At 39.5% G+C, this 1,112,641-nt stretch overlaps 4 protein-coding genes across 15 annotated transcripts; 2 read left to right on the forward strand and 2 right to left on the reverse strand.

The window, feature by feature from the left end:
• Positions 1-78,223: 78,223 nt before the first annotated feature.
• Positions 78,224-870,722, reverse strand: ERC2 (ELKS/RAB6-interacting/CAST family member 2). Its single transcript, XM_042929693.1, has 18 exons — positions 870,066-870,722; positions 735,669-736,085; positions 615,307-615,381; positions 592,414-592,569; positions 577,536-577,703; positions 521,426-521,593; positions 471,779-471,916; positions 463,156-463,296; positions 459,895-460,035; positions 445,556-445,749; positions 439,701-439,712; positions 405,262-405,397; positions 344,034-344,194; positions 196,693-196,840; positions 162,737-162,871; positions 147,580-147,645; positions 113,056-113,137; positions 78,224-78,591 (listed from the first exon to the last, which is right to left on the reverse strand). Exons 1-16 carry the CDS (start codon positions 870,720-870,722, stop codon positions 147,619-147,621), a joined length of 2,874 nt encoding a protein of 957 aa, XP_042785627.1. The 3' UTR covers positions 78,224-78,591; positions 113,056-113,137; positions 147,580-147,618.
• Positions 695,671-695,971, forward strand: LOC122214471 (small ubiquitin-related modifier 1-like). Its single transcript, XM_042929692.1, has one exon. The coding sequence runs from the start codon at positions 695,690-695,692 to the stop codon at positions 695,969-695,971; it is 282 nt and encodes a 93-aa protein (XP_042785626.1). The 5' UTR covers positions 695,671-695,689.
• A 116,659-nt stretch (positions 870,723-987,381) lies between the features above and the next one.
• Positions 987,382-1,036,715, forward strand: CCDC66 (coiled-coil domain containing 66). Of its 5 annotated transcripts, XM_042929702.1 has the most exons (19): positions 987,382-987,467; positions 989,104-989,168; positions 989,815-989,840; positions 999,034-999,478; positions 1,001,070-1,001,235; positions 1,001,415-1,001,518; positions 1,003,272-1,003,393; positions 1,004,036-1,004,137; positions 1,015,364-1,015,495; positions 1,016,109-1,016,359; positions 1,016,578-1,016,662; positions 1,017,735-1,017,896; positions 1,020,787-1,020,931; positions 1,021,696-1,021,782; positions 1,032,411-1,032,898; positions 1,033,466-1,033,506; positions 1,034,274-1,034,515; positions 1,034,705-1,034,829; positions 1,036,433-1,036,715. In XM_042929702.1, the coding sequence occupies exons 1-19, from the start codon at positions 987,457-987,459 to the stop codon at positions 1,036,517-1,036,519; spliced, it is 2,886 nt and encodes a 961-aa protein (XP_042785636.1). In that variant the 5' UTR covers positions 987,382-987,456; the 3' UTR covers positions 1,036,520-1,036,715. The 5 variants fall into 5 exon arrangements, with proteins under 5 accessions (XP_042785636.1, XP_042785639.1, XP_042785637.1 ...); XM_042929703.1 differs by lacking the exons at positions 987,382-987,467; positions 989,815-989,840; XM_042929704.1 differs by lacking the exons at positions 987,382-987,467; positions 989,104-989,168; positions 989,815-989,840 and having other exon boundaries at positions 999,090-999,178; positions 999,259-999,478.
• A 1,206-nt stretch (positions 1,036,716-1,037,921) lies between these two features.
• On the reverse strand, positions 1,037,922-1,087,456 carry TASOR (transcription activation suppressor). Of its 8 annotated transcripts, none has more exons than XM_042929696.1 (24): positions 1,086,883-1,087,456; positions 1,078,787-1,078,932; positions 1,077,524-1,077,616; positions 1,076,783-1,076,855; positions 1,076,235-1,076,326; positions 1,075,431-1,075,565; positions 1,072,855-1,072,979; positions 1,070,691-1,070,722; positions 1,069,850-1,069,955; positions 1,068,978-1,069,081; positions 1,068,795-1,068,898; positions 1,058,424-1,058,496; positions 1,058,248-1,058,319; positions 1,056,143-1,056,844; positions 1,052,457-1,052,863; positions 1,050,963-1,051,104; positions 1,049,636-1,049,695; positions 1,045,382-1,046,193; positions 1,043,157-1,043,279; positions 1,042,214-1,042,373; positions 1,041,324-1,041,432; positions 1,039,666-1,039,844; positions 1,039,335-1,039,499; positions 1,037,922-1,038,455 (listed from the first exon to the last, which is right to left on the reverse strand). In XM_042929696.1, the coding sequence occupies exons 1-24, from the start codon at positions 1,087,208-1,087,210 to the stop codon at positions 1,037,923-1,037,925; spliced, it is 4,875 nt and encodes a 1,624-aa protein (XP_042785630.1). In that variant the 5' UTR covers positions 1,087,211-1,087,456; the 3' UTR covers position 1,037,922. The 8 variants fall into 8 exon arrangements, with proteins under 8 accessions (XP_042785630.1, XP_042785635.1, XP_042785628.1 ...); XM_042929701.1 differs by lacking the exon at positions 1,045,382-1,046,193 and adding an exon at positions 1,046,249-1,046,316; XM_042929694.1 differs by having other exon boundaries at positions 1,045,382-1,046,316.
• Positions 1,087,457-1,112,641: the final 25,185 nt, after the last annotated feature.

The raw sequence follows: 1,112,641 nt of genomic DNA on the forward strand, positions 1-1,112,641 counted from the left end.
TGGGACTGTGGGCCTGGCTGGCAGGAGGACACATGTCCCCACACCTCCTGCAGGAAGAGGAGGGGCCTTACTTCCCTGGTTCTCCCTGGGTAGGGTTGGGGGCTGGGAAGCAGCCACACAGCCACTCAGTGCCTAGTACTGTGCCTGGCACTAGGAGGTTCTTAAATGGATCTGGTAATGGATGAAGAGCATAGGTTTTTTGATCCAACAGAATCTGAGTTCAATCCTGGCCTGGCCCAGGGTCAGCTGTGCAACCGTGAGCAAAGAATTATATTCTGGGCCTCAACGGCCTCATCTGTGAGATGGGGACACTAAAAATACAGAGGTGTGGAGAGGATTAAACGAGATCATGCATTTGAGTGCTCAGTAGAGAGCCTGACAGTAATGAGGGCTCATAAATATTAGCTATCATACTATTTTTCTTCATGGCGTCACAGGCCAATGTAACACGAGTGTTGATACTTGCCAGTTTAAGACTTCAGGGAAAAGGTGGGGGGAGAGAAAAGAGGGTAGAAAAGTCTTCATGAGAATTCCCTTTGCAAATTCCTTCTAGTGCTTTGATCACTATTGGCTGTCATGACAGCTCTGTGACATAGGTCAAGAGTTGTCATCTCCACTTCTGATAAAAGAATCTGAAGTTCATGGCAGTTAAGTAACTCAGGCAAAGGCCTTCCAGTGATAAGTGACAGAGCAAGACCTGAATCCACAAGTTTTCCCACCACATCCTGACAGGTCACAGAGGCACTCTCTCACCCCTGCCTGAATGAATGAATGAATGAATGAATGAGAGATCCAACTGTAAAATGATCCAAAGGACCTGTGGGGAAATAAGGGCAGAAATGACTAAGATGGAAGCATCAGGAGACCTTTCTGGGCACCACTTCCTGTGTGGATTTGGGCAGTTACCTCTCCTCCTCTGACCTCTGTCCCTAAATCCCTGCCAATTCTCAAACGCTAGGAGGGGTCAGAAGGAGGGATCAGAAGCTACTGACTAGCAGTCATTTAATTTCCCGAGCCTCAGTTTCCCCATATCTCCAATGGAGATGATAGCACCCCCACAGTCTTGTTCTGAGGCTCAGGTGATACACACATGAAAGGGCTCCATAAGCAGCACTGATACTTGAAAGGATGAAGCAAACTACGATGGCAGATTGGAAAAGAGAACCGGAAGGAAATGGCCCAACATAAAAATGCATTAATATTAACCAACAGGTTCCTTCAGAACAACAAGGCAATAAAACAATAATTTTAGAGAAACAAAACCCAGCCGAGGAAAAGTCTGCCAGAGGGAGCGGAAATGAAGGCACAACCAAGTGGCCCTTGGCTTACCTATCTGGAAAACACAAGATGAAAAAGATTCTTTGTAAACCAATATTTGTAAAAGCCCCACTGGGCTTTCTGCCTGCACAGACTGCCTATTATCTTGGCAAGGGATGAAAACAAGTGAATTCTTATTTAAAATGAGCATGAATCAAATTCAGGTTCACGTTATCAGTCTCACGGTGAGCGATCATTTACTGAATACCTACTATGCGCTGGGCACTATGCCAGGAACTGTGTCTAGGGACTATCTTCAGTAAACAAATGTGTAGCACTCTTACAAAGCAGGCATAATATTCAATCATTCATATATTCACATATCTGCACAAGTTTATTGGTTGAATAGATATTTCTGAAGTGTCCATTATGTGCCAGATACAATACTGTCTGCTTTAAATACAAAGATAAACAGGGTCTAGTACCCTCCTGTAAGTTAAGGTTCCTCAACGCCATCACTTTTGACTTTTTGGGCCAATATTTCTTTGATAATTCTTTGCTGCACGGGCTGTCCTGTGAATTGTAGGGTGTTTAGCAGCATCCCTGGCCTCTACCCACATAGACACCGGTTTAACAGAAACACGTCCAAAACTTGCCAAATTTCCCTTAGTAGGTGGGGAGTAGGATTGTTCCCAGGTTTGAACCATTGCCTTAAAAAAATGATGGAGTGAATCCAGTGATGCTAAGTCCAAGATTGCACTTCTGGTAAGAGAGTTGTATTAAGCAGAAGTCAGAGCTGATCTTTGATGACATGACTTTGTTTCTGTATGTTGAGATCCTGGAGGTGGGGGTTCCTAGGCCAGAGCTGCTGTGATCTTGTCTTGTTTACTATCATTGCATATCTACTCTACCTGTGGATTATTTGGCTTTTCTCTCCCCATTTGCCAAATCACATCAGTCACAGACTTTTAATTCTTGAACATTGGAGGAGACTCTAGCTGATCCACATTCTGAACCGAACACATCCCTGAGCATTGCTACAAATGAAGTCAGTTCTCCAATGAGCCCCTGGATGGCCCTTTGGAGCAAAGTTCACGTTTCGGCTCCTTAAATGGTAACTCAGTGGGGTGTATGGAAAATCTTAGAAGAAAGAGAATTGGGATTATTATATTCCCAAAATATCTTGAGATTTTTAAACTTCAAAGTTGTATTTTAGTTTCAAGAGTAGCCTAACCTTTGCAAAGGTTACTCTGCAAATATATGCAAGATAAAGAATTCCCTGGGAGAATGTCTGCCAGGTCCTAAGCCTACATTCATATCTAATTTATAATCACACTGAAAAAAAAAAACGGGTTCCTTTTTCAAGGAGCTCACATTACCTCTTGTTTGGCATGGTGCAGAGGAGTGACAGGTGCAATTTATGTGAATAATCACTGCAATCAGCCACATTTAAGAAGGAACCAGGGACGTACTGTGCAGAGAGAGAAACTGCTGAGTCACATAGTCCACCATTGCTCCCCCAAATGGTGTCAGAACCATTGGTTACAACTGACCAAATTCAAAGGTCATGGCAGAAGTAATAGTCCTCTATTGTGATCCAAGTTCCCTGGCCTGGGCAACTGCAGCTCTAGTTCCAACTCTGCCAGTAACTCATCATTTCACATGGAACACTGAGCCTCAGTTGCCTCATCTGTAAAATTACGCCATTGGACTGCATGAGAACAAAGGATTCCTCTTGCTTTATCAGTCAATAATTTTCTTTTCCACAGTAGTTGTAGCCTGTATGCAGCCTGGGAGTTCCTCTGGGGAGGTGCCAAGAGATGACGCCTTTGATAATAATAGCTCCCAGCAAGTATCCCTTGAATGAATGACTCAGTGAATGAGTGTGGGTGTGGTTTTCCTGCAACTGAAGCCTTGAGCTGTCTCCACTATCACATGTGATCTCAAACCAAGGATAACTTACTCTGGGACATAAGCGATTTACAGGTTTATGAAAGCCATGGTGTAGACCAGGGGTTGGCGAGACAGTAAAGGGATAGAGTCCATACTTTAGGTCTTGTGGATCTTATGGTCTCTGTCACAACTACTCAATTCCGCAAGCGTGGCATGAGAGCGGCCATAGACAATCAGTAAATGAATGGGTGTGGCTGTGATCCAATAAAACAAATATAGGTGGCGGGCTGGATTTGGCCGTGGGCTGTAGTTGGCCCCTGATGTGGCCAACCATCTCACATATGTCCACTCCATCTTGATCAGCCTCTGGTACTCTGGGCCTGGAGAGCAGCACAGCCACTTCCTGAAATATCTGCAAGAATAACAGCCCATCTCTCCCTCGGCTCATCTGCCTGTAGTCAGAGCCTACAAAAATGTCCTTGCAAGAGCCAAGTTTTCAGCTGAGGAGCAAAGATCTCCCAGATTATTGGCATCAAAGCCACACTGTCTCCCCGCATTAGGCTGGGGCCTCAAGAGCAGGGAAATCAGACGGAAGGGATGGTTGGAAATGGAGCACCCATGCATGGGAACTTGGCTGGTCTTCCCTGGAAAATCAAATCCGAGTGTTAAAAGAGTTACGATGCCCAATTATTGCAGGCAGCAGTTCGAGGAGGAGTGGGCTTTGCTCCCACCAGAACACCTTTCCGGCTCACACATGAGCACAATTTGGATTCTAACAGGACTATGGAGGAATAGTTTGATCGTGAGGTCATCACATGGGGCTCCAGAGCCCAAGTGACCTTTTGAAGTCTGCTCAGGGAACCTCATTATGTTGCATTTTTGAGTGATCCCTTCTCTGATTTTTCCAAGTCCCTTTGCCCCTGCATTCCTTTGATTAGATTTTTGCCTCGATACAGAGGCACAGGATGAGGGGAGGGAGAGCCATGGAGGGAACCAGGAGGAAAGACCTGATTATTAAGTGAATAATCTACCCTGGGGGCCTTGGCCGGCTACTCTTTGGGCTGGGCTTGCTGGCGAGGATATCTTTAAGGAGCAGTAATTCTCCAGAAGGCAAGACTCCCATCGCTTACCAACACAATTTGGAATGAATTGATGCAACCCTCGAGTGGCAAGCTGGAACTCTTGCCAAAGCAAGCACAAAGTTTCCCGACTTGTAAAGCAGTCATTGGGAGTAGCTTCCAGAGAAAGGAAGCCGATCGCTCCACAGGACAAGCCACCCCTCCTTTGCCCCTTGAACATTAATGTGTTTGCTCAGCCCACTGTCTGCCCCTGATGTGCATTTGTGTCCTTGCTGCCATTTTTCATAGTAATGACTCTCGACTTCCTGCTAGCAGAATGTCAGAGCACAGAGAGGTCCCCAAAGACTCTCAGTTCCCTTTAAAAAGATGATAAAGGGTGGCTTGGTGTATAACCACATGCACAAATCACTGATACTCATGATCTAGTCAGGAAAGGAGGTAATTCTCCCCCTGATTTCAACCTGCTGATGGGAACTCTCAGCCAGGCCCAGGCTCCCAACTCAGTGATGGAAACTGCTTCCCAGGCCCGGCTGCCTTTCTTAGAAAGCTGGGCTTTCCCGGGACAACCACTGGCAATGAGAGGACACGCTCCCCCTCTTCTCCCTCTCTCTCCAGCTTCAGCATATTTGAAGAATTTTAAGCCACAGAGCAAACCTGGGGAGCTTCTCTCACTTGTTTGAATGAGAGGCCTGGAAATTTCACAGTCATTAATCACGGTTGTAAAAAGGTCAGCAAATACAGCCCAGGGAACTCCCCTCCAGGCTTCAGCCTTTCTGTGTGGACACTCCATATCCACTGCTGCTTCATTACAAGACTCCAGGGCCATTCAAGATCTTTGCTTGAGCCACATCATCCCCTCCTTGGGAGTCCAGAGAGTTTTCGTGGTTTAAAGGTAGTGAGGGCCATTTCAAAGTAACTGTGACTTGAAAAAGCCCCACGTGAATGGAAGGACCACAGGGCTAACTTGTGGTCCTGCCTGAACCTGTGTCCTCGTCCCAGTTTCAACACTAGCACATAGGGTGACCTGGATTAAGTGGCTCAACTTTTCAATGCTTTGGTCAGAGCCCCTGCAGCTGCAGAGGTCTCTTCCTCTGACCTAAGGACCAATATGGGATGATTACTTTCCCTTTATCAACACAAACATCACCAGCAATAGGGGCTCCTGTCTTGTGCTTGGCATGGGGAGTACTGGGGCACAAAGCTCAGTCACAATCATCCCTGCCCTCAAACAGTCAAGCAAACAAACCTCTCTGTCTAATATGTCAAGTGTATAATCGTGAGGACGATACTTACTGAACATGAGCCAGGTGTCAAGGGTAGTTTCTAAGGCTCATTGTATATATTAACCCAGCAATTCTCCCCAAGTGCCTTTTAAGTACATACTCTTTTCATCCTAGTTTGAGAGATGATAACACCAAGGACCTAACAGGTCAAGACAACTGGTCAGGGTCACACAGGTACTAAGTGAAAGGGACAGGACAAACCCAGCCTGACAGAAGGGCCCTCTCAAGCTACATGCCCACTGCAAGGACATGGCAGTGGTGTGGGGTTCCTTCCTCAGTTCCTCACTGCGCTCCCAGTTAATCAATTCACCTTTTCATTTATTCCAAAAACATTTTATTTTTCAAGTCTAGTTATTTATTTTGAGACAGAGAGAGAGCAAGTGGGGCAGAGGCAGAAAGAGAGGAGAGGGAGAGAGAGAATCTCAAGCAGGCTCTGCACTGTCAGCACAGAGCCTGATGCAGGGCTCAATCTCACCAACTGTGGGATCATGACCTGAGCCAAAATCAAGAGCTGGACACTTAACCGACTGAGCCACCCAGGTGTCCCTATTCCAAAATATTTTAATGAGCCTCTTGGAGGAGCCTGACCCAATGCCAGGTGGGGGGATTGTGGCAGCAGCTGAGAAAGACAGGGTCCCTGCTCTCATGGGCTCACAGGGAAGCAGGAGAGACCTCCCCCAACCACCTAAAATCTTTCCTTACTGGTGAGGACCCTTAGTCCCTAGAACCCTGGGCCACAAGTCACAAAATGCCTTCCCAGCTGACAGAACTCTATAAACTGCAAAGACAGAGTTACTGCTGGGAGCAGTTCAAGGGAAGACCCCCTTTTCTCAAAGTACATTTGTCACCTAAAAGGGCATTTTCTCAGTCAGCAAAAGATGTATCAAGGGACAGAGTGAGGCCCGGCAGGGGCGTCGCAGACAGGAGCAGCCCAGGTGACACAGAAGCTTCCTGGGCACGGAGGCTGAGCACATGGCGGGTTCTCTGTACTTCAGAGATTCTGGAGGCAGAAGCGTGAGGGGTGGGGCAGAGGCAGGAGCACGAGACTGGAGATTATCACCAGGGCTCATAACTCCTCCAAGGTCCCCTCATCTCCATCTCCCTTCTGTGTCCTTAATGATAATGGCGATGTCCATATTCGTCCTATTAGGAACCACTATTTGGTGAGTGCCCTGTGCCGGACATGGGGCTGAGTGCATGATTTGTACTTAGGCATTCTGTCCGCACTGCCCCCCTGTACAGTGGGTGACAATATCCCATCCCACAGTGGGTGACAATACACCTGTCCCAATGCCTCACTTCCTCCTGTACAGTGGGTGACAATATCCTGTCCCAATGCCGCACTGCCCCCTGTACAGTGGGTGACAATATCCCGTCCCAATGCCGCACTGCCCCCTGTACAGTGGGTGACAATATCCCGTCCCAATGCCGGTCCTACTCACTGTGTGGCCATTATCTCAGACAAGAGGAGGCCGAGGCGCCAAAGAGTCCAAGATGGCAAAGAAAGGAAGAGAAACGAGGGGAGGTAAGACAGGGGGGAGTGAGGGGAGAAGACGGAGGCCCAGAGGGAGTTTCTACTCTTTGAGCTGATGTGCAGAGGTCAGGATTACAGCTAACAGAGCATGTGAGCCCCTCCTGGGCCTCTCTCTGCTTCCCCCTGACCCTCACATACCCACACTTCATCACCACAGCCCTGCATTTTCTCTCTTCTGTATTATGAGGCTCCTTACATGATTTCCTAAAGGTTCCCTATCATTCTGACGATGTGGAGAAGATGAAGCCTAGAGAGGTCCCCCCGCAGGTGAGTGATGGCACAATAAGCTGGTTAGGAACACAGCCTCTACAGTGGGAGCTGTGGGGTTTGAAACCCAGCTCTGCCACTTACTGGCGTGGTGGCCTGGGCAAGATTTATCACCTTCCAAGGCCCAGTTCCCTCCCGTGTTAAAGGAAAAGAAGAAGTCCTCACTGGCTGCATGGAAGGATTTGCTGAGAACATGTATTAAAGAACCTGTCATTGGGGCACCTGGGTGGCTCAGTTAGTTAAGCATCTGACTTTGGCTCAGGTTATGATCTCACAGTTCATGGGTTCAAGCCTGGCATCAGGCTCTGTGCTGACAACTCAGAGCCTGGAGCCTGCTTCAGATTCTGTGTCTTCCTCTCTCTTTGCTCCTCTCCCACTTGCTCTCTCTCTCTGTCTCTCAAAAACAAATAAACATTAAAAAAATCTTAAAAAAAACCAACAAATCTGTCACTGAGCCTGACACAAAGTAGTAGCTGAATAAACAGTAGCAAGTTTTATTTTTAGTTTCCTTCAAATTCTGACTCTTATTCTTGGACTCAGGCAAGTTAGCACCAAATAATGACGTGAGGTTTCCCCAGTCACTTTAGAACCAGGACGCAGACAGAACGGTGTGGTCCCCGTGGCTTTGGAGAGAAAACAGGTAAGTAACACAGTCAGTGGAAGACAAGGGTGGATAGGTGCGGTGCCCCCAAGGATCCAGTGATTGGAGTCTAGCATCTGAAACAGCCTGGGGGCATTCGTGGCTGTACTCACCCCAGGTGCATCCAGACCACAGTATTTCATCGCATGTGACGTCAGCGTGTTATTTCAGTGACTCAGAGCTTCATTTCCTAACCGAGTTTCTGAGTGGGGCTGACACACTTTCCCTCTCATCTTGCCTGACTTGGTATTTCACTAGACCCCTCGTCTAAATGACATAGGAAATATCTCCTGGAATATCCGAAAGCAGGAAACTATTTTACAAAAATAAATGGGTACCTTACACCAGCCTGTGGGATTCTACTACACGACAGCCTTCCAGATTCAAGATGGACAACAGTGTGTGTGTGCTCCTGCAGGCCAGGGAATGCTCTGTTTAGGAAGAAAGTCTGGGAGCAGGGGAAGGATAAAGTGGAAGTCTAACTTAAGCCACAATGGAGCTAAAGACTTACACCGAGGATGGGAAACTGAGGACCTGGTGACTGATGTGAGCCAGATGACAGTAGGAAGGGAGGGATTAAAATAGATGCAAGACTCACACACACAAATGGGGCTATTTATACCCACTCTCTGCCTCAGGAGCTGGGAAAGGGGGTGGGATCATCTCCCCCATCCAACATGGACCCTCTTCCATCCCTAGTTACTAAAACAAAACAGTGAACCACTAAGACATAAAAGTGACTAAGGCTCTCCCTTGTGCAAGAGCCTCAGGAACTCCCCCTTTGCTTTCAGGAGAAAGGTACGTGACCATTCACCCTCTCCTGGCTTCCTTCTTTGTCCCAGATGCTGCCACCCTCCAATGTAGCTCCCTGCCTTCCTGTTACCTCACAAACTCAAACTCACCCTTCAGGTCTCAGGCTAGACAGCAGCTCCTCCTCCAGGAAGCCTTCTCTGAAGCCCTGCTCTGAGTCAGAGGACCCTTGCCCTTGCTCCCAAGGCCTCCATCCCGGCAGGCTCCTTCCTTCCTGGCACTTCCCCCACATATCTGCCTGGTCTTTCCAGCTACACCGCGAGCTGCGTGGGGATGGGGACCCTGTGCCCGAGCGCTGTGCCCAACACACAGTATGTGCCCAGTCAATTTTTGTTGATCCACTGGGCCGATCTGATGTTGGGCTTGGAGGAGGGTCTTACCAAATCCAAATTTATCAGTCTCTTGAGTTGAAGTCATAAACTGACATATTGTGAAATGTAAAAATTAAAACTCCAACAGTTTGGCAGTAATGAATCTTAACTTCCTGCCTCCCACGGAGGGGCCACCCTAAACACAGGGGTGTGGACAATGGCTGCACAGGGGGAGGCCCCTACCATCCTATTCAGTCAAGACCTCCGGCTAGAAGTGGGGGCAGGCCTAGGGTGCTGTCACTGACATGCTGAAGGCCCCCCAGCCCTGCTCCCAATGCCCCAGCTTTGCCCTTCAGGGAGGGACTGTGAAGCCTCAAGCTTTTGTCTTGAAATTAGAGGCATCTAAACCTGTAGCTGAAGAACTGTTGCCACATGTAATTATTGACCTGAGACATCAGTCACCTTCAAAAACTCTGCGTTGACAGAGGGCAAAAGAAAAGCGTCTAGAATATCAAAAGGTAAAGGGTCCAGATTAAAAAGGGAGATGCAAGGAGGGCTTTTCCCAAGTTGTAGCCTTTAATTGACTCCAGTCTCTGCCAAGCACCCTGGCCTCCTTTGTCAGCATGCTGAGAGGTGGGGTGGGTTCCCCTGACACCGGGAATGTGCTGCCCCAGTACGGCCAGCAGTCATATTTCCCAGAGGAATCTCCCCTGTGGCTACCAGACTGGGTGCCACAAGCAATCAATGTCTGAAAGGGACAAGTCTGCTGAAAGAACAGTCTCAGAAGCCAGGCTTGGTGCGCAGAGGTGGAGGACGCTTCTGTTCCCCCCACCTCCCTTCAAAGGGATGGACTCCAGAAAACCTCTAGAATATCAAAGGGTGAGATGCCAGGCCTGAGACTTGACAAAGTCTGGCCAAAGGCAGGCTGGCTGGCTGGCGTTTTTAATTCAAAGGTCAGCAGAGCAAAGTTCATAGTCAGCTCATTCCTTTGGGTCCTAGCTTACCAATCTGTGAAGTGGTTCTAGAAAACTTCCTGTGCCTCTGCCCCCAACTCCCACCTGAGAGCAGAGGTACGTTTTTTAATAAAACAAGGCTCCCCTCTTGTCACAAAGGATGCATGTGTCAGCTCTAGCTGAGTATGAATGCAGCCGTGCACCGTTTCCGATAAAAAGAAATCACAGGCTGCCTTGGAAAGAAGCTAAAAGACAAACCAGAGTAATTCACACAGAAACCTTGAGAAACCAAAGTCCTGCTTATTCTGCATGGAGAACACAGGGAATGGGGACACATATTTCAACAGCTTTTTTTTTTTTTCATGTTTCATTAGCATTTTACTTTTCTGCAAAGAAGTCCAGAAATGAACCAAAGGGCTTTTGCACCACCAAGGAAAGCTGTGCCTACTAGCCGATCAGAACACTGCACACCCCCACCCCCACCAAACCGCGGACAAACCCCACCACCTTCGATCTGTTTCTCTGGTAGGCATGTGGGAGGCAGGAAGGAGGAGATGCTCCGTATGACTGGCCTGTCAAATCCTTTGAGTTCATTTAGGATAAAAACTGGTATCAAAAGGAATGTCAAGCAGACAAATCTAAATATTTAAAATCTGTTTAGTGGCTATAGACAGACCATCATCTCTTTCTCTTTGGGTTTCTGTCCTTAGCTTTTTCTTTATCTCTAAATTCCCCACCAACCCGTGGGACTTTGCTGGGTAAAACCCAGCTCTCCTCTGGTTGCCGGGCTGTGCTTTATTAAATGTGGATGAATGTCAATGTCACCCAGCTCATTAATAATTGATTTCCAGCCCTGTCTCTATTTGCAGAGCAGAAGCCACTTACAGAGTCTATTATTCCAACTCTGTGTGTGGGTCACAGGGCCAAAGAGGTTCCAGCAGGGCTAACCTTTGTTGACAGCAATCACCATGGCAACTCCACACATCTCCAGCCTCAACTCAGATGCCCAGGAAGGTGCGGAGTCCTGCCCTGCACTGGGGACCCGGCTGGAGTTTGCTGAGCTCAATGGCTATATGAGAAACTCTGCTGGCAAAATGGGATTTTTCTGTTTTAATTTTTGGTCTTTGTCAGGCAGCATGGAGTTCTTTAACCACCCCTTTTGGAATCCGGCACGGAAAAGGGCATTTTCAAAATTTAAAAAACAAAACCCTGTTTTTCTTTCTGTCTCCTCAGGCAAAAAATAAAGACCAAGTAAATCTCCTCTGGCTGCTTTCAGGTCATTTTAAGTCAATGAAACCTATATAATCCCAGAATAACTGATTGTTTCTTTTGCACCCAACCAAAGACTGCAAGCTTAGACCAGAAGAATTACTGTTTTGCTTTTAACCACCTATTAATATTTTGTCCTACCAGCCACGCTTCCTCTATCCCTCTCCCCCTTCTTTGAAGATTTCCCCCCACTAAATTAATGTTTAACAATTAAATGAAGCCAACGGAAAGTTTTGAAAGATCCACACAATTACGGATTGGGTGGGCATGCAGAGTCTTTAATTTAAGTGGGAAATGTTTCCCAAATTATGGCCTGAGACCTCACAGCTAATTACATAATTTTCTGCATCTGAAAAAACATAAGCTGAGAAAATGCAAACAGAATCGCACTGATAATGAGAGAGAAAAACCTGGAAGTGGGTCCATCTATTATTTTAGAAAACAGAGCTACTAGGTGTATCAAGGAAGAGTATGTAAAAGAAGCACAAAGTTAGAACTGCACGTGGTTTGGGAGGTCATCTGTCCTGCGTTTGTCAAGTGGAGGCAGGGTGCTTGATTCAACAAGACTGCTGTGGCCAAATGGGTTTGAGAAATAGTGTATATTTCATCTGTGCTTGGGGATTTTCTAAGGCACGTTTTCATACCGAAGGCTCTGCTGAGTCCTGAAGTGAAACTACATACTTAATTTTGTTTTGTCCAGAATTGGCCAAATTCATGTGATTTTCTAAAAGAATCCTTACTTAAGTAACGCTTATTGAAGTAAATGAAAGATATTTTAAAAGCCATTTTAAATAAATAATACTGATTTACTACATCCTTTGGGGAATCTTTTTTTTTTTTTTAATAAATGTTTTATGGTCCCATGACCCTGCGTTCTCAGAACATAGTTTGGGAAATGCTAATCGAATTCCATACCTCATAAACAAAGATACTGAGTCCCAGGAAGAGGAAAGGATTTGCTCAAAATCCCAAAGGCATCTTAGGGGGTTCTCGGAAGAATAGGACAGTGAGTTACTGCATTCACAGGCTAATGCCCTGTGGATTAAACCTCATGTGTGCCCTACCTGAGAGGGAAGAATATGGCATTGAGACACAGACTGGATGGCCTTCGAGTTCATGATCAGGGTAAGCCCATGCACCTCTCTGTGACATCTTCAAAGAATCATGCTTTTAGGTGAGGACACGGAACGCACTTGGGGAACCACAGTAAAGTGCCTTGGGAAGACCGGGGTACTTCTTCATCAGACGAGGTGTCCAATGAGCATTCATGTGAATCACTTCACACTTTGCTCTACCGCTCTGGCTGATGATAGCTTGGTACAGTAGGAATGTTCCAGACCGTGACCTAGGAGACTAGGCTGGTCCTATTTCAGGCTGATCCTTACTACAAAATATGGACACTGAGGTGACTGGGGGGTAGAGGTAAGAGGTAGCCTATCCTCACTTGGGAGAAGAAAATCGAAGATTTCACAAAAGCTTGGTCACTGACTTCATGTTTGAGCTCAGGACATGCCTTCTTATCTGAGGTCTTAGAATCCCCTTCTGTAAAAAAAGGGAGGTGAACCCCAGTAGTATCCTGAAGGCCCCTCCCAGTTTTTACATTCTTTATCCTACTCTCCCGGGAGGGAGTGACACTCAAAGCCACATTCACACAATGACTCTATCATGAATAGCCGCTTTTAAAGTCAAAATCCTCTTCTCTGGGAAAGAATCTTCTTTGTTCTTTCAAAGAGCAAGGTCAGTTCAGACCAGCACCCCACAGAACAAATGCTTATGCAAAGCTTGTGCCATTTCTGGGAGGCACCTGGGGTAGGTCCTGTAAGGGCTGACCATTCTCACTCCCCAGGGACTGCAAGATTCTCAGATAACAGTTTCTCTTGTCTGGCTCCCACTCCCTAAGAAGAAAGCAGGAAGTACAAATGTGCAGAAGCCAACAAATATATATATATATATATATATATATATATATATATATATATATATATATAGAGAGAGAGAGAGAGAGAGAGAGAGAGAGAGAGTTTCCTTTGGAAGGGAATTTCAGAAACTCAGAAAGTTAGGTCCTGAGTTTGGGTTCAGCTCAGGTCTTCCTCCTGATCAAAAGTCTCCATTCCTGAAATGCTATCTGAGAGAAAACAACTTCATTCAGGACATCAAGCCGTGAAGTCATCAAGTTTTGAAAAAGATCAACCTCCCAGACCACCATCTGTTAGGCAAGCTATATGCAATGCACAAAGTTGCTAATTTTTTTGGCCAGAACTTCAAATTCCATGCTCTTAAAAATTGAGATGACAAACAACTTACTTTTACAAAGACCTTGAGCCAGCCAAAAACAGTCCGGCTCCCCCCTCAGGTCCCAGAAAAACACAGCTTTGACAAGTGGTCTCAGGTTGCCAAGTCATGCCAACAGGGTTTGCTGGGGTTTGGACCCTGTATCGTAGCTGACAAGAGCCCTGGTGATAGGGTCCTAGAAGAAAAGTCATTGACTTTCCACTGTAAATAAAAGCTAGGAATGGTCATTCCCATTCTTGACTCTTATCTGGCTTGTGCATCTGATTATCTCTTGTAAGGAAAGTTCACAGGACAGTTTAATGATTTATTGAGAGCAGCTTTCACAATCTTTATGTTGCCTTCTCCAACATAAAAATTGGCCATTTCTCAGCACATAACATCCACAGAATCCAAAAATTATGCAGCGAAGTGTCTACACAAAATGGGTTATCTAGAAAGGCAGATGAAGACTGCCATTACATTCTAGATAATAGTCCAAACAGGAATGTTTTTGTGCTGGTTAGGTTCAGAGATGTGGAAAATAGTCAAGTCAATGTGCTAGTGTGCTAAGTCAACGTTGTTTGCATCAATTCAGCCCCAAACAAATGAAGTTGGGTGAACAGATTTCACTCAGAATTCAGGATTTCCTCAGTTTTCAAGCGACCCTTTATTTATTGAGCATTTATTATTTTCCAAGCACTGTGAAAAGCAATGGCACATAATAATACCATCTTCAATCCTCAAAGTAATCCTGCATGATTAATAGTATGAAACCCATTTGTAGATGGGGAAAATTGAGGCAGAAAACCTAACAATTTATCAAGATCATAGAGTTTGTATATGATGAAGACAGAGTTTGAATCGAAGTTTGCAAAGCTAGGTTTTTTCCCACATATCCTGCAGAAGATGTCAATTCCGGTTCTTCTCAGTACAGCTACAGGGGTGATCACCTTTCCCTTTGCCATCCTAATTCAAAGACAATGTGAGACTGTACCAAAAAGAGAACATTGCCCAAGATGGCAAATAGGTTTCACCTAGAGGGTGAATTGAGATGGGGGGCCCTGGCTGCCTGGAAAGCGGCATTTACTAAGGACCCGTGCAAAGAAAGCTGGGAAGTACCACTGATTCCAGCCATGGGAGAGGAGAGGTATGGAATTTGTATTATATATTTTCTGACTCTGAACAGTGAGATACTATCTATCATGGCCAAAATTCACCTCTGTCTCTGTCTCTGTATTTCTTTTTCTGCCCCCACCCCTTGCTTTCTTTCTCTCGTGCTTTGAAAAAGCAACACCCAGTGACTCCATGCCACATGCCACCAAATTTCAGTTCCCAAGGGGCTTAGTTTAGCAGTGAAATATCCAAGAACAAAAAAACGAAGATGGCGTACACCTCCTTTCATGGAAAAATGAAGGGTCCTGAGTGTCCCCCAAATCATTTCCCCTTTTGCCCCTTCTCATTAACAGAACTCTGGGCACCTTCTTCATCCAAATTTTTGTCTGCTTCAAGGTGACCCACGGTGAGCCTAATAGCAGACCAGATAGTACTTGCCTGACATCAAAAGGAATGCTCAAAGACTTCTCCAATCTTCTAATAGATTGTACTGTGGCTAGTATTTATATTCCTTTGGCCTCTTATTTCCACTCAGAAAAGCATCTGGTCTTCCTACAAAATCATGTATTGTTACTCTCAGTTTCCACCCCTTAGGGGAGGAAAACCTCTGTAGAGATGACTCCTGGGCTTTGGTTGCTGGGGTGGTGTCCTAGGTCCCATATCTGCTCAAAGCTTCCACAGCCCCAGTCTTCCTCTGCAAGCTCCAGATCATCCCTTCTCCTGGCCTGCCTTCCTGCGCCTGCTGTGTTTAATCTGTCCTTCCATCCATTCCTGAACTCCACTGGACCTCTTCTCTGGGAGGAATGGAGGAGCAAGGCTGAAAAAACAACAGGGGCTGTTGAGGAGTTGTCTGGGAGGGGAGCGGCAGCGATGGGCTGTCCACGCGTAAGCAGTCAAATATCTGAACTTGGAGGGAGAGCTTTGGGGAGACAGGGCTTCTATCAGCCAGTAATATCAAGGGCCAGAGCTTAGACTAATAGGAAGAAATAAAAAATGGGAATGTTTCGGCTGGACATCAAGAAAAACATCCTGATGAAAAGGGAAGGCTCCCACGTGGGGGATGTTCTCATAAAGATGAGTGAGCGGCCAGGTCACTGCTGTGCTCTTCCAACTCGGCTCCAGCATGGTTATAAACAAGGCCTTGCTGCCTCCGGTGGGCTGGAGCCTGGCCTCCTTCCAGGTTCCCTTCCCTTGGAGAAGACCACGGAGGTGGGGCATGTAGATGATGCAGCATTCGGTCAACCTCAGTTGTAAGAATCAAGGAGGCACTGAAGTTACATCATCAGAATGGGAGTTTGGGGAAGTAGTTAGCTGGCCCAGAGGACCTGGAAAAGTGTCAGGAAATGGGACAGCTTGAAACTCCTCTCTCCTGCTTGTGTTGTCTCTGTGTGCCATTCCATCCTCCCTGCTGACCCTCTTCCTCTGGTTCCTCACCATTTCTCTGTCCTTGTCACCTCAGTTTGCATGTCCTGGCTGGCCTGGCCTCTCTCACCTTGCCAGCCTTGCAGCCTTACCACTCTCAGCTAACCAATACTCCCTCTCCATGTTCCTCAATTCAGATTCCCAAGGACAAGAACCAGTGACTGGCCCATCTCATCAGTTCCTGAAAGGCCAGGTCACAGGTCACCATCTGGGTGACAAGGGTGGCTGTCACTGGTTCAGATGCCCAGTCTTCATCTGGTCAGTGGCGGCTGGGGCAGGGCTGAGTGGGCAGTGGGGGCCTTCACGTGGCCATCTCTGCAGCAGGACCCAAGGGCTGGGGGAGGTTTCTTTAGAAGTGAGGTGAGTCCTAGACCTGTCGGGGACTTTCCCTCTCCCTTCTGTCAAGCACATAACTCAGTCTTGCAAGCTCCATGTTTCTGCCTCCCCTTTAGAGCTTGACCCCCTCCTGAGCCCCGAGTGTCTCCTGCTTGGGCTGGCAGAATGCTCAGCAGATGGAAAAAAGACCACCTTCCCATTCACACATATGGCCCAGTGACTGGCTACGAGGTTTATTGGGCCTCAACAAGAGTCTTTTATCAGTGACTGATGTGCCATTTGTTCCCCCCCCCCCGCCCCATCTACCACATCCACCCCCTCTGCTTCTCGCTGTGAAGAGGCCAATCTCTCCCCACCTACGATATCCCCCACTTCCCCTTCCCCCATATCAACAGAGTAGGGGGAGAGAGGGGCATCCTTCTAGGAATTGTCCCCTAGGAGGGTACTTGTTTTCCTCTCACTTATCAGCTTCATTCAGGAGAAATCTGAATTCCTAAATGTTTGCCAAATGCTGGCTCCTTGCTTGCTACTCCTTGGACTTGTTAAAGAATTCAGTCTGATATGGGGCAGCTTCAAGTCAAGGAGCCACTTCTGAGACCCTTGCCAGGCCTGGGGCGGAGTGGGCTGGAGACGACAATCCAAGAATCACCGCTATTCAACACAAAAATCTATAAACCTCATAGTGTGGTAGATACTGTGCTAACGCTGTCACCGCACCGGCTCCCCACAGCCCCGTGAGATAGGACTCATTACTATCTCCATTCAACAGATGAAGAAACACGGTTAACCACTGTGCCCCAGGCCTTGTGACCAGTGCCAGACGTGAGACGACTGGACATCCACTGACCGAGAGACTAGTTTACTAAAGGGATAGCCTTTTGTGGTTGTCATGGTAACGTTACTGCCACTTAGTGGAGAAGAGCTCTTGCTTTTCTCATCTGCTGCGGTTCACCCTCGTCACCCTCAACGGTATTGTTGGTTACCATTTGTACTGCTGTGAGTGCTTCCTCCAAAGGACTTCTCCTTTCCCACTTAGGCACCGAGCCCTGCTGCTTTTATCCTTAGGATGTCGCTGGGAGATGGCGCCTGTTTCCCGTCCTCACTGCCGCTGCAGCCACATCTCTCTCCCAGATGCCTGCTCCTGCCAGGGGCTCCCTGCCTTCAGTCCCGGCACCTCCCGCCCACACCCCAAACTCCAAATGGCAGCCAAAGGGCTCCTTTTAAGAGGCCACTGGGGAGGGACTCGAAGGGTAAGGGGCAACAAGCAGGGTGCCCTGAGGACACTGGTGTCCCACTGAATTTCTGCAGAGCTGTGGAAGGCTCTGGGCCAACGTGTGTGGGATCAGGTGGATGGGTCACAGACTGCATGAGGCCTGAGCATCCGAGGAGCAGTTCACCTTCTCAGGGGGACTCCTGGGGACAACCTGCTTCAGTGGCAACTTTCTTCCCCGAGGAACACTCAGTAGCAGCAAATCTCTGCCCTCCAAGAAAGAGTTTCCATATGTGTCACGTGCAGCAGAAGCAGTGCAGAGCGAGATGAAGAGAGGGAGTCAGAAGAAGAAGCAACAGGATGGGAGGCAAGCCGGGCCCACACCTGCTGTTCAGAGGCTGGGCCCCTGGGCTGGGGCCCCCCTGCAGGGGCCCGGGGGGCGGGGCGGAGACCAGAGTTCTGGGGTGTGGTTCAGAGCGTGGCTGGACAGCCGGGGGGCCCCCACTGTTCCTGGAGGAATTCGAGGGGCAGGGGAGTTAGAGAACCCCATTTAGGGGACCCTGAGTCCCACCATCCTGCCTTCAGTGCCATCTTCAGAGTCTCTGAGCATTCACTGGCTCCTGGCCCACGCACACAGTGCTCAGTAATTATTTCAGAAGTGAGTAGACAGAAGGAGGGTAGAGCAGGAAGTGAGGACCCAGTGGCCAGGTCCCAGGCAGTGTCACCACCTAAGCAGGAAAGGGGTAGGTTAAGAAAAGCTTCAGATAGGTGTGGGGGGTCCAGACCCCCGCCTCCATTGCTAATTAATAGAATGAAAACAAGGATCACCTGGGAGCCAGGTGCTGTGCAAGGCACTTTACAGTTGTCTCCATTCCAGACACCCTGACCTCACTGCTGTTGCTTCAGACCAGGCTTATCCCACCTCAGGGCTTTGTGCTCCTGTGTCCTCCACCAGGAGCACTCTTCCCTCATCCCTGTCAAGTTGTTGCTCTAAGTCCATTCCAGTGAGACCTTCCTTGGTCACCCTATTAACCCGGTTCTTCACCCCACTCTCTACCCTTCTGGGCTGCATTTTCTCCAAGCTATTTATATCATCTTTTTAAAAAAGTTTTTTTTTTTTTTAATTTGAGAGAGGGAGAGAGTGTGTGTGCATGCACGCTCAGCATGGAGCCTGATGTGAGGCTCGATCTCATAACCTGGGGATCATCACTTAATCCAAAACCAAGAGTTGGATGCTCAACTAACTGAGCCACCAGGTTCCTCGATTTACGTCATCTTCTGACACATGGCCTCATTTCCTTATTTATTATATTTATTGTCTGTCTCTTCCACTGGAATCCAGGCCCCCATAGGGCAGGGATTTTAGTCTATTTTGTTCACTGTTGTGTCTCTAAGGCCAAGCATGGTGCCTGGCACATGGAAGGTGCTCAGTAAAACATTTGCCGAATGACTCTTAACCAACACAATGCTGCTAATCAAAACCAGGTGTCACCACTCTCCGGTTTCATAGATGAACAAACTGAGGCTTAGTGAATGTGGGGAACTAAGTGCAAGCAGACAGTAATGGGTGAGGGAGGAAGAGGTGTGTGTGCCTGGGTCTCTCTGATATTGAGAGCGGTTTCCTTCCCACCCGACCACTATCACTTCCAACACAGATGCAAAATGAGGAGTCTTTGCTTGATGATTTCTGAAAGGCTCTCTCTCCTGAGGTCTGAAAGTCAGTTTGAGTCCATAACCATCATCTCACAGGAGGTGGAGCCTCAGGGGCTTGGAGCAGTCTCTTTGGAATAAGACTCTGAGTACAGTTTTCCCCCACTCAGCCCTGGGACCTTGGGACACTTCTCAGCATCTCTGAGCCTCTGCTTTCTCAGCTGCAAAATGGGAGCAATGACAGTGCAGATCTGAGGGGAGTCAGCGAGATGGCTGATGTGTTTAAAGGTCTCCCTCGTGCCTGGCACAGCGTGAATGCTAGCTGTTCTCATTGTAGCCATTCCACCGATGCCCAGGACCCTTTCCCCGTTCACCCCAGCCCTCTTCTGTCCAGGTCCCCCACCAGTGAATCTCCTGGCTGGGGAAGCACTGCTGACCGGTGTTATCTTCTAGATCAGCCAGGACCGATGGTTCCGCCTCTGAGAGGCGGGGTAGGGCCCAGCGGGCCATGTTTGCAGCCCAGCAAATGTTCCCGGAGCCTTGTTTTTTGTTCTGTTGCTGGGCCATTTGTTTTTATAGCTTATCGTTTCTGCAGGGGGGCTTTGAAAGGCTGCCATTGCTCCAATGGATGTTTCCGGTTCGCCTCCATCAAGCCACATTTAATGAAAACCAGTTTAAGGTCTTCTTTCTCATAAAATGTCTCATTGTTGCTCCGGCAGCTCCTCTTTGGAAATAATGAAGATGAACGCTCCCTCCGTGGGGTAGCACACAAAACCCTCGGCCGCAGGAGAGCTCTGCTCAGTCCCCAGGAAGTTTCAGAGACTGGAAGAGAAAAACAAGCCAGTGCAGCCTCTGCTAGGGAGGAGGAGAAGCTGAGGCCTGGGAATCCTGAATGCTGCAGATGCAGGAAAAGGAACTTGGGTTCCTCGGTCCCCTCTAAAGAGGTTGTCAACCAAAGAAGTTTTGCTGCAGAAGGAGGTGTTCTAGAAGTCCCTCAACAAAAGCCTGCAGCCCAGAGAAGAGAAAGACTTTTCTGCCAGGGGACCTCCTCCTTCAGGCTGGCCAGGCGTAGGCCAGGGTCACGGGTGCTTGATGAAGATCTGATGGGTCTGCAATAGGGGCCGGGGGAGTAGCTCGTGGCCAGTGTCACAGACAACAGGAGGCCTCCTCTGAATACAAAACACACAAATTTTAGATGCTTGTGCTTGACCGCCCAGGCCCTCGGTGGTCACCGGCAGACATCAATGCCCCTGGTCCTCTCCAAATGTGCCACACGGGACAGTCCCTACACAGCAAAGCAATGCTCTCCTCCGAAAATACAGCTGTTTTTCTCCTTTCAGGTTACCTTTGTGGTAATCAATCATTTTGGAACTATTCTACCAATTGGTTATTTTGCCGAATGTTGCAGGAGAGAAAAGGGTTAAATACAGCCAACTGATTTGGGTTCTTTGCACAAGCAACAGGGACTTTTCTCCCCTAAATGTGTCTACATGCTTACTCTTCATTGACGCGTCACTCCATCTGCCACATGTGCTCTCATCGAAGCCCTTTTCCTCCAGGCAGGGCAGGAAGAACAAAGCAGAAATGGCCATGTGGGAGTCTTTCTTGTGGATCTGGCTGACCTGACTCAGCAAGGAGGTGGGGTGGGACCAGGAGTGAGAAGGGCAGCCAATCCTCTCTCGCTGCCAATGCTCGTCCCCAAAAGCTGTGTGTCCTTTGATAGGGTCATCCAGCGTCTCTGGAACTCAGTTCTCCCACTTGTAAATGAGGAGGCTGGCTTTGATTAGGGGTCACAACCTGAGGTGTTTCCTTGGGCACCGGGTGGGCGGCAAGCCCCACAGGAGGAGCGGAGGGCAGGGCAGCAAACTGGGGGAGTCCCTGCACCAACTCTGCACTCCAGCCGGTGTTGTCTTCCAGAAATGGACATCCTTAGCAGCCGGATTCCCCATTCCTCAAGAGAAACTAAAACCCTAGATTTTTATGTGAACCACCAAATTCTTAAACCTTGGCAACAAAATCAGATGCTTAAGGCAGTGTGCATGCAAGTAAAAAAAAAAAAAAATCTATTTGTTGATCCTTAAAGTAACCCCTGGTTTAAAACTCTATGATCCATACTTATTTATGACAGAAAAGTGGAGTGTGTGTAAAACACAGAACTGACTGCCTGCCCAAGACAGGAGCTGAGGTCCCGGATGCAGGGCTTACTCAGGGCACCAAGCACCTCCTGCGATCCCTCCCTTTATCTACGACTGGGGAGGCAGTACCAGTGCAGTGTGAGGAATTCAGTGGGGTCTCTTTTGCAAAGGGGTAGACTGAGGGAGGGTAGAGTGCCATGCCCTGGTTATTCTCATCATGTAAAAATTCTTCTCACCACTGGGGACCCTGAGGCCTAAACCTGGAGCTAAGCTGTCTCGCGTCTCGAAGCTGCTCTCCCGAAGCAAATGCCTGAGACGATATGGAAACCAGATGCGGAGCAAACACTGCCTTACCTTTTTTTTTCCCCCCTCAGTGCTTTTGTAACTTTTCAAAGTCATTCCATGTTCATGAGCTCTGATATCACTAAACTGACAGCTGCCAGGCAAGGCTGTTAAATCAGGTATTCTTATGTTCCAGATGGGGAAACCGAGGCTCATAGAGAAGAATGATGGGACCAAGGTCCCAGAGAATGTAAGTGGCATGAGACGGAGGCCCTGTGGGCTGCTGCCTGCTGGCAATCCTTTCTGGGTGGCCAGCTGCTAGCAAAACACATACCTTTCTAAATACAAGCTTAATGCATAGGGCCCTGCCCTCAGCCAGCGTTAAGACAGCTGAAGCATCTTGGGAAATATCATTCTCGGTGGCAGTACTAACAAGGGAAGTAGCACTTCAAGTACTAATGAATAGAAGCAGCCGTTTCCAGCCTCTATCACTCCTACCCAGAGAATGGCTGCAGCTGCCCACCGGGCCCCGTCTGCAGCTTCCCCCCGACCCCCCACTAAACCTTAGAGTCCATGGTCATCTTTTTTGAAGGCAAAGTAGGCTGACCCTCTGAAACACACACACACACACACACACACACACACACACACACACACACTATATTAACAGAAACCTTCCCATGGCTTTTTACTGCCCATTATGGTCTGGACCATATGTGATCCCCATGCACCCGGGCCTCTGCAACCTTCCCTGGCCTCATGGTGCTTCCTCTAAGCAGGCCTTCTTGCAGTAACATTGCCTCTTCCCTCTCTCTTCAAGGCCAGTGCACTACCTGTTGTCCCTCCTCAGCACAAGCATCACTGCCTCCAGGGTGCTTTCCCTGAAGCTCCCTTTCCAGCTCACATTCCTTTGCTCTCAGGGAATCATGGTTCATTACTTCAAAGTCTTGATCCCTGTTTGCGATTACACATTCAGGAGTGTGATGATCTCATTTAGTTCCATCTCCTCCGATGAAATCTGCTCCAGGGCAGAGACTCAGCTCTTTGCATTTAACATCCTAACTCCAACACCAGAGGTGGTAAACTCTAAGTATTTGTTCAGTCAGTGCCCACACAGATATGTGAATTAGGTTCTACCCACTATTTCATGTAATTCTCTCTAAACTCCACCAAGTAAATGTTATGAGTATAACAACTCCCTTGTTGTACGTGTGGAGACTGAGAATCTGACACTGTCGGCAACTCAGCCAAGGTCACACAGACAGTAAAAGATGGAGGTGGGATTCAGCCACAGGTCTGCCTCATTTCCAAACATACACTAAGAAAATAATATAGTGACCCTCCCTATTAGTAAAGGTTCTCCAGAGAAACAGAACCAACAGGTGTGTGTGTGTGTGTGTGTGTGTGTGTGTGTGTGTGTGTATGGAATGAGAAAGAGAGGGGGAGAGGGAGAGTGGTTGATTTTAAGGAATTGGCTCACTCAATTCTGGAAGTTTGGTAATTTTAAAATCTGATGGGAGAGGCCAGGAGGCTGGAGACTCAGGAAGGAGTTGCAGTTCAAGTCCAAAGGCACACAGTGTGCTGGCAGAATTCCTTCTTGTTCAGTGGAGGTCAGTCTTGGTTCCATTAAGGCCTTCAACCGCTTAGATGAGGCCCACCCACATTATGGAGGGCAAGTTCCTTTACTTGAATTCTCCAGATTTAACTGTTAATCTCATTCAAAAAATACCCTCACAGAAACATCCATTAATAATGTTTGAAAATACCTGGGCACTATGGCCCATCCAAGTTGACACATAAAATTAAGTGTCACCACCTCCATATGCCCATCACTCAGGTTCAACAATGATCAACAAGTTGCTACATTTGCTTTAGCTAACCTTCTTTCTTCTTTTTCTTTCTGTTGGTGAAGTGCTTTTATATTTTTATATGCCAACATACTTTTGAACTCAAGCCTACCCAACCACAATACATGCCCTTAGTTTCCCGTACTTCTAAAAGCACTCCTATCCCCAACTTGGAGGAACATGGTCTCTGGAAATGCAGACAGGAGGCTTCTAGTGCTCAGGGGGACTCTGACTCTGCTGCCTGGAAGGGGAAGTGTGATTTGTGGGACAACTTTCACGGTCTCAGTGAGACATTTCCTCTGTGCTCCAGCAAGTCAGCACATAAGGTGACCTTGGCCGGGGGTGGGGGTGGGGGTGGGGGTGGGGCAGGTGGCAAGGCTTGCACCTTCTACTCCAGAAAATCACTCTCCATTTTCCACAGCCATACATTTGTTTTCATTTTCATGTTGTGCCTGCCTGCTCCCCGTCTGTTTATTGCTTTCTCCTCCCTCTTCCTCCTCAGCCTCCTCCCCTTCATTCTCCTCCTCTGCCTTTGAGGGGTCTGGACTTTTGCATACTAGAGAAAGGGACCCATTTAATCTACCATATTTACAAGCTTCGTAAACTAGGTACAGTGAGTGAATCATGGAAAAAATGCATTTTATGTGAAAAAGTTCATTATATGACTTTGTTCTATTAAAATTGCCTCACCGCACCCTGTGCATTTGTGGAGAGAGAGAGAGAGAGAGAGAGAGAGAAATGGAAGGGCCTCTGAAAATGCCCCCTGTTGGCATATATGTCCCATAATTTCATATCAACATTCATATCATTTCTGCTGTTTAAAAACACTTGGGGGGCGCCTGGGTGGCGCAGTCGGTTAAGCGTCCGACTTCAGCCAGGTCACGATCTCGCGGTCCGTGAGTTCGAGCCCCGCGTCAGGCTCTGGGCTGATGGCTCGGAGCCTGGAGCCTGTTTCCGATTCTGTGTCTCCCTCTCTCTCTGCCCCTCCCCCGTTCATGCTCTGTCTCTCTCTGTCCCAAAAATAAATAAAAAACGTTGAAAAAAAAATTAAAAAAAAAATAAATAAAAACACGTGGGAGTTTTCCTGTAGGCAGAAGATACAGGGACTCATTTTATGTGGGGTTCTAATAATTTTTCCTTAAAAAATTATTTTTTTAATTGTCCAAATGGATTTAGGAACTAGGATTTAAAAACTGACCGAGTGAATTCTTTTCTTGAGTGGTTCAATAATTTGTAATCATTCTTCTACTTTAGCGTCATTTTGTTTGGCTTTTGTAACTTAATAATTTTGTGTTGTTATGATTGTGGGGCTTCCAGGTTTTTCTATTTTTCTTAGGATGATAACAACAGCAAGTTATTAAAATGCACCAAGCACTCTGCTGAACGCCCTAGATTAATAATTTCATTGGATTCTCACAAGAGCCCCATGAGGACACGGACGCTTCACAGCATTAAGTGACTGGTCCCAGGTTACTGCAAGGAAATGACTCAAACCTCACAGCCAAACCTCAGCAACACTTAAAGTCTAATTTTCTAAGTTAAAAAAAAAGAGGCCAGGAGACCAAGACATGCTAATAGCAATATAATTGTCTTTGACAGGTAGGGCTGTCAGTGACTTTTAATTTCTTCTTTAAACTTTATTAAAATTTTCAGATTTTCTCTAACGAATCATGGAATAGTGCTTATTTAACTGTTCTGTGGGGGAAGTAATGTAATCCTGCCTAGGCTTATCTAAGGAAGATTGAGTGTCTTTTATAAAGTGTTTAAAATACATCTGAGAGTGTCTGCATACAAAATTTGCCTGATTCTTTGTATATTGAGATAGAATGCAGTATCCCAGGGTTTAGAAGACCTGGGCTGTGCCGGCTGTCCAACTCATCTGCAGTTATGTGGGTAAGCTCCTTCCTTTCCCCGGCCTTATATGTCTCATTTGTAAAATGGGACTAGGAGATTGAAATGCTGAAAACTCCTATGACCCCTTTAATGGCTTAGAAGATAATCTAGATGGCCTCTTCGTCACCAAATATTCAAAGAGACTGCTTTATAGGAGCTCATGATATCCTTCAAAGGACTCTTGGGGACAGGGGGCATATTCTGTCCCTTTATCATGGCTTTCAAGATGCAGGTGAGAGAAGGTCCGAAGGGATTAGTAGCCAGACTACAGCCAGCCTCTTAGGGACTATGACAGGAGACACAGGCTTGTTTTCAGAACATACCAAATGGATGACACCCTCTCCTAGGATATGAAGTGTCTCAGGCTGTTATGACCGGCCTTTCCTTTTTCCGCTCTTGAAGGCAGAGCCTTGGAATCAGTATCAATGACAAAACAAAGCCACCTGCAAATTGCATGGTTGTGATTTTTCTCTGCGTTTTCCCAGGGGCTGGGTTTCCACGCATGTGCCCCATGCTACAGGCTACCCTAGTCTTAAACCAAGAGTTAGGGCTGAGACCTGGGGCCTGGCCAGCCTCATCTCTGAGCACCTGGGTTCTCAAGGCAGGCAAACTTCTCTCCGCCCAGGCCTCTAGAGAGGCCACAGCTGCTTTGTCTGTTTTAAGCCTTCAGCTCACACCCGCCCCTAGAAAGGAAGGAAGGAAGCCTTGGGCTACATGGAGGTAAAGCCTAAAGCCAGCCCAGAGCCTTGGGTCCCAGACAGAAACTTCACCAGTGATTCTGAGGATTCCATTCCCCACAACCACATCTAGCCACTGTAGGGAAGTCAGCACCGGGCACTGTGGAAAAAAAAAAAATCAAAATGCAGGCACAAATAATAGGAATAATCCTAATAATCTGAGACCTGCCGCCCTTGCTAACAGGATCATAAAGGGCATTTGTTTCTAATTAAACACCAAAACCCTAAACCTTTCAACTCTGCATCCACAACTACTGTAAATGTTTATGAAAAACGGGAAATTCTCGTTTAATTCAAACCATGCCAGAAATGCGTTTTCGTTGTCTCAACTGGTGAAGAAATCCTATCGGCCCCAGCTTGAGCACATCTGAGCTTTAAATTAAGAAAGGCAACAGTCCTAGGAGCACAGCTAAATCCTGGGGAGGACTTGTGTGAAGCAGCAGCATCTCTTCATCACAGCCAGATTTCAGTGAGCAAAAGCCAAAGTGTCTTCCAGAAAGAGAAACGGGTACCAGAGGTGCTAACATTTTGCAGGGGAGGGTCATAGATACAGATTAGGCAGCCCAGAAAAAAGTGGTTAGAAGCAGAAGTTCTAAAACCAGACAACCTAAGTCAACTTCTTACCACCTGGGTGCCCCTGGGCAAAGCTCTTCACAGATCACTGTGATAATTAAATGAGATGAAGCCCTAGGCAGGGCAGCTAGCAAATCTGGCATGGTCCCTGCCCTCGGGAGTCTGATGGACCAGGCAGAGAAGAGGCATGAATCAGGAACTCATGCCCAGCTCTGGGGTATCTCCGGGCAGTGCTCTGTACCCTTGTCAGTAAATACCTTTAGAGTTGCTGAAATCATACCCCTTACTGAGGAAGTGTGTCAGAGAGGAAAGGTTTTAGCAAGAGAGAGCAGCCCTTGCAACAATCCCAACGTGACTGTGCCCCAGGACCCGTGGAGCCTCTCAAATGCCTCTCCCCCAGATCCCATTGCTGGAGATCACGGCACCCACACGGATAACCCTGAGGGGCTGAAGAAATTCTCAGAACAGGAGGAATCTCTGCCTTCTTAATCAGAGGATGAACGTCCTCCCTTGGAGACAAACATTTCATTTTGGCTGAGAGCAGGAAAGAAGCCTCAGGGACCCGCTTAACTGCATTTCCTAACGCTTCATCCAGCCTTAAAAATTGGGGGATTTCCTTTGCAGGTCTTTGGGGAGAAGGGTTAGGACCTAAAATCTGGGGCTGAATCATCCTTTCTCTCACTGTGGATATTCTCACTCTGACAATGTCAGCAGTGGCCTTTCAAAAGCAGGGAGGTCCACCCCCACCCCACATTACTGCCCTTTAGGCAGAATACAGGGGGCATGGGGTGTTGCTCCATAGCATCTGGCTACCCTACCTCCAGGAAGGTGGCCCAAATTCCCACCTCCTCCACTACTGTCCACAGGGTCCACCCAAGGCTCCACCATAGACCATGTGACTCAACTTGGACAGTCACACCATCATTCCCTGGCCCACATGGTATCAGTCAGATCCAGTGAGTTTTGCTGAATTGTTGGAAGAAAGGCACCTTCTCTTTGCCAATGGACCAGAACCTGGAAGAATGACAGATGGCAGCCCTCATGTTATCAAGTGGAGCCTGAGGCAGTAACCAATCCCCAGAAAAGTACAGGGACTGGGTAGAGAGAAATCAGGTCTTGACCATATGTACCATTTGTTGAGCTCCTGGGTCCCACCATGCTTGAAGGTGGCATCTCAACCTTCCAATTCCACAAGCCAATACATTCTCTCATTTGCTTTTGGAGCTGGTTTGTCTTTCACTCACAACAGAGAGCTGGAAACAAGAAGAGCTGAATATTTGACAGAGAGGATGGCAAAGCCTCTCAGCAGCATCCAGCAAGGACTTCCTGACAGCCCACAGTGTGCCCAGCTCTGTGCTGGGGACGCGACAGGATACAAGAACCACAACATGCACAGAGGTCTGGGACGGACAGTCTTTTTGGAGAGATGACACACGCACTTGAGAGATGGTAATAGTAAAAAGAAAAAAAAGTGACAAATGCTGCAAAAGGGGGACACAAAATTCTGCTGACACATGAGGAGAGACAGCCTTCTTCAGGCCAAGGGCCAGGGGAAGGTCTGTGGAGGTAGCATTTTAGCACCATTCTGAAGAGAGTTGTGCTGACAAGCAGAGTTTGGGGAGGAATGTGGCAGATGGTGCCCCTGGTAGAGGGGACAGTATGGGCCAAGTTGTGGGACACATATTTTAGAATGAAGGACAGGGACCAGGGAAAACACTAGGCAGATGGCAGGAAATTTTGTGGGGGTGCGGCCAGGACCTCCCCTCTTCTCAGTGCCCCGCTGGTGTCTTTGCACCACTCTGCATGAAGCTCTGTCATCTCAGGCTGCTGGCAGCCAATCTGTGTACCAGGTCTCAGCCTGCAAGGAACCTAGCTTTGGCTTATTTGGGCCACCTCTGGAGGGAACCCTTTATGTATTGAGTAGTTGCCATGTGAGCTCTGCAATCTCTGAGAGCTAGCCAGTTCACTGTGCACTCCCCACAGGCTGCTTCCAGCATCAAGCCATGCAACGTGGGCACGAAACCCACTTGGAAGGAGCCTGGGAGTTACACCCTGGTCAATGCCTTGCCTGGTCTGGCTGTTGCCAACCTCTTCTCACGCCACCATGCCTTTTGCTTTCTGCATTCCCCAGGGCCTCAGCCACAGAGCCTTTGCATGTGCTATGCCCTCTGCCTGGAACACCATCCCTCTACCTAATCAACTCCATTATCCTTTAGATCATGACACAATGGCCACTTCATCATAAAAACACTCCTGGATGTCCAGGGCTCTACTCCTCCTCGTGTAGTAATGGATTAGGGGCAGCATTCCTGAGTCAAAATGTATGGGTTTGAATTTGGCTTCAGTGCTTCCTAAGTGTGTGACATTTTCATGTGTCTGTTTTCTCATCTGTAATATTGACATAAGAGAGGGGCTCAATAATGGCAATAATGTTAGCCATAAAAACACCAAGCACACATAAGCCATTGTCCTATGACTTAAGAGTATCACATCCTTCTGCTTCTCTGCCTTTTCTCAGATGTAATTTAATATATTCATGTGATCCTTTGATTGGCATCTGTGTTTGCCAATTGACTGAAAACCCCATGAAGCATGGGTGATGTCTAGTTTTTCCCATTGTTATATCTCTAGCACTTAGCACATTGCCTGGCACATAGTAAGTACTTCATAAATATTTTGGGAATGCGGGTGTGAATAAAAGAAGATAGGCAGGAAAAAGTTAGATCCAAATATTCTCATCATTTGCAGACTCTGATCTCAAGATGTCCGTCCAAGTAACTCAGGAGCAAGATCTTGAAGTTGCAAACATCTGTGGTTTCAAAGATGAAGAAAACAGATTCCAGAAGATGCTCCAGCCACTGAATTCCCGTTAGCAATTCATTTCCTCCTTAAAGAAGGATACAAAGCTCAGAGTAAACGTGGCCAGCCAACCAGATGCAACATTCTGTAGTCAGCAAAAGTCTGTCTGATGTGCATCAAATGACTATAATTCCTCTTCTAGCATCCCTAACAGTTCCAGGGAAGTTTCCGCATTTGTGACCTTTGGCCCGGATTTTAAATAATATTATGCTTTGCTCTGAAATGCTATTGTCTGAGAGTTTACATATTTGGGGTATGTTTTTAATATGTGTCTCATACCATATAATGGGCCAAATTCTCCTCTGAGATCCATGCTATATCTCCAAAGTATGGAATACGTTATAGATTGAGGGGTAAACAGCAGTTTCCATGCCAAACTTTTGATCCCTCATTTTCCTGTGGTCCTCCAGAAAGGACGGCGTGGATGCGAATGACCGAAAGAAAGTGGGCTTGGGGTTTGCAGTGGGGACATTAGCAGTTCCCGCTGCAAAATTCCTCCAATTAGTCCTACAGAAAGGTTGAGAGAGGCAGATGTGAGGGCTGAGCACGGATGGGGAATGGAGGGAGGACTGCCAGCCACCAGAGCCGCACCTCTGGATTGAGCAAGGCCTGCAGCTCTATCTGGGCGTGGGTCTCCCTCCTGATGTCCCCCTCCCCTCATCCCACTCGCCTGAGCCAGCCTGGCGGCATTCACGTGACATGTTTCCCAATTGGTCTGAACCACAGAGATGTTTTCCTTCCTGGATTGTTCAGCCTTCTGAAAGTTTTTCTGCATTCCCCTTCTCCAACTCGGAGGTTCTGATTCCATGAAGCATCTTATGGAGTGTCGTTCTGAGCCACAACCCTCCCCTCAAAATGGCTTCTTACAAAGAAGAAAGTGCCAGAGGAATAAGAGATGCACACATAACGCCCAAAACCCACACCCCTCACTTATACTGGGACTGAAGCCACACCAATAAAATCTGCCCCCCTGCCCCTACCATATCCTAGAAATCTGAACTCCCACCCTTCTGGGGTCTAACCTCATTATCTCATTTTAGGTCTCAATATCTACCTGTTTAGCAACTAAGTTGCTGGAAATCAATGCTAGAAATCAAACTCACCTCCTCTGATAACACCTGTGTCCTTGAGAGACCCAGCCTGTGAAATGAGGCTCAGTAGAACCTTCTGATGGATGGGGCCTGGGCACTGCGGTGGGCTAGGTTTTCAGGGTACAACCTAGATCCCCGTGAAACTTCACCCAAAGGGGCCTCAGAGGACAACACCCTCAGTCTATCCATCAATGTCCTCCTTGCCCTTGGCCTGTCTCCATTGGAGATGGTGAACAAAGAGAGAACAAGAGAGATTAATTTCTTTTTAATCCTTCCCTTTGAGCAGGGGCCTGACCCCGGGCTTTGGCCTGTTTCAGCTCCATCCCAGGCAAGGCCATATTTCACACCAAATCATTAGTTTCTAGCGGAACAAGGCACCACCCATGGGGTATGGATGGCTTCCTATCTTGCAGGAGCCCACAGAGGCTGCTCAGACATGATCTCATCCATCCCCACCCTCCGGAGCAAGGTGGGGGCAAGGAGCATTATCTTGGCTGTGCCTCTGAAGGAACTTCAGCCCAGAGTTGAGGCGCCTCTCTCCAGTCGTTCAGTCCCAGGGATGCCAAACCAGCCCTCCTTAGCTCCAGCCAAACCCTCAGCAGCCCAGCTCTTCCTGGGCAGCCTGAGGACAGCACGGTGGTGAGAGACTCTGTACCACAGAACAAGTATAGGTAACTGAATGGGTCTGACTGTGTTCCAATAAAATTTGATTTCCCGAAGCAAGCAGTGTTTGGTCTACAGGGCACAGTTTGCCAACCTCTGTCTTAGTATAAGGCCAGACAAAATTTCCTGCTCAACACATGATCTTAGAATGTCAGATTGGAGCAGGGTTCGTCAACCTCAGAACTACTGACTCTTTGGGCCTCATAAATATTCTGGGGGGTGCTGTCCTGTGCACTGTGCAGCAGCATCCCTGGCCTCCAGCCATTAGATGCGAGTTGCACATCCCCCGAAGTCATGACCATCAAAACTGTCTCAGGGCATTGCCAAATATCCTCTGAGGAGGAAAGTACTGGGTTGGAGACACCTTAAAGAGACCGTGACATTTGTCTCCCATGGACTGTTGTCCTTGCCCAGGGGTACCAGCCTCAGTTTGCATGCCTGCAGGCAGAGGGATACCTGACGTTCTCACTTGGAACAACCCCTCTACCAGATTCAGATCACGGGAAGGGGCACCACGGCTCCTGCTTACTGAGCACCTCCTAAGAGCCGCACTCTCGGCTGTGGGCTTTGCATGCATCACTGCAGCAACACTGTGAAGTGGGTACTGCTTTGCCCCCACATTAGAGCAAAGCTAGGTGGGCCCTAGATCACACAGCCAACAAGTTCAGAGGCCAGGACTCAAATCTACAGCCCATCTGCCCTTGCCCTTACCCCCTGAATCACTCCGATGCTGACGTCAGCTCTGACTTTCGGACACTGGTTGGAGGAGGGCCCGTCCTTTGCACCTCAAGTCTGGCCTGTCTGCCCACAATGGAGACTTGCCTCCTCTGTGTCTGTGCAGGGCAGTGTACAGACAAGACCTAGGCTCCTCCAGGTCCACACTTAGCTGGCTGACTCAGACCCAGTGCCCCACCTTCCTGCAGCCTCATGTTCCTCGTCAGTGAAGTGGGGACGACAATAGTACTGCCATCGAAAGGCCCCTGAAAGGCGGGAAAGATAACACAGAGTAAAGGCTCCACAAACCGTGAAGTTCTAAAGAAATGCCGGTGTCGTTACCGTGACTGGGGCCAATGGTTCCTTTCCATAGGGTGGCCACTACTTCTGGACTGTCTCTCTCTCACTTCCTTCTAAGTCTGCAGGTTTCATTTTGGGCTCTGGGCCACAAGCCCTTCTCTGAGGTTCTCTCAGTACCCTTCAGAGCGTAGCAATTAGCCAGATCCCAGATCCCCTTGCCCCACTCTCTTCACCCAGAGCACCTCTGCTTTTATCTTTTGTAAATACTGAACCTCACCTTGAGATTCCTTTTGTAAAATGGGCTCAGCTGCTAAACAGAGCTAACCCCCATCACTTGAGGGCTGTGTTCTCTAAGTGTGGTCCTGGAACCAGCACATCAGCAGCAAGCTTCACCTGGTAGATCACCAGATATGCAGATTGTCAGGTTTTATCCCAGACCTACTGTCTCAGAATCGGCATTTTCACCAGGCCCCCCAGAGGAACATATGCCAGGTAAGTCTGAGCAGCTCTGCTTTATGTTCACATTATTGTACCTCCTTGGGAGCCCTTGCACTGGAAAAGGGGCACAGCCTTTACCAAGTCTATCCAAAGCTGCAGTTGGGAAGTCCTTTGGGAATGCAGAGATGTCTGTAAACTGCAACAGGGGGTTGAGTCGACAGTGTATTACTATATGGAGTGAAGATGGCCTTCAGAAGTGAGTCCAGTTTTCCACCCCTTGCATCTGCTCTGACCAGTGGGGGGCATGGTGGAAGTGGTGGTATGGCCCAGCCTCTGCAAAGACTAGCAGCTTCTGACTTGGTCTCCTGGAGCCCTAAACCACTATGTAAGGAACCAGTCTACCCAGAGGGGGACCACACAGAAAAGGCTCTGAGAGTATGTGCAGAAGAGAGGCCCAGCCAAGCCCAACCTACAGCCCCATCCACCAAAGCATGTGACTGAGGCCTTCTTGGACTTCTCAGGCCAGCCTGGCCCCACCCAGCCCAGCCACCAGCTGAGTATTACCAGGTCATAGGGACCAAACTGCTTAGCTTATTTCTGATAGAATTCCTGACCCACAGAATTGTGAGATATAAGAAAATGATGGTCTAGCCACTAGGTTTCGGTGTAGCCTGCCATACAACAAGCAACAACTGGAGTAACTGCACAGGAAAATGAGGAAAATCTATCATTTTGGTCAAAAGTCTTACCAACACAGGTTAGAAATATGATCAAATGGGAGTCAAATGATCAGAAACCCACTGTTGTGGCAGAGTATTTAGGTCACTGTCTTGGCAGACTGTCAGCCCATTAGCCCCTCACCTCCCTCTTCTAAGTGCACTGAATCTTATCTCCCAGCAAGGCTCATGTGCCAAGGGAGGGAGGGTGATCCATGCAAACCTGACAGATTGGCTCATCCACATATCAGTGGCTACAGGCAAATGTGGTTTCATCAGAAGGTTTAGATGATGTCAGCACGCTCCCAGTAGAAAGTTCTCCAAGCTATTGCTTCTTCACTTAAAAAAAAAATGAGAGATGGGACGCCTGGATGGCTCAGTCAGTTAAGCGTCCGACTTGATTTTGGCTCAGGTCATGAACTCAGGGTTCATGAGATTGAGCCCCGCATTGGGGCTCCACACTGACAGCATGGAGCCTGCTTGAGATTCTCTCCTCCCCCCTCTCTGAAAAATAAATAAATACACTTAAAAATAAATTAAAAAATTAGAGAAGAACACCTTTGGGCTAGAAATTAGACACCCTGGGATTTGGAACCATCTCTGTTACGTTGAACCATCTCTGATAGGTGGTGATAAGCTTTGCAGCCTTGGGTAAAATCCTCTGCATTCCTAGTTTTTAATTTTTCCATATGCCCATTAGGGTTCTGTACAAAGTTTTCACATATAGTTTCTTAGAAGTTCATGGAAGATCCTCAGTGACTCAGTGTATCTATGAGGTTAGAAGGTAAGAGGGAGAACTCAGCAACCTGAGCTCTGGGTCCTCCAGCTGAACTTCAACCAAAGGAATTTACTGACATTTAGCAGAATTCTTAATTTCAAAATGAAAGCTAAAAACACTCCTGAATGCCACTAGGTGTTTGTAAGAGACCTTCTAGAATGCATATTTCTGAATTCTCTTCCTCTAATCTTGAGGGTGAGTGGGTATGGCAGTCTGTGCATCCATTTCCCTCACTGCTATTTCAGAAAGATAGGCATGGTGGGTCACTCTTATTTTTTCCTGCAGGGTATCACCCCCTTTTTTAATAATAGCACCTCAAATTTCCTTTGGGAAATTACCCCTCCTCCATTCTCGGTCTATGCCCCATGAAAGTGGGAGCACATGACCAGACATGCTCAGTTAACATGCAGGGTCCTCTTGGCCATGAAATATCAGTAATGTGATGGGCACAGGTCCCAAACCAGCCCAATGAGAGCCCATTGTGGACTTCCACTGAAACTGTCAGAAAAGGGGCCATCTCTTCATGGAGTTGTAGAATGACAAGTGGGAGTTGACAGCAGCTATCTTGCCACCTTACTGTGAAAGCCAACCTAAGAATGAATCTAAGCCAGAGGAGAGCAGAGCCAAGAGAAGGAGAGAGACAATACCTTGATGCTATCATATGAGCTTCTGGATCCAGCTGTACCTGAAGTCAATAGGCCCTTGGACCTTCTAGTTATTTAAGCTCCTTCCCCCCTTCGTTTTTAATTAAGCCAATTTGAGTTGGATATTTGTCTCTGAAACACAGAGTTTCAGCTGACAGAACAAGTGTAAATATAGCTTAATTGAATCTGGAGATGTAACATGAGAAAAATCTAAGTGTTTTGCATAACCAGACTGCAGAGGAAATAACCTCCCAGTTTACTGGCCTGAGAGCTTGGTGAACACCAAAGAACACCAAGCTTGCCCAGCGCAGTCACCCTCCCCTCCCTTTTTGTATTTCTTTCCAGCTGTACCTTCTTTTACGGAGCTTATCTTTCTCCAGCCAAGACATCCAAAATGACATGCTATTGGAAGACATTCCTGTCTATGCTAATACCTGTGTTTAAATTTTTTTGTTGTGGTTTAAAAAAAAAATGATCATGATGTGATAGCAAATGAATGTTGGCAAATTACCAACTGACAGGCGTAAAATTTTATGAACATGCACATTCCAAAGGAATGTGGAAATAAGCCATCCACTGTAGTCCAGTTTGGCAGAAATATTACAAAAATAGAAGTTTGGCATATATTGTAATTCATTTAAAGATGCTTAAAAACCCATCCATCAACCTTGCACGGAAGGTCAAAGCAACACATGAATCCCAAATAAACAATAACTGATGTACAAGGAAAAGACCTGAATATCTGCCCCAAATACCAGAGAGAATACACACATGTGGAAAAGATGGTGGTGAGGTTTGAAAGACTGATCTTCTAAAACCTTCATCAATGTTTAAAAAAATAATAATCGCTTCTTGCAATAAGTAAGGTGTGCTGTTTCCCATGAATGGCTGTCTCAATTTTGCTCCTCAAAGGAGATTTTGCTAATGGACTGATGGCTATGCATCCTTAAAACCTTTCTATTTTTTTACTTCAAGGACCACGTCTAAAAGGAGAAAAAAGTGCACAATAGATCGCTCGTGCATATCTGGCATCCAGACCCTCTCTACATCATCAGGAACCTGGAGGGGCTGACCTGCTCCTTCCCAATTCTCAGATGGGCTCCTGACTTGGACCTGAGCAAGCAGATTATCCATGGTCACAGTGATTGGTTCAAGGGTGGCAAGTTCCCCATCTGAGTCTCCTATGAGAGAGAGAGAGAGAGAGAGAGAGAGAGAGAGAGAGAGAGAGACCATTTTCCTCCAGGATCCTGAGGAGAAAGGACTAGGAGATGTAAAGAAATTGCTACTTTTCCCCCAGTCTTTTGTAGGAGAAGGGAATGAGGCTAACAGGCAGAAAGAAGCAGAAAAGAGAGATAGATGCAACAGGGGTGGGAGAGATAGACACATAGATAGGTAGATATGGATGGATAGGTAGGTAGTAGGTAGACAGATAGATATGGATGGATAGATAGACAGGAAGACAGAGGCAGAGAGATCTGAGATCCAGCTGTGCTTGCAAACTGAACCACCACCCCTGCCTGGGCTTCTCAGCAATCTCGACCAATAAAACTTCTTTTCTGCTTCAGCCAGTTTGACCTGGGCTCTGCCACTTGGAACTGAACTAATTTTGGCTGATTCAGTTACCCACAATATTTGCAGCACGATCAAGACTGTAAGAGAAGTTGGATAAGGGAGAAGGATGACATGATTATTACTTCAAAGAAACTCACAGTTTAATTGTGTTCAGTTTGGTAAAGGTTTGCTAAAAATCTATTCTGTTCTAAAGCCTATATGAGGGGCTGAGTGACCTAAGATGATGACTGTGAAACAGGCCTCATCCTAAAGGATCTCCCTGCTAAGTCAAGCAGTGGCTTTCTTCTTGGTATTTTGGAGATGGGGGATGTGTGGCTATTTGGAACCAGGAAGGCATCATTCTGGACTTGATGAAGGTGGGCAAAATCTAGAGGAAGAAGGAAAGCTTGTAGGATATGGACTTGGAGGTCCTTTTGTAGTGTTTTGGTACAGTGGAGAATTAGGAAAGGAAGATGCTTCCCTGATGTCCTCTAAGCCCCCTATTCTAAGGGGCCTATTTTTTTTTTTCATATTTTAACTACTTGTGAAACTGGGGTGTGGCTTATAAACTGCTTAAGAGCTTGAGATTCAGCTTTCCCAATTATCATGTGGTAGTAATATCTAAGTTGAAGATTCCTGTAACAGAAATATTGCTAGTTGTCTATCATACTTTTTGTTTGCCATTCTTCTTAGTCATAGGATCTCTGACTTTAGTTTTTTTTAATACTTATTTTTAAGAGAGAGAGAGAGACAGAGAGAGAGACAGAGCATGAGTGGGGGAGGGGCAGAGAGAGAGGGAGACACAGAATCTGAAGCAGGCTCCAGGCTCTGAGCTGTCAGCACAGAGTCTGACGTGGGGCTCGAACTCACGAACTGTGAAATCATGACCTAAGCCAAAGTCAGATGCTTAAACGACTCAGCCACCCAGGTGCCACGATCTCTTTTAAATAAATGCATGGCTACTGGAATGACTATATTTCTAAGCCTCTCTTGCAGTTGTGTGTGACCATTTGCCTAAGTTCTGACCAATGAAATATAAGCAGAAGGGTTACATGCAATTTCTAGGATATGTCCATGGAGGGAAAAGGGCCCTTCTTGGATCCTTTTTCATTCTTGCTGCCTAGAATTTAGCCACGAAGGCTGGAGCGTCAGCAGCCATTTTGAACTAGAAGGCAGAAACCATGTCCTAGGACAGGGATCAGCAAATGTTTTCCTTTCAGGGTCAGATAGTATTTTTGGCTTTGCAGCCTGTATGTTCTCTGTGGCAGCCACTCAACTCTGGTGGTGCAAAAGCAGGCACAGACAACATGTAAATGAATGAGTGTGGCTGTGTTCCAATAGCACTTTATTTGCAAAACCAGGCGGTGGGCTGTGGGCCACAGTTTGCTAGGACAGAAGAGCAGCAAATTAAGAAAAAACAGGGTTTCTGATGACATCACGGCACCCCTTCCCTGAACATGGACTGCCTCTTCCCAGACATATTTTATATGAGAAAAAAATACATTTCACGGTTTTTTAAAGAATTTCTGTCATTCTAGGCCAAACTTAATTCCAACTACGATTGTTGTTTAAGGAATGAATAAAGGGTGCATATGAACTATCCAAAATACATATTAAAGACAAGTGGATACAGAATAGAATGGGTATTTTATAATAATAATCAGATAGCTGTACTTAAGAAAGCGTTAGCTACCTCCAGGTTGAGGAGCTGGTGGCCAACACATTTGAAGTCGGCAGGGGAGAGAGGGAAGGAGCCTGCTCCACAGGGAGAGTGTACAGTTTAACCCTTTCTGCCCTCCGCCACGCACCTCTGCTCTGCATGGGGTCAGGGGTTCCACTCGCCACCTCTGACTGGCCCTGTCTTCTACTGTGCTGGTATTCCTTCCCACCCCTGAGATGCTCCCATCAGGACAACAATAAAACACTCAGAAAAGAAAACGTGCTAACCTTTACTGAATATAATAAAAAAGATGTGACGGCCTAGGCCCACGTAAGCCCACTTGGGTTAGAGCGCCCAGGCTTGGCCATAAGTCACCCTCTGGCAACCGAAACCACATGAAGCACAGTGTTGAAAACTTGCTAAATCATTTGTCACTCAAAGGCTTTTAAAATAAAATACTTTCAGAAATAATCATTTGATTTCAGCCTTCAAACTGTGGGCAGCACTGAGCTGGATGTAAATACTTTCTCTTCACAGGCATATTCAATAGCAACTGAAATCAAGGCCAGTCAAAAGTCTTTGCTGTCAAGTTTCAAATCCAAACTTCTCTCAAATTCCGAATTTCTTCTTCCTTATGCCTCAAATGAAATTATTACATACAGTGGGGAGGCAAAGGTCTCTCACCCTGGGGAAAAAAACATCCTGGCTACTGAGTTTTCTAGCTCTGGATTTAAGTAGATTTGACTTTCATGCTATGATATCCATTCATTGAACATCCTACTGTGTGTCAAGGGCATCTGCTCTATCTGATTGTGTGGGTTCAAATCCTAGCTTCACCACTTATCGACTGTAAGACTTTGGGCAAATGTAGAATCTCTCATCTGCAAATTCATTCATTTGTTATGAAAAAAAGTTTTGAGTACCTACTATGTGCCAGAGACTGTTAGATGTGCAGGAAACAAAGTAGACAAATGCCATGCATGCTTTATGCCTGCTGCAAAGTAATTATTCAATTAATGCTCACTGTTATTATGTTGATCATCATTCATTCATTCATTCATTCATATAAAAAATATGTATGTATGGATATTAGACCACATTCCAGGTGCTGGAAATCCAGAAGGAAATGAGAGTCCATCTTCTCTTAGCACTTGTATATATTTGTGGAGAAGGCAGGCAATATGTAAATACACAAAGAAGATTTTTTTCCTATAGTTATAACTGCCATGAAAACAACCAGCTGGGGTTATACGATGGGGAGTAATCAATGATGATGTGGACAGGGGAGGTCAGGGGAAGATTGCCTGAACCACCATATGCATATCTGGGAAAAAGCTTTACAGGCAGGAAGGTGGGCCTGCGCAAAGGCCCTGAGGCCAAAAGGGCTTGATATGAGTGAGAAATAGATAGAAGACCAATTAAGCAAGGGAAAAGTGGTTTATACCACTCTGTACTTTATAGTACAGTTGGAGAGGTGGGCAAGTCCCTCATTATTTGGGACTTGGAACTCCTGATAAGTTTTTTGGATTTTATCCAAATGAAACAAAATCCTACTGGAGGGTTTTAAGGGAGAGCTTAATCTAATTTTCATTTTAAAACCTGATACTTATGAATGTATAGAGACCAGGGTGGAAGTAGGATGACCGGCTAGGAGGCTGCTGTGGTCCAGCCAGGATGATGGGCTGGGTAGTAACTGGTCATGGTAAGAAATGGACATGGCAGGGCCACCATGCTGGGTGCAGGAGGTGAGAGAAAAGGAAGAGGTGACAATGATTCCCAGGTTTTTAAGAAGGAGGACTAGAACTGGAAGGAGGGTGGAAAGACACTGAAAAGATTTCCCACTGGGGATAGAGAGAGCAGTCTGGGGGCCTGCTTTGGGCCTAGACTCATCACCCATGGATGGAAGATGAAGCCAGAGGGATGGATGAGGTCACCCCAGTGATTAGTGGAGCAACAGAGAGCAGCCTGGAAAATTTCCTTCCGGCCTTTTCCCTCACAACTGTTTTATTGCTATCTGGTGAGTTTCACTCCTGGTGATGGCTTCCCTCTTTGGGCCCTTCTAATCTGTTTCCTTTTAGAAGGTGGCTGTGTTCAGTGGTTTTTCATTTCTTTCTCTGGGCTAATTTTATTGCTCATAGCCTTCTCTTCAGCTGCTTTGGCAGGGAGATGCTGTATATTAAAATAGTTATTATTTTATTTTATAGCTTGGTTGAATCTATATTCAGCTCATTATAAGTGTATGGGTCCCACTAGCCAAATACATTTCATAATGGTAAGCTCTTATTGAGAGAGAAATCTTACGTTCTCCTGGTATCTCCCAGAAGGCTGCCTCCTAAATTGTGATGAATCATAAGTGGGTCCAAGAAGCCCACAGTTTCAGTCAGTGCTAGTTAAACCATTGTCCTGGTTCAATTTGGCAATGTTTATAAAGCTGGGACCCATGTGATTTAAGCAGAGTGGCAAGGAGGCAGGAGAAGAATTATCTGACATCTCAAAATTAACACTTTCCAAACCTACCTCCTGATCATTATCAATTCATCCCCTTCTGTAATCTTCCCTATTCCGGATGGTGGCACTCCTCTCTTCCAGCTTCTCGGGCTTAAATGTTGGCTATCTTTGACTTGTGTCTTTCACACTCCGCATCCAACCTTTCAGCAAATACTGTCATTCTTCCTTCAAACCCTATCAAAAATCCAACCACTCCCTTTCACCTACACCTAACCACCTTGGTCCAAATCCTCAACATCTCTTTTCTGGATATTTTTTTACCAGCCTTCAGTGCCCTTGCCCCATCCTGTCTATTCTCAATGGGACAGAGAATTCTCATCAAAATAAAGTCAGATCATGATAAACTAATTTATCCAAAACCTTCCAATGACTTCCCTTCTCACTCACAGCAGAGCTAAGTCTTTACTGGCCTGGGAGACCTTACATGGTTTCTCTGACTCATCCCCTGCTGCCTTCCCAGTGCTCACCATACTCATGTCAAGTGTCATGAACACATGTCATACACATTCCACCTCAATGCCTTTGCATGTACTGTTCCAACAAGCAGGAATGCCTTTCCCCCAGAGATAAGCAAAGCTCACTACCTTACCTCCTTTAGAACTTCAGTCAAGTATGACATCTTCACTGAGGCCTCCCCAAGCATCCTTATCTAAAATTTCAACCGTCCCAAAACTTCCATACATAGCCTCTTCTCGCTCCATTCATCTTAACAATATGAATCAGAGGTACTTCTCATCAACAGTTTATGTATTTGCTTTTTTCAAATAATCTCTCTCCCTGAACTAGAATATAAACTTGCTGAGGGCAGGGATTTTTGTTTTGTTCATTGCTATATCTCCAGTATTTCATCTAGTGCCTGGCATACATTATAGATGCTCAATAAACATTTATTGAATTAATTAATTAATTAGAAGACTCTATTTAAAAATTTAAGTTTTTTATTGGATTGTCTTTACCACTACAAAGAGCATTGATCACATATCAGCCAGGGTGTACCAAGTTGTACAGCAGGAACAAGAAAACTGAAATCTCGTGGCTTTACACAGCAAAAAGTTTATTCTTTTCTCATACCAAGTGTCTGCTGTGGGTCAGCAAGGGGTCCTGCTTGCTGTGGTTACTTGGGCTTCATCTCAGCACATGCTCCCACAGTCAGAAAGGCAGGAAGAGAGAACAAGGTGAGGGACACATGGCTCTAGAAGCTTCTGCCCAGAAGTAACACACATTACCTCTGTTCATATTCCATTATCCAGAGCAAGACACGAGGTCGAGTCTGACTTCAGGAGGAGAGGAGGTAAAATCCTACCTTATATCCAGAGTGAGATTGGTGAAGGGCCCAAATGGCTACCCCAGTCCAGAAGAACACAGTAAACCCCTCTTCATGTGTACATACTTCTCTCCTTCCCTGCAGCCTTCCGAGTTCTTCCTATCCCATCATTTCCTAAAGCCCCTTCAACACAATTCTCCTTTCTTCAAGGAATGCCCCTCTCCAGCCCTACCTCTTCCCTCAACACACATACTTATCATTCGCTGGATTTTGCATCATGGAAGCCAAGGGCCCGGTTCTGCAAAGCTGGCCTCCACGGAGGGTTGGTGGGGGTAACTAGGCTGGCACAGAGAGAACCTTGTCAGCAGGCTGACTGAAGGGCCAGGCTAGAAAAGCTTATAAGTTATGAAGCTTTGTCCAGTAGCACAGGCACATGGCATCCTGCCCACCAGATAGAGCACAGTGCTGGCTGATTTCCACATGGCTGAAACCAAGATTTTAGTGATCAGAGGAAGATCCAGCCCTTTGGCATTCTGTTTCTTAAAAAAAAAAAGGGGGGGGGGGGTTAGATTTAGACTGTTTTTCAAAATGTATGGAATCTGTAATAGCTAACAAGACTATTTGGCTAGCAGTCCCTGACTACTCCTTTTACTAGAGATTTATTATGTCCATAATTTTGTGAATACTTACATCTTCATTCACCATACTAGTAAATTTTTACTGAGTATCTACTATATGTCAGGTACATAGCAAACAAGACAAAGATCCTTGCCCTCGAGGAGGTTAAATTCTATGAGGGGCAACGGTGAGTGAGATAAATGAGTAGATGCCATGGTGTTGGAAGGTGCAAGTGACACAGGACAAGCGGAGGCAGAGCAGGGGGAAGGGGGCCCTGGAACGTGGCTGTAGGCTGATCTGTTGTTCCCGGACTTGGCAAACAAAGTCACTGTGCAGGAAGGTGATGTGAGAGTCTGGTAAGCTGTCGGGTCACCTGTAGCCCCGGCAAGCAGAACGGAGAGCTAGTGTCGCAGGGACGCTGTGGGTGGCTCTCATCACCCCCTGGCCTGGGGACCACTGCTTCTTTTTATCCTCTTCTTTTTAGAGTGATGAAAATAGAATGGGTTCTCCATTTTCCTCACCTTTCACTCATCTCTCACTGGGACCATTCCAGGAACTTCTGGGTAATGTGAGGGAGAGGAGCTAAAAGTTGCCTCTGGACCCACTTCAAGGAAATGTCACTGAAACCCCAGAATTCATCCCACTTCAGTGAGCAGGTACCCCTGTCTCCAAGGAGCTGAGCAGGCAGCAACTTTCCAACCTATCTGATTAAACAAATACAAGAGAAGACCACATTTGGCAGCAACAAAGGATTAAAAATCCCTCCATGATTATCTTGGGCCAAATCTAAAGAAGGAATCTGCATTCATCCTGATAACACGTTAAAGTTCAGTGGCTGAAAAATCTGCAGAACAAGTTGGGTCTCGGTGTGGAAGGGGCAGGGAAGGAGCATGCATTCGCTCTGCCAACGAGGAGGAAAAAAATTTTAACGAGGGCAAGATAAGAGCCAGACGTGTGGAAATATTTCTCTTTGAGGATATTCTTTGTACCAATTACTCTTCAAAGATATCACGTTAGCATTTTTGGCACAACTTGACAATTAAATTAGACGAATGGTTTTCAGTGTTTTTGCATTTGATGTGCCTGAAACTCTTCTTAATGCTAACATTTTCAGCCCGTCACACACATTCTTAAACCTCTGGCAAGTTGCATAAACACTGATTTCAATTAAGTCGAGGATTTAAAACATTTCACTATTCATCTCTTTTTTTAAAATGGCATGACAAATAACTAATTGGGCTTGAGCATCACTTTGTGGTGCCCAAAGTTTGGGGATAGAAAGAAACAAGAGCTAATAAATTTCTACTTTTAGACGATGACTTCCAAGATGGCTTCACGACTTCTATTCAGTGACTCTCCTTTCCTCCCACGTATCGATGGTGCCTTGAATGACCCCTTCCGCCTTTCAATTTCATGCTCCCAAATGGTCCTTGTCCTGGTCTGTTGTCACTGTTGGTTGCCCAGGAGAGGAGGAGAATGCTGTGCCGGACATTGGAAAGGAGCAGTAATAACAGTGTGGTCAGAATGTGAACCTCAGCCAGGGGAGAAGCAAATTCCAGTTCTAATATCTAGGGTTATAGTTTCCCACTTGCTGATGTGACAATGTAACTTGACGAGATAATGACTTCCAGGTTGGTTCCAAATGGTCTGGGATTGGAAGGTGAATGTAGATGGAGGGCCAGGTGGAGTTGCAGCAGCCAGATGACGCATACATTGGAAGAGGTGGCTGTTCTGCAGGACAGCTCTCCCAGGAGTTCAAAGAGTACTGACGATATTCTCTAGCTCACCACTGACATCCCAGGAGAAGAACAGATGGTCGATGGTCAGACAGGCCCTTAAGACTGGCATGTGATAAGGAAGTTCAAGGAAAACTCTGAAACCTTGGAGCTTCCTGTTTCTTCTCTGCCCTTCCCTTACTTCCGGTCTTTCCCCTCGCACGGGTCATTTTCTTTTCACTTTTGACATGTTCCAATTTTTAACCGGTTTAGAAGATTTTGATCAACATCAGTAATGAGAAGTGATGTTCACTCTCCATACCCATTCTCTGTGTGGAGGGCTCTTTCAGGCCATCAGCACTACTTACTTATGAAATTTCCCACAGAAACCTGCTCTTTCGTTTTTTAATCTCTCAACTCATTTGATACCAATCAGTAATCTGATGTCCTCTTCCTTGCTGGATTGAAAATTCTATGAGAACAGGGATCAGGTCAGTTTTGTGCACTATGTACCCCCAAACCCTAGCTGTATCCAACATGTCTTTTTATTCTGATGTTTTACATCAGGGTCCTTACTGACCTTAGGGAGACTGATCACCTGAGGGTCAGCTAGTTCTCAGAGATAATACATGACTTGGTGGCTTTCATATACAAACCAACTACCCTAACTACCCATGTCCTCTAACTACTTCCTTTATGGGGCACTCACAAGACTCTCAACACTCTAGGCTACTATTCTCTGCCCTAATCTCCCCAGGGCCAGGTACCTCTACTTCCCAGCGACTGCCAAAGTTACTCAAACTAGCCAATCCTAAGCCTGTTTACCCTGCCTTCTCTTTCTTTTCCAATGGAAACCACAATAAAGGCTCTTGCCCACCTTCCCCTAATCCCCTCTGCCTCCTGACTGACCCTGGTGCATCCCAGTGTGGCCCTGTGTGGCATGGCCTGCCTCCTCTCCCTTGGAACTGTGAGTAGCAAACTATCTTTCCAATGAAAGTTGTCTCCTGATCTCTTGGCCTCACCATACCTGAAAAATAATAAAACCTGTATTTTAAAACCCTAGCATATTACCCAGCAGACAGTGGGTGCTCGACTACTATCTGCAGGAGACGGGCTGACTGAATAAGTAGAGGGGTCTTCCAGCCCTGCCTCGAAACTTAAAAGTCCCCCCAGATTCCCTGTCCATTGTTTCCTTGGGCTTCTTCCTTCTTCATACCAGGCCACCACCTTGGCCAAAATTCAGGTGGTCCCTCCCAAACCCAGGGGGTGCTGTTCTTCCTGCCACCTGCAGGGTTTGTGTGGCCCAGGAAGGCGAGCCTGGTGGCGTTGCTGAAGGGAGAGGGTGTTGGGACATGGAAGGGCTTTTCTTGGCTGCCTGTCATCATGAGACATTCCAGCCAGCAAGGAGAACAAAGACAACAGCCAGGGAGCTCGCCTTTTATGGTTCCGTCCTGGCAGCACTTCAGGAACAGCCAGAAAGTAGACTGGGGGCCAGGCAGGCCTTGTCGCCTCACTTATGTGCATCCTGGCTGCGGGTCCTCCAGCTAGAGGAACACCGCTGCAAGGGGCACAATGGTCTGAAAGTGAGAGTGTGGCTATTGAAGGGACACCATTCCTGGCATTAGCTTTCCTCATGCCCATCTCTGGCATCTCCCATAAACATCTGGGCAGGCATCAGAAAGAAATAAAGCACTTCCAGGCTGAAATGACAGCAATGACCACTTTTTTTTTTTTTTTTTTTTTTTTTTTTGTCCCCTGGGGATATTTGGAATCTTCTACAAAATAATACATCATATTTATTGAGCAGTTACTACGTGCCAGGCACCATTCTGGGCACTTTGTGTGTGTGAGGTCACAATAACACTACAGTGGGGTATCACTATCCCCATTTTCATGGGGTTTGACTGGGGTAAAGGGACTTGCCCAAGTTCACACGGTGAGGATAGGGCCAGGTTTAAACTTGAGATACCTAGCTTTAAAATCTTTCCACCACACCACATGGCCTCCCTCTAACACCGAAATTCTGTTAAGCATTCAAAAACCTCAGCTGGGTGGCCTTGTAGGGCCTCAGTTTCCCTCTCTCTACTGTAAACAGGTTGCCCCAGATAATCTCACTAAAAGTCTTTTTATGTTTTATTATTTTGACTCAATAAGTGACACTTCTTTTTTTTAATTTTTTAAATGTTTATTTATTTTTTAGAGAGAGACAGAGTGTGAGTGGGGTAGGAGCAGAAAAAGAGGGAGACACAGAATCCGAAGCAGGCTCCAGGCTCTGAGCCATCAGCACAGAGCCCAATGCGGGGCTTGAACCCACAGACCGTGAGATCATGACCTGAGCCGAAGTCAGACGCTTACCAACTGAGCGACCCAGGTGCCCCAATAAGTGACACTTCTAAGCACTGCAGATTTCCTCTGGGAGCTAAAGAAGCTGCAGGGCATTTGAAGCCACTATCATCAGCTTTGTGACTTTGAGCAAGTGGCTCAACTTCTCTGAGACATAGAGAAGGGAACAAAGTAGTCTTGAATCAGGTTTGACTCCAAAACCCCAAGCTCTTTTTTGAAGAATTCTCTACCTGTACCACTTCCTTCCTCACCAGTATTCCTGTCTCAAAGTAAATATTTCTGGAATGTGATAGAATTACAGGACCCAACACATAAAAGTGTGGGTAAGGAATGGGCTTTGATGTTAGATAGCCTGAATTTTACCTCCACCACTTACCAGGAAGTATTTAGCTTTCTCTGTGACTCAATTCTCTTATCTGCAAAATGGTCACTGACAATAGTCATTGTTCCATAGATTTCCCTGAGAATCACCCGAGATGATGTATTTCACATGGAGCTGGGCGGCAGGAGCACTTAGTAAATGTTAGTCATTAATATGATTGTTGAACTTTATGATTTACTCTCTTCTTTGCATGCCTCCCACATCTGGAATGATGATGTGAAGAGAGCAACAGATGGGAGGGCAATCAGGGCAGCCGGGTCCACAGCAGCCATCTGGTAGCGAGCTGGAAGACGGCACCAAGAGGCAATGTCACGGCTAGTTGGAGGCAGGCTGTAAAAGGGAAGACTGGGGTAGCTAGAATGACCCATTGGGCTACCCCTTGTGTGATCCCTCACAATTATTACTTCCTCCATTTGCACAGCTAATGTCTGTCAGTCCCTTGGTCCTCTGCTTGCCTGAGTCAGCTGCCTGCACCTTCTTGAGCCCCTGGGTCCCTGCCCCATCTTCACTCTGCGTGCATGCAGTTCAAGTATCTAGGAAGCCTGCCACAGGCCATCAGCCTCGGTAACAGTTGGTTCTGTCCACAAACTATGAATTTCCACAGTCTTAACATGCATAATTTTCCTACCTTTAAGGTTTTCTAAAAGGAGAATACAGTTTACATTTGCATTTACTACTTTTTAGCCCTATGGATAGAGCTCTGGAGAGTAGGTTCTGTTATTCCCATCTGACCAATGAGGAAACGGGTCCATACAGGTGAAATGACTTACCCAAGGCTTCAATGCCAAAGGGCCTTAATTGAAACCCACGCCCAAAGGACTTCCAAACTCTTCCTGTTTTATGTACAACATTTGGTAGTGTTCCTCTCTCAAATCCCCTATGAAATCTTTGATAGGACCTTCTTTGCCAAAGTTGCTTGAGGAAATAGTGCAATAAAACAACATTTTCTCTCCCAAGTCATCTGGCCAATGCATGAACCTAAGTAAAAGGATGCAGAGAATAGGCCATCCCATGGGTGACGAGCTTTCTGCTACTAGGTATGTCCAAGAGGAGAATGATGCCCACGACGGGGGTATCAAGGAAAATTCCTGCGGCTTTGGGTCTGTCACCCACCAGCACATGACCTGGGGTGAATCACTGTGCCTCTCTGAACCTCCACTGGCTTCATATTCTGTATTATATGAAATGAGGGTAAGAGGCTTATAGAGTTGAGGATTCAAGATGTCTGCTGGGTGACACTCACAAGAGAGCTCAAATGAAGGTGGCCTTGTTACCATGACTGTGATCATCGTGTCTGCTCCCTCAAGCCCCAAAGTCCCATAACTTCTCTTGAGAGAGTCAGAGACAGATGAACTATCACCAGTCCCCATCAGACACAGGTCAGAATGGGCCCTGTGTTTCCATAGACCAGTTCAAAGGCCCTAGCTAGTTCCCTGTGCCACACAAACACCCCCTTGTCCATGATAGAAAAACCACACACCAAAGGAGTGGTAACTTTTGGTTCCCTCTTCTGAGCTATTGGCTCATAAACAGTTGTTAATAAAGGAAAGGGCATTTCGGCATTGCAAAAGTACCCTGATTTATTCCTCAAAAATGTGTACACTTAAAATTCTTCAAGGGAGATAGATCTACATCGATATTTAGATATCTAATTTTACAGATGAGGAAACCGAGGCCCAGAGAGGTGAAGGGATATGCCCAAGGGCGATGATGCAGCAGGACCTGAATCTAGGTCTGCTGGGCTCCAAGTACTTGCCCCTTGGCATTCTGTATGTCACCAACCTGAGGCTTCTTCCTAGCTCTAGAGCAGAAGCAGGAGATGGGCTTTCTCTTTTTAACTCTCAGCCAAGACGACAGGTAGTTAACCAGCTCTGAAGCAGGCCCATCTTGTGGGCCTTCCCACTGGCTGACATCCCTTTCAGTCACCTTATAGCTTCCGCGGACGATCTCTTCCTGGTTTCCTGTCCTACCGAACCATGCTGTAAAAGTACAGCTCCCAAGTGGTGACAAGCACAGTGACACAGCATCATGAGATGCTTGAGGGAGAATCTTCTAGGGGGTGATATCACACCCTCAGGGCCCCCTGGCCTTTTCTGAGCCCTATTTAGAGTCCCTAGACCATGGCTCTGCTCTCTCTGTCCAGAGGAGGGACTTGTCACACTTGGTCCTAGACAGCTCAGGTGATAAAAGATCAAAAGGCAAGCTGAAGCCTGTGGCTTGCCAACAGGCTATTGTCTGCCCTGTCTCCAGAGCCGCCTTCCTTCCAGCCTTGGAGGCCAGCAAGCAGCCCCTCTTGCTTGAGGGTCACCTTCTCTTTCACAACTGATTTAAAAAAAATCCCCTCTTGCTCTTAATTGCACGCTGTGTGTTCAGATTTCCTGAAGTTCATGAACTGCTGTGAAATTTAAGACAAGTCTGCATTCCCACTGCATTGCTACTTTTTAATTCTAAATTCCACCCACCTCCCTAGGAAAAAAAGAAAAAAAAAAAAAGCCAAGCTGAGTCAAAGAAAATTTATGCCAGTTGAAAGGAGAAGGCCAGCCCCAAATAATTCTACTAATAAAAGGGCAGTGAGAAACAGGGTAAAAATAATAAGGTTATATCCTCATAAAGTTCCTTTATTTGTGATTCCCAAGGTACTTGGGGAACACTAGCTCATCAGGGCAGGGTCCCAAATGTAGCATCTGCTCCCAGTGGTTGCCTCCATCGCTCCGGGGGTTCTATAAACACAGGATTGTAGCACTTGAGAGCCTTCGAGGTGGGTTGGTGGGAAGTGCAGACCAGAGGATTTTATAGCAGGAGAAAGAGGTGCCAAAAACCCTAAAGACTTCCCCATGGTCACCTGATGAGTCAGGCTGAAGCCCAAACAGAGCCCAGTCACGAACTGCACTCTAGGCCTTGGAGAAGAACCCACTTTGCGGTGGCCACAGGCCATTAAGAGATGCTTTGTAATAAAAAGACCATGTCCTGGAGCACTTCATGGGGCCTCCACAGTCCTATGAAAGAGGCAGAGCACCCCTCCCAAGCCACGGGGTTAAAGGAAACGGAGGAGATTGGACAGAACATCAAGCATGAGTTAGGATGAAAACTTCAGAGCAGAGCTTTCCTAGGGCAAGCACTTGCTCAGGCCCCTGTTTGTCTGAGGCACTGGAGACGAAGGGGAACAAAGGAGACAGGGCCCACCTCAGGGAGCTTATCATCATCCAGGGGGAGCTTGTGGGTGAACAGCAGGCTCGAAACAAGTAAGACTGTGGTGAGTGCTGCAGTGGGCAGGAAGGAGGTCTGCCCACATAGGGCCAGCTCCTCTGAGCTGCGTCTCCCCCACCTGACCTCTGCGGTAGCGGTGGACCAGCTGATTTCCTGCAGTTCCTCTCGCACCACACGACCGCCAGAGGGTGAGAACAATGCAGTCACTCCCCTGTATGAAAGCCCTCTGCTGGGGCACCTGCATGGCTCAGTCATTAAGGCTCTGACTCTTGATTTTGGTTCAGGTCGTGATCTCGCGATTCATGAGTTCGAGCCCCACATCAGGCTCTGTGCTTACAGCTCGGTAGAGCCTGCTTGAGATTCTCTCTTTCCTCTCTCTCTGCCCCTCCCCCGCTCTCTCTCTCTCTCTCTCATTCTCTGTCTCTCAAAAATAAATAAATAAACATTAAAAAAAAGAAAAGAAAAGCCCTCTGTGGTTGCTCCCATCATGTGTACCAACATCCAAACTCCAGAGTCTGGCCCCTGCCTCTCTCCCAGACCTCTTCTCCTGCCATTTCCTTCCTACTTCATTATTCCACCAACCCTGACCTGTGGCCTTCATACATGCTTCTCTCTGTACCAGGAAAGTTCTTGCCTCAGCTCTTTCCACAGTGCATCCTCTCCATCATTCAGGGGTCTGCTCACCTGTCTCCTCAGAAAGGCCTTCATCCAGGGGCACCTGGGTGGCTCAGTCGGTTGAGCGTCCGACTTCAGCTCAGGTCACGATCTCACGGTTCGTGAGTTCGAGCCCCGCATCAGGCTCTGGGCTGACGGCTCAGAGCCTGGAGCCTGCTTCCGATTCTGTGTCTCCCTCTCTCTCTGCCCCTCCCCCATTCATGCTCTGTCTCTCTCTGTCTCAAAAATAAATAAACATTAAAAAAATAAATAAATAAAAATAAATAAATAAAAGAAAGGCCTTCATCCAGCTTCTTCTACAAAGTAGCCCGTGCAAGTCCCTCCCTATCATGTGACCCTGTTTTCTTTCCTTCAAGGCAGTTGTCCCTTTCTGAAATACCCTCCTGTATTTGTTCACTTACACGTCACCAATCTCCCTGTATTAGTTAGCTATTTAACAAACTGCCCCAAAACTCAGTGGCTTAAAATAGCAACCATTTATTATTGCTCATGCATCTACAGGTTAACTGGATAATTCATTCGGTCCTGGCTGGGCTCATCCGTGTGTCTACAGGGGTTTATTAGATAGCTCTGCTGATCTTAGCTGGGCTGTTTCACATGTTTGGGGGTTGACTGACTGTGACCTAGTATAGGGTGGTCTTGACTGGGACAACTCTGCTCTCCTCTAAATGGCCCCTGATCTACCACCAGGCTAGCATGGGCTTGTTTTCATGTGGCTAGGCAGAGTTGAGAGAGAGAGAGAGAGAGAGAGAGAGAGAGAGAGAGAGAGAGAAACCACTCACAAGGCCTCTGAAGGCTTAGGCTCAGAACTGGCATATCATCATTTCTACCACACTTTGATGGCTAAAGAAAGTCTCAAGATGAGTCCAGATTCAAGAGGAGGTGCAACAGAATTCCACCTGTGTTTGGGAGGGGCTGCAAAACCACATTGCAGAGGGTACAGATATGTGGGTCCTGAAGAATGGGGACATTCTGGCAGTCGACCTACCATATTCTCCTTCTACAGTGTAAGTTCCATGAGACAAAGGGCCTCAGTGAGCACCTACCATGCACTATGCACAGATTTAACCATCCTCTTACAGCGTATACATAGTTCACAAACTGGGTTTGGTGGGTTCATCGATTTTTTAAAAAAGTGGCACATACCCCCTTATGACACTGGATTCTGGGACAAGGTTGTGTTCTGGGCTAGACAAGTTACAACAGGCGTCTGCTGTATGGAGCTGTTCTACACTGGGAGACATATCTGCCCCATGGGATACCAAAATCCACGTAATAACAGGTCATGTTATAATGAGGTTTCACTGCACATGCTTGCTCTCCATTTAAAAGACAGCAGGCCCTGCCAGCTCTTCCTCCAGCTGCTGGCTTCAGACCTCTCTTTCCAGAAGGATAAGAACTACCTGTCAAAACGCAAAGCTCTAACAATGAAATATACAGCGCATGCTGTGGGAAAGCCCTCGCTTTACTTCCACAGGCCGCAGCTGGTGTGCACGGCTGAAATGATTCATTCCTCCATCCAGCAAAACAAGTCCGTTTACAGGGTCTCCTAAACAGAACACATCCTCAACCTTTCACATGCTCTGCATTCGGCTCATGATTTAACCTCCTTGTCGTTGAAGAGCGGCAGACTCAGCGCTGGAACAGGAGACTTCTTCCTGCATTGCTCTCTGCTCCAAGGCAATATACTGTTACATTTCTAGGAAATGGGAATGTCTCTTAACCCCTGCTTCAAGTACCTACACATTCCACGCTGCGGTGCTTCATGGAATACCTCCACAGCAGTGGTCAGGGTTTCAAACAATACAGCCCACAGCCGCAGGGACACCGGAAGAAAAGTCAAAAGGTGATACAGTTTGGAGATGATTGTGCGTTTGAGAGGAGGCAAAAAGACCAAAGCAAGAAAGGTTTTTGCCACAAGTGCCAAGAGTGAATGTAAATGCCACTTGATAGCAAACCTAAGGGCACCTTTCTCTGGGGCAGCTTGAATCCTAGAGGGTTCCGTTTGGGGAAGGGGCAGTGCTGCTAGAGGCAAATAAGAAGGCTATCACTGGGCTGAGAACCCAAAGGCAAGAGACCTATTTCAGTCACAAAAAGAGCAACAGCTTTTCAGTGTCAGGGAAATCTGGAAGAAAAGACGGAGGATGGAGACCAAAAGAGGCTGAATTAATTTCCTTTGGAAATCACTGCTTGGTTCAGGGGTCCTCAGACTGTTACCTATTCCCATGAGAGCCTTGAAATCATTTCTCCAAATCACAGGTGTTAATTGCTTTCATAAGGGCGCTGGCTGGAGCAGAATCCAAGAGCTTGGGGAGTGTGATTTCCTCATTTCTCTGGGCCTGAGCAATGCTTCAGTTCCCGAAGGTAAGCATCTTGACTGACTCTATATAGTTTTGATCCCTGAGATGCTTGTCTGCCTCAAACCTGCCCAGGGCATTACTGGTCCGTTGGTTCATTACATACAGATTGAATACCCCTAATATATGCCATGTACTGTTCTAGGCAGAATGAACAAAACAACCCATATGCTTGCCTGCCTGGGGCTTATAAACAAAAACTAGTGAAATACAACAGTATGTCTGATGATGATGAGTACCAGATAAAACAGGGAAGGGGGTGGAGTTTATTTTTAAATTGAGTGGTCAGATGAGGCCTCATTAAGTAGGTGACATCTGAATAAGGACTGGAATGAGGTGGTTGAGTGAGCCATGTGGTCATCTGGGGGAAGAGAATTACAGGCAGAGAGAATAAGCAGTGCAAAGGCCCTGGGGCAGTAGATGCCTGGCTTGTTTGAGAAGTCTCTCTGAGGTCAATGGTGAAAGGGAGGATGGGGATGGGAAAGAGGACACATTGTAGAGAGACCTTGTGAGACACCAATTTAAGGATGTGCTCCTCTAACGAGGAGGCAGGGCTGAGTGATTCCTATCAACCCTCAAAGAAGTCAACTTCAGGATGAACAGTATACAGGGGAAACAAAGGTACTATCAATCTTTCTCTTTTCAAATACTTGAGCCATCATTTTCCCACTGCCCCTTCCTTTAAAAAGAAAGGTAAGTGTGTGAGAGAAAACAGAGTCTATAAAAATAGACATGCAATAATATCATTTAGTCCTGCCATGGGGCAAAAAGGTGAGATGTTTAGGGGTCATTCATCAGGGTGAGTTTATAGACTGTGTAACTTTGGTAAGACAGTAATTACACTGAAGGGTTGTTAACCCAGGGAAGTCACCCAGAGGTGGGGCTTTTAGACGTGTAAGCATAAGTCCTGCATGGCAGGAAAGGTGGCAAGGCGTGAACAGAAGGCATTCAATGCTTGTGTCCAGCACTGTTTCCAAGTGAAAGTCAAGGTGACAGCAGACACAGCAGGGTTCCTGGCCAGTGCTCCCTGCATCCTCACTCCACGGGCTGCAGATAGTGCCTGTGGCCCTTCTGAGATGGTATACAACATTTCTTATGTGCTGCATGCTTTTCCCTTGGAAAAGGGTCCAGAGCTTACCAGAAAATTTCATGACCTCCTCCAAAATGAAGAACCACTGACTTTGCATACAGCAATCTCTATTCTTACTTCTAGGTCAGCAGATGACTCCCTGTGATCAGGGAGAGCATAGCCAACATCTTCATATTACAGGGGTCTTTATTCAGGGTCATGAGATGCACCATTTTAGCCCAATACCCAAGAACTTGGATTGTCACATGCATGCTGTCCCCTCCTTTCTCCCAAATCCAACTGGCCCCAAGCATTGTCCAGTTATCCAGCTGAACACAAACTCTTATTCACCTCCTGGCTGCACAATGCTGTTCCTGTTGCTTGGAACACTCTTCCATGCTTTTCATATAGCTGTCACACTTCACTCAAGTCTTAGCTAAAACAACATCTCCTGTAGGAGGCAATTAGACTAGGTTATGAACCCTGATAGCATCCTACATGTCCTTTGTCATATCCCATCAGAGTTTATCCTGAGCTCTGATTTCACAGAACCCTTCCCTGCTAGAATGTAAGCTCTGTGAGGGCAGGAAGTTGGACTCTCTCCCTCGGTACAGAACCTTGGATCTAGTAGGCACCCAATAGGTATTTCTAGATGAATGGATGGATAGGTATGCTGATCAATTACTCTTCTCAGAGAGGCCAGTTCTTCTGGACACCAACCTGCTCCCCTCCCCAACCAGTGGCCAGGCTCCACAGAATGGTCTACTACAATCTTCAAAAGGTTGTTCTTACAGACCTGGGTAGTTACACCCAGAAGATGGCTATCAATCTTTTGTGGTAGAATATTGTTTTTAATTTTTTTAGTGTTTTTTTTTTATTTTTGAAGAGATAGAATGTGAGCAGGGGAGGTGCAGAGAGAGAGGGAGACATGGAAACCGAAGCAGGCTCCAGGCTCTGAGTTGTCAGCACAGAGCCTGACATGGGGCTCGAACTCACAGACTGCGAGATCATGACCTGAGCCAAAGTCGGACGCTTAACTGACTGAGCTACCCAGGTGCCCCGGTAGAATCTTTTTTAAAAAAATTATTGATCTACCTCAAAAACTGAATTTTGCACAGTTGATTGATTCCCATTTCAGGTGAGTTTTTAAGCAAGCCCAAACTACGGGCTGCCTTTGGACCGTATCAGTCTTCACAACTCTATACGGCGGTCCTTCTGTAGGACTGCTAGCCCAGCCTTCCCATGCTGGAAGGAATAAATGCCGAGCATAATCTTGAGAGCATTTGTTAAAACAGACAGGATGACACAGGTGGCCTGAGTCCAAATGTAGACTCTATTACAAACCAGCTAAGGGCCTTGGAAGAACATCTAGCATCTCTGAGCCTGTTTCCCTGGACTTAATTGACTCAATGTACCTCATGGTGGATAAGATTAGGGGCCTTCAGAAGCAAAGTCCTGAGTTTGAATTCTAACTCAACACCTGCCAGCTGACTGGTCTTTCACAGGTTATGTGATCTTGTGAGCTTCAGTTTTATCATCTGGCAAGGTGGGACTAATAAAGGTTTATTGCAAAAATATCAACTGAGACTGAATAGAGTAAGTACTAACTAGTTATTGTACCAGCATCATTATTGGGGTATCCTCAGAGTTGTTGTTATGCTATGTAGACCAGTACATAATGGTACAGCTATTCTGCAAGCTAAGCCAGAGAGAGAGAACTTGAGTCCTTTCCTTTAGGTTACCCAGTCTTTAGAGTCAAAGCAAAATAACATTCTTACCCACCAAAAACCGTCCTTTAGTCTCTTTGCATTAGTGAGTATGAATCTAGAGAAATCACATGGGAAGCGTTAACTCCTGGCTAGTTTCCAATGTGGAAGCACTCATTCATTCATTCATTCACTCACTCAGGGAAGAAGATGAGAAGGCACTGGGCGATACCAGCTTCCCTAATAGTTTACCGAGTGCAATTCTAAGTCAGCTACTATCAGACACATGGGCTGGTGGAAACTGGGGGCCATGAGAAATCTGGGCTCTTCTGAGTATCCAAGGGCTCACTGAGCTGCTTCTCCCACTGTGGTCCTCAAATGGCAGCAGAGGGCCACGCAGGAGTCCTAGCCAGCAAGTCTGACCATACTCCAGTCTCTACCCCACTTCCCCAACACGGGCACAGGGCTCAGGAGTCCAACTTCCCAAGACTTCCTGGGATAGAATTTCAACTCCTCCACATATTAGTTATGCAACTCTAAGTAAGTCACCCAACTTCCCCAAGCCTTAGTTTTCTTATGTGGAAACGTGTAATAAATGCTGCATCATCCTCAGAGTGACTGCAAGGATTCCAGGAGAGAATGTAGAGAAAGCATCTCTTTAACTGTGCCTCGCACAGGGAAAGCACTTAGTAGACAGCCATTATTGGTAGCAGTAATGGGAGCTTCAGAGGCCCCACCATGTAGCCTACTGATAAGAGCTCAAGCTCTGGAACCAGGTGACCTGGGTTTTAAGTTTAGGCCTGCTACCTTGTTGTGTGCCTAGTTGTGGGTCACCTGGGGCAAGGTACACTTAACCTCCCACAGACTCAGCTTCCACATCTGCAAAATGGAACCAATGACAGCACCCACCCCCTGGAGTTCTGATAAGGACTCAGTGAGTTAATAGTCAGGAAGCCCTCAGAGCCAAGCCTGCTTTATATCGATACTCTCTAAAGACAGGATTACTACTAGCCATTCATGCCAGGTGTGGCCTTGGTTCTTGGCTCTACCCCTGCCTCACTGAGACTCAGAGGAAAGGCAATTCCCCTCAATTAGATGAGGGCTTTGAAACCACACATTTCTTTCCTTCCCACTCACTCCACTTAATATGGAGACTCGGAGGCACTGGACGGACTTTGCATAGGCCAAAGACTCCCCTCTCGCTTCCACATGTCATTTAAATGGGCTATTTATGACCTTGCTCTTTACAGCTGTGCATCCCGCTCTGGTGAGGAGAAGCAGCCATGGCCTACATCCCTCTGCTAAGGCTGCCTTTTTCAGGAGACCCCCAAAGCAGAGTGTGGAGAGAAGGATGTACGCGGGAAAGATAACATAAAACAGAGAGGGGCAGTTCCTTACTGAACTAGGAAGATTGGCAGGGGATCTCCACCTGCAAACTGGAATCACCCAGGTAACATTCAGGCATCCCCACCCAGAGAGGTTGGTGTCCAAATGAATGGCTTGTCTCAAACTGAGCAGAGGCCCTGGTTTTATTGCCAAGTCAGTGGACAACGAGAACCAGACTTGCCTGCAAAATGCCCGGGGTGTTACAAATCCAAATACGGTCTTGTCTTTGCTGTTTAGGGAGCCTGATGTATGTCAGTCCACTTGGCGGGGAGGAGCTCGGGCAGAAACTGGGGCCTTCCGTGCTGACTCCTACTCCTGCTGGGGTGCCTGAGATTTGGTTATTTGAGTTCCCCCGTTTATTGTGAAATTTAAGTGCCGCTGTCTATTCAGCTCAGGTTCTCTGGTTTGTTCTGAAATAAACAGCCACCACTATGGTCTATTTGTGCTGTCAACCAGGCAGCACTTGGCAAGATGAGGTAACAGTTTTAGGACTACATTTCTAAAAGGGGCCTTCATGGGGTCTCCTGTTTCTCCTGTGTTAAGGCTCAGGGTTTTTGCAAAAGAAAACTGTCCTTGGGTATCAAGTGACCCCTTAAATGGCTAGGCTTTACTGCCGCTGACCTGGGGCTTCATTCAGTCAAATGCTCTTCCAGCAAAGCAGCTCGACAGTTGTAACCTCAGGGAGGTGATAGGCCCATAATCATCCAACCAAAGGTCCTAAATTTTGAAGACAATTCCCAGTATACCCCCCTTACTCCTATAACCGCTAGAACTCATTTAAAAAATGAGATCTTTGTCATAGGGTATTGCTTAAGATAATAAGTAAGATTTCCACTTGAATTCTCTTGTTAGAGCTCATTGGGGACTTCACCCTGGAAGATAACAAAACACCAAACCATATCAGTATGTTTAATTGTTATTCCCAGTCATCCGGGCCAAGGGTAGGGCTACTGAGGGGTCTCTGTGGGTTTGCGGTTTTTCTGACCCCAGTCTTTCCTTTGTGGCCATGTGAACCACCTTCTTGATTATTAAGAACACAGAATGACCTAGAAAAATCCGCAGGTTTCATGGAAATGAAAGATCCACAAACAAACACAGCTGGTTTCAGCTTTGATGCTGATAAACAAAGCAAGGCAGAGCAGAACCGCAGAACGAAAATCAAAAAACCAGACTGAAAACAAGAAAAGAAAATCCTTCTTCTCAGCCTGTAGACGTGGGAGGGAGGCTCAAGGAAGCTTTGGAAAGGGCAGTGTTTGAGAGCAGGGCTTCCCGAAGGGGAGTCTGGGAGCCCCCAGGCTGTGCCCTGGTTCACACAGAGGAGCTGGCAGCAGGCCTGACATCCAGGGCACTGGTGCACCCAAGACGACCCTGGGCCAGAGAAAGAACAGTGATTATGGGGGTGGGGGGAGGAGTAGGTAGGGCAAGAACCAAGACAAAACCAAGTGGCGAAGGGGGCTGACACTTCCCAAAAGAGAGCAGATTCGGTGGATGGGACCCTATTCTAAAACAGGAGAATAACATATTTATAAGAGGAGAAAAGCAGACACCCACAAACTTTCCTCAGATGCAGGAGGATGATGTTGGCATTTAAATGCCCCAAAGAAGCTCTGGAAAGCCAGGGAAAGCAATATGTGGAGTGGCTTTTGGACTGGGGGTCTTCCCCTGCATTTTCAACGTTAATTCCAAACCATCGTAGACCAGCATGAAGGTGAATTCCAGCCATGATGCCTGGAGAAACACTATTCATAGGTCCCATGGTACTCTGGGAAAAGATTTATAACTAAAGTGTAAGCTTATGTTACTGCATTTGACCATCACAGCCAAAAAATGCAACTATTATGAAAAGCATCTTACCTGGTGGACATTTCCTCACTCTGCGTTCACAAACAAACTGAGTTGGTGACTGAGTCGGTGACCTCTTTAGCCATTATTAATTTTTTAAAAAGTGCATTTAAAACTAATATTAGTTCTAACTGTTCTCAAAAAAAGATTGTATATTTTTAATCAAAATTGAAAATTATATTTAAAACATTTATATGCCCACCATCTAGTAGAATAAATAAATCTTAACATTTTGCCATATTCCATTCAAATCATTTCCTTTAATTTAAGCCCCCATCCTTGATTTCCTAGTGTGACTGAAGTAAACACTGAACTGAAGTTGGAGAGTGTTATTTTGGTGCGTGTTTGTTAAATGTTTAATACTGTTGTGCTCTACATATTCATTCAAGAATAAATGTAGAATAAATCTCAAGTCTAAAAATTTTAAATGTTATCATACCACATTTATCACTATTAAACATGCTTCTTTCAGTCAACATTATGTTTTTGCAATTTATCCATGTCAATGTAATTGGTTCAAGTGCATTGTAATGCTATGATGTATGCTATTGCATAATATACCAGAACTCCTATTGATGAATATTTGGATTGTATCCAGCTTTTTGCCATTACAAAGCTTCAAGGATGCTAACTGCACATGTCCTCTCATACACAGATTCAAGCAGTTCCCTGGGGTGTATACCTAGAGGTCGAATTGCTATGTCATGGTGAATATCTAACTTAAACTTGACTAGATATTGCCGAGTTGCACTCCAAAGTGGTTGTAAAATCCACACCAGCAGTCAGGGCAACGCACTTTCCCTGTGGTGTAGAGTGTTACTTATCTTGTCTGCTGAGCTGCTGATAATACTGTTCAGTGGTTTCTATTGCCAGGCGTTGGGCTAAGCTATTCACAGATACTATTCCATTAATTGTCCCATGTAATACTAGCACTGACCTTATAAAACAGGTTTTATCAATCCCATTTCACAGACAGGAATCCGGGCCTGGAGAGGGAAACCACTGAGGGTCAACCTGACAGCAAGTGATAGGTTGGTAATAGCAACCAGCTGTGCCTGGCTCCAGAGTTCTTAAAAAGTCAATACCATTGCCTTCAAAACTACAAAAACATCTTTTTTCACTGACCAGACACATGATTTGAAGTCACAGAGAAGGTACCCAAGTGACTAAAAAACTGGTACACATCCCTAGGCTGAACCCAGAGCTCCTGACTCCTTACTCACAACCTGAGGCTGGTGCAAATGTCAAGGCTGTTTCCTTGGCCATTTTCCCCAAGGAATCAGCAGAAGGTTCCAAGCTGGGTGGCGTGAAGGGCAGACATCCTTGCTTCCCGGCCCAGCTGTAATGGTATTCACAGACCCTAGCCCCTTCTTCCAGGAACAGTCCTCCAGCCAGGGCCTCCTCCCCATCAATCAGGGTGCTATGGAGTGCATCAGTCATGCAAGCCATTTGGAGCATTTTTCCAAGAGAGGGAACAACCTCATAAAGTCTCAGCAATTGAATCAGAACAAATGGATCCTAAAGATGGCTTTCGACTCAGGCCCCAGTAAGCCGACGGAATGTTAAAAAGACACATGAACCTCAGAAGTGAAAGCAGAGAGCACGAGCGAAATCCCCTTGGCCTGATGAATCAATTCCAGAAAAACCCTTTCACCTGGTCCCCATCCATCAGCACCAGACTCAGAAGATGGGAAATGGTGGCTCTCACTCTTAGCACCTCTGTGTTACAGTTACCCATACTGTACTTTGAGTGTGGTCAAAGAAAACCGACCCTGGGACAGAGACCAGGGAACCCTGACTTGGGAAAAGCGTACAGCAAAAAAGTGGGATTCTCCCTTCCCACATGAGATCCGGGGATGCTGACTTTCTGATCAGATTCCTATGGAGCAGGAGCTGTTCTCTGATGCTTTGGTTTTAGTTCACAGAAAGACACTACTGGATAATGAGGGTCCCTTGGGTAGTTTCAAGTTCCTCCTGGATGCAGGAGTACTGCCTACTGGCCACACAGCCCTCCCAGAATGTTTTAGGAAGACCATGGTGGACAGGCTAACTGAACCCAGAGGTTGTACCATAACCTGGGGTACTGTGGAGGACCCTTTGGGGGTAACTGGATCCCAACACAGAGGAAGAGCAGTGCAAAAGTTAAGCGCGGGCTTTGGGGTCAGCTGGACCTGAGTTTGAATTCACGTACTAGCTATGTGACTTGAGCAAGCAACTTAACCTCTCTGAGACTCAGTTTCCACAGCTTTAAAGGTGGGGGACAGTATCACCAATCTCATCAGGCTATTGGAATGATTAAAAAAAATAATGTGAGGTGACCGGGTGGTTCAGTGGGTTAAGCGTCTGACTTCAGCTCAGGTCATAATCTCATGGTTCGTGAGTTCGAGCCCCATGTCAGGCTCTGTGCTGACAGCTCAGAGCCTGGAGCCTACTTTGGATTCTCTGTCTCCCTCTCTCTCTGCCCCTCCTCAGCTCTCTCTCTCTCTCTCTCTCTCTCTCTCTCAAAAATTAATAATAAAACATTAAAGAAAAATAATGAGTGCAGAGCACATAGCACAATGCCTGGCACATGGTTAAGCCTCTGCTTGCAATTATGGTGATTCTATTTTATACCTAAGATTCTATTTTACAAATTACTTAAAAAAGCACCCTTCTTCACGATACTTGACTTCCTTCTGATAAAAATACTTCTGCAAATCTACAATGACTATGCAATGAATGGTGCCCCCAGAGTTGTGTAATGGGCAACTTGCACAACACCATAAGCATTGGCATTGCAAATGATAACTCCTCAATAAACAGTAACTAATACTTTATCAGTAAGAATAAAAATACCATTACCAAAGAACTCCATGAGGAATCTTTCAGATAGCACTGCAGCAGGTTATACATGAGTTCCCAGGCCCCCAGGAAGTGTGCAGAGCTCATGGGTGGAGGATTTGGGAGGGGTAGTGTGTGGAGGGCATTGGAAGGTTGTCAGGCAACAGTCTCAGCAGGAGACAGGCAAGCAGAATTCTCAGGTCAAGCCCAAGAGGCAAGCCTCATCAGTCAGGGGCAAGTTGAAGGTCTGACAGCCAGAAGGTCATCCAGAGCACAGACTACCTCCCGGAACTGCACTGGGAGCATATGGGGGCAATAATACATGTGAGAGAAAATGCCCGTGAACTGCACAGAACACCGAAGGATTTTTACTAGCTGCCACTCACCCATCTCCTCTCCTCTCTGGGAGAACGAAGCCCTTGTTCTCCCAACAGCCTTGGGAAGTCTTACATTTTCAGAGGACCTTATAAAAAATCACTTTATTGGCTTGTTCGATTGTTTACTAATTACAATTTTAAGACAATATTTTTTAAAGATGACAATTTCACTCAAAAAACGGGCCAAGGATACAAATGGGCAATTCTCAAGACAAAAATGACCAATGAACAAATGGAAATAAACTAAATCTAAGAGAAAAAATTTAAAACTGAGACAATTTCCCACTCATCAGACTGGGGAAAAGAGGCTGATAATATCCAAAGCTGGTAAGATTATGAGGAAATGGATGCTTTCCTCATGGGTTTATAGGGTCCTGTCAAACATTGTGGAAGCCAATCTGGAAGCCTTTATTAAAATTTAAAGAGGGTATACCCTCTGACTCAGAAGTCACACTTCGAGAAGTTGATTCTGCAGAAATAAAAGCACAGGAACAGAGAGCAGTTTATGCAGTATGTTTGCTGCAGTCTTCTTGGTAGTACCAACCCACCCCCCACTCAAAACAAAACATAACTAGAAACAACCTATTGCCCATCAGAATACAGTTTTTCTTTTTCCTTTCTTGTTTTTAAAGTTTATTTATTTTGAGAGAGAAAGCAGAAGGGGCAGAGAGAGAGAGAGAGAGAGAGAGAGAATCCCAGGTAGGCTCCGCACTGTTAGCGCAGTGCCCAACACAACCCAGAAACCATGAGATCATGACCCGAGCCAAAACTGAGAGTCAGATGCTTAACTGTCCGAGCCACTCAGGTGCCCCTAACTTTGGCTTTTCTATGTTGTGAACAATAGAACAATGTAGTGAACAATGCAAATGGTGCATTAAACACAGAAGATAGATTTATTTATACTGACCTGCGAGGATGCGCTTGATATAGTATCAAACAAACTGCAATGACCCCAAAATGCAAATTGCAGGCCACAATTCTACAAAATTTACATACATATGCATGTATCCATGTAAATAGGAATATGTGTTATAAGCTCAGGGGAAAAAATAGGAAGGACATACACCAAACTGTCAACATCTGGGGGGTGTGATGAAACTGCCAAAAGTAAGTGGATGCAGAACACTGACTTCCTACTTTGCGTCGTTAAGCGGTAGCGTTGTGGTTGATTTTCACGTGCACATAATTAATTCTAGAGTAGTTGGGAAACATGAACAAGAATGTTTTTTTCATTATCTCACGTATGACCTCACAGTTCTATCTTTGTGGGACCCAGCACTGTGAGTGGGAGGGGGAGTCTCTGGTACAGAAAGCTTAGTAGAGAGTTCACAGACACCAAGGCTGGAATGGCACCCCAAAGCTGGTTCAAATTAATCAGAATCGAGTTTGCACCCTTTGTTTTCCAGGTGCGGACATGAAGACCCAGAGCGCAAGCAGGGCCTGGAAGATGTTGTTACTCACACAGGCCAGGAGCTATTTACAAAGAGAATGAGCACTCAAAACATAAGCATGTGTGTGGTTCTGTTTGAAAAAGCAACCGACCAAGGCCCAAACCAAACATCCACGACAGGAAATAAGCACAAGTCTTGGGGCCTAGGGGTCTCTCCAGCCAAGTTCACTGCCCACCACTGACTTCTTTCTCTTTCCCAGACCCTCTTATCAAGCATCTTATCTCCATTACCTTCATCCTTACCACACCCTGTGAGGCAAGTCTGATTTATCCCACTTTACTAACCAGGAAACTGAGGCTCAGAAAACTCAGTTGCATGAGGTCACACAATGTGCAAGTGGCTGAGGCAGATTTTAAACCCAATCATGTCTGTCTAATGCTCTGACACATAGCTCTTAAAGAAAAACAACTTCCCTGTCTCAAAAGGCTTTTTGTAAGAAACATTTGTGGAAAAGAGCAGTGCCCCCAAAGATGCCAGCCAAAAGTGGGATTTGTGATGGACATCTTTTCAATCATGCCAGGCTGTATGCCAAAGGATAGCTGGTGAGAGTTTCCTGGGCTGTTCCAATGTGTGGGCAGGGCAGGAAGTTGGGATTCTATGTGACCTAGAGAAATGGGAAGGGCTACCAGACCAGATGCAGCCTTCCTGGAGCAAAGGAACAAAAGCCACTCTTGCTGACTCAGTAGCTCAGGCCACTGCGGGCATGTCCCCAAGCCCAGGCACAAGCTTTGCTCATTCCATTTTTCTCATCTGTTGAAAAGTACATGATCAGTAAGCTTTTGTTTTGAAAATAAACACCCTCTTGGATTCCACACTCTTTACGCCAATCCCTTCAGCCTTTATTGATGATTCCATCTCCTCCATCTGCCCTCTCCTTCTGAAGAGATATTTTTCTTTTATTCTTTTGGGATTTGGCTGACAATTGATTTCTTCATGGTGGTGGAGTCCTGGGGAAAGGTAGAGAAAGATCTTATTTGTGTGTGTGTGGTGGGGGGAGGGTAGAAAGAGTGGGTTGAGAAGGAGGCTCTGCTTCTTTATTTAGAACCATTTTCACCTCTCTTTGCCTTTGTGGAACCTTAGCTTCTTTTCTGTAATGACAAAGTGTGTGTGTGTGTGTGTGTGTGTGTGTATACATATATATATGTGTATATATATATGTATGTGTGTATATATATGTATACACACACACACACACATATATATATATATATATATATATATATATATATATATATATACACATACATATATATATATATATTTAACAGCAAGAATGAAAAATGACCTTGGACCAGATTACTGAAGAGATAAGAGCTAATTTTCTATAAGCCAAACCAATAGATATCAACATGAAAGTAGTTAAATCTGAGCAATTCTCGAAAGCCTCCACCCAGCTCTGCTGAAAGTATTTTGTTTCACCTGCCTACCAGTAGTAGCTGACATTCTATTATTAGAGAGTCATTCTTGCGGCATTTTGCTTGTTAAAATGCACATCAAAATAATAGCCCCTCATATTTGAACAGGGTGATGGGATGTTTGAAGATCTTTCATATCTTCATCCATTAACCTAGTCAAATAAATTCTACAAGCCCCTACTGTAGGCCAGGTGCTAGATAACATGCTGCTGTTGCAATGGCAGGCAAGAATGACATGACATCCTGTGCTATAGAAGGGCATAATAGCAGGTAAATCAACTAGACCTGGAACGACATGCCATGCCTTTGACTCCTGATTCTGCATTCCTTCCATTTGACTACCTGTCACACTAATTCCTGGGTGGAATGAGGCATTACACCTTTGCAATCTTCCTTACCTTGGTGCAAATCAGTCCCTTGGTTCATTTCTATGTGATAATCATCTGGGGGCAGGGCTGGGCATGGGAAGAGGCAAAGGGAGGACCCCACTGTGAGGAGTGGGAGCATCAAGGGCCACCCTTGGGATTCCAGGATGCTTACAGTCCACAGAAGATCCCAGGGACAGAAACCAGGGTGAGAACAGGATGGTAAGATCCAGAATCACACAACTCCTCCCCTCCATGGGGCTCCTTGGCAAGTTTTTAATTACCACCGGTTGACTTCTTGTTCTACTTCAGACAGTGTTACTTTTTAAACTCTCTCCCCAGAAATTCATGCCTGTAAACATCTCTCACTCTCTTCGAGACCTTACCTTCTTTAAGAGAAAGTCAAGGTCATTCAACAGATATGTCACAGGTTATACTTTTTCTCACCTAGTGATATCCCCTGTCTGCTCATGGAGGATGTGGCAGATGGTTTTATGGACCAGTGAACTCCTGCTCCTACCTCTCCCATTTCCTGCAGGACAAAATACCTGAATCCTCCTGCTTTTACGTCTTCATGCTCAGCTTCCCCTGGCTCCCTCCTCTTGGGTCTACAAATAGGCCTGATTCTCTCCTACCTAAAAAAAAAGTCTTTCCACTGTGCAACCTCCTCTGTGTTTCTTCCATTTCTATGGTCTCCACCTCCTTATCTCTAAGATATTCCTTTACTTTTCTTCTTTCACCATCCCAGTAATTTTGTGTCCAATGCCAACTTCCAGTGTCAAAAGAAATGGTTTTGCCCAGCCTTCCTCATCCTCACCATTTCTCTGATATTAAAACATATGTTCCTTTTCCCTCAACCTGGAACTGTCCCTACTCTCTGCTCCTGTGACACTACACTCATATTCTGTCCCAATCTCACTATAGGCCCTTCATACTCCTGCGCCACCTTCTCTGAGTTCCACACTCATGTATCCAAATGACCACAGAAGGAGAAGTTGGCAAAGAGATGACAGAGAAATGTTCAAGGAGACTGAAAAAGAACTCCAAAATATCCAATGTCACAGAAGCCAAGGAACGAGCTTAGGAAGGAGATGGATACCAACAGGATCAAATCACTCAGAGTAACATTTCTTGTTTTTTTCTAAGACAAATCCAGGTCTGAAAACAGAACTGCATGAACGAACTAGGCTTTTGTGGTTTGCTGTCTATAATAGAATTTTATTAAGAAAGGACCTCCTGGTGACAGAAAGTTCCCATGTAGAAGCTGGGGGAATAAGGGTCAAGTAGTAATAGATAATTCTGCCTTTTCACAGATTCTTTCATTATGTGATATCTTCTTTCAGCCTTTCTCAGGGGACTCAGAACATCCAGTTATCACCACCACCACCACCATCATCATCATCATTATCACCACCATCGTTAACGTCCTTACCACTACCACCATCGTTATTACTATTCTCCCCACCACAATTAGTATCATCATTATCAAATGTCACTTAATGGTCCCTTACTATATACACCAAGTTCTGCGCTGAGGACTTCACATATATTCTCTTATTTAAGGATCATATGAATTGTGAAAAGTCAGTTATTGATATTTCAGTTTTACAGATGAGAAATCCAAAGCTCAGAAAGGTTCAGTAATTCATCCATGATTACACAGTTAGCATGTCCTAGGAGGAGAATTTAAATGTTAATCTGCCTGACTCATGCCAGGCTCCCTCTCTTGAAATGTGAGAGAAGATAAACCTGCCAATGTCACATTCAACAAGCTAATGCAGAAGAGGGAGTTCTTTTAAAAAATAAGCAAGAAACTTTGCCATAAGTCGCAAACATGTTGATTCCAGGAAAGTTAACATTCTCAAGCCCTGGTCATATTAAGACAAGACTGTCTTTCAGCACGCACATTTTCCAGCTTGTTAAATGGAGATGACTCTACATTTGTTCCTAGAGTTTGGCATCTTCTGCAAAAAAAAAATGTTGAAAATCTAATGCAATGATCAGAAGATAAAACCTCTCTCCTTTCTTATTTGCTTAGAAGGACCCGGCAGTTTAAAATGTTTTCTCTACTAATATACACAAGAGAGTTTATTAATCTAAAATCAAGATATCTGTTTAAATGTAGAGCAAAGGATTGAGGTCAAAAAGACATAGATATAATTTGCTTATCTTTAACAGGATACATTGAAACTAAATAGTGGTTTAATAGCATCTTTCCAACATTGTGTCTCCTAATGGACTTTGCAGGATTATTTTACATTGAAATTTTTCCTGTCCAATCCCAAAGTTCTTCAAAGACTCTATTCCCATCCCTTACCCTTTTCTGAAATGGCAGGAGAAGGAGAGGGGGAGGTGAAAAAGCCCTCTTGCAAATCCTTTTCCAAAAATCTTTGGCTGAACAAAGACTTTCCCATTTAAGAGCAGGTGACAGTAAGATCTCTCCCATAGGCAGCACATTAAGACTCTCTGCAGAAGTAAACAAATCTGTTATGATGAAAGCCGGACATTCCTCAGGACTGGGATCTAATGAAAATGTCAGTGTTTTATGCAGTTTAAAAACTGACAATTCAACAGTTTTACAGGAGCTATTTAACGTTTATCATCACTTACAAGAGCTCAAATGCAGACAAGGAGAAGGGCAACAGAAGAAACCAAGTGACTCCTTGCTTAGAAGCTGCTATGTTACCCATAACCCATGAGGGTTTTACAGTTTGTCAAGTACCAGAACCCTCAGGCAATACAGCACGGGTCTCGGCAAAGGCAAGCTGGAAATCCACACTCGAAGATATAATCATCACAGTGACCATTCTCTGCACTTTCATTTACACCCTTCCCCATTAAAGACCTGGCCACTGGGGAGTCAGGATACCAGAGAAAGCTGTTAAACCAATACAATGTAATGCATTAAGAATCTCTGAATGTTTGCCAAATTCTTCTTTAGATACTATCCAAACCACTAAGAGAAGAGAAATAGAATATGTAACTTCAAAACCAGTAGAGGATAAAGTAAAAAGAAATAAAGAAAGCACAGTCAATTCAAATTGGGCAGTAAAGGAGAAAAAAAGGAAGCAAAGAGGAAAAAACCCCCACCTATGATAACAGAACAAGAAACAAAATAAGAAGACAAATCTTTAGTCGCAATAAATATAAATAGCTTAAATTCACCCATTGAAAGACAGAGATGCTAGATTTAAAAATAAAAACCAGCTTTATGTTGCTTATAAAATGGACCAGTGACACACAAAAGCTGAAAATAAAAGGATAGGAAAGGCATACACTCACACAAATTAACCAAAATAATGCTGCTATAGCAATATTATCAGACAAAATAAAATTTAAAGATAAAAGCATTAATAGTGATAAATGGAGATACTAATGGTAACAAGAACAACCCATCAGGAAGCTATAATATTAGATAAAGAAATTGAATACAGTTAAGAGCATAGCCTAGAAATAGAGAAAACAAAAACTGACAGAATTACTAACAGAAATGACCAAATCCATAATCATCGTATTTGAATGCTTCTCTCCCAGAAACTGAACAGTTAAACAGCTAAAACATTAATAGGAATATACAAGATTTCAGTTTCATAATTTATAAACTTCATCTAAAAAACATACAAAGAATATGTACTCAAAGAGAGAATATACATTCTCTGCAAGTACACATGGAATGTTTACACAAAACTGAGTATGTGCTTGCCATTGAAAAGTCTCCAAAAATCTTAAGAAGTGATATCACATGCTTGACATCTGAACTTCTCCATTGAAACAATATTGACATCTTAGAACATTACACATCAAGGCTATTTCACCCAATTCTTTGCCTAGAAAAATTTTCTCATTTTCCAAGGCTTTTCTTGCTGTCACCTCCTCAGAGAAGCCCTCTCTGATTACCTTAGGTGGAGTAGCACCTTCCACCCCCTGTCACTCTATTATATCGCTCTGTTGTATTTTCTTTGTGTGATTAACTGGTGTTGGAGATCACTCTGTTGTTTGTTTACTGGTTTACTATCTCTTCTCACCCCACCCTAGCCCCCAACTAAAATGGAATACATTTGCAATCTCTTGCTTCTGGAATGGAGCCTGATACATAGTAGGCACTCAGTAAACACAGACTGCCCTGGTGGCCTGCAACACTCACAGCCTCTCCTAGAGTACAGATCTCTCCTCTAGAACAGATCACATTACATTAGGATTATTTGTATGTTTGTCTCAGTAAGAGACAGCGAGCTTGTCATCATATCTGTGTACATAATAGGCGCCAAATAAATGGTCGCTGAATAACCTATCACCTCCCTTGTGTGCCAGAAGAAGTCTGAACCCTTGAGAAGCCAAGTGACCTGCTTAGAGCCACATGTTGTTAATGGAAGTGCCTGATTCTTGACTGTGAGCATCACTCTGATCCCCTTCAAGTCACTTCTGTATCACACCCTATCGTGTGTGGAGGCTGCAAATGAGGACAGAGGAGATAACCTGGAAATACCTTTTTCAACAAACTTGGTGTTTCTGTTATTATTATACAGATACTATCCTTTGCCAATTCTATTAAAATGGACTCAAATCACTTCTTATAATAACTGCATGTCTCTACAAGGACTGAATTTTCCAGTTTAACAAGGGATAGCTTATTGACTCAAAATCAGCAGTGTGGCTGTATTATTAGCCCAACAGTTTGTGTGACCTTGGACAAGTCACTTAGTGGGCCTAAGCCTCAGTTTCCATATCTATGAAATGGTCATAATATCAGTACTTAAAATCAGAGGTTATTATGAAGACTAATTAAATTACTCCAACAGAGCACTGAATATATAGTATGTGTCCCAGCATACTTAATAAATGTTGCTAAGCTTTCAGACCCTTGCATAGTCAACTTGATTACTTTGCATTAATTGTTCAAGAGTTTTGCTCAAGAAACTGGCTTTTGATCATCTGCCTTCAGGAGCTCTTTCAGAAATGCGACATTGTTACAGAATGAGTCTTAAGGTTCCTTTGAATCTGACTAAATTCATTCCTTGTTGTGGTTGCTAGTTGTTAGAGCAGAGCTAGAAAACTCCTGGCTGATGCCACATGTATTGGTTGAACGGCCTTTTGACTGAAGATTTCAGGAAGATGAGGCTGCTAGAGGGGTAGCCAAGGTGACAGCATTGATTAACAAAGGGGCATATTGTCTGGCACATTCTTCTCTGACCTAACGCTCCTCCTGGCTCAGAAGGAACTATTCTAGAATGGAAAATTTCCACCATAAACATCTGTTTGCCAGATCTGCTCCAACATTGTAGCCACTGGGAAAAGCCATCAGACATTAAGGATTTTCCTTCAGATTGGGAGCTACTCGACAAAGGGTACAACCGAACTTCAAATTTATCATGGAAGACAGGGGCTGCATAATTTAGATGAGCACTCCTTTTAAAGATAAAAAATGTTGCACAGCCTTCCTCTTCAGTGATTTTATTTCTCTTATTTTTTGATTCAGAAAAACACCTGGCAACAAAAAGCTACTAGGAATTCAGTAAATTTGTAAGTGAATTATTATTTTAGAAGTCACAATAGTATCTATATATGTCAGAAACTGTCACATATATATTTATGAGGCATTCTATTCTGGTCCAGGGTTGACTCGTGTGTGTGTGTGTGTGTGTGTGTGTGTGTGTGTGTGTGTATGGTTGAGGACTCCCAAGGGGCTTTAGTCCATAGGTACACTGTATTTCACTGATACAAAATGTAGACTTTGTTCCCTTTAAACCAGGGTTTTTAAACATTAGCACTATTGATATTTTGGGCAGGACAAGTCTTTGTTGTCGAGGCTATTCGGTGCATAGTGGGCCTCTACCCATTAGATGCCAAAAGCACTCTCCTCACATACAACCTGAGTTTGTGATCACTAAAAATGTCTCTGGACATTGCCAAATGTCCGCTGGGGGTTGGGATGGGAGCAAAAGTGCTACCGACTGAAAACCACTGGTTTCAACTTTCCCCACGTTCTAGCTTTCTCTACTGAAATTTGCTCATTGAGGCAAGCTATTCTGTAGAGGAAGAGAACTGAATATGGGGTAGGTAATTTTTGTGGGAATACTCACACTTAATAGTTATGACATTTGGTTAGGTTGATTACCTACCTAATTATTTATTTTGCACCTCCAAGTCAATCTTGCAAGTGGAATGTTGGAGACAAAAAGGACACTGAGCTGGTAGGAAACATGAGTTCGACTCTCACCTCCACCAGGAAACGGCCATATAACCTTTGGTAAATACATCCTTCTCTGGGCCTCAGTTTCCCTATGAGTCGAAAAGCTCATATGGGGCACTGAGGCAGAGGGCCATAGCTAAGATGGAAAATGGAAAGAGAATTCTACCACCTATCACCCCATAAAAATGCAGTAAGGGACTCACAGCTGACATTAGAAGCAACTCAGACATGAATCACCATTGCAGAAAATACCGTCAGTGAAACAAAGCCTCAACTTGCAAGGTTACCCCAGAATGGGGAGATGCAACAAGATGAGGGACATGGGCATTAGATGGTGAAGAACCTGAGGCTAACAGATGCTCCAGAAGAGAAGGCTAAAACTAAGAAAAGAAGCAATACATTTTTGCAGATGGAAAAGGTACACAGCAAGATAAAAGAGCTTAGTAAACACCAGGAATATAAAGAAAGCAAATACCAGATATAGGTTAGCAAAATTATTGGCTTGTCTACATAAGGAAAAAAACAATCCACAAGCATCTAGTAAGAAAATAGCAGGCTGCCTTTAAGAAGCACACATCGGGCCTGCCTCAGGAACCACCAGACATAGAGAGACCTCCCACAGTTATGCACAAGACAAGGCAGGCATCTGTGTCTACCATCTTCCCCACCCAAGTCCCAGCTTTGGTTGATATACCTGGGATTTCAAACTAAAACATTTCTGTTTTTGGCGTTATAGCCCTTTTGAGAGCCACTTTGGACATGTGTGCTCTGGCTTTGAATCCATGTTTATGACAGTGGTTTGTGATCCTTAAGTTTTTATTTATTTATTTATTTTTGAGAAAGAGAGAGAGAGAGAATGAGGGAGCGTGTGCACAAGTGGGGGAAGGGCAGAGAGAGGGGGAGACAGAGGATCTCAAGCAGGCTCTGTGCACACAGCACAGAGCCTGAGGTGGGGCTCAAACTTACGAACCGTGAGTTTCGTAATCATGACCTTAGCCAAAGGCAGATGCTTAACCGACTGAGCCACCCAGGTGTCCCTGTAATGCTCCAAATTAATTCAGGAAGGGGACAGGGGCTTATAAAGGTGCTGATGAGAGTAAGCACCTGCCGAGAGAGCAGGTGGTCTGTGCACGGGTCATGAGCAGGCCTTCCAAAGCTGCCTGGGTAGACCTGATCCCAGAGCCCCACTTAGCCTGGAGCAAATGAGTCAGAATCCATGAGGTGGGGCCTGGGTGAGTGCCCACTGTGTTCTTATGAGAAGCTCAGCTTGGGTGGTGATCCACTGACATTGACCTGACAAGGTGGTGCCATGTGGCCTCTGGACAGCTTACTGGAGGGGCAGATCTGGGTGTCATCCATGCTGCTGCTCACAACTATGAGCCCACCACAAGGCCCTCCACTGCATGTCCTCATCGGGGCTGCACACTGTGCTGACAGGGACCAGGAAGGTAATGTGAATGATGGATATGAGCCCACTGGAAGCAAGACATCAGTGACCAGTAAACTTGAAAGGGGGCTGGGATGAGAGGGGACCGCTGTAGCAATCTGTGGGAATATGGCCCTGTGTCGCTGGATCATCTGATTCCCCCCCAGATCCAGAAATCTGGATTATATGTGGTATTTGCAGGTTTGGATGGGGCGGGGGGGGGGGACCCTGTGTGGGTCATCCCAACAGCCACCTGAGCAGAATTGGCTTATAGGCTCTGTTTGGGACCCTGGCCCCTAATTTTTCAGGTCTGCAGAAATGGTCCCTTTGTTTCAATCAAAGGAAACCTCTGTCTCCTCAGAAAACAGGCGAGGCTTTTTTCAGCAAGCAGAAACTCAGATGCTCCAAAGAGCTGTCTTTATTAATTTGTTAATTTTTTTAAAAGCCACTCAGACCACCCTGAAGTTTAACTGCCCTCTGTCATTTTGTGCTCCCAGGCTTTGTGCAGACAGTCAGTGAGCTGTGCTTAGGCACTCTACAAGTCAGAGCTCATGCCACGAATTCCCTCCTATGGGAGAGTTCTGCCTCTCTGAAGAGGAGCAGACGTGCTCAGAGCCTGGTAGTCTGCACTGTCACTCCTAAATGACAGGCGAGGGATGAACAGCTACAGAACTCAGTGGGACCAGAACACAAAGAGGTTCAGGAGGCAGAGTTAGTTTTGTCTTTCCTCTGTAATCATCAGTATGGACTGTGGACTGACTGACCATGTGTTGGGCATTGTGTTTCGGCTGCACAGTGAAACAGTAAGACCTCAGTAACTGCTTTTGGGTGGATGAATGAATAAATGAATGAAATAGATATCACTTTGATTTCACACTCCTCAAATCGAGCTTCAGTATTGCAAGGACATTTCGATTTACAGAACATCTTCTCTCATTTGTCTGCTATTTCTGAGTGCCAGATCTGGGCAAAGTCAGCATGTTAGGCACACACACATACACACACACATCCCCAAAGAAAACAAAGAACCTGCCCTCAACCTTTGTCCCTGCTTGGACAAATGAGATACGTGTAGTGATGACTCCAGGTCAAGAAGGCAGCGGGTGAAGACAGCTCCTCATTCCTCAGAGCTGCTGGCCACACCTAAGAAGGTTCTCTGAACATGACTGAAATGTCTCCCTAAAAGTCACACAAGAATCTTCCAGGTTATGATGAATGTTCCCTACAGGCAGCTTTGCTCTCAAGGGGGAGACCAACAAAGGCTGCCCCGTAAAGAAGGGATCTCAGAGAAACACTGGAAGCACTGGAGGCCAGGTACTGGTGTCACACTTAGGCACAGGGGTGGGAGCCCTGTCAGTGCACACTTGGAAATCTGTCTCTGTGGGGGAAGAGCTCCTCGCCCGGGGCTCACTCTGCACCACGCTTTGGGTGTTTTTGCCCATGTGCTTGCTCAGAGATTCTCTGCTGTGGTGGCCTCTGGGGCAGAATCCCAGCTAGTATGGGAGGTGGTATGGTTCCAGCTCCCCAGGGACGCTCGCTCTTAACCCCCCACCATGCCACCAAGCTAGACACCTGCATGAATACCCACCTGGTTATCCTTTGGCTCTCAGCTTCAAGCTCACGTCCAAAGAGCAGGCCTCCCCAGCTAACCCAAGAGGAAATCGTCTGCTTTGTTCTCTGCTCTCCTGGCTCTCTTAGCCTTCAGAGCACCTTTCGCAGTATGAAAATGCACTTTTATTTGACTAGTTATTCGCTAGTATCTCCTGGCCCCCAGGCTGTGGACTCCCAGAGGGCAGGGATAGGCTGTGTCTGTCTTGTTCACAGGTGCATTCTCAGTCACCCCTGGTAGCCTAGTTTTGTCTTCCAGTAGGATGGGCTTCCTGGTGAGTTGGGGCACTTACGTGGTAGGGAGACTTTCCTCCACTCCCCAGGGAGAACTCCACAAGGCCAGGGAAGGCTGTCAGGCTGCCAGGAGCACTTCCCACCTCCCACTCTTCTTGATGGCTCCTTCAAACCTACCTTTCCCTTCTCTACTGAAGAGCTCAAACGAGAGACCTCATAAAAAGCAACTAATTCTCCAAACCAGAGATGCTATGCCTATAATATAGTCTGTTACTGCAAAAGAGCTGTGGGTAGTCAAGACAAAAAAACAACACCCAAAAACCATCGGTTCCTCACTCTAGGAGTCCCAAATCTTTAACAACTCCTTTGCCTCGAAATCAAGTAAGTTTTTTTAAACAAGTCATATTTAAAATATGTGTTTCCTCTTCTCATTATAAAGAGAATCCTAAGAGACCACTTTTTTTTTTTTACATTCAATAAAAATCCAAACAGCTGCTTTGTTCCCAAATCACATGGTACATTTAATACAACACCCCGAAGACCACAATTGGCATTCACAGATAACTTTTTACAAAGACGAAACCTAATGAACATGGTCACCATCCTTCCTAAAACTAAAGTGAAGCCAGCAAGAACTATGCATGGGCTCCAGTCATGTTCTGGTGCCATACAGATAATTTCACACTCGTACCCCCAGCACCTCGTACCCCCAGCCACATTTTTTCAGTTCTCAGTAGCTGACGGAGCACTGTGCCTATGGGACCACGTCTTAGAGACAGACATCAATACAAATAGATGACCTTAAGACTAAACGGTATTTAATGTTTCCTTAACAATTCAACTCCTTTCAGACTTTGCTATGCTACAAGATAAGGCTGCTACTTTAGGTTATCACATGAACATATTGTCACATAGATACATATAAATATCAATATATGAATATATTAGCCAACAGGGACACTGGTTTATAAATATTGAATTGTATATAAAAATACTTCAGTGACCAAGCCTATTACTTAACCTTTGCAATTTTCTCTCTTCCTTCCCCTTCCTCTATTGCTGCAGACATCACTCAGCAGGTGTGTTTCAGGATCAGAAAGAAGGCCAGTGTGCTGTGGCAGAACCCCAGGGACGCGAGGGAATGGCACCCAGATGAGGCTGGGTAGGTAGGCAGGGGATGTGCATGCCAGGCCTTGTAGGCCCTAGCCAAGCATTTATATTTATTCCAAGCACAAAGGGAACTGCGTGGGGGCATTTAGGAAGTGAGTGTATGATGTAATTTACATTTATTATAAAGATCATTCTGCCAAGCTGTCTAATGAATTTATGCCTTGTGCCCCAAATTGATTACAAGTTCCTGGCTGACAGGGCTATAGGTATTCTCCTATAAATGCCCTCACCTCACATACTCACAGAAGTTTTAAACCAATACTTCTCAAACTTCTGTGTGCAGCAGAATCACCAGGAAGCCCATTCAAACCCAGCTTGCTGGACCCCACCTGCAGAGTTTCTGATTCAGCAGTTCTGGGCGGGGCCTGAGAATCTGCATTTCTAACAAGTTCCCAGGTGATAGATGCCAGAAAGCAGGTTGCTGGTCCAGGCAGGGTGCTTAGACAGACGGTGCTTAAACCTATTTGTTGAATAAATCAGTCGATGAACGGCCATGAAAACATTTTTCAAACAAAACAACAGAAATAATCAGTGGTTTGAGTCTGACCTCAAATGGCAACCATTTATTCTAATTTGTCTTTTTCTGTTCTTAAGTTATTCCCTGCACCATGTTATGCAATGATAACCAGAGAACTAAGCCCTGTGTGCAGAAGTATTTTGAAAGGACATAAATCATTGTGATTAGACAAGATGAGACACTTCAGAGACCACGTCACCAAGCTTAATTGCAAATCAAATGTCATTCCAAAAAAAATTTTTTTTTTTTTACAAAAGTATGTGATTTATTTGTGTAGGCAGTAATTATCTGCCTCAATCCAGAAAAGGATGTGAGGTAGTGAGGCATCTGAGGCAAAACTGAAAATGAAGCTGAACTCTTCCTTGGAATTCAGGCATAAAGCTCACCATGGCCCATCCCCATCTAATTCAAAGAACACAACATTGCTGAACACACCTACTATAAGAAGAGGTTCTTCCTACTCTCTCTCTTTTTTTTTAATTTTTATACGTTTATTTATTTTTTGATAGAGAGAGACAGAGCACAAGTGGGGGAGGGGCAGAGAGACAGAGACACAGAATCCAAAGCAGATTCCAGGCTCTGAGCTGTCAGCACAGAGCCCGATGCGGGGCTCAACCTCACAAACCATGAGATCATGACCTGAGCCGAAGTCGGATGCTTAACTGACTAAGCTGCCCACGTGCCCCTTCCCACTCTCTTTCTTGAAGGAACCCCCAAAGATTCCAATTGAGGTGCTTATTATGATAAAGCAGAAATGCAACTGAAGAACAAAAACGAGATAGAGACTCAGAACCAAAGGATAGAGAGTATGCTTTAGATCGAGGGAAGTTGGCACAGACCACTGTGCAAGAAGCACCCCTGCGGCTCTGAGGGTTTACTCTTTCCTGCCACATGTGAGCCATGGTTTTCCACATGCAAATGTACATCCACCCAGAAATTGTTATCATGGCCCAACCCACAACAGGCAGTCCAACCTTGGGGGCTTAGGGGTTTAGTAGGAAGCCTTTTTGCCCGAGGCCTATAAAGTCAGAGGTTCACGTTCTGCTTAGGGAAAAAGCTGGTTAGACACACCCCCGGGGCTGTGTAAGGCCATACTTAAACACTGGGGGTGGTCTCAAGGCCAGCTCATTTCTTTGGTAGTTATTCAGGATCTCATGGTCTAAGGTGGAGTTGGGGGAGGATTCAAAACATCAAAAGCCAGAGCATCAAAACAAGAAAGGCTGTTGAAAATCACAGGCCTTGAAAAGCAACTGATAAATATAATAGTCATGAAAATAAGGAACCAATGAATGAACCGTACTCTCTGTCCACATAGCAAGACACAAACAACATGAGACCGATAACAAGAATTTACATCATGTGGATGATGAACCTTGATCTTTGTTCTATGCTGGGGTAATCATGGAATGGTCTGGCTGTGAATTAAATACAAAATCAGCAACCTCTACACTCTAGCAAAAAATAAAGTATGCGTGAGCCCCCAATTCCAAGGTCACTGCACAGGTTTCTCTTTGAAACCCAGCTTCCCATGGTATTTGCAGTTACCCACCTCCAAAAGGGTAAAAGTAAACATTGGACCTGCTCTGGTGTTATACTGCCACCGGATCCTCCCCGCTGTCTCCCTCCTCCTCTTCTTCTTTACAGACAGGTAAAGTTGGATCTCTTGAAGGAACTGGGGGCTCCCACTCTAGGCAAAGGTTGGACAGGTGATCAATGTACAGCATGAGATTTGACTGTGCCTCCGTGCCTCCGACAGAGCTGGATCATCTGGGGCAATGAAAATTATAAGCAACAAGAAAGCGGTATTAACAGCAAGGGTAGGGAAGCCCAGGCAGCACATACCACAATTCCCTAGGACACTCAGCAACCATTCCTTTCTCATTCGGTCATTCTGAACACACTCGTGGAGCATTGTGCCAGGCTCTGGGGATGTAGCAGTGACAAATATAAACAAGCCCTGCCCTCATGGAGCTTTTGGGTTGTCAGGACAATGAGACAAGCAATTAAAGGACAGTGGATAAAGGAACCTAGAGGGTGTCATGGAGCATAAAGCAAAGGCAGCCAACCCAGACTTGGGGTGAGTGGTCATGGAAGGCTTCCTCGAAGACGTGACATTTAACACTGAGCCTAGAGGAGGCATGGAGTTAGCCAGATAAGACTAGGGGTGGCAGCATGTGCAAGATTCTGCGATGAGAGAGCATGGCTGATCTGAGGGGCTGCTCTCATCACAAGGTGCTCCCCCAAACCCCACAATCCAGTCATGCTTTGGCCTCTTCTGGTGGGATCTCAGGAAAGAACTTAGAAAATAGTTTGTTCTATAAGAAGATAGAAAAAACAAACCAATAATACAGAGTTGAACTGCTCTAGAATAGACCCAGTTGCAGCAATCTGTTTTCTGCACACCAGCATCACAGGTAAGTGAGATACTTACTCAGGATTGTCAAAACTCAACACTGGGCAGAAATCTGGCATCATCAAAGTGAGAGCCCCAAGGCTTCTTCCCTCAGGCTCTCTCACTTTGCCCTTTCCTTTCCTCCAAGTTCCTGGGAAATCACAAAGGGAACATTTTGCTCCTCTTACCCTTGATGTTTTGATGTCAAAAAGGCTGCCATAGAAATGATACCTCCTACTTGCCTAATGCAACTAAGGAAAACCAGATAGCTCCTGAAGTCAATCTTGCCACCAGGCTCCATGCAGGAAAACAAAACAAAACAAACAAACAAACAAACAAAAACCCTGTGAAAATCCTAGTAGCTTGAGTGTTGCCCAGGGTTCTAGCCACATTTGCATTATGAAAGAGACCATTGTAGGGGATGGTTTAAGAAATGGCAATAAGCACATGGCCATTTTACCAAAACGTACCAAGCCCAGTCCAAAGTAGCTTTCCTTTACATTTTCATATTAGCATACAATTCAAGTCCTGCAAACAACATCCCTGACTGAACACGAAAAGAACAAAACCCTCACTTCTAAAAAGGAGAGCAAGCAGCTATTTTAGAGACAAAGAAAGGATGTCTTTTTAATCTATGACAACACAAATTTGTTTAGATTTTCCCTCCACTAAGTAAGTAAGCAATTAGGTTTTTTCCAATAAAAATATCCCTGTGCATGTGCAAACACCAGAGGCAATCATATAATTACCCTGCCCAATCACATTCAATTGCTGACAGTTGAGTTCCCACTGCTCATTAACTTCAGATCGCAATGAGGTCTTTACGGAAGCCCTTTTCCCGTCTCTTTACAAAGGTTCCTATGATGCCGTGAGCAGCCCTAGCACTACCTCATGCGGGATAATCATCCCAAAATGGCCAGGGCCAAGGCCAGCCTACTCTGACTTCCCTCTGAAAAAATAAAAAGAGAAATTTGAAGAAACACTAGCTTGAACACCCTTGCTTCATTTGGGGATCTCACTTCTAAATATAATAGTAACCTTTCACCCCCACACTTTAAGTGCCATAATTATATAATTAAAACCAATTATGTCATTTAACAGAGAGACTTTTTCAAGATCCACAGCAAGCCAATTACCTCAATCATTGACCTCAGAAGATTTCCCACACTGACCTGCAACAATGAGGATTGGGATAAATTTAGACACTGGCTTCCGAAGGCTGGCATGGACTTGCTGGGTGGGTTGTAGCTGGTCTTCTTCTAGACTCTAGAAGGTGAACTGAATCCATTTGACTCTAACACCACCACCACTACTTGTTTGCACAACCTTTCCAATATTACAAGGTTGATTTTTCACCACCACCCTGATATTAGTATTATTTCCATGTTGTGGATGAGATAAAGGAAGCAAGGAGAGTTATGGAATTATCTCAAGTGATGCAGCTAGTTAATGGCAAAGACAGGTCATTAAAGGCAAGGACCTGAGGCTTCCACCTCTGAATCCAAAGCCTCTTCATAGCAAATAGTGTGTGTGTGTGTGTGTGTGTGTGTGTGTGTGTGTGTGTGTGTTTATTCTCCTGGACATCCATTCCTCCTATTTTGATTATCTTACCCAATTTCCCTTTGACACAACACATCTACCCACATCTGGCTCACATGCATCACACTAGACTCACCCCCAGCTCAGGAGTGTGCTATGACCTTGGCCTCAGACAACTGGCTCCTAGAATTTCCCTAGCCACTTCATTGCTCACGGATGAGCATGTGACCCAATAAAAGCCAATGAGACATACTGAGGCTTTGCTGAGGATCTTGGGAAAGAGATTCTTCCTATCTGGGCTTGCATATGGGAGGAGGAAGCATCCGGCAGTTGAGCAGCCATCTAGCTACTACCGAAGGAGTGAGGAAGAATGGAGCTAAGAGATGTAGAGAGAGAAACTGGGTCCAAGGAAATATCTCTGGAATCCCTTCAGGTTGAGAATAGTGGCATGTAGAACATGGGGTCGTTCAATGGCATATTAGAGAAAATATGGAGAGCGCCACCACCTACAGCTTGGGTAGGCTTGATTACAAGGATGGAATTAATTGACCGTGGCCCTGAGCAGCAGTTCTGCCTCCTGCTCACAACACAGTTAAATGCCTCCTAGTTTTGAGTTATTTAAAGAACATACCATTTTATGGGCAGGAGGAAGCACTTTAATCTGCAAAATGATTTTTATCACAATCTAAACATCCTTGTAACTTTTTGGTCCTCTGCTTTGGTCTGAGTTGTCTCTCCTTGGAGCTGAGACAGCTGTTGGAGCCGAGAAGACCTGCCTTGACCTTGCACTTTGCCCTGCTCAGTGGTACCCTTGTACTTTCCAATTTCTGGATCTGTGTGGGATGTAAGAACTTAGGACACTTGCACTCATGATAATGGAGAATTTTCTTTCTTTCTTTTTTTTCCTTCTCTTTTCCCAGGCCTTGAGGAAAAAGAAAAAAAGAGTGAGAATTCCTTTAATGCAGGATTTTCTACTTTGGCACTGTTGAAATTTGGGGGCAGATAACTCTTTGTTGTTAGGACTGCATTATATGTTATAGGATGTGAAGAATTGTCCTCTGGCCTCTACCCACTAGATGCCAGTAGCACCTCCCTCCCCAAGTTGGGACAACCAGAAATGTCTCTTGACATTGTCAGACATCTAAGGGTATGGGCCAAGATTACCTTCAGCTGAGAACCACTGCTTTAATATATCATTTGAGGTATTTATTGGATTTTCCTCACAGCCTCTTTGAAAACATAATTCCTTGTAGCATTATGATGTCTTCTACTTAAAGTGTGAGGACGCTTTAGAGTCCTAGAACACTCCTAGAACTTTCCAAGAGCCATGTAAACAATCTGCTAGGCAGCACTGACTAAATAAAAAGACCAAAGACAGCAATACCCACTGCTATCAGGGCCATGAAGCCACAGGAGACTCACTGACCCATTAAGGACCAGGGTGGGGAAAACTGTATCAGATAGAAATTATTTTACCTGAAGACAACAAAGAGGAAAAAAACATGGAGGAGAAAATTAGAAATGAAGAACAAGCATCTATACAATGAGTTCCAACATGAGAATTTGGCTTCTCATTTCCACAGGAAGGAAAATGAAATCTTAAGATTGTTACTGGGTTTCCTGGATTCAGGTTCAACCAAAAAGGTTGAGGAGGCTGGGCTGAAACAGAAATTATCCCTCCAACAAAGACCTAACACTCACTCTTCAGAGAAAAAGCCCAAGATGGTGAAGTCTTACTTATTTGGACAAATGTGGTCAAAGCCATTTAAAATAAGAAAAATTGATGGATTCATAGAATTATTTATTTATTTGCTTGTTTATGTATCTATATTTATAATTATTAATTTTTAAGTTTACTTATTTATTTTGAGAGAGAGAGAGAGAGCACAATCAGGGGAGGGTCAGAGAGGGGGACAGAGAGAATCCCAAGCAGGCTCTGCAAACTGTGAGATCATGACCTGAGCCAAAACCAAGAGTCAGGCACTCAACCAACCGAGCCATCCAGGCCTCCCCATAGAATATTTTTTAAAGGAAATGCACTTATTTATGTTCCTTGAAATGCCAGCAGTAACTAAGAATAGACTGGCAGAGGTCCTTCCTTCAGGATTAATTTGAATGAGAAGATAGAACTCATTTAATTAGCATATCAATTGTTAAGCCTCAAAGAAGGGCTTTGAATTGGTTTGTGAGCTAAAGGGTTGTGTCTTCACACAGGCAGCTCTAGCTGAGGCCAGCCCAGGATTCCACCATAATGGGGTTCCAATGAGGTTTTGCTTCAAGGCATAGACTTATGTGTACCTTAAAGTACTGACTTCTGTCAGAACCAGGTTGGTTTATGTGTGATGGCTGGCCTTTGTTGGGGCTTTGTTGGGTGAAAATGTTTGTATTCTAGCAATTTCTCCCACTGGAAGTTTTAATGTCTTGGGAGATACAGAAGTGTATCAAGGGAGTTCAAGTTTATTAGAGCTGCGACACCCCTGCTTCCTCAGTTCCCAGGCAACCTCCCCATCCAGCAATCACCATGTTCCAGCTGCCCCATTCTTCTGGCCCCCCTCATTCTCCAACTGCCCTCACTTCTTTCCTGTACTCAGTGAAATCTGATGGCAAAGGTATGACCACTTCTCAAATGGAGAAAGAGCAAGAATAAAGGAGTCTCCAGGAGCCTTGGCCCTCTTCTCATTGTGCTTTTAGGCTTATTGTTTTTTTGCTTTGATAAAAGAAGTAGAATAAACAATAATAGAAAAATACAAGTATTTGTCTGGAGGTTCTAGCAGAGGTGCACAGAGACTCTTACAAGCTGTATAAAAAACTGTCCTGGGGTGCCTAGGTGTTTTAGTCGGTTAAATGTCCAACTCTTGATTTTGGCTCAGGTCATGATCTCACAGTTTGTGAGTTCAAGCCCTGCAGTTGGTTCCACACTGCTGACAGTGTGGAGCCTGCTTGGGATTCTCTCTCTGCCCCTTCCCCACTTGCTGTCTCTAAATACATAAACAAACAAACAAACAAACAAACTGAAAGAAAGAAAGAAAGAAAGAAAGAAAGAAAAAGAAAGAAAAAGAGAAAGAAAGAAAGAAAGAAAGAAAGAAAGAAAGAACTGTCCTTTATAAAATTTAATCATTAAATCTGCAGGAACTAGTCCTCAACTCTTGATATATAAAGAATGAATTTCTCAGGGCATACTCTTCCTGTGTATAAGTATACCCAAGTATACTCAAGTATACCCAACACTCTACATATAACCTAAGACAAGTTCTGCCCTCTCCATGTCCTTCTCAGCATGAAGTATGAAGGAGACAGTCTCACTGGGGTGGCAGGTGTCACCCTCAGAGCCAATGACTGAGCAAGACTTCCAAGAGCAGCAAATCCTTGCTTTAGCCAGGGCTGAAACTTACTCCAAAGGTCAAGAAAAGGATCTTAACATTGTTCAGAAAACAGGTTAAGGTAGGAATTGACCCTCAGTAGATCTAGACATTTTATGCAAAATTTGGTTTGGGCACTTCCATACTTTATTGAGAGGAGTAGATTTATGGTTTTTATCACATTCTTAAATTAGTCTGAAACTCAGAATGAAAAATTAAACAACGTTGTTATAAAGCCATCCCTTATTTGTTTAAAAAGTTATCTATGGTATAATTTACATAGCATCCAAGTTCATCCATTTTCAGTGTCAAGTTCAATGATTTTGAGTAAATGTATAGAGTTGGGCAACCATCACCACAAACCAGTTTTAGAACATTTCCATCACCTCAGACAGATCCTATGCTTGTTTATGGTGAATTTCCCTTAACGTCTATAACAAAAGTTCTGGAGTTGAAAGAAGGCTCTTCGCTTATCTGCAGAGCTAATCCATTTCTCCCACCTCAGGAGCTCTTCTAAAGAGCTAACTAGTGTAACTAGGTAGGCTGTATTTTTAAGTGTGAATTCTGACAACTCTAATCCAGGACCCAAGCGGAATTAAGCAAGTGAATCAATGTTCATATCTGGAAATAAATGTACTTTTCTGGCACACTATAAATAAACATGCACTATTTTATCAACTTGGAACCATCTTGGTTCAAAGATGGCTAAAACCTAGTCCCAGTTAGAATCCAGGCTGAAAATTAAGGCTACAGAAATACCCTAAAGAATTCAGGACCCAAATATACACAGTCACAACATTTTACATTTGGAGGAGTGGGCAGATTCTGTGATGATGCTCATGGACGTTTCAAAAGTCCATGAATGCCAGAAGAGCATGGGCACGGCACGTTAAAGCCATCCTAAAGTGTTAGTTGTGCTTTGATTTTCTTTTCCTCCCACTTGTGCGAGAAGGGGGAAAGTGGGGTGATAACAAATGATCTGGTTAGGGCAACAAGACATGGCTAGGCTGCTCTCAGACAACAGTGGTGAGAATTGTATCAACTCTCTGAACTCCATCAACTCAAGGTTCATTGTCAGTAAGATGGACAGATTGGCCTGACAGTTTTCACGTTATGTTCCACAGATCTGACAGGTATCTGAGAAGGCGCTCTTAGATCCTGGAGTACTGTATAAGATCTCGTTATCTTAAGACATATTTTAAAACCACTGGGCTAGGGGCGTCTGGGTGGCTCAGTCAGTTAAACGTCCGACTTCGATGCAGGTCATGATCTTGAGGTTTGTGAGTTAGAGCCACGCATTGGGCTCTGTGCTGACAGCTCAGAGCCTGGAGCCTGCTTCAGATTCTGTGTCTCCCTCTCTCTCTCTGTCCCTCCCCTGCTCTCTCTCTCTCAAAAATATATAAACATTAAAAAAAACAAAAACAAACAAAAAAACACTGGGCTGCGTGGTCACCAAAGTGACCAAGGTTCTAAGTCATCTGATTATCTGATTCTAGAATCTATAGAGTAGAGGTCAGGAGACAGTTAAGGAAGATCTGGGAATTGTTTCTCTTTGAGTCCCAGGGGAAAAGGCAGTTGGCAGGTTTAAGAGAGAAAGCCATCCTGGCCCTACCACTCCTCAGTTCTGCAACCTGTTTCTCCTCCTTTGTGCTTCTCTCCCTTCCTTCACATGGAAAATTCAGAAACTGCCCAGTTCTCCTTTGGTAAAATAAAAAAAAAACAACTTTTTTTTCTCAATTACATGAACTTAATTTAATCCATTTTCCTTTGGGTAACGGAGATACCCAACAATCTACTGTATCATTTATAAGGCCACTAACTATAATGGTAGCTCAAATGGAAAAAGGACATGTGTGCCTAGTTCTATGATTTAGAGATAGTATCTTTTCTTGTGCCTTAGAGTACCTACAAAATATTATCACCCCCATTTTTCAGAAGAGAAGACGGAGGGAAAAAAGTTAATTGTGACTTACACAATTCACCAAGCTAGCCAACAATAAAAAAGGATTTCAAGTTCCAACGCCTACACTCGTGGCCACTTTACTATGTTAAAGAAAATTAGATAACCTATGACTTAAAAAAAAAATACAGACTTTACTCATTTATTTTCTCTCAAAAGCACTCTGCCACTTTAAGGAAGCTTACTATTACGCCCAATGATATGAAGCATAAAACTGTTTTGAATGTTTATTTCATCTCTACTGACATCTACCAAGCAGATCTACCATGTGCATATTTATCATCTCAAAGGGGAATACATTATTTGGTTTTGGGGTTTTATCTTCTCCATCCTCTGTCCCTGAAACAGCACAAGAAATGTGTACACTCTGTTCTTATTTGTTGTCATAAGATACTAGCAGCATGCTGGGAAATAATGTTCCACACTTTGTGTTAAGACTTTTCTTTTTTAAACAGAGCTTGTGTAAATCACAGACAAAGTTGACAAATTTCACGGCTTAGTCATGGCTAGCATATCAGATTTCATGCTTTGACAGAGATTAACAAGAAAATCATATTAGAGTTACAACTATTAGTAGATTCTTAGATATTTGGTAAAGACACTCCAAGCTCTCCAAACTGCATTGCCCCCTGCCCGCCACTGCCATTGCCGTCCTGGGGACCCCGGGACGCAGAGCACCCACGACTCCGGGGATCCTTGAGCACTCCGCAGAGTCACCTCCTGGCTACAGCAGGGGTGAGCTGGTGCCTCATGGGCTCCAGGGAAAGGTCTAGCATCATATAATAAAGCAAGGTTTAGCAGTTATGACCCAATAGGGAGAAAAAAACACATGCACTCTACCCTAACATCGCACGCGCTAAGGAGAGGATTCAATGATCATAGTTGTTGAAACTAAGATATTTTAGGTAAAAAATTCAGTTTTCACATCTTTATGAGGAGGCAATTCAGCAGAGGCCTTGTTAAAAGTGGTGGCCTGCAAGCAGAGACTTCAAAAAGCCTGCTGCCTGCAGAGCCATTTGGCCCGAGGGCTCTGCATATCCTCTTTCGGGTAAGAGCTTACTAGCTTGTCAACTCTGCATAAAAGACAGCCAATTTGTCAGCCATTTGCTTTAATTCTCTTTCCTAGTCTTCCTAACGATAAACTCCATACACCTTCTGGTCTTCAATATCATGTATCCGACTGGAGGATGGAAATTCACTGGAGCCTCAGTCCGGTTTCCTTCCCAGGCGATCCTCCTGGGTCTTATAGGATGTCCTTAATCAGAACCACATCACTCAGCTAGAGGAAGTCCTTGCACAGACGCTGGCAAGACACTAGGGCAAATTAGTTTCAGAACACGGAAGGTCAGATTGGGAATAAAAGCTGCAGTCATCTATTGTGTTTTCTTTAGTTGAGAAAATTAAGGCAGGGTGCCTGACTCTTAAGAAACAAAGATCTGGATAAGCAGTAGCCACTTAGGAAAGGAGTTCCTTTGACTGCTGACAACAATAGTCAGCTGTGGGAATGGAAAGTCCTCAAATATTCCAGGTATTCTGAACATGAGCAAGAATTTTCTCACTTTCTCCACATAAGTTTTTATATGTCAACAGCACCCTAGACTGGTAAAATAACAATAGCTAAGTAAGGTATTACAAGTTTGGCCAAAAAATAATTGCCAACTAGGGGTGTGTATGTGTTTGTGTGTGTACACATCTGTACATCTATTACACATATTCTGTGCGTGTTAGAGAAATAAAGCTTACTTTAATAATAATGACAATAATAATAGCCACCATTTATTGTGCTCTTACGTGACAAGCATATGGTAATAGGCACTTTTCATGAATTATTTCATTTACTCTCTCAACAAATTAGCATGGTAGAGATTATCTTTGTCCCTAATTTACAGATTAAGAAAAACAAAAATAGAAACAAAACACTGAGATCAGAAGGGATTCCTGCCACAAGTTTAGTCATAGAGCCCTAAGTTGATCCCATGGGTGCTTGACTCCTGTGTTTTTAACCACCAAGGTGTGCTCAGCCCTGCAAATTCCCCTCACTTCCATGGAGATGAGTGCCCAAGCTGACTCTGAAAACAAAGTACAAATTTCCTGGGAAGCAGGGATGGGGGCAGTATTACTTCACCAGCACACAAGTGTGAGAGTTCTTCCAGAAAGGCTGGGCAGATGGAGGGAGGGGTGCGAGAAGAGGGAGAAGCTGTTGCAGAAATCTAAGACCTACTTCTCCACAATCTTGCCCAGGACCAGCCTGCCTGGGGAGGGGAGGCCCAGAGAACCAGAAGGACCAGGAGGCTTAATGGAAATCTGTCCCTCATCCAATTTCAAACTGGTAGCCTTCCCTCATCATGAATGGGTTTGCCCTGGAGATTTGGGGCAAGAAGCATTTCCAGTGTGCTTCTACCTTAACTAACACCACAGGGGCAGCTAACAATTACAAAAGGAATGAATTTTTTCATCAAACGTCCTTCCATAAAACCATTTCCCAGGAAATGTAACACAGCATGGAGCTAGCCGACTGCAATTTTCCACCAACAATGAGCATCGTGGGGCACAGGTACTATATTTAAACGATTTTCCTCCAGCTTTTTGGCAAGGCTCTCTCTCAAGGAGACTTAGTTGGGCCGAGGTCTCATTCCCCTCCGGCCAGCAGGATTGGAATGTTTAATACGACCCTGTCTCTTCAACACCCATGTGTAAAATGCCAATAAACAAGCCGGCAAAGACCTGCAGGTCTAATTGCCTTTTAACTCCGCCAAGATGATAAACTCCCAGAGCAAGGAAGGAAAGACTCCCAGGGATTTAACAAGTTTATCTGCCTGCCACTTGAACATTTTCTGTCTGCCTACACTTCAGTGAATTCACCAATAAAAGGATAAAAGGCCCCGAACCTCAGACTCCTCAATGGCCAAGAAGCTCCAGATTCAAAACGTATGCCCAGCAAAAATCAGCCAGTTAACTGAATTTTGTTTTATGTGTTTGTAAGATCTGGAGTAAGGAAAGTGGGACCTCTCGCCCATTTCTAGCACTGGTCATTTCCCTAATTTTATTGATCAAGGCCTCCAAATCTTCACCTGCAGCAAAGAAAACTGTCCTCACAGGGAAACTGGGAAAGAGGACTCTTTCAGAAACTTTGTACATTCAAGTTAAGGGACTGTACCCGCAGGGTAAAAGCCAGATGAGCATCATCGTGTCACTTCTACAAGCATGCTTTTCTTCTCTCCCTCCGTGCCCTGACTTTCAAGTTTAGCATTTTAGCTGTTTTTCTTGGTTTGCGCCCTACCACCCAGAGGAAAAGTTCTGAGAACTCTGTACCAATTAGAGTTAAATTGGAAAAGCAAAGTAAAACAAAACCAAAAGACTTGGGTGGGGGGTTGTACAGCAAGGTGGTCCCATTCAAGACATAAAAGTAGGGTGAGGGGCACCTCAGTCAGTGGAGCATGTGACTTGATCTTGGGGTTGTGAGTTTGAGCCCCATGTTGGGTGTAGAGATTACTTAAAAAAAATCTTAAAAAATTAAAAGTAGGGTGAATGGACATTGCCTAAGAGGTTACTTCACAATATGTATCCATGCAGATGTGGACCTTCCCTTTTAGGAATTTATTAAAAAAAATTATTGGACACATGCATAAAGGTAAAACCCAAAGTGCTACATCATTCTAATAGGAAACATTTAAAAAGCGCTAAGTGTTCATCGTTAAGGACTAGGTAAATAACACAAAATTCTATCATTAAAATGATGCTGTAGGTATATATCCATTAATGTGGAAACGTGTTCGACACACAATGTTAAGTTCAAAAAGCAAGTTATAAAAAAAAGTTTACAATATGATTTCTTTCTTCTTTTTTTAAGAGGCTAGATACAGAAAAAAAGACTGGGAAGACACATTATGTCACCAAAATGTTAGTATTTCTGGACGATGGAATTCTTTTGCAAAGACTTCTGAATTATTTGAAATCTTTAATAATAAAAAGGCATTGCCTTTAAAATCAGTTTTAAAGCACTGAAGCCAAACAATAAAACATCCCACTACCAGCACCACTGGATCAATAGGAAGACAATCACATCTGAAATAACTTACGGGAAGATCCAGCTTTCCCTCCTCAAGGAGATATGAGTAAAGAACATTAAAGGATTTGGTCTTGATTTATCGGCACATATAATTGTTGTTCAAGTGTATTCTCCAACGAGATGCAAATGAATGGCAAACCACAAGTGGGCTCCAACCCCCAGAGGGCCTATTTCCCAGGGGGCCCACGCTTGTCTCGTCAGCGTACAAACACTGAGAGCGCCTCTATTATGCTGACCCGTTCCACTCAATAAAACAAGAGGAGCTCTAGTGTAGGTGCTTGCCAAATGAAAAATCTGAAGCACTATTTTTCTATTAAAATCTCATCCATGTTTTTCCTATTGGAACCTGGAAACTGGACAAATTCTGAAGGAATCCAAAGGAATTTCTTTAGAAAAGAATTCTGTTAACACCAAAAGCTCCCCAAGCACTACACCAAGCAAATGCTAGGTTGCATTATGCTGAAACGTAAAAGCAGGGGTTCAAACCCAAAATGATGTGTCCTTCGCACCAGGCTTTGTGTATATCAGAGCTTATGCGTTTGTACACTTATCCTCGTACGTTTCTGCACCTCCCTCCTTCATAATTTCATAATCAGTTCCAGATTTCCTATTTCTTCCACATTGTAAAGCATGGAATTTTGGATCTGGAAGATGCAAGGTTTAAAGGTATAGAAGTACAGTGGAAAGTATGATAAAAATAAAACTAAAATTGAAGTTTTGTTTCATACCCACTGAGAAGTAAGGAATTGAGTGTATGTCTCAGGGTCCATTTGACCCCTCAGAAACAGAACATGCACATGTGCAAGAATTTCACGTGCAAAATGGACCCTTTGGTTGGGACCCTTTGGATGGAGGAAGCTCTGGGAAGCAAAAAGGGTTTGTCCATGCTATAATACATCAGTGACAGGTAAGACTGCCAAAGCACTGTAATGCCACTCTCGAAATTCAGAACTCTGTCCCTGGCAGCCAAAAGACCAGGTTAATCTAGGATAAACTTCATCTCTGGAGTTCAAAGACAACTGGCCTCTCTATGGGTTTCAATTGGAGGCTTCTTGAAGGATCGTTCTCAAATTCATTAAAGAATTTTCACTGACTTCACAGACTTTGGCATTAAATAGATAACTTGAGCTCTTCATTGCCCAGCAAAATGACTGTTCACCTTTGAAGCTCTGCAAATTGGGATTAAGTTGGCTGTTTACCTTTTACCTCAAAGATGACTCCTCCACTCCATTGATCACTGAGTCCAGGGCAATCACCTGGTTGATCAATGATATCAAATTTATCTCTATAATGTGTCTTTTTAAAAACACACATCCTCTCATGGGATGGTTTTGTTATGATTTTTGCTTCACATGTAATAGGACTGCTTGATATCAATGCTTTCTCTTCATAGAAAACTTCAGGAAATACATTATGTTTTAAAACGCAAGTTTAATTTTCAACTAACTTGAACGATCCGTGGAATTTTTAGATGCATGCATTCATTTTAGAATTCTGCCTTGAATTTCACCTACTCAAATGCCGTAGAGGCCGAGGCATCTCATCAGATCCTGGTGTGCTCTTTGGTGCGGCATTTACTTGCTTTTCACAATGACTCTGCACATTCCAAAGAGGGCTCAGCATAAACACATACACCAACCAGCCTTCAGCTTACACCCTCTAACTCCACCGTCTGCTTCCTGCACACCCCATAATCTAAAACATCTCTTCTTCGCAGGTATATGGTCTTGGATTTGTCACGGTGAACGCGAGACTTTACAAGGCCAATAAAATGACAGCTGCACAGAGGGGACGGGGTGGCTTTTTACCGACTCTGAAACACCACTGCCTTTAACTCCCAGGGATCAGGAACTTGAAAGCAGTCTGATTCACTTAGCTCTGTGTTTGTCATAAAGTTAAGGCTAATCAGATTTCCCCCAACTTGCAGCCCTATCTTAAATCCCCAAGCTTCTCCTATGCAAACTTAACTGATGGAAGATGTGATTATGCCTTCTCAGGTCATAAATTCTAGATATTTATAACATAACTGTTGTCATTTAGGTCAATTAAGATGCTTTTACTGGCTCAGAGCAACTACCTATGGGGCTTGTCCAATACCCTGACAGTGGTTTATGACCCTTAGGGTGATTTTATCTCATAGGGATATGAAAGATGGCTGCATGTGAAAATGGTCAGGAGGCTCTTGAAGAATTTTCCCCATACTGTGATCATGCCGATTTCCACCCTGTTCCTGGAAGCTCAGACCCCTTCCTTATCCATAAAGACCACTCTCTGACTCTAAAACTTCCCCTACAGTTGGCTTCTTTGATCACCTTTTCTCTCCCAAAGACCAGAGAGGGAGATAACACCTCCTGAGACACTCTATGATAAAACTCCCAAGTGGTGGGCTGGCCAAACACCCCTCTGGGAAATGCCAGACTTCCACATACATAAAATGTCCCTGAAGACTAGTGTGTTTGACTTTTCACATGGGGCCAACTGCTCCTTCATGAAAGGCAGGATAGAGTGGCAACAAAGAAAGAATGGAATATATTTGGGGATTTCATGTAGATAGGTTTCAGCTTCTCCCTCTCCACACTGAAATATCACTCATCTTCCCTTGGGGCTTCTATTTTCAACAAGGCCTCTGGGTACCCACTATATTTCAGGCACTGTGCTAGGTGATGCGGAGATCAAGAAACTCTGAGGCTGGAGACACCAGTACATTAATAATTATAATACAAAGTGTTAACAGGTCATGCACAGCAAATTCTAGGAAGCAGTGAGAAGTGGCATTTCCACTTTTGTAGGGGAGGGAGATGGTCAGGGAAGGTTCCTTGGGGAAAAGAATTCCTTGTCTGAAGCTTAGAAATGTAGGGAGACAGCTAGACCAAATGGGGGAGAAGGAAGAGCCTTACCAGCAAGGAGAGCAGCAGCCAAGACATGGATTTGAGGAGGGCAGAGGATGTGCGAGAACGCCAAGTGGGTCAGCGTTCCAGAGCATCACGTGCCCAATGGGCAGTAGTGAGAGCCGAGACTAGGAGGCATAACCAGGACAAGACACTGTGGGGTTTGTACTAGCATCACATAGGATCACCGTTCTTGTTCAAAGGAGACCTGATAAAATGGCTCCCTTTTCCCAAAACCAGCTAGAAGTAGTTGAGTGAGAATGATTTCTTTTTCTTACCCAAATCTATGTTCTCCTTCAGCATCAACAGCTGCCATTGTAAAATCCCCCAATCTAACTTGACAAAGTTAACTCTTTGAAACTCTAGTCACACCGCTCTTGGTGGAAACCACTTTGCTTTTGATTACCATTCCAACTTCTGTTTGTAGAATCCAGGGAAAACATCCAACATTCTACCTTGTAAACATATACTAAGTGCTGATTCCATTCAAGGCACTGTCTTGGGGATGAGTCAGAGATGTAGTGGGGGAGGTGTTACCCAGTATACAGTATGATTTTGAGGTACACAGTGACACGCCCTGAATCTTAGAATTTAAAGGTCTTTTATTAACGTGATTTTTTCTTGCATTTCTGATGATGATAATTTGGTTGGATTTAGAAAAAAAAAAAAAAAATCCCCGAAAGCACAACACTTACTAGGCAAAAGGAGAGCACTAAAGTGGAAAACATGTTAGAGCAACAACATTTGCAAGTTTGCTGTATGGGAAAATGCAAGCTACCAGCAATTTCCCAAAATTAGCTACTTAAACGTACTACAGAGATCCAGGGTCAGAAATGACAGTGTCACAAATTTCTCACAACAAAACTGTACTTCATTTTCAAGAGTTTTATGGAAGTTTTTGTTGCTGTTAAAAAGTTAAAATACTCAACTTTGTTTGTTTGTTTACATTCTACCTTGTTCCCAAAAGGATTAAAGCATTTAATGCCAAATAGAAAAGGCTCTTATTACTGGAGAAGGGGAGTGAGGGCTTGAGTTACACCCACCATGCAAAGGTCAGGTTGGCTCCAAGTGGGATTGGAGAGTGCTGATAAAACTCAGAAAACTCTTCTAAAACCTAGCACACAATCTCCAGCTGGTGAGTGACAGGGGAGGGGAGAGGCTGAGAACCCAGTTCTAGAAGGAGTCTGAGAACCATGAGCTGCATAAAATCCCAAACAAAAAGTTCACACTCTGTCATTTGTTCTCTAGGTCTGGAAGTGTATTGACATGTATTTGGCCCATCAGACAGTGTAAGGGGCACAGTGCAGCATGGAGGCCCTGGATTCACTGCCTAGCTTGCATAATGGTTTTAACACCTGAGCGAGTCGCCTAATATCTCAGTCCCTCGGTTTCTTCACCTGAAAATGATGCTACCAGCAGTCTTTACCTCAGAGGACTGTTGTGAAGATTACAAGAATTAATACATGTAAACAGTGCCTGGTGCATATTAAGTGGTCAAAACTGTTAGCTACAATTACTATTGTGTAGTCCTCTGTTAAGCACAGCGAGAACAACAGAAATAAAGACCATTGCTTTGCCATAAGGAACTTCTAGTCTAGCTGGAGACAAGAAGGCCGTAGGGGAAATTACAGTGATAAAAAAAAGGGAATCCTGGGGAAAACTGAGTTAGGACATTCTAAGAGCCTCAGGAGGTCAGGAAAAAGAGAGATAATGACATTTTCAAAAATTTTCAGGAGGCTTAAAGGATTATATCTAGGCTGAATCCAATAGGTAGGATTCAGACAGAAAATAGGGCATTTCAGACAATGGCAAACAATACTCAAGAAGACATGGAAAGAAAAATGAACACTATATATTTTTAGAAGAGGAAAAAATATCTCATTATCTGGGAGTGGTGGAAAATTCATAAAAACTTCCCCAGGGGACCCATTTGGGAGGAATATGAGGACTGAGTAGAGGTAGTTGAACCTAATGTGGTTGGAAACAAGAGGAACTGGCAATCTTTCATCATGGGAGGGGCACAGAGAAAGTGTTTCAGGAAGGTGAACCTGGCTGAGGCACTCAGGTTGGACGGGCTAGGAAAGTTCTGAGTCAGGGAGGCCACCAAGAGGCCACGGGAAGGGTGAGGTCCTGTGGCAGAGGACAGATAAGAAGTGGAGCATGATAGAGGCACTCTGGTCAGTGACTAGGCATCTGGACATGAGGTCTAAATGCCCTGGATACAGAGTCCCATAGGATGGGTTTGAGGCCCAGCTCTGCCACTCAGCAGCCCTGAGCCCAGGGGACAGACTCTTTGTTAAGTTCAGCTTCCTCCCTTGCAAAATAGAAGTACAAATGCTTACTTCCTAAGGATGAAATGTACTTAGCATGACACCTTGCTTATCCTAAAGTGGTTAAAAAAAAAGTAACCATTTATTTGGTGTTGGTATGATAAAGAAGGAATTAAAAACAAGAGGCAAGAAAACAGAGGTTCTACACCCAGTCCCTAAGCCACTGAAGGAGACACAGCCTTGGTTACTTTCTGGCTTGTTCTTCAGGAGACCTCATTAACATTTAACATTTAATGCCTCATAGACAAAGAGAAGTGTCAGTATGAATGGAGAGTCATGTACTCTTTAATAATAAAGATACTACTAAAGTATCCCCTTTATTACATACCTAACTCATTTCCATTTCACCATGGAAACCAAGTCTTCCCAAAAACATGAGGCCAAAGGCAAATGGTGATAACTTTATTTCATTTAAAAGAAATGGTTTAAGATGAAAAAAAAAAGGGGTAAGTACCTTGCACTTTATTTCATAAGAAAAGGGAGGAAAAAAGATGACACATTGTACCAGTGATTACCTGCCCATTTTAAGCCCTGTCAGCAGCACAAAGACTTAAAGCAAAGCTAAATCCAGGCACATTATTCCTTTAAGCCCTTGTGATAACTCAAGGGGACTGAAAGGCAGGTCTGTGTTTCTACAGGAGGCTTGTGGTGGGTTCAGAAACTTTTAAAGAAGTGCCCTATTATCTCAGGTAGGTGTGTTCTGAAGAATTTAAACTGAATGTACTTTTGTTTTAGTTCCCAAGAAATGTTCCTCATCCACCTAACTTTCCCAAAGTCCATCTTGCACAATGCAAATTGCAGAGGTAAGCTGTGCTTGACTTAGTAAGTCTGGAATGAATAGCTAAGGAAGTGGATAACACAAGGAAATTCTTCATCAGCATGCCTTTTTGACCCTTGCAGAACTGTCCTTGATGGCTCCGAGCATGCAAGCATTTACTTCCATATTGGGCTGTGCGATATTTGTAGACAAAGTTTTGAGAAAAGCCACAAAAATCAAAGGACATCAGGCAAAATGACTTGCTGCTGATCACTGCTGATGGTCAGCTCTGGTGGTCACCAGTGTAAGGACTTTAGACCCTTCAAGAAATCAGCAGGAGGCAGATGATGGAGTAATTTCCCCAAGTCTTCTAAAGATATTCACTGAGGAATGGCCCCTCCAATCCATACACCCTCCTAGAGTATAAAATGCCTGAGCAATTATCCTTTCTTCCATCTTTTACACATGTAACTGACTAATATTATGACACAAATGCACTTTTACTACTCAGCTGGCTTTCTTACTGAATACAGCCAAAGCCAGTGATGACTTTGATTACAGAAGAAAATAAATGGCTTCTCACGGTCCTTTGGATAAAGTGGCATTGGAAAAGTAACTTCTACCAGATGCATGGTACAGAAGAATTGCTCCTGCTGACCAAAGACATAAAACCAAAAGAAAAATACTTTTAGCTAGCACAGACGGTCCACAAGCACGCGTAACTTATCTGTGCATAAGAGCACAGTTTATACAGTCTCTTGGACCTGGAGTTCTGTTCAACACATGAGAACCATGTGACCTCTGGGCAAGTAACAACATCTCTGAGTTGCAGTTCCTAGCCTTTAAAAGGAAGTCAATATTGGGGTGTCTGGGTGGCTCAGTCAGTTAAGTGTCCAACTCTTGGTTGGGTCATGATCTCGCAGTTCGTGGGTTTGAGCCCCACTGCTGTGCTGACAGTATAGAGATTGCTTGGGATTTTCTCGCTCTCCCTCTCTCTCTGGCCCTCCCCTGCTCACTCACACATACACACACACACACACACACACACACACACACACACACTCTCTCTCTCTCTCTCTCTCTCTCTCTCTATCAAAACTAAATAAAATAAACATTAAAACAGGAAGTCCATATCTACCTACCTCATAGGACATTATGCATGTCAAATAGACTAATGCATATAAAGCAGTTAGATTATGCCTGACATGTGAGAATTATTCTATAAATATCAGTTATTGTTACTAATATAAAATCAAGAAAAGCACAACCTCTACCCCCACTGGACAGTGTTATTATTCAGGGCTACGAGTAGATTCTTTTCAGTGGAGAAACTGTCCCTAAATGAGATAGGAACAAATCATAATTTGGCTTCCTCTCCATAATACTGTTGAGTCAACTGCTTCTCCAGCAATTTCCCTTTTCTCTGGGTCTATTTAACAACCATCATTAGTAGAGCAAATCAGACTGGTCATATAAGTGATTTGATATTGTCACTTTATTTATTTATTTATTTATTTATTTATTTATTTATTTAAAATTCTTAAATGTTTATTTATTGTTGAGAGAGAGAGAGAGAGAGAGAGAGAGAGAATGAGTGGGAGAGGGGCAGAGGGAGAGGGAGAGGGGCAGAGGGAGAGGGAGAGGGAGACACAGAACCTGAAGCAGGGTCCAGCCTCCGAGCTGTCGGCACAGAGCGCAATGCAGGACTCAAACTCATGATCTGTGAGATCATGACCTGAGCTGAAGTCGGAGGCTTCACGGACTGAGCCACCCAGGAGCCCTGATATTATCACTTTAATACTTGGAAGCTATAAATGTGCAGACAAGATTAGCGGGAGGATGGGTGATTTAGAGTCTGGAGTAATGGGACCATGGAACTGCTTAGACCCTTAGAAACCTTTTAGTTTAACTGTTTCAGGGTATAGATAGCAAGAAAGTGTCTTGCCTTGAGCCATAGGACATGGAAGGGACAGAGGAAGGACTAACATTCTCATCCAGGACTTTCTGGCCATTTCCACTTTTAATTCAAGACATTAGCTGTTCCGTGGAGTTTTAGTAGAACATGACTATAAAATTATCTTGACTTGATTTGGTGAGGAGGAAGGAGGTAGGGTCATAGTTTAGCTATGGATTCAGTCCCTTCAATGGTTACTAATATATCCAGGCTTGCTTCTATTTTATTTTGAATCAGTTTGGAAATGTTTATTTTCTTCCAGGAAATTTCTTATTGTACCTGGCTTTTCAAATACATCAGCACTAAATTACTCATAATACCTTTTATGATAATAAAAAAAGTCCCTACTCTGTAGTCATGTCCCTATTTTTCTTCCTAATGGAGCATTTTGTATCTTCTTTTCTTTCTCTCTCTTATTTACCCTGGATTAAGGTTAGACTATAGAAGAGATGTTCAACGCAATTTTCTGCCACAATGGAAATCTTCCATTATGTGCTTTGTACAATATGGAAAGATCTGCACTACCCAATACTGTGGCACTAGCCACTAGCTCAGTGTGGTTATTGAGCCCTTGAAACATGACTAGTGTGACTGAGGAAATGATGTAAAACTTTATTTAATTTTAATTAATTTAAATTTAAATAGTCACATGTGGCTAGTGATTACCATATTAGACTCTCTCTTTCTCTCTGTCTCTCTCTCTGTCTCTCTCTCTTTCTCTCTCTATATATGTATAATCTTTTCAAAGATTTAGCTTTTATTTTTGTGGATCATTTCTTCTTCTTATTGTTGTTGATATTTTCTATTTTATTTACGTATGCCTTTGACTTTTTAAAAAATTTCCTTCCTTTTTACTTATGTTTACTCTGACTTTTTTTTTTTTTTAGTCTGACTGTCATCAGCCAAGAAACAGACCTATGCAGGGTTCTACTGAGGCCTGAATTCCTTCTTCTTTGGATTCAAGTCCCAGAGGCTTAGTAGGAAAGGTCTGCACAAAGGTGACTGAAGAGAGAAGATGAAAAGCTGAAGGCCTCCCAGATGAAAGCCAAGCCAGAAACCTGGCTGTTAAGAATATTTTCTCTCCTCCAAAAAATGAATTAGTTGAATCCAATGTGACACTCAAAGGAAAATCAAAATGCTTGAAGAGCAGGTTGTGGACTTGAACTCCCATGTAACTGGATTCCTCCTTGGGACTTATGGCTCTGACACATGATACTCTATAGAGAGGGTCCTGTTAGCCTTACTGAAATCTGGACACCATGGGCCTTTTTTATATGGGGAATTTTAAGATAAACGGAGTTGAGAACTAGGAGCTTAGTTATCCAGGGATTTCTGCCATTTGGGACTATGAACTAGGGGCTGAAGCAGCAGGGGAAAAAAAAAAAGCACATGAACTACTGTGAAGGGACAAAAGGGACTCTCTCCTTTTACCTGGAGGGAGTCAGTCTCCAAGCTTGAAGATGAGAACCATCCTCCAAAAACCAAGAAATAATTACACTTCTAGTACCCCAGGCCTTGCTGCCAAAATGCAATATATATCGTGAAGCTTGATGCCAGAAGGGATGCCAGGGCCATGAGGTGATGGGGAGGCCGAGTCTTCCAGAGATGGTCAGAAGCCACTGAGTGATGAACTCTGGAAAGCTAGGCTGCTTTTGCTTTGATGCCTGGGGATAGTAGGAAGGGGAGAAGCTTACCCCAAAGGGGCCATAAAATGCCAGAAATAGAGGGAATGAACCTGAAATGCTGAAACTTATGGTGAACTGGAGAGTACTTCGGGTAAAGTTAGCCCATGATTTTGAGTTTTCCTGTTGATTTTACTAGAGTTATTCAAGGTTTCTTATAATATTCATTGCTTCTTGCAACTTTGGGATTGTATTCTAAATTTCGAAAGAATCCCAAATGCTTACATTATGTAATTATATGTAGAGAGCTACAGATTAAGGTATTAGCTGTTCCCTGATAATTTATCTATTAAACAATAGTGCCAGGAACTATGCCAGGGGCTGGGCTCACAAATGGTCAACCATACAGATAAAGGTACTTCTCATGGATGAATGGATATTCTACTGAAGACAGGCAGACACTGTCACAAATAATATAATTCACATAGTGGCAGGTGCTCTTGAGAGCACAAAACAGGGGGATGTGACAAGGAGGGCCTGGAGGGGAAAAATACTTTTCCCTGGAGGGAAGAGACTTCCAATGATGTGGCCAGGGAGGGCCTCTTCTGGCTGTAACAGTTAAGTGGAGACCTGCATGATAAAGAGCTAGTCTTACAAAGATGGAGGGGAATGGGTTCCAGACACAGAAGACAACAGGTTCAGAGGTCCTGATGTGGAACTAATCTTGGCGTGTTGGGGAGCAGAAGGAAAATCAGAGTTCCAGGACTGTTGTAAACCAGGGCATGTTGATAAGAAAGGGAGTGAAAGAGGCATACAGGGGCCAGACCAGAGGGGCTCTTGAGAGTCAGAGTAAGGGCTCTGGACTAATTAAGTGTTCATGAAATATGTGAAGGCACTCTCCTAAAGTATATTGTCAGCTAGGGCAGTTTCTATACTTCCATATTGACCCTCAAAGCACAGTAGACCCTAACCTGGGTGATTTTTCCCCAAAGAAAGGGCAGATTAGATGGGTGCTTTTTGCTCAATGAGTTGGGCAAGAAACCAAGGTCTTCCAAGAGCTCTCCATGTGTCTCTGACCATTAAAGACACTACTGTAGGGGCTTCACAGAGTTCGGGGGCCTCCTGGTGGGCACACAATCAGCTTGGGTAGGCCCAAACCTGTTGGCAATCATTCCTGCTTCTGTCTCTGAGTTTTACACAAAGATTTTTTTCCCCTTCTGCCACTGGGAAAAGTACATAAAAATAGGTGTGCCACTTGAAAATTAAACAGAGGGTAAATACGCAGAGCAGCTGGGCTGTGATCTAGATAACACCGGAGAATCTAAGAGTGGGAAGTCACGTAACATAAGAATAAGAAAGAAAGAAAGAATCATGGCAGTAATGATCGGTTTGGAAAAAAAAAAATAGATGGAAAGAATTTGGAAGGTAACAACTTCCAGATGGTCCTGGTGGTGAAGATAGCTATATATAGAGAAAGAGGGGCTAATTAGTTCCTGGGCCGAGGCCCCAGTTTCTGTTAAGTGAGTGATTGTTTCGTGGTGGTTTAGCTCAATGCTAGGGGACACACACCACATTGCGAGTAAATTAAGTATTTGGGTTTTTTTCCAAGCAGTGGGAATTGCCTAACCTTAATACAATTAATTAAGACTCAATGAATGTTTAATTTAGTTCTGGTGCTTGTACCAGGGACACAATGGGCTCTTTGTTTTGGCCAAGACTCCTAAATATTGGAAAAAGGGAGGCAGGCTGAAAGAGAGCAAGGGTTAGTCAATAGCTTTTCCCCAAATGCTCAGATGCACAAGTTGGTTTCCAAATGTAACAGCCAATTCAACGAAACCCAAGAGATTGCCTTAGAAGGAGGCTGTGGACCTTCCAGGAGAAAAGAAAAAATATTGCCTCACGCCTCTGGGTTGGCATCAAAAGTTACAAGTTAGTCTTTCAAACACCCTCTCTAAAACTCTCACTCTGCCAACTAAATGGACCATCTTTATAGTGCATGCTCAACTAAATTCTCACTTGGTTTCTTCCTACTTTCAAGTCAGGAACCCTTGCGGTGAAAAGAAGGCTTGAGAAAATTTAGGAGTTAGGAAGAATAGTTGGAATGCTGAATACTTCCAGAAGACTGTAACCAAATGGACCACTTTTGGCTGGCTACCAACCATCACCTGACAGGCGGCTAGACAAACATGTGGGGATTTTTATCACTATCAAATCCACACTATTGGCTCCTAAGAGAATTCCACAAAGAACAACAATAATAAAGAGTGCTTCTGTTTACTGTGTATCTACTGTGCATCAGCCCCATGTGTGGTGTTCCATGTAGATTATCTCATTAAACTTTCACAATAACAAGTGGTCAGCATTCTTATCATCCCCTGTGGAACATGTGTAGGAGCTGAAGCTTTGAGATATTAAGTCCTTTGCTCAGGGTCTCATAGCTAGCAAACGAAGGAACTGGGATTGCAACCAAGGATGCTTGACCTTCAAGCCTGTACTAACTCTTGCTCACGCCTGATACTGTGCTGAGTTACTCTCTAGGTGAACCCCCATTGGGTGGATGAGCTAGAGGGATTGCCAAACAGCTGGCTCTCTCTATACACACCAGCAAAGGAAGCCTCAACATTTTAGCCAGAGAGCAAATGCCTGCTGTGTGCCCATTTACACACCAACTTGCAAAGTTGGCAAGTGGTGGGAACTACTGGTAGAACAATGACTTCACATCCCAATCAAATTGGATAGGAGAACTAACTGGTTAGAGAATATAAGAAAGGAGGCCCATGGCATGGATCCCTGTGAGGCTCCAGTCATTTTTTTTCTTGAATCTGGTCCTGTTCATTCTTAATCCATTGCTGGAAGGCTGTCAGTCTCTGGGAGACAGGGTGAGATGGAGGTAAGGAGGCAAAGATTATCTTCCCAAATTCCCATCTCTCCATTCTCTTAAGTTTGGTTTCAGTGGAAGCCCAAGGGGTGGCCCAAAGACACCTAGTTTGGCCAAGGATCAATTATCCCTCACCTTCACCTTATCCTATGGGACCTTTAGCAGCCTGAGATGATTACAGTCCTAACCTAGAACTTTAAGACTACTCAGAAAATGTAACTCATCTAAACTATCATTAAATTATAAAATTTAAAGTAGAACATTAAAGATAATTTAGATCAATATCATCTCACTCCCAATTATCATTGACCTACAACCACGATCCTTAATACAATTCTGTGGAAGAAAGGGAGAGAAGAAAAGAAGTTGATTAGCTAGCTAAGTTTCTAAGAGGTTAAATGACTTATGAAGGGTTACCAGGTAAGTGGCAAAGCCAGGACAAGAACACAAGTATGCAAATAGTATGTGGCCTTCCCATTATATCATCCTGCTACTATTTTTCTTTCCTGAGTATCCATAAGTTGTCCATTTGTGCATCCATCCAGTTAAGAGAATCCTTATTACTTACTATCTGCTAGGTCTTGGTAAGTGCAAACATGAGTAACTCCCCTCTTTTTCGGTCTTTTGTGAGCTCTAAGACAGATAACTGATGTTTAGAACTGTGCCTGGCCTACCAGATTCAAATATTTGCTAAAGAGATGCATGAAAGCACCCAGATTCACACAATTCAGGGCAGACTGTAAGGAGTCACAAATACCCCAACAGTGGGAAGAGTACCTGAGGCAGAAAAGGCATTCCATAATATTTATTGAATGAACAAATGAGTGAATAAGTAAATGAACCAAAATGAGTCCAGCATAATCGGCACTGCTAGGCTTTCAGAACACTAGGTAGTAGTGTCTGTGGAGAGAAATTACTCCCTCACATGACCTTTTCTAAGGGGTCTTGTGTCAGTTCAGGAGCTAAGGTCTCTGGAATCTTACAAGACTCTGAAAGGCTTACATTAGAACCCAGCTCTGCCACCTGATCTCCACATGTCCTTGGACAAGTGTTAGCACTTTATCCTCTCTGATTCTTGCTCTACAGGAGGGCAAAGTAGTAGAACCTGCCTTGTCAGGCTACTGGGAAAATTAGAAGGTAGTAAAGTAAAATTCTTAAGAAATACAAGTGATTCCTACCAGGAATTCTTGTCCATTTTCACTAAAAGCTTTTCTACTTTATCCACCCATCCATTTATCTATCTGCATTTCCTATTTACTAGGCATTATCTTAGCACTGGTAAATAGTTAATAGAAACATTAACACACTCAATTCTCCTAATAACCCTACGAGTCAGGCACTATTATCTCTCATTTTACATACAAGGAAAACAAGGAGCCAAGAGGTTACATGACTTGCTAGAGTCACACAGTGAGAAAGTGGCTGAGCTGAGATTCTCATGGAGGCAGCCTGGCCCCAGAGTCTGTGCACTTGGCCACCATGCTATGTTGCTTGCCAACAATGGAAAGAGGCTCACCTGCTGTCTCCTGAAAACAGGATGGTCTTTTCACCACGATCCCTGCATGGTTCAAAACTCAGGGACAGTCACTTCCAGGAGACTAGCACCTCACACTTAAAAAAAAAAAGTGATCATGAAATGGGTGTATCAGCTTGGCAAGGCATAGCTCTGAACTCAACTTGGCAGAGGAGTGGTGTAGCTCACTGAACAGCACCAAGACACCAGTCACTGGTACTCACCACCTGGATCTCCTGCGATGCCACCAGGTTTGACAATATGGTTTCCCCTACACAACACAACTGGGTTGGTGCCGAAAGCACCAGATGTCCAGACAACTCTGGTGGCATTTCGCACTTTGAAAGATTCAGTCACTGCCTCCTGCATTATCTTCCTCCTGCGTTATCTTGTTCTATACACTCGAGGTCTTCATCTTCCTAATTGTATTTATAGCAATAATAATAGTCTTTATTCTGTAGCAGTACAAGCCAGAATTTTCACATTATCTCATTTAACCTTGTAACAACCCCACTATTACGTGTTGCTGTCCACATCTTAAAAATGCTTTTCAGAGTTTCCTTTATTTGCCCATCTGTCCATCTGCCTAGCCCTGTTACATGCCAGGCCTGTGCCAGGCATGGGGGCTATGAAGACCAGCAAAACCAACCTGCTCCTGCTTTCATGGAGGTTATCAGCTAAATCCCACAAATAGCAGTAACATGACAAATAATATGAGGAGTAAGAAAAGGATGCCATGGGGGAGGGGGACACCTCGTGGCTCAGCTGGTTAAGCGTCTGACTCTTGGTTTCAGCTCGGGTCTTGATCTCATGATTTTGTGAGTTTGAGCCCTGCATCGGGCTCTGTGCTGACAGTGTGGAGCCTGTTTGGGATTCTCTGTCTCTCTCTCTCTGCCTCTCCCCTTCTCGCTTGCTCTAAATGAATAAATAAATAAACTTAAAAAAAAAAAAAGAAAAGAAAAGGATGCCATGGGCTACGAGACCCTAGAGTGAAGGACCTGCCCAGGCTGGGTCCAGGGAAAATTTTCCTGGGGAAGCAGGAGAAGGGCCAGAGTTAGAATTAATAGGGCCAAGGGGGTGGGAGTAGGGGTGGTATGGCATGGGATGATCCAGGCAATGGGAAGAGCATGTGCACAGGCTTGGAAATAAAAAGAAGCATGAGACCTTCAGGGGCTGGGTCCTTCCCTGCCTTGGCCATGGCTAACCAGCTGGTCTTCCTGGGAGTACGGTCAGTCTTTCCACAATGCCATTTTGCCTGCCCTTTGCATTGGACACAGCTCCATGACCCTCTCTCGTGACAATAATTTTACCATTTATGGGTAAGAAATCACATGATGACAAAAAAGGATCAGGAATCCATTAACCCTTTTAAATTATTTTATATTTTATCGACCACACCAAATCTACATATATTTGAAAAAATAGTCAACTATACTATATTATTTACTTATCAGCCCGGTGGACAGCCTGGCACATTTGGAGGTTTTATAAAATAACTCCATGTTACTTGCCTATAGGTTCTGAAAATGTGGAAACTATTGGCTGGCATATGTGTCTTCCTTTACTTGTCTGTGAGCTCTTTACTTCAATGCCTTGCATATAATAGGTGTTTAACTTAACATGTGTTGATGGAGCACATACGTGCATGAATACTCAGTGGTCTCTCATTCATTAATAAATATGTATTGAGTGCCTATTATGGGCCAGGCACAGGTCTCAAACCTGGGGCTCTAGCAGTGAAAAAACTGGGGGAAGTGTCTGCCCTTATGGAGCTTACATTCTACTGAGTCCAGGAAGAATGAACACATTTCTCCTTTGATGTTCCTGCAAAGGCAAAACTAAACCTTAAAGGATTTTGTCCTTGATTCTTTTTGAGCAATACAAAGATGATTCAGATGTATATCTCTTCAATCCCCTTTCCTGTCTGGCTACAGGCCTCATTACAAACCATGCCATGCCTGGGAGTCAAGGGTCAGAGATGGGAAAGGCCATGTGTTCTGCTCACCTCCCATGTAGCCTGATAGAGGCTCTATTTGTGCTCCAGGAGCCAGGGACCTGCCACTCCAAAGACGCCCCTTCAGATGTGGTGAGTTTGTCAGCACTTACCCAATGCAGCTGAGATCTCTGCATTACACCAGCTTGGCACAAAAGGTTTTCGTTCCCTTCTCTTCCCAAGTATGTGGTTTTTATAGGGGATCTGAAGGGGTGGTTAGAAATTCCAGTCATGGGATGCCCCGGACATGAAGACGGTTTATAAGAATCTGCTCGCTGTAAGGTAACTGTCAAAAGCTGAAGAAATTGATTTTTTTGGAATATTACATTTTACGTATCCATGCATTCTCTCAAGATGTCCAATCCACAAACTGCCTGCAAGCTACTTGGGATGTATGTACACCATACACCATGCTCCGACTATTTATTGGGACCAGCTTGCTCCATTTCTATGATCCTGCCTGTATTCTACCTATTAAATATTGTCAGTCCCGGCTGTAATATAATCCTGGCTGAGATTCACATGCAAGATGTAATCTTGACAAGCCATTTGGAATCTCTTCTAAAAAAAAACGTAAAAGCCAGCATTCTTCCAGAGGAATGAATCAGTCTGATAAAAGTGTCTACAGGGGAAGCCTAATCAGTTCATATGAGAACTTGTCAGTAGACCCTCTACTTGGACTGTGAGATTAAACCGTCTTCATAAATTGTCATTAGAAGGAAGCAGGGTCCCTTCAGCTAAGATGCTCTTCTCTTATTTCCACCTTGAAACTCTGGTTTGCATTTCTGCAGGGGAGAGACACCAGCAAAAGCCACATCTGGAATGAAAACCAAAAAGATAACAAAAATCCCCCTTTTGCTCATGAATATGGTTGCTTTCTAACCTTCTAATGCAGGATGCCAGCTCTCTGCTCTCCCACAGCCGTATGGAGTTCTGAGAGGAAAAACCTGCCTCACTTTATTATTTTTTTATTTCTAAACATCCTTATTTTTGACCTCTTATCCAGTTAATCACCCGCTGATTATTTTAAAGGTATGCTAATATTTAGACAAATCCTCCAAGATGTCTCGGGTTGGAACAGGAAATGCTTTATGTCATTGTAATGTTTATTAACATTAGTGGTGAAATCATATCATTACAAGGGAAAACATTTTCGGATGATTTTTTGATATCATCTAAAGTGATCAGTGTGTGAGATCAGAACAAGGCACAATGAAGAGCCATCTCAAGAGAGGCTCTGCCAAGGAAGTAGCAACTTCATTCACCTATCTCATTAATTTGCAAGAGTTTCTGTCAGAGATTGTTTTTTAAATAAATTATTCTCAGTGTTTATATCTTTCTTTGCTTCTCACAGTAATCCATACTAACATGGGAGAACAAGGACAAATGTGATTCCAGTCCTGGTTCTGCCCCTTGCTGGCTAAATGACCTTGGAAAAGTCAGCCAGCTTTCCCCAGACTCCATTTCACCATTTGCAAAATGGGATAGTAACATCGCCGACTCACAACAGCTGTTACAAGTATTGAGCACATTCTCTGGAACATTGTGAACCCAGAACAATGTTTAGAGCACTTTATGGTGGATAATTATTTGTTTGATGAATGAATGAATGGATCAGCCAATGAATCTATTCCTACCTAAACTGTAATATTCTAAGTCAGGGGTTGGCAGATTTTTTCCTGCAAAGGGCCAGAGAAGAAATATTTTAGGTTTTGGAGGCCCTGTAGTCTCTGTCATGACTACCCAGCTCTGTGTTGTGCAGAAACCAGTTATACACAGTAAAGAAATGAGTATGGCTGTTTGCCCATGAAACTTTATTTGCAAAGACAGGCAGGGGACTGGATTGGGCCCACAAGCCATAGATTACATTCTAAAAGCCTAGCCCGCTAATGACAAACCAGACTGAGTCTCAAAATAAGTGTTCAGTCATGACTTATAAGCTTAGTGTTAGATCAAATCCTTCAAAGGAAAACTAAGAGGCAGTAAGACAGTCCCTCTCAGCTTCACTGCAACCATTTCCTGCACCCTGTCACACTCTCCCTACCACTGTCAGGACTCATCGTGGTCTCACAGGTATGTTGGGGCCCTTCCACCCATCTGGGGACTCATTCATCTTGTAAACCAGCCTTGTTGCACCCAACTCCCCCTTGGAACCAGGCCTCTGGAGACACCTTGGTAAGCCAAAGGTCCTCCTGGAACCCACTTTTGTGGGTCAGACATGGAGGAGGAACCTCCTCATCCGTGTCCAAGAAAAGAAATGGAAGTGCTATTCCTTCTATTAGCGCTACTCCTTCTTCCTATTAATCTCAGGAGTATAGAATCATGTTGCAGAAGATGGAAAACCATGGGCTTGAGCTGCTAAAAGGCTAGCACTTCTCTCCTGAGTGCCTACTGTGTTCGAGGCACCACCTAGAATGTTCTCCCACCCCCAGGGTACAGAAGGAGAAGCGGAGCTCACAAAGCACAGAGACACGGCCTGGAGCAGAAACTGGCACCTAAGTTGCTCTGACCCAGGTCTGACTGACTCAAAAGACCAAGTTATGAAAAACTACTGTCTGCTCCTGGGCACAAATGGCAGCTGAGTACTCATGGGAGCCAGGCTTTCAAAGTTAGCACAGTTTGCAAGCATTTTACTTAACTGATGTGCTCACTTATTTTATTTTTCTTTTCCATCTCCCCCACTAGACTATAAAATCAAAAGAAACTGATCTGTATATACAGCACAGTCCCTGGCACAACGTAGGTGCTAATTACATATTTGTAGAATTAATTTAAAAAGAAGAATAATGAAGATACTAGATAGTAGTAGTTGTCTGTGGGCTGGGCGTCAGGCTAAGAATTTGACATACATTATCTCAAAGGCTCCTCCAATCCCACACGTTAGTGACTATTATTTTCCCCATTTTATTGATTATAAAACTAAGGTTCTGAAAGGTTAACCCTTCTAGGCTAAGGTCAGGAAGCTAACAAATGGCAGAAGCAATAATTGAACCCAATTCTGTTAGGCTTTTAACCCAGATTCTTCTTACTCCATTCAGTTCCTCCCACACAATGATCGCCCTTGTCCCAACCCAGACAGTGAGTCCGTTGGCTGAGGGCCCTGTTCCTTCCACAACAAAAGTCATCTTTTCTCTTTCTCCCTAACCATGTTTGTTCCTAGTGTCTGGAAATTGCTCTCACCTATAAAATCAGGATAATTTTCCATTGTCAACACACATCCCCACCTCCTCCATGGGGTTTTTGTGAGAAATAACTCCATTTGCAACCATTAATTAAGTTGTTAAAAGTACAAGTGGTTTTTTCTCCGTTTTTACATGGCTTCTCAAATGGTTAATGCTGATTTCTTTCTCGGTGCAAACACAAGGAGCTCATAACTTTTCAATGGATTATGAAAGTTATTCCCCCAGGGGCTCGGCAAGGCAGTCATCACTGGGCATAGCTTTGACATGACGTCAGTGAATTCAGTCCTTCCCGTGCTAATGGTGGTTCTTAATAATATTATTGGAATTATTATTACCTTCAATTAAAAGGTTGGCCATGAATGACTTACTACTTCAGAGAGATTCCCCAAAGAATCACATTAGAGTTCGCCGTCTTTTTGCCAAAGGGCACCATAAGAACAGGAACTGTAGTCCTTGCCCATCCCCCAAGTAAATACATTAATTAATAAATACGCAGCATTCAAATATTTTATGTTTTTGGCTGGTTACCAGGTTTTAAATTGACTTCCTTAAAGGTGGATAGGGCTGGCTAATCACTACCACTTTGTTTTAGAAACTAAAACAAAAAAAAAATCAAGAAAACTTGACATTTTTCCCTTCATTTTTACTCACCAAATTACATTAGAACAGTACAGCTACAACCTTCACAAAATGGCCCATCTCTTATCTTGCTGGAGACTGGGCAGCACAGGGGTTTCAAATACAATCTAAGGAATGGTCTCTAGTAAAAAGCACTTCTATTACATGTCCCTTGACAATACCTGTGGCTTGAGAACACCCTGGAGAAAGGCCTTCAAAGCCAGGCGAACTGCTCATTGGATTCAGGGTCAGTGAGCTGCCTGACTTGGCAAATAAGCTTAAAGCTGGAGGTAGTTCTCAAGGAAAAAGCTGGAACATGTAAGTTCACTCAAAAGGGGGCTTTGACTATGCCCAGAATCTGATGCTCAGACACCATGGAAATAGGTTAGCCACCTTTGGGGAGACTAGGTCCAGGTGCTAGGACAGAAACCCTACCTTCCTCCTCAGAAGTGGTGTGAGCATGTACCCAGACCAATTGGACAGAGATGAGATCTCAAGGGTATGAGGACAATTCTGGGTGGGTCCTAGGTGCAGAATTACATGGAGGGATCCTTGAAATCAGGAAATACAGTGAATTCATACCTAGGAGAAGAGGGAAGCTTAGGTGCCCACAGAAGGGAAAGGAAGCATAAACTGGGGCCAGAAAGGAAGAAGATGCTGGGACACAATGTCTGGTCCACAATGGACACACACATATATGCTAAATGAATGAACAAATGAATGAGTGATAGGGAGAGGCCTAACATTCTGCTTGGCCTAAAAGCTCTGTCAACTTAAACCCATGTCAGCGGAGAAAGAATATCCGTGTGTAGCACCTAGGTTAATTTCAATACTTATATTCAAGAATATGCTCCCTTGCTTTTAACCCAACCAAACCAAAGCCAACCAACTTGTGTGAATTTATGGTACTTTTGTTCCTGTGGGTGTATGTGTGTGTGTGTTTAATCTTTGTTTCTAATAAAATTACTTACTTAACCCCCTGGGATGCTTACGAGTTTATCAAGGGCAGGAAGCAGATGTTTTCACACTTGGACCCAGGGTGAGAGAGAAGAGGCAGTATATCATTCAGATGAGGAGGCAGACCACAGAGGGCTGGAGCCTTGAGGACAGTCACGTCAAACTGAGAGGAAGCAACTTTAGGAGGGCTGCCTGGGAAGTCCTACACTGCCTGATATTAAAAGATGCTACAATTCACAGGTCCTGTGTCTGCATTTTACCTCCCTTGGAGAAGAAATCCATGGCTGTGTTGGAGCAGCTAAGACTTGGCTTTGATTCTTTGTCTGCCTCCTTGGTGACAAACTTGGCCTCCCTGCTTCCTGGAGAGCCTGTTCCTTGTCCATCTGTCTTTGTCAATGAATGAGATTCCAGGTTTTTCAACAATGCTCCCATTCCAGGAATGGCTTTGCAGCCTGATTCTGCCCAAGTTTCTGACTGTTCTTGACACATGTTATTACTTTCTCTGCCATATCTTTCTAGAGATCCTACTTTATCCATACTCCTGGAAGGAGAAACCCCACAGACAGCTTGATCGGCCCTAACTTGCCAGAGTTGACTATACCAAGTGAGGACTCTTGCTTTAGGCAAATATATCTATAAGGATAGCCAGTCACCTGGAGCTTGCAGCCTAGTTCTGAGATTGACTAATGAGCTGCTTCCCCTAGGGATTGAGAAAGAGGGATTCCAAGGGACTGAGTAATTCCATGAAAAGGCTGTGGGGACACGTAGGCTATGGCAAGAGTATAATGAAGGTAGAGGGGACAGAACAGATGAGAAAATAGACAGGTATCCTGATTTTCCATTCTCCAGATCCAGTCTTGTGCTGCTCGGCTATACTTCCTGCCCTTCAACTCTGTGAGAGTCTCCTGCAGGTTTTCAACATGTCCCCTGCAGCAGATGCTCTCTTTACCTGCTCATCATTCAGGACAGATTCTTTCTGTAGCAGTATCTTGGTTTTTTTCTTTTTTCCTTCAAGGAATCACACCTCACCCATTGTAAGACCTTGGGCATGGAACATAACATAGGCCTAACTAAGCCAAAATATCCTATTTCTTACCCACACAGTGATATGTTCATGGATGGGAACGGGGCAAAAATTGGTGGGATGAGTTTCATCTGGGGACTTTTGCTGGAACTATTAAGGCAGTGAGGCTTCCATAGATACTTCTGGGATATCTATATTATTATATAAATATCTAAGGCTGTTAGCAGATGTTTTTTATCTTATGGTGAATATGTTAGTGGAAGTCTGCTAAAGAATGAAATATCTCTAGAGGAAAGCAAAACCAAGAGATGGTGACAGACAGAGTCCTAATGATTTTTTTTTAATCCCCTGAATCCAGCCATACCTGAAAACATTATATCTTGACTTTTCAGATACAAGGGTCAATATATTCCTATTCTCCTCTTTTAAAAAGTAGTTTGAATGGATACAAGATTACTGACTACTACATATTCCTTTTAGATTCACATAGCCTGGATAGGTCACTATTCTTTGCAGCACAGGAACCTTCCTTCTTAATCCTGTCCCCTTTTTTCTCCTACTACTTACCTTGTCAAGAAAAGCTGTTAAAAATGTATTTTTTCCCAAAGTAACTTTACTTTAAAAGATTTTATCCTTGTGAAGTTAAAATTTTAATTTCTCCTTAAATTTTTGTTAGGTCAACACAGAATTCAAAATTATATGTATATTTATACAATATTTTTCAATACGATCAAGGTGTTTTGATTAAAGGAGTGTTATTGGAGAGACATCAGAGAGAGTATTACCAAAGTAAAACTTGAGATTAGCAATTATCATAGACCTAGAATACAACTTTTCTTTTTATAAATAGAAAGCCAACCTAATATTACCTCAAATACTTCCTTGATATTGCTATTTCCTTCAGGACTGAGATTTTTCAAAATTGTATTCTGCCTCGAGGTAATCATTATGAGCATCAATTATCATCATGTGAATACAGAAGTCTGGTAAATACAATATTAGTGTTACAGTCTTGGGCAAGTGACTCAAACTCTCTGTGCTTCAGGTTTTTTTTTTTTTTACCTGTAAAATGAGGATAACAATAATTCCTACCTCACAGGGTTGTTGCAAAGATTAAACAAGTTGATACACATAAAACACTCAATAGGGTATCTGGCACAGGGTCAACTTTATTGCTATGATTATTTTCTCATTACCTTTCAACGTATTACTGGATGAATGTATCTTTGTAGAAATTGGTGGCTCCCATTTGTAGTAAAATTAGACTTTAGTCAGCATCTAATGTTGAAGAGAAAATATTTAGAGAAAAGTAAGTATTGAATTTTAAATAAAATTGAGACTCCCATCCAAGTCTGGGTGGCTCAGGTCACGATCTGATGGTTTGAAAGTTCGAGCCCTGCATCAGGCTCTGTGCTGACTATGTGGAGCCTGCTTGGGATTCTCTCTCTTTCTCTCTCCCTCTCTCTCTTCCCCTCCCCCACTCATACTTTCTCTCTCTCAAAATAAATAAACTTTAAATAAAATTGAGACTCTGAATTATAAATGCAAACCAGTTTTCACTATAAACATTAGGTCTCTGGGTTTCATGATACACAGAGAAAATAATGAGAGGTGAACTCACAAATGTCCTCTAGACTTTTGGATGCTGGAGTGGGCTAATAAGTGACCACAGAGATATAATGATAAGGAGCCTTTGGGGCCAGGATGAAGGGGGGTCAAAGAGATGCCCAAAGTAGGTCAGAGGGAGAGAGAGCAGCAGGAGCCCATATGCAGGCTCAGGTCTGGGCCAGGCAATTTCAGTTGCAGCATCAGTGAGCTGCCAATAGGCTGGTTGATCTTGGCAGGCCACTGAAGTCCCAAGTACCTCTATTTTACCATCTGTAAAAATGAGAGGAATAATAACACCTCCTGTTTCTTCAATTTAAAATGAACATAAAGAGAATGAGTAGCACTTCTAAAGTTAGGAGTTAGAACATTTAACTGTTCTACAACAAACATGCATTTCTTGTGTGGTAAAGAAAAACAGCTTTGTAAAAGTTACTTATTAAGGAAATAATTAGTGTAGTATGTGAACACACAGGGCTGACCTAATATTATAGGAAATGTGAGGGCTTGGACCTTAGAAAACGCTGATGTTTGAAATGCAAGATTAGTCACTTACTATGACCTGGAGCAAGTTACTGAACTTTTCTCAAGGCTCAGTTTGTGTGTGTGTTAAAGTTAGGACAATATTGTACTCAATGGGAGGACTGTCAGCAACAAAAAAAGATAAAATATATAAAGTGTTCTGGCACTTAGTAGGGGTGTGTGTGTGTGTGTGTGTGTGTGTGTGTGTGAGAGAGAGAGAGAGAGAGAGAGAGAGAGAGAGAGAGAGAGAGAGAGAAATAATACATGACCGGGACATGGGGTGTAGACCAAGGCTATTAAATCTATGACCTAGTATCTATGATCCATGGTAGGCATCAAGAAGGTCGGTGAACCCCTTGAAATTTATTTTGTGCCTGTGGATTTTCTAGAAAGACAATCCTCAGTTATTATGTTTTCCATCCAAGGGTTCCATGAACTTGTAAAGGTTAAGCATGCCTACATAGATAAAGAGATAGACCGATGTATACTTTGCTCCCATGTTGCCCACTGCCCCTAATCTAATTCTGAGTGCATAAACAGTGGTTATCTAGAGCGAATCTCCCCCATGCAAATATACCAGGTTCTCCTTTATGGAGGAAAACTGGAACCTGGAAGAAACTATCCCTTTGACAGAGACCAAAATTTCATAGTAAATAGTAATAGTGGGGAAGAGATTTGGTACTTTATCTTTTTTTTTTTTTTTTTGAGAGAGAGAGAGAGAGAGAGAGAGAGAGAGAGAGAGAATGAGAATGAATCTCAGACAGGCTCCATGTTCAGTGCAGAGCCTGATGTGGGGCTCGGTCTCAGGATCTTGGGATCACGATCTTGGGATCACGATCTGAGCCAAAGCCAAGAGTTGGACACTCAACTGACTGAGCCACCCAGGTGCCCTGGCATTTTATCTTTAAAATTGAGGCTAAAATTTTTAGAAATTACTACATATATCTTATTTTTTATAAAATTTAGCTTACAATGCCAACAACTCACTAGTTTGCATAAAGAACAAAAAGTAAAATATGTGGATTTTTATTTGGCCTATTTCTTTTCCTAACCAGGTTGTACGAGTACATGATGTGACATCCTTTATACTTCCATGAGCACAGTTATAAAGAGGGTGGCATTCACAAACATATTCCAGACTTTTACCATTTTCCCAAGGATCTATTATAAGCCTCTAACATCCAGTCACTCACTGGGAAGCCCCTGGGCTGTGATCATGCTTACTGACTTTTCCTTTTTTAAACTGATAAGAAATTATCTTCATTTGTTAATAAATTTGCTTGTGACACAAACTTGGTTTCCAACATCACTTTCATCAACGTGATAAAATCTTGTGTCTTTTGAGAAATTTGCTTTTCATTTTTCATATGATATATAATCTATTTTCACTGTACTCTTGGATACTGGATAATCCAGAAAAGACAGATGTACAAAGAGCTGACTCTCAACACAGTGGGAGGCCCAGCATTAAATGGGGGAAGATGTCTAAATGAGCCTAATTTGATAAGTGGTCAATTATTTCATGAATGTTTTAATGTGATAGCAACTTTGGCTTTCCTATAATCTTTGAACCACCAGCTTCAGAGAGTAAATTTTTAGATAAAGGGAATTTAAGGAAAACCCCTGGATAGTTAGTAGAAACTGGTACCAAGTTGGTGAAGGGACAAAAAGGCCCTTTCAATGCTTCCTCCCATAAAAGCCATGTTGTGCATAGTGACTGATGAGGGAGAAAGAATACATTTCAGGCAAGTGTATGTTATATAAACCCCTTTAGGATCGGTCCATGAACTCCTGTCTAGTGGAAAATGAGGCCCACATTCCAAACCAATTTCACAAACCCCCCGCCTCCCCGACTTTGTTAATAACAACTCATTTTTACATAGGGGGTTGCCTATTCTGCAATTGTGTTATAGTGAATTTTTGCTTATTGTGTTTCTGGATAATAAGGTGTGCCTGTGTTCTCTTCTCACATATCAGTTTGCAGAAAGTAATTGCCCTGCAATTCTTAACCCAACCCCTTCATGCATTCCTTTCTGCATTGTTCTAGTTCGTTGTGTCTGTGTTGTCACCTGAGAGCTGATCTTCCTTGACTGAAGTCCATTCGAGGAGCACCTTTATCCTTCAAGATGTCTGGTGCAAAGATGGGCTGTTTTGACTGAACTAACAAAACATGTAGAGAACATCTTTTCCCAAAGTACTCTTGTGTTGCTTCCCCAAGAAAAGTCAGTATGTAAAATAAAACTGGTGGTATTCAGACTCATGACTTGGGTTTTTTTTTTTTTTTTTTTTTTGGTGGAGGGGGTAGGAGTGTTACTTTATAAATATAACCCAAAGAATAATGATATTAATATTTGCTCATTTTTTAACCAACATCTTATGATGTGCGAGACACTGTTAGGCATTTTATAATACATATTCTATTTTAATCCTTATAATAACCCTCCCTGTATGGGTTTTATTTTTCTTCTGTAGAATGAAAGTTCCATATAGGCAAGTATTTTTCTCTTTTTGTTTATTGTTGCATCCCTGATGCCTAGAACAGTGCCTGGAATACAGCAGGCACCCAATCAATATTTGTTGAATAATGAATGAATCCCCGTTTTCAGATAAAGAAACTGAGCCACAAGGAGGCCAATTATAAGCAATTTGCTGAAGGGCATGGAGGTGATAAGGGATAAATGATATTTCAAACAAAATCTAATACCAAAACCCAGGGTCTTAAAAGATATGCTCTCTCCTCCATTCAATACATACACATCCACTCCCACAGTGACACCCACAAACACACACTGATACCCACCCGCACTTAGACACACACATGCAGAGGCTGCCCCAGCTTGTCCACTCCCTCAGCAAATCACTGGCCAATTGCTGAAGGGACAAAAACCCAACCTCCCTCATCCCAAGTCTGTCCTCCTCCAACAAAAGTCCTCCGTGGGCTCTTCTGTCCACAGTTCTCACTAGTTTGTGGTGACCTCCTTGCCCAGTTCTCATTCCCTGTGTCACCACCCCCGCCCCCTGAAGACTTTTAATTATAACCACCACACAGTCTATACTGTCAGGGAGAGAGCCTGTTTGGCAACAGCTGCGAAAGCTGAACTAAGTTATTTAGGGATTAATCCACTGCTGAATGTAGTCTTACAAGTATGGCTTTGGGGGAAAAAAGATAAAAGGAGCTAATGCCGTTCGTATAAATGTGAACTTATATACAACACAGACGCAGGCACACCCACAAGTACGTGGACTAAAAGTTAAAATATGATTATCAAAGGATAAGAAGGACTTACAACTGTAATGTAAAACATTAAGAAATATGTCCCAGCTTTCTGTGTTCTGGAGGGATACAAGTGTGCTCTCAGCCAAGGAGAGGAGGGAAAAAAGAGAGATAGCAAATTGAAATATCTTTAGGCAGACTTAAACATAGCTTCAGAGATTATAATTCAGATCAAGGCTAGAGCTCCATTTCAACATTCCTTGACTGCTAGTAATATAACAAAGGCCTGCAAATTGGGAGGTACGTCCGCTTGGGTAGGGATGCTTATCTGATCTCAGCCCATCTTTCTTCATGTTTCAATCCCAGAACAGCTGCCCTCCTCTTGGTGAGAAATTCAGCAATGGCAGCCGAAAACCCAGCAGGCCAAAAAAAGCACAGCTGACTGAGACCCAGTTGAGGCAGCTCCCCCACCCCGGATGTGTGTGCCCTCTGCTGGGTGGAGTAGATGTGGGCTGCTGCTGGGACATCTCAGGAGACTGCTGGCAGGAAGCTGCCACGCCCCACAGTAAGGTAGTGCTCACTGGTCCCCCGGTGGGAGGGGGTGGCAGGACAGTGACAGACAACGTGACCTTAAGAAGATGGTGGCTCAAAAGGGGCTTGGCTGCTTTGCCACATGTCCAGGCAGATTTCCTGAAGCTGGGGGGGTGAGATGGGGGGGGGTATCTTTTCCTAACGTGCTCATTCATTTACTTACTCGTTTGTTTGCTCATTCACGTTCCATTCATTCAAATGTTAACAAAGCAATGCAGTGCATCAGTCATATGCACAGACTTGGAGGACAGATTTGGGTGGGACTTCCAGCCCTCACATGTACTGGCTGTGAGACTTTGGGGGGGAGTTACCTGACCAAACTTCAGTATCCTCACCTGTACAGTAGAAATGATAACAGTGCCCACACCTCATAGGGCTGCTGCTAGGAGACTATGAGTTAGTTCCAGATAAAGATCTTTACATACTTCCTGGAGCATAGTAAGTGCTCAACAAATAGCAAACATTAGGATGAGGACGGCAGTCATGTCAGAGTCATCAAAGATCTCTTACACAGGCTGTTGCCTCCTACGGCACCTTGCATGGTGCTGACAAGCAGAAAAAGCTTACATAGTAGTAACAAGATAAAATGTAAAAAGTAAGTAAGTCCTTAGGGAAAGTTCCAGAGAGAGCCCCAGAGAGAAAGAGAGACCACTGGACCTAGAGTTTCTCTACCAAAGAAGGATATCACTATCCCACTGTCTAGGTGTAGAGACGTGGCTGCTGCAGTCTGGGCACCTTCTAAGGGGCTGGAGCATACAAAGGGCTCCCAGTAGGTCAAAAGGAGAGAAGCTGTTTCTGCTGTCATGCTCCTTCAAAAGATAGCCTTTGTGGGTCACTGGAGGGAGGCAGAAGAGAGGGGGTGAAAGTGGGGTGGGGAGGGGGACACATACTACCAAGACACTGAACAACTTGTTGCTCTGTGTTGTTGAACAAGGCTGAGCAAGGCCATGAATGGAGGCTCCCTTTCATCTCTAATATCTCAGAACTTCAGGCTCATCTGAAAGGCCAGCTCCCTGAGAATGTCCTGAGGAACACAAGTTCTACAAGGTGTCCTCCTCAAAAGCATTCCAGGGCCACATACATAAGTACATTTGTGACACGCATCAGACTATACCTCCCTCTTAGAGTCTGAGTGCTCATTAGCATAGTAAAGGCTCTGAGAAGTCCTACAACAATCTGCTTAGCTTAGTTTAGTTCAAAATTATTCAAAATAGTTATTTAATAATACCTATGTCCCAATCCTCTCATTTCATATATAAAGGAGGAGTGTAGGTCTACAATGAAGAAGAGGCTTTCTCAACATCAAACCACACAGTCAGAGAAGAGCTAAATCTGATTTCTAGTTCTGGTGAAGAAGTCTTTGCCTTCCTCCTCCTTTCTCCATGGAGCCAGGACACCCCTGGTATGTGCCACTGCTCCTCGAAGTAGGTGGTGACGATGCTGACATTGCTGTCAAGCAGAAGTCATTCAAAGTGACTGCCTTATAACACAGTGCTAACAACAAATCTTAAAAGCCCACTCTGAAATGTCCAGCAGGGAACAGATTGTAAATCCCAGTTTTTGGAAGACATGCAAGTGGGTAAGGAAGCAGGGGAAAAGCACAGGATTCAGTATCCCAGGATGTCCACTGCCAGAGCTGGCCACATGCACTGAGTCACAGAGCCTCAGTTTCCTCATTGAGAAACAAAAGGATTATCTTTGAGTTCTATTTGTGATTCCAGAGAAGAAATTCTTGGTAGAATACAGGTTGACTACATGGTGTTCTGGGGAGCCCCAAATCTACCATTGCAACTCTTACCCCCCTCCCCACCCTTGGTGATTGTTATGCTTCTCTGCCTCCTCACATAGCACAGCATCCCCTGCTCAAAATCCTCCCAAGACTCTCTAGTTGTCCAGGAAGAACACTCAGCCTACTTTCGCTGGTCTGCATACCTACGTACTTACCTGTGTACTTAGCTGCTGCCTGCCTCTCCAGTATCATCTCTTACCACCTTCCCTTTCCCACCTGATCACTTCTACCCTGGCTTCCTGCTGCTGGCTCCCTCAGCTCTGGTGTCACATTCCTCCATCAGCCTTTTGGACAATTTTATCTGAGGCAGCATCCTCACCCTTATGCTTTTAAATTACCTGCTTAATTTCTGACTCCTCCCAAGAGAATGTAAAACCCTGGAGGGCAGAGTATTGTTTGTTTACTGCTCTATACTACTGCTTGTTTAGGCACAAAGACTGGCAAAAAGAAGGTGGCTGGTAAATTTCAGTGAAGTGAAGTGAAGTGAAGTGGAGTGAAGCGAATGAATGGATGGATTCTTTGCCAAGAAAAAGATGGCTCACCCTTTTAAGATGCAGGTGAAATAAAACTGTCTGAATTCTCAGGCAGAACTGAAAAGCTACCTGCTTTGTTTTCCCAAAGCCCTTTTTGCTTGCCTCTCAGAGGACAATGAATGCAACTCTGTCCTCTCTGCTTTCAGGGCACACATCTGCTTTGAGGGCAGGGACCAGTGTGTTGTCCTGTAAGTCCTAGGCCTCCTGCAGGTCCTCCACAGTGCTTAGAGAATTAATGAATTGCTCTTCTAGAACCCAAACATCTCTGTATTCACACAATCAAGGGTTTGCTTCCTCTCCAGGAAAGATAAGCCAGAGGAGTTTTAAAGCCTACGTTTAAACTGTTTACAACTCCGTGTCCGTGTGTGTGTCCCCCAAGAGAAAGATCATCTGGAAGCCACGTGGTCTAGTGGAAGGAGCATTTAGTGGGAGCCTTGCATCTTGGGTTCTACTCTCAGGCCTTGCTTGAGCTGGCCCATTCACCTCCCTGAAGCTTTGCTATCTTGTTATTAGAGGGGAAGGGGTTGAAAAGCCTGAAATCTGAACACCCTCCTAGTCCTTACTTGCTTTGCCTTTGTGGCTCAGTCCTCCATATTCTCCCTCTAAACAGCCCATACATGTGATGTGATAATGGCCATGTCTGATAAGGGTAGCCAAACAAGCATTTTGCTAAGAAAAATGTTATGTTAAAAAAAAAAAACACCCCAAGTCATCCATTCTGCTCTAATTGGTGTTTTAATTCAGACTGCATCTGCCATGCACAAGCTTGTCCCAAATGAGGGGACTTACAAATTTGCTAAGGGTTCAGGACTTCCCACAGATTGCAAAAAAGTCAGAATCACAGCAGCTCCAAAGCTCCAAACCCTATTGCATTTCATTCTACCCAGCCCTGCAGATGAGCTTCAAAGCCTGCTTGGTCAGCAAACATTTCTGCTGGCCTGGAAAAGCTCTGCAGTTCTTCCCAGCCATTCCCTACTAGGACTGGGACACCAAAGCAATGAAGAGTGGGGATAAGCCATTTTCCATTCCTGTGAACATTTCAGGGCCTGGAGCCTGCCTTCTTTCAGATTCCATGGACCTTTGCTAATTTGTATGACAGCTTCAATGTAAATAGGACACATCTGCATGGGTTAAAAAAATAGCCACTCATTGTAAAGGGCAGTGCACTGTGTTTATTTATTATCTACAACTGGAAATCAGGTTCTGTTTCTGGTCTAGGACAGCTGATGGTTTGCGACAACCTCCAAGGCATTTTGGAATAGTTTTAGTTGACTATTGACTTTAAAAAGCATTTTATGCTCATTTTATTTTCCATGATTCTTTCTCAACTACCCAGCTGGGAGAAGAAAATGAGCATCTATAAAGGCGGATATTTACAGTATGCATATCTCATGTACCTCATGAGGCATACACACCTGACAGATGTCAGCTGTCTGGTGATGACCACACTCCTCTTCATAGTATTAATAACGCCTATTTGCTGGGCAGGTACTTAGTGCCAAGTAAGGGCTTCATGGACCTTCTCTCCTTTCGTCCTCTCAATCACCTTAGGAAGCACATGTCAGCATTTTGCTCAGAAATGAGGAAAGTGAGGCACAGAGAGAATTAAGCACACTAAGACTATAATACTGGAAAGCACTGGGATTGGATTTGAGTCCACAGCCTATGTTCTTAAGCATCTTAGCATCCTGTAGTAGCCTCACACTTAGCTACCAAGCTGGGCTACCAGTCAAGGAATACAAAGGAGTCTAAAGTTAAATCTGGGTGGGTGGGTAAAGGAAATTTATTTTATTTTATTTTATTTTATTTTAATATTTATTTACTTTTGAGACAGAGAGAGACAGAGCATGAAGCGGGGAGGGTCAGACAGAGAGGAAGACACAGAATCTGAGACAGGCTCCAGGTTCCGAGCTGTCAGCACAGAGCCTGACGCGGGGCTCGAACTCATGGACTGCGAGATCATGACCTGAGTCGAAGTCGGATGCTCAACCGACTGAGCCACCCAGGCGCCCCAAGGAAATTTATTTTAAAAAGAGGTATAAACTCAGGTTTGAAAAACACTTCTTTAGTTTCAGTTCAGAAGGATGTTTTTAGTTTTACTCAATTATCTCTCCTGAAATTGATAAACTTTATACACACACGTCCCATGTATATGTATACATCCAAAATCACTATTTCTATAGTTATTTTTTTATGAATTCCTCTATCATTCACCTAAATTCTATTGAATTCAACAGGTAAGATAATAAAAGATTATGCCTACCAGTAATAATGATGACAGACCAGCAAGTAACATTTTTGGTTATTTATCACAGCCTGAAAATGTAGGAAGAAATATGAGAAGTCATCTTGAAAATTGTAACAAGTTATTGTAATCTGTCAAAAGAGCACCATAAAACAATGACAAAGATAATACTGATGTGGAAAGATGTCCAAACTACATGAAGTGCAAATCAGGGAGTTATACAATAATTTACATAATACAAACTCATTTCTTATGAAAATGTGTGTGTGTGTGCATGTGTGTGTGTGTGTGTGTGTGTGTGTGTGTGCATGCATATGTCTATAAGAATCTCTGGAAGGGCACAGAGTCAGTGGATTTAGGGATGTTGATGAGGGAACTTCCACTTTTCACTTCAAGCATTTCTGGTATGTCTAACTTTTTATGAGCATGTATTTTTAATTTAAATAGCAATAAAGATGACATTTAAAAGCACTCCCAGCCAGCTGACACAGGCAGCCCAGGTCACCACTGGTGTGCTCTCCATGGTGGTTCCTGCCATCGAGGCCACATCTGCTCTCCCAGGTCATCTACCTGCTAGCCCCTCTCTGTCTTGGAAAGCCCACACCATCTCAGAATACCAGGGATGGCGAAATCAGCTAAAATGCCCCGAGCATCTTTCTGTGTGATTCTTCAGCTACTCAGGTCTCCCTCCTTTTCATCCTCTTCCTGGCTACATGTCCTCATGGCCTTACCCTCTGCATGCAGCAAGGGCAAAGTTGCCAGGAACTGCTAGCACCCCAGACAAGGGTGCTGAACTAGTCATCTTGATGAGGAAGGCTTACTCCAAGCCAGCTGGTCAAGAGGACATTAAAGGAATGCACAGATCTCAGCTCCTCCAGTCAAGCAACCCTCTAGGCTCGAGTACCCCCTTTGCTCTTGGCCTGTCCAACTGGCCCACTTATGCTAAGCTCTGGTGTGAAAAGCTCGCATGCTTGGTTTTTCAGAAGGTGCGCTGCCCAGCCGATCTGCAGGACACACATCAGGTGCCGGGTGGCAGCAGCTGCCAATCAGACGGCTTTTCTGCGTGAGCCTACTTCCCCCGAGCTTTGAGAACGCGGTTTCCAATCTGACTTTCATGTTTCAGGGCTGAAGTTTCAAGGACGCATCTGGACAAAATATGCTTTCCATGTAGGCCAATTTATTTATTTATTGCTTATGACATTGTACTTGGCAGCTAAGGAGATATAAAACAATTTGAACCACTCTGCAGAAAACGGTTGCAGAGTTGCCACTGGAGACCCCAGTGGAAGATAATGGAGGAGAATGGAATCTCGCAGATCTTTCTGTAATTGACAGGCAGAGCCTCAGAGGCAAGCGCGGCCAGCGGGCATTCCTGTTAGGAGCTCACTTACATCTCTTTCCAGCCTCAACTCCTGCTTTGGCACAAGCAGGAGACCAGAGGCATGTGTTGGAAGCCTCATCTGACAGGACAAATGAAGCCAGTCTGAGGGCTTTTGCCATTCACCCCTCATCACTGGGGCAGATGGAATGTTTTAAAGGGTCTCTTGAACACTTGCTAATGCAGTGGCTAATGCTGACTGCTTCCTTCGGCCCTTCTCCTGCTGACACTGTCTGTGTCCAACTGCTGATGCTAGTCTGCCTTTGCCTGAGGACATCTACAGCTCCCCAAGGCCCACCCTACACAGGCTTGTGGCAGGTGAGGAGTGTGAAGATATTGATGCCCTGGGGGAGCAGCCCTCAGCCAGTGACTGATGGGAGAGAGTATATACATACCCCAGCTCTCTCACCTTCCTTCTCTAGGTAGGTCTCTGAGTTCTGTGTCCTACACTGGCTCCCAGAGGTTCCCTGCAGGATTAAGCTCCTAAGAGTCACCAGTTCCTCATAGTGGTGATTCCCTTTATTGGCTGCCTTCCCATCCCTGTCCCACTCCCCCACTGCCCTATTAATGTTTCCAGGGATCTGTCACTTCCTCTCTCTCTCCACCACTCACTCTGCTTTCTGGGTACCCCAAACATCAACATACCAGCTTGGCACTTCTTTTTTCAGTACTGAGACTCATTGGTCTGCTTGGGTCACGTGCCCATCCCTGAACCAATCACTATGGCCCAAGGGATGGCTCCCTTGGGGAGTGATGGGAGTCTGGGGGCAGAGGATTCTGATTGGCTGACTTGAGTCATGTGCCCATACCCAACACAGTGTGGGCTGCTGGTATCAGAAGAGGGGGATGTGGGGGAGACAGATTATGGGCAAACCAAAGCAGTGCTTAGTAGCCATACACTGCAGGCAGTAGCAGGCACTGAATGAATTTCACACAGTTGCTCATGCAAAATCTCTCTCCCCTGTTGCAGTTACAGTGAAAAGAAGAGGATGGAAAGACCATCACCATGTAAGTGGATCTGAGTAACCTGACTTATCAGCCTGAGACAAGGCTTAGCCATGGGGCGGGGTGGGGGGGGGGGGGGGAAGGGGCAGAGTCGGTCATAGTAGCCACACAGGTGTTTAACCAAGCAAGTGCTGCTAAGTCCCAAACCCACAGGCTTTTCTCAGGGTCCAGTCCCAGCTGACTGGCAGCCCTGACATGACACGTCAAAGCCAAGTGTCAGGATACCTGTCAAGACATCACAGCACCTCAGGGCATATGGGGTGGGAAGTTTATAGCTGCACTGACCCTTCTCCAAACACACAGAGCAACCTGCACCTTCCACCTTCAACAGAAAAGCCACTCTTCCCTGCAGAAAACAAGGGCACAGGGAAAAAAGTGAACATTTCAAACTGTGTATCATTTCCTGTTTAGTAAGGGATTGGGACAAAAGCAAACTTTTGTTCTTTGGTCAGCATACTCAAAACAGCCAACAGGAGTCACCTGTTCTGAAAGCCCCAAGTTGCCCATCCATAGGGGTGCTCTTGGCTGCCTCAACACAGCAGAAAGATGTGCTTCCAGGCTGATCCCCTACTCCCCAGGCCTTCCACAAATTACAAATTATAACCCCATCTCACCTCCACAGACACTCTGGCGTGTCAGCCCAGAACGATACTTGGATGACGATTTAGCCAAGTCAGGCCTGGCTGTCATCCTAGACTCCCTCCCGTCCACAACCAAATACTGTTGGCTCTCCCTCCCAGATATCTCTGGAATCCAGCTGCCTCTCTCCATCTCTAATCCTACCCTTCCTTTATACATACCACACTTCTCTAGCTGCCGAACAGTATCCCTGTATCCACTCGCTCTCCTCCATCCATTCTTGACCATTCCATCAGAGGGATCCTTCTAAAGCATCCACATCTGAATATGTCTCTGCTCAGCTTTTTCTTTCAATGGTTTCCCTTATAATAAAGTTCACACTTGTTAAACAGTAGAAAGTCTTTCTGACTTCAGTCCTTGCTGATATCTTCAGCCTCATCATCCTTTGCCATTCTGACTCTTTGCTGTCTATACTCCAGATATATTTATGAATATATGTGTATGTTTCTAGACCAGATCTATATTATGATATTCCTTTTATTTGGAACATTCCCCTCTACCCCATATTTTCCTGGCTGCCTTCTACCTTTCCTTTAGGCTCCAATTTAGAGGCCACTCTTTCTGGTTTCTAAATCTGGATTTGGCACCTCTTCCATATATTCTCATGGCATCCGGTACCTCCTCTATCTCAGCATCTTTTGTACCAGCCTGCAATTACTTGCTTATCCATTCTTTCTCTAGCCTGGAAGATTCATGAATATGGAGGTTGCCTTATTCATCACTGTACCCTCAGCTTCCAGTGCAAACTGGCACATGAGAGAAGCTCAGTTCATATGTGTTAAGTGTTTAAATATGTGATGGAACGAACGCGAGGGGTCTTGCATGCTCAGACTTTCCATTAGCTGAATTTGAGGTCACACTTTCTGCACAGACAACTGAGATCAAATCAGCGTACTGCCCCCCCACCCTGAGATAAAATGTCAGTTATGCCCCATATTTGTTTCACTTGATACTCCTTTTGGCTCCTGATGTTTATGTTCAAGGTATAAAAATGTCTCCATCACAACTTTCACCTCTAGAATTGAGTGCCTGGTGCAGGGAAGAGAGCACAATCTTTAACACAATCTAGAGCAAGTGGACCTCCAAGGATTTGAAGAGAAATATAAGAGTGTGCACTGTGCTTTGGCTTCAAGAGTCTGGGTGTGGGGGATGGGCAGGAGTTTGTTTCCTTGACCATCCAACTTTGATTTTTTTTTCCTCCTTGCTCAGCATATGATGGTGTAGTATTCCAAGGGCATTAAAACAAAGTCAAGAGGTTTTATGTGACAAAAGGAATTCTTGGATGTGAATGTTTAGCAAGAGTTTAAATATTAGTGATTTTGCCTATGGAAGCATATTAATTGCAGGGGTGGTGGTGGTATACACCACTGTGAAATACAGTGTTCCTGTGTGTACATTTGGGTGTGATGTTCCATAGATAAGGGGTTGAGTCCAGCCCTGTCATTTAGAAGCCGTGTGATTCCTTCCCAGGTACATAACCTCTCTGAGGCCCAGTTATCTCATCTATAAAACTGTATAATAATAAACGCACCAACTCTTGCAGGGCCATTTGTAAAGAACAAGGTAGGGAATGCACCAGAACACCTCACACCTATCACATGTAAGCATTTAGAAAATGCGAGCTAATCTTCATATTATAACACTGGACCCTGCCCTGCTTCAGATGTTAGGAAATAAGAAACACCAGCCTGCCCTATGGGTCTATTTCTGCTATGCCCAACACATAGACATTGGTTCAATCCCTGTATTCATTTTTTATTGTTGTCATGACACATTACTGTATATTTAGCAGATTAAAAAATCCACTTATTACCTGTCTGTTCTGGGTCTCCCAAGACCAAAATCAAGATGTTGGTAAAGCTGCTGTCTTCTCTAGAGGTCTGGCATTAATCTACTTCCAAGCTCATTCAAATCCTTGGCAGTATTCAGTTCCATGTAGTTGCAGGACTTTCCTTGGTGGCTGTCTGCTAGGACTCATACTTAGCTTCTAGAGGCCTCCTGTATTCTATGGCTCGTGGCCCATTCCCTCCATCTTCAAAATCTCTCATACCTCTGACCTCTCCTTCCGCCTCACCTCTCCTTTCTCTTTCCTCTTCCACTATATTTCTCTGATTCTTCTGCTTTTCTCTTCTACTTACTTTAAGGTCCTGTGTCATTGCATTGGGTCCACCTGGATGACCTAGGATACATCCCTTATTCAAGATCAGCTGACTAGTTACCTTAGTTCCATCTGCAAAGTGCCTTCACCCAGTGTCTGCATTAGTGTTTGACTGAATACCCAAGAGTGGGAGTCTTGGGGAGATGTCTATGGATTTTGCTTACCATACCCTGTTAGTTTTACTTTAAAAATCTGCTTCAAAATCCATGTCAACACAGCACACACACTAGGTGTTTAGTTCTGGCTGTTTTGTGAAGTTGGCTCAACTAGGAAGAAAAACATGAGGAAGTTCTTTTCAAAAAGAATAGCCGACCTCCTTGCCCAAGAGACTAACTATTCTGTTCAGTATGGAGTTTTAAATCCATTTATCAGGGAAACTCCCTTTATTCTTCTCTTTTCCACTTTCTGCCCAATAAAATACATACTATTTTAAGGTATTTAAATATTGTAGCTCTAAGGTTTTTAATCTACGATGCTCAACTCCAGCTTTCAAATGTCAGCCAGCAGTGTCCAAACATAGGAGACTCTTGGGCAATCCGGAATTAATTCAAACAAGACAGCGTGGGCTGAGAAACTTGAGATTCAGGTTGGAATGTATTTGCCAATTGGCAACTGATCCCATTCTCATCAGCTTACTAAACCCATTTGATGTAGAAAATTAAAATTCTGGGTCTCTATTCTACAGAAATACTTGTAACTATGCAAAGACATATACACAAAATTGTTTACCACGGTCTTGTTTGTCATAACAAAAATGGCAAACAATCTAAATACCCACCAAATGTGACTAGTTAAATAAACTTTGGCAGGAGAATTCCATGGAATATTGCTATAGCTATTCGAAAAGAATGAGGTAAATTCATATGTACCTAAATGGAAAGCTTAGCAAGGCATACTTATGTGAAAAATGCAAATCACAGAAGAATCTGTATAATATGATCTAGTTTGTATTAGAAATGAACTTTGTAAATGTACATATATTTTGCAAATGCATACAAAGGGCACATCTGCCAATGGATTAGTGTATGCTGCTTCTGGGGATAAGTGCGGAGTTGGGGGGTAGAGGGAAAGGGGCATTCAGGTTTTAAGCTGCTTACTTCAGTATAGCTTAAATCTTTTACAATGAGAAATGAATCATGAATTAACTGTAGACTAGAAAAATTGGGTGAAATATACCAGGTTAGACTTACCACTGAGAAGTAGGGGCATGTAGGACTTCTACAAATGGGACCTGAGAAATGGTCTTATTTGAAAGTGTTTCAGAAATCAAAGCCTGCCAAAGTGCTAAAACAAATAGTCTCTGAGCATTTCAGCTGGAAATTCCATGCTTATTTTTTGTGTTTTTGTTTGAAAATTTTTTAATGTTTATTCATTTATTTTGAGAGAGAGAGAGTGTATGAGCAGGGCAAGGACAGAGAGAGAGACACAGAATCCGAAACAGGCTCCAGGCTCCGAGTTGTCAGCACAGAGCCCAATGTGGGACTTGAACCCATGAACTGTGAGATCATGAGATCATGACCTGAGCCAAAGTCAGACTCTTGACCCACTGAGCCACCCAGGTGCTCCTGGAAATCCCATGCTTATTAATTGCTACAGTAGAGTAAAGCATAAAACAGGCTGGACAAGAGAAGATAGTTTCTAGATAACGTGGCCTTCCACAGACCTGGCACATAGTAGGAGCTCAATAAATACTTGAAGAATACAACACATGGCACTATTCAATTTGGGGAAGTATGTTACCTGCCTTTGATTAAGTCAATCTTACTAAAACTGTAGTGGACATATATATCAGATTTAACCTAATCTCAAGAATGGATGGACAGAAGGGAAATGATTCTATTATAGAATATAGGCAAGGAAGATCTGGACTACAGGCAATCCTGATGTACTTTAAAATAAAACAAACCAAAGAACCCCTTGCAAAACCAGATTCTCACTCTATGCAGCCCCCAAGGATAAAGCTCTTACAACATGCATGCCAGAGTAGTCCGAGAAGAAAGGGCTCAGAAGAGGAGGAAGTTCGCCATAATTCCTATCCCTCCATCTGTGGAGTTCAGGGGCTGGAATAAATGATTATTAAACTCCCTCCCAGTACCCACCTTCCTGAAACCTGTAAGTGGCTGCTCTGGTGGCCAAGTAGCTTCAAAGGAGCTGGAATCTGTTCCCTTAGCTTCAAAGGAAGAGAGCCTTGGAGTTGCATGTCAAACATCAGAGTAAACCTAAGCCTAGCCCTCACTTTCTCTGCAGATCACCAGTCAGGAGCTGAGCTGCAGGAGTCAATGTGGCCCCTTCGTTCTGAAGGGCCAGTTGGGAAGGGAGGCAGAATGTGGTGAAATGTCATGCATGCCAAGGTCTCAAGCACAAAACTCTGCATTATTTGTAGCTCTTAAAAAGTCTTTTTTTTTTTTTACTTTTACTCTTTTATTCTGTTATAGCCATAACTTCACTTGGACTTTATCAATATTTAAGAAGTGACTAAGTAAATAAATACATAAAGTGAACATGAGAAACACACTGGCCCCTGGACTCCAAGCCGGGGAATTCAGGGAACCCCATTTCTGGAGATGTAAGCATACTTTTTGCTGCTCTTGGCTTGTTTCTGCCAACAACTGAACAACATTTTGTAGTGTGACTATCCTGCGAGCCATCAACTTGTTTCTAAATTGTACCAGATGCTCATGCTCTAACTCAACTTCATGTTTCCATCAAATTTTTATGTTTTGATGATGTACACCCTTGCCATTCAAAGTGTGGTCCGCACACCAGCAGCATTTACATTGCCTGGGAGTAGAGTTGCCAGATAAAATATAGGAAATTCAAATTTAACTGGGCATCCATCTTTTTTTCCCTCTCTAAATCTGGCAACCCTACCTGAAAGTCTGTTAGAAATGCAGAATCTCAGGCTCCACCCAGAACTGAGGAATCAGAATCTGCCTTTAATAAGATTCTGGGTGGTTGTAAAATCCAAGAGGAGCTAGTCTACTTGGCTCCTGCAATTTTAACCTTTTACTTTTAGGTCCTGCTGCAAGTTCTGATCTCACATCTGCATCAAATGCAGATGAAAAGAGTAATCCTTCAACAAGGTTGGTTTGTGTGTCTCCCTCATTGGACAGTTTTAGAATGTATTCTATTTGCAAATATATGCATTTTTCAACCTGGGCACACAGGGCACCCCACTTTCAACCACTGATCAGCCAGAGCTGGTCCTTCGGGCTGAATCCCATCACTCCAGAGGAGACGCCAGGCTGTGTTAATTGCTTGCTGGGTGGTGGGGAGGAGGGGCGGGGTTACCATCTCTCCTTTGATCAGGAGGGAGAAGTAATGGTTTTACTTACATCCTGCTTTGTCTCTGCACAGGCTGAAAGCCTGAGGATCCATTTCAGGCTCTCTCTTTCTTCCTAGTATTCTGTTACTGCCTACATACCGCGGCCCAGGGCTTCAGGGGGGAAAACCAAACGCTCTTTGTGGTACACCCACATGACAGGCTTCAAAATGGAAACAATATTTAAGTTAAACCTGGAAGATCAAGTTTGCTCAAATCTTGCAACACAGGGAGCTTTTGAAAACTTCAGCAGCAGGTCTGTGTTTGATGGGGAGAGGCGAGCAGGGATGGAGAAGTAAGGCCCTGTTAACAGACGATGAATACACACAGAAATCAACAATTCCCTTTCTTCCTGATAAATAGTGAGGATGATAACAATGCACCTAGACAGAACCCCTAGAATTTCAAGGTGTCTTGACAGCTACTCTCTTCTTCAGTCTGTGGAATAAATTTTTTAGGGAAGGGGTGAAGGTAGTCATCATTAGCCCCACAGGACAGAGAAGATGCAACCAAGTAAACAAGTTTTAAAAGTAAAACAAAACAAAACAAAACAGACATTTTCTGACTCCTAAAATAGTTCTTTATCCTGTTCTTAGAGGTTCATTTTTGGTCTCCCCAAACTACTCAGACTTCAATAATCCCTCCTGGGAGTTCAGAGCTACAAGAAACCTTAAAAAGATTCACAGAATCCTTGTATGGGTTGAATCACATGCCTTCAAAATTTGTATGTTTAAGCCTTCCCCTCCCCCCGTAACTCAGAATGTGACTGTATTGGAAAATAGGGTCATTACAGATAGAAGTGGTTAAGATGAGGACTTATTGGAACCCAAATCCAACATGGTTGGCATCCTTATAAAAAGGAGAATATTGGACACAGACATGCCCACTCAGGGAGACAGCTCTGTAAAGATCAAGGTGGAGGCCAGGTGATGCATCTCTAAGCCAAGGAATGCTACAGATTTCCAGCAAACCAACATAAGCTGAGGGAGAGTCATGGAAGAGATTCTGTGTCATAGCCCTCAGAAGGGACCAACCCTGCTGACCCCTTGACTCCTAGCTTCCAGAACTGTGGAACAATCAATTTCTGTTGTTTAAGCCACCCAGCTTGGGGTACTTTTTTACAGTAGCCCTGACAAACTAATATAAATCCTAAGTTGGAAAGTGCCATCTTGGCACTCATGCTGATGCCATGCACTGGGCAGAGGCTTCACGTGGATCATCTCAAAGCCTCCTCACATCAAATCTGGGAGGTAGGGACAAGCACTGAGGAAGCTGAGTCTCACAGAGGCTGAGCTCCTCAATCGAGATGACACAGCTAGCACATGGCCATGTTGGATCAACACTTGGGCAGTCTGAGTCCAGATCCTTAACCACTAAACATCACAACCTCAAGTGCAGTGGCCAGGAAAACTGATTCGCATCTAATCAGCCCTTTCAGTATGCATGACAGGCACTTTTAGGAACTCCTAACACACCATGAGGTAGAAATGAACATTGCCTATGTTTTGTAGAAGAAGAAGTGGAAACCAGGAAGTTAAATGACTGGCCCAAGGTCACATAGCTCATCGGTGGTGGAGCTGAGGTTTGAACCACGTCTCTGAACTTATTAGCAAGAGCCAAAAGAGCTCAGATTTGTGTGTTCCTTTCGACACCAACATCTTCGCCCTCTCATGTCACCACGCAGATGCCATCATCCTGTCTTTCCATGCACCACGCACACCCTGTCATGCCCTTTTTCTATATCTTAATACACGCACACATGGGCATTTTCAGAGAGTTAATTTCCCTTCCCTCCCTCCACATAAGCTCTGCTTCCTCCAAGTAGTGCAGAAGGTGGCTTCATGGCTGTCAAGTCTATGAAATTGCTTTAGCCTATGTTTAAACTCTGATAATGTTCTAAGTCAATTCCAAGAATTCTCCTGGGTCACCCATTTAGAGTGCATCTGGATGTAGAGCAGTGGTTCTCAGCCAAGGGCAATTTTGCCCCCACTGTGGCAAAAAGGACACTCTGGAGTCCTTTTTGGTTGTCACAGCAGGAGCACAGGGATGCTACTGGTACCTGGCAAGTAGAGACCAGGGATTCTGCTAAACATCCTACCTTGCACAGTTACACAACAAAGCAGTATCCAGCACCAAATGTTAATACTGCTGAGGGTGAGAATTCCTGCATAGAGTGTGTCCTCCAGAGACAAACTGCCCATGTACAAATTCCAGCTCCACTGCTTATTCGTTCTGCAACCTGGGGAAATTTTCTTAACTTTCTAGGGTCTGGTGTTCTTATCTTCAAAATGAGACTAATAATAATAATAATAATACCCACATTCTGGGTTTGTTTGGGGAGAGGTAGGGTGCAATGAGTTAGTACATGACAATGTGTTAAGTCAAGTACCTGGCACGCTGTAAGTACTCTGGATAGTCACCCTTATTATTTCCAAAGCTGGAATTTGGGTGTCTGACCACGGGGCTTCAGTAGCTGCTGCTCAAATGTACTATTCTATAATTTTAGCTGAGGTAGGCAGTGCTGGATTTATGAATGTGTGACTCGGGCACTTACCATATGCACAAATGAAATGGCAAGCTGCGGTATAGAAGGAAGTTCCCTTGTTGCAAAAGTAAAATCAGGCAGAATAAATTATTTAGGGCATCCTCTCTGAAACCTTCAAAAGTATTCAGAAATTCCCTTTGGAATCTTCTCAAAGGTCTCCATTTATCTATGCAACTAGCATTTACATTACTTTGACAAGACGCCAGACACTACATGGTTTAATGGATTTAATCCTCAAAACAACTTCATGAGATGGGCACTGCCTTCTCTTGTTCTTTTTAAACAAAACCACCTCTAAAGTATCAGAACCCAAGATCAATCACTGCCTCATTAAGTTTTCATTCAATATTATTGCTTTTCCTCTTACATTACGGCTATCATCTCCTGGTTGTCTCCCAACCTTCTCTGTAAGGATAGGAATTTTAGCAACATGACATAGGCTTTTGTGAGTTAGTTTGGGCACCTACCACCCTGTTTAACATACACAGTAAAGGTTCACCCTATGTGAAAGTTTCCTACGAAACCTTTTCTAAACCAAAATGGTGTAAGGCAAAGAAGCAATTAACATTAATTTATACAGCAACTATTTTAGCCTTCCCAGACCCCCAAAATAACCTCTCTTAAGTTTTTCTGATACCTTAGGACACATGTTGCTAACAGATGCACAAAATAAATCAAGACAAAGCACAGGTGCTCACAGATCCAAGTCAAAGTGATGGCAGCCTGATGCTGGGGAGCTGAGTGTGGTTCCCAGAGAAGGGGCTGGGTGGGCAGCTCTCACTGCAAGGGATGTGTGCTGCCTCTATACAGGCTTGCTGCAAAACAAATGCTGAATGCTATTTTTGCTTTTCCTGCAAAAGCGAAAATACTTTTTACATTTCTTTTGCTTAGTGAAAACAGGTGGCAATGTAGGTCTTTTGCAAAAGCAAAGAGGTGAAATGCAAACTTTTGAAAAGTGGGGGATATTTGTATATATTATATATATAATTATTTGATTTCCCAACCATGAGTCAGATGTCCTGCAAACTTTTGGAACTTAACTCACCTGGGAAGAGACTTCAGTATGTGGTTTAAAGAGCTGGGTCTGAAGAGCCCCTTGCTATACAGTGGCTGGTGTGGTGGTGAATGACAGGGTAATGGGGTTCCAGCCTGGGCTCTCTACCTTCTAGCTGTGTGACCTCAGGGGTTTTTGTAAAGTGGGGCAACCTAAGATCTACATGTTGGGGTGGAAGCCTAAGTAGAGTTGCATGTGGACAAAAGAGACATTCAATAATGGCTGCTCTCCACCTCTGACCAAATTCTGCCATCATCATGACTTGGATTCCATGGCTTATTTACCCCTTGCTCTACAGGATCAGTTAAACGACTATGACCCCACATTTCAATGTTATTGTATCACTGTCCTATTTCCTTTAATTCCTTTATGTGTTACCCCTTTCCGCCTCCAGCCCTGGTGTTCAGGCCATATCACACAGCCTTCTATGTCCAGCAACTGAATTGTATACGGCTATCTATTTCTACATGGAATTGGTGGCAATAGAGACCATGCAATGGGGAGCTGCCCGGTGCTAAACTGCAGAGTCCTTGAATTCTTCTCATAAGCTACCACTGACAGATAATTGAGAACATAGCTTACTTGGGTAAAATCAGGAAGAGCAGGAACCTCATTTGTGTAGTTTCTGTTATATGACACACAATAGGTACTTGATAAATATTTGTTGAACTCATTGCTGAACAGGTGAGCATTAGTTAAGTGCTACATAATGTGGTGTGTGGCGTTTTTCCTCCCAGTATCTTCTCTCATTTCTTTTCAAATAATCTGAATAATTTGTAGGCAGGAGCATGAGAGCTTAGTTGTTAATCTCATCAACAAAGAACCTTCCAAAGAGGAGACATTCCTCTGGCCTGGGTTGTTGGCATTTCAGATGTAATTACATTTTTCACCCTAAAATTTCCCAACAAGATTAAGAGTCACACACAAAGTCTCCTTAACCCTCTGCTCAGAAGTGTGCACAAGGAGCTCTGCCCACTTTTCACGGGATTTCTGAAAGATGCCAGCTGCTGGCAACCATGAAACACGAAACACAAAGGACTCCTAATCTTCTGGAACATACCCTACTTGCACAATTCTTGCAAGCCTCTCTAAGAACACTCCAAAGTCTGCAAGTATGTACTTGCTTTTCTGCAGGCAAAGAAGATGCAACATTGCCTTTCTCAACAAGCTGTTTCCAGTATTTCCTTTATCTATTCTGGATCAGCCAAGATAAGACAGTGCAAATATCTAGGGAAAAAGGCAATTTTAGCATTTTCTTTTTAATTTCCCTTGCTTTATGGCCTCTTTTGGAAAGTCTCCTGACTTCCCATCGTGGTGATATTTCTTGCAAAGGCTGAAAAGTTTTAATGTATCCTCTTCATGTATCTAATTCCAATTGGCTGTTCATTCTGCTAGTTTACTGGGACTGTGTATCGAAGGCTTTTGAATTTGCGGGTGCATATTTTTGTTGTTGCTGCTGAGACCATTTGCTTGACCCTAGGAAAGTTATGTCCAACCGTTCCAGCAAAGAACTTTTGGTCTGAAGCATGAAGATCCCCAGAGACACTGGTTCTGTTTGCTCCTCCGGTATTGCGTACAGATGCACAGCAGTCAGACTGGTGCCCAGCACCCAATGTGATTCAGGATACAACCAATGAGTAAACATTTAAATCTTTATAACACAGCACATACTTGATAAATAATTACAGAAATACTGACGCTGCAACACTGTAAGGGGTGATCAGTGAAGAAGATATCAGAGGAGGTGGCAGTGGGGAAACATTACGGTTCTGGAAGAGGGGCTGGTATTTACTGAATGCTTATTATGTACCAGCACTGGGCTAGCGTTTTACATCATTGTCTCATTTGATCTTCATGAGAACTGCACAAGGGAGGAAAGTAAAACTGTAATTTCACCATTTTCCAGATGAGGACTCTGAGGCTCAGAGAGATTAAATAATGCGCCCCAGGCCACACAGCTGTTTAGGGGTAGAGCTCTGCCCCTGTTCCATGAACTGCTGTATGTGCTGGATGAACCCGGAACTCACGAAAAGGGGAAGAAAAAGAGGAGAAAGATGAGGTGAAAGAAGGTGAGACCAGAAGAAAGGGAAGAAGTGGTCAGTGAAGAAAAATCCTGAGGTGGAGAGGGGGAAAATGATGGAGCCCTTGCTGGCTGTATCACGATTCTCAGAAAAGCAGGCCCACTTTCCCTTTCTCATGAGAGGGGCTGGGTGGGAGCTTGAGGACTGGAGCGGAGATTTGAAAGGGTCTGGGAAGGCCTGAAATGAAGAAACCTATTTAATTCTCTTTACTCCACAGTTTTGCTCACACTTATTTGAACATAAAGTGTTATTATTATAATTTTTAAAAATAGTGTCTGTTAACATCCACTACCATCAATGCTCTAAGGAAATCCTTATGGAATTACTACTACCAGGGAAGGAGCAGGTGACCAGGAGTCAACTTTCTTCCTTTGTAAAAGGGGCATAGTGCTACCTACCTGCCACCCTCATAGAGCTGATGGGGAATCTGATGAAAATCAGGACAGATGTTGGGGATTTCCTCTAAACTAGTAAGGGAGCTGTGTGAGTGAGAGGTGGGAAAAGAACTTGGAAGATGTTTCCAAGGATGGGCAGACCAGGCACAAAGCTGCCCGGCTACAGGTCTCTCCTTAGCCACTCTTGCCCTCGGTGTTTACTGGGAAAGTGACTGACCCTGGGGGGGGAGATGGAGAGAGCCCATTTTTCCCTGGCCCTGGCCCACAGGGAGAGCCTCCTGGTTACACAAAGCTCCTGGAAAGCCTCTGTGGGTGGGAGTCCTGAGCCTCAGACCAGGTGTTCACACTCTTCCAGGAAGCATGGAAATGACTTAACAGTCTGGCCTCTGCAAAATGTTAATGAATTCATAATTTTTAAGAAGAATAACATGGAGAAAATTCATCAGGCGCTTCTCAGCCCTGCACCCTCACACACTGTCAACCTCCTTATCTGACATACTGGATTTCACTGAGTCCTGAGCCTGTTGTATAAGAACGGACAAAGATTGCTCTTTGGCTCTAGAACACTTGCTCATTCTCCCTCTCTCCTTTCCACATTCCATGAGTGGGAAGGACAACTCTTTTCTGTCGCCAATCATAGTGAAGGACGTGTGAGGCTGAATTCAGATCAGCTGGTGGAGATGCAGTTACTAAAGCAAGCTGTAACCTCTCAGACCAAAACAGGCACGCTCCATTTCCTAGTGTGTCTTTATCTTTGGACAAAGGAGAGCAAAGGATTTCCTCTAACGTGACTTCATTGTGCTCCCAAGCTATTGCCCAGGCACCAGCAGATACAAGTCCAGAAAGTTAATTAAAGCATAAAGTAACCCACAACAGCAGCAAAAAGACGAACATGCAGAGCCTGGGCACAACCCAGTACCATGAGGCAGTGGGGAGACTCTCTTTTTCATCAGGGAGGGGTTTTGATTTTCTTTGTTGTTGAGGGATTTGTATAGAAACTACTCTCAAATAATGCAGTTACATCAGAGATCAAGGTGTGCTGAAAGAAGAATGGATGCTGGAGGATCAGCAAGGCCACATGCTGACTCAGGGTGGCCACAGGCATCCGGGTTCCTGGGCTGACACCTTAGTGCTGAACAATGAAGCCTCACACACTGCCAAGAACAAATGCACCGGACAGCATTCATTACTCTCACACCCTCCCCAGAGCTGCTGTGTGCCTTCCCCTCCCCGCAGGGGCTGTCCCAACTGCCTGGTGCAGAGAAGAAATCAAACTTGTAGACAGATGTCAATTTGTCACTATGGAAAGATGGTCATGTGACACTGAGTAAATAACAACAGTAGTCTTAGCTACCTTTAAAGGCCCAAGGCAGGGGCGCTTGGGTGGCTCAGTCGGTTGAGCGGCCGACTTCGGCTCAGGTCATGATCTCACGGTCCGTGAGTTCGAGCCCCGCGTCAGGCTCTGTGCTGACAGAGCCTGGAGCCTGTTTCAGAATCTGTGTCTCCCTCTCTCTGACCCTCCCCCATTCATGCTCTATCTCTCTGTCTCAAAAATAAATAAACGTTAAGAAAATTTAAAAAATAAATAAATAAAGGCCCAAGGCAGCACCTAAAAGTGGTCTATGTGACTCTAAAACCAAGGTACTTACCAACCACTTAGGACCAAAGGCTATGCAAAATTGGGAGTTATCCCCATCAAGTATAGGCTTACATGATCATATCTGTAAAGGAAAAGGTACCTACAAATGGTACTTTCTCTGAATGAGGACTTTTAAGAACTTCTTTTTTCCTGATTCTTCATTAAACTTTCTAAGTTTTCTATTATAAACATAAAAACTAAAAATGAGGAAAATGGCTTTAAGAAGCTCAGGTTTTCTGGTAAAAGTGATCTTTGTGATTTTTTATTTCAGAGCCTCATTCTATGTTTCCCTCTGAAGGATGAAAGTACAATGTATTTAGCCATTTGGGCATTTGCCTTTTTATTCTGGGTCTAGCAGGTTTCTCTGAGAAATGATCTTCTTTCAAACTGATTATAACAACCTCTCTTGTACATCTTTCTGAGAGCTCTGTTTGCCCCATTCTGCATATACAGTGACTAAGGAACTAAGGAAATGCTTGGAGACAGGCAGAATCCTGACTACCAATTCAGACATGACCGGAGGGACCTGACTTGTTTGGGCACACAGTGGCCAGGCTGACCCCCAGGCTGTGGAAAGCTCATGAAGGCTGAAAGAAATGGCAGAGCTCCTCCTTCTGCAGATTCAGCATCTCAGTGATTTTTGTCACCATGGGAACAGCCCTGTGAGCTAGCTGGCAAGTGTGGCCTGGTGTTTGAGAGTATTGGATCTGTATGGGACAGATAGGGGCAGCTTAAATCAGGGCCGGGCAAGATGGAAGTTCTCAGTTGTTGTATGCTGTGATTCTGAGCATTTACATTACATTTGCTAGAAAATAAGGCTAGAGGGAATGGACATTACCATCACAAAGTGTCTGATGGACACATTCATGGGGAAGGTGCCTTTTGGCCACCCAGGTAAAATGGGTTTCATGAGATCATCTGGTAAGCAAGTGGGTCAACATTTCTCCTGCAGGCAGCATGCTACTCTGGGGAAGGTATATAGGGAAAAGGTCTGAGGACAGAGTTAAGTCCCACCTGGCTGTGGCCAACAGCCTCCAGCCAATGGATGGCACAATGGCCAGCTGGAAGGAATATAGACACTCTGGTTCATATATCTAATGGTGGTCATAAATATGCACCCTTGGTTTGGGTGTTATCATCTCAGTTTTCCATTTTGTTGGGGCTATGGATATGGTTGAAAAGGGATGGGGCTTGGGTCCCTCACCCTGAACTACCAAGAAAATTCTGGTTCAGCTTGTTAACATTGCCTACCAACTGGATGGCTCCCCAAAGTAGGCCTCTGAGAAGTGTCTACTCTGGGTCCCCAAGTCTAGGAATGAGATGTATCAGTCTTCTCAAGTCCACATTTAATATTCCAAGAGAAATCCCTTATGCTTTGTCTGAAAATGCCATTCTGGCCATGTGTTTGAATGCTGACTCTTACTGGGAATTCTGGATCTACATCCAACATTAAATGGGGCCTTGACCTCATTTAGTTATTGTATTCTTGAAAAACTTCTTCCATATTCTTGGTAACATAGATGCTTCTCTGGAAAAGAGTGTATACAACATTATGATGTCTCAAGTGTAAGACACAACTTATGGGCAGGGTTGTCACAAACAGTGATGTATGTTTCTCTGGCACCTGCTGATTTCTGGACAGTGCTAACTGCCATTGGCACTTCTCTCCCTGCTCTCACCCATGGCTAGATTTCCTAATGTCCACTCAGTTTATTATTTTTCTTTTATCCTTCAGTTTTCCATAGTCCTCCCACCCATCGATATCTGTGTTTCAGATTAATTTTCACCAGATGTGAGCGTCTGGACTCTCCAAGATTTGTTACTTTCCCTCCATGTTCCTAACCTTCTTTGGGCCATTTGTGTGATTTCTCTGACCTCGCTAGTGTTTCCAACACCTCCCAAATTAGTGTCATCTGCAACTTTCCCTCACATGCTCTTCTCTCCCTTTTACAGATCATTAATAAAGAGGTTAAACAAGAGCAGACCAGCACTGTACTCTAGAGCAAATGACAAAGGGGTGGGAGAGGCTGGAGCACTCCCTGTGCGCCAGCCCTGGCACAGGAAGGATGTAGTGTAATGCAACAACACTGCACCAGACACCTCTTGCTTCTGGCCCACAGTCATTTATCACCACTGTTTGTTTATGATTTCTCAGCCAGATTTCAGGTCCTGAGAGTGTGGTCATATCCAAGCCAACATGCATTGCTTTGCCAGGTAACCTCACAAGTTCCAGAAAAACCCACAAGAACTTATTTACTGCTCTCGATTCTACTTAAAAGCTTCTACCCCAGCCCCCAAGTCCATCATGCTTGAGAGCAGAAAGAGGTGGACTGAGACATAATTACCCTCTTTTTTCTCTTCCAAGTCATCAGCTCATAGTCGTTTGTCAAATATTTGTTGACTTTTCATGTTATACACTCGACTTTTCTTTGAGCTGAGGAAGAAACCTTCCTCTAGAAATATGAACTAATCTAGAGTCTCCAGCAATCAAAACTTCCTTTGCTTATACCTGGGTGTCATTAAAATCAAAGGTAATGTAAGAGTATTTTTTAGGGTAAACATGCTTTAAGACCTGCTAGAAAATGTGCAGCTGGCTTGTATAGCTATGATCACAGGAATAGATTTCCCCTTTTGGTTTTCCTTTATTCTGTGTTTTCTCTTATCCCCCAAATCCACCCATCCCACAGTACCAACTACTTTCTTCAGTCAGCTTACAGAGTCTGCTCTTCCAAGCCTATTAGTAATAATAATAGTGATATTCTGATGAGGATTGTGCTCTCATCGTGCACCAGACATGGTCAGGTGTCTTACTTGCCTCATGTCAGGTAATACTAACCACAGCCTATGAGGTGTGCACAAACTTCCCCAAATGAGGAAATGGAGGGACAGAGAGAGAAGGACACTTATCCAAGACCACTCAGCCAAAGAGTGCTGGAAGAAGGACCCAAACCCAGTACCATCTAAATTCAGAGACCCCATTATGAGCCACCCCAACACATTGTGACCCAATCTCTCATAGATGAGTGGTTCTCCTTTCCTGGGTTACTGACCCCATGAGTATCTGTGGAGGATCACAGATGCTCTCCTTGGAAGATGTGCACATACCCAAAACCAAGTCTGTTAGCCATGTCAAGGGACTTGCAGATCCTTGGGGATTCATAAATATCAGCTTAAGAATCTGTATACTGATCTAAATTCCTCCAGGGTAGGCACTGTATTTTGTTCACTGCCTCAACACCAGTACTGAGATGAAGAAGTATTTTTTTTATTGAATTATTGATTGCAAGAACTTTGGGCAAAACGTAGAAGCTGTAGCTCTGAACAGCAGCTTTACTAGATATCTTCCAGACTAGCAGAGGAGGAGGGGGAGGATGAAGAGGAGGAAGATGAGGAGAAGGGGAGGAGAGGGAGAAGGAGAAGGAGAAGCAGAAAAAGAAAGTGGGGGAAGAGATAAGGCAAAAACATCACACTTTGCCCAGGAATGAATTCTGCACTGAAAGTAAGCAGAGACTTTATCATGGTCGTTCTGAAACATCTCAAAACTACTTCTGGTTACATCTTATCTGAACTCCTGAAAACAAGTTATAGAAAGTTTCTTCTACTAGAAATAATACACTCAGAATGTTAAGATGGGAAACCTGTCCTCACGAGCAGGCAAAATCTCACAAATGTGCCTCAGCTAACAGAATTCTTGATGCCTGAGGATCTCAGGGGGGACTACAATCACCAGTGGCATTTCCTCCTATCTGTAGGTTCTTTTCATCCTTCTGCAACTTCAGGAACTTGATTTAATGTAGACCACTATGCCTCAAATGTCTCCCTATTATATGACTGCTGAGTTTTCTTTGCAATCTTTGATATTCAAGTTCTTCCTTTTCTTGGAGAGTCAGAGGAACTACAAACTCTTGAGGGTGGACTTCAGCTATTCTTTAAACTTGACAGTCTGCGTGTCACTGCAATGGGAGGCCAAAGATCCCCATGCTGATATGTAGGCAAATAGAAAAGAGGGAGGTCAAAAGTCTGCTTTTCCTCTGGCCTGACTGGATGCCTAGGGAAAACAGAACAGAACAGGACTCCTACTCAGTCCCCCAACCTTCAACAATGGCCTGCCCCAGCTTTGACGCCCAAGGTAGAAATTTGGAGGTGTTCTCAATTTAGTTTTTTGTCTTATCTGTCCATCAAAGTCCTGCTGGCTTCCCTTCCTAGTCTCATCTCCAATTTATCCACTTGTCCCTGCTGGGTATCATCTCTTCCACTGCTCCCCTGGGTCAGAACCATCAAGTTCTCTCACAAATGATGGAAGAACCCCTACTTCTGCTCTTCCTGCCATGATAGTTCATCCTCTACACCACAGTCAGGCTTGTTCTACAGCATAAATTGAATCATGCCATGTTCCTGCTTAAGATCCTCTAATTTTCTTCTCATGTTTTCATTTTTCTTAGGCTAAAACCCAAACTCTCTACACTGGCCTAAAAAGGGTTTACCTTATCTGGCCCCTTCCCACTTCTTCATATTCATCTCATTGTCTTAATTTTCTATCCTGGGTTACGGTCTTCAAGCTCCTTCAGCCCATAAAACCCTTTCTCACCCTCTGCCATTTGCATGCCTGCCTAGGACCACCTCCCAAACACACATCTTGGCACGGATGCCGCTGACTCTCCTCCTTTCAAGGCTTTGCATAAAACTCACTTCCTTGGAGAGATGCTTGCTGAAATCCTTTCTGAAGTAGATTAACCAAGTAGCTTCCTCTTGTTAATTTCAATATCTTCCTGGTTTCCATCAAAGCAACAATCAAATGTATAAAGTTTCCAGTCACATGTAATTCTTTGTGGTCTGTTTCCCTCAACTATATTGAAAGATCCACAGGGTAGCAGACATATTTACCTTACTTATCATTGTTTTCTTAGCATATAACTAAGAATTTAACCATTTGATGAAAGAATGGATGACTATATGAAAATGACTGAATGGATAAATAAATGAAATAAAATGGCACAAGGAGGAGATGCATCTGATATCCAGCTGTAGGAGACAGAGGTTGGTATCCGTGTACAAGAGGTATAAGGAAACCTCTACTTTGCAGAGAAAATGGAACATCAGTTATGAAAACTGAAAACCCAAGGCTCTTTCCACGACTTCTTTTCCAGCTACTGGATTTCTCTTGCCCCAGTACAAGCACAAACCTAGTGTTTAGACCTTTTGTACCAAGAGAAAACAAGAAGGATATAAACTTTCCAGCCATAATAAAATATCTCCTTCCTCATTCTTCCTGATAGGAGCCATGACAGGGAGTTCCACTGGCCTCTGAGCACTGTTTCTATGTGTAAAAAAACCCCGTCCTTGTGTCTAAGTGCTCTATGATTCACACTTTCACTCTGTATTCATACTCGCACCGTAACAGTGTCCATCTGCTGGTGGCACAGAACTACACTTCTTCATTTTGAACAGGATGCACCTACCAGCATCATGGCCCTTTGCCAAAACTTGTTAATGCCCACATCTGTATTTTTATGAATCAGGTCCTAAAAATTTACATATGTTTCCAATCTAAAAAGACTTCTTCCTTTCTCAGTGGTCTAAGAAATAAATGTGATCTTGTGTTCTATGTCTGCTCAATTATGAGAGTTCATAGTAAAAGCTCAAACATTCAAATGTCAAGGCAGGTGTGGCACTAGATCTCATAAGGTGCCTAGATTTGGTCCCTTGTTGCCCCACCTCATTGAATGTTCATGAAACAAAGGGCCTCTTGGAGGTCCAAGGAAAGTACTTCCATTCAGTAGAAATGAAGGGTTATTTGCTGACATAAATGATTGCCACATCAAGTGGATTTTCCTGAAGGAAAGTAATGAAGAATTAAGCAACTGCTTTTTAGACAGAAAATGCAGTAAGGGCTCCAGGAGCACATTTTCACAATCAAAAGTACGGGGCGAGAGGACAATGATTGAACACACATTACAGGGATGCCCATGAGGGCAACAACTTGCTGGAAATGTGACCTGTGGAGTCTCTGCAAGAAAACCACAAAATAAGGCAAGCCAAAGGTAAATTTTAGGCATAAGAAAAGTAGGAGTGGGGAGGAGCCAGCAGGGAGGGTAGAGAGAAGTTGGAGGCAGAATATAGGAATATATTTTGGATCCAAGCTGCACCAATTACATAATTTGTACAACCCAGTGCAAAATAAAAAATGATTAAGAACGACAGTGACAGCAGAGCGTTAAAGCAAGAGTGGAGTCCTAAGGTTGGGGTTCTGTGGACTATATAGGTCACATGCTGATAAGGCTGGGCTGGAGGATGAGGTTTATAGAGGGAAAGCCTGACTCTAGGGGCTGTCGAAACCCTTTAGAAAAGAAACTTTCTCCAGTTCACTTTGCTCTCAGAAAACACCACCCTTGAATGATCACAGTGAGACAAATAAATCATGCCTGGGCTAGTGTCTGGAAGTGGCAAAAAAAGGAGGAGCTGTCAGGGCTGTTATGTTAATTCCAATTTGTTGTAATATTTGGAGCGACTTTTCCCAAATTATGATTCATTTCAGCACCAAACACCAGATTCAAGTCAGAGACTTCTGATGCTATTCTGAGCATATTACTGATGGCTAGTAAAATAACTTCTTGTAATATTTCTTTTATAAGGGCCATAAATCAAAATATTCAAAACAGTTAATTTTTAATGTGCCACTATTATCCATCTTTAGTTATAAATTTAATGTCTCCTTAGGCCCCACAGATTGTAATATGACTCAAAACATGCAACGGCTGTTCGAAAATGGAAGGCTCCCCCAGTATCTCATTATTTAAATCCTTAAGATATGGTTTTAAAAGCCTGAGGATATCTGAGCAAACTTGTTTAAAGGAGTCATAAAGAAAGATAAGTAGTTTTCCTCAGAAGTCTATAAAATTTATTATAACATATTAAAGCAGGATTATATATTGACTAATTTTCAGAAGACATTTGTTTTCTGGGGTACATGGTGCTTGGGAAATTCATGAAAGAATAAAGGGGGTAGGGGCTTAACACTGTTGTCTCCATTTGCCTTGAGCAAAGCAAGGTTTTCTATGAGCCTTGGCCCCAGTTCCACCCTGAGGATGACAACTTGGGTCCTATCTTAGGGGATGGCAGGGTGGATGTCATGAATCTTGTGAAAGAGCAATAAAATCTTTACTATTCAGGAGGAGACATAAATAGAGCCCAGCACCCCAGCACTTATGATGGTAGAAGAAAGAGCTTCATGGAAGAGCCCCAAGTAGGACTTACTCTTTCTTCTCAAGGCCACCCCAAACTCATAGAACCTTCCTTTGCCTACCTGTTCCATGCACGCTGTGGGCAGGTTTCACACGTTTGCTTTTTAACCTTGTAAAACCTTTATTCCTTATTTAATGTTATTGTAGGTCAGTTGACACATGCATTAACTTTTCTGCACAAGTAAATGTGATGTTTCCCTTAAAGTTTTTCCTACATAGGGAGAGAGTCTTTCAGATAGGACCTTAGGAATTTTTCTGGTTTCCCCACCTCTTCACACTGACAAGCTTCCCTCTGGAAACACTCTGTATCTGGAAGAGTTAATTCCAGTGCTGTTTTCCCCTTTACCCAGGAAAGCAGGAAGAGGAGAGATAGATAGTCTGATGTGACCAAGAAACAGATTCTACTGGCAGCAAATGGATCCAGGAGGTGTTACATCTTTACTACGCAGAAGGATGTTGTATTTGAAAATCTGCCACCGTGTATTCCCACACAGCACCAGAGAAAGCCATATGAACCACCGGTGGGACCTGCAACAGGTTTAACTAAGCAGTGAAACACACCAACAAAACTGTCACTTATGGGCAAAACATACCAGTTATTGTTTTAAAATTCGCCCGAAGCACCACTACCATGTAATATGAAGGCAAGACTTGGGAAAGGGCATATCTGCTAAGTTATCCCCCAGAATTGCCTCTCTAATCACAGACATTTGTGACATTTCACATTTGTCCCAGAAAAAGAACCACGTATTGAGTTCTTTTTGACCATACAAAATCACCATGGCACACAATTGACCACATTCCTTGTTCTGAACAAAATGTCATATACAGTATCATCAGTTCAACAGCATATTCTATGGAACCATAGGTATTCAACTCTGGGGAGTTAATGACTTGTTAAACAACCTGCAGTATCCTGCAGAGGTGTGATTCATGGCAGCAAGGCTCTAGGATTCAATGTTCCATTTATAACCATGTGGCAATTACATGTGCCACTGTTCAATTATAATGCAGATAATACAGAAATAAAAGGTAGGTTGTTAATGGCTAAAAATCATCCTTTAAAAGAGCAGACCCTCTAAAAAAATGCAATGTGCAAAATTTATAATTTACAAGTTCCATAGAAGCACAATTGTAAAAAAAAAAAAAAAAAAAAAAGCAACAGGTATAAGGCCACTAACCTGCCAATACTGAGATTTCTATTCTAATTCATTTAAAGAGATACAGTTACCCATTCACCATCACTATGCCTTGATCCTTGTGTTTTCTTCAAAACTGCCATAGAAGAGATAGTACAATCCATCAAATGGGCTTCTTAGAGATGACAGTTTCAGCTCCATGAAGGTATACAGTTTTATTTTCCTTGCCAAACATGTGACAGAACCAGGACATGAGAGTCACAACACCACACTGGTATATCTGGTAAAAGCAAGCAGTTGGCTGAAAACCGCTACTGGAGAATAGTGACAATTTCTGAGTCCACAATCATGCCTTGAAAAGTGTGTATAAATCCTAGCAAGGGCATAGTTTATGTCTTAAATAACACAGAAACATTTGAATCGTGCTCAACCCGGCCCCAACACGGCAGAGCAATAATGTGGTTGTGGGGAGGGGTAGTAGGAAGGAGGGGTCTCTTGGGGGTGGTCACAGAACACAGAAGCAGGGCACAGTCACAAACATCAGCGAACACAATTGAACACACATACAATACAACACCAGAATGCAATTTTTAAAAGAAAAATGATATAAAAGATGGTTTCTCACCCCTCAAAACAAAACTGGAACTTTGGTTTACAGGCCCGGCTATGCCCATATGCCCTCCTCGTCATCCTGTGGCCGGCCCGGGTAGGGAGGTGCACGGAGAGGAGGGGAGCACCGGAATGAAAGAAGAGAAGGTTAGTTACACCGTGATGCACTGGAAAGGCACACTGATCTTCACTTTGTTTTTTAATATTAAAGAGTGAGGAAAAAAAAAATCTATAGTAACTTAAGTTCCACATCACTGACTTGTCAAATACATAACTCAGTTTTGTATCTATGGCAACCCCCACACAAAACATTCCACCCACCCAGCTCTGACTCTGTGTCAAGATTGGATTAGAAGATTAAAATTAGTCTACATTAGCAGATGATTATATTTTTGGAAAGCATGCAATCTGAATTGCATATGCCTAAGGAGTAGATTAAACCTTTTAAGTAAGCAGAGAAGTAATTATAGTAATCAAATACCCTTAATTTCTCTTAAGCTTAGAGTATCAATAAAGGCTGAAGAAGAATTAAAAAAAAAAAAAACAAAAAAACTCCATCTCCTTGGGTGGAACAAACTTTTGTAGCATGCAATAATTCACGTTGGTTATTTCACAAAGGCTCAAACATGCTGTGATCTTCTTGATTTGTCAGGTTCTGTTTGCTCTCAGCATAAAAGAGGATGTACACGCCATGGAATGATTATACATTTGCATGGAATGATTATACATTTGCAATCAAATAAGTTTCAAAGAGAAGAGAGTAAACTTTCAATTCAGTAGAATGCTTGTAGAAAGAGAGTTTTGTTTAACTTAAGAATTGTGCTCAACTATGGATAAACTGAAACTTATTTGGTCTGAATTCTTGTTGTTGAAAATGTTTCCAGAATGGCTCTGGCCACTTTCCTCACTTAGTGAAGTGGCCAATAGGCAGAAAAATTGAATCTTTGGAGACAGAAGTAAATCTACCATTCCAAGGTCATGTTTTGAACAAGAATTCTCACTTTTTACTGCAGGACTGAAACAAAGTGTGGAAGACTGAGTGGTTCATATCTTGGTCTCACACATAATTTGGGAGCTGTGTCCCTTAATAAATCCCCAATGAAATCAGGTTTTGCCATGATTTGCTTCTTTGTTTTGAAAACTAGGAACAGGAAAAAAAATAACTTGGATCATTTTCTCACCATTTGGACTCTTATTGCATAAGTTGTTGTAATATTTGTTTGAATCATATAAAAATGCCAATATTTCACCAATTTTGACCTAGAAAAACAGCAATATAGTTCAGTCTAATCTTGCCAACAGGCTAAGGTGATTTTCATCAACTCAAACATTCAGATCTGTGGCCTTTGAAGTGAGTTTTCATATAATTTGTTTTCTTTGTATTTCCATGTATTTTATTTTATGCATTTAAAAATATTCTGAGAAGAGGACCAGGGTTTACCAGATTCCCAAGGGGATCTATGTCCCATAAAGGGTTAACAATCCCTGACTGATTTGAGTCTATCAAGTGATTTGCACAGAGTCTGAATTGGACAACTCAGTGTGAACTTGCACTGACAGTTTAGATAGGGATATTCTGGCAAAAAAAATAAGGTACAACTGATCATTTTAGCTGGGTCTTCTCTTGTAAAATTTATCTGTGCTTATTAATCATTACACAATCTAGCAATTGCTCCTGGCAATAAACTTCTCTTTTCCCTACATAACTTGAGAAATACTATTTTTATATTCATTAAACTTCCTCCCGGGTTCCTGTAGAAAAGCAAAGTTGATGTCCCTTTTTATGCTAATGAAGAAGGAAAGTCAAGTCAAGGGACCCCCAGGCATCCACAAATGGGTTTCAAGGGGTCTAGCCACTCTTTGAAATTCAAAGAAGAATGTTGTGGGTATGTGTGTAAGTATATTTCTCTGGATGGAAGCCCTAGCATTCATTATAACATTTTTGAGCCTCAAAGTCACTGCCATAGGGAAACTCTAGGCACAGAGCGATGCTATGATTTGTCAGTCACAAAACAAAATAGGAGGTTTCCCTAAAATGCAGCCCACAGCCCCTGTTGACCGCTTAGTCTAAATGACTGTAAAATCACTTTCCTTGCAGGGAAGTTTATTTCATTTTGCATTTAAAACCCCAAACATGTATACATTTAGTTTGTTTCAAATCCATTCATGGAGGGTTTTACATTTTAAAGAAGAAAGAAAAAAGGAAAGCCACTGCCACCAAAATCTACCACTATTTTCTTAACAGTGAAATGTGGTCTAATGCAAATCACTTTTAGCAAATTAAATATATTAAAAAGTGGTAATTAATTATGATTGAAACAGACAGGAGTTGTAGGTTGAAAATATACACTGCCAATATCACTACTGTGCCTCGTCCACCATAGGAATAAAAAGGAGCTCCCAGATGTCCATGGTTATTAAAAACCAGATGTTGAGATCGACGTCTTGTATGCTGGTGAATAAAGTAAAGAAATATGACAGTCCAATATAAACTTTGCTAACATTTAACATGGCAGAAATGTGGATAAATTCCTTTAGTGAACTCAGAATATTATGCATTTTTTTCAGGTTTTTTTGTTTTTAAAGTTGAAAGTTTTTAACTGAAAATAGAAGGGGAGGTGGTGGCCATTTCTGGTCTCTCTAATCTTCAAAGCTTAAACATGAATTGACCCTAATCACCAAGTGATCTGGGTCAGAGTGAGTGTCCGCTTGGGGAATAAAAAACAAAAATGCAGGAGCTAATCAGAGGGGGAGCTCCAAGTACTTCCAAACGTTCACAGCTGTCTGACTCCTGCACTGCCTACATCTTTGTATGCAAATATTAATTTGTTCAGCAACCTTACTGCACAGAAATGTAAATTTGGGAGCCAAAAAATAAGAAACAGATAAATGTCACTTGAACCCTAACTTCATGCCAAGTTATTTAGAAATTCTTGGGACTTTCAAAATGCATCTATCAGGTCTGGGAGAGTCTGTTTCCTTGTTTCTCTGTTTCCAAATCTACTTTGCATTGGCTTTTCTGGATGTCGCCTGGTGTTTGCTCCCTCGCGTGTCCTTCTTGAGTGATTGCTATGCCAGGAGCTGCCAAAATATCTGGATGGGAAGAAAGCCTCTATTCCATCAGTCCTCTGTGTACTTTTTTCCACAGCATCTGGGGATGGGAATATCCAAGGTGGGCTACAGACCAGAGCACAGTGACCATAAAACACAGCAAATTTGGAAGAGCTGGGAGGCTTAGCTATCAAATAACCTCAGGATGAATCTATAGCTCCAGAGATTATATGGGGTCTCGATGGAAATCCTGCAGTACCAGATGCTGGGCCCTAATGGGATTCTCTAAATACTAAGATAAAACAAAATTCCTCACTGGATGGGCCGCTCACAGGGCTATGTTGATGACAAGATCTAAGGACAAAGGAACGAGCCATCATTGACAAGACAGGTGACTTCCTTTTGCTGGGGGGGAGGCATTTGTTAGCCCCAGCAAAGAAGCTCTGGGAAGGAACTCTATAATATGACATGATAAATGGCCCAGTGTAAACTTTTAGTTGGTCTCTATTTTCAAGTATTGGCTACAACCAGCAAGCAAGCCCTAGCTTATCACTGAATAGTTTTTCAAAAACACCTGCAATTAGAATTAACAGTTAGCTTTTTTTCTTGAAATTGGAGGACTAGGTCCCTAAAGGGGACCTTACTGTCACACCTATCCTAACTGAAAATGAGAGCAAAATTATGGAAGCATCACTTTCAAATCAGCCCACTGCCTCTGTGAGAATTCAGCTAGCTGTCTCTGCCAGAAAGTTCACCTTGGCTCTCTTGAGGGAAGGGATGCAAAGAGATTGTCCTGATTCTAACAGGGTCTGGTGTATACAGTCACCAGACCTATCCCTACCCTACTTCAGTACATGCCTTCTCTGAACTTTCTGGAAACATCAAGCCCAAAGATTCTGCAAACTTTGGCTGCACAAGTCCTGGAAGCAGGACTAGAGTATGGGATTTATGATGTGCCCTGTGTCTGGGTTCAACCAAAGCAACTCTTCTTGGCATTTCCAACTACGGGCTTGGCCAGAGCCAGGGAAGACAAACACATGTGTAAAGGAAACCTATGGGTATGAATCTGGAAAACAGGGACACCTAGCCTTGTCAGAGCACTAGTAAGTTTATTCTCAGGGTCAAGTCCATATCTTCTCTCTGGAGACCTTCCATCCATGCCTCTCACCTTCCCTGCCTATGGATGGATGTCTCTATTCAGGTGATGGGGTCAGGAATGCCTGTAAACTCTTACATGATCTGTATTTGTTATAGCCTGTATCTGTTACATTTGCAGACCCCAAAGAAGAAGAGAGTCCTATCTAGGTTCAGATACCTTCTTTGTGCCCTGTTACAATATAAATGTTAGCTTATTTCCGACCTGGACTAGAAATGAGCCCGCAGGTATTAGCACCTGTTCAAGGTTTGAGCAAGGCCGCTTTCTGTGTTTCTTCACTGAGTCTCCCCACAGCCCCATGACACAGGCTTGGGGAGGCTTCGTGCAGATATGGAAAGGAAGTCTCAGGAAAAAAGATCAGGTAGCTCACCACAGGACACCTGGCTAGGAGCTGTGGAGCCAGGGTCAAATTCCAGTCTGCCTGACCACAAAGGTATACCCTTCTGACATGTGAACTCTGAAGCCACAGAAAGAAGAGCTCATGTTGACCCCAAAGCCATTTGTTGGTTCTGCTTTTCTCAGCTCTGAAGTACTTTGGACTTTGTACTGCCCTCTTTGCGAGCTATTGAAGGCCCTGGTTGGAGTGGGATGGCACAACTTAGATATGGTCTCTCTGGTTCTTCAAAGAAAGAGAACCTCACATGCACACAGTACCTGTCCCTTAAATGGGCTTATATCAGCAGCACCCCAACAAATTTCAAGGTCCCTAAGGGGAAAAGGAGAGCCTTCACTCACTTCATATGGCCTCACAATGTCTCAAATGTGGGAATTTGACAAATTATTTCCAAATGAGTAAGTATATAGGATCAGTTTCTTTCTTTTCTGAATGACTCAACTCCTCTGAGACAGAAGGCTGCCTAGATTCCAGAGTTTCTTAGAGTTGCCAAGATTGTGTTTACTTGTTTCTCCCAAGAATGGCTCTTTCCTCCTTTGCACTACACCAGCCACTTTCCTGGTTTATTCTTCCAAACCTAGTTGGTGAAAGCTGACTGTCACTGGCTGAGCGGGAACTTGAAAGGAGAGGTTAGTACTTTAAAAGACACACCAGGGTATTCCTCAAGGGAGAGGCAGAGACTAGAAGCCTGTGCTGTCTGGGGTGGTTCTTCTCAGCAACTTCAACTCACAGGGATACCCTGAGGAGGGCAACTATCTGAGTCCTTTGCTAAACCATCAAAAAACATTACAGAATTTGGCGAGGGGCAGTGGTTGGCTTTCTCCTTCACTTCTAATGAAGTATCTTCAGGCATTTTCTTGATTTGGCGGGGGGGGGGGGGGGGGGGAGGCTTCATCGTGGGGCAACCTGAAGAAACTAGTTTTCTATTTCCTTCAAGCAAAAGTAATTCTGACAAACCAGTCTTTTGTACATGGCACCAGATCTCTCAGCTGAAAGATGCAAGATACCCAGCTGTAGATGGAAATACTGGAAGGCTCTACGTTGGCCAACAATATTGTTTCAGAGCCCAAAGTCAACATCTGTTAAAAACTGAGCCACTGCCAGATAGTCATAAAAAAGGGGTGAGGGTGGAGACAGGCTTTATATTTGCTCCCTCATCCATCAGTCATTAACACTTGGCTTTGTTAAATACAGTGAAAACTGTGTTTTTAACACGATTCTGGTTCTGCTATTTTCTGGCTAGTGGGCAACCAAATCCCCTAGTTTCTTGACTCGTCATTTCTTCAGCTGCCTCAAAAAGAAAATGGGATCATATCCTGACCCTGACACTTCACAGGGTGCCGACTGAATTAAATTGGAGAATGTAAATTAAACCACTTTGTAGATGTTACAAATATATACGAGTATAACTAGGCACACCATCCCTGTTGTTAGCATCTGATAAGTTTACTGCTGTTGCAACAAATTATTTGACATTGCACTAAGGCCAGAGGCCAAAGGGTAGGTGTCAAAAGGACCTGATAGTGTATAAAACCATCCGCACATTTTAGCATCTCAGGGGGTGTTCACAGCTGGAGGCTAATCAGATCATTCATTCATATAGGGATGCTGAAACAATTTTTAAAGTGCTATTGTTGTATAAGTAAGGTAGTTTTCAGAATGTGTGCGTGTGCCCTATAAGTTTAAAAGATGTTTCCAATTCTCCTTCCTCTGCTGTTCCCTTATCTTCAGGGTGCTGCAAGTGCCTGGTGTGTGTAAGTCAAACGTGATCCTTATGACATCAGTTCAAGAAAAAAAGAGAAGCAATGGTGTTTAGCAACAGAAAATGGATTTCCCGGCTTCCAGACATTTCAAGGTTGGCCACCTCCTTTCAATGGGGGAGCCTAAGGGCTGCCTCTTAGACAAATGTGACTGGATTAAAGCAGCAAGTTGAAAAGGAATCAACCCTCCAATGTTGCCAAGATGAGTTACATCTACAAGCTGGGGAGTGCAGGCTGTGTCTGAAAACCCCTGTTGACTCAAAGGATACTGCAACAAATCTTTTAATGAAACCCTAATACTGCAAACAAGATTTAAAACTAAGAGGAATCAGTAAAAGGGGGGATGAAAACTTTACCCCAAATAGAGTAAGACTGAAATCTTCCACAGGCTCAAATCTTCTGTAAGGAAAAATCCTTTTCTAACAGGAGGATCCTGCCGCATTAAGCAGCTCTGCCTTTTTCCCAGGCGTGAAGACACTGCCTGGCAAGGTTTACCAAATCGTGCCCTCATGTGCTTACATGTCAGGAATTAACATCACACCCAGATTAAAGAGCATTGGTGACAACCTGCCCATCTGCAAAGCTAGCTTCCCAGGGGCTGTCACCCTGCCTCCCTTGCTCTCCTGTGGCTTGTGATGGTTGGGTGAGCTCACAACTGCTGGAGGAGGAAGGAGCCGTTAAATGCTCTCCCAGCAATGGTGCAGAGGTTTGTCCTCATGTCCCTTTTTACCTGTGGCCTCACAGAGACCCTGGCAGGGTCATTCTAGAGCTTCTGCTCTTAAAAACAAGCAAACACATAAGCCGCCACATTTATGTCCCAATGGTGAGAAACCACACATTCCTCCTGACTTGTGTTTCAGTAGCTTTGGGGATTTTTCATCGTCTTTGAGGGATAAAGAAAAAAGTGACATCGGAGCCATCTTTCTATTTCGTCTACTTGAAAAAACCTGCTGGGTTTTAAACAGCATCTTCCAATCCACTGGTGATAAAAGGAGTACCAGCAAAGAGGCAAATAATCACAAGAAAAAAAAAAGAATTTGTGAAAAAAAATATGTGTGGTGGTGGATGTTGACTAAACTTACTGTGCTAATCACTTCACAATACATACCTATACCAAATTATTATGTTATACGCCCCAAACAAATATAATGTTAAATGTGTTATACCTCAGTTTTTAATTTCTAAAAAGAAAAGAGACAAGTGGCTCACAAAATTTATTTCAAAATGCATCTTTGGCTCTGTGACGGGACCAGCCCAAGAGTGGGAATGGTCGAAATCTCTGAACCCTTCTCCCAACCAATAAACATCAGCCCAACAAGAGTCTTCTTCATGGGGTTTTGAATTTGAAGGTTTCATCCCTAGATGAAACCAAAACCCAACGCTTTGTCCAAGAAGTGGGCCATGAAATTAGGTCTGCAAAGTAAAAAACCTGATTGTTTCTTATTCAGACTGGCTTCAGGTATACTAACTTGAATGGGAAACCAATAATAAAAACCTAACATATGTAACTTTTCTTATTAGGTTACTGTCACGAGGAACTCAAAATTTCTACTTTTCTCCATTGTTCTGTAACTATACTTTAGTAAGCTCTGATACATGGTAGTTAATTTTTCTTCTATGTAGGAAACATGAAAACCTATTTACACACACGTATATATGTATATATAATGTAGATTCAAACATGTACTCAGGGGAAGTTAGGGAGAGAAATTTCTAGTTAAACATGATCTTGAGAAATTCTTCCATATGTGGAAAAGTCCTCAGTTCGTCTGACATATAGCGATACATACATATATACACACAGGACACTATGTATACATTTATCCCACATTCATTTAACCTCAAAACATAAAATAAATTCTTTTTTTCCTCCCTAAGCAAAAGCTAGGAATAACAACTCTATATACAGAATCCATCTTCAGAGGGCAACAGAGTAAGTTAAACCCCTTGTCTGTTTGTTAGAATTCAAAGGGCTGCACTTTGGCTAATCTGTTGGTGAAAGTACAAGGCAAAAGCAGGGGCATCAATCACAAACCCCATCCACCATTTCCCAGAGAGGGGCTGTGGGCAAGGGGGGGAATCCAAGGGCCTTGCGTTGGCTTTCTGAGAAGTAATAGGGCCTGGGGAGGGGCTGCCGTGACAGCTTCATTCTCCTGGTGGACAATGAGATTCCACCAACTCCTTATTGACCAAACATGAAATGCAGGCCTCTGGGACGAGGAGGCACTGGAGGAGGGGGAGAGCAGAGGGCTTTTACCACACATGTCTGGGGCTAAGAAATACCTGGGATTTAGAAATGTTGTCACTGGCCTCTGGCCACTACCCTCAATGAGGACCTAATTGTAGGGATGGTTAGCAATTCCTACATGAAGGCTCTGCAGGACACTGACTAATTCTATCTGAGAGCGGGTACCCAAGGCTCAGGTGTGTGCAGCATGGACAGAGGTGGGAGGACAGGAGGGCAAGAATGCTGTTTTTATTTTGAGCTAACTCTACCTTATGGCTTTTTTGTCTGTAAGAAGAGGGAAGAGGGGAGATGTTTGGAGACAAGAAATCTCAAAACCAAGGTAGCAAGGGTTATAGCCTCTGTGAAGCAGAGTACAGGTACAGTCAACATGGGTGGGACCACTAAGATCATTTCATTACATCCTAAAATATAATCTGTATATCTGTCCCATATATACAGCTTGAAAAGAAGGCCACATCTAGTTCTGGGTTCTTTAGTGACCAAGTTATTTGATAGCTTATGAGAAAATGACAAGTGTCTAAAGTAAAATTCTATGAGAATTTTCAGCAGAAAATTGAAGTGGACATTCAGTGTTCTCAATTGTGTTCAGTCGTACGAACTCAAGTCTTGGCTGAGAGCTAACATGTACCAGGACCACACAGTATCCAGGGGCAACAGAGAAAGAACCACAGTTCACTATTTACATTTGCAGATAAATTTTGGAAATTGCTAAGTGGAGTGAGCAATATTTAGGACTAAGGCAACCAATTTTCAGGGAACAGATTAACAGAGTGGACACCCTAAAGTTAAGGATGCAAAATGGAAAAACCAGCTTCTGCCACAGTAAGATCACTATCTTAAAATGTGCCCAGAGTCCTGGCAGATCTGGTAGCAGCCCCTGGCCCACTGAAGCATCCTATGCTTTGCTCTGGAAACCAGAGCCTTTCCCCTGCCTTGCCCCAGGTCCTTGCATGTGCAGAGATCCATAAGTGAGTAAGCAAGGGAATGTGGGTCCTGGCAGTGCCCTGCTAAGGGCCCTCTTTAACCCAGAACAATTCCCCTCCCTCTCTGTACCATGCTCTCCACTGCTTGAGGGTCTCACTGTGGTAATTCCATGGCAGCGGGAGAGTTGTAGAAAGCTAGGGTAATTCCCTGGCACGGGGACAGCAAGAATAAAGAGTAAACGGGAACAGGTGAAAGGGGAGGAAATGAAAAGATAAAGGCACATAACAGAAGAATGGAAATAAAGACAATGGGGGCTGGGGGGAATGGAAACAGAGCTGATGAAATGACATTTTATTTCAAGTTTGGAAATTAAATTTAAAAAGGATAAAATTTACCGTAATTCAGTGGGAAAAAGGAACAAGAGCACATTTGTACTCTAGAAAAAGCTGATGTTATAGGCATGCAACCGTATTTAATATACGTGGTTGCATAAATACATCCATACTGACAGCCAAAGAGGTTTGCCACCAATGTACAGCAGTCAGAGACTCAGGACCTCATTGTAGGCCTGCTGATTGTCAGGTGTGTGACTCTAAATAATTAACAACATCCCTGAGCTCCAGCTTCTTTACATGTACAATGGGGATACTTTCATCTGCACTTCCCATTTTCCAAAGATACCAAGGGAATAATTCCTTCAACAGACATTTATTGAGTGCCTACTATGGGTCAGGCAGGTGTGAATATGCTTTGCAATACATAACAAAGAGTATGAATGGAACGTGCAATTCAACCACATTTTTCCATAATAATTTAAGAAGTATTATGTTTCCATGCTCTTGAACTCTGTAGCTTTCCTTTTAGAAGTAGGATTTCCATAAGTAAAATGTGAAATTTAAATTTTAAATTGGTCTTCAAAGTAGTCAAAAGTCCTTGAGCTTCCCAACTCCTGTGTGTGAGGGAGAGAGAAGAAAGGCAAGTTCTGGGCTTGGAAAGTGGCCATATATTCTGAGGTTTCCAGACCAGAAATGTTTAAGATTTTACTATTTAGGCTCCTACAAATGAGAATCAGAGTGAGACTCTTTAACAAATGGAAGCATATTTTGCACACACAAAAAAATAGTGTGATCTAGGTCCTTAAAGATACAATGCCCAACCTAAGAGCCAGGCACAGGAATGTGAGTTCTGGATGCCAAAGGGCAGCCTGAACAAGGCCTGGCATTTTGAGGTGGCTGGAGTGTGGAGTTCACTCTGATGATTTTCTGCATACCTGGAAGCCACTAGAAGGAGATTAATAAAATACGATTTTTTTGTAGGACAATAAAAATCATACGGTGTTTAGAAAAGTAGTAAAAAGACTTGACATAATTGACATGGCAAAGAAAGACAGTACTTATAGAAAATAACAGATACTGATGACAGGTACATAGGGCATTTAGGAGAAGTTGAGCTTCCACTTAGCTTTTCTAAAATCAGTCTTGGTAACCCCACTAAAAATAAAATCACAAATGTGGTTCCAGTCTGTCCCATTTATTCTTCGGTCCTTGTTGTTTCTCAAAGCTTATCAGTAGCTTATTGTACCCCCTTGTGCCCACTTCTTGGTTTGAAAACTTCCTAAGGCATTATTACTGAAAAGTGTCTGAATGATCTACTTGGACATTTTCAGTGGCTATGGCCATAATGGGGACAGGCCACCAGTTACCACCTACTCCTTTCTTGGGTAGGGGTCTAGGCTATTTATTGCACTGGTACACCCTACTGACTTATGTGATCTCTAAATTGTCCCTTCCCCTCATAACACTCATTTTCAATTCCTGAAGGGCTGTGTATTTATGATTATCCTTGTTTTCCTGGATCCTCACCCTTATAATGATTCCTTTAGTTCAGATCTACTGGGTTATTGGTGGGATAACTCATTCTCAGACATTATAGTCTTTATAAAGGTATCCCAAGAAATGAATGAAAGAGGCACTCTCATTTTCTGGTATGCAGAGCACAGCAGAAATTGCCTCAAAACTCCACCTTCTGATGAAAAACCCTGCTGGAAACTGGATCACTTATGTTTTAAACCGGGTAGTCTGTTTCTTCACCTGATACTCTGAGAACAGTATTTTTCAGAGCACAGATGTTACTAGAAAAGAAAAGAAAAAAAATTCTATGATCAAATAAGTCTGGGAAATGCTGGATTAAATAAAATTGGAGAGCTTTCTTTCTTATATGACTTTGTAGATCCTTTGATCTGCTAATTGCACCAAGACTCTCTAAAATTGAGTTATAATATGCAGCATTTTCCCAAAATTCTCTGCTCACTGAATCTTTGTTTCAAGACTTTCCTCCTGGGACTAATGTTCCAAAGGTTACTTTGGGAAATGTTCGTCTAGACTTAAAACCCTTGGATTCAGTTTCTCCTGAGGAGAAAGCAAAATCATTGTGAAGGAGAAAGGAATGGGGAAGAAATGGAAAAAGAATCTAATTCTGCAAGTACCGAGCAATACTTAAATTGAATTTCCTAAGGAAAAATGAATTTCTCTGGAAAAGTAGCAAAGTGACTGGTTTTCTTATATTTCTCTATTTTCATGTGTTTTGATCTTTTTATAAAGCTCAAGAGACAATGGCAACATTTTGTAGCCTCTCTTACAGAAGACACTGTTGGTCAATTCTCAGGCCACAGGAAACTCATGGCTGGAATATTCTCAGGAACAGAATCAGGAATTGCTTGGAAGAGACCTCTCCCCTTTAAGTCGCTTCAGTTAACATGGGTACATCATGGACATTTAGTTTAAATTTTATCTAAATCAATCATTGTTCAGACTCTTACACTGCCACTTTCTCCCGAGATATACCTCCACTCCACACATATTAGTATATATGTTTGCACAATTTTGAATAGAGTTTGTAATCATCTAGGAAAGACTTCCAAGCCTTCAGATGACTGTTACATTGTGGAACTTAGTTTACAACAACCCATATTTTGGTATATAAGCTGTTGGTGATTATAGCTGAGAGCATGGTTGTCCTAGACCTGGGACTCCTAGTCAAAAAGATCACCAGCCCAGAGAATGTTGCCATCTCCATCATTGGAGTCAACCTACTCATGCCAGGTCTTCTTAGTCAACTCTCTTTTCTAATTGAAAGAGTATATCAAGGAAGCCTTATATTTTTGCTGACTCCAATTTAAAACCACAAAGTTATCCTTCTGGTCAAGGGTATCACTTTCAAGGTGAACTTCACTGAAGAGTTAATTCCTAAGTCATGGGCCCTTCGTTAAATCATAACTACCTTTTAAATGGTAGGTTCTGATTGATATGATCCAGAAAAAAACCGAAAGAGACATCTGATAACCTAGATTTTTGTCTTCAGACTAGACAGCAAACTCCCTGAAGGCAGGGGTTCTGTCTTGTCCCTCATGTTCTTTCCCAAGGCCAGTGTAGAGGCTGGCATGGAATATGTGTTCCAAGTATTAGCTGAGCAAGCAAATAATCAGAAGCAGGGCCCAACCTAGTCAGTCCACTACCTCCACCCCCCAGTGAGGGCTTGGGTTTCTCATTTGTAGAAGAGGTTATCTGCCTCTATGTCCATGGGTCACTTAGAGTGGTCACTGAGATGAAGGATGTGAGAGTGGAAGACCATCACCATCTTCCTAACAGTAGCGATGACAAAGCTCCTGATGACACATCTTAGCCAGACACACCTTGAGGGATGCTAACTCTTCTGGAAAGGGCATTGCCCCAGAGCAATGACTTCTGCCCTATGACAACCTCTACTGTTTGTTGGTGGACAAACATAACAGGGTCAACCAAGCTGGCGAGACCTCTATTTTGTGATTAAAGATCTCTGGAAAAACAGCAGGAGACTGGCTTTTGTGAGAAATATCGTTCACAAAGGAGATAAATTTGATCTGGTATCCGGTTTCTAGCAGGACATATTAGCATATGTGTCTCTGTGATGAAACAAGCCTGTTTGTTACCTCAGCAGGTCTTTGTGTGACTCACTCCCCTAATTTGGCTCCAAATCCTTCTTTCTGCCTTATGGTGCTCTCTTTTCCTCTCTCTGGGGGAAAGCCCAGGGTGGCCTTCTAGCACCAATGAAACCTCACACTTACCCCTTCTGGGAGCAGGTCAAGGAGCAAAGGGCAGTATGGAAAAAGGCAGGGACCAAGAATAAGAATGAAGATGTTTAATTAGTAGGATGTCAGGTATACTAGGTTGGGTGACTGGTGGTAGGGATGGCAAGGGATGAGAGTTGAAAAAATAAAGCTAAATCAAAGCAAAACCACAGGCATACAAGATAATGACATGAAATTTATCTCTCTCTGTATACTTTGCTGATTGCCCAATTAAGAACCATTTTTGAGAGCTAATAACATGAACTGGTGCCTTTCTGCACTTGGCTTCAGAAATCTAGATGTCCTATAAGAACATCTGCAGTGTTGAGGACTCTGAGGGCAAATGCTTCCGGGTAAAAGGGTAGGGCCAAGCTGGGGTGGGGGCAGAGGGCCTCCTGGTTGGAGCTACTTCACTGCATAGCTCCAGGGAGCTCTTCTTATGTAGCATGCCATATAAATGGCTCCCCCGGAGTTGTACTCCTGGTAAAACATCTTGGAGACTTAGCAATCTTAACTTCTCCTTTGGGATGTTAGTGACATGAGATGAAAAGGAAACAGAGCCGTCCGGAAAAAAAAAAAAAAAAAGTTGTAGAGGCATAATAAGCACCTCCTCCTCCAACAAACAGTTAAACCCCTCTTCACACAGGTAATTCCAATAAGCCCTCCCCCTTCACATATCCAGAAACATATAACAAAGGCATTCATACTTATCCAGATGATTCTATTCCATTACCTATGGCCCCATCGCTCTTGAAATTTATTGTGTAAGTTACACTAGGATTACACACACAAGAAGCTCAGAATACCATAAAGGAGAAAATACTATTAATATTTTTTTATTAATATATAACCTGCTAGTTTGCATTTAATTTCATAATGTCCATGAAATTCACCTTCAGGAGTTTTAATCCTAAACACTGTAAATAGTTTTTATATTTGCTGGATGAATGCAAATATCATGGAAGACCACAGGAGATTTTTGTTTTTGTCAATCCTTCTTTTAACTTGCTTTGCTTAGTCAAGGGAGAAGATAGGGTCCAAATCAAATAAACCAGACCCTTTGACTTCACCAGCTAAAATGCAAGCAAAACTGATTTCTCTTCATGTTGTTTTACCCCACAGTTAATTTGTATCACTAAGGAATTTTCTAGGAAAGTACTCAGCAAACTCAAGGCTTCTCTGGTTGCCAAGCTCATGGAAACGAAGTGCTTTCTCTTAAAACTCTGAAAGAGACATTCCAAAGTAACCCACCATTAGATACTGAGCCAGCAATAGACTTCATATCTATGAAAATAGAAAGGAGGGGAGGAAAGAAAATGCATAACATAAACAAGAACAGACAAAACCTTAAAGAGGAAGGAGAAAGGAAAACATTTAGACTCCTTGAGTGATGGAAATAAATACCAAAGCTATTAGTTTCAGTTCAAAGGACATATCACTTTATGCTGTTTATTATTTCTTGAGGATTATTTATTTTATCTTAAAATATCCAAAGGGTAAAAGGGGTCCTGGAGGTAAGCGGCAGTGAAACTGACCTGGTCGGGAGAGGGCCTGTGATTGGAATGTTGTGGCCTCCCAGGAGATCGGTGGTGGTGGTGGTGGTGATGGTGGTGGTAATGGTGGTGGTCCTCATCATAGTTGTCTGCCATCAGCTTCATTCTGTTCTGGGTCTGCACAGAACAAAAACCAGAGAAGATTCCATCAGGAGCTGGAAGACCAGCCAAAAAGACACAGGGCAAAATTACAGCACCTATAGGGCTCCTTTTGTTCCTGATCTAGAAGTTTTCATTTTTAGTCAAATTGAAACTTAATAAAGAATGCACCATGCCATTTGGTAAAAGAGCTTGGACCTACATTAGATGTAAGTGCACTTCCCCCTATGTGATTTAAAAGGGGGAAAAAAGCGGATATATACCTGAAGGTGCTTTGTTTTACATTATCAAGCGATCAGACAGGTCCAGAGTAAGCTTACAATCACAAACTGCCAACAATCACATCCTACATCCTAGAGCAAGCGAGAGAAGGAAGCCCTGGATGAAAAGATGGGAAAGGGCTGGGCACAGACACAGAACTACAGACATGTGATGGTCTTACAAGACAAGCCAGAGGAATCCACTCAAAAGCTGCCAAATGCAAAAATAGTGATGGAGATGCTATGATGGCTTCTAGGGAAAGCTCTCTATGGACAATTTAATTGATAGTGCTTTTTGGGGAAATTGAGCAAAAGGAGCAAAGTTGATGTAGAAGAGCTGACCACTGCAATTTATGCCCCACTATGTTTGTCACACGAGGCACCTAGGTGTCATGGTTTCAATTCCCAGGACATACAATTGTACCATTTTATTATGTAGGGCAAGAAACAGACCAGCAATGAATTGACCTAACAGGGTCATAGAACCTAGAAAAATGCCTAAAGACCATGGAAAAAGGCAGATAAAAATATCCAGCCCAGAAAGCCAGGAAATGTAGAGACTACATGTGTGTATTTGGAGATAAGACTGTCTGTATTCAAGCCCCACTCTATGTCTTTGCTGGTTATGTGGTCTTTTGAGAGTTAACCATTTGTAAGCTTCAATTTCCTCAACTATAAATTGGAGTAATGGTGTCTCCCTCCATGAGGTCACTGTGAGGAGCAAGGGATACAATGGGCTTCAAGTGTCAGTTATGTGATCCATAATAGGCTTACAGTAAAAAATCAAATGCCATTATTACTAATATTTTTGCCATTGTTGACAGTAAGAAACCTCTCCTTCTTATACATGGTATGTCCTCAGCCTGTGGTACCTCCCCCAGCCACCTTCCCTCACCTCTTCCTTCTGTGTCTGGCTAATTCACAATTTTTTCTCTAGGAGCCTTTTCCTGACCCCATCCCTGATGCCAGGACATGTGCGTCTCCTGCTTATCATCACTCTGTAACCTCAGATCTACCTGTCCAGCTGTCGGTAGACTTGAGGCTGTTTCTTTCCCTTGTCTCTCCCCAGAATCTAGCACCGGGCCTAGTAGATGTAAATACACTGTGCATGTTGCTGCAACGAGGGACTGAAAGAAAGAAGAGCCAGGATTTTGAGGGATGCTGCCATCCTAGAGGTGACTGCACACTTGTTTTTAGCCAGGGAAGGTCACTGAGAGTTGAGGACATCTCAGGAGTTGTCATAACAATCCCACTGGTGGCTTGAGATGATAGCGAACCATCAGCACTTCAGGAGAGCTAGAAATCAAAGGCAGAGCCTCCAACTGGCTGGAATTTTATTAGGTAATATAAATAATACTTTGATAACAATTCTGGACCTAATATAGTGTATTCTTGTAGCATGTTTCATGTACAATCTAACTGATCCTCAAAACTTTCCTGGGAGGAATTATTACTATCCTCACTTGCAGCTAGAAAATCAAGACAGAGATTTCAGCCCCCAGAGTGTCATTTTTACATAGAACATAGAGATTTCCTGGGTCTTCCAATTCTCAATATCTAGCCTTTGCTCTTTGCCATGCTACTAGCAGAAAAGACAAATAGCTAATCAAGCAGAAACAGCTTTCCCATAGATGCTTTGGTTCTGTTAAGTTTTGGAAACACTTCATATCCCAGTTCTATCTGCCAGTGGATATCTCATGATTTACTCACCCCATTTTGAAAAATGTGTATGATATCTGAAAGTCCTCACAGTGGGTGTAACAAAATGCATGTGTATGGTTAAAAACAATAAAAATAGAGGGAAAAGTCCACCTAACAATTAAATAAAAAATCCCAGGCAATCTTTGGCAGCTGATAGCAATTTCACCCTTCTCCTGTCCACTTAAAGTGTCAGAAGACCCAATGGGCAAGTTACAGCTTGTGAGAAAGAGCAGGTCAGTGGAGCTGTTGCTGACCAAGTACTGAGAGTCCCCTCATTCGGCCTGCCCTCCTACAAGTGATTCTCAAATACAGTGTTCACGCCTGAAATTCACTCCAGTATTGTTAGGAACCTGTACTTTTGAACTCATGAACTAATAAATCTGAAATTGTTTCTTCTAACAGAATTCTGAGAGCCTGAAGGGAGCTGTAAGACCTGCCACGGTCAAGAAGGAAGGGGCTCACCCAAGAATGAGCGATGAAGCCTAAATGAACAAATAATAACTCTGCTATTGTAAACATCATAATGTCCTTATCCTTTGGGGAAGCTCCTGTGATTTTATGAGATTATTTTCTTACTAGCAACAAGCCTAAAGTTTCCTACCTTTGAACTGTATCCCATAAAAGAATGTACAAGCTAAACAAGATGCTATATGCAGTCCTAAATGTGTCTGCTGAAATGAGGTGTTGGAGAATAGGCATGTCATGGGATAAAGACTGTAAATGAATGATGTCATCTTTCCAATTTGGTGCTGAAATATAAATAAACCATGTTGTTCATGTGAATACCAGATCTGGGGGAAATGTACACAGAGCAATTGTGAGCGGAAGAGGCTTCTTTTGATTAGTCTGGAATGGAAGAGAAGAGTGTGAACCAGAGATGAATAATGAGAATTTGGCTTGATACCCTAGACCATTTTTATTTATCTTGCTTGTAACATATCCCCTAAACTGTGACCGATTTCTTACAGGCTGGATGCTAGTTTTCCCGTCTATAAAAAAAGTTTGACCAATTCTACTCACTTAATTGTCAAACTGAAAATGGATCTCTTTTATTATTTTTTTATGTTCATTTATTTATTTTTGAGAGAGACAGAGACAGTGTGAGTGGGGGAGGGGCAGAGAGAGAGGGAGAGAGAGAATCCCAAGTAGGCTCCATGCTGCCAGCACAGAGCCCAATGTGGGGCTCAAACTCATGAAACTGTGAGATTGTGACCTGAGCCCAAACCAAGAGTCGGATGCTTAACTCTCTGAGCCACCCAGGCGCCCCTCTTTTGATTTTTTAAAAAAATCTATATTACCTATCCTCATCTCCGCCCAATTATATTGGCTTCCTAACATACCAAGAATGGTCTAGAAGGGTGAAAAGACATGAATAAATCTCCCTTGAAGATCGATGGAAGAAAAACTATAGAAAATTGTAACAAAGATAGCATGTGTTCAAAGAACTCTAGACACGCTTACCAGGTGACTCCATGTGCAATGGTTCATATCCCTGCAGTCGACAGATACACAAGGTGCCCACCACAAAGCCTTAAATAGCAGTTCTTCTGGGCAGTCATAACTGGAATCTCAGGAAAATCAATACAGAGTTAGAGAGAGGGAGAGCTTTCCACAGCACTGCACTTGGGAACTCGTGGACTCATTTAGCAATGCACCGAGGCCCATTTTTATTTCCTTTTCAGTGTCTACCAAACTGCTGACCTGACACGTTTGCCTTTGGCTAACTGTGTTATATTCATTTTACTATATTATGTCATGACTGCTGAGACAGATCTAATCAGATTTTATTTTCCACTTCCTCTTTCTTCCAGGCGCCACCTTATTTCTCTAGGGCGAAAGACTCCTCTAACAGCTCTCCCGCTGCACTCTTGCCTCCCACTGAACACAATCCATAGCTGGAGTGACATCAGATCCCTGTTAGTCCCTGGATTCAAGCTCCTCAGAGACTCCCCACTGCCCTCAGGAAAAGAGCCCCAGCTCCTCCACAGCTTACAAAGCTCTTGGGCGGTAACTGCTTGCTGTTCATTTCCAACCTCACCTCTTGGGCTCCGTATCCCCAGCCCTGGGATGTGCCATTCACAGTTCCAGTCATGCTCTTCATTCTCCCTCCCTTCACCTGAGTTATACCCGTTAATTCTTCTGGCCTTAGCTTTAACACCATCACCTCCAGGAACGCCTCCCCCGAGCCTGCCACAGAAGGGATTCGGTTCTCTTCCACTGCCTTCCCCGGGATCATGTAGCCACCTCCAAGCTCCTTTCCATTATAGCACTTATCCCAATGAATGGTAAATAATTATGTGCCATCTTGGCTTTCTCCATCACTAGGTTAAAATTCTCTTGAGGAAAGCACTACATCTGAATCCTTGTACTTACCACCTGGCACAGAGTTTGGTGCATATGTAGTAAATAAATGTGTGTCAGATAAATGTATGGATGTATGAAGGAATGAATAAAATGGGTGTAGACGATTCTGGAACAGATGAAAGGGAAAAGTGTACACTTAGCTTCTACGATGAGCCAGCTGAGTATATAAATCTTCATGTGATAGTTTAATTCTTCCTATTGTGTATTTGTTTTTGATTGCTGTTCTTGGGAATGGGAGCACAAGTTAGTATAGTTTTGGAGATGTTGGAAAAGCTGAATTGGTTTTCTTCAAGATATATTCCATTCTTTAGTAAAATGGACCCAGTGAAATACTCCGTGTCCCTGGTTAACTTACCTCATTAAGAATAAAAGGATTGGGGGTGTTATGGGATTCATTTCCTTACTATCCCCTAGCCTTTAGAAGAGCAGGAGTCTTTAGAATACTTTTGTTAGTACCAAAAGTCAACCATGGAAAACTGAAACTTTATCCATTAACTAAAATCCCTGATGAACACCATCTGTGAAAAGGTGCCATATACTCCATCTCTTTGACATTTCTGAAGAGTTTATCCAAGGAGCTCTTGAAACAAAATGAAAATCCTTGATTGACTAGTAATAGACTCAATAGCTTAATGGCAATATGTAGCTATAAAAGTGTAATATTAAAACTGCCTTTAAAAATATTTTAGCAAGGTGGCAATAATGAACTATGCTTTGATCAGTCATCTGGATCAAGTTAACAATAAAACCTTCATGAATATGGTTTAAATAAGAAAAAAATATAATAAGATTTGTTGCTATGGGATATGGAGATAATACCATACAATAGCAATTACACTTTCTTCTATCAGGTTTTGTTTTCTCCCTTTTTCCTGCCAGGGAAATGTGAAATAGTCCAGAACTCTTCTACTGGTCTTGTTTCTGCCAAATCAGAGCAAGGTCAACAGTTCTTGTCTCAGAGCAAAAGATGGAGAAACCAGACAACAACTGGACAGTGAGGAGGCAAGGGATTTCCTGTACATCCACCAGGCCCACATGGCAATGAATCATAATTGAGTGGCGTCTGGGTTCCAATGGTTGGGTCACTCTTGGAGGACAAAATGAAGCAGCAGGATGAAGAAGCTATTAGGGGAGTGTGCCGCATCAGGGAACTTTATGGGATTAAGTAAGAATCAATGATGGAAAGGCTTCCACTGTGGACACTGCACAGAAATTCATTCAACACTTACCAAACTTCTGTAACCATAAAGAACAATGATGTGCCAGGCTAAGTGTTTGGTTAGTATACTTGCATTGACTCCTTGCTTTTGAGATAGCTATTCTTATGAGACTTCTTTTACAGTTGAGAAACCCAAACCCATCATTGCTCAGCTCCACTCACTGGAGGAACAGGACTGAAACCCAGGTTTCTGACTCCCGAGTCCTATTGTAGTGAGGTGAAGGGTAACGTCCCAGGCCAGAGACTGGGGACAGACAAAGCAAAGATAAATAAGACATGAGGAATTAGAGGACTATGTCACAATATGGGAAGGAAAAAAAGAGGGAAGGGATTGGTTTACACAAATGCCCAAAGACTGGAAAAATCCCCTCCAGCTGAGGGCAGGGGCATCAAATAAGGCCCCATGGGTCAGATGCCCTTGAACTAAGACTTGAAAGTTGGCAGGGGCATGAGTATAAAGAAGAGCAGGCTGGGGAGATTCCATGGTAAACTCACCTTGAGAGGAAAAACAGATCAATAGGGGGACTGGGATCCAATATATGAGGGGTGTGTGTGTGTGTGTGTGTGTGTGTGTGTGTGTGTTGCTTTCTTCATTCCCATATTGGATGTGGGGAGAGTAGGCAACATTTGAGATGATAATTAACTATCTTATTTCTCAAAAGACCTTATGAACGTGGGGCATTTGGGAAGGTATTTAAGACAGAGCAATAGTCATATGCTCACACATGTCAAGCCATGGCATCTCTGAGAAAATGAGCCAGGCTCTGGACATCTATGTATTTACAACTGTCTATACAATCTACTGCTACAACATCAGTCCTGCCTTGAAAACTGGTCTCATATCCTCCAATTCATTCAGCTGATCAGTCCTTTCTGACTTCCCACTGTGTTAGAAGCCCTCCCTCAGTCTTTATTTATAAATGGAAAATTAGTAGGTCACCATGGAGAGTTTAGAAGCTATTTTTGCTACCTATTCATTAAATGCCGTTATTTTATTTTATTTTTAATTATTATAGAGAATGTCATATCCTCTTGTCTACCCTGGAAGTCACTTGCAGCTTGAATGGACAGTCCTGGATGTGCTGCTATCTTCCCATCTGAAATCCATGTACCTCTCTGCCTGAAGTCTTCCTCTAGCCACAGGTGCAGGTTTGGCCAGGGAACAGGGCAGGCCAAAGTGTGGGGAGTTCACGTCCTTAGAACAATGCTCGATCTATGAGGGAGGGAGGGAGGGAGGTGATGGATAAATAACCAATGTCCCAGTCCTTTTGTGGGACCATCCTATGGTGTGTTTCAGAATCTCTCAAAAGATCCTAGCAGACTGTAGCCCTGGCTGATTTTAGCAGGTAAGCACACATTAATTCACCTTTATTGGCATTTTCACATTCTGTTTCACTTCTCAATTTTCTCATCATGCTTCTTGGGATCACCTCCCAAATAAACTACCTGCACCAAATCTTTGTCTCTGGGTATGTTTTTGTGAGAACCCCAGCAAATGATTAACAAGCCTATGTCTAACTTTTGCACAGGACTAACATTCTTGTGACTATCAGGCTTTTCCATGGACAGCTCTTGAGATTTCTCATCACCTGGGAACATAGATCTCTCATCTTTTCTAGGGGAGTAACATAGGCCTGGCACTAGTTCTGTTTCTGCCAAATATTTAATATGAGACTTAGGCTGAATTACTTTTCTATGAGCCTCAGTTCCTGTATCTATAAAATGGGCAAGAGAAGAAAGAATGTCTCTAGCATGAACCAAACTCCACATAGATAAGATGCTGGTCTATTGCTCTTATTCCTTGTTGTACATTTTGCACGGTTTTTCCTTCTTTTTTCCTTCTAAAATCAAGGGAGAGAAATTATTCTGGTAGACTACTTCCTGCTGCCACCTTAGGAACCTGAAGAGTTCCCAGAAAGGTTGTAGACAACGACTGAAGGGAAAGCATGCTTGCCTCTGTTCTACTACCAGCCAGTGCATCCCATGGTGGGGGGGGGGGGGCGGAGAATTATCTACAGAGAAAGAGTTCTATGTGCTCTGCCAGTAATGGGGAGGTTAGGATTCTTCACAGTGGCAGAAAAAAGGCCAGCATTATGAGATGGAGTCACCTATAAATATCAGTGATGACAACCAATGCTTCCCCAGGCCTGCTGTGTGCCAAGCACAGCAACTTTGCTGTTGTCATCTAATTTAGTCCATTACACCAACAGCGATGTAGGTTGAAGGTGAGGGGCATATTGAAGATCTTTTTTTGAGAGAGAGAGAGAGAGAGAGCGAGCATGAGCAGGGAAGAGGGGCAGAGGGAGAATCAAGCAGGCTCCACACGGGGCATGGAGCCCAATGCCAGGCTTGATCCCATGACCATGAGATCGTGACCAGAGTCAAAGTCAAGAGTCAGACACTTAACGGAATGTGAGCCACTCAGGCACCCCTCAAAAACTTTAATAGCTGCTATAACAGGGGCAGAAACCAAAAGAACCAAGAGTGACTCAAATGCAAATGACCTTGTTGTCAGTCCTGGTAGAGGCTGTTAGTATCCCCACTTTACAGATGAAGAAACTGAGGTTTAGGAAGACTAGGAAGTTTACCCAAGATCACACAACTGGTAGATTTGGAACTCTAATTCCAGAGCCTTCTATGTAACTACTGTACCCTACTGCTCAGATCCATAAGGACTGACACCTGCATTAAAAAAAAAAAAAAAGATTGATCTGGGAATGGGCTCCAACTCTCTGCACAATGACTCTAGAGCTGAGAAGAGAAGCAGTTCACTTTATTGATTTTAATGTTCTCTGAAAACAATGAGACTCAGACATACTCTAAAATCTTGATTGAGTCTCAAAGGAGTCCATGTTGCTGACCGACCATAATATAAATTCAAAAGTCATTACCCACAATCCACACTAACTTTTAATGCTTCAACCAAGATGGTTTTGCAGCTAGGCTAGGATATTAGCAACTGCAGACAACCAAGGAATTTCTAACATCCTGAGCACTGTTGGAGGGGGTGGGGTCCGAGGGGTGGGCGGGAGGGAAAAACTCTGGAAGTTTCTACCACAAAGTTACTTAGTTAAGCACAGGTCTGTTTAATTAAGTAGTGGGCAGCACATGCTATACTTAGCTTTTAAACACTTGTAAAGTCCTCTTCATTCATTTATCTTACTTGTCACTGACAAGCTCTTCAAGGACTGTAACAGTATGCAGAGCATGAAGAGCCTGGGTAAACAACACATATTTTATGTGGAGTCTAAACTATTTCAACTCAGAGAGTCAATAGAGGGTCTCTGGAAAAAAAAAACAAAAAAAAAACAAACAAAAAAAAACAAAACAAAAAATAGGCTGTCCTTCTAACTAAGGATGCATTCTCTGCATGGTCTATTATGAGTTTCTTCAGAAAGTGAGTTTCAAAAATCAAATCCCAATTTTTTAGTTAAAAAGAAAAAAGGGGGGTGGAAAGAAAGGAAGGAAGGGAGGAAGGAAGGATGAAGGAAAAGAAAGAGAAGACAGATGAAAAAGGAAAAGAAAAAAGGAAGAAAGAAACAGAGGAGGCTATTTGCAGGCACTGGGATTCAGACTCTGTAATTGTGTTGACAGGGAGGTTAAGGTCTTCATTCAATTCACACAGTCAACAAATATTTATTATCACTGGCCTAGGCAGAACTGGCATTACCACATCATCTCATCAACTAATGAATTAAAAACACACACACAAAAAACCACCCCAGTGTCTAGCCTAACATAATTAGCCAATAAATTGTAAAATGCCAGTGAGTGACAATTCCAAGGAGAACTTGAAGGACTTGAGTAGCCCAGCACACCTCAGGAAGGGACAGAGAGTCTTACAAGACGAGGGCTAAGAAGACCAGTGTCCACATACCTGGAGATATACAAGAATATTCACAGGGAGTAAATGGACTTTGTAATAGTTATGGATTTACTTAAAAATGCATTTGAATGCAACAAGCACATCAAACACAGAATTCATACAGATTATATCAGAAGACATGGAAAACGTAGTGAAGGTGGTTCTCAAAATGACTGAAGCTTGAGACACCCTCATCAAGAGGAAAGAGCAGAGCAGCTGGGAATGGATTCCGTTGCGGACAGCAGAGTCTGGAATCTGGAGTAGCCTGGGGAGAACGAATGCATCCCCAGGAACTGTGAGAGGACAGAAGGACATTCTCCAGGGGCTTTTGACCTCAACACAGAACTGGGAGCAAATGAAATCTGGGCCTGCTCCCAGTTCTGAAGCTGAGTGGAAGGGCATCAACCCAAGACCTCCTCTGCACCTCAGTCCCTTCAAAACAAGACATATGACAACAAAAGGGGGAAAGAGGGAGGGTGTGAGCAACGCAAAACATGTGGTGGGGCTGTTGGCCATTCTGCACACAGAGAGAAGCCCAGGGAGGGGTGGGGAGGCAAGAGCAGAGGTTTGGCAGGGTGCAGGGGCCTGGCAGTGGAGAGAAGGAGGAAGACAGTGAAAGACAGCTTAGGCCCTGGACAGAGAACAAAACCCCTCTCCCCAGCTGCTCTCACACTTGGGTAAAACAATTGGAGAAAATGTAAACACACTCATTAGTAGTTTTCCAATCAGTTGGAAAACAAATGAGAAGAAAGAAATGGCAGCGGAGTGTCCCAAATACCAAAATTATGAAACATTCCCTCTGGCGTTTATCTCCTCATTGGGCTGTTCGCTGTTTGGATTTCAGTGCCCTTACTAGCTTTATATGGGATACTCCTAACTTAGGCTAGCTAGCACCAATTTACTTCCACACAGTAAAAAGAGTGTGAGTCACATGTTCCACTCTGGGTAGGTCTCAGTGGACAACTACCCCCCCAGGGATGCACAGACACGACAGGCACATCATTCGTCGGTGCACTCACGTGCTTCTTGAGCTGATATTCCCCCAGCACACAAAAATGAAAACTCATCCATAACCACCACCTCTTCTCCTGTGAAAATTTAACGCCAAAGAACAGACAAAGTGGAACTCCTGGGTTTCTGAGTCTGACAGAAATACAGTTTCCAGAAAGGATGAAATGACATCCTGATTTCATCTGGAGATGCCCAGAGTGTTGAATCATGTTCCCCACTCCCCCCGTCACCACCCCCACTGCCCCCAACATTATATTAAATTCATCAAATGGATGTATTTTGAAAACATTTTTTTTCTTAGTCACTTGTTTAGGGTAGAATCCAAAATGCTGATTTTTCTATCAGCCTGAAGTGTTAATAGTGTAAGTAGCAAATAACCAGATGTACTTAAACTTGAATCTAAACAGAAGCAGGCATTAAAGTACAGAATGAACATTTCTTCACAGCACTAGGAAAAGGTGGGTAACTGGACAGTTGAGGTAATCTATCTCTTTTTTTAAATGTTTATTTCTTTATTTTGATAGTGAGAGAGATAGAGATTGAGTAGGGGAGAGGCAGAGAGAGAGGGAGATAGAGAATCCCAAGCAGGTTCCACGCTGTCAGCACAGAGCCCAACACTGGGCTTGAACTCATGAACCCCGAGATCATGACCTGAGCTGAAATCAAGAGTCAGTCACTTAACTGACTGAACCACCCAGGCACTCTGAGGTGATCTCTTCTAAGACTCTTGAGAATTTCAGGAACCATCTCAAAATCTCTCTTCTACGAATGAGGGCTTACCAGAATAATCCAGATTCACAGCAATGTTAGTGCTTGGCCACACCTTAAATCAATGAATCCAAGTTTACTATTTTACTGAAAGAGAGACTAAGTCTCCAAAAGGTTGAAGTTAATCACAAACCCAGGAGAAAGCCCTAGAATACTTGACTGTTGGCCCCAGGCCCTTCCTATGCCCCTGGCTGCTTTCCCATTTGATTTGCATGTGTAGACAAGTCCACCATGCCCATGACCAGTAACACCACAGACCACCTTATGTCTTTGTTTTGCATTCCAAAGTACTATGGTATTAATTTCCATTCTTGCAGTCTGAACAGCATCAAACACCTAATCATTTTGGTCTCAATGCCTACAGATAGGTTAAGGAATTTTCCATTTTCTTTGAGATATGAGTCTTAGTTCTCTAGCAGAACTACTGATTTAGCTTTATAATTTCTTCTTTTTTATAGCATCTATTAGTTTTTTATTACATAAAACATACATGCTAGCTGTGAAAAATTAAATAATACAAAAGACTTTATGAAAAGAAAAGTAATATTCCCTCTCTGACTACCCGAATATCTATTCCCACTGTTAAGGTTTTTTTGTGTTTTACCAGACAATTTTTATGCATAATGCAAACACAGACACTTGTACATACTCCTCTAGAAATAAAATGCCCAATATGTCTTGACCAGCCTTACATATCAAGATCATATAGAGTGACATCATTTCTAATGGTTACACATTATTCCATTCTGTGCATGTACTTTTATTTACCAATCTTCTGTTGATGTACTAAAATAGTGGGCAGAACTCTTAATTTTGTTCAAAGCTCTATCCCAAGCACCTAAAACATTACCTGGCACACAGTGAATGTTTGTTGAATGAATAAATGAATGAATGAGTGAATGAATGAGGGACATTTGGGTCATTTCCAGTTTTTCATTATTCCAAAAATATTTAAAGAATACTTTTCCACAGGGATAGTTTTATCTGTCCTCATGTACTTGTTCTCATCAAGGATGGGTGCTGAAACAGCTTATAAAAGCTGTTTCTATAATGTGCTAGGAAAAGAGATTTAGGAGAGATCCCTAGAATAGAGTATACACATTTTAAACCTTGAAAGATATCACTAAATTTCCCTTTAGAAATGTTGGCCAGGGGCGCCTGGGTGGCTCAGTCGGTTGAGCGGCCGACTTCGGCTCAGGTCATGATCTCGCGGTCCGTGAGTTCGAGCCCCGCGTCGGGCTCTGTGCTGACAGCTCAGAGCCTGGACCCTGTTTCAGATTCTGTGTCTCCCTCTCTCTGACCCTCCCCCGTTCATGCTCTGTCTCTCTCTGTCTCAAAAATAAATAAATGTTAAAAAAAATTAAAAAAAAAAAAGAAATGTTGGCCAACTTCCAGTCTGTGCCCCTTTCCCCAGACTGTGCCAACACAGAGTCTCTTCAAATTCTAATCTTCAAAAATCCAATACGTGAAAAACTGTATCACATTCATATTTCCTTCAATATAATTTGAGGCTGAGCATCTTTTCATACATTTATTGGCTGTTTCTATTTCACTATCTGTGAGCCTCCTTTTGCCCACTTTGGGGGAGGGATTGGGGGACTTTTCTCTTACTGGTTGTAACAATAATTGCATATTTTAAAAAAATTAGCAAGAGCTCCTTTCAGAAAGACAAGAACCTAAGTAAAAGTGGGAAGAAAGCAAGTATGAGCAGACTATGTGTGGAAAGGGAAATGTCCACAGACAGGCTGGATTTGAGGATGCTGGGGAATCTGTGATTATTGGAGCACATCAGCATCTGGAATGTTCACTTGAGCAGGAGAGAAAGGGGGAAGTATTAGCCAGTGGTGTGCTGGGATGCAAACAGAGCTGGCCCCTTTCCCTCTATGCCACAGCCCAGCAAGGAGGCGGCGGTTATAGGTGGAACATTAGCAGGAGACTAGTGTGAGCAGTTCATATGGTGCTTCACTTCTCTGCAAAAGGCTTGTGGGTTTCTTCAAAATCTGGGCCATCCATCCATGGGAGAGTACTAGGCATGTAAATGCCACTCATCATGCATGCATGTGTTAGTGGGAAGAATCTAATGCAACTTTCTTCCCCAAACAGGAATTCCCTGTATAGCAGTCCTGGTGGATACATTACCTAGCGATGGGAAACTTGATACCTTATGAGACAATATATTAAATGGCTTAAAGTGTCTTCCCTCCCCCATTCCTGAAATATTTTGAGCTTTTTGGCTGGAGTTTCAGTCCACTTGTCCTAATTCTGGTTTTTGGGAGGGGGCCCAGGTTTTTAGACATTGCTATGCAGTTATGCCCGCTATCTCTAGCTTACCTAGCCTAACCATTCTTTGTATTCTCTACTGATCATTTTCTCCTTGTCTCCTCTATGTATCCCATCACACATGGGGTCATTGCAGTGTGTCAGGGCTCCTCTAAGAGAATAATTCCCTGAACAGAGTCTGAATAATCCAAGTCTTCACATGTGTCCTTAACCTGCATTAAATACTATTTAAAAATAATTAATACACTCCTATGTTGCCTTGATCTCTTAACATCTGCTGTGCAATGATGACTCATATTAAAATTTGCAATTGATTAAACTCATATCCTTGATGGCCAGTTTCCCCTCCATTTATATACTCACACATACGGCTGCGCGCGTGTGCGCACACACACACACACACGAGACACGCAGCATGTGCATGCCAGAATTTTAATTCTAAGCATAAACTTCATTATTTTCCTTACTGAATATTTGCTTTGACTTATCCTAACTAAATTTGGGTCTGTCATTCCATCCTGCTGAGATATTTCTCAATTCTAATTATGTCTTCCATTGTTTTAGGTAACCTTCCCAGCTTTGAGCCATCACATTTTCGAAAGTGTGTTTTCAAAGATCATATAATTGGGTCCATGTACATGCTGGAAGGACAGAGTCCAGCACTTCTGGCAATCTCTCTGTAGAGGTGACAGGATCCCCTAACCAACCTGTCTAGGGTGGAGTTGTTCAAACAGTTAAGTTCATCCAAATGGACCACTATTTAGTCCTTATTTCTGTATCTGGTCAAAAAAAAAAAAAAAAAAAAAAAGGAGAGAAAGGAAAAAGGAAAAAAAGAATACAAACTAATACAAATGCCTAACTGAAATCCTGGTACCTTGTGTCTATGGCATTCCCTCAACCTATCTTTATATTGATCTTATCAAAAAACAAAGTGAGCTTAGCATTTCTTAATCTTAGCAAACAAATAAAGAATCTTAGCAATTGCTGATTTTATTCCAGGTTTAACAAACCATAGATTGAATACTTGTTCTGGAATCTGGGTGTGGATCAATTTCAAACTTACAGTACTTCATAAACACATATGCCTCTTAGGCATTTAGAAGTTAAATTCTGGAGGTGGGTAAAATTTAGAAAATCCTAAGAAAAAGGGAAGTTAGTTTCCCTGTTCTTTAGGTGCTTTTATCCACTGCTGGAAGGATTGTAAACTAGAAAAAACTTTCTCAAGGGCTATTTGATACTATGTATTAAAATTCAAAATATGCATGCCCTGGGGTAAAAGAGTCTCCTCTTGAAAAGAAAGTTAGACAGGTACACAGGGATGAAAAGGATAAAAGGATATTCACTGGGATGTTGATCACAGTAGCAATTAATGAGAAGTAAATAAAATGTTCATCTATCAGGATTTTGCTTAACAGATTGTTGAATAACCATTGTCACATAATGGAATCCTCAGAAACCATTCAAGAGTAATAGATATATTCATCAGAAGGAAAAATATCACAACATATAGTTGAATGGAAGGAGAAGCAGATGGTAGAACAACATGTTCATATAAAATAAAATATAAATATCTATATTTAAACACTTTTGCAGGTTTATATATGTATTTGTGTATATGGATACATACATACATACATACATACATACATACATACATATGTGAAAAAGGCCCAGAAAGATGAACACTAAATATTAATGGTTATTGCCAAGTGCTTGGATTTCAGGGAGTTTACTTACTCCTTTATTCCTTTCTAAATTATTTGAATATTCAATAAATTATAGGAAATAAGAAATGAAACAATAAAAATGATTTCTCTCCTCCATATATAAAAATGCTGAGATATAAATTGTTTCTTCAATTAGAAGGAAATAGGGTCAAAATCATTTTAGCTCAGGGGAATGGACTCCTGAGACTGAGGCTGTCTCAGTCCCTTGCAGTCTTCTGTTTCTGTGCACTTCGATAGTCCAGGGTTGAATGGAGCCCTGCCTTCTTGGCCACAGATCTCTTCCTTTCAGCCTGATCCTTTCAGATTCTAGCAAACTAACACGGCAACTTGCTTCACAAGAGGCATTTAACAAACCTGTCCCCTTTTAAATACTGACGAATGCATGTACTTCACAACTGCATTGAGAGGCATGGCTGGGACTGTGTAGCACAGCTGGTTAGAAGAGGAAAATCTCCCAAGTCCCTGTCAGGCTCTGAACCAGTGCACCACTGCCAAACTCAAGTCCTCCCCCAAGAGCCCCGGAGCCCTCAGCTGGATCAAGTCACTGTCCATTTGAGTTCTGCCTCATGGGCCAAAGATTGGGTGTATCTCTTTGCTGGGTCTTTTCAAACTGGGAGAGTTAATAGTATAGCTCCAAGTTCAGGAAATTTCTTGTAATAATATGGCATTGCAGTAATGTATAGGCTAAAGTCATGCAAAAAATATTTGTCTCATTCCCACACTCTAAAACTTGGTAATTATATAGAAGCTTGGACATTAAGGACCCAGACATAAAGGAGTGGGTTAAAAAGCATAATTATGGCTCAGAAACAGCATGAGCCTGGGGACATTTCAGGCCAGGTCCTACTCAACAAAACAAAACAAAAAACCCAGCACCCAAAATCAAATGGTGGGCCCTCTCTCTCTTTCCCATTTTGGGAAATAACCCATTAACAAAATAATGTACCATAATGATTATTTAGAAACAGACATGAGATGGAAACTGGCAGCAAAATGAAGTCTTTAGTTCTGGGATTTGAAGGTTAATGGCCCAAGGATCTCTCAGGTCCTGAAGCTTTATAGGACATTATTTGAAATTTGTGCTACAGAGGGAAAGACTTCAAGTTTCCATGTCTCATAGGCTGTATAATTGAAAGAAGCTGTTATTTTATACTTGGTATGGTATTGGGGGGGACATTAATAAAAGACCCAAGTCATTACTGGCAAACTATTCTTAAGTATGCAGAAAACAAGAATATGCCCTGGGAGGTACCCAAGCTTCATCAAACCCAAGGTTAGCACTCATAGGCAGAAATGACCCAGCAACCTAATCTCAGAAGCCATTCTATCATTAATCAAAATGCTGGTTCCAAACTTGTTTCGTGTCGACAGTTTTCATATCATAATCTCCCTTAAGAATACACAATAGCTCCCTATTGTCTTATGTATCACATAGAAACAGTTCAGTCGCTGGACAAGGCCAACCATTCCCTTTATTCCTCAACAATCCACCTCTTCCCTGCTGTGTCCACAGAAACTCTCCCCAAAGATGGTCTCCAAAACCATGTACACACAGATTCATCTCTATCCTGGCCACTACTCTGAGATTAGGTTGCTGGGTCATTTCTGCCTGTGAGTGCTTACCTTGGGCCAGGAATGACCTCTTCTTACAAAGCCAGGTCCTACAGCCTCCATCATAGCTAGACCTCAAATGTAACCCATTAAAACAATTTCCATAACTGGAAGTGTCCTGGAGAGTAAAGAAAACTAGAAGTGAGGTCAGAAGGCATTGTCAAGAGGTCAAAGTTAAGTCACTTAAGAGCTGTTTAACTATCAGAAAATTATTCAACCTCTCTGATTTTGTGCAAAAGGCATCAGGAGGCTACTGGATACCAAAGGAGATTCTCTGAGCTCAGCCTGTGGCTTCTGATTCCTTTTTATAGCCCAGGAATATCTGAAACAAGGATCAGATCTTCTATGGGCTCAATAAACTCTGTTGAGCAACTATCTCTCTTACCCATTATCATTGTGTGCCTGTGCTGACCAGCTTATCTCCACTCCCACACTCATTCCTGCTACATGGTCCCATTCCAGCCCCCAGGTACACCTCTTCTGGTGACAACTACAGCCAAAAACCATCCCGAATCTTGCCATTTATTTTATGTTTACAGTGCTTGAATCTGCAAGGCTGTCTATATAGAGACAGTAAGCATTTGGATACCAAAAGATTCCCTCCTTGGGGGGTTGCTGACCTCCTTCATTAGATCAAATGTTGATCTGTCAATCACATCCATAAGCTTTTAGCGGTCTTTCCCTGAGTTTCTAAGGTGGTGTAGTTTGTAAGGCTGGTGGTAGAGTTGGTATTTGGTGAAGGTGGGCAAGAAGCTCACCACATACAAACAGTTTAGGATCTGCTGCTACAGTTAATATAACTATCTGAAACATTAAGACACACATAAATTGTTTTTGAGCATTTTGCCATGAGATAGCCAAAAACATTACAGAGAAGCAGAAGTTAAAATAATAATCTGTATTTTCTTTATAATTTTTTCATTTTCTTTCCCCTTCTAATTTGTGATCTTCCTTCTTTATCTCTGAGTCTATGAGGCACAGCATTAAGCATTTTGGGAGTTCCAAGCTGGGAATCACTGCATACTTGGAAAGTCCAATATTTACTATTTCTTCTCAATATGCCACTGCTGAAGAATAATCAGGAAAGGATTCTTTCTCCCTCCTTTTTAAATTTTCTTGCTTCCTACGAGATGCCTCCCCGAAGTTCTGGGAAGGCTACATTCCCATAAAGATCTTGGTATCAGTGAGTATGAAAACCAGCATACACATATATCAACTCTGTCCCTGAATAAGTGTGTGGTTTTTATTTGGTTTGTTCCAGAAGCTCTTTCTTTGATTTGCATTTCAGCAGTGTGCAAGATCTGAGAAACATGCTAACCTCCTGGCAAACTATCAGGAGAAAATTGCTTTAACTGGAGAATGAGGCCTCTTCTTTCCCAGAACTTTCTTTGCATTCTCTGAGTTTGAGAACAAAACGTAATACTTAAAAAACAAACAAATAAAGGAATCAACAAACAAACAACAGAGGTTAGACCCAAGACTTTATCCCAGATGGTTGAAAGTAAGGAGAATAATTGCCTACAAATCAATCAACAGATTGAGCAGAGGGGGGAAAAGATGCTGTGCTGTTTCCTTGATCCCTATCTGGATTCCCAGAGTTCCACGGAACATTCCAAAAGTAATTTGGCTTTTGTGCACAGTACACAGGGAGTAATGTTTTTCAACAGAATTTCATAAGGAGATGGGGGGATAATTTTGGGTCTTGCTCTCAGCAGAAGCTGAAAACTGGGTGTGGCTAAAGGACAACATCAGGCTTCTTTATGTGACCCCTCTTTTGAAAAACCACCCCAGAGATGAAAAATCACCTGCCCTCACCCCACTGAGAATTCACGTGGATTTGCCCAAGAGAATTCCTGCTCATAAAAATCTGCAAAACAGATCTGTTAAAACAAACCTGTAATTATGAACAGAACAAGAATTTCACTTAAATAATTTTGCAGCTTTAATACCAACTGATTCAATAACCCCCAAACCTGATCGGACTAGTCAAACTCAACAAGATTCAAGTCTCCTAAAGGTGGTTACTGAGCATGCATGACTGACCACCAAACTATGTGAGATACTGAAAAAAAAGAATAAAGAACAAGACAATGACTTCCAACCCAAGCAATGTAAAATACTCAACAATGGTTTTCCACATAAAACTGTTTGGCAGCAAACAGGGAGAGTCTATTGGCAAGTCTGTTTTTTGGACCAGATTCCAGAAATGGAAATTAAGTGACAGGATGTGCCCAAGGTCATGCATACGTGGGTGACCTGATAAAGGAATGTGGAATGCCTGAACTCCAGCCAATGTTAGCCCCTTCCACTTTGGAGGAAGAAGGACCAACAGTGAGAGGATGGTCTGTAAATTCTGTGGCTGTACCTGCATCCTCACAGACTCTTTCCATGCTCAGCGGAGTTATCATTAAACTAAAGCATCACACATCACTCTAAAATTTTCCTCAGAGAGAAATTATAGCTTTCTACTTCCTCAATTCTCTTGGTCTTGGTCAGAACATTAATATTTGTTGGACAGCATGTTTTTAAGTGGGAAGATATTTTAAAAATCAAATATTCTGGTTTGTTTCAAAGAATATGTTCTCAGCTAAAGTCTGATGCTTTCTTCCTGTGGGGGTGAGCCACAGTTGGCCACGATTCACCGAAGTTTCCACCAGCTAACAATAAAAAATTATGTCCCATTCTAAAGAAACAAAAGAAAAATTATAGTAAAGTTGTGCATTTCCTCTCCAGTCCCCGAAGACAATCTGAAGAACTGGCTCAACATGCCAAATTAAGCCATGAGAATTTATCCATATCTAATAAGGATTAGCAAATGCTACAACACTGAACATGGCCTTGACATAATTTATATTCCAACTTCTACGGCACTGGGTTCAGCGTGCTCTCATTCCAGCCCTGACATAGGAGGATATGTTGAGCAGTCCTGTGATGTCCTCTGAGAATCCCGATCATGTGCACGACAAGCAGGAGGGCTCTTCACGTGACAAAAGAAAGTTTCTTTATACAGAAACAGTACCCTCAGAACCAGCACATGGTAACTAAGCTTAAATAACTAACTACCTAGGAGAGATGCAGGCATTTCTCCCCTTGAATCCAAGATAATCATTCTGGAAGCAGAAAACCTGGTGATGGACCCCGTTTTGCCTCTTTCCAATGCTGGGTGTCCACCTGCAACTTGGAAAATTTTGGAAACAGTTCTAAGTTACATATTTGGAGTGTGGAAGATTAAGACTCCTGAACTTTGAGCTAGCCAGCTCCGATTGGGTCTGCTCCATTCCATTTCTCATCCATACTTGCCAAAAGCACAAAGAGGCAACTGGGACATTTGCTCATAGTATCTGCTATTAAGATAAATCAGCAACACTTAAGTGTCTTTTGTTCATAAAAAATAATCCCCTGGAGATCGTTCTTCCCATTCCAAAATATCAGCTTTTTGTTTCTCTGCCTCACCAAGGATTGCATCACTAGAAAGCTCAAGGACACAGAGGCTCTCCTTGAAGCCCAGTCTCATGTCAAGAAGCCTCAGAAGGCCTTGGACAAGCAAGTCTGGGGCTGAGAGGTCTGGGCACTCCCTTCCTTGGAAGGAACATGTCTGAACCCATACCAAACTGGGTTCTTTCAAGGCAATGTTTGCACCTTCTGCATTACTTAGTTTTCTTCAAGGGTGAATCAGGGTCTGCCTCCTAAAAATGCAGAAGGCAGGGACTATTTACAAACATTGTTACTCAAGTTCTTTTATCTTTGGTCAGGGGAACAAGTCATATGGGGTGTGGTTTGTGTCAATGGATTGTCACCAGAGACAATGCGGGACCATCATTCCTCAGCATTACCCTGTGGAGAAGAATAAGATAGCCCTGTCTTTGCTTCTCAGAATTGAGATCAACATTCTTCACATTTGTGCAGCCCCTCAGGGATTTTTAAGACCTTTCCCCAAAGAAGATCTTCATGGTAATGCTTCTTTGTGAGTTAGGTAGGAAATAAAATACCCATTTCTACAGGAAAATAAGTTGATCTGCTCACCATCATACAAGTAATAAATAGAGATGAGTCAGGATTACACAAGCCAAATGAGCAAACTGCAGAGCCTTCCTTCTTCCTTGTCTTTGAAATCTAGAATCCTCATATGCCCTGGTGGGAAAGATGGCAACAAAGATGGAAAACAAAGGGGCTGAGAGTGCTACCCCTACCGACAGATTCACTGAGGACATTCTTGACTTGAGCACCCACCAGCCCTGTGGTGACTTGGCTTCTCCATATGCAAAATAGGGATAATGATGTTTTTGTGAGGGCTGTAATAAAACAAAAAGTGCAACACTGTGCCTAGAATATCATTTGTTCAAGAGATGATAGCTGTGTTCACATACTACTGAACAATGCATCTCTCCTACTCAACTGTAGGCTCCGAGAAAGCAAATAATTGCCATTGTCATTTGCCTCAAAGTCCTTGGTGTAGATCAAGTACTCAATATACTGTATGTGAGAATGTACTGAAATTGTCTCTGACTACCAAAAATGCAAGGAATGTAGAGTTCTGTTAGTTTATTCCCTTCATCTTGCAGATGGAGAAACTATGCCTGTAAGAGAGAAGCTAAATAAGTTGCCCCAAGTTTGTGAGTGTGTTAGGGTCAGAGCTAGGTGAGAACTCTGATACCCACATCCATTCTCAGATCTTGCACCTTCTATTACCTGCTGAGGTGTCTTTTGTGTCTTGTGTTTAAATACTTTCTAGATGGCTGCTTGTTGTCAGATATCTCAGAGAGCACTGGCGCCCCAAATCCAAGAAAACTGATAACAGAAACTTCCTGGCCTTGTGACCTACACACCTGCTTCCTACCTGAGCATCCAAAGAGGCATTGGCACATCCAAGGGAGCCCATAGTAGGAAGGTTTCTGGTTGGCTTCTGAGCTGTGTTCGTAATTCTAGGTGTGCTGGGCCATAAGAGAGAGGAAATAAACCAGCCTCAAGATGACCAGTTAATCAGAGGTTTCTGGGGCATAAGAACTACCCTGGATTACAACCTTCTGAGCTGTCATTCTTGTTCAGCTGATTTTCATTGTTCCCTAAAATGACAGCCTTTCGGTCCAATCTGAATTTATTAACCTCTTTGCACAATTCCATTTCCAGACTGTATCAAAGATCACCTGAACACAGATTTGCTGGCTATGTCTAACAGGCATTTCCCGATGACCATATCAGGGCAAAGATAAGAGAGTGGGGTTTTGGTTGTTGTGTATGTATTTTTAAAAAATAATCTCATCTAAACATTGGTGTTGTGGGGTTCTGGCTCCCCCACCTTGTCAACTCAGCAACTGCACTTCAGGCTCCAACCTGAGAAGAATAGATTCCAACTCTCCTGGCTGTAGTCTGTCCCCTCTGGGGACTCCCTCCCTCCACGTGACTCCACATGACTCACCCCCACGCCCCACCTCCTTGCACATACTTGTTCAACAGGACCCTTTCACATGTCCTGAGAACACCCTATTCAAAGTCACCCTCCACACACCTCAGAGAACACCATCTTTATTTTCCCCCCACACCATTGATTGTTATTTAACATGGCATATATGTGATGTCTTTATTTTGTTTCTTGTTTGTGTCCTCTGCTAGAATACAAGCTCTCTAGGGGCAGGGAGCTTTGTGCTTTGCTCATTATGGTGTCCCCAGTGTCCAGAACAGTGTCTGGCACATAGTATGTGCTCAATAAGATTTGCTGAATGAATTGCCTACTTCTTCCCATACCTACTCCCCTAAGAAGTTTTAAAAATCTCCCTCTGCCTCTCCCTCTCTGTATACTGGCCACTTGCACTACTCAGAGTAATATTCTGCTCCGAATCTATGATTGGCATGTCATCAGAGTGTGGATTTGACAAACTTAACACAAATAACTGACAGTTTTGTAAAAACTTAGAAATGTTTGGACTTTGTAGGAGACAGCTATTTCTTAATTCTTTAAAATCCTTAAAACAACTATAACTCTACTATTTCAACTTTTGGGCACTAATCTTAAGACAAATAACAGAAGAAAAAGATTTATATACTGAGATGTTCATCAAGTATGATTATAAAAGTGAAAAACTAGAAACAAATTGAAAACCCAATAAGAGAATAATAAAATTAAGTATGGCAATGATGGAAATCATACAACCAAGATATATGTTTTTGAAGGCTTTTAAGGACATGGGAAAATGTACAACATTAAATGTTTATAAGGCTAAAAAAACTTTATTATGTAGTATGTCATGTCTTCGTTCAAATATGTATGTAGACAATGGAATGTAGGAAACTATAAATCTTAATGACAGTTATTTCTGAATGGCTGGATTATGGGTGATTTTAGATTCTTATTTACATTTTTCTAAGTTTCTATAAAGAGCATATATTATTTTTATGATAGAACATTTATTTATATGCTTCCAACTATGGAAAAGTATCATTTAGATAATAAGGATGGTTACAAAATTAAATCCTTATTACTTTTTAATACTGTGCATTATTATGGGTTAAGATTTTTAAAAATAGTACACATGAGAAATCCTGGAAGTTTTAACTCTGTCTTTAGTAGCATGTTGCAGAGAATGAAAAAAAAAAGTGGCATCTTCCCAAAAAGAATATGCAGTTAAGTAAGAGAAAAGATAAACTACTGGAAATGTTAAATGTTGCGTTTGATAATGGTCTTTCTGCAATCATGAGAGTGGAGGGTGAAAATTCCCTTTCCTGTTAAAGTGTTATTTGAAAAAGCCTAAAAGAGGAAATTCTGAAGCCAGAAAAGGGCAAACACAGTATGCACACCAATACTGTTTATGACAAAACCAGTGTGATTTAAACATAGTTATGTAAGGGGCAATGTGAACAAAAAGGGAGCAGGAAAAAGGACTTTTCTTTCATTTTGAAATTCAGCATCAGGAAGACACAAGGGCAGGAAGTCAGATCTTTTTTCAATTCATGTGAAATGATAAGGTGAAGACAGCCTGGAAGGACTTTTAATTATACGATGAGAGGAAGGAAAGGAGGGAGAGAAAAGAGACCAGGAGAAACCTGTTTTATACGTGAAATGATGAAGAAGAAAATGGAAAACAGAAGGGAAAAAGGCTTCCAAGCAGATATCTTGAGAATGAAACACAAAGGCTGCAAGAAGCAAGTGCCAACATCTCACATAGGAAAGCAGAAAATGTGGCACACCTGATCAAGGCTGTAGCAACCCCTCCCCCTGGCAGTGGGTGAAGGGGGCCGCCTGGTGATGCAGGAAGAGATAAGTCACCCTCCCCAGCCTGCACATGTGACCTCAGGTCAGCACAGGAGCCGGCTGGGACCAGAGGGAGGAGCTAGGAGTGCTCAGGGTCACAGGATAAAGCCTTCTTTTTATGCAACTTGTTAGCCCCTTCGCTGGGGGGTGGGGGGGGGGGGCTATGGCCTAATGAGTTATGGCAGCAACTTGGGGACATGTGCTGAGAAGAGAATGGAAGAGCTGTGGAATGAGGCTCCTTCCTCAGTTGTGGCATCTTCGCCCAGTTGCTGGACCTTGATTTCCTTATCTCTAAAATGGGATTACTAACACCCAGTTTTCAGAGTTGTGAAGACTAATGGAGATAATATATTTAAAATTCCCAGCCCAGTGCCAGGTATGTAGCAAGAGTTCAAAAACCGTTAGTTTCTCCCACTCTAAAAGGTGAATAGAAAAACTGTTATGAAGAGCAAGAATGATGCACACATTATAGCCACACTTAAAGTTCTCTTGAAGCAATGCCAGTCTAAGATCCTCCCCAACAATCTACCCAGTGCAACAGCTGGATCCAGGCTTTCCCAAAATACAATGGTTTCCTGGTGGCCGACATCTTGGGAACTTCCCCTATATATACTCTGTGCTTTGGTGGTGGATCTGAAATGTTCTTGGAGGCAGTAATGAACAGGTTAAAATTGAGGGGATTTCAAACATGTCTAATCCAATAAGAGGCTTGGTAAAACATGCGTTATCACTTAAAGAATAAATGTTTAAAAATAGAGCACAGATGTGAAATTTGAATAAAAAAAAGGAGACAGCGCGTGAGAGATCTTCTTGGCATTTGTACGCTATTCTCTGTTTCGGTCACCTTCAGCTAAGCCTGTTATTCTAATATGCTCTGCCAACTGCTAGATACTACAGGGGGTGCTTGAAATTACTGAAGCAAAGTTGGAAAATCACTCAGAAACTTAAAAGTCAGACCCATCCCTCCCTTTATGTATTTCTAAAAGCAGGGAACACACTGATGAAGTTGGTCTTTTCAAGTTTTTCTACCTAAAAAGGTAGGTTAAAAAAGTAAAGATCAAGCTTTTCTAACACTAGAAATTTTTACACTAAAATCCTTAAATACTTCAGAGAAAGTATCATGGATAGGTATCAGTCACAAAAAAAGAGAGGCTATGGACTGCCAATCATAAAATAGGAATTTCTACTTCTGTAGGAAGCATTCCCTACCTCTCCAGCAAGCAGATTTTTGAATGTCTGTAACACATCTGCACCAAAAAATAGGAATTTTCCCTGTTATCTGTTTCCTGAGCTAACATCTGCCTAGTGGTAGAGAAGATAAAAAAACCAAGGCTCAAGGGCAAACAGAGTCTCTCCTGTAGGGGAACTAAAGTGGTTTTTATACTATGGCTTTATTCAAACGAAAGACTCAGAAAGTAGACCATCAGAGTCCACTTGAAGCTCTGGTAAAAAGCCCTCCTAAAGGAGATTTGAGAAACTCGTGGAATCGCTGAGAAAATCTTCTCTTCCACAATCTGAGTGGTAGTGTGTGTTGCAAGTGGCCAACTGAATGGATTCCCTGAGGACTGGAGTTGAAGCATCAGCTATTTAGATTAGGGAATGTCCAGGCTAAGAGAGCAGACTAGTGTCCTGACCAACTACTTGGTACTAAGAGGAAGCTTTTCAGTAACACTGAAAGGTTTTACCTCCTTGAGAATGCCCTGTCCTTAGCCTATCAAAGAGGGATCTGGGTATTTCTTTTTTAAAAGGGGTTCTCTAGAACATACTGTAAAGATACTTTGCATTGAAATCAATTATAAATAGAGATGTGCCTAGACTCTACCAGTGGGACATGAACAGCTTAACCCAAAGTGAGTCTGCAGTGAAAACCAATGCATTTGCATTTCAGCAATTTGATCTGGGGCAAGTCTGTCATGCATTACAATGCTGGGATCAAATCAAGCTTTTCTGGAGCTCATCCAACCAAAACACAGGGCTATGGGAACCCTACTGCATACAGTTCCTCCACTGCTGTTTAATTGTGCTCACCTTCTGAACCATAAAGTATAATTAAAAGTCATCTACATACAATGCAATGGAAGTGTAAATATGAAGTACAACCGTGTATGGCCTCAAGCAGAGAAGGAAAGAAATGCCTGACCAACCATCCCATCAGGTGCTTCCCACTTTTCCTGACAGGATGGTTCTGTCTCTGCCAACATCCAATTTTGACTAGGATTCCATCCTTACAACCAGCTTTCCTGAACACTTTCCAGGGCAACCTCCGCCTTCTCCCATTCTTGGCCACACCTATTTGGGTAATTCTTAGAGATGAGTCTTACCAACTTTTGAACAACACACAGGAGGGGGAAAAACTGCCTAAACAGATACACTGTGCAGACTTAGCACTGCCTTCAGAATGTTGACCTGGACTAGTCTCTCCTGGTCCTAAAGTCTCCCTGCTCCCAAATGCCCAGTATGTTTTGGTAGCCAAAAGCAGTGTCCAGAACTGGTAGGAAAGCGAACCGAAAACAAAGCACAATTTATCTCTGATCACAGAAGTATTCTAACCAGTTCTGAGAAATAAGCTGGTTCTAATTTTAGCTAAACAATAGTGTCTGGCCCTCATTTTAAGAAGGCATTTTCATCAAGGATGTGCATATCACTACTTCAGCACACAGGGGAGCATTTGGGAATAAGGCTTAGGGGGTAAGATTTAGTTTTAAGCTTTCTTCAAAAACCCCTTAGCAGCAAAAAAAAAATCCAATGATTTCAGAATTAATTATTTTGATGTCAGTCCTTTTTTCAAGGGTGGAGAAAAAGAATTAGGGAGAGAATTGATCCAAAACACAAAAGAAAGAAAAATGATTATTTTTAATAATATTTTTAGAACTAGTCTCCCCACGGAAAGAACAAAAAGACCAAAACCAAAAAAACCAAAAAACTTAACTCATTCCCAATCAAGACTTTCTCCCAAAACTGCAAAAATCTGGAAGCCAGATTTTTAAAAAAAGAGGTATAGTAAAAGCGTCAGAGGTGTGTGCTTATGAAGAAATGCAATTGGGAAGAATACAAAAGTTAGATAGACCTATATCTACTACCAAGCTATGATTAATCCTTTATCTTTTTTAATGCCAACAGAAAGTTAATTTGTACTGCTCTCTTAGCTTTATACCTTACTCAGCCTAGAACCAACCCAAATGTCAACACCTGAAGAGCGTCATAAAGATTCTTTTGTTGTTAAGCATAGGTGGAATTTCTGGACTCATTTCATATCACCTTTTCTGGCTCTCTTGACAGATGTTTAACAGGAGTTTAGATATTTCTAGGCAAACTGATTTATGACACTCAGAAATTCTCGGGGATGAAGTAGAGGGGCTCCCTTCATAACAACAAGTCACCTTTACCACATTTGGAAGCTCAGTGACAAGAAGAACCCCCAAATTTAGAAGAGATTTGAACTAAAATACAGTGAAAAGGAAGATTCAGAGGAAAGGTTCAAAATGGCCACCATTGCAAATAATTCAAGTATGGGAAAAGGCATCTCTACAAAGCACACTGCAACATGGCAGGAAAAAAAAACATGACACCATTCTGTGGTCATCATGGCAAACAAGTCTCATCTCTTCTTTTTTTTTTTTTTTAACGTTTATTTATTTTTGAGACAGAGAGAGACAGAGCATGAACGGGGGAGGGTCAGAGACAGAGGGAGACATAGAATCTGAAACAGGTTCCAGGCTCTGAGCTGTCAGCACAGAGCCCGACGCGGGGCTCGAACTCACGGACTGGGAGATCATGACCTGAGCTGAAGTCGGACGCTTAACCGACTGAGCCACCCAGGCGCCCCAAGTCTCATCTCCTCTACCAGCTCCTATACGTAGTGGCAGCCTGGAATACTGGGGTGAGAAGAATCATAGGCTAAGTTTTGTCTAAAGTCATGATTGACCAATAATGTCTCTTTTTTTAAATAAGCTGCCCTGGCAATTCACTCACTCATTTACTTATACCTTCAACAAATATTTGCTGAATGCCCACTATGTCCTAGCAATTGGGCTAGGCCTGGAGATAAATGGTCAGCAAAAAAGGTCACAGAATCACATTCTCAGTGCTCATAACTAGCAGGGTAGATAGTTACTATTCAAATAATCACAAAAACACAAATTCATAAACTAGCAGGATAGATAGTTACTATTCAAATAATCACAAAAATAAATACAAAGTTGCATCTGCTACAGTGCAATTAAGTGATGTCTACATTCTACAGGATTGTCAAACTGGAGATTTGATACAATTGAGAAAATCCCAGAAGGTTTCCCTGATCTTGGATTGAGAGTGAATGGGTGAATGTGCATTAACTAGGTGAGGAAAAGACGGAAATGTATTCCAGGCAGAGGGGATTGCATTGCACGTACAAGGCCCATTGGTTTGAATTTGTCTTTATACCACCAGTAAAGGAAGCCAGGGAAGACGTTTCAGCAGTAAGGGCTGGAGAGTGATGAGTGTATCATGAGATTTATCTTTAGAAAAGATCATATTTTTGCCCACTGAGGTTTGAGAATCTCTGCCCTGGCCTGGAGGCTGGCTGCACTTTTCCTAGGCACAGCCATCTAAGCCATTACTGAACACCTGCCTGCCTCCTTACAGAAAAGAGAGTGTGAGATTTGGACTCCAGCGGTATTATCGTGGAGACTGCCCGAAAGTCAGGGAGAGTATTTTGTCAAAGGGTCCTGTTCCTACTCAAAAATCTCACCAGCCATGACAAACAAATTCTGGCATTAGTTCTTCACGGCTTTAATGGAAGTGGCAATGATTTTTTAAAATGCAGGCTAAGCCCTGGGACTCCTTAGAAGCTGAAGGCAGAGACCTGGAGAGTGGGCTCAGTAGGGCAGATTGAGACAGGTCATGCTGAGTGGTCTAAGAGCCCTCCCTGCTCTGGAGTTGCATGACTAATGTATTTTGTTTGGTAACTGCAGAGAACTTCTGCTTCAGAATGTACCACTCTTAGCAGATCCTGCAGAGTTCTACACATCCTATCCTCACTCAGTCACTGTGCTGACAGCTCACCTCTTCATCTCCTTGTCTGCTCCACTCCAGCCACACTGGCTTCCCTGTTCTTTCCCAAACACACCAGCATGTTCCTGTCTTAGCGCTGTGTGCAGGCTGTTCCCTCCACCAAAACACTCTTCCCCTAGATATGTAAAAGTGCACTCTCTCACCTCCTTCAAGTCTTTGCTCAAATGTCTTCTTCTCATTGAGGCCCATCTGTCTACCCTATTTTACATTGTCACCTTGTCCTCAATCCTTCCCTGACACTCCTGTTCTCCCTTATACTGGTCTACATTTTTCTTTTTTTACCATATGATTTACTTATTTATTACATTCATAGTTTATTGCTTTTCTCCCACCTGCTCCCCACTCCAACATTAAAACATATGCCCCACGAGGAAGGGGTCTTTATTTTGGTCACTGACATATTCCAAAAGTGCCTAGCATTCTAACACAGGGAAGGCACTCAATGAATACTGTTGAGTTGAATTCCAACATAGCATGTGGCCTCTCCATAAGCTGAGGCATTGGAACTCGATTCCTCGGACAGTGTCTGTGAGGTGTGGGAGCTAATTCATGGCTTTAGAGATGCAGTATTGAGCCTAGCTAAGAGCAAAGTGTCAGCACTGCTATGTCTTAGGAGCCCAACCCTCACTACCAGGTATGTGTGATATGCATAGGTATGGTAGTTGAGTCATGTGGTCTCTCGGAGCCTTGATTTGATCAACTAAAAAATAAGAATGATGCTCTTCTCACTGGGGCAGATAAATTTCTGTTGTGGATGAATACCCAGCACCCATCTGAGAGCCTGGCACATAGCAGATATGCAATATGTTGGTTGGTGGATTATGAGGAAAAAGTGAGATAATGTTTGTAAACTTATATTTACATAAAGCACTTGACATAGAGCCTGGCATGTGTCATCCATTCATTCACAAAACAAATATTTATTGAGTGGGTACTATGTGCTTGGCAAAGTGCAATAACTGTGGGGATTGTTAAATGAACTACTGATGTTCAGTCACTGGGAATGTCATGGGCAGTAGAGAAACCTTCTGCATGAGATGAGCTGAGCAGAAGGCAGCCTGAAGGGGTGGCATCTCTCATGAGCCAGTCTGCCTCAGTATCCTCACAGAACATCAGGCAGATGAACCAAAGGCCTTCCCCACCCGTTGGCCCAGGCATCTGAAAGAGCTCTGCCCTCCCAAGTCACTCATGCAGGTGATGACAGCTGAGGTCTGAGACTCGCTCTCCCAGGGGTACCCTGTCTGATTGACTCTATGTGGACTGCATACACAAACCAAGCAAATTTAATAAGCAGTATGAGCCTCTTTGGTGCACACTGGGAGTTGAGGTCTACTGTTCCTGACATGTCTCCCCGCTGCTCCCAAGTGCTTGGGCTTCGAGGGAGGGAGACCAAGAAGGCCTAAGTGCTAATGTCTGCAGCTCTTTCTCCCACAGTTCAAGAGTGTCTCAACCAGTTATGACTCCCAGGCTTGTGAAAATATCAACAATGAAATCAAAATCAAGCTACCTTTGAGGATGGTAGTGATAAAATCAATTAATAGTAGCAGTAGTAATAGAAGCTCACACGTATACAGTACCTATTATGTGCCAAGCATATGCAGAGCTCTTTGTATACCTTATACTCACAGTACTTTGAATTAGGTTATTAGCCCAGTTTACAGACAAGGAAACTGAGGCTCATGAAGGTTTAGTATTTTTCCCATGATCACACAGCCAACAAGTGCTCAGACAAGAGTCATCCCAAGCAGTCCAACTCTAGATGGTACTAACAATTCAGTTACTGGTTGTATGGTAAAGGGTCTTTTCAAGCATCATGGAATGTACAGCTGTAAAGCCTGGGCAAGGCACCAAACCTCTCTGGACTTTTGGTTCCTTCTCCTATAAGAGTATCAGTGCTTCAGTTTCATTGGGAGTTGATGAGTCAGTGTATGCAAAGCCTTTACAGCCATGCCTGGCATGTGGGGAGAACTCAGAAGTATTAGGAAGTATTGATATGATCAAATAGCCTAAGCCTAAGAGCTCTAGGCAGAACCCACTCCTTATGAATAGCCAGAGAACATTCTTAAATGGATAGTTTGGCATCTACTTCAAGCTTACAAAGATAAGGGGACCTCACAGGTTCTAGAATACCCTCCCGCTTGTCACTCTGAATTCCTTCCTGAGCCTCAATCTGGTGGGGCATGTGTAGACTCAGGTGGACTATCTCAGATCCAAGCCCTATTGCTTACAAGCTTTGTGCTTTAGGCTGGTTATTCCACACTCAGTCTCAGCTACACTCCCTGGAAAAGGGAGGCAATCCTGCCACCCACACCACAGGGCTGCTGTGAGGACAGTGGGACAAAGCCCCTGAGGGACACTGGATACACACCCTGGCACAGAGCAAACACTCAATACAAAGGGGGTGCTTTTCCAAGCCAATGAATCATTATCCTTAGAATCATATCATTTACAACAAGGGTACATCAATTCACATGCTTTTTTTTCTCTGTTGTCTATAGGGTGTGGGGAAGGATTTCAAATCTAAATCATCAAGGATCCCATCCTTCTCCTTCTGCCTCTTTTTCCACAATAGCCCTTCAGACCCTGCCTTAGTTCAGGCGGGAGCCTAACTCTGCATGGCTGGGGTTTCCCAAATGTGCCCCATGATACCCAAAACCAAGCCCGTCGTGAATAATGAAGGCTTTGTGCAGTTTCCCAGGAGCAAATTGAAGGGCTACACTCAATCCTTCCTGGAATCCAGGAGTGCATTTTCATGATGCTGAGAAAAAAATAGCCTTAAAAAAATTCCTTACTGGAAAAATAGAGGGGGGTTTGAGGAGCAAGGTATCTAGGAGACAGAAAGGAAAATATAATCCACTGTGCCTGACAGCGAGGCCTCTGGCTGGCTCCACTGGGTAGCCAGAAGAGCTGGCCCCATCGGGTAGCCACCAAATCTGGAACCTTTGACAAATACATAATAAATGAAATCACTTTACAAATCAAGATATAATGCTATCATCTATGGTCTCAGACTTTTTGGCCACCAAGTACTAGCAATCATAAAAAGAGATAAAGGGCAAGGTAGGATGTAGCTGTTATGTACCCCCACCCCCCACCCATGGTGGGGTCGAGTGTCTCCTTAGCTGCTGACTGACCTGAGACCTTTGGATCATGTATGCATCGTAGCTGGACCCGTGGTACTTGGCCGTAATATCTGGGCTGTAGCCAGCATCACAAGTGCATGGTATATTCGAGCTCAGGGGCTGTTTCCTAGGTCTATATACCTGTGGGAGAAAGCTACAATGGTTAGGTGCAGGAGGGGAGGGAGCAGGGCTCACAGGGAAGGAGTTAGGAGAAAGCAAAGAAGGGGGCTTGTCTTGACTTTCTGTGGCCAGGTGGGTGGAAAACCCAGTGTAGAAGATGCACAGCTCCAAACAAAGAGGTCAGATGTAAGCGGTTCCCGACCCCCGGGGCCAGCACTAGCAAGGCATGCTGCTCTATGGAATGACCCCAATGTCTGGCAGTGACTGGGACCCTCCCTCTGCAGGAGAGGGCACCCAGGCATGGCGGTGGTCTCTCTCCCTCAGCAAGGCAGCCCTATGAGAAATGGACTCTGTTTCACGGCCAAAGGATGCCTTTTCCTTCCAAGAGTTGGCCCCGTTGCGAGAAGAAGGGTCTTATTTCTTTGGGCTTCCCTTCCAGTCACCTTGCACACTGGCCCAGATCACCCTAGCAGGCAGAGAGCCAGCCCTCGGGGCTGAAATTGATGTGGACACACTCCATGTGGTACCATGTGGCATTTACAGAGCTTCAGAGCCACATGTGGCCCAAGCTAAGATGTGACAGCCACCTTGTGAGACCACAGACCATTGAGCCATAATATCTGCTGAATTGGTTTTATAATGAAGTTAGAGTCCAAGAGAATATCTCTAACCACTGCTTCCAAAAGTTCCTAAATTATATATGGAGAAGAACTAATGTCTGAAGATTTCAGGAATTATTTCGCAATACACTTCAAGTGCAATTAAGTCTATTTAAGCCACTCACAGAAAACCCTCCAAAAAGAAAAGAACTTTGTGCACAAGACTTTGCCCCTCCTTCCTTTTTCCCTCCTTGCTTTTCCCTCAGAAGAAATACAGTGGCCTAGAGAGGAGGAATAAATGGATAATTGAGTAAATAGGTAATAAAAAAGGATGTTAACTAAATAATGGCTGAGGAGGTCTCCAAGCATAGTCTGGCAGTGCTAGGGGCTGGGGAATATTCCTTAGCTAAAAGGTCCTGAAAGAACTAGCTGAAGAACCAAAGTTGGAAGTATGGAGAGAAAGAAATCTAAAGAACTGGATGAGGAGAGTTATTGATGGGGCCCAGAAAGTAAGCAAGACAGAAGGCAACATTTCCAATGGGAAAGAAGGTGCCCAGAATTTAATTAGTAGTTTCTACGATTTAGTGAGAAGTCATACAAAGTCCACTGGAAGGAAGAGACCTGAGAGTTATATCTGGGAAGATGATGCTAATACAAAAGAAAGGAAAACAGCACTGGCTGCAAACCACACAAGCCCAGGCACATGCACATAAACACAGAAAAGCAGTAAAATGATGTTCTAGCAACAACTCGGGCCAATTCATTCCTACCTGGTTTTAGCTGCTTGAGCCCGCAGGATGGATGGACATGGGAGAATGAAGAGTAGCTAAACCCAGAGAAAGCACGCAAGGCCCCAAACCCAGCAAGACACACCTTTTGTGCAGGAGGCCCCACCTGCTGCTTTAACTGATGCACGAGTCGATCTTTTTCCCGCTTGAGAGCCATGACTTCTTCCTGTGTCTTTTTCTTTTTGGAAGCAGACAATTCCAGCAAGGCAATATTTGCATCTTTTTCACTGATTGCTGCAAGCAGTGCTTCTTGTCTGGTAAAATAAAGATTATTGTGATCATTTTTATGAAATGTAAAAAAAAAAACAACTTGTCATTTATAGTTGAAATGAACCATAGAGCACTGTCTTAATAGGAAGGAATTAAAGACAAAGTAACTCTTTGATTCTTAGAATGGACAAAGTAATTTGGGTCAGAATCCCTGAGACCCATGCACTGCTTCCTCTGCAGGAGCCATCTTTCACTGGCTTCATAGACAAAGCTGCAAATTAGAAATGGAGGGAATCAATCTGAACACCCACTTCTAGGGTACTTTAATGGATGCAGCCATTCATCCATCCACCCACCCATCCATCCATCTACCCATCTGCCAAGTAAAGTTCTAGGTACTCCAAGACAATCCAACAAAACTGGGCAGCAATTTAAATATCAATATATTTTTTTTCATGCAAGATTTTCTTTTGAAGGCAGGCAGACATATTTAGTAGGGTATCCTTTCCATTTTCAATGTAATTAATGATGCTTTCATGCCATTCCACCAAAAACCATTCCCTCCTCAGTCTTCCTTACCTAGTAATTATACCACCATCTACTGAGTAACCCAAGCTCCAAACCTAGAAGTCATCCTTGATTTCTTCCCTCTCTTCTCCACTCAGAGATGATCCATCAACAACTTCAGTAGGTTTTACTCCACGAGACATTCCTTATCTAAACTGATCTACTGCTACCAAACCACTCCCAACCACCAGCATCTACTCCTGCAGCCCACTAGTCTCCGAGGAACAAAGACCACTGGTCTATGTGGAACAAAGATGGGTCATCTTTAAAAACATTATAAATAAGGATTCCACCATTATGTTGCTTGCAAAATCCATTGCATCACTCATTAGACTTGAAATCAGACCCTTTACCGATGCCTGTGACTCATTACACCAACTGGCCCTAACCACCTCTCTGAGGTCATCTTGTGCCCCTTCTCCTTCTGCATTCATTAGGCTCCAGCTCATTTTGTGCCTGAACTCTTTCTCGTCCTTGAAAATGTTATACTTGTCCTCACCTCATAAGCTTTGCCTTTGCCATACCCTCTGACTGGAATACCCTCACCTCACACAGGTCCTTACCCTTCAGGTCTCAAATGAAATGTATTTTCCTCAGAAAAGCTCTCGCCAGCCACTTTCCCTAACAATGTCTCCCTACCTTTCACTTTGTGCCCAAGCCACTGGACTGTCACATTACACTTTTTCTTCCTATAACTCTCTGTTATTTAAAAGGATCTTAGAGGGATGCCTGGGTGGCTCAGTCAGTTAAGTGTCTGACTCTTGATTTCAGCTCAGGTCATGATCTCAGGGTTGAGGGACTGTGCCATCTTAGGCTCCATGCAATATCCATGATGGGATTCTCTCTCTCCCTCTCTCTCTGCCCCTCCCCATTCCCCTCTTAAATAAATAGACAGACAGACAGATAGATAGATAGATAGATAGGTCTTAGATATCTATTATTTGTTATCCAGACTTGACACTCCATGATATTGGAACCTCATCTATCTTGTGCACTCTGGCTTCTAGAAGAGTACTGAGTACATAGTAAGTGCCTAAAATATTTGTTCAAGAAATAAGTAATTTTACTTTGTACTTTAAAAAAATGTTTGAAGATACCATTGTACAAATCATCCTTTCATTTTTTAAAAAAATTATAATGCTTTGACTCCTTAATCTTTGATCATTGTTTACTCAGAGGAGTATTACAGTTGCCTCCTTCCATCTTACAGTTCAATTTTCTGGCAACATCTGTCACAAATTTCAACATGGAGTTTTGGGGGACTATTTCTGACTAGAAAATGGCTCTTCTGGTGTCTTTCATTTAGTCATTCTTTCCACTGAGGAAGTCTTGTCCCAATCTCCATCACTCCTGCCATATTCTAGATACCCTATAAGACCCCACAGCCCTGGGAAAGCCTCTGTATTGGGTATTTTCTTTGTACACAAGTCCCAGGACTAAAACCTGGTCATGATCCTATTTTGTCTTTTTTTAATTCCCGTCACCAGACCAGGCCCCCTCCAGATGTTTGAATAAGATGGTCATTATTTGGATCTCAGAGTTTCCTCCTTTTCACTGCAGGGATTTGTATGGACTTTTCTGGGCCCCACTAATGGCAGGGAGTAGGAGCTTCTGTTGGAGGCTCAGTCAGACATATGAGCAGCAGAAATGTCAGGGAATATGTCCACTTTCCAGAAGAAAGCCAGGGCAGCCTGGACTATCAACAGCAGCATTCAAATCCAGCTTCACACAGCCTGTCTCCTTCTGGATAACATCTTGAGACAGTAGACATGCTTGCCGTTCACAGCTAGTGCATATTTGTACATAAAGTCAAGCCAAAGAGGCTGCACAGCCTTCAAATCAGGGAAAGCCCATTTGCTACCAACTCCAACTTAACTACCACACACCCAAGGTAACTGCAATATTTTACCCCACTCTGCCCCAAATTGAAATGTCCATGTGAGGCTTTTTTAATCTAAACAACCTAAGAAATCATTAGTAAGAAAATTGAAGATTGATAGTAAATTATGCTGCATCTCTACATTTTTTATAGCTATATGCTGCATTTAAAATGCTGATTTAAAAAAATGTGAAAATGTCTGTTTGGAGGCAATTCTCCATGTGTCTCATAGTTCTGCACATTTTACAAGCAAAGACACTACCTTTTCTCACAATTTTTCCAGAATGTTTGTATAGTGAATACCCTCAGAAGACAGAGGTAGTTTCTCCCTTAGGATCAAAGGGAAGACATGCTTACTGCCCTTGTCTAACAGTGTGTCCTTCCAGAGCAAAGGGCAGGCATGTTAACTGCCATTATAAAAGATTCAGATTCCATAAGCACAGGGTTGTTGTCTTGTAATGCAACCCACTGCATGTACAGCTTTTCATCTGGCCCATCTGCCTTGCCTCCCTGGGACTTGAGGATAGGAGAATTGACATAAATACCCTGATACTGCTCTCTGCACCTTGAGCAATGAAATCTTTCGTTTCTGACCTCAAAGTCTCTGGTCATCTACCACAATCCATGAAACTGAGAGCCAGGCTAACATGCCAGTAGGGAAAACTCTCAAAATCCCTACAGTTCTTGATGCTCATATGTATATGCAAGAAGATCCCCCAAACATAAAAATAGGAAGGACAGACACCAAAATGCTAATAGTCATTATCTCTCATGGTTGTGAAATGGATAAGCTGGTTTTTGCTTTTTTTTCTGCTTAAATCTTCCTGCATTCTGTCTCTCTCACAAAATATCATAAGAGTAAACATTAAGAAATTGCAAATAAAACTTTTCAGTCACTAACTAAACTGCAGGTACATGCTTCAAATACTTGGCATATGTGAAATTTGTTCATTCTCCCATCAAGGTATTTATGTTCCCTCTGTCCCTCTTACTCTTCATGCCTAGGTAAGTGCACATACACATACTTTAACGTACACACGTCTGGTACAGTCTACATCATCTCCCACTTGGACAGTTGTAATCATTGTCAAAGTAGGCTCCCTGTGTTCACTTTTATGCTCCTCTGTCCTATAGTCCCTTTTAATCCATTTTCCTCTTTCAGGTCAATATTCAGAATTACACAGCTTTAAAAACTGTTAAAAAGTCATCATCAATCTAAAGAATGACCCTCCTAAACTCCTTTTGCCCCATAATTCTATAATTTAGGCTTTTCCAAACCTAACACTTATTTCTTTGCTTGTAATATCATTGAAAGTCCCAATGAATTATTTTCTAATTATCTGTCAATTTGAAAACCGTCGATCACAAAACATGTATCAATTCCTAATTCTCTACAGATGATACTACTAAATATAGCCCCAAATCCTATTATTATTATTATACTCAAAATACATTTAAAATCATCTTTATAAAAGTACATTTAAAACCACTACTCATCAGCATAATTAATATTCATAGAAAATAACCCATTTTCTTCTTTGTAACATTTTCCTTAATTTTTTTATTTTGTTTTGTTTGCTTTTGGCTAACAAATCTGTTTTATGAATACTGGTATTATACAATCATAGAACTCTGTAATTAGTGTAACAAGGACACACACACTCATTTATTTTGTTTTTAAAGTTTATTTATTTATTTTGAGAGAGAGGGGGTGTGTGTGTATGTGTGTGTGTGTGCATGTGCATGTGTGTGAGTGGAGGACGGGCAGAGGGAGAATCCCAAGCAGGCTCTGCACTGCTCTGGGCTCAAACTCAGGAGCCGTGAGATCATGAACTGAGTTGAAATCAAGTCAGATGCTTAACCAACTGAGGCACCCTGGCACCCAGGCACCCTTAGAAACACTCATTTAGGGGCGCCTGGGTGGCTCAGTCGGTTAAGCGGCCGACTTCAGCTCAGGTCACGATCTCGCGGTCCGTGAGTTCGAGCCCCGCGTCGGGCTCTGGGCTGATGGCTCAGAGCCTGGAGCCTGCTTCCGATTCTATGTCTCCCTCTCTCTCTGCCCCTCCCCCGTTCATGCTCTGTCTCTCTCTGTCTCAAAAATAAATAAAACGTTAAAAAAAATTTTTTTTTTAAAATAAAAAAAAAGAAACACTCATTTAAATATTATCCATAACTATGATAATTTCTCTTAAAATAACCTGATTGAAACCTACATTAAATAATTCCAGTCTATTTAAACCAAATAGTAATTGGTAGAAAAGAAAAGTATATAAAGCTATAAAAATATGAATACTTCACACTTCAGGATATTTGGAGAGATGTTCTAACTCTGTTAAGGTTGTATCTGGCCATTACCTATTTGTACAGGGATGCCAGGCAAACCAAAGTCTTGTAGGCTGACACAACCATTCCATTTGTGTGTGTGTATTTTTTTTAATTTTTTTAATGTTTATTTATTATTGAGAGAAAGAGCACGAGCAGGGAAGGGGCAGAGAGAGGGGGAGACACAGAATCTGAAGCAGGTTCCAGGCTCTGAGCTGTCAGCATAGAGCCTGATGTGGGGCTCGAACTCACAGACCGTGAGATCATGACCTGAACCGAAGTTGGACACTCAACCGACTGAGCCACCCAGGCGCCCCCATTTGTATTTTTTTTAAGCAATAAGATTTATAAAATGAGTTTTAAATAATTCTTTATAAAGCTGATACATTTCAACTAATAATTTAAATTGCTGTTAGCTAATTCTGCACAGTTATGGATCTTTATTATTCCTGCATTAGAAGTCAGGGGCTTTTTGAGGGTAAGGGATACTGAACATACACCTTTTTAAAGATGAAGTTCATTTGCCAGCCCTGTATCAGAGTCTACATTTTTTGCAATTCCCATAAGGAAATTTGCTAATACATCTACTTAAAGCACCTTATGACAAATACTTTACTGAAAATAATGGCAAACATTGTAATAAGTCAGGAAGCTTAAATGTTGCCCCCCCTTTTTTTCCAATAGGGAATTTTGATTCAGCCTTTCAAAGTCTGGGAAAACTGAAATATTTGCAGTTTTAATGCCTCTTTTACATCTACATCTTTTAAAAAGTGTTTAAGCATAAAGGGTATATCCATGACAAGACATTTGGATATAAACTGGAAACACAAAGAAAACTTATTGTTTCCTCCATCAAGTGAATCACATTCTAGATTCAAGGCCAGATTTACATTGCTTCAGAAATTGTTACAGTCCCATCAACCTGAGGAAAGTTTCTGTAAGTCTAAAATCACCTTCAGCACTTAAACTGTCCTTTCTGTTCACAGAAACATGAAAAGAACATATTTCCTCATCTTTAGATAGTTAGTGGGGTTAAGTATATGCCAAAGGCTTGCAATGTTATCTTTAGAACACTGAAATGCTTCAGTATACAATTACTAAGGTGATCTGTCTATGCCCTAAGATGTAGCTTAAAATATGAAAAGGAAGCCCAAATAAGCTAGAAAGGAAGATAAGATAATGCAAAGAGAAATAAATCTATAAGAGTCTGCTGAATGCCAAACTAAGAAAGGGGACTATAGACAGCATTTTATCAAAGTGCAGCCTAAACAAACGTCAAAGGGAATAATTTCTTTAACAAATATGGGCAACAATGAAGTAAAAAAGGGGGGGGGGAATTCTGTGCCCTCACACACATTTAGTCAGGGTTAACAATGGATAAAAATATGTGCAAGAACACATTTAATAACCCTATGCTGTCATTCAGTTTGTAGGAGGTAGTCAAGATACAGCTAATAAAACACCAAAAAAAATGGTTTTAGCCACCCTGAAAAAAAAGAAAAAAACCTCAATGGAATAAAACAAAAGAGGACCGAAGGGTGTCTCCCACCAAGATAAATGCCTTCTTTTGAGTGTTGCCTGTGGCTAACCTTCTCAAAGAGAGCTGCAGAATCCTCTGATGGTAATACATCACTACATCACTTATCACAGTCAATTTAAAAGGGAGCTTTATAAACATTTCTATTTCACTCCCTGTTGCTGTCGCTCTATTAATGATGACTTGAGCTCTGAGAGAGGGTCCAGAATTAATTTTAGGAATTGTAAATGAGGCAGTCCAATTAGGAACTGTTATAAATTGGATGGGGGAAAAGCATTAACACATTTTTTTTCTTGGGGGCTCTTGTTTTAGTTAGCCAGCCCATCTTTAGGAACACATTCAATTACAAAAGCAGATGCTTAAAAAACGCATTCCATTAAGAAATGTTTGGATAATGACATGTAGGGGAGAACCTACATTATGTATGGTGCTCAGCCCGCAGTCATGTTCTAATCATACTGTGGGAAAAAAAATTCCGCTCAATCAACTTTTCCCAGTTAATTACTGTTTTCTTTCCCTCATGACCCTGAATCTTCAACCTTAAGTTCAGTAGGAGGTGACTTAAGACAGACGGTGACGAAAGATCCTGTTCAAAACAGCCTCTCTCTAACCCCTAGGGTGAGGATGGGTGGAGGTTTGCTGTGATCAACCCTGGGGATAGATGCTCCTTTGCCTAAATTTTAAAAGCAGGATTTTTAAAAAAGCATCTTGAGAAAGAAAAGTCTTGTGATATCAATTAATATCAACACTACCCACCAGCAGAATGATGGATTGTGTACACAGAAGGGCCCACGCAGAAAGCAAAGCTGCTCACACAAGGTGGGGCCCACAGGGTGAGATATATTTGAACAACCACAAGTTCCGGCAAGGACAAAGAACAGACCAGATTTGTAAAGGCCAGGCTTTGGCAGCCCAGACTTCTTAATGCGGTTTACTTTCTGTTGCCCACCTAAAACTGACCTCAAGAAATAGTTTACTCCAATTATGGAGAATTTTGTCTTTGAAACCTAATAGCACATGACTGGAATTTCCTAACACAGGGGCCATGAAGTCTTATGGAAGCTCTTTGCTCCATGCAGCAGCTTCTATCCCCCTACTCACTCAGGACGTGACCTAGGTAGGGACCTGGCCCATCCTTGGATTCCTCCAAGATCAGCTAGGCCAGGAAGCTCTGAAGTGGCAACACAGAGTGCTTCAGGACACTAAGATGGCAAATGCTGGTACCACTTGGCATCCTGCTACAAATAGGTATCTGGGAGTCTGAGGCCAACTTTTCTGATATAGACAAGGTCCAAGGCCAGAGTAGGATCAGTGCCAGGAAGAGCTACTACCCTCATCTTAAACTGCTCTCTCCATTCCCATCCCTTGAGAGAAGTGATAAAAAGGCAATGAGGGATGGGAGAAGCCCCTCTTGGAGTCCTGGTAGAAGACATGTGTGTGATATATTACGGAGTACTGTGTCACACACACACACACACACCCACACACACACCAGAGATATGAAAATACTTATTTTGATTACTGTAGCCTATTATGATTTCTTGGAACCTATCTACACAAATAAAATATCACTCACATCATTAAGATTTGATTATGGTACTTGATTAAGGTACTTGATTTAGTACCTGAGCTTTGGAATCAAATATATCTGGGTTTGAATCTCAGCAATATCTGTTGTTTCTGCAACCCTGGGAAAGTCACTTAATGACTCTGAAAGTTAGATGTCTTCACAATTGAACTAAGAAGGATGATAGTAACTCTCTCTTCAATCTTTGTGAGAGTTAAATGTGATAATGAATGTAAAGATTCTGTTCAGTGCTTGACGTGACCATACAAATGTTAGCCAATTATTTATTATTACACAACATAGATCCCACCAAATGTAAAGATTCAAGTTTTGCATTATTTTCTATCAGGCTCCCCTTTATACTAAACATTCTACACATGCCAGTGGGTTTCTAATTTTCAAGACTGACTCTCTGAAATTGGTTTCTGTTAGGTTGCACATTTGACTTTTATGAAATGGGGTATGTTTTGCAAACAAATTAGTGATTTATTGATTGATTTAAATTTTGGTTATTTAACATACAGTGCAACATTCGTTTCAGGAGAATTCAATGATTCATCACTTACATTCAACACCCAGTGCTCATCACTCATCTAGAGTCCATCTCCCACCCACCTCCCTCCATCAACCCTCAGTTTGTTCTCTATCATTGAGTCTCTTGTGGTTTGTTTCCCTCTCTCCTCTTCCCTCTGCTTCCCATATGTTCCTTTGTTTCATTTCTTAAATTCCACATATGAGTGAAATCATATGGTATTTGTCTTTCTCTGATTGACTGATTTCACCTAATAGCCTAATACTTTCTAGCTCCATCCATACCATTTCAAATGGCAAGACTTCATTCTTTTTGATGGTTGAGTAATATTCTATATATATATATAAAACGTGTGTACACATGCACACCAAACACATCTTTATCCATTCATCAGTCAATGGACATTTGGTTCCCTCTATAGTTTGGCTATTGTTGGTAATGCTGCTATAAACAGTGGGGTTCATGTACCCCTTTGAATCTATATTTTTGTGTCCTTTGGGCAAATACCCAATAGTGTAATTGCTTGATCGTATGGTAGTTCTATTTTTACATTCTTGAGGAATATCCAGAATGTTCTCCAGAATGGCTGCACCAGTTTGCATTCCCACCAACAGTGCAAGAGGATTCCCTTCTCTCTGCATCCTTGCCAACACCTGTTGTTTCTTATGTTGTTGATTTCAACCATTCTGAGAGGTGTGAGGTGGTATCTCATTGTGGTTTTGATTTGTATTTCCCTGATGATGAGTGATGTGGAGCATCTTTTCATGTGTCTGTTAGCCATCTAGATATCTTCTTTGGAAAAGTGTCTATTCATGTCTTCTGTTCATTTCTTAACTGGGTTGTTTGTTTTTTGTGCGTTGAGTTTGGCAAGTTCCTTATAGATTTTAGATACTAACCCTTTATCTGATATATCATTTGCAAATATCTTCTCCCATTCCATAGACTGTCTTTTAGTTTCAATGATTGTTTCCTTTACCATGCAGAAGCTTTTTATCTTGATGAAGTCCCAATAGTTCATGTTTGCTTTTGTTTTCCTTGCCTTTGGTGATGTGTCTAATAAGAAGTTCACAAATAAATTTAAAGGAGAAAATAAAGCTTGAGTATTAACACAGTTCGTTCATCATAGAAGAGTTGCATCCTAGGCCAGCCAGGTCTGACTTGCAATAACTGTTCAATATCATTCCATCCAAACTGATAGGAAAGGCTGCACAAAAGTGGGCAAGATGTGATTTCATGCTGCATGAGAAATGGAAATGTGTTTTGAAAGGTGACCTTTTAAAAGTCAAGGTCAAGTGCAAAATCTAACCAAAGTCAAACAACTTCAAACAAAAATTCTTCCATTAAAAAAAAAAAAACTTAAAGAAATGGTAAATTTTGAAGGCAGAGAGTGCAAGTGAAATGAAGAGCCTCTGACCCTTCAGCAGGCACACCAGGCACACACACTAGCACACCCGGCGTTAATGTATAGTTCTCATTCATTCTCATTATTCTCATTCAGTGATGAGAAGGCTTCTCTCTTGACCACTTAACTCTGCCAACGTAGCTTTCAATGTGAAATACACCCAATCAGACTCCCTGGAGGTATTATTGATGACTGATAATAAGAAAACTAAATACATCTAGACTTCACTGTGGGCCAGAGCTTTGCCCAGCACCCACCTAAACTAAACCTATTGTCCATGGATGATTAGTTACTGTCAAGACACTTGCCTTATCACGTTAACTTTTTGGTTGGAAATGAATAATTTCCAGAAAATAAGTCACTGATCTTATATCTATATATCTATATAGATATATATAGATAATAGATATCTATATATCTATATATAGATCTATATATCTATATATAGATATATAGATCTATATATATATAGATCTATATATCTATAGATAATATATATAATATATAGATAATATATAATATACATATAACATATATAATATAGAATATATATAACATATATATAATATACATTATATATACCCCCAAAGATAATATATTTTAATTTTCCCTCTACTGTATATTTAAGGCTGCTAAGGTTTGTTAGTAAGTCTTTGCACAGAGCAGCAAATTGCCCTCCTACATCTTGAACTAAATATTTCCCTTCTTAATTTGAAATTTTTGTGTTAAATCAAACCTCCCTTTATTTATGCTTACATGGAATAGAATATTCCCATAGGCTAAATTATAATGAAAAACAAAACAGATCGTCATGTCATTGCTGTAAGAGGAATACGAACAGAAGGGGGCACATTCCAGAATTTTGTTAATGCAACATTTGAAGAAAATTGAATTAGGTTCTATAAAGCAGAACTTTGTAGAAAGAAATAAAAAAAAATTAAGTTGGGTGGAAGCAGCTCCATTGTGAAAGTTACTATTCACAGGAAGGAAAAAAGCAGTCCTGCTTCTATACTGGGGGAAGGGAACAGAGTGGTGTGTCTGTATGTGCCGTGGGTAACTGTAGCGGCCAGCAAAAAGCAGGTTTCCAGAAGGGGCAGGAAGCCATGATATCTGATATGGAGGAGAAGCAAACAGATTCCCATCAACTTGAGCTGTTCTCCCTTGCTGTGCCTGCCACAGAAACTGCACAGCAATTTGGGACAACCGATAGGAGTCCTCCTTTGGTAAGCTGATGGCTTTTAAAGAGATTTCAAAGATGTAATTCCTCAAGTAAATCTCTTTGAGAAGTCTGGATTTTAGGTCTGCCATCTCGTGGCCACTGCAATAAATACTGCCTTTTTCCATTTTTTCCCAAAGTAATTACATCTCTACCATCTACATTCTAAAAGGGCACCACAGAGGGTGGTTATTAACAAAATAAACATTAGCCACAGAAGCACTCCATGATGCATAAGGAGCCACAGGGCATTTCACATTCTGATCCTCCTTCTGCACACATTTTTCTTGAGGGAAGCCTAGACTGAAATTATCATTTATCAAATTATCAAATAAACATTCAGTATAGGATTGGCCCTGCTGAGAACTTTGTTAATAGGTGACAGGCATATTTTATGTGCTTTTTTCTTTTAAGAGAAAATTTCAGGGCACCTGGGTGGCTCAGTCATTTAAGCAACCAACTCTTGATTTCAGCTTGGGTTATGATCTCACAGTTCGCCCACATTGGGCTCTGTGCTAACACTGCAGAGCCTGCTGGGGGTTCTCACTCTCTCCTCTCTCTCTGCCTGTCCCCTGCTCATGCTCTTTCTCTGTCTCAAAATAAATAAATAAAATTTAAAAAAGAGAGAGAAAACTTCATGGACACATAGTTGCTTTCAAATGAATGAAAGTCTCAGCATTTCTGTACCTGCCATACACGAATTTGCTTTGAGAAGATACAGAATAAAATAGATTGTAAATCTAAAGGGGATTCATACCTGAAACCTAGGATGATATGTTTTTTCTGGAAAAAACTTAAAGTCTAAATGACAGAGATTAGAAATACACACTTCAACACTGTGAAGAAGAAAAGTGAGACCAGATTTATAGCAGTTATATGTTGGTAAGAAATTGCTAAAATGCTGCCATGAAAACACTGAGTCTGTCTAAGGCACACTCACTAACCACTTGTTGCAGGTGTCAATGGGAGACAGAGCAAACAATGTGGCTACTCTCCGCAAGGTTTCACTGATGAATGATAAGCTCTAAACTAAAAAGAGATGCAAAAGCATATTCCACAGCCACAAATTAATTTCAGAGCCCAAACTACAGGAGTATAAAACTATGCATACACATACATACACCTAAAGTATTGCATTGCTAAGCAACTAATTTAAAAGACATACACAATGAGGTGCTACAAAGATCAGCCAGCGAACCCAGAAATAATGAGAAGTTACATCTGTTAGTTGCCCGAAATTTCTGAATTCATGAATATAATATATGAGACACTACCAGCATGCTGCTTCTCAAAGGTGGAGGGAACGTGAAACCAGACAGCGGATGCAGAATGAAAGAGTCTGGTAAACTACCTGAAAGCACTCCACATCTGGAAAGAATCGTGGGGGAACCAGCCCAAGACACAATGGTATAGAAAGCAGTCTCAGATTTACAGTATGGGTGGCCTTGTGGCTCATGGAAGTGAAATTTCCAGTTCGGGAGGAGCGATCGCTTAGAAGCAGGAGTATTTCTGATGTGAAATTAGGATGTCCACTCCCAAGAAACTTGAGTGGACATGTTCCTCTGGGCTAGCTGTTTACTGACCACACAAGTAAGAATAAACCAACCAGATGATCAGAGTCCAGTTCTTCAATTCCTTGAACACGTATCAACTGAGTGCCCACTGCCTACCAGGTATCAGGGAGGAAAGGACAAAGAAGACAGCCACAACTCTCGCTTCTATGGAATTAACCATACGGTAGACCCCAGAGACTCTCCATCTACATAGTCATGATGGGCTGACCCTGAATGGTGCCACAAACCACAGACAAATACTGTTCTATTTCTGTCAGTAACAAATACCAGATCATCAACAAATACCAGGCAAAGAAGAGATCCATGAATCCTGCTTACCAACTCAAAGTCTGGGCATAAGAATTCACATGGCAAGGGGTGCGTGGGTGGCTCAGTCGGTTAAGCGTCTGACTTTAGCTGAGGTCATGATCTCTCTCGTTCCTAAGTTCAAGCCCTCTGTTGGGCTCTGTGCTGACAGCTCAGGGCCTGGGGCCTGTTTCATTTGTGTCTCCCTCTCTCTCTGCCCCTCCCCCACTCACGCTCATTTTTCTTTCTCTCAAAAATAAATAAAAACATTAAAAAAAGAGAATTCACATGGCATGCTCACCCACATGCATCAAATACTGGGATAATTGACTTAGAAGCTCTCTCCCATCCTGTTCTCTTCCTTCTGAATGTCCAGTGTGATGCAGCTGCAATCCAGAAGCTCAAAATAAACAAATAAACAGAAACCCGACACCTCATATTCACAGCCATCAGGCTGAATGATATGAAGTGAATTTTTTTTGTGAGTCAGAAACAGTCAAATATCAATGATGCTGTGTAGTTCAACCTAACAATCTTCTTCTATAATAAGCAGCTTTATTGGTTCTTCATCTGCTTGTTTATAATACACCCCCATAGATAATTTTAATTCTTTATCACTTTCTAACTTCAAAGACTTAAAAGATTGAGGCTATTTCCTCTCCACAATATCAAACTATTAATCTTACATGCACCCAAAACTAACTACCAGAAACAACCCAGCCCAAAGGAGAGAGCCTTCTACACAAATCAGAGCAAGAGGAGGGGAACTAGAAGCCAAGAAAGGTGACAAATCCCAGTCCCTTACTGGGTGCCCCCAGACCTGGGAAACCACTTAGTGAGAATCTTCCCGTGACCAGATCCCAACCTGACACTGATTACCATTCACTGAGATACTGGCCTGGTGACTGATTGCTTTGAGATCAGATCATCTATCTCCCAGGACAGCCTTGAGGCTGCCCTGTGCCACTGAGCCGCAGTGGAATACCTTCCTTTAGATTTGAACTTCAAGTCATAGGACATAAGGCAGGAGTCAAAGAAGAATGTGGCTCAGAACGCTAAATTCCCATTAATAAGAGGACCAATAAAGGAGCATCCTTGAGGATGGTGACACAGTCATGTGTGGTGGCATGAAAGGACTGTCTAATGTCAATCCGATGTCAATCCATGTCTTAATCTTTACACATATGTGAAGAGAACTTACTGTGGACAAGTATTGTGCTAGACGCTATGCAGAAGCAATAAGGGGTATGGCTTGCAAACTGTTCTGGTAAGGAAAACAAATGTATATGAAAAATTAAATCACAAAAGACAAATAATAGTCAATTAATGCCTCCATTGTTAAGACGGAGGATTAACAATTATTAACAGTTATTACTTTGTTTGCTATGTGCATATGTGAGGTGTGAGTAAAGCATGTAGTTTCATTTAGTCCTCTCCAATTATCCTCTGAAAAGAAAGTTATTATTATTCTTATTATTAAGTTGAATAAACTGAGTCTGAAATTTAAGCACATTGCCCAAAGTCACATAGCTTTTAAATGGGGAAACTAGAATTTGAATCCAAGTCTGCGTGATGTGGTCATTTCATTAAAATGCTTGATTGTGGGATGGAACGAACATCCCTTTGGTCTGGGATGATAGTGGTAGGTTTCACAGAATGCAGAGGTGGTTGTGTGGTGTGAAGGAAGGCTGTATTGGAGGGCTATGGAAGGAAAAAAGAGGCTTTCAGATGGGAATAAGCATCTGAGGAAAAACTAAGAGGATTCTTTTAAAATTATATCTATCTTGTGTATTTAGGAGTACCTATTTCCAACTGTATAACTTCCAGGGATGTTAGAGTACCACCAAGGAAAAAAACATAACCCGATTAAGTGATTCCTAAGTAACAAACCAAAGCCTGGCACTTGTTTGTGCTGAAGTTCTCATACATTCACACACACACTCATTTGCACATGCATGTATAAGCGCATATACGCTCACTCATGCACCCATGCACATAGGTGAGGACATGGGCAAATATTGTGGGGATAAGATTACCAACACCAATGCCAGGCAATGGCAGCCTTTTATTCTGAAATTAGGTAATGTCCTTCCTCATTTGTGGTGTTAAAATGCCCTTTTATCAAATGATGATGATAGAGTTAATATTTAAATAGCCTTATTTAATTTAATAGCTTAAATAGGTAATCAAGCTTTATGTTGTTTTCAAAAATATTTTTTCACATTATTGGTCCATGACACTCAAAATCTAGAAAGCATTCATTTGATTGCTGAATATTATTATAATTAGGGTATGTTTGAGGAACATCTGGCCATTCCCTTTTACCCTGCATAGATGAGGGCTTGTCATTCCTTTTGAAAAGTACTTGAGGGGCGCCTGGGTGGCGCAGTCGGTTAAGCGTCCAACTTCAGCCAGGTCACGATCTCGCGGTCTGTGAGTTTGAGCCCCGCGTCAGGCTCTGGGCTGATGGCTCGGAGCCTGGAGCCTGTTTCCGATTCTGTGTCTCCCTCTCTCTGCCCCTCCCCCGTTCATGCTCTGTCTCTCTCTGTCCCAAAAATAAATAAAAAACGTTGAAAAAAAAAAAATAAAAAAAAAAATAAAAAAAAGAAAAGTACTTGACCTTTCACTAAATATTACTGAGGTTTCCAAGCAGGGTGCCTTAGAAAGTCATGTTGAACCCCAATTGTTCTTACTAAGTGACGCTTCTTTGATATCTGTTACAGACATTGTATCCTTAGGATATACATAGAGAGTAATCTTTTATTTCACAAGTAGACCCTGCCATGCATGAGGTCCAGGTCCTTCTCAGGCCCTCAGTTAGCAGAAGAGGAAAGAAAAGCTAGGTTGATCAACATCAACCCTTAGGAATCTAAAGGGGGCCAGAGGGACTAGTATGACATATGAGATACCCCCTCTCCTTTCATTAGATTTTTAATGCAATATATGCATATGTATGGAGCCTGGGAAGGTTTAGGAACATGGTAGTTATTCCTCCAACTACTGGCTAAAGTGAATACAGATGAGGCTTGCTCCCCAGGGACCCAAAGATTTGAATTAGGACCTAAGGATGGAAGTCACAGGTAGGTAAAGCTGATGTCAATTCAATGACAGAAAGACCTCTGGCTAAGTCACAGCTATCAAACAATAGCACAAGATGCCTCATTCCCATCTGCGAAAGTATCTGTGCAGACAACAGAGGACCATGTCAAGCAATTCCCAGAGAAAGAATTCTAACAAAAGATGAGTGGTATGACTAAATGTGTGTTTTGGTTAGGTTTCTTTGGATTCCAAGCTACAGAAACTGATTCCAGCTAACTTAGCAAAGAGAGGGAGTATTTAGAAGGACACTTGGATAGGTCAAGGAAAAAAAAAGAGCTAACAAGTGAGTCTTAGGAAGGTCAATGAGAAAGAGCTGCAGTATCCTCATAGCAGGAAATTCCAAATCCATCTTAGAAGACATACCATTTATAGAATAACTCTGCTACAACCTCAGACTTCATGGAAAAAGAATATTTGACCTTCCTAGAAAGAAAATAGATTAGCCCAATGCAGTCAATCAGCTACAGCTGGGGCGGGGTGGGGGGGGGGGTCCCTATCACTGGGAACCAACCCTAAACAAACGTATTCACATCAGAAGAAAAGGGGATAGCTAGGGTTTGAGGGCCATTCTCATTGGCAATTACTTCAATAATCTTACAGCCTGAAGGGTCTATTTCAGTGGTGTGTTGGAACTGGCTGCCACTGGCTAGTGAGAGTCAGTTATGTGCATCTCTGTCCAATTCTATGGTCAGTCAGTACCCTGGCCATGGCAGGAGCATTTACATTATGGAAATTGGCAAATACTAGCAATCAGGGCTCTTCCCCCTCCCCTACTGACCTGGTTTACCAGCACACCATTGGCCTATTTCAAGATTATTGAACAGTCTTGCCAAGACTGGTATCCACCCTAGAGAACATGCTACAGATCCCACAATAGAGAATATCTAGCTAACACTGCCCAGCATTTTTTCTGCGCCAAACACTAGACTACAGCATTACTAGCTAGTATAATGCTATAATTCTACAGCACTATAACACCATACTATACGCTATACTATTCTAACTCCTCTCTATATATTAAGTCATTCAATCTGCACAGCCATCTAATGAAGCAGGTGCTATTATGTCCCCATTTACAGATAAGGAAATAGAGACAGAGGAGTGAAATCACTTGCTGGAGTTCACATGGCTAATTAATGGCAAAGTGGAGTTCTGAACCCAGTAAGGCTATAATTTAATAAGTCTCAAAATAAAAACAGACAACGTGGTCGAACTGTTGTTCTAAGTAATGATACCACTGACACAGAAAAAAACAGACAACCCAATCACTTTGAACCCAGTGAGAGCTTGGTTGAATTCCAATAAAAGGATCTCACTTTAGTCACAAAGCTGCTGTCAGTGAGAGCAACCCAGGACAGCTCACAACTAGTGCTTGGATGTTCATCCCTTTCAATTGTTGGAATGCCTGTGGACTAAAGCCAAATCTAGGGCTGCTACAAGTCGAGAGATCCAGAGTGTATAGTGCCAGAATTCCCCAAGTGAGTGGCGGCAGCGTTTCAGGACTCAGTGGTCAGTGAACCACCATGATGCTGCAAGCACCATGAGAAAGGGGAGATAGGTCTGAAACTTCAACCCACCTCCCCCGCTGGTACTATTGGGTAAATAGAAAGGAGGGGACTCATAGAAAGACAGTCACCTGATTTTAGATGTGTGCCTTGGACAAGTCACTTGACATTATACATCTTAGCTGTGGGGCCTGTAAAATGAAAATAATGTTACCTACTTCCACAGTCACTGAGCGCTTCAAATGAGATGACCCACAGGAAAGCACTTCATAAACTGCAAAATCTCATGAAAATAGTGAGCATTACTATGGGCAGTATCCCTACTCACACAGCTGTGGTCCCTGAAGCCCAAACAGCGATGGGTACAGCTTGATTCATCCCAAACAATATCTGTGATGGACTCATTCTGAACTGGCACTGCTTCTATCAGTTGAACCAAACTTCTTTAGCTAGCATAACATCCTCAGTTCAAATGGCTGGTGGGAGTTTCACCTGGGACAAATAATGTAAGTCCAAGAAGGGAAAGTTACTATCTGGAGGAAATACAGTTTTTCTTTCCCAATGATTCCTTGAGAGAAGTGACCATAATCCATTGGCAGGAAAGACAAGGACTCTTTCTAAACAGAATTGAAAAATTATCACTTTTTTAAATCCACTGAAGATTCGATGAATATTTGTTGAATGGATGAATGGGATTCCAAGGATCTGGATTCAAATCCTAGTTCTACACCACTAGCACCTGTGTGATTTGGGGGACATTACCTCTGTAAATTTCGGTTTCTTTATTCGTAAGATGAGGATAATAATACTTTCGTGGGGTACTATAGGAGATAAAACATGTAAACCATCGAGCACATTAAATAAGAATAAGCAGCTATTACTATTATAAATGCAAACTGTAGTTATTATTGCCATTTTTATTCATTTAATTAATTTACTATTATTATTTAGCTACAAGATAAACATGTTCAAATCTCCAATTATCAAGGGAGGAATATGAGTATTCCCAGCTGCTAGGGACCAGAAAAGAAAACTGTATTTTTTTAAAAAGGAATGTTGAGTAACAATATTCTGTTTTCTGTGTTTGTATCCAGAGATTTAGTACATTCCTAGTGTTTACCATGGTATCATAATTCCACTTGCACACATGTAAGCAAATGTAAACTGGAGAGTAGAAATGAATTTTTCTAGTAAGTGCAAAAAGAAAAACTGAATTAATAAAATTGACAGTGTATCCAAGACAACATTTCCACTCTGGATTCTGGCTTCCTTTTTTAAATCAGTTAGCAGAACTCTTTTGAATATCCAAACCCAGTATTTCAATGGATCTTCAGAGCCAAAAAGCTTTCTACAAAGGATTAAAGAAGTAGCAAAGTGTCATTAAGAATATAAATTTAATTCACTTGGAGGAAAAAAAAAAACACAACAACAGGGTGCCTGTGACAGTTGCTCGTTCTTACACAGAGAATTGTAAAACTCCACAAAATTATAAGGGGAAAAATATCAGTGAACTGCTATAATCAAATAAATGAAAGACTCATCAATTTATTTGTAGTTTCTCTTTGAACTGCAAATAGACACAGGTGCCAAATGTCTTTCTTTGTTCTGTTAAATGAGTCTGAAATTCTGAGGCTTTTCTACCCTGAACAACTCAACATGAGCCATGACAATTCTTTGCTCAAATTGAATTTAGTTTCTAGCTTAAAAAATATATAAGGTATCTTATACAAGTTGCATAATATAGCAAATTAACTGTATTGTATTCCTAACTGATACCTGTTCTTTAAGTCATGCCTTAGTTTAAAAAGGGGAGAGTAGGGGAGACACAGCAATTGTCCTGTTTGGAAGACAAAAAAAAAATCTATCTCCATTTTAAGACTTTTAAAAATTAATTACAAATAAAACGCTTGCAGTTCTAATGACTGGCTATTAATCTTTATTTTTTTTTCTTCAACTTAACCGTTTCCTCAAAGATCCATCTGCACTTCATTTATTTATTTCCACATAAAGACAGCTTATAATTCGCTTATACCAAATTTGAAATACTGGTTTGTCTGTAAATATGGAAGCCTAGAAGCCCCGGTAATTGGTGCTTTTAGCTGCCCACTTAATCTTGCTTAAATTACCAGCATTCACAATGAGGAATGACCAAGAGGCACAGGTTGAATAACCCATCAGGATGGCAAATGCAGGGTATGAGGTTAATAAAGATTATTGTCAGGAATCTGAACATTATTCCAAATCACAGTAACCAATGACTCACAAATTAAGAGCACTTGCTAACTAGAAGCAAGGTGACGGCCAAGTGGGGTAGTTAAGGCATTATTGCTTCTGTAAACGCTAAACTCAAGTATAAAGCAGACATGTAATCTTCAACTCCCCGAACACCCCAATTTGGCCACTAAAGATGCTGTTTTACATTTCCAAACATTTTCCCCTGTCACTACTTTTTATACTTCAGTTCTCAGGTTGTAAGTATTTGTTACTTGCAAAGCAGCCCCCTTTGAACACTGAATCATGGGAGGCATTTGTAACTAACTGCCAATGCTGCCTGCCAAACAAAAACTCCCTGCTGGTGACATGACCACCTAGTGACCTCTAAAAATGTTGTAACAATGTGAAAAATAGCTCCCTCTTGTAGGAAACAGCAATTTTTTAAATTAAACGTACATTGAACGTTCGCTTATATACAGATAAATGGTGTTCAGAGTCACCTTCTCTGTTTCCAATTTCAATCTTTTGAAACCTAGCCCAAACCTAAATAAATAAACGTTGATACTAAGAAGAAACTAAGAGCTCAAGAGCCTTGTGATTTTGCAAACAGCTTTTTTCCATTTTCGAAAATCTAAACTCTGGGCCAGACACAGAACAGGTAATGAAAAGGAACAGGCTTGGCAGTCCCTCTGTGGTTCTAAGCTGAAAAATACGTCAGGCAGAAATAAGTGGCTATAATTTGGCAGGCTTAATGTCTTTAAAAGTTTGCAGCTTGCTAGAGAAAAAAATTTTTTTTAAAACAGTTATAACATTTACAAATTGAAACACAATCACTACGCTAAAAAGCCACCTTGACATAATTTCATTATCCCTAGACTTTTAAGCGTACTTTTATCATCTTCAAGTACTTTTGCACCTACATAATAGGAGGTGCATACATAATAGTAGCTGTACATAATAGTAGGCTACATCATCGTAGGCACTGATAACTATTAAAACTGGGGGTACCAGGAGGCTTTTTGATGCTAACATGATCTTAGATGACTAATATTAGTGAACTTGGTTTATGCTGCTTGACATCTAAATATTCAAGGCTAGTCTCACTTTAAAAGGTGCAATGAAGCTTCCCCTACATGCCCAATGGGACACAAGAAATGGGAAATTGGACTTGACAGTAAGTATTTTTGATGCTGTGGATCACTGTTTTTCCGGTTAGATTATCTTCCTAAAATTTCAAAATTAAAAGTCTCAAAGCACCAGAGGTATGACATGTCAAAGGCTGTTTCACTTTCACGTGTCTGTTGTTCATCCTGACATCTCCTTCTGATGAATTATTTCCAAACACTGGCCCAAGCCATGAAAAATCAAATCACTTGAAAACAGAGTGGCAATAGCAACTGTTTGTTTTCAACCCATTAAAATGCCTAGAAGATCACTCCTTTTAGAAAGGGTAGTCAGTCCTTGCCTCTTTGAATCTCTCACCTACCACAGCACTTCCCCCACCAAGGCAAAGAAAAGCACTTCAGTTTTCCTCCCACAAAGAGGGAGGAAAGCAAAAGTAGCTACTTTTAACTCTGATTTAAAAAATAATAAGATACAAAGAAGAAAGAAAAAAATGCATGCACAAATCAATGTTAAAATATGCATCCACCTTTTCAACCTTTTTAAAATAAAACCCACTTTCTTAATACACAAACACACCAAATTCAGTATGCTTTTGGTAAAAGTGCTCCACGTTGAACTAAAAACTATGCTGCTTGAAATTAAAGAGAATCCTGGCTATCAGAAAGGAACATCAAACGGTACCAGTGGATAGCCTGGTGAATTACTGCCATTTCCAGCTGAGCAGAGCTTCCCCTTACTCTGGGACACCTTTCCCAGCTTTAATGAGCAATCCTGTAACAGGTAAGTTCTGGAAGACTGACCTTCTACAAAAGAACACTATGATGTAACTGAGCATAAAACAAATTTGGATTTTTAAAGAAATTCAAGGGGTATCAGAGGCCCTGCCTTCTAGACTGACCTCTATCTCATGCTTTGTGGTGAGGAAGTTCATAGTGGCACCATAATTTGACCAGTGTTATATACAAATTCATGCGATAATTATAACTATGTATATAAAATCATTATAATAAAGTTATATTTGGTAGATCTACATGAAATTTCTAGTGTGTAGGTAGGTTCAATCCACAAAAATGACAATATAAGATTCAATCTAATAATACAGTGCCTTACTTTCTGCATATATGAAATGAGTCTAATAATAATATTCTCACAGGATTGATGTGAGAAATCAGGAAATGCCATCTACAAAGGGCTTAAGAGAATGCCTGACACATGGTAAGCATTCAATAAATGCGTGTAGTAGGAGGAAGAGGAATTACAAACCTGTAAATATTGTTCATTTTGAATACTCCAATAGTTTAGGCAATTGACACTTACATAAACATTGGCTATTTATCAAATAACTTACAATTTAAGAAATGTAATCACAATTTTTAGTTAATATTAACTAAGTGTTCTCAGTCTCATATTTTTAAAAAGTCAGTTTTATTTTAGGCTTAGTTAATATACCTCTTGTAAAAGGCCATTCTATCAAATCAAGATAAATGTTATATCAACATACACACATTTATGTCTTTGAGTTCTTATATTTTGTATTCAAATAACAACAGGGACATTCTTATCACCTGGAGAGAATTACATTTGATCACTAGTAGTAGAGTGGCTAAAATATTAACTCTTTTCCAATCCTGTGGCGATCCAATATTTCCTAGCAATTCCCTGAGCTGTGCCAGGTGACTCTAGTAGTTCACTGTTCTCCCCCCACCACCCCAAAAAAACACGGGTTGTTCTAAGTTCATGAAGAAGTGATAGCCCCATGTATATTAAGTTTTATCTAAAAATCCTCCATTTGAAAAAGCCATATCATACTCAAGTATCCACTTCTGAAAGATTAAGGAACTTTTCCCAATCTATGGCCAAGGTAGTCTAGGATTTCTAAAATGTGTTAAACCAAATCAAGTGAAATGGGTTCCGCAATTCCAGATTACCCACACCACAGCCACACTGCTCACCCCCAAGAAGGTCACAGAAACCTCTGCCTGCTCCCTTTGTGTGCTTTCCCAAAACTCCATCACCCTTGGACCCACTTCTTTGACTTTGGTATTGTGAATGGTGAGGGGTGGACTAATGAGGGGTGGACTCCTGCCATCCTTCAAAGCCTCCTCACCCCACACCAGTGGCCCTAGATTCCCTTTAGGAATGTTTGGATTTTTAAGATCTCTATCCCTATTTTACAACTTTCTGAGGTAGGTTTCCTTGTCTGTTAGGACACTGCTAGCCTGCACACTGAGACCTGGCATTCAGACAAGGTGGGTCATGTCTGTAGCCAAAAGAAATCCAGCCATTTAATCTAAGAAATTGTGGATGTTGGATCTTTCCACTTGTCTTATTATACATTCAAAGCCAAACCAACTCAAACTATATAACATTTTCCAAGAACGTTCAGTGGGTTTATGTCAATGAAGGTGAATGGATCAAATATATTCTTCAGTGAGGTTCCTACCAACAAATAAGGCTTAAGCATATTAAAAGTGTCCATTTTGGAAATTCAAAGCACTTGGATTGCCAAGGTGAGGGCTAACCACCAAATCCCACCAGATAAGGTGGTGTTTCCTTTTTCTTTTTAGATTACAGACTCTAATTCTGAATATTTTTAGTTCTTTGCAGTAAAATTTCAATTTGGGATAAAATTTTACTCCCTAACAATTAAGGCAAACCTCAAAAGCAACTTCTCTTTTACAATGTTTCAGGCTCCCCCAGTTTACCTATCTATGGAATTCCCCCTTTTTTGCCAATCCAAAAGAGCATAAATTAAAACAAATTAGGAGCAGAATTCTAAAGGAAACAGTCCCCGAATTGGTGCATTGTTGTGCCATTTCTTCTTGAAATTTTGAAAATTACAATCATATTACAATTTTTAGAAACAGCTCCCTAAATTTTTCATGAATAAAGACAATGACTACTTCACAGTTCACTTAAATCACTCAGGTCTTACTCTATCTTCTCAACATTTGCACAGGAAGAAGCGTTCTCTATTGTCTCCTCCCCCTCACTGGGAGACAGACCAGCTGGGACATTTTAAGTCTCTTTCATTAAAAAAAGAAGGTTAAGGTCAAAATAAGTATGATAAACATGGTAGTTTCTATTCTCAATACTCAAGGACGGAAGACTAAACAACAAAAAAATGTAACATTAAAATTCACTACATGTATGATGAAGATGGTTTTTTCTTTCCTTGCAACATAATCATGGAGGAGAAAAAAGGGTTTTGGAAAACAGCAGATTTTACCTTTAGTAAATCTAGTCTTTTAAGACTCTACTAGTTAATTTTACAGCTGCACATTCCTTTAATTTATATGTTTCCAATTATCTGCATGACTGACACTTTCAAGTTTTACAGTTGATTTTGAAGAGCAGTGCACTTAAACTTACATGAATAATATTTTTACACAAAAGAAAAAGAGTAACAAAATTATGCTTTACTTTAATGGCTTCATCTTTCTGCATTAGAAGTTTGAGCACTTTGGTTAAAAAAGAAGTTAATTCCGGCACTGTGACTTTTCATAATACATACCTTGTTATTGGGTTTAACCTTTTTACCTACTGAGCGTCAGGCCCCCTCCCTGACATGAGCCCCCTACCAAACAGTAGTCCAGTGTCAAGGTTATCACATGAAAACAGACTGTAGGTTCCAGTCTCATTCTTCTCTAATGGCTGAAAAAAGCAAATTCACAGCCCCAATGGAATAGCATGTTGACATCTGAGAGCCTGCAGTATCATAGGTAAATTATGTGCCTCCCACTGTCCAAAGTCAAGGAGCAGATTGGATTCTTCAGAAACACATTCTGAAGCTGTTTTATCTTCCAATCACCTTCTTCCTTAAAGGTAATAGTCTACTGTCTGTAATGTAAGCAACTATCTCAATGTGGTTGTAAAAAATTGATTGGGGGCACTTTGAAGACCCCAACCTAGTGTTTTTAATAATAGTTACATGGATCAGCTCTTTGATATTTGCTGCACATAAGGACTGAAATATTCTTTTACTATGGCTCAGAAACACTTGAAATAGACTGAGTAGCAAAACTTAGTTATTAAATCTAGTTGCTGCTCAATACATTATTAAAGTATTTTCATATATGCAGTGGGGAGAAAAATAAATGAACTAGGATATACAATTAAGACATCCTTATTAAATACTCATTCATATAGAACCTGGCTTCCCACAGGGTGTCTCTACTGGTCTGCCCAGAGGTGGTTCAGTGCATGAGAATGTGCCATGTAAAAACAACTCTTAGATAAAATAGTCCAGAAATAACACTACAATTATTTGACACATACAGTAAGCATATGGAGTCATTTAACTGAGGAATGAAATACAGCAAACAGTAGTGGTTCAGGGGTGTCTTGACTTATTTCTGGAATAGGAAAGCCTGAAAGGTGTGATATAAACCTAGGAAATAAATAATGATGAGCCACAAACCTCCCTCAAAAAAGAGTAGATAGGCCCAGGGTAGATCAGGACATGCCAAAGAGGGACATGCCATGTGCTCATTGTATGATCCAGAACCTCTGCCCATGTTCATGTAGACGCTTTTAAGAATTAGATGAGATAATGCACCAAAATTGATAATGTAAATCAAAGAGGCTGTTGCCACATTTATTACTGTTGTTATTCTTATTCCAGATATTCCTATCATCATTATTATTACAACAGCTCAGATGTCAGCAAACTTTTTCTGTAAGGTGCCAGATAGTAAAGATTTTAGGCTTTATAGGCAGGCTTGCCTGATTTAGCAAATAAAAACACAAGAGTTCAGTTAAATTTGAATTTGAGATAAACAGTGGATACTTGTATTTTTTTAGTATAAGTATATCACAAGAGATATTTGGGACATGCATCTCAGGGAAGGGGGTCAGTGTAAGAATTAACTATCTCCCAGGGATGCTGATGAGATTTTAAAAAGTTTACATTAGTAGTAGGTGTCCATTTTACCTAGGTGGAGTATGGCTCAACTTAAGGAAGAGGCATCTAGCATTTATGGAATGCTGCCCATCTATCAAATTCTCCAACAGGGGGGAGAATGGCCATTTTGACAGAGACTGTGAAGAGAATTCCTGCTCTGGATAGGAGTTTGTACTCATGATGAAGATATGTGGGGTGTATCTGGCATTAAACACACCCAGATTCAGAGACAGAGTCTGCCTCCCATTAATTGGGTGACCCTGGGTTCCAGATCTGCCCTCTTTAAAGGAGGATGGCTTAGGGTAACCTGGGTGGTTCAGTCATTTAAGTGTCCAACTTTGGCTCAGGTCATGATTTCATGGTTCATGGGTTTGAGCCCTGCATCAGGCTCTGTGCTGACAGCTTTGGATTTTACTGCTTTGGATTCTGTCTCCCTCTCTCTCTGCCCCTCAGGCACATTCATTCTCTCTCTCTCTCTCTCTCTCTCTCTCTCTCTCTCAAAAATAAATAAATAAACATTAAAAAAATATTTTTTAAATAAAGGAGGATGGTTTTACTGCCCTTGCATGGTTGTTGTGAAATTTAGAGAGGACAAATATCTAGTAGCAAGCATAACTGTCCTGGACATAGAAGATATTCAGCAAATACTATAAATAAAGATCTTCTGACTATAAATGTATTTATGAGAGAAAGAGAGAGAGAGCATGAATGGGGGAGAGGCAGAGAGAGAGAGAGAGAGAGAGCGAGTGAGTGAGCAGATCTTGGGATTCTCTATCAGTGCAGAGCCCCAGCATGGGGCTTAAACTCACACAACATGAGATCATGATCTGAGCGGAAATCAAGAGTCAGACACTTAACTGACTGAACCACCCAGGTGCCCCAGAGTTGGCTGAATATTTACATAAGTGAATGAGATACCTTAGGGCTCTGGTCATGCTGTTATTTTGCTCATCAAACTTTGCTTTCCTAGACAATCACTGAATGAATCCCCACTTTTACTACCCACATATCTCCCTAGGATTCATCTATAGAATAACACCCAATAAAATCTAGAAACCTAAGAATAGAGGCATAGGGCCTCCCTTTCCCTGTCTCTTAAATGAGAGGAGTACTTCTCTGTTTGTAGCTGTATATGACTATGAACAACAGAATACACGCCAGCCAGGCCCATTTTTGGTGGGGCTTTTCTTCTTTTTGGCAACACATTGGGTTAGAATTGGCTGCCAAATTCTAGAGCCCTTCAACTCTGTGCCAAACTGTCAATTTCAAGAATTACCCATTAGAACAATTTCGAGGAGATGGGTTTTAATCCAACTCAAGATAGCTTCTTAGAAGTTGTCAGCATACTACTGGTTCTTCCAATGGTCATAAAAGTAAGTCATAATCAAGTCTCACATGATCTATTTCTTTTTCTCCTTTTTTTTTTTTTTTTTTTTTGACTGAATTAAGCTGAAATTCCTAAGATAGGGAATTCAGACCAGGGCACATATGTGACTATAGTATTCTCATAAATCAAATTATGCAAAAAACATGCAATTACTCACATTACCTGTTTAAAAAAAAAAGACTTTTTTTTTCTCTCTCAAGACACAAGAACAATGTAAAATCTAGTTTTCTTGGCAGATTAAGTTGCCCATCCATCTCCAGCCATTGGTACTTGTTCAAACTAGTGTAATGGTTCTGCAAAGTCTGATCCTAAAGGTCCCCAAATTCATATTTAATCTAGAGATAAATGCAGCAATCAATCTTTCCCAGGGTCTAAGAGAGCTATTGTATTCTACTCGATGACGTAGCATGTGCAACTATTGTTATGGCTTTCTGCCCTAATGACTCAAAATGAACATTTTTAGACAATCTAAACTGGCAGAGGCATCCTCAACAGAGGGAACGTGCATTAGAGAGTGGGTTGTTACTTAAGGTTTCTTCCCAGAGGTTTAGGGAGTAGCTGTCACTGGAGCTATTACCTCATGCAGATAGTGTATTAATACAAAACAGCGCAAAGACAGCTTTAAAGAGGAGGCAGCAGACTTGAGGAAAAGCCTGAGGAAATCTTGTCCATGTCTGCAGAGCGGCTATTCTTCACCTGTTCAGGTGAGTTTGGTTTTAGTGTATTTTGCTTAATAAAATGATTAAATGACCCCACCATCTCTTAGTTTTCATTAATCTCAGAAAAAAACATTTTTTTGTGACAGAATGAGTTTGAAGGTGGTATAGTGTGGTCCTTGGATGAGCTGGCTCCAGGCTGGACTCCAGACCTGGGGAGGAATCTGCTAAGGGGCTCAGACCTGCCCCCTTGGAGGTGCCCAGGCTCTGTCTGCATCCCAGAGCAGAGGGAACTGAAGGAATCTACTTCTACTGCCCAGGTAGAAGAAAGTCCAGTCTACCCACAGCCATGCTAAATCCCAACAATTCACCAAGATCATTGCTGTCACCAGGGAATGGCAACAGGAAATCTGGGGATGAGGAGCATTATCCATGGGCATCTCCTCCATTTAAGATTAGAACATGGGCACCTGGGTGGCTCAGTTGGTTAAGCGGCCGACTTCGGCTCAGGTCACGATCTCGCGGTATGTGAGTTCGAGTCCCGCGTCGGGCTCTGTGCTGACTGCTCGGAGCCTGGAGCCTGTTTCCGATTCTGTGTCTCCCTCTCTCTCTGACCCTCCCCTGTTCATGCTCTGTCTCTCTCTGTCTCAAAAATAAATAAATGTTAAAAAAAAAAAATTAAAAAAAAAAGATTAGAACATGCCTCCTGGTTCTCTCCACAGGGAAGGAGAACAAAGACCAAACAGAATAAAAGAGGAATGGACTTGTGAGTGTTTAGGTGGATGATTTTAACTGAATCAAACAACAGTATGAGAGCTCTCCCTGTCTAGCCTTGGAAATGACCCAAGGAGGTCAGGCAAGGTTGGTATTTCAAGTGGATGTGGAGAAAACCAGACTACAGCTTGTCCCAGGAACAATAAGGGGGATAGGAGATGAGTGAAGCCTGGGAGAGAGGCTGAGATTCCACAAAAGAAGGTACTTAGAAGGCAGTGTTCACCATCCAGCCCCACCCCTTATGTCTGGCACAGCTCGGGAGGAGTTGATGACCCTCTTGGAGATCCCAGGCATGCTAGGATTTGGTTATGTAAAGAACTCTAGGACTATAACCCAGAACTCACCTTCTCTGAAAGTCCAACATCTAGGGAGAGGAAGGGCTGTCCAAAAGCACTCTACATTTCTCCTTTGCCATCACACCTCCACTTCCTGGAACAGACCTGAGGGTGGGTCACCTGCCTAATCCTCCACATCATAGCCCAGGTCACTTCCCCCTCTTATCATGTTTGTCCTGTCACCTATCTTTCCCAGGACATTCAGGCAGCAAATATTTATTTGTTGTGTGCCAGGCCCTGGACTGGGCATCAAGGATAAAATGGTGAGCAAAACTAGGCAAGAGTCCTGCTGTATTCATGGAGTTATGACTTAATGCGTGGAGGGGGTCAATAATAAGTGGGGAAGTACTAATTAAACAGTCATACAGATAAAATGTAAACTTTGGAGCTCTACTGGCATAATCAATTAGCATGCAGTACTATAAAATGTAAATTGTTCAAGGGCTTCAGATTTTTTGCCAGGGGTGCCAACTTCCAAGTCACTAGCACCTTCTTCTATTGCTAACATATCTGCCAACTCCAAAGTGGCTGGTTCCAGGGGTTGTCAAAGACTCCAGAGACTTTAGTCAGGCAGCCTATTCAATTTTCACTGGCTGTCCTGACTGTGGGCTCTTTGCCTTCAGACACATGTGTGAGGGAAGTAAAACAGAAAACTCCCTGTGTGACAGATGCCCAGCACTACTCAAAGTCACTTCTTGCCTCTCAGGCCCAGATTCACTCATGATGCTTTAAATTGCAAGAGACAAGGTGGTCCTTCATGTGTTAGACCTCTAAGGGGACTGCCTAATCAGGTATGCCCAGATACATGAAGACTCAGCTTAAACCAGGAATGGCAAATAGGAATGGTAAATAGACCTGCTCTGATCTATGGGTGATTCCCCCCAGGAACACTAAATTGAAGAGGGTTTTGAGGCTGAGCAAGAAATGATTGTCTTGAGTGATTACTGATGTCTGTGACAGACATAAAAATGAAATGTCCTCCCTATGACAACCAGGCTATGAACACCTCTAATATTCATTTGACAAATATTTGAATGCCTGCTAAATACCCACTGTAGAACGATGGGAAGAAGGCTAATTCACAAATCAGAACACCAATTCTGGAACAAAGCATCATCTAGTACCCCTAAGACAGACTGTTGATGCTATTCATATATTCATTCATTCATTCATTCATTCATTCATTTATTCATTCAACAATTCATTAATAATCACCAACTCTGTAATAGGACACAAGGGTGAACTTGAAGGACTAGGTTCTGCTGTCCTGAAATTCAAAGTCTACAGTAGAGAAGAACAATAAATAAGTAAACACATAAATATAATTTCAGATAAAGACAACCTAAAAAAGTAAAGTGATAGTTACAGGGAAGGGGGTGGTCTTTAGTCAGGCTCTCCTTTGTGAAGAAGACATGTGTATTGAAAAATTGAGGAAGTGAAGAATGAGGAGATGGGATCACCCATGGGCAGATTGGAGGAAAGAGCTTATGCAGCAGAGGGTAGGTACAATAAGTGTAAAAGCTACAAGGCAGGAATGAGCTTAGAAAAATCAAATCAGTGAGGCTGGAACTTAGAAGTGAGAGGGAGATGGATACCAGATGGATTTGGGGAAGTAGGCAGTGGGCAGAGACAGGCTGCACATTCTAGTGAGGGGTTTGGACTTCATTTTTTTTTAACATTTATTTATGTTTGAGAGAGAGAGAAAGCACAAGTAGGGGAGGGGCAGAGACGGGAGGGTGGGTGGGGAGTGGTGGCAGTCAGAGGATCTGAAGCAGGCTCCAGAGCAGACAACAGAGAGTCATATTTGGGCCTAAATTCGAGAACCCTGACATAATGACCTGAGCCAAAGCTGGGTTCTCAACTGACTGAGCCACTCAGGTGGCCCAACTTACTGTATTTTTATGTGTTAACACTAATTACGTAAATGCAGTGATATGCATATGAAGATGCAGTGCAGGAAACAGACATGACCTAACTTGTGCCCTAAGACCACCCTTGTGGCTGCTGTGTAGATGGATTGTAGGGTTGGAGTCAAAGCTGGACCATGGTTTCCTCATCTTTAAAATGGAGGTGTGGGATGTCATGGTGTCCAAGGTCCCTTTGGCTGTGAAACACTAACATCTGTGATGCACTGGGCTGAGCTCCAGGGCCACAGTGAGCCTGTCTGCCTTGTTCACTGTTATCCTCCTTGGAACTCTGACCAGGGCCACACACACACACACACACACACACACACACACACACACGAGATCAGTAAATATATCCTGAATGAATATCTGCTTTTCACACACATAAAACCTGTCCTTTTGCCATTTAAGACCTTGGAGGTCATCATCATTACTGACAAGATCAAGTCATTCAGCATTTATTCAGGGATACGTTGGGGGCTGAGTCAGCCCAGCCTGGGTAGGAGCTCTGGGACACATGAGGCTATTCTCTAGTAGTTTACAGGCAGGGCCCCTTTTCCTTCTCTGCTGATCCTATTCCCAAGCACATCTTAGGGGCAAAACCACAGAGTCTCTGGGGTGGGCAGAGGGTAGAGTACACACAAGGAGCAAAAGGAACAAAGGTCCACAGGTGGAATTACAGGGTATTGTTAGACAATGTTGTATAGTCCAGCTTTCAACTCTCAGAGGATAAAAAATTACAAATATATTTGGTTGGATAATATAAAATTATCACTTTTCATATTGAAAAACAGTTGAATATCAGCAATTTAATTCAGTTCAACCTAATATATAGAAGCCAAATTATGGAAGGCTTGAGTGCCATGTGTAGGGATTGGGTATTCATCCCACAAGCCACAAGGAGTTATATTTGTTTCTAAGGAAATATATATACATTTGCATCTGGATTTTAGAAGGTAACTGGCAACAGTTGAACAAAGCCCTGGAAAGGCAAGTGAATGGAAGGACGAGGATCAGGCAGAAGGTTCTTGTGGTAGATTATTTTGCCATTCCCCATTCTTTGCTCCCTACTTCCCTGTAAGAGTAGCCAACATCCCTTCCCACTGCCTGGTGATCTACAGGGTCTTCCTGTAGAAAGAATGTACTCTCTTCCTCACCATTGTCAGGGGTCCATTTGGCCAAAAGATGCAAAAGGAAGTGAGACATGCCAGTTCTAAGCAAAAACACCAAGACCATTGTGTACTTCCCCTTTGCCATGAGAATGTTATGTCCTGAAAAGCGGCTGCTACTTTATCCTGGATCTTCAAGTGACAATGACATGAAGAGATCAGCCCCCACTGGCTCACGACTAGTTTATAACCACTGAGCTGTGGGGCTCATTTGTTATATAGCAAAACTGATATAGTTTGCAACTGATATACAGCTCAGAAACTGGCACCCTTCAAGCCACTTTTTTAAACGTTTATTTATTTATTTTTGAGAGAGACAGAGAGAGAGAGAGAGAGAGAGAGAGAGAGCGCACACATGCAAAGTGGGGGAGGGGCAGAGAGAGAGAGGGAGACACAGAATGTGAAGCAGGCTCCAGGCTCTGAACTGTCAGCACAGAACCTGATGAGGGACTTAAATCCAAGAGCCAGGAGATCATGGCCTGAGCCAAAGTCGGGAGCTTAACTGACTGAGCCAACCATGCACCCTAAGCCACTTCTGACCCACAAAAACATTTTGTTTGACTTTCATGGAATTAAAAAAAAAAAGTTTTTTTATATTAGTTGCCTTTATATAAATATCCCAAAGTGGGGCCTTCTTTAAGAACAGGTGGAATTAGTAATCCTGAGATTGTATTCCTACATGACAGAAATCATGTGGAAATGAGCAGGAACTGCCCCTTCCAAGGGGCAGGTGCTCTCTAGTCCTATTTCCTAGTGTCTCTCTGGTTCTGAATCTCCTAGTTCATTGCCAGTTATCACAACTGATAAACTGTTGTTTTTCTTATAACCAGCCCAATATGGATTACTAAGATTACAAACTGTCTTGATTACTTGCCTTAAAGATAAAATGAAGAATGACATCTGCAACACTCAACCTGCTACGTACCTTCCATGCATTATCCTCATCAAGTTTTTGTGTCAACCCTACTATGACTGCACAGATGAGGAAACTGAGGTTTGGAAGGCTAACAGCTGCTCAGAGCTAGACAACTAGTAAAAAGTGAGGCTACGACTCAAACTCAGGTTTATCTGAAGAAGAAAAAAATTAGAAAACACACACACACACACACACACACACACACACACACACACACCAAAACAGAATATTACATGGTTCTTTCTAGAGTCTGGTATTTTTCTCCTCTTACCAACCTTTCTTACAATTTATATATGGCTTTGTGTCCTCAATAATTTCACTTGCCGTGATACCATTATCTTGAGTTTTCCCATTGCATGGAGTGGCTGAATAAATGGCTTCCCTCTGGGGTGGTTAGGAGCAAATTCTAAGCAATAGATTAACTGAGATGATTTACTTATCAGCTCCTGCCACAGAGTCACATTTTAGACGCCAGTCTGCTAGTGTTGCTGAACACCAGACCTTTCTCTCCAGGCCTCTGTCCTCACCCCCATCTGGATGTTGAGGCACAGACCCTCCTAGGTTAGCTGTTTATATAGGTGCAGAGAATATGCCACCTAATTAAATTCGGCTTCCAGTTAAACACTGTTCTCTCCCAGGACCTTATAGAGGCAGCGATGCCTCTCATTCCCATTGAGCTGAGCTGAGATTGTTAACCTGCACATGTGATGAGACTGTGCCCTCTGCAATTCCCGCTCTGTCCCACCACATGCCTTCAGAGGCAGGTTCTCCACTTGCTCTTGGAATCCCCCTTTGAGCAGACCACCCCATATATCAGTAGTTACTGGTTTTATCAGAAGTCCTAACCAAGCCTAGTCTTTTGCTCTTACCTACTGGTGAGCCTCACAAATAACCACTCCCTTTGCAGGAGGTGAAATCCATCAGCAACCCAAGAACAACTCAGAAAGGCTCTGGGCTCCAAGGCCTCACATCTGTGGGCTTCTCCACCTGTCACAGAGGTCGTTGTGTGAAGTAGATGGGAAAACGCATGCTCAAAGATTAGAATGGTGCTCACAGTAAGTGCTCAATACCTATTCTTACAATTATCATTTATTTTTATTACTGAAAAGGCTATTTAAAGCTATTTTCTTCCCTCTTCCTCCCCTACACATTTTCACTTATCAGAACTGAGCCCATCATACTGGAATTGTAAAACCTGCTGAGATGGAGAAAGTCCCTCGAGTTTTAATACAGCCATCCTCATTTCAGTTCAGCAACTCCATTCTTCCCACTGCTCAGACCCAAAACCTCAGTGTCAACTTTAACACCCCCGCACTCTCATGCCTTACATCTGATCCTTCAGCATTTCTGCTTGGCTCTCCCTTCAAAACAGATACAGAAGTGGACCACCACACTACCACCTACTGCCACCACCTGATCTGGCTCTCCATCATCTCTTGCCTGGATCACTGTGGTGGCCTCCTAGTTGGTCCTTCTGTTTTTGCTCTTGCCCCTGCAGTCTGCTCAACAGAGAATCCTGTTGAAGTGTCACATTGGAGCAAGTCATTCCTCAGCTCAAAAAACTTCCCAAAAGGCTCCCCATTTTACTGAGTCAAGCCAAAGGCATCCTAATGGCACCAGCCCTACATGACCTGGTTCCTAATTACTTTTTTAACAACATTTCTACTCATCCTTCCCCCACATACTTGATTCCTACCACACAGGCCTTTGAACTTGTATTCCTTCTGCCCAGAATGTTATCCCCAGATATGCATTTGGCTGGCTCCCTTACTCCCTTCAACTTTTGTTCAAATCTCACCTTCTCTGTGAGGGATTTCCTTAATGAAAAATCCCTAACCTCAACATTTCCTATTCCCTTTCTTACTTTAATTGTTTTCTCCTTGGCACTCATCACCATCAAAATACTGTATGCTAAACTGAACCTTATGGAATTGCCAATTTTTAAACTTTTGACCTAAAAAATGGCAATGTCATGTGGACCAATCTAATATTTATCATACTTATCATGTTGATTGTTTTTGTCCTTCTCTAGAACACCAGCTCCACAAGAACAGAGATGTTGGTTTTATTTACTGCATTCCTAGCATCTAGAACAGTGTTTGGCACAAAACAGTGTTAGGTCCCCAGTCAACAGTCATTCATTGAATAATGAATGTGGCTCAGTGCTTCAGTTTCAGTTAAAAGTGAAAAACAAACAAACAACAAACAAACCCAAAAACCAACCAACCAACCAAACAAACAAACAAAAAACAACTGCTGACAGGTGTTCCTGGGAAAGGCAATTTTGGTTAAAGTATTCTGGGCTTTTTGAAAATGCAGTGGGAAAGCTTTAAGTGTATTTTCCGGTTCACTAAACACCCGGGATATATTGAAAGGAACAGAGATTACAGAGGGAAAAGAGGCTGCCTCTGTATATATATTTATCCAATTTGAGATTCTTGTCATTTTATTCTCCTATCCCCAAAATTTGGGCTGCTACCCCTGCCTGATGCCCAAAGGATTCTAACCAGAAGCCCCATAATCATAATCTTTTTAAAAAAACATCCTTCTGGTTGCCCTGCTTAAGTTCAAAGCAGTAATTAACCCCACAGCCTTTTGAGACATGGGACATCCTCATGTAACACACTTTTAATATGATACATTTAATCTCGAACCAGGCTGGATGAAAGATGTCCTTACTTTAGGGAAAGAGGAGACAATGGGGCATAACCGCAACCCCAGTGTTCCAGTAGTCCAAGAACCACCTAAGCAGGGTTGGGAAGAAAGCCCATGGGATCTCATGCAGGGAGGCATTATGTCAACATTGGTTCTTCCAGCAAGTTAAGATGAATTCCACAGCCCAAGCTCAGGGCTGAATATGCATTTAGACACCGGGTAAGTGAATTCCCTGAGCTGCGGCCTGGAGCAGGATGACAAGACACTCAGGGACTCCCTGACTCCGTGGTCTGTTGCTAATTTTATGTGGCTGCGGTATCCCCTTTCCTGGGCTCTCCTGTTCCCAGGTTTTGTTCTCCATGTCTCACTCCCTAGATCCTCTGATGGTTTCCTCCAGATGGGCTTCAAAGGTGGTGACGTAGCTCCTCATTCTGCAGGTCTGGCTTTCCAAGACCAGGCCTTTGGAGGTGGACATCTCCCCCAGACCCTCTGCCTTGAGCCTAGGTGGCTGTCACCAGGTAGACAGCATAGTCTGACCCAGCCAGGGGGAACATAATACATTTTTCCAGTCAATTTGCTTTATTTTCCATTTAAGAAGAAAGACCTTCATCAAAATAGCCATTAATATTAACTAATTACTAATATTTGTTTTAACATGGTTAAGAGAATGGCATGTTTTACAAGTTTTAGAGACATAAAACCCAAGCCCAATTTGGTTCTTGCGTCATTAAATTTTAAATTGTCATAGGTCATTGCTTCCACCAACACTAATTCTAATTCCCTGGTCTAACTAGAGAACAAATTTGAATTCAGTGGACATTTTAGGAGAGTCAGCACCCTGTGGGGGTCTTTACAAAGTTGAGGCAGAAGCCTTACATGCCTTGAAAATCCCCAGATAGTTCCTCCTGGCTTGAGCCTCATTATTCAGCTTTCAATCTACAAAACTGCAAGGGAAAGACCTTTTCTGTCCTTAGTTTACTATTTTTTCCTTCCTCCCTCCTTCCCCTCCTCCCTCCTTTCCTTTCAATGATGATAAGATGGTAAGAGAGAATGAGAGAGAAGATAATATAAATAAGTGGGAAAGCATGAGACAGATAGAGAGAAGATGAGAATGCCCTCCCCAAGCTCGACCAGAAAAATCTGATCAGAAAAATACTTTCCCCTCCTGACCTTCCAATATTCAGAGTAGCACACAATTAGTTATGAGCCCAAACCAACTTTTCTCTGCCAATCTCTGCTAGTTTCCAGATAATTTGCTTTGTTCTGTGTAAGGTAGGAGCAACCCCAGTTGGATCCTAATTTGCATAAATCCACCTGCCTTTCAATTTTAAAAGAAAGAAAGACACTAGAAAGGAAACAAGGATTAGGATGGCAGGCTGGTCCCCAGAGTGGCCTTGCTGAGGTAGGACCAAGTCTTGTTCTACCCTGAGACTGTGCAAGAGGGTTCCCTGGCCTAGGCCCCTGCTCCGAGGGCCTGTATATCAAAACACCCATATATAATTTTTTTTTCTTTCCTGGCTCTTAAGAAAGTTGTTGCTGATAGTTTACTAACTGACCAAGTGAAGTGGAATTACCAAAAAAGGACACACAAGCCAAGCTGGGTTGCCATTTGTCCTCTTGTCCTAGGCCCTGGAAATGTCAGAAGCAGGCCTGTTTCACTCCATGGAGAGAGGATAAGAGTGGAAATTGAGGAGAGGTTATCATCCAGAAGGCTAAGGTATAATCCTTCAGGCACAAAATGTGACTGAAGGTGGAGACAGAAGGCAGATGGCTCCTCAGGGATGGAGCAAGGAATGGGCCGAGTGGATCTGCTAGGACTAAAGAGGCAATCTGATGGAACAAGGCTTCACTAGGAACATCAACTGAGGATTCTTGAAACCAGAGGCACCTAAGAGCAGAGGGAGAAGTCCTACACAAAGATATGGCATGAGTCTCTGATGTGCATTCTTGACGGACAAAAGGAGCCAGTTGCTGTGGGCCAGCTAGACATGGGTTTGAGTACTGGCTCCAGAGCATTCTAGAGATTATAACCTGGAGCTGGTGACCTCAGACATTTGACCCTGACCTCTCTACGCCTTGAGTTCCTGGTTGTAAACCTATCCCACAGAGTTGGTGGGAGAAGAAAATGAGAACGCACATGCAGGGAAATAGCACGGCACTTGACATGTAGCAAATATACACAAATATTAGGCTTAGCACTACGGTTAGAATTAGCATTAGTACTAGGTTTAGTATTGGTATTGATAGTAGTTTTTCTGTTTAATGGGATTCCATTTGGCTAGTGGGTCCTAAAGAAACACTGTGGACATCTCTAACTCCTCAGTCCCATCTTTTCCAGAACTCTCTTGCAAAGACTTACTTCTTGCTTAAAGGATCCAGTGTCTCCCTCCTCTTTTACCCAAGGATGTTTAGAAACACATTAAAAATTAATTTTAATTTTCAAATTAATTAATTTGCCTGGCCCTTCCAGGCAGAAGCACTTGGCACCTTATGGTTCACACTCGGTAACATGTTCCAGTGCCAGGGACATGGGGCTTCAGTGTGGCATCTGAAGGCCCATACATCACTAGGTTCTGGGGCAAGGCCCTGTTGGCAAGCAAAACTGGACCCACCTACAGCAGGAAATAGCTGCAGCTGTGGTACAGTGAAAATAACATTTCCCATGGTGTTCTACAGACATGGCTGAAGATGGGTGTCCTTAACCCACACCCAAGGACACACTCTCCAGGCTATCTCTGGATGCAAGTCCAGCAACAAAAGCAAGCATACTGACACCCCCCAGAATGGCAGAAGGGGAAGTGAGGCTTGGTGTCTAATTTGAACTTATTTATGGTAGACCTCCAGCTCCACTGGAAATGTTGCTTATTACCCAGAAAGCCATATTTGTGCAAGTTAATTTACAACTTGAAGACATAATGTTATGGAGTAATCTAGACTTTGATTTATGGTAAATTTCCTACTGGCATGAATTTTTATACACCGGGCTTTAGCTGATCCCCCTAACCGACAAATAATGCTCAGCAATTATACACTATCAGGCAAACATGTTGTAACATACACTTTTACCCTTAATCCTGTATATAAATTTTACTTTTTACACTTGTGTGGTTCTCTTCCACATGTGAATTTCAGAATACTGTGCCTATTTAGTGTACTGTTTATCATGGTGAAATTTGACATAATTGACTATTTCCTATATGAGGCAATTTTTAAAAAATCAGCTTTGTGAGGTTTCTTTATTTATGTTTTTTTTAAAGAAACAAAAACTTTCAGTGCATAGGAAATTTCCTTGATGATGTTTCACATCTGATTAGGTAAGATTATTAATGTTTACTGATGGTCAATATGATCACTTTTCAATGTAATAAATCCAAATACCCATGGGAAAAAATACATATTTAAAACTTTTCAAGGAGGGATTTTGTTACACTAGAATGAATCTATGTGTGTATATGCATATGCTTATGCATAATGAAATAAATATGTGTGAACATGTATGTATGTACATATATGTAAGATTAGGCAAGTGCAGGTGTTCCTTAAATCCCAAGAGGGCTACTGATGGTAATAACTGTGAAGAAAATCAAGTCCTTGGGAAACAGTGTTTGGGTAAGTCCTTAGACTCCACTTGGGCATGTTTACTCCCCATTCAGAGTAGTGTAGTGAGGAAAAGGAAAAAAAGAGGATGAAGAGAAGGTTGAGGGGGGAATATTTGTGGAGTGCCTACTGTGTTTCATGTACCTTGTTGAGTATTATGCCCACTTATTTTCTCAACTTTATTTTCAAAATATTGGCATTCAAAACCCTTTTCAAATGATATGAAATCTGGACACTATAAAGTAAAAGACTGAGATTCATATAATTATAAAAGTTTTGTGTAGCAGAAAACAGACAACTGTAACAACCCAAAACAAACAACAGCAAAAGATGTCACATTAGCAAAGGTGTATGATAAGTGACAATTATATATGTACATTTCAGATAAAGAATATGCAACCACAATATGACACATTAATTTTAAAAAGGTCCAATAGCCCAGGAGAAATATGGACAAAGGCTATGAATAGGCATATCACTGAAGAGGGACATGCAAATTACTAATTGATCAAAGGGTGTTCACATACACCAAACTTAGGAAAATAAAAATTAAGAAAACAGAAGACCTCCTTCTTAGAAAGTGTAGTCAAGGAAAAAACGCAGAGAAAGAATTCAAGCAACTAATTACAAAATGAATAAAGGCAAGAGAATATAACAGATACAGAAGAGATTGGAATAAGAACAATGGATATATAGGTGAATGAAGTGGATAATACTCTAGAACAATAAAAATAGTAAAATTCACTGGGAAAAGGGAAGATAATCTAAATGAACTAATGCCTCCCAAGTCATGAAATAAATGGAAAATATTGCCAAATAAGTATCTCCAAATATGGCACTAGGTTTGGGTCACTTAATACTATTATCATACTTTCAAGAATAGACCAGTATTTTATTTTTTTGGCTGCTTAAATAGTTCTGGAAGTACAGACTGCCTCACAATTTAATTTTCGAAGCTGCTATAGTTTGGATACATTAAAAAAAAAACAAAGTACAGGCCACTTCCACTTATGACTTTGACATAAAAACTGTACATTGTAATACTGACAAAGAAAACCCAGAGGCACATTAAAAGAATAATATAAACATGACCAACTAGTGTTTATTCAAGAAAAGTAGAGATGGTTTAATATTAGGAGTTTTAAAATATAGTTCATAACATTAGTTAAGTCAAGAGAGATATGTAATCATCCAAATTAATGCTTCTTAATCAGTGGTATAAGTCAGAATCATTGGTCTGATTTCTATCATGGCAAATGATCCTGCAATATATCTGGAACAAGTCCTGTTTTTTTTTTTTTTTAAGTGTTCTTTGGGAATTCTTATATATCCTTTGAGAACCACTGATTTAGAAAAATATGTAAGAGGCATTTGATAACAATTGAACAATTTTTGATATAAAATCATAGGAAATTAAAATAAGTCCCTTTAATAAGGATGATCTCATCTGAATAGTAAACATAATAATGGTAAACTACTAGCCGCATTCCCGTAAAAATCAGGTATAAGACAAGGATATTTACCAAGGTCACTAGTATTTAATATTGCTCCAGATATTCTAAATAAGCAATAAGACAAGAAAAATATATTAAAACATAGCTATTGTAAAAAAGAAGCCCAATTGTGATTATTTACAGATTATGCAGTTATCTATTCAGAAAGTACAAGAGTCAACCAAAACCTACCTGAACTAATAAAATAAATCAGAAAAGTGGCAAGCTAAAAAAAATTCATGAAGCTCTCCTATAACTTGCACGGCCAGTTCAAAAAGACAACGGGAAAATGTTCCACTCATAATAGCCAATATGTATATCCAACACCAATAAATAAAAAAATCAATTATGAGTTCCAGTATGAAAAATATCAAAATAGAGAAAACTTACAGCTTAGCATTAAATTTACACAATAAGTGAACAGGAAAAACATAACAAAATATAAAAGAATATCTCAAACATAATAACTACTATATACTGAATGTATAAAATGGGCCAGTTACTGCATGGAGATAAGTGTTTTACATGCATTATTTCATTTCCTACTATAACAATTGGGAAGTGCCTAGTTGGGATATGCCTATTATTGTACCCAGTTTGTTCAAGGGTGCAAATCTAGTAGATGTCAAATCCTGGACTCAAATCCAGCTAAATCTGCCTTGCTCCTGACCACAAGTCTATGAGAATGTCTCCCCGCCCACCCCCTCCCCCTAGAATGGGAGCATCTTGTTCTACAGTCCTGTGTTGTGTGTCAGTAAATGATATGCCAAAAAGAGCTCATGAGAGTCAAAATGTTTCCATGTCACTATTTACTAAGACTTCCTAAGTGGAGAAAAGCAACAAGAGGTTTTGAAAGAAACCACTGGTAAAGTCCAGGGCCTCAGCTTGTGGTACGTCACCCAAATACATTTGGACACTCTGTCGTGGCTGTTGTTTTGGGCTCTCACCCAAGACTTTGTGTGAGACCTTGGACAAGCAAGTTTGCCTTTGCTGAGCTGAGTATTCTGTCAATATTCAAAACAATGCTGAGGCAGCCACAGTACAGGCCAGGAAGGGATGTCCAGGGCCATGACATTTTGCAGAGGACATCCCATATTCATCACTGTGTTTCAAGTCCAGACCTGCCCTTGAAACCTCTTCCAGAGTCTCCAATTTGAGACTGAAAGCAACACTTGAACAGTTGGCAGGAGGAGCACCAGGAAGGGAATGAGACCCCACATTCCTAAAACCACAGGCCTTCCCTGCCAGCCCTGCTCTCCAGGGTAGATACTTAGAAAACATTCCCAGACTTCTCTATATGATCCTAATGAAGGCCTGGAGGAGGAACTATTTGTTGTCTGTAAATTTTTAAGTTTAAATAATGCATTCATTTAATTTTTAAATTTAATTAATTTTTTAAAAACTTTTTTGTCATGCCTTAGTTCCTTGCTCCTTTCTTTCTCTCAGAATGTCTGAGGAATGAAATGGCATAAAAGAGGTATACGAAGGATTAATGACCATATTGGAAAAGCAGCCTGTAGGTACCATTTTAAAATTCCCTGTAAAATGGGAATAGTGGAGTGTAAGGAGAAGGTACCTGAGAGGACATCTCCCTCTCCTCTTCCCTCAGGTCCCATGCCAATGTCTCTGGACTATCAGAGAAAGCATCCCATATTAGTTCCCACTGTGTACTCTGAGACACCCTTTAGTAATTTTAAGCCTATCTCACATCTCAACTGGAATTTTCTTCCTTCTCACCTCTTCCGGAGAAACAGCCCACTGAGGAAGGTCTGCATGTGTCAAGCAGACATTCTTGCGGATATCAGAGATCAACAGGGGTCTTACTGAAGAGGTAATGACAGCATTTTCCTGGGTTCCTTGGGTTGTTTGGTCCCACTGGTTTTTCCACCTATCCTCATCTCCCCACACCCTTACCTCTCTCTCCTGTGTCCGTTTGTATTTCAGCAACAGACACCATCATTGGCCATGTAATCATAACAGATATTCTTGACTTCTTTTTTTTTTAATTTTATTTTTTATTTTTTAAAATTTACATCTGTTTCTTTCTTACCCAGTAGGTTCACTCCATTTACTCATCTTGCATCAGTACTCTTCTCTCCATTTCCATAGGAAGACTACTACCATGTCACATGTCACAACCCCAACAAACTCCTTACTTACTGTCCCATTTTTATGCATTTACTCAAAAAATATTAAGTTCCTACTATTCTAGGTGCTGGAACACAGTGGTAAAAAACAAACAAACAAACAAAAACAAGCAAATAAAAAAACATGTGGGAAAACGGGATGAGAAGCAAAGAGTACTGCATTCTTGTCACAAGTATCAAGAAGCCTCCTGATTAAATGGCAAAAAGGCTCTTCTGCTCCCACCCCCTCCAAGCACCTCCCGCACTCCATAGGGCAGCCAGACCATCTTTTCAAGATGCAAATCAGATCAAATTACCGTTCTACTCAGAAACATCTATTGACACTCTAAATAACTTTCATCACCCTCCATCGTTTTTTTGTCACTGTAATCAACAGGCATCAAAAGAGTATTTGACAGATAAACAGTTTTACCATCGCAGTGAATACTCTATGCTCATTGCATGCTTCATACTTCATCTGGTATTAGGATTGGAAATACTGAAGTAAGCTACAAGGCACACTTTTTAACTCCAGGACTTATGATCCAACCATTGAAGCAACTATTTATTAAGCACCTACTATTTAGCAGGAGTTCAATGGCAAAATACAAGTGAGGCTCCATTTCACTGTTAAATTTTGTCCTCCCAGCTAGTCCAAAAACTCCCTTATAGGCTTGTAATCTTTGCACAGTTATTCTTATACTGTCTTGTACACAGTGGGTACTCAGTAAATGTAATGAATAGACTAATGTTGTGTATGTTGATTTGACAGGATATTTGCTGCTAAGACAGGCAAAAATGTCACATATTTATATCATTATGACAACAATATCAACCACAATAAGCACTACCATTTACTGAGCACTAGAATAACCGCTTTCTTCATTTAATGAAGCACTACACCCTACGAGGTGGAGGCTGCTATAATACCCATTTTATAAAGCAGTAAAGAGAGGTTCAGCAGATAGTAAATGGTAGAGTCAGAATTCATACCAAGACTTCAAAGCCAGAAACAGCTGGTGTGGCCAGCCACAGCAGAGGCTGCAAAATGGAGTACTTTCCTCTAGTTGTACCCCGACATGTCCCACACAGGGAAGGCCACACTCTTCACCTACATCATCAAATAATTCTTTCCCAATAGTACCTGGAGGGATGCAGTGACTATTCCCAAAGCACAAAATGAAGGAATTCTGTTTTACAAATACTTGCACTTAATACGGAGGAAATATATATATACATAGCCAGGAGTACAGGTTCTTCAGGATGACTGCACGAGCTGAGATGCCAGCTTGGCCACTGCCTGGCCATGTTATCAGTCTGAGCCTCAGTTTCCCCATTCACCAAAGGAGCAAATATTTTATAGTACTAATAAGTGCTTTAGCATGGCGCTGGGTTACTTGTTATTTTTAAAGCTATTTTGTAAACCAATTTCATTTTTCTTAATCCCACAGCCCACCTATAACTGTTAGATTTTCTGGTGCTGAAACTGATTTGATCTCAAGTAATGAGAAATGTGGAATTTACCTTTTGAAATATTTTGCTCTTGGCCCCAGAATGACTGCCCTACAGAAAAGCTTTTCTGCTGATGCCATTTAAAAATATCATTATTACCTGCAAGCTAAATTAGGAGGTAGATTGATGGTGTGCCCTTGATGCACATATCCCTTAGCATTACCAGGTTTAGAGATTGCCTGTCCTTGAGAATATGGGAAAAACAGCCATCCATCTTGGCTGACAAAGCATTATATCTTACCTTTATAGATGATAACATGTATATCACCAAACACACATTCCCAAGGCAGGGTCCCAACACTGAAAGCCACAGGTAGCCATTAAAAAGATAGGACAGTAACTAAGAAACCAGGGTTGGCTGTCAAAGATCCAAAATGACATGGACTTTCATGACATGTCTCTATCTTTTACCATCAACCACTATAAGTTACCACATTTCATGTTCTTAAATAAAAAGATTTTTAAAAATTAATTTCATGTGGTTAAGATATTATCTTAAACTGGGATGATTTCACTCTAGAGGACAAAAGTACTTGTTATAGTAGACACAGTTCATTTTGAACAGGCAAATATAGACTAGGGCTTTTTAGGAGTTCTCATAGGTTATGTAAAAGATGGAAAATCCCATGTCCTCTGAGATCATGTGGCTTTTCTGGTTTAGAGAAGTCTGGTTTGTCTTCCCTGTCTTTGTAATTTTCTCTCTATCTCCACAGAGGAATGGAATGAAAGTTGAGAGGGAACTGTGACTCATTTTACAGAAGATTTAAAATTTACAGATAGGCCATAGACATTCATCGTTTTCCATCTATTCTGAAAAAACAGTTTGGAAGAAAGTTTTTATAGGGCTTGTCAAGTTTCTTCATATTGGTTACCAATTTATGGAACTGTGTAAAAAAGGCTTCCTGGTAAGGTCCTAAGGCCCAAACCGGTCATATCAACAACAGGATTCTGTGAGACTTTGAAATACTTCATAGGAACTTATAAAATAAATTATGCCTGTAGGTGAAAAAGCCTCCCATGGTCTGTTCATTGTTTCAAGTCCCTCTCCTAACAAAGATGACTTGGAGGGCTTTCTTCACCCTTTTCATGTTTTAACATCTACAGTTCCTTTTTCCTCCCACGTTTTTCTAGGTTCTGTGGATTCAATTCAAATAATGTAGGTCTATACAAATCACAGTAACATAGGTGAACTCTTCCTTGACTTTCAAATTGTGCTTCAATCACCAACCACAGGAAGCCAACTGCGAAATATCCTGTTGTCTCTTGGTATTTGTAAGGAGTTAGTCCTTTACATGTGGCTGAAAATTTCTGCCAAAACTAGAGTTTGCACAAGTACCAACAAAAGAAAGTGTTGTTCATTTAGGCCTTCATTAAATATTACCTGCACTTTATATATGTGGATAATTCTGGATAAGAAGGATATTTAAAGGAATAACCAAAGATTCTATGAAAGAAAGCATCACAAGAGAGACAACCATAGTACAGAGCTGTCGAGGGGTTGAGAAAGAGTAAAGGTTACTCCCAGCTTCAGGAAAGACTTCTTGGAAAGGGTGTCATTTGAGCTACGCCCTGAAGGAATGGTAGGGTTGTTATACAGGGAATGAAAAAAGAGCATTTGACCCAAACAGAATGATTAAAACTACCTGGAGGTGAGATCACTTAGGGTACACATGGAGAACCGGAAATAAGTCTTGATCAAAAGACTTTCTTAACATTCCTGCTTAGCCTTTCAGTGTTTAGATGACAGAAAGGGGCTTCACAAATTAACCAGCACCATCCCCTGCCTTCTCACCAAAGCTCACTTCAAATTACTCTAAAAAAAAGAGACGCTATTAAACTTACGAAGTTTCAAGGTTTCTGCCACAACTTTTTCAGTTTCTTCTTTTAGCTAGCCTCTGTCCCACTGCTGTAATTTTGAGCCTGTTTCTTCTTCCTGTCTCCCTGGGCTATAGCTGCTTCCTGTGGTCTTCACATCAACTGTCTTCTCTTCCCAACCCCTAATGCCCTGCATTCCTCAACCTCAACTCTTCCCTTCCCTGTGGATCTCACGTGGCATTGAAGTGTGCTCTGCCTTGTGACAATGAACAAGAGTGAGAAATGCCTCCCGAGCCCTGTGGAGTCCAAATCTTCTCCTTAATGCTGCCTAGAAGTGCCCCTGACTTTTAGCCATGCCTCCACTTGGGGTTGGTTCTCTTCACTGGGGATACACAAAGCCAGCTCTGCACCACCTTCTGCTCACAGACTGTTTTTCTCCGCCTCACTGACTTCAGTCTGATTGTTTCTGATCGCTTCTTTAACATATCAAGGACACAAGGAATTCTAATCCTTTCCTCCAAGGTGCCAGCTACTTCTGAGTGGGTTGCTTTCCAACTCAGTGGTTACAGGGACTTTGAAATCAGCCATGTGTTTATTGCACAAAGACTTAGATCTTGAAATGTGCATTTATCCTTTCACTTAGTTTCTTAATTCATGAACTGACTACCACTTATGGATCCTGCCTATACATCTGTTTTAGATATGGGAATTTTTTAAAATTCCTTCATCACTGAGTTAACTCTCCATCGTAGTATGTCACACTTAGCCTGCAATATGCCAACATTCAGTGGAACAATTATCTTTTCTTTTGCAAATCTGATCGAAAATGAGCCAAGTCCTGCCCTTCTGTGCAATGAGTGAATGGTGGTAAGGTGGAGGGTAGGGAGTTCTTTTGAGAAAGCTAAAGCCTGGTTTAACCATATTTTTTTGAGGAGATTACAGCCCTCTACACATTGAATCTAATCCCCTGAAAATTATTCAAATGCTTTCTTGGTGCCAAGGTCCATGCCCATTAGTTCATTCTAGAAGGATAAGAGTCTGATCTCTGACTCTCCGTGCTAGAGTCATGCCTCACAATTAATTCCACGTGTGTGACTGTGACTGTGGATGTATGCATGAGACTTTCTTGTTGCCACTGCTGATTATATATAATCATCTATAACTGTGTGACATTTACTATGAGCCAGGCACTGTGCCAACTATTTTACATGTCTCATTAGCCTTCCCAATAAGCCTGTTATATGGTAAGTACTATTATTATCCCCATTTTATGAATGAACAAACTGAGTTTTGGAAAGGTTTCATAAGTCGCATGAACCAAAATGTGTCTACTCCAAAGTTTGGTTTCTTGATCAAAACCTGCATTGCTGTTCCGGAGTCCTAGGGAATGTTGGCTTCAGGTTTTGGCTATGGCTGGAACAGAGGGTGAGTTGAATAAGTCCTACCAAGGACAATGGTAGCTTTTCCCTCAAGACGGTAAATAATGAAAAATGCCCTTGGGCTGTATCCAAAAGGAAAGACCTATTCAGTTAATGCTCCAGTCCTTGGAAAGATCACTCCCAGGAGAGAATATGATGCTTTGAGTCCCTGTCCTAGAATACATATATATGCAACATAAACTGTAGTATGGGACAGAACCTGGTTTTAACACTAGTTCCCCTAATTACTATCACATCTTGAGCAAGACACTTAGTGTCCTTGAGCATCAGTTTTCTCACCTGTAAAATGGGGATAAGAATATTATATGTCTATTGATACCTAGTTGGGTTGCCATGAGAAATACGTTAGATAATTTAGCCCACTGCCTGATTGCTAAAAAAATGACTTCTATTTTTATTGTTGTTAGGCATGCTCAGTCATCTCCATTCAGATATAGGGCTTGACTTGGCATCTTGATTAATTTTATATGGCAGTGTATTTCACTATTTTTATGTATTATACCTTATATAGATCTTTTAGTTACTAATATTTCATTTTATGTTAAGTGAGAAATAGGAACAAGGAAGGTAAGCAACATTTATTTCTCCAGCAAATCTACCAAGACCTAAAACAGACAGATCTCCATTAATCAATCATAAGAGCTCACTATAGAAAATTTACCATACCACATCTGACAATACTACCCCTACAGGCTCAAAAAAGTATTGAGCTCAAATATTCAAGAAGTAACCACAGCTCAAGCCCAAAGAAGTCTCCTGAAACACAGAGGCTTTCTAATTCTTAGGACCTTTTAGTATCTAAAAGCAGAAAGCCGTGCTTAGGAGACATGAGAGATTTTTCATGTAGACCCAGCCCCTAGTCACCAGTATTATTAACTAAGAAGCCAAGAATACATCTATTCTTTCAATCATTTAATTACAAAATACATTACAAAATTTCAATTGTTTCATTACAAAATCATTACAAAATAATGCAGTGCTTCCAGAAACTTATATATTAGACTTACCAGAAAAAAGGAGAGGAGAGGGCTCTTAACTAATCCCTCATACACTGAATTAAACCCATTCACCTCAAATATTGTTTAGGCCATGTCTTCCTATCTCTCTTTTCTCATCTGAAAGCCAAGAAGAATGTGGTGGGGGTTGGGCCAGTTTCACTTGGGGTGAAGGGCTATGGGTCTGCCTGTTAAGAGATGGTCTAGAATCTACCCTGACAATCTCTGAGTTCCTTAAACACTGGGCAGCAGGAGCCACTCTCAAAGAGTATCTTAAGTCCTGGCTATGTGCTTGGAAAGAGTCCATGAAATCTCCTTTGTTTCTGCCAAGCATGATCATAGCTACAAAGGAAGGAAAAAGGAGGAAATGTAAAACACACAAACAAAAGTGACACAAAAAGTATCTTGATCCTTTAATCCTGTGGATTCTAGTATCAGAGGTTACTTTCCTTAATAACCTAATCAATTTTCAATTCCTTCCTTATGAATTCTCATCTGGATAGACTGAGTCCATCATGTAATTAGGATGATATAGAGACAGGAGCAATGGCCTAGGAGAAGGGTCCGTCTGGGCCTTCTGCAGCTGGGTAGTTGGTCAGAGGCCTTGAACATATTCTACCTCTTCCTAGATGTAAAGACATATAGGCTGGAGCATATGGCCATTAGGATTAGTTTTGTTCAGTTCTGAGGCTTAAAGTTTCCATTTTCATTTTTGTTTCATTTTTAAATCAGTGTATTTATTGGAGAATTACACGCATACAGCAAATTTCTCATACATTGCAAGTATATCGCTCCATGCATTTCACAAAGTTATCATAGACTAGGCAACCAGCAGCCATCTCCAGAAATAGAACATAACCAGCCTTGTGTACTCTTTCAGTCACCTCTCCCCACCAAGAGTCGTAATTGTAAGTTCTAACACCATAAATGAGTTTTAGTCATTTGGACTTTATGGGATCATACATTCTTTTCTCCTTTGTGCCTGGGTTCTTTCACTCAACATATTGGTGAGATTCATTTTTGGTGTGAAGGTTACAATAGCTCATTGTTACTGCTCTAGAGTATTCCACTGCACTAATATACTATTAATCTAAGGTTTAATATTTGTGGTTACTACTAGATGTCCCAAATTTTGACCTATAGGTCCTGACCCACTGTGATTGCCCTGCAAAAGAAGCAAAAAAGTGGAAGAACATGCCTGAACTGTCTGAGACAGTCTTGGTTGACTACATCTTGGGGCCATGGATGCCGTGTTCTTTCTAAGTCCTCAGAGGCCTTATGCCCAGAGAAGTTGAAAGCAAAGTGCTAACAGTATCAAACTTCTTTAAGCAACACCTTTTTGTTCTTGTTACTGTTCTATGAGATTGATATAGATAAGACCGGAGACTCCTTAGGAGTTTCCAGGCAAAAAAGACAACATTGATACATTGAGAGAATACACACACAGACAGGAAACCAAATACACAACCTAATTTAAAGAAAACACATTCAGCATAAATGAAAGAAAATAATTCAAGTTCATGAAGAAGGATAAAGGCATTTTGTGGGGTTATGCCAGGTAAGATTGCTATTGTTTGTCTAAACAATTAGTCTGGGAAAAGCTCACAAGGAATACTCAAAGAGAAAGGCACAGGGTTGCTGTAATCTGGGGCTAATAAACTGAATAGAGTTTAAAAACAATTTAGCCATGTTTCTGTAAAATGAAATAAAAACCTTCCTACTGCAGCAAATGATCGAACACAGAGGTAATGAGCCTACTGGTGCTGCAGAAAGGCAAGAGAAGTTCCAGAGCCATCATCTACATTGCTTGACAAGGCCAGGAGACCTTTTGACATCAACATGATTTGATTTGGCAGCTAACGTTGACACTCTTGGGACATGTCAGTCTGAAGACTGGCTGTTCTGTTGGCCAGATTTAAGGTAGTGACTTAGCCTCACAAACCTGGATTACTGCAACACACTCTTAATTGGGCTTCTAGTCTCCAGCTGTGACTTCTTCCCCACATTTTCTGAACTGAAGCCTGCAGGATCTTACCCAAATGCAAACCTGATCATGATAGGCCTCCATTTTAGATCATTCCATGATTCCCTATTGCCCACAGGATAAAGTCCAAATTCTCCATTGTGGTCTTCAGTGCTCTTGGAGTGGACCTCTGCTTTACCTTGCTTGCTCTCTGTCATTATACTCCAGCCATATGAAATGTCTCGTTGTTCCCTCGGCCTAGAAGGCTTCCCCCTAGCCTTCACCCGGCTAATCCTGCCTGTCTCATAGGGCTCAGGGAACTGCTTGTTTCTCTGCAAAGGCTTCTTGGTGGCCTCTTAATGGCCCTGTAGCATCTCACAACACCCTGATTACACACTGCTGCCCTGTTCCCTGTTACTGCAGTAGCCCTGGCCAGTTCCTCACCCTCATCCCTTTGGCACTCATGAGTACAGAATTTGCCGGCAGATTCCTACTGTGTACACCCCTAACTCCACCTGAGGGCTTCTTGGTTTGCAACGCACATACAGGCCAGGAGCACTGGCAGTTACTGCTCTAGGGAGCATCCCGCAACTTAGGGTGGAATGAAGATGGAGACTGAAGAGTCCAGCTTTCTTCCCCTTCAAATAAGCTACTTGCATTCAAATCCTTGTCTGTAGGTCTGCTTCTGGGGAAACTCAGAGACACTAGCCCATCTCCCAGTCAGACTGTGAGCTCAGGGAAGCTAGCAACTGAGGTCTCTCATTCATCAGCGGGCATCATCAGTGCCTACCACATGCCTGGCACAGAGTAGATATTTACTGAATAAAGGGGGTGTGACATGCAGTGAACACTTATTTCATTGTTGATTTTCTATTTAAAGCAATATGGAGCCTAGCAAAAGCAAAGGCTCTCGAGTCAAAAGTCCTGGGTTCATTAAAAAAAAAAAAACAGAATCCTCCACTTCTGACTGGTGTAAACTTGGGCAGGTTGGGAGCTGGGGATAAGACTCCTGAGCCTCAGTATCCCAGTCTGCCCAGTAGGGGTCTTTATGAGTCTTAAGGAGGAGAGCTGTTTAAAACCGGGGAGTTACACAAATGTAAATTGTCCTCATTTTAAGTGATCATGTAATTCTCTGTGCCTAAATAGAGGGAAGGAGATTTCATCCCAGATACCACAAGCACTTGTGGCAGGAAGAGGAAGTTGATGAAAACAGGGGCTGGGTAAACAGTTAAATCCATTTTGAGAGTCTTGAGATTGAGAGGCTGACATCTCTGTTCTGATGGAAATAAGGGAGTAAAATAGGCTTTTAAAAGTCTAGAAATAATTGCTGAAGGTAAGTAGACATAAAAGATATGTCTGCATCTATGTTTCTGCTATATATATATATATATATATATATATATATATATATATATGATATATATACGTATATGTATATGTACATATACATGTATATATGATACATATATATATATATATGACAGTAGACTCCTAGTAAACCATATTAAATATGAAAAATCTCAGTATGTTTTTTACTTTGTTTTTCTCCTTTAACAGCTTCAAAACTCCCAAATACACACACAAACATGCTGAGAAATATATTTTTTCAGATCAAGCTAAAATCAAATTTAATCTCAGGGCGCCTGGGTGGCTCAGTGGGTTAAGTGTCTAAATCTTGGTTTCAGCTCAGGTCATGATCTCACAGTTTATGGGACTGAGCCCCAGCATGGAGCCTGCTTGGGAGTCTCTCTCCCTCTCTCTTTGCCCCTCCCCTGCTCGTTCTCTCTCTCTCTCTCTCTCTCAAAATAAATAAATAAACTTTAAAATAAAATAAAACCAAGTTCCATCCTACTATCTTTATAACACTGCTTTTATTTTTTGAGACATGGCAAATCCTGTATTAAACCACCAGACCACAATTTTGAATATAAAACTTAATAAAAGAATAAGAATGAAAAAATTAGAATATGGTCTAAAACAGTGAAATTTTTAGTTGTAGTTAATACTGAACATCAATATGGAACTAACTGAACATCTCTTTTGACATCTTTTTCAATTTAAGGACCAGCTTTAAAAAGAGCCACAATTGATAAATAAGAGAAACCTAAATTCATTTTCTTTCCACCATTTAACTTTTTTGTGTTCTAAGCAGATGGAAAAACTCTGATCCATTGTCATATTGATTAGCACTATATAAAAGTGAAAAGCAGTCACAAATTTTTACCCCAGAGTTCTCAAGGTTTGTGCTTCCAGAGCTGGGCTTTCTCTCCAGACCCTCACCCACGACTGTGTATCTTATGTATCCGTGCACATGGAGGACATAAAATACATGTCAAACAAAATAAAGCAAGTTATTAAGTACAACAAAACCCTAAATCTTGGTGGAAGTCAACAGATAAACAGACTATAACAGTAGAATAGTCTAAATACACAATGTATAATTCATGGCTAACCCAAGACTGCACTTGTGCAATATTTCACCGGGCTCCTCTTGCAGCCTTTGAGGTTAAGACTGGGTAAATTGTACTGCCTTTGCTAACTCAGCAAAACTCAGGACAATCAAAAAGGAAAACCCCATCTTTTCCAATAAGGGGAGCAGGCAAGAAGGCTGAGAATAAAGAGAGTATTGCATAGCTCTTAAAGGCAGACATTAAAAAGTCACTGCGTACTAAGTTACCCACTATCTTGCTAATAGATAATTTTGTTGTTGACAAATGTTTGTGTCTTTTTTAGACCAACATGATGCTAAAACGAAGACAGTTGACCAACCTCCTTTCCCGCACTCCATCACCCACCCTTGTGCTCAATTCACAGTAGGCAGCTGATAAACATTTGTTAAAGGAACTGCTTTTTGATTTCCATTTATTGTCCAATGGTGAAGCAATGAAATGCACACATGAATATAAAATACCCAGTAACAGCGGTAATAGAAACCTGAATACAATTAAACATCTTTATGCAAATTGGAATCCTAGACAATTTCTCACATTTATCTTTTACAAAAATATAGGATGGGCTAACAAATGAGGCTCTGTGCTGCTAAGGACCACCACATCTTCCAGAGACTAGAAAGCTGAATGGGTTGTGGGATACATCATAGAGTGAAGTGCCATTTTTGGCAATTAAGAAGTGAGATAAGACAAATGTCATGTTATCACCAGTACAAGTTCATGTGCTTACTAATACATGGGAGGACCATGCCTAGTGGTGCTAAAAGTCTGAGCTTTGGGCAGTAAATGAATCTGTCCATATAATAATAGAATTTGAAAGAATGTCATGAAAACAGAAAGGTGAGAACTACTGGTTTAGCCTTTCTAAGCTAATGAATTCAACTAATCAGTTACATCTTCTTTTGAGTGTGTTATAGTTGATTGTTTGCCAATCAAAAACCCAGGTGAACTTTTCAATGACAGAATGTCTGTGACTTATGATGTTTACATGACATTTTTGTCTATAAGTTAGCAGAGAAGATACTGGGTTTATTAATTTTTTACCTAGTCCCATGGAGAAGGTTTTTTCTACAGTTTTAAATGTTTAAAGGAGTGGTAGGAGACCCAAAAAATGTGTTTTTTGCTTGTTTTTTTCTTTTAAAAATGTATTTATTTTTCGGAGAGCTCAAGCGAGGGAATGACTGAGAGAGGGGGACAGAGGATACAAAGCAGGCTCTGTGCTAACAGGCTGACAGCAGTGAGCCTGATGTGGGGCTTGAATTCACAAACTGAGAGATCATGACCTGAGCTGAAGTCTGACACTCAACCAACTGAGCCAGCCAGGTGCCGCCCCCCCCAAAATGTGTTTTGATTATCACACAAGCCATGTTAGTGTGACATACTGAGTGTATAAATATAATAATAAAATAATATATATTTTTAAGTTTATTTATTTTGAGAGAGAGAATGCACGCACATGAGCGGGGGAGGGGTAGAGAGAGAAAGGGAGAGGGAGAGTCCCAAGCAGGCTCCACACTGTCAGCGAGGAATCTGACATGGGGTTGAACTTATGAACCGTGAGATCATGACCAGAGCCAAAATCTAGAGTCAGACACTTAACCGACTAAGCCACCCAGATGCCCCCAAAATAATATTGTTAATAAAAAAATAAAATTAAAAACAAATATAAAAGCCTTGATGAAGCAGAAATAATTTACACTGAATATGCTAAAAGGGCTATCACTATCTTTCCTATGAATTACTATAGAATTTAGGGCCTCTGTCTACACTTGACCAAATTATTGAAAATCTTATTACATCATTAATGAATAAAGAGAGAGGTAGACCAACAGAAAAACTTGGGTGCTGACTTGGAACTTTCAATATATTTGGAGGATGGTGGTAAATGGAAATTTTTTTAATGTGTGATATACCCAAGTAAAAATACCCAGGCACATGCTTAGATATAGAAATGGGGCCAGATATCTGCAACAGAGGCAAACAAATTAGAATTTCTTTCTGGACCTTTAAAATATGCATTGAAAGCAAAATCATGCACCTTTCAAAATATGGAAATAAAAACCAGTACTGTCACAAAATGGGCCTTCTCTAAGCTGCACTTAATGTTATGGCACCACCTTTTTTTTTTTTTTTTTTTAATTGGGGGTCGTTGCAGGAGACAGCTCTATGAAAACCACATCTGCATTTATTTGCTGGAAAGGGCTGTTGAGGACATTATCCATTATGTGGTTCAATATTCCTATAGAAAATCACACACAAGAAACTCTTTTTAATATCTGGTGCCAGGAAAATCTCTATCTCCAGGAACTCGTCTGTTTCCTCCTTTCTAATAACAAAAATGGTACAATTTATCCTGTTTCCCTTTTTGCCCTGGCTGCCAGGGAGTTCAGGGCCAAACTTGATGATCAATCATAGTAATTATAATGGACTTTGTGGTTAGCAGAGTTACTTCCTCCAGGTTTTCAAGGCTTTTATTTTCATTTTTTATTTTTATTAATCGTGTGTGTGTGTGTGTGTGTGTGTGTGTGTATGCACATGTTCATGCACACACACTTGCGACCTGGACTTTATTATAACTTCAATTCTTTTTTGGAAAATGATGGATTATGTTTATTGCATAAAAGCAAGATCCAGAAAGATGTCAAAATATGCTTTTTTTCTAGGTACAAATACTTTTCATACACATGTGTGTGAGCATAAATATCTTGTCTTTCTCTTTGGGAACAACTACTTCTATACAAGTTAAGTGCTTGTCAGTATTATACCCAGACAAGTTTTACTCTGTTTATGGATTATTTCTTTGACAAAATAATATATCTTTATTTATAGTTGATGCCTTTCAGAAAAATTAACACCATAATTCTACAAAACTTTGTTAAGCTCACAGTTATCATGAAGTCCTTAAAGTTGGCTCTGATGGCTTGGCTGAACTCACACAATCACTGCAGAGAATTCATTTACATTACATTTACCAAATGTTTGAAATGGACCATCATGTCATTTTCACTTCTCTTCAATGTTTTCTTTTTTCTTAAGTAATACATATGAAATTAATGGTTGATTTGTTTCAAATGGTCTATTTTCCTGCCCTGAGCCTAGTCTATTAGCTAGCTTACATTTAAACATATTTTAGTGTTACGGATTTTCCACTGACTAATAAGCAAAACACAGCTTTTCAAAATCCTAAGAGAAGTACATTAACTTTCTTTAAAATTGTTGTTTAAAAACAATGTCCCGCATTGAATTCTCAAGCTTGGGACAAACCGGAAAGATCCCATGAGTTTTTAAACCATATTCATTTCCCTGAGCATGGGGGCTCTGCCTCCTGGATGGTACAATGCATTCAGTCCTCCTGTCAGTTAGAATTTAGGAAGTCATTTCTCTTTAATAGTTGCCAGACCTCCTGGATAAGCTGGGGCACTTCGCTTTGCCCTGAATCTCCATTGAGACTGGAACCTTCCTACTTACTTTCTCCTTTACCACCATAAGAACACTGGGATCCCGCTGGCATAAAACTGTTTTGACCCCTGAATCATAAAGCTATACCTTAACAGTGGGATTGTTTGCAATTAAGTAACTGATCCTTTTCCTATTTAACTTGAAAACGTTCATTTGATACTAACACCATGCTTCTGTAACCCCACTTCTCCACCCCTACCTCTCAATCCCTTGACAGGTCTCCAAGAATAGCTGGGTGGCTTTGTTCTTTAACTCTGCACATAACCAAAAAACCAAGAGGCCACAGAGAGACTGGATATCAGCACAGGGCCTGGAATCAGACAGACCGACCTCATATTAAATCTGGGGTCTGCCACTTACTAGTTACATGACTTTAAGTTATTTAATTCTGTGGGACCTAAGCCCCTTCATCTGTAAAAGGTGACTACTAATAACAGTACCACACTTATAAAGCTACTTCATTCATTCAGGAAATCATTACCTAGAGTACCTACTGTTTGCCAGGAACTGTGCCAACCACTAGGTACACAGAATACACATGGATCCTACCTTCAGGGAAATTTCTTTCAATCTACTTGGGCAGTTAGATACTAAACCAACAAATGAAAATACAGTATATAGTTATAAATTTTGATAAATGCTCTAAAGGAAACGACAGAACTCTTTGGAGAGTACCAATGAGAAGTGGGGGAAAATGTCTTTGTACGGGGAAATCTTAAGCAGGAAGCATTTAGGTTATGATCTGAAGGCTACAGTGAAGGAAGCAGAAAGGGCCTTCCAGGAAGAGGAACAGCATATGCAAAACTTGGCTTTTTTGAGAAAGAAAGTGGACCACTGTGTCTTCAGGAGACTGTGTGAGGAGGGAAAACCCACACAACAAGATTGGTGCATATCAATGGAGATTTAATATGCAAAAATAAGAAACAAAAACGTAATCCAGAGTTTAGAACAGATCAGATATCAGCAAACTACAGCTCATTGGCCTACTGCCTGTTTCTGTAATAAAAGTTTTATTGGCACATGGCCACATTCATTTGTTTATGTATTGTCTATGGCTGCTTTCACACTACAACAACAGAGCTAAGTGGCTGCAACAGACCTGAAAGTCTAAAATATTTACTATCTGGCCCTTTAAGAAAACGGGTGCCAATTCTGAAATAGAGTAACTTCCAATAAATGTTTAAGTAAACAACAACAAAGTAAGCCAATACTGTATGATTCCAACTATGACATTCTGGAAAAGGCAGACTATGGAGAGAGTTAAAATATCAGTGGTTGCCTGGGGTTGTGGAGAGGTAGGAATAAATAGGCAAAGCACAGAGAATATTCAGGGCAGTGTAACTACTCTCTGGAATACTACAATGATGGATACATGTCATTATAAATTCGTCCAAACCCAAACTGTGTACAACACCAAGAATGAATCCTAATGTAAAATATGGACTCTGGGTGACAATGATGTGTTAATGCAAGTTTATCAATTGTAACAAATGTACCACTCTGGTGGGGGATGTTGATAGGAGGGGAGGCTATGCATGTGTGAGGGCAGGGGATATATGGAAATTCTCTGTACTGTTCACTCAATTTTGTTGTGAAGCTAGGACTGCTTTAAAAAAATAAAGTCTTTTTTTTAAAGTAATATGATCTTTAGCAGCAGATCATATTTCAGGCCCCAAATCTGTTTTTTCTTGGATTCCACATAAAATATAGCAACTTAAACTGGAGTTTTCCTTGAATTTCAAGATTTCTGTGCTCTTAAGATGTGAATAAATGTAATTTTTTAACTTAAAACAACATTAAACCATCTTTCATATGCATGGGAATCAGGAAGTAATGGGATTTAACTTGAAAAATCTTTGAGAGATAGGTTAAATTAGAAATTCTGGGAAATTTAGAATGTAGAATATTATAAGATGGAAAAACAAAATATTTAAAGATTATTTCTATTAATAGTGTGTGCACATTGAGCATATTAAATAAGAAACTTCTGCTTCCAGCATCATGGCTGACTAGATGCTATGAAGCCCTCTTTCAAAACATAATTTTTATTGGATTGTTGGTCTCATGGGAACTAAGGAAAACCTCTAAAGGACTAAAATAAACAAACAAAACTCCAGAACTGAGCTGAAACCAGAATACTGTGCTGAAAGCTCACATAAATAGCAGGGGTTGCTCTGAGAGCAAATACCAAGGTCATTTACAGAACTGAGAGACTAAGAAGTCAGTGGCAAGTTAGAAGAGCTTAACCTGGAAGCTCTGACTAAACCAGGATTTTTGAAAGAACTAAGTGGTCGTAGATCGGCAGCAGCCCTTCTTGCTCCAGAAGAAACAAAAATAAATCCCTTCTGGTGAAAAGAATCCCTCTTTTATTTTATTTTTTTTTAATGTTTGTTTATTTGTTTATTTGAAGAGACAGAGAGTGTGAACAGGGGAGGAGCAGAGACAGAGGGAGAGAGAGAAACCCAAGCAGGGCCCGTGCTGTTGGTGCAGAACTGGGATGCAGGGTTCAAACTCACAAACAGTGAGATCATGATCTGAGTTAAATCAAGAGTCAGAAGCTTAACCGACAGCCACCCAGGTGCCCTAAGAATCCCTATTTTAGTCACTCAGGGCTCCCACTAAGATTTGCCAAATATAAATCCTCAAAGATTATCAACCACATAAGGAAACCAATTACCAATGAGAGAAAGACACTATACTAAACAAGAATATGTATACATTAGTGTGTGTGTGTGTGTGTGCGTGTGTATATATATATATATATATACATATATATATATATACACACACACATATATATGTGTATGTATATGTACACATATATATATATATATATATATATATATATACCCAATGGCTTCAGATATTTGAAATATTAACTATAGAATGTAAAATAGCTAGTTATGATATCTTAAAGAAATAAGTAAGAGAATTAAATAAAATAAACATCCAACAAGAAACTATCAAAAGTAACTAGAAAGATCTAAAAAAATCCAAATTAAATTTGGGAGAACAATATATATATATATATATATATATATATATATATATATGTATATAAATATATAAATATATATATACATACATATGTGTGTATATATATATATATATAATGGTTAATCTAAAACACTCAATGAATGTGTTAGGCACAGGTTAGAGACAGTTGAGGAGAGAGCATGTGAATTGGAAGATATCAATAGAGAGGTTACCCAGTATGCAGCTGAGAGATTAGGAGAAGGAAAATGAGAATGGGATGTTAAATGATATGGAGGACAAAAAGGGGATATCTAACACACATGAACTGGAGTCCCATGAAGAGAAACTAGAGATGCGGAGGGAAGGAGATATTTAAAGAAATAATGGCTGAGAATTACAGAGTTGGTGAAAGATAGGAATTTACATATATAGGAAGCAGAATACATAAAATAAAATTCATAGCTATACGTCATAACAAGACTAATAACAATCAGAGGAAAGCTAGTCACTTACAATTAGCTGGGAAAGCAGACTTTTCCACAGTAATAATGGAAGCCTTTAGTTACAATAACAGGTTGCTAAGAGAAAACAACTATCAATTAAAATTGGTTAATTCAGTGATGAGGGTGAAATAAAGATATTTTCAGAGAAACAAAAATTGAAAAGAGCTTATCACCAATAGATCTATACTAAAAGAACTTGTAAAAGCATAAAAGATTATAAGCTGAGATGGAAAGTTTATAATGTAAAAAGAAATGGTGAACCAAGAATACTATTTTTTAAAAATAATTTTACATACAGATTTGTTTAGATTTGCTAATATGTTTATTTTTTAAACAGAATCTAATTCATTGATCCCAAAAAAAGGCATAATTAAAGTACTGGACAAAAACATGTAAATAACAGGGGGATGAACAGAGCACATTTTATTATCTTTATATTGTCTGGGAGAGGGAAGTCATTGGCCAGGCTGGCAGAAATACGGGCCATGCACAGGTTAGTCGCATAGTCTTCTTCTCATTAAGAGAAGATCTAAGTAACTACCTGATCTAATTACCACCACAACTAAGTACAAAATCTGCCCACAGCAAAGGCCAATACTGAGCCCTGGGTGAACTAACTGGCTACCTACAGACAGAATGATGACATTAGACTTCTCTGACTCTGAAGAAGTCACTGCCTTGACTTCAAAAGGATAGGAACTTTCTGCTTATGGATTTCCCTTCTTTTCAGCACTTTTGTCAGGACCGTAATTTTTAGACACACAAAGTGCCTTATCCATCTCATGATAGGCTGTGCAACATCACCCCCAACCATGGGACACATTTTATAGCAAAGGAAGTACATTGGTGGGCCCATCACCTAAAAATGCTGGTTTAGCATCCAAAGAGAGACAATACCCAAAGAGGTTGGGATATTGTCCTTTGGGAATGCAGTATATGTCTTAAATCATAGGCCAATATATGATATCATCGCCCACATAGTAAGAATATGTGGATCAGAAAACAGAGGAGGTGGCGGACTGGCCCTTCCCATTAAAACACCTAATACCTTACTGAGAGAACATTTGTTTTCACCAAAAAACATTATTATGGTGCGATGAATTAGAAACTGAGATTGTTTCCTGGGGTGTCTGGGTGGTTCAGCTGGTTAAATGTCCGACTTCAGCTCAGGTCATGATTTCACAGTTTTTGAGTTTGAGCCCTACATCAGGCTCTGCGCTGGAGGCACAGAGCCTGCCTGGGATTCATTCATTCATTCATTCATTCATTCATTCTCTCTCTGTCTCTCTCTCTCTCTGCCACTCCCCCACTCGTGTACTCTCTCTCTCCCTCTCAAAATAAATAAATAAACAAACAAACAAACAAACAAACTTAAAAAATAATTATGAAGTTCCATCCTATGTTGAAATATCTAGTCTATAAACACACAAACAAAACCTTCAGAAATTTTCAAATGTACCACTTGGAATAATCAAGGTAGTAGTTGAGAAAATCAGTGAGTGTAGGGTGAGTTTTTTTTTTTTGAAGGACCACAAAAAGAAACTATGAAGAAGATTAAACTACCCCATTGTCACTTTCAAAGTCTCACAAAGCCACTGCCAATTTATTTTCACAAATGTTCTCTGCATCACAGCCTACAAGAGTCTATACCAGCTTCAGTGTTCTGGTTTCTACTCCTGGTTATACAATGTGGCTGGCTGTTGACTAATCATCATGATAATTTCAAAGGATGAAAAGTTTGTTCATATGGAATGTAGGTATTCTTGACCTCTGAACTCCATTGTTCTGACGCCAGGAAAAAATATGAGAGCTCCGGCAGTATTAAACAAATCTGATAAGGTCATGTCTGCCTTCAAAGAAAGATCAGCAGCCAACTGCACAATTGTCTACAATTTCCAGAATATTCTTCCCTCTAGGCCTCAACTGTTGATAATTAACTGCCTATATTCTAGGCTAAATTTATTGCATTTTCTACTGTAATTTTAGTAAAATTAAATGATTGTAATTGTAAAATTTTTAAATGACATTGAGAAAATAAAATTATTTTTCCCCTTAAAGCCTTTCTATTCTACCACTAAAACATAAATAAGATGAAAATGTATGTACCACATTACAAGAGCTTATGGGAAGAATGTTAATGAAGGATGCTAAGAAAACCTTATGCCAGACTTCTAAAACATAATAATAAATATGGGAAACTCAAGTTTCCAATGCAAATGTTCAAATCAAAAGTATTTTCAACAGATGAATGTTCAGTATGAGATTCTGACAATGTTTTCTGTAAGATCCTCATTTCTATTTCAAGTAGAGATAAAAGAGTATTTTGTACCTGGTCTACTGTTAACTTACGTTAATTTAACCGCCAATATTTTAAAATTCACAATGAAATTGCATAAGAATCAATTTATAAATATTTATCTATAAAGTTAACAACTGTGAACTGCAGCGCTGTGTCAAAGTGTAAACATAGTCTTGGAACACTGGTTCATTCTGAGAACAGATGCTGGGCCATCTCTATAATGGGGTTGATTACAGATGGTACAGTAATAATTTAGTTTCTTTCTTTCTAGTGACTTTTTAAACACACAGGTAAACCCAAGGAAAGCAAAACATGCACCTGAGCCCCTACTTTTTATTTCTGCCACAGTGGCAGACATTATTAAATGATCCTGGAACTTCTTCAGCATTCAGATCAGCATTGGTATACTTCTCATCACAGCACTCTGGTAGTCACTGTTAAGTGACTGGAACTAGTACAAGATCAAACTATTTTTTCTGTGTTTAACTCTTATGTGCTGCAGTGGTTCTAAACACTTTATGTAGCATATTTTCAAATATTAGAAAGTCTGGTAGCACTCTCAAGGATTAAGAGATTGAAAATAATTATAAATAAGTTTCAACAACAATAATACTCTAGTCTGTCACTGCCTCACGGTGTCTAGTAAAGTAGCCCCAATTATCAGTTATTCATTTTATATCCAGGTGACCCTTTGAGGGTAACCATTTACAGTTGTGGTTCTACTCCTATAGTAAAGCTCTCTTATGTCCATTCGACATGCCATGTTCCTTTAGGCCCTCCTGGTACTCTGCTTAAGGGAACAGATTCTGCTATCAAGACAATGGGGTGTGACACTGTTGGTTTGCCTTTATTTATTTATTTTTTAATGTTTATTTATTTTTGAGACAGAGAGACACAGAGCATGAACAGGGGAGGGGCAGAGAGAGAGGGAGACACAGAATCTGAAACGGGCTCCAGGCTCTGAGCTGTCAGCACAGAGCCCGACGCGGGGCTTGAACTCGCGGACCGTGAGATCATGACCTGAGCTGAAGTCGGACGCTTAACCAACTGAGCCACCCAGGCGCCCCTGGTTTGCCTTTAGAAAGAACACTTTGGCCAATGAGTCCTTGCTCACCCAATCCCAGAGATAGAGATAACAGTTAAGAATCTACTGGATTTGCTAGGTGAAGACAATTAGGTCTACCTATTTTATTTGCCTTATCTCCTTCAATTCTCTCAGCATCCTGTGAGAGATAGGAGGCTCGGAGATGTTAGCTCCTTACCCCATGACCTGTTGTGAAGAAGTAACAGAGACACAACTCCAGGGAGGAGATATGGCTGACTTCAAAGCCACTGCTCTTAGCCTCTCTGCCAGTCTGCCCTGTGGTGACTAACCAAATCCAGTCACCTTCAGCAGCAGGATTGGATCTAAAAAATCAACAGCAACAACCAGCAAAATGAAATAGCCACCATCGTTCTTTCTACTGCTTTAGTCAGAGTCTATTTTAATGAGGACAGGCAATCTACTTCCTGTTTGGACCAGAGGTCTAAAAGCACCAGTTCCTTCTGCTTCCTTCAGGAGGTCTTTCCATTTGAAATGTGATCATTTCTTAGACATAAAGTGGATGATAGAGCTTTACAAATGTCAAAAGCCATAGACAACACAATGTGAATTAGTATCAGGAATGAGTACATTTTAGCCCCCCACTTTCACATAGAAACAATATTTTCACTGTCACTTTACAGGTGAAACAATTAAGGAAAGAAGAGAGGGACATTACTAACGTTAATTTAGCACCTAGATATCAATGCTCATGTGACATACATGAGCTCTTTAATCTTCACAATAGGCACCAAGCATATATTGTTAGTTCCCTCTGGTTAATTTTTATTACCATGTCACCTACTATATGTTTTATGTATTTAATTTATTTTCTGTGTCCTGCCTACCCCATTAGACCCTCCATTCCAAAAGGGATTCACATCTTGGTCTGTTTCATTTATTGCCATATCCCTACTAGTGCATGGCACATGGTAGATGTGCAATAACCATTGACTGAATAACGGAATAGAGGCTCAACAAGGTTCAAAAACTTGCCTGAGGCATGCATTTTGGAACTAAGCCTTCTATCATCTGTACCCAATTGCTACTTAATACCCCAACTCTGGGCCCAGGGTTACTTGAATAATTGAAGACTCCTACCAGGTGGGGCAACACCTTAAGGGTATCACTTGGCAGTGCTTTGTGAGTAATGGCACCCTTTGACCAGGAGTGTCTTGCTATTATTGCTTCTTCACAATTAACAAAAAAATGAAAGAAGTTGAGTCCTGAAACAATAGCCATATCCCCAGATTTAGGAAACAAACACTAAAACAAATGGTGTTGATGGAATTATACCAGCAATAGAAGTTGCCCACAATTCCTCTGTGGTACTTCACCTCCTAGTCTTCAGCTCCTGTCTGGTTCAGATGGCTGCAATTCAACTCAATGAACACTGACTGAGGGCTACCCAGTGTCATCTGCAGTTGGTAACTGGGGAAGATGACTCCCTGTCTTTAAGTAACTCACAGTCTACTATGAGGAGAAAGACAGTGAAACACCTAGGTTTTATATGAAGCATCATGATGTGATAAAAATAGCATACAGTAGGAGTGCAGAGAAAGGAAAGGCTGGTTATCTGAAGGCTGCATCAAGGAAGACTTAAAGGAGGATGAGGCATGTGACCTGGGCTAAAATGAGGGTCACTACTCAAGGAAGGAAGAATCCCAAAGTCACTACCAAGCTGAAGCAGGGGAATTACAGATTCCTGGAGTTCTGGGTGGAGGGGGGGTGTTAATGACATCTAGTGGGTAGAGACCAGGAATGTTACTAAGCATCCTACAATGCCCTCCATGTCCCAAAGGGATTATCCACTCCAAAATGCCAATAGTGGTAAGTTTGAGAAAGCCTGACTTAGAGTATGAGCTTTGAAGGCAAACAAACCTGCATTGGTGTCCCACCTCTAACCCTAAGTAGCCAAGTGACAAATGACAGACGGTTACTTAGTAGTCAAGAGGCAAATAACATATCCCCACTGTGCTTAACTGTATTCATCTGTTAAATGGAAAATGCTGGCAGCACCTACCTCACAATGGTCACTCCTTCACTCAGCAGATATGTCTAAAGGGTCTCCTATGTGCCAGGCACTATGCTAGGTCCCAGGATACTGCAGTGGGTAAAATGAATGTAATCTCCATCTTCATGGAGTTAATCATGGGAATCAGGCATATAAGGGAGCAATAATAATAAAGATGTAGGGATGCTACTGCAGTGATGTGTTAGAGGGTAAAGAAGCTCCAACAAGGAAGATCTACCCTAGAAAAGAGGGAACAAAGAAGCCTTCTGGGAAGAAATAGCATGGATGCTTAACTGACTGAGCCACCCCAGTGCCCCAGCCTAAATTTTTAAATCAATTTTTATGACCAAATCACACACTCTTACAAAACTTGAAGTTAATAAAACTGCCAAATTTTTACTGATTTCTTAACTTCACTCAGTTTTCTAGAGAAAAATGGTATGAATAAAGAAGATATTTACATGTATTCCTGTCAAATAATGACAGCTATGTCCCTCAATGCAGCTTTTTTTTTTCTATTGAATTCTGTGGCTTTTGGAAATAAGATGAGGGAAGAGGGGGGCTTCTAGTTGTCTGAATTAAGATTCTAAAGGGTCATCATGAGCAAAATTCAGTTTTCTGTTCTCAATTTCCCTATATCTTTACATAGATGCTCCTCTGTTTTCCAAAGTATCTTAATAGCACATGCTAAATGTACAGAAAGATAAACATTCCAACACAGCTCTACATGGCAGGGCCCCCCACCCAGGCTGCTATTCATCATGGAGTTGTAAGTCTTGGGAGCACTTATTCTCGTCTTCCTCAGAGTGGCACAGATACTCAAGAAGTCAGGGAGACACTGGCCCCCAAATTCAATAAACCATCACTTCTTTGACAAGTTAGGACATGAAAATGTTTAGAACATGGCTGCTGGGCTGCTGACTTTCACTTAAGCCATGTATTTTACAGTACCTAGTGCAAATATGTATAAAAATTAAATTCACCACCCTGGTATTCAAAAGGATATCGTTGGCTATGAAGTTCTAGGATCACAATCCAGTATTAGGAGCTCATACCAGGACCATTTGCCTATCCACACAACCAAAGTATAAAGTCCCCAGTGAGCTCTCTTACAAGTCAGTTGGCATCCATGCTTCAAATCACAGAGGTTTTGTGGTAAGGAATTAGCTGGAACCACTGCTGGCCCCATTTTTGATCCCTCAAACTGCAGGGGAAATGCATGTACAAACCTTTTCAACACATTTTCAGATACACCAAATATGTTACAATCAAGGTTATCTCAGGTAGAAGAAAACAGTTCTGCTAATTCTTAAGCCTAGTGTCAAAGGGACTGGGAAGGTTTCCACAGAAAGAGCAAAGATTTCACACTGAATAATCCATGATGACAAGATTTTAAGGAGATAAATCCTTCTACTCACAAAGTATATGTAACTCACTTGCATGTCTGCAAATCATCAGGCAACTACTGTACATTTTTAAAATCTGTCTTGATAGTCTTCTGTTCACGCATGCATTTTCATATTCTGACATGTGCAAACATTTTCACTCCTTTTTTTTTTTTTTTTTTGGCTATACACACAACTCATACCCTACAGAAAAACTGAGAAGATATAGGTAAGAAAAATAAAAGTAGAAAATTGATCTCATCAATTAAAAATAATTAACTTTTAGACACTGGTAAATATTCCTCCAAATATCTATTTTTCTCTTACGCACTCATTTTTCCCTCCCCTCTCCTCTATACCACAACACACAGACATAAACATCTTAAAATCATGCACACTATACATATTAACCTGACTTTTTTCAGTTAGTGATATATGTAGAATCTTTTAATGAAAGTAAATGCATATCTGTATTATCCCTATTAACAGCTATTATTGATTTCCACTATGAGTAAGTGTAAACATACGTTTGTGTGCAAATACACCATTGTAGGCATACCTTAGAGATACTGTGGGTTCAGTTCCAGACCACCTCCATAAAGCAAATATCACAATAAAGCGAGTCAAATGTGCATATAAAATTTATGTTTACATTATAAATAGTTTATTAAGTGTGTGCAATAGTAGCATGTCTAAAAAATGTACGTACCTTAATTTAAAAATATTTTATTGCTAAAAAATGCTAACCATCATCTGAGCTTTCAGCAAGTTGTTCACTGATCAGGCCTGTGGCTGCTGAAGGCTAAGGGAGGCTGTGACAATTTCTTTAAATAGTGAAGACAACAGTGAAGTTTGCTGCATTGAGTGACTCTTGCTTTCATAAACGATTTCTCTGTAGCATGTGATGCTGTTTGATAGTATTTTACCCACAGTAGAACTTCTTTCAAAATTGGAGTCAATCTTTTAAAATCCTGCTGCTGCTTTATCAACTAAGTTTATGTAATATTACAAATCCATTGTTGTTATTTCAACAATCATCACAGCATCTTCACCTGGAATAGATTCCAGCTCAAGAAATCACTTTCTTCGTTTATCCCTAAGTAGCAACTCCTCATCCATTCAAGTTTTATAAGACTGCAGCAATTCAGTCCTATCTTCAGCCTCCACTTCTGATTCTAGTTTTCTTGTTGTTGCTACCACATCTGCAGTGACTCCTCCACTGAAGTTGAACCCCTTAAAGTCCTCCATGAGAGTTGGAATCAACTCCTTCCAAAGTTCTCATGATATTTTGACCTTTCCCCATGAATCATGAATGCTCTTAATGGCCTCTATAATGGTGAATCCTTTCCAGAGGTTTTCAACTTACTTTATCTGAATCCATCAGAAGAATCACTGTCTATGGCAGCTCTAACCTTATAAAATGTATTTCTTAAATAATCAGACTTGAAAGCCAAATTTTCTCCCTGATTCATGGGTTGAAGAATGGATTTTGTGTTAGCCAGTATGAAAGAAACATTAGTCTCATTGTACATCTCCATCAGAGCTCTTGGATGCCCAGGTGCATTGTCAGTAAACAGTTATATTTTGAAAGGAACATTTTTTTCTAAACAGTATGTCTCAATAGTAGGCTTAAACTACTCAATAAACCATGCTGAAATAGCTTTGCTGTCATCCAGGCTTTGTCGTTCCATTTATACAGCATTGGCAGAGTACATTTATTGTAATTCTTAAGGTAAATGAGCACTGGCTTCATCTTAAAATCATCAGCTGCACTAGCCTCTTAACAAGTGAGTCAACCTCTTTGATGCTTTGAAGCTAGGTATTGACTTCTCTCTAGCTATGAAAGTTCTAGATGGCGTCTTCTTCCCATATAAGGCTATTTTGTCTACATTGAAGATCTATTGTTTAGTGTAGGCACCTTCATGAATTATCTTAGCTAGGCCTTCTGGAGAACTTGCTGTAGCTTCTACATCAGCAGTTGCTGCTTCACCTTGCACTTATGTTATATATATGGCTCCTTTCCTTAAATTTCACGAACCAACCTCTGCTAGCTTTAAACTTCCGCAGCTTCCCTGCCTCTCACAGGCTTTATAGAACTGAAAAGAGTTACAGCCTTCCTCTGGGTTAGGCTTTGGCTAGAGGGGATGTTGTGGCTGATTTGATCTTCTACCCAGACCACTCAAACTTTCTCCCTATCAGCAACAGAGCTATTCCACTCTCTTATCATTAGTGTGTTCACTAGAGTAGCACTTTTAATTTCCTTTAAGAACTTTTCCTCTGCATCCACGGCATGGCTAACTGGCCCAAAAGGCCTAGCATTTGGCCTATCTCAGTTTTTAACATGCCCTTCTTGCTAAGCCTACTCATTTCTAGCTTTTTATTTAAAGTGAGCAGCGTGCAAGTCTTCCTTTCATTTAAACACTTAGAGGCTGTTGTAGGCTTATTAACTGGCCTAACTTCAATATTGTTGTGTCTCAGGGAATAGGGAAGTCCCAGGAAAGGGATACAGGGGAATGAATGGCCAGTCAGTAGAGCTGTCAGAACACACAATATTATCAATTAAGTTCACCATCTTATATGGGTGTGCTTCCTGGCACCCCAAAACAATTCCAATAGTAATATCTGATTACAGATCACCATAACAAGTACAATGATGATAACAAGTTTGGGGCGCCTGGGTGGCTCAGTCGGTTGAGCGTCTGACTTCGGCTCAGGTCATGATCTCATGGTCCATGAGTTCGAGCCCCGCGTCGGGCTCTGTGCTGACAGCTCGGAGCCTGGAGCCTGCTTCCGATTCTGTGTCTCCCTCTCTCTCTGACCCTCCCCCGTTCATGCTCTGTCTCTCTCTGTCTCAAAAAATAAATAAACATTAAAAAAAAATAATGATAACAAGTTTGAAATATTGCAAGAATGACCATGAAAACGTGACACAGAGACATAAATGAGCAAATGCTGTTGGAAAAATGGCAGCATAGACTTGCTGGACACGGGGCTGCCACAAACCTTCAATGTGTAAAAACTGCAGTATCTGTGAAGTGCAATACAATAAAATGCAATAAAACAAAATGTGCCTGTATTGAATGTGCCCCACTGTTGGACAAATCGGATGACTCTCCTCCTTTTCTCACTTTCATAAACAATTCTTTAATAAATATGGGCATCCATGTACCTAGATCTCGACATATTGTTTCCACAGGCTAAATTCCATAGGCTGAATTCCTAAAAGAATGGTCACAGTTGTTTCCATAGGCTAAATTCCTAAAAGAATAGTCACACCAAAGAAAAGAAATATTTTAAGGCTTAAGAAGCTTATAATTCCTGCACTAGGATGAGTATTGTTGAGATTTAACAGAACTCTGTGACCTGGAAATGTCCCACAGCAGTACTATCTGCACTGTAGCCACTAACCACTTGCAGGATGTTAAGTAGCATTTCTCTGCCCACTACATATAAGTGGCATCACTCCATCCCTCTCATGTAACAATCTAAAATGTCTCCAGACATTGCTAAAGGGCCCTTGTTGGGCAAAATCATTCCCAGTTAAGAACCGCTCATATAGGTACAAAGTCATTTGACTCAACGTTGTCATAGATTGTTCTCCAAAAGGGCTACACCCATTAAAACTCACACCAGCAGCACAAGAGATGTCATACTAGAGATGTATATATCTTCATACGCCAACTCTCACCTTTCCAATTTTGACCAGTCTAATGAATATAAAGTAATATCTCACTGTTGTTTTAGTTTGTTTTTCCCTAAATAGTTGCAAGTTTGAGCATCTCTAACTAGACCTGATCACTTGTATTTCTTCTTCTGAGAAGTGCCTATTCACAACTTTTATTTTTTTCTATTGAGTTATCTGTCTATTGTTTGGTGACCTACTAATATTCTCTATACATTCTAGATATTAATTCCTAATCAGTTTTTGACATTATAAATATCTTCTTTCAACCCATCATCTAGTTTTAAACTGTGTTTATCATATACTTCCTGGGATAAAAATCCTAGATTGTGATGGAATAAAGTGATTTTATTTTTTCACGCCATGTTTTGTGCTTTTGGGATTTTTATTAAGAAGACTTTCCTTAGGGGTGCCTGGGTGGCTCAGTTGAGCATCTGAATCTTGATTTGGGCTCAGGTCATGATCTCATAGTTCGTGAGATTGAGCTCCACATCGAACTCTGTGCTGACAGTGCAGAGCCTGCTTGGAATTCTCTCTCTCTCTCTCTCTCTCTCTCTCTCTCTCTCTCTCTCGTCTTTGCCTCCACATGGGCTTTTTCAAAATAATAAATAAACATTAAAAAAAAAGAAGACTCTCCTTATTCTTAGGTCTCAAAAAGATTGTTACAAATTATCGTCTGTTAAGCTTTAATGTTTTGCCTTTCTCGTTTGGCATTTTAATCCAGGTGATACACTTTTGCATGCGGGGCCAAGTAAGGACCCAGTTTTGCTTTTTCCATATAGTGATCCTATTTAGTTTACAACTATTACAAAGTGGCTGACTCTCCTCTCTTCACCACTTTGGGTATCACCTTCATTATATATCAAGTTCCCAAATATCCACAAATTCCTTTACCTTTCTGAACTGTTTTCTTTATCCATAAAATGGGAATGAAATTCATCCCTCCTGGAATTGTTGTATTAAAAGGGATGCAAAAAATGTAAAACATGGGGTCCAGAGCACAGCACAAAGGATGCACTCTAGACAAGGCAGTGCTTGTGATCATTTCTGGTTGGAACCCTTGCCTTAGGAGCTCACCATTTATTTTACCTCATGAAATCAACATAAGAAACAAAGACAAGGGTGGGATGGTGTTCTGTGCCCTCTATGTGCAGAGAGACTCCAGGAGAGACTCATGAGGCTGGAGTGATCAGAGGGGGCAACTGTGGGCCACTGGATAAGACCGAGAGACGGCTCACTTATTGTCATGACATCTGGCTAAACAGAGGAAGAGATGTTCAACCTCAAAACAGGAAAATGGAATTCGAGACCCCAAGAAGATACCATTTCACATTATTGCACCTGAAAAATTAAGAAGTTGTACATATCAAACGTTGGCAACTATTTGGATCTCCATGGGATCTCTAACATGCCTGGGGGGAGTATAAACTGGTGTAGTGACTTCTGAAAGCACCTGAGAATTTGTCACATACCCTATGATCCAGTGATCACATTCCTAAGCATATAACCAAGAGAAATTATTGTATGTGAGTAGGTTTACTTAAGCCCTGCTTGTAGGGAGAAGAAAAACTGGAAGTAGTACTAAGTGCCATTGACAGGAAAATGGAAAAATAAATTGTAGACTGCTCACACAGTGGAATATAACGCAGCAGCAAAATTAATAACTATGGATACTATGGATATACAATACTATGGATAGTTTTGAGTAATATCGTATTGGCTGGGAAAAATCAAGTCCCAGAAGATCACACACAGTATGCTATCTTTTTTATAATGTTAAGAAAATAAAACCAAATTACAGTTTAAATATTCATACATATGTGATTGACTAAAGTATGGTGATAGTGAACACAAAATCTAGGGTTATGGGCATATATTAGAGAAAGGCTATGGGCTAGGAATGGGGAAACCCATACAGACATACAGTTATAATTCATGATCTGATGATTCCTGGTGTAAGTATTAAGTCCATATACGTATACATGTGTGTGCATGTATGTGTATGCATATGTCTTGCATGTTGCATGTACCAATGATGGTAGTATGTCATGAATCAAGAATCCTGGTTAAACCAATTTTATAATCTGAAATCCATTAAAATACATATGAATGAATGTCAGGCACTATATTAAACACCTTACACTTTCTCATTTAAATTCTCACAACAGTCAAACAAGGTAAGTACATTTGTATCCCCATTTTACAGATTAGGCAATTGAGGCTCAGACAAAACATGTACCTTGCCAACATTCTATGGGAAGTGAGTGTCAGGATTTACACCAAGGCAATTGGACTCCAGAGCCATGATTTTCTAAACTGCTATGCCACAGCCTTCTCAGACTCTTTATTGGTTGCCTGCACTATCCAATATTGTTCTTACTAGCCACATATGGCTATCTGAATTGAAATTAAAGGAAATTTTCAATTCCATTTCATGTTGCACTTGTCATATTTCAAGTGCTCAACAGCCACATAGAGCTAGTGGCCAGCCTCCTGGAGAGTGAGATGGGGAACCCATCATCACAGAAAGTTCCATTGGACAGCCCTGGCTTAGATGGTTGCAGACCCAGGAACATAGCTCAAGTTGACTTATCTCTGGTTCAGTCCTTTTCCCACTACTCCACACTTCTTCCCAAACGCAGCTTTCTGATGTTGACACCCCTTACAGAATCTCAACAGCTCAGGAAGGTTCTTAGATATCCACCCTGCGCTGAGCTAAAAGGGCACCAGGGAATCTGGGGCTGCCTGATGAGGTGGCCAGCTTTTAAAACTAGCCTTGTGCTCTACACTGACAATTTTTCTTAAAAAATGAGAAACTAAAACTTATGAAACACAGAAATGTTCAGCATGTGTAAATAGTTACATAAGAGAAAATAAAAACTTGCTACAACACCTTCAAAGAGCTGGCCTTATTATAAACACCAAATTTTTATCATTCCTTCAAAATTATTTCTCCTATTAAATGCAAGTTCTTCCATCAAAGCCACATTTGCTCGTTTAGTCAACCGCTCTCCTAGCCCTGGGCAACATACGCTTTTCCATTTCTTCTCATGTAACCCTCTTGGCTACTGTGAATGCTACAAAACCCACTTCAAAGCATGAGAGGCGGGAACAGGATCTACAAGGCCAAGAAGAAAAGCTTCCAGGGATGGGATAAGATATGAATTTTGTAGAGCTAGATGAAAGCATTTATGAATATCTTTGCAAATGCATCAGTACAGGCAAACTGCAGAAGAAACAGAATGAAAAACAAAAATAAAAGTATATCTTTGGCATTCCAAATGCCCTTCCCAGATACCTGATTATTTGAGTGCCTTAAAATTCATGAAGATACAAGTTACAAAAATGCCCTTTGGTTATCAGACATGAATCATCAAATCTTCAAGATCACTTCTCCTTCTGATTCTCCTGACAATCCAGCAAGGTGCACAAGGTTGCATGTTCATCTCGCAGGTAAGAAAAACACAATTAGGTTTGCAAATTGGCAGAGATATAGGATCAAACAAAGATTTCTTGCTGCCAATTCTGATGAGTTTTTGCTGTACTCAAGCTGCATTTTACTTTATTTATTTTTATTTTTTATTTTTATTTTTTCTTTTTGCATTTTGAAATGTCAATCAGATTCTCTTCTCTTTCAGTTTAAGCCCACCGTGGCCAGGCTTAAGTAAACAAAGCCTTTGAAATCCATAGCTAGGGCATGAAATAACTACAAAAATATAAGAACTGGCTGATGTGGTCAACCTTTCTATGAAAGGAGTTACATAGCAGATGACAAATTGTAAGATATATGTGGGCTGGTACATGTGGGCTACTTATTTATAGGCTTACATCAAAGTTGGGTGGATATATGGCCCTACTCCCCTTTCCCTGTGTCCCACGTGAGAACATTTTTCCTGGCCCTCTCCTCTCTATCAAACACACAAGCATTGATGTTAACGTTGATGTCTTGATGCTAAGACTGTATGGGATCAGTGGACCCCATGCAATGACAGCAAGTCATCTAACACAGGCGTGGTGTCTGTCAAGAGGTCTGCTCTGCCCTGTGCACCTCTATCTGCTTCAATCCTTCTAATCCTCGAGGTCTACGTTCTGCAGGTGTCACTTTATCCAGAAGCCTCCCTTAGCTCCTCAGCACTACTGACCCTTTCCATAGCAGCTGCCCACTCTCACGGGGAAGGTTCATTCTGTTCTAAACCCCTGTTTAGTCTGTCCACTAAGACTATGAGCTCCCGGTTGGCAGGTTCTTCAAGTGCTGGATCTGGGTTTAACACAGAGTAGCCACCAGTAATGTTTGCTGAACAACTACTCACTGAAGTAATGTTTGTTTGTCCGTGTCATGGATACACGAACAAATGATCTAACAAGTAGTTCCAGCTTTAATCAGGGTTCCAATATGGCAGGGATGTCCTCGTAGGTATTTGCTTAAGACACTTGCTCTCTTAGTGGGTGTGACAGGCAGAATTTTGGTTCCCTGGTATCAGATCATGAATATGTTCATGATCCGGCATAAAAACTTTACAGGTGTAATTAAGTTAACTTGACTCTAAAAGAGGCAGATTATCCTGGATTATCACAATGGGCCCAATGTAGTAATTTGAGCCCTTAAAAGCAGAAAAAGAATTCAGAAGAGGAAATCAGAAAGATTCAAAACATAAGAGTTTGACCTGCCATTGTTGGCTTGAAGATGGGGGGAGCTATATGAAAAGCATGAGAAGGAAGTTAATTCTGCCAAAACCCCAGGAGCTTGGCAGAGGAGTCTGAACCCCAGATAAGAACTGCAGCCGCAACTGATATCTTTTTTTTTTAATGTTTATTTTTGAAAGAGATAGAGAGAGAGGGACAGAGTGTGAGCAGGGCAGGAGCAAAGAGAGAGGGAGACACAGAATCAGAAGCAGGCTCCAGGCTCCGAACTCTCAGCACAGACCCCAATGTGGGGCTCGAAGTCACAAACTGCAAGATAATGACCTGAGCCAAAGGTGGATGCTTAATTTACTAAGCCACCCAGGCACCCCAACAGATATTCTGATGTTAGCCTGGTGAGACCCTGGGCAGAGAATCCTACTGTGCTGTGCCAGAATTCTAACATGTAAAAACTGTGAGATAATAAAGGTATGATGTTTTAAGCTGCTACATTTGTGGTCATTTGTTATGGCAACAATAGAAAACTAATACAGGGGCTTTCTCTAGAAGCAGAAGACCCTCAGACAGAATTTGACTTCAAGGTTGTTTTTTTTTTTTTTCTTTTTAAGTTTCCTTATTTTGCAAGAGAGAGCATGAGAAGGGGAAGGGCAGAGAGAGAGGTAGAGAGAGTGAGAATCCCATGCAGGCTCTGCACCATCAGCACAGAGCCCCAGATAGGGCTCAAACTCATGAACTGTGAGATCATGACCTGAGCCAAAACTAACATTCAGACACTCAACCAACTGAGCCACCCAGGTGCCCCTGACTCCAAGTTTTTAGCTAGGGAGATAATCACTAAAGAGTGGTGTATTGGAAAGCCAATACAATCCAGTTACCACTGGGGGAACAGGGGCTCAGTCCTTCTGGGGACCTCTAGGAAACCTACAGAATCAGCTTTAGTTATCCTCTCTGAGGGTAGGTAACCAGAGCCCTGATCCACCTGCTGTCACCTGCCATTGGTGAGACCTGTTCCCAGGGGCATTAATTCTCTAGCACCTCTGGACTTTCTATAGTTCCTTCTGCCTTGCAGTCTCTACTCTAAAAGAGGAAAGCGGGGCACCTGGGTGGCTCAGTCAGTTGGGCATCTGACTTCGGCTCAAGTCATGATCTCGCAGTCCGTGAGTTTGAGCCCGTTTCAGGCTCTGTGCTGACAGCTCAGAGCCTGGAGCCTGCTTTGGATTCTGTGTCTCCCTCTCTCTCTGCCCCTCCCCTGGTCATGCTCTGTCTCTCTCTGCCTCAAAAATAAATAAGAACATTAAAAAAATTAATTTTAAAGGAGGAAAGCAATTCTGATAAATGAACTTCTCGAAAAGCAGTACAAGCTGGGGTTGCTATGCACTTAAAGGAGGACTTACAGAAAATGGGAGATATTTAACCTTCTCAACAGTAAATCTCAAAAGAAGAAATTTTAGTATTATACCTATAGGAGAGGCTTTCTCAGCCTCCTTACTACAACTCCCTACTATGTCCACTGGCAAGGCTTATCTGTCCTGAATCCTTCTGCCAAGTGAGCATTTACCAATGACACAGCTTTATGAACACAGATGTGAGCCCTATCAGTACTGTGCTCTGTGTGGCCTCTCTCCATACCATTGTGCACATCTTTAACCACTTTGGACTTCCCAAATGAAAGCCACATTATAAATACAGGCATTGTTCTCATTCCCTAGTAATAATGGTAAGAAGTCCAAAAACAAAGACTGAAATCTAGTGCTTGGGGACAGTCTGAGGACGCAAGAGACCCAGGGAGGAACAGGTTTTTCAGCAGAGGCATAATTACCTCTCTGTCAGATACAATCTCACTCCCCACATGATTTCCATTATTTCAAGACAATTTAGATCCCACCTTTCCTCAGACAAAAGGCTGGGATTGCAAAACAAGGAGCTTCTTACAGCAAGAATGAGTGGTATTGTTCTACAGAACACATTGTATCAGAAAATAGTACCTTAAGCAAGCAGAGCTGGCCAGGTGGGAATTCCTTATACAAACTGTGAAAGGGACTTGAAAACATTTGCTGGTGTGCAGTGTATGTGGTACGGCGGAGACACTTGCTTCTTGCATGTGGCAGGACTCTGGAATATCACGGTGGAGCTAAAGTTCAGGCATCACTTAACACTGGATGCTTCAAGTCCCACTTCTCAAAGACAAGGTTTGTATGACACGAGGGGTCCAGTACACTGGTGCCCAGTACACTGCTACTGTTTTTGTTTTCTAGGCCCTGAGCTAGTCATCATTTATGTAATATTCACAACCATATTCTGCTATTATTACTACCCCCATTTTATAGATGAGGAAAGTGAGGCTCTGAAAGGTTAGCTCATTTACCTGAACAGGTCTGACCTGCTACTTTGGTCCCTGCTTCAAACATCTCCCAACTTTCTGTGTTTCACACAGTGCCAGGCACCAAATGTCTGAGTGTTTCAGCAGCCTCCTGGATAAGCTGCCTCCTGCCAACCCTGGCTGGTGCCACAGCATCCACAACTGTACCCTTTTGGAAGCTCACCCAATGAATGGGCAGCCTGCAGCTTATCAAATTCAGTCTCACTTCTTTTACTCAAGAAAGCACTTCAGTTTGCAAATAAGTAACATTTATGTTGTTATGAGAATAACTTTGAATCCATTCTCATATATTAAGAAAAAGTCAACTACTCCCAAACCTTGGTTGAGGCAATGTTGTGTAGTGGTTAAGTCCTTGGGCACTGAAGCTGAGAGAACTTTGAGTTCACCTACTTGATTCCACCAATTACAGCTAAGCGATATGTGGAGCAAAGCAATTAAGTTCTCTGAATCTCAGTTTTCCCATCTGTCTAGTAGGCTATTGTATACTATCTGCTCATGGGAATACTGTGAGGATCAAATAAAATCCTACACATAAAGAGCTTTGCATTATGCCTGGGACATAACAAGCTGTCAATAAATGTTCATCTCACCGTCATTGTTATCACACTATTTTCCAGTTCTTTGTTATTACTGGCAAACCTCTTATTTGGACACAGCAACTCCAGCTAAGTCACAAGAACTGCCTTCCAGTTCTCTCACTGGATAAAGGCCCAGACTTGGCCTCTCCTTGTTGACCTTATTGATCTTTAAGTCGGCCATCTGACTGCTTGTCACTGCCTCTTTCACAGGGCACCACACTTCTGGGGGATCATAAGTAGGATTGAAGGTCTGCATGATGGACTGTCAAGTGGAATTCCTCTTCTCTGTTGGCAAACCTGCCAAGGCCCTTCCCGAGGTGCCTGGGAAGAGACCGTACCCCGAATGTTCCAATTCATTACAGTGACATTCATGAAACATATTCTGTACCCCGAGTTCCACACTCAGAGTTCGAACCTCACAGTCCAATCAACTTGGTCCCTGCCCTAGAGGAAAGCATGGTGACATGCCTTTCATTTTGGCAGCGTAGAGCAGGGCCCTTAAAGAGCAAACAGACTCTAAAAAATCATATTTAAAAAGCAGAACTATCAACTGTTATGCCTAGATGAATGCTTTCAACATAAGTTTGTTCCTGGATCAAATAGTGACAATCATCCAATGTCATTACACTGGTGAGATTTCTATGAAACACACAGTACAACAGCACAATAATCTTTCTTCTTCCAAAGAAAAAGAGGAGCACAGAAGCTGATCTTTGGCTCCGATGGACCCAGGCTTAAACTCTGGCTGGCTTATTGCTAGCCAGGCCACTCAGCAGGTGAGCTAACCACATAGGCCACATTCTCATCATCTGTAAGATAAGATGATGATAATCAAGACTACCAAACTCAGAGGGTTGCTGTGTGTATAAAGCGCAACAAGGCCGCTAAAGCACTTAGCAATGCACCTGGTGTTCAAAAAGTATTAGAAATGTTTCTTCTTATTAAAGTTCTTCAAAACTCACCGTGTAGATTCACTGGCAAAAAGTCAGCAAAGAAATTACCAATGGCTTTAGAAAAGGAACAATAGACTTATACTTCCTAATGAAAAGAATTTCACAGTAAATGCACATATGCAAGTCCCTAAGTGTCCCTGTGTCCACTTGGGCTCATGGGAAGAGATGGGTTTTTGCAGAGACCAGGGTATATACTTCAAGGTCTGTGCTGGTGCCAGCCCATGTGGGTCACCCCATGGAAATTCAGTTTTCTGCATTAGCCTTTAATGGTCCTCCTCTGCTGGGCATTTTGGGCTATGGTTTGAAGTAAATGCACTCAAATAAACATCTTTTGGTGCCAGAACTGCCATGGGCACATACCTTTCTTTCGATGGTCCTGGGAAGTGGTTTGTTAAACTATTGTTCTCGATTAAAAACTCATGTGTTTGTTCAGTCCAATATGGGTCGCCGCTTTGAGTGAAAGATCCCCTTGACATGGCAAAACCTCTACTTGTGACAAGCTGGTGCCAAGTATGTCTTAACCAGACGCAGGCCCGGGTTTGATTAGCAGCCACCGAATTCCATGTAAAATCAGATAATGATGGTTTTTCCCCTCTCTGCTGAGCAAATATCCTCAGCTTTTAATCAAGTCTATATATGAAAAACCTCTATATTAATAGCTCCATGAAGTACAATGGTTTTAAACCTATGGTTCATCTCAACTTTCCTGACCTCTGACTGTTTAATCTGAAAAGGACCTGAGCAATACAACTAAAAATAAAGGGACTACAATATTTATTTTGGCAGATACCATAGAGATACAAAGGAAGGACATGTGGTGAGTGGAAATTCTCTACCACACACGGCGGGAAGAGAAAGAAAAGGCTCTGGAGCCTATTTTGTTTTCCCACTTGTGGGATAGCATCTATTGGATAATGATGATATTAAGACTGCAAAGACACGTGCCGCTTTGGAACGCTGCACCAGACTCCATGGCTGTGCATGGAAACCTCCTTCTCTGCCCCTTTGGATGTTCAAAGGGTCCAACTGCAAACCTGGGAAACATGAGCCTTTTCAGAGAGACTGGAGTCTCAGCTTGGGCTTCTTTTCCCTTCTTATGGGCACAATTTGGGTGTCTGCAGTTAATTATTTGCAGGTGCATTTCTGCTGCATGCAATGGAGTCCCCAGTTAGGCTCTTGCAGGTGTAATTAGCAATTTCCACCTCACTTTGAGGGGGCAAGTGGATAATTGTGCCCACGAGGTGGTCACAGTTCCTGTCCAGGTTGAGTAGAATGCTCCACTGCAGACCACTGTCTGGGTATCCAGCTCTATGAGACACAATGCTGGGCATTTAGGAATAAGTGTCAGGTGTGCATCTGGAGTTTAGAAGTGAGGCCCCACATAGAGAGTTGGCTTCGGGGTTCTCTGAGACAAAAAGGATAAAAGCTCCAGGCTGAGGACATTGAGCAATTCTATAAAATTCCACAGAAGTGGACCAGAGTTACAGAATTAACCTTTCGTAGATCAAGAAGATCAACTCCGTGAGAAAAACAAGTCTCTATTAACTTTGCAACAAGCTTTATACTTAAAGAATTTTCATATAAATCATCTTGTGTGAGCTCACCTACTTAAAACTTAGTTATAATATTCAAAATTTTAATAATAATAGTACTTACTGAGTGCTTACTGGGCCAGCTGTTATCCTAAGTGTGTGTGTGTGTGTGTGTGTGTGTGTGTGTGTGTGTGTGTGTGAATGTTTGTATATGTGTTCAATCAATGCTCTTGAAACACCACTTTAAAGAATTATTATATCCATTTTAAAGAACATAAACTGAGGCACAGGGAGATAAAGTAACATGCCCAGGGTGACAAGAGTAGTAAGGAGTGGAACCAGATCTCAAAGCCAGGCAGGCTGGTTACAGGGCACTACCTAGCTTGCTACTCAAGATGAGAACACTTTCAAATGAGAAGATGGAAACAGGTAGTTAAGAATTTGCTCTGCAAGACACTACTAGATCATTCATTTGTGCATCCATTTATTCATCCATTTAACAATTCAAGGAATATTCATTGAGTGCTGTGGTCCAGCACAAATGTCAGGTAACTGTTTTATAACCTACAATTTTCCCTGGCTGCTTGATTAATGTGGGGGAAATTAAAAGAGAGAATGAACAAGAGAGAAGGAAGGAAAGAGAGAGTGAGCAAAGGAGAGAGGTAGGGAGTGAGACATGGAAGGAGAGCAAGAGTTAGTATGAAGAAAAAGGAGAAAGACAAGCCTTGAAAATTAGTTTGCCTTCTGAAAACAAATCCCTTTATGAGAAATGGGGAGAAGCCATATCAACCAACCACTGGGATTATACTAAAGAATGTTGTGTCCCCATTTGTGTATTTCTTACTTTAACAATAAGAGTAGGCATTCTATGGGACTGTCAAAAACTAGTCCCCACGTTGAAATCTGAAAACCAAACAGACCCTGGCTCCCTGACCTCTGTGGCCTATGAAAGGGGTAATTCTGAGTGGTTGCATTCTGGGAAACTCATCCAATACATGTCAAGGAGCTTGAAGAATCTCTGGATTCAGTGATGAAGCCAAGACTGCTGAGCCACATTCCACTGACCCATTCTGTATTGTTGGGTCTGACCCAACTGTATTCTGACCAACTGTAGTCTGTCATCTTATTGAAGCACATTAAAAAAATTTTTTTAATGTTTATTTATTTTTGAGAGAGAAAGAGAGAGACAGAGACAGAGCATGAGCAGGGGAGGGGCAGAGACAGACAGAGACACAGAATCCAAAGCAGGCTCCAGGCTCCGAGCAGTCAGCACAAAGCCTGACACAGGGCTCGAACTTAAGAGCCATGAGATCATAACCTGAGCCGAAGTCAGATGCTTAACTGGCTGAGCCACCCAGGCACCCCTTGAAGCACATTTTAATAATTACATATTACATGCATATTACATGCATATTACATATTACATATTACATACATATTACATGCATAATTACATATTAACCTATTGTTGGGATGAGTGTCTCAGACTGAAACAGAAGATTAGCAGTAATGTTTCCAAAAGGATGAACAAAACTTGGGAGAGCACCAGAACTAAAAGAAACCAAACCATTGTTTCTTGATGAGGCTCATGGTCATTATAGTAAGAGGTGACTCAGTGTGCATGCTAACTTTTTCTCAGGGACCATCATTCAATCCTCATGACAAGCCCATGAATTGCTATAAATTTATGAACATAGTAATAAGCTAATACATATTGAGAGCTTCCATGTGTCCCACACCATGCAAAGTTCCATTAAGAGATTATCTGATGATGGAGAATATCTCACAATAATTCTTTGAAGTAAATTCCACAGGCTGAGGCTTAGGAAAGTCCAGCACTTGCCCAAGACCACACAGCTAGCAAATGGCAGAACAGAGGGAATATGTACACTTGGATGCTTTCACACTCTGCTGCCAGCATGCACATGGAGGTGGTTTGAAATGGATCTTTCCTTTGATGTTTCTTAGGACTTCACTTAAAACTTCAAATATATTTTCTTTTCTGAGACAGTGTTAAGGACACTTCCACTATAGAAAAGTCTTCCTTGCTTTACTGATTTCATTAAATAGCTGGACATTTATTCTATTGGCTTAATGTAAAGCCATGCAAGAATACGTGTTGGCTGTCCTTTCTAAAATGCCCTGAGATTTGAACTTGGCATAGGGCAGTCACTCAGGAAAATTTGAATATGGTATGATGATAGTCATCCAAAATAATGTCTTTTTAAGGTCCTTATTTATTCCACAAATAATTTAAAATAAAGTAACATGTGGGCCCCATTCCTGAAATTCAGACTGTTACAAGATAATCTCCAAGTCACTCCATTAGAGTTAAAACTTGTTACATCTCTTTAGTTAAATTGCTCTGCTTTACCATGGATTGCATGGCAATGAAAGTAAGATCTGAGTGCCCCTATCTGTGAGTTTAATTGTTTTCTCATCCTCATCACTGGCTCTTACCACCAGTCAGACAGTTCTTGACTCGCAGGAATTATTAACAGCCATTACAGTACCCCAGATTTTCCATGGCAAGCCCCTTCCTCCCTCCCGTCTTGCACCAATCAAATATGGCTTTGCCAGTATCATCTTTACTAAACTGATGAGGTCAAGCACTGTGCACTTCCTCTCATTTCCATTTTAAAAGATGTAAAGAAGTCACTTGGCCTCTTTGTGCTGAGTTAGTAGACCAAAACTGGGTCCATTTTAATGAGACATCTCATTATAATTGAGATGGCCTTCATGAGAAAGCTGGCCATCAGCAGTCACCCATCTGAGTGATTTGAAGTGAGAGAGTTCGCAAACTGCTCCAGGACCTTAAATTTCCATCATTAAAGCTGGACTACATGTGATACTTTTTGGAAATGCCAATATCCTCACAGAGGAAGCACTGGCTGACTTTGTAATGGACAGCTCTTGTCTTTGCTGGCCCAGTACCCTTCACACTGGCAAATGGCCTTATCATGCCCTGTTGTCTTCATAACATCTCAAACATGGATCCTACTTCTCCCTGCCTCATGCTGGGCATTTTACCCAGCCTGTGTCATTCATAGTGAATGCCCCACCCCCTCACTGGCACAACAAATGGTTGGTTCAGAGGTATGTCTAAAACCCAAGAAGTGCTCAGTAAGAGGTAATGCAAATTTGGGACTACTGCTACCCACTGCATGGAGAAAACCCATCCCTAACAGGAGACAAGAAAGCTACTACACAGGGGGAAGATAGCTAACAGACTATAGGACGAAAAGGGCCTTGATGACTGTGCTGGAGTACTGTGTCTCTCCAGCTTCTCTCAGGTATGAGGACCAATTAATTCCCTTTCTGACTTAAACCACTTTGCATTGAGCTTCTGTCAGCTGTACTAACTAGTAGAATGTTTCATAAGTAATTTGGAACTGATTTTATTTAAAGTTAAAAAGGACCTAAGAGAATGAGAATAACAGGCAAACATTGATAGAGAAGGCACATGGTCTAAATGATGCCTTCTACAGGAAGTTGGATAGACTCAGGTCTTAGGGATCAGCAACAGGTTCATAGGCATGCAGCAGGAAGAATTTTTGGAGAGTAGTACAGAAAAGAAGAGCAGTATATGGAACAAAAGTAAAATATTTTGGTACAATCACTTTGGAAAATTGTTTTGCACTATGTACTAAAGCTGTAAGTATATATATCTATGACTTTTACTTCCAAGAGAAATATACATATATACTCACAAAGGAAACATACTACAAATACCAGCATTGTTTGTAATAGTCTCAAATTGGAAACTGTCTAAATGCCTATCAAGAATAGAATGGACACATGAAATATGATCTAGTCATGCAATGAAATACTACACAACAAGAATGCATTAATTAATAGACTGGATACGCACAAATGGATGAATCCCATAACATAATGTTGAGTTAAAGAGATGGACACAAAGAAGTACATATTGTATGATCTCATTTATATAAAGTTTAGCAGGCAAAACTAATCTATGAGGCTCAAAGTCTGGATAGAACTTGGAGTGTAATGATTGGAAAGGTATAAGAGGCTGCTGCTGATGCAGTGCTGGTCTTGTATTTCATTATCTGGTTGCTGGTTTCACAGGTAAGTTGAGTTTGCTTAAAATTCCTCAAGCTATACCCCTAGAATTCATGTTCTTTTTCTTAAATTAAAAATTGGAAAAACTCTCCTCACTTAATAATGTTGAAGCTAACAGACTTGCTATTGAAACAAACAATCCTTCCATTTTGGGCTCTGGACCATGTAAATGGTTGCTACTCTTAGTGTTCCTGGTTCCGTCTGTCTTGCTTTCTTCTTTCCAGTCTTTCCTCCTTCCAACAATCATGTATGGTAGGTTCAGGCCCATGAGACAGAAGCTGTCCCTGATTCTGCAGATATTTCCTACCTTTGCCTTTGCTGGTACCCATCTACTCACCTCCCACCAAAGGAAGAGCTTTGATAGGGTTGGACAAGGATGCTGATGATTTGGTCTAGCAGAATTGAGAAGCTTTCTCTAGATTCATAGATGAGTGGTCCAAATGCAAAAGAAGAGGCAAAATGTGTCACAGACAGTACTTACTAAACTCACTTGATCCTTCCTGGCATGTAGCTGGGTTGTATTCTCCAGACTCCACTGCACTTAGGGAGCCATATGACTGACTTCTAGTTAATGAAATGTGAGTGAAAATAATGTCATGCCAACCTTTAAACTCCTACTTGTATTAGTTTGCTAGGTCTGCCATAACAAAATGCCACAGACTGGGTGGCTTAAACAACAGAAATTTATTTTCTCAGTTAAGGAAACTGTAAATCTAAGATCAAGATGTTGGCAGCTTTGGTTTCTCCTAAGGCCTCTCTTCTTGGCACATTCTTGCTGTGCCTTCACATGGTCTTTTCTCTTTGCACACACATCCTTAATTTCTTTCTGTATATCCAAATTTTCTCTTTTTATAAAGGCACCAGTCATATTGGGTTATGGCCAACCCAAGGTCCTTGTTTAACTTAATAACCTTTTTAAAGGTTCTATTTCCAAATATGGCCATATCCTGAGGTCCTGGGGGTTAGAACTTCAACAGATGAATTGGGAGCAGGGAACCCAATTCAGCCCATAACACTTGTCATGATTCTCCAGGCTCCCTCCCCTTCCACCATTTGGCTTAGCATCCAAGTGATGTTAGAAGTCATAAGTTGAAGATGGCCAACCTCCATCATCCTGGGGCCCAGAATGATTATATGGGAGCAGAGACCCTTGTTAACTTGGACACTCCTTGGGCTGTTTACAGGAGCAAAAATAAAATTCTGTATGAGCAAGAAACAAACTCCTATATGTTTGAGCATTTATCTATTTTGGGATCTATATGTTATTAAAGCATTAGCTGGCTCCAAACAACATAAAGGGCAATGCATTTTTTGACATTTTGCCAAAAATCAGTTTGGGTGGAATGATTATTTATGTTGAGGATTCTGAGAGCTCCCACAATACTTTTATCATTTCTATTATTATTACATGGTTTGCATCAGTGCTTCCTAAAGTGTTGTAAAGGTATGGAATCCTGAGCCACAACCCACACCTGCTAATCAAAATTTCAGTGCATTTGGGAGACTCACATTTTTTAATAAGCCTATATGTCACTCAAATGCATGCTAAAATGTAAGAAGTATTGGTTTACCTGGTGGGCCCCTTTCTAATTTTAAATGAACATTGAATGGGTATACCAAAACTGTTCTTGACTAAATGTGGTTAGCTATTGAGGTAAGTTTTGAGATTTTTCTCCAAGGAATTATCAAACATGCTAATTCAATTTTATTTTCTGTTTTAGGTAAAACAAATAATTCTCTCTTTCCTTTAATCATCACTATTTTATGGTGATTTATCACTGGCTTGAGGTCTCTGCCAAAACCACCATTTGTTTATTATTATGACTTATCTTAGTAACTTTCAATTGAAATTACATTTATAGTTGACAACTTCACCCAGAGAGTTCTTCCTTGTGTCCTCATTTCAAGCTGTGAGGAGGGCTGCTTAGCTCTTAATGTCACAAATTCAAGTCCATGCCAAGTCATAGGAATAATCCTGAAAACTACTCCTACTTATCTATGTGGGTCTTGGGTTGGCATTTCTTAAAGTCTGACAATGATTCCTCACAGAATTTTAATAGTTATTAACAAATAAAATGGTTCCAAGGTCAAAATTATTGGGAAATACAATGTAAAATTTGTCACATTTCTTTATGTAATGATTATATTCTGAAAGTCTAAACCTCCAAGAGTAGGATATAATCTACAAATTTTCCCATACTTAATTTGCCACAAAGTGTTTATGTATATGTGTGTATGTATTTGTATAACAACTTAAAAATATCATTATTCTTCAGAAAACAACATTTAACTAAAAAATACTTAATAATTATTATTTGAGATCATATAATACTGGGGTTTTTCTGACTAACATAGTTACTTCTGAATTTTTTTTTTATATTAGGACTGGTATATATGTATAATGTTTCTGTTAGTCCTGTGGTAATTTAGTCCTGTGATAACTTATCAAAAGATATTTTAAAGAGAAGAGCTCTTCTCTGGAAAACTAGTATTTTATCTATGGTGATATTACAAAGTCCCAAAGTTAATTTAAAATTACAGAAACTGAAAAACTGCCATATTTGTTGGTATCATTAACTATTTGGTTCAGTGTTTTTGTTGGAAGGGCCCTCAGTAACTACCTGGTGTGGATGGCAAACACTGGGCATATGTGTCTTCCTTTTGCCCTCCTGTGCCATGGCAGACATCAATAATCCATCAGGGACTATTCTAGTGTACTTAGCTAGTATGGACCTCAAAATGACAGTAAACACAGTGCTCCATGAAGCCACCACAAAATAATCAGAATTAGGGCTCCAGCTGACCTCCACATGAGTAGTTACAGTTGTCAAGAGTCTATCAGAGTCTAGGCAGAATAATTTGAAGCCAAACTATCTGACTTTGGCAAATCAGATAACTTCTCTAAGCCTCAATTCCCTCACCTGAAGAAAGGGAATATTAACAGTATGTATATTATAGTTATTATAAGGTTAAATAAGAGAATCCATATAATGCATATAGCACAAAGCGTGACACTGATCATTGTTCAATAATCATTTTCAATTCGTTATTTGCTCTATTAGATATACCCTTCCTCCCTATTATACAAAGGGCTGAAACTGAGGCCCAGAAAGTTTCATAAACTATGTTGCATTAACAAGTCCATGATTCCTGATTTATGTTTCAGTTTTCTCTGTCTTTGTTCATTCTGTAGAAAGTCTTTATTAAACTTATATATCTATAAACAATGTATGTATTTTCTTACTTTATCACTGACCACTTGGATAGTTCCAAAAAGATTTAAAATAGCTTTCAAATAGAAGGGCTGGTAAGGCATATTCTGGACTGGGAAGGGTTCCAACTCTTCTGCCCGATTTTCCTTGGCGCCAATGGCTATCATGGAAGAGCTGGTTGTAGTGAGAGGTCACAGAGCAAAGCACAGCCTGTTTCATTTTAACAACAGCCTCACTTTACTTGTTACTGACAATGCCCTCCTTTACATTAGCTATGACCCCAGATGACTACCTTAACAAAAAGAAGTAACACGGTCTAATTGTTCTGGACTCCTCTGCAACAATTCCCTCTTGAGTAAGGAGCATTCCTGGCCCTATTCCAGTATTTTATTCATTCCCTCCATGTGGAAAAAAAAAAAAGATAAATAGTCACATGGTCATAATTAACCCCCACCTTGCTTCTTGAAATGCTATATTTAATTATTCATAAATGCCATTGCAAATGTGGGTAAAGATAGTGACTGAATAATCACTATACAAATTTAATCAGTCAATCTGTCATGGAAAAATCTTGGGGATAATGTAAATCAAGTTGTTGTTTTAATATAGCCATTCCCATACAATGAGAAGAGATCTCTGAAGTAAAATACTACCTCTCCCATGGTACATGGGTCCCTATGAATTGTACATCTTTTCCATCCCTCACACCGACAAAGCTTGGGCTTAAGCTTGTGAGAAATGCTAGGAATCAATGGGAGCTGTATGGCTCATGGATCAAGAATAAGAACTTGTGCCAGTAGAAAGTTCGAGAATTCATGATAAATGCAGAGCTCCTCATGAGAGACTGTCATTCGTGATGTTTACAAACCTGTTCCACTCAGAAGCAATGGTGGAAGCCATACGACATTGCCTGTGTTCAGTACATCCATTGCTGTGGCCAAACCGATTAAAACCAGCTGGAAAGTTGTCAGCCATTTTAAACATTCAGCTTAGATCACAGTTGTGCTACCAACTGTGACTGTTTAGAAAAATCACTTAAGCAATAAGAGGCAGGAAAGAATAAATTCTCAACTTAACTTTTAAAGAGCAAGGGGAAAACTTCATAATGGTGGGCAACACTTAACCCATTAAATAATTCCCAGCGACTTCATTGCTGGCCAAGATGAAATAGCCCACTACAGCCTATCTCTCTCACTAATTACAACTGAACACTCTAACAAAATATAAAAGCAACTACCTGAGGACCCTGAAAGTGATATGTCAGTAGCAACCCATACTACTAGAACTCTGAAAGAAATCTTGTCTTTCTGGCCATAGAAATGGGGAAAGAGGACTCTAAGATCCAAGGAGTATAGGGAAATCTCCATTTACCTTCCCTTCTTTCTCTTCCAGTTTTGTCTCAAGGTGGATCATATTGCAGAGATGCGCTGTAACAGCTGGAGCAGTGGGTGTCCAAAGAGAAATCCCATCTTTCTAATCTCCTAATCAGAAGAATGAGAAGAAGGGCCCTGCAAGCTGGAGGGAAAATGTGGAGGGAAACTTGGAGAGGAAAAAGTTGGAAGAAGAAAATTCCATAATTCTGTGTATTTACCTGTAAAACGACCAGGCTTATCCTTAAGCTGTGCACATGAAGGACAGACCTAAAGGCTTTGAAAACTGAACTGACATTGGAAGCATCACTCACAGAAGGTGAAACAGAACTTGCAGTGTGAACCTAACTAGAATGACTGCCTGCTAAGCAAAAAACAAGACAAACAAACAAAAAAACCAAAAACCAAAAAACATCAAAAAACCCCAAAAAAACAACCAACCAACCAAGCAAATAAAACCCCCCAATATTCTCCAGAGGATTTTAGCAGGACCCAGAGTCTAAACTTCATAATATTCAAAATGTTCAGGATACTTGACACACAGAAAACAGGAAAATGTGACCAATTTGCAAAGAAAAAGCTAACCAATAGATGTCAACTTCAATATGACCCAGATTATCAAGACAAAAACCTTAAAGCAACTATTACAACTATGCTCCATAAAATAAATGTTAATACACTTATAATAGGTGGAAAAATAAAAATTATCAGCAGAGATAGAAATATAAAAATAAGATATCTGAAATTAAAAATCATGGATGTTTCAATGGCATAATGGAAATAACCAAGGAAAGAGTCAGGAAACTTAAAGATAAATCAATAGACATCATCTAATCCAAAGAAAAGGAAAGAAAAAGTTTAACAAAATATAAACAAAGCCTCATGGACCTGTGGAACAATACAGAAATGTTTAATATTTGTGCCACTGGAGTCCCCAAAAAAGAAAAAGAGTTTAATGGTGAAAAAAAGATTTGCTCCCCCCCAAAATTGCTGAAACTTCTTAAACATTGTAAAATATACAAATTTACAATTTATCAACACGATAAACTTCAGGAAAACCAATGGCAGCTACATCAAAATCAAACTGCTAAAAACCAAAGACTGAAAAAAAGAAAAACAGTCTCAAAAAGCACTAGAGAAAGCTGGCATGTTACTTAGAGGTGAACAATTAATGGAATGATTGTGCATGTCTCCTCAGGAATCAGGGAGACCAGAAGAGAGTCAAACATGTCCTTTAAAGTCCTGACAGGAAAAACTTGTCAGTCTAGAATACTACAGCTATATCTATAGCTATAGAATATATTCTATACATTCTATATATTCTTCAGGAATGAAGAGGAAGGCATTTTATGATAAAGACAAATGCAGAGAATTAACATCAGACCTTCTCTAAAATATTCATTAAATAATAATAAAAAAAATAGGTGCTCAGGAAGAGGTTTAATAAAACCAGAAAGAAACCCAGAAATGCAGACTAAAAGGAAGTTCAACAGCAATGAGAAGTAACTGAAAAATACAATAAACGTTTTCTCTTCTTTGGGCCTTTAAAATATGTATCACCGTCAAATGCAAAAATAATGCTGTCTGGAGTTTTCAATGTATGTATGTAACACATCTCACAAATATAACCTGTAAATGGAAAGTTGTAAAAGGAAATAGTTGTAAGGTTTCTCCACTATACTTGATATGGTAAAATAATAACTCAAAGTAGATTGTGAAAGGTTAGGTATATATATTGTACTCTCTAGAGCAATAATTCAAAAATTAAAGAGATATAGTAAAAAAGCCAATAGGTAAATTAAACTTAAATATTAAAATATATTAGGGGTGCCTGGGTGGCTCAGTTGGTCAAGTATCCAACTTCAGCTCAGGTCATGATCTCACACTCTGTGAGTTCAAGCCCTGCATCGGGCTCTGTGCTGACAGCTCAGAGCCTGGAGCCCGCTTCAGATTCTGTGTCTCCCCCTCTCTCTGCCCCTCCCCCACTCATGCTCTGTCTCTCTCTGTCTCAAAAATAAATAAAAACATTTAAGAATATCAAATAATCTAAAAGAAGGCCTAATGGAGAAGCAGAAAAACAAAAATAAGGCAAATAGGAAATACATAATGGTAAACTTAAATCAAATCGCATCAATAATTATAATTAAGTAAATAATTCAAACATTAATTAAAATACAGAAACTTTTATTATGGGTTAAAAAGCAAGATCCTACTATATACTATCTATAAGAAACTCACCTTAAATACATAGATATACATATATTAAAAGTAATAAGAATGAGAAAGACATATCATGCAACAACTGAAACAAACTGCAATGGCTGCATTAATATCAAATAAATTCAATTTCTAGACAAAGAATATTACCAAGAATAACAAAAATTCCTGGCAATAAAAGGTCATTATATAATAATAAGAGGTTAAAACAAAATTAAACATTTGAGTACTTAATAACAGAACTTCAAGATATATCAAGCAAAAACTGACGGAGCTGAAGGTGAACGAATTATTCTACCTGGACGTCAACATTCTTCCCAGAGTAATCAATGGAATAGACAGAAAATCAATAATGGTATATGAGATCTGTATAATATTATTAACCAAAAAAATTTGGCTTATGTGACATTTAAAGAACACCTCACTCAATAACAGTAGACTACACATTCTTATCAAGTCCAAATCAAACATTCACCCAAATAGATCATATTCTATAGTACAATAAATCTTAAGAAATTTAAAAGAATAAAGATAATGAAAAGCACTTTTTAAAGCATAATAGAGTGACACTGGATATCTATAACAGAAAGCTATCTGGGAAAGTCACCAATATTTGAAAATTAAATAACATACTTCTATATAACCTATGGGTTAAAGAGAGAGTCACAAAGGATATTAGAAAATATTTTGAATTGAAAGAAAATGAAAATAAAACAAAAATATATAGAATGCAGATGATGCAATGATTAGAGAGAACTTTATGATAATATATGCTTTATTAGACAAAAAGGTGAAAAAATTTCAAACCAATGAAATTAAAGCCAGAAAAAATGCAAAAAGAAATCAATGAAACAAAAAAATTATTCTTTAAAAGATCACTAAAGTAGATAAGCCTCCAGGCATACTGACTAAGAAAAAAAAAAAAGAAACTAGACAGAAGTTACCTATATCAGGGAAAAAAACAGACCATCACTATGAATCCTAAAACATTAATAGGGAGTATTAAACTGCCACTGCACTGGCAGCAGAGAGCCTGATAGGGGCTGAAATTCACAAACCACAAGTTCGTGACCTGAGCCAAAGTTGGACGCTTAAATGACTGAGCCACCCAGGTGTCCTGTATTGTGTTTATTGCAAAAATAGAAATAAAATGTATATAGCAAAAGCACAAAAACTAGGAGGAAAAAATGGAAATATAATATTTTAATGCTGTAAAATTCTTATACTGTACATGAAATGGTATAATATCATTTGAAGGTAGATTGTGATAAGTTAAAGATATGTATTATAAATTCTAAAAGACCACCACCAAAAATAACAAAATAAAGAGTTATAGTGAATAAGCTAACAAAGAAGATAAAAGTGAATCAATTAAAAATCCTAAATCCAAAAGAAGGCAGAAAAGAGGGATTAAAGAAATGATGGGGCAAACAGAAAACAAATAGCAAGATACATTTAAACTAAACATAACAAATAATCACATTAAATGTATTTGGTCTAAATACCACCAACTAAAAGGCAGTGATTTTCATATTGGATGAAAATCCTAGTCCCAAATATATGTTGCCTACAAGTAACCCACTGTAAGTATAAAGACACAAATAGAAAGGAAGTAAAAAGTTGGAAAAACATATATGGTGTTAATACTAATCAAAAGAAAATCAGAGTGGTTATGTTAATTCCAAAGTTGATTCCAGAACAAAAAATATTAGCAGGAATGGTGAGAGTCATTCCATAATAATAAAGTGGTCATTTAACAAAGAGGATATAAAAATCCTAAATGCTTATGCTCCTATTAGCAGAATTTAAAAGTAAATGAAGGAAAAAATGAACAGATCTGCAAGAAGAAACTGGCAAATTCACAATTAGAATTGGGGATTTCAATACCTTTCTCAATAATTGATAGAACCAAGTAGACAGAAAATCTCTAAGGACACAGAGACTTGAACAACACTAACCACCAACTTAACCTAAATGACATTTTTAGAGTACTCCCACCAATAATAACAGAAAATATGCTCTTTTCAAAAGCATGTGAAACATTTACTAAGATAGCACATAATCTGGGACATAAAATAAGTCTTGACAAATCTAAAGGATTGAATTACTATAAATTATGTTCTCTGATTATAACTGGAAATCAATAGAAATCAATAACACAAAGATATCTTTAAAAATCCCCAAGTGTATGGAAACTAAATAAGGCACTTAAATAATCCAGGGGTGAAAGATGAAATTAAAAGGAAAATTAGAAAGCATTTGAATGAAAACTAAAATACAACAAATCAAATTCAGATTCAGCTAAAGTTGTAGTTAGAGGGAAATTTATATAAATTCTACACCTAAAACTAATATTACACTGTATGTTAACTAACTGAAATTTAAGTAAAAACTTGGAATGAAAAAAAGACAGTTTATAGCACTAAATGCCTACATTAAAAATTAAAAAGGTCTCAAACGAATGATTTAAGTTTGTACCTTACAAAACTACAAAAAGAAAAAATTAAACCCAAAGTAATTTAAGAAAGGGAAATAACAAATATCAGAGTGAGTATCAATGGAATACTAAACACAAACACACTACAGAAAAATTAATTCTTTAAGAGGGTCTATAAAATTGATAAATCTCTCACCAGATTAATTAGAAAAAATATATAGAGAGAAAAACAAATTATCATCTATCATTATCATGGTAGAAATGATATCACTATACGTTGCACTGATGTCAAAGGGAAGGAAAATATTATAAACAACATAATGACAAAAATTTTGACAACACAGATGAAAATGAACAAATTCACTTATTCATGAAGCAACAGACAACCCTATGCAACCTATAAGAACTGAATATGTAGTTAAACATCTTCCTACAATAAATGCTCTAGGCCCAAATGATTTCACTGGAGAATTCTACCAAATACCTAAGAAAAAATATGACCACTGCACACAAACTCTTCAAGAAAATTGAATTTAAGTCACTAACTCCCAACTCATTCAATGAGGTTAGAAATATTCTACAATCAAAACCAAACAAAACAATTCCAAAAAAATCTATAGACCAATATCCTTCAAGGACATAAATACAAAAGTTATTTTAAAAATTTCAGAAATTAAATTCAACAATACATAAAAAGGTAAATACATCATAGTCAAGTGAGGTTTATCCAAGGAATAAAGAGGTTTTATTTTCTTAGAATTTTAAATTAACCCAAACAGAATTTTATCAATATTTTTAACCATATTAACAGACTTAAAAAAGAAAAATGATATGATCAGTGTCCAGGATCAAAAAGAAGACAAAAATGTCTGTTTTTACTTTAGGCTTTAGTTAGTGCAATAAGGGAAGAAAAAGAAAATTTAAAACATCTAGATTTAAGGAAAGAAATAGAATTACCTTTTTTCATAGATGACATGATCATTTCCATAGAAAATCCTAGAGAATGTTAAAAGAAAAAAACAACTAGGGGCACGTGGGTGACTCAGTTAGTTAAGTGGCTGACTTCAGTTCAGGTCATGATCTCATGGTTTGTGAGTTTGAGCCCCACATCACGCTCTGTGATGACAGCTCAAAGCCTGGAGCCTGTTTCTGATTCTGTGTCTCCCTCTCTCTCTGTCCCTTCCTGCTTGCACTTTGTCTCTCTCTCTCTCAAAAATAAACATTAAAAAATTTAAAAAAACCTAATATAACTAATAGTAATAGTGAGTTTAGCAAGTTTACAGACAAGAACAATGTATAAAATATATAATAAATTATATTTCTATACCCTAGCAATGTACAATCATAAATTAAAATTAAACTTTTACAACAAAATAACAAATTTGAAATACTTAGGAATAATTCTAACAAAGAAATGTGCAAGATTTTCCACTGAAAACTACAAAATATTGCTAAGAAACACTGAAAACCTTAATAGATGGAGAGATATACTCTGTTTATGGATCAGAAGGCTCCATATTGTGACGATGTCAATTTTCCCCATATTAATCTAGAGATTCAGCCCAATCTCAACCAAATTCAAGCAGATACATTTGTAAAAAATGACAAGTTGGTTCTTTTTAAATTTTAAAAAAAATGTTTATTTATTTATTTTGAAAGAGAGAGAAAGAGAGAGAGCAAGCAGTAGAGGGGAAGAGAGAAAGGGAGAGACAGAATCCCAAGCAGGTTCCACACTCAGCATGGAACCCAACAGGATGCTTGATCTTGCAACCATGAGATCATGACCCAAGCTGATACCAAGAGTCGGAAGCTTAACTGACTGAGCCACCAAGACACCCGAAAATTGACAAGTTGGTTCTAAACTTCACATGGACCTAGAATAGCCAAACAATTTTGAAAAAGAAAAACAAAGATGGAAGACTTACCCTATTGGATTTCAATACTTTATTATAAAGTTATAGTAAGTGAGACAGTGTAATACTGGCATTGACATAGATAAATAGATCAATAGGACAGAATAGAGTATAGAATCCAAAAACAGGTCTACACATTTATAGTTAGTTGATATTGAACAAGTGAAAAGACAACTCAGTGGAAAAAGATAGTACTTTCAACAAATGATTCTGGAACAATTTGGTATACCTATACAAAAAGCATAAACAAAACCAAAAACAAAACCCAACTTTGATTCAAACCTCACACCATATTCAAAATTAATTCCAAATGGCTAATAGACCTAAATGTGAAACCTTAAACTATAAAATGTCTAGGAGAAAAATATGTGTGCCCTTAAGTTAGGTTAAGATTTCTTAGCCATACCACAATTAATAAAAGAAAAAACATTTGCTATATTAGATTTCTTAAAAAGTAAGAACATGTGCTCTTCAAAAGATATTAAGAGAATAAGAAGACAATCGTCACACTGGAAGAAAATATTTACAAATCACATATATAATAAACCATCCAAATGTAGAATATATAAAGAACTCTCAAAACTCAAAAATAAGAAAACAAACAACCCAGGGGTGCCTGGGTGGTTCAGTCAGTTAAGCGTCCAACTTTGGCTCAGGTCATGATCTCGTGGTTCATGAGTTTGAGCCCTGCATGGGGCTCTGTGCTGACAGCTCAGAACCTGGAGCCTGCTTCAGATTCTGTGTCTCCCTCTCTCTCTGCCCCTCCCCTGCCCATGCTCTGTCTCTCTCTGTCTCAAAAAACAAAACAAAACAAAACAACATTAAAAGAAAAGAAAAGAAAAGAAAAGAAAACAACCCAACACAAGATGGAAAAAAAAAATCTAAACAAAGACTTTACCAAAGAATCTACACAGGTGGCAAATACGCACATGGAAAAATGCTCAACTTCACTAGTCATTAAGTAAAGGCAAATTAAAGTCATAATGAGATACCACTACATGCTAATTAGAATGGCTAAATTAAAAAGACTGACCATATCAAGTGTTGGTGAAGATTTGAAGGAACTGAAATTCTCATATGCTGATGGTGGGAAAGCAAAATGGTACAAACACTTTGGAAAACAGCTGGCAATTTCTCAAAACATCAGATATACACTGCCGTATGTATGACCTAGCCATTTATCTTACGTATTAACACAAGAGAAAAAGAAATATTTCTGAATGCAAAGACTTAAACAGGAATGAACACTGTCTCTTTATAATAGCCCCAAACTGGAAACAACCCAAATATCCAACAATAGGTGAATGGATAAATAATATACCAAGACAACTGGCATACTAGTCAGCAGTAACAAGCAATGACCTATTGTTTCATATAACATGGATGAGTGAGAAGAAGCAAGTCAAGAAAGATTCCATTCATATGAAATTCTAGAAATTGCAGACAAATCTATAGCAAGACAAAGTAGATCAGTGCTTGACTAGAGTGTGGGGTAGAGGGATTATAGAGAAAGGAGGAATGGATTACAAAGAGGCATAAAGAAATTTGGGGAAGTAATGGATATGCATAATACCTTGACTTAGTGGAATATGCATCCATATTCCAAAAGTTATCAAGTTTTACACATTAAGTGCAGCTTATTGTATGTCAGTCATACCTAAATAAAGCTGTTTAAACTTTAATAAATTCCTAAATTAAAAAAAATTTGTGGGGCACTTGGGTGGCTCAGTCAGTTGAGTGTCTGACTCTTTATCTCAGCTCAGGTCATGATCATACAGTTTGTGGGATTGAGCCCTGCATTTGGCTCTGCACTGACAGCATGGAGCCTGCTTGGGATTTTGTCTCTCTCTCTTTCTTCCCCTCCTCCACTTCTGCACATGCGCTCTCTCTCAAAATAAATAAACTTAAAAAAAAATCTGGCAATGACCAAAACAACATAGCAGCTACCTCTTACTAATCATTTACTATGTTCCAAGTGCCACATTAAAATGCTTTTCATGTATTATATTACTTCTTTTGAAAACTCTAAGGCAGTTACTATTTCTTTAATTTAAATTCAAATGAGTTAGCATATAGTGTAGTATTAGTTTCAGGAATAGAATTTGTGATTCATCACTTACATCTAACATCCAGTGCTCATCCCAACAAGTACTCCAAGGCTGGTACTATTAAAGGGAGTCTGAGACACAGAGAGGTTACATCATTTTCCTAAAGTCACAAAATTAGAAAGAGGTAGAGCTGGGATTTGTTCTACAGTCAATGATCTTAGTGACAGTACCATCAGGAAACAGACTCAGAGAAGGTCACATAGACCTGGACTCCATTCTAGATCTGTTTGCCTTCAGAGCTTGAGCTCTTCACAGCTTCATCATAGTGCATCCCTTGTTGGAAATATCCTGCCAGAGACATAATAATCACTCTAGACTGACCAAACCTATGCTAGCTAAATGTGTACTTTCTGGCCTCCCTAGTCAGCACAGATGGAATCTGTGTTCAACCTCCCTCTGTTCACATAACGAAAAACTGTTGCATAAATTAATGAAGTGAGTTAACTCAAGACTACTAGCAAAATTTCCTCATGTTAAAAAATGGAGGCAATAGAAGCTCAGAAGGAGATGAATAAATTTGCATAAAGCCACCCAACAGATGAGTAGTGGTGAAATTGGAAGTCAAACTCAGGTTAGCTAACTCTAGAGCTGGAAGACTTCTGACTCTCCGAATGAGATGCTCAAAATCTGTCTGCCAGAAAATTACACCCTCTAAGGTGACCACAAGTGGCTCAGAGGCGTTGAAGGGCTGCAGATGAGCTGAGACAAGCTTACAAAAGAATGTGGGTGTCCTGTTCCAGGGATACAAAATAAATGCTCAGCAATCCTGATCTCTGAAGACAATGCATTCCAAGCTGCCAGCCCTCTTGAAGAGTGGAGGGGCTCTGCTATTCAGCTGTCCAGCACCCCTGCTATCTCAAGGTTAACTAATTATTTTTCCTTTATAATTCAGTGGAGACTGATAACTATTATTTCCTTGTCTAACACATACTTACATGTGTTCTGGTTATATATAGGTTGCTAGGAATTGGGATGGGCTTTTTTTTTTTTAAGCTCAACTTTACCAGGGTATTTACATTCAGGATTCTAGAACCATCCCAATTGCTTCAGAAAAATTAACATGTATAGTGGGTAAAACAAAACAGCAACAACAAAAAAGTCTGTTTTCCCAAATTAAGATTTGAGAAATAACATGTAGGATCACAGGTTTTCTGACCTTATTAATAAGGAACTACCATGGGTCAAAAGTGAGTTGAAAAGATTTAAGAGATGAGTTCTATGCAAGAAGGAAAACAAGCAAGAAAGACAAGAGGTAAGAGAGATGAAGAAGTCAGAGTCCATGAATAAAAATATCTGATATACTTATAAAATCTCCAAACCCACAAAGGGCTGCAGTTGTTCTTCAATATCTATTCTCCCCTCCTATAGTTATGGAATTTTAGCTGGCCTGTAGCCTTCAGCTCAGAGAGTACATTTTCCAGCCTCCCTACAAACTGGATGCGGCCACATGACTAAGTTTTGGCCAAGGAGATGAGTGCCATACTGATAAATGCAGCATCCACACTGTACCCTTAAAGGAAAGGGATATGTTCTTCCCCTGTCTCCTGTACCCTCTTCTGGTGGGTAGGGCACACACTGGATAGAGGGAGCTGGAGCAGCCAGCCATGTGAACCACAAAATGAAAAGTGTTATGTGCTGAGGATGGCAGTAAGATAAAAGCAATAAGAGCGAAGAAGCCTGGCTCTCTTTCACTGTCAAACCACCAAGGCAGTCCTAGGTGACCTACACAGACTTTGATTCAAGGAAGAAGTAAACTTCTATCTTATTTGAGCCACTGGATTTTAGGATCTCTTTGTTATAGCAGCCTAATCTGAAACCTAACTAACACATTAGGTCATACAAGGTTGACAATTAGGACAAAGATATCAGATTATATTGATGGAAAGGAGGATTTTATTTCATTGCAATGAACTTTTCTAGAAACACCTCCTCCAACTGCCACATGGTATAAATTCATGAAGAGATCAAAAGTGTAATTTATTGCCACAGACTTGAAATCTAGAAAATGTAGTCAAGTTTGGCTGGCTCAAATATGGCTTGCCACTTCTTTCTGATGCCTTAGAATATTATGCTTTAAATGTGGAATGTTTGGGAGAAGGACTTCTAATTTTGAAAAGCACAAATTTCTTTATTCCCTTAATCCCACTTCTAAATATGCGGACCCAATACTTCACGTCAGACCTGTAGGTTCCTTCCTTAGCTAAGGACTCTAGTTGTTACCTTAAAATCACACTGGATCATATTAGTTCTTTACTCCCAATTTCCTTTTCTTAAAGCTTGAAGCCTCATCATATCACAATGAAGTATTGTAAAAATATAGGATAACAAATGTTTTCCCCTGGGCTTGGTAAATTGGAATGGGGCAAGGACTGTACATTTACACTCAATTTACTTCAGACCATATTACCTATAGAATAACTTGTGACTTCTCAGATAAAAGCTAATAAAGGAAACCATGCCAAAGTAAATGAACATTTTTCAATTTCTTTCATAAACCAAATACTGATATATTCCCCCAGAAATATAAAAATGCACAGCATCATAGTCCACCTTCATGCAAAACATGGTACATACTCTCTTCCATCACTTTGGAATATACCTCCTACCAGAATTTCTACTCCTGGGAATATAAGCAAAAGAAATGTGTGTAGACGTTCACCAAAACACAAGTCACACTGTTCCCAATAGTCCCCAAGTGGAAACAGCATAGGACATTTGGGACATTTCCATTTGGGGACTATTGTGAAAAGTGTGAATGAAAAGCAGAATGGATAAAAACATTTTATACTCAAGCAAGGGAATATTCAAAGGGAATGAGAATTGGTCACAAGTATACAAAACTATATGGGTGAATCTCATAAATAAAATGTTGCACACAAAAAAGGAAAAGAATGCATACTTCATGACTTCATTAACATATAGTTCAAAACCAGGCAAAATTAATCTAGTGTTAGAAATCAGAATAGTCACCTTTGAGAGAAATAATGACTGGGAGGGAATGGAAGATTTCTGGAGTACCCAAGATATTCTAGTTTTTTATCTGGGTGCTAATTACATGGGTGTGTTTACTTTGTGAAAACTTACCAAGCAGAAATCATACGATTTGTGCACTTTCAGGCATGTATATTATATATCAATTTTAGGAAGATTTAAAAAAAAAATACATGAATCCAAAATATCAGTTATAACACCAAAAGCAAAGTGAAAAGATTATTGCAACCTTCCATCTAAAACATTTTTGAGGCTGGGGCACCTGGGTGGCTCAGTTGGTTAAACATCTGACTTTGGCTCAGGTCATGATCTTGCGGTTCATGAATTCAAGTTCCACATCAGGCTCTGTGCTGACGCTCAGAGCCTGGGGCCTGCTTCAGATTCTGTCTCTACGCTCCTTCCCCCACTCTCTACGCTCCTTCCCCCACTCACACTCTGTCTCTCTAAAAAATAAATAAACATTAAAAGAAACTTTTTAAAAACAGTTTTAAGACTAAAGAATACAATGGAGATATATATATAGAGAGAGAGACAATTCACATCAGAGGACAGTGAGAAACATTACAGAGAATAGGCAAAAATGGAAAAGTAGGAAGGATGGCCTTTTAGCAAAATCTGATAACAACATTTGGGTCTAATGTTGACAATATAAAACTTAATACCAATTGTTTTACCTACAAGCAACAATTTTCACTCTTATACCATTTGAATTATTTAAATTCCATTTTTTTGCAATGGATATTAAAAGAAGGTGATATCATTATGTTTTTATTCCGATTATCCATGGATATCCAAAGTCTATTGAGCCTATCAATGCCCAGCACACTCGATTCAAGAGGTTCCTTGTGTGTCAAGGGATGAAGGTAACTCAGTTCACAGGAGCCCATTTAATTTCTCAATACAGTAGCCACCTGTACTAAAGGTTGTGCAAATAGAGCAAGCAGCTGGTGAAGTTCAGGCTGCCTCTTTGGTGTTAAATAGAAATGAGCCTGGCATAGAAATGACCCATCTTTTCTGTGTGTCTCTCCCCTCCCCTCTTCTTCGCCTCGTCGAGGCCCCATCTCCATCACGAGACTCTCACCTGGATCATCCCTCCAGCCTCCTAACTTGCACCTGTGTTTCTGTAACCGTGACTCTGATTCATCTTTATACCACAGAGGCACCCTCCTATTGTGCTGTTAAAAGTATCCCACATTTCCCTCTGGCCCCAAATTTGCACTTCCAGCCTCACTTCTCCTATGCTCAACCCTTTTCATCCTGAGCCTTCAATAATTCTCTACACTCACCACCATTCTCTACACTCACCACCTAGGTTTATATTTCTATGACATGGGTCATACTGTCCACTAAGAAGCAAATGCTCCTACCCTTTCTCTGATTATGGAAATTCTATTTCAAAATTCAGATCAAATTCAATCTCCTTTATGATACTCTTGCTCATCCCCCAGTTTGGGAAGCCAAACCAACCAAAAGAGATTGCCTTTTTTCATTAATATTCACTCTTCTAAGTGTGCCCAGGTCTTTTTTACTACAATGTGGAGCTTTTGTGAGTGGATTCATTTTTTTTTTTTTTTTTGCTTATCTTTTTATTCCCTGAAGCACCTAGCACAGAGTTTTCCACATCTTAGGCACTTAGAAAAGAAGTTAAAAAAAAAAAAGCTATGAGCACCTGCTGTGTGCCAGGATCATTGCTGGGTGAGTATGAGTGGTAGGAGCAATCACCCCCATTTTCTGTGTGGCCAAAACTGAGGCCAAGAGGTTAAGTAACTTTCCAGAGACCATGCAGTAATGACAGATCTGAGGTGGGAGCTCTGGACTGCCATCTGACTCAAGGTTCAGTTCCTATATAAATGTATATGGACCTGGACCAGTCTGAACATGCAGGAAGCACTGGCTCCTAAAATCCAGTTTTCCAAATAAGAATGTAGTCAATGTATTCTCAGGTTATAAAACTTTCAATTTGCTTTAGGCTAGCTTAAGCATCCACCCCATGGGTCTGTGGTCTCTCAGTTGCTGTCCCCCTGGGAATACATCGTCTTTACACATTTTTTATTTTTGTCCCAGAGCTCACTTTGCCTAGATTCAACTTCCTGCCTTCTCTCAAATTCCGATGAAATAAGAGTTGGTATATATACCAGAAAGGTGCTTTGTCCTTTCTACTGTCAATCATTCTATTTCTATCTCAGTGATGATCTGGATCTCTCCTCTTTATGTTGTGCATTCTGATTATTTCAAATTTAAGCATTCTGAGAGCCAATAGCTGAGAAAGAAAAGGAGCCCAGTGACCAGTCACTCACCACCATCAGAGATAATAGTGCCTCTCGGCAGCCTGAGATTCTGGCTGCCTTTATCGAAGTGTCAACGAACACCAGGACTGTCCAGATAACCAACGACTTACTCTTCATCTTGAAGACAATGGCAGTAATAATACCAACAACCAACTGTATTTGTTTCCTAGGGCTGCCATAACAAATTACTTTTGTGATGGCTTACAACAATAGAAATTTATTTCTAGAACTCCCAGTTCAGGAGGCCAGAAGTCTGAAATCAAGACATCAGCAGGATGGGTTCTTGTGGAGACCCTGAGAGAGAATCCATTTCGTTCCTTATCTCCCATTTTTTGGTGATGGCTAGAAGTCTTTTGACATTTCTTGTAGATGCATCACTCCAATTTCTGCCTCCATCTTCACATGATCTTCTACCCAGTGCCTCTTCTCCTTTTCTAAGAGCACCAGTCATTGGATTAAGGGTCCACCCTGACTCAGAATGGTCTCATCTTAGGATATTTACCTTAACTACACCTGCAAAAACTCTTATCCCAAATAAAGTCATATTCTGAGGTTTCAAGGAGATATACCATTCAGGGCCCACTATTCAACCCATATGCCAACACTGGTTGAAAGTTTACTGCCTGCCAGGCACTGTTGTTCTAAATAATGTGTATTAAGTCATTTTGTCTTCACAATAACTAGAGGAGGTAACCACTCCCCTATTTTATACATGAGAAAGGTAAAGACATAGAGAAGTCTAGTAATTGTCCCAAGATCCCACAGGTGGTAAAAGGTAGAATTAGTATTTCAATTCAGGCAATTTGGCTCAGAAATTCATTCTTCACACCAGAGTCAACTGCCTCAGATGCATTTACCACATTCAAAGTGCCCTAATAAACAGATGGGACCACTTCTAGAGTTGCATTGTTAATTTAAGCGCTCCACACATAACAGTGTTGGGAAATTCATAATGTATATGCTATTGCAGCTTACTTCCAACCATGACATCACTAAGTGATCACAGAATACTTTCCTATGGAGCCTGAAGATAGTCTCAAGTGTTCCAAACATTTCTTGGCAGTCAGTTTAAGGGGGCATACAAGATGAAACCTCTTTGTCATCCTGGTTCCAGGATCTTTCATTTTACAAAGAAAAAAAAAATGGAGAGCACAGAATGATGAGGGATTTGGTCTCCTCTGTCTCTTCCTGGAAGGCAAGCCCCTATCCTGTCTTCTAACCTGCCTTCCCTTAGGAATTGTATCTGCCTTCCAACACTGACAGTGCAAAACTGGATCAGATCAAACAGCATAGAGAGCCAGACGGAAGCCCAGGCTCAAAATCCAGATCCCACCAGACTTTGTTTGAAATTCAAAGACTGCAGGGGCTGCCAGCACATTCTTGGAAAAGCTCTGGCCTTAGGAAGAAACCTTGCTTCAACCTCTAAGAAAAAATACTAGATAATGATTTTTTTAAGCCAACAATGAGGGCTGGGGTGGGGATGAAAATGTATGTGGTAACAGGACAGCAGGTGTACTATACTGGAAAAGCCTCCATACGGCTTCCCCAGAGCCCAGCCTTCATCCTCAGAATTCTCAGTCTTTACATGAACTTTGCTACAGATAATGGCATTTGCTACAACTCTTCACAATCAATTCCCTTTCGGTTGTCTTTATTTAAACACACACACACACACACACACACACACACACACACACACACACACCAGAGGAAGTGCACTGGGAAAAGACACATGTTCCAAGGAAATAAAATTTTCCTAAATTGTGTGCACAACTTACAAACTTGAGGATCACCAGGGTTCTATAGTTTGCTTCACACCATCATTATGCATGGCATACTAATAATTGGACTCCAGAGCTTTGATTTTAGATACTTATTCCCCACCTCTCTTGTCTAGAAATTTATAAATAGCTTGATTATATTATCTTTTTGCTTTTACTGCCCACCTAATATTAAAATTTTCTAGATAAATCATCTGCTCTCATTGAAGTGGACCACAATAAAACTTCATTAAAAATTAATCCATTGGATTACACAGGTATCATACTGATATTGGTGGTAAGAATATGACCTTATAATAAGAGGACATGATGGCAGAAAAAGGCTATGGCCTCAGACTCTTTGCAGAGAATGTAGTACCTCCATTGGCAGTTAGCTTCAGGCTCAACCTACTCATGTATTACTCATTTATTAAAAACTACTACTTTATTAAGCAATGTTTAGTCTTCCCTTAAATATAGCTGTGTAGCAAAATGTGCTTTGTAAGTACGAATTATAATGTACTTTATCAGTAATTTACAAATAAAGAAAAGTCACTTGCTAAAAATTATCCATTTTACTCATGTCAAAGATATGAGTGTTTCATTATAATACCATGGTGTCATTTTACAGGTAAGAAAAATAAGGCACAAACTGATCATCAGAACTGTTAAATGTCACATAGCCATTTAGTAACAGAACAGGGACAAGAATAGGTCTCCTAGCTCCAGTTCTGTGCCTTACTACCTCTGTATAGCCATCCAACCTCACTGTAAGATAATCTGCACAGAAATGCAAAAGTTCCTAAAAGAACTCATAGTGGCATTAATGAAGTTACAAGTATATAGAAGCTTTTGGATTCTCTTTTTATGACTGAAATCTTTCATGAAGTCAGAAATTCAGTCTGCATTTGTTTATATTGAACCCTCAATATTTAATGTTTTACTGAATTAGTAAGAGATGACAGCATAGATATTAATTTCAAAACTACCCAATAAAAATCTGTCCTGCATTTTCCTCCAGGTTTTTCTTTCCTGTAAGTTACTGACAAATTTATGAACCCCTGACAGGATCTCTTAACCTGGGCACTGTTGATATTTGGGCCTCATAATTCTTTGTTGTGGGAGCTGTCTTGGCCATTCCAGGATGTTTATTAGCACCCTGGCCTCTTCCCTGTAGATGCCAGTACCATGCCCCTTGTCCCCAAAGTTGTGACGACCAAAAATAGTATCTCTAGTTACTGTCAAATGTTCCTGGAGGGCCCAATAGTCCCTGGATGAGAACAACTGATCTTTGGTGACAGCATACTCCCATGTCATTCATGAAACACAAAGTGTAATGAATCAACTGAAGGTATATTAAAAGATACACATTGAAAGTACTCAGAAAATATAAACTGATTTGATATCATGTAATCTGCTTATATCAAACATTATCACCATCAAATATATTATACTAAGTGAAATAAGCCCATTACAAAAGGACAAAATATTGCCTGATTCTACTCATAGGAGGAATCTAGAGTAGTCACATTCATAGAGACAGAAAATAGAATGGTGGTTTCCAGGGGCTGGGGTGGAGCAAAGGAAATTGGAGTTATTATTTAATGGTTACAGAGATTCAGCTTGGAAAGACAAAGGGCTTCTGAAAGTGGATGGTGGAGATGGCTGTACAACAATGTAACTTTACTTAATGCCATAGAACTGTACACTTAAAAATGGTTAAAATGGCAAATTTTATGTTATGTATATCCTACTGCAATATTTTAAAAAATGGTTAAAATTCTTTTTAAAAAGTCATCACAAGGCCTAAATTCCACAAAACAAAAGCAGCTAGATATGCTTTGAAATCCCATATAAAAAAACCTGTTTTTTGTTATTGTTGTTTTGTTTCTTCTTATTCTGGGGGTGGGAGGGACAGGTGGAGGGTTGTTTGTTTGGGAAACAAACTCCACACCTAAGGACTCTGAAGACTAAGAAGATCTCCCTTTTAATTCCTGGCCAGAAGCAACAGCAGCAAGCAGGGCTTCAGTGCCTGCTGCAGAGCAGTGCACATGCATGCACCAGGGCACAGGCCCTCGGGGAGGCCCCCTGATTTAAGAGCCTCCTCTGTGTGAAACACAGCAAGTCCAGATCCCCTAAGGACTCACCCTGTGGGCCACGTCAGCCCAGAGCCCTTCCAATTGCCAGGATGCTCTTGACAAAAGACGGTCTGGTACCGAGCGGCAAGGCCATTATTTTCATTTAAACCATACATGTCATGTCCTGTTTGTGAGAAACACGTTAAACAACTCAGAAACACATTCACAATAGGCTCTGAAGTAGGATTCACATTCCTATGGGCTGGCGTACTGTAAACTGCAGGGGGAAGCTAGTGGGGTGGTGGGATGGTTCATCCACCCTTGTTTTAACAGAGGGCCCCTCCCCAAAGCTCAGCTGACAGTGGGGACCTTCTCTTGTTTGATGTGGGTCTCACAGTTTTCTTCAAGTGCCCAAAGTATAAACAGCCAGGTTATCCATGGGAGTCCAGAACCTTGAATTCCTTTAAGAGTCTCTCTTGCCAATTTTTATTTTCTTAAAAAAAAAAAAAAAAAAAAAAAAAGAATAAGAACTCAGTCTAAAAAATGTTCCAGAGGAAGATGATTGCCCTATTTCCACCTAGATTGTGACAGCAGATGATCCATATATCATGACTGAAGACATTTTGGAGATGTGAACCATCCCCAATAAACTCAAAATCTGTTCTCCTGACCTACTCCATCACAAGAGCATCTCGGACAGAAAAATGCTCACCTGTAACACATAAGATGAGAAATTCCTCATTCACTGATGAAAGAAAGAACTAATAAACATGGAGAAAATAATCCAGTCAAGCGCAATCTCAGCTTATCTTGTTATTCACCCAGTCGCCAAACATACAATCTTCATATGCAAACCTCCAAGAAAAGTACATTCTAATATATTAAAATTAGAACCCAAATCTAGGCCTTTAGCCAAGTCAAATAATAAACAGTGTGATAACTATGTCTGCTTTCATGTCATGACATTTCTTTAGGGGGAAAGATTTATCATTTAAAATACACATCCCATCCTGTGGAAGTTTTTTAAAAATTGAACTATTTCCTCTAAATGCTTAAAGGTAGATGAACTATAAAGAAAAACTGAATCAGACAGAATCAAAGTCCTATAGAATCCATGAAGAATATTTTAAAAGGAATCATATAGTTAATTAGAACAAAGGTACAGCTAGCAGAACTCCTAAAAGCCAAAATAATAACTTCCAAGATTCATCAGAGATGTGAAGGCAAATGCTAGAATGCCTTATTTCCCTTGTCCAGGACTGACAGTTTTCTTGTTAAAGTATACAAAAGTTTTGCAGCAATTTCAATTTTACTTTGGTTTTGTGTAAAAAGATGTCCCTGGCCTCTTAAATGCAACTAGTAAATAATAATGGACTTGGCCATCACCCACCCCCCACTCCCCCACCACCACAAGGGCTGCAACATCCTGTTCTTTCCTCTTTGGCATGTCTGTCAAAAGAGAGATGGACATCACGCCTCTGAGAAAGATGAAGATCATGCTCTTCTTGGCACTACTAAAAAAGAACTTTATCTTTGCCTTTATTACAAATGCAAAAGGATGTCTCTCATAGGCAGAACTGATTCTTCTGATATTAGCAATCAGCATCAAAACAGAACTTGGGTTTGTGGTTGGTTAAGACATCCCAGGATCGTGTGTGTGTGTGTGTCTTTGGATGTCAGCCTGGAAGAAGGCTTGGTTGAGTCTACCAACACAGCCGTGGTATTCAGTAACAGCTCCTTTGTTTGAGTGGTCCTCTCGGCCATATCCCACCCAAAGAATGGCTTGAAAGAGAGAAAGACCAAAGAACTAACTCTGTGGCTCAGGAAGAATTTTGTGGCTCATCTAACACAGAACGCCATTCATTCTTTATCAGCTAATTCATTTAATTGGCACTATGCTATGTACTGAAAATACAGCAAAGAATAAGTAAGATAAAGTCCAGGTTCTCCCAGAGCTTACATTCTAAAGTAGGGACATTCCAAAGTGGACAATGAATAAATAAACAAAATACATGTAGACAGACATATATATGTATATTTATACATTATACACCCCTACCACTATACACATGTGTATGTGGGTGGGTGTGTATAGAAGTGGTGAGTGTTACAAAGAAAAATATCTATACCTTAGAGAAATGGAAACATATATCCACATAAAAACTGTACACAAATATTCATAGCAGCATTATTCACAACAGCCAGGAGTGGAAATAACCCAAATGTCCATCAACTGATGAATGGATAAACAAAATGTGGTGCATTATGCAACAGAATATTATTTGGCAATAAAAAGAAATGAAGTACTGATATATGTTACAATATAGATGAACCTTGAAAACACCACGCTACATGAAAGAAGTCAAACACAAAAGGCCACAGAGTGTATGATTTCATTTATATGGCATACCAAGAATAGGCAAATCTATACAGACAGAAAGTAGATTAGTGGTTGCCAGAGGCTGGGGAAAAAAGGTAATAGAGAGTGACTGTTTAATGGGCATGGGGTTTTGGGGGTGGTAAAAATGTTCTGGAATTAGATAGTGGTGATATTTAAACAACATTGTGAATATACTGAAAATCACTGCATTGGATGCTTTACTTGGTTAAAATGTTAAATTTTGTGTTATGTGAATTTTATTTAAAGTTTTAAAATATTATTAAAAAGTAGGAATAATAGAGCAAGCTAAGAGTACAGAGAGTGACAGAAAGGTGCTATTTGTGCTATCAGAAAAGTCTTCTCAGTTAACACTGAAGCAGAACTTTAAACGTAATGAGGTTACGTGCCAAAAAGATATCCAGGGCTTTGTTCTCTGCTATTCCTCTTTCTCTCTCTCCCTTCTTTTACAACAAAATTTTTCATTTTAACCACTTTTCATTATAATATTGTGTAACCGTCACCACCATCTATTTCTAAAACTTTTTCATTATCTCAAGCTATTCTTCTTTTAAGGCTACAGTTAGGTCATTAATACAGAAAAACAAAACAAAACAAAACAAAACAAAACAAAACAAAACAAGAAAAACTGCTTTACAAGGGAAAAGGTAAGCCAGGAGTATACTTACATCACTGTTTTGTTTCTCTCCTGTTCAATAAAGGATTAATGATGACAACAGCAATAATTGTGTTGAGAGAAAATGATGGGGAGGTCAGGGAAAAAGGGATGTCTGGCGAGATCAGCCTTTTGGTGGGAAAGTCCTTCCCTCATCATGAAACATTTGATTTTCAAATATTTGTTGACTCATGCAGAGAGCGTGGACTCTCATGTCTGAAATAAACAGACACCGCCCCATATCCATGTGCTTTACAGAATGAATGGCCATCCAACAAAATCCAGGTCTAAGAAATCCCAACTTCTCTCTGAAGAGTATGTAACTTCAAAAAATATAACAGAACTATTTTTCCATATCTTGGCATCAAAATGTAGTAACTCACAGAAAGAGCAGTGCTTTTTTCACTCAAGCTAATTTGTAATATATGTATGTACACACACATGCATGCACACACACATAACAACTAAACCTCTACTTCAAAAAGGAAATATGTCACTTTAAAAGACAAAGAAATGTAAAGATGGCTAAAATTTTATTAGTTGAACTAATAAGAGTTGGTTCCTATTAAACACAGCATTCTCAGCTTTATTTTCTCATAATGTCATTCTTATTCTGGTCTATAATCCAGTTTATATATTATGTGTCTTTGGTACATGTAAGAAGGAATTTAAATTTACAATGCTGGCAAGAGAAATGGATTTATACACTCTAAAATATAAGCTCTTATTCAACATACTTAAACATACTTACAACACTACTGGTAGTAAGCTGCCACGAGGCAAATGTGTGACCTGAACAACTCTCTGAGAAAAAATATTGAAAGGAGGCTCCAGTGCTTATCATAAAAGCACACTGATGCTCACAATGAACCTGAAGGTCAGCATCTCAGCCCTGCTGAAAAGCACCCCAGCTCCAGTAAGTAGGTGTGTCCTATTTGAAAGTACTCAGATTCACAAAGTGAGAAGGAACTTTTTCATTCAAAACACAAATCTCCGCATTGTGCAACAAGACAAAAGTAGTCTGCAATACAGCCAGGTAGAAAATGCCAAAAATATACTTCCTGGGTGTTCTCCTTTAAACCAGTAACATCATAGAGCTGCCAGGACAGGCAGAGTTTAGGCCAGCCTCTCTACCACTCTGTGCTTCAGAGCTTAGGGGCTGGATCCTGATTTCCTGGCATGGTCCTATCGTAGCAATCCATCCACTCGCTGAGGTCCCAAACCATCAGCTTTCCCACTGCCCTTCTATTCCCTCTGCCCAGCCCCAGCTCCCCTCTTGGCTTCAGCACCGCATTTCTGGCTTTGCAAAGAACTAGCCTGCCCTTCTTGCAGTGCCAAGGCCCCCTCAATGCCTTACCATGTCGCACCAGCAGCAACTCTATTAGTTTGACATGGCCACGCACTTCTTCCAGCAAGCCCTTAAACACTGACCACTCTCCAACAGCCTTGGGCTCCTCACACACCCTCTCTTCCCACTGTCCCTATTTCAGATGGAGAGGGGTACACTTCCTGGGCTGCTGGAGGGAGGCTGCAGGACTTCTCAGCTGTGGGCTCACTGTGCTTAGCTCCATGGAGTCACTTTACCCATGAAATAATTTTTTCTTTTTTCCCTCTTCTTCTTCCCTTCCACCCTCACCCCCCCTCCCACCCTTGGAGTAACTCGAAACTGTTTTAGAACACCTTCATTCCTGCAGAGCTTCAAACAGCAGTGCGGCAAGGTCTAGAAGTGTAGGGGCTGCTAAAGCCGTCTTCACTGTTGTCCGTGCCACTGGGGCAAGGGTGTAGAATGACCTTAAGTCTCAGGCTCCCTACCACGCCAGGCTGCTCCTAATGAATAACAAATGGGCCTTCCCCAATGCGTTTGCCCAGGACAAGCTGCCATTACAAGCCCTTTTGTTTTTTTAGTGTTGTGGTAATGTATCATCTTGCGTGGCTGGATGTCATCTTTGAGAAGGTCGCTGCAGGTATGTGCGCCCTTCCCCTGGACTCCCCTCCCACCCACTCGCACCCCCATCACCACCCCTGCTATAAAGGAAAGTCTGACAAAAGTGGACAAAGCACTCAACACCTTTGTTTGGACCTGGGGAACCAGAAAATCCAGGACTCCGCTCACGGTCGGGCTTATCAGCTATAAACGCTCCCCATTTTGTAAGAGAAGGTCTGTAAAAGAGGGTAGACCTTCAGCACAGTTAGAAGACAAGTCACAGGGACTATGGGGGTAGCACTGTGCTTTGGAAATTGACTTGGAGACAGAGGAGGGGGGATGCCCTTTACCCTGAAACTGAAAAATCAGATCTCGATCCACAGAGCAGGAAAGGTTCTTTTCCAAGCCTCCTACTATTCATCTTCATTTCACAGATATTTAGAGCATGTATTATGTTGCTATGGACAATTAGCCTTTTATCCAATTTTACTTGAGAGTTTAACTCTCCCACCCGAAGGTTTTAATTATACCCTCAGCCCCATACTTAGGCCTCGGTTCCTGCAGCTGGAAATCTGCCCCAGTGATGTTATAACCTTGTTAATGTAACAAAAGAGGAGTTTACTTAAAACTGGACTGACTATGGACTTAAGCCAAATTTACTTGAAAGAGGAAAGAGTCTGTCAAAAATCCTATAGTAAACACGGCAAAGCAGCTCTTTCATAGCCTTCCCTTAATTCATAGCGACAAGCAATTTACATGTAAGTGGATTCATATGCTCTACCAAGAGGCCTCCTCTCCAAGCAGGGGTGGTGTGCGCTCTCCCCCCCCCCCACCTCCCCTTTTTCTTTTCTTTCCTCCCTTTTAGTTTTTTTTTTTTCTTTCTTTCTTGGTATGTGGAGTAGGCCGTTCTCCTTAGTGGAACAGCATAAATCCACAATGTTTTAATCGCCCCAAAGCACAATTAGAGCCCTCTAAACATTTACCAGACCAGTCGCTCTGAATAAAGGCAGTCGAAATTTCCAAAAGCCACTCTTAGACCTGACTGTTGTCCTGTCAAATACACACTTTATATTCTGTTGAAGCCTGCTTATAAAGAACGAAAAACTCTCTTGCTAACGAGGTAAGAGTTGTAAGCTTTAAAGTGAGAGTTGTTGGTCACATACCAGAGCCCACGTTTTTCTCTTGTTGCCAAAATCCTTCAGGGCTTCTTACCTTCTACTGTTAATTAGATTACCTTTTTTAGTCCACACACTAACAGAAAACATACATTAGACTAAACAAGATATGACAACAAGGAAGGGCTGAAGGGAGAGCCCTCTGAGAAAACATTAAAGAAAAACATCACTCTTAATATCACTGTATAAAGAAAAAAAGAGACTGCAGGTAATTTCAGCCTGCAAGGGGTGGGGGAGGGATCCTTAACATTTTAGAAGCAAAGACCAAAAAATTAATTCCCCCCAAGTAGAACCCCAGGAAGGGGTTTACTTCAGTTACATTATTTTCAACTATGCTCTTTGACAAAATCCATCCATGGCAAACAACTGGCTAGCACTCAAGTTTCTTTCATGCACATTGAAAGTTTAATTAGTTCTAACTAGATCAAAAGTTGTTTTTCCCCCTTTGGCATGTATCTGTATCATTTCTGTGCTATTTGGAAGCTGCTAGACATCAAAGGCAGATCCATCATTCTTGGGGAACCTCCATCCCTTGGAGGTGATTCTGATGCACCCCTCCTTCCATGCTACCGGATCTCATGGCAGCCAGGGACCATGCTCTGGCAGGGGCTGGTTGCACCCCAAGACATGCACACAGCTCCTTCTCACTCCTCCTGAACAGCACCCAGCACCAAATGGTCTAACTGTTCCTAAGAATGCCTCTAGACAACCCCAAACAAACCATTACTATGTGGAATCACAGCAAATCCCCCCAAAGAGAGAACTCATGAAAAATTCTATGATTTAGAGTCCAGAACTTAGCATCACTTAGGCTATTAACAGCCCATGTTATAGGGACCTATTTCAAGTACTCCAAAGTTATCCTAATTTTTTTTTTCCTTTCTTTTATTTTTGCTATTCATTCTAAGGTCTTTAAACTGGGTTAGCAAATTAACAGGCAAACCAATTACCCACTGAGAGCTTTCTACAAGAGCTTAGAGGTTATAAAGACATAGAAAGAAGCAAGGGTTAGCATCCCAGCCCTCCTCCACATTAGCTTCATACTTTAGGCAAGTTTCCTTATCCTCTTTGAGCCTCCTTGGTTTCCTTCTCTGTAACCTGGGAAGAATATCTTCTTTCTCAGGTTGTTACAAGGAACAAGTAAGATATAAAGCCCTGAGCCCTGAACCTGTGGTCTATAAGCTTAAAGGTCTATGCTTAAAGGACACGCTTGGTAAGTGTTAGACACTGCTTTCATCAAAGTAATCATTATTTGTCAAAGATACAGTTGTAGTGTTGCTTGGTACGGTCTTTTAACTACAAAGGTGAGGTTATCTCAAGATCTATTTTTTTGAATGTTTACTTATTTATTTTGAGAGAGAGAGAGAGAGCGAGAGCATAAGCAGGGAAAGGGTGGAGAGAGGAAGAGAGAGAAAATCCCAAGCAGGCTTTGCTCTGTCAGCGCAGAGCCTGACTAGGGGCTCCATCTTACAAACCATGAGATCATGACCTGAGCCGAAACCGAGAGTCAGATGCTTAACTGACTGAGCCACCCAGATGCCCCAAGATCCATTTTTTAAATTTATACTATGTGCCAAGACCTGCACTAGGAGCTATTTACACAGACTATATATCTTCTTTTGTCAGAATGGCAAGGTCTATGGGTTCCATAGACCCCATAGACTCTTGCCTACTCAGAGACCCTGGCATATGGGAGAAACCATGTGGCTACTTCAAGCCAATGACACAGGCAAAGCTCCTTGGAAAGTGATGTCCCTTCTTACAGGTGAAGTTGTTTAGCATGTACCCTTCCTTCTGATTGAATACAGATATGATGGCTGGAGCTGCAGCAGCAGTTTTGTAACATGAAGGCAAAAGCTGGCCATGCCAGAGGATAAGATAGGATGGCAATAGTAAAATACCCTATACTTTCTGGGCTACATACCTCCACACTTACCTTATGTGAAAAAACAAATTAGTCAATTTGGGTGTTTTCTGTTGGGGAAGGCAAGTACATCCCTAGCTGATATCTACCCTGATTTCTCTATGGCTTAGATGATGCAGCTACAGAGAAAAGAGGATTTCTGGACACCAACACATTTGCCTGGGCCTAGTTAAGGAAGAATTAGATGGGAACCTGAGATGCAGAATGTCTGCTGCCCAAACTTGTCACACTTCCCTCTCTAGCAGCCCCACCACATGCTGTAAGATCACACAGCACAATTACTAAATCATAGTTTTATCACTGTCTGTGATATTTTGGCTTCCCTTGGGTTCCAAAATATTATGTTTAAAAATCTCCATACTTGCCCTTGGTTGTGTTCCAAAAAGAAAAGACATTACTGGCGAGCATGTGCCTTCCTAAGAAGCACTGACGAGAGTACATCTTGAAGTGAGCACATTAATGGGTGTCCTTTAAACCCTCCACTTCCCATTTTCCCATTAGAGCCTCCTTAATTTAGCACCCCAGGATTCTACTTAAATTACCTTCTTAGTCAGGATTAGGGGAGCAAAAGGAGACCACAGGGCCCTGACCCTGACAGTTCAAATTGTCAGCGCCAGGAGACTGACACACTTTTCTCCCCACTAATCCCACACTGCATGGCATGGTCTCAATTTTGGAGAAATCTGAATGCTTATACACTTAGCCAATCCCCAAGTGATTCAGATAAACTTAGTACCAAATAAGTGAGGCATTTATGTATCTCGAATATCTCTACTTGCTCAATGCCAGGGCCTCAATATTTTGATAAAGTGATGACAGGAAGAACACAGAGAACAAAAAGTGAAAGAAAAGAAAATACTCTAAGTACATGGAAAAACGATGAGCCTCTAGAATTTATTCTGTATATTTGAGAGGAAATGTATGTCCATAAGGCAATTTTCAAAATGTAGATTTTAGAGGCCAGATTGGTTTTCCTTTCTTTTTTTGAGGAAACTGAAGCAGATTTGGGTTCAGAATATTCAAGGGCAATTTCTAAAAGCCACTTGGAATTACCTTCCTCATGAATCTGCCAAAAAAAAGTGCACTGACAAGAACTTTCTGTCTGTAGCACCACTGTCAAACAGAAATATAATACAAGCCAAATTTTCTAATAGCCACATTACAAATGTAAGAAAAAATTAGTGAAATTGATATTAATATTTTTATTTAACCCAATATATCCAAAATATTATTACTGGAACATATAATCAATATAAAATTCATTACTGAGATAATTTATATTCTTTTTTTCATACTAAGTTTTTGAAATCAGGCATGTATTTTATACTCGTAGCACACTTCAATTTGGACCAGCCACATTTCAAATGCTCAATAGTCACGTAAGGTTCATGGCTCATGTACTGGACAACCCTGATCTATAGTACCTATCATGTACACACACACACACACACACACGCACACACGCACACACACACACACTATAAATGGCACAAAGGCTTTCATAAGAGCAGAATAACATGTATATTTTTTACCCCTTATGCCCATCTCATATATTAAGTGAAGGAAGGGAGGGGATATAAATCAGCATAGGTATAGTATAGCTTAATCCAGATGAAATTTATTATTTTATACATATAATATTATGTTAACATAATATTATAACATAATAATATAATAATATATAATAATATAAGCACCATACAGCACCCTGTGCTTATCCCAACAGGTGCCCTCCTCAATGCCCATCACCCACTTTCCCCTCTCCCTCACCCCCCATCAACCCTCAGTTTGTTCTCAGTAGTTAAGAGTCTCTTATGGTTTGCCTCCTTCCCTATCTGTAACTTTTTCCCCCTCCCCACTCCCTGGTCTTCTGTTAAGTTTCTCAGGATCTACATATGAGTGAAAACATACGGTATCTGTCTTTCTCTGCCTGACTTATTTCACTTAGCATAACACTCTCCAGTTCCATCCACATTGCTGCAAATGGCCAGATTTCATTCTTTCTCATTGCCAAGTAGTATTCCATTGTATACATAAACCACATCTTCTTTATCCATTCGTCAGTTGATGGACATTTAGGCTCTTTCCATAATTTGGCTATTGTTGAAAGTGCTGCTATAAACATTGGGGTACAAGTACCCCTATGCATCAGCACTCCTGTATCCCTTGGGTAAATTCCTAGCAGTGCTATTGCTGGGTCATAGGGTAGATCTATTTTTAATTTTTTGAGGAACCTCCACACTGTTTTCCAGAGCGGCTGCACCAGTTTGCATTCCCACCAACAGTGCAAGAGGGTTCCCGTTTCTCCACATCCTCTCCAGTATCTATAGTCTCCTGATTTGTTCATTTTAGCCACTCTGACAGGCATGAGGTGTTATCTGAGTGTGGTTTTGATTTGTATTTCCCTGATGAGGAGTGACGTTAAGCAAAGGAAACAATCAACAAAACTAAAAGGCAACTGACGGAATGGGAAAAGATATTTGCAAATGACATATCGGACAAAGGGCTAGTATCCAAAATCTATAAAGAAGTCACCAAATTCCACACCCAAAAAACAAATAATCCAGTGAAGAAATGGGCAGAAGACATGAATAGACACTTTTCTAAAGAGGATATCCAGATGGCCAACAGGCATATGAAAAGATGCTCAACGTCAATCCAGATGAAATTTCTGATATTTTTGAACTACAAAAATGGTAATTTCATATGGTTCAGCTTAATATTTTAACCCAAAGTTCTCATGAGATGGTTTATGGTGAGATTCGAAACTTAGGCTGACAGTAGGCCTCCAATAAAATCACTGTCTTAAGTGGTTGCTGACTGCGAAAGTATGGACCAATTATATTTCAGGTCCAAGTGCAGCAATTCATTAATGCTAAAGTGTTTGCTTCCTCTTTTCTAAGCCATAACACAGTTTCTACAAACCTGACTGAAAGATAATACTTGATCAAAAAGTCAGGCACTGGATGTTCCTGGTCACCATGTGCAGCTCAAGGCATATGACTGCAGACTCCTGGAAGCACATCACTTAGATGCCTCAAAGCTCCTCACATTCAATCTTTGCAAAACCATAACCTCTGAAACTTCCATCACCACCAACATCAACATCATTATTACCATGATCATCACCATCATTGTCTTTACCATGCTGTCTCCACCACCATGACCATCAGCATCATTGTTGTCATCAACACCACTGTCATCATCACCCATCATCATTACCAACAGCATTATGACCCTCATCACATAACTTCTGTATAGTAAGTCCTTCCTTAGTTCCTTTACCCATTTCCCTAAGACATTTTCACTTCTTCATCCATTGAACTCCTATTGAATCTTTAAGACCTAGTTTAAAATCATCCCTCAAAGTTCTCCCCACCTCACAGGCCAAATGAATTGCTCTCTCACCTCAGCAAAACCACTGAAAACGTCCTTTGTACATGTCTAGGTTATAACATAATGACCCAATTATGCAATCTTCCCTCCCTACTTTTAGCTCCTAGCACTGGGTCAGGTACCAATTCTAGGATTCAGAATAACTATAAATTGGTTGAATGCAAATGAATAGATTTCAAGTGTGTACACTGGGTAGTACATTTAAAAAATGATTTTGAGGCTGTGATCTAATATTTCCAATCATTTTATATATATTTTGCCTTCAAACAGATTGTAAATAAATATGGACGTGGGCCATAACTTGTGTATCTTTGTTTCACAGCACTATGTAGAGTACCCCCCCACTTTTAATAGCTTTACTGAAATATAATTCACATATACAATTCACCCATTTAAAGTATAAAATTACATGGGTTTCTGTATATTCATCTGTGAAACTATCATCCACATAAAATTTTAGAAAATTTTCATTACCTCCAACAGAACCCTATACCATTACTAGTCACCCTTCATCCCCTCCCCTGAACCCTGGGCAACCATAAATCTAATTTCTGCCTCTGTATATTCACCTATTTGTACATACACTGTATCTTACAATATGTGGTCTTTTGTGATTGGCTTCTTTTACTAGCATGATGTTTCCAAGGTTCTTCCATGTTATAGCATCTATCAGTAGTTTATTTTCTGTTTATTGTCAAATATCATCCCATGTATGGATATACCTCATTTTGTGTATCCATTAATCATCAATTCACCCATTTGTTTCCACTTTTTGGATATTATTCATTAAGGCAGCTGTGTATATTCATATATAATTTTTTGCATAAGAGGTATGTTTTTATTTCTTTTGGGTATGTACCTAGGAGTGGAATTGCTATGTCATTTGGAAACTGTGTGTTTTAACATTTTGAGGAATTACCAAATTGTTTTCCAAAGTGGCTACACCACTTTACAATGCCACTGGCAATGTGTGAGGGTTCCAGTTTCTCCACATCAATACTTGTTATTGTCTTTTTCATTATAGCTATCCTAGTGAGTGTGAAGGGAAACCTCATTGTGGTTCTGATTTACATTTCCCTAGGATTACTGATGTTGAGTATCTTTTCATGTACTTACTGGCCACTTGTATATCTTCTTTGGAGATATATCTATTCAAATTCCTTGCCCTTTTTTAAGCTGGTTATTTGAATTTTAATTAAGTTGTAAGAGTTCTTTACGTATTCTGGATACAAGTCCCTAATCAGATATGACAGAAAATATTTTCTCCCTTTTTATGGATTGTATTTTCTTGATGATGTCCTTTGAAGCACAGAAGTTTTTCATGTTGATGAAGTCCAATTTATTCTTGTTTTAGTTGCTTGTGCTTTTGATATCATATCTAAAAAGGCTTTGTCTAACACAAGGTCACAAAGATTTATACCTATGTTTTATGATAGGTGTGTTACCATTTTAACTCTTACATTTGGATCTGTAATCCATTTTGAGTTAATTTTTGTATATGGTATGAAAGAGCCTTTGATATAGCTTATAAGTTTTGGAAATAAATTGTCCACACATTCTTTATGGACCTCATACACATATTACTGATAGCTCCTCTTCAGTGGCAATGATACTCAAGTATTTTTCCTCATAAGCATTTTACAGAGACCTGGCATTCAAGATGTCCTGTGAATTTTATACAGGGAGAATCTAAGAAAGCTAAAAATATTGTTCATCATTGACACAATAATGATGTTGGTAAAATTCCTCAAATTTTGATTTGCTATTGTCCTGTGATATTTTCCTTTCATGATCTTGAATAATTTCCATATTCTGAATACTGAATATTCAATGGAGGTCTATTGTTTCTTGGTTTTTAGTGTTGTTTCTTCTCCTTCCTTATCTCCTCCCTCAAACCCTCAGTTCCTCCCTTCTTCCCCTCTTTCTTTTCTCCTTCCTCCTTTCCTTTCTTTTCTCCTTCCCTTCCCTTCCCTTTCCTTCCTCCCTTCTTCTCTCCCCCTTCTTCCTTTTCTTCTTTCCTCCCTGCCCCCTATTCAAGTTTCTTCCTCCTTTCTTTCCTAAGTTCCTTCCTTCCTAACTACCTTCTCCCTTATTACCTCTTAATTTCCTCTCTTAATTCTCCTCCTAACTGAAGTGTAAGCTCACTGAAAACATCCTTTGTAGGTCTTGGTTGTCTAAACAACCCTTTAGCAGTCACACTGCCCCCCACCAACCTCAGAACAGGGACTGGCAATAAGTGTTTTAGGGCTTAATTTGAATAGTCAAATCCTATCCATGAGTTCCAAACCAAACTATAAGGATTCCCTTCTTTACAGTGTACAAGCACCATTCCATCCATATTCAATTTTGAAAAAAAAAAAAAAAAAGCAACCACATTTATTTTATCATAACTGAACGAAAAGCATTACTCCATGTAAATGAAAAAAACATCAAGAGAAAAAATAATAACTGTGTAATCAAGACTATGTAAAATGCATGCATGGGAAAACAGACTAGGAAAAAAAAGAATTCAAAATGACAAGTCCTTTTCTTGGGTAAATGCTTTCTTCTTTCTGCTAGTCAGCATTTGCTATAATATACACATTTAATTTCCACTTTTTTTAAAAAGAGGTAAGTCTCTTTTGAAATAAATATTTATTCTTGATTTTTCAGACACGAAGGGGATGTAACATAACTGCTATGAGTCATTTGAAAATGTTATACAAGAGAAAGCATTTTTATAATTACAAAGTCCTATACAAATATGACTTACTACTCTTTTTTATGAATCTACTTTATTGTCAAATTGGCTACTATTATGTTGAATAATAACAATTAATCAACACCATCCAACTCATTAAACTATTAAAATATCTAGCACTCATAGAATTTCTGATCATTTAGCACAGATACTTTTCTATATTCATTTGGCCCTGCCTCCTTCCTGCCTTACTGATCATGTGTGCAATTCCACATATCAAAGATTAATTTAATGGCTCCTTAACCTTTAAGTAAAGTAACCTTTACACCTGTAGGACTTATCAAGGAGCGTGTGAGTTGTGTGTGGGGGCTATGCACACATACATGTGCACTGTCAAGCCCTGCATCTCCAACTGGAAGGCTTTGCTCCTGCAGGTGGGGCAAGTTGGCTATAATATAACCTGTGCCTAAGATGCAGGAACATCTGCTGGCTTCCTGTAATCAGTTTGTTGGCTGGATTTAAGAACCCTGGAGCCTGTAGTTGATCTGTTCTGCCCTGGGTGCCACCGAGGCCCAAGGGAATGATGCTAAGAGAGTTTCAGGAGACAAGGGCATAATTCAGTCAGCTTACAAAAAAAAAAGAAAAAAAACAGTCCTTGGCAACAGAAGCCTTCCCTCCTTCCCTCCCAGATGATTTTCGAAAGCCCTTGTTCTGTGTACTTTGACGTCAGAGGCCGAGGCTTTCCTGGTCTTCCACTGGCTTCTGCTCAATAAAAACACCATCCCATTCCATCATTTTGATCATCATTATTTCCTCAGTTAATAAAACTTAAAGAAAGCATGTTTTCAGAGATAGCTGCTAAGGGGTAGAGGCCCATTTTGGCTGAGGTCAGCCTTGGCAGAAGTCAACTCTTTTTTTTCCCTAAGATTTTATGTTCTCTTGGTAAAATCATATTGTTTGAAAAATTAAAATAATAAAATATTAGCTGTGCAATGGAAAGTGGTTCAAATTTGCTGCCACAGATTTTTACGTATACACTTTTAGTTGCATTAAAAGCTAAACTCCAAGCTGGAGTTTTAAATTTGTCCAAGCTCACTATCTCCTTGAAAAATTCCAGACCAGTTCTGGGAGCTTCTTTCACTGTGTATCTTATTTTTAAAAATCCTTTCTTATTTTAAATATGTAAGTTGCTGCTAATACCATCATGAAGGAAAGGTAATGCTGAAGATTTCATATCTAGTCACAGCTGACCCATGTGAATGTAAACCACATAACAACACATTGTGGACACAGCATCTCTAATGGTAGCTTGGAAAAAATGACTTGGGTTAGTAACCAACGTGTAATAGCCACATGTCAAGAAGAAGGAGAAAATGGAGGGAAAGGGGCACTATAGACCTGCATGGAAGGAAACTGCTTGTTTTGAGGCAAGGATAAGGTTAGGAGTCCAAGGATGTTGTGGTAGAAGATCAGCTATTATCGCATCCCTGTGGGGGTGGTATTTTTGAACCCCTTCCCCCATAAACATGCGCACTTTCAGCAGAATCTCCCAGAGATGTTTTGGGCTTTTAGCAGGACCCAATCTGTTCAACTATTGTTATTTTTATTGGCCGTTTGAATATGGTATTTGATTTTGAGTCCCATATGAGACACTCTTCCTCTCCCCCTTATGTATCTCTTAGGTCTCACTTGAACTGTTCCTCCCTCCTAGAAGCCAAATTCCCATGCTTCCTTCCAATCTGGATTAGATGTCCCAATATCCCAGGGCCTTCCTTATCAGAGCACTTACTCCTTCTTTTCATCTTCCTCATTAGTATATGAGCTCTCCTAGACAGGGACCTTGTCACCAGGGCTAGACTCAGTGCTCAACCCATAGATAATGTCCAGTGACTAACTGTGGAGGGCACAGGTAAGGAACACACAGAATATCCAAAGGAGATGGGTTAGAATAGCGAGGGTCCTCTAAACCTGTCACAAAAAGTAGAAAAGAAAGAACTGGGTACTCTCAGATGGAGATGAAAAGATTCTGCAGGGTGAAGGGGACTAGAGAGAAGACAGGGCAGTAGAATAGCTTTAAATACTCAAAGATTATACAGATGGATTAAATGCCTACATGGCCTCAAAAAGCAAAATGTAAAAGAACCAAAGAGCAAGAGGATAAAATGATACAGAAAGTTATTATAGTAGAACAAAAGGCAAACATTTTACTACAGAGTTCTCTGAAAAGAGAATGAGTTTCCCAGAACACTCATGTAGATTAAGACTTACTAAGTAGTATAACTGTTTTATACGTATTAACTCATTTAATCATCAGAGAAACATCACAAGGAAGGCAATGTCAACTATACATTTGGTCAAGGTCATAGTGCAAGCAGTGTACATATAGGGCCAAGATTCAAACCCAGTCATCTGACCCTTCAAAGTCCAGATGCTCAGCCCTTGTGCTAATGCATTCATCATCACCATTGATCCCAGGAAGAGCCTAAAGGACCCCTTCCCAGAGAGGCTACAGAGGAGTTAGGGAGCACCACCATATGAGATAACGGGCTAGATGATATGAAACAGTTTGTTTCCATAACAACACTTAATTGTCACCACTTGGTCTTGCTTGGCTCCAAGCCAACCAAAATGTAATGGCCATAAAGTCTTCTCCTGTGGGACCCTAGCTTTCACATTTCCCCACCCTTTTGGGACACCTTTTCTCCCTACCTTCTACTGTGGCCAGTACTAGAATGCTGCCAAGACCTTGGCCCAGATGTTATGACTTCTTGAGTCATTCCCCTCTGGACCCACCAGATTTGAATGCCAAGCCCAAGACAAAACTCTGGCTCAACCCAGTGTCGTCACATGGTTACCTAGTTGAGGGAGAGAAGGACACAGAGGACACTTGGATATGGAAGCCATCCCACTGCTCCCTCAAATCACCAATATTGGATATGTAATAGATATTCAAGTAATCAAAACATCAAGACTAAGCTGGGGGGACTAGGTCTGAGTCATGACTAGATGAGCGTCTAGCACAGTGGGAAGTCCCTAGTTATTGGTCAAGAAATGATGGTTGTATAATCTCTGGTGCTTGAACAACACAGAGGCTAAGGCACTAACTACCTGCACAGTTGAAAATCCATGTATAACTTCTGACTCCCCAAAAAGTTAGCTACTATTAGCCCACTGTTGACTGGAAGCCTTTCTGACAACATAAACAGTCAATTAACACATATTTCCTGTTTTATGTATTATATGCTATATTCTCACAATAAAATAAGCTAGAGAAAAGGTTATTTAAAAATCATGAGAAAATACATTTATAGTGCTTTACTGTATTTATATAAAAAAAAAAAAGGTGCATGCAATTCAAACCCACATTATTCAAGGGTCAACTATAATTAACAAACAAATACTCTAGAATGACCCTGCAGAGATTAAATTTTTGTCCCAATGATATAGGGGTTTCTGGGAGCAAGCAGATATGATCATTAGCAAAAACAGTGCAAGAAGCTGAGTGGTTATCTTCAGGTCTTGCCAGAGATTCAGGAGTTTAATCTCATTACAAAGAAAATTTTAATTTTCTTAATTTTAATTTTATTCTCTGTAGAAGCTTAATTTTAATTTTATTCTCTGTAGAAAAGCTGCTATTAATCAAGACCCAAGAACCCTTAGGTGTAATAGATGTGACTAATCACCAGTTCATGTTCACACTTTAAAATTTATTGTTTATTTCTTCAAAATCCTGGAGAGTTACCTTTCAGTAAAGAAGCTGAAAAGAGACACAACCAAGAAAAGGCTTTCCCTTCCAGTTATGGTAGAAATGTCAATATGTGCTAAGAGATAACAAATACTCTATCCACTATGTCATTATGTCAGTCCTGGGAACACTAAGACTTAAGCAAAAGTCAGGGAGAACAGAGCTGAAAATCGATTAAGGAATGTGTCAAGTGACGTAAATCCTTCTATTTCCCTGTATAATACCACTAAGTGGTCCATTTTGCTGTTTTATAGCAACATTAAAACAAATTAAAATCTAAGCTTCTCACATTTGGATCCAGGGAGTTTCAACTTTATGGGGAAAGGCCTCCATTAGAATTCTCCTCCACCTTAAAGTGTTTGTAATTTGGTGTCAAAATGTTTATCTGAAAAAAAAAAAGAATGTTTCTACTGAAATATTTATATCATATAAATGATATAATGTCTGGGATTTGCTTCAAAATAACCCATGGATAGGTGTGTGGAACTGCTAGATAGAAAGGAAAAAGGACTGTCAACGAGGTGAATAATTGCTGAAGTTGGGTAAAGGGTATATGGGGGTTCATTTTACTTTTGTATATAATTGATCTTAAAAAAATTTTAATAGTATTTTATCCAAGTGAATTGGGCCACCAATTTGGAAAAAGATGATTCTCATAGGAGTATTCCTCTCTGTTCCATGGAGGTGACACCTGCTTTTGAAAGAAGGGAGACTATCACTCATCATACCAAACTTACAGTCATATCTCATTTGAGTCCTTGTTCAAATATCTGCATGGATCCCACATTAAAGGCAGGGTTCTCAAGATAACTTATCTAAAAAATATGACTTAGTCGGGTATTTTCAACTGATCAAAATTGTTTTTAAAACTTTTTTAAGGTTATTTATTTATTTTTGAGAGAGAGAGAGAGAGAGAGAGAGAGAGAGAGAGTGAGCGAGCACAAGTGGGAGAGGGGCAGAGAGAGAGAGGGAGACACAGAATCCAAAGTAGGCTCCAGGCTCTGTGCTGACACCAGAGAGCCAGATGCGGGGCTTGAACTCACAAACTGTGAGATCATGACCTGAGCCAAAGTTGAACACTTAAACGACTGAGCCACCCAGGTGCCCCTGACCAAAATTCTTTAAAATTCTCTTCTCTAAATATAGGCACTTGATAAATTCACCTTTCCAAATGAGAAGCTTATCTGACTTCACTATATTCTTCCCTGAAAGACTTTTAAGTAAATGAAAGTCTGCATAGGAAATCTTTGGAGGAGGTTAGAAAGTAGTTGCTCTAGAACATAAGATGCAGGCAATAATACCCACACATGAGAGGAGATTATAGAGAGATCATGTTAAAATCAGTTCCACAGAACTTAAGAGCCTATGTCCCTGAAGAAAAGAAAATGGCTCTGAATGGTGACCCAAGTTTCTAGTCTACCCACTAAAGACTGTTAGATGAATAACATTATTGAATGTGGAAAGGACTCCTTTCTAAGCTTTCTGCATCTACCTGGTCTGTGGCCACCTGCTTCCAGGTGAGAGAAGGCCTACATGCTGGACATGGACCAGTGTTACAATGCTACTGGTGCTACTACCACATTAGCTCAAGGTCCGTGGTATTCCAGGAAGGAGCAGAGCTCCTGGTCCAAGGTGAGAAATTATCAATGTAATGCAGGCTAAGTCTAGACCAGCTCTTCTCAATCAGGGCTGGTTTTACCTCCTAAGGAACTTTTGGCAATATCTGGAGACATTTTTAATTGACAACTGGAGGGGGGGATTGCTCCCGGCATCTAGTAGTTAAAGGCCAGGGATTTTACTAAACAGAACAGTCCCCACAAGAAAGAATCATCCATTCCAATGTCAGTTGAGGACCCTCGGGCTAAAGCAGTAGTTACTACGATAACCCCCTCACAGGCCCCGTGCATGGAGGGATGAAAGTGCCAGGGGAGCAGAACACAGAGCTGGCAGGAAGAAGGGAAAGGCAGGGGCACCCATCTCCGCTACTCCCAGAGCCAATCTAACCCTAAATATGTAAATTCAGCATTCTGTGGGTCTGTTGAAATCTTTTACTTCTCTTCTGTGGCTCCACTGCCAAAATCCTAAGACAAGCTCTCTTCCCCTGAAAGACTGCACCAGCTTCCTAACTAGTATGCCCACACCCAAATCTATCTGTGCAAAAGCCAGAGGCAGTAGGGTGGAACACAGAGACCAGTATGGTGTGGTGGTCAAGCATGTGGCCAGACTACCTGATAATCCCGAGAGGTTCAAATCTCACCTTTGTTATGTGACCTTGGTCTAGTTACTTAACCCCTCCCTACCTCTGTTTCTTCATATGTAAAATGGGGAAGATAAATGTAAAATCTTAGAGGGTCATTGTGAAGATGAAATAAGTTGACGTTTACAAAGCTTTTTTTAAAGTTTCTGGCACATGGTAAGTACACCGTAATTGCTTTTTCATTATTTTCAAATCCTAATCCCATCATGCTGCTCCCCTTCAATGGATTCCTGTTCTTCCACAGGATAAATATTGACAATCAGACCAAGGCCCTCAAGGTCCTGGGTGGTCTGGCCTCTGACACCCTTCCAGCCTTAACCAATCCTGCTACCCCACTTTGTCTCTGTGTTCCAGCTACACAGGCCTCCTATGAGCTAATGGAAGGCATGTTGTCCCTTCTGTCACAGGGCCTTTGCAGGGGCAGTCCCTTCCTCTTGGAATGTGTTCCCTCACCTGACCCTCCTTAGCAGCCCCACCTCTTCACCTAATGAACTCCCACTCACCCAGCACATCATGGCTCACAAACACATCATCAGGGGACTCTTCTACTTTTAGGATACTCTCATTACTCCACAAACCTTTCCTTTGGTGCACATTTATCCTGGCAATCATTCTGCACTCGGATTTCGAATCCTGGGATTGGATATCAAATTATTCATTCATTCTCTCAATAAATAACTCTGACTTCCCTGAATGATCTGTTTTACAAATGAGTGAATAAGTCAATGACTGAACAAATTCCAGAGTCAATAAGGAGTGTTTAGCTTATACTTGAGGCTAGAGTGTTACCTGTGCAGCAGTTGCTGCTCAAAGCTGGATGCCTTTAGCTTTATGGAAACCCCAAAGGCTATGAGCTTGGTAGGCTGAAAGGTGGCTACCTGTGGCCTGGAGTACAGACTTGTACTCTGGCCAGGAAGCCCTAGAATGCTCTCTTTCCTCCTATCTCCAGAAGCTCTTTTTCCTCAGTCAAGCCAACATCCCCAAGCCTGAAGAACAGGAGAAGAATTGTTTTCCCTTGTGTGTGACAGGAGCAGGAGACTGTTTTCACTACTCCTAAGGCTGAGGCTGACTCTGGGAACATCAGCCCCACATCTTTCTGGGGTCAGGGCAGCAGCAGTCATTCATGTTGAAGGGTCATTTGGAAGCCAAGTGTTTTTAGAAAAACCACAGAATGGCAGTTTTGTTTCAGTGTTTTGACTTAAGCATCAGGCAATCTGCTTCTTTTTCCAAAATTACTTAATATGGGAAATGTAAACATTTTCTAACAGCGCTTTCTCAAATCATCCTAACAAACCTTGCACATGTGAACATGGCACCGTGGGCTTCCCTACTGTACCAGTCTGGGTCTGGCTGGAGATAGAATTCACCACAGATGGGTCCAATGAGAAGACTTCAATGAAAGGATGACAGAGGAGACGTGGACAGGGTGAATAAAACAAACGAGATATGGAGAGGCACCCAGAAAAGCAATAGTGAGCAGCCATTTCAGTACCTTGGGCTGAGGAGCAAAAGGAAACAAGAGTTAATCCCAGTGCCAGTAGGAGGTATGGATAGGGCACTGCTGAGAGGGAGCCGTAGTCATGGAGAGAAGTTGCTACCTCCAGAGGCATGGCTACAAAGCAGCATGGGAACAGGAGGCAACTCTCTAGCTTTTTTCTCCTCCCACCCTTCCATTTCCTACAGTGCTTCCTGTTGGCCTTGAACCCAACCAGGAGTCAGCCAGCAAAGGAGCCCTAGATATACACCCCACAGAGGGCAGCTTCCCAGGGCACAGCCTCCCCTCCCAAAGAATGGCACTGGTGAGGGCAGGGGAAGGGAGACGGCAGCACCGGGGTGGCTCAGTCAGTTAAGCACCTGACTTCGGCTCAGGTCATGATCTCACAGTTTGTGGGTTCGAGTCGCACATGGGGCTCTGTGTGCTGACAGCTCAGAACCTGGAGCCTGCTTTGGATTCTGTCTCCTTCTCTTTCTGCCTCTCCCCCACTTTGCACTCTCTCTCTCTGTGTCTCAAGAAGAAATAAATGTTTAAAAAAAAACTTAAAAAAGAAAAACAAAGAATGGCAGGGGGTAGGAAAGAGCAGAGAGTAACCACTGGGCCTACCCAATCCCATGTTGCCTTAGAATAAAGCCTTAGCTGGTGAAGTCTTAGAAATGTATCGAAAGGAAAGTTTTCCAAGAAAACTTCCAGAGAAAGAGCCAGGAGGAGAAAGAAGCTCCAAGCTCAGGACTGATGAAGTGAACACACAAACACCAATTTCAAAACAGAACAGAAAGACAGCAATTTAACTTTTATCATAACTGCATGCTGGCACTAGCTGCATGCACTCTGCAAATCTCTTCAAGTAAGCAAAGTGTAGGGTATGAGTAATAACAGATTCTCAAACTTGGCCACAGACTCCTGCAGGTTCGAATTAAGATCCCAGGGATATTGGCTTAACCCAAAGATCAAGTCAAACACTGCATTTCAATTTTCACAATCCGTTGGTTCCCAAATTCCGTGACTGGAAAACAAAAGACCTTGGCCATACTTGATTGGCGGCTTGGCTTCAGGCTATAGTTCTCAATTGTTTTGCTGCTGGTGAACTGAGTGGTCTCCTCTCAACATCTCATTATCCAGGCAAGATTGCCAGAGCCAGGCCCTTCTCTCCCTCAAACATGTGTACATGCATGTATACACACACACACACACACACACACACACACACACACACACACTCCTTCCCAGGTGCTTGGTCTGCCTCCTGCCCAACAGTCAAAATTAGAGTCTAGCAAGACAAACATTATGCTGAGAAAGTCCAGAAAATATTTTGAACCCCAGTTTTTTGTAGGGCACCAGAACAGGGGTAGGAAAGAGAGGGGAAAGGAAGAAGAGAGAGGATGGTGGTAAGAAGTAAAGGAAAAAAGGAAGAGAGAAAGGAAAAGAAAGAGGAGGCTGAGTGGAAGAAAAGGCAGGAGTAGCCAAGGAAAAGGGAAAGGAGGAAGAGGCAGTGAGCAGGAGGCAAAGTATAACTTTCATCAGCATGCATTAATTCCTTCAACAAACTTTTATTAAATGTTTTCCAGGGCTCTAGAACATTCAAAACCTTGCCCTATAGCCCTATACATATTCACTGAGAATATGCCTTGCCCTATAGCCCTATACATATTCACTGAGTTGGAGCCTCTGTGATATCCTCTTCCAGTGAGGATAAGTATCTTGATATTTACCTGTTCACCCTCTATATCTTCAGGGTTGAGGCTTCTCCCGATCATATCTGGAGTATATTTTACCTATGCAAAGAAGATAGTCCAGGAAGGCAGAAAACCTTCTAAGTTGGGATTTGTCCCAAGTCCTGCCCTTTGAAATTCTGGCAGGAGGCTGGCATCTGGGCAACAGTCTGTTTTCCATTGATGCCTCCAGCCTCTGCTCTGGTATATGTTCTTATACCTTAGCAGTGTCCTCATTTTTCTTCTATCCTTTTTGCTTTAAACAAACATTGAAAGAAGTGGTTCCTAGGAAAGACCTAGGTACCCAGAGGGATGTAGTGAAGGAAGGAAAAAATGGAAGGGAGAAACAAAGGTGGAGAGAGAGAGGCATCAATTTATAGAGCTGGCTAGAGGACTATTCCATTGAGAACTATCCAAATTCATACCCTTAATTTATTTTTTATTTTTTTATTATTAATATTTTAATAAATTGGGCTGTATCAAAATTAAAATTTGAATGTATCAAAATCTTTTTTTAATATGAAATGTATTGTCAAATTGGTTTCCATACACAATGGAATACTACATGGCAATGAGAAAGAATGAAATATGGCCCTTTGTAGCAACGTGGATGGAACTGGAGGGTCTTATGCTAAGTGAAATAAGTCATACCCTTAATTACAGTTGGGCAAACTGAGGACCAGAAAGACCCACAGATTAAAGGATGATGAAATAACAGAGCTAGAGAGGATCACATGGTCTGTTGACCAGTAGACATGGACGGATCAGGTCTTTTGTATCTTAGTGAGGATTTATATTTATTTTTTTAAATTTTTTTTATTTTTTATTTATTTATTTTTAATATATGAAATTTATTGTCAAATTGGTTTCCATACAACACCCAGTCCTCATCCCAAAAGGTGCCCTCCTCAATACCCATCACCCACCCTCCCCTCCCTCCCACCCCCCATCAACCCTCAGTTTGTTCTCAGTTTTTAACAGTGTCTTATGCTTTGGCTCTCTCCCACTCTAACCTCTTTTTTTTTTTTTTTTCTTCCCCTCCCCAATGGGTTTCTGTTAAGTTTCTCAGGATCCACGTAAGAGTGAAACCATATGGTATCTGTCTTTCTCTGTATGGCTTATTTCACTTAGCATCACACTCTCCAGTTCCATCCACGTTGCTACAAAAGGCCATATTTCATTCTTTCTCATTGCCACGTAGTATTCCATTGTGTATATAAACCACAATTTCTTTATCCATTCATCAGTTGATGGACATTTAGGCTCTTTCCATAATTTGGCTATTGTTGAGAGTGCTGCTATAAACATTGGGGTACAAGTGCCCCTATGCATCAGTACTCCTGTATCCCTTGGATAAATTCCTAGCAGTGCTATTGCTGGGTCATAGGGTAGGTCTATTTTTAATTTTCTGAGGAAACTCCACACTGCTTTCCAGAGCGGCTGCACCAATTTGCATTCCCACCAACAGTGCAAGAGGGTTCCCGTTTCTCCACATCCTCTCCAGCATCTATAGTCTCCTGATTTCTTCATTTTGGCCACTCTGACTGGCGTGAGGTGATATCTGAGTGTGGTTTTGATTTGTATTTCCCTGATGAGGAGCGATGTTCAGCATCTTTTCATGTGCCTGTTGGCCATCTGGATGTCTTCTTTAGAGAAGTGTCTATTCATGTTTTCTGCCCATTTCTTCACTGGGTTATTTGTTTTTCGGGTGTGGAGTTTGGTGATCTCTTTATAGATTTTGGATACTAGCCCTTTGTCCGATATGTCATTTGCAAATATCTTTTCCCATTCCGTTGGTTGCCTTTTAGTTTTGTTGGTTGTTTCCTTTGCTGTGCAGAAGCTTTTTATCTTCATAAGGCCCCAGTAATTCACTTTTGCTTTTAATTCCCTTGCCTTTGGGGATGTGTCGAGTAAGAGATTGCTACGGCTGAGGTCAGAGAGGTCTTTTCCTGCTTTCTCCTTTAGGGTTTTGATGGTTTCCTGTCTCACATTCAGGTCCTTTATCCATTTTGAGTTTATTTTTGTGAATGGTGTGAGAAAGTGGTCTAGTTTCAACCTTCTGCATGTTGCTGTCCAGTTCTCCCAGCACCATTTGTTAAAGAGACTGTCTTTTTTCCATTGGATGTTCTTTCCTGCTTTGTCAAAGATGAGTTGGCCATACGTTTGTGGGTCTAGTTCTGGGGTTTCTATTCTATTCCATTGGTCTATGTGTCTGTTTTTGTGCCAATACCATGCTGTCTTGATGATGACAGCTTTGTAGTAGAGGCTAAAGTCTGGGATTGTGATGCCTCCTGCTTTGGTCTTCTTCTTCAAAATTACTTTGGCTATTCAGGGCCTTTTGTGGTTCCATATGAATTTTAGGATTGCTTGTTCTAGTTTCGAGAAGAATGCTGGTGCAATTTTCATTGGGATTGCATTGAATGTGTAGATAGCTTTGGGTAGTATTGACATTTTGACAATATTTATTCTTCCAATCCATGAGCAGGGAATGTCTTTCCATTTCTTTATATCTTCTTCAATTTCCTTCATAAGCTTTCTGTAGTTTTCAGCATACAGATCTTTTACATCTTTGGTTAGATTTATTCCTAGGTATTTTATGCTTTTTGGTGCAATTGTGAATGGGATCAGTTTCTTTATTTGTCTTTCTGTTGCTTCATTGTTAGTGTATAAGAATGCAACTGATTTCTGTACATTGATTTTGTATCCTGCAACTTTGCTGAATTCATGTATCAGTTCTAGCAGACTTTTGGTGGAGTCTATCGGATTTTCCATGTATAATATCATGTCATCTGCAAAAAGCGAAAGCTTGACTTCATCTTTGCCAATTTTGATGCCTTTGATTTCCTTTTGTTGTCTGATTGCTGATGCTAGAACTTCCAGCACTATGTTAAACAACAGCGGTGAGAGTGGACATCCCTGTCGTGTTCCTGATCTCAGGGAAAAGGCTCTCAGTTTTTCCCCATTGAGGATGATGTTAGCTGTGAGCTTTTCATAAATGGCTTTTATGATCTTTAAGTATGTTCCTTCTATCCCGACTTTCTCAAGGGTTTTTATTAAGAAAGGGTGCTGGATTTTGTCAAAGGTCTTTTCTGCATCGATTGACAGGATCATATGGTTCTTCTCTTTTTTTTTATTAATGTGATGTATCACGTTGATTGATTTGCGAATGTTGAACCAGCCCTGCATCCCAGGAATGAATCCCACTTGATCATGGTGAATAATTCTTTTTATATGCCATTGAATTCGATTTGCTAGTATCTTATTGAGAATTTTTGCATCCATATTCATCAGGGATATTGGCCTGTAGTTCTCTTTTTTTACTGGGTCTCTGTCTGGTTTAGGAATCAAAGTAATACTGGCTTCATAGAATGAGTCTGGAAGTTTTCCTTCCCTTTCTATTTCTTGGAATAGCTTGAGAAGGATAGGTATTATCTCTGCTTTAAACGTCTGGTAGAACTCCCCTGGGAAGCCATCTGGTCCTGGACTCTTATTTGTTGGGAGATTTTTGATAACCGATTCAATTTCTTCGCTGGTTATGGGTCTGTTCAAGCTTTCTATTTCCTCCTGATTGAGTTTTGGAAGAGTGTGGGTGTTTAGGAATTTGTCCAGTTCTTCCAGGTTGTCCAATTTGTTGGCATATAATTTTCATAGTATTCCCTGATAATTGTTTGTATCTCTGAGGGATTGGTTGTAATCATTCCATTTTCATTCATGATCTTATCTATTTGGGTCATCTCCCTTTTCTTTTTGAGAAGCCTGGCTAGAAGTTTGTCAATTTTGTTTATTTTTTCAAAAAACCAACTCTTGGTTTCGTTGATCTGCTCTACAGTTTTTTTAGATTCTATATTGTTTATTTCTGCTCTGATCTTTATTATTTCTCTTCTTCTGCTGGGTTTAGGCTGCCTTTGCTGTTCTGCTTCTATTTCCTTTAGGTGTGCTGTTAGATTTTGTATTTGGGATTTTTCTTGTTTCTTGAGATAGGCCTGGATTGCAATGTATTTTCCTCTCAGGACTGCCTTCGCTGCATCCCAAAGCGTTTGGATTGTTGTATTTTCATTTTCGTTTGTTTCCATATATGTTTTAATTTCTTCTCTAATTGCCTGGTTGACCCACTCATTCGTTAGTAGGGTGTTCTTTAACCTCCATGGTTTTGGAGGTTTTCCAGACTTTTTCCTGTGGTTGATTTCAAGCTTCATAGCATTGTGGTCTGAAAGTATGCATGGTATAATTTCAATTCTTGTAAACTTATGAAGGGCTGTTTTGTGACCCAGTATATGATCTATCTTGGAGAATGTTCCATGTGCACTCGAGAAGAAAGTATATTCTGTTGCTTTGGGATGCAGAGTTCTAAATATATCTGTCAAGTCCATCTGATCCAATGTATCATTCAGGGCCCTTGTTTCTTTATTGACCGTGTGTCTAAATGATCTATCCATTTCTGTAAGTGGGGTGTTAAAGTCCCCTGCAATTACCACATTCTTATCAATAAGTTGCTTATGTTTGTGAGTAATTGTTTTATATATTTGGGGGCTCCGGTATTCGGCGCATAGACATTTATAATTGTTAGCTCTTCCTGATGGAGAGACCCTGTGATTATTATATAATGCCCTTCTTCATCTCTTGTTACAGCCTTTAATTTAAAGTCTAGTTTGTCTGATATAAGTATGGCTACTCCAGCTTTCTTTTGGCTTCCAGTAGCATGATAAATAGTTCTCCATCCCCTCACTCTCAATCTAAAGGTGTCCTCAGATCTAAAATGAGTCTCTTGTAGACAGCAAATAGATGGGTCTTGTTTTTTTATCCATTCTGATACCCTATGTCTTTTGGTTGGCGCATTTAATCCATTTACATTCAGTGTTATTACAGAAAGATACGGGTTTAGAGTCATTGTGATGTCTGTATGTTTTATGCTTGTAGTGATGTCTCTGGTACTTTGTCTCACAGGATCCCCCTTAGGATCTCTTGTAGGGCTGGTTTCGTGGTGACAAATTCCTTCAGTTTTTGTTTGTTTGGGAAGACCTTTATCTCTCCTTCTATTCTAAATGACAGACTTGCTGGATAAAGGATTCTCGGCTGCATATTTTTTCTGTTTAGCACACTGAAGATATCGTGCCAATCCTTTCTGGCCTGCCAAGTTTCAAAAGAGATCAGTCACGAGTCTTATAGGTCTCCCTTTATATGTGAGGGCACGTTTATCCCTTGCTGCTTTCAGAATTTTCTCTTCATCCTTGTATTTTGCCAGTTTCACTATGATATGTTGTGCAGAAGATCGATTCAAGTTACGTCTGAAGGGAGTTCTCTGTGCCTCTTGGATTTCAATGCCTTTTTCCTTCCCCAGTTCAGGGAAGTTCTCAGCTATAATTTCTTCAAGTACCCCTTCAGCACCTTTCCCTCTCTCTTCCTCCTCTGGGATACCAATTATGCGTATATTATTTCTTTTTAGTGTATCACTTAGTTCTCTAATTTTCCCCTCATACTCCTGGATTTTTTTATCTCTCTTTCTTTCAGCTTCCTCTTTTTCCATAACTTTATCTTCTAGTTCAGCTATTCTCTCCTCTGCCTCTTCAATCCGAGCTGTCGTCGTTTCCATTTTGTTTTGCATTTCGTTTAAAGCGCTTTTCAGCTCCTCGTGACTGTTCCTTAGTCCCTTGATCTCTGTGGCAAGAGATTCTCTGCTGTCCTCTATACTGTTTTCAAGCCCAGCGATTAATTTTATGACTATTATTCTAAATTCACTTTCTGTTATATTATTTAAATCCTTTCTGATCAGTTCATTAGCTGTTGTTATTTCCTGGAGATTCTTCTGAGGGGAATTCTTCCGTTTGGTCATTTTGGATAGTCCCTGGAGTGGTGAGGACCTGCAGGGCACTTCCCCTGTGCTGTGTTGTATAACTGGAGTTGGTGGGCAGGGCCGCAGTCCGACCTGATGTCTGCCCCCAGCCCACCGCTGGGGCCACAGTCAGACTGGTGTGTGCCTTCTCTTCCCTTCTCCTAGGGGCGGGATTCACTGTGGGGTGGCGTGGCCCGTCTGGGCTACTTGCACACTGCCAGGCTTGTGGTGCTGGGGATCTGGCGTATTAGCTGGGGTGGGTAGGCAAGGTGCACGGGGGCAGGAGGGGCAGGCTTAGCTTGCTTCTCCTTAGGTGATCCACTTCAGGAGGGGCCCTGTGGCAGCAGGAGGGAGTCAGATCTGCTGCCGGAGGTTTGGCTCCGCAGAAGCACAGAGTTGGGTGTTTGCGCGGAGCGAGCAAGTTCCCTGGCAGGAACTGGTTTCCTTTGGGATTTTGGCTGGGGGATGGCGGGGGAGATGGAGCTGGTGAGCGCCTTTGTTCCCCGCCAAGCTGAGCTCTGTCGTCCGGGGGCTCAGCAGCTCTCCCTCCCTTTGTCCTCCAGCCTTCCCGCTTTCTGAGCAGAGCTGTTAACTTATGACCTCCCAGACGCTAAGTCGCGCTTGCTGTTGGAACACAGTCCGTCAGGCCCCTCCGCTTTTGCCAGCCAGACTCAGGGGCTCTGCTTTGCCGGTGAGCTGCCCCTCCGCCCCAGCTCCCTCCCGCCAGTCCGTGGAGCACGCACTGCCTCGCCGCCCTTCCTACCCTCTTCCGTGGGCCTCTCGTCTGCGCTTGGCTCCGGAGACTCCGTTCTGCTAGTCTTCTGGCGGTTTTCTGGGTTATTTAGGCAGGTGTAGGTGGAATCTAAGTGATCAGCAGGACGCGGTGAGCCCAGCGTCCTCCTACGCCACCATCTTCCCTCTTCTCCGAGGATTTATATTTTATAGAGACCACAGTCTCCTGGGAATTCAGATCTGAGACCTAGGCCAATTCCACTCCATTCCTCCATGGTGAGCTTGTCTCTAGTCCCAAGAAAGCAAGTCAAAATCATTTACACAAAATGGGAAATCCCCAGTCCACCAAACCTTTTGGGCCAAGATCAAGATCCTGAATGGGGAAAACATATCCTACATGAGTCCCCTTTGAAAATAAGTCAAATTAAATCAGAGAGAGACCCTACAAAGCTTTTCTCTCTTCCCAAACTTAAACACCAGTTTTTAAAGAGGGAGGCTAGTTATGGGTTTCTTAATGTCCACTACTGGAGTTTGGAGTTGGATCATTCTTTAACGTTGGAGAGGCTGTCCTGTGCACTCTAGGATGTTTAGAGCATCCCTGGTCTCTACTCACTAGATGCCAGGAACAACTCCCTCTAGTTGTGACAACCAAAAATGTCTCCAGACTTTGCCAAACAAAGAGAGCAACATCAATCCCATAGTGAAACCCACTGTTTAAAGAATCACAAACTATTAATGTGTTCATCTGAGTCCAAAACCCTGTTCACAGTTGGAGAGATTGGGTCAGGCTGCCTCAGCTCACTCAGCTGTAAGTGGCAGATTCAGGCTGTGAACTCAAGTCCCAAGAGCCCTGCTCACTGGACCAGAGAATTCTTGTTTCAGGACTTGAGTATGACCTTGGGTGTACTGTCTGGCCCCTGGTTTCTCTTTGTGTGATGCAGCTGCCCCACCCACTGCCTCCTGAGGCTAACCTTGGCAGCATCCCCCATCCCCCCAACTGACAGCATTAGATGAAGCATTAGATCACTTAAAAAAATTCCTCCAACAGGATGTTGCTCTTGGATTGGGAGAAGGACCACAACTGTCCCCTTTGACTTGCTGTGCTTTATGAGGTTGGAAGGCCTGTACATTTCTCTTTCCCCATCTTAATGGTTGACCTTCCCAAGCCCCCATGGAGCTCCTGTGAGGTTGGAGACAACATGAAGTATAGTGGCTGGAATTATTTAAGCTCCACAATTCACAAGCATTTAGATTATTTAACTGCTCATTATGATTATTTAAGCTGAAAGATTATACTGCTTTAGCTCAGAAAATGTTTGTATTTCCATTAAAAACCACCAGGCCAAGGGCCCTTTTGACTGACATTTTGCACTATTAAAACTATACGTACAGTGTATATTTTTGGAGAGAAGACAGTATGTCCCTTATTTTGTGTTAAGATAAGGAAGCTGACTTCAAAGTCTTCTTCTAAGTAGCTCTCTCCTTGCCCCTCCCTCCCAGCATCACCCTAACCTGCTGTCCTACTCCCTAGAGAGGCAAGTTGGAAGAAGCACCTATCTGCCCATTGCCTTCTACTATTTAATCAAAACTAGTCCTGCCATTCCCACACTTAAAATTCTCACAATGACATCTGAGTTCTTCATTCAGAGACAGTGTGCTCAATGGTTACGATCACGGACTATACTATTAAACAGACTTACCTTTGAGTTGCAGGCATCTGGGCCTCAGTTTCTGCATCTACATACAGATAATAATGCTCCCCAGCTCACAGGAGGTCGCAGAAATGTGGCCCTGCCTGACATGTAATAAACACTTAAGAAAAGTTCACTGGTAATACTAATTTCATCACCCAAAGTCTTGACTGCACTGAATAATATATATGCCTGGGACAGTTTAATTCTCTGAAGGCATGTGAATCAGAGATAGTACATTCCTCAAGGCAGGGAGAGTGAAGGGCTCTTGATTCTACCTGACATGCAATGTAACCAGGGATTCTTTCCCTATAATGCTTTGTGAAACATGCTTCTGTGTGGCTAGTACATTTTACATCTAAAGAGTATTATGAAAGGGACACCTGGGTGGCTCAGTCGGTTGAGCACCCAACTTCGGCTCAGGTCATGATCTCACAGCTCATGAGTTCTAGCCCCGCGTTGGGCTCTGTGCTGACAGCTCAGAGCCTGGAGCCTGCTTCAGATTCTGTGTCTTCCTCTCTCTCTGCCTCTCCCCTGCTCACACTCTATCTCTCTCTCTCTCAAAACAAATAAACATTAAATAAAAAATTATTAAAGCGTATTACAAAAAATAACACAGTATACAAAAATCTAGAAAAATTCTATTGTGGCCCTATTAGAGAAGGCTGTGTCCTAAACCAAGCAGTCATTTTTTGGCTTTTGGCAAGTTTCTACATTTAAACAAAGCTCCTCAAGGGAAGAACAAAGAAGATTTTGGCATCTCCTAAATATTACCCATGTTTCAGGTCATTTATTTAATGAAGTTATGGATAGAATTCCCATTGGAAGGGCTGTGATCACCCTGCTTCCCCCTCCCTGGAGATGGAAATTCCTTTCATAACACCCAGAACAGGTATTTTTTGCTCCCACAGGAATTTCAGACATACCTTGGGAGCTACCTCAAAAGGCTGCAGAGTTCCTACCACTGCAAAGTTCTACAAAGCACTGAAGGAAGAGGCTTCCGCCTCTTAAATTCTACACCCAGCTCCAGCACAATCTTCTGAGGCAACATAAATCAAGCCTACTTCTTTTATTATATGTCACCTCTTTAATAGCTGAAGGAAGCATCTGCTTCTTGGCCTTCTCTAGACCTAACACCCTTCACTCATCAACTGTCCCAGCTATGACAAGATTTGTCAGGTATTCCTGAACTGGTTAACTCATATGTCTCCCCCATAGTTTACCACCATTGGTACCCAGAAATAAACTCATATAATACTAGACATGCATCCATATGACTAAATGTCTGCTAGACAATTTCTTTTAATGTTTTTTGGGGTTGTTTTTGTTTTTTTATTTTTAAGACAGAGAGAGACAGAGCATGAGCAGGGGAGGGGGCAGAGAGAGAGGGAGACACAGAATCTGAAGCAGGCTCCAGGCTCCAAGCTGTCAGCACAGACCCGATGCAGGGCTCGAAACCACAGACTGTGAGATCATGACCTGAGCCGAAGTCAGACACTTGACCGACTGAGCCACCCAGGCACCCCTCTGCTAGACAATTTCTAAAGGTGTAATTGCAACACTGTTTGTATATGCTTAGTGAGATAACATACAAATTGACATATTTTTTTCATACTTTATTTTGGCAAAGACTGCTAATTGCTGCCAATTTATTTCCTTCCTCCATTGGTACTAGCTTCCCTGAATGTTAACTGGACATAGAACCACCCAGCTGAAGGCTTCATTTTCTGGCTTGCCTTGTAGCTAAGTGTGACCATGTGATTTCAGTGCTGGCCACCTGACTGCTGCCTCTGCACTAGTTCTTGCACCTACTTAGAATGTACACAATGGAGGGATTTGTGTCCTCTGTTCACTTAGAACAGTGCTTAGATCGCTGCCTAAGGCACAGGAGAGTCCTTGTACATAGTGGATGCTTACCGAATAAACTGGTAATGACTGAGGTGTCAATGGATAGTATGTGCGCCTTAAAGGGTAGGAGGGTTCATTTCTCCTTTCTGCTAACTAGAATGTGGATGGGGTGGTTGGAGCTGTGTGCTCCAATGCAAGATAAAAATCTTGCATCCGGGGTGGAAGCCATACGCTGAGAATGGCAAAGCATCAAGATGGAAGGAGTGGAGGTCCCCAGAGACTACACAGCTACTTGTATGAGCTTCTGGAATGTGAGATTTTCTGTTCCTTGCATTTAAAGTTAATTAGACCATTCTACTATTCTAAACTTATTGTCTTTGTAGTTAAGTTTTACTACCCTCTATAAGCTTTGTGTACAGCAGGTCTTTTCTCTTCCACTAAAGACTCTAAGCCACCAACTTCAGGGTTACAAGAGAAACAGAAATCATGAGTGATAAGCCATTATGCATTTATGTGACTGCCTGCAGCTCAAACCACAATCAATGTTGGATGACATTTCCATGGATGACAATCATGACATTTATTTCCCCTCTGTCTACCACCTGTCCTCAATCATTGCAGGTAACCTAGAAAGCTATGACAAGCTTCATTGGTGTTCTGCCTGGCTCAATTTACTTTTCAAACTGAGCAGGTGGTAAATACAAACAACCAGACAAACTGGGACATTCTACAACATGTTACCATAGTATTTAATATTTTTTAAAGGGGACATGTCAAAGTTTTTCTAAACAAACTACTGGATAGAGAAAAGATGGCATTGTAGCCAAAACAAAAAAAAAACATTGTTGACAGCATAAGGCTAACTGGAATCTGAAGATAGGATCAATGTATGCAAACTATGTGTTTACCTAACATATTAATATGCAACAAAACATTATACACACACATACATATATACATACACACATACACATATGACCTTTACTGCTTAAAAATCACTTTCTCATAAATGTATAATTTCATTCAATCCCCCTAACATCTCCGTAAGATATTGTAACTGAGTTTATCAATTTTAAGTAACGGATGCCTTCAAAACTCCTCTCCCAGGCTTCATTTATCCTGTCCAAATTGCCAGGCACTTAGGATTCCTCCCTAAAGAAATGTGATTTGTCTTTTCTCATGCTGACATGAAGTAAAGAATAAATTGATTTTTATCATTTTCTGCACCCTGCCTCTCCTTTGAAGGGTACTTACCTAATGAGTGGCTCTCTCAAAAGGGATCCCAGATCAAAGAGGCCAACAGGATAATGCCTTGGAATAAGCTGCTGCCTTACCTCACAGTAAATTTCCTAAAATGGCTCAATGTATACAAAGGCTTTCGGGGCTATCTAGAGAAGATATCTAAAATGCAACAATACCCAGTAAATTAAGATGGATCTTACAATATCATCAGATGAGTTTAAAATGTAGAAGTTTCCCTAAAATCTTTTCATGACATAAGCACCAGAAATCACCACAGGAAGTCTAAAATACACACTTCAAATCATGCAACTATTAACCAGCTCTCAAAACCCTTATTCATTCAGTATTTAACACTAAATGCAACATATCAGTCAGCCTGCCTGTCTACCTATTAAATTACAATGCTAGTTGGAACAGTCTGAGCAAGCACACACAGATTTTATGTACGTATCTCATGGCCTTCAATTCCTTTTAGCTACAGATATCAAATTCACCTGTCACAAATTAAATAATTGAGCTTTGGTTACTGAAATGTAAGCTTATTAACCAGCATTAATAAAACCAAACATATAGAATGATGTTCTTAATATTATTTTAATAAAATTCCTTTTAAATAGGAGTAAATTGAACAAAGATGAAACATTAGGAAATGTTTTAGCAAGAGGTTTTAGATATTTTTTAAGTAAAAGAATAATCTTACACACAAGGGAAAGGGAATATTGTGTTCTTCTATTAAGATACAGTGTTGGGGACTGTTAGTTCCTTCCAGTACGGGAATAATGACTGGCAGTTAGAATAGTAACCAATAAAAAGCAAACTAAATGGGGAAGTGTTGGAGGTGGGGGGAAAGAATCGTACATGAAATACAGTCAAAGGCTCTCCTCTGACCTTGGTTCCTAAAAGGGTTCTCAGGCTACAGGAAGGTACACTGCATTTTCTATGTCCATCTTTACCCCAAAGAGCTATGAGGGTCCTTACCTTTGGAAATAGCTTTCTAAGGATATCCCAAATTTCTTACAGAAGAAACTACTTTATTCATTTATTTGCTTATTTATGAGTTTGTTCATCTCCTTCATTCATTTCACTAAAATGTAAGCTTCATCAGGTAAAACATTTTCTGTCCTTACGTTTGGAAATAGCTTTCTAAGGATATCCCAAATTTCTTACAGAAGAAACTACTTCATTCATTTATTTGCTTATTTATGAGTTTGTTCATCTCCTTCATTCATTTCACTAAAATGTAAGCTTCATCAGGTAAAACATTTTTCTGTTTGTTCACCTAGAATAGTACCTGCCACATAGTAGGTGCTCAATGAATATTTATGAATTTTTGAGCTAATTCATCCTTTCATCCTCAAAAGTTGATGAAATGCCTACCACATGACAGGTTCTAGATATCCAATATGAAAAAGAAATTCCACTATAAATAAAATAAAACCAACTGATGAGAATCTTCAAATTAGAGGAATCAAGCAATGTTTTCTCATTCTAAATTTTGGTCTGAATTTAAACTAGGAAGATAATCCCCTGCCCTGCCCAAGAAGAATGGGAGGGAAAAAATGTAGACCAGTATGGCACATGTCCCAAAATGATATAACACAAAACAAAACCCTGTTTAAAAATGAAACAGCTGGGTGTAGCTATCAAAAGGTAGGGATCTTTGCAATGATAGAGCAGTTCTATATCTTGACTGTGACAGTGACTACACAAATTTATATCCATGTTGAAATTGCATATAACTAGATACACACACACACGAGTGCATGTAAAACCAGAGAAATCTTAATAAAGTTGGTAAATTGTACCAATATCAATTTCCTGGTGTGATATTGTGCTATAATTATGCAAGATGTTACCACTGAGGAAAATGATTTCTTATAACAGCATACTAATCTACAATTACTTAAAAATAGGTTAACAAAACAAAAGAGCAGAATACTTATCAAAACATTCTTTATGGGGTTCCTGGGTGGCTCAGTTGGTTGAGCGTCAGACTTTGGTTCAGGTCATGATCTCGCAGCTCATGAGTTCAAGCCCCACATCGGGCTCTGTGCTGACAGCTCAGAGCCTGGAGCCTGCTTTGGACTCTGTGTCCCCCTGTCTTTCTGACCCTCCCCCACTTGCACTCGGTCTCTCAAAAATGAATAAACATTAAAAAAATTAAAACAAAACAAAACAAAACGTTCTTTATATTGACAAAACATTGGAACCAAGGTAAATGTCCAATAAAGAAGTGAACCTATGTGACAATATATTAAGTAATTAAAAACAATACAATTCTATGTGACACAGAGGCTGTTCACCACTCAGTAAGCAAAAGAAGAAGGATTTACAAAATATGAAATTATAATTGAATTCTGTTAAAAAGTAAAGATACACCAAATGCCACAGCATCTGTCTCCACATGGTAGGATCATGGGTGATTTTGTTTTTTATTTTGTCTTCATATTTCTTTATTTTTCTTTTCTAAAATGAATCCTACTACCAGAAGAAATATCTAAAATGCTGTCTGTGCTATGTATGGGGCTTAGGTGAATTCTGTGTAGCTCTGAACAAAAACCAAACCAAGTGGGAAGATTCCATGGAAAGCCATTTCAATTCCATATAAGAACCAGTGAGGTACCTACATGTGCTCATGGCTTCCAATGAAAATGGTGTTCACCAGGGGCTGGTGAATGCCCTATTAGTGATTATGTGGACAGGAGTCTGGTTTATGCACACTGGGAGGTTGGACCCAGCTGCTTTCCAATTTTAAAACTCTGTGCCATTTGATTTTACAACGAATTTAACAGACACCACCTTTCATTTCAAAAGCCCCTTTTATGTTTCAAAGCACTTTCACATATGCTGGTTTATATTCCTTTCAGTACTTTTTTTAAAAAAATCCTGTCTGCACAACAATTCTATAGAGTAGGCAAAGCAGTTATTATCACCTCTATGTTACTGAAGACAAAACTGAGGTAACCAGAGAGTGATCTCGCAATGTTATGGATGAGCTAATAGAGCTCATCTCCTTTCTCTTGACTCACAGCCCTACCTCTCTGTCCTCTAACACCACATAGCCTCTCTCTTCCCAACCAGGGTTTGGAAATGGTTATACTTCACCTAAAGTTGTTTACATGATGCCTGCCAGTTGAAAGAAAACCAACAATGCTTGACACAGAGTGACAGTAAGTACTGATAGGGATATACCCAACTTTTTGTTTCCACTAACTTACATTGACTCAGTTAATGTCAAGTAACCAACATGTCACCTCAGCTTAAAAAGTCAAGATTGGTCAAACCAGTTGGTTGCCTTGAATAGCCCAGGAGGCTCATGAATCTAGTTGGGGTTGTTGGTCAATATAACTACCCTGTACCTGTGTCCCCACAGTCCCGGGACAGAGCCCATAAGTGGGGCTTCTGGGCCAGTTAAATAGTGAATAGGGTCCACATTGGACTTAATGAAGCAGGGCTTTGTTACTTTTACCAAAGGAATTAACAGAGGAATTCTGTATTTATTTTGCAGTGGCAGAAGATTAAGCACTTGAGCAATAATGTGGCAATTCACCAAAAGAGGTCTTAGTTAGGTGCTATCTGAAATCATGAAATTAAGTGGGAAAACATACACATGGAAAAGGTTTATATGTTTAAGAAAAATAAATCCAAATTTTAGATAAATGATACTCTTCACAAAGTATACTAAACAAATGACATATTTTCATTGGCTGATAGCGTCATTTATACACATATATCATTTTCCATGTGCCAAGCCCTCCTGAGTGCCTCTCCTCTCAACCACTCCATGAAAGTCATTATGGGAGGAAACAGAAGGGTCAGCAATGTTAAGGTCATTTCCCCTAAACCATACAGCCGCCAAGTGGAAGCTACAGGATTCCAACCTAGGTCTGATGACTGCCAAACCAAGATGCTTCACCATTATTTGTTCTCTGGAAATGTTGAAAGTATAAGTCCTTTTTATAAACAGGAAGTAATGGAAGTCTCCTTCAAAAGGCATAATAAATCACTCCAGGAGATACAGAGTTAATCTGAGAATAGCTGGAGAACAATGAGAGAATCTAGGCTGAACTTTATACATCACAACATACAAGGAGGCAGAAAGTGGGACTGGTGAATGGAAAAGAATAAAGGCTGATGGTATCAATGTACTGTTATTGTTAATAAATTATTGATCAAGCCAGTAATGTCACAGATGTTTAAAATACTTTTCTTCTTAGCTATGTAAAATCCACTTTTCACCTTCAATCTATTCACTCATTCAATAAACAATTACTGAGCATTTACCATATGCTAAGAACTGTTCTAGGCAGTATGATAACCATAGTGACTCAAACTGATGAAAGTTCCAGGCTTGGTGGAATTCACATAAGCTCCATGAGAAAATAAGATAGTAGAAAGGGAACCTGAGGTAGAAGATTTTGGTTTTAATCCTGGCCAGATGGCCTTAAGCAAATTACTTGAAATCTCTCTAAACATCAGTTCCCTTACTTCTAAACTGAGGATAATAACATCTATTTTTATTACATATTACTTTATTAGGAAAAAGGCGAGTTTATACAGGAAAAAAACTACTCTTTGGTCTTGGAGAAACTGAGGTAGTTGACAAGGAATAAAAGTTTTGTCCTCATTATTAAATCCTTCAAAATATTTCATTCCATATTTTCCATGATCTAAGCTTTCTGTGTTTAATGTTAACCATGTGTAAGACTTGTGGGGTCAGGATAAGGTCATGCTTCTATACCTAGCCACCAATTTCAAAGTCTATGTTACAGGCTTAAGATGCCATAATTATGTATGTTTCCCTTACTGTGGAAGGAAGTTAAATTTAAATTATATCTTAGTGATCATTTCATCTTAACCTATAGAGAGATCCTGCTTCTTGCCTACTTCTTTAGGAACAGATCCAGAGCAAGTCATTATTTCTAAAACCTTTGAGTAATTTTCTTTCCTCTGTTCTTCCATGGTGATATTATTTCATTGTAAGAATGAAATAAGAGCTAGGTAGAGATGGGTGTGTCATAGGCCCACAGGAAGGATCACTGCCCAGCAGGAGGCCACACTTTATTGATTAAATCAAAGAAAGATTGGTTCCAGTCTCCCCCTACCCCTTACCTACCCTACCCTCGGGTGAGGAGGAGGAAGTAGCAGGGGGATTTCCAAGTGTGTTTTTATCAGCCCAGCAAATCAGAGTCCTTGCTTTCTAAACAAAGAGGTGCCAACCTTGAGACTCTGAAAGCCAACACAAGCTATGCATTGTACACATGTGAAAAGAATATAATTAGCAAAGTTATAGTCACAATTAGGAAATACCTCCTCAGAAAGGTTTCCAATTAACTTTGAGCAGCACTCAAATTACTATTGTGCTTAACGAGGCCTCTGTCTCTTAGCCAGCTCAAACCTTTGAGACAAATCTAAGAATAACAGCGCAGTCCACAAAACACAGACACACAAAATTTAATGCTGGACTTTTTTTGAATAACAAATATGAAGAATGTGCAAATTGGGACATGGAAGCTATATTGAAAGAATAAGAAGCATGGTTACAGAAATGAATAGTCAAGTGTTGGCTAAATTATTCTTTCTTCAAGCTCTGTCTTCGTCTTCTCTAGCCTTCCCTTCCCCATCCCGAAAGAAAAGTTAGGAAAGAGAATGTAGGAAAACAAAAATGAATACTCACTTCATCTCCAGGATCTCCTCCAGTTGTTTTCTCCTTTCTATTCGGAGGTTAGCCAAATGGGCTTCTTTTTCAGCCAGGGACTGCTGTGTGGAGGCCAGGCGTGCCTTGGTGGCATCTAGTTCCTGTCTGGTCTTCTCCAATGCATTCATCAGTTCCTCTATCTGAAAGGTACAGGGAACATGGCGCATTATTTCTCCTTCATTCAAGCACAAGGCCTTCTTTGCAAGTCTGTATTCTGACAACAGACACAAAGGAATCATAGCCATTCTTGAACAGGTACTGTATCTTAGAGCCCATTCTTTCTTTGTCACTGGTTGAAAATAAATGTTTCAAACACAAGAAATATGCAAATTTCTCCAAGGTCCTCTTTCAATTGGATTGTCCAATAACCTTTATAGAAACTAATATATTTATTAGAAGTAGAAGGTAACTGGCTTGACCCATTTTCAACCTGTGTTTGGCAAAAGTCTCAGATACTGTCTCACAGTTGGCGGAAGGCAACACTCAAAATGCATTTGCCCAGCACAATATACTTTTGTGTGTAGGCCCCAGAGTATTCTGACAGGAAGTTAATCTACGTGTTTCAGATTCATTCATGTTTTAACCTATCAAAACCTTGTTTGGCAAAAGCGATTTGATGTCCAAGGGGCCTCAGGAGCCCCCTCTCACCTCACATCCCTGCCTCACTTTCAGGAAGCAAGGTTTGGCCAAAGGTAAACAGAATTCCAGCCACAAAAGGTTCAAGTTTGATTTGCCCCTGAAGTTTGAGAGGGTTCTAAACTTGAAATAAATGACATGTAACTTTTATAGGGTGCTAATACACCATAGAAATAAGCCAGACTATCAAATATCCAGGATTTTTAGCCAGGTCCCAAAAAATTGGACCAGGGAGCCCCAAGGCAAGGCTTTATCCTCCCCAAACCATTGGGGGCTTTTAAAAGCCAACACACAACAAAAAGGGCTGGTGTTTATGGTTCTGCACCAGAGACTTCCGTGGAGCAAGCCAGTGAAATGCCATCCCTTGCACAGATGCATGCCGCATCCACCCTGCTGATTTAAAACCATGGTTCCAGGAAGTTTCTAGATTCCAAAGTTGATGTTTGGGTTTCTAAGCCACCCTCCTTCCAGCTGAACTTGGCAGAATGGGATCATCCATCACTAAAGTCAACAGAAAGCCCTTCAAAATGTGTCAATGACATGTTAAGTTCCAATTCATAAAGACTTTCTACACAATTTCTTCAGTTTTACATGGAATTTACTCAGAATAAGCATTATAGTTCACATCCAAGGTAAATCACATGCTTTTAAGATTCAGAAAACCCTCCATTTTCCCTGATAAAAAGAGGAATTTGATAACCATAGAATGTAAATCAAAGCCAAAACCAAAAAGAGTTTAAAAAGCAAGGAATATGAGGATTAACCATGAAAGTCCCAGAACTACACCTGCTTAATTGTAGAATAAATAGTATTATTATTTAACTTTAGAAACATACAAAATTTAAAAAGCAATCATAATTTGTTTCTCATATAAATTTATAGAATATTATAAATATGACTAGCAGCCCTTCTATCAAGAAGTGCTTGGTGAGACTGAAGAAGGTTTTTTCCTCCTTTCCCTCTGCCCCCATTTTTGATAGCAGTGTAAAAAAATATCAGAATTATGGTCATTCCAAGTACCAACAAAGATTCAGTCTGTCTAACCCTCTATGGGATGGCCTGTGTCTTCATGTCCCTGTTTCCTTTCATAAATCGCTCTCTATTCAAATGCACTATTGATCCCAGAGAACAGGGAGAGTATCCAGGATTCTCACTTGCTAAATCTCTCTCTCATGAAGTTGAAGCTGACCTGTCTGCAATCCATAGACACAGAGCTACTCAACTGGGTTTCCCAGTTCTTAGTTCACCTGCCACCGTACTATTTGGGGCCAGCCCCAGCTAGTTTTATATTAACCCAATTGTAACAATTACACCTTAAAGTAATGACTTGCAGACTTCCCTGGCCATTTCAGCAATAACCACATAGAGAAACATGGGCACCTAAGAGATGCAGTCCAGCGTTTTTACTGATGGAGATGCCATTGGCTTCCAGCATCAATAACTCCTAGTGTGAGGTGAGACTCCTATTCTCAACAGCTTGCACCAGAGTCTCCAACAGTTTGCCAGGCCGAGGTTTCCCACTCCTCCAAATTCACATACCCCAGGCCAGTGAGCATGGCACACTGAGGACCATTGGGGCTACTGGCGTCAGGTACATAGTTCTAGTCGTCACACAGACACTGTTTCTCCTTGTGATTCTGTACAAATGACCACTTGATTCTTTGAGCTGCAGCTTCCTAGGTGATGCCCATGATACCTCCTCTGCTAAGTGCTTGGAGTTCCACAAACTATTTCCCTTGCTACCACAGCGGGAGCTTTAAAAAGAAAGAAATATTTTCCCTGTTGTGGCTCACATATTCCAGTTCTCCTTCTTTGGGGCACATGGTAGGGCCACACTCCCCTCTCCCTTTTTTTTAATTTAATTTCATTTAATTTATTTTTTTTTAATATATGAAATTTATTGTCAAATTGGTTTCCATACAACACCCAGTGCTCATCCCAAAAGATGCCCTCCTCAATACCCATCACCTACCCTCCCCTCCCTCCCACCCCCCATCAACTCTCAGTTTGTTCTCAGTTTTTTAAGAGTCTCTTATGCTTTGGCTCTCTCCCACTCTAACCTTTTTTTTTTTCCTTCTCCTCCCCCATGGGTTTCTGTTAAGTTTCTCAGGATCCACATAAGAGTGAAAACATATGGTATCTGTCTTTCTCTGTATGGCTTATTTCACTTAGCATCACACTCTCCAGTTCCATCCACGTTGCTACAAAGGGCCATATTTCATTCTTTCTCATTGCCATGTAGTACTCCATTGTGTATATAAACCACAATTTTTTTATCCATTCATCAGTTGATGGACATTTAGGCTTTTTCCACAATTTGGCTATTGTTGAAAGCACTGCTATAAACATTGGGGTACAAGTGCCCCTATGCATCAGCACTCCTGTATCCCTTGGGTAAATTCCTAGCAGTGCTACTGCTGGGTCATAGGGTAGGTCTATTTTTAATTTTTTGAGGAACCTCCACACTGTTTTCCAGAGTGGCTGCACCAGTTTGCGTTCCCACCAACAGTGCAAGAGGGTTCCCGTTTCTCCACATCCTCTCCAGCATCTATAATCTCCTGATTTGTTCATTTTGGCCACTCTGACTGGCGTGAGGTGATATCTGAGTGTGGTTTTGATTTGTATTTCCCTGATGAGGAGCGATGTTCAGCATCTTTTCATGTGCCTGTTGGCCATCCGGATGTCTTCTTCAGAGAAGTGTCTACTCATGTTTTCTGCCCATTTCTTCACTGGATTATTTGTTTTTCGGGTGTGGAGTTTGGTGAGCTCTTTATAGATTTTGGATACTAGCCCTTTGCCTGACATGTCATTTGCAAATATCTTTTCCCATTCCGTTGGTTGCCTTTTAGTTTTGTTGATTGTTTCCTTTGCTGTGCAGAAGCTTTTTATCTTCATGAGGTCCCAACAGTTCATTTTTGCTTTTAATTCCCTTGCCTTTGGGGATGTTCCCCTCTCCCTTTTAACTGGGGTGGGTCTTTGGCCAATAAAATAATGTCATTTCCAGGTGGAAAAATTTAAGTGCTAGTACTCAACCCCAACTTTCCCTTTTCTCTGTGACTAAAGAAGCATGTTTCAGATGATGCCTCCTTCAGCCTGAGTCCCTGAGTAACCACAATGAAGCCCAAAGCCAACCCACATCATACAAGCAAGATAGAAACTTTTGGTGCTATTTCGGAGGTACACATGCACCCCGATGTTTATAGCAGCACTATCAACAATAGCCAAAGTATGGAAAGAGCCCAAACATCCATCGATGGATAAATGGATAAAGAAAATGTGGTATATACATATATACAATGGAGTATTACTCAGCAATCAAAAAAGAATGAAATCTTGCCATTTGCAACTATGTGGATGGAACTGGAGGGTATTGTGCTAAGTGAAATTAATCAGTCAGAGAAAGACAAAAATCATATTACCTCACCTATATGAGGACTTTAAGAGACAAAACAGATGAACATAAGGGAAGGGTAACAAAAATAACATAAAAACAGGGAGGGGAACAAAACAGAAGAGACTCATAAATATGGAGAACAAACTGAGGGTTACTGGAGGGGTTGTGGGAGGGGGGATGGGCTAAATGGGTAAGGGGCACTAAGGAATCTACTCCTGAAATCATTGTTTCACTATATGCTAACTAATTTGGATATAAATTTTAAAAAAATAAAAAATAAAATTAAAAAAAAAATTTAAAATAGTCTCTTGTAAACACAGGGGTCATATCCACCCTCATTTTCTTAAAACCAACTCTTCCCTTGGGTTCTCTGAAGCTCTCTTTTAGATTGGGAACCTACTTCCCATGTTTCTTTTGTAAATTCTTCATCTTCCTGTAGTCTATAATTGGATCCTTCCTCTTATTATTCATTAGTAGAGACATTTTCTTCATCCATGTGGATTCTTAGGAGGAGAATTGAGGTCTGTCTCCACGGCTCTCACCTATATGCAAATACCTTCCCAAACTTTATCTTTTACTCATTTGACCTCTTTTACATATACCTAACCACCTGTTGATCACTTTGATTTGAATGTCCTAACATCACTTTAGATTCATTATGATCAAAAGCCAACTCATGACCCATGCACACCTGCCTCAACCAAATCCTTATTACCCACTCCTGCCCTCCCAACCTGCCACTCCCTAACACACCCACAGGTCCAACACCCTAACCTTTTCTCAGTCTCTCATGTTTAAGACCTCAGAACTACATTTGTTTCTTTCTTCTCTTTCTTCATTTATTTTCCATTTATTATCAAGCCTTAATAGCTCTATTTTGGAAACACTTCTGGGATCTATCATTTCCTTTTATCATTACTTTTGATGCCACAAGCTCAGGCCTCTTCCCCTCCCACATTTCTGGAGGGGTTGAAAATAATTGCGTGTGTGTGTGTGTGTGTGTGTGTGCGCGCGCATGTGTGTCTGTTCCTAGCCTTTGTCTCTACCCCTATCCTAAATAAAGACATGGCTTTGCTTGATCAGCTTCTCCCCCATCATAGTATATCTCTCAGTGAGGTCCATTGCTGGATTTTAGGATGTGGAATTAGCTAAGGGGTAGCAAAGTAAACTTGAGAAACTGAGCACAAAGGTACAGGACTTTGAAGCACAAGCTACGGTGCTCTATGTAATAAAAAGTGGGAGAAAGAAGTCAGAGGGGAAAGAAGAAGAATGATCCTTGAGACTTGGGACAGAGAGAAGTTTATTTTAAGGGCAAAATAAGGAAATTGCAAAGAAGAGAAAAAGGGAAGGAGGAAAAAGTCACTATGGGTTATTCCTGGGGCCCCTTCAATGTTTTCCAAAGACACACATTGAAGAATTAGACTACCCTTTTGATTTTTTTCAGCTGTTTTGACTGTGTGTGTTTGAATGTGTCTTTGAACTGGATCCCTTAGGTCTGGGATTCAAAGATGTCCCACAGGACTCACTGTCACAACTTATGCCTACTGCCAAAACAATATGCCTAAACCACCAATATTTTGTCAAAAATATCACTGATCTGGCTCCAACAACTCAAGGAGCTCCCAATTACCCACAGTAGTGGCCTTCAAATTGTGTTCCCTAGAGCCCCAGGGTTTCCCAAGGGCACCTGTGGCCTGATAACAGATCAATGGCATGGGAAGAGGAGTGTGAATTAGCAGGGATCTTTGTCCACCATCCCACATTCACAGGGAGTCGTTCTACTTGTATTTGTTTTATATATAGAATCCCACTCAGGATTTAATTTCAAATTTTTTTAAAAAGTTTAACATATTTTAAAATACTGAGAATGATTAAAAGCATGATTATGAAGCCAGACTGTACTAAATATAATGTTTTACCATATATGAGTCATAAAACTTTGGGAAAGGGTCTGAGTTTTCTCATCTGTAACAAAATTATTTCTCATAAGAGTTACCACAAGTATTAAGTGAAGCAATGAATGTAAAGTTCTTAGTGCAGACACTGGCAATGGCAAATATGAAACCAGTACATTCTTAAAAGAAGAGGTAGTAATGTTAATGAAACAGAATTCAGGAAATAGCTTACCACTCACTATCTGTGTCACTCTGAATTATAAAAGTTCAGTGGGCCTCAGGCCCCTCAATTGTGATATAAGGGTAATAACAGACCTTAGCTCACAGGACTTTTATAAAGATTCAATGGGTTAACATCTGTGATACCCTAAGAACAATGCTTAGTACTTGATGTCATAGAAATGTCAGCTCTTACTAATACAGTGCCTAGTAAGGATTCAACCCATTTTATGTTTAATTATTACTGAGTTCAAATTTTTTGCTTCCTGTCACCTACCCTCAACCGCGTACACACACACACACACACACACACACATGCACACGCACACACGCACACCCCTGGACTGCCCTATGTTGACCCGCTCCAGTTACTGAAATCTTCCATCTTTTAAGTTCTGTCATTTCACAGGATACAGCAATTAAAAACTGGAGCTCTGAAAAGCACATACCTGGTTAAAGCTTTGGTTTCACAATAGGATCTCTACAACCTGAGGCCAATCTTAACTCAGTGCTTCCTAAACTTTGTTGCACATTAGAATCCTTTGGAAAGATGTGAAAAATCCTGATGTCATGGTTGCATCTCCACCAATTAAATCCCAGTGTTTGAGGATGGGAGTCAGGCTTTATATTTTATTAAAGTTGCAGATGATTTCAAAGTAATTCCAAAGTGCAGCCTAGTCTAGATACCCTGGATATTACTGACGTCTCTCTAAATCTGCAGGTCCTCCCCTATAAAATGGGAAGGAGATGGAAACTACTGCACGGGATTGGCAAGAGCATAAAGCATCCAGCCCTCTGTGTTGGACACCCTGGAAAAGTCCAGTACATGACAGTTACCATTGTCTCTAGTCCAACCCGAGTACCAAATACCAGTTCTTACTGTCGACACTTGACTTTAAGCCACCTAATCAAATACCACTTCACATTTCTGCACAACTTTTCATGTGTATGCTTAATTGCTACCACTGGATCATAATCCCCTGGAGGGCAAAGACCACATCTCTGTCTTCTTTGGAAGTGCCTTCAGCCCCTGACACAACACTAGCATCCATACTCAATAAATACCTACAGAATGGAAGGAAGGGGAATGCAAAGGCATGATTCTGAAATGCCCTCCTTTGACTCACTTAGTGCAATGATGGATGAAGTGTAAGTCCGAACCTGATACTTTCCTACCCCATAAATCAGTGGTCCCCTTGCCATCATCCTCACCAAACACCCTTCAAGGTCTTGCTCTCTGCTGCCTCAAGCACCTTCTCTTTGCTATGGAGATGAGAGGGCTCAGTTACCCAGATCTTGAATGCAAGGGAGTCCCACATTCACTGTAACCCTGGCAGCCACTAAGAGCACCAAGAAACCTGAGTTTCAGGATGGCACAATAAAAGTGTCCCAAGCTTTGACCTAGGGTACAAGCAAGCCAGGGTTTTGTCCTGCTCTGTAGTCCACATGCTCTGCCCTGGGACCTGGAAGATGTATACTCCCTCCTTCCTTCCACCACCTCACTGGATGTCTCCTATGTGCCAGGCACTCTGCTGGACACTTGTGACAGGCTCCCCCTCAGAAGCAGTCTGGTTTGGCAGGCAGGCTTAAATGAAAAAACTATTTAATCACAATTGTGATTTAAAAAAAAAAAGCTATTAAAGAAAAGTACTGAGTGATAAGCAAGAGTAAAACAAGAGCCAATCCTGCCCTAGGCCTCATGGTCTGCCTCCCTAAATCAGTCGAGTGGGAGTGGCTTGTTGAAGAGGAAGGAAAAAATGAATGCTGGTTGCCCAGGCTGTGGGGCCTTGTGGTCCTCTTCATTAGGGAATTACTACTTGGAGAATTACAGTGATTATGAATCAATAACCGCTTTTGAGAAGTCCAGCAGGAAAACAACACATTTGTCTCGACTTAACACAGCGTTTGCTTCTTTTAGAAGTACATTTATTGGTAATTCACCAGACCATAATATTTGCTGGGGGAAACATTTTTTTTAGAAAGCTGTTTAATTCCTAAAATGCCACCTCCGATGAAAACAGAATTCACAGCAACCTCAGAAGTCTTTTGCAAGTCTCAAGATGTTCCAATTTAAAACAATTTCCTAAAAAGTCCCAAAATACGTCAAGACCAAAATTCTGATCCTATACCTAGAAAGCTAGGATTACATTTTAAAATATATCAGCTTGGTGTTACAAATCTAGAAAATAATAATTAAAGGTTTCTTCAAGCTAGATGTCTACTAGGCCACAGGGGCACACCAATTTAAAAAAACTTATATAGTTGTGTGTCATTTCTGATTTTATTAGTCATTCCATGTGGCAGATTATAAAATTGTTGAATTACCAGGACTATTCAATTGTATTCAAATAATTCATAACTCTGTACACTTTAAGAATAATGAAGCCATGGGGCACCTGGCTGGCTCAGTCGGTTAAGCGTCCAACTTCAGCTCAAGTCATGATTTCATGGTTCACAAGTTCGAGCTCCGCGTCAGACTCTGTGCTGACAGCTTGGAGCCTGGAACCCTCATTGGATTCTGTGTCTCCCTCTCTCTCTGCTCCTCCTCTGCTTGCACCCTATCTCTCTCTCCCTCTCTCTTTCTCTTTCTCTCTCTTTCTCAAAAATAAATAAACAGTTTAAAAAAATAATGAAGCCGTTAAATGAATTTCTAGAGTCCAGTGCTTACACCCAGCTCTGGAGAAACTGTCGGAACTTTTAAAGTGAACAGTGGAGTCTTAAAACAATAAAATAAAAAACCTGTTTAAGACCTTAAATCATTAACATGTGTCGACTTAGACTTACACATACATTTGTGTTGTTTAACTAAATATTTGAAAACCAGCTTTTCTCTCAGTTATCTGCCAAGAGCCCCACTCTGGGTTCTGTGTGTCTCTTTCTGACACGTGGCAACATCTCGTGCTTTTCATGAGGCCTGCTTGGCAAGAACTGATCTTTAAATATTTTGATAAAACAATTTTTTTTCTTAAATCGTAAGTCAGTATTGAGTTAGTGTCTATTTTGTGTTAATGATTTGTAATTTTTAAGTTTTTTAAACCATGTTTTAAAAATACACAGGCTCTTTGGCCTTAGACTTCACCATCCATCCTGGCTTTCTGTCTTCACTCATCCTGAGTGCAAGAAGATCATAGTTCTCAGTTTGCACCAGAACACAGAGCCAATGAAATCCCCATATCCCAGGTTATAGCCAAATTGGAATGTGAATTGGTCCTGTGGGAACAGCCAGGACCTAGCCCAGCTCTCCTCTGGGCACAGAGGTCACCCTGATAAACCTGAAACCTCTCTCCTCAACAGCAAGAACATCTCAGACAGTGATGTTGTGAGCAAAGGAGCTGTTAAAACGAGGCTCCTAATCTTATTTTTCCAATTACTCTTATCTGACATTTCTATCTCCACCTCCTTCCCACCTCCCCACTGCTGCCTTAGAGTGACACCTTTTGGAAATGGTTGAAACTGAAAATGCTCAGACTGCTGTCTGCCTGGACCTGGCCACCCTCAAGATTGTGTTTGGGATTGGTTTCCTCCTTGCTGAAGTTAAAGCATCTAGGAGCTTTGCTTAAATGTGTCACCTCTGATCCTTCAGCAGCAAACAAACACCCACATCAAATGAGTGTGTTTGGGTTCAAGCTCTTTGGTTTTGACTGCATTTTAAATTCTCCCTTTTCCCTTTTCTCTTCCCGGGCTTATTAACAAAACTTCACACCATAACAAGAAGATGGATAGAGAAGAAATGTGTACAATGCATACATCTGACTTAGATTCTGTTAAATCAAACAGTGTTAGAATACAAATGAAGAAAATTTCTCTACAATGTCCTGAGATTTCTTCATTCCAGATCGGACTAGGCTCATTGGAACCTCCTTGATAAAAAGACTGTGTAGATGAGTTTCTGTTTATTTTTTGGTGTAGTACTTCTTGACCAATTGGAAAGCATTCTTTACTTTACGTGTGCACAGTTCTGCAGCATGGCAAAGAGCTGGTCTTTTCCTTAACAGTCCCAGACATTCTTGGAAGCAGTATAGCTAGTGGTTAAGACTATGAACCCTGAAGCAAGAAGGCTTAGGTCCCAATCAGGATCCAGCCATGTGCTAGCTGTATGACTTTGTAAGAGATACTTGACCTCTGTTTACATCAGTTTTCTTCTCTGTAAAATGTGGATAATAATTGTACCTCCTGGGCTCCTTGCGAAGAATACCTGAGTTGTAATAGTTACATAGTGGGCACATAGCAAGCATGCAGTAACCTGTAATCAGTATCAATAGTGATGTTAGTTTATTCAGCCTAGTAGAGGAGAAGTAAGCAAGGAAAAAAGTGAATTTCCATCTTCTTACATTTTCAGAAAGACACAGTATTTTTCATCTTCAATGGAATGGTGAAAATTTTTACTACAAAATCTATAACAAACAAATTAATCACCCTCAAAATATGTGTTGTTCATATTTTAGTCTAACTTAGCTGAATTCCAAACACAACCATGAAGGAACTCATGAAGATATTAGAGAAGTGTTATCCAACTGAACTTCCTATAATGATGGTGAGGTTCTAATCTGCACTGTCCAATACACATGTCACTACATGTGGCAATAGAGCACGGGAAATATTACTGGTGCAACTTAAGAAATGAATTTTTAATGCAGTTTAATCTTAATTAAAATTTAATGGCCAATTCTAATGGCTACTGTAATGAAAAGAGCCAGTATTTAGAAATTATTTCAATCTTTGTGGAAAGTTTACCTTTTTTAAATATCTGATAAAAACTTTTAAATTCCTTTAAATTCACTATAATTCATGAATTACCATTTGATCCAGTGTTTCCACCTTAGGAATTTATTCTAAGGATATCCTAAGGGATGTTCCCAGAGGAAATCATTGTGAGGATACAATAAACATGTTCATCATAGTGTTGTTTATAAAAATCAGAAAAATTGTGTATGTATATGTATAGACACATATATAAATACAAATGCATACATATAAATATACCTTGCAAATAAATGAGTTAAATAAATTCGAGTGTGTGTGTGTGTGTGTGTGTGTGTGTGTGTGTGTGTTACAAAGAAACTGGAGAGTAAATTAGAGGCATCCAATTGTTGAGATGTTGGACAGATATTAAACACCGTAAATGTAAAGGAAAGAGGTTCACGAATTCCTAAGTGAGAAAAGCAAGTTAGTAAATAGAAAATACAATACAATCCAAACCATATGTGGGGTTTTAAATGCATATTCACAGAAAACAAAAAGACTAGAAGGGAGCACATCAAAATATTAATGATGGGTTTGTTTCTAGGCACAGACATTTCAGGTAATCTGTTATATTCTTCTTTGTATTTTTGTTGCAAATATGAATTATTAATGTAAAAAGAATACTGTTTTGAAAACTGCAACCAAGGAAGTTCTGCAGAAAGTACTACTGTTCCCACTGAACAATTGGTTGCTGGTAAACCAGTCTCCAAAGGAGATTTATAAAGCAGAAGTCTAGAGCAGGGCGGGGCCCTCTGGTGGCAGTTACAGTGGCAGCTACCTCAGCCAAAATACTCTTAACTCAGGCCACACTTCTGGGCATGGCTGCTTTGCCCCTTGACAGTCACTTAGATTTATGCTGATTATAATCCCGGTTCACCAGGGAGTGTTTGAGTGTTGGTGACTCCAGAGCTGTCAACAGTCATTCCCGCCACCTCACCCTACCCCACAATGTGCTTGAATGTTGTTCATTTCATTACTGGTCCTTAAGAAAGTTCCTATGGGTTTTGGAAGTCCAGTATGGTTGTTTTTTCATTTGTTTTGTTTTGTGTTGTGTTTGTGCAGCATTTTCTAATTCTGTTATTATTATTTTGTTTCTGCATCACTCAAAATTAGTTGTCAGGCCCTAAAAAGCCAGAACCATTTGTTCATGCCACTAAGCCACCTCTATTAGCAAGGTCTATTCATTGCTATTCAACAAATCAGGGCAATGTTCTCAAACAGACCTACTTTCTTGTGATGCAAGGAACAATTCTGAGGCATTTCCAAGGAGGAAGAATGAAAGAAGGGGGCCTCTTTCACTCTGAATTCTCCTACTGGCTTGGCTTTGCAGGAGATCCTTGTCGATGATGACATATTTCAATCACCCAAATCAAGCCTGACTCCAAGCCCTTTCCTGGTACCCACAGGCCCCTTGCATCACAGTTCCATCAACCTTGAGCAATAGGTAGTGGCCTCTCTGTATGTCACCTTGGTCCTCGATCATATGGAGTCCAATGCATCCTTGATCCTCCCACTGGACCCAGCATCTGCTCAAACACACAGTATAGGGTCAATAAATAATTGTGGGAGGAATGCCAAGAGAGAGAAAAGAAGAGAAGAAACTATACCGTGGAAAAGTAATCATTACGTCTGATTTAAATAATATGGTTTCCTAAAACCCATTTGATCTTGACATACTTCCAAAGGAGCAGATCATTCAACTGATGAGTAACTCAAGTTCAGAAAAGATACGGGATTTACCTAAGAATTGTAGATGTCTTACTCCTTCCCAGAATGTGAGTCTGACTGTTGAGTACAAATATAATAAGACAATTGTTAGATGGGGCTATATTGAGATGATGTGGGCCATGAGACCCTCAACAGTTAAACACAAACAAACAAACAAACAAATAAATAAACAAAGACCTTGGCTCATTCTCCTCTGTGTCCTCAGGCCTGAACACAGCATCTAGCATACAACCAGAAGCCAAAGATATATGGATGAACATAATTTAGTGAATAGACCTGGGTCTCATTTGAGTCACTGGAGTAGAATATTCACTATACTGCTTTGATTCCAGTGCTGTTCCAAAATATCTTACTTGACTTTTGTTATTAATTTTCCATTACTATGTAACAAATTGCCACCAACTTGACAGCTGACAGTTCCATAGGTCAGAAGTCCAGACAGGAAGCATGGTGTGGCTGGTTTCTCCACTCAGGGCCTCACAAGGTTGAAATTGAGATACAGCAGGCTACCTTCTCATCCAGAGCTCAGGGGGACCCTCTTCCAAGTTTATGCAGTTGAAGCAGAATTCAGTTTCCTGCAGTTGTAGGTGTGAAGTTCCCTTCTCCTTAGCACTCCTAGCTCCTAGAGACCATTTTCATTCCTTATCACATAGCCCACTCAAATTTTTAAATCCAGCAATAGAAAAATCACGCTTGCATCAAATTTTTCTCATGCCTTGACTCTTTTTCTTCAGAAATTGCCCACTCCCTTTTAAGGGCTCACTAATTAGATCAGGCCCACCAAAAATAATCTCCCTTTCTTAAAGGCAACTATGTCATATAACATACCTAATCACTGTAAAAATATAAAATTGCATTTCAAAATATATGTGCCAAATACAGGGGAACTTCTTTAACATGATAAAGAACATTTACCAAAAATAATCTACAGCTACCATCATACTTAATGGTAAAAGACTGAATGCTTTCCTCTAAGATCAAAAGCAAGGAAAGGATATCTGCTCTTACCCTTCTTTTTTTTTTTCATTTCTTTAATGCTTATTTTATTTTTGAGAGAGAGAGAGAGAGACAGAGCATGAGCAGGGAAGGGGTAGAGGGAGAGGGAGACACAGAATCTGAAGCAAGCTCCAGGCTCTGAGCTGTCAGCACAGAGCCCAACGTGGGGCTCAAACTCATGAACCACGAGATCATGACCTGAGCCAAAGTCTGACGCTGAACTGACTAAGCTACACAGGTGGCCCTGCTCTTACCTATCTTATTCAACAGAATACCTGGAGCTCTAGCCACTGCACTAAAGCAAGAAAAATAAATGAAAAGCATAATAATTAGAAAGAAAATAACAAAACTATCACTACTTGCTAATGAAATGTCTATGCAGAAAATCCTGAGAAAATTCCTAGAACTAACAAATGTGTTCAGCAAGGTTGCAGAATACAAGATCAACACACAAATATCATTATATATATATATATATATGTATATATATATGTATGCGTATATATATGTATATGTGTGTATATATATATATATATATATATATAGTAAATATGTGGAAACCAAAATTAAAAAGCAAATACCATTTATAATCATTTCAAAAAATGAAATATTTAAGTATTAACTTAAAACATGTATAGGATGTATATGCTGGAAATTACAAAATTCTGATTAAAGAAATCAAAGAGAATTTAAATAAAGAGAGCAATATGGAGCGTTCACAGATTAGAAGACTAAACATAGTAAGTATGTCAACCTTTCCAAGATTGATGTGCATGTTTAACGTAGTTCCTATCAAAATCTCAGCAAGTTTAGGGGTGCCAGGTTGGCCCAGTTGGCTAGGCATCTGACTTCAGCTCAGGTCATGATCTCATGGTTCGTGAGTTCAAGCCCCGCATCAGGCTCTCTTCTGTCAGCACAGAGTCTGCTTCAGATAATCTGTCTCCCTCTCTCCCTGCCCCTCCCCCCCTCAAAAATAAATAAACATTAAAAACATTTGTTTTTTAATATCAGCAAGTTTTTTTTTTTTTTTTAGACATAGATAAGCTTACTCTAAAATTGATATGGAAAGGCACAGGATCCAGAAAGCTAAAACAATACTGGCAAAGAAGAATAAAGTGGAAAAAATCACTCTACCTGATATTAAGGCTACTGTACAGTTACAGTTACCGAGACCAGTAATATTGGCAGAAGGACAGACACATAGGTCAGTATACGGAATAGAACACAGAAACAGACATACATGAAAATGTTCCAGTGATGTTTGACAGAGGAGCAAAAGCAATTCAGTGGAGTAAAAGATAGATAGCCTTTTCAATAAGTCGTGCTAGAATATTTGGACATCCACAAATGAACAACAAAAAGATATTGCACTAAACTATAGTCAAGAAGTCTCAAAACTTAACAGTAAAATCTCTAATACAATTCCAAAATAGACAAAGACACGAACAGACTATGTTGCTAAAAAGAACATGCAGATGGCAAGTAGGCACACACGAAACGTTCTATATCACTAGCCATTCGAGAATTGTAAATTAAGACCACAATGAAATATTGCCACACACCTATCTGAATGGCTAAAATTAAAAGTAGTGACGATATCAAATGCTGGTGAGGATACCGAGAAACTGGATCCCTCATACAATGCTGGCAGGAATGTAAAGTGGCGCAACGACTTTGGAAAACAATTTGGCAGTTTCTTATAAAATTTAGCATGCAACTACCATATGGTCCAGCAATGGTAATCTAATTATTTACATCAGAGAAATAAAAACTTGCGCTCACACAAAAACCTGTGTTGAACGTTGATAGGAGCTGTATTACTGATAGCCAAAAACTGAAAACAAACAGCGTTTCCTTTAACTGGTGAATAGTAAAACAGATTGTGGCATATCTATACTGTGGAATACTACTCAGTAATGGCAAGAAGCAAAGTATTGATACAACCAACAATTTGGAGGATTCACCAGTAAATTATGAAGTTGAAAAAAAACAATCCCTGAAGGCCACATCCTATGTAATTCCACTTACACGATGTTCTTTAAATGACAAAACTATACAAATGGAGAACAGATTAATGCTTGCCAGGGATAAGGGCTGAGAAAGGAGAAGAAGTTGAATGCAGTTATAAAAAGGCAGTGTGAGGGATCCTTATGGCAGTGGAAGTGTTCTGTAATCGGACTGCATCAGTGCCAATACCCTGGTTGTGATACTGTACTGTAGTTGTACAACATGTTACCACTGGGGGAAACTGGGTAAAGGTTACACAGGATTCCTCTCTACTATTTCTGAAAACTGTATATGAATCTACCATTATGTAAAAATTAAAGGTTAAAACAATTTTAAGTGTATGTCATATATATTAGGCGCCCACTTCAGCTGGGAAAAGGACAGTGAGAGCAAATACTGGGGGAGACGGGAAAGGCTCACATAAGGTGAGGCCATTCCCATTATCCTGAGGAAGAATCCTCTCCAAAATGTCATGACTATGAGGATGTCAGCAGAGAATGCTCATGTTGTAAATGCTTTCCAGTCCCAATGTCAACCACATACGCAGGCAAAACCATCAGCGTTCAAATCAATGGGTTGATACCTACTGAATTAGGATGTGAAAGTGATTTCCTTAAGAGTCAAGTGATTACAATATCATAATTGTGGTCCCCTTTTTATAAAACAAACCAACACACACACACACACACAATTTTAAAATGCTATGTTCAATAATAGCTATCAGTGCATCATAGGCTAACCCATAAAGGCCACTGGAAGGTATGGTTTCCTTATAATTATAATCCAGGTAAGTAAAAAAAAATCACAGTAAAGCTTCATTATCCTCAAACTAAATACATCCTCCAGACTTCTGGCTTGGTTAGCTCCTCAGTGGGAGGAAAGCAAAAACCAGACATAAAGTGCCAGAATGAAATCTTCCGCTTCAATTTCTTCTTTATTTAAAACATTTTATAGCGCTTTATGTTGACCCTGTGGCTTCAGGAGAAGGAAATCCTCCGAAATGTGTCCCTGGGGCACAGCATCCCCCACAGCGACTTGGCTCCCTCCTTTCAGAGCGATTACTGCTGCATGGAAAAAAACAATTCTTAATTGGTTAACTTTGGGAAAACCGCTTCATAAAGAGAAGACTTGGAACAAAGACGCCCACCCAAACAGTCAGCTCTCTCCACATACAGAGTGACTGGGGATGAGTTTGAGAGATGCCACATAAGTGAGGCTGACAGACAGAACAGAACTGCACTTTCAAGCTTGATGGAGGGTTTATCCGCTTTCCTTCCATCTCTAAGTGGAATTAGGTATCCACGGGATCACAACAGCAGATCCGCTAAACTCTGCCTCTCTTCCAATCCCAGCAGTCATCAGTGTGCTGCTCAACATCCTCCCTGCTCTCCAGGGACTGAGACTTTCCTTTCTGGCCGTCCATCTGAACTAATGAGAGTGGGGTTATGACACTGGGCTCCCAGGACCAGTTACTCTGCTTCTCACCTGGCTCTGCACCGGAGATTGTCCCCCAGTCCCTGTTAGGGGCTGTGTATTGGTCCCAAGGGAGCCCAGTGGACAGTGGGTGGATGGCAAGGGTCAAATCCAGCCTATTCCTATAAAAACAACTGAAGTACACATCCTGCCGAGCATAATTTTCATGCTTAAAAGCAGCAACTTTTGTTTTTCTCAATTACCCTAACACACTGGGAGCATTCACTGTTAATCCAAGCAGAGAGAAAAACTACTCACATCTTAACGTGTGACACTTTGTTCTTCAAAACTTCACAGTTGTGATGGAAAGTGCTCTGTTGACAGGACAATTTATACTCACATATTAAATCCCAGGCTTTACCAAGTACTTGTAGATATCTATGTTTTCCCCACAAAATGTTTTCTACAATTTATGCCTTGGAACTCTAGTTTCAAAATAAGTGATCCTTTCTCCAAGTAGCTCTTTTCAGATAAAAAAAAAAAATCACGATTTTCATTACTAATATGAGATCACAGTCTAGTCCCATATAAAGTGATTAAACATAACCCTGGTATTAAATAGTCTCAAGAAAATGTAAGTGAAAACATTGGATTCCTTGCTTGACCACCAAATGTTCACTCAAGGGTCTGAATGCTTCTGCTGGGATGTTTTCTTTCTTTTATGATTTCTCAAATATGTAAATTACCTTGTTTAAAAATAATTCTCCTCTCCTTTCTTTAAGAATTAATACTGTTATAACTATCTATAAGGAGATCATGACATCTGGACTTCAGGAGAGAAACATTCTTGGTATTTAAAATATCTAACAACTATACATATATGGAAATGAATACCCCATTTTGATGGGTCACACTCAGTAACCTTAGAGGCGCCTCTATCTGGGCAATAGTTCCTTTTGGACGAAACACAATTAGGCTGTGTAATGTGCTGAATCCCTTCAGATAAACCGTGTGCACACAGCCGAGCCACTCTCATGCTGGCTTTAAGGCTGGGGCTGTCAGGCCCACTTCTCTGGTTAATGTCAGTAGCACTATGTATAAAAGGTGACTCCAGTGTGTACAAATGTTGATCTTTAGAGAAGTCATGCCTAGACTCACACACACATCCACTCTTTCGTCCACTAGGTCAACGGCAGGAACAGAGGGCGACCCCAAAAGGAGCTTGCCAAGAGCAGAGTCTTACTTGTCAGGTTACATTGCCCCCAGGGACTTCCCTGCCTGAGATTAATCCATAATCCTGTTTCGTGTTTAAAAAAATTTCAGGTTCTAAAAGCCTTGCCTATGAGACAGTTTCAGAGGCGACAGGGAAATGTTCTAATACACAGTAACAAATTAAGTGCCAATGCAAGTAAGCACAGAAAAGAAAGGGACTGTGTGGAGTAGGTGCCGCAAAATGTTTGCCCTTGTCCAAAATCATTTCTTTACAGTTCCAGAATAGACACTAAAAACATATTTGAATGGCTGGAGTACCTGTAGGTCTAAAGAAAAAAAAAAAGACAAAAAGCTAAAACCATCTATGGTTTTTCAGCTTGCTGCACAAGTTAAGTGAAATAAAGATGCCCCCTGATGGAAAACACAGCCGAGGTTCTGAAGAAACATAATATTCGCTGATGTGACTTCCAAACTAAATTTCATCTGAATACCAAACAGTAAGAAAGCTCTCATCTCAGCTCTGAACAATCCTATTTTTATTACATCAAAACTGTTTCTTCCCTTGCCAACCTCATTCTACCCCTTTTTGCTACAAAGTTAATGTCCAGAAAGCGTCCTTTTACAACTCTAGCAGACCTGACCAAAAAAAGCAGGAATTCCCAATGCTGTAGAAACCATCATGAACATGTTCTCATCTGGATGATTCAAAAAAGTGTAACTCACTCCACTCTATGGCAAAGAAAGAGAACATCTTGGAGAAAACAGTTCTGAACGAGATGGCCATGGGAACTCCTTGACACTCGGGAGCACTGAGGTATGGACAGAGACAGCTGGCCTGGTGGCATCTTCTGCTTTGATTCAGAGACAAGGAAAAGCAGGACAGCTAATAATACAAGTTCCCATTCTGATTCGTGGCTCAGTCTTTGCTTATAGCCATTCCTGCTAAGATATAACTTACAACGTTTGGCAACCAGGCTGACCTCTTCAAAGGCAAAGGTGAGCATGGAAAGAGCATTTTCCACGCAGATGCATCCTCTCTAGTGTAAGAAAAGCAGCTCCAGTTTCCAAAGGTGAGAACAAAGGACACAAATCACCAACCATGTTGCTCATGGTTTGGAGCTGCATGTGTTGTAAGGTGTGCATGTGCATGTGTGTGTGCACATGTGCACAGAGAGCATCCCTCCTGTTCCCTCCCATCAATGCTCCCAATGCATATTCCCACCCTCAGTGATAGCTGAGGATGAATTACCATTTCTATTTTTTGTACTACAGGTGGAGAGAGCCCAAACCCTACAATTGAGCAGACTAAGGAATTTTTACACCTACAAGCACTGACTTCCAAAATCAAAATATAGTTTTCAAAGAGGCAATATGGTTTCTATTACCTTGCAGATAAAACCCCCAACTCCTTCTCCTGACTGACAAGGGTCCTGTTTTATCCAGCCATTCCCTGAACCCTCAACAATATCCCGTGCCACTGTGACCTTCCCTGGCCCTTGTAGAATCTGGTCTTTCTCCTCTACCATGCCTTGTTTCTCTCCTACCCTTTCCAAACCCTTCAAACAACAAGCATCTTCTCACCTATCAGGTCTCAACATAAATGTCACCACCTCCAAAAGGCCCCTCTGAATCCCCTTAAAGTAGCTGTCTGCCTCCCACCTGTCCCTGGTATTCCTCTCGGCTCCAAGTTTGTTTCCTTCATAGCATGTATTACAATAAATTACTCCACTTAACAATTCCTTTGCATGTGGAATTTCCCTCACTAGGCTCTTTGCTTCACGTCTCACTTAGCCAATTATCTGTAATTCCCAACTGGGGTTTGGCATGTGGCTGGCACTTAATAAATACTTAACTCATAACCAGAATTAGTAAAAACAGTAACACCTGATATTCACACCAGTGGTTCTCAAGGGGGTCCCCTAACCAGCAGCAGCAGCTTCGTCTGGGAATTTGTGAGAATGCACATTCACAGCATCCTTTCCCGTGCCCCTGTCTCCACCTATTGAATCAGAAATTCTAACGGTATGGCCCAGCAATCTGTGTACTCTTCAGACAGATTCTGAGACATGTTCAAGTTTAAGAACTACTGGTTCTTAAACAATATTGCCCACTTTCCAAAGAGTCTTTAAGCATAGCTGTCATTGATCTGCCTCTATTTGAGAAAAGAAAGAATTAGCACATTGTCACAGGGGATATATCTTTGTAAGCACACAATGACTGTGATCATTCAGCTCAGAAAAGACCCTAAATTGATAAATGTTTGGGGGAAAGTCAGTGAAAGAAAACCAATGCACATGCAGGATATCCTCACTCATTTCTGTTCATGCAGGCAGAGTGATCAGGCTTTCTGTCAAGATGCTGCAGGCAAACTACTGGTTGGCATTCCTGCCTTATCCATGGGGATGGTCCAGAAAGGAGCCCAGATGGCTTGCCTACCCAACCCCACTTTGATGGTAAGGTTCTTAACACAGACCTTGGTTTGTCAGTCATCTTTGCACCCAGGCCTTGACCTAATACTTAACACAGAGTAATCACTCAGAAAGAGTCTACAGAAGAATCAGTGGCTGAAATAGGTGCCATGGCATCTGTACAGCTGGAGAGAAGCAAACAAGGGGGCTTTGCTTATGGAATTTATTAATGGGCTAATTGCCTTTATAGGAAACAAGTGATTCAAAAACATGAGAGAGCTTGTAATAGGTGAAGAAAAAGTACAGAACTGAGAGTCAACAAGGATCCATGTTCAAATCCTGTCCACTTGAGGCTATATGTCTTTGGTCAAGACACCTGACCTCACTGAGCCTCCCATTCCTCAAGTGGACATGGGGATCATACATCCTGCCATACAGGGCAGTTGTGGGGATTAAATGAGGTTGCAGGGTAAATGTCCAGCACAGCATCAGGCATATAGTGAGTACTCAAAACACTGTCATGATCTGTAATATCATTATCACATACTTGTTTAACTGGGGAAAATGAATCAGAGTTAGTCCCCCTGATATAGTATGCAGTCTGAAAGCCTTTAATGTAGGGTGGTTAGGGAATTATATTCCTGTCTATCCCATAGCTTTCAGCGTGTTGAGAGAGATCCATCAGTATAAAATAGGAGGAAACACAGGCACTGAGGTTGGGTAGTTGATGGCTTTAATCCTTTCTCTGCCACTTACCAGCTGTGTGACCTTGCGTAAGCCACTTACACTCTCTGGGCTTCTGCCTTTGTAGATTGGAGATAATAATACACTTCACACAGGTCGTACTGAGGCCTGGAGATTAAAATGTCCATGAAACACTCAGCCCTGTGCCCTGCCCCTTAGTAAGCACTTGATAGATGATAAGTATTATTCACTAAAACTAACAATAAGCAGGACAGAATTCCATCTATGCTATAGAAGAGGCATGAGCAGAGTGTTAGAGGCATAAACAAGGAGAAGATACATTTGGAAAAGTGAGACAAGGGCAGGGGAAGCTTCTCGGAAGCGATAGTATTTAAACAATGTCTTAAAACAGGAGTCACAAACCCAAACACTGGCAGGGCAAAGCACTTATTAACAAGAAGTGATGCTGGCCAGGCAGGGAAAATGCTCCTTAACTGCCACTAATTTCCACAGGCAAAAACACAGGTTCTCTCACTGAAAGAGAAAAAAGTATCTGAGCTTTTCTTGGGAAATCTGATATTTTTAAAGTACTATCTCAATTAAAAAGAAAAAAAACCCCACAAACTTACCTAAATTCACAAAACACATCTACTGGTGACATCTGGCCACTGGCTACCAGTTTTGACCTTCTATTTTAAAGGATGGGTAGAGTTTTGTCAAGCAGGGATAGTGGTGAGATCATCCTAGCAAGAAAACAGTCTGGGATGAAGCAGGGGAAAGGTAGAGGTGGAAAGGCCAGGAAGCTTTCAGAAATCATAATACTGCACCAGGAGACTGAAAGGGAGAGGATGGGGAACAGAAATGCCAGGAAGCAAGAAGCATGTGGAGAAGGCTTTCAGGGAGAGGTATGGGCTGGATTGACAGGGTAGGTCTGAGAATATGGACGTGGAAAAGGAAGGACTTTGAAATGAAGAACAGCAACTCTACCAGGCCACTCTCTTCCCTTCTTTGGGCCTTAGTTTTCCCTTTTGTAAGGTGAGCTCCTGAATTAGAGGAGTTCTAAGTAGCCTTCCAGCCCTTTCTGCACCACTCAGGTGCTACTGCAAATTCCCCACCTGGGGAACACTATATGCAGCTTCTGTGATGTAGGTTATGGGGGATGTGACTCTAGCTCCCCATTAGGAGAAAAAGGATTAAAGGTCTGCCCAAGCACCACCTTTAATAGCCATAGAAGACAAGCTGTCCTGAGCAATGCAAGGGAACCAAAGTCCTTAAGAATAGACACAATCTCTGCATAAAGCAGTAGCTCAAATAATGAGACAGGCACCTTCACTGAATGCCTGCTTTGGGCCAGATGCCAGTCTATTTACTGAACAAAATTATCTCATTGAATGAGACAGGTCCACTACTATTCCCATGGTATAGGCCTAGAATTGTTAAATAGGCCTAAGGTCACATAGCTGGAAATCACAGGACCAGCAGTCAGGCCAGGGAGTCAGTCTGATCCAGTACCTTAATCCCAGCCCCTCAGTCAAACTGCCTCCCTTTTAGCATCTTTAAAATTTTCACTTTGTTCCTGTGTTCCTTCACAGTGGTGCCAAAATTATGTGGCAGGATAACCCAAACGGGAATGTTCCTTAGCTATGGGTACATCGAGAAAGGCTTAGGACTAGGATTCCCTCTCCTGCTTCAGGGAGGGTGGTCCAGGGTTGGAGTCCTGGCCAGTTCTATACTCCTGGGTAGAGTATAGGAGTATACTCTATATACTCCTATACTACATACTTCTATACTCTGTGAGGTGTATGTAATCACACAGAGGTGATTTAAGAGGCTGTTTCCAAAAAAGTGGATTTTTGGTCTGAGGAGTCAAATTGTCAGAATGAGTTTGAATGCATGGGTACTTAAGAGATGCGGATTCTTCCTTGGGTGACCACAGAGGTGCTGGATTTCACAGATGGCAAGGGCCTGCATCACACCCCAAGCAGCTCCCCAGAGTGGGGGGACAAGAAGCACAGGACCAAATGCTAAGGGCAAGGGTTCAGGCGGCCATGGGAAGGAGTGTATTAGTGACTACATTTGGCATGGACCCCGACCATCCCAGAGGTAGCCACCTGAACTAAAGACCAGAGCCTTGCCTCAAGCACTCTGGGTGAATAAGCTTCAGGGCTATTGTTAGAATCCTGAGGAAGAGAGAGAGTCCCCTATAATGGCTGAGATTTTGTTTTCTGCTAAGCATGGGTAATGGGAAGAGGGCTGTGATCTAACAATTAATTTGAGTTAGAAAAATAAAATATTACGTTTTGCACCCAAAGATTGTAAGGTTAATTTGGCCAATTATAATTATTTACAGGGAAAAATATTTACATTGAGAAGTCTTCATGTTTGATGATTTTGCCCATCTGATTATGGAAAGCCTTTTCTCTCTCTTATGTACATATACACTACGTATTTTTATAGTTTTCTCTTCAAATACTCTATTTTTAGGTTGACTCAACAGCTACTCCAAAAGATAAATATAAAACTCTATTTCAAAAAAAATTAATGTATGTGTCTATGTGTAGACACATAAATTATTTGTGTCTATCTCCACTTAAAATGAGAGATAAACCAAATATTCTAAGATTTTTCCTAAGCTCTAATATCAATACTCAATAACAAATTAACTAAAAAGTATTAATACCAATCAATAATTACATGACATTTACCCTGTGTCATGCATTGATCTAAGGTGTATGTGAATAGCTGTTTACAATCCCATTTATTTCTCATGACATTATTTTGAGCTATCATTCCCATTTTACAGATGGAGAAACTGAGGCACAAAGGGGTTAAGTAATTTTCCTTCAGTCACACAGCTAGCAAGTGGCAGGGCTGAGATTTGAACTCAGGCTGTCAGGCTCCAGAGTCTATGATGACCATTACAGCACTTTGCTTCCTAGTATCTGTTATAAGAATTGAAGGCAGAACATTTAGCATGTTTCAAGCTCTCTATAAATCCATTCATTAATTCAACAAAATGTATTATGGTACTATGCCAGGTATGAGGGATTCAGTCCCTGCACTCATGGTATTCACGGTCTAGCAAGGAACTTGCTCTTAATTTTCTCCTTCCCTCCATCTCGCCCTCCCTCCTTCTCTCAATTCCCAAGGAAATTACCCACATCAACAGACTTCATTTCACAACTTCATCCAAAAACTCATATGCACATACCCCAGTGATGTAGCTGAGTCTAACACACAACTTAAGGGGTCTAAAAGAAAGCTAAATTTGTAAAATTTACAAAGCAAATCACAAATAATGATCTCATAACCCAAAGATAGCAGGACATGGTCCAATTAGAAATAAACCCAAATTGCTGAGACATGGAAGCATGGAAATATAGAAGGCTTGAAAGATAACATTTGCTACTATTAAGAGATTTCTTTTGCATTCATAGTTCCTGAGCTGAGTTTGGTTTACAAACATCCTGGGGTTGGAGGCCTGTCTAAATGTAATATTCTCATAAGAGCATTGACTTCATCACAAGGCAGGCCCTGCTGATGGCAGCCTAAGACTGGAATGTGCAGATAATTATCTTTAAGGCTACTCAACGGCTGTATGTCTCCTATAATATCACCTTTAAGATCAAGCCAAGACATTCCAGTCTGAATCAAGGTTTATTTATAAAAGGATTTAACACTTTTAGATCCCATATTGCTTGGAGGACCACCAATTTCCATCCCCAAATATCCAATTTCTTTAATTTCACAGAGCATGAATGAGATTTCAGGTTACCATATGTGGAGGGAAAAATTTAAGACACTAAAATTCCTTTGCTTCAATGAGGTGAGTTTCTTTGCTAACACCTCCACAAAATAAAATCACCACTAGGGACTGAAAGTAGAAAATACCATAAGTCATAATGCCACATTCATGTAGATACAACCAAATTTTCAGGTAATTCTAGCTGAATGGTCTCCCTTGTTCCCCTCAAACTTGAAAGGTCAAAGGAGCAATGTGAATGTGGGTACTCTATATCAGCCACAGAGGAGAGAAAAAATGGTCCTTCTACCAACAAGTACACAAGATTTAAAGAGATGGAAAGATACCTAAAGAAAGCAAATGGACCCCCATAAGTTGGAGGGATCTGCTGGAGGGAACCAGTTAATCTAGAAGATTGTATAACGTCCTTTATTGGTGGTGTTAGGGACTGACCAGGTATCCTTTTTGGAGAACTAGCATAAACTGGCTTAAACTGGACCAGGGTTGGCATAGTGTGTGGTGTATAGTCAAAAGTGATAGACACTTTTGTGGGGACAAGAGAGACAGGCAACCTCAGAGGAGGTTATATGCCAGAGCCCAATATTTCAGCCCTGAAAAGTTATTTGATAATTGCATATGCTACAAAGAAAGACGATGACCATGAAGGCTACCAACACACATAAAAATCAATGTATTTTTTATAGGAAACATAGTATTAGTCATTTGTTGATATTAAATAATTTTAGTCATTTCATGACAAAAAATAACTCAGGGATTAAGCAAGAAAGAAGTGAAAACCACTTAAGTTCAAGAACGATCAAATATCTTACCTTTATTATCACTTATAGGTATTAATAATTCTCTATTAATTAATAATATTAAAATCACCTGTTAATAAATACCTACTAATGGGTATTAATATGTATGCATGTGTGAGTATACATTTATTTTCATATGAGAATGGAACCCTCCTGATGGTCATATCTATCTTTCTCAATTAATTAAAGAGACATTCTGGTTTTCTAAAACAAAATTATATACACATGTATACATATTCATACACACAATAAGAGAAGACCATTTAGAAAAATACATTAGGGAATTAAAAGTAGTTTCCCTTGGTTATGAATCATGGCATTTTTTTTCTATTTATTATCCAAACCCAAAATAGCTTTATCAATACTTTGATCTCAATTATCAAATAATACATGATTATTATGTATTTTTAATTATGAAATATGGGAAAGTATGAGAGAGAAAGAAAAGCAAAATACACACACACACACACACACACACACACACACACACACACAACTCTAGGACCCAGAGAACCACTGACCATTTTTATGGCCTTCTAAACTTCTTTCCATCTATGCCCATGGCTTTCACTAAAATCAATCATACTACACATACTGTTTTGTGGCCTTCCTTTTAAGTTAACAAAATACCATTGACGTTTTCCTACCAGTAAATATTGATCTAGTTCATTCTCTAGTGGCCACAGTGTAATCTGTCATAATCCCCTCCCAATGGGCCTTGAGGTTGTTTCCAAGTTTTCAAATTATATAAATAACTGTACAGAAATGATCTCTGAACATTTTCTCTGCTCATGATCCAACTATTACTTAAGATAAGTTCCTGGAAGGCCACTTGCTAGGTCAAAGAGCTTGCATATCTTTAAGGTTTAGAATACACACCAACAAATTGGCCTCCTGAAAGACTATACAAATCAGCATGAGGATCATATTTTATTTTCCTTTTTGTTTCTCTGTATTTTCTGCTGATATTTTCTGTAACTTATACTTTGCTTTAAAATAGTTACAAACAGAGAGGGAAGGAGGCAAGCCATAAGAGGATCTTAAACAGAACAAACTGAGGGTTTATGGGGTGGGGGAAGAGGGGAAAATGGGTGATGGGCATTGAGGAGGGCACCTGGGTGTTGTATGTAAGCGATGAATCATGGGAACCTACCTCCAAAACCATGAGCACACTGTATACACTGTATGTTAGTCAACTTGACAATAAATTATATTTAAAAAATAAAGTTAAGTATCAAAAAAGAAAAAAAATGCTTGTACAAAAGGAAAATAAGTAATTTATAAAAAATAAATAAAAGGAAAAGAAAGGGATCAACTGGAAGATGACTTTTTCCGATACAGAACTCTGATCCATGGGATAGGTGTTGCCTAGAAAGAAGGTGGGGGCACAGGACTCTAACTTGATGCTACTGTCCACTAAACTCACCCAACTCACTCCCCTTGCTCACGTCCATAATGCTATCTTCCCACACAATTTCCCCCACAACACATCTATTGGGGCGGGGGAGGGGGGAAGGAAGTGATAATCAAGCCCAAGTATCCAGTCCTTTTAAATGGTCCTAGTCATCACTTCACGAATAAAAGGTCATCCTAAGTTTTCAAAACCAAGACAAAGATTCAAAAGAATCCTCCTTAGGTGAGTCAAGACTTTCCAATTCCTTTCCTTCATCCTGAGACCAATAAAACACTCTTGCCTTTTCCTGTTACCACAATTGTTTGTTTGTTTGTTTTTAAGAAGACACAGGCCATTGAACCTGGTGGCTGAGGAGCAAGGAAACTGGACACTCATCCTAGCAAAGTCTCCAAAAGTCATACATTTAAAAAACACATTCTGTTAATATTTTGTCATGAAGTTTGTTAACTGTATGCTAGGGAGAAGATGCAGCATGAGAAAAAATCTTGAGATACCTGCAGAAATTAGTCCACAACTGAGAGTCCCTTTTATGGACTAGCTTCTTACTAACCAGAGCCTTGGGCTTCCAAACTCTCTCTGTTCCAAGTCTCATCTAGGGAGAAAGGGAGGCAGAGATTGGATATCTTCTCTTTGAATACTAAATTATTCTTAACACTCTTTATTGGCTAAGAATAGAATGGAAGATCAGAGAACTCAGAGGCCAGGAATATCTGTTTGCTTCAGAGGTCATCTTTAACACCTGAGACCACCACCAGCTTTTCTCTTTAGAGTAGAAACTACTTTTACCAATACCTTTTTTCTAATGGTACATGCACCAATCTCTTGCCACTTCTAGAAAGCCATCATCCTATAGCTCTTCCCCTCAAACACAATGTCTGAGAAGATCATTAATTCCCCTCATGCAAGTGAGTTGTTGACTAAGCTTTACCTCAGGCCAGAGGAAATTATTTGTTCATTGATTGAAGCATTTGCCAACCAGGAGATGTACAAACATGCCAATGTAGACTCACAAAAGAAGCAGCTACAAGCTAAGTTGGTTTTGAGGACTCTATTTAAGTTTATCTCACAAAACTAGATATCCACCATGGGAACGAGAAAGGAAAGGAACCAGATTCCATGCTTCCTTCCTGGATGTGCTTCTTTCTAAGTCCTAGTGGAACCTGCAGTCTTCTATTTGGGTACATGATTCATTTTTAGAAATACAGGTAAGATAGAACCAAAGACTGAAAATAGCTAATGACACCTTGTTTTTCAGATCGAGTCTTTTATGAAGCATACACAGTTATGCCATATTTCACACATGCTTTCACCTTCAGAGTGTCCCTGATTAAGTCTCAGGATGGGCATTTTTAAGATATTAGTAATTTCCATATTTGTCTTAACTATATTAAGTATATAAACCCCACGTTCTTTACCATTTTTAGTATTTAGTACTTTTAGTACTACTTGTATAAATTTATAACATCTTGGTTTTATGAAATAAATTGCTAAATTCAAACATTTTATGCCTTTTATTAAATTATGCCACTTGACATCTGTAATTTTGATTGCAAGTTGAATTAGTTTGGGATTAATGAGAGACACACAATATTTGAGCTAAGAGGAATGTGAATAAGATTCCACTTATTCTTACTTATGTCAATATACCTAGTTACAGATAATGTCTTACCTATTTTCTAACTGGTTAAGGGGGTAGAAACAAGATAACCACCCTCATTAGAAATATGTGTATGCAGAAAGACAATAGGCTCTAATGAAGTTATTGGGAAAACTGATTTTTAATTTGTTGGGCCTGTCCAGAGGTTGGTGTTTGCTTCCTTATTCATTGCTGCATTGGAGAAAGTTAAGAATGCTAGATAAATAAGTTCCTAAAAAATTAGGAGTTACAGATTATTTCAAAAGTTATCTATTTAAAAAACTCATGACATTTTTAGATTATAAGACAAAAACAAAATATCACTAAAATTCTTCATGTCTTCTAAATAGGACACACATATCCATAGTATTTGCATAAGAATATCCCAACCCACTCACAGCCACTGACCCAGAGCATGAATTCCACCTTAAGGTCAAGCCAGGCAATTCTGAAAGAAGTGCTAAATCCTCTAACCACTGCAAACCCACTCAACTCGCTGTGGCAACAGCGCGGTGAGTATTTCGGTCCCAGTGGCCTAGAAGAATGAGTGTACTTCATAAGGCACCCAATTTATTCCCATAAAATGCTTGGCATGCCAGTTGACTTTGGGCTCATTTTACACAAAAATCTAGGTTTTTGGAAAGATTTACTCTAGGGTTTCCAAATGTTTATTGCCTCGCTGACAGATTTTTAGACTGGTACTTGTAACAGGTGATTTTTCACACCACTAGGAATCCAGAATGTGATTCCAGAACACTGGGCAAAAACCATCTCTAAGATGCTAGTTGATATCAAATCACATGAATTCTAGAATATATGAAAGCAGAAAAATACTTATTAAGTTAATAATCATGTGAGATAGCACGGCATCATCAAAAGTTACACCCTTTATAAAGTCCATGCCTCTAGTATTTTCTCTGTTCCTCAGATATATACCAATCATGTTCCCACCTCGATGACCTTGCACTTGCTGCTCCTGATGCCTGGAATCAACTCATTCCAGTGCTTTACAAGATTTCCTTCTGCTCATACTTCAGCTTCAGAAGTAGCCCTCTCCCTCTCCACACCACACTGTATATAATATTGCCTGGTAATTTCCTTCATAGCAAATATTATAATCTCCAATTGTCTTGTTCATTTTTTTAATGTATTTCTGATTAGTGAGGGCAGGACCTTTTCTTCCTTATTCACAGTCACTTCCCTAGTACCTGGAACAATATCTAGGACAGTAGGGACTCAATAAATGTATGCTAAATAAATAAGTAAAAAGTTTAACACAAAGTACTAAGATTTTTCACTGAACTATAGTGCAAAGCCATAGGTTTGACTTGTATTACATTCTAAGTTCTCCATCATTGTAAAAACAAGATATAGTCCAGAGGAGAGGTATCTTAATCAGGTTCATGGTCTGCAGAATGGAGGTAATCATATTAATTTACTTATTCCCCAAGTTCTATCATGAAGATAGATTTCAATGCTTTAAAAATAGTTTACTTTCCGAATACATTTTCTTCTATTATTAAATTGGTAGTACGCCCTTATGCACACTCTGTGAAGATTTTTGAAAGGTAAAAAATGACGTGTGGAAAAAAGCGTGCAATGAATGTTCACAGCAACATTACTCATAACAGCCAAAACATTACTAAAAATGTGAAAACAACCCAACTGTCATCAACTAATGAATGTCATCAACTAATGAATAATTAAAAGATGGTATATCCAAATATCCATACAATGAAATATTATTCATTTATTTTTATGAAGGTACATACTGACATATGCTATAACATGGATGAACCTTGAAAACACTGTCCTAAGTAGAAGAGGCCAGACACAAAAGGCCACATAGTATATAAATCCATTTATATCAAATGTCCAAAATAGGCAAACCCATTGATACAGAAAGCAGATTAGTGGCTACCAAAGATTGGGGATTGAGGGGTAAAATGTGGAGTAACTATTTAAAGGGTCCAGGATTTCCTTCTGGGGTGATAAAAATGTTCAAAATTGATTGCAATAATGGTTGCACAACTCTGGGAAATACTAAAAATCACTGAATGGTACACTTTGAATGGGTGAGTTGGACAGAATGTGAATCATATCTCAATAAAGCTGTCATTCATATTCATATCAATATCCATATCCGTATCCATGCCCATATCCATAGATCTGGCATGTAGATACCAATCATATCTTTGGAGATGAAGCTGGATGATTAATTCTCATCTAGACCTAAAGTCTACAAATAAAGATACTACCTGCTTATCTTGGGATGTACTGTTTAAGGAAATGTCAACTTCTCTAACAGATAAACTCTTATATCTCGATGGCTTATTATAAGTGTATTTTTAGCTCAAATAGATTCCAGTGAACAGTGGGAAGGGCAGGGGATAAAGTTTACTGTATAATAACTTCACCATCCTTTAGTCTGGGCCTCACAGTTCCAGTGGATCTTCTGTATCTAGCCAGTAGACAGGGACAAGAAGGTAAATTACACTTTGGTAAAGTAACGTATATGCCAAGTCTGAAAATAAAAACAATCACTTCCATTGCCCCAAACTCAGCAATATGGCCATCCCTGACTACAGCGGAATGTGGGAAATGGAACTTATCTTGGTGTCCAGGAGGAAAAGGATTCAGGTTTTCTTGAAAATTACATAGCAGGATTTACTACTTAAAGAGAGGACAGAATTAGGAAAAGCCTATGAGCATCTATTTTGTTGCACACACTATTTCTCTAAAGATATTCCCTCTTAACAAGTAGTTAGTACCAATTAGAGAATAAATTGGTAAAACTACTTTAGAAAGAGACCTGGCAATATATAGTAAAGCCAAAGATGTGTGGAACCTATAATCCAATGTTGTAGATTAGAGAGACCTGGCTACAATATTTTGCAACTTCTCTTATCCTGTGAATCTGGGATGGCTTTGCGACTTGCTTTGACCAACAGAATAAGGTGGAAATGATACTGAGTGCATTCAAAAGCCTATGACTTAAAAAGCCTTGCAGCTCCTGCTTGGAATGATGTTTCAAGAATGCCATGCTGTGAGGAAGCTCACCTACTCTACTGGATGATAAGAAGCCAAATGAAGGAGATCTGAGGTACCCTAGCCCATAGACAGTCCCAATGGCCAGACATATAAGTGAGGCCATGCTGGACTATTCAGCCATTTCAGCCATCATCTGATTGCAATGAGTTAAGGAAAACTAACAGAACCACCATGTCTACCCTTAGAATTGTGTAAATCATTATTTTAAGCCAGTAAATTTGGGTGTTTTGTGATACAATATATAACTGATACAGCCAGGAATTTCACTGCTGAATATATACCATAGATAAACTCTCAGACTTCTACCCAAAGAGAAATGCTGAAAAATGTCCACATGGCACTGTTTTTAAAAGGAAAAAATATGGGAAAAAATAATATGTCAACCATAAAAAATATGGGTATTTAATATATGATTTAGATAGCCAATGGAATGCTATACAGCAGTGAAAATAAAATAGAGCTACCACTATTAACTTGAAATAAACTTCAAAAACATACTATTAAGAAAAGAAAGTAAATTACCCAATGATACACATTTATTCAAACATCCAATGTTTATAGAACACTATGTAGGCTACTAGGATAAAGCAGTTATGAAAACAGACCAAAAAAAGAGAACAACAAAAGGAAACAAATGAATAAAAGTCCCTGTCGTCAGTGAACCTGCATTCCACTGGAGGGATACAGACAATAAAAAAGAAAATAAGTCAAATGTTTAGTAACCTAGATGGCAAAAAGTACTAAAGAGAATAATGAAGAAGGGAAAAGAGATGAAAGATTGAGGGAGCATGCAGTTTTAGATGGGGTGGCCCACGAAGACAATAAGGCAGTCTTTTAAATAAAAACGTAAGGGAAATAGGAAACTAGCCATGTGTGGATGTTAGGGGAAGGGCAATCTAGGCAAAAGGGAACTGCAAGTGCAAAGGCTGTGACATGGAAGTACAACTGGTGTGTGCAAGGAATAGGGAGGCCAATGCATAATCGGCTTAATAGTAAAGAGGAAAGTATGAAGCCATTTATGTTGCATTTTAAGAATGCACAAAATTATAGTACTTATTATTCATGAATTTATAAATATCTAGTAAAATTATAAAAAAAAACAGTCTATTTTGGTTATGAATACATACATATGTCAAATAAGTATAAAAATAAGCCTGGACGGATACACATTGATTTCAGGATAGAATTCCCGTTGAGGAAAATGAGGTAAGTGTGATCAAGATGGGGTATAATATTTTATCTCTTTAAAAACTGTCCAGCAGAGGTGCCTGGGTGGCTCAGTAGGTTAATGATCCAACTCTTGATTTTGGCTCAGGTCATAGTCTCATGGTTCACGAGTTTGAGCCCCTCACTGGGGTCTACGCTAACAGTGTAGAGCCTGCTTGGAAATCTCTCTCTGCTTATCCCCTGCTCTCTCCCTCTAACTAACTAACTAACTAACTAAACAAACAAACAAACCTAAAAAAATGTCAAGCAAATACGGCAAATTTTATTTATTAAGTAAAATTTATTTAGTGTGAGTGTTGGGTAAATGGGTTTTAATTACAATACTCTTTGAATTTTCTAGTATGTTTTAAATATTTCATAACTTGTTTTAAAAAGGAAATAAATAAGCATTTAATCAATAATTAGCAATTGCTTAAAGGGGAAACATAGTTGGATACACGCACACGCGCGCGCGCGCACACACACACACACACACACGTGAGAAGTATATTTGCAAATAGTCCAAAACGTCAACAGGCATCTGGGTATGGGCTGCACTAAAAAGGACACCATCTCTACCTGGAGGTAATAGCCACAACATTTCTCACATTATATTATGTAGGATTTAATCCATACATAGTGATTGTGGTTCTATTTTCATAATGGCAAATACCAACATGGGTTCTGCTTTAATCCTTTAGTACCTCTCTCTCTCTGTTTCTAATATAATTTCAAAGAGCAGGTGCTTGTAGAAAACTGGACAGGAAGGTGAGGGTTAATAATGATGATGATAATGACAATAATAGCATTGACATTTATTGAGTGCTCAGTACCTGCCAGTCCCTCTCACAGTCCCATCCTGTGTATCAGGATATGTAATCTTCCTAACAGTTATCTGAGGTAGGCATTGTTAGTACTTTCATTTGGCCACTGAACAACAGTGGTGCAGAGAGGTGACTGACTTGCCCAAGGTCACAGAGCTGGGAAGTGATGAAGCCAGTCTTCAAACATTGCAGTCTGTCTGATGGCAGAGGCTGAACTTTAACCACGAAGTTCTGCTGGTAATGCAGAAACCTCTGAGCACACCCTAAAACTGCTCCCACAATTAGCCACTTGTATACTACAGTTAAAACCAACTGTGAATAGGTTTGTGTGCCATGGGTAATAAATTATTAACTGTATGGTTCATATTTGCTTCCATTGATGGGATTATAGGCTTCAGTTGAATCAATGTGAACCTTGATTACCCAACAACATGAATTTGAAATCTTGCTGACTCTTGTAAATAAAATTGAATCCAAAGTAGTTGTGACCCTTTAAACTCTTATAAACACTGTCATCCTTAAGATGGTGTTTAGAGAAGTTGGAGGCAGAGTCCAACTCAGCTCTGATAAATGCCACCTGATTTTCACTGAAAACCATACTCATTTCCCTAGAGGCTATGTTAATACATGTATCAGTCCTATCAAGTCATATAAGCAAAGTTTAGAGATTGCCTCTCAACTGGCAATTCTCAACATGGCAGGCCAAAATTCTCTTATTGCAAACTGAATGATCAAAAAACACTATTCACTGGGGTACCTGGCTGGCTCAGTCAGGTAAGTGTCCCACTCTTGATTTTGGCTCAGGTGAGATCAAGCCCCACATCAGGCTCTGCACTAGGCATGGAAACTGCTTAAGAGTCTCTCTCTACCTCTCCCTCTCTTTAAAATAAATAAATAAATAAATAAATAAATAAATAAATAAATAAATAAATAAATAAATAAGAAAGAAAGAGAGGGAGACATGCTAAGTCCAAATGAATATAATACAAAGGCATCTAAGATCACAAAAATCAAGACTGAAAAATGTAAATAATTACATTTTACCTTGAGTCACAAAAATGGAAAAGAATTAGCATACCACTTTTCTAGTGGCTTTGTTTAATAATAGGGGATTAAGTATTTATGCAGCTCATATATTGAGGAGACTATTCCCGATAAATGGAAACAACTGGAAAATCATGTGTACTAGGAATTATGTGTCATAGGGAATATCAATAGTATTTGGTGGGACATCAAAGACAAAAATTCACTGTTGGCTAATCACTTTTTCAGAAAATCTTTATTATTAAAATACTATTTTTCCTCATTTAAGCAGAGCTTTGTTAAATAAAATCAGAAACACATCTCTCTTCACCTCCTTGCTAAATTCTAGTAATTGTATAGTACCAATCCAAAGGCATTGTCTCATCCTATACATTAGCTCACATAAGCCTTTCCAAACATACCTCCTGAAGTAATGTAGTTTTCAAATTAAATAAATGGGCTAAGATTTTCTGTGCACTGTCCCAGAATGTTTCTGATCCATATAGTTCCAATCAGTAACTTCAAGTACATTAAAGCTTTATTTAAATCATTTCTATTACTGGAGGCAAAGTATATTCAATGCTCCCAGAGTGATGTTTCTAACAAAACCAACTCAAACTCTGCTTCCCTAAAATATAGTCAACAGGGAGAAAAACACCATAAACATAGTAATTATGGTAAGATAAATGAAAGGCTCCACACTGAAAAAAAATTGTCCTAAAAATGTCACTTGTGGGTTTTGAGGCTTTGGAGCCTTGAAAGAGACTTATTTTAAATAGAAGTTGAGAGGAAGCAACACACTTTGGATCTCTCTCTGTCCCCTCTCCCCTTTCTCTCACTCTTAGCAAGGAGAGAAGATACAAGATTAAAAAAAAAAAATCAACCAGCTCTTCTCCACCACTACCACCCACACTGCCCCATTCTTTCTCTGTTTTCTTTTCTACAGTGGCATCAAAGCATCACCATTTTACTTAGAGTTTCTTTCCCCTCAGGTTTCCCTGGCTTGTAATTACAATCACAGGGAGCTCCTCCAGGGCTGTCTTTGAGACCTGTCAGTCCTCATACAGGGAATTCCTGGATGAAATTGACTCTGTCCCCTGCTTTTTAAAGAAACCAGCAGTGTGAACTAAGTAAAAAGATTCAATTTGAATAAACATTTCTCCAAATAAGATATGCAATAGAAACATGAAAAGATGATCAACATCACTAGCCTTAGGGAAATGCAAATCAATACCACAGTGTGATGGCACTGCCCACAGACTGAAACTGTTCATGAAAATGTGGGGAAACCAGAGCCCTTGTGCATTATTGGTGGCAATGTCCAGTGGTATGGCCACTGTGGAAAAGCGTGCCAGTTCCTTAAAAAATGGATTCTTGAATTAGCATACAACCCAGAAATTCCACTTCTCGGTATATGCCCAAAAGAATCAAAAGCGGAGACTTAAAGTGTTCATGACAGCATTATTCACAACCAAAAAGGTAGAAACAAACCTATGTCCATCAACCACCAGATATACAAAATGTGCTTAGATATGCAATGGAATATTATTAATCCTTAAAAAGGAAGGAAATTCTGACACATAATACAACATGGATGAACCCCAAAGACATTATGCTAAATGAAATAAGCCAGACACAAAAAAGACAAATATTTTATGATTCTGCTCATATACATTCTGCTACATACTTAAAGTAGTCAAAAGCATAGAGTGAGACAGTAGAATGGTGGTTGCCAGTGGCTGGGGGAAGAGGAAAATGAGGAGTTACTGTTTAATGGGTGCAGAATTTCAGTTCAGGAGATAAAAAAGTTCTGGAGCTGGATGGTTGCACATCAAAGTGAATGTACTTAAAGTCATAAAACTGTACATTTAAAAATGGTTAAAATGGGAAATTTTATGTCATATTTTACCACAATAAAAGAAAGTTGACTCAGAGGATATAATTATAAACACAGAATGGTTTTCAGTCAACTATTACTTTTACAAATCAACGAGAGCTGCCATTTTTACAATTCCATACTAGGCTATAAATTTGAAGGTTCTGGATTACAGAGGCTCTCCTTTTAGTGCCCATCAGATCAGAGGCTATGCTGTGGTGTATTAAACCACAGTCAGTCATGCCTTCACATTCTCTACTGCTTTAGGAAGAAAGTACTAGCTTAAGACAAATGAATCACCTTCTCCCTATGCATACATCCTGACAGACATCACTAAGCAATCACAGCACTGCTTTGTGCTAAGGACCCTGAAATTTCACAACCCTTACTAACAAAGGGTTTGGACAGCTACCAATTAATCAGAACTGCCTGTCAAAATGAAATCTAATTGCCATAGTGGTCTACGTGGCGATTCAGTTATTTTTACCCAAACTAAAATTCAACACATTCAAAACCAGTTACTACTATTAAGCTAAGGACATCGAATAACAATGTAGGAGGACAGGTTTGCCCCAGTCTCTGTCCATGTCTTTTCACTGTCCTGGATTCTGAAACCTATAGGGCTAGGGTATAAGAAAAGCAACCCAATACAAGCAAACTTCTTTTATAAAGGGACAGATAGCAAATAGTTCAGAGTTTGTTGGCCATGCAGTCTCTATTGGAACTACTCAACTCTGCCCTATAAAAGCAATTATGGGCAGTACATAAGTAAATGGGCATGACTGTGTTCCGATAAAACTATTTACAAAAACAGGTAGCAGGTGGGATTCTGTCTGTGGGCCATAGTTTGCCAACCAGTGTTCTAGATATTTCATCTTCGGCCCAGATCTCATTAAGGGCCTCTTTCCCTTTCCTTTTATCTACCTTCAGGAATACCATTTCTATCCAGATTTGAGCACTCCCTACAAATAGCTGAATGGACAACTGGCACAGAAAGTACAGCAGGAAGTAGAAAGGGGCAGAGAGAGAATACAAGAGGGGTGCTCTTGGGTGGGTAGGTGGGGTGTATGTAGAATTGAGAACTAAAAGTCAAGAACTAAGGCTCTTCTCCCAGAGGGAGGCTGAGGGGTAGATCAGTAGAAGACAGAAGCCATTCCCCAATTTCCACCCATTTACAAAAGCTGGGTGTATTGGAATATGGAATTCAAGCCCATTCAAAGTGAACCCTGTCTGGATGTGCTCTTGGATTCCGTGTGTGAGCTTGACATGATTAGGGCCCAGTATGGTTATGGGCTCTACTATCTTGCTAAGGGTCATACAAAAAGTGATATCCTTAGATTGCTCTGGAAACTGGTGCAAAGCAGGCTCAAAGCTCCCACAAGGTTATTTCATCCATTGCCACTTCCAACAAAATCTGCTCAAAAATAATCATATACAGCAGGATGAGTATGGACCAGGTTAGAGCCAGGGTAGCTCAGTCCTGGGCCAGTCACTGTAGTTCACTGATCTTGGACAAGTCAGTGCCCAAGTCAGTGATCTTGGGCAAGGTCTGTTTCCTATATTTAGAGCTGGAATCTAAATTCTGGTTTCATATATGGATAAGCAAAGATATACATTCTAGATGATCTGCTTTCAGATTAAAAGATAACATCTAATAAAGGGAAGAAAATCCTTATCCCAGCAAGTATTTGATGGTCTGTCTTTAATACAAGGTGGGACTGAAAGAGATAAAGATACTTGGTGGGGACACACAGGAATGAAGAGGAAGAGACAGACAGAGAGAAAAATTGTGACTTGAGAATGGAATTATGGAAGCACAAAGATCAAACACCTGAGCCAGTCTGCAGGAACAACATGTGGCTTCTTGGAGATGTGAGAATAAGCAGGAGGTAGTTGTGGAAGATAAGTGGGAGTAGGGGCATTCTAAACATGATGAGCCACAGGGATCAAGGGGAAGAGAAAAAGCAGATTAAGTGTGTATGGGGAGCGGATCTCTTCATTGCTACCAGACTCTAAAACTCTATTCAGGTTCTGATGCAAAATGAGGCTGAGAGTTAGGCTGGGGCAAGACAAAGGATGTCCCAACAAAAATCATAGAGGGTATCCTGCAATATGACAAAGATGCTGAAGGTATTAGGTAGGGCAGTGATGAGGAAAAGTAGAAAATTAATCAGAACAGAGTAAGGCTGGAGGCAAAGGGGCCAGTCAAGAAGCCATTGCATAAGCCTCGCAGATCAGAACAAAGGTGGGGAATAGGAGGGATGGAGGGGAGAGTAGATTCAAGAAATATTTACAGGATAACACAACAGGACCTGGTGAGCAATTAGATGTAAGGGTAGGGGGACACAAGGAACAGGGAAGAAACCTGAGAGACAGGATGACTCTCAGATTTCTGGCCAGGACAGTTAGGCAGATGGCCACAATGTAACCCATGAGGACAGACCACACCACACCCCTATATGATCTTTCCAACTACAGACAGATTTACTCTCCCAGAAAACAGTCTGTAAAAAGTTCCCAGGGGGGGAAAAAAAAGATGTAAGGATAAAACCAAGTTTGAAATATCCTGGTAACAAGTACTGGAAATTATAATTATACATGTATAAATAAAAGGCCACTAGAGGTGAAGGGCTAAAAGATGCTACCATTAAATCAGGTTTCACTGTACACAGTAGTATTTCTACAATGTTTCTTCAATGTTATGCCTGAAAAATACACAAAGCTATAAAATGTATATCACATGTGTGTGTTTTACAGTCATACCATGCCTCAGATGAACACTTTCTGTCCTGCAGTATTTCATTACACAGAGTATGTGTAAACAGTGGAGAAAACTTTAGTAAGTATATATTTCAAATTACTCATCCAGAAAAAAAGATTTGAGTAGGTGGGGAATCCATTTACTATTTAGGTTTATAAATTATTATTATTCTTGTGACTTTAAAAATATTTTCAAGTTATCTTAAATAGTGTACACATCATTAAACAGGTGTCCAATTATTACAGAAAAATGACATGGAATTGCTGGACACTTAAGGCACCACAAGTCTCAGGTAACTAAATCCAAAAAGGCATGTAGCGTGAGAAAAAAACAAAAATGAGCAGTGAAAGGTCCAGAGGCTTAGCAAAATCTGCTCCCTGAGGGTATTTCAAGAACTACAAGCTGTATCTAAATTCAAACAGAGAACCAGGATTCTGGCTTCTACACTCCCACTGTTCCCCTAATGAAACATTAAAAAAAAAATTTTTTTTAATGTTTATTTATTTTTTGAGAGACAGAGTGATAGCGGGGGAGGGGCAGAGAGAGAGGGAGACACAGAATCTCAAGCAGGCTCCAGGCTCTGAGCTGTCAGCAAAGAGCCTGACGTGGGGCTCAAACTCATGAACCACAAGACTGTACTGAGCTGAAGGAGGTCACTTAACTGGGATTGAGCCACCCTGGTGCCCTGGAACATTTTATAAAAAATGAGAACAAAGGTCCTGCAAACTGGAGGACACACAAGGAGTTTACATCATTTATCAGGGACTGAGATAAATTACTCTCACCACAGACTTCTGATCTTCCAGTTCCATACTGTGGACACAAGCAAGAATAGGGTTTGAATTCTGACTCTATCACCAGCTAACCACACTGCCTTGAATAAGAGATCCCCCTTTACTCGCTTACCTTCCATCTCTATATGTGAAACATGAAGAGGGTAGACAAGATCACCACGGACTTTTCTAGCCAAATCCTCCAGCTGGGCAGCCCATGGTAAGTCCTCCCTCATGCCTCTCCTCCACAGCACTCAACAAGTTTATCATTAATTTCCTGTTCAGTGTCAGTCTTCATGCCTAGAAGACAACTCTATGAGGATGGGAGTCTTATAATCTTGCAGATTCCAATGTTCAATGCAGTGGCTGGGACTCAGGAGAAGCTCAATAAATAGTTTCAAGTAACTGACTCCAGGGAGCTCCTCCACCCTCTTTTTAAAAAAATGTGTATGTAGTTAGTCAACAGAAATGGCAGAGTTAAAATCGAGATCCTACAACACACCCCCAGGGAATGGAGGGCAACTCAGTTCCCAGTTGGATCCCTGTCCATCCTCTCTTTGCTGTGAGATGATCTGGGGACTTGCCTTATCATAAGCTTTCCCAGCTGGTTCCTCTCTCACCAGGCCCTCAAGGGCCATGCGCTTAAACTATTCCCCAGATCTTCCTGGTTCTTCTAAAAGGAAACAAAAACCCCATTTATGTTTGGGGTCTCAGAGTCTACATTAATAACTATAAAGAGGTTGAGCATGACTTTTAAAAATGGCATATAATAGTGAAGTTAGAAAGGTAAGTACTCACTGGAAGTAACTTCTCAGAACTAGGCCTTGTCTCCCCCAACTCCTCTCCCTTCTTAAAGATCCTTAGGTAACGACTGAACTCAGGGAGTTCTGCCATCCCTTTGTTCCTGTAGTAGAGAGTCAACCTCTGATTCTCTTTCCATCTCCTTGTCCAGGGTCACTCTTCCTTGGCCAGCAGAGGGAGGCTCCCACTCTCATCTTCCTTTCATTATTCCTATCCACTGATTGTTGATCTCCCTCCGGTGAGCCTCAGGCTCTGGGCAAATGACTGTGGTTCTTTCAAAGGAGGAACTCCAGACTAGTATAAACAAACAACTCATCCTAAAACTCCCAGCTCAGAGCTACCATTCTGCTGTGCACAATCTCCAAGGCAAGACCTCTTCACCTGACAGAAGGCTTTCTTCTGGGAAGGGGCTCTTCCACTCTCTCGCATGCACCTCCACTCTCTCCCCAATTTCTCCTAGAATTTTCCTCTGTCACCAACCCTGGTTGAGTTCCAAGTTATGCCTACTATATTTTGTTGACTTTGGGTCTTCCTAACATGGCCACTTTTATTTCATTCCAGTTCCTCCAAAGCGGAACTTTCAAATCTTGTTTTCAAACAGACAAAACAGTGGAAAAATCTAATATACAGTATGTAGGCATATACAACTGGGTAAGAAAAAAATATAAAGGAAAGTAAGACAAAGATTACCACAGAAATCAAGACAGTGGTTATTTTGGGGGAAAGAAATGAGTTCATTTGAGCAGTATCACTTGGAGGGCTTCTGGGATAACTAGAAAGTTCTAGGTCCTTTCATGAGTGGTAGATTCAAAGGTGTTATAAATTCATTAGCTGTACATACAGGTGTTTTTAGCTGTATTCTGTATTTGTATTACACTTAATGAAAATTTTTCTTTCTTTTTTAAGTTCTCATCCTCTCTGACCCTACAAACTAAGAATCAATTGGATTTCTATAAATAGAGAAACATGTAAGTCTCTTCCCATGTTTCTGCAAGTTCTCATCACTGCAATAAATGTTTCCAGTCCAACTTCCATTTGCTTGTCTCCATTCACTAATCAAAGCATATCTGTTTGAAGACAGAGAGTACGTCTAAAGAAAGCTAGGGCCTGAGAAAACCTTGAATGATGAACAACCTGGGGGATAAGAGGCCTGAGTAGTTCCTAGAAATATAATGCTCCTTTCCTTTTATGTCTGTTAAAGTATTTTTAAGAGTTACTATGTGCAGAGAAGAGCTTTAAAGCAGATGGAGGCAATAATGATGTTGTTATTGTGACATCTATTGTTACTAGATTGTTGCTATTGTGCCTAGCATTAAGTATTTAATGAACTTCATCAGATTTAATCTTTACAACAACCCTAGGAGATATATACTTTTTTTTTTTTTTTTTTGATAATTCTAAATGTTGTGTCATGCTTTTCCTCTGAAGAGGTAACCCATGCTCACCTTTGGACCTGTACACATGTTATTCCACATATTATTTCCTCTACCTACAATGTTCTTTCCCTCAACATTTTGCCTGACTGGCTACTATTCCTGCTTCAGGTCTTAGCTTAAATGCCATACACTCCTCATTCCACAATTAGCTTTCTTTCACTTTCTGGTACCTCTTAAAATATATTCCCAACACATTGAGCACTCAGAAAAGCAACTGTCCAGTTTCTGCTCATAACTGTGGCAAAATCTTCCAAAAGTGATAGATCACCCTGATGACTGAGCCGTCCTGGAATTATTTTCAATAAATACCCAGCTGGAATAAAGCAATCTATCTTGAGATGCACATACATTTTGACAAGGAACCATGAAAAAGCAAGTAATTAATACATGGGCTTGGCCAGGAAAAAATGCTCTTATTAATTACTAGGACGAATAAAGAAATAACGATGCCAAATCACAAGTGCCAACCTTCAGGCCAGGAAGGGAAACAACTTGCCCTCTATGCAAAGACAAAGCCAAAGAAAAGAATCTTAATTTCTAAGCAAAACAGCTATACATGGATATTGGTCAGGTCGGGTTTTAATTGGAAACTTTAAGCAACAATAAAGATGGCAAACGAAATGCTTAGGTATGAGAAGAAAGAGTAATAATAGCTACATGCACTTAGTCTGGTGAGGAAGCATATAGAACATTTCTAAAATTTATTTCATAGTTAAAATTTATGTTTAGCTTGGTTTTGTGGCTGCCTCTGAAGCCTGTATGTGCAAGGCATTATAAATACTATTCAGGGGTCCTGCCTCCCTCCCACACCCCATAACATCAATCAAATTAACCAAGTAGCCATCAAAGTACTTTTGGAGTATGCTCTGTGGTCCAAACCAACTGCAGGTAAACCACTTGGCCACAGGAGCCATGCCATTTCCTCCTTAGTCTCCTCGCTCCCATGGCCTCCAGTCTGGAGACAGCGTCCAGCCTCTCGATTTACGGGAACCCCTTGTCCACCGCATGGGTATGCAAGGCCATATTTAGCTCAACCTACCCATAGTTCACTTCACCCAACCAGGTGAAGCCAGACACCAAGTGAGCACAAAGAAGAAAAGGCTTTCTGTCTCAAGTATCTGTCTGTGTGAAGTTAGTGGCTTTTTAAAGGCTACCACTTTGGTGCCTGCGTGTCAGATTCTTTGGGTGTTTAATTTAGAGGTGGAAAATATAGTCATCTAACTCCAGCAAGCAGAATTAAGGAGGCTATGATATTTCAAGTAAAAAATAAAACAATTTGGGAATGGATATACATACGTGTGTATATACATCTATAGACATGCATATATACCACATGTGCATGTGTGCTCAAACAATGAGGATATGACTTACTGCCAAACATTAAGAAAAGTTTTAAAAATTTACAATGCTTGGAAAAAGTATATTAAGACATAAATCTTAGATTTTTCTCCCAATCAGTGCCAAACTACCAGAACAGGCATGCAAATCTTTAATACAGTATAACCCAAGGAATTGAGAGTTTAACAGAAAACCTAAAATTAACAACGGCCTCAACAATCGTATCAGAAAATGACTTTGTCAATGCTAACCACAGTATTGGTGATGATGGCAAATGTAATTGTGTCTGTCATTTGCTGAGCACATGCCATGCACAAAGAACTGTGGTAATGACCTTACATTGAGATGTCACTGGTTCATGCAAATATGTGAGATAGTCAGTCTTCTTATCCCCTTTTTAAGAGAAGAAAACTGAGGCACAGCAAGATTAAGAAATCCCAATACCACACAGCCACAAAGTGGAAGGAGGGGCAATAGATTACAGACCTGTGTAACTATAGATAAAAGAATGAAAAGTGATGGCCATTGATATGTAGCCTCCACTGTGAAAGGGGAAGTGGGAAAGGAACAAAAACCAAATCTAGAATAAGAAAGAAAATCAGGAAGAAAGAACTCAGGGAATTTTCTAGATAATTTAGGCCTCCAAGGAATCAGTGGCATCCACAATGTCAACATAATGATGGCAACATAAATTTTTTGTGTAGTGGTAAATGATTTGAATCTTTCATTGAATAGAAGCAGAATTGTATAGAAGCAGCCATATGAAAAGTTGGAAACTCACTCAGTATATTATTCATATGATGCCTAGAAAGTAGATTGCTTCATTTCAAAACTTAAATATGGGGTGTGAGGAAAAAAAGGTAAGTTGACAAAATATGCTATCTCCATGTACATCATCCTTATTCTAAGGAGTCACCTTGGAGGTTATTATTTATTCCAAAGAGCCAGGCTTTTCTCCAAGACAATTTGGGAAACTAGCCTTTGGAACCATTTCCAAAGTCTGGCACATTTTTCGTGACAAAGTATCTTGCCAGCAGCATAACTTAATAGTCACATGTCTTTGAGAACCAAGTGTGGGGAATAAGGCTGCTGATCACAATAGGAAACTCTGGTTTTAGGAAAGAAACTTGTGTTGTGATTACAAAAGAGTAAGGTCTCTTGTGCAGCTTGTAAAATGGCCAGGAGTGTTGCAGAACGCTTTTGAGTAACAGCCGTTGGGCAGGGAAGCGTATGCGAGCTCCACTGGGTGGTGGCTGAGAAGGGAAACATGCATTTGGAAATGACAGTGTCAAAACGAGACTACTGAAGATGGCGGCAATGATGTAGCCATCACACTCACAGGACTCAGTGCCCCCTACATGGTGCCTGGCACACTGCAGGTACCCACGGCACAGTTATAAATGACTCTAGGACTCCACCCATATGCCAGTTAAACAATAAACAAACTCATTCTTAATGAAAAATTCTCCACTCTTACAACAGTTAATCAGATCAAAGACCTGAACATTCATAACAGAATGGCTTTGCTGCAGAACTAAGATAGGAGGAAAAACCTGCTCAAAGGGGCCTGTTGCTTATTTTGCCACCTTTCTCCAGATGTTTGCAGTCTGCAGACTGTGTTTCCTAAACGTGTGCATAGAGAGTGCCTGCCACACAAGGCCGTTGCTCAGAGGCCAGGGTGGAATGAGGTTCCCTCACTATGCTGCTGGCCCTGCTCTCAAGGAAGGTCACTCCAAGCAGCTTCCAATGGGGACGGTGCCCCCTGTAGCTGAAGTGAGGAAGGAAAAATAACCAGGGCAGCTCTCTAAAGATGCACATCTTTAAGTGTGAACGAGAATGCCTCTTAAAGGAAAACCCTGTTCAAACAAACCTCATGACAAGGTCTAGCGGGTACATCTTCTATTGTCTGATTATTCAGCGATTTACTTATCCCACAGTTATCAATAATAAGTTATCATTATCTTATTACTTACTAGCAATGAAACAGCAGCAGTAAGACATAAGTCCTCACTTCCAAGGAGGCCTCCATAGAATCTCAGTTGAAACACACTTCCCCTGTTCTCTCCAAGCTCCCCACCATGCACTGCTGGCCAGGGGGAGGCAATCCTCTTTCCTCCAGGACAGAGCTCCCCGGTCCTTCTCTCTCTGTGAAGTCAGCAGCTCCCAATCCACAGAAATGCTATGGGAGCTCATTTTCCTTTCTGCTCACTTATCATAATTCACTCATTCAGTTAGTCAGAAATATTTATTAGATGCCTACCAAGGGCCAATCCTGTTCTAGATACATTAGAGAATCTGACATTCTGGGAAGGGAGATGGACAAAGTCCCATGTGCTCATGGAAAGACAGCTAGGAGACAAGTACACAAATAACTATATTATATTTAGGCTAAGCTATGCATGAAGAAGAAAGATAAAGTCAGGTTGGGACATAAAGAATTACAAGAACAATTAATTAGAAAGAACATTCAGAGAAGGCTCTCTGAGGAGATTACATGCGAGCAGAGACCTGAATGAAGTAAAGGAATAAGTTACACATGCATCTGAAGAAAGAGCATTCTAGTCAAGGGCAAAGCAAGTTCCAAGATCCAAGGGCAGGCAGGCTTGGAGACTGGTGTGCTGGTGCACTCAGTGAAGGGGACAATGGGAGGAAAGGAGTCTCAAAGAAAACCTGGGCCAATTGCACAGGGTGCTGCAGGCTATGGTGAGGTCTCTGGGGCTCTCTAACAAGTGTAAACATGGAACAACAACATGACATCAACAGCCTCATCAGCATCCTCGTGGCACTGGCCAACGTGTAGTCTTTGCTGAGTGCTGTTTCCTAAGTGACCACAGCACTAGGAGGTGGGTACTACCATCACCTAAGATCCAGAAACTTTTCTCACATCACACAGGTAGCAAGTGGCAACATCAGGAATCAACCAATCAACCCAGGAATCCATTCTCTCAACCAGTGTGGTAAAAGCACACAATAGAAAAAGCAATTATAGCTCTACATGATAAAGAGAAAAAAATATTTACATGTATCCAAAAATTATCAAACAAACCCTGCTAATGTTATATGAATGGGTGTCTGTGGCTTTCTGTAAGACTCCACTGAGTTGTTCATATATGTGTTTCCAAAGTACTAGGGTCAAAGTGCTCAGAGGCGAAGGCAACTAGACTGGGAAGTCTGCACCAGGTGATGGAAAAGCCCCTCCAGAGGGTCACTGGCTCTCGGGTAAAGAATGTTTGTGGATAGTTCGGGTGAGATTCTGCCATTAAATGTAACAGTGACAAAAAGTAATCAGTGATTTAAGACGTAACCAAATAAACAAAATAAGCATCATAAGTAGACATCTTGACTATTTTATCTATACCCCCTATAAATTTATATAGTCAAACGTGAACATTTTTTATGAAATTTAGAAATAGTAGATGGCTATATAATCAGGGTGGCTTATATTTGGGTGTATACAATGATATTTCCTGACTCATAAATAACAGAAGGTAGTGCTCATCAGAACCAGGGAAAGGGTCCGTTCCTCAGCCTGAAAACATTTGCAGGGAAGCCCAACAAAGCTACAGGAGGTGGCTTGGGTGCAAAAACTCAGGTTGCTTTTGCATACAGTGTTCATCTTCTGAACTTGTACTGCTATCTACTCCAACCTATTTTTAAAAATCTCTTTGGGCTATTATTTCCCCATCTCGTGGTATGTCTTATGTTATGTTTATGTCTTTATGGTTTTGTCTGTCCATTAGATAGAATGAGAGAGAAGAACCTGGTCTCAGAAACCAAGGAGGTTAGTACAGAGCCTGACACAAGTGATTGTGGAATGAAAGAATATATAAATGCAACTTCGATTTCATAAACTTTAAAATATAGAGATATGTATGACCTTATTTTTATGTGGGGAAAAAACAAGTCTGAAGAATTTAAAATGTTACAAAACCTATTACAGCTGAAAAGAGGGTCCTCCTTTGGCTGTAATGTACCTCCCAGACTACCTAGTCCCCAAAGATGCACTGCTAACTACCACCCTGTCTCAAACATTGGACTCCAGTGCACACGTGGCAATTCCTGTGAAGTGAAACTTTATCCAGTTGACCAAGACATAGTCTAGGATGGCCTTAAACCCCCATTTAGAGTAAAGGACAAAGTAACCTGAAAGATGACTAAAAGGGTAAGGCCTTTATTAAGCCAGGTTAAGAGAGGTGTAGTTCATTCAGAAATTATAAGCTCATTTATGATCAGACTCAGGCATCCAGGAGACATACATACATTCAAGGTTATATTGTTTAACTGTTAACGTGTTCAAATTTGCAGTTTTCTAGTTTCTCATAAAGTTCCTTTCACAGCCAAATAAGTACAACCAAAATAAAAACAAGCCTGCTAGTAACAACACAGGGACGTTCTGTGCTTCATTTTCAACCCATACAATTGATTTTGGCAGCATAGCAGGAACCTAAAGCACTACAGTCCACATACCAAAGAACGGCTTTAGTGGGAAGAGGGCAAAACTACGTCCAAAGGAGAATTGACAACAAATACCTAAAATAATTCAATTGTATATTTTAAGGTTGGAATAATTTCCACTTATTCCTCCAAAACATTCTTCATCTAATTTGGATTTGGGGCATAGCATTATGTGAGTTTATGATCAGAAGTCAGTGGAGATCCCAAAGTCAAGAAATGATAGGGAATATCACTGTGCTTGTCGTAAACATCAGCTTTTTAAATGAGGTGCAATTTTTAAAAAGTATATCAGAGGTAGAATTCTCTTGGCCAATCATTCTAACAAAACTGCTTTTTAATCAAGTGGCAGGCACAAAGACACTGCAAGATGCCCAGGTGAATTCTTACTCATCAAAGATAATTTTATGCTTAATACAGTGTCACTGCAGAGTTTTTTCAATCTCAAACTATAATCAAAGAGCTAATTGTATATCTCAGTTATCAGCACTGTGAATTGTCTAGAACAGCATTTACCCAAGTTCCATAAAATACTAACTCTTTGCAATGTAAACAGATGTTCCAGGAAAAGAAAAATTCTTTTCATTAAATGATTTGGAGAAATTTTGGATTAAAGAACATTAAACAGGTCTCTTGATTACAGAACATCCAGAGTCTTGACTATGCTAATATGCATAGTGGTTCTCCAAGCACAGGATAGAGTATGTATTGTTTTCCAAAAACATTTGACAAATGGAATCCTTTCTTCTAATGATATCTCATAGAATTTCACTTTGATAAACATGCTTTGGGAAATGTGAACCTAGATCAGATCAACCCGGTTTTTGTCAAATTAGTCTCTTTCCATTTTCCCACAGTTCATTATGACCCACATACTTGAGGGAGAAAATAGCCGCTATGACATAGTGGCTTATTAAAATAATAGTCTACTTCACCAACAATTACATTTAAAAGCCACATAGATCCTGCTCTTGAGAAAGAAGTCTGAAACCCAGGTGGCTCAATTCTGAGGAGTTCCTGCATTGTGTATCTTGTGTCCAGACTGTCACAGTTCTAATCTTTATCTTATACTAAAAAAGTAGCAATCGGTGGATGTGTTATTGTAACCAACTACTCTGAAGAAAGAAAACATTATGTTTTAGTGCACACAACAAAGTTTTCTCAAAATGGCAGATGTGGCACTTCAGATAAAGAAGAGAAAGAGTTTAGAATAAATGATATTTAAAGCCAAATAATATATTTGCACCACAGCTGGTACTGAAGGAGACCAATGGATTCCCAACTGGAAGACATCCTTGCTACTGACATGGATGCTCTACGTGGGCAGCAGCATCCCCAGTTGTCCATGAGCTGCCCTCTTGGATGGCACCTTTAATTATCACATGAATGCACCCTTAAGTTAGTCTCAGGATGCCAGGATTTCGGAGTTGAAAGGGGACTTACCCCGATACAAGCCTCTCATTTTGTAGATGAGAAAACAGGCTCAGAGAGGAAAAAAAAATCACTTGCCCAAGATTACATGGTTAATTAGTGACTGAGCCTAGACTAGAACCCACATCCCCAACTGCCTTGGTACTCTCTTTCCTTACCCACTCAACTCCTTGCAGCCCAGAGCAGACCTGTGGTTCAGATAGCCTTCTAGAAGCTTCTGTTCTGACTTGTCCAGCTGCAGACATACCCTCATGGCTACCTCCTTCCAACAGTTTTTCATTCCAGAGCAAGAAGCAGCCAAGGAACACATGATCTGGTTCACTTACAGAAGCTGCTGCAAATCAGATGCCCAGGGAAGGACATCTTTAGTCAGGAAAAAGATCTTGAGATATTCAAAGGTAAAGAATCTTGTCTTACCAACTATTAAACTGCAACAAGTAGCACAGTACCTGGCACACAAAAGTCCTCAAAAAGCATCAGTGGGGCTGCTTGCAGAACTCAGGGCAGAGTGTTGCATGCCCTGAAGAAGCATCCCAGTCTCTCTCATTATTTAAAATAAAGAAAAGAAAAGAAAAAACTTATCCACTATTCCACAAAATTCACATGATGCCTCCTTACCCAAGTTTATGCTCTCTAATTCTTCCATTTTTGGAGTAGCTTGACCATCATCTTCACTGGTGCCACAGTTACTGGGACCAGTAAGCATATAAAGAAACAGTCTGCACAGGAGAGAGGGGTGCACCCACTCATGACTGAGACCTGGGAAAGAATGCCAGTTCCTTCTCTTTTTAACGTCACCAAGTCCCAATCTTCTCAACTGTACAATGGTTCCAAAGATGGTAGCTACCTGGGAAGCTTCTTGAGAAGGTCAAACAAGTCAACAGGTATACAGAGCAACTTGGCCAACTAGGATTAGTTTTTAACTAGGTTTGGTCTTTTGTATTGAAAAGAAGGGTGAAGCTGGGTAGGCAAGAGTCCTGAGACCAACTGTGTGTGTCTTCCATGGGCGTCAAAGAGGAGAATACCACATACACATCACATACTCACTGTCGATGAAGTGGTGTCCTGCCCGGATTCCTCTTCAGGACTAAGGCATTCCTTCCTTAGTTGCGAGGGATGTGCCTTCCAAGGTTATGCTCTTCCCAGAGGTTGCTGGGACCCACTTACTTATTGATGAGGGGTAACAAAGGCCCAGCCCTCTCATCTGAATTGGGGTCAACTCCCTCAAAATGGCCACCCCACCTCCATGGGGTGCTGATGGGAAATACTGAGCATCCCTTGCAACTACATTCCAGTTCAACTTCTCCAGTGCCCAGTCCTGCTTCTCTCTCTTCCTGAGATCCCCCTGTCCCAATAAACCTCCTGAATGTTAATCTCACTCTCAGTTTTGCAGGGAACTAAACCAAAGACATTATCATTAGGATAATTCATTGCTCAATAAAAAGTAGTGGCTAATATTCTTATTGTTGAAATGTTTAAGCAATCCACGCTTCTTTTCTATGACAAGAGACTTCCTGAGTCCCTTTACAGGTGACATCCCTTTATGGTTGAGGAAAGTGGCAAAGGTATAAATAACTTAAACAGATCTTTATTTACCATCTAAAAAGTCCTAAGTTATATAGTCTGTTCTCACAATTTTCTTCACCAAGGACTTGGCACTTCTTTAGGTATTCCAATTTTAAAGACATAAAAAAGAGTCACAGAAGATGATAGAATACTCTGTTTATAAACTTTGCATAAAGCAGGGGTGCCTGGGTGGCTTAGTCGGTTAAGCATCTGACTTCAGCTCAGGTCATGATCTCATGGTTCGTGGGTTTGAGCCTCATGTTGGGCTCTGTATGCTGATAGCTCAGAGCCTGGAGCCTGCTTCAGATTCTGTGTCTCCCTCTCTCTCTTCCCCTCCCTCAGTCACACTCTGTCTGTCCCTCTCTCTCTAAAAAATTAACAAACATTAAAAAAAACAAACTTTGCACAAAGCTTAGTGTACTGTGAGGAATCATTTTATGTCATCTTAAATGGCCAATCTAATATCCAGTGCTGAGAGAGCACAAGCCCAAGTTTGGGGCTTACAGTAATGATTCAAATCCTACTGAAGGCAGACATATAGCTTCAGTGGGCTACACAAATGCCACCAGACATGGATGCACAAGACCTGAGATTTGGTCTCCCCTCTGCCAATAACTCCTTCTGGAATCTTGGGCAGGTCATGTGCCTTTGCTGGGCCTGACATGCCTCAGCAGCAAAGCAAGGGGCTTGTATTAAATAAAGTGTAAGGTCCTTGCTAGTAAGAAAAACTTATAATTTCTAAACATTGCAGGGGCTTTCCAGGCAACATAAATAAGTAAGATGTAGAGGGAAAGTGTAATACCAGAGAATAAATTAAAAGTGTCATAAATTCAAATTACCAACTTCCCAAATGTGTATTACAGGAGAGACTATTAAGTGACTAGGAACAGATTTTATAGTTGTATTTTCCTTTTGCAAGATTTCCATCTAAATCATTGCCCATGTCATTGATTATCATTTCCTTAATCTGGAGTGTTGGAATATACAGTTTAGCAATGTTCTGGACAAAGCCATAAGTCAAAGTTAACATTTTAAAAAATTAACCATGCCCAGGTCTCTGCCTTGCATAGCAACATGCTGAAATACCAGCATCTATTAAAAAGAGGTTATTGATGTTGGGGTGACATGCACTGTGATTTGCAGGTGCTCCCCTGACTAACCTCTGGTAGTCATATCTCAGGGTAAAGCTGCCATAATTACCCTGACCAGGAAGAGTTGGTTTAATTGTACTGGTTTTTTTTTTTTTTTTTTTTTTTTTTTTGATGCATGTTGAACATGACTGTCCTTTAGGGATTTCTGGGTCCCTAGTGTGTGTGAGTTATCATGTGAATTCTACCTCTGAGAAAATAAGGTGTGCTGTCAGCATTATTTTCTTCTTTCAATCCCCTTGCCTTCAAAGTGTGGGTTCTTCAGTAATTCCTTCATTTTCTCTACTTTGAAAATTATACTGCACCTGCTACAGATGCTCCCAAGTACACACCCTAAAGGTTTCTTTTCTCAGTGACTTTTAATGCACTTTTGGTTCAGAAACTTTTGCCTGGGGAATCAATTTCTTCAGTTTCCAAGAGCTGAGGTTTAGTCTGACCTTCACAGGAAAAACTTTTTTTTAAATTTTGTTCATGTTTATTTTTGAGAGAGAGAGAGCATGAGCAGGGGAGGGGCTGAGAGAGAGGGAGACACAGAATCTGAAGCAGGCTCCAGGCTCTGAGCTGTTTGCACAGAGCCCAATGTGGGGGCTCAAACTCACAAACCGTGAGATCATGACCTGAACCAAAGTCAGACACTCAACCAACTGAGCCATTCAGGCGCCCCTCACAGGAAAAAGTCTTAAGCATCAGTATTTCCTCAAAGCTTTGACTTTAAGGATACCTACAATTGCAGATGAGTCAGTGAACAACTGCCTGAGGCTCAGTTTCCCCATCTATAAAACGAAAACATACAAACTTGCCCCCAGCCAATCCCAAGGTCAATGGGAAGATCCAGCATGAAGATTACCCCCATAGAAGCACTTTGAGAAGCACCCAGAGCTCTGGCTGGGATTTGTTGTTATTGCTGTTGACTAAACTGATTATCTGCAGTGATTTTAATAAACATATAAAAATGGTGTCTCCAGTTTATGGTCCAAGCCTCACCTCAAAGTAAGCCCAGAGGTCAGAGTTAAAGGTAAATAGAAGAAAGGCAGATTCTACAAAGCAAGCCCCCCTCTCTCCTTAGACCTGAAGTACATCTATGAAAGCTTCTAATTCTCACTGGGGAGCACAGGGGAGGATGCATGCTGCCTTTCCCTTAACAATTTATATTTCAGGGACCAAAAAGAGAAAATGGAATAATATCTAAAAAATAGCCTGATCCTTCTTAGGAGCCTCCTTCAAAATGAGTAAGAGATTACTATATTATTCCATTAAGTTTCCTTTCTCCATCTCCCATTTCCTCAAGCTTTGTCATCCCAGGGCATTCAGGACTCTATTTCCATAATAATAATGATTTAATTTGACAAATATGTTGCATTTCATTCTGTAGGATCTTCAGCCTTTGACAAACATTCACTTTGCTGAAGACTGTCTAAGAGCCACTAATGGAGTGAAACCTGAAAACCCTTCAGAAAAGAATAATGAACTCCACTCTGTCTCCAGGGGGTAACTCAGTAGGTAGATTAGGCTACCTCTAGGTTGATTAAGGGTACACCTCTCTTTTCCATCGAAATATATTGTGTTTGTACAGAGGGGCTGTATGAAGTGGAAGATTAGGTCACAAATCCTCAGGAAAAAGCAAAATATGTTTCTCAGAAGAAACATGCAAGTTACTGCACATTTGGAAAAACAAACAATACTTTATTGGGAGGAAAGAAGAAAAACTCCATATACAAGTTTTATTTACATGATTTCACCGGGCTTCTTGGAACATTTCTAACAAATGGTTAGTTCTCAAATACATTGCACAGGATGCCTCATCACCTCTGACAGTCTATGAGTTACTACAAAGAGTAACGACTCAACTCAAGGCTACCAGAAACTAATTTTCAAATAAGATTTTCTGAGACTGCCTATAGGGATCTGTTGTAACAAACGTCATTTTTAGCTCATGGGGGATTATAGTGTGAAAGAAAAACAAATGTCAAAATAAATCCCCAAGGAAAGAAAGCACTTCTGTAATAAACCTCAGTCCTACCCTCCAACATTCTGTGCCCTCCGCAGACTCAAAAATATACTTGAGTATTTCTTGTTGTCTGAAACCATGAAGAGTCTGGAAATGTTGGACGTGGCTTGGTCCACATTTCAACAATGTGATGGAATTTATTCACAACTTAATGGAACATCCCAATCTCTACACATCAAGATTGAAAATCCCAAGGCAAACAAAACACCTTGCATTGAGTGTTAAAATAAATCATATTAAATTCTAATGCAATTTTGAACAAATGTGGATTTTTCTTTTAAACCTGTGTTTGGAGAACTTTTCGCATCTTTCCATATGTTGAACAAGATGGCTGAAATGGAGCCTCCCTAAATCACTCTACACTGTGCCTACTGAACAGCCATGAAAAACCAGGAACTGAATAAACGTGTTTTGACAATGATGGATCTCTTAACTCCACTGGTCAGGTTTCTTCTAATGGTAGTACTTAGAAGTGTACCATAACACAGGAACATAGATCGCAGTTAGAGTAACAATTTCAAGCTTAGGGAATTGAAAGAGAAATGAACTTAACTCAGTGACTTGGAGAGATGAACATACAGATATGAGGCTTAAAAAATTGCTGCTTAAAACATATGTGTCCCTCTGCAAAGAAACAACTTACTAATGCTTGGGAACTTCATAATGAACTATATGTTTTGCTGAAAGCTATGCATTTTTTGAGGTTTATGTTGTTTGTTACACTTCCTCTGTTAGCTGTTACACTTCCTCTAACTCTAATTGGAGAAGCAAAGTAAAGGAAGTCCCCTTGGAAAAAAGACATGGATGTAGAGGCTCACACAAATTGAAAAATAAAATTGTCTTTCTAGCTTTTTTTTATTTCTTAGAACTCTACTAAAAGGACAAGAATAAATGGGAACATTCATTTGCTTTTTAAACTCATCACACTTGGGTTTAACCACTGGCAGAGAAGAAACTTTACAGTTCCCTGGGAACCTATAATTTGGAAACGGAAGCACACAAGAACAGACTTTAGTTTTCAGGCAATAAATTGAAGAGAATTCTGCAGACATACAACAGAAAAAGAACATAAAATATTGGCTTGTGCATTTCTTAGAATGTTAGTTCATTAACTCGATAACTGCACAGGGAAAATTGCAGCCAAAATCTACAAAGATGTCCAATGGGATTTCAAATTGGCATATTTACTCAGCAAGAAATAGCTAGAGGCTGGGGGTATGGGGTGGGAATGCATCCCATTCTGGTAATGACGATTTAGTGTGAATCTCCGGAAAGACACCTTGTTGAAAAATCTCCATGCAATCTCTAAGGGGACACACAGAAGCCCAAAGCCCCAAGGCCAGACATAAATATCATCCTCTACAATCTGTGTCTTGGAGAACAGTTCTACAGAATTGTACAAAAAAATCATGATCTTATATTCACCTTTAACATACAATTCAACATAAACTTGAAAAATGTTTTAATTTTCCTCCTTATTGCCCAATATGTTGTTTAATGTTTTATTGGAAACTCGTTTATTGTTGTATGCTCTATATCTGTATTACTCATCAGTATAAAATAGTTGCAAAGGATCTGTTGGACGATACTCCCAATGGTCACTGATTTCTATGGTTAAAAGCTCATTATCAGTCTCTCTGGGAGAACTGAACCCTACATAGATCAGGTACTGTGCAAGGCCCTTTCATACAGTGTATCTTATTTAACCCACCCAGGGAGGTAGAGACTGTAATTCCCACTTATGGATGAAAAAATGTGAGAGTCAGAGAGGTTCCCAGCCTTACTCCTAAGCTAATAGTAATAAGGGTCGGTATTTGAAAACTGGACAGTTCAGCTTCATGGCTCTTTATCTCTCCCTTCCTGCTCTCCTTGCCAAATTCTCCAAAACATGATTTAAGAAGTTAAATCAAGAACACTCTCTATTCCTATAGATTGTGGGTATTTTCTCCAAGGGGCAATAATTCAAGGTATTCAAGGTATTTTCAGACAAAAAAGGAAAAGGACTCAGGACAAATGCACTAAACTGTCTTCTGTCCTTAATGGATCAAGCTGGGCTAGCTAGGGTGCTGGTCTCTTCACTTGTATCATGAGAAGCCAGTGGGATCAGAATGCAGGGCTGTGCAACAGAGACAACCAGTGGTCAATTCCATTGCACATGTGCTTCAGAGAACCCACAGTGCTTTTTATAAGTGAACTAAACCCATAGATTCCACATAAAAATTTCTATTTTATGGCAATCATAGGGTCTCTCAACCCTAGACCTACCTTTGTGGCAGCATTCAGCCAAAGTTTGGTGGTCTCAATTCCTTTTGATGAGCCATGGGCTCTTGAGTTCTTCACAGTCCCTACCACTCTCTATCACATCCATATACTAGGATGTAATTTTCATTATGTCTACGTCATTGTTTTCTCTTATGTAGGGAAATATTTCTACAAATCCTATCTCTTTTGACAGATTGAACAATTGGCCTCAAGCCCTTACCCTTCCTTGTATCTGCCCCTGTAAAATGTTCTCTTCATGGGGAGAGTACTTCCCCAATCCTTGCTTATTTGCTCAGCCATGTGCCTTGTTTTGGCCAGTGGGGTGGGGTGAAAAAATGTCAGTTTAAGTCTAGGCTTTATGAAACCTTGTATGTTTTTGCTTACTCTCTGTGCCTCTGCTACTATCATCAGAAGAGTTTCTCCTAAGTCACTGACACCCCTTCAGCCTGAGTCTCAGAATAAAAACATGTGGAATGGAACTGCTCCAGCCACCCACAGACCTGCAGTGAGAAAAAGGCGTGCCCACCCAAGTCTACTCTGGAGAAGCTGAGCCACTTAGCCTGAAAAATCTGTGAGAATAACTATTGATGCTTTAAAGTCATGGAGTTTTGGGATGATTTGCTACACAGCATTATTATGGCAGTTGCTAACTGATACATCTCCACCAAAAAGGAAAATTAAAAGGCTGAAAGAATGAGACATAATAATTTTTTCTTACATGTGAACCTGTTTCTTATTTATGCTAATAACCTAGACCCTAAAGGCATCTGAGTTTGCAACTCCTGCCATAAAACTATAAACCTAAGAACTAAAGAAGGTTGGGTTTGTGAAATGTTTCTTAGCATGACTGCATATCTAGATTGGACTAAAACGGCCCAGTTTTTGCCTGTTGCTATTATGTCCTAGTTTGAATATATTCAACTTTGTCTCCAATTTTAATAACAGGCTGAATCTCTTCAATCTCTCCTTTGGAATCTGATCCAACAGCTATTATTGTTGCAGAAAACACTCTACCTGATATTTCTCTGGATATGATACCTATTTGGTTGGCTGATTCAAGAAGTCAGCATGTCCAACCATTACAAAAAAACTAGTGTAGAAAAAATCAAATTTAGTAGGTGTCAATCCCATAACTACCAACCAATCCACCACCCATGTAACCAACCAAACAAGATCCTAGTTGACAGACACTTATTAAAAGGATTAAGAAGCTAACTCATAAACAGGAAATACTTAAAACAACAGTAACATTAAAAAATCAAATGTCCCAAGAAAGGAAAGTTCTGTCCTCAAAAGGCAGTAATTATTGCATCTGAGTATATCTGCTTAACAATCCAAGAAAGTGGGAGTTTCACTCTCTATTAACCTTAACCAGAGACATTTTCATCAAAATTAATTGTGATTACTTTTTATTGCATTTCAAATGCTATCCTTTATTTGGGGTGGTCAGGAATGCAACTAAGTAATTCCAGACCATGCTATCTTTTATGAATAGGTCTATGAGGTAGTCATCAAGGCCCCTTATAAAAATATTGCTATGCAAAAGTTCATGAGTCAAAACAAGACATTAATTTCCATAACTAGATGTGTCCTTAGAAAAGAAATGACTATAAATAGAAATGACAGCAACTTTGATGCTCAACACGTAACAGAGTAGAACTGTATAAATACCCACATACATCATAGACAATTTCACAAAATGTTCCTTTTACCTTTTCTTCGTTCTCATAATAACAGTTAATCATTAACACTTACTATGAGCATAGATTGTGCCAAGTACAATTCTAAATTCTCTATATGCATTGACTCTAATCTTCAGAGCAACTCTGGAGTAGATGTAATTGTGATTAGTCCCAATTTACAGATGAGGAGACTGAAGCCAAGGGAGAGTAAGTCATCTGCCCAAGCACATTCAGCTAGTAAATTCTGAAGCTTGGAATAAATCCTGGGTATTCAAGCTCCAAAATCAGTTAAAGAAAGATAGTAATATTTACATCACTGAAAATGACACTGAATTTGTCTGCTATGTTCTGTGCCCTGACTGTACCTTGCTCTACTCAGACTCTATACCTTTGTTGATGGTTCTCTTGCCTGGAGTGCTGTCCCTACTGCTGCATCCCTCCCATGTCAGACTCATCCAGCTCTAATCCCAACCGCTCCATGAAGACTCTCCACCACTCAACAGTTTTCTTGTTGTCCTCTTACAACTCTTCTCCAGAACTCTCACCATCTAAAGATGGTCAGATTAAGTTTGAGTCCTGGTTCTGCCACTTACTAGCCGAGTAATCTTGGGCAAGTTACGTAACCTCTCAGCATCCTTCTTCTCAAACATCAAATGGGATAACAGTTAAACCACCATGTAGATGGTTGTAGTGCACTCTATAGTTTTACTGTCCAGCATAACTTCTACCAACACACTCCTTTCTTTTTTGTGGGAAGTCACCTATTCCCACTCTCAGCCCATATGACTTGGGTGTGGCTAACCCCTATCCTCTAAGCTCCAGGTGGTCACATCCTGGCCTTGTCAATATATGCATTCTTTCATTCTTTGAACTTTTGCTAGAACCACTAAGAAATAACTTTTCTCCTCCCCCAAGGTGACTGCGCTCACAATGGAGGCTGGCTGCTGATGGCCATGGTTGGCATCACTGTGGACAGCTTTCCTAAGAATCAAAGCAACAAAGAGCAACTATGAGTAGGGTAGAGATGGATTCCTAATGCCACTGTTGGAATATCTGAATGAAGTCAGGCCTGAAGTCTACCCTTCAGTTAACTGTCCTATTCAGTTAACTGATGCCCTTTTTTGCTTAGTTAAGACTGAGTTGTGTTCCTGTCACTTGCAACTAAGAATCCCAACTAACCCAGCTCATATAAGAATTAAATAGGTGCTATAAAGTACACAGCACAGTACCTAGTATACTGAAAAATTCTATAAATGATAGCTACTACTGTTATGGTTCCTCTACATTAGTTTCTTGAAAGCAGGGAGACCCGGAGTCAGGTATACCTCCACTCTTTTACTAGCATGTCGCTTGATAACTTTTCTGAGATTCCAATTTTACCATATGTAAAATCATTAACACTGTGGTGAAGAAAAACTGAGACTGTATGCCTGGCAATAAAATGTTCTACAAATTTTAGTTCTCATTATCTCAGTCTATAGGCTCCAATTTAATATCTCATATGACTGGGGGGGAAACCAAGGTCCAAAATCCTGGGACAAGAACATGGAGGAAGTTGTGGATTCAAATAAGCTAATGGTCTATGTGAAGGTGGTCCCACGCCTGAACAAAGGACCTGATGTTACTACTGTGCAAACCAAATCAGGTATCCAAACAAAGGGGCTTGACTGAAACCATAAAGGCAGCTCTAGGATACAGAGGAAAAAGAAACTAATATTGACTAAGTAATCTCCACGTGCCATGCTCTGTGCAAGACATTTCCTTGTATTTCCTACCCTAGAATAATTACTTATTTCTCTTTTGGTCAATTAAAAAGATGAACTGTGAGTACATATTGAAACTATCTAACTTCTTCTATCTCCAAGGAGGAAACCTGATATATAACTACAGAAAGACACTAATTAATAAGCAAAATGTAACATGAACTCTGGCCAAGTTGAACTTAAACTACTCTGTTTAAAGCACATTGGAATAAATAAAGGAACTTCAAAGCAAATGCCCTGTTTTAGCCTGAATGTTTTATTGAGCACATGGGGAGAGCTCCTTTGCCAAAAATAGGGATGGTTAATGAGGAAAAATTGGTGTTTTCAGTCAGCCAGTTGGTTTCTCAGATAGGGCTGTCCGTTCAGAGATAACTATATTCCACAGAGAAGACAGAATAATGATCTGCCTCAGAGCCTCAGAGTTTTGAACAAAACAAAACCAGTTTTGTAAACTATCTGAAAGCATCCTTTTTCAAATACCTTCTGTGATAACACGCATACATTACCCTTCTACAAACGCCAAAGCCACTTAAATATAATTCTAAAAGGAGGACGCTTCTATGTTTTAAGCTTAAAAATATAAATGCGGCCCTTACTTTTTAAGGTGAGGTATAGGAACCAAGAGACTCTGTGCAGTATTAGATTTTATAGCATAATCAGCTCTTCTTGGGCACCATTCTGAAAATGATACTCCATAATTGTAAAGACATATTGGGTTCTCTGGGAGTACACGGTTAGTGCTGGACTCAGAGCTAAGGCAAGGCCCCCATTTCTGTGCATATTTTTCCACAGCAAAGGATGCATGTCAGAGGAAGTCAATCTCCAATTATTTAGGTATAAAGAGGAGGAGCCTGAGCTCACCTGCAAGTGCTGTGAGTTATCAGCCATGCTATCTTCTCGCCTGCGGACTTCTTCCAGTAACTGGGCATTCTTCTTCTTTTCCAACTGTTGGTTGTGCTTGAGGTTGGCCACCTTTTTATTCTGATCCTTCATGTGCCTGAGAAAAGTCAGCAGAGTGTGGTTAAATTCAACCACTGGAAGATCATATGTTATCACAACATGAGTACTAAGGATAGAATAGAATATATTGACATGGATTCGGGAAAAGGTGGAACTTCAGATTATTCCGAAATTCATTTAACCACAAGTACTTATTGATCACCCACTTAATGCCAAGTGCCAGGATGGCACTGGGGCTGCTGTAGTGAATGAGGTATGTATAGTCTTCACCCAACTCATGGAGCTTTAAGTCTAGTGGGAGAGGCAGACCAGTACCAAGGAGACACAACTTAGGTTTCCTAAGCAGGGGGTGGAGAGGGGTGATAAATCACATGCTGTGACAGATGATGACGTGCATTGCATGTGTGGACAGGCATTGAGTGGGGGGATGACTTTAGGTACTGTGGCCAGGAAACCTCCCTAAGGTGGTAAAATATTGGGTAAGACTCCAAGGAGCCAGCCAAGAAGTCACCAGTAGAGATGCTCCCCAAATGCAGGGAACAGCAAGTGCAATTCCCAAGGCAAGAAAGGACCAACTACTTCTAAGGACTGGAAGGCTGCAGTGAGGCTAGCCCAGGGCAAGGGTCTGGAAGAGGGGTAGAACCTAGGACTGCAGAGGTAGGCAGGACTCAGGGAATAAAGGGCCCCTGGTCTATGACGGAGAATTTATTTTCTTGTAAGTGGTTGCTCTTCTAATTATTATTATTCTTCTGGATCATGTTCCTATTCTGAGATCATAATCCATTACTTTGATTTTAAAATAACAATTACAAGGTTCCAATCAAATACATTGTCATCACTTAGCTCAAACAGAATAACAATTTGGGTAATCATCATGTTAAGTAAAGTCCTGGTGTTCGGATTAAGAGTTCTTAATGAATCTACAGGATGTCAAAGTGCAAAACCATAAAGTAAGCAAGTGAGTAAAAGACTACAGACAAAGGATGGGTTAAAAAAAAGTGGGGGGAGGAGTTATAGGCTTAATGTGGACTATTTCACCAGCAGCGTTTAGCAAAACATTCCACAGATTTAGGCAACCATGTCCATGGCAGCTGGTATAAATCTAATCTCACACGTGAGGAGGCAGGAGGGCAGTACAGAGGGCTCAGGAGCACTGATTCCAAAAGAGGAGGGTTGCAGAGCAGAATCTTTTGGGATCCTTCCTGACCCCAATTTCTCCTCCCCAGTATTGCTAAGTCAGCTGCTGTCAATGAGCCTGGTTCCCAGAGCAAGCAAGAGAGAATCACTGCTCTGATGGAAATGTGCACAAGATGAGAATAGATGATACACAGCAAACATGTCAAATTGAAACAATTACTAATCAAATGGAAGACACTCTCAATAAGAAACTTTTATTTCTAGTCCTCATAAAATTATATACTCGGCTACTCCCTTCCACTCCAAGAAAATGAAATTCAAGAGAAGTGTTTATTAAGCTGAATGATCTTCTATCAGGAATTCCTACTAATGAAAATATTCTGAACACTGGTCTTTAAGAATATTTACAGTACCAGCTGAAGCAGTGATTTTAGTATTCCTAGTGACACTTATTAAAAGGATTATGGTGAGAGAGAACAGCCATCTACTTGGTCAACATTGGGATTAGATAATTTTTCTCTGATATTTCCTTATTTGTATCCTATACAAATAGGTAAGGTAAACTTCTAAACTACCAACTCAAGTCTATATGCTAATCTTCTTTTAGGAAATTATCTTTTGGTTACTATAAAGATGTTGAGAACAACCTCTTGCTTCCTAATTGAACAAGGATATAGTATTTCAAAACTCATCCCAATCTGGGGCAAGCACACTTTCCAGTTCAGGAAATAAGGTCAGTGCCCAGTAATAGGATGTGATAGGTCAGTGTTATTAGAGAGATTGTTTAAGTAGAGGACATTTTTATAAAGAAATACTTTTTATATCTTTAAAGCACACATTTAACTAGAACCAACTGCTAAATGTTTTTTACCCCAAGTACCACTGATAAAGAAAATAGACTATTATCATGAACATCATTTGCATAATGAACTCCCACAAAGTTCTCAGGGCAGTGTGAACATATACAGACCTTACTTTCAGGAATATTTCAGTTTTTTTTTCAATCCAAAAATAAAAAACAAACAAACCCCCAAATCCATGCATCCCTTAAAGCTTTCCTTTTTTTTTCTAAATTTTTAAGTTTTTATTTATTTTTGAGAGAGAGACAGAGCAGGAGTAAGGGAGGGCAGAGAGAAAGAGACACACAGAATTCAAAGTAGGCTTCAGGCTCTGAGCTATCCGCATAGACCCTGATGTGGGGTTTGAACTCATGAACCATGAGATCATGACCTGAGTCAAAGTTGGACACCTAACCAACTGAGCCACTCAGGCACCCCTAAAGCTTTCCTGAAATACAAATAAGTGGCTAAGAAAAATGGAAGACTGAAGTCTGGAAATTCAAATGCTGTCTGACTTGGGACATGAATGACTGGAAAAGAAAAACTTGGTTGTGAATGGCACTACTCTGAATTTGGCTATTTGGATGCATGCACAGCAAGGTGATGAAAATTATCATCTTATCTTCGTAGACATGAGCATCAATAGATATGTATAAAGTACACACACTCCCTTGAAGAAGTGCTATGGTTTTCAAATATATTTCTAGCAGCAGAACTCTTTCTTCTAATAAAAGCTTACTTAAAAGCCAAAAAGGAAAAGAAGGATTGCTCTGGTCGAGGTGGGAAAGAGATTAAGAGTGAGCAGAACCTCACCTACTAGACAGTCACTCTCTCAAGTATCCCTCAGAGAAGCCAAGGTTACCTGAAAGAACAGGTTGAAACAGCAATTTATGGGGTAGGAGGAGAGGGAGAGAATTCATGAAATTTAAATATATGAGATCCCCCAATAAAGACAAAATACCCCACAGAAGCTCACTAGACACTTGCTGAAGGAACAACCAGTGTGATTTTTGCTAGTAATAACTTCAGCATCTCCAAGAATAAAATCTGTACGTGACTTATCAGTCCTGCATCTCCTACCATCTGCAGAAGTAAACCCACATGCATAGATAAACAGGGCTAACCTCCATACAGCTCTCAATTGTACTAAACTAAGGAAGTTAGAACTCCTGGGGTGCAGAATGCAAAGTCCTCTAGCAATACTGTCTGAGAAGAAAGTGCCATTGATACCCACTTCCCAAATTCTCACCCACGAGGCAAATCAGATTCTAAGCCTCTGCCAGAGACTGACCTGCTCCATGTTCGGAAATAAAGTTTCCTAGGGATAAGCTTTTTTTCTTCAGGGAAACACCATTAAAAATATATCCAAGATGCAAATTTTTAAAAAAGCAGTTATGGGGGCACCTGGGTGGCTCAGTCAGTTAAGCGTCCAACTTCAGGTCAGGTCGTGATCTCACGGTTTGTGGGTTTGAGCTCCACGTCGGGCTCTGTGCTGACAGATTTTGTGCCTGCTTCGGATTCGGTGTCTCCTTCTCTCTCTGCCCCTCCCCTGCTCATGGTGTGTCTGTCTCTCTCTCTCAAAAAAAATAATAAACATTAAATAAAAATTTTTTAAAGCAGTTATGGGGGAGGGGTTAGGTTGGTTGGAGAGTACAGTGGTAGGGTCCGTTTAAATTGACTAGTGTCATTAAGCAAGTCATGTCACATCATTAAGGAATTTGGATTAAATAAAAAAAATTCCAATAGGTATCAAGATCAACAATGGCTACTATATTAAGAATGAATATCATAGAGGACAGAATCCTGCTATTTTTCACTAGAACAGTGGATCAAATTAAAATTAAAATTAAAATTAGAAAGTATTCCCTAACTTATTGGTGAGAAAGTGTCAGGCTTTATGGCCTCTAGAATCACATAGCTGGGAGGCAGTGTGGAGCAAGAGGTGCATATGCTACTCTAAGTTCATATGTATATTGTGTATAAAGGAGAAAAATCAAAACTTCTTTTTTTTTAATCTCAGCAGAAACAAGATGCTGGTTTTTTTGTTGTTGTTTTGTTTTCACCTACCTTCTCTCAAACATCTTAAAAGATTGATAATATCCATTGTTGGAGAGGATACCAGAATCTAGCTCTCTCATATGATGTCAGGAGGAGTGTAACTTACAAAAATTGGTTATAAAATTATAAACTAATTTGGCAGTATCCACCAAAGTGTCCATACCTTTTTCCCAAGAAAACCCAATTTAGGAAAGTAGCCTACAAAAATGTCTGCACATACGCATGAATATTTATGCACAAAATTTTCATTACAAAATTTGACATTACACTGTCAAAGTAAAAATTTGAAAACTGCCAAATCATCCATCAGAAGGAAATTGGCTGAAGAAATCAAGCACATTCATATTCTGGAACTCCAAGCTAGCTAAGAAGATTAAGGCAAAACTGAAGTATGGACACAGAAAAACCTTTAAGACATATTGTTAATCAAAAAAGAAAGCAGGCAGCAGAATAATACATATAGTCTGATCTTATTTATGTTAAAATATAAAAGCCTATTTTAATGTTTATTTACACATATCCATGGAAATGGAAACTGCTGCAAACCCCACACCAGTCTGTAAACATTGTAACACTGAGGAACAGAATGGATCAGGGAAGAAGGGGGAGTTCCCATGTGTTACTGTATGCGTGTGTGTGTGTGTGTGTGTGTAAGTGAGGTATAAATACATATAAGAAAATGCACAGATATTAAGTATAAAAATCGATGATTTTTGACCAATCAAAATATAGAGCATTGCCATCACCCAGCCTCATGTCCCTGACCCCTGAGAGGAAGTAGTCACTATCCCAGATTTCATCTGCATGGATTTGTTTTGTGTGTTCTTGAACTCATATACATGGAATCATACAGTACATGCCCTTTTGTGTCTGACTTCTCTGACTCAGCATAAGGTTTTTGAGGCTTATTCATATTGTGCCTAAGTTCCATCTTATAGCTGAAATCAAGTGGTATTCCATTATATGAACATACTACAGTTTGATTAGCTATTCCCTTGTTAAATGGATATTTGGGCTATTTCCAAATTTTTGCTGTTGAGAATAAGGTTGCAATGAACATTCTTGTACCAATTTTTTGTGGACATATGGTTTCATTTCTCTTGGTTAAATAATAACTAGATGTAGGTATAACTGGGAGTGTAAAATGGTGTAACCTCTATGGAAGACAATTCTGGGATATAAGAATTTTCCAGGAGCCACTGAAGGGCAGGAGCTAGTAGCATAAACTCTGGAGCTAGGTTGCCTGGGTTCTCATCAGAAGTCCACCACTCTCTAGCTGTGTGACTATGAATAAGTTTCTTAACCTCTCTGTACTTCAGCTTCTTCATATATAAAATGGAAATAATTGTAGCTAACTCATAGGGTTACTGTGAAGAGCTAATAGGTTAGTACAGGTAAAATGCTTACAACAGATTCCAGCATGTTTCCTCTGCTTCATTCTTAGCTCATAATATAAATGTGATCATGTCTTGTGTAATGTCATGAATACATATCTAGTGTCTTACTTCCCACATTGGAATAGCAGCTATTTGAAATGCCTCAAACAATGGACTTTGGAATGCATTATCAAACCCTCTGTGTCATTCATTTAGCTTTCAGTGTGCTTTACTTAATAATAAGATGAGATGCATTCCTGTAAGGCTAACCTAATGGAAGCATTGCAGGAAGGTCACGACAAACATGGGTAAGTGAGCTGGGATCCTGAAGTGACTGCACAAGTAGATGGCCACACACACAATGGAAGCTAACAATGAGTATTGCATGCAGAATTTCTGATAATAACGGCTTTTACTGTAACCACTGAGATGATACCACTTTTTTAAAGCTTGCAAATACCATTCAGTATTTCGGCATAGCTATACATTTTAGAAAGCTACATAACTATTCCAAAGATATTTTTATAGCACATACAAATGTGCTAAGTGTCATGAGCATGATAGTCCTTCCTGAAAGACAAAGTATCTGGCCAGCTGTGGCTACTTGAATCCAGCTCTCCTCCCAGCAAAGAGCAGCAAGTAGGGCCAAGGTCTTAGGACTTAGCTCCAATATGACTTAACTCCCCCTCTTCTAGAGCCCATATGCACTCTCCCCTCCCTCCACTGTTGACTTCCCCACCCACACTGGGAAAACCTACAAAGCAGGTCACACAGCAGGAGCTGGTCACCATCAGCAAGAGAAGGATTTGTTTTTCTTGTAGATATTTCACTCTGGAGAAGTTCCGAAGGGCTGACTTCCTTCAACTGTTCTCCCTTATTCTGGCCCCGAAGAACCTCCTCCCTTCAGATATCAGTAGAGCACCACCCTAAGAATGGATGCACCTCAATGGCTGAGTACCTACACTAAAGAGAGCAGATAGTAGGGGACTCCTATGGAAGACCCCAAGGAGAAAGCCAGGTGCTCTCTGATACCCCTTGTCCTCCTCCAGATGCATTTGGTAGGACTGGCATGTACCCACAGGACACTCAAAGGGAAAAGGCTGGCCTGTTTTTCATACTACTCAGGACTCAATGTTTAATCCTGGGGCATCTAAGAACAAGACACTGTTGCTGGTGAGCAAATCATACACAGTTACAAGGGTCACATGACCAAAAAGCCTGGCTCCCATTTACTATTCATCAAACAAATGTCTTGCTGCTTAGCTTCCCATGTAGGTGTCATGACCCAGAGAGCACAGACTGGTCATGTAGGTCTGAGAATGGTAGCCCTGGAGTGATTGTTTTTCTCACTGTCAAGTGATAAATGTGTTGTGATGTTCTACATTACTCTCACTGGAGACTGGACTATATGCTCAGGCTTCTCAGCCCATATGGTCCAAATTGGCATCACCAGGAGAACCCAAAGCAAGGTTGACAGACCCACAAGCATCCCCTACTGCAGGACACCATGGCTCCACCTATCCCATGGTGCTTTGGTGCCCTGCAGGAATGCAGACAGGGAAACCCAGAGTATGCAGACCCTTTGCCTCCATCACTCCTGTTACCACAACACCTCAAGTCACCATTATTTCCTGCCTAGACCATGATGCTCTTCTCTCCTCACTGGTCTCCCTGTTTCTGCTCTTGCGCCCCCTTTAAGTCATTCTCCAGCCAGCAGCGAGAGGGAGTGTTTCAGAACAAGTCAGATGATGTCCTTGCTGATGTACAATCCTCCAACAGTTTCCCATTTCCCAGAGAATAGAAACACACATCTGTGGAACCGACCAGCCTCATCCCACATGATTTTCACCTTTACCCACGGAATCCAAAAGCCAGTCTTCTTTCAGTCCCTCTCACCACGGAGCACAGACATGTGCTGATCTCTCTGTCTGGGGCTCCCCCACCTTTTCCTCTTATAGCCATCACTCCTCCTCTGTGGCTGACTTTGATCCTTCAGATCTCAACTTCAATGTCTTCAGAGTCTTCACAGGGGCCTTTTCTGGGCATCAAATCCAACAATATCCCCTCCCTTCACCAAAACTGCTACAGTCACACTCCATGCCCTTCCTCTAGTGCACCCCCCACAACTTGTAATGATACGTTTATTTGCATTTTTCACTGATTACTGACTGTTGCACCACCAGGCAGGCATTACTGTCAGAACAGGGCCAAATCCTGGGGTATTCACAACACTGAAGGAATAACTTCTAACCTCATCCTCCCTGGCCCAGGCTACCCTCACCTCCAAGTTGGGCAATGATGCCAGCTCCAATTGGTCCATCTAATTCATTCTCTATAGGAGAGGGGAAAGAGTATCTGATACACAAACAGAATCACATTTCTCTGCTGCTTAAAACTTCTCATTGGATTTCCACTACCTGTGGAAAAGGTCATGCTTCTTCTCATGACTCCTACTACGTCTATCTTCTGCCTCTCCAAGTATTATCTCAACCTACTTCCTCTACTCAGCCACACTGGCCTTACATTTGCACCCTCAATACACAGAGTTGTAAGATCCTCAGGACCCCTGCACAGCACTTTCCTCTTCTAGAAAGTTCTTCACCTCATTCCCATCTCAGCCCTTATATCACAGGTAATTCATATGTATCCCTATTAGGAGGTCTTCTGGGAAGACTTGGTCAGTCTAGAAAGTTGGATCCTCATATTACAAATTCCCAAAATATGCTGTGCTTGCCTTGCTAAGAACTCAACACATTTCTGATCCTTTAATGTCTTCCCTGTTCTGCTATAAGCACCCTCTTTACAGTGATCACAACCATCTTATTCTCTTCTTAAAGAATCCAGCACAATGCCCACTCTGCTGTCACTAACAGAGTTATTCTGGATTGAATTTAATTCTAAAACCTGCTCCTGTTCATTCAAAGGATGAAACAGGTCCTTTGTGTTGGCTAGGTGTTTTATGTGAACCCATAAAATTATTTAGGAATGTGTATCTAGGGATTTATATGAATTAAGGTTGCCCTCATATTTGTTTCCAGAAAGGCATTTTCTATAAAGAAGAATTCAATTTCATGTAATGAATATCAGCTTATTGTCAATGAGATGGTATCTAGTCAAAGTGAAAAGAAATCAGACTGGACAGCTGATGAATACAACTGGGCATTACTACCTGCCACCAGCACAACAACAACACAGGTTCTCATTCCTATAAATGTATTTTTTTGAAATTAAATCCAAGATCTAAAAATACGTGCCCAAAAGAAATGACCCAGTACAGTATCTCTTTCCTAATTTAATTCATAAGCAACAGATGGCTTTTAAAAGTCTACATGGTTCACAGCAATCTGATGGCCTTTTTTTCATTTATGCTGCTGAGAAAAGCTTTCTGAAGTCTAAAAATAGGGATTAGCAAACTTTTTTCTATCAAGGGCTAGGCTAGTAAATATCTTAGGCTTGGGGAACCATACAGCATCTGTAGAAAGTAACCAACTTTGCTTCAACTTTGTCCTTGTACTATGAAAGCAGCCACAGATAACATACACAAAAATGGGCATGGCTGTGTTCCAATAAAACTTTATTTACATGAACAGGTGGCAGGGCTAGACTTGGCCCATGGGCTACAGTTTGCTGAACCCTGGTCTAGACATGTTCTAATACTCCTATGTAGTAATGATAAGCACAGGCAGCACATGCGCACATCATTGGAGGTGCTCTAAGCACCTTACACTTATTAGCTCACTTAATACTCACAACAACCCTATTAGGCAGGTCCTTTGATTATTTCTACTACTGATGAGGAAACTCCCCAAAGTTGTAGTGCGAATGAGTGCAGAGGCAGGATTCTCGGTCAGTCTAGCTCCAGAGGCCACCTCCATCCCCTCAATCTCTGTACTATGCCACACAACTGTGGAGAATGTTGCCGAGTTCCTTCATACCACTCTCACTTTCTCTTCTCCCAGGCCGCCCCCAAAAGGTCTAAAGAGTAACAACGGAAATTCTCAGAATACAATCTCTGCTCTGTAGTCCAGCCACTTTAAGGCACACCACTCCCAACTTTATAGGATGCCCTGAGCTGCAACTCGGTTGGCTATTAGAGAACTAGATACACATGAGGTAATTACCCAAGAATATTGGCTCTCTACCAGGGGAGCCTTGGAATGGAAGGTGGGAGCTTAACAGCTTCAAACTTCATGGTGGCAGCAACAGTTACTGAAATGAAGACCCAGCTCCGAAGCAGAGCACAAAACCAACAAGGACGCCATGCAATTTCCCTATTAATTTCCGTTCTCTGAACCTGTTAACCTCAATGACCACTTTTTGAACAAATTATTTGGTTTTATGGATGAATCTACAGTAAGAAATGTTTAGTGTATTTCATATCCTGGTACTTCACTGCATCATAATGAGTTTGGCTCTTCCTGTACAGACAGATTTAATCAGAGACAAAGAGTTTAGAGATGATAAAATAAGTGAAGATAAAAGTAGATGCTCAACAAAAAGGGGAACTAAGAAGAAACCAAAAGGGCAAGAACAATAACAGATAACAGGTAACAGATCTTAGGACAGAACTTCTGGAAACATGGGGGCAAACTCAAGTTAGGGCTAAGACATAAGGTTAAAACTCCTCTCCAGTTCCCAACTCATATCTTCTTGCACATCATTTACTTCTCAAATAAAAAAAAATCTAAACACTTTAAAAATAAAACATTCCTATAATTGCCACAATTCCAGGGAGTATTGTATTCTTCTAAAAGCCTACAACTCCACTGTTAGACACAGGCACATTAGGGCCAATTTGGTAGGGTGTCAGTTGTATTTACAGTTTGGGGTAATATAAAAACATATGGAAACTGTGAAAATTGACCCCCGGGGGGCTAATGTTGGAGGAAACCAACATTCCACAGTCTGGCCAGAGGTTGGGGGCGATTTGCCCAGACAATATACAGCCAAAGCAACCTATGAGCACAGGGGCACTTCATGTATGCAAGACCTATTTTTATTGCATCCAATCTGGAATTGGTCTGCAGCAGCCCAGACATAAAACAAAGCAGAGGTATAAGAAGATAAAAATCTTATATGCTGATTTTCCAAATTAAAGTACAGAAATAACGTGTCAGAGTTTATATTATTTCCTACCAGAAATCAATGTTAAAATATTGCCATATAATAAAAACACCCTCTGTTTTTGGATGTCATATTAAGTGCTTAAGAACTATAAAAATATAACCTCAGTTAAACAAAACAACATCCTTACATGGAGAGTATTTTTATCCCCATTTCACAGATGAAGAACCTGAGGTTTAGGCTAACATCATATATCATACAGTTAATAAGTAGAAACCCAGAATTGGAAGGATCATTTCTATGATGCCAAAGCTCATGGTCTTATCTATTATGCTACATGAGAATAATAAAATATTATTGTACATTATTATGAGATCTTTGCCACTAAAGTAAATGGAGCATTCTAGCCAGACCCAGACATTCCTTTTTGAGAGTTACAATCTTTTTTTCTCTAAGAGGGAGGCAAAGCACTAATCTCAATAAGTAAGTTATACTCTCTTTAGGATCTGGTCCAAGGTATGGCTTATCAGACCATCCCAAAGATAATCCAGACTAACACTAAGTCAGTTTTCCATTGCTGTGCAGCAACTTAACACAAACTTAGCAGCCTAAAACAACACTTATTTATTATCTCACAGCTTCAGTGAGTCAGAAGTCCAGGCACAGCTTGGTTGCTCCCTCTGATTCCAGCCTTACCAGGCTGAAATCAAGATGTTAGCCAGACTGCATTTCTTATCTGTTGGCTTAACTGGAGAAAAATGTGCTTCTAGGCTCATTTGGGTTGTTGGAAGAATCCCTTTTTCTTGCAGCTGAATGAATGAAGTTCCTAGTTATTACTGGCTGTTGGCTGGAATTGGAGACAGCCCTCAGGTTCTAGAAGCTGCTCGTAGTTCCTTGACATGTGGCCCTCTCCATGGGCAGTTCACAGTATGGCTGTTTGATTCTTCAAGGCCAGCAGACAAATCTCTCTCCAGTCTCCTAAGATGGAGTCCTATACAAGGTGAAGTAATCACGGGAGTGCCATCCACCACCTTTGCCTTATAACATACCTTGTCCAAGGGACTGGCACTCACCACCTTTGCCACATTCTATTGGTTAGATTCAAGTAACAAGTCCTGCCCATGAGGGGGATTATACAAGTGGGTGAAAACCACGGAACAGAATAAAAACAAACAACTTTAATTACTTAAAACTTTCTAAACCTTTATTTTATTTTGTTTGTGCTAATCTTTCAAAGTACTTCACAATCTTTTTATTGTCCATTTCAAACTATTTAGCTCAGTATCTATCTAACAGACTTCATTTTTCCATTTCTCAAACTTCTTCCAAACCATATTCACCAGTGCAACCTAAGGCATTTGGAAGGCATAACTTATGGCCAATGAGGGGTTATGGAAATTTATGCATCCTTTTACTTTCCCAAGTATTTATCCCCATGACAACACACTGCAAAAATAAATGCCTGTTCTTTCCACTCTTTTTCTCATAACTCAAATCTCTTCTAACTTAGTCTAATGACAATGAGTAAAACAGAATCACTGGTGGGTGGCGGATGAAATGAAAATCAGTGAAGGATAACGAAGTGGCAGAATTATCGGCAAAGGGGGCATAAGCCACTTCCCCCCAATTACATGAGAAGGCAGAACAAACCACTTCCCCACACAATTGCCTCAGCACAATTAACCACTTCCAAAATCCATCACTATGATGCCACCTGTTTCAATTCCACTCAATGATGTTGTTCTAACTCAGTGGTTTACAACAGTGTTCTGGCAGCACTAGCTCTGGGGGATGTCACTAATTTTTAGAAAAACAAAAACAAACAAACAAAAAAGGGTTAGGACCAAACAAGTCTTGAGGACTTAAATGTAAAAAAAAAATGTGAACAGGTTTCTTATATCGCAGAACTTTCCAGAGCCTTTACTATTGTGAAGTGCACTGTGAATCTCTAAAAAGGAACATGGCAGGATATGTTTATTAATTTGACCCAAACCCTTTTCCTGTCCAAGGATCATCCCACTGAATTACTGCTCTGATGTATAAAGTCCAAGGAATAATAGTGTTAATGAGAGTTTCTCAAGTTTTAGTTATTAGTGTATTATCTCAGTGATTTTTGCTGTAACATGCACTACTTGTGCTACTTAATATTTTTCTTTAAATATTTTTACTTTACATACCTTTTAGCCTTAGATTCTTTCTAAGCAAGAATTAATGAAGTCATACGTTTATATTTGATCTGCAAGTTATGGATGTTCTATACAAAGAGGCATAATTAATAACATACGTAAGTGCTCATCTGTACCACATAAAAGCATCCTAATTTTTAAACACATAACTGACAATAACAAAGATTCTCAGGTACCACCAAAGTCATGACTAGAAATGATAGAGACAGCATTTAAGAATGAGGAGGAACAAGAGCTAAATCCCCCTCTTCCTTGTATGGCCGATGAGATTACTGCTCAGAGCAGTTCAGTGACTTACGTGTGCACACGCGCACACGAGCGCGCGTGCACACACACACACACACACACACACACTCAGGTAGTATGTCTAAAGCCCTCAGCATACTGAGGGAAGTGAGAGGTGAGTCAGTCCCCAAGTTTCATCATTAGAGCTTCCATTAAGATGTCTCCTTTTGTGCAGTACTAGTGAAAGTCACCCTTTCTGCTGCGGTTCAGCAATTTCATTATTCCTAGGGAGGTACAGAGCACTGATCTTCAGTCTCTCCTTAAGAAATTTCAGCCCTGACAGAACTGATGATTTTTCTTGGAAGCAGAATAGTGCCCTTCCTTTGCTTTTCACCAGTGGGTCATCCAAGCTGAATCAGGATGGCCTGGATCAGTCCTTGATTTCAAGCTAGAAACAGGTCTAGAGTAACAGTGGGACAAAGTGAGCTTAAGAGCCATGACTTGAAGCCTGATTGCATGAGTTTAAATCTCTGATCAACCATTTCTTCACTGAAGGACCTAGGATGGGTGAATTAATTTTTTATATCAGTTTCCTTATCTGTAAAACAGGATATGAACAATAAAATAATACTTACTCAAAGGAGAAATATATGAGATAATATGAGTACCAGTATATACTAGGGGATCTATAAATGCCACCATAGAGCAGTTTTAATGATAAGGACAAGAGTAATGATACTAGTGGCTTCTGTTCTCCATGCTTCCAGGCTGGCTCACCTTTACTCAGTGACACCTGGAAAAAGCTGTTGGAAAGAAGGTTACCAATGCCCTCAACCCCAGGACCCAAGACTCACAAAGTGCCATAAAGGTGGCACCTATCTGAGGTGCTGGGTTATCTCAGTTCCACAATTAAAAGCTCAAACTTTAGGAGGCAGCATGACAGGCAGATTGAAGGGTTCTGGAGGTCATATGTGGGTCACGTGTCTGCCTCTGTCTCTACTGGTTGTGTGGCCTCCAATCTGGGTTCTGATCTAAGTGGCGCTGAAAACAATAAAGACATAAAGATGTAGCATCCCTTGTCTCCCTGGGTTTGTAGAGCAGGACTTAGCTCTGCTATGTAAGTTATGACAACTCCCAGCCACCTCTCAATCATAAAATATATTTGGGCAGCTCTTACTCCACCTATCCTTCTTGTGAATCAGTGCATTCCTGTTCTCTCAATTGCCTATGGAAAGGTCTTCTACTTGATGACATTTACTCAAACCAAAACAGTCAGAGAGTACCAAGAGCCAGCCTAGACCTCTGCGCATTTCAGGAAGATTCTGAAAAATACAGTGACGCTCTCAGGCTTCCTCCAGAGACTATCTGTAGACGCCTGAACCCTCTCATGCTTTCCTCTTCCTGACACAGCCTACTTCCTCAAAGGACCCAGTCTTCCACACTGGACTCATGGTAGGATCTTTACCTGGAGGGATGCAGGAAAACCCTAAGCATCCACAGGAGTTTTCTCATGCCCTTTCTACTTTCCACCTGGATGGCAAGACTTCTGGAATTCCCAAGGGCAGGGTGCCCCAACTTTGAGGAATTGTGGTCACATCTAAAATCCACACAGCAGCCACCAGGACTCAGGTTCATCAGCATGCATGCTAAAGAAAGGTAGCATTTTATCGGCATTTCTCTGGACAGGACAATGTATATGTTTATTACTCAGGACCACTCTATGATGTAGGTATTACCATCCCCATTATAAACTAGAAACATGAGGATGAGCAAGCAAGCAACTTGCTTGGAGGGCTCCTGCAATTAGAAGGAGGCAGAGCTGGGTTCCATCCCAACCTGTTAGACTCTACAACTCAGGTCAGTTTCCTAACCTGTCATTGTTCTTGGATTTAACTCACTTGCTAACACTTGCTAACCAGGATAATCCTCCCACGAAGATAAGAACAAAAACAAAAACAAAAAACTGCACCATTATCTGGCTATAAGATTTTTTTTTCCCAAAGCTATGCTACCACCATTCTTCATCAGCAGTTCCAAGCATCTTTTCTTCTTCTTACCACAGAAAACTCAGCAAAAGCTCTGTTTCTTACACCAGGAGATACACACACACAAACATACACACATATACACATACATACACACACACACATATTTAGTTCACACACACATACTACTTAAACTTACTACACATAAAAACTTACATATACCTATGTATACTTATATTTCTTTCACACACCACACCTAAGTGATGACTGTGAGGGCATCTCTCCTTTAGGCAAAGGCTCTATCCATTGTATAAAATAAGACACCACAGGAGACTAAAAACCATCTGAGACTCTGTGAAGACAGACAGACAGACAGACAGAAGGAAGCCTGCTCTCACACTCCTCATGCAGCATTCAAGGAAATCATTTACCCAGTGAATAGCTGAGGCTTGGGGAATTATTGAAGTTGTATAAAATTCCTACAGGATAATGACGAATGACTGTATTAAATGTAGCTGTCATGTAATTTAGAAATAAGAAATAATATAAACTCACATTGTATAGACTAATTTTCCTACACCACTAAGTGATAACTCATATTAAAATTTTTCGTTTCTATGAGAAAAACATCATCAATATTAATTATATAAATAAGAAAAATATTTAAAATTTAAGATGAAGCAGAAGAAAAGGAATTCATTTAAAACTGTAAGTGTTCTGTTCTATTAATGTCTCAACCTCATATTTTCACTTTATGCAATGTTTCCTATTACTAGTGAGTTCATTTGCTAGTTTAAATACTAAATTATTTCTGGTTTTATTTTATAAAATGAGAATTATTTTTCAATCAAAGAAGAAATTGGAAACAAGAGAGATTTTCCCCTTTCCCAACTGAAGTAACTGAAAACCCCTATAAATTTAACATATCCAAGTTCAGCCCATGAGGAAAGCAACATTCTATTAGAAAATAACGTGTCAAATTCTTACTGCATGTTTGTACCACTTAACTCAAGTCCTATGTTGCTTGTATTTTTAATTAATTGATTTTCTTTCCATTTGTTCTTTCTTTTCTCTTTTTAAAAATACCACATTTTAATTTGGATCTTCTAAAAAACCAGGCTATCCATTTATGTCTTGGAATATAGAAGGGAAATAAAGAACTCTAGCTTTTCTAGATGTTGGGATTTAATTTTTACATTGTTGTTTTGTGGAAATCGATTAAAGGCAAAGTCCTGGCAACACGTGAACACATGATGGTTAAAAAAAAAAATCACAAGTTTCTCACTGACTGAACTGTTGGGAATGGAATATTTTATGATACAGATTTACAAATCTCTATGAACTGGAAGCATTTCCTGGGCAATTAATCAAGGGGAACTTTTATGTAAAAACACATCTCGATTGAGTTATTCACAAACGATCCCACAAGCTGCAATGACTAATTGTAAGTCTCAGACCTGGGCAGTTTGCTGAAATGCTTTTCTTCAGGCCATTAAAAATACCATGACAACATACAAATTCGACAAGAAGAATAAACTAACTATGGAAAGTTACAATTACAGAAAGGAATTATTCAAAGTATGTGACCCCATGCACAAAAATGATGCACGTTTATTTGATACTGCAGACTCTACTCTATTTTTTCCCTTTGATAGGTCTGTTGTAATTCTCCCTAACATTAATGAGAGATATGTGCTAAAAATGAATAGCTGCTAACTCTAGCCATCTGTGCATTCCTGGTACAAATAAAATTGAATGTCATCACTACCCTATTGGATTTCTCGGTAATGCTCTTTGCTGATAAGAACTTTGAAAAAATACCAATGGCTTTTTTTTTCTTTTTCTTACTCATACAAAGCATGCCCATTCCCCTTGCTACATAAAGGAGTCTATTCTACTCTGAATCCAGGCAGCCACTAAGAGGTGGGGTGAGATAAATCCCTGCTTATCAAGATAACTGTTTCCCCACTCGGTATAAATGGAGACAAAGTATAGCCAGACTCGAATGATTAAAATGGCCAAATTCTTAGCAGGTTAACTCATTACTTTTCATCCTTCTCTTGCCAGCCCTGAAAGCTAAGTAGCTGTCTTAACAGCCTGCAGCAATCACTTCCAAACAACTCTCTTGCCCTACAGCTACGCTAAAACGGAGTTAATTCATTTTCCCTTTATGAATTACTGGCTGTCAAGAATTTGAGAAAGGTCCCAGGCTTTAATGGAGACCTCTGAAAAGACAGACCATGTGCTAGAGAACCCAAGAAGGTATGCTGGGGAGCCAGAAAAGCTGGAATATTGGAAAGGCACTGGTTAGGAATTGGGATACATATATATGCATGTATATATAATACACACACACACACACACACACACACACACACACACACACACACACACAATTTATCAGAAGAGAGGTTCATGGGACTATCTCCAAACATAGCCAAGCATCTCTTCACTGAGAACTGGGAAAATACAGCAAGTATCACAGGCCAAGTAGTTACAGCTTCACTTCCCTGAGCAGCCAGCCAGTCAATCCTCAGCAAGCCAAACTTTGTTAAGGGCCCCTTCATCCACCCTTCTGAGAGGTGTGTGTTAAGTCCTGCTTCAGAAAACCCAAGGGTCTAATGATCAGGTGGATCACTTCTTCCTCTCAAGCTTCACAGAAGGCCTTGGTGATTGGGATCCTCTCATAGATTTGATCATTAGATCTAGTTTTATATGACATATGATGACAGAACTGCTAAGAATATTTATTAGCTTGGCTAACAACTAAAGAAAAAAACGGTAATCACAGCTCTCTGGAGAGGCTTTTTAAATTTCATTTTATGGCACTATAAAATGAGGCCATACCCTGAACATTTAAAGGGGCAAATTATTTGGTTGGAAGTGGCTCAAATTTTGAAGTTCAGTCGTATCGATAGACAAAAGCTAAGAGAATATTCAAGGTAAAGTCCATTTCTAAGGTAGCTAAGATATCACGAAAAGAGGGTAAGTATCCATTTGATACAAGTGACCACCTGTGTGTTTACAGTGTGTATGTTTGGCATCAAGATTATACTTTGAAAAAGTTCTTCTTCATATTTAGCAAACTGTTCCTAATTCTAAAAACAAGCTATGCCAATGTAAAATTGTTAACCAGTAATTTATTCCTTAACAACATATTATAATAGTACAAATTCATGTGCTTTTCCTGAAAGCATAATTTTGTTAAATCTAACATCCTTCCAAGTTACTAAAAAATGTTGACTATTATGTACTGGCAGAATTTTTTGAATAGAACATAGAAAATGCAAGTGTAAGATTACTAGTATGTAAGAGAATATAAGAAATCATGTATCTAATAAGGTCTAGCATCCAAAAAATATAAATAACTCTTACAACTCAACAATAAAAGGACTAATAACATAATTAAAATGGGCAAAGACTCTGAAAAGACCTTTCTCCATGAAAGATACACAAATGGCCAATAAGCACATGAAAATATGTTCACATCACTAGTCATTAGGTTAATGCAAAGCAAAACCACAGTGAGATACCACTTCATACTTCTAGGATGACTATGATCCAAAGATAGGCAGTAACACATGTTGGTGAGAATGTGGAGAAACTGGGACTATCACACGGTACTGATGGAAATGTAAAATAGCACAGCCACTGTGAAAAACAATTGGGCAGTTCCTCAAGAACTTGAACAGAATCATCATATGACACAGAAATTCCACTCCAAGGTACATACCCAAGAGAATGAAGACAGATTTTTAAACAACAACTTGCTAATGAATGTTCATATCAGCATTGTTCAAACTAGCTAAAAAGTACAAATAACCCAAAAGTTAATCAACGAATAAATATATAAACAAAATGTTATATTCATATAACGGAATATTATTAAGCAATAAAAAGGAAGGAAATACCCATGCTACAACATGAATGAATCCAAACATATTAAGCTAAGTGAAAGAATACAATCACAAAAGACCACATATTACATGATCTCATTTATATGAAATGTCCCAAATATACAAATCCATAGAGACAGAGAGTAGACTAGGGGCTGGAGAGCGGGGATGATTGGAGAAATGAGTGTGACTGCTAATGGTTTCTCTTTGGTGATTAAAATTTAATTCTGGAATTAGTGGTGATGATTGCACAACCTTGTGAATACACCAACAACCATTAAATTATACGCTATAAAAAGGAATTTTACTATATATGAATTATACCTTAATTAAAAAATTATACATGCTAGTGATTAAAAAAAATAGTACAAGAGTTTATAAAAAGAAAGCCTATATTCCCCCCCTACCTCTGCAATAACCACTCCCACTGTTAAGCATATTTTGTCAATCTTTCCGTAGATTTTTTTTGGCAGATTGGACAAATAGATACACATACCCCTTTAAAAATAAAATAGATAATGCTTTACATTTTACAGTATTTCTTGGACATCTTCCTGTATGAGGAACATATAGACTGGTGTGTGGGTAAAGGAGATGGAGAGAGCTGGCACAGCTGAAAGAAGGGATTTCAGGCAGTAGCTTGAAATCCCACCCTCTGGAGGAGCAATGACCTTTTTCTTAAATTTTCAAATGTTTACTGAACAACTCTTTCTGGATATCCTACATATATCTCAATATGCTCAAAACTAAGACTCTTTTTCATGTTTATTTACTCATTTTGAGAGAGAGAGAAAGAGGGTGGGGAAGGGCAGAGAGAGAGAATCCCAAGCAGGCTCCTCATTGTCAGCGCAGAGCCCCACGTGGGTCTCAGACTCAACAACCGCAAGATCAACCTGAGCGTCTGACTTTGGCTCAGGTCACGATCTCATGGTTCCTGGTTTCAAGCCCTGCGTCAAGCTCTGTGCTGACAATGCAGAGCCTGGAGCCTGCTTTGGATTCTGTCTCCCTCTCTCTCTGCCCCTCCCCCACTCACTCTCTGTCTCTCCCTCTCTGTGTCAAAAATAAACATAAAAAAAATAAACAGCAAAACAAAACTAATACTCTTAACTATGGAGAACTGATGATTACCAGAGTGGGGGTGGATGGGAGAATGGGTTACATAGGTGATGGGGATTAAGAAGTGTACTTGTGAGGAGCACTACATGATGCATGGAATCACTATATTGCACACTTGAAACTAATATAAAACTGTATGTTAACTAACCAGAATTAAAATAAAAGCTTTAAAAAACCTAATTATCCCCTGTCCCTCTCCAAAGTGAAAAATCACCCTACTTCTTTTGCAGTTTCTTCTCCATCAAGGTCATCCAAGATAGGGAGTCAAGAAGGAGTAAATGCTCCTTCCTCACACAATCTGCCGTTTTAATTTAATTTAAAATGTCTACCATAATAGTTACCTTCTCACTATTACTGCTGCCATCTTACCTCATGCCTTGTTGTCTTTGTCCAGATACTGAAATAGTTCCTATCTGGCTTCTCTGCTGCCAAATTATCTATCTGTCCTTTCATCCATCTTTCCATCCATTCATCCATCTAATCATCCAACAAATATTTATGGAGCAATAACCATGTGTTAGCAACTGAAGACACAAAGATGAAGAGGAAATTGTCTCCACCATTAGTTCAAAGTTTAGTGGAAGGGAGAAACATGCGGTTAGAAAATAACATGCTTTTTACAACATGAAGTACTGTCAGACAGAAGATGGAACTACTGACTTTGAGAGGATCAGAGGAAGACATGTGAATTGAGACTTCAAGGACAAGTAAGAGTTTTGTGGGAAAAGAGGAGGAAAGGCATGTTTAAGCAATGGGAAGAGCATGCTAGAATGTAGAGACATAGGATAGGAAAGACCTAGCAAGTGTAGGATATGAGAAAAAATTCAGTGACACAAAGAGTAGAAAATAAGGAGGTGGAGGCGCTTTTTATTTATTTAGGGCTTTGAGATAAGACTTGAAGGCAACCTGGGGTCCAGAGTGTGAAGGATTCCATAAGCCAGGCACAGAGTTTCCTATGCTGCCCAGTGTGTGAGGAGGAGGCAACAAGGGCTTCTGGGCACAGGCACTGCCTCACCTGCCTCACGTCCAGATTTCATCTGGAGTAGACGATGGTGGCAGGCTAGGACTCTCTGGAGGCTACTGCAATAGACCAAATGACGAATGGGGATAACAGCCATTAGAATGGGAAAAGGCACTGAGAGAGATGAAATTTGGGGGGATTAGACCCAGTGAGGGATGAACCAAGGTTTCTATCTTAGAAACACAGGTGGATGTTGTACCAGTTCCAAGACTCAATGCCAAGTATATGAAGTAGTGGGAACATGAGTGAAGGAAAGGGTGAAGACTCCAATTTTGGTTGTACTGGAATATGAGACAGAAACCCTTCTAAAACACCATTTCGTTCCTCACTGCCTTCAGGACAAAAACAAATTTTTTAAATTGTTTTTATTATAGCATGCAAGAGCACCCAGGTGCGTTTGTATCCACGTCTCTTGCTTTTGAGAAAACCTGGGTTCAGATACATAGTGATGTTGAGAAGGGTACCAATAACCTCACTAAGCTTCAGTTTACTCATCTGCCCATTGCAAATTAATACTCCCCGTATTACAGGGTTGTTGGGGACTAGAAAGAATATTTCACACTAGTGTCTTCTTCACAGAGCCTGGCCCATGGGAAGTGCTTAATGAACATCAGCAAAGTTTTCTAAGGAAGGCATTTAGAATTATCTTTCCTCCAAATTATGTTAAAAATGTAGGGTCTTTTGGAGTGCCTGGGTGGCTCAATCAGTTAAGCATCTGGCTTCAGCTCAGGTCATGATCTCGCAGTTCATGGCTTCGAACCCTGCGTCAGGCTCCATGCTGACAGCTCAGAGCCTGGAGCTTGCTTCAGATTCTGTGTCTCCCTCTCTCTCTGTCCCTCCCCCACTCACACTCTGTCTCTCTCTCAAAAATAAACACACACACACACACACACACACACACACACACACACACATATATATATAGAGAGAGAGAGTCTTCAGAAAGGTCTTGTGTGCTTTTAAACTTTACAAAATTGCTTATTGATAAAAACAATTTACAAATAACACTTAAAATGTTGAGCAGTTGAGGAGAGTTATGTTAGTCATTCTACCCAAAGCATCTTCATTTTAAAGGACTGAACAAAAGTAAAGTGTCTATGAGAGGTGAGAAGGTAAACTCAACAAAGTGACAAACAATGAACAGAAAAGAAATCCCACTCTCCCCAACAGCTATGAGAACTGAGAAGCTAACACAGATCCTCTCTATCAGGCACACAGATGAAGTTATTAAAGCTTAAAAGTTTAAAAATAAAACAAAAAACCCACCCATATCTGCAGGAGGAAAACACTACATTTTGGTGGCCTGATACCTACCTCTGGACCTAACCATAACGATTAGGGAGAAATGGTTCCAGTATGATGACTGCCTGGACAAGGGCACGAGTGCACAGGTCTGAACTCTCAGCCTTTTTTTATGTGCTGCCAACCCTCCTCCATGCCTCAGATAAGATCAAGGCAGATACAGACATTGTGCTACAGAAAAGACCATCTCTCTATCAGGGAGTTGTATTGTTTGTGCTGTTTTTTTTTTTTTTTTCTTTTTTTCCAAAAGTAAAGTCATCATTTATCATAAAAAAAAAAAAAAGGCTTTCATTTCTTTTCAGCTTTTATGCTGCTGGGATTCTTTGACCACACTGTGTGGGGCCATGAAGAACTGTCCCAAGAATGATTCCTGGAAGAAGCAGAAAACCCCTCCTGGAAATACATCTTTTCTCTTGGCCGCCTCCCCAGTATTCCCGTACCGGGAACTGTCTTAAGCAGGCAGGAGGATGGATGGCCTGAGGTCTTCCCCCAGCTCTGCTGTCCATGTTTCTTGAAGCCCATTTGAAGCTGATGACTGTCTCTAGCCTACAAAGGGGCTGGGGCCTCCACAGAGGCCCGCTCACCAAGCCTACTCAAACTCACTTCAGAAAGAGAACTTCACATCCCTGTTCAAGAGAGGGTGAAGACGCAGACCAGCAGCTCAAAAAAAGGCTACTACACCTGCCAACACAAACAGCTTCTCAACTTCCATTACAAGAGGTTTTCATCAATGGTTGGAATCCTTTATGTTATAGAAATAGTTTTCCGCCCCAAAAGAAGCACATTAAAGAGTAGTCCCTACAGTATCGGGAGTTCTTGAGCCAAACCAATTTATCCTAGCTCAAAACTTCTCACTGTGGAATAGAATGCAGTGGTTGATTCTGGATTCTGTAGTCAGAACAGCTGAGTTTGAATCCTGACTCCACTAATTAATAGCTGTGTGACAATGGGCAAGTTACTTAACTTCTCTGAGCCTGGCTGTCCTCATCTCAAATGGGACCAATAATAGTACTGTCTTGGAGTTACTATAAAGAAAATGTGTGATCAACTCTAAAGAATATAACATCATGCACAGGACCAAGTAAGTACTCAACTGAGTCTTTTGTTTTCTCTGCTACAATAACAACTACAGACTGCTTGAGCAAAGTATTTGCCACCACACCTTTATGTTCTTCCTGCTATTAGAGTATGTAGGTTTTATTTGTTTTCTTGTCTTGTTGGCTCTTGTTAATTTGTTAGTTTCTTCTAAAAACTAAAGGATCGATATACAGGCTGCTAATTTTTGTGTTTTGTCTGTTTGCTTATTTTATTAATTATCCTTGCATCTCTTAAGCCTGTTCCTCCCTTTTCACCTCTAGGGCTACCACCTTATTTCAGTACCTCTGTTCCTTCTAGCTTGGGCTACCGCCTAGCCCTCCAGCACTAAGATTCTATATTCCTTCTGGAGGATACTCCTGCCTGCTATTCCCAGACTCAAAAAGTTCAAAATCTTGAGCTAAGCACTCAATGCTTTCCCTGTCCTGGCAAATCTTTACTGCTTACTCTTCCCCCCATTCCAGAGCTTAAGCTACAGAGTCCCCTGCCCTCTCTCCTGAACATTGTACTGTCTCAGCCCTGTTGCCTTTACTCATGCTCCTCACCTAATTCTACATCTGATAAAATTCTTTCCATTTTTCTGGTCGAGTGCAAATACCATCACATTCATAGAAGCTTCCCTGACCCCTCTATCCTCTGAATGCCCATGACATTCTTGTTGAATTTGGCATACTCTGCCACGGGGAATGCCTCTTTGTCCAATTCTAGATTTTCATTCCTATCTGCCTACTAGACAGAGCTGCCTAGCTATCCAAAAGTATCTAAAACACAGGCTGGACAAAACCTCTCTGTTCTTAGCTCCTGCCATATTTCCACACCTGTTCCTACATCCTGCAACGTTAGGCAGGAATCTCAATCATGTAGGCAGGTCTCACTAAACCCAGGGAAAGCTGAGAAATTAGGCTTCCCAAGAAGAAAAAAAGATTCCTGCTGGGTCTTACAGAGAAGGGTATGGGAAAGCCATCTTGGGTCTAAGGAGACTCTAAACACAGGGCTGTTTTATTGCCCCAAATAGCGATAGCTATCTAATCTTCCACCACCCCATTGCCTTGGTTCCCCTCTATGTAAGCTTCAAAGGCTCACATTCCACCTGTATGTCTTTCTGTAGCATCTAATTATGCATAATTTCTATCCCCTCATAACTTCAGCTCTTTATAATTCACACTATTAATTCATTATACAAATATTTATTAAGTGTCTATTTTACAGGCACTGGGGTGGATAAGACAGGTTCTTTCCAGATGAAAGTTCCACTCTGGACTAGAGGATAGACGTTGAACAAGAATTAAGTCTGTGCTTCATGTTCTAGTGGGAAGTTACATGAATTTATAAGAGACCTGGGCTTGGCTAGCTCCAGTGAAAGGCAAACAGAGGAAGTGACATTTAAACTTCACCTGACCTAAAAAAAGTAGTTATATCCATACTTCATACCTTACAGTAAGATGAATTCCAGATGGTTCAAAGACTAAATGCAGAAAATCAAACCATAAAAATAACCCCCCTAAAAAACAGGACAATTGTTCTTATGACACAAAATTCAGAAGATATAACAGAAAACACTGAATATTTGACTACATAAAAATAATTTGTAATAATTTCTGTGTAACAGAAACCACCATTAACACAAAAGAAAAAGCAAACTGGCAAGAGGAGCATTTTAAAGTCAAATCAGGGGCGCCTGGGTAGCTCAGTCGGTTGAGTGTCCCACCTTGGCTCAGGTCATGATCTTGCAGTTTGTGAGTTCGAGCCCCGTGTCAGGCTCTGTCCTGACAGCTCAGAGCCTGGAGCCTGCTTCAGGTTCTGAGGCTCCCTCTCTCTGCCCCTTCCCCGCTCATGCTCTGTCTCTCTCTGTCTCTCAAAAATGAATAAACGTTAAACAAAAATTTGAAGTCAAATCAGACAAATGGGTAATTTTTCTAATATATAAAGAGCTTCTAAAAATAGATTTAAAAAAGAATATGACAAATTATAAACCTATTTAAAGATACCCCATCTTCACATGTAATAAGATAAAAGCAAATGAAAACTACATTTAAATGCCATTGTTCTCCTTCCATAGTGACAAAAATAAAAAGCATGAAAACCACATTGCATTGACAGAGTTAATGAGAAATAGGCTCTCTTTTATATTGCTGATTGGACTATAAATGGTTTAGTCTCTATAGAAGGCAACTAGAAAAATTAGAAATATATTTTCCTAGCAATTCCAAACCTAGGAATTTATCCTACAGACATATTCATATACATATGAAATTAAGCCTATTCAAAGTTATTAATTATAGGAGTCTATATGAGGGGAGGGGGAAATTGAAACAATCTAAAAATCCTTAGGAGGAGATTGGTACAAAAAAACAGTACGCAAAGGTTAAAAGGAATGGAAGCTTTCATGTATGGATATGGAAGAATCTCAGACATTTCATTTTTAAAAAAAGAAAGTCAAGGAACAAAACAGTCTGTATTCCATTATACCACTCGCGTAAGTATCATTCTATAACTCCTATCAATTTGCTTCCATCTTTCTAGATGCTGCTTCTAGGAATAGTTCAAGTTACACCAAAGTGCCTGGTACAAAGCATACTTACAATTACTATTTGATGAAAGTAAGTCAATGAATATAGGAAACTAATGGATGAAGGAACATGCTTGGATACTTGGCCTCTAAATTCAATGTTAGGTCCTTTTATGCACAGATACAGAAAACCAATGGCTGAATCTTAGCTATTTTGTTCCAGAAAAGTCTAAAATACATCCTTATGTAAGACAAAGATTACTTTTAAATGGACATAAGATGAATTTTCTAGGTTTACTTACTCACATCCCTCAGGAAAAAAAAAAAAAAAAAAACATTCAGTAGGGCAAGGTTGTTTTCCACCTTAAGCCTTTTATTCTAGCAACTGAATTTTCTATAACTAGGAAAGCCAAGGAGGCTGCCTGGTCAGATTGCCTCCCACCTCTCTCTTGCATGAACTCCCTCCTCCCACCCGCTATTCTTGTCATGAAAATCTTCATCACAACCATCACCACTTAATGAACATCTGCTGTGTGCCAGGCTGTGCTCCATGCCCAGCGTGCATTCTGACCACAAGCTCCTGAGGGATACGTGTAATACACTGTCTCCATTTTACACACACAAGGATAGGCTTAAAGACCTGTGGATGTGTGTCCGACATGCCACAGCAATGAGGATGCTATTTCTTAAGATGGAGTTTGATTTTTTACATGTAACATTCTGACAATAGGTAGCAGTTTGAATAACCTGGATTACAAGTGAAATACTAATATAAAGTAGTAGGTCTGGGATAGATGATACACATGAAATCCAAGATCAGTGCTTCTTTATCTGTTCAGGAATCCCTAAAAAGCCCTTGCTTTGCATGTTTAGGTGGCAGAGAGCACCCACACTCACCAGAGTGATAGGACACCTATGTGCCAATTGCCCAGTGAGTGTTTCTCACCAAGGCCCACTCATCACAGGTTATCAGAAGATTCTCCAGCTATTCATTATTATAACCAACTCATTTTCTCCACGGTAATTATCTGTGAGCAACATATCATGCTGTCCTTGGAACCATCAAACTGACATATGATTAAATAGCAGAGGGCTCTGAAGTTAAATTTAAAACCACTCTCTTACACTTCAACTCACACATCACATCGAGGTCTGTCCAGCCATGGGAATATTCCAGTTGACCAACACCAAAGGCCATCAAGAGACTATTCCATTACTTCACGTTCCCATCCAGGAAAGGTAATGGTTATGTTCTCAAAACCTTCTAGAGAGATTTTCCAAGACCTGAAGTAAAATTTTGCAAAGCAATTCTCTGTTTGAAGCTCTGCTCCTGCCACACATTAAAATGTCTCAAGAGTTGCTTATGTTCACACCACGTGTCTTTACAATTACATGTGGGGTCTCACAAGAAATAGTATAATTTGTCCACACACGGTGAGGATCACATACTTTTCAACTTTCACTGAAAAAATTATTGCAAAGCATAAATCATTGTACACTCAGTTCTGTTTATACCAATAAGAATAATGCTTATATTAACAATGTTACCAACTAGAAAAAAAAACTGGAAGAGAAGGTCACTGGGCAAGCTAAGAGTTAAAACATAAGTCTCACTGCTCTTGGACTGAAAAAAAAGCAACAGGAGAGTCTTCAAGAGGAAATTTCTTTCCATTCCCTGACTCTCTCTGTAATTTCTAGAATTAAAGTTTTTCTATAAAAATAATTCTACACAGTTCACTTTATTTTTGCAGGAGCTGTGAATTAGAAAAAAACAACAACTTTTTCCCATCCTCAATAAAATAGTTGCACCCAAAGCAAAATCAGCCAATTTCTGTCTTCCTATTCTGTTTTTCATATTTATTTACCTTGATATTATAATTAATCTTCAACTGTATAGTATTCATTAAATTTAGGGTAAAATTAAAAAGAGCAGCAAATATTAAAATTATAAGAATTCCTTACAAAGAAACTTCCAAAACCCTTGTTAGGTATATTAACAACAAGGTATTTTGTTCAGAGAAACATACACAGTACCCACTCATTTTTAAATAGGTTCCTCCAAAACATAGGCTTCACAAAAATGTGAAATTATGCAGTGTGAAAATTCCAAGTACCTTTACCCAATACAGAAGAGAGTCCCAGTCACTAGTTGGATAGGTTTCCCTACAACGTGAGCTGGTATTGTGGGTAATGAAGTGATAGAATTCACATTTCATAAGAAAAGCCATATAAAGGAAATAGATATTATTTTTCTAGAAAGTGATTTATATTAATACTGAGAAACTATTTTTTTAAAAAATTCCTTCCCCTTCTCAACATTTACAGAAAAGGCTAACATATCTTGAGAGATTTACTATTTGCTGATATTCATCCATATGGTAGTACCAACCAAAAGCCAGGAGTATGGACAGAATGGGTGGGGAAGGGGGGGAAGATTTTGAAAAACCACAAAGGAATGGTTAACCCGACCAACTTAGCATCTCTTCTCCTGGGGCCAAGATGTACCAGGCCTACCCAGGACTATCCCTTGATTTTGCTGTTGTTGTCATTGTTTTAACAGATCTGCAAGTGCAAAATGGTTTTACTCATCTCCAAGGAACCTCAGAAACACACCGTACCACAAAGCATTTCAACTACAATGCAAATTGTGTTCCTTCAATCTTCTTCACATTCTAGAGAATACAGATAGAGAGCCAGAGCAGCCACTCAAGCAAAAGTTGAAAAGTAAAAATAATATAGAGCATAAAAGCCCTAGCTCTACAAATTGGAGCTGGCTCAGCAAAACATTAGCCATGGCAAGTCCTATCAAGGCCAGGTTGGAAAGGTGCAAGAACCAACCCCTGGCTACACCTCAAAAGTTCAAAAACATTTCCAAATATAGAACCCACTTTATGTTTGCAGGAGCTGTAAATCAGGGAAAACAACTTTTTCCATCCCCAATAAAATATTTGCACCCAAAGCAAAATCAACTGATTTCTGGCTTTCTACCAGTTCTGCTTGGGCATAAAATTTTCTGACACTTCACCAGAAATGTCAGCATTAGTATAAGGCAGCTAAAAGAGGGAAATAATTTTCTGACCTGTGGATAACCCCTTCAACCCCAACAGGAAAAGCAATTTTAAAAAAAACACCTGAAACCCAGTTTTTCCAGTTATTAGTATAAATGGGACAAACTATTTTTCTTAGTAGCCAAATCCTTCCTTATAGGAAGTGCTGGTCTTTGAATTCAGTGAGGGAAGGGGTCATGTCTGTTTTACTGCTATATTCCCATACCTCACTGACTCAATGCAGAAGGATTTCAATGAACAGTCAAGAAAAGAGGGGAAGGAGAGGGAGGGAAAGAGAAAGAAGAGGAAAGGAAAAGAAAGGAAGACAGAAGGAGGGAACAAAAGACAGAAAGAAAGGGGTAAGAAGGGGAGCAGGGAGACAAGAAAGGAAGAAGGGAGAGATGAAGGAGTAGAGGAGGGAAAGAGAGAGGGAGAGAGGGAGGGAGAAAAAGATAAATTTAGAAGGAGATGTTTCCTCTTCTTTTATTTGTGTCTTTACTTTTCTTGAACTTTCAAGCAACCAGCTTGATAGAAAACTAATCATATCTTTTCTGAGGGCTTCCTGTCTGAAGCAGTCAACACAGTCGACTCCACCTCCAGGAAGAGCCCACCAGCAACTCTCCATAGGGACCCAGTAGAGGGCATGAGGGGTGAGAGGGAGCGAAGGAAGTTACTGTCTTCAAAAGTCATTTATTCAACACACAGGAGTGTGATTGCCACTTTCAGTGTGTGCTACAACACCACGTGGAGCTGGAGATCCAGCCAGTGCTCAAGGAGGCTGCCATCTACTAGGAGACACAGTGCCTAATCCAAGGTAGGATATAACACAGGCCAGGAGAAAGGGTCAGATAAAGCTCAGGAGGTCAAGGCAGGGAGAAACTGCTTCTGCTTCAGGGGCTCAGGGAAGGTTGGACAGGTGATACCTGATAGGGCCATGAAGAGGCAGGATTTTTACAGAAGAAACCAGCCCAAGGAGGGGGAAGAGGTGGAGGGGGAAGAGGTGGAGGGGGAGGGAGGCAAGAATCACAGAGTGAAGAGAGAGGCTGTCTGCACAGCCAACAGGATAGTATTTCCCCAAGGTGTTTCATGTGGTCTATTCTATGAACCCCATATTTGGGAAACTGTGGATCCTACACAATTGCACGGGAGTCCCTACTGCAGGCCTTCTCAATGATTTTAATGCAATTGAAGAAGTGGCAAAAGATTCCATTTGTAAATCAGAAAGGACCGGCTTTTGGGTGAAAAACCCCAATTTCTTCACTTACTAGCTTGTATTAACTTGAGCAAAATATTTAACTTTTATGAACTCCAGTTTCCTCTTCTCTAACATGAAAGAACAGACAGTCCCAACCTCATACAGTTGCTATAAGTAAATACTACATAAAAAGTTATTAATTCAGTGCTGGCACTTAATGTCCAATATTGTTACTGCTGCTGTTACTTCTACTTCTGTTATTTCTATTATTATTAATATCAATGTGCATCACGAATATAAAAATGAATGTAATATACATCATCATTTCTAACTTTTTTTTTTAATGTTTATAGAGACACAGAGCATGAGAGGTGGAGGGGCAGAGAGACAAGGAGTCACAGAATCCGCAGCAGGCTCCAGGCTCTGAGCTGTCAGCACAGAGCCCGACGTGGGGCTTGAACTCACGGACTGTGAGATCATGACCTGGTCTGAAGTCGGATGCTTAACTGACTGAGCCCCCCAGGCGCCCCAACACATCATCATTTCTTAAGCGATTTGGTCAGTTTTTCATCAGCTCTCTTTTTTTACATTTATTTTGAAAGAGAGAGAGAGAAAGAGAGAGCATGAGCAGGGGAGGGGCAGAAAGGGAGAGAGACAATCCCAAGCAGGCTCCACATCCAGCATGGAGCCTGACGCAGGGCCCAATTTCATGACCACAAGATGATGACCCGAGCCCACATCAAGAGTCAGACATTCAGCCACTCGAGTTACCCAGGCGTCCCTTCATCAGCTGCTTTTTAGAAATGCCAGGCCAGCATATAGTGCCAGGCCTAGCACACAGTAGGTGCTCACTAGGTATCTGTGGAGAGAATGAGGTAAGAACTAGTGAAGAACAAACTGCAGGACAGCAGGGGATGCTCTAGGCAAGTTGTTTTTCATTATTTCTTTGGGCAACAGACCTCTGAGGTCCGGGAGCAATGACTTCATCCTTTGCTAGAAGAATGAGAGATTGAGAGTGCAGTACTGAGCTCTGGGGAAACATCACAAAGAGTTTATTTTGGTAGAAGTGTTTGAAGTGACTCTGTAACAATGAGCTCACGCCTGCTGCCAGGCGCCAGCCATCAGCTGGAGCCTGCTTGCCAGGGAGATGCACACAGTCTGTCACCAACAGTACCCCCACAGGATATGTGCAGGGAGGATCCCAGGAGACCCACTCAAAACACAGCTCCTTCCTCTCCAAGAAGGGATACTGAGGCACAAGCAAGGAAGCAGCTGACCCAAGATTCAAAGCAAACTGGAGGCTGGGAGAGCCCAGGAAAGCTCTGAGTCTTCTGGTTTTACTTGGTTGACTCTCTGGCAGGATTTAGAAGTGAATCCCAAAGGATATTGTTTCTTTTTTTTTTGGTCAGTTGATGCATACATTTATCTAGATAATGTCATCTGTCATAAGTCACACACTAATCTCACAAATAGTTCCTAGAAATGAGCAAACTTCAACATAAACTCTCCCCCAGAGTGCAATGCAGAGATCCTGTTAAATCTCTCCAGCTTCCCACTGGTTTGTGTGTAAAGAGATTCTTGACAGAAGTGGGAGTTTTCTGGAGTGAGAATCTGACCAGTTTGGAATATGACATTTGCATTTTACCAAACCAGATACTTATTATCTGTCCACCTGAATTCAAGCAGGACAGTCTGTATAGAGTTTGAAAAGGAAGTGAGGCCATTTTAAATAGTAGTTGGAAGGGAAGATTTCCCATGGTGTCCAGAGCACAGAAAAAGAGACTCAACAGTGAGTCAAGTTTTCAAACTTCAGATTGGGAGGTAGGGAGGTGCAGGGCAGACTACAAACTTCTATGGTAAGAAAGACCACACATTAAAAAAAATGTGATATGTATATACACACATATGTGTATGCATACATACACAAATATATGTATCTCAATTATAAGTCATATAAAGAAAGTACGCTAGCCAGAGGTCCTGTATTCAATTCAATTGTTACATTTCATTTCAATTGTTACATTTCCCTTAACTATTTTTTTCCTTTTTCAAGCTTTTATTAAATTCCACTTAGTTAAAATAGTGTAATATTAGTTTCAGGTGTAAAATTTAGTGATTCACACTTATATACACTACCCAGTGCTCATTACAGCAAGTGCCTTCCTTAATACCCATCACCCATTTAACCCATCCCTCACCCATTTCCCCTCCAGAATTGTTACATTTCATTTTATTTTAACTGGTAAACTTGGAGTGGTTGGGGAAGGGGGGAGCACAGTTAACTCTGGAAACTTGTCAAAGCTCAAGAAAGCTTCCAAGACCTATAGACATTTTTGTTTCCAGGAAAGCAGGGCTGCCCAATTTCTCTTACACTAAAAATATAACAAGAGACTGTTTACAATGATTGCACATTTTCTCCATTGTGTGCTTATGGGGCAAGAGGTTAAATGATATTGAAATGATCTGAATCTTGATTTGCCCATATAGTTCACACAACGGACCTGGCCTGAACATTTTACCAAAACCAATCAACACACCGAGCCCCCTGTAGATAGACCCCTTGTCACCCACAACCTCTCCCAGTCCTAATCCTGCATCTTGTCTTCTGAGAGTCAGAGTTCATGTTCATTCACCATGAATGAGGAAAAACCTAAGTACTACACCATACATTTCCCGATATATAAGACATAGTAGAATGCCTGTGGACAACATCTGAAGACCCTGGCAGGGAACATGAGGTGTGAGAGAAAAAGGGGTTCCTGGTCTCAAGGGCTTCAACATCAACAGGTGCAGATTAGGAGCAGCAGAGCGAAGGCAAAAGGAAAAAGAAAACAAAAAACATACACAAGGACAAAGGCTAAAAGCTTCATTAAAAGAGCGGATCCAAAACTTGGAGGAAAGGTTTGGATGCCATGTAGCCAAGCTCCTCCTCTCTTTCATTATTAGGTCTCTCTCTGCATATAGGGGCACCAGAAAGTTAATGAACTGTCATTAGCTTTCGGATGAGAGCAGTTCTGTAGGACCATGCTTTTAACCTCTGTTTAGATCTCTCGTGAACTCTTGAGAATGGGCTTTGTTCAGTGTCTTGAAGTTCAAGGCAGTTCCTGTGGGACACCCAGTGTGGTATGTGGGAATAGCAGAGATGTGGTTTCATTTTCAAGGTCTATGAGCCACATTGGATTGGGAGCAGACAGTGGGACAAAACTGGTGTGTAGGCCTCATTTTGAAATCACTTGCTGTTAGCATAAATGTATTGGTCTGGTGGCTTAGGTGATAAGCAGTGGACAGAATAAATAGGTGCAGGCACTAAATAAAGAGAAGAAAATAGTATCGCTTGCCTCTCAAAAGAACAACCACATTGGCTATCAATTTGAGTCTTTTTCTTCCAAGTTTTGGTAGTTCAAAACATACAGCAAGTACCTTTTGGTAAATTCATTGACTGAAGAAATCAATAGATATTACTGCATATTATTGTAAAGAGAAGCCTTGCTTGACTTAAAGGAGAACAAATTACTGACTTGGACCCTTATCTTAGAGGAATCAAATCTGGGATGTGTTTCTAAAGCAAAACGTTCATTTTGCTTCTTAATATTGGGGTGTACATAGTCAACATGGAATTGAGTTTTATATTTGGTTCCATATGCTATGCCCTAGGTAATTAAAGTATGTCTTATGGCTAATAAAAATGAAGTAAAAAAGTCAAAAACCAAAACAATGACAGGAAATAACATGTGTGTACAATATGTTACCAACACACTGATAATTTTCAAAAGTGACTTTTAAAAAAGTATCATAAATCTTTCAAAACATAGTGATTTATTAAGCAAAAAGTCTGAGTGGTTTGCACTATTAAATTCAGCTTTTGAGTTGCTGTGTCACAGGCAAATCTTTTGTTCTCCTAGGTTAAATTTAGCATCCTGCATTTTGTTTTTTCCACTGCAACATGTTTTATCATCATGCAATCAATTTTCTGAGCTGCTCAGGAGAAACGCACTAGGGAGTTTTCACTCTGATTTCTCTTACTGATTGTATAATCCAGAAATCAAATGTATCAAATAATCCTACAGTGATTTATTTCCATCTTCTTCTTTGCCCTTTCCCACCTATACAGCTTTCTCATAAAAATAAACCATCCCTAGGCATGGGATGAAATGGGGGAAAAAAATGTGGTGGCCAGAGGAAAACCATTTCAGAAATGTGTTTGTTAAACAAGTGCAAGCAATAAATTGAGCTCGGGGGGGGGGGGGGGGGGGGGGAAGGCAGTTAGAAGAAAAACTCAAAGTACTGACCTGAGAGTCAAGCTGATTGGAGCAAGGGTGAAAGCAGCAATTTGGAGGATTAGCAGAAAGGAAAAGGGATAGCAAAAGAGAATAAAAGGAAGGAAATGCATTAGTTTTAAACATACAGCCAACAGATGTTATATTAGCAGGTTTTATAACCAAATGAAGGACAGTAAAGCAACTTTTATCTGATATTACCTCAAAAAGCCCTGGGCACACACTGTAAGCTGTTCTATTAAATATTATACCTAAGAAACCAGTACCTGCTCTCATATGCATAATCACTGTAAGCACTGGTGTGAACCAGAGGTGTACTCCAGCAACCCAAGAGCTGGAATTTGCCCTTTTCTGGTGGTTTATTCATTGGGAAAGTTCCTATCTATGTGCATATAAAATTTTATTATTTTATAAACTTAAATGGAGGTTACTAAGGCATTAGAGCTGGTGGTAAGGACTGATGTCAGAAAAGATTTTATTTGAACCAGTAACCATCTTATAAGATATTCTTCCTTCCTCCTTGAAAGACAAAAGGGGCTGGGCAATTTGGCTTTCTGTTCAAAGATTTCCATTTTCGATGCTCACAAAGCACGGCACCTAGCAATGATCAAAGACACTGTGAGAAGGGCTTCAGGTGAGGTGTTGCCTCCTATCAGCCTCCCAAAAAAGGACAGAGCAACTTCCAAAGCTGAGAGTAATTTTTTTCAGTTGTGAAAATGACGATCATACTTCATCACTGAAAATATCCAGATGCGTGATAACTTATTTGTACAAAAATATTTAACATGCCCTTCTAATAAGTCAAAACAATAAAGTCCCAGATCAAGCAAAAATTAAAAGAAAAAAAAAGTCATGATCTTCTTCAGGCTACTACAGGAGCATATAGTGGACATTCATTTTGTTAACCTATATAATGCTCTTTGTAAAAAACAAAGTGGATATACAAACAGGTTACCAGCTATCTATCAACGGGACTCCCACCATTCCATACTATTAAGAAGTAATTTTAAGCATTTCACAGAGAAAGGAAAAATAAATCATCCGGAGAAAGCTTAAATAAGAACATTTCAAATGAAAACAATGTTGACCATGATGATAAAACTCAAAAAGAAAATTCAAGATTCAACACATGGTGAAAGCATTGATTCAATAATCCCTCATATTTGAAATCCCTTTGCAGAGTGTTTCATGATCATGAACACACAACTGATCAAAAATAAGTTAGATCAGGCCATGATCAGAGTGGGGACACTGGCCCCAGCTGTTCCTTCAAATCCTTCTTGATCAGAGAGGTATATCAAACTATGATCCATGGCCAAGCTTTAGAGAATCCTAAATTGAAACAGTAAGCAAACATTTAAGATTAGTTGCCTTTTCCAAGGGTTCCTAGTTTTCATCAAATTCCCAAAGGCATCCATAATATCCATTACCTTTCCCCAAGGGTTGCTAGGGATGGTGCAAAACCATCAGCCACTTGTTTCATTGAAAGGTCTTTAAACACTTTAACAAACATAAATAGAAATCTCTCAGAAAGAAGAGTTTATATCAAAACAAACAGAACTAGTATCAGGTTTCTCTGACATATCATGAGACTTCTAGAACACAGTATCATCATTTTTTTTTAAGTAAAGCTTCAGTCTACATTTTGTAAAACCTGTTAGGAAAGGCATCAGAGAAATTATGTCAACACATTATTGAACAAATTCAGAAGGAAAAATCATAGTCCGTTTCTCAACCTTAGATAAGGTGCTTTTAGGCATTTGAAATGATTTCTCAAATGTCTGAATGTCTGATGACATTATGTCTTGATCCAGTTAATTAAGTGCTACCTGTTTTCTATTCCAATGTTATTATGTCTTAGGAGTAGAACACTGAAGGACCCACTCTCCTCTCCACAGTGGGGAGGGATGCGATTGAGGGCTTGATTTGGGAATTCCCTGTCTTCTAGACATATACCAACAACCCTCCTTAACATATTTAAGATAATTACATGAAAGGTTACCTGACCAATTCCTTCCCATGGGTGAGATGTCAGAAATCCAGTAGCAGCTGGACTTGTTTGACAAGAGCTCTATTAACCTCTCTCTTTTCCCTAAGGCAGAATTAATTCTGAAACTCTAAATTAAACTCAGAGCCCTTGATGGGCACTGACACAGAAAGACCACATATTTCACTCCCTCTAATGTTTAATTGCCTATCTGATTATATAGCATACATGGTATCTAGCACTGGTGATCAGATAAAGACTTCGACCTGATTTGGACCAACCCTCAGAGATATGCTCAAAGTCCTTCACCCACGGGTGTCAAACTTCCCCAGAGTCCCCTGCTGTCCAAGGCAGAAGCTCCCTGCTGAGCCATCAGCATCAAGTGCAAGACTTTATAAGAAAGACTGCACATGGGGATCACACTGTACAATATGCATTTTGAAAAGCAAAATTTTCAATGGCTGATGAAAACCATCATTCATGTGGAATTTAAGAGGTAAATGCATCCATGTAAGGGCCAGGCAGATGCTATTTTGAATATATACATTGTGGAGAAAATAAAAAATGGGAAGATTATCAGAGTAGAAAACAAACAAGAATTGCCCTCTAAGAGAGAAGTAGGCCAGTGTCCGTGTCATTTGAGTTATATTATTACTAACCCTGAACCTTTTGTTGCACATGACTGAAGTTCTGGAATATTTTAACACTTGCTGCCTTTAAAAAGAAGTCTTTTCACTCTGGTAGGTCACATTACAGACCAGAGACCACAAATTTATTTCAAGTTCAATTTTTTGGTTTTCAAAATCACAAACTTAATTGCAAACACTCCTCCATGACTCCAAAATGGAGATATATGTCACATTGCTAAGAAATCTTTAGTTCCCAACATTATGAGGTAGGAATTTTGTAGTTTAAGCCAGAAAATGGAGACACTGCCCAATTTCAAAAGGGCTGCCTGACAAACGAGGAAGATGTTTTGGTCAGAATACACATGTAGCTCAGCAGATAACACTTCAGAAAGGCAGGCCAAGGCTGAGCTCTCCTTTTCCCAAGAAACTTTCCCTCTTGCTCTCTACCCCCACCTCCTTTGGGGCCTGGGTTGGGGCTGGAGCTCAGACATTTCCCAGACTATGTTCTGCTGCTGGACCCAAGATACAGGCAGGCAGAGAACTGGGACAGACTCAAGTCCCACCACACGTTTAATGAATTACAGTGCTTGGGAGGCATCAGCTTTAAGGAAAGGCAAAGACAGAGATCAAGAAAATGTGCAGAAAGTACATAAAGATAAATGCCTATAAAATCACTGTTGTTTTAATGCATTCCATATTGAGGATATTAAAATGTGAATATTTTTGATGATTTAATGGCACTAGTGTCCAGCTAAGACCTGTTTGTCCAACTAAGACTATGCTATTTTTATGCAAATATTTATAGTAGCTGATCCTGATTTTTCAGTTCCAGTTCTAGGGACCTGGGTTAGTACAGAAAAATGCCTTCAAAATGTGGAGCCCATCACTTGCTTCCATGAAAGCTAATAAAGATGAGACAGATCTCCTGTGGCCCAGCAGCGATGCCTCTCTGCCAGTTATGTGACTATTTAGTGCTACTGGACTAACTTCTTCCTTCTAGCTCCCTGGTAGATTGGATTGTTCTCAGTCACTCACCTGTCAGACCTGGGTTCAAATTTCAACTTTCATTCTTATAAACTCTGAAATTTTAGAAAGTTACTTAATCTGTATAAGTCATAGTTTTCTCATCTATAAAATGAAGATAATGATACTTTCTGTGTTGTAAGATTAAATGGTATAAAGTATTGCAGGTCAAGTGCCTAGGAATGTGCCTGATATACATTGTGAGCATAAAATATACATATTATTATTATTATTATCATTATTATTATTATTACCTAGGGGATAGATAATATTATTAATATTATCTAGGGAATAGATAATATTACACCTTTCAAAGACTCACAGATTCTCAGAATAATAAGACTAGGAGTCAGGAAACATACATTACAGTTTTGCCTTTTTCTGACCACAGGACTAATCTCCAGAAGGTAATTCAACCTTACAGGGTCTCAGTTTCCTCACCAATAAAAGAGATGTGATCATAACTTCCCTGTGACTTTACATTAGCTTTTTAAGGAAAGTTTTGGTCCTAATGTACAATTCCAAGGTAGCCATGTAGATACATCTAAAATTAACAGTGATGGGGTGCCTGGGTGGCTCAGTCAGTTAAGCATCTGACTTTGGCTCAGGCCATGATCTTGCAGCTCATGAGTTCAACCCACATAGGGCTCTGTGCTGACAGCTCAGAGCCTGGAACCTGCTTTGGATTCTGTGTCTCCCTCTCTCTCTGCCCCTCCCCTGCTTGCTCACTCTCTCTCTCTCTCTGTCAAAAATAAATAAACATTAAAAAAAATTAATAAATAACAAATTAAATTAAATTAAATTAAATTAAATTAAATTAAAAAGTGTTTTTAGGAACCAATAGACTGAGAGAACATTCCCATATCTTAAAATTAAAATTAAGCCCTTAAGGATTTTAATTTGTATGCTTACGTCAGGAAAAGAAATTCTTGATTTAATCGCTAAATTGGTCACACTATATAAAATTCTGATTATCATCAAACTAATACTAAGATTTTAAGTGAAATACTAATTGACTTGGAATCTGAATACATTAATTTCTATGTTTGAAAATGTTGAAAATTTGAGAATTAACCTATCCATTTAATACATGGCCACTTAACCTTGAGTATTTACTTGTTTTAGCATTCAACTATTCTAATAATAGAACTGTTGCACCAGGACTTGGCACCTGAAAAGTATGATATATTTTAAGAGATTGTTAGACATTCATTTCTAACAAGATTTAAGGTGCACAGCTGGCACGAAGCAGAGGCAAAATTTGAACCCAGGTCTTTTTGTCAGTACAGCCCGTGAGCTTTCCACAAGGCCATAGGGAGCCATTCTGCACATGTCTTGACGTCCTTTCAGGCCTCACAAGTGTCTTGATCAGAGCTGGCAAACATTCACTGATTTATTTAAAATTTGTTGATCTCTTCCATATGGACTGAATCTAGGAAAGACAAATTCTGCCTTATTGCTGAACCAGTAAGAAATCCTCAGAGGTAATGGAGTTACGTAAGATTATTCAGAAATTCTTTCCTTATATAAAATATAGGAAAAAGCATTGATAGAAAGCTTATTTTTAGAGTCTATCCTATACCTAAATACAATATGGATATGATTTATCTGAAAATCTAAATGTTCTGGAATCCTGATACAACCGTCTTTGTTTTTAGACAGAATCTGCTGTCAGGTAGACCTGCCTTAGATCCTATTCAAACATATTTATTTAACAAATGCTATAAGGTCTTCTTACAAGATACATCCCAAGATGAATGTGTTGTGGTGTGCCAAAAGACATCCAAAGGATGCAAGCTCCTTTCCCTTTCTCCTATCTTGAATGAATTTCCAAATATATTCTTCCATATTCTTTGCCTGAAACAAACCTAAACCACAAATGCTTGTCTTTTATGGGAAAACAGCAACAACAACCACTACTAAGGTTTCAAGTAGTCATAGCCTCAATTTTTCACACACTTTGCTGTCCCAAATGTGAAATCAGGGACATCACTCAAGAAACTTGGCCATTTCTTTCTTAAACACTTAAGAAGTACATAAGCGCTCAAAAGATAAGCCAGTTGGTTTCTTGAATGTCCTAGAGAAACACATCATCCCTAATAGGCCCCATTGTTCGTTTCCAACTTGAAATAGGAATGCGCATTCCAAATCTCCCACCACCTGCGATGGGCGACTTAAGCCCATGTTCACTCATTGCTGACAATTCATAACATGACTGCAGAACTTACCTCTCAAGTTCTGCAATCTTCTTGTCCTTGTCATTCTTTTCATTCTCCACCTCCTTGAGGATCTCCAGCAACCGGTCGACTTCCGCTTGGGCCTTGCCACACTCATCACGGTAGTAAGATGCCTCTTTATCAAGTTGTTTTATCCGGTCTGCAAACTCAGGGTTCATCCTGGAGTCATCTTCAATATTATGAGCCTTCAACATTATATTTTTAAAGAATGTAGTTAAGACAACAATTTAGAACAATAGGTAGTGCAGTCACCAATGGCCCAGAAATTATCTTTGGAGAAAAAATAATAACCATCAAGAATTATGGGTATACTGTCAGTTAAAAGGCAAAATGGAAAATCCTACATTTCAGCTCCCTTGGAACAATGCTGATTTTAAATTATATTACAGTTTCACAGGGAAGTTTCTTTTATTGTTAATATTTTGTTGCATTAAATGTTACTACTTTTGGGGTATTTTTCCCCCACCAAAAAATGGGGGATGGTTGGGAGTAGAGACTGTGACATCTTTATTCCTGATGCTTTGGCAAGCAGAATGAAGACAATTTGACTCCTCACAGTTAAGGAGGTGATTCATACCAACAGCTTCCTTTTCCAGTAGAGAAACTGAGATAAAACAATATTAAATTATTTTTTCCAAGAACCAGCAAGGGTATATGTAAAGCCCGGTAACATATAAGAGACTGGTTGACTGTTCATTGAACACTTCATCCCACTGAGAGATTTCAGCAGAAGATGTAGGTTGAAAGACAGACTTGCAAGTGAAGAAGGGCTTTCCAGCTAACAGTCATACCCATAAATTCTTGTTCTCTTGATGAAATATAACCTTAACCAGGAGGAGGATGAGCTAATTCATGAACAAGCACACAGACAAGAATCTGCAAACACATGCATGGGTGGGTAGCAGCTTCACACACAAGAACATACACAGGCAACAACACAGCAACAACACTGCAGAATAATTTGCAGCCAAAGTATTTGTGGTTTTGTGTGTCTGAAAGTGTGTTATGGCTTTTTTTTTCCCAAAATAAACTTTTGGCTGAAATATTCTCAGACAGATGGAAAGAACACTGCACTGCAATGTTTTGCCTACCCCTTGTTTCCCATTATTCCTAATTGACTTCTTCAAAGAGTAGGCAGGGAAAAAACAAGTAGTTTAACAACAGTGCACATTCAACAGAGAAAGTTCTGAGAAGTCATATATGTATGTATCTCCAAAATCCATGTGTGAAATAATACAATGTTAACAATTTATTAGGACTTAAGTTGTTCTGCTGTCTTGCTATGTAGAACAGATGTTCATAGTGTTTTTATAACTTTTTTTTTTAATTTCAGGGAAAAAACAAGGCAAGCAAGCTATAGCTACTGTGGGGTTAAATGAATCATGCATGGTTAGAAAAATTAACACTAATACTGCTATTACAAGGCTGACAGTTTTTTGCAATGATTTAGTTGAAATAAATTAAAAAAATTAGTATAAAAAGAAATTTCTTATTTATGACAAAATCATTTTTAGAATAATATTCTTGCATGTAACATATTATTTAAGCATGAGGATAGGAAAAAATAATTTGCTTTCATGTTCTTTAATCTAAGATTTCCTTACTCAACACATAAACTCAACTATGCAAAAGAACTTGGAAAAATTTATCAGTTCAACATACTACGATCAGGTACTGGTTTATTCCCTTTTACCAACACTTCTCAGAAAACATTTATTTTTGTTTACTTAGTATATGCATTAGGTTTTATTCTAATAGATTACTGAGCTTTTTCAGTATAATTTAAATAATCTGAAAGAGAATCCTGAGCTAATATGCCTTTAGAAGTTTATTCACCTAACAATTTTATTTTAAATTGAAGTAATGAATATTTAAATTTGTTAATCTCCACTTTTAAAATACAGAGTAGACACTCTATTTTAAAAGAAAATAACTATTCCATATACCTACTTCTATTTGTGATAACAATCAACTCATTTCTCTTGTATCAGAAAAGCACTTGAAATATAAAATTTTAAAAACTGCTAAGAAAAAGAAAACAAAATATTCATGTTAATTCTCTTCCACTTTTATGCTATGTTACCATTATTTTATGGCAGCTAGAAAGCTTCTCATGACATTTTTCTCAAACTACCCAACCAATAATATTAAGATCTTTAAAAAAAGGACTCATGAACTGAGTAATAAGAAGCTAGAACATAAGAAATTTAAATAGGTTTTGATTGTGTGTTTCTGATTTAAGATTCCCTCTTGACTCTAATTTAAAGATTCGCAAAGAGCTAGCAGTTCAGTTAGCCACTGTGCTTTATTTTGGTTGTTTTTATTCTTATGATTATTATTATCATTACTTTTAATAAATGGGTACAGGATTACTAGTTGCAAGACCTAGATTCTAAATTTAGCCCTGTGTCTTATGACTACTATGGACAAAGGGGTTAGCCTCTCCAAGGACAGCAAAAACTACCAAATAACAAACATAGGGAAGGTATTATTCATTTGTATTCTTATTATGAGTATTACTTTATGATATGCATCCCATTGGTATGGCTTGTTATACAGCTAAGTTCATGGGTTTATTTAGTTTTTCTTCCAGATACTACATACACCTTAGAGAAGCCTCCTGCTAGGCTTACAGAAAAAGCAGTCTGCTGGTGGATGGGTATCTGAACACATTCCTTCTTTTAGCTCTGTGAAGAGAAGATAATCTAAGGCCAGCTTTCGACACCAGGTGAAATTAGGTGAGTTGGTATTCTTTTCAACCCAACAAATGAATACTGTTAAAGGATTCATGGGACGTTTCAAAGTACAGAAAGCATAGCAAAAGACATACCTCGATCTAGGCCACTGTTGGCCTCAAGTGATACTAAAATTAGATCATGTTATTAAAAGAGATCATAGTCAAGTTTACAGTTAGCCTGGTATCTGTTAGATAATACTTGTGGGTGCCAGTAACTCTTCTTTTTAAAAGGAATGGGCAACTGCAAGAATACCTTTGAGTTAAATACATCTCCGTATCAATGATACGTGCCAGGATTTTTGGAAGGGTAATTAAATAAAGGTGTGAATAGATACCCTATAAAAAATTTTTGTAAGTCAATAGAAAGCATTAAGAAAGAGTTGTATAGAGATGGGCAAGTAACAATTGCTTCTGGGTCATCATTAGTGTCCATGAAAAGATTCAAGGGATGAGTTTCACATGACTGACAGCTGGTAAGCCCCCTATCCAACCTGAGTAGTGGAGGCAAAAGTCTCCACAGAATTCATAAAAGATATTGTAGGTAGCCACCTCCATTCGGCTTGAATCATAACTTTTCAGAGGATGGGCTAAAATTGTTAACCTGAAATTGTTACATGAGTGTGTTATATTGTGATCTATGGACTTGAGGGTTATACTACATATACTAAAGAAATACAGGAGGAGATTGAGCTTATAAAGCTATGCTTCCATCCAAGTTATAAGGCCAGAGCCTCCTCTAAAAATGAAGTGAAGGAAGCACTTTATTTGCATTTAGCAATACTCTTGCCTTTTCAAATTATAACATGGGTTCTTTAACCTAGAATGGCTGATTACTTCAGACACTGAAGACAAAAATAATAAATTTATTTGAGTAATGATTGTCTGAACAAATTCCTAGCATGGTATTCTGGCCCATTCAAGGTTTAAAGTAAAAATACACAGTAATTCTTTCTCCTTATGGATGCGTTGATTTCAAATTAGCCCCCCCTAAAGGTCAAGAAGTGATTGCCCATTGCATTCTACTAAGGCACATCAACTTTGTCCCCTATCTGTATTAGTGGGGAATCTAGCTCTTGAAAATACAGATTGGTGGGGATTTAATGGTTTTAGAAGTTACTTATTATCATAGATATAGGGAAGAACATCATCACTTTCAAAGATATTCACCAGTCATTAAAACCAAAAAAATATCAATAAGCATTCTTTTTTTAATGTAGAGATTTAATTTTGCTGATTAAAACCAGTTGGTTTAAAGGCAAATCTAGATATCTGGTTCTGCCTCAAAATATTTCTGGTAACTTTGACAGCAACTCTCAAGCATCTCAGAAACACAGAAATTGGGGAAAGAATATTTCAGAAATGTCTGTATTACATATTAGATCAGTAAGTTTTGAGGATCCCCCAATTATGTTTCCTATATTTCCACATGTAAGGAAATTTCCCCACAAGTGGGAAAAATCAAAACAAACTTGGGAGCTTCAATGATGTGGGCAAGCCTTGGAATTTTGATGTAAACTGACTTTGAAAGCCTGATTCAAGCACAAAAGAGAAATCTGGTCATGACTTAGGACAAGTAGTACATAACAATACCTAGTGGCTATTTTAATTATAGAATTTAGAACTATTTTAGGAAATAAGGCAAAGTTTCAAGTTAATGTTATATTTAAATTAAAGAGCAAAAAGTGGCTTAAGGCAAACTGGAGAGTGATATCATCAATATGAAAAATCGCAAGTTTATTACTACTTCTCTTATAAAGGTTAGACATTGATTATATTCAGTAAAACTCCAGTTCATCATTCTAAGTGCTTAAAAGGAAAACATTAACTTTGGCCCAGAAACCTGCTGTCAAAATTGGGCAGGGAATATTCAATTATAATATTATATAGCATTCTGTCTTTGAAATAGGGCCTAACAATTTTAAAAAAATTATTTCTTTCAAAATAAACAAATGATTAGTCGTGATCATAAAGTATAAGCAGAACACTAACTAATGAGTCTGATAGTTTTTCTTCCCTGATGCTTATGAGTTTTAGCAATAATTTGCTAAATTTATGCACAGTGAAAATATGATTCCTGATTGCAGCACTTTGGGGGTTTGGTGTCTGTTAACAGCACTTTAAAATTCCTTTCCTATCTGAACAGCAGAACAGTGTATATAAACTACTTTAAACATTACATTTGATTTCAATATTCTAAAAAAAGTTCCATTCTTCACATCTTTATGAACAAAATATTACATTTTTAAAAACAATTTTTTAAGTTTATTTTTGAAAGAGAGAGACAGAGTGTAAGGGGGAGAGGGGCAGAGAAGAAGGGAGACAGAATCTGAAGCAGGCTCTAGACTCTGAGCTGTCAGTGCAGAGCCCGACATGGAGCTTGAACTCACGGACCCTGAGATCATGACCTAAGCCGAAGTTGGTCGCTTAACCAACTGAGCCTCCCAGATGCCCATTTTTTAAAAATATCACTTTTTAAAATAAAGTTTGTATCATTAAAGAACTAGAACATATTATAAAATTTACATTTTATTTAAATCCAATTAATACAAAATATAAAAGCTGAGCCTCAATACTTTATTAAAAATCTAACAATGATATGTCTTTGAATCTTATACTACTTATTTCTAAAGGAAATTCTTCTTTTATAATTCTAGCTAAATACATCTGAAATACTCACAATTTTCATTTTATAACAACCATTCTAAAATCTAACATTTTTCACAGACGGAACACATAGGCTATTTATAAATAAATAAATAAATGTTCAAAATAATTTTTCTTATGTCACACATATACAAATAAAAAGAATCGTCTGTATGCTTAACACTTTTTAAGACCATTCAAACAAAAATACAATTATAATGTAATCCCTTCTAACTATGAAATGTCCTAAAATTAGCAAAATAGAGAACTGAAGTTCTCTGGATGTTCTTAAATAAAACATGTGACCTCAAATCTTCAGTGTTATTGCACATATTACTTGAGTTCTTTAGACACTGAAAGCCTAGAGCAAGTATGAGGTGTGTGCGTTTGTGTGGGTGCATGTGTTAGTACATGCTGTGTGCATGCCATGAATTGTCTCTTAAATAGGTGTAGTTTTCCATTGTGTTGGGGGACTAGTCTATGAGTGAATCAAATAATTTTCATACATAGGCAAAAAAATTGCAAAAATAAACCACTGTACCTAAAAATGACTGTGAAAGCATTTATAATTCAGTCCACCATGTTCTTGGGATTGCACAGTCCTATAAATCAAGAAGACCTAACTGAACATTAACAAGATTTTTTTCTCTCTCTAGACTGGAAAAATGCTTGGTCTTTTTCTTGTAAACCAGTGCATAAAATGTGAGCCCTGCAAAAGATGCGTTTGCAGAAGAGATAGGATTTCAGTGGATAGTGACCAGGCAAGGGGAAAAATTCACAGGTGTGGAGGTACATCAGAGGGGTCTCAAGTGGGCCCTGGCCAGTCACAAAGTTGCCCCCAGGGCCTCCAAATCAGTCATTTGCCTTGCAGCAACAAGGATATTATACAATGCACTAAGTTGAGGACCCAGAAGCTCTAAAGTTTTATTAAAAATTTATGAGACCTCTGGATACCATCTCTGGGCATAATAACTACTAGAGTTACAGCAAAGAAGGTATTTGAGACTGATGAAAAAAAAAAACATATTATTTGCTGGAGTTAAGAACTAAGGGAAGAAAAAGAATTCAACTGAAGATAGCCTGCACAGTGTTTATAATGACAAGACAAAACTCCTCCGGGAGTAAAGACTGATAGTTAAGTTGCAGAAAGGTTATTATTATAATAATAAGGATACAAAGATAAAATTTTAGATTCCTACGAAATGGCATTACAGCATCACTTAGTATTACATGGGTGACTAAAGTAAAAGTTAAAAAGAGTTTCAAAAGTAGGTTTACTTCTACTCTAGGAGAAAATGTTCCCAGGAAGACTTTAAAGCTAAATCTTTATTTATTCTGATTTAGTTTAGATTAATGGGCATAGAACTGACTATAAGATGATCTTATTTAACAAAAATAATTAAGTTATAATTCACCAAAATGTATAGGGAGGCCTGATTCAAAATAAACATACAATAATAAAAGAAATTTCCTAGGTATCAATAACTGGTTAGAAAATAAAAGGAATAATACAGCATTCTCCCAAAATTCACCTAACATAAATTTTTAGTAACTTAACAATTATATATATAGTACTGCTTAGGATCTTTAAAAGGAACTATCACAAGCCTATAATAGAAAAATGTCAAACCTTTACTGTAAAAGATCTCTGAAATAAACAAAAGTTGTATCAACCTCATGAACTGGAAGAAATAATATTGGAAAGATATCATTCTAAAATTATTTTATAGGTTGAGTATAATTCAAATTAAAATTAACAAATTAGTTGACAAGGGTAATCCTGAAATTTACTTGGAATAATAGAAAATTAAAGGTTAATAATACTAAAACAAACCAAAATGAAAAGTAGAAACAAACTAGGGTGGAATTTATTTCACTAGATACTTTGAAAATATTATAAAGCAACAATAATTAAAATTCTGACTCAACAAGCAACAGACATTGATAAAACCAAATGGAAGCTCAGAAACTAAGACATTCATCCAAATGAGACATACAATGAACAGTATCAAGATCAGTGGATAGAGAATTATTTGATAAATGGTACTGGGATAATTAGATAATCATTCAAATCATTTAAAAAATATATACATGAAAACTTCACCTTTCAAAATGAATCAAAATAAACTAAAGGGGTTAAATTGATGTGAAAGGTAACATTAAAAAAATTTTAAATGTAGGTGTCTATTCTTGAAATCCAATAATGACTTCTAAGCATAAAGGAAATGAGAAAATCATACAGGGAAACACAAGCCAAGAAACCTAAAAATAGTTTTACTTATTTAAAAAATACTTCAATGAAATTTTATCACAAATCTGGCAAAGATTCTATATAAAGCAAAGAATGACTCATACAAACCAATGAATGAAATGATAAGCTCAAAAACAAGTGCTTATGTGACTTAAACAATTAAGAGAAGAAAAATACCAACAGCTAATAAAGTTATTAAAAACCTCAACCACTCTAGTAATAAAAGAAAATAAAGTTAAAATAAGAAAAAAATTCCATCTACACATTTGTCCAAGTTATGTAAAATAGCAGTTTTCCATGTTGGTTGGGTGTGGCAGAAAGGCTGCCTTCATTGTGTTGGAAGTGTCAATGCTAGAATTTCTCTAAAATGCATCCTAGCAAGAACTATCGGGACCTTTCAAAAGTCATTTACCAGGAACTTATTCCACGAAAAACAGAAATGTCTGGAAATTAATATGGAAAGATGTTTTTCAGAGCATTATATAATGGCAAAAAAAAAAAAAAGGAGGAAAGGGATGAGCAACATTTGGGGAATGAGTAAATACAGTGAAATATCACATAATCCCTAAGACAGTGTTTTGGAATAACAGTTACTAGAGAAAATGCTGATGAAATGTTATAAAAACAGGATCTACAACTCAATAAACACTGACACAATTTGGTGAAAAGAAATAAGAGTATTAAATAAGAATAAAAGAGAAGAAAGGAGACAGAGGAAAGTAAAAAAGGAAGTAGGGGGAAGAAGGGAGAAAGGAAAGAAAGAAGAAAAGACAAAGGGAGAAAGGAAAGGACAAGAATAACAAAAAGATGTCTGGGTAGGGAACCACACAGATGTTCCTAGTGATTATCTTTGTGTTGTAAGACATCCTGTTATTTTTATTTTCTCCAATAATTCTATACTTTTGTAAATTCTCCACTGTGACCATATGTTATTTTTATAACCAGGAAAACATGATTATTTTTTAAAAGACTCTTAAGGATAGAAAATCTATCATGCTGTATCCCTATCGGTTCCAAAAAGAACTGGACCCTGAGAATATCTGCAGACAGGGAGAGTTAAAATAATGAGAGGTTGGCTATACGTCCAGGATGCCAAACCAATGGGTTAGCTTCATTAATTTGAGGAGTAAAGTTTGTTTTTGCTTCCTGGAGACCCACCACTGTGGTTGAAATGAAGGCAAAGTCCAATAAATGCCATATTGTCAAAATTTCTGGAAATGATCTAAAGGTTAACAGAGGTATTTCTTTGGTCCTACCTATCCTGACAGGGATGCTGAAATCCTATTGTGGTCCTGATAAATCTTTGCTGCTACAGGAAAAAATGTCCTGCACACGCCCAAAATGTGACATACTTTGGTTTTCTTCCTGTCTTTAGTAAATGTGAAACAATTTCAGTGGGATTACTTTACATCTTTTAAAAATGATCTAATGAAAATACTTATTTTTCCCAGGGTCAATTTTCAAGCTTAAAGATATTCCAAACTTTGTCCTTCTTCACCTACCCATTGTTTTGAGTCTGCTTACTAACATTCCCATTCAAATGTTAAGGGAAAGGAAATCTGGAGTATTTTTCCTGGTCTACTAAAAATCGTATTTGGGGAAAGAGGTTAATAAAGATACACCAACTGAAATTGAGAAATTGTTTGCGAAAACAAAATTTGTTTTAAAGTTTGGAGAGTGGAGGTTGAATCTAATTAAATACACCCAAGCATCTTGTATATCATGCTGGATGTAACCTGGAATAGCAGCTTAACAAAAAGTTGTTGGCTGAATTGTTTCTTTTATCTATGCTATTCTTCCCATGATGTGAATTCATAAATAGGAGGTAATTAGAATGCATTATAGCACAGATCACATCTACCAACTGACAAATTCTGGTCACCTTTAGGTAATATTTCACCCAGTAAGCCAGTTGGGTTGACAAAACAAAAAGGTCTTTCTTCTTTAATAAGTTAAAGAAAACAAATAAACTGCTTCATATAAATGCACACCTGTCATTAGGATAAAAAAAATCAGTGGTGGCATCTGGGCTAGCCATTTTGCATATATTTTTACTAGTTACCTGTTTTGTGTACCATTAAGCTATAATCAGAATTGTTACTATCTGTTATTAGGAGGCTATATTTTAGTTTGTCCTTGGCCAAATGACATGTTTTTAACTGTTACAAAACCCACAATAATGTTCAGCATTTACCAATTTCAAAGAGCATAGCCCTATTTTTAAATCTAAACCTATTTTAACTTCTATCATTTGAATATAATTTACATCGAGCTGCTTGCTACTTTATGAAATGCTATCCCATTTCACATAGGTAACTCTGAGTTAGAAGAATCTAAGAAAGAATTCCCTGAGCCCAGATCTGCAGCTGACCTCAGCTTTTCTATAAAGTTTAGAAGGATGTGATAGCAGAGCTGGCAATATTTTCTTGAGTTCTTAATTTTTAAATTTCACATTCAAAAGAAATGGCAGTGGCCTTTGCACAGATCATTTCTTTTGACAAAACGGAAATGGGAAGAGACTCATAACTATTTTTAAAACCTCCCCAGTATGGTACACCGTGACATGTGATCAATGGATCCTCATGCTTTGATATGTTACAGCGGGAACTTTCAGAAATGACTTACTGGGTTGTACATCTGATTGAACAACTGCTCAGCTTGCTACATTGCAAAGTTGGGGAGGCATTGAAGCACAGACAGGGAAAGAAGGAAAGATCCAGAAAAACAGCATTAGCTCAACAAATCCAGTGCATTTGCACAGACAAACTGGTCGTTAAAAAAGAAGAAATTTCAGTTTCTAAACATTCCACGGTGAAAGTGAGAGGCTCTAGGGAAATAAAAATGTTGACTTTGGCTCCTAAAAAAGAATAGCTGGAATAAGAAATTTAAGGTTTGTGTTACTTTCCCTTTCTCAAGTTAAATAACCCATGAAATAAAGAAAGCTGTCCACTTTTGATGATACATGAAGTGCTGGCCTCTAGCAATGAATCAGAAGAAGTACTTTTGGCCAAGCCTGCAATTTATTACCTGAACTTCAAAGATGGTAATAATAAAAGATTAATTAAATCTTATCATTGAATTTATAGCTCTTTTTTTTTATATTAACACAAGCCTGAAGTTTCTATTCAGTCTAACTTTAGGAAAATATAGATCAGCAAACAGCAGGTTAGCAATAGCAAATATCAGTAAGCAAGACATTACAGGATTAACAGTAAATGGGAGAAGAAAAAATTAAGTCATCAGGAAGAATAAAGGGAACCAAAATACAGTATTATCCATTTCCCATTACCAACTTGTACTGTTAGTTCATAATTAACAAAAAATATAATTTTTAGTGACTATCCTATTATGTTCCAAGTGCTTCAGAATTTGTAATGCTCTCCAGTCTTTTTTGTGTAGAAGATTTAAATTTTGGTGGATTTAAATGTACTGAATATTATTTTAAATATCACTCCCTGGTTCTATTTCTTAAATACCTGCATCATTAACCTGGGGCTCAATGTCAAGGTGTAGAAGATGAAATATTGTAAGAAATTTCACTTTGCTTTACGCTGAGACATGTATGTACCTTTAAAGAGCCTGAATTTTTTATTTGTTCAACTTTGATGAAGCAAATGATAATCTTGCCCTGGTTAAAAAAACACCCACTCTCCTCAAAGATGATATTAATTGGAAAATTACCAAATACCACAAATTATAATGTTTTGAATCATTCTTAATTGATTTCTAGACATACAAGGTGAACTTACTTCTACATATTGAACACCATATATTCTTGAAAGACAAAACTACCCACTTGTCACTAATCAGGTTCTTCTCAACCCCTGGGTGTCTATTTAAGATTAATGAACACACTAATTTGTAAAGCATGCTCATAACTAGTTTGTATGTTATGTGGTTAATACCATCTTATCAGCCTCACAAATATCAGTAAAACTTTCCTCACACATGAATATCTGATGTGTGAATATCTGTTTTTAAGAGGTGAGATGCAATGTGTAAGGACTAATTTCTTTTCTGCCTATAACCATTTTTCATCATGAAGGATTTGGAGACTTAAATTAACAGTACAGTAAAGGATTAAAAGTAACTATGCATGTGAATGTTCTCCATAAACTTTTATGTAAAAACTCACCTTACCAATGTCAAGAATTGTTCATAAGACCAAAATAAATTTAAATCACAATTTGGATGCCACTGTAATTGGCAGACAAGGTTTCTGTTCAGCTAAACACATCTACAACGTTGTGTACATTTTATGGCAAAAATACCTGGACGCTCACAAATCTTGAGCAAAATTCCATTGGGAATTCATGGTTTATTTATGACATAATAAAACTATTATGTTTTCAGCTTTCATTTAGTAACCCTTTATATTTTATTCACAAGTCACATACCCTTTTATTTAAAAGGAGGCCCAGACACTCCTTAAGCTTTTATAGCTGCTTATTTTTCCATGAGTAAATGATGTGTTTATATGTATATTCACATACTGTTGGCTTATATTTTCAAATATTTCATGTAGATCTCAATTCTTTTTAAGGTGATGGGCACTTGAGGTTTTTATGGAACTATTTATTAGCAGAAATTAAAGACTACTAGGAAAAGTATTTTAAACTTTTGAATTTAGTTAATGCTAGAGAGCCAAGAATAACAAAATAGCATCTGCAGGTTAGGTATGAAAATATTTAAATTATAATTACTTTATTTAATCTCACTGTACTATGCATTTAGGAGATAGTATAAGCAAACATTATTTATACCCTTAGAAATAAGTTATCTTTTCATAAATTAAATAGGTCCTTTACAGCAAGACAACCATATTTGTTACTTTAATCCTGGTGATGTGACAGAAGGTTAAAATATTGTCAGGAATAATGCTAAAATGTTTATAGGATTTGCTATATGAACTTCAGCACACCATGTCTACCTGAGAGTTTAAGAAAACCACATGCTGTGAGTGATACTTTGGGCAAATCAGAGCTACCCTGAAGGAAACTAAATTGAAATGCTTAAATAGATGTTCTCTTATTAAACTAGTCAAGTCACATACAAGGAAACTGTATCATTATGTGAACCTCTTCCTTCTTAATTACTAGAGGGTTTTAAATTCCACAGGTGATTTACACTAAAAGGGAGCATGTCGAGTATGTATCTGCAGAATTAATATGTGCAGTGGCCTCATCTCCATAAAGGCTACAAAGAGTTCATGAGGTGTCTTTCATGGCCAGGTCTAATTGAGGTCCTCCTTCTTCAAGACTCAGCACAATGCAACTGAGGTAAGCTAATGCAAAGCAACTTAATGAAGTTCTCTCTCAGTATCTTAAAGCCTGCCTTGTGATCACAAAACTGTTCATTAAATTAAAAGTACCTTTCATGGGCTCATTTCTTGATACGTACATGCATGTATAACATATTACAGCACACATTCATTATATGTGTCAAGAATGTATTATCATACACCCAATGCATAAATAGACAACTCAATTGCTACTTAAGCACCCTCAAATGGGCAAATTAAATTCTTATATTTATTGTTCAAGATGGCTGCTTAACTAGATACTACTTGAAAAAAAGTGAGATGCTGAGTGGATTGGAAAGCAGATTATGCAATACAGAGATTTTCTTGCTGTTTTGCTATAGAGGGATTTGATCTCCATATTTATCTTTAGAAAGGAGACTTTACTAGTGTGAAATTTCTCAGGACAATTTCCTAAAATTCCATGGTACACTGAACATTTCAGTTATGTATTGTAGCGCACAAAATAGTATATTAAATTTTTATATATTCAGAATAATTTCTCCACAGATATATGATGCTTTAGCATCCTTATCATCCACATCATATATTTTCATAACTTTATCAAATGAATCCCCATTCCAGTGTGCTATACATTATATATAATCAAACGTTATTATATGCTTTGATTATTTAGATTCTTATCACCTCTTCTGAATAAGTGTATAAGCTGTCAAAGGGAAACAAAATGCTTAAACTCATAAAGTTATGAGTTTTATGTGGACAATGAGTGCAGACGTACCAAACAACACAGGGAAAAAGTCAAAGGAACAATGCATGACTGGAAATGTACTCCACAAAAATGTCCAGTTCAGAGAAAACATGTTAATGCTGCAATGTAAAGATGCTGTTTTCTTTTCCAAAGTCTTCTACATTCAACAAGCTTTCTAAGACATTAAGGTCATTTTTGGTTAAGTATAAAGAGTCATCCCACAGACAGTCTAGAGATTTTGACTATTTGGGCAGACTTTTAGAAATTTATATTGTCAGGTAAACTTTTACAAAGTTCTAATACAATAATTGGCCTACTTCTGAAAGTAGTAAAAGTTTATCAATATAAATGGAGCCCCTGGATTCTTTGATTTGTTACAAACATTTCCATTTATCTTTTTTAAAGTTGAGATTTCCCCAGTGAGTAACAGCTTGTTTTTATAATATTTTTTTACTTCCATTACTATTTTCATCTATTTTTCAAGTTTTTTTCAGACAGGAAACCTAAGATATTTTTTTTTTAGGTTCACTAACCAATTTGATGCAGACTTCTTAAGCTAAGAGTGCCTAATTCTCTTATCAGCAGACAGCAAAAGATAAGGGGTTTGTTTCTTTGCAAAATATCTCTTCCTTTTCCATTTTATATATTCATTGTAAAATGAGCATTTATTTTCTTGGACTTCACTTACCTTTTTTAACTGTGCTTCCAATTTGCTACATTCTTCTTTCTTTTGTTCAATGGCTATTTCCAGAGATTTTAATTTGGAGTCTCTTTTCAGTCCTGCTGAGGCTAATGAAGATGCATGTTCCTTGAGGTCAATTAAACTAGACTGAAAGGAAAGAACACTAGTGAGTAAAACACTACAATTTCTACTAGTCTTCAATTTGAATACATTGATTCTATGCATAGCAATAAAGTGTGCATTAGACAGAAAGGGTAAATATAGTCTTACTAAGGTAACAATAGCTGGCTCTGGCCAGGAAATTAAAATTGGCCAGCTTACAGAACTGAGCAGGATCTAACTGCAATAGAATCAAATGTGACCAAATGGTGTGGTCAGTAAATGCATGTTTCACATCTCAAAGTCATGCTAATGATGTAAGTCCCAAGGTGGTCTTTACATGTCATGGCAAAACAGACACCCTGAACCTTCCATTTACATTTATTGCTGTCAAATCGTGCAGACGCTAAGACAAATATGAACGAAAATACTGATTTTAATGCCTTTCCCTCCCAAAGGACAAATCAAATATAAAAGAAGCATCCTGTTTTTATCAAATTCCATTTCTTTAACAGAAAAATAACCAATGGTTTTTAAAATATCTTCTGTAGAATCACAGATAGAATTATTTTAAAATTTAGAGCAGACTTTATGTCCCAAGCCTTTAAAAATCCAAATTCAACAGATATAATGAAACCCCAACTCAGACATGGCTTTACCTAAGTTGTTCCACTCATCAGTCATGCCCAAAAACCAAGAGCTCTCCTAGACAGTCTGAATTCTAAAAAGTAAGGAAGTAAATACTTGCATATATCATGGAACATAATTCTGCTGAGCTACAAAGGCATATCTATCACCAAACATGAAACACAGTTAGCAAAATCTAACTATGTGACTAAAATATTTAGGTTTTACCCAAAATCAGGCCTTGTGTGTTTCCATTTTGGCCATTTGCAGCACCTAGAAAGACACTAAGCACACAGGGGCCATTTAGTAAATGATGTTACCTAAAATTTGTGTCAGAGCTGCTTCCAGGACCTTGGAATAACCTTGTTAATAAAGACACCACCTCCATCACTCAGCAAACAACCTAACTCCTAACAACCCTCTGAAGGACAGGTTAGTCACTCTCATTTTTCAGTCAAGAAACTCAGGCTCACATGAACTGAGCACCTTCTCTGAGGTTTGTGCTCTATTACAGGAAGATACGGGTCCCAAACCCAGAATTCTGACTCCAATTTCAATGCTCTTTATCATACCACTCCCACAGAAATAATAAAGGACTTTGCAAGCCAGGCATTTTGCCATGGTGAAGGTGATTATCACCTTAACTAAATTATAAGCTGACAACAATTATATGTTGTTTTTCTTTATACACTTTAAATTTCCAGGTCTGATACCTTTATGTATCAACTTGGCTAGGCTATAGTCCCCAGTTATTCAATCAAACACTAATCTAGGTGTTGCTATGGAGGTACTTTATAGATGGGAGTACCACCTACCATCAGTTGACTTTAAGTAAAGGATATTATTTTCCAAATCTGGGTGAGCCTGATCCTACCAGTTGAAAGGCCTTAAGAGCAGGACTGAGATTTCCCTGAGAAGGAAGAAATCCACCTGTGGACTGTTGTACCAATTCCTGTCTGGAGTGTTTCCAGCCTGCCCTTTCTGATGGCCTGCCCTATGAATTTCAGACTTGCCCCCGTAACTATATAAGCCAATTTCTTGCAATAAATTTCTTAATGTGGTTAAATTTCTTAATGCAGTTCTGTTTTTCTGGTGGAACCTTGACTGACACACCCATCCCAGTGGCAGGCACATTACTATACAGGAACAATAAATGTTTGCTGAAATGCCTGTCTGAAATCATATAATGTAGGCATTGTTTACAAAATTATTTTCATTTAAAGCTATGCTCCACCATGTCATCAAGAGCTCTTTATACAAACACACACACACACACACACACACACACACACACACACTGACTTCAAGGTGCAAACCCATTAATAACACTTATAATCAGTTATTCAAATTGCAAATGAGGTCAAAGCTTCTGTGCCTTCTGACACATACCAACTACATTCATTACAGATCCCCCAAGTTAGATTTAGCACTGAAATAGTAGGAATAGTAGGATTTATACTCTTTATTTTTGTATCAAAGAAATAATCTCCTCTGTAAAATAAAACAAAAACAAAACAACCTAGTGTGCTTATTTTAGGGAAAATGAATTTTGTTTCTATTACTTATCAATTCTTCCCCTCTTGGATTACTCATTGAGACAGTACTTTAATTTGTATAGAATTATCAAAACCCAAGGGATGAGGTAACAATGTGGGGCTGAAAAATGGACAAGTAGGCAGTGATACAGTACAATAAGGTGAAAGGATCTGTAACAGCCAAAAGGAGATGGACATTTCCTGTGGACAAAAATAAGTATGGAGGGGTCAATTGTGGACCATGGCACATATCTCAGAGTTTTGGAGATTGGACAAAATACCATGCATTACTGCTCCTCAAACTTTTCCATCAAAGTATTCCTAAGTAAACTAAAGGAGTTACAAGTATCCCTCCAAGCGTGGGGAAGATAGCCCAAAGCATCCTCTCCATAACCCCCAAGCAAGAAATTTCTTTAAAGTATATTGTTTTACTTTAAAAATGTGGCTACAATTTTTATTCTGTATCCATGTTTCCTCTAGCATGAAAATATTGTTTTAAGTCATTTACCATAATGTAAAATTGATATTCCAGAAGAGTAGCCACATTTAACCTACACTTTGTGTCCAGCATGGTACCGTATCTCCCAACCTGGACGTATTGAGTGATCCTTTTGGGAAGCACAGATGAATGTAGAGTACCCAACACAAAGATTAGTATATAACAGGCCCTCAATAAAGTGGATATGTTGTTATTATTATTGATATTGTTGTTACCCCAAGCAAAAGATCCTGGGACATTGAAAAAATATAGAATAAGCCACACAAATGTGGTTAAGACAACAAGAAAACTTTCAAGGAGCTACATTGTACACAGAGCAGAGAAGAGAAGCATAGGGCATCCTGCTGAAGGGAGTTACAGTAAATATTTTCCTTTGAATTCAGGCAGTTTTGCAAAGGAAACTATGTCCCCAAAGTCTTCACACAGCCCCTCAAATGAACTCTTTAGTCTCTTAAGGCTACCATGAATAGGACTATCAGCATAGTTCATTTGTTTTTCCAGACTCACCTCTTTTTCAGTCAGTTCAGCTTGTAAAGCATTGACCTTCTCTTTCAGGTCTTTGTTCTCTTTTCGGAAAGATTCTATTTCTTCCAATCTTTCTCGATCATCTCTCTCCCGCTGTTCTTTCAAACGCTCAATTATTCTCTCCTTTGAGACAAGTGTTAAAAAAGAGGAAGTGAGAAACCATCAGTGTGTGTGTGCTAAGGCATGCTACAAAAGGAAATGGGAGGCAATAAATGTAAGAAATGCTCTATATGAATCAACACATGCAAGATAATCTAAATTGGGTTTGTTATGCACACATAACAGCATTTGGGAAAGACAATCAATATGGCTTTTGGCTTACTAATAAAATTTAGCATCACAGAGTTGCAAGGGACTTTAATGTTCAAGCTCTGAGGCTGTTTTGGTTCATGGCAGTACTTGGAAAATTCTGAAAGCAGTTCCAGAAGATGGAGGTTTAGGCACCATGACTCTAGACTTACTAAAGCCTTCAATGGACAAGTGGAAGAAGCAAAACTAACTTCTTGGTTCAACCCTCTTTGCTTGGCTTTTCCATTTGATATCAAAAAAACTTCCTTGGTTTCTGAAGACTCTTCTCTGGCTAGAAAGGGGATCCGAGTGGAGCAAGATCTAGGCCCTCTAGGGGTCTGAACTCATGCTGAGAACCAGAGACAAAATAAAGAATGAGCTCACTATTGTATAAGTGATTTTATAATGTGCCTGGAAATGTTCATTTTCCTCCACATTTTTTCAATGTCTTCTTGGCAATCAGTAGAGACTCCCAAAATATTGCTTGAATTTGACAAAGTTCAAACAGCAGCTTTCCCTTACTGAAAGCTTACTACATGCTAGGCACTGTGAAGTGCCCTTCTCCATCTAGGCATCAACACAACTGTGGGGTCTGAACCCCCCGTGCTACTAGTAACAGTGTAGTAGTGAGAAACCCAGACCAAGGACCAGCTAATTCATCTAAGGTGACCCAGCACATAAACAGAAGGCACACCCTGGCATTCAGGGCTCTCTGAGTCTTAGCCATGTCCATAAGACCACAATGCCACAAACATATGCATAGTGCCATTTAAGAAGATCTGAGCACCTTGCTGCTCTTGACTTATATACTGAAAACACTACTCTGGTAGACATGGTTTCCAAAAATTTGGAAACTTACCAATATCAGAACAAGAACCTTATTCTTTTTAAGTAAAATTCCATTTGGGCAAGAATGAGTTAGATTTCTGAAATTTGTTTCAAATTATCTAACACATATCTGAACTCTCTTTTGGATGGCAATTCTTTTTTTTTTTTTTTAATTTAAATTCAAGTTAGATAATATACAGTATGGTCTTGGCTTCAGGGGTAGAACCCAGTGATTCATCTCTTAATAGGACACCCAATGTTCATCCCTAAAAGTGCCCTCCTTAATGCCTCCATCACCCATTTAACCCATCCCCCACCCCCCCCACCCCCAGCAACCCTCAGTTTGTTCTCTGTATTTAGGAGTCTCTTATGGTTTGCCTCCCTCTCTGTTTTTATCTTATTTTTCCTTCCCTTCCCTATGTTCATCTGTTGAGTTTCTCAAATTCCACATACAAGTGAAATCATATGATATCTGTCGTTCTCTGACTGACTTATTTCTCTTAGCATGATACACTCTAGTTCCAACCACGTTGTTGCAAATGACAAAACTGCATTCTTTTCATTGCCAAGTAGTATTCCATTGTGTGTGTGTGTGTGCACACCACACACACACACACACATACACACACCACAACTTCTTTATCCATTTATCAGTCAATGGACATTAGAGGTCTTTCCACACTTTGGCTATTGTTGATAGAGCTGTTATCATTGGGGTGCATGTGCCCCTTCGAATCAGCATTTTTGTATCGTTTAGATAAACTCTTAATAGTGCAATTGCTGGGTCATAGGGTAGTTCTATTTTTTTATTTTTTGAGGAACCTCCATACTGTTTTCCAGAGTGGTTGCACCAGTTTGCATTCCCGCCAACAGTGCAAAAGTGTTCCCCTATTTCCACATCCTTGCCAACATCTGTTGTTTCTTCAGTTGTTGATTTTAGCCATTTTGACAGGTGTAAGGTGGTATCTCATTGTGGTTTTGATTTCTATTTCCCATTTGAAAATGAATGAATGGTGTTGAGCATCTTTTCATGTGTCTGTCAGCCATCTGCATGTCTTCTTTGGAAAAGCACCTATTGATGTCTTCTGCCCACTTATTCACTGGATTATTTGTTTTTGGGGTGTTGAGTTGGTAATTATTTATAGATTTTTGGATACTAACCCTTTATCTGATATGTCATTTGCAAATATGTTCTCCCATTCCATCGGGTGCCTTTTAGTTTTGTTGATTGTTTCCGTTGCTGTGCAGAAGCTTTTTTTCTTGAGGAGGTCCCAATAGTTCATTTTTGCTTTTATTTACCTTGCTTCCAGAGACATGTTAAGTAAGAAGTTGCTACGGCCAAGGTCAAAGAGGTTACTGCCTATTTTCTCCTGCAGGATTTTGATGACTTCCTGTCTCACATTTAGGTATTTCATCCATTTTGAGTTTATTGTTGTGTATGGAATAAGAAAATGTCTAGGCTCATTCCTCTGCATGTCGCTGTCCAGTTTTCCCAGTGCCATTTGCTTAAGAGACTATCTTGTTTCCATTGGATACCCTTTCCTGCCTTGTCAAAGATTAGTTGGCCATATGTTTGTGGGTCCATTTCTGGGTTCTCTATTCTATTCCATTGATCTGTGTGTCTGCTTTTGTGCCGGCACCATACCATCTTGATAATTACAGTTTTGTAATACAGCTTAAAGTCTGGAATTGTGATGCCTTCAGCTGTGGTTTTCTTTTTCAACATTACTTTGGCTATTTAGGGTCTTTTGAGGTTCAATACAAATTTTAGGCTTGTTTGTTCTAGCTATGTGAAGAATGCTGGTGTTACTTTGATAGAGATTGCATTGAATGTATAGATTGCTTTGGGTAGTATGGACATTTTAACATTATTTGTTCTTTCAATACATGAGCATGGAATGCTTTTCCATTTGTTTGTATCTTCTTCAATTTCTTTCATAAGCTTTCTATAGTTTTCAGTATACAGATCATTTACCTCTTTGGTTAGGTTTATTCCTAGGTATTTTATGGTTTTTGGTGCAATTTTAAATGGAATCAATTCCTTGGTATCACTTTCTGCTGATTCATTATTGTGTATAGAAATGCAACGGATTTCTGTACATTGACTTTATTTCCTGCGACTTTGCTGAATTCATGGATCAACTCTAGCAGTTTTTTGGTGAAGTCTTTCGGGTTTTCCATGTAGAGTATCATGTCATCTGTGAAGAGTTAAAGTTTGACTTCTTTCTTGCCAATTTGAATGCCTTTTATTTCATTTTGTTGTCTGACTGCTAAGGCTAGGACGTCCAGTACTATGTTGAACAATGGTAGTGAGACTGGACATTCCTGTCATGTTCCTGATCTTAGGGAGAAAGCTCTAAATTTTTCCCCATCAAGGATGTTATTAGCTGTGGGCCTTTCGTATATGGCCTTTATGAAGTTGAGGAATATTTCTTCTATGCCTACTTTCTTGAAGATTTTTATCAAGAAAGGAAATTGAATCAGTTATCAAAAATCTCCCAACAAATAAGAGTCCTGGGCCAGATGGCTTCCCAGGGGAATTCTACCAGCCATTTAAAGCAGAGTTAATATCTATTCTTCTCAAACTGTTCCAAAAAAATAGAAATGGAACAGAAACTTCCAAACTCATTCCATGAAGCCAGCATTACCTTGATTCGAAAAACAGACAAAGACCCCACTAAAAAGGAAAATTACGGGCCATTATCCCCAATGAACCTGGATGCAAAAATTCTCAACAAGATACTACTAAATCGAATTCAACAGTACATTAGAAGAATTATTCACCATGATCACCAGGACTCATTCCTGGGCAGCAGGGCTGGTTCAATATTCACAAATCAATCAATGTGATATGCCACATTAATAAAAGAAAGAATAAGAACCATATGATCCTTTCAATAGATGTAGAAAAAGCATTTGACAAAATACAGCATCCTTTCTGGATAGTGATCCTTAAAAAATACTGGTGCAACAGCTACTTTTAAGGATCCTGATATTATCTTTTATATGCTTATAAGTACATAGTACAAGACAAGGCCTGATACATAAGACAATGTAAAACAGTATGTGGTGCAGAGGGAAGTTAGTTTGAACACTTAGCCTGTGATTTAAGGTCCCCCAGGGAAGTAACTGTTCTACCCCAATGACAATAATTTATGTACTTAATGCTTTCAAGGAAAAAAAGAAGTATCATTATTGTTTTGCAATTAGTTAAAAACACTTTAAAATGAAGTATATTATTACAACAGTGGGGGTGGAAACAGAACAAATCAGTCTACTAATTGCCTACATTTGTTTCTTCTTGATTCCAGTTATAGTCCTATTTCACTCTGTCTGTGACACTGGTGAGTGGATAATTATGGGATCTACAAAAGAAGACAATGGCCTCAGTGCACAGGAAGTCTCTTAAGAGCTTTTAAAAATTTCGGCAACTGAGCCCTTACTGCCTTATGCCTACACTTACTGCAAAAGCATCACAAATGGTCACCCAGCTACCAGGCCCTCTCCATCCCATCATTTCCACCATATGGGATGTTGGAGTGACATTTTTTTAAAGTCCCAAACTGACTATGTCACTTCACTATTTGGAAGCCTTCCCAGGAATCACTCCTGCCGGATCATATGGCGTTTATTCCCACTCGGCACCCTTCATGTGGTTTTACTGCATGTCCATTCCTCCCAGCCCAGCTTTCCAAAGAAGGCACTCAACTCCTGTGAGTCTTTTAACCCATGGCTGGGCAAACTGTCTGGCATGCTGGAGGCACGAATAAGAAGTCAAATTAGGGATTATCTTAGCTTCAAAGGAAGGGAAATAAAATTAAGTATACGTGTTAACATCCAGAAGGTGTCAGAGTCATTTGGTAAGTAGGTTGATTCACTCTAACCACTTTTACTATTGACTGGGCATTGATGACAAAAAAAATCAGCAAGCACTATAATGTTTTTAAGTGTTATTGATGATTCAATACTACGAAATATTTCTCCGTCAATCACAAAACTAATTTAACTGTCAGCCACGCAGGGCCAGATGTCAAAAACATGTGTTAAAAGGCCCTAATACGCCATGATCTACTTGATTAACAACTAACTTGCAGAAATTCCAACAATGTGTTCTTGTTTTAGTCTTATTTGCATTGGCAAGTGTTCCTTGTGCACTCATCTGGCTCTGCACGAATCTAATCTATTTGTGCTTTATCACTGAGCGGGAACTGAATTGCAGTGGCCTCTGGCTCTGTTATCTGCCTTTCTCAACTGCTTATCTGCTATATGGCTACAGCAAACTTGGCGAGACCAGCTTTATAAATACTGTGGGTTCCGTCTCTTGAGCTTCTGTGTGTCAATCCTAGAACTATGTCATACTCAATCTTAACTTGCTAAATGGCATTATTTTTTTGCACTGTGAATATGTATATAAGTTCCTGGAAACTAAAAGGAATAACATACTTCCCAGAATGTCACAACCCAAGTGGAATGGTGAATAGTGCCTAATAGGTTCTATTTATCAGCCAAATGACAGCAAATAATTAGATGCTCTATGAATCCAAAAGTTTTAATTAATCATTTTATTTTTTGTACCATCTTGTTCCAGGGGGTCTGTTCAATTAAATGCGGATAAAACTGAATGAACCTTGTGAGGGAAGGGCCAATAAAGGTGATTGTGATGTTGTCAAAAGCACAATTATCAGGTTTGAATTTCAGTCCCATTCCATCACCCATGAGCTGAGTGGCCCTGGGATAGTCCAGGGGAGACAACAAAGTCCCAACCAAGGGCCAACTTAGATTAGAAGTGGTTTCCTGGAGTATTGGGTTCAGAAGTTAGCATAGGCCATGCCACGGTCTGTCCATGACATAGCCCCAGGACCCAGAAATGGGGAATGGTGCTGTACCTGTCCAAAATTTTCATCTCTGGGCAAGTCATTTCATCTCATTGAGCCAATTTCCCATCTTTAAAATGGAAGAGGATGGGTTTGGTATTTCTTAAGGTGTGGTCACCTGACCACTTTCATCAGAATCACTGGGCATGCTTGTAAAAATCATAGGTTCCTTGGCCCCAGAGCAAAGCAACTGAATCAGAATCACTAGGAAATGGGACCCAGGAAACTGTTATTTGAAGAAGCTCCCAATTGGATGTCATAGGTAAGTGATGAATCACTGGGTTCTACTCCTGAAGCCAAGACTGCATGGTATGTTAACTAACTTGAGAATTAAAAAAGAAGAAGAAGAAGAAGAAGAAGAAGAAGAAGAAGAAGAAGAAGAACCCTAGATGATAAGAATATTTGGATACAAAACAAAAGTTTGATACCCACTGGGATAAATACTTAAAAGGAATCTACTATTCTTCGACCCATGATAGAGAACCTTGACAGTTCCTATCCAATGTTTTTATCTGTGCTTATCAAATACACTAATATCCTGATTTTAACAACTTTTAAAAATTCCCTCCATATAAATTGATCTGTGTTTGCTTGTATTCTTCAATACTGTGAAAATCTACAAGTCAGATGCAAATAAGGTTTGAAAACTAAGAGCTCACAGGCCAAAGCTGGCCCACATCATATTTGACTTGAGCATCATAATACTTTAATGTATTATGTGAACTTGAATGATCTGAGGCAGGTCAAAGACTCCGCAGCTTGCCACAGTTGCCAGCAATTCTTACTGTCTCACACCAAACCCTCTTCCCTCATTTTTGTTCCCTATCTCGCCCTTCAAGGTATCTAACTACTCAACTCCTCATGTATTGCCCAAATCAGATTTCATGTACTTGAGATTCTGGATCAGCAGGCTGATTAATTATTATCAAGGTAGTTCCACAGACAATGGAACTTAGAGGTCAGCAAATTTTGAAAATAAGGCACTAAGAGAAGAGGCTTGCCCCATGGGAGGCAATAACTCTCAAGTGGTGGCATGAGTTTGAGGGGGGTCAGACTCCCACAGACCTCAGCCTTCCTTGCAGTCATCCCCTTCTTCTCAAAGGAGGTGCTTAGATAAAAAGAGTAGTTTCAGATTTGGAAATTGTTTGGGGATTTAAACTAGAATAAATCTAATCTTAATAGGGCCGGTGGAAAAAATGATAAAATCCTGCCAAGAATCCACGATATAAAAAAATTATATAGTATATGTTTATGTAAAGTTACAGAAAGAAATTGAGAGGTAGTAATGGACTGACATCATATTACTCAAAACTGCAAACAGAATACATAATCATTAATAGTTTTTACCAATTCACTCATTCAAATGTTTTACAAACAAAATTACTACAGAGTTTCGGTAATAAATTCTTGAAAATATTAAAAAGAATATTTTCCCTGAAAAATCATCTTATTTATTCTTATAAGTTTTCAAATTAAATCTTTATAATTTAATATTATAAATGTGACAATGTTATAATTTCTTTCTAGCCATAAAAAGAATTAGATCATCTTTTTAGCTTCTCTATTTTTTTATATACTACAGAGGCTCTCAGACTAGAGTGTACATCACAATGATTCAAGGAACTTCCTAAAACACAGAATCCCAAGCCCTTTCAAGGTTCTGATTTAGTAGGTATAGATGGAACCTAATAATTTAGATTTTCAACAGGCAACTCCTGGTGATTCTGAAGCAGAAGTCAAAGAAGGTTTCTTTAAAATACATGGCTTAAAAAACCTGTGGCCATTTAAACTAATGCCTTCCATTACACAAATTTGAGGTACTGAGAAAGGCAGTTACCTGCCAAGGTCAACCAGTAAGTTAGTGGCAGGGCTGAGACTGGCTCGTAGGTCTCCTTCCACTTGACCTTATTATATCAGTTTATAGACTATGAAAATGCGGAAAATAGAAGACAGGCAGTCTAGCTCTCAAAGTCCATATCCCTGACTACTGTGCAATACAGCTTCTCAGGAAGCTGAACTCCCATAAGGAGATGAATTAAAATCTCCAGGAAGTAAAGAACATTCTAGGCTAGGTAATTGGGTATGAAAAGGGTCTGAGGCAGGAGGGAACATAGTGGACTTGAACATTTAGAAGGCCAGCATAGCTAGAATACAAAGAATGAGGAAAGACAGATGGGGATGAGGCTGGAAAAGAAGGAAGGAAAGAAGGGAAGAAGGAAGGGAGGGAGGATACAAGGGAGAAAAGGAAAGAGGAAAGAAGGATGGGAAGGAGAGAAGAGTAAGGCAGGCAGAGAGGTAGATGACCAGGTATGAGCCAGATCAGATGAAGGGATGGACTATATAGGCCAGGTTAAGGATTTCAGTTTTTACCATCCTAAGAAAAGTAACAAGCTAGTGAAGGTTTTCAAGCAGGGCCAAATGTGATGTAATCAGGTTTGCATTTCAAGGATCTCCTGGCTTATTTAATGTGCCAAGTCTACTGAGGAGGGCTAACACGGCAGTGGGAGGTCCAGCTGGGACTGGGGGTAGTGAGAGCACATAGAGAAAGGCAGGCACATTTAAGTACATTTAGATCACTTCCTCCCAACCACCCCCATTATTCAGCCCAAGCTCACCTTTTCTGACAAAGCCTCTTCTAGTGTTGCTAGCGCAGTATCCGTGTTACTAGAATCTGTCTGCAAGGACTTTACTCTGTCTTTCAGATTGGTTAGTTGCTTGTCTTTATCCCTAAGCTGTTCTTGCAAGTTTTCAATCTGAAAATAAAAATTAACCATATTTAATGCACATTTTATTACATATCCAAGGACAACATTCCTGAAGTGGACCTGTTTTAAAAAATAGACCAAGGTTATGGACACTGTCATCATTACAAGGTTATACTGACTTAGAATCAAGGCCATCTTGATGAGTCCTTCATCCTTCCATAATTCAACTTTGTATTCAAATGGCAATACAGATAAGCAGACTACCTCTTTGTATACAGATGCAAGCCCTTCAGATATGTAAGCACTATTATTCCTATCCCTCCCACCAGACCTTTAAGTCTGAAGTCCATAACCTAATCTTCGTACAGTGTATCAGGGAATACATGTGCAGGATTTTTTCATTCAATGAAAAGACTAGTATTGGGTGTCCATTCTGCATTAAGCACCAGAATAATATAAGGCAGGACCTATGTTGTCGTCATTCACTCACTCCTGTATTCAGTATTAAACTTTGTGATATGCTAAATGTTGTCAAGTGGCTGTTTCAAAGTAACCACATGAAAAGCCAACTAGGTTATCATCAGTAGACCGTTAATGGGAAGAACTTATGATATAAATCAAATGTAACAAGTACTACACACTCTATTTGGCAACTAAATCATGTGCTGGCAACCAACCAGCCACTTTTATCCACTATCTGCAGCCTGAAATAAACACGCTAAATGGCTGATTATAACGCCTGCCCATGAGCAGCAGCAAGGACCTTTCCTGGGCATTGCGTACATTATCATTCATGTTTTTATTCTCTGCTTTCAAACCATGTATTTCTTATCTAAGGATTAAAAAAAACACTGTACAAACAATTTATTCATATTAAGGGTTTTAAAGTGACAAGTAAAAAAAGCATACAACTCTAAGATAAGTCCATTCAAAATATTTGTACTCTGCACCCAGGCTTTCGCACGAAATCATTCCAAATGCATGTTTAACAGTGTGTGACTTAAACAAATTTTTGGATTATTTGATTCATTCAGCATAAATCTGGAATAAGATACAAATAATGACAGAAGTTGCAGCAACGAGGAGGAGGAGAAGAGGGTGACAGTGGGAGTGGCCGTGGCAGCAGCATCAAAATCTCTCTGAATGCAAAAACATTGACCTTGCTGACGCTCAACTGGCAGGACACAGGACTTGGCTAATTTTTCCAATGGCTACAATCTATTTGAATGAACAGAAATGGACTTTTACCCCTCCCTCCCTCTCTCCCTTCCTTCCTTCCTTCATCTTCCCTCTCTCCCTACTTCTTTCCTTTTTTTTCCCCACCAATATATCTTTTCAATAAGACATGTTTTCTGCCTTGAGACAGACATCCTGGAAACTCAAGTTATAGGTCAAATAATTAGTCTCTCTTTCATCAAAATGCAATGTATTCCTGCCCACAGTGAGAATTCACTGTCCTTCCATGGAAAACACAGGAACTCAAAGGCATAATCATCTGCAGTCAAAACAAAGGTTTCCTCCATTCCAGACAAGTGTTCATGTGGTTACACAATTCCATAAATAAATATATGGGTGAACAAGAATATGGATAGTTACATGTCAGGATGATACTCGTTATGTAAAAGAAGCTAACAGCTGAGAAGACTGGCTCTATGAGGAGACCGTGTCTTATTATTTTGAGTATGCCCATACCCACAGATACATCTGTGTACATGAAAATGTGTAAATCCATGGTGGTCCCAAACAAACTAATTAGGCACCCCCTGTCACTCTGGGAGACAGTGCCCTGGACAGGACAGAGGACACCTTTCCTCAGGGCATCAGCCCTGGGGCAGTGGTAGGCACTGATTTCAAGGGACTTTGGGCACTGGAAATTGAGGCTGTAAGCCTGTGAGAGACTCCCTGGGGTCTCCCCAAATCACTGAGAGGACTGAAGAGGATTAGGGCTGGGGTCCTACCAGTATGCAGGTAATATAATAGCACTTGGTATTTTATGGTTTTTTGATAATAGCCATCCTAATGGGTAAAAGATGGTGTCTCGTTGTAGTTTTGATTTTCATTTCCCTAATGACTAATAATGTTGAGTGATCTTTCCATGTGCTTACTGGTCATCTGTATATCTTCTTGGGAGAAATGCCTATTCAAACGCTTTTGTCCATTTTTGAATCACGTTTGATTTTTGTTGTCGAGTTTTAGGTATTCTCTGTATATTGTGCATATAAATCCCTTAACACATATAATTTATAAATGTTCTCTCCAATTCTGTGGGTTGCCTTTTCACTCTGGTGATAATTCTTTTGATGCATAAATCTCCCCCTTAGTACTGCTTTCTCTACATTCCATATGTTTTGGTACACTGCACTTTTGATTTCATTCGTCTTTAAGAATTTTTTCACTTCTTTTTGATTTGTTTTGATTCATTCATTGTTTTTTTTTAATATGAAATTTATTGTCAAATTGGTTTCCATACAACACCCAGTGCTCATCCCAACAGGTGCCCTCCTCAATGCCCATCACCCACCCCCTCTCCCTCCCACCCCCCATCAACCCTCAGTTTATTCTCAGTTTTTAAGAGTCTCTTATGGTTTGGCTGTCTCCCTCTCTAACTTTTTTTTTCCCCTTCAATTCATTCATTGTTAACGAGTGTATTGTTTGGGGCACCTGGGTGGCTTAGTTGGTTGAGCATCCAACTCTTGATTTTGGCTCAAGTCATGATCCCAGGGTTGTGGAATCAAGCCCTGTGTTGGCCTCCACACTGAGCGTGAAGGCTGCTTAAGCTTTTCTCTCTCTCTCTCTCCCCCTCTGCCCCTCTCCCTTGCTCACATTGTCTAAATAAATAAATAAATAAATAAATAAATAAATAAATAAATGTTGTTTAATTTCTGTAACTTTGCAAATTTTCCAGTTTTTCTGTTACTGATTTCTAACTTCATCCTCTTGTGGTTGGAGAAAATAGTCTGTATGACATGTATCTTTTGAAAATATATTGAGACTTAATCTGGGGATGAATATGGGGAATGCCCCAAGTGCACTTGAGAAAATTACACATGCTGTCATTGTTGGGTAGAGTATTCTGAATATGTCTGTTAGACCTTGTTGATTTATTGTGTTAAGTCCTCTATTTCCCTACGTATCTTCTCTCTGGTTGTTTTATTATTAAGAGTGGGGTAATGGTGTCCCCAACGATTATTGCAAAACTGTCTTTTTCCTCCTTCAGGTCTGTCACTTTTTGCTTCACATATTTTGATGGCCTGTCATTAGGTTCATACATGCCTATATATGTCATATCTTCTGATAGTATTGAAACTTTAATTAATTTATAATGCCTTTGTCTCTTGTAAACTTTTCTCTTTCCATTACTACTTGCAAAGGACATATTTCTCCTTGCTTTCACTTTCAATCTATTTGTGTCTTTGGATCTAAAGTGAGTCTTTCATAGATAGCATATAGTTGTATCATGTTGAGGGTGGGCTGTTTTTATGATTGATCTTAATCCATTCTGCCAATCTCTGTCTCTCAATTAGAGACTTTAATCCATTTAAAGTAATTATTGAAAAGGAGGAATTTATATCTGTCATTTTGTTATTTGTTTCTTGCATACCTGATAATGTTTTTTGTTCATTTCCTGCATTGCTGTCTTCTTTTGTACTTAGTTGATTTTTTTGTACTGAAATTATTGAATTGTATTATCGTTTTGTGTGTGTGCGTGTGTGTGTGTGTGTGTTCTACACCTATTTTCTTTGTGACTACCATGGGTATTACATGTAACATCCAAAATTTATAACACTTAACACTTTGAATTTATACTAGTTTAGTTTCAATAACATACAAAAACTCGACTTTTTTACAGCTCCATCTCCACCCCTTTTGGTTGCTGATGTCACAAAATTATATCTTTATACATGGTGTACTCACAAATATAAACTAATGATTCTTTTTAATGCATTAGTCTCTTACATTACATAGAAAATTAAACATAAAGTTACAAACCAAAGTTACAATGATACTAGCTTTTAGACTAATAGTTTCTTAAAATATATTAGTCTCAAGGGCGCCTGGGTGGCTCAGTAGGTTGAGCATCGGACTTTGGCTCAGGTCATGATCTCACAGTTCATGAGTGCAAGCCCCACATCAGGCTCGCAGCTATCAGCCCAGAGTTGGCTTCAGATCCTCGGTCCTCCTCTCTCTGCCCCTCCCCTATTTGCCCTCTCTCAGAAACAAAAAAAACATTTAAAATAATAATAATAAAATAAATCATTCTCTTAGATCATGTAGAAAACAGAAAGTGGAGTTACAAACCGTTGTTACAATAATAGTAGCTTTTATATTTGCCCATGTATTTGCCTTTATTGAAATATTTATTTCTTACATGGCTTTGAGTTACCATCTAGCGTCCTTTCATTTCACCCTGCATGACTCCCTTGAGCACTTCTTGTAAGTCAGTTCCAGTGGTAACAAACTTCTAAGCTTTTGTTTATTTGGGAGTATCTTAATTTTTCCCTCACTCTTGAAAAACAGTTTTGCTGAATATATGATTCTTGGTTAACAGTTTTTTTTTTCTTTTATCATTTAATTATATCAACCCACTGTCTTCTGGCCTCCAAAGTTTCTGATCAGAAAACTGCTTATAAACTTATTTAGGATCCCTTGCAAGTGACAAGTCACTTCTCTCTTGATGCTTTCAAGAAAGTATATCTTTGTCTCGGGATTTCAAAAGTTTGGTTATAATGTATCCTGGTGTGGGTCCCTTTGCATTCATTTTTCTGAGAGTTTATTGAGCTTCCTGGATGTTCATATTCATGTCTTAAATCAAATTTGCAAAGTATCAGCCATTATTTCTTCAAAAATTTCCTTTGCCCCTTTATCTCTCTCCTTTCTGGGACTCCCCTAATGTGTGTGTTGGTCCACTTGATGATGTCTCAGAGGCCCCTCAGATTCTGCTTAATTTTCTTCAATATTTTTTTTTGTTTCAAGTTCATTGGTTCTTCTGCCTACTCAAAGCTGCCTTTGAATCCTTCTAGTGAATTTTTCATTTCAGTTATTATACTTTTTCATCTCCAGAATTTCCTTTTGGTTTCCTCTGAGGTTTTCTATCTTTTCATCGATATTTCCATTTTGTTCATACATTGTTTTCTCTATTTCCCCCACATCTCCCATTAGTTCTTTTAGAGTGTTGTTTTAAAATCTTTGTCTAGAGGTGCCTGGGTGGCTCAGTTGGTTAAGTGTCCGACTTTGGCTCAGGTCATGATCTCACGGCTTGTGAGTTCAAGCCCCATGTCGGGCTCTGTGCTGATAGCTCAGAGCCTGGAGCCTGCTTCATGTTCTGTGTCTCCCTCTCTCTCTCTGCCCCTCCCCTGCTCATGCTGTCTCTCTCTGTCTCTCAAAAATAAATAAACATTAAAAAAATTTTTTTAATCTTTGTCTAGTAGATCTGCCATCAAGTCTTCTCAGGATCAGTTTCTGTTCATTTTTTCCCCTTTGAATAGATCATACTTTCCTGCTTTCTGCATGCCTTGTGATTTTTGCTGTTGTTGAAAACTAGATGTTTGAAACTCACAGTGTGGTACTCTGGAAATCAGCTTCTCTCCATATCCCAGGGTTTGCTGTTTTTGTTATTGTTGTCGTTTACTGTTTCTTATTTTGTGTTTGTTGCTGTCATCGTTGCTGTTGTTGTTGGCTATTTCTGTGCCAAAGATCAGTCTGAGGTATAAATATAAGGTCTTCTTAGGTCTTTTCTGAGCCTGTGTCTTTTCCTGGGTATGTGTCCTCACTTTCTAATTTTCCTTATATATGAACTTGTTCATGAATGTCCTAGTCCTCAATGTATGGCTCTCAAAAGAGAAAATGGGGAGGGAAAAAGACTGCCAGCCTTTTAAGTCTCCTGAAAGTCACTTCAGCAGAAGGGGAGGGGCTTGCACCAATGTGGGGAGGTGTAACAACAATGGCTGCTGACTCTGACTGCACCTCTGATCAGAAGCAACAATCAATGATCAGAACACAGTTCCTTGATATTTGGAAGGCAGGTTTCTTTTTATTCACCGTGGCTCCTGCAAGCTGTGTGCAGGTTGCTCCAGGCACACATGTTTAGCTGCCTGCCACTTGGCTGAAGGGTGGGAAATGGTTAGCTTCTACTGTGTTAAGAGCTAACATTGACCCAAATTAACTGCATTTTACCATCTAAGCCTTCCCTGGAAGTTGTAAGCCTTTAATGGACTACAGACTTCCAAAATAGTTACATTAGACAGGTTCTGCCGGTTCAATTGTTGTCTAGATGGAGAGACAAATTCCTGGTGCCTTCTACTCCTCCATCTTCCCAAAATCCTTCTCCAGAAATACCCTTTACATAACACCAAAGAAAAGGCAACACTGGTTGCTAAAACAGGATCCACTACACAATGGATTTAAATACAAAGATTTAAATCAACCCACTGTATGGGTTTCCATTGCTACATAAAATATTACCACAAACTTTGCAGGTTAAAACAATATGAATGTATTGTCCCACAATCTATACACCAGAAGTCCAAATGTGGTGTAATTGGTTTCTCTGCCTAAGGTCTCAGAAAGTAGATATCAAAAGGTCAATCAGCATGAGTTCTCATCTGGAACTTGGGGTCCTCTTTCAAGATCATTCAGATTGTTGGCATTATTCACTTCACTGCTAGGTATTAGTTAGAAGTTGTTCTTAGCAACGAGAACCTGCCTCAGGTCTTCGCTATATGCCCCTCTCCATCTTCAAAACTAGCAACAGAGCACTTTTGCACGTCAAATCCCCTCCTCCATGCTTTGAATTTTTCTGACTTTTCTGTCTCTGACCTCTAGACTCAAATTTATAATGCTCAAGTGATTAGTTCAAGCCCACCCAGATAATCTCCCTTTTGGTTAACTCAAGGTCAATTGAATAGCAATCTTAATTACATCTGCAAATTCCCTTTTGCATAAAATGTAATCTAAACATTGACATAACACCTGGGGAGCCCATGTCATGAGGGCCATCCTAGAATTCTGCCTACTATCCCTATATATTTCATTTGGAATAAAAACAGAGAAGCGTTTTAAAAGATTCCTTAAACAAAGAATTCTAAAAGAGAAATTTATCCAAATCTGAAGAATTAATTATAATGGGATGTGTGACATTTTAACATGGCATTTCTGATGCAGTCATTTTTATATGGCCTAAAATTAAATAAAAATAAACTTTCAGCTTATAAAAAGGTTAGGTAGTGTATGCCCCAGACCTCTTCACTACAAACCAGGAACTGTCCTAAATACTTGCTTTTATTTTTTTTAACATTTTATAATGAGATAATTGAGATTTCCATGCAGTTGTAAGAAATTATATTAAGAGATACCTTTTACACTTTTTACCCAGTTTCCTCTAATAGTAAAATCTAGCATAACTATAGTACAATATCACAAGCTGGAAATTGATGTTCATACAATCCACTGATCTTATTCAGGTATCACCATTTTTACATGCACTCATTGGTGTGTATGTGTGTCTGTATTTAGTCCTATGCAACTGTATCACATACGTAGATTCATGTGACCACCTCTAAGGTCAGGATACAGAACAATTCTATCCCCCAAAAGATCCCTTGTATTGTCCTTTTATAATTGCTCCCACTCCTCTTCTGTCTCTGCCCCCCATCTCTAACCCCTGGCAACCATGAATTTGTCCTCCATTTCTATAACTTTGTCATTTCACAAATGTTACACAAACACAGGAATACAGTACATAACCTTTGGCAGTGTTTTTTTTTTTTTTTTTTCATTCAGTATGATTCTCTGGAAAGTCATCCACGTTGTTATGTCTATCAATAATTTGTTCTCTTTTATTATTAAGTAGTAGCCCATGGTATGGATATACCAGCCTGTTTAACCATTTACCTGTTAAAGGACACTTGGCTTGTTTCTGGTTTGGGGCTATTATAAATAGGAGACTATGAATATTCACATATAAGTTTTTTCTATGAACATAAGTTTTCATTTCTCTGATATAAATGCCACCAGAGTGAAATTTCTGGGTCATGGGACTTGTGATTTTAACTGTATAAGAAACCGCGAAACTGTTTTCCAAAGTGGCTGTACCATTTTACATTCCCACCAGCAATGTAGGAAACATCTAATTTTTCTACATTCCCACCAACACTTTTGCTGTTGTCATGACTTATTATTTTAGTAATTCCAACAGATGTATAGTGACATCTCATTGTAGTTTTTTTTAACATTTATTTATTTTTGAGACAGAGAGAAACAGATCATGAACAAGGGAGGGTCAGAGAGAGAGGGAGACACAGAATCTGAAACAGGTTCCAGGCTCTGAGCTGTCAGCACAGAGACCGAGGCGGGGCTCAAACTCATGGACCGCGAGATCATGACCTGAGCCGAAGTCGGACGCCTAACAGACTGAGCCACCCAGGTGCCTCTCTCATTGTAGTTTTATTTTGCAGTTCCCCTTGTGGTTAATGACATTGAACACCTTTTCATGTGCATATTTGCCATCTGTACATCCTCTTCAGTAAATATCTGGTCATGTCTTTTGGCTGTTTTCTAATTGGCTTGATTTTGGTTTTGATTTACTGGTGACTTTTCAAAGTTCTGTGGAGAGTATTCCAGATACCAATCCCTTGTAAGATATATGGCTTACAATTATTTTCTCCCAGTCTGTCGCTTACCTTTTCATCCTCTTAACAGGTGTTTCACAGAGCAGAAGGTCCAATTTATAGATCATACTTTTAATGTCAATTCTATGAACTCATTACTTAGCCCTACATTCTGATGATTTTATCCTATAGTTTTTCTAACAAATTTATAGTTTCATGTTTTACATTTTATTTTGAGTTAATTTTTGTATAAGGTGTGAGTTTTAAGTCAATGTTCATTTTTGTTGCCTACAGATGTCCAGTTAATCCAACACCATTTGTTCAAAAGCTATTTTTCCTCCATTGAAATGTCTTTGCACCATTGTAAAATATTAATTAGGCATATTTGTGTGGATATATAGCTGGATGCTCTATTCTGTTCCATTGATCTGTCACTCCAATAATAGGAAATTGTCTTGATTACAGTAGCTGTAGAGGGTTAATATCACCTTTTTTAAAAGAATGTTTTAGCTAATCTAGGGCTTGTGCCTTTCCATAAAAAAAAATTATAATAAGCCTGTATATGTCAATAAAAACCCTTAGGATTTTGAAAGGAATTTCATTAAACCTATAGCTCAATTTGGGGAAAATTGACATTTTTAATATGCTGAGTTTTTCAAACTATGAATATAATACATATCTCAATTTGCTTAGGTCCTCTTTGATTTTTTCATCAACATTTTGTATATTTCAGTATACAGATCCTGTACATGTTTTGGTAAATTTATTTATAAGTATTTCATTTTCTTTGGAGTTATTACAACTTAAATTCTATTTTTAATTTTACTTTCCACATATTCATTTTAGTATATAGAAATGTAATTAATTTTTGTCTGTTGATCTTGTATCCTGAGATTTTACTGAACTCACTTATTAGTTCTAGGAGCTTTTTTTTTTTTTCTTTTTAAAGATACTTTGGGATTTTCTATGTAGACAATCATGTCATTTGGAAAAAAGGGATGGTTTTATTTTTTAATTTTTTCTCTTATCACAGTGGTGAGCACTTCAGAGTACTGTGTTATATAGCAGTAGTAAGAGTAAACATCCTTGCTTTTTACCTGAATTTAGGGGAAATATATTTAATCTTAGTAGTGAAAGATAGATGTTAGCTGTAGGTTTTTTTGTATATGTTCTTTACCTAGCTGAAATGGTTGCCCTCTATTCCTAACTTGCTTAAGAGTTTTTAATCATAAATGAGTGCTGTATTTTAAAAAATGCTTTTTCTATGTTAAATAATATGATCACTTTTTTTTTTTCTTCTTTACTCTGTTCATATGGTAGGTAACAATGATTGATTTTTTTTCAATGATTGATTTTTAAATGTTGAACCAGCCTTGCATACCTGAAATAAATCTCACTTAGTCATGATACATTATTCTTTTTATACATTTTTGCATTTGATTTTCTAATATTTTGTTGAGGGTCTTTTATTTAAGTTCATGAGAGACAGTAGTCTGTGACTTTGGTTTAGGGAGTTGGGTTTTTTTTTTTTTTTTTTTAATTGTATTTTTCTGTTTTGGGTACCAAGATAAGATTAGTCTCATAAAATTTGTTGAAAACTATTCTCTCTTCCCTTTTCAGAAATAAATTGAGTATAATTGGTGTTAATTCTTTATTTGGTAAAAATCTCCAAGTGAAGCTCTCTGGGCCTGGAAATTTCTCTTATAGGAACTTTTAAATTAAAAATTCAATTTATCTCATGGTTATAAGATTATTCAGGTTATGTATCTCATTTTTTTTTTAAGTTTTGATAGTTTGTGGTTTTTGAGGAATGGGACCTTTTCCACTAAGATGTCAAATTTAGGAGTAGAAAGTTGTCTATAATATTCCTCTATCCACTTTTTAATGGCGACAGAATCTGTAATGATATCTCTTGCTTCATTTCTGATATTGGTAATTTTCATCTTCTTTTATCTTTGTCAGTGTTGCTGGAGGTTTACCAATTTTACTGATTTTTTTTCAAATAAGCAGCTTTTATTGATTTTCTCTGTTATTTCCAGGTTTTACATTTTATTGATTTTTGCTCTACTATTATTCCTTCCTTATACTTGGCTTTGGTTTATTTTGTTCTTATTTTTCTGGTTTGTTGAGGTAGAAATTTTGATTATTCACTTGTAACATTTCCTCTTTTCTAATGTAACCATTTAATACTATAAATTTCCCTTTTAGCACTGCGTTAGCTACATCCCGCAAATTTTGGTACGTTGTATTTTCATTTTCATTCAGCTATATGTATATTTGTACCTTATGACTTCATCTTTGAGGCGTGAATTATTATTTACTTAGCATCTTTGTTTTTTTAAGATTTTTATTTTTTTAAGTAATCTCTAAACCCAATGTAGGGCTCGAACTCACAACCCTTAGATCAGGAGTCTCCTGCTCTATGGGCTGAGTAAGCCAGGCACCCCTACTTAGCATCTTTGAACCACCGATTACTTGTAGATTCTCATATCCCTCTATTATTGATTTCTAGTTTGACTCTATTATGGTCATACAACACACTATATGAATCCAATTCTTTTAAATATGTTCAGGTTTGTTTTACAATTCTGAATATGATCTATCTTAATGAATGCTACATGCACACTTGAAAAGAATGTATAGTTTGCAGTTGTTGGGTAGAGTGTTTTATAAATGTCATCTAGCTCTTGTTAGTTGATAGAGCTATTCAGTTCATTTAATTTGCTAATTTTCTGTACTTAATTCTATCTACTGCTGATAGTGAAGTGTGGGAGTCCCCAACTATAAGTGTGAATTTGTCTATTTCCCTTTTTAGTTCTATCAGTTTTTATTTCATATATTTGTTTGGTGCATACACATTGAGGATCACTATGTCTTCTTGGTGGGTTACTTCTTTTATTATATAATGTCTCCCATTGTTCCCAGTAATTTTCTTTGCTCTTACATCTACTTAATCTGATATTAACATAGTCATTTCTCTTTTTTAAAAATTAATGTTAATATGATATACCTTTATCTCTTCTTTTCAACCTACAAACAATGTCATTGTGTTTGAAGTGAATTTCTTATAGACAGCATATAATTGTGTCATGGGGTTTTTTTTAGTTTGTTTGGAGGGGTGTTTTTTTGTTTGTTTGTTTGTTTGTTTTTGGCTCTACTTGGATAATCTCTTTTAACTGGTATATTCTGACCATTGACATAAAGTAACTATTGCTATGTTAGGGCTTAAGTCTGCTATTTTATTATTTGTTTTCTGTTCATTTCCCCCATTTTCATTCCTCCATTTCTTTCTTGCCTTCCTGAGGGTTACTGGAAATATTTTTAGGATTCCATCTTCACTTATTTATACTATTTTTGAGTATACAGTTTTATATATTTTCTTAACAACTGTTGTATGTGGTACAATTTACATATGAAACATGTCATAACCTACTGATATAAATGTTTTGTCACTTCAAGTGAAGTACTAAAATTGCACTTATTTAAGGTTCTTTTATTTTCCTCACTTTTTAAATATAATTGTCTCATTATATCCTCTACATACAATGAGCACAAGATATCGCTATAATTTTTGCTTCAACTGTCAAATTTTTTTAAATTATAAGGATGAAGATAGTTTACTATGTTTATCCACATTTTTTCCATTTCACTCTTCTTTCTTCTTTTCTGAAGTTCAAATCCTGCTGTTATCATTTCCTTTCTGTTTAGAGAGAGCTTCTTTTAGCTACTGTTCAAGGGTAGATAAGCTAGGGACAAATACTCTTGGTTTTCCTTTTTTCAAAATGCCTTTATTTCCCTCTTTATTCCTGAAGGATAGTTTCACCAGTTAGAGAATTTATGGCTGGCAGGGTTATTTTTGTTTTGTTTTGTTTTGTTTTTTCTGTATTTGAAAAACATGCTGATTTTGTCTGGACTCCATGGTTTCAGATAAGAAATCCACTATTATTCGAGTTGGTATCCATCCCTCTATAAATGCTGAGTACTTTCTCTCTGGGTGCTCTAAGATCTTTTTTCCTTTTCTTACTTTTTAGAGGCTTAATTGTGACGTGTCAGCATGGATTTCTTTGGGCTTATCCCATTTGGGATTCACTCATCTTTTTAAATATGTAGATTTATATCTTTTGCCAAATTTGGGAAGTTTACAGCTATTACTTCTTCAAATATTTATTCAGTCCCATATTCCTTCTCATCTCTTTCTGGGTCTCTGATGAAATCTTAGATCTTTTGTTATTAAATCACAGGTCTCTAGGGTCTGTTCATTTATTTTCCAGTCTAGTTTTCCTCTGTTGTTCAGATTAAGTTGTACTGATCTGTCCTCAAGTTCACAGACTCTATCTTTGGTCATTTCCACTCTACTAAGGAATCCTTCCAGTAAGGCTTTCTATTTTTGTAATTGCTTGTTCAATCTATTTTATAATTGCTTTATATTTTTTGTCATAAAATTCTAATACTTGATTCACCTTAGTGTTGTTATTAGTTGTCTTCTCTCATTCAAATTGTGACTTTTTTGGTTCTTGGTATGAGATGAGTAATAATCTATTTTATCCTGAACATTTGGATATGTGTTAGAAGATTTGTTTTGTTTTGTTTTGCTTTCCTATTTATATTATATCTTAGCAAGCAGTCACCTTGTTTCAGTCTTCATCCTTCCTTATTTTAATCTACTTTCTGTTGGCAGTTCAGGGTTGCAGGGCTCTCCACATCCCAGGCAAGGAGATATGAAGAGCAAGAAGAAACCCCAGGAAACTCATCCTGGTGTTCTTCCATTCGTGAGGCCCTGGCCAGTCCTTCTTCTTTCCTACATTTCAGAGTCCTTTCATGATTGTCTGTTGCATTATTTCCAGACAATATAAATAAGATGTATTTAGAGAGAAGGAGAAGGGAAATGTGAGTTTATATTATCTTGTCCCAGAGCTGGAAGCCACCAAACACTGTTTAGAAATGGATTGCTGAATTTGCTCTTCAAAACCCCATCATGGATCAAAAATGAAAAAAAGCAAATAAACTTGTTAAGGTGACCCAGACAACTAATGATGAAGGGGCAGTTAACACTCAAACTGTCCAACTCAGGCCCCAGCTCTGTGTCAGCCTCCCCATGGCTACCCCAGGAGTCTTTAGATTAGTAACTCTCAGCCCCCTTCCTGCACTAGGACCCCTTGGGATCTATTCCCACCACAGGATGGAGGGAAGGGAGCCAGAATCTAGCTGGGCAGTTGAGTAGTTTCCAAACCTGACTCCTCTATTTGAGATTCACTCCCAAGTGGCCTGAAACTACATAGCAAGTAAATTTAAAAAAACTCGAGCCAAAATGCCAAACACAAAGTGAAGAAAGGGATTTGCATGATACCACTAACAGCTACATTTCTTATCATGGAGCTCACACACAGTAGGCCCTCAGTAAATAATTCCGAACTATAACCAAAATGTACCAATCCTTGAAATACTGGATGAAGCTTGGCTCAAATTACCTCCCACTGGAGTGTTCCTGAGAACAACCATATCATGACACCCTGTGGAATATTTGAGATACTGCACTCTGCAAGTTCTACCAAAGTCCAAATTCAAAGGGACAGAGGGAAAGCAGGAAAGAAAACAGCTCCCCAAAGTGCATAATCAATATTTAAAGGTCTAGAATGCTTTTTTTTTTTTTTTTTTTTTTTTTTTAACCATCATCAGTCTGACCCCAAAGGATAAGCACTCTAAAAGACAAGTGCCTGCTTCCCATGCTTGGTGCTTATCTGAATTCCAGAGCATTTATATGATTTCCTTTCCTTTAAAACTAATTTTAAAATGTGATCCAAACCCTAACCAAGACAGCATGTTCCCAAATAGTATGGAATTTTGTGTAATTTTTCCTTTAGACATAAAATGAATAGGCAGCAAATTTAAAACATCCCAAATTGTTCTAAAATGGAACATCCTGAAAATGTCCAAAGATAAAATGAAAGGCAAGATCCAAGGATTGTCTAGAAATTCTCATGATGTAAAAATATTAATAAGTGATTATTACAGACAAGATCTTCATGGTTTGCTAATCATGGCTAAATCTATTGAGAGGATGGCAGGGTGGCTAAGAGGTCTAGAGCCACCTAAACAGAAAAAACTCCTAATACTCTGCAAATTCACTTCTGCTGAATGTCATAATAGAAAGAAGATTTTACTTTTGTTTAAAAAAAAAACCTGAAAACCTGTCAAATTTAGAATGCAAAACATTCCAATTTTTAAAATTGTGTACTCCCCAAAATAAAATAAAAAGCAAACTATAAACAATGGAATCATTATATGCAGAAATACATTTGCACACACATTGAACAGGAAATAATTAAGACCTTTTTTTATGATACTAATTTATCTGAAAGTCATAGTCATATATATTTTTTTTGATTCAAGTTCAAACTATGTGTATAATTTTCATATTCATGGACTTTTTAATTTCTTCAAATAGTAACTGACATCAGAAAAATTGGTCCGCCCCTTGGAATACACAAAACACTCATAGAAACTGGAATTAAAAATGAAATAATGGGACAGAGAGAAAAAAACATTTTATAAAATCTTTAAAGTCTCATGAAAACCATACATAGGTGATTCTGATTTTGAGAACGATATAACAAATCTTCTGTAGATTTTCATTTATGAATTTTCTTTTAATACTTACAGATTCATTTTCCACTCTCTGTTCTGAAACTAAATTTTAGTTAGCAAGATACTACCTGCCTTTCATGCTTGTGTTGTTGCTACTTAATTCCTAGGCTGCTATTCAACTGCAACTGACTTTATATTTTAAGTGTATCATCTAATCTTTGGCTATTTAAATAATGAATATTTTAGTAATTAAAAATTGTCATTAAGATCACTAAAAAAAAAAAAAATAATTAAACTCTTTGGGATGAAAGTCTTTTCCTGTCCACACACTGTCAATAAACAAAGTACTAATCTTGTCACTTTTTTGGCCACTGTCTCAGGAATGCTTCTTAAGTACTCAAAGGATTAAATTAAATCTCACCTGCAGACAGGCTTTTGAAATCAGCGGAAAACCTAGTTCTCAAAGGAAAATTACTTTCATCATCTTGAGTTAAAACTAATGATTGTGTCCTTTGGAATTTGCAAGAAAATATCAGCATCAAAGAAAACAATTTACTTCATGAGAGTTTGTTCTTCAAGACTCTGTCTAAAATAATTATTGAAGAGAGAATTCATTTTAGGAAATATTTTTTCAAGGTCATTCTAAGAGAGTCATAAAATTGTGTCACTTAAATTATCTCAAGTTGATGTCTTTTCACAATTATGACTGTCTTGCTGGGGTTTTAGGAAGTTTTTTTTTTTTTTTTAAGAATTATTTTATTGATAGTCCTTGTTTTGAGTTCCAAATTTGGCTTATGGTCTTTTGTTTTTTTAAGGGATTATATAATTTTTGAGCTAAGTATTTGAAACCTGCATGCAGGGAATAAAAAGAAAAGATTTATTTAAGTTTAAAAATTAAATAATAGAAGAAACTGAATCTGAGATTAAAAATATGCATGCACTTGGGAAAAAATGACAGCACTCTACCTAGTAACTTGAGAAACTATTTTCCAACTTAAAGTATTCTAAGCTCTTTCATTTAATTTAAGAAATACTTAATAGGATAAAATACTCACATTGCAGAGAATTTCTTCCTAAGAAGAGGTAGCGTTTCAAAATGTTCCCCACCATGTTGTTATAAGAGTCACTGGGGGGGGGGGGGGGGCAGGATTAGGACACAGTTCATTTTTGGACTGTTGCATCTACTTCCTAAATAAACAAATGCTGGCTCTTTCTCTCCAAATCAAATGCAAACCCAGAGGAAGGACAAGGAGATGAACCACTAGACTGAAAAATAGAAACATTATGTCAAAGCACCCTCCATCATTATTTGCAGACAATTTATTTTGTTATTGGTTAGTATCCTTCATGCTAAATGTTCTGTCCCCTATAGCAAATGTTCCATTTCAAAAACATAGTAACATGTGCTGGAAAGAGAAACCACCAAAGCAATAGTTCTGGTGGCTAGAGAATATATTTATGGTAGATTAGAAAAATGAACATTAATCTGAAGCTCAGTATGTATGAATCATACTATCGATATAATTTGTAAAATACCCTAACAGTATATCACAATTATTTTTTAGTTGGAATAAAAGCTTTGTGAAACAGAGATTAAAGTGCTGTCTCTAAAATGGGTCTATGTTACATACAAGCACTAAAGGCAAGATTTGTAAATTCGCTTTTTATTCTCTTCTTAGAAACAGCACGAAGTATAAACAAATAACATTTCTTCAATTAGGTACATGAGCATGACCTGTTGGACGATCATTCTGTAACTGAGTGTTTTTTCCTTTGATTTTTACAATTGATTCTTTAAAAAATGTCCTTTATCTGTACATGGCAAGAGCTGCCCCACCCTAAACCTTCCAGAGATCAGTCTTAAATGGCCCCAGCAGAACCTCTGAGATAGGTCTTGCCTTCCCCCCTCCTATCCCCTCCACTTCAGGTGTATCTCTTTAGGGACATAATCTCACATGTCATTCTAACTATAGTCACAGTATCCTGTCTGAGCTTCACAAACATTATACAGTAATTCTGAGCATCTTTAACATTTATCTCAAATATGTGGGGAGCTAATCCTGAAAGGATCTCTGGAAATGAAGAGTTTTCATGAAGTTAAGACAAAATCCCTTCTCAAGAATTTTTTTGTGACATAATGGGTTATGTTCTTCCCTGGACCAAAGGGATGGGTGGACAAAAAGCCCACCAGAATGTAATTCAGCAACCTGTGAGAGATACCAGCATCCTAATGATTTACACAATAAATACAGTCAAGGGTCCAAAAGGGATCAACCATTCCTATCACTCATTATGTTGTAATGAATCTTTCTCATATCTGCAAAAATGCACTCAATTGTTAAAATATAAAAATTATCCAAAATAGTGTGGCTTCCGACTTGGCCACATAAAAGAATCAGCTGAGTAGCTGAGAATGCAGATTCCTGGGCTCCAGGACCAGAGGTGCTGACTCATTAGGTGCAGAGGGAGGTTGGGTCCACATATTTAACAAGGACTGCAGGTCACTTTGATCAAATAGTCCATGGACCAGAGTTTTTTTTTTTGTTTTGTTTTGTTTTTTTAATTTTTTTTTCAACGTTTTTTATTTATTTCTGGGACAGAGAGAGACAGAGCATGAACGGGGGAGGGGCAGAGAGAGAGGGAGACACAGAATCGGAAACAGGCTCCAGGCTCCGAGCCATCAGCCCAGAGCCTGACGCGGGGCTCGAACTCACGGACCGCGAGATCGTGACCTGGCCGAAGTCGGACGCCTAACCGACTGCGCCACCCAGGCGCCCCAGAGTTTTAAGAAATACTGGCAATGAAACATTTTTACATCAAGCTGAGTAGAGAAATTAATTTCTCCCTCAATCATCATCTTCTTCGTCATCAAAAAAAATCTGGAAATATTTTCCCTTAGTTTCTCATAACTGAAGTTATTTTTCGTAAGTCTGAGAATTTAAAAAGCACCCCCAGAACATGGATCAAGGTAGAGGCTGGGACGGGAGGGAGGGACCACTTTCCTTGTACCTTCCTTCTCACAAATAGCTTATATATATGTCAGTGGTGTTTGCATTTGGCAGCATCATCTTCTATGAGAAAGCAAGGGCCTAGAAAGATCCAATCTCCCTATAAGTCTCTCTAAATGGGAAGCCACCAGTTACTTATGACAAAACTTATCCATTGCCTATCTTCACTTGGAACACGTTAGAAGTTGAAGATAAGACAAAGAGGCTGAAGATATAAGAAGCACCCATAAAAATAACAGGACGTGGTAAATGCTAATGGACGGAGTACAGCATAAAAGAAACAGATTCTGTATATTCTCTTCCTCTCAAGTTGCTGGTAAAATAACTTCATAAGATCTTAAATGTGTCAGGAGAAAAGAAGCACAAAAAGATTATGCCTGTCATTTAAACCCTGGGGCTGGAGAGATGAGCTGAAATGGTTAAGCAAGGCTTTCATTTTTTTCTTTTCTGAGTTTAACTTTGTTCATTCCTTCCAGCAGTAACCATCTGCATTTGAGAGGTCTGATTCCAGCACATGGAGAATTTACAAAATAAAATAATGACGCAGGCCCCAGATTCACTCAGCTAATGGAAAGAAGTCCATCTTCTGCAAAGTGTCAAAAATTCAATGTCATCTGCTAGCCTGACACTAAAGAAAATGCAAACCCACTTCTTTTCCCAATTAGATTCAGGGTTCCTTAAACCTTCCTGGGAGGCTAGTCTTGTTCTGAAATCATATATTTTGAAGAAGCAGTCTGTTTTTGTTTATGCACTTTTGTTTCCTATTAAGATCTAGAATGTGTTTTGTGCTTTTATTGTCCAAGGCAGCTTCCCCTTGTGTAATTTCTGAATCTCACAGATCGATATTTCAAGATGGCCATCGACAACTTCTATCCTTTGTTAATGAACTCTTCTGGTCCCTTAATACCATTGGAAGCTTTCCTTAATCATAGAACACGTCTGGGGTAAGTGATTCACATTCAGATGTATCCAAAGGTACCACACAGCAGATCACTGCAAAATCCCCAGGAAAAGTATATTAAGATGCAAGGAGCTGCTGCAAGGAAGCAAGGGATCTTTCCAGAGGAAAATGGATCAGAGTTCACGAGTCAGATACTTTACCAGTAATTAGTTAATGTGTAGCATGAACCAACTGTGAAACCAAATGCAGCACGTAAAACACATAGCATCTTTAAATAAGCCCTTAGAATAAAATCAAGAGGAAAACTGGGAAATATTTGAAGTGTTACACCCCGGGAAAGGTACATGGAATTGCTGGTAGGTCCATTCCAAGGTGGCTTACATACTTACAAGTGCTTTTTTAAGAAGAAGATAGCTGTAACTTCTAAAAACTAAAAGCAATTTGCCCTCATGCTTAAATTTCCACAGGCTCTCCCCTAAGGCTTACTCTTTTCCATGATTCAGTAATTGCTGGCAAGAGGGGCCACTTGCACCTCAAAATAAGGGGCAAGTGGCTAATTATTTCTGTACAGGCCCATCTGCAGACTCAATCAGTTGCAGATGTAGAATTGTACCCAAAAAAAGCAGCAGCTTCTATACCATAGGGCCCTAGATGGAGCAGAACTCCGAGACAGGCAACACAGTAACCCAGTGATTCATAGGGTGCTTCTCTACTTAGTCCCCCAAATGGGCTGCCTTGGTGATCTTCTTTAGGACAAATGAACAAGAACATTCAAAACAATAGGATTAAGTATATGTCGGTGACATTCTGATGAGCAAGTCAAATCAACTCTGGATACTTATCTTGATGTAAGTATGAAGGCTTAGATTGCTTCAGTGTTTTGCTAGCTCTGCCTCAGTCTTCTTTTCACTCCAGAAGGAAAGAACAAGGAGGAAACACTATCCAGAGGGAGGCCTCCCATGCCAGGTGCTGTGTTTGTTGATTGAACCTTCATGATGACCCTATGATTTGGTAACAATGATCCCTATTTCACAGACAAGAAAAACTATCACATTTCTACTAGATGGAAAAGTAGGACTTGAACCTAGATGTGTCAGATTCTAAACACTGCCCTTTTTTTTTTTAACCATAGTCATATAGCCACTACTTTAATATTTATTGTTTTAATATTTAATGTAGATTGGACACAGCAGCTCAAGAATAGCTCTTCTGTAATCATTTATTCCTGACTGGTCTGACTACATACTATTAACACTTCCCTTTGCCCACCTCCCACAGGTACAGTCCCAGGAAAGATCTAACAGTTACAAGACAATGCACAGTAAATTGTTCACTAATAAGAAGATCAAGGCATCTTTTTTCCTGATATGTCTATGTATATACATATATATACATACACACATATATCATATACATATATATACTTTTTAAATTTATATTTTTATATGTTTTAGCTTATTCAGTATTAAGCTAATATTTGTATGCCAGATACCCTTGCAGACCTGGCAAAGAAGCCAAACAAGCTCCTAGCCCCCACAAGGGTTTATGTACATAAAGGGAGGAAGTCAATACACCAGTCAACAAATGCTCATAAAACACAGTAACTTCAGACAGAAGTACAAAGTATATGAAAAAACTAAATCAGATCAGGAAACAGAAAATGGTGGAAGTTAGAACAGCATTATGTCAGATGCGGTGCTTAAGAAGACTTCTTGGAGGCAGTGACATCTGAGCAGAGACATGAATGCTATGAAGAACCAAATGGGGAGAACTACGGTACAAAGGCCCTGAGGTCAGAAAAAGACAGGGGAGTTCAGGAACAGCAAGAAGGCTTCACAAATCAACAGACAGCATCATACTGCCTGGTAATAAAGCTTTTTACCTCCAAAGAGATTGAAATATGATTAAAATCTCTATAAAAGCTGAGGCAGTCACCCATTCTTTTGTTATTTACTTATTCACCCACTGATTTGACAGAGAATTAACAGAGAATTATTGGGTGTCTACTACAGGAGGGATGCCTAGTTAGATGGTTTACAGAGGTATGTTCCCTAGCATGAGACTCCCAACCTAGGGGTCAATTCACCAATAGCACATCAGAACAGACTCCACAGAGAGAGAAGAGAAGAAAAACCTCATGCCTGAAGACCCAAACAGAACCTTCCCCCAAATTCAGAGAGTACCAAGGTGAACTCAGTATCAGATTGGGCAATCCTCCAGGGTCAAGCTGATTAAGTGATATTCAGTCTTATATACTCTGGTTGGGATACAGGAACATACCCTTGAACCTCCGAGAAGCTGGGGTTCTATTTCTAGGGGCACTACAAGGTTTCTACCAATGTTGAATGAGTGGAGGGAGTATATGCAGTCATAAGACCTTGTGTAATACAGAAAACTGGAGAGTTTCCCTATACTCTGGAATCATAGCACATATGGCAGGATAGAAAGGCCCAGAGAAGCTGGAATTCCCCCAGTTAGCTGAGCATTCCAAGCCTCAGTGTTCTACTTTCTATAGCTAGAATGATAATCATGTTTCCCCAAACATCTTCATTTACTCAACAGATACTAGCTGAGTGCTAGGTACCCACTAGATATTGGGACAAAGCAATGAACAACACAGCTCCTGTCTTCAAGGATCTTATAAGGGAGAAGACCCAGAAATAAACAGGGAATTACAAAGCAGTGTGATGTTATGAGTAAGTACAGAGCCAGCATGGCACTTAGGAAGAGTCCCGCTCATTCTATGGGTCAAGGAAAATGTCCCATAGAAAGTGATTACTAAGCTGAAACCCAAGGGACAAATAAGAGTTAAGAGTTAACAAGGTGAGAAGTTAGGTAGAAAGAGAGGAGAATATTCCAGTCTGAGGAGGAGAAAGTGTGCAGAAAGAGGCAAGAGAGAGCAACGTTTTGTTCTAGGATCTGGAAGTAGCTCCAAATGGCTACAGGAGAGAGTAAAGGGGGCAAAAGTGGGACAGAGGAGGCCCAAATTACAAGGGATTGTGAGAATACTAAGGACCATTATCCTGAGGGTAACGGGAGCCTTTAAAGTTTGGAGCATGGGAACAGCATGACCCGACTTCTGTTTGATGAAGATGATGCTGGCTGCTATGGGTGAATGTAGAGGAGAGCAGGGTGAAAGTAGCAAGGGCAGGCAGCTCCCACAGCCATGCAAGCAAGATGACTGTGATGGGGCACCCATATGACAGCAACTGGACAACTTCAACAGGTGAATGACAGACAACTGCAGTTCATCCACACAATGGAATACTACTTGGCTATAAAAAGTGATGAACTACTGGCGCCCACAACTGCACAAATGAACCTCAAACGTCAAGTGAAAGAAGCCATGCCCAAAGGATAGAGAAGTATAATTCTACTTACATGAGACTGTGAAAAACGCAAAATTACAAGGACAAAACAACAGATCAATGGGTTGCAGGGGCTAAGGCTCACTTGCAAACGGGCACCAGGGACTTTCACAGGATGATGAAACTGTTGTGTATCTTAATTACAGTGGTGGTCACATGACTATATGCATTTTTTAAAATTATTTTTAAGACTTTATTTTTTTAAGAGTAGATTTAGGTTCAGAGAAAAATTGAAGGGAAGGTACAGAGATTTCCCATATATACCCTGCACTCAAGCATGCACAGCTTCCCCATCATCAATATCACTCACCATACATGTGTTACAACTGATGAATCTGCACTAACACATCATTATCACCCAAAAATCCATAGTCAACTCTTAGTGCTGTACATTCTATGGGTTTGGACAAATATATAATGATGTATATCTACCAGTATAGTATCACAGTGTATTTTCACTGCCCTAAAAATCCTCTGTGTTCTGCCTATTCATCCCTCTCTCCACCCCAACCCTGGCAACCACTGGTCCTTTTTCTGTCTCCATATTTTTGCTCTAGGCATTTTTTAAAAGCATGGTTGTACACCACCTATGTACGCCCAAGAGGGCAATTTTACCATATATAAATCACATAATATATTTTTAAGTGACTGGACTGGTAAAAAGTGATTACATATCTAAAGGTTTGAACCACTAAAACTCAAATAAGAGGCAGAGCCCATGGCCTCCATGAGATGTTTCTGCATAACGCCCTCAGTCTGAAACACTCTCCAGTTGGGTTTAGGATCTCCAGGGGATGAGGATAGAAGAAGCCTGCTGGTTGATTGTTGAGGCTCCTTTGTCGCAGATTCACATGCAAAAAGAGGTGGAAAAGTGTTAGGGTCAAGTGTGAAAACATGTATGCCTATAAGACCCTACCATGACTACCACCAACTGGCCCTGCCTAACTCCCCAGCCTCCTTTCAACCCTGCCTCCACTGAAGCTCTTGAACTGATAATCTCCCTCACCTCCACACTCTCTATCTTGGCAAACAGTTTGTCTTTTTTCCCATTCCCCTGAAATGGCACAGGTTTCCCTGAGACCTTCCCATCCCTGCAAGGGAGTGAGCCCCTTCCCCCACCCAGCTTCTACTCTTCTGCTCTCTGCACCTGTACTTTTTCATGACACTCCCTGCAACTACAGTCAGGTCATTAAGTCCCTAATTACAGCCTGACTCTTATTTACTGTCATTTTCCACCGAGGATCCCTGGGGTCAGGCACCCCATCTTTCTCATCTCCTCCTATGTCCCTAGTCTCTAGTACAGAATAGACCTCAATACATGTGTTAAATAAGTTTCAATAAATTGCTCATTAAAAATATAAGATATTTTGGAACATCTTCTTGATTCTTCTAAATGAGAAGTTAATAGGGAAAGCAGGTGAGAAACTTATATAAGGCCTCTTTCCCCTCATTTCCCCTCATTTACAGAGAGAAGAAAGCCTCTTTCCTCTCATTTCCCCAATGCATGCAGCTGAAGTACTCAAGATAAGATACATGCAGGCAGGACCTATTTACTGTTCAGAATGAGGCACTTCCCTAGGCTGTAGGCTTCATGGGAACTTTGCTCTGCTTGCTCTGAAATGAATGCAATTCATGATTCGTAGATTCAATAAGAGGCCCAGGAATAATTTTCCAAAGCCCTGTTGGAACTCAGATAAGTGCTAGAATGAAAACATTTACCAGCAGATTAAGATGGTTTCAACAATTCCATTATAAACCCCTATTTTCAGGGACTTGCATGATAAGCCAGAAACTTAATTCTAAGCTGAAACTTACCATATAATGATGGACTGTCTTCATAGATATTTTTTTAAATAAACAGAGAAAGAGAGAGAGTCCAACCTTTAGCCACTTGTAAGTTACTGGATTGCCATAAAAGAAAAACTGAAAAGCAGTTTCCGTATTTCTTTAAAACATTCTTACGGAGAGGAAAAGTCTTTGTTTTCAACATTAATCTTGAGGACCAGTCATCAGAGATGAGACCACTGCACAAACATGGGAAATGTTTTTTATGGGAAAGTTGACTCAGGCAAAAAAGGGTGTCGACTTCCATCACTACAGTGCACTGGGCAGCCATTTGAAAAAAAACAGGACAAATTTAACCTGGTCACATTTATTTGTCAGACTTAGTGTCCCAAGATGTAGGAAATAGCAACTACTGCTGTTCTCTAGACACAATAAATTGAGCATAAACTATGCTCTCTAAGGTCTCTAAAGGCCCCAGAGAGAAAATCAGACTTTGAGAAATGTGGGCAGTACATGCACTGTCCATTTTGCTTAAAAGAAAGTATAAATAACAGCCACACAATTCTAGCAATGTACCCTTAGCCCAGACTGTAAAATCCCAGCATGTCTCCAATGAAGTTCAGAGGCACCATTATTATGGGTGCCCTATGGATAGTTTAACAATCACTACAAACTTGTTCACTCTGTACAAAGCTACAGATTGCTTTCAGCCAGAAAAAGAAAAGGAGCTTGAAACGATGTGGCCATGTGGATTCTGTTCTCAATCCACTACAGACATTAAATTAGAGACATTAAATAAAGAGCCAGTATTATGGAAAAAGGCAGTACAGTAAAGTGCAGGGTCAGCAAACTCTGGCCCGCAGGCCAGTTTCCAGCCCACCACCTGTTTTTGTAAACAAAATTTACTGAAACCCAGCCATGTCCATTTGTGTACATAATGTCTATACCTGCTTTACTGCTTTGTTACAAATAGCAGAATTGAGGAGTTGCAATAGAGACCATCTGGCCCTTTAAAAATACTTGATGACTCCTGATGAAGTGGATAAGAGATTAGAACTCTGCATGACCTTAGGCAGTTAACTAATCTCTTTGAGCCTTGGGTTCATCAACTCTACAATGGGATAAAAATTATAATACCTATCCCATAGGGTAATTATGGTAGCTACAGAAGTTAATGCATTTATAGAAAGCTAGGAGGGAAATGGGATTTTAAGAGCTGGCACCTGAATTTCACTTGGGGATAAAACTGACCTTGCTTAGGGAATTAGGAAATATTACACAGTCCTTTTCATACAGGAAAGACAAGGGGTTGGAGGTGTGGTCTGTAGGGAGGCAGAGGAGCACACAATGACCTGAACTCAGCTATACTCAAGTGAGTTGGGGTGAAAGTGTAAAGGAAGATAATAAGGTGGCCCAGGGAGAGAAATAGGCAGGAGACAGGGGAAGCTGCTGAAATAAGGAGACAAAGGTAACCAGTCAAAAACTCCACAGGATGAGGCAACACAAACTTCGAATCAGGAAGCCTGGTGCTCCATTTTCTCAAGTATGGCCTATTGTGACCTGCTCTCCCACCTTAAAGTTTCAGGAAGGGCTGCTCACCCACCACACACCTTGTGTGAGTGGTAAAAGTAGAAATTAAGCCAGGGGCAGAGTGTGGAATGGAAGAGGTGCTGTGTTCAATGACGGGGTACACAGAACAACAAGACCTACTAGCGGAAGGAGGTATAGGCCAGTTCAGCAGTGTAACAAGGGTGGAAACTCACAACTGAAGGGTATCCTGAGAACAGGAGGCTGTGAGGGACAGTGAGGGACAGCCCCCTTTAGGGGGATGGGCTTCTTACTGGATGTGGAATTGGACAAGTAAGCTATATTTACTCATCTCAAAGGACAGGGTGACCTTGGACGGTTCCTGAGTTACACACATTAGGAACTTAGCACGGAAGCTGCCACATAAAACACTTCCTGATCTTTCATATGTCCTTGCCAATATGATTACTGCTGTTGGTACTATTTACTGGGAGTCAGAAAACGTGATTCCCATTGCTTTTCTATCTCACGATCTCAAACTATTTAACTACTTCTAGGCCTCAGCTTCCTTGTCTAGAAAATTAGGCATAATAGCCACCCTGATGACCCCACAGGGTTACTGAAGAGCTCAAATGGCACATGTGCCCCATGAACACTATAAAGCCCCATCCCAGTGTAATGTGGCATCATTAAGAAATAGTCGACTTTTTGGCAAAACATTAACCAATATAACCCCTTAAAACCAAAACTTCAAAGATCTTGAAGCAGTTTACATTTTCTCCCCTCTTAATTCTAGGCAATAAAACTGGTGACTACCTCAGAGCTGCATTAGGAGATAGGAAGAGGTAGACAGGCCAACTGCAGCTCATGGTCCTTCTTTTCCAATAGGCTGAGACCATTTATTTGAAAGTGTGCCTTTAAGCCATCTTGAACTTTCTTTCAGGTTCCTACTTGAACTTGTATCAATTGTATGGCAATCATTATATCCACTTGGTTTTTAGCATTAAGGTCACACTCCTTTGGGGAAACAGATGAGAATAAGATAAAGTCATCTTTACATAAAGATGTGTACAATATCTGCATCCTGACCCAGGGCTATAGGGCTATTTCTTTAGGGAATGTCAAGTAGTGCTTCAAGAAAAATAGCAGGACTATGCCCACACATGGCCCAAAGTGATGACCCTGCTTTGAATTGAAATACATTGCTGAACAGGGGAAAGTGACTTCAAGGGTTTCAAAAGAAAAATTCAAGAAAAACGCATTTCAAACCACTGCAGCCAACTCTATTTTGAGATAACAAATGAGTGAAGCCCTGACATGGATCACAGTGGGTGAACAATAATATTGAATAAATGACTGAATAAATGCCATTCATATATCCATTATCTCATTTCACACTCATCACAATCCAATGGGGGAAGAAAGTGTTTTATCAAGGACAAAACTGAGGCTTAAAGCAGTAAAATAACTGGACCAAGTCCACACAGCTAGTAAGTAGGTCACTGGTTCAAGATACCACTTATCGATAAAAACACAGCCCAGTTGGGGCGCCTGGGTGGCTCAGTTGGTTAAGCGGCCAACTTTAGCTCAGGTCATAATCTTGCAGTTCACGAGTTCAAACCCTGCATCAGGCTCTGTGCTGAGAGTCCAGAGTCTGGAGCCTGCTTGAGATTCTGTGTCTCCCTCTCTCTCTGCCCCTCCCCTGTTCTCTCTAGCTCTCTCAAAAATAAACATTAAAACATTAAAACAAACAAAACACAGTCTGGCTCCTTTGGAACAATGGTTAAAATCAAGTGATTCTGCCAATACAATACCCAGCAAGCAAGCAGGAAAACATGGGTGCAATAACATAATAAAAGGCCTGTTTTCAAGATGCTCCCATTTTTATTAAGTCATTCAAAATTGCCCTCATGCTTAGCATATATACTTCTACAGTGAAAAGCAATTAAGATCTGACGTGAGCCAAATGCTGGTCTTCAGAGGTTCACAGCCCTCATGGCAGTGTGATGCAATCCGATACTCCAACGCAGTGGCTCCGAAAGACAATGCTAGTGTTGAGTTACAAAATTCGTTACCTCGAGCGGTGAGACACAAGCCCTCTGTGTATAAGCTATCAAAGCCCCACTGAACAAACTGAAATGCCGAACACAGCAACCTGGGCCCCTTGAACTCAACATCTGCTCAACAGTTTGCCTCTCTACCAGCCAGCAAAGGTAATGTGATATGGCCTGCCTGCTATAAAGCCTGGGTAGGCTGACAGAACAACCTGAGCTGGTGCACTGTAGATGGGATGGCAGTGTTCTTTGATGGGAAGGGCAGACATGGGGAGAAAAGACAGGCATGGGTTGCCTTCAAGTTTCAGAGATTTTTCTCTCCCAGCAGAATAGCATATGAAGCCAGTCATTGCCCTTCCTTCCAAGGAGCGATATCACTTTTTTTCAGACAATAAAATTCATGGAAAGTGAAATGGTTTGATTATCTTTAGCACCAGTAAATTTTACCATAATCCATGGCCAAATATATTTATGTCTGGCTCTGATATACAACCTTAGCTTCTATTGTTCACAGGAAATTTGACTTAAAAGACATTAGTCATCAAGTCTGCCCAAAAGAGCTCAAGCAGTACTCTTCCTACTAGAATGTCCTGCACAAGAAGCAAGATGGACAGACTGCAGAGGTAATGGAGGCTGACTTCCAAATCTCCCACTCTCCAGGGCCCATCAGCCCCATCATTAGAACATGACTCAGCTGTAGAGTCTTCTTACTTTTACAGTGAATTCATTCCATCTCCACCTCCTGGCCCAACCTGCTCTGAGTCTCTTCTCTCTACTTGCACTTATCTCTGTGTTGAGAGTTGCCATGTTGTGGTTGGTACTATCTGTCCATATTTCGACAACAATGACAACAGGGATGGATCCAGATTTTGTGGGGGCTGAATTGACTGGGAGTAGGGGAGGCTCTTTTTAAAAACATACAGAAATATCTTAATTTTCTAAAATCAACAAAACATATAAAAATGAGAACATACTTCCAGGGCTTTGGAAGAGACTTGCAGAAGGAAGAGGGCATGAACTTGAATCATTAGTAATAATGCATGCCTACTGAGCAATGTCCAGAAAACCCTCAGATCATCCTGCCTTGTCAGGCCAAGACAATGTCATGTCTGTGACAATCTATTTGTCATGTGACAATCTTTCCTTCACCTGGAGTCAAACTCTTTTGAAAAACCTGTCTGTAAAGGACACAAGGTTTGGTCTGATCCATTCCTAAGAGATAATTTATATCTGTTCCCATAAGGCGAGGAAAGGATGACATGAAACACCATTAGGTCTCTACAGCTTTCTCAGTGTCATAAAGGAATGCTTGCTATGACTTTGTGATGTTTCTCTTGGGAAATAGGAGAAACCTACTTCTCCATGCCTCAAACAAGAAAAGAAGAATTACAACTCAGTGGCCCCAGTGTCAACTATCTCAGATAGAAGAGAAAGATGCAAATCAACAGCACTGACCAGGTCATGTCCTTGAAGCTGACCTGGAATAAATCTGTGCACTTGGGCTACATCAGCACATAAAACATAAAACATAAAAATCCCTGCCACTGTGGAGCTTAGATTCCAGCGAAGGGATAAAGGACAATAAACACAATAATAATTAAATGATAAGAGTATATCGATAGGTAAATTATTATGGGTAAAAAAGAATAAGTGGAACAAAGTAAGAGGGATAAAGACTTCTGGGATAGGGGCAAGCTGGCTGCACTGCTGTATTAGGGAGTTGGGCAGCCTCATCAAGAAGGTGACAATACAGGAAACACTTGGAGCTGGTGAGGAAGCCTCCCTTCTAATCCATAAAGTACCTAACACTCAGTAAAGGAGCTGCTTAATAAGTATTAGCTGCTATTATAAAATAATATTTACAAGATGATAACAATGACAAAACCTTCTTGGTCTTACTCCCAGGGGGTCTGATAAAGCCACAGAAGTAAACAAAATTAAAAATTTATTGCTTTTCTTTGCATTACGCTCACACTAAACTCCTCTCTAAATAATTGATTTCTAGTTATCAGATATCCTCAAAGTGAGGATAAAATCAACATCATTTTCAGAGAAATTCTTATAAAACAGATCATCAATTCAGGTTACAATTTCTGTATTAAGATACCCTGGACTTGATAATTAGCTGTCCTTCAGTTATAATTCCCAATACCAAGACATACTCTATAAAGTGGTGACTATCCGGAGACCCATCCTGAACCCACACCTCTCCTTCATACCCTAGGAGACACATACCCTTGAAAGGCAGATGTACAGACATATGACAGGTGTCCATAATTATTGTTACCTATGGACTTTCAAGGACTGGCTCTCGGGAAAGTTGTGAAGTTGGAAAAACTTTACCTCCTGATTCACAACGTTGCTATTGCTCACCATACCACCCCCCAGGTATCTGGTATCCAGCATGTCCCTAACAACTCTGCCAACCCAATCACCTCTCTGTAGAAGCAAAGCCACTCAGTCCTCTGACTTAATGTGATGGTCAACTTTATATGTCAATTTGGCAAGGTCACAATGTCCAGATATTGGGTCAAACAGTATTCTAGATGTTTCTGTGAGAGTGTTTTGGATGAAATTTATATGTCAGTCTGGTCTTTGGCAAAAGCAGATTGCTCTCATAATGTGAGTGTACCTCACCCAATCAGCTGAAGGAAGGCCTGAATTGAACAAAATGCTAATCTCCCCCAAGCAAGAGAAGATTCTCCAGCGGACTGCTTTCAGATTTTATCTGCGACATCAGCTCTTCCTGGTTCAACAGCAGATTGCCCCGCACTCAAACTGAAATTCCTCCCTGAGGTTCTAGACTGCCACCTCTTCCATGAGATTTTGGACTTGCCAAGCCTCCAGTCACATGAAGTGATTCCTTAAAATCTGTCTCTCTCTCTTTCTCTCTGTCTCTGTCTCTCTCGTGTGTGTGTGTGTGTGTGTGTGTGTGTGTGTGTGTGTGCGCATGTGTGTGTATAAACACACACATCCTATTGGTTCTGTTTCTCTGAAGAATCCCAACTAATATTCTTGGTCTTTCCTTCCCCACACAGACATTTGGGTCCGGGGCTTTCCTACCCTGATCTGGAGAAAATAGTTTCCTAAATACTAGAAAACTATTGTTTAGATCATACCCTTTAACATTATCTGATACTAGTCTTTCACTGTCTTTGAGCGATTTTGCAACATGGTAAATTATAGATAACTCACAGCAATAAAAATAATTCTTGTTTATCATCATACAATTCTGACCTGAGCAGTTGAAGTTTTTTGACTCACCTCCATATTTGGGGAAAACCAGTTTTATCACCATTTGCAAATCCATTTCAGTATTTCTGATCTACAAATATTTCTGCTATCCAGGTTCTCTCTCCAGTTCTAATATCTGACTGGTTCCTTCATCAATTAATGAGTTAAATAAAATCTTTAACACATGTTCATGTTATACCTGTATTAGAGTCATAATATTACCATTTTTTTAAATTACCTTTAAATAGGTTTTGTCTCTTCTGCTACACCAGGAATGCCTTAATTACATTTAGAATGTTTGCTGAATGAATAAACAACTGGATAAATGAACTAATAATTGAACATATGTTTTCTCCATGAGCACATAGTGATACTATATACATACATAGTAATTAAGAGAAAATCAGATGACCTCGGTTCATAACCTATTGCTGCCACTTACTAGCTGCATCACCCATTGTAATTCTCTATACCTTACTTTTCCCATTTACATAATGGAGACAAAAAAAATGATTTCAATAGGATTAAAATAAATAATCCATAAACAAGGCTTAGCACTATGCATGGCAGCTCTATAAGTATTCAATAAATTGTACCTATTATCAACATTTTTAAACAGGTTGACCATTTGGACAATTATACACAGTCTGTCTTTCTCCTAGCACTCCCCAGAGTGCCCAGATCCAACAGGTGCTTCATAAAGGCTAATGACATTGGTGGTGACCACAACAGCACCAAAGCCTTCTGGCCTGCCAACCTTAATAAAGTGTGTTATCCATTCTTCCAGACCACTGCTGGAGATGTTACAGCCTGACCTTCTATTGATCCCAACATCGTCCCAATGGACCTTGTTCCATTGTAATTTATTACAACAGCCAAATTGAATCCACATGACAGTACTCAGAGCCAATTCTCATTGAGGTTCTCCCCATCCCCTGCCCCCACCCCCACAGCCCCCAAAGATTTGTGGAGACACTGAATTAGATGATTTACTCAATTCCAGATATTATAGCTATTGAATTCCTTTCTTTAATCTTGCACGTCCACCTAGAAAACGATAAAGATGGCCTGGCATGATTTTTTCCATACTCTCGTAAATTTATTATTAATGTGGAGTCAGTAACCTTTACTTGCCTGCTCAATTCTTCCCAGCCATGGTCTTTATCTTGAGGAATTCAAGTTGCTTGTTGCTACTGACATCTCCTATATTCCTCAAGCCTTTAGTCTCAGTTAGAAAGAGGCAAGTCCAGGAAGATAGCTCTCTGGCTGCAGGTACTACTATACATAAATAACAACAGGACTAAGGAGATTCTACATGCAAGTTTGCCAAAAGATGTCTGAGCAAATTAGCACCTCCCATGCACTGTAAGGCAATTTTAATGCCTAAAATTGGTGTTCTTGATTTTTCCTTCAATGCAACAGAGGGATGGTGTCTAAGGCCCTTTCCCTGTCACAGCTCTTCACTTTCGTAAGCATTTTGGACATTATTTTCTACCTTCTTCTTCTCTCCCTGAGTTAGACTAATCCATTTTGACACTCCAATTGGGAGACTTATCTAACCAAAATAGTTTGTCAACTACCATAACACTTAGCACATTCTCTGCTTAGTTTCCATTTCCTCAAATGTAGACACTCTATAGGAGGGAAGGTACTTTAAAAGATGAATTATTCAAAGAGAAAAAAACATTCAGCTTGATGTTCTAAGAGAAGGTCTGGTAGTACCGATATGAAAACATAACTAAACCACACAGAAATGCACAACAAATGTTTGGACTATAAACGGAAATGAAATATCAAACCAAAGGAACCAATTATAGTTCCTCAAGAGTTTAGAGTATAAAATGGCAAATAACATATATTTCGTTATGACAATTGCCATGTTTACCATAGATTTAAGTTAAAGTTATTGTAAATGGAGCAAATATATACATTATTTCGGATGCTTAACTACGTTCTGTTCTGTCAACTGTTATGAAAACTTTTTTAAAGAAAGGTTTAAAATAATACAAAGGAAAATGTGCTGATATGTACATGGGTATAAACATGCAATACTGTGACCAAGTTAAATTAGTGAATAAATGTTTCATGTTATTTATAGAAGGTTTTTCTTTCATATTATAAACCATAAATCTAAATTTTCCTTATGGTTAAATATTTATTTTTTTCATTGCATTATGTAATAAAAATGGATAAATATTCTATTATAGACTTAAGAGATTCCATTTTTTTCATTTTTTTAAGTTTTTTACTTAAATTCCTGTTAGTTACTGTACAGTGTCATATTAGCTTCAGGTGTACAATATAGTGATTCAACCCTTCCATACATAACCTGGTGCTCATTACAAGTGCCCTCCTTAATCCCTATCACCTATTTAAAAGAGATTCCATTTTTAAAAATCTAATTGCACTTTTTTAAGAAATAAAAAGCTATTTTGCTATTTCTATTTGTTTATTTATTTATCTTACTTGAGAGAGAGAGCATGAACTGGTGAGAGGAGCAGAAAGAGAGGGGAGAGGGAGATAGGGGGAGAGAGGAAGAGGCAGGGGGAGAGAGGGAGAGAGAGGGAGAGAGAATATGAATGAATCCCAAGCAGGCTCCACGCTCAGCATGGAGCCTGATGTGGGGCTGGATTCCATGACCCAGGGATCATGCATGACCTGAGCTGAAATTAAGAGTCAAACACTCAACTTACTGAGCCACCCAGGCGCCCCTATTTCATTATTTCTTTTAAAGAAAGATATATAGGGGCGCCTGGGTGGCGCAGTAGGTTAAGCGTCTGACTTCAGCCGGGTCACGATCTCGCGGTCCGTGAGTTCAAGCCCCGCGTCAGGCTCTGGGCTGATGGCTCGGAGCCTGGAGCCTGTTTCTGATTCTGTGTCTCCCTCTCTCTCTGCCCCTCCCCCGTTCATGCTCTGTCTCTCTCTGTCCCAAAAAATAAATAAAAAACGTTGAAAAAAAAAATTTTTTTAAAAAATAAAAAAAAATAAAGAAAGATTTATAATATGGTACTTACATGTAAACTATTTAAAATAAAGTAGTACTGTGCTTTTATTTTTTTTTAATGTTTATTTTTGGGAGAGAGAGAGAGCACGTGTAAGCGAGCAGGGGAGGGGCAGAGAGGGAGAATTCAAAGCAGGCTCTAGGCTCTGAGCTGTCAGCACAGAGCCTGACATGGGGCTTGAACCCATGAACCATGAGATCATGACCGGAGCTGAAGTCAGACGCTTAACCGACTGAGCCACCCAGGTGCCCCAGTACTGTGCCTTTATACATAAAAGATAAACAGGATAAATAACAAACGATAAATGCATTATTTTAATGTTTTTTTTAATTGAGAAAGAGAGCTTGAGTGGGGGGAGGAGGAGAGGGAGAGGGAGAGCGAGAACCCCAAGCAGGCTCTGTGCTGACAGCACAGAGCCTGGTGCAGGACTCAATCTCACATACTGTGAGATCATGACCTCACCGAAATCGAGAGTCGAACACTCAACGAACTGAGTCACCCAGGCGCCCCAAAAAGCACTCTTTCTAACTCAGGCTTGAGAGCAAACCATACACCTCTGCACATTTCAGAACCTAGTGTGAGCTTTCTGTGGGGATCTGGTGCTCACTAACCTCATAAGGAATTGGCCAATTACCATGTTATCTGCTCCGGGGATGAAAGTGACATCTATGACACCTGCTGGCCACTCTCTAAACCAGTGCTTATGATAAATGCTAGAAAATGGTGGTAGATTTACACAAACTCACCCCTATTACAAAATAAAAATAATGATAGAAGATCCTTTCTTCTAATTCTAAACACAAAACAGTATTGGTTTTCCTTCTAAAAATAATTTAATGTCATCCTTTCAACACAACATATCACACCACACAAACATGCACACACAAACTCCACACACCTCTCCCTGCCCTGCAGGGGCTTTTCCTCAAGTCCTTCACCAGAAGATTTACCCTATCTGATTTCCAATATAACTTTGCTAGTTTAACATCAAGGCTCTGGGTTCTGCGCTTAACTCTGACTTAAGCTCACCTGGGATAATGCATGTGATTTCTGGCTCTCAGAACCCTCACCTTCTCAACTAAAGCCAAGTTGGACTAGGCTGTCTCTCAAGTCTTCCTTGGCACTAACATCTTGCACTGTTGCAACTCTGGCTTCAGGACAACCTCAGGGATAAGTGACCCAGGTGGCTATAATACAGAATGTTTCATAAATAATAGGAGTTATCTTTAAAAGTATTATCTTTAGAATGAACAATTGATAAAAGCTGTAACATGGATGAATTTCAAATGCATTATGCTAAGTGAAAGAAGCCAGATGTGACATACTATATACGTATATAATTATATACTGTATAATTCCATTTCTATGACATTCTGGAAAAGGTCAAAACTATGGGAAGAAGGGTTGACTGCAGAGGGGGCAGCACAACGGAGGTCTCTGAGATGAATGACCTGTCCTTTATCATGATTGTGAAGGTAGTTATACAACTCTGCACTTTTGTCAAAACCCATAGAAATGTACAACACAAAGAATGAGTTTTACTGCATGCAAATTTAAAAATCAATTTTAAATGATCTTTATGAAGTAATTCCACTTTCTTTCCAAGTTCTTTGAAAGAGTTGATGGATCTAGCATTTACATTCAAATTTTTAGATGAAATAATTTTGTTGTGCACCAACAGTGTTGGGCACTTTGTTCACTGAACAAAGACCACTCAAACACCTAGTATGTTGAAAAGAATTGAGACAGAAAGTGAGATGTGAGCTTATCCTCATTCTAAAGATAGGGAAAATGAGGCAGAGAAAATGTAAGTAACTTTGCTTAAGTTTAAAAAGCCCATAAGCTAAGATTCAAAGCCAGGCCGTCACAGTCCATGTTCTTAACAAATTAATTCTATTGATGCATGCATGTATATGTACATGTATATGTGTATGTATAAACTTTTAAAAATGAAAATAGAGTCATACTGTGGTGGCAAGGGTATGAGAAAACAGGCATCTTCTGATCATTTTCTGTATATACATATCAGAAGCTGTTTATCTCAATCAACAAAATAATTTGAATATCTTTCTATTATCATTGAATATTCTTCTATAAAAATTTTCTATTGGCAAAATTTCCACATAGAAATATATCATCATTTATTTAGCCACTCCTCTACTTTATAATATTTTCACTGATCAGAAAAAAAAACAAAACAAAACTAAAGAACCATGTGATGAATGAGGCTGTGGTTACATCTATGCCTACATCCTTAATTTTTCCTTAGGATGAATTCCCAGGTGAAGAATCAGTAAATGGCAGCTTTGGTCAACTGCCCCACATTTGTCTGTCCCCAGCTACCTCACATTTTATACCTGCTTGTATCTCTTTCAAAGAATATTCCACTGTAAGCTCCAATTAAAAGTTGGTAACATGGAATGGCAAAGGATCCTTGCCTCTATTTTCGCCTTTCCACCTGGCCACCCTTGTCTATGCCTCCAGCTATTCACAAATTCACAAACATTCATAATGTGGAGAAAGCCTTGGTTTATATGTATGCTACCCTTCATATATTTTTGTAAGTCAGAGCATCATATGGAACCTAAAAAAATGTAACTTCATATTTTAATACTACAGAAAGAAATATCTCCACCCCAAGTCAATAAGTACTATTCATTTGAGTATAGCCTGTTTGCTTAACTTTGCCCCATTCAAACTTTACTCACAAGAACGGTTAGCAGAATGCAGTAGAACTTGGGAAGACCTCACCCTTGGGAACAAATGACTTACTTCCCATTGCACCAAGAGGAATGTCTGAGGCAAATAAATAAAGCCCTGAAAAGAAGTATACCTTGTTCAACCTTATCAAATAATTTGGAATATATTTTTTTAAAAATTTCAGTTGCCATGAAGGTTGTTGTATGATAGAATTGCTTCCAAGCTATATTCATTTGTGATCTACACCTGAGCTCATCAAACTATATAGCTCATGGGACAAATCTGGTGTACAGCCTGTTTTTGTAAATAAAGTTTTATTGGAACACAACCTTCCTATTTGTTTATTTGCTCTGAATCTCACCAGAACTTTGGACAGATTTGTTATTTAATCTATTTTCAATTTTATTCTACATTTCAATTTTCCAGCTAACCCTTATTAATAAGCACCTACCACAGGCCAAGCACTGTGCTTGCTACTAGGACTAAAAACATAAGTAATACCCAGTTACTTCCTTTGCTGAACCCAGGGTTTAATAAGGAAAAAGACACAAACATATTAATTATACAATCTGAAATAGTATAATATGAAAACTAATAATGGCTCACTCATATATTTTGAAATAATGCAAATCCCATTACAATTATAACATTTCATCAAAACTCCCATAGTTTCTAAGCTAAGTAGCCAAAGTCATTGGAAACTGCTTTTATTACAGTTACCACCATACCACTTTAGTGGGCCAATACTCCTTGTCAGTATCCTGTGAACTCTACTACTATTTACTTACTTCTGGATTTCTGTAGCAGGTTTGTTACTACTGACAGTTATTTTAATATGTACTTGTATTGGGTTTTCTCTTGCTGTGTAACAAAAGACTGCCAATTTAGTGGCTTGAAACAACTTCCACTTATCAGCTCACAGTTCTATGGGCCAAAAGTCCAGAAGTCCAGCACTGTCTGGCTGGGGTTTCTGTTCAGGAAATCACAAGAAAGAAATCAGGGTATAAGCCAGAATGAGTATTTCCCCGGAGGCTCTACAGAAATATCCACTTCCAAGCTTACTCTTGTTATTGGCAAAATTTAGCTCTTGTGGTCTCAGGATTGAGGTCCTTGCTTCCTTGGTGGATGTTAGCAGGAACCACTCACAGCCCAGGGGCTGCCCCAATTCCTGGCCACATAGCCCCCTCCATCTTCAAGTCAACAGTACAGAACTACTCACATAGTAAGTCCTCCTCATATTTTGAATCTCAGACATTCCTGTTTCTGACTTTAGGACTCAGATTTTATTTATTTTTATTTTTATTTTATTTTATTTTATTTTTTATGATCATGGAGTACTTTATTGTTTTCCATAGTATAAGGCACTTGTTTTGTAATGTGTTTTTTTCTTTTAAAGAAAAAGCAACCATAAGTGAATGCATTGGTAATTATCTATTATCAGAGTGAGACACACTCATCTACAAAATTATTTTCTAACTTCTTCTGAACAAACCGCCATTTTAAAGGGCTCATGTGACTAGGTCAAACCCACTCAAAAATCTTTCTTAAAGTCAACTATGCCATATGACATCATATAATAATGGGTTAAATCTATCATATTCACAGTTCTCGGCATTATTCAGAAAATGGACACTAGGGAGGTAGGAAATCTTGGGGGCCATCTTAGAATTCTACCTACCATAACACTTTTGTTAGAATTGTAAATTACTTTTATAAACTATAATTACATCATCCAAGAGCTGATTACGTGTTGGTGTTATTGCTAGTCTCAAAATCAGCAATCTAAAAAGGAGGTATGACACTTTCTTACACCATACACAAAAATAAACTCAAAATGGATGAAAGACCTCAATGTAAGACAGGAAGCCATCAAAATCCTTGAGGAGAAAGCAGGCAAAAACCTCTTTGATCTTGCCCACAGCAACTTCTTACTCAACATGTCTCCAGAGGCAAGGGAAACAAAAGCAAAAATGAACTACTGGGACCTCATCAAAATAAAAAACTTCTGCACAGCGAAGGAAACAATCAGCAAAACTTAAAAGGCAACCAACAAAATGGGAGAAGATATTTGCAAATGACATATCAGATAAAGGGTTAGTATCCAAAATCTACAAAGAACTTATCAAACTCAACACCCAAATAACAAATAATCCAGTGAAGAAACGGGCAAAAGACATGAATAGACACGTCTCCAAAGAAGACATCCAGATAGCCAACCGACACATGAAAAAATGCTCAACGTCACTCATCATCAGGGAAATACAAATCAAAACCACAATGAGATACCACCTTACACCTGTCAGAATTGCTAACATTAACAACTCAGGCAACAACAGATGTTGGCGAGGATGCGGAGAAAGAGGATCTCTTTTGCATTGTTGGTGGGAATGCAAGCTGGTACAGCCACTCTGGAAAACAGTAATGAGGTTCCTCAAAAAACTAAAAATAGAACTACCCTATAACCCAGCAATTGCACTACTAGGCATTTATCCAAGGGATATAGGTGTGCTGTTTTGAAGGGACACATGCACCCCCATGTTTATAGCAGCACTATCAACAATAGCCAAAGTATGGAAAGAGCCCAAATGTCCATCGATGGATGAATGGATAAAGAAGGTGTGGTATATATATATACAATGGAGTATTACTCGGCAACCAAAAAGAATGAAATCTTGCCATTTGCAACTACGTGGATGGAACTGGAGGGTATTATGCTAAGTGAAACTAGTCAGTCAGAGAAAGGCAAAAATCATATGACTTCACTCATATGAGTACTTTAAGAGACAAAACAGATGAACATAAGGGAAGGGAAACAAAAATAATATAAAAACAGGGAAGGGGACAAAACAGAAGAGACTCCTAAATATGGAGAACAAACTGAGGATTGCTGGAGGGGTTGTGGGAGGGGGGATATGCTAAATGGGTAAGGGGCATTAAGGAATCTACTCCTGAAATCATTGCTTCACTATATGCTAACTAATTTGGATGTAAATTTTAAAAAATAAAAAATAAAGTTACCAAAAAAAAGAAAAAAAAAAAAAGGAGGTATGACAAAAGGACAAAATGTTCTGATGAAGGCCCCAAAGTGCTATACACTATGCCAATAATTTAGAATTCAGCTCTTCTTCTGTGAAAATAGTCTTTTTAAAGCAGTTACTTCTTTTAGTTTGCAAAAGGTGTAGTATAACCAGGTAAGGATAAAGGAACAACATGGCAATGAGACTATAGTATCAGAAAAGTATTAAGGTGCCCATTACCCGCAATGACTGTGGCATTATATGCCCCAAGAACACATCATCCCTAATTTGCAGTTATTCTTACGGGAAACTTAGATACATACTACAAAAGTTGTGAATTATGAACTTCTCTGCACAATACACCACGATAAATGCTAATACAGATATGTGCAAACTCTTCATAACAAAGCAGAATTCATTGCCAAACACAGGATAAGTAAAAAAGACAGACAGAAGACTTTCCTTCCCACATAAATAAGGTTGATTTAAATCAAATGGCCTGGGGAGTATGTGGGAAGAAGGACGGAATCATCTCCAGACTGAAATATGTAAAAGCTCAACCACCTCTAATCCCATATCACAAAACAACAACAGCTGGCAGGTGAGATTGACAGATGTGTCAAGATGCCTGTATCCATTAGGGTAGCAGCCACTGTCAGGATACTCTAAGCATTTTTATCTTAAATCTTCAAGGGATTTTACAGGTAATTATAAACAAACCTTTAAAAATCCATCATGCTGAAATTGAGTACAGAAAATAAGATCTTAACCCAGAAGCAAATATTTATTTAAAAGAGAATTTGCCTCCTCTGGCTCAGGCTCAGCTTTCTTGTTGAATAAGAATCAGTTCTCAGCATGATCTGGCCCTGAACTGCATTTTGAAATAACACAGATAATCACTCCTGCCACTTGCAAGTCACAAGGGATTGGAAGAGAACATTTATAATATAGAAGTCAAAATGACTCTCAAACCTTAATTATAAAATATATTTAATTGCTAGAAGACACACAGAATAGAAAAACTTCTAACTGTGAAATCTGTTTCCTAATGGGGCAGGGGAGTGTGGTCCATCTATATTAAATTACTTTTACTTCTTATTCCACCAAATGCACTGTGCTGCCTCTTCCAGCCAAATCTTTGCAAATGGTATTCTCACTGCTTTGACTGGACAACACCTCCTAATCCCTCAGCTCTTGATTTAGTCATCAACTTTTCCAGTGGCCATCTCTACTCTCAATAGGTGAGGAGCCCCTTCTCTGTGCACCATGCACCTGGCTGGCATTGCACACAGCACTTACTGCCCTGTAATTGAATCTTTAGTGTTGTTTTGTTTTTTCTATGAGTGTGAGCTCATAGAAGGCAGAAATTTTCTTCAATAGCCTATGTATCCCCCAGTGCCTGCAGAGCATCCAGATCATTACAATGCTGAACATGTTTTGTTGGATGACTGGATGGTACAACGAAAAGGAAGGCAAACTGGGCAGAATAGAGTGATGGCGCCCAAGGCCTCAGATGTCACAGAGGAATGGAAAGAAGAAAAAGGAAAAGTGTCACCAGAGCGCAGGCCCTGTCACTAATTAGCTCTGTGACTCTAAACAAGTCACTTTTTTTCTCAGGACTTCTCAGTCCTGAGTGGAAAGAATGAAAAGACCCGACCAGAAGGGCCCATCAAGTATCTTCCAGGTTTTCTGTTCTCTCATATCTGTCTTTAGGATTGTCCACACTTCATCAGCATACCTACTTTTACATATCTTTTAAAGTCCTATCACATAGGGTTGTGTCCAATAGAGCCAGGGAATAGAAAGATGCAGCTAAGACAGTAACTATAGCTCCTGAATGAATGCATGAATGAATGAGCAGGCTTCTTGAAATCTCTTTAGAAGGTGAACTTTTTAGTTCTTTTGACAACAAAATATCATTTTATGAATATCATCTCTAAGAGAATGGCAACTTCAAATTTCTTAGTAATACACATGAAAATGGAGGCTGGTGAATTTACTGCTTCATAAAGAAGCTTAGGTTTACCAAAGAAGCCACATCTCTACTCAAGGGATGCAAAGTGACCTTCAAAATATCACTTCATTCTTGCAATGGGATCAATTGATTAAAATCACCAAGATGATTTTTGCCTAGGTCATCACTAACATTGGGCAAATAATTCCAGCCAAGAATAGGAGCTACACATGCTTGGTGATTATTTGTCCTGTATGATTTCATTAGTACCAGAAACTTTGGCATCAATTTCAAGCCACAATAAAGATACAAAATATTAACTGATGCCAGAACAAAGATGTTCTGCTTAGGCCGAACAACGTGCAAACACCAATAACCATACAAACAGAATACACAGAGAGAATTTGCTATATGATGTAGTGGGTTGGGATTTTCTTATATTTTTTAGACTGAAGAAGGCACTCTTTGAAAAAAACCTGGCAAGTCACAAACACTACTCTAGACAATACATTTTAGTTACAAATATTTAAGCAACATATTATTTAAAACTATATTCAGTCCACAATCAATATTTTCACGTCCCAAATAACTAGATAAAATATATGAAAAATATATTAAATGTGAATACAGAAATTAGATTTTCAGCCCCAAAGGGTACTAAAATCAAGTACATTTTTTTTTCAGAAAAAAAAAAAAAAGCCTTAAAGGTCACTTTTCTAAATGACTAGAATGCTGGCATTTAGCCAAAGAAATTTAAACTGGGTGATACCTGCTGGAATATCCATCCCTGTTGGTGTGAATGGTGGATTTGGATGATCCATCCATCAGTCTAACTAAGATGCTTTATTTCTATTATATATTCCCTATATTACAGCTAACTAGCGCCTCCCTCTAAATTAGTTGATATGATCAATGTAGTCAAAAGTTTCAATAATTCTAAATAATTTTAATATTTCAAGAGTGATACACACACACACACACACACACACACACACATATATATATATACTCTTTAAAAAAAGTTTTTTAACGTTTACTTATTATTGAGGGACAGAGAGACACAGAGCATGAGCAGGGGAGGGGTAGAGAGAGGGGGAGACACAGAATCCGAAGCAGGCTCCAGGCTCTGAGCTGTCAGCACAGAGAGCGACACGGGGCTTGAACTCACGAACTGCAAGATCATGACCTGAGCTGAAGTGGGTGGCCCAACCAACTGAGCCACCCAGGCGCCCCAAGAGTGATGTATACACACACACACACACACACACACACACACACACACACACACACACTCTTTATAAAGTATGGATTCTTACACATCAAAAATATAAAAGAGAAAATAATAGTAATAGTTCAAATATCATATGCACATACACAAGATGTTCATCTCTGTAAACTTCTTATAATGATGCTAGAGAAAAAGTGTAGCTAAAAATGTTAATCACATCAGCTGAGACAATATTCAGAGATAATGGAGAGAACAACGTTATACAAAGTAAAAATCATTTTAAGGAATACTATCTCAAGAGAAAGCCAAGACAAGTCGGATAGGCCATGCATGGGAAGAAGAGGAATCCTATAGACCAGGGCTTGGTCTGGATCATCATTTGCTTTGGAGGGTGGGAAGCATCTCCTGTGCATTGCAGGATGTTTAGCAGCACCCCTGGACACTACCCACCAGATGCTTGTAGCAATCCCCCTGCTGTGACAACCAAAACTATCCCCAGACATTGCCAAATGTTCCTGGGGTGGGAGGGTTGTAAAGTGTCTCCTGGTCGAGAACCCTGCCTCAGATTCACAGCCACCCCGGTTGCCGCTCCAACCCTTGGACGCCAGCCCAGTTCCTGGCTTCAGATGCAGAGTGAGCCTGCCTACACCGAGGTCAGACCTTAAAGTGAGCATCTCACAGCAAAGTGGAGCAGCTTCCCAGACCATGTCCTCTCGGACCAGGTGAGAAGTCTCCCAAATCACAAATACATTGGAACTCATCCAGGCAAGTTGCTTAGATGCCTCAGGTCTTATTTTGAGATCTTGGTTCTGTAAGCCAACTACCAAAACAAAGTGAAATTACTATGATAGCAAGCGTGGTGCAATCCTTTGAAAATGAAGCAGCAAAACAATCCAGTGGCTTAGAATGGTACATGAAGAATCTCATGGGGGAAAAGTAAAACAAAAGTAAACTGAAGATTATCACAATCTTTTTTCTAAATATAGCTTAACATACATATTAACATACATTTTTAACCAGAACTGATGTTGTATTTTATTAACTTAATTGGTTTCCTATTTTTTATCACATTAGTTACCTCATCTCTGTTGGTTGATAATGTATAAATACAGGCATCCTTTTGTGTCAACCTCAGGTAATTTGCTCATAGTAGAGTTTAGCTCTTAAAGTTAATGATCCCACTTGCCCCATGAGTGAGGCAGGATCACAAAACAGAAAAATATAAGAATAGTGGGGTGTTTAAGAATAGCTCCATCAGTTTCCTACTGGGTAGAGTCTGGACAAGTTACTCAAGTCACACAAGTTTAAACCAGTCTCCTCTTTTAAAAATAGGGATTGTGGTAGCACATATCTGCCATTAGGTTTGTCATAAGGACCCATAACCTAAGGATGCAAAGCCCTTAGCACAGTGTCTGGTGTATAGTAAGGGCTCAATGAATAGTAAATAATCCTTTTGTTATAAAAAATTATCATTTGCATGGTCATAATTAAAAATAACCATGAATGATCAATAATTCCATCTTATCACTCTATAGAATACCATGCCTCTAACAATCCAGTAAGTTAGAAGTGAGAACTAGAGGAGGAAGCATTAGTCTCTTTGCAGAGCAAGACAGTATACTTGATAAATGTCACATATTCTTTTTATTAAAAAGGAAAATGAAGCAAGAGTAGTTAAGTGCCCTTACTCAAGCCTTAATCCATTTTTACCTTGTCAGGGTAATGGAACCAAGGCTTGAGGTGTTAGATGTGGGTAGAGCAGAAGTAATTTCCTCATCCGTTTTATTATCCATGGGGTGGTTCCATCTTGCAGCCTACAGAGAACATTCTGTCCTGGGAACAATAAGTGAGTCTAACATTTCACTGGGGCAAAAGACTCCTAATAGCTAACAATATTCTTGGGCCAGGAGTGGATCTCAAAATGATTTCTCTTCTCCCAAGTTCTCATTCATTCAGAATTTGCTGATATAATTTATTCACCCAATGCATATTGATTGAGGACCATCACCTGCCAAGAATTCTGCAAAAAGCTGGAAGTATCTTGATGATCACGGTTGGGGCACTCAAGGAGATTAGCCATGGGAGGGAAGCCAACACTCACTAAAGGGATGCAGAATTTCAAACTGAGCCAAGAAATGGTTCTTTAAAAGTATAAAACCTCTCCCAGCCTGCAATGTCAGCAAAGACTTCCCAGTGTAAGTGACACAAGAACTGAGTGGAAATCTCAGGTGTAAAGCTTGGAACCACATTTCCCAGATTCCTTTTAGGGCAGGTTTGGTTAGATCCTACCAATGAGAGGCACCTGTATGAAATTTGGAGCTCTGCCCCAGGACTTTAAATCTCAACCAACAGTGTGATGTAAGGGAAGAGGGAGGAAGGTGAGAGGGCAGGCATCAACAGAGAAGACACCTGAACAGACACTCCTGGTTATGAGATCGTGGCACTCGCTCTTTTCTCTTAGTCTTCTACAGCTGTCCTGACTCTTGATCATTTCTAATCTTGTTCTACCAGCCAGACATTGGGGCTCTGGATATCCTTGCCATAAACTAACTCCTTTTTGCTCAAGGTAGCAGAATTAGCTTCTGCTGTTTGCATTCATCAAGCAGTTTGTTTCTGGTAATATGCCATGTTGCTCTCCACTGTACTTACATTTAGGATTATGCATGTCTATCTCCCCAACCAGACTATCAGCTTCCTGAGGACTAGAGACTATGTTATATCCCTTTGAGCCTCCAGGACCTAGAGTAGTGACTTACTGACGCATAGGAAACACTCAGTAAATGCAAAAATAATATGATTTTGCACGTGTTCAAAAAACAGGAGGCTTGCCAATAATAATATAAAAGTGCAACTGGATGTTTAAACACCAGGAAAAAGATCAATTGAGTCAAAAAGTGCTCCCTACTTTACACCAACATGGAAATCTCCATGTTCTATAATCATCTTCTCAGGTAATTGTTTTTTATTTTTTATTTTTAATAAACTTCATGAAGAAACCCAGTATGCTAATAACCATAGTCCTGTAGGGTCTTTACCTCTGAACTTATCATCATTCATAATTTTCACCACCACACTTCCAAATTGGTAGAATAAAGCTGAAGTGGGCAGGTCCATAGATGCCACCCCTAGAAGCCAATTCCACTCACACCTCCCTGCCCTTTCCAACCCACAGGGCAATCCATGAAGCCCAGTAGGTAGCTACTGAACTTGGCTTCCAGAGAAATCACCATCTGTTTTTCTACCCCTAATAAATAAAGTACGTCTGCTCTATAAAGTGGGACTGAGCCCTAGAATTAAAATGGAGATAGAACTTTTGTCCAATTTAATGACTTTTTAAAAATTTCTTGGGTAGTAGGTTTATGTTGCATGAGCTACATAACAGTCTGAATTTGATCTGGGTCAAATAATGCTACCATGTCCTAAAATCCTGGACATTATACACTTTCCAAATGTACAATGTCATCAAGGTTTTATGACATTTCCTACAAAAACTCAATAGTCAGGTAGCACTTCATCAGTTGAAGTCTGAATTCAGGTATGAGAACAGAATGTTAAGTCTGCAGCTTGAAAACTATACTGCTCCTCTGACTTCAGCATCACAGCCATAAGGGGATGCTCCACTGAACAATTTTCATACATGCACATTTTTCCCCCTACTAAAAGAACTCTGTATCTGGGAATTATGGAGTGGAGGCAAATTGCAGTAGAACCAAAATCTATACTTGATGACTGCTGTGTTCCTACAAAAGCTTGCTCAGAGATATTCTGTCACCTGGGGTTCTCTGTTTCATCAACTTCACTTCCTTCCTCAAGTAAAAAAATGATTAGGGCATCGTGTCCATGCCTGCTGTCCAGACATGTGACCTGTTCACATGGCTTATGGAGGACACGAGATTTCTGAGACTCAGAGCTCTGAAGGCAAGGCTGACAGATACGAGGTGCAAGCCTAGCTTCGCCAGGTTAAACATGGCTATGAAAGGAGCATACCCATTTCTATTGGCATCAAAACACAGTGCTGGTTGCCAAAGAGTCTATAAGAAAGAAATATTAAGTAATACTATGTGTCTGACATTGACATAAGTTTATTATTTCTTCCATGCCAACACACCCTAATCCAAAGCTTACACTGTTCCAATCCAGACCTGCCCTAAAACAGCCAATTAGGCTGAATGTGGTCAAAACTCTGAGTCTTCAGTCCCAAAGACAATGTTTCATTGGCCCATTAGCTTCTGTATTATTTCCACATTTTGACTAGATTTCTGAATTGTGTGTATTACTTCTTTGGGGATTATCTGTCCTTTACATTGCAGGTATATAGAATTCCTGCCCCTTCACTATGTTGCCAGTGGTGTTATTTCCTCCCCAAATGTGTTGGTAAACACTCAGTGAAAAAAAATGTAAAACTGAAGAACCTCTCCCAATACACATGAAATACTTCCTAATCCATTATCTACATGGTTTAAATAAGTGGGATTATGATCACGTTGCCCAAAGAAGTCATAATATACAACTGGCTTTGCTCAAGAACTTCCAAACCAGTTCCAAACCTTTGAGTCTGGCTTATGGAGCAAAGTATAAAATTTCGCAAACTGCCCATCAGCACATGTCTTTTGTCACTTATGCATTGAAAGTACCTTCCAAAAATCTTCATTCATAACATTAATGCCATTTATTCCTCAAGAATAAGAGTACTTAGTCTCAACTCCTGGTAAAACAAGGAACTGTGATGCTCTTCCTTGATTGACAGCTGGTATCATCATCATAAAACTTGAGGTCCATACACTTACTCTTTTAATTTGCACTAACCATTGTATTCTACTTTTCCAAAGACAAAAAAACAAAAAACAAAACACACAAACAAACAAAAACAACCTTGCACCTATCTGGGTTGCCTACCTACCATAAGCTTCAGTGTCCTTCAGTTTCCTGGGTTAATAACTAACTATACCTGCCTCAAAGGATTATGATTAAGAGTAAGTAAAGAGTGCACATAACGAGCATAGCAAAATATCCAGCATACAGTGTTCAACATAAGTTCTATAAATGTTAGCTTTCATCATCATTCACTCCTGGGAATTTTAAGTGAAAAGTTTTCTTTTGAATCCTTAGTACCTACTCTAAGAACTGCCACTCTGTCTCTCTGTTAGTCCCATCTGCCCTCAACGGCCCCATTGATTCAAGGGTCCTTGGTCATGTCTTCCAAGATCTCTTCTAAACATCTGTGTCAATTAGTTGGCACTGCAAAGAGGAGATCAAAACACCTGGGCCTTGTCTGTAAAGATTCTGACAGAAATAATTAATAATATAATCCATCAGATCACCAATACCTTGAGAGTGAGGATGGAAGCCACAGGGGATAGGGGTGGCTTCATGGGCATGTGACTTGTGTAACTGCACAGGTCCCCACACTCTGAAGGGCCCCAGACTTGGTTTTATGCTCATTCAGAAATTCTCTTTGAACAATTTTCATTCTGCACAAATTATGTAGGTGGCTGCAACTGGAGATTTTTTATCAGAATGGTATAAATTGTTTTATGTTTTAAAAGAACTACTCCAGCTTTTGTGTTAAGAAGAGCCTATAGGAAAGGTAAGGGTGAAAGCAGGAAAAACAGCTAGGATGCTGTTGATATAAACAAGGTGAGAGATGATAGTGGCAAATGACACCAGGAGGAGGGGCCAGTTAGAGTCCATTTGTCTGCAGCTGCAGCTGCAGTAGGGGTGTCCAGCAATATGCCTGTCTGCAGCAGTGTCCCGGCCAGCTGGCTTGTGCTGCCCACTGTCAGTTCCTGCCCAGTTTCCACGCTGGCTGCCTATTAATCTGACAGCCCTATGCCTTTCCAATATATCTTATTTTCTTAAAAGATCAGGTAGTCGTTTTCTCTTCTTGCCTGTTCTTTTCCGGGGGACAGTAGGGGACCCTATGTTCCCCAAACTGTACATAGTAGCAAATGGGAATTTTTTAAAAAAAATCAGGGTACATTCCCCAAATCTGGATCCCTACATGGAGAAAATGAGCTGCTGATGGTAAAACAGGAAAGAAGGGCCCTAGCTAGATCAAGCATCTTCTGTGTTAGCCCACTGTAGTCAGAACTTATTATATGTTCTCTGACAGACTGCAATTAAGTAATAGGTGTAAACATTACTCCCCCCAACAAATCCGTATGGGTTCAGTACGGTAAGAGCTACTAAAATTTACATAAATAAAAAATGCATCTAAAATACCTTCAAGACCCACAGAATACATTGTTCAACTCTTGGTAAGGAAAAAGAAAAAATTAACTTTTCAGACATTTTATTATTTTAGACATATATCTAAATTTGTACAATTATCCATATTTAAGCTGGAAACTATAAAAAGAATCATCTCTATTTATTTTTCAGACAAACAGAAAATTCATCAGTCCATGCTAAGAATGGCATGACACAACCACCAGTAAGTTAAGTGCCAGCATGTTAAGTTTATACTTCCTAACCTAAAACTCTAAAAAAAATAATTTCTTCTTTTCCATGTACTCAAAAATTTCTCTGAAATGACAAAACATGGATGATACCAATTCCCAGCCTGAATGGCTTATGTCAGCTCCTTACCTTCTTCTGAAGAACATTGATTTTTCTTTCCTTCACTTCTAACATATCTTTCATGTCTCGAATCTCTCCAGCCAGTGTCCCTTTCTCTTCTGTGAGGTCCTGCAGCTGTTTTGTTTTTTTATTGAGAAAAGACTCTTTCTCTTCCAGGCGTAATCTCAGTGCATCTACCTGAAGTCAGGAAAAAGAAAGAAGATTGTGGTTTTACACAGTGGTCATCAGTAACCAGGAGGCCTGGGGAGGGAACAGGGCAGCAGTGCATCTTCTCAGCACAGCATGGTCAAACCATTGCTCATGGGCACCTCAATGCCATGCATTTTAACAGCCTGTATCCACCTCAAAGTCCTGTCGTATGTGTATCTGAACTGTGACACTTTTTTTAATATAAGGTGTATATAAAATAAGGCATTATGAAATAGTAGTATGTCTCCCTGCTGTGAAACCATTAGCTAGAAAACAAAGCACATCACTATTCCATTGCACAGGGAAGGCACAACACTGCTTGTGCTCTGCAACATCCTCCAGGAATACGGAGAACATGATGAGCCATGCCACAGATGTCTGGAAGAAGACAAACATGTAGAGAAACACTCCTGAAGGAGAAAAATACAAGCTGCCAAGAGGAAGGAAATGCTACTGGAGGAAGGAAATGCTGTGGAGATGACCACTCTCCAGTGTTATGAAAGACTGCTTTCCAAACATGTAAGAAAAAAAAAAGGCATACAAAAAATACCTATTTCTACCTTAGCTCAAAAATTAGATTATTACAATTCCTGCTTTTCAAATGTCAGTAATAGACATAAGGAAACATAAACATTATTTTTAAACTTAACATTCCAATGACCATATGCAAAAAAGGTTCACATGGATAATGTGAGGTTTTGGGGTGATAGAAAAATTTAATCCTCACCCTCCATACCAGGCATTTGATAGACAGTAGTTACATCAAAAATCAAGTAGTGATGGAAGCATGTTATTTAGAGATATCAAAATAACCAGGCAAAAGGAGTTGAAAACAGGTTGTCTTGGGGAAGGAAAAATGGGGTAGGGGTCTGCTGTATCTGTTCACAAATCTTGTTGAGTAGTTTTTTATACTATACTACCAGCAAGTAAAATTTGGATGAAAAAAAAACACAAAAATTAAGGGAAAATGAGGTGAGAATACCATAATAAGCCAAAATAAATAGTTTTGTAAATACTGTCAAGACAGAGAATCAAAAGGCAACTTGGAACACTGGAAAGAGGACACTTTGGTTTTAGGTTGGATTCTGCTTCTATCCAGCTATGAGAATCAGGACAAATAACTCTCACTCCCCCCTCCCCACCCAGCCCTCCAGCTTCAGTTTCCCCATCCATAAAACAAAGAGGTTGGAACCCCCTAAGTATCTGACGTTTTATGATTTTAAAGGCAAGATCAGTCTTAGGTAGATCAGGGAAGAAATGATGATATTAGAGATTTTAAAAAGTTATCAGAGTAGAATCTCCTTTTCTTACCCCCTTCCAAAAAAAGAAGCACCAAAGCTGTGTTTCTAAAGGTCAAAGGTGATGAGAGGTTGGTGAGTAGAGAGTTTCTCCAGTTTCTATCCCAGGGAGGTGGATGAAGCAGGGAGGTCTCCACAAGGGAAGGGGTGAAACAGTGCTTATAAAGCCCTGTTGGCAGAATGACCCTGACCACATTATGAGACAGGATGGACATTCTGTGACTGCACAGGGCAAAAACAGCAGATTCCTTAAATATCTGATAGTTGTGCTTCTTCTTACCTAGGGGCCATGGAAATCTAGCAGCTGGGATGTGAGAGGGATACTCATGTCCTAGGGATCTTCCCTTGACTAAAAGAAAATTCATGCCAGTTGCACTAAAGCTTCAGCATCCCAGATTCTCAAGATTGTTTAAACATCCCAGATTGTTTAAAGTCATCTCTTAATTCCCTTGCCTTTGGAGATGTGTCAAGTAAGAAATTGCTGAGGCTGAGGTCAGAGAGGTTTTTTCCTGCTTTCTCCTCTAGGGTTTTGATGGTTTCCTGTTTCACATTCAGGTCCTTTATCCATTTTGAGTTTATTTTTGTGTATGGTGTAAGAAAGGGGAGGGTTGGTGATGGGTACTTAGGAGGGCACCTGTTGGGATGAGCACTGGGTGTTGTATGGAAACCAATTTGACAATACATTTCAAATTAAGACAATAAAATATAAAGTCATCTCCATCTACCAACCCAAAATAACATCAATAGTTTTCTTTGGGTTTTCACCCTATCTGGAAAAAAATGTGATTTTTAGTTTATACATAAAGGATGGCATTTGGTAGGTTCTTTGGAAATTGGCAGGACATGTTGAGCACTCCAGATTATAGTAGTAGCTATAAGGGGTCACATTCCATTGAAAAGATTTCCCACAGGCTGACTAGGATTCAGTGTGAATTTGAGAAGAAACTGTGGTCCTATGAGCCCTACATTCTAGCTATCAAACATGGATGGTCTGTATCTGGGCTAGAGGAAATGTCTAACATTCAAAACTTTGACGTAAATAAATTACAATTTGGGAGATAGTAACGGATGCTGGAAAGAGTTTAGAAAAAGAGACTCTGCACTGATGAATAATATGCTTAAAATTTACTGTGCCTTCTCACATGTGTGATCTATCAGTGCCCTGCCTCATCTTCCTGAACCTAGAAGAGACAAAACTCTGGCTGTAAGAATATCTCTCCTCCAAGAATAAAATAGAGACCAAGGATGGCCATGGTCAGCACACTGCTCGCAAACATCCAAATTCTACATGGCAGGAGGGAGCCTGTGCCAGCTAAGGTCTTCTGTTGGGAAGTTTATTTTCCATACACCCAAATGCATTTATTTAGCTTCAAAGGAATTTGAATCACGACCTTCAATCACTCCAGTCTATCCTCATAGCTTTGCAGTCTCCTGGAATCAAGAAACAAGGTTAAAGAGTCTTTTTTTAAAACAAAACTTTGACCTGAACTGTATCCAATTCTCAACCAACATTAGACCAGTTTGCAGTAAGCAAGTATGACATCATTTCTAAAATCAAATTTTAACTTCCAGATGGTACAAAACCACAAGCAGGCACAAAGGCCTCCTGATGCACAGAAGTTTAAATACAGGGACGATCGGGCAAGAAAGAATACAGTCTATCAAAAATTAGAATATGTACTTCCAAACTGGGTCCCCTTCACAAATATTCTGATTTCACTCAACAGTGTACATCATTTATAAAGGAATCAGAAAAGCCTTGAAGGTTAGATTATATTCCAACATCAGGTAGAGACATAAAAGTTAAAATGTTTGGGAATATGAAATACCTTTCTCTGCCTCTTCACTCAACACCAAATAATTTTAAGGGCCTTAACTCTCTCTCTTAAACTTTGGCAGTTGACTCAATAATAAAACTTGGCAAAGCAAAGAGCACCATCATTTCCCAGAAAAACAAAAGAAAATTAGAACTGTATGATATAGTCAATGCACAAAGACCCATAGGTTGAATTTCCAATTTTTACATATGACTTAACCGCATGGGAACTAGTCACCTAATGTTAAAACTAGGACAATCTTTTCATTTTAGGAGAATTACTCATTTCCTTCTGATCCAGTTGTATGAATTATTTGTGTGTGTGTGTGTGTGTGTGTGTGTGTGTGTGTGTGTGTTAAGAGCATGTAACATATGAAAATTTAACCTTTTATCTGGCAATATAAAGCATGAAACATTTGTTATCACTTCAGTTCCAGTTAATAACTTGAAAGAAAAGGACCATGGCAATAAAATTGGCAAAAATTGCCAAAATCGGAGTTAAATATTATTAATCTTGATGTCAGCACCCAGGAATTATAACCAGTTCCAATGGTGAGGTATGTTTCTATACATAAGCCTCCCGACCTTTATGCTGTATTTTACATAGGTTTCAGAAACAGTTTCAATGTTGTGACAAAACACTAAGTGCTACTCGATGTGCCATAAATAATTTTTTAAAATCAAACGGTTCATTTCAATCTTAAAATGACTACAGCAACACTTGAGAAAATAAAAAAAAAAAAAGAAAGAAAACCCTTGAGAGAGAAAAAGGGTCCACTTGAAAATTTTCACAGATTAAATACTACTTACTTGACAACACTTCAGGAATTGAATAAACATGCTATCACAAAGAAAAACTTTAAAAGAAAATGAAACTGGAACACTCACAAAACTCCCAATACGGTTTTATTTCACATTCAAAACTTCGTTTGTTTGTTTTTCCTGATAGTAGACTTGGATGAAGGGTATATTTGAATTTGATTCAACTTGCAATCATTCAAATAGGGGACAGTTTCAAAGTTGAAAGTATGCATAATGTATACAGCCTCCGAAGACACAAACACTAAAAATAACCTAAAGCTTGCTGTGGTAGTAAGTACTAGTTCTCACTCACAATCCAATTCTCCTGTCCTTCCTGAATACAGGGAAGGTCTCCCTTCCCAGCCCCTTGCAGGAATATGGGTCTGTGTGTTTTATTCATGAAATGTAAACAGGAGTGACATATGTCAGTTCTCATCCATGCCAGCCCCACACTCTTTCCCTTCCTCAGAGATCTTGAAGGCTACATTTTCCAGATAGTGGAGTTACAAGATGGCAACCCCCCCATAAATCAGTATTCTCAGTGGACCACGAGAAGCAGGGTCACTCCCCATGTTCTGCTGCTCCAATTCTCAACCCTCAACATGGGTTGGACTTACAATATGATGTGTTGAACCACTCTGAAACGATTATAACTTCAACTGGTTTTGCTAGGGAATGGGCACCTTAAAACTAGAAAGGTTTGCTGGTCTTAGAGATTGCTATAAACCTAAAAGAAAAAGGACCAATATTCCTCCCTCTACTCCTTCTATGTGTCGGACCTCAAAATCTACTTTCCCCTATTCTTTCACCCCAAATCCAGAGAAGGGGAAAAAATGATGGAGAGCCAAGGACAGAGCTAAATGGAGCAAGTAGCAGAACCCTGGGGAGTGGACACTGAGGTCAAAGTTCAAGATCTTGGGAGCAGAAAGAAAGATTGAAGAGGAAGAGCCCCCTTAAGCCCAGTGGCTTGAACTTCCATCTGTACAGACAAGTGGCCCAAGTGGACAACTGTTTTGCAAAAGTCTCTGCACTGCAAATATATATGTTCAAGTAACTTACGGTAATGGCCATGGACTTACCCACAGGCCTTCCAAACGTCAGGAATACAACAAAGGTGTTAGAAGCAAAATGAGGATAATAACAATACCTCCTTCATCAAGTTATTTGAGGATTAAATTAAATAACATGTAATGCACTTAGCACAATGCCTGGCACCTAGAAACACTCAATAAATCTTTGCTATTGTTATTATATTTTACTATTCTGCTTTCTACAATTTCTAACCCAGTGATTTATATACTGTAGGAATGCAATAAAGGTTGCTAATCAGCAGCCCTAGGAAAAGTAGAGACTCAGCAAATAAGATTCTGTGCTCCAGCATGTACCAGGGTGTTACACTGTCTGTCATTTACTTTAAAATATTCCAGCATACACTGTACGATATGTGTATGTGTGGAGGGGTCTATGGCTGGGTGGCTGGAGGGGTGTATTTCCCAAATGGGAATGAATTCTCCAGGGATAGTTAATTAGCCTATGACAAACTTTAATTAAAAGCTGACATGCCAGAGTCAGCTACCAAAAGTGCCAAGATATTCTTTATATTTGATGAACACCTGAAATTTGGTCAATTAACATAATTGATGTGAGGAGTGATTTTCCCTTGGAGATGTGAGTAGTGTTTGAGATGTGTGGATTGGTTAGAAATGCTGCCCAAGTACTCCTACTCTTCCAGGAACAAAATTTAAGATGGTGTGTCCAATGGAGAAATGATGTAAGTCACATCTGTAACTTTAAACTTTCTAGTAGCCATGTAAAAACAAGGAAAAATAAACAGATAAAATTACTTTTAATAATTGTTTAATTTGACCCACTATATCCAAAACATTATTTAAACTGTAATCAATACGAAAGATATTAATGAGGTATTATTATACATTCTTTTTTTTTTTCTTTAAAATCCAACATCTATTTTACCCTTTCAGCAAATCTCAATTAGGACTAGCCACATTTCAGGTGCTCAATAGCCACATACAGTTCATAGCCACCATATTGGACAGTGCAGGACTATGAATCTAGTAAGCCCAAAAGTTTCAACCCTTAGATTTCAATCTCTGTTGCATATAAATGCTTCAGGGAGGATTCTGGCCCAACAGCAAGCAAGGCTGGCTGAGCTCTGCCCAGAAAATATCATCACATTGACCTAGCTAGTATAAACCCCTTTTGGCCTCAAAAGGACACAGAGCTAGAACTTGAAGGAGCACTCTGAGAAGCTGTGATGTACTACCAGAAGGCAAAGTCATGGGGTAGGAATCCTATAGCCTTCCTTTCTCTCACCATCAGAGGTTATTGATCTTTACCAAAGAGAACCACATAATGGTCAATGACCTAACTGGCTTGGTGATTCTATTGACATAGTTTTTCTGCAGTTTTGTTAAAAAGAATTCAGAATAATCATTTCTTTTAAAAAATCTTTCACACTAATCCCTAATTATAGCAAAAGCCGCCTTTAAGAAAAAAAAAAAATGTCCTTCAGCAGCCACACTATCAAACACCAGCAATATAGATGAGGGTGTGTCCATCTCTTCTCCTATGCTTGGTCAGGTTATGCCCTTCTACTCTTGGATTTCCACAGCTATTTTTATTTCAGATTTCTTCTTTCTATAGGAGCTTTTAAAAAATCTACACTAACTATAATTACTTATTCATTCATTTAACAAATATAGAGAAGTGATTTTGTGTCAGGCACTGTTCTATGTTAGAGATACAACCTTTTAACAAGACCATCAGGTCTATGTCTTATTGAACCACATATTTGTGAAGTTGGGGGTAAGGTAGAGCAAACAAGTTATTACATCAATATAATTAGTAAACACAATTTTTAGGGTAAGTGGAAAGTAGTACAAATATAAAATCTAAAAGCTTATGTAAAATCTTTATAAAAAACTGGACTAACAAAAGGCTATTTTGTGGGTATTTGTGTTTATTGGTGAAAATGTATATGTGTGTATTTGTATGTATACAAAATAATAAAATTAATGATTTAATAAATATAAGCTATTGTAAATCAAACCTGGGCAGGCAGTTTGGTATTCAGTAAAATGGTTTATTTAACCAATAGCTACGCTTTACTGTGCAATCTTGGAACACCAAATGCTCTTCACTGATCTTTAAATAAGTTGTGCTTTATACCTGTTCCACTACTTTCAAGATAATTTTGGATTTTAATAAATCTGGGTCTTTAAAAAAAGCCTTGTGATACTAATAAGTTATGAACAGATGAGGTATTTTCTCTTTTAAAAACTTATTTTCCAGCTTTGTCCATTAAAAAGGCTTAGAAAAAGTGACTGCCTCCATAGCAATAAGCACTCACCCAAAATGCCTAGACTGTGGTCTCTAAAAACCATACCTCACTAAAAGAAATCAGTTTCATTGTAGAAATGATTAATTTTATATCTGTGGCAAGGAACATACAAAGTGAATATAGAATAGTTTGTTGAATCAGAAAGCAAGGAAATTACTACAGATTAAATAGTCTTTTTATTGGCCAAGGATGGGACAATTGGATGATTGGTCGTATAAACAAACATCAGGGGGCAGGAGCAGAGTCTGGGGCTAGGTAGGGAGCTACACTAGTCAACCAATCAACCAGAGAGATAATAGCTGCCACAACAAGGATGGAGATGTGATGGAGAGGAAGACTGTGGCTGTGCTTGAGACATATTTTGAGATACAATCAAGAGGCAGCTGGCAGAACTGAGGGTTTGCATGTAGAGGGATGAAAGGAAGGGAAGAATCCAAAATAACTCCTGGGCTACTGGCTGGAGCAACTCTTTAAATAATGCAATTACTGCATCTGCAGGGAAAGACTGGGAAGTCTCAGATTTGGGGGGCAGGAAATCAAGAGGCTGGGATTAGGTTCTACATAGTTTGAGATGCAAGGAAACATCTAAAGGTAAATGACTATATAACTTGGAAGACCCTAAGACAATAGAACATGACTTGTAGTCTAACATACATGTAGATGAGCAGTCCTGTACTTATGTCAACATTCCTCCAGAAAACATGTACTGTACATTTACAGATTAACTCCTACTTAGATGCAGCTGAGACCAAGTTAATAAACACTTATAAAGAGATGACATCTATATAGTTGAAAACCAAGAGAAAACCCTTTCCTAAAAAGATCTCTGGGTGGCTTTTTTTTCTGAGTTTTATTTATAAGGTCTCTCTTCTCCACACAGTCATGAGTAACAAGAGACTTGATCATTTCTGTTATGCCCTTAAGTTCTTCAAGGCGACTAGCTAATGTCAATGATGTATTATTCTCCTATTGGTCACTGCAGTCAGTAGGTTAATACTCCCTGGGAGGAAAAAATGGGGTGGGGGGACGCCTATATGATCCACTTCTGTGGGCTGGCTTTCCTTTAGCAACCAAAAGCTTATACATTTGACCAAGGAAAAAACCTAGATTGTATTTTAAGATATTTAGATAGCACAAAATGAAACAATAATGGTTGTATTATAAAGTGCTTCATATTTTAAACTATACCTTTCTCTTAAATTATAAGTATGTTCCCTTATACAATTTCAACTCAAAAAATAAAATTCAGGGATATTTAGTATTGCATAACCACATGCTGTGCTTATAAAAGTTAAGTTACAATCACCAGCTTGTTAATAACACAGTTGAGATTTTCAGGTTGTAAAGATGCATTTTGTCTTACCTACCTGTCACAAAATTATACCCAAGACCTACATACCACCTACTTGAAGAAAACAATGCTCAGTTAAGAGTGCTTCATATCACCTACATGGAAGAATTCATATCATATGCGGGTTAATAATCCAGCCAACTTTATAAAGCCTGTTTTCATACTTAAGTTTTTGGCTACTTCTTACACTAAAATTAGGTGGTTTTAAGTGACTAGTCCAAAGTTCAAAATTTAATGTTCAGTTCAGTTCCAGCAAATTTCTGAAAACACATGGGAATTGTAACTCATGTGTTAATACTTAAAGTTTTTGTTAATAAAACTTCCAACACTAACCTTACCTCACTGAACTTACCTCACTGGTTTTTATGCTCACTATAAAACTATAGCTGTCATAATATTTTTGAATTACTACAAAAGGAAGTAAGCCATTCCAAAGTCAATGTTATTTTGCAACATGATGATAGTTATAAATTCAAAATACTTAAAACCAATTTGCAAACCTATCAATCTTAGTAACTCCTAACATTTAAAAACCCCATCTTCAAAACATTTATTATTATCAAAAAAACAAGTTTAAGAAAATACCATGTATCATTCATATTGCATTTTCCCTTCAAGTGAGCACATTATATTTAAACATGAAGATACATTTTAACATAAAATTTTAAAATATTGGTTCTATTTAGATATGCCATGAACTTTCTAAATTATCACTGAAGCCCAAAGAACTTAAATCACTAATAATTTAGTACCAAGATTTAAGCAATAATTTTGTGATCTCAATTCAGTGCTTTTCAGTAAATCCAACTAAGTAATTTCCATCTGGATATGCTTAACATGTTTGTCAATAATTGACAAATTAAGAACTGTAGTCATTTTATTTAAAAGAGAATTAAATCCACATTTCAAAGTTTAAAGACTCAGACTCCAGGAGGATGGGCACTTGTGTTCAAGGATCCATGAATTTGCTACAAGAATTGTTTTATGTTGTCTTTTCTTTTCAATGATTATCTCAAAAGCTAAAATGAACTTATTCTGAATCATGTAAATAACTCCTTATACCCAAGAATTGTTAAGAGATTTCACTATCTGCCTTTGTGTTTACATTTAAGATTCCTCTGGGGTGAAGTGGAGAAAGCACAGAAGGGCTTCTTACTGCTCTTATATATTCCCTTCAAATCTTCACCATCAGACATCAAAGTGACCATGCAAACAAGAAGTTCATCAGAATTACAGAAACAACAATTGGCGAGGAAAGCAGGATATCACACAGTACACCACTATGCAGACCTCCTGAACTAGCATCTGAGTTATAGCAGTTGGCACCATATTTATATCAAGTATCAATTAATGTCCAGCAAACAATCCTTCTCTAGATAAAGTTAATAAATATCATTAGTTTAAATTTTATAGGCTTTGGCATCATATTTCCATTTAGTGTATAATTTTGATTTGGCATCATAGTTCTGTAAGAGTTATAAGCATGCCTAGTCTTACCTTTGTGCCTAATTAAGTAGCATAAGTAACAATTATTACATTAAGAAATACTCAAAGTCTACAACATTCTTTTCATTTTTTCCTTTTAAAAGGAATTTCTTCCCAAATGTGAGACACACTGCTCTAAGTAAACAGTACTTGTTCTTTGAGATCCTCCTGGGTGTTGTGAAAATATTAAATGGAGGGAGTAGTGGAAGTGTGTTCCAAGATCAAGCCAAATGGGGAAATGTAGCTAGTTCTCCTGATTTTAGGCAGACATTAGCATACTAAAGTTCTGACATCCCATAACAAAGATCTTATACCTAACTCACCTTTTCCTACATCAATTTAGCCACAGAACCCATGTTTTTCTAAAACACATAATAATATCCTTCAGAAATGTTTTGGAAAAGGCACCTGGATGACTCAGTTGGTTGATTGTCTGACTTCAGCTCAGGTCATGATCTCATGGTTTGTGGGTTTGAGCCCCACATCCAGCTCTGTGCTGACAGCTTGGAGCCTGGAGCCTGCTTTGAATTCTGTGTCTCCCTCTCTCTCTCTCTCTGCCCTGCCCCCCTCACACACACACACACACTCTCTCTCTCTCTCTCTCTCTCTCTCAAAAATAATAAACAAGCATTAAAAAAAAAAAACAAATGTTTGTTCTTGAGTATGTTTCAGGCATCAAATTTTAAGGCATGGCATGGATATGAGGTGAAATGCAGACACACTCCGGATTAGATTCAGAAGGCACTGGTTCAGGGTCAACTAAATATTTTCAAGATGTGCTCTGTGACTCATACTGTTAGGTGATGCACCATAGTGTCTTATGCACTCCTCAGGGCTACCTGTGAGAGAGGTATTGTTTATAAGTAAAAACACTGAAGCTTTGAGGGCTTATAAGACTAACTCAGTAGACTGCATTAAAGTCCCATCTTCTGGTTCAAGATCCACTCCACTAGTCTGCCTCCAGGTTCATTTGTGGCTCTGCGGGCACCTGGAGATGGGGCCTTTGGGGAGGTCACTTGCTTCTCAGGGACTCAGCTACCTCCTCTAGCACAATTTTGCTCAATGGCCTCTAACGTCATCACCTACCTCAACTTTCATGATGTCTGAAAGCGAATGATCCAGATATTAAAACATATTTATTAAAAATTTTTTTAATGTTTATTTATATTTTTTTTAACGTTTTTATTTATTTTTGAGACAGAGAGAGACAGAGCATGAACAGGGGAGGGGCAGAGAGAGAGGGAGACACAGAATCGGAAGCAGGCTCCAGGCTCTGAGCCATCAGCAAAGAGCCCGACACGGGGCTCGAACTCACGGACTGCGAGATCGTGACCTAAGTCGAAGTCAGACGCTTAACCGACTGAGCCACCCAGGCGCCCCTAATGTTTATTTATTTTTGATAGAAGGAGAGCACAAGTGGGGGAGGGAAGACAGAGAGGGAGACATAGAATCCAACGTAGGCTCCAGGCTCTGAGCTGTCTGCACAGAGCCCAATGCAGGGCTTGAACTCATAAACCATGAGGATCATGACCTAAGCTGAAGTCAGATGCTTAACCAACTGAGCCACCCAGGCGCCCCTAAAACATATTTTAAAACTTTGGTAACTAAAAGAGTTTGGTATTGATGCAGAAAGAAAAGGAGGAAGTCACGTACTTAAGGACTTACAAAATAGAGTCACATACTTATGGAAATTTAGTATATGATAAATGCAAGATTTAGATTCAATAGAGAAAATATGGATTATTTAATTAATGACTGAAAACTATCCATTTACAAAAATAATAAAGGTAAAGCCTTACCTATCTCCTTATGACAAAAATAAACTCCTAATAAAGAATTAGATGTAAAAAAAATTAAACTATGAAAATTCTACCAAAAAATATGGGGCTCTTCTTATTTCTGAAATACAGTAGTCCCCTCTGGTCTGCAGGGATATGTTCCAAGAAACCCAATGGATGCCTGAAACCATGGATAGTACCAAATTTTATATATACTGTTTTTTCCCATCTCTCTCTCTCTCTCTCTCTCTCTCTCTCTCTCTCTCTATATATATATATATATATATGGGAAAAAACATAGTATATACAAATATATATATATGGGAAAAGCATAGTATATATAAATATATGGGTATATATATATACATACATCATACCTACATGCACATACATACCTATGATAAAGTTTAATTTATAAATTAGGCACAGTAAGAGATCAACAACAACTAATATTAAAATATAACAATTATAATATATAATAACACTTATGTCAGTGTGGTCTTTCTCCTCTCTCAAAATATCTTTTTCTATTATAATCACCCCCTCAGCTTATGATTACATGAGTTGATAAAATGCCTACATGGTAAGATGAAGTGAGGTGAATGATGCAGGCATTGTGACACAGCACTAAGCTACTATTCACTTTCTGATGTTATGTCAGAGGAGGATCATCTGCTTCCAAACAGCGGTTGACCCTAAGTAACTGAAACCACGAAAGCAAAACTGCAAATAAGCAGAGGGGTGGAGATGAGTATCTATAGAAGTACTTTCTAAGCAAGAGAAAAAGTTTGAATACCATAAAAGATACACAAATAAGATTAAATACAAATTAAAATGTCTTCATGAAAAAAGGCAAAAGGCAAACTGTAGAAGATATCTGCAAAAGCCAAATGTAAAATGCAACATGGGTTCCAGTAGGTATAATACGTTTCCTTGGGAATAACAGAAGCAATATGTGCTTGTGTGTGCACAGAATATTTTTGGAAGAACACATGAGCAAATAACTAAGAGTTTATTAAATGCCTACTACATGCTAAGTTATAGAAGTGATAAAAACAAGGATTAAATTAAGATTAGTCAATTCTACTTGTAAGCCAACTATAGTATCCCACTGACTGCTATGGGGACCTCAGAATAAGGTAAATCCAATCAGGTCCAGAGCTCCCAAAAAATCAACTGATCATTTGCCTTTCAAACTGACCTCTTATCATGGCAGAAATGCTGCAGTTAGAGGAACAGGCAAGGACAGTCTTTCCTGGAAGAATTATATATGGTGGTACATATTATAATTGCTATGACTATCTGTGTGTGTGTGTATACATATACATATACATATACATATACATATACATATATATATGTATATGTATACATACATATATGTATATATATACACACATATGTGTATACATATGTATACATATGTGTGTATACATATACATACATATATGTATGTATGTATACATATACATATGTATATATGTGTGTGTATATATATATACACACACACACACACATATATACATATACACACACATATATATATACACATTGTTGGAAGGCAAGTTAAATAGTTACACACCGAGGCTCTTAAACTAGACTCCTCAAATTCAAATCTTAACCTTCCACTTATTCACCATAACTTAGAGAAAGACACAATCCCCCAAAACTTAAGTTTCCCAGTCCATAAAGTGAGGATAATAATTGTACTATTCTTTTTAAATTTTTTCTTAATGTTGATTTATTTTTGAGAGAGAGAGTGCAAGGGGAGAAGGGCAGAGAGAGAGGAGACACAGAATCTGAAGCAGGATCCAGGCTCCGAGCTGTTGGCACAAGCCTGATGCGGGGCTCAAACCCATCAGCTATGAGATCATGACCTGAGCCAATGTCACATGCTTAACTGACTGAGCCCCCCAGATGCCTGGATAATAGTGCTGTTCTATAAGGTTTCACTGAATCATGACCTACAGGGTCATGCACTAAGAAATAAATAGAAACAATCAATGAAGAGTAGCCGCTGTTTAACAGTGAATGGTAATAATTTTAATTATTTAAATAATTATTTATTTTAATTAATAATAATTATTTAATTATTAATAATGTTTAACAGTGAATGGGTGATTACTAATCACCCATATATGATTAATAAATTTAGTCACTGGAGTGCTGTATGCTAATATTCTAGCAGCTATCATTAAAAGTTAATCATACTGACAAGAATTATGGGAACGTTAGTTAACACCCTTATGTAGTTTCATGTGACCATCTAGCACTTTGGGACAGGTAGAGATGCTACCCTCCATTTTATAAGGCTTAAAGCCACACAGCTTGCAATGGCAAACCTGAGACTTGAGCCCACCCATGTCTATCAGACTCCAAATGGCCTGCTCTGAAACTCATGCTCAGAAGGAGGAAAGCTGTAAATATGTGAACAGTATGAATGACAACCACAGGAATGAAGAGGAATATAGCATGAAGCCAAAAAAAAAAAACAAAAGAAAAAAAGGTCATTGGTAAAATTATAGTATGTATTTTATCCTTTCTGATATATTGGTATTGGTAGGTATTGTTTATAGGTGAAAACACTGAGGCCTGAGGGGTCTCCAGGCTAACATGGTAGAACTACAATTTATAGATATATTTATTATATACTTATACTTTATATAATATATGCTTATATAAATTATGTTTATGTATCATATATTATATTATATATAGTATACAATTATACATTAATTATATATAATATACCTTTACATGTAAATAATGATATAATATAAAATTAAAAGATATTATTTTGGGTGCCTGGGTGGCTTCAACAGCGAAGCAACTGACTCTTGATTTTGGCTCAGGTCATGATCTCACAGTTGGTGGGATCAAGCCCCACATTGGGCTCTGCGCCACTGATAGCATGGAGCCTGCTTCGTATTCTCTCTTTCCTCTCTCTCTGCACCTCTCCCCATGTACTTGGCTCTCTCTGTGTCAAAAATTAGTAAATAATTATTTAAAATAAAATAAAATAAATAACAAAATAAAATAACATAAAATAAAATAAAATAAAATAAAATAAAATAAAATAAAATAAAATATAATATATTATTTGCTGCCATATATTATATGCCATATAAGATATAATATATGGCAGCAAATAATAGTTCTATTCTCCATCCAGGTCTAAAATGCCCTGAACATTGCAGCATGTCCCAGAGAGATGGCATTCACTGACAGACAACTGTGGTAACAAAGGAACTGGCTGATGACATTTCCCCCCTACACCCCTCAGCATAAGCACAGGTCCATCTGCAGAAACCAGTGTAGTATAGATGCACATCACCTAATTTGCTTACACTAAGCCCCACATCCCATGCTCCAGTGGAACTGCACCTCCTAGTCATGCTTGCCTCAGTCCCAACACAGCAGGTTCCCTCCCCTAGAAGACCAGCCCAAATGCCTGCTCACACAGCATCTCCTTATAGGGAAGTTTTGTGGAGCCTCAGTTCTGGTGTCAACAGGTCTCAATTCACAAGAAGACCAGAGTACACCTACTTAAAACATGCCATATCCAGGCCAGGGACCTAACTAACACTGCTCACAAAAAGCAAAGACAGACTCTGCAGATGACTGACCTGAAGGATAAAGCGGCCAGGGCAAAACAGCAGAGCACATGCAGCACACACTGGAGACACTTCCAGAAGTGCCAGACCCTGGAGAACCACACAACAGGGCACTACAGGACCTCTTCATGAGGCCATTACCCTCAGGAACAGGAGATGTAGCTGACTTTCCTAACACATAGAAATAGACATAAAGACTTAAAGTGAGAAGACAGAGGAATTTATCCTGAATGAAAGAACAGGACAAGACCATGCCCAGAGATCTAAGCAAAACATATATAAATAACCTGATGATAGAAAATTTAAAGTAATGATCATAAGGATACTCACTGGACTTGAGAAAAGAGTATTAGATATGAGAGACCCTTAACAACGAGATAATGAATAACATAGCAGAGATAATGGGCTAAATAAAAGAAATGAGAAACATACCTAAAGGAATGAATAGCAAGACAGAAGAAGCAGAGGAACGAATTAGTGACCTAGAATACAGAGTAATGTGAAGTACTCAAGCTGAACAAAAGAGAAAAATATAATGGTGCAAAATGTGAATAGACGTAGGGAACTCAGTGATTCCATGAAAGATAATATATTCATATTATAGGAGTCCCAGAAGAAGAAAAGAGAGAGAAGGGAACACAAAATTTATTTGAAGAAATAACAGCTGAAAATTCCCCCAATCCGGGGAAGGAAACAGATATCCAGATCCAAGAGACACAGAGAACTCCCATCAAAATTAACAAAAGCAGACCCACACCAAGACATATTGTAATTAAATTGGCAAAATATAGTGATAAAGAAAAACTTTTAAAGCAGCAAGACAAAAGAAGACAGTAACTTACTAAGGAAAACCCAAAAAGCTAGAGGATTTTCAGCAGAAACTTTCTAAGCCAGAAAGGAGTAGCATGATACATCCAAAGTGCTGAATGGGAAAAATCTACTTCTTGAAGTAGGTCTGTATTGCCAAGAATACTCTATCCAGCAAGGCTACCATTCAAAGCAGAAGGAGAGATAAAGGTTTCTCTGACAAAGAAAAACTAAAGGAGTTCATGACCACTAAACCAGCCCTGCAAGAAATATTAAAGGGGACTTTTTGAGTGGAAAGAAGAGACCAAAAGTAACAGTATAAAGGTAGGAAACACAAAAGCAGTAAAAATGAATATTTGTTTAAAAAATAAGTCAAGGAACCCATAAAATGAAAGGATGTAAAATATAAAAACATTTCCCTAAAACATGGGAAGAAGAGGAGCAAACAATGGATTCAAACCTAAACAACATCAACTAAATGTAGACTATTATATGCAGAAGAGGTTATATACAAACCTAATTGTAACCATATATCAAAACCCACTAAGAAATATGCAAAAAATAAAGAGAAAGAAATTCAAATACATCACTAAAGAAAATCAGCAAACCATGAAAGAGAGAGATGAGAGAAAGAATCAGAGAAAATCTCCAGAAACAGCCACAAAACAAGTAACAAAATGGCAATAAATACATATCCATCAATAATTACTTTGAAAGTAAATAGACTAAATGCTCCAGTCAAAAGACATAAGGTGAAAGAATGGATACAAAACAAGACCCATCTATATGCTGCCTAAAAGAGATTCATATTAGACCTAAATATGCCTTAGATTGAAAGTAAGGGATGCAGGAACATCTACCATGCAAATGAATGTCAAAAGAAAGCTGGAGTAGCAACACTTCTATCAGACAAAATAAACTTTAAAACAAAGACTGTAACAAAAGAAAAAGAAAGCTACATATAATAAAAAAGGGAACAATCTAACAAGAAGGTATAACAATTGTAAATATTTATACACCTAATAAATAAGCACCCAGATACATAAGCAGATAATAACAAATACAAAGTAACAAATAGATAATAATACACTAATAGTAGGGGGTTTTAATACCCCATTTACATCAATGGACAGATCATCTAACTAAAAAATATTAACAAGGAAACAATGGCTTTGAATGATACATTGGAACAGATGGATTTACCATATATATTCAGAATATTCCATCCTAAAACAGCAGAATACACATTCTTTTCAAGTGCACATAGAACATTCTCCAAAACAGATCACATATTAGCCCACAAAACAAGCCTCAACAAATTACAGAAGATCAAAGTCATACCATGTAGGTTTTCAGACCACAGTGCTATCAAACTAGAAGTCAAACACAAGAAAAAACCTGGAAAGACCACAAATACATGGAGGTTAAAAACATGCTAATAAACAATGAATGGGCCAACCGGGAATTCAAAGAAGAAATTAAAAAGTGTATGAAAACAAATGAAAATGAAAACACAATGGTCCAAAACCTTTGGGATAGAGCAAAAGTGGTTCTAAGAGGGAAGTTTATAGCAATACAGACCTACTTCAAGAAGCATGAAAATTTTCAAAAACAAAAACAAAAACTTAACCTCACATCTAAAGGAGTTAGAAAAAGAACAACAGACAAACCTAAAACCAGAGAAGGAAGGAAATAATAAATACTATAACAGAAACAAAAGATATAGAAACTAAAAAAGCAATAGAGCTGGTTGTTTGAAAAAAAAATCAATAAAACTGATAAACCTCTATCCAGACTTATCAAGAAAAAAAAATAGAAAGGACTCAAATAAATAAAGTCACAAATGAAAGAGGAGAAATAATAAATAAAATAAAATAATAATAAATATTATAAATAAATAAAATAAAATCACAAATGAAAGAGGAGAAATAATAACCAACAGCACAGAAATATAATTATAAGAGAATATTATGAAAAACTATATGGTAACAAATTGGACAACCTAGAAGACATGAATAAATTCCTAGAAACATACAAACTACCAAAACTGAGACAGGATGATATAGAAAATTTGAAACAAAACAAAACGAAACGAAACAAAACAAAACTGATAACCAGCAAAGAAATTTAATCAGTAATCAAATAATTCCCAAAAAACAGAAGTCCAGGATCAGATGGCTTCACTGGCAAATTCTAATAAACATTTCAAGAAGAGTTAATACCGACGTTTCTCAAATTATTCCTATATATATATAGAAGGATATTATTCCTTTATAATACTAATAATAGTATATAATATATAGTATATAATTATAGTATATATTATATACTATATATTATATATATTATATTATATAATATATATAATAATTATAATATAATATAATTCCTCTATAATACTGTCCTGTACTACAGGACAGTATCTCTGATGAACATAGATTAAAAAAATCCTCAACATATACTTGCAAACAGAATTCAATAATATATTTAAGAAATAATTCACAATCAAGTGGAATTTAATCGTGGGTTGCAAGGGTGGTTCAAACATGATACATCACATCAATAAAAGAAAGAATAAGAACCACATAATCATTTCAATAGCCACAGAACGAGCATTTGACAAAATACAATATTCACTCATGATAAAAACCCTCATCAAAGTAGGTTTAGAGGGAACAGACCTCAATAATAAAGGCCATACATGAAAAACCCACAGCTAACATTATTCTTTTTTTTTAATGATTATTTATTTTGAGAGAGAGAGACAGAGAGAGAGAAGGAGTGGGGAGAGGGGCAGAGAGAGATGGAGAGAGAGAGAATCCCAAGCAGGCTCCATGCTGTCAGCACAGAGCCCAATGAGGGGCTTTATCTCACAACTGTGAGATCATGACCCGAGCTGAAGTCAAGAGTTGGACGCTTAACCAACTGAGCTACCCATAGCATCATCCTTAATGGAGAAAAACTGAGAGCTTTTTCCCTTAAGATGAGTAATAAAATAAGGATGTCTACTCATACCACTTTTATTCAACATAGTACTAGAAGTCCTAGCCACAGCAGTTAGACAACAAAAAGAAACAAAAAGAATCCACATCAGTAAGGAAGAAGTAAAACTTATCACTATTTGCAGGTAACATTACTATGTATAGACAACCTGGAAGATTCCACCAAAAAACTGCTAGAGCTGATAAACGAATTCAGTACAATCGCAGGAAACAATATCAATGTATACAAATATGTTGCATTTCTATACACCACTAATGAAGCAGCAGAAAGAGAAATTAAGAAAACAATCCCATTTACAATTACACCAAAAATAATAAGATACCTAGGAATAAACCTAACCAAAGAGGTGAAGGACCTGGACTCTGAACACTATAAAACACCGATGGAAGAAATTGAAGATGAGACAAAAAAAATGGAAAGACATTCCACTCTCATGGATCAGAAGAACAACTATTGTTAAACTGTCAATACTATCCAAAGCAGTCTATACATTTAATGCAAACCCTATACCAACAGCATGTTTCACAGAATTAGAATAAATAATCCTAAAATTTGTATGAAACCACAAAAGATCCTGAATAGCCAAAGCAATCTTGAAAAAGAAAAGCAAAGCTGGAGGATTCATAATTCTCAACTTCAAGTTATGTTACAAAGCTGTAGCAATCAAAATTGTAGTACTGGCACAAAAATAGACACATAGATCAATAGAAGAGAATGGAAAATCCAGAAATAAACCCACAACTATATGGTCAATTAATCTTCAACAAAGCAGGAATGACTATTCAATGGGAAAAGAAAAGTCTCTTCAACAAATGGTACTGGAAAACTGGACAGCAATATGCAAAGAACCTGGACCACTTCATACACCATACACAAAAATAAATTCAAGCTAAAGACCTAAATGTGAGAATTGAAACCATAAAAATCCTAAAGACAGCACAGGCAGTAACCTCTTTGACACTGGCCATAGCAAACTTCTTTCTAGATATGTCTCCTGAGGCAGGGGAAACAAAAGCAGAACTAAACTATTGGGACTATATATCAAAATAAAAAGTTTCTGCATAGCAAAGGAAACAATCAACAAAACTAAAGAAGTCTACAGAATGGGAGAAGATATTTGCAAATGACATATCCAATATGGTGTTAGCATCCAAAATACATGAAAAACTTACACCACTCAATACCAAAAAAACAAACAATCCAATTAAAAATGGGCAGAAGGCATGAACAGACATTTCTCCAAAGACATCCAGATGGCCAACAGATGCATAAAAAGATGCTCAACACTGCTCATCATCAGGGAAATGCAAACCAAAACTACAATGAGATATCACCTCTCACCTGTCAGAATGCCTAACCAACAAGAAATTAATCAAGAAGAAAAGAACAGGGGCACCTGGGTGGCTCAGTCGGTTAAGCAACTGACTTCGGCTCAGGTCATGATCTCACGGTTCATGGTTTCGAGCCCCATGTCAGGCTCTGTGCTGACAGCTCTGAGCCTGGAGCCTGTCTCGGATTCTGTGTGTGTGTCTCTCTTTCTGTTCCTCCCCTGCTTGCTCTCTGTCTCTCTGTCTCTCAAAAATAAATAAACGTTTAAAAAAATTTTTGAAAGAAGAAGAAGCAGAAGCAGAAGAAGAAGAAGAAGAAGAAGAAAGAACAGATGCTTACAAAGATGTGGAGAAAAAAGAACACTTGTGCACTGTTGGTGGGAATGCGAACTGGTGCAGCCACTGTGGAAAACTGTATGGAGGTTCCTCAAAAAGTTAAAAATAGATCTACCATATGATCTAGAAATTGTACTACTGGGTATTTACCCAAAGGACACAAAACCACAGAGCTGAAGAAGTACATGCACCCCAATTTTTATAGCAGCATTATCAACAATAGCCAACTATGGAGAGAGTTCAAATGCCCATCGACTGATAAATGGATAAAGATGTGGTGTGTGTGTGTGTGTGTATATATATATCTATACACAGTGGAATATTATTCAGCCATAAAAAGAATGAAATCTTGCCATTTGCAATGACATGGATGGAGCTAGAGAGTATTATGCTAAGTGAAATACATCAGTCAGAGAAAGACAAATACCACATGATTTCACTCATGTGGATTTTAAGGGAAAAAAAGAACAAATGGAAAAAGAGAGAGAGAGAGAGACAAATTAAGAAACATACTCTTAATTATAGAGAACAAACTGATGGTTAGCAGAGAGGAAGCAGGTGGGGGAATGAGTTAAATAGGTGATGGGGATTAAGGTGATAAGCACCGGGTGATGTATGATATTGTTGAATCACTATATTGTACACCTGAAACTAATATAACACTGTATTACTATTAATTAACCGGAATTAAAAATAAATATAAAATAAAATAAAAAATAAATAAATAAAATAAAATGCCCTGAACAAAATGTCATCAATAAGAAAATCCTGCAAAATGCCTACAGATATACACTATTTATATAGTCTCATGTTGTACTGTTTCAACTTCAGCCAAATATTTACTCCTGATATAGTTTTCACAGGTTTGCTTTTCAAAATAATGAAAACAGTTCTATACTAAGATATTTAGAAACATCTTTACACAAATAACTGAAGGAAAGGAAGATTCATTACTATAGTTCCATTGTAACACACCCCACTAAGGTGTGTACTGAATTTAGGAACACATTTACACTTTTAAGCCAAGTTGAAGCCTCACATCATTGACTTTCAAAAAGAGCATAAATGATTCTGAAATGGGTGGTAACACCAAATCCTGTGCAAATTTACTTTGGCCAGAGCAAGCAATTGTTTCTCTGTTGGGACTTGTTATAGACTCTTCCAATTTGTAAGCATTTTGTTACTAAGGAACATGGAGTTGGAAATAAACACAGCTCCAGGAGTAAAGAAGATAATCCATCATTATATAAACCATTTAAGCCAGAAACAAGGAAATACCATGACGTTTAAAATAGTCAAGTCATGCTAAATATGTTCTTTGCTCATTTTTTTCCTTAAAGACAAAGAACCATCTCTTCTGGGTCCACCACCATTGCTCCTAAAAATATTTACCATGATCACAGCATTACTATGGCGGGGAACAAATTTTGGTGTGGAAAATCCGTTGCATCCTACAAATTTTCTGTGTGTGAGTGTGCATGCACACGTGAGTATGTGTTGTACGCATGTAAATCAATTTACCATGTGAGTCCAAAATATTCTAGTGTACTATTGTTGCAGCAGTGGTTTCTTTGCTTAGAGTCCTACAGTTTTAACACACAATCACAAATGACCTGCTCAAAGAGTAAAAATTGGTGATTGGAAGTTCCCACCATTTTCATATCTGTAAAATAAGGAGGCCGAACTCACTGATCCAGTTCTAACAATGACATTCTGTAATTTTATGATTCTATTTTGTTAGTTCATATTCTACAATACCGGAATTCCTTAAACCACCCACAAACTAAGAGACTGTTGTTTCTGAGCAGACTGATATCCTACAAGCAAACAGGGTCACTAGGCATTTACCTATTCAAACAGTAAGCATTTTAAGTGCAGCCTAAGGGGGGAATACAGACAGCACTTTGCATCACATTTAATCTTGCAAACAAAGTGCCTTGGATAGAAAATAGCTAAAAATCATAGCCCTACCTTTCACAATTACCAATTTTACAGCGAGGGGGGGAAATATGCTGACAGCATCCTATCTAGCTGAAACATAAGTAATTCCCAGAAATGAGAACAGTAATCTAAAAGGAAGTACTGTCTGAGCCAGAGGGGAAAAAATATGTCTAGAAACTACAACCTTCTGATGATGAAGAAACCAAATGCACCAAGCAAGCTTGCCATTCTACTGCATCTCAAACACAAGCAAGTTCACACAAAAGACAAGATAAGTAAGGATGTTGCCCAGACAAATAAATATATTGCCAGACTCCTTTACATCCATATCCAGGAAGAATTTGAGTCTTTTAGAAGCTGTCATCATTAACCAGAGCGGTCCCAATTTCTTCTGTAGATTAGGAAGTAGAATACAGAGGAGGGCACTTCTTCCCTCTAAGTTTCTTGACACCAGGCATTTTGGATCCTGTGGGGATCCTGAGGGGAAGCACCAGAAGCGTGCACAAATACCCCCACCCTATCCCTGAAGCATTCCCTAGAAGAAATAACATGTTTCATTGGATAAAATAATATGCTTGTATCCTATTTCCATTAAGCTTGAACTCCTTGGTCTCTTATGGAACTCTTTCAACAAGACAGTCCGTGGCTCCTAGAAAGTCTGCTGTGTTCGGGGTGCCCGGATGGCTCAGTTGGTTAAGCATCCAACTCTTGATTTTGGCTTAGGTCATGATCTCACAATTCATGAGATTGAGCCCCATGTCAGGCTCCATGCTGTCAGTTTGGGATTCTCTCTCTCCCTCTCTTTATGCCCTGACCCCCACTCTCCCGCACAAACATGCTCTCTCTTTCTCTTACTCTTTCAAAATAAATAAACATTTTAAAAAAAGAAAGTCTGTTCTGTTCATCATCTCAGGGTTCTGTTTGTTTGCCTCATGTGCCCATTCCAGTAGACTGGAAGTAGCTTTATAGAGGCTGGTTTTAAGGAGGATCCTAAGGCCACACCCAGACTTGGTAAGAAGATTGCCAGAATGAAGACGTGAAGTGTTGTTAAGCACACAAGTTTGGGGAACAATGGTATGCCTATATGAGCTCTTTGAATCCAGAACACTCAACCCTGATAATCTTCACCCTTATATGCATGGCTGGTCCCCTGTTCTTGGAGTAGGCTTTTCTCACACAACCTCTGATCTTGAAAAATCTACTTCATATTTGTAGTGAGTTGAATGGTGGCCCCCCTCAAAATATGTTCATGTTACAGAAATTGTAAATGTGACTTTATCTGGATCAAAGAAAAGTCTTTCTAGATGTAATTAAAGATCTAGAGATGAGATCATCCTGGATTATCTGGATGGTCCTTAAGTCCAATGATAAAGATCCTTATAAGAGACACATGGAGCAGAGACATAGACAGAAGACACGAAGGCCACACAAAGATGGAGGCAGGGGTTGCAGTTAGGCAGCCCAAGTCAAGGAACGCCTGGAGCCACCAGAAGCTAGAATAGACAAAGGAAGATTTTCCCCTAGAGCCTCTGGAGTGACTGCACCCTTGCCAACCCCTTGATTTTGGATAACTGGTTTCTAGACCTGTCAGACAATTTTGTTGTTGTTTTAAGCCACCAAGGTTGTGGTAATTTATTATGGCATCCCCAGAAAACTAATACAGCATCCTCTTTCATTCACCCACTCACTACCAACAATCAATGTTCATTATTTGTTATGGGAATCCAAAGATAAATAGCACCCTTGCTCTCCAGAGCCCTATGTTCTAGAGGGAGTGGCATGTAAACCAACCACTATGAGAGACAAGTACAGAACTCTCCCAAACAAGTACCAAACATGTTCTCAGAGGATGTAACATCTGAGCTGAGCCTGGGAGAATAAGTTCACAGGGAGAAGGGGGTGCACAGGATGTCCATGGGGTGGGCCAGCAGGACACAGAGGAAGCCACCAGAGCCATGAAGTGAGATGCCAGATCCTAAAGTTGTGTACACCATGTTAACGAGCTTGACATTGTTTTCCTGTAGGAAAGACAGGAAATCTATAGAAAATGCCTTTCCTGATCATGTAAAAGATATATGAAGGCTTCTCTTCCTACCTTGGTCATACTCAAGAATGAAAAGTTCACACTCATTCCCAATACAAACATAGCCTTTGTGTCCCTGATCCTGGAGTGCCATTCCACCTTTCTAGTGATGTTTGCAGGAAGTCTTCTTCCCCTCAAAACTCTTTGCTCTGTGTAATCTTACCATTCCCAAAAGAATTTCCAGAGCAAACCAATTCTACACGTACTCTTGTTGGAGAAAAAAGGACTGGCAGGCGGGTAGGAGAGAATGTTCCACCATAAAATAAATTTGGGAAATGCTTTTCCAAGAATTTACAAAATACTCCAAGAAGTCTACTTAAACTTTGACTAATCAGCATCATCCAAGCTTATTTAACTCTAACACTCTCTTTCTTATTACATTCTGTTAATATCCAAGGGAACATACTATGGAAAAAGCTGCACTAGAATAATGTTATTTTTCAAATAGAAGTTTAATATTACATTCTATATTCAGCAGGTTCTCAGTATACAGTGTTAGTTCAGTTGATAGTCTAAATGTTTTCCCCTTTCCTACCCAGAACTCAACACCTTTATCAGAAAACATGGGCCTGAACATAATGCCCTCTGGGCCACTCAGCAAGCATGCACTAAGCACCCACATCCAGAACATAGTGGTCAGCCCTGGAAACATAGCATGGAGAAGATGGTGTCTGTGCCCTCAGAAGTTTTACATGGCCACACATCATGCAATATGATTTAATTCTACACCTGACAAAATGATCACACAATAAAAGTGGGTTAGAAGTAACCCCATTGGAAAGAGATTTTTCATCCTGATTGCTAATAATTCTAAGTATTGTTTGCACAAAGGGGGAAAATAGCCTATAAAATTTATCATTTTCGAATGTCGAATCTTGTCATACTCCTAAGAATCCCCACAAGCTTGGGGAAAAAGAGGGCATTTTCTGAAATATCTCCTTTCAGAAGACCAGGGCTGGGGTTTACTTCTATGCCATTTCTCTATAACCCCTGTCATCATTGGTTACTTTCATTAACGTTATTAAGTTGCAATACATTTATGCTTGCACCATGGTACAACAAAAGCTGTTAAAATAATCTCTTGGTTATTTCATGACTACACGTGCCATAAAAATTATAAGGAAGATGGAATTACAAGGAAAGGAGCCTAAAAACTCATTCTCTTACCTCTGACAATAGTCTTCAACACAGAAATTTTGGAGTACATCAAATTAAAGGGGAAAAAAAATTCTTCTGTTTTTCTCTTCTCGGTACAGTTCTGAACGCAAAGTTATTTTCCAGACAAAGATGAATGGAATTCTGCTCTTTCTAATCTCTATAAAAGTTGTGAAAATAAACATCTATTTCATTGGATAGGATGATGCCTGCTCTGAAAAGTAGCCATTTTCTGACACGTTCAGAGATGAATAGGCAGGCCCTGCACTCTTCAAGCTGTGGGCATTTGGGCCGCATGCCCTCACCTCCATAATCCTTTTCACACCTTGCACACCTTAAACAGATCCTGCAAGAGTACTTTCTGTCACCAATGAAGATAAGAGCTGTTACAAGTTGGACAATAACAACAATATTACAAACAGAAAAAGAGAGAAACTGTTATCCTTCAAAGAAATCATGTTACTCATATACACACCTTCACTATTCCTATAAGTTTCTGAGGGGCTACATTCTAATCCCTTTTTTAAAAAACAACGTTGTGATAATAACAAAACCTACTAATATTTATTCAATGCCTTAAGTACAACATGCCAGCCTAAAGGTGTGATGATGAGGTAGAGTATCATTCTTCCTGTTTTCAAAGAAAGGAAGTGAGCTTCAGTAAAGGGAAGGACTCGGCCCATGACCCCACATCCACTCAAAGTCAGAACTGAGGCTCATCTGTCCCTCAGAATAGCCTTAAACACTAGGAGACCTGGAGTACATAATGACAAACAAACAGGCTCCAAGAACTCAGCTTTTCTGCCTCCCAAATCAGGGCCCGGAGAAGTCATTATAGTTTTAGTGTCCCAGTAATGTAGGACAGGAAGTCATTCATTAGAGAAGAAAATACACTAGGTTGGAAATACTCTACCCAGCAGGAGGAAATTGGGTTGCTCTAAGCCACAGAGGAGAGAAGCAAGATGTTTGTGTTCAGACCTGCTGAGCTAAGGGAAGTAGGCTGTACATGCCTCAGCCAAATAGCATCACATCTTCCCCTCATCCTCTGCAAACTGTATTGGTATTGGAAGCATAAAAATGGTTTTTGATTGGGCTTCTTTTCAGAGTCAAGTTTAAATCTAGTAAAATAAGGCACGTTCAATAACAACTGTTAACCAGATCCTTGTCACCTGGATGTTCTTACACTCATATTTTATTCAAACGTTCACTGGCTAACCTTTCCCTCCCTTAACTTCACTTATACAGCACACTAAACACTGGAACTGCAAATTAAATGCCAAAGGGGACAGGCCAGTGACACTCAAGATTAACTGGTTGGGTGGGGACTGGGGAGCACAGTCACTGCTGTGGGGCAGCCAGCCACTGCCAGCCCCCAAGGTTGTCAAGAGGACATGATGGCACTGCTGAGAGTTTCACCCTACTCAAGAGAAACTAGAAATCTACATTATTATGTGACATGTTATGATTTTTTCATTTCTAGCCACTTTTTTTTAATTTCCCAAAGGAAAAACAAAACAAAAAAAAGACACTGGGTGAGCCCAGTAAACTAAATCTGGGTTGGATTCACCTTGCGGGTTTCCAGCTTGTAAAACTTCTGCTAAACACAACAGTTAAAGAATAAGGAGTAAGTTAAGATCATTTCATTAAAAAGAACAGAAGAGACAGCTTAACAGAGTTATATTTTCCAAAGAAAAGGTTTACTTTGAATTTACAATAAGACAAAGAAGAAATATATAATTTTAAATTCTTTATATTGATATTTTAATATTCCAAATTTCTAAAAGTTTCAGGGAAGGAGTTGTTGAATTTCTTCCAATGAATCTGTTGATACTGTTAAGTAGTTGGGTTTGTTTTGTTGTTTTTCTTATTGTCACTTTTACTTTAACTGAACGCTTGTCAAAAAAATCTATGCATTATTCACCAAATTAGTACACTAACATTATTTTCAAACATTAATTTTACAACTTTTTTTGTCAATATTGACCAGGTCCATGCTTTATGTTGAGCTTTAAAGAAACAAACAATGGTGAATGAGATACTCCTACCTTTTTCACTGGGCTGATAACCTAGCAAGAAATACAATTAAATAGCAATCCAAATAGTTTGGCCACCTCCTATGATAAGGAGAACTAGACAGTACTATGGGACCACCTAAGTTACTCTAGGATGAATTAGGGAGAGCTGCATGGAGGAGGATATTAAAGCTCAGAGTGAAGGCACAAAGGTCAGTGAAAGGAAGGGAATCACCTGAGATGGAAAAGACTTCAAATCTAAAGGCAGGAAACAGTGTTACTGGTTGGGAAACCCCCAAAAGAGCTGATGTGCCTGCAGAGTTAAAATAACAGGGATGAGTGGAGAGCAGTAGAGAGAGGAGAAAGGTGAACTGAGCCATGCTGTGGATTTGGGGTCTTACCTTGATGGCAATGAAAACTGGCATAAGGAGATAATGCCCTTGAGAAGGAGCACTCAGCAAAGATATAGTGGTGCCAAAGTATCAACATGTGCACAGATGCACCCTTCCTTCTTCTAAGTGGATGACTTTTCACTTGCTGGGTCAGTTCTCAGGCTCCCTCTTATACAAAATTCAAACAATGGACTAAGCTAATGGCTCTCAACCAGGACAATTTTGCCTCCCAGGGAACATTTGATAATGTCTGGAGACATTTTGGGGTGCAAGGGCATGTGACTGATATCCAGTAGGTGGAATTGTCCAGCCCCAAATGTCAATAGTCCAAGGCTGAGAAACTCTGAAATCAGCTACAAAAAAATTTTTAAGTCAATCCATATATTTTTTAAAAGGGGCACAAGGGGACAGGATGAGAGAGTCCAAAAAGCTGCAGGACTCTGATATCAAAAGAAGTGTGCAGGGATTTGAGAAGCTACAGAATAGGTGAGTGTGAAATAAGGAACCTGAGATAAATAAAGAATGGCTGATAGGAAACTCTGCTGCACTACTAGCCTGATGTTGACTCACTGTAGGAAACCAGTAAGTATTTTTCAGATGTATGAATTAATGACTGAACACTAGATGAATGAATGAACTGGATATCTGAAAGAGTCACAAGAATAGAGGATTGAGACCATATTTGTAACTATGACTCCGATATGACAGTAGAACCCATGTCAACATCTTAGTTGTTTGTTCCAGGAAATCTCTGCCCTGAAAGGCTATTCACCAATAAATAAATTGACTATTAGCTTCAGGAAATTCCCACTGGTCAATTTATTGGGACAATAATCTATTCATCTGGTCAAACCATTTACTTATCAACCACAGTTATTTATCATGATTCTCTTCAAGACACATTGCTGCATTGACTAACCCTAAATTATTATATGACTCTTCTGAGAAATAAACAAACAAAAATAGTTCTAAAATAAACTGGGGGAGAAAATCAGGTAATCATATCAAGTATCATTCTGAAAAAGCCTGGATTAAGGAGAACAGTCTCCCTTCCTAGAACACAAAAATAGTGTAGCCTGAGGCAAGATATAGCAGTAATCATCAGGCTAACAGGAGAGAGAGCTTCAGAACAGAGCCAATTATATATAGGAAATGTGGTGAGACTGAATCAAAAACAATGAAGAAAGACCATTAAGTAAATTGCATTAGGATAAATTAGTCAAATAAAAATATTTAATTTAGACTTATACTTTGCAAGATATGCTAAAATAGACTCTAGATAGATTCTACCAAGCAAGTTTCTTCAACTAAAGGCAAACTGGCTAAATAATTACTCTCTATGCACCTAATGGAGTACAATGCAGTAGTGAAAAGCATGAGGTCAACTATCTCTTTGGGGTAGAATGAGTCCTTGGGCATACTGCTCACTGAAGTTCCTGTAGGTATACAACTACTGACATAGGACACTTCAAACTTTGATGTTTTCAAAAAAAATTTTTTAATGTTTACTTATTTTTGAAAGAGAGAAGGGGGGGAGGGGCAGAGAGAGAGTGCGACACAGCATCTGAAGCAGACTCCAAGCTCTGAGCTATCAGCACAGAGCCTGATGCAGGACTGGAACCCACGAACCGTGAGATCATGACCTGAGCCGAAGTCAGACACTTAACCGACTGAGCCACCCAGGCACCCCTAAACTTCAATGTTTAAATTATTTTGACCTTATACATGTATCCTGCTTTCAATCAATTTAGACGTGCACATAAAATGCCATAAAAGTGGTTACATTCTTTGATCCAGCGATCCAAATATTCAAAGACATTCACACTGAAATATTGTCTTTATCAGTGAAAATTTTTAACAACAACAGCAATGACTAAAAGTGGGAGTATGGCTGGGGATATCACAGCAATGTGATTAAGAATAAAAACCAGAAGACATCATCACACAGACACACTTTTAATGACATTATATTAAAAAAAAACAAAGGCCTAAATTTTAGGTATATTATAAAAGCAGCTACGTCAAATATAATGTGAACACTGCATAACAAAGATGAGAAGGGAATATGGGAACAATTTTTAAAATTCTGTCATAATATTAAAACTGTGATTGATTTAAACATTAATAATAGCATTACAGCATATTAATAAGACATTAAAAGTGGGAGGAAGAAGGATTTCTGGAAAGTAGCCTGTAGGCAGTATTGAAACACATAAGTATTTTTCAAACGTTTACCCAGAATGATGTGACACATCAAATACAGGCTTATTTGATTCTACAAAGCTAAATGAATAATCAGAGATTTATCCAGAATGAAAAGCAGTGGGAAAAGCCTTTGAACTCACATCTGCCAAAGTTACCTGTGGAGTCCAGGCCATACACCTGCTCTTGTTAGGATCCCCACCTGTTCCTATGGAATAGCCCTGTCTCTTTGGATTGTTGAAGGGATCACTACCCACCCGATGCTTTCACAGTGGGGTTGGCAGGGGTGGGAAGCCCACAGCCTGACAATCACTCAAGGACTCCAGTGCTCTCTCCAATTGAAGGCCCGTGGTCTCTACATCCCTATTACAGACCCAGGAGCATAACACATCACATCCTCAAATTACAAGAAAAATCAGCCAAGTAAAAGTAGGCATGTGACATTCTCCCCCACAGAACTTATAAAATGTCCAACAAAGAAATGTAGGTGCTGCATTTGAAAAATATTTTTACAATAAAATTTGTTTCTCCATCATGGAGTACAACCCAGAGCCCACCCTAAAGGAAGATGCCCCTGAGAGTCCTCTCTCTGACCAGTCACCTTTGAACATGTCCTTGAGGCTCTGCCCTCAAGAACTGGAGTCCTGTGTTTCAGTCCTAGTGTCTGAAGGAGATTCTCTATCAACCAAGACCAGTTTTGACAAAAGTGAGAAAACAAGCAACCAGCCCATTCTCTCCCTCCTCTCTCTCTCTCTCTCTCTTTCTCTCTCTCTCTCTCTCTCTCTCTCTCTCTCTCTCTTTCTCTCTCAATAACTGCAAGAGTGTACTTTCTTCTGGTTTTGGTATTGATAATGTCCAAAAGCACCAAAGGGGAAAATCTGCCAAATAAGGGGGAATCAGAAAAACAGCAGCGGGTCAGGAAGAGAACCAGAGCGTCTCTCAGAGCAGACCCCTCCCAGCAGCACCCACACAAGAAGACTTAGTAAGTCAGCCATACCCATCATTAAGCCATCTAAGCCAAGAAGAAAACAAAGATGATGGTCTAAAATCCATTCATAGGATTTCAAGACAAAGATGGTTTTACCTAACTTTACAACAGCCAGTTTCCACTGAACCATATCACAGCTCCACAAGAAAGGCCAAATGGCTCATTACAAGAAAAGTTCCAACGACTGTTACTTAATGTTTAGCAGCGGTTGCTTGGCTTGGCCACTGCAACAAATATTGCTGAACTGTTTAACTTACGAGAGACATTTAAAAGCTAAAAAGCCCAAATTCTAAATATGTAATTCATAAAACAGCATATTTTCTTTAATTCATTTTCTCAAAGTTTACAATATCTGTACTAATTCTCTGTAACTAGATACGTTCTGGATACATTCTCAGAGAATCTGTGCAGAATAAAAATTTGAAACATCTTAAAACTAACTAAAAACATCTTTCCAGTATGCTGCAAGGCAAATGCTTTTTAGATGTTTTGCATTTTTATGCTAAACAGTGCAGCTGCAATTGATAAAAAGCAATCAAGCTAATTTAAGTCAATCAACTCCAGGAGGTTCTCATCACTTGGATAAAAATGCTCTCTCACTCCTTAGAAAATAAATAAAGATTTAACAGAATGAATGCATTTTCTCGACCCTGTTTTCTTGCCATTCCAAACGCAGCATATAACCAAGAAATCATGTTAAGCAATATCTGTCACTAGTTTAAAGCATAATGCAAACTTTAAAGTCATGTTTAATTAAGCAATCCTAAGCAATAGCATATTAGCAGAGAGTAACAAGCCTTGAGGGATAGAATCTCTCTCTCTCTCTCTCTCTCTCTCTCTCTCTCTCTCTCTCTCTCTCACACACACACACACACACACACACACACACACACACTCACACACACACACACTGAAAGGCACAAAATTGCTGTTAGAGAAGCTATCAATTCCTCTGTAGTCTCTAAGGAGAATATCACATTAAACCATTTAGTTCTGGCTGCTTGTCATTATTAAAAGATGATCCTGGAGTTTTAAAATCACAATTTAAAATACGTAAGTTCAGGGATAAACTGGAAAGCAGAGTTCATGCATTTAACTAACTTCATATATTATGAGAAAACCAGTAGGGGTGGTTGCAAAGTATTTTACCATGATAAAGATAATACATGTTTAGGATTCAGGATGCGAAGGGGAGGAGAGAGTCTAAATTTCTCATTTCCACTAGCGGTTCAACACCACACTCCTCTGACTACAAAATTCTAAGATGCATGCAAGCATGGCCCAACACATAAACCCTATAAAGACCTATCATCAGAGATATTAGCTACCTGGGCAGGAAAAATAGACCAATGCCATATAATCTTTCAGGCAAGTGGTACCCAAAAGACAACATGAAAAATCTGGATAAGCTTCTCTGCCTCTCATGGTATGAAACCCTGGAAAGTTACTGAGCAACTCCAAATATGTGTTTCTCCATCTTACAGATGGGGGTGTTAATATCTGTTTTGAGAATTAAATGGCTTGACAGGGCCCAACATACAAGCTCTAGTTCACAAGACAGACATCAGCTGCTGTACCAAAGCCTCATGTGAACACGAGTTTTCTTTCTTAGTTTTTTGAATATAAGAATAGAGATGCATTAAGGAAAAGACAATGATAAAGAACTGAAATTGAAAACATTATTCTGAAAAGCTTCTATGAAATTAATCATGTAAGTAATACTGAAAAGATGAATCAGGTGATTTTTATGGTGCTTTAGAGCGTATCTTCTGACCATGAACATGCCTGTGCCTGGTGTTGAGGACAGAAGATGCTTTCCTGGAGCAGCTCTCTGCAATGGAATGCCCACATCCTGAAACCACACACTTTTTAGTGGTGTGTGTGTGTGTGTGTGTGTGTGTGTGTGTGTGTGCGCCCTCTGTAGGAATATCAGAATTTCTTTAAACTCCTGAAGGACACAATTTTCTTGCATTGTCAAGGACATAAGTATATTAATTATACCTTTTCACTTTCTGTATTCTGATGTTTTGACACTTGTGGCCTTGCTGACCCCAAAACTGCCTCTCCCAGGGCCAGCCAATTCCTAAAGATAGTAAAACACTCAAACTTTCATGTGCCTTTCATGTGCAAACTAACGAATCCATAGCCCACACCCCCACCCACCTCCTCCATCAGGCTTTTACACTCTGTGCCACTGTTCCCCAGCTCCAATCACCCCAAGCAAGATACCCCTAGGCCCCAGACACCTCTGAAATTATTCAAACTAGCAATCCTAAATGAGCTTACTCTACCACATTCATTCTCTCCATGAAAACCACAATTAAGCCTCTTTCTCATGTTTTCCCCTCATTCCTTCTATCTCCTGACAGACTCTGGTGCTTCCCTGTGAGGCACCCATGGCCTGGCATGGCCCCTTCTCTTTCTTAGGAACTGTAACAAACTATCCAGTTGCAATTGTCTCCTGATTTGTTGGCCTCACCAAACCTAAATAAAAATTAAATCTACATTGTGAAACAATAAAAAAGCCATGCTTCACTCTTTAACCCTCACCTAAGCATGTATGGCTCAGAAGCCTGGCTTCAGGAACATTTATGGTTGCAGTGGGTGGGGTGCGGGGGAGTGATACTGTTTTCTGCCATGGAAATGCAAGTAGTAAGGGCAATTGTATCTCTGGTATTGAATTTGGAAAAGGCAAATTTATCCTGCTGCATATGATGTCAAGGCATTAATGTCTTGAGAGCAGAATAGCAAACTTTTGTATCTTCTTTCAGGAAAAAGGAGATCACTTTGCAGTCTCTAGGAATGGCAGGCATCCACAGAACGAACAGTTGCATATTCATTGGGACGACACCACATACTCGGAGTCATCTGTTCCAGAAATATTTCATTTAATATTCATAAAGTCAGACTCTCCACATCTTTCCATTTGCCCTCCCCTTTCCAGCCCACAACACCATGAAGATTTCCCTGAACACACCTTTTTTCTTGTCCCTTTATCTTTGCTCACGCTGTTCCCTTGGCCTGGAATGCCGTTCCCTCTCCTAGCCATTTTTGCCCACCAGGATTCTTTTATCCTTCAAGTTTTAGTTTGCCTCCATGATGGAGACTTCCCAAATGCCCCTTAGTCTGGAGGAATTGATTCTTCCCCTCCTCTCTGACTTCTCTTTCCTGTTGCCTTCACACCCACTTCAGCCCTCCCTAGAGAGTGACCTTGGGCCAGTCTCAGTTTCTGCATCCGTAAATCAGGATAAGAAGAGAACCCCTTTGCAGAGGGGTATAAGGGTATGAAAATGGCATGAAGCCTGACACAATATAAAAGTGCTAGTAAGCTGTTCAAAAAGAAGGAAGATGAAGAGAAATGATAGCTGCAGTTCACTAAGTACATGGGAAAAACCACACTAAATGAGTGCTTGCTCTGTGCAAGGGGTTCATCCAAGTGTATGCTGCATTATCATTTCAACGTCCAGTGAGCAATCCAAATGCTCAGTACAGGCTGGAGGAAGGAGAGGTCACCATGGCAATGAGAACAAGCTTCTTGGACACAAGGGCTTCGAGGTGAGCAGATTTCAGACAGTAGGAAGCAAAAAGCAAGACTACCTTGAGCAGAGGAAATACAACAACAAAAAAAGCTGTCCCAGGGACAGGGAATGGGTCAGCCCACAGGAGTGACTGAAGCAGTCCTTTTACCCACTCTATTTTGAGTACTCATGGGATGACAGGTGACACAGTGATGGAGAGTATGTTCAAGGCCTTTGGTGTTACATGGCTGGAATTAGAATCCCAGTTCTGCCACTTCAGAATGTGGGGCCCAGAGTAAGTAACTCACCTTTCTAGAGCTCAGCTTCCTGTTCTGTAAAACGTGATGGTTTTGTAGGGCGACTTATGTGAGCACCATGTTTGAGCATGGAGTAAATGCTCAGTCAACTGTAGTGTTTGTTACTAATATAAGCAGGGTTTATACAATTAGGATACTTCTATTTAAGAGAACTATTGTAAGGGTTAAAGGAGATGATAAACAAAGCTCCCAGACAGTGCCTAAAACATCATAGGTAAGCAATAAATGCAAAGTATTATTGTCAGTGGTGTCAGTAATAATACTGATATAACATGCACCAGGCTCAGCATTAACAGCAGGGGTTTCTGAGAACAAAAAGAAAGAAGACAGTATTAAGAACAACAATAAATAGCAGCATATTACATGCCAGGCACCAGGCTAGGTCTTTTCCATGCACTAATTTGTTCCTTTACACAGCCGCATGTATAGGTAGTATAATTTCCAGTTTTCCATTGAGGAAGCTCCTACCAATACTCTTAAGCAGGATTTGGCAAATTCTTGGGTAAACGGCCAGGTAGTAAATATTTTTGGCTTTGGAGGCTATGTAGTCTCTTTTCCAGCTAATCAATTCTACCACTGTAATGTAAAAGCAGCCCAAGACAATATATGAATGAGCCAGTATGGGTGTGTTCCAATAAAAATTTATTTACAAAATCTGAAACTAATGTAACATATGTGTGTGTGTAACTGTACTTCAGTAAAAATTAGGAAAAAAACAACAACGCTGGCAGTAGTAAGATCTGGCCAGTGGGTTATGGTCTGTTGACCTCTGCTTTAAGCCATTGAGATTTTTGAGGTTGTTATGACAGCATAACCTAGACCATACTATCTGATAAAACCACTACTACACTTGACAAAGGGAATCCTGCTGGAAAGTGGTAAAGAAGTAATGGCACTTCTGTGTTCCTCTAAAAGAACATTTGTTAAAACAGAAACATGTAAAACTGACTGTTCAGATTGTTATTTAATCTGGTTGAATCATATCAGTGTGATTTCAGTGCCTTATAGAGAGGGCACATTCCGGACCTTTGGCCAGAAATGCTATTCCATCCCCTTCCCACCTGATTTATTCCAACTCATCTTTCAGATCTAAGATCAAGCCTCTCTTTCTCCAGGAAGGCCAAACTAGAACCAGATTAGATTTTGGCAGAGCACTTAAGTTCTTTTTCTCATTACAAGCATATTACTGAAATTATTTGATTAATACCTTTCTCTTCTACCGGATAGTGAGCTACAGGAAGGCCAGAGCTATATCTGGTTTTGTCCACTGTGGCATCCCTAACCCAGTGTCTGGGATGTAGTTGATACTCAATAAATATTTGTTTGTCATAAAGCAATTAAGACAGATCATTAGTAGACACTTTTTACTGGTGACTCACAGAGCTGCAATGACCAATCCAAGGTAACAAAATTATTATGTGATTGAGCTATAATTCAACCCAGATTCAGCTGATACTCAAGCCTTGATCTTAAGCAGAACACCCTACTGCCTCCCAGGAATCTTGAGATAACATATATGGGAAATAAAAGTACCAAAGAAAAGATCACCTTGGCCAAAAGGTAGGAAAGTATGGGGAGTTCAGTGACTACTTCCAAAATAAGAAAGTTCAAAATGTTTCTTTGTTTTACTAAGAGATTCCAAGTGATAGCTAACAGATGTCTTATGTTTGCCCACACACTAATGCAAAATAATTTTTTAATTAGTTGCCAGCATTAAAAAAGGAGAGATTACACCCAAAAGTATGGATTTCCTGCGTCTCTTAAAGTCAGAGATCTGGCATCTCTGGACCCCTAATTCCTGAGGCCAAGAATCAACTTTAGACTGAGCCTCTGCTCTCCAGTTATAGCAGGCTCCACTCAGATGGCTTCTCCAAAATACAAAACCTACCTGGGCCCTGCTACATTGATATGGGAACACCTGGGTTATATGGAGACTTGGTAGTGAGGATTTAGAGGAGGAGGGCTACAAGCTGAGTAGAAAGATAGGAGAAAGTGATTATTTAGTTTCCTTTGGAAAGGATATCAAAAGGCAAGAAGGAAGGAATGGAGAGAAGGAGAGGGGCAAGCAGAAAGGGAAAGAGATATTGTAGTGGTGAAATTAGAAGCCAAAATAGAAATACTAAGGAGATGGGACGTTTTCACCTTAGTGATAGTATTATAAATGTCTAAACACAGGACAGGGGCAGGAAGAGAAATCAGCTCCTGGAGCATACGGCAGTGAAGGAGGGTGCATCCACAGTGCTTCCGATTAGAATGATCAGATTTAGTACCATATGATACAAGGGGTTCTGAATACCTAAGAGAGTTATCCAGATACAAAATACTAGAAACTATCTCACTCAAACCTTCCACATCTTGGAGCTATGTTTAAGAGCAGTGGTCAATAAACTGCTCTATAAGGAGATGTGCACCATTTTGCTTACCAGTCCCTGTGACAACCTTGGGAGTTAACTTAAGACTTCAGGACATGAAGGTCTATTTCACAGCCAAGGTTGGCCAGTGAATTTAACAATCATGATACTTTATGTACCATAAGGAAGGAGAATTGTTTCAGTTCTGGATAGTAAAACGGCTGATAAATCCAAAAAAGGGAAAAAAAATATGACCCTAGAATCACAGTTTGAAAGAGCAGTGAAAACCGGTCAGCAGTGAAAACAGCAGGTCAGCCCTAGGTTAAAATCCTACACTACCACTTTATAGTGGTATGTCTTTGGGATATTTACTTTATTTCTCTCAGACTCAGTATTCTCATCTGTAAAATGGGGACAGCACCATCTGTTGTGTAAAACTGCTATAACAATATACTAACACTAGGTTTATAAAGTCTGTAGCACATACAGGTTGCTCCTTCCCAGCCCTCCCAACTCCCAGAAACAGGCATAGTAAGGTCAACCATTTGCATTGTCTTACTGTCTTTACTTTTGAGAGTACTAGCAAAATATATAAGAACAACTAGACCACTACTGTCTTTCAGCAAGTACAATGTCTTTCTCTAAAATAAAAGTGTATTACTTCAAAGAAATCATGGCTTCCGTGAACCTATCTACAGAAAGCATACAAATTATGACTACCCTAAAGACTTAAGTTGCTTTATGTTTTTAGATTAATTTTCAAAAACATGAATGCTCCAGCTTTTAAAGATCAAACATCCAGGCAGGCAGTGTAGTTAAATATTTTTCCTTCTTAAGAAATAGTTATTACTTCTTAAGGCTGAACTTTGAAGATCCTGTTTATCCTTTGCATGTTTAATTAAAGCTCTTAAATTTAATTCAGGTATTCTCATTAAACCTGTTTCTTTAGAAGATTATTTTAGCAAAGTTAATATTTTCTTTTACTAGGTGTTAATATAAACAGGGTAGTTTACTTCAAGTTTTCCTGGAGGAGACTGCAACATTCAAGGCTCACCCTGCCACCACCTGCCCCACCCCCCGTTCTAATTCCTCCCTGCAGCAACAGAAAACGAGGAAAATTGCTGCCACATGTGCCTGACTTGCAATCCACACAAGCCCCACGGACTCTGCCTGCAAATGAGCCTAACCCCAGGGCTGAGATGCATTGCACAGCTACTAAATGGCAAAGGACTTCACTGAGATTACTTTGGTTTTGCCCAAATGTGAAAGGTCACATAGTATCACAGCCCAGCTCTCAAAAATAAGTCTGTAATAGCAGAAACGTTGGAAACAATTTTACTGATCATTTACAAAAGAATGATTGACTAAAACATGGTAAATGGAATACTGGGCAGCCGTGGACAGTGAGACAGGTCTGTGCACTGATATAGAAGAAACTTAAGAAACAGTAAGTAAAAAAAGACAGTGATTGCTTTTCATGTCTAATATGATCTCATTTATGTTTGGAAAATCCCCACAATTATATATATATGGTAACTATGTATTTGGAAGTATACACACTTAAAATGATAAGGGTGGTTACTCTTGGGGAGGGGACACCTTTCGAGTGTTCAGAAAGATAGAAGAGGAATTTATTTTATGTTTTTATTGTTTATTTTACATTTTTAATTGACAATAAAAATTTATTTTTGTATTACTTTAAAACTTAGAAATAAATGAAAATCCACTTGTAATAGAAAAATGTGTCCTCCCACGTAAAGAGGTCTAAGTTGTCCTGTTTTGACTCATGAGGTTGGATGAGTAGACAACTCAGTTTTTCCAGATAGAAAGGGCTCATGGGTGGCAAAAGGAGGGCCAGAAAACTTTGGGCAACAGTACCGCTAGCTCTTGGGGGGAAGTGAAATTCCTTTCCTGATATCCAAGGAGATGGGGTGGCTCAGGTGCCATGCCAAAACACCCACTGCTCTTGTAATTCAATCTCTTTGCCACTGCTTCTTCTACTGTTACCAACACCCTCCTTTTCTCTCCACCTGATGTCTTCTGTTTGCTGCCTCATAGCTTCTGCTAAGTACTTTCTCTTTAGCCCTCTCTCAATTTTTCTAACACTGTACATAGGGGTTTGTGTCTTTATACCTTGAGTTCAAACACCCCAAGATAGCACAAAGCATATTTAATGAACTCATCTATCATTCCATATACCTCTCCAATCCCATTTAATCTTTGGAACAGATCTCTGGAATTCAAGGAGACAAGTGACTTACCCATCTAGTTAGTCCAATCTAAAATCTTAGAATCTGTCCTTAATTCCTCTCTTGCTTTACTTCTGCCTCTATATCCAATTCCTCCACATCCTGACAACTATCTTTCCAAAATGATCAGCAAAATCATCCTCTTTTCTCCACCTCCACACCATCACTGGATCCAGGCCACCATCATTCCTTACCAGGATGCCTGCCTGTGGCCTCTTAGGCCATTCTCACACAGCAGCCAGAATGGTCTTTTATGAATGAAAATCAGACCACCTACCACCTTGCTTAAATCCTGCCAGTGGCTTCCCATTGCACTGTGAACCCAATCTTATTTCCTTGCTGTGGCCAACAAGACTCTCCTTGGCCTGGCCTCTGCCATCTCTCCAAGTTTACTTTCTCCTACTCTACCCTCAAGCACCCTACTTGGGCCTCACTGGTTTCTCTTTGTTCTGTGTACACAAAGCTCATTCCTTCCTGAGGGCCTGGGCACTTGTGCCTCCCTCTACCTGGGGCCACTTTCTCATCTAGCATACTTACTGTTAAATGGTCCTTTTCATATATGTTTCTTTTCTCCGCCACCATCCCCCAAATTTACACTTGACTATAAGCTCCATGCAAGCAGGGATTTTTGCCTGTTAGGCTCACTGCTCTATCCCTAGTACTTAGGGTAATGTCAACTTTATAGAAGACATCAACGAATACGTGTTGAATGAATAAAGGAATGAATAATTGAGCAAATTGTCAGGTGGTACAGAGCTAGGAAGACACAGACATAGGACCCTAAAGCAGTCTTCTTTCTGACCCCAGAACTGATTAAATCAACCCTTATGCTATACCTATAGCTCATTTACCCATCCCATCCCTATTTTTCACCTCTACACACACACACACACACACACACACACACACACACACACACGGGAAGCAGGGCACACCAGGCACAAAGAATTACTCACTGTTCCTTGTATAGGCCACACTTTTACCCTCTATACTATTTCTTCTGCTTCAAATAGCACCCCTCCCCCCTTTCCATCACAGTTAACACTGTTCCTCCATCAGGGTCCACCTGAAAGTCCACTCCCAACCTGTCTTAACTCCCTCCCCCCACAGGCACGTTAATCCCTGGTGTTTCATAGTTCTCTGTTTCTGCCTTTATTATTGAACATATTCTCATAATGTTATCTTTGGTTCTGAGTCTCCAAATAGGGAGACAGTAAGGACAAGGGAATGTCATCTAACCTACCCTGAGGTTTCTCAGTCAATATGTATTACAGATAATTCTTAAAATCCATTCTAAGTATGACCACTTTGTATACATAAAAGTTTTATAAAATAAAAAAGGCTATCAAAAGTACCAGGTAGTAACAACCTCATAAGACTGATATGAGGATGATCTGACATCACAAATGGGCTTGCCACCTGGTAAATGTTTAATAAATATGATATACTTCTAGTGTTTCAGTTAGTAATATATAAGACTTCTTGTTAGCAAAATGTGTCAAATTGCATTAATGCCATTAGTAACCTCATTCTACTGATTTTTTCCATTGCAAGCACCTAAGGGAAAAGCACTTTAATTATGTTTATCATCAGTATAAAGCATTAGGTGGCCAATAAAAATAAGAACTATATGCTTTAGAAATGTTGCTAACTCGAATTAAAATTTTCAGCTTATAGATAATGCAATGCCCAGCATAAGACTTTGTGTAAAAATTTCTAAAAGACTGGCATTATAACCAAGTACTACAAAAATGAAAATACATGCAAAGCTACATTCACCTTCCCACAAGAGTCACTCAATACAATATCTTCCTGTGCTCAGAAACACTCCCAAACCTTGCCAAGATTCTTTGATAAAACCCATACTGCCAGTAGCTAAGAGAGGGAATTGAACAAAACTGGATTTTGCAGAAGCAGGAAAAAATATGTCAGGATGACTCCATCCTCAAGAAACTCACTGTCAAGTGAGAGAGCAATTCTGGAGACTCAATGGCAAGCACTGTGCTGAGAGGGAGCAGAGAAAACAATCAAGGAAACGTCATCTGGGGATTACGAGCATAAATAGATATCTGCCAGGACCTAAAGATATGTGGAGAAATGAAGATGTGAAATTTGTCCAAATACAAAGAAAAAAAAAAAAAAAAGGAAATGAGCCTGCCAGAACTTAATCTATACAAGTTCTATAACTGAACAAAAGAAATACTTTCAAAGTGCCTATGTCTTAATTCTCTCTCAAATATTACATAAATTAATGAGCATTCTTTTCCTTTTTATGTTCTCAAATCTACTCTACAATATATTAAGATATCTTGATAACGATCTTAGCTCTATTGTATTGCACCCAACATATGGTATCACTTTGAAACTCACTTTCTAGAGAAAGACTAGAGAAAGCTGGTTTAGTTCTTCTAGAGTGGGATTTAGATAAAGTCAATTTACAAAACACACACCCCTGCCCTCTAACAATTCACTCCATAGTAAATGTGCTTCTCCTTTTGTAGTACTTGAAGCTTCAAAATTGGCACAAAGACAGGATACAATTAATAAGGTTTTACGACCTGTATTTCATTTTTTATATACTTTCCTTCTCTAAAATATATAAGATAAATATTGAGAATTCCTTGAGCTAGACTTATGTTTTACTAATAAGAAAACACCCAGATTATCAAATGAATAGAAGAATCCAAGCAGGCAAAATAAAGTCTTCTAAACTTCTAGGCTGAGTGTGAAATAGAAATTAGATCCTCTGATCACTGATAGCCACCAATGTGGGTGAAAGAAATGATGTCAAGCAAAAACCATGTGGCCCTGGACTGTGCCTGGCAAGCCAAACCATTTCTAGGGAAGTTCTCGAGGATAGACCCCGCCTAAATGGAGTGAGTCATTAGCAGGTCCCTGACATCAGCCAGCTGCAAAGTCTTAAGGCAACTGGCTAGATTGAAAAAAGATTTCCAAAGCTTCAACATAAAAAGCTCAACTGATTCAGTTTCCCTATCAGATTTCCCAATGCTTTCTTCTAGGTCTCTCTCTTACATCTAAATTTCCTCCTCATAAAAACAAAGACTTAGAAAAGGTAGAAAAAGTTAAAATAAGACTTTTTCCTTCTAAAAAGTGAACTTTAGTTGATTCAGTAAAAGGTCTGAAATCATCTTCAGGGTCACCATCAAGTTTAGAATACTTGTAGCAGAAAAAGGATCTGTATAAATAAGGACATAATTTCCCAGGATAAGTAGGTGGGAGACATCTTGTGGCATATCCATGTCACTGAGAATGAAATTCAAAGAGCCTACGCAGGTCACTGCTCATTTATTTTTACTTTGTTTTCAATGTTTTCTTACATAAATTTCAAACATATACAAAAATACAGAAAACAACACAATGAACCTCAATGTACCCAATCCTCACTTTAACAAGTACCCACTCATGGCTACTCCTGTTTCTCCTATGAACCCAAATACAGCCCCTTCTCATCCCCTAATTATTTAAAATTGAATTCCAGATATTATATCATTTCATCTGTAAATGTTTTAGTATGGATTTTTTTTAAAGACAAGAACCCTATATTAAATTTTAATAATTCCATCATCACACCTTAGAAGAATTTACCAGTGATTCTTTACTATCATCAGTTCAAACTTCAAATTTCCCCAGTGGCTCACAGTTTTACCATTTTGCTTATTTGAATCAAGATTCGAACAAGGTTCATACATTATGACTGGCTGATATGTCTCTTAAGTTTTTTTGATCTACAGTTTCCCTCTCTACCTCTTTCTCTTTTTCGTTGAAAACTTTTGTTGTTGTTTTAAAATAAGAACAAAAACAGAGTCATCTATCCTACAAGGGTTTTGCATGATGGGGAACTTGCTCCTGCATCCCTTGGAGCTGTTTGCCAAGTTTCTTTCTGTCCTATTGCCAGTAAAATTCAGGCTTGATTTTTCTGACAAGACCGCTAATTGCAGTAGAGTGTACTTGGATCAGGAGGCATGTACTATTTGATGTGACATGCATTAAAACTCAATCCTCAGATCCATTAATTAAATCATCAGAGGTTGCAAAATAAATATATATTTGCATCCCCTTAATCTCTTAGGTCAACAATAACATACCTTATACACTTTTGTACCACCTTCTTTTTTTCCATTTAACAATATATTCTAGAGGTCACTCGATTATCAGTATATAGGGATATTCCTCATCATTTACACAGCTACAAGTAATCCATTTTGTGGATCACAATGATTTATTCAATCAATCCCTTCCTGGTAGAGATCTTGGTGGCTTCCAGACTTTTGTTATTACAGATAGTGTTGCAATGAACAGTTTCTGATATTTTATATTTCTGCTAGTGTATTTTTGGGATCTAGGGATTGTAGGAAGAATTGGGATTGCAGTCAAAGGTAAGCATGTGTAATTTGTTAGATGTTGCCAAATTCCCCTCTGAAAGGGGATATGCCATTTTGCATTCCATCAGCAATGTTACTAGAGAGCTAGTTACTCCCACAGCCTTACCAACAAATAGAGTACATTTCAAGTCTTTGGAATTTTTGCCAATTATTTTTCAATGTAGAGTTAATATGCATCTCTCTTATCCTGTGTCAGGTTGAGGGTCATACATTAGGCACTTTACATTCATTTTCCCATGTACTATGTATATATCAGGCCCATTATTCTCTAGGGTTGTTGGTTTTTCAGTTCTCTGTTTTTAAAAACCTTATTTTATTAGGGATCTGAACCCTTTATTTGTATAGCTTGCAAGTATGTGGCCCAAGTTGTTATCTGTCTTTTACCCTGCCTGGGATACTTTTTGCCATGCAAAAATTCTTTCCTTCATGTCATCAAATGTATCAATCTTATACATTATGGTTACCAGATCTTGATTCATAGTTAGGAAGGTTTTACCCATACCTAAGTTATAGAGAGCAATCAATCTGTATTTTCTCCTACTACTAATATCAAAGCATTGCCTGTGACTGGATACTTTCATCGCTACCATGATGCTACATCTCATCTAATTCTCTCACTACAACTCCAGTGATACAGGAGAATAACAATAGATCCAAAAAACACTTTTGGAGTAAGGCACTGCTCTCAGAGCTCATACACCCCAGTGGGGAAAAAAAAAGCAAAAGGTCCTTTCCTTCAAGAAGTTTATACTGCGATGAACTTGTCCTTCTATATAAATATTAGGTTAATAAAGGGATAAATACTTAAGTGCAGCACAGTAATGAAAACCCCAGCTAAGCCACAATGTTCCTGAGGAATAACTTTTGTGTCCTACACAACCCATATGAAGAGATTTTATCTGAGAATATGACCCTTGAAAACTTAAGGATTTGTAAATGAAAATGAAAAAAGCTCTAAGCATTAAAACAATTTCTCCTTTTGGTTAGGTACTTTCATAGACTTACTCAGAGGCCCTGTTGTATGCCCAAGGTTTTTACGGGATTGCTCTGTCAAGCAACCAACAATTCTCTAGATTGAATTTTTCATGAACCAACCCTAGTGAATGCTCAAAGACAAAAAGAACTACAAATAATCTTAATTTGTTTTCAATAATCATATTATAGGTAATAATGTTGGCAACACTATTTACTTCTGTATTCCTGGCACATCGCATCATGCCTAACACACAAGAGTAACTTTATAAATAACCTACTAAAGATCCAACAAAGAAGGTTACCAAAATGATGCTGTACACCTAATTCTCATATCTTAGTGCTCTGTCCCTTTCTCTTTCACACACACACACACACACACACACACACACACACAAAACACATGCATTCATAGCAAGGTGCAAATGATTACATTTCCCCAAATTAACTCTTTAAAATTCATGTATATTTTTCCACAAACGTACACTTTGATTTTGGATGGAAGGGAGGTTGAAGAGTTGACAAACCCTAAGCTCTAGATTTCTGGCAGTTCCAAGCAGTTTTCCAAGCCATGCCTTTCCCTTCTCCCTGTACTGCCCTCAGAAGAGCTGTCAAAGATGGTCATCACTAGGGAGAGAGCTGACACCCAGCTTTACTGGCACTAGGCAAAGGAGTCACATTCAGTAAATGAGGAGTTACATCTTCTCTTTTCCTTCATCTTTGGCTAGATCTTAATGGCAGAACTTATGATCCGTCCAGTTTCAAATTAACAATTGCCAAGTAGTATTTTAGATACCAAACATCATTCTGTTATAATCATAAGGATTTAAGAAATCACTACTACATTTGAAAATAAAATAAAAAATAATTGCAAGAAAATAAATTTCATACATTTAAGGACAGAAATGCTTGCAATAAAAACAAACTTCTAGGGCTAAAGTGATTCTCATCTATACAACTTTTTACCACATGTATTTTCTCCCTCTCTCCTTTTTAATAAAACAGAAGGGGGAAAGTATATGTCTGTGTGGAATAAATATCTGTATTTAATTTTAAAAAGGAATAAAGTTCATATGAAAATGAGTAAAATATTCTTGCAGAAGCCCTGCAATTTAACTTCACTCTTTACATTTTGGTTTGATATGTAAATATACACATAAAGAAACCCAACCACCACAAATGTTAGCCTTTTTCCAGAGGAATGGATAAGTGCTACAAACGCGGGTCCGGTGTCAGGAGAACATAATCATAATGTAAACTGGTTATTTCTAAATGGTGCCCCCAAAAGGAAAAAAATGAATGGAAGTACTTAATAAATTCTGTTTTCCATAAAATTCATACCAAAAAAGAGTGAGAGAGAGAGAGACAGAGAGGGAGAGAAAGAATGTGAGCTTGGAGGTCAGTGAGAGTTTTGTTGAATTTCCCTCCTCCTAAATTCTGTCATCTCCTTTTTAAAGCAGCAAGTCAGCTTCCCACAGACATGACAGAAATACATTCTTTTTTGCTGCAAAACCATTTACCATTAAGTAACACTTACCAGAGGACATGTATTTTCCCACAGAAGATTGGTTAATTGGATATTGTCACTTCCAGTTGCAGCTTAATATAGTATAGACAATGACTTTTCAAACAAAAGTGTAACCAAACAAAAGTATTAACAATCTATTTCTTTTGTTTCAAAGAATATAAAGGGCTCTGACTCCATCTCTCAACATTCTGAAACAACGGACACAGATTAGGAAGGAATCTAATGTAGAAATTAAAATGATTCTGTTATCTTAATTACATGTTTAGCCACACAGAAATAACATCCCGATGAACTCAAAAACAAGAGCCAAATTCTTTTGTTTCACCAGAAAAATAAGTTGCTCACAATAAGTTGACAAAGTAAGGAATGGAAAGTTTTTGATTAAAAAGGAATTTTTGTTGGAACACTTATAATGAGATTTGAGCTGCAGTAACAATATAAAATTGAAAGCAGAATTACACACAAAATGAGTACTGTAAAATATCATTATTTTAGTACAATGGAAAATAAGGTGTTTGTGGTTTTACTCTATAAATTCTGTGTTGTCTGCTCATATGTATTCCTTCTTGGCCGTCCTCTGAACAGCCATTCTGATTTCAGAGCCTCCTGCACCGACATTCATTTGTGGTAGGGGGAACCCACACAATCAACATCTTCTAGGCTCTACATTTTCCCTCCATTTTATTGGCTTTTCAGGACTGATTCAAGCCCACGCATCTCATTGGTGTTCAGTTACAGGGCAGACAGTGAATTTTCCTAATCCATTTAGTGTGCTGACAGAGCCATGTTCACAATTTATAGAATTTCCTTTTAGACATCTACCTATTTCACAGTTCATTAAGACTCAAACCGAACACCTGTATTTATGAAGTCAAAAGCAATTTTATACTAACAAGGTGTTAAATAAGGCATTCTCTGAAAGCCTGAACAACAGTAACAACAACAGAAGCAATAGACTCTTGACCTATGGAATGAAATCATGTCTATAGCTACCTGCATCATCCTTTAATAGGGCAGAAATTGGCGTGGAACTGCAGCCAACAATCTTAACATATTTTAATTCCTCCACCACAAGTCTCTCATGTCTCACCCTAAGAAAGCAAGAGTATGGGACTACCTTGCACATTTCACCTGGATATCTAAAATCTGCCAAATAGCAAAAAATCTTAGGAAGCACAATGTGGCCCCATTAAACAATGTCTTCACTAGATACAGGGACATTTTCAGCATTCTGGGGCCCACAAAGACTGACCCTGGCTCATTTTTATATAACCCCAAAGTTTTCACATCATTAATAAAGAGAGAATCAAAACAAAGCCTACAGACATTAGGGGAGAAAGTGTGTAGTTTGGCACTACCATCATAAATACCCTCAAAACGAAAAGGAAGAAAATAAAATGCACGTAGCAGAGGTGGTGACCCCTATAATGACTGTGGTTCCCAACAGCTTTTTTTCTACCGGTAATAAACCATTTTGCAGACCTCCCAATTGTGGCCACCATGATAGTTACCGCTTTGCAAGTTTATGTCTTTTTCTTGCAGTTAGGAGTGTTATCAATAAAAATTTCAAATGATGCCTTTCCCAGTCAAATTAAAACATTTTAAAATGTGGAGCCAACAACAGGATTAGAATGGAAAAATACAAGTGATACCAGGATTTTATTTTGTATATTTTTTTCACCAAATCCCTTAATTTATTAATTTTAAAGACATTCCTTGCAAGTCTTGAAAGTGAGACAATGCACCCTCACACAGCACTGGGGTAATTTGACTGTCTTAAAAGTTGGTTTTGTCATATGCTACTAACTTCTTAAAAAAACACTTCACTTTTAAATGCCATGACGATGATGTTCATTAAACAAAAGTCTACCTCAAAAAAAGTCATTTCAAATATCCTTTGAAGCTTGGACTGAAGTGACTGAAAAGGACTTCACTGCTTGCCAGTCAACCATGGCAGGAGGGCAGAAGGAAAGTTGAAATTACTGGTTAAAAGTAAAGGAGCACTGCTTATAAATTCCACCTTATATATTGTGGCAAATATTATTTCCACCCACTTAAAAAAAACTCTTTTGCTTAAAATGTGTGAATTCAGAAGGATCAGTTCCTCAAGTAACTGGAATCATTTGCAAAGCCCTGTTTGAATGCATTTATCTCACAGTCCCTGGAGACCACAAAGCATTCCCAACTCCTAATCACAGTTAACCTGTATACACAAGAGTCTGAGACTCATCATGAAGTGGGGCAGAGGGCCCACCTCAATGCAGAAAACCAAGAAACAAGGAGTCATGCTTGTTATGTTCTTTTCTCCATGTATGAGCAACATATTCATTGTTAAAAGCTTGATTTTTATGATCCACCTTGAAAACTGACAGCCCAAGTCTGCTTTCTGGCTGTGTTATCAAACTGAAACATCTTTGGCTGAAAAAATGCCACCACAGGTTCAGAAAACACTTCCTGCTCCGCCAGTAGCACCTTGCTGAGGAAATGATCTCCCTGAAGAAATGATCAGCTCCACTTCTGTTAAAATGCATTTAATTTTTTACCTTGCAAATGTACAACATGTGTATCATAGACAATTTAAAGCTCACCTGAGTCTCCAACACAAGGAGAAAACACAGGAAGATACACCATTGTCCATTCTTTTATTTTTTTTAACAAAGTATGCATGCATAAGTATATGTATATACACATAATCATAAACATCTTTAAAGATATAAAACGTAAATACTATACAATAAATTCTTAGTATACTAGGATTCCAGACTTCATGAAAATGGTCCCCTCTCCACATACTGGGAAATATCCTTCATTATTATGGCCATAATGTAACTGTTATTATAGCCATAGTGATACTATGAGGATTTAAGTCACAGAGTTATTCATTCTTAACGCTTCATAGCCAATACAGGGTTCTACCTAGTAAGCACTGAACAGGAGTGAACTCACCTGTTAAGACATGATTCAAAAACTTACATGAACTTTGCCATGAAGATTAAATGAGACACTGTAGGTCAGCTCTTTGACATAAAAAAAAGCACTCAATCCACAGGGGCCCTTCTAGAAAGCACTAAATTTCTGTATAAGAGCTCAGGGTTTGCAGTCCAAGACCCTGTCTCTCACTATTGTGTGACGTTAAGCAAGTTACACATCCTCTCTGAAGCTCTATTTCCTCATCTTAAAAATGAGGTCAATAATACCAACCTCACAAGTTGTAAGTCAAGTTTAAAATAAGTACCACATGGGAGGAACATCTGGGTGGCTCAGTTGGTTGAGCATCTGACTCTTAATTTCAGCTCGGGTCATGATCTAGGGATTCTTAAATTCAAGCCCTGCATCGGGCTCCACACTGACTGTGCTGAGCCTACTTAGGATTCTTTTTCCCTCTCTCTGCCCCTTTCCCATGTTCCCTCTCTCTCTCTCCCTCTCTCAAAGTAAATAAACAAACTTTAAAAAAATAAAAATAAATAAAGTATCACATGGGGAACATTTAGCTATAGTTCCTAAAACTCAATCTAGTAGCCACAAGACACTCAACAGCCATTTGGGCAATGAAATTAAAGAAGTCCAACACCAAAGGTCATGAGATTATGGGTCCCACTTTGTCCAACACCTTGCACATGATGGATGCTCTATAAAATATTATCAAATGATGCTTCACTTAGTCAAGTCGAGGGAAGCATCTGTCTGAAGTACAGCAGACTGAAGCACTTCTAAGTAGATGCAGTAACTCATGAAATAATCAACCCAGCAGTGTTTGTAACCCCATAAATACCATTCCCTTTCTCAAGGAAAGTCAATTTGCTTGAGTGTGGACTCATAGAGGACCAGCTTTAATCAAAGCATAAAACCTTAACATTGTCCAATAATCACCTTAGCAACATTAGCCTTCAATTATATGAGATATAAATGGACCTTTCATACAGCTTACATACTTTAATCTTCAAAGATACTGAACATTTATTTGTTTGTCTTCTTTCCTTCCTTTATTTATCTGCTTTTAAACAGTAGAAGGAAGATGAAGTCCAATTAAGATTTTGTGTGGAATTATCATCAACCAGTGACAATGAAATCACTGAGTGTTTATGGTAGTATAAATCAGTTCTCTATCATATATCCATATACCAAACAAAGTGTTGGCTGGATAAAAGCAAGAACCATATCCAGTCATTAAAAACTTATGTGTTGAATGAAAAAATGCACAGAATCTATAGGACAGGGAGAGATCTTTAATGTGAAATTCTTGGAAATGCTTCAGGGCATCTGTAAACTGCCTAAAATTATATACATGATTGCATGTGAATATAAACGTATATGTGCCAAGGTAAATTTTTCTGATGAGAGAGCCTATAGATTGCATGAAGTTCTCTTCTATACTGATTACATTTAAAAAAACAAACACAAAAATGTTATGGACTCTTCTATGGAGCTGCCACTAACCTAATCTGGATATATTGCCCCTTCCCTTGCCTTTGTGAACACAAAATCCCTACATACCTGTTAATAGGTTCTGAAGTGTCTACTTTTAAACAAGTAGAACTCTTCCCTGACCTATTTGGAACAGAAATGAGTACAAAAGCAAGCATTATATGCCACTGTCATATAACACATCTTCCAGAAAACATGCAAAAGAGTTGCCAGGCCTGGCAGTTTGGAAATCATGCCGGGCTGGGGAAAAGTGTTACCTGCCGGAAAACAGAAGGAAGTCTCTTAATTTGGGGATAGAACAAAATAGATGGCACTTTCATAGTACCTTCATTTCTCTGTATCACTCTAAGACATAAAAAAGTGACCCAATTAAAATATAAAAGTTGTGGCTTGGTAAATGCAACCACAAATTCAAAAGAGACCCACTGAGGCAGAACACAGAGAACGCATGATTAACGAAGTGAGATGGGAGGCACCTGGGTGGCTCAGTTGGTTAAGCGTCCAACTTCAGTTCAGGTCATGATCTCCTGGTTCATGGGTTCGAGCCCCGCGTTGGGCTCTGTGCTGATGGCTCAGAGCCTAGAGCCTGCTTCAGATTCTGTGTCCCCTTCTCTCTAGGCCCCTTCCCCACTCATACTCTGTCTCTGTCCTTCTCTCAAAAATAAATAAACATTAAAAAAAAAAAAAAAGAAGTGAGGTAGGGTATTCCCCAAACATCCCTGACTTACAATAGTAATAATAATAACAGCAATGATGGTAATCAACACAATTTATAGCTAGAACCCTTTACTAGAGTCAAAGCACTTTTCACATAAATGCATCATGCTGGCACAGTGACTGCCATTTCATAAATCAAGGCATAGAGGCTCAGACAAGTTATTAAATGGGGGGGGCGGGGTGCGAAGGCATGTCCACACATCTCCTGCTTCTAAATGCTCTGTTCTTCACACACTTTACTTCAGATCATAGAATAATAGCTAGGACTTTCTTCTCCTTAACTTATGAATATGTTGGTAAGTATCATTGAAATACAGAAAAATAAGGTGTTAAAAAAGCCAATTCACTATTATCTCTACTGCCATGGAATTAATATGTTGGCAGATGGAGGTAAGTTGGTACATAGAAAACATCAAGGGAAGTAGCAAAACAAGAAACTTGGCTTTGGGGTCCTTTGAAGCTGGTTTAAAAAGGTAAAATGTTATATTACAAGCTATGTGGTATATATCTGTGTGCGTGTAATTATTATTCCATTGATTTATTGCACACATGTCAAAGAGTGTCTGGGCATTTATACAAGTTAAAACAAACCATCCCAGGAGCCAAGCCACATAGCCACAAACCCAGACAACTTGCCTCCCACCCTTCATTCTACTACCTCCTAAACGCAAATCCCCTGGTAGCAAAAGCCCCTCCTTGCAGAGATGAACCTTTAAGCCAGTGGCATCTGTCCTTTATATCATATTCTAAGAGTAGCCAACTGGCTAGTTGATGGCACAGATTTTCCAGATAAACCAGCAAGGCTCTTCCCATTCTAGAGACAGCCCTCTTCTGTTTTGGCAAGAGCTTTTAGGAATGACCCAGGAATCTAATTGGAAGGAACAATCACATATAACCTCCTCCAAGAATAAGCACCATATCTTTCATATGAGTATAAACTCAGGTCTTTCATTGTAGGGTGTAATGAAACAGAACATATTTCATTCACTGAGTACTTGCCCACTAACTCACCACCAGTTAGGTAGGGAGACTTATTTCTGTCTGTTTCTCCAAGAAGCAGGAAAATCACTTTAATGTACTTTACCCTGTTGGCAAAAATCCTTTGCTTACGATCCAACAATTAGAGGTAATTTCAACCTAAATTGCTTCCCCTTAGAGATGGACATCATTAGGTAACTTTCTCCATTTCCATTTACAAAGATTTTAAAGGAAGAAAAAAGGCAAAAGAAATTTCCTTGGATGTTTCAGCTGATAAAATAATTAATCTCACACACCCAACTTCAAAGCAGGAAACCAGAAAATCTTCTTTGCACATTGAGAATAATTTTTTCTACTTCAAAGCACCATCTCTTTATTGGGTCATTTTAATTATTGAGCATGGGACAGAAGCTATCCTAATGTCACCACTGTCTTTTTCATGAAAAATGTATAGGTCTAATTTGGACTACATTAATTTGAGAGCAGTAAAATACTGAGGAGAGTATAAGAAAAGGGAAAGAGGCCAGAGGATATGGCACTCATCTGTGCAAGGTAGTGAGAGGGAGGTAGTGAGCCTTTCTGAGCTGACTTTTCTTTCTTTCCTGCTGAAAAGGAACCATCAAGAAGCCTGACTCCCTGTTTGAGTAATACCACAGCAGACTGCCTTGCTTCTCAAATTTCCTTCTACCTAATACACAGCAACAGAATTTTACACTAACTTTATTAGTAATGCTGGTATTTCCCCAACCCAACACAACTGTGTGTTGTGAATAACCACTGTGAAAACAAAACTGGACCCCCGTTCTACAACAGGGGTCAGCAAACAATCTGGCCCTGTTCAGAGTACAACTGCTAGAGAGAGGACCAGCCAGGCATTCCAACTCCCACTCAACCCTCTTCCTACAAAATCACAATGCCAGGGCTTGAGAAACTTCTCCTGTACAGGGCCAGAGAGTAAATATTTTCAGTTTTAAGGGCCAGATGGTCTCTGTCGCTATTAAATCATTCTGTTAATGCACAAAAGCAGCTAAAGACAACACGTAGATGACAGGGTGCAGCTATGTTCTAATAAAACTTTATTTACAAAGACAGGTATAAGGCAAGATTTGTCGCACAAGCCATAGTTTTTAACCCCTATTTAGACAAGTGCTAGATAGCAGAAATGTTCTATAGCTGTGCTTTCTCATTCACTAGTCAGTAGTCACATGTGACTATTAAATACTTGAAGTATGGCTAGTGTGCTATGGCTAGCTAATGTGCTAAGAAACTACATTTTAAATCTTACTGAATCTCAAATTTGAATGGCCACATGTGACTAGTGGCTACAGTATTAGCACAGTTCTAGATACTATTCACTGCAGCCTCCTCAAACGAGATACAAGCTGTCTTCCAATTTATGGCATAGTTCAAATGTTTGCCTTGCAAAATTAAGTATCCGTGCTTTCAAATTCACAATAAAACTATATAAAACTGAAAATGATTTTCTTAAATGTGAGATATCTACATCACTGAGGCCAAAATGATCATTTTGGTTTGCAGCAATCAAATAACTGCCTATTAGCCAATGTCAAGGGCATAGGGGCTGAGTCAGGTCCATGCCAAGGCCTATCCAATCTGGAAGTTGTTTCCTTTCACCTCTGGACATTCTGCTGCACCCTGACTGAGGGCACAGGCCTACTCCATGGCCATATTATTTCTAAGGAAAATCTAAACCTCCCCACAGACCCAAAAGCATATACGTACAAAAACACAGCTTAAAGAGTTCAAGAGAGAACATGTAACTCAATTAGATTGCCTTCTCCTACAGTAATCCACTTACCATACTGCCTCAACAGAAAACATCAGGGAGATTCATCGCATTCTTTGCTATTGCCCACATGCAATAATTTATTTTCTGGCAACTGTTTTATTTACATAGTAACTAGCTTGTGTTTTGCCTATCTTAGCAGGCCCAAAGATATAATCCAATGAGGAGAAGCAAGGAAATAGGACAGTAACTTATATTAGGCTTTCTTCTAAGTTTGAATAAGAAATAACAAACCAGCACTTCTTTCCAATTAGCAATAAGTGCACCTCGGAAAAACCTCATTGGCTTAGATACTGCCACTGCACAAAGCTTAAACCAACATTTCTTTCAAGAAACTCATACAAAAATCGACTTTCTTCAATGAGTAAAAGAATCTTGAAAAGTAAAGATACCCTTTAGGAAGTAAGAAACCCCTGGAATCATGGGTGCCAGGACGGGGAACCTATACAGACACACAGTAAGTAAGGCAGATGACATTCTGACTTTTTTATGATTTTCGATAAAACCATTCTAGATCCAATGATTTATTTGTGGTTCCCAAATCCAAAAAACTCTGAAAAAAATGAAAAAAAAAAAATTCCAGAGTGAAGCAAACTCTTTTGGTGGCACAATCAGACATGAACTGATAGTATGCTACTTACACAGTCTTAATTTACCTTACTTTAGTATGCGGAATTTTTTCTCTGCAGATATAGTCATGTGTTTGTTTACAAGGTGTTACTATATCCCCACTGGGAGTTTTATGCAATCTAGGATACATGCAATGGGTCTTACCTTTCTAAAATCCCCGGAATATCTGACATCCAAAACAAATCTGGCCTCAAAGGTTTGGATCTTCTAAAGAAAGCTGTCCAGGTAGGACGTTTTCTATCAACTCAACGTCTGGTGCCTGGCATCGTGAAACAGTGCCTTACCTCAGTCTGAAGGATGGCAGCCCTCTGTTCTTTGGCAGTAAGCGACTCTTTAAGCACTTCAATGTGTTGCTTGCAATCTGAATTTTGATTGCTAAGAGTTTCAAGCTTTGTTTGTAAGGCAAGAAGTTCTGACTCCTTCTTTGAAAGCTCCTGCTTCAGCTGATCAATCTGTGAAACAGCAACAAAATTGCAAGAAATTAGAAGCCACAGTTCCTATTCTTTACATTTGAGAACTACCGATGTCTCTTAATTTTCAATAGTCAGCGATCATTACTCCAACAAGGCAAGCCATGAGTTTGCTTAAAAATGGCCTTGGGGGGCATCTTGGTGGTTCAGTCGGTTTAGCATCCACCTTTAGCTCAGGTCATGATCTCACGGTTCATGAGTTTGAGCCCCACATCAGGCTCACTGCTGTCAGAGCAGAGCCCACTTGGGATCCTCTGTCCCCTTCTGTCTGCCCCTCCCCGGCATGAGCTTTCTCAAAAATAAATAAACATTAAAAAAAAAACCAAAAAGATGGCTTTGGAAGTTCTTACAAGTCTGGAGAGGCTCTGTAAAGATGGCGGAGAGTACAGAAAATAGAAAGGTAAGGTCAGCAGACTGTCTTCTACCATCAACCCCACTCAGAACAAAGCTTCACAGTGGAATGGCGGCTTCCTGAACAGACTTACCCATGAAATCACATATACTATTCACCATTATCCTCAGAAGGGTCAACAGATTGCTAATGAAGGTAATTAACCCAAGACATACCCTGGTCCTTCTCTGCCATTCCACAGTGGAAATGATCATTCAAGGGCATCATTTGACAAAAAAGAATTCTTACCCCCCTCCAAAAAAGTAAGCATTAAAGATTTTTTTGTTTATATTAAATACTGACAAGATACAAAATAACACAAAATGATGTAAAGTATAAGGAAAAATAATACAAGAAACATCCATCATTCAATTCAGCAAAAAGATCATTAGAATTACCTGTGTCCCAACCCATTTCTATCTCCTTCAGAAATAATTATCACCCTCAATTTTGTGTTTGTCATTTTCTTGCTTATCTTTTTACCATATATTTTTTTGCATTTCAACTTTATTTGTTCTGTGTATTTCTTTTTAGTACTTTGCTTTTTTCTACTCAATCTTACGTCCTGAAGATTAAATCATGTTATTGTACATGAAATTTGTTCATTTTCACTGAATTCCACTGTAAGACTTCACCACAATTCATTTGCCCATTCTGCTATTAATAGACATTTTGGTTTGTTTCCAGGTTTTTTTGTTAAAACAAAAAGTGCTATTCTGAACATTCTTATATATATTACCTGGTATATGTAGCAAAAATAATCTAGGAGTTAAATTGCTGGACTACATAGTGTGCACATCCTTAACTTCACTGGGGAACACCAAAATGTTTACCAAAGCTGTTATATTCACTTTCAGGGTCCCAAGCAGTGTGTAAGTGTGCCAGTCATGCCACATCTTCGCCGATGTCTTATGTCACCAGACATTTACATTTGTGCCAGCCTGACAGAGTTGTGGTAAATGATCTCCAAAGATGACTTGTCACTTGTCCACACACGCTGCTCCTCACAACTAGAGGTAGAGTCTGTTTACCCTACTCTTGAACCTGGGCTAAACTGTGGCTTACTTCAACAGCTAGATGCAGCCAAAGTGTCAGCATGCCTGTTCTGGCCCTTGTCTATAGGAGGACGGGCAGCTGGAAGCTGGCCACCATGTTAGAAGTCTAACTGCCCCCTGACCACCAAGCTGTGAAGAAGCCCATACCAGACACATGGACAGGCCAGGCAGAAAGACAGAGAGGCCTGGTAGAAATTGTGGCTCCTTCATCTTGTTCTTGGTCTTAAAGGGAAGAATTTCAATGTTTCATCATTAAGTTTGATGTTTGTTTTAGCTTTTTATAGGCGCTCTTAAGTTTCAGAAAGTTCCCTTTTATTACAACTTTGCCAAGAGTTGTTTTTTTTTAATCATTAAGGAATGTTTAATATTAATAAACATTTTATTCTGTATCTCATGATTTATCACACTTTTCACCTTTAATACGTTATTGTAATGAATTACACTAATGGATTTTTAAAATACTCAGCTCTCTTTGCACAACTATGAATAACTCCACTTAGTCATAATGTACTGTATTTTTTATATGTTACTGGATTCAGCTTGCTATTTTGTCAGGATCTTTCATCTATGTTTATGGATAAGACTGGTTTGTAATTTTCCCATTTTGTGCTGTCCTTGTCAGGTTTTAGTACCAATTTAGAGTGCTCCTTTTTTTAATGTGTTCTGAAATGGTTTGTGTAAAATTAAAATCTTCCCATTACTGTTATTAGAAATCAACAGTAAAATCAGCTAAAGCTGGCATTTTCTTTCTCCAAAGACCATTACTTACTTCATCCATCATTAGTGGTTAAAGGAATATTCATGTTTCTAATTATTTGAATCAATTCTGATAACTTTTTTCTCCTAAGAATTTTTCATTTTATCTAAATACTCACCTTTACCTAGCAGGAAATTTTCATAAAATATCTTTTGATATCATAAGATATCTTTTGATATCTATGGCATCTATGACTGTCTTCGTCATCCTAATACTCTTTAGTTTTACTCTCTTTTTCTTGATGAGTCTCAGCAGAGGCATGTCATGTTAAATAATCTCTTCAAAGAGTCAATTTTGGCTGTGTTGGTCGTCTAACATTCTTATTTTCTTTTTTATAAATTTTTTTTAACATTTTATTTTATTTTTGAGACAGAGAGAGACAGAGCATGAACAGCGGAGGGTGAGGGAGGGAGACACAGAATCTGAAACAGGCTCCAGGCTCTGAGCTGTCAGCACAGAGTCCAATGCGGGGCGTGAACTCACGGACTGCAAGATCATGACCTGAGCCGAAGTCGGACGCTTAACCGACTGAGCCACCCAGGCGCCCCTAACATTCTTATTTTCTATTTCATTAATTTCTTCTTTTATTTTTTAATTATTTCTTTCCTACTACTTTTTTGGATTTATTCTATTTTCTTTTCATAATTTTCTAAGTTAGATACTTATCTAACTTTCACCTTTTTTTCTTTCCAAATACGTCTTAAGACTATAAATTTCCCTGTCAGTATCATTTTAGCTTGATCCCACTAGTTTGATACATAATATTTTTTAAATTTTTTTTTAATGTTTATTTATTTTTGAGACAGAGAGAGACAGAGCATGAATGGGGGAGGGTCAGAGAGAGAGGGAGACACAGAATCTGAAACAGGCCCCGGGCTCTGAGCTGTCAGCACAGAGCCCGATGCAGGGCTCGAACTCACAGACTGTGAGATCATGACCCAAGCCGAAGTCGGACGCTCAACCGACTGAGCCACTCAGGCACCCCAAGTTTGATACATAATATTGATATTGTTGCTCAGTCCTAAATATTTTCTGATCTCCATATATATTATTCTTCAACTCACAAATAATTATGCTTCTTACTCAACAAATACATGGATGTTTCCTAGTTATCTTTGTGTTTTTTCTTGCTTGCTTTGCTTTGTGAATAGAGAACAAGGTCTCTAATACACTAATCATTTGAAATTAGTGTATCTTGCTTTATGACAGAGTATGCGGTCATTTATCATAAATGTATTTTGTGCACTGTGTGCTAGAAAACAATATGTATCCAAAAATTGTTGAGTGCAAGTCTATAATCATTGGCTCAAAAATAGTTTCTTTGCCTTAAAGTCTGTAACACCTTTGTCACAGTTAATATTTGGCTAATGTGTCTTTTTTCATTTTCAATGTATCATTAACTTTATGTTGTAGATGTCTCTTGCAAATAGCATATATCCATATTCTTTTATCCTCTCTGATAAAATTAAATGGAGCATTTATTACCATTACAGACACATGTGATTTATTTCAACCATCTACCTTGTGCTTTCTAAACATATTGTCATTTCTATTTCTCTTCTTTTCGTTCTTGCCTTTTGAAAGATTTTTTTATCCTATTTTTTTTTTGCCTCTACTCATTTAAGACTTATACCTTTATTTATATTTATTTTATTTCATTTATTTCTAACCTTTAGGTTATTACCCTAGAAATTATAGCTTGCTTACATTTTTAACTTACCTAAGTCTAAAGTCAATCTATGCTTACTTTCTTTCAGAAAAATATAAGGATCTTGAGACACTTTCAGTTCAGCCACCATCCCCTTGACATACACGTTATTGCTGTCATGTATTTTAGTTCTTTCCTGTTTTGTTTTTAACTCATCATTACTTTTTTTAAAAAAATTTTTTATGTTTATTTATTTTTGAGAGAGAGAAGCAGCATGCAAGCAGGGGAGGGGCAGAGAGAGAGGGAGACACCGAATCTAAAGCAGGCTTCAGGCTCTGAGCTATCAGCACAGAGCCTGACACGGGCTAGAGCCCACAAACCACAAGATCATGACCTGAGCCAAAGTCGGATGCATAACCGACTGAGCCACCCAGACGCCCGTCATCATTACTTTCTTTATAGTCCATGTTTATTTAGATTTACCACATTTGTCACTATGTTTGTTCAATATTATTCCTTCATATCAGATGTTCTGTTAGAAATCTCCTTATACCTGAAACAAATCATTTAAATTTATTTTAGTGGGATTTTTTTGGTGGCAAACTCCATTTTTTTGTCTAAAAATACCACATCATTCTTTTTTTAATATTGTTGCTGAGCATTAAAAGTAATTTTCTAGGTTAAGTGATATTTTTTTCTCTCAGCCATCTTCTGGCTAACAGAAGCTTTTAAGAAGTCAAGCTATCACTCCAAATTCAATCCTTTACAGGTAATGGGACTTTTCTCCATTAGCTGCTTTTTAAAATAGCTTTATTGAAATATAATTTATATGCCATACAATTCAACCACTTAAGTCACAGAGTTGATGGTATTTAGTATATTCACAGAATTGTGCAATCATCATCATAATCAAACTTTAGTGCATTTTCTTCATTCCAAAAAAGAAACCTCGTAACAATTAGAAGTCACTCTCCATATTCCCCACTCTCTACCCCCAGCCCTAAGCAACTAGTAATATACTTTCTGTTTCTATGAATTAGCCTATCCTGGGAATTTTACATAAATGGAATCTTGTAATATATGTACTTTGTGACTGTCTTCTCTCACATAGCATGACATTTCAAGGTTCATTCATATTGTAGTATGTACCTGTACTTCATTCTTTTTTATTGTTGAATAATACTACACTGAATGAATATGCCACATTTTGTCTATCCATTCACCAGTTGAGGGACACTCACATTGTTTCCATGTTCTGGCTACTATGGATAATGCTTCTAAGAACATTCATATGCAAGTCTGTGTGGACATATGTTTTTATTTCCCTTGTGTACATATATATAGGTGTGGAACTGCTAGGCCATATGATAACTGTATGTTTAGCATTCTGAGGAACTTCTAAACTGTTTTCCAAAATGACTGCACCATTTCACATCCCCACTACCAATATATGAAGGTTCTAATTTCTTCATACTCTCACCAAAACTTGTTAGTCTATCTTTTTACTTATAGCCATTCCAGTGGGTATGAAGTAATATGTCATCGTGGTTTTGATTTCTCTAATGACTAATGATATTAAGCATCTTTTCATATACTTATTAGCCATTCATATATCTACTTTGGACAAATGTTCTAACTGCTTTTTAATTTTTTTAATGTTTATTTAATTTTGAGAGAGAGAGACAGACAATGTGAGTGGGGAAGGGGAGAGAGAGAAACAAGGAGACACAGAATCCAAAGCAGGCTCCAGGCTCCAAGCTGTCAGCACAGAGCTCAACGTGGGGCTCAAGCTCATGAACTGCAAGATTATGACCTGAGCTGATGTCGGACGCTCAACCGACTGAGCCACCCAGGCATCCCTCTAACGGCTTTTTAAAACATTTTCTTTGCCTCTGAGATTTTATGTAAATGGGCAGATTTCTTTTCCTCTTTGGGGTACTCAAAGAGTCCTGAATTTATGGACTTGTATCTATCATTAGTTTTGGAAAATTCTCAGCTTTCCACTCTTCAAATATGGCTTCTGTGTAGTGATTTTGTCCCTACTCCATCTCTCTTTTCCTCTAGAACTCTGATTAGACAGATGCCAAACCTGTTTATTCTGTCTTCTATGTATCTTAATTTATCTTTAATGTATTTCATCTTTTTATCTTTTATTTACTTTATACTACTCTGTTTTCTAGCTCATTAAATGTCTTTTCTGCTATGATCATTCCACAGTTGAACCTATTTATTAAACTTTCAAATTTCCATTTTTATATTTTCCTATTTCTAGACATTCTTTGGTTCTCTTTATTTTTTTATTTTTTTTAAATTTACATCCAAGTTAATTAGCATACAGTGCAACAATGATTTCAGTAGATTCCAGTGATTCATCCCCTATGTATAACACCCAACGTTCCTCCCAGCAAGTGTCTTCCTTAATGCCCCTTACCCATTTAGCCCACCCCCCCACCCACAACCCCTCCAACAATCCTCAGTTTGTTCTCCGTATTTAAGAGTCTCTTAGGTTTTGTCCCCCTCCTTGTTTTTGTATTATTTTTACTTCCCTTCCCTTATGTTCATCTTTTTGTATCTTCAAGTCCTCATATGAGTGAAGTCATATGGTATTTGTCTTTCTCCAATTTCACTTAGCATAATACCCTCTAGTTCCACCTACGTAGTTGCAAATGGCAAGATTTAACTGTTTCTGATTGCCGAGTAATACTCCATTGTGTGTGTACACACACACACACACACACACACCATATCTCCTTTATCCACTCATCTGTCGATGGACATTTGGGCTCTTTCCACAGTTTGGCTATTGTCAATAGTGCTCCTATAAACACTGGGGTGCATGTGCCCCTTCAAAAGAGCACACCTGTATCCCTTGTATAAATACCTAGTAGTGCAATTGCTGGGTCATAGGGTAGTTCTATTTTTAATTTTTTGAGGAACCTCCATACTGTTTTCCAGAGTGGCTGCACCAGTTTGCATTCCCACCAGCAGTGCAAAAGAGACCTCCTTTCTTCACATCCTTGCCAACATCTGTTGTTGCCTGAGTTGTTAATTTTAGCCATTCTGACTGGAGTGAGGTGGTATCTCATTGTGGTTTTAATTTGTATTTCCCTGATGATGACTGATGTTGAGCATTTTTTCATGTGTCTGTTAGCCATCTGGATGTCTTCTTTGGAAAAGTGTCTAGTCATGTCTTTTGCCCATTTCTTCACTGAATTATTTGTTTTTGGGGGTGTTGAGTTTGTTAAGTCCTTTATAAATTTGTGCTTGATATCTTTATAGTTTCTTTCCCCTTATTCATATTTTTAATCACCTCTGTTATTTGTTTAAACATATTAAACATGCTTATTTCATAGTGTTTGTCTTAAAACTCCCACTTCTGAAGTCCTTGCCTTCTGATTCTACTGTTTGTTCTTTCTACCAGCTATCAATTATGGTAGCTTTTTTTGTTTGTTTTCAAACTTGGTGATTTTTAAAAGATTTTTACTGTGTGCTCGTTTCTTGGACTCTTATCTGGAGAAAAACTTTGAGGTCTAAGTTGAACATGTGGGCCTTCAGAGCATTTGTCTCTGCCGATACCTGGGGCACTATCAACCAAGGACCCCTTTAAACTCTGTTCTCTACTTGAAGTTTTTGGATCACCTCACATTGTACGTTGGTGCAAGGGCTATCTGTGGTTATGGATTCTTAAAACTAGTTTTTTTTTACCTTTCACTTTGCTCAAAGTTTTAAAATAGATTATTTTCCCTGGATTCTCCTAGTCTAGGTGGAAGAAACATACGGTGGGGAGGTTTTTAGTTTACCCTTGTACTAAGAGTGTGGCTGTCTGGGATCCCAGTTTAATGTGGTAGCGGAATTCCTACCGCTCTTCCTCTTGAACAGACCCAGGCTTCTGTCTTTTTACTTCAGTGCCCCATGACTGTGGAAATTAATGCTCAAGTTCACATATCTAGCAAATGCCAACAAGAAGATAGAACCAGTGCTCTATTATCACTCCAGCCCTCTGCTCTGGCTTAGTTTTGACCCTTGAGATTCTTCCTAACTTCACAGTTCATAAGTACATTTTTAAATTTATCTTTTGAAAATATATTTCATCCAGCACTTTTTTTTCTTTTCAGCAATTAAAACTTGCATAAACAAGAACCAAGCTACTGACAATAACTGTTAAGAATGAATGGAGTGGGGTATACAAAGAAATAAGACCCCTTACCTTTGTAATTGTTCAGGCTGTGCAATTCACTAGAAAGGTTGAGATGGAGTTTCATTTGCAGGATGAAATCAGACTAGATTAGCAGACAAATAGGTTTCATCTTGCTTGCAAAATTTAAAGATTTAGTAGTGACTGGCAGTCATGAGAAGGATTCTGACCATGCTTAAAGATTCACTGAGAGGGACTTGTGATTATCAATTTGCTCTGAGTATGTGTGAACAGATGGTGGCACTGACCAGATATATACATTACATGAAACACAGTTTTTTCTTTATAATTTAATGAATCCTGAGTCTGTTATCATTTTTACCTGCAATAAAAGTAAGTTCCATTTCTCTCTCATGCGCTGTCTCCCATATAATAAGAGCTGAGTATAAATAAAAAGAGGGAAAATCTAAACTAGGATTAACTAAAATTACAAAAGAAATTAAATATGTTGTGATCAGCAAGATCAGCATTCTTTTCTCTTTTTTTAATGTTTATTTATTTATTTTTAAGAGAAAGCACAAGCAGGGGAGGGGGAAGGGGGGAGAGAGAGAGACAGAATTTGAAGTAGGCTCCAGGCTCTGAGCTGTCAGCAGACAGCCTGACACAGGGCTTGAACCCACAAACTGTGAGATCATGACCCGAGCCAAAATTGGACGCTTAACTGACTGGGCCACCCAGGTGCCCCCATATCAGCATACTTCCCATGAGGTATGTTCTAAATCACAGGCAGTTGCAGCTGATAGCACAGTATCTAGTTGATTCCACATATTAAACTGATTCATCTTAAAATAAAGCTAAAAAACACTTTGAACTTTAAATACCTAAGCAAAGATGATGTTTATAGTATTAAAAAATGATTTGGGCTAACTTCTACAAGTATCAGAGTAGAAATCTAGTGTAAGAATGGGGTACTGAGAGAGAAATTTAAATGAAATTAACTTGATCAACAGAATGGCATTTAATAGGAAGGAAGAACATGACAGGTTCTACATACACCTACTTTATTCAATAAAAATAGATTGATAATGACAAAACTATTTCAGTCTATAAATATTAAATAGACATTTGCTTTAAATAGCTTTCAGACTATCACTGCCATGAGGTAAATTTTAAATAAATATTTAATGCAGACAATAACAGAAGAGGGCTTTTCTAAGGGGAATATAGTTACAGGGTAGAAAATCATATTCTTCCATAAAAAATATGCCTTGTGCTTCTTTTATAGCCATAAACTCAATAAAAATGGAAAGTGATGCAATCAAACATACATGGGAACTGAGGCTGGGGAAGATCTGTCTCTGTGATGGCAAGAAGAAAAGCCAATCGGAATTACATCACATGCTTTATATGAAGTCCATGTGGACATCAGGAACACTTCATCTCGTCTGAAAGTTCTTCCACCACTTACGTCTGTGACACAACCAACACCCTGAAAACATTCCCTTGCCAAGGAAAACAGCTTCTTTTTCACTGCAGATACAGCTCTCATGTCTAGAAAGTGATATGCTTATTATCATGCCGTTTGGGTTATGAGGTTTGTAATCCTTCGGAGGTTAATAAGAAAATGTGTTACAAATTCAGAATAAAAGAAGAGATCTAAGACAGCAGAGTGGTGTCTTTGGCAAACTCTGAAAACAGAGGGAGTGACTAATACAGAAGTACTGAGATCAGTAGATGAAAAATGTAAAAATGTGTTACACTGGAAACAAAGCCTCAAATAGAACAGGGGATACCATCAATCTTTCCTTGCCAGAAAAACAATTATTTACATGGTAAATTCCATTCTTAAAGGTTTAACAGTGCTCCTGAAGGTAACTCATGCTTTCCATTGCCTCTAGATTCTGTTCTCACAGTCTGAGTCCTCTAAGTTTTGGAGCTAAGAGTAGAAATTGGAGTTCCTAGAAACTGGAGGCCCAGGAGGCCTCCCAGAGTCTCAGTTCTCAGGGAAAACAGGCATATGCCAAAGGCCTTGCAAGATGCAGGGATTTCCATCCTGGCCAACTATGTCTGATATTCATGCCTTTGCACAAGTTGAGATTCTAAACTCTATTTTACATTTTTGCAATTCACCTTCTACCTTTGCAAACATGTTGTGTCATGTTTTTTTTTTTATGATATCATATTTATAAAAGCAATTAGGGTCTTCAGTGCTACTTAACTTAATCACAAAGTTTTCAAGAGGCTCTACCAGTCCCAGTCATCTGTTCAGGATCAAATGGAGGTAAAATGCAGTAAAGCTTTACTTATTTTAATAATTAATGCAAGCAGCACTCCTTTATATACCACAACATTGTCTCCATATCAGATTTTCACTGAAACATTTAAAACTATCTATTCTAACATACTTTTATATTTAAAAATAAGTTTATATACAAGAATTATTATTAGCTGCCTTTATTACCTACTTAGAACAAATAATTACATATTGAGATGGAGACTGATTTGAGGTCATGCCCTGTTAATGAAAAGCAATCAAATGCTGAGTCAATTTTATCACCAATGGGTCATAAAAACAATTTTCAGCTAAAATGTCCCCCCTAAAAACCAAATGAGAACATAAATATGTGTTTATCCAATTTTAGGATTTTTTTTCATAATCAGGTTGAATTTTTGTATCTTATTTTTTTTAATTTTTTAAAAGGTTTATTTATATTTGAGAGAGAGAGAGAGAGAGAAAGAAACAGTACGCAAGCAGGGGAGGGGCAGAGAGAGACAGAGACAGAGTCTGAAACAGGCTCCAGGCTCTCAGCTGTCAGCACAGAGCCTGATGCCAGGCTGGAACCCGTGAACCATGAGACCATAACCTAAGCTGAGGTCGGACGCTTAACTGACAGAGCCACTCAGGTGCCCATTATTTTTTTTATTTAAAAGTATCAAACTTCCAAATAATCATAATAGAACTCATTTTAGATTTCTATTAAAGAAATACTCAGATTGAAAAGCACTTCCAAGCCCACTGCCTTTGCAAACAGTAATCACTCCTAAGGAGCCTCTCCAAAACACCAGGTAAGAAGTTCCCTGGGGTACTTTTAAAAAGCTTTCTAGGTGCGCCTGAGTGGCTCAGTCATTTGAGCATCCAACTTCGGCTCAGGTCATGATCTCACTGGCTCATGAGTTCGAGCCCTGCATTGGGCACTGTGTTGACATCTCAGAGCTTGGAGCCTGCTTTGGATTCTGTGTCTCCCTCTCTCTCTGCCCCTTCCCGCTTGTGCTCTCTCTGTCTCTCAAAAATAAATAAACATTACAAAAAAAATTTTTTTTTAATCCAAAGTAAAAAGCTTTCTATATATTCACTGCAAACAGCAAGAAGACATAACAATATTTAGCTGCAATTTCAGATTTGGTTCCCAGAGTTCCACTCCCCTCCTTATGCAGCATTTCATAAGAATTTCTGAAATGTTCTACCAAGACTCTGAGTCTTTGTAAACCATTAAAACAACGGTTTCTAAAGTTAACTATCCCTGCCTCAAATCCAGCATTTTTTGCTAGTTGGGATCCAAAGTCACTTTCTGATTTCCATTTCTATCACTGCCTCACTAAACCCAATGAGTTTCAAAACTACATTTCTGTTTCCGAAGTTTCAGAGCCTCTAGGTGTTTGCAATTTAAATCTAACATTTTTTCCCCTTTTGGAAAATCTGCCATTTCACATAGACATGAGCTCTTCCCACTTCCTCCCCTGTGTGGAGCTGGGGTAGGATGGTATTTTTACTTATCCTTCTAAGTTTGCTCAGTCACTGATTTCAGTTTGCATTCTTCACCAGACCTGTCATTGCTGTTTTGACAATCTGGTTATTTAGACAAACAAACAAAACAAACAAACAAACAACACTAACTAAGCCTAAATAACTTTCATTACTCCAGCCAGAAGTGAACTCTCCTCCCACCCAATCTTTGGGGTAGTTTTTCCAGTACATTTCTTACTTTCCCAACTAAGTGGTCAGTATTGGCTTTGAAGTGAGTAATATTTTGAATATGCACTACTTTTAGAGCCCCTCAGTAGCTAGCTCAGTGCCATGTGCTAAAACCAAGGCTTAGTAAGTCTTTGAGGAACACAGAGATCCAAAATCCATCACTGAAAGTTTTATCCATGCAACTCTGCATAAATGAAAGAGTTCAAGAGACTAATGTTGACATTAAACAATTGTTCTATCAATGTGCATACATAATCATTGCAAGAATTAGCTCTTCAGATATCTGTAATGATGTTGACAAGCAACATATTCATATAAATTCTGTAGAAAAGTTATCCCAATAGGCCACAATGGACCATAAACTATGCTAGTCATCCAATTTTAAAGGGTATCAATCCATGCCTCTAAAATTTAACAAGTTCCATGACAAATGATTTACCCAACTGGAATCAGTTCACACAGACTCTGGGATCCCACAAAACACAAAACACAAAGCACTCAGGACTAAATTCTTAGCAATTTAGTAATTATAAATACTTCCTCAATAATAATGGGCATAATTATTAATTACGTTTTTGAGCCAGGCATTTTAATTACATTATTTCATTTAAACCTCTACGTCTCCCTCTTAAGGATTATGGTATTGCCCCATTTTATACAAGAAGAAAGTGGTTGCATGACATAACTCACTCCTCAAGGCCATTCAACTAGAAAAGGCAGGCTAGAGATCTGCCAGAGTCCACTGTAGGTGTCAGCCTGCACTCTTTCCCCCTTACTCCATTTCTCTACTCAAACATCCTTCTGACCTAACCACTTTTGGAAGAACTCTAAAAAGTAATCAGACATTAAAAGTTAAAACCAACTCAAGGACTGATAGTCTCTCAGACACCTGTGGGCTAATAAGGTAAAGAGTTGCTTGCTGAAGACCATATGCATATATGGTTATTCACCTGGACAAATTTCATGGCATTTTTAGTTGTAGAAGTGGCTTGAACTATCTTCCACTGTTGAATGACAGGATGAGATGAAAGGGTTAAGTCAAAACAGTAATTTTCCCAGACATTATGAGTTCACTCGTATCTTCATAGTTTCATTGCAAGAGTGAATGGTCATCATTTGGTCAACAGGCTACCCTACCACTATGCTTGCTGTACCCCAGCTCAACTCTCTGAGAGGGAAGGACTACAAAAAGAAACTAGAAGGGAGAGTTGAACAGGGAAGCCCATTCTCCATTTTGTGGAACTCCTTGAAAGGAAAAGGTTACATTCAAACCCACTAGACACTCTCCTCAGATCTCCCTCAATTCCTTGATCCAAAGTTTTAATCATAATCTCAACGTCAACTTATAAGTGGAAAGTTGGCAGAAGTAAGGAAAATTTTTGTTTTTTCCCTGGAGAAACGCACATACATACACACAGAGACATATGTGGTGAAGTAGATGCTGGATATTACTATTTCCTCTCTATAATTTGCAAATTCTCTGCAATAAATATGCATGTATTTCACAATGATAAAAATCATACTATCATTTAAACATTTTTTTTTCTCTCCACTTCCACTGCTTCCTCACAGAAGTCTGCATGACTCTTAACTCTGCTGCATTTTATAAGGCAACAAACAAAAATAAAACTTAGAACAATCAATAACAGGGGTGCTTAAGAACACATGGTAAAAAAAAAGAATTTTTAAAAATCGGTGTGGTTATTATTTCCAGAAGCAAAATGGTTTAAATTCAGGGATAAATAAAAGCATCTGAAACTCTCAAAAGATCTATTTGGGGCAATTCATAAATTAATAATTATGCATAGGTAAAAGTAATAGCTGTTCAGTTCATGTGCAGCCCAAAGTTTAATTTTGAAAAATAACAAGCCAAATTCCTTAAAACTGGGAATACCAATATAAATCAATGGAATGGGTTACTATAATTATACTTTATAAATATTCTATAGCAACAGATATCAACAATATAAAACTGGGAATACCAATATAAATTAATGGAATGGGTTACTATAATTATACTTTATAAATATTCTATAGCAACAGATATCAACAATATAGTAACACTATCAACAACAATGACCATCATTTACTGAATGTTTTCTAGAGATCAATCAAGGGACTAAGTGCTTTAAATGCATAATCTCTTGGAATTGTGAAAGCAATCAATGATGCAGCTCTCTGCTTTTTTCCATTCCTATTTCATGGATGAAGAAACTGAGGCTTAAAGAAGCTGAATAATTTAAGCGAATTTAAACATTAGGATGCAAAATCAGTTCTGCCTTAAACACTATGCTAAAACCAAAATGTCTTTATACCATTGAAGTGAGTTAAATTGGCTTCCAAGATCAACACCTTCTGAGACAGTCACCTTCTTAGGGATGGGTCAAAATTTGGCAATGACAGAAACTTTGCAAAAATAGCAAACTTATGAAAACTCAGGAAATTTGGAAGACAGGGGACTATTCAAAATAAATGTTAATTCCCAAGACATCAAAGTTACTCATTAGAAAATCTTGAACACCTTAATTAGTAGAAATCTGAACGAAAATGTTCCCCGATTTCCTTTTGGAATCTACACTTCTGAACTAACAATCTTCTGCCTTCTTCATTATTGTCCACGTATTTCATGATATCACATAAAACCAGTTATGTGGGTATTTGGGGAAGTATGTATGTAAATCATAACTTTCCAGTCACATTAAGAGTATAAAAGTTTGTAACATTGGGCCATACCTTGGTTTTCATGAACTTGGAGTGACTTTTGTAAACCTCTATTTGTTTGATCTCTTCTTCACGGTCCTCAGTGTTCAGCACACCATTGGCTTTTAGCATCTGGATCTCATCCTCCAGATCCCTTATGTTTCGCTCTAATGAAGCAATTTTTGTGTCCTATTGTTAAAAGAGAGAGACAGAGTGAGAAAGAGAGAGAAAATTGTTTTTTCAGTATTATCAAAACAGAATTTCAGAAAGTAATTTTGGGAGTAATACATTAACTATGGTATAGACATAGCCCTGAATTCAGAACAATTTATGTTTTTCACTTCTGAGGATTGTTTGTGAGATTATTCTTTTAGCACCCAATAAAGATCATATGTCAATACAATATGGAGAGTTGCCTAGATAGGTTTGTCTAATATCTGGGAATCAGATTACCAAAGCAACAAGGATAAAAGCAATCTAACGTGTTAATACACACACACACACACACACACACACACACAACACGCACACACACACACACAGACACACACACACACTATTTAAGTGGACTAATTTGTAATTTCAGATGTAGTTTACCAGCATATAATTTCTAGTCTACTTGTAAACATAAAAATGGTTTGTTCATGCATTCATTCTATAGCTGGATTTATAAGGCATGATTGGAATTGACTCTGACAGAGAAGAAAATTAAAATCTACTAATGAGAAGGATTCTCATCTAGAATACAGACATCAGTGCAATTAAATAACTAAATCCTGATATACTAAATATTGAAAATTTATAGCAACCAAAATATCACAATGTCATGATTTATTTGGCAAGCAGCTCCCTGAGTGACAAAAACATTGCTACCTTGAAGGTCATCTCTAACCTACTGACTTTTGGAGTTAAAAAACTAGAAACATTACACTCAAATGTGGGATTGAGAAAAAAAACCCAACCATATGGAATTTTTTTAAGGAAATGACAGACCCTATACACAAGATAGAGCATAGTAAGAAATGAGGCGTTAGAAAGAGAAGAGAGGGCTCTTAAAGGGGAAAAACCCTTCTCCAACCTCAGGTATTAATCTCCAATCAGTTTTGGGAAGGAATCATGTTGAAAGTTTGACTGTAGGTTTCCTATCTACTTTTATTGTACAGACCCAAGGAGCTGCTATTACATTTGTATTTGAATGTTAATGAAAAACAAACTACGATCTAATTTTTTTTTATCAATTCATTTTCAAGAATCTAAAAGACTAAAGAGTTCCAAAAATAAAGACAATGAGTGGCCTATTCTATTTATAACTAACTCATATGAAAAACTTTGCAACAAATACATCTGTCCTGATTTTGTGGCTATTTTCTACCTTAATTTCCTCTATTGTATGGCCTATGGCATGTCTCAGGGAGCAATATAATAATCATTACATTGTCATCATCATTAAATAGAGGAAAATGAGGAGAAACAAATACTTATTGAGTCCCACTGTGTGCAAACATCCAAGTGCTCTAAATGCCGAAGACATTTTTATCAATTCTCAGAAAAACCTCAAGAAGATGAAATAAAAAGACTCTGAAATTTGCAAGATTATTATGGAATGTTATATCCTATAGCATTTCGTTCTCCTTTTGAAAATAATATTGTTATTTTTTCCAGTTATAAAAGTAATACACCTTAAATTCGTAGAAAATGAAGAAAATCCCCTCTAATCTTACCATCAAGAGATAACCATCACTAATGTTTTATGTACTGCTGCCAGGATTTTTCTATTTTTAGATGCAATTTCCAGAAATCTTGTATGCTGCCAGTTTGAGTGAAGTGAGTGTCAAGGACTAAATGTCTACGTGCCTCCAAAATTCCTATGTTGAAGCTCTAACCCCTAATGTGCTGGAGATGTGATGGTATTTGGAGATGAGGCCTTTGGGAGGTGATCAGTGTTACACGAGGTCATGAGGATGAGGCCCTTGTCAGAAGAGACACTAAAGAGCTTGTTCTCTCTCTCTCTCTGCCCTGTGAGGGCACAGCAAGAAGGTGGCCATCTGTGAGCCAGGAAGAGACCCCTCACCAGAACCGAACCTTGTTGGCATCCTGATCTGGGACATCCAGCCTCCAGAACTGGGAGAAAATACATTTCTGTTTTTTAAGTCCCCCAGAAGTGGTATTTTTTCATAGCAGCCCAAGGTGATGAATGTAGGGAGGCATCTTTAGTGACTCTTTTGAGTTCTGAGCTATGAGAGCTCTGCAGATAAAAAGAGAAGCAATAATAAAAAGGCTACCAGGGGCACCTGGATGGCTCAGTCAGTTGAGCATTCAACTTCAGCTCAGGTCATGATCTCACAGTTTGTGAATTCAAGCCCCACATCAGGCGCACTGCTGTTAGCACAGAGTCCACTTCGGATCCTCTGTCCCTGCCTCCTCTCTGCCCTTTCCCCGCTCACACTCCTTCTCTCTCACTCTCAATCTCTCTCTCTGTCTCTCAAAAATAAATAAACGTAAAAAAAAGGCTGCGGATACTTTCAATAATAGCCAAATTATGGAAAGAGCCTAAATGTCTATCAACTGATGAATGGATAAAGAAGATGTGGTTTATATATACAATGGAATATTACTTGGCAATGAGAAAGAATGAAATCCTGCCATTTGTAGCAACGTGGATGGAAATGGAGGGTATTATGCTAAGTGAAATAAATCAGTCAGAGTAACACAGATATCATATGTTGTCACTCATATGTGGAACTTGAGAGACTTAACAAAAGACCATGGTCGGAGGGGAAATAGTTACAAACAGAGAGGGAAGGTGGCAAACTATAAGAGACTCTTAAATACAGAGAACAAACTGAGGGTTGATGGGGGTTGCAGGGGAGAGGGGAAAATGGGTGATGGGCATTGAGGAGGGCACTTATTGGGATGAGCCCAATAAGTGTATGTAAGTGATGTATGTAAGTGATGTAAGTGATGAATCACAGGAATCTACCCAAAAAGCAAGAGCACACTGTAAACACTGTATGCTAGCCACTTAATAATAAATTATATTTTTAAATGATAATAAATAAATAATAAATAAAGGGTCTACTGGAAAAAAATAATTAAAAAATTAAAAAAGGAAACACTTATTGAACACATTGTATAGGCAAAGTACTATTCTGGGATATATTTATATATAAAAATATATAAAAGTACATAAAATATTATATATGCATACATATCAGATATATGAAAATAATTTGGATTTTATGCATATGTAAATACATATTTATATAAAAATAAATAATTTGGATAATAAAAAATAAAAATTAAAAATTAAAAATTAAAAAAGGCTGCAGAGAAAGAACTTCTAAGTGTTCATAAGAGCCTTCTAAACAAATGGGAGCCATTTTAAATCAAAATTTTTTCTGACTATAAAATTAAAATATGCTCATTATAGAAAACTTGAAAAGCTATATAGATAATTATGACTGTACACAATCCCATCACCCAGATATACCCACTATTAACACTTTTATTTATACCCATGAAAGCCTTAGGATTATATTATTACTTTAAGATATATAAAAAGATAGATATCAATTAAAACCCTAATCAATATGACAGAGATTTTCTCTTTTTTAAATACAATCTTTTAGCATCTATAAATATCTAAGTACAATCTTTACAAGAGTTTAACTGTAAGTTAAGTGTGAAAGAAAAATCAATGCTTTTCTAACCCAAAATCTTCCGGGATTTCAGACCCAAGTCTGAAGTGAGCATATTTATATGTATGTATGTACATATGTATACACAAATATACATGTATAAAGACATATGTGCAATACACTTTGTGGTCCTCATGTCTTACACGTTAATGTTTTCATACACTTAGATTTTCAGGTGTCAATCACATAGGTATGGGGAGAAGAAATCTTCACCTTTCCCACTGGTCAAATCCTGAGGCTTTAGTTAGCAATGACCACAACTACCAACTTCTAACTGGGTTGGAAGGAGCTTTTCACTGCACTTTAAAAAATTGCATACTGCTAAAGAAAGATCAGAACAGGGTTAAGATAGAAAGTTTTGTGACATGAAAAAAATTATCTTGACCTATACACATCTGAAGTAAATTTTCACTAAACAGTAAAACACATAAGAGGAGGTGGGTAGGGCAATGGGGTAAATTGGTGATAGGCATTAAGGAAGGCACTTGTTGGCATGAGCACTGGGTATTATATGTAAGTGATGAACCACTGGATTCAAGTCCTGAAACCAATACTACACTGTATATTAACTAACTTGGATCTAAGTAAATAAATTTTATAAATCTATTATAAATAGAATATTTTTAACTTTTACAAATTTTCTTTTTTTAATGTTTATTTATTTTTGAGACAGAAAGAGACAGAGCATGAATGAGGGAGGGTCAGAGAAAGAGGGAGACACAGAATCTGAAACAGGCTCCAGGCTCTGAGCTGTCAGCACAGAGCCCAACGCGGGGCTTGAACTCACGGATCGTGAGATCATGACCTGAACCGAAGTCAGACGCCTAACTGACTGAGCCACCCAGGCACCCCTACAAATTTTATTAAATTAACCAACTTTCTTTTTCCTCACAAATTTTTTTCCTTAAGCCGCAGGTGTCCCAAAATACTAAAAAAACAAAAAAAAAACAAAAACAAAAATGTGGGGGGTGTTGTGGAAGTCATTTAGTCATTTTAATAACAATCTATTTTTTTTCTGTTCTTATTTAGGTTTCTATTCTTTAAGAAGCCAAGTTTAAGGTCAACAGAATTCATACCTGAAATCTTGAGCACAGGGTAAAGGAGATAGGAGAATATCATTAAGATCTAGAGAAGGGAAAAGATACAAAATACATAGATATATAAGATGGTGTATATTGACTGTGCCCAAGAAAATATTGAAAATACTAGGCAGATAAAGACATGAGGAAATAGAAGTATGAAAAACAAACAATGTCTGTCATGGTCACAGCTTCTCAGCTGCCTCTGAGGAATTCGGGAAGAAGAAATTTTATCTTTTTCTTTTTTTTCAAATCTCTAAAACTAAGACAACTTACTATAAACATATATATTTAGGAACTACAGAAGGCAATTACCTCACAGGTCCTACTATGGCTCAATGTGATACATGGGTGTTGTCCTGCAAAACTGATACTAACTGTACATCCCAAGAACTCTAAGCACTAATCTACAGTAGAGAGGGGGAAAACCTAACATGAAGACAGTGCTGAAAAGTGCAGTTTCAGAAGGAAGAGCAAAATTTACTCCCTATCACCAGTTTCCTTCATCTGAACATCTTTACAGGTTATTTATCACCAAATTTTAAACAATTTATGTAGTGACTTTCAAGTATTCATTTTGATTATGTTTCACAAATAAGCAAACTATCAAACTCGATTAATTGTGGACCTTCCTTGGAGATGGGGAAAGTGAAATACTACATAGAAAATCTTTTTTCTATCAGGCCTATCAGAAAAGATTTTCCTGAAACCACAGAACACAAAAAAGCTCTGTGATAAGGGGATTTCAGGGCCAAATAAGTTTGAGAAATGCTTATTGGGGATCCCCTATGCTGATCAGCATTAATGGCTCTGGAAGTCCTACAGCAAAGTATTCTATTTAATTTGATTTTTCTCAGTACTAATCCTCTAGAAGTCAATTATTGAAAAAAATATATGATTTTAATGACCACATTAAGCTCAGAGTTATATACTAAAGTGAAGAGTCAAAACAATGATTTGGATTCTTCATGGGAAAATTTGCTATGATTACTCCCCATTTAAAATAATTATGTGCTTAAATATCCAGATCACCTTTTGGCTTCTGTCACTCAAAAGTGGTTTACTGAGTGCCTGCTCTGAGCCCAGAGCACTGAAAGAACACAGACTCCCATAGTCTTAGAACCTACCACTTCATGTCATAGGTGACATTTTTCAATAGTCTTGAGATAAGACAACCATGAAACTGTTTTGCTTTTACATCATATTTTCATTAAGAACTGTAAGAATATGGCGGGGGGGGGAAGTTTCAGGAGGGAAAAAAACAGCTTAAGTGTGTTTGTTTCATTCCCTATTAGTTAGAAAAAATTATCTGAATTGAATATCTCTTTCAAATTATTTCTTTCCACACATTCATAAAATAATACTTGTAAAAATTTTATACGTATATTTGCAGGTCATAACTCCTACTTAAAGATTCATACTCAAGACTATTTTACATCTATCATTCAAAAGATATAAAATAGGTATCTGATGGGCAACTAACACATAAATCACTGGAATTGAACCCCTAGCATCCATCAACCCAACAGGCCTATGTGCTGATTCTTACACCAGCCATAAATATTAGCACGAGCCCATGGGTGATGGAGTACAGCAATGAGAATGGATGGGAAGATTGAAATAAGTTTATCTCTGCTTTATCTGTTTTCTTTTTTTACTAATCTCTGAATATTTCTAGGACATGTCTGCTACAGTTGATAGTAAACTGAGACACGCACAGTTTTCTCATTCATTCTAGAAATACGTACTGAGCATCTACTGGGTACCAGTCACATTGCCAGGTATATGAGATACTAATTAAATCTTAACAAGATTCATGGGGACCCTTCTCTAACATGGAGTATAATCTAGATCACTATTACTCAAAGTGTGGCCCACAGACCATCAGCACTGACATCACCTGAGAGAGTTTTAGAAATACAGAACCTCAAGTCCCAACCCAGACCTACTGAATCTGAATCTGCATTTTCACAAGGTTCTCAGGTGACTTGGGTGTTTTAAATGACTACAAATGTCCAGCATACACAAGGGACAAGACTTGTGTCCAATGTGGAAGAGACCAAGACAACTTTATAAGCTAACATTTAGAAAAATATTAACCTACTCTCAAGAGCTATCCAACTTGGCCTAAGTATACACCAACCCTGGGAGTAAACTTTCTGGAGCATCTTTGCCAGTCCAGAAGCCTTTATTATCCTTTTGTATTTGTCAAACAGTATGTTCCCCTTAAACAGCAAGAAAAAGATTTCAAGTCCTCTCCAGGAACAGTGAACACTGAAATGATGAGTGGGCAGAACATAAAAAAAGCAGTATCATTTAGTCACAAAAAGTAATAATTATGTTATTGCTAAGTGTCACAATGTGCCTTCCTCACAAATACAGTAAGAATTACTGGTTTTATTTTAATATGAGGCCAAGAAAGAAAATACAGACAGTTTTTATAGAGCACAGAACTCACCGTGATCACATATCGGTCTGCAGACATTGATCAACAAACTTAGGGCCAATTTGGTTTAAGGAAGAAGATGTGATCTAATGTTCAGGAAGTGTCCCAACCTAATTATATTATACTTTATTTAGAATAAAATTCTAGACTATTATTACTGGATGCCACAGAGGCTCCTGAAGGCTTAACTTATAAAACTCATCTAGTTGTAGTTGCAAACATAACTGAACGGCCCTTGGTCTTAGGCTATCTGAGGAACGCCCTGACTTTGGAAGCATTTACTGTGTGGGATTAGCCACAGTTTTGTGAGCCCAAGTCAAGCACTCCAGAAAGAAGTCAACTTCAGCGTACAGCATGTTAAAGGAAAAACTAAAAACAAAAAAAAAAAAACAGTAACTCACCTTCTTGAGCCTTATCAAACTGTAAAAAGATGGTGACCTAGATGAGAAGATGACAGGGGACATGCTGTTTTTTGTGATAGTATTGTTTTTTGTGTTTGTCTGCTTGTTCAGATGGTACCTAATTCTTTATAGCAAAATGTACAAGCACAGAATCAAGTCAAGTTCCAAGTAATTAGGGTGCTACAATGTTTCTTTCCATGGCCTCATTTGCCTACTTCTGACTCATTCTTCATGAAGCCCATGTCCCTGGAATGCATCCTTTCTGTTGTTCTGTCTCTGTGCACATTGCTAATGACCCATGGGCAGAAGATGTATATCCGGTGTTTCTTTCTGGACACAATGCAACCACTGAGGTTTTGGTCTGCATGTATGAATTTGTTGATGTTGTTGTTGTTATGAGACTCAAGTCTGAAAAAAAAAAAGAGCTGAAAATAAAACAATCCTCCTGGGGGCACCTGGGTGGCACAGTTGGTTAAGCGTTGAGATCCAGCCCCAGCACTGGGCTCTGCATTGACAGCATGGAGCCTGCTTGGGATGCCCTCTCTCTCCCTCTCTTTCTGCCCCTCTCCCCCTCATGTGTGTGCTCTCTCTCTCTCTCTCTCTCTCTCAAAATAAATAAACATTAAAAAAATCCTCCTGACCCTTAGAAAGTCACAAACCTGGATGTAAATCCTGATTTTTATGCCTTCGGTCAAGATACTGAGCCTCTTTGAAATAAGACCAGGCTCAAGAGCATGTCATGAAAATTCCAAGTGATCTATAATGCATGCAAAGTACCTATCATGGAACCTTCCCCATGAGAGTAAAAGTTGGTCATCATTATCATAAACCAATAACAGTATAGTAAGTCCCCACCCATTCCCCAGTTTTGTGAGGTACACATGTAGAAGACAGTAGCTTCTGCTTTTAGTCCACCCCATTTAACTTTGTGAGCATATTTCTAACCTTACTAATCCCGTAACACAAGGCTGTTATAAGAATTACATGAGTGACAACATGTATATCTCCCAGAATTATAGCTAACACACAGTAGGTGCTCTACAAAGATTACCTTCTTCCTATTTCTAGCTGTAGCATTTATCAATTACTTTTTAATTGTCTACTCAGCTTCTTTTCCTTTTAGGAACTACATCTCCCCAACTCCCTGTGGTTTTAGTGGGGTTTTCATGTGTGACCCTGCTCAGTGGCAAGTACCATGGATTCTCTGGATGCTGATTGACCTGGGGTAAACTCATTATGCCATCAAGGCCAATCAGAGTTCTTTTAGGGAACTGACATAACTTCAGGGGCCTCTTCTTTTCTGAGTTTATGTTTCTCCTTTTCTGAGATTATGAATGATAAGGAAAATATCGGCCTGTGGCTGGTTACGGCCTTCTTTGATACCATGATTAAGAATCTGCCTAAATGACTGGGCCCTTATAACATCATTTGAACAGCTAGATAGAGCTATATCTTAACCATCCAATCCCCAGAATTCCAAAATACAACAGCAGGGTTTCAGCCACTTGCAACTAGAAGAGTATAACACAAAAGTTATAGCATGAAAGAGAATACCAAAATACAGTTAGATATAATATTCTACAAATCTACAGACAGAGGTCAGAAATGGGTAAGACCACCATAGCAGAGTCAACAAATCTCCAGAAAATCCCCTAATATAGGGTCTGGAGATGGGTAAGAGTAAGATTATCATAGAGAAGATGAAATTCTTTCTGGCCAAAAATAATAACACATGCAAAGTAAAGAGTACTCAGCATGGTGTCCAGCACGTAATATTTAATTAATATAAATTGAAAGAACAAAATAACAAGTATGAATTATGTATGAAGGAGGAATAAGAAGACAGGACTAATTAAGAAGTACAGATCACAAAAAAAAAGAAGAAGTACAGATAATTTGTTTCTGCAGAGGAGTTAGAAAAGAAAAGAAGGAGGGGCTTAATGATAAGCACTCTTGAGAATCAAGCAAGGAGTTTGTACTTGGGTCTGATTGGGAGTCATTTATAAGCTGGTAAAAAGACAGCAACAAGACAGCCTTTGGGAAGTTAATAATAAAAATAGAAGCCAAATGGGAGTTGAGACAGTAGACATGACAGATCATCGGCCTACTGGTGAAAGAATTCTTAGACAGGGTTAAGAATTGAGGAAAGAGAAAACAGTATAGGAATCACCAAAAAGAAGTGCAAAATTGATGGAAGTCATAGAAAAGTCACAGAAAATAAGAGAATTAGGTGTCAAGAAGGAAAGAGTCAAAAAAGTTTTGAGGAGACTTTAAATCCCATAGAATCGTGGTGATTACTATGTCACTGAACAACCAGTATAGCATAGGAGGAGAACCAACCAGAACAGACACCACCTAGAACAATGGAAGCAGGTCTGGGGAAGTTTCTGAAAGGCCAGGGGTTAACTTTTTAGTTGCTGGAGTGGGGGAGGGTACTCTGGGGATTTGAGATAACCACAGAAGTATTTCAATTTTAACCACTATAGTTGCACCTGTGGCTCTTGGCTATCGGCCCTTCAAAGAAAGTTGCTTCAATTAATACTGATAGCTTTCTACATTCCCAATGCATGGAAGGGAGCATTGGTTAATCCAAAATCATTTCCATGTGCCTATGACATATACTAATGTAGAGGCTCCCCAGTGCCAATCTGTGGACTAGGTGCATCAGATTCATCTAGGGAGTGAATAAAAACTATCAATGACTTGGTGTCACCCAAGGACATTCCCTTTCAGGACGGAGGTGACACAAAACTCTGTATTTATTTGTAAGCTCCTCAGGTGGGGAACAAAGCCATATCAAAAGATTTCTTTTTTAGACCTATGTTTTCTACCCCATTTATGTTGAAGATATATGTATATTTGCATTATCTGAATTTATAGAAAAGAATAATATAGAACAGAAGCGAAGTTTCTCTATTCCAGCATTAAAAATGCAGTTAATAACAACAACGGCTAATGTGTATGGATTACTAAGGCAAACACTGTGCTAGAAAATCTCATTTAATCTTCCCTATAACCTCATGAATTAAGTACTTATTTTATCCACTTTATAGGTCGGAAGACCTACAGAAGGTAAATAACTTGCCTAAAATTTTCCCTTTGTTGAAATAACTTTCTAGGCCCAAGATGGCTCTACTTCTGCTTGGGATTGCTTGTCGGCAAACCAATACTTAGATAACTTTCATGTCCCTATAAATGCTCCCCTTGACCAGAAATGTAGTATGTCTAGTCAGCCAATCCCCAAATGACAAGCCAATTCTGAGTTCTAATTTCCTTGTTCCTTCTCAACTCAAACAAGTTTGACTACGTGACCCCAGGCAATCATCTCTTTTTTTAATTTTTTTTCTTTCTTGTTCTTAATTCTTTATCCTATAAAACTTTCCTGACTTCCGCACCATTTTCCAGTACTCCAAATGGAGACTGCTTCAAAAAGTCCTAGATAAAATTTGTTTGTATCACCTAAATTGTCTTCTTCAATCATTTTTAAAACACCTTTAATAAACTGGAATGGTTCCCTCCACATATAGAAGAGAAGAAGCCACAGAGTGAGACCTCACTGTCCCCAGGAAAATCTCAGGAAAACTAACCTCAGAGAAGGTTTGCCACCTAGAAGCTGGGCTATTTTGATCCTTTCCTCCACACAGTAAGATTAGCCTTCAAAGATCACGGGGCAAGGTCAAAAGAAAACAGTGAAAAGATTTGGGAGAGAAGACAGGGAGGAAGAAATTTCAGAAAGTGCTTCCAGATGACAGGGTAGCCCCTCGGTGTGTGCAGCCCAACCCTCCCTAAGCCTGGATCAAAGTCATCTTCCACATACATATAAATACAAAGAGTTTGAATTCCCAGAGATCCAGTGAAATACTACTTTGTAAAACAGTGATTGCATTTCAAGGAGTATTGAAAAGATGGACATCTGAAACCTCGATTCTCTTCCAATGCTCTTTAGGAAAAGATTGGGTGAGAAAGCTCTCTTCATTTGCCTCTAGCAACATGGATTTGCTCTTCCCATTCCTTTTAAACCATCCCTGCAATGCCTTCAATAGCCCTGGTTGAAGTCTTAGGATCTCAAAACATACCACAAATCCTTCTATGTTCAACCAGTTTATCTCATGGAAAAAGCAACAGGCGGCAGAGGAATTCAGGCCACCCCAAGTTACCAGCACAGCCTGATGGATGTGGAAACTAGACCATGCCTTAGGGATGAGGCATGTGACGGCCGGTACACTGTCATTACTGAAACTTGAAAGGGGAAGTTCACATGAGGCCTGTGGTTGACTTCTCAACCCTGCTGGCTGAGGCGCACGCCAATAAGGAAATCACAATCCCTAAATAAACAATAGGCTGGGAACCTGAGCACCAACAAGGGAGAGAGTACAGGGGTTACTGGCCTGGGCAGGGCTGGCCAAGATGGAACAAACAAAGCAAAGATTTAAATTTTGCAAGAATGTCATGTCAATTCAGACTCTCCAGGCAGGCCCTTTGAGACTCCAAATTGCCAGTCACCAAGCCTCAAAACTTGGTAGAATTTTTAAAGTCAGGACTCTTGGTCCAATCTCTACATTGCCAAATGAGAATAATAAGAGCCAGAAAAGACAAGTGACTTGCCAAAGGCCCAATAGCCAGAAAGCCAGGTCCCTAGGTCATTTATTACACCACAGGCCTACTGGGAGTTGCTATTTTTTTCCTCCACTGGTTTCTCCTCTCAAAGATGCTTTTAAAGTCTTTCCACACACCAGTTGTGTGTGTATTCTGAGCTAAGATTCTGCCTGAAGTAATCTTGTTAAATTTCTTGTCTGTCCTTATTTAAATGTACCACCTCTTTTTTATAGGTAAAACACAATTTTCAGTCTAAAAGGGAAGGGATAGAGAAGCAAAGAATTCTTTGAGCATTTATTATATACCAGGATTTTCCCACACCTTCATTCATTTTTAACATTCTCCACAACCCTATGCAGGCTGGTATCAAGGTTCCATTTCACAGATGGGAAAGCTGGAGCCCAGAGAAACAGTAAGCAGGAGAGCTAGATTATCAATTTCCATAAATAATCTAAGCTTTTCCTCTTTGGAATCTTCTCAGTTCAACAAAAGAAAACCAGGATAGAATAAATTGTGCAGCTTTAAGCTTTTTAAAAATGAACTTACCATTGTTTTTCCTAAATAATAATTCCTAATCATTCCTATGTAATGAATACAAATTATTGCAAACATAAAAATTTAGAGGGGGGGGAAAGAGGAAAACATCCTTTACAATCACCTCATCCAGAATTAGTGTCAACATTTTGACATTTTTTTCCTCAAGCTTTTACTCTACATTACATTGAGAATATATCTTCTTTATATAGTAAGAATATTAAGTCTCCAACTACTATAAACCTTAGAAATACATCTGATAGGTTACTGTATAGTTCTGTTTATATTTTTATTTTTAAGTAATCAAAGTTATTGATCCTTTCCTTTGAAATATCTTTATTTTTGAATAATAGTTTTATTGATATACACATGTGCCATAAAATTTACCCCTTTAAAGTATGCAATCCAGTGCACACTTTATTCCACAGTATTTTTACCACCAAAAGCCCTGTACTCACTGGCAGTCACTCCTTTTTCTCCTCTCCCCATCTCCTAACAGCAACTAGTCTACTTACTATATCTATAGATATACCTATATTAGACATTTCATATAAATGGAATCACATAAGTGGCTTTTTGCACCAGCTTCTTTCATTTAGCATTATGTTTTCAAGGTTCACCCAGGTTACAGCATGTATCAGTATTTCATTTCTTTTCATGGACAAATAATATTCCACTCTATGTGTTTACCAAAATTGGTTTACTCGCATAGGATAATGGATACTTGGATTTCTTTATAGCATTTTGGTTATTATTAATAATGGCATATGAGCACTGGTGTACAGTCCAGGTTTTTACATATGTTTTCAGTTTGGTTGGGTGTACCCCAAGGAGGACTACTGAGTCACACAGCAACTACATTTAACAATTTAAGGAACTGCCAAATTGTTTTCCAAAATGGACTGAACCATTTTACACTCCCACCATCAATATATGAGAGTATGATTTTTCCACATCCTCCCCAACACTTGTTACTATCTGTCTTTTTTTTTTTATTTTAGCCATACTAATGGGGAATCAGTTGTATCTAATGGAGGGTTTGATTTGCATTTCCTGTTGGAACATCTTTTTGTGTCCTTATTGCCCACTTGTATGTGTTCACTGGAAAAACGTCTATTCAAATCCTTTGCTCAATTTTTAAAAGATTATTTGCCTTTTTATCGGTGACTTTTTCTTCCTTTTATTTTTTTTAAGTTTATTTATTTGTTTTGAGAGAGAGAGAGAGAGAGAGAGAGAGACAGTGCACACGTGCATGTGAACAGGAGAGGAGCAGAGAGAGGGGGAAAGAGAGAATCCTAAGCAGGCTCTGAGCTTATAGAGCAGAACTTGACTCCGGAGCCAGATCCCACTACAATGAGAAAATGACCTGAGCTGAAACCAAGAGTCAGAGGCTTAACCAACTGAGCCACCCAGGTGCCCCTTCTTCCTTTATTTTTAAATGAACTTTGAATTAAAGTGTATTACACATAAGAAAGTAGCCAAATCATAATTTTTGCATGATGAATTATGCCAAAGTAAACACACCTGGGCACATGCAAACCAGATCATGGAATAGAATACTCCTTGTACTCCAGAAACTTCCTTCATGCCCCCTCCCAGTCTCCAAACCCCATCACTCCACTATCCACTATCCAGGTATCTAACACTATTCATTATTTCTATTTTTGGAACGCATGCATATAAACAGAATTACATTGTATGTGTTCTTTTGTGTCTGGCTTCTTTCAACACTGTTTTGGGGGTATTGAATTATGCTGTTATATGAAGCAATAGCTTGGTACTTCTCATCGCCATATAACATTTCATTGCATGAATATTTCACTATTTATCCACTCCATTGTTGATAGCTATTTCACTTGTTCAAGTTTTTTGTTATTCCACATCTAATTATGTTTTGAATCTTCTGTTTACGTTGAGTCTTATACTACCATTGTTAGATCTGCTCCTAGATAATAGGGTTTTTTAATACCATCATAAATAATATTGTTTTCAAATTTTCATTGCGTAAATGTTTGTCATTGGCATGTAGAAATATGATTCATTTTTAAATACTGACTAGCTACCTGGCTAAGTTCATTTACTAATCTAATTGTTTATATATGAATTCATTGAGATTTCTTACACACACAATTATGGTGCCTGTGAATAAAAGTAGTTTTATTTCTTCCTTTATAATTCTTATACGTAGGATTTCCATAACATTATGGAATAGAAGTGACAGTAATAGGCATTTTGTCTTATTTTTTATACCATAAGGAAAGCTTTCAACATTTTATCATTAGACATGATGTTGATCATAGTTTTCTAACAGCTATTTCTTATTAAATTAAGAAAATCCTCTCCTAACCTGAGTTTGATAAAAAACTTCTTTTTATATGGATGGATGTTGCATTTATCAAATGATTTCTCTGCATTTATTGAAATTACATTTATTTTTCTCCTTTATCCTATTAATGTAGTAAATAACATTAAATGGGGCACCTGTGTGGCTCAGTTGGTTACGTGTCTAACTCTTGATTCCAGCTCAGGTCATGATTTCACAGAGAGATCTCCCTTGCGAGATCAAGCCCCATGACAGGCTCTGCACTGACAGTGTGGAGACTGCTTGGGATTCTCTTTCTCTTTTTTTTTCTCTCTCCCTCTAAAAATAAATAAACATTCAAGAAAATTAAATAACATTGACTGATATCCAAATATTTGTCCAACCTTGCATTCTTGGAATAAGCACAACTTGGTCAGGTCCTTTAACTGTCACTGTGTTCAGTTCAGTAGGATATTTTAAATCCACGTTTATGAAAGAAACTGCTTGCAATTTTATGTAGTGACTTTGTTGGGTACTGATATCAAGGTTACAGTGGCCTCATAAAATAAGATAGGAAATGTTCCCTCTTCTTCTAGTCTCTGGAATAGTTTCTGTATGACTAATATAATTTTTTCTTCAAATCTCAAATGTTTAGTAACATTCACTGAAGAAGCCATCTGGGCTTGAAGGTTTTTATGTTTGGTTTGGTTTTCGGATTTGGGCATTGCTTTGCGTGTGTGTGTGTGTGTGTGTGTGTGTGTGTGTGTGTGTGTGTTTGTGTGTGTGTACACATGTGTGTGGTAAGATTTTAGATACAGAATCATTTTTCCTTAATGTACAGGACTACTCAGATATTCTATTTCTTCTCAGGCAGTTTTGACAAGTTGTGTTTTTACAAAAACTTACCTAAAATTTCTATTTGATTATCATAATGTTGTTAATAAAATCCTCTCATATTTTTAATGTCAATAAGATTGATGGTGATGCCCCCTTTCAATCATGATATTGGCTATTTTCCTCAATGAGTCTAACAAGGATTTGTTATTTTTGTTCCTCTCTTCAAAGAATCAGTGTTTGGCTTTGGTGTTCCCCTCCAGTATATGTTTGGTTTCTATTTCATTCATTTCAGCTTTTTTTATTATTTCTTTTCTCCCACTTTCTTATGGTTTTATTTGACCTTCTATTGTTTTTTTAAACTGAAAGTCTTTCAACCAAACTGAATGACTTGCTCTCCCCCACATACTTCTTATATTTTCCAGTCTCATTGCCTTTACTCATACAGTCCCCATTGTTTATAAACTATACCCTTCCCCTTTTTAAAATCATGCCAACTTTTCAAGGCTCTCCTCAAATTCTACCTCCTCCAGGAATCATTCCCTGCCCCTCTCTCATTTGATATCCTTTGAGCCCCTGCAGCACATTTTGCCATTCTTAGGTCACTATTTAGATCCTATCTCATATACTTCCTTCCATTAGCCTCTTAAAAACTGAGTGTTCCCAGCACCTGCCTGCCTTAGTCAGTGGAATGGGCAAGTCTTGATCTTAGAGTTGTGAATTCAAGCCCCACATTGCAAGCAGAGATTACTTTAAAAAAATAAATTTAAGGAGCACCTGGGTGGCTCAGTCGGTTGTGTCTGACTTCAGTTCAGGTCATGATCTCTAGGTTTGTGAGTTCAAGCCCTGCATCCAGCTCTGCACTGATAGCCTAGAGCCTGCTTCGGATTCTCTATCTCTCTCTCTCTGCCCCTCCCCTGTTCACTTGCTCTCTCTCTCTCTCTCTCTCTCTCACAAATAAATAAATAAATAAATAGGCATTTAAAAATAAATAAATAAATTGGGGGTGCCTGGGTGGCTCAGTCAGTTGAGCACCCAACTTCAGCTGGGGTCATGATCTCACAGTTTGTGGGTTCGAGCCACACATTGGGCACTGTGCTTACAGCTCAGAGCCTGGAGTCTGTTTCAGATTCTGTGTGCCCCTCCCCTGCTTATGCACTCGCTCTTTCTCTGTCTCTCTCTCTCTCAAAAATAAACATTTAAAAATAAAAATAAATTTTAAAAAATTTTTAATGAATGTTCAATTTTTCTGAAAGGTCCACCATGGTGCTGTGCACAAAACAGCTACTCAGTAAACACAGGTGTCTGTGATTCAACTTCAGGAGTTAAATTCACACAAATGAAACCTGTTCATAGCAGGAATTATTGACTGGCAACTCAAATATTCAAACACATCATAAGAAGAGTTTGGGCAAAAAAAAGAAAGAAGTCTCATCATTTTTTTAAGTCTTCCTTGCTTCCAAATAACAACTATATATCATCCAGAGCTAACATTTAACTTGACATTTTGCTTTTTCTGGCTATCACTTAAAACCCACATTTTTTTTCCCTTATTTAAGGAAAATAGTTAAATGGGACAAAGTTTTTTTTAAGTTGAAAGATGAGAAGATGAAGAAATTTCTCAAGAAAAAGAAATAAGCTAAAGGATAATTTCTGGTATCGTAAATGGATAGCACAAATCAAAAACACAGGGCTTTGCAAGTTTGAATGAGTTATGCTCCAACTGTTATAAAGACTTCAGGGCAAGACTTAAAACTCAAGGGGGAAAACAGGACATATGTTGGCTGTAGGGTACATATTTGGAGCCCTATTTGGAGGGCTGAAAAAAGTGATGACTCTTGCTTGATAGCACAAAGCACAACATCACACCTCCCCAAAAATATCAGAGACCTCTTCAGCTCCCATGAGCTGCCTCAACCTGTTCTATGATACAAACTCCAGTGCATAATTTCCAAAGTAAGTTTTGAAAGAACCAGTTGAACCTATGGGCTCTCTTCAGCAAAAGCAGAATGAAGGAGTAGAAAGTATCAAAACTCTGGAGGAAAAATCTATATTCAGATTTCAGTTACCAGCTGCCTAGATGTAGGACCTTAGCAGGTTGCTTATCCTTCCTAAAGCACAACTTTCTCATCTGTGAAATGGGGCTAATTATGCCTACTCACAGGTTATTATATGTCAGGTGCCCTACACCATGTGTGTTCAGTGGTATTCAGGCTGTGGGTTGCCACAAGTGGTGCAAAGTGGTATTTTTGTTGTTATTGCTCTTATTCTTTTAAACAGCCACAGAGTGGGGCAAAGTTTTAAAGTTTAAAAGCCACCATAATGGCTGGCTAGAAAAACTGGGCTTGAAACAAATTTCCTATGAACAACTCATCTTGGGAGAAGAACTCATTCCAAGTAGAGTGCAGTGTTTAGACTCAAACAGGTAAGAGTTCAAAAGACAGAAGAAATAAACCTAAGGAGCTTAGAGCCAAAGAAAACGTTTCAGCTGCGCAGTGATGTTCCTGACTAGATCCCAGGACTCAAATGAAGTTCATACTAGGAACTGGGATGCATTCAATGGCCTAGGTTTGAATTTGAAATCTCTCTTTTCCTAGCTGTGTGACCTTTGGAAAAGTTGCCACTGTAGCTCTTACATTCTCCATGTTCCAGTGCATCCCTTCCATGCCTCGCAGAACTGAATTGGCAGAATTTGACCAAATACCAGTGTATCTTTTAAAAGAAATTTAATGCAACTGCAGATCAGCTTCACCCCATGCGGAAGAACAGCAGTCATCTGCCTAAGCACAAAGACAAGTCTTGGTCTTTAGTTTAAATACCAAAAGATCAACCTCACCACTGGAGTTTAGCACCTGAATGCAAAGTCATAATCTTTGATCAATAACACAACTACAAATCAGCAATTTGGTCAAGTTCAAGGTTGAATTGCTCACTATTCATTTCCCATAGAGAAGCCTGATGGGGACAAATATTACTGAAGAAGAACCATTTATGACATACAAGTACCTGGCTGGTCATGTGACTGGAAAGCTATATACCCACAATCCTCACTTCAGTTACCACAGAAATACTGTCATCCAGTGATATTATGCCCCTAGCTTCTTAATCCACTTTAGATAACAAGTTCACGAGATCAAATACATTTTCTGCAACTTTTACTAAATCCCTTAATGTCACTCATTTAGATCCCATCTGATAAATTCTGCCAAAGTTAGTGCTAGTATAACGTTTGTTTTTCTTGATGAATGAATGCCATTTAATTTATTAAGCAAATGAGAACTAAAAGGTTTTATGTATTATCCTTTTAGCCTCGGTGGTTAAGTTTAGAGTGAAGTTTATGTTCCATCTCAGTAATTATCATTATTCTGGGATTGGTTTCTTTTTTTTTTTTTTTTTTTTTTTTTGCATTTTCTTAAAATACAACTCTCTCCCTACCCTTTCCTTTTGTGATTGTTAGAGCTGCTATAGCCATCTTGCTCAGACAGGCAGACTGGGACTGTCTGAAAATGAATTTACATGAAGGAAGCCAAACTACAAAATGGAATGAGAAAAACTAGAATCCATTAACATCTTTTGAGTCCCTGGATCAAGCTATGCCTGAAGAAATACCCTGTTTTTCTCCAGTTGAGTGAGCCACTAAACTTCCTTTTGGTTTTAGCCATTTTGAATTAGATTTTCATTCACTTGGAAGTTCTAGCTAACAAAGAAAACAATTTTAAGATTATCTGACAAGTACTCTCATTACTGTAATTCATTTTCTTAAAAATAAACTGGGTACAGTTTTATGAATGAATGTAAGAAAGTGAAATTTTTGGACACCATCTTTATGTCATGTCAAATTTATAATAAAAGTAGGTTAAAACATTCTTTCAAAGGAATCAACAGCACAGGGAAAAAAGGAGGGAAAAAGTTTTTCACTACCATTTTTATTGACAGTTCTCCTTAAGAGCAGAGAAGAGGGGCTTAGTAAAGAATCTTTAGATACAAAAGTAAGAAAAGGAGGAGAATAGCACCACCTATAAGAAAACTAATTTCTCTGAGAAACACACACAGTGTTCTAGTGCAAACCTGAAACATACCTGCCAGAGCAAATCGGGATCAAAGTTAAAACTTGGAGCTCCCTGCAAGAAGATAAATCACAAATAACTTCATTCATTTTGTTTCCTTTCATTTCCATTCAGGTGACTTTTTCCCCCTGGCTCAATTGGCTACAGGAGATGTGATGGCTGCAAGAGAATTACTCCCTCTTAGATGCTGGCAGATTGCCCTCCTCAATGCTTCTCCACAGAGACACATTTTCACAATTGTACAAGTCCAGAGGGGCACGTACAGATCTCCTAGAACTACCAGACCCTACTTCTAAAACTGCTTGAATTAGGACAAGGTTTCACAAATTTTCACTACAAACAACTTTAAGTTGATGTGAAGTGTATGTGTGGAAAAAATGAGGGGTCAGAAGTTCACCCTCAGTTTCTCTAAGAAGCAGGGGACTAGTAGAGGTAATTTATTAGCCCTTAATTCATGTCATCTCCCTGAAACTACAGATCAAATTTTCTCTAGGAAAGTTCCTTTTAACCTTAGATTTTGAGAAGGCACTAGATGACACCAGTATTTACCCAAAGGTGTTTAAGTTCAAACACAATGACGTCTCAAGTTCCACCCACCAGGTTTAAGGGTCAGTTATATTTGACAGTCAACCCTAAGGCTTGTAAAATATGGGTTTCTAATATTCCCTCCAATTTCACAGGGATGTAATATAGAAAATCAGATGAGATCACAGCCTCTGTCACAAGATACACACATGGCTAAAAAGATGACCCTCTACCATCTGCCACCATAACTCAATTTATGTATGGTAAGTATAGATGCTAATGGGACCCAGACTTCTCCACTGACAAAACAGAAGGCAGTGCTTGGTAAATTACAACACATCCAAAACAACAACAACAACAACAACAACAACAACAACAACAACAGAAAAACGCCTTGCTCGATTCCCTGACAAGTGTATTGATCATCATTTGTCCTAAAAATGTGTTTTATAAGCCAGCATCATGGGCATCCATAAAAGAAAAACTCCACACTCAATTTACTGATAATATATAAATGTGGATTTGCCCTAAAAATCATGTTTCTATGGCTTCCCATATAGATAGCATAAACAAGTGTATTTATTTACTATTTTATTGTTTTCAAATAAAACATATGATACGAGAAATAGTAGAAATTAAACAGATTTTCTACTTCTAAAAGTCACCAAAAAGTATTAATTGTCTGAATAGAGACCTTTACAAAGATAATGCCCAATGCACTGGGAGAGATGTCATTCCTGATTTTTCTAAAGATTCCTGGAATTCACTCTTTTTAAAAAGAAAAGATACTTTGGAAATACATTCTATATACATCCTCTTTTCCATTAGTAACTGTGCCAGAGACCAGAATGGCAGGCATGCAGGTGGGTGGAAGAAACATTGAGTGACTCTTTACAAAAAAATAAAATAAAATATTTTCTCTTTTTTCTTTTCTTTAAAAAAAGAGAGAGATTGAGAGAGAGAGAAACAAAGAAAAAGCCCTAACCAAATTTCAGGTTTGGTTCCAATGTAAAGTGAGGAAGAAATCTCAGTTATGAAACACTCCCCCACAAGTGTAGAATGATAAGTTTCTTTTCAAAACAAGTTCAAATTACATAAATTCAAAATGAATTGATAAGCCAAGATTAGCAAGTATTGTTCATTCTTATTGGCATTTGGTTCCTTTGATGATATTTTTCAAACCAATTTGCTGCAAATGCATTATGAGTGCCTTGACTCATGTAACCCCACTCGGGGGACGTACAGTTTTAAAGCAAATGTTCTACATTATTTCCACAAAAATTCACTTGAAGACATTGTCATTGACCAGAAAGAAAGAAGAAAGAAAGAAAGAAAGAAAGAAAGAAAGAAAGAAAGAAAGAAAAGAAAGAAAAGATAAGAAAAAGAAAACACCTTAAAAAATCCTAAGTCAGAACTGTACATGCCAAAAATTCAATAGCTGGTGTTAATTTCTTTTTCTCCAGGACTTAGGGATTTTTTGGCAGACAATTCAAAATCATACACTATAAAAGACAGAAAAATCATTATCCTATCAGCAAGTTTCGGAATTCTCTTGTAGGCTAATGGTGACCAGCAAACTCTCAAGTGTTAAATTCAAGTATGGAATTATCAGATTGTAAACATCACTGTTATGTTTTTCTTCATGAAACAATTTAAATCAAGAATTATTTACTCTTAAGATAAACACTATTTGCTTCCCTCTGGCAAACAATGAAAGTAAAAAACCTTTATTTACATTTCTAGATACTGACAAAGCAATGGGTTTCACTTAGATCTGTTTCTTAATCATACATCATGGCTTAGCCATCATCATTTATTTCATTATTCTTTAAATGCCCTAAATCCATCCAAAAGGATCTATAATTCTTTTAAATAGCATATCTCTATGCTTCCACAGCTATGTTATGAGTACTTAATAAGTTATTATTACTTCCAGACTTGGTTAGGAGAAAATACTGGAGTCCTGGGAAAGTACTATTCTTTGAAAAGTACATTTTCCTGATAGCACAGTTTTAATTATTTAAGGACTTCATTGAATGTAAGTCAACTTCTTTGCCAAACCTTAGTTTCTTAAGATATCTTTTCATTGTAATGTGAATGAAAAGGGGGAAAAAATTATTCTAGCTTTAGAAATTTCCTTTTAAAGCACACACAAAACCTCCCCTAGGGTTGAAAGCATTGGCCATGCTCTGGAAATGAACCCACCCCTCCTTTCAGCCAAGGGATACTTGAGTCCTTTATTCTTTTGCCCAGAAAAGGCATCCTAATTAAAGGGACAATAAATTAAATGTACCCAAGAAAGCAAAAAGATCCAGAAGAAAAGCACCCACCAGGGTGCCTAGAGAAAAACACAAGGTTCATTTCAAGTGTTTATGTTAGGCACCATCAAGTTAGAACAAACTCCGGAGGCACAGCTGTTTTTGACAAATGTGAACAGCTCCTACCTTCATTTCAATGACAGTCTGGAGAGCCTTCGTCTTGGCTGGCTCCGGCTGAAGTTGGCTTCTTCGGTGCAATTCCTGTGGAGGAACACGATAGAAATAAGCCTGACGGTTCATCCTTCCGTTACACCATGACCTTTACACAGGTACCACACAGCCCACCGGGTGCAGGTTTGCTGTGCACAGACATAAACAAGCCACAGGTGCCTCTGCCCCCACCCTCTTTAGCATCACTCCTGCCTGGAGCCTGCGTTCCAGTGAAAACCTCCTGGCACATGCGCTATTTCTGAAACTTCCATCAATAATTAATGTCAACTGTGACAAAGCCAGCAAGTAATCATAGTCCAAATACTGTTCAACACTGGGGCTGTTGCCCAGCCATCAAATCATAATTTACTAAATTACATTTCTCTGTGCTCCCAATACAAACACAGCATGGAAACGGAGGAAAGAAAATGACTAACGTGGTTGCAAATCCACTGCACGCATGGCATTTTGCTACTGAGGTAGGTTTGAAATGAGCAATTTAAAACCTTTTCAGTACAACTGTGTTACTTTTTGGAGTGAACTGATGTGATGAAACCCTGTGAATATCTTGCTTCCTAATTTACAGTTTCGGTCCTTGTTCAAAATCACATCTGTGTGTGGTATGTTTATACACTCATGATGCCAAGAAATTAAAATTGGCATTAATATCAACAGTGTTAGAGAGGATACAAAAATGGTTAAAGCCAGATGCAGACCCAAGAACTTCTGGAATATGACAAATATAACTTCAGGTAAAAAGCAAGCAACATAATTTTAACCTTGAAGGCTCACTTTTTTTATGCCTCTTCTCCAAAGAACAGTTCTGTAAAGACTTTGAAAGTTGCCTTGGCAGAAGAAGACATAAAGATAAGATTTGTTCAGTTTATACTTTGATTTTCTTAGTAATAATTATAAACAGTTTTATGAAAGCAGCCAATGAGAGGAAAAAACAACAGTGCTCACACATGTCCATGCCACTGATACTAGTCACCTATGGAGTAATTTCATAAGATTTATTTGCTTCCAGAAAAATCATTTAAATTCAACATGAAGTAGTTCTAGGCCTTCACATTCCACTGGGCCACAGACATTAAAAATGAAAAGCAAACAAACAAAAAACTACCTTGGCTTTAGGGAAGAGAACTAACATGATTTCTAGCTTTTCCAAGGAAAGGTATTAAAATTAAATCTCATTCCACCACTACCGTCTACTATCATCACCATCTCATAAAGACAGAACATATTAATGTAAGTATTGCCAGAAAAACAGAATTCCACAATAAAAGATAATCCTTCCCAGGATAATAAAACAAGCAATCTTTGCCCATATCCCATTACATTGTTCTTATTTGCCAGTGGCCCAAGAAGACTTGGTCATGGAACACGGTGCACATGTCTAGGAACCAGCCCTGGAAAATCACCACTACAGCTCTGGAATACAGCATATTTTCTTCCCAAAGTCATCACTGGCACACACCAGCAAACTTGTGCAAAACTACTTCTCAACCTCCAATTTGAGAAGAATTTGAATTAGTGCTTCCTAATTATTCAAAATGGTCTCACAAAGACATTTTTTCCCTAACATATCCTTGGAAGATACGGAGTCAAGTATTACCAAACCCATCTTATGAATAGAGACAGAAAGAAATCCTGTGTCCTTTTGGAGGCCCTGGTCTAAAATAACCCAGAAATACTGGTCATTTTTAGGCTGCATGGTAATGGCAGAAATTTTCTGAAGGAATTACCTTAAAAGCAACTTCCCTTCTGGGTCTCCCTCTCTCTCTGCCCCTTCCTACTCTCTCTCTTTTCTTTCTTTCTTTCTTTCTTTCCTTCCTTCCTTCTTTCTCTTTCTTTCTCTCTCTCTCAAAAACAATTTAAAAAACATTTTTAAAAAATTAAATAAATAAAAATAAAAGGGGCGCCTGGGTGACTCAGTCAGTTGAGCATCCAACTTCAGCTCACGTCATAATCTCACAGTTCGTGAGTTCCAGCCCTGCATCAGGCTCTGTGCTGACAGGTCAGAGCCTGGAGCCTGCTTCGGATTCTGTGTCTCCCTCTCTCTCTGCTTCTCCCTCCCTCTCTCCCTCTCTCTCTCTCTCTCAAAAATAAACCTAAAAAAAACAAAAAATTATACTATACTTATATTATATTACATTATATTATATTATATTATATTATATTATATTATATTATATTATATCATATTTTAAAAAGCAGCTTTCCTTTATTATCTACAATGTCCCTGGCACTACTTCTCTTTTTTTTTTCTTAATTTTTTATTTTTTAAAATTTATATCCAAATTAGTTAGCATATACTGCAACAATGATTTCAGGAGTAGATTCCTTAGTGTCCCTTACCCATTTAGCCCATCCCCCTCCCACACCCCTCCAGTAACTCTAATTTTGTTCTCCATATTTATGAGTCTCTTCTGTTTTGTTCCCCTGTTTTTATATATTATTTTTGTTTCCCTTCCCTTATGTTCATCTGTTTTGTCTCTTAAAGTCCTCATATGAGTGAAGTCATATGACTTTTGTCTTTCTCTAATTTCACTTAGCATAATACCCTCCAGTTCCATCCACATAGTTGCAAATGGCAAGAGTTCATTCTTTTTGATTGCCGAGTAATACTCCATTGTATATACATACCACACCTTCTTTATCCATTCATCCATCGATGGACATTTGGGCTCTTTCTATACGTTGGCTATTGTTGATAGTGCTGCTATAAACATTGGGGTGCATGTGTCCCTTCGAAACAGCACACCTGTATCCCTTGGATAAATGCCTAACTACCTCTCTTTTTCAAGCCTCATTATCATGCTATGGAGAATCAAACCTCTGTGTGGTGAGTCCAGTTGGCTACTGGTAAATATTTATTTAACAACCAGCACCCACCATAGCCAACTTCAAATTACCTAAGTGGTGTCACTGAATGCAAAGTTGGGAAGAGAGGCACAATAGTACCCTATTGTACAGTATTTATACCATATGGACCAACTACATGTAATAACATCAAGAACACAGATAACAGTAAAATGTAACAAAAAAATAGGAAATTATGAGTTTTAATACAATGTTTCTTTTTTAACTTTTTTTAATGTTTGAGGTTTGGTTTTTTTGTTTGTTTGTTTGTTTTTTTAGAGAGAGAGAGAGCATGAGCAGGGAAGGGGCAGAGACAGAGGGAGACATAGAATCTGAAGCAGGTTCCAGGCTCTGAGCTATCAGCACAGAGGCCAATGCAGGGCTCAAACCTGTGAACCATGAGATCATGGCCTGAGTTGAAGTCAGACACAAGTGACTGAGCCACCCAGGCGTCAGTTTATATATTTAATTTGTAACGTCAGCTGTTAGAACAAGTTTCCAATTTTGACTTTCATGGACCAGTCCAATCCAGTTCCAGCATACCACTGGGTGAATCACATAAGGAATTCAACCTCCAAAGAAAGCTTCTTAGCCCTCAATGTTACTTCCAAGATTTTTGGGAGTACACGCTGGACTAATAAAATTTCACAGATGAAAAAATGGACAGTAAGTCACTTGTCAGAGTTCCTCCATAGTAAGGGGTAGAAGAAAGACACTTCACATGTCACTAATCCTGATCCATATGTATCAAAAGCATCTTAATGAGGGGCACCTGGGTGGCTCAGTCAGTTGAGCGTCCGACTTCAGCTCAGGTCATGATCTCACGGCTCATGAGTTCGGGCCCCACATCGGGCTCTGTGCTGACAGCTCAGAGCCTGGAATCTGCTTCTGGTTCTGTGTCCCTCTCTTGCTCTGCCCTTCCCTCATTCACGCTCTGTCTCTCTTTCTCTCAAGAATAAATAAAACATTTAAAAAAAATTTTTTTAAAGCATCTTAATGAAAAAGTCTGAGAAACTAATTCATGGTAATTTCATACCATAGCCAAACCAAATTCCAGAATAAAAATCATAAGATAATTTGAGGAGAGAAGTTTGCATAAAATAAGCAAAAATAATTAAGACGCAACTAAGTAACACAAATAGAAAATAAAAACCATAGAGTAAAGGTATGTGTTGTTGTAATTTCTGCCAAGCACAAAAACATTTTTAAGAGCAAACATGCAATAACAAAGCTACACTTGTAGCAATAGTTTTGCAAAAATGGAAAGAGTTTTCTTTGCTATAATTATACAATTTCCATTATAATGTAAACCAGCTCAAAGTCAAGACTGGGTCCTTACGCTCTGTGTCATCACTCCTTAAAATGTAAAACGAAACAAAATCTCCAGTTACCTGAAAATTGCAATTTTCCTATCTTAACTACACTGTACTTCAATCAATCCTGACTTCAAGTTTCTGAGGATCACCTTAATTCCTAAGGTGTCAGGGAAGTGAAGATTGTAATCCACATGCAGACATCATGGATGGTTTGAAAGTTCCATCTCAGACACTTCATCCATCTCTGAGACTGAGCATCCTTAAAACACTCTGTGGCAGAGAGTAGCAACTGCCCAACCAAGAAGATTTGTGCTCCTCTTCATTAAAGTAGAGTGTTTCTAGGAAGCACCACCACCACTGCCCATGTATCAATGATGATGGTGCCAAATTACTTATTTCTGGCCAGTGGGACATGGGCAGAAATTAGGAACTCAACTTCCATAAATACCTTTTACCCTGTCCTCAATTTTCCCTCTTTTCCTGTCTTCTGGCTAGAAGTAAAGTACACCAAGACCCAAGACGCTGGTAGAACCCCAAGATAAAAGGAGAATGGGTTCCTGAAATGCCATATAAAAAGGTCACTGAACACCAACATGGGATGGTGGTGTGTGTGAAAAATAAACCTCTGTTAAGTTAGCCTCTGTGCTTTCAGGCTCTCTCTGTAAAGATCCCAGCCCTCTCTGCCTTAACTACTGCAATGGCTACAAGGAAAAATAATACCTAATTAGCCCTGTGTTGTTTGTTGCTTTTGAATCACAAAAGTGATTTTAATGTGTGAGAGCTTACCAAGTTTTTCTAAACTGACAGTAAGATGTGTCGGTTGGTGGGTGCTTCAACTATGCCTAACTATCTGAAAGATGCACCCATTATGGATTAATCTTAACTAAAGAATTTCCCTAGAAGCATCTGATGTAGATATGAGGTAGTACAAGATTTAACTTACTCTGGTAGTTTTTAAACGACAGTATTAATCAAGTACAGTGGACTTACACTTTTCTGGGTCACTGATCTCTGTAAGAATTAGATGGAAGGTATAGATTCTCTTTACAAATGAGTACAAAAGCACATACAAACAAAACGGTGTGCACCATTTCAGCTGCTTCACAGGACCTGGTCCAGTACCTGGGGGTTCATCTTTGAACCAGACTACAGGCTAAAAAACACTTACTGAGAGGAAAGGGCACTGCACAGGGAGTGGAGAGTCAGGAGCCCACAGTCCCAGCCTGAGACCTTGGGCACACCTCTTCCCTACTCTGAGCTACAGAATAAGAAGCTCTATCACTAGGTTTCTGAGAACATCCAGATTTTTAATAGGTAGCTGACTCTGAAATGCTGATCTCTGGCTGGAATTTCTAGTCACACCAATTCTCAGTTCTAAAAACATAATAAAAATAAAAGAAAACTGGCAGCATCAAAAACTTTAATATCTTACTGTGACACAGAAACCCAGGTTATATATTTCCCCATAATTTCATTACTCACTTGGCCATAGCTAGTCTAAAACTGCCAGCTCCCCCAGGTGACTAATATGGAAACATACCAAGAACTCAAAATTTTAAACATGAAATCTCAAGTAGTTCATTGGGATGACATTTCTTGGCAGTTAATGAGAATGTAGAGTCTAGTGAGTTAATGTGGATGGACACTAGCTTCCAAGATGAAACTGGAAGAATAATGTTTGTACACACCATCTACTTTCTTCAGTAGGAAAAAAAAGACACCTCAAATCTTGACTTTCTATCCACTATTTTTATCTGACCTCTCTCCCTTACTGTCCTAGTAATCTACTGCTATGGAACAAACCACTCCAAATTTAGTGGTGCCAGACTAACACCATTTGATTATGTTCATGAATTCTAGATCGTGAACTTCTAAAGGATAGACTAGGGAAAGCTTATTTCTAAAGCATGATGTCAGGGGCTAGAACAGCTGGGACTGGCGGATCCAATTCCAAGATGTATATGGTATATTGGCTGGAAGAAGACTTGAAAGCTGGGTTTAGCTAGAATTGCCACCTATATATGGTGACACCTGTATATGGCATCTCCACGTGGCTTAAACTTCCTCATAGCATGGCAGCATCAGGGTATCAACCTCTTACTTTCAGGTGTAAAGATGCCAAGAGCAAGCGTTCCAGCAAATAAGCCAAGGACTGCATGGCCCTTTATTACCTAACCTTGGAAGTCCCATAGCATCACCTCTGCCATGCTCTGTTGGTTGAAGCAGTTGCAAGCCTGCTCAATTCTAGGAAAAAGTGCCAAAGAATCTCAGGCCATATTTTTAAGTTATCACTCTTGAGGGACAAAACCAACTGAAGAAGCTGACAGGAAAGTAACACTATAATCTCAAACACCTACTCACATCAGTCTTAAGATATGCCAGATTTATATATTCAAATAGTAACTTGATGCAGGGCATATAGGAAATACAGCAGTGAGCCAAGCAGATAGATATCCCAGCCCTTATGGGTTTTTAATTTCAAATTCCAACAAGAGAGAGGCATAATAACTTTAAAAGGAGACCAAACCAGTTTGTAAGTGCTTTAAAGGAAAATAAGTCAGAAAGATGGAACAGGACACACTATGTGAGGGGATCAATTGCAATTTTAAATAGGGTGATCAGAAAAGCTTCATGCAAAGGTGACATTTGAGCAAAAATCTATAAGATGTGGGAGAACCAGTCGTACAGATGTTCCAAGCAGAGAGAATAGCAAATATTTAAGTACCTGGCTAGCGCTGGATAAGGGATGGGAAAGTAGTAGGTCAGAGATATGCAGGGGTGCAGGATGATGAGAAGGTGAGTTCTACATCTGGAGTCATTGTCTGGACACTGGTTTTACTCTGAGAAAAATGGGAAGCTACTGGAAGGTTCTGAGCAAAGACAAACCACAATATAAAGTACATCCTTAAATTACTCTGCCTGCTGGACTGCAGTATAATTTGGGGTTGAGGAGGGAGGTAAGGGAAGAACCATAAGGACTAGTAATAAGCAATGGGAAAACCCTAGCAAAGGATGATAGAGCCTGGGACCAGGGTGACAGAATGCAGGCAAAGAGAAAGAACTGAGTTTAGACATGTTTTGAAGGTGAAGTTGACTTGACTTCCTGATAGATTGCCTGGAGACTCCAGAAAGAGAAAAGTAAAGGATGGCTTCATGACTTGTATTCTGGACAACAGGAAGAATGCAGCTGGAATACCAAGATAGGGAAGATTGGAGAGGAGAAGTGGGAGTTATGGGAACCAAGAGTTTAGTTTTGCATGTGTTACTTTGTGACGCTATAAGACATTCAAGTGGAGAACTCAGTGGGCAGATGGACATATGAGCTGGATTTGAGGGGAGAAGAGCTACAAATAAAAAATTAGGATCATCCAGTAGATAGTACCTAAAGCTGGGAGCCTAGATGAGATCAACTGGGGACTGTGCATAGAAAGAAGAGGAAAGGAAAGAAGACTGAGCCCAGGGGTGACCCAAATTAAGGGGTCTGAGAAGTGAGGAGGAAGCAGCATATGAAATTGAGAAGGAATCCCAGTGAGGTATGAAGAGAACCAGTAGTATACCATCCCAGAAATCAAGTGAAGAAAGGAGTCCAGGATGCAAAATTGATATTCTTATAACTGTTGCTGAGAAGTTAATGGGAGGAGGCCAGAATATGGACCACAGGACTTAGCAGCACTCAGGTCATTAGTAACAGTGACTGGAGCAGTTTTGGTGGACAGTGTGAGTCAAGTTCGACTGGAATGTGCTGTGGGAGAATAGAAGGAGGAAAGAGTCTCAGGCTACTATATTTGCAAAGGGTACTATTTAACTCATCATTTCTTTCATCAAAACTTTGATTTAGGTGTATATGCCCATGTTCATAGAAGCATTATTACAACAGCCAAAATGTGGAAGCATCCATCAACAGATGGATGGATAAACACAATGTGGTACATAATTACAATGGGATATTACTCAGCCTTAAAAAGGGACAAGATTCTAACACATACTACAATATGGATGAACCTTAAGGGTATTATATTTAGTGAAACACAGCAGTCACAAAAAGACAAATACTGAATGATCTCACTTACATGAGGTATCTAGAGTAGCCAAACTTACAGAAACAGAAAGTAGAATGCTGACTGCCAGGGACTGAAGGTAGGGAAATAATGGAGCTGTTGTTTAATGGGTACAGAGCAAGAGATTGCTTGCACAATGATGTGAACATACTTAATACTACTGAACTATATGCTTAAAAGTGGTTAAGATGGTAACGTTAATGTTCTGTGTATTTAACCACAATTTAAAATTTTTTCAAACCATAAACATAACAGAACTTGTTGGAGTCCCACAGCCCTCCCTATCTCCATTCTTCTGGAGAGAAACCATTATCTAAAAGTTGGTATATTTCTCATGCATGTTTTTGTGCTTTTAGAAAATATGTATGTCCTTGTAAATAGTATAAATTTAACAACAGAGTGCATTCTTTTTTAATTTACATAAATGCCAGCTGTCCACCTTGCACAAAGCTTTTGCATTTTGGTTTTTACCTCAACAATACTTATGTTTTCAAAATTTATCTGTGTAAATAAGTGTTTCCCACTCTTTTTATTCACTACAAACAATGTTGCAATAAACACAGTACATGAAAAAAAAAACAAATCTGTTTTAGGTATCTTTACATTTTTAACTGCATAACAGTTCTTTTCTTTCTGAAACATTCAGTTTCTTCTGCTTGGAATAATCCTCTACCCTTTTTGTTCCTTTTTGTGTACAGGGATCAGCAAACCACAGCCCACAGGCCAAATCCAGCCCACCATCTGTTTTGGTAAATAAAGTTTTATTGAAACACTGTTATTTCCATTAATTTACATATTGTCTATGATTTTCATGCTACAGTGACAGAGTTCAGTAGTTATAGCAGAGACCATATGACCTTGCAAAGCTGGAAATATTTACTAGCTGGCCTTTTACAGAAAAAAAAAAAAAAAATACCTGTCAATCCTGGTCCAGGACATTTTCAACACTCATCCTAGCCATCTCAGAAAAAAAAGACAATTCCTCATGTGGTAGTTTCAAATGTCTACAAATTCTTTGACATTCCCTTTATAGGGTGGAGCCTAAATATCTTCCCCTTGACTGAGTTACTTAGCTCAGTCTAACAAACAGAATATAGTAGAAGTGACATTTGTGACTTTTGAGGCTTGGTCATAAAAGACACGGCTTCCTTGTTGCTCACAATCTTGGATCACCTGCTCTGGGAGAATCCAGCTGCCACATCATGAAAATACCTCAAGCTACCCTATGGAGAGGCCCATGCACTATAAAACTGAGGCCTCCTGCCGACAGCCATGTGAATCAGCCTTAGCAGAAGTGGATCATCCAGCCCCAGTGAAGCCTTCAGATGCCTGAGCCCTGCCCAACAGCTTGACTGCAACCTCATGAGAAGCTCTGGGCCAGAACCATCCAGCTAAGCAACTCCCACATTCCTGACCCACAGTATCTGTGAGATAATAAGTGTTCATTGTTTCACACACTGAGTATGTGTCACAAAGCCATCGATTACAAATACATCACAGAAAGGCCATTAGTTGACCCTTCAGACTAGTCTATATCCTGCATCCTCAGATACACGCTCATAGCATTGTGTACCTTTCCTTTATATCACTGAAAATGGCTGCGATTTGACACTAACTTATAAAATTAGTGGATTCATGTCTGTGTTCACCATTGGGTGGTAAACTCCATAAGCACAGGGACTTTGTATGTCCCTTATATTCCGAGTAACTAACATAGTGCCTGCAAAGAGTAAGTGCTCAATAAATACTGACTGACTGAAAGAGTACAAATGACATTGCACTTATATGCCTAGAAGTTCTATAATAACCTTTGGACCAAAAGGAATCTGATGTGAAGGATGGTAATAGCTAATAGTTACTTATATATTACTATGTGCTAAGCACCCTTCTGAACACTGTACAAATATTAACTTGTTTAATCATCATAATAACCTCCATAGGCAGATACAGTTATTATCATCATGTTTCACTCAAAGATATGGAATCATAAAGGAGTCAGTAACCTGCACAATCTACTGAATTGCACTCCTGGAACTTGTCCCGAGAAGTCTGGGTCCAAGGCCTCTGCTCCTAACCACTGTGCTATACTGCCCATGTTTCACCACATGGTTTGATTTGATATTTGAAGCTGACACCTATATCTCCATTGGCTTCTTTCATTATAGTCATCTCCCTATTTCTCCTTCAATTCCATCTTCCATTTTTCACTCCTTTCTTGAGGACTTGAAAATTTAAAGAGATTCATCTCAATAGCAGTTGTATGGTACTGATATCCCATATTAGATATTAAAACTTAAATGATAAGCATGGTTAGGCATGCAGAAATAGAGGAAAAAAATAATTACTTTCAAATATTAACATCCTTCTCAATTTTTGATAAATCAAGCATTTAAAAAATAACCTAAAATATTTAAATGATATAATGATATAATTAGTAAGATTAAACGGAGAGACAATTACAGTGAACTTTGGATCCTACAGACCTCTACTTCAAGATTCCATGGAATATTTAAACAGATTGAGCATGTATCAGACCACCAAAAAAAACTTTAATCAGATTCCAAAGGCAGAAGTGATACAGGCCACATTCTTTGTCCATACACAATAAAACAAATTAATAACAAAAGTTAAAAATGAAACCTCACTATTCAAATGCTTATTTTATTTATTATTTTGAGAGAGAGAGTATGCGCATGCAGGGGAGGAGCAGAGAGACAGGGAGAGAAAGAATCCCAAGCAGGCTCCACACTGTCAGTGAGAAGTCCAACACAGGGCTCAATCCCACCAACAGTGAGATCATGACCTGAACCGAAACAGAGCTGGACGCTTAACTAGCTGAGCCACCCGGGTGCCTCAAAACCTTACTATCTGGAAGGTAAAGCTCAGAAAAAGTCTTAAAATTCACCCTATACAGTAAAACAGACCCAGTCGTCTCTACCTAGCAGGTGTGTGATGATGGGTAAGTTCCTGAATTTTCTATATCCCTCAGGATGGTGAAGTTGAAATGAGATAAGCATGTGAAGTATTCACCTGGGCTGGCACACAGGACGTTAGCAGTAACTGAAACTTATCCTTATTGTTGTTGCTCCTGAATGATTATTAGTATTCCTGAAAGTACATCAGACAATGCAGCCTGGCAGAATGCATTCCCTACCCACTTGTTCTGCAGTCTGACACTGGCTACTATTAAAGCATTGCCACTAGGTCTGCCTGAATAATTCAATTCAAGAAATACTTGCTGAAGGCCCACTACATGCCCAGGAAACACACAGAGAATCCCTGCCTTCGTGAAGCTTGCATTCTAGTGCAGGCAATCTCAATGGAAGTGAAACCATGCTGACAGGGCTCAAGGTACAGTAAGTGGCCCAGTGTTAGAGTGGAGGAAGTGATGAATACAGTGGTAGGAGATGAGACCCAAGGGGTAAGGGCTGGGGAGGAGACAGACTGTGTAAGGCCATGTAGGCCCTCATTAAAATCCTGGTCTTAAACAGAAGCCTTCAGATCCTAGAGAGAGGGGAAAACAGTTTCCATGGAAATACACAAATGTAATATAAACTTATTGTTAAATTATTTTTTCAGTCTTCACAAAAAATAAACATTTGGGAATCTAAGATCATACACCATGAATCCGTACACACATACATTTCCCTTAGTCTGTTTTAATACATAACCTATTCCTTTTCCTAAACTTGCATTAAAGACTCTTTGGCAGATTTATCATGGTCCTTTGGAGGTTATGATCCTGGGAACCATAGAAATTAATAGAATAAGATGCCAGGATCCAAATATTTGGCCAATGGCATTAGCAATGTCCTAGGAATAACAATAAAGTTTAGTTATTTAATTCAATAACTACTGAGAATCTAATACATGCTAGACAATGCATAGATAACAAAGATAAATGAAAAATCATGCCAGGTCTCAAGGAACTTGATTTTCTGGTGGTAGAGGGAGTGCATAGCTAGAATACAAGACTGCAATAATAACAGCAGCCACCAATTACAGAATGTTTACCATATGCCAAGCCCCATACTTCCCATCTAGCCCCTGACTGGATCTGCATAGCATCCTTATAGGTAGGAGTTACCACCCCCTTGGGAACGCTGCAAACACTCAGACTCAGAGAGGTAAGTAGTATTCCTAAGATTACAGTGCTAGTAAGACTTGAGAGTGTAACCACCCTGTCTGACACCTAAACTCACACCCTTAATTACCAATATAACACTTGGTTTATACTGCTATTTGTGGTTGCTTCATGCTCTACAGACATCTAAGATTTTAACAGGTATGCAAATCTGACTTCTGGTCTGTTTCTCAGTTCCCTGGGAGGACTCCACCAGTTCTGAACAATATGTTATGGGGGAGAATGCGAGGCAAGCATCCAGGCCTGTTGAGGGAAGGACTGCAGAAAGCTTCGCTGAGGAGTACATGTGGGTGGTCCAAAGTCTTTCTTTCTAAGCACTCATTATTTTGTCCACTATGTCTTATACAGTACAACGTTACGTGCTGTCAGCAGCATCCTGCTCATTCACCCCAGCCTACACATCTGATCTCATCTGCTCTGGGAAGCTAAGCAAGCTTGGGCCTGGTCAGTACTTGGATAGAAGAGCACCTGAGAAAATTGGATGCTATAGGCTTTTAGTGTGGAGCCAAGAACCACAAGGATTATTCACAGGTCTTGAAACCTAATGGAGTTTTCCCCACTGGATTTTGAAACTGCATTGGTCTAGTGACTCCATTTTACTTTCCATTTCTCCCATCTGAACTGGAATGTCTTTAACTGTTACCTCTGCCTGTCCCATCATTGTCTGTTGGGAGCAGATAAACTGTTTTTTTTAGTGTCACAGGTCCACTGATGGCAAGGAATTGTGCCTCAGGAGTTGGATTTAACAGATTACACCCAGAGCCTCATCCATACACAATGTAGATAATTCAGATGATTGACTTTTGAACTGATGAGATTCAGATGAGATATGGGGCTTTGGGATAAGAGCTTTGTAGACCTTGAGTTGGGAGAATGCATTTTTTATTTGGGAGGGATGTGCATCTCTGGGGGACAGGTAGTAGACTGGAGCCAGCAGAATAATGCCCCCTACCAAAGATATCTACTCCTATTTTCTGTGAATATGTTACACTGCATGGAAAAAGGGACTTTGCAGATACAATTAGGGTTATAGATGTTAAAATAGGAAAGTTATCCTGGATAATTTGGGTGGGTACAATTTAATCACTTGAGCCCTTTCAAAGCTCAGAAGTTCCTATGACTGGAGGCAGAAGAGAGATGCAGCAGATGGGGAAGTCAGAGGGATCCTAAGTACGAGAAGAATTCAATATGCCACTGTTGGTTCTGAGACATAGGGGACATGCGCAAGGACCAGAGGAGGTCTCTAGGGAATAAAGATGGTCCTCCATTGATAGTCAACAAGGAAATAGGGACTTCAATCTTACAAATACAAGGCACTAAATTTGGCCAACAACCTGAATGAGCTTGGAAACAGATTGATCTCAAAAGCCTCTAGAAAGGAGCTAAGTCCTAACAACAGCTTGGTTTTGGCCTCATAAGACTCAAAGCAAAGGATCCAACTGAGCCATGCTGTACCAGGACTGCTGATCTGTGAGTTAATAAATTTGCATTGTTTTAAGCTGTTAAATGTGGAGTCGTTTGCTATGGCAGCAATAGAAATCTAACATAAGGTAGTTAATCTTTCACTAACCTTTTGACTCCCCTGTTAGACAGCTCTCCCTACACTGAGGTATCATATATGCCCCTGAAGCTTATATATACAGACATCCATTCTATTCATCCAAGACCTAAAGAACAAATCACAGTCCTCTACATGATGACAGCTTCCTGGTCCAAAATCCTTCTTACTAAAGAGTCCTATTCTATCTGCTCTTTCTTACAAAGCATGGCATCAGGTGCTCTGAGCAGTACCCAGGCCACTTACCTTAGTCTACTTGTATGTCTTAGGTCATATTCCTGAGAGGCAGAATCTGAGACAGGGACTTTTATGCAAGTAATTTATTAAGGGAGAGCTCACAGGGGAACCCATATGAGAAGAAAATAAATCATACAGAGAAGAAAAGGAAGTTAAGCAAGGGTGTTGTTGTATAGAAAATTTAGCCTGAGCCTGAGCCTGCTGGGAGCTCTAGGGACTAAATTGTGCTGTGGGATCTGTCCCACTGGAGGCAAGGAGGCTGGCCCTCATAACCCTGCTCTAGGAAGTCACTGCCTGTGGGCTGCCTGGGCACTTCTGAGCAGGAGGAAGTTTGGCGACTCTAGTCACCCAAAGGCACACCTCCCAATAAAGATCACAAATGTGAGCTGTTGGCCACAGCACCCGTAACTATCCATAGGAAGATGGATACACCTGCCCAGTTGCCCACAGGGGCCACCCAACCATCGTTCCATGTTCCTGGATCTTTACACATTTTTCCTCATGTCCCTTTCTCTGTCGAGTACTTGGAAAAGGCATGGGAGAGAGAGAGGCTGGCTGCTTCACACCTCCAGCTAGAGGGCCCATTTTAGAGATGCCAGCAGGGGGTGGCATATGAATCAACAGTGTGTTCCCTGCACACCCCCACGGTCCAGATGGCTACACATCACAGAAGCAGAGGGCGGCTCCTACGCAGACAACTTCCCTGGCTGAAGACACATGCCACACTTTAGCCCATGAAGGAACACGCTGTGGTAGTCATGGTGACATTTTCACCAAAAAAAAAAAAAGGGCTCGGTCTTCCTTTTGCTGCAAATTTTCATTTCAAAGACCCATCTGTAGTAAAACCTTATAGTGTAAAATACCGAGGGTTCATAGAATTGGAAAGCCCCAAAGGAACTAGCTGGCATAGCTTCTCACTCTCAACGTGAATTCCTTCCTTTCCCTGATGTGGGTCACTGAGCTGAAGCTTGGACAATTTCAGATCTAGGCAGTCAGATCCAAAAAGCAATTCTGACAGTTGAGAAGTTCTCTCCTTCCGTATGCTAAGTCAAAATCTGCTCATTCTAACTCTCCTTCATTTGGTCCGGTTCTTCACTACACAGAATTTAATAGTAACACTCACGCTGGCCATCCACAGAGGCTCTGCCATGTCCCAAACATTGTGCTAAGTATTTAACATGAAATATCTCATCTAACCCCCCACACTTGGGAGGCAAGCACTAATCTTATCCCCACTTATCAGGAGAAGACCTAAGCCTCAGAGTAGATAATGAAGCAGCCCAAGACCACACCACTAAGAAGCAAAGCTGAGATTTGGACCCTTAGCTGTCATTCTCCAAAAGCTCAGCCAAACTTTTGACTTGCAGCCTCCAGAGAACAAATCCACCTCTTTTTCATAAGATGGCACTCCAAGTATTAGAAGCCTCTTTCTCCTACAGACTTTTCTTTCTACCTGAAATATGTCCAGGTCCTTGAATCATTCTCAGTAGAACATAAGAGCCAAAATAAGAACCATCTTGGTGACCTTTCTCTGAAAAAGTTCCAGGTTCCAATCTCTTTTCTAAAATGTGGTGCCAAGAATTGGCCATTCTACATGCAGTCTGACAATTACGTCCATCCTTACACATCTTAGTAAACAGCTAAAAAGTGGGGCAGCCATTTTGGCAGCTATAAGCTAACACTCTCCTGCATCAAATGAAGATGCTCCTGAACCAGAAATGGTGTGACCATAAATGTGTGGGACAAAGAAGAGGTCTCACATGAATGATCTGGGACCAGTCCCCCAGAGAACTGCCTTATACATAGGTGGTCCTTGCAAACATCTGGCTTTTAGGCAATATAGATGGAGCCTTTTACACCATCACCCATTCACTGAATTGGAGGTTTAAGGTTTCAAATGGTAAACAAAACCTGTTGGTGCTGTTTGCAAGCCAACCCTAAACCTGCTTAAAATCCTTACCATCTAATCTTTGCAGCAGATTGTGTGCAACTCTGGAATGTTCTTATGAATTTTACCTTATTATTTTACTAAAATTAATGGAAAACTGAAGCAAAAGGACTGACATAAGTGACAACAAGCACAAGTCAAAGGACTAAGACAGGTAGCACCACACATTTCACAGCTCAAAATGGCTCATCTTTACCATGAATTGACACTTTAGCCAGGCAACTCCCTTTCGAGTATGAGGCTGAGTAATAAAACTATTAATGCTGTCAGAAAGAGATCCCTAAAGATTGTGCCTAAAAAAATGAAAAATCAGATTTTAAAATTCTTTTTAAATCTCTGGGATCAGTGGTCCCTTCCTCCTGTAAAACATGTAGTGCAATCTCATTTGCAAGTAGCTTCTGGCTTTACTACATACCAGCTGTAAAACCTTGGACAAAGTGCTAGATCTCTCTGTGACTCATGGTCCCATCTGTAAATGGGGACAATAGCTGCACCCACCCCATTTGTTATCAGGATATGAAATGAGTTAAAAGGTATAAAGCCAGTATGCAATGGTGCCTAGAGAGTACCTGGAACATAGTTCAATTACTGTTGGCTATTTAATATTTATTTAATAGTGTGAGTCAAGTTAAAAGCTACTATCTTCCTGACTATCTGGAGTTCAGAGGGCATTAAGACAAGCCAATGCAGGAAGGGCAGTGAGATGGGAAGGGTCATGCACCCTAGGAGGAGGCAGGAATGGTCACAAAAAGAAGATGCCCCTAGGATAGCAAATGGTTCCATTGTAAAAGTGTAATACAAGAGAGGTAGTCTAGGCAGAAGGGCAATGATGAGTCACATGTGGAGTTCAGACATAGACAGAGCTGGTCAATGGGAGGCCTTGGCAGAGACCTGATAGGGCAAGCTGGCAGCAGGGGGAAGCCCTGACAAGCTTTAGTCCTCAGGAGGTCCAGGGGAAAAAAAAACCAGGTCTCAGTCTAGAAGCAGGAGGAATGGGATCCCAAGCCAGGTACTAAATATGCAGGAGCTACATTACAAACTATCTACGAGAAGGCTCTGAATCCCCGTCTAGCCCCCCAGTGCCCAGGGCACCCTCCAGCACATGACTAAAACAAGAGCATCTACCATCCATTGCCAAGTGTTTTCTCTGTGCCTGAGCCAGTTTAGGTCCTCTTCACGGCCTCTCTCATACAACCCTCCCAATAGCTCCCCAAGAGAGCCCAGCATGGTGAAATGAATAGCCTAAGTGGTCAGATGAAGAAGGGATGATGGACAGACAGCTGGCAACATGGTCTCAAAACGAACGCAAAAGGCATTTCTTAGAAAAAAAGCATCATATCGCCCACCAATCTTATCCTCCACCATATCTCACATTCCTCCATCCACAGCCCCCAACACAGTCCCCAGATTGCCCCTACTATTCTATTCCCTTCATTCACTGAAATATCTCAAAAGCCCAGTTCAAATCCCATCTACTGGAAAAGGCTACACACACACCTCCTTATTAATTCTTCCCTCTCACCCTCCACTTTGCTTTTATTTCCTGTAGAATGCTGACAATAGTAGCCAACATTTTGGAGTAGTCTCAGATACTGTGCTAAATCTGTCCATGTTCTATGTCCTCCAATCTTCACAAGTATTTCCATTTTGCAGGTCAGAAAACTGAGGAGCCAAGTAGCGTAAGAGAACACAGTTGTGATTCAATCCCTAGCCTGTGCTCTTAGTCATTAGTACCCAGTTCTTTTCAATATTCTTCATGCATGTACATGTGTATGTCTTCCATGGAGCGGCATGGAGGGTAGAATAGAATGTGGCATCCCAATCCCTAACATAACTTCACAGTGTGCACCCACTGCTGCCACTCACTACCGTCTGCTAAATTTAGTTGACTTACGTAAATTCTATCTACATTTAAAATGAGGCTAATATTTGTAACAGGGCCTGGCACATGGTAAGATGAAATAATATGCATAAACAAACAAACAAAATGACTCCATGAGAGATACTATACATAATCACACTTATATTCTCAGTGTTGTTCCAGGATAGATTTAAGGCAACATTTAATCCTTATACTAATGCTCTGAGGGGTGCATTTTTATCCCCATTTAACAACTAAAAAACTCAGGATCAGAGAATTTTTGAAACTTTACTCAAGTCACACGGCTGGTAAGCAGCTGAGACCATTTGAATCCAGGCCTCCCTGAATACAGACATCATGCTTTTCTGTTAGATGGGGATCAGGCTTGGGACAGGCGTGGGAATCACTTCAAGGTGAACTTGATACTGCATTACCTCAATCAGATGAATTTCCTTCAATGAAAGGTACAATGGGTCTTAACTTGGGATGGAGCTGAGCCCGAAGAAGGTGACCTACAGGCCTCAGAAATGGTTCACTGGGGAGTTGGGAGAGCTTTGGAAACTGAGATACAGGCAGACCCTAAACCTAGACTCCAAGAAATACACTCATTTGATACTGGGTGTCAGATAGTTTCCCATAGTTCTCCTCACTAATCTGTACAGCCAACGCCAGCAGCTAACTCCCAACAGAAGGGGCCCAAGCAGCAGGGACATCCATTGAACAGCCTCTGCCCATAAAACTATCTCATTTTGATTCATATTTGTGTATATTATTTAATTACTTTAAAAACTGGTATATAATTTACAAAACTAATACATGATAGTTGGCAGCCTATATTAATAATGTTAGGGAAGAAAATTTACTAATATAGGAAAACGTTCACAATAAATTAAATGAATGAGTTGTTTACAAAACAGTACATACATTCTATTCTATTGGTCTGAGTGTCTGTTCTTGTGCCAGTACCATACTGTCTTGATGATTACAGCTTTGTAGTATAGCTTGAAGTCCAGGATTATGATGCCTCCTGCTTTGGTTTGCATTTTCAAGATTGCTTTGGCTATTTGGGGTCTTTATTTGTTCCATACAAATGTTCGGATTATTTGTTCTAGCTCTGTGAAGAATGCTCATGTTACTTTGATAGGGATTGCATTGAATATGTAGATTGCTTTGGGTGGTATTGACATTTTAACAATATTTGTTCTTCCTATCCAGGAGCATGGAATCTTTTTCCTTATCTTTGTGTCTTCTTCAATTTTTTCATAAGCTTTCTATAGTTTTCAGTGTATAGATTTTTCACCTCTTTGGTAAGATTTATTCCTAGGTATTTTATGGTTTTTGGTGCAACTGTAAATGGGATCGATTCCTTGATTTCTCTGTCGCTTCATTGTTGGTGTATAGGAATGCAACCGATTTCTGTGCATTGATTTTATATCCTGCAACTTTGCTGAATTCATGAATCAGTTCTAGCAGTTTTTTGGAGGAATCTTTTGGGTTTTCCATATAGAGTATCATGTCATCTGCGGAGAGCGAAAGTTTGACCTCCTCCTGGCCGATTTGGATGTCTTTTATTTCTTTGTGTTGTCTGATTGCAGAGGCTAAGACTTCCAATACTATGTTGAATAACAGTGCCGAGAGTGGACATCCCTGTCTTGTTCCTGACCTTAGGGGGAAAGCTCTCAGTTTTTCCCCATTGAGGATGATATTAGCATTGGGTCATTCATATATGGCTTTTATGATCTCAAGGTATGATCCTTCTATCCCTACTTTCTTAGGGTTTTTATCAAGAAAGCCTTGCTGTATTTTGTCAAATGCTTTCTCTGCATCTATTCAGAGGATCATATGGTTCTTGTCCTTTCTTTTATTGATGTGATGAATCACGTTAATTGTTTTGTGGATATTGAACCAGCCCTGCATCCCAGGTATAAATCCCACTTGGTCGTGGTGAATAATTTTTTTGATGTATGGTTGGATCTGGTTGGCTAATATCTTGTTGAGGATTTTTGCATCCATGTTCATCAAGGAAATTAGTCTATAGTTCTCCTTTTTAGTGGGGTCTCTGGTTTTGGAATCAAGGTAATGCTGGCTTCATAGAAAGAGTTTGGAAGTTTTCCTTCCATTTCTATTTTTTGGAACAGTTTCAAGAGAATAAGTGTTAACTCTTCCTTAAATGTTTGGTAGAATTCCCCTGGAAAGCCATCTGGTCCTGGACTCTTGTTTTTTGGCAGATTTTTGATTACTAATTTGATTTCCTTACTGGTTATGGGTCTGTTCAAATTTTCTATTTCTTCCTGTTTCAGTTTTGATAGTGTATATGTTTCTAGGAATTTGTCCATTTATTCCAGACTGCCCATTTTATTAGCATATAATTGCTCATAATATTCTCTTATTATTGTTTTTATTTCTGTTGTGTTGGTTGTGATCTCTCCTCTTTCATTCTTGATTTTACTTATTTGGGTCCTTTCCTTTTTCTTCTTGATCAAACTGGCTAGTGGTTTAGTTAATTCTTTCAAAGAACCGGCTTCTGGTTTAATCTGTTCTACTGTTTTTTTGGTTTCGATAGCATTAATTTCTGCTCTAATCTTTATGATTTCCTGTCTTCTGCTGGTTTGGGGTTTTATTTGCTGTTCTTTTTCCAGCTCCTTAAGGCTTAAGGTTAGGTTGCGTATCTGAGATCTTTCTTCCTTCTTTAGGAAGGCCTGGATTGCTATATACTTTCCTCTTATGACCACCTTTGCTGCGTCCCAGTGGTTTGGGGTTGTGGTGCTATCATTTTCATTGACTTCCATATACTTTTTAATTTCCTCTTTAACTGCTTGGTTAGCCCATTCATTCTTTAGTAGGATGTTCTTCAGTCTCCAAGTATTTGTTACCTTTCCAAATTTTTTCTTGTGGTTGATTTTGAGTTTCATAGCGTTGTGGCCTGAAAATATGCATGGTATGATCTCGATCTTTTTGTACTTAGGGCTGATTTGTGTCCCAGTATATGGTCTATTCTGGAGAACATTCCATGTGCACTGGAGAAGAATGTATATTCTGCTGCTTTAGGATGAAATGTTCTGAATATGTCTGTTAAATCCATCTGGTCCAATGTGTCATTCAAAGCAATCTACATATTCAATGAAATCCCTATCAAAGTACCACCAGCATTCTTCACAGAGCTAGAACAAATAATCCTAAAATTTGTATGGAACCAGAAAAGACCGTGAATAGCCAAAGCAATCTTGAAAAAGAAAACCAAAGCAGGAGGCATCACAATCCCAGACTTCAAGCTATACTACAAAGCTATAATCATCAAGACAGTATGGTACTGGCACAAGAACAGACACTCAGATCAATGGAACAGAATAGAGAACCCATAAATGGACCCACAAACGTATGGCCAACTAATCTTTGACAAAGCAGGAAAGAATATCCAATGGAATAAAGACAGTCTCTTCAGCAAGTGGTGCTGGGAAAACTGGACAGCGACATGCAGAAGAATGAACCTGGACCACTTTCTTACACCATACACAAAAATAAACTCAAAATGGATGAAAGACCTCAATGTAAGACAGGAAGCCATCAAAATCCTCGAGGAGAAAGCAGGCAAAAACCTCTTTGATCTTGCCTGCAGCAACTTCTTACTCAACACGTCTCCAGAGGCAAGGGAAATAAAAGCAAAAATGAACTACTGGGACCTCATCAAAATAAAAAGCTTCTGCACAGGAAAGGAAACAATCAGCAAAACTAAAAGGCAACTGACAGAATGGGAAAAGATATTTGCAAATGACATATCAGATAAAGGGTTAGTATCCAAACTCTACAAAGAACTTATCAAACTCAACACCCAAAAAACAAATAATCCAGTGAAGAAATGGGCAAAAGACATGAATAGACACGTCTCCAAAGAAGACATCCAGATGGCCAACCGACACATGAAAAAATGCTCAACATCACTCATCATCAGGGAAATACAAATCAAAACCACAATGAGATACCACCTTACACCTGTCAGAATGGCTAACATTAACAACTCAGGCAACAACAGATGTTGGCGACGATGCAGAGAAAGGATCTCTTTTGCATTGTTGGTGGAAATGCAAGCGGGTGTAGCTACTCTGGAAAACAGTATGGAGGTTCCCCAAAAAACTAAAAATAGAACTACCATATGACCCAGCAATTGCACTACTAGGCATTTATCCAAGGGATACAGGTGTGCTGTTTCAAAGGGACACATGCACCCCCATGTTTATAGCATCACTATCAACAACAGCCAAAGTATGGAAAGAGCCCAAATGTCCATCGATGGATGAATGGATAAAGAAGATGTGGTACATATATACACACACATATACACTGGTATACACACACACACACACACACAATTGAGTATTACTCAGCAATCAAAAAGAATGAAATCTTGCCATTTGCAACTACGTGGATGGAACTGGAGGGTATTGTGCTAAGTGAAATTAGTCAGATAAAGAAAAAATCATATGACTTCACTCATATGAGGACTTTGAGAAACAAAACAGATGAACATAAGGGAAGGGAAACAAAAATAATATAAAAACAGGGAGGGGGACAAAACAGAAGAGACTCATAAATATGAACAACAAACAGAGGGTTACTGGAGGGGTTGTGGGAGAGGGGATGGGCTAAATGGGTAAGGGCATTAAGGAATCTACTCCTGAAATCATTGTTTCACTATATGCTAACTAATTTGGATGTAAATTTTAAAAAATAAAAAATAAAGTTAAAAAAAACAGTACATACATTTGTGAATCTACACTTTCAAAGTTGCCTAAGATTTTATACATACTTATCTTCATTTTTTAATTTTTATTTAAATTTTAGTTAGTTAACATACAGTACAATATTGGTTTCAGGAAGAGAATTCAGTGATTCATCACTTACATACAACACCCAGTGCTCATCACAACAACTGCCTTCTTTAATACCCATCACCCATCTAGCCCCTCCCCTGCCCATCTCCCTCCATCAAACTTCAGTTTGTTCTCTATCATTAAAAGTCTCTTGTGGTTTGTTTCCCTCTCTTCTTCTCTCCCCCACTTCCCATATGTTCATCTTTTTTGTTTCTTAAATTCCACATATGAGTGAAATCACATGTATGTGTCTTTCTCTGATTGACTTATTTTGTTTAGCATAATTCACTCTAGCTCCATCCCCATCATTATATATGGCAAGATTTCATTATTTTGGATGACTTAGTAATATTCCATAGTATATAGATAACATCTTCTTTATCCATTCCTCAGTCGATGGACATCTGGGCTCTCTCCATAGTCTGGCTATTGTTGATAGTGCTGCTATAAACTGTGGGGTGCATGTACCCCTTCAAATCTGTATTCTTGTATCCTTTGAGTAAATACCTAGTAGAGCCAATTCGGGGATCCTAGGGTAGTTCTATTTTTAGTTTTTTGAGGAACCTCCATACTGTTCTCCAGAGTGGCTGCATCAGTTGCATTCCCACCAACAGTGCAAGAGGGCTCCCCTTTCTTCACATCCTCACCAACACCTATTGTTTGCTGTGTTGTTAATTTTTGCCATTCTGAAAGGTATGAGGTGGTATCTCATCGTGGTTTTCATTTGTATTTCCCTGATGATGAGTGATGTTGAGCATTTTTTCATGTGTCTGTAAGCCATCTGGATGTTTTCTTTAGAAAAGTATCTATTCATGTCTTCCACCCATTTCTTAATTGGGTTGTTTGTTTTTTGGGTGTAGAGTTTGATAAGTTCTTTATATATTTTGGATGCTAACCATTTATCAGTTATGTCATTTGCAAATATATTCTCCCATTCCATAGGTTGCCTTTTAGTTTTGTTGGTTGTTTCCTTCACCATGCAAAAGCTTTTTATCCTGATGAGGTCCCAATAATTCATGTTTGCTTTTGTTTCCCTTGCCTCCAGCAACGTGTCTAGTAAGAAGCTGCTATAACCAAGATCAAAGAGGTTGTTGCTTGTGTTCTCCTCTAGCATTTTGATGGTTTTCTATTTCACATTTAGGTCTTTCAACCACTTGGAATTTATTTTTGTGTATGGTATTAAAAAAATGGTCCAGTTTCATTCTTCTTCATGTTGCTGTCCGGTTTTCCCAACATCATTTGTTAAAGATTCTTTTCTGATTAATTGACCATATAGTTGTGGGTTCATTTCTGGGTTTTCTATTCTGTTCCATTGATCTATGTGTCTGTTTTTGTGCCAGTACCATACTGTCTTGGTGAGTGAAGCTTTGTAATATAGCTTGAAATCTGGAATTATGATACCTCCAGTTTTGTTTTGTTTTGTTTTGTTTTGTTTTGTTTTGTTTCAGAAATGCTTTGGCTATTCAAGGTCTTTCGTGGTTCCATACAAGTTTCAGGATACTTTGCTCTAGCTCTGTAAAAAATGCTGGTGGTATTTTGATAGGGATTTCTTAAATGTGTAGATTATTGTGGGTAGTATAGATATTTTAACAATGTTTGTTCTTCTAATCCATGAGCATGGAATGCTTTTCCATTTCTTTGTGTCCTTTTAATCTCTTTCATAAGTATTCTTATGTTATGAACAAAGCAAATTTTTTACTGCTTTAGTTAGGTTTACTCTTTAGTATCTTGTTTTTGGTAGAGTTGCAAATGGAATCAACCCTTCGATTGCTTTTTCTGCTGCTTTGTCATTGGTGTAAAGAGATGCAACAGATTTCTGCACATTGATTTTATATCCTGCAAGTTTGCTAAATTCACATATTAGTTCTAGCAATTTTGGGGTGGAGTCTCTCAGGTTTTCTACATAGAGTATCATGTCATCTGCAAATAGTGAAAGTTTCACTTCCTCCTTGCCAATTTGGATGCCTTTTATTTCTTTTTGTTGTCAGATTGCTGAGGCTAGACCTCCAGTACTATGTAAACTGGTATTGGTGAGAATGGACATCCTTATCTTCTTCCTGACCATAGGGGAACAGCTCTCAGTTTTTCCCCATTGAGGATGACATTAGCTGTGGGTCTTTCATATATGGCCTTTATGATGTCAAGGTATGTTCCATCTATCCCTACTTTGCTGAGGGTTTTTATCAAGAATGGACGCTGTATTGTGTCAAATCCTTTTTCTGCACCCATTGACAAGGTCATATGGTTCTTATCCTTTTATTATTTTTATGTTTATTTATTGTGAGGGGGGAAATTAGGGAAGGGGAAGAGAGAGACAGAGAGAGACAGAGAGACTGAGAGACAGAGAATGCCAAGCAGACTCCGTGCTATCAGCACTGAGCCCAACACGGGGCTCCATCTCACGAAGCATGAGATCATTACCTGAGCCAAAATCAAGAGTCAGATGCTTAACTAACTGACTGAGCAACCCAGGTGCCCCTTATTTTTTCTTTTACTAATGTGGTGTATCACTTAATTGATTTGCAAATATGGAACCAATTCTATAGCCCAGGAATAAATACAACTTGATCATGGCGAATAATTCTTTTAATGTACTGTTGAATTCACTTTTCTAGTATTTTGAGAATTGTTATATTCATATTCATCAAGCATATTGGCCTGTAATTCTTTTTAGTAGGGCCTTTTCTGGTTTTAGAATCAAGGTAATGCTGGCCTTCATAGGAGTTTGGAAGTTTTCCTTCCATTCCTATTTTTTGGAACTCCTAATTTCTGAAGAATAGGTATTAACTCTTCTTTAAGTAACTGGTAGAATTCCCCTGGGAAGCCATGTGGCCCAGAACTTTTGTTTGTTGTGAGAATTTTGATTACTGATTCAATTTCTTTGCTGATTATGGGTTTGTCCAAATTTCCTATTTCTTCCTGTTTCAATTTTGGTAGTCTGTAAGTTCTAGGAATTTGTCCATTTTTTCCAGATTGCCCAGTTTGTTGGCATATAATTTTTCATCAGTATTCTGTTATAATTGTTTGTATTTCTGTGGTGTTGGCTGTGATCTCTCCTCCTTCATTCATGATTTTCTATATGGGTCCTTTCTCTTTTATTTTTGATAAGTCTGGCTAAGGGTTATCAATTTGATAAATTCTTTCAAAGAATCAGCTCTTAGTTTCATTGATCTGTCCTACTGGGTTTTTTTGTTTCTATATTATTTATTTCTGCTCTAATCTTTATTATTTCCCTTCTTCTGGTGGCTTTAGGCTGATTTGCTGTTCCTTTTCTAGCTCCTTTAGGTGTAAGGTTAGGTTGTGTATTTGAGACTTTTCTTGCTTCTTGAGGTAGACCCTTATTGCAATATACTTCCCTCTTAGGACTGCTTTTGCTGCATCCCAAAGGTTTTGGACAATGGTGTTTTCATTTTCATTTGCCTCCATGTATTTTTTCCTTCTTCTTTAATTTCCTGGTTAACCTATTCATTCTTTAGTAGGATATCCTTTAGCCTACATGTATTTGAGGGTTTTCCAAATTTTTTCTTGTGGTTGAATTCAAGTTTCATAGCATTGTGGTCTGAAAATATGCCATACATACTTACCTTTAAACTGCCAATGTATGAGCTCATTTTAATTGCAACAAAAACTCAGTGAAGCACTATTATTATCCCCATTTTGTAGCTTAGGAAACTGAGGCTCAGAGAGGTTAAGTCACTTGCCCAGAGTCCCAAAACCTTGTGAAACACAGTCAGAATTTGAATCTAGGAGCCAAAATCCAGAGGCCAAACTTAGGGCTCAGAGGGACAGCATTAGCAAAGTCATGGCAGTAAAATAGCTAGGTTAAGATAATTCCACACCTATGGTCTTATTTGATCTTCATATTTGCTTGTGAATCAGGCAGGGCTACCACTTTTGTCCCCATTATATAGATGAATAAACTGAGTCCAGGAGCTTAATTACCTTGGGAAGATCACCAAAAAAGGTAGTCATCAGGTCTGCTCAAATTACTAATTGCCTAGTATCTACATCTTCTACCTGGCTGATAAGATTCCTAATGTAAGTGAAGTATCTGTCATGGTCACTACAATATTCTAGCACACAGCAAGTACCCAGCAAACAATAGGCATCCAATAAAGATTTGTTGGAAGAGTGAAAGAATGAAGTTCATAAAATAGCGTATAGTAGGTTAGATGGTGCCTATCTTTCCCCAACTCCAAGAAAAGTTATATCTGCTTAAAACCTACAAATATTACCTCATATGGGGAAATCTTCCTTGCAGATGTAATTAAGTTAAAGATCTTGAGGTAAGATCATCCTGGATTACCTGGATGGGTCCTAAATCCAATGAAAAGTGTCCTCGTAAGAGAAAGACAGAGGGAAATTTGAGACAGAAGGGGGAAGACACAGACACACAGCAGAGAACGTAATATAAAGATGCAGGCCGAGACTGGGGGGTGGGGGGAGTGTGATCACAAGCCAAGGAACACCTGAAGCCACCAGAAGCTGGAAGAAGAAACAAATTCTCCCCTAAGGCCTCTGGAGGGAGCATGGTCCTGCTGACACCCTGATTTCAGACTTCTGCTCTCCAGAACTGTCAGCGGATACATCTCTGTCATTTTAAGCCACCCAGTTTGTGGTAATTTGTTATAGCAGCCCTAGAAAACTAATATACAGCACTTACCAACAGCAATGCAAGTGTAATACACTTAACAATTTATAGCACCTTCATAGACATTACTTCACCTGGTCTTCACAATAGCTGCAGGGAAATGCAAGGTTGTTTGACCCAGGTCTCAGATCAGCACAATGAACAGCAAGTAGTTGGAATTACCCTGGCATAGGGAAAAATGTAGGAGGTCAGTGAAGGTAAAAGGGTGACCAATTATCACAAGCCTTAAATGCCAGACTGAGTAGCTCAAGCTCAGTTTACGGGTTTCAGGAATTGCAAGATCAGAAATATGCTCAGTGACAATCAGTCAGCAATCTGGAGCCTGAGGAGTTCAAGTAAGGCAGACCATCAGGAACTATTTCAATAATGGAGGAAATGGGGGCCTGTGGGGATGGAGACTGAGTGTGGAGAGGAGAGGGATGAGCAGGCCACACTGACATATCCAGAAAAGTAACAACAGCTGCTGTTTACTGAACCCCTGCTCTAAGCCAGGCCCCATGCCAACTGCTGACAGACATTACTATATTTCTAATGCTTGCAAGGTAATGGGCATCACTCTCATTTTAAAATGAGAATCTGGAGATTCAGGAGCTTGCCTGAGGTTACCCAGCTTGAAGCAGAGAATGGAGGCCTTGAATTACATCTGACTTGGGCACCCACATGTCCCACTACAAGTTGTGGCTATACAGACAATGGTTGGTAAGCAGCTCCCAGTGGAGGGGGAATAGGTTACAAAAATGCTGATCATAAGAGCCACCAACAAAACTAGTGGGTGGTTTCTCTTTTTTTTTTTCAAATAATGCTTAGAAAAAAATGACTTTACCTATAATCCCACTATGAAAGATAACTGCTATCAACAGTCTGGCATAAACATGTTTTCTAGAGTTTTTCTACTTGAATGTGTGTACATGTGTATACGTAGGGGTGTGTGTGTGTGTGTGTGTGTGTGTGTGTGTGTGTGTATAGGCATGTATGTGTTCTCTTTATTAAAACAGGACAATACTATATATGCTGTGGAAAAGTCTACTGTATGCACTTGACATAAAATCTGAATAACCCAGTCTTTTATATAAACTTGACCAGCAGGGCAATGATGAGTAAAGGCAGCCAGGAGAGGCAGTAAGAGTGGTCCATGGGTAGGAGAATTTATTTGGTATTGTTTAGAAACATAAGAGCACCATGAATAAAAGCACACTGATTTTTAGTCTGCTTATTATTGTTTCTAAATCCTCCACAGACAATCCTCTGCTATCACCTGTGCCTGGAGGGGGCAGCATCTACTGCCCCGCGCTCTTTGGCAAGATGCTGCACTAGGGAAGATGGTGTCTTGGCGGGGGGTGGAGGTTCTCAGAAACAGGGATGGCTCATTGGTTTTGCCACAAATTGAAAGGCACACACACTGTGCTCTTGTTAGACAAGTAAGAAAACTGTCCCCACTCCCTCCTCATAGAGATCTTCAGAAAACATGTAAGGCAATACCCACCATGTCCTTTATGATCTTGGGAGGAAGTGTCAGGAAAAGTCAATTAAAGATATTAAAAATACAGCCCATCTTCAATGGAGTCCTGGCAATTCATCCAGTCAGGCAGTTCTCCTCTACATTCACTGCTGAATAACAGAACAGATGACTTTCTTTCTTTTCCTTCTTTTGTCTTTCCTTTTCTTTTTTTTAATGTATCAAAGACCAAAACTTCTTGAGATGAGTTATTGAGAAGATATAAGGGAAACAGAATAAACTGCTCTAAAAACAATCAAGCTGTCTGCACAGACACAATTGGAGTTTAGTTTCTAAAAACTATAATGGTATAATTTTCCTGTTGGCCATTCCCTTAAAATAATAACTGAACTGGCAAATCCATTCCTCATAAACACTTTCATCATCTTTGGCTTGACGAGGCCTAGCTACTGAGCCACAGATAAAAGTTTCTTCAAGATAGTAAATCATGAGCCATATGTTAGAAATTACCCCATGCCCCTATAAATGAGACGGTACCCCCTTTGTCTTTTCCAAAACAGTGGAAGGGATTTTTGGCAGCCAGACACACATTAGAATCCCTAGGAATAACACTGCTAATCCCCAACACAACATTTTTAAGCCTTCAGAGTCATATGTCACAATAGTATTTTTACAGTGTCTGGAGAGATCATGTTTATAAAAACAGATTCAAAACAACAACAAAAAAAAGATAACTGGAAACTGAGCTCCAGCCATCTCAGGTGTGAGGAAAACTCTTGATGTGGGCAGTGTCTTTGCCTGGAAACACAGACATCATCATGAGAAATAGCAAAATGTTATTATGATGGACAACCCAGGCTCTGCAGCCCAGTGGCCTGGATTCAAATCCTGACTCCATTAGTTGCTAGCTGTTATGACCCAGAGCAAGTAACTTAACCTCTCTGTATCTCAGCTTTGGTATCTGTGCAATGGGAATGGTAATAGTACTTGCTTCACACAGTTATGAGAATTAAATGTAATAATACAAAGGCTTCCAAAATTTTTCTGAAATATAGTTTAGAATAGGCCTCCTACTATACCAAAAAATTTTGAGTGATAACAGAGTCAAGGTTTTTACAGTCCATGCCTAAAAGTGGACTATTCACTTTTGCTCATATTGGCCAGAACTTAGTCATATGGCCATACATGTAAGGCATCTGCAAGATGTAGTCCAGTTGTGTGCCCATGAAGAATAAGGGAATGGGGTACTGGTGACAATGGTAGTCCATAAAACATGGATTTCACAGAAATGAAAGTTTCAGGAAACAATTCCTCTGCTTACTAAACATGAGAAACTAATATTTCTATTCCACTCCACTCAATTCTAATATTTTTCATTTAAAACATGTTGGTCATGACCAAATCAGGTGTTTGTCACAATCCACTAATATTTTGCTCAGTAAGTGTTAGTTGTTGTTATTAGCAATGGTGGTGGCAGCGGGCAAAAGGACAAACTAGATGCTTTTGAATTTTTCAGAAAATTCTTGGTATTTGGTTCCACAAGACTTTACAATGATGACATGCATTCTGACTTCAGGTATTAAGAGTCTGAAACATGCATCTAGAAACACTGATCAATTCCTAGAGCCCAGGCTGCTTTTGGAACACATAACTAATTATAATCATACACTATAGAAACTAATATTAATAAGCATGCACACACACCCACACACACGTGCACAGAGAAATGAAAAATGACCACTAAAAAAGAGACGAGAGAATACATAAAGAAGGAACCCTGACAAGAAAGAAAAAGAGAGATTAATCCTCTCTGAATACACAAAAGCAAGCACAGAGCCCAGGTACTGCTCTAGCAATGAGTGCACAAGTGATAGGCCAGGTCTTGTTATTCATATCATGGCCCTATAAAGTCTTCACAAATTGTACAATATTTGCACAAGAACATGTGTACAATATTCTTCCCTGGCCTTTGTGATGTGCTAAGGGATCTGAACTTCCCCTCTATACTCATGAAAGACTATTTAAGAATTCAAGGTATGACATAATACATAATCAGATATGTATTTCAGATGAATACCTAGGGATATACTAGGGCTGGCCTGATGTGAAGCAGGGAGATGGTGAGGAGGTTGCCACAGTCAGAGAAGACAGTGGTCTGAAATAAGGCAGAGATGGTAGGTAGAGAAAGAAGAGCCCTGAGTCAGAGGATACACAGAGGCTTAAACTGGTAGACTCTGTGACTGATTTATAGATAAGAAAAATCTCCAGGGAGGAAGTGCAGTCTTCTGACTTGGACAACTGAGTAGATAAACTGCTATTTGGTGAGATGAGGAACACAGAAAGAGAAACAGGGACTTTGATGAATTCAGTTTTATACAAGTTATGTTTGAAGTACCTGAGGCTCAGTCAAAGATGCCCAGTCAGCATCAGAAATGTGGGCTAGAAGTGAAATAAGAGTGCTATGGAGACCCAGATTTGGGAATTAGAAGCAAATGAATGATGGTTAAACTCAGGGGGTCACTGTGGAATTGGATCTAACTACAAAGACACCACAGGCCAACCCCCCACCCCCAGCCCTCAGTGCCACCAACCCAATGCACAACAGAAGGTGGCAGTTGGGATGAGGAATGGGAAGGAGCTTGAATGCTTACTAAACAGAACAGGCAATAGCATAACACCCAACTGACCTTGGACTATGGCTTGGTTTCTTTATTCATTCACCAGGTGTTTACTGAGCCTCTAATATATAAGAGGCACTGTGTCAGAGACTGAAGAAACCATGGTAAACAAGAGAGACTTGGCACCTACCCATGGTCTAGTGGGCAAGGAAGCCAAAAACAAGGAAGCAAATAAAAAAATCAATACAGAATACCATGAAGAAACATGGTACTGAAACAGAGAATATCAGGGAAGGGGAAGGACCTACTCAGATTATAAGATCAGAGAAGCCTTCTTTTAATAGGTAGCATTTAAATAGAGACCTCAAGAGATGCCTGGGTGGCTCAGTCAGTTAAGCATCCAACTTTGGCTCAGGTCATGATCTCGCGGTTTGTGAGTTCAAGCCCCACATCAGGCTCTGTGCTGATAGCTCAAAGCCTGGATTCTGCTTCAGATTCTGTGTCTCCTTCTCTCTCTGCCCCTTCCCCTCCCACACTCTGTTTCTCTCTCTCTCTCTCTCTCTCTCTCAAATAAATAAACATTTAAAAATTAAAAAAAAATAGAGACCTCAAGAATGAGAAAGAACCCAATGGGGAGAAGGGAAGAGGGAATTGGGCTTTAGACAAGGACAAAGGACAGATGCTGGATGTTTGAAAAACTGACCAGTGTGGTGAAGCTTAGAAAACAAAGGGGCATGCTGAGTAAGGGTTAGATCATAGGAAGGAGTTTGGATTTCACTCTAAAGGTAATAGAGAGCTATCAAAGGTGTCTTAGCAGGAGAATAACATGATAAGACACATACTTTTTGGCTTCCATGTAGAAAATGGATGAAGGAGGAATTGTGGACTCAGGGGCACCAGACAAGAAGTGAACACCAATGGTGGTCTAGACCAGGGGGTTAGTCAGGGATATGAGGAGGAGTCAAATGCCTTTGAAATATAATTGGAGGGATAATCATCAGGACTTAGTTATAAATAGGATAGAGTGGGTGGGTGGAACAATCAAAGATGATTCCAAAGTTTCCAGCTTGAGCAGCAGAGTGGATTTTAGTATTTATCTCTCAAGGTTATTGTGAGGGATGAAGAAATAACATGTGTGCATCACTCAGCACCAAGGCCAGCACATTAGGTGAGCGGCTGTAAACAGGTGTCTTCCTCATCAATATTACTCTTCCCGCATGATAGATCTACACCTAAAATCAGGTTTCAGGATTGGTTTGTCTTCATTTTCTACTCTCCTCCACCACACAGAACTCTGGACTGTTCCGTTAACTTCTTTCCCATGCATTCTGCTTACTCAAACCCTCATCAGGAGGGAAAAAAAATTGAAAAATACTTAGCATATTTTTGCTAACAAAAATATCTTTCCTCCCAGCTTAACTTTCCTCCCAGCTCTAACAAGTGAGTCACATTAGTCAGTTCCTCCCACCAGGGCCACCCTCATCTAGCCGAGAATAAAAAACCATTCCTATTCTCATGTCTAAAACTCCAAGTGGCTCTTGGCCAAAGATGTGAATCTAGAAATCCCCCAAGCAAAATTCATATCCCAGAGCCTAGCAATTATTTCCAATAATACAGCTCACATTAATACCATTTGTCTTTTAGTAACTGAGTTAACTTTCTGCTGCTTAGGCCAGGATTCATAAGATAATATCCTTCAGATAGAAAAGAGGGGCTGCATTGGGGCACCTGGGTGGCTCAGTTGGTTAAGCATCCGATTTCCGCTCAGGTCATGATCTCACGGTTCGTGAGTTCGGGCCCCGCATCGGGCTCTGTGCAGACAGCTCAGGGCCTGGAGTCTGCTTCTGACTCTGTGTCTCCCTCCCCTCAGCTCCTCCCCTGCTCACACTCTGTCTCTCTCTCTCAAAGATAAATAAAGATTAAAAAAAGAAAAGAGGGCTGCAAAGATCTCAAGCATTACACACAAGAAGGAAGCAGTCAGTGGTGTGCTGGAACCAGCTTCTTACCAGCTTAGGAGAGCTGATTGTGCATTTCTTCCCAACTCTGAGTTCAAAGACATCATATTGGTAGCTTGAAATCAGCCACAGTGAGAGTAATTACCCCCACAGACCTCTGCAAATGATACAAATCAGGAGTTTCCTTCCCTTTTAAGAGCCAGCTGTTAAATATTTACCAGCACACCACTGGAAGCAGCTTTTATTTTTAAGGTGCCATTTAATAGGCACTTGCTGTGTACCTGGCACTGTGGTAGGCACCTTACTCTTGTTACCTCACTTAGCTCGGCAACCCCCAGACAGGACACTGAACTTGTCAGAGCTCCTGTCACTCATCTTGCTGCCTCCTTCCTCCTGGCCTAAACTGTCCTCAGTCCTTCTGCCTACTTTTCCCTTCTTACCTCACCCCACCTTCACTACCATCTCCCTAACATCTGTCTCAGCAATCCTTATGAAACATTGGATCCCTCAGGAATTAAATTCAGCAAGCCATCTACCATGTACAAAGCAAATGGAACTGTTACTCCTTCTGTGTCCCTTCTGTGTCATGCACAAACCTGTCATGGAAGTTTATATTTTGGAAGTTCATCATTATTTATTATTTGAACTATATGAAAATGCTCATATTCATTTTTTTTTACTTATAAAACATGAAATGGAGTCATTTTGGAGTCAGTCTGCTGCTCTTGGGAGAACTACATACAAATCAAAACTTTATTCTAGAAGTATGAGAAATCAGCATGCTCCAAGCCCTTTTTCCTTAATTTTCTTTTCCTTTTTAAGGAACTGGGAGTAGAATCAATAAAACAGGACAATTCATTAAAAAAACAAGCCTAGCAAAGTATCCATTCCCAACTCCATAATCCTCTGTCTATACATACACAGCCCAGCCACCAGGGGAGGATTGATGAAAGCCATTTGCTTCAGTGGGTACAACAGGCTATACCCTCAGCAGAAGCCCAGAGTGTTAAGTGACTTCTCTAAAACAAAACAAAACAAAAAAACAAAACAAAAATACTAAGACAATATCTAACCATCAGATACATACATTTTGCTCTCAGCAAAGAATAAAAGGTTAAGAATACGCTCTGATTCACAATAAATTAGTTCTTGTGGAATGATTTCTTCTTCACAACACTAAGAACATAATGCCTTAATATGTTTCTAGAGAATTCCTCCTTGCTTCTGGAAGTCTGTTCTCTGAACCACTTTCAAAAAGGATGCTTTATTAACATGCTTGGCTACACAAGATGCAAATGTTGCCATTAACTGAGAGTCAAATTACAAAAACATAACTTCTTCCAATGTCTGGATCAAAATAGTCATCAGAACATTGGTTTGGCCATCTTTGTATTCCACCATTAGGCAGGATACCACAGGCCATATGAGAGGAGCATAAGATTTTAGCCTGCTGGCAATATCCAAAGTCTGCAGTCACTTTCCCTGACAACTACTTGTAGCCAAAAATTTTCTCAGGTGAAAATTCCATTTAGGTTTTGAAACCTCAAGTTACCTTACCCATGAATTGCAGTGCCTTTTAGGGAGATATAAAATGACTGATCCTGGGGGTGAAAACGGGTTTCCCTTAATTACCAAAAAAACACTATACACTCTTATAAATAACTGTAAAGGTAAATTATAACTACAAAATCTGAGTATAATGATTTTGTATCTGTATAAAGCCTCTGGAAATATCCTAATTGAGGAACCCATATGTAACTGCAATGCAATCTAGAATGAAAAACAGTTGGCAACTGTAATAGAGAATTTTGAGTGTCTCCAAACTCAAGCTCCTAAAAGGCTACCAAGCCTATGCTACTAATTGGTTAAGAAATATAAAATGCATTATTCAACCACTGACATTGAAATCACACATGTTTTAGGTCTAAAATATCTTAGGCCTTCAAGCTAAGAAAGCATTTGGGCAAAAGACAAGCTGGCATTGCATCTGGGCTCCTATTTCCCGAACGACATTGTAGAAGTTTCTCTGTACAACTGAAACCTAACCCTCTTTGGGAAAACATTTCTGCCCATTACCAGCTTATCAGAGACCATCAAGAATGGGATCACCCAGTATCTCCTTCTTGACTTGATTAAACTATTATTAAATGCCTGAGAGAAGGAGAGTGGCCTAACAGCCTCTGACCTTAAGTAACTCTAAGAGCTATTTGTGGTAGCTGAAGAAGCCCAGATTTTTCTGGCCACTTTTGTGTTTCTTGACCTCTAGCTTAAAAGTGATGAAGTTTTGGGGTGATGGGGGATTCATGGGGTCTGGAGCTGACAGCCAAGAAAGAATTCTTGAAGACATCTTTGGTGCAAACAGGTGATCTCATTAAAGCATGGGACAGGACCCATGGGCAGGAAGAGCTGCACTGGGGTTGTAGGGGGTAACCATTTTATGGAGTTGGAAGAGATAAAGTTTCCAAAGAGACTTTCACATACTAAAGACTCACTGGAGGCCTAGCTATGGTCAACCTAAGGTTGCTTTTCCCTCTAGCAAAGCAGTAACATTAAGACAATATGGAGCTTCTGGACTTCGCCTATTGTTGGGATTGCCTTTTTCTGGTAAACTGGTGGAGACTCTTATCAGTTTGACCATTTGTTTTTTGTCCTTTCCTGTTTTGGAGTAGCTGGGAGTGTCCAAGGAATATCATACATGTCCCTCCTGGTTGGAAGCAGGGTGCTGGTTAGTGCTTTGCCCCTCAGCCTGCCCCACACTCTCATCAAAAGGGGTACAATTAAGTCCTACTCATCCTAATGAGGACAAAAGAGAGAATTATTTCTTATTTGAAGAAAACCCAATTATTAAGTCATGGTATACTCTTTAATTATGTATAATTTTACAGCAATTTCTTTAAAATCTGAATCAAACCTTTTTTTCAATGACTTAATAAGTACCAACTGAAAATGTTTCAGATATGATGAAAAGGCACATTCCCCTATCTGTACTGTTTCTACAACAGATCAGGAATGAGCACCCCCTGAATCATCTCAATTACTTTGTGACTATTCTCCAAGAAAAGAAGCATATTAAAAACAGAAGATACAAAAGACAAACTGAAACCTTGGGAATAGAAATTATAGTATTTATTTAGAGTGAGCTTGGTAAGAACTAAGTAAATGCCTTCTCATGATAAGCTCATAGACTAACCTAAAGAACAACCCTGTTAGGTTACATTTTTATTGTCTTGGAGAAACATTCACAATACAACAATTAATCAGATTGTTCTAAGTTCCATGAAAGCAGTGGTGGTCTATCACAATTGCTTACACCAGTGTGCCCCATCTCCCAAAAAGGGGCCTGGCACACAGTCAGCATTCAGAAGATATTTGTATACTGGATGCATGATTTCATTTTACTTTTGCTTTGCTAAGTATACTTAAAGTCCCATTTTTATTAACAGACATGCAAATATTTGTAATTAGATCCTCTGAAGTTTTTAAAGTGGCATATACACTTAATCAAATGTATATTTAGAAAGTATTGAAAAATCTCCCAATCACATGAAAAAAAGGCAAAATATGACCCCCAACAGAGCCACTTATACTCAGCAAGACAGGTTTTTTTTGAAGAATGGGGTATGTGTGCATGTGCTTATGCATGCATGTGTGCACATGTGTGTGTATATGTGTGTCTGTGTGTCTCGTTATAAAGCCAGTAAACTGGACTGAGACTGTCTTTGATTTCTGTTTCTTCAAAAGTATTTTCACATAAAGTCTTTTAACACTCCATAAAACTCTGCCCTCTCTTAACAAAACTGTTTGTCTCATATAGAATCCCCATTTCTTTGAATAGCAACCAAAAAAGACCCAATCCTTACTATCTGCCACCCAGGCATCAACATCTCCTCCATCGAAGAAATTATCAGGGAATATGGTAACCAGGTTCCGTCTGCCCTCAGCTTTTATTTTTCAGCCTGCAGACAACTAAATACTTGATTAAAGTAAGCAGGAGCCTTTGTTCCATAGCTGTGTATGACAATACTTATGATTGCTATGGAAATATTCCTCATTAAACTCATCTCCAAATTGTTGTCCCCATGTTCAGGGTGCTGTCTTAGAAAAGGGGAGTATCTTTTCACAATTTGAGTCACTGGAGTACATTGTATTCTGAGCAGGACCCCAATTACCCAGCATCTGATTAATGTCTGTCCAAACTCTTGCCCAGTAACAAGACCCTCTGTAACTCTGCTAACCACCTAACAACCCACATCATTAGGGCCCATTATCTTTTATAATGTTGATTCTTGGTATCCAAGGGCTGCGGTTCAGACGGACTATTTAAAGGCATTAAAATAACAACAGCCTTGCCAGCTGTGGGCATGGCCACCGAAACTACCATCAGGTCACAAGGCCAGATGTAACAGATGCCAGGAACAAGACTAAGGCAGACGGAGCACACACTTAAGAAAACAGATCCACTTGTATTCCCAAAGGAGACCAAATCCCATGGGTATGGAGAATCAATAGCTAGCAATATAGATGATGGTACCCCCAACTTCTCTAACTAGCTCTAGTTGACCTCTTAAATTTTATCTCCTTTCTTGTCAAATTTCATCTTGAACAAGGCTTAACATTTGCAAATCTTGGAAAATTTTATCTCTTTTTTTCCAGCCATAAGAGTCAACTTTACAAAAATCACATATGGAGTTCCTTATGCAACTGCCACTGGCTACTGTTCTTTCTATAAGCTCATTATGGAATAGGTATCATTGTTGAGCCCTCTCTACTTAATAGGCATTTTGAAGGATTTTGCCTGTATTATTTAATCTTATAACAATAATTTCTGTTTCACAAATGGGGAATGAGGTCAAAGAATGCTAATAACTTTCTCAAAGTCACCTGGCCAAAAAAAGAGCCAGGGTTTGAACACAGGTCTCTCTCACACTAAGATTCAGGTTCTTAACCATGACACTACACTTAGAATTCATACTAGGCAATCTCAACCGATAGTTCCCAATTTTCCAAGGATGAAGACACATTTCCAATGACATAATGTTTCATAAGTTAACATGTAATGAAAAGGTTAGCATAGAGTCCAACATATACTAAATAGCCAAGAAATGTTAGGTGTTTTATTACCATTAACATTGTTATGAAGGACCTCAGGATAATAACTACTTGTTGGATTCACTGATGATGATGCTAATGAACAAATTAATTTCATATCCATTATAACAGCATCTACACTAATTTGAAAAAATAATGTACTGATATATATAAAAGATATGATTTGCTAAGTATAAAAGATCCTTGTAGCATACGTATATGCAGACCTTGTAACACACACACACACGCACGCACGCACGCACGTATGCAAACATGCCAGATTCAGAACACTTCTTGAGATCCCAACTTTTCTGAGCGGTATTCCGGAATCCTCTAGCAATCCTCTTCCTTCCATTAATTAACAGTCTATTAATAGTATCCTATACCTCCAAAGACACACCAAATGAATGTTTACATCATGCATTAATTATCTTTACTTAATTTCACCACTTTTAACAGATGTGAGTTCTTGCCTAGGCTAGGTTTAAATAGATGCAACTCAGCTAGATAAGTCAGCCTATGCCTGAAATATACTAATTTCTACCTTATACCAATAATAATGCAGTTAAATAATCAGAAGAACTGGATGGAGACAAGCAAAATGAAGGGCAGCTTCAAGGAGGGAAGGAAAGCATTTAGAATACGAGAAATAGGACACAAGAGAACTCTCATCAGTTGCTGTTCACACTGTTACAAAAACCCCAAGATGTTTGCTGCAGGCATCTGTATGACAATAAAATGCCTATTTCATAGGGATTCAAGACTAGAGATTATTTTTAATAACTTTTCCCCTGATTATAAAAGTAAGACATGGTATTTTTGAAAACAGGAAAAATACAGAATAGTTTAGGAAAAAAAGTAATCACTATGACCAAACCCACACATAACTATTGACATTTTTCTGTACTTCTAACCATCCTCTTATCTATTTATTTTTCAAACTACAGATCTATTTACATTTGTGGTTTTTCACAAAATAAAACTGAAATCATAGGATCTAATAAGCTTATATCCTGCCTTTTTCATTTAGCAGTATGTCCTAAGATATTTTCCATTAACTATTCTTCAAAAATATTATATGCAATAGCATTAGAATACTCCATCTCATAGGCCTAAAGGATCTTAAAGATAATTACCTTTTATTTATGTTTAGAGATTTGATTATAGGGTTAGAAGAAGGTAAATCTTCTCAAGGGAAAAAATGTTTTAAAAATGATTTTTATGTTGTTCAGTTACTTGGTAAACAGCAAACAAAAGGACACATCCCAACTGGGGTACCATGAGATTAGGGACATTGCTGTCTTAGCCACATCATGATTTCTTCAGGGCCTACAGAAGTACCTGGCACAATAAATATTTATTTAAAGAGAGGAAAAAGGAGCACCTGGGTGGCTCAGTCACTTGAGTGTCCAACTCCTGGTTTTGGCTCAGGTAATGATCTCAGGGTTCATGAGATTGAGCCCTGTGTCCGGCTCTATGCGGATGGTGCAGAGCCTGTTTGGGATATTCTCTCTCTCTCTCTTTCTCTCTCTCTCTCTCTCTCTCTCTCTCCCTCTCTCTCTTTCTGTCCCTCCTCCACTCTTGCTTTCTTTCTTTCTCAAAATAAATAAATAAACAGAAAGAAAGAAAGAAAGAAAGAAAGAAAGAAAGAAAGAAAGAAAGAAAGAAGGAAAGAAAGAAAGAGAAAGAAAGAAACAAAGAAACAAAGAAAGAGAAAGGGAGGGAAAAAAGCTGGTGGCTAGGCATTAGCCTCTAGAGATTACACTCAGAGAGTCACACACTTGGGGTTTCTAGAAAACTCAGTTCTTCCTGTGAGCCTCTGCTAGATTAAGTAAAGCTCAAGAAGAGCTTGCACACGTAATTATGTTTTACTGTTTCATAGATGGCATTTTTACTAAGTGTAAACTGCTTCCATTTTGCAGGATGCAAACTAGCTGGCAACATAGCAAAGTCAGCTGTGGTAATTTGACCCCCAGAATGCATCAGGGTTTATCAGATCCAGACAATGTGGGAATAAACTGACGCATCTTCAGGCAGATTTTCCAATCAATCTCTTCTAGGATGTTAACTTGGGCAGGATAAAATTTCCATGATTCAGCCTATCAAATCATAAAGCTGTCAGAGGGACTGCCACAAATGGATCATTAATTGTTGCCAGGAATACTAAGTTCATTCTTTCTGCCTGAAAAGATGGCGATTCCAAAAATCATAGATTCTGAACAAATATTTAAAAGTAAGATTTCTGCCCACAACTTGAAGTTAATTCTAGCAAGTTCTTCTTCACTCAACAGGTCAGGAATTCAGGACACCTGTTCATTTTACCTATACTTGCTTCAAACTGTAGTTTTAAAGTACTGATTTCCTATATTTTATCATTTCACAGATGTAATGGCAAACACAGTGCTAAAATGTTATAAATCTCAATGTTGAGAACAACTAACAAGAAGAAGCAAAACATGAGGAATGGGGAAATTTGTGCTATTATTCACCCTTAAAATCTTTCTTGTCCTTAGACTTAGAACTGACAACCATTCAGAAGTTGACTCAGTGGCAAAGGGCATTTCAGTGCCTCATTAGAAATAGGCAAATGATAGATTCTAAGCTCTCTAGCAGGAAAGAAAGTATGGGGTTGAAGAACATATAACCCTGCAAGTGGTATGGAGTGGGGACTGCCCTACAGTTAAGGGGCACATCCATTAGTCCATTAGATAAAGCAAAGAAATGGAATGTTGAAAAGAATATTGGGGCCTCTCCACAAAAAAACTGAAGTTACAACAACTTCCCCCTGAAGTTGCCAGGGGAAGCAGGGGCTAGAAAGCAGCAGGCTTGGAAATTATAGGATGACCACGGCCACAGTTGCCTTAGGAGCTCAGGCTCAGGAAACAAGGTGCCTGGTGATGGAGTTGGGCCCAAGGGCACTCTCATCCTCCAGCCAGTTTCCACAGAACAGCCATGGGGGCAATTTAATCACTCGCCCCCCTCCACTTAAACGTTTCAAAGTCTTCCCACTGCCCAATGGATCAAGTGCAAGCAACTTAAGGCAACATTTGAGGCCTTTTGCTGTCCTGCTCAGACCCTTCTCAAACCACCCGCCTTCCTTCTATCTCTCTCTATAGGAGAGAACTTGACTGATTTCAGCTTCTGGAAAACATCACTCATGCTCCTCCCTATCTCAAATCTTCACCCCTGTGCTGCCTCCTTCCCATGCACTTCACCCCTTCTCTACCTTGTCTACTTCCAGTCTGTTCAGTCACCAAGATGCCTGGTTTAGCCTCCCAGACTAGGCTGTGGTGTGCTATACGGTGCACGTCTCCTTGGTTTCACTCTTCATTCTCAAGTTTCCTTTGAGGTGCTTTTTAGACTGTCCCATGAAGACATAGACAACTTCTGTCCATTCATTACTCTATTTCCAATTCCTAGCAGCATGTACAGTACATAATCAGTGTTCAGAAAATATTCATTTAAAAAGTAGACAAATAAGCTATGTTGTTCCTCTTTCAAAGGAACTCAAAAGGCAGACCGCTGAGTCTTGCTTGGTAAGGGCAGCCCCAAACCCTTCACAGGTAGAAATAAAATGAGGGTCTACCTGGGGACCCAGGTCCACCTTGGCTATTGACTCTTACCATAATTAATGGTATCATCCTCTTCATTTTCAACCTATATATAAGCAGCCATTCCAGGCATCAGAGAATTCTCAAGTGAGCTGACCATGAAAAATACAATTGAAATTTCTATGAAGTCATGCACTAAGTCTCTTCAGACAGAGGAGCACTGTTACGTGGAGTTGAGGGGGAGCATATTTCCCTTCCTGCTTCATTCCTGACAACATACTACAGCATAAAAACATATGCTTTAGACACAAATCCCAAGCAGAAACTTTAAGAGTAGTTTTAGGATCACAGACATTTCCCCAATATCATCAGTAGGACATATGTAAACATGTATTGTAGCAAATTAAGTTGAAAGTAAAGTTCCTGATCTTATTTCTTTCTAATTAACTGACAAGAGTTTTCTTTTGTGCAAGAATGAACTACCTGGGGGCTGATAAATCAGACATATTAGAAGAGAACTTGGCAAGGGATTCTAGTCAGTTGCCATGGAGATATGCATTTGTGGTGGTTTCCCTTACTAAAAGTTATTATCTATGGGAAAAATAATTTGTTGAACCTACCTAATTGAAAAGAAGGGAACATGCCCAAAATGGCACATTTTAATATTTATGACTCAAAATCTGTTTTGAAGCCCAGAGAATGCATATATAATAGGGTTAAACTGTTTTTACATAATTTAATTATTGTCTGATGACATATTCTTAAAGGAATTCATATAGGTGTACTTTGTACTAAACATTACATTTCATCCTCTAAAATGAATCATGCATCCACTTTGTAGGTGTGGGCTTTTACTCTGTGCTTAAGTTACACTATCAGGCATTCCTTAGGAAATTCCACAACTGAAGACTCAAAATTGAATTAAGCTAAGGCCAGAAATCTCCATTAAATGAAGAAATCTTGGATAAACCTCTGTGCCTTTTTAGTAAATGCTATTTTTTTATTTAAATTTTAGGTAACATAGAGTGTAATATTGGTTTCAGGAGTAGAATTCAGTGATTCATCACCTACATACAACACCCAGTACTCATCACGACAAGTGCCCTCCTTAGTACCCATCACCCATCTAGCCTATCCTCCACTCATCTCCCTCCATCAAGATACAGTTTTTTCTCTATCATTAAGAGTCTCTAGTGGGGGTACCTGGGTGGCTCAGTCCATTAAGCGTCCAACTCTTGATTTCAGCTCAGGTTATGATCTCATGGTTCATGAGATCGAGCCCCACACTGGGCTCTGCACTGACAGTGCAGAGCCTGCTTGGGATTCTTTCTGTCCTTCTCTCTATGCCCTTCCCTTGGTTGTGCTTGCTCTCTCAAAAATAAAAAATAAACATTAAAAAAAGAGCCTCTTGTGGTTTGTTTCCCTCTCTTTTTCTCCCTTCCCATGTGTTCATCTGTTTTGTTTCTTAAATACCACATGAGTGAAATCATATGGTATTTGTCTTTCTATGATTGACTTATTTTGCTTAGCATAATAATTCTATCTCCATCCATGTCGTTGCAAATGGCAAGATTTCATTCTTTTTGATGGCTGAGTAATATTCCAGCGTGTGTGTGTGTGTGTGTGTGTGTGTGTGTGTGTACACACATACATACCACACCTTCTTTATCCATTCATCAGTTGATGGGTGATGGGCATTTGGGCTCTCTCCATAGTTTGGCTATTGTTGATAATGCTGCTATAAACATTGTGGTACATGTACTTCTTCAAACCTATATTTTTGTATCCTTTCAGTAAATACCTAAGAGTGCCATTGCTAGATCATAGATAGGGTAGTTCTATTTTTAGTTTCTTGAGGAATCTCCACACTGCTTTCCAGAGTGGCTGCACAGTAAATGCTATTTTTTTATGTCTCATCTTTCATATTTGCATATTTGTATAAACTATAACATTAACATTAACACTATTTGACCAACTGAAGTCACTCCTGATATTCAATTAACATTTAGTAGAAGATACCCTGAATCCATATTTAAGCATCTCTAATACAATAAGAACTTTATATACTGATGCTTTAATCTTCACAGAAACCCTACAAATTAGAGGGTCCTAGCTCCATTTTATAGAAGTTGAAACCAAGAACCAAAAGCTTAACCCATCCATTCCCAACAGGGGTGATATCTCCACCAAGGAGCAAAATTCTGTTCTTAGGTAGTTATAAAAGCTTAGATATAACAATGGGTTGGTGGCCTTCGAAAGCCCAACCCTACCCCATAAAATCTTATTCTTTAGTATTTACGTTCTCTCACTAGGGAGAATTTAAATTTAATTTTTCTTCTTAGGTGGGGCTATAAGGAAAAGAAAAAGATGGGAAAACACTGGCATAGCCTCTAGTAAAGAATGGAGCCATTCATTAAGTGATATTTAGGAAATGTCTATGGGCTAGGCACTGTGCAAGGGTTAGGATAACAGTGGTAAATAAAGCAGACACAGACCCAAGTTTACCAAAGCTTATAGCCCCAAGGCGGATATGAATGTAAACCAACTAACCATACAAGTAAAGATACCATTCAAAACCATGAAGAGTATTCTGATAGAAAAAGGGTTCTGGGAACATGACTGAAAGACCAGAAACTGCCTCTTTTCAGAAGTGACCTGGGGCGCCTGGGTGGCGCAGTCGGTTAAGCGTCCGACTTCAGCCAGGTCACGATCTCACGGTCCGTGAGTTCGAGCCCCGCGTCGGGCTCTGGGCTGATGGCTCGGAGCCTGGAGCCTGTTTCCGATTCTGTGTCTCCCTCTCTCTCTGTCCCTCCCCCGTTCATGCTCTGTCTCTCTCTGTCCCAAAAATAAAATAAACGTTGAAAAAAAAAAAAAAAAAAAAAAGAAGTGACTTTAGGCTGAGACCTAAAAGGCAAGAAAACCCAAGTGAGGCAAAAAACAGTAAGAAAGAGTGCTAGGCTTGCAGAACCAGCCAGAACAACCACAATGCCTTGAAAATAAGGGGGGTAAGAGAGTCTGTGCTCCCTGATTTGAGCTTAGGGGTCAAAGAGTCTGGGCTCCAGGTTCAAACCACAGCTTTACTGCTGGTAATATTAGGTAATTTATTTCATCTTTTTTGTGCCTCCCTTTTGGTGACTGAAAAATAAGGATAACATTGCCTATACATTATGAGATTTAAAAAGGAAATTGTGGAAAGTGCCTAGCACATGGTAAGAGCATAAAAAATTGGTTGTCTCTTACAATTATTTATTATTACTATTATAAATAGAATAATATAACAAACAAAAGCATACTCCTCTGGATGGCACAAAGAACAAAACTTGGTCTTGCTTCAAGTTGCAGGTATTAGTAAATGGCTATGTATGTACCCCCTACAATACCTTAAATTGTGATTACAAAACTTTCTGCAGGTAAGATTAGCTGCAGACACACACAGGGACTTTCTAATCTCAGTCCTTTTCATAATCTGGCACTACCCTCAGGTTTTACTACATCATGCTACTCTGCATTTCTCAATATGTTTTCCAACACAGTAATCCAATGAAATGCTCAATGAAAAACAGGTTGTATGGACAAATGGTATTGGAAACACTGTCTACAATGGAGGTCACCTGTGGTTTCGGTTGTAAGCCAGAAATCAGCTGATTGAAGTGGAAATGTAGTGAAAGATTATGGGGCAGCTCATAGGAGTCCTGTGAGGGATGGAAAGCCAGGTCGAGATGCCTCACAGCTACCCAGCACCCAAAGCACCACCATACATCTAGCATGGCTGTCCCAAACACCATCACATACTACTACACATTGCCACTGGTTCCCTGGCAATTGTCCCTAGAGTCTGTACGCTTCAGGCTTTACCACTGTCATAGAAAGTATCTGTCCCCAGTTTCTGTTCAAATTCCAGCATTAATTCATCTGATTGGCCAAGTCACTTGCTGGTACATGTATTTATAAATTAAGTATTCATAATATTTTAATATTATGTTGGCTGAGCGACCGGTTGGAAGTCACACACATAAATATCTCTTAGAGATAAACCATGAGGTAAGGAACTTCAAAGTCCATAATTTAATTTGGCAATTTGGCAGCTGTTACTAAGATTCTCTTTTTTTGTCTGCTTCTTGTCAGGCTAACATTAGGTACTGACTAAGCATTAGCAAGTGTCAATAACAAAGAAGCCACCCACTCCTGCAAAACTGAAAAGTGAATTCAAACAATGTTATTCTCCTGGCTTTGGTTATAGAAGTCAAAGGATATTATTTCAGAGCCTACAAAAGTTACCAACTCATCACAAAAACAATGGTGACTCTTGTTTATTGAGACATACTATATAGCATGCTCTGTACAATATTAAGTGCCTTACATGGAGTTCTACTCAGCTGCTTTGCAACCTGCTACAGAAGAAAAAACAAGGGCCATTCATCAGGTTATGAACTTTCCCAAAGCCACACTACATTCCAAGGCACACTATCTACCCCCATGGAAATATCCTGTCATTTTTGCACAAAATTTAAGAAGCATTTCAAAATTCCTGAAACAATCTACACAACAGTTCAATGAACAGCTCTGGAATGTTCTAATTAAAAAAAAAATGAGGACACAAAGTTAGGATGAATCAGAGAGTAAGCTTAGATAATCCACTCACTGGGACAAGGAGAGGCACCATTTTACTTTTACTTTGTCATTTACTGTCAACAGCATATTAAAATGTTTTAGTAATCAAAGACAATGTTACTAACAACCGATGGTGGGACTGGAGAGGCTAAAAATTATTGAGGGTGCCAAACCCAAATAAAAATTCTCTACGCTGAGAATTGCAGATAATACAAAAGGCATCCTGGTTTATTGGAAGGGTATATCAGGTAATGGTCACAGATTATATCCTGTTTTGTATTTGTGAGAAGTGTGCACAATGCATAGTTTAAACCCAAAGACCTGAGTTCTCTTAACCATAGCCATACTACGTTCTTCTTAGTTTTCTATACAAATAATTTCTCTCCTTTTCCCCGACTTTTTGCAGATTATGCCACTCTGCAGGAAACACCATGGACATAAACTACTACCACCATCTTTCTCCATCATCCTTTGGCCAACTGCATTTCCTCTCTTAGCTTTTACTTGCAACATCACTTGCTTTGGAAGGCATTGCCTGACCATTTAAAATAAATTTAGGTGTCCTTACATAACTCTCCTCATATACTCTGTCCTTCGCATTTCTGAATCAATACCACATTTTTAACTATTTATTCAGTTTTGGGCTCCCCCTAGAATCAAAGGTCAGAGGACAGGCACCATGTTGATCTTCTTCAGCAATGAACTCTCTATGCCTCACCTATAATTAATGATCAACATATACTGAGTAGATGGATGGATGGATGGGTGGATGGATAGCTGCTATAGCTAGATGCAAAATACATCAGAGTCATATTGTTTCTGTGGTTCAAATAACCAAGCAAAAACCAAAAAAAAAAAAAAAATCCCTCTGATGTGTCAAATGGAAAAAAGGAGACCTAAAACCAGACTGCTCCCTAACTGAGTTCCAGGCAATGCCTAAATCTTTCTTCCATCTTGGGAATGACTAGTTCCCAGAACAAGTTGGCATCTGATTGAGGCCATCATACCTCTCCTCTCCCTCGTATTTTCCCAATGAGCAGCCATCTCCCAGTTGGGTGCCTTTTGCCATGCCAGGAATGAAGACACACAGTGCACCACCACAGACCGAACTGAGAGAGAAAGGAATTTAACTGGTTCCCTCCCAAACACAAGGCAGCCGTCCATATCTGTTGACAAATGGGGCTCTGTGGAATCTGGACTGTCCTCACCTCTTCACATTTCATCTTTCAAAGGAATCTCTGTCCCTAAAATGAACATTTTGGAAACCAGAAATAGAGCATCCAAGTAGGTCAGGATGAATGATCCCATTTGAGGAGATTCCTTTGCTGGGAGGGCAAAGCTTGTCAGCGTTGTGGTGGGACCCCTGTTAACCACTGTCCCCATTTCACACCACACTGACTTAATTATGCCTCTTAGATGGAAAAACATTTTCCCCAAAACCAAGATGGCACACAAATATGCTAGGAAATGGCATCCATATTTGTCAAATACAGAAGGGACAAATTAATAGAGGGACAACAAACCCAAAGGCTATCAAAGAAAAATAGCTGAAAAAATGACAACCAGTAGTTGATTTGGCAGCATAACCACACTATTTCTGCTGACACTTTAGCCCTGCAAATTATGTAAAACTCCCTTTTTTTGTTCAATCCACTGCTTCTTGGCACCTGCACCTTAGCTACTAAAGCTCTCTTTGGCATCTCCCTGTAGTAATAATCATGTCCCAGCCCCAGGGGTCAACTTGATCCAAGTCCTTATTCCTTGAGTGACTGTTCCTATGTTAAAGTTTATTTATAGGGTTTCTTCTCCACCAAATAACTTTTTTAAAAAATTCTATAAAATGTCATCTCTGAAGACTAAAAGCTGCCAAATATACATGTTAATTCACCCACATATTTCTGTATTCTATTTTTAGATAACTTTCTGTCAGTAATATTTTAAAAAGATATCCATAGCAACTTAGAATAAGAAGAATGGAAAGTGATACACAGATTTAAAGTTTTTGTATGTCCACTACATGTCACTTAGATTTACCAAGTCATACATACATATATATCCAAAGGGTTAAATATAATCATATTTTTAGATTCAGATCAGCAAACATGCTCAGGTTTAGCATAGCCAACACTGGCCAGAGTGTGGTAAAACAGGCCCTCTCAAATCCTGCTGGTGAATGTCTAAATAGGCGTAACTCTTTTATAAGGTAATGTGGCAAAATTTTAATTGACTTGCCCACCAATCCCACTGCTGGGAATTTACCCAATGGATTTATTTACACGAGGACCTTAGTGTTTATGCAAAAGGACATCTAAGGTAGCACTATTTATGACCAAAAAAAAATTCTTAAACACCTAAATATCCAATCCAGAATAAAAAGGAAACAAGAAAGATTTTAAAAAATCATAAATTCTTAGAGCTACAGCTTGAGTAGGAGTGAGGGGTTTTTCATGGCAATGGGGATAGGGATGGTGGGGCAAGAGAAACACAGATCAGGTAAGGAGTACATTTGTTTATTATTATTATAAGGCAGTATTCCTGCAGTCTATTTATGCTTCTTCATGGTATTTGAGAATTTTAACTACAGAACTTTGAACTACTTTGAAATTCTTATTGTGTTTCCTAGACAGAGATACTATGCAAAGACTGGCCCACATGGGTCCAGGCTCTTTAAAAAAAATAGATACACACATACACACACAAACAAGGTTTTAATATGCACATATACCCAAGATTATAAACTCTTAATCCACAGACACACATGTATTCTACATACAATGTGGGAAACCCTCAAACATTCTCTATGGGAGGCCCAGAGATCCTAATAAAAATAAGAAGAATTTGTGCATTTGGTATGAACCAGGCACATGCTAAGGGCTTTACATGGCCACCAACACAATGGCCAGCAGGCCACCCAGAGAATTAACTCAACACATATTTCTTATCATCAACTCTTTTCATGGCCTCTGGTGGGAAGGCATATGCTCCCTCTCCTTTCACTCTTCCCTAGTCTATCTCTTGTTCATCCCATTAATCTCTCCTCTGGCAACCTCTCTCTCATGAACACCAGATCTTTTCACATTCTTCCATCCTCACTTCTGCCTTCCACCCTCCATCCAGATTCTTTAGTATAATGTCTCTCATAAGGGGCGCCCAGGTGGTGCAATCAGTTAAGCATCCAACTCTTGATTTCGGCTCAGGTCATGACCTTATGGTTCAGGGGTTCAAGCCGTGTGTTGGGCTCCATGCTGACAGCATAGGGCCTCCTTGGGATTTTCTCTCTTCCTCTATCTTCTTACCTCTCTCTCTCTCTCAAAAATAAAAAATACACATTTTTTTAAAAAATACTCTCATAAGATTCAACCCCTCTTTTTGCACACCCCCTCTTTTTTCCCATTTGTTAGCCGCTCCAGGAGGAAGCCTAAAAATGTGAGCATTATACTAAGGGGGAAAAAGTATTGTCTGACATCCAGATCTGGTCTGGCACTCACAGCTGGGCCATGTTAACCTCCTGTTAGACATAAATGACCTCACAGAACACCAACATCACACAAGCTTACTCTGAGACCATGATAAAGTGAGACAAAACGAGACCACATCATAATTTCACCTAAGCACAGATAATAATAAGGTTACTATGCCACCAACAAAACACCAATACCTTCTCTTGGCTAAAATGAGTGACTGCTGCTTATTTACCAATGACAATATTATCTTTGCTCTAGCCTGCCTCCCTATAAATAATATTTATTGAGCTACTCAATCACAGAATTATACTCACTTTCTCATGGCATCTAATGTAGACCAAAACTCCCTTTCCTAAATCACCTAACCCAAACCCAAATCCTATAATAAGTTTTTCTCTAACATTCTCTTATTGACACACAAAGTTTACCCACGGTGCCTGTTCTCCCTTGCTGCAATGAGTAATAAATCCAGTTATGTTCAACAAGTGTGTTCCTGGTGGTCACTGGTTGGATGGCACTGACATCAAAGGAAACCAAGTTCTATGTTCTGAAAGGAAATAAGATACCACCCTATTGATGCTTCCAGCCCATCAACCACTGGGCAGACAGGCCCTGGCCCTGTCTCACAGAACCATAACTCACAGGGCCAGAACTTCACCTCCTCAGATCCAGCCATCTGCCTCCCCAAGCACCAGCATTTATGGAAAGTTGAAAGCTATGCCTTGTGACGGGTATTGAAGAAGGCATCTTTTGGGATGAACACTGGGTGTTGTATGGAAACCAATTTGACAATAAATTTCATATATTAAAAAAAAAAGAAAAAGTTATGACTCATACAATTACATCAAATTTCTGTTTATTGAACTACTATTGCAACTGAGATGCTCTCTACTATATTTCAGTGAAAATATATCAATATTTCAGCTACATTAATAATTAGCAGTTAAAGGGCTTAAGATCCTAATCAAGAGACAGAATTTATAATTTGCTCCTACAAAAGATTTCATAATCTGTATTTCACTTATGATTGTTCCCATGAGCAATTAAGTCCCACAAGGTAAGTTAGAGAAAATACTTCCATTCAAGAAGACTGTTTCTGTTTTGTTTTGTTTTGTTTTCAATTAATCCTCTGTAAGATCCCTGTGAGCTTGTTTTGTTTACCTCATTTCCCCAGCACCTAGCACCATGCTTAAACCATAATAGAAGTTCAAAATATTTACTAACATTTTGTAGTTATATAAAATTAAAAATACATGGGAAATGTTATTAAAGAAAAAAAAAAGAAAAGACAGGCAAGAGATGTGGAAAGGTGGAAGTCTGCAGTGATGAGAAGATAGCCTGAGGCACCATAAGAATGTGAAAAGGGTCTCCATCCCACTTCCAGGCTACTCTCCCAGATGGTGGTCAGGGAGGAAGAGCCTACAAGCACTCCCACCTCGAGGTCCTGGGCTCACAGCTCTCTTCTCCATCCCAATTCCTCACATCATTTCTGACAACTTCCACCTTCTTGTGGACTCATCCAAATACCCTGGTCTCTTGTTCTTGACCTCTTCATCTCCAAAAATCTTTCCATTTGTTCGATGGCAACATACCCATGATTACAAGATCTTGTCAGCACCAAAAACTGCCCTCTTTAAAAATATTTATGCTAAGGGTGCCTGGGTGGCTCAGTCATTTGAGCATCCAACTTCGGCTCAAGTCATGATCTCACAGCTCATGGGTTCAAGCCCCGCGTCAGGCTCTGTGCTGACAGCTCGGGGCCTGGAGCCTGCTTCTACTTCTGTGTCTCCCTCTCTCTCTGCCCCTAACCCACTTGTATTCTGTCTCTGTCTCTCTCAAAAATAAATAAACATTAAAAAAATTTTTTTAAATCTTTATGCTAATATCCTGCCCTTTAACCTCACCTTCCGCCCTCCATCTTCCTTGCTCAACTGCTTCCACCCCGTCCTGATCTCTAATCCTTGGGTCTCACCACTCTGTCATCAGCCCTCCCTGGTCATTTCTCCCACTTCCCCGACTTAGATTCCAAATCAATCAAACCGCTCCTTTGCAAACCCCTCACATCCTTTGTTCTTCCCATCCCACTAAATCCAGCCCCATTCTTAATTTTACACACACACACACACACACGTGTGTTCTGCTACCAGATAAGTTTCATAAGCCAATGAGCTCAGATTATTGGTGAAGAAGGGAATGAATCCAGTATCATATGTAAGTTGTACTGGTTCATAAGCAAATTTTCTGAGACAATGGGAAGAATACAGGAGTCAATTTACAACTTCCAGCAGGAAAGAAACAGCTCTCTACTTGACTGAAGCCTTCTCAGATCTATTTTTTAAAAATTAAAAAAAAAAACCCTCCTGCATCTGGGCTGCCTCCCCAGAGTCACACCCAAGCCCTACCTGGCTCTCTGGGTATAGCAAGTGGTACTTTTTCCTATGCATTCTAAGGCCCACCAACTCAGCTCTATTTCCACTGCGTAACTCAGCACCACAAAACCAGCCTTTCCACCCTAGTGTGTTATATATTTTTATTATTTCCTGAGACACTAACAATACCAAAAGTTGGTGAGGAGGTGGCTCAGTTGGAACACTCATACGATACTGGTGCGAGTATAAACTGATACGACCACTTTGGAAAACTGTTTGGCAGTACTACCAAACTACCTGATGGCCGAACAATTCTACCCAAGAGAAATGAGAAAGATGTCCACCCAAAGATATATACAAGGATTCATAGCAGTTTACTTATAATTAACAAAAGTTGAAAACAACCAAAATGTCATCAACAACAGACTGGGTAAACAAGTATATTCATCCAATGGAACATTACACAACAATAAAACATAACAAACTACTGGTAAGTACAACAATATGGAAGAACTTTACAGACATGATGAGAAAAGAAGCCAAATGCAAGAGTACATACAATTTAAGTCCACTTATGTGAGCTTTAAGGACTGACAGAATAGGGGTTACCTCAAGGGCACATAACTGACAGGGAGCAGCACAAAGGGTCTTCTGGAAGCAGAAAATATACCTTGATTTGAGTGGTGATTATATGAGCGTAAACAATTTTCTTTATTGTGGTAAAATACACATAATATCCATTTATCCTCTTAACCATTTTAAGTGTACAGTTCAGTGGCATTAAGTACATACACATTATTGTGCCACCATCACCACACCACCACCACCCATCTCCAGAACTTTTTTATCATCCCAAATTGAAATTCCAACTCATTAAACAAAAGTTCCCATACCTCCACACCATCAGCCCATGGCACTCGCCCTTCTACTTTCTGTCTCTGTGAATTAGACTATTCTAATTAGATTCTAAGTCGAATCACATGGTATTTGTCTTTTTGTAACTGGGTTATATCATTAAGCATAGTGTCTTCAAGGTCCATCCATGTTATAGTGTGTATTAGTTGTTCCCTATATTTTAAGGCTGAATAATATCCACTGTATACATATTCAACATTTGTTTACCCATTCATCTGTCAGCAGACACTTGTGATATTTCCACCTTTGTCTGTGAATGATGTGAATAATGTTGCTATGAACATGATATACAAATATCTGTTTGAGTTCCTGCTTTCAATTCTTTTAGGGTACAAACATTTTTAAAAATCCATCAAACTACACGTTTAAGATGTGTACACTTTACTGATTTGTGCACCATACATTAATAAAAGTGTAAAAGGACCTAAACAGCAACAAAAAGAGACCCCTAAAACAGCCTCCAGTGAGACTTTGATGTCTGCTTAAGCTGTCTATGTTTTCTTGGGGCAGGGAAAAGAGGATACCAATTACTGGTTTTGTTAGTGCTTGGGTTACAAATGTGCATAGGTATTGAACAGTCCGTATCAATCCAATTTTTCCCACAAGCCGCAATACGTTTAACACTTATTTTTACAAGGCGCAATTTTCAAAACTATACGTATTTGTTATATCACTTAATAATATGTGTCACATATTTATTTAGCATGTATTTACCAAGTGCCTACCATGTGCCAGGCATTGTTTCTGTTTATTGAGGATATAGCAGTGAACAAAACAAATCCAAAAAAAAGTCCCTGCATTTCAAGAGTTCACGTAATAATATACAGATAGGTTTTTTTTAATGGGACAGCTGGTGGAGATACTTTTTATTGATATAACACCAGTTCCCCCACTGTACTATAAATTCCATGAGGTCAAGGTCCATCCTCTGTCCAGCCCCAATCACAGTGTAAAATACAAAGAAGGCACTTTCACCATTCTTAAAAACTTAGAAGTCACAAGCTTCGGATTTTATGAATAAAGAAAGGTAGTTTCAGAGAAATGACAATAGCCCCCCAAGTGATATTGTTAGTATCAAACTAAATAGAATTTGGGTCTCCTGGTTCCCCTCTAGAAACATGTCCAATACAAACAATAAAAACTAAAGCTACTTGAGTATGAAACTTAGGTACTAAGTCTGAAGTGGTTTATCTTTGTCAGAGAATCATCTAAGAAGAAAAACCAAAAACTATAGTAACAAGCTAGAACATTCAAGGAAGATGAAGCAGTCCTTGCCAATTTCCCCAGAACGTTCCTAGTCTTATTATAATGCTTATTAATAACTTAAGCAGAACACATGATATTGAGACATCTCTAATGATAAATAGAAAATGAGAATAAGCATCATTTTAAATAATTATCATCATACTGTTGAGTCTTACATTTGTTAAATAAAATAATTTATCATATCCACCATTTGAAAGGGTGATACAGACAATTTCAAAGCCAGTAGTGTTGAATACGGCAAGACAGCATCCATAAGTCACCACAGTAAAGTGGTTTAAAATCATCCAAATTATTACAGAGTAATAGGGTATGTTCCCTTAGGATCCTTGAATTCAAAGGCATTAAGGTAGGAAAAAGAAAAGACTTCATAAATTATGTATGCCAAAATGAAAAAAGTCAGAAAATACTAACTTCTTTATACAACTAAAATAATGAATATTAGTGATTTTTAAGCATTTTATTGTTAAAGTAGGAAAAGAAAAGTTAACTAAAGATTATGTCATAAAATTTAAATAGTACCAAAGGCATTCAAATGTCTTTTGCCTCTTCTCCTAGAACCTACAGGGCATGTACTATCTCTTACATAAATTATTACAATAGTTTTTAGGCATATTTTACCCAAGTGATGAGAACAAGATTCAAATTAAGATAACAATAGGGGCATCTGGGTGGCTCAGTCAGTTAAGTATCCAACTCTTTTTTTTTTTTAACATGAAATTTATTGTCAAATTGGTTTCCATACAACACCCAGTGCTCACCCCAACAGGTGCCCTCCTCAATGCCCATCACCCACTTTCCCCTTCCTCCCACCCCCCATCAACCCTCAGTTTATTCTCAGTTTTTAAGAGTCTCTTATGGTTTGGCTCCCTCCCTCTCTGTAACTTAATTTTTTTTCCCTTTCCCCTCCCCCATGGTCTTCTGTTAAGTTTCTCAGGATCTACATAAGAGTGAAACCATATGGTATCTGTCTTTCTCTGTATGACTTATTTCACTTAGCATAACACTCTCCGGTTCCATCCACATTGCTACAAAAGGCCATATTTCATTCTTTCTCATTGCCATGCAGTATTCCATTGTGTATATAAACCACAATTTCTTTATCCATTCATCAGTGGATGGACATTTAGGCTCTTTCCATAATTTGGCTATTGTTGAAAGCGCTGCTATAAACATTGGGGTACAAGTGCCCCTATGCATCAGCACTCCTGTATCCCTTGGGTAAATTCCTAGCAGTGCTACTGCTGGGTCATAGGGTAGGTCTATTTTTAATTTTTTGAGGAACCTCCACACTGTTTTCCAGAGTGGCTGCACCAGTTTGCATTCCCACCAACAGTGCAAGAGGGTTCCCGTTTCTCCACATCCTCTCCAGCATCTATAGTCTTCTTGATTTATTCATTTTAGCCACTCTGACCGGCGTGAGGTGGTATCTGAGTGTGGTTTTGATTTGTATTTCCCTGATGAGGAGTGACATTGAGCATCTTTTCATGTGCCTGTTGGCCATCTGGATGTCTTCTTTAGAGAAGTGTCTATTCATGTCTTCTGCCCATTTCTTCACTGGGTTATTTGTTTTTTGGGTGTGGAGTTTGGTGAGCTCTTTATAGATTTTGGATACTAGCCCTTTGTCCGATATGTCATTTGCAAACATCTTTTCCCATTCCATCCGTTGCCTTTTAGTTTTGTTGATTGTTTTCTTTGCAGTGCAGAAGTTTTTAATCTTCATGAGGTCCCAATAGTTCATTTTTGCTTTCAATTCCCTTGCCTTTGGAGATGTGTCAAGTAAGAGACTGCTACGGCTGAGGTCACAGAGGTTTTTTCCTCCTTTCTGCTCTAGGGTTTTGATGGTTCCCTGTCTCACATTCAGGTCCTTTATCCATTTTGAGTTTATTTTTGTCAATGGTGTGAGAAAGTGGTCTAGTTTCAATCTTCTGCATGTTGCTGTCCAGTTCTCCCAGCACCATTTGTTAAAGAGACTGTCTTTTTTCTACTGGATATTCTTTCCTGCTTTGTCAAAGATCAGTTGGCCATACTTTTGTGGGTCCAATTCTGGAGTCTCTATTCTATTCCATTGGTCTATGTGTCTGTTTTTGTGCCAATACCATGTTGTCTTGATGATTACAGCTTTGCAGTAGAGGCTAAAGTCTGAGATTGTAAAAGCATCCAACTCTTGATTTCAGCTTAGGTCACAATCTCACAGTTCATGAGATCCAGCCCAGCATCAGGCTCTGCACTAACAGTGAGGAGCCTGCTTGGGATTCTCTTTCTCCCTCTCTTTATGCCCCCCTCCTCTCTCTTATTCTCAAAAATAAATAAATAAACTTTAAAAAAAAACTAAGATAACAACATATGTCGGGTTTGCCCTTTCAAACCACTGAGACATGTGTTTTGTTTATCTTCTTTAATCCTCACAACAACCTTAAGAGGTAGGAATTATTACTACTCCCATTTTACAGATGTAGAAATTGAGACTTAGGCATCCTTAAGTTACCTGGAATTCAAATCAGGACAGTCTGATTTCAGGGCACACACCATTAAGCATCTTCTATATACATATATTCTGAATTCAAATTAAGCTCTCTAAAGCATGGTACACCACTAACTTGAATGACTCTCTCTATATTAAGAAAAAATTATCTTGGGGCGCCTGGGTGGCTCAGTCGGTTAAGCGTCCGACTTCGGCTCAGGTCATGATCTCGCGGTCCGTGGGTTCGAGCCCCGCGTCGGGCTCTGTGCTGACAGCTCAGAGCCTAGAGCCTGTTTCAGATTCTGTGTCTCCCTCTCTCTCTGACCCTCCTCCTGTTCATGCTCTGTCTCTCTCTGTCTCAAAAATAAACGTTAAAAAAATTTTTTTGAAGAAAAAATTATCTGAGTCTTCAAAGCCCTTCCTGCCCTGTCCCCATACCTGTCTTTTAAGACCCTTCTCTCACACTTCAATCATTGAACTGAACAATCTTTCTTCAACATATAACAGACTTTTCAAGACCTTCACCTGTGTGCACACTGTTGTCTTAGGAATGCCCCACCAATTCATCTGACCTAGTCAAAAACCACCATGATAGTCTATGACAAAAGTGTACACAATGCATTATCAATTAAAGAAGGTTGAGCTTGAGGCAATTATGCAGGGGTTACAGTTATGACACATTTATCTGCATTAGACATATTTCTCTTTTTTGAGCCACAGAGAACAAGGTCAGGCCTGGCAGGCTGAATTTTAGCAGTCAATCACTACCATTAGCTGTTCTCTTCAAGAACAGTATTATTCAAATTGTCAACAGTGACCTCAGCAACAGATATATGGCCTCATTACTGTACATCAGACCATTTCCCTCAGAGAACGCTTAAATAAGAAAGGGAAATCATCCTAAATTATCTCTTCACTCTAAAAATACCCTTTGGCTGTACGAAATAAGCATTATACAATTTACCCTAGAAAAAAACTTCTTTATAGAATATAAGAGTTAGATACATTCCATAATTATAAACCAAGACAACCAAAATAAGAAACAAAAATTCTCTCTGACCTAGATACATGAGATTAAAAAGACTAGTCTTGGGATCATTTTCCAAACCAAGCAGGATCTTCTCAGAGGGCTTTCTCCTAACAATCAAGAATTTCTCTCCTTTTATCTTTCAGGAAACATCCTCCCATGCTCCATTGACCTCCATTCCAGAGAAGCCATGTGCAATTGCCAGCTCTATTGATCCCTGGGATTTCACCCTTGTGTAAAAAGTCACAATCCCTTGTGCTTGGGGCACAAGCAGAGATAAACTGTTCAATCATTGTATATTCTTTTCTCCTTTGTCACAGATTAATTGACCATATACATGTAGGTTAATTTCTGGACTCTCTTTTCTATTTCATTGATATATATGTGTCTATTTTTGTGCCAGTACCATACTGTTTTGATTACTACAGCTTTGTAGTATGTCTTGAAACCTGAGATTGTGATACTTCCAGCTCTGTTTTTCTTTCTCAGGACTGCTTGGTCTCTTTGAAGTCTTTTGTGGCTCCATACAAATTTTACTATTAGTTGGTCTAATTCTGTGAAAAAAACGCTGTTAGTATTTTGATAGGGATTGCACTGAATGTGTAGATTGTTTTGGTAGTATAGACATTTTAACAATATTAATTCTTCCAATCCATAAGCATGGAATATCTTTCCATTTGTTTGTGTCATCTTTGACTTTTTTCATCAGTGTTTTATAGTTTTTACAGTACAGGTCTTTCACCTCCTTGGCTAAATTTATTCCTCAGTGTTTTATTCTTTTTGGTGGAATAGTAAACAGAATTGTTTTCTTAATTTCTCTTTCTTCTACTTTGTTATTGGTGTATAGAAACACTACAGATTTCTAGGTACCAATTTTGTATTCTATAACTTTACTGAATTCATTTATTACTTCTAGTATTTTTTTGATGGAGTCTTTAAGTATAGCCAATGATAGTGTCATAGCATTTTAAATAACAGATGGTAACTACATTTGTGGGGAGCACTGCATAATGTTTAGAGATGTTGAATCACTATGTTGTACACCTGAAACTAACGTAATATTGTATGTCATCTACACTCAAATAAAACATTTTTTAAAGTACTCAGTCAGCAACCCAAAGAGAAACTGAAATTAAAATGGCCAGGACCCTGACTCAGCCTTTCTATCCTTTATGACACATTGCAAGGAGGGCTCCTACCCATCAGTAGTGAGCAGTGCCTGCAACCAACATTTACAATGGACATGGGGGGCAGATACTTGTGAAATCAGAATGGTGAGGAGACATTCAGGAGTAAAATTTACCTGGCAGAATAAAACTGAGATTCGTTGATGAGATTGCAAAGAAAAGAAAGGAAGAAACATGCTGCCTGACAATGAGAGAAGGTACTCCAAAGACACACCAAAATAGGGTAATTCCTCATGGTTGTGAACATTGCTTCTCTGAATTGCAGTGTTTACAGGCCTTACTTTGGTAATAGTCTTCAGTCTGAAACCCTGTTTACCAGCTCTGTGGCCTTGGGAAATTTACTTACTGTCCTTGACCTTCAATTCTCTCATCTAGAACATAAAAATAGCACCTCTTCCAAGGATCTGGGGATTGAAAGAACACTTAGAAATGCAGACAGCACGGTGCCTGCCACAGAGCAAATGCCAACAAATTATAGCTGCTGCTGCTGCTGCTGCTGCTGCTATTATCGTTTGATTTTGATTATCTGAAGGCATTAAAACAAAGATTTGTCTGTTAAAGAACAGTGAACATTTAAAAAACTGTGCTGCCAACACAACATTTTGTGATGAAAGAAATGTTCTATAGTTGGGCTGTCCAATGTGGTAGTTACTAGCCACATGTGGCTATTGACCACTTGAAATACGGCCAGTCCAATGGAGGAACTGGATTTTTAATTTTACCTAACTCTAATTAATTTAAATGTAAACAGCTACATGTGGCCAGTGGCTACTATATTGGATAGCATGAGTTTAGAATAACTAAAATACCACTCTGAAGAGACAATGACCTAGCCCTCTGGCTCTGAAATCCCAGCTATTAGACCAGTACCAATCTGCTATCAAATTTTCACTCGTCTACAGCAAAACAAACCAGAAAAGTTCAAGTCTATGAATTTTTCATAAAGCTAAATCCATTCCATCTAAAGAACCATTGCTCCTTTTGAAACTGATTATTCAATCTAAAATTTTTATGAAATTTAGTCATTCATTCAAAAAATGTCTACTATAAGTCCTCTCTATATGTCAGACATTATTCTGGAGATAGAGAGTTAAAAAAAAAATTATCCTGCTTCATGAAGCTTATATTCTAGAGAAGGGAGAAAGATCATAAGCACACACATATGTACATACATACATACATACACATAAGCACACACACACACACACACACACACACACACACATCTACAAAGAAAAAGATAATAGAAAGTAGTGCAGGGGGAGAAAAAGGGTCAGGGAAGCCCTTTCACATACTGTGCCATTTGAGCAAATATCTGAATGAGGTGATGGAGCTAGCCATGGACTGAAGAAAGAGCACTCTATGTATAAGACAAAGCAAGGACAAAGACCAGGAAGCAAAAACAAATCTGACATATCCAAGAGAGAATTCAGTGTGGCTGAAGTAGGTAGGTAAGTTATAGAAGATATGGTTAGAGGGGTGCCTGAGTGTCCAACTCTTGATTTTAGCTCAGGCCATGATCTCACAGTTTGTGATATCTAGCCTCTCACTGGACTCTGCACTGACAGCATGGCGCTTACTTGGGATTCTCTTTCTCCCTCTCTCTCTCTCTCTCTCTCTCTCTCTGTCCTTCTCAAAATAAATAAACTTAAAAAAAAAAGATATAGTTAGAGCATTTATCAGAACCAGTTCACAGGGCACCTGGGTGGCTTAGTTGGTTGAGCATCTGACTTTGGCTCAGTTCATGATCTCGTGGTTCGTGGGTTCGAGCCCTGCGTCGGGTTCTGTGCTGATAGCTCAGAGCATGGAGCCTGCTACAGATTCTGTGTCCCCCTCTTTCTCTGCCCCTCCCCTGCCTCAATAAATAAACATTAAAAAAAAATTTTTTTAAACAGTTCACATAGGGTCTAGTAGGCCACTGTGAGGACTTCAGCTTTTTATCTTTTAGATAAAATTTTAATTTTGGAATAATTTTAGATTTGCAGAATAGTTATAAAAATAGTTCAGAAACTAATCTCTCAGCAGTTTCCCCAAATGTTAAACATCTTACACAACTGTGGTATACTTGTCAAAACTTGTAGCATCCATACAGTAGTATTCATTAAATTCTAGACTTTCCTCATAATCACCAGTTTTCCTACTGATATCTTTTTTCCATTCCAAGATCCCTTCCAGGATCCCACATTGCATGTAGACATGAGTTTTTAGTCTCTTCCACTCTGTGACAGTTTCTCAGTCCTTCCTTGCTCCTCATGCCCTTGCACTTTTAAAGAATACTGATCAGGTATTTCGTAGATTGTCCCTCATTATGGATTTCTCTGATATTTTCCTCATGTTTAGCTTAGGGTTATGAGTTTGGGGAAGAATACCACAGAGGTGGGGTGTCCTTGTCATCGCATCCTATCAGATGACAATATGATATCCACATGATTTATTACCAGTGAAGGACTCTGGCTTTTATTCTGAATGATATGGGAGCCATGGGAGAGTTCTGAGCAGAGGAGGGGCATGTCCTCACTTTTAAAAGGATCATTCTGCAGCTGTGTGGAGAACAGGCTGTAGGAGGCAAGAAGCACAGACACCAATCGGGAGGCTATTAAATTAGATTCAGCCGAAAGACAATCACAGTGGTTTAGGTGAGGAGGGTGGCAAATGAGGTGGTAAGAAGGGGATGCATCCCAGATATATGCTGAAAGTAGAACCAACAAGATTTGCTCATGAATTGGATGTGAGAGAAAGTGAGGCCAAAAGATAAGGCAAAATTTCTGTCCTGCACCTTAGATGGTAAATACTGAAAGAAGATCGAGGGAATGGAGGGAATTAAGAATCTAGGTTGGATTCACTGCATTTATAATGCCTATTAGGCATATAAGCAGAAAGGTAGAGAAGTGATTGAACAGATGATTCTAGAATTCAAAGGTGAGGTTGAGGTCAAAGATATAAATTTTAAAATCATCAATAAACAGATGGTATCTAAAGCCACAAACTGGATGAGATCACCCAGGGATGGAGTTCTGAGAAAAGAGAAAAAATCTGAGGTTGAAAATGATAAAGGTAGCTGATGATAGCTGTGATTTTTTTTTTTTTCTCAATTTCCTAAACTGGAAAAGTTAAAAGCTGGCAACCCTACAGCCATCATCAAAGGTTTGGTGGTATACATATAAGTAAATATATATGTGTTCACTTGTTTTAACGTATCTAGTTTTTTACTCTAAAGTTCTGAGAATCTAAGTCTAAATAATATCTCCAGCTCCCTTTGCTATCCTTAGAAGTTTTTCAAAGGTTTTTCTGGAAAGCAGCCTTTTCTTGGACTGGAAGTTTATACTCTGGAGAGGAGGGAGGAGGGATGATTTTAAGGAGTTCAAAAGCATGGATTCTCTGACAGCAAAGAGGTCCACAGAGCAGTATTTATGTTTTGCTGTCTCATGGCCCAGTGACACTGGTGAGGCAGTACATGTGGTGGTTCAGAGCAGAGACTTCAGAAGGAGTGTGGGTGTGCCTCAGCTCAGCCACTTGTTAGCTACAAAACCCTGAATGAGTGGCTCCCCTCCCTAAGCCTCTGCTTGCTTCTCAACACAACATATTCTTCTTCTAATTCACTGAAGCCCTATGCATGGTGCCATGTCCAAGATTCTTGGCCAGCTGCAATTTTAGTACAATGCTGTCCAACATAGAACAAAACTAAATCATCCTACAAGCAAATCTCTTTCAATTAGGGAAGGAGGTGTGAGAGAACTAATTAATGTCACAAGCAACCGCTTATAATAATTTGTTCAAATGCCTACATCTCTACCAGCTGCCTTCCTAATAAAGAATAAAATCTTCCTTTCAGATATAGCGTTGAGATTTGCAATTGCCAGATTCAATGAAAATAAATAAAAGAACAAATTCCTATGATGATGACCCTCTTAGAGGAAGCTCAGAAAAGGAGCTAAAGAGAAAACCAAGTTTATTCCAGGTCTTATGTATCAAGTACATACAGGAGGCAGGGCAATTTCAAAGATTTCCCCCCCATATCTTCTTAAGCAGTGGCTATCAAGCTTTAGTGTAAATCAGAATCACCTGGAGAACTTGTTAAACCATACACTGCTGAGCCCTACCTCAGAGTTTCTGATTCAGTAGGTCTGGAGTGGGTCCTGAAACTTTGGGTTTCTAACAAATTCCCAAGTGATGCTGACGCTGCTTGTCTGAGGACCACACTTTGACAACCACTGCCCTAAAGACTGCCTGTTATGTCAAAGCCATAGCTGAGAAGATTTGTGTGTGCACTAATCTCTTTTATTTACTTCCAGCAGGGTAATGATTGATAGCCAATGGTGCCTGTAAGATTTTAGCATATGATTTGCAAATCCAGCCCTAGATATTTACTGTGTGAATCATTTTCCAACCATCCAGAACTTCCAGGAATTTATGGACACCAAACCACACACTTCTGAAAGCCTTCCCTAAAAGGAAAGCTTAAGAGAAGCCCAGAGGATGTGAAGTAAAGACATTCAAAAATAAATTCAACAATTACTTCACAGAAGCACTATCAAATTTTGACATAACCAAAGGCCATATGACATGTACTAGAAATTGACCACACAGCAAAATCTAAGCAACTCAGAAAAAAGTAAGATGGCCCGGCCAAACTGTGGACATTTTTAAAAAAATAAATCTTGGTACTTCTTTTAAAAACTATACCACAATTAAGGACTAACAGGAAAAAGGAGGAAACTTCAGTTTAATTTGCTCCACATTATAAAATACAAATACAAATTCATAATTATGTCACCTACTCAAAAAAACTTACATTCATAATTCAATGAATTAAATATTTATTGAAAGTATACTCTGGGCAAGGCACAACTGGAATGAAATATATCCCTCCTTGACTCAGGGGTGTCCATGGCATGAGCTGATACAAGTTATAGCAGAAAAACAAACACTGTACTGAACACAGAGGGAAAACAGACCATTACAATGGGGAAATTCGTTCTGAGATGGACCTGTAAAAATGGAAGGGCATCCCAGGTTAGAGAATAGTAAACACCAAGTTCTAGAAGCAGAAATAGCTCAAGAAATGCTGGGAAAAGTCTGTAAAATGTGTCAAAAGTGGAAAATGCCCTTGGGATTATAGTGAACGGTGAGCCTATTAAAGTAGGTGAGGGGCATGACCGTGTGAGACCCCCAAAGGTAGCCTGTAAGAATTTGGCCTTTGCATCATATTTAACCAAGCAGTAAATGAATAAAACTTTATCCTATAAAGGAACCAGAACATCATTGTCAGAATGCAAAATGTAAATATAAATATAGTAATATCAGATATCAAGTATGAAAACTTTCTTCCTGAGGTTCACACAAAATGGTAGAACAGGTAGCAACAGAAATTACATGTTTGTTGGCAAATATTCTTACTCCTTCCCCATAATCAGGTACTAGGCAGGAGTCGGGGGAGGATCTCTAGGTGAGGCTGTATGCACTGCCTATGGGAAATCACTGCCAGAAACCAGCAAACTGCTTAACATTCTCCAATATCAGTAGGAAAGGCAATGAAAGCTTAAAACATAGGCTTAAGAAATCACAGCTTCAACCCAGACAAACCAGGATGTCGAGTTCCATGGCATATACCTTTGTTGCCACTTGTGTGGCCTGATTGCATGTGGCATGTCTTCAGAGGTGAGACCCATGGATTCTGTGGCAATAGGATGAAGGAAATAGGTGAGGTGGAAACAAGCTTGTTTACAGAGGCCAATGGATGAAACAACTGAACCTGTTTGAAATTATTTATATGTAAGGTTTAGTCTAGTATCAAATAAACATAAAAGGCCAAGGAAAAAATAAAGTATATTCTAATGAGGTTCTCAAGGAGTCATCTTCATGGCTGCCACACGGTCCAGGCTACCATGCTCTTGCTCACCTTAAGCCTACAATAACCTCCTAGTGCCCAGTTTGCTTGGGTCAGCCCTAGTTAATGTTGTCCCAGCAAGTATTGACAGCACTTCCTCTCAAGTAATAGTAATACTTGCCATGGAGCAATCACAGAAGTCACAAAATGGCCACACACAAATAAAATCTGACCAAGAATTTTAGATAGTTGCCAACATTTTTTTAAATAAGGAAATTTCACAATAAAATTTTCTCTTATGAATAGGATTTTCTCTTATGCTTCTTAAAAATTAGTTAGAACTGAGCAACAATGGTCCTTTTTTGATAAGGTACATGGTTTCTGGTTTTCCACAGTCCTCAGTATTCCTTTCTGTATCTTTGACACTGAGTCCAAATTCAACTCACTGATCATATTTATGCTGCTCATTTTTCTATAAACCTGCCTGTGCTAGTCTATTATAGTAGCCACTAGCCACATGTAATTATTTAAATTTTCATTTTAATTAACTAAAAACTAAATAAAAACTAAAAGTCCAGGTCTTCAGTTGCACTAGCCACTGTACTCAAAAGCCACATGTGGCTAGTAGCTACCATAATAAACCAGGCAGATACAGATGCTCCCATCATCACAGAAGATTCTACTATCAACAGTCCATTTCATCCTTGGCTCCTATAGGCATACCAATTTGCAGGCCCTGCTACAGGATGAGATGAAATTATTTAAAGAGGAGAACCACAGAGGATCTAAGAATTCAAAGTAGGCTCCCCAGTGGAAGTGACCACAAAGCAGGGATCTGACAAATGTGCCAACATTAGTTGACTGAAGGTAGTTGAAGGAAAAGTGATCTAGGCATAGAGAACAATATATAAGGAAACGTAAGGTGGGAATTTATCCTTACAGAAATCTTTCCTGAGACATTTCATGTCTCCTTACTAAAAAATACCCTTGATTAGCACACATCTAAGCAATAGAGGGCCACATATAAATTTGGAGCTTCAGATAATATTGCCGTATTTTTTTCTCCCAAGTAACACTTGAGAAACCATCTCCACTTGAAGAGAACATGCCCAGAAAATCAAATTTTCTTCCTTTCCATTTCAGGATGATAGTTTCCAATCCTGAAACTATCAAGGCCATAAATGTGAAGGCCATCTGCTGAGCAGCCGTTTCCAGGGGAACAGCAAATGCTCTTTGCACTCTAATGCTTTTCTGATCTAAAGGACAGTGACTTCTCTGTAGAGGAAGGCATCCTCAATTTTTCTTAGAATTTGCATCTTGCATTTTGTAAGAATATGCATTATGAAAATGATATGCTTTGGGAGTTTTTTCAGACCTCACACTGCTGAAAGCCAAGCTTTTGCCAACAGCTTCTCAAGTGCTGGAGTCTATTTATTATTTGAGGCATTACCCTTGGTGGTAAGAAGCATATTGCTCTTTCCACTGAGGGAGACTTTGCCTTTCTGATTCCATGCAACCAACCTCTTCTAAATAATAACTACTTTCAAAGTTTCATTAGTTCTTTTGGGAATAGGGAAAAAAACAGATGACTAAGCACTGTCCTAAAAAGCTCACAGCCCAACAGTAAAGCCAGATATGTAAACAAGCATAATTCCTCCAACCAATGCAAAAATAGACATATGTTACAGGTGTTAAATGAACAACCAACACACATGTCGGTAAAAACATGAACGCAAGTCACCATATGAAACCTACAGAGGAACCATCTCACTGCCCTCTCACTCCAGGTGCAGTTATCTGAGGCAAAAACAAACCCAACCTATCACTCCCCAGCCTAACCCCTTCTGCCCACTCACCTCTCCCAGATCCTTGAGACCAACAGGACTTAAGATTTTACTCCCCTCAACAGACTCCCAAACTCACAAAATACCTGCCTGTGCCTAATGCTACATTTCATACTTCATTAACCTGGTATTTTTCCAGTGTCAGTGGGGATCTCCATCACCCCACCAGATGACGGCATCACCCTTCCTGGACTCCACATGTGTTTATTGCAAGAAGAAATATAAAATCCTCCACACTCAAGCCCTTCCAGTTGGCCTGTCTAATACTTGCTTGTACTTTCATCTTTACTGTGAAGCAACCTTGTTAAAAAATTTATTTTTCAGGTGCCACCATGGATAAATCAGCCTTTTGATCAAGGAGAAAGCATACGTGAAATTGAGAAAGGACACGTTTTCCTTTTTCTGGGAAGGTTTTGGGGATGTCAGTCACTGTAAAAATCTTTTCTTGGGAATGCCGTCCACATCTGCAAACTGTTCCTGTAAAGTCTATGCAGAAATCCATTTCAGTATATAGCTCTGCTCCATGATAAGCAATCTTCCCTGGAAAATGCCAACCCCGGCCTCCTCAGCTGAAATATAAAGTCATATTGCTTTTTTTTCTTCTATGACAGGACAGAAGGAAGTGATTCACACACCTGAATTCTCTGAAACGGAAAATTTCTCACAGGAGAGTGTTTTGATAGCCTTTCTTTCTTTCGAAGTCACGATGTATATGTGAGTTTTTAAGGGTTCCTTTATCCAACAGAGAAAGAAAAATTGAGATAGGATAATGATAATGTGAATAATACATTATTGAAGTTATTTCTGTCTTTCCATTTTTTTCCCTTTTTGAACTTTATCAGAACCAAGCATGTTTGTAAGTCATAAAGTAGATAGAACAAATCTGTAGTTTCTGAAGAAGATCATAATGCCTGCACCACTAGTTAGCTGTGTAATGTCCAGGCCCTTTGACCTTTCTTAGACTTTTCTTAGACCTAGGCCAGAGGGGTCCCTTTCTTGGGCCACAAACTGTAGAGGGCTCCACACAGAACAAACTCCAAAATGCAGTTTCTTTTCTTTTCAATCTTATAAGGATGTTTTGTTTGTTTTTTATTTGGTAACTGCCCAAGCCTATAGGAGAGACTCCTTAGCTGAACTTGGCCCCCAGGCCAGAGGATACTGAGTTGATGGACCATGAGAGGATGAACCACAGCCTCTGCCCTTGGAAACCAAAGACAAGATGTCTCCCAGATAACTCTGTTCCCTTCCTTCCCCTTGCTCAAGAGAGGCATCCCTAGAAGGCCTGATTCAGACAAGTAAGGCCTGGAGGCAGAAACACACCTCCCTGGACAGTTTGAATAGGTTATCCTCATTTGGGGCTCAGTGGGTTCAGGGGTCTTGGACCTAAGTCCACTCTCACCCTGTCCTGCTCTTGCAGATCCATGGGAAGGCCCTGGAGAGACTGAGGCCCCTGTTACCTGTAGGCACTAGGCCACAGTCCTCAGGACAGGAGGCAGGCATAGCTTGAGTAGACCTTTTGCATATTTAGATATTTGGTCTGTGGCTCTCCATTAGTACTTGCCCTGGCCCCTCAAATGGTAGGGGCAGCCTAACTCTGGTTTCTGTCTAAAAATAAGAGGACTCAACTAAATTGCTCTACAGTTTGGGCCTGCTCTAAAAAGTCATTATACTTTTCACTTAAGTACCTTAAAGGTAAAGCAGGATAAAAAATGCAATTCAAGATGTCAGAAAAAAAATAATAAAATTTATTTTTCCAGAGTTATTTCAAGAAGAAATCTTTGAATGAATTGTAGCTTCTGGCTTACCCTTTCCTACCTCTCAGGTTGCACACCCTATAATAAGAATGTCATTAAGTAAAACTACAGTTTGAAATGCCTTGGAATACACACACACACATACAATACCACAAATACCACACTGTAAAATTCTCCATGTGGTATAAGAATCACAGTTTATCTCTCTCTAATGACCAATTGGCAATTAATATTTAACCAACTTTTTGCACTGAAGACCTTTTCTAAAATACACAAGAAGAAAAAACTATGTAGAGATTACTTCAAGACTTAGCAATCAAACAAAAACTTTAAAGAAGACAAATAAACAAAAGCCATGCCTAAAGGAGCCAAAGACTACAAACACTGAAGAGTATTTACTATTATTACTGAGGAGGATTAACTTAGAAATACTTAGAGATGTCAGTAGTGAAATACTAATCTGAATTTTAATTTTTACTGATTTTTTTATACTAATTACAAAGACAGATGTGCTTACTATGAACACTGCCTAAACTATAAGCACAGTGTAAGAAACAGTTTTCCTGTTCTGATAGGGGGCATAAATAATGTTTCTATGTTATGTCATGTTCCCGTATATCACGAAACTGGTTGAAATGTATCTCTGGCTACCGTAAATCATAAATACAGTTAAGTGGAACCTCCTCTTCGAATGTAGAAAACAAGCACATAGCAGTAAAATCCAGAGTTACACATGATTTGAGTGTGAGTTTCTTCATAGTCCATTTTAATTGATTTACACAGACAGGAAAGAGGGGGAACATTAAACCTTTTACAAACCTTCCCAAGCTCTCCTAATTAGGCCAGTCCTGCATAAAGAACTTCATAGTTTTAAAGAATCCAAAAGCAATGAAGTAAAAATGAGATAAATTGGGGAAAACACATATATATTGCAACACCTGTTCTCAAATTCTGTGCTTCTAATAAAGGGAATGTTACAGGTAATAGACACAGTGGGCTATGACCAGGTTACTCACTAGACCACAGAATGGTATTTCTGAAATTGTTGTTCATATTTTACCTTTATGAAGGAAAAATTATCAAAGTCAAAATTATCAAAGAGCACAGGAAAAGCTGTGCTTTGACATAAGAAGTTTATTTAACAGAACATTAAATGAGACATGTAAAGTAACCAGTCTCTTTTAGGAATTAAAGTATTAGTTAAAAAAAAAAGCATTCCCAATCTTTACTTAAAATGTTCTTAGAATCTTTGTGTCTAACAGGTTGCTGAGTAGATGTAAAAGTAAAAACCAAAATATCTAAAACAAGTGGCCCTGTTTTAGAAAACACTGAAGGCAGTGCTACAACAGCTACCATATTTCTTCTGAATCTAACCCCCAACAGTTGTAAGGTATATCTTAATTTATATCCTCAGAGAAAGGAAAATCATATAATAACACCATCAACTGGGAGATACATCCCAATTTCAGAGATGCTAAAATGTGTAAAACAAGTCATTGAAATATGGAAAACACATCCAACTCTTAAACTTAAAAAAGTCAGAATGAACATTTCTATATAATGACCACTTAGCAGATATTTATAAAACACATGAAAAAAATGAGTAACTTCACAAACAACTTTCTTGATAGGAAAGTGAAATGAAGAACAGTTCTAAACATGTGATCACAGAGACAGACAATCCTTCATCAAGCCTCCCCTGTCCACTACTCTGGCCCAGCCTTCTCGCTCACCTCAGTTTCTACAATGTTAACAGTAAAAAGCACACACTTTAACAATTAGTTTTATATGCATACACATACCCACATACATACACATTTACCCAAACTCTAGAGCAGGAGTCAGCAAACTGTGACACACAGGCTAAACCAGGCTAAACCAGTTTTGCTAATAAAGTTTTATTTGAACACAGTCATGTTCACTTATTTATGTACTGTCTACGGGTGCTACAACAACACTACAATGGCAGAATTGAATAACTGCAAAAGACTGAATGGCCTGCAAAGCCTATAATCTTTATCAAATGGCCCTTTAAGAAAAAGTTTGCTTAGCCATGCACTACTACGGCATAAGGCACCAGAGGACAGGGGCTATATTATAAACTGGTCTTACTCTCCCAGTGCCTCTGGCACCAAGTGAAAAGCAATTAATGTATGCTTAGTGGCAGAGATTTTAGAAATCTAAGAGCAGCATACCTCTAAATTGAGCTGAAAGGTCTTCTAAAGGCTAATTTCCATTTCTAGAGGAAGCTCTTTGCCCTCCACTTTACCCTTTTTTTTTACAAGTTAAGATCTAGTCTATAAATCAGTCCCATAGTAGCTATATGACTGATAGAGTAACTCCATTTATCTCCCTGATTAAGTTCATTAAACAGACACTTTGAGGACCATCAATTGCCTTTCACATAAAAATACTTGACAAAGTGGCACTAACCACCTAACAGTAATTCAAGGCATCAATCATTTCCCAGAAATCTATGAGCATGCTCTCCATGCTACTCTAGATAAAGAGTCACCAAATAGAATTACACACAGGCCCTGCCCTCAGGGAGCTAAAAGTCTATGGAGACTTCATCTCCTTAGACTTATTTCAAAGTAAACATGTTGTAAATAGCATGATAGCAAAGAGAACCTCAGGGTGATGACCATGGGAAGACCCACTGAGCTATTCAATCAGGACTTGGGTACTTTGTACAAAAACCCTGTAGCAGATAGAAGAATGTACAGTCATGGCTTCTTACCTGGAGCTGTATACAATACAGGGGACAAGGGTTTTGCTTTGACCAGATCCAACACAAGGCAAATGGAGAAGAACACAGTCCTTTGGGTCTCTCAAGAGGGAGAGGTTAATTCTGATAGAACTGGGGTTGAAAAAGAAATAAGAGAAGATCTTGTGAAGAAGATTTTTTAGTAAATTTTAAAGGAGAAGATAATATTTCCATAAGAAAATCTTTTGGGATAAGGGAGGAATAAAGGCACAAAGATCAGGAGGCACAATACCTAATATGTCTGTGTTTGGTCTACAAAGAGAGCCATTATTATGTATTAATCAAATTTATTGAGTGCCTATTCTGTGCTAAGTGATATATCTGAGAGCAAAACAAGTTCTCTTTAGAAGCAAAAACAATTCTAAAGGTGATTTCATATTATCATCACTGGGTTTAAGGAGAGCAGAGTATAGGGTGAAAAATATGGTGGGAGACAAAGCCCAACAGATAGTTTGGAGACCACTGTGAAGAACCTGGGGATGCCAGGTCAAAGAGGTAGGATTCTATTTTTATAAATATAATATTTTTAAATCTTTATATAATAAGTTAAATAAATGTATATTTATTTAAGTTCATTATAATTTCTATATATGTTCTAGAGCACTAGAGATCATTCTAACACTAAAACTAGTCTTCAAAACCAATTGTATTCATAGCAAAGTACATAGTAGAATGTGAGTTCAACTCACAAGAAGAATGCCACTACTCATTCTTGTTTGAATTTGATCATTTTGAGATATACAGAAGAGACCCAGTATATGTGAGCACACAACCAATGTACTGCTGGCTATGAATTAGAGGTTATTTCCAAATTATCTTAATTTAATACTCTACATAATCTGCCAGCCGTATATTCATGTGTGTGTGCTCATGTGTGTTAATGAACACGTTACCTTTAGTTTTATTTTAAAAGTAAAACAGTTCCTCCATTACCTGCATGCTTCTTTACAAGACAGCTCCAGAAGTGGCAGAAAGAACAAGCCTTTTAGCAGCTTAATCCCTAAATAGCATCCTCATGGCTTTCTCAAGCTTATTTCACCACTGTCTTATGTCCTATTTCCTGAAAGCAAACTTCCCTTACCTTTCCTGAGTGACCTTTCTTCCCTGGTCATCACAGTAAATCTATTCCCTAGATTCTTAAATGAGATTATTTATCTTCATGAATTGCCTTCCTTTAATATACCAGGGTAATTTAATATTTCAACTTTTTTTGGCTAATATAAATCACTTACTTGTGCTTATTAGGCTCTATATTAGGGTTTCCCAACCTTGACACTATTGACGCTGGAGGTTAAATAATTCTGTGTTGTGGGGGGACTGCCCTGTGTATTGCAGAATGTTTAGCAGCATCCCTGGCCTCTACCCACTAGATGCCAGTAAAGCACACACATGCACACGCGCGCACACACACACACTGTGATAACCAAAACTGTCTCCAGTCATTGCCAAATGTCTCCTGGGAGGCAGAATCATCCCCTGTTAATAACCACTGCTCTAAATAATTTATTATTTTCATTTTATATTAACACTAAGAGGTAATATGTATGCAGGTTTACAATTTACCATCCACTACACCAATCATGTTTATAAGTTAACTCACTCAATCTTCACAATACCCCATTTTAAAGATAAGGAAATACTCAGAGAAGATAAGTGGCTTGTCTGGGGCCACACTATTATTGAGTGGTAGAACTTTTTATTGAACCTGAGTCCACTGACATCAGACCCTTAGCTCTAAACTACTGCACTGTTTTGCCTTTCTAGAAATGCATAAAATTGACAGGAGTAGACTGGGTACAGTCTCTCTCCATCTTCTGTATTTTGTGACCCAGAGCCATCCAGGAACCATCACACATTTAAGGATATATCATTCGCACAGCAGGAGCTCTTGCATCTTCCCAGGAATAAAATTCAGTGACACCTGGTATGGCTCGGACATAGACCAATCTCATGCACGTGGATCATAAACAACCCATATGAGTATGACCAGCTATCTGATCTACAGGATGAATGTGAGCTCTACATTTTCCTCAACTGAAGTTTTATTTTCCCCAAGCAGGCACTACTTTGCTCAAAAGTATGCACTCATAGAGCACGTACAAAGTGCAGAGCACTAAAACATAGGCATAAGTACTTTTAAAAAAATTAGAGATGAGATCCTTGCTTTAAGAAATTTGAAACCTCATGGTTGAGGCAAAACACCCAGCTACAAAGTGACATTATAGCACATCACACAGCAAAAACTAATTTCAACTAAAGGTGAGAAAATCTCAAGTTGACTATGTCAAAAGTTAGAATGACAGAATATTTTCTTAAAAACATTTTTTAAAGCAAGTAATCAATCAGGTTAATAAAATGTAGTAGATGAAGAGTACTTAGGAAATTTACTTAACAGATATTAAAATGACTTGAAATTCACCTATCAATTTGTTTATAATGAATACAGTTTTTGATTACACATGAAAGCGGTTTGTGCTCTTTAATAGGATAAACATTTCCTTTATGCTCCACTATCATCTATTAATTCACTTAGCAAATCCTTTGCAAAGACAAACTTTTGCTCAGCCCATACAAACGGGTACAAATTTTAAATAAATGGGTTATGGGTCAATTAAACTTTTACATGAGAAATAATTGACCTCACAACTATTAAAGCTGATCACAAATAAAGGGGGGGGGGTGGTTCTCTGCAAAATCATCTGGGCCTCATTTCCAGTGATTTTGATTTAATTGATCTGAGTGGACTTGCATGTCTGCATTTTTAAGTTCGTTGGCTTGTTCTAATAAGCCCCAGGGCTGAGAACAACTAACTGGATTAAAGGAATGTCAGTGCAAAGAGGGAATCAGAAAACACTAGGCACAATGCGTGCAGACTGTAGGCTCTTGCACCCCATGTCTATCAGCCCTTATACCAGCTCCTACTGGTATACTTTGTCTCTGATCTTTGGCTTCTTCATCTGTAAAATAAAGATGTTCAGTTGAATAAATGAGAAAACTCGTGTAAAGAGCTTAGCATGCTGCCTGAAAGTGCTCGGTACATTTTAGAAACTATTGCAGGCTTTCCAGAAGAGTTGACTTTTGAGTTGAGTCTTAGTCTTAATGATAAAAATAAACTTACATGCCTCTAAGAATGCACTCGTTCCTGCCAATTAATTTCTTTAAAAAGAGATTCACAGAATTCAATGCTATACTGGGTAGCCTCTCATTTATAATTAGCATGCAAGTTAAAGATCAAACTTCGTATTTGCCCTTCAGGCATCCAGAATCCAACTGACGTGTTGCTCTTTGCCACTTGAATCTCTGAGGTCCCTGATCTACTTACGAAATCCCTCCCATCCATTACAACAATTACAAAAATATTTGTACCACCTCCAACTGCTAAGACAAAGATATATTCTCATCTACATGCTCCCTTGCAATAACTAACCTGCAAACACAATAAAATAAGTTCCAGGCATGGCTGAATTTTTTACAGTATTAGTTATAAACCCTAAAATAATTTATAATGGAAATTATGAGATGTCCTTCACTATGGAGGATATTGGTCCTAGGCTCAACGACAGAACATGTGTTCACGGGAGCACACAACTGTATGTACGCAATACACATACACAGAAAAGGGTTCTGTTCACTTAACTCAAATTTATTCAGAACAGTTTTATGTTATTTATTTTCATGAGTTTTAGACAAGATCTTTTTTAGCACATTACAGAGGCCTGGAGGGGCTTTCTGCATAAAAGACAAAGCCAAGCACTGTTAATGCAAAGTATAGTAACTCAGTGTTTTGAGAAACATGGCCAAACATATTTGAATATGAAGCCATCAGGCCAAGAAATCTTGGTGTCTAGAGCTGAGAACAAACTTGGGAGTTGAATTCTCATTATCAGGAGATTTCTTCCTACCTTGTAGCCACTTGGCCCAGCCTGTCTCAACCTTACAAAGATCCCTATGCACATTCCACAAAATATTTGGACAAGAATATTTCATATCTTTCATGTGGTGGTAAAACATAAGATGTGAAAAAATGCCATAGAAAGAGCATCTATCCCCCATTTTCATCTGAAAATGCCATAGAAAGAACATCTATCCCCTTCAGGTTGCTATGAAGATTAAATGAGCTAATACATGTAACATGCTTGGCACAGTGCCTGGAGCAATAAGCACTCAATACATACTGACTAGGTTATCATTATGTGTTTTAACTGACATTTCCATTATAAACCACACTCACAAAATCTGCATCAAATTTCTCAAACAAATGCTCTAACAAAATAAGAGTGCAACACACAAACTATGCTAAAAATCCAAGGCCCAAAGATAACTTCAAAACTAGGGCCTGTGCCATGCTGAATGTTGTAGAGGAAAAAGCTAAGAGAAAACACAAAACATGAAGCGAGAGATGGTAGCAAATCTGATAGTAATGCTAAGAAAATCACAATTCAGACAACTTACCTTTAGGAAGTATAAGAATTTTAATGTCCTCAGGGTGCTATTTGGGGTTCAGAAAGAATCTTTCACTGGAATAAGACCTAAGAGGACTTACAAAGAGTCCACCTTCAAAAGGTTGCGTTGAAAGAGAGAGATGAGACTCCAGTCACAGAATTTGGCTTGTCACCTCCACCCCAAATATACACACATATTTCAGGTAATTCAGGAAGCTGTTCAGGAAGCCTCCTCATTATACTTTTAAAAGCTCCCTTTCCATCATTAAAAAGGCACACATTTCTAATAGGTAAACATCCTTCAGTTGAACAAACTTGAAGCATGACTATTCCTAAGTAAAGTTGCCTTCATTTTCCAAAACTCCTGGGCACACTTAAACCAACGTGTGAAATTCCATGAACTCCAGGGAAGGGGTGGGGGTGGGGGGATGCTAATGTGCTTAAGCTTACAACAGTGAGACCCAGTGAAAGACAGACTGACTAACCCACAGACCAGCAAAATCTTAATGCCTAATAGCAAATTATTCTTAATAAAGAACCAATCAAAAATTTATTAGAACATGAAGGAGACTTTAAGAGACCACTTACCACAGCCTGCCTAGAGAGTCAGACCTTCTGACGATGAACTGCCACCTAAACACAATAATATTTCAGTGATCTCTAACAAAATATACACATGTGTTACAGCTGAAGACACTTTTTTTTTTTACCCATCATAGAAACTAAAGAAAGTTCCCAACTGCCACTAGATTCCCTGGCAGCCTCACAGATCAACATTTCAAGTTGATCAGTAAAACAATGCAAATGTTCAACTAAACTTTGTCTGGCTAAAGTCTGATTTAAAATGTGAAAAATAAGACATATCAGTATTGTTCAAATCATATTTTTTTACAAAGTTATTTGCTCCAGTGAGAAAAAAATCGTATTTCAGTCTCAGTTGTTATTTATCCCTACAGTTGACACACTGTTTTATTTTAAATAACTTGTAAAATGTTACCATAATGGCTTTAACATCAATTTCATATCTGATCTGCACTCTCCTGGTACATAGGGAAAACGATGTCCAAAAAGGTCTAAAGAGAAACAAGTCAAAAACAAAAAGTAAATCTCATTCAAGGGTGCCATCTAGTGGGAAAATCAGGTGGCTGTCATGTTGCTAAGCAACCTTTGGATGGCATGTTTAAAATCCCAGAATCTTGGAGCTTGGAAAAAAACTTAGTTCAGTGTTTCCCAAAATATGTTCCTTGTTAACAGGATTCTGTCATCAAATACATTTAAGTAACGCTGGGTGAAACACTGGACAGTATGTCTTTACTACAGAATATCTCACAGCCTAGAATATGCTCACTCACATACACTGGGAATCTCCAAAGAGGGATATGGCATTTCTCACATATATTTGATCAGGGAAACTCTTTACTTGTGGATGCCTCTGAACTCTTCACAGAACACTGGAATTTCTCAAAACAATGTTTAGGAAATGCTGATCTAATCCAACTCCTGCCTCCACAGTTTACGCATGAGGTTTCCAGCTATTTAAGTGACTTGTCCTGGTTCCCAGTATTGCCTATAGTCTGGCAAGCCTACAGGTCTGTCTTTGTAACCTGAGGGGTAAGCAGAAGTAACCTAAAGGAGGTGGGCTACAGGATACTTTCCTCTGCCCTTCTACTCTAGCATTAAAACTCTATTGTGGAAGGTCTGAAAGTTTCATTTTAAGCACCTACCAGTCTGGAATGATACCCTATTGCACTTAGACAATATTATACATTGACTTAAAAACCTAAAAGAATGTTCTCCTTTCACGTTCTGATGGTTATTATTTTTTAAATCAGGCTTTGGATTGATCTTAATGCTATATATCAACATGGGTGGTAGTTCATTTCTATAAATTTTATTATTTTTAAAGATATATTTTTGCAGAAACAATTTAAGAGTGTGTAAAAGTTATGTCTGATGTCTCCCATATATGTCTCATTTGAATGTAAGCCTGAAGGACAGTCATAATACCTAGTAGTGATAGTGGGGATCGAAAGAATTATAGGCTAAAAAAAATAAGCTCAAAGAAAGGCAGGCCTTACAAACCTCCCATCCCCCAAATATAGCAAATATTATATAGGATAATAGCAACAGAATTACAAAAGCATCTTCCAAGGCTTTTTGCTACAAATTATCCTGAAATAACTAAAATATATTTTCATTTGTAAATAAATTTAAAATTTCAACAACAGGGGCGCCTGGGTGGCTCAGTCGGTTAAGCATCCAACTTCTGCTCAGGTCATGATCTTGCAGTTCATGGGTTCAAGCCCTGTGTCAGGCTCTGTGCTGACAGCTCAGAGCCTGGAGCCTGCTTTGGATTCTGTGTCTCCCTCTCTCTCTGCCCCTCCCCTGCTCATTCTCTCTCTCTCTCTCTCTCTCTCTCTCTCTCTCTCTCTCTCTCTCTCTTTCTCTCAAAAATAAATAAAGATTTCTAAAAAAATTTTTTTTATTTCAACAACAAAAAATAATTATGGGTGCTGTGTTTATGGGCATCCCAAGGAATCTATGAAGTGTCAGCCTCATGGCTTCTTTCTGAGTACTCTGTTCACCAGTTTCAGTGTTTGTCACAGCTGTACCTTACAAGCTGGTTACTCTAAGAAGGAATTATGTGTTCACAAGCTCTAACTCCACAGCCTATTCCCTTCCCTCAAGACTGAAATAATGGGATAATAATAACTTGAATGAAGATTAATCGTAAGTAATAAAGTACCTTGTTTGGTACTTTTTAAATCATTTTGGTGGTTATATAACATCATTGCTAGTTTTATATTTGGAAACTATTAAGTTTTATCTTATTTAAAAGTTTTCTCTTATTTAAAAAAAAAACTTTTATTTTAAAAAAGGGGAAATTGCTCTCAGTTTATGCCAACCTTTGGGCATAAAACTTCTTTTTCTGCACTAAAAATTATCTCTAAAGGATAGATTCCAGAGGTATCCAGGTATTTGATTACAGAATCAAAGGGTAAGACTCATTTACGTTGACAAACTTTTCCCCCAATGTGGTTGTCCTAATAATTTACACCAAATATGAGACTCAGATCCCTCAGTTATAAGTGGGAGGCGTGAGAGATTAAGCATAGGTGTGCAGACCACTCTCAGTATAGTCCAGGTCAAACATGCACAGCATTTGGAAGGTTCAGGAAATGCTCACTTGTTTGCACACACACTCAGACTTTAATGTAAAGAACCTCCTCCCATACATGAAAACCAAATTCTAAAGAGTCCCAAAACTCCAAAACCATAAGTTTTCAAAAGGACTTGTACTTCCAGAAGGTGAAAAAAAAGCTCTCAATTAGGACCCCAACCTCAAAGTGCTAACCAGAAACATAACACCTATACACAGAACTGGTATTTTAATCAGATTAACAGAAAGCCACATACAAAGTGGAAATAAACAAAAGTACTGTCAGGCTGGACAGGTTGGGAGAGGCCTGGTACCCAAACTTGAAATTGGCACTACTTTGCACTAGAGAACTAGCTATAATTTCTTTACATCTGCCCTGGAAGGCTGTCCACTTTTATTCTGCTCATGGATTACAGCAACATGATGAGATGTTGTAAAGCAACTCTAAGAGGCATGAACTGATATGAAATACTTTCTTGGCCCTTGACATACTCCCCCCATACTATACTCAGCCCAAGAGTTAACTTTCCTCAGGAGTCTCTAAACCACAAAACATTTTTTTTTTCACTTCTAAAACTCTTTTGCTTTCCATGTATTTTCTGACAGGACCCACGAGTATTTCCAAAGGCTTAGCTGTAAATTAGAATGCATAGCACATCAGGGACAGCTAATTCACCTAGAGGAGGATCCAGCTCTGATTAATTTTTCTTTCCTTACCTTGCTCACAACAGGATTCCCAACCTACCAACTAGCCTACTGACACTGCCACACAATTGAGCCATCATTCATTCATTCAAATATTTATTGTGCTCTTATTACGTGTCAGGTCCCATGCCAGGTTCTGATAATTCAAAATGGATGTTGAATCAATAATTTCAGCATCATTCATTGACCATTTGTGTGACCTTGGCCAAGTAAGCTAATTACTCTGAGCCTCGGTTTCCTTAACTGTAAAATGTGGGATAATAATGGTACCTTGCAGAGCCGCGGTATTGTGCGGTGGGGAAGAGGGATGGATTCGTAAACCCTGGAGCGAGGTTCTGCCTACCTGAGGGCGCTACTGTACGGAGACCCTGGATGAAGCCACCATCACCATGTCTGACCAGGAGGCAAAACCTTCAACTGAGGACTTGTGGGATAAGAAGGTAGGAGAACACATTAAACTGAAAGTCATTGGACAGGATAGCAGTGAGATTCAGTTCAAAGTGAAAATGACAACACACCTCAATAAACTCAAAACATCATACTGCCAAAGACAGAGTGTTCCAATGAATTCACTCAGGTTTCTCTTTGAAGATCAGAGAAGTGCTGATAATTACACTCCAAAAGAAATTGGAATGGAGGAAGATGTGATTGAAGTTTATCAGGAACAATGATCAATGATTCAATGATTTATATATTCTTCTTTTTTTTTCTTTACCCTCAATCCTTTTCTATTTTTAAAATTAGTTCTTTTGTAACGTGGTGTTCAAAATGAAATTGAAAACTGGCACCCCATCTCTTTAAAACATCTGCTAATTTGAATTCTAGTGCCCATTATTCATTACCACCTGTTTTCATTGTGCTGATTTTTGGTGATCAAACCTCAGCCCCCTTCATATAGCCCTCTCCTTTTTAAAAATTACGTGCATGCATAGAGGGCCCACTTTTCCCAGGCTGTGCTTTTTCAGTCTTATGATAAATAAGATTGACCAATGCGAGTGTTCACAACGACTTTCCAGTTGGCCCTGAAGTTCTAACTTGTGATTGCTTCACTCCTGGACTATGATTTTCAGTGGGAGATGAAAGTTTTTCAGAGAACTGAACTGTGGAAAAATGACCTTTCCTTAACTTGAAGCTACTTTTAAAATTTGAGGGTCTGGACCAAAAGAAGAGAAATACTATGCTGGCATCAAGATGACAGAGATGGTGAGGGTAATGACTAACTCAAAGATGGTTTCACTGAAAAGAAAGTGTTTTAAGATACAAGAAAAGTCTTATTAGAAGATCTCAGAGGGGTGCCTGGGTGGCTCAGTTGGTTAAGTGTCTGACTTCGACTCGGGTCATGATCTCACAGTTCATGAGTTTGAGCTCCGCACTGGGCTCTGTGCTGACAGCTTGGAGCCTGGAGCCTGCTTCGGATTCTGTGTCTCCCTCTTTCTCTGCCCCTCCTCTACTCCGCTCAAAAATAAATAAAACATTTTTAAAAAAAAATTTTTTAAGAAGATCTCAGAAATGTTCTAATTTTCATTAACAATTAATAAAGTTATTCATGCAGAAGTGTATTCAACAGAACACTACTCTTTTTTATTTTATTTGTACTTTTTGACCTGGGATATGTGTTTTAAATGGACATTGTCTGTACCAGCCTCATTAAAATAAATAAAACATTTGTAAAAAATAATAATGGTACCCTGCCTCATAATATTAAACAATTGTACATGCCTCCCAAATTAAGTGAAATAATATACATGAACATGGTTTCAAACCATTCATATTCAAACTATTAGTCACTAATGTGAAAAAATTAGCATAATTAATTTAGCTGATTCTGGTTAAAAATTATCAGCAATTAAGAGAAATGTGCAAAATATAACTTTATATTTGATGTACCAAAAAATGTTATATCTCTATATCTTAATTTCATTGTAGCCTCCAAATTCCTAATTCTAACCCCCTGGTAAAGAACAAAGGTACAAACAACATAACCTTGGCAATTAGAAATAACTCAGTCACCACTACTTAAACATCAGTCTTTTGAGATTCTCTTCTTTCCCCACCTTCTCATCTACCCCTAAATTCCTAAATGGTAAAGCATCCCTTGGGGCATATTTGCCATCTACAGGTAGTGTCTGAGTAACTGGTGCCACCTGGATTTGGGTGTTGACCTCTGAGGTCAACTACTGCTGACTGCAGCACCCACCATGGACTTCAACAAGATCCACGCACTCTGAGTCCTTCTTGGCCCTGCCCCATGACTCCCCAGTCTTCCAACCCTCTCAGCATCTACCACAGCTTCCTGTGACAGCTAAGGGCCTCACTGCTTCTTTTTCCATACCACATTGGAGCTTGGGTCTTATATGGCTGTCTTCAGCCATTGCCACTTTTCCACTCACAAGGCCAGTTGAATATACATCACCTAGTCTCCCCAGCCTGCTCTGGGAAACAAGCTAAGTTCCCCCACTGCTTTAGATTCCTCCTGAATTATATTCAGAGATTTCTGGATCTAAGGAGACCATATCTGCTTCTCCTTTCCCTCACATGAAATGGGGCTGGGTGCAGGGGAGCTCTTCTCAGACACTCACTCACTTTCCAACTCTAATCACATCCCCCTGGAAAAACATTGGGCAAATATGCTTAAGTACTTACTAGCTGTATGACCTTGAGAAGTACTTAATTAATGGTTACCCTATCTGTAAAATATGGATAATAATAGCTATCTCACAGGGACACTGTGAGGATTAAATGAGATAATATATGTAAAGCCTCTGGGATGAAGCAAGTGCTACCCAATCCCCACCACCCTTTCTAGATTTTCCCTTCTAGATGACCTCTGGTCACTGCATCCATATGTATAAATTGTGTTTGTTCCAACAATAAATTCCACCCTTCTGATCTAACACCCTGCAAATTCATTTGCAAACATATGCCCCAAGTCTCTGCCCATATAAATTGGCAAGACTTTGCAATTCTTTTGGCATATCATATACCGTAATACATCATAGTTTAAAATCTTCATCAGGCATGGCAAGCTTGATAACCATCTGCAGTTTATATGGCTTAACCTAAACTAAACCAAATGGCCTTATCCTTATTGCCCAATCCCAAGGCTCCATTTCTCACCCTGAGTAACTCTTGCAATTCACATTTAGATTTTCCCCTAAGTTACAAAAATAGAAACACTTGAGGAAATTAGCTATGTTAAAGGCCATTTTCCATGGCATCAGATTAATGTGTTGATGCTTTAAGAATTAGAACCAAAGTCCAGGATTTGGCACATTTTACTTTTAGCCATTGCCTTGTGAGTATGAACTTCACCCCTTCATCAACTCTAGTCACAGAGCAGTCTTTTAAAATCTGACTGCAGCCCAGAAAGAAGTTCAGCATCTCTGCCTGTAAAAAGGGAAATCAGCCTGCCAGAGACTGAAAAGCAATTTCCAACAAGTCAGTAATTACAGAGGTCCACCTCAGCATCCAAATTCCTGTCAAGGATTTTTTTTCTACATTGGAGACATTATGTCAAGCCAAGGCAATCACTTTGTTCACAATAAGATAATTAGACAATCTGAGAGAGACCCTCTCTCTGTTCTGAACGCCTTCCTGTGCTTTGAGATCAGTAGCTTTGATAGCATTTTTGAAGCAAGACAATCCTTTCTTTATTCATATCACTTCTTACACAGAAGCCCAACAGAGTCAAACTACTCTGGATGAAATAGGACTAGGGGCCCAGATGGCTTGCCCTGCTAGGTATCACCCTTGGCTGATTCGGCCTGTCTCACAGGGTTTTAGGACCCCTCAGTGCCACTTTAAAAGTCACTGCCTCAGATGACCTAAACCAGGGGTCAGCAAACTTTTTCTGTAAAGAGCCAGATAACACACATTTTCTGCTTTGCAGGCCATAAATGGTCTCTTGTTGCAATTATTCAACTCTGCTATTGTAGCGTAAAAGTGGCCAGAGACAATATGTAAACAAATCAGCATGCCAGTCCTCTGATAAAACTTTATCTAAAAACCCAAGTGACAAGCTAGATTTGGCCCATGGGCTGTAGTTTACCAACCATAAACTAAACTAGAGACCTATATTTTTATTGCCTCTTGATTCAACGTGATATTCAAGATATAAAAGTGGAATATATCACAGAAATCACCAGAAACTCTACCTTGTACAACTTGTACTTTGATTTATTTTCATTTTACGTACAATATTTACCAAAGTTGTTACAACACAAAAATTCTGTCTCTTTCATTCACCAAGTAGCTGTTTAGGACCTTAAACCTATATTTTACTCTATAAATCATGATCATCTCAAATGTGATCTTTCATACACAGTGAACTTTAATTCTTGGAAGACATTCGCTCTAATTCCTCCTCCCCAAAAAGATGTATATCATTGAAGTATCATATAAAATTAGGTTTTACCCTTCCATTCATATGTATAAATAGCTGATATTATAAAAAAACAAGGCAAAATCAAGTTTTCTTTTCTTTTAAGTTTATTTATTTATTCTGAGAAGAAACAGAGTGAGGAGGCACAGAGAGAAAGGGAGAGAGAGAATCCCAAGCAGGCTACGCACTGTCAGTGCAAAGCCCGACACAAGGCTCCATCTCCCAAAGCCATGAGATCATGACCTGAATCAAAATCAAGAGTCAGATGCTCAACCAACTGACTGAGCCACTCAGGCACCCCAAGAGTTTTCTTGTAAATAAGCATTATACCAGAGTGGCTGAGGATGTAAAAGTATAAGGAGAAAAAGTGGGTTTTAGACTAATTTTTGATATAATATCTCAGATAGGGCTTAGGAAATTAATATTTATGTATGTATTTATATTGTATATTTATTATATATGATACCATAGTGAACACCATTCTGACAACAACCAAGCAGAACTCCTGCCCTAAGCATCATGGCAAGGGAGGCCCTGGAGCTATATTTGTTTCACAAGGTCATTCCTAGCAAATCAGGCCTGCCTAGAGCAAGGGTGAAAACTGACCCAAGCTGGGCTCTCTCCCAGGTTCCAGCTGGATCTATGAAAGGTAAATTCAAGAGCTTAGGGCTGGCTGAGGTGACCACATGGAGCAAGATGCAGCACAGGTAATGCCCGTAGTCAGAAGAACTGAAACATCCTGGCAATCCTAGGGTTCCCCTCTCCAGCTCTTCCTCAGGACTACTGTATCCAGCACTTGGATTCCACAAGCTGTCCTTTCAGTAATGCCTCCTTTTCTAATCGTGCTAGCTAGGGTTTTTTGCAACTACAGTGTTAATTTCCACATATGCTGCCTGCTCCAATTCTCATTCCACCTTCCTAGCCACACCTCTCAGAATGCTCCAAAGAGAAAGCAAATTTGCTCCATCAGTCTGCTTGGTCTGCAACTGGGGAAAGCAAGTTCTAGGAGAATGTTGTGGGGGACCTTCAGGAAACCACTCCTCTCCAGTAAGTCTTGGGACTCGCTGCCACTGCCAAACACTTTCTTATGGGAAGCAGATGAGAATAACAGACTTTCCATAAAAGTTTAGTGAAAAGCTTACCAAATAAGGTCAAAGAAGATTGAATGAGATGTCATCAAGGGACCTTAATTTCTGTACCAAGTGAAACAAAAAACATGAGAACATAGTCCCTGTGCCCCACTCCCAGAATGGCAACTCACAATGGCCCCCAGAGACGTGATTGCAAGCTCAAATAACCCCCCTTCCACTTGTCCTGTAGCTGCGTAAGTCAGGCCAGTTCCAGGACCAAGCACTGCTCACAAAGTTGAAACATCCTTCCTCCAAGCAAATCGAAGATGGCCAACCCAGAATTTGGCTCTGGCAATCAGACTCCAGAGCCTGCATTATAAACCACTATGCTCTACCTCTACCCCCTCTGACCTCTCCACCTCCCTCCATCCCCTGTCCAGTCTATTCCATACCCTACTCCAGATCAATCCTCCTTAGGTACAACTTTATGACTACCCCCTCCTTGCTCAAATCCAGCAGTAGCATCCTATTCACAGGCCAACTGCAGAATGCCAATCTGATTATGGCTCACCCCTTCATAAGATCTTTTAGTGGTTCTCTACCATTCTAGAATAAAGTCTTGACTGCTCACCATAGTTTACCATATTTCACAAACTCACTCTCCGATGGTCCTCTTCAGTCGCATGAAAACTTGTCTCCCTCTGTTATAGGTATTCTAGACCAGCATGGGGAGGTTAACTCAGTCCCTTGATTGCAATAGCCACATTTCAAATGCTCAAAGTAACATCTAACTATGGCTACCACATTGGACAGCACAGCTCTAGACTTTCCTTGGTTCCTATGCTATGGACTCAGCTCCCTGTTGCCTCCAGACTTGACTAAACTATGCTATTTGCCTCCAATTCATTCCCACCCTTCCTTCCCCACCCCCTCCTTGAATTTCTTTTGATCCTTCAAGTCTCAGCTTATACACCACTGATCCAGAGAGGCCTTCTTTGCCTCCTCTAAGTTAAGAAACTCTGTTAAATACTCCCTGCCTTTTTTAGTAAATGAAATGATTTAACTATGTGCAACCTGTTGTTTTCCATAAGAATCAACAATGTCGGGGCACCTGGGTGGCTCGGTCGGTTAAGCGTCCGACTTCGGCTCAGGTCATGATCTCACGGTCCGTGAGTTCGAGCCCCGCGTCGGGCTCTGTGCTGACAGCTCGGAGCCTGGAGCCTGTTTCAGATTCTGTGTCTCCCTCTCTCTCTGCCCCTCCCCTGTTCATGCTCTGCCTCTCTGTCTCAAAAAAATAAATAAACGTTAAAAAAAAAAAAAAGAATCAACAATGTCTATATTATGAACGGTTGTATCTACAGTGCCTGGTGGGCAGTCAGTAAAGACTAGGGAAGCCTCACCTACCTCTCATCCCAAACTGTCTCTGATCCTCCGTGCCTTTGCTATGTCCTGGCCAAATTACACAACTCACTGCCCTCTGAACTTTCCCTGTGTGTTCCTACCCTTGAGCTTTTGCTTGACTTGCTACCCCATCCCATTTCATCTCCTGACATCTGTCCCCTTTCAAATGCCACTTCCTATAGGGGTTCCTAACACTTAATGGAAATTGATCATTCTTTGCAGGTTTTGTAGACCATGTTTGGTATTACTACTCTTCAAGTCCCTACTGTAAGACTAAAAAGGCTGTGGCCACATCATCCCACCACCTAGCACAGTATCTGGCACACATCTTGCACTCAGTGAAAGCAAGGTGCTGGGCAACCAATGAATCTCAGACAGAACTACCAACAGTGACAATCTGTTGATGTGGGATGATTAAGGAGGATGATGGCAGGATAGGAAATTCAAAAGAACAAAAGAAAATTACCTGAATAACAACAGATTAAAGAGGCTGCTGGGAAATGTGAAGCAGCTCTCTAATTTACTTTTGGGAAAATGACTTTTTTTTTTAATGGTAGCATGAAGGTCAAACACTGACTGACGGACATTGCATCATACTAGCTGTCAATCTGATCAGAAAAATTTCATACTAAATCAAAATTGATATTTGGATTTCATTCTTTGATCTAAATATTTCTTAATACATGGCACATACATTTTGTCAAATGTGAGATACAAAATTTCATTTAACTAATTCCATTTGTAAGATCAAAGTCCAAACTAAACTTACTAACTTTACTCATTATTTATACAAATTTTGGTCCTAATTGGATCCCAATATGAACATCTTCGTATAAGAGGGACCTCCTGCATAAAAGTACAGTTTTAACTAATTCCCTGTAAGAAGTTAACATTCCACAGACTGTCACGTCTTCTTTGGTCTTACATTTGTGCTACAGAAGTTTTAACCCTGCATGTCTTCACAGCCATGAGCTAATCCCCCTAAAACAGAATTAATCTTATTACTACCCACACAGAGACTAACTAGAAAAGGCATTTGCAGAACAAAACAAACAAACAAAAATCACAGTAGCAAAAAGAAAAATACAACACTAGCCCATTTCCATTCATCTTATGGTCTTTCAGGTAGAAGAGCCTTTAACTTTTCACTCTTAGGCTTTGTGTAAATTACAAGACAGTACCAAATTCAAAGTGATTTTTATTTTTAGACTGTCAATCCAATCAGCTTTTGATTTTCTCACTGACTCAGAAATACAAGAGATTTCTAACATATATATTTATTCTAGCCCCCTACATAATCACAGAAAGTAAAAACTTGAGAAATTTTCAGTAGGCCAGAATAATATAGAATTGTTAGTTTGTAATGTGAAAACTAAAACAGCTTTAAATTTATTATATTAACCCTAACTAGTATAAATGACTTAACTTTCCTACTTATCCAAAGCAATTCTAATTTCAAGCAAATAAGACCAAAACAGACAGGCTGGCAATTTGATAAAATGTACACTCACAGTCTAATAAAACAGACTAAGAAAAACATATTGGTTTAAAAGTTCTAATTTTCACCATCTTCTCCCAGACCCTCACACACTATCCACAGCTGACTTTTTCAAGGTATTAAGAAATATGAATTTTAATCTGCTATGAGGCTTCTCACAGGAGATGAGAATGGAATGATACCATTCCTATTTTTTATTTTTTTTATTTTTTTAATGTTTATTTATTTTTGAGAGAGAGAGACAGAGACAGAGAGAGCTGGGGAGGAAGGAGCAGAGAGAGAAGGAGACAACAGAATCCAAAGCAGGATCCAGGCTCTGAGCTGTCAGCACAGAGCCTGACACGGGGCTTGAACTCATGCTGTGAGATCATGACCTGAGCCAAAGTCAGACGCCCAATGAACTGAGCCACCCAGGTGACCCCTATTCCTATTTTTTAGTTACACCCAGCTTGGCTGAGGATAAAGATGTAAATAGGAGGTGAAGTTACTAAAGATAAAAAAAAATTCAGGATCTGTCATTAGCAAGAAAACAAGGGGGATTTCATAAGTACTAGTACTTTGGCTCACATTATAAACATGCAAGATCCAAACAGCATGAATAAAACTCTGTTACATGTCCAGATGAAAGAAAGGATATCAGAAAAGAATTCAGAGTTCCCAGCACTATCTTGACTAAAAAAGAAGTGAAGTCAAGTTAACATTCTGAGGCAGAAGATCCTTCCTGGTTCTCAACTCAAATTCTCCACAAGCTTTATTTCACCAGTGTCAAACACACTTACAACACACTTACATCACAATTATCTAGAAGTCCTATCTTAGATCATTCAAGTTCAACACATTAAGACACACTCAATCATAAATCAGTCTGTTTAAACCCTACCTACTCTGCACACTTCTAACAAGCTTGGCATTCTAATTCCCAGTCTCCAGCAAACTAACAATAAAAAGATGAAATGTGAAACACATCTAGAGACACCAACATTGTTAACAGAGATAGATGTCCTCTAGCAGCATAGGAAGAACCAGAAAAAAAACACCAAAAATATACATGCAAAGGAGATAATCTGAGACCACTTAGGAGAGAGGCAAATAACCCTATATTCCCAAGACCACCCCAAGGCACCTACCCCCTCACAAGAAAGAATAATAATAGACACTGCTAATCTTGACCCTGAGCTATGAATAAAAGGTTCCAATCTGCTGGGGACACTCTGTGTAAGAAAGTCAGGAAGTATTCCAATAGCTGTAATCTATAAAGACTTCCCTCAGAGTGGTTAATCATTTTTGAAAGTGTTGACACATAAAGGGCGAGGCTATGGTCACTTGGGGAGCTGTCTTATAAGGAAAGCTCCCTTCTCCCACACCATCAGTTAATGAAGCACTGCATACATATACTCCACATCGGAAAGCAGTTCCAAGGACAGCATTCCAAAGTCAGCTATAACAACAAACAACAGATGTCCTAAAGAGGCACAGATATTTCCTCCCCACACCCAAACTGTTTAAAAAGGGGGAAAAAAATAAACCAAAAAAAAAAAAAAAGTGTGACCAGATAGGTAAACTATCAATGAGCTGAAAAAATTTCAAGTTTCCAATGAAGGCAAAAGAGCACCAAAAAAAAAAAAAAAAAAAAAGACAAATCATTCTCATTTTTTACAAAAAAAGGCACCAGATAAATTTCCCTCTGTACAACTGCCAGGCCCACAGGCAGCTCTTCAACACAAAGATGATGAAACCAGAAAGATTTCCTCAAGGGAGCAGATACTTCCAAGTAGCAAATTTCTAATTTTTTCTTTTTTTTTTTAAGTTTATATATGTATTTTGAGAGACACAGAGACAGAGTGAGTTGGGGGTGGGGCAGAGAGAGAGAGGGAGAGAGAGAATTCCAAGCAGGTTCTGTGCTGCCAGTGCAGGGACGAATGTGGGGCCCAAACTCACAAAACCACAAGATCATGACCTGAGCCAAAACCAAGAGTCAGACACTTAACCCACTGAGCCACCCAAGTGCTCACCAAATTTCCATTTTTAAATAAGCATATTTATTGTTATTTTCTCCAGTTACAATAATGTGAATAGTTGTTAAACACTAAATTCTAGTTTCTAAACTCCTATAATTGAGGCGACACAGCCTCCAATCAGGGTAAGATAGGGTAAGGGTATGTACCCTCCACCCCCAGCCCCCAGCACCAAATTACTAAAATCCATCAACTTAGGGCAAAACAGGACTGAGACATCTGGCTGAAATGAGACCACTGTGGCCAGATCTGAAGGGGAATAAGTGTGTTTCCCACCATCATGGCAGGCTATATACTTATGTATTTATTTATAACTTCTACTTCACCTGTTTTTAGAAAGACTCTGAGGATCCTGGCCAATGAGCTGCCTAAAAAACCAGTCCTGCAATTTCTTTACACATTTTCTTTACATCCTGAAAAAGTGTAATGGAAAAACCACACTCTCATCCAAACCATCCGGAATACACATAACGATAGCAAAGATGATGAAGTAATCCAATGGTTCCCACCTGATCCTTACCTTGTCCCTACCATGGCATACAGGAGTAGGGTGACAAACTCCGCCTGATTTGTCCAGCACTTTTCTGATTTATAAACTGGAATCCCACATCCTGGAACCTTCTCACTCCTAGGCGCCTGGAATAGTCAGTCATCCTACACAGAAACAGTGACATTCACACATCCCCATGGTGGTGTCCAGAGATGTGGTTACATACAACCCCTTGTCTTTTTAGCTCAGGGAAATATAAACATGAGTGGGAATCTTGTCAGTCAGACTTGGATTCAAATTCCATTCCCTCCACTTCCCAGCACTGTGAACTTAACCTCTCTAAGCCCTAGTTGCTACACTTATAAAGATAACAACACAACCTCCTTCAGAGAACTAGGGGTCCAAACTTTCTATTATATAAGCTATCTAATATTGCATCTCATATTTATATCATTTTATTTTATAATATAACCACATAATTTAGTTTTAACACATTATTTGCAAATTTCATTACCCTAACTACTAAGAACAAATCATTTCCCCCACAGCTCACAACTTAGGCTCACAGTTGAGAGCTCTAGCATTAATAACCATAAGAATGACATCAACACCAAAATATCCAGTGCAATCCTTCTTTGCAATCCAGTCAAAATGACCAATTTTGGCACATCTGGACCCAAAAAGAAAAATAACCCAGGAGTTTACCACTTGTACAAAAAAGTAGGTTTTCTTCTACCTGGTTCCCTGTCAGTAACTGCATTCTCTCTTTTCTGCCCTGCCCATCTAGAAGAGCTCTCTGTTATCTGCATCAACAATACTACTGCATCTAAAAAGATCAAGTTGAAAATAGCCAAGTTATGGAAGCACTTAAGTGTTCATCCATAGATGAATGGATAAAGAAGAGGTGAAATACAGTTACACCTATATATATATAGATAGATAGATAGATAATATTAATGATATACAATTACACACACACATACATATATATACACATTTATATATAATGGAATAGATATTTTATGGCTGGGTAATATTCCACCATATATGTTATATATGTTATATATATGAATACGTATATGTGTGTATACATATATATATATAATGTAACATATATATAGAACATATAATGGAATATTACTCAGCCATAAAAAAGAATAAGATCTTGCCATTTGGGACAACCTAGAGGGTACAATGCTAAAACAAGTCAGAAAAAGACAAATACCATATTATTTGTGGAATTTACTTACTTGTGGAATTTACAAAACAAAACAAACAAATTTAAAGAAGGAGAGATTAAAAAAAACAGACTCTTAAATACAGAGAACAAACTGGCAGTCTCCAGAGGGAAGGCAGGTAGGGGGAATGGGTGAAATAGGTGAAAGGGATTAAGAGCACACTTACCTTTTTTTTTTTAATTTTTTTTTAACGTTTATTTATTTTTGAGACAGAGAGAGACAGAGCATGAACGGGGGAGGGGCAGAGAGACAGGGAGACACAGAATCGGAAGCAGGCTCCAGGCTCTAAGCTGTCAGCACAGAGCCCAACGCGGGGCTCGAACTCACGGACCGTGAGATCATGACCTGAGCCGAAGTCAGACGCTTAACCGACTGAGCCACCCAGACGCCCCAAGAGCACACTTATCTTGATGAGCACTGAGTAATGTATAGAATTGTTGAATCATTATATTGTACACCTAAAACTAATATAATACTTGAATAACTAAATAATAAAGAGGCCAAGTTAAACAGACACGTTTCCTCTCAGTGACTATTCAAATGTAATTCCATGTAAAACAGCAGACTATCTCTAGAAAGAAATGGAGATGAAAGTGGAATAACAACAAGAACATGTGTAAAATGTGTCAACCCAAGGCATGACAGCAGATAAGCCAATAATGCCCACATGGCCAATGCTAAGTTATGTGTATAGTCCTCAAGTCCAAAACACAAAGTCCTGAAGGAAAACATATACTATAGTGTAGTATAGCCTCATGTACAAAAGGGGTATCCCTGTCCCCATTTCTCTAGCACAACTACCATGTCACTCACCTGCCTTCATTTCTTAAATTATTTATCCTTCACATGGAAAGGATAGTAACATACACATGCAGGCATTAGTGATAGCTTCAAGATGAAAGGTATATTCAAGGACCTCTTTTATGGAGGATTCTATTTTCATATGCATGAAATGTGCAAATTAAACAAACTATACTTTTCTTATGGCTCTCGACCACATTATGACTTCTGGGATAATGATTTGTATTACTTTGCCCACCAGAGTAGAAGCTTCCAAAGAAATGTGTGATGGCAGGGCTGCCACTAGCTTATATGGCACCTTTGTGCAAATTATAAAAGGAACTCTCTTCCTCAAAACACTTTACTTCTGACTTTTCTGACTGCCAGAAAATTGTTACAATATGATTTTGTTGGAACAAGGGGCTGTGTTGCCATATTCTGACACACTGCAGTAATATATAAGTATATGATGTCCATGATATACATGGCACCCCCAGAGTTGTGCAGTGCTCTATCTACACAACTATACGTTGGCTCTGGGCAATGTCCCTTCATCTTCATTGAATCACAGCACTTCAGATAAACTACTTGTGATTTGCCTAAAAACTGTCCTGACAAGTCGGATTTACATACTGCTTGTGTGGGTGTGATTGCATGCATGCATGTATGTATCCATAGTATATATTATTTTTTAATAAACTTTGCAAAAAAAAAGAAAGAGAAAGAAAGAAAGAAAGAAAGAAAGAAAGAAAGAAAGAAAGAAAGAAAGAGAAAAGAGAGAGAACGGTCTGCCAGGTTAGATTACTGGCCCAAAGCCATGAGAACAGCTATTCTTGATATATCAGGATAAGAAATTTTTAAATACATGCTTTTATACCAAGGCAATGTCATAGTGAGAGAAAGAGGAAAAGAGGAAAATTTGGAGTTCCAGAGCAATCAATTTATTCCCAAGGCAAAAGTATTTATTCTTACCCTACATGATCAAAAATTTTACTAATGGTCATAAAAATAATTGCCCCATTTCAAAAAACACTTGCTATAGTACAGGAATAAAGTTTACTATGTGAGCTTCTTCTTCCTTAAATAGTTTTATGTTTAACTGCCATCAACTTCACCTTTCCCACCTTCAGATTCTGGCCTCTAAATGAGACCATTAAGAGTTCACAAGGCTCAGGATAATGGGTTTTCCAGAAACGAGATCCCAGTTTCCCAAGCAATGGGAAGGCCAGACCACAAGAGCCACAGCTTAAAGAAAGTAAATAATTCAAAAATAAAAGTCTGTAAACAGGCAGGTTTTTTATGACCTGCTCTACTTGCAGAGCACTGACTCAGACATATCGCTTTTCCTCATCCTCTTATATCATCACTACAAGTAACAGTGAGTGCAGCAAGGCCAAGAAAAACAGCTTTATAAAGAGAGGGAAGGAAGCCAGCCCAGTGAGATTCTAATAATGGCCAGGTGCCCTTTTCCTGGGTTCTCTCACTTTACTCTCACAACATAGATTTTCTTAGTCCCATTTTACAAAGGAGCAAGCTGAGTCTGAGAGGGGCTGAACAACTTGCCTAATGTCACACAGTTAGTAACAGTAAGCCATGTCTGGCTCCACAGCTCTTGCCTTTCTGCTATACCACACTGCTCTGAGCAGAGCTTCAGGTCAGCACTTACCAAACCTTCATATGCTCACAGGTCTCCTGCAGATCTTGTTATTAAGCAGATTCTTATTCCAGATGCCTGGGGTGGAGGCTGAGATGCTGCATTTCTAATTGTGGTTAGACAATTATAACTAAAAGTATTGGACCACACTTTGAGTATCAATTATTCTGAACAGTGGTTCTCAACTGGAGACAATTTTGTACCCTCCCCCCCCCCCCACCAGGGGACATTTGGCAATGTCTGAGGACATTTTTGATAGTTACAACTGAGGGAATATGATTCTACTGAATTTTGTAGGTGGAGGTCAGTGATGTTGCTAAACATTCTACGATATACAGGATGCACCCTACACCACCACCAAAGAATTATCCATCCCAGAATGTGACACACAGTTAAGGAACTCTGCTTCAGAGGTCCCAAGTTCATTTAATCTTCTTCCAAAGCTGTTGTAGTTTTGCAAACCTGCACTGGGGTCAAAGGTAGCTCTAGTATTTCTAAACTTCTCCTTAAAGTCTGATAGAAAAGTTGATGCCACGCAAGTGATGACTACAATACTATGAAGTTTAATTTCCTCACAAATATTCCACCATCGTACTGAAGAAAATCAAATCAGCTGATTACAAAGAAGCATTTCACAAACTGCCTAGATTTTCTGTAAGGTCCTTGTTTCTTAGCACTGGAGTTCACAATTGAAAAAGCAAAAGATAAGATTATTTTTAGATGCAAATTTTATAATTTCCTGTTCTGGCAGTTCAAACATTTACCCTGATGGATCACACAAAACCATCTCTTACTATCCAGCATTAGTTATTGCTCCCCACCACCAATAGTGCTGGGATATTGTAGTGCTTTGCTCCCAGCATCCACTCAATTCCCAAAATTCAGTAAAGAAACCAGTCATTCATCTACATCTTTAATATTTATGGCATAGAAACACTAGATCAATTTAGTATTTTTCCTGAAGTAACGATACTTTATTGTCTTCAAATGTCATTTTGTTTGAATATAGCATATACGTTAGAAAGACGAGCACTGAGTGTTGTATGGAAACCAATTTGACGATAAATTTCATATTTTAAATTAATTAATTAATTAATTAATTAATTTATGGTCAACACTACCAAAAAAAGAAAAGAAAAGAAAAGAAAGAAAGAAAGAAAGAAAGAAAGAAAGAAAGAAAGAAAGACTGTACATTTGCATACAACTAGGGGTGGTGTAATTTGGTTAAAATCATATAGCTTTTTCAGGGAGGTGGGATCTATGTGTGTCACATCTTATGGGTTGTCATCATACCAAGGACAGTGCTAGATCCTATGAATGGTCTTTGCCTGGATATTCGCAGTCAAGTAAATGGATATTTAATAATTCCTATAAGAAATAAGCATAGGCAGTCTAGGGTGAGAGAGAGTGAAAGTGACGGCTTCTTAGAAGGTAATGCCTGGGCTAAATAATGCAGGACAAATATAGGCTGGTCAGGTAAAGATGGAGAAGGAAGGGTACCCCCAGACAATAGGGGAGCTGCATAAACATAAGCACAGAGCCCGGAAGCCAGTTACTGAGCAAAGCCAGAATTTGAGGTGACTGGAGCAGACCAGAGAGAAAGAGCAAGAAACAAGACTGGACAAGCAGGAAAGAGCCTTGCGAGCCAGGCTCCGGAGTGTGTACTTGGTCTGCCTGGCAATGGAAGGTATGGAAAGGAGAGACATGAATTTTTCAAAGATGATTATGATAGCAGCATAAAGAAGGAACCACAAGAGGCATAAAGCTGGGAGAGCAGTTAAGACGACCGAGCCAAAGGTAAGAGCAATGGAAATGAAAAGCCACAAGATCTGAAAATTTGCAGAGAGAACAAGATTTAGTGATACAGTGGATGTAGGGGATGTGGTAGGCTGAAAAATGGCCCCCCAAAGATGGCCACATCCTAATCCCCAAAACCTGTGTATATGTTACCTTACATGGCAAGGACTCTGCAAATACATTACGTTAAAGATCTTGAGATGAGAAGATTATCCCAGATTATCTGGATGGGCTCAATGGAAGCACAGGGGTCCACCTAAGAGGGAAGTGAAAGGGTCAGCCAGAGGGAAGGAAATGTAACAACAGAAGCAGAGGTCATAGAAAGAGAGATTTAAGGATATAGGAAGGGGCCACAAGCCAAGGATTGCAGCTGGCTCTAAAGGTTTTGAAAGGCAAAGAAATGAATTCTCCCCTAGAGCCTCCAGAAGGGACACAGGCCTGCCAACACACTGATTTTAGCACAGTGGAACTGATTTCAGACTTCTGACCCCCAGAATTATATGAGGATATGCTGTAAACCAATAAGTTCATGGTAATATGTTACAGCAGCAATAGGAAACTAATACAGGAGTGATGGGGAAAGAGAAACTGATGATGACTCCCAGTATCTGGCTTGGGTTGGGAGCTAAACAGTGGTCACAGTCAGCGAGACAGAGACACAGGAGGAAGAACAAGAAGTTCCATTCTGGACAGGCTAAGATATCTCCCCAACCCACAAGTTGCTCACTAGAAACTTACATATATGGCCCTAATGCTCAGGAGACATGTCCACACTGGGGACAGAATTTTCTACAAACTGGGTACTCAGTATGTGTTTAATTAGGTCCACTGAATTTTCATCTTCTTTTAATAAAAAGGTTAGCTGCAGGAATATTACCACTACTATTATAATGAGATAAAATATGCGATGAGGAGTAATTATTTCTATAGGCAAGAATGGGATAGTGGAAGAAGTCTATTCACATTCTAACTCTAACATGGTAGCTATGTTAACCTGCAAAAGTCACACCTGCTCTGTGTCTCAGTGGCCTCATCTATAAACAGAGGATAAATCTTAACTGAGATTAAATGTATAATGAGTGACTGGCACTTAGGTGAGTGCCAAGCACAAAGCAAGTACTCAGTAAAGGGTAGCCATTATAAGCTCTATTTGTTCACAATTCATTAAAAATATTTTGATGAATGATAAGAATTTTTATGTCATCTTGACATGATATTATACATGGAAAATCCAATACACTCCACCAAAAGTCTGCTAGAACTAATACACGAATTCAGCAAAGTTGCAGGATACAAAATCAATGTACAGAAATTAGTTGCATTCTTATACACTAATAATGAAGCAACAGAAAGACAAATAAAGAAACTGATCCCATTCACAATTGCACCAAGAAGCATAAAATACCTAGGAATAAATCTAACCAAAGATGTACAAGATCTGTATGCTGAAAACTATAGAAAGCTTATGAAGGAAATTGAAGAAGATATAAAGAAATGGAAAAACATTCTGTGCTTATGGGCTGGAAGAATAAATATTGTTAAAATGTCAATACTACCCAAAGCTATCTACACATTCAATGCAATCCCAATCAAAACTGCACCAGCATTCTTCTCGAAACTAGAACAAGCAATCCTAAAATTCATATGGAACCACAAAAGGCCCTGAATAGCCAAAGTAATTTTGAAGAAGAAGACCAAAGCAGGAGGCATCACAATCCCAGACTTTAGCCTCTACTACAAAGCTGTCATCATCAAGACAGCATGGTATTGGCACAAAAACAGACACATAGACCAATGGAATAGAATAGAAACCCCAGAACTAGACCCACAAAAGTATAGCCAACTCATCTTTGACAAAGCAGGAAAGAACATCCAATGGAAAAAAGACAGTCTCTTTAGCAAATGGTGCTGGGAGAACTGGACAGCAACATGCAGAAGAATGAAATTAGAACACTCTTACACCATTCACAAAAATTAACTCAAAATGGATAAAGGACTTGAATGTGAGACAGGAAACCATCAAAACACTAGAGGAGAAAGCAGGAAAACACCTCTCTGACCTCAGCCACAGCCATTTCTTACTTGACACATCCCCAAAGGCAAGGGAATTAAAAGCAAAAATGAACGATTGGGACCTCATGAAGATAAAAAGCTTCTGCACTGCAAAGGAAACGATCAACAAAACTAAAAGGCAAGCAACAGAATGGGAAAAGATATTTGCAAATGACATATCGGACAGAGGGCTAGTATCCAAAATCTATAAAAAGCTCACCAAACTCCACACCCAAAAAACAAATAATCCAGTGAAGAAATGGGCAGAAAACATGAATAGACACTTCTCTAAAGAAGACATCCAGATGGCCAACAGGCACATGAAAAGATGCTCAACATCACTCCTCAGGAGGGAAATACAAATCAAAACCACACTCAGATACCACCTCATGCCAGTCAGAGTGGCCAAAATGAACAAATCAGGAGACTATAGATGCTGGAGAGGATGTGGAGAAACGGGAACCCTCTTGCACTGTTGGTGGGAATGCAAATTGGTGCAGCCGCTCTGGAAAGCAGTGTGGAGGTTCCTCAGAATAAAAATAGACCTACCCTATGACCCAGCAATAGCACTGCTAGGAATTTACCCAAAGGATACAGGAGTACTGATGCATAGGGGCACTTGTAACCCAATGTTTATAGCAGCACTTTCAACAATAGCCAAATTGTGTAAAAAGCCTAAATGTCCATCAACTGATGAATGGATAAAGAAATTGTGGTTTATATACACAATGGAGTACTACGTGGCAATGAGAAAGAATGAAATATGGCCCTTTGTAGCAACGTGGATGGAACTGGAGAGTGTGATGCTAAGTGAAATAACCCATAAAGAGAAAGACAGATACCATATGTTTTCACTCTTATGTGGATCCTGAGAAACTTAACAGAAACCCATGGGGGAGGGGAAGGAAAAAAAGAAAAAAAAGAGGTTAGAGTGGGAGAGAGAGCCAAAGCATAAGAGACTCTTAAAAACTGAGAACAGAGGTCTGGAGGGAAGATGGCGGCGTAGGAGAATGCTGGGCTCACTGCGCGTCCTGGTGATCACTTAGATTCCACCTACACCTGCCTAAATAACACAGAAAACCGCCAGAGGATTAGCAGAACGGAGTCTCCGGAGCCAAGCGCAGACGAGAGGCCCACAGAAGAGGGTAGGAAGGGCGGCGAGGTGGTGCGCGCTCCACGGACTGGCGGGAGGGAGCTGGGGCGGAGGGGCAGCTCACCGGCAAAGCAGAGCCCCTGAGTCTGGCTGGCAAAAGCGGAGGGGCCTGACGGACTGTGTTCCAACAGCAAGCGCGACTTAGCGTCTGGGAGGTCATAAGTTAACAGCTCTGCTCAGAAAGCGGGAAGGCTGGAGGACAAAGGGAGGGAGAGCTGCTGAGCCCCCGGACGACAGAGCTCAGCTTGGCGGGGAACAAAGGCGCTCACCAGCTCCATCTCCCCCGCCCATCCCCCAGCCAAAATCCCAAAGGGAACCAGTTCCTGCCAGGGAACTTGCTCGCTCCACGCAAACACCCAACTCTACTTCTGCGGAGCCAAACCTCCGGCAGCGGATCTGACTCCCTCCCGCTGCCACAGGGCCCCTCCTGAAGTGGATCACCTAAGGAGAAGCGAGCTAAGCCTGCCCCTCCTGCCCCCGTGCACCTTGCCTACCCACCCCAGCTAATACGCCAGATCCCCAGCACCACAAGCCTGGCAGTGTGCAAGTAGCCCAGACGGGCCACGCCACCCCACAGTGAATCCCACCCCTAGGAGAGGGGAAGAGAAGGCACACAGCAGTCTGACTGTGGCCCCAGCGGTGGGCTGGGGGCAGACATCAGGTCGGGCTGCAGCCCTGCCCACCAACTCCCGTTATACACCACAGCACAGGGGAAGTGCCCTGCAGGTCCTCACCACTCCAGGGACTATCCAAAATGACCTAACGGAAGAATTCCCCTCAGAAGAATCTCCAGGAAATAACAACAGCTAATGAACTGATCAAAAAGGATTTAAATAATATAACAGAAAGTGAATTTAGAATAATAGTCATAAAATTAATCGCTGGGCTTGAAAACAGTATAGAGGACAGCAGAGAATCTCTTGCTACAGAGATCAAGGGACTAAGGAACAGTCACGAGGAGCTGAAAAGCGCTTTAAACGAAATGCAAAACAAAATGGAAACGACGACGGCTCGGACTGAAGAGGCAGAGGAGAGAATAGCTGAACTAGAAGATAAAGTTATGGAAAAAGAGGAAGCAGAGAGAAAGAGAGATAAAAAAATCCAGGAGTATGAGGGGAAAATTAGAGAACTAAGTGATACACTAAAAAGAAATAATATACGCATAATTGGTATCCCAGAGGAGGAAGAGAGAGGGAAAGGTGCTGAAGGGGTACTTGAAGAAATTATAGCTGAGAACTTCCCTGAACTGGGGAAGGAAAAAGGCATTGAAATCCAAGAGGCACAGAGAACTCCCTTCAGACGTAACTTGAATCGATCTTCTGCACGACATATCATAGTGAAACTGGCAAAATACAAGGATAAAGAGAAAATTCTGAAAGCAGCAAGGGATAAACGTGCCCTCACATATAAAGGGAGACCTATAAGACTCGTGACTGATCTCTCTTTTGAAACTTGGCAGGCCAGAAAGGCTTGGCACGATATCTTCAGTGTGCTAAACAGAAAAAATATGCAGCCGAGAATCCTTTATCCAGCAAGTCTGTCATTTAGAATAGAAGGAGAGATAAAGGTCTTCCCAAACAAACAAAAACTGAAGGAATTCGTCACCACTAAACCAGCCCTACAAGAGATCCTAAGGGGGATCCTGTGAGACAAAGTACCAGAGACATCACTACAAGCATAAAACATACAGACATCACAATGACTCTAAACCCGTATCTTTCTGTAATAACACTGAATGTAAATGGATTAAATGCGCCAACCAAAAGACATAGGGTATCAGAATGGATAAAAAAACAAGACCCATCTATTTGCTGTCTACAAGAGACTCATTTTAGATCTGAGGACACCTTTAGATTGAGAGTGAGGGGATGGAGAACTATTTATCATGCTACTGGAAGCCAAAAGAAAGCTGGAGTAGCCATACTTATATCAGACAAACTAGACTTTAAATTAAAGGCTGTAACAAGAGATGAAGAAGGGCATTATATAATAATCACAGGGTCTCTCCATCAGGAAGAGGTAACAATTATAAATGTCTATGCGCCGAATACCGTTGCCCCCAAATATATAAAACAATTACTCATAAACATAAGCAACCTTATTGATAAGAATGTGGTCATTGCAGGGGACTTTAACACCCCACTTACAGAAATGGATAGATCAACTAGACACACGGTCAATAAAGAAACAAGGGCCCTGAATGATACATTGGATCAGATGGACTTGACAGATATATTTAGAACTCTGCATCCCAAAGCAACAGAATATACTTTCTTCTCGAGTGCACATGGAACATTCTCCAAGATAGATCATATACTGGGTCACAAAACAGCCCTTCATAAGTTTACAAGAATTGAAATTATACCATGCATACTTTCAGACCACAATGCTATGAAGCTTGAAATCAACCACAGGAAAAAGTCTGGAAAACCTCCAAAAGCATGGAGGTTAAAGAACACCCTACTAACGAATGAGTGGGTCAACCAGGCAATTAGAGAAGAAATTAAAACATATATGGAAACAAACGAAAATGAAAATACAACAATCCAAACGCTTTGGGATGCAGCGAAGGCAGTCCTGAGAGGAAAATACATTGCAATCCAGGCCTATCTCAAGAAACAAGAAAAATCCCAAATACAAAATCTAACAGCACACCTAAAGGAAATAGAAGCAGAACAGCAAAGGCAGCCTAAACCCAGCAGAAGAAGAGAAATAATAAAGATCAGAGCAGAAATAAACAATATAGAATCTAAAAAAACTGTAGAGCAGATCAACGAAACCAAGAGTTGGTTTTTTGAAAAAATAAACAAAATTGACAAACTTCTAGCCAGGCTTCTCAAAAAGAAAAGGGAGATGACCCAAATAGATAAGATCATGAATGAAAATGGAATGATTACAACCAATCCCTCAGAGATACAAACAATTATCAGGGAATACTATGAAAATTATATGCCAACAAATTGGACAACCTGGAAGAAATGGACAAATTCCTAAACACCCACACTCTTCCAAAACTCAATCAGGAGGAAATAGAAAGCTTGAACAGACCCATAACCAGCGAAGAAATTGAATCGGTTATCAAAAATCTCCCAACAAATAAGAGTCCAGGACCAGATGGCTTCCCAGGGGAGTTCTACCAGACGTTTAAAGCAGAGATAATACCTATCCTTCTCAAGCTATTCCAAGAAATAGAAAGGGAAGGAAAACTTCCAGACTCATTCTATGAAGCCAGTATTACTTTGATTCCTAAACCAGACAGAGACCCAGTAAAAAAAGAGAACTACAGGCCAATATCCCTGATGAATATGGATGCAAAAATTCTCAATAAGATACTAGCAAATCGAATTCAATGGCATATAAAAAGAATTATTCACCATGATCAAGTGGGATTCATTCCTGGGATGCAGGGCTGGTTCAACATTCGCAAATCAATCAACGTGATACATCACATTAATAAAAAAAAAGAGAAGAACCATATGATCCTGTCAATCGATGCAGAAAAGACCTTTGACAAAATCCAGCACCCTTTCTTAATAAAAACCCTTGAGAAAGTCGGGATAGAAGGAACATACTTAAAGATCATAAAAGCCATTTATGAAAAGCTCACAGCTAACATCATCCTCAATGGGGAAAAACTGAGAGCTTTTTCCCTGAGATCAGGAACACGACAGGGATGTCCACTCTTACCGCTGTTGTTTAACATAGTGCTGGAAGTTCTAGCATCAGCAATCAGACAACAAAAGGAAATCAAAGGCATCAAAATTGGCAAAGATGAAGTCAAGCTTTCGCTTTTTGCAGATGACATGATATTATACATGGAAAATCCGATAGACTCCACCAAAAGTCTGCTAGAACTGATACATGAATTCAGCAAAGTTGCAGGATACAAAATCAATGTACAGAAATCAGTTGCATTCTTATACACTAACAATGAAGCAACAGAAAGACAAATAAAGAAACTGATCCCATTCACAATTGCACCAAGAAGCATAAAATACCTAGGAATAAATCTAACCAAAGATGTAAAAGATCTGTATGCTGAAAACTACAGAAAGCTTATGAAGGAAATTGAAGAAGATATAAAGAAATGGAAAGACATTCCCTGCTCATGGATTGGAAGAATAAATATTGTCAAAATGTCAATACTACCCAAAGCTATCTACACATTCAATGCAATCCCAATCAAAACTGCACCAGCATTCTTCTCGAAACTAGAACAAGCAATCCTAAAATTCATATGGAACCACAAAAGGCCCTGAATAGCCAAAGTAATTTTGAAGAAGAAGACCAAAGCAGGAGGCATCACAATCCCAGACTTTAGCCTCTACTACAAAGCTGTCATCATCAAGACAGCATGGTATTGGCACAAAAACAGACACATAGACCAATGGAATAGAATAGAAACCCCAGAACTAGACCCACAAAATATGGCCAACTCATCTCTGACAAAGCAGGAAAGAACATCCAATGGAAAAAAGACAGTCTCTTTAACAAATGGTGCTGGGAGAACTGGACAGCAACATGCAGAAGGTTGAAACTAGACCACTTTCTCACACCATTCACAAAAATAAACTCAAAATGGATAAAGGACCTGAATGTGAGACAGGAAACCATCAAAACCCTAAAGGAGAAAGCAGGAAAAGACCTCTCTGACCTCAGCCGTAGCAATCTCTTACTCGACACATCCCCAAAGGCAAGGGAATTAAAAGCAAAAGTGAATTACTGGGACCTTATGAAGATAAAAAGCTTCTGCACTGCAAAGGAAACAACCAACAAAACTAAAAGGCAACCAACGGAATGGGAAAAGATATTTGCAAATGACATATCGGACAAAGGGCTAGTATCCAAAATCTATAAAGAGCTCACCAAACTCCACACCCGAAAAACAAATAACCCAGTGAAGAAATGGGCAGAAAACATGAATAGACACTTCTCTAAAGAAGACATCCAGATGGCCAACAGGCACATGACGTCGCTCCTTATCAGGGAAATACAAATCAAAACCACACTCAGATATCACCTCACGCCAGTCAGAGTGGCCAAAATGAACAAATCAGGAGACTATAGATGCTGGAGAGGATGTGGAGAAACGGGAACCCTCTTGCACTGTTGGTGGGAATGCAAATTGGTGCAGCCGCTCTGGAAAGCAGTGTGGAGGTTCCTCAGAAAATTAAAAATAGACCTACCCTATGACCCAGCAATAGCACTGCTAGGAATTTATCCAAGGGATACAGGAGTACTGATGCATAGGGGCACTTGTAACCCAATATTTATAGCAGCACTCTCAACAATAGCCAAATTATGGAAAGAGCCTAAATGTCCATCAACTGATGAATGGATAAAGAAATTGTGGTTTATATACACAATGGAATACTACGTGGCAATGAGAAAGAATGAAATATGGCCCTTTGTAGCAACGTGGATGGAACTGGAGAGTGTGATGCTAAGTGAAATAAGTCATACAAAGAAAGACAGATACCATATGGTTTCACTCTTATGTGGATCCTGAGAAACTTAACAGAAACCCATGGGGGAGGGGAAGGAAAAAAAAAAGAGGTTATAGTGGGAGAGAGCCAAAGCATAAGAGACTGTTAAAAACTGAGAACAAACTGAGGGTTGATGGGGGGTGGGAGGGAGGGGAGGGTGGGTGATGGGTATTGAGGAGGGCACCTTTTGGGATGAGCACTGGGTGTTGTATGGAAACCAATTTGACAATAAATTTCATATATTAAAAAAAAATGATTTCAGATATATGATACAAAAAAAAAACTGAGAACAAACTGAGGGTTGATGGGGGGTGGGAGGGAGGGTAGGGTAGGTGATGGGCATTAAAGAGGGCATCTTTTGGGATGAGCACTGGGTGTTGTATGGAAACTAATTTGACAATAAATTTCATATAATAAAAAAAAAAAGAACTTTTATGTCATCTCAAAGGTTGTAACAACTTCTAATTATCTCATGTTTTCTTTCCCCAGTCATCTTCTATATACATCAAACACTTTGGTCATCTATTAAAGATGTGTAAGATGATCTCTCCTCACAAGAGGCAGATATGTATCAATAATGATAAACCAGCAGTCAGCACCTACTGTGTGACAGGTGCTGGTGATATTAAAGATTAATAAGATATGATTTCTGCACTCAAGAAATGCACAGTCTTGAGATATAGATAGGTGGATAAACATATAAAGATAGTAAAGTAACATTTAACGAGCACCTACAATGTGCCAGCCCTTACATGTATTCATGTATTACATATAATTCATCTATTACATGCATTACATTTAAGTTTATTCAAACCCTGTGAACTAGGTATTTACAACACAATATAATCCAGTCTATAACATTCTGAAGCAATTAAAAAGTGAGCCCAGGATGGTGCAGAGAAGGTCACTTTCAAGTTTGCACAGCTCAGTACAAACACCTGTGCCCCAACAAGTGACCTATAAAATGCCACCAAGTGAGGTTTGATTCTGAAAAGAGATGTCAATGGTTTGTAAAGGGAGCATGGACTTGCTTTACAAGGAGACCAACTGATGTGACCATAACTCTTGTTCATCCCCTCCTCACCTTTCTTCAAAGAAACATAAATGACATTTGTTGAGCCAAGTCTCATGCAAAGTGCTTTGTATAGGTCATTTCATTTAAGACCAAAGAAGAATAAACTTGCACAGGTGGATGGAAGGGTTTTACAGGAAGCACGGAAAATTGCTGGCTAAAATTATATTGGGCCAGAAGTCTCCTATAAATTTCACTAGCATTCTTAGGTCACTTGCAAAAGCCCAGAACTTCTACTTGGAACACAGCAAGAGAGACAATTAACCCCATAAAACAATGCATATGAAAATGCAAAGGGAAGGAAATGATTGAGGTTAAAATAAAAGAGAAGGAAACCAACTTAATAAGAGAAAGAATAAGATTTTAAATGAAATCATAATGTGAGCCACATCAGAAACCTAAATAGAAAAGGAAAGTGTCAAAGAAAACAAATCACAGAGACAGAGAGGAGCCGGGTAGGAAGAAATGACTAGAAATTATTTTGACTTTTCTACAGAACAGTAGGTACAATGGCTCTCATTTCTGAGGTCACATCCCTCCTGAGGCCTTAGGCAAGCTACTTAGCTTCCCTGATGAAGTAATGGGACAATGTTAGCACCTACACCTCACAGGGTTGCTCTGAGGAGTAACTGAGTACAGGACTGAGCTTCGTGCCTGCACCAGACAGCCTTCTATTTTTTACCAGTGGCATCAACAACACTGATGATTTATGCTATTAGCAGCACCCTGCCAGGGCCTCCCAAGATGACACTCCATCAACCTTTCTCTCTGTGTGTGACAGCCCTCAGACAGACCGTGCCACACAGATTTCTCAAGAGGGTACTGTGATTTCAGGAAGTGTGGTCATTTTAGACCGTTCTCCTGAAGTCCCCTCACATTTGTGTCTGTGAGGCAACCAAGCAAGAAGCCAGCATGCAAAGATAACCACAGCCTACAAAGAGGGGAAAACATAATGAGTTCTTCCAAGAGATTTCAAGCCTTCTGGAGAATCATGTGTCATCACGTGTCAGAAGTCCCTGCTCAGCATAAGCATCCTCAAATCTCCACTAAACTCCGGTTATCCCTCTCCCTGTAACAACTGCTCAAGAGGCAGCCTAAGAATATCCATTGAGGTTAGCACCTGGCAGGTTTTTAAGGAGTCTCAAGCTTCCAGTGTGGAATTGGCAAAGATCCAGTCATGTGCAACATTTTGTCTTTTAAAGCAACTAAAGCTTGAGTCCTTAAAACCATCTAAATCTTGACATGCATCATAAAAGTACTGCAACAGAGACTCTTGGCAGGAACACCACTGGGTATCATGAAGCTATGGTGGAGTACCTACATTGTTATTTCTGCTGTCTAAGGCACAGTCAGGTTTTGCCTCTTCTTTGCTGTATGAACTCTGACAGAAGGACGAAGATCTCCATTGCCCTTTCAAAGAAAATCACCTTGCAATGCATTCCTATTTGGATGTGGATGGAAAAAAAGCAATGCTTTAAAGATCATTTGTCTAAACCAGAATTAATTTCCAGCATGCTAAAAAGTGCTCACAGGTGGTGAGGGAGCTCTTCATTCCAGGTTCAAGTGATTAAATCTAAAGAGGTTTTCTTTTTAGCAACTATTTAGAAAAATATGTTTAAGTCTGGCCAAGAAATATAAAAAGAAAGTGGCACTAATAAACCCAAAAGAAGCTAAGGTTAGAGAAGCAGCTGATCTCCACAAATAGGTTTCTGAGTGGGGGAGATATTGAGTGTTGATAAAGCATTTTCTTTGTGTATGATCACTGGCCCCAATATGCAACACTTGAAGAACAGAGAAACTCTGCCACTCATCCGTGGAATTCTTTGCAAGAAGAGACCTTTCCTCCATTAATAACTTTTAAAAACATGCACTAATTCATGCTGGCAGTCCAAATCCTCCCATGAAACCTCATTAAGTGAAGTTTAAACATATATGAGTTCAAACATATATGCAGGATATGTTGAGTTCAAACATACATGTGGGATAAAGAGAAAAAACTCAAGTCTAGAGAAAATTGGGGAAGGGGGAAGGAGAGCAAACAAAATCCTATAGTCTAGACTTAAAGTTTTAGAATCAGGAAAAAAGGGCTAAACTAGAGGACTTGGTCAAGTGGGTCAACAAATAAAGGTTTCAACTGCATAAAAAGCTAAATATGAGTTCAGACTTTTTAGTGCAATATACATAAATACTTGCTGCTATTTTAATATTTGCCTTTACTTGAGCTTTAGTAGGACTCTGCCTGAGGCAAGATTTTTTTAATAGTAATAATAAAAATACTTAATAGTACTTAGAGCAAAGCATGTGTGGTCATGATGTTTTAAAGGGGAGAAAGAAAGGTAATTCTGAACATCTGTGCTACATTTCCACACGATAAAACTACCACACTCCAAAATTATTCTGAAGTTTGATGGAGCTGGGGAAGGGGTGGATAACAGCTCATGTAGAGAAATGTTTATTGAAAAAACAGAAAGGGAGACTCAGAGGCCATCTGGGGGAAAGCAGGGACAACAACCTTTACCGTAAAATAGAACTGCTGATTAACAGTGAGAGTCCAGTAGTCAAAAAGCGAAGTTATGTGTCTTCTCAGATCCATAATTATTACCTCCATAAATACTCCAGAGAATCAAACATCTTTTATTTTCTCAAAGTCCCAACCTTCCCACATGGTATCTTAGATCAAAACACCACCCCAAACCCTCCCTTAAATTTATTTTCTAGGACTTGCCTAATTCCCAACCCCACCTTTCCTGAGAGGGAAGGAGTAAGGGAGGGGGAGTCAGAAGTAGTTTCTTTCTCAATCTCTCTCTCTTCCTCTCTCTTTCTCTCTCTCTTCCTCTGTCGCGCGCGCGCGCACACACACACACACACACACACACACACACACACACACTTCTGTTTCTTTTCAGACTCCAGCCCACGTCTCCCCTCAGCACATCTGTTTCCTAGTTCAATCCCCTGCAGGCAGTCTTTGGGTCAAGAATTATCATGACTGAGCTGCCCTTCCTCAGTAAAACAGAGTTTCAAGCAGGTGGGGCTGACAATTACTGTATTTGCCACAGCCACAGGCCAACCACCAGAAGGATGTGTCAATCATGCTACACCAACAGTTCACAGTCTGTGTGATTTTGCCCCCTGGGAGATATTTTTTCAATGTCTGGAGACATTTTTGGTTGTCACAACTGGGGAAAGGGGAAAGGTACTTTTTGCACCTAGTGAATAGAGGCCCAGGATACTGCTACTAAACATCCTACAATGCACAGGACAGCCCCACAACAAAGATTTATCCTGCCCCAAATGTCAATAGTGCTAAGATTGAGAAACCCTGGGCCACACCAAGGAAGCAAAATTTCAAAAATAGGTGGGGTCTTTTCCCAACATTAACTATGTTCATACAGCTGACAACTCAGCCCACACGTTACCAAAACAGATCTGACTGCCTTAGAGGCTGAAGGAAGGACAGGTGGTAAGGGGATTTCTTGGTTGTTATCCTGACCAGGCCCTGGCTTTACCTGATTAAGAATACTTTCCACAGGAAAACCTAGCAAATCTATGGCATACCAACAATTACTACATGTAAGTATCTTTTAACATGACTTATTTATACACAGTTTCTTTTTCAGGCCAGTTCCTTCAAAGAAGCCACAGATTTACTAAAGTATTGTGTAGGCCTAAAAACTGTCAGTAAGCACAGGCATGGCGGGGGGGAGAGGAGGAGTTGGAAGCTCTGTTTTAATTAGGTCAGGAATTCCTGGTTCTTTTGGAGTTTGAATAGAAATCTCCATTTCTCGGGGCGCCTGGGTGGCGCAGTCAGTTAAGCGTCCGACTTCAGCCAGGTCACGATCTCGCGGTCCGTGAGTTCGAGCCCCGCGTCGGGCTCTGGGCTGATGGCTCGGAGCCTGGAGCCTGTTTCCGATTCTGTGTCTCCCTCTCTCTCTGCCCCTCCCCCGTTCATGCTCTGTCTGTCTCTCTCTGTCCCAAAAATAAATAAAAAAAAAAAAAAAAAAAAAAAAAAAAAAACGTTGAGAAATCTCCATTTCTCTGGCACTTTATAGGTTAGTGAATTCTTCCCACACAGTCCCTTTTTAACCCACAGGTTACCTCCCCAACACCCACTACTCCGGGAAGAGCTGCAGACTTTTGTGATAACTGGCAATACCCAAGGTGAGATGAAAAACACCAGCCTAATAATTGGAAAGGTATAAATACAGGCAGAACTGACAGGAAAAAATATGGTCTCTCATTAAAAAAAAAACTCAAAAGCTATACAAAAATAGTGAGATTTGATATTCGAAATATAACAAATTGTACATATGCTTTTTACCAAACACCTTGATTCAAAAACTATTTACTTATCATCTAATTCAGGAGGCACCACACTTTTCTTAAAAATTTTTTTAATGTTTGTTTATTTTTGAGAGGGAGAGAGAGAGAGACAGCAGAGTGTGAGCAGGGGCAGGGGAGGGGCAGAGAGAGAGGGAGAAACACAGAACTCAAAGTGGGCTCAGGCTCCGTGCTGTCAGCATAGAGCCCAACATGGGGCTTGAACTCACGAATTGTGAGATCATGACCTAAGCTGAAGTAGGATGCTTAACTGACTGAGCCACCCAGGTGCCCCACGCACCACACTTTTTCTTAAAGGGACAAGTATTAAATATTTTAGGCTTTGAGGGCCAGGAGGTAAAATCAAAAGTTTTCTTTTTAGCAACTATTTAGATATTATACACACACACACACACATACACACACACACACACATGTATTTAGGATATTATATATTTATATAAATATTTGAAATATAACCATTTAAAAATGTAAAAACTATTCTTAGTTCCCAGACAATAAAAAAAGAGATGGTGAGCCATGTTTCCCCACAAGCTATAGTATGCCCACTCTTGATCTGATTGAGTAGTAAGTCTTTATATTTATTCTAAAGGCTCACTCATCTTTATTTCCTTTTTCTAAAAACCACTCTTATATTATTATATATTTCCTTTATTAAGGAGGATTTGATTCATTCTTTATATAAGTTACAACTGCTGTAACTATAAGCCAATCGTAGGGATTACCCAGCAAGTACTCACATTGCCTTATTTAACACTTTACCCAAAACATTTAAGACATTCTTCAACCTATGTGCCAAATTGGAAATACAAATAGTTTCCTCTTTCACATCTAAGCCAGAGTGGGTGGGAAAGTAGATTTTGCTCCATCAAATTTTAGCCACTTAGAAGAGCACTTATTAGGAAGTTATAAATACAGTTTTAATGTCTCACAACTGACATAGAGAGAAACCCAAAATACCCTACAAAAACTAGATATAAAGTAAGTCAATTTGGGGAGGCCAAGCATTTCTTTTAGGCAATGAAATAATGACAGAGTTAAAACACTGAAAAGGAAGGCTAACTTTGAACAGATAAAATGAAGAAGGACAGCTCTAAGCACCTACTGTTCTCCTTATTCTCTATTCACAAAAATTCATCTATTTCCTAGGAATTCATGGAGGGCCTAGATGTGCAGTACTGTTCTTCATATTTTAAGATAGTACTTTAACTTTTATGAGCCACAAGCGGACTAAGGAGATCCAGTTCAGACGCTGCATTCTGCATGGCACTATTTAACCTTTCCACTGCCCAGTGACCTCACAGATTTACAGTCCTGGATTCAACAAGTCCTGATAAGATGTAGCAAGAAAAAAAATCAGAGCCTTTTGCATTATTTTTCTCCTTTTTGGCATTTATGGAGAATATATCCCTGAGCAAGAAGTCAGAAGACTAGAATTCTAGTCTCTGGTCTACCCAGGAATTATCCCTGGCATCATCAAAGAGTGGGTAGGAACAGGTGCCTGGAAACAGCAGGCCTAAATTCGAATCCCAAATCCATCACTACTTGCTCTAAGAAGCTAAACCAGACACCACCCATTTGGGCCTCAGCCTCCTCATCTGAGAGGCAGGAAACCACTACCCACCCCAGAGTATTGCTGGGAGCATTAAGTGGCACTCCTTGGAAATTGATGAGCACAGGCTGATGCTCATTGAGTGTCCAGAAAATATTACTTGTCATCACTTCTTAATTTCTCTGAGCCTCAGTTTCCTCACAGGATTACCAGGAGTTTCATAGGAAAGCATTAAAATGGAGTGTGTTCTTTGAGCCCTGATTGGGGTGAGCTCAAGCCCTGCTTCACATGAGCCCTGCTTCTCTCATTCTCTCTCTCTCTCTCTGCCCCTCGTGGTATTCTCTCTCTCTCCTGCTCTCTCTGCCCCTCACTCACTTGTGCCCCCTCTCTCTCAAAAAAATGAAATGAGATGAAATGAAATAAGACAAAACAAAACAAAACTAAAACAAAACAAAACAAAACAAAACAAAAAACAAAACAAAACAGGAGTGTGCTCTATAAACTACGAAGCCTCCTTCCTATGCAAGGTACTAGCTGATGTTCCATCCAAGACAGGTAGGACCTTGGTAGAGTTGAGTTGTCTCATTTTCCCATTGCCACAGCTTGTGACATACTGAAGTATGAGTACTTTCTCACCACTGAGTTTTCATTTGTGGTGCCTGGTTTCACCAAATGATGACAATAATAAATTAGGTCAGCTGCCAAAATAATATTTTTCAAAAAGCCATCACACCCAAGGTAGAGCAAGAGGACAGGGCAATGAGAACAGTAATGAGAGTCTCTCCTAGCATAACTACCTGACATTCTCCCCCATCCCTGTCACCTCCCCTCACCTCCCTCTACCCTACCACTTTCTTTTCTCAGCAGTTCCAAAATGCCTTGTGCCTAATGGCTCCCTAGGGCTCCACCAGTCTCTGTTACTGTAAAAAGCAATCAATGGTACTCATTAAAATCAATATGGGGTAAAATCTGAACCATTTCAAATTAGCATGCAGTGTTCAAACTAAAGGATGTATTAGAATTTAAAGATAAGACAAATGATGCTAAACAGAAACAGGAACAGGTACATTCTCTTTGTCATTAGAAATGTGTGGGTAAAAGTTATGAAATACTGCTTTTGGAAATGTTGTTAATAAGAGTCCAGACCGAGTGCTTTCCTGTAAACTTGTTTCATTGGCATTCATCATGTACAGAGAGCTTGGAGAAAATGAAATTCAGTGAGAACAAAGAGAATCTGTATCAAGTTGGTATCAATGAAATTTCCATGTAATCTCAAAAGATATATTCAAAATTAAATGCTTAGAAAAGAAGCATGAAAGAAAAATATGCAGTTCCTAAGGTCACCTCTTAAACAACAGTAGGACTAAATGACATGGCAGGCTTTGAAACGATCACAGAGACTGGGGGCTTGGTAGCCACAAATGATCAAGTTTGTGTGAAAATAACAGCAACAACAAACATGTGACCAATAGTCAGAAATGCCTTGTGCACTTAGGCAGAACTTCACAATCATTTCCTCATTCTCAATGTTGGTTGGATAGCTCCAGCAGGATCTCATCAAACTCAACACATTCAAGTCTTTCTTCAACCCTAGTGCCTCTTGCTGACCACTCCCATTTACTCACTATCCCCCCATCTGCCTGCACCCAGGCCCACAGAGGCTGCCTGCTCCTCACAGCTCTCAGCACTGGGTTCCCAAGTTGTCAAGGTCCTGCCTGCAAGCAGAGATGACCTTTCCCTTCAACTTCTGGGGCTACCGCCCAGATTCAGACTCTTGGTGACCTGAACAACCATGGTATTCTTCTAACTAGTCTCCATGCCTCCTCCTCCCCAATCCAGTATCAATTAGCACTAACAATCTTTTCTGATCATGCCATTCTCCTGGAAAAACTCCTTCAAAGGCTGCCCAGAGCCTACCGAGTAAAAGCCAATCCCCTGTGTCACACATTCAAGGCCCTCAGCAACCTGACCTCAAACCACCTATTCAGCCTTATTTCTTTTCCTTCCTGATAGGTGGAGTTTCAACTGCTCCAGACTCATGGCACCCCCAAACCCACCACAGTTCCTGCCTCTGAGGCCTGGCTCAGCCATCTCTTTTCCAATCATATTTCTCCACCACCCCTGTGTGTTGAAATTCTTCCTGCCTTTGAAGACCAGCTCTGTATTGGATGAAGCCAGTCGTCAGCCTCCTGCTTCTAAGCTGCACTGCGTGTAAGTGCCATCCAATGTCCTCTTAGTACACCACCCTGAGAAATAGTAGCATGTGATGGTGACAGGTATAGACTCTGGAGCCAGACATCCAAGGTTCTGATCTTGGCTCTAGCATTTGCTTTGTGTGACTGGAAATAATTACTTACTTCTTTGTGCCCAGTCTCTTTATCTGTGTGATGGGAATGATGAAAACAGTATTTATGTAGTACAGAACCTATCAGTAAGTGTGAGCTGGTTCTCTTACTGCCCACCTGAATCCTTCAACAAGACCACAAACTTGGCTAAGGTGCTCCCACAGCATATGGATGCTCGGCATGCATTCTATGACATCCAACACAGTTTCAAAAAAAACTAAAAGAAAACTTCCAGTTAGGGTTACACTCAAGTTCCTGCTCCATGCTAAACACAGAGCAATGATAGAGAAAACATAAAAGAGCATGGCACTACAATCATTATGAACCACCCCTCCAATACTGGCAAAATAAATCACAGAGAAATTCTCTAGTTGTTTTTTAATTATTTTTTCATTCTTTCAAACATTTACTGAGCACCTGCAGGCAATATTTGAGGCCTGGGAATATGGATGAGATGTAGTAATCAGGTAAGAAATTCACTTTATTAAAAAAGAGAGCAATCGTTAGATTCTATTATATATATATATATATATATATATATATATATATATATATATATAAAATAACTCTTGCAAGAGAAAGTATGTAAAATGTTTACATGGCCAATGGTGTTTAGGAATATTTTCTGTGATAAGCTTTGTTGGTAGAAATAGAAAATGTTAAATCTGTAGAATCAGAATTAGAAATGCCTGCATCGGCAAAATCATGGTTCAGCCAGCAGAACTGGAGACAAGTTTATGTTACAAAAAGACCATGTGGTTTTTAGATAAGGGTGACTACGATGGAGTTTAAGTTTGAGCAAAGATCATATAGTGGAGGTTTGAGCCATCAGTAAAAGGACTTCTTAGGTCCTGAGCTCAAGAACCTCTAGGTCACAGACTTTGCCTTGGTGGATCTCCCACTGGCTCAGAGACAATCTAGATAAATAAATGAGGAAAGCAAGAATTCATGTTGCCCTGCCCTCCTCCTCCCTGCCCCAATGACAGCATGGTGGGAAGCCCAGGCCCAGTCTCCTGAGGGCTTTATTGGTCCTGGGTTGGTAGTAATTGTGGCACCCGATGACTTGAGTGCTCTTCAGCTCTTGCTACCAAAGATGGGCAAGTAGCCCAAAGTGATTAAGCATAGGAAATCAACAGACATGTCAGCACAACATATGTCCTTTCCCTTCAAAAACCTACAGTGCAATGAATGCAGAGACTTCTGACCCTTTGAAGGACCAATGAGAAAATATTAAGGGGAGTGAATATAGGGGGATTTGGTATATAAAACCACTTTTTCTTTAACTAAATCAATAGGATTTTGGGTACTTGATTACCAAAATCTTTACAAGGAACAATATGGTCTCTGCAGAAAAAGCTAAAGAACAAGGTAAACTATTACCACATCAAATAATGTCTTATCAAATCAACCTGTATCCAAAGTATCACACGACACTAGTGAGTAATGCTGTGTTTCAGCCAACACTTCAGCTCACATTAGCACATCAATTGTAGTTCTTGGGCAATAGTTTTGGTATTCCAAATAAGTTGAGATCATAATCTTTTTGTTGTTGTTTCCTGCCAGGCAAAGAAGTGGTTTCGCCCTCAGCCTTTTCCAGACCACCGAAAGATAACAAGACACTAAAGCAACCTGACCCTCCCCATGTGCAACTCCTGCCAACTCAAAATCTCCTCAAACAATAGCCTAAACAAAACCAATATTCCAGGAGATGAGGTTTATATGAGATCCAACACCTCTGCCTGAGAATGAGTCATAAAACCACTAGCACTCTATTCCCCAGCATTACGCCATGTAGCCCCAACTGGGTTAAACCACGCAAAATGAAAAAGAAATCAGGAACACACTGAACTTAAAACCTCAAGTACACTTTAAATCCTGTTTTAAATTCATTTAAATTAACAGAGATCAGGCTACTTCTTTATTCAAGCTGGGCTATTCTCACCGCTTTAATTCCAAAAGTAGTCAGCCACATTTTTCCACTAAAAAGTAAAAAAATACCCTGACAGAAGAACATTCTAAAACTCAGTAGAGAATATTGAAACAGCTTACAATAAACTTTGCCTTCTAGAATAACTAATGGAGGAAATTACCCAGTTATTTGGCCATGGGAAACAACTAATTGTATATTTTTACGTATTTTGCAGGTCACAAATTAAAAGCACACTTTTTATTTTCTAGCATAGCATTTTTCCAAAGTGTTTAAAAAGAACACCAGTGCAGCAAGACAAAAGCAAATTAAATGGGCTTGAGGAACTTCCCCTTCCTGGGAATGACTGACACACACTTGCATATTAAGGAGTCTGAGGAGTCCTACAGTAAACTCTGTGGAATCCAGCATTTTCCCAAATTCATTTGGCCCTGCAGCCCTTTTTCTCTCATAGGACTTTATCAACATCCTACAAAATGGCTGCTCTGCAGAGCACATTTTGGGAAAGATTCCTCTAGAGAAGGGACCAATGAAATGGTTTTAGAGCTGAAAGTCTGGAGTCGGCCAGGTTCAAATAACAGCTTCACCACTTATCAGCTGTGGAACACTGGGCAAGCTTCTAAGTGCCACCCGTCCCTCAGCTCCTCCAGGTAAAATGGGCAAAATAATAGAACCTACCTCCCAGGCATGGGTCTTTTCACATGACTGGAAGAATCTTCTGAGAGTTTCACATGGCCTGTTCCTTTTTGTCATGCAAGTCTCAGTTCACAACATCACCCCCTGAAAGAGGCCTTCCCTGATCACCCAATAATCAAGTTGGCCCCACCCAGGTCACTAGTTCTTCATCCTCTTGTTTTCTTCATGATGCTTCTCTGTTTAACTGTTAAATTACATTTCACCCCGACAGAATACAAGCACAATGAAGTCAAACTTTATTAGTTACTACTGCTTTATCCCCAAACAGATCCTCACTAAATGCTCATTGAATGGATGGATGGATAAATGAATGAATGAGGTGGTTGTGAGAGTTAAATAGGAATCAATGTAAAGCATTCTTCAAAGCGACTGACACATAAGCATCTATCTATATGCTGATATGAAAGCTTTCAACGTATGATGACTGGTTGAGGAACTCATAATTCTTGCACTATTTAACTTGCCTCTTCATGATGTATTGTGGGAAAACATTTCCTGGCATTTATTCAGAGATGTGGTGAATGGGCTTTACAGATGGGGTGACAGAGGTGTAGGCCCTGGGGGTAGTAGCATTTGCTGATTTCTGTGGTGTAAATACTCCCACCAAGACTAATTTCAAGTTATCAATGGTTTAAAAGCAGGCTCACAAAATTCCTAAAAATGTAGCAAATGGCTTTCAGAAGCCAGAATAATCCTTCTCTTGGGGAAGGTCCTTTCAGAGCTCCAAGTCTTGTTTGTTAAGTTTAAAATGAGATTTTTTTTTATATAGAGACACCTTTTCTACATGCTCCCTTCTTGGTAAGCAAAGAAAAAGGCAATCCACTGACTTTCATCTGATACTCAAGGAAACTAGCTGGATGTGTTGGGCTACATTTTCTGTACCACTCTCTGTGGGCTCTTTGACTGATGTTTAAGACTTTGAACATGACCTATTTCCATGCCAGACCACTGGGAGGACAAGCTAATCTCATAAAACACAAATTGAACTGTGTTTAGATTAATTTAAATGGAGGCATCCACACAGTAGCAAGGCACCATCTACTTAGTGCTACCAATGAGCAGAATTCAATAACACAAAGGGAATGACTCTACCCTGACCACAAGACCCCAACATGGAGTCAAGGTCAATGCTGCAGATAGAGGTTTCTCTGGCAGCACTGCCCTGCTGTACATGCAACATGACCCCTTGGTACCCAAAATAAAGCAGCAGCTTTTTTTTTCAACTATGGTGATCTCCTAGCTATAGTTCTAAGATAACAAAACCAAAATTTCAAAATCCAGTCATTCTATGTGCAAGGGATTACATGCCAGCAGCTATTGCTCCTCTTCTGTGGAGTAAGGCAGGAAGAGATTAGTTTCTGCTCCACTGTATTAGCTATTTATTGCTGTGTAACAAATTATCCCCAAATTCAGCAGCTTAAAACAACACACATTTATTATATCACAGTTTCTGGGGATCAGGGATCCAGGCATAGCTTAGCTGGGTCCTTTGCTTCATAGTCTTTCACAAAGCTGCAGTCAAGGTGTCAGCCCAGGGCCTGTCATCTTATCTGAAAGTTGCACTGGGAAAAGATCCACTTCCAACCTCACAAAATAGTTGTTGTCAATTTTCAGTTCTTTGTGGCTGTTTGAGTGAGGGTCTCAGTTCCTCACTGCATGTTGACTAGAGGCTACTCTCAGTCCCTCACCAGATGGGCGTCTCTCCATAGCAGCTTGCTTCATCAAAGCAGCAAGGTGAGAGCACAAAAAAGTTGGCTAACAAGATGGAAATAAGTCTTATGTAATCTAATCATAGAAGTCACACTGGCATCCTATTTCTTTCACCATATTCTATTGTTTAGTCACTAGGTTCAGCCTATACTCAAGGATGTGGATTTACACAAATGCATGAATTCCAAGAGGTACAAATCATTGGGGCCATCTTAGAAGCCTGCCCATGACATTCATTCTTCCCATTCCATTATGGATGGGAAGACCCAGGCCCAACAAAACATCTCTTTAAGCATCTCAATACAAAACCAAGTCATGTGGTTTCCCAAGCATGTTGCTAATGTCTCATGAAAATAAAACAAGGGAGAATAGGTAAGGGGGACATTAAGTCTGAAGACACAAAAGTCTGCTCAAATGTTTTAAACAAATATACTCTACATCAGAGAAAACTCCCAGGAGTATCTGCATTAGCAAGCCCCATCATGGATGCCATGTATTCTGAACAACCAAACAAGTAACTCACAAGAACTGCCCATCCAGGGTGCCTGGGCGGCTCAGTTGGTTGAGCATCCAACTTCAGCTCAGGTCATGATTTCACAGCTCATGAGCTCAAGCCCTGCATTGGGCTCTGTGCTAACAGCTCAGAGCCTGGAGCCTGCTTCAGATTCTCTCTCTCTCTCTCTCTCTCTCTCTCTGCCCCTTCCCTGCTCACTTGCATGCATGCACTCTCTCTCTCTCTCTCTCTCTTCCAAAAATAAACATTAAAAAATAAAATAAAATAAAATAAAAAACAAGAACTGCCCATCCAAAAAGGTATATGACGCCAAAAATCTAGTTTGGCCTGAATGTAAATATCTTTTGGAATTTTTATTTATTGTTATAGCATATTTTTAAATATACTTAATGCCATGTTATTGCTTCCTATTTTCTGTAAGATCTGTGTCTCCCATAGCATTTTGCCTACACGGTACTTTTGAGATCCATATCCACCATAGTGGCAAGAAACCGTTATAAAAATTTCAAGCCTTGGCTATCACCCACATTTTGTATAAGCTCTATCCAACTACATATCCTCAGGTATCTGTGCATCCCAACATTCAAGAGTGGTGGCAGGCCAGAGAGGCTGCCTCTGAAGGACTTCAAATGATTTTAATCCACTAAGTATAAAATGCATACTCAGAAAACCTGGAACAGTTTGTCTTAGACAAAAGAAAATGCAGACAAAGATGGTCTTAAACTAAATGTTCAAAACTGGTCTGCACATTTTACCATTCTTCCTGGAAAGATCCATATGCTTTACTTTCTACAAATGTTACCCCAATTCAGCTATGAAAATATGTAAGTTCATTGTTTTGCTAATCACCTATTTCTTTTCCTCCTTTAGAGAGATGATATTTGATAACCATCTAAACCCTGAAACTATGGCCATCTGTGGGAAAGTAGTTGTAAGCCACCTTAGAATTGGCATGTGCTGCACATAGTTGGATCCCGAATACGTGTCGAGTAACAATGGAACATATGTATGGTGAGCAGAGAGAAGAACTAATGCAAAATTCTAGTTTAAAGGTGATAAGCAGATAGGAAGACTATAAAACAGATGCCAGGAAATTTTCTTAAGGCTGCAGATATCTTCCAACCTGTGAAAATAACTTGGTAACATGTTTTCACTTGTAAAATATGGCTTTGAGGAAATAGAGTGAATATCCTTACCTCTCTAAGATGTATGTTTTCCTTTTCTTTCTGATCTAAAATCACTTCCAAGTGGCTGACTTGAGACTCAGCCTCTGCCATCCGCCGTGTCCGCTCATTGTCATCCTCAAGACTTTTAGAAGGCAAACCTTTACTTTGCAACATCTCGAGAAGCTTTTTAATAGACTCGTCTCGGGCGTTGAGGGTCTGTTTCTGTGTTTCAATTCTCAACTCCATTTCCTCCAAGGTCTTCCTTAAAAGGAACAGCTCCTTAGCTTGTCTGTCATGCTCAGCTTGGAGCCGCCGGAAGTTCTCTTCAGTCAGCTCAATGGTGAAGTGCTCGGCTCCACGGTTGCCACTCTCTTGCTGCAGGAGGTGATTGAGGTCTCTCTGGGTTCGAAGCTCATCCTGAAGGGCTTGGATTGTCAACTGCAGGTGCTGTGATAGAAAGATGGAGCAGGAGAGGAGAAAGAAGGGGACAAAGTCAATGGAAATGCCAAGTGCTTTTTGCTGCTACCACACTATGAAGATGGAATGTTAATCACGAGGTCCAAAGGGCCAGCCGTGAAGTCCTCCAGGGTGACTTCAGAAGCATGGGACAGCACATGGAGAGGGGGGAAATTAATTCAATGATGCTTTCTGAATGTCTTAGGAGAAGAGAAATGTACACATACACAGAAACAGTATATTAGTGTCAGTCACAGGGAAATTATACATCTAAAGAGATTGAACTGAGTAAGTGGAAAAGGTTAGAAGGGAAAGTCTCACAAACACACCTTGTTTATGCCCGCAATGCTCCAGACTCAGTATTCCCTGTTTCCTAAGGTGTTCTTTATTCTACTATCCATTATTTTCCATCAGAAATGCATTTCCATTTAAAAAATGAAAATAATAGCATCCACTACAAGTAGACACAAACGAGGACTTTATTTTTTACAAATAAAGCTGTGAACAGGTTTAGTAAACAGGATTACTGCATCTGCAAGCAAAAGGGAACAAATGCAGACAGGGACAGACACAAACACACAAGGAGGTGAGGCTGTGCAGAGCAAAACAAACAAGCTGCAAACAGTGGACCAACCTTGGTTCTTCGGGCATCCAGTAACTGAACAGCATGGGAAATGGAAAACAAAAATGAAGCAAAAAATCAACACAAAGAAAAGTTCAGTGCAAGCAAAGGATATTTAACAGAAAGAATCAACATAAAGTACCTTCACGGAGAAAAAAAAAGAAAAAAAGAAAAACAACTGCTAATCACAGCAAAGACCCATAATCTACACAAAATCTATAGCACTGTTGTTTGATAAATGTAATCAATAGAAACAAAAAAAAGAAGAAAAAGTTAGGTCAATTCCACCTTTTGTTTTCCTAAGTCTCTCTGACCTAGGAACCCAAAGTCTTTGGTATATTACCAGGGAAGAAAGCAAAACATTCCACAAGTACCCACATATTATTCCAGGTCACTATTTTAACCAAAATCAGAGTGAAAACACCAGACAGAGAAACAAAATAGTTACTGGTTATGAGAAAATAAACAGTTGCTTGACAACAGTTGGTAAATTCTGCAACACCTTCCCAATAGAGCCAACCCCCAGGCTGGTCAGAATAGGCAGCCATAAGCCTGAAGGCATTTTCATCCTAGGAACAAACCAGGATGCTTCCAAAACAGCAGTTCCTCATTCAATCACCAAATACACACTCCTACCTGTAGACCAGATACAAAGTTAGGGGAGGAAAACAAAATGAGCACAAAATGAAAAAGTGGGCAGAGGACCTGAATAAACATTTTTCTAAAGAAGACATACAGATGGTCAACAGGCACATGAAAAGATGCTCAACATCACTAATCATCAGGAAAATGCAAATTAAGACAACAATGAGATATCACTTCACATCAGTCAGAGTGGTTATTATCAAAAAGTAAAGAAATAACAAGTGTTGGCAAGGTCGTGAAAAAAAAGGGAACCCTAAGCCTATTGGTGGGAATGTAAATTGGTGCAACCACTGTGGAAAACAGTACGGAGATTTATCAAAAAGTTAAAAACAAAAATAGAACTGCCATCTGATCCAGTGATTCCACTACTGAATATTTACCCAAAGAAAACGAAAATACTAATTCAAAAGATATATGCAACCTTATGTTTACTGCAGCATTACTTATAATAGCCAAATATTGAAGTAACCTAAGTGTCCATCGATAGATAAACAGATAAAGAAAATATGTGTGTGTGTATACATACACACTCAACCATACAGAAGAATGAGACCTTGTCATTTGTGACAACATGGATGGACATAAAGGGTATTATGCTAAGTAAAATGAGTCAGAGAAAAACAAAACCATATGATTTCACTTATACACGGAATCTAAAAAATAAAACAATGAACAAACAGAAACAGTCTCATAAATACAAAGAACAAACTGGTGGTTGACAAGGGAAGGAGTATAGGGGTGATAGGTGAAATAGGTGAGGGCAGTAAGAAGTACAAACTTCTAATTATAAAATAAGTCACAGAGATGAAAGTACAGCGCAGAGAAAATAGTCAGTATTGTAATAACATTGCATGGTGACAGATGAGAAAATAAAAAAAAAAAAGAAACACTATACTTTTAAGCCAGTCATTTCCCTTCCTCCTTCCTATCCCCAGGCCCTGGAAACCTCTAGTTTACTTTCTGTCTCTATGTATTTACCTAGTCTGGATATTCACATCCATGGAAGTATGCAATACGTCGCTTTTTCACGTAGCATGCTTTCAAGGCTCATCCATGTTGTAGCACGTATCAATACTTAATTCATTTTACAGGTGAATATTATTCCATTATAGAACCATACCACATTGCATTATCCATTCATCAGTTGATTCATATACAAATATCCATAGTAGCCAAAAAGTAGAAACAATTTATATGTCAATCACCTGATGAATGAATAAATAAAATGCAGTATATCCACACAATGGAGTATTATTTAGCCATACAAATCAATGAAGTACTGATACACATTGTATCACTATAGCATAGATAAACCTTAAAAACATTATGCCACGTGAAAGAAGCCAGTCACAAGAAACCACATGTAGTAGGATTCCATTGATATGAAATATCCAGAATAAGCAAATCTGCAGACAGAAAATAAATTGGTGACTGACAAGGTGGCTGGAGTAGGGGGAATGGAGGGTGACTACTACAGGGTATGGGATTTCTTTTGGGGGTGATGAAAATTTTCTGGAAGTAGATAGTAGTGTTGATTGCACAACTTTGTGAATATACTAAAAACCAATGAATTTTACATGTCAGAGGTGGGAATTGTATGCTACGTAAATTGTATCTCAATAAATCTGCCACAAAGAAACATGAGGTGAGATTATAAGGTAATATAACCTCCCTCCACCAGCTCCCCATCCCAAAATCACATCAAAACAAAGTCCACGGGAGTATTGACAGCCTTCAGCCCAGTAATGTGACTGCTGCCAAACCTCTTGGGAACAGACAGTGCAACTGTCAAGTCATTTAAATATTCTTGATGATGGCAAATATTTTCTTTGATGAAGTATAATTAACATATAGTATCCCATCAGTTGCAGGTGTATGTAATAGTTATTTCATATTTTTGTACATTACAAAAATGATCCCATAAGTCTAGTTACCATCTGTCACCATACAAAGTTATTACAATATTATTGACTATATTCCCTATGCTGTACATTGTACCCCTGTGACTCATTTATTTTATAACTAGAAGTTTGTACTTCTTAATCCTCTGCACCTACTTCACCTGCTTCCACCAACACTGATCTACTCTGGTAACCAAGAATCTGTTTCCTGTATCTAAGAGTCTGTTTCTGTTTTATTTGTTCATTTCTCTCATTTTTCAGATTCCACATATAAGTGAAATCATAAAATATTTGGCTTTCTCTGACTTATTTCATTCAGCATAATACCCTCTAGATCCACCCATGTTGTCACAAATGGCAAGATCTCATTCTTTTTTATGGCTGAGTAATATTTCATTGTGAGATATAAACACACACACACACACACACACACACACACACACACACACACACACACACATACACACACACCTTATCCATTCATCTATTATGGACACTTAGGTTGCTTCCAATATCTTGGCTATTGTAAATAATTCTGCCATAAACATAGGAGTGCATATATCTCTTCTAATCGGCGTTTTTGTTTTCTTCAGATAAATACCCATAAGCAGAATTACTGGATCATATGGTAGTTCATAGTTCTCTTCAATTTTTTGAGGAGCCTCCATACTATTTTCCATAGTGGTTGCACCAATTTACATCCCACCAACAGAGTAGGAGGGTTCCCTTTTCTTGATATCCTCAACAACACTTGTTATTTTGTGTCTTTTTGATAATAGCCAGTCTGATTGGTGTGAGGTGATATTTCAATGTGGTTTTGATTTGCATTTCTCTGATGATTAGTGATGTTAAGCATCTTTTCCTGTGCCTGTTTACTATCTGTATGTCTTCTTTAGAAAAATGTTTATTCTTGTCCTCTGCCTATTTTTTAATCAGATTGTTTTTCTACTAAGTTATAGAAGTTATTTATATATACTGATATTAACCCCCTATCGGATATATGATTTGCAAGTATCTTCTCCCATTCCGTAGGTCACCTTTTCATTTTGTTGATGGTCTCCTTTGCTGTGCAAAAGCTTTTTACTGTGATGTAGTCCCATTTATCTTAGCTTTTACTGCCCTTGCCTGAGGAGACACATCCAGAAAAATACTGCTAAGACTGATGTCAAAGAACTTATCGCCTATGTTTTCTTCTAAGAGTTTTATGATTTCAGGCCTTACATTCAAGTCTTTAATCCATTTTGAATTTATTTTTTACATGGTCTAAGATAGTGGTCCAGTTTCATTCTTTTGCATGTAGCTGTCCAGTTTTCCCAATACCATTTATTGAACAGTCTGTCTTTTTCCCATTTTATATTCTTGCCTCCTTTGTCATAGATTAGTTGACTATATATGTATGGGTTTATTTCTTGATTCTATTCTATTTCATTAATCTGTGTGTCTGTTTCCATGTCAGTACCATATTGTTTTGATTACTATAGCTTTGCAGTATAGCTTGAAATAAGTGAGTGTCATACCTCCAGCTTTGTTCTTTATCAGGATTGTTTTGACTATTTGGGATCTTTTGTGGTTTCACACAAATTTTAGGATTCTTTGTTCTATCTCTGTGAAAAATGACATTAATATTGTGATGGGGATTGCACAGAATCTGTAGATTGCTTTGAGTATGGACATTTTAACAATATTAACTTAACAATATTAATTCTTCCAACCCATGAGCATGGTATATCTTTCCATTTGCTGGTGCCACCTGAAATATCTTTCATCGATGTCTTAAATTTTCAGAGTACAGAACTTTCACCCCCTTGCTTAAACTTATTTGTAAGTATTTTATTCTTTTTGATACAATTATAAATGGAATTGTTCTCTGAATTCCTCTGATAGTTTATTATTAGTGTATAGAAAAGCAACTGATTTCTGTATGCTAGTTTTGTATCCTGCAACTTTACTGAATTCATTTATTAGTTCTAGTAGTTTTGTTTTGTTTTGTTTTTTGGTGGAGTCTTTAGAGTTTTCTATATATAATGCCATGTCATCTGCAAATAGTGAAACAGTTTTATTTCCTCCTTACCAATTTGGATGTCTTTTAATTTTTTTTCTTACCTAATTACTGGGGCTAGGAGTTCTAATAACATGTTGAATAAAAGCGGCAAGAATGGACATACTTATATAAGTCCCAACAATTGTTTTATTTCTCTTTTGCAATGAAAGTACCTGACTTAAGCTTTGATTACCAAGGCATCCACTTCAAAGAGGCATCCAATTCAATGTTGGCTATCTCAAATAAAGGCATTGCCAACCACACAACTAGATAAAAAGCCATGCTGCCTCCTCCAACTGAGGCTCCTTTGTTTTAGAGATCTTGGTTGATTTCAGTAACTGACCATTTGAGCTACTTGTTTTTTCTCTTCCAACACTTTAAATCTCCCCTCTTAGGTTTTAAATTCACCAATAAAGAATGAGCCCACAAAACCCTAGGTACCCTTCTCCCTTGACCCCAATAAAAGGAGAACCTCAGGCCCATGTACTCTCTACCCATGAGCTCACTGTATGCCCCCAGTGGTGCTGTTCAATTTCCAGGTCTTTTAAGTAATATGCCTTCAAAGTTTCTTGATTATTGCTCAAGGGCATCTTGCAATCACAGTAAGAACCACAAGGCCAATACAACCACAGTACTAGTTATTGATAGACTGAGACCAGCACAAAACAGATTTATGAGATGATCTAAGTTTTTGGAAACAAACATGATGAATTGGGATGATGAGACTGGAAATCATCTTTTCTGAGAGTGACCAAAACTAAGACTGGTTTTCTTATGTGGTTCATAGACTAGCCAGAAAAGAATTCCAAGGAAAAATTGCCAAAATGCTTTGAGTGGAGACAGCCACATTGGAAGACAACTCTGTAAGGGGTCTACCCCTTTGGATGGGCAAGTTGCCCATCATCCTGATCCTTTGTTTCCACACCTGCAAAATGGGGATAAACATAATGCTTAATTTACAGAGTTCCTGTGAGGAATAACTAAGGTAATGCATCAAGTGCCAAGTTTGAGAGCGAAGGAAGGGATGAAGTTTGATAGAAAGGAAGAAAAGAAGGTAAGAAAGTAGAAGAGAAGAATGGGAGGGAGGGAGGGAGGAAAAAAGGAGACAGAAATGGAGAGAAAATTGATTTATTTATCCATTCAACAAACATTTACCTGGTATCTCCCTTATACTCAAGAAAGGAAGAAGGAAGGAAGGAAGGAAGGAAGGAAGGAAGGAAGGAAGGAAGGAAGGAAAAATGGAAGGGAGGGGAGGGGGGAAAACAAATGGTCCATGCTCATAGTCCATGCAGACAAGTAAACCCACAGTAGCTCTACTATGTTATGAGGTTAAGACAGAAGTCATAGCCAGGTGGCTGGAAATTCAGAGAGGATGTAACCCAGGCTAGAGACATGTGAGAAAATACTCCAAACAAAGAGCCACCACTGAGCTGGATCTTGAAGAACAATTGAGAGTCAGCCCCGTGAAGAAATATGGAAAGAGAAGAGAAAGTATAAAAGCCCAGAGGCAAAGACACACCGGACTTATTAAGGAATAGTAATAGCAAAAATCTGGATAGCAATTACCACATGCCACACATAGTTCTAAGCTTTTTTTAACCCTCACAACCACCCTGTGAAGTAGCCATTGTTTTAGATCTCCATTAAAGGGATGAGAAAATGGAGATGCAAAGTGGTTAAGTAACTTGCTCCAGGTCATCCTCCTAGGTGATGTTCATCAAGGCTATCTGACACCAACTCCCTTACTCAAACCACTATACCATGTAGCCTCTGAATTGGCACTAATGCTTCAGGATGCTGGAAAAATAAATAAATAAATAAATAAATAAATAAATAAATAAATAAATAAATAAAATGATGTAGGGTGGAGGCAAGAGTTGTGAGAGCAGACAGGCAGGCAATTAATGACAGTTTACAGCAAATCTTCAAATTTAAAGTTAGCCATCGTAACCAGGCTGTTCCTCATTCAGAGGTTATCATGAGAGATGCTTTCAGGTGCATATTTATTAATAGGAAAATTTTTTTTCCAGGTAGCCTCTTTCTTAATTAAATGACTTCAGCATGATCACACAATCTGATAATCAACCAAAATTTAGTGTTCAAAACTTTCTCAAATCCATGTCATTTAATTTTCTTTCTCTTTAAAAAAATTTTTTTAATGTTTATTTTATTTTTCAGAGAGAGAGAGAGAGAAAGTGTGAGCAGGGGAGGGGCAGAGAGAGAAGGAGACAGAGAATCTGAAGCAGGCTCCAGGCTCCCAACTGTCAGCACAGAGCCTGACATGGGGCTCAAACCCACCAACTGTGATATCATGACCTCAGCCAAAGTGGGACACTTAACTGACTGAGCCACCCAGGCACCCCGTCATTCTCTTTTAAAATATTTAAAATTAAGCAGAATTCTCCTTGTTCCTGAAAAGGAATTCTTGAACAAAAGGCATGTACCTTACAGAGTCTTGATCATCTTTCTGCATCATATACTGGAGAATGGGAAGGGGAGATGAAGCAACTTCTCTCTCTGTCTCTCTCTATCCTCCCTCACTGTTCTACTTTTAAGAAATTCAAATCAATCAAGTTTCAAAATTCATTTGCCAGATAGTCATTTCTAGCTAGATATTTAACATAGGCAATTTGTATTTTAAAATACAAAGACAGCACTTTTAATAATCCACTGAAAAAAATATCCTGTGTCTCAGTTTCCTCATTTGTAAAAGGGGGAGAGTAATGGGTGCCTGGGTGGTTCAGTCGGTTAAGCATCCAACTTTTGATCTCAGCTCAGGTCATGATCTCATGGTTTGTGGGATCAAACCCCATGTCAGGCTCTGTGCTGATAGCACAGAGCCTGCTTGAAATTCTCTCTCTCCCTCTCTCTCTCTCTACCTCTCTCTTTCTCTCTCTCTCTCTCTCTCTCTCTAATATAAATAAATAAACATTTTTAAAGGGGGGAAGAGTAATAATTCCTAATACATAGGGTTATTGTGAAAATTAAGAGTTAATACATATAAAGCTGTAGAAAGTACCAAGTACAGAGTAATCACATCAGTCAGGATAGGCTAGGATATGCTGCCCTCACACCAGCAACAAAAACCCATATTCTGAAAGACACAATCTACTTGACACACTGATAACAAGGAATCAGAACTCTTATAGCTCAAAGAGACCTTAAAGATTAGCCTGTTAACCTCATTTTATAAACGGAAAAATCATATCACGTAGGTTAAAGGGCAGGCCCAAAAGAACAATCACATTGCCAAAGCCAGAATCTGTTTCTGGGAGCATGGAAGCTTGGTTTCTGGAATCCTGGACTCCATCATGGTATGTATTCTAGTAATGCTAAGAGCAGAACAAAAGGGGGTGGCTCTCTACTTTAACAGCTTAGGAAACAGTAGTCATGTCTTGAACAGGGCGGATGAGAGATAACCTAAATCATTTCACTTACTCCCTGGGCCCCATCCAATAGTTAAATAGCATGGGACATCCAAGGACAATTTACTGAGACCTCCTTTCTAAGTCTTCAGAATTGGACTGTGAGCTAATTAAAATTAGCTATTAGAGGACAAGCTCTAGAAAAATTAGCTCTAGAAGATCAGACACAGTACAAGCGAAATCTCTGGCAAAGCCAAAGGCACCTTCTCTAAGGGCCAAAAGTTAAGAAAAACAAAGCACAGTTTTTAATTCTGCCCTTCCAGATTATTCAATTCCTTCAGATTGAATCACCTCCCCCTTCTCAACCATGAAAGCACATTTCTTTTAAGGCAATTGCCCAAACCCTACTGGATCAATAATCAAGAGCATTCATTTCAGCTTGATACCTTTATCAGGTACCTACCTACAAACCAGCAACCTGTAAGGTTGTATTCTAGGGCCTTCTCTTTGAAATCTGCCAGTTATCTTTGTGCTTTCAACTTCCCACAGCCTCAACCACTCTTCTGGGGCTTCCATTCCACTGCATATCTGGAGAGGGAAGCCCTTCCAATGTCCACCTTCATTAGGACGAAACATCACCAGGTGATCTGACCTCATGCCTGGGTCCTAGTCAAACTGCTGTCAACTGAGAACTTATGGCACAAGTGGAACAGGTGACAAAACCACTAATTCCCTTTAAGAACAAAAATGAGTCTGATTAGATGGGCATTCAGAAAGCTGTTTACTCCCTACCCTAATTCTGGGATCATTCTCCAGTTGTTTTCAAAGTATCAAAGCTCAAAAGGCAAACTCCCTTCTCCATAGCCTGCCAGTGAGGACACCACTAAGAGAAGCAAAGCAGGTATCACGATGGCATCCAGGCTACTCTTTACAGTCACTCGGCTAAGAGTGCAAATAGAATGCATTATGTTTATCCTGATATCCTGATACCTTCAACCCAGTTTTTTTTAACCTTTCCCCCCCAAACTTAATTGCATACTTTGAAATCTGCCCTGGAGGTGCCTGGGTGGCTCAGTCGGTTGAGCGTCCCATTTCAGCTCAGGTCATGGTCTCACAGTTCATGAGTTACAGCCCCACATCAGGTTCTCTGCTGTCAGCACAGAGCCCACTTCGGATCCTCTGTCTCCCTCGCTCTCTCTGCCCCTCCCTGGCTCATGTTCTCCCTTCCTCTCTCTCTCTTTCTCTCTCTCTCTCTCTCCCCCCACCTCTCAAAAATAAAAAATAGACATTAAAAAAAAAAAAAGAAAAAAGAAATCTTCCCTGGATAGTAAAGACTAGCCCCATTTCCAGTCCACAAAAGGGAAAAAAAAAGTTTAAAATCATTAGTCTGTCCTTTAAACATAGGTAAACAGACTGCGAGTATAATAAGATTAGCCTGTTCAATTGATTCCAAGTCTCAGACAATAAAAGAGGTCATAACAACTTCTGTTTCTGGCATTACACCAGGCTATGTTTTCTGATAAGCCCTCCCACTACACAACAGCTAAATAAAACCAAATATATCTTTTAAAGCATTGCTGTGCTTACAAGAAAGTAAGGAAAATCTCTAAGAAAGAGAAAGATTAAGAGAAAGAAAGTGAGCTTTTCAGGGGCAGGTTCTGGGCCAAATTTGTATTATACTCCCAAATCTAGCACATAATAGGTATTCAATAAATAATGAAATATGGGCAGAAAGATGAGAGGAGCAGAAGGGAAATTGTCTCACCAGATGGTCGGCACAGTGGAACACTGTGAGAGAGAATAGGTTTCCATTCCTCTTTGCTTTACTGTACTTAGACTAGGGGTGGGAGAGTGTGGGGCCAGTAGGGAGGGAGAGGGTATCCTCGACCTCAGATTACTCTGTCCTGTTCTCTCCTCCAAAACTCAAAATGCCTCACGTCCACCAACTCACTCATCTGACAAGACTGCTCTGATGCTGCCAGCACTATGTCCACTTCACAAGAGGATAAATTGGACTGGCTTAAGGGATTTGACTGCAATCACATTGTTAGCAGATATGGGCCAGTGTCTAAAACTGAGGTTTCCTCCAGCCAATTCTAAAGTTGCCCTGCTATAAAAAATATAGAGAACTTCACTTTGCACAACTCTTATAAGCTCTTATAAGTCACCTAATCTTCAGGGGAAAAAGTGAACAATAAAAATATAAGAAACTAAGCCGTACTTGAGTTTATATGGAAAAGGGGGGAAAAGATACTTTGCCTTAGCCAACATTCAGGAGAATAACTTCCAATAGCTACTGGAGTCAGAATTTAATCCATATTTCAGCATGTCTAAAATACAAAAAGGTAAATAGAATGAAAATATAATTATATATGTATGATGTGCATGGAACACACAATTATTTAAATAAGGACTAGCCAGATGTTTAGAATCTACTCTGTCTTATCCCCAAACATGGAAAATATGAGTTCCTGGCAAATTTGAAAAAATTCGTGACCTTAAGCTCTTTTCCACACTATGGGGAAAAAACAAAACAAAACAAAATGATAAAGTTTTGTGCTATAAAGCAGTTTAGGGTTTCATTGCTATGAAAACCATCTCTGAGCTATATAAAAATATGAATTGGCCTATACCCAAAAGTCTTGAACTTTTTTTTAATAAATCCATACTCCTTCTCAAGCAAGGGCTTAACATAACTTTCAAAGAAAACAGAATCTCTTTGCAGACAACTTGGCCTGCTCTGCTTCTCCTGTGACTTTATTTTCCTATTTATCATTTTTGAGTTTGTCTCTAATCAAATTTTAAGGGCAGGTTGTCTGATCCCTTTTTCCATAATCCCATGTGCAGGATGTACAGCCCTCCTCGTGGCTCTGACCCTTCCACAGACCACGTCATGTATGTGAAAAGACAAACAGCAGACGCTGGCTAAAAACATGTGGCCCCAGTGTGCTATGGAAGAGCTGCTCTGCTGAGAAAGGATTAAAAAAATTAATATTTAGACATATGGTCCTAGGCTTTCTCTTTTAGGGAAGAACAAGCACACATAACTAATAAAGAATATTGATAGGTGATTTTTAAAAGCACCAAAGCACCATGATCCTGGGATCCTCACACAGATACACTGTCACTGATAACTGCAGAACCCACTTTGGTTGATAACATGTGACATTTTGCCAAGATTCATAACACTAAGAACAATATACATGGAAAAGCCCTCTTGGCAGCTGCTTTTGTAAGCAAGGAGTTCTGGTTCTCATTACAGACCAATACTGTAAGATGGCATAGTACTGGAATATTGTGCTGAGCTGAGAGTTAAGGACTTAAGTTCTAATTCTGGCTTTGCTGCTAACAAATTATATCATGTGGGGAAAATCACTAAACTTGTCTAGGATTCCAAGAACAGTGATGATGAACTGGGTTTTGAATCCTGGATCTACCTATTATAACCTATGCTGCCTTGGACAAATCACTTAAGTACTTTGAGCATTGAATTATTCATCCATAAAAAAGAAACAATAATTGTAACTAAGGTACAAGGTTCACACAAAGACCACATGAGATGTTCATCGCATAAGTGAACAGGTTCCCATAAAGCATAAAGCACCAGGCCTGGCACATAATGGACCCAGTAAATGTTCACTGTTACTGGTTGACACAGTGGTGGTGGCTAGAGGCCTGGAATTAAAATTTCTCTCCTTCCTCCTCCCATTTGAGCAGGGAAAAGACATAAGCATAATGAACATACATTTTTGATAATCGAATAAATGCCAACAGTGGGAAACAAAATGCTAAGTAAGCACTTTGGCATTTTTTAAATAAGGGAAACAGGAAACAGTTGTTTTAAGACCAACTTAAAGATGGCTAAAATTGATTTCCCATTAACTGGTCTATAAATAACTCTATAAGGGGCCCTCAGGAATAGCAACATGCCTGTTTTGAAAGTCAGGGTTTTTTCCCCTACTAGTCCCCCGTAATACATAAGCAACTAAAAGACAGTAGCATCTCCTGATGTTGACACCGCTAAACCTGTTACAGGTGTGTGTGTGTGTATGTATGAATGAATAAATAAAAACAAAAAAAAACCTAAGTTTAAGAACTACTGATACTTTTTAAATGTGTTTAGAGAAGCAACCCAAATCATGTACTCGTGGAAACAATGGTTAAAACTGGAGCTTTTCTAGGAGCCTGGGTGGCTCAGTTGGCTGAGCACGGGACTTTGGCTCAGGTCATGATCTCTTGGTTCGTGGGTTCAAGCTCTGTGTCAGCCTCTGTGCTGACAGTTCAGATTCTGTGTCTCCTTCACTCTCTGCCCCTCTCCCACTCATGTTCTGTCTCTATCTCTCTCAAAAATAAACATTTAAAAAAATGTTTTCAATTAAAAAAATTGGAGGCTTTCTATTATTAATAGCCACATGCAGTTAGAGGACAGCTCTTTGATTTTAATTGCTTAGCAAATCTTTAGTGTAAATGACATTTTAGAATATTTATTGCAATTCCCTCCCCTGTCACCTCCTTTTCACCCCACGACATGTTTATTTAACAAAATTGCTAACCATCTAAATATTTTAAAACAAGTAAGAGGTTTTATCTAAATTATTGTCATTCAAATAGCTGTGTGGCATGCACTGAACTTCCCTACTCTGAGCCACATGGGTCCCTCAGCCAAACTGTAGTCCTTGCTATCAAAGTTTTCATGGGGAGAGAATTTTCCTAAGTACTTTACCCTCCTGCTTCTCTCACTCCTTGTGCCACTGCTGGTAAGGGGGATATCTGACCTCCACACGACTCAGAATGTGGTCCTAGGAACAGCAGAGCAGCATCCTGTAAGAAAGGTGGAACTTCATGTCCCACCTCAGACCTGCAATATCAGAATCTGCATTCTTACATGCCTTTAAGACTGCCTTTACATGCCTTTAAGACTGCCAGGTAATCTGAAGGCACATAAAGGTTTGAGAAGCACGTCTCCAGACTTCAAAACAGAAAAGTTTCACCCTTACTACTGCTTTAAGTAACGATCGTTTGGTAATAAAAAGGTGGGGAAGGAAAACATCATGAAAAGAGTACTGTGGTATAGTCCAGTCCTAAGAAGTATACTGAAAACTTAGTTTGTGTGATTCATTAAACCTAAATAAACTATGAGTAGTGCCCCTTAGTATAAGACACTACTAGATAGAGCAGACAAATTGGGCATTCATTCACTCATTCAACCATTACTGAGCTATGTGCTATTTGACAGACATAAGTGTCCTCTCCAAGTCTAAAAAGAAATCTTGCCAGGTTAAATATAAATAAATAAATATTACATGTGTAACATATTTTATTATATATATAAAATATACCATTATATTATAAATAATATATATTGCTATATATACTGCTTATTTTTAAGAGACATAATATCTGAATTTTAATTCTGTACTGCATTTGTTGTTACCATTACTTAAAAGAATCTAAGGGAAGCTTTAAAGAGTCATCTGAAATGACAGTACCAAGCTTTACAATCAACTGTTGTATTCATTTTTAGTTTTAAATAGCATTTCCGCATGCATGTCTGTGATCTTGGTGGAATTTTAAGTGACTGGGAATACCATGAGGAGTCTTAGACGAATCTTCTTTTTCACATTATAACTTGACCAATATAGGGAACTTGCACAGTATAGAAAAAATGTGAATATACTGGTTCCTAAGTAGCTTAATCACTCAAATTCTCTTGTTTCCCCATTTTATCAATGCACTAGAATCACAGCTGTGCTGACAGCTCAGGGCCTGGAGCCTGGTTCAGATTCTGTGTCTCCCTCTCTCTCTGCCCCTCCCCTGCTCATACGCTCTGTCTCACTCTCTCTCTCTCTCAAAAAATAAGCATTAAAAAAAAATTGAGTTGACAGTGAAAGTCCTAAATATTTGATTGAGAATAATACCTCCAATTGAAAACTCTCTCTTTGATGTCTGAGGCCTTGGGTTGATCTCCAACATGATCACTCAGTAGCTATGGGATGGATCTGACCACACACTAGCTACAGGGTTCCACAGCCTCGAGTGGGCTGTATGACATTAACAGGTTACTTCTGTTTTCTAGGTCTCAGTTTCCAGCTCTTTTAAAAGCTGCTAAAAATACAAACATCTCACAAAACCATGATAAGGTTAAACAGATAATGCATATCAGATACTTAGCAAGTCCCACTTCAGCCCACAGGAAGCCATCATCTTTAAAAGCCTCTGTTATGAATATACAAACCCAGATTGCAAACCCTCCCAAAACGCAATGGAAAGAAATGAAAGTAGAGTAGGGGAAAAAATGTGAAATTATGTTTGCCTATATCATATACAAATAAATCCTTTAATCCAGAAGAACTTTCTGGCTTGGCCACCTTGGATGCTAACCTTTTAATAGCAAATAAAATACTTTGAAAGAACCACCCTAGATTTTCTACAAGCTGGTATATGCATTTTAAAGACACAGCAAATACTGAACAACAGAATCACTGAACATTGGTGATGAAAGGGATCAGAAAGATAATCATCTTTGCTTCTTTTTAAAGGAGGATAACCTGAGGCTCAAAGAGGGGGACCTCTTGTCACCAAAAGCCACAGCAGAGATGGCAGCACTGCTAGTTATAAAGCCCAGACCCCAAACTCTCAGCACACTGCTGTGTCCCAGTCTTTGTCTTCTAGCCCCACGCACCAGTTTTATTTGGTCACTGAACTGCAAAAGGATCCAGTTACCACATAATCAGTGTCAGGGTATGTGCAACAGCTGCCACAAGCCAGATTTCCACAATGGAGTCAAACATCTTTGGCCCAGAGGCATCTCTTCCACCACACACCACCGATGGTACAGCTGCTGTAACCACAGTCCATACCCAGCAGCTCCAAGACTTCAAGAGTTGGAACAAATGATTAATTCCAAGAAGGATGAAGTAACTTTTCTCTCTGAAAGGACTTCTTAAAGAATACCTTTAGGGAATTTTGAAAGATACAGCATTCTTCCACCTGAGAGCTTAAAGACTTTGAAAAGGTTTGAGAGGAATTTTTCCCCAAAAAGTATATGAGATGAATGTCAAGAATGAAGGGGGCCACTCAGGAACCTGGAAAAGATAATGATAAGTCACAGGAGATCCATGCTATCATTGAGGAAGCCAAAGCAAAAACCAGACAGAAGGAACAGTTCTTTTGCAGATACCATCACAGGAAGAATATGTTATATGGCTGAGAAATAAGATCCGTTGATACCAATCCTGAATAATATCAATTTGAGGTTATTTTTATTTTATCTGGATAATTTTTTTACATATTATTAAGAGTTTTCCTTAGCAAAGACTCAGAAACCCACATATGCATTCATAAGCGTATAGATACATTTCATATGCTTTAAGATTCCTTCTCAAATCTCTAAACCAGTGAAAGAGAGTACAGTTTTCTCCAAAAGAACAGTAAAAAATATTCTTAAACAAGGACTGCAAAGTGCCCTTTTCATCCCTGGATATTTATTTTGTTTTATAATTCATTTGAGACTTTTAAAGTCAGGAAGGGATAAAAAAAAATGGCTTTCAAATTTGAGTCTGGAACAGAGCTAACCTATCAAGTCCAACAGGGATATAAAGAAAGTATCTAACAGCGCAGACACTGCCGGTGCCCAGAACAAAAGCATTATTGAATGGAAGAAGAATTTAAATTGAAGCAAGTCCTAATGTAATACCTTAGTAACTCTAGGTCCTACTGCCATTTTTCCCAATAAGATGAACTATTAGTCCTGGTTTACATAAATTTCAACATACCAGGGCCATCAGCAAGCTACAGGGAGGCCAATGGCCCTCTTGAGTCCATGCATCTGTAACACCATTTAAAACATGATTGTTTCTCTCACCATCATTTGCCTCCTTAACTGTGGACCCTACAAAACCAATGGAGGGAGGGGCCGTGAAATGGGTGGAGTCTTTTGCTGTATCTTTGAAGGTTTTCTTTCTTTAGTTTAAAAACCCAAAGGGAAATAGAGTGGAAAGAATTACAGCCTTCATGGTTTTATAAAGGAGGAAAAAATAAACCTAGGATGAGCTTACAGTTTACAGTCTGTAAAGAGCCTCCTCCCTCATTTATTAATCCTTTAAATAACCTTTCCAATCACCTTTTAAAGGGGAAAAGAAAACTCTGTCATTATAGGAGTTGCTGAAATCCAGTATGGGAGACTAGTTAAGAGCTGAGTCCTGTATCAAGCAAGAACTGGTTCTACCACTGCTTGTCTATACTGTTTAATCCCTGGAAAATTATTTTCCCTCAATTTCTTCCACTGTAAAATGAGGATGATACAAATGTAGTTATGAGTAAGTTTACATATAGGAATATATAAAAATATATTTATAAACAGACACATAGCTTATTATAGTCTATGGATTCAATAAACAACTTCTCTTAATGTTATAATTAGTGTTAATAGTGAAAAACACCATTAGGCTGGCAAATATCTTTAAAGGTTATTCAGCAACATATTCAATAAACTCTAGGCCAGATAACATTTATTCACTTCCTCAGAAAGAAGGCTTTTTCCTTTTTTTGAAAGATTTTTTAAGGATATGACACAATCTCCCACCAACCCGCCTATCAGACAACCATTATGTTACAAAGAATTCTTCTTTCATTTGAGGCCAGAGAGTTTGAAAGTATAAGTTGGTCATTCATTTTTGCTACAACCACTCCCAGGCAATATTCGCTCACCTCATTGTATGTGCTAAGCACTATGTATGATAAGCCATTGAGGATAAAAGGACAGAGAAAGCATGAGACATAGTCCTTGGTCCTGAGACACTCTTAGTCAAGAAAAAGTGACAGGGGTGCCTGGGTGGCTCAGTTGGTTAGGCATCGGACTTTGCTCAGGTCATGATCTCACAGTTCGTGAATTCGAGCCCTGCGTCAGGCTCTGTGCTGACAGCTCAAAGCCTGGAGCCTGCTTCAGATTCTGTGTCTCCCTCTCTCTGTACCTCCCCTGTTCATACTCTGTCTCTCTCTCTCTCAAAAATAAATAAACATTTAAAAAATAATAATAAAAAGAGAAAAAGTGACAAATGTGAAGATCAATAATCACAACAGAAAGGAATGTGAGCATAAGGAAGGGTGTACAATGTGCTAAGGGCAGTGCAGAAGAGGAAGGCATCAATCTGGTCTGTGCACAGGCAACAACTCCACAGAGGATGTGAACTTTGAGTGGGACTTAGAATACAGAAGAATTTCCTAAAGGCAAAAAAGGGAAGGTATTCCAGGCAGGATAAAGGGCTTGGTTAAAGGTGTCAAAGCATGAAAAAAATCAAGGAAAAGAATATGGAGCTTGAGAGCCAAATATAAGATCAAGAGTGGCAGGAGGCATTACAAAGGTGGTAATGCTCATCAGTAAAGGACCCAAATGTCATATGAAGAATGCAGACATCATAAAGCAGAGAGTGATGTAAATGGAGTGCTTTGTACTGCAAATTGTAAACTGGGCTTATGAATATATTCTGAGAGGTCTTTGTGTTTTATAAAATTTGAAATTTGTTTAATTTTAATGATAATTGAAAAATAAAATTACCTGGAAATTAAGATACAACTTTTCTTTGCACTAATAATTTATATTTCATTCATTCATTTATTCATTCACTCAAAAATATCTGTTGAATATCTACTATATGCCAGGCACAATCCTAAGCATTGGGGATATAACAATGAGCAAAGAGAGAGAGTACATGACCTCGTGGAACTTAGAATCTCGTAAGGAGAGACAATCCATAAACAAAAGTATAGCATATCAAGAAACAGTGCTACACAGATTAATAAAATATAAACATGGTAAGAAGGTGTTAATTTTATACAGGGTAGATCAATAGTCATCCTTCCTCATTAAAATGACATTTCAGCAAAGACCTGAAGGAGTAAGATATTTGGAAGATTTTTTCAGAGAATAAGATTTTGTTTCCCCACACTTGTCACAAATATTCTTAAAGGTCTATAAGAATTACTTTTAATTTTTTTTATTTTTTTACATTTATTTATTTTTGTGAGACAGAGAGAGACAGAGCACAAGCAGGGGAGGGGCAGAGAGAGAAGGAGACACAGAATCAGAAGCAGACTCCAGGCTCTGAGCTGTCAGCACAGGGCCTGACGTGGGGCTCAAACTCACAAACCGTGATATCATGACCTGAGCTGAAGTCAGACACTCAACCGACTGAGCCACCCAGGCATCCCTACAAGAATTATTTTTAATTTTTACTTTAAAAAGAGTACACATACTCAAGTCTAGGAGAAAAATAGGGAGAAAGTATTTCAGAACTGGAAGGTAGGTAGCATGAAATGATGGGCAATTAAAAAAATGAGAAAGGTATTGGAATAATCCAAGGGAAATTGGATGGTGAGGGCCCAGAGTGTAACCTTTACTCGGCTTCTAGCAATATGACAGAACAGATAACTACAAACACCTGGAAAAGCTAGAGAAAATATACAATCAAGAGAAAATATAACAATATCACTTTGTATGCATAGACAAGCATGCATGAAAGTAAGAGAGATACTCAAGGGCCAAAAACAAAGAGGAAAACTAAAAATCAGATAAGTGAGAAGAGCTGAGGGTTTGGCTATCAAGAGACTAGAAAGGGGTAAAGGGAGGTAGCTTGGGTTAACAGCCTTGGAAGTGGGTCAGAATAGGCTCTAAGCAAGTTACAACTGAGACCTTTCCATAAAACCAGATCAGTGAAATGGTGGACACAAAACCTGAACTCTGGGCTCAGGATAAGATACAACTAGTTTCTCCAAGGGTCTACTTTCATGTAAATTTGGGATTCATTTTACATTGCCTAAAGATCTGAGAACAACCAAGTAGAGAAATAAAATTACATATGAAAATGATCCCAAGGTGATACTTGGCAAAAACAAACACAAAAGTGCTCTCAAGGAACAGTCTCTCAACCCAGACCACACAGAATGCCAGAAGTCAAATGATATTCAAAAAGAGAACACCTAAAATATTTCTAAAACCCATTAAAGATTAAGGGGGGCAAAATGGATAAGTATAATTAAACTCATGCCTTAAGCACAGCAAAGTAAAACTACAAAATGCTAAACACAAAGAGAAGATTTTAAAAGCATCCAGAGAGAAGGAACAGATTAACTACAAAAGAACAATGTACAATGACAATGGACTTCCCAAGGGAGCAACAATATTATTTCAACAATAGCTTGAAAATGCTAAAAGAAAATAACTCTCAACCTTAGAATTTTACTCCCAGTTAATCTGCCATTCAAAAATGAGGATGAAATAAAGATTCTCTCCAGACAAAAAGAGAGTTTACCACTAACATAAGCCACCTGAAATAACAGTGTGTTTATATTGGCTCATAAGAGCCAAATTTTCAGGAATTTTGAGTCACTTAACAACATATTGGTAACCAGCACGCTATAAATAACCTTTAAGATATTTCTAGAATATGTACCTCAAGAAAAAAAGGAAAATGAATATAGAAGGAAGATGGTAAGAATGAAGGAAAGGTAAGTAAATATGGTAAGTGTTTTAATTCTAAGTAAGCATTTACTATATAAAACAATAATAATAAGACAACTTGGAAACTCAGGAGTTTATCAGTCAGGTGATCGCCTTATGCTACAGTAACAATACCAAAATCTCTATGGCTGAAAACAATAAATATTTACTTCCACTCATGCTAAATATCTTGCAGGGGCTAGCTGGGGACTCTACCCAGTGTAGCCCTTAAAGGATCTAACCTCAAAACCTTCTTCAACAATTGCCGCACACAAGTCACATAATGAACTACACACTGGCTCTTTAAGTTTCCTGTTTCTCACATTTCACAGGCCAATGCCAGTCACATGGTCATGCCTAATTTCAAAGGAAACAGGAAAGTATAAAACTACCATACCCCCAGAGGGATATAAAAATAAAAACACATAAGATGAGAAGCAAATGGTTAGTGTTTTGTTTTTTTTTTTTTAGAAAACAGAAGATAAAATCAGTTATCTTTAGACAAATTCAAGTGGATATGGTAAAATTTTAAGAGGAACAGCTAAAAGAATAAAGAATACAGTTAAACTTTCAAATCTACAGGAAAGGAGAATAAAGAAAATACAAACAATCAAAAAAGAGGAAAAAAGCCTAGAAAAGGCAGGGTAAGTAGGAACCACCCCCCCAAAAAAAACAGTAGAAATTAATCCAAACATATCAGTAATTATAATAAATGTAAATGAAATAAACTTACCACCTAAAAGGACAGAAATCATCTGTTTGTATTCTTTTTAAAGCTGCTGTATCTACACTTAAGAAATATACCTAAAATAAGAGTATAGAAAAGTTTAAAGTAAAAAGATGGACTTAGAGCACAGGCATGAAATCATACAAGTATCAAAGTCACCTGATCCCAGGTATAACCTCAAGCAAGTCAATTAACCCCCTCAAGGAGTGGCAGTTTCCTCATCTACAAAATGAGATTCACAACGTTAAATCTGTTCCACATGTGAACAATGTTATACAACATTCGTAACACTTCACAATGTTATTTGGTTTAGATGCACTGTGTATAAAGTGCTTCATACAGGGCTTGGTTCACAGCAGCCGCTTGACAAACAATAGCTATCATCTTATAATTACCTACCTACCCACACAACAGGATAGAATGTTTATAAACAGGGCTTTAATCACTCCTCCAATCCCTTTCCACATGCCCCTTTGCAATGTGACTTTGCCACTACTCCTATCAAGAAGTCCAGTTTGTATCTCCAACCTTTAAGTCTGGGCTAGTGTTGGGTTTGTTTTGACTACTAGAATTCAGAGGTGATATCTGTGAGTTCCAAGCCCAGGTAGGCCTCAAGACACCTTGCCACTTCTACTTTTATCATCTTGAGACTTCTACTTCCAGCCAAGATGGAGTTACAGAGACATAATAACCTCCTTTCCTGAAACAGCTAACAAATTGGACAATATGTATGAAACAATGGTTTCAAGGACAGTGATCCTGAGAGATGAAAATCAAATATGGTGAGCACTAAACTTCACAGCCTACTACCTGGCAATAGTGTCCAGGCTGCAACACAGAGAGAATCCCAGGCAAAGATGTATGGTCTGCCTGATTTGAGATGAAGCTGGTCGTCTGAAAGGAGAAAGTCAACTAGAGTTCATGGGCAGAGAGCTTCAGAGGGTCCCCATTAAGTACTCAGCTATTAATCTTCACGTGTGTGAAGAAACTGCCTAAGGCCAGGGAAAGAACCACCCAAAAGGATAGAGGAAACCATACTTGGAGCTACACTTTAGCCCTCTTGATATGAAGAAGCTCAAGCTACCCTATTTGAGGATAACACACCATGAGAACAAAGAACCAGCCAAAACCCAACACCAACCACTCTGTGGTTGCCTACCATGTCACCAAACAGCCTCTATCAAATCAACAGATGACTGCAGCCTCATGAATAACCCTAGAAGAGATCAGCAGAAGAACAACCCAGCTGAACCCAGCCAAGGCCAGGCAAAACTAATGACCTTCAGAATCACAAGCAAATAAAAAGAGTTGCATTAAGTCACCAAGTTTTGAGCTGATTTATTATGCTGCAATTGAAAGATGACACAAAAGATGTCTCAAACAATGTTGTATATATAGAAAATGAGCAATAAATATTCAGTAAATGGCCCATCCCTGCCACCCATCAGCAAAAACCAATACCTAAGGGCAGTCAGCCCCAACGCAGCAGTCATAGCCTTCTTTACTTGCAGGAAGTTAGAACAATTGTGGAAACATGTTTTGAATCAGAGAATCCTGAAATATCAGAACTCAAATGTCACATCCACTGTGAAACATTCTCAAGATTCTGCTGAGGGAAATACCACTTCTTCTTGTTTCCATGGACACTGAGGATAGCCCCGCTGTGGCACCTACATCAGTGTATTGTGTAGGTCTCCTATCTCAGCAGCAGCTGGTCCCAGGCACAGCTAAGCAGTTCACCTCTTTCTCACTTGCAGTGAGTCACTCAGACCAATTCCCGTCCCTAAAAAATAACTATATTGGATGCAGCATGCTGGGCTATTTTAATTCTGGAGAAAGAGGTCAGAACACAGAGACAGGATTAAAGGATGACTAAGGAAGTAGCTCTATGGTAGTGATGACAAAGGGAGCAGGCTTAAGTTTATCATAAGCCCCTCCCATGCATGACTCACCCTACCCTGGTGGGGAGAAAAGCCAAGCACAGTCTCAAGAGTCAACAGCCTGAACACAGTTCAAAACTCTGATGAGCCTTCATGCATCTCCAAAGTCAAACTGCTTCAAAATGGGCATCTGTCTGCTGCCCTCGATCATAGAGGAAACTGACAAGCCAGGAGGTCAAGTTGATCTGAAAAGCCCAGATGAGTCACAGACACCAGATGTAACTGAATCTGTTAGAAATCACCCCCTGGCCTCTGGTTTACTCTGAGACCTCAATTCCCATTGCTCTCATTTTCACCCCCTAGGCTCCAGTCACCCCAGCCTCCTTAGTGCTGCTCAAGTATACCAAGGTGCATCCCTGCCTAGGAGCTGTTGCCTTCACTCTTCCCTCTGCCAGCAATGATCTTCTGCCAGATTTTTGAATGGTTTCCTCCTTCACTTTATGTTGTCCTCTGATCAAATGTCACTTCCTTAGAGAGGTCATCCTGGGCCACTCCACCTCAATGAGGTCCCTACAAACACACTGCCATTCTCTATTACCTTACCCTGCTTTTTTTTTACCCTCATAGCACATAGCATCACCAGACATTATCTACCTATCTGCCTATCTATCTACATTATCTACCTATCTACCTATATATATATATATATATATATATATATATATATATATATATCTACATATATGTGTGTGTATGTATGTGTGTGTGTGTATATATATATATATACAATATATATATGTATGTATATACGTATATGTATATATATGTGTGTGTGTGTGTGTGTATATAATTCAAGTGTGCTTATCTTCTAACTACAATGTAAGCTCCAATAGGGCAGGAATTTTGCTATTTTTTAAAAACCAGGGGTGCCTGGGTGGCTCAGTTGGTTAAACATCTGACTTTGGCTCAAGTCATGATCTCGCAGTTTGTGGGTTTAAGCCCCACATCTGGCTCTGTGATGACAGCTAAGAGCCTAGAGCCAGCTTCAGATTCTATGTCTCCCTCTCTCTCTGCCCCTCCCCCACTTATGCTCTGTTGCTGTCTCAAAAATAAACATAAAAAAAAATTTTTTTAAACTGTACACTCAGTGCTGACAATGCCACACACCTAGTAGGTGGTCAATAAACATTTGTTCAGTGAATTAATTTTCTAACTCTAAGATGTCTTCTATGCATTGTAAATGTGTTACCAAGAGTGCTCTATGTGACTGGTTCATGAAAATTATTTCCTTGTTAGACTGAAATCTCTATAAAGGCAGATGCTATATTGTCTTAGTTACTTACAGACTGTATGTAAAAATAATAATTAACATTTACAAAGTGCTTACTCTGTACTGACCCTATACTAAGCTGTTCATATGTAGTTTCTCATGTCTTCTTCAAAACAACTTTATAAAGTGAGTACAAGTATCAATCCTTTTTTACAGATGAGGAAAGTAAGCCTGAGAGAGAAGTCACTCAAGGTCAAGCCAAGATTTGAGTCTGACTCTGGAACCTGGGCTCTTAACCTCAATGCTACATTGTCAAGTAGGAAATGCAATGAATGAATGAGTGGATTATGAACTAGAGATGTCTATCACGACTTGCACTGATCGCAGCCTACTCCAAGCCACTCTGTTCACAACCAAGCTCCATGTCATAAGGTCCTGCTCCTGGCTCCTACCATTCCACAAGCTAAGTAGACTAAGAGATGGGTGTCTCACTCATGGCCTGGCTGGGCTGTCAGATGTCTCTGCCTGAAAATTAGAACTGGAAACTGAGAACCTGAGCCAGTCAATAGCGGAATTCCTCAGGAGGACAGGGGACCTTGGCAAACCAAAGCCCAGGAAAGTCCAAGTTCTGAGGAAGCAAAATTGACATGGAGAAGGCTGAGGTGAAGAGAGAGTGAAGAGAGAACAGAGTAGGAAAGCCACAGAAATGCCCTAAGAGAGAAGCTGACTTAGATCCCAATAGTGCTTCAGTTTCATTTCCAGTGAACCCCCAGCTTTTTTTCTTGAAGTAGCTTGAACAATCTTAACCTACATAAGCAACCATATTGCAACAGACTGATCAGACCAAAACAAAGTTTAGGATGAGAAATTCTTGTCCAACAGGACCCTCTCTGGAACCGTTATCCAGAACCACTTTGAATTACTAACTAATCCTAGATATACAGGAGTGAGTGCTGAGATCTAGATTTCAGGGTTTTCTCTCTCTACCACCGATGATCTTCCCCAGTTCCCAACTTCTGCTGCCCCTGACCATTTCCTCAACAGAGCTGGTGGGCTCCAAATGATTCTTTTCTCTTTCTTTATTCCCAGACCTCTCATTCCCAGGAAGCAGCAGGCTAAAGGCTGCATTGCTCACAGTTAGGTGAGCCCCACCACTCCTCTACTCATCTCTGTGAATTCTTCTCACTCTTGATTTCTTTTCTCAAGGATCCCACAATCTCTCTCAGAAAGATCTCTGTCAGATCTCTCTCAGAAAGCAATCTGGCTTTCTCAGGATCCTCAGTCCGTCAAACTAGGTAGGGCTACATATGCCTGGATTCCACTTACATTAATTCAGAGCTCACGTTCTTTCCCACAAATCTTCCATTACACTTGGGAGGCCAAGGAGCATACAAAGGGGATGCTGCTGCCCAACTGGCTCCTGGCACCTGCTGAGCACTTTCAACTCAGTCCCAGTCAAAGTATCTCCTTAGAAGGCCACTGAAAGATAATGTACCCATATTTACACACCACTTCTCTAAGCACCCATTCTTGGTGATATCCATGCACTACATATCTCCCTCCTGATTTCCTCAAGGGAATCACAGAAACCCTAACTATAAGGATCCTAATTCAATCCTTCCAGCTTGCATATGATAAAACAAGTCACAAGGCAAAGAGGAATCTCAGACCCAAATGAGTAAAGCATGAGTAAGGAGAATTCCTTTGCAGGATCTACCCTCCTCGAAGCACAATTGGTTAAGTTCAGAAAACACTAACTGAAAAGAACTCTGAACAGTGTTATACAGGAAGCACTGACCAAACAAAGATAATAAGGTCTAATCTTATTCTTCAAGGTATTTGTAACTCAGTGGGAGAGAGACTGACCCACATATGTACATGATAAGGTAGACATTTGCACATGCTCTACCTGAGGCAGAAATAAAGTGCTACAGTAACCTAAATCAGGAGTGTCAAAGAAAAAAAACATGATCATGAAGGCCTCCATGGAGAAGATGGAATTTTATTTAATCCTTGAAGGCCTTCCTAATGTTCCAGTCTTAGCTAGAATGCTCTGTCCTCATAGAGCCTTCCACAATATCACAGGCTTGGTTTGTGCTTTGGCTATACAACCCCACAGCTTCCTGAACTGTCTTCCACTTTCATAACTCACTCATTATCTTCCATATTTTTCTCAGAAGATGCACATTCCATGAAATCAGGTATCTCATCCTCAGTATCTACCAGAGTGTTTTTCACACTACAGGTACTCATTAAAGAAATATGTGTGAGTATCTGTGTGTGTGTGTGTGTGTGTGTGTGTGTGTGTGTATTAAATGAAACTGAGCTGGAAATTAGTAATATATCCTACACCCACACTAAAGAAGGAGAAGGTACAAATGGGAATTTTCAGAATAGTCTATGTAAAGGCACAGAAGTGAGAAAGGAGTGGAAAAAAGAAGAGGAAAAGGGAAGGGTAACACCATAATAGCATCAACTAACATTCATCAAATCCTCTAGCAAGGCCTTCACCTGAATTACTCTATTTAATTCTTCCAACCACTGAAAGAGGGAGGTAATGTCAGTGTTCCCATTTCACTGGCAAGGAAACTGGAGTAGAAAGAGGTCAAGTAATCACCTAGGGTCACATGCTGAAGACTAAGACCCAGACTGAAACCCAGCAAGTCTGATCTCAGAAGCTGAACTCTTCATCACCACCTGACACTGAATTTGGAAAAGAATAAATAGATTTTGTGAGAAGAGAGAGAAAGAAGCCTAGATTTGGTGTTTGGAAAAGTACAGGAACATCTTCTCTGAGAGCTGCTTCTTCAAGGATGCAGCCCCAGCTACCAGTATTCTAAAAGTAATTCAAGAAAGTGGAAGAGCAGACAGCAATGGACAAGTCCATGGACACTGAAGTTTAGATATGTTCCAATTTCCTCCCTCTGTGCCCCACACTCCCCACCCTTGGTTACCTTCTTTTATTTTCCAGTAAGAGGACACTTATAGATCCTGAAAATAATTAAAAGCAAATAGTTTTGCAAATTACAACAGGGGAAGTAGACTTCTGATATTTAAAAGATTTTGTTATAATCAGATTAAGTATAAATTGTTTCAGAGGAAAGTTAAGAATTTATCTTTTACTCGTTTAACCTAACTTTAGAGCATAAATCAGAAGCAAATTGGCTATACCAAATGTCCAACAATTAAAATCATTCAGCACAGTGATACTTTAAGAAATAGTTTAAAAGACCTGCCAAAGCAATGACTGTTTAAATAACTGATATTTTAAAGTAAGCCAATGAGGGCATCTTGATGACTGAGTCAGTTAAGCATCAAACTCTTGGTTTTGGCTCAGGTCATGATCTCATGATTCATGGGTGTGAGCCCCATGTGGGGTTCTGTGCTGACAGCATGGAGCCTTCTTGGGATTCTCTCTCCCTCTCTCTTTGCCCTTCCCTCTCTCTCTCTCAAAATTAATTAAAAAATAAAAAATAAAGCAAGCCAATAGCTTCTATGACTTTCTAGCTTTTGGTAAACTTTGAAGATCCACCATATTTTGTAGTGGAAACTATTAGGTTTTCTGTTTACTAAAATATCCACCATTTTACTACCTGGCTTCCTCCAAAAGGGCCTAAGACAAATGACTTAGTCTTTTTATCCACTTCCTTTGTCTTTCTGAACTACACACTTGTGATAGAAGGATCTGGCTATAACCACAAATTGGGTATACTTTTGCTGCCAGCTATTATCAGCTATTATTCATCCTAAATAAGTTCTTTAAACAGTTGCTAATCCTCATCCCATGTCCAATCTATAGACTGATGGGAACAAAACAAGAAAAATACTACTATTTTATATCTTAATTTTTTTTAAGTTATAAAAAAAAAAAAAAAAAACAAAAAAAAAAAAAAACCTCCAGAGAGGCAGTCTTGGTGAGCACATACACAATTCAAGTGTTTTACCTTCAGGAGCTCTACCAGGGACTCACTGTAAAGACAGGAGAAATATCCCCTGGTTCTTCCCACAGAGGGATAGGGAAGGCAGTTACTTTGAAATATTCCCAGAGCATTCTGTTCTTTTTTAACAAGGTCTACCTTCAGAGGAAACTATTTTGGGACACCTAGGGTGGTGCAATCAGTTAAGCATCTGACTCTTAATCTTGGCTCAGGTCATGATCTCACAGTTTGTGGGTTCGAGCCCCGCATCAAGCTCCATGCTAATGGTGCGGTGCATGCTTGGGATTCTGTCTCTCCTTCTCTCTGCCCCTTCCCTGTTTGTGCGCTCTCTTGCTCTCTCTCTCTCTCTCTCTCAAAATAAATAAATAAACTTAAAAAAAAATCCAAAGGAAGAGCACTTGGATGGCTCAGTCTGTTGGCGTCCAACTTCAGCTCAGGTCATGATCTTGCATTTTGTGAGTTCGAGCCCCGTGTCGGGCTCTGTGCTGACAGGCTGACAGCCTGTTTCAGATTCAGTGTCCTCCTCTCTCTCTGCCCCTCCCCCGCTCACACTCTGCCTCTCTCAAAAATAAACAAACATTAAAAAAAAAATCCAAAGGAAACTATTTTACCAGAACCTAAGTGACTGAGGGAAGGGAAACACCCAACTCCAGCTCTCCTCAGGCTTCTTGTCTCTCCTAAGGGGGAAAAGCAAAACAAAACTGAGAAGCACTAGTGAAGGTGACAGCCCAGGGGCACAGGCTCACTCACAGACTGAGATCTAATCACAGGACTATTAAACATTAGACAAATTCTGGTTAAGTGCTAAATATAGTCCTAAGTTTCCCAAGTACTTTCACATATATTTTCTCACTTCATCCAAACTATGGGACAGGCAAGGAATAGGACATTGTCCCATTTTATGGATAAGAAACTAAAGGCTCAAAGGATGCAAAACATTGGTGGAGTCAGATTATAAATCCAGCTATTCATTCATTCAGCCCAAATCAGTTTTCACTAAACAGCATCTTCCATGTTGCTTATAGATGAGAAAGGTTCACTAAGTTTATTGGATCAAAACTTGATTACAGTCCCCAACTTACAATACTAATTAATACCGTTTACTGAGCCCTTACTTTAGGACAGGCACTGGGATAAGCCCCTCCTGTGCATTATCTCATTGGGTGCTCACTGCTTTCTTTATCAGACAGGTACCATTTGGTCCATTTTCTGGAAAGAGATTCAGGATCTACAGGCCATGTCACTTGCCTAAGGTTGCACATCAAACAAGAAATGAATAATTTGGAGGAATTCATGTGTTCATTTCTCACTTGTCACTTGTGCTTCATTCTAATCATGGCAGGAGACAAAGATTCTCACTGGACCAAATTTTAGTTAGACTTCTCTGAGCCCTCTTTTTGACCAGACCTCAACTTGGCCTCTCTTCTGCCCTTGCCAAACCTGCAGAGCCCAGTCTTATCAAGAATCTTGTCCATTCAAGAGTAAATCCCCAACCCTAGATATCTGATGATGTTCCTCATCCTGCACCTTTCATGCCTTATCCTTGACCTGCCTTTTTCCAAGAATCCTGTTAGGTCAGTTTAGCAAGAATCCCCCTATCCCTGATGTGTTTCCTTAGTAATTTTCCATTCACTGAGCCTCTTATTCTACTCATTGGCTATAATTCACAGCTGCCTTTGCTGTAATAGGAGTTGAACCGATCTCTTTCTTCTATTCTAGTGCCTCTATTGCAGTAATACTGAATAAAGTCTTCCTTATTATTTCAACAAATATCAATATTTTTTTTCTTAAACACAGGAATGATATTCCAACAAATTAATAGCTCTTGGGCTCAGGAGCTTCTAGAACTAAGTTTCTACCACCCAGAAGGCTCTGAGGTTTGTACATACTAGGATGTTCAAACATGTTTTAAACCAGTATTTGATCTGTTGGGGGGTGAGGAGAAGAAGTGCAAGAGAACATAAAAGCACCAAGAACCTAAACATGGGAGGCAGTAGCTGCTGAATGCATATGGAATCAATTATACTTCAGTAGCCATCCCACTGCCTTCCCCAATCCAGCCAGTGTTTTGTGGACATGTGGCTTTGAGGCACATCACCTCCTCACTCTCCCCAGTAACCAAAGCTTGCCTTCTGGACCCAAAAAGCCATGAGAATGGAGAGGAAGAGTCTTCACATCTCGATTTTCAGAGCCAGGCACCCCACTCCCAGTCACTATTGGTCAAAGCTCAGATTATGAAAGGCCTGATTTCATGCTGAAGATTCACAGAGGAGCTCACTCTCATATGCCTCCACCCTGAAGAGCTTTCAAGGCTCAGGAAGCAGAGCAGGGAGGATGTGAATCCAACAGCCACCTATAAGAATCCTTCTGATACAGAGGACTGACTCCAAGGGAGGAAGGGTGGGGGGGAGAGAGAGAGAGAGAGAGAGAGAGAGAGAGAGAGAGAGATAGGTAGATAGATAGATTGCACACACATGCACCCATGTATGCATACATACACATTAATGCATGGAGTTGCTTTTGCTCTTTGAGCAAAGGTGTTTAAGGTGGTATTAGGAAGTACTGTCAAAGCATCCAAGTTTCTATAACCCTGTCATCATCATAACAATAATAATCGTAACCAAAATAACAACAGCTACCAGTTATTGAACACCTACTGATGCCATCAATGTACTAGTAACTGGAATCACTGTGTTTACCCCTAACGTTCCTGTGAGTTGGGTAGATTTCCCTACGAAGAAACGGAGATTTATAGAGGTGAAGTAATGTGTGCAAGCACCCAGCAGATGCAGGATTTCTACCCCGATCTGTCTGATTCCAAGCCATTGTTCCTTCCACTTCATCCATAATTTCACACCAGTAACCATTTTCACCAAATAAATGGGTGGGGACACAATACCCAGTATCTCAGAATCAAATCCTTTCCTGGACCAATTAGTTTCACATGGCAACATACTACCACAGAGTAGATGCTCAATAAATACCTGTTGAGTAAAAGAATATGTTGTTTCTTAAACCATACTTCCAGTTTATTGAGGGCTATAACTTTCACTTTGGGGTCCTTCTCATCAGACTTCATTGCTTTTGTTGGTCAACGATGGAATCTATTGTATCCTTTTGTTACAGACTGAATGTTTGTGACTCCTCAAAATTCACATGTTGAAATTTAACCCTCAATGTGATGGCATTAGGAGGGAGCGGCTTTACTAAGTGATTAGGTCATGATGGGAGAGCACTCATGAATGGGATTAGTATCCTTATAAAAAAGACCCCAGAGAGCTTTTTTGCCCTTTCTCTCTGCCATGTGAGGATGAAACAAGAAAACAGCCGTCTGCAACCTGGAAGAGGGTCCTCAATACACCCTGACCATGCTCACACCCTGATCTCCAGCTTCCAGAACTGAGAAATAAATTTTTGTTGTTTATAAGCCACCTAGTCTGTGGTATTGTTATGGCAGCCTCAACTGATTGTGACACCCTTTGATCCCCTAAGCTGCACTTCTAGGAATCAGACCCAAGAGGATAAACAAGAGGCTCTTTTATTTTGAGAGACAGACAAAGAAGAAGAAGCAAAAGGAAAAGGAGGAAAAGTAAAGAAAAAAAGATGTGGACACTGCACTTTCCATTTACTTGGCTTTAACAGTAAAAATAGAGCATTTTTGAACCAATAAATAAATCGTTTGGAGGAATTCCTGCATTTATTTCTCACTTAAAAATTAAGACCTTCAGTTCATGCTGCCAGAGCCTTTTCCAATATCCAACACGTGGTCACAGTTGGTTCACACATAATATCCCCTCATAGATAGGATAAAATCAGTTAACTGGACACATGAGCTAATAATTGTTAGAGACGGGCCATTACACTCATAGGCTCTCTCTCCTCTACAGCTGGTAAGAACGTAACCTGAAACAACCTCTTGAAGGGCAGAGTGGCCATCTGGTTTCAGAGACTGAAATGCGTGTCTTTCCTTTGATCTCCTGAGTCTACTCCTAGGAATGAAATGCAAGGAAATCATCTGAAAGGCAGACAAGAATTTAGGTGCCAGCACATTCTTTGCATTTCTCATGCTAACAAAATTTAGCAAACAACTTCAATGTGAAGAATAGTTAAATAAACTGTGGTTCAGCCATTTGGTGGACTATGAAGCACAGAATAATAAAAATCCTATCTCTAACATATATTTCATGGTAAGGGAAAATGTTCATAATAAAACACTAAATAAAAAGCCAGATTCAAAACTGTATATAAACAGTATTGCCAATTTGTCTAAAAAAAAAATAGACAAACTATTTTATCTTTACATATGTGCATATAAAAGACTGTAAGGACATATATGCTCCAAAATACTAAGTAGCTAACCAAGATGTTATCCCTGACTACTAGAATTATTTTTCACTTTCTTCTTTATACTTTATCTTTTCCAAATGAACATACATTCTTTTCATCTGAAGAAGAAAAGGAACTTTCTGAATGAATAAATTTTTAAATCTATGTTCACTTCAGGAAATTGATTTGTAATATCTATAATAGTCAAATCACCCCCAGAGAAGTGACAATTCATTAAAACACAACAAAACAGAAAATTCTAAAGAATAACATGACACACATTCCAAAACAGAACTCCAGTCACTATCAGGAGGCTTTTCCTTATATTTAACCCATTCCCTCCCACTATAATCTATGCCATTTAAGTCATTATTAGTCTTTGAATCCCTGGGTGGGTAGCATAGTGTCTGACACAGAGGAATCACCCAAATGTTTATTTAATTTCAACAGCAACCACTAGTCAAGTAAGGAAACCATGGTTTCATTATTCCCTTAGATGTTCTTGTCCTCCTTCTTTAAGCAATGGTGCTCCTTTGTTCTGGCTAATTTATGCTGCCTCCTCCTAGCTCTGATGGGGCTATCAGTCATTCACAGTCCCCTGACCAGACACAGGGACTGTTCAGGGAGAGGGGATATGGGCCAAGCAAGGTAAAAGTCCAGGAAGAGATATGAGGATATACAAGGAGAGAAGTACTACCTCCCAAAGTGCCACAAATGCCAAAGTGTAAGCAATTGCCTTCTAAAGCATCTGGGGGCCATCTTTTCCAGCCATACAAAGGAAGCCATGTCTGCAGGAGAACAAAAGGAGGCCAACCGGCAAAGGGAAGGAGGGCTATGAATGAAGAGAGACAAGGCTAGGGCTGCAGAATGATGCCAAAGGCCAAAAGGAGCTGAGACCAATCATAGCACAGACAGGGAGAATTCTAGAAGCCTAGAGACCCCAGTTCCAGCACTGAGGGCCCCATTTCTGCAATTTAGCCTCAATTCTGGCCTTCCCAGCTATGGTAAGACAATAAATTCCCATTTTTCATAGGCTGATTTGGTTTGGGTGACAACCATGTCCTGACTTCTTTGTATCTGTAACAACCATAAACATGTAATATTAAGTTTGAATCCTTAAGAAATATTGCATAAGGAAAAAAACACTGCTTTGTTTCTAAATGATTAGGGAAAGGCCATGCCTGAAAAACTTATTTATTAAAATAGCTGAAAACATCTGAAAAGTTGCCAAGCTAATTCACACTGATTATAAAGTGGATGATAAAAATCTCTCATAAAAAATTTTAAATTTTTAACTTTAAAATTTTTTTAAGGCAAAGCTTATAGGATTGGAACATAAAAATCTATATATTTACAGATGGAAGGCATTTATACTAGCACATTAGTTTAAAATGTGACTTCTAGGGGCGCCTGGGTGGCTCAATTGACTAAGCATACGACTTCGGCTCAGGTCATGATCTCACAGTCCGTGAGTTCGAGCTCTGCGTCGAGCAGAGCTATCAGCACACAGCCTGTAGCCTGCTTCAGATTCTGTGTCTCCCTCTCTCTGACCCTCCCCCGTTCATGCTCTGTCTCTCTCTGTCTCAAAAATAAATAAACATTAAAAAAAAATTTTAATGTGACTTCTAAAAGGCTGGTAGATTCTCTATTCAATTAGGTAATCTAAAAAGACTAGTTAACATGCTCACAATTAAAGAATGAACTGAAAGCTCATTTCATCTCAGGGTCCCATCTCTCAAGTTAGCATACAAAGGCCCACATGGGACACACAGATGTTAGCTGCAATTCTTCCATGATTTCTCCTCAAAGAGGTCATGATTTTCAAAGTACATAACTAAAAGGATTGTTTTAAATCAACTGAGAAAGTTGTCATTTAAAAAAAAAGCAGGGGGATATTCTGATAGGTAGAAGCTCCAGTGTGCACTGTATGTAGATTCGAACATTCTGCCTAAGCATTATTAATGACCCATAAACCATAAGATGAAACACAATACCATGAGCAGGACACCTTAAGCTAATGGAGTCTTGTAAATTAGAAGGCAATGCCTGAAAGAAAGTAGATTGAGAACTAAAAATACATATTAAAAATTCAGATCAGTTGGGCACCAGACCAAAAAAGCCATCTAAATAATAATTAGAAGGTGAGTTCATTTAAGTTAGGGCTTACTTGAAAACTATACCTTGGGACAGAAAAACAACTTTGTCTTTGCTACTCTGCTGTGAGCCATCCTTCCATTCATTCATTCTTTCATTCACTGAATGAACAAACACTTTTGTATGCAGTTGTGCACCAAGCATGGGAGACATGGGGTAAACAGCATGGGTGGGCCTTGGCTCTCATGCAGCTTATAGTATACAAAAGAAAGCAAAACAGTTCACAAGTAATTATACTGGCATCAGGTTCTTTTTTTTTATGTTTATTTACTTTTGAGAGAAAAGAGAGAGAGAGAGACAGAGGCATGAGCAAGGGAGGGACAGAGAGGGAGACACAGAATCCAAAGCAGGCTCCAGGCTCTGAGCTGTCAGCACAGAGCCCGACGCAGGGCTCGAACCCACAGACCACGAGATCATGACCTGAGCGGAAGTCAGATGCTCACCCGACTGAGCAACCCAGGCGCCCCAAGCATCAAGTAGTTTTTAAAAACGATAATAGAAGTATCTATCTTAGCTCATAGGCAGTTCAAGCAAGTAAGTATACTGAAGCTGGGTTCTTAAGGGAGAGAAATGTTAATCAGGTGAGGCAGGGTGAGGGAAGAGCATCTCAGATAAAAGGAACACCAAGTGCAAAATATCAGAGGAGAGGAATAGGGAGTATTAAAGGTACTTAGAGAAGTCTAGGAAAGAAAGACAACATAGTACAGTGAGTAAGAGTATGGACTCTGGAGCCAGTGGACATGAGTTTGAATCCCAGCTCTGCCTGACATTTACTAGCTGTGTGAGCCTGAGCAAGTAACTTAACCTCTCTGTCCTTCCTATTTAAAACAGGAGTAATAATTCCTATACAATAGGATGATTATAACAGTGCCTGGCACATGGAAAAGTGCTGAGTATTGTGGTTGGAACAATGACAAAAGGGGAGAGTAGCATGAGATTGAGGAAGGGTAGATGGGGCCAAATCACACAAGGACTTGGTGAGAAGAAACATAAGCAGACTAGGTCTTTTTAAAGATCCCACTGGCTGTAATAAGGATGACTGATGGGGGTGTGGTGATGAATGCAGACATACCAGCAGGCCAGTAAAAAAGCTTCTGTGGTGTGTGGCTTAAAAGGAAAAAAAGGTCAATGTAAACAGTGCTGAGGCTTTGAATAATGTTTAAACAACATCATTACTCTACATGTCTAAGATTTCAATTTTATCACTAATAACAAAACTTAATAGAAAAGGCAAATACTGACCCATCGATCATTTATTACTCTAATTCCTGTTAAAAAAAACTCAACTGATATTTTATAACCTCAAAATATTAATATGGGCCTAGGAGGTATTGTCAAGGCATAGTCTTATGACACTTCAAAAAAAAAAAAAAAACTAATTTGAATGGACCAGTATTTGAGGCAAAGTCTCAGGACCAGGCAGGCCCAGCTCAACCTGGCCCTAATGGTACATAAACCAAAGGAGACTTAATAAATGCCTCAAACTCCCAGCTACCTCATTTTCTTCCACATTTTTTTTCCTTCTGGAAAATAGGATCTTCCTTTAAAGGAATGACTGCCAACAGGCTTGATCCACATCTGCAGACCAGGAAAGCACATGTCCAGAGTGCCAAACCACAGTTCCCACATTCTCACTACCAGGTAAATGCCAGCCTTTCAGCACAAAGATAAGAGCTCAGGTTTAGGAATCAAGAAGCTCAGACACACATTTAAGTCCTGGCTCTACCATACACTTTTATGTGACCCTAAATAAGTTGCTTAACCTCTCTCTAATCCTCAGGGTCCTCATCTGCAAAATGGAGAAAGCAATTCCACCTATCCAAGGGCTGTTGTGAGGACATCTTAATATACTATTTATAAAAGCACTTAGCATAGATTCTCATACAGAGTAAGCACTTACTAAATGGAACTTATGATTATTATCTGTCTGTGGTTCCTGCAATGCCACCAAAATTGGGGTTTAGAAGAGGTAAAGAAAGAAAACACTGCTGGTAAATTAGTCACCTGTTTTGGAAAAGTAGCATATAAACTAATGGTGAAGACACACCTAACCCCATGCCCCAGTCTTCCACCCCTAGGGGAGCACCCAACTGAAGTGCATCCCAGGTACACCAAGAGACAAAAACAAGAAAGCTCACAGGAGTATCATTCATAACAGCCCAAAGCCAGAAACAACTCAAATGTCCATCAATAGTAAAATGGAAAAATAAATGATGAAATGATGGTATATTTATATAATAGAATACCACGTGGTGCCAAAAATGAAGAAATTATGGTTATACTCCAAAACAAGATGACTCTCTCAAATCCAATGCTGAATGAAAGAAGCCAGACACGAATAAGTAAGACTAGACAGTATAGTTTTGTATAAAGTTCAAAAACAGGCAAATTAACTCTATTGTTTAAGGATGTATAAGTAGGTGGTAAAAGAGTAAAGAAAAGAAGGAAATTACCATGAAGTAAGAGTAATGGTTTGTTTTGGGGAGTCGTGAGGTGGGGGGGGGGGGCTGTGATTGGGAAGGAGAACAAGGGGCTTCTAAGGTTCTGTTTCTTGATCTGGATGATCATTATGTGAATGTTACATTGATTCATTAAGCTCTATGTTTAGGTTTTATACAATTCTTACATGTTTTCGATATTGTAAAATAGCTGAAAAACTAATCTGCCTGCCCCACCTAATCCATGCCCTCTTTCCAGGAGTGTCAGAGGACTGGAGAATGTGGTTTATGCAGCTAGCTCTGACTTTCTGAACCCTGTCTGCTTGAGACAAAATCCTAGTGGGGGCTGACAGGCAGGGAGGATGCAAGAGAGGTGAGCAGGTGAACCCACCACCTAGGACTGTCTTGACAGAACTGTCTACCTTTCCAGCCCAGTCTCAAGGGATACTCCCAGGGTCAGCTCCTGTCCTGTATCATGTCACTTCTGAGACATTAAATGAAGAAAACTGAATGAAAGGCTTATAATCAGCACAAGCAAGGAATGAGGGACACAAGGAGAAATGCCACATGAACTATTCATTCAACATATACAAAGTACCAGGCCACAGTCATTGTCCCAGGAATAGGCATATGACTCAAGCAGAGCCAAACTGCTCCTCTAAAATTCATATAGACATATTGGGGGAAAGAAGCACCTTTTTCCCTGAGGCTGCCAAGCCTCAAGGAAATGAGTTTGGAATAAGTTTGGAGCTTCTGGCAGCCACTTTCTCCAACTCTGTGGGGAAGCCATGTCTGCAAGTAAAAAAATAAGGCTGAAAAAGAGAAGGAGGGCTGAGATCTGGAGAGAGAGAAGGCAAAGTCCTGAGAATGAGGCTTCATGCCAAAAGGAGCAGAGGCCAGCAAAAGCCTAGAGGGTTTGGAAGCCTTGAGTCCCCAGTTCCACCACTGGTGCTCTGATTTCTGCAAAATAACCTCAATTCTGCCTTTCCCAGCTATGGTGAGAAAACATGGGTCAGCTTTTGTGCTCAATTCTAATAATACAGAAGTAAGTAATATATACTTCCTCTAAGGATGTCACAGTTTAACTAGGAAATAGGTGTCAGACAGCACTATGATAGTCATATGGAGGTGGAGCATCTTAACCAGACTGGACGAGAGGGAAGGGTCAGGGGAGGATTTTGGAGGAATGACCTGTTGGCTGAACCCTACATAATGCTTTGGATTCATCAGGGAAAAGAGAGGAGAAAAGGTGGTCAAGGCAGTGGGAAAGGGGCGGGGGGATGCAACTTGAGCAAAGGTGGGGAGTAAGAAAAGGAATTTGGGGGGATGCTAAGAGTACTCCAGTATTCCTGGAGTGAGGTGAGGTTGGCAGGAGAAGCCAGAAAGGTGGGTCATAAAAGAGCTTAGAGCCACATAAAGGAGTCTGGACTTGGTCATGAAGGGTCACAAAGGGAGCCTCTGAAAAGCTTCAATCAAGGTAAAACAGAGTCCAAATTTCCTTTAGAAAGAGCAAGATGTCTCCTAAGGACACTGACAGCAGGAAGATATCCCACCTTTCTCCCCACCTTCCTTCTTCCCTCCCTCTCTCCCTCTCTCCTCCCCAATGGCCTGAATGTCTAAAATTCCCATCAGCCTAAACACATTCATTTCTTGCAACTGTCACCCAATTATGTAAGCAATAGGGACAGCATCAGTTAATGACAAGAGCAGCAGACCAGCTGTTCAGAGAGCTTGGTTCTAATCCTGCCCCACAACTCCTAGGCCCTGTGAGCTAGAGCAAGCCACCCATGCCTTTGGCCCCATCTTCTCCAGGGCAAAATGAGGAGTAATGAGATCATATATACACACTTCACACAGCTCTTGTGAGAAGTGTGTTAAAGTGGGTCAAAAATCACATGCCCAGCATCTTTGAATCTGCCAAAGACCTTTAGTAAAAGTAGCATCCTGACGCAGACTAGCATTACATGGCACATTTTGTTTTCTTATTAGTGAAAATTATACTAATCCTATCATTTGGTAAATATGTACAAACATGGAATCTAAATTTTATTTAAGTAAATTAACAAAGACTTCTCAGACCTATAAATGTCCAATATTATATCTGCAGTAATCTGTTTTGACTTTATTATTTTCTCTCTAAAAGACAGCATTAAATACTACCACTGAGAAAATTTACACTGATAGATACCTAATACTTAGCTGAAATGAAAAAAAAAAAAAGAAAAGAAAAGATGTTAAAATATGCTTAAAGAACAAGCCTTAATAAAAGAATACAGATAACCAGACAAAGTTCTCCACAGGTAATAAAGCACTGGTACCTCAGCAGGGTATCAAAATCCCTCAGGAAAAACCAAATGTTTCCTGAAATTAGGTAGCAATTTTGCCTCTAAGATGAAACTGCACAAACCTAGTGGTATAATCATTGAGACTTTGGGTTTTTTTAATCTAACTAATTTCCAGAGCATATTTTTCAAGCATTATTAATTGCCTAGGGGCAAGTTTTCTTTTAATGGCATGCACAATAGTCTGACAATTGCCCACAAGGTGGCACCAAATTCATGTCCAGAAGACAACCAAGGGAATTTTTTTTTTTAATTGTAAAGCAGATGTTCAAATACTCAACAGCTCCTTTATAGCTTATGCTCAAACAATGAGCCAGATTTATAGGTATTAGCTTCCCCTTATTCCTACATGATACAAAAGTTAAAAGTATTGTTGCCTGTAAGAAAAATTTTAAAGTAGACAGACCTTTTCTCAAGATAGACCTGTTCTACTTCTGTGCAGTTTTCACCAGAATAAAAAGTTTTTAAGTCCAAAAATAAATGTCCGACTTCTTAGTGAGGAAAAATCCTGAAGCTAATTTAATACACGGAATGATACCCAGAAGTTGATCATTCTTTCCTTTGTTTTACATTTTATTTGACTGAGCTTAGATGAGCCAGCGTAAATCTTTAAAGAGCTGAATGTTACTTAAGAATTGAAACAGATTTGCAATTAATACTTAATGTAACAGGTCATGGTTATTTTAAAAAGATGAGATCTATTATTGGAGACCTTCTCCTTTCTACCCACTCCATCCTCTTCCATTTTACAAAGGCTATTCTAAGGTGAACTGGTCCAGGCTGGCATGAGCTCTGGGAACCCATAATGAAAGTCTTTCTGGGAAGAGACACAATGCATCACTATTGCGTTAAGGGATATTTCTGCCAATTAAAAACAGAGCGCTCTGGGCCTAAGCCCCTGGGAGCCAAGCCTTCCATTTTGAAAAAGCAGAGGTTGTGCACAATGATAGATAAACCTCAAAGGGCCCAGCTTCCTGTTAGCATGAGAAGAGAAAGCTAACCTGTTAGGATAAGTTTATTTGTTCCCATTTGCAACATCCACCACAGGTAAGAGTGCTTATTTATGAAGGGCTTGTGTCATGAGGTCATCTACCTTTTAGAAGAAAAAGCTGAAAGAAAATAACAAGGTAGATGAATTCCATTGTAAGACCACCTAGCTACCTATCACCAAATACCATCCCACTTGGGCATGCCTAAGAAGGTTCTCTAATCCTATTAGCAATCCTGAATCATTTGTTTAGCCCCAGAACATTGCTGCACCAAGGAAACAATCCTTAACTGCAACCCTTTGGCTTCTAATTATTTGTGATCCCTGAAATCACAAGGTAAACTTCCTGGTCACTTATTTCTGTTTCCTAAGTAAGACATCACACACCCCTAGACCACATACACACAAGTGGTTTGAGATCTCAGGCACAAGGCCTTCTGGGAGGCTTGTGAAGGTGCTTTCTATAGCTCATGTTGCCCACTTAGGCAGACATTCCCAAAGGCTGGCTGAAGAGGCAGAGAGGCAAAGGGGAGCAAGGGTATTGTGGCATTAACAATGATCATAGTGCTGCTCATTTGTCACTGCATTCTAAAAACCTACAGTCTCCACCCTGCTGCCCTGCCTCTCCCTTCACATGAGGAACACAGAACTCCAGCTTCTCAGAGATGCAACCCTCTTCCAAACAGTCTGAGCTCAACCTGGCAGACAGTTTAGCTCAAATGTTCCAGACCGCTTTAAAAATGCTGCACAAAGACTTTCTTGCCCTGATTTTTAAGCCAACAATACTACTATTGACATCACAAAATTTAGAAGAAATTCACACAATACTATAACCATAAAAGCATGTATTGCTTCTCTTAATTCACTAAGCAATGCAAGAACTGTTAAGACTTTAACAGGGAAGTGGCATAATGAAGCTTCAATGTTGGAATCCATAATAATAATAATAAATATTCCTAGTGATGCAGCTTTTGATTGAAATAGGTAGGAAATTACCATTAATTACACATTTTCCATGTACCAGCTACTGTGCTAATAAGGATGTGTCAATTTCCATTTAAAAATGATTTCATAACTGCAAACTTCCAAAGGACTCATGGCAAATCCTTGAGTGTTCCCCTCTGTTGCATTCAACACACATTAACCATGAGGCTGCATCACGCACCATGAGGGACATGGAGATGAAGCATTCTGGTCTCTGCTCTCAGAGGACTCACACTCCAGTAGGGGAGGATAATTATCACAAGGCACCTGTGAGGTATGTGTCAGGTACTGCTGAAGGAGAGAGTGATTATTCATCCATGTATCTAGACTTCATCTTTATTAGAACAATCCTTAATTGAAGAAAGAGGGATAAAATGGGAGTGCAAAATTGAATAGACTGGAGTAGAGAGAGAAGTCATTAAGAATCTAAAGAAATGATCATCTATGGGATGAGGAAATGACCTCTGAGGATCCTTTTAGCTCACAGAGGTAAAATAAATTCTCCAAGGAAGGGGGAGTTCACTCTGATGAAGTTTAAGCCCCTTGGCCTATCTCTGCCTGATCTTCCCTTTGCCCCCACTCAGGCCCTGGGGTTGCCCACTTCCCTTCCTTTTGAACTTTACCAAAGCTAAGCACTTGCCAGGCCATACAGGCTTTCTTGCCTTCATGCCACATGCTCCTTCCCCACCAGGTTTATCCCGATCTGTCCTTAAGGTACCATCTCCTTTGGGCAGCCTTCCAAGATCACACACACACATACACACACACCACAGCCAACATTTCCCCACTAGACTACACAAGTCATGAGAGCAGGGACTTTGTCCTACTAATCACTTTGTCTCTAATGCCTGCCACATAATCAGTACTTAATAATTGTTCAAATTACAGAATTTTAATTTTTAGATAATTTTCTCTCACAAAAGACTGTAAGCTCATAGAGGACCAAAGTGTCTGACTTCCTAAAAGTGACTTACTAAAAGAAATGTTCATTGAATAAATAAACAGCAAACATTAGGCCACAAAAAAGAGTTGTCTAAATTGTTGTTCCTTATTGTAAAGTTGGGTTTTTTAATCATAAATTTCCTTCCCTCACAAAGTCTTATCGTCATTAGCTTTACAAATTCCGTTTGTATTCAAAAGCCACAATATCATGCCAGACTGAAGAATGCAATAACAACAAAGAAAGGATTACTTATTTCAATAATCCTATCTGTTGAAATTTAACATTTTTTTTCCCCCTGAGAATACACTGCATGATCCCTGGCTCCTAACCCAGCTATGCCTGTGTTACTAGGACTTATCAGAGCAAACAGGCAGAGAGAGGCAGATGGGTATTTCAAATACCACATAAAATAAAATATCCTTTCACATTTGTAAAATAAATACAATTTCATTGCTCATATATCCTGGATAAAGTGGCAAGACAAACAGCAAAGAAAACAAATGTAAGAAAAGGACGCAAGGCCTCTCAGAATGCCTAATAACCTAGGTTGAACTCGCCATTTGAGCCTTCAAGCCCTGGAACACAACCAGGCCTCCACTGTCCAGGGAAGAGCCCTTCCGTCCTGCTCCTCCTCTTCTTTTCCACCCTCCCTGATTAGTACACTGAGGGAGCCTGACAGCAACACCCCTTCATATGGTCTGTTGAGCACAAAGCTCACAATTACTGTAACCAATAACCAAGTGCCCTAATGTCTGCCTCCAAGAAATGCCTGCACCATCACTCAGAATGAAGAGCCCAAAGCCGCTCCCTACCCCGCCCCCTTCGCACCAAAATCTCAAGAAGTAACAAAGAAAAGAGAACCATTCTTTAATAATAAAAGGTGGGCCCTGACACCAAAATACGGTGGATTTACTTTGAAAATGATGTTGAGTTGTTCTTTCAGTAGCTTTTTTCTGTTATAAAGCCACCCCACCACACCATTAACCCGAAGCAACTAAGAAATCAGAATTGGAGCATTTTCACTAATGGCACATCCGTTGATTCCATCATGTCCTGGTGACAGCGGATCTTTCACTCAACAATGATTGACTGCCTACTATGTGCCAAAGGTCATTACCCTGTAACTTCTATTCATCTGTTAGATAATATTTCAGGGACAGAGCCCTGTATTCCCAGTTCTAATCACAGTAACTGTCACTCAAGAAGTGAAGAGATGTACAACAAACCTTTGTTGGATGTACTGATGAAACCCTTGTGGGATGTGTTAATGAAAAGCAAACATACCAGTTCCCAATGCGCATGTTCATTCTCATCAAGGCCACTTATAGCACCAAGCCACGTTTTGAGGATCCAGTTTACATTCTCTGAAAACAATTAAATCTGAATACAGGTTTGCCTTTAATGCACTTTGTTCAATCATTCATTCAGCAGCATTTATTGAACATCTACTTTATGTCAATCCCTGAAGACATGAACACTAAGAAAGAAAGACACAGCCCAGCTCTCATGGAGTTTACAATCTAGTTTTCACTAAGCCAAATGGTACCCAAAGAAGTTGCAGGGGCTGTGAAGGTATAACACAGGTGTGCTGGTTCCACTGAGGCAGGGAAATGAAAACAACTAGTCTATGGAAACGATCATTTGTAGGGTAAAAGAGAAAATGACACTGGGGTAGTGCAGAGGTGAGGCAAGGTTGTCTAAAAGTAATGAGACATTTACACAAAGAGGAAGACTGCACAATCACACTTGGGAACACTATGAGATAGTTGAGCACACGCAGGACAGTCATCTGTAAGCATATATCATGGAACATAGAGGGTTTATTAGGTGTATGAGGCCCTGAATGGCCTCTGAGAATCTGAGAATTCTGCAACACTCACTTCCCACCCTGCCTATTGCCTATGCCAGGCCAAGAGGAGGAAGAAAGTCATCTCACACAGCTCTCAAAGCCTCATTCTATTATTTGGAGACCTGCCCCTCACCCCACAGAGGCCAAAATCACCCAAAGGGACATCATCCCGGAGAAGGAATCACTGAGTCATAGGATATGATTTTTTTTTAGGGTTTTGATACATTCTGTCCATTTCATCTTGGCTTCTTATATTACTAAAAATCTCTATAAAACAGAATTCAGTAAAACACTTGGAATAAAAAAAATTACTATGTATATTAAAAGAGCTGCCCTTTCTGAATTTGCTAACATATTTTTAGAGACTAAACTGTGGTCTCCATGGTTGTGTCACTCATTTTTAAACTCCTACCTGCTAACTGGAACATTTTAAAAACCGATCTTGGCCAATTACATGTGATTATCAAAATAATATCCCTCATCCTTTTATAAGACAACGATAATAAAAAATAACTTTTCACTGACACTGACTGAAAAGTACTTTAATCACCTAAACCTTGGCTAAAATACAAGGTCTTTGATGTGATGCATACTATCCTCCCCTCAAAAAGAATAACAATCATAATATTAGTAAATTTTGTTATTGAACTTAAATTGTTCACTTTTTGTATTTCTTTTTATTTGAGTACAGGTGATGCACAATGCTACATTAGTTTCAGGTGTACAACACAGTGATTCAACAAGTTTGTACATTATGTTAGGTTCATCACAAGGGTAGCTACTATCTATCCCCATACATCACTATTACAATATCATTGACTATATTCCTTATGTTGTGCCTTTTATTCCCATGATTTACTCATTCCATCACTGCATCATCTCCCACTACCCTTCACCCATTTTTCCCAACCCGCATCCCTTATGGCAACCATCAACTTGTTCTCTGTATTTATAGGTTTGAGTCTGCTTTTTGTGTATTCATGTTATTTTTAGATTCCACATATAAGTGAAATCATATGTCATTTGTCTTTCTTGGTCTGACTTATTTCACTTAGCATAATACTCAGTAGTTGTCTCTCTGTTGTTTCAAACGGCATGATCTCATCATTTTGATGGCTGTATAATATTCCATTGTGTGTACATGCATATGTGTGTGTATACAACACATCTTCTTTATCCAACTCTTAGGTTGCTTCCATATCTTGGCTATTGTAGATAATGCTGCAATAAACATAGGGGTGCATATATATTTTCAAATTAGTGTTTTCATTTTCTTTAGGTGAATACCCATTAGAATTATTGAATCATCTGGTATTTCTATTTGTAGGTTTTTTTTATTTTTTTAAATTTTTTTTAATGTTTGTTTCCTCTATGAGAGAGAGAAGGAGAGACAGACAGACAGAGAGAGAGAGAATGAGCAGGGGAGGGGCATAGAGAGGGAGACACAGAATCTGAAGCAGGCTCCAGGCTCTGAGCTGTCAGCACAGAGCCCGACGCGGGACTTGAACTCACAAACCGCGAGACCATGACCTGAGCCGAAGTCCAACGCTTAACCAACTGAGCCACCCAGGCGCCCTCTATTTTTAACTTTTTGAAGAACATCCATACTGTTTCCACAGTGGCTGTACCAATTTATAGTCCCACCAACAGTGTATAAGGGTTCTTTTTCTCCAAATTCTCACCAACACTTGTTATTTTTTGTCTTTTTTATTTTTTATTTCAGCCATTCTAACAGGTATAAGGTGATATCTCATTGTGGTTTTGATTTGTATTTCCCTGATTATTAGTGATGTTGAACATCTTTTCATGTATCTGTTGACCTACTGTATGTCTTTTTTGGAAAATGTCTATTCAGGCCCTCTGCCCATTTTTTAATCAAATTGTTTGGGGTTTTTTGGTGTTGAATTGTATAAGTTATGTGTGTCTTATCTTTATAAAAATATTTATTCCTTATTTTGAAGTAACAGTCAATGATTCATTCAATGATTACAATCACCTACATGCTAGACATTCTGCTAATTACTTGGGCCAAAAAGCAAAAAAAGAATTCAGAAACTGCCCTCCAGAAGATGACAATCTAGTAAGAGATTCAGGCATGCAAGCAATTGTATCTAATATGTATAAAGAAGTTTGTACAAGGAACAAAAAGAACATTAAAAAAGGAACATCTAGGTACATTTGGGAAATTTAGAAATGACTTCATAGAGGAGGTAACTTCTGAGGTAAAACTTGAGAGACTGACAGGCAGGAAGAAACAGAGGGAACTAGGCAGAGGACACTAAAGGTAGTTTAGTAAGGACAGCACACACAGAGACATATTGGGAGCTAGGCAAATCATGGAGAGGCTTGCCCACCATACTGAGGAGTTTGACTTGCTCTCAGGTATAGAATAAAACCAATTCATGAGAAATGAAGGGACAACATCCAATATAGGATTCCTATAGGAGATGGGGGGTACACTGGGAGAAGATAATAAAAACAGCAAGTAGCTAAAAAAAATAGTAGTCCAGGAGAGAGGACATACATGCCGAAATAAGGCAATAGTGGTGGGAATCAAGTAAGATGTATAATACACATGGAATTAAGGAAATAGAAGCCAAGGGATCTGATAATAGACTGGATATTAAGAGCAAGAGAAGATAGAAAAGAAAAGGATAAATCTCAGGTTTCTGGCAAGCAAACTTACAGTTGTACCATCCTATAACAAAAAAATAAATAAATAAAGAGTGGCAGACATGGAGAGGAAGACAGTAAGTTGTGATTGGACATGTATTGGTTGACCTAGATTAGGATAAACTATGGTAACAGCTAATCCCCAAATCTCAGTGATTTAAACAACAAAGACTGAATTCTCACTCATGCTACATATCTACAAGCCTTCTCCTTTGGGGCCCAGACTGATAGGAGGCCCTACCATCTAAAACACTGCTGCAAAAGCAGGAGAAGGGAGTGCTAAAGATTCACACCCTAACAATTACATTTTGACCCAGAAGTATCACACATCACTTCTGCTCACAATATTGGCCAAAAATAGACATAAGATTGTGTCTAACTTCACGGAGGCAAAGAGGTTGCAATCTTTTTAGAAACAGCTCTAAGTGCTGAGTGGTCGGCAGATGGACTTAATAGATATATTCAGAACATTCCATCATAAAACAGCAGAATACACATTCTTTCCAAGTGCACATGGAACATTCTCCAGAACAGATCACATATTAGGTTACAAAACAGAACTCAACAAATACAAAAAAGATTGAAATCATACCATACACCTTTTCTGACCACAATGTTATGAAACTAGACGTCAGCCACAAACAAAAATTAGGAAAGACCACAAATAAATGGAGGGTAAACAACATGCTACTAAACAGTGAATGGGTGAACAAGGAAAGCAAGGAAAAAAATTAAAAATACATGGAAATAAATGAATATGAAAACACAACAGTCCAAAACCTTTGGACTACAGCAAAAACAGTCCTAGAGGGAAGTCCCAACCTAGAGGGAAGTTTCTAGGAATACAGGTCTACCTCAAGAAGCAAGAAAAATCTCAAATAAACAACCTATCCTTATACCTAAAGGAGCCAGAAAAAGAACAACAAACATAGCCTAAAGGCAGCAGAAGTAAGGAAATAATAAAGACCAGAACAGAAATAAATGATATAGAAAACTAAAAAACAATAGAACAGATCAATGAAACCAAGAGCTGGTTCTTTGAAAAAATTAATAAAATTGATAAACCTCTAGCCAGACTTATCAAAATAAAAGTGACCCAAGTAAATAAAATCACAAATACAAGATAAGAAATAACAACAAACACCACATAAATACAAACACTTATAATAGAATTATTGTGAAAAACCCTAAGCCAACAAATTGGACAACCTGGCACAAATGGATAAATTCATAGAAACATAGGACCTACCAAAATTGAAACAGGAAGAAATAGAAAACTCGAACAGACTAATAACCAGCAAAGAAATTGAATCAGGAATCAAAAACCTCCCAATAAACAAAAGTCCAGGACCAGATGACTTCACAGGTAAATTCTACCAAACATTTAAATTCTACCAAACATATCTATTCTTCTCAAACTACTCCAAAAAAATATAAAAGGAAGGAAAAAATTCCAAGTTAATTCTATGAAACCAGCATTACCCTGATACTAAAACCAGATAAAGACTCCACCAAGGGGCTCCTGGGTGGCTCAGTCAGTTGGGCGTCCAACTTCAGCTCAGGTCATGATCTCGCGGTCCGTGAGTTTGAGCCCCGCATCGGGCTCTGTGCTGACAGCTCAGAGCCTGGAGCCTGTTTCAGATTCTGTGTCTCCCTCTCTCTCTGACCTTCCCCTGTTCATGCTCTGTCTCTCTCTGTCTCAAAAATGAATAAACGTTAAAAAAAAATTTAACAACAACAAAAAAAAGACTCCACCAAAAAACAGAACTACAGGCGAATATCCCTGGTGAACATGGATGCAAAAATTCTCAATAAAATACTAGCAAAACATTTAAAAAATAATTCACAATGCTCAAGTGGGATTTATTACTGAGTTTCAAGGGTGGTTTAATATTTGGAAATCAATCAATGTGATATACTACACTGATAAAAGAAAGGATAAGAACCATATGATCATTTCAATAGATGCAGAAAAAGCACTTGACAAAGTACAGCATCCGTTCATGATAAAACCCTCAACAAGGTAGGTTTAGAGGGAACATACCTCAAAATCATAAAGGTCATTTTTGCAAAACCTACAATTGATGTCATCTTCAATGGGGAAAAACTGAAAGCCTTTCCTCTACAGTCAGAATCAAGACAGAGATGTCTACTCTCACCACTGTTATTTAACATAGTACTGGAAGTCTTAGCCACAGCAATCAGACAACAAAAAGAAACAAAAGGCATCCAAACTGGCAGAGAAGTAAAAAACTTTCACTTTTTGCAGATGACATGCTATATAGAAAACCCTAAAGACTCCACCAAAAAAATGCTAGAACTGCTAAACAAATTCAGTAAAGTCACAGAATACAAAATCAACATACAGAAATCAGCTTCATTTCTATACACTAATGATGAAGCAGCAGAAAGAGAAATTAAGCAATCAATCCCATTTATAATTGCATCAAAAATAATAAGATACCTAGGAATAAATTTAACCAAAGAGGTGAAAGACCTGTACCTGAAAACTATAAAATACTGATGGAAGAAATTGAAGATGACACAAAGAAATGGAAAGACATTCCATGCTCATAGACTGGAAGAACAAATATTTTTAAAATATCAATACTACCCAACACAACCTACATATTTAAGGCAATTCCTATCAAAATTCCAACAGTATTTTTCACAGAGCTAGAACAAACAATCCTAAAACTTGTATGCAACCACAAAGACCCTGAATAGCCAAGGCAACCTTGAAAAAGAAAAGCAAAGCTGCAAGTATCACAATTCCAGAGTTAAAGTTATATCACAAGCTGTAGTGATCAAAACAGTATGTTACTGGCACAAAAATAAACACATAGATCAATGGAACAGAATGGAAAACCCAGAAATGAACCCACAACTATATGGTCACTTAATCTTCAACAAAGCAGGAAAGAATATCCAATGGGAAAAAGACAGTCTCTTCAACAAATGGTATTGGGAAAACTGGACAGCAACATGCAGAAGAATGAAACTAGACCACTTTCTTACACTATACACAAAAATAAATTCAAAATGGATTAAAGACCAAAATGTGAGACCTTGAACTATAAAAATCCTGGAAGAGAACACAGATAGTAACCTCTTTGACAGTGGCTGTAGCAACTTCTTTCTAGATATGTCTCCTGAGGCAAGGGAAACAAAAGCAAAAATAAACTATTGGGACTTCGTGAAAATAAAAAACTTCTGCACAGCAGAAGAAACAACCAACAAAACTAAAAGGCAATCTATGGAATGGGAGAAGATATCTGCCAATGTCGTATCTGATAAAAGGTTAGTACCCAAAATATATAAAGAACTTACAAAACTCAATGCCCAAAAAATGAATAATCCAATTAAAAAATGGGCAGAAGACATGAACAGACATTTTTCCAAAGAAGACATCCAGATGGCAGACACGTGAAAAGATGCTCAACATCACTCATCATCAGAGAAATACAAATCAAAACTACTACCTCACACCCATCAGAATGGCTAATACCAACAACACAAGAAACAACAGGTGTTGGCAAGGATATGGACAAAAGGGAACCCTCCTGCACTATCAGTGGGAATGCAAACTGGTACAGTCAATGTGGGAAACATTATGGAGTTTCCTCAAAAATACTACCTACAATCCAGCAATTGCATTACTAGGTATTTATCCAAAGAATACAAAAATATTAATAAAGGGATAAATGCACCCTGTGTTTATAGCAGCATTATCTACACACGCACACACACTCACATACACACACACACACACACACACACACACACACACACGGAATATTACTCAGCCATCAAAAAGAATGAAATCTTGCCATTTACAATGACATGGATGGAGCTAGCTAGAGTATATTATGCTAAGCAAAATAAGTCAGCCAGAGAAAGACAAATACCAAATGATTTCACTCATATGTGGAATTTAAGAAACAAAAAAAATGAGCAAAGGGGGAAAAAAGAGAGATCAAACCAAGAAATCAACTCCTAACTATAGAGAACAAACAGAGGGAAGTTGGTTGGGGGAGATGGGTGAAATAGGTGATGGGGATTAAGGAGGGCTCTTGTTGCAATGTGCACCAGGTGCTGTATGAAAGTGGTGAAGCACACTATATCACACACCTGAAACTAATATTACACTGTATGTTAACTAATTAGAATTTAAATTAATACTTTTATAAATAAATAAAAATGGTCAGAAGTAATGTCCATGACTGACATGTTAAGTCTGACGTACCTGCAGAACAATCAAAGCATGCCATCTGGACAGCCAAAGAAGACCATCTTGTGTGCAGGCTCGAGTTTAGAAACATACCAGGGTCAGAGATAAAGAATGAGGAGCTATACGGATAAATGTGAAAATTCTAGTCCTAATCTATGTGAAAATGTATCTCAGAGGTTATAACTAATTTGTCCAGTCACAGAGAAATACAAATATGGTGACACCTGGCCTCCAAGAGTCTGATTCCAAACTCAACATTCTTTCTGCTCCACCCCAAATGCTTCTAGTGAAATGCTGCATTTGGATACATTCTGTCCAAACAGCTATTATCTTCTCAAGAAAGATGGCATTATCTTGACTTTGTCAGCAAGTCAGAAAATTGTCCACTCTCTGAGAAAGTCAAGGTGAATTTTGGTGTTACTCATTCCACATTTGGACAATGCCTTTATTTTTTCAAATAAAGATCTATCCTGTGCGTATGGTTTTCACAGTGTGAGAATTACTTGTCTAAACTTATGTGTCATAGTCCTCTGTTTTTAAGTCAGAACTAATGAAAAACTGAAATTTACACTAGAGGAGTGTGCAAACTTTTCTGGTAAGCAAATGGACATGGCTGTCCATTCCCATAAAATTGAATTTATTAAAACAGACAGTCACATCTAGCCCATGGGCTATAGTTTACCAACCCCTTCACCAAAGGACAAAATCAATTAATAATAATACTATTTTGGGGTACATTATAAAAAGATCAGTAATTAAATGCCAAGTTGGAAACCAGTGTTGTGCAAGATGAAAATCTGGAGATCACAAGAACAACCAAACTCTCCTAAATTACACTTCTGAAACTGGAACTGTGGGGTTTTGTGTGGTGCTTGTGAAGGCCTCCAAGTCCAGTCTCGAAGTTCTATACTGGCTGAAGGGACACTGAGCCTGTAATTAAGTCACTGTTTCTCAGCTCCGTACCCATTCTACCATACCATCTCTGTGATGCTAGGGTTGGGGTTCTGTGAAACACCTTCCTACTTTGCCAGCTGCTGCCTCTTTGGCTGTGCCCATAGGGATGCTATATCAAAGCCATGAGACAGGAGGAGAGGTGGAGCCTGGTCCTTCCTGTCTGCTTCCTATTGGCTTCCAGCTCCTATGGGTGTGGCTCAGCTATGTTCCCTCACTCTAACATAGGTACTTCCTTCCTGTGGCAGCTGCTGAATCCAGTTTATGGATGTTTCTGTAACCAACCTCATTGTGCCCTCTCAAAGACCACAGTCTCAGTCTACTACCTCCACAGGTCCAGGCCCCAGCCCCAGCCTGCTGCCCCTCACCAGAGCTCAAAGACTCCAACACCAACCAAGTAGCACCACCTCTCAGAGTTCTGGGTACCAGGCCCTCAGGTTCCCTCCTCCTTTGCTCAGAGGCCTCAGCACCAGCCCATCATTTTGGAGATGTGAGTTCAGCCCCACAGAGTCCCTCCTCCAAGCTTCTAAATCTTTATAATCCCAACCCTAGTAGTGGCAAGTGCCTCCTATGGTTGCTACTTCCATGATACCGTAATATTCTCTTGTTGCCTTTTCTTTTTAATTTTTTTTAACGTTTATTTATTTTTGAGACAGAGAGAGACAGAGCATGAACGGGGGAGGGTCAGAGAGAGGGAGACACAGAATCTGAAACAGGCTCCAGGCTCTGGGCTGTCAGCACAGAGCCCAACGCGGGGCTCGAACTCACAGACCGTGAGATCATGACCTGAGCCAAAGTCAGCCGCTTAACCGACTGAGCCACCCAGGCGCCCCTCTTGTTGCCTTTTCAGTTCTTCAGTATCAAGTTGATAACCTTCAATATTAAATTCTCTTGGTGAAAATAACTGGTGTGGTTTCCATCTCCTGACTCAAACTAGACTGAAAGTAACAAAATCCAGCAATTTCAAAATAACTCAAATCCACATTTGTGTGTCTTGAGCACTATGAAGTAGACACATGATTCTGAACTTTACTTAAAATCCCATCTGCTACTCTCAAAGACTACAGTTGTTCCCAGGCCTGATTCCTCAAGAGTCTCCCCTTCCCCTGAAATTCCTTCTACCCTTTGTTTCTCCTCTGGTCTCTTATCTTCCTCCTCAACTCCTTTCTTCCTAATTCTCCATCACAAAACCCCAAGGACCAGTCCGCCAAAAAGGATGAGCCACAGTGGCGAAACAGAGTCTAGGGTCCAGGGCCCTCAGGTTTTTTTCCTCATGATGGAGGTTAGAAACTGAAATGTCCACCCCAGACTGAAATGGGAAGGCAAGATATGCAGGAGAGGTGCCTGCCAAGGCATAAGAACTCCTAGACTACAGTGCCATCATTATGAAGGTATAGTATTGCAACCACAGTCAGCCTCAGAGTCAGAAAAATAGGGAGTTGTGGGACTGCAAGGTATGTGCCCTGACTACATGTCAGAGCTTCAATTTTTGAAAGGAGGTAGAAAAAAATCAAGATTCTTATGTGAAATCTCTAAGTTTCTATACATTGGCTCAGTTTTCTTTCATACTCTGTGCAGGCTAACTAAAACTTTCCCAATCCCACCTATTTGCCCTGTTTGCTACCACTATCCTATGTTGGCACTAAATCCATTCAACATAATACTCTGGTTTCTCTTCAGATCGCATAAATCTTTCGCCTTTTACTAAATCCATTCAATATATTCCATTTTCTGTACAAAGATGTGATGATTAAAACCGTTTATTTTTTAATAGTTACCTACAGAGCTCTGAGCCATAACAGCAAACCAAAAATAGGATTCTTTTCCCTGCCACTTTTCCAAGTTACCATGAAAATGAAAGAAGGCAAGAAACAATTGACTAACAGAAGACACTACTTGATGTAAACCCTCAGAAAATCTGGGATTCAATTCTAAAAAATTAAAGGAGAAAATAGCTCTCTAAAGTTAAGCTTTTAAAGTTTATTTTAGAAGAAGATAACAGTGCTACATTATTTTTTAAGTAATATTTACAGAACAGTTTGTTCTAGAGTTCTAAATGACACAAATAGAGTAGGCCTGGTGTACACATACCAAGATGGTGACAATGAAATTAGGGCTTGATCTGGTGGTAAATTACCCTCTGCTCATCTCACCAACACCTAAGGCTCCGAAATGGAGAAGATGTCATTTGAGTAAGTCGACCACTTGGATACACATAAGGGCACACACCCACTTACCTCCCAACACCACCTCCCCCATGTACAATTACCCAATCTACAAAAGAAAGACACACTGGCTCTATAATTACCAGATGTGAACTAAAAACTCATGCCCTTTTAAAAGCTTAGCTACATTTCCCAGTCACACTCGATCAGCCTCAAAGCAAACTCCAAAGCAGTATGGTGCCTGCTGCCTGAAATGTCTAACAGCAAATCACTACATGAAATCCATCACCTGGGGACAAAGCAATGTCAGTAATGCTAGAGCTTGGGGGAGGGGGGAGGAGAATGGGTTAATTTCTTGTTTCTTATTCCAACATGTCCCTGTGTGTTACTGCTACAGAAGGGACAAAATACAATTTCTCACAGCCAACTTATTGTGCTTCACCTCCACAGGTGCTTATTGTCAACTGCAGTGAAAACTAACCTATCTAAACCCCACAACCTCATATCCAAGAGCCATAAAGGAATCATAAAAGGCCTCGGCAGAGTTTGTATGGTTGGCACAAAGGCCATGCCCTAAAGGCTCCTTGGAGACCTATTGTATCTTCAGCCCATTAACTTTTACTAGATGCAAAATTCTAACTAGTCTGTTTGATTTCAAAGTTCACAAATCAGACTCAGGATATTTCAGTATGAAGACAAATCAAAGGCACTTGGGAAAAAAAAGGACATATATATTGTGAGATGCCAGAATACAAGGCAGAGACACCAAATGCAAAAAAGAAAGGGAGATGTATTAAAGAAATGAAGAGGACTGCATCAGCCCGTTGCTCAAAGCAGGTCTTAAAAAACAGTGCCACTTGTTGAAAAAGCTGGAAGAGACTGTGAAAAAGGGGAGGACACAAACAGGCAGTACTCTGGGATCAAGAGGAAGGAACCAATTTGAAGTAGCCCAGAAGCACATAAATATCATTAGTCTCACGGCTGTCAGAGTAGCATCTGATGTTTGTTGTGGACTCAGGCATGCAGGCTCAATGCCAAGTACTTCACCTGCTTTTTCTTACTCAATCCTCTCAGCGACGCTGTGAGGTAGGTATTATGTCCATTTTACAGATGAAGCTACAGCAGCCTAGAGAGTTCAAGCCCAAGGTCACCTCACTAGGAAAGGGCATAACTGAACTAAATTCCAGGTCTGCCTACTTCCAAAGCCTGCCCTGGGGAGGAGAAGAGGTGAGAAAAGGAGAGAAAAGAAAAAGAATGATGCTATTCAATGATGCCCCTGCCTCTCTGCACTCTGTAGCCACCACAGCTCTATGAGGGCCGAGACCACATCTCTCCAGCACAGCATCTGGTACATGGTCTGTGCTCTCTGTAGCTGAGTGAGTGCATGATTGTTTCCATTGGACAATCCTATAACATAGGTTTGATATCCCCCATTTAACTGTTAAAGAAACAGAGCAATTCTTTAAAGCATTCATTCTAAAAGAGAAGAAAAACCTTTTCTGGTGAATGATAAAACCAGGGGTTGACAGGCCAAATGACTGCCCTTGTAAAAACAACTGACAGAATACTGGGATGGAAAATAAAACAGAACTACTAGTGGATGGAAAATAACAGACATCTTTTACTATTCCTTTTTCTTTAATATTTGAGATAACATAACTTGCAGTAATATCAGCAAAGGAAATAGCTCTCTTTGTGACAGAATTTCATTTATAGACCATACCCCTAAAAAGTTTACTCACGACAATGCTCCAAGACATGATCACTTGAAAGAAAGGAAAGAAAGAAAAAGAGACAGAGAAAGACAAAGAAAAGAAAACTAACAACTCAGAAAACTAAGCAGCTCATCACGTGTTTTCTTCCAAATTCTGCAGAATCACACTTGAAGTGACAGATGTGAAGAGGAAGAAGGTTCACACCCAGAAAAGCAGGATAACTATTTTGGGAAAGTTAGAGGAGGTGGCAGGGTGCCTAGAGAACTAGTGCACAGATGTAGCTCTGGCATGTGTATTCATTCATTCATGCATGCATGCATGCATGCATGCAACATTTACCAAGCCCATACTATGAGCCTGGCTCATCAACAGAAGCTGGAGATACTCTGAGGAACCAGACACAGTCCCTATCCTTAAGAAGCTAACTATCTTCTAGAAATTTTCAGGCTAGTAATAAATCAATTAATATGACCAATGATGAAGTATGTCCCAGGGATTCTAGGAACTCAGACTAGAGGACTCAGAAGGATTCAGGAGGAAGAGCTGAGGAAGTTTTCTCAAAGGTGACATATGAATCTTTTTTTTTTTAATCTTTATTTTTTGAGAGAGACAGAGTGCGAGTGGGGGAGGAACAGAGAGAGGGAGACACAGAATCCAAAGCAGGCTTCAGGCTCCTAGCTGTCAGCACAGAGCCTGATGCAGGGCTCAAACTCACGAACTGTGAGATCATGACCTGAGCTGAAGTCAGACGCTTAACCGACTGAGCCACCCAGGCGCCCCGACATATGAGTCTTAAAGTGGGGAATGGCCAAGGAAAGAGGTGGAAGGAAGGTTGGAGAGGTTATCAGGGATAGAGCTTTGTCTGCCATGGCAAGAGCTTTATATTCTATCCTGAGGGAAATGGAAAGCTGGAATTCAGTGTTCCATTATCAGGAGGATTACATGTCCAGATTGGCATTAAAAAATAAAAATCTGGAGGCAATGTGGGTAACAGATTGGAAAGACATGTATACCAGAGGCAAGGAGGTAAGACAAGAGACTACTGCAATTGTTCAAGCTACAGATACTAAAACCTAAACTTGTGTAGAGATGGGAGAATGAGAAAGAGGGAACGGAGTCAAGAGACACTTGGGGGAGATGATCAGTTGGAATTTGGGACCAATTTGGATAGGGGTTATGAAGAGGAAAAAAAGAATCAAGGTTGGCTTCAGAGTGTGTAGTTTGGTTGTGCTGGTTTGGGGATGCTAGAAACATTCCCTAAGAAAAGGACAGAGGATAAGATTGGGGGAAGGTAGCAAGTTCAGACTTGGACATGTTGAGTTTAAAGGGTTTTTGGTGAGAATTCCTAGTCATCTGTGTCTACATCACACTCATTGTGTTAGTTATCTATTGTTACATATCAATATTAGCACAAATTTAGCAGCTTCAAGCAATACATATTTATCTCATAGTTTCTGCAAGTCAGGAGTCCAGATATGACTAAACTGGGTCTTTTTTATTTTTTTATTATGTTTGAGAGAGACAGAGACAGAGAGGCAGAGCGAGAGAGAGACAGAAAGAGAGACAGAATCCCAACCAGGCTCCACACTCAGCACAGAGCCTGATACAGGGCTCAATCCCATGACTCTGGGATCATGACCTGAGCCAAAATCAAAAGTCAGACACTCAACCAACTGAGCCACCCAGGTGCCCTAAACTGGGTGGCCAAGACTGCAATCAATGTGTCAGCTATGGCTGGGTGCTCCTCTGAAGCTCAGCTGGGGAAGACTCCATTTCTTAATTCATATGTCTATTGTCAGCATTCAGTTCATTGTAGGCTATGAGACTGAGGGCCTCAGTTTCTTACTGGCACTCCCTGCTACATAGCCTTTCCATAGGCAACTGATAACATGACAGTGTTCTTGAAAGCTAGCAAGGATAAACATCTCCTTGCAATACAGGCATTACAATCTTATGCAACATAATCACATATACCCAATCACATATACATCATCACCTTTGCAGTATTTTATTGGTTAGAAGCAAGTCATAGATCCCCCACCTTATTCAGAGGATCACACAAAGGCATGGATCAAGGAAGTGGGGATCATGAGGGACGCCTTACAGTCTATCCACCACACTCATTTTCATTTGGTCTCCAAAAGTTGGAAACTCTCGGACCCATGTTCTTACCTCCTATTGCCCCATGGCCTAAGTGACTAGATACTAAATGGTATGCAAATATAGTTCCATAACCCTTCTATCCCTCTAAATTCAATCCCTTTCATGAAAGTTTCCCAAAGAGGCTACCCCCTCCCCCCTCCCATGCTGGTCTCCTAGCACCTAAAATCTAAACTAATGGTTTCCAGATTTTGAGGGTCAGAAAACTGCATTATCTCCCAAAATAAATAATAGCTACCACTTCCTAAATGCTTACCATTCTACTGGAAATCATATATGTAATATCTCATTTAATCCTCACAATGATACTGAGTTAAGTGCAAATATCATTCCTTTTTCACATGGGAAAGTTGAGACACAGAGAGGCTAAGACACTGAGTCCAAGTCAGATAGCTAATTAAGTGGTGGGTACTGGGCAGTCTGACTACAGAGCCCACACTCAAAGCCAGACCAGGCACTTAAACATCACCAGTTGCATTTTTAGGATCTTCTGAATGAGAAAATACAAAACAGCCAAAAGCTACTTTGAGTTCAGGAACAGTTTTACATACATTTGTAATTTTTTCCCACAACAGAATCTACAAATATTTGCAGAAGACAGTACATACATGTGCAAACATTTTCTCTCCACAGATGATGTGGATTGGCAACCATTTGCAGAGCCTCACAGCCCTCCCCATATGGCTCCTCAGCTGGACATCAGTGGTCCATCTCACGTTGCCTTGGTACTTGGATTATAATCTACATCAGCTGTTCTCAACCAGGGGTGATTTTGCCTTGCAAGGAGCATTTGGAAATGTCTGGAGACATTTTTGATTGTCATGACTAGAGAGAGGGTACTGCTGGCATATTGTTGGTAAAGGCCAAGGATGCTGCTAAATCTCTTACAATGCACAGGGCATCCCCCCCCCCCCCAACAACAACAAGGAATTATCCAACCCAAAGTCTCTATAGTGTCAAGTTTGAGATATCCTAATGTGTATTGATATAAAATTCTCTAATTTTTTTTAGATGTATTTGTCCTAACTCTCCAAGATAAACCAACATGCCATCAGAGCAGGGACTTCATGAGTTCCTCTCACTCTACCTTTCCCAACCTATGCCTAAGATCCAAACATGGTTAATGTCCAATAAATGCTTTTTGAATCTAAATCTATTTCAAAGGCATAGTAGGCTTTATTTCTATAAAAGTTATTTATTCAACAATTAACATATTCCCTCCAAATTAAGAGCTTCTACTCTGAATTTGCTGAAGGCTAATTTACTTCTGGAACTAACACAGCCCTACCCAGAGCAGCCTCCAGCACCTATACAGTTGAATTAGCAAACAAATCTTTGGTTTAGAAAAATCAGATAAATCAAACAATACGTGACACTAAGACAGACAGACCCAGAAGCATCATCAAATGCCAAGGACTAGAAAGTGTTTATTTCCATACACAAACACTCACCTCTTAAACATATGAAAGGCAAGGACATACAAATGGACTAGGTTCCAAAAATGATCCTTTTTTTTTAAATCACAAATCACTGCGAGGGAAGAGAACATTTTTGTTCTATAGTACGTCCAATGTATTTGCTGAATGATGAAAGAGTCCTCATGGCTTGTTAGCACAAGTAGGAGTTGTGTATATGTAATCCTAGGAAGAAGGAGTTATTACTCTATTTTTCAATATATAGAAATCTAAATCTGTAGTCCAGACAGTCAAGTGACCATCCCAGTGAATTTTCTACCAAGTAGGGAAATGCCATACCTTATATCTCCATGCCTCTGTGACCCAATCTCAGGGTACAATCAGGTTCCTCTTTCACATTCAGATAAACAAAAAAACAAGTCCACTGAATCCCAAATAGCCTAAAACCTTTGGGACCACGCCCACACTGCTAAGAAAGCTCCAAAATGCTCTGTCTGCTCTAGCACTATACTTTCCATGGGGAGCTGATGAATCAAACTGGACAGGACAATGCAGTCTCTGATTACAAGAGTGTCTTGATTACACCCAATTAGTGAGGCTGTATACAGAAGCCCAGTGAATCAGACAGCCTTGCAACCCAGCAGTCAGCAAGGCCTTTAAACCAAAGCCATTAGCTCCCGCTGTTTCCCACCTCTCAAAGAATCAAATCCACGCTGGCTGTGAAAGACAATGGCTGCTTTGTACAATCAGCCACAGATTATTTTTAATGGGGGCATGAGAGATTCAAAGCAGTAGGGAACCCCAAAATCACTAATAATCACATTTGGAATTCTCTGAAGGTTGTTCTTTGAAAGAACAGATCTAACTTCTCAAATATAATTTTCCTAAACTAATTTGAACATTACCCTTAAGCTCCCTGAGCATATGATAAACAGCATCAGAAAACAGCAATATGGGGTGCCTGGGTGGCTCAGTCAGTTAAGCATCCGACTTGGGTTCAGGTCATGATCTAGTGGTTCATGGGTTCAAGCCATGTCAGGCTCTGTGCTGACAACTCAGAGCCTGGGGCATGCTTCAGATTCTATGCCTCCCTCTCTCTCTGCCCCTCCCCACCCATGTGTATGTGCGCATGTGCGCGCGTGCTCTTTCTCTCAAAAATAAACATTAAAAAGAAAAAAATTTTTTTAAAAGAAAACAGCAAATACAGGTATGTACCAAGGCCTGAAGTAAAGTTGCCGGGGGTAAAGTTCATCTGAGCATTAGCGTGATTCTATGGGGGTGGGTGAGCTCATATGGGTGGGCCAAACCCTTGGCTAAGATCTGGTCTGGACTGTAAGTAGGCATCTATTGGCATCTATCTATAACCCTCCATTCATTCTTTCATCCAATCACATCTGACTCCTCAGCCCAGACCTCAAGATCTACCAAGATCTACCTCTCTCTTTATTCATTCCACCTACACTGTCTAAGCATGTACTCTTACATGAGGGACCTTTATTATGACTTTCCCTTTCTTTCCTGGTGTCTGCTTACCCAGATTCTTTCTATACATTCTCCACAACCCAGCAGCCTAAATCAAGCTTCACCTCCCCTAAGAAGCCAACTCTGACCAATTCTAGCTAACATAGTCTCACATTATTCTCTGAATACTGGGTATCAGGGCAGTTATTTGTTGAGCTCTTATAATGTTCCACATACCATGCCCAAATCTTTATATAACTGACCTGATTTAATTTTCCTATGCCAGGTATATACTTCTTGCCCCACTTTACCTATGAGAGAACTGAAGTTAGGAGAGGAAAAGTAAATTGCCCCAAATCACACAGCTAGTAAATGGTGAAACTGGAACTCATACCCATGTCTTTTTTAGGCACTAAATCAGGTCTCAGAAAACTTCTGTAAATGGCCAGACAGTAAATATTTTAGGCTTTACAGGCCACACATTCTCTGTCTCAACCTCTCAACTCGGCCTGCAATTATAGTGTGAAAGCAACCATTTAAAAATGGAAAAAAAAAAAAAAAAAAAAAAAAAAACATGGGGCGCTTGGGTGGATCAGTTGGTTAAGCATCTGACTCTTGATTTCAGCTCAGGTCATGATCTCACAGTTTGTGAGATCAAGCCCCACATAGGACTCTGTGCTGACAGTGTAGAGCCTGCTTGGGATTCTCTCTCTGCCTCTCTCTCTGCCCCTCCCCACCTTCTCTCTCAAAATAAATAAGTAAACATTTTTATTAAAAACAAAATGAGGGGCACCTGGGTGGCTCAGTCAGTTAAGTGTCCAACTTCAGCTCAGGTCATGATCTCATGGTTTGTGGGTTGTAGCCCTGCATCGAGCTATGCACTGTCAGTGCAGAGCCAGCTTCGGATCCTCTGTCTCCCCTGCTCTCTGTCCCTCCCCCACTCACACACACTCTCTCTCAAAAAAAAAACAAAAAAAAAAAACAAAAAAAACATTTTGATAAAATAAAATTTAAAAAAATTCTTAGCTTTCTGCCCCTCCCTTCCTCACACACACACTCTCTCAAAAATAAACATTGTTTAGGGGCGCCTGGGTGGCACAGTCGGTTAAGCGTCCGACTTCAGCCAGGTCACGATCTCGCGGTCCGTGAGTTCGAGCCCCGCGTCAGGCTCTGGGCTGATGGCTCGGAGCCTGGAGCCTGTTTCCGATTCTGTGTCTCCCTCTCTCTCTGCCCCTCCCCCGTTCATGCTCTGTCTCTCTCTGTCCCAAAAATAAATAAAAAACGTTGGAAAAAAAAATTTTTTAAAAAAATAAAATAAAATAAACATTGTTTAAATAAATAAAATAAAATAAAATAAAATAAAATAAAATAAAATAATTCTTAGCTTTCTGCCCCCCCCCGCTCACACACACACTCTCTCTCTCAAAAATAAACAAACATTTTAAAAAAATAAATTAAAAAAAAAACATTCTTAGCTCATCAGCAGTTTTGAAAACAGGTAGCCCACAGGCCTGTATGAAACATGCCCCTAAAACACAGTCAATGGGCTACTGGACCTTGGCAATATCCCTCCCCCCACTGTGCACAGTCTAGACTTACCCACAGTAATAGCAACCTACACCAGGGGCTTGGTAGAAGCCAGACTCTATGTTTCCCGAAGACCTCACAACAATCTTCCCACAAAGCAGAGGCCAGTACTATTCCCATTTGAGTGGATGTGCTTTGAGAACTGAAGGAACTTCTTCAGGTTACCTTGCTGGTTACCTCGGCTGGTAGGCTGAGACTTAAATCCAGGCAGTCTGACTCCAGAACTGCATTTTCTACCTGCACAAGCTGTATATGATCAGTAACTAAAGCTGAAACCAACACCTCTTCAGTGTGAGCACCCAGGATGGAGTCCTGGTATCTTGGCTGCTCTGCCACCATGTGTGTCCACAGGAGATATTTATGTAGCCACTGCAGCTTCAAGCCTGATGATGCAGGTCTCATAGAGAGTGCTGCCTCTCACTGCTTTGAACAAGCAGAAAACATTTCAGCTAACTAAAAGATCAAGGGTCACTTCAAAAGGCCTGATTTCATATTTTACTGTTAAACTTTAATGAACCATTATATTTAGCAAAATGAATGATCCAAGGGATCCAATACATCATGTCCCATAATGTAATTTTTTATTATAAATAAATATTGCAAGGACCAAGGAAATCATTTCCCAGAGTCCTTTCATATACAGTCCCCACTCCAGGTGTGCCTCATTGTATTTTGAGGCACCAATCTGCCCTATTAAACCACATCTTCATACAACATTCCCTCCTCCATAAGACTTCTTCTGCCCTAATTCTGCAAATATTGGATAAAGACAAGTCCCATGCTGCCTGAGCAGAGAAAAGGGGAAAATGGGCCCTGATTACAAAGGAATAAATTCTTTTTCTCCCATGGGCTGATATGTCACCCACTGAAGAGAACATGAATTTTGGAGTCAAAAAGCTACTTTACTGTTGTTGGAGTGATCTTGAACTTCACTAATCCTCAAGTTCCCCATCTGGAACATGAGAACAAAAATGACTATGGTGACAGTTCTTGATTAAATGAAACAATATTTCTAAAGCAACCAGCCCAAATACTAGTCCTCCCCCTCCACTTTCCTCTTATATGAGGAATTTTTTTACACCGCATGAAACAGAATAGCCGCCACAGTGTCTGTTGTTTTGCTTCACATACATGTTCTTTTAAACTTCCAACTAGTTATTAGCATAAGGTAAAAAAGGCACTGTGACACATTTAAATTGGAATTATCTAAAGTGGTAGTCTTCCCAGGTTTGTTTTTGGTCCACAACCAAGTATATGAAATAGTTAATAGATCAAAAGCATACTTCAATCTAGTTTACATACTCAGTGCAGGTAATATAATACAGCTATTACCTAATTGGACAGACATAGCTCAGTTTCCAAAAGGCAATCACATCCAAAACTGGGCAGTAGATGCTGACTCAGGCTGATGGCCTGGGCCATGGGAACTAAAGTCAGGCTTCTTGGGTCTTATCTGAACTCTGACACTTAGTAAGTGTGGATGTGGGCAAGCCACTAGCCTCTCAGAGACTTGTTATCCTCCTGATCTACAATACGGGATGATGGTGCCCACTCCATGAGCTTGTTATAACTGCGAAAGGAGATAATCTATGTAAGTACATATTAAATCCATGTAAATCCATATTAAATGTAATTGGATATGCTGCCTCACTCCTTGTAAATGTTCAATACCTATAGGCTATGATATTCCTGTTATTATTAATGTTAGCTTGTTATCATTGAGGAAATTCTAAAGAATGTGCGGCTCTGAAAGGAGAACTCAAAGGGAAGGCTGAGAGGTAAAATTACTGAGAAAGGTGGACAGCCTAATGTGACACCTTGATATGGGGTTAACTCAGTTGGAAGAAATTCATTTCAACATGTGTACACCTGTCCATGAATTAATTGGCAGAGATGTGTATATGTGCAAATTCTGGCATATTTCCTAAAACTCCACCACATGATCATCGTGCTCGTGTATCTAACCAGACTGGGGAGTCTATCACAGAACAACTGTCAAGTTAAATTTAGATCATCACTGTCCAAATGAAGGCAGTTTCTCAATTTCCTTTTTTCTTTCTCCACTTCTCATCACCCTCCCACAAACGAACCTGCTTCCCCATGCCAAGAATATACAGCTCAGAAATGAGATCAGAAAAAAAAAAGTAAAATGAAAAAGAAAGACCTAGGAGAATAAGGATGTAAGAGAAAGTATCAAAGAGCTTTCTCTTTTGATTATTCACACAATAAACACCAGGAGCTGCCCTGCACCAGATACTTTTAGCATCTGCTTAGTATTGTTGTCATTAATCTGATAATCAACATGCAAAGTACCTATTCTTATTCCCCTTTCACAAATCAGGAAGCCAAGGCTTTTACAAATGAAGTGACCTGCCCAAGGCCACAGAGCTGTAAGTGGTTGAGTCAAGATCTGGACCCTATCCTCACTGGTAACAAAACTCTTCCTAAGAGCCCTTGCCACTTCTCCAAGCTCTGTAACAGAGGGGCAAACTAAGAAACTAAGATTGTCTCTTATCCTCAAGGAGTATATAGTCTAATGGGAAGGAAAGACCAAAGCAAGTAATGATGATACAATGTAAAAACATGTTTTCTAGGACTAAAAACAATGTGTTATAGAAGCTCCAAGGAGGAGAGGACTTAGTCCAGGAGTGAAGAGTTGAGTATCAAAGGATGAGTAAGAATTTGCCAGCCAGAAAAGTAGGAAAAAGGCATCCAAGCTTGGGGTAATCATGCAAACAGAACCACAGACATAGGAAAGATCCTTGCATGTTAGAGATAGTAAGATGGGAGGTGTATGACTGACCTTTGAGGGAAGTGGGAGCAACCTACAAAGGAAAACTAGGGGCTGACAGTAAGGCCTTACCAGCCATGCTAGAGAGTGTGGAGTGGATTCTGTAGACTAGTTGCAGGCATAAAGAGACCAGCAAGGCAACTGGTGCACCAGAACAGAGTAAAGAGGATGAAGAAGGACAGTGGGGTGAATTTAAGGCACACTCACAGGGTGGAGATAAGGGATGTAAGGACATCAAAGGCTGACATGAAATATGGAAGAAAGATGCCTTCTCAAAGGAGGTCTAACCAGACAACATCCCACAAGAGAAATAAGAGCAGTATAGGATCCTTGATATTTGGAACACAGAATTGAAAACAAAACTAGCCAATAGTATATTTGATTTAGACCATTAAGGAAAAGAGAAAGTTTCAAAAGTGAAAGTGATAGAGATTAGCACAAGGTTTCCAACAGAGATTAACAGAAACCAAAATGTAAAAGGTAAGACTCAATATTCTATGTGTTAATAGAAACTTAACTAAATGGCATAAGAAATTGAAAGGGACCAAAAAATAAAAACAAACACAATTAGTTTGGTTTGGAAGTGGTATCACTGGACCACAGGATACTCAGAGGATATCAAGAAGTGATCTAGTACCATCAGTTAGAGCAACCATGGTCAACCAACACAACCCAAATAGTAAAGATGGTATATATTGCTATAGGGACAAGGGTCATGCACACAGGGTCAGTTTTCTGTATTTTCCTCATAAACCATAAATCATATACAGATGGGGAGCATGGGTCCCAGGGTACAACCCAGAAAACAGTAAGACCTAAAATGACAGCACAACTTCCTTATTATCCTCAATATTGCTCTCATGATGCTGGCTGCAAGTCAGGACTCATACTCAGAAATTAAAGGTTAAAAAAAAAAACAACTCCACTTCAATTATACAGACCACTTCTGTAAAAAGGAAAGTGATAAATTTCTATTGATGCAGAGAGAACTTTAAAGTCCAGCCAATCCTCTGTCAGGGGGATTCAGGAGAGTTCCCAATAAAAACAAGATAAAGATTGAACACTGTATCTCTTGCCAAATGGAAGGAAGGACACTGGTCAATCAAAACCAGAGTAAACACAGGAAGAAAGATACACAAGCTACCAGGGAAAAGGAGTGATTTTAAGTATTAGAGCTGCCAGGTTCCTCAGAGACCATATTTCCCAAACTTCTGCTTTATTGATCAGAAAAACAAAGACCAAAATATGGAAGATACTCACAGCCTCATATAGCACATTGGAGTGGCGGGGTGGGAGGAAGAAGTGGCGAGGCGGGGGGCCGAGGGGGAGGGGATGGAAACCAGGGCTTCTTACATTTTCCATTCTAAGATACTGCTTTTGCTAGGGACCAGAACCCAAGTCCTCAGGTAAATAATAAGCCCCTCCCACACTGGTAGACTCAAACCCCTCTTCAGGAAAGAAAGACCATAAACCAGTCACACTCTAGTTTGGGACCACTCTAAATAACTGATTTTGGTGATGGATAGATGGCTCTTACAGTTCCATTCTCGCCTGCTCCTGTTGTGTGTCTCCAGAGTGCCTTGAATTATTTTTTCTAGTATGAAAATTCAGGAACAGTGACATACAAGCCTATTCAGAAGGGACAATTAGTTATTTACGGCTGCAAGGAGGTTGACAGTGGGCATCCACTGTCATCCATCTGATGACAGATGCCATCCTCTTCCCATGAGAATGCTTGTCCCATTGGAACAGAGGGATCCTCCTCTGGAAGCTCCATCTGACTGCTGGGAGGCTTCTTCTTTCTTACAGTATAAGCTCTCTTGGGTTTTCGAGCCTGGGTTTTCTAGATGTCTTAAAAATCTGCCTAGCTACTGGCAGACACACCTAATAAAGGATGTTGTCTCCTCACAGCCTGGTCTCCTTTGGGAGAAGTAAACAAGATAGTTGTAATTGGCTTTTAGGACAGCTACGTATAGAAACAAACAGTAGTCAGTCTATATGGCAGTATAATGCATATCATTTCTTCATGATACTTTTATGATACAGAAAAAACAAGAATTGAATCTGTGGGTTATCTGTGAGGATAACATTAAGGAGTAGAGAACAGAGCAGAATAGAAAAGACTATGAGAAATAGATTTTTAAAAAAAGAAATAGATTAAATGTATAATCAGACTTTAGGAATATACTCCTAATGAACAAAAATGGCCATAATTTTTTTAAAAAGATATTCACTGAATTTGTTTGTATAAACCATCCACAGAATGAAAAATAAACACATAATATTTCAACCTCAGAGTTTAATCCCTTGTTTTCAAATGAGACAGCAGTAAAGCAGGCTCCTTATCCAAAGTAACTTAAAACCCAAGTTGGTACAAGCAAGGTGCACATGACTGAATTAATGAAAAAGAGAATTTATATAGTGAGAGTCAAAAGTCATCAGGCAGTGACACTGCAATATCATGTGTTTCTTCCAGTCAAAAAAATCCCCTTAAAATCCGCCTTAAAAAAAGGTGCAACTACAAAGTGGCTTTTGCTTCATTTTAAATAGAAAGGCGTTTCATCTATCACTAAAATTTTAAAAATCAAACTGGGAAAAACTACAAATTAGTCTTCCAACCTTTAGTCCAATATTTCTCAAAATAAAGTCCAGGAACATCTGCATAACAATCAACCAGGACAAGGTTTAAAATGCAGACTCCCACCCTCATTCCACTGAGGAAGAACTCTAAGGTGAAGCCAGGGAATCTGCATTATTATAAACACCATGGGCAAGTCTGTTTACTCAAGTTTGAGACTAAGGCTTCCAAAATCACCAAGTCTCAGGTCTCTTCCATACACCTGTGCCAGAGTGCTCCTTCTGAAACAGAAATCTCATCATGTCATTCCCCTGCTTAAAAAAAAAAAAAAAAAAAAAAAAAAATGCCATTCCCTCACTGCCCACAGGAGAAAATCCAAACTCTATAGTGTGGCCTATAAAACTCAGTCCACCGCTCTTGCCAAATGGAAGGAAGGACACTGGTCAATCAAAACCAGAGTAAACACAGGAAGAAAATGTACCAGGTCTGACCAGGTACATTTTCACAATGTGGTGTTAAGTTAAAAAGTAGGCTACAAAGCAATATGTAAATATGACACATGCACAATATGGATGAAATTTGAAAATAGTATCCTAGTGAATAAGCTAGACACAAAAGGACAAATTATATGATTCCACTTACATGAAATATCTAGCACATGCAGATTCATAGAGAGAGAAAGTAGATTGGAGATTAGGGGAGGCTGGAGAGACAAGAAGTAAGCAATTATTGCTTAATGATTACAGAGTTTCTGTTTGGGGTAATGAGAAAGTTTGAGAAATAGTGGCAATGGATGCACAAAAATGTGAATATAATTAATGCCATTGAATTGTATACTTAAGAAAGGTTAAAGTAAGAAATTTTATGCTAAATGTATTTTACCACATTTTTTAAAATTAATAATTTAACATGCCAAAACCCACTGAATTATACACTTTAAATGGATAAATTGTATTGCATGTAAATTATATCTCAATACAATTGTTAAAAAGATGTACAACATGTACATAAAATACTACTGTGAGAGAAGGGATCATATATTCCTAACTAGTAACAGGAATTCTGGATGGCAAGATACAGGACATCCTATGTTCTTATCTGAGATTTTCTACATTCTCTCAACGTTTCATAATGAGCTTGTGTCGTACTGCTTTTACAGCCAGAAAAGGAAGAATAATTGTCGTTTTAAAAACACTAAAACTTCAGGGGCGCCTGGGTGGCGCAGTCGGTTAAGCGTCCGACTTCAGCCAGGTCACGATCTCGCGGTCCGTGAGTTCGAGCCCCGCGTCAGGCTCTGGGCTGATGGCTCGGAGCCTGGAGCCTGTTTCCGATTCTGTGTCTCCCTCTCTCTCTGCCCCTCCCCCATTCATGCTCTGTCTCTCTCTGTCCCAAAAATAAATAAAAAACGTTGAAAAAAAAATTAAAAAAAAAAAAAAAAAACACTAAAACTTCAAACAAGATAAAAATAAGACATAAGCAGTGATATTCTCCTGTTGGGTGACCTGGCAGAGGGAGTCCCTAAGCACCTAATGCTGCCTGCATTCTCCTTTGCTGAGTGAGCCCCTGACCACTTCAATGTGTCTGTTTATGATGTGTTTTGGTGGTCAACACAGCTTAATAATGCAGCCACAGACTGCAGGAAGATTGCAGGAAGACTTTCACGTTCCACCACTCAATGGGCCCCTCTTGTTTCCTCATCTGAGCAATGGGAGTAATAATGTTATCAAGAGAATAAATGAGATAATTTACATGAAATGCTTAAAACCACATCTGACACCAAGTACTTTGACCTAAGTGTTTAGTCAACTATTGGCTGCTATTATTTGTATTGCTGCTGTTGCTCTACTACACTCATGTGAGTATTTATCAATCCCCTACTAAGCAGGGAATAGCACACTATGATCCAAGGGCCCAATCCAACCCACCACATGTTTCTGTATGGCCCATAAGCCAAGAACAGTTTTTACATATTTAAATAATTTTTAAAAATCAAAAGAAGAGTGAAATTTCATGACATGTGAAAATTATATAAAATTTAAATTCCAATGTGCATAAGTAAAATTTTACTAGAACACAGGCTCTCCTCTACATTTACATATTCTCTATATCTGCTTTCATAGTGTTGCAACAAAGACTGCTGGCCTGAAAAGCCTAAAATATTCACTATCTCAGCCTTTACAGAAAATGTTTGCTGACCCCCAGATGTGGTACCCAAGGAGGTCCCTTGGGCCTTGCTGCACCCAGCTTGCCAACTCTGTCAGTATGATGAATCATCACTGGGTCTGAACACCACTCTGTTTGCATTGAGTTCTTGACCATTTATTCTCCATTTGGTAGTACCCAGATTTTGTTATTGGTTCCCATTTGTTTGGAGGAATCAGGCCATTCCATTTTTTTTAATCTATTTTATATTGTGCCATCTAAAAGTATTGTTTGTCACAAAAGGAATCACAGTGTAGAACACCAGGTAATAGGCCCTATAAGCCTGTTGTTTGAGCCAGTCTCACAGACTGATTTTGTGGTTCTCACCAGGCCAGTGTCCATTTAGACAAGCTTTTCTGTGAGTCATCAGTAAAACCAGAGAAGATTCTCCTTCCGTCTCCATTTTTTGTCCTGAGAGTTTGGTTTTAATACAGAAAGACCACTCTCTCTAGTCTTCCTGCTAGGGAGATACACATTACCAGGTCTGCAATGGAAGGCAGCCACTGTCAGGTTGAGGGTCCAAGACATTAAGTACACAAGCCAAACTTCTGCCAGTCCTCATGGGGTCATCAAAATCTAATTCCTCTCCTCCTGCAGGAAAAAAACCCTGCTTCTTATATGAACTTTCATTACATTCCTAATTCTTGCACCTCTCTCGCCTCACTTCATCCATGCCACCTTCAAGGGACATACCAGAAAACATTTATTAAACAAAATTGTTTATTTGAGAAGTGCCAAAGGGAAAAAGGAGGAAGAGGAATAGGACTTTTCAGGCCTAATGAGCAGCATTTTTGTTAATGAGTTCGCACAGAAGAAAATAAAATACAGAGTGATCACTAACTTGAACACTTCACAGTTACAAAGAGCAAAGGGAAATTATGGTTGTTGGGCAGTTATTACACATCAGGTGCTACACTGCACGCATGTTACCTTATATAATCTTTTTAAAAGAGCTGAGAGTTAGGAATTAGAATTCTCCATTTATAGAATGTAAAAATTAAAACCTCCTCCCAGATTACAAGCGCCATATTGATTGGGTTTATTAAGAACCTCCTACATTTGAAGCCCTTGTTAGTGTGTGCATGTGTACTGTACATGAATGCATGTGCATGTGTGTGGGTGCACTTTTGCTTACATGTGAATGTGAAAGAGACTAGAGAGAAAAATATACATAACTTCTTTGAGCTCTAACATTACAGACTTATTCCTCCTTCTTAGGCCTCATCTCAGTAAGGGCAAGAGGTTCCAGCTGACCTTTTCCCCTCTTACCCCAAGGTCTAACTAATTACCAAGTACTCCTACTCGCTTGGCCTCTGACACCCTCTGTGAACCTCTGACCCCACTGGCCCATCTAATTTTATCTCCTGGGGCCCTACGCATCACCACCAGGGAAGGCTTCCTGTCCCACCCAGCCCACCCTATAGGATTGAACATCCATGGGCTCCCACATCACTAGAAGCCATCCTATCATGGCAGCATTTTTTATTGGCAAATAGAGGACTCCAAACAAAATTCTGACTCAAAAACTGTCTCATTAAAAGATTATTTAGCTGAAGCTAATGAACAATTTAACAATCTTAAGCTCATTTCCCTAATAGACTCATTTCCCTAGTAAATTCTACCTCCATCTTCCAGTTGCCAACTCTTCCTCTTCCCCCTCATCCTTCTGCTTTCTCCATCTGCACCTTTGCATACTCCTCCTCTTCCCCTTATCCAAACCTTCCACCTTTTCCCAATGACTCACCTCAGACCCCAAGATGCCAGTTGTGTCTAAAGATCCATTCCATCCATGAGTTTGGTATTTAGGCAACTACAGAATTTAAACCTTGGACCCAAGCTGAATGAGAGCCATAATTAAGGGTTTTCCTAAATCCAGACAAGAGCAGAAGCTATTCATAGAAGAATCTGGAATTCTTCTGAGTGCATATGACCCAGGGTTATCAGGTTTTTTTCAACTTGTACACATGTTGGTTGGAATCTAAATTCTGAGTAGAAAAAGCTAATTGGACTGTCCCAGAAAAAGACCTATAGGATCTCTCTTTCCACCATAAACCTGAGGATAAAAAAAACAAAATAAAATGAAAGGCTTGAAAAGTAGGGCAAAATCTTCTAAAAGCCATACCCACAATGTTTCCAATAAAAATAGATTGGACTGCAGTTCAATCATGCTGAAGATGAAAAAAGATGAAACTACAGATTTTCAAAATAGCCTAAAAACTAACTGTCGACAACATTCAAGAGTTAAAGAAGGTGCTAATCTAATAGTGGCTCTTTTCATCTTGGCCAAAGGTACTCCCACTAACCCTTTATGGCAATGTGGTCCACTTCCTCAGGGACACATTATTCTCCTGTGAATGAATAACTGAAAGGGCCATATGTTTAGGGATTTTACTTTGAATACTAGATTCTGACCTGCTGCTTGCAGACATGGCAAAATGTTGCCAGGGACTCATGTACTACACCCAACCCCACCTCCAACAGTTGAAGGCCTCCTTCCTACAACATCTTTCTAAACAGCCTCTCCACGATCCTCAATCTGAAGAGTTATCAATTGGAAGAAACATCAGAGAAAAACCTCTCTTTAACCTTGTTGGACGAGACATTATCTGGAACTGCTAACAACAAATACAGCAATGAAACTCCAAGGAGTCAGTCCCTGGGCTTATATTTCACAACTAGATACACAGAATTCCACAGAACTAGAATGCCACTCAAACATGGTGACCTCAAATTGAGGATTCTCTGTGACCCTCTAGAAGCAGCCAATTTTCAGAAGTAGATAGCTGACCCAAGACCTCTAGAACAAACTAATGACCTCAGATAGAGGCCAGCTTCCACTCAAGACCACCTCCAGAACTCTATCTAATTGCTGTTTTTTAATCTGCCTCCTTGCAGTCATTTTTCTTTCTCTATAGACCCCTGGTTGCTGTCCATCCTTGATAGCACTTTTTTTTCTCTCCTCTTTCCTATTGTAATTGTTAGGTAAGAAAATATTCATTCTTAGATCACCCCAAACACTAGACACTGCCTCATGTTCCTGATTGCTGATATGCCATTCATCACTGGATACCCATGACACAGTCCTCTGGACAATTCCAGTGTCATCAAATGAGAACATTGGGAGTTATAGTCAATGGAATTTCCACTTACATCTATGTGGCCAAATGACCTTAAACAAACCAATATGTGATTTTGCTAGTGACTCTCTCTCCCCGGAAAAAAAAAAAAAAAGAATTACCACCATCTGTTGTTCCGAATCCTAGACAATTTCACATTTGAATTCAACAAATTTCCTAGAGTAATGGTTCAAATACTTGCCACCTGAAGGAGACTCTTGGAGATTCAATATCTAAGCCAACTAATGTGATGCTTTGGTTCTGATCTCATATTACAAACAACTCCTTTTGTCCAGGATCTCCACAACCACCTACTACTCCTTTTGCAGCCAAAATGCCTGATCCTGTTTGCCTCAGACTAATACCTCATGTACTTTAGGAATAATATTCCAAGACCTGTCCATGCACAGAGACTCTAATTCTATATATCACCAAGGCTGGACATGAGCTCCAAAATGAGGCCACCCTTGATTATTCAGGCATTCTACCTGGGGAAATGAATGACTCACTGTTTATGCAAACAATCAGAGCAGTTCTCCCAATAATGGGAATCTTACAAATAGAAACATCTGTAAGAAATTAATGACTAACTCTGGCAGACATTATTAATAATACTACTTCTACCCCAGATGAATACAGATCTGTCTCAACTCATTGGCACAAGCAGTGATGAAACTGCATTGCTCTATATTTCTTTTTGGCTAAGTGATGGTGGTGTCTGTGCCATTGCCAATGCTGCCTGCTATACCTGGATCAGCAAAATAGGAAAGGTAAAATAGGCTAAACATTGCTTTAAGGAAATAGTTACTTGCCTTTCTAACATAGATCCTCATGGTCTATGGAATTTGTTCTTTTAGACTGGGTGTAGAAATTGTGGTGTTCCTGGTTCTGAAGCAACTTATAGGGACTATTAAGTGTTCTCACTGCTGTCATAGTGGTCAAATGACTGCTCTGATAATACAACAAAAAGTCCAAGAAGATCTTGCAATACAATCGTCTATGGAGACAACTGGACCATCTCTGACAGAGGAAGGTCTGAATCTCTAGCCTTTCCTGAATTGGTCAACCAGTCACACGCAAAACAAAGAGAGGACTGAAAGCCTGAATATACGAATGGATGTGAATGGCCATGAGAACAGAATTCTGACTCAAAACTCTGCTGCAATCAGCCTGCAACAATTAGGCTTTGGTCAATGACTGCCAGCTTCCTTATTTTTTGTCCTGGCTTCTAACTCAGGACCAAGCAAAGGAAACCAAATATTCTCCCCGAAACAAATCACGTAAGATACCTTGCTTCTAGTTAGCCTGTCTGCAGTTTCCCCATGCCAACAATCTCCAACCAAACCATATATAACTTAAGTCGCCCTTTTTTTCACTGTTGAGATTTCCCATTCCACCAACTGCCTAAGAGTCTTTGTCAAATGCAAGGGATGGTGACTCCATTCCTTGTTATAGCCAGCTCTAAATGCATAACCTCTGTTTGCTCTCTTTTAGGTGATCTTCATTTATTTCCACACAAACATGACCCCTACCACCACCACACATAACACACACAGCAGGACCATGTGCAAGACATTAGAAATCCCAGCAGCCATAAAGGAGGGTCACTCTTCAGTGAGGTACCATACTGTTCCTCTACCCTACCCACCAGTAGGTAGCTCAAGTCCAGTGGCAACCAACTACAAATATGCCCTTCCCCTTGCTTCCTTGGATAATCTGACATCCTATCACTGTACCCAGACTCTGCTCAGAGATGGAGCTTCCTGACCATCCATATACCATGGCAAAGCCATGTGGTTATAGGTTACCACTGTACTGAGAAGTCATTGATTCTCACATAACCACCCCAACCAGGCATTTCCAGACATGGGTAACATTAGACTCTCACTCTAAAGTGACACAGAAATGTTACAATTTTCTGTGTATGTCACAGCCTGAGAAAGCTGGAAAAACACTAAGAAGTTTCCATGCCACACAGTCCTTGGATCTTTTGTACTGTGTGCTAGTTTTTGCCCTGGGAAGGAATCTGTATGGGCATATGGGGCTTTGACAAGATGCCCAAAATGAGAGAAACATTAACAGGATGCTTTTGATGGCCAAGAGAGTCACTCCCCAAGGAAATGAGCTGAAGAGTTGTGTGACTAGGAGGTATTCTGTGCTTTCAAATTCTGAGAAATATAAAAGCTACAAACTGCAATGTGGCTCCAAACAGGTGGGACCCCTAATATTCTCACATTCCCACTGATGGCAAAGCATCTAAATTATACTGATTAATATTAGCAATATTAAATAATATTAAGATTAATTATATCATAACAATATATTGAACACTTAATAAACTTTCATGATATTCCATTCACTATTACCAAGTATTCACATGTTTCTTCTGAATCTCTCAACAGCTTGATGATGCAGGGTCTGTGAGTGAACTCACTGCACAGATGGGGAAACTGAAGCTAATAAAATCAGAGCAAGGTCACAAAGCAGAAGAGAAACTAGAACCCAGCTATAATCAGTTAGACTTCATATCCTGAGCTATCAACTCTAATTTAAAAGGCTTTATATAACCCATACTTGACTGACCACACATTAGCAACTTAGGAATGATAGTTGAATATGAAGAAAACCAAAGGTATACAAGGGAGAGAAGATTCAACATTACTCAGCATCTAAAAATTAATATATAAAATCAAATTTATATCAAATCAGCTATTACTAATTATGTCAATTCTGGTTAGATACTTGTGTTGCACTCTGACAAATACAGAATATAAATTCCTTTCAGTGTTTCAATTTCCTGTGGTTTTAAAATTGACTTTATGTCAGCAATTGTCTCCCAAATTATTTGAGATGGTAGCAACTAAAGTAATTTCATATATTGTAATAGTCTGTTTTATGCACCAGGTCAGCACTTCATCCTCATTTTTCAGCCTAATATTAATGGAAATTTAACTAATATATTTTAATCATAAAGATCCCATAAACTTACATGGAAGCCAAGCTAATATCAACAACAAAAAAAATCTATATATCATACTAAACATGTGTGCTATTTCAGAAGAAGTAGATTCAATAACATGATATTTTTATAGAGAGTCCATTTCTATAAACTAAAAAGAGGAGGGAATTTGAAACTCATTTAGTCTATTCAACCTCAGGATGTGTTACTTCCTAAATCTGAATATGGTATATGACTAATCTGGGACATCACCATACCATGAAAGCATACTTAAGACTCAACCAGGGATTAGTTGCAGAGCTTTTTGGCTTCCCCATCTCACCACCTCCACCCATCCCAACTTTATGCTAGAAATAGACAGCAGCATATTGGTCTAAACCCCAGGTCAGTAAACTTTCCTGTAAAGGGCCAGATAGTAAATATTTTAGTCAATGCCAACCAAATATTCTCTGTCACAGCTATTCAACTCTGCCAATGTAGCACAAAAGCAGCCCGAGAGAATGATGTGTGGGACCCAAGGAATTTAACAAAAATCCCCTACCCCTGGACAAGCAGAGCAAGACTAACTCCATTTTGTGCTACACCCACCATCTCATGTATAACCCCCACATGACCTACTTATTGCTTAAGACACTCCCCCACCCTAGTCAAGCTGCTGAGCACACCCTTACTGGAAACCGGCTCATATAGGAATGCAGAACCCCTAACTGCCAAAGAATGTAAACCCCGCCTTTTGCCCTCCAAACTTGTGCGCCAATTCTGACCAGAGTGATAGGCTAGTTCACACAGTTACTATAGGGTAAATTGTAATTCAATTGGCCACCTGCGTGTGGACTGACATGACTATGCAACTTTCTGTGTGTGTTACAATCTCATTGGCCACTGGCCATATAAAACTGCTCCGCCTCTTAACCTAGGGGTCGAAGTCCCTGCTCTGCTGTGTCGGGTACACTTGGGCCCAAGCTCGAGCTTGCAAATAAACCCTCATGCGTTTGCATCGGTATCGGCTCCTTGGTGGTCTCTCAGATTCGAAATCAGGGGCATTACAGATGAAATAAATGAATGTAGCTATTATATAAACTTTATTTTTATTTTTAATGAATTTATTTTTAAATTTTATTTATTTGTTTTTAATTTATTTTATAAACTTTATTTCTGGATATGGGCATTAGTATTTCATGTAATTTTTGTGTGCTCTGAAATACTGTCCTTCGGATTTTTTTCAACTATTTAAAAATAAAAATCCATTCTTGCTCATGAGCTTTATGAAAACAGGAAGTGGAACTGACTTGGCCCTCGGGTCCTAGTTTGCTGACTCCTGATCTAAAGCAGAATTGTCCAGTTATGTTTTGTTTTGTTTTATAATCACATCCTCAATCAAGTTCACACCTTGCGTCTCCACCTCCGTGCAGAGATCATCTAGTATCTGTTTTCAAACAATAAATACTGCTAGTACTTATTAAGTGCTTACTGTATGCCCAGACATATATGAAGTGCTTTGAGCGCTTTGAGGAATCATTTCATTCATTCCTCTCCCTAATGTTAAACGTGGGTTCTATCATTATTTTCATTTTACAGATGAGAAAACTGAGAGAGAAGTAACTTACCCAAGATCATGAGACTAGAGCTAAGCAGGCTAACTCCACAGTCCTTGCTATTAGTACCCCACTTTTAGATGTCTTCCTAAAAGGGCTTCTATGGGGCAGAAGGCAGGAGAGAAAAGTAAGAGTCAACCAGGAAGCTTTTAACATGAAGAGTAACAAAGAGGAAACATCAACAGATCACAGGTCACAGCCACCAACACACTGAGAAAAGCTCCTATTTCTAAATTTCTTTCAAAAATGACTAGTTCTGTCATCTCTTTCATTTAACAGTGAACTCTGTCAGTTTCAATGTAGCAGTATTTATCAATGAGTGTGAGTATGAAGAACTAGGGTCTGCAAAAATCTGTCCAGAAAGGCCACCCTCATATTTTAGCTTTTTTCAAATGGATGACACCAGCCTTCCCTACATGTTCTTCCTTGGTACTTGCATCAAAGGAGGGACCCAGGATGCTTCCAAGGTTACCAGGTCATATCTGCCCATATACAAAGGGAGATTTACATTGTAATTGTTCACCAAAATCCTTCCCTCTGGGAAAGAAATCCCACACTTCTCTTCTTGGAATGACAAAGCCAGGACCCTGGAGGCTGAGCTAGGTGTGGGAGAGGGGCAGGAAAGGGAGAATGGAAACAAGAGGAAGTGAACTCTAGGGCCAAAGGAGCTCCTAAAATATCAGGTCTGAGAGAGCAGAAAGAGACACAAGAATTAGGTCTAAAGTCAAGGGTGTTCATGTGGGGCCAGGCAAACAGGGTGGGTCCAGGAAACTGAGCACAAGAAAGAAGCTGATACTGGTGAAAAGAGAACGAAAAGTTTTTATTGAACCTGTGGCCTCTTCCGCTCCTTTGTACTGAGCACCACTTTGTGCCACAAACCTAAGCCTTGGGGATGTAGCCGTGGACAACACAGACATGGTCTCCGCCCTCACTGGTTTACAGGCAATTGACGGAAGGCAATCCACTAATGAAAATAAAGGTAGAGGAGCTGACCATGAGGAAATACTGAGTCCTATGTGAATACCAATTGGAAGAGAACCATTAAGGATGCTGCATCTTTAAATGCCTTAAAAAGGCAGTTTTTTTTAACATTTTATTTAATTTTTTGAGAGCCAGAGTGCAAGCAGGGGAGGAGCAGAGAGAGAGGCACAGGATCCAAAGCAGTCTCCAGGCTCTGAGCTGTCAGCACAGAGCCCAATGCAGGACTCGAACTCGTGAATGCAAGATCATGACCTGAGCCGAATGCTCAACCGACTATCTTACAATCGAATGTGCATCTTACACTTGCCCAACCGACTGAGCCACCCAGGCACACCCAGGCAGTTTCTTAAAATGGTTTCCAGTGATCCCCATCTCCTGACACACATGCCCTTCAGGGTGGGCCTAACCTACCAACTTGCTTCAATTGAACAGAATATTGCAAAAAAGATGGGATGTCACTTCTGAGATTAGGTTATTAAACACTGTGACTACTGCCTTGCTTACACCCTTTCTCCTTCTTGCTCTCTCTTGCACATTTACTCTGAGAAAAGCCAGCTTCCCATATATGAGCTGCCCTATGGAAAGGTCCAAATGGCAAGGAACTGAGGACAGCCTCCAACAACAGCCCATGAGGAACTGGGGCTCTCAGTCCAACAGGCTACAAGGAACTAAATTCTGCAACAACCTCATAGATGAGATTGGAAGCAGATCCTCCCCCCATCTGTCCTTCAGATGAGACTGTAGCTCCAGCTGCACACTGATTACAACATAACAGAGACCCTGAGTCAGGGGATCCAAGTAAGCTGCTCCCAAATTCCTGACCTACAGAAACTATGAGATAATAAGCATCACTGCTGGAAGCACTAAGTTTTGGAGATATTTGTTACACAGCAACAAATAAACTAATACAGATACCACACCTGGTTGCCCAGAAAATACCACTAAACTTTTCAAATTTCTCTTGTTTCCCACAAAAAAAAATATTTTTTTTAAATATTTATTTATTTTTGAGAGAGAGAGAGCAAGTACAAACATGGGAGGGGCACAGACAGTGGGGGAGAGAGGATCTGAAACAGGCCCTGCACTTACAGCACAGAGCCCAACATGGGGCTTGACCCCACAAACCACGAGATCATGACCTGAGCCAAAGTCAGATGCTTAATCGACTGAGCCACCAAAATGCCCCAAAAGAAACTTTTCATAGGGTATTATTCACTGCCCAAGTCCAGAAGCTCTAATATGGTAACACTGACAATACAATTGAAAATCATCCCTCCCAATAGGTTGGACTGAACTGGTTCCAACTATTCCACAGAGAATCTCACTTGTTCCCAGAGAAGAAATGTGAATGAAGAAAGTCCCTCTTTAGCCAATTGGCTGAGTGTAAGAATTGGGGTAGAGTAGGGAGATTCTAGTAAAACCAGAACGGCATAAAATTATAGTAAACAAAGAAGTCAAAATAAATAGGAGGAGACTGTTTCTAAAATATAACTTGGGAGGCAACAGGTAACTAGCTTTCCCTACATTTATTTTTCTCAAGTGTAAGATGCACATTCGATTATAAGATAGTATTTCAGCGCTCCCACGGCACTCTATATCTCCCTGCATCAACTCCCTTAAGATTCTCAACTGCAACTGAACTGTTTACTGTCTATTTTCTCCCATTAGAGTGGAGGGCCAATGTCAGTCTCAATCGCCACTGTATCCTCAGTGTCTAGTACAATGCCTGCCACATAGTAAGAATTTAATACATTTTTACCAAATAAGTAAAACATGATCTCATTTCTTTAATAAGAAATATGCACAGAAGATGAGAAAGAAATACATCAAAACATAAGAAGTCATGACCACAAATGGAAGTCAGCTCCATTTTTTATTTTCTTTGATAAACTTGTCTGCATTTTCCAGAATGGTTTTAATGCAAAAAGAACTACCAGAAACCACTGTAAAACAGACTTTTGGACCCCATGACATTCACTTTTACAATTTTATCATCTTGACATTGCTGCCATAACTTTCCAAGTTTAAAGACTTATTTATAATAGATTGTCATCTTGCTTGTCAATTTTTCAACCTGACAACTGAATTCTTAAATGCCATGTGGAAAAAATATAAGAGATCAACACCTGCAGAGCGATAAATATAATTAATCATTTCATACTTTAGGCCCCAAAACAGGTATCAAATGGGAGAAAATATTGTATTACAAATAACCACATGAGAATCTGTGGATTGTGCAGTACATTAGTTCCACCAGTCTCTGAGATGTTTTGCAGCATCTAACCTACAAGATGATTACCCCCAAATGTAGTCAATTAAGTAGAAAGAGATTTAGCACATATGTATGTAAACTTCATATGTTTATCATGAATCACTGGACTAAGTCACAAAAGTAGCAGAAAACAGGAACCTTCCCAGAGTTCAATACCTTCCATTTTGGAAACAAAAGGCAGCCATGTGAAACTACTTTCCAGATGCACTTTAGGTTTACACAGATAGAAAACACTTCTTCCATATAATTCCAAGTTCCAAAGACAGCTCAAAATCATCCACATTTCTCCAGTTTACAACTTAACCAGGTAAACAAGATGAATTGGGCTCAGAGGCAGGCACCCATTCCTGCCTCATCATGACTATACTGATGGTGTGCCAGTAAAAGTTATGTGACATCTCCACTGCAATAGGGGCATTCTGATTCTGGCAGATGTACCTCCATTCAAAAAGTCTTGCCCCTTAGGTTAGCTCTGCATGGTCTAATGGAAATATAAAGCAAGCTACATATGTAATTTTATATTTTCTAGTAGCCACATTTTATTATTTTTCTTCTTCAAATTTTTATTTAAATTCTAGTTAACATACAGTGTAATATTGGTTTCAGGTATAGAATTTAGGGATTCATCACTTACATTCAACACCCAGTGCTCAATAACAAGTGCCCTCCTTAATATCCATCACCCTTCTAGCCCATTCCCAACTCACCTCCCTCCATCAATCCTCAGTTTCTTCTCTATCGTTAAGAGTCTCTTATTGTTTGCTTCCCTCTTTTTTCCCCCTTACCATATGTTCATCTGTTTTGTTTCTTAAATTCCACATATGAAATCATATGGTATTTGTGTGTCTCTCCCTGACTTATTTGGCTTAGCATAACAAACTCTAGCTCTATCCATATTGTTGAAAAAGGCAAGATTTCATTCTTTTTGATGGCTGAGTAATATTCCATGGTGTGTGTGTGTGTGTGTGTGTGTGTGTGTGTGTGTGTGTGTATCTTCTTCATCCATTCATTAGTAGGTGGACATTTGGGCTCTTTCCATAGTTTGACTATTATTGATAAAGCTACTATAAACCTTAGGGTGTATGAACTCCTTCGAATCTGTTTTTGCATCCTTTGAGTAAATACTTAGTAGTACAATTGCTGGGTTGTAGGGTAGTTCTATTTTTAATGTTTTGAGGAACCTCCATCTGGTAGCCACATTTTAAAAATGTAAACACAGGGGTGCCTGGGTGGCTCAGTCGGTTAAGCGGCCGACTTCGGCTCAGGTCATGATCTCGCGGTCTGTGAGTTCGAGCCCCGCGTCAGGTTCTGTGCTGACAGCTCAGAGCCTGGAGCCTGTTTCGGATTCTGTGTCTCCCTCTCTCTGACCCTCCCCTGTTCATGCTCTGTCTCTCCCTGTCTCAAAAATAAATAAAACTTTAAAAAAAATTTTAAATAAATAAAATAAAATAAAAATGTAAACACAAAGAGGCAAAATTAATGTTAATATTTTTTATTTAACCCAATATATAAAAAGTATCATTTCAACATGCAATCAACATTAAAAGTTGCTGACACGCTTTACAATCCTTGTTTGTACTCAGTCTTTTAACCCCATGTGTATGTCACACTTAAAGCACATCTCAGTTTGGACGGCCCACATTCGAAATGCTCAATCACCACATGTGGCTCACGGCTACCATATTGGATAGTACAGGGTTAGTGCATTTCTCCTACCTTACTAATCAGTAGAGACTTTTTTGTGTTATCACTTACCATATGTCATCTATCACAAATTTAAACTAAAGCCCAACCACACAGAGATGCAAAAGCAAAATAACCTGGTGCAGCCTCTATTCACTCATGAAATAACATAAATAGTGAGCACTATCTTCATGCCAGGCGTGAAGCGAAGCACTTTACATAGCTCATTTCATTTAATGCTCACAACAACCAAATAACGTGCAATGTAATACCCATTTTACAGATAAGAAAACTGGAACACAGAAAATTAATAATCTGCCTAAGGCATTCTTCTAGCAGGTGGTAGTGCTTGGATTTCAACCCAAACAGGCTGACTCTAGAACAGGCTGACTCTAATTCATCATACTTACTCAACAATAAAGAGTAAAGAAAAAAACAGGAGATAAATGGCTAAGAAATCTTACTCTAATGTGAGTGTGCAGATCAGAAAAGATTCAGGGAAATATCTGAAAAGGCTGGGACAGAAATGGAGGCTTAAGGTACAAGGATAAATTCATCTACAAGGTATGGAAAGGAGAGAGCAAGAAACATGTTCAAGGGGAAAAACAAATTGGCAATGAACTGAAAATTTTTATGTCAGCAACTGATGATGAGGAGGAGGAGGAGGAGGAGAATGATCATTATGTTATAATTTTAATAAGAACTAACATTCTTGGAGCCTTTGCTCTGGACCATGCACTGTGCTAAAGACTGAGTTTCTCAATCCCAGTACTACTGACGTCTTCAACGTCTCATTGCTGAGAAGCTCTCCTTCTGCTACAACCACCTTAGCTTCCCCTTCCATCTTGTGCTCCTTGAGCTGTATTTCTACCCATGTTTTCATGGTTAATTACCCTTCTGGTTGGCATGGTATGAGTGAACAAATAAACATTTAAAACCCAAATACCTCCTTATGGAGAATGTATCCTCATGTTCTTAATACAAAAGCCTAACCAACAGCAATTAAAAGCCACAAATATCACCTTTAATATAAAATGAGATGTGCCTATAAATGTAAACTTCACAAATGGATCTAAAGAGAAGTTGTAAATTTGTTCTTGAAATATTAAACACATGGGAAATAGAAGCTAATTGTTTTCTATTTTAGTATGTGAAAATTACTTATAATCTGCCTGTTAAACAATTCAAAATTATTTTAAATGATAACTGAATATCAAACTAGGCCAATTTACACCTACAATCCCTCTGAAACCACCTAAAAACTGGGACAACAGCAGAAGAAAAGAAAAACATTTCTATGTGTGCCAATTTCTTTCTGTTTCTTAACCATCAGTCCCCAAGGCTAAGAGAGGGAAAATCAGAAAAGTTTAACTACACACAACCAATTAATAAGATAGCACTTTCCAAGCTTTGCAAGTTTTGCATTATTTGATTTGACTAGGCCAGGGAAAATCCTAAGACTCACACGTAAAACAAGGCATTATTCCAATGTCGCTCACAGGGAATTTCAGGTTTTTTAAGGAAAAATATGAGAATTTTTTTCTAACCACTTCATCGTTAGTAATTCTAAAGAACTATATGTTTTTTAATGCCTTTGCCCCATCTCAAAGAAGGAAAGAGCATTAGAATTCATATTTATTTAGTTTTTCATCAAAAATTATTTAAAAAGTTGTCTATGCTATGGTGTCCAAATAGAATCAAGCTTTTTCCACCAGTTTCCCAAAAGAGCTCTTAGCAATTTGAAGTCTTCGTGATCTTAATAAGTCAATAGTCAATTTTCAGTTATCACATTACCTGATCTTTCTGAAGCATTTGAAACAATTGATTATGCCTGGCCTTGTGAAATACTTTTTTTCACTTGACTTCAAGGATACCATACTCCTTATTTCATTCCACCTCAACTACTTGACCTGTTAATGTTGCAGTATCTGAGGGCTTAGTTCTTGGCCATTCTTTCTTCTCTGTTTATACTATATAGTTTATATAACACTCATGCTCTCGGTGATCTGATCCAAACTTCTGCTATCAGTTCCAAATTTATATCTTTAGCCTGACTGTCTCTCCCTTGAATTCCTAATGTATAGAGACTAATTATCTCCACTTAGATGCCTAACAGACATCCCAAGTTTCACATGGCCAAAACCAAATACCTTAGAACCATTCTCAATATAATATATACAAATGGAGGGGAGGATATACACACCCATAGAATATCATTCAGCCCCCCAAAAAGAATGAAATCTTGCCATTTGTGACAATACGAATGAGCCTAGAGAGTACTGGGCAATGAATAAGTCAGAGAAAGACAAATACCATATGATTTCACTTATATGTGGAATCTAAAAAGCAAACAAAAAAATGAACACACAATAGAAAACAGACTCATAAATATAGAGAACAAATTTGTGGTTGCCAGGGCAAAGAGGTTAGGGGAATAGGCGAAATAGGTGAAGGAGATTAAGAGGTACAAGCTTCCAACTATAAAATAAATAAGTCATGAGGATAAAAATTATATCATAAGGAATATAGTTAATAGTATTATAATAACTTTGTATGGTGACAGATGGTAACTACACTTATGATTAACATTTTGTAATGTATATAATTGTTAAATCATTATGTTGAAATTAATATATCATATGACAACTACACTTCTATTAAAAATAAATTTTAAAAAGAGAGGGCAAAAAGAGAAAATGGAAAGGGTTGTTTATTATGAATAAATGAAAGACCCAACTACATCTTAAGAGTGAACATAACTCCAGAAAAATTAAGAAATCTTCTAGAAACTATTAGGAAAACAGTCAAACAAAGCTTGTATCTACACTGTGAGGCCCCAGACTGCTTGGTAGAAGAATGACCATCGGTGGAAAATCAAGAGAGACCCCAAATTCAATAACAGAAAAAAATAATTTTGTCAACTACAAAATATTCTAGATGAAATTAAATATCAAGGATTAAGTCAGAATGAAACACCTCAAGCATCCCAGATTCCTCTGACTGTTGTTCCTGGTACAATGCTTACAGAGAGCAGCTCTGATTATACTTTTTCTTAGTTTATTTTGATAGAACCAGATCATGGAATTACCCTCAGAATTTCCCAACCCTGGAGACCCTCCAAACCTTCTGGAGAGATTTTGGAAATACAGGCTCCATTCTAGACACTAAATCAGAATCTCTACAGTTGGGTGTTGCTACCTGTTTTTTATTATTTTTTAAATTTCCCCCAGGTGATTCTTATGACAAGTGAGTCTTGGAAACTGTTGGTCCAGATCCCACTCCTCTACTGGTTTTCCATGCTAGAGAGATACCATTAGTAATTGGCTCTGGCAGTGAATAAGGCACCACTGTCACAGGGAGACAGCTACTGCTATTAAATATGAATTCTAGACCACACAGAAACATGTAGAAGTGCATACAATATAATGCCAATTCTAAAGCCAACACCAAATACAAACACTTTGTGTAATTTAAGATTGTGGCCAGGTAAAATAATGGGTACAACATAAGCTCTTTCATCCAACATGAATAGTATATGAAGGTGATTACAACAGACCCTGAAACCTTCTGTTGACAGCAATGAGTTGCCTAGAACCACCTGTGAGAAAGATTCAGGTGGTTTTCAAGTGTCCTCCTGTCACAGATATCCCTTAGATGAAAAGAAGATCCGCCACTGACATTCTCCCTCACTATACCATCTCTATTTCAACTCAACAGCAACAGAAATCCAATTGCAGTGATCACAACCAACAGGTCTTTGTTTTACTTTACAAAATAAGAAGTCTGGAGGCAGGTGGTTGCTGGCATCAGTTGTGCCATTGAATGATGCCATCCAAAACCCCTATTCTTTCAGTCTTTCTTCATTCTTATCTCCATACTTGCATCACCAAAGCAAAATGGCCACTTCAGCTCCAGCATCATGTCCATGTCAAACCAAAAGGAAGTGGAAAAGGGGAAGATATCAGCTTTCCCAAAACCTCCCTCCAGTAATTTTCCTCTTATGTGTCAGTAGTCCATGGGTAACATGATCACTCCTAACTACAAGGGATGCTAGGAAATAAAAATTTTATCAGAGGAAGTAAGATTATCTTGACCAGTTTATATCAGCTTCTGGGCTTGGATATTGGCGATCCAAACAAAATCAGTTTCTATTACCAAGAAAGATGAGTAACAGTTGTTGAGTAGAAATAGTCTCTACCACAACTTTCTTGCCTTAGTTTAGAAATAAATATGACAACAACAAAAGAACTGACATGCTTTGCTTTAATTTAATCCCATAATTTCTAAAGAACTATGACAGGCCAACCATTACGCAGTCACATCAGGGGCTAAACTGGGATCGGACAATGGCTCTGTCTGGAACTTAACCCAACTGGGATTTACAGTCAAGCCAAGGAGATAAGACTTGACTACAGTCAACCAGAATTGAGGCATGTTAAGATGCATAAATACATACTATTAAAAAATATACCAGAAATGTGCTATAGTGAAATAGCATCAAAAGAAAAGTCAGTAAAATATACGAATTTAATACTTACATTAAAATTTTAAAGTGTGTCCAAATTTCAGCTAAATTATAAATACAATATAGACATTAGGAAATGTCAAATCAACTTTAAAAATGCAAAATCCTGGGGCTTCCAGGTGGCTCAGTCAGCTAAGCATCTGACTCTTAATTTCGGCTCAGGTCATGATCTCACAGTTTGTAAGATGGAGCCCTACATCGGGCACCATGCTGACAGCATGGATCCTGCTTGGGATTCCCTCCGACTCTCCCTCTGCCTCTTCCTGCATGCTCTCTCTCTTCTCTTTTAAAATAAGTAAATAAGTGAACTTTTAAAAAATGTAAAAGTGCTATGAATTGAAATAATTCATAATCACTGTGAAAGATTTAACAGTTGTTATTATGACTATACAGCCCCATACACACACACACACACACACACACACACACACACACGAAATCTCTGCTATGAAGTTCAACAATTCTGACCTTCATCTAACTTTGCCTAACCCTCAAGAATTCTCATCACATTGTACATGTTCCTGGTTTCTCTTTAACCCGCATAATGCAAAGTGATTTTTTAAATCTTCTAAAATGAGCATGCCAATAAAGTGGGCAGTGTACCATACTAAAGATTATTTCCCTGGTGTCCCTCCCATGTTTGACTATTCATAGTCTCTGCCATGTTGTGTCTATAAAACCTGAGATTAGGTCAGGGAGGTGCAGGATAATATACTTTCACCATGACAACACCATCGCCTCTGCTAATGCATCCAAGCCTTCAAAAATAATGAGATTTTAAAACCTCTCTAGTTGGGCCTTCTCACTGCCTGAACATAGGAGAGGCTAATCAAATTCCATTTCAAAGAAAAATATCATTGCCCTTCTGTCACCTCTTTCTTTTCCAAGAGTGTCCTCTCAAGAAGTGTATGACCCAGCCATCAATGCTAAAGAGACATGATTGATTGGGTAAGGGGCAGAGAGGTATCATGTTCCTGTCTCTAACTTTCTTTTTCAAGAAAAGCTGTCTGCTTGTAACTAGAATAATTTGGTATATACAGAAAACTGGAATTTGCAGATGAATACTGTATCTTCTCATACATTTGTAGACAGACATGATCCTCACAGATGATTCCTGTTTTCATCTCCCATTCTTATTCTTCCCCATGATCACTCCTTTCCTTTGGGTAAAACTTTTCCAATGTCATATATACATATCCAATTCCCAACTCATCATTTTCATAATGAATAGTTACAGAGCACTTATTGTGTGCTAAGACTATGCTCAGCCCTAAGCATACAATGGTACCCAAAAGTATCCACAGACCCATCCCTCGTGGAGCTTAAAGTTTAGACTTTCCATGGCTATTTCAAATGTCACCTCCTCCAGGAGGCCTTCCATGGTTCCTTTCCTTATTCTACACACCTACATCTGTACTACTTTGTATGGCAACTGCATACACATCACATATCTCCTTTCATCCAGAAGCTTAGGCCCTTATTCATTTTTGAACCCCAATAGCATCTCACCTGATACCTTGCTTATAGGCAGACCCCCATCCCCAAATTATAAACTGAATAAAAAACACAAGGGGAAAAAAAAAACGTGGCAAGTTTCAAAATCAGGACTAACTACATTTCCAGAGTCTAGAGAGAAATTACAGGTAGGAAGATACATTTATGAAAATTATGGGGCAACAGAACATTCATAGTATTAGGAGACAAAGAGTACAAAAATTATGGTGCACCTATTATAGTACTCTTCTTGTAAGGATGAAGAAGGAATAGCTCACTTTCTGGTCTGACCACACTCTACCTGGGGAAAACCAAAAATATAAGCCAGTTAGGCAATAGCTGTTTGGTATTAAATACTGATCACAGGGGGAAACTACTACAAGTGGGGGATGGAAATATATCAAGGAGTTGAGTTAACAAATGCAGAAGAAACTGTGTCAGTCATCCAGACTCTGAGGTGAGAGTCATAGTTCACTGAGAAAGAGAGCAAACAAAATGCAGAAAAAAAAGCAGGTCTCACTGTGTAATGATCTGTATTAATTCTACCATAAGAGTAAGGCACACAGAAGGAACCTGACTAAGCAATGTTCTTGATCTCTAGACCTACATACATAATATTCAGTTACTCGGAAAGGGGTACCCTAGCTCATGCCAATGGCATGACAATGATAAAAGCCACCTTCAAATGAAATGAAACCATCTCACCTACAATGGCAGATGAGGTCAACACATGGTCTTATTAGTGCCACCTTAGGAGTTGTGCTACAGAAAGAATGATGTCCCAAAAAGAAAAACTAGACATTAGGTTGAACCTCTCTTGAACCTCTCAAGAGAGCTGGCCTATTGCTTCTCCAGCTGACTTTGGTTGGAGTCAGCAGAGATAATAAATCATACCATTGTCTATTCCCATTATCTCACTCTGTCTACCCTTTAATTCAGTGCTTGGGAGAAAACCCCAGAAATCAGGAAGCCTAAACTGAGAACCCATAAATGTCAGATGTCATTCTCTGGGTAAAGAAAGGTTCAACATATTCAAGAAACCTGCAGGAATCTGTTGTCTCTTGATGTAGGAGGGCTAGACCCATCCAGATGGGAGGCCAAGAACAAGAAGTTAACAACAACTAACCGCAGCTCTAAAACTCCCAACTTCACAAAGGCTGCTAAATTTTGTGGTTGAATCTACAGGTGACTCTGAAAGGGAGCCTAAAATAGGGCTGAAATTTTAACAATGAAAATGATCTTAGTTAAAAATTCCTTCTTCCATTCAAAACAGAGTCAATAAATAAATGTCCATGTTTAACTCAGGAATGGAATAAAGTGTTCTTACAATAAAAGAAATAATCCTTTTCTCAAAACCTCTCTCAACAGGATAAAATGCCCTGATTAGTAACTCTGTTAATTAGCTTTTCCATCAGCTTTTCCATCAAGTGTATTTTACCCTCTACAAAAGATCTATCACTCAACCTCTTAGAAATCCTCCTGCTGAGTTTCAGGGAAAAAGATTACAACCAACTCAACACTGGGTTTCCAATATCGTTCTTGTTCATACAACAAAAATAGAATTTCGTGACTTTCTTCTCATAGCTTGCTTTTCAAACTAAACTGACCCTATGTGATTAAGTAATGAGAATGTTATAAGCTACATTAACAATGAAAAGCAACAAAAAACAGTGAATGGTAGTGACTGGCTGCCTACAGCACTGGGTTTAGAAAGATTCTAAAGCAAAAACTAGGTTTAGTGTAGCAGGAAAGTCTCATGATTGATTAGTAATTTCTGCCATTGAAATGGAGAGAAGTATATTTGTCATCGGGGCAATCTATATACACACTAGTTGGAAACAAGAGGAAAGAATTGAGAAACATTTTCAATAGCAAGAAGATTACTAAATTGTTCTATTTTTAAGATTCTGCTAGTTCACATGCAGCATAAGAGTTCAATGACCTGGCCTGATGAAAGGGTGAGATTATGATGCCACCAAATGTAATCTAATGCTTTGGGTCTAGATCCCATCCAGGATTAACAGAAGCACTATTCACAAAGACCCCTCCCCAGTTGGAGGAGACCACTCATTTTGCTGTACTCGAACAGCCTAATAGAGCTGTGGGCAAAGGGCTATGAAGAAAAAAGAACTGTACTTGGAGCACCTGCTCCAATATCTAAATTTGACTCAGAATATGTCAGACTGACCCTTGAGCCTTAGTTTTGTCATCATTAAACGGTGATAATGGTTCTAGCACTCATCTCATTTCTTGTGGAAGTTAAAATGAGAACCTAAATGAAGCATTCTGACCATAGCATACCTTGAACACCTTTTGATCTCACATCTAAAAGACATTCCAAAAATAAATGCTAAATTAGGTTCCCAAATACCAACATTGCAAATTATTCTCCACTGAAAGATAACCATGAGGCACAAGAGGTTGAGTCTCCCCACCCCCCTCCCTGCCATCCCCTGGATTGAAGTCACAGTGTCACTCCACCTAAGTTGCCTAGTCACAGCTTGCAATGTGCACCATTAACCACACCCCCCTCACCAGTGAGGGGATAAGAACAAAATAATGTCAATAATTAACTTCTGTCTAGAACTTTAGAGTTTATCAATAATTGACCACAAAAAGACCCTCATATCCACTAGTGGTATTACCATCATTCCCATTTTTAGAATAGGAAGCCTGAGAAAGAGAAAGATTAAAGGAATAGGAAGTGGGGGACAGGGAGAGGGTTGTAACCTTGATTCCAAATGTCATGCCCTGTCTATTGTTTAAAGTAACAATCATCAACTCTAGTAAGTAGGTAAATTGTGACAGCTGAATGATGACCCCATATTCTCTGTTATTACTTAAGAAGAGATCAAAGAAAATGAGCTTCAATTATAGAGATAGAAACTGAGGTTTCATATATGGTAGAGTGTACTGGTAAAGCAATCATGCACAGGAATGGGTTACTAATGAGAACATCTCTCCAGGGGGTAGAAAAACATGCCTGTAATTAGATACTTTGTTTATTTGCCAAATGAAAATAGGCCTATAGATTTTAGAAAAGAATACTAATAATAAACTTTGGCCCCTGGACATCATATTATCCCAAATCATATCTGATGGAAGATTATTTTTTCCATTCCATGAACGCTATTCAGTTTGAAGCCAAATCAAGCATTTACCATGCATCTACTGTATACAAAGTATAGTAAGCAGCTGACATGCTGTGCAATGTATTCAAGTAAATATATTATAACCCTTAGTGAAAATATTAGCAAAGATGCTATCCTCTGCTAGATAAAAGTGAAGAAGCTCTTCAAAGAAATTCACAATTTTAAAGAAATGGTTTTAAAGAAATGTTTCAAATATCAAAAATATCAAGATGCAAGCAGATTCCTCCAAGCAAAAGTGTGTATGTGTGTATATATGAATGCCCATGTAACATTTAATGCCACCACCCAGTTTTATTTCCTTTGTATTTTATGACCATAAGCTGTGGAAATATCTCACTTACATCTATGGCTCTACATCTTGAACCAAGTTAACTTCATGGAATGTTAATTTCATTGTGCTATTTGCTACCAACAAAAGCATCCTCTATCTACCTATTGGGTCTTATAATAGGACAATTTAAGAAAGAAGTTGTAGGCATGTACACAGTGACTCAAAACTCACTGATTCTACAGGGAGATGAAAAATATTTACATGGACTCCCTTATTGAGATGCATTTTGCCCAAAGGTACTCATACTAACTTCTGTCTATCCTCCTTCTTTGACCATTATATTAGAATTCACAAAAGTATAATATAGTCCTCTCTCAGAGCAAACTAACAGGATGGAGCAGAGTTAACTAGCTTTCCATGGAGGTAAAAAGGAGGAAAAAATCCTGAATGTGTATTTTAAAATGTCACTTGGACATGAGACTTTTATACAAATTTCAATAGTAAATGGCTTCCAATAAAGAGAATGTTAGTTATAATCACAGAATGTCAGTGAACAAAGACCTCATATTTGTAACCCTCTCCTTACTAGCCACTCACTGTGGCTGGCGAAGTCCAAACAAGCTGCCTTGGCCAAGGAAGTCCTACTACTTGGCAACTACCAAGCTCCCAAATCTCACCTGAAACTGCCCTCCTTTTAGCTCTTTCTTCTCCAAAATTTCCTTCCAGTTCCTCCCACTCACCACTTCCTCAAGGTCTCCACACCTGCTATTCCCTTACCTGGAATATCCTGTACTTCTACCTTTCCCCAGTCACCCTTTATATTATAGCTAAAAAATCACTCCCTCAGAGAATCTTTCTCTGTGTCTTACACAGAGGCTTCCGTTATGGCCCACAGTTATACCCTCTTTCCATACCACTTAACCATGTTGCAATTCATTATCTGTATAGCTATTTAGGAACTATCATGCTACACTATAAGTTCTTGAAACCAAGAATTAAGTCTGTCTTTTTCACTCCTGTATCCCTAATAGTTCAGACAGTTTCTGGCACATGGCTTTATAAATTCATAGAATAAATGAAAGAATGAACTGAATTGAATAATTAGAAAGTTCTCCAACCAAGAACCTTTTTCTTCTGTATAGACAGGTAATAGGCATTGCATAATAAAATGAATGCAGCAAAATGCTAACAATCTATGATTCTAGAAAAAAAATACATATGGATATCCTTTGTACTTCTCTTGCAAATTTTCTTTTGTTTGATATTGCATCAAAATAAAAAGCTATCCCCCCTCCCCCCCTCCAAAAAGAACCTTTTTTCTCCTTTATTATTTTCCCAAATCAAACACGGGCTAGTTGACTGAAAGCCAGGATCAGCAAACCACAAGCTACGCTACTAGAAACCTCAGGAAAGACCATGAAAGAGTCATAGCACAATGTTTAGTGAGCTATCAGTCAAAAGTTTCTTTTTCAGGAGATGAAACATTCTAAAATTGATAGTAGTGATGTTTTCTCATCTCTTTGAATATACTAAAAATTATTGAATTGTACACTTTAAGTGGGTGAATTGTATAGTATGTAAATTATACCTCATTAAAGCTGTTATTTAAAAAAATTTCAGACTTTAAGCTATAAAAACCAAAGTGCCAGGGTCTTTATTTCAAACCTACATTCTTTTTTTTTCTTTTCAAATTTGTATTTAAATTCTAGTTAGTTAACAGATAGTGCAATATTGGTTTCAGGAGAATTCAGTGATTCATCACTTACATACAGCACCCAATGCTCATCATAACAAATGCTCTCCTTAATGCAGATCACCCATCTAGCCCATCGCCCACCCTCATCCCTCCATCAACCCTCAGTTGTTCTCTATTGTTAAGAGCCTCCTAGGGTTTGCTTCCTTCTTTTTTCTTTTTGTCCCCCTTCCCATATATCCATCTCCTTTGTTTCTTAAATTTCTTAAATTTGTTTCATAAAATCCACATTTGTCGATTTATGATTCCACAAATCATATGGTATTTGTCTTTCTCTGCCTGACTTATTTGGTTTAGTATAATGCACTCTAGCTCCATCCACATCACTGCAAATGGCAAGACTTCATTCTTTTTGATGACTGAGCAATATTCCATGATAGGTAGGTAGGTAGGTAGGTAGATAGATAGATAGATAGATAGATAGATAGATAGATAGATAGATAGACAGATCTCCACATCTTCTTTATCCATTCATCAACTGATGGACATTTGTGCTCTTTCCATAGTTTGGCTATTGTTGATAGTGTTGCTATAAACATCGGAGTGCATGTACCCTTTCAACTCTATTTTTGTAAACTTTGGGTAAATACTAATAGTACAATTGCTGGATCATAGGGTAGTTCTATTTTTAACTTTTTGAGGAACCTCCATACTGTTTACCAGAGTGACTATACCAGTTTGCATTCTCACCAACAGTGTAAGAGGGTTCCCCTTTCTTCACATCCCACCAACCCCTGTTGTTGTTTTTGGATTCAGTCTTCAATTGTTAAAAGGGAAACTGGTTTTTGTGGCTTAAAAACGATCCAGTTGGAGACTGCTGTATTTTGAATGGGAATTTCAGGAAAGAATACTTTTACCAGTAGGTTCAGATCTCTTTCCATCCCTTTCACAGAATGGACAGTTCACTAAAGAGAAATTCCAAATAAGTGCTAAACTAATCTACTTAAGAATTTTTTAAATGTAAATTAAAAACAAAATTTAACTTTTTTGCTTATAATACAGATAAAAGGCTCAGGTTTAGAAAATGTGTAGTTAAAAAGGAATTCATGAGGGGTGCCTGGGTGACTCAGTCGGTTGAGCATCTGACTTCGGCTCAGGTCACGATCTCACGGTTTGTGAGTTCGAGCCCCGCGTCGGGCTCTGTGTTGACAGCTCAGAGCCTGGAGCCTGCTTCAGATTCTGTGTCCCCCTCTCTCTCCACCCCACCCTGCTTGTGCTCTCTCTTTGTCTTTCAAAAATAGATTTAAAAAATATACATTTTTTTTTTAAAAAAGGAATTCATGGGATGCCTGGGTGGCTCAGTCAGTTAAACATCTGACTTATTAATTTTTTTTTTAATGTTTATTTATTTTTGAAGGAGAGAGAGAGACAGAGCATGAGCAGGGGAGGGGCAGAGAGAGAGGGAGACACAGAATCTGAACCAGGCTCCAGGCTCTGGGCTGTTAGCACAGAGCCCAATGCAGGGCAAGAACTCACAAGCTGTGAGATCATGACCTCAGCCGAAGTTGAACCCCCAACCAACTGAGCCACTCAGGTGCCCCAAGCATCTGACACTTGATTTCAGCTTAGGTCATGATCTCATGGTGGTGAGATTAAGCCCCACACTGGGCTCTGCACTGGGTGTGGAGTCTGCTCAAGATTCTCTCTCTCCCTCTCCCTTCATCCCTCCCCTGCTCACATGCTCACACTCTAAAAAAAATTAATAAATAAAAAGGAATTCATACTTCACTGTTGGTGGAAGTAGAAATATGCACAACCATCTTGAGTACAATTTGGTACTAGCTTTTAAGATTATACATGTTCAGGAGAGCCTACAGGGTTCAGTCAATTAAGCATCCAACTTTTGATTTCAGCTCAGGTCATGATCTCATGGTTCATGAGTTCACGCCCCACCTTGGGCTCTATGCTGACAGTGCAGACCCTGCTTGGATTCTCACTCTTCCCCTCCATTTGTCCCTCTCCCCGCTCTTTCTCTCTCCCTCAAAATAAATAAACATTAAAAAATAATAATAATCTGGGTGGCACAGTCAGTTAAGCGTCCAACTCTTGATTTCGGCTCAGGTCATGATCTCACAGTTCCTGGGATGGAGCCCCGCATATTGGGCTCCCAGGCTCCTCACTATCAGCTTGGGATTCTCTCTCTCTCTCCCACTCTGCCCCTCCCCTGCTCACACTCATGAGTGCCTGCTCTCTCTCTCTCAAAATAAATAAGCAAACTTTCAAAAAATAAAAAAATAATGGTACTTATCTAAGACTGATGGGATTTCATTTTCTATGTTAAATATTTCTCTCCACTTAGAATTGTTTTACAATCGAGACTGAATTGTATTACTCTTGCAAGCAGAAAAAAGAAAATTGTTTTGTTTTGTTTTAATTTTCCCTCTCCTTTGTTAGGCTCCCTGGAGAAAGGGGGTGGGGTGGCGGGGGAACTGCAAGAGACAGAAATTGCAACTGTCTCCACTTTCTACCTTCCACTGCAAAAGTCACTCCCTTCCCCTTTTCTTATCTCCCACAGCCCTTCCTTTCCAGACTCTGAAATTTAACCACTTTCTACCTCAAACCTACTAAATGGATCAATCAATTCTAATGCCTTTACCCTCTTGTTGGAGCACAAGCTCCTATAAAACAAAGGACTCAATTCAGTTTATCTCTAGGTCCTCCACAGCATAAAGGACAATGCCTATACACCGTGTTCTGGAGAACCTCAGCAAGCATATAAGAACTTTTAAAGAACAGTTTTTATTGTTAAAGTTTTCTTAATGGCTTGGGTTTTAAAAATTCAAACAGTCCAAAAGAATAAAAATGTCTTCCTCTCATTCTGGAGTCTCAGTTCCCCAGTACCTGTCAATGCCTATTAAATGTCTTGTCTATTCTTTCAGAGACAGTCTGCATATATATTGTATATGCATTCCTATAGCCCCTTTTCTTTACACAAATGGTAACACACGCTCTGTTCTATAGCTTGTTTTTTTTTCTTAAATAATTATGCAAATGTTTCATATTGGTACATACATATCTGATCAATAATACCTTATTAATCTTGTTAAATGCATCCCAATATCATATTTTATAGTTGTACCACAACTAATTTAGCCAGTCTCTCCCTCACATATTTAGTGTGTATATTATTTAGGAAAAAGTCTAGCTTTACTCAAGATAACAGTGTCTTAAACAGAATAAAATTATCTTTCTTTATTACCAGAAGGTGTGTAAGTCAGTATGACAGGGCTGTTCTGGTACTCTACAATATCAGGCACCCATGTCTCTCCCTTCTTATTATTCCACAAGGAATGGCCTCATTCCAGGTTCACCACATAGCTCCAACTCCAGCTACTATGTCCATACTCCAGTCAACAACAAGAAGGAAAAGAAAGGAGAAAGGCATGCCCTCCCTTTAAGTGCACTTTCCAGAAACTGTATACACTATTACACTTACAACTTAGTGACATGGTCACACACTGTTCCAAAGGCTAAGAAATGCAGTCTTTACTCAAGGCAGCCATGTGCCCATCCTAAACTAAGAATTCTTTTATGGGAATTCACAGAAGAGTCTCTGCCACAGGTTTCTTCCAATCTTTTGCATATCAAACAAAACAGCAAAGAACATCCTACATATCTGCCTTTGAACACTTATATGAGAGTATCTTTGCAGAAATTATGATAAGAATAATATGGGAGGTTTTAGAGACCCTGTTCCAATTCTCTCATTTTACAGATGAGGATTAAGACTCAAAGAAGTGAAGTAACTTGCCAAAAATCACATAACTATCTCCCAGCAGAGTAGGGTTGCCAGATAAAATATAGGACACACAATAAAACTTTAATTTCAGATAAATAAGCAATTTTTACTATAAGTATGTCACATGTAATATTTGAGACATACTTACACTGAAAAATTATCCTTCTGAAATTCAAATTTAACTGCACATCCTAATTTTTATTTGCTAATTCTAGCAACTCTACAGCAGAGCTTTAGAATTTAAATCTCTTGACTTTCATCCCATTTTTCTTATGTACAACATGCACATGTCAAATGGACACTTAGTTAATAATGAAGTAAAGAACACCAATAATCTACAAAGAATATAACTTTCCACCAAAGATTAGCTTTTATAAAGGTTCAGACATGCTATCCATGCCATATGCTTAAGTAAGTTTTTCTATGTCATAAATACATGGGTAACAAACCAACTGTTCTATGGAGGTTACAGTAAATCCATCCATCAGCACCAACCTGCTCTTGTTCAAAATAAAATTAGCCTTAAATTAATGCAGATTTCCAGAGGCTGAAAGTAGGCAATTCTTGCCAGAGTTCTGGTTTATTATACATGCAGAGAAGAACACAAGGATGGAATACAGACATGCTACAGCATTTAGAACTCCTTTGAAATTCAGTAGTCACTTCACAATAGTAACAATGTCTGGGAATGGGGAACCAAGCTGAAAATTTCAACTATGCCAGTAGTTCTCTATATATGGTTTCATTCTCTATATATGGTTTAAAAATTTTAAACCTAACAAATTAAGACCTCTTCATATCCCCTCTTCCTGATTACAAAAAAACAGCTCTGCAAAGTTTTCATGTCACAAGATTTTACAGGCACACACATTTTATAACAAAGAAATCAAGAACTGTAGCTCTAAGCATGTTTTTCATGCTAAGTTATGTACATTAGTTCCCTAAAAGAGAAACACCTGAAAACTCAACTTTCCAAACTTTAGCAAACTGGGTTAAAAAAAAAAAAAAAAAGAACCTGATTGTTATCCACTCTCTAAATTCAGCTACCAATTTCCAAAAAACACAAAGGACAGAGCAACATTTTAAACTCTGCAGGGATGCAATCAACAAAATCCAGGCCACAGTTAACTCTACAGAACAAACAACTTGGTCTCCTCAATGTCTAAATAACAAATGGGAAAAAAGTAAATGAGACTTAAAAAGCATTATCCAATTACAATGTGTGATCCTTATTTAAACCCTGATTCAAACTGTTCTAAAAAACAAAAACTATGGCACCAATGAGAAGATTAAAAATTTGAATGCTGCCTGAATACTTGGTAGTATTAAAAAAGTACTGTTACTTTTTCAGTGCATGTGACAATAGTTATTATATTTAGAACTTGTCTGAAGATCCTTCTCTTTTAGAGATAAAGACTAAAATATTTATGGATGAACTGATAGAATGTCTATGCTCTGCTTTAAACCAATAGAAGGTTAGGAAGTAGGTAGATGAGGATAAGGCAGGAGTGGCCAGTTGATGGATTGGGAAAAGGTTGTAAGTATACACAGGGAGTCATTACACTACTTTCTGTTTATATCTCTGCATGTTTGAGATTCTCCACAATTTTTTAAAAATTTCTAGTACATGCCAAAAAAATTAAACTAAAACCTGAGGATAGCTGCAAATATCTGAAATATGATAATATTCCATTAGAAAAAATGATTTAAACAATCCCATTATTTCATATCCTATGGTGAATAATGCATTGATTCAGATAAAACCCTTTGTCTTGAATATCTTCATGAAGGGTCTGGCTCACTCGTTATGAATTAAATGCAGAAAAATACAAGTTAAGGTAATTTCAAACACATTTAAATTTCCTACAAGCCAACAAAATCAAGACCTGTCTCCTAAAAAAGCAATTATTTTCCATCATAAAACTATAAACAAAGCCCTAACAAATTATTTTTCTAACAGTTGTTTTTACTATGTTCAATACTCTGTGTTCCAGCTTTTAGTCTGATATATAATTGGAACATCAACCAAATATCAAAAGAGAAAGATAATTTAGTCTGATTTTAATAGAAGCTAAGAAACTGAAGCTCCGTTTTTAAAAAAAAAAAAAAAAGTTTGCTAGTAATAAACCTCAACACCTGTACCATGAAATAATTTTTATCAGCCTAATCAGCGATAATCTTGCAAAAAAAAAAAAAAAAGCTGCCCTATTCTTGCATTCTCCTTTAGTTTGTTTTCTCTCCAGCCATTAACTGAAAAGAGGAAAGAAAGCAAGTCCCAAGGTTGTACAACCTAAACAATGCCTGGGGGAAACAGCCTGTGAATTCTTCTAGCTCCCTTAAACTTTTATATCCCAAAAGCTTAAATAATTTTAAATTAGGCCAGTGCCAACCTGGAGGCATTAAACACAGAGTGGTTTTTTTTGCAAACAAAGCATTAATTTCAGCCTAGGCATCTTGTAAAATGAGTAGGCAGCTCAGGAATTATTCTCACTTTACACGTGAAGAAACTATGATTATGAATTAACAAATTTATCAAATGAGAAGAGTCAAGGAACACTTGACTTGAACTTACATCCTCTGACAACTAATCCTAATATTTGCCCATTCCCCCTGAATGTAAATACATGGTCATATGTACAATTTTTTTTCAACATAAATTACTATTCTATAAACTGATCAACATTTTTTCTATCACTAAAATCCTTCCATTTTTCAAGGTGCACCTTAATATGCGAATAGCTACAGAATATTCCATGGCAGAAATGTACCATAATTTATTTACCCAATCCTTTAAACTGGACGTTTAGGTTCTTTGCCAAAATAAACAACGCTATAATGCATGTCCAAATATGTAGATCTATGTAAATCTGGCCCATTATTTCTCCAGGATAAATTCTTAGAAGTAGAATAGCTGATGGGCAAAGGGTATGCCCATTTAAAATATGGAATAACAACAAATTGCTCCCAGAAGGGATGGAGCAATTTAGAGCCCCACTAACAGCGACTAGGGTCCATTTCACCACTCTGCCCACTACTGTGCATTAGCTTTCCCTTTAAACTTTGGCAATATGATAGTTGAAAATAATCTCATTATTTTAACCCGCATATATTTTTTATCAAAGATAGTAAGGTTACTATCTTTCCCTAAATCTTTTCCCCCCTGGGAATTGCCTGTCCATGTTTTTCACTAATTTCTCTACTCCATTGTTAATCTTGTTATTACTAACTAATAAAAACTCTGTATATATTAAAGCACGGTTCCTCCCCTTCAGCATTACTGACATTTTGGGCTGGATAATTCTCTGTTGTGGGGGACTGCCCTGTTCTGCAGGATGCTTAGCGCATCCCTGGCCTCTACCCACTAAATGCCAGAAACATTCTCTCCAGTTGTGACAACCAAAAATGTCTCCAAGCATTGCCACATGTCCTGTGGAGAGCAAAATAGTCCCTGGCTGAGAACTACAGTGTTAAGTTGATTAACCCTCTGTTCCAATTACATGCTACAGCCTCTTGGATACTAATACCCCCCGTTCTCCACTCAATAGGAGTGTCCTTTCTTCAATATTGTTTAAAGATTTTTTTACAGACTTGATTATTATACTAATTTTCTCTCAATACTGAATCACTACAGTTGTTCCAAAACTCATACAACTAAAATGAAGTCTAAATCCCTTTAAGTTCCAAGTACTGATTTCAGTTATACTGTCTAGAACTGCACTGTTCAATACAGTAGCTGCTAACCATAAGGGACTACATTTAAATTTAAATTAAGTGAAATTAAATAAAATTTAAAATTCGGTTCCTCAATCACACTAGCCACATTTCAAGTGTTCAGCAGCCACATGTGGCAGGTGGTTGCCATATTGGACAGCACAGATATTGAACATTCCCATCATCACAGAGTGTTCCACTGTACAGAACTGCTCTAGAATCTTGCCACTCAAAGTGTGGTTCAAACACCAGCAGCACTGGCACCATCCAAATGCTTGTGAGAAATACAGAATCTTGGGCCCCACCCCAGACCTACTATACATCGGGATCTTCATCTTAACAAGATCCCCAGGTGATTTACGTGCACTCAGAAGTTTGAGAAGCATTGCACTGGGTGACTGAAACTTCTGAGGTCTGTTATCAAATGTGCCATCATTCCACAAGTCCTTACTTCTCTAGACTAAAACATCCTCAGCTTTTCATCATATGACCTAGTTTCCAAATCTCCACTGATCCAGCTCTTCACTTCCCTCTATCATCTTCCAGTCTATAAAGGACAGAAGGTGAGGCTGTGCTTCAGGAGAGGTCTGAAATTGAGACCATCACTTTCTTTGAGCTGAATATCACATTTCTTTCAATGTAGCCTCAGTTTGCATTAGATTTGTCCTTATTTAGTAATTTCTCATCAGCCAGATCACACTAGAGGCACGTAATAAATTTGTGGTTCCTTCGGCCTTCTTCATGGAACTGCAGTGAAGTCACACATTCCATAAACTTTTGCAGATACTTGCTTAAACTGATGTTCAGAAATGTACAATTATCTATATTAAATTTAATCTTGTTGGCTTCTGTCTTTTGGCTTCATCTACCAAATCCCTAATGCGTCCCAATTCTTTCACCCAATTTTGAAAACTTGACAAGCATGCCTATTTATTCTTCCAAACATTCAAAAATGTTAATTAAACAGGAGGAAATCCAGAATAGTGACCTAGAGTTCCACAGAATCTTCTTCCCCCCTGCCTATGTGAATCTACTGAGACTCTTAGATCTATTTCTAACCCAGTTATTAATCTGCCTAACTGTACTGATACTTGAAATCACTAATTCCAAAATGTGTTGTTTCAGAAACCAATAGAATTTTTCCAGCAAAAAAAACCAAAATTATGAGATTAGATTTCTATTGTTTTAAAGATTGAAGACCAGCTAATTTTTTCCAAATCCTCTCTCACTACCAATACTTTATGACAAAAGCAAGACACTCTCTTTTATATCCAGTCCCCAAATTAGGTCAACCAAAATGACTGCCTTTTCATTAAGATATATTCATCTACATCAAAACAAATAAACAAAAGTAGTCTTTACCAACACTTAACCTGTATCTGTGACAGGATCAACTCTCATTGTACAAAAGTGGTCTACCCACAGAATATTTTATTACTGACATCAATGACTCAGTTGTCTTTAAGTCTTATAATGTTCTCCTCCTTATTTTTACAAGTATATTCCACATAAATAAATGATGTACCTAGTGAAGAAAAACACTAGACATATGACAACACCTGTGAGATGGCCTCTTATTCTCAAATAAGTTAAAATTATTTTGATTTTTCCACTAAACTAATTCCAGAGTTTAAAATTTTTTACAGTGCCTTTTATCCTTTTCTCATTTTGCTATATCTTTTCTGTGTCATCCCTAGAAATTTCCTATTCATGCTGCCCTCATCATACATATTAATTGAACATATGCACTAGGAAACTAATACATCAAGTGACTCTTACTAGGGAGGTGACTTCTGATTCAAAGATATGCAATATCTCCTCCTTGAAGGGCTAATAATCAGACGGGAAAAAAAGACTTGGACACAAATAATTGTGATAGAAAGCGATATACAGAGCATACTATATAAGTAATACAATCAACAAACTATATAAAAAAATCAGAGGAGGAACCACTCAATTTCTAGCCAGGATAATTAGAAAGAGAAAAAAACTTCTCAGAGGGAACAGAATTTGTAATTGTTTGAAAGACTGATAGGGGGCGCCTGGGTGGCGCAGTCGGTTAAGCGTCCGACTTCAGCCAGGTCACGATCTCGCGGTCCGTGAGTTCGAGCCCCACGTCAGGCTCTGGGCTGATGGCTCGGAGCCTGGAGCCTGTTTCCGATTCTGTGTCTCCCTCTCTCTCTGCCCCTCCCCCGTTCATGCTCTGTCTCTCTCTGTCCCAAAAATAAATAAAAAAATGTTGAAAAAAAAAAATAAAAATGAAAGACTGATAGGATTTCAACATGTAGGTGCACATATCTGGAGACTAGTCCTGGCCATCCAAGCAAAGACGCAGAACAAGGGAGGTGCAAATACAGATGCATCTACTTTGGCCAAAGTAATAGATGCATGGTGGGAAATGAAGCAGAAAAGGCCAGAGCACAAGTGGTGGACACATTTGATATTAGGAAAGAATGAATTGATCTTGACTGGGGAAGTGGCCCTGAGCAAAGTCACTGTCCCTACAATATCTAAGTGTGTCTATTATCAGGGCTGACTGAAGGGGAAGTATCAATGATTATTTATTCATAATATACAGCATAAGGTACAGCAACTTCCATGTCACTGAATATTCTTCAGTTTTTAAATGTCTGGATGGTATTTAGTAATATAATATTTTACTTTGGATATTTAGGCTAGCTCCCATGTTTTGTTAATACTTAAAATAGAACAATCGTAATGAACATATTTTTACTTTGTGTGCATATAATTCCTAGAAGAGGAATTACTGGTGAAAGAAAAAGAATATTCTCAAGACTCTGTGGGGTGCCTGGGTGGCTCAGTCTGTTAGTGTCTAACTCTTGATTTCGGTCCAGGTAATGATCTCACAATTCCCTGAGATCAAGCCCAAGTCTGTGCTAACAGTGCAGAGCCTGCTTCGGATCTTCTCTCTCCCAATCTCTCTGCCCCTCCCCCATCCATGTGCACATGAGTGCACTCTCTCTCTACCTCAAAAAAAATAAACTTTTTTTAAAAAGAATATTTTTAGAGAAGTGTCTATTCATGTTTTCTGCCCACTTCTTCACTGGATTATTTGTTTTTCGGGTGTGGAGTTTGGTGAGTTTTTTATAGATTTTGGATACTAGCCCTTTGTCTGACATGTCATTTGCAAATCTCTTTTCCCATCCTGTTGGTTGCCTTTTAGTTTTGTTGATCGTTTCCTTTGCAGTGCAGAAGGTTTTTATCTTCATGAGGTCCCAATAGTTCATTTTTGCTTTTTAAGTCCCTTGCCTTTGGAGATGTGTCAAGAAACTGCTGCGGCTGAGGTCAGAGAGGTTTTCTCCTGCTTTCTCCTCTAGGGTTTTGATGGTTTCCTGTCTCACATTCAGGTCCTTTATCCATTTTGAGTTTATTTTTGTGAACGGTGTAAGAAAGTAGTCTAGTTTCATTCTTCTACACATTGCTGTCCAGTTCTCCCAGCACCATTTGTTAAAGAGACTTTTTTCCATTGGATATTCTTTTCTGCTTTGTCAAAGATTAGTTGGCCATACTTTTGCGTGTCCAATTCTGGAGTCTCTATTCTATTCCATTGGTCTATGTGTCTGGTTTTGTGCCAATACCATACTGTCTTGATGATTACAGCTTTGCAGTAGAGGCTAAAGTCTGGGATTGTGATGTCTCCCACTTTGGTCTTCTTCTTCAATATTACTTTGACTATTCGGGGTCTTTTATGGTTCCATACAAATTTTAGGATTGCTTGTTCTAGCTTCGAGAAGAATGCTGGTGCAATTTTGATTGGGATTGCATTGAATGTGTAGATTGTTTTGACATTTTAACAATATTTATTCTTCCAATCCATGAGCATGGAATGTTTTTCCATTTCTTTATATCTTCTTCAATTTCCTTCATAAGCTTTCTATAGCTTTCAGCATACAGATCTTTTACATCTTTGGTTAGGTTTATTCCTAGGTATTTTATGATTCTTGGTGCAATCGTGAATGGGATCAGTTTCTTTATTTGGCTTTCTGTCGCTTCATTATTAGTGTATAAGAATGCAACTGATGGCCAATAGGCACATGAAAAGATGCTCAACATCACTCCTCATCAGGGAAATACAAATCAAAACCACACTAGATACCACCTCACGCCAGTCAGAGTGGCTAAAATGAAGAAATCAGGAGACTATAGATGCTGGAAAGGATGTGGAGAAACAGGAACCCTCTTGCACTGCCGGTAGGAATGCAAACTGGTACAGCCGCTCTGGAAAAGTGTGGAGGTTCCTCAAAAAATTAAAAATAGATCTACCCTATGACCCAGCAACAGCACTGCCAGGAATTTACCCAAGGGATACAGGAGTGCTGATGCATAGGGGCACATGTACCCCAATGTTTACAGCAGCACTTTCAACAACAGCCAAATTATGGAAAGAGCTTAAATGTCCATCAACTGATGAATGGATAAAGAAATTGTGGTTTATATACACAGAGGAATACTATGTGGCAATGAGAAAGAATGAAATATGGCCTTTTGTAGCAATGTGGATGGAACTGGAGAGTGTTGTGCTAAGTGAAATAAGTCATACAGAGACAGATACCATGTGTTTTCACTCTTATGTGGATCCTGAGACACTTAACGGAAGACCATGGGGGAGGGGAAGGAGGAAAAAAAAAAGTTGGAGAGGGAGGGAACCAAACCATGGGAGACTCTTGAAAACTAAGAACAGACTGAGGGTTGATGGGGGTGAGAGGGAGGAGAGGGTGGGTGATGGGTATTGAGGAGGGCACCTGTTGGGATGAGCACTGGGTGTTGTATGGAAACCAATTTGACAATAAATTTCATATTTAAAAAAAGGAGTATTTTTAAGACTTTCCATATACATTTACCAATTTCATATCACAAAACAGGTTCCCATTTAAATTTTTTTTTTTCCAACATTTTTTTATTTATTTTTGGGACAGAGAGAGACAGAGCATGAACGGGGGAGGGGCAGAGAGAGAGGGAGACACAGAATCGGAAACAGGCTCCAGGCTCCGAGCCATCAGCCCAGAGCCTGACGCCGGGCTCGAACTCACGGACCGCGAGATCGTGACCTGGCTGAAGTCGGACGCTTAACCGACTGCGCCACCCAGGCGCCCCAACAGGTTCCCATTTAAACGTCCAACATTGGTATGTGTGTTTGTTCATTATATGTGACTATATCTATCTCACCAAAATAATGTAGGCTTCTGGATACCCTACCCCCTTCCTCAGCGGTGTCAGGAAGCAGACCAGAGAGGAGAGGGTCTACTGCCCGAGGGAGGTGCAAGGTACAGTTGATTTTTATCTCTCTGTATGACTGGGACTCCTCACACCCCAGGACTTCACACCCAGGCTAACTTCACAGGTGTGACCTGTGGAGCCTCCTAGGGCCCCAGGCTTAGAAAAGCGCCAAGTTGGTTTAATGTCTATTGTCCAAAAACTTTTTAACAAGGGCCCTACATTTTCTTTTTGCAGTGAGTCCCCAAAATTAGCCAGTCTTGCTCATACCCCATAGTGCCTAGGAGGATGTGTTGCACATAAGAGACATTAAAAATTTCCCCTAAATAGCACAATATTATTGTGTTTATAGGAAAGGGGGAGGAGAAAAATCAAACTAAATCCACATCAATTGTATCTTTTTTTTTTTTTTTTTTTTTCCAAAAAAGCCATTATCAAATTACCTTTTAATTTCATTAGTTACACAGTTCAGGGCAACAATGAACTCAAATCAAAGTCACTGAGATTCAGAGGGGTCATGACAAGAAAAAAGTAAACAAAGTTTTAAAAAACCTAGACAGATAATAATTCAGAAAAACATTAAATTTAAAGTCAATGAGAATTTGGCTTTTGCTATGACTATATCATCTTCCTAGTAGGTTCTTGAACTAAATAAATGTGATTTCTGCTTGGAAATTTTCCTGGAGGCCATCTGGAAAATTAAGACAGACAGGATAAGTGTCTTTTTATTATTCTGAGCCACATAAAACATTTGGTCTCAGGAGCCGATAAAAACTATTCCAGAGGAACCCAGACCACTAATCTTGCTACCCTCAACAACTTTCATCAACCCTCGAAATTTAATAGACCATTAGTATCCCTAGTGTGAACACTGCCCTTTTCCCAAGTTTTATTTAAAGCTTAGACGATCAAAAAGTATTTGAATTCTGAAGATGGATTCATAGGAGGGAGGCCCCAGACATCATCAGGCCAGAACCATTTTCACGTTTAAGTTCAAGTCCATATCCTTCTCACGTCCTAACTCCCATCCCAACTCCCATCCCGACATTCTCCAGAGCATGTTCTTAAATCTGGTCTTGGATCAACTGCTTCTGAACTACATTCTTAAGAATGCTGATTTCCGGGCCCTATACTGGACCTTCTAAATCAACATATCTGAGGACAGGGCACAGAAATTGATTCTTTTCACCAATGTTGGGTGAGTCTATGTGCAAACCAGAACTTCTCCCGCTACTCCCTTCATTGTACACACATATCACCTGGAAATCTTGTTAAAATGCAGGTTCTGATTCACTCAGTCTGGGTAGGGGGTTGAGAGTCTGCATTTCTAACAAGCCGAGAGCATTAGTTCCCACTCCAGCTGCACACTGGAGTGTGCAGCCCAATTCTGATTCCCAACCGAGCCTCAGTTTCCCTGTCTACAAAATGAGAATAGTACCCACATGAGATATCATTCATCACTAATCATCTTCCAAACACCCTGCTCTCCCATCAGGCTGTCCCTTCACTTTGGAGTCTTTGCATACACAATTCCTTCACTACCAGCTACCTCCTCATTCTTGGCCTCATTAAACCCTTCTCTCTGTCTTCACATTGCAGCTCCAATGTCATCTCCACAGGGAAGACTTCCTGACCCGCCCCAGTGTGAATCCAAATGAGGTCCCTGCATTTATACTGTTCATAGCACCTTGAACACCCTTCAGAGCATCACATATTTTATAATGATGTATTTTTGTGCAAACAAAGGAATAATGCCCACCTCACCCCACTAGCCTTGGCGGGCCACAGATCCCAGTCTTCCACTCACCACTATAACCTCAACAGTTACACTCACTTCCCACTAACAAATGCTAACGTGGGTTGATCTACCTGACTCTGTGCCAGCCTCCGTTCTCAATATTTTACCGAGGTTCAATTAATTTCATCTTCACACAATCCTATGAGATAGGTATAATTATTATCCCTGTTTTATGGATGAAAAAGTGAAGCACCGAGACTAAGATGTATGCCAAAGGAGTCACAGCTGGAGGCCCCTAGTGGAGGAAGCAGGACTTGAACCCAAGTAATTTAGGTTAAGAAAGGGAAACAGGAACAATGAGGGACTACAGAAGCGTTCCCATTCTTTCTTTCTTCCTTCCTTCGGCTTTCTTTTATGCTTTCTTTCTTTTCTTTTTCCTTTCTTTCCTTTCTCTTTCTTTTTTTCTTTCTTTCTTTTCCTTTCTTTCCTTTCTTTTTTCCTTTCTTTCTGCCTCTCTCTGTGTGTCTCTCTCTCACCTCTCTCTCTCACACACACACACACACACACACACACACACATACACGCTTCGTAATGGTCACAAAGCCAGGGCAGCCACAGCTCAGTTATTATATTTGCATGGTAGACACATTAGTTCATGCTCGTCCGTTGACAAATGTGTCACCCAGTGCCTGCTCCAATGGAGGCATTTTAGAAATATGTGAGTAATAGACTCGACTGATCTATTACCAGGCAGATAACGGGAATAAGGAAACAAGGAAACTGGTTCAATGCACAACGGAACCGAACGGGGTGGCGAGGCAGGGCCTGCACGCTCCTTCAGACACCGTCAGGAAGGCGGGCCTCCCTGCGGGGGTGTGCCGGTGAGGCCGGAACCTGGAGGGGAAGGAAGCCAGCTTTTCCGCAAGACGACTGGGCAAGGCCGGAAAAGCAATGCAGGCTGAGGTCGCGCGGGCAAAGGCCCCAAAGCACGGCTCTGCGGCCACACCCGAGAAGCCACAGCGTTGTTGGGGCGGCCGTCGCTGAGGGAGTGAAGGAACAAGAACACGATAAAGTGGGCGAGCTAGCTGAGGCCACATCTTACCTCCAGATTCACGAGCTTTTCCACCCATGTGACCACCAATCCAGTCACTAAAATCTCTACCAGCGGGTTCACCTACCCTTCTCAGTGTTCTGGTTCCAGTCAGCTGAGAGCAGGCGCCCTAGCCGGCAGGCTTTGCCTCCAGGACCCACCCGCTTTCGCTCATTGGTCCAGAGGTTAGCACGTGACCCCGGCACGCTCAATCCGGGCCCGCCAGCCTCATGCTAGCCTTCTACTCAACCAGCGGGGCGTGGTATCGAGAGGCGCCCATCAGATTCTGGCGGGAGCTTAACCCCGGAGAATGAAAACACTGAACCAGTTAGAGGTGAGAAAAGTAGGCAGGGGGCGAGAAGTAATTGTGGAGAAGATATGTTAATAACAGAACTCAACTAAAGATTTAAAACTCCTCTACTCCTCTGCCCCTAGTGTGGCCATATATTCAGAACCCCAAGCCCTTGGTTCTTATCATCAGATTTCTGGAAGATTCTAACCCTCTTAATACCATTTGGGTAATAATATTACATATCGAACACTTGCTCTGTGCTTTGCGTTAAGGGCTTTTCATGTTGTCTCACGTAGTCTTCGCTAGTATGTATTGAAGCAAGAATCACTATCCCTGTGTTTATACCCCAAGAGGCATCTCCAAGAGGTACTCACCCAGAGTGATAAAGCTGTAAGGGGTAGACTTGGGACTCCAAATGCCTATACTATTAACCACTATGATTAACTGATTCTTATTTTCTTAAAACAGACTCATTACTCGAGTTGGTCTGAGTGAGGCTCTGTTCCTTATAGATGGAATAGAATATCCTTTTCAAGTGTCTAAATATCTATCAGTGCCTCTAATTATAGAGTGATGGCTTTTTAAAAAATTATATGGAAAGCTGTATCCAAAATGTGAAATTTCAGGATATATAGAGGGCAAACTGATTTTAATTTATGTCCATGTGATACAGAATATAAATTTGGTAAATGAACTTTGGTGAAGATATAAAGATGGGTAATAAAACATGCACTCATTAAATGTACCATGTAATGTGATACATAAATAGCAAGCCATATGAATCAATTAACAAAATTACTTCATAGACAGCTCTTCCCATAACACTTTGATAGTAATAATAACTAACATTTACTGGGCACTTACTATGTGCCAAGCTTCATGCTAAGCACTCTATGTATATTATCTCATTTAAACCTCACTATTGGGAAAATGGTAAAATAACCCTAGTTACAGCTATGAAAATGGAAACCCAAAGTGAGACCAACTAGCTGATTTTTATTTTAGAGGCAAATTTTAAATGCAGGTATATCTGCCTCCCAAAGCCTTGTCTTAACCACTTCAAGCATCTCAAGTAGAGCACCTATCATATACTGTGTTGTGATGGTTTATTTGAAGGTCTGTCCTCCACTATGAATCTACCTTTGAAGAGTTTATGGCTCTCCTATTCACCTCTGTCTCCTCCTTGCCTAAGATAGAATAGGAATACAATATTAATACAAAGCAATTAGCTCATCTATTTCTAAAATAAAACAGGCCAATAATCACTCCTGCTGACTCTAGGCTGTTGGGTGAATTTTGCAAGGCAATGAATTATCACAGAAAAAAATCAGGATTCAGAAAACTAAACTTCATTTTAGATGCAAAATTCGCACTGCAGTCAGTCCCCACACAGGAGACTGCTAAATTCTTTAGCTTCATATTAATAGATTGATCTGTGACAACTCTGTGCCACTCAGAGAAAAGGGAAAAAACTGAGCATCTCAAAATCTCTCATAAAAATTATCTGTAAATAACAAGAAAGATGTTGAAATATTAACGCCTCCTCCACGAGCACATCAAAATGCTCCCTCAGCCACCTTCCATCTGCTTGCCCGCCTCTTCCAACGTGAGCCCCAGCCTCGCTCCATTTTCAGCTTATTTGATGTCTAAAAAGATTAAGCCAAAAATTGTTTCAGCACGCTGGAAAGTATAATCCTCACATTTCAGACACATTTGGACATCCTAATTTAAAATATGGTGGAAAAATAGCATACTTGTGGGTTGTTCCTTGCCATATTTTAAATGCATTCCTATAAAATTTACTTCTCTAACAAAATCATAGGCATAAACTTAACTTCCAAATGGAAGTAACAACAGCAACAGCAACAATAATAGCAGCTCATGTTAACATAACATTGTTCTAAGCACTTTATGGTCATCTACTTAACAATCCTGTAATGTTGCTATTACTAGCTCCATTTTACAGAGTAGAAAACTGAGGCCCAGGGGGCATTCAGTGATTTGTTCAAGGTCACAGGGCTGATGGTAGCAGAGCCATTTCTTGAAACCAGGCATCTGGACTCCACATACTAGGGTCTTTTTTTTTTTTTTAATGTTTATTTATTTCTGAGACAGAGAGAGAGACAGAGCATGAGTGGGGGAGGGGCAGAGGGAGAGGGAGACACAGAATCAGAAGCAGGCTCCAAGCTCTGGGCTGTCAGCACAGAGCCAGACGCAGGGCTCAAACTCACAAACCATGAGATCATGACCTGAGCCGAATTCGGTGGCTCAACCAACTGAGCCACCCAGGCGCCCTTCCACATACTAGGTTCTTACACACTGCACCAATCTGCCCAGGAGGTTTTACCCACTACCTAGCTTTAATTCTTTCTCTTCCAATATCTGTTGTCATTGTCATATTACAGCAGAAAAAAGCTGGATTGTGAGTGTAGTGGGTTGAATAGTGGCCTCAAAAAATATATGTCTAATTCCTTACCCCCTGAATCTGTGAATGTGAACTTATTTGGAACAAGAGTCTCTGCAAATGTAATTAAAGTTATAGATCTTGAGATGAGATCTTCCTGGATTTAGGGAAAACCCTAAATCCAAAGACAAGTGTCCTAATAAGAGGTAAAGAGAGGGAGATTTGAGACACAGGGAAGAAGGTGATGTGAAGACAGAGAGATTGAAGTGATGTGTCTACAAGCCAAGCAATGCCAGCAGTTACTGACAGCCAACAGAAGCTAAGAGAAAGGTATGTGATGTATTCTCCCTCAGAGCCTCCAGAAGGAACCAACTCTGCATACACCTTGATTTCAGACTTCTGGCCTCTACAGCTGTGAGGAGAATAAATTTCTGCTGTGAAATTGAGCCACCAAGTTAATGGTAATTTAGTATGAAAGCCCCAGGAAGCTAATACAGTGAGTCATGGGCCCAAAAACCCTGAACAGAAATCACATCCTCACTTTACAGATCAGGAAACTGAGGTTCAGAATGAGAAATTCTTTAGCATGCTCTCAATCACACAACAGGTTTATGGAAGGGCCAAGCCAGGCTCTAGGCTACATGCTGGTCTCCCGATTCCTGGGCTGGCCCCCTCTTCTTAACCCACTTCTATGAGAGACAGAATTAAACATGCACTTTAGAACCTGGCCACCTTTACTGGTGTCCTTGTTCTGCCATTTGCTAGTTGTGTACTCCTGTTTTCTCATCTGCAAAATGGGAACCGAAATGACAACTACCTCACAGTGTTATTTGGGGAAGCAAGTGAATCAATATATATAAGTAGTATGCATTAGCTCTCAATAAATGTTAGTTATCATGATTATTTTATTCCAGTATCTATTTAGCTGTTGACAAAGGGCAAATTATAAAATCAGGAATATGGCAATGCCTAGAAAAAAACCTGATAGACACATTAGCATGGCTTATCTTTATGTGTGGAAATTTGTGACAAACCTTATTTCCCAATTTCTTATGAGGATGTTGAACCTGAAAAGGTAATGTCCATCATCCTTGACTTATATCTCTTTGACAGTCTTCACTGGCCCCACTCCCAAAAAGGAATGCCAATATGATTGGACAGGACATTGACTGAAATGTGTGTGCTAGCAAAAAGAACACTGTCATGCCCAACATTTTCTTTTCCAACTGTGCAGGCCCAACAGAGCAAGTAGCCCCACGCCTCCCATCTACTTCCTGCTCTCCTATGGTGACCACTCCTGAAAACACTGCTTTCTTAGGCAGTTCTGCCATCCACCCAAGTTTCTAACTATGGGGACCAGTAGAGCAGGCAGGGACAGGGCCCTGCCCACCTTTACTCTTTCTTTTCTGGGTATCCATGTGGTAAGCACAGCAGAACCTCCTCCTCTTGCTAACCTTGATTTCCCCCTGAGCATGGTGGCTACATGGAGTCAACATGCAGAAGGCAAGACCATCTGCGGATGGCAAAGGAATACCAAGCTATCTCACCTAGTCAAAAAATCCCTGCATGAAGGGATACTGTGCCTATCCTCAGGGATTAATATAGCCATAGTGTTTCCCTTTTGACTGCTGGTCTTTAGGCATATATCCCTTTTGGTCAGACCCTGGAGAGGGGCAGAAAGAGCAGTAGCATTCAGACACTACAACCCTATCCAAACTCCTAACCTCATATTACCTTCTGATGGAAAATGTGTCCAATAAGCTAAATTTTTACAAAGAATAATGCTCATTATAAAGTGTCCTCCAATGTACTGAACTTCCTATTAGTCATCTGAATGATAATGCACACTTGAAGAATAGCAAGAAAATGAAATACTTGGGGAAATTAAAGCCATTTCTCCCCCAAACCAAATAACCATCGATTTTTTATAATGGTTATCCTGTCCTAATTATAGCACAAGATCTACACACACACACACACACACAAGCACACACACAAGCACACACAAGCACACATGAATACACACTACACCCCTTATGATATCTATCCCAATATAAAATCCAAGCCAGCTGCTAGAATTAAGCTAAGTACTATTGGAATCAACAGTGTCCTTAGGAAACATAGGGCTGGGATGCTGATTTCATCACAATTCTATCTGCCTGTACTTTCTCCAGGAAGTCAAGAACCATGAGCAGCTGTAGAAATCCAAGTCATCAGAAAAACAAAGGCAGCTCCTCTCCTACAAAGCAAATTCCCTAAAAGGGCCTCAGCATCTGCCTTCTTAGCATAAAGGGTCAGACCTTAATCTATGGTGAATTTGTAGTACTTCTCTCTTCCTTTTTGTTCCATTCATTTGGGAAACCTGATCCCTTTTACTCCAGGCCAGGCACCAGACCTCCACCATTGCCCATAATCATGTCGGTTGTCTTTGACTTACAAGAATTAACCAGTGCCTGATATACCTTACCCATTTCTCCTTCCTTATATATCAAAATGAGGCCCTTTCCTATTTCCAAGTCTGAGTGGGTGGCTCTTAAACTCCTAGAGGTCAAGAGAATTAAGATGACACAACCACCTCTCTCACGGGAAGGGTCAGGATTTTCATCCAAGATTCTGAGGCCAAAGATGCTCATATCTTATTAAAACCTTGAATTTGAAGATATTCTCCATTTCACCTTCAAACTAAGAATGAATATCTGTCAACCAAGGAGTGTTCTAAAGGAACCTGAAGAGACAACATCCCAGGTAAGGCAAGCAATACCTGTTTAGCTCCAGCTCACTGGGTTCAAGGCTACCAGACCTTCAGGGCAGCTATTATTCAGGGATATTATTTTAATAAGTGGATGTATGGATGGATGGATGGACAGCCAGATATTTATTAAGGAACTAAAGAAAGCAAAACATAATTCTCAAGTTTACAACATACCTTTTTTGAAAAACGGACATACACACCCACACAAAACTGAGACACAAATTTAATCCATAACTATCATTTTCCTTCCTACAATAACTTTATTTGCAATTGAATTTGGATCTGAAATCTAAAAATAAGGCACACACAGAAATTCTGTTTACGCCAAAGCATCTTCCACTATGAAAACCATAACTAAGGAAGCATTGTAGCTTTAATCCACAGGTAAAACCTCTTATTGGATTATTTAAGAACAACCTCTTTACTCCTCTGCACTCTTGGGAGCACAGGGTATATTTCTGCAGCGTTTCTATCAGGATGGTAATTAGTGTAGCTAAGAAATGCCATCAACAGCAAAAGTAAAATTAGCCTTTACTTGTAAAATGTCTCCTGGGAAAAGCTGGTGGCTCCTGTCTCCACCAAGCAGAGTATTGGGCTTGCTGTGTCATCCCACAACAAGCAAATTGCCCCATCAGCAACACCTGAATAAACCCCCCAACACATCAAAGTGACCACCAACACATCTGTCTTTGTGTGTTTCAACCACACCTGCCTCATCCTAGCCACATGCCCCCCATCAAATTGCACATATGACTCTTTTGCCACGGGGCACTCAATTTTCCTGAAAATTTAGCTTATACCTGTGGCATGTTTTAGTCAACATGAGCCTTTGAGACCATTTTATTAAGCACAGTAATACAATAGGGAAAATTGGGGCTCAAGGAGAGGAGGTGATTTGGCCAACATCACATCCTATTTGGCATCAAAGTGAAATCTAAGTTAGTTCCTAGTCCAGAGCTTTCTCTTTTCATTACACCAAGCAATCTCCTTAGGTTTAATCTTCTTTTATTCCACACCTACTGTCTCTTTATCTGGACCTTTCCTGAACACCTCCTCTCTGGGTTCGAGGAAAACCTCACCACCTGCCCACAGCTGGTCTCATCTTCACCCTCCCCTTTCAGACTTTGTTTCACCAATAACCCTCCCTCTACAGGCCCATTCCCTGCATAGTAAAAATATGGTCAAGTATGTCACATATTGGTGAGAGGATCTTCCCCAAACTCTGTATCTCCTCCAGTTACCACTTTTCAAAGCCAAGCTCCTTGCAGGAAGAATATAATCATCAACATTACCACTTCTACCCCACTGCAGCCCAATATCCACTGTCACCACCTCCATGATGTTCCAGCAGAGGCTACAAGATGGCCAATTCCACCAGATCCACATCCCCACTTAGCATCACCACTTGGATAAATGAGTCTTTGCAACAAAACTTGATCAAAGAACCAAACTCCTAATCTCCCCACATCCTAAACCTGTTTTGCCCTCAGTCTTCCCCAATGGCTCAAGCCCAAAATTTCTGATGCCTTTTCCCCCACAGGGATAGAAGTTCCATACAGGAAGGAATTTTTGTCTATTACTATACCCTCAGCACCTAGCCCAACACATGGTAGAAGTTCCATATTTGTTGACCCATTTCAGCCATTCAGTCATCATCTGGCTTCACCCTCTTGGGGGACACCAGTGACATCTCCAGTGGAAACTGAGTAAACACATCTAAGGCCAATGGAGAGATTTGGGTTAGAGAACTTTATTTGAGAGACCACTCCTTTGGCACAAACTGTTGAAGTGTCATCATAAGAGTTTTAGTTGGCCAAAGATTATGCAGCAGATGGATTCAGTAGACAAAGATTAGCAAAACAGGCCAAAGTTTACAAAAATCAATCAATCAAACACCTCCTGTGAGTCCTCAGGTTTTTAGCTGGTTGGATTAATGTGTGAAGCTACGTAGACTTGGAAACCATGTGACCTTTTGTGGGCAACTTGAGAGTTTGCCTTTCCTGAGGGCTCAGACAACAGCATTTACTGGGAAGTCATCCTCATCTTTTTTCTCTATTACTCCCTATAGTGATACAAAAATTTACAGTTTCCATCTCATACCGCAGAAAATATTCAATTCAGCCTACCAGAAAAAATGTAATGTGATTCTTACTTTTTTTTTAAAGCATGATAAAGGTCTGGCTATGGCCCAAAATTTTCCAGAGCAGCCATCTGCAAAACAACATGAACTGGCTTGGATTCAGCTAAAGGGGTCAATACCTTGGTCATGAAAACTCTCCTAGCCACCCCTAAGAACAACAGGACAACAACAGCAACAAAACTGTTCCCAAAATTGTAATATGGTATCTCCTTGGCATATAACAATACTTACACATCCAACAATGACATTTTGAAGATGGCATCTCTCTCTCTCCCTCTTTCTTTCTCCCTCTCTCTGTTTCTCTTTCTCTCTCTTCTTTCCCCCCCACCCCGTCTGTCACACACACACACACACACACACACACACACACACACACATTAATAATAGAAAAGGGATGTCAAAGAATTAAGCCAAGGAAAATTAAGCTGTTCTCAACAAACCCAGAGCTTTTGCTGGATTCATAAGCACCTTTCCCTCTTAACGTTCAGCATATTGACAGAGGGGCTCATATAGTCATCCTTCTGCTGCACCATGGCAGTCCCAGAGGAGTTCACAGGGCCAGGAACACATAGGAAAAATCATAGAAGCAAAATACAGTTTGTCCCAACATATGCCTCCATATATATTAACCACCATACTAACATCTCTTAATTCAGAAAAATAAAAAAAGATGATCTCCAAGTGTCAATTTCTCTTCCTACTCTTTAGATGTAAGTGCAATACTTGTACCACTACTTTTGCCCTACCTTCATACCTATGCTTTATGAAATAAATCTCCAGCCATATAATTTATTTTGGCCATTCCCTCCATTGAGAACTTCAAAACACCACCACCAACCCTTGCTCCCACCTACCATCTTGAATAGTTGTCCATCCTCAGGAATTATCTCTAATGCCACCTTCTGTATATAAAGTCTTTCTTCATCTCTTCCTTCTCTGGACTCCCAAATCAAATTATATCTTTTAATGGCATGGACAAATTTCTTCCCTTTTCTTATAATTCTCTTTTATGGGTTTTTAGGAGTACAGCATTTTCTCTGCTAGACTAGGTTCTCAAGGCAGGAGCTGGGACCTACTCATTTTTGTAACCATAAAGCTTCTAAACAGAGAGCCCTGAATATTCATGGCCCTATCAAGATGCATTGGGCTATTAGTAATAAAGCCTCAACTCAAACTGGCTTATACAAACTGCAGAATAATCAGAGATGGGGCAATCTTCAGTATGGCTCTACCATACCATTTCTCTGCCACTCTTTTAGCACTTTACTCCCCCGTGTGATGCCTTTGTCCTCAGTTTTCCCTCATGATTATCTTCATCATCTATTACTTTGATATTTACTCAGGTTAGCATGGTGCTAAATATTTTTACATGAACTCCCTCATTTAATCCAATTAAACTTAAATCCTATTAAATTTATTCCACTAGCAGTAAATGTACCCCTAAAGCAGGTATTGTCATTACACCTACTTTACAGGTGAGGAAACAATTTCAAAGAGATAAGTTGCCTGAAGTTCCACAGCTGGAAACAGAACCTAAGCAATCCGCCTCCAAAGCTGATGCTCTCAACCACTGTCAAGGATAGTCAAGCAAGACCTGAAAAGGCAGGCCACACTAAGGCCACATTACCAGTCTGCTCACAGAAACTCTGAATGGACAGCATATCAGATACAAAGGGTAAAACCAGGGCTGCCAGATTACAATATAAGCATCGTTTAGGAATGTCATTCCACAGCTTACAGTAAGGAAACACCTAATAGGTGTTAAGAGGGTGCTCAAAACTGGTACCAAGTTGAGATTTTCTCACTGAAGTTCATTAGAAGTACTGGATAAGATCTGGAAAGGCAATGACTTTCTCATTGGAAAGCCCAGTGGCTTGGGCTTCCAAGTTGTATAATGCAGACTCCATGCCTGTCCTAAGATCACCTTGTGTACACAGGGATGGCCACTCTATACCATAGTCAGGGCTGACTGACTGAAGACCAACTTTGGAGTTAGTCTGCCTGGGCTCAACTCCAGCTCTGCCACTTGCTAACTGTAACCTTGGACAAGTGATCTCTCCTCTAGCCATACCTTACTCGCATATGAAATAGCGATATTATTAATAGTACCTACTTCACAGGGTCATCATGAGGATTAAATGAGATACCATATGTGAGCCCATCAGCACAGTGTTTGAAATATCACTATCTCATTTAGGGTATACGTAGGAAGTGCTTTACGAGCTATACTGATCATTTTTATTCTTATCAAGGGAACATATTGTAGTCAGGTGGGTGTTCTAGATGGGAAAGTGATTCACAGACTCACATGCTTGCCTGAGAAAGGCAAAGCCCAAACTTTCTCTAACTCCCCCTCCCGAACCCCTTCAAGAAACCTTACACTATCTGGCTGTTGGGAGGATGCTGAGCCCACTCTCCTGGACCCTGGGTAGGCTTCCACAGAAGAGAGAGAAGTCCTATCAAGGGTTCATCTCAGAAAGGTAAGTAAATTGAGAGAGAAGCTTTCTTCCCTAGCCCAAATTTCATGTTCAAGTTCCAAGGTAGAGTAAACTGCCCATCAAAAACAAGGTACATGACTGCTATCTATGTTCCTTAGTTACAATCTACATGGAAAAAAAATAGGTCTCTAATGATTTTTACAAAATAGTAAATGTGTCTTACACTTTAGAGTCTTCTTCAGCTGGTAGCCTGTTACTGGGAACACAGTACGTGCCCAATTACCCTTACTTAGTAACTTCCTAAAATCTTTTGTTCCTTGCACTATCACAAATGCCTACAGCATAATTTGGTTTGCAGTGTTCTATTTTATTTGCAATCACAAAAAAGTGAAATAGAATTATCTGTGGTGAAGTGGGAATTTCGGCATCCCAAGACAAACGTAATGAACCAAACAAAAATCCTTAATGAAAATATTTAAACATATACTTAAGTATGACACCCAACATCATGCAAATTCTTCCGGGATAACTTATTCCTGAGGGTGGACTAAAATCTATCACCTTTAGGATATTGTATTTGAATATGTTTAGTAATGGGTGATGTCCATCTATCAGTTTCCACTGTACCAATGTACACACCTTTAACTATCACCAAAATCCTAGCACATGTCCCCTACTTCTCAGCAAAAATTGAAGAGCAGTGAGCTGAAGACATGTCTTACATTACCTAAAGCTCATTCATTTCATTAACTGCCAGGAACTACCTACTCCTAATACATGTGCAATATGTAATATTAAATGGAAATATCCAGACAGAGGTTTTACCTAAATATCCTCAGATACCCTTGGAGTTTAGAGCAGAGATAAGGAAGTGAAATGTTGTGCACAATTCAGGTTATGCACATTTTTCTAGGGAAAATGTAAAAGTTTTCATTGGCTTCTAAAAAGAGGATATGGCTCCCCAAAGTTAAAAACCACAAACAGAAGTTTAAAAAATTGGAGAAAGCAAACTTTATTATTTGCTACACTTCTAAATTTGAACAATTTCTAAATGTGGTCATCATGTGCACTGTCCAACTTTCCATCTCACATATTTACTTATTCCTCTGGTTCCAGGATTCTTTGGGAACTTTTATATTACTTTACACAGATATTTCAGAAAGCTCATCCAAGGGACGAATTTTAATTTTTTTCAATTCCTTTTTAGATAATATATGCTCAGGAGACAAAACTTTTTAGAACTCAAGCTAACTGCTGTAACTTAAAATAGAAGATGCCAGATTATAAAATGCCTAGTTCTAAAAGTTTGTAACTGGCAACATAATCTCATCCACTTTGGAGACCTAATTTTCCAAAGAGACTAAGGAAGCTTACAAAAAGTGGAGAATTTTTTAAAGTTCCATAGAGGATGCAATCTGACATTATATAAAGAAACCACATGGATCCACTAAGATAAGACAGCATGAATTGATCCTCATGTCAGTTAATACCACTTCTGGAATTTCTTCAGTGGGCATAATCAGAGGTAGGGATTGACAACATGGGTGAGAAGGCCCAGAGACCCCAAAAGGCTACTGAATCTGCTGTTGAAATAGCTGTCTATAGACAGATGATAGTAGTTAACTTTCTTTGGTCATGGTCTTCTTAAAAACTGAAATATGGCAATCTCTCATTTATGTGTTGCACAAAGGTATTTCCCAGCAAGGGCGGTCCTTTCCTCCTTATCACCTTACCCATATGTTTCCTTGTTAGAGAATCTACCCCTCATGCCCTGGTTTCAGCAGTCTTTTCATAGCTCTGTTGAGAGCCTGGATCTCATGACTCCCTTAGCCACGGCTAATTGGACCTATCACAAACTCTGGATTCAAGCTGGGCCAATCAGATTTTTGGTTCTCTGAATTTGAAATTGAAACCAACCAACTCTAGGCAGTCTCTATGAAGCACTTGAATGCAGAAGATGCTTTCCTTGAGTGGCCACTTTTTCAGAAGCAGCATATAAAAACATATCAAGAGAGAAAATAAGAGAAACGTGAGACAGAAATAGTGAAAACTGACTTTGTACTTATTCCTGATTATTTTCCAACTAACTTGATTCTAGCCCCCCAGGACACCTGGCTGCCCCTACATACACGTAGGGTTGGAAAAGAACTCTTGTATGTTCCTAGTAAATCCCTTTCTTTTTCCCTTCAACATGTTTGAATGGGTTTCTGCTACTTGCAAATACATTTTCCCTTAAATAAGTGGTGACTAAATCAATTAGTAAATAAATGAACTAGATTCTCAAAAAGGACAAAGAGGTTTCATAGGGGAAAGTTGCTGGGAGAGGTGGAAATGAGGAATGCTGGGACCCAAGAGGGTAAGATCTGACTTTGAGACACAAGATTTGGAACAAGTCAAAAGACAAATCCTAAATAGGTGTGGCTATCCCAATGAGGCCAGAAACCAACTGAAAAGGACACCGAGAGCTCCAGCTGAGGGACTCCTGCACCAGAAAACTGTCCATGTACCTTGAAGTTCCTGTAGATAGAGGCAAGTTTGGGAAGAATTCTAGCTAAATTTATGAGACCATCCTCATTGGAGTATGGATAATCCATAATAAAGAACTTCCCCATTCCTGAAGCCCTGCTCTTATAGAGCCAGTCAATTTGTCAAAGCCATAACCACCTGAATGGATCTGCCAGAACTTTAATGAACATCCTAAGAAATAATCTCTCTCATTCTTCTGCCACCTGCAGTTTTAATTTTCCAGCCAGTTCTTGGGAATTGCCTCCTCCCATCCTTCTCAGTGGGTTTCCAAGATAGTTTTCCTTTGGCATCCTCCTCTGCTAATGTACTTGACAAGAATGCATTTGCTCCTTCCTGCTTGCCCTCTCTCCTCTGTTGCTCTTGACAACATGCTCCCTTGCTCATTCTGGCTTTCTGTCCTTTCTATATAACTCCTTGACAGCATCCTTAAGATACTGTCAAGCAGCACATTTCTACTTCCACTGTACATTAGGACTTCCATTTCCACACCAAATTCCCTGGTTTTCAACAAATCTGTTGTTTTCCCCTTTAAGACAATAGAAAGAACACACCTTTGAAACTAAGCATACCTGAGATTCAAATTCCAGCTCTACCTAATGGTGAGACCTCAGGCCACTTAATCTCCGTGTCTTGTTTTACATCTATAAAAATGAGGGTGCCATGTGTTTTGCAGGGCTGTTGAGCTCACACACATGGAAAGCAACTAGTAAATTCCTAGTACAAAGTAGGAGCTCAAAAAATACTCCCTTTCCTTTTCAAAATCAATGTCAGACATAGTCAAAAAACACCATAAAAATCCACTAAAGGTGTAAAGAAATGATGGTTTAAAAAATAGATTTCATTTTTTTAAAGGGTTGTCTCTTTCCTTAAAAGATTAATCTCTATCCAGGCGCCTGGGTGGTTCTGTCAGTTGAGTGTCTGACTCTTGATTTCAGCTCAGGTTATGCTCTCACAGCTTGATGGGTTTGAGCCACATGTTGGGCTCTGTGCTGGCCATGCAGAACCTGCTTGGGATTCTCTCTCTCTCCCTCTTTCTCTCTGCCCTTCCCCCACTTGCACTGTCTCTGTCTCTCTCAAAATAAATAAATAAACTTAAAAAAAAAAAAAGATGAATCTCTGTTTACCAAATGTCTACCTATAAAAGAATCAAGGTATTTGAAGATTCATGGTTACTAGTCCAGGTCAAGATTAAAAAAAAAAAAAAGAAGACATAATTCACAATTAATTCTTTCCCGCAAAATGATGGAAGTGATGAATCAACTTTTACCTTTTATATGAATATTTTTACATAAATACATACATTTTGGTCATCACAAAGTGAAAGAAGTGCATGTAGGCAAAGTATTTAGAAAATGAAGATATAGGGGTACCTGGGTGGCTCAGTTGGTTAAGCGTCCAACTTCAGCTCTGGTCATGATCTCACAGTTCATGGGTCCCAGCCCCATGTTGGGCTCTGTGCTGACAGCTCAGAGCCTGGAGACTGCTTTGGATTCTGTGTCTCCTTCTCTCTCTGCCCCTCCCCTGCTCGTGCTCTGTTGCATGCTGTCTTGCTCTCTCTGTCTCTCAAAAATAAATGTTAAAAAATAAATAAATAAAATAAATAAAATGAAGATATAGTAATCATCCAATTAACTCAGGGTTTCTCATCATTGTAGCTATTGACATTGTTGGCCAGATAATGTAGGGGGCAGTTCTATGCACTTTGAGCTGTTTAGCAGTATCCCTGGCTTCTACCCACTGAATGTCACCCCATCCAGTAGTGACAACCAAAAATGTCTTCAGACATTGCCAAATGTCCCTTAGGAGGCAAATTGCCCTCACTTGAGAATAAGTTAACTTGATCAATGTATATAGCCAAACCAGACAGTACAAACCAAGCTATGGGATTATAAGACAGGAAGTGTCTGTACTTTTTCTCTCCAGAATGTTCCCACTAAAAAACAAAATGGCTGCACATCACTTCCAAGATACAATCAAATGCTGGCTTCACGGAGAAACAGAGGAGAAATTGCACGTGCCAGAATTCTGTTTGTCAAGCTGCCCTAGCTCTTGGCTGCATGCCCACACCCTGCCTAAAACCTACTTCCCAAACTTTTGAAAATGCTTTCCACAGCTTTCAGAACCTGACCTTTAGAGCAGCTTTATCTATATGTGTGTGTGAAATAGATTTACAATTTTCTATATTCCTGCAAAGCCAAAACCACTTATTGAGTCCAAATGCCAACTGGGGGTGGTGGGAATTTGCACACAGATGTCAGTGGATGCCAAAACAACAACACAAGAGCTCCACCTGCAACTAATTATAGAAACTGAAATTGCACTCTGGCCAGAAGAGGCTAGGTTCAGAACCCACCCCATCTGCTTTGGCCGATAAAATCACTCTGTTACTTTTCTCCTGTCAACATATACTTGCTTCTTAAAATCCTCTGAGGATGTCTTCTATAGGGAATTTTATTAGGCAGTGTTTTGGGGGTAACCACTCCCTCTGCCTTTCCCCACTTGGAGCTTGGTTTCAAAAAGTGCCTTTGGCACAAGTGAGATTATAATAATCTATTTGTTGAAATATTCCAAAACGTTTTCTTTAGTTCCTTGTGTGTTGTTGCTATCCCATTGCCAAAATAAAGTGATCCAGAGAGAAAATGGAAGATGGAAGTCATTTAGCTCTCCCAAGGTCCAGCATACAAGAATGTTTATATTCCTTCCCCCATTAGCCAAGTCTTTCATAAAATAAAACCTGGGAATAAAAATCTGTAGGACTACTAATGCAGTGCACATGGCTGATCTTAGGGCTGACTGCAAGAGATTACTGAGGAAAAAACCAGCTGACATCTGTGACAAAGATGTGTGTGTAGTTCACTTCAAATCATTCTCCTACATTCTAGCAAACAAAGAAATCAACTGTTGGCTCTGTGCCATCTCATCTATCTTCAGAACCAAAGGAAGTTTTCACCTACCCATGAAAGCCATTTAAAATTGTGGTTTCAGTCTAAGTAGGTCATTGCCTAAATCTGGACCAAAGGGTTTTCCACCTTGCTGGAAAGGTAGACAAAAGCTACAGTTCTCTGAGGAGCTGAGGAAGACTATTTCAAGATGAGGAAGGTTGACTTTTTGTTGTTGTTGTTGTCCTTCTAAAATTCAGCATTCCAAGTTATACTGTGGTGCTAAACTGGTTTATATCACCCAGTTCTAAATCTGTTCGCCTTTGTCACATTGGGGAAGGCATACATAAACACTCATAATTTAAATCAGAGTTAAAATGAAAAAAAAAGTTATATACCTAATTGGTATTTGATTGACTTAATCTCCCAGGTCTCTTGATATGACTATAAACCCTTAAAATATTTGAAGAAAGAGGGTAACTAAGGACAGCTCAAGTCAGTGCAGTGAACATCTGTTTTTGTCCTAGAGCATCCCTTTGCCCTTCATCTCAGTCTTTTTAAAGAACTGCCCCTCAGGGCGCCTGGGTGGCTCAGTTGGTTAAGAATCCTACTTTTGATCTCTTGATCTAAGGGCGCCTGGGTGGCTCAGTCGGTTAAGAATCCTACTCTTGATCTCTTGATCTCAGCTCAAGCCCCTCATCAGGCTCCACACTGGGCATAAAGCCTACTTAAAAAAAAAAAAAAAAAAAAAAAAAAAAACCCTGCCCCCTCCCTAAAGTCTAATAGACTCACCTGTCATAGTAAACCTTTCTCACATACCTGTGCCTTGCCCTAGCAATTCACACTCACCAAGTACTAGAGACAGGATATGACCAAGGCAGGACCAAAAATCCTTCTACAAATTTTCCAAATGGGAAGTGAAGACAGGGATCTCTTAACCATTCAGTTATGACCTGGGGGTACTGGCAGCCAAGACCACCCGCCACATGAAAGACAAAAATGAGGCTTACACACAGACAGAGGCAGAGATCAAGAACCAGAGATGAAACAATGAGGAGAGACAAAATCCTACTACAGTGTGAGGCACTGGATCCAGTCAACCCCAAGCTCAACATCTGAGCCTTTCTGCAATTTCATTATAAGAACTAATAGATCCCCCTTTTTTGCATACACAGGCTTTGAGGAGATTTGTGTCACTACTTTGGAGTATTGCCCAATACAATTAGTAAGTAGGTTTCTTCAATCTAATGTGTAAGGTCCTTTAAGGTCTCATTTCAGCCCACTGAAATACACATATTTTTATGGTTATCATGACTGATAATTATTATGAATAATAGTTCTCAACTAATAACTTTCTATTTTATTTGTTAGGAAGGTATTGAGCTGCAAGTAATAGAATATCCAACCAACAGTGATTTAAACTACGAGGGGCTAACTCTGGAAAACAGTGTGGAAGTTCCTCAAAAAATTAAAAATACATCTACCCTATGACCCAGAAATAGCACTGCTAGGAGTTTACCCAAGGGATACAGGAGTGCTGATGCATAGCAGCACTTTCAACAATAGCCAAATTATGGAAAGAGCCTAAATGTCCATCAACTGATGAATGGATAAAGAAATTGTGGTTTATATACACAATGGAATACTACTTGGCAATGAGAAAGAACGAAATATGGCCGTTTGTAGCAATGTGGATGGAACTGGAGACTGTTATGCTAAGTGAAATAAGTCATACAGAGAAAGACAGATACCATATGTTTTCATTTATGTGGATCCTGAGAAACTTAACAGAAGACCATGGGGGAGGGGAAGGGGGAAAAAAAAGGTTAGGGAGGGAGGGAGACAAATCATAAGAGACTCTTAAAAACTGAGAATAAACTGAGGGTTGATGGGGGTGGGAGGGAAGGGAAAGTGGGTGATGGGCAGTGAAGAGTGCACCTGTTGGGATGAGCACTGGGTGTTGTATGGAAACCAATTTGACAATAAATTTCATATTAAAAAAAAAAAAAACTAAAAGGGGCTATTTTCTCACATGACTAGAGGTCTGGAGGCCAACCATTGTAGGTACTGTTGCAAGTGCTCAGAGATGGGAGGACGTATGTTTCTGTGCTTGGCTTGGCCTTTCTCTCATGGTTATTATACAGCTGATACAGCTCCAGGCAACATATCAACACTCAAGACAGGAAGAAGTGGGAAAAAGCATCACTGGTGACATATATTTACTCTTTTTATCAGGAAAACAAAAGCTTTCCCAGAACCTCTCAGATACCCACTTGGGTTCCATTGCCCAGTTACATGAGACATAAAGGGAGGGGCCTGACACTCGGCCATTAAAAAGGCATCATTATGGGGCGCCTGGATGGCTCAGTCGGTTGAGCGTCCGACTTCGGCTCAGGTCATGATCTCACGGTCCATGAGTTCGAGCCCTGCGTGGGGCTCCGTGCTGACAGCTCGGAACCCGGAGCCTGTTTCAGATTCTGTGTCTCCCTCTCTCTCTGACCCTCCCCTGCTCATGCTCTGTCTCAAAAATAAATAAACCTTAAAAAAAAAAAAAAATAAATAAATAAATAAATAAATAAATAGGCATCATTAGGACACTCTGGAAGGCCCAGCCACTGAAGGAGACTTTGACCACACTGAAAGTGCTCATCTACCTTCGTAAGTCTCAAATTTTAATATATTGCTTCCAGAGCTACTCCTGATGCAGACATTCTTAAAGTGTGGCCTTTAGTTCTAGGAATATTTATAGTTTATGACAAATAGGATTATTTAAAATATATAAGCAATATATATAATAATAACATATATGTTAACATATGTAACAGAATAACAGATATACACATATATATACACACACATATACATATAAATGTGATTTGGAAGGAAGTACAATCCCCTGACCCCAATGAATTTGGGCCTGACCATGTAACATGCTTTAGGCAACAGAATGTTAGTAGACTTGATATGCACATAGGTTTGAAATGTGTTTATGTGATTTGGTTAGAGACTTGGCATCTGTGATCCACTGTAAGATGAATTCCTGAATAGCTTCTGTTCCAAGGAGAATGTGGACGCATGTAGAACATATTTGAACTGAACTTTCATCCTAGAGCCTGATGCCCTGAGTCTAGCCCTGTTCAACTAAGTTGCAACCAACCTGCAGATATGTGAGGGAGAGGTAAATGTTTTTTTTAAGACAGTAGGTTTTGGAATGGCTTGTTACACAGCATTACTGAAGCTATAGCTGCTTAATACATAGATGCTTGGTTTAAGATAAAGTTTCATGGACTTTGTGGGATTAAGCAAACTTAATAATTTTTTTTTAACTGTAGGAGTTAGAGCATTTCATTTCACACGGGGATATATTGTATTAGTTTGCTAGGGCTGTCATAATAAAGTAGAACAAACTGGGTGGCTTACACAACAGAAATTTATTGTCTCACAGTTCTGGAGGCTAGAAGTTCAAGATCAAGGTGTCACCAGGGTTACTTCCTTCTGAGGACTGTGGGTGAAGAATCCAGGCCTCTTTCCTTGGCTTGTAGATGGCCATCTTCTCCCTGTCTCTTCATATGATCTTCCCTCGGTGCGTGTTTATGTCTGTGTCCAAATTTCACCCCCAGTTTTTTTTAATGTTTCTTTATTTTGAGACAGAGAGGGTGGGAGAGAGCATGAGTGGAGGAGGGGCAGAGAGAGAGGGAGAGAGAGAATCTACTGTCAGTGCAGAGCCCAACATAGGGCTTGATCTCACGAATTGTGGGATCATGACCTGAGCTGAAATCAAGAGTCAGATGCTTAACCAGCTGAGCCACCCAGGTGCCCCACATATTTCCCCTTTTGGTAAGGACATTAGACAAATTCGGTTAGGGCCCACTCAAATGACCTCATTTTAACTTGATTACCTCTGTAAAGACCCTATCCCCAAATAAAAACACATTATGAGTTACAGGGGATTAAGATTCCAATGTATCTCTTTGAGGAGAACATAATTCAATCCATAACATAAGTATTATTAATTTCCAGGATAGAAGTATCTAGTATATCATGTCTCAAGTTTATTTGACCAGAAAATCCCATCTGCCAAGTGTCATTTCCCTGGATACACTTTGGAAAACTGGCTTTGAGGGATTGATGGATCTCAGACTTAGAGTAGCAGAAGGAATGGAGCCTGAAAGAAGGCACAGGGAAAAGACAGGTCTGAATAGTGAATATATTTAAGTCCCATCCACAAATTGGACGGTTCTGGACACTCCAAGGCTGAGCCCTTAATCCCACAAACACCCAGTACTCAAGGTGACTGCAGCTGCATTTAACTGTTAGTGGATACCCCCTCACAATGCAGCTGCCTCGCCACCTTCCCAATAGGAGATAGAATTAATTCTATCACCCACTTCCTAGTGGTACAACCCTTCATATCTGGACACTCCCAATGAAATGAGCATTTTAGAACAGGGTTTAATGACCCTGTTGAAATGGCCCTACAGTTATACAAACAAAACAAAATGATAAAAGAAACACAGAAATGTGATCCATCTCGACCTTTTCAAGTTACAGGCTCAAAATGAGAACCAATAAATCATATGCTGAAACTAGCTCAAAAACTCATCAAAAACCCATATTAATATTGATTTAGAGTAGATTATTTCCTATTGTGTTAAGCTAGAAATAGAAATCATCACATAACCATTGCTTAAAAGCCGTAAAACTCCCCAGGCAGGTTTACTTACACTTCTTAGGTTACATTTCCCAATGACCTTGTCCCACTTCTGCATTCACAAGATGGGTAAATATTAGATCTAGTACAATCTCCCAGCGTGTGATGCTATTTATATTCATGCAGATCCTTGGCCAGCCATGTGCAAGTTAGGAAAATGTCTCAAAATTGCTTAATATACATCTAATTTGGAAAAAGTAATCTATTAAAAATATAAAGTTAATTATTGCAAAAAAAATCCGGGAATATGAAAAGTCAATAATGTAATATGCATCAAACTGCAAAACATAAGTCCTTATGAAATTTCTGAAAATTTCTCCTCTACCATGTGTTCCCTCTGTGATCTCTATCACACAGGTAAATAGAAAGGAGCTGTAAAGACAATCATATAACCTTTTAGAGAAAAGTAGGCTACTTTACTTTCTAATAGTTGCATTCTCCTGCCCCCAACATCCACACCCAACCCCATAGGAATTACAAATAACAAGGGGGCTGCCTCAAGTGGCAGCCAAACATCCACTCCAAATCTTTTCTTCTCACCTCTCCCCCAAATCATTCTACAGGTTTGACATTGAGTTCACACCATTCCAAAGATTAGCTGTCTGTAATACTCTACCACCCTCTTCTTCCATTCAAGACAGCACATCATGAAGTAAAAAGTACAAGTGATAACATAAGAGTAACTGTGCATCCATGCACTCCAGTTTATACAAACATGCCAATGATGCCAACTGCCAATACTGTAACTCTTCATGGTCCCAAATATATTTCTATTCATGCAGCTCTGTGTGGCTGAGAAGCAGGGCCTGGGAGAAAACCTGGGGGATAGGAGTGGGGAGGGAGTCTGAGATGAAATATCCATCCAGGAACCTGAGTAGCTACTCTTTGCACATAAGAGATTTGGTCACAGCCACCTACCCATTGTCTCCAAGTTTCCAACAGCCGTGTGCTTCCTACAACATAGGAAGAATGCTCAACATCCTCCCTTTGATCTGCAGTTGGGTTCAGCTCCCTTGGACAGAACCACTAGAACTTCCAAATATACTGCAAAAGAATCCATGAGTGGGAGCCCTCTTCAACAATGCACATAAGGGTGAAAGGTTTGCATTAGTGAGCATTAAATTCACAGAACCATGAATTTCATATACAAGAGCACTTTGAGCTTCCTGACCTCCACCGTATGATGGATCTGCTTCCCATTTGTATTTACTTAGTATAGTTCAAATGGTTTTAGATCACCCAAATTTAGGTTAGTGAAATTCTAATTATCCAGATACCCTCTGGTAGAACCACATTTGTAGATGTAGTCCGTGGTTGTTGTGCATAAGAAACCACAATCAAATGTTCCGTATCTCCTTTACATTCTTTTCTTCCATACAGAAAAAGTTTCCATGATTTTTTCCTCTAAAGGGAAATTATAGTCAGTTATGGTAAATGGCAGAAACTCTAAACAGCACAAAAAAACACTTCTGGGAAAAAGAAATAAATTCCTAATTAAGAATAAAAATCCCAATTAAACTAAATCACATTCTTAATCATTTTATCAGAGTTAGTCTTTTTTTTTTCATCTAACACATACGATGATAAGATTATACTCACAGCTCAGTGATCCTCTAAGGAGTTAGTGAACATAAAGTCTTAGCCGTTGGCATAAACTATACCAAAGCCTTAAAGCCCAGCTCTCTCATTTACTAGCTGTGTGCACTTGGGCAAGCTGCTTATTCTTCTTACATTTATTTTTCATCTGTAAAATGAGAAAAAGTCTAGCACCTACCTCAGGTGACTGACACAAACACTAAATAAGATAATGTACACAAAGTTCTAAGAACAATGCCTGGCACATAGTAAACCCCAACAGATGTCTATCGGTAGCAGTAGCAGTAATAATAGAAACAGCAGCAACAGCAGGAATCTGGATTGTTCCCCTAACTTTATTTCATCTAACTCCACTTTTTGACAAACATAAAAACCCCACTGGTAGAAGTTTCTAGTGTTCCTTCATATCTGACTCTCCTTCCTGGAAAGAGGAGAGGACTATACCTCCTGACCCCTTGCAATCATGTCACTTCCAGTCCAAGGAATTGTGAAGCCAATGTGCCATCTCCAGGCACTCCCTTCCTCTGGTGTAGTAACTCTTGAAGCCATGTGCCAAGGTACAGAAAGCCGGGATCCTGAGTCACTGCCTGGAGGAGGGCTGCCCTGGAGACTCACTTGACCTACTTCACACTTCAGGTGAATAAGGAAGGAATCTTGATGTGTTAAGCCACTCAGATTTGAGGTTTGTTGATTACCACCCTATCCTGACCAATAGGTACTCCAATACCTCTAAAAGGGATCCTGACATAATTCCCAGAGGAGAAAGAGAGGTGCTTCAATTGTTAAAAAATAACTTGCTTTTTGTCAATATTTAGATTCTTTACTTTGTAATACTACCTCATATTGCAAGCAAATTGACTTTTCAAACTCTCCATGCTTCTTCCTCCTTTTATATTTTTAACCTAAAAAAGAAAATAATTACATTTTACTTCTATTTAATACACAGGTTAATACTGGGGCTCTTACTGGATCATATGTCACATGGTCATATGGCACCCATAGTACCAAACATAGCCTGTGATCATAGTAGTTTCCAGAACTAGGAAGGGGTACTGGGAGCACCCTCAAGTGTTCAATTGTTTCTGGCTTAAGGCAACATGGGACAGTTAAGTAGAACTATGGATATTTTCTACTTTAAACTAAAACTAACCCTTATGAAATAGAAAAGGGGTTTAAAATGTTTTTACAAACCAAAAAGGTTTTGTGCATCATTAAATTGTACCTCAATATATTATTTATTTTATGTTGTCACTTCCATATTTACATCTGTATGAATGTCAGAATAGACACATAATATATTGGCATAATTGTACATCATAAATATACATGTATAAGTTGGGGTCTCTGCTCAAAAAAATTTAATGATAGGAGCATAAGATAAAAGTAACTTTGAAACTGACAGTTTAAAGAATGGCCTTCACACTTTTTGTCGCTATTTGCATCATTCCTAAACTGCTGTAACCATTTTCCAAAGCAACTAAAAAAGAAGAAAACCAATACAGAACTAGGGAAATTCACATAGCAGTAACAGGTTCATAAGGACATCATGAACCAGCAAAGTCAGAAGGAAAAAAAATAAAAGCAGAAATGATAGTGAGGAGCATAGATTTGATTTAGGGTTGAAGAACAAAACTTTCTGTTCCAACTAAAAATCACGTTTCCACATCTGAAAACCAGCAAAGGCTCTGTCAGATAGTTAAAAGGATAAGGTGATTGCTTTCTACACATAGAAGCAGGATGAAGAGCAGATTCTCATACAGATCAGAAATGCTTCTAAAGATACTTGGACTCCAAAGTGTGGTATCCAGGGAAAAAGGAGGGCCAGCAGATAACCCCAAGAAAGGCAGAGAGCTTTGTTAGGCCAACATCCAAACCAATTATTGAAGAATCACTAGTTCAGCCAAGTTAGAATTATCTCAAATTTCTACAGAAAGTTAAATGATATCTGGGAATTTTTCAGCCAAATGGCACAGAGCTCTCTATTCCCCATCTCATAGCACTTACCTCACTATCAGTAAGAGGTGAAGCTGGGATTTAAACCCAGGCATATCAGACTCCAAAACCCTTATGAAAACAGCAGCAGATAAATGAGCCTCACAGAATAGGTAGGATTTGGAAATGGAGACTGGCTGGCACTGAAAGGGGAGAGGCAGGGAGAGGAGGCCCTGAGGAGGCCATTAGTGAAAGGGAACAGAAAAAGCTAAGGAATAGAGGTGGAAAACCCTGAGTGTGTGCAGGAATTACCAAGTATAGTGCAGGTAGCATAGGAAATGTGCAGGGAGGAGGTATGAGATAAGGCTGGGAAGGCTGGCTCTGGCCTTTCAGCTGATGATGCTGTTGGCTCAGCCAAAGAGGCAGACTTCACTCTGAAGGCAATAAGCAATAATTGAGAGCTTTAAAGCAGAGAAATGGCATATAATGCAAGTAGGCCCTGGGAAAACTAATCTTGCTATGACATGGAAGATAGATTAAAGAAGAATAAGAAGGTGCCTTGCATATAATACATGTGCATTTAATATGAATGGATAAAGGAAAGACCAGGTTAAAACTTATTGTGTTTCTCCAACATGATACCAAACCCATTCTACCCAGTGCTATTTAATGTTTGGTTTGCTATTTAGAGAATAAATTCCCCTCATTCTAGAAAGAAATAAAGCTGCTGTGGCTTCAAAAATAAGTCAATTGATCAGTCAAGTGTGGCTCTCTAAATGTTGCCGTTACAGTATCTACTCTGGCAAAAATTAACATTTTCTTCTTCTATGCAGAGGGAAGTACATCTGAGCTGCTGCTGTTACTGCTGAAAAAGAAAAAAAAAATTAACCAAGTACAAAAGTTAGGCAATGAAGAATGGTTCCTCCCTTTCAGCAACAGGGTGAAAAAGTTATTGGAAAATAAGATAATAAGCCATAATTTCATATTTCTTATGCCCTTTTGTGGTCTCCAAGTCAAACACGTACTAAGCCATAGCTTTCTTGATGATGCCAAACTTCCTTCTGTACAGGTCATGGTGCCATCTGCAAAGCATCAATTACTCAGTGAGAAGCCAAGGCTGAAAAACCCTGAGATGAGTCATAACCTACCTGATTTTCTTCATGGGAAACCCTCATCTGCTCCTTGAGGACAGACATTCGGGCTGCCTCTTCTTTCCTCAAGACTCTCTCCTTCTTGAGCTCAGGGCTCCAGAAGGTCTTGATACTGTTCATGGAAGATCCCAACTTGCTGTCCTTGATGTCTAGCTCTTTCCGGAGGAGGTCATTCTCTCTCTGAAGTTCCTTGAGCTGGGCTTGAAGGTCTAACATTGTGCTATCCCTTACCTGCCTCAACATGGAGGGGACCTGGTGGTGGTGATGATGAGACGAGCTAGTCAGACCACCATGTTGATCCGTGTATGAAAGAACATCTGTGTGGGAAAGTCCAGCAGAAGCAATATTGGGACTACTCCCCATGGCTGTGACTCGGCCTCCATATACAGCTCTATTTGTGGCCCTTCCCAGAGTCATGGTGCCCTTTGGGTAAGTTGTCGAAGCCACCCCCTCATGATCACTCAGATACATGGGTCCAGACGTAGCATAAGCCGCATTAAGGGACTGGATATTCTCCATGGACAGTGTCTTGCCTGTTCCTCCACCTCCCCCACTGCTTGTTCTTCTGTGGCCCAAACGAGGAGACCTTGGCAAACGAGGAGATCTGGAAGGGCTACCTTCCAGATTGGTGATTGTTCTTGCACTTCCATACATTTTTCTTCTATTATGAGGTGCTACTGAAGAGAAGGAATGCTATACTAAGTTGGGAGGTAAGCCAGTATTTCCACTATTGGCCTGAATTTTCACTGCATATTTTTCACCGTCTGTACCAGAAAATGACTCCAAATAGAGACCTGAAAAATGAGAAAAAAGATAATCAAAAACAAACTGTATTATATTTTTAAAAATGCATTGATAGATCAATGATGATAATGATAGATACATGAACATCAGAGAGTAACACCCATATTCATTTTTTTAATGACCCCAAACTTTACTTACAACATGCAAACATTTTGTATATTTCCCCCACCCTGCCCCCAAGCAAGGTCAAAAGTTCTCACAGCAAAAAGGAAACTTGTTTTTCCTTAGGAAAATGAAGCTTTGCATTTTGGTTTGTGCTAAGTGACAGTTGGGACGTCCAGAAAATTCACCATAGAATTCCTCCTCATAGAGAACTTGGCTATAAAATACTCCATCCTAGGGGCATGACCCCCCCATACACAAGTGGCTTGACAGTAACTTTGAGAAGCTTTTGCTTCCTAGGATATCAAATAACAGTCAAGCAGGTTGTTACCTCCCCATTCTGTACCCATTCCAGACATCACTAATCCATCACTGTCCTCATTTCCACTAAGATTGGAATTCTTCTCAACATAATATTCTAGATGGTTTACCACCAATCAACTAGCATCGACTCAGGAGTTTGAACCTATTGACCATTTTGAAGCTAGAAGAAAAAGAGGTGGCTCAAAAAAACAAATAATCCAGTGAAGACATGGGCAAAAGACATGAATAGACACTTCTCCAAGGAAGACATCCAGATGGCCAACCGACACATGAAAAAATGCTCAACGTCACTCATCATCAGGGAAATACAAATCAAAACCACAATGAGATACCACCTTACACCTGTTAGAATGGCTAACATTAACAACTCAGGCAACAACAGATGTTGGCGAGGATGCGGAGAAAGAGGATCTCTTTTGCATTGTTGGTGGGAATGCAAGCTGGTGCAGCCACTCTGGAAAACAGTATGGAGGTTCCTCAAAAAACTAAAAATAGAACTACCCTACGACCCAGCAATTGCACTACTAGGCATTTATCCACAGGATACAGGTGTGCTGTTTCAAAGGGACACATGCACCCCCATGTTTATAGCAGCACTATCAACAACAGCCAAAGTATGGAAAGAGCCCAAATGTCCATCGATGGATGAATGGATAAAGAAGATGTGGTATACACACACACAAACACACACACACACACACAAACACACAATGGAGCATATATATATATATATATATATATATATATATATATATATACACACACACACACACACACACACACACACACAATGGAGTATTACTTGGCAATCAAAAAGAATGAAATCTTGCCATTTGCAACTATGTGGATGGAACTGGATGGTATTATGCTAAGTGAAATTAGTCAAAGACAAAAAATCATATGACTTCACTCATATGAGGACTTGAAGAGACAAAACAGATGAACACAAGGGAAGGGAAACAAAAATGATATAAAAACAGGGAGGAAGACAAAACAGAAGAGACTCATAAATATGGAGAACAAATTGAGGGTTGCTGGAGGGGTTGTGGGAGCAGGGATGGGCTAAATGGGTAAGGGGCATTAAGGAATCTACTCCTGAAATCATTGTTTCACTATATGCTGACAAATTTGGATGTAAATTTTTAAAAATAAAAAATAAAATTAAAAAAAAATTAAAATTTAAAAATTTTTTTTAAAAAGAGGTGGCTCAACCATCAAGACTCATATATATCTAGCCAGATCCTAAATGCTATTACCAGAAAATGGCAATCCTGGCTTTTTCTCCTTTCACAAACATCTTTCAGGCTGGTGTTTTGGGACTGCTTTTCCATTTTGGTGGACCTAAATATTCACTCCACACTACCCCACACCTGTACAGAAATGGTACAAGAACAGTACACTGTGTTAGATTTCCTGGTCCCATACCCCCTAGAGAAAAATAGTAGAAGTTCCCTGTCATGGTTACTCAAGCACTTTGGTACACAATTTTATGTAACTGGGCTACAGGGTTGTGATTATTCCCTCAGTGTTAGGACCCAAATGGCCTTAATGGGGTGTATCATGGCTTCCTGCTCTTCTTCTTAGGATATGTGTAAAGTACTTTATTTTTCTTCAGCTTTTTAGACACTAAGACCACAGATTTTGGAAAGGGGCAAACCAAGGTTCAGATCTCCACTCTAACATTGGCTAGCTGAATGACCTTAGGTTAGGGATGGGCATGTGACCCACATTGGTCCAAAAAGATTTATGCCATACTTTAGCTGGAACAATTGGAAAAGATAAGCTCTTTTCAGCTTATCTAAATTCAGCTAGAATTTACTTGCTTTGATGTGGCGCTTCTTAGTACTACCATGTGGAAATGGCTTCCCCGGGAGAGAAACTAATGCAAAGGAAAGCAAACCAAACTTTAGATAGTTTGAAATCAAATCAAGTGACATCACTTGATACCCTGGATCCAGTAGTCACTGAAGGTACATCTGCCCCAGGCCAGTTTAGTTACACATGCCAGGTAGAGTGACTGCATTAAAGGCCCCAACTCTTTACCCCTTCCTGAATCTATGTCCTTGGCATGCCCTCCCATCTGACTCTGAGTTCATTCATATGATTTGGTTTGGCCAATAATGTGATAGCAAATGCAAAGGAAGCAGAGGCCTGAAGTAGCACTTGTGTATTTACTCTTTTGCTCATTTTCCTCTGTAGTACTAATTAGAATATGCCCAGTGTAGGGGCGCCTGGGTGGCTCAGTCGGTGTTTGACTTTGGCTCAGGTCATTATGTCACGGGTTTGTGAGTTCAAGCCCCATGCCCTGTGCTGACAGCTCAGAGCTGGGGGCCTGCTTCAGATTCTGTCTCCCTCTCTCTGCCTCTCTCATGCTTGAACTCTGTGTCTCTCTCTCTCTCCCTCTCAAAAATAAATAAACATTTAAGAAAAAAAAAAAAGAATATGCCCAGTGTAGCCTGCTGGAAGATGAGAAATATAAAATAGAGCCACGGTGTCCTAGCCAATAGCCAACCAACCCCAAGACATTTGAGCAAGCCCAGCCAAGATCAGCAAAGCTGCCTAGCCAACCACCAGCTGACCACAGATGCATGAGCAAGTCCAATGAGCTCCATACACTCATGGACTAAAAAAATACTTCTTAGTATGTCATGAAGTTTCGCAGTTGGATGTTCTGCAGGACTTCTGGAGCAACAGACAATGGATACATTCACTCCTAAGTTTCTTTTTTCATTCCATTCTAGTTGGGGTATCTTATACCCTAAAGAGTCCTCATATATAGTATGAAAAATATTTTCCATAAAAGTACCTCCTTTCCCTAAAAAGTCCCTAAAAATAATTAAACTCCTGTTTAAAAAGAATTAAAAATAAATATGTTTGTGTTGCTCAGGTCTTTATTTTGTTTTACTTGAAAAAATACACAAATCATTTTGGGGGTGCCTGGGTGGCTCAGTCAGTTAAGCGGTTGACTTTCACTCAGGTCATGATCTCACGGTTCACGGGTTCAAGGCCTGAACCCGGCTGTCTCCATGCTGACAGCTCAGAGCCTGGATCCTGCTTCAGCTTCTCTGTGTGTGTGTGTCTCTCTCTCTGTCTGCCTCTCCCCTCACTTGCGCTCTCTCTCTCTCTCAAAAATAAATAAACATTAAAAAAATCATTTTGTATCTAAGATTTTTTTCATGATAATGTGTTCTGTAGGAAAGGTAAATCAACAGTTCCAACAATAGTAGTTACATATATGATGAGAGAGACAGACAGTAGAATAATGTGACCGTAATATGAATAGTTAATGAGATGGAAAGATGTTCATGACAGAGTAGTCAGGGCAAGGGTGTTGGAGCAGACTACAAAACATGTTTATGGTTTAATCACATTGTAAAACACACATACATACACACTAACCTACAGAGAAGACTGGAACAACACACATCAAAATGTTAACAGGGGTGTCTGGATGGCTCAATCGGTTAAGTGTCTGACTCTTGATTTCAGCTTAGGTCTTAATCTTACAGTTTGTGAGATCAAGCCTCAAGTGCTGTCAGCACAGAGCATGCATGGGATTCTCTCTCTCCCTCCCCCTCTGCCCACCCCCTCTCAAAATAAATAAGCATTTAAAAAAATGTTAACAGTGGTAGAATTCTAAGTGGTTTTCATTTTCTTCCTTTTATTTGCATGTGTTAAATTTTCTATAATAAACATCTTTTCTACTGTCTTTTTAGTCTCTATTTCATTTATTTCTGCTCTGATCTTTGTTATTTTCTTCCTTCTACTAACTTAGGGCTTAGTTTATTCTTTCTCTAGTTCCTTAAGGTATAAAGTTAGGTTGTTTATGTGAGATCTTCCTTTTTTTCTTAATGTAGGTGTTCATCACTGTGAACTTAAGAAAATATTTTTTTTCCTTCTAAAAATTCCAACAGTTAAATGAACATGTTATTTTTGCTATGCTTAGAATCTAGGAATCTAGGTCCTAGCTGAGCCACCACTTACAGAGTTGTCTTCCTAGAAGTGATAAAATCTAACTTGCTCTTTCCCTGTCTTCTCCTCTTGTATCCAGAGGCAGACATTTCTGAGGTCTCTAGCTAGGGTGGAGGTCCCAATCCAAATTCAATAAAATTTATACCCACACAGATTTCATCTGTGGTGATTTTATCAGCCCAGCTGGCCCAGGCTTTGGAGAACTGAATAAAGAACAAAAAGTAGATCTGATCATTTAGAAACGTACATACACATAGCACACATATAACATATGATATACAGAGATATAGTAACTTGTTTGAAACAATGTTTCTTTATTTAAAGAGCAATACATGTTGACAATGGCTCCAAGTTTCCTTGGGTTCTCTCTCTTTTTTTTTTTTTTTTTGGCTTAGTATCAGGTTTATGCAGTGTCATGGTATGGATTGAGAAGCTTTCCATTTTTCACATTTTCTGGAACAGTTAGCATAACAGACTGCTCTATCCCTGAAATGTTTGGCAGAACACACCCATAAAACTGAATTGGCTTGGTTGTTGATTACCTTTTTATTGTTTACTAGGTTTAGTGATCTATTCAGGTATGTTACCTATTTTGTACCAATGATCATTAAAATGTTTCTTAAGCAACAGTCCATTCCATACAGATTTTCCAGCCTTAGTGGTATTGCTTTGTGTAACTTTTCCTTAAATATTTTTAAATCTCCTCCAGTTATGTCCTCATCTCATTCCTAATGTTGTTTATTTTTTTCTGTTTCTCTTGATGACCATATGACAAATGTAGGTCTACTTTTTTAGTGTTTTAAAGATACAGTTTTGTTTTGTCGATATATTCTACTACATACTCTCTTCCATTTTATCAGTATCTCTTTATCCTTAATAATAATTTCTACTTTCTTTGTGTTTACTTTGTCTTTTTGCATCAAATGTTCATTAATATTCTTTAATATTAATATTTTAATATTTTTATTAATTTAATATTAATATTTAATATTAATGTTCATTAATTATCTTTAATAACATTTTCTGATGAATGCATGTAAGATTATGCATTGGCTGCATATTCCAGGATTTTATGTATAGAACCCTTGTCATTTGTAAATAGCTTGTTATTTTTCTTTTTATTTTTTTCTATCCCAGGGATTATTCAGAAAGATATACTTACATGTCAAAGTGATTAGAAGTTCTTGGCTAATTGGTTCTAATTTTGGTTAGTCATTCTAATTTTTGGCATTGGGATCATAGAATAGAACATATATGTTTCTAATATTTGAAATTTGTCAAAGACTTTCTAACTGGCCAATAAATGATCAGTTTTCTTAATTGAAATAAAGCAACTAATAGATGATTATAGAAAAACTTTAAAATAAAGATATGCATACAGAAGAAAATGAAAACACTCCCAATCCTGGCACTGATAGGCCCTGTGAATAAGTTGATGTTGTTGGTTCCAATTCTTTTCAGTGTGTGTGTGTGTGTGTGTGTGTGTGTGTGTGTGTGTGTGTAATTTTAGACAAAAGTAATTATTATAGTATGTATAAAGTCTTGTACTCTCCTTTTTGTCAATGTTTATCTCAATGTCATCTCCTTCTTTCCACTTAACATTAATACCCAAATATCTTAATAAAACATGATTTTTAATGTGCACCATATGTCTCCAAGAGGGCCACCAATTCCTCCGCTTCCTGTATACCTTTGTCTCACCTTCCACAAAGAAGTGGATTCTATTTTCCTTCTATCTTGATCTAGGCTGGCCTTGTGACCTTGTGACTGCTTGGCTAGTAGATGCTTCAGAAGTGACACTATTCCAGCTCTGAGCCTAGCTCTAAAGAGGCCTACTAGCCTCTGCTCTTGCTCCCTTAAAAAACAGAGATCTAAGGTCAGAGCTACCTTACTGGAAAGAGAAGTAACACAGAAAGACCCAGAAGATTAGACACCACGTGAAGAGAGGTTACGAGAAGGAGAACCAAAGTATCCCTGCTAATAGCCAGCATTAAGACACCTTAGAGACAAGGCATCTTAGACCTTCCAACCCAGCTGCCATCAGAAATTAAGTACATGAGTGACAACTAACACTATGTGTAACAGAAGGACCACTCAATCAACCCAAAGAGTGATAGGAAATAATGAATTATTGTTTAAAGCCTCCAAAGCTTGGGGCAGGGGGGTGGTTGTTATGCAGCAAAAGAACTGAAACAGTGACTTAATGTTCATTGAATGGTTATCTAATCAACTATTCAACCAATCACCTATATGGGGACACTTAGGTAATTTCTTTTTAAAATGGAAATATCATAGGGGCACCTGGGTGGATCAGTTGGTTAAGCATCCAACTCTTGATTTTGGCTCAGGTCATGATCTCATGGTTGTGAGGTAAGCCATACTGGGCATGGAGCCTACTTAAGATTCTCTCTCTCCCTCTCCCTCTCCCTCTGCCCCTCTGCAACTCATGCTCTCACTTTCTCTCTCAAAAAACAAAAACAAAAAAAAATTAAAACTGGAAATATCATAATTAATATTCTGATTGATAAAACATTGTATACATCTCTTACCATTTCCCTAGGATAAAGTTCTGGAAGTAGAATTATAAGATTTGATACCCAGTATCAAAATTCCCCCCAGAAATGTTGAAGTAATTTACACTCCCACCCTTACCTTTGGCTACTTCACCTCCACAGCCTCTACTCTTTACCCTCAATATATCCTGGAAGCCACCATCTTCTCTCAAGGCTACCAAAAATCTTTGAATTATCCAACTCAGGATCATAGTTCTACATATTCAGTAAATACATGTTAAGAAGTATTTAAGTACCAATAGTGTGCTACACCAGTCCTGCTTTATGCCACTGCTTTCTTGACAGTTTGGCAAATGTTCAGGTAAACAAGGCTAACGGGGGTTTTGATTTTATACCAAGATGTCTCAGAGACTTTAGAACACTAATGTTTATTGTGACTCTTCCAATAGTGAGTATATAATGTAGCTTTTCCCAAGTTTATTTGACAAGAAAACCGCTTTTCCCTTCAGAAGTCCTGGAAATGTTTCACCGAACATTTTGATTTATTCATATAACAAATAATTTTTAAGCATCAGCTTAATTCCCAGTGTTTAATACTGAGACACAGCTTCTGTCTATGGAAATTTTATCCTCTAGAATAGACTTTCTTAGAATTTTCTTCATCTCAAATCTAACCTGGTTTGAGAAGCAGACAGCTATAGGCAGTAGGCACTGCTTTAAGGGCAAGGACATGAAAGTGACCCAAAAGAATCAGAACTGACCTCTCAAAGGGAAATACAGAAGATCAAAATAATAACTGGTTGGAGTTATGACCCTACTAGAGCAAGAAATAAATACAATTCTGTATTTATTTTTCAAACACTCAACAGAAAAGCCAAAACGTCAAAAGGAATACAGGTCCATCATCATCAGTCTGTGTGTCTATTAAGTGAGGAAACAGGTGGATGTTGCCTACTCCAAGATCACACCAGAAAAGAGGCATTATATACAATTCCACAGAACTTACTAAATCAAATAGGAATTTCAGAGTCCATCAAAATGGTAACAGAATAATTTCTTCATCAGTATACATCTGCTTCTTAACAATAAATTATAATTAGCCACCTAGGCCCAACACTGTATTTAGGAATTAGTCTCTTTCTCCAGACGTACAAAGAGCAGCATGGTTTCCTGGAACAATTTTGCCCTTATAGCTAGCTAGCACATAGCATGATGTTCATTTCACAGATGAGGTAGGCCCAATTGACAAGGTAAGCCAAGGCAAGTCTCATGGCTGTCATGTCCTCCTAAGCCTCGTGATTCCTACTTATTCTACTGAGTCACTCACAACCCCCTCCCCCACCCCCAGCTGTGTTTAAATCACCTGAAATATGTTTAGGTACTTGTTTTGACACTCGGGCTTTTTTGGGTTGTATTTTCCTAATTACGTCTATCCTAATTTTTTTTTTTTTTTTTTTGGTTTTTTAAAATGAATCCCTGAGAAAGAGCAAAGAGATCAACTTTATTCAGCAATCAATAATGCTCTATTTTCCATGACTGACTGCACGGAAACCATCTCTAAGCTTTTCCACTCACCTATAAATGCATTATAAGAAATAAGGCCAAAGTTAAGCTCTTACTGTTTTAAATACTATTATGAAGCCAAGATAGGCTAAATCATTGAGCTTTCTTGTAAACTCCTAAAAACACCTGCTTTCTTATTTAGTTGTGATGTACCATCCTAAGAAGGATAAATTATTAATTAGATTAAACTGAGCATAGAAACAGACAAATGTTGCTGACTATAACACCAAAGAAATTAATTGCATGACACTTTTCACTTCAAAAGCACTTCATGAATAAAATTCCAAGTTCAAGGGTAAGCTCCATTTAAGGTTCACACACAAAATCAAATCAAAGATGCTGTTACAAACCTATAAGAATACTTTCTCTAATTGCATATGGATTCATAAATAAAGTATACACTCATCCACTCATTCTTTAAAAGGTTTATGGACTCTTGAACTGTAAGCTCAGGGCAGGGAAAGGTAGAGCGTCTTGATTTCTGTCTACCTCAAGTGTCTCAGACTGGAATGGTCTATTTTAAGATGAAAGCACTTCCTGCTATCTGCTCTAAATTAGGTTAAGTTTATTTCCACAAATCTCAGCCTCAGCCCATCACCTGAGCCCTGCTGACAGACCGTGTGAGCTGAGATCATCAGTATCTCCCAAGATTTAGCCCAAATTAAAATATCCTTTTTTTTTTCTTCTCAGCATCCCAAACTTTTAAAAAATTTTGTGTCACAGGACTACAGTTAATTCTGAAATCCTTCTAGAAGAAGACAGAATGTAGAACAAATCTCAAGCAAGAAGCAGCTGCCCAGGAGCCAGATGCTGCCCGCAAGTGTGTTATATATGGCTAGCACAGTGTTCTTTAGAATTGTGGTCTAGTTACAAACATAGAGATATAGACATTTCACATTCAAATACAGATTTCAGCTTCTCCTAAAACTCTGAAAATCTGACAATGTCAAAATCATTTCCCTATGTGACAACAACTGGCTAGAGCCAACCAGCAGCCACCCCTTCAAGAGAGAGCATGCCCCCTTTAGTATGCCACAGTCCCCTCCATTCCCTATTACTTTACATTCAGTCTGATTCCCTCTTTTCATGCTTGTCCCTACAGGCATTTAAATTTTACCACTCTTACTCATATATCTTTAAAAAGAATTCATTCTCCTTCACCATCCAGTTAAAGTCCATTATCAAATCCTACCAATTCTGCCTCCAAAATCAATCACGATCTGCTCCTTTATTTCCACTTCTACCATCACCACCCTATTGCACTGACATGACTTGCTTCAGCTCTCCCATACCATCCCAAAGCATCTCTCCTTTTCAAATCCTCCCCCTTCCGCCTTCCAAATTGTACTCCAAAGTATACTTCTGATCACAAAAGATCTTCCCCGACCCACTTAAAACCCTTCACAGCATCCCAGTGCTCTTTGCACAAAGACCGAAATCCTTTCCGTGGCCTGAGGCCCTATACAATTTGGCAGCTGCCAACAGTTCCAGCCTCCTCTCTTGCCATTCTCTTCACTGACCCTGCCTGAGTCTTCCTTTCTGATGCTCAGTAGTATCAAGTCCATTCCTGACTCAGAGCTTCAACTGTGCTATTCTATCTGCAGGGCTCATTCCCAGTCATTACTTAGATCACAACATCTAATAGCATACCCTCTTCATGGTCCATCCCATCCAAGTCAGATCTTGGCTGTGTTCTCTTAAAGCATAATGTTCTTTTCTCTTGGTATGAAACACCCAAATCAAGACTGCACCTCCTCAGACCCTTGGTTTGCAAAATAGGAAAGCATAAAGGAGAGTAATCACTATGCACAAAGGATTCTGGAGCCTTCAGGGCAGAAAGTCATGGGCACTCCAGTCACAAAGCCCAGGATTCAGAGTAAGTGAGCTCTGTGGGAGGAGACAAACATGGTTACAAACAACAGTACAGCTGCCAAAAACAAAATAATTACTTCAAGATAAGAGGGTATCCAGGCTAGTGATTGGGACTCAAAACAAGTACCCAAAAGCCATGGAGAAACCTGTATGGACAAAGCATGTGAGTGAGGTGGGAGACCATTCCATGCTGTTTGGAGCCTGTGCAGTGGGGCACAAATGCTATGCACAAGGATATGACTCATAAGGAAGCCCATGGGTTCCAGGAAGGGTCACGCACAATCAGACACTGAGACAAGGGTTTGGGTACAGGTGGTTCATTTAGAAGGCAATCCCAGGAAGCACTCAGGAGGGAATTTAGCGCAAAGACATGGAAGTGAAGGAAGTCAACATAGAGTACATTTTCAAGGAGAGTTCTGCTAGGAAACTGGGTTCAGTCCTGCTGAAGGAGCTCTGAAACACAGTGAAGAACCTGCCTCGGAATTATACCTCCATAAGGGTAAGGTACCCATTCATGATTTGCAGACATTTGCTCCCCTGGTACATCCAGCCTGCACTACTTGGAGGCCACGAGAAAACCCTCATGTTCCAAATATAGGCCATGAGTGCTGAGATGTGGCTGAAACACCAGTGGCATATGCTGCACCATGCATGACACACCAGTGGCTGAGCCAGCCACTGGGAAACTGGGTTGGCCTTCCCTTACAGGACCATATAGTGGGGACCATAGCATCTTTCTGAGGAAGACTGGTCTCAATAGCAACACCTTGTGGCACAAAGATGCAATCATATGGCAGAGCAGTTGGATAGAAGCCATCTCTGGGCTTGGGGGTGGGATTTATATCCATAACCCCCTTATTTTGGGGCAGTGTAATTCTGGGGTCAGGGGTCAGGGAAGGAGACAGGGAGAGTGGAGAGAGGTGGGGGAGCCCTGGAGAAAAGACCTGGAACTTCCAGCTAAGCTGGCAGGTGGGTTCCAGCATTTTTGGTTTAATTTGGACAAATGAAACTTAGAGCAAGGTTTTTGAACAATCCACTTATGATCCAAAAGCCTTCCTCACTTTATAATTCCATATTAGGGGCACCTGGGTGGCTCAGTTGGTTAAGCATCTGACTTAGGTCAGGTCATGGTCTTGCATTTCATGAGTTCGAGACCTGCATAGGGCTCTGTGCTGACAGCTCAGAGCCTGGAGCCTGATTCAGATTCTGTGTCTCCCTCTCTCTCTACCCCTCCCCTGCTCACACTCTGTCTCTCTTTCTCTCTCAAAAATAAACACTAAAAAAAACTTTATTAAGAAATAATAATTCCATATTAATTTGTGTGATTACTTATTGGATCATCTCTTGTCTCCTACTTTAAACCCTTATACTGTACCCCAAGGTTTAACATTTGTCTTATCTGGGGCCCAGAGCAGGACTACAAATAGAGGCCAAACACCATATATCCATACATTTTACAGTTATAAATCAAGCTAACAAACTGGTAAATAAAATGTATTCTATCTTCCTATCTTGACAAATATAAAAATGTGAAAGGTAGGCAGCCTGGATGGCTCAGTTGGTTAAGCGTCCAACTTCGACTCAGGTCATGATCTCACTGTTTGTGAGTTTGAGCCCTGCATTGCGCTCTGCACTGACAGCTCCAAGCCTGCTTCAGATTCCCTGCTGTCTCCCTCTCCCTCTCTGCCCCTTCCCTGCACGTATGCATGCACTTTCTCTCATTCTCTCTCTCTCTCTCAAAAATAAACATAAAAAAAATGTGGAAAGTAAAGTTTGAATGTTAAACTAAGAATTCTTGGATTCTTCAAAGTTCTGGCCAAAACACAGTACCAAGAGGCAGTCCTGTCCCCAGTCAACATCCCTCTCTCCCCATCCCTAGCTCAGTCACAGCCCAGGGGGTCTCACACACTTGAACTCTGCAGCCTGAACACTAGGCTAGCTCTGTCTAGATCAGGGGCTGGCAAACTTTTTCTATAAAAAACCAAACAGTAAATATTTTAGATTTTGTGGGCCATTCAGTCTTTGTCACAACTACTCAACTCTGCATTTCAGTACAAAGCAGCCGTAGACACTCTGTAACCAGATGAGCATGGCTGTGTTCCAATAAAACTTTATTTATAGAAACAAGCATCAGCTGGATGCAGCCCACATTAGCTGGATGCAGTGGTCTGCTGACACCTGGTCTATACTTTTACAAATAGGTGCCCCTCAGCAACTTCAGACCTAACGGTATACACACTAGGAGCATGATTTTTCCTTAGAAAGGCAGACCTGGCAAAAAAGCCCAAACAGACCCTGAAAGTTCACTCAGGGTCATTTAGGAAGGGAGGTCCCAGGCCCGTGGCTACCCAGAGTGGACCCTGGAATGCCAGCACAGGCTCCAGTTGGGCACCTCCACTCGGCCCTGCAGACTCCTCCCCTATGGGGAAGATGCAGTCAGACGAGGGCCAGAGCCTGCCTTCTAGCACCTGAGGTGCAGGGGATCTTCCTGATCAGACCCAAGGGCACACAGAAGATACGCAAAACAGTTTTGAACATTTGAAAGAATATATTTAAGATTATGATATTTTCATCGTATCATTGAAATCACTTCCATGACAGTTAATGCAACAATTTTGTAATTGTAACCAGGAAGGTGAGACAATGTTTTTTACAAAGGAAAGAAAGGATCTGGTTGCAGACACATCTTTAATTTCTTGGTGTGTAGCCTGAAGCAAATTACTTGACTTCAATCCTCACTCTTCTCAGCTGTAAAAGACTTTTCATAGTGTTTTGGGAAAGCTTAAATAAGATAATAAGAGAAAAGTAATTAGCACAACGCCCAGCACACGGCTAATGGTCAAAGAAAGCTAACTGGGGTAAGCTCCAGGCTACTAGAACAAGACACACCGGTTTAGAAATTCCAAGTTGTCTTAGAGTCCTCCCAGTCCACGGAGCTTGCCTTGTCAGACACTCCTGAGTCAAACTCAGCCTGCTATTGAAAACTGTTCAAGACAGCAACCATTTTTTAAAACTGGAAAGAAAAAATTGCCATTTTCCCATCCTCCTCAGGCTACAATATTACACATCTATAGGTATTGAAAGTCCCAATAATAAACCATTTCATTTTTAAATTCCACAATAACATGAATTGGGGGAAAAAAGTCGAGCTTGATATAGCAGAGATTTTAAAAGATGCTTTCCCATCATTCTCCAAGAAGCACTCTGCAACTCAAACACATTCATCCACACATCACTACTCTCTCTTTTAGTTTCCTCAAACTCGCTTTATAATGACTGTTTTCCATGTACAGATTTAGCATGATTACATGTTCAGCTGCCTTGGCTCTATTTTATGGTAAGGTGCTTAAGTGAAGAGGCTGACTATATATTCCATACAACAAGGTAAGGACTCTGTATATCCACGTATTAGCTAACTGCACTCTCCAGTAACCATTTCCACAGTTTTAATGTCAAACTCTTATCAATTTATTCTAAAGATTAAGTTTAAAACCTGAAACACCCAAAAACTTTTGTTAAAGGAAGAGACCACTGGGGCGCCTGGGTGGCTCAGTCGGTTAAGCGTCCGACTTTGGCTCAGGTCATGATCTCACAGTTTGTGAGTTCGAGCCCCGCCCTGGGCTCTGTGCTGACAGCTTAGAGCCTGGAACCTGCTTTGAATTCTGTGTCTCCCTCTCTCTCTCTCTGCTCCTCCCCTGCTCATGCTCTCTCTCTCTTCTTCAAAAATAAATTTAAAAAAAATTTTTTTAATTATTTTTTTAATTAAAAGAAAAAAGGAATAGACCACTAACTAGTACACAAGTTAGACACACAAGTTAAAAATACAGCAAAATCTCAAACAATAAACAGTAAATACAGAAGTCTGAGATGCTAAGTCAAAAACAAAAAGATAATTATGATTAATATAATAAACTGACTATAACAACATTATTCACTGCCTCAGAAAGTTTCATAAATGTAACAAATTAAGCTGGTTGCACTGAAAAGATAAAAGGTTTTTAGATTCATTTTTAAAACATCTGTGCATTTTCTTTAATCTTCAAATGTAAAATGTCAATTGCCAAAGCTTTGGCTATAGTGTACTTACAAAAAAGAATATTTGGGAATTATTGGGTCTTACACTAAAAATTCCTCAGTCTGTCAACTAACAGATGTTTCAGAGAAAGTGGTAAAAAGGTAAAAGAATAAGAACTCTGCCCCTATGCCCTTAAAAATTCAATCACACAAAATTTTTCTACATTTAAAATCAACATGAAGGATTATGTTTAATAGGCTTTTGCTAGAAAAGAATATACACATAATCATGTACACAAGGAAAAATTTTAGCAAATTTTCAAGCTATTCCAAAAAAGAAGGGGAAAAAAGGACCACCATCAATAGCAAGAGATGGGAAACGGCTTAAATATGCACATTTTAGAGATAAGCATTTATCTATGTATTCTGCAAAGAAAAGAAAGAATAAATGCTACATCTTAACTCCGGGGTCTCTCAAAAATATGACTGATGACCATGGAGGAGTCACATGAGCCTTTAGCAAGAGCCAAGTTTAAGGTGCTGAATGGTACTCAGAAACCCCTCTAAGGGTGCCTGGCTGGCTCAGCAGGTGGAGCACGTGACTCTTAATCTTGGGGTTTTGAGTTCAAGTTCCACCTTAGGTATAGAGATTAAAAAGAAAATCTTTAAAAAAAGAAAAAGAAAAAGAAACCCCTCTAAAAACTGAAATTATAGTTAATGAAAGTTAATAACTGTACTAAGTCATCAAGAAACTTAGTTAAATCTCTTAGTGCATGGATAAGGGTAAGCTGACCCAAAATATAAATATATTAAAAGGAAAATTACAGCATTTCAACAATATTTCTAGAAAACAAATCTGTAATATGGTTTCTGGCCTTCCAGAGACCCAAAGCCCTCCATATCAAAAGGGAGCCACAGCCCCTTTATTCGAGTTTACATGAACAATATCTCTAATTATTGTGCAAGGCTGCCAGCTGTTATGAATATTGCAAATAGATGAGAACCTGTCTAGGAGTATAGGGTGTGGTCTCAGATGGAGAGAGTCCTATGAAAGAAAGGCAGAGTAGTACTAGAGAGAGAAAATCCAGTTTTGTAACCTGCACAAGAACCAAGGAGGGGGCAGATCCATAGCTGTGTCTAGAGAATTTACAAATCTCGTGAGAACTTAAGGTTGTTTTTATTTCAATACTCTGAAAACAAATAATGTAAGGATATCCTTGATGATCACAGCAGCCATGACCATTGTGTCTGAGCAATATGTCCTGCCCTCAGGAATCTCCTTAGGTCAATGAAAAAGGAAAAAAGATGGACTTGGGAATTTAAATGATGTGTTCTCACTCAGTGAAAGGTAAGGGAGGTCAAGTTCCTCAGCATGAATCAAAGTTTCACAGAAGTTGAATATTGTAAATATGGTGGGAGAATTGAGTCACCATCCACCATACAGCAGGTTAGACCAGTAGACTGCCAAAGAACCCACCCAGAATAGTCAGTATCATATTTGTTACAAGTAGCAATTTAGCTAATGTGCTTAAATAAATATAGTTCAATTGAATTAGTAATAAGGAAGTGTACTTAATTTCTTTTTTTTTAAGTTTATTTTTACTAATTTCTACACCCAGCGTGGGGCTCAAACCCACAACCCAAGATAGAGAGTTGCATGTTCCTCCAACTGAGCACAGCCAGGCACCCTGAAGTGTACTTAATTTCTAAATTGATTTAGGTTTTATAAAGGTGCAAGGGCTAAAAACAAAACAAAACAAAACAAAACAAAACAAAAACAAACAAAAAATACACAAAAACTCCCCTACAATTAAAAGTATCATTACAATAATAATGATTTAAGTCAACTCTGGGGTTCTACAAATTATTTACTTTAAATTTTTTTTATGTTTATTTATTTTGAGAGAGACAGAGACAGTGTGAACAGGAGAGGAGTAGAAAGAGAGGAAGAGAGAGAGAGAGTCCCAGGCAGACTCTGTACTGTTAGTGCAGAGCCCAACATGGGGCTTGAACTCACAAAACAGTGAGATCATGACCTGAGCTGAAACTGAGAGCCAGACGTTTAACTCACTGAGCCACCCAGGAGCCCCAAATTATTTATTTTAAAAGGTATCTCATCCAACTTTGAGAAACTCTGGTTAAGTCCTGAATCCCACATTTATTATCTGTTTAACCTTAAGCAAGTTCACAAAACTTTCTGAGCCTCAGTAAATAACAATGGCCTGAGAAGTAACAATGGCTACTTCACAAAACTAAGGTCAGTCCTAATGAAATCAGAGAACATGCAAGTACTCAGTACAGTGCCTGGGGCTTAGTAAATACCCAGTACAACAACACTCACCATCATCAATATTAACTACAAACACATTGTATTGTTTTCTTAAAGGATGATCATCTTGTTGTTAATAATTAGTTTTTGCCCTCTATTAATTTCACATATGACTAGGAAAAGCATTCAAATTCTGAGCCTTATATTCCCTTCAATCTCTATGATCAGTTCTTGAAAGAAAGTAAATTGAATTATTAGAAATAATAATACTACCTATGTAGGTGGTTTTACATGTATCCCAGGAAGAGAACTAGACCCTTAAGCACAATATGTTTCTTTCTTATGTATAAAAGAGGAATAACAATATTAAACATTGGCAATGGCTCTACAAAGATTGGCTGATTAAAAAAGTTGCTAAGCAATTTACACATGAGGGTAAAATTTTCACTAGTGCAGCAAATTGCATCATTTGTTCAAAATATTCACTGTCCCTCTCTAGTCAGCTCATTCCTATATTCTCCTTCCCATAAAAAAAGAATCCTTTCTGCCTCTCTGACATCAGGTTTGGCCATGTGACTTGTTTTGACGAATGCAATGCAAGTTGAACTAACACATGCCATATCCAAACAAAAGGTGTAGGAGCCATCTTATGAGTAATCCATTCATTTTTTCTTCTTTACAGTGAGACCGGCTCATCCAAGAAAAGGACCATTCCCTTCAGCCTGACAACCAGAATAAAGACAAGGTAGGGCATCATTACAGACAACCCCTGGGAGAGAAATAAACCGCTGAGATTTGGAGGTTGTTACCTCAACATAACCTAGCAATATCTGACAAATACATGCAGATCCCACAAATGGAGGACTAAAACAAAATTTTAACATTTAGGTTAAAATATAGAGGAGCATTTTCTCACTGATTCATCTCCCTCACTTCTTTCCTCCTTTTGCCATAATACCAGTCTGGTAATGTTATTCTTTCAGGGATAAAATGTCTCATCTTAGGTCTCTAAATGCATATCACTTGTAAGTGATGTCTTTTGAGGCACAGATACACATAACTAACCATTTTAACTGCGTCCAAATGTATTCTCTTTATCATTCCTGGGCACTGATTTCTTTCCTAACAAATAGCTGCTCCAAATGCTTGGACATCAAGAGGAAGGCAATCATTGGAGAGGCTTGAAGGGGGATAAACCCTACTGAGATAATATAGTTATGCAAACAGCTCAAGTGAAGGGCAGGAAACATCAATGGGTGTAGGCTAGAACTCACCACATCAATGATTATCACGTGTGTGAGTGCCTGCCCTGGAGCACAATCCCATGAAGAGTCCAGTCATGTCTGGCCCAAGCATGCCTCACCACAGGATGTCAAAGAAAGGGGCCCCATGCACCTGCTATCTGTGATTCCATCTTACAATGAATGGCTCTGTGCATTCCAGATTGCACCAAGTGATGCCACTGTCTTTCCGTGAGCCTTGCGCAAGACAGATGATTCAACCCTGATAGATCCTTAAAGGCAATAGCCATGTCTCATTCATCTTTGTATCCCAGTACTATTACACTTGTAATTAAAGGCCGCTTAGTGCAGAGCAGTTAAAAGCATGGGCTTTGAGTCAAGAGTTCAAGATTCAAATACCAGCTTCTCCACTTACTTGTGTTAACAACCTTATGAATAGATGCTGTTAAGTACCCTTCCACTGTCCCTCTGACTTGAACATTTTAAGAGAGAGAGAGAGAGAGAAAGAGAGAGAGAGCACGAGTGGGGGAGGGGCAGACAGAGAGAGAGAGGGAGACACAGAATCCGAAGCAGGCTCCAGGCTCTGAGCTGTCAGCACAGAGCCCGAGATGGGGCCTGAACCTACAAACCGCGAGATCATGACCTGAGCCGAAGTCAGGCGCTCAACTGACTGAGCCACCCAGGCGCCCTCTGACTTGAACATTTTAGAGCAAAGGACTTTACACCAGCAATATCAGCATCCCTGCTGAAGACTTCTTTTGAACCCTGGAAAACTACTCTGCTCTTGTAGGGTGCAAGATACAAGTTCGAGGAAAGTAACCACCTTCAAAAACAACTGGTTGAGATGTTTATATGTCTGTGCTCACCAAAGCATTATTCACAATATCCAAAAGGTAGAAACAAACCAAATGTCCATTGACAGATGAATGGATAAACAAAATGTGGTATGTAAATACAATGGAATATTATTCATCCTTAAAAAGGAATGAAATTCTCATTCATGCTACATCAAGGATAAGCCTTGAAAATATTACACTAAGTGAATTAAGCCAGATACAAAGGGACAAGTATTATATGATTCCACTCACATGAGGTACCTAGGATAGTCAAATTCAAAGAGACAGAAAGTAAAATAATGGTTGCCAAGAGACTGGGGGCAGGAGGGAATGGGAAGTCAATGTTTAATGGGTATAGAGTTTCCTTTTGGGTTGATGCAAAAATTCCGAAGATGGATGGTGGTAATGGTTTCACAACATCGTGCATGTACTTAAAACCACAAAGTTGTACATTTAAAAATGGTTGAAATGGTAAATGTGTGCTACATATGTTTTACCACAATAAAAAAATAAGAATAATAAAAATATATTTTAAAAAAGAAAAGAAAAAAACTGACAGAAGCTGGTGGTTGGTTACACATCCCTGCTCGCTTAACCCTCATGTGAGATCATCCTAAGGGAGGGGTTTTACCCCATTTTCAGAGTCTCCTTGTGAGATTAAACTCCAGTCACCACTGGAGTAGCTTCCTGAATAATGTCCCATCTGTTGTCTGCCTTCTCTTCCCTACCTCATACCCTGGTTCACCTACTGGTGATAGCAAATAATTACCTTCACAAGAATACTTGTCTCAGGGTTTGCCACTGAAGGCAAGTGTCTTAACTTCTCTAAACACTTACTTCCTCATCATGAGAAATAATACTTGGATCATGGACTTACTGTAAAAATTAAATGAGATTATTCTTAAACATGCTTAGCAAAATGCCTGCCACATAGTAGTTACTTATTAGCTTCGTGAACTTCTAGCCCAATACTCACCTGCCTTTTAAACTAAGACTCTCGGGGCGCCTGGGTGGCTCAGTCGGTTAAGCGTCCGACTTCAGCTCAGGTCACGATCTCGCGGTCCGTGAGTTCGAGCCCCACGTAGGGCTCTGGGCTGATGGCTCAGAGCCTGGAGACTGCTTCTGATTCTGTGCCTCCCTCTCTCTCTGCCCCTCCCCCATTCACGCTCTGTCTCTCTCTCTGTCTCAAAAATAAATAAACTTAAAAAAAAAAAAATTTAAACTAAGACTCTCAGTTTCAGGAAGAGATTAAAAATCAAAGAGCTATCGTTTTCCATCTTCCACCCGATTAACACCTCCCATGATTTATCATTCACCATTTAACCACAAGAGGCATGAAAAGGAACCAGAATTTTGCATCCAATTCAAGCCTTTGCTTAGAAGTGGGGTAAGCCCACAAAGGAAGTTAGATAAACTCCCAGATATAACAGATTTTCCAAGACAGACAGATCACCACCATACCCTCCTGACCTGGAGAATTAGGGAGCTATGGGGATAACAATACACAAACCTTAACTCTACCCTTTCTCTTTGCCTCCAAATGTACCATCTTAGCATCATTAAGGCTTATGATGAAGACTAAGATGCATTGAGTCTTTTTCTGCTCTCCAGTGCACCAAATGAAACCATAGCATCAAGAAAATCCATTGAAGTGTATCCTTTGCTAAGTACCATTTTATTTGCTCTGGTTTCTCTTTACTTGCTTGCCAAAATACACAGAGAATTTTGTTAGCACAGTGATCAACTGTGCCAATTAGCAAACCAGAGGAATAGGTTACTGACTCTGGTGGACTCTCATAAATAAAACTGATGAGAAATTCAGGGCACCTGGGTGGCTCAGTCGGTTAAACATCTGACTCTTGATTTCAGCTCAGGTCATGATCTCAGGGTCGTGAAATCAAGCCCCATGTCGTTGGGCTCCACACTGGGCATGGAGCCTGCTTAAGATTCTCTCTCTCTCCTTCTCCCTCTGCCCCTTCCCTGCTCTCTCTCTCTCTCAAATAAATAAATAAATAAATAAATAAATAAATAAATAAATGTTAAAAAAAAGACTGATGAGAAATTCAATTTCTATACCCTACTTTTGTAGAAAATGGCTTTCTGAATATGTGTTTTTTTTTAAAGCTGAACAAAAGTTGACTACACTTACATGTTAAAAAGGGAAGCTCTGTTACCAAAACAAATAAATAATAAAATCCCAAATTATATCTTGTCCTTTATCATAATCCCCCAAAGCTTTTTTCTAACACCTCATATGTCCATAGCCTTCAATTTTGTTCTTATCTCTCACAATTATATACAGGTGGCCAACCTAAGTACAAAGCATCTGACCGAAGGTAAACACCATCCATACTGGGCATGTCTAATGGTTTCCATCTTTGCCTCAATTACATTAAGTTTATGAGGCTCATACTTCTCCCTACATTACTGCCTATATTTTTCCATTTCCACTTACTTTTTATAAAATAATGACAAGATTCCAGAAATATTCAAATAATCACACAAACTCTGCTATACAAATATGGTAAGTGCTGCTGAAATAAAACTACTTCTTGAGAGTTAAGATCATGATTATAATAGCTCAAAACATTGGTTCATAAGTTGAAGCACAGAAGTCAAGATTAATGTATGAAAGGGACTTTAGCAATGTTACCATCGAAAGTACAAAGTGGTGTAAGTCATACAAAAGTAAAGTCATAGGTAACTGATATGCATAGGGCATTGAATGTGGTTCCAGCACATAACTCTCAGTTTTGTACATTTCAGGGAGTACACCATTTCCATTCGTGAACTTTCTCACACCACTTTCAGAAGCTGTATACTATGAATTTCCTTTTAGTCTAACCAAGTCAGTTTAATGCCAACTGTAAACATGTTCAAAGATTTTAAAACAAGAGCCATACTCTCTGTGCTCTACTCAAAACTCACTGAAAAGAATTTGGTCCCTGATGACATTTGGAGAGATTCTCAAAGCCAACAAATAGTGTGGAGTCCCATTATAGAACAGGAGCATCTTCACCTGGAAAGTGGTCTTTTAAAGGTATTAAAACTGCATAAATTGTGTTTGGTCAATGGAATCATAATGGGCAGTGCTAGGATTCCCAAGACCATATTCACAATCTTTCTATTGCTTTCCAGGTCATTCTACTACTTGCTCATGCCAATTTCAAACCCTATACTCCCACAAACACCGAAAGCAGGTAATTATTGCCATGAAAGTAGAATGAAAGAATAAAGAGAATCCAGCAACTTTGGTTGTATCAGAGATGAAACCCCTTGATGGTTAAGTTCGAACCTCATCTCCTTAATGGATCACAGGGTCTTCATGCCTTCACTCTGTCTGGCCTCTTTCATCATCTGGCATCCCCAGCTAAGCTAATCTCCAGCTCCACAGGTCTACTTTCACCTCCCCAAATCCCAAATCTCCTATTCTCTTGCTCATCTTTGGACCTAGACTGTTCCTTCTACCATCAAAACGAAGGGCACCCCAGCTAACTCCACTTAGTGCTCCACCTCACCCTAGGTGTCACCTTCTTCAAGAAGCCCTCTTCAGCCTTCATCCATGAATCTCCTAAGCCCTCCGTGACACCCTGGGTGCTCCCCCATAATAGTTCCCATTACAATAGCCTGCTTATTTGTCTAGTGCCTCACTAAAGGCTACAATCCCAAAGCCCCTAAATATCACTTGCTCTGTTTACAGTTGCATTCCCTGTGCCCAGGAGAGGGCTGGCAAGAAGCAAGCACACGCACATTTGTTGAATATATAATATAAGCACTTAACTCTTTGTTAATAAAGTCCATCATGAAAGCACACTAGCCATTCTTGTTTTCCAGGATAAAATAGCTAATAAAATGACAATTACTGGGGCACCAGGGTGGCTCAGTTGGTTGAGCGTCCAACTCTGGCTCAGGTCATGATCTCACGGGTTGTGGGTTCAAGCCCTACATCGGGCACTTTGCCCTTAGCGTGGAGCCCACTTCGGATCCTCCGTCCCCTTCTCTCTATGCCCCTCCCTCCCCCCCCCCCCATCTCAAAAATAAACATTTAGGGGCGCCTGGGTGGCTCAGTCGGTTAAGCGGCTGACTTCGGCTCAGGTCATGATCTCGCGGTCCGTGAGTTCGAGCCCCGCGTCGGGCTCTGTGCTGACAGCTCAGAGCCTGGAGCCTGCTTCCGATTCTGTGTCTCCCTCTCTCTCTGACCCTCCCCCGTTCATGCTCTGTCTCTCTGTCTCAAAAATAAATAAACTTTAAAAAAAAAAAAAACATTTAAAAAATGCCAATTACTTAATTCTTTGCATGAAAAAAACTATTGTAAAAAAATATCATTTTAGATCTGGAAAGAGACCAGATGATTTTGACACATACCGAGAGATCCCCAAATAAGGAGAAAAGTAGTGGCAAAGCCAAAAATGGAACTCAGGTCGTTTGACCCACAGGTCAGTACTCACATCTATATATCCAAAAGGATCTGCTCTGAAGTTATTCTAAGCAAGTATTCATGTTACTGAATTCAAGGTGGCCTGTCAGAGTATTTGAAGCCTGTGTACAAAAAGACAGTTTTGTCTTGGACTTAACAGAAAAGGTAAAGAATTTCCCTTGTGTACCCCTGCTAACCGTTCCATGCTTACAAGCCTAATGAACAGCAGCCACTGAAACTCAGTTGCCTTTGTATCCACCCAGCTCAAACAAGATCTATTTTCAACACGCTCCTAAGAATGCCAAACACATTCACAACCAAACCTCCTGCTTCCTGAACCCCACCCCCACCCTGCCATGGGGAACTTCCAGGAACAAGATGGTTAAAGGGCCAAAATGCAAAACAAAGAAGGGGTAGGAGGGAACTTTACCCAGAAAGAACACACACACACACACACACACACACACACACACACACACACACACACACACACAGGAAAGAAAGAAGATACATCAAAAGCCCTCCTCTGAGAGCCAAATGTGAAAGAGTCAACAACATTGCTCCCAGGATCCTGCCCTTTGAACCACAATCTTGCTCCTCCAGGTGATGACAGTTAACTTGGAGCTGGCTGAAAGGAAGGCAGCATGGTTAAACTGCCTTCAACTAGGCATAAGAAAGCCATCCTGGTAGGAGTTTGGCAGCCACCGGTTCACCAAGAAAATAACCAGGGAACATCGCACCAATCCAACCACACATCTTGCAGAGCAGCTCAAACCTCCACCTTCAGAACAGAGTTCACCAACAGGGCAACTCCAAAACCCTATACCCACTTCAGTCCCCTTGGACCCACAGAGGATGAACTTCCCACCTCGACCACACCCACCTTGTTTTAGAGAAACTTGCTACAGAAGACCTAGTAACTACAATGCATAACTAGGTTTAGTTTTTCATATAAAACCCTGCCCTTTCTTATTATAATTAGCCACGCTGCTTTAGTGAAAAGCCTCTGACAGTCTGTATAAGGATCTGAGAGTATTCCTACAGAACAGTCACATTGCTCAATTCCCATTCAAGCTCTCGTCTTCTAAGCCACTAAGAAGTTGCCTTGAATTAATAGTTTGCTCTTAATACATTTACAGGGAATGCACTTTGCTGCCTGCAATTCATTCATATTCTGAAATCATGTAATGACAACTACCTTTAGGGGTGGAAAGCTGCAAGGCAGGGAAGGAAAAAAAATGGAACAGGAACACTAACAGACCTGGCATGCACACACATGCACACGTGCAAACACTGCACACATATAAGAGAATCAAGTGAGCAAAATGTAGAATCTAAAGAACAAACCATGGCAAAGTACAGCTGCTTGTATAAGGCATCTATGATCACTGTCACTGGCCTTTCATCCACAGGTGTACCCCAGAGATGCCCTCCGACCCAACCCACACTTTTCATCCACTGGGGCCACAATCTCACTATTAACTTCCAAGAAAAAGTAATCACTTAGTTCCTTCCTGAAAGTGCTGGCTGCCTTTCTTTCACTTCTCTTCATTCTCTTTTTAATTTTGTTGAGTGCCCACTAGGTGCCAGCAACTAGAGATTTCCTGGAACTTCAAAGCAATAAATCTGAAACATGGAAGTGGAAAAGGAATGCCCAAAAGTTAAAAGCACAACCTGAGGCACAACGCTGGGAAACAGACCAGCCAAGGACTAAGGCAATCTGACAATGGCAGAAGCTGAACTGGCCCAAGAGAGGGGTGACCATTTATATGAGCAATTAAGTCAGTGTGGTTGTAGCCTTGACCTTCCCCAGCTGAGGCACAGTGAATAGCAAATCACAAAGAGGACTCAGCCCGAGCAGTGAAAGAAAGCCAGCCTGGCTCTTCCTGGTGCCTTTGCACTGACACTGGGTTCAGGGTTGTTTCTGCTGTAATCAAGGGGCCATAGACTACTACCACGATGGCAAGCGATAATTTAGGAACCTTGAGGGTCAGGCAGATGCAGGTTCAGTTTCTAGATCTGCCACAGCATTAACTTTGAGCAAATCCTTCTGTTCATTTATTCAATCAACAGATATTTATTTGAGCATCTACTATGTGTTAAAGACTCTTTTAGGCACTGGGGATACAGCAAAAGGCAAAAGCTCTTCCCTTCATAGAGCTTAGCAAATTCTTTGAGCCTCAGTTTCCTCATCTACAAAATGGGAATAATATACCTACCATTATAGGTAGTTTGAAATGAGGAATATAAAGCACCTAGCACATAATAAATGTTCAGTGAATGGTATCCTTCACAGAACAGAGCTAACTTAGCTACAACTCCCAACTAGAGTGTGAGCTCCAAATGAAGAACTATCTCTGGTTTACCTCTATACCCCCCAGTACCTATCACATAGTAGGTGCTCAATGAGTATTTCACAAATCAATGAATGATTATTCAATCAATAGTAGCCATTATTATGGTAACTTATAATCATTATTCTTTCCCAAGCCACTGAGGTTCTATTACCTAAAAAAGCAACAGGGAAGGGGGCACCTGGGCAGCTCAGTCAGCTGAGCCTCCAACTCTTGATTTCAGCTCAGGTAATGATCCCAGGGTCCTGGGATCGAGCCCCATGTCAGGCTCTGCACTGAGCATGAAGCCTGCTTAAGATTCTTTTTCTTTCTCCCTCTGCCCCTCTCCCTTGTTCACTCTCTAGCTTTCTCTCTCTCACTCTAAAAAAAGTTAAAAAATAAAAAAATAACAAGGCATTAAGTTAAAGCCTTTTTTAAATAAAAGTAAGGTGCACTACACAATATATCTTCAGACTTCTTTTTACATAAAAGAGAATGTTACTAAACGTAAGTATTCCAATTCAAGAAATCTATTAGTATGGAGACTTGCGTAGGCAGCTGACGCAGATGTCTGCCCACTGCTTTCCTAACCATAAAGTAAGGACAAGTTGGCCAGGTTTCAGGTTGATCCATAAGACACTTAAAAAGTACAGTTAAATGATGGGGTGCCTGGCTGGCTCAGTCGGTGGAGCATGTGACTCCTGATCTTAGGGTCCAGGTTCGAGCCCTACATTATGTGTAGAGATTACATTAAAATAAAATCTCGTATAAAAGAAAATACTTGATAGCAGCACTCTCAACAATAGCCAAATTAGGGAAAGAGCCTAAATGTCCATCAATTGATGAATGGATAAAGAAATTGTGGTTTATATACACAATGGAGTACTACACGGCAATGAGAAAGAATGAAATATGGCCCTTTGTAGCAACGTGGATGGAACTGGAGAGTGTGATGCTAAGTGAAATAAACCATACAGAGAAAGACAGATACCATATGTTTTCACTCTTATGTGGATCCTGAGAAACTTAACAGGAACCCATGGGGGAGGGGAAGGAAAAAAAAAAAAAGAGAGAGGTTAGAGTGGGAGAGAGCCAAAGCATAAGAGACTCTTAAAAACTGAGAACAAACTGAGGGCTGATGGGGGGTGGGAGGGAGGGGAGGGTGGATGATGGGTATTGAAGAGGGCATCTTTTGGGATGAGCACTGGGTGTTGCATGGAAGCGAATCTGACAATAAATTTCATATATTTAAAAAAAAAATACTTGAAGTTTGGCACACGTACTAAAAGATAATCTATCAGAAAGGTTATGCTTTAAAAAGAGTGCCACATTGGGGCGCCTGGGTGGCGCAGTCGGTTAAGCGTCCGACTTCAGCCAGGTCACGATCTCGCGGTCTGTGAGTTCGAGCCCCGCGTCAGGCTCTGGGCTGATGGCTCGGAGCCTGGAGCCTGTTTCCGATTCTGTGTCTCCCTCTCTCTCTGCCCCTCCCCCGTTCATGCTCTGTCTCTCTCTGTCCCAAAAATAAATAAAAAACGTTGAAAAAAAAAAAATTAAAAAGAGTGCCACATCAACAAACAATCACAAAACCTCAATGGCTTAAAACAACAAAGGTTTATTTCTTGGTCTCATTATATGTCCAATGCCAGTTGCTCATTTAGTGACTAAGGGACTCAGGCAGATGAAGACTCCATCTCAACACATGCTTCCATAACTATCACAGCAGAAAGCAAGCACTGTTCGGTCTCACACTGGAAAGTAAATATTCTAGCATAGAAGTGACACTAGTCACTTCCAACATACACCTGGAAGGAGAGAAAAGTAGCTAGGGTGAACATAAACAATCTCTACCAAAGGTGATACTAAGACCAACAAGCTGTGGAATAACAAAAGGATTTGTTAAAGAGAATGCTCCAATAAAACAACTAGACAGCTCTAAGGTTCTCAAATCCTAGACCTCAGAGGATGTTTTTTAGAGCAGTGGCCTAAACATGAAGATATCTCAAACAACACAAACCTGGACTCTGAATTTTGAGAGCAACTCTGATTTTTTTCTATAACTATACTGAGGGTCCAGATAAGCTTTTATTTAGGAAACACAAAAAAAGTTTCTACAGCTGAAAAACATTAGAAAAACCACTAATGTAAACCAAATCCTTTGTTTTACAGATTAAAAAAGTAGGGGGGGGGGGAGGGGGGAAGGAGGCCCAGGAAGTTAAAGTGACCCCACCCCACCCCCAGGAAAGCTCCAGAATGTTTACCAGATGTAGAAATAAGTCCATTGATAGATTTGTTGTACAGCTGCACCACCCTCTGGCCTTACCCTTCATCTTTGCTCTCTTTAACTGGCACAATAGAGCCAGACCCAGACCAAAATCATGTCACACAATAAATGGTATGGACGGTAAGTAGTCCCCACCCTACTGCACTAAATAATGATTCACATCCCATTAGCAATGCTCTACATTACTCATTCCTTATTTCCTGGCAAATGTGAAGCCATTAGTAGAAGTTAATACTAACCTTCAGGACACTTTCATTTTGTTCTCAGAAGACTACAGGTTAACAGCCAGCTAGGATGTGTATTCACTCAATTTCATTCTTTTCTCATGTGCCCAGCTTTGCTTCATGCCCAGTTTTCCTCCACCTTTCATTCACACTAAAGCACTGGGTGCCACATACTTAGGCCTCAATGGTCTTCTAACCCCCAATCTTTCTTTTTCAAATCATCTTATACTATCTAGCCCATGAAATAAACTCAAACTTTTCAACCTGGAATGCAGTTACCTCAATTTTATTCCAACCTACATTATCTCTGTTGTAGTACTGATCCCGCCGGGCCAAAGGCAAGATGATGGGCCTGGAAGTCAAAATAACATAGTAATAAATCCTAGATCTGCAAGTTCCTTAATCTGAGTGTCAGTGTTCTCACCCTTAAAACAGTATGATGGCATCTACTTTGAGAGCCTCTTGAGAGTGTGTAACAGTGAGGATTGTGTTTGACTACAAGCAACAAATAGCGGCTTGCAAGTAAGGAGGTAATTTGTTTTATGCAATAAGAAGTATGGGAGAAGTCAGTCTAGGCTGGTACTATGGCTCAATGACATCATTGAGATCAAGATCCTTCCAGGTTCCATTTTTACGGAACTGTCATTAAAATGGAACCATGGAACCATTAAAAATGGTTCTGCCATTTTTAATATCTTTGTTGCGGTAGTTGGCTGCTGCCCTTTCAGGCACTGCACCTATGTTCCCAGGAGCAAGAAGCAGAAAGGGGCCAAAGCTGTTGCGGTATACTAGCCACATGTGTCCTCCTCACTAAGCTTTTAGGAAAGCCCTCATCCAACAACATCCACTTACATCATTGTAAGACCTGAGTCTCATGGCCACTCTAGGCTGTAAAAGAGTCTTGGAGAGTGAGATGGGCATATTTCCATCTCAAACAAAATTGAGGTTCTTTTAGTTAGAAAGGAGAGAATGAATATTGGATAGGCAATCAGTAATGTCCATCATAGTATTAAATTATACATTTTAGGTAAAGTGCTAAGCACAGTAGTTAACAGCTCAATAAAGGTTGAGCTGTAATTACTACCATTATAATTACTGTTGTTATTATTACTCACCTATCTTACCCTCTGATCAAATGGAATAACTCATTATATCTAGATGTTCTCCTTACATTTCTACTATATACTTATCTATATGCTCTATATGTATTTCCAACACTATCTCTGCTTCAAGGTCCAGGAAAATGCCATTTCATCCAAGAAGTCTTTCCTGACACCTACCCCTAATAATAAGTTCTATGGTGGCAGAACCCACATCAGACAAAAACTCCTATGTTCATTATTCCATTGAGCCTTGTCTCTTGGAACACAGTAGGCTCTAATAAACAGTGCCTTGATAATTTAAGTAATTCATGTACATTTCATACTCACATTTATAGTCAATCCTCTAGAATCAAACATGGTATATTCCTATAATGTAAAAGTTAAATGTTAGGTTTATATGTCATAAAGCTAGTTGTGGGACAGAGAGGATGCAGATTGTATTCCCTAAGAATAAGAAGAAAAACATTATAAAATTCTCTAACACACATTACTTTTTATAAGCTGTGGGAGTTCAGATTACAGTTCATCAAATATTCCCTCCTCTACTAAGGGCAGAATCTACTTTTACCCATGGATGTTGATCTTCACCATGTGACATGCTATGTCTAAAAAGGTCATTAGTGAAAATGACATTTGCTTGTGCAGTTTGACTTGGCTATCAAATCCAGGTACCTGCCACAAGAGGGGCATGCCTTAAGTAGCTGCGATCCCTTCTGCTTGGGCCCAAGAACACATGGGGAGCAGACCACAACCCAACATGTAGCCCACAGGACAGCCATCCCAAGAGCCCAGCCTAGATCAACCAAATCACAGTCAACTTAAAAATTCAGGAGTGTGAGAATTAATACCTGTTGCTGTAAGTCAAAAAGTTTTGACACAGAGCAAAAGTTGCCTAATATAACTTCTATCAATTGATGTATTTTAGCATTTCTTACATGTTGATTCACTTTGTTCCTTTTCTTCACATAAGAAAGAACAGTGTGAAGCATATCTGTCTTTGGTACATCCAATGATGTCTGTCTTTGGATCAACTGTTTTAGATTTATGAGACCTACATTCCCATTAATATCAGTGCTTTTTCATTTTCCATTTGTTTATTTTTCTAAAAGAAAGTCACAACAAAGTATCAAGCAACAATATAAACATTGCTGAAACTAAACTGTTGACTGGCAAGTAGGTCTCCCATATAACAGCCAAAATGTTAACTTCTTATCTGATAAAAGGTGTTTAAGGGTGTCTGTAATAAAACAAACAAAAATGTAGATTATACAAAGTCAATATCACCAAAGTCAAAGACTGTCTGTTGAGGTGAATTTATGGATTCCATTCATTTAAACTCATATTTGAGGGTATCTGTTTTGGCAAACCATGACCATTGAGTTTCACCAATGGGAAGACGCTGATAAGGCTTAAGTCTTGTGGCCTTTCCAACAAAATAAAATAAGGAGGCCATACTATTTTAATAGAATAATTTTAAATACAATTATATTTACTCACTAATGAAAAAGAGTCTCTTTGTAAGTGAAAGAGAAAATAAAATTCCAATCCCTTAGCAAATGGGGGAAAAAAAGCCAACTGAATAAGAGCATGTATTCAACCAATACCTATTCAAAACTCCAACTGGAAGTTTAAGGTATCAATAAAAATAGAAGAGTGTGGGTTTTGTTTTGTTTTATCTTCTTTTAAATAATCATCATTACATTTGGAACCAATTTCCACTCAGCTAAAGTTGACCTACCAGAAATATATAATACACGAAGTTACTAAATTTGCCTATTGGTAAGAAGTGACAGCCTTCAGAGTGGCAAGACACATAGGACAGTGCAAAGGTCATTAACATCGCAATGGACTCTTAACAGAACAGGCCCTATGTATGCTGGGAGAGTCCATACTTCAGAACGGACACATAGACAGCACAACCCAAATTCGAATTCAAGGCCATAGCCAAGGTCACAGGCTCTGGGTCAGAGAAACCTGTACTCAAGAGATCACTCTTCCACTAAACTGTGACACGATACAAAACTCCTTTTAGCTTCCTTATCTATAATTTGGGGGTAATAATAACACCTACCTCATAGGATCTCTGAAAGTTTTTAAAAAGATAATGTATGTAAAATACTCCACAAAGTGCTAGCATATGCAATAGCAATAATAGTAATAATACTACCCTCACAAACCTGGCTCCTACATGATAACCACCCTAATCAGTATACTCTGACTCACCATCTGTTCACAAAACACTGAATGCACAGCTTTATAGTCACATCCAGATACAGCTTCTATAAGGTAACAGCTCTCTGATCAGTAACTTTTCTAGTGAATTCAGGAAAAGGGCACTGAAAAAAATAAGGCTTTCACTAATAGAGAATTGAGACCACACTCCCTCCACCCATGAACATCTTGCTGGTGAAACCATGCTTCCATCACCATCCACACATCACCCTCCCAAACTGTGCAAGGCTTTTATTAAAGCACAGAGGCAGACAGACAAGATGGCTCACCTTAGGAGCAAACTCACCTTAAAAGCAAACTCTTCTACCCTCCAGAAATGATCTGGCTTGACCCCACTGCCACCTCCAAACTGACAGCCAAACTGTAAGTGAAGAAGGCAAGCCCTCACTTCCAGAAGTTGAGTTACACTGTCAAAAACTAACAGAATCCCTTCAATCCGTGGTCATCCTAACAAGGCATGCTTCAAAAATATCTTATAAATCCATTAATAGAGCCAAGAACCAAGTACTATATACCGAAAAACTATGTGACTTTACAAGGACAAGAGTGACCATAGGAGACAAAGTGCCACACCCTTTTTCCAGATAGCTCAACAGTAAATGGTGTCACTTATAAAGAAGTCTGCAATTCTAGAGAAATAGGTGGGCAATTCTAACCCCCCAATACTCCCCCCCCCCAACACCACTGCATTATTTTTTACACAGATCCATTTCATCTTTTTGAAGCCAATGGCCTGAGCATCCCCAACTACCACAACTAGTGAGGGGAGGAAGGGGCAGAGAAGAAACAAACACAAGTCAAGTATACTTGCTTCTGAGCCCATTTTCGAAGAGTTTTCCTCCCGCTTGTCTGCCTCTCACAGCTGGGGAGCCTCATACCTGGTGGAAACCAATGGTTAAGTAAAACCACTGATTTAAAAAGCCAACCAGGAAACTAACCATGACAAGTGGGAGCTGCCCTCCTCTCCCGAGCGTTGATTGGCTCTTGAGGTTTTACCGGTCCCCGTTCTGCCCACATAAGTGGCAGGTGTGACTGTCAATCACAGAGGGACCTGACAATTCACCACTCTGGGAGTAAATTGCCTTTCATCCAGCAAAGGCAGGTAGCCGCCTAAAATCGATCTGCTCATAACAGAGCAGACCCTCCCTCTCTGGAAAGGAGAACAGAGACCCTTAAGTACAAAATAAATAAGCCCGGGTCGATCCGAGAGTTTATGAGCGCTGTTTTATTAACCCGCACCAAAGCAGTCCTTAATCTTCACTGTCCTAAGACGATCTTTCAAACGCTCGGACGAAATTAAAAAAAAAAAAAAAAAAAAAAGAAGAAGAAGAAGAAAGAAAGAAAAAAATAAGGCACAACCTTCTAAGTACCCCTTGTCTTGTATAATTCGGAGATGGGGAGGGGAGGAAAGGAATGCCGTTCAGTTTAATTTCACAGCGTATTCGTTTTCATACACCACCACCCTCTACCCCTCCCCAGTAAAGCCGGCTTCATTTTCCCTGACACGGGTTTGTTGTTTTTTTTTTTAACACGCTCCCCTCGGAGCCCACCAAGGCAGTCGGGCACCCCACCCCCCTGGGCTGGGGCTCCACCTTTCTCCACTTTGTTCTGCTTGGGGTTCCCCCAGACCCTTGCCCCTGCGTACACCCCACCCCTCGAGGCAAGGTGGGGGGGGGGGGGGAAGCCAGGCGAAAGAGGGGAGCTGGAGAAAAGAAAGGCGATGGCAGTGAGGGTGGCTGCCGGAGAGGGACTGCAGGAGGTGGCCCGGGCCGCCGGGGCGAGCGAGCGGCGCCCGCGCGCCAGTGCAAGCCGTGCACTTGTTCCAATCCGGGGGTTTCTACATCAAGGCAAATCCGCCCTTAGGCCGCCCCATCCTTTCCCCCGCCCCAGAAAGCCCCGGGGGAGGCGGATGGTTCACCCCTCGGTTCCCCGTGATAACGCATTGCAGCTCCCCACTAATGAGGGGGACCCGGCACGAGGGATGCCCGGCATGGGCGCCCCGAGGGAGCCGGGTGCCCAGCGGCCCCGGCCCCGGCGTCGACGTCTCACCTTTCCGATGCTCGCCCCGGGGCCGTCCCACATGGATTTTTACAACCTCACGTCGCCCTGGCCCCGGGCGGCCGGGAGGAGCTGGAGCCGGCGCCGGAGCCGGAGCCCGAGCGAGCAGGAGCGGGAGGAGGAGGTGGAGGAGGAGCGGGGCGGGGAGGGAGGGCACCGCTCCGAGAGCCGGGGCCGGGCGCGGGGCCGGGCGGGGCTGACGGCCGAGGGGGCGGCACCCGCCGCAGTCCCGAGACGCGCGCTCGCGCGGTGCTGCCAGGGCTGCGCTCCGCCGGGCCCCCCGCCCGGCCGCTCCGCGCGCTCGCCGGCTCGCCGCGGCCCTGACTCACATTCCCAGCATTCCCGAGGAGCCGCTGGGGGGGCCGGGGCTGGGACGCGGGCGCCTCCGCGGGGGGCAGCAGAGAGCGCCTGGCCCTGGGTGGCTGGGGTCTTCGAAGCGCCTCCTCCCGGGAGGCCGTCTTGACGCACGTGGCCCTCATTCTCCTCTCCCCGACGCCCCTTACCGGGTATCCCCCTCCAAAAGCAGCCAGGCACTCCTGGGACTAGTCAAGTGGCTTTGGCGACAGGGGCAGGGATGGCACTTGGTAGAGGAGATGCATACTGTCTTTTAAGTTAAGCTTTAGGGGGGAGGGGAGGTTGAGGTTCCCATGCCCTGGCACCCTATTAACTTAATCTTCTTTAGGAGGGTGAAGGACTTCATAAGATTTTTTACTTTCTTGTTCTCCTAAGGAGAACAGCGAATGGAAGATGAAAAAGGGAGCAAGGAAAAAAAAAATCATCACCATCATCATCATCATCATCATCATCATCATCGCCATTCATTGAGTGCCTTCTCTGTGCCCTGCAATGTGCGTGCATCATCCCGTTTAAGGTAGAAAGATGGCGTCTGAGTTCATTCACACACACATGTATACACCTCAAGATAATTTGCAGCAGGAGTTTGGACACGTTTTTCATTGGAAAAAGCTTCCAGCCAAGTCTGGAGCCCCAGCCACTACCATTTTGTATTAGGGAGGGGACTCCAAACCTCACTGGAAGCTCCAGATTTGGTCTCTCACTGAGTAGTCAATTTGCAAGACTGGAGCAGTGATTTCCTTTCTGTCCTGATGAGTCTGCTGCCAGCAATTTCAGTGGCCAGATCTAAATGTTTCCTGCTGGGAAGGTTGGGCAAATGAAGCTAAATCCAGCCATGAGATGTCTGGATAAGCAGAGGTGTGGAATCAGCATAATGACTATGGATGACTCCTTCCTTCCTCCCATGATGGGAATTCAAATATTAAATGGAGGAAGTCGACTCTACCCAAATGCCCTGTTCCTTAAGCCTTCCTTTTACACTTGTGGTGTTTATAGTTTTTCACAGACTCATATTCCCTGAGACCTCTTTGCCCTTACCTTATTCTTTCTCTCAGTCACAAGAAATCTGCACTTATTCGATTGACCCAGGTGCTCCAATGTAAAACCAAGCTACATCTGTTGTGTTTAGTTTCCCATGTACATCCTTGACAGCCTCTGCCAAAAAGTCATGATAGATAGATAGATGATAGATAGATAGATAGATAGATAGATAGACCTTGTTGAGAGTCCTTTGAGAAATCCTAAAATCCCTTATCTTTTGAAATGTGACCAATATTTCTTGACTACCTCCTATGTGCACCACTCACATTTTTCCACTACTCTCACAAAAACTCTGTAAGATGTTTCTGTCTTTCAGAAAAGTCAGGTAACATACCCAGCTGAGACTATATTTAAATCTATACCTAAAATTCACTATTCTCGTCCACCCAGTCTCTTTTCCTTTGATCCATGGTTCTAAACAGGAATCATTGGACTTCATAGGGACAACTTCTTGTTTATATGCCTATGTACATTTTTCCCCCAGAGAGAAGATCTATGGTTCTCAACAGATTTCTTTCCCATTGGGTCCTTGAGAAAGTTAAGAATAATCACTTTAAATAGAAAACAACTTTATGTAGTAAAACAAGGACTGGAAGTTTTAGGGATCGTAAGTTGTCTTTATCCTCTCTGGGGCTTAGTTTTCTCATCTGAAAAATTAAAACCTGACCTAAAGGATGTTTTTGGAAAAAAAAAAAAAATGTTTACTTATTTTGAATGAGAGAGAGCATGAGTTGGGAGGGGCAGAGAGGGAGGAGAGAGAGAATCCCAAGCAGGCTCTGCACTGTCAGGGCAGAGCCCAGCATGGGCCTGGAACTCACAAACCATGAGATCATGACTCGAGCCAAAATCAGGACTAGATGCTTAACTGGCTGAGCCACCAAGTTGCCCCTGGACTAAAGGATCTTAAGGTACAGTACAGCAAGAGAAACAGGCAAGAAAACAGGCCATTACAATACCACTCATAAAGGGACAAAGCTCTGGGTGCTGTAGGAGCATATAAGAAGGACAGCCAATCTTTTCCCTGGAGTTCAGGGAACGGCTTCCCAAGGAAATGTCATCAAATTTCCACCCTTCCTGTCCCACCCTGTGCTCAGCCCAGAGCAGCAGCCTGCATACTCTGTGAATCCAACTGTAGGAGATCAAATCTTTGGAGAACACCTGCCCCTGGGTGGGCTGTCATAAGCTCTCTCCAGAATATTTGAAACTGGGCCATTGGAATGAGTCAGCCAGTGGGTACTGAACGGTGAGCTTGTAGCCCAAATCAGAACTAGGGCACGAAAACCATGATGCCGAAGTCACTGAGAAATGAGCTCTAAGACCTTTGCTGGTCTGCAGAAAGGAGAATAGCTATGTAGACAGAAACTCAGATTCCTAAAGATCTAAAATATTTGAGTATCCGACTTCTTACTTGATAACCCCAATGTGGGTATCTAACTGGCATCTCAACTTGGTTTGTTCTAAACAGGACTCTGGGTTTTTATGTTCCAAATCTCTTCTCTCCCAAGGTCGTGGATCAGATTAATGACACTACCCTTTATCCAGTTGCTCAGGTCCAAACCTAGAAGCATCTCTGATTCCCCCTTTTGCTTATACCGCACATCTTCTCCATCAACCAGTTTTGTCAGCTCTGCCCAGTGCTACGTTAGAGCCTGAAGCAAAAAGAAAACTGTATACTCCTATGTATATTTTTTGAACCAAGTAGAAAAAAGTAATAAAATCTCTCCAATGGAAAAACACCACTATATCTATAGCCCCATGTTCCCCAATATGTTCATTCACCACTGCCAATCCTCATAATCCTGCCCAATAGATAGATAGACATCGTGGCCAAGTGGCCCAGGAACTGAGCACTGGTTAGAAACAACTGTTCTTGTTGCACAATGATATAGGGTCATAATACACAACAACAACAACATCTCTCTCTTTTATTTTTTTTTTAATTTTTTTTCAACGTTTTTTATTTATTTTTGGGACAGAGAGAGACAGAGCATGAACGGGGGAGGGGCAGAGAGAGAGGGAGACACAGAATCGGAAACAGGCTCCAGGCTCCGAGCCATCAGCCCAGAGCCTGACGCGGGGCTCGAACTCACAGACTGCGAGATCGTGACCTGGCTGAAGTCGGACGCTTAACCGACTGCGCCACCCAGGCGCCCCCATCTCTCTCTTTAATACATAGAGAAGTTGCAGGACTGAGATTCAAACCCATGTGTTGGTTCCCAAACTGGCCCCCCTATGTGGAGAGCAAGGAGAGGCCAAAGAAAGAGGCAGACCAGTCCAGTTTGGTAGGTGGCAGGTTTAATAAGCAAGGGACCTTACATACAAGGCTTGTCTCCAGTGATTGCAAGATGAGTAAATCTCTGCACCTGCCCATTAGAATCTTAAAAGTTTATGTAAAGGCCTTAACTGCATTCAGTCATGTATACTGTCCAAATGCTTTCAACACCTTATTCTCTCAAGGCTAAAGCCTTGAAATGGCTCCCACTGTGGGAACAGTGGGAAGAGTGTACATTCTAAGGACTGGGAAGCAGATAAGGAGCCTCAAATAACCCAGGTCCAACTTATGGGTCAAATGGTGATCATATCCTCTCAATTACTTCTTCCAACATGAGGCAGTTTGGCTCCAGAATCAACAAGACAAAATCAAATGGACTTAGTGAGTGATTGGATATGGGACAAGAAGGAGGATATAAGAATGCTCCCAGGAGTCTGGTTTGGGCAACTGGATAATGTGCCATTCACTAAGACTGGAAATAAAGGTGGGGGTGGGTGATATAGGTTTATGAAAATTTATGAATAATTTATGGGTTCAGTTGGAGCTTTCTAAATTTGTGGTGCCAAGGACCTCATGGTGGAAATATCCGGAAGGTGACTATCTCAGTGTGCTTTGAAGTCAGATGAGAGAAATATGAAGACTGTGCTTGGAAGTCATCACATTTGGTAATTAGAGTCATAGGCATGGCTGAGTAACCCAGTACAGTCATTAGCCATAGGAAGAATTTAGTTAGATGAGAAACAAAATCCCTAAACAACTCACAATTATTTGTCTTTAGGCATGCGGTTATTTGTACATGTCTCTCAACAGGATAAGTTTTATTCAAGAGAAACATCATTGGGCTGCCATAAAAGAAAAAAGGTCCAATGAACTGAGTCACTAGCACCAACACCACCACAGTTAATTGGATCAGAAATAATCATCTGACGCTTAGGAAGCCAACCTATTGGTTTAGCTAAACCAATCTAAGCCAATTCTCTTTGCCATGAATGTTTTAAGACTTTGTAGGCCTAAGCATCATAGCAAGCATATCAAAATCCAGCACCATCAAAATGTTTTTTTCCAGGTGGAAATTTTTGAAGGTTTTTTAGCTTTCCTTTTAAAATTATTTGGCTAATTCATTATATTCACTTGTGGCCATGATTTGTCCATAATCATAGAGCATGCTCAAGAATTATTGTGAGATGAGAATGAAATCTAACCTACAATTATTTTCAAATGGAATGAAATGTTTGTAAATATGAAAAACCATAAAGTTATATTTTGTAGACATTCATAATTAAACATTTATTAATTCCCCATTTAGAGTTTCCTATGAATCTGTAATCTCAAGGTATGCAAGTCTTTCAGGGGCTTGCAAAAATGTTGGTTAGTGTTCATATAATGTACAATTACATCAATTGCTTTAGTTCCTTGGTTTCTAATAACTTTCCATTTCCACAATTCTGGCCACTCATAAAATCTGGCCACCCTTGATGTCCTTGGGTTCCATGAGAGGCCCCTGTGTCCCTCCAATAGATGCGTACCTTTCTTTTTTCTGCCTCAGGTAGCTTGAGCAAGTTTCTTTTCCTTGCAGCCACAATTACTCCCTGATTGGAAAAGCCATCTTCTTCATGCTTAAACAAACAATGCCCTTCATTCCAGTTCACTAGAATCCAAAGGCTGAACTTGCCTAGCTACCAGATTTCCCAAAGAAAACAAACCTGGGGGAAACCTCATAAGTAGATACTCTTATAGTTATTGGGTATTACTTACTCTGCTTCGAAAATGTGGCAGATGGCCACGCCAAGCCCTGAGCCTGGCCTGTGTCTATTTCTTTATGGCATTTTCCATGATATACTGCCCATCCCTTAGACCTCCCCTTCTTTCTGCATTCCCTGGCGTGGCTATTTAAAGGTAGTTCATTAGCACATTTTAAATTATGCTAAAAGCTGTAAAATTAAAAGGACTTTTTACCATGCCCATTTTTCAAGAATAACTTCAAGGTGGAAAGTCCTCTTGGAAACCCCTAAGAAGAGAATTAACTACAGATACAAGATTTAAAAACTTCAAAATACTGCAGGCTCACATATTCTTTTGGCTTCACTCAAACCCTTACTCCTTTAGACTAGTGCTTTTTGCTACCAAAGCAGTACATTCTCTTTCTAAAAAGCTAACAGCATTATGGAGAGTTAAGCTATTCTAGAAACCCCTGAAAAGTTCTTACTGTGAATCCTATCCACATTTCCCTCCATGCAGATGCTGAAAAGACCCAGCAAAACTTTAAGGGAGCTAATAATGAGATTCATTACATGAGAGAAAAATCATTTTTAAAATGGGGATGAGGGTGTTGAAACATGAAAGATATATGAAATATCAATAACATAGCAAAGCCAACATTTTTTTCTCTTTTCCTCCATAGTGGCAAAAGTTCAGCATTTAATAGTTATGTGTCTTCAGACACGTTACTTACTTTGAGATTCAGTCTCCTTATTTATACAATGGGAGTAGTTCGCAGTTTCTTCTGAATATGGCTATGATAAGGATAAAATAAAACCATCCAGGAAAAATCCTTAGAAGACTCAAGGAATGGTGGCTTCTCTGCCCATAATGCTGATCGCATTAGGGAAAAGAGTAAAACTTACATTGTTAGGAGTTTTAAACAAATCTGTGAAACTCTACACTAAATGGTCAAGACTTAAACAAGGCAAGTGAGATACTAGCTTTGGGTGCAAAATTTAAGGAGGCACCAAAATCTCAGCCCTCAAGGTAAATTAAAAATAATATAATATTTTTGAAAAACAAATCAGCAAACTACAGCCCATGGGCTGACTGCCTGTTTTTGTAAATAAAGTTTTATTGGAACTTTTAGGAACAACAACAACAACAAATTTTTAAGGAAACAAAGAGAAAAAGAGGCTGGAGCTTCAATTATAGAGATTTTACACCCTGGTGTTCCAAAAAGAATTTCTTACACGAGGACTTTTAACTAACAACCAACTTCCTGATGTGCTTCCAGCATATCATTCCTGTGCTGTGAGAATGTCTGTGTTCATCTATTATCTTTACAGCCTGGATGGATCTCTTTGGGAAGAAGAAAAAAACACCTCCCCTAAAGGTGGGTTCTTGTGGAGAGAAAGGGTAACCAGACACCTAGAAATGTTTCTTGGGACCAAAGTGGACTTGTTTACCCAACTTTACCAAGGACTCAAGGTCTACAAAATAAGAGCTTTAGGCTACATATTTGAAAAGTCACTGAGAAAAATGTCTGAATAAACACTCTGAGAATTCCATAAACATGAGTTGTTTTTTAGTAATAGGAAAATCGTTAATGTAATATGAAGAGTGGAATCTGTAGTTAAACTGCAAAGATATAAGTGATGGGCCCATTAATCAACCTGCCTCAGGGCAGGGGCTGATGCTAGATAAAGGTAGAACAGGGCCTGGACCCAGAAAACAGGAGAAGGTGCTAGTTTTTCTTCCAACCATTAGGTATATATCCTACCACCTACAAAAATGGCTCAGGTTACTGAATGTTCTATCGCCAAGCAATTCTTATAGACAGTAAAAAGCTTCATAACTTATGTTGCCAAAATTCATCCATTTCTTGAAACAGGCTTTGGATCAGCTCTGAGAAACAGAGTTCTTTTCCAAACAAAAGCTTTAACTACACAATTAAATGAAAGGGAACTAATTTGCTTGAAGGAGAATAATAAAAGAAAACAAGCTATTTTGAATGATAAAAATATGTACCAAATTGGCAACAGCTTCAGATGATACTCCTGGGTTTGATTAATGAGATATATTATCAAGTGAACAAACAAAAAGCATACTGGTTTAGAACGTTTTCTGCTTAACTTTGTAATGAAAATCCTAAAAAATAAAAAAATAAAAAAATTAGCTTACAAAAGAAAGAGAAGTACATTGTAAAATAAAATTCAAACATTCCAGGAAAAGTGAAAATCTACCCTCAGAGACAACCAACCACTTTTAACAGTGTATATTCCCTTGGATTTTTTAAATGTATTTTTTAACAAAAATTGGGCCCAATTATGTTTTATTTTTCTTTCAGTATCTTTTATCTTCTCCTTTTAGCTTTAGACCTTGTCTTTTCTGTCTTCAGGGGTTTTTACATCACCTTTCCCCACTAGCCATAATGATTGCTCCAAGGGCTAGAAACATGATCACAGCCAGGCCAGGCAGACTCCTTCCCTGGGGTTTTTCAACTGGCAAAAAGGAGCTTGATGAAGGCAATTACAGAGTTAGTGGCATCCATGCCTCCACTCTTATAGAAAATCTGCAAACATGTAGAAGCAGAGATAAGAGGCAGAGAGTCTTGGCTCTGAGAACATTCAGGTCCCTGATTCCACTGCCGAGGACCCCAAAGTTCCCATCATGCCCAAAGCTCTTCTATGCAACACTGTCTTCAACTCTCTGAGCTACTCCAGAGAGTTCTTACTACTCCTTCTAGTTCTTACGACTATGCTAGACCCATAGTAAGTTCTGTTTCTCACTGAAGCTATTTCTGCCACTCGCAACCCAAGGAGTCTGAGTATACATACACTTCTGCAATTTGATTTTGTTCAGCTGAAACTGTGTACATCACGGAAAAGTTCATGTCAGTGCACATTGTCCTTTTCCCTTCTAATGTCTGAATCATTGTCCATTGTATGGATGAATGTTTTTGACCTTCTTCTAGAGCCAGAAACACAAGACATTTTTAAAAGTGATAAACACAAGATTCTCAACATTACTAATATCAGGAAAGTGCAAATCAAAACCACAATGAGATATTTCCTCACACTAGTCAGAATGTCTAATACCAAAAAGATAAGAAATAACAAATTTTGGCAAGGATGTGGAGAAAAGGGAGCCCTCATGCACTGTTGGTAAAAATATAAATTGGTACAGCCACTATGGAAAATAGTATGGAAGTTCCTCAAAAAACTAAAAATGGAAGGAAATATCATACAACCTAATAATTCCTCTTCTGGGTATTTACCCAAAGAAAAAAATAATCAATTCAAAAAGATATATGCACCCCTTTGTTTATTGCAGCATTATTTATTTACAATAGACAAAATGTGGGAGCACCCTAAGTGTCCATCAACAGATGAATGGATAAAGAAGATGCAATACACACACACACACACACACACACACACACACACACGAATATTAATCAGCTGTAAAGAAGAATGAAATCTTGCCCATCGTGACAACTTGGATGGATCTAGAGACTCTTAGGTATGCTAAGTGAAATAAGTGAGACAGAAAAAGACAAATACTATATGATTCCACTTATATGTGGAATCTAAAAGACAACAGAAATAGATTCACAAATACCAAAAATAAACTGATGGTTGCAAGGGGGAAGGAGATAGGCAAATAGGTAAAGGGGGTAAAAAGATACAAACTTCCAGTTATAAAATAAATAAGTCACAGAAATTAAAACTATAGCATAGGGAATGTAGTCAATAATGTAATAACTTTGCATGGTGGCAGGCAGTGATTACACACGGTGAGCATTGCATCATGGACATAATTGTCAAATTGCTGTGTTATACACCTGAAACCAATATAATATTGTATGTCAACTATTTCAATAAAAATAAGAATGAAAAAATAAATCAAAAATAAATAAATAAAAGTAAAATTAAAAAATAAGGTACTCAAGAAATAAAATTAGGGGGAGTAGAAGGATGGATGAAACAAAAGTGACACAATGTCAATCAATGTTGGAGCTAAGTTCATTTTCGCTATTTTCTCTACTTAAGTATATGCTGGAAATTTGCAAAATGAAAAATTAAAAAGAGAGAGAAAGAAGATAACAAGAAAGAGAGAGAGGTAAATCTTGCTGGGAAGTTGATGGTTGTTATGTAAATGAGAGGCCAGCACTGAAGAAGTGTGAGTAACACCCATTCCCCAACCAGCCATACAGTACTCATCATACCTGCCCAAAGGAGAGTCCCCTGCGGGATTTATGATCATCTCTGCCACGCGACTAAGGATTATGCCTTTTGCATGTCACGTGTCTCCACCACACCTCGTAGTAAACTCAAACTCATCCATCCATTCAGAGGGTCTTTAAAACTCTTTGTCAGAAGAACTTAGCCAGTGACTTGAGAGGAGACTATGTTTGCCTTATTTGTTGAGGCCCACAACCATAAGTACCGTTACTACTGAGTTTGAATTTGCCTAAAGATCTAACACCCAGTGTTTCCACCATGCAGTTTCCCAGACATAGAGCAAGTGTAATAGAGCTGAACTTGGGTTTTATGGTCACAGAATAATGAGGTCAAGTCCCAGTCCCTCCATTTATGAGCTGTGTGGTCCTAGGTAATTCATGTAATGCATCTAAGCCTATTTCTTCCTTAGAAAAAAAAAAGGGGAGGGGGGAGGAAGTGATTAATAGTACTTGCCCTGTAGATAATTTGAAAGAATTAAATAAGAAACTGCATGGGGGCACCTGGGTGGCTCAGTCAGTAGGCATCTGACTTCAGCTCAGGTCATGATCTCATGGTCCGTGAGTTTGAGCCCCGCGTTGGGCTCTGTGCTGACAGCTCAGAGCCTGGAGTCTGCTTCAGATTCTGTGTCTCTCTCTCTCTCTGCCCCTCCCCTGCTCTCTCTCTCTCTCTCTCTCTCAAAAATAAAGAAAGATTTTTAAATATTTAAAAAAAATAGAAATTGCATGGAAAGTTTCTATGACTGTGCTAAGCTCATAGTAAATGCTCAGTAAATGGGGAGTAACATCATCTTCTTCATGATGTACAGTGAATTCCGTTGTTGGGGCTGTATGCGGTTTCCACTTTCTGAGTTTCTCAATTGCCAGTGTGACTTTCAAAAACTGTTCTTTCTAAACTTTCAGAACACACATAAAAAGCTGGGCGCCAGCCAGAACACATTTGGAAGCAAAACAGTCCTAAAAATAAGAAAGGGATGCATGACTTTTTGTAATGTTGGGTTTCTCTTTAAAAGAAAAATTACACTGTGAGTAAAGATCAAAATTCATTCTTTCTGTGACCTTGTTCAAAAACAGAGTTTATTGGAACATGATGCATGTCAGATGTTGTTTAGAGTGGCATATGCCCTTCTCAGGGCATTTCAAACATACACTGCATGCCTTCATTTCTCTCTAGCGGGTATTTCAGGGCTGAAGAAGGAAGAATGGTCCTGCATTGGAATACAACATCCACAGTGCTCACATCCACTGTGGAATATAACATCCACAGTGCCTTCCCTGGAGTATGTTCTGCAAAATAAGAACAGGTACAAGAAGAATAATTTCCTAGAGCCATAAGACAAACAGTTTGTGAAATAAAATTCAAGGGCCTTTCACATATTGGTTTTAAGTCACCTCAGGAATTCAGACTAATATTCATAGAAAGTCTACCATGGGAAAAAGTGCAACCTGATTTTGGATCCAATTTAGTGCCTCTCCAAAAATGGGCTCATTTTTGCCTGTTCCTCTGCTTAACACCTTCCTCTCTCACCAGTTCACCCAATTAATGTCTATTCAACTTTCAGTCTCAACTCACATGGCATCTTCTTCAGAAGCTCTCCCTGAGCCATCTGTTAGGTGCCCATGCTACCAAATCTCATTGACCCCTGCAATTCTATTTCATGGTCCTTATCATGACTATAATGGAATAACTGCTTGATTCACAGACCCAGTGCTGTCTACCCATCCAGCACCTATATGCCCAAGTTCCATCAGGAATAGGACCATATCTATGACATTGACATCAATGTCAGGCCTAGTATAAGTGATATAATAAAACTGTTGAAATTTGAGAATAAAATCTTTTATTCCATGAATTTATACTATTTGGAAACTCAAAGAGTAGCTAATTTGCTAAGAAGCCTTCCTTAAGAGGGCCAGAAGACTGCCTTTATTCCATGTAACCAAAAAAAAAAAAAAAAAAAAAAAAAACCACACACACACACAGACACACACACACACACAGACACACACACACACACACACACACACACATACACACACCTATAGCTATTTGATGTCATGTGATCTACATTCTATGAAATTAATTGGTTATCAGTTTCAGGTAAGAAAGTGATAATTATAACAATTAACACTAATTGGATGTGTAACTGGTTAGATCCAAAAAGGAACTGACAGAAACTCAGATAAGATGAAGCCATACCTTCCCTCCCTACTCAGGCATTCTTGAAAGAGGGTTCCAGAAAAAGGCCAAAGTGTTAAAGGGTTGCTAATGATACTGCTTACCTTCTCAAAGCACCTGCAACATTAGGTTTTAGCACAGTATTGAAAGGAAGACAATTCTGAGACAGCTTCCCCCTTCTCAGAGCCTACCCTCTGCTTGAATCCTCCCTGTGAGACCAGACTCAGACCACAAAGTGGTCCATTCCATTATTGAATGGTTCAAAGGGTTAGGTAATTTCTTCCTACCTTAAGACCAAAGTGTGTCTGACTCTAATTCCACTAATCAGAACCAGAACAAATGGATGTGTCAATAAACTAATATTTACTAATTTGGAAAATGAGGCTTACTGCTGTATTTTAAAATATAATAAACCACTAAGTTTCTTCATGATGTGTGTGAATTATGAGCAAGTATGTATATATGTGAGTGTGCGTTATATGTTGCAGGTATATATGTATAAATATAATTGTATTTTGTCACATCAACATAAGTAGTAGTGAGTTTATAAGATTCTGGAGGGTGACTCCACTATAGTTATTTTTATAGCTCTTTTGTTAATTCTCAAAACTATTAAAAATCAAAATGCATAAATAAATTAAACTTAATTATGGACTAAACCCATAGATCTGCCTCATTTTTAATATAAGACAAGAGGTGGAAAAGTCAAATGTTTCCTCTGTTTTGCCAAAGCCCAAAACCTTTCTTTTTTGGGCAAGGAAATACTTACACCATAAGGAGTAATTCTTTAATTGCTTCTAATTAGAATAAATGGCCAATACGTGCTGGGTCTCAGGGAACATGACTAACACTTGCCTCACCTTGCAATGACTGCAGATATAATGTGGGTGAGGGTGTGAAAATGGGGGGCATCGCCTCAACACCACCTCCTCCTCTATCCTTGTAGCTGAAATCAGGCACCCACTAATATCAGAGTCTCAAGACTCTTTCCAACAAGTGTAAAATATTAGGGAAGCTCAGATACTGAGTCATTCTTCAAATAGATTTTGGGAAGAAATAGCTTGGTTGTTAGCAGTCTATGGCTTTGGAGAGCAAGAGACTCCCTAAGTTTCACCCAGGCTCTTCCTCAAACTCAGCCTTGACCAGCTTACTTAACCTCTCAGTAGGATGGGGATAACACCTCATATGGTTGTTATGAGGATTCCCTGAGCTAATTCATAGAAAGCTCTTAGTACAGTGCCTGGCATAAACACTCAAAAGTCTTAGCTACACAGACATACAAGACCAGTCCTACACAGTGATTTAATTACCAACAGTGGGGCACCTATATGTTCTAGAAGCCCCCCACCAGACAAATCTGATGTGTATCCAGGATTGAAAGCCTCTAGACCAGTTTTGACCCAAATATTGACCAAGACTGGGTGAGGGGTACCTGCTATACATGACTGAGCTCCAATGGCAAGTCAATTACATGCTTCAAAAGAAGGAATGATACATTTTTCCTAAAGAACTTCTGGGTTTGCGTGAGGGTTTGGAGGCATTTGGTGGGGGACGGGGATGTTGAGAAGAAGAGGAAGGTCACACTAGTCTTGGACAAAGACTGAGATGGATGAGGACAACTTAGAATCTGTTTTAGATACTGGTGATGGCCTCCACCCACTGCCCAAGGAAGTCATATCTGAGTTCTGTGGCAAGGAAGCCTCTAAGACAGAAATGATGGAACCACTTCCATTGTGTAAGGTTCTGTAAGACCAGGGGGCTGAAGCAAAGCTGATTCAAGGTCTAGGTGGCAAGGGACAAAACTCACACTAATAATGTTACAACAGCCACCCTTAATACACATATTCATGCCAAGCATTTTGCATGTGTCAGTAGCACTAGCTGATATCCATTGAGTGCTTACTACTTATTATGCATTAGTCTAAGGGCTTTACAAGCTTAATTTCATTTAACCTTCGGAGCAACACTCTGAAACATCTACCATTCTAGCTGCACTATAAAAGAAAAGGGAAGCTCAAAGAGATGAGGTGACTTTCCCAAGCTCACACAGCTAGTGTGGTCAGGCTCCAACTGGGTCGTGTGCCTCCCAAGTCTAAGCTCCTGACCAACCACTAGACAACTAAGACTCTCACCATCTAACACATTCGGGACAACTCCAGCATGTCCATCCCAGCCTTCAAATAAGCAATTGCTTCTTCAGAAGATGCTCCCCACAGTCAGAGGATATAAATTTGTACTAGCCTCCTTGGAGTAAGCTGTAGCTAGGTGTTCCAATCTAAATTGTCCAAGTAGCTCTGGCCATTCAGTCCACTTTGAAGAAAAGCAGCTGGCAATCTGTCAAAGCAAACACTGCAAAACATTTAAAAGACAGGGGGTGGCGAACAGATGTAGTCTCGAGTGGGAAGGAAGGTTAAAGAACACATTTCTTCCATGAGACTGGCTTCTAAAACATAAAATGACAAATGAACCTCAGCTTCTGGGCAATGGAAACTTCTCCCAGGTTACCAGCAATAATTGTGATGCTTTTTAGCATCTCTATGGTTTGTCCTTGTCTCAATCCATTGATTTGAGAAAGTACATAATTAAGAGTAGACCTTCACAGCACCTTCACCTCAAGGGGACGAAACAGTTCCATGTCAGAAGTAAACCAGAGAGGACAATGAGATTTCTGCCTTGAAGACTTGCCTTTTGACCTTAGGTAAGTAATTGTACCACAGAGAGTTCATTAGAAGAAGCAGAAAACAGGATGGCTGACCCTCTCACATTGGCAGTTCACAGAAGAAGACCCAAAGATAAACAAATAAGGCTTTATTCTGTCACTGTGTTTCATTATGGGGTCGGGCTGTTTCCTGTTGCAGAACATACCCTCTGTGGCATTTATAAGTTCACTAGAAGCTGACACTAATGACTGCTGGTAGCACATTTTAGCTTTCCACTTGTTTGATTTATCGTCCTACTAACAACACTTTGAGGAACAGAGTGCTGATTTTATCCCCACTGATAAATAAGGAAACTGAGGCACGGGGCTTGCCAAGTTTTACATGGCTGAGGCTAGCATTATGACTTCTGACCTCTCCAATAACTTCAAAGCCAATTGTGTTTATACAGAGATTGACTTAGAGCCTCTGTCTTGAACACTGTTTGACAGTAGGTATAATATGAGCCTTAAATAAATGAAGATGCATAGGAAAGCTATGGAGTTTGGGATGTGGAAGATTAAACACAGGGAGATACTAGAGCTGAACTCAAAGGACTCCCCTAATAATAATAGAATAGCCCCCACTCAGTAAACACTTGCTTTACATAAATATGTTTCCTCTCTTAGCACTCACTACAATCCTAGGAGGTGGAATGTAGTATTCCCCATTTGCAAAATGAAGGACCATGTCCCACAAAGTAACTCTCCCCATATCTTGGCATTTCTCACACCAAAGCCACCCAAACTTTCCTCACCCAAACACCATGCTGCCTCCTATAACTAAGGGACTGGGTGAAGGAAAGACATTTTTTTTTAAATTTTTTTTAATGTTTATTTTTTTGAGAGAGAGAGAGAGAGAATGAGAGAGAGCGCAAGCAGGGGAGGGTCAGAGAGAGGGAGACACAGAATCTGAAGCAGGCTCCAGGCTCTGAGCTGTCAGCACAGAGCCCGATGTGGGGCTCGAACCCACAAACCGTGAGATCATGACCTGAGCCAAAGTCTGGCACTTAGCTGACTGAGCCACCCAGGCGCCCCAGGAAAGACATTTCTTAAAAGTAATTCAGTGGTTTAGATCTTAAAAGTACATTATCCTACGATTTTGCATGCCAAAAAGAAAATAAGGCAAGTGTTTCTAAGGAACATTTATTTCTACGCTTCCCATTGCTATATATAGCATGGCGGAGTGGTTAAGCAGTCTGGCTGGCTTTGAAGCAGGAGAACTTTTTTAAGCCTCAGTTTCTTCATTAGTAAAATGGGGATAGTGTACCACCTCATAGCATTGCTGTGAGAATTCAGTGACATACAGCATTTAGCATAGCTGTCATTACATAGTGGGCACTCAACGAGAGACTGCTGTTGACACATCATAGTAACATAACAACATTGTCAATAATAAATTGGATATAATTAACTGCAATAAGCAAAATATCCTTATTTTGGACAACTTTCTATCTTCTTTCTTGGTAATAATTATTTCTCATTGATGGGTATTTTGTTGGTGTTTATTCCTAGAAACTTAGATTTGTGACTTTGTTTGGTGAGGAGAATTCTGGAATCATTATAGAGTGATGGTTGCTTCTGCTTGGAAAACAGAAAGCCAGAACAGCACCAACAGCAGGGTGGAAAGATATAATTTATTAGTTCTTCTCCTATTGCAAAACTAGCAAAGCAGATTTACCAGATGAGGACCAAGCAGGAGATGCCAGGTTTTAAGAAAATGATATTGGAGCATCCACCAACTAGCATCCAAGTATGCATGGGGGATGGCCTTTCTTGTTAAAGGTGAGGAACAACAGTAACGGCAGTGCCAGGAGCATCCCAAGTGTCTAAGTACCCTCACTATGTGGGAAGAAACAGCAGCAGCTCCAGCTGGCTGGTTCCCCGTCGAGGCTCAATGCCATTGGAAATGTCCTGAATCCCCAGGAAGAAGCCAGACAGAAAAACTCTGCAATGTTTTGTCAATGTTAACTTCTCTGTAGCCATATACCTTGCTGGGCTTGAGATCCCACCTTCATGACCTCAAGCAAGTTCTTGACCTCTCTGAGCCTTGATTTCTTCATCTGCAAATTGATTATAATAACAGAAAACCCAGATTTAGTTTAGAAACAATGCAACTTTGAAAATAACATTGCAATAGGTTCTACCAACAAACTAATTGACACAATGTCACACATTGTGACTTAGACCCAAAATGTCTTTTATAGCGGGATCAGCTGTAGAATTCTTTTTCAATAGATAATTTTCATTGTAATACTTTTTTGCCAGTTTATGCACTCTGCTTCTAATTTATAGCAGTGTTTTTTCCCAAGAGTCAAAGTCCATTCCATGGAATGCTAGTCCCATTAGATGCTCCTGGAAGAGGAGCTAGACACCATAAACCTTTCTCAGAGATTCCCATTACAAATTAGCAAATAAAAGGTTCTGAGCAAGTGAAGTCCTGCAGTATAGAAACCTATCTGTATTTAATTCAGTGCTTCCTAGTTATCGGTCCATTGAATCTTTTTATCCTTTAACATTCATAAATCCCAGAATCTACTGTTCCAGGGAACATACTTTGGGACAATTGTTCTCAAATTGTTATACTCCTCAGAATCACCTGTAGAGCTTGATAAGACACAGATCTCTCAGTCATGCCCCCAGAATTTCTGGTCCAGTAGGTCTAGGGTGGGGTCCAAGAATTTGCATTTCTAACAAGTTTCTAAGTGATACCAACGCTGCTGATTCAGGAACCATATTTTGAGAACCACTACTTTGAGATTTGTAGAATTCATTTCAGTCATAACTCTGGGCTGTCAAAATCCATGGCAGTCATAGAATGTTAGATCTCAGATGGAACTTGCATTCACTTATCCAACCAATATTAATTAGGCACCAACTATTTGTAAGGCACTAGAGTTGGCAGTTGGAATGAGTGGAAAAACAATGGCATGTTATCCACTCTCTCAGAACTCACAGTATAGTAGAGAAAAATAGATAGAAATAAACATGATTGTAAATTGTTATAAGAAGAACAATGAAGGAGGACATAATGGGGAGAGATTAGCATGGGTATTTAGGTTAGGTTGCTCAGATAAATCAAATATGGCCACAAAGTCATTGTAGCTCTTCCCAACAAAAGGCATACTCTATCTTCCTTTCCTTTGAATCTGGCTGTCCTTGTGACCTACTTTGGCCCATAGAATGTGGCAGAAGAGGTGATATGCATGTTCCAGAGCCTAGGCATCCAGAAGCCCTCAGCTTCCATTCTTACCCTTTTGCAACCCTGAAACCACCATACCATGAAAAAGCCAGAATGAAAGACCATGTGGATAAGGTAAGGCCCGCTGCCCCAGCTGAGCCCAGCCCCAAGTCAACCTGTGAGCCCCAAGAGTGAGCCCAGGAAATACCAGCAGAAGAACCATTCAGCCAATCCACAGAATCATGAGAAATGATAAATATACGTTGTCTTAAGCCACTAAGTTTTAAGGTGCTTTGGTATGTAGCAGTAGAAGCAATTGAGGATCTTGCAAGAACTCTGTGAGTTGGTCATTTAGGCTGAAGAATAAGTAGGAGTTGGGAAGACAAAGCTCAGAGTAGAGACAGCATTCCAGACTGAGGATGATAGTCCTAGGGCAGGATGGGCAGCTCTCAGCTTCTCCAATAGCTTAAGGGAGGCATCTATAGGAGGGGATAAATTGAAAGAGGTAATAGATGCTGTGATAAGTCATCCAGATACTCTTTCTGCTTCAAGACTGAAGCACTCAATCCCCTGCCTTCTCCTGGCAATGATGACTGATGGTACTCATCTGATCCCTCTCTGGGAATCCACTTTGGCTGAAAAGAGGAGCCTAGCCTAAGATCATGGCCCTCCTTGGGGCAGCTTGCATCCAGTGGCAAGTCTACACGTGTTTGGGAGAGTGGGGGGCAGGTGTCAGTATAAAGGCCCTGTTCCTTACTGTAGCAAGTGGGATACCTCCAGGACTTCCTGTGAAATCAGCTGAGGCCTATGTTGTGACTGCATCACAGTTCAACTTCTCCCCCAGCTTGATCCTGCTTTCCTCACTTCCCCTCTGTGTCGATTCCATGTGTGCCCCCAATATAATTCCTGCAGGCAAATCTCCATCTCAGAATCTGCTTCCTTGGAAACCCAGGCCACAGCTGGGAAGGGCATTTGGGGGGACAATTTCAGTAGCACAAGTGAAAGAAGAGAGCTTCAACTAGCATAGCGGCTTTGGGAATAGAGATAAGCAGACCAATGTGAAATATGTGGTCATTTGAAAGATGGGGTCATAGAAAGCAAGACAGGATCACTAGCAGTGCCGTGGCTACCCATATTAGAGCCTAGGCAGAAGGAAAAACCAGTAATACTGATCCTGTCTTTATTTAAATATGGGTATTTTGGGGCGCCTGGGTGGCGCAGTCGGTTAAGCCTCCGACTTCAGCCAGGTCATGATCTCGCGGTCCGTGAGTTCGAGCCCTGCGTCAGGCTCTGGGCCGATGGCTCGGAGCCTGGAGCCTGTTTCCGATTCTGTGTCTCCCTCTCTCTCTGCCCCTCCCCCGTTCATGCTCTGTCTCTCTCTGTCCCAAAAATAAATTAAAAAAGTTGAAAAAAAAAATTTAAAAAAATAAATAAATAGGGGCGCCTGGGTGGCGCAGTCGGTTAAGCGTCCAACTTCAGCCGGGTCACGATCTCGCGGTCCGTGAGTTCGAGCCCCGCGTCAGGCTCTGGGCTGATGGCTCGGAGCCTGGAGCCTGTTTCCGATTCTGTGTCTCCCTCTCTCTCTGCCCCTCCCCCGTTCATGCTCTGTCTCTCTCTGTCCCAAAAATAAATAAAAAACGTTGAAAAAAAAAATAAAATAAATAAATAAATAAATAAATATGGGTATTTTGTTAATCATGGGTATTTTACATGAATTTTGATTTTTAATAGTATTATTTATTTTTGTTGCCGAGTTTTTTTGGCATCCCCTTAACTTTTACACCTCCCTCACACACACTTGTCTTGGCCCTGAAAGTGTGTGCTGTCCTAAGACACTAAGTTTTGGAATAATTTGTTACACAGCAATAGTTAACTAGTATAGCAACTATCAGTCCTTTGGAAATTTACCTGATCTCTTAAAGCCTCAGTTTCTTAATCTGTGAAACAAGGATAATATCATATTTCACCAAGTTATTCTGAAAGTTAAATGAAGGGCACCTGGGTGGCTCAGTGGGTTGAGAGTCTGACTCTTGGTTTTGCCTCAGGTCATGACCTCACAGTTCGTGGGTCCAAGCCCCACATCGGTTTCTCTGCTGACAGCATGGAGCCTGCTTGGGATTCTCTCTCCTCTCCCTGCCCCTCCCCAGCTCATTCTTTCTCTGTCTCAAAATAAATAAATAAACTGAATAAAAAAGAAAGTTACATGAAATATTTCAGGCAAAGCCTTTAGCATGACTGTCACATAGCATTTCAATGTGTACACAATAATCATCAACAGAATCTTAAGAGTTAGATCCTGATTTTAAGACCCTAGAGTAATATTGATCTTTTTTTTAGAACACTGATGAGAATTTCCTGTTCTGTTTCTTAAATAAGTTTTCTAGTTTTCTCTATTTACTTTTTTAAAAGCAATCTTTATAAGCATAAGTCTAGAAGTTTAAAAATGAGAGGTGAAGTCTAAGTTGCCTCAGAGCAACTGGTAGTGCTTGCTGTTCCAAATGGAAACAAGGCATCATGAGGTACTGTCTTAATTACTTGTTAGCATTTATTGAATACTCATGAAGTGTTAGGGCACTGGAGCAAGCACATCACATACATTATGTCATTTAATCCTCCAGGGCCACCTACAAAGCAAGCATTCCCCAGTCCCCAAAGTTATTCCCCATTTTACAGATAAGTAAACTAAGGGAGACATAGAGAAGGTAAGCCATTTGCCCAAGGGCACAGCTAGAAGGCATTCACCCCCAGCACTAGGGCTCCTAAGGGCTCCACAGTTTGTGTGCAATTTGCAAGTGGAAGTACTTCTCTCCCTTCCATCTGTGCCCTTGCTTGGGCAAATCGCCTTTCCACTGCCCACTGCAAAAATCACATCAGGTTATGCTCACCCAAAATAATATGGGTGTTTCATCCCTTAGGAGTTAGCCCTTTCAAGGATTTCTCTATTCATGATAAGAATTGTAGGCTGATGCTGAATCAGCATGTTGAGTCTTACTGGTATCCCTGCTTCTGTATGAATAACAGCATGTGCTGAGTAAGAGGTTTGGAGTTCCTTTAATTCCCTTCCTGTGGCTTTCGCCTCAAGAATTGGCTCGCTCTGCTGCTGGGTCCTGATATGCCAGCACAACACAGCAGACTTCTTGGGTTGCAGGACTCTAATTTTTTCAGTACCTTATGGTCTCTTTTGCCCTTGAACTACAGATATCGACTTTTCCCTTTAATGCACATTACCTCGAGAAATTCAAGTCCAAAGAAAAACATGCCACAAGGCCTGCCTCTGTAGGAATTAGAATCAAGTAGGAAATGGGAGAGATTGTAAGATTGTATATAGGCCACATTTGTTCCCACAAGTCCAGATTGCCTGAGCATCGCCGGAACAACTCCCTGCACAGCTGGAGGGCTTATCTTGAAGAGACACAATACACTCAGAAACATCTGGATTTTTTACTTTTTTGAAAAAAATCTGAAGTTTGATGTCCAGAAGGCACAGTATTACATTTTTATCCTTTATATTTATTAAAATAAAACATCTTTTGGGAGGAAGGATCATTGTATCAATGCAGGTGATTATGTATTTGCTAAGTGCATATTAGTTTGCTAAACACCTATCATTTATCTTTTGTTCCAAAGTTTCCAGGAGTTTAAAATCGGATCCAACTGAAAATGGATGCCCCTCTAAAGAAGGCATAAATATCTTAATCCAAGAAAACAAAACCCTTGACCTTCTGAGTTACAGAAATCCTAGAAACTGGTAGAAGCTTATGTGCTACACTATCTGCATAAAAAGGGGAAAAGGAATTATTTATTTATGCACTTTGAGGGTCAATTTGGCTTGATCAGTTCATCCCACATTGTCAAGAATGTTTATCAAGCACTCTTCCTGAAAGGTCTCTGCCAGCTGGAGATTTCTCTAACCTAATATTCATAGAATCTTATACTTGGACAGGCTTTTTGAGGCCGTCTCATCAAACACTTTCCTAGTGCAGAGCTTCCCCCCTGACATTCCTGACAAATGGAAATGGTCTACAGATGCAGGTATACTTCCAGCACCATCTCTCCTAGCAAGCATCCCTGACCTCCATAAGAACTCATTGCTATTCCCACTGAGTCTCTGGAACACGTTCTACATCACAAATGCTATCATTATAATGATCACCATAAGACCTGCAACTTATTGAGCACATACTATGCACCAGGCAGTATAGCATCTAATGTGATACAATAACCCTGCATAATAGACATAATCACCCCCATATTTCACATAGGAAGTGGGGTAAACTTGCCCTCTAGTAATGTGTTCAAGGTCACAAAGCCAGAAAGTGATAGAGATATGTCAAGTATGAGGGGTTTTGAGCATGTACCCCCACTTTTCCCTCCATGTCAACCCTCTTACATAATAGTTAACAGGTGATACTGGAATTATTCTGTACTCATCTGTTCCCTCTTCGTTGACTATAAACTTTTTGAAGACCAATATGGTGTCACTTTTCTTCCAATCTCCAGTCCCTACCACTGGGCCCAGCACATAGTAGGGACTCAATAAGCATTACGTATTGAGTAAGCCACTTCCCTGTAACTCTGTTTCTCCAAAGCCTCAAACTCTGATTCTAGATCACTTCCTTTATTCCACTCAAGTCACACTGATAGGGACTAATAATCAGGAAGCAAAATACATTATTTTAATGTAGATTAAAATTATTCAATCCAGTTATATTGATGAGAGCTCAAACTTGAAAGAGGTTCTATATGCAGAAAAGTGTGATTATGTGGACATGTGTATTTAAAGCTGTTTTGCTTTTTATATTTGTTGGTAGAAATAGAATGCATTAAGTCAGTTAAAGTGGGTGAATGTGAGAATTCAGCCCAGCCAAGGAAGAGACATGATAAAGAAGAGGCGTGGGGTGCCTGGGTGGCTCAGTTGGTTAAGCATCTGACTTCGGCTCAGGTCATGATCTCATGGTTTGTGGGTTTAAGCCCTGCGTCAGGCTCTATGCTGATAGCTCAGAGCTTGGAGACTGCTTTGGATTCTGTGCTTCCCTCTCTCTCTGCCCCTCCCCCACTTGCGCATGCACGCGCATGTGCGCGCTCTCTCTCTCTCTCTCTCAAAAATAGATAAACATTAAAGAAGAGCCTATATTTTTTTAATAACCTTGGGATTGCAGAAGAGGGAGAGGCACAGATAAGGAGTTTCAGAGCAATCCAAGCAGAAGGTGGAATCTGAGGTCATATGGAAAAGATTTGGGACTGGGAATAGAAGGTGGGGAAATGAGACCAACAGCTCGAGAACTTGTAGGCACATCTCATGTATTCTTGATATTATCATCCCTGCATGAAAATCCATTCATGTGACTGTGAAGCAACAAATCTTCCTTTTATGGGTTGCTAACTACTGAGACAATGCATTGCCTTAATTGCTGTCCTCTTTCTTGCCTGCTCCAAAGATGCTAAATAGGAAGAGGATTAACATTCACCCCAAAAGGAGGCTACTCCTGTTTCATCATGGAAAGGCTCTTTGTCTCTTCTACCTTGTGGCACCTAGAGAAGGTAGGATACTCCCTTCCACTATACCTCCAACACTATCTCTATCTCTCTCCCTATCTCTGTCTCTGTCTCTATTTCTACTTGCATCTATCTCTCTAGCCCTTTACTTGTTCTAGTACCTGTTCCTTAAATTCTTTCCTCCTTAATTTCTGTTTGTCAACACCTTATTGATCTTTCATAGCACTCCTTTACTGGGAAGACTTTACTAACTGCACTAGCTCACACTGACTGTTACAGACTGAGTTTTGTTCCCCAAAATTCCAATGTTGAAGCCCTAACCTCCAATGTGACTGTGTTTAGAGATAGAGCATTTAAAGAGGTAATTGAGGTTAAATGAAGTCATAAGGATGGAGTCCTAATCCGATAGGACTAGTGTCCTTGTAAGAAGAGGAAAAGACACTAGGAGTGCAACACACAGAAAAAAAGCTATGTGAGGACACAGAGAGAAGGTGGTCATTGGCAAGCCAAGAAGAGAGACCTCAGGAGAACCCTGCCAACACCTTGATCTTGGACTTCCAGCCTGCAGAAAGGTGAGAAAATAAATTTATGTTGTTTAATCCACCCAGTCTTCAGTATTTTGTCATGGCAGCCTGAGCAGCCTAAGACATTTCCCTCTGGAGATTTTTGGTCTTCTATGTAGCCTGCCTCTTTGGTAGTTTACACTGGCTTGTCTTCAATCTTTATATCAGATTTAAGTCTATTCTATTTACTGCTCCCTTGTTCTCACATTACTTCATCAAAATGTGTCTTATCTCCCAAAGCACATTATCAACTCATAGGGGAAAAAATCAGGTTATGTAAGCATCTTTTATTCTAAAAGGCCTAGAGAGAAGATATAGACTCTGGGCATTCAACAAATCTAACTTGCTTAAATAAGTGGTAATTAAAACACTTCCCTTAGTTACCAGCTATGTAACCTGGGATAAATTTACCCTCAGTTTTCACAGCTGTAAATGGGCAATAAATTTTATTTTTTAAATATTATTTTTCTGAGATTGCAATGGGGATTAAATGAGATAAAATTGTTTGGCACATGGTAAGTGTTTCATTAAAAGAGAACTATTATCATTATTTTCTTCTGAAACCACATCTGGGAAAAGGAAAATGGTCTAATCCAGAAGACACAAAGTCACTGCAGATTCAGTTCTCTCCAGTGGATGAAGAACTATATTCCTCTTGCCTTTCACTTTTTCTTGTTTTGAAATGAGCCAGAGAAAATTTTACTGGTTGAAAGAGAAAAATAATGGAACCCAGGTTCCCTTTTCTTTCCACTGGCACTCCAAAATGGAATGCTTTTTGCCTCAGTAATGTTTTCTAGTCCCATTAGTTGTTATGTTTCAGTTTAAATAGCAATTTGACATGGCCAGAGCATCAACTACAATATGCTCTATTTACAGAACACATAAAATGTCAGGATGAAGAAATGTTAAAAGGTAAACTTACCAGTCCCTAGATGTAAAGGTTCTGGTTTTTGCTTTAACTTTCTAGTAATTCCAATGTCCTAAACATGATTCTGAACAGATTGTACAGAAAACAGCTTAAATGTATTAAGATCTTATTAGAAAATTTCTAATTTCCCACATGCAGATGGGGGTGTAATCTGTTATAGAATATCAGCCTTTGTGATGATTCATTCCCCCAACCCCACTGACACAAGTCAGAAGAATTATCCTACAATTGTACAATTTGCAAAATTGATAAATCTGGGGACTTAGATTGTCTTTATGAAGGATCTGTTGGAATACTCACCTTTAATTTACAATCTTTACAGAAGATTCCTTCTATGGCTGGCTCAGGAATCTTTCCAAAACTAAACAGACATCCCACTCTCCACTTCCTCACTGCCACTTCCAAAGTCAAGAGTTTAATCAATACTAATTGAACTTGGCATAAGGCAATTTACAAATTATTCTTATAAGTTGGCATGGACCCAAGCCTTGTTTTTCCAGAACTTGGATTCAATAGAGTAGCACCTGAAACCTCACAGCCAAGAAGCCTTGGTGAGTGGCTTGTACAGCCTTAGCTGTTTTTTACCATAACCCTTGCAGAACGGACATGTGAGTTGATCTATTGAGCTGCCAAGGGACTTTTGTGATTTGATTTTTGGTGAGGAATTTTTAGTGTAATATCCATCTCCCTTTAAAACAGATTTCTGATAAAGTTTCTTGCTGGGGACCAAAAGGGGGAAAGAAAGACTAAAGAGAATCAAGTTTCCTAGGGCATTAAATACCAAACTTAAAATAATAAAATTTTTAAAAGATACAGACACAAGGAATGGAAATATATTCTACTTCGATATTTTAGTTTAAATAATTCCTTTTTATCTTTTTAAAAGTATACAATTACACATGCTCATTGTATGTATAAATAATAATATAAATATGTATCAAACAAGAGAAGAGTCCCTCACCTTTCCCCTGGTATCCCAGTCTCTGAACAAAACCTACCATTAATATTTTAGTGTATGGCCTTCTAGATTCTTCTACCCATACATATTCAGATTTCTTTACCTAAATAAATTATATTATGTAGACCATTCTCTACTCTTGGTTTTTTAATCCAACAAAATGTTATGGTTCTCTTTCCTTGACTATTCATATAAATCAACCTTAGTATCTGTGTACTAATTGCTGAACCATATTTCACCTGTCTCCTGCCAATAACATTTAGGTTGGTTCCAACTTTTTACCATAAGAAACAATGTTATAATGTCTGCATGATTGCAGTATGAAGATACTGCATACTTATTAATATTTCTCTAGGTTAAATACTTAATGTGGAATTACTGGGTCCCCCAAAATACTCATTGATATTTTGATAGGTTCTGCCAAACTGCTCTCTAAAGGGCTGCAACAATTTAAATATTTTACTTTTAAGTAATCTCTACACCCAATGTGGGGCTCAACTCACAACCCCAAGATCAAGAGTCACATGCTCTACCAACTGAACCAGTCAGACTCCCCAAGGGCTGCGAAAATTTAAACTCTCAGGAGCAGTATACATCCTTCTCCAACTTTGAACACTGTAGACAGTTTTCATTTTTACTAAATTCTTATTTCCACATTTGTGTCCTTACAATGCAGGGCCTGGCTATCATTTACAAACTATGTGACAAAAGAGTTTAAAGTTTGGGCTCTTTAAGTTATTTAAAGACAACAAAATCTTAAAAGCAAACCAAAACACTTATCTTCTTTTCCTAGTCCATATCTTCTCCCAACTATTTGAGAACTAGGCAGAAATTCTTAGTCTCTTTTTCTAGGTGAAGCTTCCACTCCAAGTTTCTGGACTGCCAAACTCAACAGGATTTCTGACGGCAAAGGGTCCTCTCTTCTTGAGTGAGGAGCATATTGAAATACAATCACTTGCCTACCCTTCCCTGACATGCTAGAGCTAATTCATGCTGGAATAACAGAGAGGACTAAAGAATTTAGTGCAATCCCATACTCTAGCCTAACTCCCAACACCTACTGACTCTCCTTCACAGAACTTGGTTAGTGGAGGCTTCAAGAGGCTTTCTAAATGTGGCAGTGTCACTCCAGTGAGCTACCCGTCCTATCCACTTCAGCACCTGGACAGCTCTCTCGGCACCACCTCTAGAGGGAGATCACGGTAAGCAGTTTGTTGAGCCCTCTAGTGGCAGCTTTAGTTGTTGCACAACTGTTTTTTAATTACACAGGTGACACACGAAGGCATTACTGTTATGCAGTTAAGACCGAAGCATCTTAAGAATATAGAGAGTAAATATGAAAATGTCTATTACTCTCCCCACTCTCTCCCTTCTCAGAGATAAGCACTGATAATACATAACACACACATATACTTACCCACATCTTTTGTGTGTGTGTGTGAACTGATTCAGTCTAGACCCATTTGCTTTTATTTTCAGCAAATAGAATTCCTAGGAGATTTTTTTTTATCTGAGAACACATGTCTCCTCACATTCGTGAAAGACAGTATGAAGGAGTGGTTGAAAGTGTGTGTGCTGGCGACAGACTGGTCATGAACCCTAACTCTGCCACTTCCTAATTGTCTGATGTTGGCCAACTCATTTAACTTCTTTGTACCTCAGTTCACTCATCTGTAGAGCAGGGATAATAAAAATTCATACCCTAGCAGCGCCTGGGTGATTCAGTTGGTTAAGCGTCTGACTTCAGCTCAGGTTATGATCTCATGGTTCGTGAGTTCAATCCCGCGTTGGGCTCTGTGCTGACAGCTCAGAGCCTGGAGCCTGCTTCAGATTGTGTCTCCCTTTCTCTCTGCCTCTCTCCCTGTTTGCACTCTGTCTCTCTCCCTCAAAAATAAATAAACATTTTTAAAAATTTTTAAAAATTCATATCTTAGAGGGATTTTAGGGGAGAGAAATGATAACATATAGGTAAGAATTTAATAACTCTTAGCTACCATTATTATTACTACTACTATTAATTTCATATTAACTGTAACATAGAATTCCATAGTATGGTTGTATCATAAATTATGTAATAGCCCTTTAACCAAAGGATATTTCTGTTGTTTTCTAGTTTTCCTCTATTGTAAGTGATGCTGTAATAAACACTGTAGTATGTATGTGTCTTTATGCTTACATGTACATGATTCTTCAAGATCTATTCCCAGCATGAGAGTGAAAACTTTTCAGTTAACTTCCAAAGTCTCTGAGAGTCTACATCATTGATTGATTTGCACAGTGTTTCTGACAAAGAGAGAAACTGAGAAACAATTTCCCCTAGAGAGATGGTGTCAGTGTAGGCATAACAGCTATGAAGAAAAACACTGCAGGGGCAGTGCATAGAAGAGACTGAGGATCATAGGTGGGGTTACTCTACTTTAGATGGGGTGCTTAACAAAGACTTCTCTGTATGAATGAAATTAGCAAAGGGACCTGAATGAGGTAAAACAACAACAACAAAAACCGCTAAACATAGCAAATGGTTTATAAATATGTGGGACCAGGAAACAGTCCTGACTTTCTGGTCCTTTCTTTGCCTCCTCCAATGAAAGCAAACCTTGTATCCACCCCTCTACTCCTCCTACCTATCTATACATTGTCTTTATTTATCTTGGAGTTCTTCCCCATCCATCTTCCCCTAACTTGAACATAATCATTTAGCTGACAGGACTTAATTTCTTATGTTTCAGAGTCCCCCAGCTTCTACCCAGATCAGGATCCTGCATTGTGCATTCTGTGGGCACTCCAATGTTAACTGGCTGGGATGAGGCTGCTGTTAAAATTAATCCCTAAGGTTGCTATGCAACACAGCCCTTGGCCACTGGAACACACTCTACTCAGTGACATGAGAACATGAAAGGGGAAGCATTCAAATGTGTATTCTATGGGTGTCAATATTCTGAACAAAATGAGTCCTTCACTAAGACCTTGGGCTTTAGTCAAAGGAAAGTTATTTTTTGCTGGAGCAGTTTATTAGATGTGGGAGTTCATGTTTTTTGGTATGGGCCTAAAGGCATCCAAGGATTTATAGAACTTCTTTTGCTCTAATGTATTTTGTTCTGGGTTTCAATTGTACCAATTAGGATGCTTTTGGCTGCAAGAAAGGGAAACCAAATTTCATCTTGCTTAAAATAAAGAAACTATATAACTTCATTAAATAAGTCCAGAGGTGGCTGACCCCAGGATGATTTATTCAGAAGTTAAACAGCGTTGTCAACGATCAAGATTCTTTCTGTTTTTCTGCTTTCCTATCCTTAGCAAAACTCCTCAGACTCCTCAGGCTGGCTTCTCTCAGTCCTGACATGGCCATGCTGTTCCAGGCACCATTGCAGCTATGACAAAAAAGGGGACTGTGCCTTACAGTGTGTCTCGAGACCTAGGAAAATTCAGAAACCCTCTGGACTTTTCACTTATTATTGGCTAGAACTGAGTCACAAATGCATGTCTAAATCAACAACTGACAATAGAATGGGCTTACCAGTTCCATTCAGCACCCTTCAGGTGTTGCTGGCATCAAGTGGCATGGACATAGATTGGGCCCATTTCTCACAGGAAAGTAGACATTTAAACCAAGTCAAGGTTCTATTGGAAAAGAAGGGGATGAAGATTGCTGGAGTTTGGGTACTATGTTAGTTTGTGAAAGCTGCTATAACAAAATACCACTGTCTGGGCAACTTAAAAACAACACAAATTTATTTTCTCACAATTCTGGAAGCTGGAAGTCCAAGATCAAGTGTCGACATAATCAGTTTCTTCTGAAGCCTCTCTCCTTGGCTTGTAGATGGCCATCTGTTGTCTTTCTATGTCATCATATGCTGTTCCCTCTGAACATGTCTGTGTCCAGATTTTCACTTCTTTTTCTTAATTTTTTTAATGTTTATTTATTTTTGAGAGAGAGAGAGAGAGAGAGAGAGAGAGAGAGAGAGAACAAGTGGGAGAAGGGCAGAGAGAGAGAGGGAGACACAGAATCTGAAGCAGGCTCCAGGCTCTGAGCTGTCAGCACAGTGCTCAAACCCACAAACCATGAGATCATGACCTGAGTTGAAGTCAGATGCTTACTAACTGAGCCACCCAGGTGTTCCCACCTCCAGATTTCTACTTCTTATGAGGATACCAGTCATATTAGATTAGCCCCCCCCATGGACTAATTTTAACTTAATCATCCGTGTACAGACTCAGTCTCCAAATGCAATCACATTCTGAGGTCGTGGGGGTTAGGACTTCAACATATGAATTTTGGATGGGACACAATTCAGCCCATAACAGCTACCAACAATGACTGCCACTAGTTATTTGCAGAGTATACAGAGAACCAAAAATAAGGAAATCCAAATCACTCATGATCTCACTATCCCCAGGGACCCACTCTATATATCCTTCCAATATTTTCTTACAATGATGCACATACCATAGAGATATGTTCTTTTTACTGAAATGGCATCTGTGCCTACTGTTTGCAGTCTGCTTTTTGGCCTTACCATATCTTGAACATCTCTCCATGTCTACTCTATTTTTAACAGCTGCAGCGCATTCCACCATATGGGTCTTATATTGTTGGGTACTTGAGAAGTTTCCACTTTTTATTAGAATAAACACTGCAGTGAACATCTTTATAGGTAGATCATGTTGCATTCCTATCATTTCTTTAAGATCAGTTTCTAAGATGTGGAATTCCTCACTGAATCTCTCCTGGAATGTTAACTCAAGAAGCCCTGGGCCTTTCAGTTGTCATGTCACCACAGTCACTGTCATTTTAGAGTTAAGAGACAGCCCAGGAAAGCGGAGAAGGGGGTTGCTCCTCTGATCCACAGGATTCTTTTAGCACCCAGAGAATGAGTGATCTACCATTAAGTCTTCCACTCCATTATTTGCTTTATAATCAGTTGGAGGAAACATGACAAAAATGTATGTTTTAGGGGCCAGGAAGCAAAGGATTTCACATTCATAGGACTTCACACCCAGATCAGTCATAAAACCCTCCCCCAACAGTTTTGAGTGATAATTACAAATGTCTCAGAACTATCTTCTATCTACCACTGAGAAGTGAAACTGAAAAGTGCAGAGTGAGTGGGTTACTTTCTCATCATGCTTTTGTAAATTGGTTTCTAAGTCTAAAAAGAAAATGAGATATATACAATATGCCCATGGAAGGTATTGCATGCTGAGGATGTGATGTGAGCAACAGAGTGGCGTTGAAGGCATACCAGGCAGGGATCATCTAAGTCCCTGGCTTTGGCACTGTGGTTCCATGAACAGGTTTGCTCATGTGTCACTGCAAACCACACCAACTATACTTATTTCCCACAACAATGAAAGTAATACTTGATGTAAGAGGTTTTCTGGAAGGTTAAGACTCTACATCCCAATCAAGCTTATTTTCAAGCATTGAAAATCACCATAGAATAACGTTGTAAAATTACCAAGTCTCTTCCTAATAATTCTTATTTGAACTTTTTGATCGGTTCTTAAAGTAATTTTTGTAATAGGACTTTTACCTTCACATAATCAAATGAGCCTTCCATTTAAAACTATCTACCACAGCCAAAATAATGAAAACTGGACTGTAAACTCCATGCGGTCAGAGCCATTTCTTTTTTCTTTCTTTCTTTCTTTCTTTCTTTCTTTCTTTCTTCCTTGTTCACTACCTGTAGCATAATTGGTGCTTGATAAGTACTTTGGAGACAAAAAAATAATGGTTGGATGGCTAACATTAGTTGCACACTTGCCATGTGCCAGAAACAGTGCTAAGAGTGGTATATATGTGTATATTATGTCATAGCAATTCCATAAAGAAGTGCTATTATTCCTCCATTTTAAGATCAAGAAACTGAAGCTTAAAGAAGTTTTACATTTTTTCCACTCAAAATGCTACTACGCAGAAGAGTTGGGATTACAATAACTTCTGAATTTTAAACCTGTGCTCTTAACTATGACACTAAGGAGAAGAAATTCAAACTACTAGCAACATCCAGCACCTTAACAGAAGATGATCCCAAAGACAAACCATGGAACTGAATCTTTTGAGTGCCATGATTTTCATCTGTATTTCAAAGAACACTATGAAATGAGTAATCCTCATTGATCATTTGGGCAATCCATCATCTCAGCTGTTGTAACACAACAGCAACCAACTGGTGGTATATATTTATTTTTGAAAGTAATCAAGATGATAAGCCTAGTGTTTCTGAAATTCATTTGGAAGGAATGAAAGGTCAAGGAAGCAAGTTATGTAGACAAGGCTGTAAGTATATTAGCGATGTAGTTACTGGTATGTGTGCATAGCAGCAGTTTTCTCCACACAGTCAGTCATATCTATTGGGCATCTACAAAGGATCTGTCATTGACAAGACAGAGGAGAAGTTTAACCCATAATCCCCTTCTTTGAAGAAGTTCATTCTGTTTGGATAGTTAAGACAAACACAGAAAACAATTCAAAAGTCAAAAAACAGCATACATACTCAAGACGCCATGTGGGGTCCAAAAAATGTAATTTAATCCTTTCAATCACCTGTAAGGGAGGGATTGTTGTCCCCAATATGCTAATGAGGAGACAGGACATAGAGAGGCTAAACTAGTCACCCAAGTCACACAGCTTGTATGTAGGAATGTGAGAGCTGTCTTCACATTCACCTGATTCTGAAGGTCACCCACTGAACCACCAGATTTCACTGCCTCCATAGAAAGACACCGCTAGTGGTCAAAATCATCAGGAAACATTAAGAAAGAAACGGGACTTGAGCCTGACCTTTAAGGACAAACAGGAGTTGGACAGTCAGACAGAAACAGACAAGATACCATAAGATGCCAAAAAGTATGCACAAAAGCCCAGAAGTGAGAATTAGCCTAACATGGAGGGCAGGGGAACAGGGAGGTAGGTCTACCTGACTGATGGGAAGAAGTGAGAAATGGGAAGTAAGGGCAGATTATGAGAAGTCTTGAATTCAGGTGGGGGCAGGAGAGGGTGAGGGAAGAGTTTATGTTGTGATAGGCAGATGAGAAGCCATTTGAGCATGGAAACAATATCAAAAGTCCTTGGTGCTTAACAAGGATGACTTTGCCCTCCAAGGGAGATGTGGCAATGTCCAGAGATATTTTTGGTTGTCACAAGTGGGGAAGGTGCTACTGGCATCTAGTAGGTAGAGGACAGGGATGCTGCTAAACATAATACAATGCAAAAAAACCTAACCCCTAACCTAATCCTAACCATCCCCCTCCCAGACAAAGGATTATCCACCCAAAATGTCTGTTGTGCCAAAGTTGAAAAACCCCGGTTTAGGCAGATAGTGTGGCAATAGCTGTCAAGATGCAACAGAGGGAAGAAGATGGAAGCAAAGAGCCCAGGGAAGCCACTCATTCAGGGAGACAGAAGTGAGACCATTTTTAGCAGGGTGGAGGCAGGATGAACAGGAAATGGCAAACCCTCTAAGTAGTAGGCAAATCCTCCAAGAAAAGAAGGATGCAATTTGTAATTCCTCTTACAGGTAGTTTTCCACAAAATGTGGGAAAACTAAGTTTAAGACTTTTTTTCTTTTGAATCATCTAAGGGCATCTTATTTTATGATAAAAAAACTTGTAAATGACATACAACTGCAAGAAAATTGCCACCATGAGGGTATAGGGCACAGAGCTTTAACAGTAGCAGTAACATTTTCATTCTTTTTTTAAAGCAAACGCTGAAGCAAATTTGACAAAATGTTAACATCTGTTAAATTTGGATGGTGGATACATGAGTATCTGTTATATTATTTTCTGTACCTTATGTATACTTGAAAAATTTCAAGATTAACAAAAAACAGGATAGAGGAAGCAAGAAAAAAGAAAAAAGCAAGAAAAAAGAGGAAGCAAAAAAAAAAAAGTCTTGGCCTGATAGCTGATAATTGTCATTAGAATTTGCTTTGGTATTTATCAATATCATTTTAAGTTTATTTATTTATTTTGAGAGAGAGAGAGCACGAGCACAAATAGGGGAGGGGCAGAGAGAGAGAAGGAAAGAGAGAGAATTCCAAGCAGATGCCACACTATCAGCACAGAGCCCAATGCAGGGCTCAAACTCACAAACCGTGAGATCATGACCTGAGCTAAAATCAAGAGTAGGTTGCTTAACCGACTGAGTCACCCAAGCACCCCAATGTCATTTTGTTTAATGTTTATTATTTATTTTTTTTTTTTTAGAGACAGAGTGTGAGAGAGGGAGGAATGGAGAGAGAGGGAGACAGAAGATCAGAAGCAGGCTCAGGGCTCACCTCAGAGTCCCACCCAGGACTCAAACCTACTAACCACGAGATCATGACCTGAGCCAAAGTTGGAAACTCAGTCGATTGAGCAACCCAGACGCCCTCCCAATGTCATTTTTTAATTACAGAAGTTATATGTGAATATGTGCACGTCGTCAAAAAACTGTCCAACAATAAATAAAATAAAATAAAATAAAATAAAATAAAATAAAATAAAATAAAAACCAGACATTTCTTTTTCCTTCTTCAATGCTTTTCTTTTCTCCTTAGCTAACCACTGCTAAATGTTACTGTGTATGTATACATCTAGACCTTTTTCTATGCATTTATAGAAAGAAAGGGAGAGAGGTTGAGAGGCAGGGATGAAGAGGGATATGTGGCTTCTAGATATATAGATTTGTCGATCTTTCCTATCCATCTGTCTTATGTGAGACCACATCGCTCTTATAACATGCTTTTCTTATTAACACATCCAATAGGGCTGCCTTTCCATGTCAATTCATAAAGATCTGTCTCTTTCTTTTTATCTCATCATAATATTTCATAGTATGGATATATCATAATTTGTTTACTAAGATTGCTATGTATTTAGGTTGACTTCAGTATTTTGCTATGTCAAACAACTCTGGAACATATAACTTCATGCTCATTTGTAAGGATTTTTACAGAGAAGATTCCTAAAAATGGAACTTCTGGATCAAACAGTAAGCATATTTCTTCTTTTTTTTTTAATGTTTATTTATTTTTGACAGAGACAGAGTGAGAGAGAGAGAGAGAGAGAGAGAGAGAGCATGAGCCGGGGAGGGGCAGAGAGAGAGGGAGACACAGAATGGGAAGCAGTCTCCAGGCTGTCAGCACAGAGCCTGGCCCGGGGCTCGAACTCACAGACCGGGAGATCATGACCTGAGCTGAAGTCCGACACTCAAACGACTGAGCCACCCAGGCGCCCCGTAAGCACATTTCTAATTGTGATATAGAGCGAGACCACTCCCCCCCAAACAGTGTATGAGCAATCCACTTCCCCAAACCCTCACTGATGCTATATGCAATCAACCTTTAAAAGTTTTGCCATATTTATCAAAACTGCATGTAGGAATCTACTCCACAGACATGTTCATACATAGGTGAGGTGATGAATGTCCATTGCAGTGTTGATGGGAAAATGCTGGAAAATATTTCCACCAGTAGGAAACCTTTAAATAGACTGTGGTTTATCTGCACAATGAAATTCTATACACCTTTTTAAAAAAATAATGACTCTCTCTAGGGACTCATAGAAGAAGCTCTTGAAAGGTAGAGGAACAGAGCAATGTGCAGAGCAGCTCAGACAGTGGCTGAACATCTGTACATAAAGTGGTGGCAGTAGACACACATATTTTCCCATATGCACACTAAGTATCTCTGGAGAATTACACAGGATGCTGATGACATTGGTTGCACTGGGGGAAAAAACACTAGATGTCTGTGAGAAAGAGCAGGAAAGGGAACTTTCACTGTACATTTTTACACCCTTTTTCATTTTTTATCTTTGAACTCTGTACTACCCACCAAAATAATTTATTCAGTTTAAATTAAAATATTAAAAATTTGCCAAATGATCAATGAAAAGTACGCTTGTTGCTGCCTTACAGTGCAGTTTCCTAACTGCTAGTGAAATCGAGCTTATCTATGTCTTTATTCACCATCCATACCAACTTTCCTGTGAACTTCCTGCTTGTAACTCTGTCACATTTTGCTGTTGACTTGCTTTCCCGCCAATTGGTTTGTAGTTCTTCGTATATCGAGGACTTTTTTTTTTTACAGTTTTATTGAGGTATATTTTACATACTATAAAATTCACCAGTTGTGAGTATCTAATTCAATGATTTTAAGCAAATTTTTAAAGTTGTACAACCATTATCATATATCAAGGATATTAATCCATTGTTACAGAGCTCTTGATGCTTCTTGATTACATAATCCTTTGCAAATGTAAGTAGAAGAAATGTTTTCTCCCAATCTGATGTTTATCTTTTAGTTTAGACTCTGATATGGATATTTTAAAACGTATCTAGTTAAATTTGAAGATAGAAAGAGAAAAAGAGACAAAACAAGGAGAAAATACCAGTCATGCTGGATCTCAAGAAGAAAAAAAAAGGCTTCATTATCCAAGCAGACCACACATGCAAAGGTGTATGTGACTTATCCAGTTCATGAATATTTAAAGTATACATATATATATAATATTTAAAGTATACATATATATATATACATATATATTTTTTTTTTCCTAAAATAATACCTGAAGCTATCTGTGAAAAAGGAGCTTTTCAATCAGAAGGACAGCACCCCCTCTCCACCACCACCTCCAATGCAAGATCCACCTGGGAAGGATGGATGTTGTCTGCTCAATGACAGCTCTGAGTCTCCTGCCAACTGCATCAACCTCAGAATTTTAAAATGACTGAGGCTAACATTACTGACCTTTTTAGTATAAAGTCCATAGTGAGCACTTTACAATTAGTGTCTCACTTAATTCTCACAGCATCAGCGACATGATACTGGTGTTATTGTGGATTTACAGATAGTGAACCCAAGACCCAAAAAGTGGAGTAGCTTCCCCAAGGTCACACAGCTGGGAGGTTGTGAGGATTTGCACCCAGGTCTGTTAGCCTTTAGAGTTGAACTTTGAAGGTTACTGTATCCCAAGACAGAAATGCTATTAAATAGCTCTGTGAAAAGGTAAATCTCTCACTCATATGTGGATCTTGAGAAACTTAACAGAAGACTATGGGGGAAGGGAAGGGAGAAAAATAGTTACAGAGAGGGAGGGAGGCAAACCATGAGACTTTTAAATACAGAGAATAAACTGAGGGTGGTTGGAGGGGGTTGAGGGAGAGGGGAAAATGGGTGATGGGCATCGAGGAGGGCACTTGTTGGGATGAGTACTGGGTGTTTTATATAAGTGATGAATCACAGGAATCTACCCCCCAAAACCAAGAGCACACTTTACACACTGTATGTTAGCCAATTTGACAATAAATTATATTTTAAAAAAAAGAAAAGAAAACTTAAGTCTCTTATGTCTAGATAATTTCTTTTCTTAGATGTACATGCACATCATTTGTCTGCAATCAGTGGTGTGTGTGTGTGTGTGTGTGTGTCTTCTTTTTTACTTTCTCCATAATAAATATTTTTAGATTGTCTAAATAACTCAAAATGTGACTGTCCTATTCTGCCTTTTAGATCTTCCTCTATCCAAATGGATTTTTTTAAAGCAGCTTTTGCTTTTTGGCCCAGCTGGAATTTTTTTTATATTTTAAAACCATGGGCAAATGACAAGTTTCGCCTTTCTCTCCCTGTGGAGTCAGAGCAGGTATTTAGACTGCTTTCCTACGGGTGAGCAAATACAGATAAAATTTCTTTGTTGACATACCATTTTGGTAATGATAATTTCCTACCTGAATTTTTATCTTTGAAATTCTAAAGGGAACTAGAAAACAGTTCCATTTAATAAACAATGTTTGCATAGTCCTCCTTGCTAAGACTCCACTGGAGGTAAGTCTAAGCCTAAATTGGATTTTAAAAGTAACTTCCACTTAAAAAGATCTCTTTCTAAGAGCACCCAAAATTATAAGAGTCACATGAAAGGGTGACCATCTCTTCCTGCAAGACACCATCTCTCCCTGAAACCAGAGTTTGCCTATTTTCTAAGTTATGCATCCATTCTGGATAATTTCTTGTGATCTGTGTACTCTATTACCATGGCAGTTAAAGAGGTGGTAAAGTTGATTTGAGCTGGGCAGTGCAAGCAGCAATAGGCAACTTATATCTAGTCTAGAGGATAAAAACGAGTAGATTCAGATTCACTGGTAATTTATCTTAAATCCAGATTGCCTTCTTACATAGGGGTTGCCAGATAAAATGCATGCCAGCTACTGCATGGCAGTTATGTTGCTTTATTTAAGTATTCATACAGCAATCAATAGCTGACACACTCATTGATCTTTTAGAACAGAAGCTTTCCCAAAAGCATGCTTGAAACATAAACACTACCAAACTAGTTGAAAGGATAATTTTCCAAAACCTCAGCAATTTACATTTCTGTGGCAAAAATGACTATTGTTTGAGTTGCCAAGCCCTTTTTATATGTATCTGTTATCAACTATAGAGCAGATATTGTTATCCATATCTTAGAGATGAGAACACATCTCCTCATGTAGAGAGGCTGCATCGCCCAAAGGCACACAGCTGATCACTAGCTGCTGAACTGTAGCTATTTGGCACCATTCCTGGGCTATTTTTATCCCCACCAGGCTTATTAACCCTTTTCCCAGGTTCAGCAGATTCATCAGTGACCTCTTAGACTTCAGAAACTTTGTGTTCATTTAGGTCTTCATCTTTCTAGCAAGGAACCAGACTCCTTCAGTAATTTCATTTCAGGCCCTTTGCCATCAAGCTAAAAAATAACTCTCCTTCAAGATGGAACTGTGCTGATGTGTCTACTAATCGCTGCCGCCCTGGTTTGCAGATCTTGGCTGCATTCGATGTATAGTTGCAGAAGAGGTACTTCAGAACTTGCATTATAGTTTTTTAGAACAGAAATGGAAATTATGAGGGACATGTGCTGTCCCCCACCTCTACCAGCCAAGGAAGAAATTAATAATCTATCATGTGTGGTAGCCTTCCCTAGAGGGTTCAGTGTTGGCCTCAGAATCCTTCTCATTCTGGCACTTCAGGCAAATCAATCAATTAAAATCAGCAAGTAAGATGAAATCCATTTGCCATCTATTTGCCATCACCAATATAAGAAAACCTCCTGTAAGCTTACAAGATGCAGAAATCTTTCTTAATTAGTAAAATGTCTGAGATACCAAAAATTATCCCAAAATGATAACTTCCAAGTATATGTATCTGGAATTCAAATTGTCTTATGTAAATCAAAATGTAACCTATAATCAACAAGAATTTGTAATTAAACCAGAGCACTGGCCAAAAAGGCATTGATGGCAACTTTAAATGTAATCATAGAAGCACCTGGTACTACTTCCCCAAAAAACTGAGGTCTCTGGACACCCAAATTCCTTGTCTGCTTTTATTGGGACAATAAGGGTTGGGTCCTTAGTATATCAAATGTAATTTCCAATCAACTAATCAAAGGAGCTGTAAAAATCATCTGACTAGGAATCCAAGGAAATTTAATTTTCTCTTCTCTTGCTCAAAGCACCTTTTTTTAATATTAACTCATTTATGTAACAATTACTTATTGAGTGTCACCTTTGCAGCCAGTGCTTGGTGCTGGGAATGCCAATAAGACCATGGCAGCAGGGATCTCTATTCTCCCATAGTTGTGCTCCCTGAGGCAGCAGCCCCACCTGTGGGCAGTTCAGTTGGGTGGGTGAAGGGAGGAGGCCCACAAGCCTCTAATCTTGCTTGTTACAGATGCTGCTCTGAATAGCCCCCAAAGCCTTCTGATACCTCTTTTGGAACCACATGGAGCATTTAACAACCAACCTGATAGACCTCAAAAGAAACACACACACACACACACAAACACACACACACACGTATGCACACACAATCCTTAAGCACAAGCATGGTCTTTCAAGTTTTGGGAAAAGCTGCTTTGTTTCATGGAGAGCTCCAATATAATTCCTTGAAAGAATTATTCACTATAAATTGAGGGTTACAGATCCATATCCAAATTTTGGGAGAACCTGTCCTCTCCCCTCTGTCTCCATTTTATTTTAAAGAAAAAGAAATGAAATTGGGAGAAGTGGGCATATATATTAAAGGTAGGAAGAAGTTAGAGAAATAAATACTCTGTATTCATTCCCAAATATAAAATGTGAATTCTCCTTTTGAACTCTCCAATGTGCTTTGGCATAGTTTTATAACTTGGGTATTTGAAATAGTTGAATATTCAAGCTATAAATTTTCTTCTAAATTAACATAACACTAGAATGTGATCCTTACTAGAGTGCAAACTCCACACAGGTAGGGATTGTTCCCTTCCCCAGCACCCAGTACAGCACCTGGCACAGAGCAGGTACTTGATAAATAATTAAGGAATGAATAAATGAGTAAGCAGACAGCTGATTAAGAGACTAGTGAATTATAATTACTGGATTCTATTTTCTATATTTATTGTTTCCATTTTGCCTTTATAACTTTTTTAAGTTTTAATTTAAATTCCAGTTAGTTAACATGCGGTGTGATATTAGTTTTAGGTGTACAATATATCTGATTTTAAATTGCATTGCACCAGTGCTAGCTACAACACACTGTGTGGGCATTACTGAGCTTAGAAAATTTTCTTCTTGACATATTCTAGTGCTTTGATCTGGAAAACAAAACAAAACAAAACAAAGCACCTTATGTGCAGCTTTGGAGGATGCCATAACCTTGAAAATAAATTTTAACATATTGGTTTCACATTTCAGGTCTACAATAAATAAAAGACTGAGTTCAGAAGATGTAGTCTAATCTAGGAGAATATGATGGAACAGTATATTTTGACCAAACCCTGGACACTAGCCCTAAAGGCAAATGGATTCTGGTCACTTCTCTCCCAACACATTGACCCTCAGAGCGAAGAGCTGCTGAGGAGGGAATTATACCAAACTCTCCTGGGAAGAAAGGGCCCATAAGGATATGCGGTGTTGTTGCTTAATGACCAATCATGCTCTGTCAGGTAAAAGCACCTTGATTTTCCTTTGAATATGCAGAACCCATTGAGAGCAATCTTGGTAGACTGTCAATCACAGCCCCACCAAGGCCAGATATGGTCACATGACTCAAGCAAGACCAATCAGATGATCTCTTTACATGAACTGAAAAACACAAAGACAGAAAAAATTTGAAGTGTAATAGCTCCAGCAGCACCCCCTCACCTTCACTAGTTCCTGATCCTTAGATTCCAGTACCTGTCTAGATTCCTATTTTTCAAGCTATCTGATATCTTTCCATGAAATCTTGGTTTGTTTCTGTTTTGTGTTTCGCTTAGATTGGGCAGAATCAGTTGTTTTGTTGCTTATAACCAGAAAAATTCTGCTCAGGCTGGAATTAAGCTCCTTACCCCTTTGAGTTCAAAATTATTGAAATTTATCTGGTAGCTTGGGGTTAAAATAAGGGATAGTTAGACCTGGGGGCCCAATGGCCCAAAAAGAATTAGAATGGGGAAGTATGTAACTTAGAGACAAGAAACTTTCTTCTATGATAAGGGTGGACAGTTCAGAGCTGACTTGACCATACTCTGAACCAAATGGTAAAAGATGGTGAACCCAGATATTAAGGTTCTTCTCATTGCAGACTTCTTACACCATGCAAACACTAAGACTTCCACTTTTCTTTTATTAAAAAAAAAATTTTTTTATGTTTGTTTTTGAGAGAGAGAGAGAGAGAGAGAGGGAGAGAGAGAGCATGAGTGGGGGAGGAGCAGAGAGTGAGGGAGACACAGAATCCAAAGCAGGCTCCAGGCTCTGAGCTGTCAGCACAGAGCCCGATGCGGGGCTCAAACCCACGAACTGTGAGTTCATGACCTGAGCTGAGGCCCCAAGGATGAAATATGAAAATGTGTGCTGATCTCTGGACCAGGCATCAGGTGGAAGGAAACCTTCAATGTAGGTACAAAAGGCAGCCCAAACCGAAGGTGGCCCATGCATCCATCTTTCCTAGCAGTTGACTGGTAATAGAAGAGAATTCAGAGAGCTATAACCTTAGGACCCATCAGTCCAGCAAAGAGCATTACTCCCTAAATGTAACTCAGAGAAAAGTCATGTCCTCCCTCAAGGAGCTTTTGAGGCCTGTGTTGGGGTGTGCAGAGCACAACAGGGTCAGCAGGTCAGCAGGTCAGCTCAAGCCATCCCTCTTCCAACTGCAGATAGACATACCAAGTCTTGGCTTTGGCTGCACAAGTAAGACATGTTCATAAAGAACAGATATATGTGACCACTCAGACATATCTTTTCCAACTGCAAATGTTTCATTGGGAGATGATGGCAGGTTTCTGGTTCTGAAAGGAGCGGCACATTCTGGATCAAGCAGCATCCTGTGAAGTGGCTTGGGAGTCCTCAAGCCTCTGACAGACACACCCAAATTCCACACATAAGGTGAGAGTCCTTAGAACCAACCCTAGAGATCTTGGAGCTAGTAGAAGAAATCCTGCACAGGAAAGAGAATAACAGAAGATGTGAGGAGAAGACAACCAATTTGTTTGGTGAACTGCTGAATTTGCAGGGTTTACAGGATATAGAAGCAGGGATACCCACTTGGAATTGCTTAACAGGTTGGAATTCCTGAGAAATGTCAGAGCTGAAAGCATGGATCCAGTGAGGAATAGACGCCATGGAAATGGATGGGGTGCCGGGCACAGAGTGCATCAGAACAAAGCAAAAATTAAGGAAAGCTGGGAATTCCAAAATTCCAAAAAGCTGGGTGATCAGAAGAAAAGAGTCCCATGAAGGAGACAGAAAAAGAATGGTCCAGGATCAGGATTTCTCAACCTCAGCATGATTGACATTTGAGCCCCAGTAATTCCTTGTCACAGGAAGCTGTCTTGTGCATTTGTTTAACATCCATGGCGTCTACCCATGAGATGCCAGTAGCACCCTCTGCCCCTTGTGACAAACAAAAATATCTCCAAACATTCCTAAATGTCCCCTGTAGGGAAAGACGATCCCTGAATGAAAACCACTGGTCAAAGATATAGGAGGAAAATTAGAAGCAAATTATGTCCCAGAAGCCAAAGTAATTCACAAAGATAAATGCCTCAAAGATATTGAGTAAAATGAGGACTAAAAGGGCCAGTGTTTGGCCACTAGAAAGTCATTGGTGAACTAAAAGAGAGCAGTTTCAATGGAACAATTGAGGACAGACACCAGTCTAGCTGAATGTCCATATATGAAATACATAGTAAAAAGAAATGCAAGAGTTGAAGGGTGTTTGTTGAACTAGGTGACCCTTTTAAGGTTCCTTCCAACCCTGAAATTGTGTGGTTCCAGATGACCTCCAAGGAAGATCTTTTGAGATCCCTCAAGCCCTGATCTGCTGGTGGCTGTCTTGTTTACATATAAAACCAGCCATGCCTCTGCTTGCCCTACTCATGTCACATGAAATAAAAATCCAAAGAAGCATCAATGGCTATGTGGTTTGGCCCCAGTGCATGTTGAAAACGAAAATATGTTTGTTTGTTTTTTATATCATTGCATAACCAAAAGTTAAGCAATAAAAATTTGCCAGGCAGTTACAGTTTAGAGAGAGGCTGAATTGATAAGTGAATCTGAAGGTGTCAGGTTTAAGGTTGGTCTGAGAAGAAAGGAGTGGGGTTGAGGTCACCCAGAGCCTGCTAGAAGAATTTGTGTATCACCCAACCACTACAGATTTCATCCCAGGTTTGGCTCAGATGAGGAGAGTCCTGTCCACAGATAAGACCAGTGGGGGTTAACATGTCCTGAGAGTGCCATGGGACGCCTGCATGGTGATAGCCTACACAAATGCCAGCACTCTTCTCCAGTGTTTGAACAATCAGACTAACTTCTAAGTGAGGAAAAAAGAAATTGAAAGCAAAGATCATGTTTTCCAAGTAAATCAGGTATTCTAACTAGATAATTATCCAGCTAAAGGAGAGAGGTTGTTTTTTGCTTGTTTATTTGTTTTAAAGCTGAACTGAGAAATGAGAAACAAAAGTTTTAGTCCTAGTTTAATTACTACCAAAAGGCCACTTCCCTTCTCTGCACTCAGTTTCCACACGTATAAAATAGGGAGTTTAAACTGGATGCTAAATAAGATGCCTTCTGCTTCTCCAATGGAGAAGAGGGTTCATGGCATGTGTTTCCACTGTGGAGGTTCCTTTAACACTTAGAGTCATAGTATGGCTTGTTTAATTAGATGTCCTCCCACCAGACTGTTAGTGCTTGCAGAGAAGGTGCCAAGCCTCTCTTGTATACCACTGAGTCCCTACCTACCGTGCAGTGCTTGGTAAATATCTATTGGAGGAATTAATATGAAATGCCAGCTCCAAATGCCTCTGAGAGGCAGCTCTAGGAAAAGGTGATTTGGTATAAATCTTTAAAAAGTGTTCCAAGGAGAGCCTGGGTGGCTCAGTACGTTAAAACGTCCAACTCATGATTTCAGCTCAGGTCATGATCTCATAGTTTATGAGATCTAGCCCCACATTGGGCTCTGCACTGAGAGCAGAGTATCTCTCTCCCTGTCTCTCTGCCCCTCCCCCACTTTCTCTCCCTCTCTCAAAATAAATGAATCAACATTTAAAAAATAAGAAACAAATAAATAAAAAATAAGCCAAGATCAGAACCTCTCCCTTCACTTTGCTTCTTCAAATGTGTTTTTTTTTTAAATGTTTATTTATTTTTAAGAGAGCATGCAAGTGGGAGAGGTGCAGAGAGAGAGGGGGACAGAAGATCTGAAGCAGGCTCCATGATGACAGCAGAGAACTCACAAACCACGAGATCATAACCTGAGCCAAAGTCGGATGCTCAACTGATGGAGTCACCCAGGTGTCCCATTTTTTCAAGTGTTTATAAAAGTCCAGTAATGGTATGTAATAAGTGGCAACATCCTAAAATATTTCCCATCCCTCTGACATGGATACCACTACCAGCTTGTCATATAACTTCTAGATAAACTAAACTTTTGGAAACTGTATTCCAAGTCAGCTATTTTGAAAGGGAAAAAAAAAAAATCCAATGCTACTAATCCTGTGTTTGTGTCTCTGCCCTGCCCTTAGGAGGTTAATTTGCCTTGGGACACTGAGAGGATAAACAAGCAGACTGTGTAGTCAGAAGAACAAAAAACAAAATATCTTGAGATAAAATATTTTGTTTATGAATTTCCCTGCAGGACAGATCACTAAGACTGAGATTTCTAGACACTGAGAACTTCTGTAAGCTCCCAGAGCCAGCCTGGGACGCTGCTCAGCCTGCCTTAAAATTTCCCTGGTTCAAGTTAGCTGGAGAATAATTATCCAGAAGGTGTAGAAAAGAAAAAAGAGGAAGAAAGCAGAGAAAAAAAATCAAAGCCAACCAAACATTAGGGTTTATTGCAAAGCCAAAGGAACAAGTGGACCCTGCATCCTGGAAGGTACCCCATTCTCTCTCAAGTCTGGTCCTTCCCTTGGCCTGGAAACCAGAATGATAAATGAAAGGGGTAAACATTCAAACAGGAAAAATATTGCCTAGGGAGAATTAACAAGAAGTGAGGACTAATGAGTCACAGCTGCCCAAGAAGAAAGTCTAACCTTAAATAAACTCAGGCTCTGTCATCCTACAGAACTGGGTTTAAATTCCATATTTGCCACTAGCTGGCTCTAGACAAGTTCCTCAAACTCCCTGAGCCTCTGCTTACTCACCTATGGAATAGAGATTGTAAGTGTCCATGTCCATGGAACTATTAAGTGGATTGAATGAGATAAGTCATATAAAGCACTTAGGCCAGGACGCAGTGCATAGCAAATGCCCAATAAATGTTACCTATTATTTTACTATAATTTTGATTCCTACGTCAAATTAGGTGACTGAGAGATACTACTGACAGACTCAGAGAAGAAGGAAGGGAGAACTGTGGTAGGGGATAAGAAAACGATCCAAATATTGTGGAGATTTGGTCTTAGATGTTACATGGTTTTGCTAGGAAGTTCATTAAAAGTAGTTTTCATGGAATGATGTCAGCAAAATGGCAGAGTAGGCAGCGCCAATTGCCAGTCCCTCCGTGGAAACATCAAAAACTAAGCAGAAACTCTCAGAACCAACTTTGTCAGAACCCTGAAAAAACATAGGTTTCCAGCAATCAAGCAAACATTGAATCAAGAAAAAGGCAATTTAAAAATAGTTGGAAAGCCTTGCGTTGTTTTTATTTGCTCTTGTTCCATTCCTTTTCTGGCTCATTGTGGATTCTGAAAATGGAAGCTCATGTTCTCGGTGTGGGACCCAAGTACTTGGTTCTGGAGGAAGCAAAGCAAATCTTACTAGCAAATTATTCTGTCTGTTTCATCTTTCTTTTCTTTCTCTTTCTTTCTTTCTTTCTTTCTTTCTTTTCCTCTTCCTTTCCTTCCTGTTCAAGGAAATCTCTGTCAAAACACTACATAAACAGAGACTTTGGTCAGCAGATACAACAAGTAATACTATCTTTGTAAAATACTTTGGAAAAGTCAGTAAACAGATGATGGCAGCTTCAACAATCGAGAGCCTGGGGAAGAGGGATAATCTGATTTCTAGAGTTACCATATTATAATATTCAAATGTTCAGCTTTCAACAAAAAAATCACAAGGCATACAAAAAACAAAACAAAACAGGGAAGTATTGTCCATTCAAAGGAAAAAATAAATACATTCACAGAAACCATCCCTGGAGAAGCAGAGGTATTGGACTTAGTACACAAAAACTCCAAATCAACTAAACTTAATAGACACTCCAACAATGTCAGAATATACATTCTTCTCAAGTACTTTTGGAACATTCTCTAGAATAAATCATGTGTTACCCCACAAAACAAGACTCAATAAATTTAAGATAAAAATCATACAAAGTATCTTTTCTGACATCAATGGAATGAAGATAGAAATCAAAAACAGAAAGAAAACTAAAAACTCACAAATATGTAGAAATAAAACAGCATACTCTTAAATAACCAATGGATCAAAGGTGAAATAAAATGGAAATTATAAAATATTTGAGACAAACAAAAATGAAAACACAAAATACTTATGGAATGTAGTCAAGGCAGTCATCAGAAGGATATTCATGGCAACAGATGACTCTATTAAAAGAGAAGAGTGGCACCTGGGTGGCTCAGTTGGTTAAGTGTCTGTCTTTGGCTCAGATCACGGTCTCATGGTTCGTGGGTTCGAGCCCCACATCGCACTCTCTGCTGTTGGTGCGGAGCCCGCTTCAGATCCTGTCTCTCCCTCTCTGCCCCTCCCCCACTCACTCTCACAAAAAGTAAATAAATTTATAAATAAATAAATAAATAAGAGGAAAGATGTCAACTCAATAATCTGAATTTACACATTAGGAAATCAGAAAAAGAAAAAATTAAGCCTAAAGCAAGCAGAAAAGAGGAAATAATAAAGGTTAGAGAAGAAAGAAATGAAATAGAGAATTAAAAAAATAGAATCAACAAAACCAGAAGTTGGTTCTTTGAAAAGATCAACAAAACTGACAAACCTTAGCTAGATGGACAAAGACAAAAAGATGCAAGATGCAAATAACTAAATCAGAAAGAAAAATGGAGACATTGCTACTGAGCTACAGGAAACAAAGGATTATGAGACTATTCTGAACAATTATACATCAACAGACTAAATAACCTAGATGAAATGGACAAATTCCTAGAAACACACAAGGAGAAATAGAAAACCTCAACAGACCTATAACATGTAAAGAGATTGAATGAATAATCAAAAACCTCCCTACCAAAAAAGAAAAATTTCAGGACCACATGCCTTCTTGGGTGAATTCTACAATAAAACATTTAAAGAAGAATTAATATCAATCCTTCTCAAACTCTTTAAAAAGTTAGAAGAGTAAGAGACACACCAAATCATTCCCTGAGGCCAGCATTACTCTGACACCAAAGCCAAATAAAGGAATCACAAGAACAGAAAGTTACAGGACAATATTCTTTTTGAATAAAGATTGCAAACCAAATCCAACAGCAAATTAAAAGGGTTATAACCCTATAACCAAGTGGAATTTATCCTAGGAATGCAAAAGTGGTTAAACATAAGAAAATAAGTCAATATAGTACATCACATTAAAAGAATGAAGGAGGGGTGCCTGGGTGGCTCAGTCGGTTGGGCATTGGACTTCGGCTCAGGTCATGATCTCGCAGTTTGTGAGTTCAAGCCCCGTGTCGGGCTCTGTGCTGACAGCTCAGAGCCTGGAGCCTGTTTCGGATTCTGTGTCTCCCTCTCTCTATGACCTTCCCCCGTTCATGCTCTGTCTCAGTCTCAAAAATAAATAAACGTTAAAAAAAAAGAGAGAGAGAATGAAAGAAAAAAAATACATGATCATCTCAACACAGAAATGAGAAAAATCATCTGACAAAATCTAACACTCTTGCATGATAAAAACACTCAGAGGGCCAACTCTTGATTTCGGCTCAGGTCATGATCTCAGTGTTGTGGGATTGAGCCCTCCATTGGGCTCTGTGCTGAGCATGGAGACTGCTTAAGATTCTCTTTCTTGCTCTCTCTGCCCCTCTCCCTCACTTGGACTCTTTCTCTCTCTAAAATAAATAAATAAATAAATAAATAAATAAATAAATAAATAAATAATATATTTTAATTTAATTTATTTTTTTAATATCCAAGTTAGTTAGCATATAGTGCAACAATGATTTCAGGAGTAAATTCCTTAATGTCCTTTACCCATTTAGTGCATCCCCCCTCCCATAACCCCTCCATAACCCTCTGTTCTCCATATTTGGTCTTATGATATTTGTCTTTCTCTGACTAATTTTGCTTAGCATAATACCCTTTAGTTCCATCAATGTATTTGCAAATGGCAAGATTTCATTCTTTCTGATTGCTGAGTAATACTCCATTGTGTGTGTGTGTGTGTGTATGTATATATATATATATATATATATATATATATATATATATATATATACCACAACTTCTTTAGCCATTTATCCATCTATGGACATTTAGGCTCTTTCCATATTTTGGCTATTGTCGATAGTGCTGTCATAAACATTGTGGTGCATGTGCCCCTTTGAAACAGCATACCTGTATCTCTTGGATAAATACCTAGGAGTGCAATTGCTGGGTTATAGGGTAGTTCCATTTTTAATTTTTTGAGGAACCTCCATACTGTTTTCCAGAGTGGTTGCACCAATTTGCATTCCCACCAACAGTGCAAAAGAGATCCTCTTTCCCCACATCCTCGCCAACATCTGTTGTTGCCTGAGTTGTTAATGTTAGACATTCTGATAGGTGTGAGGTGGTATCTCATTGTGGTTTTGATTTGTATTTCCCTGATGAGTGATGTTGAACACTTTTTCATGTGTTGGTTGGCCATCTGGCTGTCTTCTTTGGAGAAGTTCCTATTCATGTCTTTTGCCCATTACTTCACTGGATTATTTGTTTTTTGGGTGTTGAGTTTGATAAGTTCTTTATAGATTTTGGGTACTAACCCTTTATCTGAAATGTCATTTGCAAAGATCTTCTCCCATTCCGTCAGTTGCCTTTTAGTTTTGCTGATCGTTTCCTTCGCTGTGCAGAGGCTTTTTATTTAAAAAAAAATTTTTTTTTTAATGCTTTATTTATCTTTGAGACAGAGAGAAACAGAGCATGAGCAGGGGAGGGTCAGAGAGAGAAGGAGACACAGAATCCGAAACAGGCTCCAGGCTCTGAGCTGTCAGCACAGAGCCCGACGCGGGGCTCAAACTCACAGACCATGAGATCATGACCTGAGCTGAAGTCGGATGCTCAACCAACTGAGCCACCCAGGCTCCCCGAGGCTTTTTATTTTGATGAGGTCCCAATAGTTCATTTTTGTAAAATACATATATTTTTAAAACACCCCAGAAAACTAGGAATACAAGGGAAATTCCTTAACATGATAAAGGAATTATATGAAAAAACAGCAGCTAACACCATACTCAATGATGAGAGACCAAAAGCTTTCCCCCTAAAATCAGTAACAAGACAATGATGCCAGTTTCAACCACTGCCTTTCAACATTGTACTAGAAGTTCTAGCCAGAGCAATTATACAAGAAAAAGAAATAAAAGACATTGAAATTGAAAAGAACAAGTAAAATTATCTATTCACAAATGACATGATTCTGTATATAGAAAATCCCTAGAATCCACCAAAAACTGCTTAAGCTAATAATGACTCTATTAATAATTCAGCAAAATTGTATAGGACAAGATCAACAGGCAAGAGTCAGTTGTGTTTCTATATACCAGCAAAGAAACTGAAAAGGAAATTTAAAAAACATTACATTACAATAACATCTAAAAGAATAAAATAGTTAGGAATAATTTTAGTCAGGAAGTGAAAGACTTGCATATCAAAACTACAAAACATGGCTGAAAGAAATTAAAGAAAACCCAAAGAAATGGAAACACATCCCATGTACATAGACTGGAAGACAATATCGTTAAGAAGTTAATAACCCAAAGCAATCTACAATTGCAACACATTCCCCATCAAAATTCCGACAGCCATTTTTGTAGAAATGGAAAGACCTATCCTCTAACTCACACAGATTTGCAAGGGGCTCTGAACAGCCAAAACAATCTTGAGAAATTAAAAAAAAAATTGGAGGATTCACATTTCCCAATTTCAAAATTTACTACAAAGCTGCAGTAATCAAAAACAGTATGATCCTATCATAAAGATAGACATATAGACCAATGGAATATAAATGAGAGTCCAGAAATCCAATTGATTTTTGACAAGGGTGCTAAGTCCATTTAATGGGGAAGGAAGGGTTTCTGATAAATGGTGCCAGGACAACTGCCTTTCTACCTGCATAAGAATGAAGTTGGACCTCTACCTCACCCTATAATAAACTCAAAATGAGTCAACAACCTAAGTATAAGGAATACATCCATAAAATTCTTGGAAAAAAATAGAGCAGTAAATAAATATGACCTTGAATTTAGCAATGGATTCTTAGCTAGGACACTAAAAGCTCAAAGAAGAAAAGAAAAAATAGATAACTTGAACATCATCAAAATTAAAAACTTTTGTGCTCCAAAAGTTATTTAAAAAGTGAGAAGACAGGGCACCTGGGTGGCTCAGTAGGTTGATCATCCACCTCTTGATTTTGGCTTAGGTCATGATCTCACAGTGGGATCCAGCTTCACATCAGGCTCTCTGCTGAGCATGGAGCCTGCTTGAGATTCTCTTCCTCTCCCTCTGTCCCTCTGTCCCTCTCTCCTGTTCATGCTCTTTCTCTCTCTAAAATTTAAAAAAAAAAGTGAGAAGACAACCTACAGAATGGGATAAAATACTTGCAAAACATATATTTGATAAGGGTTTAATATCCAGAATATATTTTTTAAAAAACTCTTGCAAGCTCAAAAACAAATACACGAACAATCCAATTTAAAAATGGGCAGGGGCACCCGGATGGCTTAGTCTGTTAAGCATCTGACTCTTGATTTTGGCTCAGGTCATGATTTTGTAGTTCATGGGATTTAGCCCTGCATCAGGCTCTGCACTGATGGCAAGGATCCTTCTTGGGATTCTCTCTCACCCTCTCTTTCTGCACCTCCCCTGTGTGCATGCTCACTCTTTCTCCAAATAAATAAATAAACATTAAAAAAATAATAATAAATAAAAATAAAAATAGGCAAAAGATTGGATAGACATTTCTCCAAAGAAGACCTACAAATAACCAACAAGCATATGAAAAGATGATTAACATCAGAACTCATTAAGTAAATGCAAATCAAAACCACAAAGAGATAGCTCTTTACACCCACTGGAATGGCTGTAATTTGTTTTTAAAAGGAAAAATAATAAAAGCTATATTTTTTTTAATGGTCGTGGAGGATATGGAGAAATTGGAATATTCATACACTGCTAATGTAAATGTAAAATAGTGCAGCCATTGTAAAACAGTTTGACAGTTCCTTAAATAGTTAAACATAGAATTATCATATGACCCAGCAATCCCACTCCTAGGTATACACGTGAAAGAACTGAAAACAGTTATTCAAACAGGTACATACACCTACAGGTTCACAGCAGCACTATTCATGGTAGCCATAAGGTAAAACTAGTCCAAATGTTTATCAATAAATAAATGAATAAACCAAATGTGGTATATATGTATGATGGAATATTATTCAGCCATAAAAAGGAATCCAGTACTGGCATATCCTATAACATGAAAGGACCTTGAAAACGTTATGCTAAGTGAAAGAAGTCAGACACAGAAAGACAAAATGATTCTATTATGTGAAATATTCAGAATGGATAAATTCTTAGAGATAGAACACAGACTGGATGGTGCTAGAAGCTGGGGGGAAGACAGCAATGAGGAGAAATTCTTTAGTGGTTAAAGGGTTTTTCTACGGAGTGACAGAAATGTTTTTCAACTATGTAGAAGCGGAGGTTGCACGACATTGTGACTATAATTAACGCATTGAATTGTTTACTTTAAACTAGTTAATTTTGTATTATGTGAATTTCACCTCAATAAACTTTTTTTAAAGATAGCACCTAAACTATATTTTTCCTGCAAATGTGCTCTTTCAAAAAAAAAAAAAAAACAAAAAAAAAACACTGTATTAAACACTTATTTGAATACAAAAATTAATTCCAAATTAAATAATTCCTTCTGGAGAAAGTCCCAGAAAAAGAATATAGAGCTGTTTATAGCTTATTGTTAACTTGCAAATGCTGCTGAATCCTTGCCATGCTTTTGCATAATGTGGTTCAGTCAAATGTTGGGTAATGAGCAGTTCATTTGGAGCCATTTTTGCAAAATATAGGATGCTATTCGTGAAATGATTCTTTGAGTATTTATAGTGAAATGCCAATCTTTGTTTTTTAGTTCATGGGAAGACTCCTTTTTGAAAGCCGTAATTTGTGACTTGAGTAACTGAAGGAGCCTGAGAATGCTTCTCATTGATAACTGATCCTTTCTCCTCCTCAGATCCAGTGTTTGTAGGCCAATGTCATAGTTTGCTAGGGCTGTTGTAACAGAACACCACACACTGGGTGGCTTATTTTAACAACAGAAGTTAATTTCCTCACAGGTCTGGAGGCTAGAAATCCAAGATCAAGGTGTTGGCAAGTTCGGTTTCTCCTCAGGCCTCTCCCCTTGGCTTGCAGATGGTGTCTTCCCGCTATGCCCTCACGTGGTCTTTTTTCTCTGTGCATGCATGTCCCTGGTGTGCCTCTGTGTGTCCAAATTTCCTCTTCTTATAAGGACACCAGTCACATTGGATTAGGGCCCAGCCTCACAGCCTCATTTTAACTTATTCACCTCTTTAAAAGCCCTATTTCCAAATATAGTCACATTCTAAAGTACCAGGGTTTAGGGCCTCAGCATATAAATTTGGGGGGGGACACAGTTCAGCCCATAACAGGCAGAATCTAAATTGACCCAACAAATTACAAATGTTTCCGATAATAGCGCCATATTAAAGTAGATTCAATCTCACCACCAGCAAAGACGGGCAGTTTCATGTTTTTCTCATTTGCTTCTGTAGCTAAGAGAGAAAAAAAAAATTCTAAATAGCATAAAGATATTTTTGCTTTCCAAGGGTCTAACTTCTTCCTTTTCCTAGGCAAGAAAAGTTCTCAAATGAAGTAATCTCTCTCTTTTTTTAATGTTTATTTATTTTTGAGAGAGAGAGAGAGAGACAGAGACAGAGACAGAGCATGAGTGGGGGAGGGGCAGACAGAGAGGGAAACACAGAATCCAAAGCAGGCTCCAGGCTCTGAGCTGTCTGCACAGAGCCTGACATGGGACTGGAACTCACGAACCATGAGATCTTGACCTGAGCCACTGTCAGATGCTCAACTGACTGAGCCACCCAGGCCCCTCAATGAAGTAATCTTAATCAACTTCTAGATAATTGAAATACCCTAAATACTTGGTGCTTTAATATTCCCATTGGGAAATACATGACTATTCTTAGCCTGATTCCTCATTTGTTGAAATAGGAATGATGCCTGTCTTGCCTATATCACTAGATAGTATTGCAAAGACATAGAAATAATATTTAACAAACAGTAGTTTTAATCTACGAAATGTAACATTAATACAAAGGAAAAGTAGGGGCACCTGGATGGCTCAGTCAGTTGTGTCCGACTTTGGCTCAAGTCATGATCTCACGGTTTGTGGGTTCAAGCCCTGCGTCGGGCTCTGTGCTGACAGCTCAGAGACTGGAGCCTGCTTCAGATTGTGTCTCCATCTCTCTCTCTGCTCCTCCCCTGCTCATGCTCTGTCTTTCTGTCTCTCAAAAATAAACGTTAAAAAAAAAACACAAAGTGAAAATATTAATAATGACATTCAGTGCAAGAAAAGGAGAGTGATGAAATTAGGAAATCTGTGATAGGGACACCTGGTGGCTCAGTCAGTAAGGCGTCCAACTCTGACCTCAGATCTCACAGTTTATGAGATCGAGCCCCATGTCAGACTCTGTGCTGGCAGTGTGGAGCCTACTTGGGACTCTCTCTCTCTCTCTCTCTCTCTCTGCCCTCCTCCCATGCACACACGCACTCTCTCCCTCTCTCAAAATAAAACCACATTTAATAAAAAGAAATTTGTGACAAAACTTCTCAATTCATTTTTATGCAGCTTTACTTTTTTGGCTAAGATTTATTTCACGAATTATTGAATGAGCTTAGAAGGAGTAATGAAATGTATGTATATGCCATTAAGCAAGCTGCTCTTTCCATTAACTAAGAAAAGAATCTGAAGGTGGGGATTTAGGAAGGAAAGAAACTCAGCCAGATTCTAATTTCGTTTCCTTTCTATGTATGCTTTTTCTTTCTTTCTTTTTTTTTTTTTTTTTTGACATAAATTTTTTGAACTCAATCAGCACTCCTTTTGTGAAGGAAATGTATGAAATGAAGGGGGTTTGAGAACTGGGCCAGTGTCTATGGCAACACAACATTTTAAGAAATGGCAGTGTACATCAATCTTCCCTATCTGATGGCAAAAGAGAAGAGCTAGATGTATGTCTGGAGAAAGGTGGCAATCAGCTTCAATTTGTCTTGTGTAAATAGGGATTCTCTTAATTTCAATGGAAGTTCAAAGCTTTTCATTTTTGTCTTTCCTGCCTACATAAATGCTCACCAAGGAAGCATTACACCTAGAGAAAATTCTCACAATTTGTAATTGCTTTATCTTTTCTCTCTTGTTAGTTACATGTTGTGAATACTGTAGGAAGGTCTGGTTGTTAACACTAATTATTTAAACCCTGATTTATTATTTAGCTTTGCAAATGTCAGTTTCCATATGTTTCTCTTTCCACACCTAACTTTGAAGATTATAGATAAGATAAAGATACATATATCAAAATTTTTAGTTACTAAATAATTCCAGGGGTGCCTGGGTGGCTCAGTTGGTTAAGCATCCAACTCTTGATTTCAGCTCAGGTTGTGATCTCACAGTCGTGAGATTGAACCCCACGTTAGGCTCAGCAATGGGTGTGGAGCCTGCCTTAGATTCTCTCTCCCTCTCTCTCTGTCCTTCCCCTGCTCTCAATGCACACACTCTCTCTCAAAAATAAAATAAAATAAAATAAAATAAAATAAAATAAAATAAAATAAAATAAAATAAAATATTCCAATCTTACACAAACTCTCCAGAGCATAAAAGAAAATGACCCAGGTCATTTTATAAACTTAATATAACCTTGATATCAAAACAAAATAAGGAACATTCAGGAAAAGGAAGTTCCAGGCCAATTATATTCCCTTATACATCGAAACAAGAATCCTAAAAAAAAGATCGGTAAACTAAACTATATACTACCATAATGAGCAAGTTTGATTTACCCAAGAAATCTAAGATTGGTCTAACCTTAGAATAATTTGTTAGTGTACTTAATGACATTTATAGATTAAAGGAGAAAAAAATCATATAATTAACTCAGTAGTTTCAGAAAAAATGTTTGATAAAATTTAATGCATCCTTTCAAAATAAAAGTGAGCTTCTTTAACCTATAAAAGGATGACTACAGAATATCTACAACAAATATCCTTCACAATGGCAAGACCTCGACCATTCTTTTTTTTTTTTTTTTTTTTGAAAGAGAGAGAGAGAGAGAGAGAGCTCACGCGTGCATGAGTGGGGCAGGGGCAGAAAGAGAGGGAGACACAGAATCCAAAGCAGGCTCCAGGCTCTGACCTGTCAGCTCCATGTGGGGTTGGAACTCACCAATTGTGAGATCATGACCTAAGCCAAAGTTGGACAGTCAACTGACTGAGCCACCCAGGCATCCCCTTTTATTTTTAATGTTTATTTATTTTGAGACACACACACACACACACACACACACACACACACACACACACACGGGGAAAGGAAGAGAGAGAGAATCTCAAACAGGCTCTGTGTGCTATCAGCAGAGCCCCATGCAGGGCTCGACCCCACAAACTGTGAGATCATGACCTGAGCTGAAATCAAGAGTCAGACATTTAACTGACTGAGCCACGCAGAAGTCCCAAGATCTTGAGCATTCTTATTAAAACAAAAATAAGTCAAGCCCACCCTCTATTATCACCTCTATTTAGCATTACACCAGAGATCCTAACCAGATGAGTAAGAGATGGAAAAGAAATAAAAGTATTGAAATTAGATAGTAAAAAACAAAACAAAACAAATTGGGGGCAGTTGGGTACCTCAATCAGTTAAGTGTCTGACTTCAGCTCAGGTCATGATCTCCTGGTTCATGCATTCGAGACTCACGTCAGTCTCTGTGCTGACAGCTCAGAGCCTGGAACCTGCTTCAGATTCTGTGTCTCCCTCTCTTTCTGCCCCTCCCCTGCTCACACTCTGTCTCTCTCTCAAAAATAAAAAAACATTTTTAAAAAATAAAAAAATGAAAATAAGTTGTATTTATTTGAAAATGATATAATTGTTTAAAAGAATCTACAAATTCCTGAAATTTGTAAAGTTATGAGATGTAACTTGTAAGATTAATAAACAGATATGAGTAACAAAGATTCAATATTGTTTTCAAAAAGATACTCTTTACAGACACAAACACAACTATAAAGATACCATTTGCAAAGCCAAAACTGAGATAATTTTAATTTAATCTAGCAAATATGCTTAAAACTTCTATGAAGAAAATCATAACATTTTTTGAAAGACATTTAAAAGTAACTCAGATGAAGAGGTATGCCTGTTTGTGGACAGGAAGCCTCTATATCAAAAAGATTTCAGTTCTTCCTTACCTGACCTATAGATTCAGTGCAATTCCTGTCAAGGAACTTGACAAGCTAATATTAAAATATATATGGAAGGGAAAAGACCTCCCAAGATGAAAATCAAAGTGGGAAGATCTGCCATGCTGGAAATCAAGATTTATTTTAAAGCTTTAGTAATTTAGACAATGAGGTATTAAGGTAAGGAAATATACTGGTGAGGAGAAGGGAAAAAACAAATCGGCCCAACACACTATGTAACGTTGACGTATGAGAGAAGTGGCATTGTAGAACAATGGAGGAAGCACACCAAATTCATCCCACACACAAAAATCAGTTACTGGTGAATGAGATTTTAATGTAAGAAACACAACTTTTAGGGCAGGGAGAGATGAATAGGTAGAACACAGAGGATTTTTAAAGCAGTGGAAGACCTCTGTATGTCATAATGATGGCTATATATCATTTTACATTTGTCTGAATGCACAGAATATACAACACCAAGAGTGAACCCTAATGTAAACTATGGACTTTGGGTGATTGTAATGTGTTGGTGTGGCTTCTTTAATCGTACCAAATGTACCAGTCTGGTGGGGGAGACTGATAGAGAGGAGGCTATGTATGTGTGAGGACAAGGCGTATGTGGGAAATCTCTGTACCTTCCTCTCGATTTTGCTGTAAACTTAAAATTGCTCTTAAAAATTGTCTTTAAATCAAAACACACACGTACAATATAGGAACTTTCTTAACAGAGAAAATTTCCTTAAGAGACAACATATGCAAATAATAAAGGAAAATATTTACATATTTTACTACATGAAGATTAAGAATTTCTGTTAATAAAATTGGTACAGCCACTCTGGAGAACAGTATGGAGTTTCCTGAAAAAACTAAAAATAGAACTACCCTAGGATCCAGCAATTGCATTACTAGGTATTTACCCAAAAGATTAAAAAAACACAAATTTGAAGGGGTACATGTACCCCAATGTTTATAGCAGCATTATCAACAGCCAAACTATGGAGAGAACCCAAATATTCATTGACTGCTGAATGGCTAAAGAAGATGTGGTACACACATGCACACGCGCGCACACACACACACACACACACACACACACACACACACTGAAATATCACTCAGCCATCAGAAAGAACAAAATCCTCTTGCCATTTGCAAGGACATGGAGGGAGCGAGAATGAATCATGCTAAGTGAAGTAAGTCAATCAGAGAAAGACAAATACCATATGATTTCACTCAAATGTGGAATTTAAGAAATGAAACAAATGAACATATGGGAAGTGGGGGGAAGAGCAGAGAGGGAAACAAACCACAAGAGACTCAATGATACAGAACAAACTGAGGGTTGATGGAGGGAAGTGGGTGGGAGATGGACTCTAGACGGGTGATAGGCACTAAGGAGGGCACTTGTGATGAGCACTGGGTGTTGAATATAAGTGATGAATCATTGAATTCTCCTGAAACAAATATTGCACTGTATGTTAAATAACTAAAATTTAAATTAAAAAATAAGAAAGAAAGAAAGAATTTCTGTTAACAATACACCATAAAGGGAAAAGATAGTTCACAAACTGAGAGCAAAAATGTGCAGTGCATGTAAGCCACCAAGGATTGGTATTCAGAGTACCTGTAAGAATATGTGAATAAGAAACAGACAACCCAATATAAAGAGGAAAATGCATAATCTAACATAGAAAGGAGCAAAATATAAATGAATTTTCACGGAAGAGGATATACAAATACTAAAAATATAAAGAGATAAAAAAAACCTCATCAATAATCAGGAAAATGCTAACTAAAACAAACAAGATACCATTATATATCTTTCAGATTGGCAAAAACGAACACATCTGAAATACCAAAAGTTGATGAGGATTGGGAACAAGAGAAATGCCTGTGCAATGCTGGTAGGAGTAAAATAGGAAACAATTTAAAAAAGTTTGGTCCTCTCTGATAAAGCTGAGTCTGTATGACCAGAAATAGGTACAGAATTATTATAGCACCATTGCTTATGAGCAAAAAATAAAAACTAACAGACAAAAAGATCATGCAAGCAATCTAACTGTTCATTAATAGGTAAATGGGTTTTTTTGTGTGTGTGATGTGTTCAAATAAGTAAGTTTTATACAGCAGTGGAAGGAGTTCAAGAACAAATCAAAAAGTACACAATACACTGCTAGGAATATTTTATTAGTTCGCTAGGGCTGCCATAACAAAGTAACATAAAACAACAGAAATTTATTTTCTCACAATTCTGTAGCCTAGAAGCCCAAGACGAATGTCTGAGCAAAATTGGTTTCTTCTGAAGTCAGTCTCATTGGCTTGCAGATGGCTGTCTTCTCCCTGTGTCTCACATGGTCTTTCCTCTGTACATACATATTTGTGTCCAAATTTCCTCTTCTTATAGGGACTCCAGTCATACTGGTTTAAAGTCCACTCTAATCATCTCATTTTAACTTTATTATCTCTTTGAAGACTCTATCTCCAAATAGTAATATTCTTTTTTTAAAATCCTTTTGTTTTTTAGTAGGGTGTGTGCCCAATGTGAGGCTTGAACTCACAACCCCTAGATCAAGAATCACACGCTCTACCCAATGAGGCAGCCAGTTGCCCCCAAATAGTCATATTCTAAAGTACTGGAGGTTAGGACTTCAAAATATGGATTTGGGGGGAACAGAATTCAGCCCATAACAGATGTCTACATTTAAGTAAAGCTACAATGAAAAGCAAAAAAATAAAATAGATAGCTAAAATTTATCTTCTTGGTCTTCTTGGTGGCTGGGAGAGGGATGAGCCCAGGAAGGAGCACACCAGAGACTCCAATGGTCTTTGTGAAGATATGCTTCTTATGTGAATACCCTGATGTTCACTGATTGTATCCATTATGTATGTCCTCTGTGTGCTTGAAATTTTCAAAAAATAAGCTTCTTTTAAAAAAGAAAAATAGAACACACATATGTCAGAAAAAGAAAAATAGAAGATACATATGTCAGAATGGTTTTGGTTGCATGCAACAGAAATCCAACCAGATTAGCTCAAGTGCAAGGGGAAATTATTGGCTTAATATCTGAGAATAATAGAAGTCAAGATTGCTTAAACATGGATGGACATGTCCTACCTAGGACATGAATGTTGTCATCAGATTCCTTGCTTGTTCACTCTCTCCTCTCATGCATGTTTCCTTCCATCCATAGACAAAGAAGTCCAAGAAGTTCCTTTGGTTTTGAACACAAAATGTGTTCTGTTCCTCTGAAGATTCTTCATTGTCAAATTATCATTCCTTTTAAAATTATTCAGACTACTTTAAAATGTAATAGTAAATTAGCATCCTAGATAAATGTTTATACCTCACCAATGCTTTTAAAAATCTATAAACAGAGAACATTTTGACAAGGGAGCATAAGGGAAGCTGAGGGCAAAGCACAAGACCATCCCCCATCCCCCATCTCCAGGTGAGATATGTGTGATATTCTTCAGGTCCTGGCTACCCAAGAATAAAAGAAAGGACAGAAAACAAATGGTTAAACTGATTAGAGTCCAGTTTACAAATATCTTGGTAAATTACAAAAAAAAAAAAGGCAATCTTATCAATAGCCTAATCTCTAGGTACTCCCTACTATCTTAACTCTCTCTAAATAAATAAATAAACTTAAAAAAAAAAAAAAAAGATGTGAATAAAGCATCAAGATACATAGAATTGCATTATATCTCCTTCTTTGCAACTCTTGAGGATATAGTATTTTGTACACTGGTACAAGAAGGAAGAAGGAAGGAAATATTAAAAATCAATTACAATACATCCAGAATTTATACATGGTATGTACCAAGGACTACATTTATTGAGTACCTACTATGTGCTATTAATTACATGTTGAACCACATTATATGCAATTTCTCCCACATTTTTCTCTGGCTGAACTAAATTTAACCAGGTCAAAAGCTTCTCTATGGAGGCAAAAAATAGATCAGTGGTTGCCTGGGGGTGGTGGAGGGAGTGTGGATGAAATCTCATTTGTTTTTGAAATTGGATTTTTAAGATTGATCGGCTTGCCTAATCAACAACAAACATTTTTCAGTCCATTTACATATAATTACAGTTGACACGTGAACAACTAGGTTTAAACTGCGTGGGTCCACTTCTATGTGCATTTTTTTTCCAATAAACATGGCTTAGTACTGTAAGTATATTTTCTCTTCCTTATGATTTTCTTTCTTTCTTTTTTAATGTTTATTTATTTCTGAGAGAGAGATAGAGACAGAGTGCAAGCAGGCAGACACAGAGGTAGAAACAGAATCCAAAGCAGGCTCCAGGCTCTGAGCTGTCAGCACAAAGCCCAACACAGGGCTCTAACTCGCGAACCGTGAGATCATGACCTGAGCAGATGCCCAACCGATTGTGCCACCCAGGGCCCCCTCTTCCTTATGATTTTCTTAATAACATTTTCTTTTCTCTAGCTTACTTTCTTTTAAAAATACAGTATACAATACACATGACATGCAAAATATGTGTTAATTGACTGCTTATGTTATCTGTAAGGCTTCTAGTCAACAGTAGGCTATTCTATTAGTAGTTAAGTTTGAGGGAGTCAGAATTTATATGTGGATTTCCAACTGTGCGGAGGATTGGTGTCCCTAATCCCTGTGTTCTTCAAGAGTCAACTGTACTCTTTCAGGTTACGGTTGTTTCAAGAAATGCATATAAATCTTAGAGGGAACATTTTGGAATGATGGTGGTTGGTGCAGTTTTGGAGTAGTGGTGGGGGTCCAGAGCCAATGGCCAAAAAAGAATTCTTGAGACATCATTGGTGCAAAAAAGGGGATTTTGTTAAGATATGGGCACAGGACCTATGGGCAGAAAGCTGCACTGGGATTGTGAGGATTGACTGACGATATACCTGGGAGTTAGGGTGGGTAAAAGAAAAAGGGAGTTTTCCAAAAGGACTTCCACATGATATTGTGGAATAGCTAGATACTAGAGACCCAGCTATTGTCAAGCTAAGGTTGTTTTTCCCTCTAGCAAAGCATTAAGACAGCAGGGATTTCCTGGAGAAATGTTATACTCTGCATGCCTCAAGTATTTGTCAGTGGGCTGCAGGTTATAAGGAAATTTAATTTTATCTACATTTTCTTCTTGCCTTTGTTCCCCACCTCACTATGGAGGGGAGGGTGATGTTAACACTCCAGGAAATTTATTCTATAGGTTTCTGGAGGTTAGGCTATTGATAAAATTGCCTTTTTCTTGTAATTTACTGAGACATTTGTAAACCAATGGAGACTCAAGTCCTGCTCGACTGTGGTCTCTATCAATTAACCATTTGTTTTTCCCTTTTCTTTGTTCTTGGGCAGCCAGGAGTGCCCTGGGGGTGGGGGGTGGTGCAGGATGTTAGTTCCTGTTTTGCCCTCAGCTTGCCTTTGGCTCCCTCATCAGTGGTGATGAATGACTTCTCAAAAGGTTTTCCCCAAATCCAGTGAATTGAAAAATAAGGCCCAATGTGATCATGAAATTTTGTACTAATGGTAAAAATGCTTATGTATATCAACTATTATGTAAAATAAGTATTTGTGTCACCAGCCAGACCCCAAGACCTGGCCTTTACTGCCGAACCGCATGTGCTCACTAACCTTTGTCTTACATTTTTCCCTAAACTCTTCTGTCCTGCTTACGTCTAGACTCAGGCCAATGAAACCCAGAAGACCCTCTGACAAGACCTCCTGCAGGCCCAGGCCACCCACATCGTTTGAGCCAAACCTGACTTGCACCTGCGCAGATGGACCATGGCATGACCTCTGGAATGACCTACAATTACCTTTACCTCATTATAATACTAAAATCTCTTCCCAAGAAGGAGACTTAGCCTCATTTACATAACACACAATTATGTATAGGCATGTTTCCTTAAGGAGCATGCGTGACCTTAAGCCTGTCTCTACGGAGGATGATAAGGCTTGCCTATCTAAATATTCATCCTAACCCTAAACAAAAGGAATCCATTCACCATCTCTCTGGGGGAATCATGGCTTTGGAAGCCATTCTCTTGATCTCCTTACTTGCTGCAAATAAGTTTTCTTTGTGAGATAACTCAACCCAGTGTGATTTCTGACTCACCAAGGAGTGAACTCATATTGGTTCGGTTACATTTGTGTGTGAGAAATGTTTCTCAAAAACAATTACAAAATTTGATTTGGGTTTTCATGACTATTTTATCTTATAGTTAATAAAGTATTGACAGAATTTTTAAAGCTCAAGCAATAATTATGTCTATGATCAACACTTAATTATATTTAGTAGACAAGTTTTAAGGTGTCATATTTAATTAATGATTACACACACAACTATGAAAACATCTTATCTTGGCTCTTGCGGTTTCTGCACATTTTATGTAATTGTTCTCCACAGAGAATAGTCCACTTAAAGTAAAATTCTTGAACTTGATTTAAATTGTTTTTTCTTTATTGTGAGTTATATAAAATGACTTATACTATAGAAAGTTACATCTTGATAAAATTGGACTTAATTTTTACTGCAAAGTTTGTATTCAACCTTCAGATATGTATCAGTCAAAATATACAAAAAATGTAATCTTTTGTGTCCTCAAAAAAGTAGGTGACCTCACTAAACCCACATTTAAATACTTCCTTTATTAATTGAAGTATACTGACATCACAAATAGGAGCAGGTAGAGTCATCTACAAAACTGTACTTATGTCAAACTTGCTAGATGATAAAAGCAAAGAAGCCCCATATTCAAGAGCTGCTGCTACTAGGGTATATCACAGGCTCTCTCCAGCCACAGACCTTTTGCACACACCGTTTGCATGTTTGCCAGACTCTTTGTTCATCCCTCATATCTGAGTTCTGGCATCTCTTCCTGTAGGAAATCTATTCGCAGGCCCAAAGTCAGATCAGACTCCCTTGTTATATGCTCTCCAGTCTCCAAGAGGCATTCATTTCCTTCAGAGCATTTCCTTGGTTTGCAATTGCATAATCATTAAGTTAAATGTTGAATTAATGCCGATCTCCCACAGTTCTACCCACCAGGGGAGCAGCGTCCTTCTCTCATTTTGCTCCTTATTGATTGTATCTCTTTTTACTAACAAATGCCTGGCACAGAGCAACCACATAAAGTATTCTTTGAAGGAGGAAAGAAAGAAAAGAAAAACAGCACACTAGATTATTTTCCTGGAGCCATCCTTCTTCGGGTCCAGCCAATCTCACTGAAGGAGGGAATAGGGGTGATGGAAGTCACACATTCAGAAAGCAATTTGATTGTGACCATGTGCCTTGAGGCAAGCCAATCAGACCTGTTCTCTCCCAGGAATTTAAATATTGAGGGGATTATACTGGTCAAATGCCTGAGGTCCTACAAAGACAAGCTGTCAGCTTTTGTTCCATTGGGCCCTGTCTGAGCCTTTGGGTCTTTGGGCCTTTGGGCCTTTCTGTCTGAGACAGAGTTCTTCAACTTGCCTTTAAATCCTGTGAGCTACTCCCAAATTGTTTATTTTTACTTAAATTAGCCAGAGTTCCTTTCTTTTACTCATAGCCAAAGAACCCAAACGGTTATATTTTTCTACCTCCTTTACCCTAACCAGATGTAAAGACTTCTATTACAGCACTTCTCAAGGCTAGGGACTGATGCTTTCAGTTTTAAAATTATAGCTAAAGGAATACGTTTCATTTAACCTGCACACATGCTCAAACACGATGCTTGCTTGGACCTATTGTTTTGAACTGACCCAGGCCACACCCTTTTCCAGTCATCCCTCTAGTGCATTTCTAGCACAACTTTTGTGAAACCCCCTTCATTTCCAAGCTGTGATGCGTAGCTTATTTTACATCCAGATAACCCTTCTCAAAATTCAAACAGCTTTTTAAACCCCACATCCCTAAAACATAAAACTTCAGTTCCATAAACACCCTCATTTCTCTGGAGCTTACCTACCTCCACCCCATCCTTCCTCTTTCCCTCCTGTCTCTTCGAGTGAGAGACTCCTTCCTCATCAAGGCAATCTGCCACCTCTGCCTTCCTGTCTGTCTCTTATGGTCCCATCCTCTCAACAGTCACAGCTCATTTAATGAGCCAGGCACAGTTCCAAACACTTTGCCTGTGTTACCTCCTTAAGTCTTGACAAAGCCTTATAAGGTAGGGAGTACTATTGCAGATCCGGGAAATAAGGCTCAGAGAAGTTAATAACTCTAATTAAGTTCAGTGTACAACGTTTGGCCCACACAATTCAACTCCTGGACATGTATGTGTTCTGAAACATATGCTTTTCTATGCTATTCTGTCTCAGTGTTTTTCAAATTTCTCAATACCTGCACCCCCTCCCCAAAATAAAAGTTTTTCTGGGTGCTGCATCTTCCTATGGCCTTCTCTTCACTTTCCAGTCTGCACCAAATCCACTGTAGTCTAGCTTCTGCCCTTTTGATCCCACTAAATCTACTACAATTCTCATCACAAAGGTGCTCTGCCACACACAGAGTACCTTATAACTATTGAATTCATCCAGCCATTCACCAATCGGTTTTGAGCACCCATTCTGTTTCAGAAACTGCAGAATATGCACTGGCTGAACAAAACAGATAAGATCCCTTCCATCATGTACATGAGACCATCAGGGACCCCGTACCTGCCAGGTCCAGGGACCACTTTGGCCACTTCTCAATTTTTCTCCTATTTGATGTCCGCAGCACTGGTCATGACAACCATTTCCTCCTTGAAATTTCAGGTTTGGGCTTCCATGAGGCCTCATCTACCTGCTTTCCCTCTTCTTCCAGGACCACACTTTCTCAATCACTTTGATAAGTTCCTCTTCTTTACTATCAATCCCTTTAACGATGGAGTTGCTCAGAGTTCTACCACGGAGCACTTCAATAAGCCCAAAACTCAATCTTCCTTTCTCCCTCTTATATCTTTCCTTCCTTATTCCTTGTTCTCATTAATAGCAAGATTTCACATCCAATCTCCCTCTCCTTTTATGCCCCCACACTCTTATCTACCGGTCAGGAAATTCTGATAGTATTTGTCATCTTTAGAAGTTCAATCTGAGGGGGAGGCCTGGGTGGTTCAGTCGGTTAAGTGTATGACTTCGGCTCAGGTCATGACCTCACAGTTTGTGGGTTCGAGCCCCGCATCGGGCTCTGTGCTGAATGCTTGCTAGGAGTCTGCTTCAGGCTCTGTCTCCTTCTCTCTCTGCCCCTCCTCCACTCACACTCTGTCTCACTCTGTCTCTCAAAAATAAATAAATGTAAAAAAAATAAATTAAAAAAAAAGAAGTTCAATCTGAGGGGCACCTGGCTGGCTTAGGGGGTGGTGTGGGCGACTCTTGATCTCAGGGTTGTGAGTTCAAGCCTCATGTTGGGTGTAGAGATTACTTAAAAATAAAACCTTAAGAAAGTAAATAAACAAATAAAATAAATATTTTATTTTTAGGTAATCTCCTCATTCAAAGTGGGGCTTGAACTCACAACCCTGAGATCAAGAGTCCCATGTTCCACCATGAGCCAGCTTGGTGCCCCTCAAATAAGATCATTTTTTTAAAATTTTTTAAAAATGTTTGTTTATTTTTGAGGGGGGGGGCAAACTGCAAGCAGGGGGAGGGGCAGAGAGGGAGGAAGACAAAGAATAGGAAGCAGGCTCCAGGCTCTGAGCTGTCAGCACAGAGCCCGACGCGGGGCTCGAACCCACAAACTGTGAGATCATGACCTGAGCCGAAGTTGGTTGCTCAACTGACTGAGCCACCCAGGCACCCCTCAAGTAAAATCTTAAAAAAAAAAAAAAAAAAAGTTCAATTTGAATCTTTTTTATATCTTCTGTATTTATACTTAGCTTTTTAGATATATACAATACAGTTATAACAATCGTTTTCATGTTTTCTCTCTACTAATTCTAACACCTATGTGGGTTCCTAGTCAGTTTCAGTTAACTGATTACTATTCTTATTATGGACCATGTTTTCCTACTTCTTGTATGTGTGGTAATCTTTTTTTTTTTTTTTTTAGTATGTATGTATGTATGTATGTATGTACGTATGTATGTATGTATTTTGAGAGAGAGAAAGAGAGAGAATTCTAAGCAGGCTCTGCATGGTCAGCACGGAGCCCAATGCAGGGCTCAATCTCACGAACTGTGAGATCATGATCTGAGCCATGATGAAGAGTCAGAAGCTTAACTGACTGACCCATCCAAGTGCCCCATGTGGTAATTTTTGATTGGACGCCAGACATTGTAAATGTTACCTTGCCGAGTACTGAATATTTTTATAATCTGATAAATCTTCTTGACCGTTGTTCCAGGAGGCAGTCGATTAACTTGGGAATAGTTTGATCCTTTCTAGTTTTTATGATTTGTTAGGCAGGTCCAGAGTGGTGCTAGGAATAATTATTCCTCAATACTGAAAAACAAAACAAAACAAACCTTCCTGATTGATCTACCCAATGCCACGAGTTATTGGTTTTTCCAGTCTGGCTGGTGGGAATGGTTACTACTCCTGGCTCTACATGAGTGGCAGGCACTATACTTTCTAATCCTTTTGAATGTTTTTTTCCCTGGCCTCATACACATGCTGGTTAGTACTCTGCTGAATACAGGGAGGGGATCTCTACAAATCTACAGTCTCTCCCTCTCTGTTTGCTTTCTCCTCTCTGGTGTTCTATTCTATGAACTCAGCTGTCCTGATCTCCCCAGACTCTTAAGTCTGTCTCTTTGATCAGGGAGACTGCTGGAGCCCACCTGTTTTCCCCTCTCTGTACTGCAGTCTAGAAACTCTCTCAAGGCAGTAAGTTGGGGCAATCAATCACAGGGCTCATCTCAATTGTTTTCTGTTTCACAGGGATCTCTGTCCTTTGAGGCCTGTTATCCAGTGTGTTTGAAAATCACATGCGTGTGTGTGTGTGTGTGTGTGTGTGTGTGTGTGTGTGTGTGTTATTTCAGGAAGGAGGGTAAATCTAGGCCTGTTACTCCGTACTGATCAGAAGAGGAAATCTTGCAATGAAATCTTAACAGATCACCTTGTCTCAAACTTTTGTAATCTGTTCTCAATTCACCAGAGTCTTATTTTTTCCTAAAATATCAATCTCTTATTATTGCCTGCTTAAAGGTCTTTTATGGCACTCTCATTTTTAGAATAAAATTTGAGCTTAGTGTGGCATATTTCATGACTTCATGATGAGGCCCCTTCCCATCCCTCCACCTTCATTCCTCACCATTCCCTCACATGTGCTGTTGGCTCCAGCCATTTCAAAACATTTATATTTGTCCTCCCCATCCCACCCACCAACACTTACCAGCACCTACTTCTCTGTCTTTGAACACACTGTTTCTTCTGCCTGGAATATTCTTTCTCCTCTTCCATCTGGCCAACTCTTCTTTAACCTAGACTATCCTATAAACTTTCCCTAGACCTTCCCATCTCCACCAGGTAGAATCACTCCCCTGCCTTTTCATATCACTATGAACTAAATCTTGTATGTGCCCCCTTTCCTGCATTTATCACATGGCATTGTATATATTTGCTTGTCTGTTCCCAATAATATCTAGTACCTCCCATGAGGATAAAGAATGTATTTCCTTCATTAGGTGGCTAGTGTTAAATTCATCCAACCATGGGGTGCCTAGGTGACTCATTCAGTTAAGGGTCCAGCTTTGGCTCAGGTCATAATCTCATGGTTTGTGGGACCGAGTCTCATGTCAGTCTCTGTGCTGACAATATGGAGCCTGCTTGGGATTCTCTCTCTCTTCCTCTTTGCCCCTCTCCCCTCCTCAAAATAAATAAATAAAACTTAAAAAAAAATTCATCCAACCAATAAACATTTCCTGAGCCTTTCACCATATGCCAGGCAATGTTCTATGTCCTACAGATACAACATTGAGCAAGACAGAGTCTTTGCTCTTATGGAGTTTACCTAGGGGTGAAACAGGTAGCCAATAAACATATAAAGCATAGCACATGTAGAAAACAGAAAAAGAGAACCCAGTTAGAAGGCTGCTTCAGCCATCCAGAGAACAGAGATGATTTTAACTTGGAATAGAGTGAGGGAAGGGAGGAGAAAGGAGCGAGAACTTGATCCACTTGAGACACATTTCTGAGATAGTCAGTAGAGTTTGTAGATGGATTTCTTGTGGGTGAGAAGGGAAAGGGAGAAATTAAGAATGACTTTTATGTGGTAAGTGCCTAATAAATTTGTGTATAAATAAGTTCCTTGATAATTGAAAACTAGTTTTAAAAAGATGAACCTGGGGGCGCTTGGGTGGCTCAGTTGGTTGCGCGACCGACTTCGGCTCAGGTCATGATCTCACAGTTTGTGAGTTCGAGCCCCATGTCGGGCTCTGTGCTGACAGCTCAGAGCCTGGAGCCTATTTCAGATTCTGTGTCTCCCCCTCTCTCTAGTCACCCCCACTGCTCACGCTCTGTGTCTCTCTGTCTCTCAATAATAAATAAACGTTAAAAAAAAAAAAAAAGATGAACCTGTAGAATTGATTCAGAATCCAAGTGGCCAATTTCACTGGGAAAACTTGCCTTGTACTGGCTAGTTACCATGGAATAGTAAGTAACATTGAACAAAATGGATGAAGGTGGTCAAAAAGTATAGACTTCTAGGTGTAACATAGATAAGTCTTGGGATGTAACATACAGCATGGTGAGTATAGTTAATAGTACTATATCGTATATTTGAAAGTTGCTAAGAGAGTACATCTTAAAAGTTCTCATCACAAGAAAAAATTATAACTATGTGTGGTTATAAGTTAACTACACTTTTTGTGATTATTTTGCAATATATACACACATAAAAAATCATTACGTTGTACACTTGCAACTAGTATTGTGCTGTACATCAATTATACCTTAATGATAATTTAAAAAAATTAACATTGAGGTTAGACTTCAGAGTTACTTTGCACTTACTTACTGTCTGAACTTACTCAAGTTAAATAACCTTTCTAGGCCTCAGTTTTATTATCTGTATTATGGAAATAATATTAATATCTGTAGTTGAGGATTTTGTTTAAAGAATAAATTGAGAAAACCAATAAATTGAGACAAATGCTTTTAAAGTTCTTAGTACTATGCCTAATATATAGTAGGTATTCAATAAAAAGGAGTTTATTTCAATGTATCGTTAGTGAAACGACTAATAAATTAGTTATTTTGTTGTTCTGTGTTCAAGAAGAATATCATGATTAAAATTTTTGTAAACATTCAGTGATTCTCGGTAGAAATAAAATTAGGTAATTCTTTTTTTCCTTTTTTTTTTAATGTTTATTTTTGAAAGAGAGAGAGAGCAGGGGACGGGCAGAGAGAGAGACACACACAGAATCTGAAGGAGGCTCCAGGCTCCAAGCCATCAGCACAAAGTTCCATGTGGGGCTGGAACCCATGAACCGTGTGACCATGACCTGAGCCAAAGTGAGGTGCTTAACCAGTTGAGCTGCCCAGGTACCCCAGAGTTAATTAATTCTTGCTGTGATGTATTTTGTGTTCTGGAAAAATTAATGAAGCCTTCAAAAATATATACAAAATAGGGGCACCTGGGTGATTCAGTCAGTTAATTGTCTGACTTTGGGTCAGGTCATGATCTGGTGGTTCATGAGTTGGAGTCCTGTGTCGGGCTCTGTGCTGACAGCTCAGAGCCTGGAGGGAGCCTGCTTCGCATTCTGTGTCTCCCTCTCTTTCTGCCCCTCCCCCACTTGTGTTCTGTCTCTCTCTCAAAAATAAATAAAACACACACACAAAAAATTTTAATGTCCCCCTTTAAAATATATACACAAAATAAAATACAAAATTAAACTACTACAAAAATCTCTCCAACAGAATGAAAAATCTACAATGACTTAATACTTTCAAGTACCTTTTTAAAGTGTCCCATTTCCAAATATTTCTAATACTGAGAGGAAAGCCGGTTGGTACATCTCCTAGCTGAGGCAGGCAGTTCTCAGTAGTCCTGAGCCTTTCTTGGGAAAGGGTGGGTGGACCCTGAAGAGAAGAAGGCTGTGTCCCCAGCAGGGAAAGAGTAAACAAGGTCTGTTGCTAATTTCTTTAGAAATTAGGAGTAAATGAGATGAACACTGGTGAGCAAAATGAGAGACAAGTGGGGTTTCAGAATGGGAGAGAGAATGAGGAGGGAAGAAAACTATCAGAGCCTAATGAAGGGCAGCATATTGGAGACATCTCTCGAAAGGCTGGGGAGGAAAGACGTCAGGAGTTGGTGTTTTTACACATTCTGTAGAAGGGAAGAGAGAGAGAATATATGTAAGGGGATAACAGTGAGAGTGAAGACTGGCAATCCTCAAGAGCTGTCATCTGTGCTAATACTGTGAGCATATTATCACATAACTCTAAAGGCTAAAATCTATTATTGTCTCCATTTTACAGAGAAAGAAACTGAGACCAATTAACTGGGGCCAATTAACTTCCTCCTTATGGTGCAGGTGGTTAGCAGCAACGCAGAGATTTGAATCCGGTTCTGTTTAACCAGAGCCTATTCTTTCCTGCATCTTCCGGTACTGCCCCTGTAGTTCCTACTAATGGGTGGAAAGCTGTAGATTCAATAGAATCTGGGAAACCAAGGGGGGGGGGGGCGACTGTGGGGTAGGGGGACTGTGAGGGAGGGTGGAGCAGAGGGAGGCAAAGAAAACGTACTGGCAAAATCTCCTATCTGCAGTTCTTAAATAAAAATCGATTTAATTTAACTCTCTTTGTGTTTGAATTTTTTTTTTTTTTGAGTCTTGCAAAAAATGTAATCTTATACAATGGTAACGGTACATGAAGATTCTTAACTAATTTTATGTAAGGGGGTTTATTTGCCAAAGTCAAACTTGAAGTGCTGACCAGTTCAGATAATCACTCGAATCTTGTGAGAATGAGAGTTGCTCAATGTCTCTTTGGAGGCGATGATTCCTATTTCTGAGTAAGAATTAGCTTTCACTTTATTAATGAAGTATTTTTTAATGAGTTTAATATAATTAGAAAATGCGTCTCTAAATCTCCAGGGAGTCATGACTTTCTACAATTTTATATTTTCTATGTTAACCATTTGAAACCACAAGTTTTCAGCTAAAGTTAAGTTTCATCTATGAATGAAAACGTGTCATCACTACATAGGAAACTGGACCCACACTGCCATCTGCTGTGTCAAGATTAGGTGAAAAATCACCCACATAAACTGGACTTGAAGAATGCAAAATATACATTTGGAGAGCCTATATTGTGGAAAATGAGTACAAGGGAAAATAAATGCTTGCAATTATATGTTTCAAATTGTATTGGAAGTGTGGAGAGGAATTGTGTGTGTGTGTTTGAATTGGACATGAAAAAAACAATAGAGAATAGTATGACAAAACTTAAGTCCCCACCACCTATATTTAAATAAATAAATAAATAAATAAATAAATAAATAAATGCCTGTTTGTCTCCCTGGTCCCATTCTCCACCACTCCTACACCCATGCCGAAGAAATCACTCTTTAATGTCATGCTTATCACTGGAACGTTTTTAATAAGCAAATGCATACATCTTATAGGTAAATATGTTCACCTTTTTACTTTTGTGTGCTTTATCTAGGTTTTCCAGTGAAGAAGTCTCTATGGTGGTAACATTTCATCCTGGGAAGCTAGCTAGCAGAAAGAGCTCTGTTCCGATACACCTGTCCCGAAGAGTATTTCTCCCCAATTTAAGACTCACAGCTGCCCAAGTAACTTCTCCCTGGTTGTCACTAACACTCCAATCACGGTGCCTCCCTTTCTGCGGTATGTCTAAAATGCTATTTGTCCCATTACAGTTTCATGTGGGAAGATGTGCATTCTAGGTAGGGGAGAGCTAAAGAAAAGACATAGAAATGAGAGAGAATACAAAGGGTATGTGGAGAAGAATAAATAGATTGTCACAGCTGGAGCACTAGGAGGAAGGGGAAATACAGAGGACATATCCTACCACAGGCACACTGAGTACCGAGGGCAGAGAAACCCATTGTGTCATTCACAGAATGAAGGAAAACATGAACAACAAGAGTCAAATGGGGGAAAGAATGGCACAATTAGCATGACCTCTGCTGCATTTGAATTGATTCTGAATAGCCTGAAAACTGTGGCAGCCAGCAATTGGGGCCTTTGTAGCTAAGGAGGGAAGTAGAGTCTGGCAATTTCAGAGCCACCTGTACAGAGGTAAGATCGTAAATGTGAGTGGGGGATGAGCAGTCAGAAGAAGGGCTTAGGAGGAGAGTTGTAGAAAATACAACGGGAGGAGTCAGTACTGAGATGCCACAGTACCCCACTCTGCGAATGATAAAAATACCCCCATCCCAATTGTCCCACCACTGACTCCTCTGTTGCTGGCTATAACCAAATCCTTTCTTTTGGTTTTATCTCACATGTGTCCTTTTCTTCTAATGCACCTGAATAGAGGCAATCCCAGGAGGAAAGACATGGAGCCTGAGATGTTGCACTATCTACAAGCCTTTCCCCACCTCCTTCAATAATTTAATGTAAGAATAAACTGGCTTAGATGAATATCAGGCCAACCGGAAGGAAAAGAGAAGCCACCACTGGAGAGGAGCCTGCAGAGTCTAGGTTACAGGGAGAAGAAAGCCATCTCTCGCCCTCTTTTTCTTTTAAGAGTTTATTTTGAGGTAATCTCCATACCCAACATGGGGATCAAACTCACAACCCTGAGATAAAGAGTCACATGATCTGCTGACTGTATCCCCAGGCACCCTGAAAGCCACCTCTTTAGATGCTATTGCTAAAGAGGGATCTTAGGCATATTTCTGGCCGGCCACGTCTTACTGAATCAGGTGGTGGTTTATGTTTTTATGTTTGCATGTGTGTAGTGAAACATGTGTAGGAGGGAGCAAATAAGGAAAGCTAGGAACCCTAAGCATTCATAGATCCAAAGCAAATTCTACAATTTGTTTATCACAACAGTGATCGGCTCTCAGTCAGATTTGGGGGCCTCAACTCTTTTTGGTTGTTATACTAGAAAGAAGGTGTGCTTTACAGAATAAGCATATGTACTAGTTTTATTACCACTTTAACAAATTACCACACACCAAGTGGCTTAAAACAGCACAGACTTACTGTAAGGTCAGAAGTCTGATATAGGCCTCACTGGGCTAAAATCAAGATGTTGCTAAGCCTGCATTCCTTCTGGAGGCTCTAGGGAGGAATCCATTTCCTTGCCTTTTCCAGCTTCTAGAGCGTACCTGCATTCCTTGGCTCATGGTTTCCTTCCTCCATCCTCAAAGCCAACAACATAGCATCTCTTTGACCCTGTTTCCATTGTCACATCTCTTTCTCTGACCCTCTTCTGCCTCCCTTTTCCATGTTTCCATTGTCACATCTCTTTCTCTGACCCTCTTCTGCCTCTCTTTTCCATGTTTGAGGACCTTTGTGATAACTTTAGATCCACTCCCTATTTTAAGGTGAGCTGAGTAGCAAACTGAATTCTTTTTTTTTTTAATTTTTTTTTTTTTCAACGTTTATTTTTATTTTTGGGACAGAGAGAGACAGAGCATGAACGGGGGAGGGACAGGGAGGGACAGAGAGAGAGGGAGACACAGAATCGGAAACAGGCTCCAGGCTGCGAGCCATCAGCCCAGAGCCCGACGCGGGGCTCGAACTCACGGACCGTGAGATCGTGACCTGGCTGAAGTCGGACGCTTAACCGACTGCGCCACCCAGGCGCCCCAGCAAACTGAATTCTATCTGCAACCTTAATTCCCCTGTGTCATGTTAGGTTGCTTATTCAGTTTCTGGGGACATTCTAGGAATGTCAGGGACCTTTTTGGGGTGAGGAGTGAGGGACGCATCATTCTGCTTACCACAATGTACTTTCATGTATGTGACCTGTCATAAATACGATTACTTGATGGCACAGTTCATTTCCACAAAGGTTTCACCTTTTACTTCTGTGTGCTTTATTAAGATTGACCAGTGAAGAAGTCTCTGTGCTAGCAACTCATCTTGGGGAGTTAGTAGAGAAATTGCGATTCCTTTTTTTTTTTTTTTTTTTTTTTGAGGGAAAGAGAGAATGAGCAGGGGAGAGGAGCAGAGAGAGAGAGAGAGAGAGAGAGAGAGGGAATCTCAAGCAGGCTCCACACTCAGCATGTACCCCAATGTGGGGCTCAATCCTATGACCCTAGGATCATGATCTGAGCCAAAATCAAGAGTCAAACACTCAACAGACTGAGCCACTCAGGTGTCCTGAGATCTCTATTCTTATACACTTGTTACAAAAGAGATTTTTCCCCAAATTTACAACTCAGAGCTGCCCAGCTAACCTCTCTTTGGTTGCTGCTACATCTTATACCTACTCTAGTGTACCCTTTTCTTTGGTATGTCTAAGAAAATACATAAATTATGAGCCTCTGTTACCCTATTATGGATTCATGGGTAGCACTTTCCCATTTTACAGGATGTCTTTTCTAGCAGGAAGTCATTGGTTTGTGGCCATTTTAATTTATCTTCTTTCCAACCAATATTTATTTAGAAGGTACCATGTGTCAGGCTTTGGGAGGAAATGATGAAGAAGGGAGCATGTCCATGGTCTCACACAGAACACTCTAGTGGAATGCAGGGATGGTCACACAGGGTAACAAATGCTATTTGGGGAGGAGTGGAGAATGCACCCTGGAGAAGTGGGAAGAAGAGAGAAGGCAGTAAGGGGAGCCTCCCAGGAGGATGTGACATCTCAGCGAACAGGACAAGTTACTCAGTGAAGTTACTCAGTGAAGTGCCATGAGGAAAAGCACTCCAGCAAGAAGAAATAGTTCTAGGAGGGCAGGGATTTTGTCGATTTGGGTTACTCCTTTATCCTTTATGCTAAAACAATTCTTGGGACACAATAGGCCCCCAATAAAATCTGTGGTGCAAAGGATTATGTAAAATGGGAGGCAGGAAAAGTGGCTACATTCGAGGAAGTGGAACATTAGTGTAGGGAGGCTCGGGGCTCAAGGGACAGTGGTGAGAGGGAAACTTAGAAAGATCAAGATGGGGCTGATAAACACGCTATGTCCTTCGGACTTTGTAGTAAGGGCAACTGAGTTTTCAAATTATTGCCAGATTTTAAGCAGCACAGTGACTTAAACAGACTCCTATTAAAAAAAAAATTTTTTTTTAATGTTTATTCTTGAGAGAGAGAAACAGAGACAGAGTGTGAGTGGGGGAGGGTCAGAGACAGAGGGAGACAGAATCTGAAGCAGACTCCAGGCTCTGAGCTCTCAGCACAGAGCCTGACGTGGGGCTCGAACTCACAAACTATGAGATCATGACCTGAGCCAAAGTCGGACGCCTAACCGACTGAGCCACCCAGGCACCCCAAACAGACTCCCATTTTAGAAATCATTCTGGCCACAAAATAGAGACTGGTTAGGAGGTTGTTGGAATAGTCCGGGGGAGAGATTCCCCGGGGGGGAGGGGGAGCTCTAAATAGGGTGAACCGATGGGCATGGAGAGAGATGATGACAATTTAGAATCCACTTAGGAACTGAAAGGAACTTTAGACAGCTCATCTAATCTTTTATATGAAGAACCTGAGGTCAGAGAGGGTTGACTTATTCCTACAGTGGTTTTCTTTCTCTTCTTCCTCTGCTCTTTCAGTATTTCTTAAGATGCTTCTCAGAATTGTGCAATTAAGACCTTCATGCCTTCACACCTGAACAATTTACTTAATTTAATTTTGCTTTTGTCTAACGTATTGGTCCTTTGGTTTGTATCATCTGCTCCTGGGACAGAGAAGACAGCTAATTAACCGGCTCTGTAGAGCAGCACTCACAAATGAATCACAAAAACTGCCTAACAGTGGTGATGTGTAGGGAGGAAAGTGAATTCCACAAATGGAGGATGCTGGAAAGTCTTCCCAAATGTGTATTTCTGAAAAGCTTTGGAACAGTTTCAAAGAAAACTACAGAAATCAGTCCAGAATGCAACTTTCCAAGGTAGGATTTTAATTATTTTGTATCATATAAAAATGGTTCTGCTGAAGTCCTTCTGGAAACAAACCATGAATCCTTAGGCATTGATGGTGAAAAGGGGTTCTAGGTAGTCCTGATAGGGACAGACCTCACAACTTCACAGTTCTAAGGCCACTGGTTTTTATCAATCCCAATGCCCCTGTACCTACTGCAGATGCTTGATACACATGATATATTGTATTTATATCACATTGTGATATAAATTAAGACCGAATGGTGCACTGCCACACCCTGTCTGTCAGAAATGTTTAAGTATATCTGATGGGTTGGTAAGGTAGAAGTGCCAGGAGTGAATTTAACAGAGCCTCCTAGGGGTGCCTGGGTGGCTCAGTCGGTTGAGCATCCGACTTTGGCCCAGGTCATGATCTCACAGTTCGTGAGTTCAAGCCCCGTGTCAGGCTCTGTGCTGACAGCTTGGAGCCTGGAGCGTGCTTCGAATTCTGTGTCTCCCTCTCTCTCTGCCCCTCCCCCGCTTGTGCTCACACTCTGTCTCTGTCAAAAATAAAGAAATTAAAAAATAAAAATAAAAAAAAAAGAAATAGCCACAGTTTAAAAAAAAAACAGAAAAAAAAAAAAAAAAAAAAAACAGAGCCTCCTATGAGGACCCAATGGAAGAAAGATCTCACTAGTGGGGCCTCCCCTTGCAAACTCCATAAAAACTGAGTAAATGTATTAAAAATCATTAGTCAGTACAGAAATGCAGCTTGACACCAAAATGAGATACCATTTTACATCCACTAGAGTGGCTAAAATTAAAAGCTGACAATACCAGGGGAGCCTGGATGGCTTAGTCATTTAAGTGTCTTACCTTGGTTCAGGTCATGATCTTGTGGTTTGTGGGTTCAATCCCCATGTCGGGATCTGTGCTGACAACTCAGAGCCCAGGGCCTGCTTTGGATTCTGTGTCTCCCTCTCTTTCTGCTCCTCTCCCCTCCCCTCTGTCTCTCAAAAGTAAACATTAAAAAAATTAAAGAATAAATAAATAAATAAAGCTGATAATACCAAATGTTGGTGAAGGTATGAAAGCTACTAGAACCCTCATCCTCATACATTGGGGGTGTGTAATGGCACAACCTCTTCAGAAAACAGACTGGTAGTTTCTAACAAAAATTTTAAAACATCTGTCCTCAGACACAGCAATGAATCTCCTTCCAAGTATTTGCCCATGAGGAATGAAAATACATGTGTACAGACTTGCACATGAGTATATAGAGCGGCTTTTTTTTCAATATACCCCCAAACTAGAAGTGATCCAAATATTCTCAGATTGTCATACATTCCTACAATGTATGAACTCAGCAACAAAACAAGAACAAATTCCTATACTCACATAACATGATGAATTCACAAATGTTATGCTAAGTAAAAGAGATCAGACTCAAAACCCACACCTTGTGTGCTTCCATTTATGTGACATTCTAGAAAAGACTAAACTAAATCTATGGTGATAGAGATCAGAACAGTGATTGCCTACAAAAAGGGGTAGGGATTGATGGAAAGGGTACAAGAGAACTTTTGGAGGTCACAGAAATATTCTGTATCTTGATTGAAGTGGTGGTTAAATGAGTACATATATTTACCAAAAAAGTCTCTGAATTATACCCTAAGATCTGTGCATTTTACCATACATAAAATTTAAAAAAAATTTAAATCCAGGTTAGTTAACATATAGTATAATAATTTCAGGAATAGAATTTAGTGATTCATCACTTACATATAACATCCAGTGCTCATCCCAACAAGTGTCCTCCTTAATGCCCTTTGCCCATTTAGCCCTTCCCCCACCCAACACCAGGCCAGCAACCCTCCATTTGTTCTCTGTATTTAAGAGTCTCTTATGGTTTGTCTCCCTCTCTGTTTTTATATTATTTTTGCTTCCCTTCGTTTATGTTCATCTGTTTTGAATCCTAAATTCCACATAGTGAAATCATATGATATTTGTCTTTCTCTGACTTATTTTGCTTAGCATTTTACCCTCTAGTTCCATCCATGTTGTTGCAAATGGCAAAATTTCATTCTTTTTGATCACCGAGTAATATTCCATTGTAGATACATCTTCTTTATCCATTCATCAGTCGATGGACTTTTGGGCTCTTTCCACAATTTAGCCATTGTTGATAGTGCTGCTATAAACATTGGGGTGCATGTGCCCCTTCGAATCAGCGCTCCTATATGCTTTGGATAAAAACCTAGTAGTGCAATTGCTGGGTCATGGGGTATTCTATTTTTAAGTCTTAGAGGAACCTCTATACTGTTTTCCAGAGTGGCTGCACCAGTTTGTGTTCCCACCAGCAGTGCAAAAGGGTTCTTCTTTCTCTGCATCCTCGCCAACATCTGTCGTTGCCTGAGTTAATGTTAGCCATTCTGATTGGTGTGAGGAAATATCTCCTTGTGGTTTTGATTTGTATTTCCTTGACGATGAGTTATGTTCAGCATCTTTTCATGTGTCTGTTAGCCATATAGACATCTTCTTTGGAATAGTGTCTATTCATGTCTTTTGCCCATTTCTTCACTGGATTATTTGTTTTTTGGGTGTCGAGTTTGATAAGCTCTCTATAGATTTTGGGTACTAACCCTTTATCCGATATCTCACTTGCAAATATTGCCCATTCCATTGGTTGCCTTTTTCTCCTCTAGGATTTTGATGGCTTCCTGTCTTATGTTTAGGTCTTTCACTCATTTTGAGTTTATTTTTGTGTATGGTGTTAAGTGGTCCAGGTTCATTCTTCTGCATGTTGCTATCCAGTTTTACCAACACCATTTGCTGAAGACACTGTCATTTTTCCATTGGAAATTCTTTTCCGCTTTGTGAAAGATTAGTTGGCCATACATTTGTCAGTCCATTTCTGGGTCCTCTAGTCTGTTCCATTGCTCTGAGTGTCTGTTTTTGTGCCAGTCCCATACTGTCTTGATGATTACAGCTTTGTAACACAGCTTGAAGTGTGGAATTGTGATGCCTCCAGCTTTGGTTTTCTTTTCAGAATTGTTTTGGCTATTTGGGATCTTTTCTGGTCCCAATCAAATTTTAGGATTGTTTGTTTTACCTCTGTGAAGAATGCTGGTGTTATTTTGATAGGGATTGCAGTATATGTAATTTTCTTTTTAAATCAGTTTTTAAGGGCACCTGGGTGGCTCAGTTGGTTAACTATATGACTCTTTTTTTTTTAATGTTTATTTATTTTTGGGAGAAAGAGAGACAGCACAAGGCTGGGAGGGACAGAGAGAGAGAGGGAGACATAGAACCCAGAGCAGGATCCAGGCTCTGAGCTGTCAGCACAGAGCCCAATACGGGGCTCGAACCCATGAACTGTGAGACCATGACCTGAGCTGAAGTCGGATGTTTAAACTGACTCAGCCACCCAGGCACCCCAAGTGTCTGACTCTTGATATCATGACCTCATAGTTCATGGGATCAAATCCCACATCAGGCTCTGAGTTGAGAGTGTGGAGCCTGCTTGTGATTCTCCTTCCCTCTCTCTGCCCCTTCTCTGCTCATGCTCACTGGCTCTCTCAAAATAAATAAATAAATGTTTTTAAAAAATCAGTTTTTATTAAGAATATAAACTGGTCACATAAATAAAATATTTCAAGGAGAGTGCTATTAAATAAATTCTAAAATGGACAGAAACATGTAAAAACACCTGAAATATGTAGTCTTCTCAAGCAGAATATGTTATCCATGTATCCATTAATACATCCAATATCCATGGCTGTATTAATTGGTATTCAACGTCCATTAGATCATGGAATGAACCTCAGTATTATGATGTAGTTCTTTGTTGAAAGACCTTTCTATTGGTATTAAATTCATGGTATTAGTGAAAGCCTTGGTAAGTATCAAAAAGATAATTCAGTTATCAATTTACTAACTCAGCTTTAAATTAATCTTCTATGTAAAATGGATCTGGGCCCTTTAAATATTTTTCCTTTGTAGCTGACAGGATGTTAAGCTTTTTTTTGTTCTCACGAGTGGGGAAGGGGCAGAGAGAGGGGGGCACACAGAATTCAAAGCAGCCTCCAGGCTCTGAGCTCTCAGCACAGAGCCTGGCATGGGGCTCAAATCAAGAACCACGAGATCATGAACTTAGTCAAAGTTGGATGCTCAACCAACTGAGTCACCCAGGTGCCCCTAAGATTTATTTTTTTAAAAACATTTTTTTTGACGTTTATTCATTTTTTGAGAGACAGAGCATGAGTGGGGGAGGGGCAGAGAGAGAGGGGGACACAGAATCCAAAGCAGGCTCCAGCCTCTGAACTGAGCACAGAGCCCAAAGTGGGGTTCGAACTCACAGACCATAAGATCACGGCCTGAGCCAAAGTCGGACGCTCAACCGACTGTGCCACTCAGGCTCCCCTAAGATTTCTGGAGAGACACTGTAGGAAAAAAGAATCCTGTCCTTGCTTCCAGTGTATTCACTTGGTAGGCTCCTTGGAATCCAATATCTCAGTGGAAGAGGCTTCCCCCAGTTTCCAGCTTCTGCAGCACTGGCAGCTTCTCCAACATCAAGCTCATGCAGCATGGGCAGCATCTCCAGGGTCAAGCCCCCAGCACACAAGCTTGCTTCAGCACTCAACTCCTATAGAGACTAGTGGCCAGAAGCACCCAGCCATCAGCAGCTTCCCCCAGCAACCCCCTCAGGCAGTTTTGTAGTGACATGCCCCTGGTGAGATACCTTGAATGTCCCCCGGTAACCTAGAGGATGGATTTCTGGCAAGATCTCCTGGCATAAGCCAGGGTCATGAGTTCCAGTAAGGTCTGGATCTCGGTCCTGTGGGGCAAGGGGGCTCTTCCTTGGGGACTTTATCTAAACTGCTCTTTATATCTGCTATTTGTATATTTTTTAGAATTCTCTTTATTTCTTACTAGTCAATCTCTCATTATGCCAGATCTATTAACTATTATTATAGTTAATCATTATTTTTTAATGTTTATTTACTTTGAGAGAGAGAGAGAGAGAAAGAAAGAGGACACACGAGTAGGGGGAAGGGCAAAGAGAGAAGAGAGAGAATCCCAAGCAGGCTTCACGCTGTCAGCAGAGAGACTGACAAAGGACTCGATCGCACATACTGTGAGATCATGACCTAAGCCAAAATCAAGAGGCAGACACTCAATCGACTGAGCTACCCAGGTGCCCCCAAAGTAACATTTTATAAGTCACACCACTCTATCTCCCAGAAATACTCCTGTTAGCATGTCAGTTTAAATCTTTTTAGCCTTTTTTTTTTTTTCTATGCCTAGGTAAGTGTTCCTTAAAACAGAACGAAACAAAACACAGGATCAAATGTACTCTGGTACCTGTTCATTTACTCAGTCAAGTAGATTAACAAATGTTGATTTAAGTATATCTTCCACAGACCAGGTACATAAACGAATATTAAAAGATCTCTGAGTTTTCACTGAATGTACTATGAGAGTTCAATGTGCCTCATTTATTAAAACTATAGTTTCCAAAAATTGCTTGAGTAGATGAAAACCCTGTGAAGTTTTAGTAGCTGCATTATAATTCTTATCATGAAATAGCATTCAGCCAAATTTAATAAAGTTGTTGGCATTTTTTATTTTTTGCTGTGTTTTCATGTGACGATTATTTACTGTCTATGCTTTTCAGTGCCAGGTGCTGTGGCTATGGAGGTATATGAGACACCAACTGCCTGGCCCTCTGAAGCTCACTCTGGCACAGGATCTTAAACGTATGAGCGCGCGGATCAAAAGGGCAGGGACTGGAAGCTCCAGAGAATAGGTTCCTGATTTACCCACTAGCGGATTCCAGAGGAGGTTCTTGGAGGAAGTACGTTTAAATTTAGATTTTTAAGAACTAACAGCAGTTAGACTCATAAAACACTAGTTCGGAACATGGGCTCCGGGGTTAAATTGTTTGATTAACCTCTCTATGCCTCAGAGATAACGTAAAGCTTCACTAGACCTAAAGTCCTTAGCTCCCAGTCTGCACAAAAGAGCTGAAATTCAGTACTTGTGATTGTTGCAATTTAAAAAAGAGTTACAATGCATTCAGAGCCAGAAACAGGACAAACCCTGTACCGGACCTAGGAGTCTCTCCCCAGGTCCCCACTCCCAATTTATTTCATACCCGAATAACCCTCTCTTACAAATATGAAATACGGGAAATGTTCATTTCCTAAAAAGCTTATACTTTTAGTTTTTCCATATTTTTGCCACCTCCACCTGAGCTGAGGCACTTCTCTGGGGGCTTCGAGTGAACTAGGGGCGGAGGGAGGGGGGGGTGGTGTGCCTACAACTCCAACGAACGAAGATCCCCACTACCCAAGAACGAGGGCGAAGCGCCTGAGGCCAGACTAACCCAGCGGGTCTCCCCAGTGGCTTCTCCCCGGTAGAGAGAGCACCCTCCAGCACGACTAATTCTGATTGGTCTGTTCTCCCAGCTCGCCGGCATCACCGTATCCAATGGGCGTAGCGCTTGTTGAGCGGCGGAGGCAACCGGCATACACAGGGGACCTGAGTGTTCGTGGAGAGAGCGAGAGGTCAGGCCATGAACCTAGGGTAAGCTGGGGCGAGAAGGGTGGTCTCTAGCGGAGACGGGGTGAAGCTAGGTTGGCCCTTGGAATCCTTCGTGGAACACCTTCCCGGCTTGCGCCGCCTCATACGGCATTGTTCGGCTGCCTGTGGCGGAGAGGGGACCAGAGGCCCGGGACGGCGTTTGTCGCCGCCGCCGCTTTTGCACAACGTTACTCGCTGTAAATCTGTCCGGGACCTCCTTTCCGCCCTCTCATTAACCTCACGGTGGTGAGGGAAGAGAGGCGGAAAGCAGTAAGGGCAGATGGAGAGATAAAGTTTAGTGGCTTTCCGGGGAGAAATCCTGGCCCCGGCCCTGGTTTTTTGCGCCTTGGGCGTCTCTGCAGGTTGTCGGAGCGCCCAGAGGCGTTTAACGCCCGTAAGGCGGAGAACCGAGTCTTGAGCAACCGATGCATTGCCAGTGCTTGGCCCCTAATAGGCCCTCATTAAGTTTGTTGAGTAAAAAGGACTGTTGCAGGGAAGTGATGGTGAAGTTCATGTTTTAAGAAGATGAAAAGTTACCAAACTCAGACAACACATCATTTAGCAAATGAATTTTGTATCCTAGAATCTGTAGAGAGAAAAATAAATAAGACAGGCTGCCCCTAAAGGAGTTTACAGTGCAGTAATACTGAACAGACGTACTTTTCGGTTTCATTCTTTTATTTGTTGAGTTTCACGAACGTGTAAACATGGAGTATTCTAACCCTGCAACAGGGAAACTTTTAAAGTCCGTTTTCCCCCACTGTTTTAATAAAACAGGGTATTTTGATTTCCTCTACTTACCAACACTACAGTTTCGTGTTCCCAATGAGACTTTTTTTCAACCTTTTTTTCCTTGGCTGATCCCGCTGGATTTAATTTTGTCTCTTAGACATCACATTTGTCCCCGTTGATGTTTATTGACCTACACTTATTCCTCCCTCACTTTTAGGAAACAGTGAATTAAATGTGGACTATTTTTATTTTCAGTGGAATTTTTATTAGGACCTTGATTTGTACAAGTTACCTTGGTAGTGTCTATTGTTAACTTTGTGCTCTTGCATAGGACATGCACAAATAAATTATAACAGCCAAAACTTATTACAGATTTATTGTTGTTATAGTAACAAAGTGTCAGTGTGCTCAAAAAGTAACAGTGGTGGCAATGTTACAGGCCACTTTCAGATTAATGATGTAGCAGGCCATAGAATGTATTAGTCATGAACAAATAGTAGTTAGATATGTTTTGCTACTTTAACTTAGGTGGAGAGTTTTGGTAACAGCATTTTTTCCAGTCTGGATTTATAAGAGTTAAATAATGGCATGATAATTGAATTCATTGCTTACCAGTAAAATACGAAGTTTCATGTTAAAGGTAATAAAAGAATTTATTTTTAATTAATATATTAATTAATAATTATTAATTATTTCCAAATAAGTTTCAGGAAATTTTCAGGAATTTTCTGAGTGTTTAGTTTTATCTTGGATTGAAAAATGATTTTAATTAAAAGAATGGTTTAATATTTACAATTCTTGTATAAATTGGGAAGAACGTATATATTTTCAAGATTCAAATGAGCATTTCATTTCTCTTTAAAACTTTGCTGTTTCTTAAAAATGACAACTTTCTTTTATTTTTCAGAGATGGTTTAAAGCTTGAAACTGAATTATTGGATGGAAAAACCAAGTTAATATTGTCTCCATATGGTATGCTGTGTTACTGGAAACCTAAAATGTTAACTTTTATATTCCTACCTAAAATTTATATGAGTTTAATGTACTTTTTGCTTATAATAGAGTAATATTTAAATGATTCTTTGTAAAAAGCTGTTTTCACTTTTTCAGATTTATTTTTAGCCAAGTAAAGTCAGATTACATCACTGCTTACCACTCTCAGTATTTATTCATAAAACTTAATGTCCCAGTATATTTTAAGGTTTAATATGTTGCCTAATGGATAATCTGGGTAAAGTTTGTGTAATTATGTTCTGTGTATATAAAGAATGTTGTTTGAGAAAATTAAATTTGTAGTAAGACCACAGTTGCTAAAATCATTTTTAGTATTAGTTTTAAAACTCAGTAAACTTTGGTAGTCCGCTCATTTGTATTCCTATTTTTTTTTTTTTTTCTGATCTGTTTATAGCTTTATCTTGGAAAATAAATAGAAGTGAAATAGAAATTCTTGAACTATTCTGTAAAAGTTAGAACACTCAGACAGGACCTAAAGTTAATGCTTTTGGAGTTAATATTTCTATTAAATACCTTCTTAAAACAATGCTAATTAAAATTTATTTTGTGACTGCCTTAGTGTGTTTTTGTTTGATGGCCCAGTAATTATTTTTTTCTTTTGTAGAATGTAAATCAAAATATTCTGTGAAGGTAAGCCAAATGACCTGACCTGTATTTGAATGTAAAATGTGGTTTTCTTTACAGTGGTTTGAAAAGAATTCCTGTGAAATTATCATAATGGGTTTGGGATAATGATGAGGAGTTATTGTTCTCTTGCTTTCAGGCTGGTCCTTTCACAGAAATGGGATCATAATTTTTCAGTTTAAAAAGGTGTATGGAACATTTTTCCTCTACATCAGTGCTGCCTAGTAAATCTTTTTGTGATGATGGAAATATTCTAAGATCATTGTTTTCTAACATAGTAGTCAGCAACTAGTCATGCGTGGTTATTTAGCACTTAAAATGTGGCTAGTATGACTAAGGAAGTGAATTTTTAATTTTATTTAATTTTGAATGCAAATTTAATAGTTAGTACACTGGACAGTGCAGTTCCTAAGATCTTTAAAAATACATATTCTTTAAAATGAGAATATTTTTCTTTTCATATTCAGATTCCATTTTCCCACATCAAAACGGTGTATCTGATTCACAGACTCTTACATGCATTTTGCCTTCTCCTTTAAGAGATCATACTTGAGCTTAATGATAATTTTCCTTTTAAATTTTGATCAGGAACCCATAGTGACTTTTTCTACAAAATACAGTACCACTTTCAGTTTTTTGATATCATACTTTTCTTGTTCCCTATTTTTTTCCATGTTTAGATTAATATGAGCAGAAATTTTATCTCTTCCATAATTCACTGTAGCCCTCCTTTTTCCTTTATCATTGCAGCATCTTAAAGTCTTTGTGTTTCTGTGAATAGAGCTCAATTTGGATGATGTGGCACTTTTCAACTCTGAGCTCTTGATGGCTTTGCTCTTTTTTCCAGGTTTGATCAAGGTGAAGTTCCTTGAGTACCGAGCATAATAATCACTTCATAAATGGGTGATGATAATCAGTAATTCCACATGTTACCAGTAAAAATTATCTCTCTAAATATGGTATATAGTTGTATACCTTGTGTGCTTTTTTAAAATCACAGAATACAAATTATATATTTTTTCCTGGTCCTGCTCTGTTAAAATATTGCAACTAATTATTTTTTTTTTAATTTTTTTTTTTTAATGTTTATTTTTTATTTTTGAGACAGAGAGAGACAGAGCGTGAACAGGGGAGGGGCAGAGAGAGAGGGCGACACAGAATCTGAAACAGGCTCCAGGCTCTGAGCTGTCAGCACAGAGCCCGACGCGGGGCTCAAACTCACGGACCGTGAGATCATGACCTGAGCCGAAGTCGGACGCTTAACCGACCAAGCCACCCAGGCGCCCCTGCAACTAATTATTTTATTTGAGTCACATTAACAACTACAGCACCCCTTTTTTAGCTCTTAGATAAAAAGCTGCTTGTAATAGTTGGTTTCCATCTTCCCTTGACCTCTGTTTTCTTTCACCTGTTTCTTCTTCCATCAATGTCCTTAATGGATTTGCTTCAGTCACCACATTTTGTGAAGACATTTCATTGTCTTTTTAACCAGCCTAGAACATATGGAGATCTCCTTTCATGCCTGTAATAAAATTACTAGTCTTGGACTTTTGATAGAATCATCACAAGATTCTGTTATCAATCTAAAAATATTTTATTCTAGGATTCTTTTTTTTCCAGAGTAACTATGTCTCAGTCGATGTTGATCTTAAATTATTATTTACTGTCTTGGAGCAAATTGTTTGATTTTATTCCTCTTGCTTTTGAGACTTCAAAATACTGATGATGGTAACTATATAAGGTGATGGATATGTTAATTCACTTGATTGTGGTGACTATTTCACAGTGTATGCATTTATCAAATCATCTAGTTGTATGCCTTAAATATATACAGTTTTTAATTGTCAATTATACCTTAATAAAGCTGGGGAAAAAATTCTAATGAAACCTAAGTCTCCCTTCTAGATTGATTTTACTTGAAGGAGCTTCTCTTCCCTTATTTATAGTGGTTGCTGAGATCTTCCTCATTTCTTTCTTTGCTCCTCACAGAAGGTAAAATACAAAGATAGTAGTACTTATCTTTTTTTTTTTTTTTTTTTTTTTTTGCTTAAATCTGTTTTTAATTTCCCAAATCTCATTCAGCTTTATGTTGGATTCTCTTTCCCATAAGTTATTCATGAATTCTCTCTTCATAGTGTTTTTCTTCTACTGGGAGAAGCTCCTGAGTGACTACAACACCTACCTACAGTTCTGGTTTTCCCTTTCCTCATAGGTTGAATTACTGTCATTGTCATAGTGTGCTCTTTAAACACAGCTGAACTCTCATCTCGTCATGATTAAGTTTAACACCTCTGTGGTCCGAGTACTTTTTAAATTTTTCAAAATCCCTTCTGCATTTTTTTAAATCCGTGGTAAGGAATATGAAGTTAAAGGTGGTTACCAGTTTAATTTCTTAAGCTTTTAGGAAGAGAAATGAAAGAAATGTTAATGATTCAGTGTCATGAGTAATTTATAAATTCTAAACTCTTCTACTCGGGCACCTGGGTGGCTCAGTTGATTAAATGTCTGACTCTTTGGCTCAGGTCATGATCTGATGATTCGTGGGATTGAGCCCTGCGTTGGGCTCTGCACTGACAGTGTGGAACCTGGTTAGGATTCTCTTTCTCTCACTCTCTCTGCCCCTCCCCTGCTCTCTCTCAAAATAAATGAATAAACTTCTAAACTCTTACACTTAAAATTGTCACTTGGGGGGTGCCTGGGTGGCTCAGTCGGTTGAGCATCCGACTTCGGCCCAGGTCATGATCTCGCGGTCCGTGGGTTCAAGCTCCGCATCAGGCTCTGTGCTGACAGCTTGGAGCCCGGAGCCTGTTTCGGATTCTGTGTCTCCTTCTCTCTCAGACCCTCCCCTGTTCATGCTCTGTCTCTCTCTGTCTCAAAAATAAAAAATGAACATTAAAATCAGCTGAAGAGCTTAAAAAAAAAAAAAAAAATTGTTACTTGGGCCCCTGGGTGGCTCTGTTGGTTAAGTGTCTGACTTTGGCTCAGGCCATTATCTTGAGGTTTATGAGTTCGAACCCCAGGTCAGGCTCTGTACTGACAGCTCATAGCCTAGAGCCTGCTTCAGGTTCTGTGTCTTGCTCTCTGTCTGCCCCTACCCTGCTTGCACTTTGTCTCTCTTTCTCTCAAAACCAAACATTAAAAAAAAATTGTCACACATATTAGTTGAAATGTAAAACATTTAAAAATTTTTTTCATAGGTATTTCTACATGTGAGAAGCAGAATAGTGTCATGCTAAAGGATATACACAATATTAGTGTTAAGTAGCACATTTTATATTTTAAAATGTTACTTTTCTCTGATTCTTTCTAGCTTTGGCATCCTGGCCCCATATAAATGATAAAGTCAGCCAGTACTAAACAAATTCATTGGACATTGTATTATGAAAAATATTGATAGAATTAAAACTAGTTAAAAAACAATTTGGCTATGTAAAAATTTTGACATGAAGACTTGATCTATTTTGATCTATTAAAATTCACATAATACAGTAAACACTTGGAATTATTTGGTCTAGATTGCTTTTTCTTAATAAGTAACCTGAACATAATTGAATATTTATTTGGTAGTTCATGATCTTTTGCTGCTTCCATTTATTGGTTTTGTTTTTTTTTTTTTCTCCCCTGCCATTTAGCTACAAAAGATAATCAGAATTGAGCTGAGTATATATTGACCTCATGCCACATCATTGCCCTTCCTGCCCACCCCCCTACCCCCATTTTGTTAAATATTTTTAGAAGATTTTTTGGTCTGTTTTTTTTTTTTTTTTGTAAGTGAAATTTTGCAGGATAATTCTATTTAAATTAGATCGTCAATTAGTAAGTTTTTATTTAACAAGGATTTACTGAAGATGTAAAATTCTAGTAGAGTGCCATTCTTGACTTTATTTCTTCTGTGATTGAAAGAAAGGAAATGAGCAAAACCTGGTCCTTGTGTTTTGGAAGTGAGGGTGTCAGGTAAATAACTCTATATTACAAGCAGAATATGATGTGTACTATAGTAGGATAATGTATACCACAGTAGGGTTATAAAAGGCAGACAACACTGCAAAGAGCAGCCCTTTGTGGTTTGAGGAGACCAGGGAATGCTTCATAAACGAGGTGACATTTTAATTAGAACTTAAAAGATGAGGCAGATATTTATAGGTAAAGAGGTAGGGGAGTGTATTCTTTTTTTTTTTTTTTTTTTTTTTTTTTTGGGAGTGTATTCTAAGTTCAGAGAAAATACTGGGCACAATACCAAGATAGAAAGCCTAATTTGCATTTGGGGAATAGTGTGTATCTCGGGGAAGTTTAGAACATAAAGCTTAGGGGAGGGTTTAGTCTTAAAGAGTTTAATTTTTTTTTAAAATTTATTTATTTTGAGAGCATGAGTAGGGGAGGGGCAGAGAGAGAGGGAGAGAATCCCAAGCAGGCTCTGCGCCATCAGTGCAAGAGTCCGATGCAGAGCCCGATCTCATGAACTGAGATTGTGACCTGAGCTGAAATCAGGAGTCAGACGCTTAACAGACTGAGACAGCCAGGCACCCTTTAAAGAGTTTAAATATATACTTAGAGAATTTGAACTTCCTTGATTTGTATGTAGGGAGCATTAAAGTATTTTTGAAAAGTGGAGTAGATACGGTATAATTTGTGTTGTAGGATAGGGCTTCGGACAGCCCTACAAAGGACAGATTGTAACTGAGAGACCATAGTTATGGGCCAAATATAGTCCAGGGAGAGTCATAAGTTCTTGAACATGGGTGGTGGCTAGTGAAATGGAAAGAAGGGGACAGAAATGACTTCAAGATATGTTAATGGCATGCACTGCACTTAGTTTGAATGAGCAACTGATTAGAGAAACAAAATGCTCAACTATTAGTGACCAAAAAAAGGCCCATATGAGTCAAAGAAGGGTGAGAAAGTAGGAGCTGTAGTTGGAGTCTGAAGTGGTAGGGCTCAGCTCTGTAAACTACATGCAGTCAGCTAATAATTTGCTTATTCCACACAATGGTTTTCAAAAACTAGAGTGAATTGCCAGTATCTAAACATTGGAGAGTTTAATGTAAAATCTGTCATTTTTGGTTCTCTTGAAATACTGGATTCCTGTTTGGCAGTGTAGGCTGGTTCTGATGGTGACTGCCTCCTTTAGGTGGAAAAATGCTTTCAACTCATCTTGTTTCCTACCTAGCCTAATTTACAGTACGTATTCGAGTTTGCCATTTCTCACTTAGAGAATTAGTTATATTAAAGTAGCCACAGGGATGAGAGGATAAAAGGCATTTTACATTGTGGTACCAATTACATTGGTATTATCAAAAGCCTGAAGCTAGGAACAAATAGGATTTGGATGAGGTGAAGAGAATAACAAACAGATCTGTGGCTGATACTGCAGGTACATTTTGAAAAGTCAGGTGAAATGTGAATGGCTACTTGGTCTAAGTGTGGTTGTATATTATATAAGTTACTGAAAGACCAGGAGAGTTGGGATATGATAAGCCGGGTGAAAGTCGTGGGGCATCTACCCTACTGTTTGACAGCAAATATCTTCTTCATTTTTACATCTCTAGTGCTTTTCTGTATTGGTGAGCACATAAAAAGCAACAATTAATAGTGATTAAATGGGTGTTGAATTACTTTCGGTTAATTGGGTTTACTGAAATGTATAATGGATTAATAGAGGAAAGGTATGAATTAGGCAGACTGTAATCTAGTAGTGTGGTAATGAAAACCTGAATTTAGGCTTATCATCATGTAAATGGTGAGAAAAAGATATTTGAAAGGAAGAAATGACCAATACTTGTTCATAAGCCAAAGAAGACCATGAAAGAGGATAAAGTTAAAGATGACTCCATGCTTACTGGTCTGAGAGATTAGGACAACAGTGCCACAGAAATAGGATATTTTGGAAAGGGGAATAAATATGGGGGAGAGAGATAATTCAGTCTTTAAAATAGTGTAGTTGAGGGTAGTCAACAAAAAATTCACTTAACACCTATTTTGTTCCACTCATTGTTCTGTAGTGGAGCTATACAGTGGACAAAGTATAAAAAATCTCTGCCCTAGGGAGTTTACATTGGAAACGAATAAAGGCACTTGGGGTGGCTCAGTCAGTTAAGCGTGCAACTTCAGCTCAGGTCATAATCTCACAGTTCGTGGGTTCAAGTGCTGCTTCGGGCTCTGTGCTGACAGCACGGAGCCTGGAACCTGCTTCTGGTTCTGTCTCCCTGTCTCTCTGCCCCTCCCCTGCTCATGCTCTGTCTCAAAAATAAACAAACATTAAAAAAAAGAAGATTGAGTTGAATGGGCATACAGTAAGCAAAATATACAATGTCACAAGATGAAAAGTGCTATAGGGAAAAAGAGAAAGGGAAGAGGCACAGTCACTTTAGGGGCACAGCAGTCTTTGGAAAAGGGAGTGCTAGGTAGGTGAGAGTGTGAGGGAGAACAGGAAACCTGCAAATTTAAATCAGTTGTTCAGAGAAGACCTCACTGAGCCAGTGATGTTGGAGCAAAGATTTGAAGGAGGTGAGTACATAAACCATGAGGGAAGAATGGCCCAGGTAGAGGGATTGACTAATGCTAAGGCCTGAAATTAAGAGAGTCTTATTCAAGGAATAAGAAGCCCACGTGTCTGGAGGCTAAGACAAAATGAGATCAGAGAAATCAGGTAAGGGGATAAAATGTGAAGCATGCACAGATCATTAGGTCAGAGTAAGAAGTTCAGTTTTTTTCCTAAGTAAGATAGGAAGGCCTTAGAAGCTTTTGAAAAAAGTGACATGATGTGACTTTACTTACTAAGGTACCCTGTGGCTGCTGTGCCGAGCACAGACTGGGAAGTGAAGGCAGAAGTAGGAAAAGCAGGCTTTTAGAAATTCAGGCAAGAGCATTATAATGACTTGGAGTAGAGGGCATAAGAAATGTTCAGGAGTGGTCAGATTCAGGACATATTTTGAAGATGGAGCAAAACAAGGTTTAATGACAAGTGTGGCATATGAGAGATAATTCCAAAATTTTTGGCATGGGTAGCTTCCTCTGAAAGGAGGAAGTTATTTAGGGGCATGTGGGAGATCAAGAGTTTGATTTGGGGCTTGCTGAGGCTTTTTTTTTGTGTGTGTGTGTGTGATTAAAGACAATTTTATTCGATCCTATCCAATCTGTGTGTGCACATACATATACACAGTCCATAGCAGACTTTGCAGGAATGTATATATTTCATTAAATGATAAATATGAGAACGTTTGGAAGTCCTGTGTATAATGTACTTTTGTCACTGTGAATTCTTTTCATAGGTTATATGGGGCATGCTGAGTTTTAAATGGCTATTAGAAACCCAGTGGAAGTGTTTGGATAGGCAGATGGAACCTTAAGTTAGGGGAGAGTTCCATCCTGGAGACAAATTTGGGAGTTCTTAGTATATGGATAATATTTAGAGCCACAAGGGTAAATGAAATTAGCAAGTGAATGAGGTAACTTAGAGAAGAGATCCTGGGACTGAGCAACTTTAAGAGGTCTGGGGGAAAGGAGCAGCAAGAACCAGGATTGTGGAGTCCTGGAAGTGAAGTAGAGAAAGTGATTCAAAGTGGAAGGAGTTGGGGCCCCTGGGTAGCTCAGTTGGCTGAGCATCAGACTTCAGCTCATGATCTCACAGTTTGTGAATTTGAGCCCCATGTCGGACTCTGTGCTGACAGATCAGAGCCTGGAGCCTGCTTCGGTCTCTCCTCTCTCTGCTTCTCCCCTACTCATGCTCTGTGTCTCTCAAAAATAAATATTAAAATTTTTTTTTTAAGTATTCAAAATAGAAGGAATAATCAACTGTGTCACATGCTGATAACATGTTAGGATGAGGATCTGAGAATCAGTCACTGGATTTGCAACATAAAAGTTATTAGTGACCTTGATGAGTTTTAGTGGAGTCGTGTGGGTGAAAGTTTGTTGGGAATGGGATTATGGGAGATGAGAGGAGAAAGTGGAATCATGTATTTTTTAAGGTGATAAAAAATGATGTGATCCAGCAGAAAAGAAACAGTTGATTCAGGAGAAAGCAAAGAATTGCTGCAGAAAGATCCCTGAGAACGGGTTATATGAATATGTATGAATAACAGGAGTACAAGCAGGTTTGTATGACTCTTGATGCTGGTACAGATTTGGTGGTAGAAATTTCTTGAAGTTTTTTCAGAATGCTTCTCTGTAAGATTTTTAGTGAAATATTGATCAAGATTTTCAGCTGAGAATAAGTTATGAAAGAGAAAGTGTTAGGAATTTGGGAAAGAGGAGAAAGTTGAAATTGTTAAGAGTAAATGAATTTGGGAAATGTTTGACTGTAGGGTAGCATGTTGTTTGGGCTATGTATTTAAGGTGAAACTAAATATTGTGGCTTGGTATTTTTCTTCCTGAGTAGTGCAGGCACAGAGTAGGTGATGAAGAGTTAGATTTTACCAGTTTGGGGATTTGCAAAGTGTATGTCAGAGCAGGAGTTGGGAATGGAAGGCAATGGTGGTTTTGGTTGATTGTGGAATTTAAGGAAGGAAATGAGGACAAGAGGAAGGTAGTAGAATCAATAGATTATAGATCCCAGGTGAGTTAAAGAATTATCAGAATTGGGATATGCAAGGAGAGTGTTGGTCATTGTGCCGTGATTGAAATTGAGACTATGGAGGGATTGCAAGTTAGGAGTAACAAGGTCACTATAAGATATCACTATGGGAATGAGTAACCGAGGTGGCTTGGAGGACAAGAGTAGAAGAGCAGAGTTCAAGGAAATGAGAGACCAGGGAATTGGAAAAATGATCTATGTGGATATGAAAGCACTAATAATTAAGACAGGAGTTACGGATGTCGACCCACAAGTTAAGTTATTCAAGGCATAACTGACCTAAGTAACTAATGCACAGTCCTATAGATACCTATAAAGAAAATTGGTAGTATGAGTGGTATAATCATGACATGAGATTCCAAGCTGGAGTAGAATGGAGATGTTCTACAACAGCTAGAATGAAAATTCTTCTGTATTCATTATCTTGAAATAAAGTAATTTCCGGTTGTTGATGAAGCTTTCAAGTAGATTTGCAAAGGTTAAATGTTATTTTCTCATGGATATAATCTTTTAACAGCAAAATGGAAAAAAAATTTAGAGGCCTGACATCACAGACAATATAAATAAAGATAATTGTTTGATTTTTCATGGGCTGTTATAAAGTATAAATTTCTGGTATTTTAACAGATGGGAAATAAGACCAAGATTGCAAAATGTCCATTAAGAACAAAACAAACTGGATACATTCTAAAATCAACACAAAATACTTGTATCAAGAGTGGAAAACTTTTGCAAAAGAAGAGAATGGGTTCAGAAACTTCACAGGCAAAAGGTGAAAAAAATAGTATGACTTTTTCACCCACTAAGGATTTATGCAAGCAGTATGTAGATAAAGACTGTCTTTATGTCCAGAAAGAGATTTCACCTGCCACCCCCAATATACAGAAGACTAGAAACACCATAAATACATCTATAGTATCTGAAGAGAAGCTTTGCCAAAAACACATCACAGCTGCAAATATGAAGAGCAGTTTGGTGTGTCTAACACAAGACCAACTACAACAGATTTTGATGACTGTGAACCAAGGGAATGGATCTATTTCCCTGATTGAAAATGGAAAGGAGGAAACATGTAAGGTTTTTTTTGAAGTTTTAATTAATATTAACTTTACCAATATGTACTTGTTTTCGAATTTCTCATTCATTGGATTTGATATAACTGTGCCTCTTAAATTCTAAGTTACTGTGTAACAATCTTTTAAAATAATTATTCTTTTAGAGAACAGTTTTCTCATGCAGAATTACCAATTCTGTGGACTCTAGAGTAAAAAAGCTATTGTACTTACTTTAGAATATAGAAGGCTCTACTTACATTAAAAATAATTATATTAAATGTTTTTTTTTTTTTAATTTTTTTTAACGTTTATTTATTTTTGAGACAGAGAGAGACACAGCACGAACGGGGGAGGGGCAGAGAGAGAGGGAGACAGAATCGGAAGCAAGCTCCAGGCTCCGAGCCATCAGCCCAGACCCCGACGCGGGGCTCGAACTCGCGGACCGCGAGATTGTGACCTGAGCTGAAGTCGGACGCTTAACCGACTGAGCCACCCAGGCGCCCCTATATTAAATGTTTTAAAAGACCACTATAGAATTTCTAGTGAAAATTGAGGGAACCTTTACTTTGAATATTTGACTTGAGTTGCTGAAAAGATTTTTTTCCTGGCTCCTGCATTTTGCCTTTTTTGACCCTTAATCTACGTTGAGGATTGGCAGCACTATCTTTTTAATCAATGTAAAACATAGATTTGGAAGGAGTAGTAGAGTGTTACATGTCTTCTGTTTCATTAGGGCATTGTGTTATGTTTTTAAAAGCCTTCCAGTTTCAGCTTTGAGCTAAGGAATTAATATGAGTAGAACTATCATTAAAATTTTGTTAGGCGATAATGAAATAAATTAAAATTAACAGTCACTAGAAAGAGGCCCCACAACTGATTTGGGGACAAGTTGGAGTAATTTACCTTCTCTTGGCCTAGATTGTTCTTTGTAAAATGAGGGAGCTGGGTCTTTAGAGGCTAGAATTGTAGCCTAGAGAACAAAAAATAAAAACTTACTATGCATAGTGAGAGATAACGTCAACAAAGTTGAAGGCAGAATTTGTCTAATCATGTATTGACCTGCATATTAAATATGCTTTCTCTTCACTGGGAAAACTAGCACATTGAGGTAGAATTAGAACAGTGTTTGAGCCAAGCATAGGAACCTGTGTAAAACATTTGTAACAGGTATAACAGAGGCATAGAGACAGTGGTCCATAATAAAGTTTTCCATTGATTTCCCAGCTAAATGAGAAGAATAAGGACAAGGTAATGAGTTTTTCATAAAGCTATTTGCATTTATTCTCCTTTAAGTTGTGATTTGTTTTATATTATTTGTAAAAATATTATCAACAAGAGTAAATGGAGGGTTTTTGTTGTTGTTGCTTGTTTGTTTTCATATTTGACACAAGAGATTATATAGATGTTCTGGACCATTTAACCGCTGGGCTCAGTTTCCTTTTTTGACAAAAGGGAACGATAATACCTACTGAAGGATTGCTGTGAGAGGTAATTACTTTGGTAATGTTAAGGCAGTGTTTTTAAAGTGCGTAGCAGTATGCCAAGATAAGGTATTGTAATATGTGTAATTTTAGTGTTAATTTTAAAACATGCATTTTTACTCCCTAGGTCGGGGCAGTCTACATTTAAACAATATTTCTAATCAGCCAAATGACGAAAACGTTATGGGAGTACTCCAAAAAACTGAGGCTCTTTCATCTGTCCTAGATGAAAGTAAATCTGTTTTAAATAAAAATCAAGAGACATCTAAGCAGTATGAACAGAAAATTGTCATGTATGTAACTCCTATATGTTATTGTGGGGTCATCTGGTGAAAATGGTTCTGCTTTTCCTTGACTTGCATGTGAAATATTTACTGTGAAGACTGTGAGCTGTTTAAAAGTTTATTACTTAATATTTATGGGTAACTTGTATAGAAACATATAATAAGGTTTCTGTTATTTTTTGTGTTAGAGAGAATGCATGGAAACCAGCTGACATATTCAGTACCCTGGGGGAAAGAGAACGTGATAGAAGTTTGTTGGAAGCAAAAAAAGCCCAGTGGAGGAAAGAGCTTGGTAGGTAATTATTATACCTGTTATTATTATAGATTAGGTTGTGTCTTTTTGTCTACTCGGTGTGCACCAAAAGACCAGAGGTGAGCGATGAGCATTAATATCATTAGTATCATTCTGGAGCTCAAAGATTCCTAAACTTTTCTCAGTTCCTGAGAATCCATTTTCATATTTTTCTATTGTAGAAATCCTATGCATTTAATGGTTTTATTTAAAAATAATTGGGTTCGGGGCACCTGGGTGACTCAGTCGGTTAGGCGTCTGACTTTGGCTCAGGGCATGATCTTATAGTCCATGAGTTCGAGCCCCGCGTCGGGCTCTGTGCTGACAGCTCAGAGCCTGGAGCCTGCTTTGGATTCTGTGTCTGTCTGTCTGTGTCTCTGTCTCTGTCTCTCTCTCTCTCTCTCTCTCTCTCTCTCTGCCCCTCCCCTGCTTGCACTCTGTCACTCTCAAAATAAATAAACATTAAAAAAAAAAATTAAAAGAAAAGTAAAAGCATAGAGATGGGCTTCATCTTCCACTCAACTAGAGAGTCCTGTGAGGCAGTCATATCGCTGATGAGACAGGTGATATAGAAAAAGAGATAAGCAGAAGAAATTGGGAATGAATTATTTATGTTGGAAGTCAAAGTAGCAGAAGTTTGAAGAAATTAAATGTATGCTAACAGTATCTGAAGGTTTGGAGATTCGTTGTGTCTTTATATCATAATTTCAGCTTTAAATATTTTCTTTCAATACACATTTTGCTTATCAGACTGTAACACCAAACTTCTGAAGTAAGATGGAACTGCTTGGAAATGACTAAAGTGTTTTATGTTTTATTACCTAAAAAGAGTTTACTTTCTTCTGTTAAGAAAGCACCTTTCTCTTTGCTAAAGTCCTGCTTTCATTAATTTTCTTGAAATTTAGATTTATACATCTCTGAATCTTTTTAAAGTTTATTTTTAAGAGAGAGACAACATGAATGGGGAGGGGCAGAGAGAGAGGGAGACAGAGAATCCCAAGTAGGCTCTGCACTGTCAGTGTGGAGCCTGACGTGGGGCTTGAACTCGTGAGACCATGAGACCATGACCTGAGCCAAAACCAAGAGTCGGGTGTTTAACCGACTGAGCCACCCAGGTGCCCCTATACATCTCTGAATTTTTAAGAACTATTGATTTGGGACCTTGTTGTTACATTAGTTTGTTAGATACAAGATTTTGCTTTTTCACTTTTCAGCGGTTATGAATAATAATGGCATTTATTACATACTTAATTTGTGCTAGGTCCTATACTGAAATAGGCACTATTCTCATTTTACAAAAGAAGAAACTGAGTTTTAGAAAGGTGAACAGCGATTTGCCCCGTTACACAGATAGGAAGTAGTTGAACTAGGATTCGATTACAAGGTTCTCTGAATCCAGAGGTCTCACTTTTCAATCTCTTTGTAATACCTGAGTGAACATTATAGGAAAGTAGAACTTCAGAATAATTAGCATGTTATAAAATACGTTCTGAAAAAATTGCTTTTTATTGCCAATTGTGATAAACATTTTTACATCCATCTGTGCCATACATAAGTTTGGTTCTGGTTAAATGTTTTCTTTTATTCCATATTTCTTAAAATTCTTCTCTGTTTTGTGAGGTAATCTCCCTAAAAAACAGTTTTGATTAGATCTGTGTTGGAATCTGCACTCTTTAAGAAGGTCATGATTTGTTTACATGATTTTTTTTTTACAGTTTTTATACATTTTTTTAAAAAAGGACATTATTTACAGATGAACAGGTTGCTTTAAAGAAGAAAGAAAAAGAAGCTTCTGAAAAATGGAACAATCCTTGGAAAAAATTTGAAAGTGATAAAAGAATATGGGAAAAATTTCAAATTCTTGACCAGTCTAAGGTAAGAGTATAAAAATGAAGCATTTATAGAATATAAGACATCTTAATTTTACTTTTTTAAATTCTAAGCCATGTTCATATCATAAAGGTTTTTAAAAAAATTTATTTTTCATGTTATTTTATCTCATTCATTCATTCATTCATTCATTCCTTCATTCCGTTAGTAGGCTTCATGCACAGCATGGAGCCCAATGTGGGGCTTGAACTCAAAAGAGTTCAAGATCTGAGCTAAGACCTGAGCTAAGATTAAGAGTTGGATGCTTAACTGACTGAGCCATCCAGACACCTCTCATATCTTATTTTAGAACAATTTTATTTTGAATTTAATTATGACCTCAGCTAGGTTCTATTTGCATTCTGTAAATTGTCTTACTATATAGATGAGTGTAGAGGCCTGAGGCACCTCCTTCAGGCTCCTGTAAAAGAGCTCTGCCTTTTTTTAGGTGACCACAAAACACTGCCAGTGACCATGTGGTATCCACCACAAGGTGGATATATCAACTTATAACAACAAGGTGGATACTTATATCAAACATAAGTATATACCAGGTGTCCCTTAAGTAGTGTTTTAGTGACCTTTAAATTTTGCCTAGGTTTAATATTATATAAAGAAAGTGTCCTTGTGTTTTCTCTTTGTTTTTAGACTTGTGCTAGCTCTTCTAGCATTCTGTCACAGTCTCCTTGTCAGGTAACAGTGGTCCAGGCTGATGGGCACCCACTAATTAGAGTTGGTCAAATTTTAGAGGTAAGTGCCATTACTTTGAATATATAAGCCTTTTAGTACTTGATCTCTATTTTCCTTGAAGGAGTGAATCTAAGTATTTTTATTTTATTTTAATTAACAGTTAATTTTTACTGAGTGCATTATGCTCCTTACATTTAAAAAAATATGAACTTTTCTTTTTTATATATATATAATAATTTTTCTTTCCTAGTGAACGTTTACAGTTTAACAAATGTGTTCTGAAAATAATGCAGTAACCTAAAGGGATGATTCTGGTGGTAGATGTTTTCAGCACTGGTAGATTTCTTATAGAACCCCTCCAGGTTAGATTGTGTGGCTTCCACGGCTGTTTGTTCTGCTCCATATAGGGCTGACTTGCCTACATCAAAGAGTTCTATAGTTGTTGATAATTTTACATTAACAAAAGGAATGAAATCTGAATTGTATTTTTCCACATTCCCAAAAGTACTTTGACTATTGAAAGGCAATAAATTAGTCTTGATAGAAGGCATTTTACAAAAATCTTAGTTTTGAAGGATAATTTTAAGTGTAAAGTTAAAGTGTAAAGTTTAAAAATTGATACATGCAGGGGCGCCTGGGTGGCTCAGTTGGTTGAGTGTCCGACTCTAGGTTTTGGCTCAGGTCACAATTTCCTGGTTTGTGAGCTGACAGCACATAGCCTGCTTGGGATTTTCTCTCTCTCGCTCTCTCTCAGCCCCTCCCCAACTTGTGTGTGCACTCTCTCTCAAAAACAAAATACTTTGATGCATGCAGATACTACTAAAAACTACAACTAAAACTGTTCATGAAGTTGGTAAGAATTAGTTGTTAGCTATTTACAATTCAACATTAGGATTGAAGTATCTTTAATACTAAAAATGATAAGGTATTTTCAGTTACCAAAAAAATTTAGATTGAAATGTTAGTATATCATTTCTTACTGCTTAATTTTTACTATTTTTAGGTCATTTATTATCTGAGAGTAATTTATACTATGATTATTTTCTTAAATTTTTTTTAATGTTTATTTATTTTTGAGAGAGAAAGACAAAGCATGAATGGCAGAGGGGCAGAGAGAGAGGGAGACACAGAATCCGAAGCAGGCTCCAGGCTCTGAGCTGTCAGCACAAGCCCGATGCGGTGGTTGAACTCACAAACCGTGAGATTATGACCTGAGCTGAAGTCAGATGCTTAACCGACTGAGCCACCCAGGCATCCCTATACTATGATTATTAATGCAAATAAATAATTAGCCATTCGAGGTGACTTTTAGGTGTTTTTACATTTCGTATGTATTTTTAAATGACAGCGTGTGTCTTTTTTTTTATAATCCAAAAAACCAATAAAATTATTTATACTGTGGAGTCAGAGATGGGAATTGGGGTGGGAGAAGAACTAGAAAGTAAAACACACACTAAATGTAAGGCTGGACAACCAAGGCTTAAAGGGTATCATTATTCTCTTTTTTTTTTTTTTTTTACTGTTTAAATGCAGTTTTTATGCACTTATGTGTATGCATGTGGTAGGATATTGGAGAGATGCTGTTGAGGGGAAATGAATTAACTGTGTAATTTTAAAAAACCCTTCTTAAATATCTGAAAGCAGTTGGCTTCAGAAATCCATCCCATAGCCAGACTGTTTTACTATTAAGTTAACCTTTTTGTGTAATTAAGAGGAGCAAAAATTTGGTTGCAAGTAGAGTCACCAAGGCCAATTTTGTTAAAACATAAGGTAATGCATATAAAGTGCTTATTAGAACATTGGCTGACAAATAGCAAACACTCAATGAAAGTTTACTCTGTTTGTAACTTACAAAGCATATCTTTTTGGAGTCCAAGGCTGTTTGGCGTCAGTTCTCTCACCAGCTTCCCTTCTTCTTTCTTTTTTTTAAGTTTATTTATTTTGTGAGAAAGAGCAGAGGGGCAGAGAGAGAGAATCCCAAGTAGGCTTTGCACTGCCAGTGCTGAGCCTGACTAGGGGCTCGAACTCATGAACCGTGAGATTATGAGATCATGAATCATCCAATCATGAGATCAGACACTTGGAACTGAGCCACCCAGTTGCCCCTACACTGTGTAATTTTAAACTGTTGTGTTTCTAAGAAATTTACTTCTAGCCTCAACTTTTTTGAGAACATCTCACCTCCATGCAGACTTGGCTTTCCCTAATCACTACTCCTTGCTGGGAAACCTATTAAGTGAAGCAAGTATATTCAAATGCATTCTTTAACATGGGGAAGAAAGGGAGGTTATCACTCTGCTAAGTTTCTTAATGCTACCACCATACTATAGTTCTGCATTTGGCCAATAAAAAATTATATGTTTTTTCCTTTTTAACCTTTTTTGTGGTAAAATACACAAAACATAGAATTTACCATTTTAATCATTTTTAAGTGTACATGTAGAGGGATTCAGTACATTCATTTTGTCAGTCAACCATCGCCGCTGTCCACCTCCAGAATTTTTTCATCATTCCAAACTGAAACTATCCATTAAACAGTCACTCCCCATTTTTCCCTCCCCCTAGCCCCTGGCAGCCATTCTAATTTGTCTATGAATTTGACTATTCTAGATACTTTAAGTGGAATCACGTAATATTTGCTCTTTTGTGTCTGACATACTTCATTTATGCTGTTTTCAGGGTTCATCCGTGTTATAGCATGTATCAGAGTCTCATTCCTTTTTAAGGCTAAATAATATTTCATTGTATTTATAATACTGCATTTTGTTCATCTGTCCAAATGTTGATGGATATTTGAATTGTTACCCCTTTTTGGCTATTGTGGAATAATGCTGCAATGAACATTGGTGTACAGACAATCTCTTTGAGGCTCTACTCTCAGTTCTTTTGGGTAGATACCCATATGTGGAATTGCTGCATTGTATGATAATTTTATATTTAATTTTTTGTTAGGTTTTATCAATTTTAATTTGGTAACTTTATGTTTAACTATATTGTTTGCCATAGTTGTTCTACCGTTGCACATTTCCATCAGCAGTGCACAAGGATTCTAATTTCTCCACATCCTCACCGACGTTTTTGTAATAACTGACCTAATAGGTGTGAAGTGGTAGCTCATTGTAATTTTGGTTTACATTTCCTTAATGATTAGTGATGTTGAACATTTTTTTCATATGCTTATTGGCCATCTGTGTATCTTCTTTGGAGGGATGTCAAGTTTTGTGCCCATTTTTGAATTGGGTTTTTGTTGTCGTTGAGTTGTAGGCATTCTTTATTCTGGGTATTAATACCTGATCCGATGTATAATTTGCAGATATTTTGTACCATTCTTTATGTTGCCTTTTCACTTTCTTGAGAGAGCCTTTTGATGCACAAAAGTTTTTAATTTTGATTAACTCCATTTTATCTGTTTTTTTTCCTTTGTTGCCTGTGCTTTTTGTCCCCTATCCAAGAAACCATTGCCAGATCTGATACAGAACTTTTCCCCTATGTTTTCTTCTAAGATTTTTGTAGTTTCAGTTCTTATGTTTAGGTCTTTGATTTACTTGGAGTTAATTTTTGTATATAGTGTAAGATAAGGGTCCAATTTTATTCTTTCACATATTTTGCATTGGTATCCAGTTTTCTCAGCACCATTTATTTGAAAAGATTGTCCTTGATGGTCAATCATGATGACTCAATGATGGTCAAAAATCATGTGACTGTATATGTGAGAGTTTAATTCTGGGCACTCCATTCCATTGTTCTGTATGTCTCTTTACATCACTGTCTCACTCTTTTAATTGTCCAATCTTTGTAGTAGGTTTTGAAAGCATGAAGTATGAATTCTCCAGTTTTGTTCGTTTTTAAGATTGTTGTAGCTCTTCAGGCTTTCTTGAGATACCATAGGAATCTTAGGGTAGATTTTTCTATTTCTGCAAAATGCATCAAGTTTTTCATAGAGGTTGTGTTGAATCTGTAGATCACTTTAGGTAATTTTGACAATATTAAGTTTTCTGATTCATGAACACAGAGTATCTTTCCATTTATTTGTGCCTTCTTTAATTTCCTTCAGCAGTGTTTTACAGTTTTCAGTGTACACATCTTTTGCCTTCTTATTCCTAGGTATTTTATTTTTGGTGCTATTATACATGGAATTGTTTTCTGTCTTTTCTTTCTTTCTTTCTTTCTTTCTTTCTTTCTTTCTTTCTTTCAAGTTTCTTTGCTTATTTTGAGAGAGAGAGACAACATGTGGGAGGGGCAGAGAGAGAGAGAATCCTAGGCAGCCTCTGCATCATCAGCACAGAGCCGAGCCCGTGCTTGTAAGAACAGCAAGTTGGTCCTAAGTAACATATATCAGGTGCCTTGTCCAACAGTTGGGAAATATTTTTCTCAGGCACACATGGATATTTACAAAAAGTGATTTGTGTTAGGCCATGAAGAAAGGCTCAGATAAAATTTAAATAGCTATTTTGCAGTGATCTCTGACTACAAGTAACTTAGAAGTTTTAGAGATTTAAAAAAAGGTTTGTTTTTTTTTTTTTTTTAAACATTTATTCATTTTTGAGAGACAGAGAGCAAGCATGAGTAGGGAAAGGGCAGGGAGAGGGAGACACAAAATTCGAAGCAGGCTCCAGGCTCCGAGCTGTCAGCAGCAGAGCCCGACCCGGGGCTCAAACTCACTAACTGCAAGATCATGACCTGAGCCAAAGTCAGCGACACTCAACCGACTGAGCCACCCAGGCTCCCGTGCAAAAAGAGATTTTTAAGTACTACATACGTATTTGGAAATTAAAAATCACACCACTGAATAACTTGAGTAAAAAAATCATAGTGGAAATCACAAATACTTGGAACAGAATTACAGTGTATATGCACACATCAGAAACACATCATAAATTCAAGAGAAAGTGTATTAGAAAAGAAAATCTTTAAATGCTAGGTGTCTAAAGAAGTTAGAAAAAGAACAACAGAATAAATTTTTTTTTTATGTGTATTTTTGAGAGAGAGGGTGTGCATGTGCACATATGCACAAGTGGGGGAGGGGCAAAGGGAGAGGGAGACACAGAATCTGAAGCAGGCTCCAGTCTCCAGGCTGTCAGCACAGAGCCCAATGCGGGGCTCGAACTCACGAACTGTGAGATCATGACCTGAACTGAGGTTGGACACTTACCCAACTGAGCCACCTAGGCGCCCTAAGAACAACAGAATAAATTAGAAGAAATCATGAAAATAAGGATACCAGTCCTAACCTAAAGCTGAAAGTTGCCTGTTTGGAAAGAAGTAATAAATCTCTAGGAAAGATGATCAAGAAGATAAAAATTATGAGTGGCATAATTACAGAGAGTAATCAGTAGTGAATATCTTATGCCAACAATTCTGAAAACCTTGGTGAAATGGAGAAATTACTATAAAAATTATAACTTAAAGGAACTGACTTAAAAGGAAACAGAAAGCTTGAATAATCCTGTTACTGTCAATGGTAGATCTAGTTAGAAAGATTTTCCCACAAGAGATGCAAAATACCCAAGTGGTTTTACTAACAGTTTCTACCAAACTCTATTCACATGATCAGGCAGTAAAAATATGGAATAGCTCCCAATTCATTCTATAAGACAGTGTAAACTTGGTATTAAAGCCAGAAAAATACAAAACAAAAAAGGAAAATAAAGTTTATTTTGTTCAGGAATATATACCCAAAAATTCTAAAGAAAATATTCCCAATTAAAATTTAGTAATATACAGAAAGGCGATAATATATCATGACTAAGGCAGATTTTTGCTAGGTAGTTAAGGAAATATTTTAAAATCCACAATAGGGAAGAGAGAGAGGGAGGGAAGCAAACCATAAGAGACTCTTTAAAGATAGAGAACAAACAGGGTTGATGGAGGGGCAGGGGGGAATGGGCTAAACGGGTGATGGGCATTAAGGAGGGCACTTGTTATGGTGAGTACTGGGTGTTACATGTAAGTGATAAATCACTAGTTTTTACCCCTGAAACCAATATTATGCTATATTTTAACTAAAGTCTAAATAAAAATTTGGAGAAAAAAAAATCCATTTTCTTATAGACTCCAAAATACAATAAAATCCAGAAGTATATTATACCATTTTAATAACAAAAGAAAACATTTCAATAGGTGCAGAAAAAGCACTTGATAACATTTAACCCCAGTTAAGGAATTTCCAATTGAGTATTTAAAAAAACAAATCAAAACACTACCACATGTTGGAAAAACTGGATAGCTACATGCAAAAGAATGAAAGTGGACCACTTTCTTACACCATACACAAAAATAAACTCAAAATGGATTAAGGACCCAAACTTGAGACCTGAAACCGTAAAAATCCTAGAAAGGAGCGCAGGCAGTAATTTCTGTGACATCGGCCATAGCAACATTTTTTTTTTTTTTTTTTTAGATTTCATCTCAGGCAAGAGAAATAAAAGCAAAAACAAACTATTGGGACTTCCTCAAAGTAAAAAGCTTCTGTATAGTAAAGGAGATAATCAACCAAACTAAAAGACAACCTACTGAGTGGGAGAGGATATTTGCAAATGACAAAACTGATAAAGGTTTAGTGTCCGAAATAGATAAAGCACTTATGCAAGTTCAACACCAAAAAAACCCAAATAATGCAATTCAAAAATGAGCAGAAGACATGAATAGACATTTCTCCAAAGAAGACATACAGATTGCCAAAAGACATATGAAAAGATACTCAGCATCGCTTATCATCAGGGAAATGCAAATCAAAAACAGAAACGAGCATTGGTGAAGATGGGGAGAAAAAGGAACTCTCACGCACTGTTGGTGGGAATGCAAACTGGTGCCGCCACTGTGGAAAACAGTATGCTCCAAAAATTAAAGGTAGAACTACTATATGATCCAGAAATCGCATTACAGGGTATTTACCCAAAGAATATGAAAACACTAATTTGAAAGGATATATGCATTCCAGTGTTCCATTGCAGCATTATTACAATAGCTGAATTATGGAAGCAGGCCCAAGTATCCACTGATAGATGAATGGATAAAGAAGATGTGTTATATATGTACAGTGGAATGTTACTCAGCCATAAAAAGAATGTAATCTTGCCATTTGCAACAACATGGATGGAGCTAGAGAGTATAATGCTAAGTGAAATAAATCAGAGAATGACAAATACCATATGATTTTACCCAAATGTGAATATAAGAAACCAACAAAGAAAAAAAAGACAAACTGAAAAATAGACTCTTAATTATAGAGAACAAACTAGTGGTTACCAGAGGGGGGATGGGTGAAATAGGTGGAGGGGATTAAGAGTATACTTGATGAGCACTGAGTAATGTGTAGAATTGTTGAATCACTATATTGTACATCTGAAACTAGTAGAACATTGTATGTTAACTATACTGGAGTTAAAAAACAAAACCCTAAAGCTAACATCCTAAGTGAGAAATTTTAGAAGTATTCCATAAAGAGATAAGATGTTCAAATTATTATTTGTTATTGATTGGTCCTAGCCAGTATAGCAAGACAAGGGGACAAAATTAAGTCATAAGAACTGGAAAAGAAAAAATAAAATTGTAATGATTTTTCATTTATATAGAAATAAAACCTAAAACATCTATGGACAAAAAGCGAGGATTAATAATTTGAAAGGCCATAAAATTTTAACAAATTTCATAGGTTCAGATTACACAGAATATGTTACCTGATCACAGTGGAATTAAGCTAGCTATCAGTAACAAATAGTAAAAAGAAAATTTCCAAATGTTTAATATTTAAGCAATATAGTTCTGTATGAATGAAAAACAAAGTATATGAACTCTGAAAATGAAAATATTGCTTATAAAAACATGGGTTTTCTGTGCTTAGAGGTAAGTTTATAGACTTAAATGCATTTCTCGAAAAAGGAAGACTGGAAGACAAAACATTAATGATCTAAGTAATTCATTCAAGAAGTTAGAGAAAGAACAGCAAAAATTATACCCAAAACAAGTAGAAGGAGGGAAATAAGATCAGAGTGGATATTAGTAAAATTGGAAATAAATATACAGAATTAAGAGATCAACAGTAGTCCTTTATAAAGGTGTTTAAATTGATAAACCCCTTGTGAAGACTGGCAAGAGTGAAAAAGGGGATACCACTAAAGGGTCTATGGACATTAAAAAGGTAAGAATGGGAGCACCTGGTAGCTCAGTTGGTTGAGCATCTGATTTCAGCTTAGGTCATGGTCTCACGGATTGTGAGTTTGACCCCTACATTGGGCTCCCTGCTGCCAGTATGGAGCTTGCTTCAGATCCTCTGTCCCCCTCTCCCTCTACCCCTCCTAAGCTTGTGCTCACTCTTTCTCAAAAATAAGCTTAAAACAAAGGTAAGAGAATACATGAACTTTTGTCAGTACGTTAGAGAATTTATGAAAATGGACAAAATATTAGAAAAAACAAATTACTAAAATTGACACATGAAATGGAAAATCTTGGTGAACCTATTTATTAAAGAGCTGGAATCCATCATTAAAAATCTCACAAAATAAACCCAAGGCCCAGACATTTTTATTGGTGAATTCTTCCACATAATTAAAGTAGAAGAGAAAGCTTTTCAAGGTTTATGAGAGTGGAATAAACAAAACCTGATACTCAAAGCTGACAAGACAAATATTTTGATATGAAAACTTGACAGTACAAGAAAGAGAAGAATTTTAAATGGCACATCATGATGAGTTGGGTTTATTCAAGGAACACAGGCTGGGTTTAACATTCAGAAGTCAATGATACTCCCTTGTATTTTGAGGAATGACAGGTAGATTTAATCAAAGGGTTAAGATATAAAAATATGCTGACATCAAGGACACAACACTGGTGGCCCAAATGTCCACCAACTGATGAATGGATAAAGAAGGTGTGGTATATATTTATACATACACACACAATGGAATGCTACTTGGTGATGAAAAGTAATGGAACCTTGCTGTTTGCAACAATGTGGGTAGAACTGGAGGGTATTATGATAAGCGAAATAAGTCAATCAGAGAAAGATATCCTATGATTTCACTCATGAGCAATTTGAGAAACTCAACAGATGAGCATAGGGGAAGGGAAGGAAAAATAAGATAAAAACAAAGAGGGAGGCAAACCATAAGAGACTCTTAAATACAGAGAACAAAACTGAGGGTTGCTGGGGCGGGGCGGGAGGGTGGCAGTGGGTTAAATGGGTGATGGGCATTAAGGACGGTACTTTTGGGATGAGCACTGGGTGTCATATGTAAGAGATGAATCACTGGGCTCTACTGAAGCCAAGACTATATGTTAACTAACTTGAAAATAAATTTAAAAAGTTCTCTTTGGGGGCACCTGGGTGGCTTAGTTGGTTAAGTGTCTGACTTTGGCTCAGGTCACGATCTCAGGGTTTGTGGGTTTGCGCTTTCTCTCTCTCTCTCTCTCTCTCTCTCTCAAACTTTAAAAAGTACTCTGCGAATATTACTGTTAGATTATAAAATACATGGAGAAAATATTTGCAAATTACCTGATAAAGGGCTGTATCTAGACTATATCTTTTAAAACCCCGAAAATTTAGTAATTTTTAAAATTTCTTTAAGTTTATCTTGAGAGAGAGTGTGAGCAGGGGAGGGGCAGAGAGAGAATCCCAAGCAGGTTCTGTGCCATTAGCATAGAGCCTGACATGGGACTCAAACCCATGAACCGTGAGATCATGACCTGAGCTGAAATTAAGAGTTGGATGATCAACCGACTGAGCCACCCAGGTGCCCCAAGAGAAAATAATAATTTTAAGTGTTTCCTAGTAAGTTAGAGAAGTAAAACGAATTATTCAAGAGGTAAGGAAGTTATAAGACATCCTTGAGTAGGAAGTGGAAGACTGAATTAAAAACTGATTTTTTAAAAATTATTTTTTAATTTACATCCAAATTAGCATATAGTACAACAGTGATTTCAGGAGTAGATTCCTTAATGCCCCTTACCCATTTAGCCCATCCCTCCTCCCCCAGCCCATCCAGCAACCCTCTCTTTGTTCTCTATATTTAAGAGAAATGAACTCATTAAGTTTTCCATAGGGTTGTAAAGACACGTATACAAAACATTTTGTGAGTGGTTTTAGGAATTTTCAAGGGTAATTTTGACTTGTACCTAAAGTGAATAATTTGTAACTCGACTGAAATTTGAAACCACGTCTAGTTAAATCAGACTTAAACAGATGACAGAGTCTAAAATGATTGAGTGCCATGTTGAGAAAGTCTTGTAAGGAGGTAAAAAGGGACATTTGCTTCTTTTCCATTTTGATCTTCAAAATCATATTTCTAGAAATAGAATTGTTGAATTACTTGAAGATAATGCTTCTTTTGAAGTGACTCTTTTAGGCTTAAGGAAATGTGACGGTTTTTATCTCTTTAAAACATGTAAGAATACATGAGATACTAAAATTTTTTCTTGTTGTATAAATATTTCCTTCCTTTAACTAAAGCAGTTTGTCAATTGCCATTGTTTCTGTTAAAAACAAAGGTAGAAAGTAGCATTATGAGATATATTGTGACTGTAGTAGTCTATCAACCTGTTTTTTTAAATTATGTCCTGCAGTTATTTCGTGTAACAGTACGTTTGTTACTTAGCTGGTGCATTTCAGGACAGTTTGAGTAGTATATATTATTTTCTTTTTGTTAGAGTATCCTAAATTTTCATAGATTAAGAAGCAACAACAAATTTTTATGCTACTATTTTAATTTTTGTTTTTTTCTTAGAATTCAAGGACTTAACCTAGACACAATATGTTTATCTTATTGAAACGTCATCTGCTGTGATAAGGCTGTAGCAGTATAAATGGAAAAGAGGGATCTCTAGAGAGACATTGTGATTCAATAGAGAAAGCCTCTGGTACTCATATCTTTCTGGCTCTTGGTCCAGAGGCAGTATTTCCTGTGTTCTGAAGCCAGATGTAAAACAGTATTTTACATCTAACTTAAATGATCAGTAATTCCTTTCAAAGTCTAAATGAGACTATTAGGAAAAACTTTTAAAAATCTTATAATTATTTTAGAAAAAGAATTTTTTATTATAAAATTACTTTTTTTACATTTAGTTACCTTACTGTGTTCTCTACTTCTGTATGTTACAAGTATGATTCTAGAAATTGGAATAGATCTATTTAATTGTATAACTCAAATTTTTTTCTTTAAAATTATTGCTCCTCTTAGAGATCAGTGCCTTTCTGCTTAAATCTATATAAATTCTTGGCAAGATTTATAAATATAAAGTGGTTACAAAAAGAGAAGCGAACTTCAGCTAGTATCGATGACTCTTGTTTAGGAAGCAGTACCACTGGAGCACTCTTTCAATGCTGTGAAACAAGAACAGCAGAGAAAATGGATCGAAGATTTGAACAAACAAACAGAGGATGATCGGCAAAGAAAAACAGAGGAAAAAATTACATCTTCAAAGGTAAGGTGGCAAATATATGTGGATATAAAGGTGAAAAAAATAATTTCAAAGTCTTTAATCATAAACCTAAAAATATCCTGAAACTATTTGACAAGACTACACTATACAAATTCTTACACAGTTGTTCTTCTGAAACTTTTATCGAACACATTTAGTAAGTGTGATTTTGCATAGCTTCTTAAAACTAACTTCTTAGGAATTTCCTAATTCTTTGAATTTCTCATGTTCTTGAAGCTAGTTACCGAAATGTATATGGAATCAATAAAGAATGTAGTTTCATTAATTTTATTCTTATTCTGTTCTGTGGTAACTTTTAAAAATCGTGTTTGAGGGGCGCCTAGGTGGCTCAGTCGGTTAAGGATCCGACTCTTGATTTCGGCTCAGGTCAAACCATGATCTCATGGTTTGTGGGTTTGAGCCCTGCATCGTGCTGTGCACTGACTGTGGAACCAGCTTGGGATTCTCTCTCTCCCTCTCTCTGCACCCCCCCTCCCCTACAGAATAAACAAATAAACATTAAAAAAAATTTTTTTTTAATTGTGTTTGTTGTATAGGACTTTATACATGTGAACAATTGGAAAAATTCTTAGTAATTCTTACTTATCATGATTAGGGTGAGGAACATGACAGATGGACAATGCATTTTGGTTCATTAAAGAACTATCCTGCTTCTCAGTCTCAACTCTCCTCTCGGTCAACATACAACCAACCAGAGTACTTCTGTGTCTCTCCGGAGACTCAGGAACTGGCTGATATCAACAGTGTTTATACACCTATGAGTGGAAGCCACGTTGAACCTTCAGAGGAGGAACATATAGCAAAACCCCTTAGAGATACAACTATGGCAAACAGTCAGAAAACGAAGTAAGTTTATTCTTCAGTATTGATTGATGTTTAAGAAAGTCTGTGCTTTATTAAAAGAGCTGTTGTTATATTTATAATATGTCTTAATTGATTTTAGGTTTGGTATTTTTGTTTAAAGTATAAATGAATAGTGGATATATCTGAAACAAAAGTGATTTAGCACCTTGTTAAACCCACCTTTTGGGGGTTTTGAATAGCTAAAGTGTCTGTCTTGCCAGTTTTCTCCGTTCTATGACTGCTCTCTTGGACCCAGCTCAGATTGAAGAACGTGACAGGCGACGACAAAAACAGTTAGAACATCAGGTATTGCACTGTAAAATATTGTTCTTTGTCTTAATAAATAATAGTCATAGCCAGTGGATGCCTAAATAAATGGCAGTTAAAATTTCAGTGTAAATGTGTAGCACAGGCCCTGTCCAATCCTGTGATAAATCTAATTCTTACTTCAACTGGCATTATATTAAAATTACATTCATGCTAAGAACTAGACAGTATCATGTAGTACAGCCAGCCACCTGCCTGCCAGAAGAGGTCTTTAATATGTAAGTTGCACATATGAAATGGCACTAAGTCTTAAGTTAGTATTGGTTATTTTTTTTCATTGGTTTAGTTCTCCTGAATTCTGTTCAGGATAAGAATTAGTTCTTTGTAAGGGAATTATATAGGGCATTGAAGTAGAATTCTGATTGAGAAATCTAGCAGACAACGTAAGAAAGGAGACTAAGATTTAATTTCTCTTCTAATTTTAGTCTAACACTAAAGGGACTTAAAATTCTGAATAATTCTTTAAAATCACTGATACATGAAGAATTCAGTTTAATTAAAAATGTTACTCTTGGGGCGTGTGGATGGCTCAGTCGATTGAGCGTCTGACTTTGGCTCAGGTTATGATGTCAGGGTTTGTGAGTTTGAGTCCTGCGTCGGGCTCTGTGCTGACAGCTCAGAGCCTGGAGCCTGCTTCAGATTCTGTGTCTCCCTCGCTGTCTGCCCCTCCCCCACTTGTGCTCTTTCTCTCTCTCTCAAAAATAAGTATTACAAACTTTTTTTAATAATGTTACTCTTAGTTTAGTGAACAGACATTTATAGAGTATCTGTTGCTTACCAGGCATTATGCTAAGCACTAAGCACTCAGCTGTTTCTGGATTAGTTCTTCTAATAGCCCTCCTGGGGTTAAAGAAAAAGCATATGTAGAACTTGACAGATGAGGTGGGAGAAATAGATTGGGAATTTGACAATTTAACTTTACTTATATATGTAATGCTGTATTGTGTATCATCTGATACTGATAAGCTTATTTTAGGAATATAAACAAATGCTAAAAATGGATTTTTTTAATTTGTAACAGTAATTTGTGTCATTTATGATTTATGACCAGAAAGCTATCACTGCTCAGGTAGAGGAGAAACGCAGGAAGAAACAGCTGGAAGAACAGCAAAGAAAGAAGGAAGAACAAGAAGAGGAGTGTCGCTTAGCACGGGAGCGAGAAGAAATGCAGAAGCAGTATGAAGAAGACATACTTAAGCAAAAACAAAAGGAAGTAAGTATTTATATATTAAAAAAATTTTTTTATTGAAATACAGTTGACACACAATGGTAGTTTCAGCTATACAAAATAGTGATTCAGCAGTCCTGTATGTTATGTGTGTTCACAAGTGTAGCTACCATCTGTCATCATACACACTATTAGGGTACCATTGACTATATTCCCTATGTTGTAGCTTTCATCCCCATGACTTATTCGTTACATAACTGGAAGCCTGTACCTTCCACTCCTCTTCACCCGTTTACTGACTCCATCCTACTACCAGTTTGTGGGGCTGTTTTTGTGTTTGTGTGGGGTTTTTTGTTTTGCTTTTCATTTAATATTTTTTAGATTCCACATGTAAGTGACTTCATATGGTATTTGTCTTTCCCATCTGACTTATTTTGCTTAGCATGATACCCTCTAGGTCCATGCATGTTAGTGCAAATGTCAAGATCTCATTCTTTCTTATGGTCGAATAAAATATAGAATATGTATACACCACATCTTCTTTATCCATTCATCTACCTATGGATACTTCGGTTGCTTCCATATTTTAGCTGTTGTAAATAAGCTGCAATAAACATAGGAGTGCATATCTCTCTTGTTTCCTCAGGCAGATACTCAGTAGTGGAATTATTGGATTGTATGGTAGTGCTATTTTTAGTTTTTTGAGGAAAGTTCATACTGTTCCGCAATGGCTGTACCGATTTCCATTCTCACCAACAGTGTATGAAAGTTCCCTTTTCTCTACATCCTCACCAACATTGTTATTTCTTGTCTTTTTGATATTAACCAGTCTGACCAATGTGAGATGGTATAATTATGGTTTTGATTTGCATTTCCCTGTTGTTGAGCATCTTTTCCTGTGTTTGTTGGTCATCTGTGTCTTTGGAAAAACCTCTATTTGAATCTTCTGCCCTTTTTTTAAAAAATCAAGTTATTTGAGGTTTAGGTTGTTGTTGTATAACTTCTTTATGTATTTTGGATATTAACTCTTTTTCACATACATTGTTTATAGATAACCTTCGCATTCAGTAAGTTGCCTTTTGTGGATGGTCAGAAGTATTTTATTTTGATGTAATCCCAACAGTTTATTTTTACTTTTGTTTCTGTAGCTTGAGGAGACATATCTAGAAAATTGTTGCTAAGGCCAGTGTCCAAAAGGTTACTACCTATGTTTCTTTAAGGAGTTTTATGGTTTTAGGTCTCACAATTTAGATCTGTAATCCATTTTGAGTTTATTTTTGTGTATGGTGAAGGAAGTGGTCCAGTTTCATTCTTGTGCTTGTAACTGTCCAGTTTTCCCAGCACTATTTGTTGAAGTGACTTCTTTTTCCCATTGCATATTCTTGCCTCTGTTGTAGATTAGTTGACCATATTAAGCATGGTTTTATTCCTGGGCACTCTATCCTCTTTGATCTCTGTCTGTTTTGTGCCATTACTATCCTATTTTGATTACTAAAGCTTTGTAGTATATATACTTCAAATCTGAGATTGTGATACCTTTAGTTTTGTTCTTCTTTCTCAAATTACATTGGCTATTTGGGATCCTTTGTGGTTCCATACAAGTTTTAGGATTATTTGTTCTAGTTCTGGGAAAAATACTATTGGTGTTTTGATAGGGACTGCATTGAATCTGTAGATTGCTTTGGATAGAATGGACTTCTAGCAGTGTTAATTCTTCCAGTCCATGAACATGGTAAAATTTACATTATAAATAATATTTTAGAGTAAAAAATGGATTTTTTTAAGCTTATTTATTTTGAGAAAGAAAGCATGTTTGAGTGGGGGAGGGGCAGAAAGAAGGGGAGAGAGCAGCCCAAGCAGGCTCCATAATCAGCGCAGAGCCTGATGTAGGGCTTGATCTCACAATGGTAAGATCATGACCTGAACCAAAATCAGGAGTCCGATGCTTAACTAACTGAGCCACCCAGGTGCCCCAGTAAGAGTCTTTTCAAAAAGAGTAGCTCTCTGGTTAGCTAGGAAAACATCTCTGTTAAGTGGCACAGACAGCATAGGTATGGTTGTGTCAAGTACCATGTCATACAGTGACATTTGATTGCCAAGGATTTGGGAGGTTTAGAGAAGAGCCTTAGAGCCTTTTCTCTGGAGCTGGGAGATGGGTCTAAGAGCCTGCATTTTCTTGATTTTTCCCATTTGCAGCCTTCACTCCACACTTAGCTGATGAAACAGCATATGGTCGGGGTTCTAATTTGATTATGTTGAATAGGCTGAGCTAACTACTCCTATGAAATAACTGTATACATGAAAAAAATCTAAGTATCGCGTGCTTGAATTGCAAGAAATGGCCATAAGCCTTATAGGTTTTTTTTTGTTTTTATTTTAAAAAAGTTTTTTAATGTTTATTTAGTATTGAGAGAGAGAGAGAGAGAGAGAGAGGGACAGCACAAGCAGAGGAGGGCAGAGAGAGAGAGAGGGAGACAGAATCCAAAGCAGGCTCTAGGGTCCGAGCTGACAGCACAGAGCCTGCCTGATGTGGAGCTCAAACTCACAAACTGTGAGATCATGACCTGAGCCAGAGTCGCTTAACCGACTAAGCCCCCCAGGCGCCCCGTATAAACCTTGTGTTCTACATCTTAATCTATTTTTACTCTTAATGGAATTCTGATGGAATTGACCATTGGTTTTAGAAGCTTTCAAAACTTTATTATAAATTTGAGTGGGTAAAAGTGTTCTTAAATTTGTGATCTAATACAGATAAAAAGATACTAAATACAGAGAAAAGATACTAAAATGTGAGCTTCAAAAGGGAAGGAACTTTGCCCAGACTGTTCTCCCAATATCTTGAATAGTGTCTGACACATAGTAGCTTATCTACTCAGAATTGTCAAGTCTGTACGTGTTTGATAATTGTATTTAATACCTTTGTGCACCTCAATAGGAAATCATGGCTCTCAAGACAAATGAGCTATTTCAGACAATGCAAAGAGCACAAGAGCTAGCACAGAGACTGAAACAGGAACAGAGAATCCGAGAATTGGCTCAAAAGGGACATGACACTTCTGGATTGATTAAAAATCTTGGCGGTAAGCGCTTCACTAGTATTTTACTTATGGGGTGCCTGGGTGTCTCAGTCGGTTGAGAGTCCATCCAACTCTTGATCTCGCTTTACCCCATGACTCACATTTCATGGAATTGAACCCTGCGCTGGGCTCGGTATTCTTTCTCTCTCTCTCTCTCTCTCTCTCTCTCTCTCTCTCTCTCTGCCTCTCCCCTGCTCATGCACCATGCTCTCTCTAAATAAATAAACTTAAAAATAATAAAATAATTAAAAAGAATTTTACTTACAGTATCTTTTGAAGATGCTTTTAAGTAATTTCTTATTTTTAGTGCCTAACACACCTATTAACTAAATGTTTTTTAAGGAATTTCAGACTTTGAGCTATTGGAACTCTATAATGCTTTTTTTATTTGAGAAATCGCCTTAAGAGTATACTAAATGTTACATTTTCTAGTAATCTTAAATTCTCTTTATGTTTTGCTCGCAGTAGGGAAAATGTTTGCTTTTTTACCCAGTTTTTGGAGAAAAATATTAAGTGATCTCCCTAAAATTCAATAACAGATAAAAATGCAGGTAAGTTTTTGTAAGAAACTTTAGGATAGCCCTTTTAAATTTGTATTGCAGTGTTCACACTTCCTGATTACACCAAACGTCTTCTTTGTATTTAGTTGCTGCTATACATAATTTCTGTTAATATTTCTGAAGTGTCATTATGTTGGATAACATATTTCTCTTGTCAGTTAATACAAGTGGAATATAATGAATCTACTAACAACATTTCAAATTTAGGACATGGCTTGGATGATGTCAGTGATAAAATGAATATATGTATCAACTCTACAACCTCTCCCAAAAAGGACACTGCTGTGCAAACAGGTATTTGTTTAAAAGTTGTGATTTGGTTTAAGATATACTTAAAATTAACATCACAGTTAGAATTAAACTCAATTTAAAATTGAGCTCAATTTAAAATTCATTTAAAAAAATGAAAGGAATTCAAGGTTTTCAGTAAAAATAAGAAAATAAAGGGATCTCTTGGCTTTTCATTTCTTTGTAACAGCTTTATTGAGATATAACTCAGATAACATAAAATTACCTCTTTTAAAGAATACAATGCAATGTGTTTTTTCTAGAGTACAATTAGAGTATATTTAGAGTTGTGCAACCATCTCCACAATTTTAGAACACTTTTATAACTCCAGAAAACCTCTGTATTCATCAGCAGCTTTTGTCCACTTCCTCCCTCCTCTCTAGTCATAGGCAACCACTAATCTACTTTCTGTTACTCTAGATTTGTCTGTCCTAGACATTTCACATAATTGGAATCATACCATATGTGGTGTTTTGTGTCTGGATTATTTCTTTGCATAATGTTTTAAGGTTCAGCATGTTATAGCGTGTACTTCATTCTTTTTTATCATTGAATAATATCCCATTTTGTGCATATACCACATTTTGTTTATTCCTTCATCAGTTGATGGACTTTTTGGTTACTTACACTTTTTAATTACAGATATGCTATGAACACTCATGCAGAACTTACGTAGACCTGTATTTTCAGGTTTCCTGGGAGAAAAGAGTAACATTGCTGAGTCATATATAACCAACTTTATGTTTAGCATTTGAGGAACTACAAAACCATTTTCCAAACAACTGTATCATTTTATATTTCCATCAGCAGTGTATGAGGGTTTCAGTTTTTCTGCATGTTCCCCTGCACTTATTCTCATGGTAGTGAAGTGGTATGTCATTGTGGTTTTGATCTGCATTTCCCCAGTGACTAATGATGTTGAACATCTTTGTTATGTGTTCATTTTAAATTTTAAAAAGTTGATAAGGTAATATCCATGTTGGATATTATTATCAGAGATCTCCATGCTTACTGTGAATCCTTTCCTCTTTATTTATCTTTCTAGGAAAAATTTTTTTTATATAATTTTTTTAATGTTTAATTTTGGGAGAGAGAGAGAGAGTGTGCACGGGAGCGTGCGCGGGGGAGGGGCAGAGAGAGAGGGAGACACAGAATCCAAAGCAGGTTCTGGGGTCTGAGCTGCCAGCACAGAACCCGACATGGGGCTCGAACTCACTAACTGTGCGATCATGACCTGAGCCGAAGTCAGACACTTAAGCGAGTGAGCCACCCAGGCGTCCCTCTTCCTGGGAATTTTTTATGAACTTGCAGGAAACCCCTTTATCTTTTCACCTTTTTAAATTGAGATATAGTTGACATATAACATTTTTTCAGTTGTACAATAGTGATTCTATATTTGTATATGTTGAAAAATGATCACAGTAAGTCTAATTAGCAGTTTCACCATCGATTACAGAATTTTTTCTTGTGATGAGAACTTTTAAGATTTACTCGCAACTTTCAAATATAGAATTATTTTTAACTATAGTCACTGTGTTGTACATTACATCCCAAGACATATAACTGGAGTTTGTACCTTTTGACCGTTCACTGCTCTTGGCAACAGTATCTGTACCTATGAGCTTCTGGATATATATATATATATATATATATATATTTTTGACTATGCGTGGTTTTTTAAGATTCCACATAGAAGTAAGATCATTATGCTATTTGTCTTTCTCTTTTTTTCACTTAACATAATACTTTCAGGGTCCATCCATGTTGTCACAAATGGCAAGATTTCATTTGTTTTTATGGCCTGATAATATTCGTGTGTGTGTGTGTGTGTGTGTGTGTGTGTGTACACACACTACATTTTCTTTATATTTGTCCGACACTTAATGTTGCTTCCTTGTCTTCACTATTGTAAATAATGCTGCAGTGAACATGGGAGTATATATATCTTTTTGAGTTAGTGTTTTTGTTTCTTTCAGTTAAATACCCTGAAGTGGAATTGCTGGATCATGTGGTAGTTCTACTTTTAATTTTTTGAGAAACCTTTGTACTGTTTTCCATAGTAGAAATGTACCAATTTATAATTCTCACAGTGCATGAAAATTCCCTTTTCTCCGCATCTTTGCCAACTCTGGTCATTTCTTGTCTTTTTGGTACTCCCATTCTGATTGGTTAAAGGCCATGTCTCATTGTGGTTTTTATTTCCTGATGGTCAGTGGTGTTGAGTATCTTTTCATGTAGCTGTTGGCCATCAGTAGGTTGTCTTTGGAAAATCATTCAGATCTTCTGCCCATTATTTATTTATTTATTTGTTATTGTTTCATTAAAAAAAATGTTAATGTTTATTCTTGAGAGAGAGACAGAGACAGAGTGTGGGTGGGGGAGGGTCGGAGAGAGAGGGAGACACAGAATCTGAAGCAGGCTCCAGGCTCTGAGCTGTCAGCACAGAGCCTGACGCGGAGCTCGAACTCACAAACTGTGAGATCATGACCTGAGCTGAAGTCAGACGCCTAACCGACTGAGCCTCCCAGGTGCCCCTGTCCATTTTAAATCAGATTATGTTTTTGCTTTTGCTATTGCATTGTATGAGTTCTTTGTATTTTGGATATTAACCTCTTATCAGATTCATTGTTTGCAAATATTTTCTTCCTTCAGTAGGTTGCCTTTTCAGTGTTTTGATGGTTTCTTTTGCCCTTTGCTATGAAGAATGTTTTTAGTTTGATGTAGTCTTGTTTACTTTTACTTTTGTTGCCTTTGCTTTTGGACTCAGATTCAAAAAATCATCGCCAAGACCAGTGTCAAGGAGTTTATTGCCTGTGTTTTTATTTTTAGGAGTTTTATAGTTTTAGGTCATACATTCAAGTTTTTAATCCATTTTGAATTAATTTTTGTGTATAGTGTAAGATAGTGGTCTGGTTTCATTATTTTGCAATTGACTGTCCAGTTTTCCCAGCACTATTCATTGAAGAGACTGTCCTTTCCCTATTATGTATTTTTTGGCTCCTTTGTTGTCAATTAAATGACTGTATAAGCATGGGTTTATTTCTGGGCGCCCAGTTCTTTTGATCTGTATCTGTTTTTATGTCAGTACCTTACTCTTTTGATGACTATAGCTTTGTAATATAATTTGAAATCAGGTGGTGTGATGCCTCCACCGTATTCTTTTTCAAGCTTACTTTGGCTATTTGGGGTGCTTTTGTAGTTCCATAGAAATTTTGGCATTGTTTATTTCTGTGAAACATGCCATTGGAATTTTGATAGGGATTGCACTGAATTTGCAGATTGCTTTGGACAGTACAGACATTTTAAGAATGTTATTAATTCTTCCAGTGAGTATGGAATATCTTTTCCATTTGTGTGTTCTTCTTCAGTTTCTTTTAGTAACATCTTATAGTTTTCAGTGTGCAGGTCTTTCACCTCCTTGGTTGAATTTATTCCTAGGTATTTATTTTTGATGCAATTGCAAATGGGATTGGTTTCTTAATTTCTCTAATAGTATTAGTGTATAGAAATGCAACACATTTTTGTATATTAATTTTATGTCCTGCACCTTACAGAATTTGTATTTTTCTGACAGATTTTGGTAGAGTCTTTAGGATTTTCTGTGTATAATATGTCATCTGCAAATAGTGACAGTTTTACTTCTTCTTTTCCAGTTTGGATGCCTTTTATTTTTGTTTTTCTTGCCTAATTGCAATGACTTGGATTTCCAGTACTATGTTGAATAACAGTGGGGAGAGTAGACATCCTTATCTTGTTCTTTATCTTAGAAAAAACTTTCATCTTTTCACTGCTGAGTGTGATGTTAGCTGTTTACTTGACATATATGGCCTTATTATGTTGAAGTGTATTCCCTTTATACTCTCTGTATAAGAGTTTTTATCATAAATGGATGTTGAGTTTTGCTTTTTCTGCATCCATTGAGATGATCATATGATCTTTATCTTTCATTTTGTTAATATGTTGTATCTCATTGATTTATTTGCAGATGTTGAAACATCCTTGCATCCCTGGAATAAATCCTACTTGATCATGGTGTATGATCCTTTTAATGTATTGTTGAATTCTGTTTGCTGATATTTTGTTGAGTTTTTTGCATCTATATTTGTCACGGGTATCGGCCTATAATTTTCTTGTGGCATTCTTCTCTGATTTTGGTATTAGGGTGATGCTGGTCCCATAAAATGAGTTTGGAAGTGTTCCCTCTTCTGTTTTTTGGAATAGTTTGAGGATTGGTTATTAATTCTTCTTTGAATGCAGGGTAGAATTCACTAGTGATTCCATCTGGTCCTGGACTTTTGTTTATAGGGAGGTTTTTTGTTTTGTTTTGTTTTGTTTTGTTTTTTTATTACGGATTCTCCTTACTAGTAATAGGTCTGTTCACATTTTCTGTTTCTGCATCATTTAGTCTCGATAGGTTGTGTGTTTCTAGGAATTTATCCATTTGTTCTAGGTTGTCAAATTTGTTGGTGTGTAGTTGTTCATAGTATTATGATCCTTTGTATTTCTGTGGTGTCAGTTGTAATGTCTCCTCTTTCATTCTGATTTTTGAATCCTTATTTTTCTTGATGATTCTAGCAAAAGTTTGTCAGTTTTGTTTATCTTTTCCAAAAATCAGCTCTTAGTTTCACTGATACTGTCTATTGTTTTTATAGTCTCCACTTCCTTTTTTCCCCCCTCTGATCTTTGTTATTTCCTTCCTTGTACTGAATTTGGTTGGTCTTCTTTTTCCTTGAGATTTAAAGTTATGTTGCTTATTTTTCTTGTTTCTTGATGTAGGCATTTATCACGATGAACTTCACTTCCCTCTTAGAACTGCTTTTACTGCATCCCATAAGTTTTGATGTTGTATTTCCATTTTAATTTGTCTCGACATTTTTTTATTTCTCTTTTGGTGTTTGGACTCCTTAATTTAATCTCCACAGAATTATGAATTTTCCAGTTTTCTTCATGTAATTATTAATTTCTCGTTTCATATCATTGTGGTTGGGAAAACTGTGTGTAGATATTAATTGAAATTTCATGAATTTATTTTATTAAGACTTGTCTTGTGGCCTAACATGATCTAGCCTGGAGAATGTTCTATGTGTACTTGTGAAGAATGTGTTTTCTGTTGCTTTTTATATCGAATGTTCTGAATATATGTGTGAAGTTCATCTAGTCTAACATTTAAGGCCTTTATTTTTTTACTTTCTGTTTGGATGATCTATTCAGATATATGTGGGGTTTTAAAGTTTCCTGTTGTTGTACTGCTGTTTATGCCTGTTAATACTTGCTTTATATATATACATGTATTTAGGTGCTCACGTGTTGAGTGTATAAATATTTACAAATGTTACATTTTCTTGTGGATTGACCTCTATCAGTATGTAATGCCCTTCTTTGTCTCTTTATTGTAGTCTTTGTTTTAAAGTCCATTTTGTTTGATATAAGTGTGGCTACCTTCAATTTCTTTTATTGTCCATTTGCATGGAACATCTTTTCTCATCCCTTATTTTCAATCTCTATGTGTCCTTCTGAAGGGAGTCTCTTTATAGGCAGCATTTAGCTAGGTCTTATTTTTTTTTTTTTTTTTTTTTTTATCCATTCACCCATTCCATGTCTTTTGATCTGGAAAATTTAGTACATTTACATTGAAAGGAATTATTGGCAGGTGTATATATATTGCCATTTTTTTCATTGTTTTCTAGTTCCTTTTTGCTTCTCTTCCTTTGTTTTGATGACTTTAATGGTATTGTTAGATTCTTTTCTTGATCTTTTGTGACTCTGTCCTTTGTGTATCTACTGTAGGTTTTTACTTTGTGGTTAACATTAGGTTTACATACAGTGTAACTTAGAACAGTGTGTTTTAAGTTGGTAACAATTTAAGTTTTAACATATTCTAAAGCTCTACATTTTTACCCCCCTCCCTCATATTTTGTTTCTGGTGGCACATTTTGCATCTTTTTATCTTTTGTATCCCTAACTAGTTATTCCAGTTATGGTGATTTTTACTACTTCAGTGTTTTTAAATTTTTTTTTTTAATGTTTATTCATTGTTGAGAGAGAGAGAGAGAGTGGGCAGAGAGAGGAGACACAGAATCTGAAGCAGGCTCCAGGCTCCGAGCTGTCAGCACAGAGCCCAACGTGGGGCCTGAACTCATGAACTGTGAGATCATGACCTCAGCCGAAGTTGGATGCTTAACCTACTGAGCCACCCAGGCGCTCCTATTGTTTCAGGGTTTCAGCCTTTAGACTGGTCTTATAAATGATTAAGCTACTACTTTTATTTTGTATTAATGTTTACTAGTGAGATTTTTAGTTTTCCATTTGTTGTTGATTAGTGTTTCTTTTACATTCCTTTTAAGTCTGGTTTAGTGGTGATGAACTTTTATGTTTTGCTTGTCTAGAAAGTAAATTCTTTAATTCTGAATGATAACTTTGCCACGTACATTATTCCTGGTTGGAAGTTTTTTCTTTTGGCACTTTGAATATATTGAGTCACTGCCTTCTGGCCTACAGAATTTCTGCTGAAAAATTTCATGTAGTCTTTAGGAGGGTTCCTTGTATGTAACAAGTTGTTTTCTCACCATTTTTAAGATTTGCTCCTTGTCTTAAAGTTTTAACATTTCAATTATAATGTATCTTTGTGATGGTTTCTTTGTTTTTATCTAATTTTGAATTCTCTGGGCTTCCTGTATCTGTATATCTATTTCTTCTCCAGGTTAGGAGATGTTTTTTTCTCCTAGAAGTTTTCTGCCCCTTTCTCTTCTTCCAGGATTCCATCATATAATGTGAATATTAGTCTGTTTGATGTTGTCCCATAAGTTCCTTGAGCTATCTTCACTTTTATTTGTTTTTGGGCTCACTGATCTTTTTTTCTGCTTCATCTTGTCTGCTGTACCCTTCTAGTGTATGTTTCAGTACAGTTATTCCTCAGCTCTGTGACTTCTGTTTGGTACTTTGATACTTACATTTATTTTCTTTTTGAAGTTTTCCTTGCTTATCCATTCTTTTGAGTTCTGTGAGCATCTTTATCATTACTTTGAACTCTATCAGGTAAATTACTTCTTTTTTTTTTTTTTTTTTTTTGTTTGTTTATTTTGAGGGGCACCTGGGTGGCTCATTAAGTTGGGCATCTGACTTTGGCTCAGGTCATGAACATAGGTCTGTGCTGGCAGCTCAGAGCCTGGAGCCTGCTTCAGATTCAGTCTCCAGCTCTCTCTGCCCCTCTCCCGCTCATGCTCTCTCTCTTGCTCTCAAAATATAAACAAACATTAAAGAAAATTTTTTTAAGTTTATATTTTGAGAGAGAGAACCTGTGGGGGAGGGGCAGAGAGAGGGGACAGAGGATATGAAGCAGGCTCTTTGCTGAAAGCAGTGAGTTTGACCCCTGTGTCAGGCTCTGTGCTGACAGCTTCGAGCCTGGAGCCTGCTTCAAATTCTCTGTCTCCCTCTCTCACTGCCCCTAGCCTGTTCATGCTCTCTCTCTCAAAAATAAATAAACATTAAAAAAAAAGGGGGGGGGATTGAGTGTGCCAAGACCGGGTCAGTGCCCTAGAGGGGAATATCTCAGTCAGCACCTAGATTCAGGCTGAGTGGAAGCCAGACCTTCACGCATCAGCTTTTAACGTATAAAAGCATATACAGTCCCAATAGGACCACAAGCAGAGGCGCACCTGGCCTCCAGAGCCAGGTGATCAAGGGGCACCCTGCACATAGCAGCTGCAGAAACCAGGGCACAAAACATAGAATCCCAGGCAACAGACATGTATAAGGAGATATTGGGACCGTGGAACAGGACAGAGGAAGAACGTGAAGATGACACCTGCTGGTTGGAGTGAGGTAGACAGGAGTGGATGGACAGGAGTGGATGGAGGAAGGTCTCTAAAGATAGCATCTGCCAGGGGTGCAGGGGATACCTAGAGTTTTAAATGAAGGTAATACTTGCCAGCCTCAGTTCCCTGGAACAGTATCCCAGCAGGTCCCTAGATGTGTGTTAAGTTAGATGCCTGCCCCTCACTTTATGTGAAAGAGGCTCATCTACTTATATTACACTCTGGGCACTATTGGCTATCTCTGCACTGGGCCTTGGGGCAAGTGAGTCTACACAACAACCCTTTAAAAGCCATTTCTTCCCTCCACTATAGCTTGGTGGGTCTCATGGGCATGAGCCTGTTGGCTTTCAAAGCAAGATGTTTTGGGGGCTCATTTCTCAAGTGCAGGTCTTAAAAGTTGGAGTGCCTGATGTAGGGTTCAAACCCATCGCACCTTAGGGAGCTGCTCTGGGTTACTAACTTACCTACTTAAGCCACTTGCTTACTTAAAATTATTCTGCTTATGAGCTCTTGGTATTTTTTGATACTTCACTCTTAAGCTTGAAGAATCTGGTTCAGTCCCATCCCTAGGTCCAGATAAATTACTAAGTTATATAAATCCTACACATTAAGGGAAAGTGAAAATAAGTTTTTAAAATAATGGAATTATGTGTCTTTTCACTGAGCAGCTCTAAATAAGGGAATTCAATCAGTCAGAGTCCCAAAATAGAATAATTCAAAATGGTTTATGTAGGAAGGGAGTATTTCCAAAGGAGAGTCAGAGATTCAAAGGAGAATCAGAGGTAGTGCATATATCAGATTTATGGGAACCAGAGAGGGTGCATGACTCTTGTGCTAGGTAGCAACTAAACTGATACCGGAACCTAGAAGACAGAAGTTGTGTCAGAGGGAACTTTGAGGGCAATGATGAACTATGGTAAAGGGACAGAGTCAGCCTCAGGTCAACTAAGAGAATGAGCCAGTGGAGTAAATATCCTGATTTCATTCTGTTCCCTCCCTTTACTCTGCTTGTGAACCCTGTTGACTGAAGCCAGAGGATCAGGAACCCATTAATACAGTTCATACCAGTCAGCTTGCCAGGGTAGAAAAAGGTGTTAAGTGGGTACAGAGTGGCAAAAGAAGATACCCACTATGAGAGTGATGCAGGCTGGGCAGCCTTACTATGGATTGGTCCTAAAGCATGTCCAGCCTGGAATAACACACCCTAGTAAGTGTGCAAAATAAGAGAGCAATAGCTAGAGTTAATTTTTTTAAATGTGAACACAAACCTTTTTTCATGACCTAATTATGTATTTAAAGTTTTAATCTTGAGTGAAAGAAAACCTTTTAAAAGATTGTTCAACTGGTCCCATAGCTGTTACAGCTGAACACATCACTAAACATGTAAGTTGTAAAATTTCAGATGTTTTTTTGAGTGAACTGTTCCTGACATTGTGTGTGATTCAGGGATGATCTGCAGGCCGAGTATAATGGTATATGAGATCTATAGATCTAAATACACAAAATGCAATGTGACTTTTATCAGTAGCAACATTTCCCTAAAAATTTGGTTCCAAGGAGGGAGGTACAAAAGAAATTTTCCCAGCACTTTTGGGGTGAAGACAGAAGGACATTTTCCAGATCCTGTATATTTTTGTATGTTGTTAATTTCAAAACAAGTTACCAGAAAAGCTTAACATCTCAGAAGAAATTTTTTACATTGCTTTTGATGACACTTTTGTCAGTTACTCTTATAGGGAAAATTAAGAGTTTTGCTTAGAAATACACTTAGATGTAGAAGATGATATTACATACGGCTTCTGTATATTCTGAATGAAAACCAGGACAGTCCTGTGAAAAGTTTTGTTTAAAAAATGGTCTATTTTATGTGATGCTAAGAATGAATCAGCTTAAGTTTCGATCCATGCTGTGGCATGGGTGACCAAGGAATTATGCTGAGTAAATAAGCTGAGCATAGGGTCGGGGAGGAGTGCACAGACACACAAATATTACATAGTTCCACTTACGTGAGGAATCTAGGGTGGGGTGGACACATTCATAGAGGTGGAAAATAGAGTAGAGGTTGCTGGGGGTTGAGTGGAATGTGGAGTTACTGCTTAGTGTATACAGGGTATGTTTGGGGTAATGAAAGGGTCTGAAATTGTGCAGCCCTGTGGGTATGCTTGCTGCAGTGAATGGTACACTTAAAAATGTTGAATGGAAGATTTGGAGAAATTGGAACACTTGTGCACAGTTGGTGGTAATGTAAAATACTGTAGTCACTATAGAAAACATAAAGAATTTTTCCTCAAATAATTCAAAATACAACTGCCATATGATTCAGCAGTTCCCCTTCAGGGTATATACCCTGAAGTCTTGAAGAGCTATTTGGACACCAGTGTTACTGCAACATTAGTCATGATAACTAAAAGGTGGAAGAAATCCAGATGTCCCTTAACAGATAAATAGATAAAGTGTGGCATTTAGACACCTCTGATGGTATATATTATTCAGCCTTAAAAAAGGAGGAATTATAACACATGCTACAGCTTGGATGAACTTCGAGGACATTATCCTAATACGAAACAAGCCTGTCGCAAAAAGACAAATACTGTAGGATCCTACTGACATGAAGTACTTAGAGTAGTCAAATTTATAGAAACAAAGTAGAATGGTGGTAGCCAGGAGCTTCAGGCAGGGAGGAATGGGAAGTAGTTTAATGGGTATAGAATTTGTTTTGAAAAAACAAAACAAAAAACCCTGTGTAATACCTTTGAGAAAAAAACCTAAATTTTGTGTTACAACAATTAAAATTAAGCCTTTGAAGTTTTTCTTTTTAGATGACTTAAATACAGGAATGTTCACCAATGCAGAATCATGCTGTGGATCAGTAATAGAGAGGGAAATTATAAATTGTTCATCCCCTGAGATTCCTGCAGAATTTAGTGAACAACTTCACACTAAGAAAGACAAACAGGAACTAACAAATCAGGATAAAGGAGCCAACTTAGAAAAAGAAAACAGTTGGTATAATGATCAGTGGAATGAATTCACAAGGACAGAGAAAACAAAACCAGTGAAGAAATGTCCTAAAAGGCCCGACTGGAATATAAATAAGCCACTCAAAAGGTATATTCCAGCATCAGAAAAGTACCCTAAACAGCTTCAAAAGCAGAGAGAAGAAAAAAAAGTAAGAAGGCAGATGGAACTGCTTAATTTGGTAGAAAGAAACAGTCCTGGACACCTCTCTCAAAATAGAGGGCCTTCACCAGTTCTTCCTTCATCTCAAGAAACTGAGCCAAGGTTCAGGTGGCATCTAATCAAAAAGGTAAAACTCCTTTGTCTTAAAATATATTTTGAAGTATGTATTGATGTTTCTAGATTGAAAACCAGGTTCCCCACATGCATGTTTTGACAAGGCTGTTCTGTATCTGAACAAGAGTTTAAGAAATGTGCTTTAGTTTATAAAGGATTGTTAAACTATGGCAAATCCATCAAGTTTTATAGGAACATAGCCATGTTCATTCCTTTATGAATTGTCTGTGGGTGGCTTAGAGTGGTTGCAAGAGACCACATGGCCCACAAAGCTACAAGTGTTTACTGTCTGGCCCTTTACATAAAAACTTGACAAACCCTGTCGAGATTAATGCTGTTCATTAAAATAGCTACTCAAAATTCTTGTTTATAGTCCATATTGACAGAGGGTAATTTTACAAGGTCACGTATTACTGTATTGGTTCCCTGTGACTGGAAAAATACAAAATCTCTATCCCATCATCCAGTATCTGTTATTCAAATATTATCCTCAGATTGTTTCCACAAGTAATCATCAGAAGTATTTGTGGGTATATAAGGCAAATACTGTTACTCCTTTCTGCATTTATCTATCTTTTAGGAAGAAGATCCTCTGAAAATTAATTCTTTCAGCAAGGAAAGGTATGTTATGGACTGGATGGATTCCACAGCTACTTAGTGCTGTGTATATGTGGTAAAGAAATACAAAATATTTGCTGAGAATACAGTTGAGATGAAAACATGAGCATGTATGAAGTCAGTAACTGGAGGTCAGACTTCCACGTGAGGCATAGAGGTTTAAGGGATATGTGGCTGGCATTTTACCTAAAATTTGAAGGCCCAATTTGGACTGGGCCTAATAAACATCCTGGGTGGGAACGTAGGTAAGGCATTGTTGTCTGCAAACTTAGCTAAAATAGTTGGAATTTCCAGTTATGTCAACAGTGGAATAGACATTGTACTTGGATGAAAAAATGACTAGTAGGGATAATGAAAAATTCAGTTAACCAGTAGGAGATTTAGATTGTTAGGAATTTGATTCTATGCCTTTGAACCAGATGGTTTAGCGTTCTGTCAGAATGTGGCTGTAATGAGTTTAGTTCAAATGGTAAGTATATTATTTTATGCTAAATTATCTCAGGAGAAACATTAGGCTTACGTTAACCCAGCTAATGTTGATCCCCCTTTTTTCCTCTATGCTGTATATATCCTTGCCAAGTAAGAACTCATCCTATTCTGTTGCTATTTAGGGAAAGTATCCTAGAACTCACTTCTGTACATAGTGTTCCTAAAGGTTTTACATTTAGGATAAATTGAAATGTGATTGAAGAGCAGATATGCTTACTCTAAAATACATAATTTTGCATTAAATCTTCTTAGTCCTTATTGTGCTTTTTTGAAAAACACAGGTCTCCATCACCACCACCAGTTCCAGTGGTGAAAAACAGAACACAACAGACTCAGACACTAAACAGTAATTATGAAAGAGAGAATCTGATCTTAGAAGGCAGTCAAACAGAAACATCACCTGGGGTTTCTGAACCATCCCATTTTATCCCCTATGTCCGAACCAATGAGATCTATTACCTTGATCCAGATGCACCACTGTCTAGGCCTTTAACCCAGGATCTTCAGTACCAAAATCCACATGGTAAGTAAATTCAAAATCCAAATTAATATTCTTGCCCTTAGCCAGGAGAGGTAGAATTTCCATTTTGGGGTGCATTAACTAAATTTTTAATTGAATATGTAAGTTTATTAATGAATCCTTAGACTACTCTAAGATAGGGCTATATCATATTAGAGTTATATTTAACATACTACTTTCATCTGGCTTCAGACTGTGACCAAGAACAAGGACAGCTACTTGACTTTGGTGTCAGGGACCCACTTCTTAATCCTAACTTGTTGAAAAACAGGGATCGACAACAAGCAATCCTTAAGGGACTATCAGAACTGAGACAGGTATGATGAGCTTTTTCACCAAGTGTGGATGTAACTGTTTGATGGAGGGCTGTGTGTTGGATCTTAAGCAGGCTCCATGCGCAGCATGCAGCCTGATGCAGGGCTCAATCCCACAATCCTGGGATCATGACCGGACCCGAGTTGAGAGTTCAACCGACTAAGTCACTCAGGAGCCCCTGGAAGGCTGTATTTTACTTACTTACAGTGCCTAATTGGTTACATGATTTATGTCCCTTCTCCCACATAAAAAATTCACCTGTGTTATTAACCTTGAATGGAAATAAGATTTGCCATTTTTTTGGGGTGCCTGGGTGGCTTAGTCGGTTAAGCGTCCGACTTCGGCTCAGGTCACGATCTCGTGGTCCGTGAGTTCGAGCCCCGCGTCGGGCTCTGGGCTGATGGCTCAGAGCCTGGAGCCTGCTTCTGTGTCTCCCTCTCTCTGTGCCCCTCCCCTGTTCATGCTCTGTCTCTGTCTCAAAAATAAATAAACGTTAAAAAAAAAAAAAAAATTTGCCATTTTAAAAATCTCTCCAGTATGAAATCATGAGACAGTTCTAATATTAAGATAATTTTATTGAATGGGGAAAAAAAAAAAAGCATACATTTGAAAGGTAAAACATGATCAATAAGGCCCTAAAACCAAAAGCAGAAAATACACAATTATGCTTTAATAAACTCTTAGTAATGCAGTTCACGTTTTTTTAATTGAATGTATTGGCAGTGTTCAGAACAGAACAGTGATCCAAGTCCCAAAGAATAATATAATCCAGTGTGAAATTATACATATAACCTTACTCATCAGACTACATCTTTTCCTCCCAGACCCAATTATTGTCAGATAAAAATAAAATCTGGTAACATACACACTATTTTAAGGCTATAACCTTTTTCTATCAAGAAAAATAAACTGCCACTTTAGAAGTGCCCTTTTCCATGTCCAGTCATTTGCTAATGCCTCTTGCATTTCAAATTGTTGATTGAACAGTTGCTTACTAGTTCTTTCTCACAGAGCTAGAAAATCACCCATACTAACAGAATTATGTAGAAAGTATCCTTCAGTTCTCCAAATGCTAGCTTTGGCTACATATAGATTGAGTTATGTCACAAGCAGTAAATATTTTCAATTTTCCTTTAAAGTGACAAGGCACTTAATAGAGGTAAAAGTTGTAAGGTCAAGAGGCAGGAATATATATGATTGTACACAGTGACCCACCTGTATAGTAGCCACATCTTATTTCAGCAGAGCCTTGTCTAAGCCACTAAGGTTAGTGCAGTCAAGATAAACACTGGATGTTTGGGGAGACTCCTTCAGTGTGTCTCATTACCATTTTAAGAGCCATGTCATTGGGGAGACTTTGTTTTACAAGTTAGTCATCCCTCTTGGTTTTTATGCTAAGAAGATAATCCTGGGTATACAGCATCCAAGTGAGTAAGTTTTTTGAGTGGTTCAAAATTCAACATGACAAGCTATGGCTGAGTAATGGAATTTATTATTATAGGTTTTCAAAGTAAATAGAATTCTGGGTTAGCAGGGCTGAAATGTAAAATAGGAATAATTTGCAAGTCTGCTGCACACCTCACTAACATATTAATGTGATTTCAGGGCCTTCTCCAGAAGCAAAGGGAGTTGGAAACTAATCTCATGCCTTTAGCTGCAAATCAAGAAGAGAATTTTAATTCTTCGTTTTAAATGTAGAAAATCAAATCCTTCACGTTTGTTGTCTTCTAAATTATAAAATGTGTTCATTGCATAACTGTATTTTCCAAATAACCTAGATTTATTTTAAAAATGCTTATTTAAAACTTGTACATTATGTAGTACAACACTGTGTGTATATATATATATATATATTTTACAATAAAACGGACATTTTTTGTAAAGCTTAGTAAAGGAAAAAAAACATTTCTGCTCTATCACAATCTAGGCATTTAAGTCCTGTAAAAACACTTTCCACTTACCTTACGACAGGTTTCTGACCTGTTCACAGACAACGTTCTTCTACACTTATGAAGCTTATTACTAAGATACCACTTAGGTATTTTGCTCTATAAAAAGATTTGAAAGGTTAGAACTCAGATTCTAAGTTCTTCTGAAGGGCGGGCCCAAAGGAAGGTCTGACTTAACACATCCCAACTTTTACTAGAGTAGCTGATTTGGTATTTCTTTTCTCTAAATCCTTTTTTTTCTTCTTTTCTTTTCACTTGTGGAAACTGCATTTTCAAAAACAGTTTGCATTTGTAATGCAGGCAGTTATTACCAATATAGTTTTAAAACTGATCGCCATATACTTTGTGAATTTGAAGTTATTTTTTAGAACAGCACTTAAGTGTTTAACACCTCAAAAAATATACTTACATTTTGCTAAGACTACCAATTTAAAAATCCATAGCAAATTTGTTCAATGCCTTTAATAAACAAACCTATCTTTTGAAATAGGAGACTGAATTTGATAAGTTAAATTTCACACTAAGCACTGAAAATTGTTAATTATCAAATACCCTCGAATAAAAGGTTGAGCAAAATTTTAGCAACAGGCAATTTTTACATGGCTAAGCTTAAAGATAAAAATAATGCTGCCTGGTATTAAGTCCTAGGTCTTAAATCTTGAGGTATTGAGCCAAATCCTGTAAATATTTATTGACATCACCGGCTTATACCTGTATAAAAACACTATACAAAAGCTTAAAATAAATACAATAGTTGACTGATATGTCATTTCAGCAAAAGTAGCTGGTATCCTGACAGAGGGGGGGAAAAAGTTATTGTTTACTATGGTTTTTCAAATATCTAATTTTATGTATAAAACAGGCTTCAATTTGAAGTCTAAGTACAGGTGACATATAAATGTAAAACTTAAAAGTGCCAACATGAGATAATTCAAGTACAATATATGTTAAAAATATATATATTTATTTCAATTTTCAGATGCTTCAACTGTTACAGGCCATCATGATTTAAATAAAAGGAAAAAAAAACATTTGAGAAAGGACAAGAAACCTTTTGTTTAGAGAATGAAATATAAATTGTTATTTCACTTATAAGAAACAAAGTCCATAACAACCTGTTTCAAAAAAAAAAAAAAATTACTATAATTATTTCTCTTTTGAAAACGGCCTGGAAGAATCACTTTTCCCCCAACTTAATGGAGATGGAGATTTATCTCTATCCAAGCTTTGAGTATAAGCAGATAAAAAGTAATTTTCACTTTCTTGAGACTGACTTGATGAAAGGGCATATGGTGTCCCCAAAAATGTCTGATGAGTGAGAACGTTAAAATGACTAAACTGATGGGACATATGTAATTGACTGTGATAAACCTGAAAGCTGCTATATGCATCTTGTTCAGTTGAACTGCTGTTCTCTCCTTCAGAGCACACTAGAGCAACAGAAGCTCTCTCTTCAGAATCAATCTGACAAGTCTTATCTTCTAATAAACTTTTTTGCACGTCAAGAGACGATTGCAATTCAATTTGAATATTCTTATTTTGATCTGTTCCACGTGATCCTTTGGTCTCTTTCGCCAATATTTCTGAATGAAAATTGCTGCATACTTCTATTTGTGAGATTTCATCCCCTGAATCCAGAGACATATCCTCTTCATCCTTTTCATCGTTTTCTAAAAGAGCTACATTTAAAAAACAAAAAGTCCTCCTCTATTGAAATACACAATTTGTTTAAGTTTTAAAATTATACACTACTCACACAATATAACGCGTCAGGGTCTGCAAGTCCACAATCCCTTAAAGCTTGGTCTTCTGCCACAAGTTCACTTAGTCACAACACTCACACTAGGTGTGAATGTCCAGATAATCCGATGCTAAAAGCTTCTGCGAAATGTGTTCACGTTTAATGTTGGGAAATCCCAACTCCCAGCTCCAAAGGGGTTAATGTCAAAACAGCATCTAAAGTTATACGGTAATTCAGTATTTGACAAGACAAATAAAAAATAAAAATTTTGACATCTAGCTTCACTGGATTATGACTAAACCAGTTAGTTCTATCAAATGATCATCTCTGCTTTTCCTCAAAAACAAATTACATCTTTCATTTAACATAAAACCTGGAACCAAAGCAGAGTCCATCTCACAAAAGACTAAAGCTATGGATATCCCTTACTACCTTGTAATTAAATTGCTTTATACATCTGGGGAGATTTAGTAGCCCAATGCTAAATCCCCATTATCTGGTGTCCTCCTTTTAAAAATAGAACCCCTTTGCTGACAACAGCAGCCAATAAAAGCTTACAAACCCTCAAAGAGAAAATGCCTACTCTATAGTATGCAACACAGTAACTCTTAACAGCTTGTAGTGATTACAGTATAAATGAGCAGATTTTGTGGATGCTAAGTATAAAAATCATAGGTGCCTTGAAACACTTTCCCTGAAGCTATTAACACTGAGGGTGAGTAGTTTCAGGACAGGCATTTCGTTATATGAAAATGAAACAAAACCGTTCCTCTTTTTCTGTCTGCCTTAAAGAAAAGGAAAACTACTGAAAAGTTACCTGACTGCGACTCAAGATTCTCATTAGCACCAAGCAGTGGAAGGTTTTCTTCTGTGATTGAGTTGTGATAGCCCACAAGATTTTTAAAGTTTTGCATAAAGTCTTCAGTAGTTGCAACCACTATTCCATTATCTGTATAACTGGAAATCATCTTGATATTCTTTTCTAAATTAAAAACAAGTTTCTAGTATAAAACACTTGAAACTATACATGGACAAATGATGGTGCCTACCCCCAATCCCCATAAAAGTGCTCAACACCTACCACAGGCCCAGAAAATCCTTGCATCCACACCTACATTCACAATAGGAAGCTTAAGGGCGCTCTTTACCTGTTAAAAAGACTATGTGTCTTTGCTGTACGTTCTGAGCCTGAAGTCTGATGAGGCAATCCAATTCTGGTGCATTTCGAGTTTGTGAATCACAATTGTGGTACGACAGAATTTCAACCAGGTGCTTCTTCTGATAGACATTCAGAAGCGTCAACAGACTTAGAGCTTTAGCATTCAATCTGTGAAATTAAATAGTTCAATATCTGGATCTGCATTTCTACAGTATGGAAATTTTTGCTTCAAATTAAAACCATAATTTCTCAATTGAGGCAACTAATGACAACTGCACTGCTTAGTTCAGTGCCTAGTGAATGGGTTTCTCCTAGGGGAGAGAGGAGAGCAGGAAATGTGCAACCCACATGTAAGTCCAGGGGCTTTCTATGGGTGTAAAAGCCTGAGAGCCGGCTATTCAGCTTAGGCTAAAAAATCTCAGTTGTTTTACTTAATAAAAAACAACAGTTCCCTTTAACTTTACTAATTTAGAACTTGAATGAAGGACACAGAAGGACAAAAAATATATATAAATATCTCCTTCAAAAAAATACATGGGTCTAAGCTGTTTCTACACCTCCAAGCACAAGGCAACAAGTGGTAGAAATTACTGACTACTGTCAGGAAGATAAAGGTACTAACTTTGTACCAAAGTTACACCTGTGCGCCTCACTGTTATCTGGTATACAAAAGTAAGGCTTCACTGATACCTATTTCACATGATTTGAAGATAAAACAAGTTTCAAAAGAGTGAATTACTACAAAAAGTTACTTTTCAGTTATTTAAGCCTGAATTTCCTTCTTAAGTGTACCATGGGATTAGAAGGTATTAGGGTATAAAAAAAAGTGTTTTGTAGTCTGTTTCAGAAATGCTGGCTGACAAAATGTGGTGTTTTTTTTTTTTTAATTTTGAGAGAAAAAGTGTGAGTGGGGGAGGGGCAGACAGAATCCCAAGCAGGTTCCACACTCAGCGAGGAACCAGACATGGGGTTCCATCTCACGACCGTTTAGATCACAACCTGAGCCAATATCAAGAGTCGGACAATTCACCAAATGAGCCACGCCAGCACCCCTGTAGAACAGAAGTCTTAGTCTCTCAGATCCCTAATTATGTAAATATACTATATGGACTCTCTAGTAGGAAGATACAGTATCCAAAACTCCTCTATAATTTGTGAAGCCTCTCAAGCTGACTAGTGTTCTAAGGACCACTGGGTATGCTAGAAATCACCTATTTCCATAAATGAATGTCCTAATCACAAATCTCCTTATGTCGGGATTAATCCTTGTCTCAGTATGTATGCACGTCACTAGATTAGCTGCCTAAATTAGTCCTCAGTTGGGAAAGAGTCTGACCTAGTTGGCATATACAGTTTGGTAAAAAAAAAAAAAAAAAAAATGCAGACTATTCCCTCTTGATTATTCTAAATCCCCAACTGGCAAAGATGAAAACCATTTTACCTATATACATAACTAGAACTTCAACTTAAGAAAAACTCTACCTAAATAAGAATACTACTTCCAAATAGGCTAGAATTATATCTACATTCCCTTATGGCTGGCTAAAGATACCTGTGAAAACTGAACAGCATCGATGATAATCTATAAACACAGAAAAATAAAATTTTAAATCAGCAACCATTATACAGTTATTTTTCAAATCTTACCTGCCCAATTCCTTTAGTTTTTTCTGAAATTTACAGTGGACTTTCCATTGCCATTTTCCTTCTGGAGTACTAAGTTCTTCGAGGAATGTCAAAAAATTTTTAAGGTTTTCTGTTAGAGATAACAAAGTTCATCTTAAATTCAATAAATAATAGTCAATCCACAACTGAATTATGGAAGAAATTTTTGTTGACATTATACAGAAATGTCTACTTTCCTTTTTTGTTTTTTATTTTAATTTACTTTGTTTTTTAAAAATATATGAAATTTATTGTCAAATTGGTTTCCATAAATGTCTACTTTCCTATGTAGTGTTGCCCCCCACTTTTTTCCCTCTGAGGGAGACAGATCTATACATACTCTTAGATTTAAGAACATCTACATAAAAAAAAAAAGAACAGGATGATAACAATAACCAAGCAGAAGTGATACAAATGCAGTAGGAGCAGGTAGCCTTGCTTTATACCAGATTTAGAGGAAATTATTTGCAAAGACTAAGAGAAAAGAAATTTGAGGCAATAAAACCTCAAGAAAACGATGAAAATGTATTAGTTATCTGTGATTGGCAGAATGGACAATACATTTAAAAAGCATGAGTCACTGAGGTGCCTGGGTCGCTCAGTCAGTTAAATGTCCGACTCTTGGTTTCAGCTTAGGTCATGATCTCAGTTTGTGGGATAGAGCCCTGCGTCGGGCTCTGCACTGACAGTGTGGAGCCTGCTTGGGATATTCATTCTCATTCTCTCTCTCCCTCTGCCCCTCCACTGCTCGTATGCGCTCTAGCTCTCTCAAAATAAATAAACTTAAAAACAAAACACAAAAGCATGAGTCATTAATCAGAAAAACCTAGAAAAGACAGAAGTTCATGCTCGAAAGAATGCACAAATCTTACCAATTGTGATAACTTCTGGATTTAGAATGGATTCATCAGACACGATAAAACCTCCAGATACAAATAATTCATTATATGTATGATTTTTAACATCATCCAGACTATCAACACCAGCAAAACTAACACAAGGGAGCTTCTTTAAAGTCACCAAGCCAGGTACCTATTTAAATCCCAAAACAAAAACAAATAAAAAATGAAATGGTTAAGACTCAAGTGTGAAGTGACCTACAGGAAAAGTCTAACAAAATGCACTACAGCTCATATATATTAGTGTGTTGCTTCTGGAAAGCCAAGCACAAAAATAATATTCCCAACATGTTCAAATACATAAATCAACATTTATGTACTCGGTGAATACCGTAAACAGAATGCTCTAAAGAAAAGGTACCTACAAACGGACTTGGAAACAGAATGATATAGGCCAACCTGTCTGGCCCTGTGAGTGCAGGCAGAATTCAGAGGGCAAGAGCCTACGGTACTGGAACAGTCAGGAAAGCCTTCAAAGGGTAGTAGGACTTGAGACAAGCTCAGAAGACTGGGTGGGGTTCCTCCAAATGCAACGGAAAGGGGAAATGATGTGGCAGAGAGAGGGTACAAACAGGTTTTACCTGGGACATACGAATGAAAATGACAATGTAAAGAGAGTGAACAGACCCACTGACATTCAAGGAGTCAGTATTCCTAGTCTTGATGAGTGACAGGGAGGGTATGGGACATGCCGCAATTTAAAATTTTGCAAAGGTACAAACTTGATCACAAACTGATTCACAGAAGGATCATTTAGGTCTCAAGCCCTAAATCTACCAACCTTGAAGTTTTCTCTCTTTTCAGACCTTACAAGGATATTTTAAAAACAAACAGCTTTAGTCTCAAAGGCAGTAAGATTTTAAAATAAGGGAGTTTTTATAGCCAAAATAATAGTGAATTTGACTTAATATTCTACCTTGTGAATGAAACCTGCAATGTCTTCATTCTGAATAATAATCAATAGTTTATCTAATTTTGATCTTCTTTCCAAAAACTGTTCTGGATGACATTCTGTATTGCCTAATTTGATAAGATATTCCTGTTAAAGAAAAAAACTAAATCAACATTAAGAAGTTTTTTTTTTTTTTTTTTTGCAAATATCCATTTAACACTACAAATGCAAGATAAACTGGCAAGTGTAACTACTGTTCGAACACTAGCAATGATGACCTTATACTCTAGGGACCCTAGAGATCATCAAGTCCACTCTTCTTATCAACAACCTATAGCTCAGAGTTTAAGTGGCCAGTCACAATGTTACAATGCTATGCAGTGAAAACTAAGTAAATGTCAATGGTGGGTAATAGAAAGAGCCATAAGAACAATGGATTAGCCAGGTTCTTAATCCAGTTCCATTACTTATTCTGGGCAACCCAGAGTCCAATCACCAACCACTCCCTCACTCCCGTTTTCCACTCCATTTAAGGCAAGCCCTTGGCTATTTGCAGCAAGGTTGCCAGTATACTCCTTTAGTTATAAAGCACTTTTCTCACTGTAGCTCATTTAATTCACAACAGTCCCAAAGTCATTCATACAGAGCTTCAGCGTATACGATGGCATTCACATACTAGTTAGCCATGTCTGTCAAGTTTATACCTCCAGCCGAAATAGACCCTCCCATCTAATTAATACCTCCCTCCATGTTGGTGACATGGTACTACCTTTCAAAGGACACATGGTGGTAGTACAGGCAATTTCCTTTGCTCTTTGCTTGCTGGTGGAATCCTGAAGTCTGAGGTAAACTGCAGGGTCCTAGGTCACATTCCTCTTTTCACAGATACAGGAGCAGATTAATTTTCTCAAGATTGGCAAGGCTGGTTAGATAGCCATTAAATCTAAACCCAGCTTGCCTCACAACCAGTCTACTGCTCTGTTAAGAACGGTCTACAGGTGTCACCCCCAAAGAGGATGTTTTTGTGTAGCCCTAAACTAAATAAAGCAGCGTCTTCTGTATTATTAGATTATTAATTAAAGCTTCTGGGCAGATCTCGGAACAGCTTACAGTCAGGTAATGAAAAAGTAAATTACTGTCTGACAGACCAGCTTATAATTTTTGGTCTTTTTACAGTAAGAAGTTTTAAAAGCAAGTTCATTTTAGGTAAGACGGTTGAACAGTCGGATCTCATCTTTCCAAGAAATCACACTGAGCACTCTTCCTCCCTCTTCATTTCCATGCCATTCATGTTCTTATGGCTGCACTACATGAAACATGCTGACATCAAAGAGATCCCCAAACTGACAACGGCTCAGGACATGTCAGCAGCACAGAGTTTCTGGGCCACTGTAGGCTACAAGGCCCTTATTTATAGTCCTTTCTGCTTCCTCTAACAAAACAAACAGAAACTCATCATGGTAAGTAAATTCCATAAATGGGAGGAGGCATTTATTTTAAAACCTATGGTATTCCCTTAAGGAATTGAAATCCTGTAATTTAGTGAATGCTAATTGTTAATATGAAAACACTGATATAATTGTTACTGTGTTATAATTTACCTATCGTTACAAATGTTACATACTTATGCATCTGCACAGACACACGCAAATGTTTTTAAAAATCACATACTTGAAACACTAGTCTTACTCTGTAGCTTCAGTAGAAAAAAAAATACACCTTGCAGTGAGGAATCTTTCATGATTGGGGAATCTTTCAGGATCATCATGTTTTTGATCAAAAAGGCTATGAGGAATCCTGACATGACCAGGGTATCAAGAAAATGCCAAAAGATTACATATATAATGATTAGGTCATCCCTGGACAGTTTTTTCTATCTGATTGATAAAAAAAACCCGTAAGAGGTAAACACTGATAGCTTCCTCTACTTCTCTGTATCTTTCCCTCCCCTTCATTAAAAACCCAAGTACAAAGCATTTAAAATCTCTGAATCAAGAGTTTAAAGGTATTTGCAGTGTGCATACAAGTGGTCTTCAATACCACCCAATAAAACAAGATGTTAATCCTAAGATACTTAGATCACAGGCTCTAAATTTAATTGAACTTACTAGTTTTTTATTTCAGTCTGTATTAAATTATGTAAGAAAGTATATCATCAACATTTAAAAACAAAAACAATCCATTTTATAGGCATTAGACCCAACAAGACAAGTTTATATAGCATTACTATTACCTTCTCATTTAGTTACCTTTATTTCTTTACAGAGCACACTCTCTTCTTCTTCATGAATATAAAATTTCACAGTATTTTTCTGGACATCTTTCATGATTTTAACCAAACTGTTAAATACTTCAGGTTCTAACTGGCTTATAAAATTTGAAAGAGCCGGTTGGGCAGAAATGTTTACATCACTGGGCGATTTTGTTGTTTCTTTTTCTACTGGTTCCCGGACAATATCACCAGGTACAGTATGGTCAGAAGTCACCATTAGCTCTGTGGCATGGTGTGGCTGGTTCACTTCTACTTCGGTTAAACCCAAAGATGAAGAGGAATGCTGCTCACTGGAGTTGGTGTCTTTCAAAGGATCACTACAAAGTGGCTCAAGGAGCTGTTTATTGTTGAAGTCACTTGAGGAAATTGGGATGACAGGCTTTCCCAGAGGATTCAATGCTATCTTAGTACCAGAATCATTAGGACTGACTGGTGGCAAATTCCCACCCTTGGCTGATGCTTTGATAATAATAGTATTTAGTTTCTCATGCAAGCCATCTACAAACTCCTGTACACCAGCTTTGGAAGTCTTAGAATATATGAACTCAGAAAGCCGTTTCATCTTCTCTTGTGTTGAAAAAATAGGTGTGGAAATTCTACTGACATATGAAACATTCTTTTGCTTCAAAATCTCTTCTATCTTCCTAGAAAAGAGACTGTACTCTCCTAACACTGTCCTCTCTGTGGTTTCACTCATTGTTGGTGGCTCTGCTGCTGGCACACACTGCTCCTCCACTGTCACCACCTGACCTGTCAACACGTCATCCTCAGTGGTGCCCTTTAGTGTGTCTGTAAATGGAGAGGACGGAAACTGGTAATCAGAACTTCTCTGTCTACTTATTACCCGGGGGTCGTTAGGAAAGGCCTCCTGTGGTTGCAGACACACCAGTTGTTCTTCTGGTGATTTCATACCTATATAGGAAGAGTTCATTATTATAACAGCAATCCAAAAAAATAACACCTGAAAACACAAACTCATAAATAGGAATGTCAGATCAAAGCATATACTTAGAATTAATTACGTACTGGAATGTAGAATAAGAATCTCAAATAATGATGTGAACCCTATTTTCTAAGTGCCCTATCTATGGCTGGTCTTTGGATTTAGGCAGCTAGAGTGACAAGTTTGGATGTTATTTTCCTTGATTCCTTTTGAAGTGTTTGAACAAATGCCAATTTGGAACTGGCAACAATACAAATTAAGTCATTTGCTTATTTCTGCTTCTCGGATCAGGAAAAGAAAGGCTCAAGAATATGGAAGAGGACATATTTCATATCTGCATTAACAGTTACACTCTTGAGATGAAGAGGTCATTCAGCTAACTACTGATTTTAATGGAACCATAACTCTGACTTTTGACAACCAGCACAATCCACAGATTATACTTTTTTCCCCAGAAATTCTAAATTCAAAACACAATATGGTTTTAAAACTACAGTTCAAAACAGACACCCTAAGTCCTTTTTTAAAAGGGGAAAATATGTTTAACAGCAATTTATAGTAATAATATTTTTAGGAAAAGAAAAAACAATCTTTGCCTAGATGATATTATACAATTTTATTTTTAATTTTCTTAGATCTTAGCAAATATTCCCCAACAAATTGCTGTTGTAGTCTACAAAATGGTACCTCCATACGAAGAAGTGCAGGCACAAGTGTAGTCTTCAAAACCACGGTACTTTAAAGATATAGTGAATTCCCTATTCAAGTTTGCACCTAGGTGTGGCTGCATGCCCTCTCCACACACATTCAGTTTGGGTTTCCTCATATTCACACTTTTCTAAGGGCTTTAACAGCATCAGCAGCTGTCAGCTTGTGACATTTTTCCACCAATCTTGGTATTTACCATGAGCCACTCCACCCATTAACTACTGCACAGACACCTGTCAGCAAGACCACAACAGGTCTATAGGTAGAAGGGGAACAAAATAACCAATGCACCAAGATAAGAAAACTATATGAAACTGGAAACCAGAAAATTCAAGTTCCATAAAATAACTCAGGAATACAAAACATCCTTCTTAAATTTGCAACATGGGGTTTAGTACACACACAAAATACATTTTAAATTCTATCTTACATAACAAACGGGTTGCAGAAGACTACCTATAATTTTTAAATTTCTGATTATGTATTATTTCAAGTGAAATAACCTGCTTCCCAAAATGTACAGCTGTAGTTCAAACCAATAAGCTTACACTTGAAGGGCTATGGATAAAAGGAATTTTTTTCTAAAGTGGAACAGAGCTTTAGGGGCGCCTGGGTAGCTCAGTTGGTTAAGCGTCTGACTTTGGAGCAGGTCACGATCTCACAGTTCGTGGGTTCAAGCTTCACGTGCTTGTGCTGTGAAGCACAAGCTTCAAGCTGTTCAGCTTCTGTGCTGACAGCTCAGAGCCTGGAGCCTGCTTCAGATTCTGTGTCTCCCTCCCTCTCTCTCTGCCCCTCCCCTGTTTATGCATGCTCTCTCTCAAAAATAAATAAATAAACTTTAAAACAACAACAATAACAACAACAACAACTCTAAGGTCCCCTTAGTGGCTCAGTCAGTTTAAGCGTCCAACCTTGGCTCAGGTCATGATCTTGTGGTTCATGAGTTCAAGCCCCACATCAAGTTCTCTGTCAGCACGGAGCTTGCTTCAGATACTCTGTCTCCCTCCCTCTCTGCCCCTCCTCTGTGCACATGTGCTCACACCCCCCTCAAAAATAAATATTAAGAAAAAAACCCCTCTAAACAAACCCTGCTTAAAAATGCAAATTATCATCACCTAATTCTATTTTGCACAAATTTCCCCTATATGATTCTAATTACTAACACTGACTTTATTTTAAAAAATGTCTTCATCAGTAAATGATTTAAAAGAAAAACACACAGATATCAAGAATAATGCATGTTTTCTACTGACATTCAAGCAATGCAGGATTTTAAGTGTGAGTAGTGAGTTCTCTAAAGGCAGCATCATTCAGGTATTTACACTATTAAACACAAAATATAAAGATGGGTATGCCAAATAAGAGGACTGCAGATGCTGAGGGAGCATGGTGAAGCATAAACAAGATGCCCTGCTGCTTCTAATAAGAAAGAATTACTGACAGATAGAAAATAGATGAATTCCAGACATAATGTTGAGTGAAAGAGCCAAAAACAAAACAGGACATGTGTAGGTTCCATTTACCTTAATTAAGAACAGGTAAAAATAATCTATTGTGAAAGAAATCGGATTAGTGGTTACTGTTGGGTCAGGGAGAGTACTGACTGGAAGCATACAAAAGAAAACCTGGGGTGCTGGAAATGGTCTACATCTCAATTTGGATAGAGGTAACATAAGTGTATGCACATGTAACAATCCATCGAGCTGTGCACTAAAGATTTATGCACTTTATGTCATAGATCTGTTATTCCTGTTTTGCTTTTTGGGGTCATCTTTTCCTAGGACAAAGACGTCCTTGAAGAAAACTATTCAATCTTTTTCTAATCCCAAAGAGAGGAAAACCATAAAGATCTACTAAAATTAAAAGTCACTTGGCTTTTCTTCAAAATTAAGAAAAAACAAAAACAAAAAAAACAAACCACCACTGAAGATTTCTGAAAGAGTAAGACACAACGAAATGGAAACAAAAAAGTCCGACCACCAAACTGAAAGCAAGAAAACAATGCCTATGCCCATCTGCAGAGATGTTCAATTGACTGATCTCAGACAAAAGAATAGGTCTTCTAGGAACCAATGGCAACTAGCTAATCAGCAACATCTGTAACTGTTTCTGGAATCCCAAAGTTTCCTAATCTCTTAATTACACTGTCTTATTTAAATAATTAGAAGAAGAACTGGGTCAAAAAATTCAAGATTAGGAATAATGTACCTAAAAGATAAATGTCTTAATCCTAGTAGTTTTTAAACTTAAAGAAACTTGAAGACTGCTTCTCACAGGATATTCTGCAGGAACAGATTAAGAAAAATATTCCAGTCTTCTGAAGTCGTCCTATCAGATAGAATCACACTATAGGTGAAGAAAACTTAACCTCTAAGAATGATTCAGTGACTTCTTTGAACACATTCTTTGTATAAGAATATTTGATACAAATCAAATGATTTAAATGCAAATATGAGATTGTCCAAATTTTCTGTCATTAACAGAACTTAATATGATGCCCTATTGATGGAGAACCAGAAATGCAAGTAGCAATTCTGAAGAAGGGCACATTGGGAAGAAAAGCAAAGGGAGCCTTCTCACCTGGTGTCTGTTTCTCACCATGTTTCCCCAGCTGGTCTTCTGGGCTTCTTGCATTCCCTCCTGAGGGAAAGCATCCATTAGATTTGTAGACTCTCTTCAGATATTGGTGATACCTATTAAGCACCTTTCAGACAACCCCAAATGCTAACAAATCCAAGTATTCCACCTTTTGCCTAAAATAATCCAGAAGGGTCATTCAGAAATAGCAAGGTGTTTCCCTTTCCGTTCAGGTGATGATAGAATATCAACACCTAGATGCTGTGCCTTCAAATGGCTCTGAACATCAACTATGAAGGTGCCTAAATGAGGAATGGTTAGGATAATCATCTTGAACTGCCTACTTTCTTATTGTTCCTCCTACTCAAGCCGATATCTCCAGCTCCTAAGTATCAGCTACCTCTCTACCATCACTCCTGAGGCTCTTGCCCCCTCTGGTAAGGTACTAAGTAGAGAATGTGCTAAAGCCCATGGAAACTCATCAAGTTTTAGAAATTCTTCTCAGAGTCCTTGGAGGCCTTAGTAGCTTCTGGGTCACAAGCCAGTCTACTTACTTTTTAGCAAAAAGTTATTTGTTTTTTCTTTTTAAAGTTTATATAAAGGTCTAGGAATGGAAAAGATGTGCCCTGGGAATATTTCCAAAAATGCTTAGCTTACAAAGATGAGTAAGAACTTGGAATATTAAGAGTATGTATATATGTGTGTATATATGCATATGTTTGCACAGAGAAATTAGAATACTGCAAAATGATCTTTCAACATTTGCTAACCTACATGGTTCAATAAGCTTTCTAGGGATTTTTGCATTTGATAATTTTAGGCCATTCTCTACAATGACCTAATTTCTCTAGGATAATCTAATATTAAGAAATTTCTTTCAAACAGATGAACCTCAACATGCCCACTTCTCAGATGATAGCTTGTTACAGTGAAGTCTGCTCTAATAATTTGAGAAGATAGTATTTAATCCGCTACCCCAAAGACCATCATTTCATCTCTGTCACTAGCTCACCTTATCAGAAACTCCATTTCTGTCAACAATTTTCATTTGGAAGTCTGCATACTAACAACTCCATAGGAAGAGTAAGTATGTTTTAAATCCTTCTGATTTTATAGGCTGTTTTGCACATACTTGCTGATACTGACCAAAAACAGCAACACTCAATAATGAACAATTACATTGTTCAAAATAAGATACCAAGATGTCAGAGCCAAGTAAGATGAACCACCTAGTGACCCAAGAATGGAATCTAGAAAAGATGAAACCCATCAGGAAACTGGTCCCTAAGTAAAACCAAGCAAACCTAAGTCTCAGTATACTTGTTCTTACCTGTAATTGGAATCAGTTTCCAATGTATTTCAGTCTCTTCAACATCATTTGACTTAGATTGTCTGCGGAATCCATGTTCAATGGGAACAGTGGGACACAAACTGCAATCTTCAAAATTATTCATGCTAATTAAATTTGGATCCTAAAAATTAGAGTACATATTCAATAGCTTTCTTTTCAATTAATTTTTATGTCAAGAATAAACAACTATTTTCTTTCTTTCTTTCTCTCTCTCTTTTTTAAAATAGGCTCCACGCCCAACGTGGGGCTTGAACTCGCAACTCAAGATCAAGAGTTGCATGCTCCACCAACTGAGCCAGGCAGTGCGCCCCTAAACAACTATTTTTTAATAGCAAATCCACAAGCTTCAATCTAAACATTTTTTAATAGCAAATCCACAAGCTTCAATCTAAACATTTTTTAATAGCAAATCCACAAGCTTCAATCTAAACATTACAAATGAGTAAGATCAACATGACAAAGTTGTAACTCTCTAGTCTTAAATTTAAACATAATTTTTTCCCTCAAAACATAATTTGATGTTGATTTAGAGCAGAGGTTGGTAAGCTTCTTTGGTAAAGCACCAAATATTTTAGGCCTTGTGGGCCAGATACTCAGCTCTGCCACTGTAGTGCAAAAGCAGCCAGAGGCAATACCTAAGCACATGAGCATGGCTGTATTCCACAAAAAAATTTAGTTACAAAAACAGGCAATGGGCTGATGCTGCCATTGACCTGATTTAGAGTATTAAATATGTCAAGCAATGTTAAGAATTTAAGTTACATAAGTTACATACTTCCCCAAGTGGTCTCCTGCCATCAACCTCCTCTTAAAAAAAAAAAAAAAATATCCTAAAACTGCATGGAGAAAGCCTGGGGACATGCATACAACTTTTATTCAAAGACAGGGAAGAAATACAGGAGGAAAGAGGAAATTAGAAATAAGCCAGTAGGAACATGGTGCTATCCTATTATTATTATTCCCCAGAGATACAACCCCTTCTTGGAGGAGATAAGGTTACTTCTCAGCTAGAGATCAGTACTCTCTAAGCCTGTATCATAAACAAACTGGATGTCCTGTCAAGCAATGCTGAGTCACTTCAGAGGTAATCCTAAAGGACACTCACTTTCCATTCCTATTTGCATGAAAAATACAAAGTACCTAGTCTTGTTTGTGACACTGATGTACAGGCTGTGGTCACCTCATCTGCCTCACTTTCGGATTCTGGTACTGCCAGTAGAAAACTAATCTTTTGAGGATTCAACTTTATATATAAGCCTATATACATGATTGTCTAAGCAGGAAGGAAAACAACTACATCTACATTTATCCCTCTGTAACAAGGATAACTTAGAAATACTATCCTGGATACTTTCATTGTAAATGTGTAATTTCTTTTTGAAACGGGGAAAAAAAACATTGAAACACAACTACATCCTCTTTCAGACACACATTCACAAAAGCAACAAAGGTAATCAAAAGACATATGCTTACTTCTTTCAAATGTAGTTTATGGTCAGTGCCTACTTCACTGGTAGAAACAGCAACAGGATACTTTAACAATGATGTATCAATTTCTAACAATGGGCTCTGAGTACCCTTAAAATGCACATTTTCAATTTTTGCACAAGTAGGCTGCTCATATTCTTTCTTATCTGCGGGAGAGTTCAACTCATACTCATGCTTTTGTCTCAACTCTTCATAGGCATCATCAGTGTTCAATCCTAAGGCTTTGTTGACTGTGTCTGTCAAGGATGCATCAGAATGACGTGCATTTGCTAGTGTTTCTGATAGCCAGTTAAACAGCCGATGGATGTCAGCAACACCGGAGTTAGAGGTATCTTGCTGCTGAGGTCTCAAATCAGCATCATGCCCAAGAGAGCCAATAGGCTGCAGAGACTCTGAAGGGAAAGAGAAAGAAAAACCATCTTTCAAAGTTAAGTTTGGAATGGTAGCATAAAAATTTAAAAAGTCAAGTATATTTAAAAATTATCATAAGACATTTGTGGGCAGGAATTCAATCAAACCACTGGCTTAGACTGTATAAGAATATCCATCCCTTTCTTTACAGATATGACAGGTTCTAAAATTTTGCACAAAAGTAAAATTTCCCATAAATGAAAGCTTATTTTCATAATTTGAAAACTGTATTAATGGAGAAATGAGCTCAGACATGCTGGTAGTATGAATAATATATATTAATACCTGTACTGTATTCACCTTAAACTCTATTACCAAAACCCCAAAGTCTATCAAGTGACTTGAAAACTATATAAAATATTTGTATACTTGTAATTTTGCAAAATGTTAGGAAGATATGCAGGTTACATTTAAATCTACTAAAAAACAAACCAGGACTATACCTACTAGATTTTGTCTTTAAGATAATGACTGATATTCTTATAATCTAAAACCTTATTTTGAACGACTAGATTACTTAATTTCATAACAAAGCTACAAAATCATCCTGAAGAAATCTACACCAAACCTGCACTAAGAACAAAAAGCAATATGAGAGAAAACATGTTAAGACATGGTTCCAAGCAGATATAAATCTGGGTAATCTGCACAACCATTATATTTAAAGCCTGCAAAAGGAATAGATGTTCAAAAGTCCCATGCTTTTAATGCTGAAGGAGGGTAAAGCCTGAGTAGATGTCATGATTTCCAATTTAGGCAGACAGAGTATATATAGTGTACCATAGTATATATAATGTACCAAAAAAAAAGTTAGAAATAATATAGTATATACTGTATGATTCTAAATATATGAAATTATAAAATTATAGAAGTAGGAAAACTATTATATAGAGACAGAAAGCATTTCAGTGGTAGGGAGGGGTGAGATTACAAAGGAATACAAGGCAACATGTGGGAGTGATGGAAATGTTCTATATATTGGAGTGGTGGTAACATAGCTATCAAAACTCATCTTTAAACTGTACACTTAAATGGGTACATTATACATAAATCATACCTCAAAAAGTTAATGTGAAAGAGGGTAGGGAGGTTAGGAGATTACCTCTTATTAAATGAGTGGATTCACCATCAAATCAAGGTGAGGGTATTTTAAAAGTTAGAATCCAACCTTTAAATCTCTACTTTCGGAAATCAAAAATTAAAAAATCAAAATGACTAAAAAGAAACACAAATGAGGAACACCTAGAAATACAAGTCTGACTGTCGCTTGTTCCAGTTTAACCTATCTCTTCTCCCTTCTCCCCTGCCCTGCTTCTCCTTCAAGTTATTATAATTAGCATGGCATTCCCACCATTTTATTATTGATAAAGCCTATCACCCACAACTATTTTTTTTACATTTTTAACAAAATTAGTCAATTAACAGCTAAAACAGTACTGAAATTTAAGTATCTTGACCATTATGTGCTCAGTGCTAGGAAACACAGTCAAGTTTAGGAACAATGTTTTAAAGTCAGTCACAAGTAAGTTATGGATTAAACATGGATTAGTGAACTATGTAACTTTAGGGAAAATTATTTAACTTCTCTGAGATGGTTTCCTCATCTGAAAAATAAGAATAATAATGTCTACCACTCAAGAACTGAATGAGTCCATGAATGTAAAGCACCTGGCACATAGTAAGCACTTAATTTTCAAGATACAGGTCAACAGTATGAGTGCAGATCACTAAATGTCAACAGGTTCAGCACAGCGTAAGCTAAAGGAAATGAAAACCTTCAAGGAAAAGAGCCAGAAAGCTAAGGAGGGATCAAGCAAAGATATGAGGCTTGAGATAAATCAAAGATGCTTCATACATGAAGAAAGAAAGAGAAGTAAACTGCTGACCATGACGTATTCTGAGGAGAGAGATGAGCCCTAATCAAAGAACATGTGAAAAAAGAGTGGGAATCATGGTTATTCAGGCTGGACATGCCAGCCTATAAAAAAAGCTTTGAAAGACAAATACAGAAGCTAAGACTGGAAGATGATACTGAAATGAGTGACAGATGCTAGGAAAGCCAGCCAAAGGTAAGAATAAGATGAAAATGTTGGAAAGAAAAAGAACACAAGTCAAGTGAAGAAAGAACACTTGAAAGACTGAAAACAACAGCACTGGCTAAAAAAAACTTTATGCAATGATGGAAATGTCCTCTATCTGTGCTATTTCAATATGGTGGTATGGCTGATGAAATATATCAAGTATAAAGCATGAAATGAATTCTTACTTCATTTCGACTTAAACTTAAATAACAACACGTGGCTAGTGGCTACCATATGTGCAGGAAGAGAAGAATTTAAGGAAAGCAGGTAAGTAAAAAGTAACTGAGGATACAAACACAGATTGCTAGAAGAATAGTACAATAAAGACATTGATTCAAATTAGTTCTGAGACACACTGAATGCGAACACATACAAGTAAAACAGCTTAGTAAGCAACAGGAATGGAATACTGAGATCTGCCATAATCAATAAGAACAGCAGCAGCATTGCAAAATTCAAAGGTGTCTGAACGCAAGGAACACATTTCATGCTTACTTTAGCAAAGATCTTAAAATTCTAGATGAAAAATGTTTTATATTACTTGCAATACTGAAACACACAGTTTAGGGTCTCTCATTTCTGTCTTTTACTGTCAACTAAAACAAAATAAAGAAAAATATAAAAAAAAAAAAAAAGAGAAGCCAAACATATTACTAGGCTCCTGGAGTGGAAAAAAAATGTGTATGCATCAAAGAAACTTAATTTTAAAGCTCAGAAGGTTCCTTTCATTAAGCAACATGCTAAAAGAACCCAATATTCAATGTACTTTTCCAATTATACAATTAAAGGGATATAAAAGGACAAGAACTCCAATTAATAGAATAAGAGCTACGCATACTTTATTTTCCTCCTATCAGCCTAAGCTACACAATTCAGAAACCTGATGTCCTAAGGCAGTAGTTGGCAAATATTTTTTGTAAAGAACCAGACAATAAATATTTTAGGGTTCATGGGCCAAGCAGTCTCTGTCTCAACTCTGCCATTATAGCGTGAAAGCAGCCATATACACATAAATAAGCGTGGTTGTAGTCCATTGAAACTTTCTTTCCAAAAACAGGGGACAGGCTGGATTGGCTCTCAGGCTGTAATTTGCAGACCCCTGTACTAGGGGAAAGGACAGAACTACTTTAGTTTTGGTTGTTATTTTTATACTATATAAAAGCAACCTGATATTTTTACCTTCATATAGATGGCAATTTTCAGATAAATTACTGGTTTTGGCGAGCTTTCTCATATTTTCAGGTAGATCCTCAAGCTTCCTCTTCAAGACAGTTTTGCTTCTCATATCTTCTGTGTCTGAGTCCCCACCCACATTTTTTTTCCTACACTGAATTAAATTAATCAATTCTTTGACTCTATCCTTATCATAATCCAAAGAATGAGAGGACTTGTGCTTTCTAGGTATAATAGTTTCACCCCTTGAGTTATTTCGTTTTCCAAATTTCATTTTTGTACCATTCATTTCTTCTTCTTGGCCTTCATAATCTGAAAGTGGACTGAACTGTTGAAGTTTTCTATTTTCTTCAAAAAGCTCTTTTAATTTACAAATTGGTAACTGATACATTTCAGGCCGAAAAATATAGGCATGCAAACAATTATCAATATGGGATTTATTTTTTGGAGCTGAGTATAAGAATTTTTTATCATCTAATCGTGAATCGTATGGAAACATGATAAACTCTCGTTTACCTGAACCAAAACCTCGCTTAAAAAATTCATTTACATACTTTTCAACAACAGAATGAAAATTTATAGTATTCATATTTTTGAATTCCTTTCGACACTGAATCAAAGCAAACTGTAAAAACTGAGTTATTTTTAATACATCTGTCATGCTCTCATGTCTCTTCTGTGGTGCTGCATTAGTTGAACCTTTTTGTGCTGTAAACAAACAAAAAAGCAAACTATGTTAGCAAGCAATAAATTAATCAAATACAGATCTATATGTTGTCAGAGAAATGCATTCATTCATACATTAATGATGAACCAAACTAGAAGCATGTACCCTAGTACATATATGTAATACAGAAATAGATGAATAGCGTGCTTCTAAAAACAGGCCAATAAGAAATTAAAACTAAAACAAAATTGCAGAACATATCTGTAAAGGGAAAAACCCACTCATTGAAGATCTTCTTCATTTCCCATTGTCCCTAGGCAATTCAACTGATGGCAAGCAAAATGTAAGGAGAAATAAAGAAGCAGGGCAAGATATGAGGCTCCTAGCAAGAGTCCTGCAACCAATAGCAATGTCACTCCTTCCTGCTATACTGTAACAACTTTAACTACACATAAATGTTCTACCCCCATAAGCAGATATGCAGGCACCAAGTGGCTACAATTGAAAATGTCATTCTTGGGGCGCCTGGATGGCTCAGTCAGTTGAACGTCTGACTTTGGCTCAGGTCATGATCTCACAGTTCATGGTTTTGAGCCCCGCATCAGGCTCTGTGCTGACAGCTTAGAACCTGGAGCCTGCTTCAGATTCTGTATCTTCCTCCTCTCTCTGCCCCTCCCCTGTTCACGCTGTCTCTCTCTCTCTCAAAAATAAATAAACGTTTTAAAAAAAGAAAAGAAAAGAAAAGAAAAGAAAAGAAAAGAAAAGAAAAGAAAATGACATTCTTAATCTAACAGTGAAACCCATTAGTGGGACTTTTACCTTAATATAGCATTTAAGTATGTTCTTAGAAACAGTGAATAGCAAATTTTCTCTAACCTCAGTGTGAAAAATAGAACAAACTGAGGGCTGCTGGAGGGGAGGTTGGTGGAGAAATGGGCTAAAGGGGTGATGGGCATTAAGGAGGGCACTTTTTGGGATGAGCACTGTGTGTCATATTTAAGAGATGAATCCCTGGGTTCTACTAATCCTGAAGCCAAGACTATACTGTATGTTAACTAAGTTCAATTAAAAAAAAAAAAAAAAATCAGTGTGAAAAGCTTTTATAATTTTAAATGGCATAAATTTAACCTAGCACATGATTCTTTTATTGTTACTAAAATCTGGATGCAAAATTGAACTAAGATAAAAATATAAAACCCAAAAATCTAAGCTGTGGTATTTTAATAATTACAGCCCATGTTTATTTAGTGAAAATACTGATAACAACCAAATAATTTTTAATAGTTAAAAAAAAAAACCCATGTCATATATAATGTGTTTTATTTTGCTAAGACCTCTTAATATTCCCAGTATTTCCCAAAATGTAAGAAACAAAATATTTGGAAAATTTCAATAAAATGTAAGTATCTATAAGTAACTAGATTTAGATACTCAAAGAACTTACAAGTAACTATGCCTCTAGGTTCTTGAAATAGAAATAAAGCATGCAGGACTCGAGACTTGGCAGTCTGATGTTCTAAAAAAAAAAAAAAAAAAAAAAAACCAGAAGCCAAATTGATTAGCAATATGTTTTAACTAAAAATTTTAGAAAGAACTGTAAAAATTAAAGAGATCACCTACCATATGGAGAAACCATTTGACAAGGAGAGAGAAGAAATAGGTATCCTCGGTCTCCCAAAGGTTTAACAAGAACCTGCATTTTTGGAAGAGGGAACAAGTTGCATCTGTTTTATTATTACTCATAAGGCAAAGACATAGCAATTTCTACTAATTATAAAGAAAACAATAAGTTATTGATCATCTTTCTTTAGGAAAAATAATTCTACTAAATTAAAAGCTCTACTCTCTGATTAACAGAATTCCAATCGAATAAAAATTACTTAGTTCTCAGAATGAAAACAAGAAATTACTACTGAAAGAATTCCTCTAATTAACTGTGAAACCAACTTGCTGATTTTTCCTTGAAGTTAAAATGCAAGGACCAAACTAAAGACTTCAAATATCTTCCTCAGCAATTCAAAAGACCTATTATTAGTTGCCAAGGCAGTGTGTTGGATGTTGGGGGTATAAAACAACTACAGCACAAACATTGCCTTTCTGTGACTACAGGCTAACCTCAAATGAAATGTGTTGCTATAATCTAATGTTTTCACATAAAGAACACATTTCACATCTAAGTCAATTTCCCTTGCCAGAAGTAACTTCAAAGATAAGCAACACAAGAGCCTTGAGAGTAATTTATAATTGGATGGAGAGAGTAACACAAGAAATGTCAATAATTAGTCAAGATAGAAAAGTTCTCGAAAAGATTTATAAAACAACAGAGAAAAACTATAATTTATTTATGGTTAGAAGAGATGCCAAGAGCATACTTAAGTTGGATGTTGAAGGATGGGAATATTGCCAAGAGCCTGAGATTATGGGAAGAACATTTCAATAGAGGCAACATCATGAACAAAGGCAGAATTATAATTGATGAACAGTTTGCAGGCATCAGAGTACTTATGACTGGGAAAAGGGTAATGACAGATTATGACAAACACACAAATCTAGAAGAAAAGATCACTGGCTCATTTGTAAAAAGACAAGGATGCCAAGTTAGCCAGGAATGCCCTCAAGAATATATCCTTTTGAACGGGAGTTCAAAAAACAACAAAAACTCAACAGCACTGTGCAGGAGGGGGAAGAAAACAACGTAATGCAAAGAAACTTCAGGAGCTATTGTAATTGTTCACAATACATTTTAAAGAAAGGGGAAGTAAAGGAAGAATTAAGCATGACAGTTGCACACAAACAAACTCCGGGCTCTGAAAGGAAATGTGTGCTACCTAAATTTGTATTGTAAATTTGTAACTATTCCAGTAAACAAAGTCTGTGTAAGAACGCAAATTTAAAGGACAAAAAGTAACTGCTATCAATTTACATTTAATAAAACAGTGGTTTAGGGGAGCTTGGGTGGCTCAGTCGATTTAAGTGACCGACTCTTGGTTTCAACTCAGGTCATGATCTCACAGTTTCCTAAGTTGGAGCCCTGCCTGACAGCACAGAGCCTGCTTGGGATTTTCTCGCTCCTTCTCTTTCTCTGTCACTCCCCCACTTGCACTGTCTGAGTCTCTCTCAAAATAAATAAATAAACTTCAAAAAAAATGTTTTTTAAATAAAATAAAAAATAAAAATACCGTTTGAATAGCCAAAAGTAAGGTGGAAAATGTACCTGCAAAATTTTTGTTTCAGATTCAACCACTTTTGTCCAAAAATGTTTTATACATCCTATATATTTCTGTTAACATTTTACCCAACTCCGGGTTTGTCAGAACAGGAAGTTGGGAAGCATGAGTAAGATTTTCATGTTTTGTGGTAACTAAGGAGAACCATTCTTTTTAATGTCTCACCCCACTCCAAGTACCAGGTTTTTAAAAATTCCATTGGCTCTGTGGCATAAAGACCCTCCTTGTCTTTTAAGGGGCTTCAATGTCCCCAGAGTCTCATGGAGCACAGGCACTCTATACCCAGCAACACCACTCAAGCAGACAGAGGCCCTAACAGTAGTATTTTTGCCCTTTAGCTCCAAGAAATACTTTAAATGCTATAGGAAAGCAAACACCTGTTAACTAGGTTCTCCTACTACCTCAATTACACCTTATTGTTTTCTTCCCCTCAGAAAACAATATTAACCCAGTCATTAATTTTTATTACTCAATTCTACTATTTTGACTTTCCATATAAATATTAAAGGTAACATGGTACAAAAACAAAAATGTGTTGGGGCGCCTGGATGTCTCAGTCGGTGGAGCATGTGACTCTTGATCTCAGGGTTGTGAGTTCGAGCCCTATGTTGGATGTGGAGATTACCTAAAAAGAAAATCTTTAAAAACACACAAACACACAAACAAACAAACAAAAGTGTGTTAATAATATAAAACATCAAGCTCACAACCTAGGAGGAAATAAGCTACCCTAAGTGAGATTTAGCAGAAACAAGAGATTCAAACGGCCAAGGGCTTCAAAGTGGAATAACAAATGTAATATATAACACAGGTATGAGATGCTTAAAGAAATAACTGACAGAACTGAAAACATTCACATAAAAATTGGTACACAGATGTTCATAGCAGCTTATTCATAACAAAGAATAGAAACAACTGACAAAATGTGGTATTATCCATACAATGAAATACTGTTCAGCCATAAAAAGGAATGAAGTACTGACATGCTACAACATGGATGAGCCTTAAAAACATTACGTTGAGTGAGGGGTGCTTGGGTGTCTCAGTTGGTTAAGCATCCCCGACTTCAGCTCGGGTCATGATCTCGTTGCGCATGGGTTCAAGCCCTACGTCGGGCTCTGTGCTGACAGCTCAGAGCCTGGAGCCTGCTTCGGATTCTGTGTCTTCCTCTCTCTCTCCCCCTCCCCTGCTCAACTCTCTCAAAAATAAATAAACATTAAAAAAAATTTTTTTTAATTATGCTGAGTGAAAGAAGCAATGCACTAAAGGCCACATACTGCATGATTCCATTTATATAAAATGTCTGGAATAGACAAATCCATAAGGACAGAAGTAGATTCATAGTGGGATTGGAGGAGGAAAAAATACAGAATATATGGTTACCAGGTATGAGGTTTCTTTTCTTTCTAGGGTGATAAAAATGTTCTGAAATTGGATAGTGATGATGGCTACACAACACTGTGAATCTACTAAACATCACTGAAAAGGTGTACACTTAAAAATGGCTAGGCATGGGGCACCTGGGTGACTCAGTTGGTTGAGCATCTGGTTCTTGATATAGGCTCAAATTGTGATCTTGTGGTTGTGGGATTGAGCCCCGTGTTGGGCTCTGTGTTGAGCATGGAGCCTGTTTAAGATTCTCTCTCTCCCTCTCTGCCTCTCTCCTGCTCACACCCTCTCTCTCAAAATAAATAAACAAACATCAGTCAGTTGAGCATCCAACTCTTGATTTTGGCTCAGGTCATGATCCCAGGGCCGCGGGATCGAGCCCCATGTTGGGCTCCACGCTGAGTATGAAGCCTGCTTAAGATTCTCTCTGTCCCTCTCCCTCACTCACATTCTCTCTAAAAAATAATAATAAAAATAGAAATGGCTAAAATGAAGCTTATTTCAATATACCTCCTGAATATCAGAATAGAACCTCCATGTCCTCAATAAGTATTTCTAAAAAATATTAACAAGAATCTATTTAAAAAGAAAAAAAAAAACGACCAGGCAGGTCTTAAAAATAAGCAAATACAACTTTTAAGAAATCAAAAATATTATGTGAAATTGGAAACTCAACGAATGGATTAAATAACAAACCAGACACAGCTAAAGACAGAATTTGTAAACTAGAGGGTAACTATGATGAAATCACTCAGAATGAAGCAGAGAAACAAGTAGATGTAAAACACAAGAGAAGTTCACAGACATCAAGAACATAATGAAACGACCTGACATAGGATGCTCTAGGTTCCTAGAAAAACAGTCTACAAAGAATGAAGGAGAAGTATAATCAGAAAGATAATGACTGTATTATAGAAATGCATCTATAAATCCAGATATCAAATTATACCAAGGTGGATAAATAAGAAATCTATACCTAGATATAGAGTTGAAAAACACCAAAGACAAAGATTAAAAAAGCAACCAGAAAAAAATGACAACCTACATAGGAACAATAATTAGACTAAGAACTGACCTCTCAACAAAAATAGAAGCCAGAAGATATTGTAATATAGTCAAAGCACTAAGAGGAAATAGCTGTCAACCCAGAATTGTGTACCCAGAATCTAACAAAGAATACACTTTTTTTGGCAAATCTACAGAGCATCTACAGGGCATGTTCAAAAATTGACCACAAAGTTGGCTTTAGATCAAGTATCAATACATTTCAAATAATCACCACCTGTTTTGATTATAACAATTAAATGGGGAAAAAAAAAGACAAAAGTATTCTTATATATTTGGAAATTTAAAAACAATCCTCTACATCACGTATCAAAATAGAAAATCATAATGAAAACTAAAAAGTACTTAGAACTGAATGATAATGAAAATCCTACATATTAAAAGTTGTGGAATGCAACTAAAAGAGTACTTGCATTGACCATTTTTCCAACTTAAGAAAGCAGAAATAAAATGAACCTCCCAAAAGTTGAAATTAATAGAACAGCTAAAATTAGGAAAAGAGTAAAACAAAGATATAACAGAAGGTTAAAACCATAATTTGGTTAAGATTAAAAAACACACAAACCCCTGGTGAAAGTGACTAATAAGGGAAGGCATAATGAAAATATTATCACATTATAATGCTCACAGCAGCTATTAATAGACTATTTAAATGACTATATTGCAATAAACTCAAAAACATAGAAAAAATGGACAAATTCCTAAAAAACAAACAAAACCATAATATATCTAAACTGACATAAGAATAGAAAACCTGAGAAGTTTAACTATTAAATTGAATCAGTACTTTAAAATCATCCAGAAAAACGAAGGCAGTTTTGTAATTAAGTGCTAGCCAACATCCAAAGAACAGATTATTCTAATCATATGTACAAACATCTCTTACAAAATGAGGAATACTATTCAACTCAATTCTGAGAAGCTAGTGTAACTTTTAAGTTTTTATTTATTTTGAGAGAAAGTGTGTGTGTGCACTAGCAGGGAAGGGGCAAAGAGAGAGGGAGAGAGAATTCCAAGCAGGCTCTGTGCTGTCAGTGTAGACCTTGATGCAGGGCTCAATCTCACCAGGAGATCATGACCTGAGCCAAGATCAAAAGTTGGACATTTAACTGACTGAACCATCCAGGTGCCCACTAGTATAACTTTGATACAAAAACTAGACAAGAACAAGATTGCTGGTCAATCTAACTTATCACAGATACAAAATTTTTCAACAAAACATTCACAGATCAAACCATACATTACAAAAAAAAAAAAAAAAAAAAAAAAAGTGAAGTTGGTGTTCTTAACTAGCAATACAAACATAGTTAAATACTGGCAAAAGATAAATGTAATTCATCTTCTAAGTCTACAGAATAAATATTACATGTGATAGTTAATTTTGTGTGTCAACATGACTGGGCCACAGGGTGTCCAGATATTTGGTCAAACTCTATTCTGGCTGTTTCTGAGAATATTTTTGGATGACTTTAACACATAAGCTTTCCTGATTCTCCAGCTTGGTGACTGCAAATTTTGGAATTTTATGGGCTCCATAACTGTGTGAGCCAATTCTTTATAATAAATCTCTTTCTATATATGTACATCCTATTAGTTCTGTTCCTCTGGAGAACCCTAATACACCTTGTTATCAACTTGATAAAAGCCAAAAACAAAAACAACAACAAAAAATGAAAAAAGCATTAAAAAAAATTCAAAACCCATAGTGGTTAAAATAATGAAGGAAATTTTTAAACTGATAAAGGTATCTATGAAAAATCTACTACAAACTTCCTACCTAATGGTTCATGTTAGACATGTTCTTTTTAAAATCAAAGACCAGAGAATGCCTCCAACTACCACTTTTATTCAACATTGTACTGGAGATCCTAGATTACACAGTAATACTAATACAAGAAAGAGAAATACAAAGCTTGAAGACTAGAAAGGAAAAAAAACTAATGTTGCTTCCAGATAATAAAATCTATATAGCAATCTCAAACAATGTACAAAAAATAAATTATTCAAATTTCATACTCTGATCTAACATATAATTAATACATAAATATCAATTACATTTTTATATACACAACAAACAGAAAATGTACTGAAATGGAAAATACTGTTTACAATCACACCAAAAACAATTAAATGGCTGGGGATAAACCAAACAAAAAATAAGCAAGACATGTACCCAGAAAATTATAAAGCTCTACTAAAAGAATACCCTAAAAGAGTAAAGAGATAATCCTGTTCATGGATAAGACAGTAACATAAAACACATCAATTCTCTCAAATTTCATCTATAGATTAAAAAAATCTCAATAGGGCTTTTTTTTGGGGGGGGGGGGGAGGCACCTTAAAAGCTGATTCTAACATTTTTTGCATAAAGCAAAGCTGAGGGGAGCCTAAGTAGCTCACTCAGTTGAGCAACAGACTCCTGATTTCAGCTCATGTCATGATCCCAGAGTCATGGGATCCCACATCAGCCCAGAGCCTGCTTAGGATTCTCTCTAAAATGAAAAAAAAAAAATTAAAGAAAGAAAAAAGCAAAGCTGATATTTAAATATTTGAAAAAAAGTTCCATCTCAAATAGCAAAACAGTTCCCAAAAGAGGCAGTTGACTCTACCTCATATCAAGGCTTCTCGGTGGAGAAATGTTTCAGGAACAATTTGGTATTCATATTGGGGAAAAAAAATGAATACTGGATTCCTATATTATATCACACAAAAACAAAACAAGCAAAAACCTATTTATTTATTTAAAGACCTAGGTGCCAAAGGCAAAATCATAACATATTCAGAAGAAAACACAGGGGCAATACCTGTAAGATCTAGGGGGTAAGGAAAGATTTCTTAAAGTCACAAACAGTGCTTAACATTCAGGCAGATAAATTTAAACACACTGAAGTTAGGAACATCTGTTCTTCAAAAAACACCAGGAATAAAGTGAAAAGGCAAGCATAGATTATGAAAAAAAAAATTCTAGCACACATAGCTCAGTATTAGGACCCAAAAATGTATTAAAAATTCCTCTAATAAGTAAGAAAACACAAGGCAGGGGCACCTGGGTGGCTCAGTCAGTTAAGCATCTGACTTTGGCTCAGGTCATGATCTCAAGGGTTGTGGGTTGGAGCCCCACATCAGGTTCTGTGCTGACAGCTCAGAGCCTGGAGCCAGCTTTGGATTCTGTGTCTCCCTCTCTCTCTGCCCCTCCCCTGCTTGCTCTCTCTCTCTCTCTCTCTCAAAAATAAACATTTAAAAAATTTTAAGAAATAAAATAGTAAAAAAAAAATAATAAAATAAAAACACAAAGCAAACAATAGGCAACTGAATATGGAAAGAAATACATTCATAAATGAATGATCAACTCATCATATTTCAGGAAAATACAGGCTAAAATCACAGTACAATATATTTTATACCAACCATACTGGCAAGATTATGCCACAGTCTGACTATACTAATAACCGTGAATTTACAAGAACTTGCTGGTAGTAAGGGATATAAATTGGTACAAATAATTTTTTTAATTGGTACAGATATTTAAAACAATATGACATTATCTTGTAAAGCTAGTCATGTAGAATTACGATTCAATGATTCTACTTATCGATAATAAATCTAATATACTAGATATATACCCAAGAGAAAAAATTTTTGTACATGTCACACTGGGAGATATACAGAAGAGTGTTCACATCAGAAATAACGTTCAAATTTAGTGACATATATCATTTTCCTTTATATTAAGTTAGTTTTAAGAATTACTAACTTATCACCAACCAAAAGAAAGCTCAATATAATTTTACTTATATTACAAATCTCCTTGTGAGGAAATAAAATTTCCCTAATTTCTCTGTGGTCCTCCAAAACTAGCCTTCTGATACACAAAAAAGTAAATATACAGATAGGGAAATGTTTGCATTCACTTCCCCCAGAAATATTTTACTCCTCACATACTTTAGAGCCAATTATCTAAGTAACTGCTCTGATCCAAAAAGATAATTAAATTTCTTATCTCCCTGAGAGTGCCACGTGGGTACACAAGAGGAACAAGAGGTTACAGCACAGATTAGTTCCTATGTTTTAAGTTCCAGAGGGCTGAATGTATCCTGAAGAGATTTTATTCATTTACCACAGTATTGGAGTTAATATTCATCACATTTTCAAGGAGAACTTCCCAGAAGGGGAGGGAGACAGTGGCCTTCTTCCCTTATAAGCAAAGAAAAGTAATTTTTCCTCATCCCTTGCCTGTGGAATATCCAGCCACCTGCACAGGATTAACAGACCTGTCTTTCCTTGGGATGCCCTAAGGCTAAGGACTAGGGGGCAAAGGAAGGCCAATATATTTACTACTGTGAGGTATTCACTAAATCTATCTCTGATTCAGAACATTTAGTGTGCATATTCAAGATAAAACTATTGAGAACTCAACAGTCCCCAATGCATCTCCCATCTTCATTAGAACTATGAAGAAAGTAGCCATAGTTAGAATAATTCCCAATGAGCTTGCAGGAAAAGGGATAGCTATACAAAAATATCTCAACTCCATTAGACTCAAGTAGTATACCCCTGCAGAATGCTCATGCCCTCTAAGACATAGGATCTTACTCTATTTCTTAACCCTGAGAAAACCCAGTCCTCTAAGAATCTAATATAGTACTTGCTCAGGTGAAGAATAAGATACCAGTATCTTCCTATCCCGAGTCTCACTATTAGAATGGAAGATACTGTAATTTTCTGATAAACTCCTCATTGTCAAGATTCTCAATACTCATTCTCTGAAATGGAAGAACTGAACAGATTTGGATAACCCAGTATCTCACCATACCCAAACCTACAATCTGAACTTTCACTTTCTGAACTCAGGAATTAAACAGATTTTGATGTGAGGAATAGTTGTATTAGGCAAGCTTTCAGAAGAAAACAAGAAATGTAAATATAAGAGTATATTCATATGTGGCGAATGTGCATCTGTCCATATGTATGTGTTATAAGATGCCCAGTCCAAAGATTTCCAGCTGGTTAGTCAAAAAATTATTGTTAGATGTCCACCAATTCATAAGTATATAAACTCTGCCTATAAATTTTGTACACAATTTGACTCTGCCACTCTAAACAATGGATGGGTTAAGAAAATAAATATGCATACAACAAAATTCTACATAACCATTAAAAATGCAGTTGCCAGTTCTGAAAATCATTGATGGTAACCTCCATTTGACTACCTGGAAATTGAGGCTCAATAAAATGAGTAAAAAGAAGTTAACTGCTGAAAAGCTTTTATCACATGGCATACCTGTGCAAATTCTTCCCCTACTGAAATGTCTCATCAACATTTAAAAGTGAACTCATCTATCTCAGGTTAACTGAAACCTTGGAATAACCCCTCTCTGTAACCAACTCCTCTCCTTCAGCAGAACTACACATAATAGCATGTATTCATCTTGTTCTTTCCTAACCCCATCACAACTAATGCCTGACCTAACCCCTCAATCTAAACTCAATAAAATCAGTATCTATTATTGGATACTACCTAGTAAACAGCTCTTAAATCAGTCTCTTCTTATATCATTGTTCTTACCTCTCTCCTCTAACCCACTACCACCCTCTAATGTAATGCTACTTTCCTGCCCATCTCGCCTCTTTATTCTCTACAGAGTAACCAAATAAATTTCCCAAACACAGATCTGATCATGTTGTATACACAATCAAAAACACATCCTGCGCTCCCTTTAAAACCAACTGCTCTTAGGATGACACCCAAAATTCCAAACATTTGAACACTGCCTACACAACACTGCAGGACACAGGCCCCACCCCCACAACTTTTCTAGTCTCAAGTCCTACCACTTTCCCCCAACTACTCTAGTGTTCCTTTCTCTTTCAACCTCACCAAGCAATTGTTCTGATGATTCTTCAAATATGGCACAGTCCTACTGGAACAAACCATATCTACATGAGTAACTCCATTTATCACTCTGTATATGATCCAGAAAAGTCCTTATCTCATTCTTTTTGGAATTATACACCCTGCATAAGAAAATATTCAATAAATATTTGTTGTCACAATCACAAAATACAATAAAGATACTTCATGGAGAAGACTTGCAGAAGGTCTAGTGTCATGGCTTTAAAAAAAAACAAAAACAACAATGACGACTACTAAAGGCCATAGTAAAATGGTTCACTAAATAATATCAACAAAGACAGAGACCCTATGGTACTCTGAGGCAAAAATGAAATAAATTGAAATATTAATATGATCACTTATTCAAACACTTATTTCTAAGGGAGAATGAGGAACATTTTAAAACCTTTCACTCACAAGTTTTTCTTTCTCTAGTTTTTGTAGTAAACTCTCCATGTTACTTCCAATTCTTGTCTTTTCTACAACTTCATAAAGGCTGCAATACATTCCATTCTTCAAAACTGACATAAGAAAAAATACAAGGTAAATATTCAAATCAAATCTGCTTCTTATATATTTTAATAAAATTAAATTACTTACCTTCACTTGGACCTAAGTATGTTTCCTTATAAAACAGCGCCGGAGGGATTTTCTGTTTCAGATGATCAATACTCATAACTGTTTCAACATCTAACTTTTCGGGACTGAAAGAAAATTGAAAAAGTATGTTTGCCTCACCTGTATTTTTAACTCTAGCAATGTTATCTCCTTTCCACCCACAACATACTATTAATATTAGACTTGATTCTAAAGAGGATTGGAAATGGGAAGCCCAGATATATAGAGAAGTAGATAGGAAGACTGGTAATATCACCAACCTTCCATTTTTAAGCCAGAAGCTAATCTTATACACCAATTTTCCTAACCACAAAGGATTAAAGGCTGTCCTTTTATTAAGACAATTTGAGTATGAATCCTGAAAGTAATCATCAAACATTTAATGAAGGCCCATAATGTTTGGGTGGTAGCAAAAGATCATTTTAGACCATTCTATTCTAATATATGCTGCACAGGACTGAAAACAGTCTATAAATTTTAACTTACCTCACCACATCAAAGAGGTTTCCAACAAAGAACTGATAACTTTTAAGTCTACCATGTTCAAATTGCTAAATGACAAATATATCTAATTAGAATAAAACTTTGAAAAATTACTTTTAAAATTTAAAATCATTCAGAAACTTTTATGCTATAAATGTATATGACTACTTAGCCCATTCTCAAACCAAGATAGAAAAGCAGAGGGCCCATTTTGCCAACTGTGTTTCCCAAGTTATCAATCTTTTAAAACAAATCGACATTTACATTGAAGTTCTTGTGGACCAAAGCAAAATTTAAATATAAGAATAAAAAGCAAAAGAAGAAACTATATTGAGCAACCGCTAATTGCTATTTTCTTATAATATACTTACAGCTTGATAGGCAAAAAAGCACGAGTGGTTGACCTCAGAGAAATATAACACAAAAGCTTTCCTTTATTTAAAAGCTGTCCTTTCCACAAGGTGTAGTTAAATTTGTCTAAATAAAAAGAATGATATAGTTCAGCCTCTAGCAGCCCAGAAGCAAATACATGTTTACTACAAATAAGGGAAAAACATCTATGACAACAAGAAATAAAAATCACACAAAAAACACCCATGGCATTGCTATTTAGGAGAGAGTTCAAATAGGATTTTTGTTTCAGGGATCTTTTCCCCTACAGGATTATTCCAGCTGCAAAAAATTAACAAATTTGTCTAAATGTCCTCATATCAGACAGTTGAAGAGCAAAGACCAAGCATTTACTGCCTTCTTATTTCACCCAAAGGAGACTATCTTACTATATTAAATCCAGTTAACTACACAAATCACAAATCCCCACAGCATCTCCTACCCTCTCTACTCACTTTCTTTTCATTGTGGAGAAACTTGATGACAGAAAATGTCAGTTTTGCTTTTAATCTTTTCTGTGTCTTCTAAATCCTAAACTTCTGATAAATGTATTTTAATTATCTAAGTTGTAAAGCTTGTTTGTTTACTTTTATCAAAGTGCTAAAATCCTTTGGTTTACTCATAGTTTCAGCAGCTTCTAAAGAAGACCTTATGCTTGGACAACCAAATGTTGATGCTATATCATAACATGGCCTCACCCCTTTTATCATACTTTGCAGATTTTTGTCCATTATAAAAATAAAGTAAAACACTAATTTTTTTATTTTATGTACTTATTCTTCCAATTTATAAAACTAAAGGAGAATAATAAAAGAATCTTACCAGTGTTTCTATCTGCATTGAAACTGTTAGATCTACAAGTTTTAAAAAGAAAAGAAAACATTACTGATTGGTAACAAGAAAGTTAACATTCAGGATCTTGACATAAGCACTATTTCTAATGGCATAAGGTACAAGAAAAATTAAATCCTTTTTATCCAAGTGGGAAATACATATGAACTACTTATTACAACACTTAATACATCCAAGTCTATATGAAGAAAACAATTACTTACTTGGCTCAAATTATCATATCTGTCCAAATTTATGGGAGCTATTTTCCCCAAAAATAGTCATCAGAAGAAAACAGAGTCCATTAAAGTCTCTGTGAATTACTTTATTTTGGTGATGAGATTTGAAAAAATAGCCTCAAAATACACTTAAATGTATTTATTCATCATTCAATAAATATTTACCAAGTTCCTATTATTTACCTGGCACAGTTCTAGATAACAGGATTACCAGGATGAACAAAGCCCCTGCCTTCATAGAGTTTACAACCTCATGAAGATTCCAGGCAACAACCAAAAGTAGTATATAGTTTACCAGATGATGGTTTTAAGTGAAACCAGAAAAAGAGAAAGCAATAAGGTTATGGGGTTAAAAACAAAAATCATGAAAGGCCTCACTGATAAAGTCACCTTTAAGGAGAGATCTGATAAGGGTTTTTAGTGTAAACAATGTAGCTAATTGGGAAAAGAGAACAGTAAATGCAGAGGCCCTGAGGCAGAATGATTCATAGCAGCATTTGAGGTATAGCAAAGGTGTTCAAACAATGCTCATTTTTAAATGATATGGAGACCAAAAGATAGAATCAAAGAAGAGGCAAAAAAAAAAAAAAAAAAAAAAAAAAATTAACACAGTTACAATTCCTGGAGGTATGACCTCATAATTACTAAGTGGTGGATGTCTTTTAAAGATTACTATCGAAAGGCCCTATTGTAAATTTATCATGGAAATCATAAATACAGAGCCACAAGAAAAATGAAAATCACAAGTGTCTGGATAACATATGAACTGCTACTTATGGCTATGGATGGATGGTTACCAGGGCTATTTGGTGACATGAAATAAGTGTGCTGGATCTCAAACAACTTAAAGAAAGACAAGATGATTTGATCTGGAAAACCAACGAAAAGGTTGCCCTCAAAAATGTGTTTCATGATATGTGGCTTTTTAAAAACAGTATTTCTAAATTAATAAGGCTCATACATAACTTTAAACAGACATTTGACCATTTCACCTACATCCCTATACATTTACTTATTCAATTTTACCAACATTTTTTCTGGAATCACCACATGGGCGAAACAATAAGGGAGACTACTTTGCATTTGGTCACTTTGTATTAAAGCTTATAAGAAATCATCAGTGGTACTCAACTCACTGAAAATCAGAATCACCTGGAAGCTTTTAAAATTACCAATGCCTAGGGAGGGCTAAGTTCGTTGATTTCGGCTTATGTCATGATCTCACAGTTTGTGAGATTGAGCCCCACATTGAGCTCTGCACTGACAGCACAGCCTGCGTGGGATTCTCTCTCTGCTCCTCCTGTCTCTCAAAATAAACAAACATTGAAAAAAAATTACCAATGCCTAGGCTCCTTAATACACATTTGATTTAATTTGTTTGAGGTAGGATCGGGGATCTTTTGTAGAAGCTCCTCATTTGTAGGAGAGCTAACACACAAAATTTCACTTTTTTTTAAAAGCTGCATTTTAGGGGCACCTGGGTGGCTCAGTTGGTTAAGTGTCTGACTTCAGCTCAGTTATGATCTCACGGCTCCTGGGTTTAAGCCCTGCATAGGGCTCTGGGCGGATAGCTCAGAGCCTGGAGCCGTTTCGGATTCTGTGTCTCCGTCTCTCTCTCAAAAATGAATAAACATCAAAAAAAAAATTTTTTTTTAAATAAATAAATAAAAGCTGCATTTTACTCAACTATGCAAACCTTCAATATCAAGAAAAAAAGGGTTAACTGGTGAGGTTTAAGTAAATTTTAGTTGCATATAAAGTACATTTTTCACACTCTACTTTCACAAGTCATCATAAACACTGTGCATCTAATTAGTTGCAAGACAAGAAAAAAAATGGGAAGAAAACAGTGTTCTAGGCCATGCAGGATATGTAAATTAGTATTCTGAATGATGTCTAAAACTCACGAGTCTTACCTTGATGAAGGTACAAACTTCGGAGTTTGTATATCATCTTTGTAAGTAAAAGATACAACGGCATATGGACACACATGTCTTGGTCTTCGCCTGAGTTCATCAAAGATATACTCATAAAAATAATACTAAAAATAAGAAAATGAAAAATTAACTTCTATAAAAAGACAAAAAGGTACAGAGTAGAATCTTTAGTTGCCTGACTTTAGAGAAACATAACACCATTTAAATGTCTCTAACAGGAAGTATCTTTAAGCACTGCTTGTTAATTTATTTAAAATAATTTGCACTTTATATTCATTTTATGGTATAAAATATTCTGCTTCTATCTATCTACCTACCTACCTATCAATCAATCAATCAATCAATCATGCCAGATCAATCAATCATGCCAGAGCACTAATAGGTACTTGAAAAAGTTATTACTAAAGAGCTGAGGGCTCGGTATGTGCAACAAATTTCCTCATAAAAATGTTACAAATGGACATTTATAAGCTCCAAGTCAGCCCAGAAAAGTCAATTCAATCCAAAAAGTAAAATGCTAAGGACACAATCTCAACCAAATCTAGTATTCTGTTCATTATTTCAAAAGAAAAATATATTCTTGGCTCTAACCACAGACTCAGCAGAAAAAAGGAGTTAGAAGAGATTATGAACACAGGTGACAAACGTAGCTAATTGTCTTATTACCCATCTGCTTCTCCCCTTCACCTATTCACAACATTCATTAGGGTTTTGTGACTCACAGACTAGTGATTTTTTTTCTTTCTCTTTTTTTTTTTTTTTTGAGAGAGAGAGAGAGTGAGCAGGGGAGGGTCAGAGAGAGAGAGGGAGACACTGAATCCGAAGCAGGCTCCAGGTTCTGAGCTGTCAGCACAGAGCCTGACATGGGGCTCAAACCCACAAACTGGAAGATCACGACCCAAGCCGAAGTGGGACACCTAACCAACTGAGCCACCCAGGCACCAACCCAGACTAGTGATTTTCATTAAAAAGAATGCCCTGGTTTATAAACAAAGCACTGTCCTTCAAAGTTTATTCCCTTGGGAAACTACTGATTTTCAATATTGTTGCTGCTCTAAAAATGCCTGGAAATTTTTTGGAAACATCAAGCCAGTTTACAAGTTCTGCTAGAAAAACCTACTGCTTTAAAAAAAGGGTGGGGGGGGGGGGCACTGGGTGGCTCAGTGGTTAAGCATCTCTTGACTTCAGCTTACAAGGTTCCTGAGTTTGAGCCCCACATCCAGTTCTGCACTAATGGCACAGAGCCTGCTTAGAATTCTCTCTCCTTCTCTTTGTCCCTCCCCCACATTTGCTCATGTGCACGCTCTCTCTCTCAAAAACAACTATACAAAAAAAAGAAAGAAAAAGAAAAGCCTATTGCTACCTTCTCCAACTACTGTTCAGAAGGCAAACAAACAAGTCAGCCCAGACATCTTTGGTGAATATAATTTTTGCTGAAAGCCCCCAACAATATGTCTTGCCCATTCAGAGTCTTCAAAAAGTCAACTATACACTTCAATTAAAAAAAAGTTTCAAGGATATGGTTGGCTCAGTCAGTACACTGTGTAACTCTAGATCTGGGGTTTATGAGTTCAAGCCCCACGTTGGGTGTAGAGATTAAGATTAGTTAAAAAAACAACAACAACAACAAACCACAAAAAAAAAACCACAAAAGCTTCACTCACACTCACAATTTTTTTTTTTTTTTTTTTAAGGAGCTGGGTGTGAAGCCTGCTTGAGATTCTCTCTCTGGAGAATCCTGAGCCTCAGAGAATATGGCAGCAATGGCCAACACCATGATTCACCTGGTGAAACATGAGGAAAGGACCTTGCTAACTTGTCCCCAGACTCCTGACCCATCAAAACTGTACAATAAGAAATTTGTGTTGTTTTAAGCCACTAAATTTGTAGTAATTTGTTATGCAGCAATAAAAAACTAGTACAATGAAACAAACAAAAAAAGGTTCTCTCCCTTGACCCTGCCTGCGCGTGTGTACTTCCAAAAAAAAATGACTAAAATTTGGTAAATATTATACTTTTAAGTACCTGTAGTTTACTGTATTATCAATTATATCTGAATAAAACTTGCACCTTAGAAAACTCTAAGTTTGTAGTCTTAGAAAAATGTTAAAATAAAAAATATCAAATCAACAGTGCAAAATTACATCAATTAAGGTAATTCAAGGGGCTTCAACTTTACCTTGAAGAATGAGTAGTATTTTATTAGACAGGATATCTTTCTAGGCCAGGATCTAGGCCAAGAGAAGCCTAGGCTTCAAATAAAATGAGGTTTACTGAGGGCAGCAATCATACAAAACATCAGCTTGGAAGGAAGAACTAGACTAAGGAATGTATTACTTTGTTAAGTCTGGGGAGCCACAAGACTTAGGTTTCTGAATGGTCTTGAAAACACTGAACAAACAGTAGTGAGAAACACTGGAGTCTGGTAGTGTTATATGGATACCAGAGGTTAGACTGGTGTGGTGGCAGAAGGTACAGAAAAGGAGACATTTTAAAGGATTTGATGACAAAACAGATATGAAGTCATTAACACTGAAATGAATCCAGGCACTTACCTGGGTAAGCTCATAGGCTCTGTAAGCCAAAAGTGATGTAACTCTATTGGCATTCTTTGACACGTGACATTCATGTTTCGGCGTTGGGTCCAAAGCACTTTTATTTAATATAGATTCCAAACTTTTTATTTTACCCTAAAATAAAGAAAACCTTTTAAGTCCACCTAACCTAATTTATACCTCTCTGAATACAGATCACCTATGACAACAGTTCTTTCCTTTAATACCTGGTAACACTCAACACTTTTTACCAATATTGAAGCAGTAAAAAGGAGTTAACCATGAAAAAAAAGTGCTGTTTGAATTTAATAACAAGGAAATAGAAAAAATTTTTTTTAAATGTTTATTTTTGAGAGAGAGAGAGAGAGAGAGACAGACAGACAGACAGACCACGAGCAGGGAAGGGGCAGAGAGAGAGGGAGACACAGAATCCGAAGCAGGCTCCAGGCTCTGAGCTGTCAGCACAGAGCCTGATGCGGGGCTCGAAACCACAAACCGTGGATCATGACCTGAAGTCGGACGCTCAACCAACTGAACCACCCAGGCGCCCCAAGGAAATAAAAATTTTATTCACAACACTGTTCATTAGCCTAAATGACATTACCAGTTGTATTACCCTCTTCATTCTTCTCTTTGGAAAGGAAGTCAAATAGATTAAAGATGGCAAACCACTCTTCAAAGTATGTTTATCTACTAAATAAAGCAAGCATCAATTTTAATTTAATCAAACTCCTAAAGACAGAGCCAACTAAAATCCAAACCAAATGCTGTCTTTGATATATGAAATGTAAAAGTTAAAATTACCTTCATTATTTTAAAAATAACAACATCGCCCACTGCCCCAGCTTCCAAAGGGTTAGCTTGTAATAAATCAGCATACTTAGAAAGATAGATACCTAGTAAAGAGGGAAAAATTAAAGAATTTGAATAAGGGCACAAATACTAAAAAGAAAATTCAAACATTTAATCTAATGATGAGAGAAAAAGTATGACAACTTAAAAAAAAATGTAATGACAGTAAAGACAGTGGATATTAATCCAAAGCAAAACAAACAAAAAACAAAACCTAACCACAAAACTACAAAAAAACCTGTGAAACTATCCAAATTTCTCAAAATCACCAGGACCGAGTTAAAAAAATAATAATCTTTGATCAATTTGAAGTATGCAAATCAGAAACAAAGGGTAAAACTGGTTTTACGCTGCATAACCTCAAACTATCCTCCTTTTTCTGAGAACGTGACAAAGCAAACATGAATTTAATTATAAGGACTGCAACAAAAACATCTTTAAGTGGCAACTTAATAGTAGATAAATGAAAAAAAAAAAAAAAAAAAAAAAAAAAAGATTACCCATGGAAGGACTGCCAAGAATGGTTATTTTGGACTGGCCCACCTGTAATCCTTTTTCACATATGCTTTGCACCTAAACAAACAAAACACTTCATCTTGCAATCATAATACATTTAAAACATGAAAAGATAATTTATAAACTTGTTTTAAATAAAATACAAGCTCCTAAACCCTGTAAGTTCTACATTATAGAAATTTTATACACATGACAATTTATGACTAAATATCAATGTGAAACTGGCTTATGCTTGCAATGTAACCATAGCAGATATCCATTTTTGTTTATACTAGGTGTGACAGATACTCAGAATTCATGCCACTTGTATATACAAACATTCCCTTTTAAAGAGAATTAGAACTGGCAAAACATTTAAAGAAAAAGTAACTCCACCTACACAACTTTAATTAAAGGAGACAAAATAGCTCCTAGTACATATAATCAACAATACAGAAGATAATCTACTTTAATAAAGAGAAAATTATTATCAAGCACATCCTAGGCAAAGAAAATAGGTTTGGTCAGAGAAAAAATAAGCACATTTGAAAAATAAATTACATAACAATGAAATATCTTGCCCTACTAAATCATTTCTTCCACATATATATCCACTTACACATATCATTTATAGTAAAATGTAAAACATTAGTTTATAATTACCAAGTGTATTGTTCACACTGCAAAATTAGTAACTTACAGTGGAAACATCCTCAAATTGTTTTTTATAAAAGGAGTTCACACACCTGATATCGATCAACCATAAGAAATGCATAGGATTCCGAAAGTTCTTTATCCAAACGACCATCAAACTTCAGTTCTCTTCGCTTTTCGGTGAACTAAATAAAATAAAATCTGTAATAACTCCTTAGCATGTGATTATGTCTTTCAAGCTAATAGCTTCAGGAATTTTATTTCTAAGAAATCCCAAATGTAACCAAAGCAGAAATGATCTTTTCTCTCCCTATAATTTCCATGCTTCAATTAATTTTTACCCCATTATAACTAGCTCTTTATACCTTGTGATAATCAAATAAACATCTAATATCTATGAATTTTAACTAAATGTCTACTAAAATTTTGCCATATTCCAACTCTCCCACAGATTTTTAAGTTAATAGTTACCTTTGCATCTCTCATTTTACATAACATGGTACACTGCATAAAGTAGGTGGTTTAATAAATCTCTGCAGAATGGCCAACTTCTGGACTATAAACTCAATTAGGACAAGGAAAAATGTTTTCTTTATAACTACATTCTCAATGCCAAGTACATAAGATGTACTCCATATATATTTCCTGGATAAAAGTGACATCCTCTAAGTATAACTCAACTGCAAGTCACCCAAACTGCTTCCACTTTTAGATACAAGCAAATGGATATACATTCAAAATATGGAACATACATCTAAGAGATTTACATGCAGTATTCAGGCCATTACTGATGTTCAGTAATTAAAGAATTATTAGACAAAATTTTCATATAAAGTTAATAAATAACCCCTATCACACCATAAAATCACATCAAACTATCAAGGTTTTAATTTTCTCAAGTAGCCAGTAACTTCAGGGATTCCTTCGAAGTTCAATTCTGGTAGCACTGGGTTGACCACTTTACAAAAGTACAAAATTAATAGTAGTTCATGTGCATTAGAAAGCAACAAACACAAAATATTTCTAAACATCTCATTTGTATTACTGCAGAATTCCTCATTCTGGCTTTTCCTAAAAATGTTTATAATCTACATGAAACTTAAATTTACAATCTTACATACTTAACTATTCCCCTTTGATTACATTTTTTTTTTTAAGTTTTATTTATTGGGTGCCTGCATGGCTCAAACTCACGAACCGTGAGATCATGAACTGAAGTCAGACACTCACTTAAACTGAATGAGCCACCCAGGTTCTCCCAAAACTACCATTTTTAAAGAAAAGGAACATAAAACAACTTCTAGGCTATTAACTGGTTATGAAGAATCTTACAATAAGTACTATTTAAAACTTACCTCCTTTTCCAAAAGTTCATTATGTATCAAGCAAGCACGTTTGTAGTTAAAATTTGTTACTGAGGTTGGTTCAAGGTAAGATGAATGGAGAATATTTAGAACGTCTTCAAATTCTCGAGAGCCTGGAGTTAATGGCTGAAAAAGTGCTAAAACAAAACAAACATTAATTTTAAGATTATTCCTTCTTAAGTCTAATTTCTTAAACTTTTGTGGGCTTACTATAACTTTTAAATAAGGTTGAAATAAGGCATCAAGGCTAATTTTGTGATATTCAAAAGAAACACATATTAACGGAGAGAAAATAAAAATCAATTGCCTACATTGTTCAGTTCCTTCAGCAATAAGTATCTGGCCGTTACACATGCACGAGCAGGTTACAATTTTGCAAACCTTAAGAATGTTACATCAGGCAACTTTAATTGCATAAAGACTCTCATAAGAAAGAATTTGTGCATAAACTCAACTTGTCTCCACTCCTTTTTTATGTTACACTGAAATAGGTCTAGGACCATTTACTTGAGCAAACTAAATGCTTACAGCATAAATGAATGCATAAAAACATTTAAGATACTTATGTATCTATATAATAAAACTATCCTACCTGGTTTTTAGTACTAACGTTAGAATAAAATACACTGCATCCATTGGCTTCTTGTATTACCAATACAAAGTAGTGGGACATTATGAAAGCTTAGTGAAATGGAAAGATGTAGAGCTTTGGAGTGAAGCATGGACACAAATATCAGATCCAGCATTTACTAGCTTTGTGGAAGTCCCTGGGTAAATCAATTCACTTAACCAAAAATAAGCTCAGTTCTCCTACCTGTAAGAATTCATTCCAGCTATCCTAATAACCACTAAATTCTACATGCCACACATGATACAATACACGGAAAAAGCTCTAAGCACAACATCTGTTGTTCAAGTAAGACAATAAAAGTTTTTACTCTCCACACCTACAACTATTCCACAACCCATTTAATTTTTAAAATACTTAAATATCCACTTGTTCTTAGACCAGTGGATTACTGGTCTAATAATTTCAAATTTCCACTTCATGCATGAAATAGTTTAACTTAATAATAAATTTCAAGAATCTATGTACATAAAATTTCCCCAAGCCAAAAAAGGAACTACTTATATTTCACTGTATATAGAAGTATTCATTCATAGAACTTTGTTATACTGTGTTACTTTAATTTCTTTTGAGGTACTATTTCTAAAGAGTCAATAAATTTCATGGTCAAAATACTTTTAGGCTACGACTAAAAATTGTACGTACTCTTAACAGTACTAGACAGCAAATAAGATATTTTCACCATATTTTCTAAACATACTATTAGGCTTTAAAGGACATGTCAAATGACATATCCATCCATCCATTCACCAAACCATGTATATTATTACAAAAGTGTCTGTAAAACTGTAACGTGTGTATAAATGTGTATATCGATGACAAAATGTGTATATACGGTGCCCACTACTTTGGGATCACACACTAAAATAAAGAAATAAAGCCAACATAGTTATAATGCAATGAAGACACTGACTAGGGTTAATCAGAAAAAAAAAACCTCAAATAGAACAATTAAACACAAAGTGTCCTATAATCAAATTTGTAGCAGATGAATACATTCAATAATCTACTGTTGTAACCTCTACTGTTGTAACCTCCACCAGAGCCAGAACCATATGTGCTTTATTACCCTACCTTTATCATATGCCAGTAGCTAGAACTGTGAGCACTGGACCCAAGTAAGTTGAATAAGTAAGTTCGTAAAGAAAGTGAGAATAAACTTTCTCAATGATTTTTATACTGAGGGGTGCCTGGGTGGCTTAGTTGGTTAAACAGCTGACTTTGGCTCAGGTCATGATCTCATTATTCATGAGTTCAAGCCCCACATCAGGCTCTCTGCTGGCAGCACCAAACCTGCTTCAGATTCTCTATCCTCCTCTTTGCCCCTCCCCCACTTGCATTCTCTTTCAAAATAAACTTAAAAGTTTATACTGAATACAAACATATTCTACACCTACCAAAGTATCATTGCTGTGTCATCTTAAATTAAGTCCCACAGATTCAATAATTCAGTAATATGTAAAACAAAATATAAGCTCTGAAATAAATCCTCTTAAGTCAAATCAGTTTTATAGAATAGGAAAAAACATCTTTGTGACTGTCCCCAACTAAATTGGGAAAAACTTGGCAAGGAGAACAGCATGTATTTGGAATAGTCTTTCACATCCAAAATGGGTTAAGCATGATTTCAAAAATTGGGTTTTATGCACGATTCCTTTTTTTGTTGTTTCTAAGTGACTTCAGACATCTAAAATGCTCCTTCTGCAAAAGTTTCATGTGGCTTTAAACTTCTATGAAATCTTACAAGTCTACATAAAGCATTTTCCTTAGTTAAGCTGTCCCAACACTATTTTGACTATCAATCTAATCATATGGGGAAAATTTCATCATATAAGTTTATAGAGAAATTAACATTCCAATTATCAGAAAAGTACTTAACATTTGTTTCATTCCAAAGCAATGTCCTATAGTCATGTCAAGTGTCCTCAAGTAGACTGCCAGTGGGGGGAAAACATTCTTGTGAATGAAAATATAGAAAAAGATGCCTGTGTCCTAGTTATTTTATATATCAAATGATTCCTTTGGCTTTACTAGTTAGGCCAAAGTTGTAATTTCTCTTTTTCCTCCCAGTTTTCATTTCTACAAAAATAAAATTATGCTGTTAACTCTTTTTAAGGATTTCAAGTCAAAGTGCTGGTAATCATAATTAGAAATTTAACAAGTTTTTGTTCTGAATGTACATTCCCTAGTGGCCTATTTTGTCCTTAATAATCCTCTTAACACTCCACATCCCATGGTCAACATATCCTATCACTTCTCTTAAAGAAAACATGTATACATCATAATCTTAATTATAGGCCATTATTTGAGGCAATTAATAAACAACCCTGTGATTATCCAAATGGGGAACAGAACATTTTATGATAATTATTTCACTTATGAAAAGTCAGTATCCAATATATTGTTTTCTGGATTCTGACAATTACTGAGTCTAACCATTAGTGGGTCATTATTACTATTTAGATAACTATACTAAGAGCTTTACATGAATGATCTCATTTAATCATTAAAACCATCCTACTTAGTTCAATTATACTCATTTCACAAATGAACCTGAGAGCTAACAGCCAATATGACCCAAGGTTGCATAGTTGTGAATAACAGGGCAGGTAGGATTCAAATTCAGGCTGCCTAGCTCCAAATCTTATATCCTGAACTCTAAGTAGAAGATATATATATATATGTGTGTGTGTGTGTGTGTGTGTGTGTGTGTGTGTGTGTGTGTGTGTGTGTGTGTGTAAGAGCTGAAACTGATCATTACAGAACTGGGAGAATAAAATTGTTTCTTCATTTTAGACCAAGAAATCATATAGAACACTTAGACACAGAAAATTAGGTATTAAAGAAAAAGAACTTGATGTCCAGGATTATGCTCTTTCTACCCTCTTATGTGTCTCTTCTATCAAATCTCATTTTTCTCATTTTAATAGAGCCAAAAGCCAACGTGCCCTTTTTAGGGTTCTAAAGGTTAACAGAAGTAACCATAGTTCCTCCACACACCGAGAAACACGATTTTGCTTATTTATAGGATTTCCATAACATACATGTCAGAAATGAGTTGATGTACATAATTTACAAGGTTCCTTACGGACAAAATTGATAATAGATGTTTTATGGGACTGAAGAACAGATTTAAAGACATTAGGAGATTTATAATTCAGACAAGGAAAATGGATCACAAAATTAGAACTAGAATTCAGGTCTCCTGACTCCACACTATCCATACTATCATTAAATATTTTTGACTACTGGTAGCATACAAATATATATTGAATTTAATGTTCTATTTAAGCAGTTGGAATAGACATAAAATTTAAGTCATGCAACAGCTTTGTTCCTTTGTCAAAGAAACAATTTTCAATTACTTTCACCAATTTACTTAGTGTAAATGCCAATCTTTATGTTTGTATTACGATTTATGTATATATGTAAAACAAAAACCCATCTATACATATATGTAAAAATAAGCTAAACTTTTAAAAGTAGACCACTATTATCAAAACATATAAATAGCCAATTTGAAATAAACATTCCAATTTAAAGTAACTAATTCATGGAAGAAAAGGAAATAGCCAAGAGTAGGCTGCAGATCATGTGTGTTCAATTCTCTGAATCCATCTCTCTGATGTCTAGCCATTTGTTCCTTCCAATAATTTATTTGAAAGATATTTTAAAAATCACTTTTCTCCAGTCTAATAAAATTGCTAAAGACATAATGCTTTAGGAATGGACGTTTCATCTCTAAATCAAGATTGAACACAATATAGAATTAAGAACGAATCTGCTGGCAGAGAACTAGAGAAACAAGTACAAATATGACTAAAACTAAAAACTATTGACTTTTTCTGGCCCAGGGAATAGGTCAAAGAAAATTTTACTTACATTACTTAAAATTGATACACACCTATCAAATGTTTTATGTGGATAACTGGATTCTGCCTATACTTCCCTGCTTACCTGTAAATAGGGAAATCTGTGGTACTTAGAACCCAGTCATTCATATACAACTACTGAAACACGATGCAAATTTCCTTAAAGGAAACTTTGCTCCAAGTCTTAAAAAAGACAACTGCAAATTCTGTGGGAAAAGATGGGTGCTGGGAAGGAGAATTAGCCATTAACTGTGCTAGCCTAGACCAGTATGGACGCAGGTGCATGAGAAGTTAGTCTTGTGTCCTACAGAAAAAAAAACATTGACCAATAAACACTTTCCAGAAAATGAATCATCACTACTTCATGTCCCAAGAACTTTGGAGGGAAAAATTATATCAAATTGCCAATTTTAATTTACTTTTAATGACTTATAGTATTAGATTTTAGGGTAAAAGAAGGCAATAGAGAAACATCTACCGACAAAATCCAATTGTACAATTTGGTTAAATATAAGAACAGTGCCTCTTTACACTATAGAAGAGCCCAGCCAATAAACAACACAACATACATCAAAGAGTAAAATTTTACCCTCCCAGTCAAGTTAGGTCATTTAATCTGTCACCACAGATTAAATGTGTTAATTTCATAATGAACATAATTTCTGAATCTCAAAATACCCCAGAGATGAAGACATACTAAATATATCTAAGTTTAACATAGGTTAAAAAATTTAATAGGTCAAATCAAAAGCTAACAAGAGCACTTATATTACAAAAAAAGAAGTCTTGCTACAGTTTGTGTAATGATAAGTACTGTACACCTAAATTCAAATTCCAAGTTCAAGTTGGAATTTGTGTGACCTTGGGCAAGTTATTTAACTTTTCAATACTTTGGTTTCCTCATCTGTAAAATGGGAATAGTACCTACTACATAGAATTTGGTCCACACATGTAAACTGCCTTAAACAATGCCCACAACTTACTAAGCACTATAAAGTGTTTGCCACTACCATCAATTAGAATGGCAGTATTCTGCATGTTATGCTACTGTCAAGACAAGGAAACGAACTTTGAGTCAGCAAGCTATACTCACATATATCTGAGGTACCATAATCAAGTCATGTTAAGTTTCACTGGAAACGCACAGTCACAAGCAAAGGTCTGCCATATTAAAATATGAATGCAACAGAATCTTTGATACTGGAAGGTTCAGAGGGATCTCCTGAAAATGATTTAATAGTCATGATAAAAGACTCCCGTGACCACAACTAGTATCTAGCCACATCCTATACATAAAGTGATACCTTTCAAGCCTTTCAAGAGGCAAAGATTTGGGGATGAAGTGCGAAATTAACAGTACCTGCTATACCATTTCTAATAAAACTTTCTTTTTAAAATAATGAAAAGTTGAATTTTTCTATTAAATTCTATCACCAAGCACTAACTTCTTTCAGTTTGGATAGGATAAAGTCCATGGTGGTAAAATACCTGCTTATTTAAGTTTTAAAAGCTCTAGTTAAGTCGTTATTGAATTATTTGAACAGCTGCTGCTTAGTGCATCAATTATTTTCACTAAATATGAAGAAAGTCCAGTGTGTTTTATTTTCCTTAGCTATAACTTCCCCAAGGTTGACAACCTTTTGCCTCTACATGAAAATGGAAAACAAATTTTCCCCATGGAGCATCAGACTCGGGGGAGAAAACAGCTAGATTTTATATTTCCTAATTCCTCAATTATTTCCACTTTTAGTGTGTTCAAATAAAGTTCTATTTTACAGCAACCTCTGGATTTACCTAATTAAAAAAAAATACATGTAAACAGTGCCTTTTAACATTTCCTGGTGACTTCCCTCATTTCAAACCAAACTATGAGGCTTTCTACACCAATATTCTGGTCCTATCAAAAGTTTTAAAAGATGGTACATCCATTGTTTATGGTGTAACATAAACCATATTCTTGGGCACTTAAAAATGAAAGAAAAAAGGAAAGAAAAGAAAGAAATAGAGGAAAAAGGAAAAAATGGACTTCAAAATTTTATCAAGCTAGGAACAAGAGAAAAGTTCAATCTCCTACCTCATAAACCAGAGGCCACGTGAATGTACTTCCAACCTATTCTCTAGCAATTGATTAATTTGGGAAGAACATCTAACTTTCCTCATATAGGCCGTACCATAAATCTTGACTAAATAAACCAAAATAATGGACAGCCTTGACCTTTACAAATATCCCCTTGAACTCTAAAATACATTACATTAATTCACCTAAAAGATATTTCTAGAAACATTCCTCATGCTAGTGGGCAAAAGGTAACTTCATCTTTGTCAACATGGTTTCTGACACCAAGGATTTCCTTGGTTTTCTCATCCAAAAAGAAATTAAGTTTGATTTTATTTGTATCTTCCTGATACAAGGCTCTAACAATTTCAGTTGTGCAAATGGAGGTGGTTAAGCACATGGAAAAAAGAAGCACATGCTTCAATCAAGATTCCAAGTCTACTAAGACTTTAATTACAAATAAAAAAGCATTCTGCAAATAAAAAATTCCTATTATTTCCCAAAGTAAATCATGAAAACCTGAACCATGAGGTAAAACAAAAAGAGACTTTAAGTTGACTAAGTCCAAATCACTGGAGAGTCAAAAACAGTGTAATAGAAAACCATAATACTACTTTTGATCTCCATTAGAAATGTGTCCCAATATAGCATTGTTTTAAAAACGTAAAAGTAGTTCATGTAACTATTCCCATATTGGTTCCAAAAAGTAGACTGGCCTTAAAAAAACCAAAAAACAAGTGACTGGCCTTAAAAAAACCAAAAAACCAACTTAAGTTCTCTCATCTGCAAGATCAAGTTGGTGACTCTTGGGCATAAGCTAACTTCTATTTTTTCCATAGGGAAATTACTGCACCAAGAACCTACCTTCCCATTCTTCTCAAATACAAGAGAAAACATACCAAAGTTTGGATTTAAAGAGAGACCTATTTTAATCTAACGCTTGAACAAGGGGGGAAAAATCTACATGGAAATGAAGTGTGATGGAAGACAGCAGTGTGCATGGATCACATCTAATGGAGATTTCTAAACAAGGGGAGACGCTGACATCGAGCAAATTTCAAGTAGACACTTCTAGCTGAAGAATTTCCATAGGGAGAAGCACTTGTGGTCCTCTGAATGCAATGGCCTTGGAGAAAGCCCCAGAATCCACGGCCACGGGCTATTTCCAGAGTGAGACTTGTCAGAAGCATCCTGAGGAGGACACACCAGCTTCTGTGCCTTCAGGGGTTGGGAGGGAGGGGCGCCGAGCACCATCTTTCCTCTCTGGGAGCTGCAGCCTTACGGACAAGCTTCAAACCTGAGCTACTTCCAACTTCCACGGGGAGAGGGGGAGCAGGGGAGCGTGGTTCCACCGCTTTCCTCTCGCACCAGGCGCAGCAGCTGGGTGGCCGTGGCAGTGAGGGGAGAGGCGGCTGGCGCTGCATGCGTGTTTACGTGTCTCGGATGGGTGTGGGAAGAGGAGACAGAGAGGTTCTAATGAAAAGATGGAGGGGAGAGAGAAAGAGGGGTTGGGGGAGAGGGGAAGCACCACCTTTCTTTTCTCTGCTCTTCCTGGGGATCTGAAAACTCCTCCTAACGGGTCTTTCGGGCTCTTCGGGGCCTTTGGGCACAGCGGCCGCGCCCGCCTCAGACGAGTCCTGAGTCTGCTCGTGGCTGACGCTCGGGGCGGCCGAGGCCGCTGCTGTCTCCTCAGGCCCGGCGCCGCCGCCGGGCTCCGCGATGCTGAGGCCGCCGCCGCCATTTTGTGGGGAGGACTCAAGCTCCGGAAGCGCCTGCTTCATCTCGTCGTCCCCGCCGCCGCCACTTTCCCAGCTCGCGTCCGTCGGCGGAGAGGCCTCCGTCTCCCCAGCAGTCGCCATCGCGCCGGCGTGAAGAGCTCCGGGAAGCTTCTGCCGGCAAGGTCGGCGGGGGTGGGGGGAAGGGGCGACGGGCCGGCCTCGCTGCCGAGCTGCTCTCAGCCCACCCACCCCCTTCCCCCCGTGGCCGCGGACCCCGGTCCCGACCCAACAGCCTCTCCGGGGCCCCAACGCCGGCGCCCCAACCGTGCCGCCCGCCCTAGGAGCCGCTCCTCGCTCGGGCAGTTCTTCTGCCGGCCCCCGCCACTCAACGTGCTGGCGTCGGGGCCGGGAGGGGGCGGGGCCGTCGCGGGCCTCTCCGCCAATGGGGGCGCGGTGCCCGCCTCCGCGGGTGCGGATAGACAGCGCTGGGGGGCGGAGCCTCGGGGCGCCCGAGCCCGCCAAAAGGGGCGACCGCAACGCCCTGCGAATACCTCGACGCCGCGGACCGCTGCGGGGTGGACAGGGCTTAAGGCGAGCTGCGAGTTCTCGGACCGCGCCTGGCCAGCGCCGCTGGCGAGGAAGGCGCGCCTGATAGGTCCCGTGAGCTCAGGCGTCGCCTGTCTTAGCGAGATAACGGCCCTTCCCCCCCGGCACGAGTTCCCTCAGCCAAAACAGGATTCAAGCAGTGGATGCAGGATGAACCCGGCTTTGTGAAGTATTTGCGTGCATAGATAGACCTGGAGAGAGGAGATAAGACAGTGGTCTTACGACGACGACAGCCTGAAAGCCTCTGGGCCCAGTGATCTGCCTTGACCACCGGATCTACATCTTTACAATATATTACTCCCCGCATCCCTTTTTATCTTAAAGCTTTAGAACCAGTGACACGCCTCCAGCCAGCAGACAATACCTGAGACCCTTTAATGTGACTTCACAGCCTAGTGTTAACTGGATTTGATTCTGGGGAGCTTGAAGGGAGGGGGACTGCTGGCTTTTAGACTTTTCTTCTTTGGTGTTTTCGGTTTTCCTGTATTGAGTATATATTAAAGAAAAATACAAAAGTTTGCAGCCACATTAAAAAATATACAGCAGGTGGTCGCTCTCCTTTAAAACAATTTGACCGTCAAGTGGAAGGCAGTTTAAATACTTTATGCTAACTAGATTGAAATTACCATCATGAGTTATCTTGAGTACAGTCAGTATTTACAGGGTGCTTTCTGTATACCAGGCACTTTATCTCCATTGAATCTTCACAACAACAGGTATCAAGAACACACTATTTTACACAATTTAAAAAGTGTTGCAAGACATTGAGCAATTTAAGTTAATAAAATCAGAATTTGAAGGCAGGTCTATTTAACTCCGACATAGAGTGCTTGCACTTCACCGCTTCTCTAAGACTTAATCTTCACAGCAATCCCGCACCTTTATGAATTTTATGGATGAAGAAATGAGGATACTTTGCTCAGAGTCTCCAAGCAGCAGGGTCAGAATTGGGACCATATCTCCATTTTCAAACTCCAACCGTCTCCCAAGCAGTTGGCTGACCAAACCTATAATTATAATAAAACCCTAGGCCTTGCCACATGGCTAGTACTTAAAGAACATTCCCAAGGGCAACAGGAAAGTTGGATTCCTGTGTCCGGTTAAATACCATCCCAGCCGATCTTGAAAAGTTAATCATGCTTGCCCAATATATTTGCATCAGCTCAGTAAACCATAGTAAAGTGAGTTTAAAACAGTCACTCCTTTTAGTAAATAGTTAATGTAAAAACATTTTTAAATACTGATGAATACACGTGGGGCTATGTTGAGACAAAACGCTACATTATTTTAAGTTAAAAGTAACCTTTAAACTTAGGGAAAGAGGCTTCACTTGATATAAATGAGGTTACAGAAGATCAGACTCAGATGTTGAGGTCTCCAGATGCTGTCTTTTTTGTTGGTTCATTAAAGGCATCCCTGCAAGCTCATTCTTATCAGATCAAAAGATAAGTAGGAGCTAACTGCACACTGGTGCCATTACTCAACTAAGGCTTTCTGCATTTGCTCAGCAAAAGCCATTCTATTTGGAAAGTAGAAACCCTTAGGCTATATATAAGGCAAACGTGCTGGTGCTGGTTGTTGGTAATGAGTTACCTAAAACTAAGGCCAGAGAAACCATTCGTCTTCCACAGAGATTGAATCTTAAATTTTGTGAGATCAAAATTTTTTCCATTCCAAATTATTTAATTTTTTTTTTTTTTTTTTTTTTTTTTTAGAGAGTGCAAGCTGGGGAGGACAGAGGGAGGGGGGAGAGAGAGAGAGAGAGAGAGAGAAAGAGAGAGAGAGAATCTTGAGCAGGTTCCATGCTCAGCATGGAATCTGACATGGGGCTTGATTCCACGACCCTGAGACCACAACCTGAGCCGAAATTAAGAGTTGGACACTCAACCCATTGAGCCACCTACGTGCCCCTAAAATTTTTTTTAATGAATTTACTATTATATCTCATAAGGTAAAAAAAAAAAAAAAAAAAAAAAAAAAAAAGGAAGCTCTAACATAATCTTAACTATATATTCAGTTATTGTACATAGCAAAAATGTTTAGGTTTAGCTGGGTCACATTACTAATATTCAATATTAAAAATACTTTTTAATTGCTTATTGGGAGCTAAGCACTGCTATGTGATGAGGCTATAACTCTGAAGCAAATGGACGTGGTTACCTCCTTCAAGTTTACAAATCAGTGGGAATATATGTAAAATTAGGATCTATGGTGATGACTAAGCAGAGACCTAAAGATGAAGTAAAGTTTCAGCTACAAGAAAGGGATAGAGGGGGCATAAATTGGCTAAATCCTACCTATCTCAGGAAAACTAACACAGTAAGATAGAGAGGCTATCCATATGTATATTTATGCATATAGATATCCAGTATATATATATGTATATATATATATATATATTTGGTAGGGCAAGGCAGGGGAGGGAGAGAGGAAATGCAAGGGGATGAGCTACTACAGAGCACATGGTTCTAGAGTAAAGACTACCAAAGGTTAAAAGTATAAAACCTATGTTGCCCCCATCCACAGTAATGAACAAAACAATAACACAAGGAACATTAGAGAACAATAGGAGACAGTATATAATTAAATATCCAGGCTGATAAAGGGCAAACGGACCTAGCCTTCCGTAGGCCGAGAATAAGCTATGACCCATATAAACTTAAAGGGACTTCAGAACATGAGATGGTGAGGTGAACCTGTGTTTGCTTCGGGCTTTCATAGAAATACTGTTGCTGTTCCCTACATTAGTTCTGCCTAAAACCACATTTGCTGAGTTACTGGAAAACAAACCTTCCCTTTTAATTGCTTGTTTGAGCTTCTGTAAACCTGCTTGGCATAATCGCGCTTCCCCATTTTCAGTCATCACATCCTGTTCGAACTAGATAGAAGGCTAATATTATAAACAACATGATTCATCATTCAACTAGCTAGAGTCAGGCGCCATATTTCAAAAGCCTTTAGGACTGTTTGATTGGAGCCCGCCCTCTCCAACTGCCATCCTTTGCGATTCGATTGGTTGATGTAGCCTTTATAAGAAATTTCCTAAGCTTGTTCAGGGCCAGACGTTCGGGACCTGTTGTATTTCCCTGTCTGGCCTGGCCATAATAAACTTGTTTCGATCCTGTTTTTGCTGTCCGGAGTTCATAAGTGATCGCGACCTACAACACAGGGGTGCTAGGTGGCCCAGTAGGGTGAACTCCTACCTGACTCTTGATTTTGGCTCAGGGCATGATTTCAGGATTGGTGGGATGGAGCCTGGTGTCAGGCTCTGCACTGACAACTCAGAGCCTGGAGCCTGCTTCGGATTCTGTGTCTCCCTCTCTCTCTCTCACTGTCCCTCCCTTGTTTGTGCTCTCTCTCTTAAAAATAAATAAATAAATAAATAAATAAATAAATAAATAACTGCATTCACATTTTAAAACTTGGAAACATAATAACCTACTTCAACTTCTCATTTTAAAAATAAAGAAAGACAGTGGCCCAAGATCACATTGCCAGCTAATAAGACTTAACATTTACTGTGCACTTTCTATGTATCAGGCACTGGTATAAAAGTTTTACATGTATTGTCTCATTAATCCCCATGAAAAGCATTAATGTTATCCCTATTTTGCAGATAAAGAAAGTGAGGCAGAGTTGTTAATAACCAGTATATGCTAACTTCTTTTATCAGTGGTAAAATAAAGTCCAGATACAATTTCACCTCCCTTCCTCAAACAGTACTTTAGTTTTTAAAAATGTTTATTTATTTTTGAGAGACAGAGAGAGTGAACAGGGAAGGGTCAGAGAGAGAGAGAGAGAGAGAGAGAGAGAGAGAATCCTAAGCAGGTTCCATGCTGTCAGCTCAGAGCCTGACAGATGCATAAACCTTTGTTCTAGCAATTTTACTTCTAGAAATTTATAGTACAGCTATACACATTTTCATTCAAAATGTTTATTCGGGCATATCTGTTGTTGTTTATAATGGGATATCAAGTGTTTGTAGTAGGAAAGGATTGGACGCAACCTAAATATCTACCAATAGGATATATCCGCACAATGGAATACTATGCAGCCACAACAAGGAATGAAGCACTGGCACGTTACAACATGGATGCAACTTGAAGAAAACATTATGCTAAGTGAAAGAAGCCAGCGATGAAAGGCCACATATTGTATTGCATATCCATTCATGTGAATGTTCAGAATAGGCAAATCCATAGTAACAGAAAGCAGATTGGTGGTTACCAGAGGCTTGAAGGGGGGGGGGGGGGCAGGGTGGGTGCTGGGGAATGAAGACAAACTGCTAATGAGTATGGGATTTCTTTTGGGGGTAATGAAAATATTCTGAAATTAGATATGATGATAGTTGCACAACTCTGTGAATATACTAACAACCACTGAATTATACACTTTCTAAATTTTTATTTTTATTTTATTTTAAAAATTTTAAATGTTTATTTTTGAGAGAGTGAAGGGGGGGTGGGGCAGAGAAGAGGGAGAGGATGGAAAGCGGACTCTGTGCTGACAGCAGACAGCAGGATGTAGGGCTCTAACTCACAAACTGTGATATCATGACTTAGCTGACTGAGTTACCCAGGTGCCCCACTTTTTTAAAGTTTTTATTTATTTAAGTAATCTCTATACCCAACATGGGGCTCTAACTCATGACCCTGAGATCAAGAGTTACACACTCTTCTGACTGAGCCAGTCAGTTGCCTTGAAGTATACACTTTATTATTTTTTCGAATTATACACTTTACAAGGATGGATTTTGGGGTGCCTGGCTGGCTCAGTCCATGGAACATGCAACTCTTGATCCCAGGGTCATGGGTTCAAGCCCCATGTTGGGCATAGAGCATACTTAAAAAATTGTTTTTTAAAAAGGATGGATTTTGTGACTTACGAATTATATCTCAATGGAAAAAAAAAAAATAGAGGACGTACTCATTCCCTGAGGACAGAGACTCCAGGCAGTGGAGACTTTCCTGTGCTGCTGGCTTTGATAAAGCAAACTGCCACGGGTTCTCCAGCTGCCAACACTTGAGAGCACTTAGAAGCAAATTCTTTCCTAGTGAGTCTCCAGGTGAGAATGAAGCCCAGCTGACATCATGATTTCAGCCTTGTGAGACCCAGGCACAGAAACCGGCTAAGCCATGCCCAGACTCTGTCTTACAGAAACTGTGAGATTAATACATGGGTATTGTTTTATGCCACTAAGTTTGTGGTAATTTTGTTATGCAGAAACGGAAAACTAACATAGAGGCTACAATATACTTGGTGTTTTCTAAGTGCTTTGCATATGTTAAGCTTATTCAATTTTCTCAACTTTATGAGGTAGGTACTTAAAATAATTCCTTTTTTGGAATGAAGTAGCTCATTATGTGCTTAAAAAAAGCAAGGTACAGAACAGGATGGATAGAATGGTAGTAGCATTTGCACCAAAAAGGGGGAAATACAGTTAAGTATATGTACCTATTTGCATAAAACTTTTGTGGAAAGCTACATGAGTAATTAGCAACATTGGTGTCCTATGGAAAGGGACTAGGTTCTGAAAGAAGTAGGAGAGACTTCACACCCTCTCATACTTTAAAGCATATGAATGCATCCCTTACCCAAAAAATTATTTTTTTAAAAAGAAAGGGAAAGAAGGTATAGAAAATCATGCTCAGAAGCTGTCATTGTCATTAGCAAGAGTAAAACTAGTATCTCAGTAATCATCCAGAAAGCCAATACAGAGATTTTAGAAGGGTCCCTATGTTTCAATCTAGAGGAATTATAGACTTCCACATGCTGATCAAAGAAAGCTATTAGGTAAGTAAATAGTTACAAGATTCACACATAGTCAAACAGAAGCACCACTAATAGTACTTCTGAAGTAAAAAAATCACTAATAAGATGGATAGTAACAACATTCCCCTAACATTTGCAAGGCAATTTTCATGTGTCTTTTTCAGGTAATAGATGCTACTTATGATCACACATACCTTGAAACTTCAAGGTCACACAGCTTTTTTTTTTTGACATGCCCATTGAAAAGCAGCAGTATGGAAAGATAATGAACACCAACCAACAAAACCACCACTACCAGATTCAATTCATAGAACTCCAAGGATCTTAAGAGATTAATTAGTCCAACCCATGTCTTTATGAATAAAGACAGTATTACAAGGCAACTCCATTGCCTATTCAGATGCATCAAAAAATATGAAAGTGTCATTCCTTCCATTACACTTCAGATAAAACAACAATTCTTCCATGGAATCTTCTTTTTCCAAAGTGCTTATCCTGTTCCTCACTGACGAGATATTTCTTGAGTGTATCCCAAGTAGGTATAAGAAAGACCCTGTTTAACACACACACACACACACACACACACACACAACACAAAACAAACAACAACAAAACAAGGGAGGCTCCCGCGGCGGGGGGGGGGGGGAAGGGGGGGGGAGCTCAACTGGTTAAGCATCTGACTCCTGATTGTGGCTCAGGTCACCATCTAACGGTTGTGAGATGGAGCCCCACATCCGGCTCTGTACTGGGCGTGGAGGCTGCTTAAGATTTTCTCTCTCCCTCTGCTCCCCCGCCCCCGTATCTCTCCCAAGGGAAAAAAAAAAAAAAGACCCTGTAGTTTGACGACAAATTTGTTTGAAATTCATTCATGGTTGATGTCTGGAAGGAAAAAACATCCATGCAATGAAGAGAAGTCTCAGTTGAAGATAAGAATATAATTAGGGATGAGCAAGTATGCAAGTATCTCTTGAACTACACAGCTGACTCTGGTAACCACAAGTATCGACTAAACCCAGGAATCAAGAGCTGTTACTAAGTTTACTAAGTTACTGTTAAGTTTTTGTTTCATTTGAGTCGAACCCTTCTAAGGCTTCTGTTAAATTTAATACTATGGATGAATTTCACAGGCACAATGTTAAATGAAATAAGTCAGATACAAAAAGAGTGTGTATAGTATGATTCCACTTATATGAAGTTCAAGAACAGGCAAGAATAATCTATGATGATAAAAGAATAGTGGTTTCCTTGTGTGTGGTGGGGAGAGGGTGTTGATTCAAAGGAGACATGAGGAACTTTCTGGAATGATGGAGATGTTCTGTATCTTGATTTGGGTGATTGTTACACAGGGTATACGTATATAAATATTTATTGGACTGTACACTTTACAGTTGTGCCTTTTACCCTATGATGTTATTCTTCAAACAAAAAAACAAAAATGAGGGTTCTCGTTATTCAAGGGATAAAGAATTCTTCACGTGGCCCATATTGCCTTGCTGATTCTTCTTCTTCTTTTTAAATGTTTTGCTTATTTTTGAGAGAGAGAGAGCATGAGCATGGAAGGGGCAGAGAGTGGGGGGGGATAGAGGATCTGAACCGGGCTCTGCGTTTACAGTAGTGAGCCTGATGTGGGGCTCGAACTCACAAACCATGAAATCGTGACCTTAGCCGAAGTCTGACGTTCAACCTACTGAGCCACCCAGGCACCCCGAACCTTGCTGATTCTAACCCTTATCTACCATTCCATCTGCACTCCTCTTCCCTAAGCAGTCTGGCACACTTGCCAAGCTTTCCTTGCCACATGATCAACCTTAATGTGCTATTTCCTCAGTGTGGTGTGCTCTTCTTTCTCGTGCCTCCCTCTTCCCAATTAGCTTCTGCACTTTCTTTGGCTCAAGCTTCACTTCCTCGTGTAAGCTTCCTCGATCGTCTAGATTGGGTTCCCTGTTTGGTGCTCTCATAGAATCTTGTTTCTTGCACTCAGACTATTACCACTTCCCTCAATCTGCAATTACTCCTTCATTTGTGGGATAATTTAATTCAATCTGTCTCTCCCATTAGACCCTATGGTCTGCTCCATGGGCTGAGGGCAATATCTGGGTTTGCTTACCATGGTATTCCCAGGGCCCGGCACAGTGCTTGGTACAGAGTAGGTGTTTACGAAGTATGTTTTGATTGCTGAGGACAAAGAGTTGCATCTGGTATTTTCTTGCTAGAAAATTGCTAATATCTCACACAACCTGATTTGGGTTTACCCCATTAAGTGTTTACTGATATATCTGGCTTTATGCAAACTGGATCCATTACATAAGAATCTAAATTTACCCAAAATAGGGGCACCTGGGTGGCTCAGTTGGTTAAGCATCCAGCTTTGGCTCAAGTCACGATCTCACGGTTTGTGAGTTTGAGCCCTGCAACAGGCTCTGTGCTGACAGCACTGAGCCTGCTTTGAATTCTGTCTCCCTTTCTCTGCTTCTTCCTGCTGTGTCTCTCAAAAATAAATAAGTAAACATAAACAAAATAAATTTACCCAAAGTATAAATTGAGGTGTGTCTAGTCAATGCCCTTTGAACATTGTATACAAATTCAAAGTGCCTTGTAGTGCATTTGAGAAGACAGGTGAACTTCACCTGCCAAATCCAAGATTTGTTTAAATCCAAAGGATTTGACAGTTGGAAGTGATGGTCATGTCCTATCTGCTGGCTGACCAGTACAGACCTAGTCATGAGATCATTTATACCACTGCAATTTCCACCTGAAGAAAGACTCAGATTTATACTAAATTTACATTGTAGAGTCTCTAAGATGGAGGATGGTACCAAGGAAACAAGTCACACAAAGAGGAAAGAAACGTTCCAGAGGAAGTGGTACACTGCAAGAGTGCAAGCAGTGGTGAAATGTGTGAAAAAAAAATTTAAGTTAAAAAGTGTCTTTGCTTTTATGTTTCTTATAACACAGGAGGGCAAAAGAACGTCGTGTAGTAATTGATGTTTTCAGAATAAAATGCATCTCACCGCTTAGTTTGGAAGAGTGAATAAATTAGAAGAAAAGGAGTAGTAAGACAGAAAGAACATTTGAATAACTCCTTACGGTTTGCCACAGGCTTCATTCTCTCAACAAATACTTCTTGGAATCCTCACTGCTACCAGGCCCCAGGCTGGGCTCCTGGGCGGACAGCTGAAAACATCCATCCTTAACCATAGGCTCACAATCTGGGGCTTCCCCTTGCCATATTGAATTTTCACAGAAGTTGACAGAGAAACATTTCCACTTTGGGCAGAGGGGGAAACGATGGCTTAGTTGTCTTGCTGAAAGAAACACCACTGAGAAGAGATAGAGCAGCAGTCAAATTTGCGTCTCCTAACTCAGATTTCAGGCTTTTGGAACCTCACGAAAAATTCCACTTGCTTTATGCCTCTAGTTTGCTGATCAAGGCTCTCAAGAGATAAGAAACAGGATGAAGTACAGCCCCATTTTACTTCGGTCACTCTCCAATGTGTCAGTTCTCTCCCCTTTTTTGTCTATTCTTCCAATAGGAAACGTTCCACCAAATCCCTTACAAACACAAGCTTCTTTCATTTTTACTTGTTTCTAATGGCACTTACGGATTTGTAGATGGTTTTTAGACAGACGGAAGCAAATTACTCATCCAGTTTCCTCAACTGACCAAAAACTGAACCAAGAATTTTCCCTTTTACATCACATGATTCAGATTATTCCTTTATTATTTGGAACTTCACAGTACCAGCAGGGGATTCAGACTGACTTTAACTTTGGACGCTTTCTCCCAATTCATAAAAGCCTAGTAACAAAAGATGCTTTTGACATGACCTTTTGCTACACAGTAAATACTGATTTTAAAAGAACATTAGCAAATGCCTATCAACTGATAAACAGGTGAACAAAATGTTGTATACTCCATGCAATGGAATGAATACTAAAGGATGAAGAATTGGTATGTGCAACATAGATGAACCTTAAAACCTATGCTAAGTGAAAGAAGCCGGTCACAAAAGGCCATGTATGGAATGATTCCATTTACACGAAATGGCTGGAATATAGGGAAGCCTATAGAGACAGAGGTACATTTGTGGTTGCCTAGAGCTGGAGGAATGGGTGAATTTAGGGGTGAAAGCTAAAGGGTATGGTTTCTTTTTAGGATGATGAAAATGTTCTTAAATTAAATGTGGTGATTATGCTAAAGACCACTAATTGCATGCTTTAATAATTTGTTGGTATGTGAATTATATCAATAAAGCTTTTTTGAAAAGGGAATTGACAAAGTGGTCCAGTAATAACTTGGGGGAAACACTTTTTCAGGCACATGATGTAGGAAGTTATTGTGACCTCCAAGCAGTGCTTACTGGTTGACTTACTTGCTTACTGGTTACTTACTTCTGTGTTGACTATGTAGAGATAGCTGAGTAAGCAATTTTCTATGTTTTCTCTTCAAAGAAAAAGGAAAAACACCAGATTCTACCCATACAGCAGTGGCATAATGCAAATATTACCTCTGAAACATAGTCTGGGTCAATTAAGGCAGCAACAATTGACATCTATACATGTCTATATCCACCAATTATAATATGTGCATATATAAGTAGAAAAGTGCTAGCTGTGTCTTTTTTGATTTTTATATTTTAAATTTTCATTAAAGTTAATTAATATTAACTCCTATAAAAATAACATTGAACAGAAGTCCTCATGAATTATCAACATAAAATATTCCAGATTATTTTCCCAAAAAATCCATTTCAGCTATTTAAAATAAAAGTTAGATTACTGTTTGGCTTTAAATATTTTATTTCAAATGTCCTTTCTCATTATATTCCCAAACATGCAAAAAAGCCATGTTTTTCCCAATTATTTTTCCATTTAATGTAAAAAAAAAAAAAATCCTGACTAGTTAGAAGAGATTTGTAAGAATAAAGCTTTACAAAAAATATGTCCTAGAGTTTTGGTACCCCCCGGTGGCTCTATATAGATAGGCAACTAGTTATTATAAGTTTTCTTCTAAGAAGTCTTTGGGGAACCAGCCAAGTTTAAATAGGATAATTGGTAGGTCTATAGTTGCAATTTACATAAATTATAGAAACATAACACCAGACGTTTATCTAATTGAAGAAAATGTGGTGTTTAGTTACTTGTCTAGAGGAATCTTGCTTGTGGTTTGTGCCATTTGGTGATCAGTCCATTCTCTTGAGAATCTAAATGTGTTTCTCTGGGGACAGCATATGGTAATAATGTTTCAAATTCATTTTGCTTTACTTTGCAAAGGCTCAAAATGTATATTAAATATAAAATACTATTTATATACATTTCTTTAATAAAAATTGCATTAAAACAATATAACCCTATAAGTCCTTTCAAGATGTTTATCCACATTCCTACTAGAGATGTTAGTTACACTCACCATTATGTGTTGCTTTTTCTTTAAATGCTAACGAATTCATCACTCTCCTAATCAATTTGCTATCATAGGTCGTATGTCCTTTAGTTGAATTTCTGTTTCCTATTAATATAATAAGGCGTGTAAGACATTTAATACTGTCAAATTTTTCCAAGTATTTCTTGTGCTCTGTAAAGAGCATTTCTACAAAAAGCATATTCGACAGATCTTACATTTTTGCAGAATTGCACACAAGACAATGTATCCCAGATATTTAAGCTTCATAAATTATGCAAGCAAAGTCCTAAGTCCCTATTTCCTACCTAAGATGTCTGAAGTGGAGTCAAATTGCAAGTTTTTTGTTTGTTTTTAAATTTTTTTTTTAAAGTTTATTTATTCTCAGAGAGAGCATGTGTGGAGGAGGGGCAGAGAGAGAATCCCAAGCAGACCCTGTGCTATCAGAGCAGATTCCTGATGTGGGCTCCATCTCACAAACTGTGAGATCATGACCTGAGATGAAATCAAGAGTTGGATGCTTAACCCACCAAGTCACCCAGGCATACCATACTGCAAGTTTTAACATACAAGCATATCTCAATGTCTCAAGCAACCTTCAATCACAACCTGTGTACAATAACCCAGGAAATTTGTAAGGTAGGACAATGCCTCATACCCTCACACTGGGACACTGATAATTTGGAGCTTACCACTCTCATGTCACTGGTGCTTATTTGCTAAACCCATTTAATTATTTAGCGATTCTTTATTGAACAGTTTGTGTTTGCCAGGAACTGTATCTGATGCAGAAGATTAAACATAAGATGTAGTTCCTGCTCGTAAAGACAATAAAGCAATCAAGCAAAGGAGACAATCTAGTCGAGACTCACTCTAGCAAAGGCCAGAGAGGAAGAGGAAGTGAAGTGGCAGGGAATTCAGGGAATCCAGGTAGAGAGGACAGTGAGAAAAAGGGACAAAGATACTAATGTGAGAAGCAAAAATGTTTATGCAGCAGGGAAGCACAGGCGGCTCTTGTTTTGGAATACAGGGTGAGGCGGGAATGCAAGAGGCAGGCTGAGCTGAATCACAGAAAAAGCTCATGTGCTATGTTAAGGAACTTGGACCTAATCCTGACGGCAAGAGATAAAAACCTAGTGACTTTAGGTAGAGGCTGACCCAATCAGATGTGTATTTGAGGCAGATCATTCTGGTTCTTGTTATAGAAGGTGGATTTTAGGGATATAACATAAAGGCAGAAGACCAGTTAGGACACTTTGCTAAAATCTAGGTAAGAGATGGCTTAGGACCTCCCAGCCTTGGTAGTTGTCGGCCTAGATACAAACCAAGGCTTGTGTTACAGCGTGAGAGAATTTCAGAGGGAAGAAGTAAAGAGATGGAAGAAATCAATAATAGTTATTAAGGAAGCTGTTGCTGTTCTCCCTGCCACCATATTCCTTTTTTAAAAATACGGAATCTAGAATTCCCTGAAAGGACCAAGTAGTAAACCACGAAGTGATATTGCCAGGTGTTTTTAAGTAAGCTGTATAAAGGATGAGAACACTTCCAATTCATTATTCAGATGCAGAAGACCCTACAATGCTTCACAAATTTCAAGCAAAAAACATCCCCTATGAAATAGTATAAGGTATTTTCCCTATTGGAATTGCATAGCAGAGGACCATAGGGTTTGAAATGGAGTGATAGAGCACAAAAGTTTAAGAAGAGCAGATAGTAAGAAGACTGAATGGGTTAAGATTTTCTCGTTTCATTCTAAGGCTAGATTCAGGTGGTGTCTGGTGTGTCAAAATTAGATTATGTAACATTTAAAGACACCCTATTGTTTTTATTTATTTATTTATTTTTGAGAGAGAATCAGAACGCAAGCAGGGGAGGGACAGAGAGAGAGAGGAAGACACAGAATCAGAAGCTGGCTCCAGGCTCCAAGCTGTCAGCACAGAGCCCAATGCGGGACTTGAACTCACCAGCTGTGACATCATGACCTGAGCCAAAGTCAAATGCTCAACTGACTGAGCCACCCAAGCGCCCCTAAATACACCGTATTGTTTTTATTGTAAAAATAATTTCAGTGTTTAGAAAATAAAATTTGAAGCAGACACTTGCAGAATGTCTAAGGCTCTTTTTTTTTTTTAAGACACTTTTGTTTTTGTTTTTGTTTTTTGTTTTTTTTTTTTTTTGAGTCTGGAGCTCGCTTCGGATTCTGTTGCGTCTCCTGCTTTCTGAGAGAGAGCGTGAGCAGGGGAGGGTCACAGACAGCTGGAGACACAACAGAATCCATAGCCAGCTCCAGGTTCCTCGGAGCTGTCAGCACAGAGCCCAGCTCCAGCCACGGTGCTCGAACTCACCAAACGTGAGATGATGACCCCAGCGGAAGTCAGACGCTTAACCGTGGGAGCCACCCAGGTGCCCCAAGACACTTTCTTGAAGATCCAGGCTCTGAGAACAGAATCTATCATTGGGCTAGTAAATAAAACACTTGATGCTTTTTAACCAATCCTTTTGTTGCCCCAAACCAGACCTTTGGGAGCATATACATAAACCTTCCAGCAGAGGGCAGCAAAAGTTCACTAAGCTGTTTTTAAAAACCTTAGCCACTTTTTTATGTTGCTTAACAATATTTTTTAAATATTCAGCAGAAGAGTATGTGAATATATATATGTTTATATATGTTCATATATATGTTAGTTTGTCTTATATCTAAACTTATATCTTACCTGATATACAATATATATATTAGTTTCTCTCATAGTAATCATGGAATTACAGTTAGGCAGAATGGAATTCTTTCCAGAGTTCTGAGACTGCTGAAGGCTCTTGGATGGATAGGACCTAAGACAATAGAAGGAGGGAACCAATATGAGCCACAATATCTTGATGGGATCATTTGCTGGTGGTTTGCCAACTCTTTTACGAAGGTCATGGTTTAAGGTACAGTGGAATTCTTATGTAGGTATGTATGTATATGAATATAAGTATTCATTTCCCCCCTCCTTGCCTCAATGGAATTCTTTTAAAAAATATATTCTAACTATGTGTCTGAATTTCCTTATTGTTAAAAGGTAGATAATAATAGTAGCCGTACTTCAAGGGGCTCAAGATTAAATGTTAGTGACAGGAACAGTGTTCATTGTTTTTTCAAAAGTTTTTTAATTTATTTAATTATTAATATTATTGCTAAATTATTACTTAACAATATTATTTATTCATGTATTTGCTTTTATATTGCATATAATTACACATTAAAATATATTAATAACATAACAATAGTATAATATAATATATAAAGATCATAAATACTTAATACTTTAATATAACATTGTAAATATATAAATATATTACAATATTTGTTACCATATGTAATAATTAATTTTTTTCTTTAAATGATTAAGCCTAGCAAAAAATTTACCATCTTAACTATTTTTAAGAATATAGATCAGTAAATCCACATTATGTGCAACTACTCTTCAGAACTATATTATTTTGCAAAACTGAAACTCTGTACCCATTAAAGAACAATTTCCCTTTCTCCCTCTCCTAGCTGATAGGAACCACCATTCTACTTTTTGTCGCTATGATTTCAACTATTTTGGTTACCTCGTATAAGTGAAATCATACAGTATTTGTTTTCTCATGATTGGTTTGCTCACTTAGTATAATGTCCTCAAGGTTCATCCATGGTGCTGCATGTGTGAGAATTTCCTTCCTTTTCAAGGCTGAATAATATTCCATTGTATATGTACCTGGTATATTTTAAAACAAAAATGTTTTAAATGATTTTAGGACTCCTGATTCCAGTCATACTGGAACAACTAAGATCAGACTTGTCCTCCTTGTATAAACAACTAGGAAATTGGACAAAATATGTAAAACAATGGTTTTAAGACATTACACAATAGGTAGTATGGATTGTGATCTCTGAAAGAAGGGAAACAGAAAGTTAAGCCCTACAGCCACCTCAGACTTTTGTCTAGAGGCAATTCCCCAGCATGTATGTGGGGAGGGAAATGCAATCAGAGCCCAGCAGTCTTCTCTGAGTTGAAAATTTGAGAAGGCCAAGCTGACTGAAATTTGCAAGTCAGAATTCTAGAGAATAGGGAGCTGTGCAGAAAGAGACCCAGAATTCTTACTCAGATGTCCCCTGACCATGCACGTGTAGGTGAAACATCATAAGGCTGAGTGAGTTGTAGTTGTAAATTGAGTAATACCCAGAGCTGAGTGGAGAGATGTGGGAAAGTCAATTAACCCAAATCCTCAAGTCAGTAGTAAGACTGAACAATTCCCAGAGTAAAAGCCAATTTACACCTCCTGTAGCAAAAATTAAAATAAGCCTTAAAAGGATCAGATTGTTCTATAATTAACTTACTTGCCAGCCGGAACAGAGCCTAACATTCTATAAAGGAAAACAATAAAATTCAGACACTCGTAATGTTCACTATTTGATAAAATATTACTAGACATGCCAAGAATTAGGAAAATGTTGATTCATAACTGAGAAAAAAAAAGCAATAAAAACAGACATAGAAATTATACAGTTGGTGGGACTAACAGATAAGAATATTAAGGTATCTATTATAACAATGTAAGCATATGTAAATAAAAATATGAACACAATGAGGAAAGAAATGGAAGATACATAAAAGGACCAAATGGAACATCCTGAGATGAAAAATATAGTATCAGAAATTAAAATTTCTCTAAATGGCACTAATAAGATTAGACATTGCTAAACCCCAAAATAAACTAGTGAACTTGATTACCTAGCAATAGAATCTACATGAAAGAAAGCCCAAATTTTTAAAAGACAAAAAATAAAATGAATAGAGCCTCAGTAACCTGTGGGAATACATGGAGTGATCTAATATGTGTGTAATTGGGGGAATCCCTAAAGGAAGGGAGTACAAAAAACTTTTTGAAGAAATAGTGGACTATAGTTTTCCAAATTTTGTGAAAATTATAAACTCAGAAATTCAAGAAACTTAGTGAACCCCAAGAAAGTTAAACACATTCACAGATACAAACCATAACAAGTCATGTCATAATCAAATTGTCAAACACCAATAATTAAGAAACAATCCTAAACGCAACAACAACAACAACAACAAAACAAAGAAACACCCCTGACCCTCACCACCACATTCTACATAAAAGAATAAGATAAGAATTACCACAGGCTTCTTGTCAGAAACTATGCAAACCAGAAAATAATGCAACTTCATCTTTAAAGTGCTGAAAGAAAAAAAATATATCAGACTAGAATTCTATGTCCAATGAAAATATCCTTTAAAAACTAAGGCAAAATTAGGGGCCCCTGGGTGGCTCAGTCGGTTGAGCGTCTGACTTTGGCTCAGGTCATGATCTTGTGGTTTGTGAGTGCGATCCCCACATCGGGCTCTGTGCTGACAGCTTGGAGTCTGGAGCCTGCTTCGGATTCTGTGTCTCCCTCTCTCTCTGCCCCTCCCCAACTTGAGCTCTGCCTCTCTGTTTCTCAAAATAAATAAAGATTAAGAAAAAAAAAAACTAAAGCAAAATTAAAGACATTTTCCAACAAAAACTGAAAGAATTTGTTACTAGTAGACTGCCAATAAAAGAAGTTCTTCAGATTGAAATAAGATGATAACAAAGGAAATCTTGATATACACAAAGGAAGTAAAAGTACTACAAATAGTAAGTAAGTGCATAAATGTAACATGATTTTATGTAATTTATTTCTTTAGAAGATAAATACCTTTATTAAGAAAAAATGACAACACATTGTAGGGTTGTAACATAAGGAAACAAATGTATAACAACAGTAGCACAGAGAATGGAGAAGGGGAAACGGAAGTGTACTGGTAATAGTTTCCTAAATTATAAATGAAACAGTATAATATTATTTCATGGTAGACTATGATAAAACTTAGGATAAGGTTGTGATAATAATCACTACCAAAAGAGAGAGCGAGAGAGAGAGAGAGACAGAAAGAGAGGGAATAATTAATAAGCTAATAAGGGAGATAAAATGAAATATTAAAAAGTACCAAAATAAAGGTAGAAAAAAGGAAAGAACAAATGCTATGTAAACAAAAAAAGTAACAAGATGGTAGACCTATAATGAAGTATATTGATAATTACATTAAGTATACAGGGTATAAAACCTCCAATTAAAAGACAGAGATTGTCAGGCTAGGTTAAAAAAAAAAAAAGTGAGACCCATAATGCCTTTTGCAAGAAACCTATCTAAATAAAAAGACATATGGATTAAAAGATGTGATGACAAAAGGTATATATGCACTAAGAAGAAAGCTAGAGTCGTTATATTAATATTAAAAAGAGACTTTAGAATGAGGAACATTACCAGAGAGAATGAGGACATTTCATGATAAAAGGGTTAATTCATCCAGCAGATACAATAATCCTAAATGTGTTTGCACCCAATAACAAAGCTTCAAAATACATACACAAAAACTTACAGAACTAAAAGGAAAAACAGATAAATCCAAAATTGTACTTAGAAATTTGAATGCTTTTTGTGAAAGTTTATTTGTTCATTTATTTATTTATTTAAAGTGCAAGTCAGGGAAGGGTTGGGGGGGGGGGGGTGGTGCGGAGAATTCCAAGCAAGCTCCACACTATCAGTGCAGAGTCCAATGTGGGGCTTGAACTCATGAAGTGAGAGGTCATGACCTGAGCCAAAGTTAGATGCTTAACCAACCAAGCACCCCAGGAGCCCCTGAATACTTTTTTAAAAAAATTAATTGATATAAAAGTTGGACAGGAAACCAACATTGATATAGAATACTTAAACAGCACTCTAAACCAACTTCAACTGATTGACATCCTACCCAATGCTATCCAAGTTCACATTCACTTCAAACACACATGAAACATTCACCAAGATAGACCATATGTTGGGATATAAAACAATTCTCAATAGATTTATAAGGATTAAAAATGATACTCTAAGGGGTGCCTGCCTGGCTCAGTTGGTACAACATGTGACTCTTGATCTTGGGGTTGAAGGTCAAGCCTCATGTTGGATGTGGAGATTACTTAAAAATAAAATCTTTAGTATATGTGCTGCTGAAGTGAGCACAAAAATAAAATCTTAAAAACAAAGAAACAAACAAACAAAACACATGGATTCCCAGGAGAATTCTACCATATATTTAAAGAAGAGTTAATACCTATTCTTTTGAAGCTGTTCCAAAAAATAGGAATGGAAGGAAAACTTCCAAACTCCTTTTATGAGGCCAGCATTACCTCGATTCTAAAACTAGACAAAGACGCTATTAAAAAGGAGAATTACAGGCCAATATCCCTGATGAACATGGATGCAAAAGTTCTCAACAAGATACTAGCTAACTGAATCCAATAGTATATTAAAAGAATTATTCACCAAAATCAAGCAGGATTTTTTCCTGGGCTGCAGGTTTGGTTCAATATTCACAAATCAATCAATGTGATACACCACATTAATAAAAGAAAGGATAAGAACCATATGATCCTCTCAATAGATGCAGAAAAAGCCTTTGACCAAATACAGCATCCATTGATAAAAAGCCTCAACAAAGTAAGGATAGATGGAACATACCTCAACATCATAAAGTCCATATGCAAAAGACCCACAGCTAATAGCATCCTCAATGAGGAAAAACTGAGAGCTTTTCCTCTATGGTCAGGAATAAAACAGGCATGTCCACCTTCACCACTACTATTTAACATAGTATGGGAAGTCTTAGCCTCAGCAATCAGACAACAAAAAGAAATAAATGGCATCCAAATCAGCAAGGAAGAAGTCAAATTTTCACTATTTGCAGATGACATGATACTCTATGTAGAAAATCTGAAAGACTCCACCAAAAAAATTGCTGGAACTAATACATGAATTCAGCAAAGTTACAGGATATAAAATCAACACACAGAAATCAGTTGCATTTCGGTACACTAATAATGAAGCAACAGAAAAAGAAATCAAGGAATCAATCCCATTTACAATTGCACCAAAAACCATAAGAAACCTAGGAATAAACGTAACCAAAGAGGTAAAAGACATGTACTCTGAAAACTGTAAAACACTTAAGAAGGAAATTGAAGAGTACACAAAGAAATGGAAAAGCATTCTATGTTCATGGATTAGAAGAACAAACATTGTTAAAATGTCATTACTACCCAAAGCAATCTATATATTTAGTGCAATCCCTATCAAAATACCACCAGCATTTTTCACAGAGCTAAAACAAACAATCCTTAAATTTGTATGAAACCCAGGGGCGCCTGGGTGGCTCAGTCAGTTGGGTGTCCGACTTCGGCTCAGGTCATGATCTCGTGGTCCATGGGTTCGAGCCCCAAGTCGGGCTCTGTGCTGACAGCTCGGAGCCTGGAGCCTGCTTCCGATTCTGTGTCTCCCTCTCTCTGGCCCTCCCCCGCTCACACTCTATCTCACTCTCTCTCTCAAAAATAAATAAACATTAAAAAAATTTTTAAAAAAATTGTATGGAACCAAAAAAGATCCCAAATAGCCAAAGCAACCCTGAAAAAGCAAAGCACAGCTGAAGGCATCATGATTCTGGACTTCAAGCTATATTACAAAGCTGTAGTCATCAAGACAGTATCGTTCTGGCACAAAACAGACACACAGATCAATGAAACAGAAGAGAAAACCCAGAAATGGACCCACAGCTATATGGTCAATGAATCTTCGACAAAGCAGGAAAGAATATCCAATGGAAAAAAGACAGTCTCTTCAACAAATGGTGCTGGAAAAATTGGACAGCAACATGCAGAAGAGTGAAACTGAACCACTTTCTTATACCATACACAAATAAATTAAAAATGGATGAAAGACCTGAATGTGAGACAGGAAACCAGCAAAATCCTAGAGGAGAACACAGGCAACTGCCTCTTTGACCTTGGCCATCACAACTTCTTACAAGACACGTTGCTAGAGGCAAGAAAACAAAAGCAAACATGAACTATTGGGACTTCATCAAGATAAAAAGCTTCTGGATCACAAAGGAAATAACAAAATCAAAAGGAAGCCTATGGGATGGGAGAAGATATTTGCAAATGACATTTCTGATAAAGAGTTAGTATCCAAAATACATAAAGAACTTAGCAAACTCAACACCCCAAAAAACAAATAATCCAGTTAAGGAATGGGCAGAACACATGAATAGACATTTTCAAAAGAAGACATCCAGATGGCTAACAGACACATGAAAAGATACTCAACAACACTCATCATCAGGGATATACAAATCAAAACTACAATGAGGGGTGCCTGGGTGGCTCAGTCAGTTGAGTGTCCAACTCGATTTCGGCTCAGGTCATGATCCCAGGATTGAGCCCTGTGTTGGGCTCCCTGATAAGCAATCTCTCTGCTTGAGACCTCTGCCCCTGTCCCCCTCGTGCTCTCTCTAAAATAAAATTAAAACCCCACAATGAGATATCACCTCACACCTGTCAGAATGGCTAAAATTAACAACACAAGAAACAACAGGTATTGACGAGGATGTGGACAGAGGGGAACCTTCCTGCACTGTTGGTGGGAATGCAAACTGGTACAGCCACTCTAAAAAAACAGTGTGGATGTTCCTCAAAAAGTTAGAAATAGAACTACCCTGTGATTCAGCAATTGCACTACTAGGTATTTACCCAAAGGATACAAAAATACAGATTCAAAGTGGTACATGCACCCCGATGTTTATAGCACATTATCAACAATAGCCAAACTACAGAAAGAGCCCAAATGTCCATTGACTCATGAATGGATAAAGAAGATGTGGTTATTGGATAAAAGAAGATGTGGTGTGTGTGTGTGTGTGTGTGTGTGTATACACATATATATGTATATTTCATCATATTCCATATAACCATTCCATATAATGGAATATTACTCAGCCATCAAAAGAATGAAATCTTGCAACGATGTGGATGGAGCTACAGTGTACAGTATTTTGCTAAGCAAAATAAGTCAGGCAGAGAAACACAAAGACCATATGATTTCATTCATATGTGGAATGTAAGAAACAAAACATGAACATATGGGAGGGAAAGAAAGAGAGAGGGAAACAAACCATAAGAGACTCTAAAGATAGAGAACAAACTGAGGGTTGATGGAGGGAGGTGGGTGGGGAAGGGGCTAGATGGGTGATGTGTATTAAGGAGGGCACTAGTTATGATGAACACTGGATGTTGTAAGTGATGAATCACTTAATTCTACTCCTGAAACCAATGTTGCAATATATTAACTAACCAATATGTTAACTAACTGTAATTGTAAATAAAAAATTGAAAAAATAAAATAAAATAGAAAAAAAAAGGATACTCTAAGACCAAGTAGTGTAGATCCTAGGAATGTGAAGCTGGTTTAATTTAATGTTAGAAAATTAATATAATTCATCACATTAAAATAAAAAGGGGGAACCATATGATCACCTCAATAAATTAAATAACTTTTGATAAAATTCAACATGATTCAAGATATAGAAACAAGCAAAATAATTTCTTAGCAAATTAGGAGAGAGAAAACTTAATCTGATATATTCAAAGGACCTATTCAAAGACAAAAATATATATAGACAAAAAACATGTCCATTGATTGAAAGACACAATATTATTGGGGCACCTGGATGGCTCAGTCGGTTAAGCACCTGACTCTTGACTTCGGCTCGGGTCATGATCTCACGGTTCGTGAGTCTGAGCCCTGCATCAGGCCCTGTGCTGACAGGTCAGAGCCTGGAGCCTGCTTTAGATTCTGTGTCTCCCTTTCTCTCTGCTCCTCCCCCACTCATGCTCTTTCTCTCTCTCAAAAATAAATAAACATTAAAAATTAAAAAAAAGAAAAACACAATATTACTAAAATGTAATTCTCCTTGAATTGATCTTAATTAATACAATACCAGTCAAAATCTCAGCACGTTTTTTGTAAAAATTGATAAACTTACTCTAAAATTTATTTGGAAAAAAACAGAGGATTTAAAATAGCCAAAGTAATCATGAAAAAACAAGAAAAAAATGTTTAGACTATCCAATTTTAAGAAGTGCCATAAAGCTACAAGAATCAAGGCTATGTAATATCAATGGAAGGATAGTCATTTGCAAAGCAAAAACTCGATAAAGGACTTGCTTCTATAATATATAAAGAGCTCTCAGAACTCAATATTGAGAACACAAATAACCCTATGAAAATGGGCAAAATATTTGAACAAACACTTCACAAAAGTAGATATGAGGATGGCCGATAAAGAACATGAAAAGAATCTCAACATTATTAGTAATTAGGGAAATACAGTGAAAATCGCTATCAGATATGGTGACAAGCCTACCAGTATCATGAGAGAGGGAGAAACAGCTAAACAATACCATGTGTTTTTGAGGACATAGAGTAACTGAGATTTACTCCTGGGAATATAAAATGATACAATCATATGGAAAATAATTGAGAAGTTTTATTTTTTTTATTTTTTTTAACGTTTATTTATTTTTGAGACAGAGAGAGACAGAGCATGAACAGGGGAGGGTCAGAGAGAGGGAGACACAGAATCCGAAACAGGCTCCAGGCTCTGAGCTGTCAGCACAGAGCCCGACGCGGGGCTCGAACTCACAGACCGCGAGATCATGACCTGAGCCTAAGTCGGCCGCTCAACCGACCTGAGCCACCCAGGCGCCCCGAGAAGTTTTTTGTAAAGCTAAATGTACCCCATCAATTGTACTAATTTACCCAAAAGAAATGAAAATACAGATCTATACTAAGACTTGCATGTGAATGTTTACAGCAACTTCGGTTATTAGCCCATCAACATGTGAATGCATAAACAAATTTTGGTATATTCATATCATAGAATACTATTCATCAACAAAATAATGATGGATATATACATTCATACATGTATCTACATCCATATACTCCAATAAGAATGTACAATTGGTATATATGACAACCTGAATATTAAAAATGTTGTGATGAGGGAAAGCAGCCAAACACAAAAGAATACATATTACTTTGTTCCAGCTATATGAAACTCTAGAAAAGTACAACCTAAGCTATAGCAACAGAAAAAAGAATAAACTGGAGCCAATGGCAGGATGGGGAGTAGGTGAAGGTATTGACTGGGAAGGAGCACAAGGGAATCTTTTGGAATAATGGAAAAGTTTTACATCTTTACTGTGGTTGTGGTTACATGAGTGTAAATGTTTTTCCAAAGTCAGTGAGCAGTACACTTAAGATGGGTTCTTTTGCATGTATGTAAATTATACCTCATTAATATGATTCAAAGCGAAAAATAAATCTTTGCCTAGTCCGGTAGATGGCAAACCAAATGCTGACAGACTAGACATCCCTGACTCAGTCACTTGTACTGCCACTTGATATCTCATAGGAGACTCCAGTTTAACACGTGCAAACTGGAACTCCTGGTGTTCTCTCTCAGTCATGCTTCTCCTTCCGCACAGGCTATTCAAGCTCCACATTGCAGCTAGGCCATCTTGTAACTAAAGTTTTTACTGACATAATTGTGAATTTACCTGCAGTTGTAACAAATAATACAAAGAGTTGGCCATTCACCTAGTTTACCCCAATGGTAACATTTTGTAAAACTATAGAATAGTAGATAACCAGGATATTCACATTGATATCATATGCCAATCTTACTCAGATTTTCCCAGTTTAACTTACACTTAATTGGATGTGTGTGATGCCAATGTTTTTTTGTTTTTGTTTTTGTTTTTGTTTTTAAGTCTTACAGGTTCCTGGGGCTCTGTTAACTTCTTTCTATTTTCGCTCTATGGTTCGGGTAAATTCTTTTGATCTTCCGTAGAGTTTCTGATCCTATTGTCTACCATCTCCACTTTACTATCAAGCCAAAAGCATTTTTTTTTTTTTGTTTAACTTCTTTGTATTTTCGCGTTCTATAATTTCTACTTGATAACTTTTCGTGTTAAGTTCTATTTCTTTGCTGAGATTTTTCTGTTTTTAAAATTTGTTTCAAGAGAATTTGCAATAGATTTTTGAAGCATTTTTATGATGGCTGATTTAAAATCCTGGTCAGATGTTGCCAGTATTTGACATATTGATTGATGTTGGCATCAACTGATTGCTTTTCTTAAGTTGTAATTTTCCTGGCTTTTGGTATGATAGGTGATTGTTTTATTGCATCCTAAGCATTCTTTTTTTAAAATTATGTTGGGAGGATAGGTGCTATTTCAATATTTTATTTTAGCAGGCAGTGACTCTAGGTTTAGCATGCAGGTCTTCACCCAATTTGGGGGGCTGTGGTTCCAAAGGCAGGTTAATTTTCTGAGTGATAAAATTTCTGGAGCTGATGGGGCTCCCACTGGTTCTTGCTGGTGCTGAAGAGGCGGAGGGTGTTTCCCAGGCTGGACCACCAGGTGTCTCTGAGTGGAGGAGGTGAGTCTAAGGCCCATGGGAACAAAGACGCTTCCTGGGCTGGCCACCTGTTGCAGCAGAGTCCCTCTTGCTGGTGCTACCTGGTTACTCTAGTATCTCTTGGTGGGGGAGGGTTGCCTCAGACCTGGTGGGAAAGGAATGCCTTCCTGGCACTTACTGTTAGGGCTCCTGATTGGTCCCTATTGCAGGCAGTGCTGAGTTCACCCGGTGTTGACAGAGGGACATCAACACCCTCTGTTTGATCTGGAGGTGGACTGAACCTACCTGGGCTGCTTTCCATTCCTGGGTCAGGAAATGCTGGCGTGGGTCACCTTCGGTTGAGTGGAAGACACCCTGCCACTGTGTTATCCCTCCAGTTCTGAGGTCCAAAACCAGTTCACCTTTCTATTACTACCCTTCAGAGTTC

The sequence above is a fragment of the Panthera leo genome, chromosome A2, assembly GCF_018350215.1.
Source record: "Panthera leo isolate Ple1 chromosome A2, P.leo_Ple1_pat1.1, whole genome shotgun sequence".
NCBI lineage: Eukaryota > Metazoa > Chordata > Mammalia > Carnivora > Felidae > Panthera > Panthera leo.

Excerpts from the sequence above, each read along its gene's own strand:
- LOC122214471 (XM_042929692.1), top strand. The coding sequence starts at position 695,690 with ATGTCTGACCAGGAGGCAAAACCTTCAACTGAGGACTTGTGGGATAAG.
- CCDC66 (XM_042929702.1), top strand. Across the intron at positions 999,479-1,001,069 it reads AAATGGAAAGGAGGAAACAT|GTCGGGGCAGTCTACATTTA; the intron begins GTAAGGTTTTTT and ends TTTACTCCCTAG. Across the intron at positions 1,033,507-1,034,273 it reads AATTCTTTCAGCAAGGAAAG|GTCTCCATCACCACCACCAG; the intron begins GTATGTTATGGA and ends TGAAAAACACAG.
- TASOR (XM_042929694.1), bottom strand. The coding sequence starts at position 1,087,210 with ATGGCGACTGCTGGGGAGACGGAGGCCTCTCCGCCGACGGACGCGAGC. Across the intron at positions 1,077,617-1,078,786 it reads ATGAACTTTTGGAAAAGGAG|TTCACCGAAAAGCGAAGAGA; the intron begins GTAAGTTTTAAA and ends TATTTTATTTAG. Across the intron at positions 1,076,327-1,076,782 it reads TCTTGGCAGTCCTTCCATGG|GTATCTATCTTTCTAAGTAT; the intron begins GTAATCTTTTTT and ends CCTCTTTACTAG.
- ERC2 (XM_042929693.1), bottom strand. The coding sequence starts at position 870,722 with ATGTATGGAAGTGCAAGAACAATCACCAATCTGGAAGGTAGCCCTTCC. Across the intron at positions 592,570-615,306 it reads AGACTGTCATTGAAATGAAG|GACACAAAAATTGCTTCATT; the intron begins GTAGGAGCTGTT and ends TTTTAACAATAG. Across the intron at positions 344,195-405,261 it reads ATAACTCACAGCACTTGCAG|ATAGAGGAACTGATGAATGC; the intron begins GTGAGCTCAGGC and ends TGTACCTTTCAG.